Raw genomic sequence first — 1153433 nt, 5'->3', positions numbered from 1 at the left:
GACATTAACAGCCGACTTGTCTAATAAAGAGATCCTGGCAACCAAAGGGTTAATATGACAAGCCTCACTAACTGAGTAATGTAAATTGTCACCGCCATGTCTATCGCCAATAAGATTAGAAGCACACATCTGTGTCAGCATAGATTGTCTATCCTTTAGAGGCAGCTGATTACTATGGGCCAGATTCACATAGAACTGCGGCGGCATAACGTATCGTAGATATGTTACACCGCCGCAAGTTTTCATCGCAAGTGCCTGATTCACAGAGCACTTGCGATGAAAACTACGCTGGTGGCCTCCGGCGCAAGGCGGGCCAATTCAAATGGGCGTGTGCCATTTAAATTAGGCGCGCTCCCGCACCGGACCTACTGCGCATGCTCCGTTTCGTAATTCCCGTCGTGCTTTGCGCGCAGTGACGTAATTTTTTCGAACGGTGACGCGCGTAGCGTAATTCCGTATTCCTGGACGGCTTGCGCAAACGATGGTAATTTTTAAATTTCGATGCGGGAACGACGGCCATACTTTAGACAGCGATACGTTTGCTGACTAAAGTTAGGGCACCTAAAACGACGACTAACTTTGCGACGGGGAAACTAGACTAGCGGCGTTTCGTCGTGGATCGCCGTAACTCCTAATTTGCATACCCGACGCTGGTTTACGACGCAAACTCCCCCCTGCGGTGGCCGCGGTACTGCATCTTAAGATCCGACAGTGTAAAACAATTACACCTGTTGGATCTTAGGGATATCTATGCGTAACTGATTCTATGAATCAGTCGCATAGATACTCTGAGATATACGACGGAGTATCTGAGATACTCCATCGTATCTCAGCTGTGAATCTGGCCCTATTTGTTTAACAGTTTTTTTCTTCTTCTTCCCTTCCTTAGAATCCTTACGCGGTGGTGGAGATTCAAACCTCCGGGGTCTCTTGCGCGTCCTCTTCAACGTAGCCTCCGCACGAACTGTGCATGCGCTGTCCTCGGAGATAGGCGAATAGCCACCGACGTCACAAGCGTGACCGAATGACGCGGATTGCGTCTCGGGGTCAACCGAAGGGTGCCATCGGGAGGAAGAGGAAGTCTCGTCAAGGTTAGCGAGCAGAGGACGTGGATGGAACCGGAGCGGAGGACGCGGACGGAACCGGAGGAAAACAACCAACGAAGGCAGCAGAAGGTAAAGACAAGCACAATTGGAGCCAACGCTCGCCATCCTCGGTATCGGCCCGCTCCATAACCTGGCGCAGTAAGGACTACATAACAGCCGAATGTAATGTTGCTTCTTCAGATGCTCCAAAACGGCTGTGATAACTGACGCATTTTCTTTCTTTTATAGGTCTGGATTCCTGCTGATTGGACCGTTAATAACACCAATCACAGTAAGTATTTTCAAAACTTTATGTAAATTTGTTACCATATGCCAGCATTCCATGTGTGTTGTGAGGGGACATTTCATGCCCCTCCCTTCACATTTAAACTTTGAGGTGTCTCTCAGGTGTCTTGGCATGTGGCATTGTTGGATTTGCCACATATGGTGATATTGTGGGCAGACCTTGGGTAAAAGAGAGATTTTGGGACTTTAAATGAAGCGCATGACAATTTATTATGCACTTCTATCCCTATATCTGTAATAATAGGAGAGGGTTGTCTTTGGGAAATAGACGTATGAGTGCTGCCAGCATTGCTGCAGAGGTGGGGGGGGGTCAGCCTGTCAGTGCTCAGACCATACCCTGCACACTGCATTAAATTGGTCTGCATGGCTGTCGTCCCAGAAGAAGGCTTCTTCTAAAGATGATGCACAAGAAAGCCCGCAAACAGTTTGCTAAAGGCAAGCAGACTAAGGACATGAATTACTGCATCCATGTCCTGCGGTCTGATGAGACCAAGATAAACTTATTTGGGTCAGATGGTGTCAAGCGTGTGTGGCGGCAACCAGGTGAGGAGTACAGTGTGTCTTGCCTGAAGTCAAGCATGGTGGTGGGAGTGTCATGGTCTGGGGTTGCATGAGTGCTGCTGGCACTGGGGAGCTACAGTTCATTGAGGGAACCATGAATGTCAACATGTACTGTGACATACTGAAGCAGAGCATTATCTCATCCTTTCAGAGACTGGGCCTCAGGGCAGTAATCCAACATCATAACGACCCCAAACACACCTCCAAAATGACCACTTCCTTGCTAAAGAAGCTGAGGGTAAAGATGATGGACTGGCCAAGCATGTCTCCAGAAGGCGAAGGAGCCCATGGTCTCTAACATCCACCAGCTATGTGATGTCATCATGGAGGAGTGGAAGAGGACTCTAGTGGCAGCCTGTGACGCTCTGGTGAACTCCATGCCCAAGAGGATTAAGGCAGTGCTGGAAAATAATGGTGGCCACACAAAATATTGACACTTTGGGCCCAATTTGGACATTTTCACTTTGGATTGTACTCACTTTTGTTGTAAGCGGATTAGACAATAATGGCTGTGTGTTGAGTTATTTTGAGGGGACAGAAAATGTACACTGTTATACAAGCTGTACATCCACTACTTTACATTGTAGCAAAGTGTAATTTCTTCAGTGTTGTCACATGAAAAGGTATAATAATATATTGATAAATATGCGAGGGGTGTGCTCACTTTTGTGAGATACTGTATGTATAGGTTTTCTAGCTATTAGTCTGTTTATTTTTGTTCTGCTTGTTATTTATTTTGACATATACTTTGATTATTTTTCTTTTTAGTGGGATATTTATGTAGCTTTTTTGATTATATCCAATTTTTGGATTCCATCCATGTGTTTAACCACTTCCATACAGGGCATTTTCACCTCCTTCCTGCCCAGACCAATTTTTAGTTTTCAGCGCTGTCGCACTTTGAATGACAATTGCGCGGTCGTGCGATGTCGCTATTTGATCACCTCAGCGTTTTTTATTTTTTGCGCTATAAACAAAAGAAGAGCGATAATTTTGAAAAAAACACAGAGAGGCAAGCACAGTGGGCCATATTCTGAGTAAAGTTACGATGGAGTAACTCAGGATACTCCATCGTAACTCCCTTTTTTGACCCGTGTATCTATGCTCCTGATTCTCAGAATCAGTTTTGCATAGATACACTTAAGATCCGCCATCTGTAAGTCACTTACACTGGCGGATCTTAAATGCAATGACGCCGGCCGCCGCTAGATGGCATTTAAGTGAAGGAGTCATTTGCGTATGTCAATGACGCACACGTCGGCGTCATTGACGTTTTCCGCCGAGAACTGGAGCATGCGCACTGGGCTTTTTGCAGCCCGGCGCATGCCCAGTTCTTTTGTATCGGGGGCGCGCTTCATTTGAATAGAAGCCGCCCCCTTGGAGATCCGCCAGGCTACGCCGGGACACTTACACTCCGCTGTCCCAACTTATGGAGCAAGTGGTTGGGGAATACAACACCTGCTCCAGTAAGTTGGGACAGCGGAGTGTAAGTGCCCTAAGCGAAGCAGGCGGATATTTACTCAGAATATGGCCCAGTATTCACAAAGCACTTGCTCCCACTCACTCTCAAATCTACGCTGGGTTTCCTCTGCGTATTCCGGCGTAGGTGGATATGGGCGTGAGCCATGCTAATGAGGCGTGACCCCATGCAAATGATGGGCCAAGCGCCATAGAAGTACTAAAAAAGAAAGGCGCATGCGCCGTCCCGTGGCCGCATCCCAGTGCGCATGCTCAGAATCACGTCGAAACAACTGCTTAAGATACGTCGAATCACTGCCTACGACGTGAACGTAGCCTACGCCCAGCCCTATTCACGTACTACGTAAACAACGTAAAATACAACGGCTGTGTTCCCTGGTCCATACCTTAGCATGAGTTGCGCCTCATATATGGGGAATAACTTTACACCGGACGTACAACTTACGCAAACTGCGTATATTATGCGCCGGGCACAAGTACGTTCGTGAATCGGCGTATCTCCCTCATTTGCATATGTGCATAGAAAATCCATGGGAGCGGCAAATGCGCCCAGCGTAAATATGCGCCTACGATACGCCGGTGTAGGCAAGTTACTTCGGTCAGGTGAAGCCTATTTTGTGGGCACGTCGCATAGATACGATGGCGCATATTTACACTTACGCAGCGTATCTCGAGATATGTCGGCGTAAGTGCTTTGTGAATCCGGGCCAATATCTTTTACTTTTTGATTTAATAAATATCATCATTTTTTTTTAAAACTTTTTTTTCCCCTCAGTTTAGACTGATACGTAATCTTCTACATATTTTTGGTAAAAAAAAACGCAATAAGCGTATTTGATCGGTTTGCGCAAAAGTTCTAGCGAACTTTAGAATAGAATTATAGCATTTTTATTTATTTATATTTGTTTACTAGTAATGGCGGCGATCTGCGATTGTTATTGTGACTGTGACATTATTGCGGCGGACATATCGGACACTTTTGACACATTTTTGGGATCATTCACATTTACACAGCGATTAGTGCTATAAAACTGCACTGATTACTGTGTAAATGTGACTGGCAGGGAAGGGGACAACACTAGGGGGCGCTGAAGGGGTTAAATATGTTCCCTAAAGTGTGTTCTAACTGTAGGGAAAGAGGACTCACAAGGGGAGGAGATCGATGTGTGTTCCTCTGTACTGGGAACACACATCAGTCTCCTCACCGCTGACAGGACATGGATCTGTATGTTTACACACAGATCCATGGTCCTGCCGTGATTGCGGGCAATCGCGGGTGCCCTGCGGACATCGCGGCCACCGGGGGAAGGGGCATCGGGTCCCGAGCAATGCGGCGGGGGCTCGTGCCCCCTAGCGGCCGGGAATGCAAGGACGTCATATGACGTCCAGTCTGAAGGAGGAAAGGTTCCCTCCGAAATCATTTTACAATGACTCGGTAGGGAAGTGGTTAAGTTACCATATTGCCTTTTAACATCACGGGTATATTTGCACCTCTGTGCCAAAATGTATTTACGATAGTGCAGACAAAGAGGAGTTAACGCTGCCACCACTCCTACCTAATACAGGTGTTTGGGGAACTATTTATGGAGTGCCAGTGGGACACCTCTTAGTTATGATTAAGCACATTATATTTGTGTGAAACGCAACAACCTTCTGTTGTCTCTGTCATCTAGTGTGTGTCATGCAGTCACTTTATAAAAATGGACTTAGTCTCCAGCATGGTGTGCAGCCATTCCTTTTATTGATCCTGTTGTCGGAGGCGAGCCGGGGCTTGCACCCACACGTGGAGCTGCAATTTGATTGATACACTAACACTCCCCTGGAGCGGCATGGCATCTCTCCTTGTTTCCAAAGGAAATAGCAGCACAAGAAGCCCATGAGTTATACTGCACATGTGCTAACAAGGAACATGCTAATGGGAGGAGAGAGCTGGGTGAAAGAGAGATGAGCTCAACAGTCTGCTGCTTCTACTTTCACTGTCCAATCACAGGCTGGGGGGAGGGACAAGATCTAGCCATATTATTTATACCTGATATTTAGGTATGATTTTTTGTTCATAGTTACTGTAAATATATGGGTAGGTCTTGTTATCTCTCTCTCTTCCCTCTGACTGAGGCCTGGTTAGGTGCTGCTGGATAAAGCTATATTATTAGGTCTTATAGCCTTTGTGGGGCCTGTCATGTGCTCTGGATGTAGAGATAGACCTGAAGTGGTCCTGGAGCTGTCCTGAATGTCAATGGGGAAAGCTGTGCCAAGAAAAAGACCTAGGGGAGGACCTTCTTGTGGCAGGGCTTCCTGACTCTTTTGGTGAAGGAAGCACTAAAGTCTAAGGAACAGATCAGCGGGCACTGGAACTGGCAAGAGAGATCAAAGTTTGTGTACCCACCAGGATGCTACTTGCAGTGTTGCTTGGTCGGCTTAAGGTGCTAGACATGGATTTGGAGAATCTGTAAGTGATGTGCTTGGTATCTGGGACCCCTAACCCTCACCTCCTTGTGTGTTCCCAGAAAATCTTCTGAAAAGTGACTAGCGTCCAATATTCTTTTTCAAAACTCAATTTTAGCCATGGACTCAGCCCTATGGTGAAATGCTAGACCACCCCTGTTTTTGGATGTGCCATCATGCCTCCAGGGTGTCAGGGGGGCTACATTATCAATCCTTACATGTGGCAGCTATGTCAGCTTTCTTTTTTTAGGATTTAATTTCCTTTATTTCAACTGGTGATCCTGCCACTAACCAAATTCCTGTCTTAGGGTGTCTGCATTCTGGATGAAGTAATAAAGCAGATACCTTTGGGCAGCAGTATTTGGTTTGTGAGAGAGTAGCGTTAGGGTCACCATACAAAAGACAATCTGACTGTATTACGTTTGTACAATCAAATTTAGATCTACCAAAACTATGAAATAGGAGCATCCACCTAATCTATACAATCAATCTTTAACAAATCAGGCAAATCAGATCTACCTTGCAATACATAGTTGATGGTAGATCTAGACAAAGGTAAAATGATGGCCGCACACCACAACAGAATCAAAGCCTTTAAAATTCTTTACTTGTCACTGTGGCAGAAAAAAGACAGCAACACTGTTGACGCGTTTCACACAGACAATTCATGCTTTCTCATAATGTGGTAGATCTATAAGTGATTGTACAATCAGATTGTAACACATGTGCTATGCTTTAGACAAGCAGATATAGATGGATTTGATTAACAAATTGAAGCTGAACTCCAGCTAATACTTTATAAGCAGTTGCAGCAAACATGATTTTTCCTTTTGGGATAAAGGTTTTAAGCACCCCTGTCAGTGTTAATTGGTTCGTCTTAACCCTTTAACTGCCACTTTGTCTGGACAGCTTGGTCTGTTAAAGTAAGATTTAAAAAAAAAAAAGATTTGCTGGTTGTATCACTAGAGGAAAACAAAGGCAAAAATAAACCACATGCAGCCACCACATCTTAGGCCTCATTGACACAGGGATATTTAAGTGGACATCTGTGTAAAGGTCTGTGTTTTCCCACACAGGATGCACAGGTGTTACATCCCATTCATGTCTGTTGGGACACAGTGGCTGCATGGACACTCCCAATTTACATCCGTGTGGGGGAACTTGCACGTGGCTACATATGCCCCTGAATGTAGACAGTGTGACTTCGGTACCATACACCTGCATCCATGCAGATGCCAAATTGGGAGCAACGACCAGGGCCGGACTGGCCTACCGGGAGACCGGGAAAATTCCCGGTAGGCCGCCTGCTGCCAGTCAAAAATTAGTCAACTCAGCTGCCTGTGGGCCACGGGGACGGCCGCCATTGCGGCCGCGGCCACACTTTTCAATTATACGCCTGCCCGGCCCCTCTCCAGTGTCATGTTAATGCCTCACATAACATTGTATATGTATAAAAAGCAGCGGTGGGCCAGCCACCGGCGGGTTGGAGCCGCCATCCTCGCCGCTGCACTTTCCTTCCTTCCCGCGCTGACTGGAGCGATCATGTCACATGTCTGAGGGAGGGGAGGAGCCGAGCAGGAGAACAGATCTCGTTCCATCGTCCCGTGCGGCGCCAGCACCGCCCAGTGCAGAGTAACGTGTAAAGGCAGAGCCGCCCGCAGAGGAGAAGAAGTGAACGCTCGGCCACCCTTGGAACACAAGGTGAAACTAGATTTGAAATCCATGCTGTCTGTATCTCGACTCTCTCTCTCACCATATAACGGTGCACCCCCGGGCCCCCCCTCCTCTCTCTGTCACCTACCTTTGCTGCCCCTGGAAATTGTAAACTGTCTGTCTGTATAATAATCTCAGAGAGGAGGGGGAGGGGGGGAGTGCACCGTGCAATGGTGGTGTGAGAGAGAGATTATACAGTTCACAATTTGCAGGGGCAGAAAAGGTAAGTGCAGAGAGAGGGGGGGGGGGGGTTTGACCATGCAATGGTGAGAGAGATTATACAGTCCAGATTACAATTTGCAGGGGCAGCAGAGGTGACAGAGAGAGAGAGGGGGGTTGCATGGTGCACCCCCCTTTCTCTGTCACCTTTGCTGCCCCTGCAAATTGTAATCTGGCCTGTTTAATCTCTCTCTCTCTCTCTCACCATTCCATGGTCAACTCCCCCCCCCTCTCTGCACCTACCTTTTAAATGCAAAAAAAAAAAACAATAATCTGCCTGCGCTTAGGACCGTGAATTGGGCTGCTGCTCCCCCTGGAAACCAGTGGCGGCTGGTGCTCAAAATTTTCGGGGGGGGGGCGAAAACGGAAAAAAAAATCGCAGCCTCACTGTGCCCATCAAATGCAGCCACTGTGCCATCAATTCGCACCACTGTGCCATGCCATCAAACGCAGCTACTGTGCCAAGCCATCAAACGCAGTCACTGTGCCATCAATTGTCACCACTGTGCCATGCCATCAAACACAACCACTGTGCTATCAATTGTCACCACTGTGCAATGCCATCAAACGCAGCCACTGTGCCATGCCATAAAATGCAGCCACTGTGCCATGCCATCAAACGCAGCCACTGTGCCATCAATTGTCACCACTGTGCAATGCCATCAAACGCAGCCACTGTGCCATCAATTGTCACCACTGTGCATTGCCATCAAACGCAGCCACTGTGCCATCAATTGTCACCACTGTGCCATGCCATCAAACGCAGCCACTGTGCCATCAATTGTCACCACTGTGCCATGCCATCAAACACAGCCACTGTGCCATGCCATCAAACACAGCCACTGTGCCCTTTAATTGTCGCCACTGTGCCCATTCATGCCGCTGTACCAATTGTCCCCACTGTGTCACTGTCCAGACATCCATCCACCTCGGAGCTTTATATTATAACCTGCTGGGACTTGTAGTTCTCCATCTTCTTCTGGGCTCAGGTGCATGCAATCCACACCCATCCACCTCAGAGCCTTATTGTATGTATAATCTGCTGGGACTTGTAGATCTCCATCTTATCCATGAGCCTCAGGAGAAGATGGAGAACTACAAGTCCCAGCAGTCTTACTAAAATTACAGGCTCCGAGGTGGATGGGTGGGGATCAGGCAGTCCACCGCTGATTTTGAGTCAATAAAAAACGAGGCGATGGGATGAGGCAATGCTGCAATGGCATGGCTTACCTTCCCAGCTCCGCTGGGGCAGTGTAAACGACGGAGCTTTCCCGCGTGACGTCACTTCCGGTTTTCGTCTGTAAGACGAATCCCGGAAGTAACAACAATAGTAATGCTCCCGGTGTATTGTCACAGTTTGCTGCCTATCCTAGAATGCCACGTCTGCAATCTAAAGATTGCATTGACATGTTGCTTCATAGGGCAATGGTGGCCGGCGCTCAATCTAATTTTATTAAAGGACTTCTTTTTTTCTTTTTTTTAAAGGGGCCATTGAAAAAAAAAAATTATTTTTTTTCTATTTTTTATATTTTGCCTGCATGAGGGGGGGCGGCGCCGGGCGCCCCCTATGGGCGGGCTACCACTGCTGGAAACCAATTCCCTAAAAGGGGTAGGTGAACTGATAGAAAGTATATAGTCCAATTGCAGCCTCAGGTCTAAGGCTATATGATGTCTGACCGGTAAGACCGCATGAAGGACATCACATAAAAACATAAAACACAATAGTCTCTAGTGGGAGAAGTTCTATTGATTCCAGTCAGGGCTTATAGATGCAGGTTCTTGCAGTGAGGAAAGGTGTTCCTATACAGCTGATACAGCATTAGTGGTGGTCCCGGTGCTCCCCCACAAGGGTCCCCACTCACCAGATCCAACTCCCCGCCAGGGGTACACAGCATGTAGTAGGTATAGTGGAAAAGCCTATACTACATGCTGTGTCATATCTTTACATAATACACTCTTCAAATGTGCTTTCAAATGTTTTTCCTTTTTATGAACAAGAAAATAATGACGTTATGCTGTGGGGCTGGTATGAAATTATTTCCAGGGCTGGTTTTCATTCCCAGTCCGGCCCTAGCAACGACTGTGTCCGTGCAACCACTGCTTCGCAATAGACATGAATGGGACTGCCTCGACACAGCTGCATGGAACACCTGTGCATCCCATGCAGGAAGACGCTGCCCTTTACATGGATGTACAGTTACATACACCCATGTGATTAAAGCCTATGAATTGGTGAGATGCAATTTCATAAATGTTTGTATTTGGGTTTAATACCACTTTAAAGGGAAATCTTCCAACAGGCTGCATGTTCTGGTGACAACTGTCTAGGAGCTTTGAATAGATCTTCTCTTACTTCCTGTTGTGTCACTGGTATGGGAAATGCTAAAAAAAATGAAATAAAAGTGTACAGAGTCTTAAGCCATCTCTGCTTTGTTCAAAATTACAAAAAAATAAAAAATGTTGGCTTTATGTTCAGCATGCTGCCGTGCCATGGACATCCTCACAACATACTGTTGAGAACTTTAAACTCTGTCTGTATCGCTTTCAATGTTCATTGTCACGTTAAATGTGCCCATCAGATATTATTGTAAGGTAAATCTAAAAACAACAAAGTAGTTCCATATAAAATCTGGCCAGGTAATCACATTTTTTTGTGCCTAAACATTTATCCCTGAGAGGATGTAATCATTTAAATGTCTTTTTTCTCAGACAATTAAATTCATATTTCAGTGACACAAATGTAAAACAAATTTCCTTTATTTGTTAAAGTCAATGATAAGAATATAATCTGTAATTGCTAACAGATCTTTTTGTTTTCTCTAGTAAGGACGTTAGACTTTTCTTATGATAACTCTTCTTATAATTTAATAAGCGTTGATTGTTTAAAGCTGAGTGAATGTTTTGCTAAATTTAAGAGTTTTTAAAACCAACTATTATATGACTGAAATGTATAATTCTTATAGTGTGTGTCCCTGCTAGGGAGATTCGACTTCTCTATATGTTTTGATGACCATTGTCATCAGAACTGAAAGTGACAGACAATCCAGAATTTTGATTTGTAACTAGAATAAGCATAAAGAGGAAGGGCCAGATCCACAAAAGAATTACGCCGGCGTATCTATTGATACGGCGCGTAATTTCAAATTTCCCGCGTCGTATCTTTGTTTTGTATCTACAAAACAAGATACGTCTGCATCTCGGATCGATCCGACAGGCGTACGTCTTAGTACGCCGTCAGATCGTAGATGCATTTTTTCCCCTGGCCGCTAGGTGTCGTTTCCGTCGAATTCCGCATCGAGTATGCAAATTACCCAGTTACGGCGATCCACGAACGTACGTCCGGCCGGCGCATTTTTTTACGTCGTTTGCGTTCGGCTTTTTCCGGCGTATAGTTACCCCTGCTATTATAAGGCGTACTCAATGTTAAGTATGGCCATCGTTCCCACGTCGAATTTTGAATTTTTTACGTCGTTTGAGTAAGTCGTTCGCGAATAGGGATTTGCGTAGAATGACGTCACCGTCGGAAGCATTGGCTTGTTCCGGTTTATTTAAAAAAAAAACGTTGTTTACGTTGCGTCACAACGTATTTGCATAAAACACGACCCCATCATATCCATTTGAATTCCGCACCCTTACGCCGCCAAAGATACACTACGCCGCCATAACTTACGGCGCAAATTCTTTAAGGATTCGAAAAAAAAAAGTTACGGCGGCGTAGTGTATCTTAGATACGCTACGCCCGGCGGATTAATGCGCCGTTCTATGTGGATCTGCCCCGAAATCTTCAAATGAGGATACTTGTTGTAGTGTCCTTACTTGAAGATGTTCTTCACTTTCGAAAGATCTTCTCAAACGTAACTACTTGGCTTAAAATGCTGGAAGGGCGTACGTGGACTTCCTCCTGTTCTCGAACTGCCCGTGCTCCTCTTTGGGACTCAGCTGATTACAGATAGGGTAAAGTGATCAGCTGTCAGCCAATGACAGCTGATCACAGAATAAACAGGAGCCAGTTATTGGCTTTTTTCCCCTTGCGCTGTCAGTGTGAAAAAAAGAAGAAAGCCCTTAACCGACTTCTGTTAGAGGGACATTGGTCCTACACAGTGCACCTCAGTACCGCTAATAAGTGCCCTCCAGTGGCGCTGATCAGTGCCCATCAGTACTGCTAATCAGTGCCACCTATCAGTGCCCATCAGTGCTGCCAATCAGTGTCTCATCATCAGTGTCACCTATCAGTGCTGCCTACCAGTGCCGCCTACCAGTGCCCATCAGTGCTGCCTATCAGTGCCACCTACCAGTGCCAATCAGTACCAGCTATCCGTGCCCATCAGTGTCGCCTATCAGTGCAGCCTCATCAGTGCCTCCTGATCAGTGCCTACTAGTGCCACCTCATCAGTGCCCCTCAATGCCACCTATCAGAGCCCATTAGTGCCACCTATCAGTGCAGCCTATCAGTGCCCATCAGTGCAGCCACATCAGTGAAGAAGAAAAATTACCTGTTTGCAAAAAAAAATTGTTTGTTTAGCAAAAAATAAAAAAACCCAGTGGTGATTAAATACCACCAAAAGAAAGCTCTATTTGTGGGGGGGGGGGGGGAATAAATTTCATATGGGTACAGTGTTGCATGACTGCAATTGTCATTTAAAGTGCGAGAGCGCTGAAAGCTGAAAAATGGCATGGGCAGGAGAGGGGTATAAGTGCCGAGCAAGGATGTGGTTAATGATAATCTTCTATCGTCTACTAAATAGAAAGTGAAGGAAAATCTCCTCAATGGGACACATATGGCAACAAAAATAAAAAATGACAGGGGGTTTATGCTACTCTATACTATTCTAAGAGAGAAAAAAAGTTTAGCTTTAGATATATTTTAAAGGATCAGCTCACTCAAAATGATTTTTGTTCCAGGTTGACTCTAACAAACTGACTTACTAATTGTTTGATTACAGTGTGACCATTGATTCTCTAATATGGCGACCTGCTGCAGTCATCACAAATTGCAGCAGAAGAAGAGACACTTGATGCCAAGAGTGGCAGAGCATGTTATAGCTGAATGAAACATATTTTTTAGGAGCAAACCAGTGTTTTCATCTTTTTGTCTTTTGATGCATTGCAGTGCTACTTATCTACTCCACCCTCTTTGAGTCACTGCCTGTTATTGCACTTGCTGCATTGCTGGCTGCAAATCTTTGGTATGCAACTGCAATGTTTCGGAGCCACACATTATTTTACTTTCATCAGCACAACAATTTAGCTTATAGTTGTCCCTTTTTATACAACTTCCACCTCCATACCCCATCCTCCCTCCGCTCCTCCCCAGTGCCAGATTTATAAGGGGGGAAAGGGACAATTGCCCCGGGTTCCCCTGCCAGAGAAGGGCCCAGATTTACTTTACAAAAATATGAAACTTATTTTACTTTAAGGCCCCATACACACCATAGAATCTATCCGCAGATAAATCCGTGCAAACGGGTTTCAGCGGATAGATTCTATGGTGTGTACACTCCGTGGGATATTTATCCGCAGATAAATCTCCCCTGGGATGGATTTCCAGCAGATGGATATTTGCTGACATGCTCAACAAATCCATCTGCTGGAATCCATTCCAACGGATGGATCCGCTCGTCTGTACAGACTTACCGGATCCATCCGTCCAAAGGGATTCCCCGCACGCGTCGTAATGATTTGACGCATGCGTGGAATTCCTTATATGACAGCGTCGCGCCCGTCGCCGCGTCATAATAGCGGCGACGGCGCGACACGTCATCGGCAGAGGATTTCAGCGCGGATTTCAATGCGATGGTGTGTACACGCCATCGCATAGAAATCCTCTGAAATCTTTGAGAGGATTTATCCGCGGATACGGTCCGCTGGACCGTATCTGCGGATAAATCCTCTCGTGTGTATGGGGCCTGAGACTTTAGTAGTGTGTCTGTTATGGAAATGATCTAGTTTGCAGTCTTTGCCAAGCTCTGGTCATGTCTCGCTCCATCTCAACAGGAGGCTTTATTATATGTTATGATGAAGGACATTCTCATACCTTTTCAGCTGTTAATGTAGCTCTTAGGATATATTTGAGCATTATATTATATATTTGGGAGAAAAGTCGTTCAGCAAATTGGCACTGATAAAGTATTATCTGAGAACCACGATGACACATGGAAGTCTAAGTGCTCTATGCCTACTGGCTGTCGAGAGCAGTGTCCTCAAGATGATAAAGATTGATGAGTAAGTTAAAGATAGATGCTAAGGGCAGGAAGAAAGATGTTTTTTAAATATTGTAGTGTGGTTCATAACTGTGATGTATGACTTGCTAGTTCCAGTTACCTATGTAATGTGTATTCTTACAGTTAATAGCAATGACAAGATAACTCAGACATATGTCTTCTTTGGAACCTAACATGTATATTGTTTTGGAACAAATTCAGTTTGTCATTCATTTCAGTTCACTTTTTTATTTGTTCACCTTTCTGAACATCTTACGTTACATCCGTATTAAGGGTGTAGCATGTTCAGTAACTCCCCCCTCACCCTCATTGTGACAGTGGGTTTTGTGAGTAAATGAATGAACTACAAGTACCGTCTGCCATTGCGGCAGATGGCTCGTAGTTCTCAATGAACTGAGAGGGCGCTGGTGAGTACTTATATTTCATTGTGTTTTCCTGCTCTGCAGTAACTGTCTTCCTGTACAGGAGGTACTGGCAGACAGCTATACTGAGAGTTTGCAGGAGCCTGGCATTGCACTCATGATCTGCTGATTGGGCGTGGAATGCTCTGCAGGGTCCTAAGGAAGAAAATAGTTAATGCACATTTTGTTTTGTTTTCCTGCAAAAAAAAAAAACATGCATTTATTTATTTATTTTAAAGTGAGCTTATCCTTAATTTCAATGTTGAGAGGCCCTCCAACTTGAAGTGCTTGGTGCCCCCCAAGGTCTAAATCCAGGACTTTCTCCCCCACCACCATTGACACTAGTGCTGGTGTCATGTCTACACCCCTTTGTATTATCACCTATGCACACATTCTGTAAAGACTCTGCGGCGCAGAAGCTGTAGTAAAAGGGTCAACTAAAAGCCAAATTTTCATGCAGTTTACAGTACAGAAAAAAATGTACACTGCAGAAGTGTGGAGATAATAACACATCTAAAGCTCTTCAAATGATGATGCCCTTAGTTCAGCGTTAAAGTGGATTTTAACCCTAACATTTACCCAGTGAAGTGAATAGCCTCAGATGATACACAGATATGAAACAAATCTCCCTACATAAGTTTTACATGTATATCTGCTGTGTTCAACTTTCTATATTCTTTAGAAAGTGCACATTGTGTTACAAATCTTTCTTCCTGTTTCAGCAGTGAGAGGGGAGTCTGGTCATACACTGTGTGAGAGCTGATTGGAGGAAAGACACACACCCTCATACCAACAAAAAACTTGCAGAGCTGCAGTCTGAATAGACAAGCTCTCTGCTTATCTATCTCTAAGTTCCCTACCCGACACAAAATTTCCAGCTGCTTTTTTCTCCTGTGTCGGAGAGCTTGTCAGAAGTTATCATGCTGATAACAGAGGAATGGAGCAGCAGAAAGACATTGGATTTAGAGCTTTGGAGAGAGATAAGTAAGCACTACAGATGTAGTATATGTGCCCAGATCAGATTTCATGAATGGGGTTTACAACCACTTTAAGTTAAACTTTTCCTGAAAATAGCCTATGCAGTCAAGGGGCCCCAGCAGAAAAAAAATCTGTGCAGATTTGTAAAACGATCATTAATTTTATTGTTATAATTGTAGGCCATTTGGGTCTCCTCAGAAGCCTGGATAAAAAAAAACTCCTAGTTACCAACACCCATATTCTTCTTTGTTGCTAGAATGCAAAAACTGTTGGTTTTCATTCCTGTAATGCTGGGAATGAGCGTCCAAGAATTTCCATGCCCTAATATCAAGACAAGATGTGGGGGTTCCTAAACTCAAATTGTTAATTGCTCCTGAAAGCTACTGTTAGGTACGCTCAGGTGAGAAGAGTTTACATGATTTACATGGACTTCTAAAATGTCACCTTTAGGGCCCTTTCAGACGTGCGGACCATATGTCCGCATTTTCATCCATCGGTGGCGGATGAAAACGGGATATACATGGGTCCCTATGTGATTGCGGGTGTCAGCGGATGACCATCCGCTGACACCCGTAATCATCCGCCTCCGCAAAGATCCGATTTTTCGGACGGAAGAAAATCCTATTTTTCTTCCGTCTGGCGGATCTGATCGGATGAACACGGACATACAGTCCGTGTTCATCCAATCCCCCATAGGGGAGAGAGGAGGAAAGACAGGGCGGTCCCTGCACAGTGTGCGGGGACTGCCCTGTCAGCCGATGGCTCAGCGGGGATTTTACGGAGGATCCCCGCTGAGCTTTAGCGGACACACGGAGCGGATCATTACTTATCCGCCCATGTGAAAGGGCCCTTAGATGCATGCAGCATACAGTTGTGTGCGCATCTGCTAATGAAAATGTGCAGCTCGTTCATCAGTGTACATATCTACAGATTTTTGTGAATATGCTTGTAAACGCACATAAATGTATGAAGTCATTTGAAAAATAGTATGCATTGTGGAATGGGGGTGATTAGTTCAATGGTAGCTGCATTTGTTAGTGAAGTCAATGCCAGTCCTAACTGGTGTTTTAATGGCACAACAGCCCACTTTTATTAAACAAAATTAAAGTCTTTACAAGATTGCCCGCACAGGGGTTTCAGCTTCATAAAGCAACAACAAGTAACAAAAAATTCTAGACCATCTGGCTCCTTTTCAGCAGCTCCATTGCTATTGGTGTTGGTCTTCCAGACCACAGGTTCTTCAGGCTCACTCAGCCTATTATGACAGCACCTCGCTGTATGGGCCCACCCCTGGCCTAACTTTTGTTATTCTGAAGAAATCCATGTGTGTTTGTCTGTGCCTCTTTGCCAAGTGGGTCTAATGGGAGTGGTTTCATAATTATCAGTTAGCTGCAACAGCTGCAGGGCACTAATGAGAAAAGCTGCTGGCCTTGCATCCCTTTAGACGTATTCCTATTGGAAATATCTCACCAAAAATGACAGGGGATGCCTGAAATCTGACTTCTGGAAAAATTGGTGAGCCAATCACACAAGCAGGAAATTATGTTTCTGGGGAGTGGTCAGTACACATTCTGTGTACAGAACTCCAGGTAGCCATATTGCTTTGCATTTATAGAAAATTACAGCAGCTGCAGATTGAAAAGTAAAGGTAATTTTTAATAACATTCAATTACAATATGACTTGTATCGCAATTGTACACGCTATATTATTTTTTCTTTATTTGCTATTCTTTTCCCCACGAAAGTGGAGTTACCCTTTACATAACAAAAAAGGCACAATTTGTTGAGAATCCACGCAAGAAAAAAAATGTGAACAATTTTTTGGTAATAAAGGCAGAGCTTTTATGTAAGATCTTTGGAGGGAAGCATAAAACATTGCTTGGCAATCAACAACACTGAGCTATTAGTACATAAATGTATTTTCTTTTTAACTGGCAGTGTGCTTCGGAGACTGACTATCTGATTAAATAAGACAACATCCATGGAAATCATAATTTGTTTTGACATAATAATAATTCAGAAAATCAAACCTGGGATATTTTTAAGCCATGCGCTTTCCAGACGCAAACCTTCGACCTGTTCTCCTGCAAGAAAACATGCTCTGATTTGTTAATCTCTATGCATCCAAACATTGGAACAAACCCAAAATAATAGACATGATTACTGTCCAATGTATGCCGGCACATTTTAAAAAGAAAATATGTTTCCACATTTCAGTGTATATTGCTCTAAAATACAGATTTAAAAAAACAGCATGCATTAAAGATAATCTGTTTTGTATTATAGATTCGGGAAAAAACAACATGAATTATAGTTATGTGTTTATCAGCACAGTGTTTAGAAAATGATTTTCCTCTGTATGCCACCAATTAATTACCATTGATATTCAGTATAAAAGAGACAACAATTATTACATAACGAATAATTTAATTTGTGCAGAGGCTGCTACGTAATATAACAAAACAAAGGTCTGATTCACACTGCTGTGCTTCTTTACAATGAATCAAGGTTGGGTAACAGAACAATAGGCAGTGCCTGATCATTGCGCTGTGAGAACCTGTCCTCCCTTTTCTCTCCAGCTACTCTACTCCAGCTAACAAACTCATTCAGTGCTATGATGGAACCATGTCCATCTCCAAAACATGCTGATACAGGGATCAATAAGCCCATTAAATGCATATAACATATAATGTACTCATTTTTGACTGATGTCATTCAATATTCTCTGTATGGAGCACAACTGACCACATTTGCACAATGTATGAAACTGTTTTTCCTACATAACCGATTCCTACCAATGCTGTACAAATTGTGTAGAATTGTCTTTATGAAGTGGTATTTGGTATGCGATGAATTGGTCTGCTCTCATCCACTGAGTGTTAAGCCTCGTACACACAATTGGATTTTCTGACGGGAATTGTGTGTTGACAGTCTGTTGGCGTAAAATCCGACTGTTTGTACGCTACATCGGACAATTGTTGTTGGATTTTCCATGGACAAATGTTGGATGGCATGCTTTAAAATTTGTACACAAGTCCATTAGACAAAAGTCCAAAGTACAAAACACGTATGCTCAGAAGCAATGCTCACCAAACACAACATTAGCAGAAGGTTCCAGAAGGGTGGCGCTAAAGAGCTGAAAAAACACATAGTAAGTAACTACGTTCGTGTTTGTTGGCTGACAATTGTGTGCCGTCTGTATGCAAGACAAGTTCCTGGCCAACGCCCTTTGGACAAAAGTATGAGGCTTTGTCTGCGGAAAATCGGATTGTGTGTACGAAGCTTTAGGGAAAAAAGAAACCCAGTCCCAAGGATCTGATTGGTTGTTGACCAGATTTTTCTGGGCATGGTGAGCTATAGCAATAGTGACCTTGTTTTGTCTCAAAAGAAATGTAAAACATTCTAGTATTTTTCTCTCACAGTAAATTTTCCAAACATAGGTAGAAAATTTGTCTGGTCCCAGCTAGAGCCGATTTATGGCAATTACTTTTCGCTGCACCTGTTGAGCATGCTGATGGATCAAGTCACACCGAGAGGTTGAACTATTGGCAAGAACTTCCTTCTTGTGTCACATTTACTTCTATAGGTTTTTACTGCACACATTGCCAAAAAGGCTCCATTCACACTTGTTCGACTTGTCATGCAACTTTGGACATCAAAGTTGCATGACAAGTCGTTCCCAATGTTTTCCAATGATACCCATTTATATATATGTGACTTAAAGTTGCATCAACTTCAAAGTGGTTCATGCACTACTTTGGTCCAACTTTCATGCAACTTGAGGGTGAAAGATTTCAATGTTAACCCTCAGAAGTTGCATGAAAGTTGTACCTAAATGTTATTCAATGCAACTTGTGTGTAACAGTTATCCATCGTCACTGGTCATAGCCAAAGTTGTATCCAAGTTGCACCCATCCAAAGTTGCGTCAAAGTTGCACCAAAATTGTACTCCAAAGTCGGCACAACTTTGGAGTCGTACGGCCCATACACACAATCCGAAAAGAGGACAGCAGATATTTTTTTGCATGCTAGTCACATATCGAAAATGGATAGGTTACTAAAGTTACGAAAATTCTCGTACGACATGATGTCATGTGTTGTAGTATATTTCTACAGTATTTTCAGACGACAACTGTACTGGTTAAATGAAAACCGTACGATCTAGTTTAATATGAGAAAAAAATTGTGTTTGTTGATCGGATAATATCGAATGTTGTGATCGGCTCTCTACAGCTCTGTACTAACGATCCAATTATTTTTACGATCGCTTCAAAATCTGTATTTTTCGGCAGATTTTTGGATTGTTTGTACGGGCCATGAAGGTGCATTCCAGCCATCCTGCCTTCCTTGATTGCTGAACGAGCTGAATCCTTATCACAGGAACACAGCAAGCACAGGGACCATTGCACAGGGGGGGTGCTGTCATGTTTAATGTTCTGGTATAGGCTGACAATACTGTCAGCTGTGAGCCCAATTATTCCTCAGCATGTCAAGGTTTCTCACAGGTAGGGGAGAAGGACAAGGAGGCTTACAGATTCCCTTGCAAGTAAAGAAGGTTCCCCTGCAGAGTTTGGCTTGTAATGGCTTGCCTTGGGATCAGTTTAGCTCTGAAGTCCTGCCCTTATCTGGTATCTCCACAGTTTCAGGTTCTCAATCCTCCATTACCTTTGTGTCATGGATGAAATTCTCTGCAGCCATTTCTTCTCACTAGCCTAGAACACTTGGGATGCAAAAGTGGGCACTCTTCCTTCCCCTTTTTCCCTTTTGCGGGAGGAGGGAGAGTTGGTGGAAGTTCCTCTGGAAGAGGAGGAAGAAGCCACTGGGGATCGGGAATACTGCATATATGAATAATCGCAGGAGGAATCTCAAGGTCCAGGCTTGTCTCATACTCAGAAGGCCACATTGGGTTTTCTGGCAGAAGTGATGTATACTTACATACATCCTAAAGAGTAAGTCCACTTTATTGGGAGAAAAAGCAGATGAAAAAATAATATAACTTACACAATTGCTATACAATCAATATTGTAATTAAATGTTATTAAAAATTACCTTTCCTTTTCAGTCTGCAGCATTGTAATTTTCCGAAAAATTCTATGCAATATGGCAACCAGGAGGCCTTCTGTACATCGTGGGTTGCGCTTGTGATCCCGCCACTTCCAATTGCACCCTAATCATTGCGCGATTTTGAGATTTTGCAGCGATTGTCGCCCGACAAATCGCTGTAAAAATCGAGCAACCAGAATATGATAAGATTCTGATAAGAGCCTGAGGCTTTACTTGGCTTAAAAAAAGGGTGGGCTCGGAGCGAGAGCACTTCGCCCTGAGCCCACCCAGTTGTATGACAATAGCGTATTAATATTTGCTATTGTCTTCCTGATTGCCCTTCCAGCCATTCAGGAAGCGAGTCCTGAGACCCGATTGGCCAGGGAGTCTTAGGACTCCCGGCCAATTGGACCTCAGGACCCCCTTCCTGTTCGACCGGGAGGAGAAGCAATGGCCCCAGAGCGAGGAGTAGCTGGAGCGAGGTGCAGCAACCCTACTCCAGATTCTTGTCACCTGCCTCCTAAAATAAGGAGGCCTCTGATCACCGCCTTCCTGTCCAACTCTCACGGAGAGGAGATCACTGCCTTCCCCTCCATCTCCCACAGGGGGAAGTGCCACCTTCCCGAACGTCTCCCATCTGGGGGTGAATGCCGCCTTCCCGTCTGTCTCCCGCGGGTGGGGGTGTCATTGGTTTGCCGCCCCTCCAAAATATTGAGCACCAGCCACCACTGCCCGTGCCATTCCTTCAGAGCTCCAAGCCGTGGCTGTGACTCCCACGCGGGAGTTTAGTTTAGATTGTGAGTTTCTTTTGCAGTACCTTACTGTTTTGTCTTAAAAGTTTATTAGGTAAAGACACAAAACAGTTAAAAATTACAACCCCACATCCCTCACACCCCTCTTATCCCCATATACTCAGCTGTTCCTATAAATTGAACATATATATTTCAGACCTTGTGATCTACAGACTCTGTGTGCAGAGTATCAGCATACCAGCCATTTGGGTACCACATTCATAAGGAAACACATGAGTCTGCACCACAAAGCTCAGTAGTATCTTTTAGAGTGTTGGTAATGTGCCCTTTTCCATCTCAATTGCACGTAGCAGCTACAGTGCCCTTTATGTGGTATGTGCTACAACACAGTGACAGGCCAGTGCCATTATTTTGTATAGAAGGTCATCCCTGCCCAATACCAGCATGTGGAATGCCTTAAAGGGGTTGTAAATGTTTGTTATTTTCTTAATAGGTTCCTGTAAGCTAGTGCATTGTTGGTTCACTTACCTTTTCCTTCGATTTCCCTTCTAAATGTTTTTTTTCTTTGTTTTCTTTGTCTGAATTTCTCACTTCCTGTTCCTCCTCAGTAAGCTGTTCTGGCTGACTAACCCCCAGCCAGAACGGCTCAGATGATGGGGGCAAGCTTACTGAGGAGAAACAGGAAGTGAGAAATTCAGACAAAGGAAAAAAAAACATTTAGAAGGGAAATCGAAGGAAAAGGTAAGTGAACCAACAATGAACTAGCTTAAAGCAACCTATTTAGAAAATAAAAAACTAACCTTTACAACCCCTTTAGGGTAAAGAAAGAACATGAGGAGTGTTGGGGTGTTGGCAGTGAGGAAGTGGAGATTTTTTTTGTGATAGACTTTAAGGGGACCCCTCCCCATTTCAATGGGAAATGTATGCCCCACTTTAAAGAGGCGATGCAAATAAAAACACTTTTCTGCATTTGCTGATGGTTGTAAGGGACTCCTTCCCCTTACTGGAGGCATAGCTCCAAGGGGAAGACCTACTGTCATAGACTAGAAGGGCAGACAGCAGAAAATGGAGCAGGAAAAGCCTATGGCCATGGAAAATAGCAGGCAGCAACAAAAATCAAGTGTACAATTCCGTGGTCCATTCTTCCATAAAGCATTATTCAAATCAAAAGCAAACACCTATTATTTTGCATTTTCTTAGATGTGACGGCTGCATTCGTTTTCTTTTTTAGGTTTTCTTTCTTCTATTTTCATCTGGCAATCCAGCCAGCTAGTATGTTACATAGTTACATAGTTAGTCAGGCTGAAAAAAGACACAAGTCCATCCAGTTCAACCACAAAAAATAAACAAACAAAATAAAAAACACAGTACAATCCCATACACCCAACTCCATACCCACAGTTGATCCAGAGGAAGGCAAAAAACCCCAGCAGAGCATGATCCAATTTGCTACAGCAGGGGAAAAAATTCCTTCCTGATCCCCCAAGAGGCAATCGGATTTACCCTGGATCAACTTTACCTACAAATCTTAGTACTCAGTTATTTTATGTACATTTAGGAAAGAATCCAGGCCTTTCTTAAAGCAATCTACTGAGCTGGCCAGAACCACCTCTGGAGGGAGTCTGTTCCACATTTTCACAGCTCTTACTGTGAAAAAACCTTTCCGTATTTGGAGGTGAAATCTCTTTTCCTCTAGACGTAAAGAGTGCCCTCTTGTCCTCAGTGTTGACCGTAAAGTGAATAACTCAACACCAAGTCCACTGTATGGACCTCTTATATATTTGTACATGTTGATCATATCCCCCCTAATTCTCCTCTTCTCACGAGTGAATAAATTCAGTTCCTCTAATCTGTCCTCATAGCTGAGCTCCTCCATGCCTCTTATCAGTTTGGTTGCCCTTCTCTGCACTTTCTCCAGTTCCCTGATATCCTTTTTGAGAACTGGTGCCCAAAACTGAACTGCATATTCCAGATGAGGTCTTACTAATGATTTGTACAGGGGCAAAATTATATCTCTGTCTCTGGAGTCCATACCTCTCTTAATACAAGAAAGGACTTTGCTCGCTTTGGAAACCGCAGCTTGGCATTGCATGTTATTATTGAGCTTATGATCTACTACTGTTGTTTTTCACAATGTCAAGCTCTGCAGCAGAATGTATCAGTTTGCGTGAATGAGACATACATAACAGTGGCAGCGGTGCTTAAAATGATCAACTTTTACTTATTCATGCAAACCCATTATCCCAAAAGGATTTTTTTGTTGCTGTAACTGATTATAAAGTGTGAGCTGGAACTGGGCTTAAGTTTTTTAATGTATCTAAATCTGCTAATACATTTAACACTACCCCCACCCCAGACAAACAATGCTGCTGTCTGTTGTGCCTCCTGTGCTCTTTCATCCATGGTTCTGTCTCACTCATAGGTGTGCGCAGGGGGTGTGCCAGGTGTGCCTGGGCACACCCTAAACACCCCCCTTGCGGTGTAGATTCCCCCATGCTGCCTGGGCTCATGTCATTTACTGGCACCTTTGCATTCTATTCAAAACTATAGAAAAAGTTTAGGTTGGAGTTATATTTTTATAAACCATTATTACATGTCAAATACCTGTAAAGAAAAAAAAAATATTATTGGCAATTACTTCATGTTAACATTCACAAAGTCAACCAAATATCCAAAAATCTCCCCTTTGCCCTAAAAAGTGTTACAATAATAATTCATCATAAATGGTTCCATTTATAAGTATGTATAAAAAAATACAGAGGAAACTGCACAATAATTATGTAGTAAGTGAAAGAAAAATACTATATAAAGAGAAGAGAATGCACAGACCATAAGTTGGTTTTATTATACACAATGGGTCATATTCCAATGTTAATAAAAATGAAGAGAAACATTTACTTCTAGCTGAGATTCCAAGAAAAAGACCACCTGCAAATTATAGAAACTGAAAGATTAAAATAGCAGGGCAATATTTTGATTAAACTGTTGAACGTGATAGGCCTAGTCTCTTTTTCTACCTAATCTATACTCAGCTAAGCTGCTTTTTTTTGAATAAAGGATTCCTGGAAAACTAAAGACAGCAAGAGCTAAGCACATCATGCAATCAGCTGAATTCAACCTAAGCTTGCAAAACTCAGTCCTTTTCACTAGTGATATACAGTAAATTACACTGGAGAAAAGCTCTGTTGTTTAACATTGCTTGCTACTATGTATTCATCAATTAGTGAAAGAACATTAAAGTGACATTGTGCAAATAATAAAAAATCAAATACTGTGACATAAACCAAAGTTAAAAAAGTTCACAGATATTGTGATCTCTATATATGCAAGTCTCTTAGTTATACAAATAGCCATTACTGTGTGTGGCCCGCAATGGCTGATGATAAAACAAAACGTTCCTTCCCATTGGATAAATAAAGAAGGTGAAGTAATGATCCCTACTCACCAGATGTTGTTGACCCTCTTTGCCTTACGACAATAGGAGTGAAATCAGGCTTAAACGGTCTCCGTGACCTGATGGTATATACCGACCAAATCTCCTGTCCTCTCCGCACAGCAATTCAGGATTCCAGGGGTAGGTCTCCCAATTGGCAGAGTAAAAAAGAAAAAAAGAAGAAGTACCTGATAAAAACTTTTTATTAAAAAAGTAGGGCTGTTACTGATCAAAATTTTTCTGTTTGATTAATCGTTTGTTTTTTTAATCGATTAATCGACTAATTTCGATTAATTATAACGCACATACAGATCCAACTACTTTTAGCTGATCTCCTTGCAGGCTGATTCCCAGTGCAGCTACCAACAAATTGAAAAATGGATAGCAGGATACAAAATGCACACAAAGGCAGCACTCGATGGGAATAGCATTAAAACTCTTATAGACTTCAAGTAGGTAACCAAATATTGCACTGGAGATAAAATCGATTGTAGCTACATAAACTGTAAAAATGGTGCGAGTAATACCAAACGATACTAAAAGCAGTCAAAAACATGTAGCTAAGTATGATACTGGTATAAAAATGTGTACAACGTTACCACTGCTGAATCCAGATGAGGAGAGGTTAACATCAGTCCGTCGGCATGTAGATGTACCATGAGGGGAAACTATCACAACTCCCAGTGGATGACTGTAGAATCCCAGGTTGATAGAGGGAAGTGATAAAGGGAAGTGTAACAGCCCTTGCGTGTGGCAGATAGTAAGGTCCCGCCGGCATGCAGATATGAAGGCACAGCAAAGGAGCCCTTCAGATGGACACGGCAAGCCCCGCCGGTGTCCGTGACATTACTGGATCCCCGGCGGAACTCCCTGAAGGCCCAGAAGCCGGCAGAGAGGTGAGTACCAATCAAAAGAATTGTAATCGATCAAAAAGATTTTGATAGATCAAAAAAATTAAAGATTAATAGATTAATTAAAAGTTAATTTGCACAGCCCTATAAAAAATCCTTCAACAAGATACCATCCGTAAAAAGCATGAGAATAGCCTTTGCCCAATAACCGCATGGTATTGAAGTAAAAATGTCTAGGTATTGGCGTGCGTTCCACCTAGAGCTCAGCGTTGTGCACCGTGCGTCTCAGCGTGTTTCCTTATCGATGTGACGTCATCAGAAGCTGGATGATAACTTTTCCATAGTGGCTGGATAATATCTTTGCAAGTCCATTTTAGATCTTGATTTCACCTCAGTTAAAGTGGAATGTTTGTTAGCTGTGTCAATGTAGTTACAGTGCATCCCGAAAGTATTTACAGCACTTCACTTTTTCTACATTTTGTTATGTTACAGCCTTATTCCAAAATGGATTCAATTCATTTTTTTCCTCACAGTTCTACAAACAATTCCCTATAATGACATCATGAAAGAAGTTTGTTTGAAATCTTTGCAAATATATTAAAAAAATTTATAAATCCTGGGGCAAAGGTTTATCTTCCAACAGGACAACAACCCTAAGCATACCGCCAAGATAACAAAGGAGTGGCTATGGGACAACTCTGTGAATGTCCTTGAGTGGCCCAGCCAGAGCCCAGACTTGAACCCAATTGAACATCTCTAGAGAGATCTGAAAATTGCTGTGCACCGACGCTCCCCATCCAAACTGATGGAGGTTGAGAGGTCCTGCAAAGGAGAATGGGAGAAACTGCCCAAAATAGGAGTGCCAAGCTTGTATCATCATACTCAAAAAGACTTGAGGCTGTAATTGGTGCCAAAGGTGCTTCAACAAAGTATTGAGTAGGGATGAGCCGAACACCCCCCTGTTCGGTTCGCACCAGAACTTGCGAACACACCAAATGTTCGTGTGAACTTTAGAACCCAGTTAAAGTCTATGGGACTCGAACGTTTGAAATCTAAAGTGCTAATTTTAAAGGCTAATATGCAAGTTATTGTCCTAAAAAGTGTTTGGGGACCTGGGTCCTGTCCCAGGGGACATGTATCAATGCAAAAAAAAGTTTTAAAAACGGCAGTTTTTTCGGGAGCAGTGAATTTTATAATGCTAAAAGTGAATCAATAAAAGTGAAATATTACTTTAAATTTTGTACCTGGGGGGGGGGGGTGCAAAGTTAGCATGTGAAATAGCGCATGATTCCAGTACATAGAACTTTCCCTGCACAAAGTGTCATTTCTGAAAGGAAAAAAAGTATTTTAAAACCGGACTTGCGGCTATAATGAATTGTCGGCTCTGGCAATTCAGAGCGAATTCATTCATAAAACAAAAAAAAATAGCATGGGGGTACCCCCAAATTCCATTACCAGGCCCTTCAGGTCTGAAATGGATATTAAGGGGAACCCCGTCGTCAATTTAAAAAAAAATGACGTGGGGTTCCCCCCAAATATCCATTCCAGACCCTTCAGGTCTGGAGTGGATTTTAAGGGGAACTCCACCCCAAATTTAAAAAAAATGGCGTGGAGTTCACCCAAAAATTCACACCAGACCCCTTATCCAAGCACGTTAACCTGGCCGGCCACAGAAAAGAGGGGGGGACAGAGTGCGGCCACCCTCTCCTGAACTGTACCAGGCCACATGCCCTCAACATGGGGAGGATGTCCCCATGTTGATGGGGACAAGGGCCTCATCCCCACAACCCTTGCTCGGTGGTTGTGGGGGTCTGCGGGCGGGGGGCTTATCAGAATCTGGAAGACCCCTTTAACAAAGGGGACCCCCAGATCCTGCCCCCCCAATGTGAATTGGTAATGGGGTACATTGTACCCCTACCATTTTTAAAGAAGGAAGTGTAAATAGTTGGAAAAAACACACACACACACACCGTAGAAAAAAGTCCTTTATTAATAAAAAAAAAGGAAAAAACTCCAGCGGTGATAATCCACTCGTTCCCGGCTTCCTGCTCCAACGTTGTCTGTATTCAGCGACGGGTGCGGGTGATCTCCGGTCCAGGGATGAGAAGATCCATCCATCCAGAGCGCAGCATCGCCGACCTCCTCTCACCGCTCGACACAGCCCAGCAAATGACACGGCTGAAGCTGTGACATTTCTTATATAGGGGAGGCGGGGTCACCCGTCACATGACCCCGCACCCTCTGATGCACCCTCTGCTACGTCACTGGGGAAACCCAGCAAGAGGGAAGACTTGCCCCCCGCCCGCAGACCCCCACAACCACCGGGCAAGGGTTGTAGGGATGAGGCCCTTGTCCCCATCAACATGGGGACATCCTCCCCATGTTGACGGCATGTGGCCTGGTACGGTTCAGGAGAGGGGGGCGCACTCTGTCCCAGCTGGTTCAGCAGGAATTGGCTGAGATTTGAACCATTAATGAGCAGATTCTCTTATGATTATCACTAGTGGTTGCTGTATAGCCACTAGTGATAATCACTGTTTGTCAGGAGAATATAATTGCTGGGCAGGAGGGATAATACCCTGTCAGCACTGTCTGTGTTGATGGGGGAATCATGCAAGTTGCCTAACTGAAAGTGAAAGTAAATTGTGACTGTCTTGAAAGAACAGGAGAGGGGGAGGGAGACAGATGGGGGAGAGAAGGGATTGAGATAATTCAGTTCAGTAATTATAGTGTACTGCAGTCTGCAGTGCACACACTTACCCATGGTCCAGGAGGAGCTGTATTCCTACCTGCTCATACGAGGAGAGTGAGGGGGTGGGGTGGCTGGACTCGCTGGGCTGTAAAAGAGTGTCATAGACTGACACTCGGCTCAGCTTGCAGTCACCACTCTCGTAATTTACAGGCTGGTTCTCCTGTCCTAAGGACGGGAGAAATAAGTCTGTTTTTTCAGTAACTGAGATGAAGACTTGCCCCCCCCCCCCCACAGTGCTCATGGAGTCCTTTCTGCAACTCGCTCTTCTCCGTGCCAATGAGGATGCAGGGGAAGGAGCAGATCGGGCAGGTCGGGCGGCTGTGGTTGTGTGAGCGCTCTCATTATGCAGTGTCAGTGAGCAGAGGGAAGGGGGAGGAATGCCCTGTAGAGCTTACTGGGGACGCTCTTCCTCCTAGGAGAGACTGTTACTCCAGCGGCGGCCCGAGCAAAATACAAAAAATGCAAAACAAAAGCTCTCATCAGCCTGAAGACCGAGAACTTACCAATCAGTGGTGTTTGATTACCCAGCTCTCATTTTGAGAGCAGGGGGGGGGGGGGAGATGCATTGGACCAATGCTTCTTCCACCAAGGTGAACATTTTTACATCACCAGGTAACCCCCGCCTCTTTGTTTACCTTTTATTCAGCGATGTGTTTGGACAGGAACAGTCACGTTTGCAGGGCAGTGTTTTTTTCGTTCAGGTTGTCGTTTTTATGGGGTTTTTTTTAATAAAGGACTTTAAGGGTCAAAAACTGGTGCTGTGTTATATTAACTCTTTGAGCACTTTTGGGTAAATGAGTAAGGGTACTATGTACTTATACTCATTCACTTAGGGGGGATCTGGGGGTCACTTTGTTAAAGGGGGCTTCTAGATTCTGATAAGCCCCTCCGCCCGCAGACCCCCACAACCACCAGGCCAAGGTTGTGGGGAAGAGGCCCTTGTTTCTAATTGATTTCTACTTGTCGATCGTGGGCAGGTGAGGGGTAGATCACATCCCTTCCTTGTCAACCCCTGGAACCTGGACAAGTGTGGGGGTGGCATTTACTAGAACTGATCCCCTGTATATTTATCCTGCAACTGAAAGCCAGCTTCTCCTATTCTATCTCCCACGGGCATTCAGTTGCTGTAGAAGAAAATAAAAGAGATTGGTTCCTTTAAATGCCACCTCCTTTCCAAGTTCCCCTTCCTTCTGCTGGCGGGACCCCCTTTGAGCTCTCCTGGTACCCCCCTCATAGCACTGCCAGCTTCCCTTACTCTCTTCTCCTGCTGACTTCTGCGGGAGATCATTTTAGGATTGAGAGCAGGGGAAGTGGCTAGTAAACATGTCATTTACCAGCCCCTTCCTTTTCTGAATGAACCCTGTGACTAATCGCATTACTGATCATTCAATGTGTTTATTCATCATAACTGAAGCATAATAAACTGACACCATCCTCTGCCCTACTGACAAAGTCCATTGCCCTACTGACACCATCCACAGCTCCACTGACTGACACCATCCACTGTCCTACTGACTCCAACCTCTGCCTTTTTCACATGTCCATTGCCCTACTAACACCATCCACTGCCCTACAGACACTGTCCTCTGCTCTACTGACACTGTTGGTTCACTGCTCTGACACCATCCACTGCCCTACTGACACCATCTACTGCTCTACTGACCATCCATTGCCCCACTGACACCATCCATTTTCCTACTGACACTGTCCACACAATGTCCACTGCCCTATTAACACTGTCCACTGCTCTACTGACTGACACTGTCCACTTATAAGCAGGGCCGTTTGAAGGAATTTGGGGGCCCCAAGCAAAATGGACATGGAGGCCCCCCCCATGCACGCACGCAAAGCCTACAAGAAACACAGCATAGCGATACAGTGTAAGTTCACCCACACTGTGCCATGCCATCAAATGCAGCCACTGTGCCATCAATTGCCACCACTCACTGTGCCCATTAATTGTCACCACTGTGCCATGCCATCAAACGCAGTCACTGTGCCATCAATTGTCACCACTGTGCCCATCAATTGTCACCACTGTGCCATGCCAAACACAGCCACTGTGCCATCAAACGCAGCCACTATGCCATGCCATCAATTGTCACCACTGTGCCCATCAATTGTCGCCACTGTGCCCATCAATTGTCGCCACTGTGCCCATGAGCTGCTGGCTCTGATAGGCACTTCCAAAGCCAACCAGCTGCCATTATTCAGATGGCCGGCGCTCACCAGGGGGGCGGCCATCTGAATAGTGGTCGGCAGCGACAATACATGGATTCATGCAATGCATGAATCTATGTATTGTTGATCAGTGGCGGTGCAGGAGAGAGAGGGGGCGGCGTTCCTGCGCCCTCTATGGATGCACCGCCACTGGTAGATATACTGTGTCCACTGTACAAGATGTTTATCCCTTATCCATAATATGCCCAGCCATATGGGTGCTTTAAGATCTCATTGTTTACTGCCACATGATGCTTTCATGTTGGTGTGTACCACAGTGTACGTAACCCTCCTATTTTGGTTGTTCCACTCTGGAACAACCAAAAAAGGAGGGTTACGTACATACCAACATGAAAGCATTGTGGCAGTAAACAATAAGGTCTTAAAGCACCCATATGGCTGGGAATATAAATTATGCATACTAGGATAAACATCTTGTACAGTGGACACAGTATATCTAATGACATCTAATGAGGAGAGCAAAAAATAAAGATTTACCATAGAAACAATAACCATAGCTTTCTTCCGTTTTCTTTCTTTACCATCCCATTTCCATCTAAGAGTCCTTTTACACTGAGCCGCTCATAGCGTCGGCGGTAAAACTCCGCTATTTTTACTGCCGACGCTATGACCGGATTTGCTAGCGCCCGAGGAAGGGTTAAAACCGCCCGCAATGTGCTGCTACAGCAGCGCATTGCCAGCGGTGTAGCTGTGCTGTCCCATTGATTTCAATGGGCAGCAGCGGTGAAGGAGCGGTAAACACAACGGTCCTTCTCCGCTCCAAAGATGCGGCTAGCAGGACTTTTTTTTACACTTTTTTTACCGTCCTGCTGGCGCAATGCTCCAGTGTGAAAGCCCGAGGGCTTTCACACTGGAGACAATTGAGCAGCTTCTTAAGGGCGGTTTGCAGGCGCTATTTTTAATATTATAACGCCTGCAATACGCTCCAGTGTGAAAGAGGTCTTATTGCTTCTTCTTTGAATCAGGTAATATATACAAAACAATTACCATAGATTTCTTTCCATTCTCTTTACCATCCCATTTCCATTTTATAGCTTCTTTTTTGAATCAGGTCATATTTATTAAAGCTTTTTGCAAAAATGTACAACGCAGAGAAAAGACTATACAGTAGAGTCTATTGTAGAGTCTTTTCTCTGCTTTGTACATTTTTGCAAAAAGCTTTAATAAATATGACCTGATTCAAAAAAGAAGCTATAAAATGGAAATGGGATGGTAAAGAGAATGGAAAGAAATCTATGGTAATTGTTTTGTCTCCCCCCCCCCCCTGTTCTTTTTAACCCCCCTCCCTACAGTACCTCGTACCGCGCGGCAGCCGGCAGGAGATTCAGTTTGTTGTTGTTCCTGGTCGGCCGGACTGAAAGGAAGTGAACCCAGAGCACTGAGTGTGTGCACTTCCTGTCAATCCGGCCGGGAACAGGAAACTGAATCTTCAGAATTTTCCTTACTATTTAGTTAAGTCTTCCTATTTAATTTCTTTATTAAAAAAAAATGGGTGCCCGAACCCTGGTGATCATTGATTACTTTTATGTTGTTTAGATCTCCACTTCTCAATGAATGCCTACCTTTTCCTTAGAGTGAACTGTTTTTTTCAAGCTTTTTACAAACCAGTTGTCCTCTCCTGACCTTCAGAGCTTTCCCTCATAAATTTGGTCATGTATTTGTTCAGAGGTCAAGGCACTACAAGGCAGAATAATAAAATGATCACTAATCAAATCTGTATTCCAGATATCCCACTACATCCGCCCCTGATAAGTGTTTTTCATATACACGAAACGCCGCGTCGGGCTTACAAAGATGTAGCTATACGCGTTTATGGGACCCATTCTGATCAACCAGTACTTCTATGATCTATTTACATTTTATACTTCACCTATTGTGTGGTTATGCCCAACCTCTATGTGGCTATATATGTTGTCATGGACTGTTATTTATTTAATGTATTTTATATCAATTATTGTATTATGTATGAAATGTATGTTCTGTACTTTTGTACAAGTTATTTGTTTCTACCAAATATTCTACTTTCTCAATACATGAACATTTCATCTATGGCTTGTTTCATTATTTTGTCCCCATTCAGCCCACTGTTTCATTTAAAGTCCCAAATTCCCTTTGTTGCAATTTTCCGCATACGGGATGGAGATATAGTATGGATGTAATCTCATATAAAGTCCAAGACACAAGGATGGAGATACATCACAGACGTATTCTCATTTAAAGTCCCAAACACCTTCGGGTGGTCCCCCCCTTTTTTCTCGCAGAATAATAATAATAATAATAATAATAATAATAATAATAATAATTAGCTCTTACATGCACCCTTTTGTCCTTTATTATGGCCGGGAGGAGAAACAGGAATATTAATTCGCTATTGTCACACAACTCGGTGGGCTCAGGGAGCAGTGCTCTGAGCCCCCGAGCCCCCCCCCCCCCTTTTTTAAACCAATTGGAGCCTCAGGCTCTAATCATGTGCTTAAAAAAAAAACACTGCATTGAAATCCATATGTCCGGTGCCCAACATGTAGATTAGGGGCCGGGCACAATGATTAGAGGAGTGGCACCCCTGCACCCCGTATGGCCAGGCCGCCACTGCACTACATACCGATCACTGACTTCCCTGCCACTACATACTGATCACTGACCTCCATGCCGCATCACATTGCTTATTGACCTCCCTGCCACATCACATTGCTGATTGACCACCATGCCGCTACATACTGCCCACTGACCAATCTGCGGCTGCATACTGCTCACTGACTGCCCAACCACTACATACCATTCACTGACTGGCCTTGACACTACATACTGCTCACTGATTTGAATATTGTATAGGTCAGTGTTTCTCAACTCCAGTCCTCAAGGCGCCCCAACAGGTCATGTTTTCAGGATTTCCCTCAGATGAAATAGCTGTGTTAATTACTAAGGCAGTGAAACTGATCAAATCACCTGTGCAAAATGATGGAAAGCCTGAAAACATGACCTGTTGGGGCGCCTCGAGGACTGGAGTTGAGAAACACTGGTATAGGTACAAGGCAAGTATGCTTCAATGAAATCTGCCGCACAACCTACTGACCATTGAACTCTGTATTACAACATACTGACCACTGAACTCTGTGTCTGCATCATAAACTACATTTTAGACTGGTGTGCAGAATTCTAAATGGTGCCTTGACTAAAAAAGGGTTGAGAAACATTGCTCTAATGCAATGTTTCTCAACTCCAGTCCTCAAGGTGCCCCAACAGGTCATGTTTTCAGGATTTCCATCAGATGAAACAGCTGTGGTAATTACTAAAGCAGTGAAACTGATCAAATCACCTGTGCAAAATAATGGAAAGCCTGAAAACATAACCTGTTGGGGCGCCTTGAGGACTGGAGTTGAGAAACACTGCTCTAATGTATGAGAGTACCAACTCAGTGTAACTGATACATCCTTACCAAGGATGCAAAAATGAAAACAAAATCAGGCTTTATGAATATTTCATAAAAATACCCTAAGACTATTCAGCTAATAATTTTCATAAACAATAACTGTCACCAGTAATAGGATGTCCTCATCCCTGCAAACTAATCCTGTCAAAACAAAAGTAAGCGATCATGCACTGCATGATGTAAGTGGCATGGCAGCAGAGCACGGTACAACAGGGTTTGAAGTTCAGTGAAACCCACTGATCGTTGCCTTCTTGAGTTGCAGAACTCAGCTCATCTCCTATTTAATTTTCTGACTCATCTCTCAGCCAGAATAAACAATTTGTCCACCATTCATATGATCCACCATCAAAACACGAGTTTTGTACCAGCAGGGTACTAATTTCTCTTAGATCATAGGCAAACTACTTTTTTATTCTTATGTATTCTAAAATTCATTTTATATGAATATAGCATATCTTGTGTACACTATCACAAACAAGTATACTAAAGTTTTTTAACTAACCTACTGTACCTGGAATTTACTAATAGCACTGTAATAGTTTCATTTGTAGGTTTCTTTATAAATATTAATATCTTTATAAAAATATATATTTTTGCTTGGGACCACGTTCCGTATATATATTCATCAATACTGTCCTTTTAACCAAGTTTATTTAACCACTATTAGAGTTTAGCATGGATGTATTCTGCTGATGTTAAATAAAGGTGTTGTCCACCTTACTTTAAAAGTGGACCCCTCATTGGATTCTTCCATGCAGCAACCAGATGGGTCCCTATTTCTGCAAACCACCTAATTTTTCAGAAAGAAGGCTGGCAGTGTCGGACACTTTTGATAACTCATTCAAATTACATTCTTGTCCTCATGTGCAAGTGTCAGATTTTTTTATGTAAACTTTTAATGCACAGGACTTCTGCTGACATTGGTGTAGTGTTGTTTGACAATTCATTAATATCTACCACTGCACCACTCCCATATGTCAGCTAAAGGACACATATTACAAACACGTCAATTCACAGATACACAAAATCCTTCTCCTTCTTGCATACGAAAATGTCCCAGCCCACTATCCTGCTAATCAGCCCAAAAATACCTAAATCAATTGTTTAAGCATTTATATTTTTTTTAATAAATTTGCATGCACATGGACGAAATTAAGTATAACATATGCCCAGTGTAAAAAAAAAAAAGTAATTTTCCCATGGCAGGGTAGCTGCAGCCGGAGCGCACAGCTGGTCACATATGTGAATAGCTGTACGTCCCTGTACTAATGTAAACGATGAGTCTCCTCTGTATAGGTGTTTATTCATGGATGAGTGCACAATTTAATTTTCCTAAAGCAATTCTTTCCCATTTTGTAAAATGTGCTTTACATCAGTGCTGTGTTCTGGCCTAGGCCAACAAGGCCCAGGCCTAGGGCGGCACTTTGCGGGGGGTGGCAAAATGTCACCCGCGCCCTCCTCCCGACTCCTGCAAGCAGGTTCACTATCAGGGGAGTACTGCTTAGGAGTGCAGTGGCTCACCGGTGCGGAGGGGGCCAGGAAGCAGTTTAAATATGAGCCGTCAAGCTCTCCTCTCCCTGTCACAGTGCCATTGCCGAGTTCTCTGGCAAACAGAGCAGCGGCGCCATGACAGGGAGAGAAGAGCTGTGGGATGTCTGTATCTCCCCCTATTTTCTGTCAGCCGAAGGGAGATGAGAGAGAGAGCGGCTCTAATTGGATTTGTCGCGCCACTGCCCAGCTTCCTGCCCTCTGTTTCCCTTATCATAATTGAGAGGTCCAATCAGAAGACTTTGGGGGCATCATGGGAAATGTAGTCCCTGCAGAATTGGAGTGGGAGGAGAGGAGGAGCCTGCCCTCTGTGCCCTGGCCTGCAAGGGACAATTTACTGCTACAGAGGTCAGTGTGTAACAGCTCTACACCACAGAGAGACTGCCCTAAGGAAAAGAGTCTGTGGGGGTCACTGAGTTAATACACAATGGTAAAAGGGGACACTAATGTAAGAGGGCAGTAGGGACCCTAAGGTAAGGGGGTAACACTAATATAAAGGTTTGCCCTTCTCGGTCTTTTGGCTAAGATCAAGTGTAGTATCTGTTCTTATCAGTTGCCATGAGGGGTCGCTATGCTAACCGTCCTTAGTACACGGCGAGGTGGAAAGGGATGGCGTTGGCAGATGCAGAACCTGCTGGCGTGGAGGTGAAAGCCTTCTGATCGGGACGGAGAAACATGCCGTCGAAGCTGAAGGGTCAGGTCCCTGGCCTTCTGGCCTGGATTTGATGCAGTTCCTAACCTTGCCAGTTTCTCGAGAGGGAACGTCGACCTCGTCCTACTGTTAAGGGGGGGTCTAATGAAGGCTTGTACCTCTCGAGTATAATTATATAATTACCTCTCGTTCCTTCCTGGTTGGAAAGGGGGCTGTGACTGTCCAGGCTGTTGGTCAGGGTTGTGAGAAAAGCCTATGGTGAATGTGCCCCTGGAGTGGCAGTTCAGGGGTGCCATACTTGCACTAGTGTTCTCTCAGCACTTTTGCTTTTTGGCACCGTGGTCACTTCACCATATCACACTTTTTTTACACCTGCCTCTAGGGCCGAGCCTTTTAGCTGGAACCAGAGGAATTTTTGTTTCCTGGGCGGAGGGCCGGCCATCGTATTGCACAATGGTCACTTTTCACTCTCCCTCATCTTTCTTCTCCCCCACTTTCTTTTTATTTACCCCTGTGTTGTCACTTATGTATTTTTTTGTTTGGTGTCACGTTTGTCACAGAGTGATTAGTAGGGTGCCGGGCCTCGGGCCAGCCCTGAACGTCTTGGGAGTGGGTGGACATGGCCTTCTGGCTTAGATTGCCTGCTCTCATGGGATCTCCCTTCGGGGGAGCCCCACCTAGTACTTGGGTGGGTTCTGTTTCGGCAGACCCTCCAAAGAATGGGGTCAGTGTCGGCTTCGGCTGCTCGGACCATGTGAGTACCTTAGTCCCCGTCTGGAGCCTAACGCCCCGGGAGAGCAGGGTCAGGTCCTTCGTTATGGAGGAATTGACGTAGCACCTGTTTCACGTTCTTGATGTGTGTGTGCACATTTTTTTGGCACCGGGTGGAGTTTTTGGGTATGTTTTGCACGCCATAGGCTTTTCAAAAAAGAAAAGAAATAAGTGTCCTCACTTCATTCTTATATCAGTGTCACCCTTACCATAGTGTATTTACTCTGCAAACTCTGATGTAAGAGGAGGGCTCTGGTGATCAGAGAGTCCACAGATTTCCCCCTTACATCACAGTCCACAGCATCTCCCTTTACATCATTTACTCCTGACCCCTGCACTCTATACATCATGTTGTACATTACATAGTCCTGACCAAGGCATTCATTGCCTCAACAGATTCTGTTTAATGATCCCCTTTAAGCCTATCCCACATGTATACTGTTATCTGAAGCATGCTACACACACCGCAGAACCGATTATAATGTTTTATAACAAGGTGATCCAGGTCTTTCAGAATTCTAGTCATGCTCACATTTTGTCACACTGTTTTGAGTTTTTATTTTTAAAGCCAGGCAGTATTGTGATTGTTTATACTCTTTAAATATTGATTGCCTTTGTTTATAACAGGAGTTTTTGTCATATTTCAGGATGTCAGTAAAAAATGTGCTCTGTCAGTAAATGTTCCATGCTGCAGGAAATGGCATATTTTTTGCAGTAGGCACATTTTATTCCTAACCACATCTGTGTGTATGAGGCCATACTGAAAGCAGGCATGCCTTGGTAGACCCATCCTCCTTAAAGGGGTTGTAAAGGTTAATTTTTTTTTTCAAAATAGGTTCCTTTAAGTTAGTGCATTGTTGGTTCACTTACCCCAGGGGTCTTCAAACTATGGCCCTCCAGTTGTTCAGGAACTACAATTCCCATCATGCCTAGTCATGTCTGTGAATGTCAGATTTTAACAATGCCTCATGGGAAGTGTAGTTCCACCACAGCTGGAGGGCCATAGTTTGAAGATCCCTGACTTACCCTTTCCTTCGATTTCCCTTCTAAATGTTTTTTTTTTTTGTCTGAGTTTCTCACTTCCTGTTTATCCTCAGTAAGCTTGCCCCCGTCATCTGGCTGGGGGTTAGTCAGCCAGAACAGCTTACTGAGGAGGAACAGGAAGTGAGAAATTCAGACAAAGAAAACAAAGAAAAAAAAAAACATTTAGAATGGAAATCGAAGGAAAAGGTAAGTGAACCAACAATGCACTAGCTTAAAGAAACCTATTTAGAAAATAAAAAACAAACCTTTACAACCCTTTTAACTAACAATAAAGAAACACACCTGAAGCCCAGACTGACTCGAGGTAGCTGAAGTCCCCCAGCATGTGTCTGCACCAAATCCAACAGAATATGTTAGCAAGTTTTCACCCCTATTGCCCAGAAAAAAAACATGTCCTACCACATATATATATATTATTTTTTTTTACCTTATTGTTTGAGAACGCGTCTTTTTGTCCCAAGCATAGAGTGCCAAGAATATAGCAATCTTTCCACCAAGAAAAGTCTGTTTTGCAGGTCACACAATTGTTTGTCTGTATGTTCTTTATAAACAACATACAGAACAACAGAATTAGAGACCACTTCTGGTGTGGAAGAGCTACCATATTTACCAATAGGCACAGTTGGCTTGTATATATAGGCATCAGAGGAAGAAAGTAAGAACGGGCACTTTTTGCATTTGTATATTAACTATCCAAGTCAATAGAATAGGGAAGTTATTTCTGAGTGAAAAAAAATCATAGCCACTTGATTGGTACACTGTATGAATTTAAATGCAACATTTCCAACTCTAACAGGAGTGTACCTTTAAGGCCGGGTACTCACGACCAAACATGTATGGTGAAAGCGGTCCGTCGGACCGTTTTCACCATACATGTCTGCCAGAGGGCTTCTGTACGATGGTTGCACACACCATCGTACAGAAGTCCGCTGCGTCGATGACGCGGTGTCGCCGCGACAATGACGCAGCGACGTGGGCGGGCCGCCTTTAAAATGCTTCCACGCATGCGTCGAAGTCATTCGACGCATGCGAGGGACGGCGGGCGCCTGGACATGTACGGTAGGTCTGTACTGACGACCGTACATGTCCGAGCGGGCAGGATTCCAGCGGACTGTTTTAAAACAAGTCCAGGAATATTTGTCCGCTGGGAAAAGGCCCGGCGGGCAAATGTTTGCTGGAATTCGGCCCGCTCGCGCCCACACACGACCAAACATGTCTGCTGAAACTGGCCTGCGGACCAGTTTCAGCAGACATGTTTGGTCGTGAGTACGGGGCCTAAAGTGGACCTTCCATGTTAAAGGAAAGGTCAATTTTTTTGCAAGCCCCCCCCCCCCAACACAAATGGTTTCAAAAAGCCAATTACAAACTAACTGCATACCAGAAAAATAAATATATTGGCCCGGATTCACAGACAGCGGCGCACATTTATGCCGCCGTAGCGCATCTCAATGTACGCTACGCCGACGCAGTGCAGAGAGGCAAGCATGGAATTCAGGAAGCCAGTGCTCCAAAAGCTGCGTCGGCGTGGCGTAGATTTCGAAGGCGCAGACCGGCGTAGGTGGAAGTGGGCTTGCCCCATGCAAAGTCATGCAAATGAGGTGTGACCCCATGCAAATGATGGTTTGAGAGCCAGATAAGTACGTTGAACGAACTGCGCATGCGTCGTGTCGTGGACGCATCCCTGTGCCCATGCTTATAACCACGTCATAACATCTACCTAAAATAAGCCGGTTCACTGCCTACGCCATGAACGTAATCTACGCCCATCAAGACACACGTCCAACGTAAACTACGTAAAAACTGCCGGGCTTAGGCCTTGTACACACGACCGAACATGTCTGCTGAAACTGGTCCGCGGACCAGTTTCAGCAGACATGTTCGGTCGTGTGTACGGCCGATCGGACAGGATTCCAGCGTACATTTGCCCGCCAGACCGTTTTCGAGTGGGCAAATGTTTCTAAACTTGCTTAGAAACATGCCCGCTGGAATCCTGTCCGTCGGACATGTTCGGTCGTCTGTACAGACTTGCCGTACATGTCCGAGCGACCGTCATCCCTCGCATGCGTCGAATGACTTTGACGCATGCGTGGAAGCATTGACCTTTCAGCGTCGCGCACGTCGCCGCGTCATCGTCGCGGCGACGGCACGAACACGTCACCGCGCTGTCTGTCCGCGCGGATTGTCTCTCATTTCTGTATGATGGTGTGTACAGCCATTATACAGAAATCTCCGGGCGGGCATGTCCGCTAAAAACGGTCCGGCGGACCGTTTTCATCGTACATGTTTGCCTGTGTGTACGAGGCATTATGTTCCCTGATGCATACCTTTACATGTCTGCTGCTGAGTTACACCTCCTTTATGGGGCTTAACTTTACGCCGGATGTACAACTTACGCGTACCTCTCGTAGCCTGCGTCGGGCGAGCGCAGGTTCGTGAATTGCCGTATTTTCCTCATTTGCATATTTGAATGGCTAATCAATGGCAGTGCCACCATGCGGTCAGCGTAAATGTTCGCCCACCCTATGCCGGCGTAGGCAAGTTACGTCGGCGAGATTAAGCCTGTTTTTAGGCGTATCTTAGTTTGTGGGTACGGCGCACAGATACGACGGCGCATATTTGCACTTACGCGGCGTATCTGGAGATACGTCGGCGCAAGTGCTTTGTGAATCCGGGCCATTAACCTTAGCTCCAGTCTCCAATGCTTCCGCGAGGCATTGGTGATGTCAAAATTGGAGGCAGGGGCCAAGGTAAGTATATATTTTGTATTCGTAGTGGACACTTTTTTTTTTACGAATGGCCTTTTAAAAGGACCTTCCATTTGACACAGAAAGTTTGCTTTAATTCAGACCATAACATGAATACCAATACTGGGAGGGAGCAATAAAAATATAGTTCCTGTTAAATATAATGTATATATTTGAAACTCATCTAAATTTAAAGTAAAAATAAACACTTGAAGTAGTATTTATCTAGCATCATACTTGAACCGCTTCACTCATACACAGGGGAACCAGAGCAGTTAATGTAAAGTGTTTATTGGAAGGCTGCTTAGAAGCATACATTATGAAAACCACTTGACTGTTCTGAGTTATCTAAACTGAATCTGCAACATGAGGGAATCTTATGGCTGTTAACTGGCTCAGCTAAAGCTGGAATTAGAAAATCTAACTCGCAATAAAATGTGCAAATCAGTCAAATGGTAACCAGCGCTGTAATAATACTTTATTGGTTCTGTACATTTAAAAAAAAAAATGTTCTCAGAACACTAGACCATTTGCTACTCTCTTAATGGACATTCCATTCAAACATGATCATTATACATTTAAGGTTTACTCAGGGGACAAAGATCTCATTTCCAAACTGGCATTGGGCTTCTCCACTAGTTACATTTCTATATTTACCTTATCTTCTAAATAGCTAGGAGTTCAACCGTGGAAATGTTTTAGGCATCTCTAACTATAGTTCTCAGCATGCTTATTTGATTCATGGCATGTTTTGTTATTGTTTTAATTTTTTTTTATTGAAAGCAATATTTATACAGTATGTTCAAATCTATCAACTATTTATACATTCATTCTTGAAATTAAAGTGCGCAAATTGGAGCAGGCTTTTAGGGGCCCCAGTGCATTACTTTGCCCAGGGTCCATGATGCTATTAAGATGGCCCTGCCAACAACTGCACCTGCCTATGTGCTAAATTGACCAGTGCTGCCAACCTGCCACCAATGCAGCAACAATGCACATTTGGTGGCACTGGCTGGCATGGCAGGTGACAATCCGCAAAAAGTGCCAGGTGATGTGGCAAGTGATCATCCACATCTGGTGGCAAGTGACAATCCACATCTGGTGGCAAGTGACAATCCACATCTGGTGGCAGGTGATGTGGCAAGTGACAATCCACATCTGGTGGCAGGTGACGTGGCAAGTGACAATCCACATCTGGTGCCAGGCGATGGTGGCAAGTGACAAGCTGCATTTGGTGGCAGGAGATGTGACAATCCACATCTGGTGCCAGGCGACAGTGACAAGTGTCAATTCGCATCTGGTTCCAGGCGACGGTGGCAAGTGACAATCCACATCTGGTGCCAGGTAACGTGGCAAGTGACACTCCACATCTGGTGGCGGTGACAAGTGACAATCCACATCTGGTGGCAGACGATGGTGACAAATGACAATCCACATCTGGTGCCAGGCAACGGTTGCAAGTGACAATCCACATCTGGTGCCAGGTGACGGTGGCAAGTGACAATCCACATCTGGTGACAGGCGACTGTGACAAGTGACAATCCACATCTAGTGTCAGGTGATGTGGCAAGTGACAATCCACATCTGGTGCCAGGCAATGGTGGCAAGTGACAAGCTGCATCTGGTGGCAGGAGATGTGACAATCCACATCTGGTGCCAGGCGACAGTGGCAAGTGACAATCCATATTGGTTCCAGGCGACGGTGGCAAGTGACAATCCACATCTGGTGGCAGGTGACGTGGCAAAGTACACTCCACATCTGGTGATGGTGACAAGTGACAATCCACATCTGGTGTCAGGCGACGATGACAAGTGACAATCCACATCTGGTGCCAGGCAACGGTTGCAAGTGACAATTCACATCTGGTGCCAAATGACGGTGGCAAGTGACAATCCACATCTGGTGACAGGCGACCATGATAAGTGACAATCCACATCTGGTGCCAGGCGACGGTTGCAAGTGACAAGCTGCAGGAGACCTGGCAAGAGACATGGCAAGTGACACTCCCAGGGCTCCCACTGATTCTGCATAATGGTGTGTTGAACCACTTTATTATACAGTATATTACAATGTAACAATAGAAATAATGTGCTTCAATCACCCTGACACCGTATCAACCATGGTGCCGTGATGATTGAAGCGCGTCTCCCCCCCCCCCCCTCCCGGCCTGCAAAAAGGATGGTGACCGCTGCTATGGGCCCTAGCCCCAGATCTTTTGTAGACTTAGCAATGCCCCTGGTCTGCATTATGTAATGCTTAAACCCTGCACACATGGGCCGAATGCTGACTGCATCGGCCAGTTAAATAGAAACCATCTGAAATTCGACCCCTGTGTATGCCAGCTGGTCCAATAGAAGCCAATGGTGGAGAACGCTGATCGGTAGTGTTCTGGCAGGGGGGCCGCACCCCTGCCAGAACTTAAAAGCTCAGCGGGGGAGATTGCTGTACGAATATTAGATCGTTAGTACAACGGCTCTGACCGACGCTGGGTTGAACAGAAAAAAAAGGAATAGTGTGTACCAGTTTTACCTCCAAAGAGGCCACTGAAAATAACCCAGGTGTGCCTTACCTGTTCAGAGGCTGCCAGGCCCAGATACCAGTTCCAAAGTACACCAACAAACACTGCTGGCAATCAATGCTGGAGACTATGGACACTGAATGCAGGACTCGGGAGCGCGCCCGCAAGGTAACCCCCTTGGGAGAGCACTTCCCATAGGGGGTTATCTGAAACGGAGAGGAGCCGAGATAGCTTCCGGGGGACCCCAGAAAACGGCGTTCGGGGCCACACTATGCAAAACAAGCTGCACAGTGGAGGTAAGTACCGTAATGACATGTTTGTTATTTTAAAAAAAAAAGAACGTTTAATACCACTTTAAGGAAAAAATTTTAAAAACTTTAAATAAATGTACGGGAATTTTTTGTACATTAGACTATTTTATTAGCTTGTGAAAGACTATGATAATTTAACAGCTTGTTTACAAGCGACTTAGGAAAATAATTTCAAGGGCCCGGATTCAGAAAGCAGTTACGACGGCGTATCTCCAGATACGCCGTCATAACTCTGAGTGCGGGCTGTCGCATCTTGGCGTCTGATTCATAGAATCAGATACGCCTCAATGTTGCCTAGATACGAGCGGCGTAAGTCTCCTACGCCGTCGTATCTTAGGGTGCAATATTTCCGCTGACCGCTAGGGGCGCTTCCCTAGACTTCCGCGTCGAATATGCAAATTAGGTAGATACGCCGATTCAGAAACGTACGTCCGCCCTGCGAATTTTTTTACGTCGTTTGCGTAACGCTTTTTCCGGCGTAAAGTTACTCCTCATAAAGCAGGGGTAAGTCATGTTAAGTATGGACGTCGGAAACGACCGAACAGCGTCGTATTTTACGTTGTTTACGTAAGTCGTTCGTGAATACGGCTGTATGTAAGTTACTTTCACGTCGAAAGCATTGACAGTTTGCGGAGTAATTTGGAGCATGCGCACTTGGAAACGTAACGTAATTTGGAGCATGCGCCGTTCGTAAAAAACGTCAAATACGTGGGGTCACACTAAATTTAAATAAAACACGCCCACATCATCCACATTTGAATTAGGCGTGCTTACGCCGGACCACATACGTTACGCCACCGTAACTTAGGGCGCAAGTTCTTTATGAATACGGAACTTGCGCCCTAAGTTACGGCGGTGTAACATATCTGAGATACGTTACGCCTGCGGATAGATACACAATTGTATCTAAATCCGGGCCAAGAACTTTTTGTGGCAGTAATATGTTTATTATGTAAATCCAGATGTAACTGGGAGTGTTGCCCAACTTGTCATCTGGAATATTTAAATAACAAGATGTCACAAGGAAATGAGAGCCTTTCATGATTTGCAGTATCCTGCTAATTGCCTAGATTACTTCAAATGACTGCAATTAGAGTGAAGCACACAAATTTGGTGTTATGACCATATCATTATCAAATAGAATTAATGAACAAAAAAGCGTGAACTACGTGTATCATCACAGGGTGATGCTGTGGATACACAAGTAACAGCCAAGCTACTATACCCCCACTCTATCACACACGGCGGTTGTTTGTTCTCTAACATTTACCATAGCTTTGTCCACAAAGGTGATTGGCTATTTTAGTCCAAGCTTGGATGCCATTAAAGTTCATGTGCATGTAAAGGCAGATGTCCCAATACTTTTGGTAATATAGCGTGTGTGTATACCCCTCACATTTTTGTAAATAATTTATTATATAATTTTAAATGTGACAGAAATTACACTTTTGCTACAATGTAGTGGGTGTACAGCTTGTATAACAGTGTAAATTTGCTGCCCCCTCAAAATAACTCAACACACACCATTAATTTCTAAACCGCTGGCAACAAAAGTGAGTACACCCCTAAGTGAAAATTTCCAAATTAGGCCCAAAGTGTCAATATTTTGTGTGGCCACCATTATTTTCCAGCACTCTTCCACTCCTCCATGATGACATCGTGGAGCTGGTGGATGTTAGAGACCTTGCGCTCCTCCACCTTCCGTTTGAGGATGCTCCACAGATGCACAATATTGTTTAGGTCTGGAAACATGCTTGGCCATTCCATCAGATTTATCCTCAGCTTCTTTAGCAAGACATTGGTCATGTTGGAAATGTGTTTGGGGTCGTTATCATGGTGGAATATCACCCTGTGGCCCAGTCTCTGAAGAGAAGGGATCATGCTCTGCTTCAGTATGTCACAGTAAATGTTGGCATTCATGGTTCCCTCAATGAACTATAGCTCCCTGGTGCCAGCAGCACTTATGCAGCTCCAGACCATGACACTCCCACCACCATGCTTGACTGTAGGTAAGAAGCACTTGTCTTTGTACTCCTCACCTGGTTACCGCCACACACACTTGACACCATCTGAATCCAATAATTTTATCTTGGTCTCATCAGACCACAGGACATGGTTCCAGTAATCCATGTCCTTAGTCTGCTTGTCTTCAGGAAACTGTTTGCGGGCTTTCTTGTGCATCATCTTTAGAAGAGGTTTCCTTCTGGGAGTCTCCAGTCCATTAAGACCTTGTTCTCTGCCATACTGGAGATATTGAGTGAGGAGGAGAGGGACACTTAGCAGACAAGGGACCATGTCCCAATGGTGAAATATTAGGTTTTTGGAAGATTATGTCCAGTTGTAATAATATCTTTTCTCTTTTTGCAAAGGAGGAGAATGAGTGAATTTTATTGTTGAAAACAAAAATAAGGCACAGAGGAAAGACCCAATGGTATTTTATTTCTTCCCATGAGTATGCTTGGAGTAAGAGGTCTTCCACAGTGCCCTCTATTAGCAATGGGTTACTCACATGCAAACCTTGTGTATGTTATGGCTCAACATGCTTTCTCCTGTCTTTCTCCATAGTGCCTTTCTTGTTACTGGAGTTTAGCTGCAGCCACCATCTTGCTGGGATTGATTTTGGGGAGGTGGCTGAGAACGGCTCTGTGCTCGATTCCCCTTGGCAAATGGCATTAGTATATGACGTCCTCAGCATCCAGTGTAGCAGGCCCTGGGGGGCGCCTGGCAGGCGATGTTTAAGTGTTGAGGAGCAGAGCCTCCGAGTTATGTGGCCATCTTGGAGATCTCTGCGAATGTGCCTACACACACTTTTTTGTTTACAATTTTCTGCTCTAACAAGATACAATGTATCTTTTTCTCCAGTCAAGAGGAGAAAAATCAACCTGTACAGTGATTGATTACGGTAAAAGCCAATTACAGCCTGTCACAGCAATCAGGTAATTAGGAACTGGTCATCCTGGTTCCCAAACGTTAGTATGAGAAGCTCCATAAGCATCGTCAATGCTCTGTCTGTGCCTGCTCAGGTGAGAAAGTGTACTGTGTGAAAAGTGAACGTATCCTTTAAATGTATGTTTTTGCATACATAAAAGTACAGAACGTTTAAATGGTTTCAAACAAAAGAACATTAGGCTGTGATCTGAACAGCCTTGAAAAGATTGCAGTTTACATAATTGACTAATTTCCTTTTTTAATTAACAGTAATTGAAGAGAGATTTGAAGAAATTATTAATAGCATTAGGTTCTGTTTTGTAATCTCCAGGTGATGGTTTCTAAATTAATCCGTAGATGTATGATAGAAATTAAATGAATACATTTTTTATTTCCCTAGAGCTAAAATACAAAAGAATTGAAGTCATTCACTTTTATGCCAGTTTCCTGTGGCACTTAGATGGATCCTATGAAAAGTGAATGGAATATTTAACCCCTACTGGAGTGGTTCATGTCTTCCTGATTGGCATTACACTTGTCGAGTTCATAGTGCTTTTTTCATAAACATTGCACAGATTTCCACTCACTTTCTGTTCATCTAACCCACCGTGCATACAAGTTGTGTCAGCGGATAAGGGGGGATCTCCCAACAAAAACAAAAACATAATTTAAAACCTGCTAGTGGTTTTAATCCTTCCTCCCTCAATCTGAAAAGTTTTGGCGGTTCCACCCCTAATTAGGCAAGAAATGCCCACTCGTGACCATGATCCCTTCAGTAATACTGCTTTTTTGAGTGTAGCGCCCTGCTCCTGTTGAACAGGCACTGCTGTAAATTTAGAGGGGGCCTGAGTGGTTATTTGGCTCAGACAAGTGTAATTATGGGTAATTTAGCCTCTGTTCCAGCCATGGCTGTGCTGGGAGTAACCACCATTGTTCGCCGGGGGTGTTATTACAATCCCAGGCCAATGGTGGCAGCAGCAGAGTCAGGGTGTATTGGGTGTCCCCCTTGGCAATGGATCAGTTGGAGTGGACGCCCCTCTGTGCATGCTGGGGAGGGGTACTTAAGGGACAGACACCATTGGGGCGAGGTCGGTGGTCGCGCTGTCGTCCCACGCACCTCGTGGCCCACCTGGCCTGGGGTGTGTGTTCCTGAATCCTGGCTCCGGGTTCACATTGGTCCGGGGTTGGGGCTTTGCTTGGTAGGCCCAGTAGTCTAGAAAAAGAAGTGTATCGTGTGGACATTGGAATTCTTCAGACTCTCTTTATTACCCTGGACAGTGAGAAGATAGAGGTAACGTGCCACCTGAACACTATCACCATGGGGTCCTGAGTAAAGGAAGCATAATAGGAAACCCCAGTAACACTGCCTGGCAGACCGGGCTCTCTTCTTCCAAAATATCCTTGCCCCTCCATGGCTGAACCAGGTGCATATAATCACTCCTAATAAGAAGATATGAATCCCATTTTCTTGTTTTCTTTTGACTGAAGCGTGACCTAAAAACATTACAGTCCGTTAATCTCTTGGCAATGTCCATATCAGTGTCCAACACTTGCCTACTTTTAGGGTACTCTTGATTAAGTTCTTACACTAGGGATAGCCCCCTTGGGAGTAGGTTTTCACAACATTCCCCAACCGGAGATATTGACTATCCAGAGCTGCATAACAGGTACGTTGCACTCCCTTAGCTTTAAGATACCACTCACTTCTCCAACAAGCCGTCTTTCAGCCAGCTCTATATATACCCTGACCCAGAAAAGAAGGCAGTTCATTAGCAGGTAAACCAGGAATTGCGACTCACCACAGTGATAGAGAGAGTGTTTTCTAAAGGCAATTAGATAACTACATGGATTAACACATGCTTATTGATATAAATATGAGAATTTTATATATTTTTTTTAAACACATCCAGCCCTTTTTGAAGAAATCTATTGATTCAGCTAGAACTGTTTGATGTGGAAGGCTATTTCACAATTTCACAGCTCTTATAGTAAACAATGATTTTCATATGTGGAGGTTAAACCTCTTTTCCTGACAGACTCCATGGCAGACTACATGGCAGACCCCGCCCCTCTCCACTGCTATAGGACCCCCTACCCATAAATTTGAGCTCACCTCCATAGACTGTGTTCCTTTTTTGTCCTCCTCTCATGGACCCTACATCGCACGAATCCAGGATGTCTATCCGATTGGTACCATTCATTGCGGTGCACCCAGGGCCCAGCGAGTGGTTTTCAGGGCCTTTGATACCCTTATGGTGGAAAAGGATGTTGCCCCTATGTACCAGGATGGACGCTACGCAGTGTATCGGCTGGAAAAGGTCTGAAGATTCTTAATTATCTATCCATGGCAGATAGTTTTTGTATTTTTTTTCCCTTTTGCGCTGTCTACAGCTTATTCCAAGATCCTGGTTTTCCGCTAGGCATGTGGAACGCTTCCTGCGTTCCAAGATGCCGCATCCCTTCCGGGTTCTCTGACCAGCGCATGTCTGCGCATGCGCGAGGTCGCGGTAAAACCGAGGCTTGGTTTTCGCGCATTTGCGGTGCGGCGGAGGGGCACAAGGTCGCACAGGCGCAATATGGCCGGTCTCTTCGGCACAGGCGCGCATCAGAAGACAGGCCGTGACGTCATTCTGGCACTAAAATTTTAATTGCTGGGAAGCCCCAAACAGGTGGGATACCTGTGGGCTATTGCGGCAGCATCCCGGAGCGTGGCACACATTAAAGCAAGGTAAGCAGACTATGGGCATCTGCTATTTAAACCTTTTAAAGGGGAAGAATAAAAAAAAAAGGGTGCTTTTTTTTTCAATTAATTCTTCTTTATTTGCCTATTCCCAGCCCTGGTAGTGCCTTGTTCCTCTGTATTTTGTGTCTGGTGGTTTCAACATCATGGACATATCTTCGCCTCCGTGTGGCCAGCCCTCTCGCACAAGGTATGTGCAGATGAGGGAAGGGGGATGGTGTAATGACGCTGATCATTAGGAGATGCTAATGGTATCCTGGTTGTGTGTCTCTCTTTTTCTGTTGTGTATATTTCCCCTTACAGCCCTGCTAAGTCGGATCATCATTCACGGGATAGGGACCTTGCCAGGCCGCAACACCGTCATTCTTCTTCTAGATCCAGGCGCGACACTCCGTCTGAGTCCCATCATCACAGGGGACGTTCACATTCCCCCTCTAAGCATAGGAGACGTTCCCATTCCTCCTCTAGCCACCGCCACCATCACCTCCATAGTCGCTCTGATCACAGAGCCTGTTGGGGATGTAAGACCAGAGTCCTGGAGGGCAAATCGCTATGCGACCCATGTTATGCCCGAGCGGTTGGTGAGAAAGAGACAGAAAAACTAAATCTTGAGTCTCTTGTTAAACGTGTAGTGCAACAGTCTATGAAGGAACTAGACACCTCCCACACGAGGAGCCAGTCCACCACCTTTTCTGGCTCCCTGGCTGACGAGACCCAGGAGGATCCCGGCCAATTCCAGCTTTATGATGCCTCCCATGATACCTTGCATAGCGAGACGGAGGGAGATGAGCTTAATGTGGGTTTCGACTACGCCTTAGTCTCCTCACTAATCAAGGTGGTCAAGGAGACCCTAAAGTTAGAGGATACTGCTGCCCCCCAGAGAAACAAAGAAAACTTTTTAAACAGTTGGGGAAAGAACGCTCAAACGTCCCACTTCCCTCGGAGCTGAAGGACGTTTTTGAGGAAGAATGGAGCAAGGGAGATAAGAATGTTTCTATGCTAAACAAAACCTCCAGACTGTATCCCTATAGCGAAGCATGTCACCCTTCCGCTAGAGGATACGGTATCTTTTAAAGATCCGCCAAGAAACAGACACTCGCTGGGCGCGAGCCAACTAAATCCTTTTTGAGATTGGGCCCGCCCAGGCAGGTCGGGTAGGGGCTCGCTTACGTATTTTCCGGCATGTCTGGGTGGCCTCGATCTCAGATTGCTGGACCATCAAAATGGTCTCCACAGGCCACACATGGTCCTTCGCCAAGATTCCTCCCCACAGACCAATGTTCATGTCACTATCACGATCAGAAGAAAAACGACAAGTCCTGCTGTCATATGTAAATGCTCTGAAAGATCAAGGAGCAGTGGTGCCAGTGCCGAAGAATGAGGAATTTCAGGGAGTATACTCCCCCCTCTTTCTAGTACAGAAAAAGAATGGCTCCTGGTGCCCGGTGATAGACCTTACCTTTCTCAACAAGTACATAAAGCACAAAAAATTCAAGATGCAATCACTTTCGACCATCCAGAAAATCGTTCAACCAGGCAACTGTTTAATCTCAATAGATTTAAAGGATGCGTATTTTCACGTTCCAGTGACAGAAGTATTCCATAAATATCTTCGCTTCCAGGTCAGACAAGAGCACTTGCAGTTTATATGTCTACCGTTCAGATTGACAACTTCTCCAAGAGTCTTTTCAAAGGTTCTGTTGGGATTACCTCCTCCGGAGGCGGTGACGGCTCATTCCACCAGAGGCATGGCAGCCTCAGGGGCAGCAGCTCGACATGTGGCTCCTGATGTGATATGCAAGGCAGCCTTGTGGTCTTCGATCAACACTTTTATGTCTCATTATTGTATAGAGCCTGCTTCCCCTTCTTCTGTTAATTTTGGTCTAAGAATCCTGTCAGACGGGAAAGATTAAATATTTTTGTTCAGCATACCCTCCCGTGTGGATTGGCTAGTTATTTCCCACACAAATTCTGCCATGGAGTTTGTCAGAAAAACGGAACTGAGAGTCGGCTAGTTATGGAACATAGTCTATGGAGGTGAGCTCAAATTTATAGGTAGGGGGTCCTATAGCAGTGGAGAGGGACGGGGTTAACCCACACTTAGTGTGCCATGGAGTCTATCAGGAAAGGAAAATTACGGTAAGTATTGGAAATACATTTTCCGTTTTCCTTCAGTTTACTTATATTTTACTATATGAACAATTTATGTATTTATGTAAGATGATCGTATTTTCCCTCAATAGCTCCACAAGGGTAAATCATTTCAGTTAAGCTACCCTTTCCTCATAAATAGGGTCCTCCACGCCTTTTATTAATTCAGGTGCCCTCCTCTGCACTCATTACAGGTCTACGGTGTCCTTCTGTAAACTGGTACCCAAATTTAAAGGGGCTGTAAACCCTTGTGTTTTTTCACCTTAATGCATCCTATGCATTAACCAGTTCCCGACCGGTTCACGCAGATATACTGTGGTAGAATGGCTCTTCTGGGCGAAATCCTAAACATATACGGCCAGGGAGAGCCACCAGAGGGCGTGTGAGCACCGCCGAAGACACGCGCCCGCTGCACAGCAGGGAACCCGATGTGCGTGGCCGGCGTGTGCGATCGCCGCCAGCCATGTGCGATCGAGTGCACGAGCGCCAGCACGGGAATTTGTGTGTGTAAATACACAAATCCCCATGCTGTCAGAGGAGAGAAGACAGACCATGTGTTTCTACAAAGTAGAAACAGCGATTAGTAATCACACACTTAACCCCTTGATTGCCCCCTAGTGTTAACTCCTTCCCTGCTAGTGACATTTATACAGTAATCAAAGTGAATATTTATAGCACTGATCGCTCTATAAATGTCATTGGTCCCAAAAATGTGTCAAAAGTCTCCGACCTGTCCGTCGCAATGTTGCAATACCACTAAAAATCGCAGATTACCGCCATTACTAGTAAAAAAATTATAATAATAAAAATGCCATAAAAATGCCACAAATCGTTCCCATAGTTTGTAGACACTGAGGCCCGGATTCAGATACAATTGTGTATCTATTGGCGGTCGTAACTTATCTCAGATACGTTACGCCGCCGTAAATTAGGGCGCAAGTTCCGTATTCAGAAAGAACTTGCGCCCTACGTTAAGGCGGCGTAGCATATGTGGTCCAGCGTAAGCTCGCAGAATTCAAATTCTCCATGCAGTGGGCATGTTGTATGGTAATGATGGCTGACCCCACGTAAATGACGTTTTTGGCTAACGGCGCATGCGCCGTCTGTGAACGTATCCCAGTGCGCATGCTTCAAATTAACCCGCAAAAAGCCAATGCTTTGGACGTGAACGTAAATTACGCCCAGCCCTATTCGCGAACGACGTAATCGATGGAAAATTTGACGCTGGCCCGACATCCATACTTAACATAGGATACGCCTCATATAGTAGGGGTAACTTTATGCCAGAAAAAGCCTAAAAGAAACAACGTAAGAAAATGCGCCGGGCGGACGTACGTTTCTGAATCAGCGTATCTACCTAATTTGCATATTCCTTGTGTAAATCTATGGAAGCGCCACCTAGCGGCCAGCGTAAATATGCAGCCTAAGATACGACGGTGTAAGATACTTACGCCGGTCGGATCTTAGGGAAATCTATGCGTAACTGATTCTACGAATCAGTCGCATAGATACGACCCCGCCACTCAGAGTTACGACGGCGTTTGCGGAGATACGCTGTCGTAACTCCTATCTGAATCCGGGCCTATAACTTTATGCAAACCAATCAATTTATGCTTATTGCAATCTTTTTTTACCACAAATATGTAGAAGAATATATATTGGCCTAAACTGATAAAGAAATGTGTTTTTTAAAAACATTTTTAGGGCTATTTATTATAGCAAGATGTAAAAAATATTGGATTTTTTTTTCAAAATCGATGTTCTTTTTTTGTGTATAGCACAAAAAATAAAAACCGCAGAGGTGATCAAATAGCACCAAACGAAAGCTCTATTTGTGGGGAAAAAGGACGCAAATTTTTTTTGGGTCCAGCATCGCATGACCGCACAATTGCCAGTTAAAGCGACGCAGTGCCAAACTGTAAAAAGTACTCTGGTCAGGAAGGGGGTAAAAGCTTCTGGGACTGAAGAGCCTAAGGTGAAAAAACTTCTGACTCTGGCACTGAAAGGCTGCACTGATGGATAATTAGGAGTGGCACTGATTGGCACTGTTAGGTGCCACTGCTGGGCACTGATCTTTGTCACTGATAGATGGCACTGATATGCATTCCTTGTGGCACTGGCAAGCATTGTGGATGGGCACTGATTGGCAGCTGCCTGGGCATTGATTGGCAGCTGCCTGGGCACAGATTGGCATTTCCATGGTGGTCTAGGTGGCATACCATACCTGGTGGTCCAGTGGGGTAGCCATCCCATAATTCATTGTTGTTGTTAGTAATTTCAACAGCACTGAGCTCATTAGGATACATTCATATATCATTATTGTGCAACCATTAGTCGAGCACAAGAAAGCTATTGTTGAAAAAAAAAGCCATAAGAAGTCCCATTTGTAGCTTGCGAGAAGCCATGTGGAGGACACAGCAAACATGTGGAAGAAGGTGCTCTGGTCAGATGAGACCAAAATTTAACTTTTTGGCCAAAAAGCAAAACACTATGGGCCAGATTCACAGCCGAGATACGACGGAGTATCTCAGATACTCCGTCGTATCTCAGATACTCCGTCGTATCTCAGATACTCCGTCGTATCTCAGATACTCTGTCGTATCTCAGATACTCCGTCGTATCTCAGATACTCCGTCGTATCTCTCAGAGTATCTATGCGACTGATTCATAGAATCAGTTACGCATAGATAGCCCTAAGATCCGACAGGTGTAATTGTTTTACACTGTCGGATCTTAGGATGCAGTACCGCGGCCGCCGCTGGGGGGAGTTTGCGTCGTAAACCAGCGTCGGGTATGCAAATTAGGAGTTACAGCGATCCACAACGGTTCTTCGCGTTCGCTACGTCGCCGCTAGTCTAGTTTCCTGTCGCAAAGTTAGTCGTCGTTTTGGGTGCCTTAACTTTACACAGCACACTTATGTGCTGTATAAAGTATGGCCGTCGTTTCCCGCGTCGAAATTTTAAAATTCACGTCGTTTGCGTAAGCCGTCCGGGAATACGGAATTACGCTACGCACGTCGCCGTTCGAAAAAATGACATCACTTCACGCAAAGCACGGCGGGTAATTCAAAAGGGAGCATGCGCAGTAGGTCCAGCGCGGGGGCGCGCCTAATTTAAATGGCCACGGAGGCGTAGGTTTTCATTGCAAGTGCTCTGTGAATCAGGCACTTGCGATAAAAACTTGCGGCGGTGTAACGTATCTACGATACGTTACGCCGCCGCACTTCTACCTGAATCTGGCCCTATGTATGGTGGAAAACTAACACTGCACATCACCGCGAACACACCATCCCCGCTGTGAAACATGGTGGTGGTGGCAGCATCATGTTGTGGGGATGCTTTTCTTCAGCAGCTGGTCCGAGTTAATTGGAAGATGGATGGAGCCAAATACAGGACAAGCTTAGAAGAAAACCTGTTATGCCCTGTACACACGATCGGTTCATCCAATGAAAACGGTCTGATGGATTTTTTCATCAGATATCCGATGAAGCTGACTTTCATCAGTCGTGCCTACACACCATCAGTTGAAAATTTGTTTGTGTCAGAACGTGGTGATGTAAAACACTACGACGTGCTAAGAAAAATTAAGTTCAATGCTTCCGAGCATGCGTCGACTTGATTCTGAGCATGCGTGGATGTTTAACCGATGGACTTACCAACAGACGATCATTTTTTTCTATCGGTTTTTTAACCATCAGATAATTTTACAACAAGTTCCTAGTTTTTTCACCGATGGATAATAAACCGATGGGGCCCACACACGATCGGTTCATCTGATGAAAACGGTCCGTTTTCATCAGACAAACCGATCGTGTATATGCGGCATTAGAGTCTGCAAAAGACTTGAGACTTGGGTTGAGGGTCACCTTTCAACAGGACAACAACCCTAAACATCTAACCAGGGCTACAATGGAATGGTTTCGATCAAAGCACATTCATGTGTTAGAATGGCCTAGTCAAAGTCCAGACCTAAATCCAATTAAGATTCTGTGCAAGACCTGAAAGAGGAAATTAAGGGGGCTATAAAAGGTTTTATGCTTAAGCTTACGAAGAGCTGTTTTTTCATACTGATTGGATTTGGGTGGTGTCCTGGCAATCTCTGGAAGGATTGAGCATAGCCTGTGCGAGGCGTAAAAGAGGAAGGATCCTGAGAAAAGATTCTCCTATAAGCCTGTTGGTCATTGTATGGCCTTGGATATCTGGTGAGCAGAATTGTATGGCACTTCGGGTGAAGCACTTTGAAAATTACACGTGGCACTTTTAGGAGGCACGTGGTGGATTATTAGAAGACCCGAATTTATCACTGTTTTTGCTATTACATTATAGAGTGTTTACTATATCTGCAATTACTATGGACTTTTGATTACTTATTTGTTGACACTTTATGCACTTCATTCATATTTTGTTGCACCCTTTCACTTTTATTCAAGACCTGAAAATTGTTGTTCACAGACGTTCTCCATCCAATCTGACAGAGCTTGAACTATTTTGCAAAGAAGAATGGCTAAAAATGTAACTGTAGATGTGAAAAGCTTGTAGAGACATCCCCAAAAAGACTTGAAGCTATAATTGTAGCGAAAGGTGGTTCTACAAAGTATTGACTCATGGGGGCTGAATATAAATGCACCCCACACTTTTCATATATTTGTAAAAATTGTTAAAAAAACATTTCTAATTTTCCTTCCACTTCACAATGATGTACCACTTTGTGTTGGTCTATCACATAAAATCCCAATAAAATATATTTATGTTCTTGGTTGTAACATGACAAAATGTGGAAAATTTCAAGGGGTATGAATACTTTTTCAAGGCACTGTATATAAGACTACATATAAATATCTGCGATGTGAAAAAAAGTGCTCAGAAATTATCAACTGTATAATCAAGCAGTGGAATCCCACCAGTGTAGCTGACCTAATACCAACTAAATCACAATTATCCATGTGTCAAAAAATAATAAACAAATTAGCAACAATGAACATATACAGTACAATGCTATATAAACAACCTTGCAGTAAATGCAAATGCATACAAGATAATTACCATGTGCATCCCCGTACTATTAAACAAGCTAGATTGACAAGTTAAATTCATGTGAGATTAAGTTGCTGTCAGATATCTTTCAGACACTAAAATGATTTACATGTGTGCAATATTTATTACCTTAAGTGACTTTAACCCTGCGTACTATCATACTGGATGGTCCAGATCCTATTCTTAAGAGTAAATATTGTTCTCTTCATCTCCTTCCCCCAAGCTCTGTCTTCTTTTTTCCAACAGGCTGCGTTTGAAGTCTTGACATTTTAAATCCAACATTTGTAATGATTCATTGCACCAGTCAGGCAAGATTTAGAAAAAGAAAGCCTGGAAACCACAAATTATTAAACAACTGAATTTCTGCAAAGCCTGGTTTACAAGATGTTTTCTCTATTTTCCTATGTTCCCTTAGTATTCTTGTTATAGAGATTTAATCTGTGCATCCATGTTTTCTAAGTGGATTATAAAACGTGTGATAATGATATATCTTAAGTCTCAACACATGATATTAATCCTTAACCACAGTAGATCCTTGTCATCAAAGGACACACATTTAAGTACTCGTTACTTTCGGGATGAGCATGTCCAAGTCTTGTAAAGTTGCGGCTCTATAGTAAATGTGACAATCTAAACAGTTTATGTACTTGTAATATTATCACTGCGCTCCATGATCTTGCAGCCTTAGACCCCTTTTCACATGTGTAGTACAATGGGTAGGCTTATCTCATTGAACATGCAACTACCTTCATCAGTCCAGGTCTGAAAAAAAGTGGTAAGGTTACATTCTTAGTTACATAGTTGGCGAGTTCATCAAGTCCAATGTGTGTTTGTGTGCTTTTATGTCAGTATTACATTGTAATACAGTAAAGAACCCTCTATGCAGTTTAAGGTTAAACCGCTTCTCTTCTAATTTTAGTGAATGTCTGTGTGTTTTAATAAATTCCCTTTTGCGGAACAGTTTTATCCCTTTTGTGGGGTCACCATACTATGGTATTTGTACATTGAAATCATATTCCCTCTCAAGCGTCTTTTCTCCAGATACAATAAGTTCAGGGCTCGTAATCTTTCTTCATAACTAAGGTCCTGCCCTTCTCTGGACTCTCTCCAGTTCCAGGACATCCTTCCCGAGGACTGGTGCCCAGAACTGGACGGCATACCCCAGGTGCGGCCGTACCAAAGTCTTGTAGAGTGGGAGAATTATTGTTTTATCCCTGGAGTTAATCCCCTTTTAATACATGCCAATATTCTGTTTGCTTTGCTTGCAGCAGCTTGACATTGCATGCCATTGCTGAGCCTGTCATCTACTAGGACCCCCAGATCCTTTCCATCTCAGATTACCCCAGAGGTTCACCCCCCTACTGAGTAGATTTTACTCATATTTTTGCCACGCATATGCATTAAGGTCTGTGTCCTTTAACAGTTTTTATGGACCTAAACTTGGCAGGTCAGAGATAGTTTGATGTATATGGATGCAGGCTTGTTTTCATCCAGATGGCCGTATGTAGATCCAACATGGGTCCAAAAAGCTCTGGTTTGTAAATGCAGAAAACAATTAAGTGGGCATAGATGTTTTAAAAGTGACATCTGTCCCTTTCTGCTCCAGTTCAGCGGGGGATATGTTCACAGATCCCCCGCTAATCAGTCTGGACTTAAAGGGGCCTATAATAATACCAGTCGATAATTCTGATTTTTCGTGCTGGTGTTTCTTGGGAAGTGTGTGTGGAGGGTACATGTACTTCTTTGGGTTGTGTGATTGTTGTTGTGACGAGACCCTTGCTCGCCCAGGTCCTACTCTCCCGACACTCCTCTGCTACTATTGAGTCAGCTTGCAGATTGCAACGTCTGATGGTCCAGTCATCCAAGGTTCCGGGATCCGAATTACAGCTATGTGCCATTAAGAACACACACCAGGCAGGCTGTATGTAAGTTCAAACAGGACTCTTTATTTTCAAGTACACAGCACACTTTTATACAGAATTTGGAGCATCCCACTCCCAACAACCGCTTTCCTATTGGTCAATTGTAAAGTATATGCAGTCCTCACTCAGGTCCTCCTTAATCATGCAAATGAGGACTTGAAATAGTCAACAGGGATTGGTCCAATAGATTGGATAGAAAGACTATTATGTGTATTGAGACAGAAGCCCCAGGGGGTAATCAATGTACACAATAACCCGGTCTATTTAACAGAACTTAATTACTACCTCTGAGAGCTCACATTCCTTTAGACAATAAAATGCTAATTCAATACTCCTGACAGGAGACTTCTGACCTTTAGAACAATACAAAGTCCCTTAGCGTAAACACATACATCTTCAAACACACATAATAGATTCAATTAACCTTCAATCCACAATTCTAGCCAGACGGACTGTCTCCGACAGAAGATACCCACACCTGATAATCAAAAGGCTTTAAAACAGGGTTATCACATAATGGAAATGTCTCAGTATAGCTCAGTAACCACTCCAGTACTCCAAGGTCCATGACATTACTTCCCCTGGGAAACAGTCCAACAGCCGCAGTGGGACCCAAACGGGTCAACTCGAGGATGTTGAAAAAGTAGTCTTAAGGTTCCAGGACTGTCTGCTGGGATGACCCATCTGCCTTCCTGTTTTGAGTTCCTGGCCCATAATCGGATGGCAAGAGGCTCGCATTCAGTCCTCTCCAAAAGCCTCTGTCCCGGCTAGGCCTGTCACACATCTCCCCCTTTGGCAGGAGACTAACACTGGGAGAGACCCCAATTCCGGTACCCACCCAGTACCCCAGATAACTTGTCCCAAACAGAGCATTACTCACCCAGCCAATCTCTGCCTCTCTCAGAGAACCCGCCTGCCGCTGGGGGGAGGCCTGGACTGGCCCTTCTCCCTGGAGTCCTTTCAGCCGCTGGAGAGAAGACAGGGTGGCTGGGCTCAGTTCATCATGCTGTTGGGGTTCTGGGCCATCTGGTCACCATTCCTGGGGTATACCAGTGGAGACTGAAGTCCCATCCACTGATGCTAGGTGAAAATCCCCCGGTGCTTGCAAAGCAAAGCCGACATCCTCCTGTCTCAGTGCCACACCATTTTCTGGGGTTGTGTCAGTGGAGATCGGAGTCCCATCCACTACCACAGGAACCCCCTCTTCTGTTAGTTGAGAGCAGAGGCCCGGGGCACTCTGCTCTGTTGCCAGCTCTTCCGCTGGGCTGCTGTGAGTGGAGACCACAGTCCCATCCACCGATATCCGCTCAAGCTGTAGTCGTGTGCAGCAGCCAGTAGCATCCTGCCCTGCTGCCAGTGATTCAGCTGGGAGTAACAGCTTTACTACCTCAACTTGTTGCTGGGGAGGGGGGCCAACTGCCCCGGCTCCCTGGAACTCCACAGTTGGTTCCGGTGCTGGGCAGAGATTGCTAGCATTCTGCCCTGTTGCCAGCACTTCTGCTTTGGGAATGGCAAGCTCCCGATTTTCCACTGCTGATTCATCAGCCAGGATTTCAGCGTTGTCAGCTGATATTTCCTCATAGTCCCAGGCAAAGGGAGCCCCACCCTGCTGCTGAGCGGAGTCTAGCAGCTGTTTGTAGGCGATTTCCAGCTCCCATTCCTGAACGGCCAGGAATTCCAAATCTTCCTGTACCCAGTGCACTTCTGAGACATTCAGTCTTCGCTCTCTGTGCTCCATTATGTCCTCCAGACGCCACTCCCGATCGCTCCCAAAGTCGGGATCACTGGACATCCTCCAATACAACAATCCCAGGCCATCATAGCCAAAGCCTTCTGTGGGGCTGTCATGCGTTGACCACGGGCACTCTTGGACTACATACCACCGGAGGGCTCTGTAGCTCTCGTCCAACCGCATCTCTGCCCGGATCAGTCTGCTTAACTCTGCTGTCCACTCCTGCTTTGGTTGTTCCCCCAATAACAGCATTCGTACTTCATACTGTGACCAGTACCTTACATGGATGGAGGGGAGGGCTTTTCCCTGGTGTCGCTGCTCACGGGCTAGCGCTTCTTTCCAGAGTTCGCAGCGGATTGAATCAGACCATCCAAGCAGGACCTCCTCTGATACTGGTCCTCTGCGCTGTATCTGCTTCTCTCGCAACCTCCTTCTGAATTCCTCTTCCATGGTTACTGGTATCTGTACCTCTCCTCTTCTTTCCTTTGGTGCTGCTTCTTCAGACGTTGTCACCGATTGCCGTATTTTTTGCAATTCTCAGCTCATGTTGCCGCTCTCGTTCTCTCTGTTGCCGCTCTCGTTCTCTCTGTTGCCGCTCTCGTTCTCTCTGTTCCTGCAGCTGGATGTCTCTAATGGTATTCTGTATGACGGTCTCTGATGGGTTAGCACCATATAATGCCAACCGTTGTCGAACTCGTTGCTGGAACAAGTCTTCAACTGACCGGGGTCCTGCATCACCATCCCTCTGATCAATCTTGGCTAGCTCACTGATGAGGGTGGCCTTGTTCTTTGTCCCACCGGTCCCTCCAGGGTTCTCAAGCAAGTCTTTTAGCATGGTTCTCCTGCAGGCTGCATAGCTGGTCATTCATGGTGGTGGTTTGGAGTTGTCCCAGTAACTGGAGAGCAAATCCCACCGCTGCCAACCAATGTGACGAGACCCTTGCTCGCCCAGGTCCTGCTCTCCCGACACTCCTCTGCTACTATTGAGTCAGCTTGCAGATTGCAACGTCTGATGGTCCAGTCATCCAAGGTTCCGGAATCCGAATTACAGCTATGTGCCATTTGGACCCATTAAGAACACACACCAGGCAGGCTGTATGTAAGTTCAAACAGGACTCTTTAATTTCAAGTACACAGCACACTTTTATACAGAATTTGGAGCATCCCACTCCCAACAACCGCTTTCCTATTGGTCAATTGTAAAGTATATGCAGTCCTCACTCAGGTCCTCCTTAATCATGCAAATGAGGACTTGAAATAGTCAACAGGGATTGGTCCAATAGCTTGGATAGAAAGACTATTATGTGTATTGAGACAGAAGCCCCAGGGGGTAATCAATGTACACAATAACCCGGTCTATTTAACAGAACTTAATTGCTACCTCTAAGGCCCCGTACACACGGCCGAGGAACTCGACGTGCCAAACACGTCGAGTTCCTCGTCGAGTTCAGGGATGAAGCCGCCGAGGAGCTCGGCGGGCCGCCTTCTCCCATAGAACAACGAGAAAATAGAGAACATGTTCTCTATTTTCTCGACGAGTTCCTCGGCGGCTCCATCGGGCCAAAAGTGTACAGACGACAGAGTTTCTCGGCAGAATCCGGGTTTGACCGAGTTTCTCGGTGAATTCTGCCGAGAAACTCTGTCGTGTGTACGAGGCCTGAGAGGTTACATTCCTTTAGACAATAGAATGCTAATTCAATACTCCTGACAGGAGATTTCTGACCTTTAGAACAATACAAAGTCCCTTAGCGTAAACACATACCGTATTTTCCGGCGTATAAGACGACTCGGCGTATAAGACGACCCCCTAATTTTCCAGGAAAAATTTTGGTTTTGGGATATACTTGCCGTATAAGACTACCCCCTTCCTACTAGTCTATCTGGAAGCTAAGGGGTAGCCAGAACAACCACTGACAGAAACAACCGCTGACAGAAACAGGCTTTTTTCAAGCCTCACTATGCCATTACATGCCCCACTGTGCCATTACATGCCCCACTGTGCCATTACATGCCCCCACTGTGCCATTACTTGCCCCCACAGTGCCATCACATTACATGCCCCCACAGTGCCATCACATTACATGCCCCCACAGTGCCATCACATTACTTGCCCCCACAGTGCCATCACATTACTTGCCCCCACAGTGCCATCACATTACTTGCCCCCACAGTGCCATCACTTGCCCCCCCTTTCCCCCCCACTGTGCCATCACTCACGTTTTGCAGGCCGGTGACAGTCTTCGTCTGCTACGAGCGTCCATGATTTCAAAGCCGCGCCGTCTTCTCAGCGTGTCCTGTGATTGGCGGATAACAAATTTTCCCAGTAGCGCCTCTGTTCTGTGTTCCGCCAATCACGGATGCCTTCTCATCTTATTCGAGGATGAGAAGGCATCCGTGATAGGCGGAACACAGAACAGAGGCGCTGCTGGGAAGTTTTGTGTTCTGCCAATCACAGGACAAGCTGAGAAGACGGTGCGGCTTTGAAATTATGAACGATCGCAGCTACACGGAGACCGTACCCGGCATATAAGACGACCCCCGACTTTGGATGCATTTTTTTGCATCCAAAAAGTCATCTTATACGCCGGAAAATATGGTACATCTTCAAACACACATAATAGATTCAATTAACCTTCAATCCACAATTCTAGCCAGACGGACTGTCTCCGACAGAAGATACCCACACCTGATAATCAAAAGGCTTTAAAACAGGGTTATCACATAATGGAAATGTCTCAGTATAGCTCAGTAACCACTCCAGTACTCCAAGGTCCATGACAGTTGTGTTGCAGTACAATATTTTATCAGCAAGCTGTGCTGCCCTTGAATAAATAACAGGTTCTAGTGAGGAGCTACTGGAGAGGGAGTTTTTGACATAAAATAATTCCACACAGATAAACTCAAAATGCCCTGTTAACAGCACTCTCTAGCTGAGGCAGAAGATAGCTGTCTTAGATGAGCATTTTCCTCCACCTCATGGTATTTCTGGAAGCAGAGGAAAGATGACGAGTTCCACATATACTGGAAGGAACATATCAATGATAAGAAAGGCAAAGCACCCTGGGCCAGGGGAAGAATTCACTGTTGCTTTTACTTTAGATGACACCGTGATGAAGAGTTCTCCTGGCTTCACTTCCTTCATTATAATTTAAAATGAAAAGAACAGCTACTATAAGTAGCTTTTGAGGCTTCAACCCATGCAGCTTTAAAGGGGTTGTAAAGGTTGTTTTTCATTTTCCAAATAGGTTCCTGTAAGCTAGTGCATTGTTGGTTCACTTACCTTTTCCTTTGCTTTTCCTTCTAAATGTTTTTTTTTTGTCTGAATTTCTCACTTCCCGTTTCTCCTCAGTAAGATTGCCCCATCACCCGAGCCGCTCTGGCTGGGGATTAGTCAGCGAGCGCCCCCCCCCCCCCTCCCTTGGGACTACATCCCTGCTGGGAGACGCTGTGCCTTACTAAGGAGGAACCGGAAGTGAGAAATTCAGACAAAGAAAAAAAACATTTAGAAGGGAAATCAAAGAAAAAGGTACCTATTTAGAAAATAATGCCCATACACTGATCACTGTCTCTTCTGCAGTAAACTACATTTACCTGCCTGTTCACAATCTTTTGTGGAATTTGTCAGAATGACGTCATCCCCCGCCAGTCTATCAAAACAGCCAAAGACTGGTGCCCAAAAGAAGGAGGGACCTCGTGGGTGTTGGACCATTGGAACTAAGGTAAGTATCTGAGCCTTTAGCTCCGTCTTAAGCTGGCCATACTCCAATAAATTTTTTGCTGGTTCCTGATGAACCAGACAGAATTCAAACCATTGGTGACCCAGTCAGCATCATTCAGACTGACATCACTCAAACTGAAAATTAAGAGAGATGGGTAAAAAATTATTGGCTGAACAGTTAGCTGCAGAAAATGTCAGTGTATTCTGCCGGCTGCCAGAATACAATAGTTATTCAAATTCCTCCATCTACACTGCTTAGTGTGAAAAGGGTAGGCTGAACAAGGCTGAACAACAGAAATCTAGAAGTGTATGGTAATCCTTAAAGCCACTCAAATGTCCCTTATCATACCTGTCTGACACTTCCTACAATAGTGCTTGTCTTTTAATATGAGTCTGCTCATCATTCTGTTATCTTTGGGCTGTAATATTGCCTCCAATCTGGCTGCATTATCAAACTCATCTCTGGCTGAAAGCAAACAGTCTCAGGTGGAGCACTGAAGATAAGATACAGTAAGAAAATATAAGATAAGCAGGCTCCTGTAAAATGAGTGGGCTCCCTGTGCTAGGATCCATAAATGTGCCTGGGAGTTGAGTAGCGTCTGGGCCAGGAGTGGGAGACCAGCATATGGTAGGATTCATACTCTCAGAAAAGTCATATTCCTGTTGAATTTACAGCACTCTAAAAGGAGTATCTTCTGTCTTAAAAAAGGGGTTGAAATGGAAAAAAATAACTGTTGACAGAGGGGTCGATTTACTAAAGGCAAATGGACCATGGACTTTGCAAATGCAGTTGCACTCTGCAAGTGCAGCTGCTCCAAAGCTTAGTAAATGGGGTTAAGCTTCACTTTGCAAAGAATACCCAATCACATGCAAGAAAATAAATAAAAAAAAATGCATTTTTGCTTCTACGTGATTGGATGATGGAAATTAGCAGAGACTCCCCTTATTTACCAAGCTCTGGAGTAACTGGATTTGCCTTTAGTAGGTCAACAATGTATCTTTAAAAAGACAGAATACTTACTTTATTGGAGGTATATTGATTTCCCTTGATAAGCTTCACTAGTACAGTTAAGCCTCCGATTACGAGCATAATCCGTTCCAGGAATCCAAAGAACTTGCTTATCAAAGCGAGTTTCCCCATTGAAGTCAATGGAAACTAAAATAATTTGTTCCGCATTGACTTCAATGGGATGCAGTACCGCATGCGCCGGAGAGCCTTGGAAAAGGCCGGAAAGGCCCAAAGACATGTCGGCTGACCTTGGCAAATGTCGGAAAGGCTCGGAAACTGAGTATTTCTGTGTATTTCGATGTCTTTCCGAGCATTGCCGAACGGCTGCGATCGTTGCTGTTCGGCTCTGCTCGGCTCTGGCCCCCCCGCACCTCAGGCCAAATGCGCTACTTCAGGCCCTATTAGGTTGCTCGTCTTGTGAGACAACATTCCCAAACCGAGTCAGAATTAAAAAAAAAAAGTTGCTCGTAAATCAAAACGCTCGTTAACCGCATTACGTCTAAACCGAGGTTCCACTGTATGTCAAAGCTTAAAGTGTCAGTAAACCCATTTTTTTTTGTGTCATTACAAACAAAAGTATTATCTTTACCTATCAACCAACCTTTCTGTCATGCATGTTATGATTGTTAGTACATACCGGTACCTGGTTAAAAAAGTGATGTCCATTGACATGGCAGAATCAGAGTGGCAACAAAATAGCAGTGGATCCAAGTTATTCTCTGTAGTCACTCCCAGTACAAATACTCTTCCATATTGCTCTTAGGAAGCCATCCATCCACTTCCTACTCTGGAAGCAGCCACATGTGTCTTTTTCATCAGCTTGCAGAGCGTTTTGCTTTAATGGTAGTCCTGTATGTCACTTTTCAATCTCTGCACACTGAAGTAAAGATTTCTAGGACTTGCACTGATGAGCAACAAGGGGCCTGAAATAGCTGCATGTAATTTAGATAAATGGTTACAGTAAAAGCAGAGATTTTTATATAATTCAGCTGCCTATATATTCATTTACTGATGGTTTTACCCTGCAGTTTCAACTTAAGGTGACCTCTGATTATATATTTTTTATTAAATGTTCTATTTGAATTTCTCAGATTTGTGAAAAGTTTACTTTAGGACAGAAGATATTCTTGTATTATCACTTCATTATAAATCCACAGGGGATTATACTTTATAATATGTCAGCAAGCAAATAATTTCTTTAGAACTCTATTTATTGTCACATTCAGTATGGATTCAACTACTTCAGTACTGGGGACATGATAGGATAGAAGACTATGCTAAGTATGTTTTAATATCTAATAAATATGTAGAAATAACACTGTGGGTTACTATATATATGAATTCCTTCCTTATATCCACCATGAACTTATTTTAACCCTGAATAACACACAACTATCTAGGCACAGCTGGATGTCTCAAAACTCATGAGTCAAAAGTCTGCCCCCTGCTGTGCTCAGCTGGTCCCACACCTTGAACGCTTTTTGACCTGAGAAAGTTTTGTCCACCCACAGGCTTACTCACAATTATATTAAACTCTGGGACTACAAACATAACCGTTCATTGGTCTTTAAGTTATACTGTAACTGCTTTAGTCTGGTAAAAAAGGGGCGCAAGAGGACTGGCTGCAAGTGATAATACTTGTCTGTCTCTTCTGAGTCTTCTGTAAAAGATACTGCAAGTGATAGAAACCTGGATCAGGTGAGGTCTAATTACATCTAGATACTGCAAGTTAGAGTATCTACATACTTTTCTCTCTACCACAGATCTTTTATTCTAAGCAGAATTAATCCAAACTGTAAAGACACCCATCTCCTCACTGAATACTACCTTCTTGCAACTAGAAGGACCCTGTGGACAGGTATCCCTGCAGTTAGGGCAGAGTGTGCTGTGGTAATACACATTACGTGTGCCGGTGTGCCATGGTGCTACTTACTGTGGAAGGCACCACAAGGCACCTCCCCAAATGCACTTGTATTGTAGTACACTCCTGTGCATTGCCCTGTATTCACCAAAACCTGCCACATGTCCAGGGGCAGAATAAGACTGCAGGCTTTTGGAAAAAGTTAGATCTGGAGGACCCACTCAGCAAATTTTTCAACATGACACAACAAAAATTTTCATCTAACAACATTGTCTTAACACACAAACAAAATGGGAGTATGGCCTCAAGTAAAAGGGATTAATCATATTAATAACGTACCATCATCCGAGTAATTGTAGAAAAGGGGAAGGGTAAGGGCAGAAGAATAGTTGCTGAAGCTAGACTTGGAAACATTCCCTCCCAACTCGGTACTGATAAAAACAGTAGAAGTTTAAAAATAAACAGATTTATTACAAATAAGACAATGCAACAATCATACAAATCAAAGATTGGACGAAGTCTCTACTAGTTTTGCGGGTGTACCGCTTCTTCAGGAGACCCAATCTATAAAATACATAACAATGTAAAGAAATAAAATACAGTTCAGCACAAATTAGAAATTACATAGACAGAAATATTAGTAGCTTACCCACAAAATAATAGTAATTTACATTGTATTTATAACACATCTGTGCAAATAAAAGCAGGCAAATGATCCTATTTCAAAAATTTTGTCTCCATGAACAACATTCAAGACCTGACAGCTGTAAGGGAGACAAGTTCTTCAGAAGAAGGTTGTCTTGATAACCTGTGACCTAGATGCTCTGAATTCTGGGGAGGACAGGAAGTGGTTCTAGGACCTTTGTGACTACACTGGGAGCAGAGTGTAGGCCAAAGGGTAAATTGACTGAGACTGGGAAGCACAGAACGCTCTGAGCAGGTGAATAAATGGGAATATGCAGATAGGCATCTTGAATGTCTACCGATGCCGTGTTTTCCCTTTATTCCAAAGAGGCAATTACTGGCCTTGCTGATTCCATGCAAAATATTGTAATTTAAAGGTATTTGTTGAGGGATTAGAAGTCCAGAATATGACGAATAACTTAATTGGGCTTTAGTACTGTAAACAGCTTTGACTAGAGTCCTTTGAACCTGTGGAGGTACTGCCACAACTACTTCCTGGGACAGGGTGACCCTGTCTTACCTGTCATTAGACTTTATATAAAGTCCAAGCTTCAACCCTCGTGGGCATATCCCTGAAGCGATCCTCATAGACTGGGTTCCATAGTGATGGACCGTGGCCCTGAACCTGTATAGCACCCGGTAGCTGGATACACGCATTGTACTAAATGCCAAGGTGAGTGCCCATGCAGGAACAATTGTCCAAAGCAACATTACAGTCCATCCCCACAGCATTGGGCCTAGGTACAGCTTCCAAGGTTGCGCTGCTCTGGATGTTTGTGGCATTAGAAGGTAATGTAGAGTTGACTGTAGAATTTAAAGACAAAATAATAAAATAAATTGAAAAAAGTGGTTAAGCAAGTAAGTTAAGTAAGGAGAAATCCTTGAAGAAGAAAAGAGAAATCATTAACCACTACAGATCCGCGCTATCGTCAAAAGACGTCTGCAGCGCGAACCTGAAGTGCCGGGAGGACGTCTTTGGATGTCCTATTTTTTACATTACCCGCGCGTGCCGCTGGGGGGCGCGCAGCGGGTAAACACTGTGCCGTCGCATCGCTAGTAAGCCGATGCGTGTACCTGGCAGCTGCGATGTTCGCCGGGTACACGCGATCGGCGGTGACAGCAGGTGACAGCAGGGACGTGGAGCTCTGTGTGTAAACACAGAGCTCTACGTGCTGTCAGGGAGAGAGGAGACCAATCTGTGTCCCTTGTACATAGGGACACAGCATCGGTCACCTCCCCCAGTCAGTCCACTCCCCCCACACAGTTAGAACACACCCAGGGAATACATTTAACCCCTTCCTCACCCCCTAGTGTTAACCCCTTCCCTGCCAGTCACATTTATACAGTAATTAGTGCATTTTTATAGCACTGCTCGCTGTATAAATGTGAATGGTCCCAAAATTGTGTCAAAAGTGTCCGATATGTCCGCCGCAATATGGCAGGCCTGACAAAAAAAAATCGCAGATCTCCGCCATTATTAGTAAAAAATTAAAAATAAATCATAAATCTATCCCCTATTTTGTAGGCCCTATAACTTTTGCGCAAACCAATCAATAAACGCTTATTGCGATTTTTTTTAACAAAAATATGTAGAAGAATACGTATCAGCTTAAACTGAGGGAAAAATATTTTTTTTTTTAAAATTGGGATATTATTATAACAAAAAGTAAAAAATATTGTGTTTTTTTTTCAAAATTTTCTGTCTATTTCTGTTTATAGTGCAAAAAATAAAAATCGCAGAGATGATCAAATACTACCAAAAGAAAGCTCTATTTGTGGGGAAAAAATGATAAAAATATAATTTGGGTACAGTGTTGTATGACCGCGCAATTGTCATTCAAAATGCGTCAGCGCTGAAAGCTGAAAATTGGTCTGGGCACAAAGGGGGTTTAAGTGCCCAGTAATTAAGTGGTTAAAGAAAAATAGATAAATCCTCAAAGGAGAAGAGATCCATCATCTTAGGACACTAGCACAAAACTGAGAATTCACAGAGTGGCATAAGGTTATGGGGGAAGTGCCCATGGGTGTGTGCTCAAAAACATGCTAGTGTCCGATCATTCGAAAGTATAGCCTATAACCCAGGGTCTATGAATACTTTGTCTGTGGTTTGTACTGCACGGTTAAGATAAATACATTTAATTTAGGGATGTATTGATGATTATAGACATGCATTATTTTATGCCTATTATATCTGCAAAGAGTTCAGCTGTAAAGTATAACCAAAACTCACCCTTTTTTTAAATTTTGGTTTGAGTGAAAAATGTATAAAACCCCTGTTGTGTTTTAATTTCTAAATGAGAGTTACCATTTCTGTTTTTCTTAGTGACTACTGTCCCTGTGGTAGAAAGCGATGGGAAAAAAAGAAAAAAACAGTACATCAATCTTATTATGTAGAAATTTTCTTTATTTTCTGCTTTCCCTGGGACAGAAAAGGAAGGCAAATTTCCCAAATGAGATAAATGAAAAAAAAATCTGTTTGATTGTTATAGGTTACTACACGTTGCATGATACCCCTGTAGTATCTCATCAAATAAATAACTTTATATATGATGTGTATGTGTGTAGTATATCTATAATACATTGAATATTAGTAGTTTTTACTAAGATGTCAATCATGCAAAAAAGTATAGCCATATTGACATAAAAAAAAAATGCGTAATACAAATATCAAAATACAAGGAGGCAGAATCTATGATTTAGGAAACACTTCCAGGTCCCATTTTCTTTCTGGCACATTGTATTGATCCTTATTTCACTCCACTCTTGCTCCTAATGGGTCCCATCCACAAGGATGGAACTTGATAATAATATTTCAAATCCCCATTATGTAGTTTGACGTATGACGTAATTCTGCATAATGTGATTAAGCACAGCATGCTTTTCATTTCCGTGAGCCAAGAAAAACATAAGGGATATTTTAGAGCTAAGAACTGGGATTTAGTAAGAAAACGAAAAATGTCATTTGCACATGACCTGACATTTCTGCATTGTAAGCAAAATTGGATGCACTTACTCAAGGGCAAGTTCACTTAAAAAAATGGGTTTACAATTACAGAATAGACCACAAGGGGGATATTCTGTAAAATAAGAGAAATGGAAATGTGGAATTGCCTCAAATAGCAGGCAGTCCAGTTGTCATTTTTCTAGCTGCTAAGGGCAATATGCAAAACGTTTTGTAACATCATTGAATAACACTGGGGAAATTCTTCGTCCATGCAGGCTTCATTTTACAGGAAGCCCATGCTGAGATAAATACAGGGACTGCCATTGCTGTTCTTCTTCAAAATGTACTAGTTGCCTAGCGCTATCTGGCTTAGATACTTTAGGTCACTAAACTGGAACAAGCTTGCAGATTAGAAGTCAGAGTAAATTTAGAATTTCTGAAATAAATACTTGTTTCAGATGAGTATCTCAGAAAGTATCAAAGCCAATGGAACACCATGACACTCAAGCAACTATAATTTCCACAGCAAGCAGTCAATAAAAATAGTATACCTACATTCTTAAAGAGTCTTTAAGAAGCTGGTAAGATAGCGCAGGGGGCTAATGCTCCTTTGCAGCAGTCTGTGATTGCCTGTGTCCCAAGGGTTGCAGGTTCAATCCTGGCGGGGTCCACTCAGCCTTTCATCCTTCTGAGGTCGGTAAAATGAGTACCATTGAGTTGGGTAATAATGACAACCATTATCAGCGCTTAGACACATCGGCAACGGTGTAATTGGCGCTATATAAGTGTAAGCATTATTATTATTATTATTATTATTATTATTATTATTATTATTATTATTATTGAGAAATAATCTCACCCTGCAAAAAAAAATAAAGCAAATACTTATCGCTCCTTCTGTACATGCCCCTAAAGACCCCCTCAGTGCTTCTTCCAGCGTGCCCCCATGTTACTACAGGACACAGATGATTAGGGAGACAAACCTAAAGTTTACTTTATTCTTTAACAAGTTAAGGTTATTTCAGCTACTTGATAACACACTAGAATGACTGTACATCATTATTATTATATTTTTCCATAATGTAAAAATTGTAAGCGCCTACATTTGACCTGGTATCAGCTTCTTGTAGCCTCACTACAGCAGAACTCAGATTAGGAGAGAAAAAAGCATTGCCAGGAGCCAATAAGATGTACTGCAGTGTGCATATGCTAACAACAAACTAAAACAATGAAAGGAGGCCAAAGCAGAGAGATGACTGGCTTTGGTGCCCTGCTTTTCATTTCACTGTCCAGTCATAGGATGGGGAAGAGAACTGTAATTATTACTAAACATCAGCAGCAAATAGTCAGATTTCGTTGGCAAGTAAAACAGCTCCCCTATGTATATGTATTTCATTGTGAATGTAGAGAGTGAACATCACGGTTCTGGTGGACAGATTACTGAGAGGGGCTGGGGAACACACGGCTGTCATGGTGCACGTTGGCACCAATCACAATTTAAGAGGAAGATGGAGTGTCCTAAAAAAAATATTTTAGGGAGTTAAGAGCTAAATTGAGGAAAAGGACATCCAAAGTAGTATTCTCAGAAATACTACCGGTACCTCAAGCCACACAAGAAAAGGCAGAGGGAGATTAGGGAAGTAAACAAGTGACTGAGGAGCTGGTGTAGAAAGGAGGAGTTCGGGTTCCTGGAGAACTGGGGTGACTTCTCAGTCGTTACCAGCTGTATAGAAGGGACGGACTGCACCTAAATGGGGAAGGTGCAGATCTGCTGGGAGTGAAGATGGCCAAAAAGTTAGAGGGGATTTTAAATTAGGTGGCAGGGGAGGGTCCAGAGGTAGAGATAATCAGCACGGAACATATTCCAGATGGTAGTATTTGGGGCATTAGTGGTAGGTTGACTAAAGCCCCTAAACCCAAGGTAAGTATAGTAACAAGTTCTATTTGCAACCCCAGAGCACCCAATAAGGAGATAGTATGTGACCGGTCTAAACTATGTGGCACTGTTATGCCTTCATTAAATAAGGCTTATAGTCGTCATTGACTTTAGTTTGTTTGAATTAAATCAATGCTGCCATCTAATGGACATTCTGTTTAACTGCACCTGTTCTATCTTAATACAGTCAGTTAGAATAGTTTATTAGTTTGGTCCATGCAAGCCTCCGTAGTTCTATCCCATGAGGCTTTGCAGCATCTCCAGGCCTTTCTTTCCATTTTCTCCTTGGAAGCAAGCACATGTCTGCTGAGTTCTATCCCACGTCAGCCGTACCGTATCTACCTATCTTTGTGTCTCTAGCTAGGTAGTTAGGGATGCTCTAATTGTGTGATTATTTACTAATTGTACTTGTTTGTATCTGTTTCAGTTTTACTCTATCTTTTACTAATAAAAGTTCAAAAGGATTCTGCGCCTACTGGAATGCATTGGTATCAGAAGAGTTAGCAGTGTGCCCTAATACACCTCAGTCACGTGTAGTGAGGGGCATAACAGTAAAACGGAGGCTTCTAAACATGGCTAGCATACAGAGCTTCCAGTAAAACCGAGGCTTCTAAACGCGGCTAGCATACAGAACGCCATAAAATCAAGGCTTCTAAGGATTGCTACCATACAGAACGCCAAAGAGACAGCAGTGTTATCAGTTTCCATATACAGCGAGACACCATGTCACAGACAAAGTCAGAGCACTTCGTGACAAGGTCAGAAGTTTACTCCACGAGCACAAGGAGGTCAGTGAAAAGCGAAACAATCGCCATTGCCCGCGCAAAAGCAGAATCTGCTAAAGTGAAAGCTGACTTTGCAGCAAAGGAGGCCAAAGTAAAGGCTGCATTCGCTGAGACGCAACTCAAATTAGAAAAGTTACGCATGGAAACTGCATTAGAGAAGCTAGCTGCAGAGAAGGAAGCAGCAGCTGCTGCAGCCGAGGCAGACATCTTAGAAGAACTTGCAAAGCCCACCAGTGAGCGGCTCAGCAACGTGCTTGAGGAAGAATCAAAGAATCAAGAATAGCCAAATCAGAAGGAGACTTGCCAGGCCTTGCCTTTCTGGACACAGCCCGTGGTGTTAACCCTATAGTGCAGAAGCTACCTTACAGCCTTCAAGAAGCCTGGATTACACAAGGCTCCAACTACAAGCAAAGGCACAACGTTCCCTTCCCACCATTCTATTATTTTGTGGACTTTATTCGCCATCAAGCAAAGGTTAAGAATGATCCTAGTTTTGACATCTCATCATCTGACTCTGCTCTCCCTAGGTCAAGTAAGCCTGCTCTAACCCGCAACTTTAAAGTCACACCTGTTGCAGTACGGAAAACAAGTGTATATTCAGCTGAGAATCCAAGCAGAGAGTGCCCTCTTCACAAGAAGCCTCATTCATTGTCAAAGTGCAGAGGTTTTAGAGAAAAGACTCTCCAAGATCGCAGAACCTTCCTCAAAGAAAACAGAATTTGTTACAGGTGCTGCGCATCAACTTCTCACATCGGTAAAGACTGTAAGGTGAGCATCAACTGCTCTGAGTGTAACAGCACAGAGCACAACACAGCTCTACATCCAGGGCCAGCGCCATGGACTCTTACCCCCTCACTCCAGGTGGAAGAGCACGGCGGGGAGCAACAAGACACAGTACCTCCTGTAGTTACACCCCAGTGCACCCAAGTATGTGGAGAAGGTTCGTCTAACAAATCCTGCTCTAAGATTTGTCTTGTTACAGTTTACCCCACAGGCCACAGAGAAAAAGCAGTGAAGCTATACGTGATCCTGGACGATCAAAGCAACAGATCACTCGCCAGCTCAACCTTCTTTGACACTTTCAAAATCAAGGAAGCAAACTCCCCATACTTACTTAAGACTTGTACAGGGGTAAGTGAAGAAACTGGGAGAAGAGCCATTGGTTACCAAATCGAATCCTTTGATGGTCAGACAACCCTGCCTCTGCCAACTCTAATCAAGTGCAATCAGTTCCCAACTGAAAGAGAGGAGATCCCTACACCAGAGGTGGCACTTCATCACAGACATCTGAAGGGCATAGCACACCTCATCCCTGAACTGGATCCCCAGGCTGAGATAGCACTTCTCCTTGGGAGGGACATCATCAGAGTTCAAAAGGTGAGAAAACAAATCAATTGTCCCCACAACTCCCCCTATGCCCAGAAGTTAGATCTCGGATGGGTAATCATAGGCAATGTATGCCTAGGGAGTGTTCACAAACCAACCAGCATGAACTCTCTCTTTACAAAGACACTAGAGGGTGGGCGTCCATCCTTATTTCAGCCTTGCACCAACAGATTCCTCGTAAGAGAGAAGCCTGCCAGTGTGATTCATTCCAACCCTTACACCGTTAATCTTCTTTGTGATGAAGACAGAGATCATTTAGGATGCTCAGTTTTCCAAGGGACTAAAGAAGATCACAAACTTGCCCCATCTATTGAAGATCATATCTTCTTAGAAATAATGAGACAGGGATTCCACAAAAACTATGAAAACAGCTGGGTAGCACCCCTGCCTTTCAAAGCACAGAGACCCTGTCTTGCTAACAACAGAGAACAAGCTTTAAAGCGCTTTTCTTCCCTTAAACGCAATCTTCAAAGGAAGCCAGAAATGAAAGGACACTTCTTCTCATTCATGAGTAAGATGTTTGAGGATGACCATGCTAAGATAGCCCCACCTTTAAAAGACAATGAAGAGTGCTGGTACCTACCAATCTTCGGTGTCTACCACCCCAAGAAGCCAGGTAAAATCCGGGTAGTGTTTGACTCCAGCTCTCAGCACCAAGGGGTCTCACTAAATGATGTCCTCCTAAAAGGACCAGATCTCAACAACACACTTCTTGGTGTTCTCATCAGGTTCCGCAAGGAAGCAGTTGCCATAGTTGCAGACATACATCAAATGTTTCACAGCTTCCAAGTCAAGGAAGAACACAGGAACTTCTTGAGATTCCTATGGTTCAAAGACAATGACCCTACTAAAGACATTACAGAATACCGCATGAAAGTGCACGTTTTTGGTAACAGTCCATCCCCTGCTGTTGCCATCTATGGACTTAAGCTATCTGCCCAAGAGGGTGAGAAAGACGTTACACAATTTATTGAAAGAGACTTTTATGTAGATGATGGTCTGAAATCACTTTCTGCCCCCGAAGCTGCAATAAGCCTACTCAAGAGGACTCAAAGCACACTTGCCTCTTACAATCTTAGACTGCATAAGATAGCATCAAACAGCAAGGTCGTCATGGAGGCCTTCCCTTCTCAGGATTATGCCAGTGACTTCAAAGATCTGGACTTAGCTCCAGACTCTCTTCCTATGCAACGCAGCCTAGGACTCAACTGGGACCTCAAGACTGACACCCTTACCTTTCAGGTTGACCAAGAGCCAAAAGCCTTCACTCGGCGAGGTGTCAACAGCCTTTATGATCCACTCGGGTTTGCAGCACCGGTGACCGTCCAAGGTAAGATTCTGCTTAGAGAGCTTACTGCAGACACATGTGATTGGGATTCTCCACTACCTCCCGAGAAAGAGACATTATGGGTAACATGGAGAGACTCTTTAAAGACTTTATCCAACCTACACATACATAGACCATACACCCACTTTCCTCCTGCAAGGGTTCAGTCTAGAAAGTTATGTGTATTCTGCGATGCTTCAGTCAAGGCAATAGGAGCAGTAACCTACCTCAAGTCAGTAGACATCGAGGGCCAAATTCATATTGGGTTCGTTATGGGCAAGGCCAAGCTAGCACCATGTCCTGAAACCACCATTCCAAGATTGGAACTGTGTTCTGCTGTACTAGCAGTAGAACTAGCAGAACTTATTACATCTGAGATGGATATAGAACTCGAGGACACAGAGTTTTACACAGACAGCAAGGTAGTGTTGGGCTACATTTACAACGAAAGTAGGAGATTCTATGTCTATGTACACAATAGAGTCCTAAGGATCAGGAAGTCTACACAGCCCACCCAGTGGCGTTACGTCTCAACTGATCACAACCCAGCAGATCATGCCACAAGGTCTGTGGCAGCATCCCGTCTCAAAGACACTACATGGCTCAGAGGACCACCCTTCCTGTACAAGTCAGTGCCTACCACTCCACAAAAGGAGACATATGAACTGTTCGAACCTGAATCTGACTCAGACATCCTTCCTCAGGTTTCCACACTACATACAATAATTTCTAACCAACTGTTGGGATCCAAGCGCTTCGATAAGTTCTCCACTTGGAAATCCTTACAAAGAGCTACAGCTTGCTTGGTTCACATAGCCAGATCCTTTAAGGGCACCCCTACAAGACCAAGTTGTTGCAAAGGTTGGCATTATTGTCACAAGCCATATACAGTAGATGAGCTCACAGAAGCAAAAAATGTGATCATTCACTGTATCCAACAAGAGACTTATGCACTAGAATGTCTTCGAAATTGCAAGAGCATTCCAAAGAACTGTCCTCTAAGGAAACTCAACCCCTTTATAGACAATGAGGGACTGTTACTTGTGGGAACTTCAAAACTCACACATGAGACTCTGACAACCTTCATGGCTAAAGTATCGGCTATAATGAATGCCAGACCCTTGACATCTATACCCAATGATCCTGAAGATCCTTTCTTGCTTACACCTTCCACTTTGCTCACTCAGAAAGTCGAGGTGATCACAGCTCCTTCTGTCAATCTGGACCCAAAGGACTTATACAGATGTCAATGGAAAAGAGTACAAGTGTTAGCCGACACCTTTTGGAACAAGTGGAAGAAACAATACTTGTCTAATCTACAGACCAGGAACAAATGGCAAGTCAGAAAGCCCAACTTAGAGCCTGGTGCCATTGTTCTCATGAAAGACTCTCAATCAAGGAGAAATGAGTGGCCTTTGGGTCTGATAACCCAAGTGTTTCCCAGTGAAGATGGACACGTCAGGAAAGTTGAACTCAAAGTCATTAGGCAAGGCCAGCCTAAACTTTTCCTCAGACCTGTTTCCGAACTTGTTTTGTTACTCTCCTCCGGAGTGCCATGATATGTGGTATCCGTGGGAAACCAGGCGTGGAGTGTTATGCCTTCATTAAATAAGGCTCATAGTCTTCATTGACTTTAGTTTGTTTGAATTAAATCAATGCTGCCATCTAATAGACATTCTGTTTAACTGCACCTGTTCTATCTTAATACAGTCAGTTAGAATAGTTTATTAGTTTGGTCCATGCAAGCCTCCATAGTTCTATCCCATGAGGCTTTGCAGCATCTCCAGGCCTTTCTTTCCATTTTCTCCTTGGAAGCAAGCACATGTCTGCTGAGTTCTATCCCACGTCAGCCATACCGATCCATCTCTGGTACATTTATCTTTGTGTCTCTAGCTAGGTAGTTAGGGATGCTCTAATTGTGTGATTATTTACTAATTGTACTTGTTTGTATCTGTTTCAGTTTTACTCTATCTTGTACTAATAAAAGTTCAAAAGGATTCTGCGCCTACTGGAATGCATTGGTATGAGAAGAGTTATCAGTGTGCCCTAATATACCTCAGTCACGTGTAGTGAGGGGCATAACAGGCACATTCACCAATGCCAGGAGTCTAGCAGACAAGATGGGAGAACTAGAGCTACTGTTGTACGAGGAGGATTTAGATTTAGTAGGAATTACAGAAACTTGGCTCGACAGCTCTCATGATTGTCTGACAACAATTTAAGGATATTCCCTATATTGCAGGGTTAGAGACAGTGGCGGAACTACCGCCATAGCGACCCACGCGGGCGCTATGGGGCCCGCAGCCGAGTGGGGCCCGGTGAGGATCTGTGTTGCTAACCGTCCGTTTTTTTTTGTTTTTTTTTTTACGAACAGTCCGGTACAGGGGCGGACTGATCAGTCGGGCAGAAACCGAGGACCCCAGAGTCAGGGGGGCCCCATGAGCTGCTCAGTCTGCCCCTGGATGTGCCCACAGTTTATTATGCAAAATTAGGAAAGTTTTTGCACCGCAGAGGTAGTGAGTAATGTCAACCCTGACTGCAGATGATGAAGCTGTATGAGAGGACTAGGTGCTGGCCAGGATTACAGAGCGATCATGGAGCCATGAGGATTAATACAATGACAGGCGCTCTGGCCACCTATCCTCCTAGTGAATTCAGCAGAGGGGCGGAGCCACAGTATACATCCATGCCGCGGGGGAAAGCCAGTGAGAGAGCTGGAGGCTGGAGAGGGAAGGCACAGTGGAGTCATCATGTCGGAGACAGTCACCTGACCTGCCTTGTTGTGTGCGGCAGCAGGTCAGTGTGTAATCACAGCATGTCTGTGATCATCAGCCAGGCTAAGTGTTCCTTCCTCCCCAGTGCCCATCTACCAGGAGCTATTCCCTGACACACGGATATCTGTACACTGAGTGTCCAAGTGTACAGATATATCAGTGTTGTATACAGGGAATAGCTCTCAATATACAGATATCAGTGTCAGGGAAAACACTCAGTGTATAGATGTCAGTGTAACACATAAGGAATAGCACTAAGTGCTATTCCCTATGTATAACTGACATCTATACACTGAGTGTTTTCCCTGACACTGATATCTGTATATTGAGAGCTATTCCTTGTATACAACACTGATATATCTGTACACTTTGACAAAAAGAACCATCAGTGGAAAGAATGTCCCTTACATTAGTGGTCAGCAGAAAGAATGTTCCCTACATTGGCGGTCCCCAGAAAGAATGTCCCTTACTTTGGTGGTCCCCAGAAAGAATGTTCCCTACATTGGTGGTCACCAGAAAGAATGTCCCTTACTTTGGTGGTCCCCAGAAAGAATGTTCCCTACATTGGTGGTCCCCAGAAAGAATGTTTCTTACATTGGTGGTCACCAGAAAAAAATGTTCCTTGCATTGGCGATCTGTGCGAATAATGTTCCTTACATAGGTGGTCAGCAGAAAGAATGTTCCTTGCATTGGTGGTCTGTACGAATAATGTTCCTTACGTTGGTGGTCAGCATAAAGAATGTTCCTTGCATTGGTGGTCACCAGAAAGAATGTTCCTTGCATTGGTGGTCACCAGAAAGAATGTTCCTTGCATTGGTGGTCACCAGAAAGAATGTTCCTTGCATTGGTGATCTGTGCGAATAATGTTCCTTGCATTGGTGGTCAGCAGAAAGAATGCTCCTTACATTGGTGGTCTGTGCGAATAATGTTCCTTACGTTGGTGGTCAGCAGAAAGAATGTTCCTTGCATTGGTGATCTGTGCGAATAATGTTCCTTACATAGGTGGTCAGCAGAAAGAATGCTCCTTACATTGGTGATCTGTGAGAATAATGTTCCTTACATAGGTGGTCAGCAGAAAGAATGCTCCTTACATTGGTGGTCTGTGCGAATAATGTTCCTTACGTTGGTGGTCAGCAGAAAGAATGTTCCTTGCATTGGTGATCTGTGCGAATAATGTTCCTTACATAGGTGGTCAGCAGAAAGAATGCTCCTTACATTGGTGATCTGTGAGAATAATGTTCCTTACATAGGTGGTCAGCAGAAAGAATGCTCCTTACATTGGTGGTCTGTGCGAATAATGTTCCTTACATTGGTGGTCAGCAGAAAGAATGCTCCTTACATTGGTGATCTGTGAGAATAATGTTCCTTACATAGGTGGTCAGCAGAAAGAATGCTCCTTACATTGGTGGTCTGTGCGAATAATGTTCCTTACGTTGGTGGTCAGCAGAAAGAATGTTCCTTGCATTGGTGGTCACCAGAAAAAATTGTTCCTTGCATTGGTGGTCTGTGCGAATAATGTTCCTTACATAGGTGGTCACCAGAAAGAATGTTCCTTGCATTGGTGGTCACCAGAAAAAATTGTTCCTTGCATTGGTGGTCTGTGCGAATAATGTTCCTTACATAGGTGGTCACCAGAAAGCATGTTCCTTGCATTGGTGGTCACCAGAAAGAATGCTCCTTACATTGGTGATCTGTGCGAATAATGTTCCTTGCATTGGTGGTCAGCAGAAGAATGTTCCTGCAGACCCTGATGTAAGTGGGAACTCTGATGTAAAGGGAATGCAGTGGACTCTGATATAAGGTGGTCTCTGGTCACCAGAGCCCCTCCCCCCACATCAGAGTTCCCCCTTAGATCATGATCTGCAGCGTTCCCCTTTACATAAGAGTTCCCTTTTACTGTAAGGGGGAATCCTGCAGGCTCTGATGTAAGGGGGGAACCCAGTGCTGGTAGGGTTATAGTGACCTGACCTTCATGTAAATGGAGAAATATGTTTTTTGACTTTTGTTTAACTTAAACACATTGCTAATAGTACTAGCTACATGTTTATAGTTCAAAATTTTTACTTGCACTGTTTAGCACTGAAAACAGTAATTTTAGGTAGTTTTTTGCAGTGGCAGTAAAAAATTGGTGTCGTTCGTAAATTTTGGCATCCTTGCCAGTAAATTTCACTTCAGGGGGTTGGCAACACTGGTGAGGATGAAGAATGTAAGCCGGCTCCCAGCCCCGCGAGCCCGGCCGTGTCCCGAGCAGAGGCGTCGTTAGGCCCGGGCTAGGGGGGCTGGAACCCCGAATGTGCCCCCGAAAAGCCCAGAGTCTCAAAAAGGCACCATACACTATTTAGCCACGAACGCCGGCGAGCAGGAAGCGATCTGATCTGCCGAGTCACAGGTCCCGCCTTCTGGAGCCTGCAGAACATATGATGTCCATCATACGTGGCGCCGGCTCCAGAAGGCGGGAGTTTCCAATCCCGCAGCCGCCGCCACATCACAACACTGAGATCCCCGCTCGGCGCTGAAGCGGGACTCAGGAGAGTTCAGATCAGGGCAGCGGAGGAGCGATCGGGCAAGTCTGAAATCTTCCACTGACTGCACCGATGCAGAGGAGGGGGATGAGGATGACCGGAGGAGCCCGCTGCACTGGGGTGAGTGTTCATTACCTGACCTGAGCTGTTGTTCAATGGCATTAGTTCATTTTTTTTTGGAGGGGGGGGCCCCATACAACATTTTGCTATGGGGCCCTGTGATTTCTAGTTACGCCCCTGGTTAGAGAGGGTAAAAAAAAGGGGGAGGGGTATGCCTGTATATCAAAAATGATATACAAGTGAATGTAAAAGATGACATCACTAAGGGAACAATGAAGGAGGTGGAATCCTTATGGGTAGAGCTACAAAGGGATAAAACTAAGGGTAAAGTGATACTGGGAGTATGCTATAGGCCCCCTAACCAGAGACAGGAGGCAGAGGCAGACCTCCTATAACAATTTGGATTAGCGGCAAGAATGGGAAGTGTCATGATAATGGGGGATTTTTATTATCCAGACATAGACTGAGTGGAAGGAACTACACATTCATCTAAGGCTCGCCAGTTCCTAAATGTCTTGAAGGACAATTTCATGGGTCAGTTGGTAAATGCACAAACTAAAACGTTACTAGACCTACTGATTACCAACAATACAGACCTGATCATGGATGTGGAAATACGGGGCAATTTTGGAAACAGCAATCACAGGTCAATTCGTTTTAGTATAAATCACACAAATAGGAGACATAAGGGGAATACAACCGCATGAATTTCAAAGGAGCCAACTTCCCTAAACTACGATCCTTGCTCGAAGATAATAATTGGCATAAAATCTTAGGAACAAAGAACATGTAGGAAAAATGGGTATGCTTTAAGAGCATATTAAATAAGGGCATTAGCCAGTGCATCCCAATGGGGAAAAAAAAGTAAAAGCGCTAATAAAAGTCCAGAGTGGCTTAACTCCAATGTAAAAATGCATATAAAAGCAAAGGAGAAAGCCTTCAAAAAATACAAAGCTGAGGGATCATCATCGATGTAACGGAATGACCCGTGACACCCAAAGACTTTGTGAGGATGGAGGATACTCCTGTGTCAGCGTCACTGATAACTCTTGGGTCTGAGTCCACTCTGTGCCCTTTGGGCATGGAGTGGCAAGTGAATCATAATTCATGTATTACATGAGATTTGACATCACGGATAGTTCGTATTGCAGGATTTTGAGATACTGCAAGATGTTGGATTGTTTTGGCGTGGATAGTGATTTACAGTATATTCCTTAAATGCCTGCAAAGAATATTCTATGACTCATTTCTAGTGACATGCTAATTGAATCAGGGCTTGGAAGACATTCCATTGTCCTTGTGTAAAGGTGTTGTAACGGACAGGTGTTAATCCCAGGTCTGCTCCCAGAACTCTAATTATGCATACTAAATACTGTTTATGTGTGATAACACTGTCTAGAGCCTAGTGATGCTCAAGAGGTGTGAATAGGTATCAAGTTGTATGCGGAGATGGAGTGGGTGAAGGTGTTTTGTTATGCTGTGGATTAAGGAATGTTAAGTAATTAGCCTTAGTGTGTAATTAGGGGGGTGGAGATCTCATTGTTGCTTTAATGCCTTGTACTGTATATAAAGCTGAGAAGAAACCATTAAAATATCATTACATTTGAAACCAGAAGCACAGAGCTGTGTGTCTCGTGTCTGGGGGGGAATTCTTATGGATCGGGTCCTGTTGATTGGAGTGTCAATAAGCTGTCGAGACTGGGATGGAAGGTCGTAAACGGTGGTGACCGTTACAATCAGCATTCCAACTTTACAAATAATGCAACAAGAAATGTAAGAGTGCAATCAGGATGGCTTAGATAGAACATGAAAGGCACATAGTGGAGGAGAGTAGAAAAAATCCCAATAAATACTTTAAGTACATAAATAGTAAGAAAGGGAGGTCAGATCATATTGATCTCATAAAGATTGATGAAGGGAATCTGGTTACTGAGGATGGAGAGATAGTGAAGGTATTGAATGTATTCTTCTGACTGACTGGAATACAAATTTAAAAAGAGCCAACTTCTCTAAACTACGAACCTTACTAGAAGGCAAAAATTGGGAAAAAAATCTTAGAAACAAAGAACACGGAGGAGAGATGGGTTTGCTTTAAGAGCATATTAAATAAGGGCATTAGCCAGTGCATCCCATTGGGTACAATTTTTTAAAGCGCAAACAAAAGTCCTGGATGGCTTAGTTCCAATGTAAAAATGCATACAAAAGCAAAAGAGAAGGCCTTCAAAAAATACATGGTTGAGGGATCATCATCAGCATTCAGACTTTTTAAAGCATGCAACAAGAAATGTAAGGGTGAAATTAGGGTGGCTAAGATAGAACACGAAAGACACATAGTGGAGGAGAGCAAAAAAAATTCACAAGAAATTCTTTAACCACTTCGTTACCGGGCCTATTTTGGCACTGTTCTCCTTTATGTAAAAATCACAATTGTTTTGCTAGAAAATTAATCAGAACCCCCAAACATTATATATTTTTTTTTAGCAGACACCCTAGGGAATAAAATGGCGGTCATTGCAACTTTTTTTCTCGCACGGTATTTGCGCAATAATTTTTCAAACGCCTTTTTTTAGGGAAAAAAACAGTTTCATGAATTAAAAAATAACAAAACAGTAAAGTTAGCCCAATGTTTTTGTATAATGTGAAAGACGATGTTACGCTGAGTAAATAGATACCTAACATGTCACGCTTTAAAATTGCGCACACTCATGGAATGGCGCCAAACTTCGGTACTTAAAAATCTCCATAGGCGACGCTTTAATTTTTTTTACAGGTTACTATTTTTGAGTTACAGAGTAGCTCTAGTGATAGAATTGTTGCGCACACGCTCTAACGCACGCGATGATACCTCACATGTGGGGTTTGAACGGTGTTTACATATGTGGGCGGGACTTGCATGCGCGTTCGCTTCTGCACGCGAGCGACCGGGACAGGGGCGTTTTCATTTTTTTTTTTATTATTTTATTTTATTTTTTTACTTCATTTTTTTATTTTTACACTTTTTTTGACATTTTTTTTTTTGATCACTTTTATTCCTATTACAAGGAATGTACACATCCCTTGTAATAGGAATCACTGTGACAGGTCCTCTTTATGGAGAGATGTGGGGTCAATAAGACCCCACATCTCTCCTACAGGCTTACAAGCATGAAATCGGTGAAAAACATTTCACCGATTACATGACGACAGCCGCGATTGCGGCTTTGTTTACTTCCGGGTACCGGGCGTGACGTCATAATGTCGCGCCCGGCCCTCCGACGGTCATAGAGATGACTGTGACCGTCTGGTCACCAGTCATCTCTATGGTTCAGCAACGCGCGCCGGCCGATTCGCTCTCCGGGCCCCCGATGGCACGGGAGAGCCCGGAGAAGCACCGGATGGCGGCGGGAGGGGGGGGACGTCCCCTCCCGCTGCCTAGAAGAACGATCGAGCGGCGGAACCGCCGCTTTGATCGTTCTTCTGGTGCACAGAATCGCCGGCTGAAGACAGAGATATCTGAATGATGCCTGCAGCTGCAGGCATCATTCAGATATCACCACTCAAAGTCCAGGACGTCCCAGGACGTCCTACGGATCTGAAGTGGTTAAGTATGCAAACTGTAAAAAAGGGAGGACAGACCATATTGGACCCATTAAGAATAAGGAAGGACATCTGGTTACAAACGATGGGGAGATGGCAACGGTATTGAATGTATTCTTCTCCTCAGTCTTCACAAGGGAAATGGGGGCTTCAGTAATTAAAACTGCAGTGTTTATCCTCATGACACGTCACAGGATGCACCCCTCATGGCTAACAGAGGACAGAATTAGAAATAGACTTGAAAAACATAACATTAATAAGTCACCAGGACCAGATGGCTTACACCCAAGGGTCTTTAAAGAACTCAGTCAAGTTATTGCCAGACCATTGTTCCTAATTTTTATGAACAGTCTACTGACTGGAATGGTACCAGCTGATTGAAGAAAAGCAAATGTAGCGCCAATATTTAAAAAAGGGCCAAGATACATTCCTGGGAATTACAGACCAGTTAGCCTAACATCAAGTGTATGCAAGCTCTTGGAGGGGATGATAAGGGACTATATATACAAGATTTTAGTAATAATGGTATCATTATCAGCAATCAGCATGGATTCATGAAGAATCATTCTTGCCAAACCAATCTATTAACCTTCTAAGAGGAGTTGAGCTGTCATCTAGATAAAAAATAAGGCCCAAAGACGTGATGTATCTGGAGTTTCAAAAGCATTTTATACAGTTTCACGTTGGCATGGACCATAGAGTGAGTACATGCATTAAAAAGTGGCTACAGGTGCGAGTTCAGAAGGTGGTGATAAATAGGGAGTACTCTGAATGGTCTGGGGTGGAAAGTGAGGTCCCCCAGGGTTCTGCCCTGGTACCAATCCTATTTAATTTATTCATAAATGACCAGGGGTATGGGATAAATAGCTCAACCTCTGTATTTGCGGACGATACTAAGCTAAGCAGGGCAATAACTTCCCTGCAGGATGTGGAAACGTTGCATGGAGATTTAAAAAAAAATAATGGGGTGGGCAACTACATGAGGTTTAATGTAAAAAAATGTAAAATAATGCATTTGGGTGGCAAAAATATGCATGCAATCTACTTACTAGGGGGAAAACCTCTGGTGGAATCTAGGATGGAAAAGGACCTGGGGGTCCTAGTAGATGACAGGCTCAGCAATGGCATGCAATGCCAATCTGCTGCAAGCAAAGCAAACAGAATATTGGCATGCATTAACCACTTAAGACCCGGACCAAAATGCAGCTAAAGGACCTTGCCCCTTTTTGCGATTCGGCACTGCGTCGCTTTACCTGACAATTGCGCTGTCGTGCGATGTGGCTCTCAAACAAAATTGGTGTCCTTTTTTTCACAACAAATAGAGCTTTCTTTTGGTGGTATTTGATCACCTCTGCGGTTTTTATTTTTTGTGCTATAAACAAAAATAGAGCGACAATTTTGAAAAAAAATGCAATATTTTTTACTTTTTGCTATAATAAATATCCCCCAGAAATATATAAAAAATATATTTTTTTACTCAGTTTAGGCCGATACGTAATTTTCTATTTATTTTTGGTAAAAAAAATAGCAATAAGCATTTATCGGTTGGTTTGCGCAACATTTATGGCGTTTACAAAATAGGGGATAGTTTTATTACTTTTAATTACCCTTCAAATTACTTTTGAAGGGCATTAAAATGGTAAAGAAGAGATCAGATTTTAGTGGGTTTGGGTCTGCTTTAACCATCTTTTGTATAGAGAAAATTGCAATGATAAATAATAATATACTATTATTATTCAACTAAAATATAATTTTCTCTATTTCAATAAGGATGATAATCACCTTGTGAATCAATATGCTCATCTTGGCTTGTGAGTAAGATTCTGGGAATGAGCTTTATTTTGCTTATATAAGCTATTTTCCTGATATGAGCATTGATAATGTCTCAGACATACCACAGTCCTTCACAGACCACAGTCTAGATTGGTTCCTACTATTTCTCCGGAATAATTAATTTCTCCTAAAAATAAAATAATTTGCTTTTTTAATGTCCAAGACACCACTTGAAATGTAACCAGCATATGTTTCATTCGCAGCTAATTTGTTTAAACAAATAAAGCTGTATATTAACTAAAGCCAAATGTTGGATTTCTCCTGTATAAATAAAATAAAAGTATTACAAGTGATGTTTAATCTTTTTTACTTAAATAAGTCTCTTACGGAAAATGCTGAAATTAAACATTCTACAAAAAACAGTAAGAATAATTATTTACAGTTGAAGTCCTTATCAAGCGGCAGTTTTAGGAGAAATCAAAGCCAGAATCGTTTAAATAAAGTAGTATTAAAACAAAAAACAAAAATGCAATATAATGCAGATTTCCAATTTTTAGATGTGATGGCTGCATTACTTTTAAGGCTTTTTCTCTCTGTTTTTAGACCAATAATACATCTCCTCGTGTCTACACTCTGGATGAAGGAGCACAGGGGTACTTCAGATAGCAGCATTGTCAGTCTGGGGGAAGGGGAGTGTTAGGTGTATTAGCAGATTTAGATAAACTAATAAAGTGAAGCTCATACTGCAGTTACATAAGCATTTACAGCAACAGTGGTTTTTTTTTCTTTTGGGATATAACATTTTTGGTTTTGGCTTTAACACTGCTTTAGTTCTAGAGTGCCTAAAGTAAAGACATAGGGGTTGATTTACTAAAGGTAAATCCACTCTGCACTACAAGTGCACTTGGAAGTGCAGTCGCTGTAGATCTGAGGGGTAGATCTGAAATGAGAGAAGCTCTGCTGATTTTATCATCCAATCATGTACAAGCTAAAATGCTGTTTTTTATTTTCCTTATATGTTCCCCTCGAATCTACAGCGACTGCACTTCCAAGTGCACTTGCAGTGCAAAGTGGATTTGCCTTTAGAAAATAAACCCCATTAGGTAGATAGAATATGTAGGTCCTCATATTACATAGCTTTGGTAAATATTAAATTTTTTTTTACAGAGATTGCACATAACATTTACCTTACACGGACTATAACGTGTAACGTAAATTTTAGGTACATTTTAGTAATATTCCATTCACTGCTGTCTCTGATGAGTGTTATTTTTGGGAGATCTCGAGGTCTCCCTGAGCACTGTAGTGACAGTTTATAGTAGGCATGGAATTATCTTAGCAGCATAGGCGTGCGCACAGGGTGTGCCAGGTGTGCCTGGGCACACCCTAATCACCCTGTGCTGTGCAGATTCCCCCTGCTGCTTTGCTGCAGAGAAAGAGACTGGGGAATCTTTGTCCTCTGTCCCTTTCTTTGTGTCAAAAGTGAGACATCAGGGGTCTGTTTGGATCCCTGATATTAAACCAAAGCCCCCCAATGAGGCTCCTAAAAAAAAAAAATATTGTAAAAAAAGAATACAAAAATAAGTAAATAAATAATAATAATAAAAAATGTAATTGTAAAATAGTAAAAATAAACAAATAATTAAAATAACATTTTGACACCAATCTCTGCCCTACTGACACTGTCTATATATATATATATATATATATATATATATATATATATAGACAGTGTCAGTAGGGCAGAGATTGGTGTCAAAATATATTTATTTATATACACACACACACACAGTATATATATATATATATATATATATATATATATATATATACAGACACATGTGAGTTTGAGCTTTGGGGTGCACACCCTTATGCAATAGGCTGCGCACACCTATGCTTAGCAGAGTACCTTGCATATTGGAGGATTTTGGAGTTAAAAGCACATAGACATCGAGTCTTAGCTAGCGCCTTAACAAGTTTCACACATTTCAAGGTGCTATTAATTATAAGGCTGTATAACAATCATGAAACCTCAAGGCACCAGCTGAGACTGAGTGTTTGTGTGCTTTTTACTGTAATAAATCCTCAGATTTTTGCAAGATACTCCTCAAACCATGATCGCTTTTTGTTGCATTCTGCAGCCCAGGGAATGCTGAGGTTCCAATAAAGCAGCAGCTTGCCGATGACCTGGTTTCCCCAGCCACAGCAGTGTATTTTTGGTCTGAAGTATGGTAGTATGTTACAATTAGGAGGATTTACAGTAATAAAAAAATAATCAGTGTTATTATTTATTAATAAAGCAATATGTATTTTTATTTTTAAACAAACTATAATGGGTTTGGGATAGTCATATTTAACCACTTCAGCCCCAGACCATTTTGCTGGTCAAAGACCATGCCGCTTTTTGCGATTCAGTACTGCTTCACTTTAACTGACAATTGCGCGGTAGTGCGACATGGCTCCCAAACAAAATTGATGTCCTTTTTATCCCACAAATAGAGCATTCTTATGGTGGTATTTGATCACCTCTACGGTTTTTATTTTTTGCGCTATAAGCATCTACAAAATAGGGGATAGTTTTATGGCATTTTTATTATTATTATTTTTTTACTAGTAATGGCAGCGATCAGTGAATTTTATCATGACTGCGATATTGCGGCGGACACATCGGACACTTTTGACACTATTTTGGGACCATTGTCATTTATACAGCGATCAGTGCTATACAAATGCACTGATCACTGTGTAAATGACATTGGCAGGGAAGGGGTTAACCACTAGGGGGCGAGGAAGGGGTTAAGTGTTTCCTAGGGAGTGATTGTAGCTGTGGGGGGATAAGCTACGAGTGGCACGACAGTGATCACTGCTCCCGATGACAGGTAGCAGTAGATCACTGTCCTGTCACTAGGCAGAACAGGGAAATGCCTTGTTTACATGGGCATCTCCCCATTCTGTTGCTCCGTGACACGATCACTGGACACCGGTGGACATAGAGTCCGTGGGTCCCGCGGGCACGGTCACGGAGCTTGCGGTGGGTGCTAGGCAGCAGATTCAAGCATTGTACCTCAGGGGTCAAGTCCTGGGGAAAAAAGTGTGGGAACTACCACCCAAGATCCACTCCCCCCACCAAAAAAAAATAAAAAATGATACGCTCATATGCATAATTACTAAACCGCAAGTTCTTTCTAAATCCCGCGATAACTCGCGGCAGGCCTCCACAATATCTCCTGGGAATAATGACAAAAGCTCCCAGGAGACATTGCGGCATTGAGGAAGTGACGGAATATGGCACACTACCCGATGAATCCATATACAGGAAGCGGCCAGTAACATAAAAGATTACTAAGGTTCGCCTGCCCCTGACAGTGACTCGAGCTGGGCATCGCCGCTTAGTGAAGGATCGGCTCGGGCAGCTCGGCTGCTAGAGGCTGCTCTAGTCCTGCAAAGGGAACTGCGTTCCTGCTGTGAAAAAAGTGCAGGGACACCGTTCCCACGCGTTTCCGCAGAACTTGAGCCCTGTTGTACCTGTACGTTGCTTTGCCTGCCCATGCCATTCTCCTGACCTATATCTACGTTAGGCTGCCAGCAAGTGGTTAAAATTCATGTGCGTGCAAAGACAGGTGTCCCAATACTTTTGACAGTATAGTGTATACCTGGTGCTTAGCAGAATCCTTCTTAAATTTGCTTGCATTGCTGTCTCCATATTATTATCACCCATTGAAGAGTTAAGTCGAGCTTGCTCATCAGGTAGTGAAATATACAAAAATCTTCAGCATGAAAATGTGGGATTTTAAATTCCAAGGACTGATTTCTTAGGATGTCATAATATTTTTCTAAGTTGGTCCCGCAGCATGTTATGGTTTTCTTGTAAGCCGTACAGAGTTTAGGCTGAGGCTGATACAATCACTGATAGATCGCTGGGAAGGATGCCAGTCACATTGTTGTGATCGCCATTAGGAAGGAAATTCAGCAATTGTGTATTATGATACAGTGCTTTGTGAAAGGTAATGCAGTTCAGGGGATATAGGTCTATAAGGAATTAGGATGTATAAGGATTCTTTTCTATATTGTATAGACAAATCTCTCAAAAAGGAAATCTCCGTAAAGTCAACCCTTAACATATTTATTTCTGTGCAGTCAGTATTGTAACTGTAACCCATGGGATATAGCTACTTGATGGAGGCATACTTCTCTGAAGTTGTATTTGCGAGTAGAAGGGTAGGATATAACAGTTGTGCTGAAAGCATGTGTGAAGTCAAGAAATTCTAATTTTCGATAGAAAATAAACCAGCACGTCATATTACCAACCTGAAAACTTTGGAAAAATAAACAAATATAATAAAATACAAATATATAAAATACAGCTAGCAGAGGCCTCAAGAGGTGGGGAGAGGATAAAGGGAAAAGCCTCGTACACACACGGGCCAGAATCTCGTCAGGAAAAAATACGTTTTTCATGACGAGATTCTTGGCAAGAATCTCTTGCCGCCCGGATGTACAGACTCTCCTTTCAAAATAACCGCGGTTCTCTTGAAAGGCAAGAACGCGGTGACGTCATTGCGTATGACGAGCATGCACTTGTCACATTCGATGCCGTCGCCGCCATCAGCCGAGCATGAGCAGGTTTCCACAGCGACAGGTAAGTATACAGACGCTCGGGTTTCTCGTCGGGAAACAGGCCGACAAGAATCTCTACGAGAAAATAGAGAGCAGGATCTCTATTTTTCTCGTTGAGATTCTAGGCAGATTTCCAGACGAGAAACCTGAAAGCCTCGTACACACGCTCGGTTAACTTGCTGGTTCTTGCCGAGAAAACCGAGCGTGTGTACGAGGCTAAACACAATGGGCTAGATTCACATACCTTTAGGTGGGCGTAGCGTATCTCCTATACGCTAAGCCGCCGTAACTTTGAGAGGCGAGTATGGTATTCACAAAGATTTTGCAGCCGAAGTTACGGCGGCGTAGCGTATTGGGGCCGACGTAAGCCCGCCTAATTCAAATGTTGAAGCTGTGGGCGTGATTTATGTAAATTAAGTGTGACCCCACGTAAATGACGTTTTTAACAAACGGCGCATGCGCCGTCCGTGAGCGTATCCCAGTGCGCATGCTCCAAATAATGTCGCAAATAGTCAATGCTTTCAACGTGAACGTAACCTACGCCCAGCCCCATTCACGGACGACTTACGCAAATGACGTAACACGTGAAAAATTTGACGCGGTTCCGACATCCATACTTAACATTGGCTGCGCCATGTTTTTGGTGGTTTATCTTTACGCCTGAAAACGCCTTACGTTTACTGCGACGGGCAAGCGTACGTTCGTGAATAGGCGTAACTTGCTGATTTACATGTTCTAGGCGTAAATCAGCGTACACGCCCCTAGCGGCCAGCGTAAATAAGCAGTTAAGATAAGACGGCGTAGGAGACTTACGCCGGCCGTATCTTAGCAACATTTAAGCGTATCTCAGTTTGAGCTTAAAGCTGCGACGGCGCGGATTCGGACTTACGACGGCGTATCTACTGATACGCCCGTCGTAAGTCTTTCTGAATCTGCCCCATAGTCTGAAGCTGATTTTTAATCTTCATAAAACCTAACTTACTAGCCTTGCTATAGTAACCTTCATATAGAAAAAATTATGAGGGGGTTTACATGGGATGTGTTATGGTTTATTTATTATGGTAAAAGACAGAACCCCAACATACACTAAAATCTTCAAAATGTTAAAGTGTTAACTGTTGAAAAGATAGGACTGCTTATGCTTGGGTTTAATGCGATTGTGCCTTCCAATGTATACCTGCTACTTAAGCAGGCCATACACGGTCGAATTTTGAACAAATTTTTTTTTCAAAATTAGAATGTTTTTTTTTTTGTGATCCGATGATGCCACCATTGATTTTCGAAATTCGGCCAACTAAGCCTTCATGTTATAATTTTCGTGGCTGGGAATTTTCTTTTCTTGCACATGCGCATTTTTTTTTTATTTCTCACATGATTCTCCCATCATTGTTTAGAAAATCGTTAGTTTTTCAAAAAATTTCCAACATGTCCAATTCCTCCAATTTGATGGCCGCACAAAAAATCGGCTGTTGCTGCAGCCCACCAATGGTGCGAAATTAGTACGAAAATTCTTAGATAGGATTTTTGAAAGAAAATTCTTTCGAAATTCGAGCCGTGTATAGCCAGTATTAGAGTCGGTGCTGGTCTCTTCCAGGTGCTGCTTGAGCTGCTTGTCTTCTGTTCACCGAACACAGGGATTGCCTGCATGGCACCTCTGCTATTCAGAGAATAGCTTTTATTTTATTTTTTGTGAATACAAGGCCTTCTCTAATTGATACAAAATGTTATCTGAATAGCAGAGGTGCTGACTGAGCAACCCTGTATTTAGTGTACAGACAGCAAGTTGTTCAAGCAGCACCTGGAAGAGACTGGCGCTGACTGTATGTAGCACAGGCTATTACATTGAATTTCTGTGTCCTCAGCGGCCCTCCAGATTTGATATATGAAGAATTAGATACAACTAAAGCTCGACCGATGTAAGTAAAACAAAAGAACATCCTTGAAGCTAAACTTTAACTATTATTCTCTGAAAATTGTATTAATATAATGGAAAATCATTATGCAGTAAATTGTTTTCTTTTTCACTTATACAATCTTAAGTTTGGTAACAATGCCAGTCACATATATTGATCATACTTGTGTATCAGGTGGAATAATATCTAATGACACACAAGCGGTTTTCCAGTCAGAATTTCCGATGGAATTTTCCATCGGAATTCTGTTCAAGCTGTCTTGCATACACACGGTCACACCAAATTCCGAAAGTCAAAAACACGGTGGCGTACAACACTGCAACGAGCCGAGAAAAAATAAGTTCAAAGCTTCTGAGCATGTGTCGACTTGATTCTGAGCATGCACTTTTTTCGCGCATTGAAATTGCATACAGACGAACGGTTTTCCCACTAGGATTTTTTCCTGGCTGGCAAAAAGAGATCCTGCTCTTTTTTTTTTCGTCAGTTTTCCTGTTGGAAAAAGTCCGATGGAGCATACAAATGGTCGGGATTCCCGGCCAAAAGCTCTCATCTGACTTTTTCCGACGGGAAAACTGGTCTTGTGTACGGGGCATTAGTCTATGGCTGGCTGTAGAATATACTGCAGGTTTCTGTCCATCCTCATGTTCGTGGCACTGTGCCATTATTACAGATGGAGTGGAGTCTGGTAGAAGAATTGTCCCCTCATGGACTCCGTCAGTCCTCAGTGAGAGATCAGCTGGCCAACCGGACACTGTACTCTCTCGAGATCTCCAGCAGTCATCTTGGTATGGGGCCTTTTATAATAGGGTGATGTCATGTGGAGGCACCTGGAGGCAGTGGTAGGTCAAGGACAGAGACCCTGCTGGTTAAGGAAAGTGCATAGTGCTGGGAAAGATTCCTGGTGAGTAGGGTCAGCTAAGGCACATCTCCTGTCTTGAGGAAACATCTTAGTATCTGGACCAGTGGACCCAGTAGACCACAAACTGCCACCACTCCAGCAGAAGTTGTCCTCCAGTAATACAAGCCAGGTGACACTGTATAAATACCAACTGCTCAACTGTTTTATATCATTGCCTATGTTCAAGGTGTTACCATTGAGCGTATCTTAACAGACTGGCAATTGTGCCTAAATAGAAATTAGGCTCCCTGGTGTCCGGTGTGTGCTATATTATTGAAGCTTGTTTGGTTCAGTTATCTCAAGCACAAAGCATTATGGGCATTGTGGTACAAGAGACAGAGACTGTATGGCAGAGGGTTGGATTGAGACTGCATTACCCACATGGTCATAGTGCTACCAAAAATACAGTGCGCCGCACACAGCCTGCCGGAGAACTTATTTAAGACCAGCGAGGCCTCAGACCGCTCTCTCGGGATACCATCTTTTCAACAGGCAAGAGGCCTGCTGTGAGAGCGCCTAGGCTGGAGAAGCCTGGGCCCAAGGTTTGAGAGAGCGGATCGCCTACCCGAGAGGAGCCGGTCAACACTTGACAGCATCCGGAGTCACCTATTCACCGGTACCCAGTGAGCGGCCACACAGAGGATCCGGAATCTCGTGTTACAGAGAGACTGAAAACTGAAGGGAAGTTTCGGACTGAAGAAACCGGCGAGGCGAGGTCTCATTTTTTGAGAGGGCACTTGCCTACCAGCATAGTTAACTGGGTCGCAGGAGTGTGGTTTTCTATAGTTTCACTTGAACTTGCTGGCGTCTGCAGCGCCGCAAGTAGGGACACATTGCCCTGGGAGTGATACAACGACTTAGCATTCATTTTACCACTAGACTGCATGCATCAAGGGATTATTTTTTCTTCACCCTGCTTATTGGAGTACAAATAGATAAGTGCACCAACGGAGCTAGCAGAAGATTAACTGACACTTAAAGGAACAGCCACGGTCTTCTCTATTCCCATGAAGTGTACGCCCGGACACGCACCAGTTTAACTGTTCATTAGAGGGAGCCATATAGATATAAGGACTTTAATGCTGATATAACTGTTTGTATTGTATCTGTTGTTCTGCTGGTTTGGTGGTTTGGTGAGTGTGTGAGAGTCTTGGTGGGGAGGTGTCCCAGTGCCGGTGTCATAAGATTGAGAGATTCCTCCACCATACACTACCTTACATTTGACACAGGTTATGGTGATTGTGTTTGTGATATAGAGATCTTGAACCAGTTATGTTTCATTGACTTATGCAGGGATCTGTGTAAAGTTTACTTTATCTGTATAACCATTTTTCAACTCAAGTAAACCCTCTTACAACTGGTTAAGATATATATTGTGTGGGACTCTGTCTGTTGCAGCTGAGAACCAGGTGACCAGTGCCAATAGTAAGTTACATATTGCAGTGTGGTATTGCTGTGGTCCCCTTTGCCATTGGGTTCCACATCCATATTATTGTGTCCAGTTGTGCCAGTGGGGGTTCGAGACAAATTTCTGGGTTTGACAGGAAGAGTGCAGGCCATAATCTAATCCTGCAGCCCCTTGGGGGGGTATTGCTACACCCACAAAGACTGTCTTCTAACAGTCCCTAACCTTTATACAATATACAAGATAAATTACAACATTGGGAGCTGTGGGTGCGTTCTCTCCCTGATTGGGCACGCTGGTCCTAGGCCCTGCCTACAAGTGGGTCACACAATTTCACACAATTATTAAATACTTTTTAGTCTTCTGCATTGAGAACACACTTTTTTGCTGTCCAAGAACAATGACAAACAACTGTGTTCCATGGACCATGACATGCTGACACTCTGTGCCTCAGGATACAAAGGGCACTTCAGTCCTCTGTTATTCAAAGTATTATCAAAAGGTATGTAGAATTTTTAAGGTCCAAGTTTCCATTTCTTTTGTGTGATTTGTTCTATCATTAAGGATTTGTGTTAAAAAAAAAGGTCCAAAGGCATCCTCACTTTCCACAAGCACAAATTTTCCCACACAAAACAGAGTAAACATCCCCAGATTTAAATACAAAAATGTTCCAGTGTGCTTCATTATGGCTGAATTGTTTGTACTCTGGTAAATAAAGTGAAGATTCTCTGAAATACTTAGTGACAAAGTGTTTTCTAAATCCCCAACACTGTTTGTACATGCTAAAAAAAATTCCAATACAATGTCAGGATTGCTAAATGTTCATGGTCCTCTGATGTTTTTTTCTGATGTCAGGGGCATGTTCAGAGGGGTTATAGTTATAGTTATGTTGGGGGTGTGTTGGATGCAGTGGGATAAAGGCTATGGTTAAGAGCCTTTTGCATAGCACAGTGGCTAAGTGGTTGGCACTTCCACTAGGGTCCCTGGTTTAAATCCCAACTATGACACTACCTGCCTGGAGTTTTCATGTTCTCCCTGTGCCTGCTTGGGTTTCCTCCAGGTATTCCGGTTTCCTCCCACTCTCCAAGGGCATGCTAATAGGTTAATTGGATCATGTCTAAATTGGCTCTAGTATGTATATGTATGAATATGAGTTAGGACCTTAGAGTGTAAGCTCCTTGAGTGCAGGGACTGATGTGAATGTACAAAATATATGTAAAGCGCTGTGTAAATTGAAAGAGTTATATAAGTACCTGTAATAAATAAATATTTAAAGCAGTAAAGGGGTTATCCTATAGCCACTTTTGGGTGAGGTCTGTTATTAGAAGTTTGTGCCTGTGTGTCAATTACCACATGTGTACTCCCTGTGTTATCCCTTACATACAGGGCACACTTGCATACACCTTAACGTGGACCTTTGAGCATATAGATATGGGAGCTGCCAATGCTGAGGTACTGTTTCTGCTCCCCCCCTCCACTCTCTCCTTTTACCACTGTGTCTGACCCCCTTCCAGCTATCTCACCACCACACCTGCCTACCCTACCCCTGCTTTTACTAGCACACCTGCATCATGCCCCAACTGCTGCATCTGCATGCCCCACCTCTGCACCTGCACAATCTAACCACCCCCTCCTCAATCTCACCACTGCAGACAATTCTCCTTCCCAACACCACACTGATGCACAAGACCCATTTCTCACTGCTGCACTGACACCTAAAGTGGTTGTAAACCCCACTTGGTCATTTTTAAATACAGGTAAACTTATAAAAAGGCTTACCTGTGGGTAAAATGAATATCTCCTAAACGGGCACCATTTAGGAGATATTCACCCTGCATGCAACCAGTGACATCACTGGCACATGCTCTCTGAAGGTCCGGCATACCTTGCCGGAACTTCAGAGCTTCATGCCGGAACCGCATGCGCTGGAGTGACGTTATCGCGGCTCCGGGCAATCACATAGCTGGAGCATGCAAACCCAGAAGAAAGACAAAGGGAACATGTCATCCCTCTTAGCAGTGACATTACAGTGCTGGAGGGCTTTGTTCCAAGGGGAGTATTTCATAATGTGCTAGTATGCGATGCATACTAGCACATTATGCCATTGCTTTGCAGGGTGTTTTTTTTTTTGCGACGTCTGTGGTTTACAACCGCTTTAAGCTGCCCATACATTATACAATTTTGTTATACAATTTCCTTTAGATTTACCTTTAACTATGTAATGCAAGGGTCAGCCTGGTGGCATACAAATTGAAAGTGTTTAGGTTTGACCTTATATTATATGGTTTTGGTAAATCTAAAGGAAAATTGTACAAGAAAATTGTATAATGTATGGCCAGCCTTACTTGTTTACTTGCAGTCATCGCAACGGTACACCATTATTCACTCAGAATCAATGCACCAACGTGCCTGCACTTACTTCCTTGCCGACACTGCAGCGATGCACACTTACCCATTTATTCCCTTTAATAAATGGGCAAATTTTTACCCTTTACATGTGTAAAGGTAATGAAGGAGTGGTTAATAGTGTGAAGCAGTCAAGAAACCTGCCATAGCAATCCACAGCACAAACAGTAGGGCTTGAATACTTAGGGCCAGATTCTGAAAGGACTTACAACGGCGCAGCGCCATGTACACCGTCGTAAATCCTAATCCGACCCGTCGTATCTATGTGCTGGATTCTTAGAATCAGTTACGCATAGATATCCATTAGATTCGACAGGCGCAAGTCTCTTACGCCGTCGGATCTTAACTGAATTTTTTTGTTGACCGCTAGGTGGCGCTTCCGTCGAATTCCGCGTCGAGTATGCAAATTAGCTAGATACGCGAATTCCCGAGCGTACGCGCGGCCAACGCAGTAAAGTTACGACGTTTACGTTAGGCTTTTCCCGGTGTATAGTTGCCCCTGCTATATGAGGCATAAGTGCGGCGTACCAATGTTAAGTATGGCTGTCGTTCCCGCGTCGAAATTTGAAAAAGTTACGTCGTTTGCGTAAGTCGTCCGTGAATGGGGCTGGACGTCATTTACGTACACGTCGAAACCAATGACGTCCTTGCGGCGTACTTTGGCGCAATGCACACTGGGGAATTCCACGGACGGCGCATGCGCCGTTCCGCAAAAACTTTAATCACGTTGGGTCACAGTAGTTTTACATAAAACACGCCCCCCTGATCCAAATTTGAATTAGGCGGGCTTACGCCGGCCGATTTACGCTACGCCGCCGCAACTTACGGAGCAAGTGCTTTGAGAATACAGCACTTGCCCGTCTAAGTTGCGGAGGCGTAACGTAAATCGGATACCTTACGCCCGGGAAAAGATACGCCGCTGACTGAGAATCTGGCCCTTAGTCACTAGAAGCAGAAGTACATCCATTCAGTGGAGAGGAGTGAAGGCAGAGATGGATAGGAGTAAAAAGAAGGGGGGTGGGGGGAGTAGAAGAGAAGAAATTAGTATGTAGAAGAGAGATCATTTGAAGCTGTATAGAGGAGGTTGCCATAGTCTGATGTTCGATATCAGGGGTGAATAATTTGACATGTAAAATGTATCCATGTCCTTATGTAATATTATGTTTTGTTACTTTAGTCTGAGAGGTGCAAGGTTTGTTTGTTTTGTGTGTTTTTTTATTATAATTGTTTTGACACTGTAGGGATTAATTTGACATAATTTATGTAATTGAGTGTATTTTCTTCTTTTTTGGGGGGATTATTTATCCCTGTAATGAGTTTAATATAGTTTGTTTGTATGTAATGTTTAATACAAAAAAATTATAATTTGATAAAAAAAAAAAAAGTACATGTTGTGGTTTTTAGTCTGCATCCTTAATTGTTATGATGCACTCTTGAGTCAAGAGTATGAGCAAAATAAAGGATTACAGTATTTTACATATCCAGAGGATTTAGGTATATTTCATGTCATGTGCATAATACTTTCAGGTATGTATTACCTCTCAGGGATATCAAAGTAGTACCCCAGCCATGCCTTCATCTGTTTTCTCTCTCCAGAAAGATGGAGCCAATCGTCATCCAGGGTCAGCTTCAACATTTTTTGCAATTTTGTAACCCCTCGATGCTTATGCAGCTCTTGGCTGTGTTCCTAAATTTAAAGGGCCCCTTTCACACCTGCAGATCCCGTGAGGATCCGGTTTCTGTAAAGCATCAGTAATTGGAGATTTTGATAAGTTGCTGTTTAGACACAACACCGGAAATGGTCTACACTCCGGTAGACAGAGTTTTCTGTTTTGATAGAACAGCAGATAGGGAGTAATAAGTTGTTGCTGCCATGAAGGCGGTCGTTTTGTTGGTTAGTATCAGAGCGGACTAACAATGTCCACTCATTATACCATGTCACGGAGTGTTGGTGCTTTCCGGTGTTGCGTCAAAACAGCAACTCATCAAAATCTCAAATTACTGATGCTTTACAGCAACCAGATGGATCAGTCAGTACCAAAATGTTTAGAAAGGAATGTGCTGGTAACTTTCTTTTATTAGCCACAAGTTGTCATCCACCACATACAATCAAAGCCCTCCCCATTGGGGAAATTAATTAGAGCAAGGATGAATTGCTCTTCACAATCAGATTTTGACCACGAATGCAATATGGTCACTGATAGACTTAGACAACGTTTTTTTGATTAAGAGGGGTAGGAGACTGGCGGAGAGGAGAGATCGCAATGACCTCATTGGTATGGGAACAAGCAGTAAGACAACTAAGTGCTCTCATCATAATTCCAGAGCAGCTCATTTTGTCATTGCTTATTCCATGCAGTATCAGGATATTGTAAAAATTGTTAAACAGTGTCTTCCCATCCTGTGTGCTGACAAAGCGTTATGTGATTTTCTCCAACAGAGATGCAGTTTCTCATGTAGGAGATCTCCCACCATGGGATCGATCCTTTCTCCCAGCCTTTTCAGTTCTCATACTTCACAACCCTCTCATACATGGCTGTCACAGGATCATATCCATGTGGCTACGGCACATGTAGACAGTGTTGTAAACATAATGAGAGCAAAACAGTGACTTCTTTCTTACAGGTGAAGTATATTCCCTTAAGAAATTACATTCATTGCAATTCTAAGCATGTTATTTATGTCATTGAACAAAACGATTGTTGAGAATTCGTATTTCCGAACATCTGGCCAACATCAAAAAGGGCTATAAATATCACAGGGTATCTGTCCACTTCAAAGAGAAACATAATAAGGATCCCACACTCGCCCAATTTTGTGGTATTGATTGTGTATATACGAGTTGGAGAGGATCCAATAGAGTTAGAGACCTGTCACAAAGAGAAACTCAATGGATTTTTTTTCTGAAATGTCTTTTTCCACGAGGATTAAATATTGAATTAGACTTAAATTGCTTCATTAACAATTCCTAAAACCTTTATAGAATTGAGACATGATGGCATGTTTTAGAGAGTGATTTACTGCACCATAACCTTAGTTAACTAGAGGGAGTAGTTTTGGCACCCTTGTTTATGTAATAACAACTTGGGGCTAATGGGTGTGGGATTTGTTTTAGGACTATGCTCAGCTTATGAGTATGTCCAGTATACAACTGTCAGTTTTTCAGTCTAGCTCTATCAATCACAGTCAATCGTGGCTCTTTATGAGGGTTTTGCCTTATGATTATACTGGGCCATATTCTCTCTAAATATCCGCCTGCTTCGCTTAGGGCACTTACACTCCGCTGTCCCAACTTACTGGAGCAGGTGTTGTATTCCCCAACCACTTGCTCCATAAGTTGGGACAGCGGAGTGTAAGTGTCCCGGCGTAGCCTGGCGGATCTCCAAGGGGGCGGCTTCTATTCAAATGAAGCGCGCCCCCGATGCAAAAGAAACTGGGCATGCGCCGGGCTGCAAAAAGCCCAGTGCGCATGCTCCAGTTCTCGGCGGAAAACGTCAATGACGCCGACGTGTGCGTCATTGATGTAAAGTCGTATTCAAGAACGACTTACGTAAACGACGTATCCGACGAAAAACACGACGGGGGACCTATCCTGAGTTACTCCATCGTAACTTTACTCAGAATATGGCCCTAAGTATATATATATACACATTTACTCACCTATCTAGGCTTAGTAACTCATTCTATATGCCAATTTTTTTAACATATATATATATATATATTTGCTACTAAATATGTTATCTACTTTTAGTTATATTTTTTCCATTCATTGTTTTATTCATTTAATTTAATATATATTTGCTGCTATTAAGTTTACTGTATGTGATTGTAATATGATGTTATAATGGCTACAAAAGTATTTATTGCTATATATGATTAGTGATCCAAGGTATTTGTCTGGCTGATTAACATCGGTAGCGATACATGACAGATCATTTGTCCTGCTATGGCACTTCCGCCCCAGCGCAGTATTTTTTACTTTACATCCGCCTTTCTTGTGGTGTTTCCAATTGATGGCTTGTACTATAGTTAGCCAATCATCGCGTCTAAATGACACGCATATCATTGGAACATTCGACGTGGGACGTCTCTTACACTGGGCGGACCCGCACGTTCTGTTAGACTGGCGCGCGCTCCATTGAGGTATGCGATATGGGAACTTCCGCCCTTACATCGCGTGACCCGACGCGTCATATCCGCCCAAAAGGTAAAGACATTTGATTGGATGGGCGCACTGAATGACGAGCGACGACGCATACAGGCTGACGCTTTGCGGTCGAATACTCTGATTGGATGGCCCGGTCCGCTACAGGTGAAAGCCTTTAGATTAAGTGTACTGCAGGATATTTAAAGAACACATGAGATACATGTAGCCAATCCCATGATTAAGTCAGTTTATGACGAAACATTTCGGGGCGTGGCTACAGTTTGAACTTTTGACCACTTGAACTAACGTGAGAGGCCCCTGCATGTTACACTACGCTAGTGACCAGCGATCGAGAGTTTTTCTACAAACGTGGGTTACAAGCACAGTGCAGATGGAGTGGTGAGAAGCATCCGGTTGTTTACATAGGTCCACCGTGACCGTAGTTCATCAGCTATATGAATATTGAGGAAGTTCTGCTTTGTTTTGATTCACGAGTTTGATTTCATTTACTTTTGTGAGTGCAACTTTTGCAGATTTTATGTGGTGTGTCATTAAACCGTTTTTACGTTATCACACTATTATATGCTTTCTTTATTTTTTATGAGGATCTCATCTATCACATTGCTGGAATTGGAATTCTACTTAATGGTTTGAGAAACGTTTACATGCTTTTGTGCAAAAACACGAGAGTGTCAGGCAACTCGTTCTGGTGAGTGGCCAATTTAATTGGTGGAGGATTCACTTTGCACATCGGGTGTGGTGGAAGATTTCTTGAAGATTACAGATTTGAGAAAGAAAAAAAGTTTTCCTCCTTTTTTTCAACACCTATGAACTGTTTTTGTTTTGAACACTTTATTTATTCACGGGTTCATTCAACTGTTCTATTGATTCATTTATTTATTTATTAGAGCCTATGGCTCTAATCATGTGCTTCAAAAACACACTCCCTTCACTGTAATTCACATGTCCGGTGTCCTAAAAGGGGCCAGACGCATGAATAGGGGGGTGGCCACAGCGGCCGTGGCTAGATTCATTTGGAGCATGAGCTCTATCTATTCATGTAGGGCAGGGGTCTCTTTTATACAAAGTGCCAGTTTACTCTCCTTAAAACTTTAGGGGGGGTCGGACTGTGGTCATAGGGAGTAGAAAAAGTTCCAGCATCAGTTGGTGTAAACAATGCCACATCTTTAGTGTCAGTGACAGGAATTATGCCCAAATGTTGGTGTCTTTGGTAGGAATTGTGCCCCATCACTGGTGTCATTGGGCCCCATTGTGATGCCATTGGGGGAATTGTGCCCCATCTTTGATGTCATTGGAAGGAATGGTCCCCCCATCATTGGTGTTATTTGGCCCCAATGTTGGTGTCATTGGGAGAGGAAGTGTGCTACATCTTTGGTGTCATTGGGAGTAATTGTACCCCATGTTTGTGTCATTGGAAGGCATTGTCCCCCATCATTTGTGTTATTGGGCCCCATTGTTGGTGTCATTGAGAAGAACTGTGCCCTTTGTTGGTGTCAGTGAATGAAATGGTGCCCCAAGGGCCAGGTAAAATCAAGCAGTTTGGAGACCACTGATATAGGGGGAGGCATGGATAGAGGGGGGCAGCGCCCTTAATGGATGGGATGCCACTGTACACACTGTACATCCACATCAGTCCCTGCCATCAAGAAACATACAATTGAAAGTCCTGGTTGTACATATACACACCAGGGTCAATTACCCACTGAAATTCACACAAGCACAGCAATAACATGCAAACAGTGCTGCAAGGCAGAAGTGCTAACCACTAAAACACACTATTGCTTTAGAATAATAATCTGGTTTTCTTATGAATTAACAGATTGATAGCTGAAGATTGAAATTTGGTAATAAACACTGTAACTATGTTCATTGTGGGCAATGTAAAGGTTACTGCTAATGACCTAATGCCTCAGCAAGGTATTTACACCCCTTTGCATTCCTTCGCCACCACTCTGCTTCAGTCAAATCTCTGGGGTCCAAAAATGTTTAAGAGTTTAGCTAAGTGGATGACAACAATGCTCCACCATGTAACAGTGTTTGAGACTGGAGACTGGCAGCTTAGGCCCAAGCACAGTCATATAGAAGTGGTCAAATGTTTTCACATGCTCCATAAGCGCTACTTCATTAGAGCAGCTAAGTGGGAACATGGCAAAGGGAACATAGATCAGTGAGTAAATCTTGCTGGCAGAGGGAAGTGTACTGTTGGTTGTCACTCTGATAATGTATCTTCATATGCTGTCTGTGTCTCTGTTGTGGAGGGAGAATAGCACCAAGGCAGTGTGCCATGGCAAAGTTGGGGCCTTGCCAAACAATGACTTTTTTTTTTTTTTTTTACATTATTTTATTATGTATTACAGGTATTTTTTTTTTAATAATGTTTTTATTTTAAAGTATAGATTACAACAGTTACAGTATGTCAGATGACAACAACTTAGAATGAGATACAGCATTGAAATACAGATAAATGCAATAATAATTGTACAAAAAAATGACTTTTTAGGGTCTTAGTTTTATAGTGTCAAGACTTATGGTGTGTGGCTACAGTTTCTTATGAGAAACATCTGTTAAACTGAGCACAAGATCAACAATTTTGTATTCATATAAGATTTGTGCCTGTTGAATACCATTGGCTGACAGGGCCGGATTAACATAGGGGCTGATGGAGCTGCAGCTCCAGGCCCTTCCTCAAGATAGGCCCATTTGCCCAAAAAAATAAATAAAACAAAATAAAAAAAGATCAACTTCGAGGATTGTAGCTCGCTCCCTATACGAAGCAAAACATGTTCTGTTGAAGGCTTGTGACTCTTTCTACGAATATGGAGATAAGTGCGGCCCTTCTGGCCAATGCTTTGCGTACCAAGCGATCGCAGACATATATACCAGCTTTACTTTGGTCATAAGTTGGTAAGATAGCGCAGGGGGCTAATGCTCCTTTGCAGCAGTCTGTGATTGCCTGTGTCCCATGGGTTGCAGGTTCGATCCCGGCGATCCTTCCGAGGTCGGTAAAATGAGTACCATTGAGTTGGGTAATAATGACAACCCATTATCAGCGCTTAGACACAGCGATATCGCTGTAATTGGCGCTGTATAAGTGTAAGCATTATTATTATTATTATCTGGGTCTAAAGGTCTAAAGTCCACTCCTCTCCGGAACTAGCAGAGAGCTTCCGCAACTTTTAGTCTAAACTGTACAACTTAGACCAATCTCCCACTCCCGAATTCTTTGCCTCGGAGTCCCTCAGACATCTGCGATTATCTTCGGAAGCCAATCTCCCCTACGCTGACCACAAGGAGCGTGAGGACCTTTCTAGGCCCATTACGGTGGAGGAGTTGGCGGCGGCCATAGCTGACACTCAGCTTGGTAAGGCCCCCGGTCCCGACGGATTCACACTCCTTTACTACAAGCGGTACCAGGATCTCTTGGCTCCTCACTTTATCACGGCCTTTAAAATTGTATTAGACGGTCACAGATTCCCTGCAGACATGCAACGGGCGTCCATTTCAGTGATCCCTAAACCGGATAAGGACCCGTTGCTGTGTGCCAGCTATAGGCCAATCTCTCTTCTAAACTGTGATATGAACTATCACAAAAATTCTGGCTTCCAGGATAAACGTCTTGCTGCAACGTTTGATCGCGCCGGATCAAGTTGGGTTCATTTCAAAATTGAGAGGCCAGGGACAACACTATCCGTACATTGAACATCATAGACACAGCAAAACGCTCCCGTATTCCCCTTTTAACTCCTGTCAATAGATGCTGAGAAGGCCTTTGACAGGGTGGACTGGACTTTTCTTCAAGGAGACACTCAAATTTGTGGAATACCAGACCCCATCCTGTCATGGATTTCAGCCATTTATAAGAATCCCACCGCTACTGTACGAGTAAACGGCTACGACTCCAGCCCCTTCTCCATATCCAATAGCACCAGACAGGGATTGTCCCCTGTCCCCACTACTGTTCGTCTCTCACTGGAACCTTTTTTGCAACACATTAGGGGCAACCCATCTATTTGAGGCATTACAGCCAGCAATTACCAACACAAGGTGGCGGCGTATGCGATGACCTCTTATTTTATATCTCGGAGCCTCTACTTACCTACCCCTCCTTACTACAGGAGTTGAAACGCTATGGTGGCTTGTCTAAGTTCAAGGTCAATCTACAAAAATCTGAGGCATTAAATATCTTCTTGACAGAAGCTACCAGAGCAAGCTTACGCCCTTACCATTTAAATGGGCTGCCCACTCGATCCAATATCTGGGAACGAAAATACCGCAAACCTAAATTACATTCTCCCCCTCAACTACCAAACCCTTTTCTGGCAACGCTGACCGCTGACCTTAAAAAGTGGGACTCTCTAGCCCTTTCAAGGTTTGGCCGCTGCAACGTACTTAAGATGAACGCGATGCCCAGACTCCTATACTTATTGCAGGCTTTGCCGGAAAATACCTCAGACCTTTTTTCATGCGGTTCGGTCGACATTTATAAAATTCATCTGGAGAGGTAAGCATCCACGCCTTGGTAGAGCGTTACTGCTGCGACCTAAGCTGAAAAGCGGAGTGGGCCTCCAGACCCGGCCCTATACTATACTGCTATGCATATGACAAGGGTCGTGGACTGGTGCCGACACAGCGCCCTGTAACTCTGGGTGTCGCTGGAACAGGAGGCAGCACAGGCTCCGCTCCCGGGCTTGCCCTGGGCAGGGAAAACTCACGTCACACATTTAACTACCCACCTGTTGATTGGCCTCACTTTGATGGAGTTGGACAGATTTTTCCGACTTTCTACATTAAGCAATTTCCCCGCTCCATTGACGCTGATCGTAGGGCACCCTGGAATTATGCCCCGGTCTCACAGATCCGGCCTTCGTATTGCAAAGTTCACAGGGACTTTTGAGGGCCTCACAGCTTTTGCGGCCACCGGTTGGATATGTCCGGAGCATTGCTCGCTGGAGGGGCCCCTCTTAAGCTGAACCATTGGAGGATATTGCAGTTATCGCACTTTCTTAGATCATTGCCTGGCCCGGCTCTCTTCACTCATAGGCTCCACTCTTTCGAGGGGCTCTGCTTGGGAGAGGGCCGGTCCGGAGATCCTTATCAACCTCATACAAATGTTTGTTAGATCCCCATGCTACAGCAGACCCCCCGTTCATAGCGAAATGGGAGAGAGACCTACAAGTCACCTTTACCGAATCCCAAAAGGAGAGAATACTTTTCTTTGCGCAGAAATCCTCCCTATGCAGTAGGTATCAGGAAACACGTACAAAATTTTGACGCGTGGTATAGAACCCGTCAGTTTTGGTGAAAATATTCCACCCTTAAGACGGACCGTTGCTGGCGTTGTGGCCTCCACTCAGGTACCATTTTCCATATTTTCTGGGAGTGCCCTACACTTGCCACTTTTTGGCAACCAGTGCTTAAACTCATACATAAACTCACTGACATTTCACTGCAGGATGACCCAGCGGCAGTCCTGCTTAACCTCACCCCATTGTCAAGGAAACGATACCATAAATCCCTTCTCAAGCACCTCTTAATGCTGCACAGGCTTTGCATTCCGCTTTGTGGAAACAGCAGTCTCCCCAACGGTGGCCAGTGGTTCGCGAGAGTGAAGGACATAGGACAGATGGAGGAGTTGATAGCGGGCATTGCAGGATAAGTTGAGGAACACAAGTCTAGATGGATACACTGGGACCTCTTCCGCTTCTCAGATGAATTCCTCCAATATACCTAGTTGAGATTATTTTTTGGTAGCTTCCGCTGCCTGACTGATGCTGTGGATGCCTTCCTCTGGATGGTGACCCCTCATTCCCCCCCCCTTTTTATCCCTTTTTTTTTCCTCCACTCTTGCTCTTTTCTCTTTTTCTTTATTTCCTACCTCACTCTCATTTTTTTTTTCCTTTTTCTCTTCTTCTTCTGTTCCCCTTTTAACTTTTCTTAACCTCCATGTGGCAAAGTGCTATCCTGTCACAGTACTTATTATAATGAAGTTAAGGAAAGCAACTTTAAAAAAGGTGTGAATAAATAAGTGTCCAAGTATGCATGTTTTTGTACCAAACAGACACCTGTAGTCCAGTCTAGTCTTAGGGCAACAGTAGTGACTGGCTGGAAAAACCCTGCTGAGGATCAATTCTTCTCTTGAGGTCAGTTGACCATATTTGGTCAGATTGGGGACAATCAAGATGAAGAATGGTAAAAAAGGAAAGAAACAAAGACAATAAATATAACTTAAAATAAAGAATTTGTACTAAAAAATGTCACAGTTTAAAATATCTGGAAATCTGAATTTGTTTTTAAGGCTTGAGGTCTGGAGGCTGTTTAGCAGAACATTACACACCAGCCCCAGTGATGATTCATGCAAGTGAAAACTTAAGCTTGATTCTTACACAGACTCATCAGATTAGGAATAATATTTGGAAAACCTCCTTGGTGACCTGTTGTTCATTATCATGGCTATTCTTATCTACAGGTCTATTCCATAGTTGTGTTCTCTGATTCAGCGGCTTTGGAATGTCCATTTCGGCAAGAAAGAATCTAAGGTGTTCTGCCAGCCACGTAGAAAATATTAAGTATACAAAACTGATTAAAAATAGATTGTACAAAGAAGTCATTATAGCTCTTTTCCCAAAAGATATTTCCACATTCCCAAAAAATATTGTATTTGCTATTTACAGTGAAGATAGGATCATGATTGTTAGGGAAGTGAAGTATGAGTACATTGGCTTCCCAACGTCCCATGCTTTGCTTGCATATGAGGACATTTGCCACATTCCTGAAGATGCTTTAGGGAATATTAAATGAAACCTGTGAGATTTGAAACACAGTAACCGAGTTGCCTTTTCTTGCATGTTTATAAAGGTGCCGGATAGGGCTTGATCCTATCCACACTTCTTAGTGCATTACTGATCTGAAACCAGTATGCATTCAGAATAATCAGAAAAATCTGAATTTCCCACCATGCATGCTTGTTCCCAGTAAGTGTTTCACTAGGCAAGTAAAGTGATTGTAAAGTCTTGTTTAAAAAATAAATAACAAAAATGTTCTACTTACCTCCTCTGTGAAGTGGCTTTGCACAGGGCAGCCCGGATCCTCCTCTTCTCGGGTCCCTCTTTGCCCCTCCCTCCTGTCGAGTGCCAGCACAGCAAGCAGCTTGCTATACATGGAACTGGGTTTGGGACTTTGAATGAGGCATGTGGATGACACATGCCTCCATCCCTGAAAATTGAAAGAAAGAAAGGGTTGGGACTTTAAATGAGATGCGTGTTGATGCAAACAGTATGTATAAGTAATTAAATAAAGTAGTATAGCGTAATAACCAGGCTCAAACTTACCAACAAAGCAGCTTGCTATGGGGGCACCCGAGCCAAGTTACAGCTCCATGTGTCCATTCAGACATGAAGCCCTGACCTGACCCCATCCCCTCTCTCTTCTGTTTGGCTAACTGACTTTTATTGACAGCCATGGGAGCCAATGGCGCCGCTGCAGTGTTTTAGTCAATCAAGAGGAGAGTCCCAGATGGCTAAGACACTCGTGGACATCGCTAGAGAGAGATGGGGCTCAGGTAAGTAATTAAGGGCTGCTGGGGAGGCTGCTACACACAGAAGTTGTTTTTTATCTTAATGCATAGAATGCATTAAGATAAAATTCCTTCTGCCTTTATAACTCCTTTAAAGCGGGGGTTCCACGGTCCGGACGTTTAAAATTTTTCTGTTAATTTAACTCTTTTAATGTTACTACGCTTGTACTCACATTGTTTTAGGTTGCTACTGCCCCGCATACTGAATCGCCATGAAATTTTTCTTTATAAAAATCTCTTCAGAAATGTTTAAATTTTGCTTGTGGGCAGCGTGAAGCCCACAAGCAAATACTTCCGGGAAGCGGTGAATGCAATGGCGGAATTAGATCCGCCCTCATCACGTGACCTGCTTCACTAGTCACATGACGAGTAAAATCTCTCGATATCTCGTCATTCTGCGTTATGAATCGTCTCCTGGGAAGCGTGACACTGTGCTCCCAGGACACATTGCGATCCTGTCCCAGCAAACACTGGGGCACTGAGACACAAAGACAGGCCCAGTCCCGCGGGAGGGATACCAGGAAGTGCCTGGTATTGTCTACAGCATAAAGGTATTGGAACCGTTTTAAAAATTATGGATAGCGGCTAGACAACATACAACTCCCCTCCCTAAACCAACAACAGATTGACTCTCTTAATGAACCCTGTTCAGTAACTGAAATTGTCCATATCATAAAATCTTTGAAAACCTCCACTGCCCCTGGACCAGATGGTTATACATCCTCCTATTATAAGAAGTTTGCTCCTATTTTAGCCCCTTTCCATCACCAAAATGTTTAATCATGTCCTGACTGGCAATCAGTTTCCTGAAGAAATGCTTCTCGCCAACATGTCTCTCATCCCCAAACCCCACAAAGATCATTCCCTCCCTCAAAATTTTCGCCCCATCTCGGTTCTGAACAACGACCTGAAAATCTTTGGTAGACTGCTGGCTGACAGGTTGGCCAAGGTTATCTCTCCTTTGGTCCATTCAGACCAAACAGGTTTTATTCCGGGCCGACAGATTGTAGACAATATGAGATTAGTGACCAACATAATACAAGACGCCAATTTACATTCCCGCCAAGCATGCCTCCTCCGTTTAGATATTCACAAGGCTTTTGATAGCGTAAATTGGTCTTATCTTAATTATCTCCTCCCTAGATTTGGCATCCCAGATACATTTCTCCAAGGCTTTAACGCCTTATACTATTCCCCTCAAACTCGAATTAGGATCCCTGGTAACAATTCCCAATTTTTCACTCTAAGTAGAGGCACAAGACAGGGTTGCCCTTTGTCTCCTCTCCTTTTCGCTTTAGCAATCAAACCTCTTGCCCAAGCCATTAGGAATAACATTGATATAAGGGATATACCAAAGGCCCAAAACACTTTCAAGATTAGTCTATATGCGGACGATGCCCTAGTTTTCCCTCACAGAACCTTTCACGTCTATCCCCATCCTTCTAAAACAACTCAATATCTTCAGAGATATCTCAGGCCTCGGGATTAATACCAGTAAATGTTTGGCCCTCCCAATCAATCTCCCTCAAAACCTACTTTATTTACTACAAAGTAACTTCTCATTTACATGGTGCTCGCATTCCTTTAAATATTTAGGCGTACACATCTCATTCTCTCATAAACTCTTATACAAATCTAACTACATCCCTCTTTTTTCACATATAGAACACTTACCAAAACTTGGTCCTCCTATCACATATCATTCCTCGGCAGGATCTGTGCCATCAAAATGAACATTATTCCCAAACTTCTCTACTATTTTCGTACCCTTCCCATTAAAATCACAAATCCAAGTTAGATTCCCTCCAAAGGACAAATTTAAAGTTTAAATTTATATGGTCAGACAAGAAACCTGGATGTAGTTATTGCACTCTTAAGGCTCGTACACACGGGTCGGACATCCAACAAAATTTTTGTCTTAATTGATTTGTCCGATCACACCCCTAGCATACACACGCTCGGACTTTTCTGCCAAACTTTTCTAACACTTTCCCAACATCACGTGTTTGACGTGCTCTTTACCGCCACCCTTTGGTTAACTTCTGCTATTGTTGGTTGAGTTTAACATTGGTTCTGAGCATGCGCATTTGTACTTTTTCCAAAAGTCCGATGGTTTTGCTGTACACACGGTCGCAACTTTGCACAATCGGACTTTTCGGAACAGAAGTTGGTCCGTTCACAGACCCAACTTTTTGTCCGATTGAAGCCAAAAAAGTTGGTCCGATGGAACGTACACCACGGTCGGACAAATACGAAAAGTGCCGGATTTTGAAGTTGGTTGGGCAAAAGTCCGACCGTGTGTACGGGGCTTTACACAGACCCCACTCTAGAGGGTCTCTAGGACTCCCCAAACTTTGGCATTACTTTCTCGCAGCAAGACTAGCGCAACTTTCTCATGGTTCTCCCAATCCATGATATTCCCTGGAAAGGGTTTTGAAGCCGCATCTGTCCGCCCTTATCACCTTCATGGTTATCCTATGGGCTAATTCTGTTCTATACCGCAACCTCCACAAACATAACACTATAGTAGCCCACTTTGTCAACAGTGGCGTAGAATAGATGCTCCTTTTGCCTGTCATCTAACCCTCCCCCACTAGCATCCTTCCTGGGGGACCCAGACTTACATTAGCTTATAGCGATGAGAATCTGTTTTCACCCTGGATTGCTAACAATTTAACTACTCTGAGATTACTACTAACCAAAATGGGAGTTATCTCATTCTCCTCGTTACAGGCAAGATTTGATCTTCCAGCCTCAGAATATGAACATTTACACTCCTATCATATCATTTTTTGCTAATCACTTTTCGTTGTCTGCTCATGTCCTTAACACCATTTTTGAAAGAGTCTGTCTCTCATCTTCCAAGAGACAAGGGGTTAATCTCTAGATTTTATCAATATCTCATTGACTCTCCGCACTACTAGATAAATCAGAGCCTAGGCTCAGATGGGAGGCGGAGCGTGATTGTTCCCTCCCAGTGGAGACATGGCACGCTATGGCAGATAACTTACGCAAATGTAATAGGGCCATTTCATTAGAGAAACTCAGCTGAAATTGTTTTCCAGATGGTAATTTAACCCCCTCTAAGATCCATTACATTTTACCCCACTGTGTCCCCTAACTGCTTCCGTGGATGTCCAGACCCAGGTACCTTTTTGCATACATTCTGGAGTTGCCGCATCTTGACCAGACTGGCATTCAGCGTCTGATAGATTTGAAACCTCTTCAAAACTCAAGATCACTTCTCACCCCCCAAATTTGCCTCTTATACAATAATATCCCCGATATTCCAAACCTAGCGCTCGACTATTTAATTCCCTATGTAGTTTGCATACAATGGATGATTGCTTTAAACTGGAAATCTAGGAATTTAGGTTTGGTCACAAGCAGGGCTTTTTTTTCTCAGAAAATAGGTGCAGGAACTCTCCCCTTCTAAATCATTACTTACCTCCGCCCCTACCGACCCCCGATCACCGCCCCTTGGTTTTACCCCCTACCCACCTCCCAGTACCGGTCCATTTAGAGAATACAGAACCAAATTTTATTTCGTGGTGCTTTTGTATGGTATGCGTTGATGATAACAAGAAAAGTAATAAAATAAATCCTCTGCAGCCAGTGAAAATAGACCCCCACCTCAGCCAAAAATAGATCCCCCAGCAATATAAATTCCACAGCAACAATAGATCTTCCAGCAATAATAGATACCCCCATCAACATTAGACCCACCCTAGCAGCAATAGATTCCCCAGCAACAATAGACCCCCCCAGCAACAATAAATCCCCCAAGCAATAATAGACACCCCCAGCAATACTAGACCCACCCAGCAACAATAATTTACCCCAGAAATAATAGATACCCACCGCAACACTAGACCCACCACAGCAACAATAGATCCCCCAGCAACAATAGAGCCCCAGTGCAAGATTGTACCCCCCAGCAACAAATAGACCACCTGTTACAAAATACCACCCCAGCAACAATAGACCCCCAGCAACAACAACAGATTTCCCAGCAGCCAGCAACAATAGACCCTCCTCATCAATTGTCCAACCAGCAACAATAGACCCCCCAAACAAAAATAGATTCCTGCCAGAATACCCCGGTACCCATTGACATTACATATATTCAGTGCTAAGGTTGCTGGAACTGCGTTCCCTCGCGTCCCGCTGAAAAAAAGCCCTGGTCACAAGTAATCACTAGGATGGAAATGCTAAAAATTTCAGAAAGAATTTTTCATACCCTCCATGATAGCCTCCATATTTATGAAGCAAAATGGTCCCATTGGAATCTCACATAAGATGCTTCTTTATTTAACCCTCTGTATTTTTGCTTTTGTGTTCTTTTTTGTCATTTTGCATATCCATGTCTGTACTTATGTTCACTACTCCTTTATATGCTGCATTTCATCTCTTGCTTTAAGATGCAATGTTTGTACTACCGTTGACCAAATATTAATATCACCTTTTTCCCCTCCCCAACCATGTCATGTAACTCCTATATTATTCTTTTAATAAACTTTTGTAAACAAAAAATTATGGATAGCAGAATGTATATTTAAACGCTGAGCTGTCTGAATTAGCTGTCGTTGATATTGAGGGTGAACCTCCGCTTTAAGTCAGGATGATGGCTCCAAAGTTGTTGCATTCATTATTCTATCCTCAAGGCTCTCTTTAATGTCAACTGTAACTGATGGTATAGCAATAAAACAGAAAAGCCAGCATTTAAAACATCTCCAAATCATGGGTATCGTCAATTCAAAGTCCAAACTCATCCCACTGTGAACTAGGCACCAACCTTTATCTTAACTCGTGCTGCTTCCCTGCTCTTAGTCAAATTCCTGGTATATCTAGATATGGCAAAATATGCAACACTCTACCTTTCTTCCCACAATGCCAGAGCAAACCAATCATCAGGCATGTTCAGACTGGGGATAGAGGGCACTGCCAAAGTGTGCACAATTAATGAAATGTGAATATGCTGTGCTAATTCAAACAGTATAAACAAATGCCACTGAATAAATCATAAAACATAGGTACCATATACGAGGTGTGTCTAAAAAGTTTGGTGAATGGTCTGATATCTCGACAGCAACATGGCGCAGGTGTGTGTGCATGCATATGGTTATCCACAACGTCTTGACATGTCTAGAAGCGCCACTAGCGTGCATTACACGTGACCATCACAGTAAAACTGCTGCGAGCAGTGGAACATAGTCAGTGTGAGAGATAGTGTTATGTATCACGTACTCTGGTAGCAAGAGGCCCGATGGTAGGAGGAGGCCTCTCTTACAGCTCCGGGCTCGTGAGCTGCCGGATTGGGGACAAGCAGACTCAGGAGCCTGGCGGGGTAGGAGTGCCGGCGTGCTGGGTAGGTGAAGCAGGTGCTGACTTCCTCTGGACGGGTAGGCTGGAAGATGATTGGATCAATGACAGCAGACGGAAGCAGAGTCAGGTAAGCCGGGTCACAACAGATGGTTCAGGTAATCAGATGCAGCAGGCAGAAGAGTAATCAAGGGTACAAGCAGGAAGGTCTGGCAACGGTAGGTCAATCTGAAGAGGTGGTCAATGGAAGCCGGGGGTCAGGATCGGAGAGGTACGGATGGTCAAACAAGCCGGGGTCACAAGTTCAATCAGAAGATCAAATCAGGTAAGCAGGTTCTCAGGTTCAAGTTCAATCAGGACTGCAGATCAGACAGCAACTTGCAGGAAGCAAGGACTGAGCTTTTAAAGGGTGTTTTGGCGCCAAGGAGGGGTTCACGTGCACGCGCGCTCCGCCTGCGCATGTGCGCGCGCGCGCCGCTGACGCACGCGCACGTCCCGCTGATGCACGCCGCTGTCTCAGCCCAATGCTGGGCTGACGATTTTGGAAGGTGAGTCCCTGACATTGCCCCCCCCCAAGGGGCAACCTCCGGATGCCCAGTCGGGCCACTTTGTCAGGGTGAGCGAGAAAAAATGCACGTATTAGTCTTTTGGCATGGATATTACCTTCGGGTTCCCAGGAATTGTCTTCTGGTCCATAACCTTTCCACTTGATCAGGAATTGGTTTTGTCCTTGTCTTTTCCTACAATCCAGGACAGTCCTCTACCACGAATTCCTCGTTGCCATCGACAATGGATCGGTTCGGGAGGTTTGGACCCCCTATTAGGAAAAGGATCCGGAACTGCGGGTTTTAACAAAGAGACATGGATACACAGGATGCACTTTAAGGAGAATCAGATAAGGATAGTTCATATGAAACTGTATTGATCTTTCTCTTGACCGGAAAGGGTCCCAAAAATTTTGGTCCCAATTTCTTGGACGGACAGGCTAGTCTAAGATTGTTCGTAGAAAGCCATACCTGGTCTCCTGGTCTCAGATCTAGCTCACCTCTCCTTTTTCTGTCAAAGAACCTCTTACTGTCAGCCTGGGGCCTTGGTCACCGTCTCCCGTAACAGTTGGTTATTGCGGTTGAGGAACTCCATAGTGCTCTGTACAGCCGGAACTGAGGACTCTGAAAGAAAGTCTGGTAAAAAGGTTAAGTTGAAACCATAATTGGCAAAAAAGGGAGATTGCCCCGTAGCAGAATGACTGGCGTTATTGTACGCAAATTCTGCTAGGGGTAACAGAGAACACCCAGTCATCTTGGGAGAACGTGGTAAAACACCTGATGTACTGTTCCAAAGTCTGATTGGTTCTTTCAGTTTGCCCATTGGTCTGAGGATGATAGGGCCGAGGATAGAGCAAGTTCAATCTTAGCGTCTTGCAGAGAGCTTTCCAGAACCGAGAGGTAAATTGAACTCCTCTATCTGACACGATGTTGGAGGGCACCCCATGTAGTCTGAACGATTTCTTTAATGAATACACGAGCAGTCTCAATGGCAGAAGGTGTATTCTTTAAAGGAAGAAAATGGGCCATTTGGTCAAACGGTCCCACAATCACAAAAATGGAGCAGAACAACCCTCAGAGCAGGGAAGTTCTACAATAAAATCCATGGCAGATCATTTTCCATGGTCGTCGGCACAGGTAGTGGTTTCAGTAGGCCCCAAGCTTGGTTTCGGGGTGTCTTGTTCCGGGTTACAGATAGGGCAAGATCTGATATAGGACTTGCAAAAATCCTCCAAGCCGGGCCTCCAGAAGGTGCGGCATACTAGTTCCAGGTTTTGCGAACCCCAAAATGTCCTGCCAGTGGGTGATCGTGCAGATGTTTTAAAACTTCGACTCGGGTCTTTTCGGTACAAAAATTTGCTTCCTTTCCAAAATAATCCATCTCTGGACTCTAGAGAAATATTGGGAGTTTTTGAAGATTCAGAAGACGCTCCTCTAAGTAATGATATAAGATCGGCATGTAAATAGCAGAAAGCTGTTTTCTGGAAGAATGGTGTCAGGGGTAGAGGTGTCCTTTTGGTTGTCAAACATTCGGGACAGAGCGTCTGGCTTGACATTCTTTGATCCAGGACGGTAGGGTGATGTGGAGACAGAAACGGGAGAAGAAGAGAGCCCAGCGGGCCTGTCGAGGTTTCAATCGTTTAGCAGTTCTTAAATATTCTAGGTTTTTATGGTCCGTATAAATTAGCACTGGATGTGCAGCACCTTCCACAGGTATCTCCACTCTTCTAATGCGGCCTTGATGGCCAATAATTCACGATCACCTACGTCGTAATTTCTCTCCGCAGGGGAGAGTTTTCGGGAGAAGAAGCCCACCGGGTGTACTAAGTCCGTGTTCCCAAGTCGTTGAGATATAACGGCCCCTACAGCGACTTCAGAAGCATCCACCTCAAGGAGAAAAGGTAGAACCGGGTTGGGGTGACTGAGAATCGGGAGCAGAAGTGAAGAGTCCCTTCAAGGTGTCAAAGGCCTTCTGAGCCTCGGAGTTCCAGTGGAAACGGAAATTTTGTCTGGTGAGCTGTGTAATGGGAGCAACGATGGAAGAAAAACCTTTAATAAAGCGTCTATAGAAATTTGCGATCCTATAAATCTTGTACCCCCTTTTTATCTAGAGGTACTGGGCCAGTCCAGAATGGCAGACACTTTCTTTGGGTCCATCTCGATTCCGTCGGGGGAGATCACCAGACCCAGGAACTGAATGGTGTGTAACTCAAATTCGCATTTTTCTGCCTTTGCGTATAAGCCATGCAGGCGGAGCCGGTTTAAAACTCTGCAGACATGCTCCCGATGTTTGTCTAACGAGCCAGAGAAAACCAGTATATCATCCAGGTAGACGATGACGAAGATGTCTAAAAAGTCTCTAAACACGTTGTTGACAAAATGCTGAAAGGTAGCCAGGAGCGTTGCCATAACCCAAAAGGCATGACGAGGTACTCGTAGTGGCCATACCGAGTGCGAAAGGCAGTTTTCCACTCATCACCGTCTCTGATGCGAATTAAATTATAAGCCCCCCTCAGGTCCAGCTGGTGAAAATAGTGGCGGATCTTAGTTTTTGGAATAATTCAGGTATTAGGGGCAACGGGTATCGGTTTTTTAACCGTGATGTTGTTGAGTTCCCGATAGTCGATGCATGGCGAAGGGTTTTGATCCTTTTTGGCAACAAAAAAATATTCCAGCACCCGCCGGTGAGGTGGACGGCCGAATGAACCCCTTGTTTAGGTTTTTCGTCAATGTAAATTTTTCAGAGCATCTTGTTCTTTCTCGGATAATGGAAAGATGCGCCCAAAAGGGATCTCAGCCCAGGAAGCAGTTCTATCGGGCAGCATAAGGACGGTGAGGTGGTAGGGAGTCGGCCCCCTTTTTGCTGAACACATCGAGGAACTCTGATAATGTTCCGGGACGGACTGGAGGTAAACTGGGATCGGTGTTCAGGCATAGCAGAGTGGGAGAAAAACTAGGTACTTTAGGTAAACAATATTCTTGACAGTACCGAGAAGGAAATCGTAAAGTTCCAGAGGACCAATCAACCTGAGGGTTATGAATCCGGAGCCAGGGAATGCCAAGAATCACAGGAAATAGAGGAGAGGAGATCACATCCAAAATTAATAATTCTTTATGATCAGCGGAAGTAGTAGCAGGTAGAGGAAGGGTTTCTTGTGTTACTTGTCCTGATTTTAATGTGGGATCCATCAGCTAGAAAAACGGAAAGTCTGAAGTTCTTTCTAGGAAGAGGAATATTGTGTAGGTTGGCAAAGGCAGGCATCAATGAAGCAGCTGCAGGCCCCGGAGTCATAATTGCGTTGACCGGAATCGTTCTTCTTGGAGCTGTAAAGACAGAGAGTGGAGCAAGGTGGTTTGTATTGACTGGGAGAAGCGGAAACGTTGAGAGAAACAGAGGAACGGCACTTACGCATCTTGGTGGGGCAGTTGGCGGACATAATGACCGGCTCACCGCAGTATAGGCATAGATTTAAGTTGACGACGGCGTGCTCGTTCTTCTGGAGGCAATGTGGGTCGCATGACTCCGAGTTTGCATAGGCTCAGAAGTATCTGGAGGAGAGCTAGCAGGACTTGGGCAGACAGGTGGTTGATATCGGGATGCAGGCATGGGTGCTTTGGTAGTGACCCAAACTGGACGACTTAGATGAGAAGAACGTTCGGGCCCGTCGTTCTCGTAGACGTCGATCAATCTGAATAGCCTTGTCGATCAATCTTCTAAGGTATCAGGAACCCCGATGCGAGCCAGTTCATCTTTTAAGGCCGCTGAAAGTCCCAGGTGGAACTGGTGTCGCAGAGCTGCGCTGTTCCACTGGGTGTCCGCACTCCAGCGGCGAAAGTCCGCGACATAATCCTCCACTGCTCGGCGGCCTTGGTTGAAGTGCAAGCAGGGCGGCCTCGGCAGTGGTAGTCCGCTGAGGATCATCATACATTTGTGCCATGACCCGAAAAAAGGCTAGTAAAGTCTCTGTGTTGGTGCCATTTTCTTCCAATAATCGTGTGCCCAGGCTAGGGGCTCTCCTTGAAGAAGAAAAACCACGAATCACTTTAGTGGCTTCTAGGGAAAAAGTCCTTGGTTTGAAGGGCAAAATATAATTGACAGGCATTACGGAAATCCCGGAATTTGGAACGATCCCTGGTGAATCGCTCTGGCATCGGAACTCTGGGTTCGGGCGGTAGCATTACTACGGATGGAGCAGAGGCCGATGGAGATGATCTGGCAGCGGATGTAGGAGCTGCGTCTCCGGATAGGTTCTGTACTTGACCTTCCAGTCGCATGTAGCCGTCCTGTAGTTCTTTACAGCTTGTGTGAGGGATGCAAGGTGTTTACAAATCTCCTCCATGGCCGGGGCCACTCCTGAAGGCTCTGTCATGGCCTGTCTGATACTGTTTATGTATCACGTACCTGGTAGCCAGAGCCCGATGGTAGGAGGAGGCCTCTCTTACAGCTCCGGCTCGTGAGCTGCCGGATTGGGGACAGCAGACTCAGGAGCCTGGCGGGGTAGGAGTGCCGGCGTGCTGGGTAGGTGAAGCAGGTGCTGACTTTCCTCTGGACGGGTAGGCTGAAGATGATTGGATCAATGACAGCAGACGGAAGCAGAGTCAGGTAAGCCGGGTCACAACAGATGGTTCAGGTAATCAGATGCAGCAGGCAGAAGAGTAATCAGGGTACAAGCAGAAAGGTCTGGCAACGGTAGGTCAATCTGAAGAGGTGGTCAATGGAAGCCGGGGTCAGGATCGGAGAGGTACGGATGGTCCAATAAACAAGCCGGGTCACAAGTTCAATCAGAAGTTCAAATCAGGTAAGCAGGTTCTCAGGTTCAAGTTCAATCAGGACTGCAGATCAGACAGCAACTTGCAGGAAGCAAGGACTGAGCTTTTAAAGGCGTTTTGGCGCCAAGGAGGGTTCACGTGCACGCGCGCTGTGCGCGCGCCGCTGACGCACGCGGCACGTCCCGCTGATGCACGCCGCTGTTCTCAGCCCAATGCTGGGCTGACGATTTTGGAAGGGTGAGTCCCTGACAGATAGGGTCACAGTGCAATGAAGCAACTAAGTGAACATCAACTTGTGTAACAAATTGGGAAACAGCTTCTGAGTTGTATGAAATGTTGTGTAAGTGTATGGGACAGAACCAGGTAAGCAGAAAATGTGTTTATGACTGGTTCAAATGCTTTTGCTTTTTGGAAACGACTAAGGATGAGCCACGTCGGGGCAGCTGTCGACAAGCAGAACCCCAGACATAATTGAGTGAGTGTGACAAATGCTAGCAGGAGTTTTGGCGACTGACTCTATGACTGATGGTGGAGGAACTAGGCATAAGCAAGGATATCATTATCCACGAAAGATTTGGGTAAGCGGAAGATCTGTTCCTAGTTTGTACCGCACCAGCTGAGAGACGAACAGAAAGCTAAATGGATTGAAACTCTGGAGATTTCATTACATTGTGTGGCCAGGATCCATCCTTTCTGCGAACCTTGTCACAGGGGATGAGACCTGGTGCTACCAGGTTCATCTGGAAATCGAGCAGCAATCGATGGAAATGGTGCTCACTAGACATGTGGATTTTGTTTTGTTCCGAATTATATTCGGACAATTTTTTGTTATTCCAGAATCAGATATATCCGAATACCCAAATACAATATAAACCATTTTACCGAATGCTCCCAATAACGTAAACAAAATTTGTCAGAATTTCGGAAATTCGGACTGAAATTCAAATCGAATTTTACATTAAGCTCCAGTTGAATTATAACTACACATACTGCTTGAAATCAAAGACTGTGTGTGTTATTAGAGAACCATTTTGAAATAATGCTGTTTTTGTTAAGCAAATGGATTTAAAGAGTCATTGTAATAATTTGATGAAGATTTTCTTTTGTTTCTTTGTTTGTTCACTTTGCTGCATTCAAATCGAAAACAATACAACATTTTCGTTTCGACCGATTAGAAAATGTATCGATTTGAAAGTTTTGAATTGAAAAAATATGTAAAGTTGAAGAAAATTGGAAAATTCCAAATACAGAATACGAATTCCATGTACGATTGAACGAATCCACCGAATTGAACTAAACAAAATAACTAGATTAACAAATCAAAATGAAACTAAACTAAACTAATTTTTTAAGTGGCAGTAATCCAAGAATGTGTGACAGCGGTTCTGCGATCGATTCCTAAAAAGGCCTTTGCTGACAGATTCCAGAAGCTTTATGAACGTTGCCAAAAGTGCATTATGAAGGATGGTGATTTTTTTGAAGGACAATAAAGGTAACTCTGTTTGGATCTTCTGTTTTGTTTTCTAAAAAATATTTACTGAAAATTTTAGACACACCTCATACATATACGTATATAGTCCAAATCATCAGTGATTTTTTTTTAACTATATACAGTATGCATATACTATATATACAGTACATGTTTTTTTATTGATTTATACTGTAGATTTTGTTTTTTACTGTTTAAAGTGATTGTAAAGTCTTGTTTTGAGGACAGAACGGAGATCTGGCAATGTAAAAAGACAGATCTCCTTTCTGTCAGGGGAGTAAAGACAGATCGTCTGCTTCTAGTACTTAGGAGCAGTGATCGGTCTCCTCCCCCAGTCAGTCCCATCCCCCCACAGTTAGAAACACACTGAGGGAACACAGTGAACATCTTGATCACCCCCTAGTGTTAACCCCTTCCCTGCCAATGACATTTATACAGTAATCAGTGGTTATTTTAAGATTCCTGTATAAATGTCAATGGTCCCAAAATAGTGTCAAAAGTGGCCGATCTGTCTGCTGCAATGTCCTAATCCTGATAAGAATCACAGATCACCGCCATTGCTATTTAAAAAAAAAAATTGTAATAAAAATGCCATAAATCTATCCCCTATTGAGTAGACGCTATAACTTTTGAGCAAACCAATCAATATACACTTATTGCAATTTGTTTCTACCAAAAAAAAAATGTAGAAGGATACATATCGGCCGAAACTGAGGAAGAAATTTCTATTTTAATATAATTTTTGGGGATATTTATTATAGCAAAATGTAAAAAATATTGCTTTTTTTTTCAGAATTGACAGTATTTTTTTGTTTATAGCACAAAAAATAAAAACCGCAGAGGTGATCAAATACCACCAAAAGAAAGTTATATTTGAGGGAAAAAAAGGACGTCAACTTTTTTGGGGTAAAACCTTCGCACGACGTGCAATTGTCAGTTAAAGCCAAAGCAGTGATGTATCGCAAAAAAATGGCCTTGTCAGGAAGTGGGTAAATTCTTCCGGGGCTGAAGTGGTTAAATAAAAATGTGGTCTCTGAGTCTGATGATCTTTACCAGATTCACCCCCTAATAGTATATACAGTATATCTCTTCTGTCTGTTATTTTCAGAGTAGATTTGAGATTTTGCTCCCAATAAATAGATGTTTAAGAATAAATTGCCTTTTTTTTATACTTTACATATTAACTAAATTAAACACCACACTTTCTTAAGGTTATTATCTGATTAATCGATTAATCTAAACAATTGTTGGCCAACGAATCGATTCTGAAAATAAACGCTAGTTGCAGCCCTAAAACAATTTCTGATATTTAGAAGCAGGAATATTATCAGTTATACCCAGAAGTAGAATCAGAGGTGCAACAGTTACCATTAGGGGTGCAACGGATCAAAAAACTCACGGTTCGGATCGTTCCTCGGATCAGGAGTCACGGATCGGATCATTTTTCGGATCGGCAAAAAAAAAAAAGCTCCCCACTGTAATATCCACATGTCCCCCCCCCCCCACCAACTATAGTACCCCCTCAGTGCAGACACCCCCCTCCTCTCAGTACAGTGACCCCCGCCTCAGTACAGTGACCCCCCCTCCTCACAGTGACCCCCCCCCTCCTCACAGTGATCCCCCCTCCTCACAGTGATCCCCCCCCCTCCTCACAGTGATCCCCCCCTCTGTACAGTGATCCCCCCCTCTGTACAGTGATCCCCCCTTCGTACAGTGATCCCCCCTCCGTACAGTGATCCCCCCTCCGTACAGTGATCCCCCTCCTCAGTACAGTGACCCCCCTCCTCAGCAGTGATCCCCCCTCAGTACAGTGACCCCCCCTCAGTACAGTGATCCCCCCCTCCGTACAGTGATCCGCCCTCCGTACAGTGATCCCCCCTCCTCAGTACAATGACCCCCCCTCCTCAGCAGTGATCCCCCCTCAGTACAGTGACCCCCCCTCAGTACAGTGACCCCCCTCCTCAGTACAGTGACCCTCCTCAGTACAGTGACCCCCCTCAGTACAGTGACGACCCTCCTCAGTACAGTGACCCCCCTCCTCAGTAAAGTGACCCCCCTCAGTACAGTGATCCCCCCTCCTCAGTACAGTGACCCCCCCTCCTCAGTACAGTGACCCCCCTCCTCAGTACAGTGACCCCCCTCCTCAGTACAGTGACCCCTCCTCAGTACAGTGACCCCCCCTCAGTACAGTGACCCCCCCTCAGTACAGTGACCCCCCTCAGCTAGTACCGACAGGCACTCCCCGAGCGGTGTGTCCGAGTGCGGGCTCCTCCTCTGTGGGTGTAAACAGAGGAGGGCCGCCGCCGGGTGTACCAAGATAGCCGCGGCTCCGGAGCTAGGCCGAAGCCGCGGCCTTTCCTAATGTTACGGCGGCGGCTCCGGAGCTAGGCCGAAGCCGCGGCCTTTCCTAGCGTTATGGTCGCGGCTCCGGAGGTAGGCCGAAGCCGCGGCCATAACATTAGGAAAGGCTGTGGCTTCGGCCTAGCTCCGGAGCCGCCGCCGTAACATTAGGAAAGGCCGCGGCTTCGGCCTAGCTCTGGAGCCGTGGCAATCCGCGGATCACAGTGTGATCCGATCCGAAGGGGGTGACCCGTTCGGATCACGGATCAACTGTGATCCGTTGCACCCCTAGTTACCATAGAAATTGCGTTTGTCAGCAACCACCGCTAGCCAGAAAGTTTGGATGTACAGGCAGGACCAGACCATATGAATAAAGCTCCCCACCTCAGATTGACATTTAGGACAATAGGACAAGTAGCATAGGTACTATGAGAAATAGTTCATAGTCTTTGAGAGGTGTAATAGACCAGCCCTCAAAATTTACACTCGCCTGCTCGCATTTTGCCAGTAAATTTTTTTTTCATTCAATAGGTTTTTATTGGTAAATTATAAAGTTTCACAAACATACATACACTGAACATCATATGCTGTGAACAACATCAAATAAAAATAAAATAAATAAAAAGAGAAAAAGAAAAAGAGGACAAATCCTCGACATCACATTTGTGCATGGTCATGGTGTATCTATAAACTTTCACAAGACACCAGAATGCCACATATACGCCTGGATGGGCCCAATACCCTAAGCCAATGCCGCCACAGGGCAGACGGAAAACGGCAGAGAGGCACCCCCAGCACCCACATGGGATCAAACTGTGCTCTCCTGGGGAGACCTCCCTCCACCCAACCCGCCCAAACCCCCGAGCCAGCAGGCCCCAAAGCTCCTCACATATACCATTTCGAGGATGCTAAGGTATCCTAGAGGATAGATGAAGATGGGTGTTAGCTAGAGGAGATGGGAAGGGAGAAGAAGGAAAAAGAGATAAAAAGAAAAGAGAAAGGAGACAAAGATTAGAAATAGAGAACAGAAACAGATCATAAGTGTCTAAAGATACAATCTGGATCCACAATTATTTAGTTTGTCATGTAATTAATTTGACTTCAGAGGTAGGACCTTAACAACTATGTCACCCCTTGTACCACTCAGTCCACGACCTCCATCATCTCGCAAGCCGGAATCTACCCTGTGAAGCTGCGAACATCCGTTCGTAGTCAATATGTGTGTTAATTATTGCAATTACTCTTGTAACGTGGGAACTTTTTGGTCCTTCCAGTGGCGAGTGATAGCTAGTCTAGTGCCCAGTAAAATATGGGAAACAACTGCTCTATTATTTTCGGGATAGAGTCTATCCCAATGAGAGGACCGCCAGTCCCGGGGATAAAGGTACTCTACGTTCACCACTCGGGCAATCAGGCAAAGATCTCCCTCCAAACGACGCATAAGGACATTCCCATAATATGTGGAACAGAGTTCCCACAAGACCACATCCCCTCCAGCAAGCGGGGAGACCTGAGAGCTAAACTTCGCGATTCTGAACGGGGTTAAATACCACCGCAGTAATATCTTTTGGTATAGTTCCCAGAGATTAATACTCCTGGTGGAGGTATATGTGGTACGTAAAGTTTGCTGCCATTGCTCTGGGGAATATGTTATTCCCAGATCCCCCTCCCATGCTATATTGTTAGATTTCACAAATATTAGCTTGTTGTTCATAGCACTATAAAATAGGGATATACCTCTAATATTAGTAAACTGTTTGGTGAGGTACAGCGCAATTCTCCAGGGAGTTGGATCGAGAGAGTCGGACTAGTCTGGAGAAAGTGGGTTTATTCTTAGGAAAGTAAAGTAGTCGGTCCTCCCCCAAAACCAAACTCCACCTGGAGTGATCAGAATGTCTTCCCACTCGGGCCTATCATCAAATCAGAGATGTTAAATATTCCTTTTTAGTCCAGTGAGCAACATTTAAATCTGGAATAACACCAGTAAGACATGTCATTGGTATTGGGAGGGATGTCTTGGGATGTTGCACCTGGGATGACTTTAGTAGTACATCCCAGGCTTTCAAAGAAGCCACCATCGTAGGAGATAGTCCACTAGGGGGGTTTAACTAAGAGTGTAGACGACATCAATTGGTCGTGCAAGCTACCTTGTGTATACTGGGCCTTCCTCTAGCTCCTGCCATCCTCGTAGAAGGCGGATCAGGGAACCAAGTCCTCAGTTGTGCTAAAACGGCAGCCACATGATAAATCCCTCACCACTACAGTTGCCAATCCCTCCTACTCCTCTAGAGGCTATAGAGTTCCTAAATGCCCACCTTGCTTTTTTACCTTTCCATAGAAATCAATTAATAGAGCCTGGGTTTTAGTAAAGAAAGATTAGGAGCTGAATGGGAAGGTTCCTGAACAGTATTGAGTTGTGGAAGGACCATCATCTTGAAGGCCGCTAATCTGCCTGACCACAGTAGTTCAGACTGAGCCAGTTCCCTGCAGTTTAGTTGGTAGAGAGGCCAGAAATGGGGTATAGTTTACATGTAAATAGGTCTTTTGACGTAGTTGACAGGGTGATGCCAGGGTATTTAATGCCCTCGTTACTCCAGGCGTATGGAAATCGCGAACTGAGTGAACGCCTCACATTAGTGCTAATCTAATCCCCATCCCCAAGATAAAAAGACTTATTCTCATTGACTTTATAGTAATGACGTTTTCGGCGGGCCAAAGCATTTGAAGTGCATCATGTACCGAAGCCAGGAAGTGACAGGGTCTGAGAGCATTAGGATGATGTCATCGGCGAAAAGACTGATAGTATGTAACTTTTTGGAGTAGGGGAAGGCCACTGATATCCTTATGGGTTCGTATGTACGTAGCGAGGGGTTCTAGGATCAAGTTAAAAATTAACGGTGATAAGGGACACCCTTGGCGAGTGCCATTAGTAATGGCGAAAGGTTTAGAGAGCGTCCCCGAAGTGAACACTCTAGCCGACGGCGTTGAGTATAGGGCCATTATTGCTGTGTAAATGGGTCCTACGAACCCAAATTTCTTAAGGACCATTTCTAAATAGCCCCAAAATGGACCCTATCAAAGGCCTTCTCTGCATCCAGGGCAAGGAGCAGAGAAGGCCTTCGCTGAACCTCCGCGAGATGTATAACATTGACCAGCCGTCTCGTAGCGTCTGAAGCTTGGCGCCCTTTTGTGAAACCAACTTGATCCGGGTGGATCATGAGGGCAGTATGTCCACCAGACGTCTGCAATAAGCTTAGCATACAGTTTAAGGTCGTTATTCAATAATGAAATGGGCCTGAAGTTGGCTGGTGTATCAGGAGTCTTCCCTGGCTTGGGCAAGGTTACAATTAGTGCTTCCAGCATTTCTGGAGGGAAGGATGAAGAGGCGCCGGCTTTGCTAAATACTTTTTCGAGGTAAGGTGACAGAGTGGGCTTAAACATCTGGTAATATTCACTCACAAAGCCATTAGGCCTGGGGATTTGTTGGGTGGTAGGGAGTCTATGTTTTTTGTATTTCGTCCACCGTAAAGGGGAATTCAGAGAATCTATTTGTGGTGAGGAGAGTTGAGGTAAGGAGACTTTGCTTAAAAAGTCATTTATCAGTGAAGTAGTGGGTTGGGGTGTGTCCTTATCTTTTAGATTGTACAGGGAGCCATAGTAATGGCTGAAGGCGTCGGCCATATCTTGAGGGTGGAACAGTTTTGTTTTATGTATGGGATGTAAAATATGGGGAATCTTGGTCTTAATCCTACGGCCCTTAAGCCTATTCGCTAACATTTTACCAGCTCTATTGCCCTGTGCATAATAATTAATTTTCAATCGTTTCGATAGCCTCTCAAAGTCCTCCAGTAGGAGAAGTCTGAGATCGCCTCTCATTTGCGTGAGCTTGGTGGTGAGTGACTGTGAGGGCAACCTTTTGTTCTCGCATTCCAACTTTGCAATTTCATCAGTAAGGTCCTTGATATTTTATGCCGCTGCCTCTTTGCCCTAGCCCCAATCTGGATAAGAATACCCCGTATATACCCTTATGTGGCAGACCACAATGAGAATGGGTCTTGACCGGGTGTATCGTTTATATGAAAAAATTCCTTTAGATGCCTTTCAACAGTTAGTTTAGTAGTATGTTGTTGTAACAAAAAAGTGTTGGCCCTCCACACAGGGGACGGGTTAGTGGTGGAAGCATCCCTGATGGTTAGGGAGATCGAAGCGTGGTCTGACCAGGTTATATCATTGATAGATGCTGATACAGATCTGGTCAGAGTGATGTAGTCAGTCAAGAACAAGTCTATTCTCGTGTAGGTGCGGTGTGGAACTGAAAAAAAAGTGAAGTCTTTCTCGTCCGAGTGAAGGCACCTCCACACATCGAATAATTCTGCAGCATGGACAGCTCCCTGTAGTGACACTCCAGCTCTAAGTGCTTTGGATGTTGTATCCATGGTTACATCAGGCACAGCATTAAAGTCCCCGCACAGTATAAGGAAACCCTTTTTGATAGGCTGTACCTCCTCATAAGCTTTTTGAAAAAGCGCATCTGGTGAGCATTTGGGGCGTACACATTCACAATGGTGTAGGTCACTGAGTTGATGTCACAAACCAAAATCAAGTATCTGCTGCCAGTGTCAGCTAGTTCCATATGTAGGGAGAAGGTGACTGTATCTCGTATGGGCCGTTAATACTCCCTTGGTATTAGTATTTGCATTTGCAGTAAATACGTTGGGGAAGTTTCTATGAGAGCATTGAGGTGGCGAGTCCTTGCTGAAATGTGTTTTTTGAGCACAAATGATGTCGCTCTTGTGCAGTATGGCTTCCTTCCATAGGGATTTTCTCTTGACAGGGTGGTTCATACCCCTCGTATTAATAGATAAAAACTTAATCGCCATTTGTGTTAGAAAGAAGTGACGTGGGGTATGATAGAAACATTTTTGGAGGGTTCAAGGACTCTCTCAGTGAGCCAAGTAAAGATGTTTGCATGTGGTTGGAGCCGAGTGTACTCACTGTGGTGCCGAGTCGGTAAGTCCTCATGAAGAGGGTTGAGATCGTTCTAGGCCTGCGAGATGGATATCGAGTAGAGTCCTCAGGTGAATCTCAGTTTGAGGGTACAGATGTGTCTGAGTGGATCCAAAAACAAGAAAAAAAAGAAAAGAACGAGAAAACAAAACAAAATGTTAAGTGAAACGTCAGTAAGCAACCAGCCATGTCTATGGCAACAGAAGACATCACGGAAGGGCCCTGCCCGGGTGCAGCTAAACGCTGCTCAGGTTGTAGCGGGGATAAGTTCATGCCCAAGAACCGTTTTGGTTCCCACGTAACATCTTTAAATCCTGGTACAGGACAACAAAAAGGAGAAGAAAAGTTATTTGTGCGATCTGGCATTCTTTTGTGTGACCTGTTTCCAGTCAGGGATGACAGCGGTTTTCTGCGAGGCTGGCCTGTCGCCTTCGGCAGGAGCTGGTAAAATTTCCCATTCTTTCAGTAAGCCTATTCCACGTTTGACTGAGTCTACGTTGAATGATTTATCGCCGTAAGTGATGACGAGTTTAGTGGGGAAACCCACTTATAGGGGATGTCATGGTTCCTCAAAGCTTTAGTGATAGTGCCTAGATTCCTTCGTTTTGTAGGGTATGCTGGGAGAGATCAGGGTAAAACTGCAGGTTTTGAAACCTGGAAGGAATGTTGTCATTTCTGCGCATCGTCTGCATGAGCTGTTCTTTCACATGGAAAAAAGTCATACGCAGGATCACATCCCTGGGGATAGCTGCAGGGAGAAAGGCGGGTTTTGGAAGTCTGTGGATCCTATCAATAGTGAGGTCCACGTTGGTAGGATCCGGAAGGAGAGATGAAAATAAGTCGATCGTATACGATCGCAGATCCAGGGGTTGCACAGACTCAGGGATGCCTCTTATTTTCATGTTATTTCTCCTGGATCTGTCCTCGAGGTCTGCTAACCTGTTCTTAATCCATTCACTGCTCTCCTCCTGCACTTCACTTGCATCCAACAGGCTGTTAATTGTGGAGGAATACTCCCCCATCTTGGATTCTATGTGTTCCACTCTGCCCTCCACCTCTCTAAGTTCTCCACTCACCCTGTGCATACAGTTCATCATATCTGCCTGCAGTGAGCTACGCAACGTCACCAGCATGTCCCTGAGAACAGTGTCCATCACAGGCTGGTTACTAGTAGGGAAGGTTGCAATGGAATCTGGTAACTCACGTGTGTCATCCCCGGAGTCTGTGACAGGGCTCACTGCAGGACCGCATCCAGCGCCATCCAGTCTCATCCGAGTCTTTACTGGGCTGTCAGATGGAGAAGGGGTAGATAGGTGTGTGTTAGGAGGGGATGTCTGCGCTCCACGAGGGGAGCGCTCCCCCCCCATGCTCTTGGTCTGGTGTTGAGGCCTGGGTGTCGAGGCCGCGTCGGCGCCATCTTGCCTGCCTCCCTCTCTCGGCACAGTGAACATGTCCATCAGTCGCTGAGGCTTTGCGGATCCCTTCCGCTTGTTGGTCATCCTCCCTGCCGGTGCCCAGGTTGGATCGCTCGGTCGTGGGATCAATTTTGTGCCTGTATCCAGCCGTTTAGTGCAGTTTTAGTCTCGTGGGTGACGGAGCTCTCTCACCAAGCTTCCATCCGGCTCCGCTGGCGGCCACGCCCCCCTTTGCCAGTAAATTTTGAGGGCTGGCGAGTGTGGGCTGCCTGGGAGCAGGGGGGGCGAGCAAGGAGAGGAGAGTTGGCGGCGGCTCCTCTTCTCTCTCTTACCCAGCACAGGTAGGCTGCAATGGGGACGTGGCTGCAATATGGGGATGCTGACTGCAATATGGGGACACTGGCTGCAATGGGGACACTGGCTGCAATATGGGGACACTGGCTGCAATATGGGGACACTGGCTGCAATATGGGGACACTGGCTGCAATGGGGACACTGGTTGCAATGGGGACACTGGCTGCAATGGGGACACTAGCTGCAATAGGAACGCTGGCTGCAATGGGGACACTGGCTGCAATATGGGGACACTGGCCGCAATGGGGACACTGGCCGAAATGGGGACACTGGCTGCAATATGGGGACACTGGCTGCAATATGGGGACGCTGGCTGCAACGGGGACGCTGGCTGCAATATGGGGACGCTGGCGGCAATATGGGGACGCTGACTGCAATATGGGGATACTGGCTGCAATATGGGGACACGTGGCTGCAATGGGGACACTGGCTGCATTGGTAGACATGGGCAGGCTGCATTTTTGGGCACGGATAACGTTGTTGTTAATATTTATTTTTATAACTTAATTCTGCATAAAACATTTAAGTGTAATTTCATGAGATAATTTATGAGGGCGTGTCTAGGGGCAGGATTAGGGGGCGGGATATGTGGCGAGTACGCCTTGAGGCCTGCTAGTAGGACTTGAAATTTTGAGCCCTGTAATAGACCCTATGGAGAAATTGAAGCTGAACTAGCAGTCCCTTGCAGATATCATCAAAGGAAGGTACTGTGGAACTCCTTCATCCCAGTCCTCTCTAGTCAGGGCAGGGATATCTTCATGCCACCTCTGATATAATTGATATAATTGGGTAATTTTAACACCATCTCCTACTGTACATCTAAGATATATGGAGGACAAGGGTCTATCAATGTTGCAGGCTGTTAAGAGTCATTCAACTGAATGAGTGTCTGAAGGCAATGGGTTGAGAAAACTGCGCCTGTAAGGCATGACAAAGTTGCAAAAATCTGAAGCATCCAGGAGGGCAGTTGAAATAAAGTCACCCCTCAGGCATACCATGGCGCAGGGTTCTGATACCATACCTAATCCAGATCTGTGGATAAGGTATAGATCTGAGATGTGGCAAGGTAGGGTTACCCCACAATGAGGTATATGGAGAGACTGTGTGAGGGCATTTTCTTTTTTACAAAATCTTTTATTAAAAAAAATTTCAACAGTACAATAAATTACAACATACAATACCCATACAGACATACAACATGAATGGTCTCAATAAGTACCCCTTACAAGAAAGAAAAGAGAAGGGAGACATCTTCTACCATTACTACTTCTGGGTTTTCTCTCTCCCGTTTCGCACCCAGGCCTATACTTCCTGCATATTCTCAGGGGGGGATACAGGGAGAGGGCAAAGAGACCTGGAGAGGAAGAAAAAAAAAAAGAAAGGACTGTTAAGAGTCATTCAACTGCTCTGTTAAAAAAAAAACAGTTATTCAACTGAATGAGTGTCTGAAGGCAATGGGATCAGAAAACTGCGCCTGTAAGGCATGACAAAGTTGCAAAAATCTGAAGCATCCAGGAGGGCAGTTGAAATAAAGTCACCCCTCAGGCATACCATGGTGCAGGGTTCTGATACCATACCTAATACAGATCTGTGGATAAGGTATAGATCTGAGATGTGGCAAGGTAGGGCATTTTTAAGGTTCCGTCACTTCCCTTCAAACAAAAACTGTGGTTTTCATTGGGATAGTAATATTGGGATTTGAGCAAAGGGCCCTTATATACTAGATTGCTAAGCTCAGAGTAAGAGCCCAACAGCACCGCCTCCAGGTTAACCACAGGGTTGCTCTTGACCTGCTCAAACCACAGACGCACAGTCACCAGCACTGCTGCCAAATAATATAGTTTAAAACAAGGCAAACCCAAACCCAAACCTTCTTCAGCTGCAGGGTGGTCCTAGCTAGATTCAGGGTGGAGCCAGCCCATATAAAGGAGGTAAAAGCTTGGTCCAATTTGGTAAATAAGGTGCCAGACACTGGAACTGGAGTATGTCGAAAGATGTACAAGAATTTGGGGAGATATGTCATCTTAATAAGATTCACCCTGCCTACCAAGTTAATGGGTAAGGTTTTCCACACCGAGCATTTGCGTAGAAAGATGTATAAAATTGTGTATAGATTGTCAATTAGATATTGAGACAGATCCCTTTCAATATGAATGCCCAGATTGTTAAAGTGCGAAACCTATGCGAGAGGTGTCTGCAAAGTAGGAGGGGGTGCAGTACAGATTTATCCCAGTTTATTTTTAGCCCTGAGTAGGTGCCAAAGGAATTTATAAGCTCTAGCGCAGCATCCAGTCACTGGTGGGAATCACTCAAATATAAGAGAGTGTCGTCGACATATAGGGATATCTTTTCCATCAATGGTTCAAATGGTATGCCTCTAACGTGTGGAGATGCTCTGATACATATCACCAACGGCTTAAGTGCCAGGGCAAACAGTCCCAGGGAGAGGGGGCACCCCTGTCTGGTATCTCGGCGGAGTGGGAAAAGCTCAGACAAGATATTATTAAAACTCTGCAGGGAGACAGTCTTCTCCTGGAGTCTTACCAGCCTGTAGGGAACCTATTGCTCTCCGGATCTCTTTCAGGGTTATCGTGGCATCTAGCGATTGTTGTGCCTGATCAGAGAGTATTGGGAATTCAATTTCTTCCAAATAGGAGGTCTTTTCCATAGAGTCTCGGGCAGAGGCAGAAGAGTCACTATATTATACTGAGTCAGAGTCAGTATATTAACTTGCAAACCGAGTGTTCATAGCCTCCGGGTCGGTCAACAACCTCCCATCAGCGTCTTTGATAGACGGAATATGTTTAGAGTTTGATTGTTTTTTAGACAGCCTTTTTAGCATCTGCCACAAGAAGGAGCATCACTTCTCAAAGAGCGAACTGCAGATCACTATACATCCCTCTATCACCATTCTCTAGGTATCTGGCCTCTAACTCACCAACCCTGGACACCAACATTGACAGGGCCTGTTTGGAGTGCCAAAGGGTCACCCCAATGGTTGCTTGATATTGACCCTGCACATGAGCCTTAAAGGCTTCCCAAACCACAACTGGGCAAGCAGTATTTTGATTATGTGACCAATAATCTTGTATGTGTCACGCCAATACTGGTTCAATTAGAGTATCTGAAATACAATAGCAAGTAAGACGCCACATATGTTGATCAGCAGCCACTGATGTGCAGATTTTCACCAGAAGTGGGGCATGGTCTGATATCCCCCTGGGGAGGGTAGACATGCCTCCTGTACTTTGGCCAAAATGGAGCTGCTGACATAAACCAGATCTATTCGGGACATAGTGACATAGGTGGGGGGTGGGTTTTTCCCAACATCAGTAAAACTAAACGTAAAGGCCCACTTGGATAGCAGAGAGTCCATGGCCGCATCTGGGGGGAATTTTTCCAGGTGTGGGCATGGAGTCATGTTAAAATCTCCTGTAATAATTATATAATTTGTAAAATACTGTAAGTAGCAAGCAATTGAGTCAACCTGGTAAGCAGAGTCATATTTGCAGGTGGCAGGATGTAGAGGTCCACCACTATCATAGGTACATTATCAATCACATGTAACAACACATATTTGCACTCAGTGACCAGGTGCAGGTCGAAAAGTGTAAATGACAGGGTTTTTCGAACGAAGATGCTCACCCCACTGGCATAGGAGGAGTTCATTTTTCATATAATTAAAAATGAGGGAGCGCTTAATTTTGGAATTTGACCCCCCGGACATTCCAGGAGAATAAATTTAGGGAAGCCATGAGGGGGGTATCGGAATTGAATGAAAAATGAATGAATGAAAAATTTATAGAGCGCAACACATGCGAACTGAATCGCTTCTGGGCGCTAGTTGTCTGTGACTCATGACCTCAAAAGAGCAGAGTTTTGATCCGTCTTCTGAAAATCAGGTGGTTTTCCTCCAACCGAATGCTGGTTGGTAAAGCGTTCCATAGTCTAGGACCCTGGAAAGCAAACCTTCTTTCTCCTTTGGATTTGTATTTAGTTTTTGGTATCCTGACCAGATTTTGGTCGGTGGATCGCAAAACGCGGTTCGAATTGTGAGGTTCTATCTTGTCGCAAAGATATTGCGGAGCCTTCCCATGGATGCACTTATGTGTCAGGCAGAGTGCTTTAAATGCAATTCTGTCTTTTACTGGCAGCCAGTGAAGGGTTCTCAGCGAAGGTGAGATTGATTCCCATTTTTTTTTCCCAGTCACCAGTCTGGCGGCCGTATTCTGTACGACTTGCAGGCGGGAGATTTGGTACTTTGGGAGTCCGAGGTACAGTGCGTTGGCATAGTCCAGTCTGGAGTTTATGATTGTTCCCACCACGACTGCTACGTCTTCTTTAGGGATAAATGGAATAAGTCTGCGTAGTAGGCGCAACAGATAGTGCGCTCCGCTGACTACTGACCCTATTTGTGCGTCCATTGTCATGAAGGTGTCAAAGATGACCCCGAGACTTTTGACTTTGGAGCTAGGGTTGATGATTTGCCCCAGAATGGGCGGTGGAGTCCAAGTTGTTACCACTTGACTCTTTCGGCTGGCCTGAAACACAAGGAGTTCTGTTTTAGAACTGTTGAGTTTAAGATGGCTATTGGTCATCCAGTTGTCAATCAAAGCAAGACATTTCTCTAAACTTGGATGATGATTCTTTTTGTTGCCGATGCGCAAGTACAGTTGCGTATCGTCTGCATAAGAGTGATAAAGTAGTTCTTGGCTACTGATAATATCAAAGAGAGGGCGCAGATAGATGTTGAAAAGCACCGGTGACAGGGGGGATCCTTGGGGGACTCCACATGACACTGTGCGCCTCTCAGACGTGAAGGAACCCAATTTAACTGTTTGTGAACGGTTTTCAAGAAAGGAAGAAAACCATGGTAAATCACCTTCTGCAACTCCTGCTACCGAAGCTAGTCGCATCAGTAACAGTTTGTGATCTACCGTGTCAAAGGCAGCGCTTAGGTCCAGCAGAATTAGGAGACAAGATTCTCCTTCGTCTGCGGCCTCGAGGGCGTCGTCCCATATTTTAAGTAAGGCCGTTTCTGTCCCGTGTCCAGGACGGAAGCCTGATTGTAATGGATCCAGTAGGTTGTGGGTATCTAGATGCTGTTGCAGCTGTTGTACCACTATTTTCTCCATTATCTTAGAGAGAACGTTTAGGCCTGTTATGGGGCGGCGGTGAATTGGGTCCTTGGGATCCAGATTCGGTTTTTTCAGAATGGGCTGGATTATGCCCTCTTTCAGCATGGATGGCACTATGCCTTCCTTAAAAGATTGATTTATAAGCTGTGTGATGGGTGGTGCCAGAATGTCGGCACAATCCTTCAACAGCTTAGTAGGGATGATATCATTGGGCGATGTGCTGTTCCGCAAGGCACCGATGATATTTTTTGTGGTGTCGCTGGAAATAGGCTCCAGAGTGAATTTTGTCGAGTGCAGAAAATTTCTGCGGGAATTTTGTGGCTGATTGACAGCCGGATTGAGGTGGGTATTGTTTTTCAGAATACTTTCCCGGATTCTTTCAATTTTGCTAATGAAGAAATCCGATAGTTCATTACAGAACTCTTGGGTGTCTGAGTTGGGGACTTCAAGACATCCCGGATTCATGGTCTGGGTGACCATTTTGAATAGTTCGCGGGGGCGATTTAGGGAACTGTTAATCGCCATAGAAAAATGGTGTTTCTTGGCTTTGAAAATTTCTTTGTGATATCGTGTTGTTATTGCTCTGTAGAAGATAAGATTATCCTCTGCAGGGTTTCTTTTCCAGGCGGCTTCCGCCCTCCTGCGCTCTTGCTTCAGAAGCGATAGCTGGTTGTTATACCAGACAGACTTTTTCCTGCGGCTGCCGAATTTGCGTTTCGGTGCTACTAAGTCGGCTACTAATTAATGCCCATTAGCTGAGGACCTAACCTGGATCCCATAGAGCCTAAACCCATGTCTGAGGAATGGAAAGATTAATGGTAGTAAGTCAATACACATTCGAACAATCACATTTCAGAGTAAGCCCTAGTCCCAAAAAGTAAAAAGAACGAGGAACAAAAAAAAAACAAAAACCTTCCCATACCACACCCACCCTGTACAGTCATAAAACACAGACCGCACTTCATACTCAAAAGAAACATGGTTCAAAAACCAAACGGGGTAAAAAACAGTGTACAACCATCAGTTCTAGGGAGTAGAGTTCAATTTCCAGAAAGAGATGCTTGTAAGTGGGGGAGCCCTGGTTTAATCATCATAACTTGATGATTTGTTAGGTAAGACCACAGGCTCTAGGTCAGGAATATCGGTCGCCTTGTCACAGGCGATAATAAAAGGATAGTAACCTCAGACATGGAGCCCTGGCCCGGCCCCGCCCACTCTCTCTCCTGATTGGCTAGCTGACTTTGACAGCAGCGGGAGCCAATGGGCCTGCTGTTCTTTTTTAGCAGATCATTAGGGAGAATCTCGGATGGGTTAGACACTTGTGGACATCACTGGACAGAGAGGGAGCTAAGGTAAGTATTAGGGGGGGCTGCTGCACACAGAAGGCTTTTTATCTTAATGCATATAGTACATTAAGTTAAAAAAAACTTCTGACTTTACAACCCCTTTAAAGTAATGCAGTGCCGTATCGCAAAAAATGGCCTGGTCATGAAGGGGGTAAATCTTCCAGAGGTCAAGTGCTTAAGTAATAAACATTCATATTTTAAAACACATGATCAAACCAGACAGAAAGTTGGAATTTGGATCGTAGTTGCATCTGTACACAATAATTAGAAAACAGATGTTTCAGATAGTTTTGCTTCTTCACAAAAATATGAGTAAAAAGTAAATCAGATGTATACTGGCACTTCACTCCTGATGAGCACATAATAACTGGATATAATCCACTGGAAAATTAAAACCATAGCCAGTGTATGGGAATGTTCCTTACATCTGTGCTCAAATGTTCTCATAGTTTTACTAATCTCAATTGGCTCACTTATTTCTTCTACTGTATACATCAAGCTACTGTACGGTATATATTTGTTGTAGCCAAGACTGAAAGATTGTAATTGTACAGCATTTAATGAAATCATTCTGCAACCACACAGCTGTGAATTTTCTCAGCTACCAGAGGTGCATCATAAGCGTGGGGAAAAAAGTCACTATATGGGCAAAAGTTTGTGGAGACCTGACCATCACCTGAGTTGGGAGCTGGTTTGACATTTTATTTCAAAAGTCAGGGGTAGTAATATGTGACCCCCCCATGCCCCCCCTTCCCCCATGGCTATAATGGCTTCCACGCTTCTTGGAAGGCTTTCCACAAGATTTTGGAGCCTGTCTCTGAGAATTAGTGCCTGTTCAGTCAAAAATAATTTTAAGGTTAGGTACTGATGCTGGGCAAGAAGACCTTGCTTGCAATTGGCTTTGAATTCATCCCAAAGGTTTTCACTAGTATTGGTGTTGGGTCTCTATAAAAGACACTTGAATTCCACAACAAACTCATCAAACCATATCTTTATGGTCCTGACCTGTGCATATGAAAATATTTTGGAAGAGTGATCACATACTATAGTTGTCCATATAGGGTACTATTCTTCCCATCATGTGCACATTCTACTTGTCCCAAAGTCCTTCTAAATCTGATATTTGCTATTGTTGGGTTTTTAAATCATCCCACTGAAGACCTTAGCTCTTTCCCCCCTCACTAAAGCTTTTGGGTAAGTTTACTTTTGCCATGAATGCAGGTGCAGCCGTGGGTCCTGGGAACTCGATGTTCCCGAGAGTCCCGCGATTGCGGTCGGCAAGAGCAGAACAGGGGAATGCCTTTGTAAACAAGGCATTCCCCTATTCTGCCTAGTGACACTGTCACTGATGACCATTCCCTGTGATCGGGAACGGTCATCATTGACACGTCACGTGTAGCCACGCCCCCTAACAGTAAGAATCACTTCCTAGGGAACACTTAACCCCTGCAGTGCCACCTAGTGCTTAACCCCTTCACTGCCAGTGTCATTTTTAAGGTAATCAGTGCATTTTTATAGCACTGATCTCTGTAAAAATAACAATGGTGTCCGATGTGTCCTCCGATATGTCGCAGTCATGATAAAAATCGATGATCGCTTATTAAAAAATTATTAATAAAAATACCAAAAAACAGTCCCCTATTTTGTAGACGCAAGGGGGCAGATCCACATACATACGCTGCGCCCGGTGCAGATGTCAAATACGCTACGCCGCTGTAACTTACTTTGAGTTGGTTTAAATCCTTAATGAATTTGCGCCGTAAGTTACGGCGGCGTAGTGTATCTTGCGGCGGAATTCAAATTGGGCGGGTAGGGGGCGTGTTTCATTTAAATGAAGCGCGTCCCTGCGCCGAACGAACTGCGCATGCGCCGTCCGTAAAAACTCCCAGGGTGCATTGCTCCAAATGACGTCGCAAGGACGTCATTGTTTTCATCGTGAATGTAAATGGCGTCCAGCCCCATTCACGGACGACTTACGCAAACAACGTAAAATTTTCAAAATTAGACGCGGGAACGACGGCCATACTTAACATTGAGTACGCCACCATGTAGCAGCTTTAACTATACGCCGGAAAAAGCCGAACGGAAACTACGTAAAAAAATGCGACGGCCGGTCGTACGTTCGTGGATCGTCGGAAATAGCTCATTTGCATACTCGACGCGGATTACGACGGGAACGCCATCTAGCGGAAGCCAAAAAATTGCATCTAAGATCCGACGGCGTACGAAGACGTACGCCTGTCGGATCTAACACAGATGCCGTCGTATCTTGTTTTGTGGATACCAAAACAAAGATACGACGCGCCAAATTTTAAATCAAGAGATACGCCGGCGTAATTTCTTTGAGGATCTGCCCCTATAACTTTTGCGCAAACCAATTAATAAACGCTTATTGTGATTTTTTTTACCAAAAATATGTAGAAGAATACATATGGGCCTAAACTGTGGAAAAAAAAAATCGAATTTTTGGGGGATAGTTATTATAGCAAAAAGTCGCTCTTTTTTTGGTTTATAGCGCAAAAAAAAAAATCGCAGAGGTGATCAAATACCACTAAAAGAAAGCTCTATTTGTGGGAAAAAAAGGACGTCAATTTTGTTTGGGAGCCACGTCGCACGGCCGCGCAATTATCAGTTAAAGCAACGCAGTGCTAAATCGCAAAAAGTGGCCCGGTCTTTAATCACCAAAATGGTCCTGGGCTGAAACAGTTAAATAGTAGGATAACCATGTTAAAGTGATAATGTCATGAGAAAACTATGGTGGTTCACACTTTCTAAAAATGCTTATTTCCAGGCTTTCTCTGCCATCAGTACATTTTGAGTCATATCCCTGGAATATGCAGGCTGAAAATGAGCATCATCATAGTGTATGACTCAAAAAACATTAGTCAGGGCAGTAGCTTGACAGCTATGCAATTATCATTTAGGACATGGGTATCCAACCTGAGGTCCTCTAGCTGTTATGGAATTAGAAGTCCCATCATGCCTCTGCCTTTGGAAGATATGCTTACAACTGTCAGCTTTGCAATGCCTCATGGGACTTCCCTTGCAAGGCCTAATGGGTGCTGTAGTTCTGCAACAGCTGAAGGACTGCAGGTTGGATACCCATGATTTAGAATGACCAACAATGGATGCCTCCATTTTTCTTTTATGTCCGTTTTTTCTAGCATTAGAGCCAAAAAAGCACTGACCTAACAGCAGCATATAGGGACCTATACCGGAAAAGCAAAATAAAGCAATTCCAGAATATTTTATAAAATGTGCAATATTGAACACGATGAGGGAAGTGAATGTATGCCCCTTTTTTGTTATTTCTCTTCCTTTTGGGCCCCATACACTGCCACAATGCCACACACTGTATACTGTTGGGAAGTATGCTCTACCATTTCAAAGATTTTTTTTTCATTTTCAAGTATATACAATCAAGGAAGAAAAAAGTGTAGCATGGCATAATCCAAAGGTACATGACAGGAGGTTTCAACAGCCAATAAAATTTCAGTGCAAAAGTACAAAAATTACATCAATAAAAATTACTAAGAGGTGACTCTCTCCTCTGGGGTCTGTACTTGAAGGGGTCTCAAACACAATAAATGAATTGCCTGCTAAACTGGAGAAAGTAAATATGTCTAAGAAGAGACTCTCCACTCTGAAACCAAAATTCCGTTAATATGGGCCATCAACTTGGTAATTTATGTTGTCGTAGGGCAACCCATGGAATGTGCTGTATCCATGGGAGGACTAGATTATGCAAAAGGCTGTAAAAAAAGGAGCATGTCAACCACATGTTTTTAACATCACCAAGCTTATTACAGCACCTAAACTATTTGTTTGATACTGAAGGAGGGGAAGTGGCAACTCCGGATGGAACTAGATAGAGTTAGGGTAAGAAGCTTATTGACTGTTTTCTGAGAAGTGATATTAGAAGATGTAACGGTCAGGGGTTAACGCCGTTCACGATCTTCCATTCCACCAACCCAAGACAGCTTATCCACACTCCACAATCCAGCAGACACGATCCATATGGATTTTCCCCCAGAAAGATGAGACACAAGCTCTGTTCTCTCTGGTTCAAACAAATAAATACTTTAATGGTAAACTCTCAGGTTTTTATACAGTTAGAAGCCAAATATGGACAATGACTCAACTCCACCCACAACATGACACAATGGGTGCTCAATACACATTCCGTTAGATAATGACATTCAGATGAGCTAATTACTAATCATTCCCCAGATGTTCTGACTCTGCCATAAGTTATTCTCACCTGCTACATAATGCACATTCCTTTAGTAAACATAATTGACATGCTAATCCACTACACCTGAAAGGTCAGACATCTGACCTTTCAGACTGCCAACACATATCTATCATCAATAGAACTTTCACACAATACAGTGTCATTAGCATATACAATGAAAGGTTCTTGAGAGGTAGACTTAATTAGCACAATAGACAATAGAATGCAAACACAGCAAGCTTTTATCACTACAGCCCGGTAGACTTAATTAGCACCTTAACAGTCTGTGTCCCCACATGAATGAGTCACTCTGCTATTGACCTGTTGGGGTCAGAATTAACCACCTGTAATATTTCAAGATATCCTGCAATACATGAATTATCGTTACTGTCCCATCTCATGTAATCCGAGATATAATTTCTCAGTCATCCTATGACCCTATTGGACATAGGATGACCCTAGACATAAGAGTCATTGGTGAAGCTGGCACAGGAGTACCCTGCATCCTTCAAAAGTCTCTGGGTATCACGGGCCATTCCGTTACAGAAGAGCTTTTGGATATGTCAAGCCATATTTGGGACCAGTCCTTAGTTTTGGCAGCTGGAAAGTCTAACAGCCATTTGTCTAGAGCAGAGAGCCACAGCTGGTTAGAGATCCAGGGAAGGGAGGGGATGTTGACTGTAAACAAGTCCAAATCTTCTAGCAATTCATACTGTGGGGGATCCGTAGAAATATAGAGGATAGCTATTTTGTTTATCTTTGCCTTTTGGTAATACTTATGTAAGTTAAGGACTTCCTAACATGACCAACTCAAGAAATTGGGAGGCAAATCCAGAAGGCCAGCATAAGCTTAAGTTTCTGGAACCAAAGTGGATAGTTGGATGAGTATAAGGAGTCATAAACATGCATGGTTTTATGCCAATGTAGTCCACTGATTTAGGAGCCCACTGGAATAAAAAATTGCCTTTAAGTAGATCCACCGTTTCAGAGGAAAGTGTGATGTTTAAGACAGTGGACTTTTACTAGTTAATAAGTAGTCCTGAAATGGTCAGAATTGTTGATAGAGGGAAGGAGATCAGGGATTGGGTTATGAGAAATATGCACTTCAAACTGCATACTGTATATACCTTTGTCACCATTCAAGTTAAGAGGACCATAAATATTTCTTCTACAACTCAGTGCAACATTTTAGGTTAAGATTTTTTTAATGCATGCTACTGAATTAAAAAACATATGACTGGGGTCAGTATGCCCCTACTCTACTAGGTGAACACAATTTTTTATTAGTTATTTCTATCTGTGTTGCTGTTTGCCTCACTTATTGCTTGGTAAAGCATTGTCAGAAGGGCGTGGAGAGAGGGTACATCTCTTTGACAAATCCTCAGGTAGAAGTAAAAAGCTGACAAAGGTTCTAAACCTTTTCTACTCTATTGAAAACAAAGAAAGAAAAACATTTTGACTGGACTTACGCTGTAAATAAAGGCAAGTGTGGAAGTCAGAGCTACTTTTTAAACTTCCAGGTGGGCTTTAAAATGAACATAAACCAATACAGTCACAGGTTGCTAAATGTGAACATTTGGGAGCATGAGGTCCTAGATGTTGGTATAATAGAGATTTTACAGCAGTCAAAATAATATACTATTGCCCAAACATCAATAGATGTTCACTGCCTTAGGATTTTGCCATCAATGAGATAGGATGTCATTCTGACCTTTGTCATGATAGCATGCCTATCTGCCTACTTAGTGTCAAAATTTTTTTAGGAAGTAGCATAATGTTCCATAACATATACATTTTGTCCTAAACTAGCTCATTGAGCCAGTTTGACTCAATATGGAATATAACATGTAATTTATATAACTAAATTAAAAAGTGTAATACAGACACCTATTGTTAAATTCTAAACAAGTCTTAACAACAGAGACCCTGAAGACACTCTTGGGACTCTTGCCCAGCATGTACTTGGACCACATCAAGTTATTTAAAAATAGGTGAACAGAAGTTAATAGGGAAAAATGTAAGGCAAGCCTGCTTGGAAGATTCACAAAATAAGATACTTGCAATTTATAATTAGAAAAATTACAAACGCTGTTGCTTAGCATCACAGGAAAGCCCAGATCTGGAAAACAGTTACTTCTAAAATTACACTTCCGTTTCTTTAATGCTTAAGAAAGATTGTAATATTTCCAAAGAGGGTTGCCAAATGTATCAATTATAATGCTGCAGACAAATTCCATTCATATCATTTCCTCTACATAATCATTCTATTATTTTATCTTCTAGGATTTGGTTAAAGGTACAGCGTTTTATTTAAAAATAACACTTTCCATCCACATATAGCACCCTCCTAGCTAGGCTGCTAGGTTTTAGCTAGGCAAAATTAGTCATTGGCTCTCCTGTAATCAACAGAGCATTGTATGTGGTTGTTTTAGGCTGCTCTGGGTTCTGAAGGCTGCGAGTTTGACTGTTTCCCCCTGCTTTCCAGAGATTCCCAAAATATAGTGGGTGGGCAGAGTCAAATAAGCAGCCTGAATATATATCTATGCAGCTCCAGCCAATCCCTGTGAAGGTGTGCCTAGATGGTGGTAGGGGAGTGCATAAATATTTTGGAACCCCTGAGAGCGGGGTTCTTTTCCCTGGGGAAGAGGTTCCCAGCCACAAGGGCTGCTAGCCCTTTCTGGCCGTAATGCTGTGGCTCTAGCCTGTCTAATTGAGGTCCCAGCTGTGCTCAGCTGGGGGACCTATACACAAGTCTTTACGGAAACAAAGTGGGGTACCACTGAGGATCTACCCTGAAAGCTTCACAGAGCAGTCTGTCAGTGAGGCAGATATTCACGCTTTGGGGGACACTAACAGAGAAGGATCTCAGTGACTATTGCTCTTGTTAAATCCTGCTACACTGAGTATAAGGCTTGCCTGGTCTGGGACATTGCTTAAGGTGTCCCGCTGCTGTCCACTTTTATGTCCTGCTTCTTAAAGGACTGGGTAAAAACCTGATTTAAAGGAAAGAGTATACTCATAGTCCTGTTGAGAGCTTTGGAGTATCCCACAGCTACCTGAACCCCATCCAATTTAATCTGTAATAAACTTTTAACCCCCCCTGGCGGTAAACCCGAGCGTGACTCGGGGTTGGTTTTTCATGTTAGGATCGTAACCCCGAGTCACGCTCGGGGTGGACGTGCAGAGTGTGCAGCGGTGCGGCTTACCTTCTCGCTGGATCCACAGGCAAGTTACTCACCTTGTCCCTGGATCCTGCGATGCCACCCGATGTGTGAGCGAGCGGGACCTCCTCGCTCGATTCACAGTCTCCCCGTGTGCCGCCGATCTCCGTTCCCTGCGACGTTACGACGCACGGGGACGGAGAACGGCGCCAAATTCAAAAAAGTAAACAAACACTTTACATACAGTATACTGTAATCTTATAGATTACAGTACTGTATGTAAAAAATACACACCCCCCTTGTCCCTAGTGGTCTGCCCAGTGCCCTACATGTACTTTTATAAAAAAAAAAAATGTCATTTCTGCCTAAAAACTGTAGATTGTCCAAAAGTGTCCCTTTATGTCAAAAATGGTTTTAGATCAGCTAGAAAACAGCGATAATAAATTATAATCACTTGCAGAATTGTGCGATAGCGATTTGTGGGGAAATTCGTCATAAAAAAATAAAAATAATGACAGCGACAATTCTGCAACTGAGCACATTTCAGTGATTTTGAGTTGATTACATTATTGAATAATTTTTATTATTATTATATTATTATTTGTTATAATTATTTATAATTATATTATATATATATATATATTTATTATATTATAATTTATAATTTTGTTTTAAAAAAAAAATCATACCCGGGATGCCTACAAGACTCTTGCTTGGTCAGATTTAAGTGAGTTATTTCTAAAAATTACAGGCCAACAGTATAAAACGCCAAATTTCCTTGCAAAATAATTGTACCGCTTTTGGTACGATTAAAAAGGCAACCACTAGACAGTTTTATGAACCTGAGGAATGAAAGCTGCCATTTGTGATATAACGCTAAACAAGCAATATATGTACCTAGTGATGTGTTATCCACAATGATAAAGTGCAAATGCAAAGTAAGTGCTAAACAAAACTGCTCCAAACAACAGGTATTGCTATGTGTAAACAGTGAAAATAGCCAAAACAAAACAGTGGTAAGTCCAATCTGGTGAATAAAATCAATAAAACTCTTCAAATGTTTCCATCCATGAATATCAATGCTTCAACTGTAGATCTTCCTGCTATATGGGCTCACAGAGTGCTTACCTCAATACATAAGTATTGTAGCTTTAAATGATGATACAGCAGCTTCCTGAGCAGACAGTGACATCCGTGTCTCCAGATACTGTCAGATGATTAAGAGGTCTTCAGGAAGATGGAGGCTCACAGTGGGGACAGATATTCATCAAGCAGATATGACAAAAAAAGAAAAAAGCTCCCATGGTGAAGTAAGCAAGTGCTGAGTAATTTAATAAAAATATATATGCTTACACTGCATAAAAACGCCAAACAGGGATAAAAACGGCATACCTGGAGGGTGTAGTGTCACCGTTTGCTCCCTATCGCAGAATGCAGCCTAAGTCACGTGGCGTTGAACTGCGCATGCGCAATGCGTTCCAACGCCAAATGCGATGCGCTCCAGGGGATTCACGACACTACCGTTCAGTGAACCCATCACAATTTGTGAAGGAAGTGACGAGGAAGCATACACAGAGCGGGGGGGGGGGGCAGAGAGAAAGACATACAGATGTAATGAGAACCATACAAAGAGCGGGGGGCGGGAAAAAAAGAGACATGCAGATATAATGAGAACAATACACGGAGCGGGGGGAGAGATAAAGAGACATGCAGATACAGTATGGTTCTCATTACATCTGTATGTCTCTTTCTCTCCCGCCCCCCCGCTCTGTGTATGGTTCTTGTTACATCTGACAAATTGTGATGGTTCACTGAAGGGTAGTGTCGTAAATCCCCTGGAACGCATCGTATTTGCCGTTGGAACGCATTGCACATGCACAGTTGGCCGCCATGTGACTTCCGCAGCATTCTGCGATAGGGAGCAGAATATGACACTGCAACGGACAGACTCCTGTGTAACTTCCGGTCATGTGTGTACTTCCTAACGCATGTCATCACGTCACGTGACTTCATCAGAGGATTCCTATTGGATGTATGCCTTTTCTTTATAAATGCTAAAAACAGAAATGCATCCCCGGCCATTTTGGAGAAAAACATGTCTCATCTATGGACGGCGGCCATTTTGCTGGTGGGATTCCTAGATATACTAGCTACATGTCATGCATACAGACGGCAGCCATGTAGGTGGTGGAATTCCTAGCTGCATCTACATAGTATACCACACACTAGCCGGCAGTTGTCTTCCCACAACTTATATCTGAGACTCGCAGATCATCCACAATATTAATAGGCAAATAGGATGACCATGCATCGGCGGCCATCTAGCAAAGACGGCCCTATCGGTGCACGGCGACCATATTAATGATGGTGTGTATATATATATATATATATATATATATATATATATATATATATATATATATATATATATACGGCGGCCATATTAATGGTAGTATATGTAAATACATCAGCTGAATCCATAGGATCCACATGTAAATGTATAGGCAGCCATAAGATGCATAGAAATACTCATCATAATACAATATTGATGAGCCATCGTGCCACAGCTACTATTGAATTAAAATAATATAAGATGATATCCAACTTCGAATGAAACATGTCAGGCTGGCTGATACAAGCACTTTGAGAGCCACAGAGTTTTTATGTCATGATGATCTTTGTACACCTGTAAGTAGACTACAATACATTTTAGTATGTTTTACCTTACAGGGTTCACTATTGTTGCTTTATTCTCTTCATTGGTTAATTCCATGTGATGATTGCACAATATATCCATCCATTGTCAGAGTCTTGGAATTTCGTGATGTTATGCTGATCGATCCATCTGGTTTGGAATATCGTTTTCCCATTAACTCTCTGCATTGTATGATTACAACGCCTGTTGCCTTTACCATCTGGTAAGCAGATTATTAGCACGGTGGTGTGATGTGTTCTGCCTATGTTCACACTGAAGCTGTGGTGGAGGTCTTCTATCAGCTCTATCAACTTTCCCCTGCATTGATTTATACTTGGACTGTCACTTTATACCATTTGAGTGCTGCACTATTTATTTACATGTTTTTGTTTGCTGAATCCACAGACTGTGCTACCTGCTTTTTTATATAATACATTGGTTCACCTTTAGCCCCCATTCACATTGTAACGCCGCGTACGCGGCGTATTTTGCCGCGATTAGGTTTTTTTCACAAAGAATTGCCATTGATGTCTATGGCCGAACGCCAATGCCGCCTGAAAAAAAGGGTCCGGGACTTGTTTTCAGGCGACAGGCGTACGGCGTTTATGAGATGTGAACCATCTCCATAGACATCAATGGCAATTCTCCCCTCCAGCGGCACGAGCGTCGGGCGTTTTGTCGCCAAGGTGTGAATGGAGCCTAAGTTAGCGCAGATATTTGTTCACATTGTTTAAAATATAAAATTCCCATACCCATCAGCCCTATCACTTATGCAGGGCCGTCTTTAATATGGTTTGGGCCCTGGGCAAACATTTTTTTTGGGCCCCTCTCCAGCTTATTTTGGGCCTGGCTGGTTCACATGTATGTTTTGGCGGTCCTTATTTGTGCAGGTACAGCAGTCCATTGATTTGAATGGGCTGCCATGCCTTTGTTTCCTGCAGAAAAAAGGTGCATTCAGCATTTTAAAAATACAGTTGCCTTGAAATCCATTCTGCTTTTGCACCATGCTACTTACCTGCAGTTCTTGCACACACAAACGCACTGTGTTTTTAAAAGTGTGACCTAAACGTCTAAAAATGCAGCAAGTTTGACAGTGCGGGAACTGCAGATACGTCACAGCAGACAGCAGAATGGACAGACAGTGCTGTATTTCAGTGCTTGATGGGCATAGGCGTTCCATGTGCGCAGCCTTTTACATGAGGCATGCGCTTTTCTTTGCAGGAAACGCAGGCATGGCGGCCCATTCAAATGAATGTGGGCCGCCAAAACACATACATGTGAACCAGCCAGGCCCAAAATAAGCCCATCAAGCAGTTAAATACAGACAGTAATGCCATGTGCTCTGAGGCCTTAGCCTGGAATGCAGGTCTGGTCTGTGATTTAAAGAGTTCCCCTATTTTACACATGGCATGGCATGGGGTCCCATGGTGCTAAAGCAGAATGGACAGATGGTGCTGTGACCCCCATGCCATGCCATGTGTAAAATAGAGGAACTTTTTAAAACACTGACCAGACCTGCAGTGAATCATCAAATATTATAAAGACTTTGGGCACACTCTACAGAAAACTTCTATTTACAATATAGATTAGCAAACAGTGACATACCTTGAGGAGCAGGACATGAAGAAGTCAGCCTCAGGAAGAGCAAACTGGGGATGTTATAAAATCACATTCTAATTCACTTTTATATACAAGCAGCACCCAGTGACAGGAAGGGAGAAGTGCACGTCTAAAGGGAAGCCAGGGGTGCTGTACATTTTAAAACACTGGGAAGGGAAGCAGTACTGTCACTGGCTGCGTGCCGCTGATGATTTTCAGCCTGATTTGTGGGCAGCACAGGGGCTTAACGGGCGGCAGGGCCGCCATCAGGAATTATGGGGCCACTTACACAGCTTCAGGCATGGGCCCCCTGGAGCAGAGAACCGAGGGGGGGGGGTGCTGCCGCCTGAAATTGAAAAGCAGGGGGGGCTGCCGCGAATTTAGAAGCGGGGGGTCCTTTACAAAAAATAAATAAAAAAATAAATAAAAATATATATAAAAAAAGGGGTGTAGCCACCCGGGGCCCTGGGGACCTCTGAGCCCTTTAATAAAAAAAAAAAAAAAAAAAAAATATATATATATTTTTTTAAAAAAGGGGGTTGCCATCTGGGGCCCTGGGGACCTCTGGGCCCTTTAATATTTTTTTATTTATAAAAATAAATTACAAAAAAAGGGGGTTGCCATCCGGGACCTCTGGGCCCTTTAATAAAAAATAAAAAAATATATATATAAAAAATATATATAAAAAATATATATAAAAAAAAGGGGGGGTTGCCATCCAGGGCCCTGGGGACCTCTAGGCCCTTTAATAAAAATTTTTTTAACAAAAATAAAAAAATAAACATTTATAAAAAACTAAAAAAGGGTGTTTGCCACATGGGGCCCTGGGGACCTCTGAGCCCTTTAATAATAAAAAAAAAATATATATATATATATAAAAAGAAGAAAAAAAAGAAATAAAATAATATGAAAAAAAAAATATAAAAAAAGGGGGGTTGCCATCCGGGGCCCTGGGGACCTCTGGGTCCTTTAATAATAATAACAATAATAATAATAATAATGATATATTATATATATATATATATATATATATATATATATATATATATATATATATATATATATATATATATATATATATATATACAAAAATAAAAGAAATAAAGAAATATATAAAAAAATATGTTTTTTATAAAAAAAGGGGGGTTGTCATCAGGGGCCCTGGGGAACTACGGGCCCCTGGGGACCCCCAGACCTCTAAAAAAAATTGGCCCTTTAATAAAAAATAAAATAAAAATATATTAAAAAAATATATATTTTTTTATTTAAAAATAAATAAAAAAAGGGGGGTTGCCATCTGGGGCCCTGGGGGCCTCTGGGCCCCTGGGGACCCCTAAAAAAATGGTCCCTTTAATAAAAAAACTCTAAAAAAAAATTGTCCCTTTAATAAAAAATAAAATAAAAATATTTTAAAAATATATATATTTTTTTATTTAAAAAAAATTAAAATAAGGGGGGTTGCCATCTGGGGCCCTAGGGGCCTCCGGGCCCCTGGGGACCTCCGGACCCCTAAAAAAAAAAAAAAAAAGTTTTTTTTTTTTTTTTTTTTAAAGGGGGTTGCTTTGGGCCCCCAACAGTGACAGGGCCCTGGGCAGCTGCCCCATTTGCCCTGTGGTAAAGACGGCCCTGCACTTATGACAATGTAATATGTGAACCGGAAGAGACATGAGTATGTCCTAAAAACAATATTACATATCGGTCACACATATTATACATACAATCAAAGTGAATAAAACCATAACGATAAATATGATTTTAAGTAATAGTAAGTTATTATTTTTTAAGTAATTTTTAGTTTTAATTCATTATTCCCTATTTTAGATCATATTTATCGTTATTGTTTTATTCACTTTGATTGTATGTATAATATGTGTGATCGATATGTAATATTGTTTTTAGGACATACTCATGTCTCTTCTGGTTCACATATTACATTGTCAAAAGTGATAGGGCTGATGGGTATGGGAATTTTATATTTTATATTATTTTAATTTAATAGTATCTGTGGCACGATGGCTCATCAATATTGTATTATGATGAGTATGTCTATGCATCTTATGGCTGCCTATACATTTACATGTGGATGCTATGGATTCAGCTGATGTATTTACATATACTACCATTAATATGGCTGCCGTGCGTATATATATATATATATATATATATATATACACACACCATCATTAATATGGCCGCTGTGCACCGATAGGGCCGTCTGTGCTAGATGGCCGCCAATGCATGGTCATCCTATTTGCCTATTAATATTGTGGATGATCTGTGAGTCTCAGATATAAGTTGTGGGAAGACAACCGCCTGGTAGTGTGTGGTATACTATGTAGATGCAGCTAGGAATCCCACCACCTACATGGCTGCCGTCTGTATGCGTGACATGTAGCTAGTATATCTAGGAATCCCACCAGCAAAATGTCCACCGTCCATAGATGAGACATGTTTTTCTCCAAAATGGCCACCGATGCATTTCCGTTTTTAGCATTTATAAAGAAAAGGCATACATCCAATAGGAATCCTCTGATGAAGTCACGTGACGTTACGACACGCGTTAGGAAGTACACACTCGACCTGAAGTGACACAGGAGTCTGTCCGTCCGTGTATGCTGTTTTTATCCCTGTTTGGCGTTTTTATGCAGTGTAAGCATATATATTTTAATTAAATTACTCAGCACTTGCTTACTTCACCATAGAAGCTTTTTTCTGTCTTGTCATATCTGCTTGATGAATATCTGTCCCCACTGTGAGCCTCCATCTTCCTGAAGACCTCTTAATCATCTGACAGTATCTGGAGACACGGATGTCACTGTCTGCTCAGGAAGCTGCTGTATCATCATTTAAATCTACAATACTTATGTATTGAGGTAAGCACTCTGTGAGCCCATATAGCAGGAAGATCTACAGTTGAAGCATTTATATTCATGGATGGAAACATTTGAAGAGTTTTATTGATTTTATTCACCAGATTGGACTTACCACCATTTTGTTTTGGCCATTTTCACTGTTTACACATAGAAATACCTGTTGTTTGGAGCAGTTTTGTTTGGCACTTACTTTGCATTTGCACGTTATCATTGTGGATAACACATCACTAGGTACATATATTGCTTGTTTAGCGTTATATCACTTATGCGCAGTAGGTGGTTTTGAGACTGCGCTCATCATTTTTGATTCATTCAAAACTTCAAATTTGCATTGTTCTCTATAAGTGAACAAAAGAAAATTGGACTGTCTGGAACACACGTGCAGCTTGTGCTCAGTAAGTGTTGTTTTCTACATTTCAGCCGAAAATGCTGGATATGCTTGTAAGTTCACTATGTTCCAGGTCATAATAACCTGGCCCACAGGATGATACTTATATGCAATGGAAATAGCTCATCTTCCCTTCTGAACACAGTGAATGAATTGTTGTAATGCTACAGGGATTATCTGTACGGAATGCATTTGAGTAGTAGTGAAGCAGGCTAAGTATTGTTCTTCTGTAACTTCAAATAAGTTACCTGTTTATTAACATATTTAGAAAAGTTTGTAAAAAGAGGCATTAAAAGGATACTAAATAGAAATCACAATTTAGTGTAGCCAAGTGCTGGGCTAAAGCAATGTGGAGAAGGAGAGATTGCCTTTATTTTATCATCTCCCTCTACTAAGATACTGATGTTATGCTGCACCATACTTCTCAAGCCATCAAGGGGAGAGCTAAAGCCAAGGAAGCCCATAGACTTGTATGCAGAGTGCCTGGAAATCCTGAGAGCAGACCCATCATGGGACAAATGAACTCCTTACAATACAAATCCTAAAAGACACTGTGCGGTAGTGGAGTGGAGAGATGATTTTTATTAAACTGCCTGGGAAAGCTCTTCCATTTGTCATTGAGGGAGTTAGAGAGAGCATCTTTGTCTGGATATTTGTCTGCCAGTCGGAGTCCATACCATACAAGCCCAAAACTGGTAGTGAGGACATGGGGCAGCATAGCACTGCCCACATCGCAGCACCTGCACCTCTGCAGCAGGAAGACTTGAGCATCCACTCACCTACTGCTTCCCACCGCTACAGCGAGAGGTCACCGCAGTATCCTGGGGATTGGTGAGAGGGATATTCTCCCATTACTGATACTGCTAGCAGGGACTAAGCCACTCCAGATTGGATGGAGAGCATCTGCGAACAGCAGTTTTCAAGTCTTGCCACAGATTCCTAATTGGATTTAGGTTTACACTTTGACTGGGCCATTCTAACACATAAATATACTTTGATCTAAACCAGTGGTTCTCAACCTTTCTAGTGTCGTGACCCCTTGATAAAATTTCCCAAGTTGTGGGGACCCCTAACAAAAAAATTTTTTTCATACCGTGGGTTTTCAGTACCCAAGGCAAGAAAAGTAGTTTGAGCCCCTAACTCACGGACATTTAGCGCTCCCTGAGTCCCTTCCGCTCTTACAGTATTAAAACCCCTTATGGTACATTTTAGGATGTTCCACTCTTGTTTGTTCGCCTTTCTTTCCGTTTCATCTCTCTCTATATTAATTTCTTGTTTTTTTTTTATCCCCATCCCTCTCTCTGTTTTTCTTGTTCTTTCCCTTATTCTTTCTCTCCCTTTTTCTTTGTTCCTCCCTCTCTTTTCCTCTACCTTCCATGTATTCTCTATTTTATTCCTTCTCTTACTCCTTGGTAAGGGGGTGGGGGGGATGGGATGAGTATCAATGCTGGGGAGAGTTCTGATCAGCCAACTTAGGTGCTCTTGATCAAGGTCATCTGCTGATCTGAGAACTGTAGTGGGGACTTTTACTCACTGTGTCTCCAGCTTCACGGTGTCTCATAGCAGTGACACCAATGCCTAAATCGGGAGATAGGGTCTCCTCCAGCCCCTCCCACTTTACATTCCTCACCAGTCAGCTGACCTCTAGTCTCTGCCCCCCAGCCATGCCATGAACTGAATGGGCGACTGCAAAGAGGCTGAGTGGGCGCCCAGTGGGGAGCGGCCGCAAAAAGACTGGGAGAGCGGTGCAGGTTTCAGGAACAGCCCAGGATTCAGTGACCCCTGACAAATCATCATTCGACCCCCGAGGGGGTCCCGACCCACAGGTTGAGAACCACTGATCTAAACCATTCCATTGTAGCTCTGGCTGTATGTTTAGGGTCGTTGTTCTGCTATCAGGTAAACCTCTTCCCCAGTAATGACGCTATCCCACTGTAGTCCGCTAACCCTCTCCCAGCACTGATTGTACTACTCTTGCTTGACCATTGATGGGCCGTGCCTCACGGATCTCTAATGTCTGGACCTCCGCTTTTACTATATCCCGGTATTATACCTGAGCCATTTACCACTGTGCCTACTTTATATTTTGCATTGATGTCAGTTTATTTTTCTATGTTTGAGTGTATTGCCTGACGTTTATGACCAGGTTGTCTGGTGGGTTTTTTTTGTATGTTTTTCTTTTTGTTGGTTTGTCTTAAACCTAATAAAAATATCTTTTAAAAAAAAAAAAACTCTTTCCCAGTCTCAAGTCTTTCGCAGACTCTAACAGGTTTTCTTTAAAGATTGTCCTGTATTTGGCTTCCATCAACTCTGACCTGCTTCCCTCTCCCTGCTAGAGAAAAGCAACCCCACAACATGATGCTGATACCACCATGGTGGGGATGGTGTGTTTAGGATGATGTGCAGTGTTAGTTTTCCGCCACACACAGTGTTTTGCTTTCAGGTGTCAGTTTTTGTGTCATCTGACTAGAGCACCTTCCGCATGTTTGCTGTGTCCCCCACATGGTCCTACCAAACTGCAAACCGGACTTCTTATGGCTTTCTTCTTGCCATTCCTCCCTTCCGGGGTAGGGTTTCTGGAAGCTGAAAAAGGCTATTGCTGCCCCTCCGCCCCTCCACCTGCTGCTCCTCACTCCAGCTTGCAGAGGGAAGGGCTGGGGCCCTTGCTTCAATTCCCAGCCAAACAGGAAGTGGGTCCTGAGTCCCTATTGGCTTAGGAGACCTAAGACCCCCTTCCTGATTGGCCGGGAGGAGAAGCAGGAAGACATTAGCTAATATTAATTTGCTAATGTCACACAACTGGGTGGGCTCAGGGCTCTGGGCTGCACCCCGAGCCCACCCTTTTTTAAGCCAATTAGAGCCTCAGGCTCTAATCATGTGCTTTAGAAAAAAAAACATTGAAATCCATGCATCCGGCACCCTGCATGTAGACTGGGGGCCGGGCGCATGTATTTGGGGGGTGGCTCCCCTGTGCCCTGCATGAGCGGCCACCACGGATCTTGGTTGCTTCTCTGATTAATTTGTAAAAAAAAAAAAATGAAAACCATTTATAATTTTACAATTATGTGGCACTTTGTGTTGGTCTACCAAATAAAATCCCAATAAAACACATTTACATTTTTGGTTGTAATATGACAAAATGTGGAAAATTTCAAGGGGTATGAATACTTTTTCATGGCACTATCCCTGCTCATTGATAAAGGCACATATGAAAGAACAAAGGCTGTGTGATGCTCCAAAGCATTTATTTACAGGCCTGGCAGCTACCCAAGATAATTTGTCCCTTTGGAGAGGCTTATGCACATACATTGCTCCTTTAAGAAAACAATAAATGCAGCATAAAGGTTTTTATTCGGGGGGGGGGGGGGGGCAGGGTGGTTCTCTATATAATATGTAATATTTTCAGCATGAGTCACTAAGTCTGCAGATTGTTCTCTAGATTGTAATAAAATGTGTGGAAAGTCCACTTTCCATATCATTTCATCCCCTGATAACACTTTCGGTGACTGATTCCTTATGTTCGTGTAATGCATGTATAAATATGACCTTACCCTGTGTATAATCAGATAAAGCTCGCCTAAAATCATTTATCTGGAAAAGATACCAATTGCTGAGCTATGAGCAAAGTGATGATTTATCTCTGGATCATAAACAGCAACATGGCCTGAAACAGAAGGAAACATCTACTCTTGGGTGTATTATAAAGAATGACAGACAAATGTAGAAAAATAAATAAAAAAGCTTTGTTTACTGTATATTTTCATACTGTACAATGGATATTTTACTCATAATTCTACGTTATATTACATTTTCCTCAGCCCCAGTACCAGTACCGTGACTAAAATGTCAAATTGGGGTGACAGAGAGGTGGCCTGCATGAGTTTTCTGCATTGTAAACTTGAATATTGTAAAAAAAAACAAATAATACCAAAGAGGGACAAAGGTGGAATTGGATCTGCAATGTGTCAGTCATATACAACAAATAGTAATTCTAATGCCGCGAACACACGGTCGTTTTTCAGCCTGAAAAAAAAATTAAACTTTTCAGCATGTCCAAAAAACGACGTTTTTCCAACTTCATCATTAAAAACGATGTTGCCCACACACTATTGTTTTTGAAAAATTATGAACAAATCGCGGTGACGTATTACACGTACGACGGCACTCTGAAGGGGAAGTTCTATTTGCCTTTGGGCTGCTTTTAGCTGATTCCGTGTTTGTTACAGCGTGATGAATGTGCTTACTCCATTATGAATGGTAGTTTTACCAGAACGAGCGCTCCCGTCTCATAACTCGCTTCTGGGCATACGCGGGTTTAAAACATCATTTTAGCCCACACACGATCATTTTTTACAACCCATTTTAAAAAACGACATAAAAAAATGCAGCATGTTCAAATTTTTTTTTTTGTCATTTTTCAGAAGCCGAAAATTGATGTGAAGCCCACACACAATGATTTTAAATGACGTTTTTAAAAATGTCATTTTTTTCATGCCGAAAAACGACCGTGTGTACGCGGCATATGACTTCATTCACACCAGGCGGATCCGTCGCAGCGGAGTCTGCCAGCTCCCGCCAGCTCAGCGGGAGAGCTCTCCGTTGATCTCCGCTGAGCCGGCGGATGACAGGTCCCTCTCTGCTCACTGAGCGGGGAGGGGCTTGTCGAGTGCCGCTGTCTTCTATGGAGAGATCGGTCAAAAACGTTTTCATCAGATCTCACCTGATCCGATCTGATTGTAGCGGATCGGATGTCAGCGGACATGTCATCGCTGACATTCGACGCTCCATAGAGAGGCATGGAGCAGCCGTTCAGGTCCACCGAAAAAACTGACAGGCGGACCTGAATGGCCTAATGCCCTGTACACACGATCGGAATTCCTTTCAAGCTGTCTTGCATACACACTGTCAGGCCAAATATCGACCGTCCAAAACGCAGTGACGTAAAACACTACGACGAGCTGAGAAAAATGAAGTTCAATGCTTCTCAGCATGCGTCGACTTGATTCTGAGCATGCGTGATTTTTTCTCTGTCAGAGTTCCACACATCGGAAAAAAATAAAACATGTTCTATTTCTAAACTCTGACGGAAAAAAGTCTGATGGGGCCCACACACAGTGGGAATATCCAATGAAAAAATTCCGTCTGACGTTTTTCATCGGAAATTCTGTACAAGGCATAAGGCTTCATATACAGCTACTGCAGCGTTTTTTTTTTAAAGATTTTTTTTTGTTTTTTAGTGGAGCATGTTTTTGAGCAGCACTATACATTTTAATGGGCATCCCTTTCCCTCCTAAAAAAAGCTAATGTACCAAATCTTGCCACAGAGCCAGGAGAGTTTTAGTTTGATTTTTTGCGCAAAGGGGAAAGCTCCACTTTTTTTGCTTCCTCCCCCCTCCACTGACACATTTGGCACCTTTCGGGGGTAAGTGGTTACCTGTTTTTGACCCACTCCTCCTTCCTTCGCCTCCGGGCCATTCACAAAGCACAGCATCCGCAGTAGGGTGCCAGCAGTGAAGCCCAAGGCTTCACTTCCAGTTTTTCTTACAAGAGATGATGGCAGCAGCACTCGAGAGCCTATGGAAAAATCGTCTGGTATGCTGACATCACAGGATCCCTGGACAGGTATGTCTCCTAATATTACATGTAAGCAGCTACAGTAATTTTTTTGTATGGGGGACGTTGGAGCTCCGCTTTAACATGTCCTTTGGTCAATTTATGAACTTAAAATCTCTTTTTAGATATATATTTTTGATGATTTTGAACATATTTACATACACTATTATTTTTATTTATTAATTACATATGTTTTATTATGACCATGATCCATCTAGAATCACCTACCCACTTAATTTATATTGTTGCACAATTGTATTGATGGTGTATTTAGCCCATGAGGAAGAAGCACTCAGGTATTGGAGTGTATAAATACATAGCAGTATCTTCTTGATCTGTGCCCCGGATGACGTCATGATTGACAAAACTAATTTGGTGGAACAAGGGGATTGTGAATGTGGGAGGTGCTGCCTAGAGTGTAACTTTTATCTTTATAATAAAATCTTTTGGATGTTATGGAGAGCACTATGGTTTCCTTTTATCTTTTTTGAGTTCATCATCATACTGGGAGATCTATGCATTGAGTGAGCTGAATTTGTCTATGGAGTTAGCCCCCTTCCTAGCTTTAAAGGGGACATGCTCTCCATGAACTTTTGATACAAAGGTCTTTTTAACCACTTAAAAAAAATATATATATTTTTTCCTTTTTATAATAAATATCCCCCAAAAATATATAAAAAAAAAAAAATGTTCCTCAGTTTAGGCCGATACGTATTCTTCTATGTATTTTTCGTAAACAAATCGCAATAAGCGTTTATTGATTGGTTTGCGCAAAAGTTATAGCGTTTACAAAATAGGGGGTATTTTTATGGCATTTTTATTAATATTTTATTTTTACTACTAATGGCGGCGCTCAGCGTTTTTTTTTCTGTACTGCGACATTAGGGCGGACACTTTGGACACTTTTGACACATTTTTGGGACCATTGGCATTTTTATAGCGATCAGTGCTAAAAAAATGCATTGGATTACTATAAAAATGCCACTGGCAGTGAAGGGGTTAACACTAGGGGGCGGTGAAGGGGTTTAGTATGTCCCTGGGTGTGTTCTAACTGTAGGGGGGGTGGCCTCACTAGGGGAAATCACTGATCTTCTGTTCATACACTGTATGAACAGAAGATCAGCATTTCCCCCCTGACAGGACCGGGAGCTGTGTGTTTACACACACAGCTCCCGGTCCCCGCTCTGTAATGAGCAATCGCAGGTGCCCGGCGGCCATCGCGCGCGCCGGGCACGGGACTCGGGGGCGAGCGGGGGGGCGCGCCCCTAGTGGCCTGCGAGAGAGCCAACGTAGAGCTACGGGCTCTCGCGCAGAGGAGCCAACCTGCCGCCGTAAAACGACGACGGCAGGTCGGCAAATAGTTAAGAAGATGAAAGTGTGTCCACTAGGGAAGGTGGAAGTTACTATTGGTTTGGCAACATTGTGTATTTATTTATTTATTTATTTATTTTATTGACAGATTTTGCATATGCATACAAAATAAAATGACAAAAATACAAAACAAAAAACTATAAAAACTGTGACTGCATGCGCAGAATAACAAACTGCATTCATACAATCATTTGTAAACTATACAACAATACAAAAAAGAAGAAATACAAAGTCTGTGGGTAGTACAGCAAGTGTCACACAATACGACATCAGGAGAAAAGGAACTTTCTACAATAGCTCATATAATATCTGTCAGAAACACATTCCATACTGGTCCCCTATTTACCGAGATATTGGTCAGAAATGGGACTAGCGAACTCTAGAAATCAAAGTTCTCACATAGACAGGGGAGGGCTGGCAGCCTTAGGCCTGGGGGGCAAGTCCAGTCAAGTGGCCCATAGAGCGTGGAAAAGTGATGGATAGAGGAAAACAGTCTAAGATTTTTCATGATCGCAAGAGTTCGCACATAGGCTCCCCTTACATCAGAGTCCGCACAGAAACCCCCCTTATATCAGAGTCCACACAGAGGCCCCCATTACATCAGAGTCCGCACAGAGCCTCCCCTTACATGAGAGTCCACACAGAGCCTACCCTTACATCAGAGTCCGCACAGAGCCTCCCCTTACATCAGAGTCCGCACAGAGCCTCCCCTTAGAGTCCGCACAGAGCCTCCCCTTACATCAGAGTCTGTACAGACCCCATATACATCAGATGTAAGGGGTGTTCTGGGAAACTTGATTTAAGGGTGCATGCTGAAGACTATTGTGTAAAGAGGGTCTCTGCTCACCAAGCCTGCCCCCCTCCCCTTTAACAAAGTCCATAGAGCACCCCTTTTTATACACTGGGAGGCAGGAGAGACTAGAGAGGGTGAGCTTACCAGGATGGAGGCAGACTGTCTGATACTTTTTTGCGTTCAAACTTCCTGTCCAGTGCCCATACATCCTCGGGAGTGTGGGCAGGGCAGGCTCAGAAGGAGGAGGATTAGATGAGCTCTATCTCTTCTCGTGTCTGTGCAGAGAGAGAAGGGGATGTCAGCGCTGGTGTGCGCTGAGGCTGAGCTATGTGTGAGACGAGACATAGCTCAGCTCTGCAGCCATCTCCCTCGGAGCTGACACAGGCACGGCTGCAAAGTGGAAGGTGAGCAGCGGCCATGACCTGTGTTAAGAGAGCTCCAGCAGGTATATTCCTGCTCTGCAAAAACAGCATTTGGTAGTGGTGGCCGGTGGCTGTGCATAGTGTCACCAGCCCGGGGGGAGATTTCCACCCTGCTCCCCCTGCCAGCCCTCCCCTGCCCATAGGAGACAATAAAGCAATATTTAGCTTGATAAAATATGCACAGAAAGCACAACTCAATCTGACACTGTAAGCGGGGAAGCCCCCCATTCCCCCTACACCTGGTCAAATTTATTAGGTACTCCCCTATTAGCATATGTAGCCTAGATGAGGGGAAGGGCCTTATTTATTAAAGCTTTCCATTTTTTTCCCATGATAACATTCTAAGTTTTATTGCATAATAAAATAAAAGGGTAAGGAGAGTACATATGGACCTGGTAACCATTGTGTATTCATGACGTCACCTATTGGACAAGGAGAATAGAATATGCAATCTACGGACACTGCATAGGAAATGTATAATGTTTTTATATATATATATATATATATATATATATATATATATATATATATATATATATATATATATATATATATACAGTACAGACCAAACGTTTGGACACACCTTCTCATTCAAAGAGTTTTCTTTATTTTCATGACTATGAAAATTATAGATTCACACTGAAGGCTTCAAAACAATGAATTAACACATGTAGAATTATACATAACAAAAGAGTGTGAAACAACTGAAAATATATTTAATATTCTAGGTTCTTCAAAGTAGCCACCTTTTCCTTTGATTACTGCTTTGCACACTCTTGGCATTCTCTTGATGAGCTTCAAGAGGTAGCACCCCATCACTCTCCTTCTTGGTCAAATAGCCCTTACACAGCCTGGAGGTGTGTTTGGGGTCATTGTCCTGTTGAAAAATAAATGATGGTCCAACTAAACGCAAACCGGATGGAATATCATGCCGCTGCAAGATGCTGTGGTAGCCATGCTGGTTCAGTATGCCTTCAATTTTGAATAAAGCCCCAACAGTGTCACCAGCAAAGCACCCCCACACCATCACACCTCCTCCTCCATGCTTCACGGTGGGAACCAGGCATGTAGAGTCCATCCGTTCACCTTTTCTGCGTCGCACAAAGACACGGGGGTTGGAACCAAAGATCTCAAGTTTGGACTCATCAGACCAAAGCACAGATTTCCACCGGTCTAATGTTCATTCCTTGTGTTCTTTAGCCCAAACATGTCTCTTCTGCTTGTTGCCTTTCTTTAGCAGTGGTTTCCTAGCAGATATTCTACCATGAAAGCCTGATTCACACAGTCTCCTCCACAGTTCTAGAGATGTGTCTGCTGCAAAAGGTGGCTACTTTGAAGAACCTAGAATATGAAATATATTTGCAGTTGTTTCACACTTTTTTGTTATGTATAATTCCACATGTGTTAATTCATAGTTTTGATGCCTTCAGTGTGAATCTACAATTTTCATGAAAATAAAGAAAACTCTTTGAATGAGAAGGTGTGTCCAAACTTTTGGTCTGTACTGTACTGTATATATATATATATATATATATATATGTAGCACTGACCCCCGAAGGAGCTGCTGGTTTAATTTGGGCCTGCACTCTACTAATAAACCCCACTAACTTGGCTCAATCCCCTTGGCACAGCTGTGATGCAATGCAATACAATACAATGTAAGACAATACAAAATACCTGTATTATAACCCCAAGGATCCACTGACTGCATTTAGAGTGAGAAAAACAGTACGCCACAACAACTGGATACTTAACCAGATATATATTTTACTGTGAAATATGCAAATAAGTGATTACAGTAATTGTGCTGTCATCCCAACGTAAGACGACAGCACAATTGATTTAAACATAAGCTATTTGAAAACAGTATACATAAACATTTTATACCTGGGAGCTCCCCCTACTTTATTAGCTATGCGTGAGATCTCACTTAAAGTACTTGGTCTTGGATCTTCTTTTCTTCGCTAGCTAAAGTGATTTGTAATCCACAGTTTTGATGAGTCAAATTGAAGTGAAAATGCTCCTGGTGTAACTGCAACAACTATTTTAAAATCGCTTGAAATGTCAAATTAGATAGGCCTCAAGCTTTCTCAGTTTCAGTTCCTCTGCTCCTCTGTGGAACTATAAATCTCAGTGAGGCCTGTATATGAGTCTAACTGTGTGTAAACTTAGCAAACTGTGGTTCGTGACCCGCTCACCCACTGGATCGGAGCTCCGGGTAGTAACTTTTGTTCAGGGTCCTGTGACTGCAACTTGCTTCTCCGTCAGCTCTGTTCAGCTCCGCTGGATGGATCCGGTTCTCTGATGCTCGGATGAGTGTCTCTCGGTCTCTGCAATCCGGCCACTGTCCTCTAGCTCTCCGAGCTCAGCCTTCGCTCCCCAGCAGCTAGGCATCAGCCTCCAGAAGGCTTTTTGTTTACACTCCTGTCCCCCCTCGTCTCCAAGGCAACCAAAATCCTCAACCCAAAACATCTCTCTGCATTACCAGTATTTGGTCACTAGATGGCTCCAAATACTTAAACATAGCAATGTCCATAGACGTTGTATTAAAGTATGCAAACACACATCAATATACAAGAATGTCAGCGCTACACACTCCCCCTACTTTATCTCTTTGGTCCTCCAAAGAGGTTCAAATTGCTAACTCTATTCTGCATTTTAGCCTCTATACGGTTATACAATACAGACAGAGGAGCTTCCCACCAATTGTCATATGATGGGGAGCTATCCTGTGCACTCACAGCTGATACTACTGTGTCTGGTACAGATGTGCCAAGGGGTGAGGTGGGGTTATCCCTTACTGAATCAAAAGTAGAGGGACCAGACAGTTCAAGGTTTCTTTTGCTGACAAACTGAGATGCTTCAGAGCATTCGCCCAATGTATCATAAGTCAGTCTGCGTGGTGGGCGAATGTCTCTCTTTGCTCTTTGCACTTTCGGGGTATCCATTCCTTTTTGACAAATGTCGTCATCCCTCCTCTCAGTGACTAAAAATGGAGAGTAAATAAGAGTACTCGGCTCTTCTGCAAGATGAGTTGCCGGCACAAATTCTGGGGCCTCTGCCCTGAGAGTTCCGTTATTATCCTCCTCTACTTCTGAAGAGATATCAGCATCTGTTTCTGAAGTTTCCGGAGGCCACAGCCAACTCATCTCCACTTCCTCATCTTCATCTGTAGAGGGTGCAAGCTGAGATCTGGTTATTGGCCTACACACATCGGTGGATGTGGATGGGAATTCCTCCTCGGTGCTTATCCTGACTGCCTCAGTGAGAGGTAAAAGGTGATTCCGATGCCAGGTTTTTATTGGCCCAGTGTTTCCTTCTGGCTTGATTTCATACACTGGGAGCCCTGGAAGCTTCCTACACACAACATAAGGCTGTGATCTCCAACGATCAGCCAACTTATGCTTGCCTGGGATGCCTAGATTCCTCAGCAAAACCCGGTCACCTGGTTGAAGATCCTGAACTCTTACTTTCAGGTCAAAGTTTCTCTTGTTCCTGTTGACTCTGGAGTTCGAGGTGGCTTGAGCCTGCTCGTAAGCTATCTTCAGGCTCCTCCGCAGCCTGTCCACATACCCTCTATGGGAGGTCTCTGATGTGTGATCCAAGGAGGAACCAAAAGCCAGGTCCACTGGTAATCGGGCTTCACGGCCGAACATCAATCTGTAAGGTGAATACCCAGTGGCGTCACTTTTGGTACTGTTGTAGGCATGAACCAGTGCAGTAATGTGTTTACTCCAATGGGGTTTCTGTTCTGCAGTCAACGTCCCCAACATATTCAGGAGAGTCCTGTTGAACCTTTCCGGTTGAGGGTCCCCTTGTGGGTGATAAGGAGTAGTCCTGGACTTTTGTATGCCTAGTAGATCCAACAGTCTTTTTATTAATTTGCTCTCAAAGTCCCTTCCTTGGTCCGAATGTATCCGTTGAGGTAAGCCATAATGGACGAAGAACTTTTCCACGAGAGTCTTTGCTACTGTGGTTGCTTGCTGGTCTCTAGTAGGAAATGCTTGGGCATAACGGGTAAAGTGATCTGTTACCACCAAGATGTCCCCCTGCCCACTCAGATCGGATTCCAAACAAAGAAAGTCTATGCAGACCAGGTCCATTGGTCCCTGGCTCTCCAAATGGCCCATTGGGGCAGCTCTCTGGGGCAATGTCTTTCGTTGTATACACCTGAGGCAGGAATGACAGTAACTCTCCACTTCTTTCCTCATGTGAGGCCAGTAGAACCTGTCCCTTACTAGTTGGAAAGTCCTCTCGGCTCCCAAATGACCATGATGATCGTGTAAAGCAATCAGTACCCTCTCTCTGTGCTTTTCCGGCAGGAGCAGCTGCCACTTTGCTTCTGGATCATCAGAGGGGCCCCTTCGGTAGACCACCCCTTGTTGCAACTGCAACCGATCCCATTCTTTCAGTATCAGCCGGGCTTCCTTCTTGGGGCTCTTCTGCAGCACATCAGACTGTTGATGTTCCAATGCCTTCAGCACCAGCCCACACAGTGGATCTTCCTCCTGATCTCTCCTGAGATCCTTTCTGGATAGCTTGGGGAGATCCTCTTGTACAACCTGGGAGACGTTGCAATAGCACCTGGGTACTCCCGCTGAGGATACTCCCACTTCTTCAGCTCTGGCCCCACCTCTCCCGTGTAGACTTGTGCCTTCACAAAGGGCTCTTACCCCCTCTGGAGTAAGTTGAGTCCAGTCTTCTGATGGATTTCGGGGGTCATGAGGCCTTCTTGATAGAGCATCCGCATCTCGATTACCAACCCCTGGTCTGTACTTCAGGCTGAAGGTAAATGCCGAGAGAGCAGCTAGCCACCTGTGACCGGTGGCGTCCAGCTTTGCAGTGGTGAGCAGGTATGTGAGGGGGTTGTTGTCCGTCTTTACCACGAAATCAGCCCCGTAAAGGTAATCCTTCAACTTGTCTACCACTGCCCACTTCAGAGCCAGAAATTCAAGCTTGTGAGTCGGATAGTTTCTTTCGGCAGGAATCAAACTTCTGCTCACATAGGCGATCGGCTGCAGATGCCCTTCATGCTCTTGATAGAGCACTCCTCCCAGTCCGTCACGGCTGGCATCCACATGCAACTCGTATGGTTTGGCAGGGTCTGCATAGGCCAAAACTGGAGCAGTGGTAAGGCTCCACTTCAATTGTCTAAAGGCTTCCTCACATCCTGGAGTCCACTGGTCCTGGATGGACTCTTTCTTCCTTCTGGGCCCTTCTTTTGGCTTCCTTGACTGATCTGGGCTTACTCTAACTTCTTCCTGTTTCTTCAGGAGCTCAGTGAGTGGGTGGGCTATTTTAGCGAACCCCTCCACGAACCTTCTGTAGTACAAACAGAAGCCTAAGAATGACCTGAGTTCAGTCACGTTGGTGGGCCTTGGCCAAGAAGTGACCGCTTCTAACTTCTTGGGATCGGTTGCCACTCCCTCTTCAGACACAATGTGTCCCAGGTAATTCACTGAGGGCTGGAAGAACTGGGATTTTTCCATAGAGAGCTTCAGACCTTCATCATGAAGTCTCTTCAGGACCTTCTCCAGGCGTTCTTCGTGCTCTTCCAACGTTCTTCCAAATACTATGACGTCATCCAGGTAAACTAGTACTTCAAGTAGGTTCATGTCACCCACTGTTTTTTCCATCAACCTCTGGAACGTTGCTGGGGCCCCAGACAGGCCTTGCGGCATCCGGTTGAACTCAAAGAATCCGACTGGGGTGATAAAAGCGGTCTTCTCTTTGTCTTCAGGGCACATGGGGATCTGATAATACCCACTCTTTAAGTCTAGCACACTGAACCACTTCGCTCCCGACAGGCTCTGCAGAGCATCCTCTATCCGAGGTGTGGTGTACTGGTCAGGAATGGTCCTCCGGTTCAGGGTCCTGTAATCGATACATAGGCGTAGGGACCCATTCTTCTTCCTTACCACCACTATTGGGGAGGCATAAGGACTCCTGGACTCCCGGATAATGCCAGTACTCTTGAGTTCAGCCAGTTGTTCCCTCAAATCTTCCAGATCTCCCAATGGGATTCGCCTAACCCTTTCACGAAACGGCTTGTCTTCCTCCAGTCGAATTCGGTGGGTGGCACTCTTTGCCAAACCCACATCAAATTCACTTTTTGAGAAAGCTGCCCTCCATCTCAGAAGTTGGGCTTTAGCTCTTTCTCTCCATGCAGGAGTAAGAGGCGTATTCTTTGGGCAGAATTCTTCTACAGGGATTTCTGCTGCTGGTCCTTTCGTCGAACCACATGCTGTGACTGGAGTTGCTGGGCTGACCTGTCCTAACAGTAGTCTGGCTGGCACCCTCACTGGCACAGCTGCTGTGTTGCGGACACTGACTGGAACTTTGCCGTGAGTCCTCTTCAATGCCCTGGTGGGCAATACTTCAGGGATAAGTTCTAACCCCTTTTTTTCTTCCTGGCTTGTATTTTCAAGGACAATGAAAGGACCTGGTTTTTTCCAGCTTAACTTGACGGAGGCTCTCAGGCAGACTACTTCACCTGGCTGGACTAACCTCTTTTCCCTATCCAGGAGCCAGATTTTTCCCACTCCCTCTTCAGGAGCCTCTTCCTCCTGTCTAAGGTCTCGGTATGTCTGGGCCAACATTGGATGTATTTTAGTGGGGAGGGTCCCCTTCTGCAGCACAAGCGGTGCAAGTAGCCTCCTCACCAAGTCAGTGTTCGTCCCAATGATGAGGGAATTTTTGTCAGCCCCTGGGGGACGAGGGCACACTATGGCCAAGGTGTCAAAAGTCTCAGCCTCTCCTGCTGTACTTGGGTCGAAGGTGAGTCTGACCGGCAGGTAACCATCATATGGGAAGTTCTGGGTGCCTAATCCCCATATCTCTAGTTCCTCCAATTTCTGTAACGGCAGGTGCTTGAGATGTCTGTCATAGAAATCCCTGTAGAGCAAGGTTACTTGGGCTCCAGTGTCCAGCAGGGCTTTCGTATAAATCTCCTCTACTTGGATGGGAACAATTGGGGAGGGTCCCACTAGCTTGGGGGGAAATCCACTGATTGCAGTACCTTTGACCTGCCTGGTGGCTTGTACCTTCGCCTTTGGTTTTGGGGGTCTCTCTCTTTTCCCTCCTGGCTTGTTGGTGACCTCAGTGGTCAGGGGTATATGAGTCGGTGTGGAGTTCGCTATTGCGACCGGGCGCCCAGTTGACTCCTTCACTGGGGCCCTCTGAAGTTTTTCCCCCAATTGTTTGGATTTTGTTTCAGTTACTGGGCTTGGGCACACTCGCCTGAGATGTCCTACTCCTCCACATTTGAAGCAGACTCTCTGTGTTTGTTTCATAGGATGATTAATGGTAGGAGTCTCTGGAGCCTTGAGTGGCAGGACTTCTTCTGTCTGGGGTTTCACCAGACGAATCATCAACATGGTCATCATCTCCAGTATTTCTTTCTGGGTTTGGAACAGCTTCTCCAGTTCAGTCTGACCTACGGGTAGGTGGTGAATAGGTGAAAGCCATGATCCCTGTTCAACGCTTGTTGCCAATACATTAAGTTCCTGAGTGTCTGAGGGGACACCTATCTGCTGTATTTTAGCACTTGTGGTGCTAGGAGGTTGAAGTTTCCCCTGTTTTTGGTCCCTCTCAATCTCCATTTTATCCGCTTCATTCACTTTCTCAATGAGGACCTCATCCGGGATCTTCCAAATACTGCTTCAGTTGTAGCTTGATATAGTCACTCCTCAATCCCGTAGTCACAGATCTCCTAAATTTCCTCTTAACTAGCTCGGCTCCAAAATTCTCTCCATTTCCTTCTTCCTTTGATGTGAACAGCAGGCGGTCCTTGAGCTCAATGGCCCGAAATAGGAAGTTCTGAGGAGTCTCTCTATTATCCTGTGTCATATTTATCAGTCGATGAAACAGCTCAGTGGCATCTTCCTCCTCATAATAGCTTTTCAGTATCCTCTTTAGCTGGTTCAAGGTCAATCCACTCTTCCTCTCCAACATGCCCCTAACACTTGAACCTGGGCTGATGGCATGGATTACAGCCTCTCTAATTTCCGATTCCAGATATCCTTTCTGTAGCCCCAACTCTATTTGGTGTAGGAGGCTGGTGTAGGACAGTTTGTCCTTCTGCCCTCTTTCTCCTATCTGGCCGTCAATGTGGAAATCCTTCCGGATGGTTACTTCCTGCAAGTGGCCCTGGGTGCGTTTCTTCAGTACCTTCCCAGTGTTGGGCGTTATCTGGCCATCTTTCTGGTCCTCCAAAACGACAAGTAACCCATTAATGCGTTCAGCTATCATACTGGAGGTCTCCTGAAACCTCTCCTGTATGTTACAGTACTGTCGCTTCAGATCAGCCAGCTGTCGTTCTGCCAGTGATTTAACAACAGCCTCTGCTTTCCTGTCTAAAGGTTCTAACTGCTTTTGACTGGGAGAGCGCCCTTCATGTTTGCTGGGGTGTGTCAGGTGGAACTCTGTCTTTTCGGACAATTTTATACTGGCACCGTGGAAGTTTTCAGGGACATCCCGTTCCCACTCTATCAGTGCATAGGTGCAGTCGGTCCCAGGATCGGGTTTCACTGCGACCACGTAAGCCTTTCTGTCCGGGGACAATGCTTGTACCACCTCTTTAATTTGTTTCTTTCCCCAGTCGCTCCATGGAAGTTCAATGACCACGCTTTCTTCTGAGCGTGTCCCTTCTGCTTCGCACCATTGGACTACTTTGATGGGGTCCATGATAGCGTGAAGGGGCGGGCTTGCTTGTAGAGTGACAGGAATCCCGGACGAGCCCCCACGTGTAGCACTGACCCCCGAAGGAGCTGCTGGTTTAATTTGGGCCTGCACTCTACTAATAAACCCCACTAACTTGGCTCAATCCCCTTGGCACAGCTGTGATGCAATGCAATACAATACAATGTAAGACAATACAAAATACCTGTATTATAACCCCAAGGATCCACTGACTGCATTTAGAGTGAGAAAAACAGTACGCCACAACAACTGGATACTTAACCAGATATATATTTTACTGTGAAATATGCAAATAAGTGATTACAGTAATTGTGCTGTCATCCCAACGTAAGACGACAGCACAATTGATTTAAACATAAGCTATTTGAAAACAGTATACATAAACATTTTATACCTGGGAGCTCCCCCTACTTTATTAGCTATGCGTGAGATCTCACTTAAAGTACTTGGTCTTGGATCTTCTTTTCTTCGCTAGCTAAAGTGATTTGTAATCCACAGTTTTGATGAGTCAAATTGAAGTGAAAATGCTCCTGGTGTAACTGCAACAACTATTTTAAAATCGCTTGAAATGTCAAATTAGATAGGCCTCAAGCTTTCTCAGTTTCAGTTCCTCTGCTCCTCTGTGGAACTATAAATCTCAGTGAGGCCTGTATATGAGTCTAACTGTGTGTAAACTTAGCAAACTGTGGGTCGTGACCCGCTCACCCACTGGATCGGAGCTCCGGGTAGTAACTTTTGTTCAGGGTCCTGTGACTGCAACTTGCTTCTCCGTCAGCTCTGTTCAGCTCCGCTGGATGGATCCGGTTCTCTGATGCTCGGATGAGTGTCTCTCGGTCTCTGCAATCCGGCCACTGTCCTCTAGCTCTCCGAGCTCAGCCTTCGCTCCCCAGCAGCTAGGCATCAGCCTCCAGAAGGCTTTTTGTTTACACTCCTGTCCCCCCTCGTCTCCAAGGCAACCAAAATCCTCAACCCAAAACATCTCTCTGCATTACCAGTATTTGGTCACTAGATGGCTCCAAATACTTAAACATAGCAATGTCCATAGACGTTGTATTAAAGTATGCAAACACACATCAATATACAAGAATGTCAGCGCTACATATATATATATATATATATATATATATATAGCTGTGCTCATAGTTTACATACCCTGGCAGAATTTATGATTTCTTGGCCATTTTTCAGAGAATATGAATGATAACACAAAAACATTTCTTTCACTCATGGTTAGTGTTTGGCTGAAGCCATTTATTATCAATCAACTGTGTTTACTTTTTCTAACTCATAATGGTAACAGAAACTACCCAAATTACCCGGATCAAAAGTTTACATACCCTGGTGATTATGGCCTGATAACATGCACACAAGTTGACACAAAGGGGTTTGAATGGCTATTAAAAGGTAATCATCCTCACCTGTGATCTGTCTGCTTGTAATTAGTGTGTGTGTGTGTATAAAAGGTCAATGTGTTTCTGGACTCCTGACAGACCCTTGCATCTTTTATCCAGTGCTGCACTGACATTTCTGGATTCTGAGTCATGGGGAAAGCAAAAGAATTGTCAAAGGATCTGCGGGAAAAGGAATGGGATATAAAAAGATATTCAAGGAATTGAAAATGCCAATCAGCAGTGTACAAACTCTAATTAAGAAGTGGAAAATTAGGGGTTCTGTTGAAACCAAACCACGGTCAGTTAGACCAACTAAAATTTCAGCCACAATTGCCAGGAAAATAGTTTGGGATGCAAAGAAAAACCCACAAATAACTTCAGATGAAATATAGGTCTCATTGAAGCACCTCCTAAAGCACCTCAAAGAAGCTACTTGCATGATTTTTTTTGGACGACCTGCCAGTGCACCACCCCAGCCTGAAAGTGCTCGGGCTCTCACACTGGGATTGCAGATGAGGCTTTTTCAGGTGCTATTTTTAACGCTAAAGCGCCTGAAATGCCTCCAGTGTGAAAGGGGTCTAATGGACCATCTCCTGTACCATGTCTGCAGTCTCTGATCATCTCCTGTATTATGTATGTGGTCTCTGGCCGTCTCCTGTACAATGTCTGCAGTCTCTGACCATCTCCTGTACCATGTCTGCAGTCTCTGACCATCTCCTGTACTATGTCTGCAGTCTCTGACCATCTCCTGTATCATGTCTGCAGTCTCTGACCATCTCCTGTACCATGTATGCAGTCTCTGACCGTCTCCTGTACCATGTATGCAGTCTCTGATTGTCTCCTGTATCATGTATGCAGTCTCTGACTGTCTCCTGTACCATGTCTGTAGTATGTCTGGGGGCTCTTTCTAACAGACTCTCTAACAGAAGCCCTCTCTGTGTCCATCAGAGAGGCCCCTCTCCAGGCGACAATAAAGTACTCTGCTTCTCTTCCTGTATTTTGTTTATTGTTAAGAAATCATGTAAGGATCCCAGGGTAATGAAGACTTTGTGGGGGAGCATCTCTGTGGTTGAGTCATTGCCATAGAAAAAATTGTAAAGGGGAGGGGTTAGTAAAACGACCACGCCCATGTGGGGGCGCCAGAAATATTTCTGCACCCAGGCGCCTGTGACCCTAGGATCGTCCCTGGTCAGGTCGCCAGAAGAAAGCCTTTACTACGCAAATGCAAATCTCAAACGTGCAGTTCATGCAAGACAGCCCAAAAATTTACAGGAACTGGAGGCTTTTTGCCAAGAGGAATGGCCAGCTTTACCATCAGAAGATAAAGAGCCTCATCCACAAATACCCCAAAAGACTTCAAGCTGTCATTGATGTCAAGGAATATACAGGCATAACCCACTTTTAAGTACACAATGGGGTTTATTTACTAAAGCTGGAAAGTGCAAAATCAGGCTCACTTCTGCATAGAAACCAATGAGCTTCTAACCCCAGCTTGTTCAATTAAGCCTGGTAATAAAACCTGGAAGCTCATTGGTTTATGTGCAGAAGTGAGCCTGATTTTGCGCTTTCCAGCTTTAGTAAATAAACCTCATTGTGTACTTAAAAGTGGGGTATGCCTGTATATATATATATATATATATATATATATATATATATATATATATATATATATATACACACACACACACACACACACACACACACAATATATTATATACACACAAATGTTTTGTCTTTCATTTCTTGTTGTTTTTGTGTGTGCTTTCAGTACCTGCTTGTGTGGCTTGCTTCTTCCAACTCTCCCTGTTGATATACTGTAAATGGGTATGTTCAAACTCCCGTTAGAGAATATGTTAACCCAACATTTCATAGCCCTAATATGTACCTGCTGTACAATGTACTTATATGAAAAAGTATCCTGTTTTCTTTGTATTGCTTCCTTTTTGTGAAATCCCTGGTGTCTCTGGCAGTCCCTCTGCTTTCCTATTAAAAACTGACCAAGCTAGGCATGAGCAGGCCCGTTGCTACAGGTCAGGCAAAACAAACAATTGCTTGGGGCCCCGAGCTGGCCTGGGGCCCCCAACTTCCCCTTCCCAGGATGTAGCATGGCCGAGCTCCTCTTCCTTCCACCTGGAGTCATGTCAGTCCGGCCGGGTACTGCGCGTGGTACATGAGATTCAGTTTCCTGTTCCCGGCCGGACTGACAGGAAGTGCACACTGAGTGCTAACTTCCTTTCAGTCCGGCCGGGAAGACAGGAAACTGAATCTCCTGTACGGCACCGTACCCGGCCCGGCCCGGGCACTATCTGATAGGGGACTGGGGAAGAGGCAGGGGGAAGAGGAGCTCGGCCACGCTACAGCGGCAGCCTACATTGAAGAAGGGAAGAATAGAAAAAAAATTGTGTAGTGTTAACATAGGCTTTGCATGCGGGGGGGGGGGTGCTTAGGGGCCCCCCATTTTGTTGGGGCCCCTAAATTCCTTCAAACGGGCCTGGGCATGAGAGCTCATCCATCCCAGTGTGGTCAGTTTTTTGGCTGTGCTGGAAACTCAGCCTGCCTTCTCCCAATGATCACCCATTCGGTTGGAGGAGAACCACTTGGCCTTTAGGAGAAAGATCAAAACCCATCTCTTTTGAGGTCAAATGAGTAATGGTCAACAAGCGCCCAGAGGCGATTCAGTTCGCATGTGCAGCGCTATATAAGTTTTTCACTCACTCACTCACACTGGTGCTGACACCACTCCCTTCCCCCCACAACATCATTCACTGGGAAGACCAGTGTGATGCTGTTTTTACTCCAGTAGCTCTCTAAGGTCCTTATGCAGCTGAGAACAGAGGGTGTGTGATCACTTATAAAAAATTTAAAAAAATCATATCTATACACAAATGCTTTGCCTTTCATTTATATTTTAAACTGAATGGGTTGTTTTACAAGGTAAGGGCTCACATATACTTTAAAGTATAATCTCACAAATATTTTCAAAAAGGGACTTCAGATAATCCCATGTTGTCTTGCTAACAGTAAACAACAATTTGGCACATTTAATAATGCCAGTGATGAACCACATGGGCTCCCAGCTATCCTTTAAAAGAGAAGTAAGGCAATCTGGTTTATTTCAGATTCATACTCACCTAGGTGGATGGAACATCAGTCTGATGCAAGCACCTGTCCCCTGCGTCTCTGCACTGAGAACCGAGCCATCAAACACCACCGATGGCTCAGTTTTCACAGATCCACCGAGCGAAGATCTGCTGAGTTGTGGAGGGGAGCGGCCATCTCAGCAGCTTGCTGGGAGACGGCCATCTGTCCAGGCACCTGGACGCGGTGCCTGGACTGATCTGTGTGACGTCAGCTGAGAGCTTACTTCAGACCGCTCTCTGCTGAAAACAGGTCACAGGAGTGCAAATTTAATTGCACTCCTGTGACCCATAGGAGAAGTCCAGCAAAACAAGCTCAGGCTGGATTTCATCCTTTAATAAAAGGATCTTGGACCGCCTGGAGCATAAGGTGCATATCGCACTATGGGGGAGATTTACTAAAACTGGTGAGTACAAAATCTGGTGAAGCTATGCATAGAAACCAATGAGCTTCCAGGTTTTATTGTCAAAGCTTAATTGAACAAGCTGATTGGCTACCATTCACAGTTGCACCAGGTTGGTTCTGAGTGCTCCAGTTTTAGTAAATCTCCCCCAATATCTACTTGCAATGTCACAGCAACAACAAGCACTTCCAATTGTTAGCAGTTTGTGTTACTGCAGGCAGAATTTATTTTAAAAGTGCCTCTATGCAAATGTTTTAAAATCTTTGGATAAATTGATTAACACCTCTACTACACTATAAATGTTTTCTGAAATACAAAGTAGCATTAAAGATATGCTCAAATAAACATAAAACTATTTGTTACTCCTTCCCACATGCGGAGTTGCTTCAAATACAATCTTCAGACTATTATATTGTTCAAGTAAGCAATAGCCAACGTTAGAAAAACAAAACAGAAGATGAACTGAATTAAACTGATTAGAATTCCTTTGATTGCTGTAGCACAAGACCTTATGTAATGCTGTCTTCAGCCAAAACCCCTGTTTGTTAGTGATATGAAATGGATGTAATGTAATATCCTACATTTTTATACCATGCACAATTATTTATTTTCATTCTATTCCGAAATCCCAGGCAGATTGCCTTGCGAGATGAATGAAATTTCTCCCACAATCTGTTTTATGAGACAAGAGACATGAAATCCTTAAAAGGATCAGAAATTAAAATGTTTACCTAACCCGCAACATGAACTTAGTCTTGGTATTTTGAAGGATAAAGAATGACTTGGTGGCTTGCTGGTAAACTACTGCTATTTCATCTTTCAATAAATACATGAAAAGGAAATATCCTATTTGATTTAAGTAATAATGCTTGCATATTCTGGTATTTGATACTTATAATAAAGAGTCCATTATTAGAGGTCTTACATTACTAGGGTTATGCACTATCCAGTACTTAGCCCACAATTATTTTCCCATTAATTTAAACTGGCTGTATTTACTATATGTAGTCACAAGGGAGACCTAACAAGAAAAACTGGGGGTCATTTCCCCCAGAGCTTCTTTTTATTTAAAAAATGTGGGCTGGCACCAGGCTGTCTACAAAATGTAAGGTTAAAAGTGAATATGAAATGCAGGGCCTAAATGAAATGCATTTTGCCTAGGGACATCTTTTTCTGCCTTGTGGCATCAAAAAAGAGCAAATCTAAAATTTCTTATAATTTTTTGGTAACACAACATCAACATTTTGGATGGCGCAGAGCATGCAAAAATCAGCATGCATGAGTGACATTATTGAAAGAAACAGCGCGTGATATCTCCTAAACGATGCACATTGAAATACCTTTAAAGACACCAACTTGTAAGTTATTTTTATACTGCTTTACATGAAGCAAAGTTTTCCAGGAGAGTTTACTACCACTTTTAAGGGGTTTTAAAGGTTCGTTTTTATTTTCTAAATAGGTTCCTTTAAGCTAGTGCATTGTTGTTTCACTTACATTTTACTTCGATTTACCTTCTAAGGGGTAGATTCACGTACCTCGGCGCATTAATCCGCCAGGCGCAGCGTATCTAAGATACACTACGCCGCCGTAACTTTTTTTTTTTTCAAATCCTCAAAGAATTTGCGCCGTAAGTTACGACGGCGTAGTGTATCTTTAGCAGCGTAAGGGCGCGGAATTCAAATGGATGTGATGGGGGCGTGTTTTATGTAAATACTATACACATATTCGCCAGCACACCAAGGATCATTTAAAAAAATGTCCAAAAAAATTTAATGCATATTAACGATCCAAAAAGCAACGTTTCGAGGTCGCGCAGGACCTCTTCGTCAGGCAAAAGAGATTTTATGTAAACACGTCGTGACCCGACGTAAACAACGTTTTTTTTTAACGGCACATGCGCCGTCCGTGAGGTATCCCAGTGCGCATGCTCGAAATTAAACCGCAACAAGCCAATGCTTATGACGGTGACGTCATTCTACGCAAATCCCTATTCGCGAACGACTTACGCAAACAACGTAAAAAATTCAAAATGCGAGGCAGGAACGACGGCCATACTTAACATTGAGTACGCCTCATAATAGCAGGTTTAACTATACGCCGGAAAAAGCCGAATGCAAACGACATAAAAAAAAATGTGCCGCCCGGAAGTACGTTCGTGGATCGCCGTAACTAGCTAATTTGCATACTCGACGCGGAAATCGACGGAAACGCCACCTAGCGGCCGCCGAAAAATTGCATCTAAGATCCGACAGCGTACTAAGACGTACGCCTGTCGGATCCATCCAAGATGCAGTCGTATCTTGTATTGTGGATACAAAACAAAGATACGACGCGGGAAATTTAAAAATTACGCGGCGTATCAAGACATACGCCGGCGTAATTCTTTTGTGGATCTGCCCCTAAATGTTTTTTTTTCCTACATTTCTCACTTCCTGTTTCTCCTCAGTAAGCTTGCCCCCATCATCTGGCTGGGGGGTTAGTCAGCCAGAACAGCTTACTGAGGAGGAACAGGAAGTGAGAAATTCAGACAAAGAAAACAAACATAAAAAACATTTAGAAGGGAAATTGTATGTAATTTGGAACAGGTGCATTTTTTTGGGATAGCATAGGAAAAGGTTACCGCCCCTGTAACGTTTGTTTTGCTGTCTCTACCCCATTTAGAAGATTTCACCTCACTTTCTGTCCCTGTAACAATTGGATTTTGAAACTTTTGGATTGTCGTGGAAACAAATATTGGCGATAAAGCTTCAGTGGAGACACCTTTTTCCCATGCTAACTCTTACAGGAGTGATTTTTTCCCTTCCTAGGGGTAGATTTCCTCTGACTTCCCATAGTCTCTCTCCATTAGGAAGTATAGTTGTATGTAAGTCGGATGTATGTACATGTCTGCTGGGATCATTTGGTCTGATGTGTGTACACACCATCAGACCAAATGATCCCAGCAGACATGTCCGATGAAAGCGGTCCGCGGACCATTTTCATCGGACATGTCTGGTCGTGTGTACGAGGCCTTAGTCTAAATAGGCTGCTTGGGCTCCAGAATCTGTGGATGCATGTGAATGCCTATATGTACGCACACATGCCCGCACGTATTCGTCAATGCGCATTTGCATGCACATTATAGTCCTTGCTCGTCTTGGGCTTCTATGCTCATTACTCTGCACATGCACATAAGAATGGGGGGGGCGTGGCTTGGCGCGCAGAGTGGATGGCCGCAGAGTAGAGGAGCTCCGACATCCAGGGAGATAAAGCGAAGTTACAACCTGCTTACCTGCTGAAAATGCCCACACCGATAAGGAAGGGACATCACAACCGATCACTGCGATCGATGGGCACCCCAAAAAGCAAGCTATCGTCAGCTAACTTGGTGAGATTCAGCTACAGCGGTGCTGGCAAGAGTCCCAAGATGGCGCCGTCCCGGAGCCCGGAACGTGGAGACGACAGGGAGGACGATGAGCTATCGCTCCCAGCCTCTGAGTCCTCATCGAGAGGTAATATACCCAGCGACCACCCGTTGAATTACGCTATAATGACTGACATCGCAGCCGACATAAAGAATTATTTTGCACTAGCCATCACAGACATCAAGTCAGAATTAATGAGGCTCTCGGAGCAAATGGCGGTACACGACAGAGCAGGCAAAAGGAGAGATAGGGCCCTGATCAGGCTGGACGACATAGCGACGACCCACTCATCTCACCTCATAAATATGAACAGACAATTAGAGGATTTGGACAATAGGGGAAGAAGAAACAATATTAGGGTGAGAGGGGTCCCCGAATCCATCACCCCTGATCAGATTAAACCCACCCTCACCTCCATTTTCAACAACCTCATGGATAGGCCTGAAGCCTCGCCCATTGAATTCGACAGGGCTCACAGAGCCCTCAAGCCCAAAGCCCCTGATGATAACCCCCCGAGGGACATTATCTGCTGCCTCCCAAACTACACCCTAAAGGAGGATATACTACAGAAAGCGCGGCAGAACGATCAGATCGCTTTTAATGAAGCCCCGATCCAACTTTTTCAGGACCTGTCCCCTATAACTCTAAAGAATAGAAGAGCCCTACGCCCGCTACTAGATGTTCTAAGGGGGAAGGGAATCACATACCGCTGGAAATTCCCATTTGCGCTGCAAACCACATATAATGGCAGGCAACACATGCTTAGAACACCGGATGAACTCCTGAAATTCTGTGAAGGCCTGCAAATCGCCCCGGTTGACTTGCCTGATTGGTACATGGACTTTCGTCTACCGCCAGAAATTAATAATCATCCACCCAAACAGGGCCCATCCCCTGCTAAATCTCCCTACAGACAGGGAGCCTCCAGAAGGAACGCAGGCTGGAATGAATACAACTCCCCGGCTGCTAAGAGCCCTAAGATGTGATAGAAGGTCAGTCAACACCTAGATCACGATTTGACTCTTTCTTTCTCCTGCCTCCCCCACGATGTCGCCCATTTTAGTTACACGGATATGCCTTTGTGTTTTATTTTTATTTTATTTTTACTTACTTTTTTCTAAATCTACTCGACGCTTACAATTGAATCGTTAGAACCCCATGTTGTCCACAGAAGACTGTTCTGTCTCCCTCCACATGAGAGCAGTGAACTGCTGATAACACATATTCTGCATGACAGTCTTTACTTTAGACTTCCATACAAACTGAAAGATATTTGATTGCCAGCTTGCCGAGTCCAGCCCTCGTTTTAAGTATCTTACCCCAGATGCTCTATCACCTCCCCCCTATGGCTGCAACTGGAACTCACCTCACCGCAGAGGATTTATGTTTACATACAGAATTTACAGTAAATTTTTGATGGATCCTAAACAAGCAGAATATCTATTTCTTACGATCGACACGCGCTGCCAAGCACAGACAGCATAGACTCGATCAAGCTAAAACTTTTGGCACGATCCTTTTTCTCAGGTTAAGGGCTGTCTAAAGGGATGTCAATTTTACACTATAACCTCCAAGTTAGAATTATTTGCACCCTTATGTACTCTTATGGATCAGAAATGTGATTACTGTACTGAACGGTTCCTATTTAATTATTACTTATTTAGCTCAGCATGTACTTTTTCTGTTCTGAGTTATCGCCCTTTAACAGACCCTCTACCTGCTGAACCATGTCACTTCAGGAAGTCATCAACCCCTTCTGACTGAACATGATCCTCTGCAGTCAACGTTGATGGACCCCGGATAAACAATGCCTGGTATAGTACCCGGGACACGCCTAACCTACACCTGCACTACTAGGCTTTTTTCTAGAGTACGGTCCCTGCACTGTACGGGTTATAGTCTGTCTTGGTCGGCGTCGAGACTTTGGTCCGGAGCCAGTCAACTATTTCAATTCCGTATCAGATATAGCCACTAGTGTCCCATTCTAGAGTTAGAGGGTCCACGCTTAAATGGGAGATATTTTGTTTGAACAGTTAAAGTAATCTGGCCATCCTGGCAATCCTCATAATAGATGTATGGACTTTATAGGTCTACCACTGCTTACCCACCGAGGGAACAGACGGAAATATTTAATACAGGGTTCACTGGGAATAGAGACCCAGGGGTAGTGATTTTATCCCTGACTCTAGTTGCCCCTTTTTTCCCAGCAGCAGACATAGGGCAATTTCCCATTTGCAGACTCGTGGGGCAATGTTATTCATGTTTTAGTTCCTAATGTTATTTACAAACGTTTTAACTCACATAACCATTTCAGGTTGTAACTCATGTATGCTTTAATATCTTTTTTCAAATATTCTCCCTGGTACCTAATGTTCCTTGCTACATGTAATAGTAGTCTATATTGACTCACACACATCCACCTTGACACCTCCCACTTTCCCCCCCTAGAGACACCAGAGGTGTTCACTTTGTAACACCTGTTATCTCTGCGCTTCTATAAGCGATATCCAGAATACGGTCTTGTCCTACACGTACTCCCCCTCTTTCATTCTCCTCCACCTCTACCTACCATACAGCCCCCCCCCTCCCACCCCTCATCCCCACTCCCCCCCCACTCCCCTCCCACTCATCCCTCCAACTCCCTTTTTGGTCACCCTTACTGCTAACTGACTACAACGTCTACACCCCCCTACCCCAACATGTCATACTCTCACTTAGGCAGATCGCCGACAGTGATCTCACATAATATAAACGGCCTCAACATCCCCGAGAAACGAACAAAACTCCTACGAGAACTTAAAAAGGTGAACCCCTTAGTAACCTTCCTACAAGAAACACATTTCAAAGGGCCAAACACCCCTAAACTCACTGACAATTTCTTCACTAAAGCATACCACGCAACAAATCCCCTAGCAAAAACCAAAGGAGTTTCTATCCTTCTGAGCAAACATGCACCCTTTGAACTAACCGGTCAACTAGCCGACCCGGACGGCCGATATATTTTCCTGAAAGGCTCATGGGCAGGGACCCCGGTCACGTTAGCAAACGTATACTTTCCAAACTCTGCACACATCACATTCTGCACCAAAATTGTATCAGAATTGAAATGGTTTGCAGAAGGCTGTATCATCCTAGGTGGGGATTTCAACATCCCCCTTACCCCCTCGCATGATACCTCCAATGGTCACTCTCATGTCCCGTATAAATCACTGAGGAGGATTAAGATTCTACTAGAATCACTTAAACTAGTGGACACCTGGAGACTCCTACACCCCACGGACAAGGATTTTTCCTTTTTCTCCCCTCCCCACAAGAAATATTCCAGGTTAGACCTGATCTTTATCTCCCAAAGGAATCTAACTGAGTTGTCAAAGGCGGACATAGGCATCATCGCACTCTCAGACCACGCCCCAGTAGCTGTGACACTATCCCTGGGTTCCAAACAGAAATCCCCGTTCAACTGGAGACTCAATGCATCCTTGTTGACTGACCCAACTGTCCATGACAGCATCCGAGAATCTATTCAAACATACTTCAGACTAAATAAGGACTCTGACACCAACCCGCTCAATAACTGGGAGGCACACAAAAGTGTTGTGAGAGGAGAGTTAATTAAATGGGGCGCGAGACGGAAAAGGGAGAGAGCAGAGGAGATCACTCGACTCTCAAATACCATTGCCAAACTCGAGACACTACACAAGAAATCACTCTCGGAGGGAGTAATGGCTGACCTGACCAGACATAGAAAATCCCTCACACAACTATTGAACTTCCAAACTCAAAAATCCCTATTTTTCAAAAGGAATATATTTTATGAAAAAGGTGACAAAGGAGGGAAACAACTCGCCAGGGCCCTTAGAGATGCTACTTTAGCAAACCAAATCTACTCAATTCGAAATAGCTCAGGCACCCTGGAACATTCCTCTGAGAAAATAGCTTCAATTTTCCATGACTTCTACGCAGGCTTATATGATCTCCCACCACAACACAAACCACACTACATACACTCCTCCAAGGAAGAAATGATTCTTAAATTCTTGACGGACAGCAAACTCCCATCGCTTCCTTCAGAGGAGGTCTCCATCCTAAACGAGCCCATCACAGCTAATGAAGTCCAAAAGACAATCAAAGAACTGAAAGCAGGGAAAAGCCCAGGTCCTGACGGTTACACGTCTCAATACTACAAAACATTCTCCCTTATCCTCACTGACCCACTGCTTAAAGCCCTTAATCACCTAGCACAACAACCACATGACTCCAACTCCTTACTTTCGGCCCACATTGCCGTTGTCCCAAAGCCGGATAAAGACCACACAGACTACGCAAATTACAGGCCCATCTCCCTCCTAAATCTGGATATAAAAATCCTGGCAAAAATTCTAGCAAATAGGATTAAACCCCTCCTATCGAAAATCATTGGCCCTGAGCAAGTAGGCTTTATGCCTGGTAGGGAGGCCAGGGACAACATAACCAAGTCACTGAACCTAGTCCATCACGCTAACATCTCCAAAATCGAGGGCCTTCTCCTGTCCACAGACGCGGAGAAGGCCTTCGATAGGATATCATGGGACTACCTTTTTGCAGTGTGTTCCCACATTGGTCTTGGGGGAAATATCACGGGTTGGATTAAGGCCCTCTATCAAAACCCGACTGCACGAATTAAGGTCAATTCCACCTTATCTGACCCTATTAATATCCGCAATGGCACCCGACAGGGCTGCCCCCTGTCCCCTTTACTTTTTATTTTGTCACTAGAACCACTCATTAGGACCATAAACTTATCCCCAGACATCAAGGGTTTCACGGTTAAAGATAGGGAATTCAAACTAGCGGCCTATGCCGATGACCTTTTATTTTTTATTACCCATGCCTAATTTATCTAAAATATTCAAAATATTCGGTTTCATATCAAACTTCAAGATCAACCCGGCCAAATCTGAAGCGCTCAACCTTACCCTTCCACCTGATAAACTTAAACTACTCAAGGAGAATTTTAAATTCAAATGGGAAAAAGAGTCCCTGAAGTACCTGGGAATCAGACTCACCCCTGACCTAAGCTCTCTATTTCAAACTAACTTTGTACCCTTGCTAAGCTCGATCTCAGGAGACCTCAGGAGATGGAACTCCGGATTTTTCTCCTGGTTCGGTAGGGCTGCCATCTTAAAGATGGTAGTTCTCCCAAGACTATTATATCTCTTCAACGCCCTCCCAGTCCACATACCGAATTCCTTCTTCTCCAAACTCCAATCGGTGCAAAGGGGATTCCTCTGGTCACATAGAAAATCCAGAATCTCAATGAAAATTCTCAAACTCCCCAAAAATAGAGGCGGCCTGGGCTTACCAGATTACAAAAAATACCACTACGCCTCCCACATTACAAGGATAATAGATTGGCACTGTAACGGCCCTAATAAGGACTGGGTACAACTGGAATTATCATACTCCTCACGTTCCCTTCTGTACTACCCCTGGACCCTTCATTCCAAATCCTCTAAAAATTCCACCAATCCGCTCATAGCCAACACGTTAAAAATATGGCACAAATTAGCTGGACCCTACAACCTAGCCACAATTCCAGGCCCTTTGACACCGATCACCGGAAACCCAGACTTCCCCCCAGGACAGAACCAAAAGTCCCTACCACTCCCTAAACCCTCCAAAAAATTCCTAGTCACACATTGTATGTCTGGCAATGCGATCAAAACCCTGACATCTCTTAGGACCGAATTTGGCGACACAAGCATAAACCCCTGGTTCTACCTACAACTTAAGGACTTACTAGTAAACAGCAAACATAAAACTTCCTTCTCTCAAAACCTGACACCTATGGAAGACATCTGCCGTAGGAGGTCGCCAGTACTCAAAACCACCTCTCTGGCATACAAATGGCTAGTCGCCCATGACTCCGCAGAAGCTACCAAACACAAGGAGAGATGGGAAGGTGACTTAGGCCGGCAATTTAACGATCGCCAATGGGAAAGAGCCTGCATATTTGCACATAAATGTTCACTAAGTACCAAACATCAAGAAACTTCTTATAAAGTACTTACGCAATGGTATATTACCCCTGTGAAAGCCCACAAATGGTCACCGACGATCTCTGACACCTGCTGGTGTTGTAAATCAGACTTGGGCACATTCCTGCATATATGGTGGGAATGCCCCCAAATTCGCACTTTCTGGGAAGAAGTTTCTACCTGGATCAAGCACATAACTGAAACTACAATCACTTTGGATGCTGCAGCCTGCCTACTCCATGTCAATTCCTTCTCCATACGAAGGTATAAAAAATCATTAACGAGGCACCTGCTCACAGCGGCAAAGTCATTGATCCCCCTGTTCTGGAAAACAGACAGGGCCCCAGGAGTCAGAGATTGGTTGGACAGGGTGAGCTACATTTACAAAATGGAGGAACTAGTTGCAATGAAAAATGAACACAGCTCCACCTTCATTGAAAATTGGTCGCCTTGGGTTACATTCACTCTCTCAAAAGAATATAAGTCCCTTTCCTCTCATTGATTTACCATTCCATGGGTCTAACACTCAATAACCTTATACTTTAACTTTTACGATTTGTACCCCTTACAGGGGTGACTACTTCCTCATGACATTGTCTAATGATACTCCTCTCAAGCCTATAGCCCACACCCTCCAGACAAATTGCCGTTTCTTCATGCCTCCAGACTAAATCCCCTCCACCCACCCCTCCCCTCTCCCTCCCTTATCCCCCTACTTTTTTCCCTCCCCACACCTCCACCCCCCCACCCTCTCTCTTTCCTTCTTTTCCTTTATGCCATATCAAATAAGATTATCTAATTTTCCATATCAGATATATGTTCATTTATATATCAATCCCAAATGTATACAACTGTCTATGCTATATAAGTATGTTATTATATCCAATTTTCTGTACAATCATACTTTTGCTTCAATAAACCTTGATTGTGAAAAAAAAAAAAAAGAATGAACATCTGCTGAATGGAAATGACCACCTGCTGCAGGAGAATGACCACCTGCTGCATGAGATCCCTGACATTATTGTTACAAGCTGTGAGGACACCAAAGAAGTCCAGAGGTCCAGTTATGCAACCCATGCTTCTCGCTTACAAGTTTCACCAGGAATAGCTTCTTTGAAGTGGTGTGGATTAAACACACAGTCCCATGGGTATACAAGAAATAAGACCTGTAAGTGATGTAGCACACTGGCACGCCTAACCTGGGATGTAACACTACCAAATGGGAAAAGTGTCAAACAGTCACCTTGGAACACTAAGGAAGCCTGGCTGAATATTTATTAGCAATTCTTTATCAACAAATCAGACAACCAAGAACATTTTTCTTTGCTCACAGTAAATATAGGTTTTACCAACATAAAAATGTTCACTCACTCTCTTTTGAGATGATATAATGCAACTATATGACAGACTGAGTGATCAATTCCCCAAATTGCCCTAAATTACTGTGCTGCCTATGTTGCCACTTTCCTATAAACAAATCAAAAAGAGCTTGATTAGATATTTCCTTACTTCTACTCAATCTGTAAAAGCCAGCGACAAAACAAACCACCGACAAACCGAACCACCATCGCTGGCTGAATGGGCTTGTGAATTGACCATCTGGAACACATGATCACCTGGGAGGAAAACAGAACAGTCTCATACAGACTCACGTGGACGGTATGATCCCATTTTTGCTATTTCTCAAATTTTACATCCTTCATATCAGGCAGGGCTTTAGTGTTTGGCTACTTCCTGGATCTCCATGTTTGTGTCCCTCTTTTTCCTTCATTTCCTTTTTTTGTTTTGCTTCTTGTCTAAGCAGTTAAGGACACCTTAAAGTGGGAAGAACCGGTAGAAGCACCTTCTAAGCAAAGGAAGTACTTCAAACAGCTCAAGAAGGACCACCCAAACTTTCCCCTTCTTGGTGAGCTTGGAGAAATCATTACAGATGAATGGGCTGGCACAGATAAGAAAAATTCTTTACTCTCTAAAATAGCAAAAATGTACCCATTCAAGAACGAAGAGGTGAAACATTTAGAGTCAGCCCCTTTGGTTGATGCAGCCTTGATGAGGCTGGTAAGACACGTTAATCTCCCTCTGGAAGATACCATTTCCTTCAAAGATGGTCTGGAGAGGAAAATAGATACGGATCTCAAACGCATTTATATGACGGCAGGCATGGCTTGTAAACCAGCCTTAGCTCTTGCAGCCCTGTCCAAAGCAATGGAGGCCTGGACAGGTGAGATGGATTCTACTTTGACCTGCGTCTCCGAAGACATAGCAAGAAGCATCCCAGGACAAGAACTAAGAATTGCATCTGTCTTTTTAGGAGAGGCCTCCCTTGACATTATTCGCTTGGTAGCACGGGTCATGCTCTCCTCCGTTACAGCTAAGCGTGCCCTGTGGCTACGCCCTTGGGTGGCTGATCCTGCCTCTAAACAGGCATGGTGCAAAATTCCCTTTCTAAGGTCTTCCCTTTTTGGGAATAAACTGGACAGCGCCATCACCCGTGCCACAGGGGGTAAGTCGGGGTTCCTTCCCCAGGATCGTCGCCCTTATGGGCAGAGGAAATTTTTTCCTAGACAAGATCAAGATCGGGCAAGGGATGCCCGTCGGTACAAGCCTGGTTGTGAGTTTAGGAAGAACTGGAAAAGAAACCAGCCCTCTGGTCAGAAATCCGCAAAAGGGGCTTCTTCTGGCGGACGTGAGGCTCCTAAGTCTTTTTGATATAGGGTCGGCCCAGACGGAACGAGTCGGAGCTCGTCTTCTTCAATTCCGGCACGTCTGGGCAGCCTCGATAAAAGATTTCTGGACTGTCAAAACAGTATCTACAAGTCATTCTTGGACGTTTGTCGATCCACCCATTCTTCAGTTCGTTCCCACAGCCATGCCCTGTTTATGATAGAAGGATTTGTCTTTTCTCCTCTATACAAACTCCCTCGTGGCCCAGGGCGCTGCTATACAAGTTCCAACGGCCAAAAAGTTTCAAGGGATGTATTCGCCCCTGTTCCTGGTTCAAAAAAAGACCGGCTCTTGGAGACCAGTGATAGACCTGACACATCTAAATACCTTTATCAAAAAGGAAAAATTCAAGATGGAGTCTCTGCTCACGATTCATCAGACGGTTCAACCAGGCGACTGGCTTGTGGCCATAGACCTGAAAGATGCCTACTTTCATGTCCCAATAGCGGTAGAGTTTAAAAAATACCTTCGGTTTGCAGTAGGCAGTATTCACCTCCAGTTTACTTGTCTCCCGTTCGGGCTCACAACATCGCCTCGGGTATTTTCGAAGCTCTTACTGGCTGTTGTAGCCTTAATCAGAACCAGAGGAATTCGTCTACATCATTACTTGGACAACCTGCTATTACTTTCACAAAGCAAGGAGCAACTGTTGACACATCGGGCCCTGGTCATCACCACTCTGACCGAGTTTGTTGGGTTACTAAACAGAGAGAAGAGTCACCTAGAGTCTACACAATCTCTAGTCTTTCTCGGTGCCCAGTTCAACACAGCTCAGAGTACCATCTCATTGCCCCTGGAAAAAATCCCAGTAGTTCTGGACAGAATCCGCCGCACTCTGGAGTCTCCTTTCCTCAAAGCCTCGCAATGCCTCAACATAATAGGCACCATGGTCTCCACGGTTCCTATGGTGAGATGGGCACAGTGGAAGATGCGGCCCTTCCAGAAGGGCTTTCTCCAGCAGTGGGATCCGAGATCTCGGGATCAAGTGATTCGGATAACCTTGCATATGCGGGAAAGTCTTCCCTGGTGGCTACTACGAAAAAACCTTCTCAACTGCCATTCGCTAGCTCCTGTCTCTTGGATCACGATCACATCGGACGCCAGCAACACAGGTTGGGGGGCTCTCTGCCTGAAGGAGGTAGCCCAAGGGAAGTGGGACTTTCCATCCCAGAAGGTAATATCCAGTGTCCTGGAACTCCGTGCAGCATTTTGTTCCCTACAAGCCTTTCTTCACCTAATAAAGGGGTCCTCAGTCCTCCTAAGGATGGACAATACATCATCAGTATCGTACATCAAGAGACAGGGAGGCACTCGCAGTCTGTCTCTACTGAGGGAGGTAAATCCAATCATGTCTTGGGCACAGACACATTTGACAGATCTGACAGCTGTATACCTTCCCGGAGCTCAGAATCTACAGGCGGATTTCCTCTCGAGAACATCTCTCGACAACAACGAGTGGTCTCTCCACAATGAAGTTTTCAATTGGATCCAGTCCCTGGGTTTTGCATCGGAAGTAGATCTGTTTGCATCTCCGAGTAACTTTAAGCTGGAGAAGTATTACAGGAGATACCGCTGTCCCCAGGCCTTCGGGGTGGACGCCCTAACGGATCAGTGGAGGTTCCGCAGAGCTTATGCCTTTCCTCCAGTCCCGATCATCCTCCGGTTCCTATCGAGACTCAGGTGGGAGGAGGCCGAGGTAGTGGCGATAATTCCATACTGGCCCAACAGACCGTGGTTTCCGTTGCTGTTCCAACTGACCTTCCGGGACCCAGTTCTGCTTCCATCCAGACCAGATCTCCTGTTGCAAGGATCGACCCCTCATCTGTGTCCAACCCATCTGCATCTGATGGCCTGGAAGCGTTAGGGTGCCCAAGCGGTGCCAGCTCTACTTTATTGAATGCTTGAAGATCAAGCACCAATAAGGTCTACCAAAGAATTTGGTCAAAATTCTCAGACTACACCTCTTCCGTGGATGGTTCTCCTAGTGATCCCAGAATTCAAGATGTTCTAGGCTTTCTTCAGACGGGTCTTGACCTACCTTTATCGGTTAGCTCCTTGAGAGTTCAAGTTTCAGCTATCTCTGCTTTCACAGGTATATCCTGGGCTAGACACACCCTTGTCAGGCAATTCTTTAAAGGAGCTATGAGGCTGAGACCTCAAAGGAAATCGAGGTTCTCCAAGTGGGATCTCCCTCTAGTCTTGGATTTTTTCTCAGATTTTCGACACACAGACCAACTTTCGATTAAGGATCTTTCTCTCAAAGTGGTCTTTCTAGTAGCCATAACATCAGCTAAGAGGGTTTCCGAAATCGGTTCGTTAGGATCCAAAGAACCTTTCCTTACATTCTTCCCGGATCGTGTCGTATTGATCCCTATGCTAGGTTCTAAACCAAAGGTATCATGGGTTTTTCATGAGAACCAAGAAATTGTCCTCCCCACTTTTCGGTCTTCTGAGAACTCTAATGCTCATCCTTTGGATGTCGGAGAAGTTTTAAAGCAATATCTGGAAGCTACAGCATCTTTTCGCCAATCTGATCACCTATTTGTTTTCTTTCATGGGAAAAACAAATGAATGCGTGATTCATCTAGAACCATTGCAGCGTGGATTGTCCAAGCCATCCAAGGGGCTTATAAGGCGAGAGGTTTGGCTCCTCCGGAAGCGGTAACCGCCCATTCTACTCGAAGCGTTGCCACGTCATGGGCGGCTGCCTGGCATGTTTCTCCAGAAGTGATCTGTAAGGCAGCCTCTTGGTCATGGTTAAAACACATTTATGACGCACTATTGCGTAGAACCGGCTTCCTTATCGTCGGTCAATTTTGGTTTACATGTTTTATCTGTTGACAATGTCAATTAAACCTTTTCTTTAACCAGCAATTGCCCACCCAGGTGTGTATGGCTAGTCATTTCCCACACGCAGGCTGCCATGGAGTCTGTCAGGAAAAGGGAAAATTTATATGAAATACTTACCGTAATTTTCCTTTCCTGATGGACTCCATGGCAGCAGGAGTTCCCTCCCTTTGCTGGAGTAGGCTATATTACGGAACACAGTCTATAGTGAGAAGCAAAGCTTTATGGGAGTAGGGTCCTATGAGGTATGAGAGGCGGGATTAACCCACACGTAGGCTGCCATGCAGTACATCAGGAAAGGAAAATTACGGTAAGTATTTCATATACATTTTCCCTTATTTTCCCAAAAATTATGTTTCCCTTAAATAATTTATGTTGTACACATATTGCATGGCTGAGGACATTTAAATTGAAGGTCAAGGCATAAAAGATTGTAGTTGTAATTAACAAAAACCTGGTACCTTCTATTATTATTTCAGTTTTTATCCATAGAGAATTCCTATGCAATGTTACATAGGTACATGTTATTGTGGCCAGTGAATTATAAAGAGGGTTATCTTTACAGATCTCTATGAACAGAAGTCTTTATAAATAGAATCCATATATATTGAAAAACCTGACAGTAGTTTAACCACTTCAATACAGGGCTTTAATACCCATATCCATACCGGGCCTATTCTGGCACTTCTCTCCTACATGTACAAATCATTATATATGTTTTTTTAGCAGACACCCTAGGGAATAAAATGGCGGTCATTGCAACTTTTTACCTTGCACGGTATTTGTGCAATAATTTTTCAAATGACTTTTTTTTGGAAAAAAAATGGTTTCATGAATTAAAAAATAACAAAACAGTAAATTTAACCCAATTTTTTGTAAAATATGAAATATGATGTTACGCCGAGTAAATAGATACCTAACATGTCATGCTTTAAAATTGCGCACACTCATTGAATGGCGCCAAACTTCGTTACTTAAAAATCTCCATAGGCGACGCTTTGAAAATTTTTACAGGTTACCAGTTTAGAGTTACAGAGGAGGTCTAGTACTATAATTGTTGCACACGCTCTAACGCACGCGGCGACACCTCACATGTGTGGTTTGAACGACGTTTACATACGTGGCCAGGACTTACGAGTGCGCTCGCTTCTGAGCGCAAGCTACCGGGGCAGGGGTGTTTTTTTTTTTTTAATTTTTTTTTATTTTTTTTACACTTAAAAAAAAATAAAAATAAAAAATCGATCGCTTTTATTCCTATGTAAACATCCCTTGTAATAGGAATAGTGTGTGACAGGTCCTCTTTAAGGAGAGATGCAGGGTCAATAAGACCCCACATCTCTCCTCCAGGCTGGAAAGAATGAGATTGTGAAAAAAATTCACAGATCTCATTCTTACTAGCCGCAATTGCGGTTTGTTTACTTACGGGTACCCAGGCGTGACGTCATCACATCGCGCCTGGGCCTCCGACGGTCATAGAGATGACTGGTGACCATCTGGTCACCAGTCATCTCTATGCTTCCCATCCGGTGCACGGCAATCATCTCTCCGGGCCCCCGATGGCACAGGAGAGCCTGGAGAAGCACCGGATGGCGGCGGGAGGGGGGATGTCCCCTCCCACCGCCTATAAGAACGATCAAGCGGCGCCGCTATGATCGTTCTTATGGTGCGCAGGATCGCCGCCGGAACAACATTATATCTGAATGATGCGTAGGAGCTGTGGTGGCTCAACGCGATTTGCACTGCGCTGACAAGCCATTCACCTCTGCAGCTAGAGGTTCGGATCCCAGTCTCGGCTTCATGTGAATTGAGTTTGGTGGTCTCAGCCCGGCTCCCGGAGGGTGTGCTATGCAAGGTAAGCCTGTGCTTAGTACGCCCACCCCCCTCCCACAAAAACCACCACACCTACACACGCACTCTAAATTGGGTTAACACACTCACATTGACCACGCGGTCTCTAAAAAGAGAGGCGAAGGACTAATGGGGCTGGTTGAGCGGGCTAATCCTCTCACTCCCTTATAGGGAGTCCCTCTGCCCTGTTGGGCTTCAAAGCGGAGCAGGTAGGGCGGGCTGTGTGGGAGGACCCCCACACACCCGCCATTGCCACCCGGGGCATGGAGAAAGGTGGCAGATTGCCTCTGGGGGAGGCCTGCCTACTCCCAACTCCTGCAGTCCGGCTCCTCTCTCGAGTACACGCACAAAAAAATACACTTTAAAAAAGAAAAAAAAAAAAGAAAAAAAAAAATATCTGAATGATGCCTCTAGGTGCAGGCATCATTCAGATATCACTGCACAAATGACAAGACGTCATATGACGTCCACCCAGGATAAGAGATCCCCTTTGTGGTCGTCATGTGATGGTGTGCGGTATTGAAGTGGTGAAACAGTTTCACGTTTGTGTTGCTATGGATATTTAGCTGATTTTATAGCATATTTGTCAGTTAGATTGCATAGTTAGATTTTTAAGGCCATGTGCTGTTTTTTACAAGCTAAGCCTCCCCTATTGACATGCAAATGAACCAGTCTGACTAGTTTAGGAGGTAGGCATAGACTTTTTGAATTAAGCATGTGGAGAGAAAAAGAACAGAGTTGGTTTGGAACACAAAGGATGAGGACGTGCTGGAAAACTTGGTGGAAACATAATTGTACTCTGAGAAAAGAACCATGAAGGACATCTTTATTCAAGCTCTAAGTTGAATAATTGTTTAGTTTACTAATTGCATATATTGTACACGTTTATTTTGCAAGAAAGAATAATTGGCTTGTGCATGTTGTAGGCATATTTTGTAACTATGAATTGTGTTTTGTGCAGTTGTATGTGCGATTTCTTTCTGTTGGTAAAGCATTGATACACTACAGAGGTATATGTTTCCTTGTCTTCTACCGCAAAAAAGATGAAAGTAAAACATTTGGGGGCTCGTCCGGGATTTGTGCCAAAACTCAACTGAAGCAGGCCTGTTTTCTGTGGTGTGTTTTGTTGTTTGTGCTGGGTGAAAATTAACACAACGACCTAGACAGAACTAGTAAAAATAATTGGATGTGGATATTCTTTAATATTTTTCATTGTGTTTCAATTACTAATTTTTGTTTTGGCCCTAATAGCGAGTTGAATAAAAATACCCTTCAATATCAAAAACTTGGAATTGGTGTGGGCACCAGCAGAGCTGAGAACTCAAGTGAAGAGATTTCAACAATAGATAGACATAAGTAAACACTTTTTTTTAGGAATTTGGTTTTGGGAGGACTAACTCTCATGGTACACATCAAAGAAATATCAACAGGTCAGTAGCATTGTCTATACCAATTTCAATGTTTATTGTGGACTCAACATTTATTAACTATATTGAACTTTAATTAGAAAACAGTATTCCTCTTTCTCACAAACCCGCAATTCTTCCAAACAAAACATTACAATTGTTTAATAAATGAAACAGACACACTAGCTATCAAAGTTCATAATCTGTTTATCCATGTTGGCTTTTTCTCTAGACAGAATAAGTTTATACCTAGATGAACAATAAGTATTAAATGCTTGCACTATATGTAAGTAAGCTATTTTAAGTATTTTGAAATAACCTCCAGCAATGGTTCTGTATTTGTAGCTAGCCTGATGTCTTTTAATACATACCGTAAAAAAAGTATTTTCTAGACTGGAGATTATGGTTAATGCTGCAATAATACATCAATTGCAGGCCAAAGTTTGAGATGCATTTGCATTATTATTGCATTTTGTTTCTATGATGTTTTTGGCTCTAAAGCTCTAATAGGCCAAACAATTGACTACCTTAAAAAATGGCTACCTCTGCTGTGCCATGATGTACAACGTATTAAACCCCTCAACAATAGCAATATAAAGAACATATCACATATCCCCTACCTAGAACTGCATATCAAAGGTTCCAAACAAACCTATAGTCATGTGAAAAAGTTTATACCATGAAAATGTTCTTAAAATATTTGAACAGGCAAATGCAGGATTCACCCCCGACGAAACCGCTGAGTTGTTTGGGTTATTCTGCCCTGCCCAGAAATCTTTGACATACCTTGTGGCTTACAATTAGAATGCAACAGCCATAGAGGGAAAAAGGGCTAACCAGAAAGAAGTAATACCAGATAAACATAAACAGATATTATGAACCAATAGTACATAATACAACACACTAATCCTAATGTGTACACAAAATATACAAAGACAAAATAGCAGTTAAGATATCCAACTGTTAAAGGGAAAGTTCAATTGCAAAATGCTCTAACTAAAAGGTATAAAATCCCTCACTATGCTACTGGCTAGTAGTGCTAGAGTCTGCTGATGTTGGGGCCTTTAGTCTCAAGAGTTTTGTAATCCCATATGGGTGGCAAAGTGCTCCCAAATCCCTACAGGGCAGCACAGTCTCTACTTCCCAGCAGCTCTTTTAAGTCCCACTGTCACAGGCAGGGGTGCAGGACAGATGTTAATTAATTTTATGCAGAATACATAGCTGGCCCAGAAGTAAAATACAATAACATTTTCACCATTTTGCTTGACAGTTGTTATGAGGTTCTTCTGAAATGTTGCCTTCAGTTTATGCCAAACATGTCTACTGTTACTGTGTCCAAACAACTATACATCTATTCATTCATAGCACATTGTTCCAGAAGGCCTGGTCTTTTCCTAAATGTTCAATGACAAACTATAGTCTTGCGTTAATGCTTCTTATGAACAGCAAAGGCTTTTCCTGGTATCAGTAGCGTAACAACCGGTGGGGCCGCCAGTGTGTCTGCCCCGGGCACTGAGCTGAGGGGGGGCACCCTTACGGTTATTATACCGGGATGAGGCGGGTCTCTATTGCTGTGGTCCGGACTCTCTCTGCTCCGTGACAGCCCGTGCGTATGTGTGGCCGCCGGGCCGCTTGTAGTGTCGCTCCCCTCACGCAGGCAGCAGGCTCCTCCCACAGTAAGTCGCGGTTTCAGAATGGGGTCTGTCTGCTCTGTGTTGTGTCCTGACTCCTGGGTATAGCCGGCACGCCCGGTGGTGACAGTCACAGGTGTGGCACTGCCTGGTCAGGTCAGTGATATTATATGTATGCTGTGCTGTCAGACAGTATCAGGTGTTGGGGACGGCCAGGTGACCGTGATGGGTCTCGGTCTCATGTGGGTTAGTTTAACTTAGTTAGTGAAGGTAGGGGCCCAGTCCCAGTTGTAGTTCACAATTAATACAATGCCATTATAGAACATAGAAATTCTATGTTCTATAATGGCATTATATTAATTGTGAACTACAAGCGGCCAGTCCAACTGGGACTTGTAGTTCCCTGTAACTGATATGAGGCTGTATTAAAGTACTAGAAATACAATGCCTTTATAATGTATAATGTTGCCATTATAATACATGTTTCTATTGTTTTTTCATAAAAGTGTTTTTTCATAAAAAATGTATTGCTCTTTACCACCATTAAAAATGTAATGCTCTTTATCAACATTAAAAATGTAATGCCCTTTACATGGGTTTAATTATCCTTATAACCAGAGTGGATGTTTATATAGGGGGGGTTCTGCCCCGGGCGCCCATAACTCTGGTTACGTTACTGCCTAGTATACCTCTAATGCAAGTTAAATTTGTAAAAAATAAAATTCTAATTGAAGCTGCATTGTCTTTGACACAAAATGTTGCAAGAGTTACCTGCAGATCGCATGATGACATTTTGGAGTTTGTAGAGAATTGTTAGCAATAAGCAGTTAACTCATGAGGTGAATTTGCTGGGCGTGCCAGTGCTAGACAAATTAGTAGATTTTTGAAAATCATGCCACTAGTTGATTTTTTTCCAGTGAAATTACTTCTTTAAAATAATTTGTCAATTCCCAGTTTTTAAATACCTTTCCAGAATCCTAGGCATCCACAACCTTCTGTCTGAGAGCCCTAGAGAGCTTTTTTGATTTTGGCATGAAAACACCACACATACAGTATTAATAGCAAAAAGAACACCAGACCCCAGGTATCTGAGGTTTAAATAAAACAGGTTCTAGATATCTGAGGATTAAAGTGATTCTAAAGGCAGACATTTTTTTTATCAGTGGCTCGGCTCAGGTGACACCATAGCAAGCTGCTTGCTGTGGGGGTACTCGACAGGCGGTAGGGGCCAAGAATGCCTGCAAGGGACCATAGAAGAGGAGGATCTGAGCTGCTCTGTGCAAAACCACTGTACAGAAAAGGTAAGTATAACATGTTTGTTAAATTTAGATTTAAAAAAACAAGACTTTAATATCACTTTAAATAGGGGGTTGTAATAATTTGCACTGAATCTGGAACATTTGATTTTAATTTCATACATTTGAAGTGGTGGTAAATGTAGTGGTGTTCTTAATTTTTTTATGAGATAAATCTGAATTTTCAATCATTTTGATTTTGAGAATGAATAAATCACATACACCATGTACATTTTTTGTGTATTGATTTATTTTTTAAAGTATATCACCTTTATCTTGTTGAATGAAAATCTTGTTTGCATGGGGTGTATTTACGTTTTCATATGGCTGTATGCTGCAGCAAAAAAAGTCTCTAAGTCTCTCTAAGCATTGCACTGAGTTAGCGCGCATGCATTAAAGTGTATTGTATTTAGGCAGGGGATTCATAGATTGGTTCTCTGATAATGTCAGAGTGCTGAAGTATGAAGTTCTTTACCATTTTATTTACTGGCCATTTTAATACTGCTACTGTCTTGGCTTTGGTTGAGGCATTCGTTTTTGGAAAAACTCAGTAAACTCCATTTGGTCTGCATGCTAAGCTAGGTTTAGTAGGATGCTTGGCCAATATAGGAAAAAGTTTATGCTCAGTGAGCAAGGCATTATTGGATATAGCTTTGTTGCATTTGTTGAGTGTTCTGCTGGCTTCTAAAGCAGCAGTAAATTGGTAAGTGTCCTATTTGTCCAAAGCAATATCACCTTTTATCATGTGCAGGCTTTGAGTTTTTTTGGGAGACATGAAGGCCACATTAAGGAGCCTTACTGGGATAGAACAATGTTTCCTTTTGCAGAGAGAATAATAGAGAGAATTTACTTTATGAAGGGAATAAGGTTTAATAAACAAAAGTCTGTGCAGTAAGCTTCTGCTCCCACCAATGTCTGGCCTCCTTTTTAACTCACTATCTCTATGGGGCATTTAATAAAAAATATTAATTTAATAAAGTTTTTAATATACCAATAACCAGGACAGTGCCAGGACAAGGTCATCCAGTGCCCATGGTGAAGATCGCAAACTGTGCCCTGCCCCCTCTTTAGTTTTGGGGGTGGGTCTAATAGAGGCATAATGTTTATGACATGCACTGAATTATTACCAAGAGTTGTGTTACTGAAGGGTTTAACTGAAGGGTTTAAAATCGGTGCACAAATATGGGGTTAACAGTGGCAAATAAAAAATGTCCCTGATTTGGTGGTGTCACTGGAAGAAAAAAATTTCCTGCAACCATGGTGCCACTGAAAGGACAAGAGTCTTGGCCTAGGTGATGTCACTGGAGGAAAGCTATTGCTGTGTCTGTTGTGTCACTAAAAGAACAAAAAAATGTGTCTGTTGTGTCATTAGAAGGAAAAATGTTCCTGTGTCAATGCTGGCACTCAAAGGAACTAATGTCTCTGCATCTGTGTGTAGCGGGGTCATCCTATCAGAGACTATTAATAGCCTGAATCCACATTGGAGCTCCAGTTACATCTGTATATATGTTGATATGCCTTTAAAGTTATGCATTGTGGGACCAGAAGTACTGGGAAATATGGACTCCATTGACACTTAGTAGAAACAGACTACACTTCCCACAATGCCCTGCCTTATTGGAACATGTGACACCTCCGCACAGACTTATGGGGGAGCTTACTTAAGGACAGGGAGGAGCCGATTTCTCTCTCTTGGGACCTGAATCCTCTCCTCTGCGGAGCTGTGTAAAGCTCCACAGCCAAGTTTAGGCCTGAAGCCTGGGCCTGGATCCACCGGAAGACCAGCCATCCGGAGGCAAGCAAGACCCAGAGTGCCCAGTTCGTGTTCCAGGAGACCGGAGAAGCCGCCCAGCCGACAATTGAAGCAGTGAAGAGCCTGTTACTGGAGGTCTCTTTGCCACACGGCAGTGATTGTCCAGCGCGCCTTTGAGGAGAATTCAGGCGGATCGGGCCTGTTGGGTGAGAGGGCACATGCTCAAAACCTTAGATCTCACTTCAGCTTATAACCTGGTGGGCACTCCATGAGTTGGAGCCACATGTTGAATCTCTGACTGAATCAGAGAGGCCTAGTGACTTAGGGGTTGTGTGACGGTATCGGTATGATATCCCCGTCAACGTTCCCTTCTTCCCATAACGACAATCACCCCAATATTCCACGAGGAGGGATATCCCTGGAATCGCCCAGAAAGCCACACATGAGACAAGCTTACTGCTAGAACAAGACACTTTATTGACACAAAAACTCAGCTTATATGTGGTTACAGCCTGTTAGGAACGCCCCCCCTCACACAGTGGGGTTTCCCATACAGATTATAGGAGACAAGTCGGAGCCGACCCTGCAGACACGTTTCTTTAGATAAAGACATCACTGGAGTTAAATACTAGGTGTAACAGCCTGACCACAATGAAGCAATCAGAATAATTAACATGAGCCCCTCATCTAATCATTGTAAACAGTAAGGCCGGTCTCCTTCCCACACACAATAAATCAATTACCATTTGAACTAGGGAGCTGGCTGAGGAAGGGTCATTAACATGTCAATAGCTTGTGACACATGAATCCATCTAACCCACAATTTAACCAAGCAGGGAGATTTACACTGACATCCTTCACAATGGCCCCCCTTTTTCTCCCTGCTCCGGCAAACCCGGTTGGACCTTCCCTGGTCCAGTAGGGTTGACGGGTTCAGAGCTTTTAGTCCGAGGTTAACTCCGTTTGGCGTGACTGACCTCCATTGGTAACTGCTTCCGACTCAGGTATGCCACCGGGTCGTCAGATCACACGCCGGTCAGTCCCCAAGTCTTTGTGCGATCTGCAAAGTCACCAGAAGTCAGTGTGAAGACAGCGAATGGGTCTGTGCGCCGCCGTCTAGGTGTCCCGCTATGGGAGGGGGCAGGTTATGGCTCTGAAGTGACAATCACAGGAGATTCATAAAAAGAAAAAGTTATATTTGTTGAAATGCTGTAGCACTGGTGCTCAGAGTCCGGGGGGGGGGGGAGAGGGGACTCAGAGCCCCATAAGGTCAGCCACCCCCTGCTCCCTCCGCAGCCGCCGGTTCTCCTCTTTGAGCTTCTCCAGCTCCATCTCCAGTTCATGGAGCCTGGGGGGGTCAGCCCGCTGTGACCTCAGGTGGTTGTTCTCCTCCTCCATGCGGCTTATGCACTCCTCCAGCTCTATGTACTCACGGATCAGATCCTGCTTGCTCATGTCCTGCAGGCTCTCCACGTGGTCCTTCATCATCAGGAACTGGGTGGTGGTGTAAGGGGCCACCGGTGGGCCCTTGGCGAACATCTCGGCCCGCATCTGGGTCGCCCGCTGCGATTCCATCTCCTCCAGACGCTTCTTCTCCTCCCAGGTCCGCTGGTTATATGACTTCCAGGACCTCTTCTTCTTGGAGGGTATCTGGCGGTGCCTCTTTCTGCCCAGCTCCCTCCAAGGCCCCTCCGGCTCATGGCGGTCGCCCATGACCAGCTGACAATGGTGTTCCCTGTTGTCCGTAATAACAGATTGTACCATGAGGGCTTCGTAAGGGGTGCCCAATGGTTCTTCCTGACCCAGCTCCTGGGGATCCCAAGCCGAGTCTACACAATGGGCTGCTGCTGGTGGGCGGTACCCCGGTTGAGACCAAATTTGACCTGGTGTTGTCGTTCATGGGGCAATTCTGCTTGAAGTGACCCAACTGTTTGCACCGGAAGCAGCGTTGTTCGTTGTCCTCCTGGCGTGGGTAGCGAGGGCTAGATGTCATCGGTCTGTTAGGCGGTTGGTATCTAGCGGCTGGTGGGTGTGAGGGCGCCGTTGGTTGTGGAGGTTGTACCCGTGGTGTGACCTGGTTTGTCTTGCGAGTATCCGCATATTCATCCGCCAACTTCGCGGCCTCTGGTAGAGTCATGGGCCTGCGATCTCTCACCCAATCTTTGACATCCGTCTGGATGTGATTGTAAAATTGCTCCAGGAGCATTAGTTGCAAAATGTCCTCTGCGGTGGTGGCCTGGCTGCTGTTAACCCAGTTAGAGGCCGACAGGGACAACTGGCATGCCCATTTTGCGTAAGAGTCTTTCGTGGTTTTGCGTGAGTCCCTGAACTTCTGTCGGTGGGACTCTGGGGTTACTGCATAACGAGCCAGGAGCGCTTCTTTAACCCGGGCGTAGCTATGGATATCCTGATCTGGCACGGTCCGGAAAGCATCAGAAGCTTTGCCTGACAGTTTGCCTGACAATATTGCAACCCACTCTCTTCTAGCTATTCGGTGCAGGTTACATTGTCGCTCAAAATCCGCCAGGTAGTTATCAATCTCACAGTCCTTTTCATCAAAAGCTTTAAAAGCGCTAAACGGAATCTTCCTTGCGTCTGCTGTGCTGTACTCACTGTTTGGAGGATGTGCGGCTGCTTGTTGGACTGCTGCCAGTTTTAACTGTAGCTCTGCGTCCCTTATTTGTTTAGCCTCCTCCGCTAACAGGTCCATCACTTTCAGAACCACATCCGGCGTTGGGTTCGGGCCGAACCACGCTAGCTTCTCTCTCATTAGCTTGTTGGTTGGTGACTCCTCCTGAATCACTGGTGTCTCCATCTCTTGTACTGCTGGCGTTGCTGCAATCCCGTTCTCCTGGTCTAGCTCCATTAATTCTGCTATGATGACCCGCTTGGTTTTGTTGCTAGCGATCCTTCCACGAACTTCCAGTAGTTCTTCCAGTGTCTGCTTGGAATCCGGGTGTGAAGGGGAATAGAAGGGAAGATCCCGCTGCTACCAACCAATTGTGACGGTATCGGTATGATATCCCCGTCAACGTTCCCTTCTTCCCATAACGACAATCACCCCAATATTCCACGAGGAGGGATATCCCTGGAATCGCCCAGAAAGCCACACATGAGACAAGCTTACTGCTAGAACAAGACACTTTATTGACACAAAAACTCAGCTTATATGTGGTTACAGCCTGTTAGGAACGCCCCCCCTCACACAGTGGGGTTTCCCATACAGATTATAGGAGACAAGTCGGAGCCGACCCTGCAGACACGTTTCTTTAGATAAAGACATCACTGGAGTTAAATACTAGGTGTAACAGCCTGACCACAATGAAGCAATCAGAATAATTAACATGAGCCCCTCATCTAATCATTGTAAACAGTAAGGCCGGTCTCCTTCCCACACACAATAAATCAATTACCATTTGAACTAGGGAGCTGGCTGAGGAAGGGTCATTAACATGTCAATAGCTTGTGACACATGAATCCATCTAACCCACAATTTAACCAAGCAGGGAGATTTACACTGACATCCTTCACAGGTTGTACCTGCGGAATAGACTGACGCTGACGAGCGATCAGTTTATTAACATGGGTGATGCGTGTTTACTCCTGGGGACCCGCCAACAGGAAGAAAAGGTAACGATAGTATTGTATTACCATTACATATTTATGTATGCTATTGTGGCCTCACCCAAGTGGAGGTCACAATACATTACAGGCTATCTGGTGTGCCAAGGGAGGGTTCGAGACAGTTTTCAAGGGGTGAGCCAAATACAGAGAGTAGATCCCAAATCTAACCAGCGGCTCCTCCGGGGGTAGCGATACACGTGATTTTACTGGAAGAACGAAATGTCCCTGTGTTGTTGATATCATTGGAAAGAAAAAAGGCAGCTGATGTCAGTCTGATACTGATTGGCACCTATGTCCATGTGATAAAGGAGGGGAGCTGTGAGGTGGGCTTGGTGGGGTGCATGTAACTAAAGGACTCTGGGGGGCTCTGAGGGAGGAAGGGGACCTGAAAGGGCTCAAAGGGTTTAGTAGATATGCAACTATCATTGTTTGTGTGTGACATGCGGTGAGGGGGCGATATGTTGCCTCCTCAGCACCTGTTTAACCTTGAAAATGCCACTCCTATGTCCTGCTAATGTGACCAGTGCTTGCAGTTTCAGTGTGGGTAACCACATGCCGATCAGTGCACGATATACGTCGGCACAATGGCTCAGCTGGGCAAATGGGCGACAAGCCATTCACCTCTGCAGCTAGAGGTTCGGATCCCGGTCTCGGCTTCATGTGAATTGAGTTTGGTGGTCTCAGCCCGGCTCCCGGTGGGTGTGCTATGCAAGGTAAGCCTGTGCTTAGTACGCCCACCCCACCCCCACAAAAACCACCACACCTACACACGCACTCTAAATTGGGTTAACACACGCACATTGACCACGCGGTCTCTAAAGAGAGGCGAAGGACTAATGGGGCTGGTTGAGCGGGCTAATCCTCTCACTCCCTTATAGGGAGTCCCTCTGCCCCGTTGGGCTTCAAAGCGGAGCAGGTAGGGCGGGCTGTGTGGGAGGACCCCCTCACACACCCGCCATTGCCACCCGGGGCATGGAGAAAGGTGGCAGATTGCCTCTGGGGGAGGCCTGCCTACTCCCAACTCCTGCAGTCCGGCTCCTCTCTCGAGTACATGCACAAAATACACTTTAAAAAAAAAAAAAAAAAAAAAAAAAAATGGGCGTACAGGTACGACCCCTTTAAAACACGGCATTTTAGGTGTGCGCTCGCCGACAGCAGGGCACGCGCGCTCCTGCCGCATGCTCCGTGACCATGCCTTCAGGACCCACGGACTCGATGTCCGCCGGTGTCCCGCGATCGCATCACGGAGAGATGTAAACAAGGCATTTCCCTGTTCTGCCTAGTGACAGGACAGTGATCTACTGCTCCCTGTCATCGGAGATCACGCCATAGGACACACTTAACCCCTTCAGCGCCCCCTAGTGTTTAACCCCTTCCCTGCCAGTGTCATTTACACAGTAATCAGTGCATTTTTATAGCACTGATCGCTGTATAAATGACAATGGTCCCAAAATAGCGTCAAAGGTGTCCGATGTGTCCACAATAATGTCACAGTCATGATAAAAATCGCAGTTCACCGCTATTACCAATACAAAAAAAATTATACAAAAAATGCCATAAATCTATCCCCTATTTTGTAGACGCTATAACTTTTGCAGAAACCAATCAATATATGCTTATTGCAATTTTTTTTCCAAAAATATGTAGAAGAATATATATCGGCCTAAACTGAGGAAAAATGTGTTTTTTATATATTTGTGGGGGATATTTATTATAGCAAAAAATAAAAAATATTCCTTATTTTTTTAAATTGTCGCTCTTTTTTGTTTATAGCGCAACAAAAAAAAAAGGACGCAGTGGCGTATTGAAAAAATTGCTCTGGTCAGGAAGGGGGTAAAATCTTCCAGGGCTGAAGTGGTTAAGGCATAGACCCATCAATGGCAACATGCTATTTATTTTTTGCTACGTGTACAGCTCTGAGTGACAGCATCTCCTTGTTCAGGAGAGCGATTGGGACAATAAAACCATGATTCAACCAGTTCTATTTAACGCCCCCCACCTGCCTCTGTAAACAAGCCCTTAGGCCTCATTTACGATTGGGGTTGCGGGTGTTTAAAACAGGTGGTTGAGTCGTGGTTTTACCGCCTTCACAAGCTACAAAAGCAGCCATATGGGGGTATACATATGCTGCAGCTGCAATGCATTGAACGCAATCCATTTAAGTGAAGTTGATGGTAATCATGACAGAATGCAGAATGACAGAAGAGAACTGTGTTAAAGTGGTTGTATAGTCTTTTTTGTACTTTTACCTACAGGTAAGCCTATAATAAGGCTTACTTGTAGGTAAAAAAATATCTCCTAAACCTTTACGGTTTAGCAGATATTGCCCTCGCAATCAGCCGCTGCAGCGGCGCATGCGCACAGAGGATTCACGGCTGAAGGCCCGGCAGACTCCGGACCTTGTCGGAAAGAAATCTCCCATGCGCATGTGTGGGAGTGACGACATTGCGGCTCCAGCCTCTCACAGCGCTGGAGCCGCGATATCCGGAAGACACGCCAAGGCAACATGTCAGCTACCTCGGCGTGGACCAGGTAAGTTAACGATGCCTTGTTTGAAGGTAATTATTTCATAATGAGCTAGTATGTGCTGCGCTCTAGGAGTGGACAGGCAATCTCCTGGGACCTGTCACATGTCCCAGGAGATCGCCTAGAGCAGACCTGGGCAAACTACGGCCCGCGGGCCGTATACGGCCCGGCGGACCTTTTAATCCGGCCCACCCCCGCCGCCGCAGCCTACTGTTATCACCGCGGCGGGGAACATAACAGACAGCGTTCGTTTGAACAGCTGTTTTCCCCGCCGCGCATAGACACTCCCCCTTGGACGGATTTGTCCAATCGCGAGCAAGGGGGAGTCACATAGACACTCCCCCTTGCTCGCGATTGGACAGATCCGTCCAAGGGGGAGTGTCTATGGCATAGACACTTCCCCTTGGACGGATCTGTCCAATCGCGAGCAAGGGGGAGTCACATAGACACTCCCCCTTGCTCGCGATTGGACAGATCCGTCCAAGGGGGAGTGTCTATGCGCAGCGGGGAAAACAGCTGTTCAAACGAACGCTGTCTGTTATGTTCCCCGCGCATAGACACTCCCCCTTGGACGGATCTGTCCAATCGCGAGCAAGGGGGAGTGTCTATGTGACTCCCCCTTGCTCGCGATTGGACAGATCCGTCCAAGGGGGAGTGTCTATGCGCGGCGGGGAAAACAGCTGTTCAAACGAACGCTGTCTGTTATGTTCCCCGCCACGGTGATAACAGTAGGCAGGGCCGGGAGGGGTCACTGTGCCCATCACACGCAGCCACTTGTGCCAACACATGCAGCCACTTGTGCCAACACACGCAGCCACTTGTGCCAACACACGCAGCCACTTCGCCACCATAAATTGTCGCCACTGTGCCAATCACACGCAGCCACTGTGCCAATCACACGTAGCCACTGTGCCAATCACACGCAGCCACTGTGCCAATCACACGCAGCCACTGTTCCCATCAAACGCAGCCACTGTGCCAATCACACGCAGCCACTGTGCAATCAATTGTTGCCACTGTTCCCAAACACAGCCACTGTGCCAATCACATGCAGCCACTGTGCCAATCACAAGCAGCCACTGTGCCAATCACATGCAGCCACTGTGCCAATCACACGCAGCCACTGTGCCAATCACATGCAGCCACTGTGCCCATCAAACGCAGCCACTGTGCCAATCACACGCAGCCACTGTGCCAATAACACGCAGCCACTCTGCCCATCAAACGCAGCCACTGTGCCCATCAAACGCAGCCACTGTGCCCATCAAACGCAGCCACTGTGCCATCACATGCAGCCACTGTGCCAACACACGCAGTCACTGTGCCATCAATTGTTGCCACTGTGCCCATCACACGCAGCCACTGTGCCATCAATTGTCGCCACTGTGCCCATCAAACGCAGCCACTGTGCCATCACATGCAGCCACTGTTTAATCAATTGTTATTGATTAAACAGTGGCTGCCTGTCCCCAGCGTCTGTCCCCCTCCTGTGTCATGTCCCCAGCGTCTGTCCCCCTCCTGTGTCATGTCCCCAGCGTCTGTCCCCCTCCTGTGTCATGTCCCCAGCGTCTGTCCCCCTCCTGTGTCATGTCCCCAGCCTCTGTCCCCCTCCTGTGTCATGTCCCCAGCCTCTGTCCCCCTCCTGTGTCATGTCCCCAGCCTCTGTCCCCCTCCTGTGTCATGTCCCCAGCCTCTGTCCCCCTCCTGTGTCATGTCCCCAGCCTCTGTCCCCCTCCTGTGCCATGTCCCCAGCCTCTGTCCCCCTCCTGTGTCATGTCCCCAGCCTCTGTCCCCCTCCTGTGTCATGTCCCCAGCCTCTGTCCCCCTCCTCTGTCATGTCCCCAGCCTCTGTCCCCCTCCTGTGTCATGTCCCCAGCCTCTGTCCCCCTCCTGTGCCATGTCCCCAGCCTCTGTCCCCCTCCTGTGTCATGTCCCCAGCCTCTGTCCCCCTCCTGTGCCATGTCCCCAGCCTCTGTCCCCCTCCTGTGCCATGTCCCCAGCCTCTGTCCCCCTCCTGTGTCATGTCCCCAGCCTCTGTCCCCCTCCTGTGCCATGTCCCCAGCCTCTGTCCCCCTCCTGTGTCATGTCCCCAGCCTCTGTCCCCCTCCTGTGCCATGTCCCCAGCCTCTGCCCCCCTCCTGTGCCATGTCCCCAGCCTCTGCCCCCCTCCTGTGCCATGTCCCCAGCCTCTGTCCCCCTCCTGTGCCATGTCCCCAGCCTCTGTCCCCCTCCTGTGTCATGTCTCCAGCCTCTGTCCCCCTCCTGTGTCATGTCCCCAGCCTCTGTCCCCCTCCTGTGTCATGTCCCCAGCCTCTGTCCCCCTCCTCTGTCATGTCCCCAGCCTCTGTCCCCCTCCTGTGTCATGTCCCCAGCCTCTGTCCCCCTCCTGTGCCATGTCCCCAGCCTCTGTCCCCCTCCTGTGTCATGTCCCCAGCCTCTGTCCCCCTCCTGTGCCATGTCCCCAGCCTCTGTCCCCCTCCTGTGCCATGTCCCCAGCCTCTGTCCCCCTCCTGTGCCATGTCCCCAGCCTCTGTCCCCCTCCTGTGCCATGTCCCCAGCCTCTGTCCCCCTCCTGTGTCATGTCCCCAGCCTCTGTCCCCCTCCTGTGCCATGTCCCCAGCCTCTGTCCCCCTCCTGTGTCATGTCCCCAGCCTCTGTCCCCCTCCTGTGTCATGTCCCCAGCCTCTGTCCCCCTCCTGTGCCATGTCCCCAGCCTCTGTCCCCCTCCTGTGCCATGTCCCCAGCCTCTGCCCCCCTCCTGTGCCATGTCCCCAGCCTCTGTCCCCCTCCTGTGCCATGTCCCCAGCCTCTGTCCCCCTCCTGTGTCATGTCCCCAGCCTCTGTCCCCCAGTTTTCCAACAATGATATTTACTGCTTTTTATAAAGAAATACAATTGATTTTATGCAGTATTGAGTTTAGCCTTTTGGCCCGGCCCTCCAAAATATTTTTAGTTTCTCATGTGGCCCCATCGAAAAAATAATTGCCCACCCCTGGCCTAGAGGGAGGGGCCGCTTAGGGACAGAGTCACCTAGGCGGTCCCTGGGTGGAAGTAGGAAGTGGGACAGGAAGTTCCACTCCTACCGAAACCCCCACACCCCCTTCTGCCGGCGATTCTGTGCATGATAAGAATGATCATAGTGGCAGTTCTGCCGCTTGATCGTTCTTATAGGCAGCGGGATGAGACGCCCCCCCCTCCCGCCGCCATCTGGTACTTCTCCGTGCTCTCCCATGCCATCGGGGGCCCGGAGAACGAATCGGCCGGTGCCGGCCTACGACGATAGAGATTTCCGGGGACCAGATGGTCACCAGTCATCTCTATGACTGTCGGAGGCCCGGGCGCGACGTTGTAACGTCACGCCCGGGTACCTGGAAGTAAACAAAGCCGCAATCGCGGCTGTCGTCATGAGATCGGTGAATTTTTTTTCACGATCTCATGCTTTCAAGCCTGGAGGAGAGATGTGGGGTCTTATTGACCCCACATCTCTCCATAAAGAGGACCTGTCACAGTGATTCCTATTACAAGGGATGTGGAAGAAAGGATTTCCCCAGTAGGGGTTTTAGGCAGCGGGGTCAAAAAGTAAGTTAAGTAGTTTCAGTAAAAAATTACATTTATTTGCCGATGAAATCGGATATCACAGTGAATAATGGTGGAAAATATACAAATATAAAAAAAAAAAAAAAAAAGGAGTACAAAAGTAAATATCACAATCCTGGTTGAAGTAGACATGAATGCATATACATCTCAAAGTACTATGGGTTATTGTACAATGTAGGTCCCCAATGTAGGTCCCCAATGTAGGTCCCCGATGACCGTTTTGACCGCTTGTTCAGTCTCTTCAGGGGGACAAGGGTTCTAAAACGTTAATTAGAAGAAATAAAAAGAGAACATGTCAACATACATCACATAGAGTATACCATGGTGATATATTTACCGCTAAAACAAGGAATACGGGATAATGGGAGCCGCTGGACAGTCCGGGAGGGGTTATGGCTGCCCCCATTCCCCCCCCCCCCCATACAAAAGGAGCAAAAGGCCCGTCCAGAAGGGCTTGCCATGAGCCAAAGCGTGGACGCCCTCTCGGCGGTGGAGGAGCAGGCACCTGCAAAGAACACCCACAATGTTGTAGTTGGTTGGGGAGAATTAAATAAATAATTCAACGCAAAGCTGCCAAAATGACAGTTAGAGTCTGGATATAGAGGTGTGGGGGCTGAAGGCAGGTACTAATTGCCAATAAGTAATGAATGGCAGGGCAACTTTAGGGGTCCATAAGGTTTAGTAAGTAAGTAGGGGATATAAAAAAAAAAAAAGAGTACAAAAGTAAATATCACAATCCTGGTTGCAGTAGACATGAATGCATATACATCTCAAAGTACCCTGCGAGCTCCACCCTGGCGGCGGCATCCCTCCAATCCTCTCCGGACTGTCCTGACACAGTTTGCTTTCGCACAGGGGTCATAACGTCACGCAATTTGTGGCGGAAGAGGACGACTATTGTTGGGGCTGCACAGCCCTCTGGGACGCCGAGGGAGCCACGTGTCAGCCGTTTCTATGGCGGCTGGGACGCCCATCCCCTGGAGGAATGGGGATTACCCAGGCACCTGCGTGCGATCATCCTAATCGCCACACCCACAGGGCTATAATTAAATGATGGGTCTGTGTGGAGTCATTATCTGATTCCACACAGGCCAGGCTGGATGTTACGGCACACATGGTCTCTCGGCTCCTTGTCCTTACTTGCCATGCACAACTGCAATCAGGTTTCTACTATACACAACAAAGAACTTCTCAACAATTATTGCACCAGGTAACTACTTCACCACCCACGTACAATTTCACCATTTTATTTATTATTACCCTTCCACCCATTTCACTACCTCCACATTAAGTGGGACACACTAGGTATTCCCTGATTTTTCTCTTCACTTTTTTTTTCTAATTGAATTACCATCACATTCTCACACTTCCATCACTGTACTACCTATCTGGCAGTCACCTATTTTTTCTTCAATCACTCACACCACCCAGCAATTCACTATTATCATTACCTTACTTTAATTATTCATTTATATCCCCTACTTACTTACTTACTAACCCTTATGGCCCCTTAAACTTGCCCTGCCATTCATTACTTATTGGCAATTAGTACCTGCCTTCAGCCCCCACACCTCTATACCCAGACTCCAACTGTCATTTTGGCAGCTTTGCGTTGAATTATTTATTCAATTCTCCCCAACCAACTACAACATTGTAGGTGTTCTTTGCAGGTGCCTGCTCCTCCACCGCCGAGAGGGCGTCCATGCTTTGGCTCCTTGCAAACCCTTCTGGACGGGCCTTTTGCTCCTTTGGTATTTGGGGGGGTGGGGGCAGCCATAACCCCTCCTGGACTGTCCAGCGGCTCCCATTATCCCGGATTCCTTGTTTTAGCGGTAAATATATCACCATGGTATACTCTATGTGATGTATGTTGACATGTTCTCTTTTTTTTTTTAATTTTACATTTTCTAATTAACGTTTTAGAACCCTTGTCCCCCTGAAGAGACCGAACAAACGGTCGTCGGGACCTACATTGGGGATCTACATTGTACAATAACCCATAGTTATCAACTGGCAACATCCTGGACACCTCCGTCCATTCTAGGAAAAATCATCACCCCTAGCACCAAAGTCAAAAGTCTCGGGGTCTTCTTTGACACCTACATGACAATGGATGCACAAATAGGGTCAGTAGTCAGCGGATCACACCATCTGCTACGCTTATTACGCAGACTAATCCCATTTATTCCTAAAGAAGACATAGCAGTCATGGTGGGAACAATTGTTAACTCCAGGCTGGACTATGCAAATGCTCTCTATCTCGGACTCCCAAAGTACCAAATCACGCGCCTGCAGGTCGTTCAGAACACGGCCGCGCATCTGGTGACTGGAAAAAAAACATGGGAATCAATCTCCCCATCACTGAGAAGCCTTCACTGGCTACCAGTGAAAGACAGAATCACTTTCAAAGCACTCTAACGCATAAATGTATTTGGGGAAATGCCCCCCAATACCTATGCGACAAAATAAAAGCCTACAACCCCAATCGCGCTCTGCGATCCTCCAACCAAAATTGACTCCAAATCCCCAAAACCAGATACAAGTCCAAAGGAGAAAGAAGATTTGCTGTCCAAGGCCCTCGACTTTGGAACACTTTGCCAACCTCCATTCGGTTGGAGGAGAACCACTTGGCCTTTAGGAGACAGATCAAAACCCACCTCTTCTGAGCTCAAGGGAGAAGTGGTCAAACAAGCGCCCAGAGGCGATTCAGTTCACATGTGTAGCGCTATATAAGTTTTTCACTCACTCACTCATAGTACTTTGAGATGTATATGCATTCATGTCTACTGCAACCAGGATTGTGATATTTACTTTTGTACTTTTTTTTATATTTGTATATTTTCCACCATTATTCACTGAAATATCTGATTTCATCAGCAAATAAATGTCATTTTTTACTGAAACTACTTAACTTACTTTTTGACCCCGCTGCCTAAAAGCCCTACTGGGGAACTCCTTTCTTCCATGTACCTTTGGGGCGAGCAGCTCTTCCATCTCTACCCCCCATGTGTCCTGTCCCTATCACATTACAAGGGATGTTTACGTTCCTTGTAATAGGAATAAAAGTGATAAAAAAATAAAAAATAAAAATGTAAAAAAATAAAAAAAAAAGTGTAAAATAAAAAAAATTAAACAAAATAAAATCATTTTTTTTTTTAAACGCCCCTGTCCCAGGTAGCTCCCGCTCAGAAGCGAACACGCGTGTAAGTCCCGCCCATATATGTAAACGCAGCTCAAAACCCACATGTGAGGTATCGCCGCATGCGTTAGAGCGTTCGCAACAATTCTAGCACTAGACCTCTGGAACTCGAAAATAGTAACCTGTAAAAAAAATTACAGCGTCGCCTATGGAGATTTTTAAGTACCGAAGTTTGACGCCATTCCATGAGTGTGCGCAATTTTAAAGCGTGACATGTTAGGTATCTATTTACTCAGCGTAACATCATCTTTCACATTTTACAACAAATTGGGCTAACTTTACTGTTTTGTTATTTTTTAATTCACGAAACCATTTGAAAAATTGCGCAAATACCGTGTGAGGAAAAATAGTTGCAATGATTGCCATTTTATTCCCTAGGGTGTCTGCTAAAACTATATATATATATATATATATATATATATGTTTGGGGGTTCTGATTAATTTTCTAGGAACATTTTTTCTTTTTTTTTTTTACATGAAGGAGAGAAGTGCCAGAATAGGCCCGGTGGACAAGCGGTTAAATCAGAAGTTCTACTTTTGGGTGGAACTCCGCTTTAACATAGACTGTGGATGATAAGATTTGAATGAGAAATTAGAAAAAAAAAACTGAGAATTAGTTAGGGATAAGAAAAGTGTGGATAGACAAGTGGGAGAGGGATAGTATGAGTATGAATTAAAGTGTAACTAAGTGAAATTTGTCCCTCTGCTCTCAATAGCCAGAGGCAGGAGGCTTCCTTGTTGCTAAGCAGAGGCTTTGTGCTGCCTGTTTCTTCTCTCCTTGCTGACTGACTGTGGCATTTTATATAAGCATCACAAGCCCAGGGGCAAGGTCCTGTGCACATGAGAGCATTCAGCTACCTAGCTCCTGTTCCATGTGCCTTGCCTATGTCAGATGGCTTCAAGATGTGAGAAGGTTGCTGGGGACAGTGGGGAGCATCCCAGTTTGGTGAATACAGCTCTGCTCCTTAAAGTGGATGTAAACCCAAACATTATTTTTTTTTTATGTCACAATGTAGAGTATAAGATTTCCTATCATCTGTGCCCAGTCTTGCCACACAGAGTTAATCCAGCTCTGAGCAATCCTCGTTCATATTATGATAAACATAACATAACATATGATAAACATGTCCAAGCTAGATATGTAAATAACCTGTCACTCAAAGCAAAGGAGAGAGGAAAGGACTTTTCATTTAGACAGGGTTTTATCTGGAAGTCTGTTAATTTTCATTGAACAATAAAAGAGGATTGCTCAGAGCTGGATTAACTCTGTGACATCAAATTATATATATATATATATATATATATATATATATATATATATATATATATATATATATATATATATATATATATATATATATATATATGTTTACAAAATCCTAGAAGCTCCCAGGTAACCATAGGCATAATAAAGTTTACACTCTCTTGGAACCTCCTTCATGACCTGGTTCTCAGGCTCCAAGAGGGTGTTAATTCACCTCTAGCCTTTCAGCTTTAGCTCCTTCTGGTTCCAGTGGACCTCCCGTTCACAAAAAGTAATTTCCTTTTCTGCCAGTGATTCTCTCTCAAACTGCTGCCAGGAATACTCCACATTTTCTGTGTCAGTTCTGCCTTTGAGCTAAAACTGCATCTTTTCTTGGTTCCCTCTTATCACTCAACTATTCAGCCGTGTCCAGGGTTCCCAGCAGGGCCAGCCCCACCATGGGTCCTGGGGGGTCAATTGGACCTGGGCAGCAGTTTCAGAGGGGTGGCAAAGGAACGCCTGAGACAGTGGCAAAACTCCCATCCGCCCGCTCTGCCCATCCCACTCCTTATTTCAATGTCAGGGGACGCCGCTTATCTCACTGTTTGGGGGGCTCGGCACTGCTGCTGTTAGTGGTAATGTCAGAGCGCTCGCTGCCATACCCACATAGCGGACCGCCCGCCCATCCTCTCCACGGCTCCACTCATTGCTGCTGATGGATGCCATGTCGGGACAGGAAGCGAAAACTGCAGGAGAAAGTCAACTGTCCAGCTGACGGCCAACAGGATGAATGGGGAGGAGCTTTCTGCTGTGCACGAAGACCCCATGTTGGAATAGGCATCATTGGAGGCATAGCTGACACTGAAAGCAATTAAGTGCCAGCTCCACTGATCCTATCCCCACCACCATTGCCTGTGTCTGAACCCCCCCACCCCACCACCGTTGCCTGTATCTAAACCCCCCCACCACCGTTGTCTGTGTCTGAACCCCCTACCAACGCTGCCTGTGTCTGAACCCCCCCACCAACTCTGCCTGTGTCTGAACCCCCACCACTGCTGCCTGTGTGTGAACCCCCCACCACCACAGCTGCCTCTGTCTGAACCCCCCATCACCACCACCACTGCCTCTGTCTGAACCCCCCACAACCACCAATGCCTCTGTCTGAACCCCCCCCCCTCCACCACCACCACTGCCTCTGTCTGAACCCCCCACAATGGTTCAAAGAATGTCAGGCAAAATGGTTGGCCAACATGCATGTTCACTTTATCAAATCTGGCCCTCTTTGAAAAAAGTTTGGACACCACTGGTCAGGGATGGACTGGCCATTGGGACCACAGGGAGTTTCCCGGTGGGCCGATGGCTCAGTGGGCCGACTTCAGTGACAGCGGACTGCTGCCCCCTCCCCTCCTCTGTCTCTCCCTCCCCGCAGCACTCACCTGGGGGGGAACAAAGAAGCAGTGGGGATGACAGAGGAGCATGGGGGGAGGCAACAGACAGCTGACTCAACAGCTATGGCCTGGGAGTTTCTCACTTCTGCCTAATCTTGTCCCATAAGGGGGAGCACCGAACTGATTCTTTGCCCCGGGTGAAATAATGTCTAGCTTCCCCACTGGTACTGCATATAAGAGTACCAGTACCAGCCGTTCTACTCTAATAAAGTAGAACGGCTAGTGGCTAGTGATGGGGGAGAGGGGGCTTGGGTGGCCGGGGGGGGGGGGCGGGAGTTGTCCGGCCGCCATGGGAGAGACCTGTCAAAGTGGGCCAGTCTGGATGAAGTCCAGGGCCAAATTTCTGTCCCAGTCAATCCCTGCCCCTGGTCTAGGTACACCTAGACTCTTCTCCCATATGGAAGAAAAATATATTTCCAATATATTTATTAAAAAAAATTATATATTTTAAATATATTTACAATATATTGGCCTACGCAAATATATTTTTACATCTATTCCAAAAATGTAAATTAAAATATATTTTCCAAAGGCATATATTTGAAAATATATTTTTTTTAATATATTTGCCAGATATTTTTGAGCATCTAAAAAAATGCATTTAAACATATATTTTTAAATATACTTGTAAAGGCATTCCAAAATATAATTTAAATGCATTTTCCAAAGACATATATTGGAAAATATATTTTTAAAATATATTCTTCAGATTTTTTTAAACACATAAAAAAAGTAATGTCAACATATATTTTTACATATATTTGTAAATGTATTCCAAAAATATAATTTTAATATATTTTCCAAAGGCATATATGTAAAAATATATGTTTGTAAATATATGTTTCAGATATTTTTGAACATATAAAAAAAATGCATTTGAACATATATCTTTAAATATACTTGTAAATGCATTCCAAAAATATAATTTAAATGTATTTTCCAAAGATATATATTAGAAAATATATTTTTAAAATATGTTTTTCTGAAAATATTTAGGGGCAGATTCACAAAGCGAGTACGCCTGCGTATCTACTGATACGCCGGCGTACTTTCAAATTTCCCGCGTCGTATCCTCAAAACAAGATACGACGGCATCTGGGTTAGATCCGACAGGAGTACGTCTTCGTACGCCTTCGGATCTAAGATGCAATTCTTCGGCGTCCGCTGGGTGGCGTTCACGTCGTTTTCTGCGGCGAGTATGCAAATTAGCTATTTCCGACAATCCACGAACGTACGAGCGGCCGTCGCATTCTTTTACGTCGTCTCTAGTCGGCTTTTTTCGGCGTATAGTTAAAGCTGCTATTTGGTGGCGTATAGTTAAACCTGCTATGTTAAGTATGGCCGTCGTTCCCGTGTTTGATTTGAATTTTTTTTTTACGTTTGCGCAAGTCGTCCGTGAATCGGGATGGACGTAATTTACGTCCACGTCAAAACAATGACATCCTTGCGACATCATTTAGCGCAATGCACGGCGGGAAATTTAGGAACGGAGCATGCACAGTTCGTTTAGCACGGGGACGCGCTTCATTTAAATGAAACACGCCCCCTACTCGCCGCATTTGAATTCAGCGCCGTTACGCCGCTTGAGATACACTACGCCGCCGTAACTTACGGCGCGAAATCTTTAAGGATTCGAACCAAAGCCAGGTAAGGTACGGCGGCGTAGCGTATCTCAGATACGATGCACCGGGGCAGATCCTTGTGGATCTGCCCCTTAATGTCTAATAAAGACATTTCAACATATATTTTTTCTGACATTTTTGTAACTATGACATAGATAACATTCTGAATACATTTATAAGAGAGCCACTCCCATTTTAAAATGGTTTGTTTTACTCCTTTTAAAATAAAAAAATAAAATAAAAACCAAAAGATTCAAATAAAATATTAATTTTTTTTTATAAGATTTTAAGCACATAATCCATTTAATACAAAGCAGATAAACCTCTCGCATCCACTTTCCATTCCCAAAGAATGTCATTCTGAATTGAGAACGCTTGTCGGCGGACCAGCAAAACGTCTTAAAATACAGCAAGTCCAGTTAGTTTGATTTATTGATTGACCTGAATGAATGAGAACCTTCACAGACATCCACCTCCACAGTACAAGGATCTTGTCTGCTTACAGGGTACCGAGATAATCTCCGGATATAAATCATCAATGTTCTGTTTAATCCATGAATCAGTAGTTGCACTATTATTACCAAACTCCCTCATCAGTGTCTTTATGGACCTTGCTTTGTGCACTAGTGTGCAGTCATGTTGGAACAGGAAGGGGCTGTCCCCAAACTCTTCCCACAAAGTTGGGGGCATGAAATTATCCAAAATGTCTTGGTATGCTGACGCTTTAAGAGTTCCCTTCACTGGAACTAAGGAGCCAAGCCCAACCCCTGAAAAACATCCCCCACACCATAATCCCCCCTCCACCAAATGATTTGGACCAGTGCACAAAGCAAGGTCCATAAAGACATAGATGAGCGAGTTTGGGGTGGAGGAACTTGACTGGCCTGCACAGAGTCCTGACCTCAACCTGATAGAACACCTTTGGGATGAATGTGCTTCTGGAAGAATGGTCAAACATTCCCATAGGACAGCCTTCCCAGAGGAATTGAATCTGTTATAGACTGGGATGCCATTAAAGTTCATGTGCGTGTAAAGGCAGGTGTCCTAATACTTTTGGTAATATAGTATATATACTGTATATTCTTTTTATACTAAGTCCAGTCCATTGTTTGGACTTAGTACCTGCCGAAGGGTAATTCCAGCAGCCAAATAAAAGGAATTGGGATATTAAAGTTCTCCCCAGCACAAAATTAAAACTCAGCAGCTACACAATGGGGGTTATTTACTAAAGGCAAATCCACGTTGCACTACAAGTGCAAACTACAAATGCAAAGTGCACTTAAAATTGCAAGGAAAGTACACTTGGAAGTGCAGTCGCTGTAGATCCGAGGGGAGAAAGGAAAATAAAAAAACAGCATTTTAGCTTGCACATGATTGGATGATAAAATCAGCAGAGCTTCCCCTCATTTCAGATCTACCCCTCATTTCAGATCTACCCCTCAGATTTACAGCACCTGCACTTACAAGTGCACTTGTAGTGCAAAGTGGATTTGGCTTTAGTAAATAACCCCCATACTGTACACATACTGCAGCTGCTGACTTAATATTAGGACACTTACCTGTCCTGGAATCCAGCGATGTTGGTACCCCAGCCAATGCTTCCATTGGCTCTCGGGGTGCTGCTGTTGCCATTCCCTATAGGGGCCAATTCACACCACATGCAGTCCAGTGCGTTTTTTTTTTTTGTCTGCATGGAAAGTAGGTTATATGGTTTTCAATGGCATAATTCACACCAGTGCTTGCAGTTCCAGAAAAAAAGTAGAGCATGCTGCATTTTTCCTGCACTGGACTGTAATGGAACACTGTAAAGCACATCAAAAACGCACTAGAATGCACCTGAATGCACTGGAACACACATGTCCTTATCTAAGGTTAAGAAAAAAAAGAGGAAAATGCACTGGAATGCTTTAAAAACACACCAAACATGCCCTGGAATGCATCAAAAACACGCATGCAGAAAAGCATCGGAAACGCATCTGCCGCAGCGAGATCTCTCGAAAGTAGGGACAGGTACCTGTCAAAAACAGGAACCTGCTCCCCTCCCCCGAAAGGTGGCAAATGTGGCAAAGTAGGGGGGGGGAGGCAAATAAGTGGAGCTTCCACTTTTGGGTGGAACTTCGCTTTAAATGTCATATCCCTGCCCAAGCTGCACTGTTGTCATGTGCCAATACTAGGCTGGGCTGGAAGATATATATGTAAGTGATGAGAGCTGCATTCTTGTGTGTGTATATACACACAGTATATATGTGTATATGTGTGTGTATATAATTATATATATATATATATATATATATATATATATATACATACATACATACATACATACATACATACATACATACATACATACACACACACACACACACACACACACACACACACACACACACATAGAGTATATCTGATATATATATATATATATATATATATATATATATATATATATATATATATATATATATATATATATATATATATATATATATATATATATATATATACAGTATATATATACACACACATATAGCAGAATGAAGATACAGTGTATATATATCTAGAATGCCTCTCCCATCACTTATATGTATAAATATTTTTCTCATTTCTTTTTTCTCATTCCTTTTATTGGGATGTGGGTCTGTGATTTCTGCGCCTTCAATCTTCTAATATGTAAATCCTGCCCTGGGAAAAACTCTTCAAACAGACAGACTTCTATCATAATACAGGAAGACAGGAAGTGAGCTGGGTGGGAACATGAGAGGTGAACCTTCACCTCTCACTTCCTGTAAGGCCTAGTCTGAAAAGGAAAGCATGGCATGGTGGAGACTCTCTGTATTCTGCTGGATGGATTCTCCTGGATTAAAGGTATGTCTTCTATCAAATAATATTAGAATTGTGACAGTTTGGTGCATGAGTTAAGTTGTATTTGTCTATTTCCTGCTGAATAGTTATCATTCTGTGTGCATTCACCTCCCCAGTTACCATGCAGCATGTGAACAGTAATGTAATATTATAGAGCTCCTGTGTGGCTTCCATGTTATATCCAGTAACTGTGTAGCATACTTTCAGTGCACATTGCTGCATATAATATTATATGGTTTCCACTCTATATCCACTCATCATGCAGCATAGGGGTTGATTTACTGAAGGCAAATCCATTTTGCACTACAAGTGCACTTGGAAATGCAGTCGTTGTAGATCTGAGGGGAAGATCTGAAATGAGGGGAAGCTCTGCTGATTTTATCATCCAATCATGTACAAGCAAAAATGCTTTTTTTTTTTTTCATGTCCCCTTCAGATCTACAGCGACTGCACTTCCAAGTGCACTTGTAGTGCAAAGTGCATTTGCCTTTAGTAAATATACCCCATTATAATGTCAGGGCACAGTGCTACCAATGTTTCATGTCTCCCTCCCCTTTTGCATATTATCTGCCCTGCTACTAGGTGCCAACAGATATGGATTTTTCCATACAGATACCAATTATGGGCCACCTTTCAGGCCGATAACAATATGAGGTACTGATATTCTGTTTACATCCAGCTGCCCCAGAAGTAGCCTGATGTCAGTTGACACCTAGGCCTTTTTTTTGTATTCTAACAGCCACTGGCCACTGTCAGAATACAGGAAAAAAGAGCAGATAGCAGGGGAATCAATAGCCAGGTTGCTATTGACTATTTTAAATTGCAGTAGCCAATAGCTAGGGGGCTATTACACCCGCCCACTGCCTGTTGTCAATCAGCAAAGGAGAGGATTTGAAGAACATTCTTCTTCAGGTCTTCCTCTGCTGATTGACAGCAGGCATTGGGAACAGGGCGCAATAGTCAGCCTAATTTTAAAATTGAAACAGCCAATGGCAGTCTGGCTATGGTTCCCCCACTACCTGCTGTTTACATTCAGCTGCCATCAAATAAATTGTGCAGAAAGAGGTTAGTGGTGTGTGTGTCTGTGGTGTGTGTGTGTGGGGGGGGGGGGGGGGGGGGGGGGGGGGAAGCTAATTTTTTTTTTTTTTTTGGGGGGATTCTGACAGATGGGCCGCTGTCAAAGCACCTGACCAAGACTGACAACTGGTGAATGGAAAACCGGAATAAGCACTTGGAAGAAGAAAACCGACAACTGAGACAACTTGCCTTTGGTAAGCGGACAACTTAATTACGATGGTGGGCACCTTCCGTTTTTTTTTATATCACCGCACTCAACTGGCACTGTACCTGATCATCATATCTGCATCATCCTTCATTATTCATTTGGTCATCAGTGTTTAAATTTTGTGGTGATATCATTAAGAACTTTTGAGGTTTGGTTTGCCAATTGTGTGTTGTTGGCATACAATTTTGGGATCACCGATTTGGCGTATTAACCTCTCATTGGCCCGGATTCAGTAAGATTTGCGCATAAATTACGGAGGCACAGGGCAACGATTTTGCCCTGTGCCACCGCAAATTTGCGCCGCTGCCCTCGATTCACGAAGCAGTAGCTCCATAAATTGCGAGGGCACGCCGGCAAAATTGCCCGGCGTAAGCGCGCGCAATTTAAATGATCCCGCAGGGGGCGGGAATCATTTAAATTAGGCGTGTTCCCGCGCCGATCGTAAAGCGCATGCGCTGTTGGGAAACTTTCCCGACGTGCATTGCGGCAAATGATGTCGCAAGGACGTCATTTGCTTCAAAGTGAACGTGAATGGCGTCCAGCACCATTCACGAATCACTTACGCAAACGACGTGAAATTCAAATTTCACGACGCGGGAACGGCGGGTATACTTTAGCATTGGCTGCCCCTACTATTAGAAGGGGCAGCCTTACGCTAAAGACGCCGTACGGAAACTCCGTAACTTGCGTACGCATGGCCCGCGCAACATTGTGAATCGGCGTAAGTATGCAATTTGCATACTATACACTGAGCACAATGGGAGCGCCCCCTAGCGGTCATCGCAAAAATGCAGCCTAAAATCTGTGTGGCATAAGAGCCTTATGCCACGCAGATTTTAGGCTGCAGTCGGCGTTACGATGTTCCTGAATCAGGAGCATTCGTAACGCCGGAGCAAGTAAGCAATTGCGCTGCGTAACTATGGTTACGCAGGCGCAATTGCTCTCTGAATCCGGGCCATTGTTTATATATATATAATTGGACATTCATATTGTGAATTTATATACAAATTTTTCTGTGCACTCTGATTTTTTGTTTTTGTTAATTATTGTGCACCGTTTTTGGCATATCAGCCCCTGGATGCCAATCTTTCAATGTGAATTGGTATTGGTAAAATTGTTTTATTTTAATTCATTTTTTATCTATTTATTGTGTGTTATTCCACCAGTACTGCTGCCTTTTGTTATTTTTATTTTTTTTTATCTTTATTTTCTGTTTGACCAATCATTTTCCCTTTCATTCTACAGTATTTTAAGGCAGAGTTAGGCAACCTTAGAGAGGTGGAAATCTACCTGAACAACATGGGAGAAGTCAAAGATCACAGGGCACAGTGTCTTCCAATGTTGCCTCCTCACACCTGACTAAAACCTATAATTGCCGTACTACCGCGCTGCAATCACTTGCCTTTCACTGCAATTACTGGTGTAAACATTTTGCCTCCTCACCACCTTGCATAATTTCTCAGAGGCGCATTGGAGCATTGCATACCGCACGTGTGAATGAGCCCTTAGTTGCATTTGGCAATAGCACTTTTAAGGCTCATTCACATGTGAATTTGGGGTGGTAAAACCCTGCCCCCAAACCCTACCCCTTTTAGCTGCTAAGTGGGAGGGGGTCCGGGTGCCATGGGAGATGGGTGCTTGAGAGTTACTATTAGTTCTCAAGCAACCAGAAACAACAGTACCAATGGGGATCGTTGGGTAACTGGGAGTTTACTGTACTACATTCATTATAGTATCAGTGAGTGCACTGAGGTAACTACATACTATATGCACAAGTAGGATTTTTGTTTTGTGGAACATCTTTACTTTTACCTTGGGTGAAACCCTCCTGGAATATTTTTGATCTAGTGGGGGGGGGGGGGGGTCAGCAGCAGACTGGAGGAAACCCTCTAATCATGTAAAAGTACATTTTTCCACAAGTCATCAATTTCTAACACATGAAATGAATGGCTATAGTGAGGCCATTATGTTACTTAAAAAGTTTTTATGCATTTCCATAGATTTGCCTGGCATAATGGATACTTTGAAAACCACAAGAGCGCAGCTAATAGTACTGAAGAATGATGGTGGAAGTTCATCCTGTGTGGGTGTATCGTGTGCATCACCTTCTGTCCCGTCTGAAGAGTTGAACTCATCTCCTTGTCAAGTGTCGTACTCAAGGCCTAAACAGGTAGGTTTTTCTTTTGGTACCGAAAGATTAAAACGTTGTCTTTTTTTTTAAATATCAAACATGTCCTACTCCTATTTACCTGCTCTGTGTAAAGGTTTTTGTACAGAGCAGCTCAGATCCTTCTCTTCTCAGGTCCCATGCCGGTGCTCCTGAACCAGAGCTCTGTGTGTCCAATCACACACTGAGCCTTGCCTTGGCCCCATCTCCTAATTAGCTCACTGGCTGTGATTGACAGCACCGGGAGCCAATAGCTCCCACCGCTACAGAAAGCCAATCAGCAGTGCAAGTCCCTGGAGAGACAAGGCTCTCGTGGACATCGCTGGATCGAGAGGGGACTCATGTAAGTATAGGGGGGCTGCTGCGCACAGAAGTTTTTTTTTTACCTTCATACATAGAATACATGAAGGTAAAAACCCTTGTGTCTTTACAACCACTTCACTAAAAAGTAACTTTAAGGCCGGATTCACACCTATGCGAATTGAGTGCGGCTTAAACCGCATCCAATACGCAGAACATTTCTAAATTCATTGTTTTCAATGAGGCTGGTTCACATATGTGCGATGCATTGCAGAAAAACGTGTGCGTATTTTAGGCATTGCGGTGCGGCTCAGGTGCGAATTCAGGCCCATTATCTTCTATGGGTGCGCAGCTGATTTGCAGATGTGTTAATTTCTCTTCAGGATTTGTCTCATTCAGCTCAATACACCTTCCCCTCTCCCAGGTCTCCTAATCTGCAGCTAAAACGCAATGGATCTGCTGAACACTTCTCTTATCTCTCTGCAGAGATAAGAGAGCTGAAATTTGCACCGCACTAGTGTGAATCCGGCCTTAAGGCGGTGCCTCCAAGCGGCTGACAGATGGAGAGAAGCGGGTACAGTTAGACCCTATGAAAACATCAGCTTTGACTTGTAGACTGTAAGCCAATTTGACTGTTGTGTCAAAATGAGATATCTTGCTCAGTCTGGTAGTAGTCTGAACTAATAAGGCAAGTTGTAGGCAAGATGTTGATTTTTATACTGATTTTTGAAAAGTCTACAATATTTTGATGTTTTTATACATGCTTAATTTTGTTAGTTTTATTTACTCAGCTGCATCTGTTAAACTCCTTTCACACTGAGGCAGTTTTCAGACGTTTTAGCGCTAGAAATAGCCTCTAAAAAGCTCATGAAACTGTATCCCTTTCAGTGCAATGAGTAATTTCACACTGGGGCGATGCGCTTGCGCAACATTAGAAAAAGTACTGCAAGCAGCATCTGGGGCGGGTTGGGAGCGCTCCAAAAACGCACCTGCCTATTGAAATTAATGGGCAGTGCTTCCAAAGCACCCTAAAAGCGCATTAAAACTGGACTTTTTCCCTTTAAAAAAAAAAAACGCCTAAAGTGCTACAAAAACACTGCAAAACCGCCGGAGCTTTAGCATCGCTGCAGTGTGAAAAGGGTCTTATATGACTTTTGATTCACAGGGAAAATCTAATAAGTCTAATATTTTCCATTTACTTTTTAAAGCTGCTACTTTGGCAAAGTTTCCTGGGACTTCATAAGCTGTGATCAGTGACGCTGTTACGAGAAAAATTGCTGCGTTGAAATATCACCTGAAGGGAAACATCAGGAACCTCAGCAGAATACCACAAACTTTTATGTCATTAATGCCATTTACCACTTTCTATTCCCTGTGTTGAAGTTTTTGTATATTTACATGATAATAAAGTTGTGTGCATTGTACTGTGTTATTGTTTTTTTTTTCAAATGTTTGCTAGTTTTATAGGCCTACAATATATAAAATACAATATATAAATACACAGCATTTCAAAATGTAATAGGAATGTATTTTTTTAAATTTTGCATTCAGAAGTACATTTAAATTTATATTTAAAATATATTTTAAAAAAACATTCTTAATATATTTTTCCGAAATATATTGCCATATATTTGAAATGCTACAATTTTGGCCAGATTCAATATATTTTAAAAATATATTTCAATATATTTGTGCATATATTTCGGAATGCATTGTGAAATATGTTGCAAATATATTCATAAATATATGTTAAATGTACTTCTGAATGCATTTAGCAATATATTTTTGCAGCCATAAATATATTGCAAAGTGCATTTTGGAATGCATTGTGAATATATTCATAAATATATGTTAAATGTACTTCTGAATGCATTTAGCAATATATTTCTGAATATATTCACAATGCATTCCAAAATGCACATTGCAATATATTTATGGTTGCATAAATATATTGCTAAATGCATTCAGAAGTACATTTTACATATATTTATGAATATATTTGCAACATATTTCACAATGCATTCCAAAATATATTCACAAATATATTTTTGAAATATATTGAATCTGGCCAAAATTGTAGCATTTCAAATATATGGCAATATATTTGAGAAAAATATATTAAGAATGTTTTTTTAAAATATATTTAAAATATATTTTACTTCCACATGGGCTGCTTAATGAATAGCTGTGATCAGTGGCCAACAAGCTGTTGATCACAGCCATTCATAACCAATTTGACCATTCCTCCCCCACTGCTACTGCCACCTCGCAGTGAGCCCTGCCTGTCAATGATTACCCTCGCTGTGTGACCACAATCTGTCCCCTTCCTCAATCTCTCAATCTGTGCCCTTTAATCCTTGCTGCTCTGCCCTTGCCTGTACCAGCAGAGGCAGCTGGTTTTGGAGAGCATCATACTAGAGGCATACAGCCAGAGGATTGGACCTGTTCAGGATGGTGAGCGTGAGACGAGTATACATGCTTATCAATCTCTTTACTTTCCTGAATGAACACAGAAATTCAATTTTCAGTAGTAATGCCCTGATATTTCACCCAAAAACCCTGCAGCAGTCACGTGTAAAAATAATTACAAAATGTAATAAAAAATAAAAACAGCCACACACACACACACACATAATGTACATGTGCACTACATGCATTTTGTAATGCATGTTACATATGTTGGTGCACAGCAGTTTGAAAGAAGCCTCCATATTTTTTTTTTTTTAAATCAGAAAATACGTTTTATTGAACTAAACACATCATTTTGACACAATGCAACATGAATGTTCTTTACAATACAATGTAGGGGTAATTAGTAGGTCACTTAAACCACAGTTGTTAAGCAGCAAAACATTATAATAATCTTTTGGCCTTAAAATGAGCACACATGTACAATTTCAAAATGTACTTTGCAGCAGTAGAAGGTTACAATAAAAGAAAAAAAAAAAAAAAAAGAAGAAGGACCAATGGAAAACAATAAAAAGTAAAACTAACTACAGTGAGGAAAATAAGTATTTGAACACCCTGCTATTTTGCAAGTTCTCCCACTTGGAAATCATGGAGGGGTCTGAAATTGTTATCGTAGGTGCATGTCCACTGTGAGAGACATAATCAAAAAAAAAAAAATCCAGAAATCACAATGTATGATTTTTTTAACTATTTATTTGTATGATACAGCTGCAAATAAGTATTTGAACACCTGAGAAAATCAATGTTAATATTTGGTACAGTAGCCTTTGTTTGCAATTACAGAGGTCAAACGTTTCTTGTAGTTTTTCACCAGGTTTGCACACACTGGAGGAGGGATTTTGGCCCACTCCTCCACACAGATCTTCTCTACATCAGTCAGGTTTCTGGGCTGTCGCTGAGAAACACGGAGTTTGAGCTCCCTCCAAAGATTCTCTATTGGGTTTAGGTCTGGAGACTGGCTAGGCCACGCCAGAACCTTGATATGCTTCTTACAGAGCCACTCCTTGGTTATCCTGGCTGTGTGCTTCGGGTCATTGTCATGTTGGAAGACCCAGCCTCGACCCATCTTCAAAGCTCTAACTGAGGGAAGGAGGTTGTTGCCCAAAATCTCGCAATACATGGCCCCGGTCATCCTCTCCTTAATACAGTGCAGTCGCCCTGTCCCATGTGCAGAAAAACACCCCCAAAGCATGATGCTACCACCCCCATGATTCACAGTAGGGATGGTGTTCTTGGGATGGTACTCATCATTCTTCTTCCTCCAAACACGGTTAGTGGAATTATGACCAAAAAGTTCTATTTTGGTCTCATATGACCACATGACTTTCTCCCATGACTCCTCTGGATAATCCAAATGGTCATTGGCAAACTTAAGACGGGCCTTGACATGTGCTGGTTTAAGCAGGGGAACCTTCCGTGCCATGCATGATTTCAAACCATGACGTCTTAGTGTATTACCAACAGTAACCTTGGAAACGGTGGTCCCAGCTCTTTTCAGGTCATTGACCAGCTCCTCCCGTGTAGTCCTGGGCTGATTTCTCACCTTTCTTAGGATCATTGAGACCCCACGAGGTGAGATTTTGCATGGAGCCCCAGTCCGAGGGAGATTGACAGTCATGTTTAGCTTCTTCCATTTTCTAATGATTGCTCCAACAGTGGACCTTTTTTCACCAAGCTGCTTGGCAATTTCCCCGTAGCCCTTTCCAGCCTTGTGGAGGTGTACAATTTTGTCTCTAGTGTCTTTGGACAGCTCTTTGGTCTTGGCCATGTTAGTAGTTGGATTCTTACTGATTGTATGGGGGGGACAGGTGTCTTTATGCAGCTAATGACCTCAAACAGGTGCATCTAATTTAGGATAATAAATGGAGTGGAGGTGGACATTTTAAAGGCAGACTAACAGGTCTTTGAGGGTCAGAATTCTAGCTGATAGACAGGTGTTCAAATACTTATTTGCAGCTGTATCATACACATAAATAGTTAAAAAATCATAAATTGTGATTTCTGGAATTTTTTTTTTTGATTATGTCTCTCACAGTGGACATGCACCTACGATGACAATTTCAGACCCCTCCATGATTTCCAAGTGGGAGAACTTGCAAAATAGCAGGGTGTTCAAATACTTATTTTCCTCACTGTATATAACGTAAGAGAAAAGAAAACATCCTCATGTACTAACCCCTCACTAGATGGATAGCCCCTTGCAACATTATGCCTCCAATAATCTGCTGCCTCCAGATTTTTTGCATAAGTTGCTTATGTACAGTTTTAAATACCTTTGATTTTTAATGTTTCGTAAAAAGGTTCATTTTTAAATTGACAAATATTTTTATTTAACTCAGTAAAGTTTTATCTAGATTTTGCAGAAATTGTGTAAGTAATATTCTGTAGTTTTTCTATTGTTAAAAAAAGTGTTGTGTAGTTTTATTTAAAAAAAATGTTGTTTAATAAACATTTGTGCAACCATCACAAAATCAGTAGCACCATCATTTTGTTCTCAGTCCTTTGCTTTTAGGAAATGCATAACTTGTGGGGTTTTTACAAACTAAAATATGTCAATAAAAAATTAAAACAATTGCAAAAATGTTCTGGCAACAAATGGGTTAGAATGCTAGGTCAGACACTCAACCTCCACCCCTTGACTAGATAATCGTATTATGTAGTAAAAGATTTTGGGAAAACTGCAACCATTTCAATAACTTTTTTTCAACACAATATAAAATCATTTATGAAAACACATTTGGAGATGAGCAGCTTTCATATTCTTCTAAATCCAGTTTTCTTTTAAGATAATTTAAAGATCATACACAATACATATATACATTACCTGTACCTGAAAGCTTAAATTTGATATTATCACCATTAACATGTGAAATATGCAATGTGCATACTGATGCAAATAATACAGCTTCAAATTCAAACACTGCATTCCAAATATTCTCTACACATGGTGAATCTACATGATGATGATGATCTCATAAAAGTGATGAGCTATAACTATTGATGGGCAAAAAAAGAGGTAAGCAGAGGACAATGTTTGGGAATTTAAAGCTAAAGAATACTGGCAAGAGACAGATAAGAATTTGGACATGAAGTACTGAAGGGCAAGGAAGAACACACATTTTACCTTGTATATAACCACTTTCACAAGGATGGAATTCTTGAATTTTACCACAATTATGGGATCACTTAAAACCAAGGATCATTACTCATTTATCAGTACTTGAACATATTCCAGGTTTATGTTATTTGTGTTGAATTATATTTGTATATCACTTGGGAAACAGCCATTGCTTAATTAATCGTGTATGTGGTGTTATTTCTACATTAAAAGAAAATAATAAAAATGTAAAATTTATGTCAAGCCAAAATCTTTTTTCCAGTTTTGGATAGAGTGGGAATAGAATAGAACCCTGGTCATTTTTGTGTGGTAAGCTGCCAGGCAGGTACATTTAGGCAGGCCACTGCTGCATGCTAGGCCTGCTTGTTTTGATCTGGGGGCAGTGAGTGGTTAGTGTAGCAGTTAGTGTGACTACCTGTGCTTCAGTTCTTGGGCACCTCCCTGTTTTCCAGGGAGAATGTTCTGGAAGAGGGGCAGGGCTGGGAGCTGGAGTGACAGGGAGCTCATGTGAGGAGCCCTGATCAAATCCCCTACTGGAATTGGCAGAGGGCAGGCCTCCCATATAAGCTCCTGTCCAGCCCACTGGGTGGGAGTTTTTGGCTGGGAGACGTAAAGATTGGAGTGCTAAATCACAGCAGGAAGGCCATACCCATCTGGGGGGGGGGGGGGGCGCGCGCCTTGGCAGAGAAGCCTGGGAGAGCTGGGAGGGGGCCTCATCCTTACACGGTCATGGAGGAGGTGTCCTGGAACAGAGAGGCTGGAGAAGTGATTGGAACGCATGTCCAGTTAAGTTCTTCATCATGGACTCAGAGCAGGAGAAGGTCTGCGAGTGTGACACAGTGGATATCTGGAAGAGGCATGCCAGGGGAGCTGGGTGCAAGGCCAGAGGAGAGACTGGGGTTTTGTGTCAAATCAATGTGGCCTGTGGGCACAGGATTTGCAAGTCAGGCTAGCTGGGATCAGTGGTCCACCAACTAATGTACACTGCTAATCAACTAGGCCGAAAAGAGGGGGAACTGTAGGCCCCTGGCCTATTAACAGTTCAGCAAGTCAGCAAGCATGTGGGTCTATTCAGAGTATTCCTTTATGTACAGTGAGGCAGAAAGACTAATAGTTCACAGTGGAAGTTTGTGCAGGAGGAAAGGAGCCCTGGGATTGACAGTCTGTAGAAGTTGATGTAGAGGAGAAGCAATGGTCTGCAGGTGAACTGACAGTGATTATTAGGGTCTATCAGTTCTTTAAATGCTCAATTCATTCAACCAATTCTTAAAATATGATGGCAAAGTAAACCATTCTATGGGCATCCTATAACCTCTTTCCCCCCAACCAAGTTATATCCCCCCAAATAAACAAAAACAAAACAACGCAAATGACTGTTCATTGTCTCTGAGAGTGATATATGGAAGTCTGGCAGCAGGGTGATATGGTGGATGTTTGTAACTAGTAGCAACCACCCGCTACATAAGTATAGGCAGAAGCTGAGTTGTTGGCTAGTGCTGCCTAGTGGTAGAATCTATGTAATTTAGGAAAACGTAAAAGGGTATGTGAAAGAGAAACAAAACAGCATCAGTGGTAAGACAGTTGCTGCAGGGCAATTGCTGCAGGGATATAAAAAAAACTGTTGATGTATCTGAAAAGTGCTGAGCAGTATTAGCCGGATTCACAAAGACTTACGCCGACGTATCTACTGATACGCCGCGTAAGTCCATGGATGCGCCGTCGTATCTATGCGCCGTATTCTTGAAACCAGATACGCCTGAATTCTGTCTCCATCCGACCGACGTAAGTCTCCTACGCTGTCGTATCTTGGGCGCATATTTACGCTGGCCGCAAGGGGCTCTTCCATTGACGCATCGAATATGTAAATGAATATGTAAATGAGCGAGATACGCCGATTGACGAACGTACTTGCGCCCGTCGCCGTAAGCTACGTCGTTCACGTAAGGCGTACGTCTGGCGTAAAGATAAACCACCAAAAAGCTGGTCTAAGTATGTTAGGGTATGGACGTCGGAACTGCCGTCGGATTTTACCTCGTTTACGTAAGGCGTACGTGAATGGGGCTGGGCGTAGGTTACGTTCACGTCGTTGCCATTGAGCCGTCGTATCTTAGGGCGTAAATTCGATGTGATTCTGAGCATGCGCGCGCATGCGCCGTTAGTTCGGTGCTTCATTTACATGGGGTCACGATTCATTTTAATACAACACGCACACTACCTGCCTACTTTAAATTAGGCGGGCTTACGCCGGCCCATTTACGCTACGCCGCCGTAACTTACGGAGCAAGTGCTTTGTGAATACTGGCCTTGCCTCTCTATTTTACGTCGGCGTAGCGCAAATGAGATGCGCTACGCCGGCCAAAAGATGCGCCCTCTACGTGAATCTGGGCCTATGTGTCCAATATAAAAGAAGGAACAGAGACTGGTGCAGAAAATGAATTCCAATCACACTATCACAAGTCCCTTCATTGAGTACTAGGCAGTGGCCAAAGCTTTGTGATTAAATGGAGATCCCTTTCTCAGGGGAGTGACCCAGCTAGATGAAAAGAATGGCAGTAGTGTGAACCAAGGGAAAGTGCCCTATGAAGCCCCATACACACTATCAGTTTTCCTGCAGGTTTTCTCTTCAGGTTTACCAAAACCATGTAGTACAAGGACCTGCCTGATTGCATTCAAATTGAAATGCTTAAGGTTTGACCTCATATTAGATGGTTTTGGTAAACCTGAAGAGAAAACCATCAGGAAAACTGATAGTGTGTATGAGGCTTGAGTCTTTAGGAATGTCACATATAAAGAACTGCAGGCAGTTTGCACAGGACAAAAGGTTAGCTGGAAAAACTGGGATCAGCAATATGTAGTAAAGCTGTTCTGCACTAATAATACAATAGTAAAAGTAATCAAGGTCATTCAGTAGTAAAAAGCATGGTGTAAATAGTGTCCAGTAACAGCGGGTAAGTGCCAGGACTAGTAGTTTTTAATGACAATAAGTTGCAGACATCCACAGGTAGAAAATAATGTAGAATCAACATTCATCAGGAGAGATACTTTGTTCCATGCGATTCGGGCATCTAATCATTTACTGGCCTATGCAGGGCAGAGATGTTGGAAAATTACGCTTTACCATTGCAGACCCCACATAACCATGGGGTTCATTTACTAAAACTGAAGAGTATAAAATACGGTGCAGCTGTGCATGGTAGCCAATCAGCTTCTAATCTCAGCTTATTCAAATAACCTTTGAAGAAAAAAAAAAAAAAAAATCTGGAAAATTTTGCACTCTCCAATTTCAGTAAGTCAACTTCATTGTGGGATAAGACATACAAACGTCAGAGTTTCTCAACCTTTTTACTGTACCTTGGAGGAACCTTTGGTAAAAAGGGGGAGATCTTAGGGACCCCCTGAAATAATTTTCAAATTTACAGCTCATGGAACATTGGTGGGATCAAATCATTTAAGTGTGTTATGAATGTAGCGCCCCCTTACTTTCAGTAAAGGCACTACGCTAAAGTTAGTGGGAGAATGAGAGAGGTAAGTTTCTCTCATTCTTGATTGTGTTAAAATTGGCTATCGCCAATTCTGGATTTTCCTGTGGGTCAGTCTGTATGTCCAGAGATATGGTCTCATCTCTGGACAGCAGATGGCGCCAGAGGGGATCCAGGCGGAGCCGCGTCTTCCCAGCAGCCAATGAGAGGAGTTGAGCCTCGCTGTGCATGCTGGGGAGGGGGTATTTCTGTGGCAGAAGCCGTTCTGGGTTCTTCGCGGGTTCCAGGTGCGGCACCCACCTTTAGGGTGTGCGCACATCACGGGCCCCACCACTATGGCCTACCTGGCCTGGGGTCACGCGCAACGCGGAGTTCCATACTCCGGCCCTCTTGGCCTGGAGTGATCGATGCTGTCAAAGGGGCCCCGATGACTGACTGGGTCCCCCTCTACTAAGGAGATCCCAGGCTGTATGCCGTTCGGTGGGGGATCGGCTTGAGGAGAACCCGGAGGCAGGTGATCCAAAAGGGCTTGAACGAACCATCGGGGATCTGGGTAACCGGACACTGACAGATAACCTTAGTACTGTCAGTCGGTGACCCCAAAGAGAAAGACTGGGAAGATTTGCTCTGCTGTTCACCATTGTCAGCATTGAGCCTGTGGCAGAGGCCTCATCTGGCATCCTATTTAAAATCAGAGCCAAGTCAGTGGCAGTGACTTGTTCTTCTCAGCAATCCTTAAAGTGACACTTCGGCTGCCAGGCTCGTGGCAGGAGTCTATCCGGGGGCACTTCACCCACTCCGGCTGGAATGGCGACGAACTGTATCTACTACTACTACTGAGAGCAGGACTGCTCTTTCCTCATCCAAGTCTGATACCGAAAAGTTCTTTACTTCATCAACCTTTCCTGTCCTATCTTATGTTGATGTTGGTCGTGTTGTGCCGTGAAATAAAGCATTCAGAAAATCTACTTCGCTGATTGGACATTCGTTTACTGCTCTACTCACTGCTATTATCCTAGACAACGATTAGAGGTAACTTAATACGCCGATCCCAAATCAACCAGCGGCTCCTGAGGGGGTAGCGCTACACGAATAAGAATTACAGGCTACAATTTAAAACACCACATTTTTATGCAAAACAATTGTACCGCTTTGAGTGGCTACATAACGTATCTCCTTATTGTTAAACTTGTGCACAGTACTAGTGGGTCTGTAGTTTGTAGTGCAGAAGTGGTTTCCTCATGCATAGTGGTACAGACACAGTGATCCCTGCCTGCCCTCTTCTCTCGCCCATCCTTTGTGATGTCACATACAAGCGCCTGGAATGGACAGGCCCTGCTGTGATCATCAAAGGATGTCTGTTGCTTCCCTGTATGGCTCTGTAGTGGGAGGAACAGATGAAATGGCAGCTTTGTAGGGCAGCAATCTACCGTCATCTGTGATGGACGGGTAGATTGTTGAGGAACCCCTGGGTACTTCTCGCGGAACTCTAGGGTGGAACCCTAGGGCGGAGTCCCAGTTGAGAAACCCTGTTATAGGCAATGTTTTTATCTACGAGACACTTTTTTGTCATTAATAAACAGTGCTTTTGTGTATAAGAAGAAAAGTCAGGGAAAACTGCAGTGTTAGTAAAAGTGTACTTAAAGAGGTTCTTCACCCTGTGAACAAAAATGTAAAAATCAGCAGTTAAAAATACTGTTGCTGCCGCCTTTTAAAAAACGCACACTCACCTGTCACAAGATCCAGCAATGTCCTCCAACTCTTTGCTGGTCTTTGGGTGCAGGCTCTGGCATCTTAACTGTGGGCAGCAGACTTTGACTCCTTGCGGCTTCACAGTCGGCTGCTCACAGTGCAGCTGCAAGCTGCTCTGTGCTCGTTTAATGGTCCTGTGGTCTCCTGCAGGGGGAGGGAGGGGGGCAGAACTTCGCTCACATCACCACAACAATCTGACTGGAAGTGAGATTGGGTACCTGTGAAAAAAAAGAAGAAAAAGCAGAACTTCCCCATTTGAGTGAAGTTCCACTTTAAGTTAACCCAAAGTCAAGGCTGTGCGCTGGATGGCTTCTTTGTCCCCGAGGAATAGAATTCTTGTGAGGAGACACCAGGTAGCTGCTCTTGGAGACAGAGGGTGCAGAGGGACGCAATCTCTCTCTATAGCAAATAAAGCAGACTACACTCTATATCACATATTATTTTAAGCCACTTTCTAATAAGGCTTTCGAATTGTAACCCTTTAAGCCCTCCATGTATCCCCGAAAGTATAAGGTATTCCTACATAGATGATCCTCCAAATTCCCCAGTTATGCAGTAGGGTCAATAGAATCTCACTGGACTGTACAAAAATTTGTAGAGAGCATTAGGCCCCTTTCACACGGGGCAGGGGAGGTGCAGTGGCGGTATAGCGGCGCGATTTTTAGCGCCAATATACCGTCGTATTTACAGCGATATTCGTCCGCTAGCGGTGCGGTTTTAACCCCCGCTAGCGGCCGAAAAAGGGTTAATACCGCCGGCAATGCGCCTCTGCAGAGGCGCATTGCCGGCGGTATTACCGCGGTTTCTCATTGATTTCAATGGGTAGGAGTGGTATAGGAGCGGTGAACACCCCGCTCCTATACCGCTCCAAAGATGCGGCTAGCAGGACTTTTGGAGTGGTCCTGCTAGCGCACCGCTTCAGTGTGAAAGGCTTCGGGCTTTCACACTGAAGACTGCAGGGCAGGATTTTTTCAGACGGTATAGCATTGCTTATTTTTATTTAAAACCGCCTGAAAAACGTGTCAGTGTGAAAGGGGCCTTAGTGTCAAGATCACTAATCCTCTGCTCCTTTTAGCCAATTCTGTGTCTCACTTTTTGCCAGATGCAGCTTGCTCATGAGATAAAGGCCATGGGGTTGATTTACCAAAATTGGAGAGTGCAAAATCTGATGCAGCTGTGCATGATAACTATTTAGTTTTAGTAACTCAACCCCCACGAGTCCCTATCAATACATTGTGGAGACTCGACATGCCTAGATTTCTCCTCAACATTCAGATGCTGTGCAGCACATTGTGCAGTGGGAGCTGCCGCCATCTTGACTCTGTTTCTGTTTTGCTGCGGCCTGGCCAATTTTAAACTTGATGAAGTGTCAGGAAGGATCCAGGATCTCCAGCAGTGAAGATAAGTATGTGTAAGTTCTTTTGAAGTGGCAGAGTATTGTAGAGGATCTGGTTGCAGAGATGGCGCTCAAGAGAAATGCTGTTCACATGTCGAAAGCTGGACATGCCTTCCTTCTTGATGTATTAAAGATGTAAGGGGTGTTATACGCTAAATCACATTCTTGGTTACATGAGGTCCGTATATTACAACTGAATTACTTCAGTAATTTTTTCATCTTTTAAATCTTCTGCCCTTGTTGTTTTAACTATGGGTAGTAAAAGATTTTTTTTTTGCCAGTAAAAACCTTACACCACTCACTTCCTGTTTGTCTGGTAAAAAGCATAGGCATATGATTTCTCTCACATGTGAGAGTTTGTCAGGAAGGGAGGTGGTGAGTCATAAGAGCGCCAATGAGAGCTGCAGAGCTGGGGTTGTGCCTGTGTAAGTCCAGGAGGTGAACAGGCAGCAGATTCAGCTATTCACAGTTAAAGGGGTTATAAAGGAAAACATTTTTTTCCCTAAATAGCTTCCTTTACCTTAGTGCAGTCCTCCTTCACGTACCTCATCCTTCGATTTTGCTTTAAAATGTCCTTATTTCTTCTGAGAAATCCTCACTTCCTGTTCTTCTGTCTGTAACTCACCACCGTAATGCAAGGCTTTTTTCCTGGTGTGGAGAAAGCCACTTGAGGGGGTGAGCAGGAGGGTCAGGACACCCACTAACACACAGCTCCTGTCTCTATCTGCAAAGTAGAGAGTGTCCTGCTCGCCCCCTCAAGAGGCTGTCTCCACACCAGGAAGAAAGCCTCGCATTTCGGTGGGGAGCTACAGACAGAAGAACAGGAAGTGAGGATTTCTCAGAAGAAATAAGGACATTTAAAAGCAAAATCTAAGCATGAGGTAAGTGAAGGAGGACTGCACTAAGGTAAAGGAAGCTATTTAGGGGAAAACATTTTTTTCCCTTTACAACCCCTTTAAAATGGTTGCAGCCAGACTGAGTGGGGGGAGATTTCTGCAACATATTTGGCATTACAGACTCACAGTATATAAAACAAATTTGCAAAGTGGTTAGAGGGAAGCTTCAGAAGGGCAAAGATGTTTTTATTACAAACTATGTGAGCAGACTGCAGTTCCTCTTTAAAAAATATGTAAACCCAAAAACTAAAATGTAACTTACCATAGCTTGCTATTTCTTAGATGTAGTGACTGCATTAGTTATTTTTTCCATTATTTTGACCTTGTGAGCCCACCAATAATTCTGTTATTTTTTCAACTACTCTCAACACACCAAGCTGTCCAGCAAAAATGGCAGTAAGAGGGTTAAGATAAATTATTTACCACTGACAGCAGTGCTGAAAATGCTTAGCTTTTACTAATTTATGTAAAAGCTTCATCCCAAATATAAAACAAATTTGTTACTGTACCTTAAAAGGTGTTAGGCTGGGTTCACACCACAGCATGCTCTGGCTTACAGCAGCAGTCTGGTGAGTCTCCATTCACAGTTTCAGGTCCGATTTGAGGTGTACGTTTATCAAACATTGATAATTTATCTCATTTCAGTTCTCAGAGAAAAATCTTCTCCTCTGGCACCCTGTTTATGAAGCGGAGAACATTTGTTCTCAGAAGGAGAAGTTTTTCCTCTGAGATCTGAGTAGAAGGGGGAGGGGCTGCCTGTGATCTCCTGAGAAACTTGTGTGATTACAGAGCAGCTGAGTTTTAAAAGTGAAACCAAAGTTAAAAAGGCTGTGTTATTACATGAAAATAATAAGCGCTTTTTTAACTCAGTTTTTTTACACACATTTTGGCACATTGTTTAAATGTGTGTTTTTAATTGCTAATTTTGGCATTATTTATGCATATTTTGGAGTTTTTTTTTTTTAACATGGCATAATTTTTTAACACACATCTGGCCGTAGGTTTTTTTATTGTGCATTTTTTTAAACACACATTTTGGTCCTTTAGCACAGGTTATTTTAAGATGCATTTTGATATGGTTTGTAATGCACACTTTGGCGCTTTTTTTAGCATATAGTTTGACACCTTTTTAACGTGCATTTTGATTTGCTTTTTATGCGTATTTTGGCAAACCACACATTTGCTAGCCATTAACAATTAATGACACCGCAAGCATATCATGCATTTTGCATGTGTTTCTGGAACGCACTCCAAAACGCAGGTAAAGAAATGAGCCAAAATACATGTTAAAAAAAAAAAAGCACCAAAATGTACATTTTGGGCATGGAGCATTGTGCAATTTGGCAAGTTGTTAGAGTATTTGTCAAATGACAAAATGTGTGGCAAAATGCATGTTTGCTAACTGCATTTGGGTGCCATTAACAATGAATGTCAACCAAAAACGCATTGCGTATTTTGACAGAATTTTAGAGCAATTATAATTGTGGAAAGAATTGCACAATTCTGCATTGCTCAGATGTGAATGGGTCCTAAAAGAAAATACATTATAACTATACTGTGCATGTGTGTGTATAATACATTATATATATATATATATATATAAAATTATTTATATCAATATTTAAGCTTGCTTTTGCAGATATTAGGAGGAAAGAAACCTCCTTCTTCGCATCACAGCAGCTTCTCACCCATATTCTCAACCTCTGAGCTGGAGAATCTGGGACAGAGATATTTTACAGAGATAGCCAGTGAGATCCCCAGATCTCACCTTCATAAACTGGTCATCTGTGTAAAAGTGAATGACAGAAGGGTGTGTCTTGTGATGAGAAGTGAAAAACATGTTCTCCACTCCTCATCTCAGCTTCATAAACTGGTACACCTGAGAGATCAGCCGTGATCATCAGGATCTCAGCTCTTCTCTGTTTGATAAACGTACACCTTAGGGCCCTTTCACACTAGCGGACCGTATGTCCGCATTTTCATCCGTCCGTTTGCGGATAAAACCGGGACATACATGGGTCCCTATGTGATTACGGGTGTCAGCGGATGAACATCCGCTGACACCCGTAATTTGTCCGCCTCCGCAAAGATCCGCATTTGCAGACGGAAGAAATCCTATTTTTCTTCCGTCTGCCGGATCGGATCGGATGAACACGGACATACGGTCCGTGTTCGTCCAATCCCCCATAGGGGAGAGCGGAGGAAACACAGGGCGGTCCCTGCACAGTGTGTGGGGACCGCCCTGTCAGCTGCCAGCTCAGCGGGGATTTCACGAAGGATCCCCACTGAGCTTTGCGGACACACGGATCCGCTCCGTGTGAAAGGGCCCTAAGCCTGAATTTTTGACTGAATTCGGACCTGAAACTAACCGAAAGATGCACAGGGCTCCAGTGCAATTTGCACCAGAGCGGCTGCGGAGATGTGTGAACCGAGCTGGTCACAATCTCCTGCTATGCAAATTGGATGTGGAGAAAACCTGCATCCAATTCGCATAGGTAAGAACCCAGCATGAGCCGGGGGTTCCACCTTAATTTGCTGCCAATCCATCTAAATCTGCTAGTGCATCTAACACTACCCCCTGCCCAGACTGACAATGCTGCTGTGTAAAGGTGTCTTCGTAGCCCCTCCATCAAGGATGGAGACACCCTAAAACAGAACTGTGTTACTGCCTGGCTAGTTACTGTACATAGTTATGTGTAACATTAGTCCATCTAAATCAGTGGTTCTCAACCTGGGGGTCGGGACCCCCTCGGGGGTCGAATGACAATTTGCCAGGGGTCACGGGCTGTTCCTGAGGCCCGCGCTGCTCTCTCAGCCTTTTGCGACCGCCCAGCTGGGCTGTTCCTGAAGCCCACGGCCGCCCACTCGGCATCTTCGCAGCCGCCCATTCAGTTCACAGCAAGGTTGGGGGGCAGAGACTAGAGGTCAGCTGACTGGTAAGGAATGTGAAGTGGGAGGGGCTGGAGGAGACCCTATCTCCTGATTTTGACATAGGTCTCACTGCTACGAGACACCACAAAGTCGGAAACGCAGTGAACCCGGAGCTACGGTGAGTAACTACTCATCCCAACTCCCCCCCACACCAAGGAATAAGAGAAGGGAAAATAGAGAATACATGGAAGGGAGAGGGAAAGAGGGGGAGAAACAAAGAAAAAGGAAGAGAAAGAATAGGAGAAAGAACAAGAAAGACTGCTAGAGAGAGGGATGGGGGAAGAAAAAACAAGAAATAAGGATAGAGAGAGATAAAAGGGAAAGAAAGGAGGACAAAGAGAAAGCGTGGTACATCCTAAAATGTACCATAAGGGGTTTCAATACTGAACAAGTGGAAGGGACCCAGGGAGCGCTAAATGTCCATGGGTTATGGGTGCAAATTACTTGTCTTGCCTTGAGTGCTGACTATCCACGCTAAAAAAATAATTTCACTGTTAGGGGTCCCCACATCTTGGGAAATTTTATCAAGGGGTCATGGCACTAGAAGGTTGAGAACCACTGATCTAAATCAACCAATATAAATCAACCAATTCCAAAAAATAAACATGCACACACACACATACATAAATAGAAAACGTTACTATCCTATTCCCACAGTTGATACAGATGAAGCAAAAAACAAACAAACAATAAAGCATGATCCGATTCACTCCAGTAGGGGGAAAAAAATCCTTCCTGATCCCCCATGAGGCAATCGGATAATTCCTGGATCAACTACCCCTGGTGGTATTACCTATACATCTTTCTCCACACTGACTCCCCCAGCCAGGGCCGGACTTACCATTGGCCTTGACTGGGCTCAAGCCCAGGGGCCCCACCCAATAGGGGGCCCCCTTTTTTTTTTTAGGGGTCCGGAGGTCCCCAGGGGCCCGGAGGCCCCCAGGGCCCCGGACGGCAACCCCCCCTTTTTTTTATTTATTTTTTGTAAAAAAATGTTTTTTTTAATATATTTTTTATTTTTATATATATAATATATATATATATATATATATATATATATATATATATATATATATATATATATATATATATTATTATTATTAAAGGGCCCAGGGGTCTCCAGGGCCCCCGGATGGCAACCCACCTTTTTTATTTTTTTTTAAAAAAAATTACATTTTTTTATATATATATATATATTTTTTATTAAAGGGCTCAGAGGTCCCCAGGGCCCCATGTGGCAACCCCCTCTTTTTTTATTTTTTTTATAAATGTTTATTTTTTTATTTTTGTTTATTTTTTATTAAAAGGCCCAGAGGTCCCCAGGGCCCCCGGGTTTGGCAACCTCCCTTTTTTTATGTATTTTTTATAAATGTTTTTTTTTTTTTATTATTAAAGGGCCCAGAGGTTTATTTTTTCTTTTTATTAAAAGGCCCAGAGGTCCCCAGGGCCCCGGATGGCTACATATATTTATATATATTTGTTTTCTTCTTTATTTCTTCTTTTTTTTGTAAAGGCCCCCCCGCTTCTCAATTTGCGGCAGCCCCCACGCTTCTCAATTTCAGGCGGCAGCACCCCCACCCCCCCTAGGTTCTCTGCTTCAGGGGGGCCATGCCTTAAGCTGTGCAAGGGGCCCCAAAATTCCTGATGGCGGCCCTGCGCATACCTCCCAACACGCACAGATTCTGTGACTTTCCCGCACAGACAGCTTCTTCCCGCAGTCCCGCAAAAGGGTTAATTTTCCCGCACTGCAAGAGGAGGCAGCACAGAAGCAGGAGGAACCGGAGTGGTGTGTGGAGGACTGTGGCTGCTGAAGGGAAGAAAGCCGACAGCCGGGCTAATGACAGTCTGTGGCCCTGGCTGTTGGCACAGGTGAGAGGCACTCCCCCCCTCAACAACTGCAAAATCCCCCCCCCGCTCAACAACTTTAATGCGCTCCCCCCGCTCAACAACTTCAATTCGCCCCCCCCCCCCGCTCAACAACTTCGATCCCCCCCAATTCTCGGCTCCAGGGGGCCCCTTCAACACTCAAGCCCAGGGGCCCCCACCACCCTAAGTCCTGCCCTGCCCCCAGCTGTTCTCCTCCTAACATATATGATGCATGCATGTTTTTAACCCTGAAGTGCGCAATGGTAGCTTTATATTAACAATAAATCTAATTTGCCACATAGTTTCCCAATTAAACAGGGCATTGGGGCCAACTTGTAAGTTGGAGACATCCTGTAAGGACGTTATTCCACTGCATAGCTTGGTGTCATCTGCAAATTCTGAAATTGTACTTTAAATCCCAGACTCTAAATTTGTAATATATAACATTTATAAACCCAGCACTGAACCTTGGGTTACACCACTAATATCCTTAGACCAATCCGAGTATAAATCATTAATCACTTTCTCTGAATATGATTTTTTTGCCAGTATCACCAGGTGAAAATAAAGCGAAAGAAAAGTTTAAAAAATAAAAGAAACAATGCAGCTGCCACATTTAAAGTGTTACTAAACCCACATCACAAAAAACAATAAATTATGTATTACATGCTGTTCATACTCATTCAGTCACTATGAGATTTATTTTCTTTATTGTGCAAAAAAACTGGTTGATCCTGCCGTTCTCCATATGCCCTTTCTATCCAAGTCCCCAATTCAGCTGGGGACTGAAAGCCCACTCCCTTCCTCCTCCTCCATGCCCACTAACCAGCTAAATACAATGGGGGTGGGATATTACATTTAGATTGATGGAGGCTTCATCTTCCTCTTATTCTAAGACACAGGCTGGAGGGGCGGAAAGCTGCCAACATCATGTTATTTCTACAAAATAATTAAGATTTGGTTTAAAATATATATTTGTATGACAATTTAAAAGAGTTTATTGATATTAATTATTTAATTTTACTCTGTATTCCAAAGGCTTTTTTTTGAACATGTGACCAGCAGCAGAAGACTAGAAGCTCCACCTGCTTATATTTCCCTACAGACAGTCAGGAAAAGATCTGGGTGTGTACATCGATTAGGAAAAAGGTACATGGTTTTTACTGCAATAATCAGTGCCATCATCCATATACAGAAATAGAAGGGACATTGTGAATTAAACAGTGGGGGTTATTTAAGGCAAACCCACTTTGCACTACAAGTGCACTTCAAATTGCACTGAAAGTGCACTTGGAAGTTCAGTCGCTGTAGATCTGAGGGGTAGATCTGAAATGAGGGGAAGCGCTGCTGATTTTATTATCCAATCATGTGCAAGCTAAAATGCTGTTTTTTATTGTCCTTGCATGTCCCCCTCGGATCTACAGTGACTGCACTTCCAAGTGTACTTTCAGGGCAATTTCAAGTGCAGTTTGCACTTGTAGTTTGTACTTGTAGTGCAAAGTGGATTTGCCTTTAGTAAATAACCCCCAGTGTGTCTAGTATCACTTTAACCACTTCCTTACTGGGCACTTAAACCCCCTTTCTGCCCAGAGGACTTTTTGCGATTCGGCACTGCGTCGCTTTAACTGACAATTGCGCGGTCGTGTGACGTGGCTCCCAAACAAAATTGATGTCCTTTTTTTCCCACAAATGGAGCTTTCTTTTGGTGGTATTTGATCACCTCTGCGGTTTTTATTTATATTTTTTTTTTTAAATCGCAATAAGCAACTGGTTTGCACAAAAGTTATAGCGCTTACATAATAAGGGACGGAATTATTATTTTTTTTTTTTTACTAGTAATGGCGGCGATCTGCGATTTTTATTGCGACTGCGACATTATGGCGGACACATCAGACACTTTTGACACATTTTTGGCACCATTCACATTTATACTGCAATCAGTGCTATAAATATGCACTAATTACTGTATAAATGTGACTGGCAGGGAAGGGGTTAACACTAGGGGGTGAGGAAGGGGTTAAATGTATTCCCTATATAGTGTTCTAACTGTGGGGGAAGGGGGGTGACTGGGGGGGGGGTGACCGATCTGTGTCTCTATGTACAAGAGACACAGATCGGTCTCCTCTCTCCCTGACAGGACGCTGTCAGTGTGAGATCATCTCTCATTGGCCGCACAGATCGCCTAGCAAACGGCCACTCCGATTGGCCGTTCACGGCGATCTGTGATTGGCTGTATCCAAGGGACACGGCCAGCACAGAAGTTCCCCGGTCCGCGCGAGGGGAACGTGGAAAAGGGCGGTTGTAAAAACACGGCGCCCCAAAGAAGTAGAACCACCCTGCGGCCGTATATAGTCGTACGGCCGTCGGGAAGTGGTTAAGAAGCTGCAACATATTATTTTGTTTTTGGGTTTAAAACCACTTTAAGAAGTAAAATCTATATCTTTAAATTTTCATATGATTTTTCTGCTTTTTCTTAAGCGTATCCAAATGTTTGAGCTGCATATGTGTTCCTGAAAAATTGCCTATTTTTCCAAGAAACGAAGGAACGCATAATCTATGATTGATGCCATGTAACTATGGGATTGCAATGGAATTTCTCTTTTTATGTATTTACCCAGGTGAATTTATTATTGTGAATGCAAAAAAATAAAAATTTAGTCCTTTCTAAATGTTGGGCATACCACAAATATCCCTGTTTTCTCCATGTTGCTTGCCAAGCATGTATACATATTATTTTACACTTTGAAATTATATACAGTGCCTTGAAAAAGTATTTGTACCCCTTGAAATTTTCCACATTTTGTCATGTTACAACCAAAAATGTAAATGTATTTTATAGGGATTTTATGTGCTAGACCAATACAGTGCCACATAATTGTGAAGTGGAAGGAAAACGATAAATGGTTTTCAATTTTTTTTAACAAATAAATATCTGAAAAGTGTGGCGTGGATTTGTATTCAGCCCCCTTTACTCTAATACCCCTAACTAAAATCTAGGGGAACCAATTGCCTTCAGAAGTCACCTTATTATTAAATAGTCCACCTGTGTGTAATTTCATCTCAGTATAAATACAGCTGTTCTGTGAAGCCCTCAGAAGTTTTTTTTAGGAAACCTTAGGCCCCTTTTACACTGAGGAGTTTTTCAGACGGTTTAGCGCTAAAAATAGCACCTAAATACCGCCTGAAAAACTCCAGCCCTGCAGTCTCAATGACTGTTAGCGGGGGTTTATACCGCATCGCTAGCGGTGGAATACCGCCGCAATTCCGACCATATACTGCCACCGCACATTGCGCCCCAGTGTGAAAGGGGCCTCAGTGAAAAAAACAGCATTATAAAGGCCAGGGAACACACCAGACAGGTCAGGGATAAAGTCGTAGAGAAGTTTAACTACTTCCATACCGTGCGAATTCTGTCACTTCTCCCCTACATGTAAAAATCATAATTTTTTTGCTAGAAAATTACTCAGAACCCCCAAACTTTATATATATATATATATATATATATATATATATATATATATATATATATATATATATATATATATATATATATATATATATACATAATTTTTTTTTTTTTTTTTTTTTTTTTATCAGACACCCTAGGGAATAAAATGGCAGTCATTGCAACTTTTTATGTCACATGGTATGTGCACGGTAATTTTTCAAAACGCAATTTTAGGGGAATGTTTTTTTTTCATGAATAATACAAATAAAACAGTAAAGTTAGCCCATTTTTGTTGTATAATGTGATAGATGATGTTACGCCGAGTAAATTGATACCTCACATGTCATGCTTTAAAATTGCGCACACTGATGGTATGGCGCCAAACTTCGGTACTTAAAAATTTCCACAGGTGACGGTGTAAATTTTTTTACAGGTTACCTGTTTAGAGTTACAGAGGATGTCTAGTGCTAGAATTATTGCTCTTGCTCTAACGTTCACAGTGATACCTCAAATTTGTGGTTTGGACATCGTCTACATACACGGGCACGACTTACATATGCTTTCACTTCTGTGTGCAAGCTCACAGGGACAGGGGCACTTAATTTTTTACATTTTTTATTTTTACACTTTCCCTTTTAACACATTTTTTTTTAAAACTTTTATTCCTATTACAAGGAATGTAAACATCCCTTGTAATAGGAATGGTGCATGACAGGTCCTCTTTAGGGAGAGATGTGGGGTCTATAAGACCCCACATCTCTCCTCCAGGCTGGAGAGCATCAGATCAAAAAAAAATTGACATATGATGCTTTTCTAGTCGAGATCTCGGCTTTGTTTACTTGTGTGGCCTGGTCATGACGTCATAACGTCGCGCTTGGGCCTCTGAGGATCATAGAGATTGTCGGGGACCATCTGTCCTTCGGAAATCTCTATGCCTCTCTTCCAGAGACAGCCTTTTCGTTCTCCAGGTCCCCGACGCACAGGAGAGCCCAGAGAAGCACCGGAGGGCAACGGGAGGGGGGCATCCCTTCCTGTCGCTGCTAAGAGTAATCAAGTGGCTGAACAGCCACTACGATCATTTATACTGTGCTCAGAATTACTGGCTCTAAAAAACTATGGGCCAGATTCATGTGGCGGCGTAACGTATCGTCTTTACGTTACACCGCCGCAAGTTTTCAGCGCAAGTGCCTGATTCCTCAAGCACTTGCGTGTAAACTTACGGCGGTGTAACGTAAAGCCGTCCGGCGCAAGCCCGCCTAATTCAAATGGGGCGTGTACCTTTTAAATTAGGCAAGTTCCCGCACCGAACGTTCTGCGCATGCTCCGTTAGGAAATTTCCCGACGTGCATTGTGTGAAATTACGGCGCCCCGACGTGTTTTTTGAACGGCGACGTGCGTAACGTACTTTCGTATTCCCGGACGTCTTACGCCAAAAAAAAAATTGAAATTCGACGCGGGAACGACAGCCATACTTTAACATGGCTGTTCTAAAGTTAATCCATGAAAAAGCATGACTAACTTTGCGATGGGAAAAACCGACTAGCGACGACGTAACCAACGCGCGTACCTTCGTGGATCGCCGTAAAAGCTAATTTGCATACCTGACGCTGGAAAACTACGCAAACTCCACCCAGCGGCGGCCGAAGTATTGCATCCTAAGATCCGACGGTGTAAGTCAATTACACCTGTTGGATCTTAGGGCTATCTATGCGTAACTGATTCTATGAATCAGCCGCATAGATACTCTCAGAGATACGATGGTGTATCAGGAGATACGCCGTCGTATCTCTTTTGTGAATCTGGCCCTATATCTGGATGATGTCTGTAGCTGCAGGCATCCTTCAGATATCTCTACTGAAAAACGAGTAGGTCATATGACGTTCTGCGGTATTGAAGTGGTTAAAGCAGGGTAAGGTTTAGAAATAAAAATATCCCAAGCTTTGAATATCTCAGGGACACTGTTCAATAAATAATCCAAAAATGGAAAGAGTATGGCACAACTGAAAACCTACCATGACATGGCCATTGAGCTATTTTGCAAAGAAGAATGGGCAAAAATGTCACTTTTTAGATGTGCAAAGCTGGTAGAGACCAATGCTGTATCCTGGCCTAGGCCAACAAGGCCCAGGCCTAGGGCAGCACTTTGCAGGGGGGCAGCACAGACAGTGTCCTCGCCGGCTTGCACTACACTGTTAGGCAAATTAGTTTACCGCCCCCATAAATCGGCCGCACTGCTTCCAGTATGTGGGCGGTTGGCATTCTGCAACTGTGGGGGGGGGGCGTTGCTTCAAATTTTTTACCATCCCTGCCCCATTGCAGAGATTTCCCTTCACTTCCTGTCCCATAGCCAAACAGGAAGGAAGATGAAATCTATGCAAATTAAGGGAATCCATTGCCCCCCTCCCAGGCCATCAGAACTAGTGTCCCCACTTGAAAATTTCAGGGTGGGTCTTAAACCGCAAGGGGTGTGGCCTTGACAGGAAGGGGTGGGTCATATTTAAATTAGGGGGTGCACGAGTTTAGTCAGGCCTAGGGCAGCACAAAACCTAAATACACCCCTGGTAGAGACATCCCCCAAAAAGACTTGCAGCTGTAATTACAGTGAAAGGGGGTTCTACAAAGTATTGATTTAGGGGGGCTGCAGGGCCGGTGCTAGACTATTTTGCGCCCTAGGCGAGACCAGCTACTTGCGCCCCCCCCCCCCCCCCATTTTTTTTTTAAATAAAACTTCTATACCGCTAAAATATAGTTTCTATACCTATATAAGGTATAGAAAGGGCGCAAAACAGTCTAGCACTGGCCCTGTCTATACCCCCCTGTGATGTTTGTTGACCCTCATTGTACACAGCAAGCATAGTTGCCAACAATTCAATTTTTTTTAGAGAGAGAACTGGGTGACAGCAGGGGACAGGGCGACAGCAGAGGACTGGGTGACAGCAGGGCAGAGGACTGGGTGACAGCAGGGCAGAGGACTGGGTGACAGCAGGGCAGAGGACTGGGTGACAGCAGGGCAGAGGACTGGGTGACAGCAGGGCAGAGGACTGGGTGACAGCAGGGCAGAGGACTGGGTGACAGCAGGGCAGAGGACTGGGTGACAGCAGGGCAGAGGACTGGGTGACAGCATGGCTGAGGACTGGGTGACAGCATGGCTGAGGACTGGGTGACAGAAGGGCAGAGGACTGGGTGATAGCATGGCAGAGGACTGGGGGACAGCAGGGCAGAGGACTGGGTGACAGCAGGGCTGAGGACTGGGTGAAAACAAAACAGCATTTTTAGAACCTTTTTTTTTTTTTACCTGCTGCTCTGCCCAGAAAGACCTGCTATCATTCCTGAGGCCGCCCATTCCGCTCTCCGTCCCCCAGTGAAAGGCGGGATCATCTCTTGGCTGGCCACACCCCCTCACGAGTCCCGACCATGAAGGAGGCGGCCCAGCTCCTCGGCATCAGATCCCTGAACCGCCAAACAACTCTGCCGCTGTGGGAGCCGGGGGAGGGACCTGTTAGTGTGCTGCACGTGGATGTGATAGTTTCCTCCCCGCGCCTCTGCACTATCCCTGGCAGCAGACATTCCCTCTCCTCCGGAACTCCAGTATACACTCCCGAAGACACACCGCACAGGGACAGCAGCTCCAGAGGTTACATCCAGCGGTGATGAGTAGATGACAGGCCAGGGCTGCGCCCTAGGCGGCAGTGCGCTCTAGGCGGCTGCTTAATCTGCCTAGTGGTAGCGCCGGCCCTGGGGGGCTGAATACAAATACACGCCGCACTTTTCGCATATTGGGGGTTATTTACGAAAGGCAAATCCACTTTGCACTACAAGTACAAATTACAAGTGCACTTGAAATTGCACTGAAAGTGCAGTCGCTGTAGATCCGAGGGGGACATGCAAGGGAAATAAAAAACAGCATTTTAGCTTGCACATGATTGAAAAATAAAATCAGCAGATCTTCCCCTCATTTCAGATCTACACCTCAGATTTACAGCGACTGCACTGCCAAGAGCACTTTCAGTGCAATTTCAAGTGCACTTTGACCTTGTAGTTTGCACTTGTAGTGCAAAGTGGATTTGCCTTTCGTAAATAACCCCCATTGTTTTGTAAAAAAAAAAATGAAAAACCATTTATCATTTTTCTTGTACTTCACAATTATGTGCCAAAATGTGTAAAATTTCAAGGTGTATGAATACTTTTAAAGGCACTGTAATTTTATATATCAGATATATCAGAATGAACACATGGTTTTGGAGCACCACCTTGTGGGTATTTTAAAAACTATTTCATGAATGGCAAATTGCAAGAACTGCCTGTCAGTTGGCAGACACGTTATACATAATTGGATAATAAAATCAGCAGAGCTGATCATTTCAGATCTACCCCTCAGATTTACAGTGACTGCACTTCCAAGTGCATTTTCAGTGCAATTTCAAGTGCACTTTACACTTGTAGTTTGCACTTGTAGGGCCAGATCCTCAAAAGAGATACTCCGACTTAAGTGGTGTTCAGTCTGTGTGTAACTTTGGAAACGATCCTCAAAAGGCTTTTTCCAAAGTTACACAGAAGATCCGGCATGTGTAATTGATTTACACTGCCTAATTTTAGGATGCAGTACCGCATCCGCCGCTGGGGGCATTTCGAGTCGAAATGCCGTTGCTAGTATGCAAATTAGCACTTAAGGCGATCCACAAAGCTTTCTAGCTTCTTTTTTGCGCCGTAAGTGTTATTTTGCAAGTGTAAAATTAGGGCTCGTTTTACAAAGTGTAAAGTTAGTCACACCTTGTAAAGGCCCATTCCAGCCACGGCATTTGGTATGCTTTCCCGAGGGAGAACTCCACGTCAATTTGTAAAGACAAAACCGGCATGGGTTCCCCCCCAGGAGCATACCAGGCCCTTAGGTCTGGCATGGGTTGTAAGGAGACCCCCCCTACGCCGAAAAATTGACGTAGGGGGTCCCCCTACAATCCATACCAGACCCGTATCCAAAGCACGGTACCCGGCCAGCCAGGAAGGGAGTGGGGACGAGCGAGCGCCCCCCCCCTCCTGAGCCGTGCCAGGCCGCGTGCCCTCAACATGGGGGGGTTGGGTGCTCTGGGGCAGGGGGGCGCACTGCGGGCCCCCCCACCCCAGAGCACCCTGTCCCCATGTTGATGAGGACAGGACCTCTTCCCGACAACCCTTGCCATTGGTTGTCGGGGTCTGCGGGCGGAGGCTTATCGGAATCTGGGAGTCCCCTTTAATAAGGGGGCCCCCAGATACCGGCCCCCCACCCTAAGTGAATGGATATGGGGTACATCGTACCCCTATCCATTCACCTGGAGGCAAAAAGTAAAAGTTAATAAACACACAACACAAGGCTTTTTAAAATATTTTATTATTCTGCTCCGGATGCCCCCCCTGTCTTCGTTATTAGCTCAATTACCAGGGGGGGCTTCTTCTTCCGCTCTCCGGGGGTCTTCTTCCACTCTCCGGGGGTCTTCCGCTCTCCGGGGGTCTTCTCCGGACTCCGGGGGGGCTTCTCCGGACTCCGGGGGGCTTCTTCCATCTTCTCCCCTCTTCCGCTCTTGACTCGGCGAACCCCGGTTCTTCTGCAGCTCTCCGGTGCCTTCTTCTTCAGCGCTGGCTGCCTGCTATGTTTGTGTGTTAGCTCGATTTCAAACAGGCAGCCGGCGCGGTCTTCTGTGGCGTCATCTTCTCTTCTGTTCTTCTGGTCTTCCGATGTTGCCTCGTCGCCTGTTGTCGCTGTAATGATGGAAGCGCGCCTTGCATCCCATTTATATAGGCATCACCGTCCCATCATGCTCCGGCAGGTACCCACGTGGTGGGTGCCTACCCACGTGCACCCACCACGTGGGTACCTACCGGAGCATGATGGGACGGTGATGCCTATATAAATGGGATGCAAGGCGCGCTTCCATCATTACAGCGACAACAGGCGACGAGGCAACATCGGAAGAAAGGAAGAGAAGACCCTGACGTCACAGAAGACCGCGCCGGCTGCCTGTTTGAAATCGAGCTAACACACAAACATAGCAGGCAGCCAGCGCTGAAGAAGAAGGCACCGGACATCTGCAGAAGAACCGGGGTTCGCCGAGTCAAGAGCGGAAGAGGGGAGAAGATGGAAGAAGCCCCCCGGAGTCCGGAGAAGCCCCCCCGGAGTCCGGAGAAGCCCCCCCGGAGAGCGGAAGACCCCCGGAGAGTGGAAGAAGACCCCCGGAGAGCGGAAGAAGAAGCCCCCCCTGGTAATTGAGCTAATAACGAAGACAGGGGGGGCGTCCGGAGCAGAATAATAAAATATTTTAAAAAGCCTTGTGTTGTGTGTTTATTAACTTTTACTTTTTGCCTCCAGGTGAATGGATAGGGGTACGATGTACCCCATATCCATTCACTTAGGGTGGGGGGCCGGTATCTGGGGGCCCCCTTATTAAAGGGGACTCCCAGATTCCGATAAGCCTCCGCCCGCAGACCCCGACAACCAATGGCAAGGGTTGTCGGGAAGAGGTCCTGTCCTCATCAACATGGGGACAGGGTGCTCTGGGGTGGGGGGGCCCGCAGTGCGCCCCCCTGCCCCAGAGCACCCAACCCCCCCATGTTGAGGGCACGCGGCCTGGCACGGCTCAGGAGGGGGGGGGGCGCTCGCTCGTCCCCACTCCCTTCCTGGCTGGCCGGGTACCGTGCTTTGGATACGGGTCTGGTATGGATTGTAGGGGGACCCCCTACGTCAATTTTTCGGCGTGGGGGGGTCTCCTTACAACCCATGCCAGACCTAAGGACCTGGTATGCTCCTGGGGGGGGAACCCATGCCGGTTTTTTCTTTGAAAATTGGCATGGAGTTCTCCCTCAGGAATGCATGCCGCTGTCATTTTTTTTCCCCGACGCAACTTTAAGCCGTCGCGATCCTCAAAACTCGGCGTAACGTAACTTCGCGCATGCGCAGTACGGCCGACGCGCATGCGCAGTACGGCCGGCGCGGGAGCGCGCCTCATTTAAATGGGACTCGCCCCATTTGAATAGGAACGCCTTGCGCCGGCGGAATTTTAGTTACACAGCCTGAAATTTCTAGATAAGTGCTTTGTGGATCAGGCACTTAGGTAGAAACTTTAAGCCAGTGTAACTTAAATTGGATTTTTTAAGTTACGTCAGGTTTTTGTGGATCTGGCCCGTAGTTTGCACTTGTAGTGCAAAGTGGATTTGCCTTTTGTAAATAGCCCCCTAGGAGTCTCGTCTGTCATTAATGCTTCTCCCTGCATGTCAGCTGCAACGCAGTGCATACTAGCACATGATGACATTAACTTGCAGGGGTTATGACTAAAAAGAAATCAAACCGAGTTTACTAAAGCAAAACTCCAGTCAATAAAACAAGGTAAAAATCAATAGCCCATTATAAGATAAAGTAACAAAGCTTTTGCTGTTATATTTACCTTTCCCCCGCAGTACCTTTTTCTGCTGGTTGCTGTAATGTTCTCAGTGTGATGGCCAACATCATTCAACCCACTTTCTATGAGCCCAAGATGTCCTGGACCCACACCAGTCTGTGACTTGACAGCCAAAGAAGAATCAGAACATTGATGAGCTCATCTCTCCATTGCTCTGCTTTCTCCTCTACCAGTATGCTTCTTTTCAGCACATACAGTGATTGGCTCCTTGTGCTGCTACTGCCTGTCTACTTACCCTGCTAACATAAAAAAATAAATAAACTACATTTAACCACTTCCCGCCCGGTCAATAGACAATTGACGTCCGGGAAGTGGTTGTGAAATCCTGACTGGACGTCTAATGACGTCCAGCAGGATTACATGCCGGTGCGCCCCCGTAGGGGCGCGCAGCGCGGCGATCGGTGATGCGGGGTGTCAGTCTGACACCCTGCATCTCCGATCTCGGTAAAGAGCCTCCGGTGGAGGCTCTTTACCACGTGATCAGCCGTGTCCAATCACGGCTGATCACGATGTAAACAGGAAGAGCCGTTGATGGCTCTTCCTCATTCGCGTCTGACAGACGCGAGTCGATCGGCGGCTCTTCTGACAGGGGGGTTCGCGCTGATTGTTTATCAGCGCAGCCCCCCCTCGGATGCCCACACTGGACCACCAGGGAAGCCCACACTGGACCACCAGGGAAGGGGGCAGTAAAAAAAATGAAAGATGCCAATCGGTGCCCACAAATGGGCACTGACTGGCAACATGGGCACTGGGATAAACAAGTGATGCCCAGTAATGCCCTCAGTGCCACACCTCAGTGTCCATCAGTGCCACCCCTCAGTGTCCATCAGTTCCACCTCTTAGTGCCCATCCATGCCCAGTGCCCACCTATCAGTGCCCATCTGTGCCACCCATAAGTACCCATCAGTGCCACCCATAAGTGCTGCCTATGAGTGCCCATCAGTGCCGCCTATGAGTGCCCTTCAGTGCCGCCTATTAGTGTCCATCAGTGCTGCCTATCAGTGCCACCTCATCGGTGCCCATCAGTGCCGCCATATCAGTGCCCGTAATTGAAGAAGAAAACGTAATTATTTTAAAAAAAAATAACAGAAAAAAATCTTTTTTTAGTTGTTGCGCAAAAAATAAAAATCGCACAGGTGATCAAATACCACCAAAAGAAAGCTCTATTTGTGGGAATAAAATTATGAAAAAATTGTTTGGATATAGTGTAGCATGACCGCGCAATTGTCATTCAAAGTGCGACAGCGCTGAAAGCTGAAAATTGGCATGGGCAGGAAGGTGCGTAAGTGCCCGGTATGGAAGTGGTTAATGATTACAGATATGTGTTAATTTGTATTTATTTTTTTTCCTAGATCTGAACTTGACCTCAGGAAGATTTACACCCTTCATGACCAGGCCATTTTTTCCGATATGGCATTGCCATACTTTAACTGACAATTGCGCGGTGGTTCGACACTGTACCCAAATAAAATGAATGTCCCCTTTTCCCCCACAAATAAGGCTTTCTTTTGGTGGTATTTAATCATTACTGTGTTTTTTTGTTTTTTTTTGCGCTATTAATAAAAAAATAAAAAAATAAAATTGTTTTACTTTCTGTAATAAAACATAGCCAATAAAAAAGTTGAGAAAAATTTAATTTCTTCATAAATTTATGCCAATATGTTTGCTACATGTTTTTGGTAAAAAAAAACAAGCGTATATTGGTTTACGCCTATGTTATTGCATCTACAAATTATGGGATATATTTATATATTCTTTTTATACAAGTAATGGCAGCGATCAGCAACTTATAGTGGGACTGTGATATTGCAGTGGACTATCGGACCTTAACTGACACTTTTGACACTTTGCTGGAACCAATGACACTAATACAGTGATCAAAATCTACACTGTCACTGAACTAATAACACTGGCTAGGAAGGGGTTAAACAGCAGAGGGAGTCAAAGGGTTAACTGTGTGCCTAGCCTGTGATTTCATGTTCATTGTGTCCTGCTTTTACTAGGGGAAGAATTAGATTCTAGTCGAGACACAGGATCAGTCTCTTCTCCACTTTCAGAACTGAGATATGCCTTGTTTACATATGTTAGTTCTCTGTGTTTTACTCATGATCGACGGGTGCCTGATGACTTTGAGTCCCCAGGACCTGCAGATCGGCTACTGTTGTGAATTGTCACTGCAAAAGTGTCCCGTTGGCGCAATCGCACCCCCTGCAGATGGGGAATGCAGAATCGTGTGTATATATACATGATCCTCTGCACAGCTGCCACCCTGTAGCAGTAAATGTGCTATAAGGGCAATTAGCAAGTGGTAAAAAGCAGCAGATAGTGTCTTTTTACTATTTAGACCCTAAAAACAGTGGTGTATCATCCATGTGTGCAGGGTGTTCACTGCACATGAGCCCATGAATGATTGTCCCTGGTTGACAGTGGGGGATGATTGGTGCGGCGGGGGAGGGGGGGACAGTTGCAAGCACCGATCGCCCTGTATAGTTTTTAGTTTCCTCCTTTCTCTCTCCTGGGGCTGTCAGCTGAAAAGCCATACAGGGAGATCAGTGCTTGCAACTGTCCCTCCTGCCGCACTGATAATCCCTGACTGTCCCTGTGTCCCCCTCCTCTGGTCCCTGTGTCCAGGGCCGGCCTTAGGTGTTCAGGCGCCCTGTGCGAGCTAATCTTGTGGCGCCCCCCCCCCCCCCCGGTCACCTAAACATACACAAAGAGGAAAAAAATATTTGTAACAAATAATTTGCTTTAATAAACAGACAATTTAAGTGCGTCTCAATGGACCTTTCACACTGAGTCCTGCAAGCAGCATCTTTGGAGCAGCTTTTGGGCACTGAAAAAAAAAAATCGCTCCAAAAACGCCCCTCTCCATTGAAATGAATTAAAAGCGCTGTAAAAACACCTTACCCTTTCACACTGAGGCACTGCAAAAACGTCCTAAAATGTTAGGGTCTTAGCGGTGCTTTACCAGCACATTGGGATTGCAGATGAGGCTTCGCTTGAATAACGCCTCAATAACGCTGGAATAACGCTCAAATAACAGTTAAGCCTTTAATTGCTCTAGATCAGGGGGTCTCCAAACTGCGGCCCAGGGGCCAGATGTGGCCCTTTACTTGCTTTTATCTGGCCCTTGGGGCAATATTTCATCTTCTGACATAAAAAATGGGGCACAATTCCTCCTAATGACACCAACAATGGGCCACAATTCCTCCTAATGACACCAACAATGGGCCATAATTCCTCCTAATGTCACCAACAATGGGCCACAATTCCTCCTAATGACACCAACAATGGGCCACAATTCCTCCTAATGACACCAACAATGGGGCACAATTCCTCCTAATGACACCAACAATGGGGCATTGTTTACTCCTAATACCGGAACATTTTTGCTATTTCCAGTGGCCACAGTCCGGCCCCCTAAAGTCTGAAGGACAGTAAACGGGCCCTTCATTTAATACGTTTGGAGACCCCTGCCCTAGATGATTAACCCCTTGCCAGCCAGTGTCATTAGTACAGTGATCATTGTATTAGTGTCACTGGTTCCCACAAAGTATCAGATTGTCAGTCACAATATCGCAGCCCTGCTATAAGTCCCTGATCTCTGCCATTACTAGGAAAAAAAAAATTCCATAAATATATCCCATAGTTTGTAGACACTTATTAGGATATTTTGTACCAACAACATTGACCTAAATCAGAGGTCTCCAAACTGCGGCCAGGGGGCCAGATGTGGCCCTTTGCTTGCTTTTATTCCGGCCCTTGGGTACAATTCCTCCTACTGCCACCAATGATGGGGCACAATTCATCCAATGACACCGATAATGGGGCACAATTTCTCCCAATGACTCCAATGATGTGACACAATTTCTCTTAATGACACCAATGATGGGACACAATTTCTCCTGACAACACCGATTATGGGGCACAATTTCTCCCATTGACACCAATTATGGGGCACAATTTCTCCCATTGACACAAAAGATGGAGCATGGTTTTTTCCCCACTGACATCAGGACATTTTGTACTCCAAATGGCCACAGTCCGGCCCTCCTGAAGCACAGTAAACCAGCCCTTTGTTTAGAAAGCTTGGAGACCCATGGCCTAAATTTATGAAAAAATGTTAATACAATTGGATATGTTATATAGCAGAAAGTAAAAAAATATTTTTTTCAAATTTGGTCTTTTGTTAAAACAGAAAAAATAAAATAACGCAGAGGTGATCAAATACCACAGAGAAAAAAAAATACAAATTTTATTTGTGTACAGCGTCGCATGACCGCGCAGTTGTCAGCTTAAGTTATGCAGTGCACATCGCAAAAAATGGCCTGTCATGGAGGGGGGGTAAATCTTCCAGAGCTCACGTGGTTAAACCGTGACATTTTTTTGCCCAGAGTTTATTTATACTTCAGGCAATAAACATGGGGTGTCACAAACATGAAGTGATCCTCTGTAGGAGTACAGGCCAATTACAGACTGCCTGAAGTATAAATAAACTCTCGGCAAAAAAATCGAACCTCTGGAAGATTTACCCCCCCCCCCCCCCCGGCAAAAAAATCGAACCTCTGGAAGATTTACCCCCCCCCCCCCCCCCTTTCATGATAGGCCATGTTTTGCTATGTGCGCTGCTTAAAGTGGAGGTTCACCTAAAAAAAAAAAAAAAATTATCATTGCATTAGGCTATTTAGTAGAATGAGAATCTGCGTTTGTTTTTTAAAAATGCTAGCGGGACATACCTTTTTCTATATAGATGATCAACGCGGCTTCCGGGTATGGTTGTCGGGGCTGGGCTTTCCTAATTGATTGACAGGCATCCCGACAACGCATACAGCGCGTCACGAGTTGCCGAAAGAAGCCGAACGTCGGTGCGCAGGCGCCGTATAGAGCCGCACCGACATTCGGCTTCTTTGGGCTACTCGTGACGCGCTATATGCGTTGTCGGGATGCCTGTCAATCAATTAGGAACGCCCAGCCCCGACAACCATACCCGGAAGCCGCGTTGATCATCTATATAGAAAAAGGTATGTCCCGCTAGCATTTTTAAAAAACAAACGCAGATTCTCATTCTACTAAATAGCCTAATGCAATGATAAAAAATTTTTTTTAGGTAAACCTCTACTTTAACTTAAGCTGACAACTGCACAGTGATATTTGATCACCTCTGCGTTTTATTTTTTTCGTTTTTTTTTCTCTAACAAAGGACCAATTTTGAGAAAAAAAATTAATTTTATGTTTTGCTATAACATATAAAAAATGTTTTACAGGCTCACATCTGGTGTACAGGTGGGGGGGGGGGGGGGGGAGAGGGAATGACAGGTGTGAGCCTGCTAGATAAGGGGGAGGGGACGGGCTGCCTTACCGTTACTTTTCTTCAGAGTTACGGCAGTCTGTCAGGCAGGTCCCGGCTTCAGTCGGTCAGTGCTCTGCTCTTGGCGCCATTAGGATTTGAAGCTGAGCGGCATGCATCACGCATGCACGCTTTACGCTACGGCGCCGCGCTACCCAGGCCAGTACCACCTGAGACAAGGAGAGGAGAGGAGGAGGGAGGGTCAAGACCCCGTGCATGAGTGTCAGCGGGCGCGACGCTCCCCCCCCCCCCCGCAGCGCCGGGGTGCCGTGCTCTTGCTGAGCAGTGACACGGGCGGCGGCCGCTCTGCTCCTACCACATTCAACATATTTTTAGTAAAGTGACTGCAAGATGTGACAGCCGCACGGCGCCCGTATTGTCCAAGGCGCCTTGTGCGATCGCACAACTCGCACAACGCAAAGGCCGGCCCTGCCTGTGTCCTCATCTTCCAGCCTTCCCCCTCCTCCGACCCCCTGTGTCCTCCTCTTTCACCCCCTCCTGTCCTCCTCCTCTAGCCCCCCCCCTGTGTCCTCCTTCTCTGGCCCCCTGTGTGCTTTTCCTCTGCCCCCCGTCCCCCTTGCAGCCGGCTTTGCTCCTCTTCCGTCAGCTGCTGTGGGGAAGCTGTCAGGATGGAGAGCGGAGAAAGGGGCCAGTAAATGTAATTTACCGGCCTTTTCCTTTTCTGAATTGGACACAGTGAGCGATCGCTGCTGATCCCTCCTGTGTCCCAGTGGCATCTTAAGAGCATTATAGGCCCCCGGGCAATACAGTGCACTGGGGCCCTGTCTACACAATCGTGCACAAGAATTTACTGACAAAAGTCATGACATTTACTGGCAGAACCACATTTTTTTTACTGGCACTGCAAAAAATGTACCTAAAATTACAGTTTTACAAATTTCTTTATTGACATGGTTAGGTTACTATAACCCAGCCTGCTCAGAGTTTCCTCTTACATCAGAGCCTGCAGGATTCCCCCTTACAGTGAAAGGGAACTCTTATGTAAAAGGGAACGCTGCAGATCATGATGTAAGGGGGAACTCTGATGTGGAGGGGGACTCTGGTGACCAGAGACCACCTTATATCAGAGTTCACTGCTTTCTCTTTACATCAGAGTTCCCACTTACATCAGGGTCCTTGCACTGTAAGGGGGAATCCTGCAGACTCTGATGTAAAGGGGAACACCAGGAACTCTGATGTGTGGGGCACTCTGGTGACCAGAGACCACCTTCCGTAGAGAAAATACATCAGCAACCACCCGCCCCTTAGACTGGCCTGGCGGCGCTATCACTGACCTCCTCTCAGGTGCAACATGCATGGCTCAGTCAGATGGCTCCAGCTTGGCTGCTCTGGTTTTATCCTACTGTCTCCTCAAGTCTGACTTCTCCCGTGACCCCCATCCCGGCAGCGCTCCCACTCTTGACTTCTCTTCAGACTCTTCCTCAGATTCTGTAGACACGATACAGTTCTACAGTTCTGACCCGCTGCTCTCCACCATTTTTTACTGGGGTCGCTGGGCAGCCGATGGGGGCCCCCAGGCAAGTGGGCCCCCGGGCAACTGCCCAGCGTGCCCAATGGAAAAGACAGCCCTGCTGTGTCCTTTGAAAACTAAGCAGAGTAAACTGACAACAAAAGAAGAAGGCATCAGCAGGATTAGGAGGTATTTACAACTTAAGCACAGCGGTTTTGACACATAATGAATATTCTGAACCTGGGCCTGAAATGTGGATTTAAGACACCAGTGAATAAGTTCAATGTATTCATAGACGTACACAAGTACATTCGTAGATTAAACATGAAAAAGTATTTTGTGGGATGTAATGCACAAAATAATGTCCATTCCCCAATACCAGGTGCGGCTCTGAACAGTGGTTTAAAAAACAAATCATTATTCAATCCACTTAACAATCCAAACCATCAGGTGGAAGTATTCAAAAACCTGGTACTACGAGATTTGGAAGATCTAAAACCTGCCAAAAAGTCCAATCTGAAACACATTAAAGAGGGGATTGAGATGTTGGAAGAGCGCAAAGATATAATTATCAGGCCAGCAGATAAAGGCGGGGGGGTGGTTATTCTTACAAAAGATTTTTACCACAACCAAATCTTTGAGATGCTGTCAGATGAAAACACATATACAGAGCTAGACCGGGATCCATCGTCAGCCTACAAGGCACAACTAGAGGTGGTGGTTGGCATTGGCTCTAGACTGGGTGTACTTACAACCAAAGAAAAAAACTACCTAACACCCACCAGCAGTAGGATACCCACCATATACACTCTTCCAAAGATTCACAAAGACGCAACCAATCCACCTGCGAGACCTATAGTCCACAGCATTGGCTCCATTTCATCGAGATTAGGACAATATCTTGACACATTTTTGCAAAAAAGTGTGAAAGCAACAAAATCATATCTAAAGGATACAAAAGATCTTTTAATATGTCTCCAAAATATTTCCTTGAAGAACGATGAACCAATTTTACTAGTGACTGCTGATGTATCATCACTATATTCGATCATCCAACATGACGACGCGATGCTATCCCTCAATTGGGCCCTAAGCCAACGTGATGATCTACCACACAACCAAAAAGTGTTTTTGGGCCATGTATTGAATTTTTGTCTATCGTACAATTTCTTTTGGTACAATAGCAGGTTCTATTCCCAAAGAAGAGGTGTAGCAATGGGTGCCAAGTTTGCACCCAGTATTGCCAATTTATTCATGGCAGAATGGGAGGACAAAACAATTTTTAGAAGAAGAAGATGCAAATTGGTGTTTTATAAGCGATACATTGATGACTTGTTTTTTATTTGGTCAGGAACCACAGAATCCTTGCAAGAGATTTTAAACATTTTAAATGGGAATACGAACAATATAAAATTGACCTCGGAATCCAGTGAAATCGAGATCAACTTTTTAGATCTAACCATATATCGACAAGGTCCCAAATTAGAAACAAAGGTGTATTTTAAACCCACGGATAGAAACAGCTACCTTCCAACCACAAGTGGTCACCATCCCCTCTGGATCCGGAATATTCCTAAAGGCCAAATTATGAGGGTTAAAAAGAATTGCTCAGAAGATTCAAACTTCCTTATACAGTCCAAAATCCTTACGGATAGATTTGAAGCCAGGGGATACAAGCCTGAAACAATGAAAAAATTAGTGGAAGAGATTCACACTACTCCAAGAGATATTTGCTTCAGGCCCAAACCCACCACAGAAATTACAGCAAAAAATAGCAAGGAATGGGGCTTCATATCTCAGTTCCATACGCAATATAAGGAAGTAGAATCAATTTTCCAACAACACTGGCATATCCTAAAGCTTGACAAGAAGTTGGGACCTGTGCTCCCATTAGAACCTCAATTCATTTATAGAAAAGCCTCCAGCTATGGAGATCGTATAGTGAAGAAGGTCCTAGATCCCCCTTCAAGACCTGCATCATTTTGGGACAAAAAAGGTTTCTTCTCGTGTAGAAAGTGTAAAGCATGTCAATCGGTATCATGCCTTATTAGGGGGATGGATACATTTACGTCCCCATCAAACAAACAGGAATTTGCCACCGATCAATTCATAACATGCAACACTGATCACGTGGTATACGTCTTGAAATGTCCCTGTGATCTACTTTACATAGGGCGTACCAAAAGAAAGCTTAAAGTACGTATCCTGGAGCACATTAATAATATCAGGTTGGGTTACAAAGACCACAATGTGTCATGGCATTTTAAATTGAAACATAATCAGGATCCATCAGGCCTACAGTTCTGGGGGGTAGAACACCTTGAAGCTAATTGGAGAAGTTCACATAGAGTAAGAGAACTGTCCAAACATGAGACTCGTTGGATTTTTCTGACAGATGTCTTAACGCCGAGAGGCCTAAATATCGAATTAGACATCAACTGTTTCATAAGTGACACATAGACCTGTATTTATTCACCATTCTATGAATTTATCCATTTTACCTTTTAGGGATTCATTTATTCGATCCGTTCATGGTTTTATGGTTTTATTTATTAAGGCTCCATACCTCATATATCATAATATTAGTTTCTCATCTTATTATCCAATTGGTGATTTTTCATTTTATTTTATTTTATTGCCAATTATGACTAATTATTCGATGATTTTATGGAATCTGTTGTATTTTATCATTCCGTGTATCTTTTATCATATCCCCTATTTTATGTCTATTTATTGGAATTCTATCATTTTTTAGCAATTTTGATTAATTTTTATTAATTTAATTCCATTTGGACATAATTATTTTTTTATATATTTATGTCGGGCATTCTATACGGATACACAGTTGTGTTGGATATTAGTCCCATTTTATGGTGCATTTCCTCACAATAATACAATATAAGGGGCTATACAATGAACTACATTCCTGTTTGGGATTTATCTGTAGTTTATCTTATTTTACTTCATATACTCTATATATATATTTTTCTATATATTTATATTTTATTATAACCATTATTGTAAATTTTGATATAATTCCTTATCATGATTTTTTCCTAATAAGTTTAACACAATAAGGTTTCCCTAGCTCTCTTTATATTACAAAAGAGAAGAGCGATGTATTTACTATATATTTTCGCTATCCTAGGGTGTTCTTACATTTTCAATTGAGGTCTGCTCATCTAGGAGATCTATGTAGTGATCGCATTGAAAATGTTTTGTTTCTATATACATTGCCATATCTGCAGCATTGATAGTAATGGTGCATACGTTATATGTAATCATTGCACTGTTTTGCAGATTGTATGGACTCTCAGCCAGCCTCTGGGTCTATACAAACTACGGGTGCACTTCCGCCCATTGTCCACCGGATTTCACAGATTGCGCATGTGCGAGATGAAGCGCACACGTGACCGGGCTGGACCAATCGGCGGTGAGTCTTTGCGCTCCATTATGGGCCAATGACGAGGAGCGATTGTCTCTCCACATACGAGGCAGGACGCACAGTGATAGCGACGGCATCACTTCCGCCCATACCCTGACCAAACACTCGGACACAGGGCGCGCATGTGCGGCAACACGCGCTCATGTGATCCGAGTCATCCAATGGTAGCGCAATGAACGCGGGGCAATGTATATTTATATTGGTCGGAAATAAGATGCGTCACGCCCTCTGTTGAAGTCTAAACCAATGACGAAACGCGTCAGGGCGTGACGCTTATTCCAGGACCAAACGACGCTGTACAGCCCCCTAGAGCAGGAACAGGAGTGTTTGGCAGACATCTGCACCTTCAAGAGGCTCACTGGGAAAGCTGACAGGCACAGTACAGATTCAGTTATATGCTTGATTACTGTTTATTTGTGGTACGCACAATTTACACATGGGATATTATTTTTGGGCACAATAAATGTTTTAAACGATAATACACTATATGAGTCTTTTTCCTTATATGTATGCGGTTTGAACTTTACATTCCTGCTGGTGGAGAAGTGCATCTTTCCAGGAGTTTTTGCACAGGCATATCAATCCAGGCCCGTTTTACTCTATCTTGTGGTGAGTGCATCCCCAACAGGGGATTAAATATATCCCCCCACGTGGTGAACACCCCCTTGGTGAAAGGAGCACTTGTCGAAAGGACTAATCTGTGTAAAATCCATCTGCACTATCATCATATACCTATGAGTTTATCATACCCATAGAAGAATTTAAAACGCGGGTTTATTAGTAGCGCTGCTACAGTCCATATGGAACTTTTGGGACTTTTTTAAGTTTTATTGGTTTTATTTGTTACTGTTTTATGATAAACTGGGTTTACTCTGCTTCAGTTTATGAAGGAACAATAGCTTATATCTCATGTTCATTCATTTTCAATGCTGATGCTGCAGATAAAGGGACTAGGGAATCTCTGTCCTCAGTCCCTTTCACTGTCTCAAAAGGAATATATAGAAAATTATTCATCACTTTGGCTCTGAGGAAGAGGGTTCTTCCTCGAAATGCGTTTGCCATACTGCAATACCGGCTGTTCCTCCAACATCTCCGTTTCCTGTTGTAGACCTGATTTACTGCTCGATATTGCTGTTGCGTTGATCTGCTTGTATACCAAGTATCTATGTGAGTATAAACATTGTTGTTTACTATATTAAAATTATTTTTGGTAATGCACAAGGTCGGTGTGCCCTCTCTTCTATATATTTCAGTTCTAAGGACACCCATTGTTCTGAAGAGGGCAGCAAGACCATTAACATTCCATATGTAGCGGTCTGCTACTGTTTAGCTGGCGCTGCTTTAAATTTAGAGGGTAGTCTGAGAGTTAGTTGACTCAGGCCTCGTACAAACGACTGTTTTCCTCGACAGAATCCATCAAGAAACTTGGTGGCAGAGACAAACGGTCGTGTGTATGTTTTTCGTCGAGAAAACTGTTGTGGATCTCGACGAGCAAAAAAGAGAACCAGTTCTCTTTTTTCCTCGTCTGGAGTCTCAATTTTCTCGTCGTGTTCCTCGTCGAGCTGGTTTACGACGAGAGACACGTTTGTGTGTATGCTTAGAAACCTGCGCATGCTCACAATAAAGTATGAGACGGGAGCGCACCTTCGGTAAAAGTAGCGTTCCTAATGGAGATAGCACATTCGTCACGCTGTAACAGACTGAAAAGCGTGAATCGTCTCTTACCAAACTTTTACTTAACACGCAGTAACATGAGATTAGCAAAAGCAGCCCCAAGGGTTGTGCCAGTGGAATCGAACTTCCCCTTTAGAGTGCCGTCATACGTGTTGAACATCACCGCGTTTGAGAACGACGAGATTTTGTCTTGACAGTGTGTATGCAAAGAAAGCTTGTCAAGATTCTCGACAAGCCTGACAAGGAACGATGTTTCATTTACGACGAGTTCCTCGGTCGTGTGTACGAGGCCTCAGACTGTGTTGTTTTTCACTAAATTGGGCCTCTGTTCCAGCCATGGCTGTACTGTGAGTGACCACTATTGTTGTCTGGGGTGCTGTTACCGGCCCAGGCCGAGGGTGGCAGCAGTCAGGTCAAGGTGTTGTGGGTGTTCCCCTTCAGCAGTCAATCAGAGGGAGTTGATCGTCCCGCTGTGCATGCTGGGGAGGAGTACTTAAGAGACAGACGTCACTAGTCTGGGGTCGTCGTCGATCCTGGGTCTGTCGTGTCACCCCCCCCCCCCCGTGCGTGGCCCTCCTGGCCGGGGGGGGGTGTTCAAGTGTTCCTGGCTTCGGGACCATGTTGGTCCGGGGTTGTGATTCACTGAGTAGGCCCAGTAGTCAGTCGCAGAGTGGTCCTGTGCTGTCCATTCTGAGGGAGGAAGCCACTCAATGAAGAAATTATCGATACCTCTTACTTTGGGTGTATATTTGGTATCATTGATACACGTCGTACACTGTATACTGACAGCAGCAAAAGTTGGTATTAGCGCATTACTACCGTTTTTTATCACTTTAATTGGTTTTGCACACCTCATTTTTGTATGCAGCTATATCATTTGGACATTTTTGTTGTGTTTTTTCCTGCTCAATACTAGTAGTAGCAGCGCTGTAGTACATCTTTACATACTCAATGAAGAACCTGTCTTGCAGAGCACCGAGCAAGAGGCTGGTATCTCAGGAGAGGCCTTGAACTTCATCGAAGGACGCACCAATACTGAAAGGCTCAATGATGGTCGCCTGTCAGTTCTAAGTTCACAAGAAATTGATCGGGAGAGATCCGGGTGCTTAATCCTGTGCTGAGAGGATTTTGGACCGAATGTGTCTCCATCTTTGGAAAGGTCTGTGGCAGAGACTATACCAAGATTCCGTGTGACATCCTGGCTGCTAGGTTAGTGAGAGAGGCCTATCCAGGTGCACAATATCCGCTCTGGCTAGATGAAAGCTGCTTTGCTGGAAGGCCCCTTTCAGACTGGGGCGGGAGCTGCGGTGGCGGTATAACGCCGCTAAAAATAGCGGCGCTATACCGCCGGAATTGCCGCGGGTATCAGCCGCTAGCGGTGCGGTATTAACCCCCGCTAGCGGCCGATAAAGGGTTAATACCGCCAGCAATGCGCCTCTATAGAGGCGCATTGCGGGCGGTATTGCCGCGGTTCCCATTGTTTTCAATGGGAGGGAGCGGTGAAGGAGCGGTATACATGCTGCTCCTCTCACCGCTCCAAAGATGCTGCTGACAGGAGATTTTTTTGTCTCCCGCCAGCGCATCGCCTCAGTGTGAAAGCCCTCGGGCTTTCACATTGAGTCTGCAGTGCAGGAGTTTTTCAGGCGGGATAGCAGCGCTATTTTTAGCGCTGTACCGCCTGAAAAACTCCTCAATGTGAAAGGGGCCGAAGCAGGAGTGTTTTTGAACAAAGTTATACACCTGAACCTATTCTCTATTACCCTTCCACCTCTTCAATTACTACTTTTATCCTTTTACCAAGTTGGGCAAATAAAGAAAAAAAAAAAGAAGTGTGGACATTGAACTTTTTCTCAACTCTCATCTGATCAGTGGCGGCTGGTGCTCAAAATCTTTTGGGGGGCGCAAACAAACGGAAAAAAAACAACTGCAGCCTCACTGTGCCCATAAATGTAGCCACTGGGCCCATCAAACGCATCTACTTTGCCATCAATTGTCACCACTGTGCCATGACATCAAACGCAGCCACTGTGCCATGCCATAAAACGCAGCCACTGTGCCATCAATTGTCACCACTGTGCCATGCCATCAATCGCAGCCACTGTGCCCATCAATTGTCACCACTGTGCCATGCCATCAAACGCAGCCACTGTGCCATCAATTGTCACCACTGTGCCATGCCAATAAACCCAGCCACTGTGCCCATCAATTGTCACCACTGTGCCAATTGTCGCTACTGTGCCCTGTAATTGTCGCCACTGTGCCCTGTAATTGTTGCCACTGTGCCCTGTAAAATGCTGCCCCCCCACCCGGCACTTACCTTTCTGGGGTTGGCCATCCTCCTTCCACGGTCCCTCAATGTCTTCTCCCGCCCTCGATGACGCTTCAGCCAATCAGTCTTATCCAAGGAATGCCCCCCCCGTGCTTCCCTGGATAAGTATTTGGAAGCCTATTACAGACTGAGGGCTGTAATCGGAAAGCCTATCAGAGCCGCTGGCACTTCCACAGCCAACCAGCTGCCGTTATTCAGATGACCGGCGCTCACCAGGGGGCCGGCCATCTGATTAGTCCGCGGCAGCGGCAATACATAGATTCATGCAATGCATGAATCTATGTATTGTATTCAGTTGCAGTGCGGGAGCGAGAGGGGGCGGCGCTCCGGCGCCCTCTATGGACGCACCGCCACTGCATCTGATACCCCAGACGGCGAGGAAATAAAGGTAACATGCTGCCCAAAACAAACCAGCAGCTCCTTCAGGGGTAGTGCTACACATACAAAAGGGCTGATTGCATCACACACCTGTAGACCCAGCACCCAACGCAGGAGATTTGTTTTGTGACTGTCTCAAAAGGGACAGGGCTGATAAAAAAAAATTGCAATAAATATGAATACAAATTCAATTGTAAAAAAATGATAAAAAATGTAATTGAAAAAGGGAATATAAAATAAAAAACTACTGGCACCATTCAATTCCCTGCCCTACCGAAACTGTCCACTGCCACAACCCCCTCCCCCCAAAAAGCATTGTGAAATTAAATGAAAAACAAATTAAAAAAATACATACCGGTACATAAAAATAAAAAACTACTGATACCATCCACTGCTCTACTGACACTGTCCACCGCCCCATACCCCCTTCCCCAAAGGCACCGTGAAAAAAAAATATTTCAAAAATAATATAAAACAAAATTGTAAAAAATAATAGATAATAACAATAATTGAAAAAAAACTGACACAGTCCACTACCCGACTGACACTGTCCACTATCCCCGATCATTGCGAAAAAAATCATACAAAAATAAATTGTAAAACAATAATTAAAAGAATAATAAAAATAAAAAAATTCTGACACTGTCCATTGCCCTACTGACACCAACCACTGGGCTCCCAAAGAGCATTTTGAAAAAAAAAAAATACTAAAAAAGTTAAATTGTAAAAAAAGAATAAAAAAATTTAAATAAAGAACCATTGACACTGTCCACTGCTCTACTGACACTCCTCACCTGCACATACTACCCACCACCATACACTCTGCACTCCTCCCCTGCACATATACTACCCACCTTCATATACTTAGCACTCCTCTCCTGCACATACTACCTACCTCCATACACTCCGCACTGCTCTCCTGCACATACTACCCACTGCCACATACTCCACACCCCTCTCCTGCCCATACTACCCACCGTGTACACTCCGCACTGTACATTCCCTATTTACCATGTAAGTAATCTCGGCCTCTATTAAACCACACCCCATTTAAGCTACGTCCCATATTTAGCGCAATTTAAGCCCCACCTAGTTTTTACAGTGGCGCGCTACACGCAATGCTTTTTTGTTTTGTGAATGCCCAGGGCCCACTTTTTATCTTGCACATGGACCCACTGATTTCATGATATGCCTCTGCCAAAATACATAGGCATTGTTTATTTCTAGCTTTGCAAATCTAAAATGTAAGTTCATTAAAATTGTATTAGCATGCACTAAAGGCTGTGCAATGCAGTGTTACGTCACATTTACTTTCTCTCTTTTGTTTTTTGTTTTTTAATTAGTGACAAAAAATGCTTCATTCATGAGATTGTTCATTTATGGTGTGCACAGTGCACACAGAAAACCATTATTTTCTATGGGCCCTTGTGTTGAGCTTGCGGTAATTAATGCACCTGCTGTGAACAAACCATTAAAGCCTTTTTACATCTTACAGCTAAAGTGAAACGAAATTCTTGTTAAAAAGAATATACTCAAGTATGTATTCTTAACTTAAAATAGTACTTACACTATTTCTCTGTCTCCTCCAAATTCCTCCTATTTTTATGTGTGGCACTGATAAGCTGCACTGATAAGGCAGCACAGATATACTGCACTGATGGACACACCTAGGCTGCACTGATGGGCCTGCACTGATAAGGCAGCACAGATATGCTGCACTGATGGGCACTAATATGCTGCACTGATGGGCACTAATAGGCGGCACTGATTGGCATTGATGAGGCTGCACTGATATGCTGTACTGATGGGCACTGATGAGGCAGCAATGGTGGGCACTGATAAGCTGCACTGATGAGCACTGATGAGGCTGCACTGGTGGGTACTGATATGCTTTATGTTAATATTGGTCAAGTTGAGGGAGCTGCGGTGGCTCAACGTGATTGGCACTGCGCTGACAAGCCATTCACCTCTGCAGCCAGGGGTTCGGTTCCCGGTCTCGGCTACATGTGAATTGAGTTTGGTGGTCTCAGCCCGGCTCCCGGTGGGTGGCTTAGTACGCCCACCCCCCTCCCACAAAAACCACCACACCTACACACGCACTCGAAATTGGGTTAACACACATGCACTTTGACCACGCGGTCTCTAAAAAAGAGAGGCGAAGGACTAACGGGGCTGGTTGAGCGGGCAAATCCTCTCACTCCCTTATAGGGAGTCCCTCTGCCCCGTTGGGCTTCAAAGCGGAGCAGGTAGGGCGGGCTGTGTGGGAGGACCCCCTGGGGCATGGAGAAAGGTGGCAGATTGCCCCTGGGGGAGGCCTGCCTACTCCCAACTCCTGCAGTCCGGCTCCTCTCTCGAGCACACGCACAAAATACACTTTAAAAAAAAAAAAATATTGGTCAAGTTGTTGTTAATATTTATTTTTGTAACTTAATTCTACATAAAACATTTAACAGTGTCATTTTATGATATAATTTACGAAGGCTTGTTTAGGGGCGGTGGTAGGGTAGAGGTTGGGTGGGGCAACTGATGGCAACTACCGTATTTATCTGGCTATAACGCGCCCCGGCATATAGCGCGCACCCCCGAATTTGAAGGAAAATTCATGAAAAAAATAAAAAAATACTTACAGTTTGGATGCCCCTCGTCGGTGTCTTGCCCGTCGTCCATCGTGTCCTGCCCATCGTCTATCGCGTCCATCGGCGGCCTCGTCCGGTCCGGCGTCCTTCTGTGGCCATCGTGGTGTCCTCCCCGCTTCCCGCGCTGTGTTTGAACCACTGCGCCGGCATATACCGAGCGCAGTACACTCGGGTATAGTCGGGCAGGCTCGGCTCCTCTCGCGTAAAGGACGTACAGGACGCACAGGACGTGACCGCGAGAGGAGCCGAGCCTCCCCGACTATACCCGAGTGTACTGCGCTCGGTATATTCTGGCGCAGTGGTTCAAACACAGCGCGGGAAGCGGGTATCGGCTTATATCGCGTAAGATACGCCTGAAATTTGGCTTCCTCCGACCGACGTAAGTTTCCTACGCCGTCGTATCTTGGGCGCATATTTACGCTGGCCACAAGGGGCGCTTCCATTAATTTACGCGTCGAATATGTAAATGACCTAGATACGCCAATTCACGAACGTAATTGCGCCCGTCGCAGTAATCTACGCCGTTTACGCAAGGCGTACGTCCGACGTAAAGTTATTCCACTAATAAGGAGGCGCATCCCATGCAAAGGTATGGACATCGGAACAGCCGTCGTATTTTACGTCGTTTACGTAAGTCGTACGTGAATGGGACTGGGCGTAGGTTACGTTCACATCGTAGGCATTGAGCCGTCGTATCTTAGGGAGTAAATTAGACGTGATTCTGAGCATGCGCCCTTTGTTCGGCCCATTATTTTCATGGGGTCAAGCTTCATTTAAATGTATCACGCCCACTTCCTTCCTACTTTGAATTAGGCGGGCTTACACCGGACAATTTACGTTACGCCGGCGCAACGTTGGGAGCGAGTGCCTTGTGAATACTGTTCTTGCCTCTCAATGTTACCTCGGCATAGCGCATATGAGATGCGCTACGCCCGCACAAATATACGCCGCTCTACGTGAATCCGGGCCTATATATTTTTTTTTCTCATTTGCTATTTTTTCCCCACTTTTCCTATACTTAGTGAAGTGAACAGCCCCAGATGATCCACAGGGATTAAACAAATCTCCCTACATAAGTTTTACATGCATATCTGCTGTGTTCAGCTTCCTAGACTCTCTAGAATTATTTCATTGTGTTAGGCCCCGTACACACGACCGGATCTGTCCGTTGGGATTTATCCGCGGATCAGTTCCAGCAGACAAATCCGGTCATGTGTACGGCCTAGCGGACATTTGTCCAGCCGATCGGTTTTCAAGCGCATAAAAATTTCTTAGCATGCTAAGAAATCTATCCGCTGGAAACCTGTCCGTCAGACTTATCCGGTCGTCTGTACAGACTCACCGGATAAGTCCGACCGATCCCCATCCCTCGCATGCGTCGAAGTGATTCGACGCATGCGTGTAAGTATTTACCTTCCAGGGTCGCGCACGTCGCCGCGTCATTGTCGCGGCGACGGCGCGGCCACCTCACTGCGTATGTTTTCCGCAGGCATTTTGATCAGATGGTGTGTACAGCCCATCAGATCAAAATCCGGAGCAGAAATTATATCCGCTCGTGTGTACAGGGCCTTAGAATTTTTACTTCCTTGTTTAACAGTAGGAGTGTAGTCTTGGCATATACTGGGGGGGGGGGGGGGGGAGGTTATTTACGAAAGGTTAATTTAACTTTCCACTACTAAGTGCACTTGAAATTGCAGTGAAAGTGCACTTGGAAATATAGTCGCTGTAAAACTGAGGGATATATCTGAAATGAGGGGAAGCTCTGCTGATTTTATCATCCAATCATGTGCACTTCGCACTTGTAGTTTGCACTTGTAGTGCAAAGTCGATTTGCCTTTCGTAAATAACCCTGTGTGACAGCTGATTGGAGGAAAGGCACCCCCACCCCCCACATAAGCAGAGGATAAGCAAATGTAGCAATATGCAGAGCTGTGCTGTGACAAGACAATCTAAATAAATGTAATCTATTTATAGCACCCACCCCAACACAAATTTCAAATTACGTTTTTTTTGAATGGCGAATGCGCCGTCCGTGGGGGTATCCCAAGTGCGCATGCTCCAAATTAATCCGCAACAAGCCAATGCTTTCGACGTGAACGTAATTCTACGCAAAGCCCTATTCGTGAACGTTTTACGCAAACAACGTAAACGACGGAAAATTCGACGCTGGCCCGTTGTCCATACTTAACATTGGCTACGCCTCATATAGCAGGGGTAACTTTACGCCGTAAAAAGCCTTACGGAAACGACGTAAAAAAATGCGCCGGCCGGACGTACGTTTGTGGATTGGCGTATCTACCTAATTTGCATACTCAACGCGGAAATCGACGGAAGCGCCACCTAGCGGCCAGCGTAAATATGCACCTTAGATCCGACGACGTACTAAGACGTACGCCAGTCAGATCTAGCCCAGCTTCAGGCGTATCTTGTTTGTGGATACAAAACAAAGATACGCTGGAGCAACCTAGAAGTTACGCGGCGTATCAATAGATACGCCAGCGTAACTGCTTCATGGATCTGGCCCTTCCTGTCCTGGAGGGATAACGTTGCTTCTCCATGGATAAAATTCAATATTAGGACAGGAAGTGTTTTACTGGCAGGACCACCAGATTGGAAAAAAAGGCAATCAAAAAGTTCCACCTGTTCTAGAAAACATAAATGCACCCATTCTGTGAAGAGAAAAAAAATTATTTTATTATTTGTAGCATTTGAGTCTGCAAAGCTGCAATGCTTTTCAGGCTCAAATACCACATTCAGTGAAACGTGGGGGAAATGCTAGCCTCTTCCTCCAGCCCCTGATCCTTGAAGAGTTACGGACCTACAACTACAGGAAGCACCAATTGACTACAAGTGCTGTGACAACACCACAGTTGTTCTCCATTGAGAACTATAGTCTCTCTGCTGTGGCGGAAGTCGTTCTTTCAATCACAGCTGCAAAATATCAAAAATGATAGGAGCTGGCGGGGAGAAAACTCCACGATCCTAGGGGGTTCGAGGGTATTGGGGTTGGAGTCTGAAAGCTAGTAAGCTGCTATAAATTAATTATTTGTTCTAGGCTTTACAGTAAAGACACTTTTACATTAAAGTTATTGTAAAGGTTCATAAAAAAAAAAAAAAAAATAGCAAACATGTTTTTTAGGGTTTTGCACAGATCGGCTCCTGGCTCCTCCTCCTCTTCTCGAGTGCCCCGCGGAGAGTTGAATTAGTGCAGTTGCGCTCCCCAGTCCTGCTGTTGCCCCCATTGACACAGACAGCACAACTCGGCTCCAGTGTCACTAGCGTGAATGACTCCTGCTGCTATCAATCTACCAATGAGGATCTGAGACAGCGGCTGGAGCTGCTGGGCTTGTTCTTGTTGATGGAAAGTTTGGGTTCAGGTAAGTAAAAGGTGGGGTTTTAGGGGCAGCTGCACCACAGAAGGGTTTTTCACCTTAACGCATTAGGCCCCTTTCAGACGTCCGCTCCGCCTGTCCGTTTTTACAAGTCCGTTAACGGACTTGTAATACATCCCTATGGGATCGCGTCCGTTAGCGGAAGGAGCATCCGCTAGCGTCCGCGTCCGTCGGGATCCGGTTTTCCGAACGGAAGAAACCCTATTTTTCTTCCGTTCGGCGGAGCGAAACTGATGCAGATGGACAGACGGTCCGTCTGCATCAGGTTCCCCATAGGGGACAGCGGAGCAGAGACAGGGCGGTCCCTGCACTGTGTGCGGGGACCGCCCTATCCGCCGACAGCTGAGCGGGGATCCCCGCTGAGCTGATGGAGACACACGGGGCGGACACGGAAAACGGTCCGCTCCGTGTGAAAGAGCCCTAAAGGTGAAAAACCATGAGACTTTACAGCTCCTTTAACCACTTGCTTACTGGGCACATATACCCCCTTCCCAGGCGAAATTTCAGCTTTCAGCACTGTCACGCTTTGAATGACAATTGCGCGGTCGTGCGACGTGGCTCCCAAACAAAATTGATGTCCTTTTTTCCCCACAAATAGAGCTTTCTTTTGGTGGTATTTGATCATCTCTGCGGTTTTTATTTTTTGCGATATAAACAAAAATAGAGCGACAATTTTGAAAAAAAACTAAATTTTTTACTTTTTGCTATAATAAATATCGAATTTAAAAAAAAATTCTCAGTTTAGGCCTATACGTATTCTTCTACATATTTTTGGTAAAAATAAAAATCGCATCAAGCATATAGTGATAGGTTTGCGCAAACGTTATAGCGCCTACAAAATAGGGTATAAAATGATGACATTTGTTTTTATATTATTATTTTTTTTTACTAGTAATGGTGGCGATCTGTGATTTTTGTCAGGACTGCGATATTGCGGTGGACACATCGGACACTTTTGACACATTTTTGGGACCATTCACATTTATACAGCGAGCAGTGCTATAAATATGCACTGATTACTGTATAAATGTGACTGGCAGGGAAGGGGTTAACACTAGGGGGCGAGGAAGAGGTTAATGTTAATGCCCTGCTAGGTGATTCTTACTGTGGGGGGAAGGGACTGACTGGGGGAGGTGACCGATGGTTGTCCCTATGTACAAGGGTCTCCTCTCCCTGACAGGACGTGGAGCTCTGTGCTTACACACAGAGCTCCACGTCCCTGTCTCTGTGACTGCCGATCGCGGGTGACAGGCGGACATCGTGGCCGCCAGGCACGTGCATCGGCACCTGACTGACGCGGCAGGCGTGCGCGCGCGGCCCCCCAGTGGCTGGCTATATAGACGGCCTCCCGGCATTTAAGAGCCACATTGTGGCCGTAAAAACCCGTCGGGCGGGCGGGAAGTGGTTAAAATTTAAAATTAACTATTGCCCGCCATACATGGATCTGTGTTATATCATAAATATATAAATATACCTATAACACATTGAGGGTTATTTACGAAAGGGAAATCCACTTTGCACTATAAGTGCAAACTATAAGTGCAAAGTGCACTTTAAATTGCACTTGGAAGTGCAGTCGCTGTAAATCTAAAGTGTAGATCTAAAATGAGGGGAAGCTCTGCTGATTTTATCATCCAATCATGTGCAAGCTAAAATGCTGTTTTTTATTTTCCTTGCAAGTCCCCCTCAGGAACTCTGAGCTGGGCGGAGAAGAGGAGAGAGGAGGCACCTGAGTGCCGGAAGACAATGGGGGTTATTTACGAAAGGCAAATTCACTTTGCACTACAAGTACATTGCAAGTGCACTTGAAATTGCACTGAAAGTGCACTTGGGAGTGCAGTCGCTGTAAATCTAAGGGGGACATGCAAAGAAAATAAAAAACAATAAAAAACATAATTTTAGCTTGCACATGACTAGATGATAAAATTAGCAGAGCTTCCCCTCATTTCAGAGCTTCCCCTCAGATCTACAGCGACTGCACTTCCAAGTGCACTTGTAGTGCAAAGTGGATTTGCCTTGACAACCCCTTTAAAGTGGAATATAACTGTATTTGAGCACCACAAACCAAAAACACTGTTTAATTTATATTATTCAAAGCAAACTCCCCCATCCATTCATGTTTTCCATGCTTTATTTTACTGAGAAATCACTTTGAACCCCCAAACAACCCCAACCCCCCCCCCCCCCCAATAATTTTAGACACGGCCATCCTGAGTAAGGGCACATGATTCATGTAGCATTTTCTTTCTTTCATCTGCCTTTAGCTCAGGTATTCTGGTAGGTGAATCAAATAAGTGTCACGTTAAAAAAAAAAATTGTGTGTGTGTTACTTTAAGAAACATGCTGGCAGGTGCGTGTGCTTAACTAATATAATGAAAAATAAGTGCAGCGCAACTCAAAATAATAACATATCTATAGCATATATATCCTCATATTAAAATATTATAAAGTTCTTGTGCAATTCCGATTGAAAAGTCTTAAAACGGGTTGCAAAGGAATTTTTTTTGTTCATAATAAGCATCCTTTACCTGCAGACATTCCTCTTTTCACTTCCTCATTGTTCGTTTTTGCTCAGAAGTTGCTCTATTTCTTCTCTGTTCTGTTCACTTCCTGCTTGTCTGATTTTACTGACCACCGTGATGGGAGGCTTTACTACGGTGGTCAGTAACGTGCTCGCCCCCTCCTGGGAACTACATCTGTGTGGCAGGACGCTCTCTACGTGTTAGAGACTTCAAGGAGGTGTGAATTACTGGGCGTGCCGCAATGCATACTGGGAAATGTAGTTCTTACATGAACGAGCGATGCAAACCAGGAAGTGAATGAGAGAACAGAAACTAGAATGCCGGAGGTGATATAGATGAAGAAATTTAATGGGTATTTACTCGTTTTTTAACAGAATCATTACACTATTCTGTCTGTCTACCTTGCAGACATTAATTTTAGGCAAAATTTTTTTTTTCTTTAATAATACATACCCCGCTGTGCACACAGTGCAATTGATAGTCTTCAGTCTAGTGACACATTCAGTGACCACCACCGATAAGTGAAAAACCTGCTCACCTCAGCTTCAGACCCACAACAGGGTCTAACGAGCACCAACACTAATCATCCTCTCTATGGCTGGAACCCCTTCTTCTGTATCCTCTCACGATAGGAGACTCCAAGGTCAACATATCCTCTTGATAGGAAACATAAGAGGGAGAGCCATAATGCTCTCTATTTCCACATTTATTATAAAAAAATGGGTATAAAAATGTACAAACTTCTTTTTAAAAAGCATGTAAAGGGTACACTAGTTGCTGGATGAGGACGTCACAGGCTCAGCTCTAGGGTGACCACATTTCCAAACTACCATTCAGGGACACCCTCCCTTCCCAAAAATCAGCTTGTGCTGTAACGAATCACAGCACAGTGATTGGACACAAGAGGCGAGATTTATGATTTCTCCAATCACAAGCAGGGGGCAGGATTGTGCTCCTCCAGGCAATCTTGGCCAGGACAAGTACTGTCAGTGAGTAAAGCGGTGATGTGGCGGCCTTTTTTGGGGGCATCAGTTTGGCTCGGGGAGGGGGGTGGCTGTGTCAGTTTCATTCTGGGACACTGTATTGTCATGGAATGAATGTGCCTGGGACAGACCAGCAAAATGCAGGACTGTCCCGGGCAATCCGGGACACGTGGTCACCCTACTCAGCTCCTCCCACCTATATGCATTACGCCCCGTGATTGCTTAGCTGAATAAGCCAATTGACAAAATGCCAATAAAAACTACTGGGATGTATGACATTATTTTTATCTAGACCAGAAACCAGATAGCAGTGATTTTTGCATTTTCAGAAGAGGTGAGCATGAGCAGCCTATGTCCTTCTATGATAAGTTTCCTTTAGGCTCTATTCACACTTGTGACTCCAAAGTTTTGCCACTTTGAAGTGCAACTTTGATGCAACTTTGAATGGGTATGACGTAGATGCAACTTTGATGATAATGGACAACTATTGCATGTAAACCATTAGGTGTGAATTTAATGCGACTTTTGAGGGTTTACATTACAGTCTATGGCACTCAAGTTACATGAAAGTAAAACCAAAATAATGCAGGAACCTTTGTAAAAGAGGAACTGCAGTCTGCTCACATAATTCGAAATAAAAACATCTTTGCCATTCTGAAGCTTCCCTCCAACCACTTTGCATATTATTGTATCTAGCTGCATTCATTTAAACTGTGGGCAGCTGAAGTTGCTGCCTGTTCACTTCCTGGATTTACACAGACACGCAAAGGCACACCTCCAGCTCTGCAGCTCTTATTGGCCCTTATATGACTCATTCCCCCTCCCATCCTGGCAAACACTTTGACAAGAGTGAGAGAGGGGGCTGTGCATGATGTCACAAGTCTAGGCTTTTTACCAGACAAGAAACAGGAAGTGGGCTGTATAAGGTATTTACTGGCAGAAAAAAAATGTTGTACTATCCAAAGTTAAAACAACAAGGGCAGAATATATTGATTCAAAGAGGGGAAGGGAAAATAGAAGGAGGGCAAAGGAGGGGAGGAGAAATGAATTTATGAGAAAGAAGGAGAAGAAAGATTGGATAGATTGAAGAAGAAAGGGAGGAAGAAAAATGAAAAAATTGGACAGAAACGTAAGGATAGCACTCACATGGGCCACATCTGTAAAGTATTAGAGAGAAAACAATATCTAATGAGTGGACATTGATGGTCAGACTTTCAGGCCAAGGAAGTAGGTTAAAAAAGTTTAATTTAATAGCATATAAGTACAAAACAATAATACAGAATAATATTACAAAATTTTTTTATTATTAGCCACTGTATATTCCTCAGAAGTCGCCAACGCACGTTTCGCCGTGGGGCTTCTTCAGGACGAAGACGAGGAATGCATGTTTAGCAGAAAAACAGATTTGTATATGACAGATGGTCCTCAGCGGAAGTATCCATAGGGCATATACGGTGCACAGTAAGCGACAGCATACGTCAAAAGTGAAGTTTTGGCAGAAATTTTCATACACAGCACCAGGAATCTTAGGTGACCAATAAAGGTCAAACGAGTGGTCCGTGGATTGCAGGGTTAGAAAATCCCAGGCAAACTGCACAGCTCAAAAAGACTAATTAAGATGGTCTCAGGCTTGCTGGGACAACAGAGAGTGGCCACCATATACAGCATGTGCATCCAAATAAGTAAATGTTTAAGCCGGTAACGCCGCCAATAGACGAGCACTGCAGTCAAAGCAAGAGGCCACGGAGCAGCATGTGTGACAGATGTCTGTGTCCCAGGGTGTACACAAGGCAACACGTAGCCTTGTGTACACCCTGGGACACAGACATCTGTCACACATCCTTGTGTACACCCTGGGACACAGACATCTGTCACACATGCTGCTCCGTGGCCTCTTGCTTTGACTGCAGTGCTCGTCTATTGGCGGCGTTACCGGCTTAAACATTTACTTATTTGGATGCACATGCTGTATATGGTGGCCACTCTCTGTTGTCCCAGCAAGCCTGAGACCATCTTAATTAGTCTTTTTGAGCTGTGCAGTTTGCCTGGGATTTTCTAACCCTGCAATCCACGGACCACTCGTTTGACCTTTATTGGTCACCTAAGATTCCTGGTGCTGTGTATGAAAATTTCTGCCAAAACTTCACTTTTGACGTATACTGTCGCTTACTGTGCACCGTATATGCCCTATGGATACTTCCGCTGAGGACCATCTGTCATATACAAATCTGTTTTTCTGCTAAACATGCATTCCTCGTCTTCGTCCTGAAGAAGCCCCACGGCGAAACGTGCGTTGGCGACTTCTGAGGAATATACAGTGGCTAATAATAACAATTTTTTGTAATATTATTCTGTATTATTGTTTTGTACTTATATGCTATTAAATTAAACTTTTTTAACCTACTTCCTTGGCCTGAAAGTCTGACCATCAATGTCCACTCGTTAGATATTGTTTTCTCTCTAACAAGGGCAGAAGATTTAATAGATGGAAAGTTGAAAAAATTACTGAAGTTCCGCTTTAAATCACATATATTTAAACGTTTGTCGTTGAAAAACACAGGGTGGGACTTGTCAGGTGACTTTAGTGTCCGATCTCACATACAAATCGCACAAGTGTGAATGGAGCCTTATGCCACGTACACACGATCAGTTTTCGGCATGAAAAAAAACTTTGTTTTTCAGCATGTCGAAAAAACAAAGTTTTCCCAACTTCATCATTAAAACGATGTTGCCTACACACCATCGTTTTTAAAAAATGATCTAGCAAAGCGCGGTGACGTACAACACGTACGACGGCACTATAAAGTGGAATTTCCATGCGAATGACGCCACCCTTGGGGCTAGTTTAGCTGATTCCGTGTTAGTAAAAGACGATTCACGCTTTTTTGTCTGTTACAGCGTGATGAATGTGCTTACTCCATTATGAACGGTAGTTTTACCACATCCTCTCAGACTTGGGGATCATGTCCAATTCAATAGCAGCCATCTTGGCTTGGGTCATGGTATAATTCATCTTAGCTATAGCTTCATGTAAGACCAATTTAGGTGATTTCCAAGATTTTGCTAGTGTCGGTTTGGCTGCTGTGAAGAGTTGCACCAGCAATTTGAATTGAGTATGTGAAATAGAGTCTGGTTTTAAGTTCAGTAGTGCCATTGCAGGATCAGGAAGGATTGTTTTCCCTAGTAATTTTGTTACAATTTTGAATATACCTTTCCAAAATGTTTGTGCTTTAGGACATTACCACCAAATATGAAGATATGGGTGAACAACTTTTTATGATTAGCCACATCCAGTTTTTGCAGCATTATGTGCCAATCACCTTGCAAAATCTTCTGCCAGGTTGACGTCGCTGCATGCTGCATATGCCTTTGTCCTACTTCTTCCTCTGGCAGAGTTCCACCCAAAAATTATTGACTCTCGTGGGAGTCACGCCCCTTTGGTCACCACCCCGCTGTCTTCTGGGAAACACACTGCTCCCAGGAGATATTGGGGACCAGTGAATGAGCGATGTGCTGCTCGCGCATGCGCAATAGGGGACCGGTCAGTGAAGCCGCAATGCTTAACTTCCCTATTCCCAGATTGGATTGGTTCCCGGCAGGTGTCAGCAGACACGTATATATATGTTTACATCCACTGCTCCATAGATAGCTATGGATGGTAAACTAGGGTTTGTCATTGATGGCACAGTTTCCCTGCGTGTGGAATGCTTGTCAAATGCGTCGGAAAAATCCCATTGACCTAAAAGGAGGAGTACACATGGTGGTTCAGAAGGCGTCTTTGACCTGCTTTGTGTTGTGCTGCATTTCATAGGACAGAGCATGTCCTATTGGGGTGTGTTTGAACTGCAGGCAAAGCAAAGGGCCCATTCATGCTATGTGCAGTTACCTGCATTTTCCATGAGGTAACTGCAATGCCAATGACACACAGAAAATCATAGTTTTCTGTGTCATGTTCACACCAGAATGGAGTGTTTCTCTGTGTTCCAGAGCTGTGCGAATTTATGCAATGTTTGCATACTATCGCACTGCAACCCTGTGGTTTGAAAACGTGCGGCCGGTACCAACATTTAGGCAGTATTTGCCCAGGGACAAAGGTTTAGACTCCTTGCGTGACAAATCGCACAAGTGGAAACATGTTTCTGTGTGTTGCCAACACACAGAAACATGTTTCCACTTGTGCGATTTGTCATGCAAGGAGTCTAAACCTTTGTCCCTGGGCAAATACTGCCTAAATGTTGGTACCGGCCGCATGTTTTCAAACCACAGGAGTATTCAGCCTTTCATAGAGTTTTACAGACAGCCGGCAGCAAAACGCCAGGATTACATGCACTGGCGATGCAACGTTTAGCTTGCATGAAACCTTTTTTGTCAAAAGCTATGTTCTTCTACCTTTGAATGTAGCTGCATGCATTTGAATGGAAAATTTTATTATTTCACATGAACACTTGCAGGGCTTTTGTTACCTCAAATCTGACTTTAATGTAAAAAAAACCCCATCAAACTCTCTGGCTATCAGCTCATAATAACAGCAACAATAAATCAGTATTGTTTGTGTGTACATGGATTGTTGGACCGTCACCTGAGTTTCAAACACTTAGCAGTACCCTACATTCACTGCAATCAATCTCCTCACACAAGACCCAGCACAGAACAACGTGGGGCAAGAAAGCTGCGCGCTGTTCTCTATTGGATAATCTTGTCACATGACGCCAAGGATGCCCACTGTGATTGGCTGTACCGCTCTTCTGGGCGCCTTTGACCACGTGGGAAGGTGCGGAGCTAGGGAAGTAGAATGGCGGACTCGGGGCCGAGGTGCGCAGCTTGTGATCTTGTAGTTGGTAAGTTGGCTTGTTTTGCCTGAAGGACAAGATAGAATATGTTCATGGTTACTGTGTATTGCCTGGAGCTTTTCAGAAGTGCAGGTAAGTGTGCCTGGGCTTTGTCACCCCCCCTGCAGAAGAAGAGGAGCGATTAGACTGCTCGGGTGTGGATCACAGCTCAGCGCACACTACAACTATTATTGGCCCCTTTCCCTCTATTTCTCCACACATCTATCTCTGTGTTTTTATTTTTTTTTTATTGTATGACTTTGTCCAAATAAATGCACCTATTAACCACTTCACCTCCGGAAGATTTTCCCCCCTTCATGACCAGGCCATTTTTTGTGTGATATGGCACTACTTTACTTTAACTGACAATTGTGCGCTGATGCAATGCTGTACGCACCTAAAGCGGGGGTTCACCCCAAAGTTTTTTTTTTAACATTACATTCAGCCGAGTTGTTAGAATGACAATCGACTTTTTTTTAATCTCCTTGCCGTACATACCGTTTTTTTTTAATATATATATATATATATATAAAAATGTTCACCGCGGCTTCCGTGTATAATCTGCGGGACTGGGTGTTCCTAATTGATTGACAGGCTTCCGACTGCCGGCGCATACAGCGCGTCACGAGTTGCCGAAAGAAGCCGAACGTCGGTGCGCAGGCGCCGTATAGAGCCAACTCGCAGTCTGGCTTCTTTTGGCAACTCGTGACGTGCTGTATGCGCCGGTCGGAAGCCTGTCAATCAATTAGGAACGCCCAGTCCCGCAGATTATACCCGGATATATCTCTAAAACGGTATGTACGGCAAGGAGATTAAAAAAAACAGCCTATTGTCATTCTAACCACTCGGCTGAATGTAATGTTAAAAATTTTTTTGGGGTGAACCCGCGATTTAATTGTATTTTATTCCCCACAAATCGAGCTTTTCTTTTGGTAGTATTTGATTACCTTTTGCATTTTTTTTTTTTTGCGCTATAAACAAAAGACAATTTTAGAATTTTTTTAGAAACAACCCCCCCCCCCAAAAAAAAACCCTATGTGTGTGTATACATTTTGAGCCAATATGTATTCTGCTACATATTTTTGGTTAAAAAAAAAAAAAAAAATCCCAATGAGCGTATCTTTGTACAAAAATTATAGCATCTACAAACTATGTTAAAAAAATATATTATACGCCAATCTGCAACATATGTCAGACATTCTGACACTGATCAGTGCTAAAAATATGTACTGACACTGGCTGGGAAGGGGTTTAACGCCTAGAGCAGGGATAAGCAATTAGCGGACCTCCAGCTGTTGCCAAACTAAAAGTCCCATCATGCCTCTGCCTCTGGTTGTCATGCTTGATGCTGTCAGTCTCGCTATGCCTCATGGGACTTGTAGTTTGGCAACAGCTGGAGGTCCGCTAATTGCATATCCCTGGCCTAGAGCGATCAAAGGGTTAAAGCGGAGTTCCACCTTAAAAAATTACAAATACTGCAGCTGCTGACTTTTAAAATAAAGACACTTACCTATCCAGGGCGCCTGCGATGTCCTCACCCGAAGCCGACTTGTCCCTCGGCTCTGGGTGGAGTTGCCGCCATCTTCTGTAATGTCATCAGGAAATTATGCCTTGCGGCTTCACAGCCTGGTTCCCTACTGAAATTGTGTGAGTCGCGCTGCGCTATCTCACTGGTCCCTGTGGGGGATGGAGGGGAGGCCAGACATGGCGTAGATCACCATGGATACTGCGGCAATCTTTTGCAGGAAGTGGGAGCAAGTACTTGTATTAGATAGTTGCAGCCCTAGAAAGCAGATACCTAACGATTATTTTCATAATCGATTAGTTGGCCGATTATTGTTTTGATTAATCGGTTAATAACCTTAAAAAATTGTGTGGCCATACAACAATGTCTTAATTAAAAAAAAAAAAAAAAAAAATATATATATATATATATATATATATTTTTAAGAATGTTCGTTCGATTTTCTAATCATCGGTGGGGTCAAATCAAAGTTCGTTTGCAACCACAGTGACAGGGAAATTTAGAAGTAATAGAAAACTTCTTGGTCAAAGGAATTTTCAGAACGTGTATGTGTTTTTTTTTTTTTTTTTTTTTCAGAAATCACATTCATTTTAAAACTTAATGTTAAAAGCAAGTGAAAACGTCAAACAACATTCTTTCATTCAGCGAATGTACAAAATGTTTTCATATTAATATACAGTAAAACCTTGGTTTGAGAGTAACTTGGTTTGATAGCGTTTTGATACATTTTAATACATTTTTACTTGATATACAAGCGATGTCTTAAAGCGGGAGTTCACCCATTTATAAAAAAATTTTTTTTCTCCCCTTAGATTCCTGCTCGTTCGGTCTAGGGGAATCGGCTATTTGTATTAAAATATGAGCAGTACTTACCCGTTTTCGAGCTGCATCTTCTTCCGTCGCTTCCGGGTATGGGTCTTCGGGAGCGGGCGTTCCTTCTTGATTGACAGCCTTCCGAGAGGCTTCCGACGGTCGCATCCATCGCGTCACTCGTAGCCGAAAGAAGCCGAACGTCGGTGCGGCTCTATACTGTGCCTGCGCACCGACGTTCGGCTTCTTTCGGAAAATCGTGACGCGATGGATGCGACCGTCGGAAGCCTCTCGGAAGACTGTCAATCAAGAAGGAACGCCCATTCCCGAAGCCCATACCCGGAAGCGACGGAGAGGATGCATCTCGTAAACGGGTAAGTACTGCACATATTTTAAAATAAATAGCCGATTCCCCTAGTAAAAACGAGCAGGAATCTAAGGGGGAAAAGTGCCCTCTAAGGGTGAACCCCCGCTTTAATATAAGAGTAGTGTCATGTCACAACTGAGTATAAGAAAGGAGAGAGCAATATGGTTTCATTTATTGAAAGTACAACTTCGCTTTGATATACAAGTGCTTTGGATTACAAGCATGTTTCTGGAACGAATTATGCTGGCAATCCAAGGTTTTAATGTAATATTAACAGTAGTGATTATTTGCTCTTTGTACTATAAAGGGCTAATTATTATATATTTTTTTTAGCCCATTATGTTACTGGCCGATTAATCGATTATGAAAATTAGTAATCGATCAATTAATCGACAACTAATCGATTATGAAATTAATTAGTTGTTTCGGCTCTTCTGCTTTCCTCCCTCCCCCCTGAAAAGTGTCAAATGTAACACCGCTTTAGTGTGTGTCTAGCCAGTGTTTGTGTGTACTATGTGCGCTGCTTTTACTAAGGCCCCTTTCACACAGGGTGGATCTATCAAAGCGGAATCCGCCTGCTCAGTGGGGGATCTCTTTGCTGAGCAGGGGGATGACGGGGGTTTCATACAGGGGTTTTAACCCCCATTCCACTCAACTCAAAACTTGTTGGCCTTATGTTATAAAGTAAGCCTGAATACCTGGCTCACACTGATGTTGGTTGCGGTCAATGCGTTTTCAGGGTGTGCTTTGCACTTTTGGAAGGCGTCTGTTGTCTTGCAGCAGAAACGCATCAAAATGCAAGCACTGTGTTTTCTCTTTTCGTCCATGGACACACAGCTCCTTAAATCTTGCCAAGTGGGTTATGTTCCTGTTTATAAGAGAGGACTAGGCAGAACATGTTAGTTATCTTAAAACATGTAACTTTAACAGAGTTGAACAGCCCTGCCCAGGGGGCGGTCCCTCCGGTCATAACCCCTCACCCTGCAGCATGCAGCTCATTTTGTTTCTGCCTAGAAGAGGAGACGGACCTGGCTCCCTTTGGGCCCAGAGTCCTGAAGAGATTTTAAATTTTTATTTTATTTGTGATTCTTCTATCAACTGCCGGCTGGGTGACGGGCTGGATATTATAGATCCTTGTAGTCTCCCCAGTTTGGCCATCGAGCGTGAGCAGTCCTTAGTTACGCGCTGGGTAAGCCACAACATACTCCAGGGGTGGCCGGTGAGCTTATGCTCCGGGGTCCACATATGACTGGGCTGCTGTTGTCTCACTCACAGTGGACCGGGCCGACAGCTACTCCATACCATCGATTGTGGATCTGTCAGGGACGCGCCAGCAAGGATGGATAAGTACGGTTCCTGGATCGTCAGGTTCAGGTAAGTCACCTGGTCAGGGTTTCCCTGAGTTGGTGGCTGAGATCCCCATCTCTTTGGTCCGGGAAATCGTTCCTTCCTTTCCATTGGACTGTGATCACGATGGACGCCAGCCTCACAGGTTGGGGGGGTCCAGTCGGCCCAGGGTCTCTGGACAATGCCACGGCGGTGGCTTATGTCAACCATCGGGGGAACAAGGAGCTCAGCTGCGGCATCGAAGGTGGCTCGCATCCTGCGGTGGGCAGAAAGGAGCGTGCCGGCTCTGTCAGCCATTTACATTCCGGGCGTAGAAAACTGGTAGGCGGACTACCTAGCTCGCCAGATGCTGGGATCAAGGGGAATGGTCGTGAGGTGGGGCACACCGGACGTGAATCTCCTGGCTTCTCGACTCAATCGCAAGGTGTCAAGGTTCGTGGCCAGGTCCAGAGATCCCTGGGCAGATGCTTTGGTGACCCCGTGGGGTCAGTTTTGGCTAATTTATGCCTTTTCCCCCATTGAAGTTGCTTCCTCGGCTGCTCTGCAGAGTGGAGACCGAGGGGATCCCGGTGATTCTAGTCGCTCCAGATTGGTCTCAGCGTCCCTGGTACGCCGACCTCGTGCGCCTGGTGGCAGACCCCCCAATGGCGGCTGCCGATGCGGGAGGACCTGCTGTCTCAAGGTCCCATACTTCATCCTGCTTTACAGTCGCTGGCTTTAACGGCATGGCTAAGGGACCGAGGTCTGTCAGATTCGGTCATCTCAATCATGCTGAGGGCGCAGAAATCCTCTTCTAGGAAGATCTACCATCGCACCTGGAAGGCCTACATCTCTACATGAGAGGAGATAGAGTGGCGTCCACGGGCATATTCCATTTCCAGGGTCCTGCTGTTTTTTCAGCGTGGAGTGGATCAGAAGCTTGCCTTAAGCACCATTAAGGGACAGATTTTAGCTTTGGCTGTTTTCTTTCAACGTCCAATACCAGTGGCACCATCCAGTGCCAGTACGTGCCACCTTCCATCCAGTGCCACCTAAAGCCATAAGTGCCACCTGCCAATGCCAACCAGTGCTAACTATTGCCATCCAGTGCCACCTGCCAGTGCCATCAACCAGTGCCATCTGCCAATCAGTGCCACCTGCTAGTACCATCTTTCAGTGCCATCCAGTGCAACCTGCCAGTGCCAATAAGTGCCTTCTGCTAGTGTCATCTTCCTTCCAGTGCCAATTAGTGCCATCCAGTGCCACCTGCCAGTGCCATCAACCAGTGCCATCTGCCAATCAGTGCCACCTGCTAGTACCATCTTTCAGTGCCATCCAGTGCAACCTGCCAGTGCCAATAAGTGCCTTCTGCTAGTGTCATCTTCCTTCCAGTGCCAATTAGTGCCATCCAGTGCCACGAGCCAGTGCCACCAATAAAAAAAATCGGCCTAAAATATCGGCCGCAAAAATCGGCATCATATATCGGCCGCCCAGATTTCTAAATATCGGCATCGGCCAGAGAAAAACCCATATCGGTCTACCTCTAGTCCTTTGGTGACCCATTCACTGGTGGGTACATTTGTACAGGGGTTTTGACATGTGCTTCCCCCGATTTAGACCACTGCTTCCTCCATGGGATTTTAATCTGGTGCTCTGGGCTCTCCAGTAGGGCTGCAACGAACGATTATTTTCATAAGGCGCCCAGAGGCGATTAAATTCGCATGTGTTGCGCTATATAAGTTTTCATTCATTCATTCATAATCGATTAGTTGGCCGATTTATTGTTTCGATTAATCGGTTAATAACCTTAGAAAAAGAATTTTGCGGCGATTTTCATTTTTTTAAAAATTTTTGGGCCAATTTGTTGTTGGGCAGATTAAAAAACACAAATTGCCGCAAAAATTCTCCGTTGAAGTCTATTGAACAAAGAAAAAAAAAATAGCACCGTTTTGCTTTAAAAAAAAAAAAGTCCTTGCCCTTTCCAAATACACAGCAGCTGAAAAAATCATGCATGTGAACGTGTCCCGTAGGAAAACATGTAAATGAACTGGAGTGTGTTTCTGCAGAAACCTGAAAACAGAGGTGTGTAAACCCAGGCCTGAGATGTTTAGTAACGTAATGGGGTTAAAAAAAATTAAAAAGTACAAAAAGAAAATAATCACTACTGTAAGGGGTTCATTTTTTACTGTGTGACAGTAAAAGTAATATTTACAGTAGCGATTTTCTCTTTTTGTACTATAAAGGGCTAATTTTCTAATTTTTCTAACCCCAATCGATTAGTTGTCGATTAATCGATTAGTTGTTTCGGCCCTACTCTCCAGGAACCTCCCTTTTAAGAACATCAGAGAAATTCCTCTCTTGACGCTGTCTCAGAAAGTGGCCTTTCTAGTGGCCATTACATCTGTCGCCCACAACCTTCCTTTCCTCCGAAGGTAGTTTCAGCTTTTCACCTGAATGAGGACATTTGTTCTTCCTTCCTTGTGTCCTCGACCGTCGCATCCCAAAGAGACTGCGCTCCATACTTTGGACATGGTACGTGCTCTGCGGGTGTACCTGTCTGCTACGGCTCCGTTCCGGAGGTCAGACTCACTGTTTGTGGCTGTGTCTGGTCCGCAGAAGGGCCTAGCGGTCTCGTCGGCCACCATTTCTAGGTGGATCCGACAGACTGTCATCCAGGCCTATGACCTTAAAGCAGGGTTCTACCCAAAAGTGGAACTTCCGCTTAATCCACTCCTTGCCCCCTAACATGCCACATTTGGCATGTAATTTTTTTGGGGGGGGGGGGGGAGGAGTGTGGGCTTTAGTAGGAGTGGGATTTCCTGTCCCACTTCCTCCTTCCGCCCAGGGACTGCTAAGGTGATACGTCTATAGCCTACGGCGGCCCCTCCCTGTAGGCGATCGCCTGGGACACGTGAAGGGTCCCAGGCGATCGTCTGACCACTCACAGAGCGCAGCGCTGCTCGTTCATGTGCAGTGAGTGCCCGGCCGTGAAGCCGAAAGCTGTCACGGCCGGGTGCCCACACTTGGAATCAAGACGCCGGCCGGAGAGGGGGGGGGGGGGGGGAGAAGCGGAGCTCCGGCCGGCGCGTCACTGGACCGTGGAGCAGGTGAGTGTCACTTTTTGTAGCTGCTGACTTTTAATAAACATAAAAAAAAGCCTGGAACTCCCCTTTAAGGGACAGGCGCCTTCCTTTCCTGTTACGGCGCATTCGACCAGGGCAATTGGTGCCTCCTGGGCTTTCCGACATCAAGTGTCTGTCTCACAGGTGTGTAAGGCGGCGACTTAGTCGTCCGTTCACACATTTTCCAAATTTTACAAGGTTGATGTAAGTGCATCTTCAGATGCTTCCTTCGGCCGCAAGGTTTTGCAGACGGCTGTTTAAAGTTTTAACTAATCCGTTGAGGAGCTCTGCTTGTTTGGGGTGAAGTTAGGTCTTCTTTTGATTACTGTTCCCACCCCTTTTCTGACACTGCTTGGGGACATCCCACTTGTCAAGATTTAAGGAGCTGTGTCCGTCCATGGACGAAAAAAAACATTTTTTTTTTTTTTTTGTACTAACCGTAAAATCCTTTTCACTGTCATCCAAGGATGGACACAACACCCACCCCTCCTTTTTAAGTTGGTACTGCTTTTTGACGAACTGAGGCTTCATGCTGATGGGTGAGGGGTTATGGCCGGAGGGACCGCCCCCTGGGCAGGGTTCTTCAACTCTGTTAACGTTACATGTTTTAAGATAACTAACATGTTCTGCCTAGTCCTCTCCTATGAACACGAACATAACCCACTTGTCAAGATTTAAGGAGCTGTGTTAGTCCATGGACGATGAGTACAAAAAAATTCCATTTTTTTTTTTTTATGTGTTTCCGCTGCATTTCTAATGAAGTCTATGGAATCAAAAATGCATCCTTCTGCAGGGGAAAAAAAGTCTGACTCTTTCCAAAAAAAAAAAAATGCAGCAGATATGAATGTGACCCATGGAAAACCATGGTAAACGAACTAGTGCTTTTTTTTACAAAACTCAAAAGGCATACGTGTAAACCAGGCCAAAAAGTCACGTAAAAAACAGATAGAATGGTGCCTGCATATGAGAAAAAAAAAATATATATATATATTTGTTTACCACTAGGGCCGAAACAACTAATTTGATTAGGAAATTAATCGATTACAAATTCATATTCGATTAATCGGCCAGTAACATAATGGGGTTATAGGAGTTGTAAAGGAAAACATTTTTTTTGCTGAAATGACTGTTTACAGGGTATAGAGACATAATAGTTAACGGATTCCTTTTAAAAATCAATCATATAATGTACCTGCAGTTTCTAGTTTAGTTTTTGCATGTTTCCTGCTTCTGTGATGTGTACAGAGCCACAGAGCCAATACAGGGCAGTGATGGTTTGGAAAACGAAACTGATTGGTGCTGTGGGGTTTTAGACACACAGTAATCGCACCTCCTTGCCACAGAGAGAAAGCTGTGGTTATCAGGAAACAGACAACCAGGAAGTGTGGAGATCAGAGAAAAATTACAGCATTTTGAGAGCAAAAACTAACAATGAGGACATGAAAACAGCACCGCATTAAGGTAAAGGAAGCTATTAAGATAAAAAAAAAATTCCTTTACAAACCCTTTAAAAAAACTATAATTGGCCCTTTATAGTACAAAAAAGCAAATCGCTACTGTAAATATTACTTTCACTGTCTCACAGTAAAGGAAACCCTTACAGTAGCGGTTATTTGCTCTTTTTGTACTTATTTTTGTTTTTTTAACCCCATTATGTTACTAAACATCTCAGGCCTGGGTCACACCTCTGTTTTTTGCAGAAACACACTACAGTTCATTTACATGTTTTCCTATGGGACATGTTCACATCCATGATTTTTTTTCAGCTGCTGCGTATTTGGAAAGGACAAGGACTTTTTAACGCAAAACGTTGCTTTTTTTTTTTTTTTTTTTTTTTTAGTTCAATGGAGAAGCTTCAGAAAAGCATGTACTGTGTTTTTGCGACATTTTTTGTTTTGTAATCTGCCCAACAACAAATTGGCCCAATTTTTTTTTTTTTTTTAATGCAATTTTATTTTTATTTTTTTAAGGCTATTATCCGATTAATCAAAAAAATAATCGGCCAACTTATCGATTATGAAAATCCATGTCCGCGGGGTGCATGCATATCATGGACCCGCTGATCGTTAGAGAAAGATTGTGAGATCGTGCTGAACAGGAGCACAGATCTCTTTGTACAGTTAAACCATCCCCCACGTAGTTTGAAAGCACTCCCTAGGAGCAGACGTAACTCTTTGGCCCCTTTCACACAGGACCGATCAGTAATCGCTCTGTTGATCCCCGCTGAGCCGGCGGTTGACAGGGCGGTCCCTGCACAGTGTGTCTTTTCTCCGCTCTCCCCTATGGGGGGATCGGATGAACACGGACCGTCTGTCCGTGTTCACCCGATCCGATCCGCCAGACAGATGGAAAAGTAGGTTTTTCCTCCGTCACACTTTGGTGGAACGGGTCGGATGTCAGCGGGCATGTCACCGCTGACATCCGCGGCTCCATAGAGGAGCATGGAGCGCCTGTTTAGGTCCGCCTAAAAAACTGGCAGGCCGACCTGAACGGTCCGCCCATGTGAAAGAGCCCTTTGATTGCCCCCTGATGTTGGCCTCTTCACTGCCAGTGTCATTTATACAGTGACAGTGCATATTTTTTACAATTGGTCACGTAGTGTCTAATTTGTCTGCCGCAATGCCGGTCTCGATCAGTGCCATTACTAGTAAAAATAAAAATGTCCCATGGTTTGTAGACGCGATAACCTTTGTGCAAACCAATCAATATAAGCTTGAGATTTATTTTTTTACTCTATTTCTTTTTTTTACTTTTCTGATATAAAAAAATTAAATAAAAAAATAAAATAAAAAATAAAATATAAGCTTTGGTGAGATATCAGGAGTCTAAACATCCCCTGACATCTCCCCTTTTGAGACAGGGAAAGGGACTGAGGACAGAGATTCCCCAGTCTTTTTCTCTGCAGCCTCAGCTGCACTGTAGATGATTGGAGAGGAGACAGAGGCTCCTCTCCATTCATAAACTGAAGCATCATAAACCATTTACAATGCTCAGTTATAAATGCACAGTCAGTGATTACAGAAAGAAAGGAGCTGGTAAATTACAGATTTACCGGCTCCTCCTCCGCTCTCAATCCTGACAGACGCGGTTTGGATCGGAGGAGGACACGGTGAGCACACAGGGGGAAGAGAGGACACGGGACAGTCAGGGGTGATCGGTGGGGGAGTTGCAAGCACCGATCTCCCTGCATGGCTTTCAATAAAGCAGCTGAAAGCCGTGGGGAGGGAGAGGAGGAGTAGTATCGGGTCAAGCATCAGAGCATTTGCACGAGTACCAAGTACTCGTGCAAATGCTTTGTATCGGCACCGCTATTGGTATCAGTGCAACCCTAGCGAGTACACACAAATGTGTGAATATTGCAACAACCACCATTTTATTCTCTAGGGTCTCTATTAAAAAAATATATACAATGTTTGGGGGTTCTACATTTTCTAGCAAAAAAAAGATTTTAACTTGAAACCAACAAATGTCAGAAAAAGGTTCAGCGTTTTAAAGCGGAGTTCTGTTAAAAAAAACATAAGCTTCTTATATAAACTGTGCGATCCCACTAGTCCCTGAGGAGGAGGAGGAGGTGCCCAAATCTTTGGTCTTTTTTTTTTTTTTTTTTTTAGTTGTTGCGCAAAGAATAAAAATCGCATAGGTGATCAAATACCACCAAAAGAAAGCTCTATTTGTGGAAACAAAATTATCAAAAAATTGTTTGGGTACAGTGTAGCATGACCGCGCAATGGTCATTCAAAGTGCGACATCGCTGAAAGCTGAAAATTGGCTTGGGCAGGAAGGTGCGTAAGTGCCTGGTATGGAAGTGGTTAACTACTTGCCGACCAGCCGCCGTCATTTTACGGTGGCAGGTCGGCTCCCCTGCGCGAGAGCCCGTAGCTATATGTCGGCTCTCGCGCAGGCCACTAGGCCCCCCGCTCGCCCCCGACTCCTGTGCGTGTGCCTGGCGGTTACGCGATCGCTCGTTGCAGAGCGGGGACCGGGAGCTGTGTGTGTAAACACACAGCTCCCGGTCCTGTCAGGGAGAGAAATGCTGATCATCTGTTCATACAATGTATGAACAGAAGATCAGTCATTTCCCCTAGTGAGGCCACACCCAGGGAACATACTTAACCCCTTCCCCGCCCCCTAGTGTTAACCCCTTCACTGCCAGTGGCATTTTTATAGTAATCAATGCATTTTTATAGCACTGATTGCTATAAAAATGACAATGGTCCCAAAAATGTGTCAAGTGTCCGCCATAATGTCGCAGTACCGGAAAAAAATCACTAATCGCCGCCATTACTAGTAAAAAAAAAAAATATTAATAAAAATGCCATAAAACTACACCCTATTTTGTAAACGCTGTAACTTTTGCGCTAACCAATCAATAAACGCTTATTGCGATATTTTTCGTAAAAAAATAAAATAAAAAAATGTAGAAGAATACGTATCGGCCTAAACTGAGGAAAAAAAATGTTTTTTTTTTATATATTTTTGGGGGATATTTATTATAGCAAAAGGTAAAAAATATATTTTTTTCAAAATTGTCGCTCTATTTTTGTTCATAGCGCAAAAACTAAAAACCGCAGAGGTGATCAAATACCACCAAAATAAAGCTCTATTTGTGGGGAAAAAGGGACGCCAATTTTGTTTGGAAGCCACGTTGCACGACCGCGCAATTGTCAGGTAAAGCAACGCAGTGCCAAATGGCAAAAAGTGCTCTGGTCTTTGACCAGCAATATGGTCCGGGGGTTAAGTGGTTAAGCTTTAAAATGCTGGGTATCTATTTACTTGGTGCAACCTCGGCTTTTATATTTTACTAAAAAAATTGGTAATTTAGTGCATTTTTGTGCCCTCCTAAAATTTACTTTTTTATTGTGTTTTTTGTTTTCGGTAATATAGTGTGACATAAAAATTGGAACTGCCACTATTTTATTCTCTATGACAGGGATATGCAATTAGCCCAGGGTTTTACAAATTTGCTTGGAATCTAGGAGCCAGCTAAAAAAGTTAGGAGTCAGAAAACGTGCCCCGTCCTGCCAAGCTTTGCGCACAGAAGCAAACGAATACGAGAGTAGCGCCCGCATATGTAAATGGTATTCAAACCACACATGTTGGGTATTGCTGCGATTGGTAGAGCGAGAGCAATAATTCTAGCCCTAGACCTCCTCTAACTCAAAACATGCAACCTGTAGAGTTTTTTTAAACGTCGCCTATGCAGATTTTTTAAGGGTAAAAATTTGTTGCCATTCCACGAGCGGACGCAATTTTGAAGCGTGACATGTTGGCTATCAATTTACTCGGCGTAACATTATCACACGGACAGGCACATCAACGTACCTGTACGTGCCTGCCTAGACGTGGGTCGGGGGTCCGATCGGGACCCCCCCCGCTACATGCGGCGGTCGGATCCCCTCGGGGAGCGATCCGGGACGACGGCGCGGCTATTCGTTTATAGCCGCTTCCTGTCGCGATCGCTCCCCGGAGCTGAAGAACGGGGAGAGCCGTATGTAAACACGGCTTCCCCGTGCTTCACTGTGGCGGCGTATCGATCGAGTGATCCCTTATATAAGGGAGACTCGATCGATGACGTCAGACCTACAGCCACACCCCCTACAGTTGTAAACACACACAAAGTGAACACTAACTCCTACAGCGCCCCCTGTGGTTAACTCCCAAACTGCAACTGTCATTTTCACAATAAACAATGCAATTTAAATGCATTTTTTGCTGTGAAAATGACAGTGGTCCCAAAAATGTGTCAAAATTGTCCGAAGTGTCCGCCATATTGATCGCCGCCATTGGTAGTAAAAAAAAAATAATTAATAAAAATGCAATAAAACTATCCCCTATTTTGTAACTGCTATAAATTTTGCGCAAACCAATCGATAAACGCTTATTGCGTTTTTTTTTTTTTTTTTTTTTTTTACCAAAAGTATCGGCCTAAACTGAGGAGAAATTTTTTTTTTTAGATATGTTTTTGGGGGATATTTATTATAGCAAAAAGTAAAAAATATTGCATTTTTTTCAAAGTTGTCGCTCTATTTTTGTTTATAGCGCAAAAAATAAAAACCGCAGAGGTGATCAAATGCCACCAAAAGAAAGCTCTATTTGTGGGGAAAAAAGGACACCAATTTTTTTTGGGAGCCACGTCGCACGACCGCGCAATTGTCTGTTAAAGTGACGCAGTGCCGAATTGTAAAAACCCCTTGGGTCATTTAGCTGCATATTGGTCCGGTCCTTAAGTGGTTAAAACGTCAATTTTTTCCCAAAAATACTGCGCTTGTAAGACCGCTGCGCAAATACGGTGTGACAAAGTATTGCAACGACCGCCATTTTATTTTCTCGGGTGTTAGAATAAAAAATAAATTTAAAGGAATTTTTTTTTTTTTTGCCTAAAATTAATGTCTGCAAGGTAGACAGACAGAATAGTGTAATTTTTCTGTTAAAAAAATTAGTAAATACCTATTAAATTCCTTCATCTATATCCCCTCCGGCATTCTAGTTTCTGTTCTCTCATTTACTTCCTGGTTTGCATCGCTCTTTCATGTAAGAACTACATTTCCCAGTATGAATTGCGGCACGCCCAGTAATTCACAACTTCTTGAAGTCTCTAACACGTAGAGAGCATCCTGCTGCGCAGATGTAGTTCCCAGGAGGGGGTGAGCACGTTACTGAGCACCCCAGTAAAGCCTCCCGTCACGGTGGTCAGTAAAATCAGTCCAGCAGGAAGTGAACAGAACAGAGAAGAAATAGAGCAACTTCTGAGCAAAAACGAACAATGAGGAAGTGAAAAGAGGAATGTCTGCAGGTAAAGGATGCTTATTATGAAAAAAAAATTCCTTTACAACCCCTTTTAATGTTTGGGGGTTCTAATTGGAGGGAAGGAGATGGCAGTGAAAACGGTGAAAAACACATTAGAACTGCTGTTTTACTTGTAATGCCAACGGCCACCACAAGATGGCGCCAGATCACAGAAGGAAGCTTCGGCCTGCAGAAGGCCGCAAAGCCGCGGCCTCAATTACCGGCGGGCCCGCCGCGATCGCGCGGCGGGGGAGGTGGGGGTTGCACGGAGTCACAGGATCCTGTGTCTTTGTGCGCCCCCACCTCCCCCGCCACGCCGGCCGGTAATTGAGCCCGCCTTCTGCAGGCCTAAGCTTCCCCGGGCGCCAGGTCACAATTTCTTGTCGCAATTGCGCCCAGGCGCCCGGATTTTGTCGAGCCCTGAATTAGTGGACCTCCAGCTGTTGCAGAACTACAAGTCCCATAATACTCCTGACAGCCACAAGCATGACACCCAGAGGCAGAGGCATGATGGGACTTGTAGTTTTGCAACAGCTGGAGATCCGTTAATTATATATCCCTGCTCTATGGTGTCTGCTTTCAGAAAATATGTTTGGGGTTTTTATGTAATCAAAAACGTGTGCAAAAACGGCTTTGGCTGTAAAAGGGTTAAAGCAGGGGTCTCAAATGAACGGCCCGCCAGTTTGTACAAATCCCATCATGCCTCTGCCTGTGGAAGTCATGCTTGTAACGTTCAGCCTTGCAATGCCTCATGGGATTTGTAGTTTCACAACAGCTGGAGGGCAGTCAGTTTAAAGTTAAAGTTTATGTTAAGCTTTACATGTTCCTTCCGTAAGATTTGTTAGTTAAGAAAACTGTTTCCTAACCTTTAGGCTGCTTCCAGGGGCGGGTGGGCGTTGACTGTAAAACGCTGCTAGTTATAGCGGCGCTTTTCGGGCGCTAGCGGGGTGCTTTTAACGCTGCTGCCGAAGCACTTTGCTGTTTACACTGCTCCTTTACCGCCCCAAAGATGCTGCTTGCAGGACATTTTTGAATGTCTTGCCAGCGCACCCCCCCCCCCCCCCCGTGTGAAATTACTCTGGCTTTCACCCTGGGACTTCAGGGGACGGACACAGCTTCCTTTAAATCTTGACATTTGGGTTATGTTCCGTCTATTAGGAGAGGACTAAGCAGACATGTTGGATATATAAAAACATGTAATTATCAAAGCTGAACTGCCCCGCCCAGGGGGCAGTCCCTCTGGTCATAACCCCTCACCCTGCACTCAGCAGCTCAGTTTTTCTGCCTAGTGTAGAAGGACCTGGTTTCCTAGGGGCTCATTGGTCCTGGAGAATTTTTTATTTTTTGATCCTGAGATCTACTATTAACTGCCGGCTGGGTGACAGGCTGGATAATGTAGATCCTTGTGATCTCCCCAGTCCAGCTATCGATCGTGAGCAGGCCATTAGCTATTCGCTGGGTCGGCCACGACATACCCTGTTTGCTCCAGGGGTGGCCGGTGAGCTATTTGCTCCGTGGCCCACGTATTACTGGGCTACTGCTGTCCAGTCACAGTGGGCCTTGGCCGAAGGCCACTCCGTACTGCTTGTGGTGGGTTTGTCAGGAACGTGTCCAGCAGTCCTTGCAGGGACCGGTAAGTACGGTTCCTCCTGTCTTGGCAGGATGGAACAGCTGGGCATTCCTGGGGTGGTCGTTTAGGGGGTCTCTAGTCGCCCTTTTCTCTATCCCCATCCATCCCTCCTCCCCCATGCTTTGCTGGGCCTGCTGTGTACCTCATCGGTTGTCCCTGAGGGGGGCTCCAGGTCCTGGCTGGGGGCTGTGCGTGGTGTCCGGGTCCGCTCTAGGTGTGGGAGGCCTCTGTTCAGATACCCAGTGTATTGTGGACTTTTTACCTCAAACGACCGGCGCCATTTTGCTGTAGCCGCGCTGTTCCTATTGCTGATACAGCGGCAGCCATTTTGATTTTATAGACAAGGTATGGGAACAACCGCAGAGGAAGTTTTTGGTCCCAAAACGCATGGTGGCCTGTTACCCTTTTTAAGGAGGGCCTTCTGAAAAACCTTCAGCTTCTCCCCCTGTTGTGGACCCCCCGGTATCCAGGTTGAACAAGGTAACCACGATTCCGGTGAAGGGGGCCCCCGATTTAGGGACCCTGCAGACAGGAGGGCCGAGGCGGTGGCCCGGTCCATTTTCGCAATGCTGGGGTCAGCTTTACGGCCAGTTTTGGCTGCTGCCCTGGTGTCACAAACACTCACTGAATGGGCAAAACTGTTGCACCGGGAGTTGGAGAAGCAACAAGCTTCCCCGGTCTGAGTAGAATTGGCCGGCCAGTTGGTGGACGGCCTTAAATATTTTTGCGATACAACATGTCTGCGAACAAATCTGCGACAGTAAGAAGGTTTGCCCCGCCCGACTCTCGGGTGGGGGGTCGCCTTTGCGAGTTTGCAGCTCGGTGGACCTCTCTGCTTTCCGACCAGTGGGTTTGCGAAGTGGTTTCATCAGAGTACAAGATAACATTTCTTTCTTGTCCACCAACAGATTTTTTTCCCTCCAACCTTCGGCTCGTCGGAACGCCCTGTTTGGGGCAGTGCAGGACCTGCTGATGCGCGGGGTAATAGTACCTGTGCCACTGCCAGAAAGGTTTCAGGGATTCTGCTTCAATCTGTTTGTAGTCCCAAAAAAGGACGGGGTCCGTTCTATCCTGGTTCTCAAGGCCCTCAACACCTTTGTAAAGGTACGAAGCCTACCAAAAACCCCTCGGTCTCCACTCTGCGGAGCAGATGAGGAAGAAGTTTCAGTTGAGGAAAGGCATAAATTGGCCGATACTGTGGGATTTGAATCTGGTGCTCTCTGGAATTTCAGAAACCTCCCTTTGAGAACATCAGAGAGATTCCCCTTTTGACACTCTCAGAAGGTTGTCTTTCTGGTGGCCATTAATTCTGTCGGGGGTTTCTGAGTTGGCGGCCTTGTCTTGCAAGTCCCCCTACTTCAGGGTTTGACAAATTTGCTTGGTATCTAGGAACCAGCTGAAAAAGTTGGGAGCCAGAAAACGCGCCACGTCCCGCCAAGCTCGCGCGCAGAAGCGAACGCATTTGTGAGTAGCGCCTGCATATGAAGTATCGCCTCGATTGGTAGAGCGAGAGCAATAATTCCAGCCCTAGACCTCCTGTAACTCAAAACATGCAACCTGTGGAATTTTTTTAAACGTTGCTTATGGAGATTTTAAAGGGTAAAAGTTTGTCGCCATTCCACGAGCGGATGCAATTTTAAAGCGTGACATGTTGGGTCTCAATTTACTCGGCATAACATTATATTTCACAATATACAAAAAATTGGGCTGACTTTACTGTTGTCTTATTTTTTTAATTAAAAAAAGTGTATTTTTTTTCCCCCCCAAAAAAGTTCGCTTGTAAGACCGCTGCGCAAATACGGTGTGACAAAGTATTGCAACGACCGCCATTTTATTCCTCTGGGGTGTTAGAATAAAAAATATATATAATGTTTGGGGGCTTTGCGGGCCTTCTGCAGGCATAAGCTTCCCCAGGCGCCAGGTCACTATTTCTTGTCACAATAACGACCGGGCACCCAGATTTTGTCGAGCCCTGCCCAACTTGATCCTTCATAAGGATAAAGTGGTGCTACGACCGCAGCCTTCGTTTCTTTCGAAGGTGGTTGCGGCTTTTCATCTGAATGAGGACATTGTACTTTCATCCTCTTGTCCTCGGCCATTATACCCACAGAGCACGTACCACGTTTAAGGAATGTATCTGTCTGCTACGGCTCCGTTTCGAAGGTCAGACTCACTGTTTGTGTTGGTGACTGGTCCAAAGAAAGGCCTGGCGGTCTCGTCAGCCACCATTTCTTGATAGCTCAGACAGATTGTAATTCAGGCTTACACCCTTAATGGGCGGGCACCTCCCTTTCCTGTCACGGCGCATTCGACCAGAGCAATTGGTGCCTCTTGGGCTTTTCGACATCAAGTGTCTGTCTCACAGGTGTGTAAGGCGGCGACCTGGTTGTCCGTTCACACTTTGACTAAATTTTAAAGGGTCGACGTGCATGCATCTGCGGATGCTTGCTTCGGCCGCAAGGTTTTGCAGGCGGCTGTTTAAGGTTGCAACTTCTTTGTTTGTTCCCACCCCTCGTTTTCTGACACTGTTTGTCAAGATTTAAGGAAGCTGTGTTCGTCCATGGACGAAAGAGAAAATAGGATTTTTGTACTCACCGTAAAATACTTTTCTCTAAAGTCCATGGATGGACACAGTACCCACCCCTCCTGTTTGAGTTTGTACTGCTTTTTGACGAACTGAGCTGCTGAGTGCAGGGTGAGGGATTATGACCAGAGGGACCACCTGGTCCTCTTCTAATAGACGGAACGTAACCCAAATGTCAGGATTTAAGGAAGCTGTGTCCGTCTATGGACTTCAGAGAAAAGGATTTTACGGTGAGAACAAAAATAATTTTTTTTTAAGCCCAAAAGCACCTGTGTGTGTGTGTGTGGTGTGTGTGTGTTTTTTTATTTTTTTTTATTTCATCTTCTCTCTGCTTATAGGAATTTGTGTGGAAAATCGCTGCGGACATTACTTTTGCCATGAATGCACTATGAAGATGAAGGAATCAAATGTCCTATGTTTGTTATGTGAGGTAACAAAAATAACCATACATTTTTCCTTTTATTTTTTCATAATATAATTGGTATTCAATGTGGGGTAAAAATTGAGTATTTAAAGTTTTGGTGTTTTTATAGTACTGATCAAACAAGTTGCAAAATATTAGGGCCGAAACAACTAATCGATTATGAAATTAATCGATTTACAATTTTCATAATCTATTAATCGGCCAGTAACATAATGGGGTTAAAAAAACTAAAATTAGCCCTTTATAGTAGAAAAAAGCAAATCGCTATGGTAAATATTACTTTCACTGTCCCACAGTAAAAAAAATGAACCCCTTACAGTAGCGATTATTTGCTTTTTGTACTTATTTTTGTTTTTTTTAACCCCATTATGTTACTAAACATCTCAGGCCTGGGTCACACCTCTGTGTTTTTTGGTGCTTTTTGCAGAAACACACTACAGTTCATTTACATGTTTTCCTATGGGACACGTTCACATCATGATATATTTTTTTTTGGCCCCAAAAAATTTTTTTTTTTTTTAAGGCTATTAACCGATTAATCGAAACAATAATCGGCCAACTGATTATGAAAATAATCGTTAGTTGCAGCCCTACAAAATATATTACCTGAGGAATGGCCTTAATACCTTCCTTATTTACAAAGGTAAAACAAAAACCCCTGAACCGTTTTGCCACTTTGACATGCTGGTAAAACTGTGTGTATATGTGTAGATAGAGAGAGATATAGATATATAAATATAATCATTGTAACTACTTTTTGTATTTTTGTATCTGGATAAATAAAGGCCCGTACACACGATCGGATATTCCGACAATTGTCCGATGGACGTGTTTTGTCAGATAATCCGAACGTCTGTATGCTTTATCGGACAATTGTCCTGGCTGTGCATGCTCTCAAATTGTCCAACAACAAATCTGTTCCATCGTATTATCCGATCGTGTGCACACAAATCCGTCGACTAAAATCCAAAGTACAAACACGCATGCTCCAAATCAATGCTAACCATCAGACAGCATTAGAAGTTGCCCAAAGGGTGGAGCTAAAGAACAGAAAAACCTTGTCTTTTCGTGAATGTTGGATGAAAAAGTTCTGCTGTCTGTATGCAGAACAAATTCACGGCAAACCAGCCTTGGGACAAAAATCTACGGATTTGTCCGATTGAAGTCCGATCGTGTGCGAGTCTTTAGACTTTCATTTGGTGATAAGTGCTACAAGCATAGAAAAGTGACTGCAGAAAAAGAGCAAGTGGTCCATCGAGTCTGCTTGTTTATACAATATATACATAGTTTTGGAATTTATTTATTTTTTGTATGGATGTTAACTTTTTGTTAACCATTTGCCCTCCAGACGATTTATCCCCCTTCATGACAGGCCATTTATTTGCATTTTGGCACTGCGTTACTTTAACTGACGAATTCGCGTTCATGCAACACTATACCCAAATTTATATAATATTTTTTTCCCCAGTCTTCTTTCAAGTCAGCCCTTGAGAGATGGAGCTCCTCCTCACAATCAGGAAACACGTTGCCATTGATTTTTCCTCCCCTTAAGAGGTGGTCCCTCAGGTCCCCGGTCAGTCTTAGTGTTTCCTTCATCCGGAGGAGACATGTTGCCAGAGGACTTGAGGAGGGGATCCATCTCTCGGAGGCTGACCGGGACAGGTGTTTGCTGGGGCAGCAGTTTGTGTCAGCGGAACTGACTGAATGGAGCCTCTGTGCTGCAGGGGGTCAGGGGACCTTACTGGAGCTGTAATACTGGAGTGCAGGAGGGCGGTTATGTGGCCACGGGCAACCCTCCTTAGGCTGGTGTTACTACACGTGGACGCTACTGCAGGTGACAGCATAGGACGCCACAGTGTACCAGGATGCTGAAAGAGGATGATATTCCGTTGGGACCAGGCTCTAGGAGACGAAAATGCCAGCAGGATGCAGGTAGGCACCAGTGGGTGACCTTTGTATCAATGTTGTGGGACAGCAGCTAGATGGTGGTGGTCACTAGCTTAGCTGGGGCTTGCAGGGGTTACTAGTGTCACTTTTTGTGCACTTTTAGTATTGTTATGGTGGAATGTAATGTAGTCTCACCGCCATGGCCCCCTGTGTGTTTTTTATCTTTTAAAAGAGCCAAAGCCTATTCCCAGAAAGCGGTGTGCAAAGTGTAATACCAAGATGCCCTTGGAATACACCGAACCGCTATGCCAAATTTGTATTGACACGCTGATTAAAAAAACGTCAAATGCAGTTTATGCAAAGATTTCTGGATCCGTGAGGGATAATATGGCTAACACCTTTTAAGGATCTCAAAAAGTTTATCGCAGAGGTTAAACTTCCAGCAATTCTTTCTGGAAATTCCTCTCCCGTCGCCTCATGGTCGCATGAGACCGTGAGGGAGTGAGCGGGCAGCAGCGCAGCTAGTGTTATGGCTACCGATGGCTCAGATTCAATGCAGGAGGATGGGAGAGAAAAAAGAAAGGGACCCAAATACAAATTATCTCTAGAAGATGTGTATGATTTGCTTGGGGCCATTTATGAAACTTTGGAGATTAAGCATGAAAAAGAATTGCCTTCCAAACATGACCTGATGTACCAAGGTCTGAGGAACAAAAATTCCAAAGTATTCCCAGTTAATCCGGTGATGTCAGACACCGTGAAAAACGAATGGGCAGACCCAGAAAATGAACCATTCTTCTCGGCCAGTCACAAGAAACGGTTTTCTTTTTAGTGACGATCCAAAAGAAATATGGAACAAAAATCCCAAATTGGATGTGCCACTTTCTAAGGTTTCTAAAAATCTTCATTGGCATTTGAAGATATGGGACACCTTTTTAAGGATGCCATGGATAAGAGGGGCCACGACATCTTAAAAAGAGCTTGGGAGATGAGTGTCGCCAGCCTAAAGTCAGCGCTAGCCACCAACTAGAAATCTCCAAAGCAGTGAGCTATATTGCAGATGCATTCGCAGAGTCCGTCAAACTACCAGCAAGGTCAGGAGGACTAGCTGTCGCAGCAAGGCGTGCAATTTGGATGAAAACCTGGACAGGTGATGCTACATCCAAAACAAGATTGTGCAATCTCCCATTTACTGGTGATTTTCCTTTTGGATCAGGCCTAGACGAGGCTTTGGAAAGAACAGCAGATGGGAAGAAAAACTTTCCTGCTGAAAAATGCAAACCTACACAAAAGTTTTTTTCGTGGATGAAGAGATCGTCCCCAAGATGAAAAGCGAGTACCCTAAGAAAAACTTGACGGGTCACAAAGGGAAACCAAAGAGTAATGCCCTCTTTGGTGGTTCTAACCAAACCACCAAACATTGACAACAAAGTGCCAGTAGGGGGAAGACTGGCTACCTTGCTACCTCAATGGCAGAAGACGACAGCCAATCAATTTATTTTGGACATTATCGCAAGGGGCTACTCCCTGGAGTTCAATTGTCATCCTCCAGAGAGATTTCTATTAACGAAACTTCCCAGGGATCCGGAAAAAGCCAAGGCTCTTCCACTATTGCTAGGGGAGATGGTGGACCAGAAGGTCCTTACTCCAGTCCCAGAGAAGGGGGGGAAAAAAAGGGTATTTACTCAAGTTTTCGTCATCAAAAAACCTTTCGGGAAGTTTCGATTGATACTAAATCTCAAGCCCTTGAACCAAGCGATTCAATACAAAAAATTTTGCATGGAGTCCATGTTCTCGGTCAAAAACATTCTGCAACCAAAAACATTCATGGATCTCAGGGACGCATATCTCCACATTCCCATCCTAGAAGAGTCAGAGATATCTATGGTTAGTGGTGGAGATAGAGGGAAAGGAGTACCTCTTCCAGAGCAGAACTCTTTCTTTCGGGTTATCCTCGTCACCAAAGTGTTAGCGGAAGCTCTGGCCCCTTGCTGAAATGACTGTTTACAGGGTATAGAGACATAATAGTTAACTGATTCCTTTTAAAAATGATTAAAAATAGATACAAATCAATCATATAATGTGCCTCTAGATGCAAAAACGAAACTAAAACTAGTTTAGTCTTTGCATGTTATTTCATGCCTCTGTGCTGGACAGTGCCCATAGAGAGTCATTGCTAGGAAAACAAAACTAAAATCTCCCATGACTTTTTTCATAAGGAGCCAGACAACCAGGAAGTGTCCAGAACAGAGCAGTATTACAGCAATATCAGAGCAAAAACGAGCAATGAGGACATGAAACCAGGACTGTAGTAAGGTAAAGGAAGCTATTTAGCTAAAAAAAAAAAAAAAATTCCTTTAGTGATCCTTTAAGGTTGAAGATGACCGTAATACCGTACTTGGACGACCTACTATTCGGAGCACCATCAAAAGCGCGAAATCTCACCGAAGCGCAACTATGGTTGAAGTCGCTGGGCTGAAATCTAAACCTGTGCCCCACTCAGAACATCCGGTTCTTGGGGTATCTACTCAACTCCATAGAGCAGAAGACGTCCCTTCCAGAGGAGAAGATCCAAAACCTCAAGAGGGTGATTTCTATACAAAACAACCTCCCGATAACCATCAGAGAGCTGATGTTGGTTTTGGGTCTGATGACCTCATCGATCCCAGCAGTTCAGTGGGCAAAGTACCATCTAAGGCCACTTCAAGTATTTCTCTTAAGAAACCAAAGAGAAGATCTGGACAAATCGGTATTACTCCCGACATCTGTGAAGTCACTATGGTGGTGGAGGGTCCACATGAATTTAAATCGGGGTCTGGCTTGGTCATTTCCGATCTCATGGAAATTGACCACAGACGCAAGCAGTTGGGGTTGGCTAACCTGCTCACGGGAGATGGTCCCCGGAAGAAGCTCAAACATCTTCAAACTGGAGAGAGCTTATGGCGATAGCCAAGGTCATAGAATTATTTCAGAACCAGCTATGTAGTAGTCATATCCTGATACTTTCGGACAATGCCACAGCCGTGGCTTATGTGAACAAGAAAGGGGGCACAAGAAGCCCATCCCTAAGCCACATCTCCAATCAAATATACCGATTGGCAGAAGGTAACCTGCTGTCTCTGGGAGCAGTCCATCTAAAAGGGGAAGACAACCATACTGGCCCAAGAGAGCCTGGTTCTCTCAACTCCTCGGTCTCTCAGCAGAAGAGCTGTGGCTTCTACCTCACAGGGCAGACCTGATGTGTGCCTGGTTACTGAGAAGTACCTCTTGAGATCAAAAGGACTCTCGGAGAAAGTGGTGGCAACGCTTCTGAGCGCTAGGAAGCCAAACACCAGAGCCATTTACAGAAAGACCTGGAGGAAGTTCAACAGTTGGTGCACTGAAAACAAGACTAAAAATTGATTCACCGACTATCCTTGAATTTTTACAGCAGGGCGCTGAGAAAGGGTTAGCACTCAATACACTGAAGGTTTAGATTGCAGCACTGTCGGTGTATATGAAAAAAACACTACAAGTTGGTCTCTCGTTTTTGCAGGGCATTGGCAAAATACAAAGAGCCCAAGACACAAAAATGTCCCACATGGGATTTGTCTATCAGTGCCACCTCATTGCTGCCCATCAGTGCCGCCTTATCAGTGCCCGTCAGTGCAGTACCATCAGTGCCCATCAGTGAAGGAGAAAACGTACTTATTTACAATGTTTTATAACAGAAACAAAAAAAACTTTTTTTTTTCTAAATTTTCGGTCATTTTTTTTATTTTTTTTGCAGAAAATAAATATCCCAGAGGTCATCAAATACCACCAAAAGAAAGCTCTATTTGTAGGTACAAAATGATAAAAAAATTTGTTTGGGTACAGTGTAGCATGACTGCGCAATTGTCATTCAAAGTGCAACAGCGCTGAAAGCTAAAAATTGGTCTGGGCGGGAAAGTGTATAAGTGCCCTGTATGGAAGTGGTTAATCATCACTGGGGCTTTTTATTTATTTATTTTTGCCCAAAAAAAAAACATCAAATGAATTAAAATATCTTCATAAATTTAGGACAATACGTATTTCTGCTTCATTCTTGTTTAATAAAAAATAAAATAAAAATCCCAGTAAATGTACATTGATTGGTTTGCACAAACGTTATAGCTTCTACAAACTATGCTGGAGTTTTTTTTTTTTTCTACTAGTAATGGTGGTGAAAAGCAACTTATAGCAGGACTGTGATACTTTGGCAGGCAAACTGACGCTTTTGATGCTTTGTGGGAACCAGTGACACGAATAGTGAGCAGTGTTAAAAAAATATACATGGTCACTGTACTAATGACACTGGCTGAGAAGGGGGTTAACATGGTTACGTTGGAAAAAGACACAAGTCCATCCAGTTCAACCATAAAAAAAATAAAAAATACAATCCACATATACCCACAGTTGATCCAGAGGAAGGCAAAAAAAAACAGCAGAACATGATGCAATTTGCTACAGCAGGGGAAAAATTCCTTCCTGATCCTCCGAGAGGCAATTGGATTTACCGTGGATCAACTTATCAACTTTACCTATGAATGTTGGTACTGAGTTATATTATGTCAGGGGTCGACAAATCCCGGGCGCCAGGTCCCCATGGCGACTAGAAATAGGGTCCTGGCGACTTGGCTTGGAAGGGGGGGCAAAAATTTTTTTTTTTTTTTTTTTTTTTTGAGCTGGCAACATCTGGTGGTGAGCCGTTGGTATTACAAGTTATTACCACCAGATGTGTAAGCTGGCGCCATCTGGTGGTGGCCGTTGGTATTACAAGTTAAGCATTACAAGTTAAACAGCAATTCTAATGTAATTTTTCACTATTTTCACTGCCATCTTCTTCCCTCTAATTAGAACCCCCAAACATTATATATATTTTTTATCCTAACACCCTAGAGAATAAAATGGCGATCGTTGCAATACTTTCTGTCATGCCGTATTTGCGCAGCGGTCTTGCAAGCGCACTTTTTTGGGGAAAAAATTACACTTTTTTTAATTAAAAAATAAGACAACAGTAAAATTATCCCCATTTTTTTTTAATAGTATGAAAGATAATGTTACGCTGAGTAAATTGATACCCAACATGTCACGCTTCAAAATTACGTCCGCTCGTGGAATGGCGTCAAACTTTTACCCTTTAAAATCTCCATAGGCGACGTTTAAAAAACTCTACAGGTTGCATGTTTTGAGTTAGAGGAGGTCTAGGGCTAGAATTATTGCTCTCGCTCTACCAATCGCGGCGATACCTTACATGTGTGGTTTGAACACCGTTTACATATGCGGTCGCTGCTCACGTATGTGTTTTGCTTCTGCGCGCAAGCTCGACGGGGCGCGTTTTCTGGCTCCTAACTTTTTTAGCTGGCTCCTAGATTCCAAGCAAATTTGTCAACCCCTGTATTTTGTACATTTAAAAAAGTTTTTTAAAGCAATCTACTTAGCTGGCCAGAACCACCTCTGGAGGGAGTCTGTTCCACATTTTCACAGCTCTTACTGTGAAGAAACCTTTTCGTATTTGGAGATGAAATCTTTTTTCCTCTAGATGTAAAGAGTGCCCCCTTGTCTTTTTGTGTTGACCGTAAAGTGCATAACTCAACACCAAGTTCACTATATGGACCCCTTTATATATTTGTACATGTTGCTCATATCCCCCCTTATTCTCCTTTTCTCAAGAGTGAATAAATTCAGTTCCTCTAATCTTTCCTCATAGCTGAGCTCCTCCATGCCTCTTATCAGTTTGGTTGCCCTTCTCTGCACTTTCTCCATTTCCCCGATATCCTTTTTGAGAACTGGTGCCCAGTCCATACCTCTTTTAATACAAGAAAAGACTTTGCTCGCTTTGGAAACCACAGCCTGACATTGCATGTCATTATTGAGCTTAAGATCTACGAAAACCCCCAGATCCTTCTCCACTATGGGGCAATCAAAGTGGTTAAATGTGTGGCTAATGCCTCGTACACACGGCTGGATTTTCCGAGGGGAGAAAAAAAGTCTGACAGGCTTTTTTTTTTTCTAGGAAAGTCCGGCCGTGTGTAGCCTCCATCTGACTTTTTTTTTTTTGGATAGTCCAACGGACTTTAGATGGAGAACCTGTTCTCTTTCTTTCCATCTGACCTTTTGCACGGTCAAAAGTGTGTACAAGGCATTATAGTGCTTGGTGAATTCACTGTGAACTGTTTTTTTACTAAGGAATGTGCTGTTTTTTTTTCTCTGCTTTCATGGGAAACAAACCGGTGCAAATGTTTTTGTCAGCCCACAAAAGAGAAGGGGGTTTTATTTATTTAAAAAGGGAAAAAAAAAACTGGCTCCTAGATTCAAAACAAGTTTGTCAAGCCCTGCTCTAGGGACACCTTGGGCTTGTTTCTCCCTAACTTATGCCTTTCAACCATTATAGTATTTACCCCGTATGCTTTGCTGAGATCCGGTGGAAAACTGGTGATACTGTTCACAAAGGACAACAAGGTACTCATAACATACATTTCTCTTTTCGCCCATAGACGGACACAGCTCCTTAAATCTTGACAAGGCAGATATGTTAGTTATCTTAAAACTTGTAACCTTAACAGAGTTGAACAGCCCTGCCCAGGGGGTGGTCCTCCGGTCATAACCCCTCACCCTGCAGCTCAGTTTTTTTCTGCCTAGCAAAGGAGGTTGACCTGGCTCCCTTTGGGCCCAGAGTCCTGAAGAAATTTACTTTTATTTTTGTGATTCTTCTATCAACTGCCGGCTGGGCGACAGGCTGGGTATTATAGATCCTTGCAGTCCGGCCATCGAGCATGAGCAGACCTTGGCTACACGCTGGGTCGGCCACGACATACCCCATTGCTCAGGGGGTGGCCGGTGAGCATATGCTCCGGGGTGCACATTTGACTGGGCTGCTGTTGTCTCACTCACAGTGGACCTGGCGTGCGCACATATGACTGGGCTGCTGTTGTCTCACTCACAGTGGACCTGGCGTGCGGGCGTAAGGGGGGGGTAAACAACGACCCCCTCCCCCGCCATCTTCTGGGGGAATGCTATGACTCGGATTCGGGTCTGGCTGCGGCTCAGGACCACGGTTCTGGTATGTCAGAGGATGCGGACCAGGACCTCCCTGGTGAGGAGGACCCCTTGTCCGGGTCAGTGCAAGACAGGGCACTTGTGAGTGCACTTATTGATGCTGTCAGGGACTCAAGCTGGAGGATGCAGCTGGGACTTCCACAGAGGGGTCTGTCTCCTTTGGGTCACACAAATCTAACCGCTCTGTGAAAGTTAGACAAATAGAAAAAACCTCTGGAGGCAGGATTTTAAAGACAACGAACACTAAACTCAAAAAATCATAAAGTATAAATTGATTTCGATTGTATGTATATTATGTAAATATCATGATGTACAAAGTTCAAAATATGAATAGGATTCAAAGTAGAGATGTAACAATGATACTGTCCATCATTTTACATCTCTACTTTGAATCCTATTCATATTTTGAACTTTGTACATCATGATATTTTCGATTAAATTTATTACATAATATAAATTTTTTTTTTTTTTCTCCGTTTAATTTTCGTTGCCTTAAAAAGCCCACCTCCAGAGGTTTTTTCAATTTTTTTTCTTTTTTTTTTTTCACCACATCAAGGGATGATTGCAACCACATCTCCTTTACATGAGTTGGTTTCCTTCTAGCTGTGAAAGTTTTTCCTTTTTGTTACTTTCTTTGATAAGTTCATAGGAACGCGGCAGAAGTCATTTTGTGGTCCCTCTGCGCATGGCGGTCCCTTATCCTTTTTGAGGAGAGCCGTATGAAAAAATGGGCCCCTCCTCCGGTCGTGGACCCCCCCGGTCTCTCGGCTAAATAAGGTAACCACTCTCCCGGTAGATGGGACCCCTGCCTTTAAGGACCCTACTGATAGGAAGTCCGAAGCTGTGACTTGTTCACCATGCTGGCTATTTTGGCTGCAACTTTGGTGTCTCAGACGCTTACTGAATGGGCAAAGATTTTGCTCCAGACAATGGAGGAGCATCAGCTCCCCCCTGAGTGTGTGAGGATGGCCGACCAATTGGTACAGGGCCTTGTGTATGTCTGTGATGCCACTCTAGATGCAGCTCCCTTGCTCTCCAGAACCTCTGTATCGGCGGTGGTATTATGCCACCTGATTTGTCTGAAATGCTAGTCCACTGACCAAGGATCCAAAAAAGCTCTAGCAGATTTGCCTTTCAAGGGTGGGAGACTTTTTGGTACCTCGCTGGACGACATTATTAACCACTTAAAACCGCACGCTCTCATATGACGTCCAAAAAGGGGATCTCTTATCCTGGGTTGACGTCATATGACGTCCTGTACTTTGTGCAGGGATATCTGAATGATGCCTCCACCTAGAGTCGTCATTCAGATATAATTTTCTTCCGGCAGCGGTTCCGCCGCTTGATCGTTCTTATAGGCGGTGGGAGGGGACATCCCCCCCGTCGCCATCCGGTGCTTCTCCGGGCTCTCCCGTGCCATCGGGGGCCCGGAGAGATGATCGCCGTCCACTGTGAAGCATAGAGATGACTGGTGACCAGATGTCACCTCTATGACCGTCGGAGGCCCGGGCGCGATGTGATGGCGTCACGCCCGGGTACCCGTAAGTAAACAAACCGCAATTGCGGCTAGTAAGAATGAGATCTGTGAATTTTTTTTTCACAATCTCATTCTTTCCAGCCTGGAGGAGAGATGTGGGGTCTTATTGACCCCACATCTCTTCTTAAAGAGGACCTGTCACACACTATTCCTATTACAAGGGATGTTTACATTCCTTGTAATAGGAATAAAAGCGATCAAATTATTATTATTTTTTTTTTTTTAAAGTGTAAAAAATAAATAAATACAATTAAAACGCCCCTGTCCCCGGTAGAAGCGACCGCACATGCAAGTCCCGCCACGTATGTAAACGCCGTTCAAACGACACATGTAAGGTGTCGCCGCGTGCGTTAGAGCGTGTGCAACAATTCTAGCAACAATTCTAGCACTAGACCTCCTCTGTAACTCGAAACTGGTAACCTGTAAAAAATTTAAAGCGTCGCCTATGGAGATTTTTAAGTAACGAAGTTTGGCGCCATTCCATGAGTGTGCGCATTTTTAAAGCATGACATGTTGGGTATCTATTTACTCGGCGTAACATCATCTTTCATATTTTACCAAAAAATTGGGCTAACTTTACTGTTTAGTTTTTTAATTCATGAAACCATTTTTTTTTACAAAAAAAAGGCGTTTAAAAATGAATGCGCAAATACCGTGCAAGATAAAAAGTTGCAATGACCGCCATGTTATTCCCTAGGGAGTCTGCTAAAAAAGCATATATAATGTTTTGGGGTTCTGAGTAATTTTTCTAGCAAAAGCATCATGATTTGTACATGTAGGAGAGAAGTGCCAGAATAGGCCCGGTATGGAGGTGGGTTTTAAAGCCCTGTATTGAAGTGGTTAAGGATGTCACTGGAGGTAAGAGCACACTTCTCCCTCAGTCCTCTAAGGGGAAGGAGCCGCGCCGTAAGCTGGGGCCCTCCCATTCCACGCAGAAGCTGTATTTTCGTCAGTCCGGGTCAGCTGGCAGATCCTCCCACAGTGACAAAGCTCCAGCTGGGGGATTGAAGCATCCCTGGGTGCGCAAGCCAAACAAGCCTGCTACCGCATGAAGTTTTGCCCCCACCCGACACAAGGGTGGGGGATGGTTTTGCGGTTTTGCAGCTCGGTGAACCTCCCTGCTCTCCAACCAGTCGGTCTGCGAGGTGGTCAATTTGGGGTACATGATGGAGTTTCTTTCTTGTGCGCCAAACAGATTCTTTCCCTCAAATCTTCCTCTCCTTCCGGTTCGTTGGGCTGCTTTAATGGGAGCAGTACAAGACTTGCTCAGGTGCGGGGGAATTTTATCTGTGCCACTAAAGGAAAGGTTTCAGGGATTCTATTCGAATCTGTAGTCCCAAAGAAGGACGGTGTCCATCCGATCTTGGACCTCAATGCCGTTGTGAGGGTGCAAAAGTTCAGAATGGAATCAATTCGTTCGGTGGTTGCTGCGCTTCATCCGGGGGACGTTTTGGTGGCCCTGAACATCAAGGACGCATATTTGCATGTCCCCATCTGCATCGGGCATCAGAGGTTTCTGCGCTTTGCGATTGGCGAAGACCATTATCAGTTTGTTGCTCTTCCCTTTGGCCTAGTGTCAGCACCAAGAGTGTTCACCAAGGTGTTCGCCCTGATTCTAGCTTTGCTGAGACAGCGAGGCATTGCTGTCGTGGGCTACTTAGACGCTCTTCTTCTGAGAGCTGCTTCTGGCTCAGAATTGGAGGAGGACGTGTCTATTTTCCAGTCAGACCCTCCGGGAATTTGGTTGGCTGTTGAACATTCAGAAGTTGGTCTTGGAACCGACTCAGCGGCTGGAGTACCTAGGGTTGACCCTGGACTCCTCGGAGGCAAATGTCTTCCTTCCTGTGGATACGTTGCAGACACTCCAGTCGGCGGTGAAATTGTCAGCATCCCACATATGGTCGTCTCCTTTTTTGAATGTGAGTTCTGGGCCTCATGGTGGCCTCCTTCGAGGCAGTACAGTATGCCCAATTCCACAATCGAGTCTTGCAGAAGGAGATCCTGTCCAAATGAAACGAATCTCCATTGTCTCTGGATCGTCAGTCAGGTAAGTCTCCTGGTCAGGGCTTCCCTGAGTTGGTAGCTGAGATCCCTGGCTCTTCAGTCCGGGAAGTCGTTCCTTCCTTTCTATTGGTCTGTGATCACGAAGGACGCCAGCCTCACAGGTGGGGGGTCCTGGAGTCTGGGGGGTCCAGGGTTGCTGGACTCCGGACGAATCCTGCCTGCCGATCAATGTACTAGAAGTTCGAGCGATTAGGCTTTGCCTCTCCTCATGGTCGCAGAGGCTACAAGGACGTCCAATCAGGATCCAGACAGACAACGCCACGGCGTTGGCTTATGTCAACCATCAGGGGGGGGGGGAACAAGGAGCTTGGCTGCAGCATCGGAGGTCGCTCACATCCTGCGGTGGGCGGAAAGAAGCGTGCCGGCTCTGTCAGCCGTTTACATTCCGGGGTGTAGAAAACTGGCAGGCGGACTACCTAAGTCGCCAGATGCTGGGATCAGGGGGAATGGTAGTTACATCCGGAGGTGTTTCAACTCCTTTGCCGGAGGTGGGGCTCACCGGACGTGGATCTCTTGGCTTCTCGATTCAATCGCAAGGTGTCGGTTCGTTGCCAGGTCCAGAGATCCTTGGGCGGACGTGTCAGACCCCATGGGGTCAGTATCGGCTAATTTATGCCTTTCCCCCACTGAAGTTGCTTCCTCGTCTGCTCCGCAGAGTGGACACAGAGGGGATTCTGGTGATTCTAATCGCTCCAGATTGGCCCCGGCATCCCTGGTACGCCGACCTTGTGCGCTTGGTGGCGAATGCACCCTGGCGGCTAAGGGAGGACCTTCTGTCCCATACTTCATCCTGCTATGCAGTCGCTGGCTTTAATGGCATGGCTATTGAAAGTCAGGTGCTAAGGGACCGAGGTCTGTCGGATTCGGTCATTTCAACCATGCTGAGGACACGGAAGTCATCTTCGTGGAAGATCTACTATTGCCCTTGGAAGGCCTACATCTCTGTGTGAGAAGATGGAGTGGTGTCCACGGACGTATTTGGTACGTTGCCCTTTAACAGCCCAGCCGTGGGTTGTGACCCGGTCCGAAGCTCCTTGACCGTGCCCGCGGGACCCGATTGCCGCCGGTGTCCCACGATCAGCTCACAGGAGCTGAAGAATGGGGAGAGGTGAGTGTAAACACACCTTCCCCGTTCTTCTGTGGCAGTGTCACTAATCGTCTGTTCCCTGTTATAGGGAACGACTATCGGTGACGTTGCACGTCCAGCCACGCCCCCCTACAGTGAGAATCGCTCCCTTAGGGCACGCTTAACCCCTTAGTGCCCCCTAGTGGTTAACCCCATTCCCTGCTATTGTCATTTTCACAGTATCGGTGTATTTTTTATAGCACTTTTCGCTGTGAAAATTACAATGGTCCCAAAAATGTGTCATGTGTCCGCCATAATGTCGCAGTCACGAAAAAAAACGCTGATCGCTGCCATTACTAGTAAAAAAATACATTTAATAAAAATACCATAAAACTATCTCCTATTTTGTAAACGCTCTAACTTTTGCGCAAACCAATCAAAGCAATTTTTTTTTCTTTCTCTCATCGTCCATGGACAGACACGGCTCCTTAAATCTTGATAAGTGGGTTATGTTGCCTGTTTACAGGAGAGAGGACTAGGCAGAAACATGTTAGATAATTAAGTACATGTTACATGAACAGAGTCGAACAGTCCCGCCCAGGGAGCGGTCCCTCCAGACATAACCCTCCTCCCTGCAGTATGCAGCCTCAGTTTCGTTCTGCTTAGCAAAGGAGGAGGACGTATGGCTCCCTTTGGGCCCAGCGCCCTGAGGAGAAATTGTATTTTATTTACATTTTTTCTTGAAGAATCTTCTTTCAACTGTCGGCTGAGACAGGCTGGATAATATAGATCCTTGTAGTCTACTCAGTCCGACCAGCGAGCGTGAGCACACCTTTGCAAAGAGGCTGGGTCTGCCACGACATGCCCCATAACTCCTGGGGTGGCCGGTGAGCTTTCCACTCCGAGGTCCACATATGACGGGGCTGTGGTGTTGTCTCGCTCACAGTGGACCAGGCCGACGGCTACCTCCATTGCGGTTGTAGGTCTGTCAGGAATGCGTCAGCGAGTCCTCGCTTGGACGGGTAAGTACAGTCCCTCCCGCTTAGGTGCGTTGGTACAGCTGGACATTCCTGGGGTTCGGGGGTCCTCTTCTGCTCCCTTCCCTGCTCCTTTTCCCTCTGCTGCATTGCTAACATTGCGGCTGTTGGGGGGGCTTCCTGATGGGACTGTGGTATCTGACCTGCGTTTTTTTTGTACTGGGGGTACTTTCCCTTTTTTTTCACTTTTAAAGCCCTAAAAGGCTTTCCCTGTTTAAATGCGGCATTTTTGCGGCGCTGGCGCAATTTTTTGGGTGGTTTGCAATTTCATTGAAAACTCCCATTGACCGCCATTTTGTTGTAACCGCGCTATGGCGCAGCTTACATTGCGGTCGGCCATTTTTCTGTGGCCGCGTTTTGAACGCTCAGCGGCCATCTTTGAGTAGTCCTGGCCCCTAGCGCTGAATCCTACGGCGCACTCAGGTCTCTTCAGATGCCTCACAAGTTACCTCACGTTTTTTTGCTCTCCACCCGCTTTGTATTGAGGGCGGGCGGCAGTGCTGGGCAGTCTCCTCCTGTGGCGAGTCTCCTGGGTACCCCTGGTCAGTTCAGCAAGTGGGTGGGATACCCTGAATAGGGCCCTAGGAGTTCCAGTTTTTGTTGTGGAGTCAGTATCTGGGTTCCTTTCCCAACATGCTTGTGGTGGCAGCAGGTGTTAGCACCTGGGATTCCCGCAAACGTTTTACTGTTAGTCCTGGACACTTTTGTGCCAGGTTGGGGGTGGACTGCGGACGGGCGGGGGTTAATAGTGCCCCCCCGTTATCCCAGGGAGAATGCTCTTATGGAGCCATGGACCAGGTACCTGGGTCGGTGCATAAGGCACTTGTGGGTGTGCTTCTCACTGCTGTAAGGGACTCCCTTAAGCTGGATAGTGCAGCTGGGTTTCTGCTGAGGGCTCTGTCTTTTTTGGGTCACACAAATCAGACCGCTCTGTGTAGGTTTTTTCCTTCTGTGCCCTTTAAAATTTCTAAGATGCAGATTGAAAAAACCGCAGAGGACTTTTGTAGTCACTCACCGCCTGGCGGTTCAGTGCCCCTTTGAGGAGAGCCTTCTCAAGAAATGGGCTTCTTCACCGGTGGTGGACCCTCCGGTTGTCATGTTTAGGTGACCACTCTCCCTATTGCGGGAATCCCCGCTTGGATATTACTGTACACAATGGCTCCCATGGACGAGCCAGTCTCAACTGTACGCCGGCCCTTTAAGACGCTGTAGGAGGCGCCTACAGCGTGTGTCCGAAGTCTATGCGGGTGCAATTATCGCTGGACACCCGCAAACGCTCGTGACAGAGCGAGAACCAGGATCTGTGTGTGTGTGTGTGTGTGTGTGTGTGTGTGTTAACACACAGATCCCGGTTCTCTCAAAGGAGAGGCGACGGACTGTGTGTTCATACCAAGTATGAACATCGATCTCTCAACTCCCCTAGTCGGTCATGGTCATATCCCCCCCCACAGTTATAACGCACTTGGGAAACACAGTTGATCGCCCCTAGTGTTAACCCCTTCCCTGCCAGTGCCATTTATACAGTAATCGGTGCATTTTTATAGCACTGATTGCTGTATAATTGTCAATGGTCCCAAAAATGTGTCAAGTGTCCGATCTGTCCTCCACAATATCAAAGTCCCGATAAAAATCGCAGATCACCGCCATTATTAGTAAATAATAAAAATGCCATAAATCTATCCCCTATTTTGTAGACACTATAACTTTTGTGCGAACCAATCAATATGCGATTTTGGTAAAAAATGTAAAAGAATACATATTGACCTAAAAGGAGGAATATTTTTTTTTTTTTTTTTTTTCATAATTGTCGCTTTTTTGTTTATAGCTCAGAAAATGAAAACCGCAAAGGTGATCAAATACCACAAAAAGAAAGCTCTATTTGTGGCAAAAAAGGATGTAAATTTTTGTTTGGCTACAGCATCGCAGGACTGCGCAGTTATCAGTTAAAATGACGCAGTGCCCAGTTTCCTCTATTGCCCCTCCTCCAGGCTGACCCTATTGAACTTATGGCTCCAGGAGACCTTACTAAACCCCTCTCTGCTCTATACGCCACACTCCTGGGCACCGACTCCCCCAAGATAGAACGACTGTGGGACGCATGGCATAGGGACATACCCTCACTGGACAGGGAGGAATGAGAGGACTGCCTTTTTCCAGACCGAGATCCCATATGCCCTAGATGTAAAACACAAGTAGGTATTTTCTTCCATATCTTTTGAGAATACCCCATCATAGCGACTTATTGATCATCGGTGTTTAGTGAAATAAATACAAGGTGTAATATATTGCTCGAACCAAGTTGTATTTCTGTATATGACTGTGTCTGCTTTGCATGGAGTGTACTGTACCGTGTCAATTGGTATGCTGTAATCCATCTTTATTACAAAAATAAAGTACCTTTTGGTTAATGCACCTTGAAAGCCCAAAGGTGGTGTTTGGATTTTGGGACCCTCCTTATGCAACTATGCTGTGAAAGTCTCACAAGTGGTACCCCCCATACTCAGACTTGCACCCAAAAACACATTCTGCTATGCCTCTTCTTAAAGTATGTCTGTACTGTGTATGAATACTTGATAAAATAGCAACTTTAAGAAAAAAATAATTCTTTCTTAATTGTGACAAAAATCACAACTTCAGAGAACTCCCCATGCCTTTTACTAAATACCTTGGATTGTCTACTTTCCAAAAAGGTGTCATTTTGGGGGTATGTGTACCTATAATTTGTAGACTCTATAATTGTCATACAGACTAAATAATATGTAACAATTTTAGTTATTTTTACCAAAGAAATCTAGCAGAATACAATTTGGCCTAAATTTATGAAGATAGGGTATTTGCAAAATTTTATAACATATGATCTCATTCATAATTTTCTTTTTTTTTCTTTTAAAAAATCAGTATCGTGGAAATGAAGATTGTCAAAGTTTAAGCAGTCGTGAAGATCTTTTTGTTGAAAGCGACATTCCTGTAAAGTAAGTGTTGTTAATTTGTAGGGCTGAAAGAACTAATCGATTAACAAATTGATTATCAAAATTGGTGTCAACTATTTTTATAATTGATTAATCGGCCAGCCGATTAGTTGGCCTGCATACAAAATGCATTATTTGTTTACATATCAGGAAATACAGTGCAGCACACATGAAGCTCAGTACACCGTAAGTGCCTGAGAACTTGTGAATGTGTGAGGAGCAATGCCTAATGGGACACATAGTCCTGGGCAGGAAGGCAGTGGTTCTAAAGGCAGATGTTTTTCTTACCTTGCTATAGGGGCACTTTATACTATACAGCTTGCTATAAGGGAACTCTATACTATACAGCTTGCTATAGGGGCATTCTGATGGCAGGAGGAGCTAGAATCGTCAGTGGGGACCCCCAGAAGAGGAGAATCAGGGGTATTCTGTGCAAAACCATTACACACAGCAGGTAAGTATGACATGTTTGTTTAACTACTTATGGACCGGCCACCGCAGGAATACGTCGATACTTTGAAAAGAAATACCGTTGTTATGGTAGCAGCTAGCTACCATAACCCCGGTATCTTTCTTAAGCGGGTGGTCCTCTTTCAATACACTGCAAGATCACTTTTTTCGGGGGCAAAGAGGAGCCTGGGTATGGAGACAAGTGAGGGGAAGTGAGGTCTTTTTGACCTTAAGAGGACCTGTCATGCTTTTTTCTATTACAAGGGATGTTTACGTAAAAGTGACCCAAAGTTTTGAAAGCGCCCCGTCGAGCTTGCGCGCAGAAGAGAACGCATACATAAGCAGCGCCCGCCTATGAAAACAGTGTTCAAACCACATGTGAGGTATCGCCACAATCGGTAGAGCGAGAGCAATAATTCTAGCCCTAGACCTCCTCTGTAGCTCAAAACTTTAAACGTCGCCAACGGAGCTTTTAATGGTAAGTTTGTCGCCATTCCACGAGTGGGCCCAACGTTGAAGCGTGACATGTTGGGTAGCAATTTACTCAGCATAACATTATCTTTCACATAGAGCTGCACGATTAATCGTCAATCATTATTGCAATCTTTTTCCGTTGCAATTCTTGACACAGGGTTTCATGATCTTTGACATGAAAATAATTTTCTCTCTGCACTTTGGTATGCAAAGAATTTCCTGTCTGCTCTCAGCCAAAAGTCAAAGTCTGGCCAGCCTGCCAAGTTTTGAACATTCTTTATCAGTGGAAAGTTAAAGGGTCACTAAAGGAAATTTTTTTTTTTTTTTTTAGCTAAATAGCTTCCTTTACCTCACTGCAGTCCTGGTTTCATGTCCTCATTGCTCGTTTTTGCTCTGATGTTGCTGTAATACTACTCTGTTCTGGACACTTCCTGATTGTCTGGCTCCTTATGAAAAAAGTCATGGGAGAGTTTAGTTTCGTTTTCCTAGCCATGACTCTCTATGGCACTGTCCAGCACAGAGGCATAAAATAACATGCAAAGACTAAATTAGTTTCACTTTCGTTTTTGCATCTAGAGGCACATTATATGATTGATTTTTATCTATTTTTAATCGTTTTTAAAAGGAATCAGTTAACTATTATGTCTCTATACCCTGTAAACAGTCATTTCAGCAAAATAAATGTTTTCCTTTAGTGATCCTTTAAGTCTAAACATTGTATCACATCAAAGGAATAAACTTCTGTATGTAAATTAGGGAACGTTTGACCACTTAAACACCAAACCTTTTTCTGACAGCTCTTTTCAAGTTAAAATCATAATTTTTTTTTTTGCTAGAAAATTACTTGGAAACCCCCCAAACATTATATATTTTTTTTAAGTAGAGACCCTAGAGAATAAAATGGCGGTTGTTGCAATATTTAATGTTGCACTGCATTTGTGCAGCAGTCTTTTTAATGCAAATTTTTTTGGAAACAATTACTTTAATGAATTAAAAAAAAAAAAAATAGCCAGTAAAGTTGGCCCATTTTTTTTTTTTGTGTAAATGTAAAAGATTTTGTGCCGTGAGAATCGTGATCTTCATTCTAAGCAAAAAAATCGTGATTCTCATTTTGGCCAGAATCGTGCAGCTCTACTTTCACAATATAAAAAGTTTGGGCTGACTAATTTTTTTATATTTATTTTTATTTTTTTATTCAAAAAGGTGATTTTTATTTATTTTTTTCCCCAAAAAAAGTGCGCTTGTAAGACAGCTGCACAAATAGTGTGGCAAAGTATTGCAACGACCGCCATTTTATCCTCTATGGCAGGGGTAGTGAATTAAAATTCACGGGGGTCCGGTCAGAAAATGTTTCTTCTAGTGGAGGTCCGAGTGTCACAGACTAGTCCCCCCCATCAGATTGGTCCCCCCCTCATCACAAATTTGTCCCCCCTCCTCACAGACTGGTCCTCCCCCCATCACAGACTGGTCCTCCCCCCACCACAGACTGGTCCTCCCCCCACCACAGACTGGTCCTCCCCCCACCACAGACTGGTCCTCCCCCCACCACAGACTGGTCCTCCCCCCACCACAGACTGGTCCTCCCCCCCACCACAGACTGGTTCTCCCCCCCACCACAGACTGGTCCTCCCCCCCACCACAGACTGGTCCTCCCCCCACCACAGACTGGTCCTCCCCCCATCCCAGACTGATCCTCCCCCCATCACAGACTGGTCCCCCCCCCATCACAGACTGGTCCCCCCATCACAGACTGGTCCTCCCCCCACCACAGACTGGTCCTCCCCCCACCACAGACTGGTCCTCCCCCCACCACAGACTGGTCCTCCCCCCACCACAGACTGGTCCTCCCCCCATCACAGACTGGTCCTCCCCCCCACCACAGACTGGTCCTCCCCCCCACCACAGACTGGTCCTCCCCCCCACCACAGACTGGTCCTCCCCCCCACCACAGACTGGTCCTCCCCCCCCATCACAGACTGGTCCCCCCCCCATCACAGACTGGTCCCCCCATCACAGACTGGTCCCCCCATCACAGACTGGTGCTCCCCCATGACTGGTCCCCCTCCATCACAGACTGGTCCCCCTCCATTGCAGACTGGTCCTCCCCCATCACAGACTGGTTCCCCTCCAACAGAGACTGGGTCCCCCCCCTTACAGACTGGGTCCCCCTCCATCAGACTGGGTCCCCCCTTACAGACTGGTCCCCCTCCATCAGACTGGTCCCCCCTCCCCTTACAGACTGGTCCCCCCTTACAGACTGGGTCCGCCATCACAGACTGGTCCCCCCCATCAGACTGCCCCCCATTACAGACTGGTGCTCCCCATCACAGACTGGTCCCCTGCCATCACAGACTGGTCCTCCTGCCATCACAGACTGGTCCCCTGCCATCACAGACTGGTCCCCTGCCATCACAGACTGGTCCTCCCCCATCACAGACTGGTCCTCCCCCATCACAGACTGGTCCTCCCCCATCACAGACTGGTCCTCCCCCCCACCACAGACTGGTCCTCCCCCCCCACCACAGACTGGTCCTCCCCCCCACCACAGACTGGTCCTCCCCCCCATCACAGACTGGTCCCCCCCCCCATCACAGACTGGTCCCCCCATCACAGACTGGTCCCCCCATCACAGACTGGTGCTCCCCCATGACTGGTCCCCCTCCATCACAGACTGGTCCCCCTCCATTGCAGACTGGTCCTCCCCCCATCACAGACTGGTTCCCCTCCAACAGAGACTGGGTCCCCCCCCTTACAGACTGGGTCCCCCTCCATCAGACTGGGTCCCCCCTTACAGACTGGTCCCCCTCCATCAGACTGGTCCCCCCTCCCCTTACAGACTGGTCCCCCCTTACAGACTGGGTCCGCCATCACAGACTGGTCCCCCCCATCAGACTGCCCCCCATTACAGACTGGTGCTCCCCATCACAGACTGGTCCCCTGCCATCACAGACTGGTCCTCCTGCCATCACAGACTGGTCCCCTGCCATCACAGACTGGTCCCCTGCCATCACAGACTGGTCCTCCCCCATCACAGACTGGTCCTCCCCCATCACAGACTGGTCCTCCCCCATCACAGACTGGTCCCCCTCCATCACAGACTGGTCCTCCCCCCATCACAGACTGGTCCCCTCCATCAGAATGGGTCCCCCTCCAACAGAGTCTGGGTCCCCCCTTACAGACTGGTCCCCCTCCATCAGGCTGGTTCCCCTCCAACAGACTGGGTCCCCCCTTACAGACTGGGTCCCCCTCAATCAGACTGGTCCCCCCCTCCCCTTACAGACTGGGTCCCCCTCCATAAGACTACCCCCCCCTTACAGACTGGGTCCCCCCTTACAGACTGGGTCCCCCTCAATCAGACTGGTCCCCCTCAATCAGACTGGTCCCCCCCCTCCCCTTACAGACTGGGTCCCCCTCCATAAGACTACCCCCCCTTACAGACTGGGTCCCCCCTTACAAACTGGGTCCCCCTCCAATAGGCTGGTCCCCCCCCCCTTACAGACCCCCCTAGATAGTAGACTCCTGTCCTCATAGCAGCACAGCGCAGCACAGCATTTCCCCCTCCCCACAGAACCGTACCTTAAATTTTACACAAGATGTGCAGCGCGGCCGCTCTGGACAATGGGTGGGACAAGTTCAAGGTGAGTGATTGATTGATTGCTAGGACCGCCCACTGCGTAGCAACCAATCACGCTCGTCTTAACTTAAAAAGTCCCGCCCTTTGTTCAGAGTGGCCGAGCTTTTCATCTTATGTAAATAAGACAGGTGGAGGGCGGGTGCAGCGTTCCGAGGGAGAGACAAACCCGCGCGCGGCATGCCTGCCATGCTGTAAACATAGCAGCAGGCGGGCGAGCTGGGGTGAGGACTGAAACATGCAGGCAAACTATTTGCCGAGGCTGCGGTCCGGGCAGTATGGCTACTGGGGCCGGAACCGGACCGCGGTCCGCCATTTAGTGATGCCTGCTCTATGGTGTTAGAATTCCCAAACATTTAATAAGACCAAGTAGCAGCCTTATATAGATGGGTCTTGCTAAAAAGAGTGCATAAAACACAGGGCGACTAACGCTGTGAATGCCAGTGTAGCAGTGTACCAACGTCCCGATAATATGTAACTAGGAATAGAGCTGGGCTAATGAGATGGACTTTAGACGGTACAAGTGAATATAGTAAAAATACTATGGGTATATTTATTTATAAAAGTAGAAAATGTACAGAACAAGAAATTATATACAGAACTATGGGCCAGATTCACAGAGATCTGCGGCGGCGTAACGTATCGTCTTTACATTACACCGCCGCAAGTTTTCAGAGCAAGTGCCTGATTCACCAAGCACATGTGCGTGTAAACTTACGGCGGTGTAACGTAAAGCCGTCCGGCGCAAGCTCGCCGAATTCAAATTGGGCGTGTACCATTTAAATTAGGCGCGTTCCCGCGCCGAACGTTCTGCGCATGCTCCGTTGGAAATTTCCCGCCGTGCTTTGAGCGAAATTACGGCGCCCCTACGTGTTTTTTTTGAACGGCGACGTGCGTAACTTACTTTCGTATTCCCGGACGTCTTACGCAAAAAAAATAAAAAATTGAAATTCGACGCGGGAACGACGGCCATACTTTAACATGGCTGTTCTAAATGTAAGCCATGAAAAAGCAGGCTTATGTTTGCGACGGGAAAAACCGACTAGCGACGACGTAAGAGATTGCAACGAACACGCGTATCTTCGTGGATCGCCGTAATCAGCTAATTTGCATACCCGATGCTGGAAAACGACGCGAACTCCACCCAGCGGCCGCCGGAGAATTACACCTACGTTTTGAAGGCGTACAAAGCCGTACGCCTGTCGGATCTTAGCCAAAAGCCGTCGTATCTTTGTTTGTGAATTACAAATAAAGATACGACGCGGCAAATTTGAAAGTACGCTGTGAATCTGGCCCTTTATGAACATACTATAATATCCGCATATTATTCACAGTACATACATAGAGATTTCATAAAAGTTATTACTAATGCATGTATGTTAAAGGAACAGAAATCATTCAGCACCAGAAATTATTTAAAAACTTTTAGATCCTTAGGACTGTATTGAATATGCGGAGTGATGAGGATTGCTTTTACTCGCTTTTACTCAACATGTTTTGCATGGAAAAAACGCTTCATCAGGAGCATAACGGTAAATACGATAAGTCTCCGCAGGAATGTGTGAAACAAACGTTGGAGAATAGTCAAATGGCATATATAGTGATGTTACCTGGCCTGCCTGGTAGGCTAATGACAGGTTGTTTAAAACTTCAGGATATATGCGTGTAAAAAGCTTTGGGCTAGTGCCTTTTATATTTTTGTGCACTAGCCCAAAGCTTTTTACACGCATATATCCTGATGTTTTAAACAACCTGTCATTAGCCTACCAGGCAGGCCAGGTAACATCACTATATATGCCATTTGACTATTCTCGATGGTTTGTTAAACACATTCCTGCGGAGACTTATCGTATTTACCGTTATGCTCCTGATGAAGCGTTTTTTCAACGCAAAACATGTTGATAAAAGCAATCCTCATCACTCCGCATATTCAATACAGTACAGTCCTAAGAATCTAAAAGTTTTTATATAATTTCTGGTGCTGTATGATTTCTGTTCCTTTAACATACATGCATTAGTAATAACTGTGAATAATATGCTGATATTATAGTATCATGTTCACAAAGTTCTGTATATAATTTCTTGTTCTGTAAATTTTCTACTTTTATAAATAAATATACCCATAGTATTTTTACTATATTCACTTGTACCGTCTAAAGTCCATCTCATTAGCCCAGCTCTATTCCTAGTTACAAGTAGCAGCCTTACAGATCTGAGCCATGGAGGCCTGGTGATGCACTGCCCGCAAAGCACTAACTGCTCTAGTCGAGTGCACGATCACCTGAAAAGGAAGGATCTTCTTTTCTAAATCATAGGCCTGAATAATAACTTGTCAAATCCACTTTGCAATAGTGGATCTTGACGCTGCCTGACCCTTCTTTGGGCCTTGTGGCAGAATGAACAATCTCAGTCTTCCTTCTCTGAGCCGTAGCTTGCAGATAAACCCTTACCGCTCTTGCAACATCTAGAGTGTAGACTCTCTTCCTCCGCAGACTGCGGATCTGGAAAAACGAAGGTAGGTCTATATCTTGGTTCAGATGAACACCTGAAACCACCTTGGGTAAGTTATTTGGGTGCGGCCGTAGCACCACCGTGTCTTCATGAATAATCATATACGGTTCTTTACACAATTCAATTCAGATACCCTTCTAGCCGAAGATATGGCTACAAGAAGAAAACAGTTTCTGTGTCAACAGACTTAGAGAATCCTGGTGTAAAGGTTCAAAAGGTAGCTTCTGTAAAACAGACAATACCAAATTCAAATCCCATGGGGAGACTTAATCGGCGGATTTAACCACAGTGCACCCTGAACAAAGGCCCTAACTAGAGAATGAGAAGCAAGTGGTTTTTGAAAAAATACAGACAAAGCCGAGATTTGGCCCTTGATAGTGCTCAAGGCCAACTTCATATCTAAGCCCAACTGAAGAAAGGCAAGAATCCTATTAATGTCAAACTTTCCTAGGAAGCCACATTCTGGGTTCACACCAGGAAACATATGCCTTCCAGATTCTGTAGTAGATGAGCCTGGAGGCCGGCTTCCTAGCATTTACCAGGGTGGATAGGACTGGCCCTGAGAGCCCACATTTCCTCAGAATGTGGGTCTCAACAGCCAAACTATTAATTTAGACTTTGTAAGGCAGGATGGAATATTGAACCCTGCGATAGTAGGTCTGGGCGTAATGGAAGAATCCAAGGTCTTCCTACTGCCATCCTTACGACTTCTGCGTACCAGGTACTCCTGGGTCAATCCGGGGCGACCAAAATCACTGTCTTTCCTTCCTTCTTGACCCTCTAAAGCAGGGGTGTCAAACTGGCGGCCCTCCAGCTGTTGCAAAACTACAAGTCCCATGAGGCATTGCAAGGCTAACAGGTACAAGCATGACTCTCACAGGCAGAGGCATGATGGGACTTGTAGTTTCGGAACAGCTGGAGGGCCGCCAGTTTGACACCCCTGCTCTAAAGGAATCGTGGGAGGAGCGGTACTGGAGGGAATGGATAAATCAGGGAATACCGATCCCATGAGATTGTCGGGGCATTTGAGCCTTGAGCATAGAGATCTCTTGTTTTTGACACAAAACTGTCCAGTTTTGCGTTGAACCTGGAAGCCAACAGGTCCACATCTGGGGTTCCCCATTTCTGACATATGATTTGAAACATGTTGGGGTGTAGAGACCATTCTCCTGGACTCAGTTGCTTGCGGATTAAAAAATCTGGCTGACAATTTTCTACCCCTGGAATTAAGACAGCAGATAGGTCGAGGAATATGCCTTTCTGCCCAGGCCAAGATGTGATTCACCTCCTTTTTGGGCATCCAGACTTCTGGTGCCTACTTGGTGATTGATATAGGCTACGGCCGTAGCATTGTCGGACTGAACCTGAACAGGCTAGCCTTGCAGTCTGAAAGACCAAACTTTAAGGTCCAAATGAATTGCCCGAATCTCCAGAATGTTGATGGGTAGGAACTTTTCGGCCCCGGACCACTTTCCCTGTGCAGATGCTTCTTCTAGCACTGCCCCCAGCCTAGAAGGCTGGCATCTGTGGTTACCACCTTCCAGGTAACTGGAGTGAAGGATTTCCCTTCTGACAGATTTTGGGTGAGCAACCACAATTGAGGCTCTGGCGAACCCCTGGAGATAAGACCATAGGAAGATCCAGGGCCTGAACATCCTTGTTCCGAGCTGACATAATCCTGCCCTGTAACAGTCTTGCGTGAAACTGGGTGTAAGGGACAGCCTCAAATGAGGCTACCATGTTCCCCAACAATCTCATGCAAAGACGGATGGAAGGCCTTCACCACTCAAACCAAGTCTCCTATGTCTTTTGGCTTGGGAAGGAATACCTTGCTTAGGGATGTGTCGTCTATAATCATGCCCAAGTACTCCTAGCCTTTTTTGAGGCTGCAAGGAAGATTTCTCCAAATTAAGGACCCAGCCTAGGTACTCTAAATATTCCACTGTGCTGTTCACATTGTGGCCCAAGCGAGTGGTGGACTGATCAATGATCAACAGATCATCCAGGTCGGCTGTTATGGCTATGCCTCGTGCCCTTAGTCGTGCCAGGGCCAGTATCTTTGCGAACACTCGAGGTGCTGTAGCCAGCCCAAAAGGAAGGGCCACAAAGTGGCGCTGATCCACCGCAAACCTTGGAAAACTTTGGTGAGCGGGAAATATTGGCACATGCATATATGCATCTTTGATGTCTATTGATGCCAGGAATTCTCCTCCCTGAAGGGTGGAAACAACTGAACGAACAGACTCCATGCGAGAGGAGTGAATGTTCAGAAACTGATTCAGCCTCTTTAGATCTAGGATAGGTCTGACATCCGTTGCCACTGCCTGGAGACTGAGTTTCCATGGGCTGGAGAAAGAGTATGTTTGAGGGACGCTTACTCTTTCTTTTAACCGGCAATAGGGTAGACTTGCCACCGGTAATCCTTTTGGATGTATTTATTCAGGTCATCTCCAAACAGGCGCTCACCCCCAAAGGGGAACGTTGCCAAGTATTTCTTGCAGGAAGCCTCGGCCTCCCAATGTTTTAACCAAAGGGACCTGCGCATGTGTACCTGCAGGAGATTCAAGCGAGATGCTTGCTGAACAGAGTCCATAATCGCATCAATCGCAAAGCACAAGGCATTAGGAAGGCCTTCATAAACCTCAATCTCCTCAGAAGGGAGGAGGTAAATCTGCTTCATTTGTTCCTTGAGGAACTGACCTACACCAATGGCTGCAACAGCAGGTTGTACTACAGCCCTAGCCATGGCAGAGGAGGCTTTTAATAGGGACTCCAGCTTTTTATCAGTTGGATCCTAGAAACCCTGCGCGTTGTCTATAGGACAGGTCAGGTTTTTATTTGCACAAGAAATAGCTGCATCAATAGCAGGTACCCCCCATTTCTTGGTGAAACCTTCCTCCATAGGATAAAGGAGGGAGAACTGCTTAGAAGGAGAAAACAGTTTGGGTGAACCCAGTCATCATACATCAGTTTATCCAGCAAGGGATGAACTGGAAAGGCACACACAGCCTGCAAGGATTTCCAAGATCCCAAAGAGGAAACAGAGGGCCTAGAAGCTTCAACAGGAGGAAATTTGTAAGTGGCACGCACCATCTCTGCATAATATTGCACCTGCATCTTTAGCGACTGAGAAGTCGCAGGAAACCTCTCATCCTCAGACTGCACATGATCCCCATCTCCTAAGGGGGATTTTACACCCTCAGAAAGCTCATCTGATGAGAGAGCCAGAGCAGAGGAAGGGGGATCTACCCTGTTTTCTGCTATTTCTCAAGGAGGTTGCGACAATATTGGCAATCCTTTCTTCCAGACCATCCATAGCCACTTCATATACAGGAGATGCAATAGGAGAAGCTGCAAAACCAGAAAGGGGATCATCCTGTGAGGCTGCTAAGAGGGGGATGGTGAACTGCAGGCAAGCTCAGAATCCTTAGTCGTACTTGGGGATTTTCTGGTGCCCTTTATTTGCCCTGGACTCTCTTCTAGGAGACAGTCCTTACTGCAAAGCAAAGGTACTATCCACAATATATAAATGCAATCACTGTTGTGCTATAGTCTTACATTACACAAAACATAGATCACTGCACAACCTGATGCCGAGTAGGAGTCTTAGGTTTGCCTGGTTCAATCCACAGGGATGCTTATAGCCCACAGCTCTGTGTCCATGCTGCTTACAGAAGGCTCTGGCGTGCTGGGCTTTTGAACCAGCCTCTTGGCGCCTGCACACAGGTGTCCTGCATTGGGCACTAGCAACCACTTTGGGCTCTCCCCCTATCCATGTCTCCATACTGTCAATCGATCGCTTCCAGCGCGCGAACGTTCGCATGTGCGCGCGCTGTCATGGCGGCGCACAGGAGACGAGGAAGCAGGGGAGAGTTACTGGGGGGCATCTGAGGACCCCTGTATGTGTATCGTGGCAGAGCCTGCAGCGGAAGGAGGTGAGTGGTGTTATAATGACCGACTTCACTGAGCATGTATATCTTGGAAGGCTATGTAAGAAAACACCAGGTTGCACTTGCTCCCTCCAGTGGTGAAATCCAGGAAAGACATCCTACTCCAAGAAGTTAATACATAATAAAAAATTATCTTCTTGCCTGATCCACGCCACAGGAAAGCTACCAAAAGTAGTTCCAGCTTTCACCCATCACGGCGGGCAAGTTGTGCCAACCTTCAGGTTTACAAAGGGTTTTATTGGAGAAAACCTCATACCTGGACCTGTAGAAGACTCTGCCAGGAACTTTTCGTGCCACGGATGTATTAGTACACCAAAGTCTGGATTCCAGAGCCCAGACCTCCGCAGAGAGACATTACAGGCAAACCTTGTTTCTTCTCAATACAAGGCCCGGGTACCAACCATCTTAGGCCTTTGATATCAGCCCAAGGAATGGTTCTGGTTATAGCTCCTAGGTCTCCGCAGCCAGACAATCAAGAGCATTTTACTTCTTGGCACATGTTGAACGTGACCAACCACCTTAACTCTGGCGGAAAAAAAACTGAGGTACTCTCCATTTGGGAGGGGTTATATAGGGGAGGAACTCAATTTTAATTGGGTTTGCCAGTGTCCAATCACCTGTGGTGACTACATAAGTAATTAACCACTTGCTTACTGGGCACTTAAACCACCTTCGTTCCCGGAGCAATTTTCAGCTTTCAGCACTCTCACACTTTGAATGTTAATTACTCAGTCATACAACATTGTATCCAAATGAATTTTTTGTCCTTTTTTTCATACAAACAGAGCTTTCTTTTGGTGGTATTTGATCACCTCTGGACTTTTTATTTTTTGCGCTATAAATGAAAAAAGGCGGAAAATTTTGAAAAAAAATGAATTTTTCTTAGTTTATGCGATAAAATTTAGCAAAATATTAATTTTTCTTCATAAATTTTGGCCACAATTTATACTGCTACATGTCTTTGGTAAAAATAACCCAAATTAGTGGATATTATTTGCTCTTTGTGAAAGTTAGAGAGTCTACAAGCTATGGTGCAAATCATAAAAAAAATATCACACCTGTTGTACCGGTGCCTATCATTTCTTGGGGCCCTGAACACGCCAGGAAAGTACAAATACCGCCCAAATGACCCCTTTTTAGAAAGTAGACATTCCAAGGTATTTAGTAAGATGCATGATGAGGTTTTTGATGTTGTAATTTTTTCCCACAATTCTTTGCAAAATGAATATTTTTTTAATTTTTTTTTCCCCCTCACAAAATTGTCATTGTAATAGGTTATTTCTCTCACATGGCATGTGTATCCCACAAATGACACCCAAAAATACATTCTGCTACTCCTCCTGAGTATGGCGATACCACATGTGTGGGACTTTTTCACAGCCTGACCACATACAGAGCCCCAATATGCAGGGAGCACCATCAGGTGTTCTAGGAGCATAAATTACACATCTAACATGTTGACTACCTATTACACTTTTGAAGGCCCTGGAGCACCTGGACAATGGAAATGCCCACAAAGTGACCCCATTTTGGAAAGCTAACACCCCAACGTATAATCTATGAGGCATAATGAGTCTTTTGAACGATTCATTTTTTTCCAAACGTTTTTGGAAAATGTGGAAAAAAAATGAAAACGCAATTTTTTTATGCAAAGTTGTCCATTTATAAGATATTGCCAACACATAGCCTGTACATAGCAAAAATTACACCCCAAAATACATTCTGCTGCTCCTCCTGAGTATGGCGATACCACATGTGTGGGACTTTTTCACAGCCTGACCACATACAGAGGCCCAACATGCAAGGAAGACCAACCGGTGTTCTAGGGACACATAGCATACACATGACAAGAATTACACCCCAAAATACATTATGCTAAGCAAAGGGTAAACAAAAAATGTACCTGTGGTTTTAGTAGCGCAGTTGTCCACGGGACGATAGCACTGGTCCAGGCAGCAGGCAGGGACTTGGTCAGCAAAAGAAAATGCAATTGTCCAGGCAACAGGCATGATGGCATAGGTCCTACAGGCAGCAGGCAGAAGTAGGGCCTCGTTCAGGACAGAATGGGGACAGGGGTAGAGGCTTCTCCCACCCAAATCTCTTTGAAGCCTCCGGGCAACCAGACCCTAATCTAGAATGAGAAAACAAAAACAATAGTTTTCTTCATCCAGAAAAACAATTCTGGAGCCCCTCACATGTGAGACCCCTGTGCTTTGAATCCCACTAGTCCACTGGCAGGGTAAAAGATCAGTCCAAGAGGCAGGCAAAAAGAATGGTCAAACGATCCAGGGTCAGTTCCAGATCAGGCAGAGGTATAAACAGAATCGGTAGGCATAAGCGTGGTCAAATAACAGTCCAGGGTCAGTTCCATATCAGGCAGAGGTATAAACAGAATCGGTAGGCATAAGCGTGGTCAAATAACAGTCCAGGGTCAGTTCCATATCAGGCAGAGGTATAAACAAAATCGGTAGGCAGAATCGTGGTCAAATAACAAGCCAGGGTCAAATACAGAGCAAGCAGAGGCATAAGGGGTGTAAAGGTAAATGGCAGGAAGTGACTAATAATTTAGTAAGGAATGATAACGGCGGAAACAGCCAACTACGCAGAGGCCTGGTTGGGAAGGGCATTGGGCACAATAAAAACGGGTGTCTCTTCTCACTCCATCTTTGGAGCACACCCGGCATTTTTTTTGGGAATTTCGGCCTGTTGGTCCGGGAGGGATTTTATCTGGGAAGTGGCGCTCGTAGAGTCGGCTTACCACATCGGATCGAATGGTTGCTGGTGGGTTGCTGGTGTATAAAAGGGCAGTGGTGATTTCCTCCTGGTAATAAAGGTAGGATTTGGGTCTTGGAGTGGATTTTCGATATAATACGTAGGTGTTGTATATGGCCAAATTGAATAAGTAAATTGAAACTTTTTTATACCACTGGTATGATCGTCTTGTGGAAAGGTAGGGCTCGATCATTTGATCATTGAAATCGACACCCCCCATGAACTTATTGTATTCATGGATACATTTAGGTTTCTGGATTTGCCCATTCCTCCTTCTGATGGTAACGCATGTATTGTTGTGGATGGTAGAAAGCACGTACACATCCCTTTTGTCCCTCCATTTCACGGCCAGAACTTCCTCATTGCGTGCACTCGCCGTCTCCCCTTTTCTTAGCTTCTTGGTGACGAGGCTTTGAGGAAAGCCCTTCCGGTTCGACCGTACGGTGCCGCATGCGGGTGTCTTCTTTCTATACAGGTTTCGGAAAAGGGGCAAACTTGTGTAGAAATTGTCCACATACAAGTGGTAGCCTTTCTCCATGAGCGGGTTTAGGAGTTGCCAAACAATTTTCCCGCTGGTTCCTATGTAGTCTGGGCAATTAGGGGGGTGTAGCTGGCTGTCCTTTCCTTCATATATGTTGAAGGCATAGGTATATCCGGTGGCACGGTCACATAATTTGTAGAGCTTCACTCCATAGCGGGCCCTTTTGGAGGGCATAAATTGCTTTATGCCGAGCCTGCCAGAAAATTTTACAAGGGACTCGTCAACACAGATGTTTTGGTCCGGGGTAAACAACTGGGGGAAAATTTGGGAAAAATAATCTAGTAGTGGCCGAATTTTATAAAGTTTGTCAAAATTTGGGTCATCTCGGGGAGGGCACTGGGTATTGTCACTATAGTGTAGGAATCGCATGATCATTTGATATCTGGACCTGGGCATTTTTGAGGAAAAGACGGGCATGTGGTATATGGGGCGTTTTGACCAATATGAATGTACTTCGTTTTTGTGGTTTAGTCCCATACAGAATACGAGGCCCAAAATGTTTTTAAACTCTTCCACTGTAAGGGGTCTCCATTGGAAGGGACGGGCATAATAGGATGTGGGGTGACTGGAAATAAATTGTTGGGCATAGAGATTGGACTGGGAAACAATTGAGGAAAGCAAGTCCTCAGTAAAAATTAAATTGAAAAAATCTATTGGGGCAAAATTTTCTGTGTCCACTTGGACTCCTGGCTGGGCAGTGAAAGGGGGAATGTTGGCTTCTCCTGAATTAGGAGGAAGCCACGAGGGGTACTGAAGGGAATAGGGAAGGCTGGCATGGGACCTACTGGTACGTGACCTTGCTTGACGAGGTGTTGCGGTTCTGGTGGATGGCACAGCGGTGCTGGTGGATGGCACAGCAGTGCTGGTGGATGGCACAGCAGTGCTGGTGGATGGCACTGCCTCCTTAGCAATACGCCTTCGTCTGGCGGGCGGACCCTCTTCCTCTTCTTCTTCCTCTTCCTCCTCTTCTTCCTCTTCTTCCTCTTCTTCTTCCTCTTCCTCCTCTTCTTCCTCTTCTTCCTCCTCTTCCTCCTCTTCCTCCTCTTCCTCTTCACTGCTAACTACCGGCTCATAGTCAACATCAGATCCGGCGTCTGACCTTGCGGAGGAATCCGAATCGCAGAGCTCCCCGTTGCTCTCGTCGGCCGCAATAATTTCGTATGCCTCCGTAAGTGAAAAAGATCTTTTAGCCATCGTTGGCAATGACAAAAGATGGCACGTGGCACTGATGACACTGACAGCAAATGGGACTGGCAGATGGCACTGATGGCAGGTAGCACTGATGGCAGGTGGCACTGATGGCAGGTGGCACTGATGGCAGGTGGCACTGATGGCACTGATGGCTGACGGCACTGATGGCACGGGCAGGTGGCACTTTTGGCAGATGGCACGGGCAGGTGGCACTTTTGGCAGATTGCACTTTTGGCAGATTGCACTTTTGGCAGATTGCACTTTTGGCAGATTGCACTTTTGGCAGATTGCACGAGCAGGTGGCACTGGCAGGTGGCACTGATGGCACGGGCAGGTGGCACGGGCAGGTGGCACTTTTGGCAGGTGGCACTTTTGGCAGATGGCACTTTTGGCAGATGGCACTTTTGGCAGATGGCACTTTTGGCAGATGGCACTTTTGGCAGATGGCACTTTTGGCAGATTGCACTTTTGGCAGATTGCACTTTTGGCAGATTGCACTTTTGGCAGATTGCACTTTTGGCAGATTGCACTTTTGGCAGATTGCACTTTTGGCAGATTGCACTTTTGGCAGATGGCACTTTTGGCAGATTGCACTTTTGGCAGATTGCACTTTTGGCAGATTGCACTTTTGGCAGATTGCACTTTTGGCAGATTGCACTTTTGGCAGATGGCACTTTTGGCAGATGGCACTTATGGCAGATGGCACGAGCAGGCGGCACTGGCAGGTGGCACTGATGGCAGGAGCAGGTGGCACTGATGGCAGGTGGCACTGATGGCAGGGGCAGGTGGCTCTGATGAAAATGCACTGGCTGGTGGCACTGGCTGATGGCACTGGAAGGTGGCACTGGCAGGGACTGTGGGTAGTGTTTGTGTCACTCACTTTTTTTTTTTTTTTTTTGACTGTAACGATCGATGCACTGTGAAACTGTCTTTCTCTCCTCACACGCGGTCTGTGTGTAAGGAGAGAAAGCCGGCGATGAGAGATGATCTCATTTGTTTACATTCTAGATCATCTCTCATTGGACGGCTAGATCGAATGCTGAATGGCCGCTGTGATTGGCCATTCAGCACGATCTGTGATTGGCTGTGTCCGAGGGACACGGCCAACACAGTTTTCTGCAGAAGCGCGCTCGCGGGGACGCGCTTCCAGCAGAGAAACGGCAGGCCGTTTAAACACGGCCACTTGGCACTTCAGGTCCGCGCTGCAGACGTATTTTTACTATAGCGCGGATCTGAAGTGGTTAAGACTGTGTCCCATGATGTATGATCAAGAAATACTGTTTCTCTTCCGTTCATGGACGGACACGGCAGCAATCTTGACAGTAGGGTATTAGCCTTCTATTAGGAGAGGACTAGGCAGAAAACATCTTAAAGTGTTAAACACACATCAAAACTGTACAGTACCACCCAGGTGATGGTCCCTCTAGGTACACCCCCTCTCCCTGTATGCAGCAGCTCAGTTTTTTTTCTGGTTTGAATGAAAGAAAGGGCTGGGACAGCCGCACTCCAAAAAACTTCTCCTTTAATAAAAATGGGTCACAAAATTACATGCCACGGCCAAAAACGGAACAAAAAAGCTGACGCGTTTCGCACTGTGTCTCAGTGCTTATTCATAGCTAGCGTACAAACAGTCAAATAAGAAAATATATACCTTACTACACAGTGAATGGGAGGAGGCTCTGAGAACAATTAAGTTAATCAGAATCTCCTGTGGAATTGGGTGTGTCTCAACAGGTAATCAAAGAGTGTCTCACACAAACCCATCATGAGTATACAATCACTAAATTATGTGATGGTGTGTGTGTATTGACCCTGAAAAAAGTAAAAAAGTAAAGAAGAAAAAAGTTTAGGAAAGTGAATAAAAAGGAGAGAAGTAAAAATGCACGTGTATAGGGATGTGAGGAATCCAAGAGGGTGTGAAAAAATAAAAAATAATTGGAAATGTATATGTGCAAAGACTGGAAATGAGTGAGGGGGAGGGGGGGGCGATGGGATGAGAGCGTGTATGATGGGCTGGGAGGGAAAGAAGAAAGAGAGGGAGGGGGGAAGTGGAGGCAAGGGAGGGGATGGGGGGGGGGGGGGTTATATGTGAATGGTGATGACTGATGGGAGTTTCTGGGTTAAGTTGTGTAGATAAATGGGTGTATTGGTGAGCCATTCTAACAAAGAAACGTAGTGATTATATATATATATATATATATATATATATATATATATATATATATATATATATATATATATATAATCTGTGAATGCATGATGAGGGTTGACATGAGTATAAACCGTACAAATTAAGTTTAATTAAATTAATTAAAGACGTAAACTTTCTTACATGTCTTTAATTAATTTAATTAAACTTAATTTGTACGGTTTATACTCATGTCAACCCTCATCATGCATTCACAGTAATATATATATATATTAGGGCTGCAGAAATTAACGATTAATTGTTCGATTAATCGTTAATTTCTTTGATCGATTAATATAATTTTGATCGACGACAATCCGCGGAGTGAGCTCCGCGGTCTCGCCCATAGGAAAGGCCGCGGCTTCGGCCTAGCTCCGGAGCCGCAGCCATGTTGGTCCACCCGGCGGCAGCCGAGTAGCGGCGCGCCGACGTCATCATCGCCCACCTGCTTGTATCATCTTCCCTTGCGCATGTGTCCATCAGCTACTCTGCGGACGGTCTGCCTGCCTGATGTATAGTCAGGTAAGAGGGGACAGCCATCCCGTGTGTGGTAACATTATGGGGGCAGAATCGGCAGATGTATATATTCCTGGAGTATGGGGGCAGATGCATTTATACTTATGAGCCGGTGTATGTGTATATTACAGCATGGGGGCAGATGTGTATATTACAGCATGGGGGCAGATGTGTATATTACAGCATGGGGGCAGATGTGTATCTTACAGCATGGGGGCAGATGTGTATCTTAAAGCATGGGGGCAGATGTGTATCTTAAAGCATGGGGGCAGATGTGTATCTTAAAGCATGGGGGCAGATGTGTATCTTAAAGCATGGGGGCAGATGTGTATCTTAAAGCATGGGGGCAGATGTGTATATTACAGCATGGGGGCAGATGTGTATATTACAGCATGGGGGCAGATGTGTATATTACAGCATGGGGGCAGATGTGTATCTTAAAACATGGGGGCAGATGCTGTAATATACACATCTGCCCCCATGCTGTAATATACACACCTGCCCCCATACTGCAAGAATATACACATCTGCCCCCATGCTGTAATGCAAGGAGATCAGCTAAAAGTAGTTGTATCTGTATGTGCGTTAATTAATCGAAATTAGTCGATTAATCGATTAAAAAAAAAAACGATTAATCGAACACAAATTTTTTAATCAGTAACAGCCCTAATATATATATATATATATATATATATATATATATATATATATATATATATATATATATATATATATATATATATATATATATATATATATATATATATATATATATATAATATGTATGTATGTGATCACTACGTTTCTTTGTTAGAATGGCTCACCAATACACCCATTTATCTACACAACTTAACCCACACACTCCCATCAGTCATCACCATTCACATACACCCATATAACTTCCCCCCCCCCCCCATCCCCTCCCTTGCCTCCACTTCCCCCCCTCCCCCCCCTCTCCTTTTTCTTCTTTCCCTCCCAGCCCATCATACACGCTCTCATCCCATCGCCCCCCCCTCCCCCTCACTCATTTCCAGTCTTTGCACATATCCATATACATATCCAATTATTTTTTCTTTTCACACCCTCTTGGATTCCTCACATCCCTATACACGTGCATTTTTACTTCTCTCCTTTTTATTCACTTTCCTAAACTTTTTTTCTTCTTTACTTTTTTCAGGGTCAATACACACACACCATCACATAATTTAGTGATTGTATACTCATGATGGGTTTGTGTGAGACACTCTTTGATTACCTGTTGAGACACACCCAATTCCACAGGAGATTCTGATTAACTTAATTGTTCTCAGAGCCTCCTCCCATTCACTGTGTAGTAAGGTATATATTTTCTTATTTGACTGTTTGTACACTAGCTATGAATAAGCACTGAGACACAGTGCGAAACGCGTCAGCTTTTTTGTTCTGTTTTTGGCCGTGGCATGTAATTTTGTGACCCATTTTTATTAAAGGAGAAGTTTTTTGGAGTGCGCTGTCCCAGCCCTTTCTTTCATTAAAATCTGCATTTTGATTGCATTGCCTGCACCCTAGGTTCGGATCCCAGAAGACTGATTCTCTGGTTCTCTTGAGCGGTTACCTTTCTTCTCATCAGTTTTTTTCTGCTTGGCCCTGTGGGCCCATTGGTCTTGGAGTCTTTTTCTACTTTTTTTTGTTCCTGAGATCTACTATCAACTGCCGACTGGGTGACAGGCTGGACATCAGATCCTTGTAGTTCCCCCCGTTTTGGCCATCAAACGTGTGCAGACCTTTTGCAATGCACTGGGTCGGCCACAACATGCCCCGTTGCTCCAGGGGTGGCCGGTGAGCTACATGCTCCGGGGCACACATGACCAGGATATATGTCTGTGTCACAGAGCCGACAGCAACACCATAACCGCGCGGGCGATGGGTCTGACAGGGATGCTTTCAGCAAGTCCATGCAGGACGGGTAAGTAGCAGTCCCCCTGCTCCGGCAGGATGGCATGGCTGTGCATTTCTGGGGAGGTCGATTATGGGGTTTCCACCCTTTCTTTCCTCTCCCTTCCTTCCTCCCTATGCTCTGGGAGCTAGGCTGGCTGCATCTGACTGGGGATCCGCCTGGGGGGGCTCCATCTGCTGGCTGGGGGTGCTATCCGGCTGTCATTTGCTGTGTGGGCCCGGGTGTTCCCTGCCTGCTGTGTACTTGGTTTTCCCTCCTTCGCGCGACCAGAGGCAATTTTGGCGGCGCCGATTGTTCTCCATCCTTCATCGGTGGCCATTTTCTTGTAGCCGCGCGCTTTTTGTTTACAGGGCAGCCGCTCGATGGCCATTTTGTGAGAGAGTTTTGGCCTCTGGTTTAGACGCGCGAACAGCCTGGACACGCTGCAGAGAGGCAGAGTGACACGGGCGGCTGTACGGGGAGCACCTATGGTGGGAGAGACGGGCGGCAGCTGTGCAGTGACTGGTTTGGGTGGTGAGTCCTCTGGGGGGCCCTAGTCTCTGTGGCAGCTAGGAGGGTGGGCTGTGTACCTTGCCTCGCGTCCTTGGGGGTGTCAGGTGCGTGGGTCAGTATGGTGTCGGAAGCGGACGCCTCTTCCCCTGTCATACCTGAGTTGGCAACTGGTGCCCCTGCACCTGCTGGATCTGTGGACGTTATGTTGGCGATCCTGGAGGCTTTTGTTGCCAGGGTGGAAGCGAAGTGTGGGCAACGGGGGTAAAAAATGCCTCCTCCCCCCGCCATCTTCCGAGGACAACTCTGACACAGAATCGGCCCCAGCTGTGGCTTCCGGCCCTGATTCTGATGTGTCAGAGGATGTGGACCTCAACTGTTCGGACAGTGAGGATGACTCCGGGTCGGGTCAGCACATGATAGGGCACTTGTGGGAGCACTTATCACTGCAGTGCGGGATATTCTTAAGCTCGAGTATACGGCGGAGGCGTCAAATGACGGTTCCTTTCGGTTTCCGTAAGCCGACCCGCGCCACCAAGGTCTTTCCTTGTGTACCTTATCTGGATAAGCTTTTATACAAGGAGTGGGATAGGCTGCAAAGGGTCTTTTCGGGCCCAAAATGTTTAGCGGTCCGTTACCCCTTTGAGGAGAATTTCCGATTGTGAACCCCCCTGTAGAGCTGCACGATTAATCGTCAAGAATCGTTATCGCGATCTTTTTCCCGTTGCAATTCTAGACCCAGGGTTTGGCATCTTTGACATGAAAATCATTTTCTCTCTGCACTTTGGTATGCAAAGAATTTCCTGTCTGCTCTCAGCCAAAAATCAGTCTGGGCAATCTGCCAAGTCTGGGCAGCCTGCCAAGTTTTACAAACATTCTTTCTCAGTGGAAAGTTAAGTCTAAACAATTCAAAACCCTGAATAGGGGATTAGTCGTGTTGCCACAGTGGGGTGAAGCACACAAAATATATATAGATGAGGAAAAAAAAAAAATTAGTGTATAAAAATTAATTAATAAATACAAAGCTAATTAATTCAGAGCATCAAATAGTACTCAATCTCAGAATACCGTCCCTGTAGAGTAGATGGTAAAATAGGGTTAAACAATGTTGATTAGCAGCAGCGTGAGAGTGTCACTGGATACAACAGCTCTGTGAAACAGGTATCTTATACTCAGCTTCAAATCACTTCAGTAGCTCCACGACACAGCCTTGGTCATTAGCGATGGTGCAAAAAACAGGCATCAGCCCCCCTCTTCAATACACCACAACAGGTGTGGGACATGTAAGAAAAAGGGAAACACAATAGTGTAATACAGCCAGACACGACAATACCGCTGCCAATGCTATGCGCCGATCCACTCATGCTCTCCCCGTCTTTGAATCAAGCCACTCAGTAACGAAAAGTGTAGAGGTCCTCACTCGGGAACTTCCGACAGATCTCGTACAGCAGACTCCTCCCCCACGCGTTGCGTCACTTGACTTAATCATGGGTAATGTCCATAGAGCAATGCCGGCCAAACTTATAGTGCTCAGGACGGACATGTGACAGGGAGCAAACGAATCGGGGATTGCTCTATGGACATTACCCATGATTAAGTCACGTGGCAAGTGACGCAACGCGTGGGGGAGGAGTCTGCTGTACGGCGCATAGCATTGGCAGCGGTATTGTCGTGTCTGGCTGTATTACACTATTGTGTTTCCCTTTTTCTTACATGTCCCACACCTGTTGTGGTGTATTGAAGAGGGGGGCTGAAGCCTGTTTTTTGCACCATCGCTAATGACCAAGGCTGTGTCGTGGAGCTACTGAAGTGATTTGAAGCTGAGTATAAGATACCTGTTTCACAGAGCTGTTGTATCCAGTGACACTCTCACGCTGCTGCTAATCAACATTGTTTAACCCTATTTTACCATCTACTCTACAGGGACGGTATTCTGAGATTGAGTACTATTTGATGCTCTGAATTAATTAGCTTTGTATTAATTTATTAATTTTTTATACAGTAATTTTTTTTTTTCCTCATCTATATATATTTTGTGTGCTTCACCCCACTGTGGCAACACGACTAATCCCCTATTCAGGGTTTTGAATTATTATCACAATTGGATTGATCTTAGTAAGGTATCACATAAATTAGTTGTTTTTAGCGCATATGTTTATATTTTTCACATTTTGTTGTTTGGTTGGTAACCTTTTTCACATACTGCAGCTTTTTACATTTATTTATTAATTGTGTGGTGTATTTTGGATTTAGTAGCGCTGTAGTTTATCAGTTATATTAAGTCTAAACAATGTATCAGTTCAAAGGAATAAACTTCTGTATGTAAATTAGGGAACGTTTAACCACTTAAACACCAAACCTTTTTCTGACAGCTCTTTTCAATTTAAAATCATTATTTTTTTTTGCTAGAAAATTACTTAGAAGCCCCAAACATTATATATTTTTTTTTAGTAGAGACCCTATAGAATAAAATGGCGGTTGTTGCAATATTTTATGTTGCACTGTATTTGCGCAGCAGTCTTTTTAAATGCAATTTTTTTGGAAAAAAATTACTTTAATGAATTAAAAAAAAAAACTAGCCAGTAAAGTTAGCCCTTTTTTTTTTTTTTTTGTATAAATGTAAAATATTTTACGCCGTGAGAATCGTGAGAGAATCGTGATCTTCATTCTAAGCAAAAAAATAATGATTCTCATTTTGGCCAGAATCGTGCAGCTCTACCCCCCTGTGTCCAGACTAAACTAGCTTACCACGATTCCAGCGAAAGGGGCTCCTGCTTTCAAGGACCCCGTGGACAGGAGGGCTGAGGCAGTGGCCCGCTCCCTGTTAACTGTGGTGGGGTCAGCAGTGCGTTCTGCTGTGGCCGGGGCCCTGGTGTCAAACACTTACTGAATGGGCAAAAATGTTTCACCAAATGTTAGAGTATTGGGCTCCCCCGAACTGTGTTTAACTGGCTGACCAGTTATTAAAGGTCCTTAAGTTTTTGTTTGCGAGTCAGCCTTGGATAAAATTCCCTTGCTGTCCAGAGCCTCGGTCTATGCGGTGGTGTTGCTCCACCTGATCTGGCTAAAGTTTTGGTCTGCGGACCAAGCTTTTTGGAGCCTCTCTGGATGACATTATTATCAAAGATGCCATGGGAGGTAAGAGCACCCTGCTCCCACAATCCAGAAAGGGTAAGGAGCCACGCCGTAGGCAAGGGCCCTACTTTTCCCTGCATAAGCGTTTTTTTGTTTTTTTTTGTCCAGTGCTGCGGGTACATGCTCCCAGGCCGATAAGACTCCTGCTCAAGGACACAAGCATCCCTGGTTTCCTCAGGGTATAAGGTAGAATTTCTCTCTTGACCACCGACCAGATTTCTTTCCCTCAAACCTCCAGCTTCCTCCGATTCGTCAGGAAGCCCTGTTTGGGCAGTTCAGGATCTGCTGGTGCGTAGGGTGATCATACCTATACCATTGCAGGAACGGTTTCAGGATTTTTACTCAAATCTGTTTGTTGTCCTGAAGAAGGACTGAGTCCGTACGATCGTGGCTCTCAAGGCCCTCAATTGCTTTGTAAAAGTACAAAGGTTCAGGATGGAATCAGTTCGCTCTGTGGTCGCTGCTCTCCATCTTTTCTGGCGTCCTTGGACATCAAGGACGCATACCTACATGTCCCCATATGCTCCAGGCATCAGATTTCTACTCTTTGCGGTCGGGGATGACCACATCAATTTGTGGCTCTTCCTTTTGGCCTGGCATCGGCACCGAGGGTGTTCACCAAGGTGCTCGCCCGGATTCTGGCCTTGCTGAGACAGTGTGGAATCGCTATTGTGGGCTACCTCGACGATCTTCTTCTGAGAGTCTCTTCAAGCTCAGAATTAGAGGAGGGATTATCTTTAACCTGTCAGACCCTCTGAGACTTTGGTTGGGTCCTGAACACGGAGAAGTCGGTGTTGGTACTGACTCAACGCCTCGAATTCCTGGGGTTGGTTCTGGATTCCTCGGAGGCGAGAGTTCTTCCTGTGGAAAAATTGCAGACTCTGCGGGCTGCGGTGCAGCTATTGACGTCAGAAATGGCCGTCGCTCCGCTTTTGCATGCGAGTCCTGGGTAGAGGTCGGCCCATATATCTGCCGATATGTGTCCGTTTTTGTGAAATCGGCATCCGCCGATTATTGTGAAAAAAATTGTCCGATTCGCGGCTACAACAATATCCAGCCTGCATGGCCGCCTGCCCTGCAGTACTGACCAGTGTCCCTGCTCCCGCATTCATGTATCCTCCACCCGCACGGCGCTACTGTGCCCCCCCTGCAGAATTAATTTAATGTATTTTTAAAAGTGAAACCTGGCTGAGGCTGGCATTGAGAAAATGGATGAGGATGACTCCGGGTGTAATACAGAGTTACATTGTGGAGATCCTCTTCACAATGTAATTCTCCTCCTCATTCATTTTCACAATGCACTGCAAATCAATTATCTTTGTTACCACAACGCAGCACCACCCACGCCTAGCACCACCCATCCCTCTCTCCACAAGGCAGCACCACCCATCCCTCTCCACAACGCACCACCACCCACGCCTAGCACCACCCATCCCTCTCCACAACGCACTACCACCCACGCCTAGCACCACCCATCCCTCTCCACAACGCACCACCCATGCCTAGCACCACCCATCCCTATCCACAACGCACCACCACCCATCCCTCTCCACAACGCACCACCACCCACGCCTAGCAAAAAATAAAAAAATTGGCCGCAAAAATCGGCATTATATATCGGCTGCCCTGATTTCTAAATATTGGCATCGGCCATAGAAAAACCCATATCGGTCGACCTCTAGTCCTGGGTCTCATGGTAGCCTCCTTCGAGGCAGTTCCTTATGCTCAATTCCACACTCGAGTGTTGCAGAGGGAAATTCTGTCAAGTTGGGACAAATGCCCATCGACCCTGGATTGTCAAATCCGGGTGAGCCACCAGGTCAGGGCCTCCCTGGTTTGGTGGCTGACATCCCGACTCTTCGGTCCGGGAAGTTGTTTCTTCCTTTTCACTGGACTGTGATCACAATGGACGCCGGCCTTGCCGGTTGGGGGAGAGAGTCTGGGGGGTTCAGTCGGCCCAGGGTCGCTGGACTCAGGAAGAATCCCGCCTGCCAATCAATGTCCTGGAACTTCGGGTGATCAGGCTGTGCCCCTCCTACGTGGTCTCAGAGGCTACAAGGGCATCCAGTCGGACAACGCCACGGCAGTGGTGTATGTCAACCAACAGGGAAGGACAAGAAGCTCGGCTGCAGCGTCGGCGGTCACCCACATTTTGAGGTGGGCGGAATGGAGCGTGCCGGCTCTATTGGCTGTATACATTCCGGGTGTCCTTAAGTAGTCAGATGCTGGACCAAGGAGAATGGTCGCTACACCTGGAGGTGTTTTAACCCCTGTGCCTGAGATAGGGCACACCAGACGTGGACCTCCTGGCCTCGCGACTCAATCGGAAGGTATTGAGATTTGTGGCCAGGTCAATAGACCCATGGGCAGACGCGACAGACACGTTGGAGGCCCCGTGGGGTCGGAATCGGCCAATTTATGCCTTTCCCCCTCTAATGCTTCTTCCCCATCTGCTTCGCAGAGTGGAGGCCGAAGGTATCCCAATGATCCAAATCGCTCCAGATTGGCCTCCGCGGCCCTGGTACGCCGACCTACTGCATCTGGTAGCGGATGTTCCTTGTGATATTTATTATAGCAAAAAGTAAAATATGTAGTGGGTTTATGTCTGCCATTTTTAAAATGGCGCTTTTCTTTTGTTTATAGCGCTGCACTACTGCGCAATTGTCAGTTAAAGCGACAAAGTGCCAAAATGTAAAAAATCTTCTGGGGCTGAAGCGGTTAAAGTAAACTTTTACCAGTATTGTGCATTATTTCAAATATCCATGAAAAAAAGTGGCTTTTACTACTACTTTAAAATTTTAGATTATAAAAGATCTCCCTTCCACCCTTAATATATTACTACTTTCGAGGTTTCACAGTATAAAAGAGCCTCTTATAGTAGCGATTATCTGCTCTTTTTGTACTGTATGTAATTTTTTTTTATTTTTTTTTATTTTTTTACCCCTTGACAGGTGATACTAAAAAAGCAAGCTACTACTTCTAAACGTCTTAGGCCTGGTTCACACCTATGCACTTTTTGGTGCTTTCTGCAGAAACGCACTGCAGTGCATTTAACATGGTTTCCTAGGGGAGACCTTCACATCTATGCCTTTTTCAGACACTGCCTATTTTGGAAAAGGTCAATGGTTTTTTTTAGACGCAAAACGGTGCATTTTTTTTTTTTTTTTTTTTTTTAAATCAAAAAGTTTATTGAGCATTGAAAATACATACACAAACACATATCAAGTGCAACATGCACTACATTTGTGGATGGAACCTACTGATGTACATACAGGCATGACAAGAAAAAAAAGGAAAAGGTGCATATATAGTACATTTTAAGAGAATGACAGAGCGATGCCTAGCCCAGAGGGGGGGCCGCGGGGCCGTGATGGAGGAGCACGGCTAAACCCCCACGTCACAAGTGGAGGTGTTTCCCAACCATCTATCCCATATTTTATGGTATTTGCCTGGGCATCCCCTGTGGACATAAAGTATTTTTTTGAAAGGCAGGGTAATGTTGACAGCTCTGATCCATTGTTGCAGCGTGGGGGGGTCGGTCCCCTCATTTATGTCTTGGCTATCTGAAGCCTATCCAAGGAATAACGTTTCCTGTAGAAATATGATGGTAGAAGGTGGTGTTGAGACGGTCGCAGCCAGGGCAATTGGGATTGTGACCAGGTCTGTACCTAGAGATGCGGTAGGGCGTCAGGTATGATTGGTGGAGAATGTATAGGTGGGTGAGATGGTCAGAGAGCTTGGGATAGACGATTCTACAATTGGCAAGAGCCTCCCCCCAGTCCTCGGCCAAGGGCGCCAGGAGATAAGCGTAGAACTGGGAGATCAGTCTCTTGGGGTCCCTACCAAGGACAATGTCCACCAGCAACGGGATCTCGAGTACAGGAACAGCGTCCCCGAACTGTGTGAGTGCATGTCGGAGCTGGAGGTAGCGGAAGAACATATGATTGGGCAGGGCGAAGGTGTCTTTGAGGGATTGAAAGGACTTGGAACGCCCTGTGAGTCACAACTTGCGACAAGTATATGACGCCTTTGTTAACCCATAGGCCGTGGTCGGCAACAGTGGCCAGTTCAGGCAGTTGCGAGTTATCCCCAAAGAGGCGTGTGCGACTGTGGAGAAGGCGCCTCACCATAATACATGGCGAGTTGCCAGACTTTGCAGTGGTGGAAAAGCGTATGTTTCCTGTCGCCCGTCTGGGATGAGCCGCGAGGCCCACAGAACAGAATCTGGAAGGGGTGGGACAACGGGCCGGGGGCCTTTGAGCAGACCAAAGCAAGATTGCGTTCTCTGACTGGTTAAGGTAATAGAAATGGGAAAGCTGGGACGCTAGGTAATAGAGGAAGAGATCAGGGACTGAGGCGCCACCCTGATTTAGTCAGGCACTTCAGTACCCGCCATGACAGTTTGTGTCGGGAAAGGCCCCAAACAAACGAGTTGAGGATAGACTCCATGGCTTTGAATATGCGTAGGGGGATATACAGCGGGCCTGCCAAAAAATGTAGAATAGCTTGGGGAGAAGAATCATCTTGACCAGGTTGATTCGGCCCATAACCCCAAGGGGGAGACGGGGCCATATCTGCATTTTGGTTTTAAGGGTATGAAATAGGGGCTCGATGTTGAGGGCAATGTAGTCCAGGGGGGGATCTAGAGACCTGGACACCCAGGTATTTAATGGTGTTCACTCTGACAAGAGGGAGGGTGGCTTGGACAGAAGTGGGGGCGCCTAGATCTAGGTTGAGTATGTGGGATTTAGCCCAGTTTTATCTAACCCTGAGAATGCCCCAAAGGCTGTTATAAGTTGTAGGGCTTTCTGGAGCGAGGGGCCAGCATCCGCGAGGTAAAGGAGCATATATCGTCTGCGTAAAGGCTGACTACCTCGGTCACCTGACCGCAGCGAAGTCCCCTGATTCCTGAGTGGCTTCTAAGGGCTATAGTGAGGGGTTCTATAGCCAGGGCGTACAATAAGGGTGATATGGAGCAGCCCTGGCGTTTACCACAGGAAAGCGGAAAGGAGGATGAGATTCTGCCGTTCACTTGGATGCGTGCCGTGGAGGCCTGGTAAAGGAGTTGGAGCCACTTTACAAAGTTTGGGCCGAAGCCAAATTTGTGAAGGCACTCCCACAAGTAACTCCACGGAGTCTAACGCCTTTGCGGCGTCGAGGCTAACCACCACCCTGGAGCCCATGTCCGAGTGTCGGGCCTGGAGGTTCATGTGCAGCCGTCTGAGGTTAAAAACTGTATTTTTGTCCGGCATGAATCCAGTCTGGTCAGGGTGCACAAGTTTGAGGATTACTTTAAGGCGCAAATCTAGGATCTTGGCTAATATTTTCACGTTAAGTTGGAGTAGGGAAATAGGCCGGTAGGACTCGGGAAACAGTGGGTCCTTGCCCTGTTTGGGTATCAAAACAATGAGGGCTTCGCTCATAGATGGAGGGAGTTTGTGGCAAAGATATGATTGTATAGCTGGCAGAGCTTAGGGATAAGGGTCTCACTGAACTGTTTGTAGAACTCGAGGGGGATCCCGTCTGAGCCCGGCGCCTTGGATGTAGGGAGCTGCGCCAGGGCTTCCGCTATGCAGTCCAAGGTGATGGGTGCCTCAAGCTGGGCAGTCTGGATAGGGGAGAGCTTGGGAAAGGTGACAGCTTGCAGGAAGGTTGATAGTTCGTCATGGGAATGACTATCAGTGGTGGAGTAGAGCCCCGAATAGAAGGACCTGAACTCCTCAGCCACCAGGTCGGGGTCCGTGAGCACAGCCCCGGACGCCCCCTGGAGAGCCACCACCACCGGGGGCTTGTGGTTGAGATGGGCCATATAGGCGAGGAGCTTACCCGCTCGCTCGCCGTGTTCATACGTACGTTGCTTGCTAATAAATATGTCCTGTTTAGCCCTCTCGAAGTGTAGCTGGTCTGTGAGCCTGGTCTGCAATCGCAACTGAGATGCATTGGCAGCTGTCGGGTCGGTCTGAAAGGTCTGCTCTAGGGTGTTTAAGCAATCCTCCGCCTGGCGGATCAGCAGCTTGGTGGTGGCCTTATGTCTGTTGATTCGCGTAAAGAGAATCGTACAGGCGTGGATTTTGAAGGCCTCCCATACAGATCCCACCTGAGCAGAAACATCATTTGTGTGAAAGTAATGTTTCCACTCGGACTGGACAGTGTCCAGATCCAAAAGGACAGTAAGCCAGAATGGGTTCAACCTCCAGACCGCAGGGGGAGCTGGGGAGAAAAATAAAATCTATTCTGGACATTGCTGAGAGTGAGGGGGGTGAAGCAGGAGAAGCCTTGTTGTGTCTGGTGTCTATATCGCCATGTGTCAGGGCAAATTCTGCGAGAAATTTCCCGAATCTGGTGACGCCAGGCATGGGGATTCAAAGGGGCAACTGGGCCAAGTCTGTCCAGGCTCGGGGCGATAAACCATGTTAAAGTCACCTGCCCAGACGGCGGGCACCGAGGGGTGCTGGGCCATAAAGGCCACCCCTTGTTGTAGCATAGAAAAATTGAAACGGGGGGGGGGGGGGGGGGGGACATAGAAGGCCAGGAGAAGAGTCTCCAGGCCCCCAATTGTAGCATGTAGGAACAGAAACCGGACCTGGGGGTCTGACTGTAGCGTATGGAGCTGGAACTGCACCGATCTGGCGATGAGGATCGCGACCCTGCGGGAGTTGGTAGTGTGTGGGGCCTGGTACACCCATCCCACCCATGTTTTTTTAAGACGCATCTGTTTCTGGCCTGCAAGGTGGGTCTCAACAAGGATAGAGTTGTCCGCCCGCTGGGACTTAAGGTGGGAGAGGACGACAGAACGATTGGCCCGCTCTCCCAGTCCCCGGACATTCCAGGTCACAATTTTTAAGCATGGCGTAAGGGGAGGAATAAGTGGGCGCAGCCATGCCCCCGAAGGGCAGTAGGCAGTGCATGGCATTGAGTAAATCACTAAATACAGCCTGAGGCGGTAAACGTACAGATTAAACACCCAGAGGTCGGGGGAGCCAGCCAGGGGGCGCCAATCCGGCGCCACGGCCCCACGGAGAGCTTGAAAATGGCTTGCATCAGGGGGAGGCAGGGCACACCCGACCGGACGGGTCACATACAATGGCACAATAATGGAAACAACATGGTTCATGCATTACATCAGTAGGGGTTTGGAAAATAAGAAAAACACAAACGACAAAAATTAAACTTTCTGCAAGAGCACTGGACCAGCATAGCAGACTTAACACACCGCCTCCCGCTGCGAGCAGAGGAGCAGAGGCTGGCCAGGGAAACTTTGGTAAGTAGGTGGCAGTCAAGGGTGGCATAAGAGCCCAGTGTCTGAGGTGGCCACCAAGGTCAGGGGGACGAACAAGCTGGAAAGCGCACAGTGGTGCAGGAGGAACGTGGTGGGGTCCGCTCCCTCAGATCTTTCGGGGAATCCCACGAAGCGCAGATTGCACCTCCGAAGGCGGTTCTCCATGTCATCTTGCTTGTAGAGGACTGCGTTCAGTTGATGTTGGAGCTGTTCAGTCGTGACTTGGAGCGGGTGCAGGCCCTCCTCCACGTGGCCGACACAGCGTTCGGTTTCGGACACCCGGTCCCGCAGCCTGTGCATAGCCTGGTGGATAAGGGAAATGTCGACTTTTACCTCCTCGATCCTGGAGGTAAGGGTGGTCTGGCACACCGCTATGGCATCCAGCACCCTAGCAGTGTCGCCGGAAGGCCGCTCGTCCTCCTCAGGGAGTGGAGCAACGCCACCTTCCTCCTCAGGGTCCCGCTCCTCGTGGCTGTATTTATCGAGCTTAGCAAGTACTCCGAACCTCTTCGGGGGAGACATAGCAGCTCAGAGGTATGCAGGCTGTAACGGGTGTCTTGGTGTATTTTTGCGGGAGGAATAGCCCCCAGGATCAGGTCAAAGGATTAGTCTCGAGCGGAGCTCTCACCCTGCACGTTCTACTCCATGCAGCTCCAGACCACACCCTAGGGAATAAAGTGACGGCCATTGCAACTTTTTATCTTGCACGGTATTTGCGCAATAATTTTTCAAATGCCTTTTTTTGGGACAAAAAAAAAAAACGGTTTTGTGAATTAAAAAATAACAAAACAGTAAAGTTTGCCCAATTTTCTCTTATCGTCCATGGACAGACACAGCTCAATAAATATTGACAAGTGGGTTACGTTCCCTGTTTACAGGAGAGGACTAGGCAGAAACATGTTAAACTCTGTTAATGCAACATGTATTAAATTATCTAACCGCCCCGCCCAGGGGGCGGTCTCTCCAGACATAAGCCTCCCCCCCTGCAGTATGCAGCCTCAGTTTCGTTCTGCCTAGCAAAGGAGAAGGACGTATGGCTCCCTTTTGGGCCCAGCGCTCTGAAGAAATTTTTTTTCTTTCTTGAAAGAATCTTCTATCGGCTGAGAGACAGGCTGGATATATAGATCCTTGTAGTCTACTCAGTCTGGTCAGCGAGCGTGAGCACACCTTTGCAAAAGAGGCTGGGTCTGCCACGACATACCCCATGACTCCTGGGGTGGCCGGTGAGCTTTGCTCTGAGGTCCACACATGACTGGGCTGTGGTGTTGTCTCACTCAGTGGACCGGGCCGACAGCTATCTCCATTGCGGTTGTAGGCGCACAGCACAGGTCTCCTCACGAATTGCCTCAGTTTACCTCACGGTTTTTCCTCCTCTTTCACATGGGCGGGCAGCTTCTCCTGTGATGGTGAGTCCCCTGGGACCCCCTGTTCAGCGCAGCAAGAGGGTGGGTTTGCAGTCTAGCCTTAATAGGGCCCTGGGAGCTTTTGAAATGAGTCAGTCTCTTCCCCAATCATGCCTGAGGTGGCAGCTGGTGCTCCTGCACCTGGGATTCCCACAGACACTTTGTCAGTTGTCCTGGAATCCTTTTTTACCAGGGTGGGAGTGGAGTGCGGATGTGAGGGGGGTACAAAGTGCCCCCTCCCCCTGCTATCCCCTGGGGAATGATCTATATTAGACCAGGACCTGGCTCAGTTCCCCCAGTTCTATTTTATATGGAGATGTGGCAGCTGCCTTGGCACAGATTTGCATTTCCCTGGTGGTCTGGTGTGGATGCCCATCCCTGGTGGTCCTAGGCAGGGATCCGAGGGGGGCTGCGCTGATAAACTATCAGCACAGACCCCCCCTGTCAGGAGAGCAGCCGATCGGCTCTACTTGTGAGTGAGGAAAAGACCTGTTTACCGACCCGTTTACACTGTGATCAGCTTTGATTGGACACGGCTGATCACATGGGGCAAAGAGGCTCTTTACCGAGAGCGGTATAGCGGTGTGTCAGATTGACACACCGCACCACTGATCACAGCGATGCGCCCCCCCACGGCGGTTGTTATCCTGCTGGACGTCAATTTGCTAATGACCGGGCGGGAAGTGGTTAATATGATTTTTATTTCTCTCTTCTCTTTTTTTTTTTTTTTTTTAGGGAGACGTTTGTTTTTGTATAGCCAGCATATAATATATTACAGTTCTGTCTTTAAAAGAGAAGTGTGGTGTGTGTGTTTCGGACTGATGCTGCAGCTTTCCCCCTCGGTGTCTCTGTACTGAGATCCGAGCCACTGAACACCGTGGATGGCTCGGTTCTCTCACCTCTCAGCAGATCTCCTGCTCTGCTCCTCCACGCTCCATTGGAGCGCTGCGCTGTGGAGGGGCGGGGAGCAGCCATCTCGGTGGCTCGCTGAGACTGCCATCAGTCAAGCCAGCTGGTAGATCCAGACATCGGAATTCGGGATGACGCGCTCCCTCGACTGATTGCAGTGACGTCAGCGGAGAGTGGAATTCAGACCGCTCTCCGCTGAAAACGGGTCACAGGAGTGCAAAACAAATTACACTTCTGTGACCCATAGGAGAAGCCCAACCGAAAAATGCTCAGACTGCACTTTTCTCATTTTGTATTTAGAGAAGGAAAAAAATAAAAAAAATATTGAGTCTTATATTTACCAAATTCAACCTCTAATAGTATATACACTGTTGTAGATTCAGGTAGCTACGCTATAATTTGCGGCGCAGCGTAGTGTATTTACGTTACTCCTCCGTAACTTACAGGAGCAAGTGCTGTATTCACAAAGCACTTGCTCCGTAAGTCGCGGCGGCGTAGCGTAAATGGGGCCGGCGTAAGCGCGCGTAATTCAAATGGGGAAGGGGGGGCGTGTTTTATAGTAATATGTGGTGATTGACGTGATTTACGAACGGCGCATGCGCCGTCCGTGTACATATCCCAGTGTGCATTGCTTCCAAGTACGGCGTAACGACGTATTGGTTTCGACGTGAACGTAAATTACGTCCAGCCCTATATGCAAACGACGTATGATATAAAGTTACAGTCCAAGTATAAATCAATGCAGGGGAAAGTTGATAGAGCTGATAGAAGACCTCCACCACAGCTTCAGTGTGAACATGGCAGAACACACCACACCACCGTGCTAATAATCTGCTTACCAGATGGTAAAGGCAACAGGCGTTGTAATCATACAATGCAGAGGGTTAATGGGGAAACGATATTCCAAACCAGATGGATCGATCAGCATAACATCAAGAAATTCCAAGACTCGGACAATGGATGGATATATTGTGCAATCATCACATGGAATTAACCAATGAAGAGAACGAAAGCATCAATAGTGAAGCCCGTAAGGTAAAACATATTAAAATTATAGTCTACTTGCAGGTGTACAAAGATCATCATGACATAAAAAATCTGCGGATCTCAAAGTTTTTGTATCAGCCAGCCTGACATGTTTCATCCGAAGTTGGAGATCATCAGAGGCGTGGCCAATGATACAAGCACGCCTATATATATATATATATATATATATATATATATATATATATATATATATATATATATATATATATATATATATATATATATATATATATACACATACATACACACACACACACACAACATCCTGTCAAACCCAATGCTTAATAGGTCAGATTAAAACGGCCACCAGCTGTGCATATTAAAGCACAATCACAGGAGGAAGCAGGAAGTGATGCAAGTAACTGGCAGGAAAAGGAAGCACCAATCTGATCTGCATGACAACATCCGGTGGGCGGGAACAGGCCGTCAATACCAGGAAATTATGTCATTTGGAATGCAGATCAGCTGTGCTTGCGTTCCAAGGAAGAAACCAGAACATCAACAAAAAAGGATTTGCTGTCTGCACACAGAGCATCCATAGAAACTCGCAACAGACAGCGTAATTTCGCATATTCATAATATAGCCCACATAATCAGCATAAAAAGTTTTTGAAACAATATATTTGCTCATAAAATGACGTAGCAACAAGACCACAATAGGTAAATGTACTATGTGAAAGTGAAAATAATGCCCATTAAAATACATATAAAACAGCACCATCTACTGGGGAGGAAAGAAATTAATCAATCGCATATATAAATATACAAAAAATTTACATAAAAATGTGCATAAAAAGGGGGGAGGAGGCCCCCCACTATGTGCTGGAAATTGGTGTAATATTAAAATTGCGTGTAGACACTCCCACTAGTGTCAACACTGCATATGACAGGAAGTATTTAAATGGTTATTTAATAAATCAACTAAATTAACCATTATTAACCACTTGCCGCCCGCCAATGACAGATTGACGGCGGCAAAGTGGTTGTAGAATTCTGACTGGACGTCATATGACGTCCTCAGGATTCTGAGCCGCTGCGCGCCCCCGCGACGATCGTTGTTGCAGGGTGTCAGTCTGACACCCCGCAACACCGATCTAGGTAAAGTGTCTTATGGAGACTCTTTACCACGTGATCAGCCGTATCCAATCACGGCTGATCACGATGTAAACAGCAAAAGCCGGTAATCGGCTTTTCCTCACTCGCGTCTGTCAGACGCGAGTAGAGAAGAGCTGATCGGCTGCTGCTCTGACAGGGGGGGTTTGTGTTGATCGATTATCAGCACAGCCCCCCCTGAGGATGCCCACTGGACCACCAGGGATGCCCACTAGACCACCAGGGATTTAAATCAAAGGTATGCCACCCTAGACCACCAGGGATGACACATAATGGATGCCAATCGGTGCCACAATGGATGCCAATCAGTGCCCACAATGGGCATCACTGATTGGCAGGCATTGTTTGGCACTGATGGGCACTAATGTGTTGTACTAATGGATGCCAATCTATGCCCATCCATGCCGCCTATCAGTGCCCATCCATGCCGCCTATCAGTGCCCATCCATGCCGCCTATCAGTGCCCATCCGTGCCGCCTATCCCTGCCCATCCGTGCCGCCTATCCGTTCCGCCTATCCGTGCCGCCTATCCCTGCCCATCTGTGCCGCCTATCCCTGCCCATCCGTGCCGCCTATCCCTGCCCATCCGTGCCGCCTATCCCTGCCCATCCGTGCCGCCTATCCCTGCCCATCCGTGCCGCTTATCCCTGCCCATCCGTGCCGCCTATCCCTGCCCATCCGTGCCGCCTATCCCTGCCCATCCGTGCCGCCTATCCCTGCCCATCTGTGCCACCTATCCGTGCCGCCCATCAGTGCTCATCCGTGGTGCCCATCATCAATGCCACCACATCAGAGCCACCTCATCGGTGCCCATCAGTGCCAGTCAGTGCAGTACCATCAGTGCCCATTAGTGAAGGAGAAAACGTACTTATTTACAATGTTTTATAACGGAAACAAAAAACATTTTTTTTTCAAAATTTTCGGTCATTTTTTTATTTTTTTTGCAGAAAATCAAAATCCCAGAGGTCATCAAATACCACCAAAAGAAAGCTCTATTTGTGGGTACAAAATGATAAAAATTTAGTTTGGGTACAGTCAAGCATTACTGCGCAATTGTAATTTTTAAAGTGCAACAGCACTGAAAGCTAAAAATTGGTCTGGGCAGGAAGGTGTATAAGTGCCCTGTATGGAAGTGGTTAATAAAGTAGTTAACATCCCAGTCGACATTCATGCCGAAAGGGGTGTAACACTTAATATCGTATATCCAGCGAGTTTCAAGTTTGGAAATTTCTCGCTTGGACATACTTCCTTGCCAATGTGGAGTAAAACGATCAATGGCCACAAAAGTGGTGCCCTTAGGATTTTTCTTATGGCAATCCAAATAATGGCGAGATACTGTATGTTTTGGAAAACCTTTCCTGATATTGGCAATATGCTCGTTCACACGAACGTGCATGACACGTGTCGTGCGGCCCACATATTGAAGGCCGCATGGACAAATCGGGAGATAACATTCAAGGAGGAGCAGGTAATAAAAGTGTTGATGTCAAACACCCTGCCAGTGGTATAAGATTGAAACTGGCATATTTTTCTGCTCCTATCCTTGTTGATGGCATACACATTACAATTATGACAAGGATGATATCCTTTCGATTTTTGGAAAAACAATACTCTGTTCGGGGCATCCAAAATATTGGGTGCCAATTGCAATTCCGGTCTTCTGTTGGCATAGATGACATCTTCCTCCCATTTGGCCATAATTAGATTGGCCATACTGGGCGCGAATATCGCGCCCATTGCGACCCCTCTATTTTGGAGGTAATGAGTCCCTCCAAACCAAAAATTTGTTTGGGTCATGGCGTACCCCAACAACTCTAAAATGGATTCCTACTGAAACGGGATCAATTCAGGGTCCCTTTTCAGGAACATTTCCACACCCTCCAAACCATCACTGTGAGAGATAATGGTGTAAAGAGAGGACACATCCGCAGTAGCCAGAATGTATCCATATCTCCTCTCCAAACTCTGAAAAATTTGGATGACCTGTGCTGAATCTTTAATATATGAAGGAGTCCCAGACACCAGCGGTTGCAGGAAAACATCAATATACTTGCCAATTCTAGAGGTTATAGAATCCAACCCACTTATAATGGGTCTCCCTGGGGGGGTTGGTTAAACTTGTATGCACCTTGGGCAAAAAATATATGATGGGTTTCCTTGGAGCCAACGGAATTAAAAAATCCCTCTCCTTTTTATTGAGAAGGTTAACTAATTGCATATCCCTGATTTATACCAATATGTATTCTGCTACGTATTTTTGGTAAAAGCTGCATATATTTATTAGTTTACGCAAAATTTATAGCGTCTACAAGTTACAAGATAGATTTAGGGACTTTGGGGGGTGGGAATGGCGGTGATCTGCAATTTTTATTTTATTGGGATTGCGACAATGCGGCGAACAAATCTGACCGCAAGTGACAATTTTTGGTGATCAGTGCTATAAAAATGTACTGATTACTGTATAAATGACACTGGCAGGGAAGGGGTTAACACTAGGGAGCGATCAAGGGGTTAAATGTGTTCCCTGGGAGGAGTTTCTGTGTGTGCGGGGGGGGGGGGGGGATGCAGGGCCTGGTGCCTTACTGTGTTCTGCTGTGTTTCTCACTGTTTTTTTTAAAAACACGTGTATGGCCGCCATTTTGCCTGTGCCGCGCCTCTATTGACTCGGCAGCCATTTTCTTGTAGCCCACAGGCTGTTTTTTCTGCATGTCGGTGGCCACCTTGGAAAAGTTTTTGCCTCTAGTGACCAGAATAACGGTGCCAAACGCTCTCAGCACACTTCCTGAGTGACGGCACAGCACGGGCAGCAGCACCACAGCCTGGTCGGGTGGTGAGTCCTCTAGGAGGGGGGGGGGTGACCTGTGGGTCCTGCCTTGCAGTACTAGGGCGACATATACGGTGGGTCAGCATGGCGTCCGAACCAGAGGCTTCTACCCCAAGCATGCCAGAGTTAACCCTTAGTGCCCCTGTTCCTGCTGCATCAGTGGATGCTATGACGGCAGTCCTTGAGGCGTTTGTTGCCAGGATTGAAGCGGCGAGTGGCCAGAAGGGGGGTAAAAAGCGCCTTCTTCTAGGGATGTCTCTGACACGGAATCAGGCCCCGCTTCTGCTTCTGGCCCTGGTTCCGTCATGTCAGATGATGCAGGCTTAGCCCACACGGACAGTGAGGATGACTCTGCTTCAGGGTCAGCGCATGATAAGGAATTTGTTGGAGCTCTTATCACTGCGGTGCGGGATACTCAGAAACTTGAGAATTTGGCGGAGGCATCAGACATGCCGGTCCCTTTTGGGTTCCGCAAGCCACCTCGCACTGCGAAAGTGTTTCCTTGTGTTTTTATATCTGGACAAATTGTTGTACAAGGAATGGGATCGGCCGCAGAAAGTTTTTGCTGTTCCAAAATACTTTGCGGCCCGTTACCCACTTTTTTAGGAAATCCTTCTCAAAAGGATATCTCCTCCGTCAGTGGACCCCCCTGTGTCCAGACTGAACAAGGCTACCACGTTTTCTGTGGAAGGGGCTCCCGCCTTTATGGACCCCGCAGATAGGAGAACCGAGGCTGTGGCCCGGTCCATGTTCACAGTGGTGGGGTCGGCGGTGAGATCGGCTCTGGTGTCGCAGACACTTACCGAACGGGCAAAATCTTTGCTGCAGGAGCTGGAGGCGCAGAATGCTTCTGAGACCTGTGTGGACCTGACCGACCAGTTGGTGCAGGTCCTAAAGTTTGTCTGTGAGTCGGCCCTGGATACGCTTCCCTTGCTCTCCAGGGCCTCCGCCTATGCGGTGGTACTACGCCGCCTTGTGTGGCTGAAGTGTTGGTCTGCGGACCAGTCTTCTAAGAAGGCCTTGGTAGATTTACCCTTAAAGGATGAGCGGCTTTAAGGGTAAGCGGCTATTTGGGGTGTCCCTGGATGATATCATAAAGGATGCCACATGCGGTAAGAGCACTCTGCTCCCGCAATCTAAAAACGGTAAGGAGCCTCACCATAAGCAAGGGCCCTCCTTTACTACTCCCAAAGCGTTTTTTTTCGCCCGCCAATTGCTGCAGGAAAACATTTTCAGGGTGCTAAGGCGCCCGCTGAAGGGCAAAAAGCGCCCCTGGTAACGCAAGCCCAACAAGCCTGCCTCTGCATGAAGGCCTGCCCCCGCCCGCATCTCGGGTTTCTCTCTTGCCCACCAGATTTTTTCCCTCCGGCTTCCTCCGGATCGCCGGAAGGATCTGTCAGGGGCTGTCCAGGATCTGCTGGTCAGGGGAGTGGTTGTACCGGTTCCCTCAACGGAGCGGTTTCTGGGGTTTTACTCCAATCTGTTTGTAGTCCCCAGGAAAGAAGGGGTTCGTCCAATTCTGGACCTCAAGGCCCTCAATTGTTTTGTCAAGGTGCAAAAATTCAGGATGGAATCGATTCGCTCAGTAGTAGCAGCGCTCCATCAGGGGGACTTCCTGGCATCCTTGGATATCAAGGACGCGTACCTGCATATCCCCATGTGCGCAAAACACCAGAGATTTCTGCGTTTTGCGGTCGGAGAGGACCATTTTCAATTTGAGGCCCTCCCATTCGGCCTGGCCTCGGCAATCGAGTGAGGAAAAGCCGATAAACAGCTCTTCCTCTTTACATTGTGATCGGACAAGGCTGATCATGTGGTAAAGGGCCTCCGTCAGAGGCTCTTTACCGAGATCGGTACTGCGGTGTGTCAGACTGACGCCCAGTCATTCTGTTATAGGCTGAGCGGAAAGTGGTTAGACTGCAGGAAAGATCAGCATCTGAACCCAGAGAAGGTGGAGGCTGATAGACTGGAGGTAATATAAAGCATTGTAATTACATTTAAAGTAAACTTTTACCAGTATTGTGCATTATATTTAAAATGATCATATCCATGAAAAATTAGGTCTCAGCTTTTAGTACTACTTTATTATAAAAGATTTTGATCTCCCTTCTACCCTTCATATAGATTCATGTCTGACTATATATTAGGACTGTTACCGATTTAAATTTTTGTGTTCGATTAATCGGTTTTTTCTTTTTTAAATCGATTAATCGTCTTATTTCGATTAATTATAACGCACATACAGATCCAACTACTTTTAGCTGATCTCCTTGCAGGCTGATTCCCAGTGCAGCTACCAACCACTGGAAAATGGATAGCAGGATACAAAAAACACACAAAGGCAGCGCTCGATGGGAATAGCATTAAAACTTTAATAGCCTTCAAGTAGGTAACAAAATAAATATTGCACTGGAGATAAAATCAATGTAGCTACATAAACTGTAAAAATGGTGCGAGTAATACCAAACGGTAGCAAAAGCAGTCATAAATACATGTAGATAAGTATGATACTGGTATAAAAATGTGTACAACGATACCTCTGCTGAATCCAGATCAGGAGAGGTTAACAGTCTGCCGGCATGTAGATGTCCCATGAAGGGAACTATCGCAACTCCCAGTGGATGGCTGTAGAATCCCAGGTTGATAGAGGGAAGTGTATCAGCCCTTGCGTGTGGCAGATGGTAAGGTCCCGCCGGCATGCAGATATGGAGGCACAGCAAAGGAGCCCTTCAGATGGACACGGCCATGCCCCGCCGGTGTCCGCGACGTCACCGGATCTCCGACGGAACTCCCTGAAGACCCGGAAGCCGACGGAGAGGTGAGTACCAATCAAAAGAATTTTGATGGATCAAAAAAATGAAAGATTAATCGATGAATTAATAGTTTTTTTTATAATATTACTTTCACTGTTTCGCAGTATAAATTAAAGGAGTTGTAAAGGAATTTTTTTTTTTTGCAAAAACGAACAATGAGGACATGAAACCAGGACTGCAGTAAGGTAAAGGAAGCTATTTAGCTAAAAAAAAATCCTTTAGTGACCCTTATGCCGCGTAAACACGGTCGGTTTTGACCGATGAAAACTGCCTTAAGTCCAGTTTCATCCGTCAAAACCGACCGTGTGTACGGCCCATCGGTCCTTTGTCCCTTGGTCCAAAATTTTAAAACATGCTTTAAAATCGAACCGTTAGTACACAAAAGCATCGGTTCAAAACCAGCGCCTGCTCAGAATCAAGTCGACGCATGCTTGGAAGCATTGAACTTCGTTTTTTTCAGCACATCGTGTGTTTTACGTCACCGCGTTCTGACCCAATCGTATTTTGAACTGACTGTGTGTACGCATATCAGGCCGTCAGGCCACTTCAGCGGTGAACCGATGAAAACGGTCCATCGGACCATTCTCATCGTTTGGGACGACCGTGTGTACGCGGCCTCAGCGATTACAGTTGTGCGCATAAGATTACATACCCTGGCAGAATTTATGATTTTATAATTTTTTGGCCATTTTTCAGAGAATATGAATAACAAACTTTTTTCACTCACGAGCCGGTTCACACTTCCGCGTCACGACTTCGGGGGCAACTCTGCAAAACGATTTCTGTGTAGAAGTCAATGCAGGTCGCCCCGAGCCGCCCCCAAAGTCGTGCAAGAACCTTTTTCTAAGTCGTCGCTCCTATTAGAGCGGTTCCATTGCATTGAATGGGACGCTACTCGTCAGTCGCCCCAGTGTGAACCGGCTCTCATGGTTAGTTTACTCTTTTTAACTCATAATCACAACAGAAACTACCTAAATGATCCTGATCAAAAGTATGCATACCCCAGTTCTTAACCACTTTAGCCCTGGAAGAATTTACCCCCTTCCTGACCAGAGCACTTGTTGCGATTCGGCACTGTCACCTTATCTGACAATTGCGCGTTGCACCCAAACAAAATTGACATACTCCCCCCCCCCCATAAATAGAGATTTATTTTGGTGGTATTTGATCACCTCTGCAGGTTTTTATTTTTTGCTATAATATCCCCAAAAAATATATAAAAAATTTCTTTCTCAGTTTAGGCCGATATGTATGCTACATATTTTTGGTAAAAAAAAAATCGCAATAAGCGTATATTGATTGGTTTGTGCAAAAGTTATAGCATTTACAAAATAGGGGATAGTTTTTTATGGCATTTTTATAAAAAAATGTTTTATTAGTAATGGCGGCGATTAGCTATTTTTATTGTGACTGCGACATTATGGCAGACACACTTGTCACTACTTTGGGACCATTGTCATTTATGCAGCGATCAGTGCTATAAAAATGCACGGATTACTGTGTAAATGACACTGGCAGGAAAGGGGTATTAAACACTAGGGGGCGATGAAAGGGTTAAGTGTGTACTAGGGAGTGATTCTAACTGAACTGTGGGGGGCGGGCGGCCTGTGGGCTACAAGTGACACGACAGTGATCACTGCTTCCAATGATAGGGAGCAGTAGATCACTAGGCAGAACAGGGAAATGCTTTTACATAGGCAGCTCCATGACAGTCGCAGGACACCGGCGGACATAGAGTCCGTGTATCCCGAGGGCTTGCGGTGGAAGAGCGCAAATTTAAATCAGCGTGCAAGGAAGTTGCTTTGCGCAGCTGTGCCATTCTGCCGATTTTGTATATAGGCGTTAGCTGGTCGACAAGTGGTTAATACCGTGTATTGCCCACTTTAACAGCAATGACAGCTTGAAGTCTTTTGTGGTATTTGTGGATAAGGCTCTTTATCTTCTCAGATGGTAAAGCTGCAGATTCCTCTTGGCAAAAGCCTCCAGTTCCTGGAAATTCTTGGGCTGTCTTGCATGAACTGCACGTTTTGAGATCTCCCCAGAGTGGCTCAATGATATTGAGGTCAGGAGACTGAGATAGCAACCCCAGAACCTTCACTTTATTATGCTGTAGCCAATGACAGGTCGACTTGGCCTTGTGTTTTGGATCCTTGTCATGTTTGAATGTCCAAGTACATCTCATGCGCAGCTTCCTAGCTGATGAATGCATTTTTTTCTGTTTGCCAGTGTTCTAACCTCCTTTTAGGTGGCAGTATAATCTGGGGGTGAATTAAAGCGGGAGTTCACCCATTTCTAAAAAAAAAAATTTTCTTCCCCTAGATTCCTGCTCGTTCGGTCTAGGGGAATCGGCTATTTGTATTAAAATATGAGCCGTACTTACCCGTTTTCGAGCTGCATCTTCTTCCGTCGCTTCCGGGTATGGGTCTTCGGGAGCGGGCGTTCCTTCTTGATTGACATTCTTCCGAGAGGCTTCCGACGGTCGCATCCATCGCGTCACTCGTAGCCGAAAGAAGCCGAACGTCGGTGCGGCTCTATACTGCGCCTGCGCACCGACGTTCGGCTTCTTTCGGAAAATCGTGACGCGATGGATGCGACCGTCAGAAGCCTCTCGGAAGACTGTCAATCAAGAAGGAACGCCCATTCCCGAAGCCCACACCCGGAAGCGTGACGGAAGAAGATGCAGCTCGAAAACGGGTAAGTACTGCACATATTTTAATACAAATTGCCGATTCCCCTAGAGAAAACGAGCAGGAATCTAAGGGGAAAAAGTGCCCTCTAAGGGTGAACCCCCGCTTTAAGTGCTTTGTTCCCCAATTGACTCATTAAAAAAAAAAAAAAAAAACATTTTTATAGTGAGTACAAAAATCCTATTTTATTTCCAGGAAAGAGTTTGTGTTAATTGTAATTTTCTGTTTGAAAATGATTACTTGACTGATTTTATTTTCCTCCAAAGTAGGTTGTATTTCTAACTGCAGGTAAAATAACTTGTGTAGTTAGTGGACTTCTGTTCTTTATTTGCATTCCATGTTTTTACACAATTTAGGCAGTATAGGTAGCAGGAGGGGGTGTGGAATATTTTCCAAGACTAGTTGGTGTTGAGCCTCGTACACACGGTACGATTGTTGACCAACCGAGCATCTGATTTTTGTCAAGAGCGTGTGTCAGGATCTTGTCTTGCATACTAACGGTACACAATTGTCATGCCACAAACACGAACGTAGTGACGTACTACAAGGAAATAAAACTCTGAGTGCCACCCTTTGGGCCCCTTCTGCTAATTTCATGTTTGGTGAGCATTGATTCTGAGCATGCGTGTTATGTACTTTTGACTTTAGTGTGACGGATTTGTGTTCTGACCATACAAAAATCCGACGAAGCCGTTGCCTGCCCATAATTTACTAGCCTGTCACCCAACATTTGTTGGCCGAAAATTGGACAATGGTCAAAAGGAGAGTACCAATGGTAAGAATTTAGGACAACAGTCTGTCAATAGACAACCCCTTTCCAGCAATCGTACCATGTGTATGTGGCTTTAGGCTTGAATTCTACTTTTAAAGTGAGGCAATTTTTCTCCCTATTTTTAATAGGATAAGGGAGGGGAAATGGCTCAAAAGTGCATTGGAAGATGTCCCCTCTCTTCCTGTTCTGGTAACAAGCCAAAATGTGAGTTCTCTTTTTGGTAACATTAAAAAGGAAAAATGGGGGGGGGGGGGGGTGGCCTGTCTGGATGTAAGCCAAGGTAGACGTGCTGGTGAAGAGCTCCGCTAATCCTGAAGGAATCTGTTGCCATCCTCTCCACAGAACACCCTGGTGAGCCTTAAAAACTGCCCTGCTTGTCCCTGGAAATCCCCTGCCTCAGCCTAAATTTCGGAGCCTTCTACTATTCTATTCTAGAAAGGCTCTACTTATAAAGTGGAAACAAACAGGGGTACCTACTTTGAATACATGGAAATCACAGGGGTACCTACTTTGAATACATGGAAATCACTGATCAACTCAGCGGTGCCACTATACAAAACGGTCTATCTCACCAGATGCTTCCCAGCTAAGTTTGACAAAATTTGGCACGTATGGTTAGAATCGCACATCACAAACTCAACACAATAGGCTTTGGATCCCCTTGAATGCTTATTTCAGCCAAAAGCCTTGTAGCGGTGAAGACCAAATTTTGCTACTGCTTATTTCAGCCAAAAGCCTTGTAGCGGCGAAGACCAAATTTTGCTACTATCTGAAGGATCTCTTTAAAAGCGTTACCCTTAACCTCAGCACCTCCTTCCTAAAGTGGTCACCCAAAGAACAGGATTCGTTATCCTTCCCCTTACCGCTCTATTTTGACAACATGAGTAGTTTTAAGTTGTAGTAGTATCTATTGAATAGTTTAAAATCTGTAGGATTGTTATGTTTTTCTCAGCCGGGGTATGCCCAGAGGCTGTATTATGTAACCGTTTTTTCACACGAAAACTCAAAGTATTTAAAAAAAAAAAAAAAACAGGAAAAATGGGGTGAATCTCCCTAAAAGGGGCAGAAATGGTAATAAGAACATTACAGGTATTCTAATCCCTCACCACTCTATACAATACTTTAAAATGCAATTTATTTTATATTTTTAACCATTTGTACGCTAAGAGGCCATAATGTTTCAATTATTTACATGGGTGGGTAAAGGTGCTTGCACATTATTCATAATGTTCTATCTATGCTATATATTGCTTGAAAAATTTAAAGTTTTTATTTTTGGCAGAGGGGGGTTAGAGATGTGCTTAAAGTCATAATATGCTGAAAATGGATTTGGTTGTAACCCAAGTCTGTTGCCTACCATCAGTTGGTTTCAATAACTGGTTGCATTGCAACCTCCCAGGTTCTTCACTTTTTATGTAGCTACAAAATGAGCTGTGAATCCAGGCAATAATATTTTGTTTTGCATACAATATAATGAAATTCTTTACCTTACAGCTGTACAGGCATGTCTTTGAATAATCCTGAACCAAACAAGCAACATCCCTCAAACGGTATGTTTTAAAATGTTGTGCTAGGGATGAGCTCTAGGGTGTTCGCATAGTACACGTGCAGAGCCCGCCAGGAAGTCTGCATGGCGCTGCGCTAATTACAGCCAGGGAGACATTGTCCCGATGCTCGGCTGCAGAGATCGGGAAATGTCTCCCTGGCTGTAATTAGCGCAGCGCCGTGCTGACTTCCTGGCGGAACCTGCACGTGTACTATGCGAACACGCTGGAGCTCATCCCTACGTTGTGCAAGTATTGATTCTGAGCTGTGTATCTGTGATTTTAGATGCTGTGCGAGGAGAATAACATTTTAATAAATGCTAACATAAATGTGCATAAATAGAGGGTGTTGTAAAGCTCAGTCAAAATGATAAAATCAGAAATGGGGACGACGACTGACTGATGTGAAAAGGGGGGGTGGGTCAGAGGATGATTACATAAGATACGTTCAAGAGGCCCAACATTCAGGGAGCACCGTCGGGTGTTCTAGGGACATACATTTCAAAGCAGCGCTGTGGGCACTTTACTCTTGTGTGTAACACATCCTATATAAAATATGAGTGTCACTTTTTGAATTGACTGAAATAAGTTAATTGTTTGATGACCGTCTAGTTTTATGAGATGCATCTGTATATAATCAATTATTTTTTCTCTTATCGTCCATGTACGGACACAGCTCCCTAAATCTTGAGAAGTGGGTTATGTTCCTGTTCATAGAAGAGGACTAGGCAGAACATGTTAGTTATCTTAAAACATGTAACTTTAACAGAGTTGAACAGCCCCGCACAGGGGACGGTCCCTCCGTCATAACCCCTCACCCTGCAGAATGCAGCTCAGTTTTTTTCTGCCTAGCAGAGGAGGTGGACTTGGCTCCCTTTGGGCCCAGAGTCCTGAAGACATTTTTGTTTTTGTGATTGTTCTATCAACTGCCGGCTGGGTGACAGGCTGGATATTATAGATCCTTGTAGTCCCCCCCCCAGTCCGGCCATTGAGCGTGAGCAGACCTTGGCTACACGCTGGGTCGGTCACTACATGAGCATATGATCCAGGGTCCACATATGACTGGGCTGCTGTTGTCTCGCTCAAAGTGGACTGGGCCAACAGCTACTCCGTACCATCGTTGTGGGTCTGTCAGGGACGCGCCAGCAAGTTTTTGCAAGGACGGGCAAGTACTGTTCATAAGTTCATAGATAAGGAATGGGAACGGCCACAGAAGTTATTTTGTGGTCCCTCAGCGCATGGCTCCCTTTTGAGGAGAGCCTTTTGAAAAAATGGGCCTCTCCTCCGGTCGTGGCCCCCCCCCCCCGGTCTCTCGGCTAAATAAGGTAACCACTCCCCTGGTAGAGGGGAGGGGACCCCTGTTTTTAAGCACCCTACTGATAGGAGGTCCGAAGCTGTGACCCGTTTCATGTTCACCATGCTGGGGTCTGCGTTGCGTCCTATTTTGGCTGCAACTCTGGTGTCTCAGACGCTTACTGAATGGGCAAAGATTTTGCGCCAGACAGTGGAGGAGAATCGGCTCCCCCCTGAGTGTGAGGTTGGCTGACCAGTTGGTACAGGGCCTTGTGTACGTCTGTGATGCCACTCTGGATGCAGCTCCCTTGATCTCCAGAGCCTCTGTATCAGCGGTGGTATTGCGCCGCCTGATTTTGCTGAAATGCTGGTCCGCTGAGACAGCATCCAAAAAAGCTCTAGCAGATTTGCCCTTCAAGGGTGGTAGGCTTTTTGGTACCTCGCTGGACGACATGAAGGTTAGAGCACACTTCTCCCTAAGGGGAAGGAGCCACATCATAAGCCAGGCCCTCCTATTCCATGCAGAAGCGGAATTTTCGTCAGTCAGGGTCAGCCGGCAGATCCTCCCAGACTGACAAAGGTCCAGCTGGGGGACAGAAGCACCCCTGGGTGCGCAAGCCGGCTAACAAGCCTGCTACCGCATGAAGTTTGCCCGACTCCAGGGTGGGGGGAAGGCTTTGCGGGTTTGCAGCTCGGTGAACCTCCCTGCTCTCCGACCAGTGGGTCTGTGAGGTGATCGCTTCAAGTACAAGATCTTGTCCGCCAAACAGATTCTTTACCTCAAATCTTCCTCTCCTTCCGGCTCGTCGGTCTGCCTTAATAGGAGCAGTACAAGACTTGCTCAGGTGCGGGGTAATTTTACCTGTGCCACTGGAGGAAAGGTTTTGTGGATTCTATTCGAATCCGTTTGTAGACCCAAAGAAGGATGGCTTCCTGAGGACGAATCTAAGTATTCGAAACGCGTCGAGGCGCGGGGGTACCACACATCTTTTTCACGCCACACGATTCTTAACCCCTGGAACGATACCGCACAGGCATTTTTGTCCGCTGGAACGCACCAACGTTAAGGCTTGGAACGCACGCCGGGAAGGTAGCAGTGACGCTGGACAGGCTAGTGCCGGCTTGGGCACAGGAACATGTGAGTGTAAAATTTGTTTTTAATGTTTCATGAATAAAACTTGTTAAAACGTACTACACCATATGGGCCTTTTTTCTTCTTGGGAGTATAAGAGAACCCATAGAGAGTTGGAGCGCAGAGATTCGGGAACCAGAAGAGGAAACCGTACACCATATGATTATATGCAGTTTACCTTTTTGAATCTGGTGAGAGCATAGCACAATAGGAGGTGGTGGTGACACTATAAGGTGGCAAAGTCACAATTTTTTTTTGCAGCAAAGCACAAATCCCTGCACTTACTGGAGGCACGCTTTTTGAGGACATTGTATTAATGCACGATTGCACTGGACTATTTAGTGTATTTATAGTTCCGTATTTTGATTAATAGCGCAGACGCGCTTAAGAGTTTGCAGGGGAGAAGGGGTTCATATATTTTGTGTTTTATATAATTTTTACATTTTGTTTCTATATATGTGAATGTATCACAGATTTAGAGATAACGATTCACAAGAGCTGGTGTATGAATGTCACGGATATATACATATTCATTCATAATTTAAGGTCAGCGCAGGAGTACAAACTGTACGAATACACTTTAATATTTTCCAAAGAAGGATGGAGTCTGTCCAATCTTGAACCTCAAGGCCCTCAATGCCTTTGTGAGGGTGCGAAAAGGTCAGGATGGAATCAATTCGTTCAGTGGTTGCTGCGCTCCATCCGGGGGACTTTTTGGCGTCCCTGGACATCAAGGACGCATACTTGCATTTCCCCATCTTCACCGGGCATCAGAGGTTTTTGCGATCAGCGAAGACCACATCAGTTTGTGGCTCTTCCCTTTGGCCTAGCGTAGGCACCGAGAGTGTTCACCAAGGTGCTCGCCCCGATTCTGGCTTTGCTGAGACGGCGAGGCATTGCTGTCGTGGGCTACTTAGACAATCTTCTTCTGAGAGCTGCTTCTGGCTCAGAATTAGAAGAGAACGTGTCTATAGCCAGTCAGACCCTCCGGGAATTTGGTTGGGCGCTGAACGTCTTGGTACAGACTCATTGTCTGGAGTACCTAGGGTTGATCCTGGACTCCTCGGAGGCGAAGGCTGGGGGGTCCAGTAGGCCCAGGGTCGCTGGACTCCGGACGAATCTCGCCTGCCGATCAATGTACTAGAACTTCGAGCGATCAAGCTATGCCTCTTCTCGTGGTTGCAGAGTCTACAAGGACGTCCAATCATGATCCAGTTGGGACAACGCCGCGGCAGTGGCTTATGTCAACCATGAGGGGGGAACAAGGAGCTTGGCTGTGGCTTCGGAGGTCGCTCACATCCTGCTGTGGGCGGAAAGAAGCGTGCGGCTCTGTCAGCCGTTTACATTCCGGGCGTAGAAAACTGGCAGGCGGACTACCTAAGTTGCCAGATGCTGGATCAGGGGGAATGGTCGTTACATCCGGAGGTTTCAACCCCTTTGTCAGAGGTGGGGCACACCGGACGTGGATCTCCTGGCTTTTCGACTTAATCGCAAGGTGTTGAGGTTCGTGGCCAGGTCCAGAGATCCTTGGGCAGACGCGTTGGTGGCCCTGTGGGGTCAGTATCGGTTAATTTATGCCTCTCCCCCACTAAAATTGTTTCTTCATCTGCTCCGCAGAGTGGACGCAGAGGGGATCCCAGTGATTTTAATCGCTCCAGATTGGCCCCGGCGTCCCTGGTACGCCGACCTTGTGTGCCTGGTGGGCGGATGCACTCTGGCAGCTGCCTATGCGGGAGGACCTTCTGTCTCAAGGTCCCATACTTCATCCTGCTTTAGTCACTGGCTTTAACGGCATGGCTATTGAAAGCCAGGTGCTAAGGAACAGAGGTCTATCGGATTCGGTCATTTCAATCATGCTGAGGGCACGGAAGTCATCTTCGCGGAAGATCTAGCATCGCACTTGGAAGGGCCTACATCTCTGTGTGCGAGGAGATGGAGTGGCGTCCAAGAATGTATTTGGTTTGCAGGATCGTGCTGTTTTTACCGCGTGGAGTGGATCAGAAACTTGCCTTAAAGGGTCACTAAAGGAAAAAAATGTTTTGCCTAAAATTAATGTCTGCAAGGTGGACAGACAGAATAGTGTAATGATTCTGTTAAAAAACTAGTAAATACCTATTACATTTTTTCATCTATATCACCTCCGGCATTCTAGTTTCTGTTCTCTCATTCACTTCCTGGTTTGCATCGTTCGTTCATGTAAGAACTACATTTCCCAGTATGAATTGCGGCACGCCCAGTAATTCACACCTTCTTGAAGTCTCTAACAGATGTAGTTCCCAGGAGGGGACGAGCACGTTACTGACCACCGCAGTAAAGCCTCCCATCATGGTGGTCAGTAAAATCAGACAAGCAGGAAGTGAACAGAACAGAGAAGAAATAGAGCAACTTCTGAGCAAAAACGAACAATGAGGAAGTGAAAAGAGGAATGTCTGCAGGTAAAGGATGCTTATTATGAAAAAAAAAATGTCCTTTACAACCCCTTTAAGCACCATTACGGGACAGATTTCAGCCTTGGCTGTTGTTCTTTCAACAACCCTTGGTGACCCACTCGCTGGTAGGTTCTTTTGTGCATGGGGTTCGACATGTGCTTCCCCCGATTAAACCACCGCTTCCTCCGTGGGATTTAAATCTGGTGCTCTCGGCTCTTCAGGAGCCTCCTTTTGAGAACATCTGAGAAATTCCTCTCTTGACACCATCTCAGAAAGTGGCTTTTCTAGTAGCCATTACATCTGTCAGACGTGTTTTGAGTTGGCGGCCTTGTCTTGCAAGTCTCTATACTTGGTCCTCCACAAGGATAAATCGGTGCTACGTCCTCAACCTTCTTTTCTTCCGAAGGTAGTTTCAGCTTTTCATGAGGACATTGTACTTCCGTCCTTGTGTCCATGACCGTCGCATCCCAAAGAGTCTGCGCTACATACCTCAGACGTGGCACATGCTCTATGGGTGTACCTGTCTGCTTCGGCTTCGTTCCGGAGGTCAGACTCATGGTTTGTGGCGGTATCTGGTCCACAGAAGGTCCTGACCGTCTCGCCGGCTACCATTTCTCGGTGGATTAGGCAGGCAGACCGTCATCCAGGCCTACGCCATTTAAGGGGCGGGCGCCTCCTTTCCCTGTCACGGCACAATCGACCAGGGCAATTGGTGCTTCCTGTGCTTTCTGACATCAAGCGTCTGTTTCACAGGTGTGTAAGGTGGCGACTTGGTCATCCATTCACTTTTTTTTTCCAAATTTTACAAGGTTGATGTGAGTGCATCTTCAGATGCTTCCTTCGGCCGCAAGGTTTTGCAGGCGGCTGTTTAAAGTTGCTCCTCCGTTGAGGGGCTCTGCTTGTTTGGGGTGAAGTTGGTTTTTGATTTCTGTTCCCACCCCTCGTTTTTCTGACACTGCTTGGGGACGTCCCACTTGTCAAGATTTAAGGAGCCGTGTCCATCAATGGACGATAAGAGAAAATAGGATTTTTTGTACTCGGCGTAAAATCCTTTTCTCTGAAGTCCAAAGACTGACACAGCACCCACCCCTTTTTAGGTTTGTACTGCTTTTTGACGAACTGAGCTGCTCACTGCAGTGAGAGGGGTTATGTTTTAATCATTAACATGTCTGCCTAGTCCTCTCCTGATAGACCGAACATAACCCTACAGTCAAGAATATGAGGAAGCTGTGTCCGTCCATGGACTTCAGAGAAAAGGATTTTACGGTGAGCACAAAAATACTATTTCTCTTCCGTTCATGGACGGACACAGCAGCCTTTGACCTTAGGGTTATATCCGCTTCCTTCCAGGAGATTTAGGCAGAAAATAAGCACTTTATGTGTTAACAACACTTCCCTCAGTGCAGCTCCTCCCAGGGGGCGTGGCTCCCCGGGTATAACCCACACCCTGCTCTAGCAGCCTCGGTTTTTCTCTGCCTAACGTCAGGAGAGGACAGGCACTCTGGAGTCCTGTACTCTGGAGATTTTTTTCTTGCGTTTTTTGTTTCTCGCTTTTTGTTTTGTTCCTGCATTTTTGGATTCTGAGATTCTTCTATCAACTGCCGACTGGGTGACAGGCTGGGTCTTGACTCTTGTAGTCCCCCCCCCTGTTCGGCCATCGAGCGTGTGCCGGCCCTCAGCTCGGCTCTGGGTCGTCCACGACAGGCCCCTTTGCTCCAGGGGCGGCCGGGGAACATTTTGTTCTAGGGCACACATATGACCGGTCTTTATGGCTTTGTCACAGTGTGTCTGGCCGACAGCCATGCCGTTTTAGCGGACGTTGGTTCTGTCTGGGATACCTCCAGCCGGTGGTCGCAGGACGGGTAAGTAGTGGCCCCTTGCTCAGGTAAGGTGGTATGGCTGGAATTTTCCCCTGGGAGGTCGACTGAGGGTTTGCCCTGCTTTCCTCTCTCCCTTAATTCCTCTCCCTCCTTTCCCATTTGGGTAGCGGCTGTGAGGGGGGGGGGGCTTTCTGGGGTCTTTATTACTCCGGGGCCTGTGTGTATAGCGGGGGGCTGTGTGTGTTCACTTGCTGGTCTTTTTGTGTGCTGCGCTGTTTAATCTGTGCTGCACTGTGTGCTGTGTCATTCTGGGTGTTTTTAAATGCGCAACGGTGGCCATTTTGCCGTGGTCGCGCTTTATATGGCTCGGCGCCCATTTTCCTGTGGTCCTATGGTGCTTTTTTCACATTCGGCGGCCATATTGGATTTTGTTTGGCCTCAAGCGGCCGTTTTAGCGCTGCAGAAAGACCGCAAATCTCCCTGAGGTGACAGACGCAGCATAGCCGGCTTCTCAGCACACCTCAGACTTGTCTCAGCTCGCGCTGCACCGGGTGGGGTGGTGAGTTCCCTGGGGGCCTCTACTTCTGTTAACGGTCAGGAGGTGACCGGTGGGTGTTTCTGCCTTGCAGTTTGGGTGACACAGCGGTGGGGCATTATGGAGCCTGAGCCAGGTACTTCTTCCCCAGCAATGCCTGAGTTAACCCTTGATGCCCATCCCCCTGCCACATCTGTTGGGGCAATGTCGGCTGTCCTGGAGGCTTTTCTCACCAGGTTTGAAGCAGCTAGTGCCCAGAAGGGAGGTAAAAAAGTGCCCCCTCCCTGAGCCTGCTTCTGGGGATATCTCTGACATCTGCCTCTGGTCTGTATTGTCATGATGCGGGCTTAATCGACGCGGACGTTGAGGACGACTGTGCTTCAGGGTCGGTTGCTGATGGGAATTGTTGGGACTATTTCTCTTTCGTTCATAGACGGACACAGCCTTCATTGACCTTAGGGTTATGCTTCTTCCTACCAGGAGATTTAGGCAGAATTCTACAGCACTTAAGGTGTTAAAAACTTTCCTTCATGCCGCTCCTCCCAGGGGGCGTGGCTCCCCCAGGCATAACCCCCACTCTGCTCTAGCAGCTTCAGTTTGTTTCTGCCTAACCGTCAGGAGAGTCAGGCTCTCTCTGGAGTCCTGGACTCTGGAGTTTTTTCTTGCAAATTTTTTTGCATTTTGCGAGTTTTTTCCTCGCTTTTTTATTTTATTTTTATTTTTGAATCCTGCGATTCTTCTATCAACAGCCGTCTGGGTGACAGGCTGGGTCCTCAAACCTTGTAGTCCCCCCAGGTTCGGCCTTCGAGCGTGTGCCGGCCCTCAGCTCCGCTTTGGGACGTCCACGACAGGCCCCATTGCTCCAGGGGCGGCCGGGGAACTTCGGTTCTAGGGCACACATATGACCGGTCTCTATGGCCTTGTCACAGTGTGTCTGGCTGACAACCATGCCGTTCGTGGACGTTGGTTCTGTCTGGGATACCTCCAGCCGGGTAGTCGCAGGACAGGTAAGTAGTGGCCCCTTAGGTAAGTGGTCTGGCTGGAATGTTTTCCCTTGGGAGGTCGACTGAGGGTTTTCCCCTGTTTTCCTCTCTCCCTTATTCCTCTCCCTCCTTCCCCCTTTGGGTGACGGCTGTGCAGGGTTTTTTTTTCTCTGGGGCTCATTTTTTTCACTCGTGGTATGGGGCTGTTCTGTGTCACTGCAGGGGACTGTGGTGGACATTCTGGGCTTTTTTGTGTGTGCTGTGTGCTGTTTTGGTGTACTGTCATTTTTGGGTACACTGTCTTTTTAAAACTGCGCAACGGCGGCCATTTTGCCGGAGCCGCGCTTGTATTATTCGGCGGCCATTTTCTTGTGGCCGGCGCCGTTTTCAGCACTAGTTCGGCCTCTAGTGGCCGTTTCGGCGGGAAAAAAAGACCGCGAATCATCTGAGGGGACAGACGCAGCGCTGCAGCTTCTCCTCAGCACACACTTGTCCTTCACAGACCGCGCTGTACCAGAGGGTGGTGAGTCTCAGGGGGCCCCATACTGTGCTCTAGCGGCCGGGAGGTGACCTGTGGGGGACTTTTTTCCTGCCCTTGGCAGTAGGGGTGAAATGGCAACGGCAATATGGAGCCTGAATCAGGCCCCTCATTCCTTACAATGCCGGAATTAACCCTTAGCGCCTCTTCCCCTGCCACATCTGTTGAGTCGGTGTCGGCTGTCCTGGAGTCTTTTTTCTCACCAGGTTTGAAGCAGCCAGTGCTCGGTTGGGGGGTAAAAAAGCGCCCCCCCCGGAGGCTGTTTCTGGGGATATCTCTGACGCAGAATCTGACAACGCTATTGCTGCTTCTGGTTCTGTCGTGTCAGAGGATGCGGGCTTAACCCACATGGACAGCAAGGATGACTCTGCTGCAGAGTCTGCTGATAAGGAATTTGTTGGAGCTCTTATTACTGCGGTGCGTGAGACTCTTCATTTAGAGGATGTGGCGGAGACACCAGCAGTGTCAGTCCCTTTTGGATTCCGCAAACCACCGCGTACCGCTAAGGTATTCCCCTGTGTTCCTTATTTAGACAATGTGTTGTATAAGGAATGGGATACACCGCAAAAGGTTTTTACGGTTCCTAAAAGCTTTGCTACCCGTTACCCCCTGGAGGAGGACTTTTTTAAAAAAGTGGGTCACTCCTCCGGTGGACCCTCCTGTGTCCAGACTGAGTAAGGCTACTACGTTGCCTGTGGAGGGGGCTCCTGCTTTCAAGGACCCCGCTGATAGGAGAGTGGAGGCCGTGGCCCGCTCCCTGTTCTCGGTGGTGGGTTCGGTGGTCAGGCCGGCTCTGGCCGGAGCCCTGGTAGCTCAGACGCTGACTAAAAGGGCGAAGCTCCTGCTGCAGGACCTGGAGGTCCAGGGGGCTTCCGAGTCCTCTAGGGACCTGGCTGAACAGTTGATTCAGGGTCAGAAGTTTCTCTGCGAGGCGGATATGGATTAGATTTCTTTGCTTTCCAGGGCTTCTGTCTACGCAGTGGTTCTGCGCCGCCTTATATGGCTGTAGTGCTGGTCGGCTGACCAGTCCTCAAAAAAGGCCTTGGTAGATTTGCCCTTTAAGGGCGGACGGCTTTTGGGGGCATCCCTGGATGACATCATTAAGGATGCCACTGGAGGTAAGAGCACCTTGCTCCCTCAGTCGGGGAAGGGAAGGGAACCTCGCCGCAAGCAAGGTCCTACTTTTACTACCCCTAAGCGTTTTTTTTTTCGTGCGCCAGCGCGGCTGGAAAAGGTCCGCAAGGTGCAAAAGCCCTTGCTGCCGGGCGTAAGCGCCCCTGGTTCAAAAAACCGAACAAGCCTGCGGACAAGCCTGCTTCCGCATGAAGGTCTGCCCCCGCCCGGGTCTCGGGTGGGGGGACGGCTTCACGACTTCGTGGATCGGTGGAATTCTCTTCTATCCGACCGTTGGGTTTGCGAGATGGTCGCCTCGGGGTACAAGATAGAGTTCCTTTCTTGTCCCCCAAACAGATTTTTTCCATCCAACCTCCAGCTTCCTCCGGATCGTCGGCTAGCCCTGTCCGGGGCTGTCCAGGATCTTCTGGACAGGGGGGTGGTTGTGCCGGTTCCCTCGCTGGAACGGTTTCGGGGGTTCTACTCCAATCTGTTCATGGTCCCCAAGAAGGGAGGGGTTCGCCCTATCCTGGACCTAAAGGCCCTCAACTCCTTTGTCAAGGTGCAGCGATTCAGGATGGAGTCGGTCCGTTCTATCATAGCGTCCCTCCACCAGGGGGACTTCATGGCGTCCTTAGACATCATGGACGCATACCTGCATGTTCCCGTTTGCACAAGCCACCAAAGGTATCCGCGCTTTGCGATCGGGGAGGACCACTATCAATTCGTGGCCCTCCCGTTCGGGCTGGCGTCGGCACCACGGGTGTTCACCAAGGTGCTCGCCCCGATCCTGGCCTTGCTACGGCAGCGAGGGATCGCTATCGTGGGATACCTGGACGACCTTCTCCTGAGAGCTTCTTCAGGCTCAGAGTTGGAGGAGGACGTGTCCATCACGTGTCAGACTCTGCAGGAGTTCGGCTGGTTTCTGAATCTCAGAAAATCAGTGTTGGTTCCGTCCCAGAGGCTGGAACACCTGGGGCTGGTTTTGGATTCGGGGGAGACAAAAGTGTTCCTCCCATCGAAAAACTGCTGACCCTGCAATCTGCAGTGAGACAGTTGTTGACCCAGAAGTGGTCATCTCTTCGCTTCTGCATGCGGGTTCTGGGTCTGATGGTGGCCTCCTTCGAGGCGGTTCCGTATGCCCAGTTCCACACCAGGGTGCTACAGAAGGAGATTCTGTCACGATGGGACAGGGTCCCATCTTCTCTGGATCGCCAGATTCGGTTGAGCCATCTGGCCAAGTCTTCCCTGGCATGGTGGCTGACGTCTCCGGTGCTTCGGTCCGGGAAGTATTTTCTTCCGTGCCGCTGGACAGTGGTCACGACGGATGCCAGCCTCTTCGGCTGGGGGGGCGTCTGGGGCACCCAGTCAGCCCAGGGGCGCTGGACTCGGGAGGAGTCCCGCCTGCCGATCAATATCCTGGAGCTCCGAGCAATCAAGCTGTGCCTTGTCAGGTGGTCCCTGGAGCTACAGGGTCGTCCTGTCAGGATCCAGTCCGACAACGCCACGGCCGCGGCGTACTTCAATCATCAGGGCGGCACAAGGAGCTCGGCCGCGGCGACGGAGGTCGCTCACATACTTCGGTGGGCCGAAAGGTCCGTTCCGGCCCTGTCGGCGGTATACATTCCGGGAGTTCTGAATTGGCAAGCCGACTTCCTAAGTCGCATGACTCTGGATCAAGGGGAGTGGTCTCTCCACCCCGAGGTGTTTCAGGTCCTGTGCCAAAAATGGGGCACTCCAGACGTGGACCTTCTGGCGTCCCGTCTCAATCGGAAGGTACCACGGTTTGTGGCCAGGTCAAAGGACCCGTGGGCAGACGCGTCAGACGCGTTAGTGGCTCCCTGGGGTCAATATCACCTGATTTACGCCTTCCCTCCTCTAAGGCTCCTACCCCGCCTGCTGCGCAGGGTGGAAGCCGAAGGTATTCCAACGATCCTGATCACCTCAGGTTGGCCGCGTCGCTCTTGGTACGCGGACCTGGTACGTCTGGTGGCAGACGCCCCCTGGCGTCTGCCTCTGAGGGAAGATCTCCTGTCTCAGGGCCCGATCTTCCATCCTGCTTTACGGTCACTGGCTTTAACGGCGTGGCTGTTGAGAACCAGGTACTGAAGGACCGGGGCCTGTCGGGCCCGGTAATCTCTACCATGCTGCGTGCACGGAAGTCCACTTCTCGAAAAATTTACCATCGTACATGGAAAGCATACATCTCTAGGTGTGAGGAGATGAAGTGGCACCCCCGTACTTACGTGGTGTCCCGGATCCTGCTGTTCCTACAGCGGGGAGTGGACCAGGCTCTTGCCTTGAGCACGATCAAGAGTCAGATTTCTGCTCTGGCTGTTTATTTTCAGCGTCCCTTGGCAGCGAATTCTTTGGTTCGCACGTTTGTGCAGGGGGTCCGGCATGTGGCCCCCCCGGTGCGCCCTCCGCTACCTTCTTGGGACTTGAATTTGGTCATCTCGGCGCTTCAGCGTGCCCCCTTTGAGGACATTCGGGAGATCCCTTTGCTGACCTTGTCGCAGAAGGTGGTCTTTCTGGTAGCTATTACCTCTATCAGACGAGTGTCTGAACTGGCGGCCTTGTCTTGCAAGGCCCCCTACTTGGTCATCCATCAGGATAAGGCGGTGCTGCACCCGCAGCCCTCTTTTCTTCCGAAGGTCATTTCGGCCTTTCACATTAACGAGGACATTGTTGTTCCATCATTATGTCCTCAGCCGAAGAACCCGAAGGAAGCCATTTTACATTCTCTGGATGTGGTTCGGGCCCTTCGAGTTTACTTGTCGGCGACAGCTCAGTTCCGGAAGTCGGACTCGCTGTTCGTGTCTGTGTCCGGTCCCAGTAAGGGCCTGGCAGTCTCGTCGGCCACCATTTCCAGGTGGATCCGACAGGTTGTGCTTCAGGCCTACGCCCTGAAGGGGCGGGCGCCTCCCTTTCGGGTCACGGCGCATTCGACCAGGACGATCGGGGCCTCCTGGGCTTTCCGACACCAAGCCTCTGTGTTACAGGTGTGTAAGGCTGCGACCTGGTCGTCGGTCCACACTTTTTCAAAGTTTTATAAGGTGGATGTGAGTGCATCTTCTGATGCCTCCTTCGGCCGCAGGGTGTTACAGGCGGCAGTTTAAGGTTGGAGTTCCTCCGTTGAGTAACTCCGGTTTTGTTTGGGGTGTAACCTGTTTTTGCTGTGTTATTTTCCCACCCCTCGAATTTTTTTGACACTGCTTGGGGACGTCCCTAAGGTCAATGAAGGCTGTGTCCGTCTATGAACGAAAGAGAAAAAAGGATTTTTGTACTCACCGTAAAATCCATTTCTCCGAGTTCATAGACGGACACAGCACCCACCCCTCCTTGGTTTGTACTGCTTGTTACGAACTGAAGCTGCTAGAGCAGAGTGGGGGTTATGCCTGGGGGAGCCACGCCCCCTGGGAGGAGCGGCATGAAGGAAAGTTTTTAACACCTTAAGTGCTGTAGAATTCTGCCTAAATTTCCTGGTAGGAAGAAGCATAACCCTAAGGTCAATGAAGGCTGTGTCCGTCTATGAACTCAGAGAAATGGATTTTACGGTGAGTACAAAAATCCTTTTTTTTTCTGCGGGCGTGATACTCAGACACTTAAGGATATGGCGGGGGCTCCTGATGTGCCAGTCCCTTTTTGGGTCCCGCAAACCCGCCACGCACTGAAACAGTGTTTCCTTGCTAAGCTGCGGGGTAATTTTACCTTTCCTGCAGGATGAGAGGTTTGAGGGTTTCTATGGGCCTCAGGCCCTGAATACCTTTTGTGAACGTCGGGTAGTTCCGCATGGAATCCATTCATTCGGTGGTAGCTGCGCTCCATCCTGGGGACGTTCTGGCGTCTCGGACATCAAGGACGCATACATGCATGTCCCTTTTTACACATGTCACAGAAGTTTCTGTGCTTCGTGATGGGGGAGGGCCACTGTCAGTTTGTGGCCCTTCCTTTTGATCTAGGGTCGGCACCAAGGGTTTTCACCTAGGAGCTCGCACTTATCCTAGCTTTGTTGGGACAGCGAGGCTTTGCCATCGTGGGCTACTTAGACGCCTTTCTTCTGAGAGCAGCTTCTGACTCAGAATTAGTGGATGTGTCTATAGCCATTCAGACCCTCCGAGAATTCGGGTGGGTGTTAATCATTTGGAGTCGGTCCTGGTTCGGACTCAGCGTTGGAGTACCTAGGGTTGATTCGGACTCCTCGGTGGCGAAGGTACTTCTTCTCCAGGAGAGATTGCAGACTCTTCAGTCTGCGGTGAAGGTATTGGCATCACGCAATCGGTCTTCTCTCCAATTACATGCAGGTCCTGAGCCTGTGGGTAGCCTCCTTCAAGGTGGTACCGTATGCCCAGTTCCACACTTGTTTTCCAGAGGGAAATACTGTCCAAGTGGTACAAATCTTTGTCTCTGAAATCATCAGATTCAGGTGCGCCACCTAGTCAGTCTCTGAGTTGGTGGCTGAGATCCCAGACTCTCCGGTTCCGGGAAGTAGTTTCTTCCTTCCAGTGGACGGTGTTTACAGCGGACGGCAGCCTCACACGTTGTGGGGTCCAGTCGGCCCTGAGTCGCTGGACTTTCGTGGGCCTACGGCCACACTTCCATGAATGTGCCCGCTCTCGTCTGATCTCGGTAGCTACCTAGGGTCTGGCCTGGTTAGTACCTGGGTGGGAGACCGCCTGGGAATACCAGGTGCTGTGGACCCCGTAACGTTCATTGTCCTAGTACTTTGGGCGATCAGGCTATGCCTCTCCTCGTGGTCGGAGGTTGCAAGGTCGTCCACTCTGGATTCAGCCAGACAACGCCATGGCCGTGGCTTCGGTCCACCATCGGGTATACCGGCAGGCGGACTACTGGAGTCGCCAGATGCTGGAACAGGGTCTTTGTACTTGGAGATGTTTCAGCTCCCTTGCAGGAGGTCAGTTTCACAGGGCATGGATCTCCTGGCCGCTCGTCTCCACCGCAAGGGTGTTGAAGTTAGTGGGCAGGTCTAGTGATCTTGTACAGACGCGTCAGGGTGGGAGGTTCTTCTGTCTCGAGGTCCCATTCTTCCTCCTGTTGTAGTCGCTGGCTTGCACAACATAGCTATTGGACGCCAGAATTTCAGAGACGGGGGTCTGTCCGTCTCGGTCATCTCAACCATGCTGCGGGTACGGTAGTCTTCTTCCTGGAGGATCTACCGTCGCACCTGGAAGGCCTACATCTCTTGGTGCAAAGAGATAGGGTGACGTCCACGGACATACTCGGTGTCCAGGGTCCTGCTGTTTTTACAGCTCGTCTGGATCTAATAATTGCTTACAGCACTGTTTGGGGCAGATTTTAGCCTGGCTGTGTCTTTCTGTGGCCTTTTTTGCGGCCCATCCCCTGGTGGGTGCCTTTTTGTGCAGGGGGTTTTGTCATATACTTTCCCCTCTTGGCCCATCTCTTCCCCCATGAGTTTTGACTCTTCCGAAGGTAATTTCGGCCTTTTGCCTGAAGGACTGTGTTCTTCCATCCTTATGTCCTCAGCCGGCGCATCCTACGGAGTTTGCGTTTCATACTTTAAGCATGGTACGCGCCTTGCGGGGGTACCTGCCTGCTACGACTCCGTTTAGGAGATCTGACTCTATTTTTGTGTCGGTGTCTGGTCCACAAAAGGGACTGGCGGTCTCGTCGACCACCATTTCTCGGTGGATCAGACAGACCGTCCTACAGACCTTTGCTCTTAGGGAGCGGGCGCCCCCTTTCCAGTCACGGCGCTTTCAACCAGGGCAATTGGTCCTTTCTGGGTTTTTTTTCCGACATCATGCGTCAGTCTCACAGGTGTGCGAGGCGGCGACTTGGTCGTCCGTTCACATTTACCGGCTGTCGCGGGCTCGCCACGATCGCGCGGCGGGGATGGTGGGGCGCACGGAGGCACAGGATCCTGTGTCTCCGTGCGCCCCCAGCGGGCCGACGGCCGGTAGGTGAGTCCGCGGCTTTATGAAGGCCCAAGCTTCCTTCTGTGACCTGGCGCCATCTGGTGGTGGCCGTTGGCATTACAAGAAAAACAGAAGTTCTGTGTTTTTCACTGCCATCTCCTTCCCTCTAATTAGAACCCCCAAACATTATATATATTTTTTATTCTAACACCCTAGAGAATAAAATGGCGGTCGTTGCAATACTTTGTCACGCAGTATTTGCGCAGCGGTCTTACAAGCGCACTTTTTTTGGGGAAAAAAATACCCTTTTTTTTAAGAAAAAAATAAGACAACTGTAAAGTTAGCCCAATTATTTTTATATTCTGAAAGATAATGTTACGTCGAGTAAATTGATACCCAACATGTCACGCTTCAAAATTGCATCCGCTCGTGGAATGGTGACAAACTTTTACCCCTTAAAATCTCCACCGGCGTCGTTTAAAAAATTCTACAGGTTGCATGTTTTAAGTTACAGAGGAGGTCTAGATATAGAATTATTGCTCTCGCTCTAACGATCGCGGCGATACCTCACGTGTGGTTTGAATACCGAAATGTCTATATGATCGATTTTGGGCCGATTTTTCATATAGTGTATGGCCAGCATTAGAGTCACTGACAAGGAACATGTATGCAAGTAAGGACATCAGACATTTTTGCTTGTTCTTGGTTTGTGACTCAAAATGTATGATGGATATTGTCATGTCATATTTGTCATATGATGTCCGCAGGTGGGATCTCCCATCCTGGGCGGGCGTCACAACGTCCACAGCTTCCCGGCAGTATAAGGGGGGGGGGGAAGCCGCCACGTCACTCGGGAGCCAATGCATGTGCCCAGCGGTCGCGATGTCCACCGGGCACACGCGATTGCTTGTCACAGAGCAGGAACGTGGATCTGTGTGTGTAAACACACAGATCCACGTCCTGTCAGGGAAGAGGAGACTGATCGCGTGTTCCTAGTATATAGGAACACTGATTGGTCTCCTCCCCAAGTCAGTCGTCCCCCACAGTTAGACTCACTCCCTAGAACACCGTTAACCCCTTCCCTGCCAGGGACATTTATACAGTAATCAGTGCATATTTGTAGTACTGATTGCTGTGATGTCACTGGTCCCAAAATAGTGTCAAAAGTGTTCGACCTGTCTGCCGCAATTTCACGATTTAAAAAAATCGGCAGATTACCGCCATTACTACGTTTAAGAAAAATGGCATAAATCGTTCCCCTATTTTGTAGGCAAGCAGTTTGTAACAAGCAGTACAAACCTAAAAAGGAGGGGGGTGGGGGTGGGTGCTGTCTCCATCCATGGACGTCGGAGAAAGGATTTTACGGTGAGTACAAAAAATCATATTTTCTCTAATCGTCCATGGGCGGACACAGCTCCTTAAATCTTGACAAGTGGGACGTCCCCAAGCAGTGTCAAAAATGAGGGGTGGGAACAATATCGGTAAAACCAATTTTAACTTCACCCCAAAACAAGCAGAGCTCCTCAACGGAAGAGGTGCAACTTTAAACAGCCGTCTGCAAAACCTAGTGGCCGAAAGAAGCATCAGAAGATGCACTCACAGCAACCATGTATATTTTGGAAAAAATGTGAACGGACGACCAAGTCGCAGCCTCAATTACCGGCTGTAGCCAGGTCACAATTTCTTGTTGCAATTGCGACCGGGCGCCCGGATTTCTCTTCCGTTCATGGACGGACACAGCAGCCTTTGACTGTAGGGTTATATCCGCTTCCTTCCAGGAGAGTTAGGCAGAAATACAGCACTTAAAGTGTTAACAACTTTTCTTCAGTGCAGCTCCTCCCAGGGGGCGTGATTCCCTGGGTATAACCCACATCCTGCTCTAGCAGCCTCAGTTTTTCTCTGCCTAACGTCAGGAGAGGACAGGCCCTCTAGAGTCCTGTACTCTGGAAATTTTTTTGCGTTTTTTTTTTTCTTTTTTCGCTTTTTGTTTTGTTCCTGCATTTTTGGATCCTGAGATTCTTCTATCAACTGCCGTCTGGGTGACAGGCTGGGTCTTGATTCTTGTAGTCCCCCCATGTTCGGCCATCGAGCGTGTGCCGGCCCTCAGCTCAGCTTTGGGTCGTCCACGAAAGGCCCCATTGCTCCAGGGTTGGCCGGGGAAATTCTTGTTCCAGGGCACACATGACCGGTCTCTATGGCTTTGTCACAGTGTCTGGCCGACAGCCATGCCGTTAGTGGACGTTGCTTCTGTCTGGGATACCTCCAGCTGGTGGTCGCAGGACGGGTAAGTATGGCCCCTTGCTCAGGTAAGGTGGTATGGAATTTTCCCCTGGGAGGTCGACTGAGGGTTCCTCTCCCTCCTTCCCCTTTTGGGTGGTGGCTGTGAGGACCGGTTACCACAGGACCGGTGTGTATAGCGGGGGCTGTGTGTGTGTGTTTTACATACAGGTTGTGTGGGCTGCGCTGGGTGCTGTGTCTCTGGGTGTTTTAAACCTGGCAACAGCCGCCATTTTGCCGTGGTCACGGTTTATATGGCTCGGCGGCCATTTTCCTGTAGTCCTATGGTGTGTTTTCCTCATACAGCGGCCATCTTGGATTTCTGTTGGCCTTGTCCGGTCGTTTTAGCGCTGCATAAAGACCGCAAATCTCCCTGAGGTGACAGTCGCAGCGCAGCCAGCTACAGTGCACACCTCAGATCTGTCTCAGCTCACGCTACACCAGGTGGGATGGTGAGTTCCCTGGGGGCCTCTACCTCTGTTGTAGCAGCCAGGAGGTGACCGGTGGGTGGTTCTGCCTTGCAGTTCAGGGTGACAGCGGTGGGGCATTATGGAGCCTGAATCGGGTACTTCTGCCCCAGCAATGCCTCAGTTAACCTGATGTGCCAGTCCCTTTTGGGTTCCGCAAACCGATACGCATCGCAAAAAGTGTTTCCTTTTGTTCCTTATTTGGACAAATTGTTATACAAGGAATGGGATACGCCACAAAAGGTTTTTGCCGTTCCAAAAAACGTTGCGACCCGTTATCCCTTTGAGGAGGACTTTTTTAAAAAGTGGGTCTCTCCTCCGTCTGTGGACCCTCCCGTGTCCAGATTGAGCAAGGCCACCACGTTGCCTGTGGAAGGGGCTCCTGCATTTATGGACCCTGCCGATAGAGTGGAGGCTGTGGCCCGCTCCCTCTTCACTGTAGTGGGTTCGGCTGTGAGGCCGGGACTCTGGTGTCAGACTCTGACCGAAAGGGCGAAGCTTCTGCTGCAGGAGCTAGAGGAACAGGATGTTTCCGAGACCTGTAAGGACCTGGCTGAACAATTGGTTCAGGGTCTGAAGTTCGTCTGTGAATCGGTCCTGGATACGCTCTCCTTGCTTTCCAGGGCTTCCGCCTATGCGGTGGTATTGCGCCGCCTTGTGTGGCTAAAATGCTGGTCTGCGGACCAGTCCTCAAATAGGCCTTGGTGGATTTGCCCTTAAAGGGTGAGCGGCTTTTGGGGGCATCCCAATTTTTTTTTTATGTCCTCTGAATGATTTAACGGTCATTACATCAGGGGTTGACAAATTTGCTTGGAATCTAGGAGCCAGCTAAAAAAGTTAGGAGCCAGAAAACGCGCCCCGTCCCGACGAGCTTGCGCGCAGAAGTGAACACATACGTGCGTGAGCAGCGCCCGCATATGTAAACGGTGTTCAACCACACATATGAGGTATCACCGCGATTGTTAGAGCGAGAGCAATAATTCTAGCCCTAGACCTCCTCTGTAACTCAAAACATGCAACCTGTAGAATTTTTTAAACGTCGCCTATGGAGATTTTAAAGGGTTAAAGTTTTTAAAGGGTAATGTTACATCAAGTAAATTGATACCCAACATGTCACGCTTCAAAATTACGTCCGCTCGTGGAAACACGAGCGGACGTAATTTTGAAGCGTGACATGTTGGGTATCAATTTACTCGGCGTAACATTATCTTTCATAATATTAAAAAAAATGGGGATAATTTTACTGTTGTCTTATTTTTTAATTAAAAAAAGTGTAATTTTTTCCCAAAAAAGTGCGCTTGTAAGACCGCTGCGCAAATACGGCGTGACAGAAAGTATTGCAACGATCGCCATTTTATTCTCTAGGGTGTAAGGATAAAAAATATATATAATGTTTGGGGGTTCTAATTAGAGGGAAGAAGATGGCAGTGAAAATTTTGAAAAATAGTGAAAAATTACATTAGAATTGCTTTTTAACTTGTAATGCTTGATCACCGCCCTAGTTAACCCTTTCACCCCCTATTGCCAGTGTCACTAAGCGATCGGTTTTCTGATCGCTGTATTAGTGTCACTGTTGCCGCTAGGCAGCTAGTTTTTTTTGAGGTTCGCCGCCAGGTTCTATAGCGTTAGGTACCCCATAAATAAAGGTTTCAACCCCTGATTGCCCCTAGAGTTAACCCTTTCACCAGTGATCACCGTATAAGTGTCACTGGTGACGCGGCTTAGCCAGTTAGTTTAGGTTCGCTGCCAGGTCTTTAGAAAGCGTCAGATACCCCCATATATTACATAATAAAGGTTTTAACCCCCTGATTGCCCCCTAGTTTACCCTTTTACCAGTGATCACCGTATAAGTGTTACGGTTGACGCTGGTTAGTTAGTTTGCGGTTTATAGCATCAGGGCACCCGCCGTATATAACCCAATAAAGGTTTAACCCCCTGATCGCCCGGCAGGTGATATCAATGAAATTTTTGTGTCAGTCAGGGTCTGCATCGCCCCAGGCAGCGTTAGGTTAGTGCCAGTAACGCTTGCACCCACTCGCAAAGCATACACCCCCCTTAGTGGTATAGTATCTGAACGGATCGATACCTGATCTGATCAGATCTATACTAGCGTACCGAGCAGTTTAGGGTACCCAAAAACGCATTGTTAGCGGAATCAGCCCAGATACCTGCTAGCAACTGCGTTTTCCCCCTCTGCCCAGCCCAACCCACACAAGTGCAGTATCGATCGATCACTGTCACTTCAAAAACACAACACACATAACGGCAGCGTTTGCAGAGACAGGCCTGATCCCTGCGATTGCTAACATTTTTTTTAAGAAGCGTTTTCTACATTTTCCTTTCTATAGTCAGGTGCTTTTTTTACCTGTGAATCATCACCAGTGTACAACTAAATTTAGAGTCCAAAATGGCAAAGCGAACATACACTGATGACGAGGCCTACTTGTTCATGAGCATGACAGATAGTGAAGAGGAGGTCACACATCTGTCAGAATCTGGCTCAGAATACAAACCTGTTTACGACAGCGGCTCCATGTCAGATAGCTCTGACGACGGAGTTGTGGTCCTTGCTAAGGCCAGGCGTACCCGACCCCGTTCTGATGTTGTTGAGCAGCAAGAACCGCAGGACCCTTGTATGGAGCAGAGAAGTACTAGCGCCGCTATTCCTTCTGGTGGATTGGCAAGCACCAGCGGCCTAGTACACCCTGGTCGTTCATCCAGCACTGCAGTAAGACGTGGTGACGTGGCGAGTCCCATAAGTGCAGTTCAAGCTGGCGAGGTGGCAAGCACAAGTAGTGTCCCGCTGCCACCAAAAAGACAAAGACAGGCTCGTCGTGCCCATAGTGCCCTTTTTGCAGAATTCGCCTATCCTGATTGGGTCCCCACCACTTCTACAGCACCCGTACTTCCCCCATTCACTGGCCAACCCGGTATTCAGGTGGATACAGCGAATTTTATTCCACTTGATTTTTATTCGCTGTATTTCACGGAAGATCTCTATAGATCTATTGTGGACCAGACTAATTTATATGCTGGTACCTACATCACCGCTAATCCCCAGACCCTCCTTGCCAAAGAATGGAAACCTCTTGAGGTTTCCGAATTTAAGACCTTTCTGGGCCTTACCCTCAACATGGGCATACACCAATTTCCGGAATTGCGGATGTATTGGTCCACACATCCAATTGACCATATGCCCATATTCTCTGCTCACATGGCCAGGAAACGATATGAGGCGATCCTGCGGTTCCTGCATTTCAGTGACAATGCACTTTGTCGTCCACATGGAGACCCTGAATTTGACCGGCTCTACAAAATTCGGCCCCTCATAAACCATTTTTAACGAACGTTTTGCAGCCTTGTTTAATCCCCAGCAAGTTGTCTGCGTTGACGAGTCCCTAATTAAATTTTCTGGCCGCTTGTCTTTCAAGCAGTACCTTCCCAGCAAGCGTGCCAGATACGGGGTCAAGCTCTATAAGCTCTGTGACAGGGCAACAGGCTACACATTGAGCTTTAGGGTTTATGAGGGCAAAGATAGTGAGGTAGATCCGGAAGGATGCCCAGATTACATGGCGAGCGCTGGCAAGATCGTTTGGGACTTGGTGTCACCCTTATTCGGAAAGGGGTACCACTTGTATGTGGACAATTTTTACAGCAGCGTGCCACTTTTTAGTCACTTGTTTGATCGTCAGATTGGAGCATGTGGCACCGTGCGACCTAATCGCCGGGGCTTTCCCCAGCGGCTTGTAGATGCCCGTCTTAGGCTGGGGGCGAGAGCCTGCTGCAGATGTAAAAATGTGCTCGCTGTGAAGTGGCGGGACAATAGGAATGTTTTCGTTCTTACCACCCTTCATGCAGACACGACAGTACAAATTCATACGGCGACTGGTGTTGTGGAAAAACCCCTCTGTGTCCACGAATATAACCAAAATATGGGAGGGGTGGACCTCAACGACCAGTTAATGGCGCCGTATCATATTGCCCGTAAGACGAGACTCTGGTACAAAAAAGTGTCTCTACATTTATTTCAATTGGCTCTACTGAATGCTTTTGTCTTATACAAAGCTTCAGGACGAAATGGATCCTTCCTTCAATTCCAGAGGGATATCATCACAGAACTCCTGTATCCAGGCGGTTCTGTACCTCACCACCCCCTACCAAATGCAGTAAGCCGACTGCATGAGAGGCATTTTTCTTATGTCCTCAGGAGTACCCCTACCCAACGAGCCCCCCAAAGAAGATGTCGTGTCTGTACCAAGCGCGGATTTAGGCGTGACACCCGTTATTTTTGTCCCCAATGTCCTGCCGATCCTGGTCTTTGTATTGGTGAATGTTTTGAACACTTCCACACACAAGTGAAGTATTAGCGTAGGGTAAAACATTTCACAGGCTAGGCACACTTACACAGGGTCTCCCAAGATGCCATCGCATTTTGAGAGACCCAAACCTGGAACCGAAAAGTTGAAGTTAGTAACAAAAAAAAGTGTTTAAAAAAAAAAAAAAAAAAAAAATTGTTGTCGTTTTATTGTTCTCTCCCTCTTTATTCTCTCTCTATTGTTCTGCTCTTTTTTACTGTATTCTATTCTGCAAAGTTTTATTGTTATGTTTTTCATGCTTGCTTTTCAGGTATGTAATTTACTTTACTGTTTTCAGGTACGCCATTCAGCTGTTGCGCGGACTTATTTATCTTGACAGCAACAGCGTTTGCTCCCACGATATATAAAGCCGCGACTCCAGTGCTGTATGAGGTGATTTCACCACCACAGTTAAAAGAGCATATATCCCGAAGCATGGGGGTATTAGGGGCGGAGGAGCGATTTTGCTCCTAATGCCGCGTACATACGGTTGACATTCCTACGGAGGCTTTACCGTGGAAAAGTCTGACCATGTGTACACGGCATAGAAAAGTCTGACCGTGTGTACGCTGCATCAAAAAGTCCGACTGTGTGTACGCGGCATAACTTTTTTTGCAGGAGGATGCCCCCATGCTTCGGCAGATATAAATGGTGCATGTATGCCCATCATTAGAAGTGGGTGGATGAAGGGAGGTATTCTAATGGTGGGCATACCCACCGATCAATCCATATGTGAAATTACACCCCAAAATACATTCTGCTGCTTCTCCTGAGTACGGGGATACCACATGTCTGAGACTTTTTGGGAGCCTAGCCGCGTACGGGACCCCAAAAACCAATCACCGCCTTCAGGCTTTCTAAGGGTGTACATTTTTGATTTCACTCCTCACTACCTATCACAGTTTCGAAGGCCATAAAATGCCAAAATAGCACAAAAAACCCCAAATGACCCAATTTTGGAAAGTAGACACCCCAAGGAAACTGCTGAGAGGCATGTTGAGTCCATTGATTTTTATTTTTTTTGTCCAAAGTGATTGAATAATGACAAAAAAAAAAAAAAATTACAAAACGTTGTCACTAAATGATATATTTCTCACACATGCCATGGTTATATGTGAAGTTGCACCCTAAAATACATTCTGCTGCTTCTCCGGAGTACGGGGATACCACATGTGTGGGACTTTTTGGGAGCCTAGCCGCGTATGGGGCCCCAAAAACCAAGCACCGCCTTCAGCATTTCTAAGGGCGCAAATTTTTGATTTCACTCCTCACTACCTATCACAGTTTCGAAGGCCATAAAATGCCAAAATAGCACAAAACCCCCCCCAAATGACCCCATTTTGGAAAGTAGACACCCCAAGCTATTTGCTGAGAGGCATATTGAGTCCATGGAATATTTAATTTTTTTGCCCCAAGTGATTGAATAATGACCAAAAAAAAAAAATTTTACATAACATTGTCACTAAATGATATATTTCTCACACATGCCATGGTTATATGTGGAATTGCACCCCAAAATACATTCTGCTGCTTCTCCTGAGTACAAGGATACCACATGTGTGGGACTTTTTGGGAGCCTAGCCGCGTATGGGACCCGGAAAACCAATCACCACCTTCAAGATTTCTAAGGACATAAATTTTTGATTTCACTCACAAATCTTGAAGGCAGTGCTTGGTTTTCGGGGCCCCGTATGCGGCTAGGCTCCCAAAAAGTCCCACACATGTGGTATCCCCGTACTCAGGAGAAGCAGCAGAATGTATTTTGGGGTGTAATTCCACATATGCCCATGGCATGTGTGAGAAATATATCATTTAGTGACAACGTTTTGTAATTTTTTTTTTTGGTCATTATTCAATGACTTGGGGCAAAAAAATTAAACATTCCATGGACTCAATATGCCTCTCAGCAAATTGCTTGGGGTGTCTTCTTTCCAAAATGGGGTCATTTGGGGGGGCTGTGTGCCATCTTGGCATTTTATGGCCTTCAAAACTGTGACAGGTAGTGAGGACTGAAATCAAAAATGTATGCCCTTAGAAATCTTGAAGGCGGTGCTTGGTTTTCGGGGCCCCGTACGTGGCTAGGCTCCCAAAAAGTCCCACACATGTGGTATCCCCGTACTCAGGAGAAGCAGCAGAATGTATTTTGGGGTGCAATTCCACATATAACCATGGCATGTGTGAGCAATATATCATTTAGTGACAACTTTGTGCAAAAAAAAAAATCAGTTTGTCATATTCCCGCAACTTGTGTCAAAATATAAAATATTCCATGGACTCGACATGCCTCTCAGCAAATAGCTTGGGGTGTCTACTTTCCAAAATGGGGTCATTTGGAGGGGGGGGGGGGGGTTGTGCTATTTTGGCATTTTATGGCCTTCGAAACTGTGATAGGTAGTGAGGAGTGAAATCAAAAGTTTGCGCCCTTAGAAATGCTGAAGGCGGTGCTTGGTTTTCGGGGCCCTGTACGCGGCTAGGCTCCCAAAAAGTCCCACACATGTGGTATCCCCGTACTCAGGAGAAGCAGCAGAATGTATTTTGGGGTGCAATTCCACATATAACCATGGCATGTGTGAGCAATATATCATTTAGTGACAAGTTTTTGTAAAAAAAAAATTTTTTGTGTCATTATTCAATCACTTGGGACCAAAAAAAAAAAAAAAAATATTCAATGGACTCAACATGCCTCTCAGCAGTTTCCTTGGGGTGTCTACTTTCCAAAATGGGGTCATTTGGGGGGGGGGGGGGGGGGGTTGTACTGCCCTGCCATTTTAGCACCTCAAGAAATGATAGGCAGTCCTAAAATAAAAGCTGTGTAAATTCCAGAAAATGTACCCTAGTTTGTAGACGCTATAACTTTTGCGAAAACCAATAAATACACGCTTATTGCGTTTTTTTTTTTTTTTTTACTAAAGACATGTGGCTGAATACATTTTGGCCTAAATATTTGACTAAAATTTAGTTTATTCGAGAAAAAAAATTCTTTTTGTTATAAGAAAAATCATTTTTTTTCAAAATTTTCGGTCTTTTTCCGTTTATATCGCAAAAAATTAAAATCGCAGAGGCAATCAAATACCATCAAAAGAAAGCTCTATTTGTGGGAAGAAAAGGACGCAAATTTCGTTTGGGTACAACATTGCATGACCGCGCAATTACCAGTTAAAGCAGCGCCAAATTGTAAAAACACCTTGGGTCTTTAGGCAGCATATTGGTCCGGTCCTTAAGTGGTTAAAGGGGTTATAAAGGGAAAAAAATGTTTCCCTAAATAGCTTCCTTTACCTTAGTGCAGTCCTCCTTCACTTACCTTATCTTTCGATTTTGCTTTTAAATGTCTTTATTTCTTCTGAGAAATGCTCACTTCCTGTTCTTCTGTCTGTAGCTACACACAGTAATGTGAGGCTTTCTCCCTGGTGTGGAGAAAGCCTCTTGAGGGGGGGGGGGCGAGTAGGAGTGTCAGGATGCCCACTAACGCACAGCTCCTTTCTCCATCTGCAAAGTAGAGTGTCCTGACTTGCCTGCTCGCCCCCTTCCCCCTCAAGAGGCTTTCTCCACACCAGGGAGAAAGCCTTGCATTACTGTGTGGAGTTACAGACAGAAGAACAGGAAGTGAGGATTTCTCAGAAGAAATAAGGACATTTAAGAGCAAAATCGAAGGATGGACTGCACTAAGGTAAAGGAAGCTATTTAGGGAATTTTTTTTTACCTTTACAACCCCTTTTAACCTCTTCCCTACCGAGTCATAGTAAAATGACGTCGGCAGGGACCTTTCGTCCTTCAGACTAGACGTCATATAACGTCCTTGCTTTTCCGGCCGCTCGGGTCTCGGTGCGCGTGCCTGGTGGCCGCCATGTCCTCCGGGCACCCACGATTGCCCGCAATCACGGCAGGACCATGGATCTGTGTGTGTAAACACACAGATCCATGTCCTGTCAGTGGTGAGGAGACCGATGTGTGTTCCCAGTACAGAGGAACCACACATCAATCTCCTCACCTTGCGAGTCCCCCTACAGTTGGAGCACACTTTAGGGATCATATTTAACCCCTTCCCTGCCAGTCACATTTACACAGTAATCAGTGCAGTTTTTTATAGCACTAATCGCTATGTGAATTGTTCCAAAAATGTGTCTAAAGTGTCCGATATGTCCGCAGATCACCGCCATTACTAGTAAAAAAAATAAAAATGCCATAATTCTATTCCCTATTTTGTAGACGCTAGAACTTTTGCGCAAACCGATCAAATACGCTTATTGCGTTTTTTTTTTTTTTTTTTTACCAAAAATATGTAGAAGAATACGTATCGGTCTAAACTGAGGAATTTTTTTTTTTTTTTTTTTTTAATTATGATATTTATTAAATCAAAAAGTAAAAAGATATTGTGTTTTTTTTTTCAAAATTGTCGCTCTTCTTTTGTTTATAGCGCAAAAAAATAAAAAATGCAGAGGTGATCAAATATAACCAATATAAATCTCTATTTGTGGGGGGAAAAAAAAGCGTCAATTTTGTTTGGGAGCCACGTCGCACGACCGCGCAATTGTCATTCAAAGTGTGACAGCGCTGAAAACTAAAAATTGGTCTGGGCAGGAAGGGGGTGAAAATGCCCTGTATTAAAGTGGGTAAATGACCATTCTTTTTATTCTTTAGGCAAGATTTTTTTTTATATTTTTCTTTTTCCCCTTTCTGTGTTTTTTTCTTTTCATGTGTAATAATTTTTAAAATTCTTTCTAGAATCTATGAATACACAGCACACGATGAATGTTGACGATTTGAAGGTAATATATCTGTAGTGGTTTAACTCCAACTCACTGACAATATGCATTATTAACTTGAAAATGTGCTTAAACCTCCCGAATAGGTATGTTTTCTTTCAGAAAAGGGCCTGTACAATTAAATCGAACAATTGCATTCAGTTTTTTTTTTTTTTGTACTAGATTTACAACCTTTGACACGTTAGTGTAATCTAGGTGGAAAGCAACGCAACGTGATCTCCACATTTTTTTTGGTAAATAATAAAGGTCAGGCCTCAATACTGCATGCACCCAATGGCAATCTACAATATATGGTGTGAGCTGGTATCCCTTGTTCTATTGTAGGGTCGACAAAGGATAATGCTTTGTTTTTACCTTTTTTACTGTATAGAGTTTTTGATTTCACTTCCTGCCCCATATCCAAAACAAAGTGAGAGAACCCGCGTGTCGCCAAAACTAACATCCCCACTGTAATATTCCCCTCAATTTCTTTTTAATTTCAGCCCATAATTTGCAATTTTTTTCTTTTGCTTTTGATAACAGTTAACAGGACAAATAGAGAGGGTAAATCTCCTTAACCACTTGACACCCGCACGCCGTCATATGACGTCCAAAACGGGGACCTGTTATCCAGGGTGGACGTCATATGACGTCCTGGGCTTTGCGGGGGGATATCTCAATGATGCCTGCACCCGGATGCATCATTGAGATATCATTTTTTAGCGGCGGCGATCCTGCGCACCGTAAGAACGATCATAGCGGCGGTTCCGCCGCTAGATCGTTCTTACAGGCGGCGTGAGGGGACATCCCCCCCTCCCGCCGCCATCCGGTGCTTCTCCGGGCTCTCCCGTCCCACCAGGGGCCCGGAGAGATGATCGCCGTCCGCCGGATGTTTGCCATAGAGAAGACTGGTGACCAGATGGTCACCAGTCATCTCTATGACTGTCGGAGGCCCGGGCGCAATGTGATGACGTCACGCCCGGGTCCCCGTAAGTAAACAAACCGCAATTGCGGCTAGTTTGAATGAGATCTGTGAATTTTTTTTCACTATCTCATTCTTTCCAGCCTGGAGGAGAGATGTGAGGTCTTATTGACCCCGCATCTCTCCTTAAAGAGGACCTGTCACACACATTCCTATTACAAGGGATGTTTGTTTCAATAGCGATTGAAAAAAAAAAAGTCCCGCCCACGTATGTAAACGTCGTTCAAGCCACACATGTGAGGTGTTGCCGCGTGCGTTAGAGTGTGTGCAACAATTCTAGCACTAGACCTCCTCTGTAACTCTAAACTGGCAACTTGTAAAAATGTTAAAGTGTCGCCTATGGAGATTTTTAAGTAACCAAGTTTGGCACCATTCCATGAGTGTACGCAATTTTAAAGCGTGACATGTTAGGTATCTAGTTACTCGGCGTAACATCATCTTTCATATTTTATCAAAAAATTGGGCTAACGTTACTGTTTTGTTATTTTTTAATTTATGAAACCATTTTTTTTTTGCAAAAAAAAGCCGTTTGAAAAATTATTGCGCAAATACGGTGCCAAATAAAAAGTTGCAATGACCGCCATTTTATTCCCTAGGCTGTCTGCTAAAAAAACATATATAATGTTTGGGGGTAATCTTTCTAGCAAAAGAATGATGATTTGTACATGTAGGAGAGAAGTGCCAGAATAGGCCCGGGAAGGAGGTGGGTTTTAAAGCCCGGTATTGAAGTGGTTAATAGCGAGCACAGACAACAATTAAAAAATTGCCTTTAGTGACCCTTCAAAGAGGAGTTCCACTGGTTAAGTTTATTAAAAGTCAGCAGCTACAAAAAGTAATAAACTCACTCACCTGTCCCAGGGTCCAGCTTGCAAATTCACAGCGCTCTCAGTTGCCAGGCAATCTTTTGGGAGCTGTGACTTGTCCCAAAAGATTGCAGGGAGGGGTCGCCTAGGGGGAGGGGAGTCTCCTAGGCGGCCAGAAGTCGCAAGGAGGAAGTGGGACAGAAAGTCCCTAAAAACATGTATATACCATTACATTCAGCATACTTCCGACATGTACAGTATTTTTTTTTTTTTTTGTTTGTTTTTTTTGCTGTACATACCGTATTATTCTTTTCCACCCGGCTTCCGGGTTCTCACTCCCGCGGGAGTAGGCGTTCCTATGCAGCGGCGCAATGTCACCTGGGACTTGGCCCACATGATTGACGTGCTTTATAAAAACTTCCTTCCGGCGGATAAGGCGCGTCACGAGTTTCCAAAAATAGCCAAACTGGGAGTCGGCTCTATACGGCACAGACTAGGAGCCGTGTAGAGCTGATTGCGCAGGCGCCGTATAGAGCCGACTCCCAGTTTGGCTATTTTCGGAACTCGTGACGCGTCTTATCCGCTGGGGGTAAGTTTTTATCAAGCACGTCAATCATCTGGGCTAAGTCCCAGGTGACATTGCGCCGCTGCATAGGAACGCCTACTCCGGCGGGAGCGAGTACCCGGAAACCGGGTGGAAAAGAACAATAATACGGTATGTACAGCGGAAAAAAAAACGGCATATTGTACATGTCGGAAGTATGCTGAATGTAATGGTATATACATGTTTTTAGGGTGAACCTCCGCTTTAAAGCGGAAGTTCCACTTGTGGGTGGAACTCCGCTTTAAGATTCATACACTTTTTTTTTATTTTTTCTGTGGTGCACTTTATTAAAGGGGGTTGTAAATATTCCATAGTGCAGCGGCCCCCCAGAGCCCCCTTTTACTTACCTGAACTTGATCGTTCATCCATGGGGACGAACACGGCAGCTTCAGCTGCTGTCTCGGGTCCTCATTGGATAGATTGATAGCGGCAAAGCCATTGGCGCCTGCTGTCAATCCAGTGACACGGGGGTGGGGCCTGGTCCTGTCTGTGTCAATGGTTGCAGCAGTAGGACTCGACTCCGGAGAGTGCCCACTCGGGTGTGTCCATGGAATGCGGGTCTCTGAGGGGGCACTCAATGCGGGGAGGAGCCAAGAGAAGAGGAGGATCGGGGCCACTCTATGCAAAACCCCTGCACAGAGGGGGTAAGTGTAACTCATCTTTACTCACCTGAGCCCTGCTTTCCCTCGGCGGAGATGTGCTCTTCATCCTTGCCCGGGGGTTCTTGGCTCTTGATTGGACAGATTGATAGTAGCGCAGCCATTGGCTCCCGCTGCTGTCAATCAATTACAATAACGCAGGCGTCGGGGGGCAGGGCTGAGTCCGGCATTCTGTGTCTATGCACATAAATGCTGGACTCGGGAGCGCGTCCACAAGGTAAACCCCAGGGAGAGTGCTTCTCCTAGGGGGTTTACGAATGCGAGGAGGAGCCGCGAGCGCTTCCGGGGGACCCAAGAAGACGATGATCGGGACCACACTGTGCAAAACGAACTGCATAGTGGGAGGCAAGTATGACATGTTTGTTATTTTATTTTAAGTAAAGAGAGGTTTTCAATATAATGAACTCTTTGTGACAATTCAGAACAATGTCTATGGACTGATAATATACTTATACTGTGAATTACCTGTAACTTGTCCCTATTGTATTTGTTTTGCTGAAAATTATAATAAAACGGTTTAAACAAATATATACATAATTGAAAAAAAAATTATATAGTGGTTTCACATATAAATGTGGCCCAATTGGAGTTTATTATACAGTCAAGGGGTGGCGTTTTAAAATGTTAGCAGCTGGTCAGTTAATAGGTTAGCATGAGGTATTTTTTTTTTATTTTTTTTACATAAAATGCCCTTTTGTACTGTTGTACCCTATTTTATAGTAAACCTAATTATGTGCTTATGTGAAGTAACGATTTTAATTGTCCTATCAATTCTTCTATTTTACAGGATAATCTGACTATTAGGATTGATGATGCATTGGTGGTGGCAAATTCAATTTATTCTCAGCTAAACCGTGCCATGCAGGTACACAGCCTTTTTAAAGATGTTGTGATACAAGTCTTTGTATCTTTTCTGGCAAATTAACATACCTATGTCCTTTGGGTATACTAGGTGATTCGTCAAACCCTGGTATAGCCACATCTGAAATATTTCTTCCACATACAGAATCTGTATGTGTTGGCCCACAGTGTTGGATGGCATGTTGTAGGCATTTTTTTTACTTCCCAAAATGCAAAATGAAGCCTTGCAGAACAGTAACTCGGATGTTATTTTAATTGGTCTTCTGTGATCCCTTTTTTCTTTTTAACCGGTACTCGACTGGCTGCCGCAGTAACTGCGGCAGATTGACTCACCTGGGTGAGCCGTCGTAGCTGTACGTCAGCCCTTTAAGACTATGTAGGAGGCGCGCTTGCAGCCAGAGCCGTTGTGAGTGCCCGGCGGCACGATGACCGCCAGGCACCCGCGATCGCTCATGATAGAGCGAGAACCGGGATCTGTGTTTAAACATAGATCCCAGTTCTCTCAGGGGAGAGGAGACAGACCAGACGGACCAATATGAACACCAATCTCTCAACTCCTCTAGTCAGTCCCATCCCCCCACAGTTAACCCCATGATCGCCCCCTAGTGTTAACCCCTTTTCTGCCAGTGACATTTATACTGTAATTGGTGCATTTTTATAGCACTGATCACTGTAATTAAATCAAGTGTCCAATATGTCAGCCGCAATATCGCAATCCCTACAAGGATTTCAGATCACCGCCATTTCTAGTAAAAAGAAAAAAAAAATGATAAAAATGCCTTAAATCTACCCCCTATTTTGTGGACGCTATTACTTTTGTGCAAGCCAATCAATATATGCCTATTGCGAATTATTTTTCTCTTCCGTTCATGGACGGACACAGCAGCCTTTGAATTTTCTGAACCCCCCCAATCAGATTTTATGTTACAGCTCTTCCACGGGATCAAGAAAAATCCTCCGCTATGATGAGCCGGTTACAGGATCTGATCCATCAGAAAGTGATTGTTCAAGTCCCAAAACACCAGGAGGGCCGCAGGTTTTATTCTCTTATATTCCTGGTGAAGAAACCTTCAGGAAAATGCCGAATGATTCTGAAGATACTAAACCGATCAATAAGGTACAAACACATCCGCATGGACACAATCCATTCGATAACTAAGTGGTTAACCCCAGACTGCTTTATGGCATCCATGGATCTAAGGGACGCCTACCTACCTACATGTACCGATAGCTCAGTCTTCACAACATTTTCTCCACTTGGTTGTCAATCTAGGGACTTCAGTCTGGCATCTTCAATTCCGGGCTCTGCCTTTTGGCGTGTCATCATCCCCCAGGATATTTACGAAGATAATGACAGAAGCCCTGAAACCTGCTGAAACTGAGGGGGATCTTGGTCATTCCATATTTGGACAACCTGTTTTTTGCGGATTCCAGAAGTCAGGTTGCGACAAATCTTCAGATATCGCAGACTCGCCTCAAGAGCCTAGGATGGCTGTTACATCTAGAAAAATCAAATCTAGAGCCAGCACAGGAGATGAGGTTTCTAGGATACACCATAAATTCAGTACTTCAAAAAGTATTTCTTCCACAGGAAAAGATCTATTCTGCAGTGAGTCAGATTCAGATGAACCTCTCGGTTTCAGTCCGGTCAGCCTTGGCAGTTTTTGGCCTTCTCACAGCCTCCAATCCAGTTGTACAGCGGGCAAGATTGCATTCCAGACCCCTCCAGATGAACATGTTACATGTTTGGTCACAGCAGGAATCGCTGGAAAAACACTTCAAATTAACCTTGAAGGTAAAATTAGCACTCTGGTGGTGGAGGGACTCAACCAATCTAACAAAGGGTCTCTCGTGGATTTTTCCCTTAGACAAGCGTCTAACAGATGCAAGTTTGTGGTTTTGGAGGGCCCACCTGGACGGTCAAACTGCACAAAGTGGAAGCAAGAAAATCTTCAAACTGGCGGGAACTAAAAGCTATGTTCCTGGGTCTCCTTGCCTTTCAACAAGCGGTACAGGGACATCATGCACAGATCCTGTCAGACAACACAACCACAGTTACTTACGTGTTAAACAAGGGGGAACCAGGAGCAGAAGTCTCAGGGAACTAGCCACTCAGGGAGGTCACATTTAGCTCCGCCCAGGACAATAACTATCAACAGTCCATCTAAAAGGATCTCAGAATCTGCTAGCAGACCTTCTGAGCAGAGTGTAATAGAAGCAGAGTGGAGTCTGAATCAGATTTTCACGATGATCTCCAAGGCGTGGGGACAACCTCAAGTAGACCTGTTTGCCAGACAGCAAAATTCAAAGGTTTGGAATTTTTTCTCCACAGAGGGGACCAGGCTGTAGGCATTGACGCTCTAGCACACCCATGGCATTACCAGCTGTGTTGTGCCTTTCCCCTCTTTCCACTAACCCCATTGATCCTGAGAAAATTCAGGGAAGAAAATACCAACATAATCCTTATCACTCCCTATTGGCCAAAAAGGCCTTAGTTTGCGGCACTCCTAAACTTGGCCACAAAACTTCCATGGAAACTACCATACAGGAAGGTACACAAGGTCCTACCTCTATCCTTGCGCATTATTGGAAACACTTCTGTTCATCCATTCAGGGTGTTGAAGTCATTGTGCTTGCTATACCGGTGTGTATTTTCTATTGGAATTTTTTAGAAAATATTTTTACTTTGGAGTGTTTGTCATAGATGTGGAATAACTTTTTGGCATTTTTTGGATAGTGATTTTATTAAATTTGCATACTTTTTTACACTGAGGAGTTTTTTTCCTTTTTTTCTTATCTCATTGTTGTGATCGATTACCGGCACCATTACGGTTCACATTTGCTTACTGGAACATCCTGAACTTTGGGTTGTGAGTACAATCTGCAACCATCTGGACATCCTACAAGCTTCAAAAGGCTCCCGGATTACATCATCTGAACGGTGACCAGAGAGGGCAATCGGCCCGTACAAGCCCTTGAGACCCGCCCACCGTACGGTGAGTTGTGGGTCCACTGGATCTGGTAAGAGTACCTTACTTAAATACTTTTCAAGCTGACTGGATTGTGTTTCTAGAAATATATACTCAATCAAGCTCATCGAGTGGAAGGATTATATTCATACCACCGTCAGGGTGGATGGGCTGATTGGTTCTCATTCACTTTGATATAGTGATTTGAGGAGGTCTTTTCAAACTATACTTTCCTAGTGTATGAGGCTTTGTGTTATATGATCCAACCTGCTTTCCAGTACCATGTGAACTGTTTTTTTCCAACATACCAGGATTGGAGTCCTGGGCTATGTATGTTTGGATGCATATATGATCACCTAGAGGTTTAATCACCAATTGATATTTACGTTTTTTCACCTAGTAAATACAGCATTGTGTTTTCTGGATTACCTCTTCGGGGACACCCGAGATACACTTGTATATCACAGCTTTATTTCTATATTGTGATTATCACATTATATCTTACATAATTGGTGTGATCACTCATCTATTTTTATTATATGTACATGAGCCAGTGTACCAGAGTCACTCATTTCACTTTTTATGGTAGTCTACAACCATAGACAGTGTGAGGAATCAATTTTCTCCCACCACACACGGGTCACTTCAGTGTGTCTGACCTGTCTATTTGAGCACAGTGTCTCAGGGTTTTCCCTGTTTCAAGCAGATCCACCTTACAAGTGGACTTGGCGCTACACTTATAATTTTTATTCGATGTGCGGCTGTCCAGAACAATTTGTTCTTTTGTTTTGCAATTACATATGCATTGCCTGCACCCGTGGTTCTGAGAGAAGCAATCACCTTGAAGACTTCCACACCTTAGTGGCCTTTTTCTCTTTTGTACAATAACTGAGACCATGGTGGAAGAGGAGGGATTTAAAGGCTGCATGTGTTTCCTGTAAAAGAGGCGCTCTCTCCAACATTGTCCTGAAAGGCTCTTAGAAATACAGTCACCGGTAAGTCTACATTTTTTTTAAAACCACAAATATGTAGAAGAATACATATCGGCCTAAACTGAGGAAAACTTTTTTTGGGACATTTATTAACCACTTAACATCCGCCCGCCGTCAAATGACGGCGGGCAGAATGCTCTATTGTTCTGACAGGACGTCATATGACACATTTAACCCCTTCCCCACCCCCTAGTGGTTAACCCCTTCCCTACCACTCACATTTATACAGGAATCAATGCATATTTAAAGCACTGTTCACTGTATAAATGTGAATGGTCCCAAAAATGTGTCAGAAGTGTCCGATGTGTCCGCTATAATGTCGCAGTCCCGAAAAAAAAACGCAGATCCCCGCCATTACTAGTAAAAAAAAAAATTAAAAAAATCATTATGTCCCCTATTTTGTAGGCAATATAACTTTTGCGCAAACCAGGTTATTGCATTTTTTTTTTTTTTACCAAAAATATGTAGAATACGTATCGGCCTAAACTGAGAAAAAAAAATGGGATATTTATTATAGCAAAAAGTAAAAAATATTGTGTTTTTTTTCAAAATTGACGCTCTTTTTTTGTTTAAAGCCCAAAAAATAAAAACCGCACAGGCGATCAAATACCACCAAAAGAAAGCTTTATTTGTGGGGGAAAAAAGGACGTAAATTTTGTGTTTTTTTTAAGCCACGTCGCACGACTGCGCAATTGTCAGTTAAAGCGACGCAGTGCCGGAAGCTAAAATCTCGTCTGGGCAGGAAGTGTATGTGCACAGTAGGCAAGTGGTTAAAGCAAATAGTAAAAAAAATATATATTTTTTTTTCTTTTTCCAAAATGATAACTTTTGTTTATAGCGCAAAAAAAAAAAAAAACAGGTGATCAAATACCACCAAAAGACAGCTCTATTTGTGGGGAAAATTACGTCAATTTTGTTTGGGTAAAGCGTTGCACGACCGCGCAGTTGTCAGTTAAAGTGACGTAGTGCCGTATCGCAAAAAAAAATGGCCTGGTCGTTGAGCAGCCAAATTTTCCGAGGATGAAATGGTTAAATATGCATTATAGTTGTGGATTTGTTTCGTTTTCTGGCGGGATTTTCACTGGTCTTTGCCAAAAACTATGACTGAAAACAGACTCTGCATATTTAAATGTTTTTGCTCCATTTCACTGTTCTGCAAAAAGACTGACACCAGCAGGATCACCATTTCAACACACTTTTTTTCTAATCCATTAAGGGAAACGGGAGGTGTGTCACCCCAACGAGTAGCTCCGCGTTCGTGGGGAGAAAAATGGCAAACTAACAATTCGTACACATACAAAAGTCCTATTGTAGTTGAATGTCAATCAGTTACCTTTCTCTTTCGTTCATGGACGGACACAGCTCCAAATTTTCACAGTAGGGTTATGTTCCGTCTATCAGGAGAGGACTAGGCAGACATGTTAAACATGTAATATACAGCAAAGCCTCTGGTCATAACCCCCTCATCCTGCAGTCAGTAGCTCCGATTTTTTTTTTGCCTAGCATAGAAGGACCCGGCTCCCTAGGGGCCCATTGGTCCTGGGAGAACTTTTTTTATTTTTAAACTTTATTTTTTATTTTTTTGTTGTTTTTTGATCCTGAGATCTACTATCAACTGCCGGCTGGGTGACAGGCTGGATAATATAGATCCTTGTAGTCTCCCCAGTCCGGCCATCGAGCGTGAGCAGATATTTAGCTGCGTGGGGGGTCGGCCACGATATACCCCATTACTCCAGGGGTGGCCGATGAGCTCTATGCTCTGGGGCTCACTTATGACTGGGCTACTGCAGTCCGTGTCCGAAAGCCATCCTATACTGGTCGGCGGTGGTTCTGTCAGGAACGCTTCCAGCGGTCCCTGCAGAACAAGCAAATAGGTTCCTCTTGCTCTGGCAGAATGGAGCAGCTGGGTATTCCTGGGGCGGTCGTTTAGGGGGTCTCTTGCCCTCCCTTTCCTCTCCCCCATCCTTCCAATGCGTTGGCTGGGCCTGCTCTGTGTGCTGTGTGGGGGTCCTCTGTCTGTGTGGGTGGTCTGCCTTGGGGGTACCTCCGCTCAGAGGCTCAGCCATTGCGGCCTTTTACCTCAGGATTCGCGCCGGCACAATTTTCTTGTAGCCACACTATTTATTACAATGCAGCTGGCGGCCATTTTCTTGTAGCCGCGCTGTTTCTAATGCAATTACAGCCGGCGGCTGTTTTCTTGTAGCTCACGTTGTTTTTTCAAGAGGCGAGCGATGGCCATTTTGTGGTTTTAACACTAGTTTTTGCCTCTAGTTCTCAAATGGCTCATTCTGTACGGCGTGAACGGCAGATTACCTTTAGACTCCTCAGGCACACACTGTGCGGTCAACATCGCTGAACGGTACCCAGGTCGGGGCGGTGAGTTCCTCTGGGGTTAACCCCTCTGTCTGTGACAACAAGGTGGCCGTGTCTTTATTTCAGTATACCTTGACTTGGTCCCTGAGTGGCTGTCAAATGAGCAGTATGGCGTCGGGCTAGAGCTTCTTCCCCAGAGATTCCAGTGATAGCAACTGGTCCCTCAGCACATGCAGTACAGGTAGACGCTTTGTCAACTGTCCTGGAATCCTTTGTTGCCAGGGTGGAAACGGTGTGTGGGCGTAAGGGGGGTACAAAGCGCCCCCACCATCATCTGAGGACCACTCTGATTCGGGCCTGGCCGTGGCACAGGGCCCCTGTTCTGAGGTATCAGAGGACGTGGACCGGGACCATTCAGACAGTGAGGAGGACTCTGTGTCCGGGGAAGCGCAGGAGAAGGCGCCTGTGGGGGCACTTATCACTGCGGTGCGGGAAACCCTTAAATTGGAGGATGCCACTGGGGCATCTGCTGAGGTGCGGGTCCGTTTTGGGTCCCGCAAGTCGACCCGCACTGCAAAGGTTTTTCCTTGTGTGTCTTATTTTGATAAATTTATAGACAAGGAATTGGAACAGCCGCAAAGGACCTTTTGCGGTCCCAAAACGCATTGTCGGTCCGTTGCTCTTTTGAAAAAAATGGGCATCCCCTAGTTGTGGACCCCCCCGGTGTCTAGGTTGAACAAGTGCACCACAATTACAGTAGAAGGGACCCCTGCATTCAAAGACCCTACTGACAGGAGGTCCGAAGCGGTGGCCCTGTCCATGTTCACTATGCTGGGGTCAGCATTCCTTTTCACTGGACAGTGATCAAGACGGAGGCCAGCCTGAACGGCTGGGGGGTAGTGTTTGGGGTGTTCAGTCAACACAAGGTCGATGGACGCAGGAGGAATCGTGTCTGCAGATCAATGTGTTGGAACGTTGGGTGATCAGACTGTGCCTCTCCAGATGGTCTCTGAGGCTTCAGGGATGTCCGGTCAGGATCCAGTCGGACAATGCCACAGCAGTGGCGTATGTCAACCATCAAGGAGGAATAAGAAGCTCTGCTGCAGCATTGGAGGTCACTCGTATCCTCCCGGCCGTATACATTCCGGGCATAGAAAACTGGCAAGCAGACTGCCCAAGTCGCCAGATGTTGGACTAAAGAGACAGGTCACTACACCCGTATGTGTTTCAGCTACTTTTCCGGAGATGGGACACGCCAGACGTGGATCTCCTGGCTTCTCGACTCAATCGGAAGGTATTGAGGTTTGTGGTCAGGTCAAAAGATCCCTGGGCGGACGCGACAGATGCGTTGGTGGCTCCGTGGGGGCAGTTTCGGCTGATATATGCCTCTGCCTCCCCCCGGGCTAAGGCTTCTTCCTCGTCTGCTTCGCAGGGTGGAGACCGAGGGGATCCCGATGATTCTAATTTCTCCAGATTGGCCTTGGCGCCCTTGGCACGCCGACCTTGTACGCCTGGTGGCGGATGTCCCTTGGCGACTGCCAATGCGGGAGGACCTTCTGTCGCAAGGTCCTATTATTCATCCGGCTTTAACGGCATGGCTGTTGAAAGTCAGGTACTGAAGGACCGGGGTCTGTCTGACTCTGTAATTTCCACCATGCTGAGGGCACGGAAGTCCTCTTCTCGGAAGATTTATCATCGCACGTGGAAGGCCTACATCTCCATGTGTGAGGAGATGGAGTGGCACCCACGGGCTTATTCGGTTTCCAGAATCCTGCTGTTTTTACGGCATGGGGTGGATCTAAGTCTTGCTCTAAGCACCATAAAAGGGAAGATTTCAGCCTTGGCTGTTTTCTTTCAACGTCGCTTGGTGGCTCATCCACTGGTAAGAACGTTTGTGCAAGGGGTTTGACATGTGGTCCCTCCAGTTCGGGCCACCTCTACCCCTGTGGGATTTGAATCTGGTGCTCTCGGTACTTTAGAAACCTCCTTTTGAGAACATCATAGAGATTCCTCTTTTGACACTCTCTCAGGAGGTGGTCTTTCTGGTGGCCATTACATCAGTCAGAAGGGTTTTTGAATTGGCGGCCTTATTTTGCAAGTCCCCCTACTTGATCCTTCACAAGGATAAGGCAGTGCTACGCCCACAGCCTTCTTTTCTTCCAAACGTTGTTTCGTCCTTTCATCTCAATGAGGACACAGTGCTTCCATCCCCGTGTCCTCGGCTGTTGCATCCAAAAGAGGTTGCTCTTCCTTTCTTAAATGTCCGAGCTCTGCGAGTATATCTCTCTGCTACAGCTCCGTTCTGGAGGTCAGACACACTGTTTGTATCGGTGACTGGTCCATAGAAGGGTCTGGTGGTCTCGTCGGCCACCATTTCATTGGATAAGACAGATCGTGATTCAGGCCTATGCCCTACAGGGACGGGCGCCTCCCTTTACTGTCACGGCGCACACAATCAGAGCGATAAGTGCTTCCTGGGCCTTTTCAACATCAAGCGTATGTCTCACAGGTGTGCAAGGCGGCGACCTGGTCGTCAGTTCACACCTTCACTAAATTTTACATGGTTGATGTACATGCATCTGTAGATGCTTGCTTCGGCCGCAAAGTTTTGCAGGTGGCTGTTTAAGGTTGGAACTCCTCCGTTGAGGAGCACTGTTTATTTTTGGGTGCAAGTTGGTTTGCTTGCTGTGCCCACCTCATTTATTGACTCTGCTTGGGGACGTCTCTACTGTCAAGATTATTTGGAGCTGTGTCCGTCCGTGAACGGAAGAGAAAATAGGATTTTTGTACTCACCGTAAAAGCCTTTTCTCTGAAGTTCATGGACAGTCATATTTTCTTAAGTTTGTACTGCTTTTAGACGAACTGAGCTGCGGTGCTATTTGGCTTTGCTGTATCACATAACCAATTAACATGTCTGCCTAGTCCTCTCCTGATAGATGGAACATAACCCTACTGTCAAGATTATTTGGAGCTGTGTCCGTCCATGAACTTCAGAGAAAAGGATTTTACGATTAATACAAAAATCCTATTTCTCTTCCGTTCATAGACGGACACAGCATCCTTTGACTGTAGGGTTATATCCGCTTCCCTTTAGGAGAGTTTAGGCAGAAAAAAAAGCACTTGAAGTGTTAACAACACATTCCTCAGTGCAGCTCCTCTCCGGGGGTGTGGCTCCCCCTGGTATAACCCACACCCTGCTCTAGCAGCCCCAGTTTTTTTCCTGCCTAACGACAGGAGAGGTCAGGCACTTCTGGAGTCCTGTACTCTGGAGATCTTTCTTGCGATTTTTTTTCGCTTTTTATTATATTGTTCCTGCATTTTTGAATCCTGAGATTCTTCTATCAACAGCCGACTGGGTGACAGGCTGGGTCTTGACTCTTGTAGTCCCCCATGTTCGGCCATCGAGCATGTGCCGGCCCTTAGCTCAGCTTCGGGACGTCCACGACAGGCCCCGTTGCTCCAGGGGCGGCCGGGGAACTTCGGTTATAGGGCACACATATGGCCGGTCTTTTGTGGCTTTGTCACAGTGTGTCTGGCCGACAGCCATGCCGTTTAGCGGACGTTGGTTCTGTCTGGGATACCTCCAGCCGGTGGTCGCAGGTCGGGTAAGTAGTGGCCCCTTGCTCAGGTAAGTGGTCTGGCTGGAATTTTCCCCTGGGAGGTTGACTGAGGGCTTGCCCTGCTTTCCTCTCTCCCTTATTTCCTCTCCCTCCTTTCCCATTTGGGATGACGGCTGTGAGTTTTTTTTTCTGGGGTCTCCTATCACCTGGACCTGTGTGCGTGGCGGGGGTTGTGTGTGTTCACTGCAGGGGCTGTGTGTGTTCACTACAGGGCCTCTTTTGTGTGCTGGAATGTGATTTTTGTGCTGTGCTGTTATGCTGTGTCAATGTCTTTTTAAATGCGCAACGGCCACCATTTTGTCAGTCGCTCTTTATATAGCTCGGCGGCCATTTTCTTGTGGTCCTGAGCTGGTTTTTCCTCATTCGGCGGCCATCTTGGAATTCGTTTGGCCTCGTGTGGCCGTTTTAGCGCTGCAGAAAGACCGCAAATCTGCTGAGGGAGACAGACGCAGCACTGCCAGCTTCTCCACACACGCATAGGCTCTCTCAGACCGCACTGCACCGGGAGGGGTGGTGAGTTTCCTGGGGGGTCCCCCATGCTCTGTAACGGCTGGGAGGTGACCGTGGGCACTTCTGCTTTGCAGGTAGGTGACACAGCGGGGGGGCATTGGGAGGCATGGACAGGTACTTCTCCTTCAAGCCTGAGTTAACCCTTGCTGCCCCTCCCCCTGCCACATCTGCTATGGCAATGTCGGTATCGTTTTTTCTCGCCAGGTTGAAGCGGCTGGTGGCCGGCTGGGGGGGTATATTAGCGCCCCCCTCCCTGGCCTGCTTCTGGGGTTATCTCTGACACTGTATTGTCAGATGATACGGGCTTAACCCACGCGCACAGTGAGAGCGACTCTGGTCAGGGTCGGTTACTGTTTGGGAAATGTTGGAGCTATTTTTTTCTGCATGATACTCGGTAGATGGGGCGGGGGCACCTGCTGTGCCAGTCCTTTTTGGGTCCTGCAAACCGCCATGCAGTGACAATTTTTCCTTGTGTTCCTTTTTTGGGACAGTTTGTTTTCAAGGAATGGGATACGCCGCAGATAGTTTTTGCTTGCGACCCGTTATCCTTTTGTGGAGGTCCTTTTTAGTGAAGTGGGTCTCTCCTCCGTCCGTGGACGCTCCAGTGTCCGGGTTGAGTTCCACCATGTAGATGGGGCTCCTGCCTTTGAGGACCCCGCGGATGGGAGAATGGAGGCTGTGGCCCGCTCCATCTTCACGGTAGGGGGTTTGGCTGTGAGACCGGTTTTGGCCGGAGCTCTGGTGCCACGGACTCTGACTGTACGGGCAACGTTTTTTTGCTGCAGGAGCAGGATGCTTCCGAGACCTGCAAGGACGTGGCTAAACAATCAGTTCAGGGTCTTAAATTTGTCTGTGGGTCGGTCCTGGTTACCCTCTTGCTTCCAGGGCTTCCGCCTATGCGGTGGTACTGCGCTGCCTTGTGTGGCTGAAGTGCTGGTCTGTGGACCAGTCCTCAAAGGCCTTGGTGGATTGCCTTTTAGGGGTGAACGGTCCTTTTGGGACTTCCCTGAATGGCATCATTATGGATGCCACGGGTGGTAAGAGCATGCTGTTCCCTCAGTCTGGGAAGGGCTAGGGACCTCGCCATGAGCAAGGACCCTCCTTTACTACCCACAAGCGTTTTTTTCGCCCACCCTGTGCGGTGGGGGGAGGTTTGCAAGGTGCTAAGACCCCCGCTGCGGGGCAGCAGCGCACCTGGTTCCGCAAGCCTGCGGACATACCTGCTTCCGCCTGAAGGTCTACCCCCACCCGTGTCTCGGGTGGGGGACCGGCTTTGTGAAATCGCGGTTCAGTGGAGTTTCTCTCTTGTCTACCAAACAGGATTTTTTTCCCCTCCAGCCTCTGGCTTCCTCCAGTTCGCCAGTTGGCTCTGTCAGGGGCTGTCCAGGATCTTCTGGTCGGGGGAGTGATTGTGCCAGTTCCCTCGATGGAACGGTCTCAGGGGTATTACTCCAATCTGTTTGTAGTCCCCAAGGAGGACGGGATCCCTCCAATCCTGGGCCTCAAGGCCCTCGTTTGTTTTTGTCAAAGTGCAAAATTTCAGGATGGGGATTTTCTGGCGTCCTTGGATGTTGTCATGAACGCGTACCTGCATGTCCCCATATGCTCAAAGCATCAGAGATTCTGGGCTTTGCGGTCAGGGAGGACCATTTTCATTTTATGACCCTCCTGTTCGGCTTGGTGTCGACGGCACGGGTTTTCACCGAGGTGCTCGTCCCGATACTGGCCCGGCTGTGACAGCGGGGGTTTTGTTATCATGGGATGTCTGGACGACATTCTCCTACGAGCTTCTTCGAGCTCTGAATTAGTGGAGCCGTGTCTATCACGTGTCAGACTCTCCCAGAGTTCGGCTGGCTTCTGTATTGTCAAGAAGTCAATGTTGATTCCGTCTCAGGGACTGGAATTCCTGGGACTAGTCCTGGATTCCGCCGGGGCGGGAGTTTTTTGCTCCGAAGGGAAAAAATTCAGACTCTGCAATCTGCTGAGCAGCAGTTGTCGACCTAGAAGTGGTCATCTCTGCGATTCTGCATGAGGGTTTTGGGTCTGACGGTGGCCTCTTTCGAGGCGGTTCCATATGCCCAATTCCACACCAGGGTGCTACAGAGGGAACTGCTGTCACGTTGGGACAAGCTTCCGTCATCTCTGGATTACCAGGTTCATTGAGTGAACTGGTCATGTTTCCCCTGGTGTGGTGGCTGGCGTCTCCGGTGCTTCGGGCCGGGAAGTCGTTTTCTGCCGTGCCACTGGACAGTGGTCACGACGGATGCCAGCCTCTCCGGTTGGAGGGGAGGGGGCGTTTGGGGCACCCAGTCAGCCCAGGGGCGCTGGACTCAGGAGGAGTCCCGCCTACCGATCAATATTTTGGAGCTCCGAGCAATTAAGCTGGGCCTTGCCAGGGGGTCCCTGGATCTGCAGGGCCGACCGATCAGGATCCAGTCCGACAACGCCACGGCCGTGGCGTACGTCAATCATCAGGGAGGCACACGGAGTTCAGCTGCGACAGAGGTCGGCCATGTACATTCCAGGAGTACGGAATTGGCAAGCCGACTTCCTAAGTCGAACTGCACTAGACCAAGGAGAGTGGTCTCTCCACCTGCAGGGGTTTCAGGGTCTGTGCCAAAAGTGGGGCACCTCGGACGTGGACCTTCTATCATCCCGCCTCAACCGGAAGGTGCCACGATTGTGGCCAGGTCAGGAGACCCGTGGGCGGACGCGTCAGGCGCGTTGGTGGCCCCTTGGGGTCACTATCGCCTATTTTACACCTTCCCTCCTCGGAAGCTTCTTCCTTGCCTGCTGCGCAGAGTGGAAGCCGAGGGGATTCTACCAATCCTGATTGCCCCAGATGGTGGCAGACGCCCCCAAGCGTCTTCCCCTGGGAGATGATCTTATGTTACAGGGTCCGATCTTCCACCCTGTTTTACAGCCACTGGCTTTAGCGGCATGGCTGTTGAGAGCCATGGGCTGAAGGACCAAGGCCTATTGGGCTCGGTGGTCTCTACCGTGCTGCCTGCACGGAAGTCTACCTCACGTAGGATTTAACATCATACTTGGAAGGCCTACATCTCTGTGTGTGAGGAGATAAAATGGCACCCTCGCACATACGTGGTGTAAAGGATTCGGCTGTTTTTACAGCAGGGAGTGGATCAGGCTCTCGCCTTGTACGGTTTGGAGTCAGATTTTTGCTCTGGCTGTTTACTTTCAGCGCTTGGCGTCGCACTCCTTGGTGCGTACGTTTGGTCAGGGGGTCTGGCGTGTGGCCCCTCCGGTGCGCCCTCCACTACCCCCATGGGACTTGAATTTAGTCCTTTCGGTGCTTCAGGATGCTCCCTTTGAGGACATTCGGGAGGTTTTTTGTTGACTGTCACAAAAGGTGATTTTTTTCTGGTAGCAATTACCTTGATCAGACGAGTGTCTGTCTGAACTGGCGGCCTTGTCTTGCAAGGCTCCCTACTTGGTCATCCATAAGGATGAGGTGGTGCTGCGGCCGCAGCCGTCTTTTCTCCCCAAGGTCGTTTCGGCTTTTCACATTGATGTGGACATTGTTCTTCCATCCTTATGTCTTCGGCCGAAATGCCAGGAGGAGGCCACTTTACATACTCTGGATGTGGTTCGGGCCCTACGAGTGTACTTATCTGCTACGATTCCGTTTCGGAAGTCGGACTCACTGTTCGTGTCGGTGGCTGGTCCTACAAGAGGGCCTGGCAGTCTCGTCGGCCACCATTTCTAGGTGGATCCGACGGATTGTGCTTCAGGCCGATGCCCTGAAGGGGCGTGCGCCCCCCTTTTGGGTTATGGCGCATTCGACCAGGGCGATCGGGGCCTCTTAGGCTTTCCGGCATCAAGCCTCTGTGTTACAGGGGTGTAAGGCAGCGTCCGGGTCATCGATCCACACTTTTTCAAGGTGGATGTGTGTGCATCTTGTGAGGCCTCCTTTGGCCGCAGGTGTTACAGGCGGCAGTGTATGGTTGGAGTTTCTCCGTTGAGCAACTCCGGTTTTGTTTGGGGTGTAACCTGGTTTGCTGTGTTATTTTCCCACCCCTCGAAATGTTTTGACACTGCTTGGGGACGTCCCTACTGTCAAAAGATGCTGTGTCCGTCTATGAACGGAAGAGAAAATAGGATTTTTGTACTCACCGTAAAATCCATTTCTCTGAGTTCATAGACGGACACAGCACCCACCCCTCCTTTGTTTGTATGGCTTGTTACGAACTGAGGCTGCTAGAGCAGGGTGTGGGTTATACCCGGGGGGCCACACCCCCCTGGGAGGAGCTGCACTGAAGAATGTGTTAACACTTAAAGTGCTTTTTTTCTGCCTAAACTCTCCTAAAGGGAAGCGGATATAACCCTACTGTCAAAGGATGCTGTGTCTGTCCATGAACTTGGAGAAATGGATTTTACAGTGAGTACAAAAATCCTATTTTTCCTTTTTCAATCTACAATTCTGTAATTTTCTGTAAAATGCAATTTGACTACCTGGAGGCTTTCTGTACACAGATGGTGCACAGAACGTACCCTATAAATGTAATTTCCTGCTTGTGTGATTTGGCTCACTGATTTTCCCAGAAGTGTACAGAAAGATGTAAATCAGGTTTTGAGTATCCCCCGCAACAAAAATTTGATTTTTTGGTGATATACTCACAAAGGGAAATCGCGTCTAAATGGATGCAAACTCCACCATTTTACGCATAAGAGCCCTGCACGTGCAGCAGCTGATTGAAATATATAAAATCGCTCCCGTACACAGACAGCCATTTCTTCAGAATAACAAAATGTAAGAACCTGCAACATTTAAAATCCTGCAATGAACTTGGATCACCCAAAGTGGATTTTTTTTCTGCCTCAACCCAGGATTCTGCTGCAGTAGCAAAAGACTGTGGTCAAATTTACTCAGTTCTTTCCTTCTTCTGATTGCAGAGGCTAAAAGCATGCTCCCGTACCTCCCCTCTCTCATAATGTTTGTTGACCTTCCCACAACTTTGTAGGCAGCTGGGCCATCGATCGCAATTACTATCTCTGATTCTGGGTCCCCTTATCTCCTCAATGGGACTATTTTTTGAGAAATTGTGATCTTCTGCCATTTCTCCAGATTTAGTAGAAGATTTTAGCTCTTATTGATATATTGCACACTACTCTGGGGAACAGCTTGCTAATCCCCCAGATGCAGTCTTGGATCTTTCAGAGCTTCTACAATTGCAAACCCCTTTGCCATTATTCTCTTTCTTCGCAGTATTTCTATGTGGTGATTTGGAAGCAACTGAGTGGCCCTGGACCTCTTTGAGCACTTAATAAATTTGTTCCCATTCTGGAAAGGTTTTGTTTAACAGGGTTCGAAAGCAGCCTGTCCAACCAGGGTGCATTTTGTGTTCTTCAGGGGCATTGTGGCAGAATTCCTAAAAAATGCCCAAAAATTGTCCACAAGCAAGCTGTTGGATCAAGCTTGCATTTTTGTTAAACTAAGCCACAGAGTTTTATTGTGGGGATATTGGTGGATAAGGAACCTGTTGAGTGCTCCTTGTTTGCACCCTCTGCCCACACTGGGGTCATGTTGACTGAGGGAGAGAAACTGACAGAAGTTAATTGCTGGAATTCTAATCAGTACCAGTGTGCAAAGTTGTATTTGCTTCTAACAATAAATCACCTCTAATGCTGGGTGTCCTACATGTGTTTACTAAGAATCTGGATCTCCAACAAAGGCCCAGCATAGGGGTATGCTGTCCTCTCAGCCAGATGGAAAACAAATGATGTCCCTCCTTTATCTGAGCTCATGTATGTCTCTGCCTGCATAGAAAGTAGGGCTGCACGATTCTGGGAAAAATTAGAATCGCGATTCTTTTGCATAAAATGAAGATCACGATTCTCTCACGATTCTCAATTTTTTTTTATTTAAAGTGGTAGTAAGCCCCGTTCTTGTTGTTTTTTTTTTTTTTAAACCTACCTGAAAGGCATTATGAGCTAGTATGCACCGCATACTAGCTCATTATGAAATACTTACCTTGGAACGAGTCGTAGGGAACTTACCTGGTCCACGCCGAGGGAGATGTCATCTTGCCTCGTTGTCTTTTGGGTATCGCCGCTCCAGCGCTGTGAGTGGCTGGAGTGTCGATGTTGTCACGCACGGGAGACTTCTTGCCCGCAAGGTCTGTCGGCTGCTGGGCCTTTAGCCGAGGATCCCCACTGCGCATGCGCCGATGCAGTCATTAGCACATTGCGAGGGGAATATCTCCTAAACCATTCAGGTTTAGGAGATATTCTTTATACCTACAGGTAAGCCTTATTATAGGCTTACCTGTAGGTAAAAGTGGTAGTACAGCGTTTACTCACTTTAAAGTTATTTTTTCAACACAAAACAGAGCTTGTATGCTTAAATAAAGTATATGTAAATCTGACAGACTGTTTCCATGTTAAATTTTAAAAGCCGCAGCAAACCTGCTGACCTCACATGCTTGCTAATGTGAAAGAACAGCTCTGATTTTCACATTTAACTAAATGTGAAAATCCGAGGTATTCTGTTACATTAGCAAGCATGTGAGGTTTGCTGCGGCTTTTAAAATTTAACATGGAAACAGTCTGTCAGATTTTCATATACTTTATTTAAGCATACAATCTCTGTTTTGTGTTGAAAAATAACTGTGAAAGTTATTACTTTGTTGGGTGTAACAAGATGTCCGCTTGCCCCCCTTCTAACTAACATTACTGTACAGGAGTGTGGGGTGGAGCAAGATGGCGGCGACGAAACGGCACTTTCTGACGAGACAGCCGCCGCCGGGTCTACCAAGATGGCCTCGCTCCGGAGCTAGGCCGAAGCCGGGGACTTTCCTATGGTCGCACCCGAAAATCGCGGGTCATCCGGAATGGAGATCGTCGGGGGGGGGGGGGGGGGGGGAATTGAGATTAATTTACGATTAATCGTGCAGCTCTAATAGAAAGTGTCATCACCTCTGAGGTAGAGGAAAAGGAACAGCCTCCAGTCACCAGCTGTGGCTCCACACTGGAGCATATATAGGGAGTGTCAGCTTGCTTTGCTGCAGTTTCCAAAAAACTTTTTTGTTTTGTGCTCCCCTGTTATTTAACGGTTTTCTCATGTTTAGCCCCCTGTTTTCCCCTTAATTTTGATCTCTCTGCCCTGCAATGCCACCCTTGAACCCATCAGGCATATTCTTAGATATTTTTGCTGGATGTAGTGAGAGCCATTAGAGGGTACCTGAAAGCTACTTCTTCCATTGAAACAAATGAATGAATGAATGACTTGCTCGCCTCTGGGCGCTTTTTCCAGCCAGTATCTGCTTGGCTGGTGCGGTCATTTTTACCCCGTAGGGTCATGACACGCTAGGGACACACAGTCATACACACATATATACTGGGCCAATTTTGGACGAGATCCAATTTACCTACCAGCATGTTTTTGGAGTGTGGGAGGAAACCGGAGTACCCGGAGGAAACCCACGCAGACACAGGGAGAACATGCAAACTCCAGGCAGATGGTGTCGTGGTTGGGATTCGAACCAGCGAACCTCTTGCTGCTAGGCGAAAGTGCTACTCACTGCACCACTGTGCTGCCCAATAATGGATTCCCTGTTCTTTCCTCGGAACCTTGAATGGGGCATGCTTCTTTTAAAACCTACCTTTTTACGTGCATAAGGGAATTGATTACTCTTGAGCAAAAACGTATTCCTTTAACTGCTTCCCCACCATCGCACAACGATTAACGTCAGCAGAATGGCATGGGCAGGCATAAGGACGTATATATACACATCCCCTTTAAGAAGCAGCACAGCACAGACGTGCAATCTCTGTGATCCCGACCGCAGGTCCCAAGGACTCTGTCCGCTGGTATACCCGTGATCGTCTTACGGAGAGGAAGAACTGGGAAATGCTAATGTAAACAAGCATTACCCCAGTCTTCCTAGTGACATGACACTGATCACCACTTCCTGTAATCGGAAGCAGTTATTAGTGTCATGTCACAATCCCCCCTACAGTTAGAAGCACTCCATAGGACACACTTAACCCCTTCAGCGCCACCTAGTGGTTAACCCCTTCACTGCCAGTGTCATTTTCACAGTAATCAGTGTATTTTTATAGCACTGATCGCTGTCAAAAAGACAATGGTCCCAAAAATGTGTCAAAAGTGTCAGATGTGTCCGCCATAAAGTCGCAGTCACGATATAAATCGCAGATTGCCGCCATTGCTAGTAAAAAAAATAATAAAAATGCCATAAATCTATGCCCTATTTTGTAGATGCTATAACTTGCGCAAACCAATCAATATGCACACATTGTGATTTTTTTTCTTTTTGTGATTTTTTTTCACACCCAAATTGTCGCTCTATTTTTGTTTATACCGCTAAAAATAAAAAAAACGCAGAGGTGATCAAATACCACAAAAGATCTATTTGTGTTAAAAAAAAATGTTTTAGTTTGGGAGCCACGTCATACGACCACGCAATTGACGGTTAAAGCGACGCAGTGCCGAATCGCAAAAGTGCTGTCTTCTTTGGGCTGAAATGTTTAAATTACACACTGCCTCCATCAAATCTGTAGGAGTATCTTGGGTCTTTAACAACCAAGCCTCTGTACTCTGACTGTAAGGCTGCTACCTTGTCTTCTCTTCCTTCTTTTTCAGAGTTTCTTTCAGGTGGATGTCCAATGTTTTGCGGATGCAGCTTTTGGCTCCACGTTTTTGCAGCGAAACATTGAACTTGGGTAATTGTCCTGTGGTAATCAGCTTCAAATGATGGCACCCTAGGGACACAGCCGTTTTTGCTCAAAATGTCTTTTTAGGGCTTTTTGCCCCTTTGTTTTGTATAACAAAATTTGAGAAATCTATGTGTTTTTCACTGGAGTTTCCAACATTTCTCTTCCACAACTGTACACATTTACTTACACTTGCAGTGCTTTTGCTCTGGCCTCATACTTCAGGTCCTGTATATTCCAGATAATCTTCAGAGATAAATTTGTGCTCATAAGTTTACATTCCCTGACACAATTTGATTTCTTGGCCATTTTTCAGAGAATATGAATGATAAAACACTAACTTTCTTTTCCGTTCATAGACGGACAGAGCCTTCTTTGACATTAGGGTTATGCTTCTTCCTACCAGGAGAGTTTAGGCAGAATTTAACAGCACTTAAAGTTTTAAAACCTTTCCTTCGTGCCGCTCCTCCCAGGGGGCGTGGCTCCCCCAGGCATAACCCACACCCTGCTCTAGGAGCCCCAGTCTTTTTCTGCCTAACGACAGTAGAGGAGTCAGGCACTTCTGGAGTCCTGTACTCTGGAGTTTTTTTCTTGCGATTTTTCTCGCTTTTATTATTTTGTTCCTGCATTTTTGAATCCTGTGATTCTTCTATCAACAGCCGACTGGGTGACAGGCTGGGTGCTCGACCCTTGTAGTCCCCCCATGTTCGGCCATCGAGCGTGTGCTGGCCCTTAGCTCAGCTTTGGGACGTCCACGACAGGCCCCGTTGCTCCAGGAGCGGCCGGGGAACTTCGGTTCTAGGGCACACATATGACCAGTGTCTATGGCCTTGTCACAGTGAGTCTGGCCGACAGCCATGCTGTTTACGGACGTTGTTTCTGTCTGGGATACCTCCAGCCGGGTAGTCGCAGGACGGGTAAGTAGTGGCCCCTTACTCAGGTAAGTGGTCTGGCTGGAATGTTCCCAGGGGAGGTCGACTGAGGGTTTTTTCCCTGCTTTCCTCTCTCCCTTATTCCTCTTCCTCCTTCCCTTGTGTGTAACGGCTGTGAGTTTTTTTTTCTGGGGCTCATATACACCCGGACCCGTGTGTGTAGCGTGGGCTGTGTGTTGTCACTACAGAGGGCTGTGGTGTTCACTACAGGGCCTTTCATGGGTGTTGTGAGGTGATTTTTTTGTGCTGGCATTGCTGTGTCACTGTCTTTTTAAATGCTGCGCAATGGCCGCCATTTTTTCCGGAGCCCCGCTCTATATAGCTCCGCGGCCATTTTCCTGTGGTCCTATGCTGTTTTCTCAGCATTCGGCTTTTTCGTCTGCCTCGTGTGACGGCTTTGGCGCTGCAAAAGACTGCGGATCTGTCTGAGGAGAAGACAGACACAGCGCTGCACGGCTTCTCAGCACACCTTGTCCTTCTCGGACCGCGCTGCACCGGGTGGGGTGGTGAGTACCAGGGGCCCCCATACTCTGCAATAGCAGCAAGGAGGTGATCAGTGGGGTTTTTTGTCCTGCTTTGCAGGGTGGGTGACTCAGCGCTGACACTATGGAACCTGAGCCAGGTCTCCCTCTCCAGCTATGCCTGAGTTAACCCTTAATGCCCCTTCCCCTGCCACATCTGTTATGTTGGCTGTCCTGGGTTTCTTGCCAGGTTTGAAGCAGCTAGTGCCCGAATGGGGGGTAAGAAGCGCCCCCTCCCTGAGCCTGCTTCTGGGGATGTCTCTGACACAGAATCGCTGTTTTTCTGGTTCTGTTATGTCAGAGGCTGCGGGCTTAACCCACATGGATAGTGAGGATGACTCTGCTGCAGTCAGTTGCTGGCAAGAATTTGTTGGAGCTCTTGTTTCTGCGGTGCGTGAGACTCTAAAAATTGAGGATGTGGCGGAGACACCACCGTGTCAGTACCTTTTGGGTTCTGCAGACCGCCACGCACCGCTGAAGTGTTTCCTTGTGTTCCTTATTTGGAAAATATTATATACAAGGAATGGGATGCACCGCAAAAAGTTTGTCAAAAAAACTTTGCAATCCGTTACCCCCTTGAGGGGGACTTTAAAAAAAGAAAGTAGGTTTCTCCTCCGCCAGTGGACCCCCCTGTGTCCAGACGGAGCAAGGCCACCACGTTGCCTGTGGAAGGGGCTCCTGCATTTCAGGATCCCGCTGATAGGTGAGTGGAGGCCATGGCCCGCTCCCTATTCACGGTGGTGGGTTCGGCGGTGAGGCCAGCTCTGGTCAGGCCCCGACTGAAAGGGCGAAGCTCCTACTGCAGGAGCTGGAAGAAGGGGACGCTTCAGAGTCCTCTAGGGACCTGGCTGAACAATTGGTTCAGAGTCAGAAATTTCTCTGCGAGGCGGCCATGGATACGATCCGGGGCTTCCGTCTATGCAGTGGTTCTGCTCCGCCTTGTCTGGCTGAAGAGCTGGTCTGCGGACTAGTCCTCTAAGGAGGCCTTGGTGATGGCCTTTAATGGTGAACGGTCCTTTTGGGACTTCCCTGAATGGCATCATTGAGGATGCCATGGGTGGTAAGCGCATGCTGTTCCCACAGTCCGGGAAGGGCTAGGGACCTCGCCCTGTGCAAGGACCCTCCTTGACTACCTCCGAGCGTTTTTTCGCCCGCCCTATGCGGTGGGGGTAGGTCTACATGGTGCTTAAATCCTCGCCTCGGGGTAGCAGCGCACCTGATACCGCATGCCTAACAAGTCTGCGGACATACCTGCTTCCGCCTGAAGGTCTGCTCCCGCCCGTGTTTCGGGTGGGAGACTGGCTTTGCACATTCGTGGTTTGGTGGAGGTCTCTCCTCTCCGACCGTTGGGGTTTCAAAGTGGTTTCCTTGGGGTACAAGATTGAGTTTCTCTCTTGTCTGCCAAACAGGTTTTTTCCCTCTGGCCTCCTCCGGTTCGCCGGTTGGCTCTGTCAGGGGCTGTCCAGGATCTTCTGGTCAGGGGAGTGATTGTGCCAGTTCCCTCGTTGGAACGGTCTCAGGGGTTTTACTCCATTCTGTTTGTGTCCCCACAGAGGATGGGGCCCGGTCAATCCTGGGCCTCAAGTCCCTTGTTTGTTTTGTCACAAACTTTCAGGTTGTGTCGATTCGCTTGGTAATAGCGGCACTCCATCAGGGGGATTTTCATGGATGTGTACCTGCATGTTCGCATATCCTCAAAGCACCTGAGATTCTGTGCTTTGCGGTCGGGGGGGACCATATTCAATTGGTGTCCTTCCCATTCGGCGGGTTTTCGCCAAGGTGCTCGTCCCGATACTGGCCCAGCTGTGACAGCGGTGGTATGTTATCATGGGATGTCTGGACGACATTCTCCTACGAGCTTCTTCGAGCTCTGCATTGGTGGAGCCGTGTCTATCACGTGTCAGGCTCTCCGAGTGTTCGGCTGGTTTCTGGATTGTCCTGAAATCAGGGTTGATTCCGTCTCAGGGACTGGAATACCTGGGACTAGTCCTGGATTCCGCCGGGGCGCGAGTGTTTTTCTCCTAACGGAAAAACTTTAGACTCTGCTATCTGCTGTGCAGCAGTTGCCGACCCAGAAGCGTTCATCTCTGCGATTCTGCAGGAAGGTTCTGGGTCCGTTGGTGGCCTCTTTCGAGGCGGTTCCGTATATCCAATTCCACGCCAGGGTACTACGGAGGGAATTGCTGTCACGATGGGACTAGCTTCCGTCATCTCTGGATTACCAGATTCAATTGAGTCATCTGATCATGTCTCCCCTGGTGTGGTGGCTGGCGTTTCCGGTGCTTCGGGCCGGAAAGTCTTTTTTTCTGCAAGCCACTGGACAGTGGTCACGACGGATGCCAGCCTCTCCGGTTGGTGAGGGGTGCTTGGGGCACCCAGTCAGCCCAGGGGCACTGGACTCAGGTGGAGTCCTGCCTACTGATCAACGTTCTAGAGCTCCGAGTAATCAAGCTTTGCCTTGCCAGGTGGTCCCTGGATCTACAGGGCCGACAGGTCAGGATCCTGTCCGATGACGCCACGGCCGTGGCGTAGGTTGATCATCAGGGAGGCACACGGAGTTCTGTTGCAGTGACGGGGGTCGCGCACATCCTTTCGGTGGGCCGAAGGGTCCGTTCTGGCTCTATCGACTGGGTACATTCCGGGAGTACGGAATTGGCTAGCCGACCTCCTAAGTCGCACTACACTGGGCCAAGGAGAGTGGTCTCTCCACCTGCAGGTGTTTCGGAGTCTGTGCTGAAAGTGGGGCACTCTGGACGTGGACCTCCTAGCGTCCCGTCTCTATTGGTAGGTGCCACGGTTCGTGGCCAGGTTTAAGGACCTGTGGGCGGACGCGTCAGGCGCGTTGGTGGCTCCTTGGGGTCACTATCGCCTACTTTACACCTTCCCTCCTCGGAAGCTTCTTCCTCGCCTGCTGCGCAGAGTGGAAGCTGTAGGGATTCTATTAATCCTAATTGCCCCAGATTGGCCGCGTCGCTCCTGGTACGTGGACCTGGTGCGTCTGGTGGCAGACGCCCCCTAGCGTCTTCCCCTGGGAGTTGATCTTCTGTTACAGGGTCCGATCTTCCACCCTGTTTCACGGCCACCGGCTTTCGCGGCTTGGCTGTTGAGAGCCAGGGGCTGAAGGACCGAGGTCTTTTGGGCTCGGTGGTCTCTACCGTGCTGCGTGCACGGAAGTCTACCTCACATAGGATTTCTCATCATACGTGGAAGGCCTACATCTCTGTGTGTGGGGAGATGAAATGGCACCGTCGTACATACGTGGTGTACAGGGTTCTGCTGTCTTTACAGCAGGGAGTGGTTCGGGCTCTCGCCTGAAGTACGGTTAGGAGCCAGATTTCTGCTCTATCTTTTTTTACTTGCAGCGACCCTTGGCTTCGCACTCCTGGGTGCGTACGTTGGGTCAGGGGGTCTGGCAGGTGGCCCCTCCGGTGCACCCTCCATTACCCCCATGGGACTTGAATTTAGTCCTTTCGGTGCTTCAGGATGCTCCCTTTGAGGACATTCGGGAGGTTTTTTGTTTTTTGTCTCAAAAGGTGATTTTATTTCTGGTAGTGATTACCTCGATCAGACGTGTGTCTGTCTGATCTGGCGGCCTTGTCTTGCAAGGCTCCCTACTTGGTCATCCGTAAGGATGAGGTGGTGCTGCGGCCGCAGCCGTTTTTTCTCCATAAGGTCGTTTCGGCTTTTCACATCGATGGGGACATTGTTCTTCCATCCTTATGTCCTCGGCCGAAATGCCAGGAGGAGGCCACTTTGCATCCTCTGGATGTGGTTCGGGCCCTACGAGTGTACTTATATGTTACGGTTCCGTTCCGGAAGTCGGACTCACTGTTCGTGTCGGTGGCTGGCCCTACGAGAGGGCCTGGCAGTCTAGTCGGCCACCGTTCCTAGGTGGTTCCGACGGATTGTGCTTCAGGCCTATGCCCTAAAAAGGCGTGCGCCCCCCTTTCGGGTTATGGCGCATTCTACCAGGGTGATCGGGGCCTCTTGGGCTTTCCGGCATCATGCCACTGTGTTACAGCGGTGTTAGGATGCATCCTGGTCGTCAATCCACGCTTTTTCAAAGTTTTACGAGGTGGATGTTTGTGCATCTTTTGATGCCTCCTTCAGCCGCAGGTATTGCGGGTGGGAGTTTATGATTGGAGTTTCTCCGTTGAGCAACACCGGTTTTTGTTTGGGGTGTAACCTGGTTTGCTGTGTTATTTTCCCACCCTTCTAATTTTTTTGACACTGCTTGGGGACGTCCCTAATGTCAAAGAAGGCTGTGTCCGTCTATGAACGGAAGAGAAAATAGGATTTTTGTACTCACCGTAAAATCCATTTCTCTGAGTTCATAGACGGACAGAGCACCCACCCCTCCTTGGTTTGTACTGCTTATTACGGACTGAGGCTCCTAGAGCAGGGTGTGGGTTATGCCTGGGGGAGCCACGCCCCCTGGGAGGAGCGGCACGAAGGAAAGGTGTAACACTTTTAAGTGCTGTTAAATTCTGCCTAAACTCTCCTGGTAGGAAGAAGCATAACCCTAATGTCAAAGAAGGCTGTGTCCGTCTATGAATTCAGAGAAATTGATTTTACGGTGAGTTCAAAAATCCTATTTTTTTCACGCATGGTTGGTGTTTGGCTGTTTACTCTTTTTAAATCATAATGACAACAGAATCTATCCAAATGACCCTGATCAAATTTTACATACCCTGGTCATTTTGGCACACAAGTTGACACACAGGTTTAAATGGCTAGTAAAGGTAACCATCCTCACCTGTGATCTGTTTCATTGTAATAAGTGTGTGTAATAAGTGTATAAAAGGGTCAATGAGTTTCTGGACACCTGACGGAGCCTTGCATCTTTCAGCCAGTGCTGCACTGACGTTTGTGGAGTAATGGGGAAAGCAAAAGAATTGTCAAAGGATCTGCTGGAAAAGGTTGTTGAACTGTATTAAATGGCGAAGGGATATAAAAAGATATCCAAGGAATTGAGAATGCCAATCAACATTGTTCAAACTCTAATCAAGAAGTGGAAAATGAGGGGTTCTGTTGAAACCAAACCACAGTCAGGTAGACCAACTAAAGTTTCAGCCGCAACTGCCAGGAATATTGTTTGGGATGCAAAGAAAAACCCACAAATAACTTCAGGTGAAATACGGGACTCTCTGAAAACATGCCGTGTGGCTGTTTCAAGATGCACAATAAGGAGGCGCTTGAAGAAATATGGGCTGCATGATCGAGTTGCCAGAAGAAAGCCACAAAGTATCCCACTTACAATATGCCAAACAGCACAGACAAGCCTTAAACTTTCTGGCACAGTCATTTGGAGTGATGAGAGCAAATTTAGGAAACATGGAGGTGGATCGCTGATGTTTTGGGGGTGTGTGAGCTACAAAGGCACTGGAAATTTGGTCAAAATTGATGGCAAAATGAATGTAGTATGTTATAAAATACTGGAGCATTTGCATTAATCAGCCAGGAAGCTGCGCATGGGACCTACTTGAACGTTCCAACATGACAATGATCCAAAACACAAGGCCAAGTCAATCTGTGAATGGCTACAGCAGAATAAAGTGAAGGTTCTGGAGTTACCATCTCAGTCTCCTGACCTCAATATCATTGAGCCACTCTGGGCAGATCTGAAATGTACAGTAACTTTAGGGTTTTTGCCAAGTAAAATGGGCAGCTTTACCATCTCAGAAGGTAAAGGACCTCATCCACAAATACCACAAAATACTTAAAGCGGTCATTGATGTTAAAGGGGGCAATTAACGGTATTAAGAACTAGGGTATGTAAACTTTTGATCAGGGTTGTGTTGTGCTTTTTTAAGGTCATATTTACCCACACAGTAATTTATATTGAATTCTTTTATAATGAAGATGTTTTTAAATACAAGACAATCTATATACCATAGTCTGTAATATGAAACTTATTCACGGAGACGTATGATCATACAAAATAGCTAATTTATTGGTAGACAAATTATGAATATTTACATGAAATTAAAATACCAGTTGCGTTACATTAACGACTTGAAAATCAATAAAATACCCCCAAAATGGGCATGCAATACCTTTGATTTGTGTCATGGTAAGTTCTCAAGATAACTTTATGTAAATGACAATGAAACAAAAGCGTCCATTTTACATGCCCAATCGTTACTATACTGCAGGTAAGTAAGTGATTAACAATGTGAAATATATTGGACGTTTGTTTTGTCAATAAAATTGGAGCTATGTAAAAATAAAAATATAATAAAAATTGTACTCTTTAAGGAAAAATTACCAGTTATTGATGATGAGAACAAACCATAACTACAGTATATATAGTACTTCAATATTTCAACATTTCTAGGGAACAACAATAGATTTGAGATAAAATAAAAAATGACATAGTTACCAATTCCAAAAATGGCTATTTCCTATTGGCAAGTGACCAGAGCTAAAATCGTTGCAGTCTTCATGCATAGTGCAAGCGTGCCCCCGCCCCATCGGAGTCAGTCCTCCCTGTATCATACTTCAGCCATTGCTTCATTCCTGCTCTCATGGGGCGCTCCTATTGATGGGGTCTTCCTTGGGGTCCTCTTTCATTCTCCAATTTTTAAGATCTCCTCCTTTAAGCTCTCATTCTCTAACTTTATATCGATCAAAACAATAGGACCATAAAGATCATACTCAGTTCTGCCCCTCTGACAACTGTCCTTAACTCATAGGCCTGTGGCACATATGGGCGTTCCTGTCAAGACGTGTCTGGTTTCTATTGGCTGACAGCTTAATAATAATAATTAACTTGTTCTCTGGGCTTGGAGAACCTTGAGTAATATTACTTCCAGCCACTAGGTGTCTCACCTTTATTGTGAGATCATCCATGCGTTGGACATTTATATTTTTGGGTAAACTATCGAGATAGATATATATATATATATATATATATATATATATATATATATATATATATATATATATATCTCTATCTCTATTTATATTCTATATACATCTATGTATATCCATACACATCTACATACGACTCTGGTATCTTTATATTTCATAAAATACAATTAGTATACTGTTGATTTCGATATAATATGTTCCTATATTCCTTTATAAACGTTTTTTCCCCAAAACAGTCTTTTCAATCAATGCATAGGTGACATCTCTCAATCAAATGCAAAATAATTATTAATGTGGATACATTATTTTAATGTGTTTGATGGATATGTGTTAGGCCCCATACACACAAGAGAATTTATCCGCGAATACGGTCCAGCGGACCGTTTCCCGCGGATAAATCCTCTCGAGGATTTCGGCGGATTTTCATGCGATGGAGTGTACACACCATTGCATTGAAATCCGCGCCGAAATCCTCTGGCGATGACGTGTCGCGCCGTCGGTGCGATTATGACGCAGCGACGTGCGCGACGCTGTCATATAAGGAATTCCACGCATGCGTCGAATCATTACGACGCATGCGGGGGATCCCTTCGGACGGATGGATCCGGTGAGTCTATACAGACCAGCGGATCCATCTGTTGGGATGGATTCCAGCAGATGGATTTGCTTGGCATGTCAGCAAATATTCGATCTGCTGGAATCCATCCCAGGGGAGAAATATCCGCGGAAATAGATCCGCTGGCGTGTACAAACCATAGGATCTATCCGCTGAAACCCATTTGCTGGGATTTTTCAGCGGATGGATTCTATGGTGTGTACGGGGCCTTACAGGTTAATTCACATTTTTATAATCACAATGTGATATCTTTCATAATGTTGATTAGCTTATTTAAAGTACTTCTGTTTATAAAACAAACTTCTCATATAATTCTTTCTTCGAACAAAGTTCTACATTAACGGAATATCTCCCTTGGTCCTAAGATGTCATTGATAATCTACACATTACCTCTCATTTATTTCATATCAACATATATTCTTTGACTACCCTGTGTATTAATACTTATACATTGGTTTGTGAATTTTGGACATTAAACTGCCTCTTAATTAAGACAGGATACTAAGACCAGCTGTGTAAACAATTCATTTTCAGGGACCTTTGCTGGCCCATAATCCATTGTTTTTAGGACAGCTAAAGTCAACGTTCTTGTCCATGAAAAGCTACTCCACAATGGAGATATCTTCTCCCTTGAAATTAGTTTAAACATCTTGTTTGGTGAGAAAGCCATTTCATTGTTCAGACTTTCACCCAAGCTTGTAAAAGTCATAGATGGCTAATGTATTGGGAACTGGGCAAATATGGCTTAGTTCCTGAAAAGTTCTCATTTCAGTGATTCATCTCAAATTTTAGGCCTAATGGATCTTTCATATTTTTGTCGGAAAATATTAAAATATATTATTATCTTCGCCAAAACCCATGACAAATCCCCACATTGAATTCCAGGTATGTTACAGAAGACATGCATGGGATTCACTCCATGACGTGGCAATGATCAAATATTCCTGTGTATCCTTTCCTGATATGAAGCGACTTTGTGGGGATACATCGTGTTTAAAGGGTGTAGATAACCGTAGGTGGGTGTCATTCCTTGAGGAAAAGAATTGGGTTTGTGATTGACGCGTGCATCGCAGGGTTGGTTAGCCGTTGGTTATCGGGAACTGGATTACCCGGGCGCCTTGGTGCTTGGCCGTCCTGGTGGGTTCTGTTTGTGTAGACTAGCCATCAGCGGTGTCTCTGATTCCCCCATACGGTTCTTCCTCTGGATTATTCACACGTGTTGGACTCTCGGTTCTGTAGACCGGCTCCTGGACATCTTTAGTCCTGTAAAGTAAAACGGATTCAATGTGAAAAAGACAATATGTGTTTTTTATCTGTCAGGCTGATATGCTGGCTTCCTCAGAGCCCCCACTATTGGCTTATTGTGTCATCAGTCCTTTAACTAAGCACTCTGGCTATCAAGACAATGACTGAATATTTGCTATGGGAGACAAAGCTCTACGGCTCATTAACATGAGGACATTTATTTATAGCTGAGGATACCATATATTAATAACTGATATTCTTCAGAACCATTTTTTTTTAGCTTAATTGTAGCGGTTCTGGAATAATAAAATGTAATATTATTTTGACAGGTGACCCTTACTGTCAGCAACCAAAATATCTGATACGATAGTCAACCTTCTACTTGGGAGGAATAAAACAAATAAACCTTCCCCCTTTGGGGTGTCAATAAAACGAATTTTAGGCAATCAAACTACCTTATGCGGGTGACTCATCTGTTACCAGAATATCAAACCATTTTAGGCCTTCTGATATTAATTTCTTTAGGATTCGGTCATCCTCTGTAATTGTCGTCCTCTCTCGACTTTTCGAACTCAAGCTGTTTGGAGCGGCCTGTTTATGTCAGAGGAATGAAGTGACCACTGAAAAATAGGATAACAGTTATCCCCCATTCACACCTAGGCGTTTTGTTGCCTGTAGTGTGACGCCGCAGCAGCCCTGAGACGCTGGAGGGATGAAAACACATTGCCCTCTATGGAGATGGTTCGCATCTCCACGCCGAACGCCGTACGCCTGCCGCCTGAAAAAAGTCCCGGACCTTTTTTTCAGGCGGCTTTCGGCGTTCGGCATAGGAGATGTGAACCATCTCCATAGAGGGGGTGAGGCTGCATTCACAATCGCGGCGTTTTGTCGCCGAAAATCGCGGTAAAAAACGCCGCAATTGGTCGCCGCAATTCGTGGGACAAAACGCAGCGATTTTGTACGCCTAGGTGTGAATGCAGCCTTAATTTCCAACGACCAAAATCCCTGTTAGGGATTTCAGGATCCTTACAACTGTAACCTGGAGAAAATATGGTGTTAGAACCTCTGTCTCCTATTCCTTTTCAGTGCATTCCTCTGATTTACTTTAACATAGGTGCTTCACACTTCGTACAGCAATGAAACCGTGTAACATATTCATAATTTGCTTGATTTTGGTTTCTGTATTGCTTACAGGCTGATCAGAATAGGGTTCTGTGACCCAGTTTCTGTACTTTCTGGGGACTACTGGCTCAGTTTTATCATACATATCCCCTTCAGCAACACTGTCCTGATTCTGGGATAGTTGTCTGGGCCTTAATTTCCCCCTATTTTTTCTGGGGATTTTGGGGTGTCTTGCCCTGCGGCTGCTCCCTATTTACCTGTGTTGATCCCCGGGGCGAATTGGACCAGTAATAGTACGGTTTTCTACCTTTGGGTTTAAATTTGACCCGTTGGAGGTACACCCTATAGTTTCTCTTAAACCTTCCGTCTGGTTCCCCAGGATGGTACCCCTGAGATGGTCTTTGTTCCCTCCCTCTAAAGGGTGTTTTCTGTTCCCCCCCTTCTAATTGGTGGGGTATGTGGTCTCCCGCTGGGAAGACTCTGTGGCATATCTCCTCTGACTATATCAGCACACGTCATTTTCTGGGTATCAACCCGTAATAATTGAGGAGATGCATTAATTTCATCCACAATTTGAGTTATGAGTTGAGGCCTTTCTTTGTATTCACCAGTTTGTTGGATAGAGTACAAATTGTTACTCTCTTTACCAAGTACTCCAGTGAGCACCCCCTTTGTAATCTTTTGCTAAACTCACTTTTATGTGGGTAAGTAGGGCCTAAAAGAACGTGGATTTAAACTCCGTTTCATTGTGATCTGGCTCATTTTCTGCTAAGTGGTAAGCACTTCTGAGCACAGCCAAAACTTCTGTGGGGCTTTGATTACTGGCACATTTCAAATTTTGTATAGCCGCACTAGCCGCTGTAACATTTTTGTGCTGGCCAAATTCTAGATGACAGCGGTGTTTAATTTCTTGCCATGACGTACCAGACAGATCTTTAAAAGATATGCAGAATCTGCAGTGTTTGGTTTCAAATACCCACGGTAAGAAATTAATCCTTGACTGGTCATCATCTAGGCCTAAAGCTGATAAGGTATTTTCATAGGCCTCAAGGTGGTCTATAACGCACATGGATCCCTCTTGTTCAAAGACTGGGAAAGTATCATTTAACATTTTTATTATTTCTGAGGCGTCCTGTTTAGGGGTACCTGTCTTTTCCTCTGATCCCAGGGAAAACTGGTTAGGCCTACTTTTATGGGGTGGTTCACTTTTTACCCCCTTTTGCTCTACAGATGGCTTGGGATAGGATGAGGGTTCTTTTTCTGGTCCCTCTCCAATGTCTAACTCCCACATTTCAGTTTGAGAGTCAGATATTAGATTTTGGTCAGAATCTATACTTTCAGGGTTAGGCATTTGCACATCACCCTGAGGCACAAGCTTTACTTGCTCTTTTAATTCTTCTGATTGCTTAATCAGGGATTCCTGTTCTGACTTAAGCTGATTTGTTTCTTCTTTTAAATTTTCACTGCTCATTACTTGGCAACTTTCTAAATTTCCACTGCTCATTATTCGGCAACTTTTGTCAGGAGATTCATTTTCCTGCAGAAAACTCTCCATCTCTTCTATTTGTTCCTGATCCTTATTTAATTTGTGACATTTGTCCTGAATCATTATAGTGTTCTCTTGCAACTGTTCTATTTCATTTTGCACTGTCATTATAGACTCGTGATAACGATCTGCCTTGTCATTGTCTCTATTTTTAGTGAGCTCACATTCTTTTTCTGTTAAATGTGGCTGGGATTCTGAGATATCTATCTCCGGTTTGGTATTTTGACATTTAAACATATCACCAATATACATCAGGATAATGCGTAATTCAAGCAAAATGTCATCAAGCCTTTCTATTTTCTGTCTCAGATGTGCTGTTTTTCTGTGCAACAATTTGACTTTCCGAGTTCCACACGTCTTTTACTATATGACGGGCACGGTTTTTACAGTCTTTAATGAATGCTATATCAGTCTCATCAGACAATCTTTTTCTGGCATAATCTGTCATTTTAGCTTTAGAAATTTTTTCCAACATTTCTTGTACCCCTATCAATTACTCATCTTACCATTACGGGCTGACTCTTTATAATCCCCATCAACATACAATTCACTTTGACCAGACATTTTTAGGCAAAAATAAAATTTTTCCCCCCAAAAATTAATAATTATTAATTTCATGCAAAATATTATTTGTCACCGCCATAACTATGATTGATCTTGTACAAAACATCGACATTATCTCAGCAGTGCCTCCATTTATATGTTGTGCTTTTTTAAGGTCATATTTACCCGCACAGTAATTTATATTGAATTCTTTTATAATGAAGATGTTTTTAAATACAAGACAATCTATATACCATAGTCTGTAATATGAAACGTATTCACAGAGACGTATGATCATACAAAATAGCTAATTTATTGGTAGACAAATTATGAATATTTACATGAAATTAAAATGCCAGTTGCGTTACATTAACGACTTGAAAATCAATAAAATACCCCCAAAATGGGCATGCAATACCTTTGATTTGTGTCATGGTAAGTTCTCAAGATAACTTTATGTAAATGACAATGAAACAAAAGCGTCTATTTCACATGCCTAATCGTTACTATACTGCAGGTAAGTAAGTGATTAACAATGTGAAATATATTGGACGTTTGTTTTGTCAATAAAATTGGAGCTATGTAAAAATAAAAATATAATAAAAATTGTACTCTTTAAGGAAAAATTACCAGTTATTGATAATGAGAACAAACCATAACTACAGGATATTCAGTACTTCAATATTTCAACATTTCTAGGGAACAACAATAGATTTGAGAGAAAATAAAAAATGGCAGTTACCAATTCCAAAAATGGCCATTTCCTATTGGAAAGTGACCAGAGCTAAAATCGTTGCAGTCTTCATGCATAGTGCAAGCGTGCCCCTTCCCCATCAGAGTCAGTCCTCCCTGTATCATACTTCAGCCATTGCTTCATTTCTGCTCTCATGGGGCGCTCCTATTGATGGGGTCTTCCTTGGGGTCCTCTTTCATTCTCTTATTTTTAAGATCTCCTCCTTTAACCTCTTGACCACCGCCCCATGTCCAAAAGACGTCCTGTTTTTAAAGATGGATATCTCGGTAACGGCAGCAGCAGCTGCTGCCACAACCGAGGTATCCATCTTTTCAGTGGGCGGTGGTGTACGCGATAATGGCGGTCTCCGCGGCGGATTCGCCGCCAGATCGCCGTTATCGGTGGCGGGAGAGGGCCCCCCCCTCCCACCACTCTCCCGCGCCCTCCGCCGCTTACCGGAGCCGTCGGTAGCGGCGGAGGCGATCGGGACTGTTCGGAAAGTGACTGGGGTTTGGGGTTTGAACAATTTCCTTCACCCATCCCCATAGCTCTGCTGGGCGGAAGTGACGTCAAAACGTCAGTCCCACCCAGCATCTTAAAGCAACATTTTTTTTTTTGTCATTTGAAAAAATGACAGTTTCATTTTTTTTTCTTTTTTTGCATTTAAGTCTAAATATGAGATCTGAGGTCTTTTTGACCCCAGATCTTATATTTAAGAGGACCTGTCATGCTTTTTTCTATAACAAGGGATGTTTACATTCCTTGTAATAGGAATAAAAGTGATCAATTTTTTTTTTATTTCTGTGTAAAAAAGAATTAACTAAATAAAAAAAAAAATAAGAAAACTTTTTTTTTAAAGTGCCCCGTCCCGGCGAGCTCGCACACAGAAGCGAACGCATACGCGAGTAGCGCCCGCATATGAAAACGGTGTTCAAACCACACAAAGGAGGTATCGCCGCGATCGTTAGAGCGAGAGCAATAATTCTAGCCCTAGACCTCCTCTGTAACTCAAAAAATGCAACCTGTAGAATTTTTTAAACGTCGCCTATCGAGATTTTTAAGGGTAAAAGTTTGACGTCATGCCACGAGCGGGCGCAATTTTTAAGCGTGACATGTTCGGTATCATTTTACTCGGCGTAACATTATCTTGCACAATATGTAAAAAAATTGGGCCAAAAAAAAGTGCGCTTGAAAGACCGCTGCGCAAATACGGTGTGACAAAAAGGGTCACTAAAGGGTCACTAAACGAATTTTTTTTTTAGCTACAAAGCTTCCTTTACCTTACTGCAGTACTGGTTTCATGTCCTCATTGTTCGTTTTTGCTTTCAAGTAGCTGTAATTCTGCTGTGATCTCCACACTTCCTGGTTGCCTGTTTCCTTATAACCATCATACTGGGAGATTTTCACGGTGGTCAAAGCTGTCATTACTGTGTGTCTAAAACTCCTCAGAACCAATCGGATTCATTTTAAAAACAAAACGCTGCCCTGGATTTGTTTGTTTTTCTTCTGTGAGTTATCCCGACTCACCTCTCACCCGGAACTTCATGTATGTCCTTTAAAACCGAAAGTGAAAATAGAGGCACATTATATGATAGATTAAATTCAATTTTTAATCATTTTTAAAAGCAATCAGTTAACTTTTATGTCTCTATACCCAATAAACAGTCATTTCAGCAAAAAATATTTTTTCCTTTAGTGACCCTTTAATGTGGATACATGAATTATCTTGATATGTGTTTGATGGATATGTGTTACAGGTTAATTCACATTTTTATGATCACAATGTGATATCTTTCATAATGTTAATTAGCTTATTTAAAGTACTTCTATTTATAAAACAAATTTCTCATATAATTCTTTCTTCGAACAAAGTTCTACATTAACGGAATATCTCCCTTGGTCCTAAGATGTCATTGATAATCTACACATTACCTCTCATTTATTTCATATCAACATATATTCTTTGACTACCCTGTGTATTAATACTTGGTTTGTGAATTTTGGACATTAAACTGCCTCTTAATTAAGACAGGATACTAAGACCAGCTGTGTAAACAATTCATTTTCAGGGACCTTTGCTGGCCCATAATCCATTGTTTTTACGACAGCTAAAGTCAACGTTCTTGTCCATGAAAAGCTACTCCACAATGGAGATATCTTCTCCCTTGAAATTAGTTTAAACATCTTGTTTGGTGAGAAAGCCATTTCATTGTTCAGACTTTCACCCAAGCTTGTAACAGTCATAGCTAATGTATTGGGAACTGGGCAAATATGGCTTAGTTCCTGAAGAGTTCTCATTTCAGTGATTCATCTCAAATTTTAGGCCTAATGGATCTTTCATATTTTTGTCGGAAAATATTAAAATATATTATTATCTTCGCCAAAACCCATGACAGTTGGGTTGTGATGATTTAAAAGGGTAAACACAGTTGATTGATAATAAATGGCTTCAGCCAAACACTAACCATGAGTGGATGAAAAGTTTGTGTTATCCTTCATATTCTCTGAAAAATGGCCAAGAAGTCACAAATTCTGCCAGGGTATGTAAATTTATGAGCACAACTGTAGCTTTGGGCATTGACCTAGCAGTACCTTACTGCCCTGGCTCCCGCCTGTCTCCTAGGTGGAGCCCTCCTGAGTTCCAGGCAAAGATCTCCTCTGTTTGCAGTGGTGGAGCCCTAACCCTAGTCCTGTCTTTCTTAAAATGCATGTGCTAGTTGTTCCCAATAACTGTATTGCAGACTTTTCAAGTTTTAACGAAGCCTCAATTGCCTGTGTGAAACGAGCACTCTTGGGCCCCCCACCAGCCTGAATGAGAACCCTGCTTGATACAGAACTTTTATTACGGCATGGCACAGTACTGTTAGAATTGTTGTGCACTCTTTGTATTCATTGGGGATTTCTGTTGGTGTATGAATTCTAATAAATAAGATGCCTGTATCTAGTGCTGAATTTTGACTTGTCTGTAGATTCCATATCTTGGAGTACAGTACAAGACGCAGGCCACCCTCCCTAACTCCTTGTTGCGCTGCATTTCTTGCTACATAATTGAGGTGTCAGAATAGGGTAGGGTTAAAGAGGAAGTGCCCCAAGGGGGTGTTTCCTCAAGAGCTTGCACCAGCCTATAATTGAAGGTGAACAGATAGGTTGCCTGTTTCCTGTACTGTACTCCAGGATATGAATCTTATTGTAAGTCAAAACATTTTTTTGTGGCCCTGAAAAGGGTGCTGTCTTATTGCACTTGTTTGTAGAGGTGATGTCTCACCGCTTCCGGTCCAGCCTTTTTTTGCGCTAACTGTAGATGTCCTGGCCTATTCTCGACCTCGATGGTCTCAGATTCCTGAAGATACAGAAATTCAGCGTGAAGTCCACCCAGTCGGTTGCTTGCTTGTGTACTACCTTGTGTCCGTAGATATCAAGAATGCCTACTTCCACATCCTGATTTGTTGGCCTTGCTAACAATTTCTTCAGTCTTGTCTATGGGCCTTGTGTTTATCAGGTGTTGGCTTCAGTTCTTGAGAACCTAGGGGATTCCTATTGTAGGATACGTGGATGACTTGCTACTTAGTAACTAAGGGAGCAATCTTATGGAAAAAAACTGATGCACAATGTCCAGAAGACTTTAGAAGTCCTGGAGAGGTTCAGTTTGTTACTGAACCATCAGAAGTTGGCCTTGGTGCCGACTCAACTCCTGGAGTTACTAAGTTTATTTTTATGACTCTGTTAAAGGTACTGATTCTGCGAGAAAAACGCCTCTCAAGGTGTAGGTGGATTCCCTGAGGTATTTGGAAGGTCCCTCGACCTTGGCATCTATGAAAGTGCTAATGAAGCACTAGAAGGTGGACTGGTCTGATGAAACCTTTTTTCTTTTACATAATGTGAATGGTCTGGTGCATGTGCTTCACTTTCTGGGGGAAGAGATGGCACCAGGATCCAGTACAGGAAGAAGGCAGCTGGTGGAGGCAGTGTGATGTTTTGGGCCATGTTCTGCGGGGAAACCTTTGGGTCCTGCAATTCATGTGGATGGTACTTTGGCACATACTACCTACTTAAATGTTGCTGACCAAGTACACCCCATCATGGGAACTGTATTCCCTTATGGCAGTGACCTCTTTCAGCAGGATAATGCGCCCTGCCACACTGCAAAAAATGGTTCAGTACCGGTTTGAGGAACACAACGAGTTTGATGTTTTGCCCTATCCTCCAAATCCACCAGGTCTGTCGCATCTGTGGCATGTACTGGAAAAACAAGTCTAATCCATGGAGACCTCATCTTACAACTTACAGGATTTAAAGCAGGCGATGCGCCGTCCCTGTAAAAAAAAAAAAAAATGCCATAAAACTATCCCCTATTTTGTAAACGCTATAAATTTTGCGCAAACCAATCGATAAACGCTTATTGCGTTTTTTTTTTTTTTTAAACCAAAAATAGGTTGAATATGTATCGGCCTAAACTGACGAAAAAAAGTTTTTTTTTTATATCTTTTTTTGGGGATATTTATTATAACAAAAAGTAAAACATTTTTCATATTTTTTTTTAAAATTGTCGCTCTATTTTTGTTTATAGCGCAAAAAATAAAAACTGCAGAAATGATCAAATACCACCAAAAAAAAGCTCTATTTGTGGGGAAAAAAAGACGTCAATATTGTTTGGGAGCCACGTTGCACGACCGCGCAATTGTCAGTTAAAGCGACGTAGTGCCGAATCGCAAAAAGGCGCAAGGTCCTTAACTTGCATATTGGTCCTTAACCTGCATATTGGTCTGGGTCTTAAGTGGTTAAATAATGCCTGCTTGTTTGCCCAATTTTACATTCCACTTTAAATCATCTGCTACTAATGGATTGGTGGCAGGTACCACAGCATACCTTCAAAGGTCTAGTGGTGTCCATGCCTCCACAGGTCGGGATTGTTTTGGTGACAAAATGGGGACCTTTTTAATATGAGGTGGCTAGTCAGCATGTTATGGCTAATTGCTGTTTCTCAGCTCTATAAGGGCTTACACATATGGAACTGAATGAGGATGCTTGCTAGGGGACTTTTCACCAGCTGAGCAGTTCCCAAATTCAGAGACTGGAAGATTGAGTTCAATGGCCTCTGCTGTCAAGGTGGTAGAACACTGGCTAAGGTAACATTTTGCTGTATTTTTATAGTCTTTGCAATTAAATCTATAGCTCATTTTCTTTTTCCTTTTACTGATTAGATGGTGGAAAATATTAAAGCCAGAAATAAGGTTTTTGAAGAACGTGCATCACGACAGATCGATGAGGAGTTTCAGAAACTTTATACTGCTCTAGAAGCAAGGTGAGCTTTTTAGTGTTTTTGTTAAATGCCTGGTCAAATTAATAAATCTTGTTAAGCATATTCAGATTTGTTGATTTTTGGTGTGTCAAACATGGTTTCATTCACATATGGGCTTAATAACTAACCACTTAAGTCCCAGCAGATATAAGCTCTTGTCTACTAAGGTATGTTTATAAACGGCATGGTGGACTAGTGGTTACATTAAAGTGGTTGTAAACCCTGAGCTTTTTAAAGTTTTAAGTAAATGGTATAAGCATTTTGCAAATAAACTTTTATTTTATTTTTTCATGTTTTTTTTTGTTTGTTTTGTTTTTACCTTCCGATCTGAGGCTCTTCCTGGTTTGCTTCCCTGCAGCGTGCATTTTCTGAGCGTGCACCCATCCGCCACGTCACATAGCTTTTGGGACTACACGTCCCGACTTGCTTAGCGCTATCGCGCATGCGTTTCCGTTCAATTCCGAGACCGCTTGTCCGAGGACGCGCTGAGTTCTCGTTAGCCACAGAAGAGAAAAGGCGGAGCTGGAGTTTAGAGCGCTGGATTTCCATGTTAAATAAAGCACATGGAAGGTGGGGCTACAGAGTCCTCCATGCCCAGGGACACAGCGGGCGCAGGCAGCTTTCCTACGTACGGCTGTAGTCCCTTAGGTGTGCGTGCACACACGGGTGCCCCCTATGAGATCGGCAACACAGAGGGGGCACCCAGCAAATAAAAGAGCCAGAAATGGGAGGGAAAAAACTGAGCCAGAACGAAACGGAAGCAAAAATTATAGAAAAGGTTAGATTTCTCATGTAATGCTATTATTCAGTAACATAAATAGGTGAAAAAAACGTGAGGGTTTAGTGTCACTATAAGCTTGCAGCTGCTGGCTTTGTATCCGGTTTTAAAGCTGGCAACGGACTTTCAGTGACCTGTTGGCTCTATAGCCCAGCCCATTACTTTTTATGGGGCATTCAAATTTAAAGTGGTTGTAAACCCACTTTTTTTTTACTTTTACCTACAGGTAAGCCTATAACAAGGCTTACCTGTAGGTAAGGAGAATATCTCCTAAACCTGCACGGTTTAGGAGATATTCCCCTCGCAATGCGCCGCGGCGCATGCGCAGGGGGGATCTACGGCGAAAGGACCGGCAGCCGCCGGACCTTGCCGAGTTTTAAATCTCCCGCGCTCATGCGCGGGAGTGACGTCATCGCCGCTCCAGCCAATCACAGCGCTGGAGCGGCGATACCCGGAAGACACGCCGAGGCAAGATGAAATCTCGCTCGGCGTGGACCAGGTAAGTGCTACACACCTCGTTCCGAGGTAAGTATTTCATAATGAGCTAATATGCGGTGCATATTAGCTCATTATGACTTTTTCCTTACAGGAGAGAAAAAAAAATAAAAAAATTTGATGCGGGTTTACAACCGCTTTAAAGTGAAATCAAATTTAAATATTTATTTAAAATGCATTTTCTGTATCATACATCACAAGACAGTTAAGCTAATATTCATTACCTACTGCAGGGGTCTCCAAACTGTCTAAACAAAGGGCCAGTTTACGGTCCTTCAGACTTTAGGGGGGCCAAACTTGGGCCATTGGGAGTAAAAAATTTCTAGGTGTCCAGTGGGAATAAATAATACCATATCTTTGGTGACAGTATGAGGGCCAGTGCCACATCGTTGGTGTTAATGGAAAGAATTGATGGTGTCCGTTGGAGGAAGAGTGCCCCATTGGTGTCGGCAACAAGAATTATGCCCCATTTGAATTGGATGGAATAATGCCCCAAGGGCCGCATTAAGGCAAGCAAAGGGCCACATGTGGCCCCAGGACCGCAGTTTGAAGACCCCTGACTAGAGGTCGACTGATATATTAGCCGATATTTTGCCCGTTTTTAAGTAATCGGCATCTGCCGATTATTGTGGAAGCCAGGCCGATTTGCGGCTGCCACACTATGAATCTTTCACCTGCGCGGCAGCCGGCCACTATAGAAGTGAAGGGAAGGAGAAAAAAAAGTTTCACTGGCACCGTACTGCGCCGCCCCCTCCCTGGCGAGCTGTAGTAGAGAATACAATACATCATTAGCATGTGACAAGCCCGAGCCTCTGCCGCCTCCCCCCAGCAGGAGATTGTGGCCAGCACTAGCTAAGCTCCTCTTCCTTCCCTGCTGAAGTGGAGCCTTCTGGCTGCTTGTTTTTTATGTGATAGACGCTGATGAGATGACCAGCCAATCTGCATGCACCTAGCCCTATCAGGTGCATGCAGATATATACCAGAAAGCAGCATGGATGGAGGGTAAGTAACACAAATTCAGTGTGTTACTGTGACCCCCTGCAGACTTTATTTAAACTTATTTTAAAGGAAAACCTGGCTGAGGCTCACAAGCTGGCATTGGAAAATGGATAAGGATGACTCTGGGTGGTTATGAGAGTTACATAGTGGAGATCCTCTTCACAATGTAACTCTCATCCCCACACAGTCATCCTCATCCATCTTTACAATGCAACACAATCCTCTTCTTCCCCATCCAGCATCTTCCATCCATCTTTCCCTCTCCACAACGTATCCCCACCACCATCCATCCCTCTCCACAACGCATCACCATCCATCCATCCCTCTCCACAACGCATCCCCCACCCACGCTCAGCACCATCCATCCCTCTCCAACGCATCCCCTGCACCATCCATTCCTCTCCACAATGCATCCCCACCCACCCCTCTCCACAACGCATCTTCACAACACATCCCCACCCACGCCCAGCACCATCTCTCCACAACGCATCCCCACCAACCCCTCTCCACAACGCATCCCCACCAACCCCTCTCCACAACGCATCCTCACCCATGCCCAGCACCATCCATCCCTCTCCACAGCGCATCCCCACCCACGTCCAGCACCATCCATCCCTCTCCACAATGCATCCCCACCCACGCCCAGCACCATCCATCCCTCTCCACAAGGCACCCCCGCCCAGCACCATCCATTCCACTCCACACACCATGCATCCCCACCAACCCCTCTTCACAATGCATCCCCACACGCCCAGCACCATCCATCCCTCTCCACAACGCATCCCCACACGCCCAGCACCATCCATCCCTCTCCACAACGCATCCCCACCCACCCCTCTCCACAAGGCATTCCCCCAAGCCTAGCACCATCCATCCCTCTTCACAAGGCATCCCCACCCACGCGCAGCACCATCCATCCCTCTCCACAAGGCATCCACGCCCAGCACCATCCATCCAGTCTCCACAACGCACCCACGCCCAGCTGCCAGCACCATCCATCCCTCTGCAATGCATCCCCACCCACGCCCAGCACCATCCATCCCTCTCCGCAATGCATCCCCACCCACGCCCAGCACCATCCATCCCTCTCCACAAGGCATCCCCGCCCACGCCCAGCACCATCCATCCAGTCTCCACAACGCATCCCCACCCACGCCCAGCTGCCAGCACCTTCCATTCCTCTCCGCAATGCATCCCCACCCACGCCCAGTACAGAGAGGTGGCTGTGGAGAAGGGGGGGTACAGAGAGGTCCCGATTAAAAATTGCAGATTGCCACCATTACTAGTAAAAAAAAAAATAAGAATAATAATGAAAATTCTATAATTCTATCACCAATTTTGTAGACGCTATAACTTTTGCGCTTTTTATTTTTTATTACCAAAAATATGTAGAATACATATCGGCCTAAACTTTTTTCGAAATTGTCGCTCTTTTTTTGTTTATAGCGCAAAAAATTATAATCGCAGAAATGATCAAATACCACCAAAATCTCTATTTTTGGGAAAAACTCAATTTTGTTTGGGTACAGCGTCGCACGACTGCGCAATTGTCGGTTAAAGCGATGCAGTGCCGAATTGCATAATATGGCTCGGTCATTGGGTAGCCAAATATTCCGGTGCTGAAGTGGTTAATTAAAAAGTAGAATACACAATGGTTGATTAGCATTTGACGGTGTTAGTACGGGTTATAGTTTGATTATGCATACATGGCAGACTAATGGCTATCCTCAAACAAATAACATGTTCTGGGCATATGTGAGGCTCATCCTCCCTGAAACTGGAATACACATTATTCCACCATTAGAAATTTCAGTCTCACCTGCGTGCCTCAGTTGTTTCCTCCGGACCCACTGGAGCTGCAAGAAACGTTTGTTATTTTACCTTGTCTTTGTGCCAGTAGCAGGAGGCCCCCTGCCAGCATCCCATTCAGCCCAGTGGGCCTTGGGAGGATGAGCAGGAGCAGCAATTTTTAGTAAAAAACTTGCTCTGTCTCCGATTTCACCCCTACAGAGGGGTCTGCAATCATCCCTCCAACGCAGATATCCGTTTGCAGAGAGACGCCAAAACCTGGGCTAAATGCCCCAAAGTGGATGCCTCTCTGGCAAAAGTCACAAATAAATCTGGCTTGGCCTTTCGACGACGTGGGTACCTTAAACTATCCCATGGACAAGAAAATAGAGACCCTTTTTTAGAGGGCCTGGGAAGCAGGGGCTGCCAATCTGAGTCCGACAATAGCTTCCACCTGCACAGCCCGAACCTTGCTTATCTGTTTAACCCAGCTTCAAGAACTGCTGGAAAGTGACACACCTAGAGAAGAATTGGTAAAAACCATCCCCACACTGATGAGAGCGGCAGCTTTTCTAGCAGATGCCTCAGCTGAAACCGTCAGAATATCTTCAAGGGCCACAGCACTACTCAACTCGGCTGAAAAAAAAAAAAAAAGGCTGTGCGGAATTCCATTCACTGGAAATCTACTGTTTGGGCCTGAACTAGAAACGGTGCTAGACAGGACCGCAGCAAAGAACAAAAGATTTCCCCGAACCGAAAAACAAGTGAAGACGCCCTTTCTGGAATTCAAGAAGTTTAACATGCCGGGATCAAAGAAGCGCTGGGGACAACAAAACAAAAAAGGCAAAGGTGAATTCTTCCTCAAGCCTCCTAACCCAAAGCACAAAAAACAATGACTCATCAGGCAGGGGACAGACTCTCAGCCTTTAAGCACCAATGGATAGATGCAACAAAAAACGAATTTATCATACACACCATAACAGATGGCTACGCAACAGAATTTGCTCCCTCAACCAAGTACCTAGTAACCATGTTGCCAAAGAATGAAAATAAACCAAAAAGCCTTTTTAGTATCCCTGCAGAATCTATCTGATCAGAAAGTGATCCGCCAGGTACCTCAAGAGAAACAAAGGGGGTTCTATTCCCATATCTTTGCAAAGAAAAAAACAAGGCAAGCTGAGGCTAATACAGAACCTCAAACCACTCAACAGAGGAATAAAATACAAAAAATTCAGAATGGAGTCTATTTACTCGATCAAACATCCTACCACGGGAGACATTTATGGCAACAATAGACCTACAGGATGCCTACCTACATCTCCCCATAAAGGAGATCTGTCAAAAATTCCTGAGGTTCACAGTACAAGGGCCAGCAACCTGCAATATACAGCTCTCCCTTTCGGCATCTCCTCAGCACCCAGAAGCTTCTCAAAGATAATGGCAAAAGCACTAAAGGGTCTAAGACAACAAGGCATTGGCATAATACCTAGATCTACTATTCTTTGCAGATTCAGTGGATAGTGAATGCAGAGAAATCAGATGACCTCAAGCCAAAGAGTGGTGTATTTGGGTTGTATACTGGACTCCAGATCAACCAAAACCTTAACGGAAGAAAATAATGAAAAAATCACACAGGCAGTAACCTCTAAAAGGGACCAACGCCATTACAATCAGACAGGGAATGATAGTGCTAGGGCTGATGACATCTTGAATGCCAGCCATCACTGGGCACAGATTCACATGAGACCCCTACAGAATTACATTCTGTCCCAGTGGGATGGCAACCACTCATCCCTGGACAAGTCCATTCTGGTTCCGACCACAGTCGAACAGTTCAATGGTGGCTCAACCCACTTCGCTACATCGAAGGATGCAAATGGGCTCAATCCAACCCAGTCATGATCACCACCGATGCCAGTGCTCTAGGCTGGGGGGCAAACATAGAGGGCCTCTGCACACAGGGAAAATGGAGTTCCAGATGGGCCCAAGCCTCCTCAAATATGAGGGAGCTAAAAGCTTTGGAAGAAGCATTGAAAGCGTTCAAACCAGCAAAACAGGTGAGACACCTAAAAATCGGACAACGCCACGACCGTGGCATGCCTAAACAGGCAAGGAGGGACAAAGTCCCAAATCTGGATGAGGCTGACGGAAACAATCCTGCTATACGTGGAATCAAATATAAGGTCAATATCAGCCATCCACCTAAAAGGAACAGACAATACTCTGGCAGACTCCCTGAGCCGGAAGACCATAAAACAGACTGAGTGGTCACTAAACTAAATGACCTTCGCACAAATCACTCAAACATGGAGGGTGCCTGAGGTAGATCTGTTCGCCTCCAAAGCAAACACATAATCCCCAAGGTTCTTCTTACTAAATCCTACGGATGGCAACAGCGGAGTAGATGCCTTCAGTCAGAGCTGGAGATGGCAACTGTGTTATGCATTCCCTCCTACTGCCTTAATACCAAGAGTGATTAAAAAAAAAAAAAGGCAGAGAGAACGGCGGTGATATTAGTAGCACCACACTGGCCCCAAAGAGCATGATTTAGCTGCTTGAAAAACCTCAGCTTCCAACCTCAATTGACACGGATGGACCAGCCAGATCTCTTATCACAGGGCCTCGTCAACCACCCGAACCACAGAATCCTGAAGCTTCCGGCTTGGTTACTGAAAGGGTAAGACTTCAGAACAAATGACTCACAGACAAAAGGTGTAAATACCATCCTAGACAGTAGGAAACCCGTGACCAGGGCAATCTACAAGAAAGTGAGGAAAAAGTTTGCCTCCTAGAACAAAAACAAACTGACCCCCAGCAGAGGAATAATCTCAATAATTCAGGATTTCCTGCAGGATGGAGCAAACAAAAATATCTCCCAAGCCACATTGAAGATACAAGTAGCAGCACTCTCCTCGTTCATGGTCACCAGACTCGCGGAGGTCCCTGATAAAGCGATTCCTGATGTCACTTAAAAGAGCTAAACTAGCTAAAATGAATGGAACTCCATTTTGGGACATGTCCATGGTACGTAGAGGGTTCCTCTCCCCTCCATTCGAACCGATAGAGGACAGCTCGGACAAAAACTTCACTCCTAAAAACTGCACTTGTATCCCTAGTATCCGCCAGAAGTGTAAGCTGTCCATGATGGAACCATACTGCCTAATACACTTGGACAAAATAATTCTCTCTCCAGACCCGGCCTTCTTACCCAAGTTCTCTTCAACATTCCATATAACCCGAAATATCATCCCTTCGCTTCCAAAGACTATGGACAACAAGAAAAGACAATTACAGCAAACTCTATGTAAGAAACACACTCTTTACATACAGTACCTACTGTATGTAAAGAGTCACCTGACCGTGATATTGTCAATCTCGCTCCCCTTCTCAGCGAGATTGACCACCTACGAGCCCAGTCGCGGGAGCCAGCGCCCAAGCGGCTCGCCGCGTTGAGAAAAAGCCATCATAGAAGCGAAGGGTATCTGACTTGGATTCCCGCCAATTCTAGCCGCGGCGTTTGGTATGGATCATGAGGTTGAACTCCACGCCAAATTTTAAATAAAAAAAAAAAACGGAACCCCCCCCCCAGGGGCATACCAGGTCCTTAGGTCTGGTATGGATTGTAAGGAGAACCCCCTAAGCCGAAAAACTCCCACAATACATATCAGACCCGTATCCAAGCATGCCGGTCAGGAAAGGAGTGGGGACGAGCGAGCCCCCCCCCCCCCCTGAGCCGTACCAGGCTGTATGCCCTCAACATGTGGGGGTGGGTGCTCTGGAGCAGGGGGGCCCCCACCCCAAAGTAACCTGTCCCCATGTTAAGGACAGGGCCTCATTCCGACAACCCTGACCGTTGGTTGTCGGAGTCTGCGGGCTGGGGGCTTATCGGAATCTGGGAGCCCCCTTTAATAAGGGGGCCCCCAGATACTGGCCCCCTACCCTAGGTGAATGAGTATGGGGTACATCGTACCCCTACCCATTCACCTGGAGGCAAAGTGTCAAAATAAACACAACACAGGGTTTTAAAATAATTTATTAGTCGGCTCCGGGGGTCTTCTCCGCTCCCCGGGGAGTCTTCTTCCATCTCTGCTGTCGTCTCGGTGCTCCCCGGTTCTTCTCCCGCTCGCTCTCCGGTGCCTTCTTCGGGGCTGGCCACCTCTATCTTCTTTGTAGCTCTCTTACTAGCGGGAGCGCAGCCCGCTCTTCTTTGCCGCCTTCCACCTTCTTTTCTTCAGATGTTGACTCAACGCTTCCTCCCGCTGTAATGCCGGGCTGCGCGGCTCGCACCGATTTTATATAGGCCTCTTATGACGTCCGTCTCATCATGCTCCGGGACCCGCGAAGCATGATGGGCCTGTGACGTCATAGTAAATTGCGCGGTGGCTCCCAAAATAAATCTGCGTCCCCCCCCCCCCACAAATAGAGCTTTCTTTTGGTGCTATTTGATCACCTCTGCGGTTTTTATTTTTTGTGCTATAAACAAAAATAGAGCGACAATTAAAAAAAAAAAAAAAATACAATATTTTTTAATTTTTGCTATAATAAATATCCCCAAAATATATAAAACATTTTTTTTCCCTCAGTTTAGGCCAATAAGTGTTCTACATATTTTTTGGAAAAAAAATCGCAAGAAGTGTTTGGTCTGCGCAAAATTTATAGCATTTACAAAATAGGGGATCGTTTTATGGCATTTTTATCAATATATATATATATATATTTTTTTCTACTAATGGCGGCGATCAGCATTTTGTTTTGTGGAAAAAAGAGAAAAAACTGTGCTAAAAGTACTGAAAGAGGAAAAACAACTAACACAAATTACAGTATATTCAATTTGGGAACTGCGATTTAGCATGTAAACAATACAAGAGCAAGAAAAATAAAAAAGAGAAAAAATCGCGCTACCCCTTAACCAAGTGAAAACTTAAATAAAAAAATCACCAAATTAAGAATGTCAAAGGAACAAAATCAGTGATGTATAGATATGTAACCAATGACTTATGATATCACGTCAAATGTGCCACGAATAGTAAAAAACATCAGTTGCCATAAAAAAATCACATGCCAAACAATAAATATGTGCCAATAGTGATATGTTAAAAAAAAAAAAAATTTTACATCAAAATCAGTATATATAAATACTATATTGAAAAATATGCAAAAATGTAGTCCATAAGTACTATATCAATGAATGCTGTGCACCCGTGCTCTGTGCCAAGATCCAAAATCTGATGAAAAAACGTGTCCAAACAAAGTGAATCCTCCACCAGTGAGTAATAATGATTCCTTACCGACTTGCCCTGATCCCTTATGACAGGGGATCGCCAAGCGCGTGTAATTAAGGGTCTCACTCCCACTATGCAGCTCAGGCAAACTCCATCTTTAAAACGGTGGATCTCAGCCAGCGAAAGTTGCAAATCACCAGCATATGTACCCAACATGAAAAAGATAACAGTTCCACATAGCGCATTAAAAGTATACAAATTTTATTAGAAAAAGTTGTATTGCACTTACAACATTACAGAAAAATAATGCCTTTAATCTGGTGTGCTGGCCGGTACACAAATTCTAGACACCCGTCCTGCTGGGGGATCATTTTGAAGCTAGAGGCGACGACAGCGCACCGATCCGCATAATGGTGATCTTGCAGCAAATCCGCCGCGAAGACCACTATTATAGTTTACCAGACCGGCCACGTTAAAGATGGATTTCCTGGGTGTGGCAGCAGCTGCTGCTGTTGCCAAGATATTCATTTTTTAAGTGCTGACGTATATGTACGTGAGCCGGTCCTTAAGTGGTTATACTTGGAGATTTCCTTCGGTACTTTAATACAACTGAGGCACGCAGGTGAGACTGTGGAATTTATAATGGACTAATGTGTTTCATGTTTCCGGGAGGAGGAGCCCATCTCTCGGATGCTGCCCTGGAAGACTTCTTAGAAAAAGTGTTACCAGGTACCTAACTCCATTTTTTTTTTTCCCCCTCACACCCAGAAAGTTACATTTATTTTCTGAGTTAAGAGAAGCATCTGATGCCTTTAACATTAATTTGGAAAAAGCTGCAAGAAACCTAGGAGAACAGAAAAAAGATATGAAATCCCGAGTCTTATGTGCAGAAAAACTAAAAGCATCGCCAGCCCTTACAATATATTGTAATCTTAATCAGGTAAGTTATTTTACTTTAGCTTCCACGCCAGCCACTTGTGATTCTTAATGTTGAAAAAGATTAAAATCGCTTCAAACTCTAACCTTTCCCTAATCATTAAGCCAGCCCAAACACTAAAGCGTCACACTTACACTTACAAGAGGAGTACTGTATGGATAAATATTTATCCGTAAATGCACTGCATCCTCAAATAGTAATAGGGAGAGAAAAAATATGTTGCATGAGATTTTGAAGGTGCAATTCGAGTTCCCAGACAATATAAAAATAATGGTATTTTATTTGTACAAAGTTAAAATTTATAGGCAAGTGAACACATTGCATATATATGCCAAGGATTTAAAACATAGCTTATTTACATATATATTAAAAAAAGAAAAACTGAAATATCACACGGTCCTAAGTATTCAGACCCTTTGCTGTGACACTGATATATTTAACTGTCCATTTCTTATGATCATCCTTGAGATGGTTCTACACCTTCATTTAAGTCCAGCTGTGTTTGATTATACTGATTGGACTTGATTAGGAAAGCCACACACCTGTCTATATAAGACCTTACGGCTCACAGTGCATGTCAAAGCAAATGACAATCATAAGGTCAAAGGAACTGCCTGAAAAGCTCAGACAGAATTGTGGCAAGTCACAGATCTGGCCAAGGTTACAAAAAAAATATTTCTGCTGCACTTAAGGTTCCTAAGAGCACAGTGGCCTCCATAATCCTTAAATGGAAGACGTTTGGGACGATCAGAACTCTTCCTAGAGCTGGCAGTCCGGCTAAACTGAGCTATGGGGGGGAGATCCTTGGTGAGCGAGGTAAAGAAGAACCCAAAGATCATGGTGGCTGAGCTCCAGAGATGCAGTCAGGAGAAAGTTGTAGAAAGTCAACCATCACTGTAGCTTTTCACCAGTCGGGCTTTATGGCACAGTGGACAGATGGAAGCCTCTCCTCAGTGCAAGACACATGAAAGCCTGCATGGAGTTTACTAAAAAACACCTGAAGGACTCCAAGATGGTGAGGAATGAGATTGAGACCAAGATAGAACTTTTTGGCCTTAATTCTAAGCGGTATGTGTGAAAAAAAACAGGCACTGCTCATCACCTGTCCCATACAGTCCCAAAAGTGAAGCATGGTGGTGGCAGCATCATGCTTTGGGGGTGTTTTTCAGCTGCAGGGACTGGCTTCAATTGAGGGAATGATGAATGCGGCCAAGTACAGGGATATCCTGGATGAAAACCTTCTCCAGAGTGCTCAGGACCTCAGACTGGGCCGAAGGTTTACCTTCCAACAAGACAATGAGCCTAAGCACACAGCTAAAATAATGGAGTGGTTTCACAACATCTCCGTGACTGTTCTTGAATGGCCCAGCCAGAGCCCTGACTTAAACCCAATTGAACATCTCTGGAGAGACCTAAAAATGGCTGTCCACCAACGTTTACCATCCAACCTGACAGAACTGGAGAAGATCTGCAAGGAGGAATGGCAGAGGATCCCCAAATCCAGGCGTGAAAAACTTGTTGCATTTTCCCAAAAAGACTCATGGCTCTATCAGATCAAAAGGGTGCTTTAATTAAATACTGAGCAAAGGATCTGAATACTTAGGACCATGTGATATTTCAGCTTTTATTTTTTAATAGATCTGCAAAAATGTCAACAATTCTGTGTTTTTCTGTCAATATGGGGTGCTGTGTACATTAATGTGGAAAAGAATGAACTTAAAAGATTTTAGCAAATGGCTGCAATATAACAAAGTGGAAAATTTAAGGGGGTCTGAATACTTTCCGTACCCATTGTATGTCCCTTCCGCCCTGCCGTCATGTGATGTTAGGCAAGCGGGGTTGAGAGAAGGGGGGGAGAGTGGCGAGGGGGAGAGAGTACCCAGGGGCCCCACAACCCTCCTGCACCACATTGCCCAAAGGGAGCCCCCTCCAAAAAAAAGTTTAATAAATTAAATACGCCTCCCCACTCTGAGCAAATTTCTCTGAAAGCATATGGATGGTGATGTTTGAAATGACAAGATTATATACATAATTCACATTTTTTTTCTTTTTACAGATTGGTCACAAATTGAGATATATATGTAGAATACACCAGTAGACAAAATAACGTTACATATTCTATTCAAGAAAACAAAACTTCAAGATCAAATTTATGTATTAATAATTCATATTGTTTGGCTAAAATAGTCACCCATACACTTAAGAGGATACTGTGTATGTTATATATTCCAGCCCACTATAATGAAACCTAATTAATGACTAGGTGGAATTTTATAGGAAGGGTTTAAAGTGTTGGCCATAAAAAAATTAAGATCCTGTTCCCTTAAAGCAGGGGTTCCCAAACTTTTGAAGAGAGAGGGCCACTTAAGTAACTTGGTACCCAGTCGCGGGCCAGAATGAGCAGATCGGGCGGATGACTGGTTAGAGCTACTCTATAGGCCCTCCGATTCGCCCAGAAGGAAGGGGACAAATTCCCCCCCCCTTTTTTTTTGCAGATCGGACTTGTTGGACAAAAGTCTGTTTATATATGCCGGTGGATTAAGGGTCCAATTTGGTCAGGCTGATCATGTGAAAAAAACCGAAGACTGCTTTCACACTGATGTGCTGCGGTTTACCAACACCATGGTTGCAGCGCAGTAAATCTGTGTCTATCCTGCGGGTTAGCTGAACTTTGACATAGTCCGCCTGTGGCAAAAGTTGGCGCATCGGCTTATGGGGCTCTGCTCCGTAGCTGTTTTTTTCCTCTACCACCAATCTTTATTCACAACACTGATGCTGTGGTATGGTGGGTCAGCAACCTACGATCTGCCCAGCCTGCCATTTTAGAGCAGGAGGTTGCGGGCCACATCAGAGGGCTCTGTGGGCCACATGTGCTTGTACTGTGTATTTTGGCCGCCTGTATCGCCAGAAATACCTGGCTGATCCTGATAGTTTCTTCCCCTCTCTGTGCTGACTCTGCTCGATCAGGGCTGCTGAGCTCTGTATGTGCCCGGTCATTCGCTGCTATCTGCAGCTCTCCCTGTGTCTCCTCTGCCCCCCCCCCCATCTCACTGATCTGCTCTTTTCTCTTCCGTTCATGGACGGACACAGCAACAATTGACCTTAGGGTATTATCCTCCCTTTTAGGAGATTGACTAGGCAGAAAAACAGCATGTTAAGTGTTAAAACACTCCACACAGTACAGTACCTCCCAGGTGGCGGATCCCCCGGGTACATCTCTCTACATCATGCAGCCTCAGTTTTTTTCTGCCTAGCAAAAGGAGATGACATGGCTCTTCTGGGCCCATGTGCTCTGGAGATTTTTTTTGCGATTTTTCTCGCTTTTCTTTTCTCTTTTTCCTGCATTTTTGGATCCTGGGATCTACAATCAACTGCCCACTGGGTGACAGGCTGGATCCTCGATCCTTGTAGTCCCCCCATGTTCAGCCATCGAGTGTGTTCCGGCCTTTAGCTACACGCTGGGCCGTCCACGACATGCCCCGTTGCTCCCGGGGTGGCCGGTGAGCTATACGCTCCAGTGCACACATGACCGGGCTCTATGTCAGTGTCACAGTGTGCCGGGCAGACAGCCATGCCGTAACTGCGTGGATGTTGGTTCTGTCCGGGATGTCGCCAGCCGGTGGTCGCAGGACGGATAAGTAGCAGTCCCCCTGCCCTGGCATGGTGGTGCGGCTGGTGCGTTCCTGGGAGGTTGATCGGGGGTCCGCCCTGCTTTCTTTTCTCCCTTCCTCTCCCTCCTTCCCCGCATTCTGGGTGGTCGGCCGTGAGGTGGGGGGTCCGCCTGGGGGGCTCTGTCCTGTGGCTCGGGGCTGCGGTTTTGTCGGGTGCTGTGTGCTATTTATTGCTGCTGTGTGTGCGGGGGGGCTGCCTGCCCGGGAGTCCTGGGTGTTTCACTGTGTTTTTTGACTGTGTGTTCTGCACTGTCACGGCCGCCATTTCTCTTCCGTTCATGGACGGACACAGCAGCCTTTAACCTTAGGGTATTATGCTTCTTCCTTCTTGGAGAGATTAGACATAAAACAGCACTTAATGTTAAAACACTTTCCTCAGCATAGCTCCTCCCAGGGGGCGTGGTCCCCCGGTATAACCCACACTCTGCCTCAGCAGCTCCAGCCTTCTGGAGTCCCTGTACTTTTGTTTTTTTGTGATTTTTTTCGCTTGTATCTTGTTCCTGCATTTTTGAATCCTGAGATTCTACTATCAACTGCCGACTGGGTGACAGGCTGGGTCTTGACTCTTGTAGTCCCCCCATGTTCGGCCATCGAGCGTGTGCCGGCCCTCAGCTCTGGGTCATCCACGACATCCCCGGTTTGCTCCAGGGGTGGCCGGGGAACTACATGTTCCAGGGCGCACATATGACCGGTCTCTATGGCCTTGTCAGTGTGTCTGGCCGACAGCCATGCCGTTTAGCGTACGTTGGTTCTGTCAGGAATGCCTCCTTCCCCATGCTGGGTGACGGCTGTAAGGGGGGCCCTCCTGGGGTTCTATCGCTACCGGGGACCGTGGTTGTGTGTGCTGGTCGTGTTTTTTACTGTGTCACTGTCTTTTTAAACTGCGTATGGCAGCCATTTTGCCGCGGACGTGGTTTGCATTGTTCGGCGGCCATTTTCTTGTAGCCACATGGTGCTTTTTATCAGACGGCGGCCATCTTGGAAAAGTCTTGGCCTCTAGTGCCTATAATACCGCAGCAAAAGACCGCAAATCTCTCCCTGAGGGACAGTGCAGCCAGCACGTCTCAGCGCTTCAGCTCACACTGCAACTGGGTGGGGTGATGAGTACCCTGGGGGCCCCCTGCCTTCTGTTTTGCAGCCGGGAGGTGACCGGTGGGTTTTTCTGCCTTGCAGTGCCAGGGTGGCATAGCGGTGGGGACAACATGGAGCCTGAACCAGGAGCTTCTGCTCCAGCAATGCCTGAGTTAACCCTTAATGCCCCTGCCGCCTCTGTAGAGGCGATGACGGCAGTCCTTGAGGCGTTTCTCGCCAGGATTGAGGCGTCTAGTGGCCAGAAGGGGGGTAAAAAGCACCCCCTCCATGAGCCTGCTTCTGGGGATGTATCTTAGAGTCAGGCCCTGCTATTGCGTCTGGCTCTGGTTCTTTCATGTCAGATGATGCAGACTTAACCCACGCGGACAGTGAGGATGACTCTGCTTCAGGGTCAGTGAATGATAAAGAATTTGTTGGAGCTCTTATCACCGCGGTGCGGGATACTCAGAAACTTGAGGATTTTGGGTTCCGCAAGCCACCCCGCACTGCAAGAGTGTTTCCTTGTATTCCATATTTGGACAAATTGTTATACAAGGAATGGGATACGCCGCAGAAAGTTTTTGCTGTTCCAAAATACTTTGCGACCCGTTATCCCTTTGAGGAGGACTTTTTAAAAAAGTGGGTCTCTCCTCCGTCAGTGGACCCTCCCGTGACCAGACTGAGCAAAGCCACCACGGCGCCGGTGGAAGGGGCTCCCGCCTTTAAGGACCCCACAGACAGGAGAGCTGTGGCCCGCTCTATGTTCACAGTAGTTGGTTAGGCAGTAAGACCGGCTTTGGCCGGGACTCTGGTGTCGCAGACACTTACTGAACGGCCAAAGTTTTTGCTACAGGAGCTGGAGGCGCAAGGTGCTTCTGAGACCTGTGTGGACCTGGCTGAACAGTTGGTTCAGGGTCTGAAGTTTGTGAGTCGGCCCTGGATACGCTCCCCTTGCTTTCCAGGGCCTCCGCGGTGGTACTACGCCGCCTTGTGTGACTGAAGTGCTGGTCTGCGGACCAGTCCTCCAAGAAGGCCTTGGTGGATTTACCCTTTAAGAGTGAACGGCTTTTTGGGGCGTCCCTGGATGACATAAAGGATGCCACAGGTGGTAAGAGCACTCTGCTTGCTCCCACAGTCTGGGAAGGGCAAGGAGCCTCGCCGTAAGCAAGGACCCTCTTTTACTACCCCCAAAAGTTTTTTCCGCCCAGTACGGCAGGAAAAAGTTTTCAAGGTGCCAAGACCCCCGCTGCAGGGCAGAAGCGCACCTGGTACCGCAAGCCTGCAGGCAAACCTGCTTTCGCATTAAGGTCTGCCCCCGCCCGTGTCTCGGGTGGGGGGCCGACTTCGCGAATTCGCGGCTCGGTGGAGGTGTCTTCTTTCCGACCGTTGGCTTTGCGAGAGAGTTTCTCTCTTGTCCGCCAAACAGATTTTTTCCTTCCAACCTCCAGCTTCCTCCGGATCGCCGGAAGGATCTGTCAGGGGCTGTCCAGGATCTTCTGGTCAGGGGAGTGATTGTGCCGGTTCCCTCGAGAGAACAGTTTCAGGAGTTTTACTCCAATCTTTTTGTAGTCCCCAAGAAGGAAGGGGTTCGTCCAATCCTGGACCTCAAGGCCCTCAATTGTTTTGTCAAAGTGCAAAAATTCCGGGTGGAGTCGATTCGCTCGGTGGTGGCAGCGCTCCATCAGGGGGACTTTCTGGCGTCATTGCATATCATGGACGCATACCTACATGTTCCCATATGCACAAAGCACCAGGGGTTTCTGCGCTTTGCGATCGGGGAGGACCATTTTCAATTTGTGGCCCTCCTGTGTGCCCTGACCTCTGCACCACGGGTTTTCACCAAGGTGCTCGCCCCAATCCTAGCCCTGCTGGGGCAGCGCGGGATCGCTATCGTAGGATATCTGGATGACCTTCTCCTGAGATCTTCCTCAAGCTCAGAGTTAGAAGAGGACGTGTCTATCACGTGTCAGACTTTCCGAGAGTTCGGCTGGCTTCTGAATATCCAGAAGTCAGTCTTGGTTCCGTCTCAGCGACTGGAATACCTGGGGTTAATTCTGGATTCCGCGGAGGTTTTCTCCCAACAGAGAAACTTCAGACACTGCGATTTGCAGTGCAGCAGTTGTCGACCCAAAAGTGATCATCCCTTCAATTCTGCATGAGGGTTCTGGGTCTGATGGTGGCCTTTCGAGGCAGTTCCATATGCCCAATTCCACACCCGAGTGCTACAGAAGGAAATTCTGTCACGTTGGGACAAGCTCCCTTCATCTCTGGATTTCCAGATTCAGATGAGTCACCTGGTCAAGTCCTCCCTGGTGTGGTGGCTGACGTCTCCGGTGCTTCGGACCGGGAAGTCGTTTCTGCCGTGCCATTGGACAGTGGTCACGATGGATGCCAGCCTCTCCGGCTGGGGGGGTGTTTGGGGCACCCAGTCAGCCCAGGGGCGCTGGACTCGGGAGTCCCGCCTTCCGATCAATGTACTGGAGCTCCGAGCAATCAAGTTGTGCCTTGCCAGGTGGTCCCTGGAGCTGCAGGACCGACCGGTCAGGATCCAGTCAGACAACGCCACGGCCGTGGCGTACATCAATCATCAGGGAGGCACACAGAGCTCAACTACAGCGATGGAGGTCGCGCAAATCCTTCAGTGGGCCGAAAGGTCCGTTCCGGCTCTGTCGGCCGTGTAAATTCCGGGAGTACAGAATTGACAGGCCGACTACCTAAGTCGTCAAACACTAGACCAAGAAGAGTGGTCACTCCACCCGGAGGTGTTTCAGAGTCTGTGCCAAAAGTGGGGCACTCCAGACGTGGACCTTCTAGCGTCCCGTCTCAATCGGAAGGTGCCACGGTTGGTGGCCAGGTCAAAGGACCCATGGGCGGACACGTCAGGCGCGTTGGTGGCACCTTGGGGTCACTATGGCCTACTTTACGCCTTCCTTCCTCTGAAACTTCTTCCTCGGCTGCTGCGCAGAGTGGAAGCCGAAGGGATTCCAACAATCCTGATCGCCCCAGATTGGCCGTGCCGCTCCTGGTACGCGGACCTGATGCGTCTGGTGGCAGACGTCCCTTGGCGTCTACCACTGAGAGAAGATCTTCTGTCGCAGGGTCCGATCTTCCACCCTGCTTTACAGTCGCTGGCTTTAGCGGCGTGGGTGTTGAGAGCCAGGTACTGAAGGACCGGGGCCTGTCAGGCTCGGTGGTCTCTACTATGCTGCGTGCACGGAAATCTACTTCACGAAAGATTTACCATCGTACATGGAAAGCCTACATCTCTATGTGTGAAGAGATGAAGTGGCACCCCCGTACATACGTGATGTCCCGGATTCTGCTGTTCTTACAGCGTGGGGTGGATCAGGCTCTCGCCTTGAGTACGGTTAAGAGTCCGATTTCGTCTCTAGCTGTTTACTTTCAGCGACCCTTGGCAGCGCACTCCTCGGTGCGTACGTTTGTGCAGGGGGTCCGGCATGTGGCCCCTCCTGTACGTCCTCCACTGCCCCCATGGGACCTGAATTTAGTCCTCTCGGTGCTTCAACGAGCTCCCTTTGAGGACGTTCGGAATATCCCTTTGTTGACTGTCACAGAAGGTGGTTTTTCTGGTAGCTATTACCTCAGTCAGACGGGTGTCTGAACTGGCGGCCTTGTCCTGCAAGGCTCCCTACCTGGTCATCCATGAGAAAAAAGTGGTGCTGCGGCCACAGCCATCTTTTCTCCCAAAGGTCGTTTCAGCTTTTCACATTTAATGAGGAAATTGTGTTACCGTCCTTGTGTCCTCGGCCAAAAAACCAGACGGAGGCCATTTTACATTCCCTGGATGTGGTTCGGGCCATACGTGTGTACTTATCTGCTAAAAGGAAGAGGGGTTTTGGACTTTAAATGAGGTATGCAGGAAAGAACTCAGATAAGACAGTGTAATATGGATGCGTTTATTTGTCTAAAACACATAGCAGAGCATGCGATTTCGAATGTATACATAATAGTAAACATACATGACAGTGCATATAAAAAGCATGATGCAAAAACCATAAACATTGTATAACAACTTGTACATTGCATTATTTAAAAATATAGAATCATTAAACCCAAGGTAGGTCCTAAAACTGAAACATGTAGCATCTGTGTAAGCCCGAGATGCCTTTCATCGCATTATAGCCAATCTTCAGGGGCGGATGCTTAGTGGGGTAAGATCTGCAGAAGGACACAAGTATAATATGTATGTTTTAGCATAACACCCAAATAATGGGAAGCAATAAGAGATGGGGAAAAAAGGCCATCTCCAAAAAACGTACTCATTCCCAGCATGTGAGGATGTGCAACCAGGAACGCACGGGTGGCTAGGGTTGTCTTCAACCGGGAACTGAGGTAGGGCCAGTGGGAAAACCAAGAGCATAAACATGTATCACAGATGAATGTATGTTCAACTGGCAGGTGGCTGGGGCTTCCATCTAAACTAGATAATTGATAACATTAATGAAAACCAAAAGGGTAAGTAGTAATTGGGTTATATAGTAAAAGCCCCCAACCCAGGTAGTAGCTGGGGGTAATAAAGAGGCAATTGTTACCCTGTATGGAGATAAGACCCAGTAAATAGGGATATCTAAAGCAGGATTAGCCTTCAGCTGATGTCCTAAGTGAATGCTCCCGATATTAACCACCCAGCCCGACCAGCGTCACGCTGGTATGACACCAGGAAAGAGTGTCTGGATCAAAGCAGCAGCTGCCGCTGATTTAAAACCAGACAAAGCTTCCCATTGGTCAACCATATGTCCGACGCCCCCAGGCGTCGGACATATGGGGCGGGTGTGTGGAGCCGATGCTATAAGGAAACACCGCCCACCCTCCGCACTCAAAATGAGTGACCAATGGGGGGGGGGGGGGGGTGGGAAGGCACCTGAGAGCATCGCAGCTCCCGGAAGTGCAATGCTACGGCTCCGTTTCAGAAGTCGAACTCGCTGCTTGTGTCGGTGAGTGGTCCTAAAAAAGGTCTGTCGGTCTCGTCAGACTGAACAAAGCTACCACGTTGTGATGGGGTGAGTATTACCGCGCTTACCACAAGAGTGAGGGAATGGGGAAAGGGAAGGGGTACAGCTGCTGCACTGGATGGTGTTTTAAACCAGGAACAAATAAAGAATAGGGGGGTAGTGCTGCGCTGTGAGTGGGGAGTGGGGTAACGTGCAGAGGAAATATGGCAAATCCTTATATATGGAAAAATAAAGTCACCGTGCAAAATACACACAGCGGTGACTGTAATAACACTAAATTAAATGTCCATGCAGCAGATAGCTGTAAGCATAACAGCAGGAAAAAAATCCAAAATAAAAGTGCTGGTGTAAATGCCAAAGTGACGTGTAAAAAGGTTGATTTCCTGGTGTTTGGGATGTTTTACTGCTGTAAGGTAACAGCATAAAAACCCAGGTACAGTTTTCTGGTCAAATCCACATATGGTATCATCCCAAAAGGGCTGTAATTTGAAAGGTAGATCCCTCTCGGTATTCACGTCCAACCAGTGACAGTGACTCGCACCCAAGGTGATAAAAGTGCCAATAGTGCAGTATCGTTTAAAACACTGATTTATTCAAACAAGATAATACACGGGGTACTCACATTGTTGATATAAAACAGGCATATAAAAACAGGGCGTTCGCAGACGTCACCTCCAATACCTCTAAGTGGGCTCTTTGTTACAGCTGGACAACGACATGGCCGTGGCTTCGGTCTACCATCGGGCATACTGGCAGGCGGACTACGGGAGTTGCCAGATGCTGGACCAGGGTGACTGGTCTCTGTACTTGGAGGTGTTTCAGCTCCCTTGCAGGAGGTGAGACTCACAGGGCATGGATCTCCTGGCCGCTCGTCTCGACCACAATGTGTCGGAGTTTGTGGCCAGGTCTAGTGATCCCTGTACGGACGCGTCAAATGCGTTGGTGCCCTGTGGGATCTGTATCGGCTACTTTGTCTTAACTTCATTGTAGTTGCTTCCTTCAGCTGCTCCACTGAGTGGAGGCCGAGGGGATCCCGATTCTAATCTCTCCAGATTGGCCTTGGCGTCCTTGGTACACCGATCTCGGGCGCCTGGTGGTGGATGTACCCTGGTGGTTGCCAGGGCGGGAGGACCTTCTGTCTCAAGGTTCCGTACTTCCTCTTGTGGTACAGTCGCTTGCTTGCATGACATGGCTGTTGTAAGCCAGACTTTAAGAGACCGGGGTTTGTCCGTCTCGGTCATCTCACCCATCCTGAAAGCAAGGTAGTCTCCCTACAGGAGGATTTACCATCGCACCTAGAAGGCCTTTGTCTCTTTGTGCGAAGAGATGGGGTGACATCCACGGACGTACTCGGTGTCCAGGGTCCTGCTGTTTTTACAGCTTGGAATAGATCTAAAAATTGCCTTAAGCACCGTTTGGGGGCAGATTTCAGCCTTGGCTGTGTTTTTTGTCAGTGGCCTTTTGCGGCCCATTCCCTGGTGCGTACCTTTTTTGTGCTAGGGGTTTGTCATATACTTCCCCCTCTTGGTTCACCTCTTCCCCCCCATGAGTTTGGACTCTGTTGCTCTCGGTTCTTCAGGATCCTTCCTTTATGGAAACATCAGAGAGATACTTCTCTTGACACTATCTCGGATGGTGGCAATTTTAGTGGCCATTACTCCTGTCAGAAGGGTTTCTGAGCTGGCGGTCTTGCCTTGCCTTGCAAGTCACCATGCTTGATCCTCCATTAGGATTACGTGGTGGTGCTTCTGAAGGTGGTTTTGGCCTTTCGCCTGAATGAGGACTTTGTTCTTCCATCATTTTGTCCTCGGCCGGCGCATCCTAAGGAGGTTGCGTTTCCTACTACTTAAGACGTGGTACGCACTTTGCGGGTGTACCTGCCTGCTACGGCTCCATTTCTGAGATCTGACGCTCCTTTTGTGTCTGGTCCACAAATGGCCTGGCGGCCTCGTCGACCACCATTTCTCGGTGGATCAGGCAGGCTGTCATACAGACCTATGCTCTTAGGGCACGGGCGCCCCTTTTCCGGTCACAGCACTTTTAACCAGGGCAATTGGTGCTTCCTGGGTTTTCCGACATTTTGTTTCTGTCGCACAGTTGTGCGGGGCAGCGACTTAGTCGTCCGTTCACACTTTTTCCCTATCCGTCTTTCAGGACAGCCACAAATAGAGAGATAGGCTCCTGCTCTTCCTTTAGGAAACACTGCACAGCCTTCAAATTCTCTCCTCCCCTGCTAGACCTCAGTTCTTAGTGTTTCCTCCGGTGGGGAGACACTGCTGAGGAACCAAGGCAGTGCAGTCAGGGGACTGTAGGCCATAGTAGTTTCGTTGGGAGCAGGGGCTTCCTAGAGGAAAGATAGGCGAAGACTTACCGCCAAAAACGCCACCCCAATCCGTGTCGAGCGCGGCAGCCGGCTTGTGGGGGGCCCCTATCGTGTCCACAGGACCGCGGCGGGGGAATTCTGATCCGGGCGCCCTGTTTTCAGGCCGCATTTGCTTTTTTCTTTTTTTCTTTGAAAATCCTGGGCCTAGTGGCGGGCGACGTCATTTCCGGTGCGCCTCGGAAAGGATTCCCCTTGACCCGCGACTTCCGGTTCCGAGTCGCGGCGCTGATGGGGACCCACGCGTTCTGCTGGAGGAGTCGGATACTCGTGGGGACGAGTTAGACACAGCGCAACCACCTCGCAATGTCGGTGACCTCTCCGGATCGGAACCCGACCAAGGACGCTTCCTCCAGCCAGTCTAAGGTAAGGGTTTCCTGGGGAGGGATTCCCAAAACCTTAGATTCTGTCTTTTTTCTCCTCTGGTTCCCTTTGGTGGTTGGGGGAGAGGAAGAAATGGCAGCAGGGCACCTAGCAGTAGTGTCTGTCTAATGCTTCCCAGAGGGTTGTAACCATGATGTTTTTAAAAAAAAAAAAAATCTTTTTTGTATTTCTTGCTATGCCAATTGGCTTGTTTTAATGTGTGGGGTCCTTTTTGTCTTCTATTTTTCAGAAAAGCCTAGAAAAAAGCCAAGAAAAAACAGGAAGGACACATAGTTCTAGAAAAAAATGTGCCTCCTGTAGGGACTCTCTTCCTGATTCTTGGACGAAAGTTTTATGCAGGGACTGCATAAACTCTCTAGTCAGGGAAAGAGATGCAGAACAGGAAGACAGTTTAGCAGCCTCCGTTAAAGAGTTGGCCTCTATTTTTCCTCCTTTAAATCCTTGTTTGAAAGGGTGCAGTCCCCCCTGGTACCCACACAGGTTACAACCCATCCTGATGATCAGGGTATTGCACCTGTCTCTCCTGATCCTTCAGCTGAGGCAGTTGATATTGCAGGCCCTTCTCAGGTACAACACTCCTGGTCGGAGGATGTTGCATCTGACTCTCAGGCGGAGTCAGGTGAAGAGGACCAGGACAGTGAGTCCAAAAAGTCTTCTAGATATAAGTTATCTCTTGATGAGGTTGAGGAATTGCTAGGTGCCATTTACACGACCCTGGGCATTCACACAGACAGTAAACCTCTTGGCCTCCATGACCAGATGTACAAGGGTCTGGGGGAACACAAGGGCAAGGTCTTCCCGATTCACGAACTTCTGATAGATACTGTTAAGGAGTGGCAAGACCCTGAAAGAAAACCTTTTTTTTCACAGTCCCTTAAGAGAAGGTTTCCCTTTTCAGATGATTCCAGTTCTGTCTGGAATAAGATGCCTAAATTAGATGCGGCCTTTTCACAGGTCTCCAGAAAGACCGACTTAGCATTTGAAGATATGGGCAATCTGACAGATGCCATGGATAAGAGGATGGACTCTCTCTTGAAAAAAGCTTGGGAGTCCATAATTGGGAACTTAAAGCCGGAATTAGCAGTTACTGTAGTGGCCCGTAATTTGGAGCGTTGGCTTTCAAAAATCCAAGAACATATTGAAGCTGAGACGGATAAGGAGACTATTTTGGCTTCCTTCTCTACAATTTTAAAAGGGGTGGCCTATATTGCTGATGCTTCGGCAGAATCCGTCCGCATGTCGGCTAGGTCGGCAGCTCTGGCTAATTCCGCCAGAAGAGCTCTCTGGCTCAAATCTTGGTCAGGAGACATTGCTTCCAAGTCCAAATTATGTGGGATTCCGTTTACAGGAGATCTTCTGTTTGGTCCCGGCCTGGAGTCAGTCTTAGACCGCACGGCGTATAAGAAAAAATCTTTTCCGTTCAAACGTAAAACTCCACTGAAAGGGAGGGGGTTTCGTCCCCAAAGGCACACAGGGGTCCCTAAACCAGAAAATCAGAAAAAGATCTGGACACCCAGGGGTAGGGGAAGGGGAGTGATTTTTTGCCCTCCTGACCAGCCCCCTAAGAAATAATGACTCCCAGATCAGGGTGGGGGGAAGGTTGGGGGCCTTCCTCCCACAATGGGAGTCTATCTCCCCAAACAGGTACGTCTTGGCGATCGTAAGAAGGGGGTACTCCCTGGAGTTCTCATCGCCTCCCCCTCAGAGGTACCTGGTCACTCAGCTCCCCAGAGAAAAAGAAAAAGCGGAAGCTCTAGTAGGGGCCTTGAAGGATCTGGAGGACCAAAATGTGGTTCTCAGAGTCCCCAAAGTGGAAGAGAAAAAAGGGTTTTACTCCCATATATTCGTGGTAAGGAAACCCTCCGGAAAGTACAGGTTAATCTTAAACCTAAAACCACTGAACAAGTCAGTAGCGTACAAAAGATTCCGTATGGAATAAATTTTTACGGTAAGAGCCCTCCTATCTCAGAATTGCTTTATGGTCTCACTGGACCTCAGGGACGCGTACCTGCACGTACCCATTGCAGAGGGGTCTCAGGAGTTTCTGCGGCTAGCAATAGACTTGGGAACATCGGTGGTGCACCTGCAGTTCCAGGCCTTGCCATTCGGTCTATCCCCCCCCCCCCCCGCGTGTTCACAAAGGTCCTGGCGAAACCTATAGCTTTTCTGCGTCTTCAAGGAGTAGGCATAATAGCATACTTGGACGACCTGCTTCTTTTTGCAGCGTCCCCGGAGCAGTTATCCAGGGACCTGGAATTAACCAAGTGGACACTTGTGGACCTAGGGTGGCTGTTGAACCTGGAAAAATCCAGCCTGATACCATCACAGCGCATTCCTTATTTAGAGTACATCCTGGACTCCATCCTTCTAAGGGTCTTTCTCCCATTAGAGAAAGATCTAAAGCTGGACAAGTCGGTAGCTGCCCTCCAGGGCAGCCATCAGGTATCAATCAGATTCCTGATGTCAGTACTGGGGTTGTTAACCTCCACCCTGCCGGCGGTCCAGTGGGCCGGGTTTCACTTTCGGGCCCTACAGGCGTTCCTACTAAAAATCGGGGATCACAGCTCAGAACGCCTAGACGTACTTGTACAAGTCCCAAGCCAGGTAAAGAGATCTCTCTGGTGGTGGAGGAAGAGCGCCAATTTGTCGCAGGGTCGACTGTGGCATATCCAGTCTCCACAAGTGATTACCACAGACGCAAGCGGCAGAGGTTGGGGAGCTCATCTGGGGGTCCTTCCAGCACAGGGCGTTTGGAAAGCGGCAGAGCAGAGACATTCCTCCAACTGGAAGGAGCTGAGGGCGATCGCATTAGCTCTCATTTTCTTTCAGGAGAGACTTCAAGGACATCACATCCAGGTGAGGTCAGACAACGCCTCGGCCGTGGCCTATGTGAACAAACAGGGTGGCACCAGGTGTGTAGCCCTGTCGGCCATTACAACAGAAATGTTTCGCTGGGCCGAGACAAACACCCTGTCCTTATCAGCAATCTTTATAAGGGGAATAGAAAACAGTACAGCAGACTTCCTCAGTCAAAGCCAGCTGAGGGAGGACGAGTGGTCCCTCAATCAGGAGGTCTTCCATCTCTTGGTCAAGAGATGGGGGTCTCCAGAGAGAGACCTCTTCGTGTCCAGAGAGAACGCAAAAACCCATTGTTTTTTCTCTCGGGGCAGGGGAGAGGGAGCCAGAGGGATAGATGCCTTGTCCCAGAGCTGGCGTTTCGGACTTTGTTACGCCTTCCCACCCCCAGTTCTTCTACCACTGGTCCTAAGAAAGCTTCAGTGGGAGAACACCTCACTTATCCTAGTGGCGCCCCACTGGCCCAAGAGAGCTTGGTTCTCGGTTCTCAAACAACTGACTGTAGAACCTCCCTTTTTCCTTCCACTACGAGAAGATCTCCTCTCGCAGGGACCAGTCCTATGCCCCCAGGTACACAGATGGAACCTTGCGGCGTGGCTACTGAAGAGTCCTTACTGAGATCCAGAGGTTTTTCGGACAAACTGACTACCACCCTTCTTAACAGTAGGAAGAAGGAGACACGTTCTATTTATAGAAAAGTTTGGCTTCGCTGTAATGCATGGTGCCGAGAGTTTTCCTTTTCAGCACAAAGCCACACGTCCGTTCTAGAGTTCCTTCAGTGCGGAGCGGATAAGGGCTTATCAGTGAGTACCCTTAAAAGTCAGGTCTCAGCCCTTAGTGTATTTCTAGAGACCCCTCTAGCCTCTAATCCTTGGGTAATCAGGTTCTTTAGGGCTTTGTCCAGACAGAAACCTTCTCGGGACCCCCCTTCCCCAAGTGGGATCTTTCGTTAGTTTTACAGGTACTAACAGGGTTGCCTTTTGAACCCTTAGACAAATGTTTGTTAAAAGATTTAACACTTAAAACAGTCTTTTTGGTTGCAGTGACCACTGCCAGGAGGGTCAGCGAATTGGAAGCCCTGTCCATTCGACCTCCTTTTTGCGTTATTTTCCCGGATCGGGTTGTTTTTAAAACCGATCCGGCCTTTTTGCCTAAAGTGGCTTCCAAATTTCATAGAAGCCAGGAGGTTGTATTGCCTTCGTTTTGTTCCAATCCCTCAGGTGAAAGGGAATTCAGGTTTAGTACACTAGATGTCAGGAGATGCATCCTACAATACTTGGAGCTGACTCAAAGCTTTAGGAAGTAAGACTCTTTATTTGTTTTGTTTTCCGGAGCCAGAAAGGGACAGAAAGCGTCTCGACGCACAATTGCTAGATGGCTTAGATTAGTTATTGGGCAGGCTTACTCCTTGACTGGTAGGGAAGTCCCTACAGGAATAAAGGCACACTGTACTCGAGCGGTGGCTACTTCTCAGGCTGAAAGGGCTGGAGCAACGCCAGATCAAATATGCAGAGCCACAACTTGGTCCAGCTACGCCACCTTCGTCAAGCATTATAGAGTAGACTTGGTGTCAGCAGGCGAACAAGCTTTTGGGAGAAAAGTCTTGCAAGCCATAGTCCCACCCTAATTGTAAGTACTCGATTATCCTCTCTATTTGTGGCTGTCCTGAAAGACGGATAGGGAAAAATGGAGTTACACTTACCGGTAACGTCCTTTCCAGTAGTCTTTCAGGACAGCCCTGGTTACCCACCCGAAAAGTTGGAAGATTGGTTTTTAGTCCAGGAACATAGTATGATATTGATGTTTAAACTATGGATTACTAACATGTTCTTGTGTCTCCCCAGCGGACCGGAGGTGCTCGTATAAAAACTGAGGTCTAGCAGGGGGAGGAGAGAATTTGAAGGCTGTGCAGTGTTTCCTAAAGGAAGAGGGGGAGCCTATTTCTCTATTTGTGGCTGTCCTGAAAGACTACTGGAAAGGACGTTACCGGTAAGTGTAACTCCATTTTTCCAGATTTTACATGGTTGCTGTAAGTGCATCTTCTGATGCTTCTTTTGGCCACTAGGTTTTGCAGGCGGCTGTTTACTGTTGCACCTCCTCTGTTGAGGAGCTCTGCTTGTTTTGGGGTGAAGTTAAATTGGTTTTACTGATACTGTTCCCACCCCTTGTTTTGAACACTGCTTGGGGATGTCCCACTTGTCAAGATTTAAGGAGCTGTGTCCGTCCATGGACGATAAGAGAAAATAGGATTATTTGTACTCACCTTAAAATCCTTTTCTCTGACATCCATGGACGGACACAGCATCCACCCCTCCTTTTTTTTAGGTTTGTACTGCTTGTTACGAACTGAGGCTGCATACTGCAGGGAGGAGGGTTAAGTTTGGAGGGACCACCCCCTGGGCGGGGCTGTTCTACACTTAAAGTAACATGTATTTAATTATCCAACATGTTTCTGCCTAGTCCTCTCCTGTGAACAGGAACATAACCCACTTGTCAAGATTTAAGGAGCTGTGGACGACAGAGAAAGGGATTTTACGGTGAGTACAAAAAATCCAATTTTTTCAAAATTTTCTGTCTTTTTTCTTTCTTGTTGCATAAAAAATTGAAATCGCAGAAGTGATCCAATACCACCAAAAGAAAGCTCAATTTGTGGGAACCAAATGATAAAACATTTGTTTGGGTACAGTGTAGCATAATCACGCAATTGTCATTCAAATTGCGACAGCGCTGAAAGCTGAAAATTGGCTTGGGCAGGAAGGGAGAGTAAGTGCCTTGTATTGAAGTGATTAAAGAATTTCTTAAGATTTTTATTTTTTATTTTTTTACTCTCCTCTGCTATGTGCCTTTCGTGTTCCATCTTAGCCACCCTGATTGCACCCTTGCATTTCATATTGCATGCTTTGCAAAGTTGAAATGTTGACCCCACAGCCTTCTCCTTTGTGTTTTTTATCTTATGCATTTTTTCATTGGAGTTAACCACTTAAGGACCGGAAGGATTTTCTCCCGTAATGACAGGCCATTTTCTTATTTTTATTTTTTTTGCGCGCATCTAACCAAAGAAAAAGACCGACAATTTTGGATTTTTATTTTTTTTATCTTTTTGATATAATAAATATACCCCCAAAGGTAAAAAAAAACGAATTTCTTCATAAGTTATGTATTCTACATATTTTTGGTAAAGAATGTCGCATGAAGCGTATTTTGATCGGTTTGCACAAAAGTTATAGGCCCGGATTCATAATACCTTAGCGCATCTTTATGCCGGTGTAGCGCATCTCATATGCGCTACGCCGACGTAACACAGAGAGGCAAGCACAGTATTCACAAAGCACTTGCTCCCAACGCGTACGCCGGCCTGATTCAAAGTAGGTGGAAGTGGGTGTGATACATTTAAATGAACCGTGACCCCATGCAAATGTTGGGCCGAACGAACGGCGCATGCGCCGTCCCGTGGACGCTTCCCAGTGCGCATGCTCAGAATCACGTCGGAAAGAACGTCTAAGATACGTCGAATCACTGAAGTAACCTACGCCCAGCCCTATTCACATAGTACTACGTAAACGATGTTAAATACGACGGCTGTTCCGTGGTCCATACCTTTGCATGGGTTGCGCCTCCCTATATGTGGAATAACTTTACGCCGGGCGTACGCCTTACGTAAACGGCGTATATTACTGCGACGGGCGCAAGTACGTTCGTGAATCGGCATATCTCCCTCATTTGCATATTCGATTCGTAAATCAATGGAAGCGACCTTTTGCGGCCAGCGTAAATATGCGCCGAAGATACGACAGCGTAGGAAACTTACGTCGGTTGGATGAAGCCTAATTTCAGGCGTATCTAGTTCTATGGGTACGTTGCGTAAGTGCTATGTGAATCCGGGCCATAGTATCTACAAAATAGATTTATGGCATTTTAATTTTTTTTTATTATTACTATTAATGGTGGTGATCAGCAATTTTAATTTTTATTGGGATTGCAAGATTTGAGCAGACAAATCGGACACTTTGGGACCATTGACATTTATACAGCATTCAGTGCTAAAAATAGCCACTGATTACTGTATACAGTTCACTGGCAGGGAAGGGAATAACATTAGGGGGCAATCAATGTATTAAGTGTTCCCTAGGGAGGTATTTCTAACTGTGGTGGGAGTGTAGTGACTGGAGGAGGAGACAGATCACTGTTCCTGATCACTAGGAACAGCAGATCTGTCTATCCTCCCCTGACAGAACAGTGATGGGTTTGTTTACATTGACAGATCCCCGTTCTGTCTATCTCAGGAGCGATCACGGGTGGCCGGCGGACATTGCAGTCACCGGCCATGCGCATTGGCTCCGGCATCGTGCCACAGGGCCTCTTGTGGTCTTGAAGCGGCCTATGTACAATGACAACGATTTGCCCAGGAGAGCCAACCTGCCGCAGTACAACTCTGGGCTTTTATTGACATTTTTAAATGTTTTTCCCATTGGGATGCACTGGCTTTAATATGCTCTTAAAGCACACCCATTTTTCCCCCATGTGCTTTGTTCCTAGGATTTTATCCCATTTAATTTATTCTTGCAAGGAGTGTAGTTTATGGAAGTTTTTTTTTTTTGTATTCCCCTTATGTCTCATATTTGTGTGATTTATACTGAAACTAATAGACATGCTATCGTTGTTTCCTAAATCGCTCCGTATTTCCACATCTGTGATCAGGTCTGTATTGTTTGTAATCAGTAGGTTTAGTAACGCTTTGTTTCTAGCTGGTGAATTTACCACCTGACCCATGATATTGTCCTGCAAGACATTTAAGGAAATGGCGAGCCTTAGACGATTGTGCGGTTCCTCCGGCCCAGTCTATGTCTGGATAATTAAAATCCCCCATTATAATGACATTTCCCATCCTTGCCGCCATTCCAAACTGTGATAGGAGATCTACTTCTTCCTCCTCCCTCTAATTAGGTTGCCTATAGCATATGCACCGTATTACTTTCCCTTTGGTTTCCTCCCTTTTGTAGCTCTTCCCATAAGGATTCCACCTCCTCCCTTGCTCCATTAGTGATGTCCCTCAAATTCACTTGTACATAATTTTCTTATATATAGGCATAGCCCTCCCCCTTTTTTTACCCTCCCCATCTCTGCGATATAGGGAATACCCTTGAATGGTTGCCAGCCAATCATGAGAGCTGTTGAACCAAGTCTTTAAAATTCCCACAAAACCTAAATCCTCCTCGTACAGTTGCAGCTCTAGTTCTCCCATCGTGTCCGCCAGACTCCTGGTATTGGTGAACAAGCCATGTGTTTTTGTCCGGACGCATACTATAGCCTTATTGGGTGTTCTGAGGTTGCAAATAGGACTTGTTACTATACTTGCCTCATGTTTAGATGCTTTAGCCAACCTACATCTAATGCCCCCAATACTTCACTTTGAAATTTGTTTCACGCTGGCTATCTCTCCATCTGGATCCCCCCATCACCCAATTTAAAAGCCCCTCTAACTTCTCGGCCATCTTCTCTCCCAGCCTATCTGCACTTTCCCTGCTAAAGAGCTGGTAACCGACTGATAACTCGACCCAGTACTCCAGAAACCCCCAACCCCTTTTTTCAACACCAGTTCCTCAGCCACTTGTTTACTTCCCTAATCTCCTGCTGCCTCTCTGGTTTAGCTCGAGGTACCGGTAGTGTTTCTGAGAATATTAAATAAGTAAACAGTGCAGCGCAAAAACATAAAATCTATAACAGAATTAATAACGATTAATAAAAGTCCATAAAGTGCAAGGTGGTAAAAGGTGCTCCAAAAAACAATAGTGACGAATAGTGCAGCAATCTTTCATAAGATCAGTGACCCACAGGAAAGGGATATCCTCCACCAAGGCTATGGATGGCCTCTCACCTCAGCAATTCGACCTGTGGCTAGGTCAAAAAGCATAAAACATATCCTCCAAGTAATAGATGGTAACAGCATACAAGAAGTCAGCTCTGTGCATCCCCAGATGGAACCAGCAATCAGTAGGACAACTCAGCAATCTCCCAAACTTATTCCATGGACCGAAAAGGCAACAAAAGAGAAGGACTAGTGCTCTCCGTTTGATACGACTTTAATCTAAAACATATTCAGTATAAAAACACTCACATTTGAGGACACTCTCAGCCGAGTGTATAGCGAACAGCATGTAACCGGAAATTCCGGATCGAAACAGTCAGCGTGTAGGTCTCGTGAGGCAGGCGAACGCGGGTGACGTCGACGTGACTCCTCCCCCTCGTACGCGTTACGTCCCAGAGTAGGCGGGACTTCTTCAGCGTGGGGCGGGGATCCTATTTTTGTTTTTTTTTGGATCCCCGCCCCACGCTGAAGAAGTCCCGCCTACTCTGGGACATAACGCGTACGAGGGGGAGGAGTCACGTCAACGTCACCCGCGTTCGCCTGCCTCACGAGACCTACACGCTGACTGTTTCGATCCGGAATTTCCGGTTACATGCTGTTCGCTATACACTCAACTGAGAGTGTCCTCAAATGTGAGTGTTTTTATACTGAATATGTTTTAGATTAAAGTTGTTTCAAACGGAGAGCACTAGTCCTTCTCTTTTGTTGCCTTTTCGGTCCATGGAATAAGTTTGGGAGATTGCCGAGTTGTCCTACTGATTGCTGGTTCCATCTGGGGATGCACAGAGCTGACTTCTTGTATGCTGTTACCATCTATTACTTGGAGGATATGTTTTATGCTTTTTGACCTAGCCACAGGTCGAATTGCTGAGGTGAGAGGCCATCCATAGCCTTGGTGGAGGATATCCCTTTCCTGTGGGTCACTGATCTTATGAAAGATTGCTGCACTATTCGTCACTATTGTTTTTTGGAGCACCTTTTACCACCTTGCACTTTATGGACTTTTATTAATCGTTATTAATTCTGTTATAGATTTTATGTTTTTGCGCTGCACTATTTACTTATTTAATTTCACTTTGAGATATTTTTTGGATTATATCTGCAGTGCTGGCTTGCAATTTATTTAGTTTATGTTTATGAGGTATTTACTTTCCAGCGCTGAATTATTTCACTTTTTTTTCTGAGAAGATTACCTTAGAGGTCCTAAGCCTCAATTTAGCTCTTAAGTTCCTAAAATTTTTTTTTTTTTTTAGGACACTCCATCTTCCTCTGACTTTGTCATTGGTGCCAACGTACACCATGACTGCCAGGTCTTCCCCTGCCCCTCCCAGTAATCTGTTCGCCTGATCAGTGATGTGCCGAACCCGAGCGCTTGGTCGACAACATACAGCTCTGTGCTTCAGGTCTTTGTGTCCTCCTGCGAATTTGTCCCCTACCACCAGAATCAGTATTTCCTTTCACTTGGCTCTTCCCCCGCCCTCACTGGAAAAGTTATTCCCCTGGCAGGTAGGGGTGTCACTCTGCTCCAGCAATCTTGGTCCTTGATTGGTTTCCGCAATATCACGCAACAGGTTGTACTTATTGGGATGTTCCAGCCCAGGATTGGCCTCCCTAACTCTTTCCCCTTCCCGACTGTCATCCATCCTCTCTGCTCTGGTGCTTGCACCTCTGTGTTCAGCTTTATAGCAGAAGCCTGAAGGTTTTGTGCCAATATTAATACTGGTTTTTGAAACTGTTCAGAATTCCCTCTACCTTGACTAAGCCCCTGTTCCAACTAAAGCAAAACCACCCCAAAGCATTATGCTGCCACCACCATGCTTCACTGTGAGTATGGTGCTCTTTTGGAAATATGGCCAAAAAGTTCAACCTTGGTTTCATCAGACCATAACACATTTTTCCCCACATGCTTTTGGAAACTTCAGATGTGTTTTTTTGCAAAATTTATCCGGGCTTGGATGTTTTTCTTCACAAGAAAAGGCTTCCGTTCTGCCCCTCTACCCCATAGCCCAGACATATGAAGAATACAGGAGATTGTTGTCACATGTACCACACAGCCAGTACTTGCCAGATCGTCCTGCAGCTTCTCTGTTTCTGTAGGCCTCTTCGCAGCCTCCCAGACCAGTTTTCTTCTCTTCTTTTTATCAGTTTTGGAGGGATGTCCAGTTCTTGGTAATGTTACTGTTGTGCATTTTTCTCCACTTGATGACGGTCTTCATTGTGTTTCATGGTATATATAATGCCTTTCAGTTTGTTTTTTTCAATTGAGTTGTACAGTTTATAGGTCACATTAAGGGTGGAGAAACGTTTTGAAATGATTTATCTTTTACCAAATTTTACATAAACCTGACATTTTAACAGGGGTGTGTAGATTTTTTTTATATCCACTGTATGTACATTATCTAGATCAGTAATCGGTAGCTTGTGCTCGACCTTATGTGCTCATCAGCTGTCTTGTTGGTTTATTTTATGCATGGCCCACGACCATTTCTCTTCTTTAAATGTGGCCACGGGAGGTCAAAAGTTTGGACACCCCTGTTAAACCCAATCCAGCTCCTATTGTATTAAGAAATTGTGCTGGAGTTCCACTTTAATGCATGATTAAATAAACTTTAACTATTTTACATTTTTAACACATTTTTTTTATTTAGCTTATTGCAGATTTGATGGTGGATTTTAAAAATGATCACATGATTGAATCTCTGAAAACCCATCCTAATATAAGGTAAGTGTCACTTCATCTTAATCGTGAACACCGTTTCTATATGAGAAACCAATACGTTTTATATTTTTAGTTGGAATAATAGACATCAGTTGCCTTTTTCCCCTTTTTTGCCATCTTTATTTGAAGTTAATTGATACTAAAAATTGGTACTAAAATCCCACTTGGGTGTAAGGTGCGGGAAACCCTTTAAGATGACATGACAAGATACAAGAATGGTTAAGGGAAGTAAAAAGGATAAGAAGCATGGAGGAGGTAATGATCCAACATAAGGAACCAAATAGTGGAGATATTGGAATTTGGGAGGGCTGGGCGAAGTTTAGACATTGGCTGTCTGGCCTGAGGTAGGATTAGGGATTCTCCCCCACCCCCCGGGAGGAAGGATTGTGTGTGTGTGTTTTTTTTTTCTCTTTCTTTCCCTTTTTCTCTCCCTGGTCTAGGGGAGGGGGAGGGGGGAAATTTGTGAAATCACATAAATTAAAGGGTGAGAAGCACAAGTTGTACTTAAACAATATAGCTTGGGCGAGTAAAGGAAGATGGGTTAAAAATATATAAACATTTTTATTTTTTTTTATTTTTTTCCTCCCTCTGTTGAGAGAGGCATATAGGCAATGGGGTACGAGAGCTCTCTGGTCCCCTCATAACGATAGAATGTGGGGGTATAGGCACTATAAGTCTAGAAATAGAATTTGGGCACCAAGCACTTAAAATCCCCACCCCCCCCTTTTTTTCCCTTCTCCTTGGGGTGGGAGAGATGGGGAAGAAAGGGTAAAGGTGGAGGAGAGAGCAAAAGATCAGAAGGATGCAAGATTGACCCTTATTGTTGTGTTATGTGTAATTGTTTATTATTGGCATTTATGTGTATGTTATGTTGAATTTATTTTAATTGTGGAATCTTTTTGTAAGCTTATCGATAATGTAATCTAAATTAAATCTGTGTTTTTAAAAAAACTTAATAAAAACAAATTGAAAAATAATAAGATGACATGACAAGTACCATTGTTGTTATGAACAAGATCAATTCAACAACTATAAACCGAATTCTTATAAAAGACATCAAAAAATGAATTAATACTAGAAATTGGTACTAAAATCCCAATAATGTGTAAAAGAGGTGCGGGAAACCCTTTGACATGTAACCAATAGACAGATAATTACATTAGTCATTGGTCAAAAAACAATTAAGGTCCAGATCCATATTGAGACCCAGCAGCTGCATAGTTCTTAAACAATACAGGCACTCCCAATAGGGTGTAAATAAGGTGCAGGAAACCCTTTATGATGACATGACAAGTAACATTGTAGTTATGAACGAGATCAATTCCATAACTGTAAACCAAATTATTAAAAAAAGTCAAAAGTATTGATACTAAAAATGAGTACTAAAATCTCAGTGTTGTGTAAAAGAGGTGCGGGAAACCCTTTATGGTGACATGTAACCAATAGGCTGAAAATTACATTAGTCATTGGTCAAAAAGCAATTAAGGTCCAGATCTATATTGAGACCCAGCGGCTGTATAGTTCTCAAACGATACAGCCACTGAGTCTCATTCTGAGAGATGGCCTTCTTCATGTCCGTACCTCTTCAATGATATTTAACTCTATCTATTCCATAGAAGGTCAAATAGTGTGGGTCCCTGTCATGGAACTGGAGTAAGTGTTGTGAAACACTATGGGGGTTATTTACGAAAGGCAAATCCACTTTGCACTAAAAGTGCACTTGAAAGTGCACTTGGAAGTGCAGTCGCTGTAGATCCGAGGGGGACATGCAAGGAAAATAGAAAACAGCATTTTAGCTTGTACATGATTGGATGATTAAATCAGAGCTTCCCCTCATTTCAGATCTATCCCTCAGATTTACAGCGACTGCACTTTCAAGTGCACTTTGCACTTGTAGTTTGCACTTGTAGTGCAAAGTGGATTTGCCTTTCGTAAATAACCCCCTATGGTTAGGAAAACCTTTCCTTATATTTGCCACGTGTTCATTTATCCTAACCCTTAGTTCACGGGTGGTACGACCCACATACTGCAGGGAGCAAGGGCATTCCAAGACTTATGTGACGTGTTTGGAATAACAGGTAATTAGAGATTTAATATTGAATTCTTGCTGTGTTACATGTGACTTGAATTTGGTGACTTTCTTAGTATGTCTTAATCACTTAAGACCCGGACCAAAATGCAGCTAAAGGACCTTGCCCCTTTTTGCGATTCGGCACTGCGTCGCTTTAACTGACAATTGCGTGGTCATGTGACGTGGCTCCCAAACAAAATTGGCGTCCTTTTTTTCCCACAAATAGAGCTTTCTTTTGGTGGTATTTGATCACCTCTGCGGTTTTTATTTTTTTGCGCTATAAACAAAAATAGAGCGACAATTTTGAAATTCTTCTACCTATTTTTGATAACGAAAATCGCAATAAGCATTTATCGGTTGGTTTGCGCAAAATTTATAGCGTTTACAAAATAGGGGATAGTTTTATTGCATTTTTATTATTATTATTTTTTTTTACGACTAATGGCGGCGCTCAGCGTTTTTTTTCCGCTACTGCGATGACACGGCAGACACTTCGGACAATTTTGACACATTTTTGGGACCATTGTCATTTTCACAGCAAAAAATGCATTTTAAATGCATTGTTTATTGTGAAAATGACAGTTGCAGTTTGGGAGTTAACCACAGGGGGCGCTGATGGGGTTATGTGTGACCTGAAGTGTGTTTACAACTGTAGGGGGGTGTGGCTGTAGGTGTGACGTCATTAATTGTGTCCCCCTATAAAAGGGATGACACGATCGATGCAGCCGCCACAGTGAAGAACGGGGAAGCCGTGTTTACACACGGCTCTCTCTGTTCTTCAGCTCCGGGGACCGATCGCGGGACTCCAGCGGCGATCGGGTCACGGGAGCGCGCCCGCGACCCACGGCTGGGTACTAGTACAGGACGTACCTGTACGTACATGTGCCCAGCCGTGCCATTCTGCCGACGTATATGTGCAGGAGGCGGTCCTTAAGTGGGTTAAAGTGGTGCGACAAGATTTACATCTTGTGCAGTAATGAAACCCTGTTCCATCCAAACCGGCCAGAACTTTTTAAACTTTCTCTACACTCTTGTACTGCTTGTGAAAACCAGAGATGGAAGGCCAATTCTCCCTGGAATAGGTTTTTCTTCTTAGTCCCCAAATAGCTTTCCCTATCCATGGTGGCCACCTCCTCTCTGGTTTTGGCAAGCATCATTGGGCAATAGCCCTTTTCGCTAAATCTATTTGTAAGAATGGCGCCTGTGTGTGGAAGTCTGTCATGCTATCACGCCGGATGTACTGACTTTTGGGTACTGACAACTGTTCATCGTCACAAAGGCGTTCCTATCGGTGGGCTTAAAGAAAGTCTTTGTACAGATTTTGTCACCATTCTTAACTAAAGTGAGATCCAAACAGTTGACCGTATTCAGGCTCCATTCTGCTTTGAATTTAAGTCCATATTGGTTGTCATTCATGGATGCTATAAACAACTCCAATGATGACTCCAATGATGTCTGGGAACCCTCCCATAATCACATCATCAATGTATCTTTTATAATACAATAGAGCCTGACAATCTTGAAAAATGGTCTCTCCTTCCCATTTATGCAATACCAGATTCGCTACACTGGGGGCATAACGAGCCCCCATTGCCACCCCTTTTATTTGATTATAAAATCTATCCTGTGCCCAAAAGTAATTATTGCCCATGGCCTGCTAAAGACCTGCTAGTAAAAAATCTATTTGTGACTTGTTTTAAACTGGAGTCATTTGTTAAAGCTAATTTTACTGCCACAGTTGCATAATTTTGCTTAATATTAGTATACAATGACTCAATGTCAATAGTGACCATTAGTGTGGCATCCGTCACTCCTATAGACGATATGGATTTAATAAGCTCTCGACTATCCTTCAGGTAAGATTTCACTTGGACAACCAAAGTCTGCAAATAGCTATCCAGGTACTCCCCCACTCGAGAATAGAGGGATCCTATCCCACTATCAATGGGTCGACCAGGAGGCTTGTCTTTACTTTTATGGATTTTGGGCACTATATATAGTACTGGAGTACGAGGTTCCTGCGGTAGAAGATATTGAGCCCCTTTAGCGTCCAATATCTGTTTGGCTACTCCATTGTTAACCCAACCAGTTAATAAAAATTTTAATTTTACTAGGGGGTCCTGGGCTAATGGTTTTGTATGTACTGGTGTCTTCTAAAAGTCTTTGGATCTCTGTATAGTAGTTTTCCTTAGTGAGTACCACCACTCCTCCTCCTTTATCTGCCGGACATACTACTATTTGTTTATTATGTTCTAATTTTTTGATACCTTCTACAAGGGAACGATTTGTTCTTGCCTTAATTACATGTAAATCTCTAATTTCTTCATTTATGGAATATCGTTATTAGGGGCCAGATTCACAAAGGAGATACGACGGCGTATCTCTGTGATCCGCCTGTCCTAACTATGCGGCTGATTCATAGAATCAGTTACGCTTAGATAGCCCTAAGATCCGACAGGTGTAATTGACTTACACCGTTGGTTCTTAGGATGCAATTCTAGGCCGCCCGCTAGGTGGCGAGGCCATTGCGGTCGGCGTAGAATATGCGAATGACTAGTTACGGCGATTCCCGAACGTCCGCGATGCCCTTCGATCTAACTTTACGTCGTTTCCGTCGAGATATGCTGCGTAAAATTAGGGCTACCTCCTAGGTGTCCTAAGCAATGTTAAGTATGGCCGTCGTTCCCGCGCCGAAATTTAAAAAATCACGTCGTTTGCGTAAGTCGTCCGTGAATGGCGCTGGCCTCCATTTACGTTAACGTCTAAACAAATGACGTCCGTGCGACGTCATTTAGCGCAATGCACGTCGGGTAATTTTCCCGACGGAGCATGCACAGTACGTTCGGCGCGGGAACGCGCCTAATTTAAATAGTGCCCGCCCCATTTGAATTGGGCGGGCTTGCTCCGAGCGCATTTACGTTACAACGCCACAAGTTTACAGGTAAGTGCTTTGTGAATTGGGCACTTGCACTGCAAACTTGCGGCGGTGTAACGTAAATGGATTACGTTACGCCGCCGCTGCGTAGCGGAAATGTATGTGAATCTGGCCCTATATTTGTTTTTCACTTAATGATCACTAGTTATCAAGTTTATCTATTAGGCACCTGTCACGTTGGGGACTAGATGATAACATGTTTTTTTGAGATATTTAGGTTATATTAGGTAGGCTGGTGTTTCACTTGCTGTTCATTTATTTATTTATTTTATTTTTGATTATAGTTATAATTTTATTTATTAGCTATTAGCGCACTCACCCGTTTTTTTAATCCACTTTGCAGCAGTGGTATCCACTGTTTTTTTGAGGTGCAGCTCATATTTATTTTGCTTCTTTGTTTAATTGCACATTTGGCGTGAGATACATTTTTTCTTTTTATGTGATTACAGCAGCAGTAAAAAAAAATTCTCACACTGGGATTGTTTTGATTGGTCAAAGAACATGTCAGACTGTCACAAAGTCTGATCAAAGTTTCCTGTTCATGAAAGTCAGTCGGATGGATGTAGGACCAATGTAGGACAGATGTTGCAGAGCAAAGTATGATGAAAGTCGTACTGCTGTCCTGCTGTCGTGTAGTATAGTGTGAACCCAGCCTCAACGTTTGAGATTGAACATTGTGTGTGTGTGTGCCCCATCAGAAAAAAAAATAAATAAAATGATGTAGTTATATAAGTGTACAAACCTGCATCCAATTCGCAATAGTGTGAACCCAGCCTAAGGGTGTGCACACTTATGTCACCATATTTTATTTTTTTATTTTTACTTTCCTCCACCTAAAAGATTTCACTTTGTTGTTCAACTGAGTTTTACAGATTATAGGTCACATTAAAGGTGGAAACCTTTCTGTAATGATTTGTCATTGTCTCATTATTTTACATCACAGAAACTTGATATTTTAACAGGGGTGTGTTGATCCACTGTAGCTGTCATTTATTTGCTTTTCCTCTATTGTTCCACAGGTTCACTATGGATGTTGAAGGGATCATTAATGTACTAGAAACGATTGGAAGCATTTCGCATGATGATACAGCCAAGTAAGTATTAAATATACATATTACAATTTTTGTAGTATTTGTTAGGCCTTGTTTTCTTAATGCAGAACATCCGCTTTACTGTTGTACACAGTTATGGAAGCAACCTTTTTGTTCATTTTGTATCCTATGAAGGCATAAGGAGATAAAAACGGAGCAATATGTGTCTTTAAATGCTGGATGAGTTTACGTAAATTAGTTTTGTGTACACACCCCATGGCAGAACAGGATCAGTGTCCCTGACTCTTTCCCCTCTACCCTTCCTGACTGTCACCCATCTACTCTGCTCTGGTGCTTGCACCTCTTTTGTGTTCAGTCTTTTAGCAGAAGCCTGAAGGTTTTGTGCCAATATTAAAACTTATACTGGTATTTGAAACCGTTCAGAATTCCCTCTACCCTGAGTTCTCTGGATGGTGGTCTGAGGAGGCCTGTTGCTGCATAGTGCTCTGAGGAGGCCTGTTGCTGCATAGTGCTCTGGATGGTGGTCTGAGGAGGCTTGTAATGCTGCATGCTGCTCTGGACGGTAGTATGAATAGGCCTGTAATGCTGCACAGTGCTGGATAGTCGTCTGAGGGATGGCCTGTAATCCACAGTGCCCTGGATGCCAGAGCCAGTGGTCAGAGGAGGCCTGTAATGCACAATTGTACTTGTACAGTGTGCTCAGGACAAATGGTGTTCTGAGAGGAGGCTTCAGGTCTGCTGTAATGTACTTACACAGTCTGCTTTGGTCGCCTGGCACGGCGTCGGGAGACCTCCGCCTGGCTGACCTGTAATGGACAGTGCCATTCTCACTCTCTAGCACTCGTGGTACAGTGCTTGCTGGGAGTGGATTGCGGAAGTAGGCGGGGCTCCGCAAAAAAAAAAAAAAACTGAAGTTAGGTTCACAAGGGTACCCATCCCCCCCCCCCCCCCGTAAAAATAATCCCAGCAGTGATTAAATACCACCAAAAGATGGCTCTTTTTTGGAGGAAGAAAATGCTAAAAAAATGTTTTGGTACAGTGTTGCGTGACCGTGCAATTGTCATTCAAAGTGCAACAGCACTGAAAGCTGAAAATTGGCCTGAGCAGAAAGTGGGTGCAAGTGTCCTGTAGGCAAGTGGTTAAACGTCTACAAGGTGGAAGTCCTAGTTCTTCAGCAATCTGAGATGAGTATGTTTACATAGTTCTGTTTGCCTTGTTGCCCTCCCTTCTTGTTTATTGCTTCCAGATTTCCCAGGGTCTATGACCAGCAATTGTATACTGTACAATAAAAAAAAGGATTTGGCTGGAAAACCCATATTCTGCAGTACAATAGAGGACACCTTCCTCTCAGTTCTGGTGTTCTGCATTGTTTAATTAAAATCTGAGAACTTGTAGGGTTATGGGAGGGGGGGGGGGGATACCCAGAGGGTGTGTTCTTAAAAGCTTTGCCAGTGTCCCAGCAAATGTATACTGTACAATAAAAAAAGGGGATTTGGTTGGAAAATCCATACTCTGCAGTACAATACAGGACACCTGCCTCTCAGTTCTGGTGTTCTGCATTGTTTACTACAAATCTGAGAACTTGTAGGGTTATGGGATAACCAGAGGGTGTTTTCTTAAAAGATTTGCCAGTGTCACATCACCTGAACATCCCAGCCTATATGCCAGGGTCTTTTAATATCAAGCACGTGTCCTGTACTCCAAGATATAAAATTGACAAGTCAAAATGTGTTTGCTTTTTCCTTTTCCTTTTTTCCGTCTTTCTCTCGCAGTTGTCAAGTAATGCCTGATGACTGCACTTTTTTGCCTACTGGAAGTGAATCTTGCCCTTTGGCTATTGAGCCGATGCATGAAAATGCTGCAACATATGTAACAGAAACAACATGTTCCATGGATTTTCAAAACAATCTTGTACAGATGGTGAAAAATGAATACGACCTAGAACTAGAGTACCAGCCCTGCTTGGAAACAGTTGATACTGACTGTCAGGCAACAAGCATGCTTTCATTTAAGAATGAATCTCTTCACTTGAATTCTATTCCTGATGTTATTATAGAACAAATTATTGACGATGACTGTAAGTTTTTTTTTTCATTATTTTAATTATGTCAAAAATTATGTAGAAACATTAGAATGGATTTTGAAATACAGATTTTGTGATCACATAAATTTGGAAAACCTATGACTGCCCAACTGTTAAGAACATAGGGCCAGATTCACAAAAGTGATATGCCTGAGTATCTACTGATACTCCGGCGTATTTTCAAATTTGCCGCGTCGTATCTTAATTTGTGATTCACAAACAAGATACGACGGCTTTTGGCTAAGATCCGACAGGCTTACGGCTTCGTACGCCTTCGGATCTTAGGCTGCAATACTTCGGCAGCCGCTGGGTGGAGTTTGCGTCGTTTTCCAGCGTCGGGTATGCAAATGAGCTTTTACGGCGATCCACGAAGCTACTCGCGTGCGTTACGTCGTCGTAAGTCGTTTTTTCCCGTCGCAAAGTTAAGGCTGCTTTTTCATGCCTTAATTTCGCTCAAAGCACGTCGGGAAATTTACTAACGGAGCATGCGCAGAACGTTCGGCGCGGGAGTGCGTCTAATTTAAATGGTACACGCCCCATTTGAATTAGGCGGGCTTGCGCCGGACGGCTTTACGTTACACCGCCACAAGTTTACAGGTAAGTGCTTTGTGAATCAGGCACTTACGCTGAAAACTTGCGGCGGTGTAATGTAAAGACGATACGTTACGCAGCCGTGATTCTTTCTGAATCTGGCCCATAATACTTATAAATCTTAATCCCATACTTCCCTTATTTGTTACATTTTGGTCTGCTAAGTAGATTTATTTTGTATTCTATAAGTGAAAATATTATTTGGTATATAATAAAGTATCAGTGAGCGCTTGGGAGGTGGAGCTGCTAGCTCAAAAAGTGACCATTCAATTATATAATTCAAAGAGTGCAGTGCTATAAATATTAAGTATAAATATCAAAAATCTCTTAAAGTGCCAAATGGCCAAAGAGTCCATAAAGTGCACAATGTGCTATAGTAAATGAAGATCTTCCAATAGTACTTTACAGTGTAATGGCACACATATAAAGTGACTCCAGCGCTCTCCACAATGCCATTAATAAAACCCCATTACATAACACAATCTGGAAGAATTTTCAGCAGCCATCCAGTCAATCCTCACGATAGACGGTGACCCCTCAATGGGAATCCTAGTCAAAAAATGCACGTTGAACTGTCTTTACACTTTCACCGTCTGGTCTCTGCACACCATTCGGCCCCTTGAAATTTTCCACATTTTGTCATGTTACAACCAAAAATGTATGTATTATATTGGGATTTGATGTAATAGATCAACACAAAGTGGCACATAATTGTGAAGTGGAATGAAAATGATAAATGGTTTTCAAAATTGTTTACAAAATGTTTGAAAAGTGTCCAATTCCCCTAACTAAAATCTACTGGAACCAATTGCCTTCAGCCGTCACCTAATTAGTAAATATAGTCCACCTGTGTGTAATTTAATCTCTGTATGAATACAGCTGTTCTGTGAAGCCCCCAGCGGTTTGTTAGAGAAATAAAAAGGGAAAAAAGTGCGCTTACTAATGCAAACAAATCGTGAACAAGCTGCTGACTCAAAAATGTTATACTAACATAAAATCTGATACAAAAAAATGGAGTAGCGCTGAAAAAAATGAAGTGAAGGCCTTCAAAGGACAGAAGGCTGTATAAACACAATGTCTATCAAGGTGGTGTGATATACAAAAGTGAGGAAAATCATTAATGAAAGTCCATGTGAAGAGCAAATTCGGAGCGTGACACCCCAATGTGATTCAGGTTACGTGGAGTCTGATTCCAATAAAAAGATACGACTTGCTGACCCTTACCGCAAAGAAAGATCCTAACGGACCAAGTCAAGCTGGATTCACTGGGTATGCTGGAGAGGATCCGCTCTATAAGTACAATCCCTCCAGGGGTCACCAATCGATCAGTGAAACGACCAAATAAAAAGGAAAAAACTCTTATAGTGTAAATCCGTGTATGATGATCATAAACATGTATCCCCAGTGACTGGTAATAGACAGTGTGAACATAAACAAACCACCACCAGTACACACACTGACCCTTACCAGAACCACTGATCCATCAGGATCAGTCAGAGCATAGGGGATAAAACACAGTAGGCAGCGATGGGACGTCTCAGCCAATGTTGGAACAGGAGATGCAGCAGGTAGAATATGTGAGAGGAGGAAGAAAGACTCACATAGCGTAATACCGTAGCGATATTTAATAAAATAAAATAGTAACACTTACAATTGGGTATAAAAATAACAGCAGGGTATGAGAAAAGCCGGCCGGCGTGTCAGAACGGATCCTCAGATTGCGGTGACGTCAGCACGTCGCCTCCCAACGTTTCGTCTGCTCTAGACGTGGTCACGGGAATGAGGAGACGTTCTGCGTCACCGCATATAAACGTAAAGTGGGCGGAGAGTCAACTGGACAGCAGTCTCTGAAGATCGTCCGTCCACCATCTTGCTTGAGGGCAAAAATCAGGGAAACAAACGTGGTTGCAACATATGCTCCCAGACTGATAACAAATTATGTATAACCAACAACAGGAACCTAAAACGATCCTATCGAAGGAACCATAGAGAACAAAATTTGTATTGAACAAGGTTCAAAAGACATGTCTGATGAACAAAGAAAAGAAATTAAAAAAATTAATTATATATCATCTGAGACTGGTGTCCAATTGGCTGACCCAAAAACAACATCACATTCGAAAATAATCAAAAAATATATAAATTAAAATAGAGATTAAAATTAAAGAGGATATCATACACATCAGGTTATTACAGAAAAAGACATATATATATCCTCTAAACTGATGCCCACTCAGCAAACCGAATCGCACCAACACAATTGATTATGGTCATTAGTAATTATCACAAAAATAGTGTCATATATGCAGCCACAAAACAGACATGACACAAGCAAACGTGTAGGGATCAAAAGTTTGCGAATAATGACCTAATTAAAAAACTGCACAAATTATGCTGTATTGATAAAGGGCAAAACAAACGCATAATTGTGTTATTGAAAATTCTTAAAAAATTCTTAAAAAAATTTATCAAATTAAAAACACCTAAAACGATTATCAATAAAGGAAGACATCATGCACCTAAGCGTTATCAATAAAACAATTGACATCTACCTCTATGTTCATACCGTGAGGTTCATAACATTTTAATTGGTGAATCCACATCATCTCTGACTGTGAGATGCTCCTCACAAGGTCACTCCCTCTCCAGTGTGCCTGAAACTTTTCAATTCCCAAAAAAATTGTGCCCGTGGGATCCTTATTATGAGCCAACAAATAGTGTTTGGACACAGAATGATTTGGGAAACCGTTACAAATGTTTGTGAGATGTTCATTCAACCTTATATGGAGGGGACGTTTGGTCCTTCCCACATACTGGAGTCCACATGGACATTGGAGTAGATATACCACTCCCACAGTAGAGCAGGTAATGAATGTTTCGATAGGAAACCTTTTGTTTGTATGTCTAGATCCAAAGCTGATCGTTTTCTTAGAGATTTGGCGATTGACAGCACAAACATTACATTTGCCACATTTAAAAAAACCCACCAGGCCCGATAAAAACATAGAAGGGATCCTGGGTGGGTCCAAAACATTGGGTGCCAACTTATCCTTCAAGGATGTCGAACCCCTGAAGATGACCCGGGGTCTATCAGGTAGTATGGCACCCAAGATTTTGTCACTCTTAAGTACATGCCAGTGTTTACTGATGATGTGTTTAACACTGGCATGTTGGCAACAATAATCGGTGACAAAAGGGGTTCTATAATTACCCCCTTGATCGTCTCGGGGTTTAACACAAAGTAAATCCTCGCGGTTGGTTTTGGTCACCAGATCCAATGTGTCAATCAAAGAATTTCGATCATAACCCTTTTCAACAAAGCGTTCTGTTAGAACCCCAGCCTGATCAAGAAAAACACTATGTTTACTGCAGTTCCTTTTCAAACGGAGGAATTGTCCTTTAGGCACAGCTTTAAGCCAAGTGGCATGATGACAACTGTCACTTGGAATGAAGGCATTCCTGTCCGTGCTTTTAAAATAGGTGGCAGTGGTGAAACCATCTTGATCTGCAGAAATAGTTAGATCCAAGAAATTAATTCTATCCTTACTGGCCTCATATTTGAGTATGATCCCCCTATTGTTGGTATTGAGGAATGTCATAAAGGTAGATAGTTCATCCTCAGACCCTGTCCAAAGGAGGAGGATGTCGTCTATGTACCGCGCCCATAACCGAATATGGGGCCTAGTACTGACACCGACGACATCCTCCTCCCATTTGGCCATAAATAGATTGGCCAAACTCGGGGCATATTTGGCCCCCATCGCCACTCCCTTATCCTGCCTATAAAATTGGCCATCATGCCAAAAGAAGTTGTGGGATGCGGCATATTGCAATAACTCCATGATGAAGGAGATTTGAACAGTTGGAAGTCCTGAGTTAGGAAATAGCTTTCTTCCGTTAGGAAATATGGAGAATATAGAGAGTCAGAATTTTTTCTCGGACTCCTCCACTAGTCAAACTGTACCCCCAGCCACTTACGAACTAGGGTACCCCAGTCATCCTAATTCGACCCAATCCAATTGGGGTTTTCCCAAGGCAGGCCAGGGAACAAAAAGATTGGCCGAACTAAAAGAGGGAGCAGAGGGGGCAAACACAACAAGCCCAAAAAGGCCGAAAACGTGACAGGGGCCGGTATTTTTAACCTCAGTTCCCACACTTTGTCAAGTTCGGAATTATATGTCCTTGATAAGGGATTGAAATATGCCCCTCCAAGAAACATTAATAAATTTAGAGCCTATATGGATGTTCATAAATTTATACGTAAATTAAATATCCAGCGTTATGTATCCTCCAACCCTTTTAATCCCTCTACCACCATGACTTCAAACTATGTTCATTCAGGTTTGTCCAATGCCTCCACGTACAACCCCCCTGGTCAACTTCCGGCGTCCCTTAAGGTATTTAGAGACCTGACTCTTAAAGATCTTGATAATCTTAACATTAAGAAAGTGAGATGTAAATTAAGTTTAGAGGAGGGTATTAAGTCTTTATGTGCCAACAAGAATCTCGTTATCCGCCCCGCGGATAAGGGGGGAGGCATTGTAGTCTTAAATAAAAACGATTATTTATTGGAAATGAGACGTATCCTTGACGATGGTGACACTTATACCCGCCTCCCCCTCAATCCGGGAGACAGGTACAAGAAAGCCCTTGTCAAGATTGTAAATAAAGGCTTTCGCCTCAACATTTTAAATAAAAAAGAGAAAGCATTCTTGGTCCCTAAGGCACCTCGGGTGCCTATAATGTATTATCTTCCAAAGATACATAAAGACCCTATTTGCCCCCCGGGACGCCCTATTGTCAGTGGCATCGACTCGGTGACGTCCCGGGTGGGCAAATATATTGACTTTTTTCTTCAGCCTCTGGTGAGGAATATGCCTTCTTACTTAAAAGACACCAGACAGGTCATAAATTTGTTGTCAGATATACAGCCTACACCAGATTTGTGGTTAGTGACGGCTGACATCACTTCCTTGTATACCGTGATCCCACATGATCTGGGATTGGAAGCCGTCTCTTTTTTTCTTGAAAGGGACTCAGGACTTCCAACTGTTCAAATCTCCTTCATCATGGAGTTATTGCAATATGCCGCATCCCACAACTTCTTTTGGCATGATGGCCAATTTTATAGGCAGGATAAGGGAGTGGCGATGGGGGCCAAATATGCCCCGAGTTTGGCCAATCTATTTATGGCCAAATGGGAGGAGGATGTCGTCGGTGTCAGTACTAGGCCCCATATTCGGTTATGGGCGCGGTACATAGACGACATCCTCCTCCTTTGGACAGGGTCTGAGGATGAACTATCTACCTTTATGACATTCCTCAATACCAACAATAGGGGGATCATACTCAAATATGAGGCCAGTAAGGATAGAATTAATTTCTTGGATCTAACTATTTCTGCAGATCAAGATGGTTTCACCACTGCCACCTATTTTAAAAGCACGGACAGGAATGCCTTCATTCCAAGTGACAGTTGTCATCATGCCACTTGGCTTAAAGCTGTGCCTAAAGGACAATTCCTCCGTTTGAAAAGGAACTGCAGTAAACATAGTGTTTTTCTTGATCAGGCTGGGGTTCTAACAGAACGCTTTGTTGAAAAGGGTTATGATCGAAATTCTTTGATTGACACATTGGATCTGGTGACCAAAACCAACCGCGAGGATTTACTTTGTGTTAAACCCCGAGACGATCAAGGGGGTAATTATAGAACCCCTTTTGTCACCGATTATTGTTGCCAACATGCCAGTGTTAAACACATCATCAGTAAACACTGGCATGTACTTAAGAGTGACAAAATCTTGGGTGCCATACTACCTGATAGACCCCGGGTCATCTTCAGGGGTTCGACATCCTTGAAGGATAAGTTGGCACCCAATGTTTTGGACCCACCCAGGATCCCTTCTATGTTTTTATCGGGCCTGGTGGGTTTTTTTAAATGTGGCAAATGTAATGTTTGTGCTGTCAATCGCCAAATCTCTAAGAAAACGATCAGCTTTGGATCTAGACATACAAACAAAAGGTTTCCTATCGAAACATTCATTACCTGCTCTACTGTGGGAGTGGTATATCTACTCCAATGTCCATGTGGACTCCAGTATGTGGGAAGGACCAAACGTCCCCTCCATATAAGGTTGAATGAACATCTCACAAACATTTGTAACGGTTTCCCAAATCATTCTGTGTCCAAACACTATTTGTTGGCTCATAATAAGGATCCCACGGGCACAATTTTTTTGGGAATTGAAAAGTTTCAGGCACACTGGAGAGGGAGTGACCTTGTGAGGAGCATCTCACAGTCAGAGATGATGTGGATTCACCAATTAAAATGTTATGAACCTCACGGTATGAACATAGAGGTAGATGTCAATTGTTTTATTGATAACGCTTAGGTGCATGATGTCTTCCTTTATTGATAATCGTTTTAGGTGTTTTTAATTTGATAAATTTTTTTAAGAATTTTTTAAGAATTTTCAATAACACAATTATGCGTTTGTTTTGCCCTTTATCAATACAGCATAATTTGTGCAGTTTTTTAATTAGGTCATTATTCGCAAACTTTTGATCCCTACACGTTTGCTTGTGTCATGTCTGTTTTGTGGCTGCATATATGACACTATTTTTGTGATAATTACTAATGACCATAATCAATTGTGTTGGTGCGATTCGGTTTGCTGAGTGGGCATCAGTTTAGAGGATATATATATGTCTTTTTCTGTAATAACCTGATGTGTATGATATCCTCTTTAATTTTAATCTCTATTTTAATTTATATATTTTTTGATTATTTTCGAATGTGATGTTGTTTTTGGGTCAGCCAATTGGACACCAGTCTCAGATGATATATAATTAATTTTTTTAATTTCTTTTCTTTGTTCATCAGACATGTCTTTTGAACCTTGTTCAATACAAATTTTGTTCTCTATGGTTCCTTCGATAGGATCGTTTTAGGTTCCTGTTGTTGGTTATACATAATTTGTTATCAGTCTGGGAGCATATGTTGCAACCACGTTTGTTTCCCTGATTTTTGCCCTCAAGCAAGATGGTGGACGGACGATCTTCAGAGACTGCTGTCCAGTTGACTCTCCGCCCACTTTACGTTTATATGCGGTGACGCAGAACGTCTCCTCATTCCCGTGACCACGTCTAGAGCAGACGAAACGTTGGGAGGCGACGTGCTGACGTCACCGCAATCTGAGGATCCGTTCTGACACGCCGGCCGGCTTTTCTCATACCCTGCTGTTATTTTTATACCCAATTGTAAGTGTTACTATTTTATTTTATTAAATATCGCTACGGTATTACGCTATGTGAGTCTTTCTTCCTCCTCTCACATATTCTACCTGCTGCATCTCCTGTTCCAACATTGGCTGAGACGTCCCATCGCTGCCTACTGTGTTTTATCCCCTATGCTCTGACTGATCCTGATGGATCAGTGGTTCTGGTAAGGGTCAGTGTGTGTACTGGTGGTGGTTTGTTTATGTTCACACTGTCTATTACCAGTCACTGGGGATACATGTTTATGATCATCATACACGGATTTACACTATAAGAGTTTTTTCCTTTTTATTTGGTCGTTTCACTGATCGATTGGTGACCCCTGGAGGGATTGTACTTATAGAGAGGATCCTCTCCAGCATACCCAGTGAATCCAGCTTGACTTGGTCCGTTAGGATCTTTCTTTGCGGTAAGGGTCAGCAAGTCGTATCTTTTTATTGGAATCAGACTCCACGTAACCTGAATCACATTGGGGTGTCACGCTCCGGGTTTGTTAGAGAACCTTGGTGATCAAACGACATCATGATGGCCAAGAAACACAGACCCAGACAGGTCAGGGATAAAGTTGTGTAAAAGTTTAAAGCAGGGTTAGGTTATAAAAAAAAAATACCAAGATTATAACATCTCATGGAGCACTGTTTAATCCATCATCCAAAAATTTAAAGAGTATGCCACAACTGCAAACCTACCAAGACATGGCCGTCCACCTAAACTGAGAGGCCCGGAAAGGGGAGCATTCATCAAAGAAGTAACCAAAGAGGCCCATGGAGGAGCTGCAGAGATTCACAGCTCAGGTGGGAGAATCTGTCCACAGGATAACTATTAGTCGTGCACTCCACAAATCTGGCCTTTATGGAAGAGTGGCAAGAAGAAAGCCATTGTTGAAAGAAAGCCATAAGACGTTTCGTTTGCGATAAGCCATGTGGGGGACACAGCAGACATCTGGAAGAAGGTGATCTGGTCAGATGAGACCAAAATTAATCTTTTTGGCCTAAAAGCAAAACTCTATGTGTGGCAGAAAACTAACACTAGACGTCACCCTGAACATACCATACCCAACGTGAAACGTGGTGGGGACGCTTTTCTTCAGTGGATGGAGCCTAATATAGGACAATCTTAGAAGAAAACCTGTTCTGTGATTAGCGGTGTGCAGTGTTGGCTTCCTTGTGGGATTGGCAGCTAAAATGGGGGACTAGGATCCTGAACATGCCTGAGCCCATCTCGTTTTATTAGCTAGTTGATGCTCTTTACAAGTTAAAAATAAATCATGCATTTATGCCACACAAATGCTCAGTTTGTTCACCAGTAAGTACAACATTGAAGAGCTTTAGAATATAGAATACTGCAGTATAGAGGGGATAACATCAACCATTGTAGTAAGCCTTCTCTGGAGCAATAAATCTGACTATTCCTTGATCCATGATGAGAGAATTTCTTTTTTGGGACAGGTTCATAGTTGAAGAAGATCTTTGTATTTGGGTATCCTGGGATTCATAGCTATACTTGAAGGCAGCTTAGCCACATGAGGATGCCGCACGACTATATACGTCGACAGAATGGCTGGTGGGTCACGAGCGCACCGCCATCCTGTCTGTCAATAGACGCAGCAGCAGGACACGGGAGCATGAGTGCCCCGAAGGAGAGCGCTTCTCCAATGGGGCACTCGAAAGGAGGAGGAGGCAGGAGCACCGCTGAGGGACCCCAGAAGAGGAGGATCAGGGCCACTCTGCAAAACCAACAGCACAGAGGTAAGAATACATGTTGTTTTTAAGAAAAAAAAAAGAAACGCAAAGGCTTAGTTATCCTTTAATCATTAAAGAATCGATATCTCAATTCTAGCTTTCTATATAACAAGTGAAGAGGGTTCTCTACTGGCTTCTGACAGCTGACAAAAAAATTATAAAAAATCTAGGCAGCCTGCCAAGTTTGTCTCAACATCGGAGATGAGGAGAATCATTGTAACACTTGGTACTTTTAGATCAAAGGAATGAACTTTGGTCTGTAAATGAGGTCAGTTTAACCACTTAAAGACTAGACCCTTTTCTGACATTTATTGTTTACAAGTTAAAATCTGTATTTCTCTTATCGTCCATGGACAGACACAGCTCCTTAAATCTTGACAAGTGGGTTATGTTCCCTGTTTACAGGAGAGGACTAGACAGAAACATGTTAGATAATTAAATACATGTTACATTAACAGAGTTGAACAGCCCCGCCCAGGGGGCGGTCCCTCCAGACATAACCCTCCTCCCTGCAGTATGCAGCCAGTTTCGTTCTGCCTAGCAAAGGAGAGGGACGTATGGCTCACTTTGGGCCCAGCGCTCTGAGGAAAATGTATATTTTATTTTTTCTTGAAAGAATCTTCTGTCAACTGTCAGCTGAGAGACAGGCTGGATATATAGATCCTTGTAGTCTACTCAGTCCGGCCAGCGAGCGTGAGCACACCTTTGCAAAGAGGCTGGGTCTTCCACGACATACCCCATGACTCCTGGGGTGGCCGGTGAGCTTTGCTCCGAGGTCCACATATGACTGGGCTGTGGTGTTGTCTCACTTACAGTGGACCGGGCCGACGGCTACCTCCATTGCGGTTGTAGGCCTGTCAGGAATGTGTCAGTGAGTCCTCGCTTTGGACGGGTAAGTACAGTCCCTCCCGCTTCGGTGGGTTGGTACGGCTGGGCATTCCTGGGGTTCGGGGGTCCTCCGATCCTCCCTTCCCGGCTCCTTTTCCCTCTGCTGCACTACATACTGAGGGGGGGCACCTTATTGAGGGGACTGTGATGTGTTTCTTTTTACTGCTGGGGTCTTTTTAAGAGGAGTTTGGACACTGTTAAGCCTCTTTGGGCTTTCGCTGTTCAAAATGCTGCGTTTTTTTGCCGCAGCGCTGGCGCCATTGGGTGATTTTCAGTTACTATTGAAAATCCCATTGGCAGCCATTTTGCTGTAGCCGCACTATGGCGCAGGTTTTTATTGCCATCTTGTTCTGGTCCCTACGGCGCGCAACACAGGTCTCCTCACAGTTTACCTCACGTTTTTTCCTCCTCGCACACACGCTGTGTACTGAGGGTGGGGCAACAGTGCTGTGCAGTCTTTTCCTGTGATGGTGAGTCCCCTGGGACCCCCCGTTCAGTGCAGCAAGAGGGTGGGTTTTCAGTGTAGCCTGAATAGGGCCCTGGGAGCTTTTGAAATGGAGTCATTCTCTTCCCCAATCATGCCTGAAGTGGCAGCTGGTGCTCCTGCACCTGGGATTCCCACAGACACTTTCAGTAGTCCTGGAATCCTTTATTGCGGGAGTCGAGTGTGGATGTGAGGGGGTACAAGGCGCCCCCTCCCCCCGCTATCCCCTGGGGAATGATCTATATCGGACCAGGACCTGGCTGCGGTTCAGGTCCTCCGGGTCTGTTTTTATATAGAGATGTGTACCGTGGTGTGGTGGTTCACTCCTTCACCTGGCAGCAAGAGAGTCACAGGTTTAAATCTGGACTCCAACACAAACTGCCTGGAGATTGCATGCTCTCTCCTTATGTCTGCATGGGTTTTCTCCGGTTAATCCAGTTTCCTCCCACACTCCTATGACGTGTGTAGAGCACTTGTCAGTGTGCTGTATGGAACTCCCTTATGCTGTCTGTGCATCGGAGGTTTCATCTGAGGGCTCTGTCTTTTTTGTGGAAATCGGACAGCTCTGTGAAAGCTTTTCCTTATTTTTTTCTTTGACTAGTTCATTTATAAGGAATGGGAAATACTGCAGAAGTCTTTTTAGTTCCTCAGCGCCTGGGATTTTCCCCCTTTTGAGGAGAGTTTAAAAAAAAAAAATCTCCTCAGGTTGTTGCTCTCCCTATAGAAGGGACCCCTGCCTTCAGGGACCTTATTGATAGAAGGTCCGAGGCGCTGACCCGCTCCATGTTTACCATGCTGGGGTATGCATTGCAACCTATTGTGGCCGCAACCTTGGTGTCTCTGACACTCTCTGAATGGGCAAGGTTTTGCACAGACTGTAGAGGAGCACCAGCTCCCTCCCTAAATTATTAGACTGGCCGACCAGTTGGTCCAGGGCCTTCTATATTTGATGCCACACGGGGCATCCTTGATGTCCAGAGCCTCTGTTTCGGCGGTGGTTTTACACTACCTGATTTGGCTGAATTGCTGGTCTGCTGACCTAGCATCTTAAAATGCCCTGGCTGATTTACCCTTCAGGGGTGGGAGGTTTTTTGGTACCTCGTTGGATGACATTATCAAGTATGTCACTGGGGGTGAGAGCACTCTCCTCCCTCAGTCCACGGGTTGACCCTCCCTGGCCGACTAAAGGCTTAACTGGGTGACTGAAATGTCCCTTGGAGCATAGGCCAAACACGCCGGCACCCTATCCCGCCAATGTATGTAGCCTCCCCCTGCCCGTATAGTGGGTGGGGGCACAGCTTTGCAGGTTCACAGCTCGGTAAACCTCCCTGCTCGCTGACCAGTGGGTCTGCGGGGTGGTCTCTTTGGAATATTAGATGGGGTTTCTTTCTATCCACCGAACAGATTTTTTCCCTTGAGTCTTGCGGCTCGTCGGTCTGCCCTGAGGCAGTGTGGCGCTTGCTAAGCTGCAGAGTAATTTTTACCTGTCCTGCAGGACTAGAGGTTTGAGAGATTCTATCCGAATCTGTTCTCGGTCCCAAAGATAGACAGGGTCTGTCCAATTTTGGGCTTCAAGGGCCTAAAATGCCTTTACGAACGATGGGTAGTTCCGCTGCGTCCCATTCGGGGGACTTTCTGGCGTCCTTGGACATCAAGGACGCATACATGCATGTCCCATTTTGCGCAAGTCACAAAGATTCTGTGCTTCACGATTGGGGGTCCACTGTCAGTTTGTGGCCCTTCCTTTTGATCTAGCGTCAGCACCAAGAGTTTTCACCAGGGTGCTCGCACTTATCCTAGCTTTGCTGGTACAGTGAGACTTTGCCATCATGGCCTACTTTGACGCCCTTTTTCTGAGAGCAGCTTCTGGCTCATAATTAGTGGAGGATGTGTCTATAGCCATTGTGGACCCTCCAAAAATTTGGGTGGGTGTTAAACATTTTGAAGTTGGTCCTGGTTCCGACTCAGCGTTTGAAATACCTAGGGTTGATCCGGACTCCTCGGTGGCAAAGTTTATTGTCCCCTGGAGAAATTGTAGACTCTTCAGTCTGCAGTGAGGGTGTTGGCTTCATGCAATCGGTCATTTCTCCGTTTTGCATGCCAGTCCTAGGCCTGTTGGTAGCCTCCTTCAAGGCGGTACCGTATGCCCAGTTCCACACTCGTGTTTTCTAGTGGGAGATACTGTCCAAGTGGTGCAAATCTCTTTTGTCTCTGGATCATCAGATCTGGTGAGCCACCTACTCAGTCTCTCTTGATTGGTGGGATCTCCACCTCTTCGGTCCGGGAAGTTGTTTCTTCCTGTCCAGTGGATGGTGATTACGACGGACGCCAGCCTCACGGGTTCAGGGGGGGGCCTCCTGGCGGGTCCAGTCGACCCAGTGTCGCTGGACTCTAGTGGACTCCTGTCTACCGATCAATGTCCTAGTTCTTTGGGCGATCAGGCTATTCCTCTCCTCGTGGTCCAGGAGGTTGAAGGATCGCCCCATCTGGATATAGCCGGACAACGCCATGGCCGTGGCTTCGGTCTACCATCAGGTATACTGGCAGGTGGACTACCGGAAGTCACCAGATGCTGGATCAGGGTGACTGGTCTCTGTACTTGGAGGTGTTTCAGCTCCCTTGCAGAAGGTGAGACTCGCAGGGCATGAATCTTCTGGCCACTCGTCTCGACCACAAGGTGTCTGAGTTCGTGGCCAGGTCTAGTGATCCCTGTACAGACACGTCAGACGCGTTGATGGTCCTGCTGGATCTGTATCGGCTACTTTGTCTTTCCTCCATTGTAGTTGTTTCCTTCGGCTGCTCCACAGAATGGAGGCCGAGAGAATCCCGGTGATTCTAATCGCTCCAGATTGGTCTCGGCGTCCTTGGTACACCGATCTCGGGCGCCTGGTGGCAGATGTACCCTGGTGGTTTTCAGGGCGGGAAGACCTGTCTCAAGGTCTCATACTTCCTCCTGTGGTACAGTTGCTGGCTTGCACAACATGGCTGTTGGAAGCCAGACTTTGTCATGAAGATCCTGCCAGAAACAGGCGACTCAGACTTTGCGGTTCCCGATCGCGGCTGCAACCACGCATGCGTGTCCGTGCACACCTCTGTTGGAGCCAGGCGGGGGATTTAAGCCGGCCTCTCACACACCATCCCTGCTGTCTGCTCTACAGCGTTGTGTATCTGAAACCTGATCTGAGACTTACCTGTGACTATTACCTGACTATTCCAGCCATCCACCTGCACCTGATTCTTGGCCTGTTCTGACTACCCTTCTGTCTGCACCTCTGTACCTCGCTGTCCGCCCGATAACCGACCCGGCCTGTCTGACCATCCAGTCTGCTCCAGTCTGCTGAACGGTTCCAGTCTGTTCCTAGTTCCGGTCCAGCTGAACGACTCCAGTCTGTTCCTAGTTCCGGTCCAGCTGAACGATTCCAGTCTGTTCCTAGTTCCAGTCCAGTTTGCTGAGCTGATCTAGTTCCGGTATTCCAGTTCCTGCAAGGAAGCTTCTGCTGGACTTATTCACTTCCTCTTCTTGTTGATCCTGCCAGGCACCCGTGCCACTCCTTACTCCTGTGCCTACTGTTAGCCTATCAGGGGGCCACGAGTGGGAGCCGTAAAAAAGGCTGTCCTCTGCAATTCGGGCTCACAACCATCAGGTACGTGACACTTTGAGACCGGGGTCTGTCCGTCTCGGTCATCTCACCCATGCTGAAAGCAAGGTAGTCTCCTTCCAGGAGGATTTACCATCGCACCTAGAAGACTTACTTCTCTTTATGCGAAGAGATGGGGTGACGTCCACGGACGTACTCGGCATCCAGGGTCCTGCTGTTTTTACAACTTGGAATAGATCTAAAAATTGCCTTAGGCACCGTTTGGGGGCATATTTCAGCCTTGGCTGTGTTTTTTGTCAGTGGCCTTTTGCGGCCCATTCTCTGGTGGGTACCTTTTTTGTGCCAGGGGTTTGTCATATACTTCCCCCCTCTTGATTCACCTCTTCCCCCCCTATGAGTTCTGGTGCTCTCGGTTCTTCCGGAACCTTCCTTTTTGAAAACATCAGAGAGATTCTTCTCTTGACACTATCTCGGAAGGTGGCATTTTTTGTGGCGATTTCTCCTGTCAGAAGGGTTTCTGAGTTGGCGGTCTTGCCTTGCAATTCACCATGCTTGATCCTCCATTAGGATTACGTGGTGGTGCTTTCCGAAGGGGGTTTCGGCCTTTCGCCTGAATGAGGACTTTGTTCCATCTTTTTGTCCTCCGCCGCTGCATCCTAAGGGGGTTGCGTTTCCTCCTTTAGACGCGATACACGCTTTGCCGGTATACCTGCCTGCTACGGCTCAGTTTCGGGGATCTGACGCTCCTTTTGTGTCGGTGACTGGTCCACAAAAGGGCCTGGCGGTCTCGCCGGCCACCATGTCTCGGTGGATCAGGCAGGCTGTCATACAGACCTATGCTCTTAGGGGGCGGGCGCCCCTTTTCCAGTCACATTTGACCAGGGCAATTTGTGCTTCCTGGGTTTTCCGACATTATGCGTCTGTCTCACAGGTGTGCGGGGCGGGAAATTGGTCGTCCGTTCACACTTTTTCCAGATTTTACATGGTTGCTGTGAGTGCATCTTCTGATGCTTCTTTCGGCCGCTAGGTTTTGCAGGCGGCTGTTTACTGTTGCACCTCCTCTGTTGAGGAATTATATATATTAATTTTTTTTAGCAGAGACCCTAGAGAATAAAATGGTGATTGTTGCAATATTTTGTCGCACTGTATTTGTGCAGCAGTCTTTCAAGCACAATTTTTTTGGGGAAAAGTTTATTAATGTAAAAAAAAACGAAAACCGTAAAGTTGGCCTAATTTTTTTGTGTAGTGTAAAAGATGATGTTATACCACAAGAATTGTGATCTTTATTCTAAGCGAAAAAAATCGGGATTCTCATTTTGGCCAGAATTCTGCATCTCTACCAGCAATGATGGACTTCATTTACATGGCCATATCTAAAGTATTTTTTAATTATGGATCTTAACACAGCTGCATTGTTTTAAATGGAGCCATTTACACAGGTGTGTAAACACAAGCTGCTTTCAAATCCATTGCACAGAATAAAAATATCTAAAAATTATTAAAACTAGGGATCGACCATCGGTGTGGCCCAATTATCAGCGGCCGTTATTCACTTTTTTTAGAAGTATCGGTCAAAAAACTGACCAATATTGTTTGTTTCAAGGGGTTTTAACGGGGTGATGCATGCAGCTGCATGATTTACCCCGGTACTGTTATTTAGAGAAGACGGTCGGCTTTATTGTAATAACAAGCAGCGGGAGAGGCTGGCTGAAGACCCGAACAAAGCTGATGTTTCGTTCGGGTCTTGTTCTAGTAATCTGGAAGCGATATCATGACATCACTTCCCGGATTACTGACATCTTAAAGGCACCAGTTTTTAAAAAAGAAAGTATTAAACGCTGATCTTGACACTTTGAATACTCTAAGACCCCTTTCACACTGGGGCGTTTTTCGAGCGAAGCCTCATCTGCAATCCCAATGTGCTGGTAAAGCACCGCTAAGACCCTAATGTTGTAGGGCGTTTTTGCAGTGCCTCAGTGTGAAAGGGTAAGGCGTTTTTACAGCGCATTCAATTCATTTCAATAGAGAGGGGTGTTTTTGGAACGTTTTTTTCAGCGCCTAAAAGCTGCTCCAAAGATGCTGCTTGCAGGACCATTGAGATGCATGGAGATCGTTTTATGAGCGTTTTAATAGCGCTATTTTTAACACTAAAGCACTTAAAACGCTTCAGTGTGAAAGGGGTCTAAATATGTAAGTATTTTACTGATCATTGCGCAGGAACCTTTCTCCCAGAAAACGGATTAGTCATTTCGGGGAGATTCATTATGAATACTGTTTACCATGTATTCTGTGTAAAGTTGTGTGTAATTGTTTGCTCAACGGTGGATTAAAAGAAAAGTAATTTCATATTGCTTTTACTTGTATATTTATTTTTGAAGGTCCAACTACAGAGCTGAACCGCTGTAAAGCAAAGAAATTGAAAAAGAGCGAGAGGAATATGGGTTACTGTTCCCCTTTTTCTCAGAAGAAAGGTGATCACGGCAAGTATTTAATTTTCTTTTTAATCATATATACTCGCCCTTGGGCTTATTCTTAATCGGCTCATAGATGACTCGTTTTTTCAATCAACCAGCCGTTTGAACGTCAAAAACAAACGATTATTGATTTTTTCCATCCACGCACTCTTGGACGATTGGGGGGGGGGGGGGGGGGGTTCTCCTCTCCGCTGTGCCTTTGTAATCTAACAGGAAGACTTCCCCGCCATTAGAATACACTGATCAGCACTGCTGGCTCTGATCGAGTGGCAAAAACCCTACAGGGCAGTTGTACAGAATTTGACCTACCAATTGACTTCTGTACAACTACTCTACCCATACATGAATCAAATTTCGATCCATGTATGGACAGCTTTAACCACTTAAGGACCGCCACACTACTATTTACGTCGGCAGAATGGCACGGCTGGGCACATGGACGTACAGGTACGTCCCCTTTAATATTGCATTTTTTTTTAAATTGTAGTCAGAGTCTTTAAGTAAGAAATGCGATAACCATAACAACCAAAGCCTGAGGTGTGCCTTGGCCTAGCTGGTCGGTATGCCTGAAAAGAGGGCCTCCAGCCAGCCTTTACACTTGTCGCTCTATTTTTGTTTATAGCGCAAAAAATAAAGAGGTGATCAAATACCACCAAAAGAAAAGCTCTATTTGTGGGAAAAAAAGGACACCAATTATGTTTGGGAGCCACGTCGCACGACCACACAATTGTCAGTTAAAGAGACAGTGTTGAATCGCAAAAAGATGCCAGGTCCTTTATCTGCATATTGGTCCGGGTCTTAACCGGTTAACCACTTGCCTACTGGGCACTTAAACACCCCTCCTGCCCAGACCAATTTTCAGATTTCAGTGCTCTCACACTTTGAATGACAATTACTCAGTCATGCAACACTGTACCCAAATTTATTTTGTTCTTTTTTTCATACAAATAGAGCTTTCTTTTGGTGGTATTTGATCACCTCTGGGTTTTCCTCTTTCCTTCATGGACGGAATCAGCCTTAATCTTAACAAAGTGGGTATTGGCCTTCCTTTAGGAGTGACTAGGCAGAAAGTGTTAACATCTTCAAAGCTGAACAGCCCCGCACAGGGAGCGGTCCTCCTGGCTATATCCCCTCAGCCTGCACTAAGCAGCTCAGTTTTTTTCTGCCTAGTTAAGGAGAAGACATGTCTCCCTTTGGGCCCATAGGCTAAAGCATTGTTATAAGCTGCTTAAAGAGATTTTGCTTACCTGTGTGTCCTGCTCCATGCTGTCGGCGACCATTTTGGCTAGGATCCATGCTGTATGGCTCTATCTGCACTGGCGGCCATATTCTTGTGGCCGCGCTGTATTTGGCCTCTATCTTCCACATGGCAGCAATGTTTTTTGTGATTCTGCCGTTTACTTTCTATTGCACTGGCGGCCATGTTCTTGTTGACGCTCTGTATTTGACCTCTATCTTCCGCTTGGCGGCCATGTTTTTTGTGATCCCGTTGTGGTTGTGATCCAAGTGGTGTTTTTACTACTCTACCTACACCCAGTGGTCATGCGCTTGTGTACCATGGCATTAGTTGGACTCGACAGGCCACTCGGCGGCCTGTTTTTCACTGAGCCATGCACTGGCTATGGTCGGCGGCCATGTTTTTGTAGCCTCACTGTGGGGGCTTCTAGATGCCGCTCGGCAGCCATGTTTGTGTGGCCCACGATCGTTATTAGCCTCTAGTGGCCACTTGGTAGCCATTTTGCCATCTCTCAGACAGCACTTAAACGGCGCAGACTGACAGACACGCTGCTGAAGGGTCAGACTGCATATCTGACAAGGAATCAGCTCTACTAAAGTGGCAGACGGCAGCACACTACTGTTCCAGGGTGGTGAGTCCTCTGAGTGTGAACCTCTTGTTTCTGCTGCAGCCAGGAGGGTGGGTTACTGTGCCTTACCTTAAAGTCCCTGTGTCAGGCGTGTGGGTCAGCATGGCGTCAGAAGCAGACGCTTTTTCCCCTGTAACACCTGAGCTTGCAATTGATGCCCTTGCACCTGATGTATCGGTGGACACAAGTGCCCATCATCCCTGGCTTGTCAAACTCGGGTGAGCCACCTGGTCAGGACCTCCCTAGTTTGGTGGCTGACCTCACCGGCACTTCTGTCCGGGAAGTCATTCCTTCCTTTTCACTGGATAGTCATCACGACGGACGACAGCCTTACCGGTTGGGGGGGTGGGGGTAGAAGTTTGCCGGTTCAGTCTCCGGAGGATTCCCACTTGCGATGTCCTGGAACTCCGGGCGATCAGACTATGCCTCTCCACATGGTCTCAGAGGCTACAGGGGCTTTCAGTCAGGATCCAGTCGGACAACACCATGACAGTGGCATAGGTCAACCATCAAGGAGGAACAAGAAGCTCGGCTGCAGCATCAGAGGTCGCTCACACCCTAAGGTGGACAGAAAGGAGCGCAACGGCCCGGTCGGCCATATACATTCCGGGCGTGGAAAACTGGCAGGCGGACTACCTGAGTCGCCAGATGCTGGACCAAGGAGAATTGTCTCTGCACCCGTATGTGTTTCAGCTCCTTTTCCCAAGATGGGGCACGCCAGACGTAGATCTCCTGGCGTCTCGACTTAATCAGGAGGTTTTGAGGTTTGTGGCCAGGTCAAGAGACCTATGGGCAGATACGTTGGTGGCACTGTGGAGTCAGTATCGGCTAATCTATGCCTTCCCTCCCCTAAAGCTCCTTCCTCATCTGTTTTGCAGAGTGGAGACAGAGTGGATTCAAATGATCCCAATTGCTCCGGATTGGCCTTGGCGTCCTTGGTACGCCAACCTAGTGCGTCTAGTAGCAGCTGTCCCTTGGCGTCTACCACTAGGAAAGGACCTGCTGTCTCAAGGCCTCATACGCCATCCTGTTTTACAGTCACTGGCTTTAACGGCAGGGCTATTGAGAGCCAGGTGCTAAGAGACCGGGGCCTGTCAGACTCAGTGATCTCTACCACGAGGAGTGTTTGGAAATCGTCCTCCAGGAAGATTTACCATCTCACTTGGAAGACCTACATATCCATTTGTGAGAAAATTAGGTGGCATCCACGTGCTTATTTGGTTCCCAGAGTCCTGTTATTTTTATAGAGTGGGGCAGGCCAAAAATTTGCTTTAAGTACAATCAGGGAGTAGATATCTGCCCTGGCTGTCTTTTTTCAACGACTCCTGTCGGCTCACTCTCGTGAGAACATTTGTACAGGGGGTTCGGCAAATGGCCCCTCAGGTCCGTCCTCCACTACCTCAGTGGGGATTTGAATAGCAGACGTCCCTTGGCGTCTACCACTACAAGAGGACCTGTTGTCGCAAGGCCCCATAGGTCATCCTGCTTTACAGTCAATGGCTTTAAAGGCATGGCCTCTAGGTGCCTCAGAAACCACTGTTTGAGAACATTAAGGAAGTTCCCTTGTTGACACTTTCTCAGAAAGTGGTCCTTTTGGTGGCTGTTATGTCAGTTAAGACAGGTTCTGAGCTGGCAGCCTTGTGTGAGAGAGAGAGAGACTTGTAAAGCGCAACACATGCGAACTGAATCGCCTCTGGGCGCTGTATCCATTTCATGGGTAAGGAACCCCTTGGCCTTCAGGAGAAAGATTAAAACCCATCTCTTCTGAGGTCAAGGGGTCCGACTCCAGTCGGATGGTGGTTGGTAGTGCATTCCACATGCGAGGTCCCTGGACTGCAAATCTTCGATCTCCTTTGGACTTGTATCTGGCTTTGGGTATCTGGAGGAGGTTTTGATTGGATCGCAGAATGCGATTGGGGTTATTGGCTTTTATTTTTTCGCATAGATATTGGGGGGCGTTGCCTTGAATACACTTATGTATTAGGCAGAGTGCCTTGAAAGTGATTCTGTCTTTTACTGGCAACCAATGAAGGGATCTCAGTGAAGGTGAGATTGATTCCCATGGTTTTTTCCCAGTCACTAGTCGAGCGGCCGTATTTTGCACGACTTGCAGACGAGTGATTTGGTATTTGGGGAGTCCTAGATAGAGGGCATTTGCGTAGTCGAGTCTGGAATTGATGATTGTTCCCACCACGACTGCAATGTCCTCTTTCGGGATAAAGGGCGTGAGTCTGCGTAGTAGGCACAGCAGATGGTGGGATCCGCTGACTACTGACCCTATTTGTGCATCCATTGTCATTTAGGTATCGAAAATGACTCCGAGACTTTTGACTTTGGTGCTAGGGGTAATAGTTTTACCCAGAATGGGCGGGGGAGTCCATGTTGACACGGGGTGATTTTTCCGGTTAGCGTGAAACAGGAGAAGTTCTGTTTTTGAACCATTGAGTTTAAGATAACTGTTTGTCATCCAGTTATCTATTAGAGTGAGGCATTTCTCTAGTCCAAGAGAATGATCCTTTTTGTTGCAGATGCGGAAATACAGTTGTGTGTCGTCTGCATAGGAGTGGTAAAGTAACTTCTGGTTACTGATGATTTCAAAGAGAGGGCGAAGATAGATATTAAACAATACGGGCGATAAGGGAGATCCCTGAGGGACTCCGCATGACACCGTACGTTTTTCAGAAGTGAAAGACCCCAGTTTCACTATTTGTGATCGGTTTTCCAAGAAGGAGGAGAACCAGGGTAAAACACCTTCAGCGACTCCGGCTACTTCAGCTAGCCTAGCCAGTAGTAGTCCGTGGTCTACAGTGTCAAAAGCTGCGCTTAGGTCCAGCAGTATCAAGAGATAAGATTCTCCTTCGTCTGCGGCCTCTAGAGCGTCATCCCATATTTTGAGCAGCGCCGTTTCTGTTCCGTGACCCGGACGGAAGCATGATTGAAACGGATCGAGTAATTTATGGGTGTCTAAATGCAGTTGCAGCTGTTGTACAACTACTTTCTCCATTACTTTGGAGAAGACATTTAGAGCTGTTATGGGCCTCCGGTTGTTTGGGTCTTTGGGGTCGAGGGTAGTTTTTTTTAGAATTGGTTTTATTGTACCTTGTTTTAGCAAGGTGGGCACCATGCCCTCCTTGAATGATTGGTTAATGAGCTGCGTGATAGCTGGTGCCAGTATATCGGCACTTTCTTTCAGCAGTTTAGTGGGGATGATATCATTGGGTGCTGTGCTATTACGCAGAGTCCCGATGATGTTTTTAGTGGCATCGATGGAAATGGGTTTTAGAGTGAATTTTGGTGATTGCGGCGGATTTATGTGGGTATTAGGTTTGTGATTTGGGGGGGAGTTGGTGTCGGTTCCATTTTGCTGAATACTTTCACTGATTTTTTCAATTTTATTAATGAAATAATCCGATAATTCGTTGCAAAATTCTTGTGAATCAGAATTGGGGGCTTCTAAACAAGCAGGATTCATAGTCTGAGTTGTCCAGCTTGAAGAGTTCTCGGGGGCGGTTGCGATGATGTTGGAGAAATGATTTTTTTTGGCCGTGAAGATTTCTTTGTGATATTTCTTTGTTATTGTCTTGTAAATGGCGTGCTTTTTATCTGAAGAGCACCTTTTCCACGCAGCTTCTGCTCTTCTACGCTCTTGCTTTAGCAACGTCACCTGGTCATTAAACCAGCTGGAGTTGTTTTTCCGGATGCAAGTTTTACGTTTTGGTGCTACTAAGTCAGCTGACTGTAGTAGCGCCTTGTTGATGGCGTCAAGTGTTTCTGTGGCTGTTTGTTTTTGTTGGGTTGTTTTTATTTTGTTCCCTAGTGTTGTTTTGAAGAGTTCCGAGTGGAGCTTCTTCTGAGATCTAGTCCAGTGAGTTGTCACCGGTTTTGTAGTTTTGGACTGGCATTTTTGGTGATTGTGAATTTGATGGCATGGTGATCGGTCCATGGTTGCGGCTCGTTTCCCAGGACGTCAATTTCCAAATCTTGTTTGAAAATGAGATTGATCGTATGGCCTGAGGCATGAGTGGGGCCTTGTATTAGTTGCTGCAGACCTAATCTGTCACGTACCTGGTTATGGAGCTCAACGTGCAGGGAGCGGCCTCTCTTAAGCCTCCGACCCAAGACCTCCTGGTAGAATGGACAGAGGGTCAAGAGTCCGGAGGGGCACAAGTGCCTGGTGGTAAAGCTGAGTAGTGGTCCAGGAACGGTAGCAGGTAGGTATGCTGGTTCAGGTCAGGCACTTAAGCAGCAGACAAGACGGTGGTATGGCACTTGCAGGTACAGGGATCAGGCAGGTAAGTAAGCCGGTCGGGTCACCGGTAAGTGGTTCAGGTATCAAGGAAAGTCCAGAGAGTAGTGGTAGTCCAAGCCGGGTCGGTAACACGGGCGGGCAGCGACAAAGCCAGGGATAAAGCAGGAGCCGTAGTCAGGTGAAGCCGGGATCAAAGGCAGGTTGCAGACAGGGAAGGTCAAGGAAAGCCGGGTCAGGTAAACAGGTGAACAACAGGTAGCAGACGCAGGTTCTCAGGTAAACGCTGTAGACTGGTCAGCAAGATGGTGAGGGACTGACCAGTTTAAATAGCGTTTCCTTGGCGCCAAAACGCCGTCAGCGCGCGCTCCCGCGCCGCGCACCCGAACGCGCGCGCCAATGCGCACGCGCTGGGGCTGAATTCCCCTGACGTTGACAGGACTGCGGAATCTCCTTTCGTGACATTCCTTCCAGATGGTCGATGCAGGCGTCGGCTACGGGGTCCAGTGAGGAGTTGGCCCAGAGGTTGAAATCCCCAAGCATCAAAAGGTGTTTGATGTTTAGGGTATATGTGGAGATGAATTCCGTCAATGACGTGAGAAGGTGCGTTTTTGGGCCTGGTGGTCTATAGCAAAGTAGCATATGGACCGTATCTTGGGGGTTTTGTTTGCAGCTGCAGAGTGAGGGTTTCCATGAATGGAAGCGAGTTTTGAAGGACTTGTTTGGTGATCGAGAGGCGAGTCTTGTGGATCACCGCCAGGCCCCCCCCCCTCTTTGCCCCACTCTGTTTTGCATTTGAATGCGATAATTTGCTGGCACCAATTCTGTTAGAATGGTGTTGCAGTCAGCTGTGAGACAGCTTTCTGTGATGAAGAGGCAGTCTAGATCGTGTTGAAGGATGAAATCATAGATTTCTTGTCGGTGTTTTACTGCCGATCTTGTGTTGACCAAAGCGCATATTATGCGCTTGGGCTGGGGTATCTGCGCGTAGTTTTTGACTGTTGATCGTCGATTGATTCTCAACAGTCACTAATTCCTTAGAGCTTTTTTGGTGACAACTGGGAGTATAGAGGCAAATGGTTTTAGTTCCCGGATGGTTTCTGCAGAGTATTTTAGGTAACCCATGGTCGCAGAAAAAAACGCAGGGAGTAATGTTGATTGGGGGGGGGGGGGTCTTATATGGTTATGGGCGGAAGACTGTCCAAGTGAGCCGTCACTCGTTGAGTCTTCTCTCCCCGATTGGTCCAGAGGAAGGCGAAAAACCCCAGGTTTGCTGTGCCATTCTGCAGCGACCAGGGAAAACAATTCCTTCCTGACCCCTCAACAGGCGATCGGTGCAACCCTGGATCAATTGCTTAGGTGGTGTGTGTGTGTGGGGGGGGGGGATATGTACCCCTGTGTTAAACTATGGGAGTCCTGTTTTTTTGTGCTGTGTCTGCAGCAGCCGAGAGCTGGGAGAACCCTGCCTGGCTGCACTATCCCTGGGGAGAGCCGACTCGTTTGAGAGCGTCCTGCTCTCACTATCCCTGGGGTGAGCAGACTAAGGTGAGAGCATCTGCTGCACTGCTGAATCTATATATCAAGAGTTCCAACTTTATTCGGGAATATAAGGGCAGTGACAAGGTCCTCCTGGTAGCTAAGGAAGCGTTTTGGGTGGAGTTGCGGTAAATGATATACAAGTTATATATGGCCAATTGAAAAAAAAAAATGCGACTTTTTTGTACCAATGGTATGTCCATCTTGTGGCAAGGTAGGGTTCGAGCATCTGGTCATTGAAGTCGACTCCCACCATAAACAAATTGTAGTCCTGGATGCTTGTGGGCCATACCTTCTGGGGATTTCCACAAAGGTATCATTGTGGATGGAAGACATGTACACATCCCTTCTGTCCCTCCACTTCACTCCAAGAACCTCCTTGTTTTGCAGACTTGCCGATTCTCACTTTCTCAGCTTCTTATTGACAAGACTTTGAGGAAAGCCCTTCAGGTTCTTTCTTACCGTGCCACATGCCTTTGCGTCTTCTTCCGGTGAAGGTTGTGGAACAGGGGAAGAGATGTGTAGAAGTTATCTACACACAGATGGTAGCCTTTATCCAGTAGTGGGTAAATGAGGTCCCAAACCACTTTCCCGCTTGATCCCAAGTAGTCTGGGCAATTGGGGGGATGCAGCTGGGTGTCCTTCCCTTTGTACACTAAGAAGGAATACAGGTACCCTGTGACTCGGTCACATAGGGCCAGATCCACAAAGAGCCGCCGTAACTTAAATATTCTGATTTAAGTTACACTGCCGCAAAATTTCTACCTAAGTGCCCGATCCACAAAGCACTTACCTAGAAATTTTCGGCTGTGTAACTTAAATCCTTCCGGCGCAAGGCGTTCCTATTTTCATGGGGCGAGTCCCATTTAAATTAGGCGCGCTCCCGCGCCGGACGTACTGCGCATGCTCGTGACGTCATTTTCCCGACGTGCATAGCACGAAATTACGTTACGCCGAGCTTCGTGAATCGCGCCGGGTCAAAAAAGTTGCGTCGGGGGAAAAAAAAAAAAAGATACGGCGGGGGAAAAAAAATATAAAAAAAAAAATAACAGCGTCGCGGGTAAGAAGGGTCTGCTTTTACAAGGTGTAAACAGTCTACACTTTGTAAAAGCAGCCCTAATTTTACACATGCAACTTAATACTTACGGAGAAAAAACGAAGCGTAAAAGCTTTGTGGATCTCCGTAAGTGCTAATTTGCATACCCGAAGCGGCATTTCGACGCGAAATGCCCCCAGCGGCGGATGCGGTACTGCATCCTAAGATCCGGCAGTGTAAGTCCCTTACACATGTCGGATCTTCTCCCTATCTATTGGAAACTGATTCTGTGGATCAGTTCCAAAGATAGAAACAGGGATACGCAGGCGGAACAGCAGATCCGCCTGCGTATCTCTTTTGAGGATCTGGCCCATAGTTTGTATACCTTCACCCCATAGCGGGCCCTTTTGCTGGAGATGAATTGCTTTATTTTAAGCCTCCCGCTAAATTTAAGGGACTCCTCCATACATACGTGTTGGTCCGGAGTATATAACTGGGGGAATACTTTTCTGAAAAATAATTTAGTAAGGGCTGAATTTTGAAAAGCCTGTCATAATTTGGGTGATTTCGGGGAAGGCACTGGTTATCATTGAAGTGGAGTAACCTCCTGATCATGAGGTATCTAATTCTGGACATTACCTTGGAGAAGATTGGCATGTGGCAGATTGGGGCGTTTTGACCATAGGGAACGCAAAGTGTTTTTTGGGTTGAGTCCCATACAAAATGTGAGGCCTAAAAAAAAAAAACTTAAACTCCTCCACCGCTGGGTCCCTCCAGTCGAAAGGACGGGCATAATAAGATGTTGGATAATTTGCAATAAATTGCTGTGCATATAGGTTGCACTGGGTCACAATTTTGGATAGCATGTCCTCATTAAAAATGAGATTAAAAAATTGTCCGTGTCCACCTGGACTCCTGGCTGGGCAGTGAAAGTGGGAATGTTGGCTTCTCCTGAATTAGGAGGAAGCCACAATGGGTTCTGGAGGGCAAAGGGATGTCCGGCATGGGTCCTTGACCTTTCTTGCAGAGGCACTGCAGTGCTGGTGGGTTGCACTGCCTCCTCACCAGAACGCCTTTGTTTAGCGGGAAGATCTTCCTCCTCTGAGTCGGTCAGTGTTGCACTAGTGAGGACTGGCTCATAATCCGACACCGACTCAGAATTTGAAGGGGAATCCGAAAAAGATGGTTCGCTGTTGTTCTCGTCAAGTGTGGAAAGTATTTGGTACGCCTCCTCGGCAGAATAGCATCTTTTGGACATGGTTGCTGGGGATGATGCGACTACACAGGTGTGTGCTAAGCCTACACTGATGTGGTGGCACAGATGGGCACTGATGTGGTGGCACAGATGGGCACTGATGGCACTGATTGGTGGCACAGATGGGCACTGATTGGTGGCACAGATGGGCACTGAGGCGGCACTGATGAGGCTGGTACAGATGTGCACTGATTGGTGGAACAGATGGGCAGCGATTGGTGGAACAGATGGGCAGTGATGAGGCGGCACAGGTGGGCACTGATGGCACAGGTGGTCAGATTGTTAGGCACAGCACAGGTGGGCACAGACCCCCCCCCCCCCCCAACAGGCACTGTGGTACCAATGGGGCACTGTAATTGCACTGTAACTCTCACAGGTTGCTCTCCCTCCTCACACGCGGTCTCTATGTGAGGAGGGAAAGCTGGCAATGATAGATGATCTCATATGTTTACAGCACCCTCTGTTCCTTTTTGTAAGTTTGACTTGAAAAGGATCTTCCGTCACTTTTTAAAACATTAAAAAGTCAGCAGTAGCAAATCCTGTAGCCTTTGCAATTCCGTTGAAAAAAAAGTTTTTATTATTGGCAGAGCGAGAGCGAAATGTTTCGGTTTATTTCAGTTCTGCTTTAATGGAGACGTACAGCCAAAGCTGCTTTGACTGTACTTCTACGGACAACAGGAGTGTAGTTCATTCTGCACGCCTGTGACCTATTTTCAGCAGACAACGGGCTGAAGCTTGCTGTCGGCTGACATCACCTAGCTGGTCCAGACTCGGCAAGGATCACGACCATATTGTCGGGATCCATCCACATGCCTGGACCAGCACCCGGCTCAGCCTCTCAGTGAGCTGCTGAAAGCCTGAGCCGGTCATTCCCACCCCCTCCACAGCTCAGCTCTCCAGTGAGTGGGAGGGGGCAAAGCAGAGAGCTGAATGTTCGGGGTTGTTAGAGGTGCAGGGGGACAGATGCAGCATCCACCTAGGAAAGTATGATTTCCCGTTTCGTCTTTCAGGACGGTGCATTTGAGACCTCGGCTCCTCCCTTCTCAGGAAACAGTGCCTCAAGGGCAGAGGGCACGGGGGAGCGATCCCCCCCCCCTCCTGAACAGCCCTGAAACACCCAATGATGGGTTAACCCCAGTGGGAGGAAGACTGGGGACTTTCCTCCCACAGTGGGAGTCGGTCATCTCAATTCATCCTAGGAATTGTAAGGAGGGGATACAGACAGAATTCTCAAGCCCCCCCACATGCTTCTAGTAACAGACCTGCCAAGGTGTGCGGAAAAGGCCGCGGGACTGCTTACCTCACTGGAGGATTTGGAACAGCAGGAAGTAGTATCGCGTGTTCCACCTGGGGAGATGGGCAGAGGGTTCTCCTCCCACTTCTTTGTAGTTCAGAAGTCCTCAGGGAAGTTCAGGCTCATCCTGAACCCCCTCAATCGATCAATCGCCTACAGAAAATTTTGCATGGACTCTTATCTTCTCCCCGAAGACACGGCTTCTTCCGGACTGCTACATTGCATTCATAGACTAAAGGGACGCCTACCTGCACATTCCAATTGCAGGGGGCAGTCAGAGGTTCCTCAGACTGGCAGTAAGGTCCGGGGAGGAGACAGTTCATCTACAGTTTTGGCTCTCCGTTATGGGCTATCCCCCCCCCCCCCCCGAATATTCACCAAAGTTATGATAGAGACCCTGGCTTTCCTGCGACTTCGAGGAATGTCCGTGATCACATACCTGGATGACCTGCTCTTTTTGGTCCTTCGTCGGAGCAGTTGGTCTAGGATTTGTAGGAGGCAAGGAGCGTGTTGCAGTCCAACCTAGTCCCATCCCAGAGGGTTACCTTCCTAGGTTAAATCCTTGACTCAACCCAGCGGAGGGTCATTCTCCCCCAAGAAAAAATTTAGAAAGTGGCAGGGCTTTGGCAGTTCTGCAGAGCAATCAAGAAGTCTCAATAAGGCAGACCATATCAGCTTTGGGTCTGCAGTGGTTCATACTAGGAATTTGAGACCACACTCAAAGGTCTTTGGACTTGACAATTCTCATACCAGTAAGGGTAAAGAGATCCCTGTGGTGGTGGAGAAAGACAGAAAATCTATCCCAGGGTCTGGAATGGGTGCTGCCAGTGTCCAGGATCATCAGGTGCACGCGAATCTGGTGCAGGGTTCCTGGAGAGTCAAAAACGCAGGGAGGTCCTCGAACTGGAGGGAGCTAAAAACAATTTCACTGGCCTTCAAAGCCTTCCAGCAGAAGCTCCAGGGACATCACGTTCAGGTCCGCTCGAACAACTCCTCAGCGGTTGCCTACATCAACTGACAGGAGCACCAGGAGCAGTTCCATGTGGGCTCTGACGGAAACAACATTCAACTGGGCTGATGTCATTGTTTTCCCTGTCAGTGGTATACCTAAAGGGGGGAGTTAAACCAGCTGGCAGACTTCCTCAGCAGGAGAACGCTGAGGGAGAGTGACTGGGTCCTGAGTGGAAACTTACAGGATGATTGCCCAAAAGTGGGGGGTCCCATGTGTGGACCTTTTCGCTTCAAGGGAGAATGAAAAAACTCCCCACTTCTCTCTGAACTGGTGGGTTGGGGCAATAGGGGTGGACGCGCTCTCTCAGAGCTGAGTTTCTGCACTAAGTGTGTTTTTAGAACAACTAGCAGCGAACCCCTGGATATCTAGGTTCTTTAAAGCCTTAAGTAGGCAGAGACCAGTTGGCTCCCATCCCTTTCCTATGTGGGATCTCTCTCTGGTATTGCAGGTTCTTACAGGGGAACCCTTTAAACCTATTGAGTCTTGTGCTGTGAAATTTTTAACTCTCAAGACTGTTTTTTTTTTTTTTTCTGTAGCAATCGCTACCGCAAGGAGGGTTAGTGAACTAGAATCCTTCTCGATCAGGGCACCTTTCTTTTAAATCTTTCCGGATCGGATCATTTTTAAAACTGATCCGGCCTTTTTGCCAAAATTTGATTCTAAATTTCATAGAAGCCAGGAAATCTGTTTGCCCACTTTTTGTTCAAATCCTGTGAGGGAACAAGAGCATGTTTTTCACAGGTTAGAGGTTGGGAGATGTGTCCCAAGGTACTTGGAAAGTATGGAACAGTTTAGAAAATCCGATTCCTTTTTTTATTTACTTTTCAGGGGCCAGGAAGGTGTTCAAAGCCTCTAGATGTACAATAGTCAGATGGCTGAGGTTAGTCATTAGACATTAATGGCAAAAGGGGTGTAGGTCCCGGAAGGTATTGGGGCCCTTTCCACCAGGACCATGGCAACGTCACAGGCAGAGTGGGCTGGTGCTACACCCAAACAGATCTGCAGAACAGCGACATGGTCAAGTTTTAAGACCTTCGTTAAGCACTATAGGCTAGTTTTAACATCTGCTCAGGACGAGGCCTTTGGGCGTAAAGTCTATCAAGCAGTAGTCCCACCCTAGGGTGGGTGTTCGCTTTTCCCCTCAAAGGTGATGGCCTGAAAGAGAGAAAATCGAAGTTACTTACCGGTAACATATTTTCCAAGAATCTTTAAGGACAGCACCGGTACCCACCCAAATAAGAATTTGCCAGTAGGACGTGAGAGCATCATGAGTATGAAGGTTGGTATGATGTGTTCTTGTGTCTGCCTAGACTGGCCGGAGGTTCTCGTGGAAAAACTGATGGGCTTGCAAGGATGGAGTGGCTTAAAGCTCTGGTAGAGGCAATGTTTCCTGAGAAGGGAGGAGCCAAGGTCTCTCAAAGGTGCTGTCCTGAAAGACTCTTGGAAAAAACGTTACTGGTAAGTAACTTAGATTTTTGAAATGGAAAGAAACCCATAATTCTTTTTTTTACGTTTTATTTTTTTTAAGTTGCATTAAAAAAATTACCATCACTTTAGCTATTGATTGAAAGATTTCTTTTGAAGAAATCTATTTACTAGAATAGATTTTTGCTGGTGGGCGCATGTCCTAATGAAAGCATGATTTTCTCAGAATCAGGTGGTTGAGTATAGTGGGTGTATTACCCAACCCAGTGTTTTTTTCCACTGATTATATGAATTTTAAATGGTAGGTCTGTATTCAAGTCCCATAGATTCTCCCCTTCCCTTTTCCTGGCTAGGTTTTGCCATACAATGAACGCCAGAGTGTTTGCATATTATGAATAATCAACAGAAGCACTTTAAAGCAAGTCATCATAAATATACAAAGTATGTATAGGCATTGTCCAGAAATAATAATCAAAGTATGCAAAATATGCACCCCCCCCCTAATTTTCTTTTTAACCAGAATTGTACCAGAGTGCCAGCCTTCTAATGAAGCACAGATTTTTTTCTAAGACGGAAAGAATCATTACTTTGTAGTCTGTTGTGATCTTTGAGAATTACTTTACAGTAAACCATCTAGATCAGTGGTCTCAAAGTACCGGCCCGCGGGCCATTTGCGGACCGGTTATAAATGGCCCGCAGGCATGGCAGAGGCTGCCGTGGGAGTAGGGGTAGTAGATTTCCTTCACATGCAGAGTAGCGCAGGAAACGTCTCTGTCATAAGTTCACTTCTCTGTCTCACGCTGCGGCTGCTCCCGCCCCCCGGCGGCCCCCCCCTCTCTTCTCGTCCATCCCAGGTGATATCACAAGCAAATAGGGATGGACGAGAAGAGAGGGGGGGCGCCGGGGGGCGGGAGCAGCCGCAGCATGAGACAGAGAAGTGAACTCATGACAGAGACGCTTCCTGCGCTACTCTGCATGTGAAGAAAAAAAAAGACAACAAGTAAACGCTGACCTGTACCCCATGTGCCCTGATTGTGCCCCATGTGCCCTGATTGTGCCCCATGTGCCCTGATTGTGCCCCATGTGCCCTGATGTGCCTTAATGTACCCTGATTGTGCCCCCATGTACCCTGATTGTGCCCCCATGTACCCTGATTGTGCCCCCATGTACCCCGATTGTGCCCCATGTACCCTGATTGTGCCCCCATGTACCCCGATTGTGACGTCATGTGCCCCATGTACCCTGATTATGCCCTCATGTTTCCCATGTACCCTGATGTGCCCCATGTACCCTGAATGTGCCCCATGTACCCTGATGTGCCTTAATGCGCCCCATGTACCCTGATGTGCCTTAATGCGCCCCATGTACCCTGATGTGCCTTAATGCGCCCCATGTACCCTGATGTGCCTTAATGCGCCCCATGTACCCTGATGTGCCTTAATGCGCCCCATGTACCCTGATTGTGCCCCATGTGCTCGGATGTGCCCCATGTACCCTGATGTGCACCATGTGCTCTGATGTGCCCCATGTACCCTGATGTGGCTGATGTGCCGCTAGGGTTGCCACCTGTCCAGGATTCATATTATATAATAATGCGCCGCAAGTGTTCGGGTTTGGCTTGCAGAAAAGGTGGCAACACTATGTGCCGCATGTACCCTAATGTGCCCCGATTGTGCCCCATGTACCCTGATGTGCCCCATGTATCCTGATGTGCTGGGCTCTGTATCCTGATGTGCTGGGCTCTGTACCCTGATGTGCTGTGTCCTGTGCCCTGATGTGCCATGTGCCCTGTCCTGATGGGCTATGCCCTGATGTGCCATGTGCCCTGTACCCTGATGTGCTGGGCTCTGTACCCTGATGTGCTGGGCTCTGTACCCTGATGTGCTTTGTGCCCTGTACCTTTATGTGCTGGGCTCTGTGACCTGATGTGCTGTGCCCTGATGGTGAATGGTCAGTGTGTAGTGGTCAGTGGGGTGTGTAGTGGTCAGTGTACAGTGTAGTGGTGAGTGTGTAGTGTAGTGGTCATCGTGTAGTGTAGTGTTCAGTGGTCAGTGTGTAGTGTTCAGTGTAGTGGTCAGTGTGCAGGGGTCAGTGTGCAGTGGTTAGTGTGATGTGTAGTGGTCGGTGTTCAGTGTAGTGGTCAGGGTTAATAATGCATCCACTGACAGCAGTGCTGGGGGTAAAAATGCGTCCGCTTACACCAGTGCTGGTGGTAATAATGCGCTCGCCGACACCAGTGCTGGGGGTAATAATGTGTTCGCTGACACCAGTACTGTTGTTTTTGAAGTTTGAAAGTTTGCATGCGGCCCCCCATGGGATATGAAAACTTGTCTTGTGGCCCTCAGGTAATTTGAGTTTGAGACCCCTGATCTAGATAGATTCAAAACAAGCCACCCCTGACCTTTTTCACAGATGTTGGGATTGTTTAAAATATATTAATTTCTATAGTCTGGGCACAGTTGAGGAAAGAAATGGATAAAATAATCGTTCAAGATGTGAATTGAGTGCTTTCAGAATTGGTAGACAAAGGTAACTGTTCACACATTATATTCACCTCAATTAATGTTGGTGATTGCTTCTGAATGGAAGTTGTGCTATATGGAAAGCTTTGTTTCTTAACAAGTGTTTCTTTTTTGCAGGCAATGTGGAACTTGTATGCCTCATCCACATTGTTAATCCTTGCAGCTTTTACATTCACCGTTTGTCTCAAAACAAGCAGCTCATCATGCTTGAGCGGAATTTATCTGTGCTGGGCCGCACATGCAGCCATTGTTCTCCTTGTGACATCTTGGAGCTAGGTGAATATGTTTCTGTTTACTGTCATTGTTGCATTAAGTGGCAAAAAAAATTGTTAGAACGAAAGCAGCCCATGCATAACCAGTGTTTTAACGTATAGGTTAATGTACAGATGTCTATTGAAAGCGCCCCTGAAGTGGCCAAAAGTAGTGCAGGAAATACTTTTGGAAATCAGTGCTCCGCCACACCAATTGGGGCGTTCCTATTGCCGACAATAGTCTCCCATTTGACATGCGATTTGACCTGTCGCATGTTCAATGGTGTGAATGGACCCTAAAGGAGAAAGAAGGGCTAACAGAATTCACATTTATTCCCTTGCCTCCCAAGTTAACTTACACTTACTGCACTTACAAGTTCTATGCAGTTTAATCAGACCTTCACTCAAAAATGAAAGTACTGTTTATTTTCCCCATCCCTTCCTCTAACACATTTTGAGCTTGATTCCTATTTTTTGACCGGTATCTGCTCCCACTTCATTTTTCACCTAGGTGAGAATGAAGTTCATTTGGGATTTTTTTTTGTTAGTGTCCTAATGTAAAGGATATTTCTCTTATCGTCCATGGACGGAATAGCTCCTTAAATCTTGACAAGTGGGTTATGTTCCCTGTTTACAGGAGAGGACTAGGCTGAAACATGTTAGATAATTAAATACATGTTACATTAACAGAGTTGAACAGCCCCACCCAGGGGGCGGTCCCTCCAGACATAACCCTCCTCACTGCAGCCTCAGTTTAGTTCTGCCTAGCAAAGGAGAAGGACGTATGGCTCCTTCCTGGCCCAGCGCCCTGAGGAGAAATTGTATTTTATTTAATAAAAAAAAATTCTTGAATCTTCTTTCAACTGTCGGCTGAGAGACAGGCTGGATAATATAGATGCTTGTAGTCTACTGGCTGGGTCTGCCACGCCATGCCCCATGACTCCTGGGGTGGCCAGTGAGCTTTGCGCCTAGGTTCAAATATGACTGGGCTGTGGTGTTGTCTCACTCACAATGGACCGGGCCGACAGCTACCTCTATTGCGGTTGTAGGTCTGTCAGGAATGTGTCAGCGAGTCCTCGCTCGGACGGGTAAGTACAGTCCCTCCCGCTTAGGGGACTGTGTATTTGGCCTGAGTTTTTTGTACTGGGGCTTTCCTGTGAGGGTATTTTTTTTGGCACTTTTAAAGCTCTAGAAGGCTTTTACTGTTTAAATGCAGCATTTTCCCGCCATTCGGCCGACGCTGGCACCATTTTTTGGGTGGTTTTTCAATTGCATTGAAAACTCCAATTAACGGCCATTTTGTCGTAGCCGCGCCATGGCGCAGCTTACATTGCGGTCGGCCATTTTCCTATGGCCGCGTTCTGAACGCTTGGCGGCCATCTTTGGGTAGTCCTGACCCCTAGTGCTGATTCCTACAGTGCACACAGGTCCCTTTGGCTGTAGCAAGTTGCCTCATGTTTTTTTCCTAACCCACACGCCGTGTGCTGAGGGCGGATGGCAGCGCTGGGCAGTGCCCTCCTGAGGTGAGTCCCCTGGGTACCCTGGTCAACGCAGCAAGGGGTGAGATGCCCTGAATAGGGCCTGGGAGCTTCCGTTTTTTTGTGGGATATACATACACACTAGGTGTATGTATTACTAAACTTTGGAGTCGGTATCTGGTCCTTCCCCAACATGCTTGTGGTGGCAGCAGGTGTTTAGTGCCTGGGATTCCCACAGATGCTTTTTATTGTTGGTCCTAGACACTTTGGTGCCGGACTGTGGTAGGGCGTGGGTTAAGAGCACTCCCTCCCCCCGATATCCCCTGGGGAATGCTCTGTCATGGAGCCATGGACCAGGTACCTGGGTCTGCAGGATAAGGCACTTAGGGGTGCGCTTCTCACTGCTGTAAGAGACTCTTTAGCTGGATGGTGCAGCTGGGTTTCCGCTGAGTCCTCGGTCTCTTTTGGGATCACACAAATCAGACCGCTCTGTGTAGGTTTTTTTTTTCTGTGCCCTTCTTTGCTTATTTCTAAGATGCGGAATGAAAAAAGCCACTGAGGGCTTTTGTAGTGCCTCACCACCTGGCGGTTCAGTGCCCCTTTTGAGGAGAGCCTTTTTAAGAGAGTGGGCTTCTTCTCCTGTGGTGGACCCTCCGGTTGTCATGTATAGGTGACCACCCTCCCTATTGCGGGAACCTCTGCTTGTATGGATTTGACTAATAGAAGATCGGAAGTACTGACCCGTTCCATGTCTACCATGCTGGGGTCTGCCTTGCGGCTTATTGTGGCCAATACTCTGGGGTCCCAGTCACTCATGGAGTGAGTATTTTGCACCAGACAGTGGAGGAGCACCGACTCTCTCCCGAAGTTATTAGGCTAACTGACCAGCTGGTCCAGAGCCTTGTATGTCTGTGATGTTTCACTGGACTTAGTATCCAGGGCTTCGGTTTCAGAGATGGTTGTCGCCTTCTCTGGTTGGAACGCCCTGGCAGATTTACCCTTTATGGGTGGGAGACCTTTTTGGTCCTCGCTGGATGACATTGTCAAGGATGTCACTGGAGGAAAGAGCACCCACTTTCCTCAGGCTTCCAGGGAGAAGGAGTCCCGCTGTCGGTCGGGTCCTTTTCCCACACCAAAGTGGTATTTTCGTCAGTCAGGGTCTGTGGGCGAACCCTCCCAGGCCGACAGAGGCTCAGCTGGGGGACTAAAACGTCTCTGGGTGCGTAAGCCTATCTTTTTTACAACTTGGTGAACCTCCCTGCTCTCCGACCAGTGGGTCTGCAATGCAAGGTGGTATCTTCGGAGTACTAGATAGGGTTCCTTCCGATCCACCGAACAGATTTCTTCCCTCGTGTCTCCCTCTCCCGGCTCGTTGGTCTGCCTTGGGGCAGTGTGGGACTTGCTAAGCTGTGGGGTAATTTTACCTTTCCTGCAGGACTAGAGGTGTGAGGCATTCTATCCAATTCTGTTCTCGCTCCCAAAGATGGACAGGGTCCATCCGATCTTGGGCCTCAAGGGCCTAAAATGCCTTTGTGAACGATGGATAGTTCCGCTCGGAATCCATTCGTTCGGTGCTAGCTGCGCTCCATCCGGGGGGCTTTCTGGCGCCCTTGGACATCAAGGACGCATACATGCATGTCCCACTTTGCGCGAGTCACAGAGGTTTCTGTGTCTCACGATGGGGAGGCTTCCTTTTGATCTGGCACCAGCACCACATGTTTTCACCAAGGCTGAATTATCAGATTTAGGTGCGCCACCTAGTCAGTGTCTCTCTGACTGAGATCCCAGACTCTTCGGTCCGGGAAGTAGTTTCTTCCTTTTTCTGGACTTGGGTTGTGGGGGGCGCCTGGGGGGTCCAGTTGGCCCAGAGTCACTGGACTTGAGTGAACATACGGCCACGCCTCCCTGGATACGCCCATTCTTGTCGGATCTCTGTAATTTTCCAGGGTCGGGCCTGGTTAGTTCCTGGGTGGGAGTCTGCCTGGGAATACCAGGTGCTGTAGACCCTGTCTACCATTATTTGTCCTAGTTCTTTGGGCAATCAGGCTATGCCTCTCCTCGTGGTCGAGGAGGTTGCAAGGTCGTCCGATCTGGATTCAGCCTAACAACGCCACAGCTGTGGCTTTGGTCTACCATCAGGTATACCGGCAGGCGAACTACTGGAGTCGCCTAATGCTGGACTAGGATGACTGATCTTGGTACTTGGAGTCAACTCCTTTGCAGGAGGCGAGTCTCACAAGGCATGGGTCTCAGCCGCAAGGATGTCAAAGTTTGTGGCCAGGTCTAGTTTTCCTGTACAGACGCGTCAGTCGCGTTAGTGCCCCTGTGGGGTCTGTATCGGCGACTTTGTCTTTCCTCCATTGTAGTGGCCTCTCCGGCTGCTCCACAGAGTGGAGGCTGGGGAATCCCGATGATTCTAATCGCTCCAGATTGGCCTCGGCGTCCTTGGTACGCCGATATCGGGCGCCTGGTAGCGGAGGTACCCTGGCGGTTGCCTGGACCGGGGGTCCTTCTGTCTCGAGGTCCCATACTTCCTTCTATTGTACAGTCACTGACTTGCTCAACATGGCTATTGGAAGCCAGACTATAACAGACCGGGGTTTGTTCGAGTGGATTTCTAATGCCACGTACACACGATGATTTTTCGGCATGAAAGAAAATATGTTTTTCAGCATGTCCAAAAAACAACGTTTTTCCAACTTCATCATTAAAAACGACGTTGTCCACACACCATGGTTTTAAAAAAATTATGAAAAGTGACGTACAACACATACGACGGCACTCTAAAGGGGACGCTTATTTGCCTTTGGGCTGCTTTAGTGTTAGTAAAAGACGATTCGCGCTTTTCTATCTGTTACAGCGTGATGAATGTGCTTACTTCATAATGAACGGTAGTTTTACCTGAACGAGCGCTCCCATCTCATAACTTGTTTCTGAGCATGCGTGGGTTTAAAACGTCGTTTTAGCCCACACAATCATTTTTTACTACCCGAAAAACGTCATTTTTTAAAACGATGTTAAAAAATGCAGCATGTTCGTATTTTTTTTTTTTTTTGTCGTTTTTTAGAAGCCGAAAAACGATGTGAATCCCACACACGATCATTTTAAATTACATTTTTAAAAACGTTTTTTTCCATGCCGAAAAATCGTTGTGCGGCATTAAAGCATCGCTTGGGGGCAGATTTCAGCCTTGGCTGTGTTCTTTCAGTGGCCTTTTTGCGGCCCGTTCCCTGGTGGGTACCTTTTTGTGCAGGGGGTTTGTCCCATACTTTCCCCTCTTGGCCTATCTCTTCCCCCGTGAATTTTGACTCTGGTGCTCTCGGTTCTTCAGGTACCTTCCTTTTGGAAACCTCAGAGATTTCTCTTGACAACTATCTCAGAAGGTGGCCCCTTTGGTGGCCTTTACCTCTGTTAGAGGGGTTTCTGAGTTGGCGGTCTTGTCTGCATGCCGCCATGCTTGACCCCCCATAGGATTGGGTGGTGGTGCGCCCGCGACCTTCCCTTCTTCCGAAGGTGGTTTTGGCCTTTCGCCGGAATAAGGACGTTGTTCTTCCATCCTTCTGTCCTCGGCCGGCGCATCCTACGGAGGTTGCCTTTCATACTTTAGGCGTGGTACTCGCCTTGTGGTTGTACCAGCCTGCTACGGCTCCGTTTCGGAGATCTGACTCTTTTTTGTGTCAGTTTCTAGTCCACCGAAGGGCCTGGCGGTCTAGTCGACAACCTTTTTCCGGTGGATCAGGCAGGCTGTCATACAGGCCTTTGCTCTTAAGGGGCGGGCCCCCCTTGTCGGTCACGGCACTTTCGACCAAGGCAATTGGTGTTTCCTGTTTTTTTTTTTTCCTGACAGCATGCATCTGTCTCACAGGTGTGCGAGGCGGCGACTTACTCGTCCGTTCACGCTTTTTACGTGGTTGCTGTGAGTGCATCATCTGATGCTTCTTTCGGCCGCTAGTTTTTGCAGGCGGCTGTTTAAAGTTGCACCTCCTCCATTGAGGAGCTCTGCTTGTTTTGGGGTGAAGTTAAAATTGGTTTTGCTGATATATTTCCCACCCCTCGTTTTTTGACACTGCTTGGGGACGCCCCACTTGTCAAGATTTAAGGAGCTGTGTCCGTCCATGGACGATGAGAGAAAATAGGATTTTTTTGTACTCACTGTAAAATCCTTTTCTCTAAATAAATGGACGAACACAGCTCCCACCCCTCCTTTTTAGGTTTGCACTGCTTGTTACAAACTGAGGCTGCATGCTGCAGTAAGGAGGGTTATGTCTGGAGGGACCGCCCGCTGGGCGGGGCTGTTCAACTCTGTTAATGTAACATGTATTTAATTATATAACATGTTTCTGCCTAGTCCTCTCCTGTAAACAGGGAACATAACCCACTTGTCAAGATTTAAGGAGCTGTGTCCGTCCATGGACTGAGAAAAACATTTTACGGTGAGTACAAAAAATACTGGGGCATATCCTCAAAAGAGATACGCCGGCGTACGCCGTCGTATCCCTGGTTCTAACTTTGGAACTGATCCACAGAATCGGTTTTCCAAAGTTAGGCAGAAGATCCGACATGTGTAAGGGACTTACACTGCCGGATCTTAGGATGCAGTACCGCATCCGCCGCTGGGGGCATTTCGAGTCGAAATGCCGCTTCGGTTATGCAAATTAGCACTTAGGGCGATCCACAAAGCTTTTCAGCTTCGTTTTTTCGCCGTAAGTTTTAGTTTGCAAGTGTAAAATTAGGGCTGCTTTTACAAAGTGTAAAGTTAGTAACACCATGTAAAAGCACATTCAAGCGACGGCATTTGGTATGCATTCCTGAGGGAGAACTCCACGGCAATTTGTAAAATCAAAACCGGCATGGGTTCCCCCCCAGGAGCATACCAGGCCCTTAGGTCTGGTATGGGTTGTAAGGAGACCCCCCCCCTATGCCGAAAAATCGACGTAGGGGGTCCCCCTACAATCCATACCAGACCCGCATCCAAAGCCCGCTACCCGGCCGGCCAGGAATGGGAGTGGGGACGAGCGAGCGCCCCCCCCCCCCCCCCCCCTAGCCGTACCAGTCTGCATGCCCTCAACATGGGGGGGTTGGGTGCTCTGGGGCAGGGGGGCGCACTGCGGGCCCCCCCACCCCAGAGCACCCTGTCCCCATGTTGATGAGGACAGGACCTCTTCCCGACAACCCTGGCCGTTGGTTGTCGGGGTCTGCGGGCGGGGGCTTATCGGAATCTGGGAGTCCCCTCAAATAAGGGGGCCCCCAGATACCGGCCCCCCACCCTAAGTGAATGGATATGGGGTACATCGTACCCCTACCCATTCACCTGGAGGCAAAGTGATAGTTATTAAACACACGACACAAGGGTTTTTAAAATCATTTATTAGTCTGCTCCGGAGGCCCCCCTGTCTTTAGCTCTAATACCAGGGGGGTCGTCTTCTTCCGCTCTCCGGGGGGGGGTCTTCTCCTTCCGCTCTCCGGGGGGGGGGTCTTCTCCTTCCGCTCTCCGGGGGGGGGGGCGGTCTTCTCCTTCCGCTCTCCGGGGGGGGGGGGTCTTCTCCGCTCTCCGGGGGTCTTCTATCTTCGCCGCTCTCCGCTGTTGACTCGGCGCACCCAGGTTCTTCTCCAGCTGTCCGGTGCCTTCTCCTTCAGCGCTGGCTGCCTTCTATCTTCGTGTGTTAGCTCAATTACTAGCAGGCAGCCAGCACGGTCTTCTGTGACGTCATCTTCTTCTCTTCTCTTCTTCTCCCTTCTTCCGATGTTGACCCGACGCCTCTTCTCGCTGCAATGATGGAAGCGCGCCTTGCATCTGATTTATATAGGCCTCACCGTCCCATCATGCTCCGGTAGGTACCCATGTGTACCCATGTACCCATCTCTGTCCAGCGATGTCCACGAGTGTCTCGGCCGTCTGAGACGCTCCCTCCTGATTGGCTGAGACATAAGTGGGTTAGCCAATAGCCAATAAGGAGAGGAGCGCTGAAAAGGGACCCAAGAAGAGGAGGATCTGGGCTGCTCTGTGCAAAACCACTTAACAGAGCAGGAAAGTAGAATATATTCGTTATTTTTGTAGAAAAAAAAGTTTACAATCACTTTAAAAATTACTTTTATTCTGTTGTGTTGTAAATAGGAGAAATTATAGCTTTTAGAAGTTCAAACCGCCAATCCTGGTATCGTGGAAGGATTACTGAGCTGATTCCATTAGAAACTAAATATGTCCAGAAACCTTGTGGCCCAGCCAGATATCGGGTTGAAGATATTGCACGTATAACACTTTTCTTGCTTGACCACGGAAACTCTGAGATATTCATTGTGACAAGGTAGGTGTTATGTATTTAATAACATAACATTTTTGAATTATTTAAAGGAAGTCTGTGAGTATAGAGATTCTGGCGTGTTTGTGACCTTGCAAGATCCAGGGAAGGCTTTCAATGTACATTTATCATTGTTGAATCACTGCTTAGTAAGTCAATAAGCTGGACATGTATGGTTGTTGGGCTGATATTCCACATGCTTATTCTGGACCAGTGACACACAAGCAATGAGGCAAGTATAAAGATGCAATCCCTAAATCCTGCACCTTCAAAAAAAAATAAAAAACAAACGCAGTGTTGGGCATATTTTTTTTCTACCCATTTTTGGGTCATCAATGTGCCCATGGTTGAGAAACAGACTATAAATAGGTTGACTCATTTTGTAAATTGTTGTCTAAATGAGGATTCAACACTTCTTAAAAGAAAGGGAACAGATTTACCTTACAGCTTCTTTAGCTCATTTTTCCAAGGTGGAAAGACATATTTTCACTGCAGTGCTGAATCTGGACTTTACTTTAAAGTTCTTTACTCTTCCAGCTGCTGGTAAAAAAAATATATTTTTATTTTTTTAATTGTGGCAGTCTCTGAAGTCAGCCAATGAGTGCATTAAAAAGGGAGCGCTTGCCAGCCATAGTTTCTCTTTTGAAGATATCATAAGCATGCCTGGATGATGCTTAAACTAAATAGACTCTGAAAGGTTGAAAAGCCAGTTCTTTAAAGTGGTTATAAAGGCTGAAGATTGTTTACCGCCATGCATTCTATGCACGAAGATAAAGAACCTGTGTACTGCTACCCCCATACTCGCCTAAGCCCCCATTCGATCCAGCGATATGCACAGGAGCCTCGGCTTGCCCTGGTCTCTCTCTCCTCATTAACATAAAGTGCTGCTCTATAGCAATAATTAAATAATGCAAATATACAACATTTAAATATCCACACACTCATGAAAAGTGATAAAGTGCATGTGCAAAATTCAAACAAAACATGCACTGTGACAAACATAATTGCACATATAAAGTCACTTGTGCTGCCTGCAAGGCAAAAATCTTGTGATGGTGCTCCAAATGTATCCGGGTGACATCAAACTTGTGCTCTCCTCCTCTGTGTGAATCTGCTGACCTCAGGGTGTGTGACCACACAACCAAGTTTGGTCGAGACACGCTTGTGAACCACCCCTGGGTTCTGTGTAAATGGCACTCTATGGGATTCGGGGATGTACAGCACTATGTTTCTCCATACATATAAAAGATAAGGTCTAAATGGTGTTTTTTATAGTATTAAAAACGTCTATTTAAACATATTGCAGGGTACTCACATAGTACAGGTGCTAAAGCGCACAAATCTATAGAAGATAAAATCGGATGAAATAGCTTGTCCCTCCACAACAATCGAGCCAGCTGCCTCCTACATCGTCCTGTCCCTTTCCCAACGCCTGTTGACACAGGGATTAGTCACCTGTCTTCCTCAAGGGATTATGAAAGACACGTGACTAATCCCTGTGTCGACACGCGTTGGGGAGGAAACAGGACGGTGTAGGAGGCAGCTGGCGTTTTTTAAACAATACTACACCATTTAGACCTTATCTTTTATATGTACGGAGGAACATAGTGATGATCCCAGGATCCCATAGAGCACCATTTACACAGAGCAAACCATTGACGCCTGTGTCCGCATCTTTGACACAGATACTATTGCCTGCACCTCTGATTGGTTCCTTGTCGCCACGTTATCCTAGAAAGTCGGAGTCTGGACACCGCATCTTCCCCCATCCGTGATCCTATATGTGACCATTCGACCATCTGACATGTCAGCGTTGGTGCATCATCGGCTTTGCGTCCAGGCTCGCCCGCAGATACTGCGGCAGTGCTGGGGATTTCCTGCCGAGGTGTGTCCCCACTGGCTCGTTCCTGTCATCTGAGTCCTCCTTTACAGCCGACAACTATTTGTCACTGCAGGTCATCCATCCATCTGAGGTACTGTCTGTTAGTCACTCTACCAGTGATTTACCATCTGTCCTGGTGTGTAGCATTGCAACCTTTCCACAGCGGCATACTGAGAGACGATTGTGTCGATATTAACCATACCATCACAGGACTCCTCCTAATGGCTTTCCTTTTGGACTTATTGTCTTATCAATCACATTTTTTTAGATACATGAATTTTTAATTCTTTATTATTGTGTGTGCCAATACCTTTGTCATTTCTTATTTTAGACTATAAAGTTTAATTACTTTACTCATTGAGCGCTGCTTTTGTTTTTGTGTTTCTGTGCCCATTCTCCAGTGGTTGGCGGCTGCACTGGGTATTGTATACTTATTTTCACAGATTGTACTGTGTCTCGCTTCATATTGTTGCAGCGCCACAAGTGGACTTTGTTTTTTGTTTGTCTATTTACACAGAATCCATGGGTGTTTTTTTAAGCGTGTCTTGATCAAACTTGCTTGAATGGTCACACACCCTAAGGTGAGCAAATTCACACAGGGGGAGCAGCAGTTTGATGTCACCTGTATACATTTGGAGCACCATCACAAGATTTTTGCTTCGCAAGCACAATGGAATTTATATGCCCAAATTTGTTTTGGCACAGTGCACGCTTTGTTTGAATTTTGCACTTTATCACTTTTCATGAGTGTGTGGATATTTAATTTTGTATATTTGCATTATTTTATTTGTTGCTATATAGCGGGGCACTTTTTTTTACAAATCTTTTATTTATTGAAAGGGCAAAGAATCACGAAATACAGCATCCTTCAGAAACATAATAAAAGGGAAAAAACTAAATACAGGTACAGCGTTGCAGAGTTAGTTGAGCAGTATCATATAACAGCGACATGGTAACGAGCATGGGCTGACAAACTTATCTATCCAGAACAATTAGCATCCCCAACTTGGAGAGACTATTAAATTGGAGTCAGACCCTACCCCCGCTGGGACAGAGCATATCTTCTGCTGGAATTCAGCCTGTATCAACGGATGGTCTGCGAGTCCCGCCCCCATTTTCAATTATTCCAGGATGGCAGCATAGGCCATGGGGATAGAGAATGAAGCCCCATAAACCTGAACATAGCTGGATAGTGAGAGCAAACAAAGAAAAGGGAGAAAAAGGGAGGGAGAGAAGAGGGGGGGCACAGGGAGGCAGCATACACTCAAGTCTCAGGGGGGCGCAGATAAGGCATGTGGCAGGACACCCTCTTCTGAGCATTAGGCCTGGGTTTGGCTGAAATTACCGGGGGGGGGGGGGGGTATAGTGATTTGAGAAAATGGTTAATTTTTGAGAGCTCTCCAGAAGTCCAGACGGAACGGGCCGTCTGGGTTCATAAGTTCGCTGGCCGATGGCCTCCTGCCCCCAACCAAAAATTGGGAGGCTTGGAAGCGGCCAGCGGCTCTTGGGGAACAAAAGACGGGGTCCGCACACCCAGGGACAAACTCCGGGCTACCCAATATCGGGCAGAGAGCCAGCGGACGTAAGGTGGGATTGCGTAAAGAGGGACGCGCAAGTCCACGTGGTCGTACTTATTAGCGGATGATTCTTCATGTCACTCGGCAGTGTGTTATGACACCAGGGAGCCCTGTCCAGGGGTATGGTGCATTGGGATTGTTCCAGTCGGGCCACAATTTAGTGGACTGATGACGACACCAATCTATAAGTCTGGTCAGATGAGTGGCCTGATGGTATTTGCGGAGATCAGGAACTGCCAGGCCCCCATGAGCTTTGGGAAGTGTTAGCTGTCGTCTGTTTAGTCTAGGTCTTTTGTGTGCCCAAATGAAATAAAAAAACAGAGCCCTGGTTTGATCAAAATAACTAGCAGGAATTTGGATCGGGAGGGCTTGAAGGAGGTATAGAAACTTGGGAAGTTTGCACATCTTAAGGATATTGCATCTTCCAAACAATGAGTGTAGACACGTGTGCCATTTGGCGAGCAAGGCTCGCACGGATGACAGCAGCGGAGGGAAATTCAGGGCAAATATCCGAGACACCCTAGGAGGGATGTGTGTCCCCAGGTAGTGTAGGGCCGTATTTGTCCATTTGAAGTTAAAACTAGTTTGGAGGGTTGTGAGTAGATTCGGAGGCACATTATTGAAATTTATCTTTAAGTTCGAGAGAATACCATAAGTTTTAAATTCACGTAAGAGGTTTGGAAGGGATACCGCTGGGTTAGTAAGCGAGAATAACATGTCTTCCGCATATGCGGAGATCGTCTGCTGCGAGTCTCCCATGACCACTCCAGAGATGTCCGGATTGGCACGCACCGTACGCAGGAATGGTTCCAGTGACAGGGCGAAGAGCAGCGGGGATAATGGGCAACCCTGACGTGTTCCGTTCTGGATCCCAAAGGGATCTGACAGGACCCCATTGGCACGGACCCGCGCCGTTGGAGCAGCATAAATCAAATTAATCCAATGTAGCATGGTGTTACCCAGACCTATGTGTCTCAGAACGGAAAATAAGAACTGCCACCCCACCCTGTCAAAGGCCTTCTCCGCGTCCACGCTCAAAAATATACAGTGAGTCTTCTTTCGGGTGACCACGTGTAAGAGGTTAAGTACTTTAATTGTGTTGTCCCTTGCCTCCCTGGACAGAAGAAAGCCAACTTGATCTAAATGGATCAAGGATGGGAGATGGTTGTATTCTGGTGGCCAGCAGTTTTGTGAAAATTGTAAAGGTCCGTATTAAGGAGCGAGATTGGCCTGTAGTTCCCGTAGACAGTGTGGTCCTTCCCCTCTTTGGGGATCACCGCTATGTGCGCTGACAATGTGTCGCAGGGGAATGTTGTATTGGACCCTAAGGAATTGAAAAATTTGTGTATATGCTTCACCAGGGATGGTAGTAGGGTTTTATAATATTGAGCGGTAAGCCCATCCGGACCCGGGGCCTTCCCCAGCGGAGGGGATACGTGAGATGTAACTGTCCTGTTTTTTCTCTGGCCCTTACTAGTTGGCACGCAGTCTGTTGGTGTTTACTTTGCTTTGCCCCAGTTACATTTAATGGAGTGCTCCCTGTTGTCCACTAATTGGAGGCCCTGCCCCCTCCCCGAGGTGAACATTATCTTCCTCCTCACGGGAGACCTCCGACCCCTCCGTCCTTTGCCGATGTCCTCTAGCCGCTAACACCATCTGATGTCGCATTGTGCCCCTGCCCTGCAGCCTTGTTGGTGGAGGAGACCCTGTTCCCTGACTATTCACATGACCCACCATGAAGGGATTTCCCGAGGAGCTCTTAGTGGCACCACCCACGTGTTTACCCTGCCCATGTACTGGGGGTACAATCTGACTTCCCGGACTCCCGCCTTCAGCACCGTATGGACAACGCAGGACTGACCTGCATCGCTGGATCTGCGACAAATGTACCGCCACTGCAGACATTTTACGTTATGACTATGGTGTGGGGGGGGGGGTATGGTTTGGATGTCCCCATGTTACGCCTGCCGCTATTGACCTCGGAGGGATGGGTCTTCACCTGCTCGTTATACGGAGGGCATGTGGCTCTCGGTCTCTCGCCCCCTTGGGGGGTGATGGGTGGCGTGGTTCCCTGGGGTTGGGGGGGGGACTCTGGTCCTTATTGTTTAATTAATATTTGCGTGGGCCACAGGAGTATCATAGCCTTTTAGCACTGTTATCTTCAGGGTATGTTTATAATTTGTGTGTGCTGTTGCTATGGGTACCATGGGCTTGAGGTTCCTTGTCTGTCTCTTAGGTCTGGCGTGCCAGGTCGTCAATACTACATTGTTTCTTTATATATACCATCATACTAGGGTCGGGCGAGGGGGCAACAAGTGGGCCCTTCGCTAGCTGTTTCTTTCAGCAACCCCACATAAGCCTGCGCTCGATTACCAGTTCCTTTTTTTTTTTTTGGACTGGTGAGCGTCTCAGCACGACTGCGCTACATTTCTAGGCCACAATTGTCGCACTCTTTTGGTGTGGCCTTATAACCCCCCCCCCTTTTTTTTTTCTTTTTCTCTCTTCTCTTCCTTTGTCCTTTCTCTCCTTCTGCTCTTCTCTAGTCTTTCTATATTACTACTCCTTCTAGACCCCCCCCTTATTTTTTCCTTCTTTTCTCCTTCCCCTTTTCTTCCTCCCCTTTCTTACCCCAGATCTTCCCCGTCTTAGACCCTGGGGCCATGGAGGCAGTCAATGTACTCTAGTTAAACGTACAAGGCCTAAATGTCCCTGAAAAGAGGCGAATGCTTTTGCAGGATCAAAGCCGTCTTAAAACTGACTTGGCGTTTGTACAGGAGACACATTTTAGAGGAGGTAGCCTCCCCATACTGAAAAAAAAATTCTTCCCGACAGTGTACCATTCCACATTTGAGCCCGCTAAAGCCAGTGGCGTGTCCATACTTATTTCCCGAGAGGTTCCTTGGCAGTGCGGGGAGGTAAGATCTGACGCAGAGGGGCGTTATTTGTTCCTCAAGGGCACGATTTGCGGTGTCAAAGTGACCCTGGCAAACCTTTATGCTCCTAACACCCATCAGGATCTCTTCATCTCCAAGACGCTGAGCATTCTGCTTGAATTCTCGAGGGGCCAAATGATTCTAGGCGGAGATTTTAATGTCCCACTTATCCCTACTGAGGATACTTCCTCAGGACATTCCTCAATCACACCTAGCATTCGGAAACGCATTTCACGATCTCTACACAAAGCGCAACCAATTGATGCCTGGCCACATAAACAATACTCAAATGTCAAATGATTGACTATTTTCTGCTTCCTCATGCCCAGCTACACTCAATTCGTAATTCATCGATCGGCTCTATCATGTGGTCTGGTCATGCCCCTGTCCTATTGTCCTACGCCTTGACAGGTAGTCTCCACTCCAAGGCCAGGACTTGGAGACTGAATGAAAGCCTACTGCAGGATGGGGAGGTACTTGAGGATGTAGTCAGGGAACTGGACTATTAATTTCAGACCAATGACACCCCCGACGTGGATCCTGGTACTGTTTGGGAGGCCCACAAGGCGGTGATACGTGGCGTAAGAAGACCGCCAGGGGGTATCCCCAGCGGTATGTGCATCCCTGTCGTTTGGCCAACTCCAGAACGGGTCTCGGCAGGGCCCTCCTCTATAACATAGCCCTAGAGAGGTCCGGAAGGATCTTGATCGTAGCCCCATCAAAACCAACGTCCCTGTGATCCCAAGCCTTACGGAGGATAAGTTCCTTTTGCGTGTATCGATGGATCCTGCATAGCACGTCTCGGGACCTGTCTGGTTCTAAAAGTTTAGGGCAGAGAGTTCTATAAACGCGGTCCAGCTCCAGAGACAGTGGTTCCCAGAACCGACTGGAAGATGGCTACTACTGTCGCTGCCAAGTCCTCCGCTCCGGGAGTCCCCGTAGCTGCAAGTTATTGCAGCGGCTACGGTCCTCCATGTCCTCCAAGTGCAGCTGTAACTCAATGGCCGTGGCTGACTGGGATCGCTCCAGCTCAGAGACTCGTTGTGCTAGTGAGGAGATCGTTGCCTCCCCAGAGTCCACCCAGTCCGAGAGTGTGTGCAGCTCCGTTTTGACCTCCTGGAAGTCCCTGCTGTGCGCCTCCTCAACACGCAGGATGAGGGCTTCTATATCAGATTTAGTGGGCAGAGCCTGTATGATGGCACGGAGGTCCTCCTGCAGGCCACCCGAGTGTTGGGATGAGCTAGCCATGTCTGTGCGGAATGCTGCTGGTGTCTCCGGGAAAAGTTCTGTAGAGATGGATGGAGCAGGGGAGTCAGGATGGTCCGGCGCTGCGGTCTCCTCCATATGCCATGCACGTGGCACTGCAACAATGGCGCCCGGTGAGATCCTCTGTGTATCTGTAAAATATCTGGGGATTACGGTCCGTGGGGTAAGTGAGCGGCTTCCACGGGCCGCCGATCTTGTCCTGTAGCGTTTGGTGGTCAGCATGCTTTGCTGTCGGTGGTGTAGGGCCGTCAATTTCGCGGGATGGAGCGGGGAGATCAGGAGCTCTCAGAAAATACAACTTCACCCGGCCATCGCTAAGCCACGCCCCCATAATGTGGCACTTTATGTTCATTTGATTAGCACGAACATATGAGATTGTGAGAAGTACCAGCAGTTGAATCTATTAGGAAGTTATTTTTGGAAAATTTTTGGTTTGCTCGCAAGATTGTTTATGCAATTATTACTCTCTCCTCATTGCATGAGGCACAGCAGCGAGAGCCATTTTCTTGCACGGCTGTCAATCACAGCCAATTAGTCAACAAGGAGAGAGCGGGGACAGGGCCAATCGCGGCTTTGTGTCTTATGAACCCATAAGAGCGGGGTTCAGGAGCGAGCACGCACTATTGCCCCCATTGCAGGCAGCTTGTTATTGTGGAAACTGGTCAAGGGGAAGGAGAAAGTGAAGTACCTGAGAAGAGGAGGTACGGACTGCTCTCTGCAAAACCACTGCACAGAGCAGGCATGTATTTCATGTGTGTTTTTTGTTCTTCAAAAACAAACCTTTTAATCACTTTTAATTTGTTTTTTTGTGAACATGTCCCCCAGACTGAAACCACTCTAGTGAAAACATAAAAAGGGGGTCAGCGCTAAAGAAAATGGGCAGCTTGCAATAGGTAAATGTACAGTACCCAAACAAAAAAATAAAAAATTATACAGAGCCTCCAAATATAGAATATTACCAGCTTAAAGCATGTGCTATTAACACAGTGTTTCTCAATTCCAGTCCTCAGGCCCCCCCAACAGGTCAGGTTTTCAGGATTTCCATTATTTTGCACAGGTGATTTGATCAGTTTCACTGCCTTAGTAATCACCACAGCCTTTTTATCTGAGGGAAATCCTGAAAACCTGACCTGTTGGGGGGGCCTGAGGACTGGAATTGAGAAACACTGTATTAACACAACACTCATAATGTGCAAAAAGCATCCGAAATATTCAAATGATAAAAATTAATCCGTGTACATAAAGTACAATTCAAAAAGTCCAAAATATGTGATCAAGAACACCGCAAAAATAGGGTCTTCCTCCAGCTAATAGAAATTCTCAACCCACGTGAGTAACAAAGCTAAAGTGCACTCACTGACATTAAAGCAGCAACATGCGTGTTTGTGTCAACAGGACCCTTCACACGTGATCAACTAGTTCCATTCTCCCAATTGGGACACCCAATGGTGCTTCTCACCACTGGGTAGGATCATGAAGTTTGTTTGATACTGTGCGGGAAAAAGGCACTCATCACACAGACACAAACTAAGAACCACATACAGTGTAGAATATTAAAAAGTATGACTTGAAGACTGCAGTCTTAAAATGGTTACCAAATTTTACCACTTCAGCCCCGGAGAATTTGGCTGCCAAATGACAGGGCCACTTTTTGCGATTCGGCACTGCATCGCCTTAACTGACAATTGCGTGGTCGTGCGACTTGGCTCCCAAACAAGATTGACATCCTTTTTCCCCCCCACAAATAGAGCTTTCTTTTTGGGGAAAAAAGGCAATATTTTTTACCTTTTGCTATAATCTCCCTAAAAAAAATATATAAAAAAAACTCATTTTTTTCCTCCGTTTATCGGTGCAATCCTACTTCAGATTTGTTGCTATATTTAACCAGTTAACATAAAGCGTATCACTTTTTTATGTCATTCACTTAACAGCTTCCCTACCGCTCGTAGACATATGACGGCGGCAGGAACCCTTTGTTCCTCCGGGCCGACGTCATATGACGTCTTTTTACTTTTCATAGCCTCTAGGGGGTACACCCGCCGCGTCACTCGGCACCCGATGCGTGTGCCTGTCGGCTGGGCACCTGCGACAGTTGGAATCACTCCCTACGATACACTCTTAACCCCTCGTTCGCTCCTAGTGTTAACCCCTTCCCTGCCAGTCACGTTTATACACATACATTTATCCCCATTTTGTAGCCACTCCAAGGTTTGCGCAAACCAATCAATATACGCTTATTGCTTGTTTTTTTTTCCTACCAAAAATATGTAGAAGAATACATATCGGCCTAAACCAAGGAAAAATTATTATTTTTGAATGGGATATTTATTATATTAAAAAATATTGTGATTGACTCCCCGCCCCCAAATTTTCGCTCTTTTTTTCCTTATACCACCAAATCTCACCAAATACCACCAAAATAAATCTCTATTTGTGGGAAAAGAATTATCAAAATTTCATTTAGGTACAGTGTTGTATGACTGCGCAATTGTCATTCAAAGTGTAACATCGCTGAAAATTGGTCTGGGCAGGAAGGTGGTTAAAATGCCCGGTATTCAGTGGTCGTGAAGTTATGGCTGATCTGTGTATGTAAAAGTACATTAAGGAACACTTTCACATCATATTGCTTTTCCTCTGTTCATATGGTTTCCTACTTTTGCTTGCTATAAAATTGAGGCCGGCTGGGAATGGGTGCAGTTTTGCTACGTTGTCCTTGCAACTTTGTTTTTTTGTATCCTAAAGGCATCAGCAATAACCCAATGTGTATGAATGTGCTGCGCTGAAAACTACATATCTATACAGATGTCCTATAAAGCATTGCAATAAATGTCTTCATAACAAAGAATGTGTAAATTGTGCGTATAGAAATTAAAATGATTTATCCAAAATTATTGATTGAGCCGACTGCATGAGGGATGGAGGGATTTCTGCCTTAGTACAGTGGTATATGTTCATACTTCTTCATGCCTACTCTGACAGCCTTGAATCTCAACTGTTGAAGGCCATGCAAAGCGCCTGTCTGCTTGTTCTTACATGTGGGTCCATATTTTAATAAAGTGGTTTGTAGTGGCCAGCACTGCCGTTTATGAATGTTCTATGTCAGGGCTCAAAATTTCAAGTTCTAAGCTACTAGCCAGGCCCTCAAGGGTTACTCACCACCAGTTTCCCCACCCCTAATTCCGCCCCTAAACACTCATAAATCATGAAATGACACTTAAATGTTTTATGCAGAATTAAGTTATAAACATTTGTACTCAGAGTCTCAGGTAATCGTGCTAGGAAAAGGTCTGAGAGGAAACAGGGAAAGTGATCTGAGGTGGGAAAGTGACCTGAGGTGTGCCAGGGTCACGTGGTCGGTATGCCTAAAAGGGGGCAAAAAACAAAACAGTAGGATGAGCTAGCAAAGAGATGAAATGAAAGTAACTGTATGTAACCACAAGCCCCCAACGCCAGAATGCCAGTGACAGACATGTGGAACTGGGATACGTCCGGAAAAGATAGCTGACTACCGCCAAACTAACTCCTCAACGAGAATACAGACCCCCTCGACCCCTGCCGAAACTGCACCTGAACAGAAATACCGGCCCGGAGTGAACATTAAGATGCTACCCTAGTTAGGCAGCATGGAATGGCTATGTGTCATGCCCTGTGCTAGCAGAGAAGGGAGTACTAGGGAAAGGAAAGTGGCCTATCTCTGAGTACATCCGCAAAAGTCTGGTGCCCAGACTGTACTGGGCACCAGCTTGCAACCCGTTTGAGCTGAAAGTGGCAAAAGAAAAACAAACTCAAGTAGGAACTGAATGCTGGTGCGAAAAGAACCCAGGATACTGAGAAAGAAACGCCTGGAAGATATCCCAGGCCGAGTCGAGAGCTTTCTAGGCTGAATTGAAAAAGGACTTTAAGAACAAGCTTCGTCTGTAACAAAAGAGAAGGCCGTATCGGGAGGATCAAGGAGGGCGTGCTACCGTGTATAGAACCGGAGAAGGACGGATGGCAGCAAATCTTCGATGTCTGCTGCCCGTGACATGAAATCTGCAAACAAGAACAACATCGTTAAAAACAAAACATGAAAAGGAAACCCTTACCTTCCCTAACCCCTACCTACGCAGGTGTCCGTGATTGACACACTCGGTAACGTAGAGCAGGAACGAATACGTAGCACAGGACTGAAACGTGTCAGTCTGAAGAACCTAGCGAGGCTGAGCAACCTGGGCAAATCAGGCCAATAAAAAATTTAACACTCAAGCCTATAACCTGAAGAGTGTCAGGCAAGTGATGTAAGTGAAAAGATAACATGACGTATGAAATGTCATGAAGCGGATGAGGGGACTTGCCACCGCACAAGAAACGAACATCTCAATCCGACAGTACCTGTAGACGTGACAGGTAACCAGCAGTGGAGAGCGGCCATGAACTAACGTGAGGATATGAACGTGACATGTATGCCCAGACTATGAAAATAAAATGTAGGTAAGTGTAGCACTAGTGCAGCTGGACTGACAATGTGACAACCTATGAATTGCAAAGGCCGAGCAACCTGAGGCATAGCAGGCAAATTAAAAACGTACACTCAGGCCTGATGAACCTGAAGAGGTGTCAGGTCGTTTTGTGAGAAATGAAATGCATGAAACGTATGAGAAACGGATGAGGAGACTTGCCACCGTACGAGCAGATTTAAAAACGCTCATCTCAATCCGTAAGCACCCAAAGACGTGATGGGTGACCCCCCCAGCGGTGGAACTTCATGAATCAAAATGAACATACCAATGCTACCAACTAGAAAACATCCCAACTGAAACCTGCATGAGAAACGTAAAGTTTGCATGAAACGTACCCACCCGAGAACATGAATAGTCGCATGAGAACTACCATGCAAACCGTAATCGCATTAGAAACGTAACCACACAAGGACATGACTCGTAAGAGAAACGTGATCGCATGAGAACTACCATGTGAAACGTAAACGCATGAGAAACGTAATCGCATGAGAAACGTAAACACATGAGGCATGAGAAACGTGATCGCATGAGAACTACCATGCGAAATGTAGTCGCATGAGAGCTACCATGCGAAACGTGATCGCAAGAGAAACGTGAACACACAAGCACATGACTCGCATGAGAAACGTGATCGCATGAGAACGTGAACGCCTGAGAAAATCGAATGAGAACGTGATCGCCTGAGAAGATCGCATGGGAAACGTGATCGCCTGAGAAGATCGCATGGGAAACGTGATCGCCTGAGAAGATCGCATGGGAAACGTGATCGCAATGGGAACATGATCGCATGGAAAACGTGATCGCATGAGATCGCATGGGAAACGTGATCGCATGAGAAAATCGCATGAGAAACGTGATTGCATGGGAAACGTGATCGCCTGAGAAGATCGCATGGGAGCGTGATTGCATAGGAAACGTGATCGCATGAGAAGATCGCATGGGAAACGTGATCGCATGAGAAGATCGCATGGGAAACGTGATCGCATGAGAAGATCGCATGGGAAACGTGATCGCATTGGGAAACGTGAACGCATGAGATCGCATGGGAAACGTGAACGCATGAGAAGATCGCATGAGAAGATCGCATGGGAAACGTGAACGCATGAGAAGATCGCATGAGAAGATCGCATGGGAAACGTGACCGCATCAGAAACATGATACCATGGGAAACGTGGTTGCATGGAAAACGTAATTGCATGGGAATACACCATGAGAAACGTAATTGCATGAGAAACGTAACACACAAGGACCGTGATCAGACGTGAACATGATGGCATGAGAAAAACCATGAGAAACGTAATCGCATGAGAACCACCATGAAACCGTGATAGCATGAGAAACGTAACATGACCGTGATCGCACGCGAACGTGATCGCATGAGAACGTGACCGTATGTGAAACGTAATCGCATGAGGACATCACTAGCATAAAAAAAAACATTGCATGAGGACATGACTAGCATAAAACGTAATCGCCTAACATGAATCGCATGCCATGAATCGCATAACGAGAACAGTCATCGCCTGAATAGAAATTAACCATCAGTAGAACCTTGCCTAGCAGGAGAACTCAGGAACTTTGACAGGGAGCCCTCAGCACCCACTGGGCTGTCACTGGGGGACATGTGTCACAGGGGAGGAGACAGGCCGCGCCAGGGAAGATGCTGCTTCAGCCAATCAGCGCCCAGCTACATGACACAGCTAGGAGGAAACAGAGCACGGACAGGGAAAGCACACATGCCCACACACCCGACCCCCCCCCCCCGCACCGGGAAGCGACCTCCAATGCTGACTGAGCCCACAAAACTACCGCACCTGAACCAACATCCCCCCCATGTGAGGTACTAGACTAGCGTGAGGAGCCGTGGAGCGGGTGATGTCATTGGAGCAAACGGTGGGCGGGAGAAAGAGGCGGGCGGTCTCCATGGAGCCCTGCACCACGTGGACGTGGGTGCCCGGAGGAGCGAGAGGGAGGACGGCTGGCTCCCCTCTCACCGAGTATGCCCGGAGGAGCGGGAGGGAGGACGGAGGGACCCCCCCTCCCCCACAGCGTGAGCCCGAGTGGAGAAGCAGGCGGCCCCTAGATGCTGACAAGTGCCTGGCTAACATGGTGGACAGCCCCCCCCCAATGGTGCCTGCTACAACTACAGACCTGCACCCCCCCTGCAAGCATCGGGGGGGGGGGGCGTTTGGGGTGAGCGGCGTTCAGCTGACAGAGGAGGATGGGGTACAGAGAGTCCGGTCCGCTGGGAATCCTGAGGAGAGCACAATGGACACCTGCAGCAGCTGCCGCCATTGCTCTGGATCGAAACAGGAAGTGACGTGCCATACCCAGAAACCCCACACACCATAAAACCGACGCCCAGAAGGAGGAAGGAGGGTGGGTTTAAATACCTCCCGACTCCTCATACAAATACAGGCTGACCTGCGGTCAGCCTTTCACAAATATTAACAACTTTATCTTGTGCCCACCATGCTGCTGTGTGCCCACCATTCAGCCTGTGTCCCCACCATTCAGCCTGTGTCCACCCACTATGCAGCCTACCTGTGCAAGGGAGGAGAGTAGCATGAGAGTAGAGCTGCACGATTCTGGCCAAATTGAGAATAACAATTTTTTTGCTTAGAATGAAGATCACGATATTCTCATGGCGTAAAATCTTTTACATTTATACAAAAAAAAAATGGGCTAACTTTACTGGCTAGTTTTTTTTTAAATTCATTAAAGTAATTTTTTCCAAAAAAAATGCATTTAAAAAGACTTCTGCGCAAATACAGTGCAACATAAAATATTGCAACAACCGCCATTTTGTTCTCTAGGGTCTAAACTAAAAATTATCAAAAGAGAGGAGTTAAGAGAGCAAATAGAACAAGAAACAAGAAGTACGTTTAATCAAGTGAAGAAAGAGAGGTATCTCTGGGACAATAAACCAGGGAAACACTTAGCAAATTTATTAAAAAAAAAAAAAGCTTAAACTATATTGAGAAAATACAAACAAGTCGAGGGGAAGTAGTACATAAAACTAGTGAAATACTAGAGAGTTTTAAAGAATATTATGAAAAACTATATTCAATCAAGAATCAGGAGACAATGGAAGAACTAGGATTAAGGGAAAAAAATATATACACATTTTTAAAGGAAATAGAATGGGAGGTAATATCCGAGGAGAATTTTAATAAGCTTGAAGCCCCTATCTCAGAAAATGAAATTAGAGAAACAATCAAAAATGCCCCAAACGGTAAAAGTCCAGGACCGGACGGCCTAACTGCTCTTTATTATAAAACGTTTATAGATATTCTGGCCCCTAAAATGTGTTCGTATATGAATGGCCTAGGCGAGAAGTGGAACATGGGTAAAGAAGCCATTGAAGCTACCATTACTTTAATTTTGAAAGAGGGGAAGGATAGTACACTTTGCTCGAATTATAGACCGATCTCTCTTTTGAACTGCGATACCAAGATCTTTTCTAAAATAATAGCAGAGCGGATGAAGGGAATAATGAAGGATCTGATCCACCCCGACCAGGTTGGTTTTGTACCAGGACGGGAGGGGAGAGATAATGGGATCAGAACACTGCTAGCCATTCAGAAAATCAGCGATAGTGGAGCTCCAGGTCTACTCTTATCAGTAGATGCTGAAAAAGCGTTTGATCGAGTAGACTGGAGCTTCATATATAAGACTTTAGAAAGAATTGGATTAGGCCAAAAGATGATGACCTGGATAAAGGTTTTATATAATAAACCCAGGGCAAGAGTAAAAATTAACGGGACCCTTTCAGGGGACTTTGAACTACACAATGGTACAAGACAGGGTTGCCCCCTTTCCCCATTATTATTTATCCTAGCATTAGAACCATTGTTAAGGAAAATAAGGAAGAATCCTGATATTAAGGGCATAGAAGTCGGACGGGAGGAACATAAACTTGCGGCATATGCGGATGATATCTTGTTCTACTTAACATCCCCGAGAACAACGCTACCAAATTTAATAAAACTATTGAAACAATATGGAGAGCTCTCCAACTACAAAATGAACCCATCCAAGTCCGAAACCTTATGTATTAACATAGTTAAGAAAGATCAAATAACTTACCAAAAAGAGTTTCCTTTTGTGTGGGGGAAAAAAGAAATAAAATATTTAGGGGTAAAAATAGCAATCTCTAAAGAGAGGATATATAAAGTAAATTTTGTTTCTATGTTGGAAGATATCAAAACAGAACTTAGTAGACTCACTACAGGACAGATATCCTGGGGTGGGAGAATGAATATTTTTAAGATGGTGATCCTGCCCAAAATCATGTATAAGATACAGATGCTACCGATCGCTCTACCCCAGAAGTACTTTAAGACTTTACAAACGATCTTATTAAATTTTGTTTGGCAGGGTAAAAAAGCTCGTATTAGTTGGGCAACGCTGAAAAAAAATAAGACACAAGGGGGATGGGGAGCACCAGATATAAGAGGTTACTATGAAGCAGTAATTCTCACAAGAGTGATAGACTGGATTAGGGACACTAAGCAAAAATGGTGGGTAAGCATGGAATTTCAGATGAGCAATGCCCTTTTAGGGAGCATCATCTGGATCCCAGATAAATATAGGGAGTTAGGTAGACAATCACATAGCATCACTCGTCATGCTATAAAAATATGGGATAAAGTTCATAAGAGGGAAAAATGGGATTTTAATTCACCACTAATGCCAATAAAAGATTCACATTATTTTACACCGGGGTTAGAAAAGATATCCGGTAAATGGATAAAAAAAAAGAATGCCCAGCTGAAGGACGTCATGACGAGAGATAAATTAAATACCTATGAAGAATTGAAGGAAAAAGGAGAGATAATAGAGATAAACGAATGACGGTATGCCCAGTTAAAACATTTTTTTGAGGCTCTCCCACAGCCGCATAGATCAGCAGAAAACTTACGCCCACTCGAGAGAATTAGTCAAGGACAAACAGGGAAAGGAGTTATCTCCAAGATCTATAAGAATTTCATAGAAGCTGATTGTTTGGACACTCCACCATGTATTAAAAAGTGGGAGGAGGAATTGGGATATTCGTTAAATATTCAAGAATTAAAACAAATATGGAGAAGAGTGCACACTACATCAGTAAATAGTAAAACAATTGAGTTAAACTATAAATGCCTAATCCGATGGTATATTACACCAGACAAGGCCCACAAATATAAGAAAGAAGCCTCAGAGATGTGCTGGCGCGGATGTGGGCAGATCGGAAATATGGCCCATATATGGTGGCAGTGTCCAAAGATCAAAGTGTATTGGAGAAGAATTAGACAATTAATTACGGAAATTACGAATATAGAGATTCCAGATGATCCCTGGGGATGTCTGCATCAGAGGATAAGATTACCCACGAAACAATACCAGAAAAGTCTCTTACCCCACATGTTAACGGCAGCTAAAAGTATGATAGCCAGTCATTGGCAAGAAAGGGAAAGTCCTCCCATTAAAGAATGGTGCAATAAAATGAATTATATTCAAAACTTAGAATTTCTAAGGCTAAGTGATTCAGATAGTTTAGAGGAATTTGAAAAGATATGGTCTAAGTGGATGGAGTTCAAAAATTCCATGACATTCGCGGAGCTTATGGGTGCATAGGGCATAATATCCGATAAAATATCTTCGGACTTAAAAAAAAAAAAAAAAAAAAAAAAAAAAAAATTTGTACTCTATATAAGAGAGCCTCAAAACAAGAGGGGAAGGGGTGAAAAAAAAGGAGAAAAAAAAAAAAAAAAAAGTCAGAAAGGCAACTGGAGTCCCAGGGGATGGGGTGGGGGGGAGGTGGAAAACGGAGGGATAAGAGTGATAAGAATTAAAGGTAAAATGTGTAAAAATATGATAAAATACACACGATAGAAGTAAAAAAAAAAACAACTTCTAAAATAAAATTCCACATATGATGCGAAACCAGGAAGGAGATATGGCGGGCAAATGAAAGGCGGGTTAAACTCGCGACCTTCCTCCGTAAATGGTTATGTCTGAGGTGGAAAAAATAAATAAAAAAAAAAATAAAATAAACTAAAAAATTATATAATGTTTGCGGGTTCTAAGTTAATTTTCTAGCAAAAAAATAATAATGATTTTAACTTGAAAAGAGCTGTCAGAAAAAGGTTTGGTGTTTAAGTGGTTAAACGTTCCCTAATTTACATACAGAAGTTTATTCCTTTGTAAAAGTCAATGTGATACAATGTTTAGACTTAACTTTCCACTGATAAAGTATGTTTTCAAAACTTGGCAGGCTGCCCAGACTTGGCAGATTGCCCAGACTTTGACTTTTGGCTGAGAGCAGAGAGGAAATTCTTTGCATACCAAAGTGCAGAGAGATAGTGAAACCCTGTGTCAAGAATCGCAACAGGAAAAAGATCGCGATAACGATTCTTGACGATTAATCGTGGAGCTCTACAGGAGAGCCGCCCTGGATGATCAGAACGCAGCGCAGGGAACACAGCGATAATGGCTTTAATTTTAATTACTGTGTTCCCGCTCGCAGGCAACCCTTCCTCGCCAGCCCTCAAAATCCACTAGTGGAATTTTTGAGGGCTGTTCTATGTGATTAAATTTAGCAAGTAATCTGGTTGTGATGCTGGATCTTGTGCTTCCCCTGCATACAGTAGCTGGATTTAAATGAAGAGGTTCTCTGGATCTTGGTGCCTGCCAACATGCTAAATTGACCTTTGTGGTGAGGGTCAGTTTCTGGAGGTGGGTATTCCAGAAGGTGGAGAATTGTATTTTTTATTTTTTCCCTGGAGCACACGATCATTGAAGCCGTGATATTGCATTACTGGGGTTTATTTTTTTCACTTTGGGACTATTTTTATATTTTTTGACAACATATGATTTGTTTTTGGGTAAATTTACATTTCTATACACACACATTTTTTTTTTCCTATGCATGCAGGATGCCAAAATAGATATTAAACTTGGCAGCTTTGTAAAATGTACCTTATTTTTTTGTCATATCTGTAGGCTATTTGGGCCTCTTGAAGACCTGGTTGAAAAATTCTCATTTAGTTATTCCCATGTCCTGCTTTGTTACTAAGACGTGAAAACCATTGGACACTCACCCCTAGATTTACATGGGTGAAAACTAACGATTTTCATGTGTTGGCAACAAAATGGGTTGTGGGGATTGCCATTTAGGAGTTTTTTTTGTTTGTTTTTTTGAAGCACAAAGCACCCTGTCTTTTAGATGTATGCATACACATAAGATACAATTTGCACTTGAAAAATGTATGTACAGTGGGGAAAATAATGGTTTGATCCCCTGCAGATTTTGCAAGTTTGCCCACTTACAAAAAAAATGAAGCGTCTATAATTTTTTTTATCATAGGTGTATGTTAAATGATGGAAACAGAGTATCAATCAAACATTCAGAAAAAAACACAATACAAATGTTATACATTGAGTTGCAGTTCAGTTTTGTGTACACACATGCGAGGGTAAGCGATCTTTCGTGGGCAATAGCTGGTGTTCTGCTGTTGGCGCTTCAATCATCACGGCACCATGGTTGTTATGGTGTCAGGATGATTGAAGCACTTTATTTCTAATATTACATTGTAATATAAATTAAATAGTTCAACTCACCATAATGCAGAATCTGTGGGAGCCATGAGCGTGTCACTTGCCATGTCGCCTGCCACCAGATGAGGAATCTAACTTGCCACGTCATCTGCCAGTGCCACCAGATGAGGAATGCTGTTTGCCACGTCCACTGCCTGCCACTAGATGAGGAATGCCACTTGCCACGTCATCTGCCAGTGCCACCAAATGAGTAATGCCACGTCACCTGCCTGTGCCACCAGATGAGGAATGCCATTTGCCACATCCACTGCCTGCTACAGATGAGGAATGCCACTTGTCATGTCACCTGCCAGTGCCACCAGATGAGGAATGCCACGTCACCTGCCTGTGCCACCAGATGAGGAATGCCACTTGCCATGTCCACTGCCTGCCACCAGATCAGGAATGCCACTTGCCACGTCACCTGCCTGTGCCACCAGATGAGGAATGCCACATCCACTGCCTGCCAACAGATGAGGAATGCCACTTGCCACGTCACCTGCCAGTGCCACCAGGTGAGGATTGCCATTTGCCACATCACCTGCCAGTGCCACCAGATGAAGAATGCCACATCACCTGCCAGTGCCACCAGATGTGGATTATCCCTGCATTGGTAGTACAGTGGTCCTTGAGTGAGGGCAGGAGAGCGGAGATGCAGGGCAGGCGGTGAGAGATGTGATCTCTCTGCTCCTCGCTGCAGCTCCGACATTCCGCATGCTGTGAGGGGGGAAGAGCGGTGATGCTAGGTGGGCGGAGAGATATGATGTCCTCTCTCTGCTCCCCGCCGCACCTCCGACATTCCGCACGCTGTGAGGGCGGAAGAGCAGTGATAGGTGGGGGCGTAGAGAGATGTCATCTCTGCTCGCCAGCGCGCTTCTCTCATCCGCCCGCCCGCCTGTCTGATCCACCGGGCTCTCACCTGTCCGCCTTACAATGTTTTTCTGCCCGCTGCGGCCTGACTGCAGAGATGCTGCGGCCCGGTAGTGGGCCGCGGCCCGGGGGTTGACGACCCCTGTTCTATAGGATTATGGTCTGGAGACTGGCTAGGTCCCTCCACGACCTTACCCACTTCAATACAGGGCACTTTAAACTCCTTCCTGCCCAGTCAAATTTCAACACTGTCACAATTTTTTTATCATTGTTTTCCCACAAATGGAGCTTTGCGCTACAAATAAGACAGAACATTTTGAAAAAAAAAAATTTTTGTTTCTGTTCCAAAACTTTGTAAATAAGTACATTTTCTCCTTCACTGATGAACACTGATGAGGCAGTACTGATTGGCACTGATGAGGTGGCACAAATAATGAGACACTCATATGGGGGCCCTGATGGGTAGCACCAATGGGTGGCACTGGCAGGCACTAGTCGCGCCTGTCAGCACGAGTAGATGGAAAGCCTATAAACTGCACTTCCTGGTTAACTTGTGATGAGCTGTGATTGGACAAAGCTGATCACATAGTTAAGAGCCTACATCATAGGCTCTTTACCAAGATCAGAGATGCAGTGTGTCAGACTGACACACCACACCACCGATTTCCACTCGGTGTGCCCCTGCGGCTTCTCCTGCTGGACGTCATTCTGCTATATGGTGGGCAGGAAGTGGTTAACCGCTTCCTGACTAGCCACTGCAAATATAGTGTGACAGGGTGGCTCTATTCAGTGAATCGCTGTACAGGTGCGGAACTTCATGAAATGGATACAGTGGGTGGCACATGGCGCCAAAGTGTGTGCGCATGGCCGGCGGCCACCAACGATTGCTCCTCAGAGAGGTAGAACTGGGATCTGCCAATGTATACAAATTAGATCCCTGTTCTGTCGTGAGTACAGTGTGATCGTCTGTAGTGATTAGGAACGGCTATCTCTCTGTACTCCCAGTCAGTCCACTCTCGCCACAGTTAGAAACACCTCCCTAGGACACACTTAACCCCTTGATCACCCCTAGTGTTAACCCTTTGCCTGTCCGTGTCATTTATACAGTAATCGGTGCATTTTTATAGCACTGATCGCTGTATAAATGTCACTGGTCCCAAAAGAGTGTTCCATCTGTCCGCCGCAATCCCGCTAAAAATCAGATCACTGCCATTACTAGTAAAAAAAAAAAAAGCCATAAATCTATCTCCTATTTTGTAGACGCTATAACGTTTGGCCTAAACGGATGAAATTTAGTTTTTTTAAAAAAATTTTTTTTTTGGGGATATTTATTATAGCAAAAAGTAAAACCTATTGTGTTATTTTTTTTCTCTTCTCAAAATTGGCATTTTTTTTGTTTATAGCGCAAAAAATATAAACCATAGAGTTGATCAAATACCACCAAAAGAAAGCTCTGTTTGTGGGGGGGGAAATAGGACATACATTTTGTGCACGAACGCGCAACTGTTAAATTGTTGCAGTGCTGTATCTCAAAAAATGGATATATTTTCTTTAAACATAACACACATGTGAAGTTGTTTTGCACAGAGCAGCCCCGATCCTCCTCTTCTTGGGTCCCTCTTTGGTGCTTCTGGTCCTTCCCTCCCGTCGAGTGCCCCCACAGCAAGCGGCTTGCTATGGGGGCATGAATAGTTAAAGTGGCTGAATTTAACTACTTGCAGACTGCCCACCATCATGCGGCAGCTGTTAACCACTTAAGACCCGGACCAAAATGCAGCTAAAGGACCTTGCCCCTTTTTCCGATTCGGCACTGCGTCGCTTTAACTGACAATTGTGCGGTCGTGCGACGTGGCTCCCAAACAAAATTGGCGTCCTTTTTTTCCCACAAATAGAGCTTTCTTGTGGTGGTATTTGATCACCTCAATTTTGAAAAAAATGCAATATTTTTTACTTTTTGCTATAATAAATAATAATAAATATATATAAAAACATTTTTTTCCTCCGTTTTAGGCCGATACGTATTCTTCTACCTATTTTTGGTAAAAAAAAAATTGCAAAAAGCATTTATCGGTTGGTTTGCGCAAAATTTATAGCGTTTACAAAATAGGGGATAGTTTTATTGCATTTTTATAAAAAATATTTTTTTTACTGCTAATGGCGGCGATCAGCGATTTTTTTTCCCCCCGTGACTGCGACATTATGGCGGAAATTTCGGAAAATTTTGACACATTTTTGGGATCATTGTAATTTTCACAGCAAAAAATGCATTTAACCACTTCCATACTGTGCACTTACGCCCCTTCCTGCCCAAGCCAATTTTCAGCTTTCAGCACTGTTGCACTTTGAATGACAATTGCGCGGTCGTGCTACACTGTACCCAAACAATTTTTTTATCATTTTGTTCCCACAAATAGAGCTTTCTTTTGGTGGTATTTGATCACCTATGCGGTTTTTATTTTTTGCGCTATAAACAAAAGAAGAGTGACAATTTAAAAAAAAAACCACTATTTTTTACTTTTTTATTTAATAAATATCACAATTTTTTAAACAAAAAAACGTTTTTTTTTCCTCAGTTTAGGCCGATATGTATTCTTCTACATATTTTTGGTAAAAAAAATCGCAATGATCATATATTGATTGGTTTGCGCAAAAGTTATAGCGTTTACAAAATAGCTGATAGATTTATGGCATTTTTATTTTATTAATTTTTTTACTAGTATTGGCGGCGATTTGCGATTTTTTTTTACTGTCACCGTGACATTGCGGCGAACACATCGGACACTTTTGACACGTTTTTGGCGCCATTCACATTTATACAGCGATTAATGCGATAAATATGCACTAATTACTGTATAAATGTGACTGGCATTCAAGGGGTTAACACTAGGGGGTGAGGGAGGGGTTAATATGTATACCTAAATTGTGTTCTAACTGTGGGGAAAGGGGGGTGATTGGGGGAGGTGACCGATCTATGTCCCTATGTACAAGGGACACAGATCGATCTCTTCTCTCCCCTGACAGGACGTGGAGCTCTGTGTTTACACACAGAGCTCCACGTCTTGTCCCTGTAGCCGCCGATCCCGAGTGCCTGGCGGACATCGCGACCGCCAGGCACGCGCATCGGCATCTCGGGGACGCGCCGGGCGCGCGCGGCTGCCGGCGCGCTCGCGCGCCCCCCAGTGGCCGCAAGAATACACGACGTCATATGACGTCCTGTTGAATTTTCAGAGTAACCGTGGAGCCGTCATTTGACGGTGGCCCGGTACTCTAGTGGTTAAAATGCATTGTTTATTGTGAAAATGACAATTGCAGTTTGGGAGTTAACCACAGGGGGCACTGATGGGGTTATGTGTGACCTGAAGTGTGTTTACAACTGTAGGAGGGTGTGGCTGTAGGTGTGACGTCATCGATTGTGTCCCCCTATAAAAGGGATGACACGATCGATGCTGCCGCCACAGTGAAGAACGGGGAAGCCGTGTTTACACACGGCTTTCCCCGTTCTTCAGCTCCGGGGACCGATCGCGGGACTCCAGCGGCGATCGGGTCCGCGAGTCCCGCGGTCACGGAGCTTTGGACCGGGTCACGGGCGCGCGCCCGTGACCCCGCAGCTGTGCTTAAAGGACAACGTACATATACGTTGATGTGCCCAGCCGTGCCATTCTGCCGACGTATATCGGCGTGAAGGGGTCGTTAAGTGGTTAAACATGTAATGACGTTGCTATGGCAGCAGATAGCTGCTATAACCCCCGGTATAATTTTAAACAACTTTCGCCAAATGTTCTTAAAGGGGATTGTTTTTTAAATTGCATTCAATGTGTTACTAACCCCACAACAGTAAAATCTGTCTGTATGCAGCATAGCATGTTTGTTATACGCACTGTGGAACTTAAAGTGGAGTTCCGTCCAAAATGGAACTTCCTCTTTAAGTGCAGGTGACCCCCTGACATGCCACATTTGGAATGTCATTTTTTTTTAGGGGGAGGAGCGGGTATCGCAGCACGCGCAGTACACGCCCGTCTGAAGACACAGCCGGGTGCCCACAGTTAGAATGCCGACTCCGCAGAGGAGTGGGAGAGGAGCGAGGCTTCCTGCACCCACATGGCTTGACCGTAATTCAGGTAAGTGTCAGCAGCTACACTTTTTGTAGCGGGTGACTTTTAAATGGGTGGAATTCGGCTTTAAGGGGTTAATCTTCTGAATTTTGTAATAATGCTGTTTTATCCTGTATGTATACAGGTGGAACTCGAAAAATTGGAATATCGTGCAAAAGTTCATTTATTTCACTAATGCAACTTAAAAGGTGAAACAAATATATGAGATAAACTCATTACATGCAAATCAAGATAGTTCAAGCCGTGATTTGTCATAATTGTGTTGATTTTGGCTTACAGCTCACGAAAACCCCAAATCCACAATCTCAGAAAATTAGAATTGCATGCAATCAATAAAACAAGGATTGTACATAGAACAATATCGGACGTCTGAAAAGTATAAGCATGCATATGTACTTGGTTTGGGCCCCTTTTGCAGCAATTACTGCTTCAATGCGGCGTGGCATGGAAGCCATCAGCCTGTGGCACTGCTGAGGTGTTATGGAAGACAAAGATGCTTCAATAGTGGCCTTCAGCTCTTCTGCATTGTTCGGTCTCATGTCTCTCATCTTTCTCTTGGCAATGTCCCATAGATTCTCTATGGGGTTCAGGTCATGTGAGTTTGCTGGCCAATCAAGCACTGTAATCCAACGGTCATTGAACGGGTTTTGGTTCTTTTGGCAGTGTGGGCAGGTGCCAAGTCCTTCTGAAAAATTAAGTCAGCATCCCCATATAGCTCGTCTTCGTTGACCCTGGACTTAATAAAGCACAGTGGACCAACATCAGCAGATGACATGGCTCTCCAAATCAACACAGACTGTGGAAACTTCACACTGGACTTTTGTGCCTCTCCATTCTTCCTCCATACTCTGGGTCCTTGGTTTCCAAATGAGATGCAAAATTTGTTCTAATCAGAAAAGAGGATTTGGGACCACTGAGCAACAGGCCATGTCTGTTTTTCTTTAGCCCAGGTAAGACGCTTCTGATGTTTGTTCTTCAGGAGTGGCTTTACAAGAGGAATGACATTTAAATCCCATTTCCAGGATCTGTCTGTGTGTGGTGGCTCTTGATGTAGTCCACTCCTTGTGAAAGTCCCCAACACTTTTGAATGGCCCTTTCCTGACACTCCTCTCCAGGCTGTGGTCATCCCTGCTGCTTGTGCATCTTTTTCTTTCACACTTTTCCCTTACACATAACTTTCTATTAATGTGCTTTGAAACAGCACTTTGGGAACATCCAACTTCTTTTGCAATTACCTTTTTGAGGCTTTCCCTCCTCATGGAGGGTGTCAATGATGGTTTTCTGCACAACTGTCAGGTCAGCAGTCTTTCCATGACTGTGATTCCTTCTGAACCAGACTGAGAGACCATTTAAAGGCTCAGGAACCCTTTGTAGGTTTTATGCCTTAATTAACTTATTAGAGTGGGACACTATGAGCCTAGAACATTGCAACTTTTTCACAATATTAAAATTTGCTGAGATTGTGGATTTGGGGATTTCATGAGCTGTAAGCCATAACCCTCACAATTATGATAAATCACGGCTTGCACTACCTTGCTTTGCATGTAATGAGTCTATCTCATATATTTCACCTTTTAAGTTGCATTGGTGAAATAAATGAACTTTTGCATGAAATTCAAATTGTTCAAGTTTCACCTGTAGATCATTCCCTTCTGCACTGTCTATCTAGGGAAGACCCGCTAACACAGGCAGAGTAGCCGACCTGCACATGCTCAGTAGTCTTTTATACTACAGAGAATGTTTTTTTGTTCTCAGATAGCCAGGTCAAATATTGACATCACACATGTCGGGGTGTATACAAGCTGCAGTGAAAATCTCCTCCTTCCTGAATTCTCAGCACTGGAGAAACTGTGCAGTTTATCCTATAACCGTGGTATACAGATTATCCAAAAAGGTTTTTAGTGGCAGTATTTTTATGTAAAAAGATTTATAAGCTGTGGGGGGGCAGATGAACTATTTTCATATTATTGAGTTTTGTAACTCTTTAACCACTTCAGCCCCGAGCCTATTTTTCAGACTCTATTTACAGGTTTTTTTTTTGTTAGAAAATTACTTGGAACCCCCAAACATTATGTATATTTTTTTTCTAACACCCTAGAGCAGGGATCTCCAAACTACGGCGCTCCAGCTGTTGCGGAACTACACCTACCATGAGGCATTGTAAAACTCTGACATTCACAGACATAGCTAGGCATGATGGGAATTGTAGTTTCTGAACAACTGGAGGGCCATAGTTTGGAGACTCCTGCCCTAGAGAATCCAATGGCGGTAATTGCAATTCTTTTTGTCACACCATATTTGCACAATTGTATTTTATATTGTGAAAGATAATGTTACGACGTGTAATTGATACCCAACATGTCACGCTTCAAAATTGCGCCCGCTCGTGGAATGGCGTCAAACTTTTTTACCCTTAATCTCCATAGGCGACGTTTACAAAATTCTACAGGTTGCATGTTTTGAGTTACAGAGGAGGTCTAGGGCTAGAATTATTGCTCTCACTCTAACGATCGCGGCGATGCCTCGTGTGGTTTGAACACCGTTTTCATATGCGGCGCTGCTCTCGTATGTGTTCGCTTCTGCGCGCAAACTCGTTGGAACAGGGCACTTTTAGATAAAATATATATTTTTTCTTATTTATTTTACTTGATTTTATTTTTACACTGTTTTTAAAAAAAATTAACAAAATTGTCATGTTTATTCCTATTACAAGGAATGTAAACATCCCCTGTAATAGAAAAAAAAAGCATGACTGGTCATCTTAAATATGAGATCTGGAGTCAAAAAGACCTCAGATGTCATATGTAGACTAAAATGCAAAAAAAGTAAAACATTTTACAAAAAATAAAATGGCCCTTTAAGAGCTATGGGCGGAAGTGACATTTTGACGTTGCCTCCTCCGCTACCGACGGCTCTGGTAAACTGTGGAGGGCGCGGGAGGGGGGCCCCTCTCACGCCGCTGTTAACGGTGATCTTGCGGTGATTCTACCGCAGATACCACCATTATCGTTAACCGAACCGCCACCTGAAAAGACGGCTACCTCGCATATGGCAGCAGATGCTGCCGTTACCGAGATATCCCTCTTCAAAGTGCCGACATATATAGTCGTGCGGTGCTCGGTAAGTGGTTAAGTGTAAATGTGAAATCTGAGGTCTTTTTGACCCCAGGTCTCAAATTAAAGAGATCCTGTCATGCTTTTTTTTCTATTACAAGGGATCCCTTGTAATAGGAATAAAAGTGACCAACATTTTTTTTTTTTTAAATGGACAGTGTAAAAATAAAAAAGTAACATAAATAGGATTTTTTTTTTAATAGCGCCTAGTCCCACCGAGCTCGCGCGCAGACGTCAACACATATGAAAACGGTGGTTAAACCTCCTCTGTAATTTTAAACATCGCCTTTGGCGATTTTAAGCGTCAAAGTTTGCAGGGTTTGCAGGGTTTCCACGAGCGGCCACAATTTTGAAGCATGACATGTTGGGTATCAATTTACTTGGTGTAACATTCTCTTTCAGAATATAAAATAGGCTAAGAATTGTTTTTCTCTTTTTTTTTTTTTTTTATTAAAATAAGCTTTGTAAGACCGCTGCGCAAATATGGTGTGACAAAGTATTGCGGGGACCGCCATTTTATTCTCTAGGGTGTCTGAAAAAAAAAGGTATATTGTCAAATTTTCTAGCAAAAAAAAAAAAAAAAAACATGATTTTTATCTTGTACAGATCTCAAAAAGAGGCTTGGTCCTTAAGTATTTAAAGCAATTGTAAAGTCTATTTTTAACAAACATGTTATTCTTAACTACTTTGTTAAGTTGTTTTGCACAGAGCAGCCCCGATCCTCTTCTTCTTGGGCCCTCTTCGGTGCTTCTGGTCCCTCCCTCCCGTCGAGTGCCCCCACAGCAAGCGGCTTGCTATGGGGGCAGCCAAGCCACTGCTTGGTGTGTCCATTCAGAGACGGCGTCATGGTTCTAACCTGCCCCCCCTCTCTCTCCTTATTTGCTAACTGACTTTGATAGCAGTGGGAGCCAACGCTGTGTCTAAACCAATCAGGAGGGAGAGCTGGACCGCTGATGCGCTTGTGTACATCGCTAGATAAAGGGGGACTGCTACACACAGATTATTATTTTTTTAAATACTTTTTTTTAACGGGGGTGGGGCGCTTTAACATTTTTTTTTTTCTTATTTATTTTACTTTTATTTTCACACTGTTTTAAAAAATAAAGATTTTGGTAACTTTTATTCCTCTTACAAGGAATGTAAAAAAAGTAGGGCTGTGGGAATTAACTATTAATTCATTGATTAATCTTTCATTTTTTTTTGATCGATCAAAATTCTTTTGATTGGTACTCACCTCTCCACCAGCTTCCGGGCCTTCAGGGAGTTCCGTCTGAGATCCGGTGACATCATGGACACCGGCAGAGCTTGCCGTGTCCATCTGAAGGGCTTCTTTGCTGTGCCTTCATATCTGCATGCCGGCGGGACCTTGCTATCTGCCACACGCAAGGGCTGTTACACTTCCCTCTATCAACCTGGGATTCTACAACCATCCACTGGGAGTTGTGATGGTTCCCTTCACGGGACATCTACGTGCCGACGGACTGATGTTAACCTCTCCTCATCTGGATCAAGCAGTGACATTGTTGTACACATTTTTATACCAGTATCATACTTAACTACATGTTTTTATGACTGCTTTTGCTACCGTTTGGTATCGATTTTATCTCCAGGGCAATATTTATTTTGTTACCTACTTGAAGACTAAAAGTTTTAATGCTATTTCCATTGAGCGCGGCCTTTGTGTGTTTTTTGTATCCTGCTATCCATTTTTCCAGTGGTTGGTAGCTGCACTGGGAATCAGCCTGCAAGGAGATCAGCTAAAAGTAGTTGGATCTGTATGTGCGTTATAATTAATCGAAATTAGTCGATTAATCGATTAAAAAAAAAAAATTGATTAATCGAACACAAACATTTTGATCAGTAACAGCTCTAAAAAAAAAGCATGACAGGTCCTCTTAAATATGAGATCTGGGGTCAAAAAGACATCAGATGTCATATTTTGACTAAAATGCAAGAAAAAAAATTGTAATGTGAATAAAATGAAAAAAAAAAAAGCCCCTTTAAGCGCTATGGACTTCTGCCCTGCTACGGTATGGAGACAGGTGGGGGCCATCTTCCCCTCACGTGTCTCCATAACCAACCACAGACAGGTCCCGATCGCCTCCGCTGCTTCTGCTGGCTCTGGTAAGCAACCTAGCGCATGGGAGAGCGTCTGTCCCCCCCCCCCCCCCCCACAGATAATGGTGATCTTGTGGCGAATCCGCCGCAGAGACCACCATTATCGTAAACCGGACCGCTGCCTGAAGATGAGGATATCTAGGTTATGGCAGCTAGCTGCTGCCATAACAGATATCCAGCTTCAATGTGCCGACATATATAGTCGTGCAGCCGATCCGGAAGTGATTAAGTACCAAGCCTTCTTTTTGAGATTTGTTTAAAAGTTACAAAATTATTATTTTATTTTTTTTTGCTAGAATATTACTTGGAACCAACAAACACCCTAGGGAATAAAAAGGCGGTTGTTGCAATACTTTATCACACCGTATTTGCACAGTGGTCTTAGAAGTACAATTTCTTTGGAAAAAACACTTTTTTGAATGAAAAAAAAATAAGACAAAAGTAAAGTTAACCCATTTTTTTTATATATTGTGAAAGAATGTTACGCCAAGTAAATTGATACCGAACATATCATGCTTCAAAATTGCACCGCTCATGAATTGGCGTCAAACACTGGCACTTTGTCTCCATTGGCGATGTTAAAAAATGTTTTGAGTTACAGAGGAGGTCTATTGCTAGTTATTGCTCTCGCTCGAACGATCGCAGTGATACCTTGCATGTGTTGTTTAAACAGTTTACATATGTGGGTTCGACTTGTGTATGCCTTTTACTTCTGCACGCAAAATATTTTGGGTTACTTTTATTCCTATTACAAATTTTGTAAACATCCCTTGTAATAGAAAAAAAAACAGCATGAAGGGACCTCTTAAATGTGAGATCTGGGGGCCAAAAATAACTCGGATTAAATTTTTACACAAAAACGCAATAAAAAAAAAAATACCCTACCCCCATTAAGGGATCTCACAGCGAATCCGGTGCTTAGACCACTTTTATCTGAAAGAGGACCAGCGAATGTTTTAAAATTACTGGGGTTAAGGCAGCTATTTAGCGGCAAAGTACCGACTTGTAACGACGGCGGGCAGTCCTTAAGTGGTTAAATAGAAAACTATCTTTGGATACAATTTTTACTCTAAAATCATTTAAATAAAAATATATTTGGTAAAAATAAAAAAAATCTGATTTAACTACTTGCCGAGCGAGAGCCCGTAGCTATACGTCGGGCTCTCGATGCAGCCACTAGTGAATCGCTGATCGCCGCCATTACTAGTAAAAAAAGAAAAATATTAATAATAATGCTATAAAACTTCCCCCTATATTGTAAACGCTATAACTTTTGCGCAAACCGATCAATAAACGTTTATTGCGATTTTCTTTTTTTTTTTTACGAAAAATATGTATCGGCCTAAACTGAGGAATTTTTTTTTTTTTTTTTTATATATATATATTTTTAGGGGATATTTATTATGGTAAAAAGTAAAAAATATTATTTTTTTTCAAAATTGTCGCTCTATTTTTGTTTATAGCACAAAAACCGCAAATGTGATCAAATACCACCAAAAGAAATCTCTATTTGTGGGAAATAAAAGGACGCCAATTTTGTTTGGGAGCCACGTCGCACAGCTGCGCAATTGTCAGTTAAAGCGACGCAGTGCCGAATTGCAAAATGTGCTCTGGTCTTTGACCAGCAATATGGTCCGGGGGTTAAGTGGTTAAATAATAATTCTTATTTTACTCACAGAACAGAAACTCACTTTATAACATCTGTATCATGTTTTTTTACTGGATTTTTGGTTGATATTGTCTCTCATTGAAAATACATCTATGATAGAAATGATGGACCCTTTATTTCTGTGTAATTGGGCAAACTTACAAAATTTGCAGGGGAACAAATAATTTCCCCACTGTATGCATATGCATTTTCAAACACAATTGTGTGAACCTGGGCTTTGACATTGGAATCAAGGCCTTCCCTTCTCACTGCTACACATACTTTGGCTCCCTAGCGGCCCTCTTTGGCTGACAGAGGATATTTGACATGTTGGTTATCTATTCAAAGTGTATTTCTCCCATAATAAGTTTTATATTTCTGTAGATTTGCAGGAGCCTGTTTGAAGAAAGGTGATCCGGTTTCCAGTTGTCTAAGTGAAGTAAATGATTTATGCTGTATTTTGACAAAATTGAACTCATTTGAATTGGAGTGGTTAAGGACAATGCCTCCTTTTGCAGTCCATTGTTCACTGGATATTATTCCTCAAAGTCCAGTAAGTTACATTGTTCCTAATGTTGCAGCAGTGTTGGAGGTTTTACTTCATGTTGAATGTAATGGAAAATTTAATTTTGAAGACATATTTATTGTTAAATATCCGTATCATAAGCCAAAAACAAATCTTAAATACTGTATATACTCGAGTATAAGCTGAGGCACCTAGTTTTACCACAAAAACTGGGAAAACGTATTGACTCGAGTATAAGCCTAGGGTGTCCATCTGCATGCCTCACTGTGCCCATGACTAGACTTACGTTTAACATGGGAGTATATAGAAGGGGTGCCCGGGATTGAAAAATTGGTGCTCCCCGGCTGTAGTTCCCCCAAACAGCAAACTTTGCACACTTGTAGAGGAGTACTGAGGCTACGTGTGTGCCAAGTTTCCGGTCCAGGGTACCTACAGCTGGCCAGTACTGGGTCCCCATTTACCAGAGAAATTACCGTTTAACATTGGTGTCTATGGAAAAAATCGGTGCTCCCCGGCCGTAGTTCCCCCGGACAACAAACTTTGCACACTTGTAGAGGAAGAGTGGGGCTGTATGTCCAGGGGACCTACGGCCGGCCAGTACCAGGTCCCCAAAGTCCTGGAGATTAGGCGCGAGTATAAGCCGAGGGGGGCATTTTCAGCACCAAAAAAGTGCTGAAAAACTTGGGTTATACTCGAGTATATACAGTATATAGCAGTTTCTCCAGTCCCTAAATGTTATCCCGGTGTTTTCTTTTTATAGCTTTTTCAACCTTTTACCTGTTGATTTGGCAAGTGCCTTCACTTCATGGGGAAGCAATGGAGCCACACTTGGACAGCAACGTTTTCTACCTGTAGGGAGAATAGTTTGGATGCACTAGCAAATTTGATTTGACTATCAAAGTAAAAATAACATTCCAGAAATAAAGTTATTAAAGCGGGGTTCCAACCACAATTGGCATTTTTTAAATGTATGTCCTTTCATCATGGGTTTTTATAATATAAATCCGGTCACTTACTATTTTACAATCCGCTCCGCATAGTTATTCAAAAAAGATAGTTTATAAAACTATGTCCACACCGTTGTCATTTTGCTTGTGGGCATTGTGAAGCCCACAAGCACTTCCTGGAAGTCTTGGATGGGGAAAGATAATTGGGTAGCGCACTGCATCCTGGGAAATGATGACACACATTTCCCAGGAGCATTAGAGGGAGATGTCAGGATTCTAGGTGATTCCAAAGGCAGAATTAGTGGGACTGCATAGCAACAGGCATTTCCAGATGAGTAAAACATTTTTTTTTCTTTTTTTAGGTCTAATGAGCACAATAATGAAAAAAAAAAAATTGGGATGGAAACTCCACTTTAACCGTTTGCCTCACACACTTATACATCGGCAGAATGGCACAGGCAGGCAAAGCAACGTATATATACGTTGCTTTGAATCTGCCGCCTAGCGGGACCGTGACGTCTCCATGACCATGCCCGCGGTACCCGCGGACACTGTCCGTCTGTGTCCCGCGATCGAGTTACGGAACGGCAGAACGGGGGGATGCCTTTGTAAACAAGGCATCTCCCTGTTCTGTCTAGTGACACAACACTGATCGTCTGCGCCCTCTCATCGGGAGCAGCGATCAGTAACGTGTCACATTAAGCCACGCTCCCTTACAGATTGGCCCCATACACACGATAGAATCCATCCGCTGAAAAATCCCAGCGAATGGGTTTCAGCGGATAGATCCTATGGTGTGTACACTCCAGCGGATCTATTTCCGCGGATATTTATACCCTGGGATGGATTCCAGCAGATAAATATTTGCTGACATGCTATCAAATCTATCCGCTGGAATCCATCCCAACGGATGGATCCGCTGGTCTGTACAGACTCACTGGATCCATCCGTCCGAAGGGATCCCCCGCATGCGTCGTAATGATTTGACGCATGCGTGGAATTCCTTATATGACAGCGTCGCGCACGTCGCCGCGTCATAATCGCGGCGACGACACGTCATCGCCAGAGGATTTTGGCGCGGATTTCAATGCGATGGTGAGTACACTCCATCGCATGGATATCCGCTCAAATCCTTGAGAGGATTTACCCGCGGAAACGGTCCGCTAGACCGTATTCACGGATAAATCCTCTCGTGTGTATGGGGCCTTAGAATCACTCCCTAGGACACGCACCCTTCCCCGCCCCCTACTGGTTAACCCCTTCTCTGCCAGTCACATTTATACAGTAATCGGTGCATTTTTATAGCAGTGATCGCTTTATAAATGTGAATGGTCTCAAAATAGCCCCAACAGTCCGCCATTATGACGCAGTCACGATAAAAAACGCAGATCGCCACAATAACTAGTAAAAAAAAGTAACAATAAAAATGGCATAAAACTAGCCCCTATTTTGTAGACGCCATATATTTTGCGCAGACCAATCAATATACGCTTATTGCGATTTTTAGTTTTTTTTTTTATAGCAAAAATATGTAGAATACGTATACGAGGAAAAGAAATTTTTTTTTTTCTTGCATGTCTTTTGTGAAACTTATATCAAAAAGTAGAAAATATTGCTTTTTTTCCTTCAAAATTGTCGCTCTATTTTTCTTTATAGCGCAAAGAATAAAAACTGCAGAGGTGATCAAATACCACCAAAAGAAAGCTCTATTTGTGGGAAATAAAGGTCGTCAATTTTGTTTGGGAGCCACGTCGCACGACCGCGCAATTGTCAGTTAAAGCAACGCAGTCCCGAATCCCAAAAAGTGTCCCGGTCATTTGGCAGCCAAATGGTCTGGGGCTGAAGTGGTTAAATCCCCCTGGGGATCCTGTGCACATAGTGCATGTCCCTTTTCATATCAGTGCTGTGAATTAAAAATACAATTACGACCCCCCCCCCCCCCTTCTTGCTGATTCTTGCTGAAGTTTAAAATGTGGGCATTACAAAGCTTGGAGGTGCTGTGTTCACTGTGTCCTGCCCCTTCTCCGATACTCAGTGTATTCAGATCAGTGTTGTCGGATTGCTGAGGTATAAGGCTAAACAAGCTATTTAACTGCTGCTGCTCTGGAACCCTGAACAGATCTAAACATGAAAAGTGTCCCTAGGAGGGAACGTTTTTCTTTAATTTTAAACTCCAGTTAACACTTTTTAAGAATTTATAACCGTTATTACATAAAAATACTGTAAATGCATATTGTATGTAACCCCCTCATAAATTGTTTGTCTCAACCCGCTAAATTCCAATTTGTCTGAAGTTAAAATAGAACAGACTTGCTGGCATCACCAGGTTAAAATAAAAGAAAACCTTAAAGGGGTTGTAAAGAAAAACATTTTCTTCCCTAAATAGCTTCCTTTACCTTAGTGCAGTCCTCGTCATTCGATTTTGCTTTTAAATGTCCTTATTTCTTCTGAGAAATGCTCACTTCCTGTTCTGTCTAAAGAAAAAATAATGAAGCTGAATCAGTTATGCAATTCCAAGGAATCACAATCACATCCCAGCTATATTTGGAAATTTATAGGAGAGAAAAAGCCCCTGGGATGGTACGGATTGTAATAATGGGATGGAATCGTCAAAAAATATATATAAAAATAGATACGTTTTAGTATAAATAATGATAATCACAATATACCAAAAATTTAAAAAAAATCATTTAAAACAAAACAATTGTCATACAAAGTGAATTCACCAATATATAGAAATCCACACCCGAATGCTGACAAATAAATCAAAACAAACAAGGTCGGATAAAACCCAACATGTTTCGGAGGTAGAGGGTTAGGTTAATTCATAAACCATATGCAAATTCCTTCTTCAGGGATTCTTAACATTGGTGTAAACAATAATATTTATTTTTTCATCATATGATGATATTTACACATATGGATGAACTGGGCATGTCTGGTTGGATGAATCTCTGGTGAGGCCCAGCCCAAGTATGATGCGTGTAGCCATAAATTATGAGAAAAGAAATAATAAAAAGTATGTTATACAGGGTCTTGACCTTTAAAAAGTCTGGCCCTTTAAAAAGGTGAAAGTAGTGTCATTGTTCCATTAAGGTTTGGAATATTGGACAAAAAAAGGGGTCAGAAATAAGATCAGCAGAGAGATGGAACCATGCAGTGTGTAAAATCTCACCAGGATAGATGCAGGCAGAGTGCGATGAAATCTTAGTGTGGATTATAACAAGATGCATGGATCCTGGCTGTGCAGCAAAAAGCCATGCAATTTGTTATAATCCACACAATAAGATTTCATCGCACTCTGCCTGCATCTATCCTCGTGAGATTTGACACACTGCATGGTTCCATCTCGCTGATCTTATTTCTGACCCTTTTTTTTGTCCAATATTCCAAACCTTAAAGGAACACTAAAGGCAGAATAAAAAAAACAAAAAAAAAAACAAACATGTTATACTTACCTACGCTGTGCAGTTCGTTTTGCATTGAGTGGCCCCGAATCCTGTCTTCTGGGGTCCCTCGGCGGCTGTCTCGGCTCCTCCTCGCAAAAGCTTTCCACGTTCATGCGAGCTCCCTCGCATGGTGGAAAACGTTTGCGAGCACGCTCCCGTGATACAGCGGCGGGCATAGCCGCCGACTGTATCACTCGACCCCGGCGCGCCGCATCATCCGCTGTGATTGACAGCAGCGCCAGCCAATGGCTGCGCTGCCATCAATCCGCCCAGCCTAGCCAATCAACGGCCAGGCTGGGAACTGAACAAGATGACAAGCACGCGCCCGGGACTTTCGAACGGGGAGGTAGGTAAACCTTTTTTGTGGGGGGCGGTGCTGTCAGATGTTTTTTTTTTTTTTACCTTAATGCATAGGATGCAAGATAATTCCTGCAAGTGAGAAGAAAGTGAAGTGCAAATTGCTGGACAATTAGTGTTCGAAACTAAAAGAAAAAAAGAGGGAAACAAAGGTACATAAAAAGGAAAGGAATTGGTGTAAAGCTGAGTGCGTGTCAGTGAAGAATATTGTGGAAAATGAGAAAAAAAAGTTACCTGTAGAGTCAATAATGATGCGTGTATGCTATGAAGTGCAATGAGCCACATGCCTGAAACACCCAAAGGCAGGGCCCCATATATAGGCGCCGCCGTCCGAAACACCCCGCCTACCTCACGCACGCGAGGAAATTGGGAGGGGAGGCGCCCACCCCAAAGCGGAAGAGCCACACGGTGGTTTGGCGCCAATAACTACCCACATCTCTCGTAGCTGTCATAGACGCTGCAAGGAGACAAGCTCCATGTGCGGCAAAGAGGGCGTGATGTCGACGCGCAGTGCCCGCCCACACATCCACGCATCAAAATGGTGTGAGAGGAGGGTAGGTATCACAGCCCTCGAACATGAGCAAAGCCAGCAGGGGGCAGGGACAAGAACCCCCATAGCCAGAAACAACAAATGGGACCCGTGTAGAATGACAGATGACCTGGAGAAGCCAAAAATCCAAAACCAAGTATAATAATCAAACCCATAGTAGACATATGAGCTCAGGACTAATAGGCAAAGGGGGGGGAAAAAAAAATGAAATAACGAAAGGTATCGAGAAAAAAAAACTAAAAAAAAAAAGGGAAATATTAATTACAATAAATTATATATGCAAATGCATATTTTTACTATAGAGTCCCAAAACACACTCTTCCGTTCCTCATTTGGTTAATTTAAAAGCGGAGAGTTTAGTGGGACTTTTATATGAGGAAATTACGCAGTCAATTACCTCCATCCCTGTTATTTGTATAAAGGAAGAGCGAAGGAGAGCGGGACTTTAAGTGTGTGCGGGAAAAGCTTGCTCACTTGCAGTCCATATATTACTTCATGCCTGATGCCTGTCCATCCTGTGTGTGCGCCTCTGTGTGTGGGGAGCTGTCTGCCGTTCAGCACCCTGCCTCAGTCCCTGGCAGGATCTACACCTATTGGTGTCTGTTTGGGCTCGACTTCCATGCCAGCTACATGGGAATACCCTGGTAAGTACCATCTGGGACTTTGATTGTTCACAGTCCCCAGAATGTCAGATGCCCTGAACCAGCCTAATTTGTGCTTTTATCTTTACAGAGGCACAATGCATCTTTGCTCCTGATTAGCGACTTAGTCGTGAACGCGTAGAGCTAACAACGTCATGCTCCAACTACAGGGAGTGCAGAATTATTAGGCAAGTTGTATTTTTGAGGATTAATTTTATTATTGAACAATAACCATGTTCTCAATGAACCCAAAAAACTCATTAATATCAAAGCTGAATATTTTTGGAAGTAGTTTTTAGTTTGTTTTTAGTTTTAGCTATTTTAGGGGGGTATCTGTGTGTGCAGGTGACTATTACTGTGCATAATTATTAGGCAACTTAACAAAAAAATATATATACCCATTTCAATTATTTATTTTTACCAGTGAAACCAATATAACATCTCAACATTCACAAATATACATTTCTTGGCCCAGTCTTGACGTTTCAGCTTGTGTGTCTTGTTCAGTGGTGGTCGTCTTTCAGCCTTTCTTACCTTGGCCATGTCTCTGAGTATTGCACACCTTGTGCTTTTGGGCACTCCAGTGATGTTGCAGCTCTGAAATATGGCCAAACTGGTGGCAAGTGGCATCTTGGCAGCTGCACGCTTGACTTTTCTCAGTTCACAGGCAGTTATTTTGCGCCTTGGTTTTTCCACACGCTTCTTGCGACCCGGTTGACTATTTTGAATGAAGCGCTTGATTGTTCGATGATCACGCTTCAGAAGCTTTGCAATTTTAAGAGTGCTGCATCCCTCTGCAAGATATCTCACTATTTTTGACTTTTCTGAGCCTGTCAAGTCCTTCTTTTGACCCATTTTGCCAAAGGAAAGGAAGTTGACTAATAATTATGCACACCTGATATAGGGTGTTGATGTCATTAGACCACACACCTTCTCATTACAGAGATGCACATCACCTAATATGCTTAATTGGTAGTAGGCTTTCGAGCCTATACAGCTTGGAGTAAGACAACATGCATAAAGAGGATGATGTGGTCAAAATACTCATTTGCCTAATAATTCTGCACTCCCTGTATATGTTACTACAATACCCCATATTGCATTTTGTGTCTGTATATCCCGATTTTTGTTCTGAACTGCTTTAAGCTTTCCATAAAAGTCTATGTATTTTAACCTTATCTTTGTCTTTTTGTTGACATGAATTTGAATCTATCTATATAAGTATTTAATACTGTACAATTATGATCTTCTTCAATAATGTAATATAGTTATGTATGATACATTATATGAAAGTAGTAAATGATCATAATCTACTTCAATCATCATTTACCATTTCAAGCTTTTCCCGCACACACTTCATTTAAAGTCCCGCTCTCCTTCGCTCTTCCTTTATACCAATTCCACATGTTGGATGTGAGAAGAACCTTACTACATTTCCTTGAAGTGACCAAGGATTTTCGATCTTCAGACTCCTTGTTCATACTTTTTTCAGTTGAAAAGGACCACCAAGCATCTAATGGGTCAATAGCTAGATGGCTAAAAAACGCTAATCTGGAAGCCTACTCCCAAGCAGGGCTATCTCCCCCATTGGGAATTAGAGCACACTCTACTAGAGCTCAGGCCACTACATGGGAAATAGCTGGTGCAACCCCAGATCAGATCTGCAAGGCGGCTATGTGGTCAAGTTACCTTACGTTCGTCCATCACAGACTGGGTCTTCTGTCAGCAAGCAAGCAATCAGGCTTTTGGCAGAAAGGTCTTGCAGGCTGTGGTCCCTCCCTAAGTGGGTAAGTCTCTGTTATCCTCTCAAGGTGCTGTCCTGAAAGACGATAAGGGAAAAATCAAGTTGGACTTACCGGTAACTTGTTTTCCATGAGTCTTTCAGGACAGCAGCAACCCGCCCCTATTATTTTGAATATTATGCTGTGACTAACCAGACACTGATTATGTGTTCCAGCTTGGGCCGGAGGTTTCTATACTACTACTGATAAGTGGAAGGAGCCTCCCTTTTAAGAAGTTTGGTGGAGGTGTGTTTCCTGTCAAGTGGGTGGAGCCACGCTCTCAAGGTGCTGTCCTGAAAGACTCATGGAAAACAAGTTACCGGTAAGTCTAACTTTACTTTCTTTTTTCCTTTACAACTCCTTTACCCACTTAACCCCCGGACCATATTGCTGGTCAAAGACCAGAGCACTTTTTGCGATTCGGCACTGCATCGCTTTAACTGACAATTGTGCGACAAAATTGGCGTCCTTTTTTCCACACAAATAAAGGTTTCTTTTGGTGGTATTTGATCACCTCTGCGGTTTTTTGTTTTTGCGCTATAAACAAAAATAGAGTGACAATTTTGAAAAAAAAAAATATAAAAAAACGATTTTTCCCTGGATCGTCTTTCAGGACAGCCACCTTAGAGAGATCCCGGCTCCTCCCCTCTCAGGAAACACCGCCTTCAATAGAGTATTTAATCCTCATCCTCCCACTGGCCCTTCAGTTATGGTGTTTACTCCGGTGGGGAGACACTGCTGTGGAACCAGGAGCCGATGGCTGGGGAAGCTGAGGCAGCGTTTGGGCGTTTGTGAAGATGGGGATCTTCTGCCTTAAAAATTGTTTATTTAAATTTGGCGCTCAAGCCGGCTAGAGGGTCGGTTACCTGTAGCGTCGCGTGTGCGTTTCCAGTGTTTCTTTGTGGAAAAGAGTAAGCTGGGAGGTCCGTCTTTCTTCTGCCTAGGGTGGCGATGTGGGCTGTCCCAGGTCCCTCCTGCATTGCAGCCAGCGTGGAGCTTGCTGGACCGGATGACGGGCGACGTCCGTTCCGGTTGGGGGCGGGACAGTTACACGAGGCCGTGTCTTCCGGTTCCGGACGCGGCCTAGGAAAGCAGACCAGGCACTCTGGCTGGTGCTGTCTCTCCAGTCTGACATGTCAGCATCAGGGAGACCACGGACCACCGTTCCGCTAAGCAGCAATGTCGGAGGCAGAGGTCTCAAAGACAGCTCCATCTGATGAAAGCACCAGCCAGTCGCAGGTAAGCGGAACCCTGGGGTGGTATTCACCTGCCTGTTCCCCGATAGCTCCGCGGGTGTTCCCTTCCTGTTGGTCGGTGGGGAGAGGAGTTTCTGGGACCCTGGTGGTGGTTGGTCCTGGGGGGGCACTCCTGGTGATCCCTGTGAGTAACGCTGGTGGGACCCAGTTAATGTACTGCTGTCTCTCTCGCTTCTCTTTCAGAAAGCCTCAAGTAAATCAGCCCATGACTCTAAGAGGAAGTGCCCTGTGTGCAGAACAACACTAGGGGAATCCTGGTCAAAAACACTCTGTAGGCGTTGTATTGAGGGACTATTAAGAGAACAGACAGCAGAACAGGGGGTGTATCTGGCGGCGTCAGTTAAGGAGCTTTCTAGTGCTTTTCAGTCTTTCCAAGCTCTTTTTTCCTCTTTTCAGTTGCCCCAGCCCCAAAGCAATCCCCCACCAGCGCAGCAGGTCGTTTCACCCGACTTAACGGATTTTCTCCCTAGTAGTGGTGAGAAACCGGAGGGTCTGGCAGAGGAAATTGAGGAAGAAGCTGGCAGCGCCATTTCAGATTCTCAGGGGGTGAACGGGGAGTCCACAAAATACTCAAGGTACAAACTTTCACTAGAGGAGGTGGAAGAGCTCTTAGATGCCATCCACACCACTCTAGGTATCCAGGAGGAAAAGAAAGTGTTGTCATTACATGATCAAATATACAGGGGCTTGGAAGAACAGAAAAAAAGTTTTTCCAGTCCATGACCTGTTGGTCAATGGCATTAAAAAAGAATGGCAAGATCCGGAAAGGAAACCTTTTTTCTCCAATGCACTGAAAAGATTTCCTTTTGCGGGGGAGGATAATTTAGTCTGGAATAAAACTCCCAAACTAGATGCAGCCTTTTCCCAGGTGTCCAGACATACAGATCTGGTATTCGAGGATATGGGGGTGCTCTCTGACCCCATGGATAAAAGGATGGATTCCCTTTTGAAAAAATCCTGGGACTCGTCAGACGAACCTTAAGCCCGCTATGGCGGCCACAGTGGTGGCCCGCAATATGGAGTTCTGGCTCACTCAAATTAAGGCGCACATTGAAGCAGGAACAGCGAAGGAGACTATCCTTGCTTCGTTTCCCACGCTACTTAAGGGGGTGGCCTATCTGGCAGACGCCTCGGCAGAGTCAGTGCGGATGTCCGCAAGATCTTCAGCCCTGACCAACTCAGCAAGGAGAGCCTTGTGGCTTAAAACGTGGCAGGGGGACAGTGCATCCAAAATTAAGCTCTGTGGTATACCTCTCACAGGAGACTTATTGTTTTGGCCTGGCCTGGAAGCCGTCCTGGATAGGACGGCCGACAAAAAAAAAGCCTTTCCCATTAAAAGGAAATATGGGCAACAGGCAAAAAAGAAGTTCCAATTTCACAGGAAATCCGAAGCCCCTAAAACAGGTCACCAGAAGAAAGTCTGGGGACAAAAGAGGAAAGGGCGTGGGGCGGCGATTTTTTTGCCCTCCTGAACAGCCCAAAAAGACCCAGTGACAGAGTAACGGTGGGAGGAAGGTTGGGGCCTTCCTTCCACAGTGGGAGATGATCACCTCCAATCAATTTTCTTTTGGGGATCATCAGACGGGGTTACAGGTTGGAGTTTTAAATCCCCCACCACTCAGGCTCTTAGTCACCAACCTACCAGTGTGTGCGGAAAAAGCCTCCGCTCTCCTTTCCTCCTTACAGGAGTTGGAAGAACAGGAGGTGATTGTCCAGGTTCCAACTCCAGAGACAGGCAGAGGCTTTTACTCCCACATTTTTGTGGTCTGCAAGCCGTCGGGAAAATTCAGGCTCATCCTGAATCTAAAGCCTCTGAATGTCTCCGTCACTTACAGGAGATTCAGAATGTACTCGATCTATTCGGTCAGAGCGCTCCTCCCACCGAACTGCTTTATGGCATCGATCAATTTAAAAGATGCGTACCTACACATTCCCATAGCAGAGACAATCAAAAGTTCCTAAGGCTAGCAGTAAGGACTGGGAAAAAGGTACTTCATTGGCAGTTCAGAGCGCTCCCTTTCAGGCTATCATCTTCCCCCCGCATCTTCACAAAGGTGATGGTAGAAGTCCTGGCATTCCTGCGACTCAGGGGACTCTCAATAGTCGCATATCTAGACGATCTTCTCCTGTTTGCACCTTCAGCGGAACAGTTGGTTCGGGACCTTCAGGTAGCAAGAGACATCCTGGAAAATTTAGGATGGCTCTTAAACCTGGAGAAGTCCAGTTTAGTCCCATCCCAGAGAGTCACCTTCCTGGGCTATGTGGTGGACTCAAAGAGCCAAAGGGTCTTTCTTCCCTCAGAGAAGGTCCTAAAGGTAGACAAGGCCATGTTACGTTTGCAGGGCAGCTGTCAGGTTTCGGTCAGGGAGGCCATGTCAGGCTTGGGATTACTGACATCCAAACTTCCAGCAGTTCATTGGGCGGGACTGCACTTTCGTCCTCTTCAGCTATTCATTCTGAAGGTCTGGGACCACAGTCAGAGCTCTTTGGATGCCTTGATCTCCATCCCAAATCAGGTCCCTCTGGTGGTGGAGAAAGGGAGCAAATCTGTCCCAGGGTCTCGAGTGGATTCTGCCAGTAGCCAAGACGGTCACAACCGATGCGATGCCAGCGGATCAGGTTGGGGAACGCACTTGGGTCTCAGATGGGTACAGGGTACCTGGAGGAAAGAAGACGTTCAAAGGTCCTCCAACTGGAGGAAGCTGAAAGCAGTAGAACTAGCACTCAGATCCTTTCAAGGGGAACTTCAGGGGCAACATGTGCGAGTTCGTTCGGACAATTCCCCTGCGGTAGCTTACATCCACAGGCAGGGGGGTACAAAAAGTTGCTCCCTGTGGCTTCTGACAGAAGCCATCCTTAGATGGGCCGAGCCCAATGTACTGTCTCTGTCTGCAACTCACTTGAAGGGAGATCAGAACCAGACAGCGGACTTCCTCAGCAGAACAACTCTGAGGGAAGGCGACTGGGTCTTAAACCAGGAGGTATTCAACATGGTTGTCCAGAGATGGGGGGTGCCATGCATAGACCTCTTTGCCTCAAAATAAAACACCAAGGCAGATCTTTTCTTTTCCCTGAACAGATGGGACGGGGCGCTGGGAATAGATGCACTGGCTCAGACATGGGCATTTTCAAAGTGCTATGCTTTTCCCCCTCCGGTGCTGATCCCTGCAGTGTTGAGGAAGTTTCAAGGGGAGAATACGATCCTCATTTTGACTGCCCCTTATTGGTCCAGGAGACCGTGGTTCTCCATTCTAAAAAACCTGGCAGTAGAACCTCTGTGGATTCTTCCGGTCCAGAGCAACCTTCTCACTCAAGGTCCAATCTGCTGCCCTCATGTGGACAGGTGGAGCCTGGCGGCTTGGCTTCTGAGGAGGCATTGTTGAGGGGCAGGGGCTTTTCTGATCGTCTGATCACCACTCTCCGAAATTGTAGGAAAGTGGAGACTCAAACATCTATTGTAAAGTATGGAAACGGTTTAATAGCTGGTGCTCAGAAGGCTCCTTTGACGTACACAGTTCAGTGGCAGTGCTAGAATTCCTACAGTCGGGAGCAGACAAAGGTTTAGCGCTTAGCACATTGAAAGGACAGGTTTCATCGTTGAGCGTTTTTCTAGAGAAACAGCTAGCGTTAGACCCTTTGATAGTGAGATTCTTTAAAGGTCTAAGTAGACAGAGGCCAGTTAGAACCTCTTCTCTTCCAGTGTGGGACCTTTCTTTAGTTTTGCAGGCCCTTACAAAGGAACCTTTTGAGCCGTTGAGGTCCTGTTCTTTGAAATTAATTACCCTCAAAACTGCATTTTTGGTGGCAATTACCACGGCAAGGCGAGTAAGTGAACTCGAAGCCCTTTCTATTAGGGCTCCTTATTTTCAAATTTTTCCGGATCGGGTGATTTTTAAAACAGATCCGGCCTTCTTGCCAAAGGTGGCTTCAAAATTTCATAGAGGCCAAGAAATCATCTTGCCTACTTTCTGTTTGAATCCTGTGAGGGAACAAGAACGTACATTTCATACTTTGGATGTTAGGAGGTGCATCCTTCAGTATTTAGAATGCACTAGACAATTTAGGAAGTCTGATTCCCTTTTTGTGTTATTTTAGGGGTCTAGGAAGGGATCCAGAGCCTCCAGACGAACTATAGCCAGATGGCTTAAATCGGCTATTGTTCAGGCTTATGTGATAGGGGGGGTCAGAGCCCCCAGATGGAATCGGGGCACATTCCACTAGAGAAGCGACAACTTTACAAGCGGAATGGGCTGGTGCTTCTCCAGAGCAAACATGGGCAACGTGGTCCATTTTCAACACGTTTGTCAAGCACTACAGATTGGACCTGTTGTCAGCCAAAGACCAGGCCTTTGGTCGTAAAGTTCTGCAAGCAGTAGTCTCACCTTAAGGTAAGGTGCTCGCTTATCCTCTCTAAGGTGGCTGTCCTGAAAGACGATCCAGGGAAAAATGGAGTTACTTACCGGTAACGTCCTTTTCCAGGAGTCTTTTAGGACAGCACCGGTTCCCACCCAGGTACTGGACGTCTGAGGACTCCTCACATAAGACAGTCAGGTAAGACTAAAATGTTTGTTTTGTATGACGTGTTCTTGTGTCTCCCCAGTTGGCCGGAGGTGCTCGTGAAAAACTGAAGGGCCAGTGGGAGGATGAGGATTAAATGCTCTATTGAAGGCGGTGTTCCTGAGAGGGGAGGAGCCGGGATCTCTCTAAGGTGACTGTGCTGAAAGACTCCTGGAAAAGGACGTTACCGGTAAGTAACTCATCTCCATTTTTTTCCCCTCAGTTTAGGCCGATACGTATTCTTCTACATATTTTTCGTAAAAAAAAAAAAAACGCAATAAGCGTTTATTGGTTTGCGCAAAAGTTATAGCGTTTACAAAATAGGGAGTAGTTTTATGGCATTTTTATTAATATTTTTTTTTTACTAGTAATGGCGGCGATCACTTCGGACACTTTTGACACATTTTTGGGATCATTGGCATTTTTATAGCGATCAGTGCTATAAAAATGCATTGATTTCTATACAATTGCCACTGGCAGGGAAGGGGTTAACACTAGGGGGCGGGGAAGGGGTTAAGTTTGTTCCCTGGGTGTGTTCTAACTGTAGGGGGGGTGGACTCACTAGGGGAAATGACTGATCGCTGTTCATACATTGTATGAACAGACGGTCAGGCATTTCTCCCCTGACAGGACCGGGAGCTGTGTGTTTAAACACACAGCTCCCGGTTCTCGCTCTGTAACGAGCGATCGTGGGTGCCCGACGGTGATCGCGACCGCCGGGCACGCGCGTGGGAGTCAGGAGCGAGCGGGGGCGCATGCGCCCCTAGTGGCTGCTTCGCCTACCAACGTAGAGCTACAGGCTCTCGCGCAGGAGAGCCGACCTGCCGCCGTAGAACTGTGGCGTCTGATCGGCAACCAGTCAATAAAGACAGCTAATGCAGCCACTACACTTAAGGAGTTGTAAACTGTATTGTAATATATTTTAGTTTTTTTTTTATTTTGTCTAAATATGAAGCGTCTGACGCTTACGGGAGCCGTCGGTAGCGGCGATGGCGATCAGGTCCTGCTTGGCTGGGATACGAGTGAGGGCAAGATGGGCCCCCACCCGTCCTCATAGCAGGGCGTCACTTCCGCCCATGCTTCTTAAAGCAATATTTTCTTGTCATTTTCTCAAAACCCCCCCCCCCCCCCTTTTTTTTCTTCTTTGCATTTAAGTCAAAATATGAGATCTGAGGTCTTTTTGACCCCAGATCTCCTATTTTAGAGGACCTGTAATGCTTTTTTATATTACAAGGGATGTTTACATTCTTTGTAATAGGAATAAAAGTGATCCATTTTTTTTTTCAGTGTAAAAATTAATAAACTAAATAAAAATAAATAAGACGAGCTTGCGCGCAGAAGCGAAAGCATACGTGAGTAGCGCCCGCATATGAAAACAGTGCTCAAACCACATAAGTGAGGTATCATCATGATCGTTCGAGCAAGAGCAATAATTCTAGCCCTAGACCTCCTCTGTGGCTCAAAAGATGCAACCTATAGAATTTTTTAAACGTCGCCTATGGAGATTTTTAAGGGTAAAAGTTTGACGCCATTCCAAGAGTGGGCACAATTTTGAAACGTGATATGTTGGGTATCATTTTACTCGGCATAACATTATATTTTACAATATATAAAAAAAATTGGGCTAACTTTATTGTTGTCTTGGTTTTTAATTAAAAAACGTGATTTTTTTCCTAAAAAAAGTGCGCTTGTAAGACCGCTGCGCAAATACGGTGTGACAAAAAGTATTGCAATGACCGCCATTTTATTCTCTAGGGTGTTAAAAAAAATATATGTTTGGGGCTTTTAATTTATTTTCTAGCAAAAAAAACAGTTTTAGTCTTGTAAACGCCAAATCTGAAAAACAGCCAAGGTACTTAAGTGGTTAATAAAAAATGGGAAATGCCGCAGAAGTCTTTAGTCCGCAGCGCCTGGGGTTTCCCCCTTTTGAGAGTTAAAAAAAAAACACTTCTCAGGTTGTGGCCCCCCGGTGCCCGGTTGACAAGGGGAGTGGCTGCTCTCCCTATAGAAGGGACCCCTGCCTTCAGGGACCTTACTGATAGGAGGTCCGAGGCGCTGACCCCCTCCATGTTTGCCATGCTGTGGTATGCATTGCGACCTGTTGTGGCCACAACCTTGGTGTCTGACACTCTGAATGGGCAATGTTTTGCACCAGACTATGGAGGAGCACCAGCTCCCTCCTTAATTTGTTAGACTGGCCGACCAGTTGGTCCAAGGCCTTCTATACGTCTGTGATGCTACACGGGGCATTCTTGATGTCCAGAGCCTCTGTTTCGGCGGTGGTTTACTTTTTCACACACATCCTACCCCTCTTTTTGTGATTTGTATTCCTAGTACAGTGGAACCTCGGATTTCAAGCATAATTCGTTCCAGGAGAATGCTCGTAATCCAAATTACTTGCATATCAAAGCGAGTTTCCCCATGGAAGTCAATGGAATTAAAATGATTAGTTTCGCATTGACTTCAATGGCATGCAATACTGCATGTGGCCAGAGGTGGGGGGACGGGACACCGGAAAGCCTCGGAAACGCCCAGAAAGGCTTTAGGACAGCTCGGCTGAATATGGAAAACCTCAGGTTCGGGAACAGAGTATTTCTGAGGTGCTCTGCTCCGGCGCCCCCCCCCCCCCCCCCCACCTCATGCCAAATGCGTTACTGCACACCGTTTTGGCTTGAATCCTGCTAGTTTTGCAAGACAACACTCACAATCCGAGTCAGAATTTTTTAAAATACAGTGCTCGTATTGTGAAACGCTCGTTAACCGTGTTACTCGCAATCTGAGCTTCCACTGTACTGCTTTTCTTGAAATCTGAGGAATGTTAGGAGTTTGAGGGGTTATTTTGAGACTTTTTTTTGTCAAAATACTACTTTTAGGTCTCTGAATTCTCCCTTAATAAACTCCAAAGAACAAGATATATAAAGTACAAAAATACTATTTTTATATAAAAACAAAATTCAAAACTTGGTAGTTATTGCGTTACACAGCTCTTTGGAAAACTAAATGCGATTCAGTTCGGGTGTATTTTGTTAAATATGTTTCATATTTAATTTTTTCTCAGGATGGAAGATGGACCAAGGATATTAGAAAAGAAATCCTCAAGATGATAAATAACAGAAGTGTGCAAATGAGAGTCTTCAGGAAAGAGAACAATACTCTAATTGTTGACTTAAAGAAGCCTGTCACAAGTAAAATGATCAGTGACATGCCACTCTCCCTTCGGGAATCTCTAGTCTTCGCTAATTTGGCAAAGTAAGTGTTGACTTGTTGCACATAAATGGGAATGTATAGTGATATTGTACAAATGTTTTCTTTCTTGTCCATTGAGGAAAACAGTCGGTAACATTCTGGTTTTATTGCTTCTACAGCAAAATTGGACACTAGCAAAAAAATAAATAAAAAAAATGGCGGCCAGCCCAAGGTATAACCCCCTTCTGAAGTTCCAGTGTTTGCTAGTGTCCTAAGAAAATGGACACCCTTTCTTCATCTTGCTGTTTTAACCACTTCCTTACTGGGCACTTAAACCCCCTCCTGCCCAGACCAATTTTCAGCTTTCGGCACTGACGCACTTTGAATGACAATTGTGCGGTCATACAACACTGTATTTAAATGGTGAATGATCACCTCTGCGTTTTTTTTTCTTTTTGCGCTATAAACAAAAAAAGCTGTCAATTTTGAAAAAAAAACCCCCCAAAAAAACACTATTTTTTACTTTTAGCTATAATAAATCTTCCAATTATTAAAAAAAAAAAAAAAAATTCTCAGTTTAGGCGATACGTATTCTTCTTCATATTTTTGGTAAAAAAAAATGCAATAAGCGTATATTGATTGGTTTGCGCAAAAGTTATAGCGCCTACAAAATAGGGGATAGATTTATGACATTTAAAAAAAAAAAAAATTATACTAGTAATGCCGGTTATCTGTGATTTGTGTCAGGACTGCGATATTGCGGCGGACACATCAGACACTTTTGACAGCATTTTGGGACCATTCACATTTATACAGCAAACAGTGCTATAAATATGCATTGATTACTGTATACATGTGACTGGCAGGGAAGGGGTTAACACTAGGGGCGAGGAAGGGGTTAAATGTGTTTCCTGGGAGTGATTCTTACTGTGGGGGGGAGGGGACTAACTGGGGGATGTGACTGATCTGTGTCCCTATGTACAAGGGGACACAGAATCGGTCTCCTCTCCCTGACATGACGTGGATGTCTGTGTTTACACACAGACATCCATGTCCCTGGCTCTGTGACTGCCGATCGCTAGTACCTGGTGGATATCGTGGCCGCTAGGCATGCAACACTGAAGAAAACAGGTCGTCCAGGGACGTCCACCAGGCAGTTCAGGTCCGCGCCGCGGCCGTCTTTCAGCCATATCGCGGAACTGAAGTGGTTAATGACTAAAGCCTCACACACACGATCCGACTTCCATCGGACAAATCCATGGATTTTTGTCTGAGAGGAGTTGTCCGTGAACTTGTTCTGCATACAGACGGCAGGACATTTTCACCCAATATGCACCAAACTACGTATTTTTTTTAGCTCTTTACCGCCACCCTTTGGGCAATTTCTGCTATTGTTGTCTGATTTTTAGCATTGGTTTGGTGCATGGCGTGTTTGTACTTTGGATTTTAGTCCTCCGGATTTGTATACACACGATCGGATTACCTGACGAAGCACATTTGTTGTCAGATAATTTGATTGCAAGCACAGCCAACATTTGTTGGAAATTCCAGCAACAATTGTCCTATGGAGCATACAGACGGTCGGATTATCCGACAAAACGCGTTCATCTGACAATTTTCATATGCGATCGCGTGTACAAGGCTTTACTTGTGATTTTTTTCTTGCCACTTTTTCTCTTCCTTTATCCTGACTCTTCTGTAGACAGCTGCTGAAGGTTTTGTTTATCCAATAACTCGCTGTTATGTGGCATGGTCGTCCTTAGGACTGGATGTACTGAAAAAGGAGTGAGTACAAAGGGCAACCAAGCTAATAAAGGGTCTGGAGGATATTGGTTATGAGGAAAGGTTGGGAGCACTGAACTTTTTCTCTCTGGAGAAGAGACGCTTAAAAGGGGATATGATTTCAAATTACAAATACCATACTGGTGACCCCACAATAGTGATAAAACTTTTTCTTGGAAGGGAGTTTTTACAAGACAAGTGGCCACTCATTAAAATTAGAAGAAAAGAGGTTTGACCTTAAACTACGTAGAGGGTTCTTTACTGTAAGAGCGGCAAAGGATGTGGAATCCCCTTTCACAGGCGGTGGTCTCAGCGGAGAGCATCAATGGTTTCAAGAAACTATTAAATAAGCACCTGAACGACCACAACACAAGGTAATACTGACATATAATCACACACATAGGTTGGACTTGTGTCTTTTTTTAACCTCACCTGCTATGTAACTTTGCTTTTGGATGATTCTACACCTGGACCCCACTGGAGTGGACATTGCTGGCTAAGCATGGAAGTGATTTTGATGCTCTGCTCTGGGCTTGGCTGGTATGTATTCCAGACCTTTTATGGTTAAGTTAACTGCAGATCTGCCGTCATTGTCTTTGCTCAAGTCCTGCCTCTGAAGAATCACTTTGTAAGTGTGCCACTCAGGCTGGATACCAGGAGCTGGTTAATTTTTCTCTCCATCCATAATTTAAGAAGAACCTCTCCACTGCTACAAAGGGCAGATGTCCTTTCATTTATTGTTGCTGTCTGCCTATAAGTAACTTTTTTCAGTCTTTGTTACCAGCTACCAACTGGTAAGGTTTTTTTAATTGCTCAAGGACTTAATTTTTTAACCAAGGCTTATTTATTGTTGTGCGGTGGCTGCAACATGTCTAATTCTTGAAACTTGGGGGACAGTCTCGCTGTACCGATTTGCCTCCGGAGCACTCTCCACTAACGGCTCAGGTACTGTTTGCGGCACACCCTGTGCTATTGGCCTTTTCTGTTAATCTGAAAATACTTCACCCCCCCCCCCCCCCACTATATACCTTTTTTGGATGATCTATATACCACTGTTACATGATAAACTGTCCACTGCTGAGATTTCCACTACAGCCTGTATGCATGCCCACATGTGTGATGTAAATGTCATGCTGACCTTGGCAGACAGCTAAACATGTTTGGGTAGATGAGATAGTGTCTCAGGGTTGCAAACTTGATCTTGCCCTGTACCTCCTTCCTTCAGTTTCTTACCTCAACCCTCCTCCATTCACTCAGCAACTATCTGATCTTTGTAATTAACAATGGAATTCTGGACCAAGAGGGCATAGCCCCCCCCCCCCCCCCCGTCCCTCCTGCAAAAAATGCTACTGTAAGGCCCCGTACACACGACCGGATCTTTCCGCTGAGATTGATCCGCGGATCAGTTCCAGCAGACAGATCTGGTCGAGTGTAGGCCCGAGTGGACATTTTCCAGCGGATAAAAATCCAGCCGACGGATTTCCAGCGGATAAAAATTTCTTAGCATGCTAAGAAATCTATCCGCAGGAATCCTGTCCTTCGGACTTATCCGGTCGTCTGCACAGACTCACCAGATAAATCCGCCCGATCCCCATCCCTCGCATGCGTCGAAGTGATTCGACGCATGCGTGGAAGTATTTACCTTCCAGGGTCGCCCACGTCATCGTCGCGGCGACGGCGCGGCCACCTAACCGCGGATGTTTTCCGCGGGGATTTTGATCTGATGGTGTGTACAAGCCATCAGATCAAAATCCGGAGGAGGAATGTCCGCTGGAAACGGTCCGGCGGACCGTTTCCAGTGGATATCCTCTCGTCTGTACGAGGCCTAACAGTTAATGATGGCTTTGGATGACCTACAAATGACTGTTTTGCTTCATTCTAAAAACTTTTGAAAGTTATTTGGAGTTTGTTTCTCCAAGACATTTCTCAGGGTACTGCTTTCCCCAGAAGAAACTTCAGATCCCACCAGGTCTAAAGTTCATGTTCTGTCTAGAAACTGCCTGACCCTCTCCTTTTGCTTGAGGGTCTTAGGGCTGTTGAAAGCCTCTTAAAGTGGTTGTAACCCACAGAAGTAGATTCACTGCCAGCCCCTCTTGTATGCAGCAATAACACACTCTGTAAGAGTTTTTTTCAAAAACAAAGCCTCTAAATACCCCCTTTTCAGATATTTTCAGGCCTGTCACGTGACTCCTGGCTGCTCTCCTACTCCGATCCAGATTTACAGGTGGGGCCCCAGATCTCCCTCTGGTAGCTGGGGAGGTCATGTGTCAGCCATGCTGGCTGCTCAGTCCCTCCCACTGTAGGCCTGGATCAGAGGAACAGAGCGGTCAGGAGTCACGTGACCGGCATGAATATATGTGAAAAAGGTATTTATAGGCTTTGTTTAACCACTTCCGGACTGCCGCACGCAGATTTACATCAGCATTTTGAAGAAAGATATCTTTGTTATGGCAGCAGCTAGCTGCCATAACCCTGGTATCCTCTTCTTCAGCAGGCGGTCCAGTTTCCAAAAGTAGTGGTCTCGGCGGCGGAATCGCCACAAGATCATTTTTATCGGCCGCGCGAGAGGTGATCGGGTCCTTTCGGCTGCTTGGTATGGAGACGAGTGAGGGAAAGTCCCCACCCTTCTCCATACTTCCGCAGGGCGGAAGTGGCGTCAAAATGTCACTTCCGCCCATAGCTCTTAAAGGGCCATTTTATTTTAATTAAATTATTTTATTTATGTTTTTATTGCATTTTAGTGTAAATATGAGATCTGAGTTCTTTTTGACCCCAGATCTCATATTTAAGAGGACCTGTCATGCATTTTTTCTATTTCAAGGGATGTTTACATTCCTTGTAATAGGAATAAGTGTCAGTTTTTTTTTAAAACCGTGTAAAAAAATAAAGATAAAAGGTAAACAGACACAGCTCCAAATCTTGACAGTAGGGGTATGTTCTGTCTATCAGGAGAGGACTAGGCAGACATGTTAAATGGTTAAAAAACATGTAACACAGCAAAGCTGAACAGCACCGCCCAGGGGGTGGGTCCTCTGGTCAGCAGCTAATTTTTTTTCTGCCTAGCATAGGAGATGGAACTGGCTCCCTAGGGGCTTATTGGTCCTGGGGAACTTTTATTTTTACATTTTTTTGATCCTGAGATCTACTACCAACTGCCGTCTGGGTAACAGGCTGTATAATATAGATGCTTGTATTCTCCCCAGTCTGACCATCGAGCGTGAGTGAGTGAGTATCTTGTATAGCGCAACAGATGTGAACTTAATCGCCTCAAGGCGCTTGGCATCCAGAGTTGTACAGGTCTTTCAGAAGAGGTGGGTCTTTAGTTTTTTCCTAAAAACCCGATGGCGGATGGTCGTGGGTAGAGCATTCCTGAGCCGTGGTCCTTGGACCGAAAATCTACTTTCTCCCTTAGATTTGTAGCGAGATTTAGGGATTTGGAGAAGGTTTTGGTTGGTTGACCGGAGCACGCGCTTGGTGATGTAGAGTTTTATTTTCTCGCTTAAGTATTGAGGAACGTTACCCTGTGTACATTTGTGGGTGAGGCAGAGTGTCTTGAATGTCACCCGGTCCTGTACGGGCAGCCAGTGGAGGGATCTCAAGACAGGGGAGATTGGTTCCCACGGCTTTTTACCAGTCACCAGTCTGGCTGCCGTGTTCTGCACGACTTGTAGACGTGAAATCTGGTATTTCGGTAGTCCTAAGTAGAGGGAATTTGCGTAGTCGAGTCGTGAGTTGATGATAGTTCCCACCACTACTGCTGTGTCCTTTTCCGGGATGAAGGGGATGAGTCTACGTAGCATGCGGAGCAGATGATGAAAACCGCTGACGACTGATACTATTTTTGCATCCATCGTCATGTCTGAGTCAAAGATGACTCAGAGACTTTTGACTTTATTGCTTGGCGTGATGGTTTGTCCGAGGATGGTGGGTGGTGTCCATGTGGTCCTAGAAATGGATTTCCTATTTGCGTGAAGGGTGAGTAGTTCTGTTTTGGATCCGTTGAGTTTGAGGGAGCTTTCAGTCATCCAATTGTCGATCAGTGTAAGGCACTTTCCTTGTTCATGAAATTTGTCTTTTTTGTTGGTGATTAGAAGGTAAAGCTGTGTGTCGTCCGCATAGGAGTGGTAGCGCAGGTCCTGTTTGCTGATGATTTTGAGGAGCGGGCAGATGTAGATGTTGAAGAGTACAGGTGAGAGGGGTGATCCTTGAGGGACTCTGCATGTAATGGTCTGTGTTTCTGATGTAAAACCTCCAAGTTTCACGATCTGAGTGCGATTTTCTAGGAAAGATGCGAACTACGGTAGGGCTGAGTCAGAGACTCCTGCTACTTTGAGTCGCGTGAGCAATATGTTGTGGTCTACCGTGTCGAAGGCTGCACTAAGGTCCAGCAGCACTAGGAGACGGGTTTCTCTGTCATCTGCTGCTTCGAGGGCGTCATCCCATATCTTGAGGAGAGCCGTTTCTGTGCCGTGGCCTGGGCGAAAACCTGATTGTAGGGGATCTAGGAGTTTGTGGTCGTCCAGATGGGGCCGAAGCTGTTGTACTACTGCTTTCTCCATGATCTTGGAGATGGTGTTCAGGCTGGTTACCGGTCTGCGATGGTTTGGGTCTTTAGGGTCGAGGTTGGGTTTCTTTAAGAGGAGTTTTATTATGCCTTGCTTGAGGGTGTTCGGAACAATCCCTTCCCTAAACGATTGGTTTATGATGTGCGTTATGGTGGGTGCCAAGATGTCAGTGCATTCTTTCAAGAGTTTTGTAGGAATGATGTCATTTGGTGATGTGTTGTCTCGGAGGCTTCCGATGATGTTTTTTGTGGTGTCGATGGTAATTTGGACCAGCTCGAAATTCATTGATCATGGACTATTTGTTGATTGATTCTTCTTGCTGTATCTGAGTGGGGTTGGTGTTTTTTTTCTTTTGAACTGTTGCCCGAATCTTTTCGATTTTGTCGATAAAGTCAGATAGTTCATTACAGAATTCTTGTGTCTCATTTGCAGGGGGCTCCAAGCAGGAGGGGTTTATAGTCTTAGCGACTTGTTTAAAAAGTTCCCGTGGACTGTTTAGGGCTTTTGAGATGGTGTTTGCGAAATGTTCTTTTTTAGCTTTAAAGATCGCTTTGTGGTAATTCTTGGTGAGGGTTTTGTACTTTGTGTGGTTTTCTTTTGATGGGTTCCTCCAGCGATCCTGTTTCAGTAGAGTGAGAGTGTCGTTAAACCAGCCCGTGAGCAGACCTTTAGCTACGCGCGGGGCCGGCCACAACATACCCCATACTCCAGGGGTTGGCCGGTGAGCTATATGCTCCGGAACTCACTTATGACTGGGCTACTGCTGTCCGTGTCACGGTGGGCCATGGCCGATAGTCTGTCAGGAACGCTTCCAGCGGTCCCCGTGGGACGGGTAAGAAGGTTCCTCCTGTCCTAGCAGGAAGGAGTAGCTGGGAATTCCTGGGGCGGTCATTTAGGGGGTCTCTCGCCCTCCCTTTCCTCTCCCCCCCGTCCTTTCCCTCCTTCCCATGCTTTGCTGGGCCTGCTGTTTACCGGGGGTCCCTGAGGGGAGCTCCGGGTCCTGAACTGGGGGCTGTGCGCTGTGTGGGTGGCCTGCCATAAGGGGGGCCTCCGCTCGGAGGTTCGACGTTTGCGGCAATTCTTTTACCTCAGGGGATTTGCGCCGGCGCCATTTTCTTGTAGCCCTGTTTATTTCAATACAACTGGCGGCCATTTTCTTGTAGCACACACACTTATTTTTTTTCATGGGGCGAGCGGCGGCCATTTTTTGTTGTGGTTTTAGCACTGGTTTTGGCCTCTAGGTCTGAAATGGCTCATTCTGAATGGCGCGAACGGCACCTCAGAGACTCCTCAGGCACACACTGTGCTGGGAGTTAGCGCGGACCGCAGCACTGAACAGTACCCAGGTCGGGGCTGTGAGTTGGAGGATGCGATTGGGGCATCTGCTGAGGTGCGGGTCCGTTTTGGGTCCCGCAAGTCGACCCGCCCTGCATTGTTTTTTTTCTTATGTAGAATACGTATCGGCCTAAACTGAGGAAAAAACGTTTTTTATATATTTTTTGGGGATATTTATTATAGCAAAAAGTGTATTGCATTTTTCTCTTTCGTCCATGGACGGACACAGCTTCTTATAATCTTGACTGTAGGGTTATGTTCCGTCTATCAGGAGAGGACTAGGCAGACTTGTTAATGGTTAAAATATGTAATCTTTTGCAAAGCTGAACAGCCCCGCCCAGGGGGCGATCCCTCTGGTCATAACCCCTTACACTGCACTCAGCAGCTCAGTTTTTTTTCTGCCTAGTTGAGAAGGACCTGGCTCCCTTTTGGGCCCATGGCCCTGAAGAACTTATTTATTTTTGATCCTATCAACTGCTGGCTAGGTGATGGGCTGGATAATATAGATCCTTGTAGTCACCACAGTCTGGCCATGGAGCGTGAGCAGGCCTTGGCTACGCGTTTAGTCGGCCATGACATGCCCCGTTTCCTCCAGAGGTGGCCGGTGAGCTATATGCTCCGGGGTTCACATATGACTGGGCTACTGCTGTCTAAGTCGCAGTGAACCTTGGCCGACAGCTACTCCGTACTCCTCGGAAGTAGGTCTGTCAGGAACGCACCAGCAAGTCCTCGCACGGACGGGTATGTAAGGTTCCTCCTGTCTTGGCAGGATGGAACAGCTGGGCATTCATGGGGTGGTCGATTCAGGGGTCTCTAGTCCTCCCTTTCCTTTCTCCCCGTCCATCTCTCCTCCCCATGCTTTGCTGTGCCTGCTGTGTACCTCACTAAGGGGTCCCTGAGGGGGGCTCCGGGTCCTGACTGGGGGCTGCGCGGTGTGTCCTGGTCCGCTCTAGTGTGGGCAGCCTGCCTTGTGGGGGCCTCTGCTCGGAGGTCCAGTGTTATCGCGACATTTTAATTTTGCGTCAGAAAGCCGCGCTGTTTCTATAGTTAATACAGCGGTCGGACATTTTCTTGTAGCCGTGCTGTTTCTATAGCTAATACAGCGGTCGGCCATTTTCTTGTAGCTCAGTCTTCTTTTTTTTTTTTTTTTTTTATGTGGTAACCGGCGGCCATCTTTGTGGGTATTTTTACATTGTCTGCACTTCTAGTGCTGGTTTGTCATTCCAAATGGCGCTAACGACAGATCACCTCAGGCACACTGTGCATGCGTTTAGAGCGGACGGCAGCGTTGAAGCAGTTCCTGGGTCAGGGTGGTGAGTCCTCTGGGAATACTCCTCGGTCTGGGCTGCTAGGAGTGTGGGCCTTTTCTTGTACCTTGTAGCTCTGAATCAGACTCGGGCCTGGCTGTGAAGCAGGACTCCTGTTCTGAAGGATCAGAGTATGCAGACCAGGACCATTCGGACAGTGAGGAAGACTCTGTGTCTGGGTCAGCGCAGGACAAGACGCTTGTTGGAGCACTTATCACCGCAGTGCGGGAAATTCTCAACCTGGAGGATGCGGCTGGGGCATCTACTGAGGTGTCGGTCCCTTTTGGGTCCCACAAGCCGACCCGCGCTACTAAGGTGTTTCCTTATGTAACTTACTTTGACAAGTTTATAGACAAGAAATGGAGGACCTTTTTGGTCCCAAAACACATGGAGGTCCGTTACCCTTTTTTCACCAAGGTGCTCTCCCCAATTCTGGCCTTACTGAGACAGCGAGGAATCGCTATCGTAGGCTACCTGTTCGACCTTCTTCTGAGAGCTGCTTCAGACTCATTGAGGAGAATGTGGCGAATGCCAGTCGGTCCCTTCAAGAATTTGGTTGGGTACTAAACCTCCAGAATTCGGTGTTGATTTCGACTCAGTGCCTGGAATACCTGGGCTTGATTCGGAGGCAAAGGTTTTGAAATTGTAGGCTCTTCAGGTGGCCGTGAAGCAGTTGGCATCCCGCATGTAATCATCGCTGTGCTTTGCATGCGAATCCTGGGTCTCATGGTGGCCTTCTTCAAGGCGGTACTGTATGCTCAATTCCACACTCAAGTCTTGCAGAAGGAGATCCTGTCAAAATGGGACAAGTCTCAGTTGTCCCCAGGTGAGCCACCTAAGTCAGGGCCTCCCTGGTCTGGTGGCTGAGGTCTCCTGCCCTTCAGTCCGGAAAGGCATTCCTTCCCTTTCACTGGATGTGATCACGACGGACGCCAGTCTGACCGGTTGGGGGGATGTTTGGGGGGTTTAGTCGACACAAGGTCGCTGGACACAGGTAGAATCCCACCTGCCGATCAATGTACTGGAACTTCAGGCGATCAGGCAGTGCCTCTCCACATGGTCACAGAGGCTATTAAGTCGTCCAGTTAGGATCCAGTTGGACAATGCCGCGGCAGTGGCGTATGTCTACCATGAAGGAGGAATAAGAAGCTTGGCTGCAGCATCAGAGGTCGCTCACATCCTGAGTTGGGCAGAAATAAGCGTGCCGGCTCTATTGGCCGTATGCATTCCAGGCGTAGAACATTGGCAAGCAGACTACCTAAGTCACCCAGACGCTGGGCCAAGAAGAATGGTCACTACACCCGAAAGTGCTTCAACTCCTTTGCCTGAGATGGGCCAGGCCAGACATTAACCTCCTGGTTTCTCGACTCAATCAAAGGTATTGAGGTTTGTGGCCAGGTCCAGAGATCCCTGGGCAGATGCGACAGACACGTTGGTGGCTCCGTGGGGTCAGTATCGGCTAATTTACGCTTTTCCCCCACTTAAACTTCTTCCTAGTCTGCTCCGCAGAGTGGAGGCCGAGGGGATTCCGGTGATTCTGATTGCCCAGACTGGCCTGCGCGTCCCTGGTACGCCGATCTAGTGCGCCTGGTGGCGGAGGTTCCTTTGGCCACTGCCGAATGCAGGAGGACCTTCTGTCACAAGGTCCCATACGTCATCCTGCTTTACAGTCGCTGGCTTTAAAGGCATGGCTATTGAAAGCCAGGTACTGAGGAACCGAGGCCTGTCGGATTTGGTAATTTCCACCATGCTAAGAGCACGGAGGTCATCTTCTCTGAAGATTTACCATTGCACGTGGAAGGCCTACATCTGTGTGAGGCGATGGTGTGGCATCCACGTAAATATTCAGTTTCCTGGATCCTGCTGTCTTTACAGCGTGGAGTGGATCAGAACCTTACCTTTAGCACCATAAAGGGGCAGATATCAGCCATGGCTGTTTTCTTTCAACGACCCTTGGCGACTCATTCACTGGTGAGTACTATTGTGCAAGGGGACCGACATGTGGTCCCCCCGGTTTGACAACCACTTCCGCCGTGGGGTTAAAATCTGTTGCTCTCGGTGCTACAGAAACCTCCCTTTGAGAACATCAGAGGGATTCCTCCTATGATATTCTCTCTGAAAGTTGCTTTTCTGGTGGCCATCACATTGTCAGGTGTGCTTCTGAGTTGATGGCCTTGTCTTGCAAGTCCACATACTTGATCCTCCATGACGATAAGGCGGTGCTACGCCCGCAACCTTCGTTTCTTCCGAAGGTGGTTTCGGCCTTTCATCTGAATGTGGACATTGTAACATCGGCCGTCGCATCCCAAGGAGGCTGCGTTTTATTCTCTAGACGTGGTACATGCTCTGAGGGTGTGTCTGTCTGCTACTGCTCTGTTCCGGAGGTCAGGCTCATTGTTTGTTTCGGTGACTGGTCCAAAGGCCTGGCGATCCCGTCGGCCACTATTTCTCGGTGGATCAGACGGTAATTCAGGCCTATGCCCTTGAAGGGCGGGAGCCTCCCTTTCCTGTTTCTGCGCATTGATCAGGGCAATTGGTGCCTCCTGGGCTTTCCGACATCAAGCGTCTGCCTCACAGGTGTGTAAGGCGGCGACCTGGTCGTCCGTTCACAACTTCACAAAGTTTTACAAGGTTGATGTGAGTGCATCTTCTGATGCTTGCTTCAGCCGCAAGGTTTTGCAGGCGGCCGTTTGAGGTTGCAACTCCTCCGTTAAGGAGCTCTGGTTGTGTTGGGGTGAAGTTTGTTTGATTGCTGTTCCCACTCCTCGTTTTTTGACACTGCTTGGAGATGTTCCTACAGTCCAAGATTATAAGGAAGCTGTGTCCATCCATGGACGAAAGAGAAAATTGGATTTCTGTACTCACCGTAAAATCCTTTTCTCTGAAGTCCATGGACGGACACAGAACCTACTCCTCCTTTTTAAGTTTGGACTGGGCGGGGCTGTTCAGCTTGGCTAAAGATTATGTTTTAACTATTAACATGTCTACCTAGTCCTTTCCTGATAGACAGGACATAACCCTACAGTTAAGATTATAAGAAAGCTGTGTCCATCCATGGACTTCAGAGAAAAGGATTTCACGGTGCGTACAAAACGATTTTTTTTAAATTGTCGCTCTATTTTTGTTTATTGCGCAAAAAATAAAAACCGCAGAGGTGATCAAATACCACCAAAAGAAAGCTCTATTTGTGGGAAAAAAGGACGTCAATTTTGTTTTGGAGCCACGTCGCATGACCTCGCAATTGTCCGTTAAAGCGACGCAGTGCCGAATCGCAAAAAGTGGCCTGGTTCTTCAGCTGCAAAATGGTCTAGGGCTTAAGTGGTTAATGGAGCGGTGTCTGTCCTTGAACGAAAGAGAAAATAGGACTTTTGTACTCGGAGGCTCAGGTGATCGTGCTAGGGAAAGATATAAGGGGAAAAGAGGGAAAGTGACCTGAATGTGCCGTGGTCAGTATGCCTAAAATGGGGGCAAAAATAATACAGTAGGATGAGCTAGCAAAGAGATTGAAATGAAAGTAACCGAATGTAACCTCGGGCTGCCAATGCAAGAATGCCTGTGACAAACATGTGGATCCGAGATTTGTCCGGAATGAAAGCTGACTCCCACCAATCTAACTCCTCAACAACGTGAATATAGGCCCCTCGACGAAAAGCAGCTGAAACCGCACCTGTACTAAAAGCACGGCCGGAGTGAACATGATAGTGCCACCCTAGTTAGGCAGCAGGGAATGGCTACATGTCAATCCCTGTGCTAGCAAATAAGGGAGTACTAGCGAAAGGAAAAGTGGCCTATCCCTGGGTACATCCGCAAAAGACCATGACCCGGTATAAGACTGTGACCGGGCACCAGCTTGTAGGCCCGCTGAGCTAAAAGTAGCAACAAAAGACAATGAACGCAAGTAGATAATGAATGTTTGTGACAAAAGAACCCAGGATACCGAGATGGAAAAGAATGGAAGTTATCCCTGGCGAGTCATGAGCTTCCTAGGCTTAATTGAAAATGACTTGTAGATCAAGCTTCATCTGTAACAAAAGAGAAAGGCGAGTCAAGGAGGGCGTGCTACCATGTTGAAAACCCCTAACCGGAGAAGGACGGATGGCGGCAAAATCTTCGATATCTGCTGCCCGTGACATGACCTCTGTGAACAAGAACACCGTTATAAACAAAAAATAACCAACAAACCCCAACTTACCTTAGGAAAGGAAAATCTCTACCTTCCCTTGCCGCTACTTACGCAGGTGTCTGTGATTAACAAATGCAGTAACATTGTGCAGGAAAATACGTTTGCACAAGACTGATAACGTGTCAGTCTCAAAAAAAATAAAAAAACGAGGCTGAGCAACCTGAGGCAAATCGGGCCAATTGAAAACGTAACACTCAAGCCTATGAACCTGAAGACGTGTCAGGCAAGTGATGCAAGTAGTAAGATAACATGACGTATGAAAACGTAATGAATGCCGTGAAAAGCGAATTAAGTTACTTGCCATCGCACAAGCCAATTAGAAACGAACATCTCAATCCGACAGTACCCATAAACGTGACAGGTAATCAGCAGTGGAGTGTAGCCATAAGAACTATCGTGAAGATATGATTACAAAACATCTCCCCATGTAAGGTTCCGGTATAGTGCAAATAAACACAATAACAGGGGGCCAGTAGATGGCCGAAAACAGACCAGATGAGGGTGGCCGCCCGCCTGTGGACCCCCTGGCTGACACCTGAAACCTGCACGTGCAAACGGGTAGACACGGAACCCCCCTTGCAGCCACACGTCGTCCTAGTAGAGATGGAAACCGGGCAGTGACGTCAGATGGGTCGCATCGGAAATGACGATATGGAAACGAGACAGAAGAGAACCGTTGCCCAGAAAGGAGGATACAGGGCGGGTTTAAATACCTCCCGACTCCTCCTACAAATTCAGGCTGACCTGCAGTCATCCTTCCACTTGTACTCACCGTAAAATCCTTTTCTCTTAAAGGGTCACTAAAGGAAAAAAAAATGTTTTGCTGAAATGACTGTTTACAGGGTATAGAGACATAATAGTTAACTGATTCCTTTTAAAAATGATTTAAAATAGATAAAAAACAATCATATAATGTACCTACAGTTTAGTTTCGTTTTTGCTGTTTCCTGGTTCTCGGATGTACAGAGCCAGAGAGCCAATAGAGGGCAGTGATGCTTTGTCTAAAACCCCTCAGTACCAATCCAGTTTCGTTTTACAAACAGTAATCGCACCTCCTTGATTAGTCACCACAGTGAGAAATCTCCCAGTACTGTGGTGATCAGGAAACAGACAACCAGGAAGTGTCCAGAACAGAGAGGAATTACAGCAACATCAAAGCAAAAACGAACAATGAGGACATGAAACCAGGACTGCAGTAAGGTAAAGAAAGCTATTTAGCTAAAAAAAATATTTCCTTTAGTGACCCTTTAACTTTGACGGACACAGCACCCACCCCCTCCTATTATGCTTGTACTGCTTTTTGACTAACTGAGCTGCTGGCTGCAGTGTGAGGGGTTATAGCCAGTAGGACCACCCCCTGGGCGGTACTGTTCAGCTTTGCTGTTACATGTTTTACCTAGTTCTCTCCTGATAGAAGGCGGCATATAACCCTAAGGTCAAGATCAAAGGAGCTGTGTCCGTCAACGAACTTCAGAGAAGGATTTTACGTTGAGTACAAAAATCTTTTTTTTTTTTTTTTTTTTTTTAAACAAAAATAAGTAGAATATATATTGGCCTAAACTGAGGAAGAAATTTATTTTTTAAAAACATTTTTGGGGATATTTATTATAGCAAAAAGTAAAAAATCAAGCTTGTCCCCACCCAAATTTACGCTTTTTCTTTTGTTAATAGCGCAAAAAATAAAAACCGCAGAGGTGATCAAGTACCACCAAAAGAAAGCTCTATTTGTTAAGGGGGGGGGGGGAACAACACAGTTGTCAGTTAAATCGACACAGTGCCGTATTGCAAAAAATGGCCTGGTCATTAAAGTGGTTGTAAACCCTTACAGACCACTTTGACCTACAGGTAAGCCTAGATTAAAGCTTACCTGTGGGTGCAAGAAATATCTCCTTAACTTACACGGTTAAGGAAATATTTGCCAAAAAGACGGCACCAATGCCTACGGCGTGCATCGGTGCAGGCACACTGAGCGTGCCGTTTCTGAATGGGATCGTGCCGTTCCAGGCGGCTCCCGCTCGCATTGCGCGGGAGTGATGTCATTGCGGCTCTGGCCAGTCACATCGCCGGAGCGCCGATACCCAGAATTCACTCCGGGAGACATGGCGACGGAGAAGGGGAACAAGGATCACTGCAGGGGCTTTCGATCTCAGGTAAGTAATTCATAATGAGCTTGTTTTCTATGCTCATTATGCCTTTGTCTTGCAGGGTTTTTTTTTTTTTTCATACAGGATTTACTTCCTCTTTAACCACTAGAGACCCGCGCTATAGCCGAATGACGGCTACAGTGCGGACCTGAAAATCCAACTGGACGTTAATTGACGTCTGCCCCATTACTCGTTCGCCGCGCGCTAACTTTGTGCTGGCCGTGTCCCTTGGACACAGCCAATCACAGGTCGCCGTGGCCGTTTGGTAGGCGATCTGTGCGGCCAATGAGAGATGATCTCTTGTGTAAACATAGGAGATCATCTCTCATTGCCGGCTCTCACAGAGACAGCGTGCTGTCAGGGAGAGAGGAGACCGATCTGTGTCTCTTGTACATAGCGACACAGATCGGTCACCTCCCCAGTCACCCCCCTTCCCCCACAGTTAGAACACTATGCAGGGTATACATTTAACCCCTTCCTCACCCCCTAGTGTTAACCCCTTCAATGCCAGTCACATTTATACAGTAATTAGTGCATATTTATAGCACTGATCGCAGTATAAATGTGAATGGTGTCCGATGTGTCCGCCATAATGTCGCAGTCCCAATAAAAAACGCAGATTGCCGCCATTACTAGTAAAAAAAATAAAAATTAATTCTGTCCCTTATTTTGTAGGCGCTATAACTTTTGCGCAAACCAGTCGCTTATTGCGATTTTTTTTTATTTATTTTTTTACCAAAAATATGTAGAAGAATACGTATCGGCCTAGACGGAAAAAAATGTTTAAAAAAATAAAAAATGGGATATTTATTATAGCAACAAGTAAAAAATATTGATCAAAGAACACCAAAAGAAAGCTCTATTTGTGGGGAAAAAAAGGGCGTCAATTTTGTTTGGGAGCCACGTCGCACGACCGCGCAATTGTCAGTTAAAGCGACGCAGTGCCGGAAGCTGACATTTTACCTGGGCAGGAGGGGGGTATATGCAAGTGGTTAAGCAGCCAAATCTTCCGGTCTGTAAGTACATATGAAATCGAAAGGGACATCCCTTCTGATTTCTTAGTTTGCATGTGAGATCGAGGCATGGATTTGCTTGAGTCTCGCAGCAGTCTCTCTCCCCCAGCCGGTAGCTGTGTTCAGAGGCACCAGTAAGCGCAGGAGAGGGAGTGGGGTGGGGGTTTCCGCGCTGCTGGCTGTGTGAAAATGATCGGCAGCTATGGAGCTTTTGCATTGCTTTCACTTTGAAGCTGGTCGATGGCTGAACACACACAAGCTGTTTGCTACTACTGCAACCTTCAGCTTTTGATTAAAGGTTCACTCTTTGGATGTACAAAGTATGCCCAAAAAGCTGAACTGGATATTAGTGTCACTATTGATGGCAGTGTCTGTTCACCTCCCCCTAGCGAGGGTCTGCTAGCACCAGATTTCTCACCACACTATCAGTCACTATAAATCACAGATCACCGTTAGTATAGTGTCATAGTTGTTTAAATTCCAGTGTAATATATGCCATCATTTGTAAGCGCTTTAACACAAACCAATTAATATACACTTATTGGCCTGGATTTACGTAGATCGGCGCATCTTTCTGCCGGCATAGCGCATCTCATATGCGCTACGCCGACATAACACATAGAGGCAAGCAGAGTATTCACAAAGCACTTGGGGCCAGATTCACGTAGAATCGCGGCGGCGTAACGTATCCTAGATACGTTACACCGCCGCAAGTTTTCATCGCAAGTGCCTGATTCACAAAGCACTTGCGATGAAAACTACGCCGGCGGGCCAATTCAAATGGGCGTGTGCCATTTAAATTAGGCGCGCTCCCGCACCGGACCTACTGCGCATGCTCCGTTTCCTAACTCCCGCCGTGCCGTCACTTTTTCGAACGGCGACGCGTGTAGCGTAGTTCCGTATTCCCGGATGTGTTACGCAAACGACGTTAAATTTAAAATTTCGACGCGGGAACGACGGCCATACTTTAGACAGCAATACGATTGCTGACTAAAGTTAGGGCAGGTCAAATAACGACTAACTTTGCAACGGGAAACTAGACTAGCGGCGACGTAGCGAACGCGAAAATACGTTGTGGATCGCGGTAACTCCTAATTTGCATACCCGACGCTGGTTTACGACGCAAATTCACCCCAGCTGCGGCCGCGGTACTGCATCCTAAGATCCGACCGTGTAAAACAATTACACCTGTCAGATCTTATGGATATCTATGTGTAACTGATTCTATGAATCAGTCGCATAGATAGAAACAGAGATACGACGGCGTATGAGGAGAAACGCCGTCGTATCTCTTTCGTGAATCTGGCCCTAGCTATCTACGTTGCGCAAGCGTAACGTAAATTATTCGGCGTAAGCCCGCCTAAATCAAAGTAGGTGGACGGTGGGCGTGATACATTTAAATGAACCGTGACCCCATGCAAATGATGGGCCGAACGAACGGCGCATGCGCCGTCCCGTGGACGCTTCCCAGTGCGCATGCTCACAATCACGTTGAAAATACTCCATAAGATACGTCGAATCACTGCCTACGACGTGACGTAACCTACGCCCAGCCCTATTCACTTACTACTACGTAAACGACGTAAATTACGACGGCTGTTCCCTGGTCCATCCCTTAACATGACTTACCCCCGCTTTAGGAGGCTTAATGTTACCCTGGACGTACGACTTGCGTAAACCGCGTATATGAATGCGCCCGGCGCAAGTACGTTCGTGAATCGGCGTATCTCCCTCATTTGCATATTCGAATCGTAAATCAATGGAAGCGCCCCTTGCGGCCAGCGTAAATATGCGCCAAAGATACGACGGCGTAGGAAACTTACGTTGGTCGGATGAAGCCTAATTTCAGGCGTATCTAGTTCTGTGGGCACGGCAACACAGATACGACGGCGCATAGTTACACTTACGCGGCGTATATTGAGATACGTCGGTGTAAGTCTTTGTGAAACCCGAGCCATTGTGTTTTTTTTTCTTTTTACCAGATGTGTAGCGGAATACATTATGGACTACATTTCTAAAGAATTTTTTTTTTTTAACAATTTCTTTTAATTGGATATGTCCTATAACAGATTATTATTTATTTCTTTATTTTTCATTGTTATACAGGATTTATATAGTGCCAACAATTTTCTCAGTGCTTAATAACACAGGTGTAGACAGTATAGTTACAATACAGGAGGAATTGCTCGTTACAGCTTACAATCTAAGAGGGAATGGCACAAAAGTTAATAACTGTAGGGGATGAGCTGATGGTGAAGGTGGCATAACACTTGTTAAAGGTGTTGTAGAGGTTTGTTTTTTATTTTCTAAATAGGTTCCTTTAAGCTAGTGCATTGTTGGTTCACTTACCTTTTCCTTTGATTTCCTTTCTAAATGTTTTTTTTTTGGTCTGAATTTTTCACTGCCTGTGTCTCCTTAGTAAGCTTGCCCCCATCATCCGAGCTGTTCTGGCTGGAGGTTAGTCGGCGTGCTTTCCCCCTCTCTTGGGACTGCATTCCTGCGGAGACAAACCTTTACAACCCCTTTAAGTGGAGTCGGGACAGGCATCTCTGAAGAGAATGGTTTTCAGGGATAGCCTAAACGTCGACAAAGTAGAAGATGGTAACACAGATTGGGGGAGGGAGTTACAAAGGATGCTAGTGGCTCGGTAAACGCTCTGGAGGTGAGCATGGGAGAAGGTGAAGGTGAAGGTGGAGCTGGAGGTCTTTGAAGGAATGACATGAACAATCTGGTTGGTATTTTGAGATCAGTTTAGTGATGTAGCTGTATACACCTATAACAAGTTTGCATCAACACAATACAACTAGATTTCAACAACAATACATATGATGAACGTGAAAAATATGTGCTTAATACATTTTTCTTATTTATAGCACATTGCACTTTTGAAGTTGATTGCACTATTTTTTAAATCAATATTTACGGTGATTACAGCAATTAAATTTTTTTTCTTCCCCTACTGTCAGCACTAAAACAATTAAACCTATTAGGGTTTAGTGAATGTGGTGAAGTTTTTCTCTGTAAAAAATACCTAATCTGGTGCAAGGGTGAAAAAAAAGCATTTTTGCTTGCACATGATTGGATGATGGAAATTAGCAGAGTTTCACCACGCTAAGCTCTAATGAAAATACATCATGAATGCAACTGCACCTGCAAAGTGCACTGTCTATTTGCCTTTAGTAAATCAATCACTATTATGTTTGTGCATATACAGTATCTTTCAAAAGTGAGTACACTCCATATTTTTGTAAATATTTTATTATCTCTTTTCATGCAACACTGAAGAAATTACACTTTGCTACAATGTAAAGTAGTGAGTGTACAGCTTGTATAACAGTGTAAATTTGCTGTCCCCTCATAATAACTCAACACACAGCCATTAATGTCTAAACCGCTGGCAACAAAATTGAGTACACCCCTAATTGAAAATTACCAAATTGGGCCCAAAGTGTCAATATTTTTTGGCCACCATTATTTCCCAGCACTGCCTTGGCCATGGAGTTCACTAGAGCTTCACAGATTTTGCCACTGGAGTCCTCTTTCCCTCCATGATGACATACTTGGCCAGTCCATCACCTTTTAGCCTCAGCTTCTTTAGCAAGGCAGTGGTCGTCTTAGAGGTGTGTTTGGGGTTGTTATCCTGTTGGAATACTGCCCTGCGGCCCAGTCTCCAAAGGGGGGGATCAAAGACTGCTTCAGTATGTCACAGTACATGTTGGCATTCATGGTTCCCTCAACGAACTGTAGCTCCCCAGTGGCGGCAGCACTCATGCATCCCCATACCATGACGCTCCCACAACCATGTTTGACTTTAGGTAACAGAAGCTTGACTTTGTGCGCCTCACCTGTTTGCTGCCACACATGCTTGACACCATCTGAACCAAATAAGTTCATCTTGGACTCATCAGACCACAGGACATGGTTGCAGTAATCCATGTCCTTAGTCTGCTTGTCTTCAGCAAACTGTTAGAGGGCTTTCTTGTGCATCTTCTTTAGAAGAGGCTTCCTTCTGGGACGACAGCCATGCAGACCAATTGGATGTAGTGTGCGCCGTATGGTCTGAGTAATGACAGGCTGACAGCCCACCCCTTCAACCTTTGCAGCAATACTGGCATCACTCATGTCTATTTCCCAAAGACAACCTCTGAATATGACGCTGAGCATGTGTACTTAACCTCTTTTGGTTGACCATGACGAGGCCTGTTCTGAGTGGAACCTGTCCTCCTCAACCGTTGTATGGTCTTGGCCACCACGCTGCAGCTCAGTTTCAGGGTCTTGGCAATCTTCCTGTAGCCTAGGCCATCTTTATAGCAATAATTCTGTTTTTCAGATCCTCAGAGTTCTTTGCGATGAGGTGCTATGTTGAACTTCCAGTGACCAGTATGAGCGAGTGATGACACCAAATTTAACACACCTGCTCCCCGTTCACACATAAGACCTTGTAACACTAACAAGTCACATGACACTGGGGATGAAAAATAGCTAATTAAGACCAATTTGGTCATTTTCACTTAAAGGGTGTACTCCTTTTTGTTGCCAGCGGTTTAGATATTAATTACTGTTGAGTTATTTTGATAGGACAGAAAATTCACACTGTTGTACAAGCTGTGCACTCACTACTTTACATTGTAGCAAATGTAATTTCTTCAGTGTTGTCAAATGAAAATTTATAATATATTTACAAAATTGTTAGGGGTGTACTCACTTTTGTGAGATACTGTATGTTTTTTGTCTAGCTAACAGTTGCTTTCTTTCTCTTGTTATACAACACTGTAATGCCTTTTGCCCAATTATTTTTCTAGGTTTCCCTCTGAAGTTCAAGGTTCACTTGAAAATGCAGCTGTTGCTCATTATAAAGATCCAGAGTTTCCCAAGAACATGACAGAAGTTGTCCTTGCCTGTCATGTGAATGATCCCTCTGATTTCTACATTAATGTGGTATGTTTATGGCTTCCTAAATTATAGGACCGTTGACTTCATAAAAACTAATTTTTGTATGGTTTGTAAAAGTAAAATGTTGTGTTAGTTACTGATCTAATTTATTTGTGAATCTCAATTTAGAATGTAATAGTCTCAGTGCATAGTTTAAGGATACGTTTACAAATTCGTTTAGCAATGCTTCAAATCTTGGCAGTAAGAATTGCTGATACTTGTGGCTGGGATTGACAGCTCTGTGTGCAGAGCTGACAAACCTGTACAATTACAGGCTTTTGGTGTCCACTGCTAAGGCCCCGTACACACGACCGGATCTATCCGCTGGGATTGATCCGCGGATCAGTTCCAGCAGATAGATCCGGTCGTGTGTACGGCCTAGCGGACATTTTCAGGCGGACATTTGTCCAGCCAACGGTTTTCAAGCGGATAAAAATTTCTTAGCACGCTAAGAAATCTATCCGCCTGAAACCTGTCCAGCGAACTTATCCGGTCGTCTGTATAGACTCACCGGATAAGTCCGTCCGATCCCATCCCTCGCATGCGTCGTAATGATTCGACGCATGCGTGGAAGTATTTACCTTCCAGGGTCGCGCACGTCGCCGCGTCATCGTCGCGGCCACGTCACCGCGGATGTATTCCGCGGGGATTTTGATCTGATGGTGTGTAAAGCCATCAGATCAAAATCCGCCAGAGGATTTAACAAATCTGCTGCTGAAGATAGGGCAGTGGGAGGATCCAGGAAGGGGCATTTATTCTAAAACATGATTTTCCTAGGAGAATCCCATAGTCATGTTTAAAGTTTAAGCTAACAATCGGAGTTTACAAGTTTTTATAGCCTTAGCTAAATGACAGCAGTTTTTCCAATGGTTTACAGCTTCAGTCTTGGACTATTGGCCCTCCATTCCCTTCACTTATACAAGTGTCTCACTCTCTAGTCCTGCAAAAAACATATTTATTTAATCCCTTATCAGTGAGAGGCTAGGTTACACATGGACGCTGCGTTCCCTGTAAAAGCAGAACACAACACTATGGAAAGTATAAGTATTGCAGCTCCTAATTGTGTGTTTCATGCCATATAGTGAAGCACATGAAAAGAATGCTTCTTCACGGTCACTTAACGTGTTCGTTTTGCGGTTACGTGAGGCACTGCATGCATTGGTCTTACAGTAGAGAAGTCATTAATTATAACTTTTTGTGAATTGGGACATTTAAACTTGCTTTTTTTTTAAATTCCAATCTAAATTTAGTAGGAGTCGGAGTTGGTGCATTGTTTGCCGACTCCAGGTACCCCAAATTTCCCCCGACTCCGACTCCACAGCCCTGGTGTGTACAAGGCCTAATTGTGACCATTCACACAGCCAGTAAATTCTTGCCATTGGATTTCACAGTGTGGTTAAACGACCATGTCAACACAGCCTAATAATGTGAATTGCAGACTCTGATGCCGCGTACACACCATGCACTTTGCTAGGGCATTTTGAAAAAACAATGGTGTGTATGCTACGTCGTTTTTTAAAATGAAGTTTAAAAAACGTAGTTTTTTTACATCACATAAAACGACCGTCTGTACGTACGTGGCATGAGATTCAGCTGTAGAAACAGGACCAAAGGGAAACTGGGTCCGCAGTTCCTGCATATGAATCAGATTGAATCTTTTGATTTTTGAAGTAGAAACAAATAGGCTTGACTCTGGCTGTTGGGTGTAACATCATTCTTTTCTCTTAGGGATTATTCACACTAGGAGCTGCACGTTAATTGCACAGGAATGCTGTGCGGTTCACATGCAGTTTTGTGCAGTGCGATTTCTGCCCTATTTACACAGCTTTTGTACCATGCGATCCGGTGCAGGCAACTGTGTTTGTGACCTGCGTTTTGCATGTAATTAAATTTGCAATGATTCCCAAAGCCGTTCACAAAGGACAGTGCAGATGAAATGCGGTATGGGAGGCCACACAGGAACACAGCTTTCCTGCACTTCATTCTTGTTTTAACTCAACGTATACAACTGTGTGAAAGGTTTGAGACGGAAGAATTATGCACACTAGGGTTGTCCCGATACCACTTTTTTAAGGCCGAGTACATGTACCGATACTTTTTTTACAAGTACTCGCCAATACCGATACTTTTTTTTTTAATCTCATGTGACTGCGGGACATGTCAGTTTTTTATTTTATTTTTTTATCTTTAACAATTTGCTTTAATTTTTTTATTTATAATGCTTTCTTTTTTTTAAAGGGGGGGGGGGGGGGTGGACCGTGTCAGTGTGTATTTTTTTATTTTCTACAATAATTTTATTTATTCTTTTATTTATTTATTTATTTTTTAGCCCTGTTGGGGGGCTTTGGTGAGATTTCAGGGGTCTTAACAGACCTCTGACATCTCCCCTTTGAGACAGAGAAAGGGACTAGGGACACATGTTCCCCAGTGCCTTTCTCAGCAGCATCAGCTGTGCTGAAAATTAATGGAGTGAAGACAGCCGCTTCTCTTCATTCATAAACTGAAACATTGTAATCACAGTTTACAATGTTTCAGTTATGTGAATAGACAGAGTCAGTGATCACTGACTCTGTCCATTTCGGAGCAGTAAGGAGCCGGATTTACCAGCTCCTACCCAGCTCTTCATCCTGACAGTTCCAGGGGGTGGAGGAGGAGCACGGAGGGAGAGATAAACAAGGGGGGGACATGGAGGGATACACGGAGGGAGAGAGAAACACGGCGGGGGACACGGAGGGATACACGGAGGGAGAGAGAAACACGGGGGGTACACGGAGGGAAACACGGGGGGGGGGGGACAGGGAGGGAGAGAGAAACACAGCGGGGGACATGGAGGGAGACTGCAGCAAAACGGAGGGGGGCTGGAGGAGGACACGGGACAGTCAGTGGGGATCGTGTTTGGGGGAGTTGCAAGCACGGATCACCGCTGATTTTAAAGCAGCTGAAAGCTGGGGGGGGGGGAAGAGAGAAGCAGAGAAATTACTTTTAAATCTATACAGCGGTGATGGGTGCTTGTAACTTCCCCACGCACTGATCACCGATGACAGTACAAGTATCGGGTGAAGCATCGGGAGCATTTGCCTGAGTACAAGTACTCGGGCAAATGCTTGGTACCGATACTGGTATCGGGACAACCCTAATGCACACATATGAATACCTCGCATCTATTCACTTAAACCTCAAAATTCTCACATATAAGGTCTGTTTTTTTTTTTTTTTTAACACATTGTTCATCATGTTAATGCTATTACACATACATAATCACAGATTAATATACAATGCTAAAACATACAAATAATATAGGCACATGCAGTCACACAGGTATATTGAGGTATATTAACAGCACACGCAGATATACGTCTGCATAGGCAGGCAGAAGGACATTTATATATACGTCCCCTTTAAGAAGCGGTCGTTTCGGACACGATCTCCGTGAGCCTGCCCGCGATCGTCTCACGGGAGATGTTAGTGTAAACACAACATCTCTCCGTTCTGCCTAGTGACACTGTCACTGATCGTGTTCCCTGTCATCAGGAGAACGATCAGTGACGTGTCACAGCAAGCCACTCCCTAGGGAACACTGAACCCCTACAGCGCCACCTAGTGGTTAACCCCTTCATGGCCAGTGTCATTTTCACAGTAATCAGTGCATTTTTATAGAATTGATCGCTGTAAACATTACAATGGTCCCAAAAATGTGTCAAGTATCCGATGTGTCCTCCATAATGTCCATAATGTCGCAGTTACGATAAAAATCGGTGTTCACCACCATTACTAGTAAAAACATTTTTTTATAAAAATGCTATAAACCTACCCCCTTTTTTGTAGACGCTATAACTTTTGTGCAAACCAATCAAACGCTTATTGCGATTTTTTTTTTTATTATTTAAAACCAAAAATATGTAGAATACGTATCGGCCTTACCTGAGGAAAAAATTTTTCTCTTTCCTTCATGGACGGACACAGCCTTAATCTTAACAAAGTGGGTATTGGCCTTCCTTTAGGAGTGACTAGGCTGAATGTGTTAACAACATCAAAGCTGAACAGCCCCGCCCAGGGGACAGTCCTACTGGCTATATCCCCTCAGCCTGCATTCAGCAGCTCCCGTTTTTTTTTCTGCCTAGCCAAGGAGAAGACATGGCTACCTTCGGCCCATAGGCCTGGAGGTTTATTTCAAATATATATTTTTTGTTTGTTTCTGTGATCTTCGTTCAACTTCCGACTGGGTGTGGGGAACTGTGCAGGTACGTCCACTAAATAAGATGAATGAGCTGCCATAAGGAGAATTGTTTACGTGTGTCCTGCTCCATGCTGTCGGCGGCCATTTTTTTGCTGTGATCCATGCTGTTTGCTTCTATCTGCACCGGCGGCCATGTTCTTGTGGTCCACGCTGTGTTCGACCTCTAGCGGGCGCTCTGTGGCCATTTTTCTTGTGATCCTTGCTCTATCTACGCTCGGTGGGCATGTTTTTGTGGCCCGCAGCATTGTTTTGCCTCTATCGGCCACTCGGAGGCCATGTTTCCACTGATCAGACAGCATTTAAGCGGCGCAAACCTACAGACACTCGCTGCAGACTTGTCAGACTGTATAGCTGACAAGGAAGCAGCTCTACCGGGTAGCGGACGGCAGCCGTACTACTGTTCCAGGGGGTTGAGTCCTTGTCTCTGCCGCAGTTAGGATGGTGGGTTACTGTACCTTGCCTGGCAGTCCGTGTCAGGCGCGTGGGTCAGCATAGCATCAGAAGCAGACGCCTTTTTCTCCTATCCTAGATGCCTTTGTTGCCAAGGTGGAAGCAGCGCGTGGGAAAACGGGGCTAGAATGTGCCCCCGTCCTCTTCTGTCAGATGTTTTTTTACCTTAATGCATAGGATGCATTAAGGTAAAAAAACTTTTACCTTTACAACCCCTTTAAGCTCAGAATTTGAGGTGAGCGTTTCTATAACCTGTCAAACCCTCCGACACTTTGGGTGCTGAACACTCAGAAGTCAGAAATGGTACCGACTCAACGCCTAGTGTATCTGGGTTTGATTCTGGACTGCTTAGGGGCAAAAGTGTTTCTCCCTGTGGAGAAGTTGTAGACCCTGCGGTGCGGCAGTTGACATCCTAAAGATGGTCGTCACTCCGCTTTTGCATGCGAGTCCTGTGCCTCATGGTGGCCTCCTTCGCGGCGGTACCATGTGTGCAATTTCACACGCGAGTGTTACAGAAGGAAATTTTGTCTGGAGGGGACAAGTGCCCATCTTCCCTGGATTGTCGAATCCTGGTGAGCCACCTGGTCAGGACCTCCCTGGTTTGGTGGCTGAAATCACCGGCACTTCTGGCCGTGGAATCGTTCCTTCCCATTCACTGGATGGTGATCACGACCGCCAAAACCCCTCAACTCTGCCTATACTCCCCTTCCATTCAGGCTTCTATCAAAGTTTGGAAAACACTCCATTCTTCCAAGTGGACGACTCTCCCAACCAAACCTATCCCTGTACCTATTGAGATGCTCAAACTGTTGACTCCTGACCTACACATCCCTACCTGGCTGACTAGAAGGATTACCCACGTTCACGAACTACGCCCCTTAGTGACCAACGCATCCTTTCTCCATGTCCAGCAGACCCTCCACGCTCCCGCTTCAGACTACTTTACGTATTATAGACTACAGCATTGCCTTAAAGCTTATCTGTCTCTGGAAGGTTCCATACCCACGAAACTGTGGCACTACCTTTTTTCTGCTAAGAGACAGACCAAAGGCACCTCCTTAATTTACTCGACCCTACAAGAAAAAAACTCCTTCCAAAAATCCAAACCGCTCACCGACTGACTTCCTAACCCGATTCTCTGACCACCAATGGCAAACGGCAATTCGATCTGTTTGCAAATATACTTCCTGTACCTCCCTATGGGAACTTTCACAAAAATTATTAATGAGATGGTACCTGCCTCCGGCTAGATTAGCTAGATTTCACCCTCACACTTCCCACAAGTGTTGGAGAGATTGCAGCGACCCTGACACTCTTCTTCACATATTCTGGACCTGCCCATGCATACAGCCACTATGGTCATCGGTGGAGTCGATGCTACAGGACATACTTGGCCTTCCCATTTCACTCACCCCCCAACTGGCCGTCCTTAATCTGACAATAGACAACATACCCCCTCCCCTGAGACTGGTGACTTCCCACGCCCTATTGGCAACAAGACTCTTGATTGCTAGAAACTGGAGGTCTAAGGCCCCGTACTCACGACCAAACATGTCTGCTGAAACTGGTCCGCGGACCAGTTTCAGCAAACATGTTTGGCCGTGTGTAGGCCCGATCGGACCATTTTCGGGCGGATCGGACAGATGGAAACCTGTCCGCCCGGACATGTACGGTCGTCTGTACAGACCTACCGTACATGTCCTGCCGCCCGCCATCCCTCGCATGCGTCGAATAACATTGACGCATGCGTGGAAGCCTTTTAAAGGCAGGCCGCCCACGTCGCCGCGTCATTGTCGCGGCGACACCCCGTCATCGGCGCGGCGACACCGCGGACACGCCCCACGTATTGTTTACGCGCGGACCTCTGTTCGATGGTGTGTACGGCCATCGAACAGAAGTCCCCGGGCAGTCCTCGAGCAGACATGTCCGATGGAAACGGTCTGCAGACCGTTTTCATCGGACATGTCTGGCCGTGAGTACAAGGCCTCAGACTGTCCCAACAATATCAGACATAGTGGGACTGGTACAAACCCATTACACCTACGAAATCACCCTGGCGCGTAGGAAGCACTCTTGCTCTACCATACTGAACCTTTGGAACCCATGGCAGGTTTGGTATAGTAGCAAATGGAACCGCTGATATACCCTATGAATGTACTGATTTATTCTCAATGCTCTCATACCCCTTCCCCTCCTCCAGTGCTCATGCCCCTTTCCCCCCCTTTATTAGTACAATGCGTTTTGTTAACACCTTACCTATCGTTTGAGATTTCTGTGTATGGACATATCCATGTTATGCAGTGCGTGACCTATAATTGCACGCTTTAAGAATCTCCATTGTTGTTTTTGTACTGTATATTCCTTTATACTCTGTTACTGCTGTACTGATGTATTTGATGGAAACCAATAAAAATATTTGAAAGAAAAAACATCTGATGCTGCTGGCCCCCCTTATACTTGGTGAAAAAATGTGAAAATACTGCGCTGTCTAAGTGGATTTAGATAGATAAATGCAAGCAGCTTAAAATGTGAGATACCCACAAACAGACTAGTACAATGGAAAAATAGCTGCGCAACTAATGTGAATACTATGGTGATGTTGATACAAAGTAAAATATCATTTAAATAGAACAAATCTTTGGCCCATACATGAGATAAAATATCCCATTATGTATGAATGATAATGAATCAAACGTGTAAGAGTTTATTAAAAAACAACAAAATATGCATCTGATGGTGTTTTGATAGTAGAAAAATTCCTTTTCCCATTCAAGCAGATAGTGACATCAAAAATGCAAGAACCTCAGAAAAGTGCATGGATAGACAGGACACCTCCACCTTTCAATCACACTGTCCCTTACCAGAAGGGAAGATCCCAACTAGAGATCTTCTGACAGCAGATGGCTTACTCCCCAGCCAGGGGGTTTGCGTGGCAGGATATCCAAGAGCCAAGACTTCTCCCACAGTGGACCGATAATCAATGTTGATTGAAATCTTACAAGCTGAGCTCCAGTCTCAGCACGATCTCTGCACACTTTCCAACCATTCCCTGCTGCTCTGTTGGAAAGTGTGCAAATGGCTCTTGGATATCCTGCCACGCAACCCCCTGGCTGGGGAGTAAGCCATCTGCTGTCAGAAGATCTCTAGTTGGGATCTTCCCTTCTGGTAAGGGACAGTGTGATTGAAAGGTGGAGGTGTCCTGTCTATCCATGCACTTTTCCGAGGGTCTTGCATGGAATTTTTCTACTATCAAAACACCATCAGATGCATATTTTGTTGTTTTTTTGAACAATAGACTTTTACACGTTTGATTAATTATCATTCATAATTAAAGGGGTGGTTCCCCCTAAAACACATTGCTAACAATAGATTCGTAAGACCCGTTACACTGCGGGTAGGCTGGCTTTTTTTTTTTTTTTTTTTAGTACATACCGATATCTCCCCGTCTCGTTCCTTGTCGGTGGGCGTTCCTAGTTGATTGACGTTCCTCGGACGGGCGCGTACGTGACGTCACGACTTTCCGAAAGAAGCCGAACGTCGCTGCGCATGCGCCGTATAGAGCCGACTCTATACGGCGCATGCGCAGCGACGTTCGGCTTCTTTCGGAAAGTTGTGACGTCACGTACGCGCCCGTCCGAGGAACGTCAATCAACTAGTTCCGCCCACCGCCTAGGGACGAGACGGGGAGATCTCGGTATGTACGAAAAAAAAAAAAAAAAAAAGCCAGCCTACCCGCAGTGTAACGGGTCTTACGAATCTATTGTTAGAAATTAGTTTTAGGGGGAACCACCGCTTTAATGGGATATATTATCTCATGTATGGGCCAAAGATTTGTTCTATTTAAATGATATTTTACTTTGTATCAACATCACCATAGTATTCACATTAGTTGCGCAGCTTTTCTTCCATTGTACCCCCCTTATAATTACCTGACCCCTTGAAAGTCCCATGCGTGGTTTCGAGATCCTCTTCGCCGCTTAGCCTGGCCACTGATTGGTTAAAAAAAAAAGAGAGAAAAAAACCTTCAAGTTTGTACTGCTTTTGACAAACTGAGCTGCTGAATGCAGGCTGAGGGGATATAGCCAGTAGGACTGCCCCCTGGGCGGGGCTGTTCAGCTTTGATGTTAACACATTCTGCCTAGTCGCTCCTAAAGGAAGGCTAATACCCACTTTGCCAAGATTAACCACTTGACCACCGCCCCATGTCAAAAAGACGTCCTGTTTTTAAAGTTGAATATCTCGATAACGGCAGCAGCTGCTGCCACAACCGAGATATTCATCTTTTCAGGGGGCGGTGGTGTACACGATAACGGCGGTCTCCGCGGCGGATTCGCCGCGAGATCGCCGTTATCGGTGGCGGGAGAGGGGCCCCCCCCCTCCCACCGCTCTCCCGCGCCCTCCGCCGCTTACCGGAGCCGTCGGAGAGCCGTCGGTAGCGGCGGAGGGGATCGGATGTGTCCGGCAGCTGAGCGGGGACGGGACTGAAGGAGAAATCTCCTTCACCCGTCCTCATAGCTCTGCTGGGCGGAAGTGACGTCAAAACGTCAGTCCCGCCCAGCCTCTTAAAGAAACATTTGAAAAAATGACATTTTTATTTTTTTTGCATTTAAGTCTAAATATGAGATCTGAGGTCTTTTTGACCCCAGATCTCATATTTAAGAGGACCTGTCATGCTTTTTTCTATTACAAGGGATGTTTACATTCCTTGTAATAGGAATAAAAGTGATCAATTTTATTTTTTTTTTTATTTCAGTGTAAAAAATTCTAAAACTAAATAAAAATAAATAAGAAAACCAAAAAAAAATGTTTTAAAGCGCCCCATCCCGACGAGCTCGCGCGCAGAAGCAAACGCATACGCGAGTAGCGCCCGCATATGAAAACGGTATTCAAACCACACAAGTGAGGTATCGCCGCGATCGTTAGAGTGAGAGCAATAATTCTAGCCCTAGACCTACTCTGCAGCGGGCGCAATTTTTAAGCGTGACATGTTGGGTATCATTTTACTCGGCGTAACATTATCTTTCACAACATATAAAAAAATTGGGCAAAATGTATTGTTGTCTTATTTTTTAATTCAAAAAAGTGATTTTTATCCAAAAAAAGTGCGCTTGTAAGACCGCTGCGCAAATACGGTGTGACAAAAAGTATTGCAATGACTGCCATTTTATTCCCTAGGATGTCTGCTAAAAAAAAATATATAATGTTTGGGGGTTCTGATTAATTTTCTAGCAAAAAAATTGTGATTTTCACATGAAGGAGAGAAGTGCCAGAATAGGCCTGGTGGTCAAGTGGTTAAGGATGTGTCAGTTTATGAACTCAGAGAAAAGGATTTTATGGGGAGTATAAAAATCCTATTTTTTTTATAGCTTTTTTGGGGATATTTATTATAGCAAACAGTAAAACAATACTGCATTTTTTTTCCAAATTGTTGCTCTCTTTTTGTTTATAGCGCAAATAATAAAAACCGCAGAGGTGATCAAATGCCACCAAAAGAAAGCTGTATTTGTGGGAAAAAAGGATGTCAATTTTGTTTGGGAACCACCTTGCATGATCGCGCAATTGTCAGTTAAAGCGCTGCAGTGCCGAATCACAAAAAGTGGCCCGTCATTTAGCAACAAATTGGTCTGGGGCTTAAGTGGTTAAAGTGACACCAAAGTCTCCCCCCCCTTTGTTTCCCGTTTAAAAATAACAAACATGTTATACTTCCCTGCTCCGGTGATCCTGGCCCCTCCCTCCTGTTGAGTACCCTCACAGCAAGCAGCTTGCTATGGGGCACGTCCAAGCTGAGATGCAGCTCCATGTGTCCGTTCATACACAGAGCTGCGGCCCGGCCCGTCCCCTTTCTTATTGGCTGAATGACTTTGACAGCAGTGTGAGCCTATAGCGCCACGCTGCTGTCTCAGCCAATGATGAGGGAGGTCAAGCCAATACACTTCTGCAACATCCCTGGACAGAGATGGGGCTCAGGTAAATATATGGGGGAGATAGAATGCATTAAGATAAAAAAAAAAACTTTTCTGCCTTTACAACCACTTTAACTTACGCATTCATTTTCATATGTGCCCAAACACTTGTCAGACTGAGACATCTTTTTGCAACAAGTGTCTGGTGATGTGCTTTCAGGAGCCACTTTTACAAGGCTCAGAGAGCTTTGGATTTATGGAAGTGAAATGAACTACAGGATCAAATGCTTTTTTAATAAACTTTTTCAGATTGGTGGATCCGAATATATTAAGGTAGTCCGCAAGATCCAAGATGTCTATAACAATGAAGATATAGATGACTGGATAATTGAGTACCCAGTAATTGGTCAAGCATGTGTTGCCAAGTTTGATGGGGATGGAGACAACGATGAGCAGTGGTACCGAGCTGAAATCGTTGGTAAGGTTTTCATACTCAACTGATCTGTTCATTTTTCTGCAGGTGCATTAAAGCAGAGTTCCAACTAAAAATGGAACTTCCACTTAACCCACTCCTTGCCCCCTTACATGCCACATTTGGCATGTAATTTTTTTTGGGGGGGGGAGTGGGGGCTTCAGGAGAAGTGGGACTTCCTGTCCCACTTCCTCCTTCCGCCGAGGGGCTGGTAAGGCGAATAGCTTAATCGCCTTATTGCAGCCCCTCCCTGTAGGCAAACGCCTGTCCAATCGGACGGCACCGCTCGCGCATGCGCAGTGCCGCTCGCGCATGCGCAGTGGGTGCCTGGCCGTGAAGCCGAAAGCTGTCACTGCCGGGTGCCCACACTAGGAATGAAGACGCCTGCCGGGGGGGGTGGAGAGGAAGAGCTGAAGCCCTCCGGCCTGCGCATCGCTGGAACCGTGGTGCAGATAAGTGTCTGTTTATTAAAAGCCAGCAGCTACACTTTTTGTAGCTGCTGACTTTTAATAAACTTAAAAAAAGGCTGGAACATCCCTTTAAATATCAAAAGAACTGCAAACCCCAGTTGAGCAGATAAGTGGACCAAAATTTTTCTAACCTGTCTCTGCTATTTGTAGATCTTCACCCTGGTATCCTAGCAGCTGTACAATATTTTCACACAAAATCTCCCATATGTGCGTACGCATGCATAATATAATCTCCTTTAACCAGTTAATAACCAGCCGCCGTTGTTATGCTGCGTCAGGTTGGCTCCCCTGGGCGAATCGCCGTAGCTGTACGTCGGCCGTTTAAGACCACTAGGGGGTGCGCGACGACTGAGACGATACACATCCCCGGAGGCTGCAATGTCCGCCGGTCACCTGCAATTTCTTCTGAGAGGGACAGAACTGTCAGGAGAAAGGAGACAGATCTGTTCATACTGATTATCAACAGCGATCTGTCTCCTCCAGGCAGTTCATCCCCCCACAGTTAGAAACACTCCCAAGGACACACATTTAACCTTGAATATCCTCCCACCAGTGTTAACCCCTTCCCTGCCAATTACATTTATACAGTAATAGTGGCTATTTTTACCTCTAAACGCTGTATAAATGTCAATTTTACAATTTTGCGCAAACCTATCTATATACGCTTTTACGTTTTTTGTTTTTTTTAATATGTAGAAGAATGCGTATTGACCTAAACTGAGGGGGAGGGGAAATAGGACATTTATTATAGCAAAAAGTAACGATAATTGTTTTCCTCAAAATTGTCAGGCTTTTTTTTTATTTATAGCTCAAAAAACCACTGAGGTGATTACATACCAGCAAAAGAAAGCTCTATTTGTGGGGGAAAAAATGACATACATTTTGTTTGGGCACAGCATCACACGACCACACAATTGTCAGTTAAAGAGACGCAGTGCCGTATCACAAAAATCCTTCTGGTCCTTAAGTGGTTAAATTTGTTGTAAACTGTTACACCACTTGTACCTATAGATAAGCCCATAATAATGCTTACCGGTAGGTACTGTGAATATCTTCCAAACTTGTTCAGTTTAGGAGGTATTGACTGGTGCATGCACTTTGAAGGTCCGGCTTCCAGTGCCGGACCTTCAGAGCCCGTGCCGTAAACACGCCCATGGCCACCCATGTAAACGAAGCCCACAAACTCAGATGGAAGACTGGGGAAGACATTGCGGAGCTGGAGTGCTTCAGTCGAAGGTAAGTCTATCATAATATGCTACTATTCAATGCATACTAGCACATTATGACATTACCTTGCAGGGAATTATTATTTTCTCTCTCTGACTGCTTGAGGGTCAGCGCATGATAAGGAATTTGATGAAGCTCTTATCACTGCGGTGTGGGATACTAAGACACTTGAGGATTTGGCGGAGGCATCAGATATGCCGGTCCCTTTTGGGTACAGCAAGCCACCCCAAACCGCGAAAGTGTTTCCTTGTGTTCCATATCTGGACAAATTGTTGTACAAGGAATGGGATCGGTCACAGAAAGTTTTTGCTGTTCCAAAATACTTTGCGGTATGTTTTCGTTTTTGAGGAGGATTTCCTAAAAAAGTGGGTATCTCCTCCGTAAGTGGACCCCCCTTTGTCCAGACTGAACAAGGCTACCACGTTACCTGTGGAAGGGGCTCCTGCCTTTAAGGACCCTGCATATAGGAGAACCGAGGCTGTGGCCCGCTCCGTGTTCACAGTGGTGGGGTCGGCGGTGAGAACGGTTTAGGCCGGGGCTCTGGTGTCGCAGACACTTATCGAACGGGAAAAATCTTTGCTGCAGGAGCTGGAGGCGTAGAATGCTTCTGAGACCTGTGTGGACCTGGCCGACCAGTTGGTGCAGGGCCTAAAGTTTGTCTGTGAGTCGGCTCTGGATACATTTCCTTTGCTCTCCAGGGCCTCCGCCTACGCGGTTGTACTACGCCGCCTTGTGTGACTGAAGTGTTGGTCTGTGGACCAGTCTTCTAAGAAGGCCTTGGTGGATTTACCCTTTTAAGGGTGAATGGCTTTTTGGGGCATTCCTGGATGACATCATAAAGGATGCCACAGGCGCTAAGAGCACTCTGCTCCCGCAATCTGGAAAGGGTAAGGAGCCTCGCCGTAAGCAAGGGCCCTCCTTTACTACCCCCAAGCGTTTTTTTTCGCCCACCAAGTGCGTCAGGAAAAAGTTTTCAGGGTGCCAAGGCGCCCGCTGAAGGGCAAAAGCGCCCCTGGTACCACAGGCCCAACAAGCCTGCGGACAAGCCTGCCTCTGCATGAAGGCCTGCCCCTGCCCGCATCTCGGGTGGGGGGCTGACTTTGCAAATTTGCGGCTCGGTGAAGGTCTCTTCTTTCCGACCGTTGGGTCTGCAAAGTAGTTTCCTCGGGGTACAAGATAGTTTCTCTCTTGCCCACCAAACAGATTTTTTCCCTCCGACCTCCGGATCGCCGGAAGGATCTGTCAGGGGCTGTCCAGGATCTGCTGGTCAGGGGAGTGGTTGTACCGGTTCCCTCAACGGAACGGTTTCAGGGGTTTTACTCCAATCTGTTTGTAGTCCCCAAGAAAGAAGGGGTTCGTCCAATTCTGGACCTCAATGCCCTCAATTGTTTTGTAAAGGTGCAAAAATTCAGGATGGAATCGATTCGCTCAGTAGTAGCAGTGCTCCATCAGGGGGACTTCTAGCATCCTTGGATATCAAGGATGCGTACTTGCATATCCCCATATGCGCAAAACACCAGAGATTTCTGCGTTTTGCGGTCAGAGAGGACCATTTTCAATTTGTGGCCCTCCCATTCGGCCTGGCCTCGGCACCACGGGTTTTCACCAAGGTGCTTGCTCCGATTCTGGCCCTGCTGAGGCAGCGCGGGATCGCTATCGTAGGATACCTGGACGACCTTCTTCTGAGAGCTTCTTCAAGCTCAGAATTAGAAGAGGACGTGTCTATCGCCTGTCAGGCCCTCCGAGAATTCGGTTGGCTATTGAATACCCAAAAGTCAGTACTGGTACCGTCTCAATGGCTGGAATACCTGGGGTTAGTCCTGGACTCCTCAGAGGCGAGAGTTTTCCTCAAAACGGAAAAACTACAGACACTGCTGTCTGCGGTGCAGCGGTTGAATACCCAGAAATGGGCATCGCTTCGCTTTTGCATGAGAGTGCTGGGTCTGATGGTGGCCTCTTTCGAGGCAGTTCCGTATGCCCAATTCCACACTCGAGTCTTACAGAAAGAGATTCTGTCACGTTGGAACAAACTTCCTTCATCTCTGGATTACCAGATTCAGGTAAGTCGACTGACCAAGTCCTCCCTAGTGTGGTGGCTGATGTCTCCGGTACTCCGGACCGGGAAATCGTTTCTCTCGTGTCACTGGACAGTGATCTCGACGGATGCCAGCCTCTCCGGCTGGGGGGGTGTCTGGGGTGTCCTGTCAGCCCGGGGGCGCTGGTCTCAGGAGGAGTCCCGCCTTCCAATCAATGTACTGGAGCTCCGAGCAATCAAGTTGTGTCTCTCCAAGTGGTCTCTGGGTCTGCAGGGCCGACCGTTCAGAGTCCAATCCGACAACGCCACAGCTGTGGCATTCGTCAATCATCAAGGGGACACACGAAGCTCGGCTACAGCGACGGAAGTCACGCACATCCTCCGGTGGGCCGAAAGTTGCGTTCCAGCTCTGTCGGCGGTGTACTGAATTGGCAAGCCGACTATCTAAGTCGCCAAAAGCTAGACCAAGGAGAATGGTCGCTACACCCGGAGGTGTTTCAGAGTCTGTGCCAAAAATGGGGCACTCCAGACGTGGACCTTCTAGCGTCTCAATCGGAAGGTGTCAAGATTTGTGACCAGGTCAAGGGACCCGTGGGCGGACGCGCTGGTGGCGCCTTGGGGTCACTATCGCCTAATATACGCCTTCCCTCTCCTTCAGCTTCTTCCTCGCCTGCTGCGCAGGGTGGAAGCCGAGGGGATACCAACAATCCTGATCGCCCCGGATTGGCCGCACCGTCCCTGGTACGCGACCTGGTGCGTCTGGTGGCAGACGTTCCTGGCGTCTACCCCTGAGAGAAGACCTTATGTTGCAAGGTCCTATCTTTCACCCTGCTTTGCAGTCGCTGGCTTTGACGGCGTGGCTGTTTAGAGCCAGGTGTTGAAGGACCGAGGTCTGTCGGACTTGGTGATCTCTACCATGCTACGAGCACGAAAGTCTACTTAACGAAAGATTTACCATCGTACGTGGAAGGCCTATATCTCTGTGTGTGAAGAGATGAAGTGGCACCCCCGTACATACGTGATGTCCCAGATTCTGCTGTTTTTGAAGCGTGGAGTGGATCAGGCTCTCGCCTTAAGTACGGTTAAGAGTCAAATCTCGGCTCTAGCTGTTTACTTTCAGCGACCCTTGGCGGCGCACTCTTTGGTGCGTACATTTGTGCAGGGGGTCCGGCATGTGGCCCCTCCTGTGTGTCCTCCACTGCCTCCATGGGACTTGAAGTTAGTTCTTTCGGCGCTTCAAGAAGCTCCGTTTGAGTACATTCAAAAGATTCCTTTGTTGACTCTGTCCCAGAAGGTTGTTTTTCTCGTGGCAATTACTTTGTTCAGACGAGTATCTGAACTGGCGGCCTTGTCTTGCAAGGCTCCTTACTTGGTCATCCATGAGGATAAAGTGGTGCTGCGGCCGCAGCCATCATTTCTTCCAAAGGTTGTTTCGGCTTTTCACATTGAGGACATGGTTTTGCCATCCTTATGTCCTCGGCCGAGAAACCCAAAGGAGACCACTTTGCATTCCTTGGACGTGGTTTGGGCCCTACGGGTGTACTTGTCGGCTATGGCTCCGTTTCGGAAGTCGGACTCACTGTTCGTGTCGGTGACTAGTCCTAAGAAACGTCTGGCGGTCTCGTCGGCCACCATTTCTAGGTGGATCAGACAGGTCGTGCTCCAGGCCTATGCCCTAAAGGGGCGGGCGCCTCCCTTTCAGGTCAAGGCGCATTCGACCAGGGCGATTGGTGCCTCTTGGGCTTTTCGCCATCAAGCGTCTGTATTACAGGTATGTAGGGCGGCTACCTGGTCGTCAATCCACACCTTCTCAAAATGTTACAAGGTGGATGTGAGTGCATCTTCGGATGCCTCCTTTGGCCGCAGGTTTTACAGGCGGCTGTTTAACCACTAGGGGTCCGCGCTATAGTCGAATGACGGCTACAGCGCGGACCTGAAAAGCCAAGTGGACGTCAATTGATGTCCACCCCTTTGCGCGTTCCCCGCGCGCGTTTCAGAGCGTGCAGCGGGGAACTTCTGTGCTGGCCGTGTCCCTTGGACACAGCCAATTACAGATCGCCGCGAACAACCAATCAGAGTGGCCGTTTGCTAGGCGATCTGTGCGGCCATTGAGAGATGGTCTCATATGTAAACATATGAGATCATCTCGCATTGCCGTTTTACACAGACAGCGGTGCTGTCTCTGGAGAGGAGACCGATCTATGTCCCTTGTACATATGGACACAGATCGGTCACCCCCCCCCCCCAGTCACCCCCCTCCACCTACAGTTAGAACACTATATAGGACACACATTTAACCCCTTCCTCACCCCCTAGTGTTAACCCCTTCAATGCCAGTCACATTTATACTGTAATTAGTGCATATTTATAGCACTGATCGCAGTATAAATGTGAATGGCGCCAAAAATGTGTCAAAAGTGTCCGATGTGTCCGCCATAACGTCGCAGTCCCAATAAAAATCGCAGATCGCCGCCATTTCTAGTAAAAATAAAAAATAATAATTCTGTCCCCTATTTTGTAGGCGCTATAACTTTTGCGCAAACCAGTCGCTTATTGCGATTTTTTTTTTTTTAACAAAAATATGTAGAAGAAAACGTAACTGAGAAAAAAAATTGGGATATTTATTATAGCAACAAGTAAAAAATATTGTATTTTTTTCAAAATTGTCGCTCTTTTTTGTTTATAGCGCAAAAAATTAAAACTGCACAGGCAATCCAATACCACCAAAAGAAAGCTCTATTTGTGGGGAAAAAAAGGCGTCAATTTTGTTTGGGAGCCACATCGCATGACCGCGCAATTGTTTGTTAAAGCGACGCAGTGCCGAAAGCTGAAATTTCACCTGGGCAGGAGGGGGGTATATGTGCCCAGTAAGCAAGTGGTTAAGGTTGAAGTTCCTCCGTTGAGGAACTCTGGTTTGTTTGGGGTGAAGCTTGGTTTGCAGTGTTTTTTCCCACCCCTCAAAAATTTTGGACACTGCTTGGGGACATCCCTAAGGTCAATGCTGCTGTGTCCGTCCATGAGCGGAAGAGAAAATAGGATTTTTGTACTCACCGTAAAATCCATTTCTCTGAGTTCATGGACGGACACAGCACCCACCCCTCGTTTGTACTGCTTGTCTACGAACGGAGGCTGGATGTTCCAGAGAGTGGGATGTACCCGGGGGACACGCCCCCTGGGAGGTGCTGTACTGAGAGAAGTGTTTTTAACACTTAAAGTGCTGTTTTTTCTGCCTAGTCTCTTCTAGAAGGAAGGTATATAACCCTAAGGTCAATGCTGCTGTGTCCGTCCATGAAGTCAGAGAAATGGATTTTATGTACTCACCGTAAAAAACGTATTTTTTGAGTCCATGGACGGACACAGCACCCACCCCTCCTTTTTAGGTTTGTACTGCTTGTTACGAACTGAGGCTGCATGCTGCAGTGAGGAGGGTTATGTCTGGAGGTACCGCCCCCTAGGCGGGGCTGTTCAACTCTGTTAACCCTTTAAGGACCGGACCAATATGCTGCTACATGACCCAAGGTGTTTTTACAATTCGGCACTGCGTCGCTTTAACATAAAATTGCGCGGTCGTGCTACGTGGCTCCCAAACAAAATTGTCGTCCTTTTTTCCACACAAATAGAGATTTCTTTTGGTGGTATTTGATCACCTCTGCGTTTTTTTTTGTTTTTTTTGCTCTATAAACAAATAGAGCATCAATTTTGAAAAAAATGCAATATTTTTTACTTTTTGCTATAATAAATATCCCCCAAAAACATATAAAAAAAAATGTTTTTCCTCAGTTTAGGCCGATACGTATTCTTCTACCTATTTTTGGTAAAAAATATCGCAATAAGCGTTTATCGATTGGTTTGCGCAAAATTTATAGCGTTTACAAAATAGGGGATAGTTTTATTGCATTTTTATAATTTTTTTTTACTACTAATGGCGGCGATCAGCGCTTTTTTTCATGACTGCGACATTATGGCGGACAATTTTAACACATTTTTGGGACCATTGTCATTTTCACAGCAAAAAAATGCATTTAAATTGCATTGTTTATTGTGAAAATGACAGTTGCAGTTTGGGAGTTAACCACAGGGGGCGCTGTAGCATTTAGTGTTCACCTAGTGTGTGTTTACAACTGTAGGGGGGTGTGGCTGTAGGACTGACGTCATCGATCGCGTCTCCCTATAAAAGGGATCACTCGATCGATGCAGCGCCACAGTGAAGCACATGGGAAGCCGTGTTTACATACGGCTCTTCCCGTTCTTCAGCTCCGGGGAGCGATCGCGACGGAGTGGCTATAAACGAATAGCCGCGCCGTCGTCCCAGATCGCTCCCCGCGGGAATCCGACCGCCGCATGTAGCGGGGGGTGTCCCGATCGGACCCCCGACCCACGTCTAGGCAGGGACGTACTGGTACGCCAATGTGCCTGTACGTGCCATTCTGCCGACGTATATCTACATGCGGCGGTCGGGAAGTGGTTAATGTAACATGTATTTAATTATCTAATATGTTTCTGCCTAGTCCTCTCCTGTAAACAGGGAACATAACCCACTTGTCAAGATTTAAGGAGCTGTGTCCGTCCATGGACTTAGATGAAAGGATTGTACGGTGAGTACAAAAAATCCTATTTTTTTAATCTATCAAATAGATTGGCTGAAATAGGTTTTTACCAAGATCGATTATCGAGAATTTTTTGACACATTGCTCTATAGTGGAAGTTGTCCATTAGAACAACATTCCCACCTTTGTCAGAGCCCTTGATCACAATAGATTTGTTTTACACAAATCTTCAAGAGACTGATTTTCGTCTCTAGTTAAATTTTGTGGAGGAAGTTTTTGAGTGGTCATTTGCAATTGTCATTAATAGTTTGTTTGAGAAAAATGGCCACAGTTGGGTTAATATTGGGAGAGGGGAACTTAGTTGAGGGTTTCCTAAATCAAAAGATTGGATTTAAACTTAAAGCGGAGGTTCACCCTAAATTTCAAGTTTGGCTGACTTAAAACAATACCGATCGATAATACCCAATCCGTTTTTTTTTATTTTTATCGCCGTCTTTACCTTATTTATCCAGCATTTTCTCTCCCGTCAATCAGTGTTTCCCCGCGGGAGTGGGCGTGTATTCAATTTTCTCCCGACCAGCGATATGTCTCCTGGGAGTGAGTGAGGAGAATCCCAGGAGACGCGCTGTGCTGAAATCCTGCGATATCTCGCGGGTCACGTGACCTACACCGGCCGTTATGATGGCAACAGTGCAGTGTTGACGGCGACGCTCGCCGTCAACACTGCACATGCGAGGGATAGAGCGGTGAATACTGGGACGTCAGCATTCACCATATCCCGGAAGGACAAGCTGCTGGGCTTCACAATGCCCACAGTAAAGATGGAAACGTCCATCTCGGGATTTTAAAACCTCTCCTTTTCGGGACAAATGAAATGCTGCAGGCTGAAAGACTGGGAGACGAGGGTGCTAATTCGAAGGTAAGAGCGGCAGAAGGATTAAAAAAAAAAAAAAAAAAAATCTGCGGAACCCCCGCTTTAAACCTTGTGACAGAAGGTTGGTTTCTGAGGTAGTAAATGAGATGAAAGATTTATGACACTTGCTGATCTGGTTGGCTCCACATTACAAATTGATCCATACCTTTCCCTTCCTTCATTGTTCTTGGGGAGCTCCCAATCCCCCGTGTTGAGTTTAAAGTCTTTGTTAGACTGGTTTTACGAGGTACTGAACATTGGGAGATGGGAAAATCAGATTCTCCCACTGTAATATTTGGTTCAATGTTTGTCTGGAAAGGAGAATTAGAATTTCTAAATTTTTACTGGTGTCAATGACATCAGCATGTGTTTGTTTTTTTGTTCCAAAGAACCTACTTCTTTTTTGTCTAGTTCTTCCTTTTTGGGAGATTCCCTTTCCTTTTGGCCCTGAGTTTGATCCTGTGATCTTGAATGGGGTTCGATTTAGAGTCTCTAGTTGGATAACATTTTTTAGCTGTTTGTGTATTGTTGGTCTGCCATTTATAAGCATGTCTCTCTGAAAAGGTAGCTTGATCTCTGCAAAAGTTGATTTAGGGTCCTTTCACACTAGCGGACCGTTCGTCCGCTCATTACAAGTCCGTTAACGGACTTGTAATGAATCCCTATGGGATCGCGTCCGTTAGCGGATGGAGCATCCGCTAGCGTCCGCGTCAGTCGGGATCCGCTTTCCCGAACGGAAGAAACCCTATTTTTCTTCCGTTCGGCGGGACGGACCGGATGCAGACGGACAGACGGTCCGTCTGCATCCGGTCCCCCATAGGGGACAGCGGACCAGAGACAGGGCGGTCCCTGCACTGTGTGCGGGGACCGCCCTATCCGCCGACAGCTCAGCGGGGATCCCCGCTGAGCTCTGGCGGACACGAGGAGCGTACCCAGAAACGGTCCGCTCCGTGTGAAAGAGCCCTAAGGATATTCTTATTGTGAATAGATAAATTATCTTTTAGTTTGGATTGTAGTTTGGAGAAAAGCCCATGATCTTTGAAGGGTATCAGTGCCAGTTCCAAATTATTAATATCTTTATCAAGGGAGTCAATTTGCTTGTTGTACTCCCTTGTCAGGATAAGCATAATTTCTCTAGAACAGGTCTTTAAGTTCTCCTTCCTTCCTTTTTTACATTCTCGACTGATATGTTCTACATTAGGAAGAATTTGAATGCGTAACCCGAACGGGTTAATGGATTCCCTTAAATAACGATCAAAAGATTTTACATGCCAGAAAAGAGCAGATTTATTTTCCAAAATACGTCCTAATTTCTGAAAAAATTAACGTAATTGAGTATCAGTTTGATCACCCTTTTCCTAATCGGTTTCATACCCGGTCATGAGGTTGATCCATTCATTACCCTGGAAGACACTCATTAAAAGTGTGTGAGTTACAAAGGGAATACGAAAAACACTGGTTTAACCTTAAACTACGTAGAGGGTTCCCTATTGTAAGAGCAGCAAGGATGTGGAATTCCCATCCACAGGCGGTGGTTTCAGCAGGGGGGCATAGATGGTTTCAAGAAACTGTTAGATAAGCACCTGAACGACCACAACATACAGGGACATGCTAGGTAATACTGACATATAAACACACACATAGGTTGGACTTGTGTCTTTTTTTCAACCTCATCTACTATGTAACCATGTAACGCCCGAGTATACATATAGTAGAATAATCTTTTTTTTTTTTGTTTTTTCCTTACATCTTTAGGATTACACAGTGCTGAAGATGTTGACATTAGTTATGTGGATTTTGGCAATGTTTGCAGAGTCAGTGTGACAAAATTAAGAAAGTTGAAAGATGAATTCTTAGCATTACCACGTAAGGTAAGTTTCCCTACTACTATTTTAATAAACGTGAGTTTATTTTTTTTGCAGCAATCACATATCTGTTTATAATGATCACAGTTTAGGAAGCGATGAAGTCAAAACCACTCATGCCTAGTGCGTCTTCACTTTCTCTGCTGCTTTTTGTTAAAGCATCATTTAATTTTTATTTATTTTTTACATTTGCAAAATGTGTTTTTGTAATTGAATCTTAAACACATTCTCAAAAACCCCTTCACCTCCATACGTAGAGGCACCCTGTGTTTAAGTGGCAAATTTAAATGCTTACCAACTTGCTAACCTTCATACAGTAGGTGACCGTGCTATTGTGTCAATCTCGCTCCCTTTCTCGTTGAGATTGACCACCTACGTGCCCCATCGCAGGAGCCAGAGCCGAGCCGGCTCGCCGCGTTGGGGAAAAAGCCGTCATAGAAGCGACGGGGATCCGACTTGTATTCCCGCCAATTCTAGCCGCGGCGTTTGGTATGAATCATGAGGGCGAACTCTACGCCAAATTTTAAATAAAAAAAACGGCATGGGTTCCCCCCCAGGGGGCATACCAGGCCCTTAAGTCTGGTATGGATTGTAAGGAGAACCCCCTACGCCAGAAAAACGTTGTGGGGGTCCCCCCACAATCCATACCAGACCTGTATACAAGCACTCTGCCCGGGCGTTCAGAAAAGTGTTGGGACGAGCGAGCGCCCCCCCCCCCCCGAGCCATACCAGGCCGCATGCCCTCAACATGGGGGGGGGGGGGGGTTGGGTCCTCTGGGGCAGGGGGGCGCCCTGCGGCCCCCCCCACCCCAAAGCACCCTGTCCCCATGTTGATAAGGACTGTGCCTCTTCCCGACAACCCTGGCCGTTGGTTGTCTGTGTCTTCGGGCGGGGGACTGATCGGAATCTGGGAGCCCCCTTTAATAAGGGGCCCCAGATACCGGCCCCCCCACCCTAGGTGAATGAATATGGGGTACATCGTACCCCTACCCATTCACCTGTAAAAAAAATGTCAATAAAATAAACACAACACAGGGTTTTAAAATAATTAGTCAGCTCCGGGGGTCTTCTCTGCTCTCCGGGGGTCTTCTCCACTCTCCGGGGGGTCTTCTTCCATCTTTTCCGCTCTCTGCTGTCATCTCGGCGCTCCCTGGTTCTTCTCCCGCTCGCTCTCCGGTGCCGCCTTCTTCAGGGCTGGCCACCACTATCTTCGTTTTAGCTCTATTACTAACGGCGGCGCAGCCCGCTCTTCTTTGCTGTCTTCCGCCGCCTTCTTTTCTTCAAATGTTGACGCGTCGCTTCCTCCCGCTGTAATGCCGGGTACGCGGCTCGCACCTATTTATATAGGCCTCTTATGACGTCACGGTCCCATCATGCTCCAGACAGTGGAGGAGCATCATATCCCCCCTGAGTGTGTGAGGCTGGCTGACCATTTGGTACAGGGCCTTGTGTATATCTGTGATGCCACACTGGATGTGACTCCCTTGATCTCCTGATCCTCTGTATCGGCGGTGGTGTTACGCCGCCTGATTTGGCTGAAATGCTGGTCTGCTGACCAAGCATCCAAGAAAGCTTTGGCTGATTTACCCTTCAAAGGTGGGAGGCTTTTTGGTACTTTGCTGGATGACATCATTAAGGATGTCACTGGAGGTAAGAGCACTCTTCTCCCTCAGTCCACTAAGAGGAAGGAGCTGCACCGAAAGTCGGGGTCCTCCTGTTCCCCGCAGAAGCAGTATTTTCGTCAGTCAGGGTCAGCTGGCAGATCCTCCCAGACTAACAAAGGTCCAGCTGCGGGACAGAAGCGTCCCTGGGTACGCAAGCCTAACAAGCCTGTTACCGCATGAAGTTTTGCCCCTCCCGACTCAAGGGTTGGGGGACAGCTACGTGGGTTTGTGGCTCAGTGGACATCCCTGTTCTCCGACCAATGGGCCTGCAAGGTGATCACTTCGGGGTATGAAATCGAGTTTCTTTCTTGTCTGCCAAACAGATTATTTCCCTTCAAATCTTCCTCTCCTTCCGGCTCGTCGGTCTGCTTTAATGGGAGTAGTAGTTCCGGATGGAATCAATTTGTTCAGTGGTTGCTGCGCTTCATCCGGGGGATTTTCTGGCATCTCTGGACATCAAGAACGCATACTTGCATGTCCCCATCTGCGCCAGGCATCAGAGGTTTCTGCGCTTTGTGATCGGCGAAGACCACTATCAATTTGTGGCTCTTCCCTTTGGCCTAGCATCAGCACCAAAAGTTTTCACCAAGGTGCTCGCCCCGATTCTGGCTTTGCTGAGACGATCTCCTTCTGAGAGCTGCTTCTGGCTCAGATTTGGAGGAGGACGTGTCTATAGCCAGTCAGACCCTCCGGGAATTTGGTAGGGTGCTAAACATTCAGAAGTCGGTCTTGGTACCGACTCAACGTCTGGAGTACCTAGGTATAATTCTGGACTCCTCGGAGGCAAAGGTCTTCCTTCCTTTGGAGAAGTTGCAGACACTCCAGTTGGCGGTCAAATTGTTAGCATCCCGCATATGGTCGTCTCTGTTTTTGCCTGCGAGTTCTGGGCCTCATGGTAGCCTCCTTCGAGCCAGTACCGTATGCCCAATTCCACACTCAAGCCTTGCAGAAGGAGATCCTGTCCAAATGGATCTGATCTCCATTTTCTCAGGATCGTCATGGTTTGGGTAAGTCACCCGGTCAGGGCTTCTCTGAGTTGGTGACTGAGATCCCCGCCTCTTCGATCCGGGAAGTCGTTCCTTCCTTTCCATTGGACTGTGATCACAACGGACGCCAGCCTCACAGGTTGGGAGGGGGATAGTTTGGGGGGTCCACTCGGCCCAGGGTCGCTGGTCTATTGAGCGTCCTCATGGTCGCAGGGGCTACAGGGACGTCCAATCAGGATCCAGTTGGACAATGCCACAGCGGTGGCTTATGTCAAAATATCGGGGGGAAAACTGAGCTCGGCTGCGGCGTCGGTGGTCGCTCACATTCTGCGGTGGGTGGAAAAAAGCGTGCCGGCACTGTCAGTTGTTTACATTCCAGGCGTAGAAAACTGGCAGGCGGACTATCCAAGTCGCCAGATGCTGGACCAAGGGGAATAATCGTTAACATCCGGAGGTGTTTCAACACCTTTGCCGGAGGTGGGACACGCTGGACATGGATTTCCTGGCTTCTCGACTCAATCGCAAGGTGTCAAGGTTAGTGGCCAGGTCCAGAGATCCCTGGCCAGACGTGTTGGTGGCCCCGTGGGGGTCAACATTGGCTTATTTATGCCTTCCCCCTACTGAAGTTGCTTCCTTCTTTGCTCCGCAGAGTGGAGACTGAGGGGATCCCGGTGATTCCCATTGCTCCGGATTGGCCCCGGCATCCCATCCACTCGTGCACCTGGTGGCGGACGCCCCATGGCGGCTGCCAATGTGGGAGGACCTTCTGTCTCAAGGTCCCATGCTTCATCCAGCTTTACAGTCACTGGCTTTAACGGCATGGCTATTGAAAGCCAGGTACTAAGGGACCGAGGTCTGTCCGATTCGGTCATCTCCATCATGCTGAGGGCGGAAGATCTACCATTGCACTTGCAAGGCCTACATCTCTGTGCGAGGAGATTAAGTGTCGTCCACAGGCATATTCGATTTCCAGGGTCCTGCTGTTTTTGCAGCGAGGAGTCGATCAGAAACTTGCCTTAAGCGCACCATTAAGGGACAGATTTTAGCCTTGCCTGTTTTCTTTCAATGTCCCTTGGCGACCCATTCACTGGTGGGTGGTTTGTACAGGGGGTTAGACATGTGATTCCCCCAATTAGACCACCACTTCCTCCATGGGATTTGAACCTGGTGCTCTCGGTTCTCCAGGAACCTTGCTTTGAGAACATCTGAGAAATTCCTCTCTTGACATTGTCTCAGAAGGTGGCTTTTCTAGTGGCCATTACATCTGTCAGACGTGTTTCTGAGTTGGCGGCTTTGTCTTGCAAGTCACCATACTTAGTCCTTCATAAGGATAAAGCGGTGCTACGCCCGCAACCTTCCTTTCTTCCGAAGGTAGTTTCAGCTTTTCACCTGAGTGAGGACATTGTTCTTCCTTCCTTCCTTGTGTCCTCGACCGTTGCATCCCAAAGAGGTTGCGCTTCATACTTTGGATGTGGTAAATGGGGATGTCCAGAAGTCGACCTACTGGCATCCAGGTTCAATAACAAACTAAAGCAGTTTTGTGTCCGGAACAAGAGATCCTCTGGCAATCGGAGCAGATGCTTGGGTAATTCCATGGAGCCAATTCTCCTTGGTTTATGCTTTCCCTCCGGTACCTCTCCTTCCACACTTGTTGCGCAGGTTTTAGGGGGGGGGGGGGGGTTCCAGTCAATCTGGTGGCACCAGCTTGGCCCAGAAGGCCCTGGGATTGTAACACTGACAATAGACGGGCTATGGACGCTTCCACGTTGCCCCAATCTACTTTCTCAATGTCCTATATTCTACCCCAATTTACAGGGCCAGATTCTCAGAGACTTACGTTGGCGTATCAGTAGATTCGCCGTCGTAAGTCCGAATCTGAGGCGTCTAATATTTAAGCGTATTCTGGAAACCAGATACGCTTAAATTTGGCTAAGATACGAGCGGCGTAAGTCTCCTACGCCGTCGTATCTTAGGGTGCACATTTATGCTGGCCGCTAGGTGGCGCTTCCGTTGTTTTCCGCGTTGAATATGCAAATGAGCAAGATACGCCGATTCACAAACGTACGTACGCACGCCCGTCGCAATTAGTTACGCCGTTTACGTAAGACATACGCCGGCGTAAAGATAAAGCAGGCCTCTAGGTGGCGTGGCCCATGCAAAGTATGGACGTCGGAACAAGCGTATCTTTTTACGTTGTTTGCGTAAGTTGTACGCGAATAGGGCTGATGCGTAAGTTACGTTCACGTCATAGGCAGTGTTCGACGTATCTTAGGCATTCTATCTGACGCATGCTCACTGGGATACGTCCATGGACGGCGCATGCGCCATACGTTCAAAGCGTCATTTACGTGGGGTCATGCTTTATTTGCATAAAACACACCCACCTCTTCCCAATTTGAATTAGGCGCGCTTACGCCGGCCGATTTACGCTACGCTGCCGTAACTTAGGGCACAGGTGCTTTGTGAATACAGCACTTGCCTCTTTAGGTAGCGGCGTCATATCGTAAATAAGATACGCTATGCCCGCACAACATAAAGCCGCCCTACGTGAATCTAGGCCACAGTCTCTAAATTTGATGGCATGGTTATTGAAGCTGAAAATGGCATCCTTGGAAATACGTGCTTTGGACAATTCTCTTTTCTACAGTTAGCTGTGGAAATCATTTTGGCTTTGAGTATAATCAGAGGTTAAATTTCAGCCTTGTCACTATTCTTCCAAAGGCCTTTAGCATCCTATTCCTTAGTCCGAAGCTTTATACAGAGGGCAACTCGTTTGCTTCCCCCCCATTAGGACACCTATGTGTCCTTGGGACCTGAACTTGGTGTTGTCTGTGTTACAGAAGCAACCATTTGAACCTATTAAGGAAATTTCATTAGACTTGCTGTGACGCAAGCTAGCCTTCCTGATGGCTATCACCTCGGCTAAAATGGTGTCGGAGTTGACGGCCCTTTCATGCAGGGAATCATTCTTGATCCTTCACCACGATCTGCCTTTCGTTTAAATCGGGACATTATTTTGCTTTCTATTTTCTCTCAGCCTCGTTCGGCGAAAGAGATTCTTTGGACGTTGTCCTGGCAGTCAAGGTTTTTGTCTAGATCTGCAGAGATCCGAGGATCAGACTACTTTCTCTTCCGTTCATGGACGGACACAGCATCCTTTTAACAGTAGGGTTATATCCGCTTCCTTTAGGAGAGTTTAGGCAGAAAAAAATGCACTTAAAGTGTTAACACATTCCTCAGTGCAGCTCCTCCCAGGGGGCGTGGCCCACCCGGGTATAACCCACACCCTGCTCTAGCAGCCTCAGTTTTTTCCTGCCTAACGACAGGAGAGGTCAGGCACTTCTGGAGTCCTGTACTCTGGAGATTTTGTTCTTGCATTTTTTTTTTTCGATTTTTATTATTTTGTTCCTGCATTTTCGAATCCTGTGATTCTTCTATCAACAGCCAACTGGGTGACAGGCTGGGTCTTGACTCTTGTAGTCCCTCCATGTTCGGCCATCGAGCGTGTGCCGGGCCTCAGCTCAGCTTTGGGACGTCCACGACAGGCCCCGTTGCTCCAGGGGCGGCCGGGGAACATCTTGTTCTAGGGCATACATATGACCGGTCTTTTATGGCTTTGTCACAGTGTGTCTGGCCGACAGCCATGCCATTTAGCGGACATTGGATCTGTCTGGGATACCTCCAGCCGGGGGTCGCAGTCGACTGAGGGCTTGCCCTGCTTTCCTCTCTCCCTTATTTCCTCTTCCTCCTTTCCCATTTGGGTAGCGGCTGTAAGGGGGGTTTTCTGGGGTCTCTGGTACACCTGGACCTGTGTGCATAGCAGAGGCTGAGTGTGTTCACTGCAGGGGGCTGTGTGTGTTCACTACTGTGCCTTTTTGTGTTCTAAGGTGATTTTGTGCTGTACTGTTTTTTGTTGTGTCGCTGTCTTTTTAAATGCGCAACAGCTGCCATTTTGCCGGAGTCCCGCTTTATATAGCTCGGCAGCCATTTTCTTGTGGTCCTGTGCTGTTTTTTACACATCTTAGAAATTGTTTGGCCTCGTGTGGCCGCTTTAGCGCTGCAGTAAAGACCGCAAATCTGCCTGAGGGACAGGCGCAGCACAGCCGGCTTCTCTGCACACTTAGGCTTCTCTCAGACCACGCTGCACCTGGGTGAGGTGGTGAGTTTCCCTGGGGCCCCCATACTCTGTAAGGCCGGGAGGTGACCGTGGGTATTTCTACTTTGCTGTTAGGTGACACAGCGGGGGGGGGGGCATTATGGAGCCTGGACAGGTACTTCTCCCCTGTAAGCCTGTGTTAACCCTTGCTGCCCCTCCCCCTGCCGCATCTGCTATGGCAATGTCGTTGGCGTTTTTTATCGCCAGGTTTGAAGCGACTGGTGGCCGGATGGGGGGTATATTAGCGCCCCCCTCCCTGGCCAGCTTCTGGGGATATCTCTGACACTCTGTATTGTCAGATGATGTGGGCTTAACCCCACGCACACAGTGAGAGCGACTCTGATCAGGGTCGGTTACTGATAGGAATTGTTGGAGCTATTTTTTCTACAGGCGTGATACTCAGTACTTGAGGATGGGGCGGGGGCACCTGCTGTGCCAGTCCTTTTTGGGTCCCGCAAACCGCCATGCACTGATAATGTTTTCCTTGTGTTCCTTTTTTGGGACAGTTGTTGTACAAGGAATGGGATACACCGCAGACAGTTTTTGCATTGCGACCCGTTATCCCTTTGTGGAGGACCTTTTTAGTAAAGTGGGTATCTCCTCCGTCCGTGGACCCTCCCGTCTCCAGGTTGAGCTAACCACCATGTGGATGGAGCTCCTGCTTTTGAGGACCCCACGGATGGGAGAATAGAGGCTGTGGCCCGCTCCATCTTCGCGGTAGGGGTTCGGCTGTGAGACCGGTTTTGGCCGGGGCTCTGGTGTCACGGACTCTGACTGCACGGGCAACGTTTTTTGCTGCAGGAGCTGGAGGCTTCCGAGACCTGCAAGGACATGGCTGATCAATCAGTTCTGGGTCTAAAATTTGTCTGAGTCGGTCCTGGTTACGCTCTTGCTTCCCAGGGCTTCCGCCTCTCCGGTGGTACTGCGCCGCCTTGTGTGGCTGAAGTGCTGGTCTACGGACTAGTCCTCAAAGAAGGCCTTGGTGGATTTACCCTTTTAAGGGTGAACGGTCTTTTGGGGCATCCCTGTATGGGATCATTAAGGATGCCTCGGGTGGTAAGAGCACACTGTTCCCACAGTCTGGGAAGGGCTAGGGTCCTCGCCTTGAGCAAGGGCCCTCCTTTACTACTCCCAAGCGTTTTTTTCACCCGCACTGTGCGGTGGGGGAAGGTTTGCAAGGTGCTGAGACCCCCGCTGCGGGGCAGTAGCGCACCTGGTACCGCAAGCCCAACAAGTCTGCGGACATACCTGCTTCCGCCTGAAGGTCTGCCCCCGCCCGTGTCTCGGGTGGGGGGCCGGCTTCGCGAATTCGCGGCTCGGTGGAGGTCTCTCCTCTCCGACCGTTGGGGTTGCAAAGTAGTTTCCTCGAGGTACAAGATAGAGTTTCTCTTGTCTACCAAACAGGTTTTTTCCCTCCAACCTCTGGCTTCCTCCGGTTCGCCGGTTGGCTCTGTCAGGGGCTGTCCAAGATCTTCTGGATGGTGTCGGTTCGCTCGGTAATAGCGGCACTCCATCATGACTGTGTGAGACTCAAGCTGAAACCCAACGCTCAGCTTAAGTTCTTCAAAGCACGGACAGTATCTTTCGCACTCTGAGCAGGTGTGGAAGCAGAACTAAGTCAACTGGAGGAACAAGGTGTCATCTCAAAGGTAGAGCACAGCGAGTGGGCATCACCAGTTGTACCGGTAAAGAAAGCGAATGGGGACTTGCGCATTTGTGGCGATTTCCGCATGGCACTGAATTCCCAACTGGAAATAGACCAGTATCCCCTACCCAGAGTAGATGACATTTTTGCCTCTCTTGCAGGGGGTCAAAAGTTCACCAAGCTTGATCTCAAACAAGCATATTTACAGTTTGAGGTCCATCCTTCTTCCCGCAAGTTTCTGACCATCAACACCCACAAGGGACTGTATGAATATAATCGGATGGTGTTTGGGGTAGCCTCTGCCCCAGCCATTTGGCAACGAAAAATGGACGAGATTTTGGAGGACATTCCTTTCACTCAGTGCCTGCTAGATGACATGCTCATTACAGGACGAACCGACCAGGAACACAAGCAGAATGTGGAGCTTGTGTTGGCGAGACTCCAAGAACAGGGTCTGAAAGTGAACTTGGCAAAATGCCAATTCATGGTGCCTAAATTGGAGTTTTGTGGCCACCTTGTGGATGCAGAAGGTATACACACCACGGAAGCCAAGGTTGATGCTTTAGTCAAAGCTCCAGCCCCAACCAACGTCCAGCAGCTGCGATCATACCTTGGCTTGCTGAACTATTACCACAAATTCCTGCCAGATCTGGCACACACCTTGTTTCCGTTGAACAAGCTTTTGGAAAAACACTCCAGATGGGACTGGTCGGCTGCATGCCAACATGCTTTTGAAGTTTCTAAGCGGAAGCTGTTGGCGTCACACATGCTCGTGCACTATGACCTTCAGAAGCCTCTTACCTTGGCTTGTGATGCCTCACCCTATGGTCTGGGGGCGGTACTATGCCATATCTTACCAGATGGGTCAGAAAAAACAGTGGCATTTGCCTCCAGGTCTTTGACAAAAGCAGAAAGCAATTACTCACACATTGACAAAGAGGCTCTTGCGCTGATATGGGCAATTAAGAAGTTTCATCTTTACCTGTATGGTAGGGAATTCACCATACTGACGGACCATAAACCACTCCTTCAGATCTTTAGCCATGACAAAGGCATCTCCCAGACTACTGCGGCCCGCCTTCAACGTTATGCCCTATTCTTGGGGGCATACAGCTACAAAATTCAGTATCGTGGTCATGATGCCAATGCTAATGCGGACGCTATGTCCCGACTGACAGGGAGGTCCATGGACTCTTCTCCACTGGTCAAGAGTTGTCGTTACACCAGCCTGTCCTTCTTGTCTTCTGGGGAGATAGCAGCCCATACAACCAAGGATACCTTTCTGAAAACAATACTCTCCTGGGTACGGTCCGGTTGGCCTGCAACTGTCACACAGGAGTATGAACCTAATTTCCGTAGGCATATGGAATTAACTGTGGCTGACAACTGTGTTTTATGGGGAGACCGAGTGATCATTCCACAGATCCTCCGGAGACACATTCTGGACTTGCTACATCCCGGGAGCACACGTATGAAACAAAAGGCCAGAGGCTATGTGTGGTGGCCAAACCTAGACTCGGATATCACAACATATGTGAATGCTTGTGCTGGATGTGCACAAACGGCAAGAGACCCTCCTCGAGAGTGCGTCCAGCCCTGGACTTGGCCGACGGTTCCTTGGTTTCGCCTACACTTGGACTTTGCAGGCCCGATCAGAGGACACACCTTCTTGATCATAGTGGGCGCCTATTCAAAGTTGCCTGGGGTCATTCCTGTTACTCAGCCAACGACTAAGGCAACGGTTTCCATACTGTTACATCTCGCTGCTACGTTTTGGATACCCCAGAGAAATCGTGCACAATTCACCAGTCAGGAGTTTCAGCGTTTCCTGACTGCCCACAACATCAAGCACAAGTTGACTGCACCTTACCACTCGGCTACAAATGGTCAAGCAGAGCGGTTTGTGCAGACTTTTAAACGCTATTTCAAAGCTACAGTGGCTGCAAGTAAACAGTCCCTGTCACCCCAGCAGCTGGACTCCTTCCTTTCTGCTTACAGAAACACACCACATGCAACCAATGGGAAAACTCCAGCAGAACTCCTGGGGCGGCAGCCATGGACTGTTTCTGGATATGCTCTGCCCTCAAACATTCCAGGAACATGTACTACAGTCCCAAGACAAGATGGTCCAACACAATGAGCTCCCCCGATTCACAGCCCAACAAAAGGTATGGGCCCGATCTAATGGGGCTTCCAACACCCGTTGGCTTCCTGCTGTCTTTGCAGAGACTTTGGGACCCAAGATGTATAAGGTCCGCCTGGAAGATGGTTCCATTTGCAGACGTCATGCGGACCATCTGCGTCCTCGTTCTCAACTGCCCTAATCCCTGATGCCGGCTGAACCACCAGTGTCTCAAGGATCTGCTCAGAGACTGATGATTGTGGGGACTCTGAACTTTTGAACTCAGCTCCAACAAAGCTCTCCAGCTCTGGGCCGGAGGTCTGTTTACCCTCTGAGCTGGGGGATCCCTTCTTGGCCCTGCCGGTACCCATTCCGGCCAGCCCTCTTACCTCCGGTCCCGAATCGCTGGATGCCCGGCCTCAACGACACTGTCGCCCTCCTGACCGGTTTCAGTTGCAAGAGCGGTTACGAGACTTTCGACGGGGTCGACGGAAGTGATCCGATGACATATTAACCCAGCAACTGTTCCTGGAAGCTTGAAGTCCCGTAATTCTCCTGCGTTTGGAGGACTGTTATTGGACAGTTATCAGTTAATGTTTTGTGCCTGTTATTGTTTTTTTTTTTTTTTTTTCATAGGGATGGATGGAAGGTGTTATACCTGAAGGGTTCCACATGTACTGGCACTTTAAGGCTGGCTCCACCCAGCAGTGATGACAAGGGTCAAGGGGCATAGTAGCCATCTTACAGCGAGTACATGTAGGAAGCAGATAACCTGTACTGTCTTGAGATGCATGTTGCAGTATACAGCCTGTACTGAATAAACATCCATTGTTCCAGACCAGAGTCTTGTGTCCCTCACAACACAAAGGATATAACAATACCGGGGGGCACGCCCCCTGGGAGGAGCTGCACTGAGGAATGTGTTAACACTTCAAGTGCTTTTTTTCTGCCTAAACGCTCCTAAAGGAAGCAGATATAACCCTACTGTGAAAGGATGCTGTATCCGTCCATGAACTCAGAGAAATGGATTTTATGGTGAGTACAAAAATACTATTTTTTTGTTTATCAAAAGGACCCAAAGTGCAGGCAGCTTCTAAGGCTTCCATTGCCAATTGGGTCTGTCAATTGATCATCCAGACCTACGGTCCGAAACGTAAAGCTCCTCCCTTTAGGGTGAGAGCTCATTCTACCAGGGGTGTAGGAACCTCATGGGCTTTTCGCCATCAGGTATCTTTGGCTCAGATTTGTAAGACCTGTTCGCAAAATGTTATCAAGTGGATAGTTGAGCAGCCTAGGATTCGGCTTTCAGCCTGTAGTGTACTGCGGGCTGCCGTATAAGTTCTGATGGCTACTGTTTGACAGGGTGTCTCCCTCCCCTCAAGGTTATTGCTCTAGGACATCCCAGCAGGTAATGAGTATTAGCCTGGCTCTGTGTCCCATGATGTATGAAAAATAGAATATAATTTTTTCATCATACTTACATGTAAACTCCTTTTCTTTGAATACATCATGGGACACAGGTCCCTCCCCTCTTTTTGAGGATTCATTGCTTGCTACAAAACTGAAATACTTCCTGTATGGGAGGGGTTATATAGGGGATCACTTCCTGTCTATGGACCTTTGGTCTATCAGTGTCCATTCACCTTTAGATTGAGTATAACCCATCAGGTAATGAATATTGGCCTTTACTCTGTGTACCATGATGTTTTCATAGAAAAGGATTTTACAGGTAATTATGACGAAAAAATTAAATTTCTCTTTAGTTCATGGACAGACACAACTCCTCTATTATTGACCTTAGGGTTTATATGCCTTCTATCAGGAAAGGACTAAGCAGATATGTTAAATAGTTAAAACATGTAACAGCAATGCTGAACAGTATCGCCCAGGGGGTGGTCCCTCTGGCTATAACCCCTTCCCCTGCGCTGGATGTCCAGTGGGGTGTTGTCTGGTCTGCCATTTGGGGAGGCCCAGCGCTTTCGAGCCTTTTTCTTTTACCTAAATCGATCGGCGCCCGTTTTGGCGCTGTTGGCGCCATTTTCTTGTAGCTGTGCTAGTTGTAATGCTGAAGCAGCTGGCAGCCATTTTCTTGTAGCCCCGGCTTAGTTTTGGCTCTAGCGCTAGGATTGTCTTTCTGAACGCCGAAAACGGCACAGAACACCTCAGCACAGGCAGTGCAGGAGAGAGAGTGTGTCACGGCGCTCTGCAGTACCTGGGTCAGGGTGTCGAGTCCTCTGGGGGGCCCCTCAGTCAGACCAGCTAGTAGGGTGGACCTTTTTTGTGTACCTTGCCTTTTAGTCTCTGAGTGTCAGGCGATTGTGTGTCAGCATTGCGTCAGAAGCTGGTGCTCCTTCCCCAGACATACCTGTGATAGCAACCGGTGGTCGGTGGTACTGGAGTTCTTTGTTACCGGGGTGGAAGCGGTGTGCTGGCGCAAGGGGTGTAAAAAACACCCCCTCCCCCCACCTTCTTCTGGGAAAAGCTCTGAGTCAGACTCGGGCCTGGCTGTGGCGCACAGCCCCTGTTCTGATTTGTCAGAGGATGCGGACCAGGACCAGTCGGACAGTGAGGAGGACTCTGTGCCTGGGTCAGCGCATGAAAAGGTGTTTGTTGGAGCACTTATCACCGCAGTGTGGGAGACCCTAAAATTGGAGGAAACGGTGAGGGCATCTACTGAGGTGTCGGTCCCTTTTGGGTCCCACAAGCCGGCCCACACTGCTAAGGTGTTTCCCTACCTAACTTATTTTGTTAAGTTTATATACAAAGAATGGGAACGACCGCAGAGGGCCTTCTCTGTCCCAAAACACATGGCGGTCTGTTTCCCCTTTAACCACTTGACATCCGGGCCTATTTTGGCACTTTTCTCCTTCATGTAAAAATCACAATTTTTCCCTAGAAAATTAATCAGAACCCCCAAACATTATATATAGTTTTTTTTAGCAGACACCCTAGGGAATAAAATTGCGGACATTGCAACTTTTTTTCTCGTACGTATTTGCGCAATTATTGTTAAAATGCCTTTTTGGGGGGGGGGGGGGACAGTTTCATGGATTAAAAAATAACAAAACAGTAAAGTTAGCCCAATTTTTTTGTATAATGTTAAAGATCATGTTACGCCAAGTAAATATATACCTAACTTGTCGCACTTTAATATTGCACGCACTCATGGAATGGCGCCAAACTTCAGTACTTAAAAATCTCCATAGGCGACACTTTAATTTTTTTTACAGGTTACCATTTTCAAGTTAGAGGAGGTCTAGTGCTAGAATTGTTGCACACGCTCTAACGCACGTGACTATACCTCACATGTGGGGTTTGAAGCGCGTTTACATATGTGGGCGGGACTTGCATGCAAGTTAACTTCTAATGGCGAGCTAACGGGGACAGGGCGTTTAAAAAAAAACTTCATTATTTTATTTTAACACTTTATTTTACATATTTTTTTTTTTTTTGATCACTTTTATTTCCTATTACAAGGAATGTAAACATCCCTTGTAATAGGAATCACTGTGACAGGTTCTCTTTATAGAGAGATGTGGGGTCAATAAGACCCCACATCTCTCCTTCAGGCTTACAAGCATTAGATCGGTGAAAAAAATTCACCAATATAATGCCTACAGCCGCGATTGCGGCTTTGTTTACTTCCGGGTACTGGGAGTGACGTCATAACGTCGCGCCCGGACCTCCGACGGTCATAGAGATGACTGGTGACCATCTGGTCACCAGTCATCTCTATGCTTTCCCAACGAACGCCGGCCGATTCGCTCTCCGGGCCCCCGATGGCACGGGAGAGCCCGGAAAAGCACCGGATGGCGGCGGGAGGGGGGGAGTGTCCCCTCCCGCCGCCTATAAGAACGATTAAGCAGCAGAACCGCCACTATGATCGTTCTTATGTTGCACAGAATCGCCGACTGAAGACGGTGATATCTAAATGATGCCTGTAGCTGCAGGCATCATTCAGATATCACCGCACAAAGCCGAGTACGTCCATGGACGTCCTTGGATGTCAAGTGGTTAAGGAGAGTCTCCTGAAAAAATAGACGTCCCCCCTATTGTGGACCCCCCTGTATCCAGGTTAAAGAAGGTATCCACAATTCCGGTTAAGGGGACCCCTGCCATTAAGAATCCTGCAGACAGGAGGGCCGAGGCGGTGGCTCTGTCCATGTTCACGGTGTTGGGGTCAGCATTGCGACCAGTGTTTGCCACGGCCCTGGTCTCACAGACACTTGCAGAATGAGCAAAATTGTTGCACCAAGAGTTGGTAGAGCAACAGGCTTCTTTGGTCTGCGTGGAAATGGCCGACCAGTTGGTGCATGGCCTTAAGTATGTCTGCAATGAGGCCTTAGATACAGCTCCCTTGCTTTCCAGAGTGTCTGCTGTGGTGCTACGTTGCCTGATGTGGCTAAAATGCTGGTCCGTGGACCAGACTTCCACGAAGGCTCTGGCGGATTTGCCCTTCCAGGGAGAGAAGGTATTTGGAGCCTCGCTGGATGACATTAATATGTCATTGGGGGTAAACGCACCCTGCTCCCACAATTCAGAAAAGGTAAAGAGCCACGCTGTAAGCCAGTGGCCCTCCTTTTTCGTTAAGATGCGTTTTTTGTTTCGTCAGCCCGGGCCCGCAGGTAAGCATCCCAGGCCGACAAGGGGCCAGCTGAGAAACAAAAGCATCCCTGGTTTTGCGAGCTAAACAAGCCTGCAAACAAATTTGTGACAGCATGAAGGTTTGCCCCCGCCCGACTCTCAGGTGGGGGATCACCTTTGCAAGTTTGTGGCTCGGTGGGCCTCCCTGCTTTCCAACCAGTGGGTTTGCGAACTAGTTTCATCAGGGTACAAGATAGTTTCTTGTCCATCAAACCGATTTTTTTCCCTCCAGCCTTCATCTTCCTCCGGCTCGTCGGAACACCCTGTTTGGGGCAGTGCAGGACCTGCTAATGCACAGGGTAATAGTACCTGTGCCGCTGCCAGAAAGGTTTTCGGGATTCTACTCCAATCTGTTTGTAGTTCCAAAAATGGACGGGGTCTGTCCAATCTTGGACTTCAAGGTCCTCAACACCTTTGTAAAAGCACGAAGGTTCAGGATGGAATCAATTTGCTCTGTGGTCGCTGCACTCCATCCGGGGGATTTTCTGGTGTCCTTGGACATCAGGGACGCATACTTGCATGTCCCCATATACGTTGGGCATCAGAGATTTCTGCACTTTGCAGTCGGGGACATCACTACCAATTTGTAGCTATCCCTTTTTGGCCTGTCGTCGGCACCCAGTGTTTTCACCAAGGTGCTTACCCCGATTCTGTCTCTGCTAAGACAGCGAGGAATCGCGATCGTGGGCTACCTGGACGACCTCCTTCTGAGAGCAACTTCAGACTCCCAATTGGAGGAGGATGTAGCTATAGCCAGTCAAACCCTTTGAGTTTGGTTGGGTACTAAACCTCCAGAAGTCGGTGTTGGCACCTGGAATACCTGGGCTTAATTCTGGACTCCTCAGAGGCGAGCGTTTTTCTCCCTTTGGAAAAGTTGCAGACTCTTCAGACTGCGTTGAAGCGGTTGACATCCCGTAGGTGGTCATCGCTGCACTTTTGCACGCGAGTCCTGGGTCTCATGGTAGCCACCTTTGAGGCGGTAACGTATGTTGAATTCCACACCCGAGTCTTGCAAAAGGAGATCCTGTCAAAATGGGACAAGTCTCCGTTGTCCCCCTGGATTGTCATATCCGGGTGAGTAAGCTGGTCAAGGCTTCCCTGGTCTGGTGGCTTTGATCGCCGGCCCTTCAGTCCGGGAAGTCGTTCCTTCCCTTTCACTGGACGGTGATCACGACGGACGCCAGCCTGTTTGGGGCGTACAGTCGACACAGGGTCGCTGGACGCAGGAAGGATCCTGCCTGCCGATCAATGTGCTGGATCTTCGGGCTATCAGGCTGTGCCTCTCCACATGGTCACAGAGGCTGCAGGGACGTCCAGTCAGGATCCAGTCAGACGACGCCACTGCAATGGCATATGTCATCCATCAAGGAGGAACAAAAAGCTCTGCTGCAGCGTTGGAGGTAGCTCACATCTTGCGGTGGACAAAGTGGAGCGTGCCAGCTCTATTGACCATATACATTCCGGGCGTAGAAAACTGGTAAGCGGACTACCTAAGTCACCAGATGCTGGACCAAGGAGAATTGTCAATGCACCCGGATGTGTTTCGATGGGGCAAGCCAGACGTGGATCTCCTGGCTTCTCGACTTAATCGGAAGGTATTGAAGTTTGTTGTAAAGTCCACATTTCCCTGGAAAGACGCGACAGACGTGTTGGTGGCTACGTGGGGACAGTATCGGCTAATTTATGCTTTCCCCCCGCAAAATCTTTTTCCTCGTCTGCTTTGACTAGTGGAAACCGAGGGGATTCCGGTGATTCTAATTGTCCCAGAATAACCTTGGTGTCCCTGGTATGCCGACCTAGTAAGCCTGGAGGCGGATGCTCCTTGGCGACTGCCGATGCAAGAGGACCTTCTGTCGCAAGGTCCTATACTTCATCCTGCTTTACAGTCGCTGGCTTTAACGGCATGGCTGTTGAAAGTCAGGTGTTAAAAGACCGAGGCCTGCCAAATTCAGTAATTTACACCAGGCTGAGGGCACGGAAGTCATCTTCTCGGAAAATGTATCATTGCATGTAGAATGCCTACATCTCTGTGTGTGAGGAGATGGAGTGGCATTCACGGAAATATTCAGCTTCCAGGATCCTGCCATTTTTACAGCATGGAGTGGATCAAAATCTTGCCTTAAGCACCATTAAGAGGCAGATATTCGCCTTGGCTGTCTCCTTTCAACGACCCCTGGCTGCTCATTCACTGGTGAGTACGTTTTTGCAAGGGGTTCAACATGTGGCCCCTCTGGTTCGACCACCACTGCCTCCGTGGGATTTGAATCTGGTGCTCTCGGTACTTCAGAAACCTCTGAGAACATCAGAAAAAATCACTCATTTGACACACTCTCAGAAAGTTGCCTTTCTGGTAGCAATTTCATCAGTCAGGAGGGTTTCTGAGTTGGCAGCCTTGTCTTGCAAGTCTCCCTACTTGATCCTCCACAAGGATAAGTCGGTGCTAAGCCCGCAGCCTTTGTTTCTTCTGACGGTTGTTTCGGCCTTACAACTATATGAGGACATTGTGCTTCCATCCTTGTGTCCTCGACCGTCGCCTCCCAAAGAGGTTGGTTTCCATTCCTTGGACTTGGCCCGTGCTCTGCGGGTGTATATGTCTGCTACGGCTCCGTTTTGGAGGTCAGACTCACTGTTGTATCGGTGACTGGTCCAAAGAAGGGCCTGGCGGTCATGTCGGCCACCATTTTTCGCTGGATCAGACAGATCGTGATTCAGGCTTATGCCCTACAGGGACGGGCGCCTCCCTTTCCTGTCACGTCGCATTCAACCAGGGAAATTGGTGCTTCCTGGGCCTTCCGACATCAAGCGTCTGTCTCACAGGTGTGTAAGGCGGCGACCTGTTCGTCTGTTCACACTTTCACTAAGTTTTACAAGGTTGATGTCCATGCATCTGCGGATGCTTGCTTCGGCTATAAGCTTTGCAGGCGGCCGTTTAAGGTTGCAACTCCTCAGTTGAGAAGCTCTGGTTTTTTTTTGGGTTGAAGTTTGTTTGATTGCTTTTCCCACCCCTCGTTTTTTTTTAAACTGCTTGGGGACGTCCCTAAGGTCAAGAATCTAGGAGCTGTGTCTGTCCATGAACGAAAGAGAAAATAGGATTTTTGTACTCGCCGTAAAATCCTTTTCTCTAAAATTCATGTACCCCTCCTTTTTATGTTTGTACTGCTTTTTGACAAACTTAGCTGCAAAATGCAGGTTGAGGGGTTATAGCCAGACTGACCGCCCCCTGGGCGGTACTGCTTAGCTTTGCTGCTGTTGCATTTTTTAACTGTTTAACCACTTAAGCCTCGGCCGTTTATGCAGATAAAGGCCCAGGCCAGGTTTTGCGATTCGGCACTGCGTCGCTTTAACAGACAATTGCGCGGTCGTTCGACGTGGCTCCCAAACAAAATTGACGTCCTTTTTTCTCCACAAATAGAGCTTTCTTTTGGTCGTATTTGATCACCTCTGCGGTTTTTATTTTTTGTGCTATAAACAAAAAGAGAGCGACAATTTTGAAAAAAATTCAATATTTTTTACTTTTTGCTATAATAAATATCCCCAAAAAATATATATATGTAAAAAAAAAAATGTCCTCAGTTTAGGCCGATACGTATTCTTCTACATATTTTTGGTAAAAAAATCGCAATAACCGTTTATCGGTTGCTTTGCCCAAAATTTATAGCGGTTACAAAATAGGGGATAGTTTTATTTATTTTTTTTTTTTTTTTTTTTACTACAAATGGCGGCGATCAGCGATTTTTCTCGTGACTGCGACAACTAATGCGAAAAACCACTCTAACCAAGGGCACTAAAAACTGAATACTAAAGTAAAAAGCAAGTAAAATTAAAATAAAAGCAGCAGCCACTACTAAAGGTGCTCACACACCGAAGATCAAATGTAAAAGAGGGGGTGTAGTGGCGCTTGCCAATAAGGAATAAATAAATGGTCAATAAAAACATAAACGTATAAGCATATCAACGTAAATGCCTAACCAATATATCCAATTAAATGTGTTCCACTCCTAATTCCTTAAATCCCACTGTACATCAACAATCATGATGGGAGGGATGGACACCGTGAAGATAATGAAATCAAAAATAAATGAATGACTAAAAGATTTTTCGGTCATCAAAAATAATTCACAATATTAAATAAATAAAGTGTAAAAACTCCTTAATGAGTAAAGCAAGTCCAGTGCAAGAATAAATAATGTATAAAAAAGTGATAAAATAAAATCCAGAATGAATATTCAATAGTATAGTCCCAATAAGTATTAAATAACAAATGTAAAAAAAAATCGATATGTGCACAATAACCGTGATAAAAAAAAAATTGCAGTGCTTCAATAAAATTTACAAAAGTGCACAGTGCTCCAAAACAAAGTCCAGTAATAAAGTGCTTGATTGAATATTCCCCAAAGTGCAAAAGTGCTTGTAAAACGATGCTGCAATCCACCGCACGATCACTTAGTGTAGTTGTGCAGACCAAGCTCCAATATATGGTAATCCTAGCCTCTCACCTTAAACAAGGCTATAATGAGCCTGTAATGATGCCAAAGCCCAGCAGATTCCACTGCAGATCTGTGTCTCCAAGTCAGCCCTGTTGTTCCAATCACCTGGCTGCAGGTCTCCCAGATTCTAACCAGATCACTCCCAGAATGGCACTCAATGAAAGAACAGTAGAATCCCCATAGTGTAGTAGGTAAACACGATTTAATAATAAATAATAGAGCACTTACATTTAAAATAGCTTCAATCAGCATACGGGTAAAACAACAGTGTATAGCACAGATCTCAGATGTCTCCGCTCTCGGCCGCGAGTGGAGATGACGTCACCGACGGCTCTCCTCCTTTACTGACGCGTTGCGTGGCTGATTCACCGCCACTTAGTCATAACTTAGACTAAGTGGCGTTGAATCAGCCACGCAACGCGTCAGGAGGAGAGCCGTCGGTGACGTCATCTCCGCTCGCGGCCGAGAGCGGAGACATCTGAGATTTGTGCTATACACTGTTGTTTTACCCGTATGCTGATTGAAGCTATTTTAAATGTAAGTGCTCTATTATTTATTATTAAATCGTGTTTACCTACTTTCGCTGATGATGATCCTAATTGCTCCAGATTGGCCTCAGCATCCCTGGTATGCCGACCTAGTGCATCTGGTGGCGGATGTTCCTTGGTGGCTGCCAATGAGAGAATACCTTTTGTCGCAAGGTCCCATACTTCATCCAGTCGCTGGCTTTAATGGCAAGGCTATTGAAAGCCAGGTGTTGAGGGACTGAGGCCTGTCGGATTCTGTGATTTCTACAATGCTGAGGGCACAAATATCATCCTCCTAGGAAGATTTATCATCGTGCATTGAAGGCTTACATCTCTGTGTGAGATGCGATTGCGGCAACGTACGTATTGGTTTCCAGGATCCTGCTGTTCTTACAGCGTGGAGTGGACCAAAAACTTGCCTTAACGTCATTAAGGGTCAGATTTCAGCCTTGGCTGCCTTCTTTCAACGACACTTGGCGCGGATCACTCACTGGTGAGTACATTTGTGCAGGGGGTTTGACATGTGGCCCCTCCGGTCTGTCCACCACTACCTCCGTGGGACTTGAATCTCGTCCTCTCAGTACTTCAGAAACCGCCATTTGAAAACATTAGAGATATTCCCTTATTAACTCTCTCAGAAAGTAACCTTTTTAGGTGGCTATTACGTCAGTCAAGCGGGTTTCTGAGCTGGCGGCCTTGTCCTGCAAGGCTCCATATCTGATCCTCCACAAGGATAAGGCAGTTCTGCGCAAGCCCCTGTTGACGACTTTCTTAGTCAAAACGTGTTGGGTTTTTGCATCATTGCACCCCATACTGCTTTTATCTTTACTTCATGTGATCACTTTTATATTTTTTTGGTGTCATCCTCTGTTTGACCATTTTTATTCTAATAAACTTTCAGTGTTTTTTATGACCTGCACCATTTGGAGCACTCTTTTGTTTGCTTTTGTCATTTTTGGAGTCTACATGAATTGGCCGATATCTACTATGCAGCAGAAGGACCACTGGCTCTTCACTCCAGCCTTCGGAATCCACTTCACAGACGTCATCTAGACCATTTTGTCAACTTGTAAAACCCTGCCACATTGATTTAGGTCTTTTGAGACCACAAGCACATCTGATGACCCACTGTTGCATAACAGATAAGTCCATCTCGCATGGAAAGAGTACCTCATCTTTTCTTTGTGTGAAGTAACATTGATTTATTCAGTCAACTGCCCATTCAGCATCCAGTGTTGTCACTTGGAAGAATCTTTTTCCACACCGTGTGTTTATTACATATGGACTTTCATATTATATTCAGTTGTCTGTTTCACCATTCAACATATATTGAGTGTATGTAGCATTTTGTGGTCACTTTATCAGTTTCACCACTTTTCATAATTCAGCGCTGCACCATTTATTAAATTATCCGATAGGACAAGCATAAAACCTTTTCGCATACAATACCGGATTGTACCATTTTTGTTTAATCTGTACAGTTGTCATTTGAAAATACAATGCAAATTCAATACAACATTGCATCACTTCCAAATTTTTATTCTGTTGCACGAGAATTTTTGTAACTTTAGTAACCTCTTCATTTTGGGTATGAGACAAGCACACCAAAAAAGAAACACATTTTCATCCCATAATCTCATCCTGTGGCATTATTGATGATTTGTTTTTTACGATTTCTTTTGTGAAATTGATTGAAATTAATAAATATAATTTAAAAGGCAGTATGCTAATTTATTTATTTTCAAGAATTTATCCTCTTGATTGTAAATACTGTTACGCCATGATAGTTATACTTCTCTACTTGGAGATGGCACTATAGAAATTATTGAGAACATTTTCTTTTTCTGTTATTGCCTTTTTTTGTTCACAGGCAATCTGCTGCAGGCTGGCATATATTCAACCTTCCCATGATGCTGCTCACTGGAGTTCAGATGCATGTAAATTATTTGAGGAACGGACTTCCTTTAAGCGCCTGAGATGTAATTTCATAGGTATGTACAAATTAAAGGATCACTTTATAAACAACGTTCTTGAGTTTAGGAAAACAGATTTGATTACTTTTGTCACAATATGGCTGAAGATCATACCACCCAACATCGTTCTGGATGGCTTATAACGCCTTTTAATTTTTTTATTTGATACTAGCTTTTTGGATCACTTTGTCATCCATAGCTCCTCACTTACTGGAATGGATATTCTCTCTCTTCCTGTGTTGTACTAGATGTCAGTCTTTCCTTCATAAAATTTAAGGATTATTCCTTACTATTCGTGTAATCATTGGGATTTTCCTTCTGGATTGGGAACATTGGCTGTGGTTTCCTTATTCATGAAGCCTGCAAACAGCAGTTGCAGGAATTATAAAAATACATTTTAACATTTTGGTTAGATTTTATTTGATTGCAAGTTTTTTGAATAAAGCCCCACAGCCCTTTTTTTTTTTAATTAGTCAATACTAGTTTTGTTCCCATCATGCTACTAGCTCCACAACATACATCATATCCACTCCTGAAGAAATGCCACGTTTGAAAGATTACTCACTCTTTAGCCTGACCCTGTGTTTTTTGAAGAGAAGAAAAAAATTGAAAAGAAGAGGCATTGTATCCTTTCCACCTTGTTAGAGGACACATTTGTGTAAAACATACATAAATAATAAATAATTGCACTTCTTTTTGCAGGTAAAAAGATCAGCAGATAACAGGGGGAATCTCAAGCTCCTGTAGATTGTCAATGTACCTGCCTGCCCGTACCTGGTACTGGCAGGCAGTTACTGAATGGCAGGAGGGACTAGCCCTAGAGAGCTCATCAGCACCCTGGTAGTTCATTGAATACTACAAGTTGTAAATGCAGATCTATTTGTAAATCTCCTATTCATAGGAGACTGACGCGGTCAGGTGGAATCCTATTCTCAGTGGCGGGTCCACTTTGCACCCTTATTTTTACTGTAATTTAGCTTTACCAAACCATTTCTAACTTATTCCAACCCTTTGAGGGCCTGTTCATTCCATAACATGATGGAGTAAACCTGCATGCTTCATGAGTTTCTTGCACTACGTTCAAAACGAACTGCAGCTGGTGGTAATATGAATTAATGACACCCCAAACACTGTGCATTTGCTTGCACCGGATCGCATGGTAAAGAAATTCCATGCGATACAGCTGCAGCGAGTTTCGAAAAGTAGCCAGTCTGCTTCCAATTTAAGAGTGTTCAATTAAACTTTGACAATAAAACCTGAAAGCTTATTGGTTCATGGTCCCGTTTTAGTAAATCCCAACCCTACCCCCCTCTTGTGTGAATTGGCTTGCTATGGGATCTATTTATAACTTTATAACTTTTATTGGAAAAAATAAAAATGTATTTGGCATTGAACTTAAGCAGTGTCAAAGGAAAAGACCCATACCCGTGCATCATTAAGCAGAACCATGTGCATGAAGTGAGATGAATAGTAGCCTCAGCCCAGACTCCATCCAGACCACGCCCCAACACATTTAGCTCCACCCCTTGGAGCTTTATCATGAGGATGGAAGTTCTGAGCATAAGAATTTAATTATAAGAACATCATTTGCTGTCCTATGATAGAAATGGATGCTCAAGCAAGCAATCGGGTGGATAAACAGCCACAGACATCTACACTGGTCACAGACATCAAGATTGCTGTAAAGGAGATATATTTAAAAGGAAAAAATGAAATCTGAAAAACAATATTTCTCTTATCGTCCATGGACGGGGACACAGCCTTCTCAAGTCTTATTAATACTTCGGTCACTTTAAATGAATAACTTAATAATAATTACATCGGTCATCTTTAATGAACAACTCAAATAGGATTTTTTTTTACTCACTGTAAAATCCTTTTACCCTTTCGTCTTCCAGGACAGCCCTGAGATATAGCTCCTCCCTCCGGGACAGGAAACACATTCACCTCCAATTAGAAAAGGCGGTCCTCCAGGCCTCCTCCTCAGTTTTTTGTTTCCTGCCGGACGGGAAGGAGCACATTTGGAACGTGTCGCTATTTTTTCTTTTTTGGGAGAGTGAACCTACCTTTTGTCCTGCAGCACTTCTCTGGCCCTAGGGGTAGAGAGCGTAGCTGTGGTCAACTCTGCCGGGAGCTCGGCGAGAGTCGGACCCCGTTGACGGCGGGATTCCGTCCTCTGAGTTGCAGCATCCCGGATGGCCGTGGTCGGGCGAGAGACACCATAGAATCCGCGTGCAATACGCTTCCAGGATCTGCACATGGGGGGCGGAACTCTTGCGTTCCAAAGAGGGGAAGTGACAAATTCCCCGGCGGAAGCACGTCATCGGTGGGCACCCGAAAACATCGTTCCGGTTTCCAAAAAAGGGCGTGGAGGTGGCTATAAGGAACCCGGCGCCAGTGTATGTTCAGAGTGCTGAACGAAAAACACCAGGAACCATGGACACAGCAGTGGCTCTTTCAGATCCAGGTTCAACAGGCGCCGGTTCCTCTCAGGTAAGGCTTGGTGATAGCACATGGCTTACTCTGTGGGGCGGGGGTCTTGTTAGGCCCATATACCCCCCCTGGGTGGTGAACCTGTGGAGAGTTTTGGCACTTATCTAGGAACCTCTCACAGTGGTGAATAGGGTTTGGCTGGTTGTAATGAGGTCCATTGTTCTGTTTTTTCAACAGGTTAAGGCCCATGATAAAACTCAAAACCAGCCTCCTAGAAAGAAATGTGCCGTGTGCGGGACAAAGCTAAGTTCTAACTGGGATAAGCCTTTATGTCCTGAGTGTGTCAACAGTTTGGTTAAAGATAATTCAGTAACCACTTGTCACCAAATTTTGTCATCTGTAAAGGATGAAATTGCATCCACTTTTCAGTCATTCAAAGGACTGATGGATAGGATGCAGGGTCAGGCCCCGTCCCTACCTAGGGCCTCTAGTGTTCCTTCCTTACCTCAAGTTCTGGAGGAGGAGGATTGTAGGGAGAGGACTCCCAGATCAGTTGCTTCCTCTCAGGCAGGTTCAGCATCTGAATCAGAGGGAGAAGAGGATTCCTCCAGAGTGTCCAGATACAAATTATCGTTGGATGATGTTGCGGATCTTCTAAAGGCTATTTATGATACTTTAGAGATCCGAGAAGAACAGGTTCAGCTCTCAAAGCATGACCTTATGTATCAAGGGAATGCAAACAGAACCAGAGTTTTTCCGGTTCATAAGTCTTTAATTGATACGATTCTGCGAGAATGGGAACAACCTGAGAGAAGACCTTTCTTTTCAGGCAGCCTCAAACGGAGGTTCCCGTTTGAATCGGATGTGTCTCATCCCTGGAACAAGGTTCCTAAGTTGGATGCCCCTTTAGCCAAGGTTTCGAGAAAGACCGATCTGGCCTTTGACGATTTAGGTTCCCTTAAGGATCCAATGGACAAAAGGGGGGACCTGCTGTTAAAAAGAGCTTGGGACGCCTCTTCGATAGGTTTAAAGCCAGCTCTCGCAGCTACTTGTGTGGCTAGGAATTTGGAGTGCTGGCTCAATCAGTTACAGGGGCACATCTTGGCAGCTACCTCCAGACAGGAGCTTCTGAAATCCTTTCCGCTTTTATTCAAAGCAGTAGGATTCCTAGCAGACGCCTCAGAGGAGTCGGTAAAGTTAGCTGCCAGGTCAGCAACCCTTGTTAATGCAGCCAGAAGATCTATATGGCTGAAGACTTGGACTGGTGATGCCGCCTCAAAATTGTTAAAATTTTGGCAAAAAGTTATGTGGGTTGCCATTTTCAGGAGACCACCTGTTCGGATCCGGCCTCCAGGAGGCGTTGGAGCGAACTCAAGACAGGAAAAAGGCTTTTCCTGAGAAGAAGAAAAAGACAGAAGGAAAGGTTTTTTTTTCCTGGCTTCAAGCATCAGAACCAAAAGAAAGAGGGTCAACCCAAGAAGCACTGGGCAGGTCAAAAGGGTCGTGGAAGAGGAGGAATCCTATTCAATCCTCAATCCACCCCAAAGTCGCAGTGACTCCTGTGTCCCCGTGGGAGGAAGGTTGGGGCAGTTCCTCCCACAATGGAGCAAGGCAACTTCAAGCCCGTTCATATTAGATCTTATAAAAAACTGATACAAGCTGGAGTTGATGTCAACGCCTCACTTGAACTTCATGGTTACTCAGCCACCCAGGGACAGAGCGAAGGCAGAGGCTCTGTTCCTGTCTTTGGGAGAGTTGGTGGATCAAAAAGTCCCAATTCAGGTGCCCCAGGAGGAGCAGGGACAGGGAGTATATTCCCATGTCTTTATCGTGAGAAAACCATCAGGGAAGTTCAGGATGATCCTGAATCTCCGTCCCCTGAACAAATTTGTAAAGTACAAAAGGTTCAGGATGGAGTCGATTTTTACGTTAACAAGGTGACTGTTCCCAGAGTATTACATGGCGACCCTGGATCTCAGGGATGCTTATCTGCACATTCCTATACATCCAGAATACCAAAAATTTCTCAGAGTGGCAGTAAGGGTGAATTCAAGAATCCAACACTTCCAATTCCGAGCCCTTCCCTTTGGGCTATCCTCGTCTCCGAGAATCTTTAAGAAGGTTCTGGCAGAGGCTCTTGCCCCCCTGAGAGACAAAGCTATCACAGTAATCCCATATCTGGACGATCTCCTGTTTGTAGCGGGATAGGCTCAACAGCTAGAAAAGGATTTACAGATAGCACAGGATTTTCTCTCCTCACTCGGATGGATAATCAACCGGGACAAGTCACAGTTGGTTCCATCCCAGGTCGTCGTGTACCTAGGGTACAGGATCTCTTCCGTAGAGAGAAAAATGTATCTCCCCGAAGAGAAGATTACCAAGGTGGATCAAGCAGTAGCCCAGTTACAGTCCAATCGGTTGACTTCGGTCAGAGAAGTAATGAGGGTGCTGGGATTCATGACATCTTGTTTCCCAACAGTTCCTTGGGCAAGATTTCATCAACGTCCATTACAGGAACTAATGCTTCGTCTCTGGAGTGGCCAACGTCAGGATTTAGAGGTACAGATCCTAATCTCGGACAGAGTAAAAAGGACATTGTGGTGGTGGCGAGCTCATCACAATCTGGACAAAGGTCTAGACTGGAACTTCCCAGTGGAGGTAGTAGTGACTACAGACGCCAGTGCCTGGGGGTGGGGAGCCCACCTGGAGGAGGCAGTGGCCCAGGGAACATGGTCTCCAGTGGAGGCAAGTCGCTCTGCAAATCAAAGAGAACTTTTAGCGATCCTAAGAATGATCGAGTCGTTTCAGGGAAAGTTACTTGAAAAAGCAGGGAGGGACAATAAGTCCTGCTCTTCAGGACATATCCATCAAAATCCTCTCCTGGGCGGAGACCAATTTTGTCTTCAAGAACAGCGATCCACCTAAAGGGCACTCAAAATTCTCTGGCAGATTACCTAAGTCGCCAGCCAGTGAGACAGGATGAGTGGTCCTTAAACGAGGAGGTATTCTCTCAGATAACACAGAAATGGGGTCTTCCGGAAGTAGATCTTTTTGCCTCCGAAAAGAACAGGAAAGTAACCCAATTCTTTTCGGTACATCCAAGAGACCAGGCTTTGAGGATAGATGCCTTCTCCGGCCCTTGGAAGTTCAACATCTGTTACGCCTTCCCTCCAGTGAGGATGATTGCGGCAGTACTTAAAAAGTTTCGGTCGGAAGAGACAGACTTCATTTTGATCACGCCCTTTTGGCCAAAGAGACCTTGGTTTGCAATTTTGAAGAAACTGAGCGTTCTCCCCCCATTTCATCTCCCAATCCGGAAGGATCTGATATCTCGGGGTCGAATTCTACACCCTCAGGTAGACAGACGAAGTCTAACTGCGTGGTATCTGAGGAACAGTTGTTGAGAGCACAGGGTTTCTCAGAGAAGGTAATAAAGACCTTGTTGCAGTGCAGAAAGCCAGTTACAAGAGCAATTTATGCAAAATTGTGGAAGAAATTTTGTTCATGGTTGAGAGAGCAAGTATTGGACCAACCGGGGATTCCAGCTATCTTAGATTTCTTACAAGCTGGGGTAGATCTGGGTCTCTCCCCAAGTACTTTAAAGGTGCAGGTGGCAGCACTTAGCGTCTTCTTGCAGTGTTCCCTACAGCAGAATCCTTTTGTTAAAAGTTTTTTCAAAGCATTGTCAAGCTCTAGGCCAGTGAGGGTGTCGACCTGTCCTTCTTGGGATCTTTCTTTAGTGCTCAAGGCACTTTCATGCAGTCCATTTGAACCTCTGGAGGAATCCATATTTAAATGGGTTACACTTAAAACAGTACTTTTAGTGGCAGTCACTTCAGCCAGACGGGTGAGCGAGCTACAGGCTCTTTCCATTAAAGAGCCATTTTTGAGGATAGAATTGTTTTGAAAACAGATCCCAGTTTTCTTCCAAAAGTTGTATCCAAATTTCACAGGACTCAGGACATTGTTCTACCTTCTTTTTGTTCCGCCTCAAGCTCAGAGGTAGCATCCCAAAACTTGTTAGATGTTAGGAGATGCCTTTTAATTTACTTGGAAGCTTCCAAGGAATTTAGGAAGTCTGATTCTCTTTTTGTAAATTTTTCGGGAAGTAAGAAGGGTCAGAAAGCGTCTAAATCTTCCATTGCCAGATGTATCAGGATGGCAATTGGAAAGGCTTATGAGTTACAGGGCATACAAGCCCCGTTTGTTAAAGCACACTCGACTAGAGCGGTTTCGAGTTCATGGGCTGAGAGGGCCGGTGCCTCGCCAGAAGAGATTTGTAAGGCGGCAACATGGTCAAGCTATACTACTTTCGCCAAACACTATCGCCTGGATTTGATGTCTGAGAAGGATCAGGCATTTGGTAGAAGGGTCCTCCAAGCAGTGACCCCACCCTGATAAGTAAGTTTCTTGTCAATCATCTCAGGGCTGTCCTGGAAGACGAAAGGGTAAAACCGGAGTTAGGCTTACCGGTAACTCTTTTTCCAGGAGTCTTCCAGGACAGCCTGGCTTCCCACCCGGTGTTTATATTAACTGGAAGTGGAGGTATGTACTGACGGTTTGTTAGTATGTTATGTCTTTCAGAGCCTTCAGGAATTCTTGGATGAACTGAGGAAGAGGCCTGAAGGACCGCCTTTTCTAATTGGGGGTGAATGTGTTTCCTGTCCCGGAGGGAAGAGCTATATCTCAGGGCTGTCCTGGAAGACTCCTGGAAAGAGAGTTACCGGTAAGCCTAACTCCGGTTTTCTCTGTCATCCATGGACGGACACATCCTTCTCAAGTCTTGACAATTTGGTTATGTTCCTGTATATAGGAGAGGACTAGGCAGAATATGTTAGATGTTTAAATACATGTTTCTTTAACAGAGTTAAACAGCTCCGCCCACGGGGCGGTCCCACTGGACATAACCCTCCTCCCTGCAGCATGCAGCCCCAGTTTTTTGCTCCAGGGTTCACACATGACTGGGCTGTGGTGTTGTCTCACTCACAGTGGACCAGGCCGACAGCTACTCCATCTCGGTTGTATGCCTGTCAGGAATGCGCCAGTGGGTCCTCGCATGGATTGGTAAGCAGTCCTTCATACCTCCGGGGTGGACCTGTGGGGCGGCTTCTTTCCCACCGGGGGACTTTAGGGTGTCTGGGCCCATTTTGGCTGTGGGAGTGTGCTTTTCCTTGGGAGGCCCCCTTGTGGCCTTCTCATCCACATCGCTGTGTTTTGCCGCCATTTTGTCGGCACCGACGCCATTCTTTTGCAGTTTGCTATTTATATTTTAAATGCCAATTGGTGGCCATTTTGTTGTGGCCACGCTATGGCACAGCTTATTCCTGTCGGCCATTTTACTGTGGCCATGCTCAGTCATCTCTGAGGCGTCCGGCGGCCATTTTGTGTGGGGTTTTGGCCTCTAGAGCTGACTTCTCCTCACAGACCTTTTACCTCACAGCTCTACCTCAGTTTTTCCTCACAACACGCTGTATACTGAAGGCGGGCAGCTGCGCTGGGAAGTCTTTTGCTGGGTTGGTGAGTCCCCTGAATAACCCCCGGTCAGTGCAGCAAGGAGGGTGGGTCCCTGAGACCTGTCTGTGGTTATGGAGCCCTTCTTCCCCAAACATGCCTAAGGTGGCAGCTGGTGCCCCTGCGGTTCCCATGGACACTTTGTCGGCTGTCCTGGAAACATTTGTTGCCAGGGTGGAAGAGGCGTGTGAGCATAAGGGGGGTACAAAGTGCCCCCTCCCCCGACCATCTCCTAATGAATGCTCTGACTCAGACCCTGGCCTGGCTACGGCACAGGACCCCGGTTCTGGGTTGTCAGAGGATGTGGACCAGGACCTTCCTTGTTAGGAAGACTCCTCACTTGGGTCAGTACAGGACAGGGCACTTGCCAGTGCGCTTATCAGTGCTGTAAGGGACTCCCTTAAGCTGGATAGTGCAGCTGAGGCATCCACTGAGGGTTCAGTCTTTTTTGGGTCCCACAAGTCAGACCGCTCTGTGAAGGTTTTTCCTTATGTGTCCTTTTTTGACAAGTTCATTAATAAGGAATGGGAAAAGCCACAGAAGTCTTTTGTGGTTCCTCAGCGCCTAGCAGTCCATTACCCTTTTTAGGACAGCCTTTTGAAAAAATGGTCTTCTCCTCCGGTAGTTGAAGCCCCCCCCCCGTTGTCTGGTTAAATAAGGTGACCACTCTCCCTATAGAAGGGACCTCTGCCTTCAAGCACCATGCCGATAGGAGGTCTGAGGCGTTGACCCGCTCCATGTTTACTATGTTGGGGTCTGCATTGCAGCCTATTGTGGCTGCTATCTTGGTGTCTCAGACACTCACTGAATGGGCAAAGGTTTTGCACCAGACTGTGGAGGAGCACCAGCTTCCTCCCGAATTTATTAGACTGGCCGACCAATTGGTCCAGGGCTTTGTATATATCTGTGATGCTACATTGGATGCAGCCCCCTTGATATCCAGGGCCTATTTTTAGGTGGTGGTTTTACGCCGCCTGATTTGGCTAAAATGCTGGTCTGCTGACCAAGCATCCAAAAAAAGCCCTGGCAGATTTACCCTTCAAGGGTGGGAGGTTTTTTGGTACCTCGCTGGAAGACATTATTAAAGGGGTTGTAAAGGTAAAAAAAAAATTCCCTAAATAGTTTCCTTTACCTTAGTGCAGTCCGTTTTTACTTACCCCATCCTTCGATTTTGCTTTTAAATGTTCTTATTTCTTCTGAGAAATCCTCACTTCCTGTTCTTCTGTCTGTAACTACACACCGTAATGCGAGGCTTTCTCCCTGGTGTGGAGAAAGCCTCTTGGGGGGGGGGGGCGAGCAGGCAAGTCAGAACACTCTACTTTGCAGATAAAGGAGCTGCGTGTTAGTGGGCCTCCTGATACTTCTGCTCGCCCCCTCCCCCCTCAAAAGGCTTTCTCCACACCAGGGAGAAAGCCTCACATTACGGTGTGTAGTTACAGAAGAACAGGAAGTGAGGATTTCTCAGAAGAAATAAGGACATTTAAAAGCAAAATCGAAGGATGAGTTAAGTGAAGGAGGACTGCACTGAGGTAAAGGAAGCTATTGAGGGATTTTTTTTAGCTTTACAACCCCTTTAAGGATGTCACTGGGGGTAAAAGCACTCTCGTCCCTCAGTCTACCAAAGGGAAGGAGCCGAGCCGTAAGCTGGGTTTTTTGTTTACCACTCAGTGGAGGTATTTTCGTCAGTCTGGGTCCACGGTCAAACCCTCCCAGGGTTTGACCGACTGGACTGAGAAGGACTGGAGAGAAACCGGATGCAGGCAGGCCGGGTCATACACTAGCGGGCGCGTCAGGAACCAAAGCGAAGGCAGGAGCGGAGTCAAGGTGCAGGCCGGGTCGGTATTGGGCTGGCAGCGAGGTAGCAGGAGCGGCAGGCAGGCGCACGGTCAAACAAGCCGGGTCAGATACAGGTAGAAGGCAGGAGCGTCCGAGAGAAGCCGGGTCGGGTAACGGGAACAGGAATCAGATACCAGAATCAGGATACACAAAACGCTGTAGAACGGACAGCACCTGAGTCCGGGAAGTGGTCCAGTTTAAATGGCCTGTCTGGCGCCAAAGGATCATGGGGTGCACGCCACGGAGCGCGCACTAACGGCGCTCTCCCAGGCCGACAATGGCTCGGCTGGGGGTCAGAAACCTCCCTAAGTGTGTAAGCCGAGCAAACCGGCATCCAAACCCGCCACTGCATGAAGTTTTGTCCCCGCCCGACTCATGAGTGGGGGGACTGCTTCGCAGGTTCACAGCTCGGTGGACCTCTGTCAGGAAGGGCATGCCAACATCCGAGATGGCGGCCGTACAAGATGGGCAGTGACTCCCTGGGAGAGCGCCGTTAGTGCGCGCTCCGTGGCGTGCACCCCATGATCCTTTGGCGCCAGACAGGCCATTTAAACTGGACCACTTCCCGGACTCAGGTGCTGTCCGTTCTACAGCGTTTTGTGTATCCTGATTCTGGTATCTGATTCCTGTTCCCGTTACCCGACCCGGCTTCTCTCGGACGCTCCTGCCTTCTACCTGTATCTGACCCGGCTTGTTTGACCGTGCGCCTGCCTGCCGCTCCTGCTACCTCGCTGCCAGCCCAATACCGACCCGGCCTGCACCTTGACTCCGCTCCTGCCTTCGCTTTGGTTCCTGACGCGCCCGCTAGTGTATGACCCGGCCTGCCTGCATCCGGTTTCTCTCCAGTCCTTCTCAGTCCTGTTGTGCACCCATCCATCTGCAGCTTCTTCTGCCCTCCTGCCTGTGGTGCTCCTGCAAAACCGTTTCTGCTATCTGCTGGCAGCTGCTCCTGAGCTTCTTCTGCACCGTTGTCCTCCTGCGGTTTCTTCAGAGGTTACAGCCCAGCAACTTCATCAGCGATCCTGCCAGGCACTCGTGCGACTCTGCACTCTTGCGCTTCCTGTAAGAGAGGCCGTCCTCCGCACATCAGGCTCTACCGCCAGGGACGTGACAGTAACGGACAGCCATGTCTAAGCCTGTGCGAGGACCCTCTCCCATGGAGAAACTGTGCCAGCATCTGGCTGACCTGGTACGGACAGTGAAGGATCTACAAGATGGTTATCCCCAGCTGGAAGGACGAATACAGACCCTGTCTTCTGCTGCCCAGGGACCTGCACCAGCCTCCGCCGCCCAGCAGGGGCTGCTTCTGCTACGGCAGTTGTCATGCTTCCACCCAAACCCAGGGTCCCAACTCCAGAAAAATTCCTTGGAGATCGCAGCAAGTTTAGATCCTTTAAAAACGCATGTGAATTGTACTTTGCACTGCAGCCTCGCACCTTCTCTCTGGAGGCCACAAAGGTCAGCTTTGTGATTTCCCTGTTTCAAGGGGAACTGTAATCCTGGGCCCATCGTCTCCTCAAGCAGAAGTCAGTGTGTTTAGCAGACCTGGCTTCATTCTTTGCTGCCATGGCCCAGTTGTACGAGGATCCCCAGCAAGCCGCTTCCGCTGAAGCGGCCCTTCGCTCACTTCAGCAAGGTCGCAGAGCAGTGGAGGATTACGTCTCTGAATTCAGACGATGGGGCGTTGACACCAATTGGAATGATGCCGCATTACGCTACCAATTCTGCATGGGCCTCACTGTGTCCCTCAAGGACGAACTTGCCCTAGTGGGGGTGCCTTCTACCTTGGAGGCTCTGATTGACTTATCCATCCAAATTTACCGTCGGTTGAGAGAACGGAGGGCAAAGAGTGCTGCAGGCCAGTCACGCCCAGTATGGATGCTACCACGGGTTCCCGGCCCTTTCAACCCTGCTCTGCCGTCCCCTGTTCTGGCCGCGTCTGACACACCAGAGCCAATGCAGATCAGCCTACTCCGCCCTTCTCTCACCATTGAAGAACGCCAACGTCGTCGCCAGCAGAATCTTTGCCTGTACTGCGGAGGGTCAAGCCATTATGTGAGGTCCTGTCCAGTCAAACCCCGTAAGTGCCTCTCAGTTACTTCGCCTTCTGCAACTGTGAACATGCCCAGCAATTCTGCTCACCTTGCTCTCTCCATTTCATTACAGCTGCCAGGAGGGACCATCCAGATTCCCACTATAATTGATTCCGGGGCCTGCAGCTGCTTTGTGGATCTATCCTTTGCTGCAAAACATTGTATCCCACTTCAACCTAAAACACATCTATCTGGCCGAAGGGTCCATTATTAAGTCCGGGGCTGTTACGCACGAGACTATTCCTCTACTAGCCACCATCGCTAAGGATCACAGAGAATTACTACGATTTAGATGCCATCACCTCTCCTTTGTTCCTGATTATTCTCAGCATGCCTTGGCTGAAAGCCCATAATCCCAGCACCAACTGGACCACAGATGAAATTGAGTTTCTTTCTCCCTACTGCCTTCAGCACGGCTTACCAATTCCTTGTGCCCGGCCCTCCTTATTATGCCTTGATACAGACTGTGTTTGTCAATCGGTACCCACAGTTTACCACAATTTCCTGGATGTGTTCAAGAAAGGGGCAGAAACTCTCCCTCCTCATCGGCCCTACGATTGTCCAATCAAACTCCTGGGAGTCGAAGTTCCCTTTGGCGTTTTTTTCCCCCCTATCTGAATGTGAACTTGTAACCCTTAAGGACTATATTGATGAAAACCTGAAGAAGGGGTTCATCCGCCCTTCCACGTCCCCGGCTGGGGCAGGAATCTTCTTTGTGGAAAAGGACCACTCTTTACGTCCATGTGTGGATTATCGTAAACTGAATAAGATTGCGGTTAATAACTGTTATCCCCTGCCACTAGTGCCTGAACTTTTTCAGACTTGGCGCTGCCACCATATTTACTAAGCTGGACCTTCAGGGTGCCTATTATTTAATCCGTATACGGGAGGGGCATGAATGGAAGACTGCCTTCCGTACACTGTTTGGGCATTTCGAGTACCTCGTGATGCCCTTCGGACTTTGCAATGCCCCCGCTACTTTCCAGCACTTTATTAACAATGTCTTCCGAGATTTCCTGGACTTATTTGTTGTTGTATACCTTGATATATTAATTTTTTCATCCTCCTTAGACAACCATCTCAGACACATCAGAAATGTGCTGGGTCGCCTTCGGCATATGGACTCTACGCCAAACCCGAGAAATGCGAATTCGAACGCCAGTGCATCCAATTCCTGGGCCTGATTATATCCACTGAGGGTATCAAGATGTATCCTCAAAAAGTCGCAGCTATCTTGAAATGGCCAGCTCCCAGTGATAAGAAAGGCGTCCAACGTTTCACGTAGGTTTTGCAAACTTTTACAGAAAATTTATCAGAGGATTCTCGATAATCATCTCCCCCATCACCCAACTCACCAATCAAGGTGTCAGATTCCATTGGTCTCCTGAGGCTCAGACTGCTTTTGAGACTCTGAAAAAGCTATTTACGTCTGCATCTGTCCTGAAACACCCTGATTCGGCCCAGCCATATGTCTTAGAGGTGGACGCATCGGAAACGGCGGTTGGAGCTATACTTTCCCAGAGGCAGGGACCTAAGGCTCTGTTGCACCCTGTCGCCTTCTTTTCTCGCAAACTGTCCAGTGCTGAAAATAATTGATGTTGTGGATCACGAACGCCTAGCAATCAAAGCTGCACTAGAAGAATGGAGGTATCTATTAGAAGGGGCTGCACACCCAATCTTAATCTAAACAGACCTCAAGAATCTAGAATATTTGAGGACCGCAAAGAGACTGAAACCCCGGCAGGCCAGATGGGCACTTTTCTTTTCTAGATTAACCTTCCATTTAACATACAGGCCAGGATCAAAGAACATAAAACCAGATGCGTTGTCCCGCATGTACAGCAAGTCTCAAGAAACCTCTCCGCCAGATACCATCCTGTCATCCGGCAACTTCCTCCTATTACAAGGAGACTTGATCACCCAAATCAAGCAAGCTTCTGTAGGTAACCCTTCGCCCGCCCTGGACCACTCTATTAGCAAGAGATGGGCTACTTTGGTACGGAGACAAGGGGCCAGATTCTGAAAGGACTTACAACGGCGCAGCGCCATGTACGCTTTAGTAAGTCATAATCCGAGCCGTCGTATCTATGCGCCTGATTCTTAGAATCAGGTACGCATAGATATCCATTAGATCCGACAGGCGTAAGTCTCTTGCGCCGTCGGATCTTAACTGCATATTTTTGCTGACCGCTAGGTGGCGCTTCCGTCGAATTCTGCATTGAATATGCAAATTAGCTAGATACGCGAATTCCCGAACGTACGTGCGGCCGACGAAGTAAAGATACGCTGTTTACGTTAGGCTTTTCCCGGCGTAATGTTGCCCCTGCTATATGGTGGAATAAGTGCCGTGTAGCAATGTTAAGTATGGCAGTCGTTCCCGCGTCGAAATTTGAAAAAGTTACGTCGTTTGCGTAAGTCGTCCGTGAATGGGGCTGGACGTCATTTACATTCACGTCGAAACCAATGACGTCCTTGCGGCATACTTTGGAGCAATGCACACTGGGAAATTCCATGGACGGCGCATGCGCCGTTCGGGAAAAACATCAATCACGTCGAGTCACAGTAGATTTACATAAAACACGCCCCCCTGATCCAAATTTGAATTAGGCGGGCTTACGCTGACCTATTTACGCTACGCCGCCGCAACTTACGGAGCAAGTGCTTTGAGAATACAGCACTTGCCCGTCTAAGTTGCGGAGGCGTAACGTAAAGCGGATACGTTGCGCCCGCACAAAATTACGCCGCTGGACGAGAATCTGGCCCAAGGTCTTTGTACCAGAAAGTCTGCGTATCCACACCTTGAGTTTGTGCCATGACCACATGCTTGCAGGGCATTTTGCATTAATAAAACGTCCGAAACTAATGCAACGAACATTTTGGTGGCCCAGGATGGAGGACTGTAAGAAGTATGTGGAATCATGTATTACTTCAGGCAGTTCAGTTCAGTTCAGTGCTAGTCAGTGGAGAGTAGGACGCTTACCGACGAGTCTGCTCTCCCAGGGCTAGTAAGAACAGGCAGCTTAGGATAGCAAGGACCCGCCAGTGGTGCTCAGGACTACTGATCCTCCATCCCCTGCTGACCACCCTCCTCGGCCTCACAAAGGCAGCTCCTCTCAAGGTAAGGCCTGATCCATCTGGCCAGTCTGTCCTATAACCCGGGGATCGAGTGCGGCCGTCCTTTTCAGGATAAGCCGTGGCCGTGTTCCCGGGAAACGGACGACTATTATCCCCCCCATCTACACCTCCTTCCGTTCCCTAACACCACACCGCCATCCCCCCGCTACCCCCCCCTACCATCTTGGGACCCGGAAAACCCTGCTACTGGATCGCGGGTGCCGCATCCAGGAAAGTCCACGGCTTCAGTCGCGGCCTAGCGGGACGCCTGTGAGTTACCTAGCCATAGCCTCCCCGCCACTCACAATACCCCCAAAACCACCCAGGCCCCTGAGGATTCTCCCCTCGTCGCCCCTGCATATTCTCCCCTCTTGCTGTCCCTGTACCACAGCCCCCGACTCGTCCAGGTCGGCGGCCATCTTGGTACACCCTGTCAAACAAAAATACCATTATCACTCACCCCCCCTCCCCCACAACCTGTTTCTGCCTGAAACCAGGTCCCACCGCTTAATCCAGGGGTACGTATCCCCCAGGCCCCCACCCACAAAGTAATTGATCCAGGGTTCGCCGATCGCCAGCAAGGGATCAGGAAGGAATTTTTTCCCCAGTCGCTGCAGATTGGCACAGCACGCTTGGGGTTTTTCGCCTTCCTCTGGACCAATTCGGGGAGGGAAGTCCGAACGAGTGGTGCTTCACTTGCTCATTTGTCCTCCCAGCGCCTTTAAAGCCCCCAATTAACATCTCCTCCCTGCGTCGTTTCTGCAACCATGGGTTATATAAAATACTCTGCAGAAACCATCTGGGAACTGAAACCATTTGCCTCTACACTTCCTGCGGTCACCAAAAAAGCTCTAAAGAGTGAGCAACTGTTAAGAATTAATCGACGATTGACAGTAAAAACCTGTAAGCAGGTACACCAGCCTAAACGCACATTATGCGCTTTGGTCAACACAAGATTGGCAGTAAAACGCAGTCAAGAAATCTATGATTTCATCCTTCAACACAATCTAGACTGCCTCTTCATCACAGAAAGCTGGCTTACAGCATACTGCAACACCATTCTGGGAGAACTGGTGCCAGCAAATTATCGCATCCAAATGCAGAACTGAGTGGGGCAAAGAGGGGGGAGGCCTGGTGGTGATCCACAAGACTCACCTCGCGATCACCAAACCAGTCCTCCAAAACTCGCTTCTAATCATGGAAACCTTCACTCTACAACTGCAAACAAATCCCCAAGACATAGTCCATATTCTACTCTGTTATAGACCACCAGGCCCAAAAACACACCTCCTCACGTCTGACAGAATTTATCTCCTCACACAGCCTAAGCATCAAAATTTTTTTGATGCTTGGGGATTTCAACCTCTGGGCCAACTTCTCGCTAGACCCCGTCACCGACGCCTGCATAGACCATCTGGAAGGGTTAGGTCTGCAGCAACTAATATTAGGCCCCACTCATGTCTCAGGTCATACGTTGGATCTCATTTTCAAACAAGATTTGAAAATTGACGTCCTGGACAATGAGCCCCTACCATGGACCGATCACCATGCCATTAAATTCAAAATCACCAATAACACCAGCCCAAAAAAAAAAGACAAAACCGGTGACAACTCACTGGACTAGATCTCAAAAGAAGCTCCACTCGGAACTCTTCAAAACAACATTAGGGAAAAAAATAAAAACAATCCAACAAAAACAAACTGACACAGAAACACTTGACACCATCAACAAGGCGTTGCTACAGTCAGCTGACTTAGTGTCACCAAAACGCAAAACTTCTATCCGGAAAAACAACTCCAGCTAGTTTAATGACCAGCTGACGTTGCTAAAGCAAGAAAGCAGAAGAGCAGAAGCGGCTTGGAAAAGGAACTCTTCTGATAAAAAACACATCATTTACAAGACAATAACAAAGAAATACCACAAAGAAATCTTTAAAGCCAAAAAAAATCACTTCTCCAACATCATCGCAAATGCCCTAAACCGCCCCCGCGAACTCTTCAAGCTTGTTTTGCAGACTATGGGCCAGATTCTCAACGAAGTTACGCCGGCGTATCTGGAGATGCACGGCGTAAGTGTAAAGATGCGCCGTCGTATCTATGCGCCGTACCCACAGAACCAGATACGCCTGAAAATAGGCTTCTTCCGATCGGCGTAACTTTTGTACGCCGGCGTAGCGTAGGCGCATATTTACGCCGAGAGCACCCAGCGCTCCCATTGATTTCCTAATCAAATATGCAAATGAGGGAGATGCGCCGATTCCCGAACGTACGACCGCCCGACGCAGGCTACGTGCGGTGCGTGTAAGCTGTACGTCCGCTCTAAACTTGCCCCTCATAAAGCAGGGGCAACTTTGCACCAGACATGTGCAGGTCAGCTGGAGAGCAGCTTTAGCAGCACCGTTACAAACGAGCTGAGCAACCACACTTTCCGGACAAGACTTCTGTATGCCAACATGCCAGGGGCAGGCATGGTCATAGCACAAATAGTGTTCGCCCACGTGCTTAGGAGGAGGGCACGGGAGCGGATATACCGAACACGCATAAACGTCTTTGGCATCGGGGATTCGGAGGTGTATCGCATCTTCAGATTCAACACTGAAGCCATCCAGGAAATAGCCACAATCATGCATGATGACATCACCAGCCAGACACATCGCTCACATGCAGTGCAGCCACTGGTCAAGGTCCTGGCAACACTCCATTTCCTCGCCAGTGGATCTTTTCAGCGGACAAGTGGAGTTGTGGCTGGGATGTCACAAACCAGCATGAGCAGATGTGTGCACCAGGTTGTCCCCGCAATCCTCAGACGCATGTCCAACCACATCATTAGACCCACCCAGGAGCATCAGCGGAATAAGGCAAGGGCAGATTTTGTCAGAATTGCAGGATTCCCACGCACCGTGGGGGCCATTGATTGCAACACATGTGGCACTACAGCCCCCCCGTGACACAGAGCACATATACCGCAATCGGAAGCATTGGCATTCCATCAACGTACAGGTGATAGTCGATGCCCAAGGCCTCATATGGCACATCCGTGCCAAACACCCCGGGTCCAGCCATGACAGCTACATATACCGTCAGAGCACCATCCCAACAGAATTCGAACAGAACGTGTATGGGGACAGCTGCCTGGTCGGTGATTGACATGGGTGTCAGGCATGACTGTCCCCCCCCCCATGATGCAGACATCACGAGGGGCACATGCACGACTAACATCCTCCTGTCTTTTCCCTTCCAGGTGACTCTGCATATGCACTTGGACCCCATTTCATGACTCCATTCCAGGATCCCCAAACCCCAGAAGAGGAAAGATACAATGCTGCACACATAAGCACCCGTGGAGTGGTGGAACGCACCTTTGGCCTCCTGAAGTCCCGTTTCTGATGCCTGGATAAGTCTTGGGGTACCCTGTTGTATTCCCCAAACTTTGTGCAAGATCATCGGTGCATGTTTCATTCTGCACAACTTCGCGGAGAGAAGGGGCCTGGAGATAGAGCTACGTGATGACCTGACCCCCGAACCAGACATTCCCCCCCTAACCAAGGATACCCCATCTGCTGAGGGATCAGCAATCAGGAGATACCTCGTGGAACGTATCTTTGCACATTAAACACACACATTAATCATGGCACAATGAGAATGCATGCATGCACACCACTGTGGTCCCTAGCTCACACACCCCACATCCTCTTCAAATTGGATTAGAACAAAGTACACCGCACAGGACTTGAGAGCAGCAACGCCACGCCAAGGCTCCAATTATGTCGCTGTACATTCATATACCTTTCACACGGCAGAGGGTGACACCCCTTTGCTGGCAGGAGTGTCACCCCCCCCCCCCCATTCACACACCAGTCACACTAATCTGCACGCCTCACCGTGTGCATTTTGAATCCAAAAAAAAAAACACTCTTCACCAGAGCAATAATAAACAAAAAAAAAAGAATTGCCCTGGCTGCTGCCACGGCTCCTCAACTGCCTGGTTGACGGTGGGGGGGGGGGGACATCAGGCGGAGGAGCATCCACCGGGGCTGGAGGCCTGCCCTCTAATGCCACCGCTATCCGTCTCAGGAGGTTGTTGGTCTCTGTCTGGACTCCCACAATGGCAGCTGTGTGGCCCTGGACTGACTCATTTAGGGACCGCACCTCTGCCACAAGGGTAGCCGTGGTGGTCTGTAGATCCCGCAAACAGGAGATTGTTGCAGTGGTATTGCCTGCAACGTCCTGCAGAACATCTGTGACGTGTCCCCTGTCCCCAAGGCTGTCAGCCACTCTACTTATGTCCTGGGCCATCGCACCCATAAGGCGGGTCTGTGTGTCCTGTTCAGTGGTCAGGGTCACAGGCAGGAATTCGGTAGTACCCCACTGCGTTTCCTCGTTGCCTTCCTGGGCCCACGAGAGGCTTTCAGGCCTGGCATAGGGGGAGGGATTAGAGGGAGTGGGTGGGTTGGGGATGGAGACAGAGGAAATTGAGGATCGTGGGCTTGATGTCCGGGATGGACCAGCCAAGGTCGACGAATCCTCCTGGAAGAGTGACAGTGACACCTCCTCCCCCAAATGCTCCGCATCTTGAATGACCTCCTCAATGGAGGTGTGGCCACCACTCTCCTCCACCAATGCCGCTTGCAATCCCTGGGGTCAGGGCATCTTCATCAATGAATGAATTGGTGGTGGGACGGGCAGGGGCAATCATCATCAGGGAATGGTGTGGGACGGGCAGGGGGCATCATCATCAGGGATGGTGTGGGACGGGCAGGGGCATGAGCCGGCCCAGCTCCATCCTGGACATCTGTGGATGACACAAAACATTCACATGTTGGTGGACCCACACACTTGTCACATATTCCCTTCCCCCCTCACATGCTACACACCATATAGTATAAAAAAAAACACTTACCTGTCCTCAAGGGCGGGTGAACTGAATCATAGCCCGGCATTCCCTCCACTTGCACCCTGGTAAGGCACCGGCAACAACCTCCTCAGGTGTCAGACGGACCCTTGAGGAGGTCCCCCACCAGGTGCCCCTGGCATGCCCTCGCCAGGAGAGCCATCTTGTCCTTGACCTTCCGGCGAAGATCATTGATCTTTTTGGCTATATGATGGGGCCTCCTCGCCTCATTGCCCACAGCATTTACCTCACTGTGATCCTCTGAAGGATCTCTCCCTTTCCCCTTGCTGGTATTCTTGCTGCGGGACCCATGGAGGCGATCATAGTGCCTCTCCATGCAGCAAGAATTATGGCCTTCTCATCAGGAGAGAATTTTTTTTTGGCGCCTCCTAGAAACGCTCAGCTGACATGTCTCCAATCTGTGCAAAAGTAAGAACACCAAACCAAAACAAAACAGGTGTACTTTTTGCACTCGACGGACGCATGCACTGGCGTTAACAATGGGTCTGCGTAACTCACGAATCACGTTGTGTGCATAGGGGCGGGGGACACACGATCACGTGATGGCGCACGCGTCGTCATTCGGACCTTCATTTGCATTGGGGTCACGGTTCATTTAAATGGATCGCGCCCACTTCCTTCCTACTTTGACTTACGCAGACGAAATTTACGCTGCCAGGCGCAAAAATGAACGCTTCTGATTCGAGAATACGGAGCTTGCCTCTCTAAGTTGCGACGGCGTAGCGCTACGCGGCATAAAGATGCGCCGATGTATGAGAATCTGGCCCTTGAATCCAGCTTGTTTAGAGGTCCCCAAACTTGATTCACAAGAATTTTGCAACAAACTGTCGGATTATTTGTTAATAAAATTGAAAAAATCTGTGAAAGTATTCAGCAAAATGGGAATCGTCACTTACCCTTCCCCAAATCACAAACCAAATACCCACTTAAATCAACCGCAAACCACCAAAATTCACTCTAAAACCCATTTCTATCAATACCACCAAAAACATCATATGGGATTGGCGTTCTAGAGGCCGCAGATGATAGGAGAATTGTGTCTCCTGATCCTGCTGGACCTTAGCGCGGCTTTAGACACTATAGACCACGGATTACTGCTAGTAAGTGTCCAAAGAAGGCCACTTCCTTCTTGGAAAACCGATCACAAATGGTGAAACTGGGATCTTTCAGCTCTGAAAAACGTACGGTATCATGCGGTTTCCCTCAGGGGTCTCCCTTGTCACCTGTATTGTTCAATATCTATCTCCGCCCCCTCTTTGAAATCATCAGGAACCAGAAGCTACTTTACCACTCCTATGCAGACGACACTCAACTGTATTTCTGCATCTGCAACGGAAAAGATCATTCTCTTGGACTAGAGAAATCCCTCTCTCTAATAGATGGCTGGATGACATCCAGTTATCTTAAACTCAATGGTTCAAAAACAGAACTTCTTCTGTTTCACGCAAACCGAAAAAGTCACCCCACATCAACTTGGAATCCTCCGCCCATTCTGGGTAAAACTATCGCTCCTAGCACCAAAGTCAAAAGTCTCCGAGTCATTTTGACTCTACATGACAATGGATGCACAAATAGGGTCTGTAGTCAGCGGATCCCGTCATCTGCTGCGCCTACTACGCCCACTCACCCCTTTTATCCCGAAAGAGGACATTGCAGTCGTTGTGGGAACAATTATCAATTCCAGACTAGACTACGCAAATGCCCTCTATCTAGGACTCCCCAAATACCAAATCACTCGTCTGCAAGTCGTTCAAAACACGCCCGCTCGATTAGTAACTGTCAAAAAACCATGGGAATCAATCTCACCTTCACTGAGATCCCTTCATTGGTTGCCTGTAAAAGACAGAATCACTTTCAAGGCTCTCTGCCTAACGCATACGTGTATTCACGGTAACACTCCCCAATATCTATGCGAAAAAATAAAAGCCCATAACCCCCAATCGCATTCTGCGATCCACAAATCAAAACCTACTCCAAATACCCAAAGCCAGATACAAGTCCAAAGGAGATCGAAGATTTGCAGTCCAAGGACCTCGGCTGTGGAATATGCTACCAACTACCATCCGACTGGAGTTGGACCACTTGGCCTTCAGGAGAAAGATTAAAACCCATCTCTTCTGAGGTCAAGGGGGTTCCTTTCCCAAGGAATGGAAACAGCGGCCAGAGGCGATTCAGTTCGCATGTGCTGCGCTTTACAAGTTTTTCACTCACTTGTTTTCGCAACAAAAACCGCAGTTCCAAGGCCTGGGGTCTACTAAAAACACTTTCGGTCCCGAGTAGACCTTGGCAGATGATTTCCATAGACTTTATCGTGGAGTTGCCGCCATCCGAGGGTTGTAATACTATTTTTGTGTTCGTTGACCGCCTTTCCAAGATGGCCCATTTTCTACCCATGAAGGGCATTCCCTCTGCACAAGAGACTGCACAAATCTTCATCAAAGAGATCATAAGGCTTCATGGAGCCCCGGCAAACATAGTTTCCGACAGAGGGGTCCAGTTACCTCCAGGTTCTGGAGGTCGTTATGCGAGTCTCTGGGGATTGAACTTTTTTTCATCAGCCTACTACCCGCAGACAAATGGACAGACGGAAAGGACCAATCGGACACTCAATCAATACCTTTGCTGTTTTTCTTCATTTTCACAAGACGGTTGGGTTCACTTACTTCCTCTGGCCGAATTCTCATAGAACAATTCCGCCCATTCAGCCACCAAGCAATCGCCCTTCTTCGCAAACTACGTTTTTTATCCATCTTTTCTGTTTAACTGAGTTCCAGAATGCTCTGTACCTGCTGTCCTTGAAACAGTGGACTTCTTTAATACCAACAACAAATTGTTACAGGTAACTATGGCCAATACCCAGGCTTACAACAAAGAAGTCTTTGACAGGAAGAGAAGGGGGGAACTAATCCTAAACCCAGGCGACCAAGTTTGGTTGCCAACCACGAATTTAAAACTTGCTTGCCCCTCGAAGAAACTGGGACCTAAGTTTGTGGGGCCATTCCCAGTGAAGAAACAGATCAATAATGTTGATTTGGAGATGCCCAAAGCTTCACAGGTACTGGGAGGAAGTATCACAGTGCATTACTAGAGTGGCACAGGTACCAGTTCTATTGGATCCCCAAGTATACTTGTTAGGGGCCATTGACCCTGGAGAGTATATAAAATAAGGAGACCTACATTGGAATACTATAGGAATGTAAAAATGTTGTATAATGTATGTCAATTGAATTGCAATGGATGCCGAATAGGCAGATATATGTATGAAATAAAAAAATAAAAAAAGTGGATTAAAAAAAATAGAATGTTGCATACAAGCTTGAGCTACCGGACTCTTTCAGGATCCATCCCGTATTTCATGTAACCCTGCTAAAACCTGCCATTCCTGATCCGTTCCCTGATCGAGATGTTGGTTCACCTGAACCCGTGTTGGTAGATGGCGAGGAGGAGTTTGAGGTGGAAGCGTTATTAGATTGCAGGAAAAGGAGTAATCTGGTTCAGTACCTAATTAAGTGGAGGGGATACGGACCAGAGGACAATTCCTGGGAACCGGAAGGCAATATTCATGCCCAAGAGCTCGTCCAAGCCTTCAAGAATGCTCACCCCGACACAGTGGCCAGATTGGGCATCTGGAGGCTGCCCGTTAGGAGGGGGCAATGTCAGAAAGGGCATGCCAACGTCCAAGATGGCGGCCGTAGAAGACGGCCAGTGACTCCTGTTCCTGGGAGAGCTCCGTTAGCGTGCACCCCATGATCGTTTGGTGCCAGACAGGCCATTTAAACTGGACCATGTCCATTCTACAGCGTTTTGTGTATCCTGATTCTGGTATCTGATTCCTGTTCCCGTTACCCGGCTTGTCTCGGACGCTCCTGCCTTCTACCTGCATCTGACCCGGCTTGTTTGACCTTGCTCCTGCCGGCCGTCCTCCGCACATCAGGCTCTACCGCCAGGGACGTGACAACCTCCCTGCTCTCTGACCAATGGGTCTGCAAGGTGGTCTCTTTGGGGTACAAGATAGTTTCTTTCCTATCTACCAAACAGATTATTTTCCTCAAGTCTCCCTCTCCTTGCGGCTCGTCGGTCTGCCCTGTTAGGGGCAGTGCAGGACTTGCTGAGTTGCGGGGTAATTTTACCCGTTCCGCAGGACGAGAGGTTTCAGGGATTTTATTTGAATCTGTTTGTCGTCCCGAAGAAGGACGGGGTCTGTGTCCGATCCTGGTCCTCAAAGCCCTAAATGCCTTTGTTAAAGTAAGGAAAGTCTGCATGGAATCCATTCGTTTGGTGTTAGCTGCGCTCCATCTGGGGGACTTTCTGGCATCCTTGGACATCAAGGACGCATACTTTCATGTCCCAATTTGCGCAAGTCACCAGAGGTTTCTGTGCTTTGCGATAGGGGAAGACCACTAACAGTTTATGGCCCTTCCTTTTAGACTAGTGTCGGCACCAAGAGTTTTCACCAGGCTGCTTGCACCGATACTAGCCTTGCTGAGACAGCGAGGCATTGCCATTGTGGGCTACTTAGACGACCTTCTGAGAGCAGCTTCTGGCTCAGAATTGGAGGTGGATGTGTCTATAAAAAAGGGGTTGACACTGCGCTGTCTGTTTACAATAAATGTGAACAATTAACAATAATGCTGCAACTTAAAATGTGAGACACACACAAAAAATAGACACATATAAAAAACAAGCTACGCAAATGAACATGAAAATATCCAAGAAAACCAATATAACCATGAATGCATATATTGTCGATATTCCTGATATCCTAACACAAAACAGGTATCCCTATTTACAGTAAATTCTAATGTGTCCAAATACAAAATTAACATTGTTTTGTCAACACTGACTTCATCCTGGAACATGAAGTCAATTTTGACGAAACAAAGTAGGGAGAAGCGGCGTGCTGACATCATCACTATACAAGAGAGTCCCGGAGTGAACGGGCTGTGTTAGCCGGCCGGCTATACAATTTTCACATGCAAGTTTTTATATTCACACTGTAAGTGTTATTTTAACAAATTTTTATATTACATTTTTACTGGATTACTCTGTTGGTCTTTCTTTCCTTTCTCACCTGGCTATGAGCTTGCATGACTGCTTGCAAGTGGTTGGGGAATGACTTATTGCCGAAGAAACGACATCCAGTCGCATAGACCCTTAGGCCGGGTTATAGGCCATACATCTACAGAAGATCTCTAGTTGGATCTTCATCTTCGGTAAGAGGCAGTTATATAGAAGGTGAAGGATTTATTTCCTGTTGCATCACTTTTCCCTGGTTTGCTCTGGTTTGAAGTCACCAACTTACCTATGGAAGGACTGTACATCTTTAGCCTTTTTTGATCATCATCTGATGTGTGTTTTTTTGAAAAACAGAACATTCACTTGTTCATTTTGTATTTGAAAACATTAGAATTTACTGTAAATAGAGATACATGTTTTGTGTTATGATATCGGGAATAGCGACAATATATGCATTCACTTACTCGGTTATATTGGTTTTCTTGGATATTTCCATGTTCATTTGCGCAGCTTGTTTTTCATATATGGATGTGTCTATTGCCAGCCAGACCCTCCAAGAATTCGGGTGGGTGTTAAACATTCAGAAGTCGGTCCTGGTACCGACTCTGCGTTTGGAGTACCTAGGTTTGATTCTGGACTCCTCGGAGATAGCAGATTCTTCTGTCTGCGGTGATGCTGGTTGTCTCTCCGTTTTTTTGCATGCAAGTCCTGGGTCTGATGGTAGCCTCCTTTGAGGCAGTACCGTATGCCCAGTTCCACACTCGAGTGTTGCAGAAGGAGATCCTGTCCAAATGAAACAAATTTCCATTGTCTCTGGATCGTCCGATTCAGGTAAGCCAATTAATCAGAGTCTCTCTGAAGTGGTTGCTGAGATCCTCGGCTTTTCGCTCCGAGAAGTCGTTTCTTCCCTTCCAATGGATGGATAGTGATTACGATGGACACCAGCCTCACGGGTTAAGGGGGGGTGGTCTGGGGGGTCCATTCGGCCCAGGGTCGATGGACTCTAGAAGAATCCCGTCTGCCTATCAATGTCCTGGAACTTCGGGCAATCCGGCTTTGCCTCTCCTCGTGGTCGAGGAGGTTGCAAGGTAGCCCAATCAGGATCCAGTCGGACAACGCCACAGCGGTGGCTTATGTCAACCATCAGGGGGGAACATGGAGCTCGGCTGCAGCATCTAAGGTCACTCACATCCTGTGGTGGGGACGGAAAGAAGCGTGCCGGCTCTGTCGGGCATGGAAAACTGGCAGGCAGACTGCCTGAGTCCCCAGATGCTGGACCAGGGAGAATGGTCCCTGCATCTGGAGGTGTTTCTACTCCTTTGCAGTAGGTGGATTCCCTGGCCTCTCGCCTCAACCACAAGGTGTCGAGGTTCGTGGCCAGGTTTAGAGATCCCTGGGTAGACGCGTCAGACACGTTGGTTGCCCCGTGGGGTCAGTATCGGCTAATTTACCGTATTTATCAGGGTATTGCGCGCTCCGGCGTATAGCGCGCACCCCTAATTTTGACCCTAAAATCCTGTAAAAAAAAAATTGTATTACATTTTACTACTTACAGTTTTGGTGTCTTGCCCGGCGGCCTCGTCCGGTCCGGCGTCCGTCTGCGGCCTCGGTGGTGTCCTCCCGGCTTCTCTCGCGCTGTCTTCATGTCGAATCCCCGCGGTCAGTTTAAAGCCTCCGCCAACGTATACCGAGCGCAGTACGCTCAGGTATATTCGGCCAGGCTCGGCTTCTAACGCATAAATGTCACAGAGCGTGACTACGAGCGAAGCCGAGCCTGGCCGAATGTACCCGAGTGTACTGCGCTCGGTATATGTCGGCGCAGGCATTCAAACACGGCGCGGAAAGCGGGTATTGGCGTATATCGCGCACCCACGATTTTGCCCTGATTTTCAGGGCAAAAAAGTACGCAATATACGCCAATAAATACGGTATGCCTTTTCCCCCATTGAAGTTGCTTCCTCGACTGCTCCGCAGAGTGCAGGCCGAAGGGATGCTGATGATTCTTATCGCTCCGGATTTGCCGCAGTATCCTTGGTAACACCGATCTTGTGTGCCTGGTGGCGGATGCACCCTGGCTGCTGCCAATGCAGGAAGACCTGTCTCAAGGTCCCATACATCATCCTGCTTTACAGTCGCTGGCTTTAACGGCATAGCTATTGAAAGCCAGGTATTGAGGGACCGAGGTCTTTCTGTCTCGGTCATCTCAACCATGCTGAGAGCACGGAAGTTTTCTTCCAGGAAGATCTACCATTGCACCTGGAAGGCCTACATCTCTTTGTGTGAGGAGATAGGGTGGCGTCCACGGACATATTCGGTTTCTAGGGTCCTGCTGTTTTTACAGTGTGGAGTGGATCAGAAACTTGCCTTAAGCACCATTAAGGGGTTGTAAAGGAACATTTTTTTCCCCTAAATAGCTTCCTTTACCTTAGTGCAGTCCTCCTTCACTCACCTCATCCTTTCGATTTTGCTTTTAAATGTCCTTATTTTTTCTGAGAAATCCTCACTTCCTGTTCTGTCTGTAACTCCACACCGTAAAGCGTGGCTTTCTTCCTGGTGTGGAGAAAGCCTCTTGAGGGGGCGAGCAGGAGTGTCAGGACGCCCACTAACACACAGCTCCTTTCTCTATCTGCAAAGTAGATAGCGTCCTGACTTGCCTGCTCACCCCCTCCCCCCTCAAGAGGCTTTCTCAACACCAGGGAGAAAGCCTCGCATTACGGTGTGTAGTTTACAGACAGAAGAACAGGAAGTGAGGATTTCTCAGGAGAAATAAGGACATTTTAAAAGCAAAATGGAAGGATGAGCCAAGTCCTCATAACCCACTTGTCAAGACTTGAGAAGGATGTGTCTGTCCATGGACAACAGAGAAAAGGATTTTACGGTGAGTACAAAAAATCCTATTTTTTGAGTTTTTCATTAAAGATGACCGATGTAATTATTATTAAGTTATTCATTTAAAGTGACCAATGTATTTATCCACAAAAAAACAATTAAAAAAATAAGTGCCTGTGGGTGTTTGAATACATTTTGAATGAAAAACAATTAAAACCATGAACGTTCATGCTCATGAACAGACATATGTATGGTGCATAAAAAGGATTATACATGGGAGAAGAAAATAAAGGATAAATAATAGATGGTGAATATCTTTAAACATTATTAAGAGGAAAGGACAAATTACTCATAATAAGGGGTAATGTCCCATTCAAAATTCAGGCCTTTAGGTATACACGTGTCCAGTTAAAAAATCCAAAATGCCTCCCTCCTAAAAGGGACGGAGAATCGATTGCCATCGATTAAAGCCTCGTAAACACTGTTGTGCTTTTTTAAGGTCATATTTACCCGCACAGTAATTTACTTTGAATTCTTTTATAACGAAGATGCTTTTAAATACAAGACAATCTGTATGATATAGTCTATAATATGAAACGTATTCACGGAGACGTATGATGATACATAACAGCTAATTTATTGATAGACAAATTATTAATATTTACATGAAATTAAAAGACCAGTTGCGTTACATCAACGACTTGAAAATCAATAGGGTACCCCCAAAATGGGCATGCAATACCTTTGATTTGGGTCATGGTAAGTTCTCAAGATAACTTTATGTAAATGACAATGAAACAAAAGCGTCTATTTCACACGTCCAATCGTTACTTTACTGCAGGTAAGTAAAAGATCATCAATGTGAAATATATTGGACGTTTGTTTTGTCAATAAAATTGGAATTATGTAAAAATAAAAATATAATAAAAATTGTACTCTTAAGGAAAAATAATTAGTTGATATGAGAACAAACCATAACTACAGGATATTCAATACTTCAATATTCCAACATTTCTGGGGAACAACAATATATTTGAAATAAAATCAAATGACATAGTTACCAATTCCCAAGATGGCTATTTCCTATTGGCAAGTGACCAGAGCTAAAATCGTTGCAGTCTTCATGCATAGTGCAAGCGTGCTCTCATCCTCCCATAGAGCTCTTTCCTTTTCTAGATCTTACATCTTCTCTTTAAGCTCCCTCTCTATCTCATGGGTTTCCCTTTTTATATTGATTAAAACAATAGGACTATCAAGATTATACTCAGTTCTGCCCATCTGACAGCTGTCTTTAACTCATAGGCCTGTGGCACATATGGGCGTTCCTGTCAAGATGTGTTTGGTTTCTATTGGCTGACAGCTTAATAATTTACTTTACTTCTATGGGCTTGGAGAACCTCAAGTAATTTTACTTCCAGCCACTAGGTGTCTCACCTTTATTGTGAGATAATCTATACGTTGGATATCTATATTTTAGGTTTAGACCAGGGATATGCAATTAGCGGACCTCCAGCTGTTGCTGAACTACAAGTCCCATGAGGCATAGCAAGACTCTGACAGCCACAAGCATGACACCCAGAGGCAGAGGCATGATGGAACTTGTAGTTTTGCAACAGCTGGAGTTCCGCTAATTGCATATCCCTGGTTTAGACTATCGAAATATATCTATCCATATATATATATATACATCTATGGATGGCTTATATTATATAAAATACAATTAGTATACTGTTGATTTCGATACAATATGTTCCCATATTCCGTTATAAATGTTTTTCCCCAAAACAGTCTTTGCAATCAATGCATAGGTTACATCTCTCAATCAAATGCAAAATAATTATTAATGTGGATACATGAATTATTTTGATGTGTTTGATGGATATGTGTTACAGGTTAATTCATATTTTTCTTGTATCACAATGTGGATTATCTTTCATAATGTTGATTATGGTAGCTTATTTAAAACACTTCTATTTATAAAACAAATTTCTCATATACTTCTTTCTTCTAACAAAGTTCTAAATTAACGGAATATCTCCCTTGGTCTGAAGACATCATTGATCATCTAAACATTACTTATTATTTATTTCATGTCGACATATTTTCTTTTAATAACGTGTGTATTTTAAAATATCTCTGACTTGTATCATATATGTCCATCTCATAGAGGCATGTCTTGTCCTTGGTATGAGCGATGAATTGGATTTTTCTGCCATTGTCTAAGTCGCAGCTGAGACAATACTGTCTGTTTACCTTAGAGCAACCTTATTCTGTGATACAATGGGAGTTACTTTACTCCAATGTGATAATAGGCCAGTTAGGTATCTGTGAAAACTTTCCCTATGGCAGGATAACTAACCAGTGGTGATGATATACCTTTTCTTGTTTATTCACCAAAGCTGGGTCAACACTTCTTTTGTTCTGTGAGGAAATATGTCATTGTTTAGACCCTCATCCAAGCTTGTAAAAGTTTTAGATGGCTGATTTGTTGGGGCTTTGTACATCTGAGCCAAATGTTCCTTCTTCACTGACTGAATGACCTTCATATGTAATCGTTACGATCAAATTTTGAGGTTTAATGGACTTACCATATTTTTATAAGAAAAAATTAAAATATATTATTATTATCTTAGCCAAAACCCATAACAACACGATTGGACTTCCATCGGACAAATCCGTGGATTTTCGTCCTAAGGGCATTGTCCGTGAACTACTTCTTCATACAGACGGCAGAACTTTTTCCGCCAAAATACGTTGTTTTCCAGCTCTTTAGTGCCACCCTTTGGTCAACTTCTGGTAATGTTGCCTGATGGCTAGAATTGGACTTGTGTACACATGATCGGATAATCCGACGTAAACCATTTGTTTAACAATTTGAGAGCATGGCTATCCAACATTTGTTGGAAATTCCGACAACCGTTGTCCGATGGAGCATACAAACGGTCGGATTATCCGACAAAACACATCCATCACACAATTGTTGAAATATCCGATCGACGGACAATTGGCCGAATTTCCAACAAATGTTAAAGATTGTGTATTGTTAATGAAGAGTTAAAATGTCTAGCCAGACTAATATTTCTGTTGACCCTGATATCTGAGAAATGGTTTCTCATTTTGTCACTTAACCACTTAAGGACCGCCTCATGCACATACACGTCAGCAGAATGGCACGGCTGGGCACATGCACGTACCTGTACGTGCTGTGCTGTTGTCCAGCCGTGGGTCCGAAGCTCCGTGACCCGCGGACCCGATGTCCCGCGATCGGTCCCCGGAGCTGAAGAACGGGGAGAGCCGTGTGTAAACACGGCCTCCCCGTTCTTCACTGTGGCGGCGTCATCGATCGTGTGATCCCTTTTATAGGGATACATAATCAATGACGTCACACCTACAGCCACACCCCCCTACAGTTGTAAACACACATGAGGTCACACATAACCCCTACAGCGCCCCCTGTGGTTAACTCCCAAACTGCAACTGTCATTTTCACAATAAAACTATCCCCTATTTTGTAAACGCTATAAATTTTGCGCAAACCAACCGATAAACGCTTATTGCGATTTTTTTTTTTTTACCAAAAATAGGTAGAAGAATACGTATCGGCCTAAACTGAGGGAAAACTATTTTTTTTATATATATTTTTGGGGGATAATTATTATAGCAAAAAGTCAAAAATATTGTTTTTTTTTTTCAAAATTGTCGCTCTATTTTTGTTTATAGCGCAAAAAAATAAAAACCGCAGAGGTGATCAAATACCACCAAAAGAAAGCTCTATTTGTGGGGAAAAAAAGACGCCAATTGTCAAAGTGAAGCAGTGCCGAATCGCAAAACCTGGCCGGGTCCTTTAGCAGGATTTTGGTCCGAGTCTTAAGTGGTTAAACATCTCGTAGTTCTACCCAAATATTGGATTTTGCATAGAAATTTTGTGTGACAATTGACTTAGGGCTCTTTTACACGGGCGGCCCGTTCAGGTCCGCCTGCCAGTTTTTTAGGCGGACCTGAACGGGCGCTCCGTGCTCCTCTATGGAGCCGCGGATGTCAGCGGTGACATGCCTGCTGACATCCGATCCGCCAAAGTGTGACGGAGGAAAAACCTACTTTTCCATCCGTCTGGCGGATCGGGTGAACACGGACAGACGGTCCGTGTTCATCCGATCCCCCCATAGGGGAGAGCGGAGAAAAGATAGGGCGGTCCCTGCACAGTGTGCGGGGACCGCCCTGTCATCCGCCGGCTCAGCGGGGATCAACGGAGAGATCCCCGCTGAGCAAGCGGAGGTTCACAGGGCGGATCATTACTGATTTACCCCGTGTGAAAGGGGCCTTTTTTTTAATTATCAACATTTTTATTAATTTTTCAACATTTCCATTTAACAATATGTTACATTATATCACACCATTGTACAATAAACATCCTTATCTATATCCCGTACCCCCCCCCCCCCCCCCCGGGGAAATAAAGAGAGAGAGAAAAAAAAGGGAGAAAAATTATCCCCCCCCACCCTCACTTATTCCCAGCGGCTCACCCCCCGCCCCCCCCTCCCCCCTCCAAACACCAAAAAATAAATAAAAAATGTGACTCCTTAGATATGAGGCTTCTAAAAAGCCATTCTATAACTTATCGCTCATTATTCCTTATTATTCCTTGTTAACCCATCCCCTAAAAACACTTTTACCAAGTGTTTTAAATCTGAGGCCTCCAAAAGGCCATAAAACCACTAATGACTTGCCCCCCCCACACTTTGTATATCCCACCCTTCCTCCCTTCCCTATTCCACACACAAACCCCGGAAGAGAAGAAAAAAAAACACACACACCTTATTATGTAATATATCCCCATCCCACCCTCTGTGCCCCCCCCCAGTGCCGCACGGGAGTTCTTATTGAAAGCTAAAATAAATAAATAAATACAAAAAAAGAAAAGGACAAACAAGTTAGTCTCCACACACACACCCCCCCCCCCCCCCACAGGCTATCCACTTACGTTTTCCTACAGCTCCTTAAATTCAATCTCTAGCGAGAGTTTTTCCCATTCTGACCATATTTCTCTAAACTTTTCCTTTCTATCTTTAACCCTAGAAATCCATCTTTCTGCCTCCATAATTAAATTCACTTCTCTCTTCCATTCAAGAATAGTTGGCCTTTTATCCTGTTTCCATAATCTAGGTATTAAAGGAGTTCTCTGACCTAAAAGTTTTAACCCCCGCTGTGCCCGGGCTGTAAAAAAATAGAAAATAAACTGTCACTTACCTGCCTACGATCCCCCGTTGTTCCGATATCGCCGTCCCGTTCTCCGGTCCCGGTCTCTTCCACTTCCTGGGGGTCGGTGACTCATAGTGCGCTCAGCCTATCAGTGGCCGCGACGGGACATTGCTGCGGCCGCTGATAGGCTGAGCGCACTATGAGTCCACCGACACACAGGAAGCGGAAGGGCCCGGGACCGGAGAACGGGACGGCGATATCGTTACAACGGGGATCGTAGGCAGTAAGTGACAGTTTATTTTCTATTTTTTTTACAGCCCGCGGGCACAGCGGGGGTTAAAACTTTTAGGTCAGAGAACTCCTTTAATAATTTTGCCGCATTTAATAAATGAGGCGTAATACTCTCCTTATATGATCCCATGGACCTCGCTGACCCTGGAATAGGAAGTTTAAAGGTGTCAGTTCTATTTCCTCGCGAGATAGCCTTTCCAACCCAAGGGCAATCTCTTGCCAAAATCCTCTGATCTTTGGGCATGACCACCACAGGTGGAGTAGGGTGCCCTCCTGTCCACATCCCCTCCAACACCTATTGTCCGCAAGTCTATACATCTGTGCCAATCTTACTGTGGTTCTTTACCACCTAGATAGAAATTTATAAGACATCTCTTGAATCTGTGAGCTTACAGATGTATGGTGTGCAGAATCAATACGTTTTTTAATTTGTTGCGTGGTAAACCTGTGATTTAGCTCTCCTTCCCAGTCTCTAATATAGTATGGTGTTGTTTTTCTCCGTGTCCCTAGGATTAATCTATACATTTGAGACAGTAAGTGTTTGGCCCCCTTAATCTTTACACATCTGGTTTCAAATAAAGTAATCAAATTAAGAGGCCTTATCTTGGTTTTCCACTTTTGAAAGAAGCACCCTAATTGGTGATACCTCCACTCCACCATTGGGACTGTTCCCAAGCTCCATCTCAATTCAGATAAGGAGATCAGGGTTCCACATGGGGCAAATTTGCCGCATGTGGTATCCCCGTCTCTCCCCCAGGCCTTCATTGATCCTACTTCCTCACCTGGGGGAAACCACGGGAATCCCTCCAGGGGAGCCAAGGGGGATATCCCAGGGGCATAATCTCCTGATTGATTTATTTTATCCCATATCCTTAATGTATTATTAGTTAATGGTGCCATCCATTTTGAGAGCCCTCTTTCTGTCTTCGGTATCCAAGGAGCTCCTGCTAGGTTCCTTCCTGCCATTGTTTGCTCTAATTTTACCCATATTTTAGTTGAGTGATCGTGATTCCAATTTAGTATACGTACTAGTGCCATTGCCCTATAATATGATGTTACATCTGGCAGCCCCACTCCGCCCTCTGACTTTTTTCTCTACACAAAATTTCATAGGCTAATCTAGAGCGTTTATCATTCCACACAAAGGAAACGAAAGCCTTCCGTATGCCCTTAAAAAAAACTCTGTGGGAGGGGAATTGGCACTGTATGCAAGACATAAATTATTTTAGGTAATATGTTCATTTTTATTGCTTTCACCCTTCCAAACCAAGTTAAAAACTGCCCCTTCCATTTCTGAAGATCCTCTCTTACCCCTTCCATTAAGGTACCATAATTCAGGTCATATAGAAGTTTAGGGTCACGCGTTATATGCGTCCCTAAGTAAACTAGTGATTTTTTATTCCATACGAAGCAATATGCTTCTTGTAGAGAGTTCGCCATACTTAAAGGTTCATGGCTAGGAAATAATATAGACTTCTCCAAATTAATTTTAAAATTGGATAGGGCCCCAAACCTAGATACTTCTTCCATCAGAGCAGGTAATGAAGTCTGTGGTGTGGATAGATAGAACAGGTCATCGGCATATGCCGAGACCTTATGTTCATCCGGCCCAATACACATTCCCTGTATTCCGTTATTTTTTCTTATTTTGCAGAGAAAGGGTTCCAATATCATTGCAAATAATAAGGGAGACAAGGGACACAGCAGGGAACAGCAGGCGGTAGTCGGGCGAGTGAATGGTCCTGTACACCGCAACAAACCCCAGGATGAAGGTGCCATCAGAGGGAAACTGGAGAGAAGCTGACTGAGATCTCCTGTATTCCCCTTCACAGCGCTTACCACAGGGACAGTTCCGGACACTGCTGGCCCCCATCAGCTGGCCCCCATCAGCTGGCTTTCATCCGCCTTCTCGGAGGGCTGCCTCCCCCCTCTCTCCCCCCTCTCCCTGGAGAAGCGATAGCAATCTTGCTATCAGAAGAGACATTCACACATGGACGACGTGTGGGAGGTAAGCGGGGGAGACAGACACAGAGCAACAGCAAGAGGCGGTGGAAAGGAGAAAAAAAAAAAGCTGACCAACAGCGGTTAAAGGTGGTTAAATGAAAATGAACGGAGAAATGAAATGAAATAAACTGAACATGATAAAAGTGGAATGAAGAGAGGAAAGAGAGGAATTGTTTCTGGAAGTCTTTAATCACTTTATAACAGTGCATGGGTGGATTGTATGTTTCCCAAGCTGTGAGAGACAGCCGAGAGTCCTTTAGAATATCTGGAGTATCCCAGGCTGAGAAGGACATTAGAGGAGCAGAAAAGGGGGGACTATTGAATAATAATTGCTGAAAGACTGTATCCAGAGTTTGTCCCCCCTTTTTTTTTCTCTCTTTGAAATCCATGTCTGTGCCCAGCATTTAAGCAGGACAGTGCAAGAGGTTAATTTCAAGGCACAGTGTAAAGACAGTCATATTTAATTATTAACTCAATTATTTGCATAAAAAGAAAAACACATGCATGCTCACTTGTGTAGAAGTTCATGGAAAGACACATGGGAATAAATGTGTGTATATTCAATCTTCTAATTTAAGCACTAGCTGGACTGCTTACCAATCAGCAAATACAGATGGTAGAGCTGTGGATCTAGGTGGATATTTTATGTGCCCGTTGGCTTCGTAGAAGAAGGGATATACTGTCGCCAGATGGTACAGTCTCCCTTTTTCTTTTTTTGTAGATCCACAACCTCCTCTTTACATCTACTTCCCTTTTTTTTTTTTTTTTTTAAAGGCCTTAGTCGGTGTACTCGGATCAGCTCACACAGACGTGAAAGCCTAGATTTGCCATTAGCAAGTCGGCCTGTGACTACTGTTAAAGTACTGTTGAATTATTGATAAAAGGAACAATCAATAGAGCACACAAGGAAGTACAATACACAGTAATATACAGTAAATCTAATACAACAGGGACACTAGAGCTATCTGCAACACCAATTCTGCTTAATTACGCACCAGTTGGGTGGTACACTCAGCTGCAAATATAAGTGATCTTGGGGCACACTTGGAGTTGGTAGAGCTGTAGACTTGTGTGGATAACTTATTCACTGTTAAACATTTGCAATAGCACAGAGATGTCAACCCGCAGACAGACAGCGCAAAAACAAGCAGGAGCAATACGGGCATATCTCTCCCCACGCACAGGGACGGACGGATCTCAAGTTGAGAAACGACCGGAGGGGAAGAGAGGAATAATGGAACCTAATAAACAAGGGAATGGTCGTAATACAGCCAAAACAGATGGACAGGATCGTCGCTCGACGGGCCGTGGAATACAGATTAAAGAGAAGGGCTCCCCAGCAGTGGGTAGAGGACTGACAATAACGAGTGGAGACAACCCGGTCCGTAACCAATCCCCATTGAGGTCTATTATGACAATGGTAGGACAGGAGAGCCATCCGTTGACAATGGGACAAAAGCAGCTACAAGACTCGAGGGAAAGAGGACATAAAGAAGATCCCAAGGATAAGGGCCAAGTTAGCCCAGACGATCCAATTATCCCGGCTATTTTACGGACTCCCCCGAAAGCTGTAGGAGGGGAGGTAATGGACTTTGGTGAAGAAACCCCACAAAAAAGTTATACTGCAACCCTGGAGAATAATGAAGAGTCAGAAACAGACGTACAAAGATTGGAAACAGACCCGCGGGAGAGAAACCAAACAATGCAGGAGGAGACTATGCAATGTATTAATGTGGTGGAAAACGGAGGGGACTTGCAATCAAGGTTGGAAGGTCAGCCCTGTGGCCTAGAAAAAGACATGAGTTATAAGAGAACTTCTAAAAACACTCCCTACTAAGACTGATATTTTGCAATTGATAACAGCGGTAGAGCAGTCATGCCAGCAAGCAGTGGAGGGCTTAAGAGAGGAGATATGTGAGCTAGGGCACAGGGTAGAATCATTTGAGGTTGAACAGGATGCAATGACACAGGCAGTCGCAGATATACAGGAGACAGTGAAGCATCAAGAAGAGCTTTTAAGTTCCCTCAGGGACCAATTAGACGATCAAGAAAATAGGGATCGCAGGCAAAACATTCGTATAAAAGGACTACCAGAAACTTTTTTGGGCCCGGAATTACTTCCAACAGTGCAGGAGATATTTCACAGAATAATGGAAGAGGAGGCACTGGAAACCATAGAGGTGGATAGAATATATCGTATCCCATCATATGTTACCCCCAATGCTGAAAGACCAAGAGACATAATATGTAAATTACATACATTTACTGTGAAATAATCTATAATGAAAGCTGCTCGCACCAAAAAGGAAATTGTCCACGACGGAACACATATTTCACTGTATCCTGACTTATCATATCAAACTCTAATGCAAAGAAGGAGTGTCAGGCCAGTCTTGGAAGCCTTACGTGCGGTAGAAGTAAAATACCGATGGGGTTTTCCATTCAGTCTTACGGCTTCGCGAAACGGCAAGACAGCAACTCTTCGTACAAAGGATGACCTGCAGTCATTCACAGAAATATTAGAATTATCCCCAACAGATTTTGTGGACTGGAGAAGGAATAACATCGGAAATTATATAAAACGTCCAGAACCATGGAAACAAGTGCCTCTCAGGAAAAAAAACACACACAGAAATAAGAGTATAGCGGAAAGGAAAAGGAGAGACTTACGGATAGTGGGAAGGGGGGCCCGGGTTGTTTTTGGAATACTCTTGGGGAGGGTTGGTAGGGTGGGGTGGTAAAAGGGTTGTGATCGTTCAATTTTTTTTATTTTTTTTTCTCTTCCTTTTTTTTGCTTTGTAAAGAAGAGAAAGGGAAAAGAAAGATATTTTTAAACCTCTTTTTATTTTTATTTTTTTGGTATATATAATACATTTTTGGTAGAAGTGAATGAAATAACATGCAAAGAAAAGGGCACATGGTCACTCAATGCACTGATGACACCCACTCCCCCCCCCCTTTTTCTTTTTGCTTTGCTAGAAGGAGAAGGGAAAAGGGATATTTTTAAACTTTTTTTTTTATTTTTATTTTTTTTTGGTAAAAAAAAAGAAAAAAGTGAAGGGAGGGAGGATAATTTTAAACCTCCCTTTTTTTTGGTATATATAATATATTTTTTGTAGAAGTGAATGAAATAACATGCAAGAAAAGGGCACATGGTCACTCAAGGCACTGATGACACCCACTCTTTCTCTTTTTTTTTTTTTTTTTTTTGGTGAAAGGGGCCTTACTGTGTAATGTCAGTGGAAAAACCACTGGAACATGAAATAATGGTATGGGGGCCCGACAAATTATTGTAGCTGAGCAACTGGCTGCCCAACATCTGTATATACCATTGGTATTTAACGTGCTAGTAAAGTAATTTATAAAATATCTTGCTGACAAGAGACCCTAGAGGTCTCTTCTGTCATGAATATACCTGGCAGTGAGTAATTTGATCTGATACTACTACTTTAAACACTTGCCCACTGGGCACTTGTACCACCTTCCTAACAGGCCAATGTTCAGTTTTAATTGCTCTCACACTTTGACAATAACTCAGTTATGCAACACTGTACCCATATAAAAAGTGTTTTTCTCTTATCGTCCATGGACGGACAGAGCTCCTTAAATCTTGACAACTGGGTTATATTCCCTGTTTACAGGAGAGGACTAGGCAGAAGCATGTCAGATAATTAAATACATGTTATATTAACAGAGTTGAACAGCCCCGTCCAGGGGGTGGTCCCTCCAGACATAACCCTTCTCACTGCAGCATGCAGCCTCAGTTTTGTTCTGCCTAGCAAGGAGAAGGACGTATGACTCCCTTTCGGCCCAGCGCCCTGAGGAGAAATTGTATTTAACTTTTTTCTTGAAGAATCTTCTTTCAACTGTCGGCTGAAAGACAGGCTGGATAATATAGATCCTTGTAGTCTACTCAGCCTGACCAGCAAGCGTGGGCACACCTTTGCAAAGAGGCTGGGTCTGCCACGCCATACCCCATGACTCCTGGGGTGGCCGGTGAGCTTTGCGCCAAGGTCCACATATGACTGGGCTGTGGTGTTGCCTCACTCACAGTGGACCGGGCCGACAGCTACCTCCATTGCGGTTGTAGTTCTGTCAGGAATGCGTCAGCGAGTCCTCGCTCAGGAGGGGAAGTACAGTCCCCCCCGCTTCGGTGGGTTGGTACGGCTGGGGTTCGGGGGTCCTCTTCTCCTCCCTTCTCTGCTCCTTTTCCCTTGATGCATTAACATTGCCACTGTCAGGTGGGAGGGGCCCTTCCTGAGGGGACTGTGTTATCTGGCCTGTGTTTTTTCTTTTTTGTTATGGGGCTTTCCTGTGAGGGGTTTTTCACTGTTAAAAAGCCCTAGGAGGCTTTTCCTGTTTAAACGCTGCATTTTTCCGCCATTTGGCACACAGGTCCCTGCAGATGCCGCACAGTTAACTCACGGTTCTTTTCCTCTCACACTGTGTGCTGAGAGTGAACGGCAGCGCTGGGCAGTCTCCTCCTGCGGTGAGTCCCCTTGGTACCCCCTGTCAGCGCAGCAAGTGCGTGAGAGGCCCTGAATAGGGCTCTAGGAGTTTTTGTTTATTTGTAAGGACAGGTGTGCATATTATACATACCCACTATGAAAATTATGTTATTTGGAGTCAGTATCTGGGTCCTTCCCCACATGCTGGTGGTGGCAGCATGTGTTATCACCTGGGATTCCCACATAGGTTTTATTGTTAGTCCTGGACACGTTTGTGCCAGGGTGGGTGTGGACGGGCGGTAAAAGAGTGCCCCCTTCCCCCGTTATCCCCTGGGGAATGCTCTGTTATGGAGCCATGGACCAGGTACCTGGGTAGTAAAAAAATAAAATAAAAAAAAAGCAGGACAAGGCATTTATGGGTGCGCTTTTTACTGCTGCAAGGGACTCTCTTAAGTTGGATAGTGCGGCTGGGTTTCCGCCGAGGGCTCGGTCTTTTTTGGATCACACAAATCAGACCACTCTGTGTAATTTTTTTCCTTCTGTGCCCTTCTTTGATAATTTCTAAGATGCGGAATGAGAAAAGCCGTCGAGGGCTTTTGTAGTCCCTCACCCCCGGGCGGTTCAGTGCCCCATGGAGGAGAGCCTTTTCAAAAGGTTGGCTTCTTCTCCGGTGGTGGACCCTCCGGGTGTCATGTATAGGTCACCACTCTCCCTATTGCGGGAACCCCCGCTTGTATGGATCTGACCGATAGAAGATCCGACGTACTGACCCGTTCCATGTTTACCATGCTGGGGTCTGACTTGCGGCCTATTGTGGCCACTACTCTGGGGTCTCAGTCGGCGCTGGCGCCATTTTTGGGAGGTTTTTCAATTGCATTGAAAACTCCCATTGGCGGCCATTTTGTAGTAGCCGCGCTATGGCGCAGCTTACATTGCGGTCAGCCTTTTTTCTGAACGCTCGGCGGCCATCTTGGAGTAGTCCTGACCCCTAGTGCTGTATACATCTTAAGGAGTGAGCATTTTGCACCAGACAGTGGAGGAGCAGCGACTCTCTCCCAAAGTTATTAGGCTAGCGGACCAGCTGGTCGAGGGCCTCATATAAGTCTGTGATGCTTCATTGAATGCTGCGCCCTTGTTATCCAGGACTTCTGTTTCAGAATGGTTTTATGCACACGGTGGTGTAGTGGTTAACTCCATTACTTGGCAGCAAGAGAGTCATTGTTTCAAATCCGGACACTAACTCCAATCTGCCTGGAGCTTACATTGTCGCTCCCTGTGTCTGCGTGGGTTTCCTCCGGGTACTCCGTTTTCCTCCAAAGGCATGTGTGCATACACCTACATAATATACATACACACTATGTGTGTGTATTATTTAGGGGCAACCCTCCCAGGCCGTCAAAGGCGCAGCTGTGGTACTAATCACGCCGGCACCCAAATCCTGCCAATATATGTAGCCTTCCCTCCCTGTCTCTAGGTGGGAGGGGCGGCTTGCAGGTTCACAATTAGGTGAAACCTCCCTGCTCTCCGACCAGTGGGTCTGCGAGGTTGTCTCTTCGAAGTACTAGATAGGGTTTCCTCCTATCCACAGAGCAAAGTTCTTTCCTCGTGTCTTTATCTCCCAGGCCGTAGGTCTGCCTTGGGCCCTGTGGGACTTGCTAAGCTGCGGGGGAATTTTACCTTTCCTGCAGGACGAGAGGTTTGGGGTTTTCTATGGGCCTCAGGCCCTAAATACCTTTGTGAATGTTGGGTAGTTCCGCATGGAATCCATTCGTTCAGTGGTAGCTGCGCTCCATCCGAGGGACGTCCTGGCATCCTCTGACATCAAGGACGCATGCATGCATGTCCCGTTTTGTCACATGTCAGTGTTTTTTTCTGTGCTTTGTGATGAGAAAGGGTCTCTGTCATCCTGTGGCACTCCCTTTTGATCTGGCGTCAGCACCATGGGTTTTCAGCTAGGTGCTCGCACTTATCCTAACTTTGTTGGGACAGCGAGGCTTTGCCTCATTGGCTACTTGGACGACTTTCTTCTGAGAGCAGCTTCTGTCTCAGACCTAGTGGATGTGTTATTCCCATTCAGGCCCTCCGAAGATTCGGGTGGGTGTTAAACGTTTAGGCCAGAAGGTGTAGCTCAGTGGCAGCAAGCCTGCCCTCCATGTGTGCGACCCAGAGTTCAAATCCTGGGCATGCTAGGTTCCAACTCAGCGTTGGAGTATCTAGGGTTGATCCGGACTCCTCGTGGCGAAGGTTCTTCTTCCCCTGGAGAAATTGCAGACTCTTCAGTCTGCGGTGAAGGTATTGGCATCACGCAATCGGTCTTCTCTCCGGGCGCCTGCTGGTCCGGGGCCTGTGGGTAGCCTCCTTCAAGGCGGTACTGTATGCCCAGTTCCACACTTAGGTTTTCCAGGGGAAATACTGTCCAGGTGGTAAAAATCTCCTGTCTCTGAAATCATCAGATTCCGGTGCGCCACCTAGTCAGAGTCTCTCTGAGTTAATGACAGAGATCCCCGACTCTTCGGTCCGGGAAGTCATTTCTTCCTTCCAGTGGTCGGTGTTTACGACGGATGCCAGCTCACGGGTTGTGAACCTGGAGTCTGCCCTGAGTCGCTGGACTACGGCCACACCTCCCTGAATGTGCCCGCTCTCGTCTGGTCTCGGTAGCTACCCAGGGTCGGGCCTGGCTAGTGCCTGGGTGGGAGATTGCCTGGGAATACTGTTCATTGTCCTACTATTTTAGGCGATTGAGGTTGCAAGGTTGTCCGATCTGGTTTCAGCCAGACAACGCCACGGCCGTGGCTTCAGTCTACCATCAGGTATGCCGGCAGGCGGACTACTGGAGTTACCAGATGCTGGACCAGGGTGACTGGTCTTTGTGCTTGGCATGTTTCGGCTCCCTTACAGGGCATGGATCTCCTGGCCGCTCGTCTCCATCGCAAGGGTGTCGAAGTTAGTGGCCAGGTCTAGTGATCTGGTACAGATGCGTCAGTCGCGCTGGTGGCCTTGTGGGGTCTGTATCGGCTACTTTTTGCCATTCCTCCATTGTAGTTGCTTCCTCGGAGGCTGAGGAGATCCCGATGATTCTAATCGCTCCAGATTGACCTTGGCGTCCTTGGTACGCCGATATCGGGCGCCTGGCAGCAGAGGTACCCTGGCGGTTGCCAGGGCAGCAGGTCCCTCTGTCTCGAGGTCCCATACTTCCTCCTGTTGTACAGTCACTGACTTGCTCAACATGGCTATTGGAAGCCAGACTTTATGTGTACCAGGTCTGTCTGACTTGGTCATCTCAACAATGCTGAGGGCACGGTATCTTCTTCCGGATGATCTACCGTCACACCGGGCAGGCCTACATCTCTTGGTGCGAAGGGATGGAGTGACGTCCACGGAGGTACTCGGTGTCCAAGGTCCTGCTGTTTTTACAGCTTGGAGTAGATCTAAAAATTGGCTTAAAGCACCGTTGGGAGCAGATTTCAGCCTTGCTGTGGCCTTTTTGCGCCCGTCCCTGGTGGGTCCCTTTTTGTGTGCAGGGGGTTTGGTCATATACTTTCCCCTCTGACCCATTTCTTCCCCCATGAGTTTTGACTCTGGTGCTCTCGGTTCTTCAGGAACCTTCCTTTTGGAAACATCCGAGAGATTTTCTCTTGACACTATCTCAGAAGGTGGCCCCTTTAGTGGCCTTTACCTCGCTAGAGGTGTTTTCTGAAGTTGGCGGTCTTGTCTTGCAAGCCGCCATGCTTGATCCTCCATAAGGATTAGGTGATGGTGCGCCCGTGACCGTCCCTTCTTCCGAAGGTGGTTTTGGCCTTTCGCTGGAATAAGGACATTGTTCTTCTATCCTCAGCCGGCGCATCCTAAGGAGGTTGCCTTTAATACTTTAGGCGTGGTACGCGCTTTGCGGGTATACCAGCCTGCTACGGCTCCGTTTCAGAGTTCTGACTCTCTTTTGTGTCGGTGTCTGGTCCACAAAATGGCCTGGCGGTCTCCTCGACCACCATTTCTCGGTGGATCAGGCAGGCCGTCGTATAGGCCTATGCTCTTAAGGGGCGGGCCCCTCTTTCCGGTCACGGCATTTTCGACCAGGGCAATTGGTGCTTCCTGTTTTTTTTTCCGACATCATGCATCGGTCTCATAGGTGTGCGAGGCGGCGACTTGCTCGTCCGTTCACGCTTTTTCCAGAGTTTACATGGTTGCTGTGAGTGCATCTTCTGATGCTTTTTTTCGGCCGCTAGTTTTTGCCGGCGGCTGTTTAAAGTTGCACCTCCTCCGTTGAGGAGCTCTGCTTGTTTTGGGGTGAATTTAAAATTGGTTTTACTGATATATTTCCCACCCCTAGTTTTTGACACTGCTTGGGAACGTCCCACTTGTCAAGATTTGAGGAGTTGTGTCCGTCCATGGACGATTAGAGAAAATAGGATTTTTTTGTACTCACCGTAAAATCCTTTTCTCTGAGTCCATGGACGGACACAACACCCACCCCTCCTTTTTAGGTTTGTACTGCTTGTTACGAACTGAGGCTACATCTGCAGTGAGGAGGGTTTATACTGGAGGGACCCCGCCCCTTGACGGGGCTGTTCAACTCTGTTAATGTAACATGTATTTAATTATCTGACATGTTTCTGCCTAGTCCTCTCCTGTAAACAGGGAACATAACCACTTGTCAAGATTTAAGAGCTGTGTCCGTCATGGACTCAGATAAAAGGATGTTACGGTGAGTACAAAAAATTCTATTTTCACACAAATGAACTTTCTTTTGGTGGTAGTTAACCACTTCATTACTGGGCACTTAAACCCCCTTCGTGCCAAGACCAATTTCAGCTTCAGTCGCTGACGCATTTTGATATGACAATTTGCGCGATCATACAACACTGTACCTAAATTATATTTCTATATATTTTTTCCACAAATAGAGCTTTTCTTTTGGTGGTATTTGATCATCACTGCAATTTTTTTTTTTTTGCGCTATATACAAAAAGACAGAACATTTTGAAAAAAAAAAACACTATTTTTTTAAGTTTTTGTATAATAATATCCCATTTTTTTTTTTTTTTAAAGATATTTTTTTCCTCGTTTAGGCCAATACGTATTCTTCTACATTTTTTGTTAAAAAAAATCACGATAAGCGTATATTGATTGGTTTGCGCAAAAGTTATAGCGCCTACAATATAGGAGATAGATTTATGATTTTTTTTTCTTTTACTAGTAGTGGCGGCGATCTGCGTTTTTTTTTTTTTTGTCAGGCTTGCGATATTGGGTTGACATATCAGACACTTTTGACAACAATTTTTGGGCCATTCACATTTATACAGCGATCAGTGCTATAAAAAATGCACTAATTACTGTATAAATGTGACTGACAGGGAAGTGGTTAACACTAGGGGGTGAGGAAGGGGTTTAAATGGATCCCTGGGTGTATTCTAACTGTGGTGGAGGGGGGACTGAACTGGGGGAGGTGACCGATGCTGTGTCCCTATGTACAAGGGACACAGCATCGTCTCATCTCTCCCTGACAGGACGTGGAGCTCTGTGTTTACACACAGAGCTCCACGTCCCTGCTGTCAACCGCCAATCGCGGGTACTTGGAGGATATGGCGGCCGTCAGGCACGCGCATCTGCATCTCAGCGATGCGCCGGGCACGGTGTTTCCCCGCTGCGCGCGCAGGGAATGCACATAAAAGGACGTCCAGGGACATCCACCCGGCAGTTGAGAGCCGCGCTGTGGACGTCCTTCAACAGTGTTTTTTATTTTTGCGCTATAAATATATATAAAGAAAAAAAAATTCTTAGTTATACAATGTAGCAAGTTTTTCTTCATAAATGCTGGCCAAAAGTTTTATACTGCTATATTTGTTGGATTAAAATAACCCAAATCAGTGTATATTATTTGGTCTTTGTGGAAGTTTGTGAGTCTACAAGCTATGGTGCCAGTTGCTGAAAATTGTTCACACCTGATGTACTGACGGCCTATCTCATTACTTGAGACACTAACAAGCCAGGACACTACAGATACCCCCCCCCCCCCAAATGACCCCTTTTTGGAAAGTAGACATGCCAAGGTATTTAGTAAGAGGCATTGTGAGTTTTTTGAAGTTGTTATTCTTTCCCACAATTCTTTTGCAAAATTAAGATTTCCCCCACAAAATTGTTTTATCAGGTTATTTCTCCCATACAGAATATGCATACTTGCAACTCCACCCCAAAAAATATTCTGCTACTCCTGAGTATGGCGATGCCTGGCCACATAGAGAGACCCAAAATGCAGGGAGCACTGTCAGATGTTCTAGGGACATAATTTACACATCTAATTTCTAGATTTACACTTTTCAATGCCCTGAAGCACCACGATAATGGAAATGACCCTATTTTGGAAAGCAAACATCCGAACGTATATTCGGTGAGGCATCATGATGTAATTTTTTTCCCACAAAAAAAAAAAATCTGGAAAGAAAATGAAAACACTTTTTTATTTTTTTATTTATTTTTTTACACAAAGTTGCCAGTTCATAAGACATTTCTAAAACTTAGCATGTACATAGCAAAAATTCCACTCCAAAATACATTTTAATACTCCCGAGTATGGCGATGCCATCAAGTAAGAATTTTATAGAGGCCCAACATGCATGGAGCACCGTCAGTTGTTCTAGGAACATAAAATACACATTTAATTTCCTGACTACCTATTTCACTTTTGTAAGGCACTCTAGGGCATGGATGAAGGCATGTGTGGCACGGATGAGCACTGTATGGCACGGATGGGTATGGAATTAATAGAAAAATTCTATGCTATACACATAAACAATAGCAGCCAGCACTACAATCTTAACATATATTGTGTGAATAAAGTGAAAACCGTACAGTGCTAAGAATCAAATGTTGAGTATTGACATCAACATACTTTGATATTCAAAATAAATCATGATTAACCTATATAAAAAACTCAACAACATCATCTGATGATATTTCTCTAAGTGCACTGTGCAAATTGTAAATCAACATTGGTAGTATAGTCCCATTGGTGATTAACCACTTCCCCGCCCGGTCTATAGGAAATAGACGTCCGGGAAGTGGTTACCAAATCCTGACAGGACGTTTCTCGAAAGTCCTGCAGGACAATGCCTAGCGCGCGCCCCGCGGGGGCGCGCAGCTCGGTGATCGGGGACGGCGTGTGTCCCCTCGACACATCGCTTCCCCCGATCACGGTAAACAGCCAATTTCATTGGCTGTTTACCACGTGATCAGCTGTGCAAAGACGCAGCTGATCACATGTCAAAACAAACTCGGCGGCGGCGTGCTCCGTGCACGCCGCCAGAGGCTTGCAGAGCGGGGATCGGGGAAGGGCGCGTGTCCCATGGACACAGCGCTTCCCCGATCAGGGTAAACAGCCAATGAAATTGGCTGTTACCCACGTGACCGCTGTGTCCAATCACAGACGGTCACAAATGTATACAAACAGGGCAGTTAGTACCTGATCTCTGATCTCTCCTCACACACCGATTTGTGAGGAGAGAGCAGGGATCAGTAAGTGAGATCATGTAGTTTGTTACTGTAGTTTGTGCACAACACAGCCCCCCCCCCCCACCAATAAAGAGGGACCTGACTCAGCCCACCTGTCAATCAGCCCACCTGTCAATCAGCCCCACCAATCAATCAGCCCACCTGTCAATCAGCCAATCTGTCATCAGCGGTATCCTACCGCCATCAGTACCACCACCACCCGTACCGCCATCGGTACCCGCCGCCACCCATACTGCCCACCACCCGTACCGGCTGCCTACCCTTACCGCCATCTGTACCGCTGCCACCCTTACCGCCATCTGTACCGCTTGCCACCCGTACCGCCATCGGTACCCCGCCGCCACCTGTACCGCCGCCACCCGTACCACCACCACCCCTACCACCGCCATCAGTACCACCACCCGTACCACAACCATCGGTACCAACACCACCCGTACCACCGCCATCGGTACCACCACACATTCCTGCCACTAATACCTCCATTGATACCGCCACACAGGCTACCAGTACCGCCATCTGTACCACCAACACCCGTACCAACACCACCACCCGTACCACCGACACCGGTACCAACCACCCATACCGCCATCGGTACCACCACCCGTGCCACCACCCCATACCGCCAACGGTACCACCACCCACCACCCAAACCGCCATCGTACCACCACCACCCGTACCGCCATCGGTACCACCACCACCCGTACCGCCATCGGTACCGCACCACCACCCGTACCGCCATCGGTACCGGTACCACCAACCACCTGTACCAACAACCACCACCCGTACCACCGCCATCGGTACCCCCGCCACCACCCGTACCGCCATCGGTACCGCGGGCATCGTACCACCACCACCCGACCGCCATCGTACAACCACCATCCGTACCAACCACCACCACCTGTACCACCGACATCGGTACCACCACCCATACCGCCAACGGTACCACCACCACCACCACCCAAACCGCCATCGGTACCACCACCACCCGTACCGCCATCGGTACCACCACCACCACCCATACCCGCCACTAATACCTTTATCGGTACCACCACACAGGCCACCAGCAGTACTATTACGCAGTCCCAACAAGTAAGTACTGCCATACTGCCATAATGTCCAAAAGGCATTAATCACAACCGAGGAGGCATTTGTCATTATTTCCACCATGTCGGATAACAGGCGAGGAGCTCTCATTATCCGATTCCTTGATTCGGAATACGAGCCAGTGGAGGATACTGGCTCAGAGTCAGAGTATGAGTCCCGGAGGAAACCGTCCCTCCCAAAAGAATGCGATCGGGACAAGTTCAGGACCAAGATCAGGACCAAGATCAGGACCAAGATCAGGACCAAGAGCTGCAGATCTGCCCAGCACCAGCAGCGCCATAACCCCAGGAAGAGGAGCCCAGTACAAATAATGGAAATACACGCCCAACTCGAAGAATCCTGCCCCAGTCCTACCTTCCCGATGCCCTGGCAAACCCCTTATGGGTTGCCTGCCAACTCAGGATCCGCTATCACCCCCCTTTCATCTACCGCACAGCCAGGTGTGCAGCCCGACACTACAGATTTTTCCTCGAATTTGATTATTTTTTGTTTATTTTTCCCAAAGATTTTATGCAGAATATAGTGGATCAAACCAATATATATGCATTCCCAATTTATTGCCGCCAACCCATTCTTCCTACGGCCCGCATGGTTCCAGTGGGCGCGTCTAACATGGGAAGAATTTAAAATGTTTTTGGGCCTTATGTTCAATATGGGACTTACAAAGAAGAATGAAGGCCATTCATATTGTCTACACGCCCCATTGAACACATGCCTATATTTTCCTCTGTCATGTCCAGGACAAGATACGACATGATAATGCGTTTTCTCCACTTTAATGACAATTCACAGTGCCCTCACCCGATATCATCCCCACTACTATAAATTATACAAAAATACGCCCCCTAATCAATGCCTTTTCCCAGAGATTTGCAGAAGTTTTCATCCAGACCAAAACATTTGTGTGGACGAGTCCCTCATCCATTTCACTGGCCGACTGCACTTCAAGCAGTACATCCCAAACAAGAGAGCCAGGTATGGTTAAAATTAAATAAATTATGCGATCGAGCCACTGGATATGTGTTCACATTCAGGATCTACGAAGGCAAAGACTCCCAGCTCCAGCCCCGTGATTGCCCCACATATATTGGAACCAGTGGGAAAAATTGTCTGGGAGTTGGCATACCCCCTGTTCGGAAAAGGCTATCATTTATATGTTGATAATTATTATACCAGCCTGCCCCTTTTTCGTCACCTTTACAGCAAGCAAACCCGGCCTGCGGTACCTTAAAAAAAAACCGGAAGGGATTCCCACAAAATTTGTGACCAAAAATTAGAAAACTGGAGAATCGTCATTCATGAGGAACGAGGAGGTGTTGGCCATGAAGTGGAGGGACAAGAAAGATGTCCACATCCTCTCTACCATCCACAATGACACCATGGTGGAGATCCAAAGACGACACGGCCCTATTACAAAGCCCGAATGTGTTCACGATTACAATTTGTACATGGTGGGGTGGATTTAAATGACCAGATGCTACAGCCCTACTTACAACAAGAAAGTCCTATTTTTGGCACAAAAAAGTTGCGTTTCACTTGTTTCACATGGCCCTTTATAATTCGTTTTGTCTGCTACCAAAAAGCCAATCAGCCAACTCAAAACCACAAATCTACCTCAGATATATCAAGGATATCATTGAAGCTCTCATTTATCAACAAGATCCCGTCCCAGGAAGCATTCGCTCTGATTGTGTGAGTCGCTTCACGAGCGACACTTTCCCTTTAGCATCCCCCCCACAGAATCTGGGAAGAAAACGCCAAAAAAAATGCCGTGTATGCAGCAGAGCAGGAGTAAGAAGAGACACCACCTGTTACTGTCCTGATTGTCCCTCCAACCTGGCCTGTGCCTGGGACAGTGCTTCAAAACGTATCATACATCCATCCAATATTATTCCCCTTATTATTAACAGACTGCCATTTCCCCATTTGCCTGCTACCATGTAACTACCTTCCATGTTAATTAACTGACCCTGGCCTGTTTACCGACGATGTCTTTGCTTGCCGATTTAAACCACGTTTCTGACCTCCACGTGCACCAACCTCAGCCTGTTACCAACGATGTCTTTGCTTGCCGATTAACCACGTTCTGACCTCCATGTGTACCAACCTCAGTCTGTTTACCGATGATGCCTCGGCCTGCCGATTTAAACCACGTTTCTGACTTCCACGTGCACCGACCTTGGCCTTTAATCTACCACGTTTTTGCCTGCCACTTGGACTGATCTTTTGGCCATTTACTTTTAGTACACAGGGTCTCTCATATGTGAGGGCTTCAGAAAAGCGTTCTGAGTAGAGAAAACCAGTTAGTTTTTAGTTTTCTGTGCTCCCAGAACAGGTCTGGTTGCCCGGAGGCTTCAAAGCGATTTGGGTGGGAGAAGCCTCTACCCCTGTCCCTAAGCTTGACGGTCCTTCCTGCTGCCTGGACCAATGCTTGGCTGTGCTGACCATATTACTGCCTGTAATGACCCATGACATTATGGACCATGTTTCTTCCTGCTGCTTGGACTAATACTTTGGCTGTGTTGATCATATATCTGCCTGCTGCCTCTACTGACTTTGCACAGTATTTCTGCTGGGACACCTCTGCCTACTACCTGGACCTGTGCTTTTGGCGGTGCTTTGGCTGTGCTTTGGCTGTGCTCTGGCTGTGCTGACAGTTTCTCTGCCTGTACGAACTATGGACAGTATTCCTGCCTGCTGCCTGAATGATTGCTTTTGTTGTCGCTGACCTCATCCCTGTCTGCTGCCTGGACTGATGCTCTCCTCTGTGGACCACTGCACTTCTAAAACCACAGGTAATCTTTTGTTATTGGTATGTACCTGCTATGTGTTAGATATATGAAGGGCCTTCAAAAATGTGATTGTAGTCAGAAAATGATATGTGCAATTAATGCTGCTAGAATGCCTGGAAGTGCTACTTAGATGTTGGGGCCTCTGTATGTGGTCCAGGCTGTGTAAAAGTCCCACACATTTGTATCGCCATACTCAGGAGGAGTAGCGGAATGCATTTTGGGGTGTCATGTTTGCTATGTATTAGCTATGTGTTAGAAATAACTTATAAATGGACAACTTTGTGTAAAAAAAAAGCATTTTCGATTTTTTTTTCCACATTTCCCAAAAATTACTGGAAAAAAATGAACCGTTTAAAAGACTCATATTGCTTCATAGATTATACGTTGGGGGGGTTTAGCTTTCCAAATGGGGTCATTTTGTGGGTAATCCATTGTCCTGGTGTTCCAGGGCCTTCAAAAGTGTAATAGGGTTGTCAACTAGTTAGATGTGCAATTTATGCTCTAAAACCCTGATGGCGCTCCCTGGCATGTTGGGCATCGGTATGTGGCCAGGCAGTGAAAAAGTCTCACACATGGGGTATCGTTTTACTCAGGAGGAGTAGCAGAATGTATTTTGGGGTGTCATTTTTGCTATGTACATCTATGTGTTGGAAAATATCTTATCAATGGACAACTTTGTGTAAAAAATATGCGATTTCATTTTTTTTCCACATATTCCAAAAAATTCTGGAAAAAAATGAACCGTTCAAAAGACTCATTATGCCTCATAGATTATACGTTGGGGTGTTAGCTTTCCAAAATGGGGTCATTTTGTGGGTAATTCCATTGTCCTGGTGTTCCAGGGCCTTCAAAAGTGTAATAGGTTGTCAACTAGTTAGATGTGCAATTTATGCTCCTAAAACCCCTGATGGCGCTCCCTGCATGTTGGGCATCGGTATGTGGCCAGGCAGTGAAAAAGTCTCACACATGGGGTATCGTTTTACTCAGGAGGAGTAGCAGAATGTATTTTGGGGGTCATTTTTGCTATGTACATGCTATGTGTTGGAAATATCTTATCAATGGACAACTTTGTGTAAAAAATATGCGATTTCATTTTTTTTCCACATATTCCAAAAAATTCTGGAAAAAAATGAACCGTTCAAAAGACTCATTATGCCTCATAGATTATACGTTGGGGTGTTAGCTTTCCAAAATTGGGTCATTTTGTGGGTAATTCCATTGTCCTGGTGTTCCAGGGCCTTCTAAAGTTGTAATAGGTTGTCAACTAGTTAGATGTGCAATTTATGCTCCTAAAACCCCTGATGGCGCTCCCTGCATGTTGGGCATCGGTATGTGGCCAGGCAGTGAAAAAGTCTCACACATGGGGTATCGTTTTACTCAGGAGGAGTAGCAGAATGTATTTTTGGGGTGTCATTTGTGGTATGCACATGCTATGTGTTGGAAATATCTTATCAATGGACAACTTTGTGTAAAAAAAAATGTGTTTTAATTTTTTTTCCACATATTCCAAAAACTTCTGGAAAAAAATGAACCGTTCAAAAGACTCATTATGCCTCATAGATTATACGTTAGGGTGTTTAGCTTTCCAAAATGGGGTCATTTTGTGGGTAATTCCATTGTCCTGGTGTTCCAGGGCCTTCTAAATTGTAATAGGTTGTCAACTAGTTAGATGTGCAATTTATGCTCCTAAAACCCCTGATGGCGCTCCTGCATGTTGGGCATCGGTATGTGGCCAGGCAGTGAAAAAGTCTCACACATGGGGTATCGTTTTACTCAGGGAGAGCAGCAGAATGTATTTTGGGGTGTCATTTGTGGTATGCACATGCCATGTGAGAGAAATAAGCTATTACAATGAAACTTTTGTGAAATTTTTTTAAATAAAAAATAAAAATCTTAATTTTGCAAAGTGTTTTGGGAAAAAATTACAACTTCAAATAACTCACCATGCCTCTTACTAAATACCTTGGGATGTCTACTTCCAAAAAGGGGTTATTTGGGGGGCATTTTGTACTTTCCTGGCTTGTTAGGGTCTCAAGAAATGAGATAGGCCTTCAGTACATCAGGTGTGATCATATGTGATAATTTATTATGATTTGCACTATAGCTTGTAGACTCTAAAACTTTCACACAGACCAAATAATTTCCAAAAAATTTGGGTTATTTTTATCAAAGACATGTAGCAGTATAAATTGTGGCCAAAATTTATGAAGAAAAAATTAATATTTTGCAAAATTTTATCACAGAAACTAAGAAAAAAACATTTTTTTCAAAAATTTCGGTCTTTTTTCATTAATAGCGCAAAAAATAAAAAACCCAGAGGTGATCAAATACCACCAAAAGGAAGCTCTATTTGTGGGAAAAAAAGGACAAAAAAATCATTTGGGTACAGTGTTGCATGACTGAGTAATTGTCATTCAAAGTGTGAGAGCCCTGAAAGCTGAAAATTGGTCTGGTAAGGAGAGTGTTTAAGTGCCCAGTATGGAAGTGGTTAAAACATTATTCCATTAATATATATTGATGGGAAGGATCCAGGAGTGTAGGACTAAAGGAGTCGCCGCTGTGTATGCATCCTCCACCCCAGGGACACAGATTAAATACGCTTACCGGAAGGTGGCATCAATCGGGCATGTGAGAACAAAACTCTGGATAGCGAGTGTTGCAATGCCTCCTCCTCTTCAGCATAGCCACCTCAGGCAACCATCAGGGGTACGGCAGGCCTGCCTGACATTGGATTTCCTATAGCTGCATTTGCACAGTCTTGAGATTGCTTCCTTATCAAAATCAGTAAGACTAGGGTATATAGTCTGATTTTAGCATCATTTGTTCTGACAACCACCTTTTTTTTTTTTTTTTTTTTTTATAGGTATGTTTGTAGAAAATAAGCTGTCAGTTGAGCTGTTTGATGTCAATCCAGCAAGTGTGATGAGCATTAACAGCATTCTGGTTAACAATAATGTTGCTGCATTCATACCTTGGTGAGTTTATTTCCCCTTTCTTTTTGTGAATACCAGTTGTTTAAGTAAATAATAAAACTATTATCCTCCTTTATGCCCGATAAGCATATTCTGGAGTCATCTGAAATATTGACTTGAAAAAATTGATTAACCACTTACCCCCCGGACCATATTGCTGCCCAAAGACGAGTACTTTTTGCGATTCGGGACTGCGTCGCTTTAACAGACAATTGCGCGGTCGTGCGACGTGGCTCCCAAACAAAATTGGCGTCCTTTTTTTCCCACAAATAGAGATTTCTTTTGGTGGTATTTGATCACCTCTGCGGTTTTTAGTTTTTGCGCTATAAACAAAAATAGAGCAACAATTTTGAAAAAAATGAATATTTTTTACATTTTGCTATAATAAATATCCCCCAAAAATATATAAAAAAACTTTTTTTTCCCTCAGTTTAGGCCGATACGTTTTCTTCTACATATTTTTTGTAAAAAAAAAATCGCAATAAGCGTTTATTGATTGGTTTGCGCAAAAGTTATAGCGTTTACAAAATAGGGGGTATTTTTATGTCATTTTTATTATATTTTTTTTACTAGTAATGGCAGCGATCAGCGATTTTTTTTTTCCGGTACTGCGACATTATGGTGGACACTTTTGACACATTTTGGGACCATTGGCATTTTTATAGCGATCAGTGCTATAAAAATGCATTGGATTACTATAAAAATGCCACTGGCAGTGAAGGGGTTAACACTAGGGGGCGGGGAAGGGGTTAAGTATGCCTGGGTGTGTTCTTACTGTGGGGGGGGGTGGCCTCACTAGGGGAAACACTGATCCTCGGTTCATACATTGTATGAACCGAAGATCAGCATTTCCCCTGCTGACAGGACCGGGAGCTGTGTGTTTACACACACAGCTCCCGGTCCCCGCTCTGTACCGAGCGATCGCGTGTGCCCGGCGGCGATCGCGCCCACCGGGCACACGCACGGGAGGCGGGGGGCGCACTGGGAGAGAGGACGTCATACTACGTGCTCTCGCCCAGCCGAGCCAACTTATCGACGTATAACGGCGGTGGGCGGTCAGCAAGTGGTTAATAGGGTTTATAATATTTCAATATCTGTAAAGTTTGGTTTGCCGCTATAACATATTAATCAGGTACGCTGGCACTGTTACATTTGGTACAGTTTTGGATTTTCTTGCGGTTCCAGTTAAAAACAATAAATTCTGGCGTATGATTTTTTTTTTCTATGTAATACAGTAGGTGTTTGTGATATTGTGTTTTTAGCACGACAGCATCGCGCTGATTCTCGGCGACATGGTGCCGAGATCTCGCCGACATCTTACACTCACTGGAATAGTGACAGCACATCCCAGCAAGCGCGTCATAGAGCGACGGGAGATCCGACTTGGATTCCCGCCAATTCTACACGTGTGCGGCGTTTGTTATGAATCCTGAGGGGGAAGTCCCCGCCGGATTTTAAATAAAAATCCGGCATGGGTTCCCCCCTCAGGAGCATACCGGGCCCTTAGGTCTGTTATGGGTTGTAAGGAGAGCCCCCCTACGCCGAAAAAAACGGCGTAGGGGGTCCCCCCTACAATCCATACCAGACCCCGTATCCAAAGCACGCTACCCGGCCAGCCAGGAAGGGAGTGGGGACGAGCGAGCCCCCCCCCCCCCCATCCTGAGCCGTACCAGGCTGCATGCCCTCAACATGGGGGGGTTGGGTGCTCTGGGGCAGGGGGGCGCACTGCCCCCTGTCCCCATGTTGATGAGGACAGGGCCCCTTCCCGACAACCCTGGCCGTTGGTTGTCGGGGTATGCGGGCGGGAGGCTTATCGGAATCTGGGAGCCCCCTTTAATAAGGGGGCCCCCAGATACCGGCCCCCCACCCTAAGTGAATGAGTATGGGGTACATCGTACCCCTACCCATTCACCTGCAAGAAAAGTGGTAAAAACACAAATAAACCACACAGGGTATTAAAAATATTTTATTAGTCTGCTCCGGAGGCCTCCCCTGTCTTCTTTAGCTCTTTTACCAGGGTAGGCTTCTTCTTCCGATTTCCGGGGGTCTTCTCCTGCTCTCCGGGGTCTTCACCGCTCTTCTGTGACGTCTTCTCCGCTCCGGGGGTCTTCTCAGGTCTTCTCCGCTCCGGGGGTCTTCTCAGCTCTGGGGGGGTCTTCTTCTATATTCGCCGCTCTCCGCTCTTGACTCGGCGCACCCCGGTTCTTCCTCCCGCTGTCCGGTTCCTTCTCCTTCAGGGCTGGCCGCCGCTATACTGGCGGCGGTCAGTCCGCTCTTCTGTAACGTCATCTTCTTCTCTTCTCGTCTTCCGTCTTCTCCAGATGTTGACACGCCGGCCGGCTCTTCTCGCTGCAATGACTTGCGCCCGGCTTGCGTCGGATTTATATAGGCCTCACAGTCCCATCATGCTCTGTACCTACCCATGTGATACCTACCCACGTGGGTAGGTATCACATGGGTAGGTACAGAGCATGATGGGACTGTGAGGCCTATATAAATCCGACGCAAGCCGGGCACACATCATTGCAGCGAGAAGAGCCGGCCGGCGTGTCAACATCTGGAGAAGACGAGAAGAGAAGATGACGTTACAGAAGAGCGGACTGACCGCCGCCAGTATAGCGGCGGCCAGCCCTGAAGGAGAAGGAACCGGACAGCGGGAGGAAGAACCGGGGTGCGCCGAGTCAAGAGCGGCGAATATAGAAGAAGACCCCCCCAGAGCTGAGAAGACCCCCGGAGCGGAGAAGACGTCACAGAAGAGCTGAGAAGACCCCCGGAGCGGAGAAGACGTCACAGAATAGCGGTGAAGACCCCGGAGAGCAGGAGAAGACCCCCGGAAATCGGAAGAAGAAGCCTACCCTGGTAAAAGAGCTAAAGAAGACAGGGGAGGCCTCCGGAGCAGACTAATAAAATATTTTAATACCCTGTGTGGTTTATTTGTGTTTTTACCACTTTTCTTGCAGGTGAATGGGTAGGGGTACGATGTACCCCATACTCATTCACTTAGGGTGGGGGGCCGGTATCTGGGGGCCCCCCTTATTAAAGGGGGGCTCCCAGATTCCGATAAGCCTCCCGCCCGCATACCCCGACAACCAACGGCCAGGGTTGTCGGGAAGGGGCCCTGTCCTCATCAACATGGGGACAGGGTGCTCTGAGGTGGGGGGGCCGCAGTGCGCCCCCCTGCCCCAGAGCACCCAACCCCCCATGTTGAGGGCATGCAGCCTGGTACGGCTCAGGATGGGGGGGGGGGGCTCGCTCGTCCCCACTCCCTTCCTGGCTGGCCGGGTAGCGTGCTTTGGATACGGGTCTGGTATGGATTGTAGGGGGACCCCCTACGCCGTTTTTTTCGGCGTAGGGGGGCTCTCCTTACAACCCATAACAGACCTAAGGGCCCGGTATGCTCCTGAGGGGGGAACCCATGCCGGATTTTTATTTAAAATCCGGCGGGGACTTCCCCCTCAGGATTCATAACAAACGCCGCACACGTGTAGAATTGGCGGGAATCCAAGTCGGATCTCCCGTTGCTTCTATGACGGCTCTGTCTCCATCGTGGCAAGCCAGCTCGGCGCTGGCTCCCGCGATGGGGCTCGTAGGTGGTCAATCTCGCCGAGAAAGGGAGCGAGATTGACACAATATCGAGTTCACCTACTGTATGAATAATTGTGTGAGTCTTTGTGTAGGGGACAAGGAGACTAAATGTAATGTGGACAATGCTTTTTTCCCCAAATTCATCTGAAACTGGACCGAATATCTTTTTCCCAACCCCGGCATCTCTAACTTTTGCCCTGGAATGTACTGTGCAGCATTCATTATATCTGTGGATCTTCATTTCAGTGTGTCGATAGCACATTAACCATTTGACCGTCAGAAGGTTTACCCCCCCCCCCCCCCTCTCATGACAGGCCATTTTTTTTATGACACTGCATTGCTTTTACTACTTCAGCCCTGGAAGGGCTTGCTCCTTTGATGACCAGGCCAATGTTTGCGATACGGCACTGCACCGCTTTACCTGACATTTGTGTGGCCAAGCGACGCTGTGTCCAAACAAAATTGACATATTTTTTTCCCACAAATAGAGCTGTCTTTTGGTGGTAATTGATCACCTCTGCAGTTTTTATTTTTTGCATTTATATACAAAAAAAGCAACAATTAGAAATAAAAAGCAATATTTTTTTTACTTCTTGCTATAATATCCCCCCCAAAAAAATATAAAAAAATGTATTCCACATTATAGGCCAATATATAATTTTCTACATATTTTTGGTAAAATAATCGCAAAAAGTGTATATTGGTTTGCGCAAAAGTTATAACATCTACATAATAGTTAATAGATTTATGGCATTTTTATTATTTTAATTTCTCTTCCGTTCATGGACGGACATAGCAGCCTTTGACCTTAGGGTATTATATCCTTCCTTCCAGGAGAGATTAGGCTGAAAACAGCACTTTAAGTGTTAAAACACTTTCCTCGGTACAGCTCCTCCCAGGGGGCGTGGTCCCCTAGGTATAAACCCCACACTGCCTCAGCTGCTCCAGTTTTTTTCTGCCGAACGTCAGGAGGGACATGGCCTTCTGGAGTCCCTGTACTCTGTAATTTTTTTGCGATTTTTATTTTTTTTGCTTTTGTTTTGTTTTGTTCCTGCATTTTTGAATCCTGAGATTCTACTATCAACTGCCGACTGGGTGACGGGCTTGGTCTTGACTCTTGTAGTCCCCCCATGTTCGGCCATCGAGCGTGTGCCGGCCCTCAGCTCAGCTCTGGGACATCAATGACATGCCCCGTTGCTCCAGGGGTGGCCGGGGAACTACAGTTCCAGGGCACACATATGACCGGTCTCTATGGCCTTGTCACAGTGTGTCTGGCCGACAGCCATGCCGTTTAGCGGACGTTGGTTCTGTCCGGAATGCCTCCAGCCGGTGGTCGCAGGACGGGTAAGTAGGCCCCTTGCCCTGGCAAGGTGGTATGGCTGGTGCTTCCCTGGGGAAGTCGAATGAGGGTCCGCCCTGCTTTCTTCTCTCCCTCCTTCCCCATGCTGGGTGGCGGCTGTAAGGGGGGGGGGGAGCTCTTGGGGTTCTATCGCTACCGGGGACCGTGTGCTGTGAGGTGCTATGTTTTTTTTTGCATTTGGGGAGTTTCTGTATGTGCTGGCCGTGTTTTTTGCTGTGTCACTGTGTTTTTTAAACTGCGTATAGCCGCCATTTTGCCACGGATGCGGTTTACATGGTTTGGCATCCATTTTCTTGTAGCCCGTATGGTGTTTTTTACCTCCAGACGGCGGCCATCTTGGAAAAGTCTTAGCCTCTAGTGCCTGAAATAGCTAAGCAAAGCCCACAAATCACTTCCCGAGGGACAGCACAGCCAGCACTACTCAGCGCTTCAGCTCACACTGCAACCGGATGAGGTGGTGAGTTCCCTGGCGGTCCCCCTGCCTTCTGTTTTTGCAGCCGGGAGGTGACCGGTGGGTTTTTCTGCCTTGCCGTGCTAGGGAGGCATAGCGGTGGGGCAACGTGGAGCCTGAACCAGAACCTTTTACCCCAGCAATGCCTGAGTTAACCCTTAATGCCCCTGCCGCCTCTGTAGAGGCTATGACAGCAGTCCTTGAGGCGTTTCTCGCTAGGATTGAAGCGACTGGTGGCCAGGAAGGGGGTAAAAAGCGCCCCTTTGCTGAGCCTGCTTCTGGGGATGTCTCTGACACAGAATCAGGCCCTGCTATTGCGTCTGGCTCTGGTTCTGTCATGTCAGATGATGCAGGCTTAACCCACGCGGACAGTGAGGATGACTCTGCTTCAGGGTCAGTGCATGATAAGGACTTTGTTGGAGCTCTTATTTCTGCGGTGCGAGATACTCAGAAACTTGAGGATTTGGCGGAGACATCGGATGTGCAGGTCCCTTTTGGGTTCCGCAAGCCACCCCGCACCGCAAAAGTGTTTCCTTGTGTTCCATATCTGGACAAATTGTTGTACAAGGAATGGAATACACCGCAGAAAGTTTTTGCTGTTCCAAAATACTTTGCGACCCGTTATCCCTTTGAGGAGGACTTTTTAAAAAAGTGGGTCTCTCCTCCGTCAGTGGACCCTCTCGTGTCCAGATTGAGCAAAGCCACCACGTTGCCTGTGGAAGGGGCTTCCGCCTTTAAGGACCCCACAGACAGGAGAGTGGAGGCTGTGGCCCACTCCATGTTCACAGTTGTGGGCTCGGCAGTAAGACCGGTTTTGGCGGGACTCTGGTGTCGCAGACACTTACCGAACGGCCAAAGTTCAAGCTACAGGAACTGGAGGCGCAGAGTGCTTCTGAGACCTGTGTGGACCTGGCTGAACAGTTGGTTCAGGGTCTGAAGTTTGTCTGTGAGTCGGCCCTGGATATGCTCCCTTTGCTCTCCAGGGCCTCCGCGGTGGTACTACGTCGCCTTGTGTGGCTGAAGTGTTGGTCTGCGGACCAGTCCTCAAAGAAGGCCTTGGTGGATTTACCCTTTAAGGGTGAACAGCTTTTTGGGGTGTCCCTGGATGACATCATAAAGTATGCCACAGGTGGTAAGAGCACACTGCTACCACAGTCTGGGAAGGGCAAGGAGCCTCGCCGTAAGCAAGGGACCTCCTTTACTACCCCCAAGCGTTTTTTTCGCCCACCCAGTGCGGCAGGAAAACGTTTTCAAGGTGCCAAGACCCCCGCTGCAGGGCAGAAACGCACCTGGTACCGCAAGCCTAACAAGCCTGCGGACAAACCTGCTTCCGCATGAAGGTCTGCCCCCGCCCGTATCTCGGTTAGGGGGCCGGCTTCGCGAATTCGTGGCTCGGTCTTTCCGACCGTTGGGTTTGCAAAGTAGTTTCCTCGGGGTACAAGATAGTTTCTCTCTTGTCCCCCAAACAGATTTTTTCCTTCCAACCTCCAGCTTCCTCCGGATTTCCGGAAGGATCTGTCAGGGGCTGTCCAGGATCTTCTGGTCAGGGGAGTGATTGTGCCGGTTCCCTCGATGGAACGGTTTCAGGGGTTTTACTCCAATCTGTTTGTAGTCCCCAAGAAGGAAGGGGTCCGTCCAATTCTGGACCTCAAGGCCCTCAATTGTTTTGTCAAAGTGCAAAAATTCAGGATGGAGTCAATTCGCTCGGTAGTGGCAGCGCTCCATCAGGGGGACTTTATGGCGTCCTTGGATATCATGGACGCATACCTACATGCTCCCATATGCACAAAGCACCAGAGGTTTCGGCGATTTGCGATCGGGGAGGACCACTTTCAATTTGTGGCCCTCCCGTTTGGCCTGGCCTTGGCACCACAGGTTTTCACCAAGGTGCTCGCCCCGATCCTAGCCCTGCTGAAGGCAGCGTGGGATCGCTATCGTAGGATATCTGGACGACCTTCTCCTGAGAGCTTCCTCAAGCTCAGAGTTAGAAGAGGACATGTCTATCACGTGTCAGACTCTCCGAGAGTTCGGCTGGCTTCTGAATATCCAGAAGTCAGTGTTGGTTCCGTCTCAGCGACTGGAATACCTGGGGTTAGTCCTGGATTCCGCGAAGGCGAGAAACTTCAGACACTGCAATCTGCGGTGCAGCAGTTGTCGACCCAGAAGTGGTCATCTCTTCGATTCTGCATGAGCGTTTTGGGTCTGATGGTGGCCTCTTTCGAGGCAGTTCCGTATGCCCAATTCCACACCCGGGTGCTACAGAAGGAAATTCTGTCACGTTGGGACAAGCTCCCTTCATCTCTGGATTACCAGATTCAGATGAGTCAACTAGTCAAGTCCTCCCTGGTGTGGTGGCTGACGTCTCCGGTGCTTCGGACCGTGAAGTCGTTTTCTGCCGTGCCATTGAACAGTGGTCACGACGGATGCCAGTCTCTCCGGTTGGGGGCGTTTGGGGTGCCCGTTCAGCCCAGGGGCGCTGGACTCAGGAGGAGTCCCGCCTTCCAATCAATGTACTGGAGCTCCGAGCAATCAAGTTGTGCCTTTCCAGGTGGTCCCTGGAGCTGCAGGACCGACCGGTCAGGATCCAGTCCGACAACGCCACCGCCGCGGCGTACATCAGTCATCAGGGAGGCACACGGAGCTCAGCTGCAGCGATGGAGGTCGCGCACATCCTTCGGTGGGCCGAAAGGTCTGTTCCGGCTCTGTCGGCCGTGTATATTCCGGGAGTACAGAATTGGCAAGCCGACTACATAAATCGCCAAACACTAGACCAAGGAGAGTTTTCACTCCACCCGGCGGTGTTTCAGAGTCTGTGCCAAAAGTGGGGCACTCCAGACGTGGACCTTCTAGCGTCCTGTCTCAATCGGAAGGTGCCACGGTTCCTGGCCAGGTCAAAGGACCCGTTAGCGGACGCGTCAGAGGCGTTGGTGGCACCTTGGGGTCACTATCGCCTAATTTACGCCTTCCCTCCTCTGAAGCTTCTTCCTCGCCTGCTGCGCAGAGTGGAAGCCAAAGGGATTCCAACAATCCTGATCATCCCAGATTGGCCGCCCACTCCTGGTACGCGGACCTGGTGCGTCTTGTGACAGTTGCCCCTTGGCGTCTACCCCTGAGAGAAGATCTTCTGTCGCAGGGTCCGATCTTCCACCCTGCTTTACAGTCGCTGGCTTTAACGGCGTGGCTGTTGAGAGCCAGGTACTGAAGGACCGGGGCCTGTCAGGCTCGGTGGTCTCGACTATGCTGCGTGCACGGAAGTCTACTTCACGAAGGATTTACCATTGTATTTGGAAGGCCTACATGTGTGAAGAGTTGAAATGGCACCCCCGTACATACGTGGTGTCCCGGATTCTGCTGTTCTTACAGCGTGCAGTGGATCAGGCTCTTGCCTTGAGTACGGTTAAGAGTCAGATTTCGCCTCTAGCTGTTTACTTTCAGCGACCCTTGGCAACGCAACTCCTTGGTGCGTACATTTGTGCAGGGGGTCCGGCATGTGGCCCCTCCTGTGTGTCCTCCACTGCCCCCATGGGACCTGAATTTAGTCCTCTCGGTGCTTCAACAAGCTCCCTTTGAGGACATTCGGAAGATCCCTTTGCTGACTCTGTCACAGAAGGTGGTTTTTCTGGTAGCAAATACCTGTCAGACGGGTGTCTAAACTGGCGGCCTTGTCCTGCAAGGCTCCCTACTTAGTCATCCATGAGGATAAGGTGGTGCTGCGGCCGCAGCCATCTTTTTTCCCAAAGGTCGTTTTTGCTTTTCACATTAATCAGAACATTGTGTTACCATCCTTGTGTCCTCGGCCGAAAAACCCGAAGGAGGCCACTTTACATTCCCTGGATGTGGTTCGGGCCCTACGTGTGTACTTACCTGCTACGGCTCCGTTCCGGAAGTCAAGACTCACTGTTCGTGTCAGTGAATGGTCCTAAAAAAGGTCTGGCGGTCTCGTCGGCCACCATTTCTAGGTGGATCAGACAAGTTGTGCTTCAGGCCTATGCCCTGATGGGGCGGGCGCCTCCCTTTCGAGTTACGGCACATTCGACCAGGGCGATTGGTGCCTCTTAGGCTTTCCGTCATCAAGCCTCTGTGTTACAGGTGTTTAAGGCAGCGACCTGGTCATCAATCCACACCTTCTGACGAAGGTGGATGTGAGTGCATCTTCGGATGCCTCCTTCAGCCGCAAGGTGTCACAATTTAAGGTTGGAGTTCCTCCGTTGAGAAACTCCGGTTTTTGTTTGGGGTGTAGCTTGGTTTGCTGTGTTGTTTTTCCCACCCCTCAAATTTTTTTGACACTGCTTGGGGACATCCCTAAGGTCAAAGGCTGCTGTGTCCGTCCATGAACGGAAGAGAAAATAGGATTTTTGTAATCACAGTAAAATCCATTTCTCTGAGTTCATGGACGGACACGGCACCCACCCCTCCTTTTGTTTGTACTGCTTGTTACGAACTGGAGCTGCTGAGGCAGAGTGTGGGTTATACCCAGAGGACCACGAGGAGCTGTACTGAGGAAAGTGTTTTAACACTTAAAGTGCTGTTTTCTGCCTAATCTCTCCTGGAAGGAAGGATATAATACCCTAAGGTCAAAGGCTGCTGTGTCTGTCCATGAACTCAGAGAAATGGATTTTACGGTGAGTACAAAAATCCTATTTTTTTTTTACTAGTAATGGCGGCGATCTTCGATTTTTTAACGGATTTGCTGTGGACAGATCGGACACTTTTGACACATTTTTTGACCCATTGACATTTATGCAGCGATCAGTGCTATAAAAATGCATTGATTAAAGTGTAAATGTCGCTGGTAAGGAAGGGTGTGCGATTAAGTGGTTAAATGTGTTCCCTCGTGAGTGTTTCTAACTGTATGGGGATGTGACTGACTTGAGGAGACAGATTGCTGTTTCTAGCTAGTAGGAACAGACAATCTGTTTTTCTTCTCCTGTCAGAACAGGGATTTGTGTGTTTACACATGCACGTCTCTGTTCTGGCTGGCAGACATTGCACCCGAAAGCCACGCGCATTAGGTCATGTTCATGCTATAGCTGTTTAGATTGCCCATGTACAGCTGTGACGATATGTGCAGGAGAACCTATCTGCCACATTATAATGACGGCGGCTGATCGGCTAGTGGTTAACTGACAATGCTGTACCCAGGTTTCTGCGGTTTGCGGATGGGGACAACCACTACCAATTTGTAGCTCTCTTTTGGCCTGGCATCGGCATTAAGGGTTTTCACCAAGGTGCTCGCCCCGATTCTGGATTTGCTGAGACAGCGAGGAATAGCAATCGTGGGCTACCTGGATGACCTCCTTCTGAGAGCAGCTTCCGCCTCAGAATTGGAGGAGGATGTGGCGATAGCCAGTCAGACTCTTCAGGAGTTTGGTTGGGTTCTGAACCTCCAGAAGTTTGTGTTGGTACCGACTCAACGCCTGGAGTACCTGGGCATGATTCTGGACTCCTCAGAGGCAAGAGTTTTTCTCTCTTCGGACAAACTGCAGACGGGCTGCGGTGAATCTGTTGGCGTCCCGCAAGTGGTCATCGCTGCTCTTCTGCATGCGAGTCCTGGGTTTCATTGTAGACACTTTCGAGGTGGTACCGTATGCTCAATTCCACACTCGAGTCTTGCAAAAGGAGATCCTGTCCAAATGGGACAAATCTCCATTGTCTCTGGATTGTCAAATTTGGGTGATTCAGCTAGTCAGGGATTCCCTGATCTGGTGGCGGAGGTCTCTGGCCCTTCGATGTGGGAAGACGTTCCTTCCTTTTCCATTGGACGATGGTCACCACGGACCCCAGCCTGACCGTTTGGGGCGTATAGTTGGCACAAGGTCGCTGGTCGCAGGAAGAATACCACCTGCCGATCAATGTACTGGAACTTCGGGCGATCAGGCGGTGCAGGGATGCCCAGTCAGGGTCCAGTAAAGGAGGAACAAGGAGCTTGGCTACAGCATTGGAGATCGCTCACATCCTGAAGTGGGCAGAGCGGCGCATCTCGTCCCTATCGGCCTTGTTCATTCTGGGTGTAGAAAACTGTCTGGCAGATTACCCAAGTCGTAAGATGCTGGACCAAGGGGAATGGTTGCTACATCCGGAGGTTTCTCAACTCAATCGGAAGGTTTGTGGCCTGGTCCAAAGATCCCTGGGCGGACGCATCGGATGCGTTGGTGGCCCCATGGGGGCATTATCAGCTGGTTTATGCCTTTCCCCCGATAAAACTTCTCCCTTGTCTGCTTCGCAGAGTGAAGACCGAGGGGATTCCGGTGATTCTGATTGCTCCAGATTGGCCTCGGCGCCCCTGGTACGCCGACATAGTATGGATGGTGGCGGATGTTCCTTGGTGACTGCAGATGCAAGAGGACCTTCTGTCGCAAGGCCTTATAAATTACCCTACTTTACAGTCACTGGCTTTAACGGCGTGGCTGTTGAAAGTCGGGTGCTAAGGGACCGAGGTCTGTCAGTCGGTAATCTCCACTATGCTGAGGGCGCGGAAGTCATTTTCTCTAAAGATTTATCATCGCACATGGAAGGCCTACATCTCTATGTGTGAGGAGATGGGGTGGCGTCCGCATACGTATTCGATTTCCAGGGTTCTGCGTTTTTTGCAGCAGGGAGTGGATCAGAAACCTGCTATAAGCACCATTAAGGGGCAAATATCGGCCTTGGCTGTCTTTTTTCAGAGTCCCTTAACGGCTCATTCATTGGTGAGTACGTTTGTGCAGGGGGTTTGACATGTGAACCCTCCTGTTCGACCACCACTGCCTCCGAGGGATTTGAATCTGGTGCTCTCAGTACTTCAGAAACCGCCTTTGAAAACAGGAAGATTCCCCTATTGCCACTCTCTCAAAAAGTAGTTTTTCTGGTGGCTACTACATCTGCCTGGAGGGTTTCTGAGTTGGCGGCCTTGTCTTGCAAGTCTCCCTAACTGATCCTCCACAAGGATTAAGCGGTGCTACGCCCGCAGTCTTCGTTTCTTCCTATGGTTGTTTCGGATTTTCATTTAAATGAGGACATTGTGCTTCCATCCTTGTGTCCTTGGCCGTCGCATCCAAAAGCGGTTGCTTTGCATTCCTTGGACGTGGTCCGGGCTCTGCGGGTCTATCTGTCGGCTACAGCTCTGTTTCAGAGTTCAGATTCACTGTTTTTATCGGCTGGTCAAAAGATGGGCACGGCGGTCTCGTCGGCCACCATTTCTCGATTGTGATCCAGGCTTGTGCCTTAAAGGGGCGGGCGCCTCCATTTCCTCTCACGTCACATTCGACCAGTGCAATTGGTGCATCCTGGGCTTTCTGACATCAAGCATCCGTTTCTCAGGTGTGTAAGGCAGTGGCGACCTGGTCGTCCATTCACACTTTCACTAAATTTTTACAAGGTTGATGTGAGTGCATCTGCGGATGCTTCCTTCAGCCACAAGGTTTTGCAGGCGGCTGTTTAAGGTTGCAACTCCTCCGTTGAGGAACTCTGGTTGGGTGGATGTTTTTGCTTTTCTATCCCTCGTTTTTTTGACACTGCTTGGTGGCAGACGTCCCTTGTCAAGATTTAAAGTGCTGTGTCCTTCAATGAACCAAAGAGAAAATAGGATTTTTCTATTCACCGTAAATGCTTTTCTCTGAAGTTCATTGACAGACAGCACCCACCCTTCCTTTTCTGTACTGCTTTTTGACAAACTGAGCCGCTGGATGCAGTGTGAGGGGTTCTAGCCAGTAGAACTGCCCCCTGGGAGGTACTGTGCAGTGTTTTTGTTTTTACATGTTCTGCCTAGTCTTCTCCTGAAGGTGGCGATATAACCCTAAGGCGAAGATATAAAGTGCTGTGTCCGTCAATGAACTTCAGACAAAAGGATTTTACGGTGAGTACAAAAATCTGTTTTCTCATCGTCCATGGACGGACACAGCTCCTTAAATCTTGACAAGTGGTTTATGTTCCCTGTTTACAGGAGAGGACTAGGCAGAAACATGTTAGATAATTATATACATGTTACATTAATGGAGTTGAACAGCCCCGCCCATGGGGCGGTCCCTCCACACATAACCCTCCTCCCTGCAGTATGCAGCCTCAGTGTCGTTCTGCCTAGCAAACGAGAAAGACGTGTGGCTCCCTTTGGGCCCAGCGCCCTGAGGAGATATTTTATTTTACTTTTTCTTGAAGAATCTTCTTTCAACTGTCAGGCTTTGTCGTTTTTTTTGGGGCTGGCGTTTTTGGTGATTGTGAATTTGATGGCATGGTGATCGGTCCATGGTTGCGGCTCATTTTCCAGGAAGTCAATTTCCAAATCTTGTTTGAAAATGAGATCGAGCGTATGGCCTGAGGCATGAGTGGGGCCTTGTATTAGTTGCTGCAGACCTAATCCTTCCAGCTGGTCGATGAAGGCATTGGCTATGGGGTCCAGCGAGGAGTTGGCCCAGAGGTTGAAGTCCCCAAGCACCAAAAGGTGTTTGATGTTTAGGGTATATGTGGAGATGAATTCCGTCAACGACGTGAGAAGGTGCATTTTTGGGCCTGGTGGTCTATAGCAAAGTAGCATACGGACCATATCTTGGGGATTTGTTTGCAGCTGCAGAGTGAGGGTTTCCATGAATGGAAGCGAGTTCTGAAGGACTGGTTTGGTGATCGAGAGAGTCTTGTGGATCACCGCCAGGCCCCCCCCCTCTTTGCCCCACTCTGTTTTGCATTTAAATGGGATAATTTGCTGGCACCAATTCTGTTAGAATGGTGTTGTAGTCGGCTGTCAGCCAGCTTTCTGTGATGAAGAGGCAGTCTAGATCGTGTTGAAGGATGAAATCATAGATTTCTTGTCGGTGTTTTACTGCCGATCTTGTGTTGACCAAAGCTTATATTATGCGCTTGGGCTGGGGTACCTGCACGTAGTTTTTGACTGTTGATCGTCGATTGATTCTCAACAGTCGCTTATTCCTTAGAGCTTTTTTGGTGACAACTGGGAGTATAGAGGCAAATGGTTTTAGTTCCCATGGTCGCAGAAAAAAACGCAGGTAAGTAATGTTGATTGGGGGGGTCTTATATGGTGATGGGCGGAAGACTGTCCAAGTGAGCCGTCACTCGTTGAGTCTTCTCTCCCCGATTGGTCCAGAGGAAGGCAAAAAACCCCAGGCATGCTGTGCCAATCTGCAGCGACCGGGGGAAAAAATTCCTTCCTGACCCCTCAACGGGCGATCGGTGCAACCCTGGATCAATTGCCGGGGGTGTGGGGGGGGGATATGTACCCCTGTGTTAAACTATGAGGAGTCCTGGTTGTTTGTGCTGTGTCTGTAGCAGCCGAGAGCTGGGTGGACCCTGCCTGGCTGCACTATCCCCGGGGAGAGCCAACTCGTTTGAGAGCGTCCTGCTCTCACTGTCCCTGGGGTGAGCAGACTAAGGTCAGAGCGTCTGCTGCACCGCTGAATCTATATATCAAGAGTTCCAACTTTACTAGCTGCAAGCTTGTTCAGTGATTGAAAAAAATAATGAAGACTCCTGGTTTTTAACTCAAACACTTTATTCAAAGAATGCACTTCTGGTCAGAGAATCCACATGTGAAGCCACCATCAACTGGGAGCCAGCTCCTATGGGAGTTTGTACAGACACTTTATACTCACCTGTGAACAAACACACACCTGTGAACAATTAAACACTCCCCTTAATTAGCAGAAAGGAAAAATAAAAAAAAGCTGTTTAAAAAGTGTCAGAGAGAAGCCACCATCAACTGGGAGCGACTTCTGGCCGGAAAATCGTTTCTGCCGTGCCATTGGACAGTGGTCACGACGGATGCCAGCCTCTCCGGCTGGGGGGGTGTCTGGGGTGTCCAGTCAGCCCAGGAGGAGTCCCACCTACCAATCAATGTACTGGAGCTCTGAGCAATCAAGTTTTGTCTCTCCGAGTGGTCTCTGGGTCTACAGGACCGACCGGTCAGGATCCAGTCCGACAACGCCACGGCCGTGGCGTACGTCAATCATCAGGGCGGCACACGGAGCTCGGCTGCAGCATCAGAAGTCGCGCACATCCTCCGGTGGGCCTAAAGGTACGTTCCGGCTCTGTCGGCCATGTACATTCTGGGGGTGCTGAACTGGCAAGCCGACTACCTAAGTCGCCAAACGCTAGACCAAGGAGAATGGTCGCTACACCCGGAGGTGTTTCAGAGTCTGTGCCAAAGATGGGGCACTCCAGATGTGGACCTTCTGGCGTCCCGTCTCAATCGGAAGGTGTCACGGTTCGTGGCCAGGTCAAGGGATCCGTGGGCGTCACTATCGCCTAACCTACGCATTCCCTCCTCTGAAGCTTCTTCCTCGCCTGCTGCGCAGGGTGGAAGCCGAGGGGATACCAACAATCCTGATCGATCTGGATTGGCCGCTCCGTCCCTGGTACGCGGGCCTGGTGCGTCTGGTGGCAGACGTCCCTTGGCGTCTACCCCTGAGAAAAGATCTTCTGTCGCAGGGTCCTATCTTTCACCGTGCTTTACAGTCGCTAGCTTTAACGGCATGGCTGTTTAAAAGCCAGGTGCTGAAGGATCGAGGCCTGTCGGGCTTGGTGGTCTCTACCATGCTACGAGCACGGAAGTCTACTTCACAAAATATTTACCATCGTACATGGAAGTCCTACATCTCTATGTGTGAAGAGATGAAATGGCACCCCCGTACATACGTGATGTCCCGGATTCTGCTGTTTTAACAGCGTGGAGTGGATCAGACTCTTGCCTTAAGTATGGTTAAGAGTCATATTTTGGTATTGGCTGTCTACTTTCAGCGACCCTTGGCGGCGCACTCCCTAGTGCGTACATTTGTGCAGGGGGTTCGGCATGTGACCCCTCCTGTGCACCCTCCACTGCCTCCATGGGACTTGAATTTAATCCTTTCGGTGCTTCAAGAGGCTCCGTTTGAGGACATTCGGAAGATTCCCTTGTTGACTCTGTATCAGAAGGTGGTCTTTCTGGTAGCAATTACCTCGGTCAGACGGGTATCTGAACTGGCGGCCTTGTCTTGCAAGGCTCCTTACTTGGTCATCCATAAGGATAACGTGGTGCTGCGGCCACAGCCGTCATTCCTTCCAAAGGTCGTTTCGGCTTTTCACATTAATGAGGACATTGTTTTGCCATCCTTATGTCTTCGGCCGAAAAACCCGAAGGAGGCTACGGCTCCGTTTCGGAAGTCGGACTCACTGTTCGTGTCGGTGACTGGTCCTAAGAAAGGTCTGGCGGTCTCGTCGGCCACTATTTCTAGGTGGATCAGACAGGTCGTGCTCCAGGCTTATGCCCTAATGGGGCGGGCGCCTCCCTTTCAGGTTACGGCGCATTCGACCAGGGCGATTGGTGCCTCTTGGGCTTTCCGCCATCAAGCATCTGTTTTACAGGTGTGTAAGGTTGCACCCTGGTCGTCAATCCACACCTTTTCAAAGTTTTACAAGGTGGATGTGAGTGCATCTTCGAATGCCTCCTTTGGGCGCAAAGGTTTTACAGGCGGCAGTTTAAGGTTGAAGTTCCTCCATTGAGGAACTCTGTTTTTTTTGGGGTGAAGCTTGTTTTGCTGTGTTTTTTCCCACCCCTCGAAAACAAATTGACACTGCTTGGGGACGTCCCTAAGGTCAATGCTGCTGTGTCCGTCCATGAACTAGGATTTTTGTACTCACCGTAAAATCCATTTCTCTGAGTTCATGGACGGACACAGCACCCACCCTTCCTTTGTTTGTACTGCTTGTTTACGAACTGGGGCTGCATGATGCAGAAAGTGTGATGTACCCGGGGGACCGCTCCCTGGGAGGTGCTGTACTGAAAGAAGTGTTTGAACACTTGAAGTGCTGTATTTTCTGCCCAAGTCTCTCCTGAAAGGAAGGATATATAACCCGAAGGTCAATGCTGCTGTGTCTGTCCATGAACTCAGAGAAATTGATTTTACGGTGAGTACAACAATCCTATTATAAAACCCAATTGTTTGTTGATTATAAAAGATTGTTATTTCATGTAATTATCCACCAAAACGTGTCATGCTTTAAAATTGGGTCCGCCCATGGAATGGTGGCTAATATGCAATGCTTTAAAATACTTTAGGAGTTACACAAGAGGTCTGACACGAAAGTAATTGCTCTCACTTTGATGTTCTTGGCGATACCTTACATTAGTGGTGCGATCACTGTTTATGTGCGCGGGACCTGAGTGCGTTTTAACATTTGTGTGGAGAAACCGGTGCACTTTAGTTTTGTTTTTGTTTTTTACACTGTAACATTAACTTTTTTTTATCATTTTTATTACTATTACAATAAATCAACACCATCCCTTATGGGCTGTGACAGGTCCTCTTTATGAAGAGATCTGGGATCCCAAATCTCTTCTCTGACCTCCAAGGTGTCTTATTAGACACCTACCGGTCTAATCGGCTGCTTCCCTGGCTGATATCGGCCAGGTAAACAAAGAACCAAAACCAGTGACAAAATAATCATGGATTCCAGTTTCTAACATCACATCCCTGGGAGGAACATCATCGAATACTTTCACTGTGTGCCTAGAGCTAGATGCCGCCCTTTGCATTCTTGCCGGGCATTTGGTTTGCACTGGAGGGCCCGGTAAGAGCTTTGTTGGCAAGAGGGTTGGACCCCCTTCCTCTGAAAACCTGGTTAGCTGTGTATAATCTAGCATCACTCAACAGACTCTCCCCATATTCATTACCCCCCCCCCCCCATCCTTTCCTCCCATGGCTCTTTTATCCATCCTGCAGGGTTTTTATTTTCCTTACTTTATGAAGCAAGTTTTCACCTAAGTCTCCTGTCCTGTTCACTCACAAGTGACATTCCTTGTTGCGGACAAACTCAGATTCTTCCCTGCATTTGGTCCCCTACTGCTCCCCTGCAGTTCTATAATTTCCACAATTTCTTGAGGGAACCCCACAACTGAACGTGAAGCAACATAGCAAATCAAAGACAACCCTTTCTGATGTAAAGTAATAATGAACACAACATACAGGGATATGACAAATAATTATAGACACTGACAGAAGTACACCTAAACAGGTTGGACTGGATGGACTATTGCCTTTATTCAACCTTACCTACTATGTAACTATGTAAAAGGAAGAAAGGAGAAATCAAAAACCATGTGTTAGCAGATTTCAGTAAATCAACTTTTTTTTTTTTTTTTTTTCTGCTGGAGATGAATTTGCTTACCTCCTAGAATAGTTTTATTCTAGAGATGGGTTTTAAATGGATACAAATATACACAGATTGAAAGTGCACAAGTACACGAATAATTCCTCCATATACTGCTCAGTCTTCTGGTGGTTGAAATGAAAAATGTGATGCAGTTTGACAAATTTCCAGTATATGGTGGAGACCTTCTAATTGATCATTTGTTTTTTTTGGGCTTCATTATCTTCCTGTAGAGGTTGTTGAATTCTTATTTGAGCTGCTTGATATTCTCTTTTAGTGCATCTGGATCTGCTGATCCACATCTGCCTTTGAAGGAAGTATGGGATTCAGTTGTAGACCGACCGCTTGACTCCATTGAACAGTGTATTGGCACCATTTCCCTTTCTGAGCGCAGTGAGCTTGATGTGTACATAAGTCATGTGCTGTCTCCCAGCAAGATATTTGTACAATGGCGGTCTTCAGAGAACATTCTTAAAAGGTAACTGCATTTACACTATACTTGCTTACTGGCATTATTTTAAAGGTAGGATTGTTTTTTTGTGTATAACAATGTGTTGAATAACAATTAACTGCACACCTATCTATACACAACATGGAATGTTAGTAGAACTGTTTTTCTTGTCCATTTGAGGAACAGAAAAAAGTCTTTCACCTTTCGGTTATTTTGCCACCTACAGGTGGATTGGATGCAAACAAACTGTTGGAAAGTCCAGGGTAATCTTTCCTACTTCATGTATGCCTTGGTCTCCTTAGTTTGCTAATGTCCTAGGAGGATAGACATATAATTTTTTTTCTTCTCATTTCCGCTTTGATGTGAGCACGGCCAAAGATGTAATTTATTACATCAGCACCAGCATGCAGACAAAATCCCAGCCCCAATAGCAACTGGGAGTTTGTTTACATTTCAGCTCCCTGCTGCCAGCTATGTATTATAAGCGATTTGTGGATTTAAGAGTGAATAAATTCTAAAACATCCACTGTGTTCCTGGGAACAGATGCCGAAAAGGCACTCGACCAGGTCAATTGGTCTTTTATGTTTTCAGTCCTACGGTATGTGGGGGTAGGGGAGAGGATGGTAGGGTGGATCTCAAGCATATACACAGGGCCTGAGGCACAAATAAGCAAATGGAGTTCTATCTGAACCTTTCTCCATCTCTAACGGCACCTGTCAAGGGTGCCCTTTATCACCACTCTTTTTGCCATCACCTTAGAGCCATTTTTATTGTAAGGTCAAGCAAAATCCGGATATTAGGGGGTTAATAACCGAAGATTTACATCATAACGTATCCGCATACGTGGATGATCTTTTATTCTGCCTTACTAAACCTGTGTTATCTATGCTAAACCTACTAAGAGAATTGGACCAATATGGTGCACTGTCCAATTTAAAAATTAACATGTCCAAGTCAGAGGCAATGGGTGTATCTATGACATAAAATTAACACTTTAAAAATGAATTTCAAGTTTAGATGGACCTATACTGGCCTCAAATACCTGTGCACCTTGATCCCACCTAAATTTGACCAAATCTTTGAGTTTAATTTTCCACCTCTACTGAGTAGAGTGAAAGTCTTACTTTCTAAATGGCATTAGGGCCTTCTCTCTTGGTTTGGTAGATGTAACATAATAAAAATGTCAATATTGCCTAAATGTTATCTTTCAAACTCTACCCATTCATATATCCCCAGAATTCTTTAAGCAAATTAATAAGATGATAACTGAATACATTTGGGCCCATAAAAGGCCCAGAATTCAACGCCGTCTAATGACAATGCCTAAACAATATAGGGGTGTAGCGGTACCAGATATGCAGAAATATCAGGCGGCTCACATGGCGCGACTAGTAGACTGGTGTAGACATGCAAGTTTAAAAATATGGCCAAAGATCGAGCAATCAGTGTGAGGTCCCATTGCGTCGTGATGTCCCATTGCGTCTTGCGGTTTAGTGCTTTGGAAACCTGAGTTCAGCTCTCAAAAAGCACCCAACCTTGGGCCCCTACCCTGCATTGTTTCTTGTGAGTATGCTCTACCGCTTTATTGTCATTTGTCAACTCCCCCCTGTACCCTATTGTAGGGTATCCTCGTTTCCCTCCGGGACTACAGGAGGGTCCTTTCAGGAAACTCTCAGACTCTTCCAATGACCGTTTCCGTCTTGATTTCTGGAGTGGAGCTCAGTACCAACATTTCCTTAACACTCTTCCACCTCCGGACAGATTTCATTGAACATTGACACCCTTATCATTGACATTGAACATTGACACCCTTAGAATCAATATGTGAGGGGACTGGGCCTTGCTCTCACTTAATCTCGCAAATGTATGCACTACTGGTTGCCCCCCAAGAGGATTATGTTCCTCCATATATAAGGAAGTGGGAAGTTTCATTAGACATGACGTTCACCTAGGTACAACATAGGCAGATAGTAAATTTTGCGCAAAACACCCTGATTATTTAATACATTTTCCCCGGAGATCCCAGACAAATGTTGGAGGTGTCAGGAGGAAAGAGGGACTCAACTCCACCTTCTTTGGTCCTGCCCAAAACTGGAGTACTTCTGGAGGGAGATACGCCAGATAGCACATAAATTTACTGAGTATAACCTCCCAGAAGATCTAGACTTATTTTTGTTTCATGTTTCAAACATACCGGGGAAAACATATAGTAAATTAATTTTGCGCCATTTTATCAACGCTGCTGGAACTCGTATCGTACGGCAGTGGAGAGATACAAGCCCTCCAACAATTCTTACATGGGTCACACAAATTGAAGAGGTAATAGGTTGGAGGATTTGTTATCGGCTCAAAATCGAAAGGAGACATATTTAGAAACTTGGGGCCAATGGAATACATTTAAATTCTTGGAGGAAGGGAGTTCCCTCTTTGCTCTCCTTAAACTCCGACTCCCCCCTCCCCTATTGGTGTCTTTTTTTTTTTTTTTTCTCTTTTCTCTTTCTTTTTTTTTTTTTTTTTTTTTTAGGAATTCTTTCCCTCATGGGGCTTTTTACTTTCTCCTTCTTCCTCTTCAGATATGTAATTTTTTCTTCTTCTTAGTAAAGTGTGTTGGCAGGGCATACAAGAGAAGCAGGTCTAACGGAAGACAGAATAGGTACTATCACAAATCACTTGTTATTGTTTTTTCTGTTGATGTATTTACGATAGATAGAAGTAATGCTATTAATTGGATTTTGAATGGATTAGTTGAAGCTCCTAGGATTGATGGATTAATGAATTGTTTTATTTCTCTGTATGTATGACAATTAACATAAAAAAAAATTGATTAAAAAAAACAGAGTTTAAAGTGGTTGTAAACCCACTCTTACAACTTGCACCTACAGGTAAGCCTAGATTAAAGGGGTTCTAAATGTAAAACATTTTTTCCCTTTACCTTAGTGCAGTCCTCCTTCACTTACCTCATCCTTCGATTTTGCTTTTAAATGTCCTTATTTCCTCTGAGAAATTCTCACTTCCTATTCTTCTGTCTGTAACTACACGCAGTGGGCCAGATTCAGATAGCCTTTACGTCGGCGTATCTATTGATACGCCGCGTAGGTTCTACGAAGCACCGGCGTATTTTCTTTCTGTATTCAGAAAGCAAGATACGCCAGAATTTTACTAAGATACGGCCGGCATAAGTTTTTTACACCGTCGTATCTTAGGCTGCTATATATTTCGGCTCGCCGCTAGGTGTCGCTTCCGTCGATTTTCGCGTTGAATATGCAAATTAGGGAGATACGCCGATTCAGAAACGTATGTCCGCCCGGCGCATTTTTTACGTCGTTTACTAAAAGCTTTTTCCGACGTAAAGTTACCCCTGCTACATGAGGCGTAGACAATGTTAAGTATGGACGTCGGGCCAGCGTCAAATTTTGCGTCGTTTGCGTAAGTCGTTCGCGAATATGGCTTTGCGTAAGTTACGTTCACGTCGAAACCAATGAGGCTTTGCGGCATAATTTGGAGATGCGCACTGGGATAGGTCCATGGACGGCGCATGCGCTGTTAGTAAAAAAAAACTTCATTTACGTGGGGTCACCGCTCATCGACATACAACACGCCCACTGCCTGAATAACTTGAACAATGCGGGCTTACGCCGGACCACATACGCTACGCCGCCGTAACTTTAGCCGCAAGTTCTTTCTGAATACAGAACCTGCCTCACTAGGTTTCGGCGGCGTAGCGTATCTGAGATATGCTATGCCGGCACAAAATTACGCAGGGCAATCTGAATCTGGCCCAGTAATGCAAGGCTTTCTCCCTGGTGTGGAGAAAGCCTCTTGAGGGGGGAGGGGGCAAGCAGAAGTGTTGGGACGCCCACTAACACACAGCTCCTTTCTCTATCTGCAAAGTAGTGAGCGTGTCCTGACTCTCCTGCTCGCCCCTTCCCCCATCAAGAGGCTTTCTCCACACCAGGGAGAAAGCCTTGCATTACTGTGTGTAGTTAGACAGAAGAACAGGAAGTGAGGATTTCTCAGAAGAAATAAGGACATTTTAAAAGCAAAATCGAAGGATAAGGTAAGTGAAGGAGGACTGCAGCCAGGTAAAGGAAGCTATTTAGGGAAAACCATGTTTACCTTTACAACCCCTTTAAGGCTTACCTGTAGGTGCAAGAAATATCTCCTTAACCTACACCGTTAATGAGATATTTGCAGAAAACTCTGCACCGATGTCTATGGCACATGCGCTCCGGCCAATCACAGCACGGGAGAGGCAATACCCTTAAGAAGCGCGGAGGGGACATGGCGGCGGAGGGAAACGAGAAGCGCTTTGGGGCCTCAATCTCAGGTAAGTCATTCATAATGAGCTAGTATACTATGATCTCCACTAGCTTCCAGGACCCATGTGGATTGGCTGCCCTTATGCCTTCTGAACACAGGAGGTCATACAAGCACTGTTCAGGGAATGCTCTGCCTTTTTTTCAGTGAATGCAATGAGTTCTCTGACTGGCTGAGGCAGAGAGGTGGGGATGTGAGGTCACAATCTCCCTCTCTTCCTAACAGTGGACCAAAGTCCAGTGGAAAAAAAATTCACTTAAAGTGGACCTTCGGTCATTTTTTCAGCTTTCCATCTTCTGCCCTTGTTTAACTTTAAATAGTAAAACATTTTTTTCTGCCAATAAATGCCTTATGCAGCCCACTTCTTGTCTCTGCCATGGCTCGGGAGCCATTTTTTGCACCGCCGACACCATTTTTTAGATGCCTGCTTCCTCTGTTAAAATCTCCATTGGCGGCCATTTTGCATTTGCTGCGCTGTGACGCAGGTCGGCATTGCGGGCGGACATTTTCTTGTGGTCCACGCCCTTTTCTGTGAGGCGTCTGGCGACCATTTTGGAGTTGGTTTTGGCTTCTAGCACTGGCTTCCTGAACAGCGCGCATTACAATTCACCTCAGTTTTTCCTCAGTCACACGCTGTGTACAGATGGATGGCGGACAGCGGCGCTGAGCAGTCTCCCTCTGGGTGGTGAGTCCCCTGGTTAACCCCCCTGGTCGGTGCAGCAATGAGGGTGAACTTATTAAGTGTTTTCACTTAGTCCCTGAGGGTTGTAAGTGGATTGTTATGGAGTCAGTACCTGGTCTTTCTTCCCCTAACATGCCAGAGGCAACAACCAGTGCCCCTGCACCGGCAGTTCCCGTGGATACACTCGGCAGTCCTGGTGTCCTTTGTTGCCAGGGTGGAAGCGGCGCACCGGCATAGGGGGGGTGGGGTAAAAAGCACCCCCTCCGCCCACCATCTTCTGGGAAATGCTCTGACTCGGATTCGGGCCTGGCTGCGGTTCAGGAACCCGGTTCTGGTATGTCGGAGGATGAAGACCAGCACCTCCCTGGTGAGGAGGACCCCTCCGGGTCTGCGCAAGACAGGGCACTTGTGAGTGCACTTATTGATGCTGTGAGGGACTCTTTCAAGCTAGAGGATACAGCTGTGACATCCACAGAGTCGTCTGTCTCTTTTGGGTCACACAAATCGAACCGCTCTGTGAAAGTTTTTCCCTATGTTACTTTCTTTGATAAGTTCATAGATAATGAATGGGAACAGCCACAGAAGTCCTTTATGGTCCCTCAGCGCATGGCGGTCCGTTATCCTTTTGAAAAAATGGACTTCTCCTCCGGTCGTGGACCCCCCCTGGTCTCTCGGCTAAATAAAGTAGCCACTCTGTCGGTGGAAGAGACCCCTGCATTTAAGGACCCTACTGATAGGAGGTCTGAAACAGTGACCCGTTTCATGTTCACCATGCTGAGGTCTGCGTTTCAGCCAATTTTGGCTGCAACTTTGGTGTCTTAGACACTTACTGAATGGGCAAAGATTTTGCACCAGACAGTTGAGGAGCATCAGCTCCCTCCTGAGTGTGTGAGGCTGGCCGACCAGTTGGTACATGGCCTTGTGTATGTCTGTGATGCCACTCTGGATGTGACTCCCTTGATCTCCAGAGCCTCTGTATCAGCGGTGGTATTGCGTCGCCTGATTTGGCTGCAATGCTGGTCCGCTGACCAAGCTTCCAAGAAAATTTTGTCTGATTTACCCTTCAAAGGTGGGAGGCTTTTTGGTACCTCGCTGGATGACATTATTAAGGATGTCACTGGAGGTAAGCCGGGGGGCCCTCCTGTTTGGCGCAGAAGCTGTATTTTCGTCAGTCAGGGTCAGCCGGCAGATCTTCCCAGACTGACAAAGGTTCAGCTGGGGGACAGAAACGTCCCTGGGTACGCAAGCCAAACAAGATGGCTACCGACTCAAGGGTGGGGGGGCGGCTTTGCGGGTTTGCAGCTCGGACCTCCCTACTCTCCAACCAGTGGGTCTGCAATTTGGACACTTCGGGGGTACATGATCAAGTTTCTTTCTTGTCCGCCAAACAGGTTCTTTCCCTCAAATCTTCCTCTCCTTTCTGGCTCGTCGGTCAGCCTTATTGGGAGCAGTACTGGACTTGCTCAGGTGCGGGGTAATTTTACCTGTGCCACTGGAGGATAGGTTTCAGGGATTCTATTCAAATCTGTTTGTGGTCCCAAAAAAGGACTCAAGGCCCTCAATGCCTTCGTGAGGGTGCGAAGGTCCCAGATGGAATCTGCTCCATGGTTTCTGCGCTTCATCCAAAGGACTTTCTGGTGTCCCTGTACATCAAGGATGCATGCTTGCATGTCCCCATCTGTGCCAGGCATCCCAGGTTTCTGCACTTGGCGATCGGCGAAGACCACTATCAATTTGTGGCCCTTTCCTTTTGCCTAGCGTCAGTACCATGAGTTTTCACCAAGGTGCTCGCCCCGATTCTGGCTTTGCTGAGACAGCGAGGCATTGCCGCCATGGGTTACTTAGACAATCTCCTGAGAGCTGCTTTTGGCTCAGAAATAGAAGTGGATGTGTCTATAGCCAGTCAGACCCTCCGGGAATTTGGTTGGGTACTGAACATTCAGAAGTCGGTCTTGGTACCGACTCAACGTCTTGAGTATCTAGGGTTGATCCTGGACGACTCGGAGGCAACAGTCTTCCTCCTTTTGGAGCAAAATCTTGAGTATAGCCTCAATTAAGATACATCAATATACAAATAAACTAGTACAATCATCCATATTAAGTAATAGAGGGTTGTACCAGATGAGCATAGGGTGATGACTGCTAGTGCCGTCTAACCCATGAATAGTCACCAGGAAGGAGGATGTTGATTTGGACTTGGATTTTTTCTAGGTACTGAACACAACAAAAGAGCATAATGTAAATATTTTTTTTTACATATAAAACACTATACAGTTAAACACTTGAGCCAAACCCCACAATGTGAAACAGCATTGGTTGATAACGAAAATTCCATCACATGTTTGTTGGAGTGGAGAAAGGCGGAGACCTCGACCAGTTTCGTGGTTAGTACCGCTTCTTCAGGAGGGTCTGTATGATGCATAATACCGTACAAATAAACTAGCAATGACATAAATATAATACATATAAAAATACAAAATTGTAGAATCTTGAATATCGTCCATGTCAAGTTCATGTTGATCTGCTCAACGGATATGGCTCATGGACTAGGTGACGGCTCAAATAGTACCCCCCGTGGCGAACAAGGGGGATATGTGGTACTCTCTGGTAAGGATAATGGCATAGTATTAGACTATAATATAGCATATATACGGTTATTGGGAAACGCCACGTGAAGGAAGGGGAGTTGGGGGGGCAGGAAAAACAAGAAAAATAGCGCTTACCTAGATGTAGGTCCAGTGAAATGGTGCCCCAGGGAGAGAACTCACAAAAGCATCTCACACCAGGAGCCATTTAAATATTCCCCAATCCTGTCGTACGTCACACCGCCCGAGCGTGCAGCAGGTGACGTCACAGGATCAGCCCATCCACACTATACAAAGTGTGTGGAAGCTACTGCGCATGTGCGCAACTGCAGAACCCATTGGCTGTAGGACTGGGTCTGCTGATGCAAGTCAGGGAAAGCAATAGGCTATCCCGACCAGGATGAGCACCCGTTCGCCAATAGGGTGAAGAATAGAGCTGAGGCAGAGTCACATGGGACATAGGTGAGAGATAAACATAAACAAAGAACATACACAATCATGGGAACATTTAAATACATATTTAAAGAAAAATAAGAATATGACAAATTGACAATTTAAACTATTAGAGAGGGAAACTCTAATAATCACCATATGAAAATTTAAGGATTAAAAACGGGGGCGTTCATAGGGAGACATTTAGATCAGGGGTCCTGTAGGACACTGAGGAGCAAAGAATGGGCATGTACATGCCAATAACCGCGTGAGCCAAAGCGGCAAAGGCATAAGACAATGAAAAGGAGTGGAAAAAAATAAGAGGGGGGAGAAGGAAAGAATGGAGGGAGTGAAGGAAGGAAAGGAAAAAAGGGTTGGGGGGGGGGGGGGAACTGAAAAAAAATGAAAGAAAGGGAGAAGAAAGTGGAGCCAAGCCCCCTCATCTAAACCTCTAATATTTCACAGAAAGGGTTTATATGAATTCATTTCATTCAAACCCGAGTTTTCCTCTGTAGGATAACTTGGTCCCAGTCACCACCCCTAGGGTTAGGTACCACAACTTTGAGAACTATAAACCAGACAAATCGATGGTACAAACCGATATGTCTCCCGATGGTAATACGTTTTCCTTTGCCAGAGTAGTACAAATGGTCGCCCATGTGTTGTCTAAATTGCCTAATAGTTTTGCCTACATAGAAGGCTTGACATTTACATTCCATAAGATATATGAGGCCCCTGGTGCCACAATCAGCATATGTGGAGGGGTGGAAATGTTCTCCGTTTGGAAGAATAAAAAAATGTGGTGGAGTACAGCGCTCAGGGTGTCTGCACAGAGCAATCCTAGTACAAATGGTCGCCCATGTGTTGTCTAAATTGCCTAATAGTTTTGCCTACATAGAAGGCTTGACATTTACATTCCATAAGATATATGAGGCCCCTGGTGCCACAATCGGCATATGTGGAGGGGTGGAAATGTTCTCCGTTTGGAAGAATAAAAAAATGTGGTGGAGTACAGCGCTCAGGGTGTCTGCACAGAGCAATCACTAAGGAGCTCAAAATTAAAATACACAAATATATAAAATAAAAATATAAATAACGAACCACTGTGGAGACATATGGTATAAATGTTCAAAAGTCCATGAGAGGATCAATCCCGGCAAGATACCAAAGAAAGCTATAATAAATAGCAATGTTGAGCCAGTGTAGATGAAAACAGTGAAACAGGGCAGCTATCCAGGAGCGAAGCCAGCTCGGTGTATGCAAGAGAAAAAACAAGAAAGAAAAGCGCCTCTGAGTACACTGTATTTAATAGTAATAAATAGAAATATCCAGCACTTACATCAAAGTATATATGCTGCAGCCGTGGGAGCTGGTATACGTCTGTTGCTGACTGTCCGAAAAGCCTGAAGGAGTCGGCGGCCGGTGGGAGCCAGAGAAAAGCGGCTATTTCCTTGTTGTTGTGCCGCTGCTAGGCAATGAGTACATCAGCTGATGCGTGACGTGACACTTGAAAAAGGAGCGCGTTGGTCATTTCCGTGCGCATGCTCTGAAACGCGTTGTGGTCCCCCTCGGCCTCCGTCCAAGCTGACGTCACGCATCAGCTGATGTACTCATTGCCTAGCAGCGGCACAACAACAAGGAAATAGCCGCTTTTCCCCGGCTCCCTCCGGCCGCCGAGTCCTTCAGGCTTTTCGGACAGTCAGCAACAGACGTATACCAGCTCCCACGGCTGCAGCATATATACTATGATGTAAGTGCTGGATATTTCTATTCATTACTATTAAATACAGTGTACTCAGAGGCGCTTTTCTTTCTTGTTTTTTCCGTTTGGAAGAATGATTGTCCCCATTGCCCAGGGGCAATGGGGACAATCGCCACATTGACATGTGCCATTAGGTCCTTGTTTAGGGACACCCAGAGGTACATAGTGACTTTCGGTCAGGCGGTCTCTCAGTGATTGAGTTCTACGGAAGACTAATTCAGGATTTGGTTTTAGATGTTTATGAAGAGTGTTATGTTCAGTAAGCAGGTGCCAATGTTTGGTAAGGATGGTTCAGAGTGTATTATTATGGACAGAGAAGGTAGTAATAAATCTGACTGACTGTTAAGTGGACTTAGGTTTAGGAGGTGGGTAAAGCAATGAATGACTAGAACAAAGACAGGCCTTGTTATAGGAGTTTTTAAGATTGGTGCGTGAATAGCCTCGTAATAATAGGCATTCATGTAAAGCGTTAGCTTGGATCTTAGTCCCTATGTAATGTGCAATTCCTGCGAAGGTGCAGGTATTGTGCAAATGGGATGCTCTGTATCAATGGTTTAGGGTGGGCACTAGTAGCATAGAGTAGGGTGTTTCCAGCCGTCAACTTACGGTATAGGTTGGTACTCGGTGTACTGTCCATTTGTTTGATGATGACCAGATCCAAAAAAGGGATCTGGACATCAAACTGAACCTTAAACCTGAGGTTAAGGTCATTCCCATTAAGCAATTTGACAAATAATAGTAGTTGTTCACTGGTCCCAGTCCAGACCAGAAATAGGTCATCAGTATATCTATACCAGACCAATGTGTTCTCCAGGAATTCTGCATATTTGTCATCTGCATTTAGGAGTCGTTCCCAACTGCCCAAATAAAGGTCAGCATACATCGGGGCACAGGAAGTCCCCATTGCGACCCCTTGGGTCTGTAAAAAAAGTTGGCCGTTGAAAGTAAAGTAATTCTTGGTTAGAATAAAATGCAATAGCTTAAGGATAAATTCATTGAATGGCCAGGAAGTTCTCTCCTGTTCACGCTCCATGAATAAGCACGAATCTTGTGCGAAACGTTGGCTGTTCCCCTGTTCCTGTTTTTATGATTTGGTGATGTATTTGCTGTTTATTTGAATAAAAGAAAACCTGGACGGTTTTTTGGAGTGCGGCTATCCATCTTTCATCTACTTTTCATGCTTGCCTAGTTAGTGCACTGCCAGCACCCTTGGTATCCTGTTCTACACGTGTGACCATATAGTAGACCCACCTGGAGCGGTGACTCTTTCTTCTGTTCACGCTCCTGATGTGAGCCGCTTTTGTGAGTTATCTCTCCCTGGGGCACCATTTCACTGCACCTACATCTAGTTAAGCGCTATTTTTCTTGTTTTTCTGTGGACTATCCTCCACAATCTGATTACCACATGTGTGTGTTCTCTAGTACTGCTCTGTTTCTCTTTTTGTGGTCCCTTAGCCTTGGTCCCCTATATTGGTGCTGTTGCCAGCCTCTTTTCATTGGCTGTACCTTGGAATTTTATACCTTCCTTACATTGCCGCCCCAGTAACCACAGCCTCTTCTAACCTGTGGTAAGACACATTACCCATGCGTCTATGGTAGTGGTTATGTCTACACACATTATTTATATGGGTCCCCTTTTCCCCTTCCTTCCTATTCCCTCCTTTCCCCCCTTCCCCTCCTCCCCCTCCTCTCCACCCCCATCCGTCTCCCCCTTCCGCTTTCCACCCTCACTGATCCTCCCTCCCCCTTCCCTCCCATTCCTTCATGTGGTGTTTCCCAATAACCATATATATACTCTATTATAGTCTAATACTATGCCATTATCCTTACCAGAGAGTACCACATATCCCCCTCGTTCGCCACGGGGGTACTATTTGAGCCGTTGCCTAGTCCATGAGCTCAATCCGGTGAGCAGATCAACATGTGCTTGACATTGACTGTATTCATGATTCTACAACTTTGTATTTTTATATGTATTATCTTTATGTCATTGCTAGTTTATTTGTAATGTATCATACAGACCCTCCTGACGAAGCGGTACTAACCGTGAAACCGGTCGGGGTCTCCGCCTTTCTCCACTCCAACAGACACGTGATGTAGTTTTCATTATCAACCAATGCTGTTTCACATTGTGGGGTTTGGCTCAAGTGTTTTTAACTGTATAGTGTTTTATATGTAATACATTTTCTTTTACATTATACTCTCTTGTTGTGTTATCAGTACATAGAAAAGTCCAAATCAACATCCTCCTTCCTGGTGACCATTTATGGGTTAGACGGCACTAGCAGCAATCACCCTATGCTCATCTGGTACAACCCTCTATTCCTTCCTTTGGAGAAGTTGCAGACACTCCAGTCAGCGGTGAAATTGTCGGCATCCTTCAAATGGTCGTCTCTCCGTTTTTGCATGCAAGTTCTGGGCCTTATGGTAGCCTCCTTCGAGGCAGTACCGTATGCCCAATTCCAAACTTGCTTTTTGCAGGAGATCCTGTCCAAATGGAACAGATCTCCATTGTCTCTGGATCGTCAGGTTCAGATAAGTCACCCGGTTAGGGCTTCCCTGAGTTTGTGGCTGAGATCCTAGGCTCTTAAGTCCGGAAAGTCGTTCCTTCCCTTCCATTGGACTATGGTCACGACGGGCGCCAGCCTCACAGATTGGGGGGGGGGGGGAGTCTAGGGGGGTCCAGTCGGCCCAGGGTCGCTGGATTCTGGACGGATCCTGCCTGCCGATCAATGCACTAGAACTTCGAGCGATCAGACTGTGTCTCTCCTCGTGGTCGCAGAGACTACAAGGACGTCCAAGCAGGATCCAGTCGAACAACGCCATGGCAGTGGCTTATGTCAACCATCAGGGGGGAACACGGAGCTCAGCTGCGGCGTCGGAGGTTGATTGCATCCTAAGGTGGGCGGAAAAGAGCGTGCCGGCTCTGTCAAACATTTATATTACGGGTGTAGAAAACTGGCAAGCGGACTACCTAAGTCGCCAAATGCTAGATCAAGGGGAATGGTCGTTGCATCCGGAGGTTTTTCAACTACTTTGCCGGAGGTGGGGCATGCCGGACGTGTATCTCCTGGCTTTTCGACCTATTCGCATGATGTACTTTTACAGGTAAGTATGATAAAAAAAATCCTGTTATAATGTTAGGGTTTTCTGAGTAATTTTCTAGCAAAAACATGATTTTTACATGTAGGAAAAGAATGCCAGACTTGGGTCCTGTATAGAAGTGGTTAAACATTTGATATGTTTTTTCTATTTTCTCTTGTGAATTCATTTTGTGTTTGAGATTTGCATATTTTTTCATTCTGTATTTATGTAGTTTTTACACAGTAGCTCAACTTTTTTTGAATTGGGGTTGTAGAAAAGCTGAGAAATGTAAAGCTTATCCAGTTACTGATTATGCTATATTACATGTTCTTAAGGCCATTTTTTTAATCTTTAACTGTTCAATTGTAGCTTGGAATCATCCATGTTTAGGATGTATGAGAACTCAAAACCGGAAAGCACTAACTGGCAGGTTGACATGTATGTTGTCGTCCAGATGTCAAGTGAAAAAAAATGGAGACGTGGAAAGATTAAAAGCATAATATCTGAACAACTTGTAGAGGTAAGCTTTTTGTTTGTTTAAAATTAAATTTTTGTAGATCAGAATTGATTTCAGCATATGCAAACTTGTAAATTTTTCTGGTGGATGCAATTTTGAATGTCCCAATTTGTGACATGTTGATGAATAAAAAACAAAATTTCCCATAAGGCTTCATGTACACGGAATGATGTTCAACCTCTCCTGAACGAGTTAACTTGACAGCTAGAAACCAGTGTTTAAAAATGTCTGTTTAGCAGCGTTTGCGTCTAGAAGCATTTTTGTTAAAATGAAAAACGTCTATAAATGAAACACTGCTAAATGCGATTTGCCAAATGTTGCTTCAACTGCCTCTAAACAGCATCTGAACGCATTTTTTTTGTGTTCAAGAAAAAGCCTCTAAACACTGCTGCCTATAAACGAACCAGTGTAAATGTACGGATAAGGGGGCAGAGCCACATACATTTGCATCGGCGCAGCGTTTGTGAGATACACTACGCCGCTGTAACTTACTTTGCAAATCTTTGAATCCAGAAAGAATTTGCGCCGTAAGTTACGGCGGCGTAGTGTATATCTCACGGCGAGTAGGGGGCGTGTTTCATTTAAATGAAGCGCGTCCCCGCGCCGAACGAACTGTGCATGCTCCGTCCATCAAAACTCCCAGGGTGCATTGCTCCAAATGACGTCGCATGGACGTCATTGGTTTTGACGTGAACGTAAATGGCGTCCAGCCCCATTTACGGACGACTTACGCCAACAAAATAACATTTAAAAAATTTAACGCGGGAACGACGGCCATACTTAACATTGCGTACGCCACCAGATAGCAACTTTAACTATAAGCCGAACGGAAACGACGTAAAATAATGCGACGGCCGCTCATACGTTCGTGGATCGTCGGAAATGGCTAATTTGCATACTTGACGCGGATTACGACGGGAACGCCACCCAGCGGACGCCGAAGAATTGCATCTAAGATCCGAAGGCGTAGGGGCGTGGCCAAGATGGCGACCTGAGCAGACGTGCGCTAGAGGAGCTCCACTCTCCGGGACCTATTTCCCCACTAATCCGCGGAATCCACCACTGATTTTAACCCTGACAGACGCCGGGGGCTCTCGGGTATGCGTAAGGGCAAGACCGGCCCTGGACGGAAAGGAGGTTCCACGAATAAATCGAGTCCCCTGCCGAGGCCGCCGCTGACTCCTGTAGGTCGCGCGCACATGGCGTCCCAGATGCCGCCACCCCTGGCGAATGCATCGGAGAAGGACCGCTTCCAGGCTCTCATGCTGGCGATTCAGGGATGCCAGACCACCCTCACGGGTAAGATCGACACCATACAGCTGGACCTCGGGTTCCTTCAGAGGGACCTTGATGGCATACGGGAGCGGCTGGGGGAGGCAGAGCGGCAGGTTGGAGACTCGGAGGACTCCATCCGGGACCAGCGGGCCTCCATACACACCCTGCAGGTGAGAGTGAAGGCCCTGGAGTCGCGGGCTGAAGATAGTGAGAACCGCAGCAGGAGGAATAACCTTAGGGTGGTCGGTCTTCCGGAGGGGGCTGAGGGCCAAGACCCGACGGAGTTTACAGAAACTCTACTCCGGAACCTTCTGCCGCAGGCCCTTTTCCCCCAGCACTTTGTGGTAGAGAGGGCCCATAGGATGCCGCCGGGCCAGGCCATACCTGGGGCCCCCCCGCGCACTTTTATCTTTCGCTTGCTCAACTTCCGTGACAGGGATCTGGCTCTGAGGGAGGCCAGAAGAGTGGGGGAGCTCCGCTTTCACAACACGCGGCTTATGATGTTCCCAGACTACTCTCTGGACACCCAAAGGCTCCGTAGGACATTCGATCATGTCAAGGGATTGCTTCGTGCCAAGGGCCTGAAATACAGCATGCTGTTCCCGGCACGACTGAGGGTCATCGATGGCAAATCTACCCGCTATTTCACTTTGCCGGAAGACGCCTCACACTGGACACTCTGCCCCGGCATCGGTAGCTATATTGCTTACAGTTTTGGCCCCCCGCTCCCTGTATACCTTTGTTGAGTGGCTGCACCTGAATGTTGCTCCCTTTGTTAAGAGCCACATGGAAGGGAGGGCAGGACTGTGCCTCTGTTTGTGGAGTATTTGGCCCCCTGCCCCCCCGCCATTTCTCCACCCCCCCCCGGTTTTTCTGCTTGACCCTCTTCATGACACGACACGGGTGCTACTCATGGACACCGTCTGGCACTTTCTGTTGCTTACCAGCTGGACTTCGGGTTTGCTGAGGGTACACCTGAGAAGGGGGGACATGGGGATGGCTCGGGATCGGGTGCGGGTTGATACATGGGGGGCCCTGAGGGGGAACATCCAGGTCTGACCCGGCTCCTGGAGCTGCTGATGACCGGGTCTGGGCCTGCAACGTTACAATGTTTAAGTGTGTGCCCCTAGCAAGACCTAGGTGAACTGTTCTGTGTTTTAAGTTTTATATTTTATTTCGTTTTAAGCTGATCATGTCCGAGTCAATATGCTGTGGGTGGATCCAATGTTACCCGGTGATTTGTATGGGTTTGGGGGGTGGGGACCTCTCCTGAGGGTACTGCTGAGCCGGGTGTTTGCTCTTCTGGTGCCTCTGGTCTGGTCGCCTTGCCAGTTGCTCCCATAGGAGACCTTCCTACGGTTTGATGGGGTTGGTTCGGGGAATATGCACTCCGGTCCTTTTTCCGACGTGCGGGGTGGGGAGGTTCTGTTTTGTTTTCAGGTTTTTTTCATTTTTGTTTGATGTTCTTATGAGTTGCCGATAAATTTGCCAGACTAATGCATGCAGTATGCTGCCTTGGACACCTAGCTCGGCCTGTTTGGGGCGCTTAAGCTGGGTGCCCAATGCTTTTGAGGTGAATGTTTGTGTGGTCGGTGGGGTGTCATTATTTCAACTGCCCTGAGACGCTAGGATTTCAATGGCTCCCATTTGGTTAATCTCGTGGAATGTCCGCGGGCTCAATGATAAGATTAAGAGGTCGTTGGTCATGGCCTACCTTAAGAAATACGCCCCCCATATATGCCTCTTGCAGGAGACTCACTTGACGGGGCGTAGGATTCTGGGCTTAAGAAAGCAGTGGATAGGTCACTCTTACCATGCTACATACCCCAATTATGCCAGGGGGGGTTAGTATACTGATACACAAGTCCTTATCCTACTCCCTTCTGGATGTTAAGTTGGACCCTGAGGGCAAATATGTGCTCCTTCATGCTGTGGTGGACACGGTTGAAATGCTAATTCTGGGCTTGTATATACCGCCACCGGCAACGGTATCTTTCCTGAAATCCCTGATCCCTATATTGGCCACTTATCCCACTGACAATATTGTCATTGCGGGGGACTTTAACACGGTCCCAAACCCATCCCTGGATAGGCTGTCATCTGACGCTACCACTGACTCCCCTGCAGCGATGGGCTTCACTCTATGGCCTTACGGATGTGTGGCGCTGGAAATACCCAGACGACAAAGCATATACATGTCACTCCACCTCCTATAGAGCTATGTCCAGGATAGATTTAGTGTATGTCAGTGATGGAATGCTCTTGAGGGTCAGTAAGGTCCAGATCCTCCCCAGGGGAATCTCAGATCACGCCCCCGTGCTTCTTGGATTACAGACCCAAACGCCCCCATCGGAGAGACTGTGGCGACTTTCTCTCTACTGGATCTCGAATGAGAGGGTGGTGGCGGAGATCCCCGGACACATTTCTGGGTTTTGGAGGGACAATGAGGACTCCACGGGGGTGGGCAATAGGTGGGATGCTTTTAAGGCGTTTATACGGGGATGCTATCAAGCTATCATCTCTCGGGAGCGTGGGGCTGCCACTATTTGTCTGGAGGAGGCTGAGGCTAAAGCCCAAGAGTTAGAAAATCAATATATTGCTACCCAGAACCCTGTTACATATGCAGACATGCAGGCGGCCTACCGGGAGGCTATGCTTCTCCGGGTGGCCAAAGCGGGAAAGAGACAGTTGGCCCAGGCACAGCGCATATTTGAGCAGGGGGAGAAGACGGGGCGCCTCTTGGCCTGGCTGGCTAGGGAGCAAAAGCCCGTCACTACTATTGCTAGGATTAAAAACGCAAACGGGCTGGTTGAGGTGGACCCGGGGGCTATCAATGCATGCTTTGCCTCCTATTATGGGACGTTGTATTCATCCAGGGTTGACTACACGGGAGCGGAGCTGGACTCCTTTTTGGGGCAGCTGACCTTTCCGAGCCTTTCGGATGAGGCCCGTACCTACCTAGACAGTGAGTGGTATAACCCTTGAGGAGGTGCAGCAGGCCTTGGGGGAATTGCAGGCGGGGAAAACCCCGGGGGTGGACGGCCTTCCCCCGGAATTTTATAAGGAACATGGGGAACTATTGTCCCCCAGGCTTCACGCTATGGTAGTCGCATCTCTCAAGGATGGCGGCCTCCCTCCCTCTATGGCGGAGGCCATCATTGTAGTGATCTCCAAGCCAGGCAAAGATCCCGAGTTGTGTGCCTCCTACAGGCCTATTTCTCTTTTAAACGCGGATGCTAAAATCCTTACTAAAGTTCTGGCCCGGCGTCTAAACTCGGTCATTCTATCGTTGGTGCATGAGGACCAGACCGGCTTCATGCCCGGGAAGGGAACAGATATAAACCTCTGTAGACTGTACACGGTGCTGGGGGCTCAGGGGGTCCTGGCCGAGTCCCTGGTGGGCCTCCCTGGACGTGGAAAAAGCTTTTGACTCTGTCGAGTGGTCATACTTGCGGGAGGTCCTGCGTCGGTTCGGCTTCGGTCCCAGGTTTATATCGTGGGTGCAGGCTCTCTACAGGGCGCCCACTGCTCGGGTCCGTACCGGGGTCGACTCTCTCCCAACCTTTTCGCCTACATAGGGGCACGAGGCAGGGGTGCCCGCTGTCTCCCGGCCTTTTTGCTCTGGCTATTGAGCCTATGGCAATCCTCCTTCGCTCCTCCCAGGCGGTGCGCGGTATCCCTATAGGCTCGATCGAAGAAAAAAATTCCCTATACGCGGACGACACGCTGTTCTACATGCGGGATGCATCTCATTCTCTTGGAGCTGCCCTGGCGCTTATTGACACATTTGGCAGATTCTCAGGCGTTCGAATCAATTGGGGGAAGTCGGTTGTTTTCGCCCTGCAGGCATCGGGGGCGGTAGTTCCAGCGGGTATCCCTTTGCGAAAGGTAACACAGTTCAGGTATCTGGGAGTGGAGATTCATAGGGACCTTAAACAGTTCATCCCCCTTAACTTGACCCCGGTCTTGTCCCTCCTGACTCAGAGGTGCGCTGCTTGGAAGACACTACCCCTTACCCCGGTTGGGAGGGTCAATCTAGTCAAGATGACCGTTCTGCCAAAGTTTCTCTATTTTTAGACAGACCCCCGTCCCCATTCCCAATACCTTTTTTAGGAAACTGGACTCCTTAATCACGTCCTTCATCTGGAACGGAGGTACCCCTACAATAGCCAGGTCTACCCCGCAGCTACCAGTCACGCTGGGCGGTCTGGCCTAGCCATGCTTCCGGAAGTACTACTGGGCTGCAGTCCTTGTTACGCTCAGGTGGTGGCTTTCGGAGGAGCCGGCCAACCCGGCGGCTACTCTGGAGACTGCGCTTCTGGGATCTAACTCCGAACTCCGCAACCTTATTCACAGGAGGCCTAGATCTAGCCCCTCGGTTACCCCTTCTATGAAGACTACCCTGAGGGTGTGGGAGGTTGTTAGGACCAAGGTTCAGGGCCCTGGCCGTTGGTCCCCGCGTACTCCGCTATGGGGGAACCCGCGTCTCTCGCACTTTCAGTCCATACCTGACCCGGCTCTGTGGGCATGATTTGAGGTTAAGACGCTGGCGGACATAGCTCCGTAGGGCAGATTACTCACCTTTTGATGAGTTGAAGCAGAGGAAGGGACTGACGAACCAGATGTTGTTTCGGTTTCTTCAGCTGCGTCATGCCTTTGGATCACAATTCCCTGGACTGGTGGTGCTGGAGACTACGGAGGTGGAACGCTTGTTGAGTGAGGCGGATGAGACTAAGCCCTTGTCCGCCCTATACTCACTATTGATAGGCCTGGACACCTCTAAGGTCTCCCAGCTGTACTCAATCTGGCAGGCGGATATCCCGGTGCTGGCTGATGACGACTGGGAAGAAGGGATACAACAATATCTTACCCTGGTAGTCTCGGCCAGGGATAGATGTATCCAACTCAAATTCTTGCACAGGGCCTATTTCTCCCCCCAGCGCCTGGCAAAAATATACCCGCAGCGGAGTCCTGCCTGCCCAAGATGTGGCGCAAAGGAGGGCTCGTTTTTTCATGTGGTCTGGCCTTGTCCTGCGTTGCAAACCTACTGGCAGGGGGTAGTAAAGGTGATTCAATCCGTGAGTAAGATAAGTGTACCCTGTGACCCCTTGCCGCTGCTCTTGGGTATAGTCGACACACTACCCGGTACCCAAGCTAAGAAACTGTTTATCTTTTTCGCAGCTTTCTATGCCAGGAAAGCAATCCTGCTAAAATGGAAGGAGGCCCTCCCCCCTCGGTGCAGCAATGGCGAGCGTTGATCAATGTGGCTCTCCCCCTATATAAACTCACATATTTGGGTCGCAACTGTCCCGGGAAGTTTGATAAAATCTGGGCGGCCTGGGTAAAAGCTGAAAGGCTGGAGCTGGATTAATGGGTGGTATCTCGAGATGGCCTGGGTGCTCTTTGCGAACCCTGGGCTGGATGTAAGGGGAGCCAAGTGGGGCCTCACTGTGGTAGTAACCTGAATCACGAATCTCTTGGGGTCTGGTGACATGGGGCTCTCCCCCCCCCCCCCCCCCCTGCCTCCACCCATTTCCTACTTTCCTAGATGCATACTCCGTGGTACAGTGGTGGAGGTCTTACCTTTTGCCCTGGAGAGGGAAACTGGACCCCTCTAAAGTGGGAACTCTGTCACGCAGCTATAGTTCCCGACATGTGTGTATCTGTGTGGGGGGGATGGCAGGGAACACTGGGGTTCTACAGTCACTGGAATGTTTGAGGTCTTTTAGGCCATGCACTGCATATCCATTCTGTGACCTGATATTTTGTGTTTCCCTTTTACTATTTGGGTTTTCCTTTTTTTTTATTTTGTGATTTCTATTACTGAATGTAGTACGGGGGAATACACCCATGCATGGACGTTCACCTTATATGGTAACTGTTCAATTGCTCTGTCTGTTTACTTTTTTTTTTCTATTTTTTTTTTTTTTTTTTTTAGTTTCCACTTCAGACTCTGCTCACACTTGACAGCGAGACTTGCTCACGGTTAGACCGCCCATAACGTCTCTCTAGTGGCTTCGCATCATGCGTGGGTTTTTTTTTTTTTTTTTTTTTTTTTTAACAGTTGCAAATTTGTCATTTTTGAACCTTTAGTTATACTTTTTCCGTTTAACAAGTCTAACTACTTACTTAATACGCTGACTTGACTGGCCCCTTTTTTTTATTTTTTATTTTTATTTTTTTCCCTTCTTTCTTCCTTCCCCCTTTTTCCCCCACCCCCCGCCCCGGATCTGTGTGCCTTGCAATCTTCTTTTTGTTTTCTCACCTATCCACTTCTGTCATTCCTTGAACGAATTTTTCCGAAAATTTAAAAACTTTCCATTTTTCCCACACCTCTTTATATCTATCCACTCCTCCTGTCTCTCCACAGGCGAGGTACTCCATCTCTTCTATGTATTCCACCCTTTCTATTAATTCTTTAATTGATGGCCTTTTTGGATGTAGCCAGTTTTTTGGGATCAGGGCCTTTGCTGCATTTAGCAGCACTGGAACCAAAGTTATTGCGTATTGTTTTTTTGTTTTTTTAGTTCCATGAAACAGACAGGTCAGCGGGCTACAAGGGATCCTCTCCCCTGTTATTTCTTCGATATATTCCAGGACTTCTTTCCAATATTCCTGTATTCTCGGGCAGTCCCACCATATATGCATAGTTGTTCCTTTTTGCTTACAATTCCTCCAACAGAGCTCTGAGTTTTTTGGATGAATTTTATTCATTCTTGATGGGGTCAGGTGCCATCGAACCATACACTTATAATTTGCTTCTATGGAAGTTATATCTGAGGCATAATTATAAACTGCACCTATCATTTGTGATTTGTAAATCCTTTTACCCAAATCGCTTTCCCATTTTTCTAGACAGGGCAGTGTTTCCTGGGTCTCGAGCTCCGTTAATATTCCATATGCTTTTGATATATCATGTGTCAGTGGCCCATCTGTATTGCATATTTTTTCTATTGGGTTTAATGTTTTATCTTCCCGAATCGGTTGTGGTAGTGTGCTCACAAAGTGATTTAACTGTAAATACTCCCATTCACTCATCCGTTGATCCCCTTCTCCCACTATTATATCCTGTCTTGCTTTTATTTTTCCCCGTGTGACAATATCTTTTAATTTTTTCTCACCCAATTGCTTTCCGAAACGTGTTCCATTGCCTGGTGGGAAGAAATTTGTGCCTGCTAATGGGATTAATGGAGAGTTATACTCCCATTTTTCCCGTCTAAATACAGTGTCCCATATTTTAAAAACATTCTTTGTTATACTATGTGTGTTTGTGCCCAATTTCTTCGTCTTTGGTGGTATCCAAATGTTTCTGTTTAATTGTGCATTACTTATTTTGTCTTCCATACGTGCCCATTTTTTTTTGGTATGTGTGTTTGTCCATTCTACTAACCTGGCTAAATTAACGGCAAAATAATATCTATTTATGTCGGGGAGCCCCAACCCGCCTCCTTTTTTTTTCAAGCTCAGCTGTGTATAGCTTATTCTGGCCTTTTTACCTGCCCATATATATTTCAAGATTATTGTTTTAATTACCTTAAAGAAGCTTTGCGGTATCTTTATTGGGAGCATTTGAAGTTTATATGTTATCTTCGGTAGTATCATCATTTTAAACGCATTAATCTTACCTATCCAGGAGATGTGTTTTCTTGCGAGATTTTTCAAGTCTTGGTTAATGTCATTAATTAAGGGGACAAAGTTGGCTAAGTAAAGTTTTTCAACTGTTGGTGTGATCTTTATTCCTAAATATGTTATAGCTTCCTTTTCCCATGTAAATGGGAAATCCTTCTGAAGCTCTTCTGCTTCTTTTTTTTCTATCCCCACATTTAGGATTACTGTTTTTATCGGGTTTATTTTAAAGTTGGAAAGTTCACCGTATCTTTTTATTTCCTTTATGATGTTAGGGAGGGAAACTCTAGGTTTAGTCAGATATAGGAGTATGTCGTCTGCGTACGCCACCACCTTGTGTTCATCGTCTCCCACTCTCACCCGCCCTATGTCCGGGTTTTCCCGGATTTTTGCTAACAGCGGTTCCAGTGCTATTACATATAGGAGGGGTGAGAGCGGGCACCCCTGTCTGGTTCCGTTTTTCATTTCGAACGCAGACGACATACTCCCATTGACCTTCACCCTTGCCGTCGGGTGGCTATATAGGTTTTTTACCCATTTCAAAAACCTTGGTCCCAGACCTATATTTTGTAAAGTTTCCATCATAAACCCCCAGTCGACTCTGTCAAATGCTTTTTCAGCATCTAAAGACATGAGTACGACTGGGGGTTTTTTTTTTGGATCTTGTTGTAGTAACAGCAGGGTCCTTATGCTATTATCTCTCCCTTCTCTGCCTGTTACAAAGCCTGCCTGATCTGTATTTATTAATTCCGGCATTAAACTTTGTATCCTAGTTGCTAGTATTTTCGCATAAACCTTCAGGTCTGCATTTAACAATGCTATTGGTCGGTAGTTAGAACACAAAGTTCCATCTTTTCCTGTTTTAGGGATTATAGAAATACTTGCAAGCAGCGATTCTTTTCTTATTTCCTCTTCCTCTCCTATTTTATTGAAGTAATTACACATCTCTGGGACCAAAAGTTCTCTAAATTTTTTATAGTATTTAATCGGCAAGCCGTCGGGGCCTGGACTCTTACCACCCGGTGTTTCCTGGAGGGCTCTCTAAATCTCCTCCTGAGTTACAGAGGCCTCCAGGGATTCCCTATCATTTTGAGTTATTTTAGGTAAGTTCACTTCTTTTAAGTATTCCTTGATTTTCCTTTTTCTAATATTTTGTTGCACTTGAGTTTCGTTGATTCTTATTGAATATAATGTACTATAATAAGTCTGAAAAGCTTCCGCATTTTCAGATGTCTTGTGTTTCATAAGGCCGTCTTGGTTTTTTATTTTTTCTATGTAATTTTTTATTTTTTTTTCCCTTGATATTCTGGCTAGATATTTCCCTGGTTTGTTCCCCCATTTATACCTATTTTCTGACATTTTTGAATATGTTCCTTGTTTCTACCTTCATCAAGTCTCTGAGCTGGGCCCTCTTTATCACTATTTCTTGATATACCTCGTTTTCTCCTCGCTCTTTATGCGTTTGTTCCAGTTCAAATAATTCAGATGTTAATTTTTTCATGTTTAATTTTCTTGTCTTTTTTTTTCCCTGCTCCAATTGAGATTAATTTCCCTCTGATGTATGCCTTATGGGCCTCCCAAACAGTTGCCACCCTTACTTCAGGTGTATTATTAAGAGTGAAATATTGTTCCAAATCGATTTTTACTGTATTGTTTACTTCTGTGTCCTCTATGAGTTCTTCGTTTAAATTCCACGTTCCTTTTCTTTGCTCTATCTCTTTGAATCTTATTTTCACTATTACCGGAGCGTGATCTGAGATTGTGGTTACCCCTATTGAAGTTTTAACTACGTCTTCCAATGACTCATGGTCTACCATTATATAATCCAATCTTGAATATGTTCCGTGCACAGAAGAGTAATATGTATAGTCCTTTTTGTTTGGATATGTAATCCTCCAAGGATCTATTAAACAGTGACTATGCATTTTTTTCCTAATATTCTTAGCTGTTTAATATTTCGTCTCTGTGCTCCGGACATGTTATCAAGGTGATAGTCCATTGAAAGATTGAGGTCTCCTGCTAAAATTACTTGACCTTGTTTGAAATCCATTAAGACGTTCAAGAGCCCCCTCAGATATTTATGAGGTTGTCTGTTTGGGCAGTATATGTTTGCGAGCGTATATTTTTTCCCTTGGAGTACCCCTCTCAGAAACAAATAACGTCCATCTGGGTCAACTTTCCTATCTTCTACTGTAAAAGTGATGTTCTTCCCTATTCCTATAGCGACCCCCTTAGATCTCTTCTTTGGAGAGTCCCCGTAGTACCAAGTGGGGACTGCCCGAGAATACAGTCTAAAATTAGAGTCCAATGTTATATGTGTCTCTTGCAGAAAAACTATTTCAGCGGAGTACCTTTCAACCTCTCTTAATACCATATGCCTTTTTTCCGGGCAACTGAGACCTCTTACATTGTATGTTATAAAATTTATATTTGTCATTTCTTTCTCTTTTTTTTTTTATCTTTCTCTGATAAGTATGTTTTTTTCCGTTGCAAGACACACAGATCTAAGTCCCCTTTCCCCCCCCCTCCTAATCTTCCCCTCCCCCTCCTCCCTTCTCCTCCCTCCCACCCTCCCCTCGAATCGTACTTTGCCCCATTGGTCTTCATGTAGGGCTTTCTCCCCCCCTCCCCCTCCCCTTCTTTCTCCTGGTCGATCCTTGACCCTATGGTTAATTAGAGCTTTTTTCCCCCCTTTGGCGCTATTGGCGCTCTTTTGCTCCTCTGGCTAAGGTGGAGTTCTATTTTAGCCCGGTCTCTTATCCCCCAATACTGGGGGACTGGTGTAGGAGTGCTCTCCGGGTCCCCCCTCTCCCCTATCCCTCGCTGATTGCTTACTGTATTGACCCCTCCCATCCCCGTATCCCACCCGCCACCCCCCCCCCCCCCCCCCCTCAAAAAAAAAAAAAAAGATTTCTCGAGCGGCCCAGATCATCAATAATTTTTTGGTATTGGGATGCCCAAACCATTGCAAAATTCTGGTATTTCCTCAATAAACCTCAGTCTTGCCGAACTCCCGTTTTTCCTCCCTATTAAGCACGCTGGGAATCCCCAGTTATACTGAATATCGTTTTCCTGCAGGATCCCCAACAGTGGTTTTAAGCTTCTTCTTTTTATACCTACCTGTACTATAAGGATACACTACAATTTTACTTTACCCATGGTCGCTGTGCTGTCTGGGAGGGATGCTTTATGCGCTCTGCTGTTTGCCTGCTGGTCTGCCACCTCTGTCCCGGGACAGGCATATGTTTGGTCTTAACTGTATTTACATTACCACTTTGACATACTATGTAAGTAACCAGAATTGACTTACTACCTCTTTTTTGGTGGATCCAATTTTAATACCTTGATCACTAATCAAGTCTGTATTCCAGATATCCCACTACATCCGCCCCTGATGAGTGTTTTTCATATACACGAAACGCCGCGTCGGGCTTACAAAGATGTAGCTATACGCGTTTATGGGACCCATTCTGATCAACCAGTACTTCTATGATCTATTTACATTTTATACTTCACCTATTGCGTGGTTATGCCCAACCTCTATGTGGCTATATATGTTGTCATGGACTGTTATTTATTTAATGTATTTTTATATCAATTATTGTATTATGTATGAAATGTATGTTCTGTACTTTTGTACAAGTTATTTGTTTCTACCAAATATTCTACTTTCTCAATACATGAACATTTCATCTATGGCTTGTTTCATTACTTTGTCCCCATTCAGCCCACTGTTTCATTTAAAGTCCCAAATTCCCTTTGTTGCAATTTTCCGCATACGGGATGGAGATATAGTATGGATGTAGTCTCATATAAAGTCCAAGACACAAGGATGGAGATACATCACAGACGTATTCTCATTTAAAGTCCCAAACACCTTCGGGTGGCCCCCCCTTTTTTCTTCTTCTTTTTAACGTCTCTTGGGACAGATCTTGGTAGATTTGAATATTATGTTGATCGTATTCTAATGGCGACTTCCCTCTCAGATTTCTCCAAAGTTGATTTTTCTCCTCCCAGCTTTCAAATCGAACAATAATGTCTCTTGGGTATTCCTGTGGTCTTTCTCTGGCTCGTCTTATCCTGTGCGCTCGTTCTATTCTTAAAGGGGCAGTTGTTTCTCTTTCTAATATTGGATTACAAATTTTCCTTATTATTTCTGGCAAGTCCTCAGCCTGTGTTGTTTCTGGAACTCCGCGTATTCTAATATTCTTCCTTCTGTCTCTATTTTCCTGATCTTCTAATTTGTACGCCTGTTCTCGTTGATTCATTTTTAGTGCTTTTATTTCCTCTTCTAGTTTTTTAACTGAGGTTACATTATAATCGACTTTTTTTTCCTCTTCTTCAACTCTTTCCAATATGTGCCCCATATTTCTCTCCATTCTTTCCATTTGCGATTTGAGTGATCTTTCTAAGGCGGCGAACATTCCTCCCATTTCCATTTTTGTTGGTAGAAGTGTCATGTCCTGCGTTTCTTCCTTATTGCCCTGATCTAGTTCAATTTCTCCGTCCTGGTCAGTTCTAGTCTCTGCAAATGTTTCTGAGAGTGTTTCTAAGTCTGCCGGTGTATTAGTAGCCCCCTTTTTCTTGTCCTTCTTCTTATCTTTTTCTGCTTGGCCGCCTCTACCAGTTAGTAGTTTTTCAACGGGCTGGCTATCTCCATTTGCCCCATGTGTCACAAATTTACACATCGGGCCTGGGCTTTGGCTTAACCTGGGGACCTTTGGGGTTGCCCCACCTTTCGTTCCCTTTCCCCTTGTAGTCATCTTTCGCCCCTCTTGGTCTTACAATAGTCTTATTTTCCCGTGCTTCTTAACGTGCCCAGGATGTGATTACCAAAAATGTATAGACTTTTTATAGTAATTCCGTTTTAAGCCTGCGGGGGCTTGTCTGTCTCTATTTACTTCCTTTCTCTCTCTCTCTCTTTTTTCCCCTTTCCCTCCTTCCCTCTCTCCTCTCCTCCATACACCCAAAAGAAACAAGGGGGGAGAGAAAAGGACAAGCAAAAGAGAGCTCCAAGTGGCCTTTCCTTGTGTGAAGTTACCGACCTGCTGGGGAAATTCTGGGAATAATGACCCAAAAAAGTCCCGCCGGGTCTGCAACTCAGATGAGCCACCTACCGGCAATGCACTTTTGCAGTTTAGTTGAGCTGTAACTTTTTACCAAGACTTATCAGAGTATTCTCCTTATCTGAGTACTGTTCACTGCCAGAGCCTGGGTGCGTCTCCTACAAGGGGGTATGACTGTGAGCCGTATGGCCTTTCTTCCCGCTGGCAGGCTTTCAGGCATGTTCTCACCAAACCTTGACTACCGCACTCATACACTTCCAATGTGCGATTCAGCTGATAAAGTTACCCATAGCATCCGTGTGCAAATATTCACTGCTGCCTGTTTATGTACAGCCTGTCTGTAGCTCTCTTTATAACTTCTGTCCAGTTTCTCTTTATTTTTACTCTTTAGACACTTTTATTCAGGATGCTCTCCTTTTATTGCAGTTTTCTTATGACACAGGTTAAAGTTGCTATAATATTTCTGTCCTTACCATTATGTTGGAAATATTCGGGGGAATTAGCTGCTGACCCCTTTTATTTTATACCAAAGCATAATTTAAACCAAGAAAAACTTCACATTCCCGTCGGGTTCCTCGCATGTTCACCATATACAGAAAAAAAAAAAAATCTCACTGTGTCTTAATTAATTAATTGTCCTAATAGAAAAAAAAACGAAGGCAAAAGAGGGGGCCGCCAATAATCAAAACAATATAGTTATGCAAACTAAGAGCACACTGGGAGCAATCTTAACAAGCACATATCCCTTATGTCACTTATTACTTATATTCATTTCAGTCCCATAAGGGTTGTTAACTCCTCTGTTACAAATGTCCCATTGATATTTTTCCATTAGTTCTTGAAAAAGCGTTTTACTCACCACTCTGTTGAATGCAGTGTGCTCACCTTTCTATTAGCTTTCAGGAGACACAATAGACACAATTAAAACTGCTACAATTCTTCTCTGCTCTTACCCTCCTGTTGGCAGTACTCGTGGGGCCAATAACAGACAGAAATCTTCTCATTTTTAGTTAGCCTATGTTGCTTAGGCTGCAAGGCTGTGAGGTGCCGAATCTCCCTCTCATCAGCCTCCGCTCCCCATATGGGGACGGTGCTGGCACCCTCGCGCCACGGTCTGGCGTAACACAGCGCAGCTGCCCCGCTCTCCACAGAACGAGGGGGGCTACAGAGCAACAGACTAGTCTGCTATCACGGGGGGCACGAGCCCCAGCTCGCCTCACTGCAGCCCCTCCCGCTCTGTACTCCAAGCGCCGTCCTCGCTACGCTGCACGCCTGCTCCGCTGGGAGCGCCGCACGCGCTGCAGGTAATGGGGATCTCAGCCGGACCTGACCTGGAAGAGGAGGGTGAGGTTTCAGCACGGGAACAGCATCTCCAAGCCGGGGGGGGGGGGGGTTAAGCGGGGGGAGGAAGAGGCCCTTCACTTCGCCTCACATCTCCGTGAGTCAGCGCAGGGTTGGAGAGCAAGGGCTCCCGTCTAGCTGCTCCTCCACTCCGACCGCGCCATTCCAAGACTCCTCCCCTGCTCTGTCTGTTTACATCAATAAACAACCTTTTTGTTAAAAAAAAAAAAAAAAGATCCGAAGGCAGACGTACGCCTGTCGGATCTAACCCAGATGCTGTCGTATCTTGTTTTGAGGATTCAAAACAAAGATACGACGCGGGAATTTTGAAAGTACGCCGGCGTATCACTAGATACGCCGGCGTACTTTTTGTGGATCTGCCCCTAGATAACTTAGAGTATAGTTCTGGAGCAGTTGAACAAAATGCCCAGCAGCTCCTAAATGTCCGTTTACCAGCAGCAGTGTACATGAGGCCTTAAACAATAGAAACTAGAGCACAGGTTTCAGTTTTTTATTCAGATAAGTAGAAGCTTTCACAATTCATATTTTCTATTAACACTTATTGACAAACCAAGCTCTTCTCATTCTTGACCATAGGGTTTATAAATAAAAAGACAATCAGTGCACACACTATATAAATGACCAAAAAGATATGCAAGCTGTACACCAAAGGCTAATCACAGCACCTGAAAAGCAAATAGAAAAAATGTAAACGGTGCAGTGCAATGGAAATGAGGCCACACACTTTTCAATAAAATCGTAATAAAGCGGTATGAGATGAAAGCACCATGTGAGATTGAAGAGTCTTCAACTTGATAATAGGTGTTCAAAGTGACAAATCCTCCACCATCAATGATGTATGCGCTTACCAGATGGGATGGACCACTGAATAAACAGATGGTCAGATTGCTTGTTACCACACATGGGGTAGAGATGATGGATCAATCCGGCAATGATAAGGCAGGAACTGATTTGGTGAGAGGCACGTGTATAAAAATAAACACAATCTAAGTGCTTCACTGTAGGATTGGTTTTAATAATATTCACATTACTCAATACAATAAAAAAAAAGACAATAAGAAGGCATAAAAATTGTACAAAACAGTGTTTTTTTTTGTTTTGGTGAGGAAGATGGGGGGGCACAGAGGTGGGACCTCTCCCGTCGGGTTGGGGGAGCCCAGACTCTTACTTGTATGTAGATGCGAATAAAACAGAGGGAAAATGGGAGAAGTAGGAATGGAGGGAGGAATCTGAATACAAGTTGGGCACATATGACTATAAAAATGCTATATTGTAAATGCTTATATAAGTATATAGGTGTATTTTCTCTTTCGTTCATGGATGTACACAGCCTTAATCTTGACATAGTGGGAGATAGCCTATCTTAGGAGTGACTAGGCAGAAAGTGTTAACGACTTCAAAGCTGAACCACCCCGCCCAGGGTGCAGTCCCACTGACTATATCCTCTCAGCCTGCACCAAGCAGTTTTTTTTCTACCTAGTCTAGGAGAAAACATGGCTCCCTTCAGGCCCAAGGCCTCCTTTACCATGCCGTAGATGCACTGTCCAGGATGCTTCCAGCATAAACCCACAGGAAGGGTAAGTAGCTGATACCTTACTTTATCAAGAAGACAGAGCTGGGCCATACTTGGAGAGGTGAGAAAAGGGCCTTACCCCCCTCCTCTCCCCCCCTCCTCCTTGGCTTTCTGAGCTAGCTGCTGGGCAGGGGTTCCTCTGGGGAGCTTCACTTGGGGAACCATAAGTCACTAAATCAGTGTAAAAAGCTAAGAGATTCTGTTTACCTATGTGTCCTGCTCCATGCTGTCTGCGGCCATGTTTGTTGTATCCATGCTGTATTTCTTTACTTGCACAATGTATAAAGCCGCATAAGAGATTCTGCTTTCCTGTGTGTCTTGCCCATGTTGGTGTCCATGCTGTTCTTTTCTCACTGGCGGACATCGTCTTGTAGCCACATTTTTCTTGCGATTTCTGCTGAGGTGTACTGACTTCTGCATTACTCTGCTGCACCGTGGTTTTCTGCTCTGTTGGCCTCTAGTGTCAGATCAGCGGCCATTGTACCATGGATCAGACCATTTTAAACATGGCATATGAACAGATACACGCTGCGACTGAGCAGTCTGAAAGACTGACAAAAATCGCAGCCCCACAAACAGCCTTCGATCCCAGCTAGGAGAGCACAGATCGACAGACACACTCTGCAGGCAGAAGCTCTGCTAGCTAAACCATCTATTACGGTTCCTGAGTGGTGAGTCCTCTGGGGGAGAACCCCTCGTGTCTGCTGCAGCCAAGAGTGGTGGGTTACTTGTTTGGGGGTCCCTGTGTCAGGTGTGTGGACAGCATGGTGTCAGAAGCAGACGCTTTTTCCCCCCGAGACACCTGAGCTGGCAATTGATGCCCCTGCACCTGATTTATCGGTGGACGCTATGCGGCAATCCTAGATGCCTTTGTAGCACAGGTGGAAGCAGCGCGTGGGAGAATGGGAGCTAGAAAGCGCCCCCTGCCATCTGCTGGGGACAACTCAGATGCGTTGCCGGGTCCAGCTAGCGCTCATGACCCTGGCCCTGAGGTATCTGAAAATGCGGTCCAAGAACCCTCTTGAAGAGAGTTTCTTGAAAAGATGGACCTCACCCCTCGTTAGTGGACCCTCCTGTGTCCAGATTAAACAAGCTCCACCATACCAGTGGAGGGGGCTCCCGCCTTCAAAGACCCTGCGGACAAGAAGGCTGAGGCGATCACTCGCAACCTGTACACAGTAGTGTGTTGACGGTATGCCCAACCATCTTGCCCACCAAACAGATTTTTTTTCCCTCCAACCGCCAGCTACAGCCGACTCGTGGGGAAGCCCTATTTGGGGCAGTTCAAGACCTGCTGAAACACGTGGTAGTTATTCCTGTCCCAGTATAGGATCGGTTTCAGGGGTTTTACTCCAATCTGTTCATAGTACCAAAGAAGGAGGGCGTTCACCCAATGCTGGACCTCAGGGCCCTCAATTGCAGACCTCAGGGCCCTCAATTGCTTCGTGAAGGTGCAAGATTCGGGTTGGAATCGCTTTGCTCTGTCGTCACTGCCCTTCAGCCGGGGGACTATTTACAAGTCCCCATATGCCAAAGCATCAGAGACGTCTGCGCTTTGCAGTCGGGGAAGACCACTATCAATTGAGCTCCCCCTTTGGCCGGGCATCGGCACCAAGGGTGTTCACCTAGGTGCTTGCCCCAATTTTCCCCCTACTAAGACAACGTGGCATCGCTATCGTGGGCTACATGGACGACCTGCTTCTGAGTGCTGCCTCAGAATTGGAGGTGAGCGTGTCTATATTATGTCAGACCCTCAGACACTTTGGGTGGCTACTGAACATTCAGAAGTCAGTAATGGTACAGCCTCAACGACCTAGTATATCTGGGATTGATTCTGGACTCAGAGGCAAAGGTTTTCTTCCATGTGGAAAAGTTGCAGACCCTTCGGGCTGCGGTGCGGTAGTTGACATGCCAGAAGGGTCGTCACTCCACTTTTGTATGCAATTCCCGGGCCTCATGGTGGCCTCCTTCGAGGCGGTACCATATGCGCAATCTCACTCTCGAGTGCTACAGAAGGAAATTTTGTCCAGATGGGACAAGCACCCATCATCCCTGGATTATCTAATCAGGGTGAGCCACTTGGTCAGGGCCTCCCTTGTTGGTGGCTGACCTCACCGGCACAAATGTCCGGGAAGTCGTTCCTTCCCTTTCACTGGATAGTCATCATGACAGACGCCAGCCCTACCGGTGGGGGAGTCTGGGGGGTTCAGTTGACCCAGGGTCGCTGATCTCCAGAGGATTCCCATTTGCCAATCAATGTTCTGGAACTTCGGGCAGTCAGGCTGTACCTCTCCACATGGTCTCAGAGGCTACAAGGGTGTCCAGTCAGGATCCAGTCAGACAATGCCAAGGCGGTGGCATATGTCAACCATCAAGGAGGAACACAAAGCTCGGTTGCAGCGTCATAAGTCGCTCACATCCTAAGGTGGGCAGAAAGGAGCATACCGGCCCTGTTGGCCATATACATTCCAAGATGGGCCAGACGTAGATCTCCTGGCGTCTCGACTCAATCGGGAGGTATTGAGGTTTGTGGCCAGGTCAAGAGACCCATGGGCGGACGCGACAGATGCGTTGGTGGCGCTGTGGAGTCAGTACCGGCTTAGAGTAGAGGCAGATGGGATTCCAGTGATCCTAATTGCTCCGGATTGGCCTCTGCGTCCTTGGTACGCCGATCTATTGCATCTAGTAGCAGATGTCCCTTGGCGTCTACCGTTGAGAGAGGACCTGTTGTCACAAGGTCCCATACTGCATCCTGCTTTACAGTCGCTGGCTTTAACGGCATGGCTATTGAAATCCAGGTACTAAGAGACCGGGGCCTATCGGATTCTGTCATTCCTACAATGAGGAAGGCTAGGAAGTTATCCTCCATGAGGCTTTACCATCGCACCTGGAAAGCTTACTTAGCCCTTTGCGAAGAAATGAAGTGGAATCCACTGACTTATTTGGTGTTCAAAGTCCTGCTGTTCTTACAGCGTGGAGTGGACCAAAGGCTTGCGTTAAGTACGATTAAGGGGCAGATTTCTGCCCTGGCTGTTTTTCTGTTTTTGGTTTCAGCGACCCCTGGCGACTCACTCTCTTTTGATGAGCTTTTTTACAGGGGGTTCGGCATGTAGCCCCTTCAGTCCGCCCTCCGCTACCTCAGTGGGACTTGAATCTGGTTCTCTCAGTGAAACCACCGTTCGAAGAGATTAGGGAGATTCCCTTGTTGACGGTTGCTCAGAATGTGGTGTTTTTGGTGGCTGTTACGTCGTTAGGCAAGTTTCTGAGCTGGCAGCCTTGTCATGCAAGGCTCCTTATCTGATCTTCCACAAGGATAAGGTGGTGCTGCGCCCGCAGCTTTTTCTACCTAAGGTCGTCTCGGCCTTCCATCTCAATGAAGTCATTGTACTTCCATGCTTGTGTCCTCATTCGTCGCACCCTAGAAAGGCGGTGTTACATTCCTTGGACGTTGTCCGAGCTCTGAGAGTATACTTATCTGCTATTGCTCCGTTCCGGAGGTCAGACTGACTGTTTGTTTGTTTTGGTGGCTGGTCCCAAGAAGGGCCTAGCGGTCTCGTCAGCCACCATCTCAAGGTGGATCCGACAGATAGTGATTCAGGCCTACGCCATAAAGGGTCGGGCGCCCCCCATTCCTGTCACGGGGCGCATTCAACCAGGGAAATAGGTGCCTCTTGGGCTTTCCGACATCAAGCGTCTATTTCCCAGGTGTGTAAGGCGGCGACCTGGTCGTCCGTTCACACTTTCACTAAAATCTACAAGGTTGATGTAAGTGCATCTTCGGATGCTTCTTTCGGCCGCAAAGTTTTGCAGGTGGCTGTTTAGAGTTGCAACTCATCAGTTGAGGAGCTCTTTATTGTTTTGGGGTGAAGTTTAATTTTATGCTGTTCCCACCCCTCTCTGTCCCCCCTCTTTCCTCCTCCCCATGGCGGGGCCTGCTGCGTCGGCGGGCAGTACCTGTAAGGGTCTCCGTATCCCAGTTGGGGGCTGTAGAGGTGTCGGGCTCAGCTCTCTGTGGGAGTGGTGTGTCTTTTTGGGAGCTCAGCGTCCCTCCTTCGAGGCAGCACCATACTCGGGTGGCTGTTACGTCGTTAGGCAAGTTTCTGAGCTGGCAGCCTTGTCATGCAAGGCTCCTTATCTGATCTTCCACAAGGATAAGGTGGTGCTGCGCCCGCAGCTTTTTCTACCTAAGGTCGTCTCGGCCTTCCATCTCAATGAAGTCATTGTACTTCCATGCTTGTGTCCTCATTCGTCGCACCCTAGAAAGGCGGTGTTACATTCCTTGGACGTTGTCCGAGCTCTGAGAGTATACTTATCTGCTATTGCTCCGTTCCGGAGGTCAGACTGACTGTTTGTTTGTTTTGGTGGCTGGTCCCAAGAAGGGCCTAGCGGTCTCGTCAGCCACCATCTCAAGGTGGATCCGACAGATAGTGATTCAGGCCTACGCCATAAAGGGTCGGGCGCCCCCCATTCCTGTCACGGGGCGCATTCAACCAGGGAAATAGGTGCCTCTTGGGCTTTCCGACATCAAGCGTCTATTTCCCAGGTGTGTAAGGCGGCGACCTGGTCGTCCGTTCACACTTTCACTAAAATCTACAAGGTTGATGTAAGTGCATCTTCGGATGCTTCTTTCGGCCGCAAAGTTTTGCAGGTGGCTGTTTAGAGTTGCAACTCATCAGTTGAGGAGCTCTTTATTGTTTTGGGGTGAAGTTTAATTTTATGCTGTTCCCACCCCTCTCTGTCCCCCCTCTTTCCTCCTCCCCATGGCGGGGCCTGCTGCGTCGGCGGGCAGTACCTGTAAGGGTCTCCGTATCCCAGTTGGGGGCTGTAGAGGTGTCGGGCTCAGCTCTCTGTGGGAGTGGTGTGTCTTTTTGGGAGCTCAGCGTCCCTCCTTCGAGGCAGCACCATACTCGGGTGCTGCAGAGGGAGATTCTGTCCAAATAGAAACAAATCCCCATTGTCTCTGCCTCTCTAACTTGGTGGCTGACATCCCCGGCACTTCAGTCCGGGAAGTCTTTCCTTCCTATCCACTGGACTGTGATCACGGCGGACGCCAGCCTAACCGGTTGGGCGGGGGGGGGGTTCAGTTGGCCCAGGGCCGCTTGACTCCAGAAGACTCTCTTACCAATTAATGTCCTCGAACTTCGAGCGATCAGACTGTGCCTCTCCAAGTGGTCGTAGAGACTTCAGGGGCGTCCGTTCAGAATCCAGTCAGACAACACCACGGCGATGGCTTATGTCAACCATCGGGGAGGAACAAGGAGCTCGGCCGCAGCGTCGGGGTCGCTCAAATCCTAAAAGATGGGCCGAAAGGAGCGTACCTGCTCTATCGGCTGTTTACATTCCAGGTGTAGAAAACTGGCATGCGGACTATCTGAGTCGCCAGATGCTGGACCAAGGGGAATGGACGTTACACTCTGAGGTTTTTCAACTCCTTTATCGGAAATGGGGCACACCAAATGTGGATCTCCTGGCCTCTCGACTCAATTGCAAGGTGTCAAGGTTTGTGGCCAGGTCCAGGGATCCCTAGGCAGACGCGTCAGCCGTGTTGATGGCTCCATGGGGTCAGTATCGGCTAATTTATAATACAAGAAAAAAAACTGCGCTAACCAAATAAAATTTATCAACAGGTGTAAAAACCAGAAGGCTGCAATTATGTGGTACAAACACAAATACAAATGGGAAAAAGGAAGAAAAACTGTGGCAACTAATAAATATACTCAGCAAGCAAGGCCGGTATAAATATGACAGTGTGAACAAAGTCCAAATGTTGAATATTGAATGGATGTCTTAGATAGTAGGAATCAGGACGAACAACACTCAGGTGCACTTGACATCCATGGAAACCACCACCACATGGAAAGCAGTTTACCAGATTGCAGATAAAAACAGCAATGTATGATAATCCAACAGCGAATGAACCCAGGGTATTTCAAAGCCACAGTACGGTTGTCATCAGAACATGGAGACTCAGATCCGTATCATGCGATCGGTCCGTGGGTCATAAATGTAATTGAAAGAAACCGGACCATAGCGTAATCACGTTTTTAAAAATCATTATCTAAGTCAGATGCCCTTGTGGCCTGCAGTATGTGGGCCGGACTAAGCGACCCCTCCAGGTTCGCCTGAATGAGCACATTACCAATATCATTACAGGGTTCAAAAATCATTCAGAGTATAAGCATTATCTCTTAAAACACAATCGAGATCTGTCTAATATGTTATTCTTGGGCATTGACAAATTTAGGCCAAATTGGAGGGCTAGCGCTCTGGTAAGAGAGATATCCAAGCTGGAAATGGCCTGGATCCACCGGTTAAAGTCTTGTACACCATATGGCCTAAACATTCACACTGACGTCAATGCGTTTATAAATAATGCTTGATCTGACTTTGATAATGATTGTAAAAGTCTGGTTTTGTCACACAAGGATGGGAGCTCCCCCCTTTTTCATCTTTTACCTTTCTAAGTTGTTTGCACTAAACCACATTAAGATTACTGGTTTTTGAATTGAATTTGTTTTTTTTTTTTTTTTTTTTTCTAGTTTTTCATTAATGGGTATTTTTTTGTTTTTTTGGGGCATCCCAAAACACATTTGTGCACTCCCCTTTTTTTAGGAAGGGGTCTTAGTTTATTCACTAATACATAATAATTTTTATTCCCATTTTTTCATCATATGGAAATACTTTACGGTCTTTTTATTATAGACTTGTAAGCTCTCTATTTCTATGTTCACATTTCGTGTAATAAAACAATATTATTGTCACATGATCACTATGGATGTGGTGAAGTTCACACTCGCTTTGATTTTCCCAGGTCCTTTATATTAATAATTATTATACACATTTACACTTTTCAATGATAGTGCTTATCTGTAGCTGCAGAGAAATATCTATTTTTTTTCCCAATAGGGGTAACACTGCAATTTAATATCCGTTGCTGGTGCTTCTATTTTGTATACATTTTTTGCCGTATAACTATGGAGCCGATTCTTTTATTAGCAATCTGATTTTCTTATTTTTAATGAATTTTTGGAGTCTTTCTTATTCATTTTTATTTTCATTTTATTTTGTTCATGGAGTTCTCTGAAAAGAACTTTTTAGTATATACATAGTTAAAATATTGGTGCTTATCCTAGTCCATTATGGGCTGGATTAGTCCCTTTTCCCGTCTGCCAATGCGGGAAGACCTTTTGTCTCAAGGTCCCATACTTCATCCTGCTTTACAGTCGCTGGCTTTAACAGCATGGCTATTGAAAGCCAGGTACTAGGGGACCGTGGTCTGTCGGATTTGGTTATCTCCATCATGTTGAGGGCTCGGAAATATTCTTCCCGGAAGATCTACCATCGCACCTGGAAGGCATACATCTCTGTGTGAACAAATGTCTTGGCCCCCACGGGACTATTCGGTTTCTCGGATCCTGCTGTTCTTACAGTGCGGAGTAAATTAGAAACTTGCCTTGAGCACTATTAATGGGCAGATTTCAGCCTTGTCTGTCTTCTTCCAATGTCCCCTGGCGGCTCACTCTCTAGTTAGTACGTTTGTACATGGGATCTGACACGTAATTTTCCCCCAATTGGACCACTGCTTCCTCCGTGTAACTTGAGTCTGGTGCTCTCGGTGCTTCAGGAACCTCCCTTTGAGAATATCAGGGAGATTCCTCTCAACGCTTTCTCAGAAAGTTGCTTTTCTAGTTGCCATTACATCAGACAGAAAGGTTTCTTCTCTTGTCTTGCAAGTCACCTTTCTTGGTCCTCCATAAGGATAAAGCGGTATTGCATCCGCAGCCCTCTTTCCTTCCTAAGGTAGTTTTGGCTTTTCACCTAAACGAGGACATTCTTGTGTCCTCGACCGTCGCATCCCAAGGAGGTTGCACCACATACTTTGGACTTGGTACGTGCCCTACGGGTGTAGCTGTCTGCTACGGCTCCATTCCGGAGATCTGACTCACTGTTTGTACCGGTGTCTGGTCCACAGAAGGGCCCGGCGGTCTTGTCGGCCACCATTTCTACGTGGATCAGGCAGACCGTCATCCAGGCCTATTCCCTTAAAGGGGTTGTAAAGGGAAATTTATTTTTCCCTAAATAGCTTCCTTTATCTTGGTGCAGTCCTCCTTCACTTACCTCATCCTTCGATTTTGCTTTTAAATAGCTTTATTTCTTCTGAGAAATCCTCACTTCCTGCTGTTCTGTCTGTAACTCAACACTGTAATGCAAGGCTTACTTCCTGGTGTGGAGAAAGCCTCTTGAGGGGGCGAGCAGGAGAGTCAGGACGCCCACTAACACACAGCTCCTTTCTCTATCTGCACAGTAGAGTGTGTCCTGACTTGCCTGCTCACCCCCTCCCCCCTCAAGAGGCTTTCTCCACACCAGGGAGAAAGCCTCGCATTACGGTGTGGAGGTACAGACAGAAGAACAGGAAGTGAGGATTTCTCAGAAGAAATAAGGACATTTAAAAGCAAATTGGAAGGATGAGGTAAGTGAAAGAGGACTGCACTAAGGTAAAGGAAGCTATTTCGGGAAAAAAAAATCCTTTACAACCCCTTTAAGGGATAGGAGCCTCCCTTTCCTGTCACGGCACACATTCGACCAGGGCAATTGGTGCCTCCTGGGTTTTCCGACATTAAGCATCTGTCTCACAGGTGTGTAAGGTGGCGACCTGGTCGTCTGTTTACACTTTCTCAAAGTTTTACAAGGTTGATGTGAGTGCATCTTCGGATGCTTCGTTTGGCCGCAAGGTTTTGCAGGCAGCTGTTTAAATGTTGCATTTCCTCTTTTGAGGAGCTCTGGTTGTTTGGGGTGAAGTTGTTTTTAATGCTGTTCCCACCCCTCGTTTTTTGACACTGCTTGGGGATGTCCCTACTGTCTAGATTGCTGCTGTGTCCTTCCATGAACGAAAGAGAAAATAGTATTGTTGTACTCGCCATAAAGTCATTTTCTCTGAGTTCATGGATGGACACAGCACCCACCCCTCCTTTTCTGTGTGTACTGCTTTTTGACGAACTGCTGCATGCAGATAAAGGGGTTGTACCTAGAGGGACCGCCCCCTGGGCGGTACTGTACAGTTTTGAGGTGTGTTTTTCACTTTAACATCTTTTTCTGCATAGTCCTCTCCTAACAGAAGGCTAATACTCTACTGTCAAGATTGCTGCTGTGTCCGTCCATGAACTCAGAGAAAGGGATTTTACAGTGAGTACAAAAATCCTATTTTCCGGTGCCCACTAAGTTGGGTCTTTACACTTGTTTCTTTTGTTGGGCTCGTTGGCACTGTTCTATTTAGCCTGGTTGCTCACGTCACAGCATGACTTTCCTTGGAGTACAGTACAAGACATAGGCCGAACTACCCTCTGTTCTTGTGTTTGCTGCAATGCTTGCTAAAAAAATGAAGTGTCCCAGAATGGTGTCAAATTAGAGGTACGCCCATGGTCAAAAATGATTTTGTTTTGATTGTTTCTTATGTTTTGGTATGCTGCACACATTATAGGAATTTTTGGGCATTGGAAATGTTGATAAAAAACTCCCTAATAAAGACAGTACAGTTACAATTCAATTCACTGCCCTCATGTTGTAAAGCGCTGCACAAACTGTTGGTGCTATATAAAACCTGTATAATAATAATAACGGTCCCACAAGTCCAGTCTGGCTGTGTATGGAAAGAGAGAAAATCAGATTACAGTGCACACATACAAAAATAAAATTTTAAACCTTGCAAGGCTATTTAAAACACCTGAACATATTCTGCAAATATATGCAAACATATGGGGATATACTGCGTAAGCCCACTACTAGTGTGCAAACTGTTGGTGTTGTATAAATCCTGTATAATAATACAGGTACCACAGCTTGTCCTGTCTGGTTGTGTATGGAGTCTATACAATCAGTGCACCAATATTAATGATATAACGGCTTCCAAAAACTCCTCTGAGAAAGATTAACTGAACAGACAAAGAAAACTAAAAGGAAGTACAGACCATAGTACAGTTAAACCTTTTAAATTAATATAAGCAAGATACAAGCATTGCACTCATATGTAGTGAACAATAATCAGTGCTTTTTATATATATATATATATATATATATATATATATATATATATATATATATATATGATAGATAGATAGATATACAGTGGGGATCAAAAGTTTGGGCACCCCAGGTAAAAATTTGTATTAATGTGCATAACGAAGCCAAGGAAAGATGGAAAAATCTCCAAAAGGCATCAAATTACAGAATATACATTCTTATAATATGTAAAATAAAAAGTTTGATTTTATTTCCATCATTTACACGTTCAAAATTACAGAAAACAAAAAAATGGCGTCTGCAAAAGTTTGTGCACCCTGCAGAGTTAATATCTTGTACTGCCCCCTTTGGCAAGTTTCACAGCTTGTAAACGCTTTTTGTAGCTAGCCAATAGTCTTTCAATTCTTGTTTGAGGTATCTTTGCCCATTCTTCCTTACAAAAGTCTTCCAGTTCTTTGAGATTTCTGGGCTGTCTGTCACACACTGCTCTTTTAAGGTCTGTCCATAGATTTTAAATTATGTTGAGGTCAGGAGATTGTGAAGGCCGTGGCAAAACCTTCAGTTTACGCCTCTTGATGTAATCCCTCTTGGATTTTGAGGTGCGTTTAGGATCATTATCCATTTGTAGAAGCCATCCTCTCTTTGGTACTCATCTCTGGGTACAGTGATCACCCCTAGCACCAAAGTCAAAAGTCTTGGAGTCATTTTCGACTCCAACATGACAATGGATGCACAAATAGGGTCAGTAGTCAGCGGATCGCACCATCTGCTGCGCCTACTACGCAGACTCACTCCCTTTATCCCGAAAGAGGACATTCCAGTCGTGGTGGGAACAATTATTAATTCCAGACTTGACTATGCGAATGCCCTCTATCTCGGACTTCCCAAATTCCAAATCACTCGGCTGCAAGTCGTTCAAAATACGATCGCTCGACTCGTGACTGGGAATCAATCTCACCTTCTCTGAGATCCCTTCATTGGTTGCCAGTAAAAGACAGAATCACTTTTAAGGCACTCTGCCTAATGCATAAATGTATTCAAGGAAACACCCCCCAATATCTATGCAAAAAAATAAAAGCTCACAACCCCAATCGCGTTCTGCGATACACCAATCAAAATCTATGCCAGATACCCAAAGCCAGATACAAGTCCAAAGGAGATCGAAGATTTGCAGTCCAAAGACCTCGTCTGTGGAAAGATCTACCAACCACCATCCGATTGGAGGTGAACCACTTGGCCTTCAGGAGAGAGATTAAAACCCATCTCTTATGAGGTCAAAGGGGCTCTACACATGGAATCGATTCAGCGCCCAGAGGCGATTCATTTTGCATGTGCTGCGCTATATAAGTTTCTTACTCACTTTAACTAAAGCTTTTTCACAGATGGCATCAAGTTACCATCCAAAATATGCTTTATTGAATCCTTTTTTCCTTCTACTCATGAAATGTTCCCTGTGCCACTGGCTGCAATACAACCCCAAAGCATGATTGATCCACCCCCATGCTTAACAGTTATACAGAGGTTATTTTCATTAAATTCTGTGCCCTTTCTTCTCCAAACGTACCTTTGCTCATTCCGGCCAAAAAGTAATATTTTAACCTCATTGGTCAACAGAACTTGTTTCCAAAATGCATCAGGCTTGTCTATATGTTCATTTGCAAAGTTCAAATGCTGATTTTTGTGGTGAGGACGTAGAAGGGGTATTCTTCTGATGACTCTTCCATGAAGACCATATTTGTACAAGTATCTCTTTATAGTGGAATAGTGTACCATAACTCCAGTGTCTGCCAGATCTTTCTTGAGGGATCGTGCAGTCAAATGTGGGTTTTAAATTGCTTTTCTCACAATCCTGCGAGCTGATCTGTCTGATATTTTTCTTGGTCTTCCAGATCTTGCTTTAACTTCCACTGTTCCTGATGACTGCCATTTCTTAATTACATTTCCGAACAGAGGATATTGACATCTGAAAACGCTTTGCTATCTTCTTATAGCCTTCTCCAGCTTTGTGAGCGTCAACTATTTTCAGTTTCAGTTTTCTAGACAACTGCTTAGAAGAACCCATGGTGCTGATTGTTGGGGCAAGGTCAGATGAGTCTGGGCATTTAAAACCTTTGAGATTGACATCACCTGGTCTACCCAGACGATGATTGAGAACAATCCATGACACTGGCAGGTCTCAGCTTTGCAAAGGGGGCAGTGCATGCTATAAATTCTGCAGGGTGCCCAAACTTTTGCTGATGCCATTTTTTTGTTTTCTGTAATTTTGAAAGTGTAAATGATGGAAATACAATCTAACATTTTTTGACATATTATAAGAATGTCTAATCTGTAATTTGATGCCTTTTGGAGATTTTTCCATCTTTCCTTGGCTTCGTTATTCACATTAATACAATTTTTTCCCTGGGGTGCCCAAACTTTCGATCCCCACTGTGATATATATACAGTATACATATGTATTATTGATAGTGTTGATGCTTGGTAAAAGCACAGCTGGAGAGCTAGATGGCTTCTGCAGGTAACCAGAAACTGTAGTAATGCTGCATTTGGTGGCACTGTACTTTCCATTTATTCAAATTCACGTGTGTTTTGTTGCATTGTGCTGTTGAATGCTTACATACAGTCATGTGTAGTAGGATCACCAGCACAATAGCAGATTTTTATTGCACCATGGTTTTTACTGATGCAATTTCAACCCCTACTGGGACCATTTGCAGCTGCTGAAAGAGTGCAATGCCTAAAGGGAACCTTGGACCTAAAGTGATTGTAAGATCGTTTAAAAAAACGCTACAGGTTTTTTTTTTTTTTATCTTAATGCATAAGAAGCATTAAGATAAACAAAACTCTTTGCCTTTACCACTCCTTTAAATGCATAAACATGAAGGAGAAATGAGTGTTAAAGAGGAAGTAAACTCTGATGGGTTTTACTTCCTCTTTGGTTTGCTGCAAACCCTGCAAATTAAAAGCATAATGGGCTTAGTATGCATCACATACTAGCCCATTATGTGGCACTTGCCTACAAAGGAAGCCCGTGCTGTCCCTGCTGCAGGAAGCATCCATCTTCGCCCCTCTTCTGTCTGGGGCCAGATTGTGACCTTTTTTCAGTGCGCATGCACTGATGACATCAGCGTATATGCTAAATATCTTCTAAACTTTAAAGGTTTAGAAGATGCTTCCAGTAGTTAAGCCTTATAAGCTTACCTGTAGGTAAAAGTGGTGTGTAAGTTTACAACCACAATAAGTGAGAGAGACTCAAAGGTGGGTTATTGCATATGGACTTAATATTGTTTTTACCACTAGTGTTGTACCAGACATTTATGCGTGGGTAACATAATTTTACAATGAAGTACTGGGTAATGTTTACCAGCAGACATTATTGAAATTTAATATTGTTTTTATTTTTAGGTGTTTTTCTATGATTTTGGAATGGATCAGCAGACTAATGTGACCAATTTGAGAACATTAGACGAAAACCTGAAGATATATGGTTCTCTGTGCCTGGAGTGTACCTTAATGGATATACAGTATGTTTCAATAACTTTGTGTTTATATTGATGCACTACTTATGTTTGTATTGCTGTACAAAAAACATTACCACTTCCTGCCCGGCCTATAGCAAATTGATGGCCAAGCGGTGGTTCTGTTATCCTGACTGGACGTCATGTGATGTCTTTCAGGATAAGAGCCGGCGTGTCAGTCTGACTGACCGCAACACGATCTCTGTAAAAGTCTCTGACGGAGGCTCTTTACCACCTGATCAGCTGTGTCCAATCACAGTGTAAACCGGAAGAACTGTGTAGCCAATATCTGCTCTACTTGAGGGGGGGGGGGGGGGCAGGAGGGGATTTGCGCTGATTATCAGTGCTGCCCACCCCAGGACCACCAGGGATGCCAATCTGTGCCCACAAATGATGCCAATGACTTATGCCTGCCATTGCCTGTTTATCAGTGATGCTCATCAGTGCCATCTATCAGTGCCCCCCAAAAGTACCCATCAGTGCAGCCTGTTAGTGCCCATCAATGCCACCTCATCATTGCCCATCAGTGAAGGACAAAACTTATTTAGAACATTTTATGACAAACAAAGAAAAACAAATTTTAACATTTGTGGTCGTCTAGAAAAAAAATAAAAACCACAAAGGTGATCAAATGGCACCAAAAGAAAGCTCTATTTGTGGGAACAAAATTATAAAAATGCAGTTTGGGTTCAGTGTTGCATGACCGCGCAATTGTCATTTAAAAAGTGACAGCGCTGACAATTGGTTTTGGCAAGAAGGGGGTGAAGTGGCTGGTATTGAAGTCGTAAAGTATAACTAAGGGCAAAACTTTTGTTAAAAAAACAGGGGAAAAAAAGTGTGAAGAGGGATAAGAACACCTGTCAGTTGTTGTAGCTGTGCCCCCGTTAATGGGATTCATACCCTCTATTTGTCCAGTTTACCACTATTATTGAAAGTAAGAGAACATTTCCTACATTGTTACTTTAGTGACACTGAACTACTATGATAAAAGTAAGTAAAAAAAAAAGTATCCCTGTCACACCAGTCATATTATAATGCAATGCTGTACTGCACTGATAACAGTATGTACAAATTAAATATTGTAAAGGAAAAAAATACATAACATTTTCATACATCATGGGACACAGTCAGGCTAATCATTACCTGCTGGGTTATACTTCATCAGGTGAACGACACTGGTAGATCAAAGATCTTTAGATAGGAAGTGCCCTTCCCTGTATAACCCCTCCCATATGGGAAGCACATCAGTTTTTTACCAGTGTCTACAAGGTGAATGGCACAGTTTGTTAGAGCTCTCTGAGCTCCAGGTCTCTATTCCCACAACCAGTTCTTAAAATTATTTAATGGATTGACCTATCAGATCCATTATAATACAGGCTTGTATGCCTAAATAGATGGTACCCGAGCCTCGCAAAAGAAGACTCTTAATCATGCAAGTTTTTGCCTGTAAGCTGCCTCTGGACACTGGACTCGGAGTAAAAAAATCCTGGACACTACAGCGCTAAGGCATTTCCTGCAGAGTGCTATACATATCCAAGGGAGTGGACCCTAAAACTGAAAGGGTACCCAGTCCTTGAAGGTCCTGTGTGACTGGAACCCACCGTGAAGGGTGAAAATTGGGTCCTGTTTCTAAGTGGCCCTGCGCCTGGATGGGTAAGTGAAACCACTTCATTATTATTATTATATTGTAGGGTGTCCCAATAATTGTAACAATCAGTCAAGCTAGCTAAAGGCTCAACACCTGTATGCAGTGACCATATGGGGGAGTTTTGGGCTAACTGTGGGTGTTTGCAAAGTGTCCTTTTTTGTTTGTGCTTGTGTCTAGCCGTTTTCTCTTATCGTCCATGTACGGACACAGCCTTCTGAAGTCTTGACAGATGGTGTTGTCTCACTCACAGTGGACCTGGCTGACAGCTACCTCCAACGCGGCTGTATGCCTGTCAGGAATGCGTCAGTGTGTCCTCACGTGAACGTATAAGTACAGTCCCTCCCGCTTAGGCAGGTTGGTACGGCTGAGCATTCCTGGGGTTCGGGGGTCCTCCTATCCTCCCTTCCCTGCTCCTTTTCCCTCTACTGCATTACTATTGCTGCTGTGATGGGGGGGGGGGGGGGGGTCACCTCACCAGGGAATTGTGGTGCATCTGGTCTGTGCTTATCTTGCTGGGGTTTTTTTTTTTTTTTTTTTAAGAGCGCTTTTTGCCACTTAATTGGTTTTCTCTTCTTAATTGCAGCGTTTTGCCGGCGCTATTTTCAGGTGGTTTCCTGTTTCTATTGTAATCTACCATTGTCGGCCATTTTGTTGTGGCCACGCTATGGCACAGCTTACTATTGCGGTTGGCCATTTTACTTTGGCTGTGTCCTGCTCTGAGGCAATCCGGCGGCCTTCTTGGAAGAGATTTTGGCCTCTAGTGCTGGTTCCTATGGCGCGCAGCACAGGTCTCCTCACAATTACTCACAGCTTTACCTCACGGTTTTTCTTCCTCTCACACACGCTGTGTACTGAGGGCGGGCAGTGGTGCTCTAAAGTCTCCTCCTGTGGTGGTGAGTCCCCTGGGTATCCCCCCGGTCGGTGCAGCAGGAGGGTGTTTTTTTTGTATTTTTATATTTTTATTCAAGTCTGAATAGGGTCCTGTGTGCTGTCTGTAATGGAGTCAGTATCTGGTTCTTCTTCCCCAAACATGCCAGAGGTGGCAGTTTGTGCTCCTGCACCTGCAGTTCCCATGGACACTTTTTTTTTTTTTTTTTTTTTTTTTTTTCAATTCTTTATTTATGTTGTTGTGTTTTTTTTTTTTTAAACAGAATATTCAAAAATACAACTTTTCAGGTGCAATATCTTATCTAACAGATCTACATACTTAACTCATGAACATTTTTATTTTACCTTAATTGCATTTTACCAAAACAGAACCAAATTCTCCAACCCATATTACTCCTTTATCGCATTTACACTCAGTCCTGTTTTGGACTATTCTAATCCTTGTCCCATTACCATCCACCTACAGCCCACCCTAATTAACCCCTTCCCCAAGAAATACAACGTTGACACCAAGGACACTTTGTCGGCAGCCCTGGAAACATTTGTTGCCAGGGTGGAAGCGGCGTGCAGGCATAAAGTGTGGTAAAAAGCGCCCCTCCCCTGCTATCCCCTGTGGAATGCTCTGACTCAGACCAGGACCTGGCTGCGGCTTAGGTCCCTGGTTCTGTTTTGTCTGAAGATGTGGACCAGGACCTTCCTTGTGAGGAAGACCCCTCACTTGGGTCGGTACATGACAGGGTACTTGTCAGTGCGCTTATCAATGCTGTAAGGGACTCCCTTAAGCTGGATAGTGCTGCTGAGGCTTCCGCTGAGGGCTCTGTCTTTTTTTGATCACACAAATCAGACCGCTCTGTGAAGGTTTTTCCTTATGTGCCATTCTTTGACAAATTCATTGATGCAGAATTGGAAAAGCCGCATAAGTCCTTTATAGTCCCTCACCGCCTGGCGGTTCAGTACCCCTTTGAGGAGAGCCTCTTAAAGTGGGCTTCTCCTCCGGTAGTGGACTCTCTGGTTGCCTGGTTAAATAAAGTGACCACTCTCCCTATAGAAGGGACCTCTGCCTTTAAGGATCAGACTGATAGGAGGTCCGAATCACTGACCCGTTCCATGTTTAACATGCTGGGGTCTGCCTTGCTTCCTATTGTGGCCACTACCCTGGTGTCTCAGACACTCACTGAATGGGCAAAGATTTTGCACCAGACTGTGGATGAGCACAAACTCCCTCATGAGGTTATTGGGCTGACGGACCAGCTGGTTCAGGGCCTTGTATATGTCTGTAATGCTTCACTGGATGCAGCACCCTTGATATCCAGGGCTCCTGTTTCGACGGTGGTTTTGCGCCGCCTCCTTTGGTTGAAATGCTGGTCTGCTGACCAAGCTTCTAAAAAAGCCCTGGCAGATTTACCCTTCAAATGTGGGAGGCTTTTTGGTTCCTTGCTGGATGACATTATCAAGGATGTCACTGGGGGTAAGAGCACTCTCCTATCTCAGTCCACCAAGGGGAAGGAGCCCGCCGTAAGCTAGGTCCTTATTTTCCCCACACAGACTAGGTATTTTCGTCAGTCAGGGCCCGCAGGTAAACCCTCCCATACCGACGAGCTCTTTTGGGGGACAGAAATATCCCTGGGTGCGTAAGCCGAATAAGCCGGGGTCTAAACCTGCCACTGCATGAAGTCTTGCCCCCGCCCGACTCATGGGTGGGGGGACGGCTTCGCAGGTTCACGACTCAGTGGACCTCCCTGCTCTCCGACCAATGGGTCTGCGAGGTGGTCTCTTCGGGGTACAAGATGGTTTATTTCCTATCCCCCAAACAGATTCTTTCCCTCAAGTCTCCCTCTCCTCCCGGCTCATCAGCTGCCCTGTAAGGGGCAGTGCATGACTTGCTAAGTTGCGGGGTAATTTTACCTGTACCGCAGGAAGAGAGGTTTCATGGATTTTATCCAAATCTGTTTGTAGTCCCGAAGGACGGGGTCCGTCCGATCCTGGACCTCAAAGCCATAAATGCCTTTGTGAAGGTAAGGAAGTTCCGCGTGGAATCCATTTGTTCGGTGGTTGCTGCGCTCTCCATCCAGGGGGACTTCCTGGCATCCTTGGACATCAAGGACGCATACTTGCATGTCCCAATCTGCGCAAGTCACCAGAGGTTTCTGCGCTTTGCGATCGGGAAGGACCACTATCAGTTTGAGGCCCTTCCTTTTGTCCTAGCGTCGGCACCAAGAGTTTTCACCAAGGTGCTCACACCGATCCTAGCTTTGCTGAGACAGCGAGGCATTGCCATCGTGGGCTACTTAGACAATCTTCTGAGAGCAGTTTCTGGCTCAGAATTAGAGGAGGATGTGTCTATAGCCAGCCAGACCCTCCGAGAATTCGGGTGGGTGTTGAACATTCAGAAGTCGGTCCTGGTTCCGACTCATCGCCTCGGTTATCTGGGGTTGATTATGGACTCCTCGGAAGCAAGGGTCTTTCTACCCCTGGAGAAATTGCAGACTCTTCAGTCTGCAGTGAAAGTGTTGGCATCCCTCAAATTGTTGTCTCTCTGTTTTTTGCATGCAAGTCCTGGGCTTAATGGTTGTGAAGAAAATAGACTTTATTCAGTATTTTCTCATAGGTTTGGTTTGTTTTTTTAAGAACCCCTGGACCAATCTGGGTGAAATTTGGATATGTTGGTCCCCCAGATCGGGGCTATCAGGGGATATGTAATGGTAGGGATACCTTGTGTGGAAAGGGGTGTTCCAACTTTTGGTAAAATTGTGTGCTCTCTGCCTGGAGATAATCGGTTTATTCCTTAACTGATCTCAATATTTCCCAGGCAGAGAGAGGGCGGGTGTACTATAAATGCTTGCTGTGGCAATGTTGTCTGCTATTGTCATGTAAATGAACCTTAGTCTGGCTCTCGGGAACCTTTCATGGTGTGATTCTAATTGACACTGTATTGTGTGAATTTCGATTGATGATAAATGTGTATTGCGTAGCAGGTGAGAAGAGCTTATCTTTTGTCACCTAAATGATTAGTAATTAACTCATGTACATTATCTCAGAGACGTGATGTCTGTCTTTTAAAAAATGTGTATTGGAGGCTCGTTAGTACCCATTGTATGATGTTGTGGGTGGAGTGTGTCATTGTCCATCCGATTTACTACAAGTATTCTTTTTGGTGTATATAAGAGCCTGCCTTCTCAATAAAGTTGTTCTTTGCCTGGTACACCCTTCATGAAGTCTTGGCTCATGTTTGGGGGAATATTCTAACCATTGGGAATAATCATCCTGGAAACTGCATTCATCTCCACTATCCCTCTACCTCCTATGGTAGCGATAATCACTTAAGCTCGGCGATTGAGGGATGGAAAGAAGGTCGTAGTACCATAACCACTGCAGGTCTTAACAATGGTAGCCTTCTTTGAGGCAGTACCGTATGCCCAATTCCACACTCGAGTGTTGCAGAAGGAGATCCATTGTCTCTGGATCATCAGGTTCAGGTCAGCCACCTGGTCAGGGTCTCTCTGAATTGTTGGCTGAGATTCCCGGCTCTTCAGTCCGGGAAGTTGTTTCTTCCTTTCCAGTGGACGGTCATTACGACAGACGTCAGCCTCACAGGCTGGGGGGGGGGGGTCCAGTTGGCCCAGGGTTGCTGCACTCTAGAAGAATCCCGTCTGCCGATCAATGTCCTGGATCTTCGGGCGATCAGACTATGCCTCTCCTCGTGGTGGAGGTGGTTGCAAGGTCGCCCAATCAGGATCCAGTCGGACAACGCCACAGCGGTGGCTTATGTCAACTATCAGGGGGGAACACAGAGCTCGGCTGCAGCGTCCGAAGTGGCTCACATCCTAAGGTGGGCGGAAAGAAGCGTGCTGGCTCTGTCGGCCGTCTACATTCCGGGCGTAGAAAACTGGCAGGCAGACTACCTGAGTCGCCAGATGCTGGATCATGGAGAATTGTCATTGCATCCGGAGGTGTTTCAACTCCTTTGCAGGAGGTGGGGCACACCGGATGTGGATCTCCTGGCCTCCCGCCTCAACCGCAAGGTGTCAAGGTTTGTGGCCAGGTCCAGAGATCCTTGGGCAGATGAGTTGGTAGCCCCGTGGGGTCTGTATCAGCTAATTTATGCCTTTCCCTCATTGAAGTTACTTGGCTGCTCCGCAGAGTGGAGGCCGAGGGGATCCCGATGATTCTAATCGCTCCAGATTGGGCTCGGTGTCAGTGGTACGCCGATCTCGTGTGCCTGGTGGCGGATGTGCCCTGGCGGCTGCCAATGCGGTAGGACCTTCTGTCTCAAGGTCCCATACTGCATCCTGCTTTACAGTCGCTGGCTTTAACGGCATGGGTATTGAAAGCCAGGTACTAATGGAGGTCTTTCCGACTCGGTCATCTCAACTATGTTGAGGGCACGGCAATGAAGTCTTCTTCCAGAAAGATCTACCATTGCAACTGGAAGGCCTACATCTCTGTGTGAAGAGATGGGGTGGCGTCCACGGACGTATTTAGTGTCCAGGATCCTACTGTTTTTACAGCTTGGAGTGGATCCAAAACTTGCCTTAACCACTTCAATACCCGCCCATAGTCATTTGACGTCCACAGATGTGATCTCCCATCCTGGGTGGACGTCATATGACGTCCTGGGCTTTGTGGGGGGATATCTGAATGATGTCTGCAGCTAGAGGCATCATTCAGATATTTTTTAGTGCTGGCGATTCTGTGCAACATAAGAACGATCATAGCGGCAGTTCCTCCGCTTGATCGTTCTTATAGGCGGCGGGAGGATACATCCCCTCCGGTGCTTCTCCGGGCTCTCCCGTGCCATCGGGGGCCCCCGAGAAAGAATCGTCCGGCGCAGGCAGGAAGCATAGAGATGACTGCTGACCAGATGGAGGCCCGAGCGCGATGTGATGACGTCACGCCCGGGTACCCGTAAGTAAACAAAGCCGCGATTGCGGCTAGTAAGCAACACTAATCATGAAATCTGTGTTTTTTTTTTGTTTTTTTTACCGATCTCATGCTTTTCAGCCTGGAGGAGAGATGCAGGGTCTTATTGACCCTGCATCTCTCCATAAAGAGGACCTGTCACACACATTTTCTATTACAAGGGATGTTTACATTTCTTGTAATAAAATTGAAAAAAAAAAAAGTGTAAATAAGTATTTAAAAAAAAAAAAACACCCCTTTTCTCTGGTAGCTTGCGCGCAGAAGCGTACACACATGTAAGTCCCACCGACATATGTAAACACCGTTTAAACCACATATGTGAGATATCGCCACGTGTGTTAGAGTGCCAGCAACAATTCTAGCACTAGATCTCCTCTGTAAATCTAAACTGGTAACCTGTAAAAATTTTCAAAGAGTTGCCTATGGAGATTTTTAAGTACCAAAGTTTGGCGCCATTCTATGAGTGTGCGCAATTTTAAAGCGTGACATGTTGGGTATCTATTTACTCGGTGTAACATAATCTTTCATATTGTACAAAAAAATTGGGCTAACTTTACTGTATTTTTTTATTTTTTTTAATTCATGAAACAATTTTTTTTCCAAAAAAAAGGCGTTTGAAAAATAATTTCGCAAATACCGTGCAAGATATAATGTTGCAATGACTGTCGTTTTATTGCCTAGGGTGTCTGCTAAAAAAAACCATATATAATGTTTGGGGGTTCTGCATATTTTTCTAGCAAAAGAATGAGGATTTGTATATGTAGGAGAGAAGTGCCAGAATAGGCCCGGTATTGAGGTGGGTATAAAAGCCCTGTATTAAAGTGGTTAAAAGGTTACTAAAGGATTTTTTTTTTTTAAGTGGGAGTTCCGCGGGAAAACTTTTTTTTTTTTTTTTAATACATTTTTGTAATGCTGATGGTACAAAGAAAATTGTACTCACCAGTCTCATAATCGCAGCCGCTAGCAGGATGATTTCCCCCAAAAGAATATTTTATAAAAATTCATGATGGACATTGCCATCTTAACTGCAGGCACTCTGAAGCCCTCCTGTCTAATCTTCCGCTCTATCCCGCGCATGCGCAGTGTGACGGCGAGCCACGCCATCAATACTGCATAGTTGCCAGGAGCACAGCTGATCGCGGGTCTACTGCGCATGCGCAGATGCTTTTTCTTAGGTCCGTGAATATCCTAGACTGGGGTAGGCGGGCAGGGGCAGATTAAGGTAAAATCAGATACTCGGGCGGGCGGAGGGGGAGCAAGAGTCCAGAGGTCGTAGGCGGGCAGAGGGGGAATCAACAAAAAATCAACCCAGAGTGAATTATGTGCCACCGTACAATACACAACCTAGTATACTGTATTAAATCATCAATTCCACAGTAAAGTGACAACCCATTATGGTTACAGTGCCACCTCTGGTCTGCCATCATGAGAGTATGTGGGCATTAGACTGTAATGCCATTCCAGAATGATGTATGAACATCCTATAATCTAGATTCCTATTATGCCATAGTAATATCCTTTTTCAGGATAAAGTTATAAAAGTATCATATGATCGGTGGGGGGTTTTCTGCCGATCTCATGATTGAAAATATTGTATTGATGAGCTGTGATGAACTACAAGTCCCAGCATGTCTCTCTATACTCAGGGCTTCCTGGTATTTGTAGTTCCTTCAGATTGGTGTCTATTGGTGAACTGTTCCCTACCTTTTTCAGAATAAAGGTATAAAAGTATCATTATATGATCGGTGGGGGGGCGGCGTTTCTGCCGATCTCACGATTGAAAATCTTGTATTGATGAACTACAAGTCCCAGCATGTCTCTCTATACTCTTATCAGGGATTCCAGCTACTTTGCCCATCATACGCAGCCAGTGTGCCCACCATATGCAGCTACTTGTGCCCATCATACAAAGCCAGTGTGCCCACTATATGTAGCCACGTGTGCCCGTCACACGCATTCAGTGTGCCCACCATATGCAGCTACTTGTGCCCATCATACGCAGCCACTTGTGCCCGTCATACCCAGCCAGTGTGCCCACCATATGCAGCTACTTGTGCCCATCATACGCAGCCAGTGTGCCCACCATATGCAGCCACTTGTGCCCATCATACGCAGCCAGTGTGCCCACCATATGCAGTCACTTGTGCCCATCATACGCAGCCAGTGTGCCCACCATATGCAGTCACTTGTGCCCATCATACGCAGCCAGTGTGCCCACCATATGCAGCTACTTGTGCCTGTCATACCCAGCCAGCGTGCCCACCATATGCAGTCACTTGTGCCCATCATACGCAGCCAGTGTGCCCATCATACGCAGCCAGTGTGCCCACCATATGCAGTCACTTGTGCCCATCATACGCAGCCAGTGTGCCCACCATATGCAGCTACTTGTGCCCATCATACGCAGCCATTGTGCCCGTCATACGCAGTAGTAGTGCCCTCCATATAGGAAAAGTGATTGTCACCGGCGCAAAAATAAGTTCTAAATAATACTATATTGACCTGCTGCAGTGCTGTATAAACCTTCTATGAGGTTTAGGTGAAACAATTTGAAAGGTGTTGGTACTGCGCTGGTATATTAATGTGATATCAAAACAATATATAATAATTTTTTTATTTATTTTTTCAAAAAAATTCTATTTTTTCTATTTGACCCCTATAGTGATATAGTGTTAGATCCAGTATAGTGATGTACGTGAGGGGTCACTTTAGAAACGGCTCTTGTGAACATATGTACTAGCGTGATGCTATGTGCATATGCTGTGCCATCAGAAATAAATAAAAAAGAATAAATAAATATGGCTACCCCAAATGATGTGCTTGTGAAACAATATTCCAAAGTGCTATAAGTGAGTCTATAAACTATTATGAATATACATGCCCAAGTGTGCGAACATATAAATAATGAATAATATTATTAATATATACAAATAATAATAATAATAAAGTGCGTTGGTGCCAAAAATTAGTTTTTCACAATTCATGTGCGTTCATGCTGCAACACGTCCCCAATTATGGGTGAACGCCAGTTCACAAATTCCAGTCCAAACAGAAAGTGTTGCTGAGTTTAGATCCTGGTGCTATATTTCATGCATACAGGGTGCTGTCACTTCTTCCACCCGACAAAGATAAGTGCTACCACCACCAACTGCTGAAATGCAAACTCACCAGACCCCAGCTGGTAATGTGCCTCAAAAACTTATTCCGTTAAAGTTGGTGAGTCCTCTCAGGATGTTTTTCAATGCCTAAAAGAAACCAAGGGGCTCATCATGGTGAAATACGTTTAAAAATATATTTATTTAAAATTCATAATAAACAACTACTCACAAGAGAGGTGCTTTAAAACCAGCACCTGGTGTCTTTGGCAGTGTCAGTCTTTTGGACAGCCGCTGACCAGCTTATCGTACGGGTGCGTTCCTGGCTCCTGCTGTACCTGTGGTCTCACTGGTTAAAATTACACTCCCCCTTGCGCTGTCCACATAGCTTCTTACGCGTTTTGCGTCTTCAGAAAAGCTCGTCATACGCGGCACTTCCTTCTTCTGTAGCGGCGGTTGTGGCTCCTGTGTCTGCTTGGCTCCTCGGGCTTCCTCCGTCATGTCTCCTTTCCCGCCAAAGCGTTAGGCATCCAATAGGATCGCCTAAAGCTTTGGCCAATCGGGAGACAGGTTTTACTGACCTGCCTGCTGATTGCCAAGAAGGAACTTTAGTGTGAAAATAGCCTCTGGCTCTTATCACGTGCTTCAAAATACACACCCCACCTATTCCCACCATAGTATTTCATGTGTCCGGCATCCTGAAAGGGGCCAGGCACATGAATAGGGAGGGCGACAGAGGTGACGGGGGCGGTGCCCATGCATTGTGGGCCCACCATGCAGGGGCCACCACTGGTCTTTGATCTCTGTCAAGTGCTGGGGTCTGGATCGCCTCCGCTGCTTTTCCTCCAATTGGGCCAAAGAAGCTGAGTGCGAGTTTACCTATAGCCCTCACACTGGAGACTTGTACACCATCATCATGGCATCCCAGGACGGTGGGTATCAGGTCAGGGGAGGGCAGAGCGCATGTGTGTCCCGCTTTGGGGTCACTGGTGGCTTAGGGAGAAGGAGAGGGCACCTGGGTGTTTGGAGGAGGAGAGGGCCCCTGGGTGGCCATTTAGTGAAGTAGAGGGCCCCTGGGTGGCCGGGGGAGGAGAGAGAACCTGGGTGGTTGGCAGAGAAGGAGTGGGCCCCTGGCTGTTTGAAGGAGAAGGAGATGGGCCCCAGTGTTGGCCAAAATTGGAAGAGCTGATCCTTGGGTGGTTGGAGGAGGAGAGGGTGCTACCCTTCTCCCCTTAGGATGGGGACAGACACCCTTCTCTCCCCAGAGGTAGGGGACACCATTCTCTCCCCCCGGAGGACGAGGACACCGTTCTCTCCCCCCGGAGGACGAGGACACCGTTCTCTCCCCCCGGAGGACGAGGACACCATTCTCTCCCCCCGGAGGACAAGGACACCAGGGCTGGACAGGGAGAGGAGGTGAGTGCTGCGGGGAACCAGGGCATCATGAGGGACGGGGGATAGAGGCGCATTGGGGGACCAGAGCATCATGGGGGGGGGATAGAGGAGCAGGAGAGGAACAGAGAAGCATGTGTGGGAACAGAGAAGCAGGTGGGGTATCAGTGGAGCACAGGGGGGACCAGAGAAGCATGAGGGTACGAGGAGCATGGGGGTGATAGAGAAGCATGTGGGGGAACAGAGAAGCAGGGGGAGAACCAGAGGAGCAGAGAGGGGGACAGAGGAGCATGGGGGCCGGCCGCATGGGAGAGACCTGTCAAAGTGGATGAAGTCCAGGGCAATATTTTTGTCCCAGTCCAGCCCTGGTGTCCCTGTCCTCCGGGGTAGAGAATGGTGTCCCTGTCCTCCGGGGGGAGAGAATGGTGTCCTCGTCCTCCGGGGAGAGAATGGTGTCCTCCGGGGGGAGAGAATGGTTTCCTCATCCTCCGGGGGAGAGAATGGTGTCCTCGTCCTCCGGGGGGAGAGAATGGTGTCCCCTACCTCTGGGGAGAGAAGGGTGTCTGTCCCTGTCCTAAGGGGAGAAGGGTAGCACCCTCTCCTCCTCCAACCACCCAAGGATCAGCTCCTCCAATTTTGGCCAACACTGGGGTCCATCTCCTTCTCCTTCAAACAGCCAGGGGCCCACTCCTTCTCTGCCAACCACCCAGGTTCTCTCTCCTCCCCCGGCCACCCAGGGGCCCTCTTCTTCACTAAATGGCCACCCAGGGGCCCTCTCATCCTCCAAACACCCAGGTGCCGTCTCCTTCTCCCACGTCCACCCAGGGGCCCTCTCCTTCTCCCTAAGCCACCAGTGACCCCAAAGCAGGACACACATGCGCTCTGCCCTCCCGTGACCTGATACCCACCGTCCTGGGATGCCATGATGATGGTGTACAAGTCTCCAGTGTGAGGGCTATAGGTAAACTCGCACTCAGCTTCTTTGGCCCGATTGGAGGAAAAGCAGCGAAGGCGATTCAAACCCCAGCACTTGACAGAGATCAAAGACCAGTGGTGGGCCCCTGCATGGTTGCATGGTGGGCCCACAATGCATGGGCACCGCCCCCGTCAACTCTGCCGCCCTCCCTATTCTTGTACCTGGCCCCTTTCAGGATGCCGGACACATGAAATACTATGGTGGGAATAGGTGGGGTGTGTATTTTGAAGCACGTGATAAGAGCCAGAGGCTATTTTCACACTAAAGTTCCTTCTTGGCAATCAGCAGGCAGGTCAGTAAAACCTGTCTCCCGATTGGCCAAAGCTTTAGGCGATCCTATTGGATGCCTAACGCTTTGGCGGGAAAGGAGACATGACGGAGGAAGCCTGAGGAGCCAAGCGGACACAGGATCCACAGCCGCCGCTACAGAAGAAGAAGGAAGTGCCGCGTATGACGGGTACAAGTGACTGCATATGGAGGGCACAACTGCTGCTTATGACGGGCACAAGTGGCTGCAAATAGTGGGCACAATGGCTGCGTATGATGGGCACAAGTAGCTGCATATGGTGGGCACACTGGCTGGGTATGACGGGCACAATTAGCTGCATATGGTGGGCACACTGGCTGGGTATGACGGGCACAAGTAGCTGCATATGGTGGGCACACTGGCTGCGTATGATGGGCACAAGTGGCTGCATATGGTGGGCACACTGGCTGCGTATGATGGGCACAAGTGGCTGCATATGGTGGGCACACTGGCTGCGTATGATGAGCACAAGTGGCTGCATATGGTGGGCACACTGGCTGCGTATGATGGGCACAAGTAGCTGCATATAGTGGGCACACTGGCTGCGTATGATGGGCATAAGTAGCTGCATATGGTGGGCACACTGGCTGCGTATGATGGGCACAAGTAGCTGGAATCCCTGATAAGAGTATAGAGAGACATGCTGGGACTTGTAGTTCATAAATACAAGATTTTCGTGAGATCGGCAGAAACGCCGCCCCCCACCGATCATATAATGATACTTGTATAACTTTATTCTGAAAAAGGGAGGGAACAGTTCACCAATAGACACCAATCTGAAGGAACTACAAATACCAGGAATCCCTGAGTATAGAGAGGCATGCTGGGACTTGTAGTTCATCATAGCTCATCAATACAAGATTTTCAATCATGAGATCGGCAGAAAACCCCCCACCGATCATATGATACTTTTATAACTTTATCCTGAAAAAGGATATTACTATGGCATAATAGGAATCTAGATTATAGGATGTTCATACATCATTCTGGGATGGCATTACAGTCTAATGCCCACATACTCTCATGATGGCAGACCAGAGGTGGCACTGTAACCATAATGGGTTGTCACTTTACTGTGGAAGTGATGATTTAATACAGTATACTAGGTTGTGTATTGTACGGTGGCACATAATTCACTCTGGGTTGATTTTTTGTTGATTCCGCCTCTGCCCGCCTACCGGGGCGGGGCGGCTCTATATTTTTACATTTTTTCTCGACCTCGGGACTCTTGCTCCGCCTCCGCCCACCCGAGTATCTGATTTTACCTTGATCCGCCCCTGCCCGCCTACCCCAGTCTAGGATATTCACGGACCTAAGAAAAAGCATCTGCGCATACGCAGTGGACCCGCGATCAGGACACTCCCCGCTCCTCTCGTCATTGTGAAGAGACACACGTGATAGATCCCCTAATCCTTTGCGGTGAAAGCGACACGCCCAGTCCCACAACCCTAGAACCAAGAAGTGCCTGGTCGAGGAGGCATAAACAAGGTATGGACATTTTTAGAATTTTTTTTAATAGCGAACTCGTTATGTACATCGTGGGGACTATTGTTTAAGACAAAGTGACTAAATCGGGTGAACCTCCACTTTAAATAACAAACATGTTATACTTGCCTCCACTGTGCAGTTCGTTTTGCACAGAGTGCCCCCGATCCATGTCTTCTTGGGTCCCTCGGCAGCTGTCTCTGGTCCTCCCCGCAATTAGTCACCACAGTCATGCGAGAGCTCGCATGGTGGTCACTAATTGCGGGCGCGCTCCCATGATACTGCGAGCAGCCATAGCTGCTCACTGTATCACTCGGTCCTGCCCCTCGGCGCGCCGCGTCACTGCATGTGATTGACAGCAGCGCCAGCCCATGGCTGCGCTGCTCTCAATCAATCTGCTCTAGCCAGTCAGCGGCCAGGCTGAGCGGCGAAGAGGATATCGGGACCGTGTGGGACTTTCGAGGGGTCAGGTAAGTATAACGGGGGCTCGGGGGGGGCCGGCAGCATCAGATGTTTTTTCACCTTAATGCATAGATTGCATTAAGGTGAAAAAACATTTTCCTTTACAACTCCTTTAACCACTTGCTTACTGGGCACATATACCCCCCTCCTGCCCAGGTGAAATTTCAGCTTCCGGCACTGCGTCGCTTTAACTGTCAATTGCGCGGTCGTGCGACGTGACTCCCAAACAAAATTGTCGTCCTTTTTTCCCCACAAGTAGAGCTTTCTTTTGGTGGTATTTGATCACCTGTGCGGTTTTTATTTTTTGCGCTATAAACCAAAAAGAGCGACAATTTTGAAAAAAACAATACAATATTTTTTACTTGTTGCTATAATAAATATGCCAATTTAAAAAAAAAAAAAAAAACTTTTTTTTTTCTCAGTTTAGGCCGATACGTATTCTTCTACATATTTTGATAAACAAAAAAAAATATCGCAATAAGCGCAAAAGTTATAGCACCTACAAAATAGGGGACAGAATTATTATTTTTTATTATTTGTTTTTTCTAGAAATGGCGGCGATCTGCGATTTTTATTGGGACTGCGACGTTATGGCGGACACATCGGACACTTTTGACACATTTTTGGCGCCATTCACATTTATACTGCGATCAGTGCTATAAATATGCACTAATTACTGTATAAATGTGACTGTCATTGAAGGGGTTAACACTAGGGGGTGAGGAAGGGGTTAAATGTGTAGCCTTGGAGTGTTTTAACTGTAGGTGGAGGGGCAGGTGACCGATCTGTGTCCCTATGTACAAGGGACACAGATCGGTCTCCTCTCCAGAGACAGGACGCTGTCTCTGTGTAAAACGGCAATGAGAGATGATCTCATATGTTTACATATGAGATCATCTCTCATTGGCCACACAGATCGCATCGCAAACAGCCACTCTGATTGGCCGTTCGCGGCGATCTGTAATTGGCTATGTCCAAGGGACACGGCCAACACAGAGTTTCCCCGTTGCGCGCTCTGGAGTGCGCGCGGGGAACGCCAAAAGGGGCGGACGTCAATTGACGTCTAGTTGGATTTTCAGATCTGCGCTGTAGCCGTCATTCGGCTATAGCGCGGGTCTCAGGAGGTTAAGCACCATTAAGGGACAGATTTCAGCCTTGGCTTTGTTCTTTCAGCGGCCTTTGGTGGCCCATTCTCTGGTGGGTTCCTTTGTGCAGGGGGTTTGTCTTATTGTTTCCCCTCTTAAACCACGTCTTACCCCTTGGGATTTGAATCTGTGCTCTCAGTTCTTCAGAAGCCTCCCTTTAAAGACATCAGAGATATTCCTCTTTTGACACTATCTCAGAAGGTGGCCTTTTTGGTGGCCATTACTTCTCTCCGACATTTTTCTAAATTGATGGCCTTGTCCTGCTTTGCCACACATGTACAGTATTATTTTTTTCTGGTGCACAGATTTGCGTCATACGAGACCATGTACGTGCTTGTACGTACAGCATGTCTCGACACACACTCGGCTCATTAAGCTGGGTAAGCCAAGCATGTGGTGCTTCCAAAAGGCAGCTGTGGGACACAGAGCAGGCTCTTAAACACTTGCAGTGCTTCTAAGGGGGTGTTGTCACACACACACCCAAGTATGCTTTCTTTGTGGCTATAAATGTCTTCCAAAAAGAGGAGTGTGACGAACACTACAGGGAAGGGTTATTATTAAGGGCTTACTTTTTCTTTGACCAGTTCAGTCAGCCAGCTGTTGCAGCAATTGGTATTTACCAGTCTGCAAGGGATCAAATCAAGAGGCCTAATAGGCATAACCAGGAGGATGATCTGCCTAAATATAAGACAAATATTCCTTGAGCGCTGTGTTTTGTGGTGGGTGCCTTAAAAGATTCTATACAGCAGGTTTCTCATCTGGCTCTCAGGTCTGTACACATGCACAGAATTTATGTCTAAAAAACTGGTCAGCCGAGCTTCCTTGTAAAAAAAAAAGTTATTAGCAGGTTTTCCCTTTCATGGGGAATATTTATTTCGTGATCACTTGGACAAATAGATCCAAAAGATTACCGGTGGGAAGAGTTCTCTACTTCCCGTGAAGAAAAGCACCAGACATCCCTCATTTAAAACTTCATGGACTGCCTCCTCAAAGGTCTCAGCATTAGGGCTGTTCCGCCGCCCACAGGGCGCTAAGGCCAGGGCTAGAATAAGCCCTGTGTCTAAAATTCTTCCAATGCCAGCACCAATCCCTCCTTTTGAGGGCATGCCCCCCACTCCATCGAGTGGGGGAAAGTTGCTAGACTTTGCGGACATTTGAAATGCAACAATTCAGGATGAATGGGTCACCTCAATTATCTCAGTTACAGGCTCGAGTTGTGGGGGATGCCCCCCCCCCCCCAGAGGTCTTTAAGATCCAGCGTCCCCTCGGATACTCTAAAACAGAAACATATTACTCCAAGCACTACATCACCTAGTGCATCAAAGAGTAAGTGTAGAAGTTCCGATACTCGAAAGGGGCACAGGGTTTTACTCAAACCTGTTTACGGTTAAGAAACCAAACGGGGACACCAGGCCCATTTTGGTCCCAAGATCCCTGAACAAGTATCTAATGATACATTCCTTTCGGATGGAGTTTTTCTGCTCACTTCAGAGGTGAGACTTTTTTGCCTCCATAGATATTAAAGACGCGTATTTACACATACCTATTTTTTCAGCCTCACCAGAGGTTCCTACGTTTTACAGTAGAGGAACGTAATTTTCAGTTTGTGGCTCTACCCTCCGGACTGACCACAGCCCCTCGGGTATTTACAAAGGTCCTAGACCAGTACTGGGCTTTTTAAGAGCCTATGGGATTCTGGTGCTCGGGTACCTGGAAGACCTCCTGCTCAGAGATCACTCAGTACAAGTTCTAGGCCAGAGCATAATACACACAGTACGATATTTTAACAAGCTTATGCTGGATCATAAATACTGAAAGGTCAAACTTGAGACCAGCTCTTTAAAGTATCTAGATTGATCCTAAACACAGTCCAAGCAAGAGTATTCTTACCACGTAAGGATCTGCGCCCTGAAGGTTCAGGTGCATCAGACAACCCTCCATTTGGCTCTGTAGGAGCCTTCTAGGGGGCTGGTATCCTCCTTTTGAGGCAGTGCCCTATGCCCATTTTAATTCTAGGCCCTTATGCCGCATACACACAATCATTTTTTCGGCATGAAAAAAACGTTGTTTTTAAAAAATGTCATTTAATTCGGGTTCTGAAAAACGTCAATTTTCGAACATGCTGCATTTTTTAACGACGTGTTAAAGTGGAGGTTCACCCTATAAAAAATGTCTAACACTACATCCAGCACCGTGCTGCATATAAAATGACACTGACCTTTATTTTTTTTTTGCCGTAGATATCGTTTACCCGTGGAATTCACCGCGGCTTCCGGGTAGGGAATCCCGCAGGAGTGGGCGTTCCTATTGTCATGCCAATTGACATGCTAAACGACGGCGCACACAGCGGCTCTATTCGGCGCCTGTGCACCGGCGCCGAATAGAGCCGAGCCTTGAGCTTCCTTCGGGAAGTCGTGACGCGCTGTGTGCGCCGTCGTTTAGCATGTCAATCAATTGGCATGACAATGAGAATGCCCACTCCCGCGGGATTCCCTACCCGGAAGCCGCGGTGAATTCCACGGGTAAACGATATCTACGGCAAAAAAATAAATAAAGGTCAGTGTGATTTTATATGCAGCACGGTGCTGGATGTAGTGTTAGAAATTTTTTATAGGGTGAACCTCCACTTTAACTACTTGCCGACCAGCCGCCGTCATTCTACGGCGGCAGGTCGGCTCTCCTGGGCGAGAGCACGTAGCTCTACGTCGGCTCTCTTTGCGGCCACTAGGCTCGTCCGTGACTCCCGTGCGGGTGCCCGGCGGGCACGATCGCCGCCAAGCACCCGCGATTGCTCGTTACAGAGCGGGGACCGGGAGCTGTGTGTGTAAACACACAGCTCCCGGTCCTGTCGGGGGGGGGGGGGGGATGCTGATCCTCTGTTCATACAATGTATGAACAGAATATCAGTGTTTCCCCTAGTGAGGTCACCCCCACCCACAGTAAGAACACACCCAGGGAACATACTTAACCCCTTCCCCGCCCCCTAGTGTTAACCCCTTCACTGCCAGTGGCATTTTATAGTAAGCACTGATCGCTATAAAAACGCAAACAAATTTGTCCGAAGTGTCCGCCATAATGTCGCAGTACCGAAAAAAAATCGCTGATCGCCACCATTACTAAGGAAAAAATATATATTAATAAAAATGCCATAAAAATACCCCCTATTTTGTAAACGCTATAACTTTTGCGCAAACCAATCAAGCGCTTATTGCGATTTTTTTTTTTTTTACGAAAAATATGTAGAAGAATACGTACCGTCCTAAACTGAGGGAAAAAAATGTTTTTTTATATATTTTTGGGGGATATTTATTATAGCAAAAAGTAAAAAATATTCATTTTTTTCCCAATTGTCGCTCTATTTTTGTTTATAGCGCAAAAAATAAAAACCGCAGAGGTGATCAAATACCACCAAAAGAAAGTTTCAATTTGTGGGGAAAAAAGGATGCCAATTTTGTTTGGGAGCCACGTCGCACAACCGCGCAATTGTCAGTTAAAACGACGCAGTCCCGAATCGCAAAAAGTGCTCTGGTCTTTGGGCAGCAATATGGTCCGGGGGTTAAGTGGTTTAAACAATGTCGTTTTTGGGGTTGTAAAAAATAATCGTGTGTGGGCTAAAACGACGTTAAAAACCTGCACATGCTCAGATGCAAGTTATGAGACGGGAGCGCTCGTTCTGGTAAAACTACCATTCATAATGGAGTAAGCACATTCATCACGCTGTAACAGACAGAAAAGCGCGAATCGTCTTTTACTAACACAGGTTCAGCTATTGCAGCCCCAAGGGTGGCGTCATCCGCATGGAACTTCCCCTTTATAGTGCCCTCGTACGTGTTGTACTTCACCGCACTTTGCTAGAGCATTTTTTTTTAAACGATGGTGTGTGGGCAACGTCGTTTTAACCACTTCCATACAGGGCACGTATACACCTTCCCGCCCAAGCCAATTTTCAGCTTTCAGCACTGTCGCACTTTGAATGGCAATTGCGCGGTCGTGCTACACTGTACCCAAACAAAATTGGCGTCCTTTTTTCCCCACAAATATAGCTTTCTTTTGGTGGTATTTGATCACCTCTGCGATTTTTTTTTTTGCGCAACAACTAAAAAAAGACTGGACATTTTGAAAAAAAAATACGTTTTTATTTTTTTCTGTAATTTTTTTTGTAAATAAGTAAGTTTTCTCTTTCAATTACGGGCACTGATATGGCGGCACTGATGGGCACAGATGAGATGGCACTGATGGACATCGATGAGGTAGTACTGACGGGCACAGATGAGGTGGCACTGATGGGCGCTGATATGCGGCACTGATGGGCGCTGATATGCGGCACTGATGGGCACTCATAGGCGGCACTGATGGGCACATGGGCGGCACTGATGGGCACATGGGCGGCACTGATGGGCACACATAGGCGGCACTGATGGGCACTCATGGGTGGCACTGATGGGCACTAATGGGCGGCACTGATGGGCACTCATGGGTGGCACTGATGGGCACTGTGGGTGGCACTGATGGACACTGTGGGGCGGCACTGATGGACACTGTGGGGCGGCACTGTTTTCCTTTTGTTGCCAGTCAGTGCCCATTTGTGGGCACTGATTGGCATCTTTATTTTTTTTTCCAGACTTATTTTTTTTTTTTTTGACTTTTTTTTTTTTTCCCCGTTTTTTTTTCTTCCTGCCCTTCCCTGGTGGTCCATGGTGGGCTTCCCCGGTGGTCCATGTGGCGATCCGAGGGGGGGCTGCGCTGATAATCAATCAGCGCGACCCCCCCCCTGTCAGGAGAGCCGCCGATCGGCTCTCCTCTACTCGCGAGTGAGGAAGAGCCATCGACGGCTCTTCCTGTTTACATCGTGATCAGCCGTGGTTGGACACGGCTGATCACGTGGTAAAGAGTCTCCGTGAGAGACTCTTTACCGAGATCGGTGTTGCGGGGTGTCAGACTGACACCCCGCAACAACGATCGCCGCGATGCGCGCCCCCGGGGGCGCGCAGCGGCTCAGAATCCTGAGGACGTCATATGACGTCCAGTCAGGATTCTACAACCACTTTGCCGACGTCAATTTGTCATTGGCGGGCGGCAAGTGGTTAATGATGAAGTTGGAAAAACGTTGTTTTTTGTACATGCCAAAAAACTTCGTTTTTTTTCATGCCGAAAAATTATCGTGTGTACGCAGCATTACATTAAAGCATTTGGTTGCTTTTATGCACGGGAAGAAAAGCCCTGGATTATCCAATGTGCTTATCCCCTCAGCCATCCTTAAGCCTAAATTGGTGGCTGCAATATCAGAACCTGCTTCTCCTAGTAACCTGGGATGTACTGACTACAGATGCCAGTCTCTCAGGCTGTGGAGCAACCCTAGACAGGCTCTCAGCCCAGGGGAGATGGTCAGGAACAGAACAGATCCTGGCCATCAACATCCTGGAATTGCAGGCAGTACATCTGGCTCTACACTCCTGGACACTGAAGCTTCAGGACTATCCTATCGGAGTCCAGTTCGACTATGCCACTGTAGTGGCATATATATATATATATACCACCAAGGCGGTACCAGGAGTCGTTCAGCTCTAAAGGCTTTCAGCAACATACTTGCCTGGGCAGAAAGAGATGTGCAAATGATATTGGTAGGCCAAATCATGGGAGTAGAAAACTGGAAGGCAGATTATCTCAGCCCCCAGTAGATCTTACCGGGGGAATGGTCACTACACACAGGAGTTTCAGGAAATTTGCCAGCATTGTTGATGGCCAGAGGTCGACCTACTGGCATCCAGATTTAACAAGCTACCACAGTTTGTCTCTCAGACAAGAGATCCTCTGGCAATTGGAGCCGACGCTCTGATAGTTCCATGGAGCCATTTATTCTGGGAGCACCAGCCTGGCCCAAAAGGCCCTGGTTCTTTGAGATTGTCAGTCTGACAAAAGATGGACCGGGGATGTTTCCACAGCGCAGTTTTAAGGTCCTATATTCCACCCCAATTTATAGTCTAAATTTGATGGCATGGCTATTGAAGCTAGAAAAGCTGTCCCTAGAAAAATCTATCATAAAGTCTGGAAGACCTGTATTGCTTGGTGTAAAGCCAAATGATGGCATCCATGAAAATGCGTGATTGTGAGAACTCTGTTTTCTACAGTCAGCTGTAGAAATCAAACTGGCTTGAGTACAATTGGAGGTCAAGTTTTGGCCCTATCCGTATTCTTTCAAATGCCTTTTAGCCTCCCATTCACTGATCCAAACCTTTATACAGGGGATCAACTTGTTTGCTTCCTCCTATTAGGTCACCGGTCAACAGATACCCAATAATGCAAGCATAGAGGTTGGATCTTTAATGCAAGAGTGATTACTCATATATGTAATTGCAAATAACTGAATAGAGAAGTGAGATCTAGCATCACCTCCACACTTGCTTATTAAGGCGTTTCACAAAATAGTAGCTTCCTGTGGACAATACTGGGCAGGTGCTGATGGACCTTGAATCCAAGGATATTGGGATACCACACAACACAGACTAGTGAACTATCAGGATGATCCTAGATCAGGTGTGTGTGTGTGTGTGTGTGTGTGTGTGTGTGTATGTATATATATATATATATAGTGGGGCAAAAAAAAAAAGTATTTAGTCAGCCACCAATTGTGCAAGTTTTCCCACTTAAAAAGATGAGGGAGGCCTGTAATTGTCATCATAGGTATACCTCAACTATGAGAGACAAAATGTGGAATCAAATCCAGACAATCACATTGTCTGATTTGGAAAGAATTTATTTGCAAATTATGGTAGAAAATAAGTATTTTGTCAATATCAAAAGTTAATCTCAATACTTTGTTGGCAATAAGAGGTCAAACATTTTCTGTAAGTCTTCACAAGGTTGTCACACACTGTTGCTGGTATGTTGGCCCATTCCTCCATGCAGATCTCCTCTAGAGCAGTGATGTTTCGGGGCTGTCGCTGGGCAACACAGACTTTCAACTCCCTCCAAAGGTTTTCTATGGGGTTGAAATCTGGAGACTGGCCACTCCAGGACCTTGAAATGCTTCTTGTGACGCCACTCCTTTGTTCTCCGGGCAGTGTGTTTGGGATCATTGTCATGCTGAAAGACCCAGCCATGTTTCATCTTCAATGCCCTTGCTGATGGGAGGAGGTTTGCACTCAAAATCTCACAATTCATGGCCCCATTCATTGTTTCATGTACACAGATCAGCCATCCTGTTCCCTTTGCAGAGAAACAGCCCCAAAGCATGATGTTGCCACCCCCATGCTTCACAGTAGGTATGGTGTTCTTTGGTTGCAACTCAGCATTCTCTCTCCTCCAAACACGAGTTGTGTTTCTACCAAACAGTTCAACTTTGGTTTCATCTGACCATATGACATTCTCACAATCCTCTTCTGGATCATCCAAATGCTCTCTAGCAAACCTCAGACGGGACCGGACATATACTGGCTTAAGCAGGGGGACACGTCTGGCACTGCAGGATCCCAGTCAGGGTAATGTGTTATTGATGGTAGCCTTTGTTTCATTGGTTATTAGCTCTCTGCAGGTCATTCACTAGGTCCCCCCGTGTGGTTCTGGGTTTTTTGCTCACCGTTCTTGTGATAATTTTGACCCCACGGAGTGAGATCTTGCGTGGAGCCCCAGATCGAGGGAGATTTTCAGTGGTCTTGTATGTTTTCCATTTTCTAATTATTGCTCCCACAGTTGATTTCTTCATACCAAGCTGCTTGCCTATTGCAGATTCAGTCTACCCAGCCTGGTGCAGGTCTACAATTTTGTTTCTGGTGTCCTTCGACAGCTCTTTGGTCTTCACCATAGAGGAGTTTGGAGTGTGACTTTTTGAGGTTGTGGACAGGTGTCTTTTATACTGATAACAAGTTTAAACAGGTACCATTAATACAGGTAATGAGTGGAGGACAGAGGAGCCTCTTAACTTCTTCCCACCCGGCCACTGCACATATATGGCCGGGTGGGTGCTCTCTCCTTCTGAGTGGACGTTCAGGAACGTCCCTCAGAAGGAGGGGGATCACGCGCGTGTTCCCGCTCAGCCCAATGCACTTGTGTCACCCGGACTCGGTGCATCATAGATCGGCAGGAGGGCTCTGTGATTGGCCCTCCTGATCACATGACGGCCGTGTCCAATCACAGCCGTCATCTGATGTAAACAAAAAGCCGGTTGCTAGGTGATCGGCTCTCCTCTCCTCACACAGAAGTAATCGGTGAGGAGAGGAGGGTGGAACGCTGCAGCTGGCTGGTGATCCGTGAGTATCAGCTTTGTATTCACTGATCACCAGCCTAGTGTCCCACACAGAAAGTAAATACACACGTCACCACACATGTCCCCACATAGTAAAAACACCTGCCCCCCACATATGTAACAATAAAAACACATGTCCCAATGATCATTTGCACACATATGTCTGTGATCACCTGCGCACATCTGTACATGATCATTTGCGTACATATGTCCGTGATCACACAATACATTTTGGCTTAAATTTATGACAAAATTCGATTTTATTGGATTTTTTTAAAATATTTTTTTCCCAAATTTCCGCTCTCTTTTCGCTTATATCGCAAAAAAAAAAATGGAGTCGTGAATAAATACCACCAAAAGAAAGCTCTATTTGTGTAAACAGTGTAGCATGACTGCGCAATTGTCATTGAAAATGCGAGAGAGCTGAAAGCTGAAAATTGGTCTGGGAAGGAAGGGGGCAAAAGTGCATAATATTGATGTGGTTAAAGAAGAAGATACAGGTCTGTGATAGACAGAAATCTTGTAGGTGACCAAATACTTATTTTCCACCATAATTAGTGGGAATGCTTTAATAAGCATTCCCAGTATTGATATTCGTTTTTTTATTATTCTTCTTATTATTAGTGGGAATGCTTAATAAGCATTCCCAGTATTGATATTCGTTTTTTATTATTCTTTTTATTCCGTACGTCTTTTGGATCTGCGTAACTTCTGCATACTTTCAGCTATTGAGACCATTCAACTATTAAAATGTTCATCTCGTTCAGCTAATGATGGGACTTCTTCAACTTTTTTTGTACCATTTATACTTTTTTAAAATATTACGCTTTTTTTTTAACATTGAAGTCAATGAGAACATGCTTTTTACCCCTTAAATCTCATCTGCTACCAAATGTTTCTTCTCCTTCATACTTTCACTTACAGACACCAAACAAACTTTAAAACGGTCACAAAATATTTCTATGGAGCTGCTTTAGAGTGGATCATGTGATCATTAGAGTGCAGAGGATTAAAAAAACTATCTTTAAAAAAGGGGGAACAAATTGCTCTCACGCCCACAAGATCTACTTGTCATACACAATTTATATATCAAAACGTAGGTATTTTTGTCTGGTTTTAGGCAATGTGGTCAGTTTTGTGATACGCATTTTACTTTTAGTTCCTGGAGCTTCTTAAGGACAAGAGTCCCAAATTTTCTCTCATTGACTGTCCATGTTAAAAAGTCTTTAAAATGTTCCAGCAAAACGCACAAAGACGCTCTTTTCTAAATCGCTGACATGGCCACATTTTTAAGTTTATCAACATAAATTTCATATCGATGCGTTCACAAGGGCCGTGTCTTTTAAACGTTGAAGTCGCTGTATCGATCGCATGTACGGTTGTGGATTTATTAAGGTTTGTTTGAAGGCTTATTTCAGTTATTAGGTGTGTGAATTAAAGGCGTTTGTAATGGTATTTCTTTCCCTAAATATCTTTCTTTATCGTACATCACGGGACACAGAGAAGCATAGTAATTGCTATGTGGGTTATATATCCTACCTTCAGGTGCTGGACACTGGTGTAATCAATTAAGCAGGAAGTTCCCTCCCTATATAACCCCTCCCATGCTGGGAGTACCTACGTTTTTTCATCAGTGTCTGAAGGTGTTGGTCACGAATGAACATGTGCTCTTAGGAGCTCCACTGGAGGGATCCATGCGGGATGTAAAAAGCCTCCATAAATCCGCATCCATCCAAAGTGCTTCATAGCCAAAGTGGTCGGTACCTGGGCCTCGGTTGGAACAACGAGGTTTGGCCTATAACGCTTCTCTCTGAGAGCTGGACCCTGGGTTCCAGAACATTGGTCGATACCAAAGACCAAATGTTTTTTCTGCTGCCAGGGTGCTATATAGGTCCAGGGGAGTGGTGTTCCTACAGATGGACCCCGGTCCCCGAAGGTCTTTGACAAAACCCACGGTGAGGGGTGAAGATTGGGCCTCTTGCTTAAAGCAACACCCTGCAGCGTGGAGAGGTAAGTGAAGGTGCCTACGGGACTTGGTCCGACAGTAGGTCCTTAAATTTTTTGGGGTCTATGGGGTGGCCTGTATAATGCTGTTATGCATGGGTAACTTAACCACTAGTAGACAGGATGGCTCTAGCACCCATATACCTCCCCGAACTGGTCCTAGTCCTCTCCTGTGGGGGTTATTGGGTCTTGCCTATAATGCAGGTACGCCTGAGCAAAGAGACCACTATGTCTATCAATTCAGGATGGCTGTAGTACCCATATGTCTCCCCTGGAGAGGGCTGGATGGCCATGAGTAGCTGCATGTCTTATCTGTTCTCCACTACTAAAGGCAGTAAAAGCATGCCTGGTGTTTCACTTACCATGCTTTCCAGAAAGGAAGCTCAAAGTTAGCTGGTCTATGGTGCAGCTTACTTCCTCCGCTTCAGGCTCTGCCATGATGGGGGGGGTCCCTCGTAGTCCAGGTCCACGGCGCTCCTTGGGGGATCCCGCTGTCCCCCCGCCATCACCATTCCCTACGCGTGCGAGGGGGAGCGTGATATGGCAGACGCAGGGCGGCGCCTTCGATAGGCCCAGACGTCAGAGCTCGGTAAAGCCAGGGGGACACAGTTGCCTGGGTACATAAAACACCTTGTGGAGGTTGGATACAGATTCATCTAAGACACCTACTCAGCACCTGGCTGTGCAGGTTAGCAGGCATTATTTGCTAGGCTAAGGACGCACCAGGGTTAAATTCCTCTGTTTTGGCTTAGGAGAAAGCTCACACAATGAGCGATCAGCCCTGTCAGGTGTTGTAGCTTCCCCCAACAGTGAAGTCTCTCTGCATATGTTTTGTTGCATTGCATCTATAGGTCTATAAGAGGTTAACTGCTATATTCACAGCCTCACAAGCAGAAAACAGGGTGTGTCCCTTTCCCTGCTCTAAATCCACAAACCAGGGGATTGAAAGACCTGAGGATGAGGTGCACTATCAGAGAACAATAGCAGGTGTCGGCCTAATGAGGTAAACTGCCAAAGCCTCTGGGCCTGATCCACAAAAACCCGGCGTAACTTAATTTTTCTCGTTTAAGTTACACCGCCGCAAAATCTCTACCTAAGTGCCTGATCCACAAAGCACTTACCTAGAAATTTTGAGCGGTGTAACTTAAATCCGTCCGGCGCAAGGCGTTCATAATCTAATGGGGCGAGTCCCATTTAAATTGGGCGCGCTCCCGCACCGGACGTACTGCGCATGCTCCCGACGTTATTTTCCCGCCGTGCTTTGCGCGGTTTTACGTTGCGCCGGGTTTTGAGAATCGCGACGGGCGTAAAAAAAGAGTTGCGGCGGAAAAAAAAAATGACAGCGACGCGGGATAGAAGGGTATACTTTTACAAGGTGTAAACAGTTTACATCTTGTAAAAGCAGCCCTAATTATGCGACGGCAAACTAATACTTACAGAGAAAAAACGAAGCATAAAAGCTTTGTGGATCTCCGTAAGTGCTAATTTGCATACCCGACGCTGGATTTCGACGAGAAATGCCCCCAGCAGCATGTCGGATCATGTCGGATCTTCTGCCTATCTATGAGAAACTGATTCTGTGGATCAGTTCCATAGATAGAAACAGGGATACGACGGCGTATCAGTAGATACGCCGGCGTATCCCTTTTGTGGATCAGGCCCTCTGTCTCTATAAAGTCCTCATCCTGGTGTTGGCTTCAGGCTAACCGAATGCACAACGGGGGGGGTGCACAGTTGCTGCTGTGCACATGGCTAATGTTGCAGGTTGGCGAAATCGCATAACTGCCTCTTTACCAGTCCACATGTTGCATGATATACATGAGTTTGGAAGGTTCAAAATGCATGTGGGGTAAAATAACAGTTAACAAAGCATGTTTTATTGTTGATCACATAAATATACATGTTTTTTTGGTTTGATGTTACATGGTCACATAAGGGTTTTTAATCACAGCAAAGTGCCTGAAATCGCATAAAATGCTTAAGTGCATAAAGATGCGGGATCTCACATGGTTACCTGATAAACTTGAGTCCTTGATTATCCAAGGATATTGTTTCACACAAAGAGGCTTATTTCCACAGGGATGCATAAAATCGCATAAAAATGCTCAAGTGCATAAAGATGCGGGATTTCGCATGGTTACCTGATAACTCGAGGCCTTGATTATCCAAAGATATTGGTTCACACAAAGAAGCTTATTGCCACAGGGATGCCTAAAATCGCATAAAAATGCTTAAGTGCATAAAGATGCGGGGTCACACATGGTTACCTGATAACTCCAGTCCTTGATTGTCCAAGGATATCTGATCACACGGAGAGGCTTGTTTCCACAGGGATGCCTTAAATCGCATTAAAGATGCGGGATCACACATGATTACTTGACAGCCCGTGTCCTGGATTACCCAGGGATATTTGGTCACACAGAGAGGCTTGTTTCCACAGGAATGCCTAAAAATCGCATAAAGATGCTTAAGTGCATAAGGATGTGGGATCAAACATGGTTACTTGATAACCCGAGTCTTTGATTACCCAAGAATATTTGGTCTCACAGGAAGGCTTGTTTCCACAGGAATGCCTAAAATCACATAAAGATGCGGGAGTGCATAGATATGCGGAATCACACGGTTACCTGATAACCTGAGTCCTTGGTTACCCCAAGGATATTGGGTCACACAGAGAGGCTTGTTTCCACAGGAATGCCTGAAATCGCATGAAGATGCAGAGAGCCGCATAAATGCTAAAAGTCGCATTAAAATGCTTAAAGGGTCACTAAAGGAAATTTTTTTTTTAGCTGAAATGACTGTTTACAGGGCACAGAGACATAATAGTTAACTGATTCCTTTTAAAAATGATTAAAAATAGATAAAAAAACAATCATATAATGTGCCTGCAGTGTAGTTTCGTTTTTGCTGTTGTTTGCTGGTTCTCTGATGTACAGAGAGCCACTAGAGGGCAGTCAGCCAATAGAGAGCAGTGATACTTTGTCTAAAACTCCTCAGCACCAATCCAGTTTCGTTTTACACACAGCTCCTTGATTAGTGACCACCGTGAGAAATCTCCCAGTACTGTGGTTATCAGGAAACAGGCAACCAGGAAGTGTCCAGAACAGAGAGGATTTACAGCAACATCAAAGCAAAAACGAACCATGAGCACATGAAACCAGGACTGCAGCAAGGTAAAGGAAGCTATTTAGCTAAAAAAAAAAATTCCTTTAGTGACCCTTTAAGTGCATAAAGATGCTGGATCGCACAGGGGTGCTCGATCATACAAGAATCCTTGGTCACACAAGGGTACTTGTCCGCACAGGAGTGCTTAAAAATGCATAGATGTTGGATCGCATAAGGATGCACGTTTGCCTAAATTTTGAGTTATGAGGCATGATAATTAAGTTTTCCTTAACCACTTAAGCCCCGGACCAATACGCTGTCTAAAGACCCAAGGTGTTTTTACAATTTGGCAATGCGCTGCTTTAACTGGTAATTGCGCGGTCATGCAATGTTGTACCGAAACGAAACTTGCGTCCTTTTCTTCCCACAAATAGAGCTTTATTTTGATGGTATTTGATCGCCTCTGCGATTTTTATTTTTTGCGATATAAACGCAAAAAAGACCGTAAATTTTGAAAAAAAATGATTTTTCTTATAACAAAAAGTAAAAAAAATCGAATAAACTAAATTTTAGTCAAACATTTAGGCCAAAATGTATTCAGCCACATGTCTTTATTAAAAAAAATCGCAATAAGCGTATATTTATTGGTTTTCGCAAAAGTTATAGCGTCTACAAACTAGGGTACATTTTCTGGAATTTACACAGCTTTTATTTTATGACGGCCTATCTCATTTCTTGAGGTGCTAAAATGGCAGGGCAGTACAAAACCCCCCCAAATGACCCCATTTGGAAAGTAGACACCCCAAGGAAACTGCTGAGAGGCATGTTGAGTCCATTGAATATTTAATTTTTTTGTCCCAAGTGATTGAATAATGACGGATAAAAAAAAAAAAAATGTTTACAAAAAGTTGTCACTAAATGATATATTTCTCACACATGCCATGGTTATATGTGGAATTGCACCCCAAAATACATTCTGCTGCTTCTCCTGAGTACGGGGATACCACGTGTGGGACTTTTTGGGAGCCTAGCCGCATACGGGGCCCCAAAACCAAAGCACCGCCTTCAGCATTTCTAAGGGCACAAATTTTTGATTTCACTCCTCACTACCTATCAAGGTTTCGAAGGCCATAAAATGCCAAAATAGCAAAAAACAAAAACAAATGACCCCATTTTGGAAAGTAGACACCCTAAGCTATTTGCTGAGAGGCATGTCGAGTCCATGGAATATTTTATATTTTGACACAAGTTGCGGGAATATGACAAACTGATTTTTTTTTTGCACAAAGTTGTCACTAGATGATATATTGCTCACACATGCCATAGTTATATGTGGAATTGCACCCCAAAATACATTCTGCTGCTTCTCCCGAGTACGGGGATACCACATATGTGGGACTTTTTGTGAGCCTAGCCGCATACGGGGCCCCGAAAACAAAGCACCGCCTTCAAGATTTCTAAGGGCATACATTTTTGATTTCACTCCTCACTACCTATCACAGTTTTGAAGGCCATAAAATGCCAAGATGTCACACAACCCCCCCCAAATGACCCCATTTTGGAAAGAAGACACCCCAAGCTATTTGCTGAGAGGCTTGTTGAGTCCATGGAATATTTAATTTTATGGCCCCAAGTGATTGAATAATGACCAAAAAAAAAAAATTTTACAAAACGTTGTCACTAAATGATATATTTCTCACATATGCCATGGGCATATGTGGAATTGCACCCCAAAATACATTCTGCTGCTTCTCCTGAGTACGGGGATACCACATGTGTGGGACTTTTTGGGAGCCTAGCCGCGTACGGGACCCCGAAAACCAATCACCGCCTTCAGGATTTCTAAGGGCATAAATTTTTGATTTCACTCCTCACTACCTATCACAGTTTCGAAGGCAATAAAATGCCAAAACAGCACAAAACCCCCCCAAATGACCCCATTTTGGAAAGTAGACACCCCAAGCTATTTGCTGAGAGGCATGTTGAGTCCATGGAATATTAAATTTTTTTGCCCCAAGTCACTGAATAATGACCAAAAAAAAAAAAATACAAAACGTTGTCACTAAATGATATATTTCTCACACATGCCACGGTTATATGTGGAATTGCACCCCAAAATACATTCTGCTGCTTCTCCTGAGTACGGGGATACCACATGTGTGGGACTTTTTGGGAGCCTAGCCGCGTACGGGGCCCCGAAAACCAAGCACTGCCTTCAAGATTTGTGTGAGTGAAATCAAAAATTTATGTCCTTAGAAATCTTGAAGGCGGTGCTTGGTTTTCGGGGTCTCATACGCGGCTAGGCTCCCAAAAAGTCCCACACATGTGGTATCCCCGTACTCAGGAGAAGTAGCAGAATGTATTTTGGGGTGCAATTCCACATATAACCATGGCATGTGTGAGAAATATATCATTTAGTGACAATGTTTTGTACATTTTTTTATTTTAATTTTTTTTGGTCATGATTCAATCACTTGGGGCAAAAAAATTAAATATTCCATGGACTCAACATGCCTCTCAGCAAATAGCTTGGGGTGTCTACTTTCCAAAATGGGGTCATTTGGGGTTTTTTTGTGCTATTTTGGCATTTTATGGCCTTCGAAACTGTGATAGGTAGTGAGGAGTGAAATCAAAAATTTGCGCCCTTAGAAATGCTGAAGGCGGTGCTTGGTTTTCGGGGTCCCGTACGCGGCTAGGCTCCCAAAAAGTCCCAAACATGTGGTATCCCCGTACTCAGGAGAAGCAGCAGAATGTATTTTGGGGTGCAACTCCACATATAACCATGGCATGTGTGAGCAATATATCATTTAGTGACACATTTTTCTTCTTCTTTTTTTTTTTCTCATTATTCAATCACTTTGGACAAAAAAAAAAAAAATCAATGGACTCAACATGCCTCTCAGCAGTTTCCTTGGGGTGTCTTCTTTCCAAAATGGGGTCATTTGGGTTTTTTTTTGTGCTATTTTGGCATTTTATGGCCTTCGAAACTGTGATAGGTAGTGAGGAGTGAAATCAAAAATTTACACCCTTAGAAAGCCTGAAGGCGGTGATTGGTTTTTGGGGTCCCGTACGCGGCTAGGCTCCCAAAAAGTCTCACACATGTGGTATCCCCGTACTCAGGAGAAGCAGCAGAATGCATTTTGGGGTGTAATTCCACATATGCCCATGGCATGTTTGAGCAATATATCATTTAGTGACAACTTTGCGCAAAAAAAAATATATATATATTTATATTTCCCGCAACTTGGGTCAAGATCTAAAATATTCCATGGACTTAAGATGCCTCTCAGCAAATAGCTTGGGGTGTCTACTTTCCAAAATGGGGTCATTTGGGGGGGTTTTCAATTGTCCTGGCATTTTATGCACAACAATTAGAAGCTTATGTCACACATCACCCACTCTTCTAACCACTTGAAGAAAAAGCCCTTTCTGACACTGTTTGTTTACATAAAAACATATTATTTTTTTGCAAGAAAGTAAAGTTGAACCCCCAAACATTATATATTTTTTTAAAGCAAAGGCCCTACAGATTAAAATGGTGGGTGTTGCAAAAAAAATTCCACACAGTATTTGCGCAGCGTTTTTTCAAACGCATTTTTTGGGGAAAAAATACACTTTTTTTATTTTACAGCACTAAAACACACTATATTGCCCAAATTATTGATGAAATAAAAATTATGATCTTAGGCCGAGTACATGGATACCAAACACGACATACTTTAAAATTGCGCACAAACTCGCAGTGGCGACAAACTACATACATTTTTAAAAGCCTTTAAAAGCCTTTACAGGTTACCACATTAGATTTACAGAGTAGGTCTACTGCTAAAATGACTGCCCTCGATCTGCCCTTCGCGGTGATACCTCACATGCATGGTGCAATTGCTGTTTACATATGACTCCAGACCGACGCTTGCGTTCGTCTTTGCGCAAGAGCAGGGGGGGACAGGGATGCTTTTTTTTTTTTTTTTATATATTTATTTCGCTTTTTTTATTTTATTTGTTAACTGTTCCTTCCATTTATTTATTTTTTTACCATTTTTATTGTTATCTCAGGGAATGTAAATATCCCTTATGATAGCAATAGTTAGTGACAGGTACTCTTTTTTTTTTTAAATGGGGTCTATTAGACCCTAGATCTTTCCTCTGCCCTCAAAGCATCTGACCACACCAAGATCGGTGTGATAAAATGCTTTCCCATATTCTCAATGGCGCCGTTTATATCTGGGGGGGGGGGGACATTCCCTCCCACTGAATGTAAAAGCAGTCTAGAGGCTAATTAGCCGCTAGGACTGCTTTTACATGAAAGCCGACCGCTGGCTGAAAAGAATGATACCAAGATGATGCCTAAACCCGCAGGCATCATTCTGGTATAACCATTCAAAGTCCTGCAACATACCAGTACGTTGATGGTTCTTGTTGGACATGTATTGTAATCTTTTTTTTTTTCATGCAGCCTGTTGGCTGAACAAAAAAAAGATTGATCGGTGGGTATGCCCACCATTAGAATACCTCCCTTCATCCACCCACTTCTAATGATGGGCATACATGCACCATTTATATATGCCGAAGCATGGGGGCATCCTCCCGCAAAAAAGTTATGCCGCGTACGGTCGGACTTTTCTATGCCGCGTACACACGGTCGGACTTTTCTATGCCGTGTACACATGGTCAGACTTTTCCACAGGAAAGCCTCCGTAGGAATGTCAACCGTATGTACGCGGCATTAGGAGCAAAATCGATCCTCCGCCCCTAATGCCCCCATGCTCCGGCATATATGCTCTTTTTTGAACTGTAGTGGTGAAATCACCTCCTACAGCATTGGAGTCGCGGCTTTATATATCGTGGGAGCAAACGCTGTTGCTGTCACGCTAAATAAATCCGCACTGCAACTGAATGGCGTACCTGCTAAGCAAATGATGGTTAACATTAAAACAAAGTAACATTCCAGTATAACAGTAAGATCATACCATACCTGCAAAGCAAATACCTATAAAAAAACATAGTAAAAAATAAAACATTTTTTAACGCAACCTGTGCCTAAAATATATATATGCCAAAGCATGGGGGGCATCCTCCCGCAAAAAAAGTTATGCCGCGTACGGTCGGACTTTTCTATGCCGCGTACACACGGTCGGACTTTTCTATGCCGTGTACACATGGTCAGACTTTTCCACGGGAAAGCCTCCGTAGGAATGTCAACCGTATGTACGCGGCATTAGGAGCAAAATCGCTCCTCCGCCCCTGCTGCCCGCATGCTTCGGCATATATGCTCTTTTTTTTAACTGTGGTGGTGAAATCACCTCCTACAGCACTGGAGTCGCGGCTTTATATATCGTGGGAGCAAACGCTGTTGCTGTCAAGATAAATAAGTCCGCGCAACAGCTGAATGGCGTACCTGAAAACAGTAAAATAAATTACATACCTGAAAAGCAAGCATGAAAAAACATAACAACAATAAAACTTTGCAGAATAGAATACAGTAAAAAAGAGCAGAACAATAGAGAGAATAGAGAGGGAGAGAACAATAAAACGACAACTATTTTTGGTTTTTTTATTTTATATTTTTTTGTGTGTTTTTATTTTTTACTTTTTTTTTTTTTTTTTAACACTTTTTTTTGTAACTGTGAACTGTAACTTCAACTTTTTTGGTTCCAGGTTTGGGTCTCTCAAAATGCGATGGCATCTTGGGAGACCCTGTGTGAGTGTGCCTAGCCTGTGAAATGTTTCACCCTACACTAATAATTAACGTGTGTGTGGAAGCGTTCAAAACATTCACCAATACAAAGACCAGGATTGCCAGGACATTTGGGACAAAAATAGCGGGTGTCACGCCTAAATCCGCGCTTGGTACAGACACGACATTTTCTTTGGGGGGCTCGTTGGGTAGGGGTACTCTGGAGGACATAAGAAAATTGCCTCTCATGCAGTCGGCTTACTGCATTTGGTAGGAGATGGTGAGGTACAGTACCGCCTGGATACAGGAGTTCTGTGATGATATCCCTCTGGAATTGAAGGAAGGATTCATTCCGTCCTGAAGCTCTGTATACGACATGAGCATTCAGTAGAGCCAATTGAAATAAATGTAGAGACACTTTTTTGTACCAGCGTCTCGTCTTACGGGCAATATGATACGGCGCCATTAACTGGTCGTTGAGGTCCACCCCTCCCATGTTTTGGTTATATTCGTGGACACAGAGGGGTTTCTCCACAACACCAGTCGCCGTACGAATTTGGACTGTCGTGTCTGCGTGAAGGGTGGTAAGAACGAAAACATTCCTATTGTCCCGCCACTTCACAGCGAGCAAATTTTTACATCTGCAGCAGGCTCTCGCCCCCGGCCTAACACGGGCATCTACAAGCCGCTGGGGGAAGCCCCGGAGATTAGGTCGCACGGTGCCACATGCTCCAATCTGTTGATCAAATAAGTGGCTAAAAAGTGGCACGCTGCTGTAAATATTGTCCACATACAAATGGTACCCCTTTCCGAATAAGGGTGACACCAAGTCCCAAACAATCTTGCCAGCGCTCCCCATGTAATCTGGGCATCCTTCCGGCTCTACCTGACTATCTTTTCCCTCGTAAACCCTAAAGCTCCATGTGTAGCCTGTGGCCCTGTCACAGAGCTTATAGAGCTTGACCCCGTATCTGGAACGCTTGCTGGGAAGGTACTGTTTGAAAGACAAGCGGCCAGCAAATTTAATCAGGGACTCATCAACGCAAACAACCTGCTGGGGATTAAACAAGGCTGCAAAACGTTCGTTGAAATGGTTTACGAGGGGCCGAATTTTGTAGAGCCGGTCAAATTCAGGGTCTCCACGTGGACGACAAAGTGTATTGTCACTGAAATGCAGGAACCGCAGGATCGCCTCGTATCGTTTCCTGGCCATGTGAGCAGAGAAAATGTACATATGGTCAATGGGATGTGTGGACCAATACATCCGCAATGACGGAAATTTGTGTATGCCCATGTTGAGGGTAAGGCCCAGAAAGGTCTTAAATTCGGAAACCTCGAGAGGTTTCCATTGTTTGGCAAGGCGAGACTGGGGGTTAGCGGCGATGTAAGTACCAGCATATAAATTAGTCTGGTCCACAATAGATCTATAGAGATCTTCCGTGAAATACAGCGAATAAAAATCAAGTGACGTAAAGTTCGCTGTATCCACCTGAATACCGGGTTGGCCAGTGAATGGGGGAAGTACAGGTGCTGTAGAAGTGGTGGGGACCCAATCAGGATAGGCAAATTCTACAGGAAGGGCACTATGGGCACGACGGGCCTGTCTCTGTCTTCTTCTTGGTGGCAGCGGGACACTACTTGTGCTTGCCACATCGCCAGCTTCAACTGCACTTATGGGACTCGCCACGTCACCAAGTGTTACTGCAGTGCTGGATAAACGACCAGGGTGTACTAGGCCGCTGGTGCTTGCCAATTCACCAGAAGGAATAGCGGCGCTAGTACTGGATCTCTGCTCCATACGAGGGTCCTGCGGTTCTTGCTGCTCAACAACATCAGAATGGGATCGGGTACGCCTGGCCTTAGCAGGGACCTCAACTTCGTCGTGCGAGCTATCTGACATGGAGCCGCTGTCGCAAACGGGTTCGTATTCTGAGCCAGAATCTGTCAGATGCGTGACCTCCTCCTCTTCACTATCTGACATGCACATGAACTCCAAGGCCTGCTTATCATTGTACCTTCGGTTTGCCATTTTGGACTCTAAATTTAGTGGTACAATGGTAAGGATTCACAGGTAAAAAAAGCCACTGATCTGTAGAAAAGCAAACGTAGAAAACGCTTAAAAAAAAACTGTAAGCGATCGCAGGGATCAGGCCTGTCTCTGCGAACGCTGCAGTTATGTGTCTTGTGTTTTGTAAGTGACAGTGATCGATCGATACTGCACTTGGGTGGGTTGGGCTGGGCAGAGGGGGAAAACGCAGGTGCTAGCGGGTATCTGGGCTGATTCCGCTAACAATGCGTTTTTGGGTACCCTAAACTGCTGGGTACGCTAGTATAGATCTGATCAGATCAGGTATCGATCCGTTCAGATCCTATACCACTAAGGGGGGTGTATGCTTAGCGAGTGGGTGTAAGCGGTACTGGCTCTAACCTAACGCTGCCTGGGGCGACGCAGACCCTGACTGGCGCTAAAATTAAATTTATATCACCCGCCGGGTGATCAGGGGGTTAAACCTATTGGGTTATATACGGCGGGTGCTCTGATGCTATAAACAGCAAACTAACCAACCAGCGTCAACCGTAACACTTATACGGTGATCACTGGTGAAAGGGTTAACTAGGGGGCAATCAGGGGGTTAAAACCTTTATTCGGTAATATATGGGGGTACCTGACGCTTTCTAAAAACCTGGTGGCGAACCTAAAATAACTAAATAACTAACTGGCTAACCACGTCACCAGTGACACTTATACAGTGATCAGTGGTGAAAGGGTTAACTCTAGGGGCAATCAGGGGTTAAAACCTGTATTTATGGGGGTACTAGGGGCAATCAGGGGTTAAAACCTTTATTTATGGGGGTACCTAACGCTATATAAACCTGGCGGCGAACCTCAAAAAAAACTAACTACCTAGCGGCAACAGTGACACTAATACAGCGATCAGAAACCGATCGCTTAGTGACACTGGCAATAGGGGTGAAAGGGTTAACTCTAGGGGCAATCAGGGGTTAAAACCTTTATTTATGGGGGTACCTAACGCTATATAAACCTGGCGGCGAACCTCAAAAAAAACTAACTGCCTAGCGGCAACAGTGACACTAATACAGCGATCAGAAACCGATCGCTTAGTGACACTGGCAATAGGGGTGAAAGGGTTAACTTTAGGGGCAATCAGGGGTTAAACCTTATTGAGGGGGGGGGGGGTAGGGGGCTACCCTGGACCTAAAGGAAGGGGCCTAAACCTAACTGCCCTGACACTTTTTTCTGTCACACTGACACTAAAAGCAGTGATCAGAAAATAAATGATCACTGCAATCAGTGACACTGTGACAGGGGGTGATCTGGGGGTGCTGGGGGGGTGATCGGGGGGGGTTATGTGCCTATGTGTGCTGTGTCAGTGTGCTGTTGGTGCAACTCACAGTACTGACGTCTTCTCTCCTCTGGAACCGGACGAAAAGACCGCCAGAGGGGAGAAAACGTCACTTCCTCCCTGCCTGTGTTTACAGTTACACAGGCAGGGAGGGCTCAGCTGGAAGCTCATTCGCTGACGGAGATCGAGAGGGGACGGCTGGAAACCAATAGCCGCCCCCTCCTCCCGGACCTCCCGTACACCGTTCCCGGCCCTCGCATGTACCGGAGGGGGTCCCGATCGGACCCCCGAACCCAGGTAAGGCGGGGACGTACCTGTACGCCCATGTGCCTGTACGTGCCATATTGTGGACGTATATGTACATGCGGGGGTCGGGAACTGGTTAATTATACAGGATTCCTTGGCCTTACACAGGGGTGCATGTTGTGCAATGCTGCATAACAAGTTCATAGCGCATACTTGGTTGCAAGATGCTTATGCATAGCATAGCTCACACGCTATATGTGTGCGTGTATGCAGCACGCCCCCTTTTATGTTTTTTGCCGAAAACATATTTTCATGATTTCATATTTCCATGTACACACGCTTCCATAGAGGCATGTGGCCTTTGAAAACTGGCCACATGCACATATGAGGAGCCATTTGCAGGTGTGTTTATTTACGAGGCGGCTAGGGCCCGCCTCTACCTAAGGGCCCAGGGTATAGCAGTAATGACATACCGAAGCAAACTCCTGCTGACAGATCAGTCAGTAGCATGGCTGGGCCTTGGGGAGTCCAGCATGGTTAAATATCTGGAACTCCTAGTTTAGGATCCCAGTCTAGTGGGAATATGCTGGCTTCATTCAGAGACAGTTCCCTATGCTCAGTTTTAATCAAGGCTGATATAGACATTTTTCGGTTGGCCTGGAACAAGTGGATCCTAACCTAGCATTATCCTAGGAGTCTGGTCCCAGGATACGCTGAAATTTCAGTGGAGGGTTTTTGACTGAATGATTGACAGAAGGGAAGATCCTTAATACCCGTTACCTGGGAGCAGGTTGCAAGGGCTGGCCTCTAGGGATAGAATCCAGGCCTGGAAGAGACCACGGCACAGGGAAGGTGGTCATGCCCCAATGGAGCTTTATCTGTCAGCCTTCTAGAGCTGCGGATGGAGCATCTGGCTTAAGGGCCTGAACGTTTAAGTTACAGGGTTGCTCTGTCTGAGTACAATTTGACAGTGTCTCTGGTGGTTTTCTTTATTTACCAGGGAGGAGCTTGTGCCTTGCCTATTGACAATCGTCAATTCATGGAATACTAGATTGGCAGGCGATTCGCTAGAGCCGTCTGCGATTATGTCCGGGGGATTAACCTCTACACCCCAACTTGTTTCTGACCAAATGTCACAAACGGTACCCTGTGCATAAGGGATGTTGGCGTCCAGGTTCAACAAGAAATTAAACAACTTTGTGTCAAGGACAAAGGATCCACCCGCATGCGGAACAGATGTTTTAGGATCCTGGGGGACCAGTCGTCGCTGGTTAGGTGTTTTCTCCCCCCAGGGCCTCAACTTTCGTGGCTTCCATGCTACATCAGAAGAACGGAAGCTGACCTAATTGCTCCGGCATAGCCCATGCGACCTGACTGTGCAGGCACAGCAGAAGTGATCGTATACAAACTAGGACTCCTTATGGCTTGTCCAGGCCTGCTTTGCAGGGTTACATCCTGTCTTGCATACAGGGGTATTAATTGTCTGGCTGTTATAGCCCGCGTTCTTGAGGATCGGGGTTTTTCAGAATCAGCGGCAACTACCTTGATTTCATACAGGAGAGCTGGCCTCCAGGACCAGATATCCTAGGATCTGGAAGGCCCATGTTCCTGGTGTGAAACCATGTCTCAAGTAAGATTCTTGCCTTCCTACAGTGGTAAGGAGATGGAGCTAGCTTAAGTTCCATCAATGATCCGATCTCGGCCTTGTCAATATTTTCAAGGGTCGCTTGTCACACTCTTGATCCGGGCTGTTGTACAATGGGTGACAGGTATAAGTCCGCCAGTTAGGTTGCCCTTAGGCTCGGAAGATTGGATCTAGGTGTGTCAGCACCTTGGGCTGATGCGCCATACTCCCTTCATTCTTCTAAAGAGGGAATTGGTGTTCTTGGTTGCGGTTGCATCTGCAAGAAAGTATTGGCAACTTTATTTGTATAGAGCCATACTTAATTATTTGCACAATAAGGGTGATGTTAAATCCTCACCCAACCTTAGTTACTAGAAGGATCTAGTGTTCTTTTGAATCCAAGATATTTTTGCCTTCCTTTTTTCAAAACCTTGGTCCGCGGAAGGAAGGTTATTGTTTTTTCTCTCAATAGAGATGAGAGCAGTTAACAATCTATCTGAAGGTTTTCAGATATAAAAAGCTGGCATTTTTATGGTGTTGCCAGAAGACCCTAGATATGGGCAGGCAGTATTCAGATCAGCTATTATGATGGTCTCTCTCTCCCTCTCGTTAGAGTAAGAAGGGTCAAGCCCTAGCTGAAGCAGCTACTCGGATACAGGAAACAGAGGTTTGCGCTGCCAGAAGGCCCCAGGAAAGGGCAGGCAACGTCCAATTCAACTGTTTTCAATGTTGGTTATTATTCAGGCTTGTGGTTTAGAGAGTGGGATTCCCCCTGGCCTTTGTTGGGGGCTCCCTACCAAGATAGTAATCGCTTTGCGCGATGCATTTCCAAGCCTTTATAACTCAGATTTGCAGGGCCGCAACTTGGTCGTCTGTGCTTACGTTCACTAATTCCTATCGGGTGAACGTAAGACGGCAGGAGGGCGCAGCTTTTTTGCGCAATATGCTGCAGGCAGCATTATAGGTCCTCTCATCTGTTGGCGGTCTGCGTTGTTGGGGTCTCCCTCCCCTCAGTAGGCATTGCTATAGGACGTCCCACATAGTAATTACTATGCTTCTCTGTGTCCCGTGATGTACGATAAAGAAAATAGGATTTTTATAACAGCTTACCTGTAAAATCATTTTCTTGGAGTACATCACGGGACACAGAGCTCTCGCCCCTCTTGTTTGGGGATATTGGGACACTTATTGCTTTGCTACAAAAACTGAGGTACTCCCAGTATGGGAGGGGTTATATAGGGAGGGAACTTCCTGCTTAATTGATTACACCAGTGTCCAGCACCTGAAGGTAGGATATATAACCCACATAGTAATTACTATGCTTCTCTGTGTCCCGTGATGTACTCCAAGAAAAGGATTTTACAGGTAAGCTGTTATAAAAATCCAATTTTCTTTACCTCAGTGAACTCCTCCTCACTGACCTGGGGGGGGGGAGAAAACCTCTTGAGGGGGAGGGGCGACCAGGAGGTCAGGACACTCTGCTTTGCAGATAGAGAAAGGAGCTGTGTGTCCTAAAGATAGTGTAGTGGTTATGGTGAATGGCTTTGGTGCGGGATTGGCAATTCAGCTATTCAGCATTCCCACGCATTTTCCTCAGGAAATGCATTTTCTAGTTCCGTACGTTTTTTGGCTCTGCATACTTTCAGCTATTGAGACCATTCAACTATTAAAATGTTCATCTCGTTCAGCTAATGATGGGACTCCTTCAAGTTTTTTTGTACTATTTATAGTTTTTAAAATATTACGCTTTTAGACACTTTTTTTTAACATTGAAGTCAATGAGAGCATCCTTTTTACCCCTTAAAATCTCATGTGCTACCAAAAGTTTCTGCTCCTTCATACTTTCACTTACAGACACCAAACAAACTTTAAAACTGTCACAAAATATTCAGCTATCCGAAAATGACTTTTCAGATTGATATCTTTTACAGTTTTTGTGAAAAAGCCATTTACGTTTAGTGATTTTTTCAGAAAATGTTATCGATTATAATGTGTTTCTATGGGGCTGCTTTAGAGTGGGTCATGTGATCATTAGAGTGCGGATCATTTAAAAAAAAAACTATCTTTAAAAAAGGGGGAACGAATTGCTCTCACGCCCACAAGATCTATTTGTCATACACAATTTATATATCAAAACGTAGGTATTTTTGTCTGGTTTCAGGCAATGTGGTCAGTTTTGTGATACGCATTTTACTTTTAGTTGCTGGAGCTTCTAAAGGACAAGAGTTCCAAAATTTCTCGCATTGACTGTCATGTTAAAAAGTCCAAAACATTTCCCAGCAAAACGCACAAAGAACCTCTTTTTTAAATTGCTGACATGCCCACATTTTTAAGTTTTTCAACATAAATTTTATACCGATTCGTTCACAAAAGCCTTGTGTTTTAAACAGTGAAGTCACTGTTTCGATAGCATGTACGGTTGTGGATTTATTAAGGTTTGTTTGAAGGCTTCAAACACTCATTTGGTGTGTGGATTAAAGCGTTTGTAATGGTATTTTGTTTCCCTAAATAGCTTCCTTTACCTCAGAGCAGTCCTCCTCCCTTACCTCATGTGGAGAAAGCCTCTTGAGGCGGGAGGGGCGACCATATTGCAGATAGAGAAAGGAGCTGTGTGATATTAGGCATCCTGCTCGCCCCCTCCCCCCTCAAGAGGCTTTCTCCACACCACAAAGAATGCCTCGCATTACTGTGTGTAGTTACAGACAGAAGTGAGGATTTCTCAGAAGAAAAAAGGACATTTAAAAGCAAAATCAAAGGATGAGATAAGTGAAAGAGGACTGCACTAAGGTAAAGGAAGCTATTTGGGGAATTTTTTTTTACCTTTACAACCCCTTTAATGATCAAAAATAGGCTTTATAAGTACTGAAGGAACACTGCTTGTATGTCCTAAAGATAGTGTAGTGGTTATGGTGAATGGCTTTGGTGTGGTACTTAGCAATTCAGCTATTCAGCATTCCCACGCATTTTCCTCAGGAAATGCATTTTCTAGTTTGCAAATCAATTCTTTCCAAATCAGACAATGTGATTGTCTGGATTTGTTTCCACATTTTGTCTCTCTCATAGTTGAGGTATACCTATGATGACAATTACAAGCTTCTCATCTTTTTAAGTGGGGGAACTTGCACAATTGGTGGCTGACTAAATACGTTTTTGCCCCACTGTATATATTACATCTATGGTGTCTGAATTTGGCTGTCGGTCTGATACCCTACCACCATATATATCTCTTTCTGGCTTTAAGTGCCTCTCTGTTGTTCATATGTTTAATACCTATTAGGTACACTTGTGACTGCACTTCCTGTGGAAGTGTGATATTTTCACATATCACTCTATACACAGGAGCCAAGTGTATACCTATATACGCACACTTACAGTTGGGTCTTTACCTTGTTTGTTTTGTTGGGCTTGTCGACAGTTTTGTTTGCCTTGTTGCCCACCTATCTATGTTATCTGTTATGGCTTAGTAAGCACAGAGTTTCATTGTACATGTCATGCCTCCAAAGTCCCATCTTGGGCTATTTTATTTTAGCTGTGGCACCATTTTCAGTCCTTATAGAGTTTTATATAGATATTAATATATAATGCATATCATTGTAAACCTGCAATTGTTTTAATGTTTATAATACATACATTTTAGATGCATTTTTTTTGTTTTGTAGGCCTGCTGGTGGATGTAAAACCTGGACAGCAACTGCCTGTGACTTTCTTTCCTTCTATCTTAACGGGGCCACTGCAAAAATGATAATTGAAGTTTGTATTATGAAAAACTTTTAACTCACATTTATTTATGCAGTATTAAGTTTGTGCAACTATAGCAAGGACTTTTATCTATATGCTGTCATATCGCTTATTTTCTTGCCTTGGAGTCATAACTGAGCACAGTAAACTCGTTTTTCGATGCTTCTGTTTATGAATAAACAAGAACCACTGTCTCCTGTCCATTCAGCTTCAGTGCAGCTGCAGTCAAAGGGACTGGATAATCTGTCATCTGTCCCTTTCCCTGTCTCAAAGGGAGATGTGAGGGGTTAGACCCTTGATATCTCACTGAAGCCACCCCCACCTTTGTTGAATTAACCACTTGAGACCCGCACTATAGACGCAAGATGTCCACAGCGCGGCTCTCAAGTGCCGGGTGGACATCCTGTTATTTACATACCCCGTGCACACCACTGGGGGCGCGCAGCGGGGAAACACTGTGCCCGGCACATCGCTGGAAAGTCGATGCGCTTGCCTGGCGGCCGCGATGTCCGCCAGGTACCCGCGATCTGCGGTGACAGCAGGTACGTGGAGCTCTGTGTGCAAACACAGAGCTCCACGTCCTGGCAGGGAGAGAGGAGACCGATGCTGTGTCCCTTGTACATAGGGACACAACATCGGTCACCTCCCCCAGTCAGTCCCCCTCCACAGCACACAGTTAGAACACACCCAGGGAATACATTTAACCCCTTCCTCACCCCCTAGGGGTGTTAACCCCTTCCTTGCCAGTCACATTTATACAGTAATTAGTGAATTTTTATAGCACTGTTGGCTGTATAAATGTAAATGGTCCCAAAATTGTGTCAAAAGTGTCTATGTTTGCCGCAATATCGGAGGCCTGACAAAAATCGCAGATCGCCGCCATTACTAGTAAAAAAATAAATCCTACATCTATCCCCTATTTTGTAGGCACTATAACCTTTGCGCAAACCAATCAATATATGCTTATTGCGATTTTTTTTTTTTTTTTTAACAAAAATATGTAGAAGAATACATTTTGGCCTAAACCAAGAAAAAAATATATATAAAAAAAAAAAATGGGATATTATTATAACAATCAAAATTTTCTGTCTTTTTTTGTATATAGCGCAAAAAATAAAAACCGCAGAGGTGATCAAATACCACCAAAAGAAAGCTCTATTTGTGGGAAAAAAATGCTAAAAATATAATTTGGGTACAGCATTGTATGACCGCGCAATTGTCATTCAAAATGCGTCAAAGCTAAAAGCTGAAAATTGGTCTGGGCACGAAGGGGGGTTTAAGTGCCCAGTAATGAAGTGGTTAAATAGTAAAATTGAAAACAAAACTGACACCAACCCCTGTTTACCGGCACATCCTGTGATCAGCTGTGATTGGTCACAGTTGATCATGTGGTATGAAGCCTCTGTCAGAGGCTTCATACCACAATATGAGTTCTGGTGTGTCAGACTGACAAACATCACCTCTGATCGCCGTGCGCCGGCTTTGTTACCCTGATCACTTCATATGGCGTCCGATCAGGATAACTAAACCACTTTGCCGCCGTAATTATGCTATATGGTGGGTGCCAAGTGGTTAAAGTAAATTGTAAAAAAAAACTACTGGCTCGGTCCATGCCTCATCAGCGCTGCATATTGGTGCCTCTGTCATTTGACATTAAAGAACTATTGGTATTGGCGAGTACTTGATAAAAGTATCGGTACTTGTACTCGCTCTTAAAGTGGTATTGGTAAAACCCTAGTTTTTGGCCTTGGTATCCATGTGGAATCTATGTAGGCTCCGTATGGGAGGACACACTACCTATATGCTTACCATGTTGGTACACATGCACAGGCTCAAATGAACTTCTCCTTGTCTTTTCTTCACTACAGCCGCACAGCAATCCTCTAGGACAGGGATAGGCAATTAGCGGACCTCCAGCTGTTGCAGGACTACAAGTCCCATGAGGCATAGCAAGACTCTGACAGCCACAAACATGACACCCAGGGGCATGATGGAACTTGTAGTTTTGCAACAGCTGGAGGTCCGCTAATTGCATACCCCTGCTCTAGGATGTCCCTGCTGACTATAGTAATGAATTACAGAAGATTTAACCCAGCTTGCTCTGCAGTGCCTGTTGTGAATACACCTAGTGGGAATTTCTCACATGCTACTGTGGATCATAATCGCAAGGGGAGTGGGCCCTGCTGGTTTACAATAGTCTAATAGCTCAAACAGTTCTGCAGTTTTTCATCAAACCCAGACCACTGTCCCTCTACAATTTGTGAATTTATTTGGATACTTATAACTTTAAGGCCTCAGAGTACACATGCTGCACACAAGCCCCCACATCCTTTACTTTAGAGTTTGCCTGTGACCTTTTGGCTGCAGGTAGTTTTATCTGGTTCTGAGTACTGTATTTGCTGGCGTATAAGACTACCTTTTACACTTAGAAGAACTGGCCAAAAAGCCGGGGTCGTCTTATACGCCGGGTCAGCTGCTCGGATGCCTGCTGGATGTGCGGTAATACTGTATGTAGCTTCGGCTACATACAGTATATACCGTTTAGCCAATCCCAGTGAGCGATGTATTCAAATGAATACAGAGCCTGCTCGGATTGGAGTAACAACCTCTGCCAATCCGAGCAGGCTACATACAGTAGCCTGTCCGGATTGGCTTTGAGAGTCAGAGAGGCGCGGGCTAATGATGTTACAGCCTCTGCCAATCCAAGCAGGCTTTGTATTCATAAATAGAATACATTGCTCGCCGTGATTGGCTCCAGCTCCAGCAAGAATGAAGAAAGATATGGCTTCAGAAGGAAGAAATATGAAGCCTAGGAAGGGGGGTCGTCTTATACGGTGAGTACAGGCAAAAAATCTTAAAAAAACTGTAAAATTAGGGGGTTGTCTTATACGCCCAGTCGCCTTATACACCGGAAAATATGGTAGTTGGTACATGAAGAGGTTGTCTGATATTTCCCATGTTTTTTACCCTTTTAGTACTTATAGGTGCACTGCAGATTTGGCTTGACTTAGTGCAACCTGCATCAGCCTCTGGCCTGGGTTTTAATGAAATACCTCTGCCTGCTAATACTTGCCCAGTACACACACTTTAACTGTCTGGTCTGAAACCATGTCTAATTATCCTGACTCTGTACTATGGGATTCATCTGTCATCCAGTAACTGGCATTTCTGCCCATTGATCTAAGATATTGTATGGACAGGCTACTGGATGCCATTTTTTGTGCATACAAGGAGGATGCTTGGGCTTAAATGCTGATGATCTGTGCACAGGTGGGAATGAGTACCCTATTGCTCCAGTGTTTAAAAGTCCTCTTGTGAGATATAGTTTCATTTTTTTCTTTCAAGTCCCTGGGTCTTTATCTAAGGGTCCAAGTATCCACCTAAACCCACTAATTCACCAAGTGTAGAAGCAATCCCTCCTCACAGAGAATGAGAGCCCCTGCCTGTCAAAGTGGGGAGGGTGGGCATCTGTTGTCCTTCAGACATCTTGTCCCTGTATGTTTCAGAACTTTTAAATCAAGAGTTTTGTGTCTAGTGTGTGCAAGCTAGATTTTCAGTATCTTCTCGTCAAATTTACCAATATCCCTGCAGGATTAGAAGATCTTCATTCTGCTCTAGAGCTGCTCTCTTCCCAGGGAGTCACAGCCAATGTCCCAGAGGAAAAGAGGTCTCAGTGTTTCAAACCCGTTTACCATCCCCAAAGCAAAATGCATCCATTCCGTATTGGATCTAAACATTTTCAACAGATATCTTCGAATTCAAAAATTCCGCTTTTAATCTGATCAATTAGTCATTGTTTCCCTTCACTCTGTGGACATAAAGGCCAACTTCTCAGGTCTGCAATGTTGCCAATTTGTTCCCTTTCTTGTGGCTTGTCCTCTGCGCCTTGAGTGTTCACCAAGGTCCTAACCCATGTTCTTCCCTGTTTCATCAAGGCCTTCCCATCATGTGACATCTGGGCAACCTAATTCTGAAAGAACAGTCAGCTCAGTTTGCTTTGAACCGTGCAGATTCTACAGGGATTTGGTTGAATTCTACATCTATAAAACCAATTTGTTGCTTTGCTTGGAAAATTTAGGCTAATCTTGGATAGGCCTAGGATTTCCCCCCCAGGACAAACACCGGTCTTTACACTTTCAGGTTTAAACACAGTAGTCTGGGAAAACTCCAACCCAAACCTCAGCTTTTGCATAAGGTTCTTGGGCCTGATTGTGTCTTTCTCCAAGGCAGTTCCATTTGCCCTATTTCACTCCAGAACATTGCATCTCAACATTTTGGCTGGGTGGGAAGAGGGGGTGCAATCTTTAGATCATCCCCTACACCTTTCCAGCAGGACCAAGTCTAGTGGAGTCGGGGGAATCCTTTATCCCAATGGTTTAGAAGGTGCTTATAACCTATGTCCGCTTTATCAGGCTTGGAAAGGGGTCCTAAGCACCTTCTCGGGACAATGTATGTGGTTATTTTAAATTTGGCTCTTTATCAATATTCTAGAGCTCAGGGCGTGTTGGATATTCTTCCTACATTGGACCTTTCATCTGTATGGTCATCCAACCAGCATTTCGTTGGAAAATGCCGCATTAAACATCATACTGACACCAAAGATGTCTCATTACCCCTCCCCCGTTCCTGTAAGATGCTGCTTTAAAGTGGTTGTAAGCCCCCAATTGTTTTATTTTTATTTAAACCTGAAAGACGAAGGCATAATGAGCTAGTATGACTAGCATACTAGCTCATTATGAATTACTTGCCTTAGATCGAAGCCCCCGTAGCGGTCCGCGTCCCCCCTCCAGCGGCGACATCTCTCCCGGAGGTTACTTCTGGGTATCGCCGCTCCGGCGTTGTTATTGGCCGGAGCAGCGATAACGTCACTCCGCGCAGGAGCCGCTTTTCACGGCATGACCCTGGCTTGAAACAGCACACAGTGCTCTTTCAAGACGGCAGCGCTCGGGAAAATTGCAAATATCTCTGAGACCGTGTAGGTCTCGAAGATATTGCAAGCACCTACAGGTAAGCCTTAATCTAGGCTTACCTGTAGGTGTAACTTCCCCGAAGGGGTTTACAACCACTATAAAAAACAACCTTAACTATTTAAAAACCGCCCACCTCATATATACTGCAGCATGGCGGCTCTATTGAGTGAAATATGATACTTGTATGTCATTTTGTGCAATAGATGGGGTGGTGCGCACTGATTGGCCAGAGCAGGAGCCAATCAGCAGGTCCAGCGAATGTGGTGTCTGCCGAGACCCGCCAATCATTCCCCAGAGAGGCAAAACGCTGATCTGCCTATGTAAACGAGGCAGAACGTTGTTCTGACGGGGAAAAACACTGTGAATTTTGTGTTTCGGCTAAGCAGGAACATGGATCTCTGTTCTCCCAGTCAGTCCATCCCTCACACAGTTAAAACATATACTCTAGGGACACACTTAAGCCTTTGCACCTTCCCTGCTAGCTTCATTAGTACAGTACCGTATTTTCCGGCGTATAAGACGACCCGGCGTATAAGACGACCCCCTAATTTTCCAGGAAAAATTTGGATTTTGGGATATACTCACTGTATAAGACTACCCCCTTCTTACTGTCTTTCTGGAAGCTGAGGGGTAGCCAGAACCGCTGACAGAAACAGGCTTTTTCAAATCTCACTGTGCCATTACATTACATTCCTCACTGTGCCATTACATTACATGCCCAGACTGTGCCATTACATTCCTCACTGTGCCATTAAATTACATGCCCAGACTGTGCCATTACATTACTCACTGTGCCATTACATTACATGCCCAGACTGTGCCATTACATTACTCACTGTGCCATTACATTACTCACTGTGCCATTACATGCCCAGACTGTGCCACTGTGCCATTACATGCCCCCACATTGCCACTGTGCCATTACATGCCCCCACATTGCCATTGTGCCATTACATGCCCCCACATTGCCATTGTGCCATTACATGCCCCTCACATTGCCATCACTTGCCCCTCACATTGCCATTGTGCCATTACATGCCCCCACATTGCCATCACTTGCCCCCACTGTGCCTGAACTTGTTGCCCCCCCCCCCCCCCAGTGCAATAACACTCACTTTTTTTCCCCAACGCTGACAGTCTCCCATGCTGCGATCGCGATCGTGAATGATTTCAAAGCCGCGCCTTCACTGCAGAGTGTTCTGTGATAGGAGGAACAAAAATCTTCCCAGCAGCGCCTCTGTTATGTTTTCCGCCTATCACGGACGTCTTCTCATCTCGTCCGAGGATGAGAAGGCATCTGTGATAGGAGGAACAAAGAACAGCGGCGCTGCTGGGAAGATTTTTGTTCCTCCTATCACAGAACACTCTGCAGTGAAGGCGCGGCTTTGAAATCATTCACGATCGCGATCGCAGCATGGGAGACTGTCAGCGCTGGGGAAAAAAAGTGAGTACCGAGACCGTACCCGGCGTATAAGACGACCCCCGACTTTGGATGCATGTTTTTGCATCCAGAAACTCGTCTTATATGCCGGAAAATACGGTAATAGTGCATATTTTTAGCACTGTAATAGTGCATATTTTTAGAACTGATCACTGTAATAAGGTCACTGGTTCCCAAAAAAGTGTCAAAAATGTCAGGTGTCTTATTTGTCTGTCGCAATCCCGCCAACAATCGATGATCGCTACCATTACTAGTAAGAAAATAATTAAATATGCCATAAAAATATTAGATAGTAATAATATAGATAGTACTTCATGCCGTTTTATGTCTGGCCAAATGTGAGTAGCCTGACTTTTGCTTCTTTCGAATAATAAATCCACACATTGCAACAGTGAGCACTTAGTCTGTGATTATCTCTTTACATGCACCTGTCCTTTGCGGTCTGGTTGTCCTATGAGGATCTGATACTGCAGCCTGGTTCCTGTTCATTGACCTGCCTATTTGATTTGCTTTATTGACCATTTGTTAATTCAGTGGTCCATATATGAAGGTGAGAGTAGCCATCTACAATGGTGGAGGGATCACTTCAAATTTGGTGGATTGTCACGTGGTGGAGATTTATTTTCGTTTATTTTTCTCATCTTCTGACACTTATGGACTGTGGACTGTTTGTTCGAATTTTATTTAATGTTTAATATTTTTTCTTTATATTCACACTAATGGTGTAGGTGGTTTAGCATACCAACATCATTTATTGATCCATTTACATATTTGAGTTTTGCGCTGCACTTTTTCCATTTTATTATGCCATAAAAATATCCCATAGTTTGTATATGCAAAAACTTTTGCGCAAACTAATCAATATACGCTTATTGGGATTTTTTATACCAAAATATATAGCAGAATACTGTTGAATGTGGTATGGAATTTTAATGATCATAAATATGGGGAATTTCGATTAAATAGAATTTAGTGTTTTGGTGAATGGTACATTTATAAATAAAAGGGTAGTGTCTGAATATAAGTGCAGTGGATTTACAGTGCCTCCAGCCAGTTACGGCAATTAACTACTTCCGGACCGCTTGCCATCGTTTTACGTCGGTACTTTGAAGAGGATTACCGTTATAGCAGCAGCTAGCTACCATAATCCCGGTATCCTCTTCTTCAGTGGGCGGTCTGCTTCAAGGTAAAAGGTCTCTGCGGCAGATTTGCAACTAGATCACTTTTATCGGTGGCGGGAGAAATACCCCCTCCCGCCGCTTACCGGAGCCGTTGGTAGCGGCGGATGTGATTGGATCCTTCTTTGTCTGTGGTATGGAGACGAGAGAGGGGAAGATGGCCCTCACCCATCTCTATACCACTGCAGAAGGAAGTGATGTCAAAACGCCACTTCCGCCCATAGCTCTTAAAGAGACTTTTTTTATGACATTTCATTTTTTTTTATTGCATTCTAGGGTAAATATGAGATCAGATTTTTTTTTTTTTTTTTATACCCCAGATCTCATATTTAAGAGGTCCTGGCATGCCATTTTTTCTATTACAAGGGATGTTTACATTAATAGGAATAAAAGTGACACTTTGTTCTTAAAGAAAAAAAAAAAGTGTCACTTTTATTCCTATTAATTTAAACATCCCTTGTAATAGAAAACATGGCATTTCAGGACCTCTTAAAGTGGAGGTTCACCCTAAAAACATTTTTCTAACATTACATTGTGCTCACTTCCAACATTGACAGTATGCTGATTTTTTTTTTTTTTGCTGTACATACCGTCGTATAAACACCCCCCCCCCCCCGGCTTCCGGGTAGTGGCTCCCGCAGGAGTGGGCGTTCCTATGCAGAGGCTAAGTGATTGACGTGATGACAAAAACTTCCCCCCGGCGCATAAGGCGTGTCACCAGTTTCCGAAATAAGCCAAACGTCGGTGCGCAGGCGCCCGTATAGAGCCGGCTCACAGTTCAGCTTCTTTCGGAAACTTGTGACGCGCCTTATGCGCCGGGGGGAAGTCTTTGTCATCATGTCAATCACTTAGCCTCTGCATAGGAACGCCCACTCCTGCGGGAGCCACTACCCGGAAGCCGGGGGGAAATAGCTATACGTCGGTATGTACAGCAAAAAAAAAAAAAAATCAGCATACTGTCAATGTTGGTAGTGAGCACAATGTAATGTTAGAAAAATGTTTTTAGGGTGAACCTCTGCTTAAAATATGAGATCTGGGGTAAAAAAAAATGTAAAAATAATAAAAGATTTTAAATGCGCCCTGTCTCGCCGAGCTTGCGTGCAGAAGCGAACACATACGTGGTATGTTACTGATTGTCTGAACAATGTTCACATTTTTCATTACCACTTAAGGACCGATCCTCTTTATGAGATTTTTTGCTAGAAAATTACTTAGAAACCCCAAACATTTATATATATAATATAACATTTCTAACACCCTAGAGCAGGGGTCTCCAAACCCCAGCCCGCGGGCCACATCCGGCCCGCTTGTGTGTTTTATCCAGGCCGCAGCGTAAACAAATCCGTCCATGCTGCCACCTCCCCTCTTCCCGCCCGCTGATTGAAGTTGCGCTCTCACAGGTGCGGCACCTCCCCTCTTCCCGCCCGCTGCTACACTCGTGGAAGGATCGTTAATTCAAACAGCGGGCGGGAAGAGGCGGAGGTGCCGCGCCTGTGACGTCGCTCGTGGAAGGCTCGTAACTTCAAACAGCGGGCGGGAAGAGGGGAGGTGGCAGCATGGACGGATTTGTGACGTCACTCGTGGGATCGCAGCTTCAAACAGCGGGCAGGAGGAGGGGAGGTGGCGCGCCTCGGAGAAGGTAGCTGCAGAAGACCAGAAGTCATCTAGTACGGAGGTCAGAGGCTGATCATGTTGTGTTGCACAACGCTGATAAGCACACTACAGGGAAGATTGTTACATTGCTGTGCTGATGGGAACATTACTGGTGACACCTCTGATGGGGACACCGCTAGGGGACATGGGGTCACTGCTGATGAGGACACCAGCATTCCCATCAGTGGCGTCCCCATCAACAATGATGGGGACACTGCTGATGGGGATGCTGTTGATGGGGACATGGGGTCACTGCTGAGGACGACAACGGCGTCTCCATCATCGGTGTACCAATCAGCAGTGTCCCCATCAAAAATGACACCACTAATAGAGATACCGCTGATGGGGACATGTGGTCACTGCCGATGGGGGACACCGTTGATATTTTATACATAACTGATTATTATTTTCGGCCTCCGAAAACTTGTAAAATCTACAATGTGGCCCCCCTGTCCTAGAGAATAAAATCACTGCAATACTTTGTCACACCGTATTTGTGCAGCGGTCTTACAAGTGCTCTTTTTTGGAAAAAATTCACTTTAATTGAAAAATAAGACAACAGTAAATGGCGACAAACTTTTACCATTAAAGATTTCCACAGAAGACATTTAAAAAATTCTACAGGTTGAATGTTTTGAGTTGGAGGGCTAGAATTATTGCTCTCGTTCTAACGATCGCGGCAGTCCCTCACATGTGTGATTTGAACAGTTTTTTCATATGCTGGCGCTACTCACGTATGCGCTCGCTTCTGCACGCAAGCTCATCGGGACAAGGCGCTTTAACCACTTCCCTACCGGCCCATAGTAAAATGACGTCCACAAAGAACTTCTGCCGTTCAGAGTGGACGTCATATGACGTCCTGGGCTTTCCGGGTGGATATCTGAATGATGCCTGCAGCTAAGAGGCATCATTCAGATATCCTTCTAAACTGCCGGCGATTCTGCACAACGTAAGAACGATCATAGCGGCGGTTCCGCCGCTAGATCGTTCTTACAGGCGGCGGGAGGGGACATCCCCCCCCTCCCGCCGCCATCCGGTGCTTCTCCGGGCTCTCCCGTGCCATCGGGGGCCCGGAGAACGAATCGTCCGGCGCTCGCAGGAAGCATAGAGATGACTGGTGACCAGATGGTCACCAGTCATCTCTATGACCGTCGGAGGACCCGGGCGCGATGTGATGACGTCACGCCCGGGTCCCGTAAGTAAACAAAGCCGCGATTGCGGCTGCTAAGCAACCACAAGCATGAGATCGGTGAATTTTTTTTCACCGATTTCATGCTTTCCAGCCTGGAGGAGAGATGTGGGGTCTTACTGACCCCGCATCTCTCCATAAAGAGTACCTGTCACACACATTCCTATTACAAGGGATGTTTACATTCCTTGTAATAGGAATAAAAGTGATAAAAAAAAAAAAAAAATTAAAAAAAAAAGTGTAAAAAAGAAATAAATATATATAAAAAAAAAAAGAAATAAAAATTTATTTTTTTAACGCCCCTGTCCCCGGTAGCTTGCGCGCAGAAGCGAACGCACACGCAAGTCCCGCCGACATATGTAAACGCCGTTTAAACCACATATGTGAGGTATCGCCGCGTGCGTTAGAGTGCCAGCAACAATTCTAGCACTAGATCTCCTCTGTAAATCTAAACTGGTAACCTGTAAAAAATTTCAAATCGTTGCCTATGGAGATTTTTAAGTACCGAAGTTTGGCGCCATTCCATGAGTGTGCGCAATTTTAAAGCGTGACATGTTAGGTATCTATTTACTCGGTGTAACATCATATTTCATATTTTACAAAAAAATTGGGCTAACTTTACTGTTTTTAAATTTTTTTAATTCATGAAACAATTTTTTTCCCAAAAAAAGGCGTTTGAAAAATTATTGCGCAAATACCGTGCAAGATAAAAGGTTTCAATGACCGTCGTTTTATTCCCTAGGGTGTCTGCTAAAAAAAACATATATAATGTTTGGGGGTTCTGCGTAATTTTCTAGCAAAAAAATTATGATTTGTACATGTAGGAGAGAAGTGCCAGAATAGGCCCGGTATGGATGGGTGTATAACTGCCCGGTATGGAAGAGGTTAAAAATATTTGTTTTTCTTATTTTACCTTTTTATTTAGAATTTTTACTCTGCTCTTTAACCACTTCAATACAGGGCTTTTATACACCCTTCCTTACCAGACCAATTTTTAGCTTTCAGCGCTCTCACACAATTACTCAGTCATTCTACACTGTACCCAAACCAAATTTTTATCATTTTTTTCTCACAAACAGAGCTTTCTTTTGGTGGTATTTAAAGGGTCACTAAAGGGAATTGTTTTTTTTGTTTTTTTTTTTTGCTGAAATGACTGTTTATAGGGTATAGAGACATAATAGTTAACTGATTCCTTTTAAAAATAGATAAACAACAATCATATAATGTACCTACAGTTTAGTTTTGCTGTTGTTTCCTGGTTCTCTGATGTACAGAGCCAGAGAGCCAATAGAGGGCAGATCAGGTTTGTAAAACAAAACTGGATTGGTGCTGAGGGGTTTTAGACACACAGTATTCACACCTCCTTGATTAGTCACTACAGTGAGAAATCTCCCATTACTGTGGTGATCAGGAAACAGACAACCAGGAAGTGTCCAGAACAGAGAGGAATTACAGCAACATCAAAGCAAAAAAGAACAATGAGGACATGAAACCAGGACTGCAGTAAGGTAAAGGAAGCTATTTAGCTAAAAAAAAAAAAAAATCCTTTAGTGACCCTTTAATCACTGCTGGGTTTTCAATTTTTTGCAATATAAACGAAAAAAGAGAGATTTCTTTGAAAAAAAACAAACACTTTTTTAGTTTGTATTTGCAAATAAGTCCCTTTTTCTTCATAAAGTTGGGCCAAAATGTATACTACTACATATCTTTAGTAAAAATAAAGTGTATATTTGGTCTCTGTGAAAGTTAGAGTCTACAAGCTATGGTGCAAATCATTAAAAATGATCACATCTGATCACGCCTGATGTACTAAAGGCCCATCTCATTTCTTGAGACCCTAACAAGCCAGGAAAGTACAATTACCCCCCAAATTACCCCTTTTTGGAAAGCAGACATTCCAATGTATTTAGGTATGAGTTTTTTTAAGTTGTATTTTTTCCTATAATTCTTGGGGGGGAAACAACTTTTTTTTTTTTTTTTTTTTTTTGCACACAATTGTCATAAGTTATTTCTCTCACACAGCACATGCATACTTGCAATGACACCCCAAAATACATTCTGCTACTCCTCCTGAGTATAGTGATACCACATGTGTGAGACTTTTACACAGCCTGGCCACAGAGGCCCAACATTGAAGTAGCACCGTCAGGCGTTATATTCTCATTTTTCAACCACCTATTACAGTTTTGAAAACGGGTTCTCTGGTGGCGGGTACTCCTGATGGACTGGTGGCGGGTACTCTGGTGAAGGGTACTCCTGATGGGCAGGTACTCTGGTGAGGTGGCGGGGACTCTGGTGAGGTGGGGTGTACTCTGGTGAGGTGGCGTGTACTCTGGTGAGGTGACAGGTACTCTGGTTAGGTGGCGGGTACTCTGGTGAGGTGGCGGGTACTCTGGTGGAAGGTACTCCTGATGGACAGGTACTCTGGTGAGGTGGCGTGTAATCTGGTGAGGTGGTGTGTACTATGGACTGGTGGCGGGTACTCTGGTGGCGGGTACTCTGGTGAGGTGCCAGGTACTCTTAAAGATGAACTGGGCAGCTAGCACAGGACCATCAGACTTGGCAGAGGTCAGGTTGGTTAGAAGGTGACAAGTCACAGGAGTCAAGCTGGATAGCTGAAAGACAAGCAGAATGAGGATGTATTGAACCCCTTAGGTTTGAATGGACTGTTGAATGGAGGTTGCGGAAGGTCCTGAATAAGAAAAAGTAGGAGGCTCACTGGGCATGGGGTGGAGTGGCATAACTAATTCAGAGACCGAGTGAATAGCATAGTCAGGTGTAATGACTACCTGAATCGCATTGCAGGGCGGAGCGACTGCAGACAAGCTAGCCTGGCTGTGCGTCCAAGGGTATTTAGGGACAGACAAAGGTAAATGGTTATGGAAACTGGAGTGAATGATCGGCTCAGGTTCACAGATGGGCTCCTCATCCAGAGTGCCACATGACCTAGAGAGTGCATCAGCCCGACTATTGCAGGACACATCCCAGAAATCACTATATGCAGTAGTAAGAGCAAAAGATACTGGGGTTTCCTTGATTTACAGATCATTATGAATCAAGGTCAGCTCAATACTTGTACATACCCCAAGGATACAGCGGCAAAGACCCTACTATACGCAACCAGTCATCACCCTCAATGGCTAAAAAATGGAATCCCTGTAGGACAGTTCCTACGTATTAAAAGGAATTGTTCAAACATACAAGACTATAGACAGGAAAGCCAGGAACTATATGCAAGGTTCCGTGAACGCGAGTACTCACATGGACAAATCAAGAAGGCTAAGAAACGAGCAGCTATCAGAGATCGACATGACCTCCTAACTAAAAAAAGATCTGTCGATAAATGTCCATGGAACTCCAATGAACCAATTTGGATTATTACTTCTTTTGTATCCCAGTGGGATTCTGTCCGATCGGTTTTGGAGAAACACTGGGGCATCCTGACCAACACACCGGAACTAGCACGGATAGTTAGCGATTCCCCCAAACTTGTTGCACGGCGTGCCAAGAATATTGGGGATATGCTAATACAGTCGGAATTTATCAGAGAGCCAGAAACAACATGGCTCTCTGAGTTCCCCACGAACCCTTGGCATGTTTCCGTGCAACAAATGTCAGATTTGCCCCTATGTGCATCGCACATCAACATTCTCTGATGCCCATGGACATGGCATGTTTGAAATAAGGAACCTAATAAATTGTTCCTCCTCATTTACATGATTACCTGCCCATGCCCAAAAATCTATGTTGGTAAGACCAAGAGAACCCTTAAAGTACGCATTGGCGAACACTTGAGGGAGATAAATGACAAGGAAAAGATACCAGAAAAACCATTGGCAAAGCACTTTGCCCAATATCATGGCAGGAGTTATAGGGGACTTGCTGTCATGGGCATTTATGCTTTAAAATTACCAAACAGAAGAGGAGTTTCCTGATTCCTTACTCTTCCCACGGTGATAATCACCAGCTGGCCACTGCATAAATATGAGTGACCACTGGTGATGGGTTAACGTCCGAGATGAAGCTACGCCACTTGCACGGCGAAACGAGTTGACGTCATCCCCCCACGCCAGCAACGTGGCGTTCCCTGCTAGTGTGACGAGCAGGAAGCTGGAAGGAGAGCGCTGCGGCCATGAAGCTCCCCAAGCGTTCGTAAGAGGACAGTATACTGCCCACCACCGCCCAACAAATAATTATACTGGGCTCCAAGCATAACGCCTATCTATCCACAGGCAACACACAACTGGGACGGTCCGCGAATTGCGATTATCGCATGATCCCCCTCTCCAGCTGACTGACCAATGCATATTGGTACCATCCAAAGCATCCATATTGGTCAAAACTACCGTTGAACATGATGTAAATGACGGCATATTGGTAATGTATTAACCTTTTCCTGATTGTTGAATTCCACTGGATACCGGAACCAGGTATTTCAAATATTTATGATTAAATCTTTCCGCTGTCAGCACTGTTTACTTCACATATGTGATGGGACTGCCTATGAATTAATAATCAATGCTGACCAAGCCCATGCCATTAATGATTACTGGAAATTCTTGGAACTAATTGGACATGCATAATCAGGATTGCTTACATATCGTATATTTTTGTACTGCCTGACTAACTACAGCTTATCATAGCGTCTGCAGGACTACCAACCAATGCATGCACATGGTTTTCCATTTGATACCAACCAATATGAATATTCTAAACCTTATTTAATTATTGGTTTCTTCCACATAGCTCTCCTTCCCTTCCCCGCTATCACGCGCAGGGTTCAGCCACCAGCAAAAGCGCCCATTGGCTCAAATAAAGAAGGTGTTCTCAAATTAAATCATTTGATTTACACAATTCCTTCTTCTAATAACTTCATCAATAAATTTATGAACCGCATTGGACGGAGCGCATACACTCTGTGGCTGAACTATATATGTCCGGACTGGTGCTGTGTTTGTGTCTAGTATTATGTGAGTCCTGTTTTTCATTTACGTTCATGATAATTCATGTTCTTTTAAGGATCCATTTTTTGTATTATTGAGTTTCTAAACTGCACTTTTCCAAGATTTTACGGTACTAGAATAAAATTAAATTGTATCGTTCTTTGGTGAAGATCATTATTTGTTGCTAAAGGTAACCTCTTTCCAAGTAACCTTCCCTTAGGTCACTTCCCTTCCCCAGTCCTCCTTCTAATAATAGTCGTATATAACGGTTACAGCAACGAAACCCAACAGGGTACATGATCAATTATAGGTACTTTCAGAGACCACCTATAAAACCAGCGTATATCTGCCACTCCCCTTCCCCCTAAACTGTATGGGATGGTGGCAGCAGGAATTTTCTCTTTTGTGGCAACCTTGGGTAGGCAGGATGAGGAACTCCAAGCCAGGATTTATCTAGTAGTCCAGTCACCGTGTGGAGAATGGAGCCGTAACCAAGGACGTCCCAGAACGATAGGAGTTGAGGCCTTAACTAAGATAAGGATATCCACTCCTGGTGAAGTGTCCCTACCGCCATTTAACAGGGAGTGTCTGGAAGTGGATAGGACCCCCTGGGAGAACAGTGCCGTCAATCGCCAAGACAACCAATGGCGTGGGGAGGGGCCAAACAGTAAGTCTCATGGACAATGCAATTTTCCAGTCCAGTGGCCCTGGAATCCAGATATGCCGAGACCGAATGAGAAGAAGCACCAACATTGAAAGAAGACACGAAGGTGAAGGTGATATTTCTGGGTCCAATACTCCACTTTCCAGATGTATTGTGCCTGATCGTTTTTCCAGACAAAGAGAGCAAGTGTCACAAAAAATACCTTTGCCCCCACAGTAGTCACACAGGGCAAGAGTTCTGAACCTAGCACGTTCCTCGGGGGGATAGCCTGGTCCGACCCAGCTGCATGGGTTTCTCAGCTGTCAGGAGATGCTCCACGGGGTCGAAGAGAGGGGAGCTCAGGCTGACTAAGGACCAAGGAATGCTGGTGTCACTTTTATAGGGTCCTTTCCTGAAAGTGAATATCAATCTGGTTACACAAGGAGATATGTTTGTCCAGTTCAGTGGGGATGGTTCTTCCTGCTAATTCATCCTTCACTCTATCAGAAAGGCCATGCAAAAACATTTGCGACTAAGACCTCATTGTTCCAGCTCAACTCAGCCATCAGTGTGCGGAAATGAAGAGCATACTGTCCCACAGAAGCATAGTCTTGGCGGAGACGTAAAAGGACGATGGCCGCTAAAGACACAACCTGGTTCTTCGAAGATATTCCAAAAAAGTTTCAAAAAGTCAGGCTAGAAACCACTGGATTATTCAGTTCCCACAGAGGGGCTGCCCAGGCTAAAGCTTCACCGGAAAGGAGGGAAATTATATAGGCTACCTTTGCCCAATCAGACAAAGTTTTAGGGCTAGAGCACAAAATGAATAGTGCATTGGCAAAGGATCTCCCTGCAGGCCTTGGAGTCACCAGAGAAACAGGATGGAGCTGGCAGTTGAGGTTGTTGAACCGGGGGTCCTAAGGAGGCCTAAAACCTGTTCAAACGGGAGGCCAAATCCTGAAGGAATCACATCACCTGAGTCTGATTAGATTCCTGGATCTGAAGTCTGCGGACTATGCCCTGCAACGGATCATCAGCGGGTAGCGGCGCATCAGCTGGGTCCATGGCTGATCAAACTGCCATGTCACTTGTGGTCAGGTAACAGATGCACATTGTTGGGGTCAGGAGTGCACCCACCGCAAAGGTAGTGGACCCTATGGCTGACTTCTGCGGACGGAACACTGGGTGGCTATGGAAGGCAGGTCCACTGGAGCACTAACGGATCTCACAGGGAGCTAGAGCCTAAGATTCCCCAGGTTGCATTCAGCAGGTGTTCACCAGAACCTCTAGTGGTGAGGATGGACTGGGCTACAACTGGTCGGGGCGACTAGCAGACAAGGATAAACAAAGGCACACGCCAAAGTTCAAGGTCACAAGCAGTCAGGGATAGTCGAGAACAAGCTAAGATCGATAAAACAGAGACAAACGTAGCACACAGCAAGCAGGAACTCAAACACACAATAGCTTAACAAACACTGTTGATCAGCACAACTGACTTGCAGTGCACAGGTTAATATAGAGTTCCCTGATAGGGCCTGGGGTGGAGCCATGCTAGAAAAGAGATTACTTAAGCAGCCAGGTGAGAGTGGCTGGCCTCTAAGGTGAACACATGGAAGAGGTAAGCTGACAGACAAACATTACTGCATATCCATGACACTGCTATATTCTGTTCAGTTATTTCTGCTTAGTATTTCAGGTGTAAAAAAAAATGTTTGTCCCTTGCTATACCATCTCTGGCTTTGAAGTTGTGGCTATTGAAAGCAAGGTTCTGAAAGAGTGTTTTTGGCTTAGTGATTCCTACCATGCTAAAAGGCTGTACATGCATCTCTTGGACGATTTATTGTACCTAGAAGGGTTAAATTTCATGGCACATGGCTGCAAGATACATCTGCATTACTTCTCTGTGGCGTGATCTTTGGCCTTTCTTCAATGGGGTATGAACCAAAAACTTGCCTTAGGTACCATTGTGGGTAAGGTTTCTGCCCTCACAATATTCTTTTGATGGTGAAGCTGTCACACACAACTGGCAAAAACATATAAATGTAATCCACTTTTAAAACGTCTGAAATAAGCCAAAGGGATGTGTCTTAAGGTAACAAATGCCTCTTACTCATAGGTAGATATTAACAAGCATGAGTATAAATCACTGACAGCTCTTCAGCAGCACATGTATGACTCTGTATCTTCTTCACAGTCTCAATACTCGGTTAAAGGGGTTGTAAAGGAAAACATTTTTTCTACTTATTTTTATTAAAAAAAAATAATTAACTCAATTTTAGTCATACATTTAGTACAAAATATATTCAGCCACATTTCCATTTTCTGGAATTCACACAGCTTTTAATTTATGACTGCCTATCTCATTTCTTGAGGTGCTAAAATGGCAGGGCAGTACCCCTCCAAAGTACTCTATTTTGGAAAGTAGACACCCCAAGGAAATTGCTGAGAGGCATGTTGAGTCCATTGAATATTTTTTTTTTGTCCCAAGTGATTGAATAATGACAAAAAAAAGAATTACAAAAAGTTGTCACTAAATGATATATTTCTTACACATGCCATGGTTATATGTGGAATTGCACACCAAAATACATTTTGCTGATTCTCCTGAGTACGGGGATACCACATGTGTGGGACTTTTTGGGAGCCTAACCGCGTATGGGGCCCCAAAAACCAAGCACCGCCTTCAGCATTTCTAAGGGTGCAAATTTTTGATTTCACTACCTATCGCAGTTTTGAAGGCCATAAAATGCCAAAATAGCACAAACCCCCCCAAATGACCCCATTTTGGAAAGTAGACACACCAAGCTATTTGCTGAGAGGCATGGTGAGTAATATACAGCTCTAATTTGTTTTTAAAAATGAAGAAATACAAATAAAAATTAGTTTGTTTGTATTTTTTTTTTTTTTTTTCATTTTTCAAAACATTGTGACAAAAAGCGAGATCTGCAAAATACTCACCATACCTCTCAGCAAATAGCTTGGGGTGTCTACTTTCCAAAATGGGGGCATTTGGGAGGGTTTTGTGCCATCTGGGCATTCCATGGCCTCCAAACTGTGATAGACAGTGAGGAGTAAAATCAAAAATGTACACCCCTGTTAATGCTTCATCTGTACTGTCTTTTTTTTTGTATGATTTGCAAAACTTATGAATAAACAATTAAAAAATAAAATTACACCCTTAGAAAGCCTAAAGGCGGTGATTGGTTTTTGGGGTCCCGTACGTGGCTAGGCTCCCAAAAAGTCTCACACATGTGGTATCCCTATACTCGGGAGAAGCAACAGAATGTATTTTGGGGTGTAATTCCACATATGCCCATGGCATGTTTGAGTAATATATCATTTAGTGACAACTTTGTGCAGAAAAAAAAAAAAAAAATTCCTGCAACTTGTGTCAAAATATAAAATATTCTATGGACTCGACTTGCCTCTCAGCAAATAGCTTGGGTGTCTACTTTCCAAAATTGGGTCAATTGGGGGGGTTTTGAACTGTCCTGGCATTTTATGCACAAGATTTAGAAGGTTATGTCACACACACTCTTCTAACCACTTGAAGACAAAGCCCTTTCTGACACTTTTTGTTTACATGAAAACATATATTTTTTTTTTTTGGCAAGAAAGTTAAGTTGAACCCCCACATATTATATACTTTTTTAAAGCAAAGACCCTACAGATTAAAATGGTGGGTGTTGCATTTTTTTTTCAATGCAGTATTTGCGCAGCGATTTTTCAAACACATTTTTTGGGGGGAAAATAAATCACTTTTTATTTTAATGCACTAAAACACACTATATTGTCCAAATTATTGATGGAATAAAAAAAAAAAAGATGATCTTAGGCCGAGTACATGGATACCAAACACGACATATTTTAAAATTGCGCACAAACGCGTAGTGGCGACAAACTACATACATTTGTAACAGCCTTTACAGGTTACCAAATTAGATGTACAGAGGTGGTCTGCTGCTAAAATTACTGGCCTTGATCTGACCTTCGCAGTGATTCCTCACATGCATGGTGCAATGACTCCAGACTGACACTTGCATTCTTTTTTTTGTTTTTTAAACCCTAGATCTTTCCTCTGCTCTCAAAGCATCTGACCACACCAAGATCGGTGTGATAAAATGCTTTTCCAATTTCCCAAGCAGTCTAGAGGCTAATTAGCCGCTAGGATTGCATTTACATGAAAGCCGACCGCTGGCTGAAAAAAATGATACCAAGATGATACCTAAACCTGCGGGCATCATTCTGGTATAACCATTCAAAGTCCAGGAACATACCAGTACATTGATGGTTCTTGTTGGACATGTATTGTAATCTTTTTTTTTTTTTTTTTTTTTTCATGCAGCCTGTTGGCTGAACGAAAAAAAAAAGAGATTGATCAGTGGGTATACCCACCATTCGAATACCTCCCTCCATCCACCCACTTCTAATGATGGGCATACATGCACCATTTATATATGCCGAAGAATGGGGGCATCCTTCCGCAAAAAAGTTATGCCACGCACACGGTCTGACTTTTCCACGGGCAAGCCTCCGTCGGAATTTTGACCGTATGTACGCGCCATTAGGAGCAAAATCGCTCCTCTGCCCCTAATGCCCCCATGTTTCGGCATATATGCTCTTTTTTTAACTGTGGTGGTGAAATCACCTCCTATAGTGTTGGAGTTGCGGCTTTATGTACCGTGGGAGCAAACGCTGTTGCTGTCAAGCTAAATAAATCTGCGCTGCAACTGAATGGCGTAACTGCTAAGCAAATGATGGTTAACATTAAAACAAAGTAATATTACAGTATAACAGTAAGATCATATCATACCTGCAAAGCAAATACCAAAAAAAAAAAACAGTAAAAAATAAAACTTTTTTAACGCAACCTGTGCCTAAAATATATATATGCCAAAGCATGGGGGCATCCTTCCGCAAAAAGTTATGCGTGTCTGGACGGGAAACAGGGAAGACGTGTGGGTGCTAAGCTCCACATAGGCACAGTTAATCCACAGCCATCCCTGCCTCAGACTACCTCTGTAAAGCTCAGTTTTTGTGGCTCGTGACTTGGGGCTCTCCCCGCTACTGTCCCAGCAGCTTTTTGGACGTATTTACCTCTTTGGGGCCTAAGCTCAGGATCCGTGCCTCGCCGCCGCCATCTTGAGGCCTGAGGATCCTCCGGAGCCCTCCGTTCCTGCAACCTGCGCTCCGGGCATCGGACAACTGCCACCGCCTGCTGCGCTGATCGCTGTGCCCTCAGAGGTCCCTGGATACCCGCCTGCCGAGAGTGTGCACCCGGAGGCCTTGCCGTAGATTCCAGAGCCCTACGGACCGGAATATCCTCTTCTCCATGGCACAGTGAGTACCTGGGCTGCGGCCTCTCCTCCTCCATAGCTGCCCTCCCCGAGTCTGAGAGGTCTTGATTGCTGTTCGAGTGGGGATTTGTAGATCTAAACAGACTTGTGGCTAACCCGGTCGCCGCCTTACTCAGGAAAGTCCGCGGCTTCGGCTTATCCCTGGTAGTCGGTGGCCATCTTACTACACCTTACTACACTAAGCACTCCGAGCCTCCTCCAGCCATTTACCCCACAACTTCACCTTTATCAAACTAAATGCCTTGCTGGACTTATTTTTTATGCTACTGTCTGATACATTTCCAGATTGACAACTGTCCTAGCTGTTATGTAAGCTAACGTTTAAAAGAGCTCAGGGTCCCGTCTGTTCACCAAGACCTCCGTGATGCTACTCTAGAAATTTAAAACTTTGGGGGTAAGCTTGACCTGTCATATTTTTTTTTTTTTTTTACACCCCATGGGCAAAGTTGGCCAGCAGCAACGTTATTATAAGCCTTTGTTTGGACCCTGTAAGGGTTCAAATATGGACCGTTTTGTCACTAGGTCGCAATCTGTGACCTCTAATCATCCCGCAGATCCCTGTGCCACACTGGACCCATCTATGGTCTCGGAATCTGTTGAAAGTTCTCCGCTGATCACCGCTCAGGATCCAGTCATTGGCTCTCCCTCTTCACACAAAATCCTCACCCCAGATATCCTAAATGCTAAGCTTGACGCTAAATTGCAACTCTTGCTTCGACAGATCACAAGTAATGTCTCGGCTGAGGTGAACAATTTAGCTGCGGAGCTGAGAGGAGAAATTAACCAAATTGGAGAACGTACAGACACTCTTGAAAACAAATTTGATGAGATGATTAACTATGTACAGGTTATAGAGGAGGAAAATCATAACTTACGTATTTCAGTCTCCCAAATACAACTGTAACAGGAGGACCTGGAGAACAGGGAAAGACGGCAGAACTTGCGCTTCAGGGGTATCCCCGAAACAGTAGGTGACCTTTATCTACGTACCTATCTCTTGTGTCTCTTCAACACCATAGCCCCCACTGTAGTATATATAGACTGGCGCTTGGATAGGGCACACCGGTCTCTGGGCCCTAAACCTCTGGCCGGAGCTAGACCTAGAGATGTCTTAGTGAGGTTTCACTTTTTTGAAAGCAAAGAGGCACTAACCTTGGCCACGCGCAATAAATCCCAAATTACATACAAAGGGGCGAAGCTGCAGATTTTCAGCGACCTATCTCCCATCACCCTTGCTAAACGTAGATCTCTGCGTCCGATAACCTCCCATCTACAGAATCACAAGATCCCATACTATTGGGGTTTCCACTTCTGCCTTGTTGTATCCAAAGATGGTGTTCAACATATCATGCGTGAATTGCAGGAGGGTGAAGCTTTCCTGAAAGGCCTCAGCTTGCCTCCTCTTCCAGAAGAAGATTTGAATCCTCCTGTTGCTCAGGTTCGTCCTCCTCCCAACACTCCTAGCCGCATCTGGACCCCTGTGAGGGGCAGATCTAAGAAGCATTTCTCTACACCTCAACATCCACATTTCTCCAAACCGCCTCCTTGAACTTTCCATGTTTTTCCTCCTGGATCCACACTTCAGTGCTCCTTGCATTTTGTTTCTTTGTTTTGTAAGAAACTGAGTTTATTGGCCTTTCTTCAAAGTTTTGTATCCACCTTATTTCCGGTTCAGGGTGGACCCTTTTCCCAACCCTTGGGATGTGTTTTTATTAATGGTTTCTTTTTTCAGGTTGTCATGTCCATGTTGTCGGTCATCCATGTTTACTTACTGACTTTCTTTCACTATTTTTGGATCTCTGACTGTCGAGCCCATTTTTGACGCTACCGAGTTCATAAGGTGAACAGATGGTCCTCCCCATCTCCTTACCCAGAGTCTCCTGATGGAAGTCCGTAGACACCCATTCCATGCCCTGGGCTTAGTCCAGGGCCTCCTGAGTGGTAATTACAACTCAGGCTTTCAAAGACTTAGGTGTTTTTTCTTATGTGTTGTTTTTTTTTTTTTTTTTTTTGTCCATTGTGTCCATATCTGTAGATCAACTCTATAGGTCTATTTGCTATGTTTTTATTTTCCTAACTCAATAATGTTCCTTTGCAGGACTTATCTATTAATTCTCAGATGCCAAGGTGATGTTGTTTCGAGAGATGTTTATACACAACTTTATATTTTCTATTTTTATGCCACCTATGTTCTGTTATCTTCCATTTCCATTATTCGTACACAAGCCTATTTAGCTAGCCCGCTTACATGGCATTAAGGATTCTGTCATATAATGTGAAGGGTCTAGGTTCTGTCAACAAACGCTGGATGGCCCTGAAGTACTGATCCAGGAGACCCATTTCTGGACGGGAGGTTCATTTAACCACTTAAAGCGCATGTTCCGCCAAAAAAAAATATTAAAAGCCAGCAGCTACAAATACTGCAGCTGCTGACTTAATATTAGGACACTTACCTGTCCTGGAGTCCAGCGGCGTCCGCAGCAGATGATGAGCGATCGCTTGTCGCCCTGCTGCTCCCCCCTCCATCCACGCTGAGGGAACCAGGAAGTGAAGCGCTGCGGCTTCACTGCCCGGTTCCCTATGGCGCATGTGCGAGTCGTGCCGCGCCCGCCGATTGGCTCCCGCTGTGTGCTGGGAGCCGAGTGTTCCCAGCACACAACGGGGGGGGCGACGGGATGTGACGCAATGCCCGTCTTTTGCCGTGAATGCCGGGCCAGAAGTGGGTGCAAATACCTGTCTTTAGACAGGTATCTGCACCCCCTCCCCCCTGAAAGGTGTCAAATGTGACACCGGAGGGGGGAGGGTTCCGATCAGCGGGACTTCACTTTAGGGTGGAGAACCGCTTTAAGGACAGAAGGTGTTTTTCAGATTCGGCGTTTACAAGACTAAAACAGTTTTTTTTTGCTAGAAAATTACTTAAAACCCCCAAAAATTATATATATTTTTTATAACACCCTAGAGAATAAAATGGCGGTCATTGCAATACTTTTTGTCACACCGTATTTGCGCAGCGGTCTTACAAGCGCACTTTTTTTGGAAAAAATTCACCTTTTTGAATTAAAAAATAAGACAACAATAAATTGTGCCCAATTTTTTTATATATTGTGAAAGATAATGTTACGCCGAGTAAAATTATACCCAACATGTCACGCTTAAAAATTGCGCCTGCTCGTGGCATGGCGTCAAACTTTTAGCCATAAAAATCTCGATAGGCGACGTTTAAAAAATTCTATAGGTTGCATTTTTTGAGCTACAGAGTAGGTCTAGGGCTAGAATTATTGCTCTTGCTCTAACGATCGCGACGATACCTCACTTGTGTGGTTTGAACACCGTTTTCATATGCGGGCACTACTCGCATATGCATTCGCTTCTGCGCGCGAGCTCGTCGGGACGGGGCGCTTTCAAATATTTTTTTGGGGTTTTCTTATTTATTATTGATTTTATAATTTTTTACACTGAAATAATAAAAAAAAATGTATCACTTTTTTTCCTATTACAAGGAAGGTAAACATCCCTTGTAATAGAAAAAAAACATGACAGGTCCTCTTAAATATGAGATCTGGTGTCAAAAAGACCTCAGATCTCATATTTAGACTTAAATGCAAGAAGAAAAAAAAAGGAAAATTTGTCATTTTAAAAAAATGACGACAAAAAAAATGTCTGTTTAAGACGCTGGGCGGGACTGACGTTTTGACGTCACTTCCGCCCAGCAAAACTATGAGGACGGGTGGGGGCCATCTTGCCCTCACTCGAGTCCTCACTGATCAGGCAGCAGCACCCGATCTCCGCCGCTACCAACGGCTCCAGTAAGCGGCGGAGGGAGGGGGGGCCCTCTCCCGCCACCGATAGCGGCGAATCCGCCGTGGAGACCGCTGTTATCGTTTACCGGACCGCCCACTGAAAAGATGGATACCTCGGTTGTGGCAGCAGCTGCTGCCGTTACGAGATATCCATCTTTAAAAAGAGGACGTACATATACAGTGGGCGGTCGGTAACTGGTTAAATTTGCTTCAAGGTTTTTCCCCACCTCCTTCCTTGCCTCTGATTTCACGGGCAGGGCGGGAGTGGCCATCCTGATTAAAAAGTCTTGTCCTATTAAGGTCAGAGGCTCACATACTGATCCCCACAGGAGATTCCTCATGAGTTTTAGACCACTTCATTTACCTTGGTCAACCTTTATGCCCCTAATGCTGATCAGATAGACTTCCTTAAACTTTTCGATTCCCCCCAATATCATGCACAACCTTTTATGATTGTCGGTGGGGACTTCAACTTGATGTCTCCCACCAGAGAAATCTAGAAAGATTACATCCCAATCTAATGCTTTCCGTAAATGTATTAGGTCCCACCAACTTTTTGACTCATGGAGGATTAAGCATCCATCTTCCAAAAAGTTCACTTTTTACTCTCCAGCTCATAAAATGTACACACGTCTTGACCATAGGGATTATTCCCTATGTGGTCAAGTCCGCTATATCTCCCAATACATGGTCTGACCATGCCCCCATCGTGTTAGATATCATGCTTTCTCAGGCCCACGCCAAATCCTGTCACTGGCGTCTTAATGACCATCTCTTACAATCCAATGTTTCAGGTTCTACTCTAGTCAAGGGCTTGGAGGATTTTTTCCAACTTAACTTGGGGTCAGTCTCTGATTTTTCTACGCTGTGGGAGGCGCACAAGGCCGCATTTCGTGGCATTTGCATAGCTGAAAGCTCTCGATTGAAGAAAGGCCAGAATGAGCTTCTTCAGTCTCTGACATCCGCTTTGGTTGACGCAGAGCGGAAGCTGTTGTGCACCCCCACGGTGGCAAAACTCCGCAGAGTCACCTCCCTTAGAGAACAGATCAAGTTGTTAAAGCTCGATAGGGAGCGGCCAGGTCCTTACTCTGGACGAAACAAACATTTTATGAATTCTCGAACAAACCCCACAGAATGTTGGTTAACAAACTGCATCCACGCCCTTTCCACTCCTTCCCTGATTTCCTTGTGCAATCAGATGGTTCCAGAACGCACTGCCCTCGAGAGATGTCAGAAATGTTTGGCAAGTTCTACCGTAAATTGTACAAGTGCCTGACTCCGGAAAACTATTCACCCTAGATAAGCTTGAGTCCTTTCTCTTCCGTTCATGGATGGACACAGCAGCAGTTGACCTTAGGGTTATATCCGCTTCCTTCAGGAGAGTTTAGGCAGAAACAAAGCACTTTAAGTGTTAACAACACTTTCCTCAGTGCAGCTCCTCCCAGGGGGCGTGGTTCCCTGGTTATAACCCACACCCTGCTCTAGCAGCTTCCAGTTTTTTTCTGCCTAACGACAGGAGAGGTCAGGCACTCTGGAGTCCCTGTACTCTGGAGATTTTTTTCTTGCAATTTTCTCGCTTTTTATTATTTTGTTCCTGCATTTTGTGATCCTGAGATCCATCTATCAACTGCCGACTGGGTGACAGGCTGGATCTTGATCCTTGTAGTCCCCCCATGCTCGGCCATCGAGCGTGTGTCGGCCCTCAGCTCAGCTCTGGGTCGTCCACGACATGCCCCGTTGCTCCAGGGGTGGCCGGGGAACTACATGTTCCAGGGCACACATATGACCGGTCTCTATGGCTTTGTCACAGTGTGTCTGGCCGACAACCATGCCATTTAGCGGATGTTGGTTCTGTCCGGAATGCCTCCAGCCGGTGGTCGCAGGACGGGTAAGTAGTGGCCCCTTGCCCTGGCAAGGTGGTATGGCTGGTGCTTTCCTGGGGAGGTCGAATGAGGGTCCGCCCTGCTTTCCTCTCTCTCTTCCTCTCCCTCCTTCCCCATGCTGGGTGGCGGCTGTAAGGGGGGGGTCCGCCTGGGGCTCTGTCACTACAGGGGCTGTGTGGTGCTATTTAATTTTTTGTAGTGCCTTTCCTTTTTCACCATTAAAGGCTTATTTATTTAAGATTCATTGGTGTGCGGCTGTCCATACCCTGCCTTCAAGTTTTTGCCTCATGCATTGCAGGCACCCACCTGTTTCTGAGTGGACATAGATTGCTCAGGTGTGCTCACCTGGAGCAGCAGCTTCTCCCTTATTAATTTGTTGTACTGGAGTTGCTGTGTGTGCTGGGCTGTGTTTTCTGCTGTGTCACTGTGGCTTTAAACATGTGTATGGCCGCCATTTTGCCGCCCGCAAATTGCTTCCTGATGGACGGCGCAGAGCGGACAGCACTCTCAGCGCTACAGCAGCACTACAGCCTGGCCAGGTGGTGAGTTACCTGGGGGTCCCCTGCTCTCTGTTTTGCGGCCAGGAGGGTGACCTGTGGGTCTCTGCCTTGCAGTACTAGGGCGGCATAGCGGTGGGTCAACATGGAGTCTGAACAGAGGCTTCTACCCCAACCATGCCTGAGTTAACCCTTAGTGCCCCTGCGGTCTCTGTAGAGCCCATACGGTAGTCCCTTAGGCGTTTATCGCCAGGATTGAAGTGACAAGCGGCCAGAAGGGGGGTATAAACTCCCTCCCTGCGCCTGCTTCTGGGGATGGCTCTGACACGGAACCAGATCCTGCTGCTGGCTCTGGTTCTGTCATGTCAGATGTTGCAGGTTTAGCCCACACGGTCAGTGAGAATGACTCTGCTTCAGGGTCAGCGCATGATAAGGCGTTTTGTTGGAGCTCTTATCACTGCGGTGCGGGATACTGAAAAACTTGAGGACGGCGGAGACATCAGAGATGCTGGGTTCCGCACGCCGCCCCGCACCGCAAAAGTGTTTCCTTGTGTTCCTTACCTGGACAAAATATTATACAAGGAATGGGATCGGCCGCAGAAAGTTTTTGATGTACCAAAATACTTTGCGGTCCGTTATCCTCTTGGAAGACTTAAAAAAAAAAACTCCGTCAGAGGACCCCTCTGTGTCCAGACTAAACAAGTCTACCACGTTACCTATGGAAGGGACTCCCACCTTTATGGACCCCGCAGATAGGAGAGCTGAGGCTGTGGCCCGCTCCATGTTTACAGTAGTGGGGTCGGCAGTGAGAGCGGTTTTGGCCAGAGCTCTAGTGTCAGACAATTACAGAGCAGGCAAAGTCCCTGCTGCAGGAGCTGGAGGCGCATAATGCTCCTGAGCTCTGTGTGGGCCTGGCTGACCAGTTAGTGCAAGGCCTGCAGTTTGTCTGTGAATTGGCCCTGGATACGCTCCTCTTGCTCTCCAGGGCCTCCGCCTACACGGTGGTACTATGCCACCTTGGGTGGCTACAGTGTTGGTCTGCGGACCAAACCTCTAAAAGGTCCTGAAAATGAATGAAAATTGTGCCAAGGCCCGATGATGCGGGCCGACGATGCGGTTCTTCGCGGCCAGTTTGTCAGGAAATGGCTGGTGTTAGCACTTCAATCATCACAACACCATGGTTAATATGGTGTCAGGATGATTGAAGCACATTATTTGTATTATTATATTGTAATATAAAATTAAATAGTTAAACTCACCATAATGCAGAATCTGCCACCAGATGCAGCTTGCCACAGTGCCTGTCACCAGATTGCCACATGCCACCAGATGCAGCTTGCCACAGTGCCTGTCACCAGATTGCCACATGCCACCAGATGCAGATTGCCACATGCCACCAGATGCAGATTGCCACATGCCACCAGATGCAGATTGCCACATGCCACAGTCACATGCCACCAGATGCAGTTTGCCACAGTCACATGCCATCAGATGCAGTTTGCCACAGTGCCTGTCACCAGATTGCCACATGCCTCCAGATGCAGATTGCCACATGCCACAGTCACATTCCACCAGATGAAGATTGCCACATGCCGCAGTCACATGCCACCAGATACAGATTGCCACAGTGCCTGTCACCAGATTGCCACATGCCACAGTCACATGCCACCAGATGCAGATTTCTACAGTGCCTGTCACCAGATTGCCACATGCCACCAGATGCAGATTGCCACATGCCACCAGATGCAGATTGCCACAGTGCCTGTCACCAGATTGCCACATGCCACCAGATGCAGATTGCCAGATGCAGATTTCCACATGCCACCAGATGCAGATTGCCACATGCCACAGTCACATGCCACCAGATGCAGATTGGCACAGTCACATGCCACCAGATGCGGATTGCCACAGTTCCTGCGCATTGCCCCCCCCAGCCTGGGACCCCTGCACATTCCCCCCCACCACCAGCTCTGGACTCCTGCACATTGCCCACCCACCCTCTCCAGCTCTGCACACTGTCTCTCCCTCCTGCTGTGCGGTGTAATGTGATATCGGCGGCTGGCGATGAGTGTCTTTTAGCCGGGTACAGTCCGCTGCTGCCTGTCGCCTGGCTTCACTCACGGAGGGCGGGGGGCACCGGGCTGACATCCCCCCTAATGAATGGCATCCAGTGCAGAATGCACCATCGCCCCCCCTTGGTACGCTGGCCGGGCTGTGTGGGCGGAACAGCGGTGATGCAGGCAAGCAGTGGGAGATGTCATCTCTCTGCTCTCCTGCTTCACCCCTAACAGTGTAGCGGCAGGGCTGTGTGGGCGGAAGTGCGGCGGGGCTGTGTGGGCGGAAGTGCGGTGATGGCGGCGATCTCTCTGCTCGCCCGCCACCGCCGCACCGCAAGCTTCGCGGCCCGCCAGTAAACAGGCTGCGGCCCAGTAGTGGGCCGCGGACCAGGGGTTGGAGACCCCTGCTTTGTGGGACTTACCCTTGAAGGGTGCACAGCGTTTTGGGGCGTCCCTGGATGACATCATTATAGATGCTACAGGGGGTAAGAGCACTCTGCTCCCACAATCTGGGAAGGGTAAGGAGCCTCGTCATAAGCAGGGTGCCTCCTTTACCTCCCCCAAGCGTTTTTTTTCGCCCCCCAGGTGCGGCATAAAAACGTTTTCCAGGGTGCTAAGGCGCCTGCTTCCTCCGGTACGCCAGGTGGCCCTGTCAGGGGCTGGTCAGGATCTGCTGGTCAGGGGAGTGATTATACCGGTTCCTTCAAGGGAACGGTTTCAGGGGTTTTTACTCCAATCTGTTTGTAGTCCCCAAAAAAGGAAGGGGTCCGTCCAATCCTGGACCTTAAGGCCCTTAACTCCTTTGTCAAAGTGCAAAGGTTCAGGGTGGAATTGTTCGCTCTGTAGTGGCGGCTCTCCATCAGGGGGACTTTGGGGTGTCCTTGGGTACTCAGGACGCGTACCTGCATATTGCCATACGCGCAAAACAAAATGTTTCTGCGTTTTGCGGTCGAAGAGGACCATTTTCAGTTTGTGGCCCTCCTCTTTGGCCTGGCTTCGGCACCACGGATTTTCACAATGGTAATCGCTCCGATTCTGGCCCTGCTAAGGGCAGCGCGGAATCGCTTTTGTGGGATACCTGGACGACCTTCTCCTGAGAGCTTCTTTAAGCTCAGTCTTAGGAGAGGATGGTCCATCACCTGCCAGCCCCTCCAAAAGATTCAGGTGGCTACTGAATGTCCAGAAGTCAATGTTGGTACCGTCTCAGCGACTGGAATACCTGGGGTTGGTCCTCGATTCCTCAGAAGCAAGTTTTTCTCCCGACGGAAGAACTCCAGACACTGTAATCTGCGGTGCAGCGGTTAGCGACCCAGATGTGGTCCTTGCTTCGCTTTTGCAAGAGAATTCTGGGTCCCATGGTAGCCTCTTTCGAGGTGTTTCCGTATGCCCAATTCCACACCCGAGTGTTACAGAAAGAGATTCTGTCACGTTGGGACAAGCTCCCTTCGTCTCTGGATTACCAAATTTGGGTGAGTCGCCAAGTGGTCTCTGGGTCTGCAGGACCGTTCGGTCAGTATCCAGTCCGACAACACCTCGGCCGTGGCGTATGTCTGCCATCAAGGGGGCACGCAGAGCTCAGCCGCGGCGGCGGAAGTTGCACACATTCTCTGGTGAGTCACAAGGTATGTTCCGGCTCTGTCGGCCGTGTGCATTCTGGGGGTGCAGAGTTGACAAGCCGACTACCTAAGTCACCAAACACTGGACCAGGTAGAATGGTCGTTGCACCCGGAAAAGTTTGAGTTGTGCCAAAAATGGGGCACTCCAGGCGTGGACCTTCTGGCGTCTTGTCTCAATCGGAAGATGTCACGTTTTGTGGCCAGGTCAAGAGACCCTTCGGCGGACGCGTCAGACGCATTGGTGGCACCGTGGGGTCACTATCGCCTAGTCTACGCCTTCTCTCCTCTGGAGCTTCTCCCTCGCCTGTTGCGCAGAATGGAAGCGAAGGGGTTACCAACAATCCTGGTCGCTCCGGATTGGCCGCGCCGTTCCTGGTACGCGGACCTGGTGCGTCTGGTGGCAGACGTCCCTTGGCTTCTACCCCTGAGAGTAGATCTTCTGTCGCAGGGTCCGATTTTTCTCACCCTGCTTTACAGTCGCTGGCTTTAACGGCATGGCTGTTGGGAGCCAGGTACTGAAGGACCGAGGTCCGTCGGACTCGGAGATCTCTACCATGCTACTTGCGCAGAAGTCTACTTCACGTAGGGTTTGCCATCGTACGTGGAAAGCCTACATCTCTATGTGTGCAGAGATGAAATGGCACCCCCGCCCATTCGTGCTGCCCCAGATTCTGCTGTTCTTACAGACGTGGAGTGAATCAGCCTCTCGCCTTAAGTACGGTTATGGGTCAGATTTCGGCCTTGGCTGTTTATTTTCAGCGGCCGTTGGGGACGCACTCACTGGTGAGTGGGTCAGGCATGTGGCCCCTCCTGTGCGTCCTCCACTGCCTCCGTGGGACTTGAATTCGGCCCTCTCGGTGCTTCAAAGGGGCTCCGATTGAGGAGATTCCTCTGTTGACTCTGTCCCAGAAGGTGGTCTTCCTCGTTGCCATTCCTTCGGTCAGACGAGTTTGGGGTCTGGCAGCCTTGTCTTGCAAGGCTCTTTTACTTGGTCATCCACAAGGATAAGGTGGTGCTGCGGCCGCAGCCATCGTTCCTTTCAAAGGTTGTTTCGGCTTTTAACATTCATGAGGACATTGGTTTTACTATCCTTATGTCCTCAGCCGGAGAACTCGAAGGAGGCCACGTTACTTTCCTTGGACGTGGTGCGAGCCCTACGGGCGTACTTGTTTTGCTATGGCTCCCTTCCGGAGATCGGACTCACTGTTTGTGTCAGTGACTGGTCCTAAAAAAGGTCTGGCGGTCATCGGCCTCCATTTTTCAGGTGGAGCAGACAGGTCGTGCTCCAGGCCTATGCCCTAAAAGGGGCGGGCGCCTCCCTTTCTGGTTAGGGCGCATTCGACCAGGGCGATTGATCCCTCTTGGACTTTCCGCCATCAATCGTCTTGTTTTACAGGTGTGTAAGACGGCAACCTGGTCGTCAACCCACACCTTTTCAAGTTTTGCAAGGTGGATGTGAGTGCATCTTCGGATGCCTCCTTTGGCCGCAAGTTTTTGCAGGCGGCTGTTTAAGGTTGAAGTTCCTCCGTTGAACTCCGGTTTGTTTGGGGTGAAGCTTGGTTTGCTGTGTTTTTTTCCACCCCTCAAATTTTTTTGACACTGCTTGGGGACGCTCCTAAGGTCAATTGCTGCTGTGTCCGTCCATGAACGGAAGAGAAAATAGGATTTTTGTACTCACCGTAAAATCCATTTCTCTGAGTTCATGGACGGACACAGCACCCTCCCCTCCTTTGTTTGTACTGCTTGTTACGAACTGGGGTTGCTGAGGCAGAGTGAGGGATATACCCGGGGGGCCCGCCCCCTGGGAGGAGCTATACGGAGAAGGGAAGTACTTTTTTTTTCTGCCTAGTCTCTCCTGAAAGGAAGGATGATGAACCCTAAGGTCAATTGATGCTGTGTCCGTCCATGAACTCAGAGAAATTGATTTTACGAGTACAAAAATCCTATTTTTTTTGGTTCAATATACTTCAATGGAGAAGCCGCAGAAAAGCATGTAATGTGTTTTTGTGGCAATTTGTGTTTTGTTATCTCCCCAATAACATATTGGCCCCAAAAAATGCTATTTTATTTTTATTTTATTTTTAAAAGCTATTATCCGATTAATCGAAATAATAACCGGCCAACTAATCGATTATGAAAATAATCGTTGTATCCCTAATATTTTTGTTACGTCATATCTTCTATTTTTTTCCAGAGGTGCATTTTATCTGCTTTAAAGTGATTGTCTCATATTTTTTTTCCCTATGAAACTAACAAACATGTTATACTTACCTCCTCTGTTGCATTGGAATTGCACAGAGCATCTCAGATCCTCCTCTTCCCAGGTCCCTCTTCTGTGATCCTGGCCTCTCCCTCGTGTTCAGTGCCCCCACGGCAAACAGCTGGTTATGGGGGCACTGGAGCCAAGTCACAGCTCTGTGTGTACATTCAGACACAGAGCCTTAACTCGCCCTACCGCCTCTCTTCCCTGATTGCCTAGCTGACTGTGGCAGCCAACGGCTGCTGCTGTGTCTCAGCCAATCTGGAGGGAGAATCTCGGATGGGTTAGACACTCGTGGACAGAGAGGAACCTCAGGTAAGTGTTAAGGGGGCCGCTGCTGCACACAGCATTCATTTTATCTTAATGCATAGAATGAATTAAGAAAAAAATAAATAACCTGCCTTTACCACACCTTTATTCTAGCAATTTGAGGTAGGGGTAGTAGACAAGCGTTTCCCTACATTGATTTCTTTAGCCTTGTAACGTAGAATCTCTGTAATCTGCCTCCTCAGATGACTCAGTTCTCTACCTGTTTGGGGGGTATGTGTCTTTTTATGTTGGAGTTCCAATTTCTGAATTTCTGCTAATAAATTTTTAACCTGCTGCTCGCGTTTCTTTTTTATTTTCGTTCCATGTCTGATCAAAACCCCCCTAATTACCACCTTATGGGCTTCCCACACCATCCCTGGATTACTCCCGGGGGTGTCATTCATTTGAAAATATTCTGCAATTTCCCGAGCCACATCCTCTCTCACTTCCTCACTCTGCAAAAGACTTTCATTCAGGCGCCACCTTCTTTCCTGGGCCATCCCTGCACCAGACAATGAAATACGCAGGCTAACCGTTGCATGGTCTGACCACGTTATGTTGCCAATGGATACCTCTGTCACTGATGGGATCAGATAGTGAGGGATCATGAACATATCAATCCTGGAGTACACCTGGTGTGGATTGGAGTAAAAAGTATAGTCTCTCTCCTCCCCATGCATCGTCCTCCATGCATCCACCAGCTGGGCCTCATATAGCCTGCCCAGGACCCCCCGTCTGACCCCATCTGCGACAGACGAAATCCCCCTGGAGCAAACCATCTTTGGATTCAGGGGGATATTGCAGTCTCCCCCCAAAATTAATTTACCTTCCTTAACTGCCATCATCTCCCTGAGAGTTTTCCTCAAAAAAGCATCTTGATGTTCATTTGGCAAATACACCGTAGCTAGGGTCACTTTAATTCCTCCTATCGTCCCTTTTAAAAAAAGGTATCTCCCTGTTGGGTCTTGGTATCTATTTTCTAATATCCAGGGGATCTTATTGGATATCAGGATGGAAACCCCCTTGGATTTTGCTTCTTGGTTTCCTGCATGGTAAGCGAATGGGTAGAACTTATTTTGCAGCAGTGGGAGCCCCCCCGACCTAAAGTGCGTCTCCTGTATATAAACTATGTCGGTCTCTGCGCGCCGCATATCGTCCAGTAACATCCTACGTTTTTCGGGGACGTTAAGACCCTTAGCATTCAGGGAGGATATTTTTATTCCCTCCATCTACGGGACAGAGGGGAGGGGGAAGCGAGGGAGGAAACCCCCCCCCCCAAAAAAAAAGGGGGCACTCCTTCCCCCGCTAACCCACTTTACTTCCCCCCTCCCACACTACCCCCCCCCCCCCTCCCACCTCTAAGTCTCCCCAAGAGAAATTGCCCACTTTTGACCCCCACCCCCAATGGGTCAGTGGGCAGTAGCCTATTCCGGGGGCTGGTCCAATTAAGCGGAGCGCTATATAAAATAAATGAATAAAAAAAAAATATGAAAGAAAATTAGGCACTCCAGCCTACTCCTCCTCCCCCCCCCTCCTTTTATTATTTCCCCACGGTCTTATTTCCATCCCTTTTTCTTTCTTTCTTCTCCTCTTTCTTCCCCCTCTTCCCTTATATCTTTTCCTTCCCCTTTTTTTCCCTTTCCCCCTGCTTCTTGGCGATGACCTTTCCTTCCTTCTCTTCCCTTCCCCCCCCCCCTCCACCCCTCACACCCCCACCAGGTTATTGTTTCTTTGCTTCTTATTTTACTTTTGCTATTGTTTACTTCACTGGCCCCGTACCCTCCAGCCCATGTCGCCCCCCCCCCCCAACCGCGAGTAGGGGGAGAGAGGGGGGAGATGGAGTAAGGGCAACCGAGGCGGAAAGACACTAAGAACCAGAGCACCCGGGAGGAGCCCTCCGGATCATCCACTCCCCCTCAGCCCATCCCACCCCCCGCGGCCCTCAAATTGGGCCCATCCCACCCCCCGAACCCCCCAACCCGACCCCCATCCCTCAACCCCTTAACCATCATCATGTGTTGTACTGTGCCCCTTAACTATTCGAGAGGAAGAAGAGAGTGACCGGAGAGGAAGGAGGCAACCTCCAACTCCCCCCCCCCCCCAACCTCCTACTTACTCAGTGCAGAATATATTCTCTTATAACATCGTGATTACTTCTTATATAACCCTAGTTATTACTACTATGGTCTACTATATTATATTCTTCCTTTCTCACAAAGAGAGAGAGAAAGAAAAGAAAAAAAAAGTGAAAAACAAACCACATAACCATACTCTGAGGTACCGTTACCGTACCACTCTTGTGTTGTATAATTCTAAGTCTAAAATTACTGTCCACTTCACGTGAAACTCCACATTAATTAAAGTCTCTAATTATTCCAAAAGAGACCTTGAGAGAAAAAAAAAGAAAATTAAACAACAAAACCACACATTAGAATGTGAAGAAAAAAAATGAGAAAAATAATAAGCAGATCTCAGGTCTGCAGAAACGAGTGAATCCCAAAGTGACTGATCATGGGGCTCCCCTCGGGCATCCCAGACCCGGAAGGAGGGGTGTCCCCCCCAGGGGGGGAGAGGGAGAGAGACAAGGAGGGCGGCGAGGCCCGGGGGCAGACACCGGGGCAGGAGGGAGGGACCCCCTTACCCGCATCGGGATACCTGTCAGCTCCGTGGATGTAAAAAAACAGGGGGGCCAAAAAAAAGAAAAAAAGTGGACCGACATCCCCTGCATAAAAAAGAATAACTGGGGGGCGGTGGCCCATAGACACTACTAAGTTTAATATATAATTCCTCTATAGGCCGAGGACCAAATCAAGCCAAAGGGTGTGGGGCCACTAGTTTCCTACAAGGTGTTCCAATGCATTCTCCCCTCTCCTCTCTGGCCTCCTTGTCCCTGTGGGGTTTACTAAGACCCTGGTCCGACTTGGTAGATGTTGCAGCCAATTTGGGACCTCTATTGCTTCCATCTCCATGAATTTAAACATCTCAGGTAGTTCCATATGCTGTTGTAGATGGAATGTCTCTGCATGTTCCTCTTAATTATAACTGCTATGGGGTATCCCCATTGATATGTCCCTCCTGCTTGTTTAACCTTATCCAGCACCAGACGCAGCATAGCCCTTCTTTGGAGAGTGGCACGGGAAAGATCTGGCAGTATCTGTATCCGGGACCCCTCATATACAATTTCTCCTGCTTCCCCCCTTCTTTTGCCTCGCCCGTGTCCACAGCAGAAGGGTACTCGCTGTGAACCTCCGTGTCGGTGTCTCCTGCCGCTGCTCGTGCTTCCGCGTTACCACGTGACTCGGCTGATCGAATCCGGTTCGCGGCTGCCCTGGTCTGCGGGAAATATTGCTGTATCTCAGCTTGGACTCGGGCTTTAAGAGATTTCCCCTCCTTCTTCATCCCAAGTGCACCGCTCGGGTCCCGGGATTCGCTATACCCTCAGCGGCCGCCTGCACTGTAAGGCTGGTTTGGCTTTAGACCATGGGGGACTACCCGGCTTCAGTATTCAATCCGGAGGGGTATGGAGGTTAGAGGAGCTCTGGAGCTAGCGTGCCTCTACTCCGCCATCATTAGGCCACTCCCCAACCATCTCTTGTTCTATCCCTCCCCACATTGATTTCTTTAACTTTAGAAATTATGTGATCAAAATAAATCAATTTATGTGCTTAGGTGTCTGATGTCAAATCTGATGGTCCTAGTTTATAACTTGGTTCAACCTGCCAGAATGTCTATTTTCCTGTATTAAGCCATTAACACTATCTAACACTATCCAAACCCTTTCCCCACAAAAATGTGCTTTGATTTGGGAAGGGATAGAGCTTCTGTTATATTGTTGTATTGCTGTTTCTGTCCCTACTTGAGCGATTTCAAGGAGATACAGTAATTTGCATGTCATCTCATATTTTCATGTACTTGAAATTTAAAAGACCTGCAGAGGGTTGGTTGCCGCAGGGTTGGCAGAGCAGACAATGGACAACTTTGCAGAGGTCCACAAAAATGAGACGTCACAGATGGGTCAACTTCCAGACACACTAGACAGTTTGTGGGTAGCAGGGGAAAGCCCTTATAATAGGGAACAGTGGTGCAGTGATTAGCACTTTCACCTAGAAGCAAAAGGGTCGCTGGTTCGAATACCGACCACAACACCATCTGCTTGGAGTTTGCATGTTCTCCCACACTCCAAAGACATGCTGGTAGGTTAATTGGATCCTGGCCAAATTGGCCCAGTATATATATATATATATATATATATATATGTGTGTGTGTACGACTGTGTGTCCCAAGCGTGTCAAGATCCTACGGGGTAAATCACTGCACCAGCTGGGAAGACACTGGCTGCAAAAAGTGCCTAGAGGCGATTCAGTTCGCATGTGTAGCGCTATACAAATCATTCATTCAGAGGCTGGAAGTTGACCCATTTAGACAAGAGATAAAGCTAATCAAGCCTTGGATCAAACACAATGTTCCAGGTCAGACCATCTGTGATGTCTCATTTTTGTGGACCTCCGTAGAGGTATCTCTTACTATGGGGTGGTGGCCATTGTCTGCTCGGCCTACCCTGTGACATCCAACCTTTCAAGTGCATGAACGATATGTGAATTACTGTATGAATACAGTTCTATTTTTTTCCCCTGAAGAAAGGCGTTTAAAGCTAGAAACACGTTTGGTACATCGGAAACTTGCCAAATATCTTACATAAAATCATATTGACATTTGTGTGTTGTCTTTGCACAGACATGCTTTTATTGATATGTTGTTTGTAATAAAATGTATACTTTTTAAATCTTCTGGTGTTTGTCGCTTTAAAGTCCTGTTCCCTAAGGGTGATTTTATGTCTTGTTCAGTAAATTACTCTTGTCAGGGAATTTCAAATCCCCAGACTGCTGCATTGGCTTTGGGAGCGCTGAGCACTCGTACTCCTGGGAGATTTGTACAGTTGGGACTGGAGTATTAGGGTGATGAGGAGGTTGATATTTCATTTTTATTTATTATTTATATATTTATTTAAAGTGAACTAGTAGCAGTTTAAAATGTTTGAGTAGGCGTGGCACTAACAAATTATTTTTAAACAAGACATTTATATTTTATGTCCTATGAACCTCCTGTAATATATTATATTGCATTTCTTCTGTAGGAAAATGCATCACTGTGGCCTTTGCCTGTAAGGATCTTATGCAAGAATGAAGCAGGCCAGCTTATTGATGTGTCTGATTTCTTGGTGAATAAGGGATTGGCCTTAAGAGATAGAAGGTATATGTTTTTATTTTATACTGTAACTATTTTTTATCTCTTTAACTACTATTCTTGTAGTTCTATGGTATAACTAAACCCCCAAAAAAGTAGTAATCTGCAGCTTACTAGCTCTTAGAGGTTGTTTCTGTGTTAGTTTTTTTTTTTTTTATTCTCATCCACAGGACACAGCCATTCACCTTTTGGTTATACTGCCATCTACTGTATATTCTGTTCATTGAAGGATACAGCCATTCTTTGACGGATGAGTTTGATGTCAATACCTACTGGAGCAGAGAACTATGTGCAACTAAAGTAAAAGCACAACCGGAGGGCAGCGCATCTGCAGCAAGGAGATGCATTTTTTCCTTCTGTCTTTTCAGGAGTACGACATTCTCTTATAAATGGCCATTCTTTGGTGCTACACAAGGATAAAGCTGTTCTTCACCCTCATCTCTCCTTACCTAAGGTGGTGTCAGCTTTCCACTTGAACTAGGATATTCTTTTGTCGTGTCTCTGTCCTCCTCCTGATCTTAGAGAGGTCATTGCCTTGATTTTGCCTCATTGTCTTGATTGTGTTAGGACCACTAAGATTTACCTTTGTAATATGGCCCCTATTCGAATATCTGAGTCTTTATTCATTGTTTCGAATAATCCTATGAACGGATAAGCAGCTTCATCTTCCACAGTTTCCATGTGGATTAATCAATCTGTTATGTGAGCTTATACCCTTTCGGGCTGCGAACCGCTGTTTGCAATCACTGCACATTATATTAGGGTGCTTATTGCTTCCTGGGCCTTTCACCATTCTTCTTTGATTGTTCAACTTTGCAAGGTCATCTGTTCACATTTTCACCAAGTTCTACAAGGTTGACTTGGCTTCCAGAAGACAAAGTAGAAGCACCACTCCAGGACGATCTGCCCCATTAACCCCATCTAAAGCTTGCATAGCGGATCCAGTACAGCAGCTTCAAAACCGAGAGGTGTGTAGCCGCACACTGTAGCAAAAAATCGGAACAATGTTTGAGTTAGATCCCCCTTAGAGCATGAAATGCTTAAACATGCATATTTTGCTGACATGTTTTTATGTGGGACTATTATTATAATAAAATATCAGATTTTTTTGCTAATATTGTGCGGCTACCCACCTCTGTGTTGAATGTTAACATAGCTGCTTTTTCAGATGCCAGATTGGGTCAGAATGTTTTGCGGGCAGCAGTTTGAGTTCTGCCAGAGTGTGGTTCCCTCTTTTATTTCACTGCTTTGGGAAATCCCTTCTATTATGAACGTCGGTTGTGTTCTTCAGTGAAAGGATTAGAAAAAACGATTTTTGTATTAGAAAAATCCTTTTCTCTCCATTGAGGTGTGCACCCATCCAGTCTTATTTTCACTGTCTTAGTGTATGTGCTTTACTGCTGGCTAATTACTGATCTCTTTGCTGCAAATGAGGGGTATGTACCTCCGGAGTTCCTGGCCCTTAGATGTGCTTTTTGTTCAGTTGCACCTAGCTTCCTGATCCTGTAGGTTGCGATATCAAACTCATATGTTATAAAGAATGACCTCCATTGAACTCAGAGAAAAGGATTTTATGGAGTACAAAAATCCTGTTTTTTCTCTCAACAATCTTTTCTTCAATATGGACTCCTCTTTGCTGCTAGAACTGGTCTTTCTACTTGCAGCTAATATGGTGTGGCCATCCTTTTCTTTGGTTTTAAAGTGGAACATTCAGACCCTGTAGCACTGGACATTGTGGGGATAGCCTGGAAGTGGTCTTCAGTGCTTAGTTCTGCATTAGGTGTTTTTCGGACTTTTTCTGGCCGGAGGGAAGCCGTTCAGGGGTCCCAGGTCCAGAGGCGCTGGCCTTCCACCGGTGCTTGGTCTATCTGAAGACTCTGAGTGAGCTGGTCGAGCCAAGATCTGTGAGCTATTTCAAATGTATAGGTCTATGGCTGCCTTTGAGTGGTGCCTTGGGCGCTCCGAGCTCTTTCCTGCCATTACAGCATCAAATAAATATTGTGCTACTTCTGCTCCTGCTTTACAGAATGCCACGAGTTCCTGTCAGGAAGGGCAAACCAGCAACCAAGATGGTGGAAGAATGCTTGTGTGCGGGTATCCCACAAGAAGTGCCGTTCGGAGCATGCACAGAAGCACAATTAGCGGACACGCACGTGCCCATTGTGACAACTCTTGGCGCCAGATGCGCCATTTAAAGGGGACTGATGCCTGGGCAGCGTTCCCTGAGACCCCCTGCTACCTATTGAAGTTCTGCTTACCTCTTCCTGTGACTCTGGCTTGTTCCTGATTACCCCTGTCTTCTGCCTGCCTTGACCTTGGCTTGTCTGACTACGCTTTGGGTTCTCCCTCTGGTCTGCCTGCCTGCTTGCCCGTCTGTTACTGACTCGGTCTGAACCACAATTCTGCTTCTGTACCTGATCCACCCACGCCTGTGTATGACTCGGCCTGCCTGGACCGACTTGCGCTCTGAACTACGGAACACCTTCCCTGCTGACTGCTGCACCTGGTTCCCAGTTGCTCTACCTTCAGCCTGTCTTCTGCTCCAGTCATCACCTGCGCTACAGGCATCCCCGCAGAGTCTCCTGAAGTTAACTCAGCTCCTGCACCAGTGTTCCTGTCAGGTGCTTGTGCGACTCTGCACTCTTGAGCTCCCTATCTGCACTATCAGGGGTTTCAGAGGTATAAAAAAAGCCACCCCCTGCATATCGGGCTTTACCATCAGGTACGTGACAGAATGTTAGAGCCTGCGCAGGGAGCCAGTCCTATGGAAGAACTATGCAGGCATCTTGATGGTTTGACCCAGGCCGTCAGGAACCTGCAAGAAGGCTATTCTCGATTGGAGGGTTAAGTCCAGGCCTTATCCACTTCTACTACACCCTCAGTAATAATGTTGCCTCCAGTACCCAAGGTCCCTACACCTGAGAGATTTTCAGGGGAACAAAGTAAATTCAGGGCCTTCCGAAATGCCTGCAAACTCTTTTTTGTTCTGCAACCACAGACTTTCTCTCTTGAGACCACCAAGGTGGGCTTTGTTATCTCCCTCCTGTTAGGCGAGCCGCAAGCTTGGGATCACCATCTCCTGGAACAGAAAGACATCTCCCTAAACAACTTGGGCACCTTCTTCCAGGCCATGTCCCAATTATGAGGATCCTTACCAAGCCGCCACCACAGAAGCAGCTCTGCAGGCTCTCCAGCAAGGCCGCAGGGCTGAAGAGGACTATATCTAAATTTAGAAGATGGAGTTCCGACACAAACTTGAATGATGCCGCATTATGCTACCAATTCTGCTTGGGTCTTTCAGAATCAATTTAAAGATGAACTGGCTCGGGTGGGTGTTCCTGGAACTTTGGATGCTCTTATCAATCTGATCATTCAAATAGACAGACACTTGAAGTGGAGGTTCACACTTACAAAATACACCAAAATCCTGCAAAAAAAATTACCAGAAATGGCGGTTGCTATGCAGAACTTCCTAATCTTCCTCTTCCCATACTGCGGCAGGTCTTCTTCCTCGTCTTCCCCGCATTGTCTTCTGGGGGCTGTATGTTACCCAGAAAGCAGCCGCCTATTCACAAAGCGTTGCGAAACTCGCGCATGCGCAGTAGGAAACGGGCAGTGAAGCCGCAAGGCTCCACTGCCTGTTTCCCATAGTAAGGGTGGTATCGCCGGGAGCTGCCAGGATCGGCCTTGGGGGGGGGGGGGGGGGCGATATCACTGGCGCCTAGGACAGGTAAGTGTCCTTATTAAATGTCAGCAGCTACAGTGTTTGTAGCTGCTGACTTTTCAAAAAATAATCGCGGGTGGAACCCTGCTTTTAAGAGCATGCAGATCAGAACTTGCCTTTGGTCCATCCCACCGAGTCTTGATGTTGCCTCAGGTACCTAATTTTCCTAACCCGGCTCCCCCGACTCCAGTGGCTACCACCGCCGATAACTCAGAACCGATGCAGTTGGGCTTACTCCGCCCCTCGCCTACGCCAGAGGACCGTTAACCTGTGCCTTTATTGCAGAGAATCTGGATATTATGTAAGGACTTGCCCCGCTAAGCTCCGTAAGTGTCTCTCCATATCTTCTGTTCATGATTGGACCACGGGGAAGATCGGATTCTGCTCTCTCTACTGCCAACACTGCTTCCAGGGAGTTGTGTACCCCTCCTCCTTTGCTCTGACTGGACTCTGATAACGAGACCCGTCAATTTCTTCCTGAAGTGTACCATAGCTTCCTGGACGTCTTCAGCAAGGAGGCGGAGACTCTTCCCCCACAAAGGCACTTATGACTGTCCGATTGAGCTCTTCCCTGGGGGCCGAAATTCCCTTCGGTAGAATTTCCCCTAGACAGAACTTGAATTAGAGACTTTGAAAATTCACATTGATGATAACCTTAAAAAGGGGTTTATCCGTCCATCCACCTCACTGAGAGGAGCTGTGATTTTCTTAGTTGAGAAGAAGGATCACACCCTTTGTCCCTGCGTGGCCAACCGAGAACTCAGCAAGGTGACAATTAAAAAAACTGTACCCTCTCCCTTTGGTAATTGAACTGTTTCAGAGACTGGGGGCCGTGGTTATCTTCGCAAAACTGGATCTCCATGGGGCCTACAACTTGGTACGCATCCGAAGCGGAGATGAATGGAAGACTGCCTTTCGCACCCGCTTCGGGCACTTCAAATATTTAGTGATGCCATTTGGGCTCTGCAAAGCCCCTGCTACGTTCCAGCATTTCGTGCATGATATTTTTAGAGACTATCTTGACCTGTTTGTCATAATATATCTGGACAATATCCTTATCTTTTCCCCTTCTTTGGACAGACATCGTGAACATGTCAAGAATGTGCTCAAGCGACTTTGAATGCATGGTCTATATGCAAAGCCTGAAAAGTGTGATTTTAACTGCCAAAGTATTCAGTTTCTGGGGCTAATTATTTCAATGGAGGATATCAAGATGGACCCCCAGCAGATTGCTGCTATTCTTGACTGGCTGGTACCTGTGGACCAGAAGGGTATTCAGCGCATTGTGGGGTTCACACATTTCTATAGGAAATTCATCAGATGATTTTCAACAATCATTGCTCTTATAACCCAATTAACTAAGCAGGCTATCCGGTTCCATAAGTCCTCAGAAGCTCAAACTGCTTATAGAAACCCTCAAGAACGTATTCACTTCTGCATCTGTCCTTAAACATCTTGTCTCAGCCCTGCCATTCATCTTGAAAGTGGATGCATCTGAAACGGCAGTAGGACCGGTCCTTTCCCAGAAGCAGGGACCCAAGGCCCATTTGCACTTGGTTGCATTCTTCTCCCGCAAACTATCAGAAGCATAAATAAACTATGATGTGGGGGACCGGGCGTAGTTGGCAACCAAGGCAGCACATCCAATTCTTGTCTATACAGATCATAAAAATGTATAATATCTGAATGTTGCCAAGTTGAAACCATGCCAGGCCAGGTTGGGCACTTTTCTTCACCAGATTTTCATTCCATATTACATATAGGCCAGGGTCGAAACATACAAAGCCTGATGCGCTCTCGCATGTTCAGTGAATCGGCAACACCTACACCTGTCTTCAAGGAACTTTCTTCTGCTTCAGGGGGACTTATTGTCCCGAATTAGACAAGCTTCCATGGGGACATCTCTTCCAGGTACAGATCTGCAGCCAAGAGATGGACTACTGTGGTACAAGGACAACATTTTTGTACCAGAAGACTTACGAGTCACCGTCCTTAGTTCTTGCCATGACCACGAGCTGGCCGGCCACTTTGGGGTTCACAAAACTTCTGAACTTTTGCAACACACGTTTTGGTGGCCACAGCTATTAAAGGACTGCAGGAGGAGATATGTGGAGTCGTGCACCACTTGAATCCAGAATAAGGGTAGCAAGTCTAAAGCATGGGGCCTATTAAAACCACTCCCTGTCCCAGAGAGGCCATGGAGGATGATTTCATTGTGGAACTTCCTCCTTCTGAGCACTTCACCACTATCTTTGTGGTAGTGGACAGACTATCGAAGATGGCACACTTCTTGCCCATGAAGGGTACAACCTCCGCTCCTGAAACTGCTAAAATCTTTATTAAGGAAATTGTGAGGCTCCATGGCATTCCTGCAAAGATTGTATCTGATCGGGGTGCAATTTACTTCCAAATTCTGGAGAGCCTTTTGTGATTCCCTTAAGATTGATCTTTCTTTCTCATCTGCCTACCAGAAACCAGTTATATAGGCATGGCGCCGGGTCACCAGGTGATGTCACCCTGTGACCCCGCCCCATAGGACGTCACAGTCCCATCCCAAATGGTTGTGCACCGCACACACGGCATTACAGAGGGAGAGATTGTTGTGTCAACATCAGGACAAGAGAAGAGGGAAGAGCGGGCCACCACTTGTAAAAAAGCTGCAAGTAGAGAGCGTGAGAAGAAACCTCTGGAGTCGGAAGAAGACCCCCGGAGCTGCCTAATTACTTTAAAAACCTGTGTAGTGTGTGCACGTTTGTCGGGAAGGGGCCCTTGTCCTCATCAACATGGGGGCAAGGTGCTTTGTGGTGGGGGGGCGCAGGGCATGGCTCAGGGGGGTGGCCCTCGCTCGTCCTCACCCCCTTTCCTGACCGGCCGGGCTTGTGCTCGGATAAGGGTCTTTTATGGATTTGAGGGGGGGAACCCCACACCGTTTTTTCCGGCGTGGGTGTTCCCCTTAAAACCCTTACCAGACCCGAAATGCCAATGACGGGGAACCTATGGCGTTATTTTTTGGGAAAAAAAATTGGCGTGGAGTTCCCCCTACTTATTGGAGGATCAAAGTCGGCGTCACTGCTCATTGAAGTCGTACTTCTGGCGTATCTTCCCCAGACATTCCAGTAGTGGCTACCGGTGCACCTGCGGTTCCTGTGGGCGCTTTGTCGGCAGTCCTGGAATAATTTGTTGCCAGGGTGGAAGTGGTGTGTGGGCGCAAGAGGGGTAAAAAATGCCCCCTCCCCTCACCATCTTCTGGGGATAGCTCTGACTTAGACTCAGGCCTGGCTGTGACACAGGACCCCTGTTCTGAGGTATCGGGGGATGTGGACCAGGACCGCTCGGACAGTGAGGGTGACTTAATGTCCTGGTCAGCGCAGGATAAGGCACTTGTTGGAGCACTTATCACCGCAGTGCGGGAAACCCTCAAGCTGGAGGATATGGGTGGGGCATCTGCTGAGGTGTCTGTCCCCTTTTGGGTCCCATAAGCCAGGCCCGCACTGCTAAAGTTTTCCCTTATGTGGCTTATTTTGACAAGTTCATAGACAAGGAATGGGAATGGCCGCAGGGGACCTTTTCGGTCCCAAAGTGAATGGCAGTCCGTTACCCTTTTGAGGAGAGCCTTTTGAAAAAATGGGCATCTCCCCCAGTTGTGGACCCCCCAGTTTCTAGGTTGAACAAAATGACCACGATTCCGGTGGAGGGGTCTGCTGCCTTTAAGGATCCAGCAGATAGGAGGTCTGAGGCGGTGGGCCGCTCCTTATTCACCATACTGGGATTGTCAGAAAGGCTAGCAGATCAGTACTGTGTGACTGCACAGAAGAAACCAACAATGTGAGTAGTGAAGTAAAAAGGTGTTTATTTACAAGCATGTGGGGACAACCAGTGCACAATAAACAGCAAACAGTATATACAATCAAAGGGAGCTACCGTATTCATAAACAAAGCCAGGCCGAGGTCATACACGTGGGATGTCAGCAGATGGGTGAGGATGGGAACAGAACAGAGCAGGGAGCGGACGGATAGACGGGCTACGGGGTAGGAATCCAAGGAAAACAGGAATCAGGGAGGATAAGTCCAGGCAGGGATCAGGATCAAGGATCAGAATCGGGGTCCAGAAAACGGGGTCAGGATACAGGTCCGGGAGGTAGAATGATATCAGGGCGAGGAGTGATTACACACGCCAGGTATTTATAGCGGCGTGCTGATTGCATTCAGGTCACACCTGAAGGCAGGAAGGGCTGTATGCTCCATACTGCCAAGAACCCCCCGCTGGTGGATGCCAGTACTGCAGCCCAAGGATCACATAATACCACCAGGGGAGAGCTCCCCCGGCAGTCCAAGACTGCCGGGAGACACCTGGTGGTGGGCCACAGTACTGCACGCCAAATACCAGGCAGTATCACCAGCGGGGGGAACCTTTCCTGACAGTACCCCCCCCCCCCCCTCAAAGGAGCGGCCTCCGGACGCTCCAACTAGCTGTTGCTGGGGAAAGTCCGTGGTGTCAAGCCGGGCAGCGGATAAAGTCACATCAGGTTGGGCCGGAGGAAGGTCCAAGACTTTAAACCGGGCAAAGTGCAGCTCGAACTGGGCAGCGGGTACGGACATCTCAGGCTGGGCAAAAAGTACATCAAACTGGGAAGCAGACAGGGGCAAATCAAGCTGGGCAGCAGGCTCCGGGTCATCGGGCTGGGCAGCAGGCTCCGGGTCATCGGGCTGGGCGGAAGGCTCCGGGTCATCTTGTTGGGCAGCAGGCTCCGGGTCATCAAGCTGGGCAGCAGGCTCCGGGTCATCGAGCTGGGCAGCAGGCACCGGGTCATCGAGCTGTGCAGCAGACATAGGCTCCGGGTCGTCCGGCTGGGCAGCAGGCCCCCCGGGTCATCGGGCTGGGCAGCAGGCTCCGGGTCGTCAAGCAGGGCAGCAGGCTCCGGGTCGTCGGCCTGGGCAGCGGACAGAAACACCTCCGGCTGGGCAGCGGACAGGAACACCTCCGGCTGGGCAGCAGACAGGAACACCTCCGGCTGGGCAGCAGACAGTGGCTCAAGAAGTTGGGCGGTTGGCACCGAAACGTCAGGCGGGGTAACTGGCACCGAAACGTCAGGCGGGGTAACTGGCACCGAAACGTCAGGCGGGGTAACTGGCACCGAAACGTCAGGCGGGGTAACTGGCACCGAAACGTCAGGCGGGGTAACTGGCACCGAAACGTCAGGCGGGGTAACTGGCACCGAAATGTCAGGCAGGGTAACTGGCACGTCAGGCTGGGCAATTGGCACAGGCTGGACCACTGGCACTGGAACAACAGGCTGGACCGCTGGCACTGGAACAGGCTGGACGGCTGGCACTGGAACAACAGGCTGGACCGCTGGCACTGGAACAGGCTGGACGGCTGGCACTGGAACAACAGGCTGGTCGGCTGGCACTGGAACAACAGGCTGGTCGGCTGGCACTGGAACAACAGGCTGGTCGGCTGGCACTGGAACAACAGGCTGGTCGGCTGGCACTGGAACAACAGACTGGGCGGCTGGCACTGGAACAACAGGCTGGGCGGCTGGCACTGGAACAACAGGCTGGGCGGCTGGCACTGGAACAACAGGCTGGGCGGCTGGCACTGGAACAACAGGCTGGGCGGCTGGCACTGGAACAACAGGCTGGGCGGCTGACACTGGAACAACAGGCTGGGCGGCTGGCACTGGAACAACAGGCTGGGCGGCTGGCACTGGAACAACAGGCTGGGCGGCTGGCACTGGAACAACAGGCTGGGCGGCTGGCACTGGAACAACAGGCTGGGCGGCTGGCACTGGAACAACAGGCTGGGCGGCTGGCACTGGAACAACAGGCTGGGCGGCTGGCACTGGAACAACAGGCTGGGCGGCTGGCACTGGAACAACAGGCTGGGCAGTTGGCACAACAGGCTGGGTAACTGGCACTGGAACAGGCTGAGCAGCTAGCACTGGAACAGGCTGAGCAGCTGGCACTGGAACAGGCTGGGCAGCTGGCACTGAAACAGGCTGAGCAGATGGCACTGGAACAGGCTGAGCAGATGGCACTGGAACAGGCTGGGCAGCTTGTACTGGGAAAGGCTGGGCAGCTTGTTAACAGGAGGGACGTATGAAAAGGATGGGATTATGTAGGAGAAAGGGTTGGAATGTGGCAGGGACACAGGAACAGTGACTGGAGGAGATTTTTGTGGAGTTGTTACAGGTGGAAGGGAAGAGGCAGGTGGATTGAAAGCGGGGTAGGTACAACAGGTAGAGACTGGGTAATAATATTTGGTAGGGAGTGAAATTATCTGGGTTGTAGCTGGGGTTGCTATTGGTGATGGACGGATAGATTCTTGGGAAGGCAGGTGATTAATGGCAGGACTGGAATGTAGTGGTTTGGCTGAAATCAGGAGATCTGACCATGCCTGCAGCACAGGTTGGACAAAAGCAGGTTCACACACACCCTGTCTAATCAGAGACTGCACTGAACTAATGCACTCAGACAACTTTTGCTGGGGACAAGAAGAATAATGCTCATCAAAAGACGCCGGATCATCCTCTAATAACCACACCAGGGATTCAACTTGGTCATGACTGAAGGGGGGAGAGAAATTGTCACTACCGTCAGGAATAAATGACAGGGCTGGCTTTGCACACAACCGAATTAATGCCTGAACATCATCAAAAGTCATGTAACCCTGATCCACCCATGAATGAACTGATCGGATAGTTTCCATCAGCTGGTCACTAGTCCACCCCTCCAAAACCTGGCGACAATACCCCACATCTGCCAGCAGAGAAAAGTAAAGGATTTCATCGTAACACATGTTTAGAGCAACGCACTACACCAGGATGGTTCCTCAATGCGATCACGTCTGATCAAGGGAAGGCCCTGGTATACTGTCAGAAAGGCTAGCCTATCAGTACTGTGTGACTGCACAGAGGAAACCAACAATGTGAGTAGTGAAGTAAAAAGGTGTTTATTTACAAGCATGTGGGGACAACCAGTGCACAATAAACAGCAAACAGTATATACAATCAAAGGGAGATACCGTATTCATAAACAAAGCCAGGCCGAGGTCATACACGTGGGATGTCAGCAGATGGGTGAGGATGGGAACAGAACAGAGCAGGGAGCGGACGGATGGACGGGCTGCGGGGTAGGAATCCAAGGAAAACAGGAATCGGGGAGGATAAGTCCAGGCAGGGATCAAGGATCAGAATCAGGGTCCAGAAAACAGGGTCAGGATATAGTCTCAGGTCCGGGAGGTAGAACGATACCAGGGCGAGGAGTGATTACACACGCCGTGTATTTATAGAGGCGTGCTGATTGCATTCAGGTCACACCTGAACGCAGGAAGGGCTGTATGCTCCATACTGCCAAGAACCCCCCGCTGGTGGATGCCAGTACTGCAGCCCAAGGATCACATAATACCACCAGGGGAGAGCTCCCCCGGCAGTCCAAGACTGCCGGGAGACACCTGGTGGTGGGCCACAGTACTGCACGGCAAATACCAGGCAGTATCACCAGCGGGGGGAACCTTTCCTGACAATTCACCATACTGGGATCAGCATTGTGGCCTATTTTAGCCACGGATCTGGTGTCGGACTCTGACTGAATGGGCAAAGTTATTGCACCGTGAGTTGGAGGAGAATCAGGCTCCTTTGTGCTGCATGGAACTCGCTGACCAGTTAGTGCACGGCCTCAAATATGTCTGTGATGCAGCCCTGGATGCTGCTCATTTGATCCCCAGAGCTTCAGTATCCACGGTAGTTTTGCGGCGCCTGATTTGGCTAAAGTGCTGATCCGCAGACCAGGCTTCCAAGAAGGCTCTGGCGGTCTTAACCTTCAGGGGCGAGAGGGATTTTGGTGCCTCGTTGAATGACATTATTAAGGATGTCACTGGGGGTAAGAGCACGCTGCTCCCTCAGTCCAAGAAATGTAAGGAGCCGCGCCGTAGACCAGGGCCCTCCTTTTTCACGCAAAAACTGTATTTTCGTCAGTCAGGACCCGCCGGATGACCTTTCCAGGCCAACAAGGGTCTGTCTGGGGGACAGAAGCGTCCGAGTTCGCAAGCAAGAGAAGCCTGCGAACAAACCTGCTACCGCATGAAGGTCTGCTCCCGCCCGACTCCCGGGTGGGGGGACGTCTTTGCGAGTTTGCAGCTCAATGGACCTCCCTGCTTTCAAACCATTGGGTTTGTGAAGTGGTTTCCTCGGGGTACAAGATAGAAATTCTATCTTGTCCACCAAATAGATTCTTTCCCTCAAACCTTCCTCTTCGTCCAGCCCGTCGGGGGCCGTATTTGGGGCAGTACATGACTTGCTGAGGTGCGGGAGTATCATACCAGTGAAGGAAAGGTTTCAGGGCTTCTACTCGAATCGGTTTGTGGTTCCGAAGGACGGAGTGCGTCCAATTCTAACCTCAAGTTCCTCAATGTCTTTGTAAAAGTTTGAAAATTCGGCATGGAATCAATTTGCTTGGTACTCACGGCACTCCATCTGGTGGACTTTTTGGCATCCTAGGACATCAAGGACGCATGCTTGCATATATGCCAGTGTTCACAAGACACCAGAGGTTTCTGCGCTTTGCAGTGGGGGAAGACCACTAGCAATTTGTGGCTTTCCCCTTTGGCCTTACATCGGCGCCAAATTGTAGGCTATTTGGACGATTTGCTTCTGAGAGCTGCTTCAAGCTCAGAATTAGAGGAGGATGTGGTGATAGCCAGTCAGACCCTCCGAGTTTGGCTGGGTGCTGAATTTCCAGAAGTTGGTGTTGGTACCGACTCAGTGCCTAGAAAATCTGGGTCTGATTCTAGACTCCTCGAAAGCGAGAGTGTTTCTTCCTTTGGAAAAGTTTCAGACTGCGGTGAACTTGCTGATATCCCGAAAAAGGGGGGGTGCCGTATGCCCAATTCCACACTCAAGCTTTACAGAGGGAGATTCTGTCCAAGTGGGACAAGTCTCAGTTTTCCCTGGATTGTCAGATCCGAGTGAGCCAACTGGTCAAGGAATCCCTGGTCTGGTGGCTGAGATCTCCGGCTCTTCAATTTGGGAAGTTGTTCCTCCCCTTTCAATGAACAATGATCACAACGGGCGCCAGTCTGACCGGTTGGGGAGGAGTTTGGGGTGTTTAGTAAAGCCTCTCTTTGATAGAAGACTGGATGACAAAGAGTTATCTTAAACTCAACAGTTCGAAAACAGAACTACTCCTGTTTCACGCTAGTCGAAAAAATCAACTTGCAACAACTTGGTCACCCCCACCCATTATGGGCGAAACTATCACCCCTAGCGCCAAAGTCAAAAGTCTCTGAGTCATCTTTGACACCTACATGACAATGGATGCACAAATAGGGTCAGTAGTCAGCGGATCGCATCATCTGCTGCGCCTACTACGCAGACTTATTCCTTTTATTCCCAAAGAAGACATGTGGGAACAATTAGAGAAACACAAGCGGCGCCTTCTAAGCGTAGCAATTAGGTAATTTATTTAAAAGTGCAAAAACATGTAAAGAACCTACTCACAAGGCAGGTGTTAAATCAGGCATAGGTGCATGAATAGTGTCATCTGCAGGGATCCGGGTGAAGGCAGTCATCACTTTCGCTGGATCGCAGTACTTCCTTGCCGCGGCGGGAAACCGAACGCTCTCGGAACCGACGGGAAGGGAGCTGGTTTCCGGGTGTGCTGCGTAGTTAACGTCACTTCCGGGCGCGGGAGGATGCGCGCGTTCGGGACATTCGTGTCCCTTCGTCAGGCTGTAGAGTGGCCATTTTGGTAAAGGGCAATATAGCCATTAGTCGGCCAGCCCATGTCATTCTAATTGGCTGATTCATTTGAGAGGAAAAACAATGATACCACCCACAACCCATGCTGAAAAAATAGGAGTAAAACGAGCAAACAACCGGCCCAATTGGTAATTAAAAATACACATTCTTAGCAAAAGCCTGTGATGGGGGATAAAAACATATGTAAATACACAGATTGAAACACACAATTTCACTTAATACAGTGCGTGCATGGACGGAGCCATGAACGCATATATGGATGTCACACTGATACGAGCAACACAAAACCAATACATGGACATATCAAACGATAAAATTGAATAATGTATATAGATTATCTAAATAGTTGGGGTCATTCCTGAGTAGAAACTCGTACTTAAGTTGTGACCACCCAAAAAATGGCAAATAGCACTTAGTAAAATATGTGAATAAAAACACAATGGGACAATGATTTGATCGATAATATGGACATCATAGGAACCCAGTAATCATATGTAATAAAAATAAAAAAAGATAATTTCCTTATATATATATATTTAGGAATTAAATATGAAGTATGCAGTCTGGACATCATCAAAACTTAAAGCGGAGGTTCACCCTATTAGGTCACTTTGTTGAATTTAGTAGTCCCCCCGATGTACCTGACGATTTGGCCGTTCCTAAAAAATATAAAAATCTACATACCCCCTTTGCAGCATCTCGAGCAGGCACATCCGGGTTGTAGGGGTTCGGGAATGGGCGTGTCGGTTAGCTCCGCAAAGGATTTTGGGAGCTAACACGTGTGTCTCTGGACGGTGACGAGACACAGCAGCCAGAGGAGCAATCTCGCGATATCTCGGCCGTTGTCCTAGCAACTCTGCAGTGTTGACGGCGCGCCTCGCCGTCACACTGCTCATGCGCGGGATAGAGCGGTGAATGCTGGGACAGCATTCACCGCATCCCGGAAGATACTGCAGGAGGGCTTCAGAGTGCCCTGACTAAAGATGGCAATGTCCATCACAATATTTTATAAAATATCTTTCGGAGGGATATCGCCATGCCTGCGGCTATGAGGATTAGACTGGTGAGTACTAATTTCTTTGTACCACCAGCGTTTCAAAATGCTATTTAAAAAAAACTGTTTTGCCGCGGAACTCCCGCTTTAATAATAGTGTATGGTAGAATAAGAGGATTATATCTTGGATATTATGTATGACATATCTACACACACATATGTATATTTATATATAAAAATATATCGTATGAATACACATACGTACATATAAAAATGTATAAATAGATTGTAAACAATGTATTTGTAAAAGATCTAAGCACTGATATTTGCACGAAATGCGTCTACCTTTTTGTCCCCTGCTCCATCTGTCAACCACTTGTCATATGAAGCTTCAATAAAAGGATTTTTGAAAGTGCAGCCGTCCGGAATTATTTCTTCACATTGGCAAAAACACAACTGGGCAGTTGTAAGGCCACCCTAAATCACATCTTTCTTATTTTCTCATGTGAACAATCCTAGTGAATGATTATGAAAAAAAATGAATTTTTGCCAAGTAACTCCATTTACAATAATCCTTCAGGACAATGGGTCCCCGCCATAACTTTTGTATGTTTTTACATTCTTTTGGTGTTTTTGTAGTGCTCTTGTGGATTACTGAGGCTAACTTGCTCTTGGGAGCCCTTTTTTTAAACACATTTAGTTTTGTGTTTCTTGGGGGATTCTTTAAAAAAAAGAGTTCAGTAAAAAAAAGTTATATTTTTGTAGAAATTTTAAGGGGGTGTAAATAAATATACATACATTTCAGTGAGGGATTGCATATCTTGGCAATAATCAAACACCTATTTATATTGTATGATATAAATTAAACTGTTTTGTGCTGCATGAGCAAGACTTTGTGATTTTATGAGCATATTGCACTTTTATAGGTTGAAACATGATTCCTTAATGGAAGTTGATAAAACTGTAAGCACATCAACCAAGGCACATGAATCTGTGAAAGAAGCTAATGTGGAATCTAGATATGACAAGTCAGATGAAGAAAACATTACCGTAATTGAGTCTGCAATCGATGTGAACGCTGAGGAGCCATACTTACCCCCAATCTTACCGAATGAGACACCATTTATAGCTAAAGTCAGCCATGTTGCTGAAGATGGCACCGTTTATGTGATCCAGGAGTGTTTGGGTAATTTTTTATTTTTGTAAATATTATTTATTGCGTTTGTCAATGACCCTACAAATGAAAAGCCAGAAAATAAGACCAATTATGCTGTAGTACAGGTACATACAATCATATTAGGCATTTTCTCACAAGTCAGTGCTGTAGTTCTAAGAATACTCAGCATAGAAAATGATTTCCTTAACCACTTGCCGTCGCCGCACCGTCATTATACGTCCACAAGGTGGCTCTCCTAGGCGAGACCACGTAAATGGACGTCCTACCTCTTAGCCGCCACTAGGGGCGCACGCGCGCCGCCGGAGGCGCGCGCGCCCCCCGCTCGCCCCCGACTCCCGTGCGTGTGCCCGGCGGGCGCGATCGCCGCCGGGCACACGCGATCGCTCGGTACAGAGCGGGGAACGGGAGCTGTGTGTGTAAACACACAGCTCTCGTTCCTGTCAGCAGGGGAAATGCTGATTTTCTGTTCATACAATGTATGAACAGAAAATCAGTGTTTCCCCTAGTGAGGCCACCCCCCCCCCCCCCACAGTAAGAACACACCCAGGCATACTTAACCCCTTCCCCGCCCCCTAGTGTTAACCCCTTCACTGCCAGTGGCATTTTTATAGTAATCTAATGCATTTTTATAGCACTGATCGCTATAAAAATGGCAATGGTCCCAAAAATGTGTCAAAAATGTCCGAAGTGTCCGCCATAATGTCGCAATACCGAAAAAAAAAATCGCTGATCGCCGCCATTACTAGTAAAAAAAAATATTAATAAAAATGCCATAAAAATACCCCCTATTTTGTAAACGCTATAACTTTTGCGCAAACCAATCAATAAACGCTTATTGCGATTTTTTTTACGAAAAATATGTAGAAGAATACGTATCGGCCTAAACTGAGGAAAAAAAATGTTTTTTTATATATTTTTGGGGGATATTTATTACAGCAAAAAGTAAAAAATATTAATTTTTTTCAAAATTGTCGCTCTATTTTTGTTTATAGCGCAAAAAATAAAAAACGCAGAGGTGATCAAATACCACCAAAAGAAAGCTCTATTTGTGGGAAAAAAAGGACGCCAATTTTGTTTGGGAGCCACGTCGCACGACCGCGCAATTGTCTGTTAAAGCGACGCAGTCCCGAATCGCAAAAAGTACTCTGGTCTTTGGGCAGCAATATGGTCCGGGGGGTAAGTGGTTAAACATCACCAAAACAAGTACAGCTACAGTTGATGCATTAAAAGGAAGCATTGATAGAGGAGCCCTTAAGATACTGCTCCAAGACTCCACAATTAGAGAGGTGTCCCAGTGTGTTGAATCAAAACCAGCCTGACGCACTGTGTCAGTCAGTCAGTGGTGGAGTAGGGCGCTCCGGACCTTCCACTCGAGTCTGCTCTCACCAGGGACCAGACAGACCGTCAGCTAGACGGCAGGCAGGCTCCTACAACCCTTGCTGCACGAGTCAACTGCAGCTCATAGGACCAGTTCTTTCCTCCCCTTGGGCCCCCTCTTCTCAGGTAAGACTCTGTCTCTCAGGGCCATCCACCCCCCTGGAATCGCTGATGGCTGTCCTGTGTCTCGGTCGGCGGCCATCTTGGTACACCCCAGCAACAGTGACACCCCTCACCCCCTCTTCCTCCTTCAAAAACCAACAGCACTTGATCCAGGGTTTTGTCCGATCGCCTCTCAGGGATCAGGAAGGAATTTTTTTCCCTGCCACAGCACATTGGCTTAGCACGGCCAGGGTTTTTTTTTGCCTTCCTCTGGACCAAGCCGAGAGAGAGGATTCAGTGAATCTTCCCTCCATCGCAATTTAAACACCGTTACCCCCCCCCCCCCCCCCCCCAGGTGACTGGCAACTATGGCTAATCTGCGATACTCTGCAAAAACTATTTGGGGTCTGACACGATTCGCCACAGTATTACCAGCCGTCACCGAAAAGGCCTTAAAAATAGAGCAACTTTTGAGAATCGATCGACCATCAAAAATTTTAGCCATTTACCCCAGCTTAAGCACATATGTGCTCTGATCAACACAAGATCGGCAGTAAAACACTGATTAGAAATCCATGATTTCATACTACAATACGATCTAGACTGCCTCTTTATTACAGAAAGTTGTCTCTCAGACGACTGCAACACCATTCTCGGAGAATTGGTGCCAGAAAACTATCGTATTATAACGGAAAACAGAATAGGGCAAAGAAGAGGGGGCCTGGCGGTGATCCACAAGATTCACCTTGCAATCACTAAGCCAGTCCTTCAAAATCCTCTTCCATTCATGGAAACCCTTACTCTTCAACTGCAAACAAACCCCCAGGAGACTGTCCACATTCTTCTCTGCTTTAGACCACCCGGGCCAAAATCACAGCTTCTACCCTCATTGACAGAGTTTATCTCCACTTATACCCTTAACAGCAAACACCTTTTGCTGCTCGGGGACTTCAATCTCTGGGCCAACTCCGCACAGGATCCCGTTGCCGATGCCTGTATTGATCACCTGGAAGGATTAGGGCAACAGCAACTTATATGCGGGCCAACACATGCTTCAGGTCACACGCTCGACCTAATTTTCAGACAAAATCTGAAAATAAGCATTTTGGAAAATGAACCATTGCCATGGACAGATCGCCATGCAATTAAATTCATAATTTCCAAAATTCCCCCATTGATAAAAGCACCCAAGCCGGTGACAATACACTGGACTAGATATCAGAAGAAGCTCCATTCGGAACTCTTCAAATCTACCTTGGGAAATAAAATCAAAACAATCCATCCACATCAAACAGCCTCAGATACACTGGATGCCATAAATGCAGCCCTATTACAGTCAGCCGACTTAGTAGCACCGAAACGCAAAGCCCGCACCCAGAAAAAAAAGTCCGGCTGGTTCAACAACCAGCTGTCGCTACTGAAGCAAGAGCGCAGAAGGGCGGAAGCCGCCTGGAAAAGAAGCGCTTCAGAGGAAAACCTCATCTACAAGGCAATAACAAGAAATCTTCAAAGCCAAGAAACATCATTTTTCTATGGCTATTAACAGCACCCTAAACCGCCCCCCGCAAACTCTTCAAGATGGTCACCCAGACCATGAATCCAGGATGTCTTGAAGCCCCCAATTCAGATACCCAAGAATTTTGCAATGAATTATCGGATTTCTTCATCAACAAAATTGAGAGAATCCGGGAAAGCATTCTGCAAAACAATACCCCCCCCCCTCAATCAACCACATAACACCCAGAGAAACTTTCTACAATCAACCAAGTTCACTCTGGAACCCATCTCCATCGATGCCACAAAAAATATCATCGGTACTTTGCGAAACAGCACAGCGCCCAATGATATCATCCCCACTAAACTGCTGAAGGAATGTGCCGACATCCTGGCACCACCTATCACGCAGCTTTATAAACCAGTCATTTAAGGAAGGCAAAGTGCCCTACCTGCTGAAAGAGGGCACAATCCAGCCCATCTTGATAAAACCTACCCTGGACCCCAAGGACCCAACTCACCGCTGCCCCATAACTGGCCTAAACGTTCTCTCTAAGGTAATGGAGAAAGTAGTGGTACAACAGCTGCAACAGCATCTAGATACCCATAATCTACTTGATCCATTTCAATCAGGTTTCCGTCCCGGACACGGGACAGAAACAGCATTACTCAAAATATGGGACGACGCCCTTGAGGCCGCAGACGAAGGAGAATCTTGTCTCCTGGTTCTGCTGGACCTAAGCGCAGCCTTTGACACGGTAGACCACAAACTGTTACTGACGCGACTGGCTGAGGTAGCCAGAGTCGCAGAAGGTGATTTACCATGGTTTTCCTCCTTTCTAGAAAACCGATCACAAACAGTGAAACGATTCTACTTCCCAAATGAACGGGAGGTTATTCTTCAGAGATGTGGCCATTACAACCGGTACATGACTTGGCAATACCATAGATTTCTCAAAATGTATTTTAAAATTAGACAATTCTCCATATTTCTGTACTTCCATCATCAGTGCAGGTATAGACTCATGAGGTTTGGAAAGGTAAAACAGCAGGTCATCTGCATATGCAGATACCTTGTGTACTTCTGAACCAATGTCGACCCCAGTTATTCTCTTATTTTCCCTTACTTTACATAGAAAGGGTTCTAGCACTATTGCGAATAACAATGGTGAGAGGGGGCACCCCTGTCTAGTGCCATTCCGTATATCAAAGTTGTCTGAAAGACTCCCGTTTACCTTAACCCTGGCTCTAGGGTTAGCATATAATGCCAGTATCCATCCCATCATCCGCTCCCCAAGACCTATTCCTTTACACTATTTAGGAGTTCATATTACGGCAAATACAAAACTTTTGTATGAGCGTAATTATGGATCATTAATAGTAGAGATATTGAAAGACCTCCAGAGATGGAAAGGCCACTCCCTGACATGGTTTGGGAGGGTTAACGTAATAAAAATGAATATTATACCTAGAATAATATATCTCTTAAACACTGTACCAATGTCGATCCCACAAGTTTTCTTTAAACAAATACGTAAAGCATTTATATCTTTCATATGGAAAGATGGGAAATCCAGAATAGCTTATGATATAGTGCGCAGAAATAAACAGGAAGGGGGAATTGGACTACCAGATATATATATGTACTACAAAGCAATGTCTCTGGTACGTATATTAAATTGGTGCCATGACTCCTCAAATAAAATATGGGTTCAAGCTGAAAAAACTATGGCTGGAAGAGACTTAAAGGGAGCACCATGGATTCCGATTAAAGGGAGGGGGCTCTCTAAATGGACATCTCCGCTGACCCGGAATACCCTAGCGATATGGGACAGATTAAATAAAGACGGGAAATATGCACCACCCACATCCCCATTGGCACCACTAGAGGGATACCCATGGTTTCCACCAGGAGAAAAGAATGGGGCGATGGGTCCATGGGGATCTAACGGGAATACCATGTGCTCAAGATATGCACCCCAAGGAACCCTAATACCCCTAGCAGAATTAACAGCAGCACAAGGGAATATGAGAATGGCTGAATGGAGATATTACCAAATGACAAATTTTTTTATGAAATTAAAACCAAAAGTAAGGACAGTAGTGTCTCTTACGACATTTGAGAATATGTGCGTGAAAATGCTGAAGCCTAGCCATTTGTTATCACAAATGTATAGGCTGGTTCTTAGTGAACAAAAAAACACGATTCCTTATTTTATTAGGGAATGGGAAAAAGAGCTAAATCATACATTTACATCAGCACAAATTAAAAAACTTATAGAATCAACATACACAACATCTATAAACTCTAAAATCCAAGAAATGTCATATAAATTTATGGTCAGATGGTACCAGACGCCGGCCCGATTAGCCCAAATATACCCCACAGCAGATGGAAACTGCTGGAGGGGATGTAAAGAAAAGGGAACATTCCTCCATTTTTGGTGGTCCTGTAGAAAGATCAGACCATTTTGGGAAGAAATAGCACCATGGGTTAAGAAGATGACCAACCAATCTATAGAACGATCACCCATACACTTTTTATTTCATGGAACACCAGGATCTATGAATAGTTATAAGAAAAGTGTGATACCGCACTTATTAAACGCAGCAAAAATGTTAATACCCAGGTACTGGAAACAGAACAGATGCCCCTCCCTTATGGAATGGAAAAACAAAGTTAATTCAATAATGGAGGCAGAGAGATGGGTACATAAGGTCAGAGACAAACAGGCAAGATTCAACAACATATGGGCAGACTGGGAACACCACTCCTTACAGATGTAACAGGAGTAATGAAGGGAGTCTGTCTCCTTACTTCTAGTATTTTTTTCCGTAGCCACATATACTCACTCCTCTCTCTAAAAATATATTGGATGCTTATTGGAGAAGATAAACTACAATATTGAATGAATGTTATGTAATTTTCTCTTTTTATTTTTTTATTTTTATTTATTTATATTATTATTATTTTTTTCCTCTTGGTATTATTTAGTTTATTTCTTCCTTGTTCTCATCTACTCGCACTTGTCATTCCTACCCAAGGAAGAGGAGAGGGGAGGAAATGGACATTGAGGGGGGAGGGGTAAAGAAAGGGGGGAGGGAAAGAAAAAGAATGGGGTTTTCCTACTTTTTTTTTTTTTTTGGTGGATGTAAATAATTCACAAAGGGAAATATATAAGGAACACCTCAAACACTAGAGATATAAGACAACACACACAAAACAGACACATAGATATCACCAACAAAATAAATACGTAGATTTTTTTTTTTTTTTTTTATATATATATATATATATATATAAACATACACTAGGAAAAAGGAAACCCATAAAGGATAAAACACGAAATAAATATGGAAAACACGATAAGCACATAAGAATATAAAAGAAGGAACACCCTAATAGGGAATAATTTTTATGGGAAGGGGCGAGAGGAGAGGGAAGGGATATTGTGTTTTTTTTTTTTTTTTTTTTTTTTTTTTCTTCTCCCTTGTGTTTGTCTTGTTTGTATCTATAAATGTGATGTACACTGTCTTCGATGGAAGTCGAATGTATATGTAAGTGATGTGAAGAAATATACGGAAAATAAAAATAAAGAATTATTCAAAAAACAAACAGTGAAACTGGGATCTTTCATGTCTGAAAAGCGCACAGTATCATGTGGAGTCCCCCAAGGATCCCCCCTGTCACCGGTGCTTTTCAACATCTATCTTCGCCCTCTCTTTGAAATCATCAGTAGCCAAGAACTACTCTATCACTCATATGCAGACGATACGCAACTGTATTTTCGCATCTGCAACAAAAAGGATCATCCTCTCAGTTTAGAGAAACGTCTCTCTTTGATAGAAAACTGGATTACTAAGAGTTATCTTAAACTCAACAGTTCCAAAACAAAACTCATGTTTCACGCCAGCCGTAAGAGTCAACTGGCAACAACCTGGACACCCCCCCCATTCTGGGCCAAATCATCACCCCTAGCTCCAAAGTCAAAAGTCTCGGGGTAATCTTCGACAACTACATGACAATGGATGCACAAATAGGGTCAGTAGTCAGCGGATCGCACCATCTGTTGCGCCTACTACGCAAACTTATTCCATTTATCCCCAAAGAAGACGTAGCAGTCGTGGTAGGAACAATCGTGAACTCCAGACTGGACTATGCAAATGCCATTTACCTCGGACTCCCAAAGTACCAAATCTCTCGTCTGCAAGTTGTTCAGACAGACTTGTGACTGGGAAAAAAACATGGGAATCAATCTCACCTTCGTTGAGAACCCTTCACTGGTTGCCAGTAAAGGACAGAATTGCTTTTAAAGCACTCTGTCTGACCCATAAGTGCATTAATGGGAAGGCTCCGCAATATCTTTGCGACAAGATAGAACCCCACAATTCCAATCGCGTTCTGCGATCCACCGACCAAAATCTGGTCAAGGTACCCAAAGCAAGATACAAGTCCAAAGGAGAAAGAAGGTTTGCTTTCCAAGGTCCTAGACTATGGAACGCTTTACCAACTAGCATTCGGTTGGAGGAAAACCACCTGACCTTCAGATGACAGATTAAAACTCTGCTCTTTTGATGTCAAGAGACAGGAACAACAAGCGCCCAGAGGCGATTCAGTTTGCATGTGCCGCGCTATATAAGTTTTTCATTCAGAGTGAAAATGATCAACTGCGAAGGTGAGCCAAATACTCAGAGGAATCAAAGATAGTTACTGCCATCAAGTAAACAGATTAAAGCATTTAATTATGCACATCCACTATTGTTTTGCTGCATCATGAGAGGAGGCCTAATGACTGAGATGACAACAGGGTCACTCTCTCAGGTAGCTAGGCGTAGCAAATCCAAATAGATCAAAACTAAGATGGCCCCCACCTGTCTCCATACCATAGCAGGGTGGAAGCAACGTCAAAACTTCACTTCCGCCCATAGCTCTTAAAGGCCGTTTTATTTTTGTCATTTTTTTTCAAATGACAATTTATTTTTTATTATTGCATTTTAGTCTAAATATGAGATCGGGGGTCTTTTTGATCCCTGACCAGCTCTGCCCATAAGGTATGGCTTCTTTTTCATTGGTAAAAAAAATCAAATGATTTTATTTTCAGTGATTTTTAGATAATATCACCTTAACCACTTAAGCCCCGGACCATATTGCTGCCTAAAGACCCAAGGGGTTTTTACAGTTCGGGACTGCGTCGCTTTAACAGACAATTTTGCGGTCGTGCGACGTGGCTCCCAAACAAAATTGGCGTCCTTTTTTCCCCACAAATAGAGCTTTCTTTTGGTGGTATTTGATCACCTCTGCGGTTTTTATTTTTTGCGCTATAAACAAAAATAGAGCGACAATTTTGAAAAAAATGCAATATTTTTTACTTTTTGCTGTTATAAATATCCCCCAAAAACATATATAACATTTTTATTTTTCCTCAGTTTAGGCCGATACGTATTCTTCTACCTATTTTTGGTAAAAAAAAACGCAATAATCGTTTATCGGTTGGTTTGCGCAAAATTTATAGTGTTTACAAAATAGGGGATAGTTTTTTTGCATTTTTTTTTTTTTTACTACTAATGGCGGCGATCAGCGATTTTTTCCGTGACTGCGACATTATGGCGGACACTTCGGACAATTTTGACACATTTTTGGGACAATTGTCATTTTCACAGCAAAAAATGCATTTAAATTGCATTGTTTATTGTGAAAATGACAGTTGCAGTTTGGGAGTTAACCACATGGGGCGCTGTAGGAGTTAGGGTTTACTTTGTGTGTGTTTACTAGTGTAGGGGGGTGTGGCTGTAGGAATGACGTCATCGATCGTGTCTCCCCTAAAAAGGGGATGACGCGATCGATGCGCCGACACAGTGAAGCACGGGGAAGCCGTGTTTACACACGGCTCTCCCCGTTCTTCAGCTCCGGGGAGAGATCGCGACGGAGCGGCTATAAACAAATAGCCGCGCCGTCGTCCCGGATCGCTCCCTGAGCGGACCCGACCTCCGCATGTACCGGGGGGGGTCCCGATCGGACCACCCACGTCTAGCAGAGGACGTACAGGTACGTGATTGTGCCTGTCCGTACCATTCTGCCGACGTAAATGTACATGAGGAGGTCGGGAAGTGGTTAAACCACTAGGCATGTCTGACAGCATACGAAATGTGTTCTGAACTATCTTTTAAATATGTCCTATTTTCCTAATGTGTATTTGCTTGTATGTTGGTGAGAAGAATATATATCCAAGTATTCTGGTAACCGGTCTAATATAAAATATACACTCAGTATAATTTTGATTAATGACTATTGCATAAAATGGTTATATATATATATATATATATATATATATATATATATATATATATATATATATATATATATATATATATATATATATCTTAGATCCTAGGAAAGACACACATTATATGTATTAATCAATATCACATAAGATGATTATATGGATAAATGTATAATTCTGGTATATCCAATGAATATTTGTCTATCTAAAGACACAGGATATGTGTACATTTGTATACAATTATAATCACAATTCAAATGTCTTGCATAACACTGGCATCTTAAAACAATTTTACTTATAATTTGTCCTAGATCACAACCTTTATATTTTTACCGTATAACAGAGTTATTAGATCAGCAGATACTAACATTATAATCATCTCTGTGACCTGAAATATCTAATTTGAATGACTTATAACCACATGTATTTAAATATAATACTAACTGCACAAAATTCAAATATTTTTCTAACGTGTTGACATGACCAGGAGTCCTAGACTTCAACACAATGATTTTTGCTAGATAATAGTGATTTCCATGTGATAACAGCCTAGTTACCTATCTGTGTAACTTTTTTTTATGTCAGGGTTTATCTCTTTTATTTACCCACCAAAGACTGGCAAATACAGTGCCTTGCGAAAGTATTTGGCCCCCTTGAACTTTGCGACCTTTTGCCACATTTCAGGCTTCAAACATAAAGATATAAAATTTTAATTTTTTTTTTTTAAAGAATCAACAACAAATGGGACACAATCATGAAGTGGAACGAAATTTATTGGATATTTCAAACTTTTTTAACAAATAAAAAAGTGAAAAATTAGGCGTGCAAAATTATTCAGCCCCTTTACTTCCAGTGCAGCAAACTCTCTCCAGAAGTTCAGTGAGGATCTCTAAATGATCCAATGTTGACCTAAATGACTAATGATGATAAATATAATCCACCTGTGTGTAATCAAGTCTCTGTATAAATGCACCTGCACTGTGATAGCCTCAGAGGTCCGTTTAAAGTGCAGAGAGCATCATGAAGAACAAGGAACACACCAGGCAGGTCCGAGATACTGTTGTGGAGAAGTTTAAAGCCGGATTTGGATACAAAAAGATTTCCCAAGCTTTAAACATCCCAAGGAGCACTGTGCAAGCGATAATATTGAAATGGAAGGAGTATCAGACCACTGCAAATCTACGAAGACCTGGGCGTCCCTCTAAACTTTCAGCTCATACAGACTAGAAGACTGATCAGAGTTGCAGCCAAGAGGCCCATGATCACTCTGGATGAACTGCAGAGATCTACAGCTGAGGTGGGAGACTCTGTCCATAGGACAACAATCAGTCGTTTACTGCACAAATCTGGCCTTTATGGAAGAGTGGCAAGAAGAAAGCCATTTCTTAAAGATATCCATAAAAAGTGTAGTTTAAAGTTTGCCATAAACCACCTGGAAGACACACCAAACATGTGGAAGAAGGTGCTCTGGTCAGATGAAACCAAAATCGAACTTTTTGGCAACAATGCAAAACGTTATGTTTGGCGTAAAAGCAACACAGCTCATCACCCTGAACACACCATACCCACTGTCAAACATGGTGGCAGCATCATGGTCTGGGCCTGCTTTTCTTCAGCAGGGACAGGGAAGATGGTAAAAATTGATGGGAAGATGGATGGAGCCAAATACAGGACCATTCTGGAAAAAAACCTGATGGAGTCTGCAAAAGACCTGAGACAATGATCCAAAAAATAAAGCAAAATCTACAATGGAATGGTTTACAAATAAACATATCCAGGTGCTAGAATGGCCAAGTCAAAGACCAGACCTGAATCCAATTGAGAATCTGTGGAAAGAACTGAAAACTGCTGTTCACAAACGCTCTCCATCCAACCTCACTGAGCTCAAGCTGTTTTGCAAGGAGGAATGGGCAAAAATTTCAGTCTCTCGATGTGCAAAACTGATAGAGACATACCCCAAGCGACTTACAGCTGTAATCACAGCAAAAGGTGGCACTACAAAGTATTAACTTAAGGGGGCTGAATAATTTTGCACGCCCAATTTTTCAGTTTTTTGTTTTTTTTTAAAGTTTGAAATATCCAATAAATTTTGTTCCACTTCATGATTGTGTCCCACTTGTTGATTCTTCAAAACAAAATTGTTTTATATCTTTATGTTTGAAGCCTGAAATGTGGCAAAAGGTCGCAAAGTTCAAGGGGGCCGAATACTTTCGCAAGGCACTGTATAGGAGGAGATATGAGAGACCCGGCACCAGCATGATTTGTTGCCATTTGCATGTTAATTTGCCTCTTGGATTTGTGCCATGCAAAACTGCAGAGAAGGCATCTAAATGTATATGCACAGCTGGCTTCTTGGATTGTTGTGTTGTACTCTTAGTGACTGGTTAGCCTAAAATATTTGTTTTCCTGCCTTATGTTAGTAATGCTTTATCATTGTATATAGGGTATTTGGGCAAGATTAATATGTATTTATGTGAAACTATTTTGTTTTAGATAAAGAGCTTGGCATCCTTATGCTTGACATCCAAAATTCGTTTAAATGTCTTGGATTAATGGCACCATACAACTGGAAAAAAGGAGAAGGATGTATTATTAAAGGATCAGACACAATGTCTTACAGAGGGCGTGTTCTAGAAATTCTAGGAGGAGATATGATCAAGGTACAAAAAATTCTTAACATTTAAATTGAAGGTACTGGATTGTGTGGCACAAAGGGTTAACCTCATATATTTAACACAACAGGATATTTAAAAAAAAATAAAGTGTATTCTTTTCAGCCAACAAATTCAATAAGATTAAAAAATTGCACTTGCATTGCTAAAATAAAGTTATATGGTTCCACTCCAGTAGTTGAATTATGCAGGGCACTTGTGAAGCTCCCTCCAGTTTGTTAGGCACTTGGCCACCAAACTCTGTGTTGGCAGACCACAGAAGGGGTTGACATTCTATAACAGAGCGCTGATGTTTCATTCAGTAGGGTGTTGCATGTGCACACTTTATGCTATGTTCCTGCCTAAAAAGAATAAAAGCATCCTTCTGATGCTGCTCCTATTACAAAGCTATGCTAAACGGATATCTTCCCTGTTTTTGTTGGCCAACTGCAGTGAGGCCTGGTCACTTTTAGCTTGCTTGACCCAGCAGCCTTGAATGCTGAGATGTTAGTTGTCCTGGTGTCTGTGCCGGACCTCTTATTGGAGCCCTCACCTACTCTGTGGGGGGGCATAGCTGCCTTTCTGCATGAATGGAAAGAGGGCATAAGGGGGTAGGGAAAGTGCTGCTCACCCCTAAAAAAAAGTTTTGTATGGAAAGGCTCCCCAGTGGGGTTTTTAGGCAGCAAGGAAATTTAAAGAATGCAACAGAGTAACAAATGTTGTAAAAAAGTAGAAAAAATATTTAATAGGTAGAAAAATATAAAACAATAAGCTCTGGTATGGTTTACACTGAAAACATATACACATGAAGTATTGCACCAAGTTACATGACATCAATTAACATAAATGGTTAATGTTCAAGTCAAGTAGTTTCTGACGCGTTTCAACCCCTATATGGGTCTTCTTCGGAGGGAAATGAGGTGCAAACTGTAACAGAGTAAACGCAGTAAGGCACATAATACAAAGTACTGTTTAAACAAAATAGACTTTAGATGTATAGTTACTAACTCACAGTGTATGCGTTTCAGTTGTATTTGCACCAGAGTCTGATTAAAATCCACATGGGGACCCCTGGTTGCTTGTCTCCGCAAGGATGGTTAGAACCCCCAAACGGTCTCACAATGTGCCATACGGACCGGCCTATAGGGACCCATAGCAAAAAAGTGGGAAGGATCCAAGACACCAGCCAGGGGATCCGGGCCGGACAGGGGGAGGGAGAGCCCAGCAGAGCGGCTGCCAAAGAATTGCCTATTAAAAAGTTTAAATATAGAATAGTTTTAGTATTAAATAACTCGTATATCATGTATAAGATTAATCTATTAAAAAGGTAAATGGCACTAGGAATGCACATAAAGCCCATTCTAATAATATACAGGGAGATGAAAGGATTGTTTGCAATGGAGATTAGTTATTTTGTATTTGGATAGGTAAAAATATGCACAAAGTATAATGTATATAGATCAGAGGATGGTATTAGATATAATTATATAATGAGTATTATCAATCCGTAGGGTGAAGGGAAATGGTGAAAATGTTGTGAGTATGGATATGAGTGCGTGTGTGGAAAAACAATGAAAGATGCAGCGTGGAGCTGAATAATGAATAAAAGTGACAAAAATATGTGTAGGTTAATATATAAGTGAAAAAATTATTTATATATATATATATATATATATAACGAAATATGAGTAGGATTATAAGTAATAAAAGATAAAGGATAATGAATGCAATTAATTAAAAGTATAAGTGTGCATTGGTGAGAATAAATAGTAAATGATGAGATCACGTGTAATGAAAATCGGCTCGTTTAAAAATGTGTAAGGTAAAATAAATAGGAAATAAAGAGTGATAGGGATATACGATAGTGTAAAAGTAAAAAGTACCTTATTAGATGTTATAATATTAGTATGGAGATGATCTCCAGGAAAGACACAGGTAACCGTATCTAAAGAGGGGAATTATTGGTTTGTTGTAAGTAAAAGAAACAGGTGTATAGGTAAACATAAAATCAATGGCTTGTGCAGTGTAGGGATGTTACCTTACCCAATGCGTGGTGTATCCAATCCTAGCATATGGAGATGGGATCACAGACAGGCGTAATGAGTGCACGCCGTCTGTATAAATATGTGCATGTCAGGTGCCATGAATTTTGGCAATTGCTGATTGGCAGTGGAAAGCGATGTGCTAGGGTCGCCCCCCACACCTAGAAGTCCGCCCCCGGGCATCCAGCTAAATGCAAGGAGCCAGGGTCAATAGAAGAATGACCCTCCCAGCCATGAGTCCCTCGGCGTCGGCAAGGGGGGATTCCCCAGCCCTCTGCTGCAGTCGTCTTCGCGCCGGTGACGTCACACGTAAGCGCACTGCGCGCGCGGGACGCCCACGGCGCTAGAGAACGTCACTGACGCAGTCAGAGAGCACAGGGCACAATAAGAGAGCACAGGGCCCTGTGTCTCCCCCTCCCCACTGAGAGGCGAGGGAAAAGGCATCAAAGCAGTCACCGAACGGAGAAGCGCCACCCAGCGGAGATGGTCCTAGAGGGATAGGATTACAACATAAGAATTATTACATAGTACATGCAGTAATGAAAATGATAATGAAAACAAACATTATATATTGTTGAAAATAAAAAGGTTATAGCCAAATGGAGATCATGAATGAGCACCATTGGGGTATTTGGAAACCATATTGGATATATGGTTACAAAGGTTGTATGAGCACAGGCAATACAGCTAGCGGTCGGTAAGCAATAGGCTCAGTGATTGCGTTAAAGGGATTTATACTTCAAGAGATACGGGGATGTAGAGATATTTAAAGCGACAAAGCAAGGCTCAGACAGATAATTTGAAGTTAGTACTATATACAATGCGTGGAATATGAAGTAAATGTCCATTACACATTTGTCCATGACATAGCAATGGAAATATAATGGAGTAAATGTAAAACTGGAACAGGAGAAGGGAAAGTTACTGGGTTTTCCCTGAGGTGAAGCCTTTTAGGAAAGGGGCAAATGAGAGTGTATCATTCAGGCCAGGGGGCCGAGTGGCCCCAAGTCTGAAGATCCATCTTTGTTCTCGTAATAGAATTTTCTTTAAGTCTCCCCCCCGGTCTGGGATTAAAACCCGATCGAGGGCGGCGAATGAAACGTGGTACATGATAGTTGTGAAAAAGGGCAACATGTCTACCTATGGGGAGATAGATATTCCCGATATCCATACTGTATTTATGTTTGGATATTCGTTTCCAAAGCTCCTGTTTCGTTTTGCCTATATAATAGGCTACACATTCACACTCCATAAAGTAGACCACTCCGCGTGTGCGGCAATTGACAAAGTGTATAGGTTTAAAAGTCTCTCCATTCGGGAGGCCAAATATTTTGTCTTTCCTCATCAAGGAACAACATGAACAATGTCCGCATTGGAATGTACCAAGCAACGGACAATGTAAGTTTTCATGTGGAGCCTCTTTAAATTCGCTTGATACCAAGAGGTCCCTTATTGACATAGCCCATTTATGCACAATAGATGGGTACTCAGTGATGAAAGGGTTAATTTTTGGGTCGTCGGTTAGAATCGTCCAATGCTTCTGCATTATATTTTTTATGGCCTTGTGTTGCAAGGAATAGCGAAAGATTATCCTTGTGGTCTCAGATTTAGGGTCAGTTTGTATTTTCTTTTTCGGAAGAAGTTAATTTCTTGATTGGATAGAGCTTTTATTGTAGGCCCTGCGCAAGCAGTTTCTACTGTATCCTCTAGCCAATAGTCTTGTCTGGAGTTTGTCTGCCTCTTCTTTAAAGGGGAGTTCCAGCCATTTGTATGTTTATTAAAAGTCAGCAGCAACAAAAAGTGTAGCTGCTGGCTTTTAATAAACAGACACTTACCTGCTCCAGCGACGCGCCGGCCGGGGCTCCGCTCCTCTCCCCCCCTCCCCGGCCGGCGTCTTCATTCTCAGTGTGGGCACCCGGCCGTGACAGCTTTCGGCTTCACGGCCGGGCACCCACTGCGCATGCGGCACTGCGCATGCGCGAGTGGCGCCGCGTAATTGGCCAGGAGATCGCCTAGGACCTGTGACGTGTCCTAGGCGATCGCCTACAGCAGCCCCTTCCTGAAGGCGATTATGCTTAGTCGCCTACAGGAAGGAGGAAATGGGACAGGAAGTCCCACTCTTCCTGAAGCCCCCACTCCCCCCCAAAAAAAATGACATGCCAAATGTGGCATGTAAGGGGGAGAGGAGTGGGTTAAGAGGAAGTTCCAAATTTGGGTGGAACTCCTCTTTAAAGAGCATGTCGGTAGAGCAGTTGCGGCGTAACCGCAGGTACTGCCCATAGGGGATGGAACTTTTTAGAGAAACTGGATGGTGACTATCAAAATGTAGAATTGTGTTGCCAGCTGTGGCTTTCCGAAACAGAGTGCTACATAGGCATCTATCGGGATCGATAAACAGTTTTACATCAAGGAAGGTTAAGGTGCTTTTGTCATGTATCATGGTGAAAGTCAAATTGTAATCATTGATGTTCAATGCATCAAAGAAGGCCAGAAGGTCCTGTTCTGGGCCATCCCAGATGACGAAGATGTCATCAATATACCTTCGCCACAGTTTAATGTGGCAGAGGTATATGGCGAGATTCTCTTCATCCGGGAGGGATCGCTCCCACTCCCCCAGGTACAAATTGGCGTAGGATGGGGCACAACATGTCCCCATCGCTACGCCTTGTACCTGGAGGTAGTGGGAGCGATCAAAGGAAAAGAAGTTGTGGTATAAAATATACCTTAAACCTCTAATCAAAAAGTCATTGAGGTCAGAATCATATATATGTCCACGTATAAGAACTTGTTCAACAGCAGCAAGACCCTTTTCATGGGGAATGCTGCTGTATAACGCCTCCACGTCAATAGAGATAGCTTTGTCAGATAGTGTTAGACCTTCAATGGTTCAATGGTTTGTAGAAAGTGCATGGTATCTTTCGTAAAAGAGGGGAGGGATGTAACGTAAGGTTGAAAATGATCTCATCATTTACTATTTATTCTCACCAATGCACACTTATACTTTTAATTAATTGCATTCATTATCCTTTATCTTTTATTACTTATAATCCTACTCATATTTCGTTTTTTATATATATATATATATATATATATATATATATATATAATAAAAAATGTTCACTTATATATTAACCTACACATATTTTTGTCACTTTTATTCATTATTCAGCTCCACGCTGCATCTTTCATTGTTTTTCCACACACGCACTCATATCCATACTCACAACATTTTCACCTTTCCCCTTCACCCTACGGATTGATAATACTCATTATATATTATATAATTATATCTAATACTATCCTCTGATCTATATACATTATACTTTGTGCATATTTTTACCTATCCAAATACAAAATAACTAATCTCCATTGCAACCAATCCTTTCCTCTCCCTGTATATTATTAGAATGGGCTTTATGTGCATTGAGCCATTTACCTTTTTAATAGATTCATCTTGTACATGATATACGAGTTATTTAATACTAAAACTATTCTATACTTAAACTTTTTAATAGGCAATTCTTTGGCAGCCGCTCTGCTGGGCTCTCCCTCCCCCTGTCCGGCCCGGATCCCCTGGCTGGTGTCTCGGATCCTTCCCACTTTTTTGCCATGGGTCCCTGTAGGCCGGTCTGTATGGCACATTGTGAGACCGTTTGGGGGTTCTAACCATCCTTGCGGAAACAAGCAACCAGAGGTCCCCATGTGGATTTTAATCAGACTCTGGTCCAAATACAACTGAAACGCATACACTGTGAGTTGGTAACTATACGTCTAAAGTCTATTTTGTTTAAACAGCACTTTGTATTATGTGCCTTACTGCTTTTTATACTATCAGGGCACCAATCCTTCTCTGGGCACCAGAACGGCACAATCGCGGCTGTTAGCGCCACGCGCGCCATTGGCGTGCGCGGTGTTGGCGTGCGCGGTGTTGGCGCGCGCACTGACCCGCGATCCGTCCGACCAATCAAAACCCTGAAGCGGGCTATTTAAACCTCTCCCCTTCCTGTGGCTAGTTGCTGGCTTGTCACAGCGTTTTGTTTGGTGTATTCCTGGATCTTGGAAAACTTATCCTGTTTGTTCCTTATTACCTGACCTCGGCTCTGTTCCCCGGATTGCTGCTTTCTCCTAAACCTTGAACCTCGGCTTGCTTACTGGACTGATTGATCTCACCTGCCCTTGACCTTTTGGCTTGAACTTTTGACTATCCTGCCTCTCCGTGCTTCCTTGACCACAGCCTGTTTTCCAGATTACCCTCTGCTTCGTCCGATCCTGGTTCCCGGACTTCCTGGATTTCCCCGGTGTGCTTCTCGGCTACCTCCAGCGGACTACTACCTGATTGGTCCTGTTCCACGCACCTGACCACCACCTTCCTATCGGTACCGGTGCCTCCTGGTGCGTCTTCCCCCCTGTCCTCACTCCAGGGGGCAGATCGCGCCAGGTCGCAAAGGGAGCTGCCCTCAGCATCTTGGCCTTGGTAAGTGTACTTCTGTTACTTCCTGATAGTACAAGCCAGCCAGATGTCCGAGGCCGACAGGGTGCGCTCGCCTTTTGAGACACTATGCCAACAAGTCTCAGCCCTGACCGAAGCGGTACAAAAGCTACAGGAAGGCTATCTGCAGATGGATGGTCGCCTGCAACAGATGAATGTCACTCCCGGACCCTCGGCCGCGACATCAGCTACAGGTCCTGCCATTTCTCAACCCTCTTCTGCTTCTCCAGTAGTTGTAACTCATCCAGAACCGCGTGTGCCAACTCCGGAGCGATTCGCTGGCGACCGAAAGAAATTTCGAGCCTTCAAAAATGCTTGTTCCCTGTACCTGGCTCTTCAACCCAGAACCTTCTGTTTAGAAGCCGTGAAGGTCGGTTTTGTGATCTCCCTCCTCGCAGACGAACCGCAAGCTTTAGCACACAGCCTATTGGAACAAAGGAGCCCAATATTAGATACTATTGACACTTTCTTTGAACACTTATCTAAATTATACGACGACCCTCTCCGTTCAGCCACAGCTGAAATTACCCTTCACCAACTGAGTCAAGGTAGAAGACTCCATTTTGGGCTAACTATGGTTACCACCCTTCCTTTCTTCCAAGTTCAATTCCCGAGGTACCGGTACCTGCTGTCCAAGAGCACATAGTCTCTTTACAACAACATTTCCAGAAACTCCAAGAAGGCATGCGACAAGCTCAGGAAATTTACAAAAGATTTTATGACAAGGGGAAGAAGGAGTGTCCAGCTTTTAAGGTCGGGGAAAAGGTATGGCTATCGGCCACGAACCTTAGATTGCCCATTCCTTCTCGGAAACTAGGTCCTAGGTTCATTGGCCCATTCGAAATTAAGAGGGTGATCAATCCTGTGGCTTTTGAATTAACATTACCAGATTCATTCAAAATCCACCCAGTATTCCACGCATCTCTGCTTAAACCCGTTATTCCAGATTATTTTCCAGGAAGGGAAGAACTTCCACCTCCTCCAGTGGAAATTGAAGGTGAAAAAGAATTCGAGGTGGAATCCATTCTGGGTTGCCGGAAGAGGGGGAGGCAACTCCAGTATCTTGTTAAATGGAAGGGTTACCCGCCTGAAGACAGTTCATGGGAACCTTCCAGAAACCTGCACGCTCCTCGGTTAATCCGAATTTTTCATCGAGACCATCCAGGAATTAATGGACAGTTTGGGCGTCCGGAGTCCGCCCCTAGGGGGGGGGCACTATCAGGGCACCAATCCTTCTCTGTCCTCCAGAACGGCACAATCGCGGCTGTTAGCGCCGCGCGCGTGCACGCTCTTGGCGTGCGCGGTGTTGGCGCGCACTGACCCGCGATCCGTCCGACCAATCAGAGCCCTGAAGCGGGCTATTTAAACCTCTCCCCTTCCTGTGGCTAGTTGCTGGCTTGTCACAGCGTTTTGTTTGGTGTATTCCTGGATCTTGGAAAACTTATCCTGTTTGTTCCTGATTACCTGACCTCGGCTCTGTTCCCCCGGATTGCTGCTTTCTCCTAAACCTTGACCTCGGCTTGCTTACTGGACTGATTGATCTCACCTGCCCTTGACCTTTTGGCTTGAACTTTTGACTATCCTGCCTCTCCGTGCTTCCTTGACCACAGCCTGTTTTCCGGATTACCCTCTGCTTCATCCTAAACTGGTTCCTGGACTTCCTGGATTTCCCCGGTGTGCTTCTCGGCTACCTCCAGCGGACTACTACCTGATTGGTCCTGTTCCACGCACCTGACCACCACCTTCCTATCGGTACCGGTGCCTCCTGGTGCGTCTTCCCCCCTGTCCTCACTCCAGGGGGCAGATCGCGCCAGGTCGCAAAGGGAGCCGCCCTCAGCATCTTGGCCTTGGTAAGTGTACTTCTGTTACTTCCTGATAGTACAAGCCAGCCAGATGTCCGAGGCCGACAGGGTGCATAAATGGTTAATGTCAAGTAGTTTCTGACGCGTTTCAACCCCTATATGGGTCTTCTTCGGAGGAAAATGAGGTGCAAACTGTAACAGAGAGTTAGTTTGCACCTCATTTTCCTCCGAAGAAGACCCATATAGGGGTTGAAACGCGTCAGAAACTACTTGACTTGAACATTAACCATTTATGTTAATTGATGTCATGTAACTTGGTGCAATACTTCATGTGTATATGTTTTCAGTGTAAACCATACCAGAGCTTATTGTTTTATATTTTTCTACTTATTAAATATTTTTTCTACTTTTTTACAACATTTTTTACTCTGTTGCATTCTTTAAATTTTGTTGCTGCCTAAAAACCCCACTGGGGAGCCTTTCCATACATAGCTGCCTTTCTGCAGTTTTAATCCCCTCCCCCCCCCCTCTCAGTAATGAAGAATTGTATGTCTGTTTATCCAGCTGGTCACTTTTACTAACCATAGTGGCCCAAATATGCTACCATGCCTTCCCCAGAGTCTGAAACTCACCTTCCTGAAACCTTAGCTTCTTCTGGTCAGTCTAACGCTGACCTCTGAAGAGTTGCAATCTACTGCCATTATCCCTAAGCTAAGAGACATTGATTGGTTCTTAAAGCGGGGGTTCACCCTAAAAAAAAAATTCTAACATTACATCCAGCATACGAACGACATTTACAGTATGCAGGTCGTTTGTTTTTGTTTTTTCGCCGCACATACCGATATAGTGTGATTTTCTCCCCGGCTTCCAGGTTCTGATTCCCGCGGGACTGGGCGTTCCTATCCCTGGGTTAGATGATTGACGTGTTGTGAAAAAGTTCCCATGTCGCACAAGGCGCGTCGCCAGTTTTCCGTAAATAGCCGAGCTGCGAGTCGGCGCTATACAGCGCCTGCGCCCACCGTGTAGAGCTGACTGCGCAGGCGCCATATAGCGCCGACTCGCAGCTCGGCTATTTACGGAAAACTGGTGACGCGCCTTGTGCGACATGGGAACTTTTTCACAACACGTCAATCATCTAACCCAGGGATAGGAACGCCCAGTACCGCTGGAATCAGAACCTGGAAGCCGGGGAGAAAAATCACAATATAACGGTATGTACGGCGAAAAAAAGACCTGCATACTGTAAATGTCGTTTGTATGCTGGATGTAATGTTAGAATTTTGTTTTAGGGTGAACCCCTGCTTTAGTGACATGTAGTGCACTGTACTCTGAAACAGCAGTAACTGGCTGCCACCACTATTAGCTCAGTATCCAGCTTTGCTTTTTTTTTTTTTTTTTTTTTTAGATATTAGGCCAAGTGATGGGACCATTGTGTCCCTGCCTTGTTGACCCTAGATCTGAAGTGCTCCCCACTTGCAGAGTTGTGCAGGGAAGTGACATCCCGAAGTGTACTCCATTGCCCTGTCCAACCCAGGCGCTTGTGTGTGATGACATACAAGATGGACGAGAGACCAGCTGGGATCAGCGCGCCAGAAGAGGTAGAAGTAAAGTGTAACCCCCAATTTGCTCCTCTGCATGTGGGGAAAATCTCAGCACTATTCACCCCTACATAGTGCCCTGCTTTCCCCAGTTCTCCGCCATGCTAACCTCTATAATCTGCCCTACCAAGTACTGACCCCCTGTACACATCCTTGTCCTTCGTTCCTTCCATAAGTTGTTTCTGATTTCCATTTGAATGAAGACATTGTGTTGCCTTCCCTGTGTCCCAGGCCGCAACATCCAAGCGAAATTTGCCTTGCATGCCCTGGATGTGGTTTGGGCAATCAGGGTGTATTTGGCTGCCACTGAGTCCTTTCAGAGGCCAGACTCCCGGTTCATGCTTACGGACGGGCCAAAGAAGGGTCTGTCTGCCTCCTCTGCGGCCATTTCTAGATGGATCAGACAGAATGTGACTCAGGCCTATTCTATCAAGAGTCAGGGTTCCTCCTTTCCCGGTTAAGGTGCACTGAGTGCCTCTTGGGCCTTCCGTCATTGAGCGTCAGTGATGCAAGTTTGCAATGCGACCACCTGGTTGTCGGTGCACACTTTCACAAAATTTTACAAAATGGATGTGCTGGCATCTGCGGATGCCTCATTTGGCTGCAAGGTTTTGCAGGCTGCAGTCTAGTGGGTCTATCTCTGGAGGGGGTTTCTTTCTGTTCAGGTTGGGCTCCAGTTCTCATTGAGCGCCGGTTACCTGGTTGGCCTGTTGTGGTGTTGGCTGTCCCACCCCTCATGTTTGGCACTGCCTTGAGTCATTCCTATGGGTTCTGAATAAGGAAGCGCTGTGTCTGTCTGTAAAAAATTAGATTTTTGACTTACCGTAAAGAAAGTATTTTTTCTGCCTAGTGTCCTACTCCTGTAGAGGGCAGTAAAACCCTATGGTTCTGAATAAGGAAGCGCTGTGTGTCAATGATCTTGGAGAAATGGATTTTACGGTAAGTCAAAATTCAAATTTTTGGATTTTTTTTTTTTTTGTTTTTACCGCAAAAAATTAATCCCAGAGGTGATCAAATACCACCAAAAGAATGCTCTACCGTATCTCACAAAAGTGAGTACACCCCCTCACATTTTTGTAAAGTAGTGAGTGTACAGCTTGTATAACAGTGTAAAATGTGCTGTCCCCAAATCAGAGCATGATCCCCTGTCTTCGGAGAGTGGGCCACAGGGCACTATTCCAGCATAACGACCCCAAACACACCTCCGAGACCACCACTACCCTTGCTAAAGAAGTAAAATTGTCACGGAAGCATGAATCAGACGTACAACAGATAACTGAAATAGGAAGGCTTTATTAAAAACCAAACAGCAAGGTTAAAGTCCAAACGGATGAACAAACAGTAAGCAGAGTCTTCCACCGGAGCCAGGGATCAGGAGCCAGAAGGATAGTCCGAACGAAGCCAGGGATCAGGAGCCAGAAGGGTAGTCCGAACGAAGCCAGGGATCGGGAGCCAGAAGAATTGTCCGTGGAAGCCGGGTCGGTAACCAGGAGCAGCAGCACAATCTCAGGAGCATGTGTATACAAGAGGACCAAGCAGGGAAACGATGCAACAGACCTCCTATATATATGCAAGGCATCCAGCTCCTCCCAGTGGGAAGGAGGAGCCGCAGGGTGTGGTAAGTTATAAGAAGCCCAGAAACCAATATGGCCGCCAGCACATGTCAGATGAAAGAAGCCAGCAAGAGGTAAGACCATGACAAAAATGAAGGAAAAACATTCTGGACAGCCGCACACTACAAAAATAAATTACTTTTATTGTAAAATCAAAAAACACACAAAAAGCATGCCGCAGCAGACAGGGTAAAAAGCTGACACGTTTCACACCAAATGTTAGTGCTTATTCATAGCTTGCAACATAGAAAGTGGATGTCCAGTATATATACAACTATAGGTCACATGACAAAAAGGATAGCAGCTGGGAACCCAATCAACAATCCAATTAGCAAGTTACCAATTAGTATCTGGTGTGAACCTAGACAAATCCAGATTGCATGGTTGAGAGAGCAAACACACCTATGTAAAATTTAAATTGAAGTTTAAAAAAACACATATAGTTAGTTATTCTCATTCCAGAAATAGTCCTGAGAATGAGAAAAACGGATTAAGTGAATCAAAAATAAAAATGCTGAAATCCCTATGTATATGATACATCTATGAACAATACATGTATAAAGGATTGCAGATACAAAATCCCTTTGATTGTATGGTGATAAAAATATTAAACATATGTGAATACAGAACAAGCATAAATATAAATGAAACAGTTAATAAATATATTCAGGGGACATATGTCCCAATGAGTATATATATGTGTAAATAGTAAGTGAAAAAGATTGAGAATCCAAAGGGGATCTCTATTGAAAATCTGTGTGGGTGAACGTATAAACCGTACTTGCATAAATTTAGAAGATATGTATATGAGATGATGTAAAAAACAGGTGAGGAGACTTTCTGATTTAGTATCCTAGAGCGGTAATTTCTCTCTTTACCTTGATAAAGAAGCTGAGGGTAAAGGTGATGGACTGGCTAAGCATGTCTCCAGACCTAAGCCCTATTGAGCATCTTTTGGGCATCCTCAAAACGTAAGGTCTCCAACATCCACCTGCTCCATGATGTCGTCATGGAGTAGTGGAAGAGGATTCCAGTGGCAACTTGTGAAGCTCTGGTGAACTCCATGCCCAAGAGGGTTAAGGCAGTGCTGGGAAAGAATGGTGGCCACACACAATATTGACACTTTGGGTCCAATTTGGACACTTTCACTTAGGGGGGTACTTACTTTTGATGCTAGCAGTTTAGACATTAATGGCTGTGTGTCGAGCTATTTTGAGGGTACAGAAAATTTACACTTTTATACAATGCTCACTACTTTACATTGTAAAAAAGTGTAATTTCTTCAGTGTCGTCACATGAAAAGATATAATAAAAAATATTTACCAGAATTTGGGGGTGCACTTACTTTTGTGAGATACTGTATTAGTGGGAAAAGGATGCAATTGCATGACCACTCAGTTACTATTTAAAGTACATAAAAAAAAGAAACTGGGACTTTTAAGGTGTCAAAAAGTAAACAAATGTTGCATTTTAACCACTTCCTTACTGGGCACTTAATCCCCCTTCCTGCCCAGAGGACTTTTTGCGATTCGGCACTGCGTCGCTTTAACTGACAATTGCGCGGTCGTGCGACGTGGCTCCAAAACAAAATTGACGTCCTTTTTTTCCCACAAATAGAGCTTTCTTTTGGTGGTATTTGATCACCTCTGCGGTTTTTATTTTTTGCGCTATTAACAAAAATAGAGCGACAATTTTGAAAAAAAAAAATATATTTTTTTACTTGTTGCTATAATAAATAGCTCAATTTTTTTTATTTATTTTTTTTTATCCTCAGTCTAGGCCGATACGTATTCTACATATTTTTAGTAAAAAAAAAAAAAAAATCGCAATAAGCGACTGGTTTGCGCAAAAGTAATAGCGCCTACAAAATAAGGGACATCATTTTTTTTTTATTATTATTATTTTTTTTTTACTAGTAATGGCGGTGATCTGCGATTTTTATTGCGACATTATGGCGGACACATCGGACACTTTTGGCACCATTCACATTTATACTGCAATCAGTGCTATAAATATGCACTAATTACTGTATAAATGTGACTGGCAGGGAAGGGGTTAATACTAGGGGGTGAGGAAGGGGTTAAATGTGTACCCTAATATTAGTGTTCTAACTGTGGGGGGGGGTGACCGATCTGTGTCTCTATGTACAAGAGACACAGATCTGTCTCCTCTCTCCCCTGACAGCACCGCTGTCTGCGAGAGCCGGCAATGAGAAATGATCTTATATGAAACATATGAGATCATCTCTCATTGGCCGCACAGATCGCCTAGGAAATGGCCACTCCGATTGGCCGTTCACGGCGATCTGTAATTGGCTGTGTCCAAGGGACACGGCCAGCACAGCAATTCCCCGCTGCGTGCTCGGGAGCGCGCGCGGGGAACGAGCAAAGGGGCGGACGTCAATTGACGTCGCCTCAGAGAAGTAGAACTTCCCCGCGGCCGTCAATAGTCGTACGGCCGTCGGGAAGTGGTTAAAGAAACTCTGGGACTTTTAAGGTGTCAAAAAGTAAACAAATGTTGCATTTTTGAAAAAAATAATTACATTTCATTAACATTAAAATTCATAAAAAATTACTTGTACTATTAAATCATTTTATCTACAAATACTTCCGCTCTACACGTTTTGCTTCAAAAAGCTTTTTCAGGAGACACTTAAATGTTGTATAGATTGAATACTAAACAATATAACAAAAGAACAGCAAGAGAATAATTATATAAAGTTTTGAAAAGTATAGATCATTATAATAACTATTGCAAAATACATAATTATGTTGTTTAAAAAACATAGTATTGAATAAATTAAAGCAATGCGACATGGAGTGGACTTGCCAAATGTAGACAAAAATAAACAAGGATCAAAAGGGTATTGCAGCTTCAGTTGCCATGGGAAAAATGCAATTGCATACAAATGTATTAGTTTCTAGGCATTAAAGAAATGCCCTCAACTCCTAATAGGCACAGGGGGGAAAAAAAATACCCTGTCTTTTTAGGGCATTAGGATCAATCAGATTACTGCTCGATGAGGAGAGAAAACTCCCCCTAAAAAAGAGCACTGGTTAACCACTTCCGGACCGCCGCATGTACATATACGTCGGCAGAATGGCACGGACAGGCACATTGGCGTACCTGTACATCCCTGCCTAGACGTGGGTCGGGGTCCCCCCCCCCCCCCGTACTTTTGGAGGTCGCCGTGGCTGCAGGAGCGATGAGGGGGCGGCTATTCGTTTTCAGCCACCCCCTCGCAATCGCTCTTAGCCAATGTGCTAAGAGCCAATGTGCAATAAGCACAGGAAGAGGGAAGTGATGTGATCTCTCCTCGTGTCGGTCTTTTGGTCCGATGCTGAGGAGAGAAGACATCACACAGTAAGTTGCACCTAACAGACCACTAACATCAGTACACACAGGCACACTTACCCCCCCTCCCCCCAGTGACCGCCGATCACCCCCCAAGTCCCCTGTCACAGTGTGTCACTGAATGCAGTGATCATTTATTTTCTGATTACTGCATTTAGTGTCAGTGTGACAGAAAAAAGTGTTAGGGCAGTTATTCTTAGGCCCCTTTAGGTCAAGAGTAGCCCCCTAATAAAGGTTTAACCCCTTGATCACCACCCTAGTTAACCCTTTCACCCCCTATTGCCAGTGTCACTAAGCGATCGGTTTTCTGATCGCTATATTAGTGTCACTGTTGCCGCTAGGCAGTTAGGTTTTTTTTTAGGTTCGCCGCCAGGTTCTATAGCGTTAGGTACCCCCATAAATAACGTTTTTAACCCCTCATTGCCCCTAGAGTTAACCCTTTCACCAGTGATCACCGTATAAGTGTCACTGGTGACGCAGGTTAGCCAGTTCATAATTTAGTTATTTTAGGTTCGCCGCCAGGTTTTTAGAAAGCGTCAGGTACCCCCATATATTACCTAATAAAGGTCTTAACCCCCTGATTGCCCCCGTTAACCCTTTCACCAGTGATCACCGTATAAGTGTTACGGTTGACGCTGGTTAGTTAGTTTGCTGTTTATAGCATCAGGGCACCCGCCATATATATCCCAAGAAAAGTTTAACCCCCTGATCGCCCGGCGGGTGATATCAATTAAATGTTAGCGTCAGTCAGGGTCTGCGTCACCCCAGGCAGCGTTAGGTTAGTGCCAGTACCGCTTACACCCACTTGCAAAGCATACACCCCCCTTAGTGGTATAGTATCTGAACGGATCGATACCTGATCTGATCAGATCTATACTAGCGTACCCAGCAGTTTAGGGTACCCAAAAACGCATTGTTAGCGGAATCAGCCCAGATACCCGCTAGCACCTGCATTTCCCCCCTCTGCCCAGCCCAACCCACCCAAGTGCAGTATCGATCGGTCGCTGTCACTTCTAAAACACAACACACATAACTGCAGCGTTCGCAGAGACAGGCCTGATCCCTGCGATCGCTAACAGGTTTTTTTCGAAGCGTTTTCTACATTTTCCTTTCTATAGTCAGGTGCTTTTTTTACCTGTGAATCATCACCAGTGTACCACTAAAGTTAGAGCCCAAAATGGCAAAGCGAATGTACACTGATGAAGAGGCTTTTAGGATCCTGAGCATGACAGATAGTGACGAGGAGGTCACGCATCTGTCAGATTTGGGCTCAGAATACGATCCTATTTACGACAGCGGCTCCATGTCAGATAGCTCTGATGAAGGAGTTGTGGTCCCTGCTAAGGCCAGGCGTACCCGACCCCATTCTGATGTTGTTGAGCAGCAAGAACCGCAAGACTCTTGTATGGAGCAGAGAGCCAGTACTAGCGCCGCTATTCCTTCTGGTGAATTGGCAAGCACCAGCGGCCTAGTACAGGTCGTTCATCCAGCACTGCAGTATCACGTGGTGACGTGGCGAGTCCAATAAGTGCAGTTCAAGCTGGCGAGGTGGCAAGCACAAGTAGTGTCCCGCTGCCACCAAGAAGAAGACAAAGACAGGCCCGTCGTGCCCATAGTGTCCTTCCTGCAGAATTCGCCTATCCTGATTGGGTCTCCACCACTTCTGCAGCACCCGTACTTCCCCCATTCACTGGCCAACCCGGTATTCAGGTGGATACAGCGAATTTTATTCCACTTGATTTTTATTCGCTGTATTTCACGGAAAAGATCTCTATAGATCTATTGTGGACCAGAGTAATTTATTTGCTGGTACCTACATCTCTGCTAATCCCCAGACCCTCCTTGCCAAAGAATTTAAGACCTTTCTGGGCCTTACCCTCAACATGGGCATACACCAATTTCCGGAGTTGCGGATGTATTGGTCCACACATCCAATTGACCATATGCCCATATTCTCTGCTCACATGGCCAGGAAACGATACGAGGCGATCCTGCGGTTCCTGCATTTCAGTGACAATGCACTTTGTCGTCCACATGGAGACCCTGAATGTGACCGGCTCTACAAAATTCGGCCCCTCATAAACCATTTCAACAAACGTTTGGCAGCCTTGTTTAATCCCCAGCAGGTTGTCTGCGTTGATGAGTCCATAATTAAATTTTCTGTCCGCTTGTCTTTCAAGCAGTACCTTCCCAGCAAGCGTGCCAGATACGGGGTCAAGCTCTATAAGCTTTGTGACAGAGCAACAGGCTACACATGGAGCTTTAGGGTTTATGAGGGCAAAGATAGTGAGGTAGAGTCGGAAGGATGCCCAGATTACATGGGGAGCGCTGGCAAGATCGTTTGGGACTTGGTGTCACCCTTATTCGGAAAGGGGTACCACTTGTATGTGGACAATTATTACAGCAGCGTGCCACTTTTTAGTCACTTGTTTGATCGTCAGATTGGAGCATGTGGCACCGTGCAACCTAATCGCCGGGGCTTTCCCCAGAGGCTTGTAGATTCTCGTCTTAGGCTGGGGGCGAGAGCCTGCTGCAGATGTAATAATTTGCTCGCTGTGAAGTGGCGGGACAATAAGAATGTTTTCATTCTTACCACCCTTCACGCAGACACGACAGTACAAATTCGTACGGTGACTGGTGTTGTGGAGAAACCCCTCTGTGTCCACGAATATAACCAAAATATGGGAGGGGTGGACCTCAACGACCAGTCTCTACATTTATTTCAATTGACTCTACTGAATGCTTTTGTCTTACACAAAGCTTCAGGACGGAATGGATCCTTCCTTCAATTTCAGAAGGATATCATCACAGAACTCCTGTATCCAGGCGGTTCTGTACCTCACCATTCCCTACCAAATGCAGTAAGCCGACTGCATGAGAGGCATTTTTCGTATGCCCTCGAGAGTACCCCTACCCAACGAGCCCCTCAAAGAAAATCGTGTCTGTAGAAAGCGCGGATTTAGGCGTGACACCCGTTATTTTTGTCCCCAATGTCCTGCCGATCCTGGTCTTTGTATTGGTGAATGTTTTGAACGCTTCCACACACAAGTTAATTATTAGCGTAGGGTAAAACATTTCACAGGCTAGGCACACTTACACAGGGTCTCCCAAGATGCCATCGCATTTTGAGAGACCCAAACCTGGAACCGAAAAGTTGAAGTTAGTAACAAAAAAAAGTGTTAAAAAAATTAAAAGTAAAAAATAAAAAAACACAAAAAAAATATAAAATAAAAAAAACAAAAATAGTTGTTGTTTTATTGTTCTCTCCCTCTCTATTCTCTCTCTATTGTTCTGATTTTCAGGTATGTAATTTACTTTACTGTTTTCAGGTACGCCATTCAGCTGTTGCGCGGACTTATTTATCTTGACAGCAACAGCGTTTGCTCCCACGATATATAAAGCCGCGACTCCAGTGCTGTAGGAGGCGATTTCACCACCACAGTTAAAAAAAGAGCATATATGTCGAAGCATGGGGGCATTAGGGGCGGAGGTGCGACTTTTTGGGAGCCTAGCTGCGTATAGGGCCCCAAAAACCAAGCACCGCCTTCAGCATTTCTAAGGGCACAAATTTTTGATTTCACTCCTCACTACCTATCACAGTTTCGAAGGCCATAAAATGCCAAAATACTGTAGCAGCAAAATATATTTTGGGGTGCAATTCCACATATACCCATGGCATGTGTGAGAAATATATCATTTAGTGACAATGTTTTGTACATTTTTTATTTTTTTTTGGTCATTATTCAATCACTTGGGTCAAAACAATTAAATATTCCATGGACTCGACATGCCTCTCAGCAAATAGCTTGGGGTGTCTACTTTCCAAAATGGGGTCATTTGGGGGGGTTTTGTGCTATTTTGGCATTGTATGGCCTTCGAAACTGTGATAGGTAGTGAGGAGTGAAATCAAAAATTTGCGCCCTTAGAAATGCTGAAGGCGGTGTCCCAAACATGTGGTATCCCCGTACTCAGGAGAAGCAGCAGAATGTATTTTGGGGTGCAATTCCACATATAACCATGGCATGTGTGAGCAATATATCATTTAGTGACAACTTTTTGTAAAAAAAAAAAAATTATTTTTTTGTCATTATTCAATCACTTGAGACCAAAAAAAAAATATTCAATGGACTCAACATGCCTCTCAGCAGTTTCCTGTCTACTTTACAAAATGGGGTCATTTGGGGGAGTTTTGTACTGCCCTGCCATTTTAGCACCTTAAGAAATGAGATAGGCAGTCATAAAATAAAAGCTGTGTAAATTCCAGAAAATGTACCCTAGTTTGTAGACGCTATAACTTTTGCGAAAACCAATAAATATATGCTTATTGCGATTTTTTTTTTTAATTTTTTTACTAAAGATATGTGGCTGAATACATTTTGGCCTAAATGTTTGACTAAAATTTAGTTTATTCGATATTTTTTACTTTTTGTTATAAGAAAAATCATTTTTTTTTTTTTAAATTTCGGTCTTTTTCCGTTTATATCGCAAAAAATTTAAATCGCAGAGGCAATCAAATACCATCAAAAGAAAGCTCTATTTGTGGGAAGGACGCAAATTTGGTTTCGGTACAACATTGCATGACCGTGCAATTACCAGTTAAAGCAGCGCAGTGCCAAATTGTAAAAACACCTTGGGTCTTTAGGCAGCATATTGGTCCGGTCCTTAAGTGGTTAAAGGAAAAAGGGGAAATTCAGCCCAGAATGGTACTAAAGATGGTTTTTGGAATAACCATAGTGAAGTTAATCCTCCCAGGTAATCCCTATAAAATTCCCACTACATTTGATGAAATCCAGCAGCTGAATCAAGGAAGCATAACAGATTAAGAAGGGAGCATGGTATTAAAATAAGCCAGGTAGATAAACTATGGGCCAAATCCTCAGCCAGGCGGCGTAACTTAACTTTCAGCAGTTAAGTTACACTGACTTAAAGTTTCTACCTAACTGCCTGATCCACAAAGCACTTACGTAGAAATTTCAAGCCGTGTAACTTAAGTGCCGCCGTCGTAAGGCGGTCCTCCTCTCCGGGGGGCGTTTACAATTTAAATGAGGCGCGCTCCCGCGCCGGCCGTACTGCGCATGCGTGTGACGTAATTTTCCCGACGTGCAGCGCGCGAACGGAATTGACGCCGGGCGGCTTTGTGGATTGCAACGGGACACTAAAGTTGCGACGGGTGAAAAAAAATATACGCGCCGGGAAAACAAATATTTATAAAAAAAAATGATAACGTCGCTCAGCATGCATTCCTGAGAGGGAGAACTCCATGCCAATTTTCAAAGAAAAAACCGGCATGGGTTCCCCCCCCAGGAGCATACCAGGCCCTTAGGTCTGGTATGGGTTGTAAGGAGACCCCCCCATGCCGAAAAATCGACGTAGGGGGTCCCCCTACAATCCATACCAGACCCGTATCCAAAGCACGCTACCCGGCCGGTCAGGAAGGGAGTGGGGACGAGCGAGCGCCCCCCTCCTGAGCCGTGCCAGGCCGCATGCCCTCAACATGGGGGGGTTGGTTGCTCTGGGGCAGGGGGGCGCACTGCGGGCCCCCCCACAGCACCCTGTCCCCATGTTGATGAGGACAGGACCTCTTCCCGACAACCCTTGCCGTTGGTTGTCGGGGTATGCGGGCGGGAGCTTATCGGAATCTGGGAGTCCCCTTTAATAAGGGGGTCCCCAGATACCGGCCCCCCACCCTAAGTGAATGGATATGGGGTACATCGTACCCCTATCCATTCACCTGTAGGCAAAAAGTAAAAGTTATTAAACACACAACACAAGGGTTTTTAAAATAATTTATTATTCTGCTCCGGAGGCCCCCCCTGTCTTCTTTATTAGCTCTATTACCAGAGGGGGCTTCTTCTTCCACTCTCCGGGGGGGGGGCTTCTCCGGTCTCCGGGGGTCTTCTTCTATCTTCGCCGCTCTCCGCTGTTGACTCGGCGAACCCCGGTTCTTCTGCAGATGTCCGGTGCCTTCTTCTTCAGCGCTGGCTGCCTGCTATCTTTGTGTGTTAGCTCAATTTCTAACAGGCAGCCGGCGCGGTCTTCTGTGACGTCACCTTCTTCTCCCCTCTTCCGATGTTGCCTCGTCGCCTCATGTCGCTGTAATGATGGAAGCGCGCCTTGCATCACATTTATATAGGCATCACCGTCCCATCATGCTCCGGCAGGTACCCACGTGGTGGGTGCCTACCCATGTGCACCCACCACGTGTTAGAAGACTCCCGGAGACCGGAGAAGCCACCCCCCCGGAGAGCGGAAGAAGAAGCCCCCCCCGGAGAGCAGAGAAGACCCCCGGAGAGTGGAAGAAGACCCCCGGAGAGTGGAAGAAGAAGCCCCCCCTGGTAATAGAGCTAATAAAGAAGACAGGGGGGCCTCCGGAGCAGAATGATAAATTATTTTAAAAACCCTTGTGTTGTGTGTTTAATAACTTTTACTTTTTGCCTACAGGTGAATGGATAGGGGTACGATGTACCCCATATCCATTCACTTAGGGTGGGGGGCCGGTATCTGGGGACCTCCTTATTAAAGGGGACTCCCAGATTCCGATAAGCCCCCGCCCGCATACCCCGACAACCAACGGCAAGGGTTGTCGGGAAGAGGTCCTGTCCTCATCAACATAGCAACCAACCCCCCCATGTTGAGGGCATGCGGCCTGGCACGGCTCAGGAGGGGGGCGCTCGCTCGTCCCCACTCCCTTCCTGACCGGCCGGGTAGCGTGCTTTGGATACGGGTCTGGTATGGATTGTAGGGGGACCCCCTACGTCGATTTTTCGGCGTGGGGGGGTCTCCTTACAACCCATACCAGACCTAAGGGCCTGGTATGCTCCTGGGGGGGAACCCATGCCGGTTTTGATTTTACAAATTGCCGTGGAGTTCTCCCTCGGGAATGCATACCAAATGCCGTCTCTTGAATGGGCCTTTACAAGGTGTGACTAACTTTACACTTTGTAAAAGCAGCCCTAGTTTTACACCAGGCAAACTAAAACTTACGGCGAAAAAACGAAGCACAAAAGCTTTGTGGATCGCCCTAAGTGCTAATTTGCATACCAGAAGAGGCATTTCGGCTCGAAATGCCCCCAGTGGCGGATGCGGTACTGCATCCTAAGATCCGGCAGTGCAAGTCCCTTACAGATGTCGGATCTTCTGCCTAACTTAGGAAAACTGCTTCTGAGGATCAGTTCCAAAGTTAGAACCAGAGATACGACGGCTTACGCCGGAGTATCTCTTTTGTGGATATGGCCCTATATCTTTAACAGGGTAGGAGACAATAGTCTACCAATAATAAAGAAGGAAAAAGATTTACCAATAGGCTAAATGGAGGGAAAAGACATGGCCATGGCTGCCATCAATGAGAGAGACATGACAAGTTTATATCACCTCACCATTCCCGAAGCGTCTGACGTCACTTCCGGAATGCGGACGGGGGTATGGGTACCAATGCGCATGCTCGAAATCCAAAAGGCGCAAGTGACGCTGAGCGACACGCTCTGCGACCACAATCGCCATTTTGGAAGCTGGCTATTCGCTGTTAGATCGTGCTTTCAAAGATCCACAGCAGAACAGATCATACTGGGGACTGAGATTGTGTAATTAACCCATCAAAATAGCTGGGATCCCAACCCAATAAGAAGGTATTGGGCTTGGACCATTAAGGCTCCAATAAATCCCACGATTGATTCCTTTCTTCCAAAGGTTGTTTTGGCATTTCATCTTAATGAGGACATAGTGCTTGCATCCCAGAGAGGTTGCTCTACATTCCTTGGATGTGGTCCGAGCCCTGCGAGTATATCTCTCTGCTACGGCTCCGTTCCGGAGGTCAGACTCACTGTATGTATGGGTGACTGGTCCAAAGAAGGGCCTGGCGGTCTTGTCGGCCACCATTTCTCAGTGGATCAGACAGATCGTGATTCAGGCTTATGCCCTACAGGGGTGGGCGCCTCCCTTTCCTGTCACGTCACATTCAACCAGAGCAATAGGTGCTTCCTGGGCCTTCCAACATCAAGCGTCTGTCTCACAGGTGTGTAAGGCGGCGACCTGGCCGTCCATTCACACCTTCACTAAATTTTACAAGGCTGTTGTACATGCATCTGCGAATGCTTGCTTTGGCCGCAAAGTTTTGCAGGCGGCTGTTTAAGGTTGCAACTCCTCCTCCCTTGAGGAGCACTGTTTTGTTTTTGGGTGGAAGTTGGTTTGCTTGCTGTGCCCACCACTCGTTTTTTTACATTGCTTGGGGACGTCCCTACTGTCAAGAATATTTGGAGCTGTGTCTGTCCATGAGCGAAAGAGAAAATAGGATTTTTGTACTCGTCGTAAAAACCTTTTCTCTGAAGTTCATGGACGGACACGGCACCCACCCCTCCTTTTTTAAGTTTGTACTGCTATTTGACGAACTGAGCTGCTGACTGCAGGGTTATGACCAGAGGGCCTGCCCCCTGGGTGGTGCTGTTTGGCTTTGCTGTGTTACATGTTTGTCTGCCTAGTCCTCTCCTGATAGACTGAACATAACTCTATTGTCAAGAATATTTGGAGCTGTGTCTGTCCATGAACTTCAGAGAAAAGGATTTTACGGTGAGTACAAAAATCCTATTTTTGCTGCACTCAACATCAAGGCTGGCTCTTTATCCTTCGGTAAATATCTGGCACTCCTTCACTCAACCAAAATCACTTCTGCATAATGTTGCACTCCCACTTTCCAGGGTGGGGAAATGATTGTTGGCATTTGCAAACAATGGAAGTCTTGCTTCCCCAATACCTGGGTGTAATATGTTGTGTCTGAGGAGTGGTACAAGCTTGATTTTTATTCCATGCCCTCGCCATGTTCTGTACTTTCAAATCTCCTGGTGTCCTCATCGCCTTGTGGACCTTCTCCTAGTCTTCTCTGGGCTTCTGGTCCACAGCTACATTGTCTCAGTCCCTGTTGCATAATGGCTTGGTGGGACAGAAGCAAAGCCAGGCGATCAGCAGTTTTCTGAGCGGTATTTTTTCTCACCTGTTGCATAATGCTTATTTTTTTTATTTTTTTGTTGTTCCCAAGTCCTGTGGGGGCATCCGTTCCATCTTGGACCTCAAAATCTTAAATGTATTGTTTCCAGTCAACAATCTCAAGATGGAGTCCACATGACATGGTTGTGTTTCTCCATAAAGGGTATTTTCTGGCCTCAGTGGATATCAAAGATGTGTATTTGCACTTGCCCAGCTTTCTGCGCTTTGCAGTGGGGCCCTTCAACTTTCAGTTTGGTCATTTCTTCTTTTCACCTTGATCTTTACCAAAGTCATATCTCTGGTCTTAACTTGCTGCTCTCTCTTAAAATACTGCTTGTAGGCTACCTTGATGGCCTCCTCCTGAGGGAACAGGCATCAAGGGCTCTAGAGCACAATGGCTTTAAGACGGTCTTGTTGCAGTGGTTCGGTTAGATCCTCACTCTGTAAACATGGTTCTGTCTTCACTTGAAACATCTGGAATTGGTTCCTGAACACCCATCGGACCCCCGGGTCTCTCTTTCACAAAAAATAACATCAGAACCTTGAGTCTCTAGGTTGTGCGTTTCTGACAAGGGCTTCCCTACTCTACCTTTATGCATGAAAATAATGTAGGAAGTCCCATTTATCCAGTTCTAGTCTAGGACCCTGCAGTGTGACATTTTCAAGTCCCCCTTATTTGTGAACAACCAATTTGACTTGACACAAAGTATTATGGATATCATAGGATGCCAGCCTGTTGCTCTGTCAATGTGTCCTTGAATTCTGTTGATGTAGGAAGTTTTTTGTCAGTGGAATCTCATTTCCTGGTTAACACCTTGGAGTTTCAGAATGAACAAATCACTCTACATTAGTAAATATAGTGCTTATAGCCAGTGTGTATATACAATTTATGAACACATACTCAAAACTCAAGACATTTATGCTATATATTCTAATTATAATAAGTCTACAGGATGTTAATGCTCAATGTCAACTTAAAAATCACACATGCAAGGAGCATGGTGAGACAGTACATTACTTAATTTTAAACAGTATAGGCAGTTATTTTAATGTTTACAGCTATACCTGCAAAAGGGACAACCATAATTGATCAGGACTTTAGTCAGAAAAGTTATACTTTAAAGCTAGGTTCACATCTGAGCAAGTACTGTACATGAAGGCAAGACACTCCTTCCTGCAGAAAATATGTGTGCCCCCGCCCACCAAAACTGGAGCATAGTATGATAACCAAAAATGTACACTTTAAAACAGATCATCCGTTTTCCAAAATGTGCCGGCCTATGTTAATTTTACTCTAAGGAGTTGCATGCCATTACATAGGAGTATCTTTCTTGGTTATAACGGACAGTTTTCCTAAACACCATTAGTACAGTTATCACTATTTTCCCAACTCTGACAGGGGATGCTCTGCTTTCTTATACAAAGGCAGTTTGGCCTGCTAGCCATTCTCTGAAGGCTTTGAATTTTGAGAATGAGGCCACATAATACAAAGCACTCTGATTGGGCAAGTTGAGGAGGTGACAGTGCAGCTGCATGTGACCCTGCAGCTGCTGGAGCCAAGACCGGAAAGGTCAAGTGTTGGAGCTCCAAAAAATATAGTGATAGCTCTACTCCCAGTGCTCAGTAATAGTTAAGTCCATGAGGTGACATGCAACTTGTTGGACTTAACCCATAGTAATCCCACACAAGTGTCTGATTTCCTGGAGTCATGCTTTAACCATACATGATGGTCTTTGTTATTTCTCTTGCTCACTCTAATGCCCCGTACACACAATCCAAAAATCAGACGCAAATACCACTTTTGGCGCGATCGTATGATCAGATCGTTGGTACAAAGCTTTCGAGAGCCTATCATGACAGTTCATCCGATATTATTTTATCAGACATGCACAAATAATGTTTTCGTATGATGCCAGATCGTACGATTTTCATGTAATCAGTACAAGTTTGTCCGAAAATACAATACAAACACATTACAACACATGACATCACTTCAGATTTTGTTTTCCATAGTACGAGCATTTTTGTGACTTTAGTAACCAATCCAATTTCTACTTGTGACTAGTCAGCGAAAAGGACGATCTGTTGTCTGATTTTCTCATCAGGGTTAAACAATTCTCATTTACGTGCATTGTGTGTGTTTGTTTCTTTACTCCAATCGCAAGCATTGTAATTTTTATTATTTTTTATTTATTTTTTACGAGTAATGGCGGTGATCTGTGATTTTTACCGGTATTGCGGCAGGCAGATTCGGACACTTTTGACACATTTTTGGGACCATTGACATTTATACAGCGATCAGTGCTAAAAAAATGCACTTGTTACTGTGTAAATGTCACTGGTAGGGAATGGGTTAACACTAGGGATGATCAAGGGGTTAAATGTGTGTTCCCTGGATGTGTTTTAACTGTATGGGGATAGGACTGACTGGGGGAGGAGACTTATCGTTCCTAATTAGTAGGAACAGACAATATGTCTCCCCTCCCCTGACAAAACATGGATTGCTTGCGAACACGCCTGTCGGCCATGCGCATTGGTTTCCCGGTGCACCTGCAGCAGCAGCTCTTAAAGGGAACAACATACCCATACATTGTTTTGCCCAGCCATGCCTTTCTGTCAACGTATATTGGCGTGACTTGGTCGGCAACTGAATAAAGAAACAGTGGACTGTGAGCAGATTAGGGAGAAACCGTCCCCGAATAGCTTCTAACTCAGCCGCTGCCAGACCAGGTTTGACAGCTCTGAAACTGGAAGGTTTAGTGACTGCAGAGAGGATTGGACAGTGGTTCTGTGGGCCTCTTCTGTTTCATCACCAGTGCATTTTCTTGTTCTGGCCTGCAGTGAAAGCTAGGAAGTGGAAAGGACACATCACCATCCTGTAGAAGTGATCAGATGGTTTTGCAACCACCTAAATAATGCCTACAGTGAAGCCAGAAGTCTGCTGTACATTTGTTTTAATTCTGATTGCTAAGATATGTAAGAAATGTCCTTGGCAGTCAAAATGTTGAAAGTGAACTAAACAGAGATCCTAAGTTTAGCACATCTGCAGTGTTTCCTGAACAGTATCAGTTGTAATTATCGTTGAGTTTGCTTTAATAGGTACAATATGAAGATTTTGGGTTTACTGAAAAAATTCCAAAATGTCACCTTTACCCATCTGTATTCAATCAATGTGTTCCACGCTTTTGCATACCTTGCCAACTGATTGATGTACTTCCAGTAAGTAATGCAAATTTTTATATACAATTTCTGTGATTCTTCTTTTATTTTTTATTTTTTTTTGTCTTTTACCTGCAGACATTAGCAAATTAAATGTAGAATCTGACTACTAATCAAACACAGAGCTTTCTTTTGAGTTTTTGTATATATGTAACTGCCATAGTTTTACCTTGTTGGTAAAGTAGCCAAAATGGGAATCCTGCATTTTTGTTATAGCTATGTAGTTAGTTTGGTTGAATAATTCAGAAATCCAGTCAACCTGTGTGTGTGTGTGTGTGTGTGTGTGTGTGTGTGTGTGTGTGTGTGTCATTTGCTATATCCTTGTACATTGTGTTTGCTAAGAAACACAGTGAAACCGCTTCCTTTTCTCTTATGGTCCATGGGCGGACACAGCCTTCACAAGTCTTGACATATGGGTTATGTTCTTGTTCATAGGAGAGGACTAGGCAGAACATGTTGGATATTTAAATACATGTTACTTTAACAGAGTTGAACAGCCCCGCCCAGGTGGTGGTCCCTCCGGACATAGCCCTCCTCCCTGCAGCCTCAATTTTTTTTTCTGCCTAGCAGAGGACAACGTGGCTCCCTTTGGGCCCAGCGCCCTGAAAATGTATTTTATTTATTTATTTTAGATTCCTCTATCAACTGCCGACTGGGTGACAGGCTGGATATATAGATCCTTGTAGTCTCCTCAGTCTGGCCAGCGAGCGTGAGCTCACCGTAGCTAAGGGCTGGGTCTGCCAACGACATACCCTATGACTCCTGAGGTGGCCGGTGAGCTTGTTGCTCCAGGGTTCACACATGACTGGGCTGTGGTGTTGTCTCACTCACAGTGGACCGGGCCGACAGCTACTCCAAGGCGGCTTTATGCCTGTCAGGAATGCTCCAGCGGGTCCTCGCGCAGACAGGTAAGTACAGTCCTTCCTGCCTCGGCTGGTCAGAATGGCTGGGCATTCCTGGGGTTCACCTATCCTCCCTTTCCCTGCTCTGTCACATTTCCTTCTGCTGCTCTACCACTGCTACCGGGGTGGACCTGTGGGGGGTTCCATTTCCCACGGGGGACTGTGGGGTGTCTGGGCCCATTTTCATCTGTGGGGGTGTGCTTTGCCTCAGGGAACCCCCATTCGGCCTTCTCATCCACATTGCGGTGTTTCGCCGCCATTTTGCCGGCGCAATTTTTTTTGCAGTCTGCTGTTTACATTGCAATTTCCTATTGGTGGCCATTTTGTTGTGGTCACACTATGGCACAGCTTGTTATTGCGGTCGGCCATTTTATTGTGGTCATGCCCTGTTATCTCCAAGGCGTCTGGCGGCCATTTTGTGTGGGGTTTTGGCCTCTAGTGCTGGCTTTCTAAACAGCGCGCAGCACATATCTCCTCACATTTTTACCTCACAGCTTTTTCCTCACAACACGCTCTGTGTATAGAGGGCGGGCAGCGGCGCTAAGCAGTCTCTTGCTGAGTTGTGAGTCCCCTGGGTAACCCCCCTGTCAGCGCAGCAGGAGAGTGGACTTTCAGGTCTTGAATAGGTCCCTGGGAGCTATGTAATTTATTCAGTATCTGGTCCTTCTTCCCCAAACAAGCCAGAGGTGGCAGCCGGTGCTCCTGCACCTGCGGTTCCCATGGACACTTTGTCGGCAGTCCTGGAAACATTTGTTGCCAGGGTGGAAGAGGCATGCGGGCGTAAGGGGGGTACAAAGCTCCCCCTCCCCCCGCCATCTCCTGGGGAATGCTCTGCTCCGACTCAGACCCTGGTCCAGCTGCGACACAGGACCTTGGTTCTGGGTTGTCAGAGGATGTGGACCAGGACCTTCCTTGTGAGAATGCCTCACTTGGGTCAGTACAGGACAGGGCACTTGTTAGTGTGCTTATCAGTGCTGTGAGGGACTCCCTTAAGCTTGATGGTGCAGCTGAAACATCCACTGAGGGTTCAGTCTTTTTTGGGTCCCACAAGTCAGACCGCTCTGTGCAGGTTTTTCCTTATGTGTCCTTTTTTGACAAGGTCATTGATAAGGAATGGGAAAAGCCGCAGAAGTCTTTTGCCTGGTGGTCTTTTACACTTTTGAGGACAGCCTTTTGAAAAAAAATGGGCTTCTCCTCTGGTAGTTGACCCTCCGGTTGCCCGGTTAAATAAGGTAACCACTCTCCCTATAGAAGGGACCCCTGCTTTCAAGGACCATACTGATAGGAGGTCCGAGGCGCTGTCCCGCTCCATGTTTACCATGCTAGGGTCTGCATTGCGGCCTATTGTGGCTGCAACCTTGGTGTCTCAGTGTAACGACACCGCCGTTATTCACAATTAGAACGGACGCAGCTGCATCTTGTCCTGGCAGCTGTTCTCCGTTCCGGGCACCGTCAGCGTCACTTCCGGTGCGCGGCCTGTGCGTTCCACTCTGGAACGCGGAAGTGCGACCGCGTTACTCGCGGCTCCGCCCCCCTTCTACCCGGCGCTCTATTTGAACGCCCAGTACAGACAGCTAGGCGTTCCACTATTTTGTCAGGACGCCAGCTGTCATCTGGGGACTCGCAGCCATCACCACAACAGGCAAACCTCCACAGGCCTTCCCTCCACAGCCAGCACCTCTACAGGCCATCACTCACCTGCCATCACCCTGCTACAGGTCATCACTCATCTGGACCACCAGGACCTTCAGCACCATCACTCAGCCACCTCCTGAACCACAAGTATTCAGCCTGACAACCTGCCTATTAGTCTTGATTGCCTAAGAACTGTGTTAACATTAACAAGCATTACAGGAAGTCTTCTATGCTCGCTTGTAGCCTTTAATTACCCAGAGACCTGTGCTATTCGATACCAATGAAATCAGGGAGCCTGTAGTACCTGCCTAATAGTTTACCTGGGTTTGGACTTTACTATTTGAACCCAAGTATTGCTGAAGCCTTTTCTGTCCCGCTCGGTAATTCCCCATCATTCCATCTTCTGAGCTCAAGGGAGAAGTGCTCAAACAAGCGCCCAGAGGCGATTCAGTTCGCATGTGTAGCGCTATATAAATTTTTCACTCACTCATCACCTCATACATCCTTTGTTCTTGCCTTTGCTTTGTAATGCTTATGAAGGAATAAGCCCCAAATACTTCTCTGAGGCTGTGATGACAGGACCCTTACTCTCTACACAGATTGAGAGTGAAACCTGGGTCCAAACCTGAGAAGCCTCCGCAGTTGTGATCCACACACCTAGAACCCAGATAGGCGTGACGTAACACTCAGACGCTCACTGAAAGGGAAAAAGCTTTGCACCAGACTGTGTAGGAGTACCAGCTCCCTCCAGAATTTATTAGACTGGCCGACCAGTTGGTCCAGAGCCTTATATATGTGATGCTACGCTGGATGCAGCCCCCTTGATATCCAGAGTCTCTGTTTCAGCGGTGGTCTTGCACCGCCTGATTTGGCTGAAATGCTGGTCTGCTGACCAAGCATCCAAAACAGCCCTGGCAGATTTACCCTTCAAAAGTGGAAGACTTTTTTGTACCTCGCTGGACGACATTATTAAGGATGTCACTGGAGGTAAGAGCACTCTCCTCCCTCAGTCCACCAAGAGGAAGGAGCCGGGTCCTTAATTTCCCACGCAGAAGCAGTATTTTCGTCACTCAGGGCCCGCGAGTAGACCCTCCCAGGCCGACAAAGGCTCAGCTGGGGGACAGAAACATCCCTGGGTGCGTAAACCGAACAAACTGGCATCCAAACCCGCCACCACATGAAGTTTTGCCCCGCCCGACTCATGGGTGGGCGGACGGCTTTGCCGGTTCACAGCTTGGTGGACCTGCCTGCTCTCCGACCAGTGGGTCTGCGAGGTGGTCTCTTCGGGGTACAAGATAGTTTCTTTCCTGTCCGCCGAACATATTCTTAACCTCAAATCTCCCTCTCCTTCCGGCCCGTCGGTCTGCCCTATTGGGGGCAGTGCATGACTTGCTGGGCTGCAGGGTAATTTTACCCGTTACGCAGGACGAGAGGTTTTAGGGATTTTATTTGAATCTGTTTGTGGTCCCAAAGGAGGACCTCAAGCCCTAAATGCCTTTGTGAGAGTACGGAAGTTCCGCATGGAATCCATTCGCTCGGTGGTGGCTGCGCTCCATCCGGGGGACTTTCTGGCGTCCTTGGACATCAAGGACGCATACTTGCAAGTCCCAATTTGCGCAGGCCACCAGAGGTTTCTGCGCTTTGCGATAAGAAAAGACCACTCTCCGTTTGTGGCCCTTCCCTTTGGCCTGGTGTCAGCACCAAGAGTTTTCACCAATGTGCTTGCACCGATTCTAGCTTTGCTGTGACAGCGAGGCATTGCCATCGTGGGCTACTTAGACAATCTTCTGAGAGCAGCTTCTGGCTCAGAATTAGGAGGATGTGTCTATAGCTAGCCAGACCCTCCGAGAATTTGGGTGGATGTTAAACACCTAGAAGTCGGTCCTGGTACCGACTCAGCGTTTGGAGTACCTCGGGTTGATTCTGGACTCCGCGGAGGCAAGTCTTTCTTCCCCTGGAAAAATTGCAGACTCTTCAGTCTGCGGTGAAGCTGTTGGCATCCCGCAAATGGTCTTCTCTCCGTTTTTACATGCGAGTCCTGGGTCTGATGGTAGCCTCCTTCGAGGCAGTACCGTATGCCCAGTTCCACACTCAAGTTTTGCAGAAGGAGATCCTGTCCAAATGGAACAAATCTCCATTGTTTCTGGATCGCCAGATTTAGGTAAGCCACCTAGTCTGGGAAGTCGTTTCTTCCCTTCCAATGGATGGTGATTACGACAGACGCCAGCCTCATAGGCTGGGGGGGGTGTCAGTCGGCCCAGGGTCGCTGGATTTAACAGGAATCCCATCTGCCGATCAATGTCCTGGAATTTTGGGCGATCAGACTATGCCTCTCCCTGTGGTCGAGGAGGTTGCTAGGTCACCCAATCAGGATTCAGTCGGACAACGCCATGGCGGTGGCTTATGTCAACCATCAGGGGGGAACACAGAGCTCGGCTGCATCGTCTGAGGTCGCTCACATCCTCCGGTGGGCGGAAAGAAGCGTGCCGCCTCTGTCGGCCGACTACATTCCGGGTGTAGAAAACTGGCAGGCAAAAATGGAAACAAATTGTGGTATAAACTGCCCCAATAAAAAAACTGTAGCGAAAGATTTTGTTTGTTGCTGTGATGCAAAAAATTTAAGGCTGTGATTCGCTGTGTTATATAGACAGTGGAAAAAGAATCGCGCTAATACCTTGTGAACAATGTACATAAATGTAACATTTGGTAAATGTACATCTACATATGTTGATGTGGACTAATTAATTGATTTCCTGACAATCTCAGGGCTAACCCATCTCTGCCGCCTGATTCAAATTACTATGGTGAAATATGTGCAATCTACAGACAAAAAGATTCACATCCTCAGTCCCAACAGAGAGGCCAAACCCATTTATTGGTCTTTTTATAAACAATATGACATCACACACACAAGCATATTTGATAGGTTCACACTATACATTCCAGCCCCTTATTACCCTCCCACTCACCCACCCCCTCTGTGACTCTGTAGCACATGGCACATATTGCTAAATTCCAGGAGCCATCTTGATTTCAGACGGTGGTAGGGGCCATGGGAGCAAGGAGGTGGAAGTCCATGTTTGGGCATGCTGCCCACATCATCCAATGTAAAAAAGTTCATTCAACTCTGCACGTTTCCTTCCAAGCATCACACAAGCTTTCAGGAGATCAGTGAAAAGAAGGGGGAGGGGGACGGCTTAAAGTCCACTTTAGAATGCAGTAAGGTGAAGGGGGGATGTAGTGAGTGGATGGCACATCTGCTTTCACTTAATCACATCATGAAGGGATGCAGTTGGAAAACAGCCTTAAATCTGCAGTACCGGCTGTTTACATGCAGATAAACCCGTCGGTATAGGAATCATGGAGCAGTCCAGGGGGTGATGCCAGTGTGCCGCTCGGTCCGCCCAACTAGTTTTGTGAGAGAATCACTTCATCATCGTGCCCCTTGATGAAGTGATTCTCTCACGAAACTAGTCGGGTGGACAGAGCGGCACACTGGCATCACCCCCTGGACTGCTCCACGATTCCTATACTGATGGGTTTATCTGCATGTAACCGGCCCGTAATGCAGATTTAAGGCTGTTTACCAACTGCAAAAGTGTGAGTTTTTAACCCATACAAATTTGTAATAATACATTTTTAAAGGTTTTTTACACTATTGAGGCATCCCTTGTCTCTTTTCTATGTACATGTGAATACCACCATTGGAGTATTTGAATACGGAGATGATCCATGCCAGGTTGTCTACATCCCAATGAGCCCAGCAGTTTGCTATATACTACATGCGATCTGTGGTCCCCTGTAATTAAGGGACCAACTCAATCTGGTAAGCAGATTTGTGTGCTTTTTGGTGGAGGCCTCCATTGGATTGTCACCTATCAACAAACGCCATATGTGTATTGCACAAGACCATGCTATCTAGGACTTCAGACTACCTGAGTCGCCAGATGCTGGACCAGGGGTAATGGTCATTGCATCTGGAGGTGTTTTCAACTCCTTTGCAGGAGGTGGGGCACACCAGACATGGATCTCCTGGCCTCTCGACTCAACCGCAAGGTGTCGAGGTTCGTGGCCAGGTTCAGAGATCCCTGGGCAGGCGCGTTATTGGCCCAGTGGAGTCAGTATCGACTAATTTATTCCTTTCCCTAATTGAAGTTGCTTCCTCGCTTGCTCCAGAGAGTAGAGGCCGAAGGGACCCCAATGATTCTAATCGCTCCAGACTGGCCTTGGCGTCCTTGGTACGCCAATCTTGTGCGCCTGGTGGCGGATGCACCCTGTTAATGTAACATGTATTTAACTATTTAACATGTTTCTGCCTAGTCCTCTCCTGTAAACAGGGAACATAACCCACTTGTCAAGATTTAAGAAGCTGTGTCCGTCCATGGACTCGGAGAAAAGGATTTTACGGTGAGTACAAAAAATCCTATTTTTAAAGTATTCAGCACAAGGGACATTGCTCACAATCCGTAATTGCCTCTGTTGCCATAATCTTCCAGTACTTCAGGGGTTAATAAAGCAAAGGGACCTGTCGTATGCACCCACACAAGCTCACATTTTCCAGCCCCTTTCTTCATTCATATAATCTGTCTTACAACTTAAATGAAATTAAATGCAATCTATACATGGAGGACGGGCGGATGAATAAAAAATCAATCTTCTCTATTTATAGACTATCTCTAATAGAAAAGCTTCTATGAATTGAGGAGGAGGATGGAAAGGGTAGGCATAGTGTGGCACTCTTGATTAGTGTGTGTGACAGGTCCCTTGTCTGTTAGCCCTTGCAGTACCAAAAAGTTATGATGGTAGGGGGGGTATGGGATGATCGGAGGACAGTAAATGTTACTATATCTGCAGCTAGCGCACAAGAGATCATCCTCGTTGTTTTGTATTGTCCCCTATTTTACCATATTAAGCATAAGTTGAATTTCTTGGATACAAAACTTTTTCTCTATTCTTTAAGGGACACAACACTTTTTTTAGATTTAATATCATAGGATATTTTGTTGCTTGCAGGAGGATGGCATACTAAACAAAAAAAATCTCCAAGGCGATAGATCCAATAGGCTCTATACCCTTCCTTACTACTCTTGCCCAGTTGAAACAAGTAGTAAAAAGGGACAACAGGTTATTATTCAAAAAATTAACAATGACAGCACACTATACTTTAAGTTTATCTGTAAAATGTCTTTCTCTGATATTTATTAAGGGGTTACTAAACCCCTGTGGCTAGAGCTGGTGTGCTCGTCTCCGGGGAGAAGAAAACTGGGTTCTGGTACAACGGGGGCACTTTGGTGCTGCAGCACTACAGAAGGTTTTTCACCTTAATGCATAGAAAAGGTGAAAAACCATGATGGTTTACAACCCCGTTAAGTCAGTGGTTGGAAAGTGTCTGTTCAGTCTTGCTTTAAGAATATTTTCAAATTGTTGCCACCTTTTTGGAACTTTTTTGTGTTTTGCCATTTGACAAAAAGGAATTCAAATTTTCCCATGAGTAGATCTATTTTCTGCTAACCAATTTTTTTTTCTCACTTTTTTAGATTGGTGACCACTGGCAACCAGATGCCATACAGTTTCTTAAAGAACTTGTCTTGGAAAGACTTGTCGTCATCCATCTTGTGGTTAGTGTTAACATTTACAATAAGTTACACACCAATGATCCATAACATTATGATCATCCAGAAAGAGTGTAACACTGCTCAGACTGTGGATAAAGATTTCCTTATGTGTGTTGGCCCCGACTCACCACCGTCAGTAGTAATTGAAGAAAAAGATAATTGGTCGCACACTATTGAAGGAAGAAATTTTGTAGAATAGTTACTTTATTGCCAAAGTGCCAAAGGACGTAGACAGGCAGTAACATTTGCAGACTGGTTTCACAAGGATAACTTGTGCTTGGGACCTACTCAAAATTGTTCACAACTGCTCTGACCCATTGAAACATGGTTTCCAAAGTAAAATCCTTTTGTGTGGCAGGACCCAAGGCTGTTCAGCAGAACACTGCCCAAAGCATCACACTGCCTCTGCCGGCTTTCCTTCCTACCAAAGTGCATCCTGGTACCATCTTTTCCCTAGGAAAATTACACACGTGGCCATCCACATTTGACTGTGAACATGGGTCAGCATGGGCACCCTAACCAGTCTGTGGCTACGCAGCCAGCTACAATGCAGTGTGGGTTCTGACACCTTTTTTAGGAAACAGCCTGGTTGTTACCCTCAAGAAAAATAAAGTTTTTATCGAAAATATCCTGCCAGTTCCTGTGTCCCCTGTGTGCTGACCACAGTAATAAGTAATCATGGCCGCTGAGCCCTGATACTGTGATCAGTTTATGTACCTTTGTCATCCGCAGTGTTCTGAGTGTCTTGCTCTTCCCCTCCCTCCTTCCCTATCAGCTCCAGTCTGTGTTTGCAGAGCCGATCACCTCTGAGCCACTCCCCTCTCCTCCTACCTCTATTCCAATGCATTATATAACACAATGATTTGTAACTTCTTTGTTTTAGAAAGATATTCACTGCAGCATGTCAGTTTTTTAACCGCTTCCCGACCAGCCGTCACAGTTATACTGCGGCAGGAATGGTCCCCTGGGCGAGCCATCGTAGCTGTACGTTGGCTCTTAAAGACGCTCTAAAAGACACGTGCGCCCCGGTAGCGTGTCCCCGGAACCGATGTGTGGACGCGATGGCCGCCCGGCACCCGCGGTCGCTCGTGACGGATCGAGAATCGGTTCTGTCAGAGGAGACACATTGTGTGTTCATATTAAGTATGAACCATAATCTGTCTCCTCCTCTACTCAGCCACATTCCCCCCCACAGTTAGAACACATCTAGGGAACTCACTTAACTTATTGATCACCCCCCCTACTGTTAACCCCTTCCCTGCCAGTGACATTTATACAGTAATCGGTGCCCATTTTTAGCTCTGATCGTTGTATAAATGTCAATGGTTCCAGAAAGTGTCCGATCTGTCCACCGCATTGTCAGTCCCGATAAAAATAGCAGATTAAGTGAAAAAAGGGGGCACTAGGAGTATTAATTACCTAAATTTAAATAAATAATAAAATCAATAGTAAATAATCAGCAACAATGATTCATCATAAATGGTGAAAAAATAAAGTGAATAATATTATTGATAGTATGACAGCAAAACAATAATGTCCATAATAGTGCAGACTCCCATAAGAGAGATATCTTAAACCAATAATGTGCAGAAAAAGTCCAAACAGTGAATAATAAACAAATGCTTGAGGGATGATTCCACCATATCAGTACAGGTTTCCACCTCCACCACAAGAAAAAATAAATGTAATCACCGCAAAAAATGTGCTCATGGATGGCACCTTACCACAAGATGTTGACCACTTTAATTAAAAAGAGGTCAAATAGACATATGTTAAACCATAGATTCCAGGCGTAGCTCTTGATGTCTTGATACCACCATACTCCACACCACATACGTTTCATGATCGACACGTCGTCAATGCGCCTCGACGTACGTCGAGGCGCACTGGTCACGCACATCTACGTACTTCCAGTCACGCTGGCTCTCTCTTCCTGAGAGGTGGAACGCACGCTGGCTGCAGGCTTCCTGAAGCATGGGACCGTCTCTCCATACGCCATTCAACGCCGACCAGCCTCAGTGCCGGGTTAAGGCACTTTTCAAGTAAGGGGCCATTTGGCGCTGCTTGTTTTTATACATCATTTAAAATAAACGTTATTATTCTATGGCGGTTTTTCTTTTCTGATTTACGTCATGTGGTGTGGAGTATGGCGGTATCAAGACATCAAGAGCTACGCCTGGAATCTATGGTTTAACATATGCCTATTTGACCTCTTTTTAATTAAAGTGGTCAACATCTTGTGGTAAGGTGCCATCCATGAGCACATTTTTTGCGGTGATTACATTTCTTTTTTCTTGTGGTGGAGGAGAAAACCTGTACTGATTAAGTGGAATCATCCCTCAAGCATTTGTTTATTATTCACTGTTTGGACTTTTTCTGCACATTATTGGTTTAAGATATCTCTCTTATGGGAGTCTGCACTATTATGGACATTATTGTTTTGCTGTCATACTATCAATAATATTATTAAATGTATTTGTTCACCATTTATGATGAATCATTGTTTCTGATTATTTACTATTTATTATTTATTTATTTAAATGTAGGTAATTAATAATCCTAGCGCCCCCTTTTTTCACTTATTCACATTGTTACAAATCACTGTAATCTTGGGGTAGCAGCTCAGGGTTTTTTATTTTAAAATAATTTTCTATTTAATTTTGGCGCGAGATTCTACCTCCCAAAAATAGCAGATTGCCGCCATTACTAGTGAGAGGGGAATCTCAGCCCCTCCCACTGCTGTTCTTAGCTCGAGGAGGCAAAGCAGAGGGAGGTCATGTGACTGCACGGAGGAGCTGTGAAAACTGCACTTTATATCTTGAAAAAAACAGAGATGATACAAATAATTGTGTTGTGACTTTACAACTTTTAAGTTTTCCCAATTTTTTTTTAGCTACAGTAGCTCTTCTGTTTGATATAACTATGCATCAATGAGCCTTGGTGATTTATGACCCTGTTGCCAGGTCTCCTTCCTTAGACCACTTTTGGTAGGTTCTCATCATCACTGCAGACCGTGGGAATGTCGCACAAGAGCTGAGGTTTTGGAGTGGCTCTGACCCAGTTGTTTAGCCCTCACCATTTGGCCCTTGTCAAATTCACTCAAACCTTACGCTTGGACATATTTTCTGGTTTCAATTCATCAATCTCAGGGACACCATGTTCACCTGTTGCCTAATATATCCCACCCCCCTACAGATTCCATTGTAAGGAGAGGTAATCGATGTCCTTTGTTACCTGTCAGTGGTCATAATATTGTGTATGATCAGTGTACAGTGGAACCTTGGACTACAAGCGTAATCCGTTCCAGGAGAATGCTTGTAATCCAAAGCACTCACATATCAAAGCGAGTTTCCCCATAGAAGTCAATAAAAACGAAGATAATTTTTTCCACATTGACTTTTATGGCATGCAATACCACATGTGGTCAGAGGTGGGGGGGTTTTGAGTGTCATCGGCGCCCCCACATCTCTGGCCAAATGTGGTACTGCACACCACATTAGCTTGAATTTTTCTAATTTTGCAAGATAACACTCGCAAACCATGTAGAATAAAAAAAAAAAAATGTTGCTGGTCTTTCCAAATGCTCATTGGCATTTGATCCCCTACCATCCAGCAATAATTCTGGCTCCCACAGACTGGCTACAGTATGTGCTCTTGTGGTACACAGATTGATCCTGTCAATTCAAATTGCTTCCTTTACCTTACTGCAGTCCTGGTTTCATGTCCTCATTGTTCATTTTTGCTTTGATGTTGCTCTAATTCCTCCTCTGTTCTGGACACTTCCTGGTTGTCTGTTTCCTGATCAGCACAGTACTGGGAGATTTCTCACTGTGGTGACTAATCAAAGAGGTGTGATTACTGTTTGTAAAAGGAAACTGGATTGGTGCTGAGGGGTTATAAACAAAGCATCACTGCCCTCTATTGGCTCTCTGGCTCTGTACATCAGAGAACCAGGAAACAACAGCAAAAACAAAACTAAACTGTAGGTACATTATATGATTGATTGTTTTTAATCATTTTTAAAATGAATCAGTTAACTATTATGTCTCTATACCCTGTAAACAGTAATTTTAGCAAAACAAAATGTTTTCCTTTAGTGACACTTTAAGACCCGGACCATTATGCAGGTTAAAGAACTGAGGTGTTTTTACAATATGGCACTGCACTGCTTTAACTGGTAATTGCGTGGTCATGCAATGTTGTACCCAAACAAAATGTGCGTCCTTTTCTTCCCACAAATAGATTTATTTTGATGGTATTTGATTGCCTCTGCAATTTTTATTTTCTCTTATCGTCCATGGACGGACACAGCCTTCTCAAGTCTTGACATGTGGGTTATGTTCCTGTTCACAGGAGAAGACTAGACAGAAACATGTTAGATAATTAAATACATCTAACTTTAACAGAGTGGAACAGCCCCGCCCAGGGGGTGGTCCCCCCAGACATAACCCTCCTCCCTGCAGCAAGAAGCCTCAGTTTTTTTCTGCCTAGCAAAGGAGAAGGGCGTATGCCTCCCTTTGGGCCCAGCGCCCTGAGGATATTTTTCTTTTTATTTTATTTTCTTTTATTCTTGAGAATCTTCTATCAACTGTCGGCTGATATACAGGCTGGATATATAGATACAAAAAAAATAAAGAAAACGTTGCGCTAATCATGTGAAAAAATGAGTATAAATTGTAGCAGCCAGCACCAACAATGGAACAATGTTGTATGCAAAAATAAAAAGTAAAAAGTGCAGCGCTAAATAATATCTGGTGTGAAACCATATATATACAGTGTTTGTACTATAGCAAGATGCTCCCAATCAGGTGAGGACGAAAGGGTCTGCTAAGGTAAACTAATGTAAATACCCAGAGGTATGTGACAAAAGTGATTCAATGTGTGTGAGAACAATAAATACCACCAGGGTGCTCACAAACAAGTGAGAATGGATAGAACCCACAAGTAAATAAATCCCAATACCTGGAAGGTATGTGACAAAACCAATAATAAAAACGGTGTCAATAAATGTCACAAAGGAAATACAAATAAAGTCCAGAGATAATGCAAAAAGGAACTACTCTTGTTGCAGAAAATCTCAATACAAAACGAGAGGACCAGCATTAAGATAGACTAAGTTGCAAAAACGTGTGAGGAGAGTCTTCTCAAGGCAGGAATCAAATGTATAATCCGTAGTATACTCCAATATTCAGGTAGATGATAAAAACCACATCTAGAGATCAATCTCACAGGATCAGCCAAAACATCCAAATGGCAAATGTAGAAGGTGGATACTCTTACCGGATAAGGTGGACACACTCGTCAGCGATGGTGTGTCAATCAGGCATGTACGAGCTCCTTGAAACGATAATGGCAGTGGAACAGCAGGCAATCAACCGTCGGAAGCCGAATGTATCCAGTATGGGATAAATCCCTAAAGGAATCCTCATAGATGGTGGCAAGTATGCATGTTCAATCATGGAGTCATGAAAAGGGAAGAAAAACAGCTCCACATGGTGTGGTTACTCCCAATAAAAAAAGCCTTTATTAGGCATAGATAGATACAATAAAAACGATCAAAAAAGCAAAAATCAATAAAAAGGTACAAGTCTATGGTAAGACCAATACAGGTGATCACATAAGAAAAATGCAGCGTGGTTGGCAGGTAACGTATAGGCTATGTACCCGACATGTTTCGAGCTAGTAGCTCTTCAACTGGGGCATAAACCCATACACCTGCACCACGCCATATATTTTTTACTGCATATGGTTGATAGAGGAATGATGTCAATGAGCCGAATCAGCTGTGAAAACACGGCTCTGGATGTTAGGCCAATCACAGTGGTGTCCTGCTGACAACACCCACTGCTGTCAGCAGGGAACAGCCACTGAACACAGCGCCCATCACATGGTGCCTACACGGGCACAGTCATTGGTCAGAGAGCCAGCCACGAGGTGCGTGCGCGTCACCCTCGATGACGCAATCACCGACGCGGCACCGTTGCTCTCCAAGCTGGACTGTGATCATATGGTGCCTTCACAGGCACAGTCATTGGAGCAAGCCACAAGGTGCGTGCTCGTCACCACGCTCACCCGCGGTGACGCAATCACGTCTCCAACGCGGCGACGTTGCGCTCCAAGCTGGACTATGATCAGCCCATCATGAAAAGGCAGGTGGACAGCGCGCTGTGTCATCAAGTTGGTGTCGTGATGTCATCACGCCGCGCCACACACGATGCGTTCCATGTAACCCTACTGGGCAATGCCAGAAGCTGGCTAACCAATGGGGAGAAACGACACCAACTTGGTAATTAGGGGGAAGTGCCATACTTATATTAGGTAGCCCCTAATATACAAAATGCTGTACATGACATCATTACTCATCTAGAGGAAATCTAATAGGACATGAATACACCGCCTGAAAACAAACTGGATATCAGAAAAGTATAATAGACCTAATTAAAAATATAAAATCAATTGCCTAAGCCAAAGCCGCATAGCTTTTGAAAACATCATGTCACATATATGAACATTACATGTAAACGGTGTAGAAAAGGCCTTCTGCGGCTTTTCCCATTTCATATCAATATCAAAAATATCCAAAAGGAACGAGTTTCCAGATAATTGGGAAATTTACCCCCCACTGGAGAGGGGAGTTAGAGGGGTGTCCCAACTCGAAATGTTTTGGATTTATCAACTTCGATGTTTCTCTCCATATGGATTAAACATTGAATGGGATATCAACGCATTCATTAACAAATCCTAGATTGAGGTTTTCTTGTACTCATTTATATACCTTTGTCCCATGTTTTGTCATTTCAGTATGACTACCATGTAGTTTAACCTCCTTTTCTACACCGTTTACATGTAATGTTCTTATATGTGACATGATGTTTTCAAAAGCTATGCGGCTTTGGCTTAGGCAATTGATTTTATATTTTTAATTATGTCTATTATACCTTTCTGATATCCAGTTTGTTTTCAGGCGGTATATTCATGTCCTATTAGATTTCCTCTAGATGAGTAATGATATCATGTACAGCCTTTTGTATATTAGGGGCTACCTAATATAAGTATGGCACTTCCCCCTAATTACCAAGTTGGTGTCGTTTCTCCCCATTGGTTAGCCAGCTTCTGGCATTGCCCAGTAGGGTTACATGGAACGCATCGTGTGTGGCGTGGCGTGATGACATCACGACACCAACTTGCTGACACAGCGCGCTGTCCACCTGCCTTTTCACGATGGGCTGATCATAGTCCAGCTTGGAGCGCAACGTCGCCGCGTTGGAGACGTGATTGCGTCACCGCGGGTGAGCGTGGTGACGCGCACGCACCTTGTGGCTTGCTCCAATGACTGTGCCTGTGAAGGCACCATATGATCACAGTCCAGCTTGGAGCGCAATGGTGCCGCGTCGGTGATGTGATTGCGTCATCGCGGGTGACGCGCACGCACCTCGTGGCTGGCTCTCTGACCAATGACTGTGCCCGTGTAGGCACCATGTGATGGGCGCTGTGTTCAGTGGCTGTTCCCTGCTGACAGCAGTGGGTGTTGTCAGCAGGACACCACTGTGATTGGCCTAACATCCAGAGCCGTGTTTTCACAGCTGATTCGGCTCATTGACATCATTCCTCTATCAACCATATGCAGTAAAAATATATGGCGTGGTGCAGGTGTATGGGTTTATGCCCCAGTTGAAGAGCTACTAGCTCGAAACATGTCGGGTACATAGCCTATACGCTACCTGCCAACCACTCTGCATTTTTCTTGTGATCACCTGTATTGGTCTTACCATAGACTTGTACCTTTTTATTGATTTTTGCTTTTTTGATCGTTTTTTATTGTATCTATCTATGCCTAATAAGGGCTTTTTTTATTGGGAGTAACCACACCATGTGGAGCTGTTTTTCTTCCCTTTCCATGACTTTATGATTGAACATACTTGCCACCATCTATGAGGATTCCTTTAGGGATTTATCCCATACTGGATACATTCGGCTTCTGACGGTTGATTGCCTGCTGTTCCAACGGCTGTTCCACTGCTATTATCGTTTCAAGGAGCTCGTACATGCCTGATTGACACACCGTCGCTGACGAGTGTGTCCACCTTATCCGGTAAGAGTATCCACCTTCTACATTTGCCATTTGGATGTTTTGGCTGATCCTGTGAGATTGATCTCTAGATGTGGTTTTTATCAGCTACCTGAATATTGGAGTATACTACGGATTATACATTTGATTCCTGCCTTGAGAAGACTCTCCTCACACGTTTTTGCAACTTAGTCTATCTTAATGCTGGTCCTCTCGTTTTGTATTGAGATTTTCTGCAACAAGAGTAGTTCCTTTTTGCATTATCTCTGGACTTTTTTATTTGTATTTCCTTTGTGACATTTATTGACACTGGATATATAGATCCACCATGACTCCTCAGTCAGGCCAGCGAGCGTGAGCACACCTTTGCAAATAGGCTGGGTCTGCCACGACATACACCATGACGCCTGGGGTGGCCGGTGAGCTTTTGCTCCAGGGTCCACATATGACTGGGTTGTGGTGTTGTCTCACTCAGTGGACCGGTCCGACAGCTACTCCAACGCAATTGTATGCCTGTCAGGAATGCGTCGGTGGGTCCTCGCACGGACGGGTAAGTACAGTTCTGCCCACCTCGGCGGGTCGTATGGCTGACCATTCCTGGGGTTCGGGAGTCCTCTTATACTCTCTTCCCTGCTCTCTGTCTTGTTTCCCTCTACTGCAATACTATGCTGCTGCCGGGTGGGGCTCCTCACCAGGGGACTGTGGGGTGTCTTGGCTTGCACTTTTTTCTGTGGGGGTGTTTTTGCCACTGTAAGGCCCTGATAGGCCTTTACTTCCTGGTTGTGGCGTTTCGCGGCCATATTGGCGGCGCCGGCACCACTATTTTGTAGTTTTTGGTTTGCATTGCAAAATCCCATTGGCGGCCATTTTGTTGTGGCCACGCTATGGCACAGCTTGTTATTGCGGTCGGCCATTTTACTGTGGCCGTGTCCTGCTCTGAGGCATCCAGCAGCCATCTTGGATGTGGTTTTGGCCTCTAGTGCTGGTTCCTATGGCGCGTAGCACAGGTCTCCTCATGATTACCTCACAGCTTTACCTTTCGGTTTTTTCATCTCACACACGCTGTGTACTGAGGGTGGGCAGCGGCACTGTAGTCTCCTCTTGGGTTGGTGAGTCCCCTGGGTAACCCCCCAGTCAGCGCAGCAGGAGGGTGTTGTTTTTTATTCAAGTCTGAATAGGTCCCTGAGAGCTGTCAGTATCTGGTCCTTCTTCCCCAAACATGTCAGAGGTGGCAGCTGATGCTCCTGCACCTGCGGTTCCCATGGACACTTTGCGGGCAGTCCTGGAAACATTTGTTGCCAGGGTGGAAGCGGCGTACAAGTGTAAGGGGGTAAAAAGCGCCACCTCCATCCCCTCGGGAATGCTCTGACTCAGACCAGGACCTGGCTGCGGCTCAGGTCCCTGGTTCTGTTTTGTCTGAGGATGAGGACCAGGACCTTCCTTGAGAGGAAGACCCCTCACTTGGGTTAGTACAGGACAGTGCGTTTATCAATGCTGTAAGGGACTCCCTTAAGCTGGATATTGCTGCTGAGGCTTCCTCTGAGGGCTCTGTCTTTTTTGGGTCACACAAATCAGACCGCTCTGTGAAGGTTTTTCTTTGTGTCCATTGACAAATTCATTGATATGGAATGGGAAAAGCCGCAGAAGGCCTTTGTAGTCCCTCATTGCCTAGCGGTTCGGTACCGCTTTGAGGAGAGCCTCTTGAAAAAATGGGCCTCTCCTCCGGTAGTGGACCCTCCGGTTGCCCGGTTAAATAAAGTGACCACTCTCCCTATTGAAGGGACCCCTACCTTCAAGGATAAGACTGATAGGAGGTCCGAGGCACTGACCTGCTCCAGGTTTACCATGCTGTGGTTTGCCTTGCAGCCTATTGTGGCCACAACCCTGGTGTCTCAGACACTCACTGAATGGGCAAAGATTTTGCATTAGACTGTGGAGGATCACCATTTTCCTCCCGAAGTTATTAGGCTGGTGGACTAGCTGGTCCAGGGCCTTGTATATGTCTGTGATGCTACACTGGATGCAGCCCCCTTGATATCCAGAGCTTCTGTTTCGGCAGTGGTTTTGCGCCGCCTGATTTGGCTGAAATGCTGGTCTGCTGACCAAGCTTCCAAAAAAGTCCAAAGGTGGGAGGCTTTTTGGTTCCTCGTTGGACGACATTATCAAGGATGTCACTGGGGGTAAGAGCACTCTCCTCCCTCAGTCCACCAAGGGGAAGGAGCCCCCGCCGCAAGCCAGGTCCTTCTTTTCCCACACAGAAGCAGTATTTTTGTCAGTCAGGGCCCATGGGTAAACCCTCCCAGGCTGAAACAAGGGCTCTGCTTGGAGACAGAAATGTCCCTGGGTGCGTATGCTGAACAAGCCCGTATCCAAACCCGCCACTGCATAAAGTCTTGCCCACACCCGACTCATGGGTGTGAGGACAGCTTTGCAGGTTCACAGCTCGGTGGACCTCCCTGCTCTCCGACCAGTGGGTCTGCAAGGTGGTCTCTTCGGGGTACAAGATTGTTTCTTTCCTATCCACTGAACAGATTCTTTCCCTCAAGTCTCCCTCTCCTTGCGGCTCGTCGGTCTGCCCTGTTAGGGGCCGTGCAGGACTTGCTGAGTTGCGTGTTGATTTTACCTGTTCCGCAGGATGAGAGGTTTCAGGGATTTTATTTGAATCTGTTTGGTCCCGAAGAAGGACAGGGTCTGTCCAATCCTGGACCTCAAAGCCCTAAATTCCTTTGTGAAAGTAAGGAAGTTCCGCATGGAATCCATTTTATTCGGTGGTAGCTGCGCTCCATCCGGGGGACTTTCTGGTGTCCTTGGACATCAAGGACACATACTTGCATGTCCCAATTTGCGCACGTCACCAGAGGTTTCTGCGCTTCGCGATAGGGGAGGACCACTATCAGTTTGTGGCCCTTCCTTTTGGTCTAGCGTCAGCACCAAGAGCTTTCACCAAGGTGCTCGCACCGATCCTAGCTTTGCTGAGACAGTGAGGCTTTGCCATCGTGGGCTACTTAGACAACCTTCTTCTTAAAGCACCTTCTAGCTCAGAATTAGAGGTAGATGTGTCTATAGCCAGCCAGACCCTCCAAGAATTCCGGTGGGTGTTAAATACGGTCCTGGTTCCGACTTAGCGTTTGGAGTACCTGGGGTTGATGCTGGACTCCTCGGAAGCGAAGGTCTTTCTACCCCTGGAGAAATTGCAGACTCTTCAGTCTGCAGTGAAGGTGTTGGCATCACGCAAATGGTCGTCTCTCAGTTTTTCCATGCGAGTCCTGGGCTTGATGGTAGCCTTCTTCAAGGCGGTACCGTATGCCCAATTTCACACTCGAGTGTTGCAGAGGGAAATCCTGTCCAAATGGAACAAATCTCCATTGTCTCTGGATCGTCAGATTCGGGTAAGCCACCTGGTCAGGGTCTCTCTGAATTGGTGGCTGAGATTCCCGGCTCTTCGGTCCGGAAAGTAGTTTCTTCCCTTCCAGTGGACGGTGATTACACTTTTTATTTTAATGCACTAAAACACACTATATTGCCCAAATGTTTCATAAAATAAAAAGATGATCTTAGGCCGAGTACATATATACCAAATACGACATGCTTTAAAATTGCGCACAAACGCGCAGTGGCGACAAACTACATACATTTTTAAAGGCCTTTACAGGTTACCACATTAGATTTACAGAGGAGGTCTACTGCTAAAATTACTGCCCTCGATCTGACCTTTGCGGTGATACCTCACATGCATGGTGCAATTGCTGTTTACATATGACGCCAGACTGACGCTTGTGTTCGCCTTTGCGCAAGAGCAGGGGGGGACAAGGGTGTTTTTTTTTTGTTTTGTTTTTTTTAACCTGTTCTTTCCATTTTTTTTTCTTTTTCCATTTTTATTGTTATCTTAGGGAATGTAAATATCCCTTATGATAGCAATAGTTGGTGACAGTTACTCTTTTTTAAACAAAATGGGGTCTATTAAACCCTAGATCTTTCCTCTGCCCTCAAAGCATCTGACCACACCAAAAGCGTTGTGATAAAATGTTTTCCCAATTTCTCAATAGCACTGTTTATATCCGGGGGGGGCCATTCCCTCCCACTGCTTGTAAAAGCAGTCTAGAGGCTAATTAGCTGCTAGGATTCCTTTTACATGAAAGCCGACCGCTGGCTAAAAATAATGATACCAAGATGATACCTAAATCTGCAGGCATCATTCTGGTATAACCATTCAAAGTCCAGCAACATACCAGTACGTTAATGGTCCTTGTTGGACATGTATTGTAATCTTTTTTTTTTTTTTTTCACGTAGCCTGTTGGCTGAACGAAAAAGAGATTGATCGGTGGGTATGCCCACCATTAGAATACCTTCCTTCATCCACCCACTTGTAATGATGGGCATACATGCACCATTTATATATGCCGAAGCATGGGGGCATCCTCCCGCAAAAATGTTATGCCATGTACACAGGGTCGGACTTTTCCACGGGCAAGCCTCAGTCGTAATTTCGACCGTATGTACGCGGCATAAAAAGTTATGCCACGTACACATGGTCGATCTTTTCCACGGGCAATTTGTCGGAATTTCGACCGTATGTACGCGGCATTTGGAGCAAAATCGCTCCTCCGCCCCTGCTGCCCCTTTGCTTCGGCATATATGCTCTTTTTTTTTTACTGTGGTGGTGAAATTACCTCCTACAGCGCTGGAGTCACGGCTTTATATATTGTGGGAGCAAACGCTGTTGCTGTCAAGGTAGATAAATCCGCACTGCAAATGAATGGCGTACCTGCTAAGCAAATGATGGTTAATATTAAAACAAAGTAACATTACAGTATAACAGTAAGATAATACTATACCTGCAAAGCAAATACCAACAAAAAAAATATAGTAAAAAATAATAATTTTAACGCAACCTGTGCTTAAAATATATATATGCTGAAGCATGGGGGCATCCTCCCGCAAAAAAGTTATGCCACGTACACACGGTCGGACTTTTCCACAGGCAAGCCTCAGTCGGAATTTTGACCATATGTACGCGGCATTAGGAGAAAAATCGCTCCTCCGCCCCTGCTGCCCCCATGCTTCGGCATATATGCTCTTTTTTTTTTTTTTTTTTTTTTTGTGGTGGTGAAATCACCTCCTACAGCACTGGAGTCACGGCTTTAAGTATTGTGGGAGGAAACGCTGTTGCTGTCAAGATAAATAACTGCGCAACAGCTAAATGGCGTACCTAAAAACAGTAAAGTATAAAAAAATTACATACCTGAAAAGCAAGCATGATAAAACATAACAATAAAACATTGCAGAATATAATACAGTAAAAAATAGCAGGAGAATAGAGAGGGAGAGAACAATAAAACAACTATTTTTGTTTTGTTTTTTATTTTATATTTTTTTATTTTTATTTATTTTTTAACACTTTTTTGTAGCTGTTCAACTTTTCGGTTCCAGGTTTGGGTCTCTCAAAATGCGATGGCATCTTGGGAGACCCTGTGTAAGTGTGTCCTAGCCTGTGAAATTCTGTACCCTACGCTAAAACTACACTAGTGTGTGGTAGCATTCAAAACATTTCCCAATGCAAAGACTAGGATTGTCAGAACAGCAGGGACAATAACGGGTGTCATGCCTATATCTGCGCCTTGCTACCGACACATCTTCTTTGGGAGGCTCGTTGGGTAGGGGTACTCTTGAGGACATACGGAAAATGCCTCTTATGCAGTCGGCTTACTGCATTTGGTTGGTAATGGTGAGGTGCAGCACCGCCTGTATACAGAAGGGCTGTGACGATCTCATCCTGGAATTGAAGGAAGGATCCAGTCCAGTCATGAGCGTTCAGCAAAGCCAATTGAAATAAGTATAGAGACACTTTTTTTGTACCAGCGTCTCGCCTTACGGGCAATTTGATACGGCTCCAACAACTGGTCGTTGAGGTCCACCCCTCCCATATTTTGGTTATATTGGTGGACACAGAGGGGTTTCTCCACAACACCAGTCACCGTACGAATTTGGACTGTCGTGTCTGCATGAAGGGAGGTAAGAATGAAAACAGTCTTATTGTCCCTCCACTTCACAGCTAGCAAATTATTACACCTTGAGCAGACTCTCTCCCCCAGCCTAAGATGGGATTCTACAAGCCACTGAGGAAAGCCCTGGCGATTAGGTCGCACGGTGCCACATGCTCCAATCTGATGATCAAACAAGTGACTAAAAAGTGGCACGCTTGTGTAATAATTGTCCACATACAAGTGGTACCCCTTTCCGAATAAGAGTGGCACCAAGTCCCACACAATCTTGCCAGCACTCCCTATGTAATCTGGGCATGCCTCCAGCTCTACCTGACTATCTTTTCCCTAAAAAAAAACATAAAGCTCCATGTATAGCATGTTGCCCTGTCACAGAGCTTTTAGAGCTTGACCCTGATTTTGGCACGCTTTATGGGAAGGTACTGTTTGAAAGACAAGCGGCCGGAAAATGTAATCAGGGACTCAACACAGACAACTTGATGGGGAGTATACAAGGCTGCAAAACGTTAGTTGAAGTGGTTTATGAGGGGCCAAATTTTGTAGAGCCGATCGTATTCAGGGTCTCCACGTGGATGGCAAAGTTCATTGTCGTTTAAGTGCATGAACCGCAAGATTGCCTCGTATCGTTTCCTGGCCATGGAGGCCGAGAACATGGGCATGTGGACGTGTGGACCAATATGTCCGCAACTTTGGGAATTTATGTATGCCCATTTTGAGGCAAAGGCCCAAAAAGATCTTAAATTCGGAAACCGTAAGTGGTTTCCATTCTCTGGCAAGGGCGGACTGGGAACAAATGGCAATGAAATGACCAGCATACAAATTAGTCTGGTCCACAATAGAGATCTTCCGTGAAAAAAAGGGAATAAAAATCAAGTGATGTAAAATCAGCTGTTTCCACCTGAATACCGTGTTGGCCAGTGAATGGGGGAAGTACTGGGTGCTGCAGAAGTGGTGGGGACCCAATCAGGATTGGCGAATGCAGCAGGAAGGGCACGACGGGCGTGTCTTTGTCTTCTTGGTGGCAGCGGGACACTACTTGTCTGCTTGAACTGCACTTACGGGACTCGCCACGTCACCAAGTGTTACTGCAGTGCTGTATGTACCACCAGGGTGTACTAGGCCGTTGGTGCTTGCCAGTTCACCAGAAAGAACAGTGGTGGTGGTACTGGCTCTCTGCTCCATACGAGGGACCTGCAGTTCTTGCACCTCAACAACAGCAGAATGGGGTCGGGTACGCCTGCCCTTAGCAGGGACCTCTTCTTCGTTGCCAGAGCTATCTGACATGGAGCAGCTGTCTTCTACGGGATTGTATTCTGAGCCAGAATCTGACAGATGCGTGACCTCCTCTTCACTATCTGTCATGCTCAGAAACTCTATATAATGTATATACTGTGTGTACATATATATATATATATATAAAAAATGTGTGTGTGTGTGTGTGTGTGTGTGTAAATTGGACAGAGAGACATAGAGAGCGAGGTTCACTAAATTGTTTAGAAATTTAGAACTGTAATAATAATTTTTTGCCTAACGGATTGTTTACCTTAACTTAGGAACCACCAAAATCTCATGACAGCAGTGCTTCTATCTACTTGCATTGTGGAAATGCTTCAGTGTCTGCTATCCTGGAGCGGTATGCCTACTGTATTCCAAAAGACTGTGTGAGAAAAACCACAATTGTACGTATAAGACTAAGTTGATCATAGTAAGTGTTTTGTTACGTCATGCAATGAATAAAATAAGGCTTCTGTATCCTACTAGTTCTTCACGTTGGGAAATTTGCATGCTTTCTCATATATAGTGGGTCGAGAAGTAGCCTGGCTTTTGGAGGACCCTCAGAACAAATAAGGACTGTTCAAACAAGACTTTAAATTTCAGCAAAATTTGACCCACTCCGATATCATTCCAAGAGAGAAGCGCCTTCACCTTTAAATTTCATGCATTTTTATTTATTTTTTGTTAAAAAAAAAAAGTGCATCATGTCTGTCTGTCTTCTACCAAAGATTCAAATGTTTTATGTAGTACATCACGAGATTAGGGTACATCATATTCATGATTACTTATGCTACCATCTTCAGGTTAATGAAGCAGGAATTCCCTGCCAAGTCATAACTCCTCCCAGCTCAGCGCTGAGCCTTAGTTTTGTAGAGAGGAATGAGGAACGGACAAACAGGGAACATCTCTATGTTCTGTAATGTCCCCAATCCAAGCATTTTATAGGTAAGCCAGAAATCCAAATTTCTTAATCATACATCGCAAGACACAGTGTACTTTTCATGAACACCTGTGACATTCCACAGCGCTGAACATGATGGGTGGGCAACAGCAACAATTCAAACACAGAAAAGGGGAACAACCTTACTACAAAGCCTCCTGCAAGACCTTGCATTAAAAACTGATGTCTGCAAAGGCATGAACATCGACTTCATAGAACATTGTAAAGGTGTGGAGACCAGAAGGCAGACTTAACTGAAGCACTGACACTCCTGGTGGAATGGGCCTTGCCAAGGAATAAGGAACATCATAGTCCTGAAAAATAAGCTGACAATTTTACTTATAAATGGTGGGTCGAGAAGCAGCCTGACCGTTGGAGGACCATCAGGTAGAGCAAACAAAGACTGTTGGAACAAGGCTTTAGATTTTGGCTAAATTTGAACAGCTCAAACAGCATCCCAAGATAGACACCCTCTCTTTAAGATTAGAGTGTTTTTGGTAGTAGCTTACAGTTGCCAACAATCCTTTAAGTACATATATATGGAAGGTAGAACCCTCATGAATGGGACTTTACGCGGCAACAAGGGGATAAAGCAACATATCACTACTTTTACCATATGATAGAATAAAAACATACTTTTTAAATCTGTATAGTGGTGTAGTGGTTAGCACTTTTGTCTAGTAGTAAAATGGGTTTTCTGGTTCGAATCCCAACCACGACACCACCTGCCTGGAGTTTACATGTTCTCCCTGTGCTGTGTGGTTTTATCACACACTCCAAAGACTTGTTGGTAGTTTAATTGTATCCTGTCTAAATTGGCCCTAGTATGTATGAATGTGAGCTAGGGACCTTAGTATGTAAGCTCCTTGAGGGTAGGGACTGATGTAAATCTATTATATGTGTGTGTGTGTGTGCGTGTGTGTGTGTGTGAAAGCACTGCATAAATTGATGGCACCATAGAAGTACCTGAAATAGAAAGTATATGGAGAATAAAAATGTATGCAACATTGTGATGGTTAGTCATTTATTGTGCATGCAGTGCAACATAATAAATTACAGGGTTCCCACAGACATTGGTCACCAGTTAAATAGATTCAAGATTGTGAGTACCCAGTGCATTTCAAAATTATTTTTCTTCTTCTTTAGGGGAGTAGATAAACCAAGTGGTTCCCATGACGAACGGGACTCGGCAGGGGTGCCCCCTATCCCCATTGCTTTTCATTTTATGCTTGGAGCCCCTTGCTGAGTCAATTCGATCACATCCGGACATTTGTGGGGTGGTGATGCGACAGGGGGAATATAAATTGTCGCTTTTTGCGGACGACATTCTGCTCACTATTACCAACCCGCTGATTTCTCTCCCTTCTCTACATAAATTATTATCTTCCTTTGGTGCCATCTCAGGTTATAAGGTTAACACTTCCAAAACCGAAGCGCTCCCCATACATATCCCGCCCGCATTGCTGTCTCAACTTAAGGGATCATATCCCTACAGGTGGTGTACTGAGTCCCTTAAATACCTGGGTATTCTCCTTACCCCCTCCTATTCTTCTCTTTATTCTGTTAATTTTCCCTCCTTGGTTTTAGACATTAATAAATCTCTGCTGACCTGGACAAAATATCCTCTCTCCCTTCTTGGTAGAATTAACGTTTTGAAAATGTCCGTCCTACCCAGATTGCTTTACCACTTTGAAACGCTACCGGTCGCTATACCTTCTCCCCAGCTGAAAGCGCTTCGACGGAGTTTCTTAAGGTTTATATGGGGCGGCGGGGCTCATCGTATAGCAAGCTCGGTGGTATTTGCTCCCACATGTAGGGGTGGTCTGGGAGCCCCGGATATTGTTAAATATTATTATGCCTCACACTTGAGAGCGGTTGTCTCCTGGTCCTCTCTACATGCTCCAAATCAATGGGCCGCCATTGAAAAGGGGGTGCTGTATCCGGCCCACCCTTGCTCATTGATCTGGGGCGCCCCTTTATCCCTAGATCCTATTTTTAAGCGTCAATGTACGGCCCCAATGGTTTTCACTTTAGCTATCTGGCATAAATGTCTCAAAAGCCACTCCCTTGCCTCACCCTGCCCTCCATTGGCTAATGTTTTGTTTAACCCAGTTATACCTGATAGCATCTCATTGGGTAGGATATCTCCGTGGCTCGACGTACCTTTATTTCAACTCCGAAATTTAGTTCATCCGGTCACACGGAGATTGTATAGCTTTGATATTTTACGCAAAAAATTCAATATACCCAACCACCTTTTTTACTTTTACCTGCAGGTGAGACATTTTTTTCAATCCAAATCTTCTAACCTGACTCTCGATAAACCGACGGCTTTTGAATTTTTATGCGCCCAGGGCCCCCATCAATTACACCTAATATCTTCTATTCACCGTATCCTCCATGGGTCAATCCCTCTTTCTGAAACCACACACCTTTACATGAGAAAGTGGTCCCACCTATTGGGGAAGCCTATTACGGTCCAAACCTGGGACAAGATTTGGTCTTCTACCTTTAAATCCTCTAAATGTGTGATCCATCGGGAAACGTCTATTAAAATTCTCATGTTTTGGTATAAAACTCCTGATGTAATTCACACATACGTTCCCTCAGTTCTACCACATTGTTGGCGTTGTGGAAATGAGATTGGCTCTTTGTTTCATATTTTTTGGGGATGTTCCCTGGTTCAACCTTTTTGGCGGGAGGTGAGGGTGCTGATACAGGAGGTGATAGAAGTTTCTCTCCCATTTGATCCATCGAACTTTCTTTTGGGCCTCCCATTCCCAGGTCTAACCAAAAAAGCTAACCGCTTGGCCGCCTACATTTTGTTGGCCGCCAAGAGGCTCATACCCTTGTGTTGGTTATCTAGTGCCCCGCCTCCATGGCCCAGATTTCTCCACCTGGTGGCTGAAATCCGGAGGATGGAATATTTGACGGCCTCTGTTAACGACTCCATACCACAATTTGAAAAAGTCTGGGAACCTTGGGATCTCTCGAGATACGGGACCCCTGTGTCACTGCCCTCACCTTAGTATATGCTTCCCCCGTGTGTTTTTTTTTTTTTTTTTTTTTTCTTTTCTGTTTGTACCTCTAATGTATTCCTGAGAGTTGTTTTATACGATCCTGTAGCTTCATGCAGATCATTGCTGTGCTCTGCGTTCCTGGACACTATGTATATGTCTTTTACTTTCATGTTCTTTTTTTTTCTCTCGCTCTTTGTACAATTCTGTATCATCATTGTGTTGAACGTTTCAATACTTTGATACTGTGATGTCTTACTTGTCTTATTATAACCCAATAAAAATACAATTTAAAAAAAAAATAAAAAAACAAGTGGGAAGCTACATTCTACAACGAACATATTGGATACCATTTTTGATCTTAGACTGCTTTCCCACTGAAAGTGCCGGCCTTTAGTGCTAAAGCACCGCTCGTTTTAGTGGCGCTAAATACGGCGCTCCCAACCCATCCCAAAGATGCTGCTTTTAGGACTTTTCTGGATGTCCCACAAGCACACCACCCCAGTGTGAAAAGACACGCTGGAATGAATGGGAGGCGGTTTTTAGGTACTTAGCAGAGGCTATTTTCAGCGCTAAAGTGCCTGAAAACTGCCCCAGTGTGAAAGGGGTCTTAACATTTTGTTTGTGGTTCTGAAACTTCTAAAGTCCTAACTACTACTTTTAGGAAGTCATGTTCAGGTGTTGTCACCCCACACATACGATAAATGCTATTCCTGTAGAGGAGTGCAAAGAGAAACTGCTCTTACTGACCTTTCTTTTTACAGGGAGAGTGAGTTTATCAAAAGATGCTCTCCAATCGGGAGTTACCCTCAATGTAGTATAGATAGGGGATTTAATGCAGCTTGTCATAAACAGGTGGATCTACTCTCTGGTACTTATTCTGTTAAATCTAGGTCTAGGGCCAAATCCAGAAAAGATGGGAGGTTTGATTTTGTTGCAGTCTATTCTGTAGAGTATAATAAAATTGTGAGTTTATTGGGGGGAAAAAAACCTAGCCATTTTGTACACTGATAAGGCATTACGTAAAATATTACCCAAAAGTATTGGCTTCATTAGCCTTAGTGCCCCCACTTTGCGTTCAATTTAGGTACCTAGTCATGTCCGCTCACATAATGAGAACAAAATCTCTCTCTCTTATCCAGGATCATTTTGTGGTGGGGTCAGTACATGCAATTATTGTAGGGTTCACAGACCATGACAGGTGCGCCTGCCAGGACTTCAGAGACTTGATTCCTTCCCTGGACACGTAAATCACCCTGCCAGCTAGGTTACTGGATACATAGTACCCTGGAGATTGCTGCCTGCAGAATCCAGTGTGACCCAGCAACAGGTTGTCTCTGCTTTTGCGCTTGGGGTCGGTACAGTACTTTTTGGCCTTCTGGCCATATGCAGCTAATCGGTTGAAGTGTTGAGAGTAGGTCATAAATGGGAAAACTAAGGCCCATGAAAGAAGATCTAGAGAGATATCTGTAGGAGCATCCATCACCTGAAGCTTAGCAGTCTGGTAGACGTTCTTTCTGCCTTTTTAGGCCAATGATGGTATACCTAAAGGTAGCAGCATAATTTGCATAGTGCTGAATAGGCTGTACCCTATATATTTTACCTGTCTGCACTGACTGTGGTGTTGTGAACTGCAGCTTACAGTCCTGGACCACTTCTGGCTATGTCAAAAAAGGGTAATGTAACACTCAGCATGCATACTCAAGAGTTTATATCATCATTGGCTGCCTGATGGCTAAAAAAGGAAGCAGCCTGAACTGAAGAGAGTGCAGAAGATGATGTAGCTGCAAGAAGCGCTGAAGGAGGCCCAAACCAGAGACAAGTATGCTATAATTTATTAGTATGCACAGCAAAGCTGCTGCTGTCATTCCATCTAAAGTTCTACTTTAAGCAGCTATTATGACACTGTGCTGGTGTATCAGTCACTAAAGCTAGTAGTAAAGTAGACATGTCTGTATGACATCATACACAAGTCTCTGATTCATGCAGCCCATGAAGAGGACCTGTGTAGTAGTTTAGGATAGCAGTTTCTCTGGATTTCCATCACTAAACTAAGCCATCTATTTCACAAGTCATGCTCTTCCATGATTATAGTAGTGTTAAGTCTTGCAAAAATAATGTAATGTTTCTTTTTCTGCAGTCTTAAAAAAATTATATATTTTGATTCCTTGTAGGAAACGCAGTGTTTCTCCAAAATTTCCCATGAAAAAATTTGGGGCATTGATTTTAAGGTACGTTGTGTCATTTTTTAATCTTTCTTTACACGACACCTATACTGATGAAAATGATATATGTTTTGGCTTCAGCACTTATCTGGGACAAAAACACAGATCAGAGAGTCAAACTGAACCTCTGATATGCAAACTTGTTTCAGGTCACTGGCGCAAAGTACTGAAAGTCTGGATCTCAGTTACAGACAGGCAATTATCATTTTCAGGAGTGGTTAGCCATGGGAGGCTTCATACGTAGTACTTAGGTTTTCTTTAACCCTTTTGAGAACAGGGCAGTTTTTGCTTGTCGCTGTTGTATCATGTTTGACTGCTGATATTACTTTAAAATAAACTTCTTTCATTGGGGGACATAGTCATTTGCTTTTGGGTTATGCTGCCACCTTTAGAGAATTGGGAAAAGAAAAACTTGGCCATAACTGGACAACCCCTCCAACTACCAGCATGCTTCATGATCTTAATGGTACAGGAGACACTTATATTTTGTTGACCATTTGTTATATGCAGCTTTAGTTATGTGATTGGACAAAAACTTGCTAGGGCTGTCCCCAGAGCACTGCCCACTCTGTGAGACTTCATTTTTTTGTTTAGTTAATAGACCTGTTTCTCCTCAAGATTTTTCTTTTCCTTTAACATAAATGTAATTTTATTTTAAGATCTAAGGGCCAGATCCACAGCCAGCGGCGCAAATTAAGTTACTCAAAACTTATGTCATTTAAGTTACGGCGCCCTAATTTGGTGTCGTAAGTGCCGTATCCACAGCGTATTTGCGCACAAAATTGCGCAAGCGTAACTTAAATCCCGAGGCGTAAGGCGGGGTTATTGCAAGTGGGAATGAAGTGGGCGTGCTTCATTGTAATGAGCCGTGACCCCATGCAAATGAAGGGCCGGCCGTACTGCGCATGCGCGCACGAATCTGCTGCTCACTGGGCATGTGCAGAACTTGGCTTGGCGCAATCAGTGAGATAGGTAAAAGGCCAAGCGTACTTAGTTTGAGGATCACTCTGTGTCTAAAAAGCCCCACACAAACACACTTCCCTTGCAAAAGTATATCCCTAGTTCCCCTTCCTAGAGCAAGTTGCTTCTGCTCTGATCGTTTGTTGGTGAGTTGTGTGTGATAGAAAAGTTTTGGAGGAGTATTAGATTGTAGTTGGTGTTTGTTTTTTTCTAAGTGTATTTTCTGATTGTATTTTGTGTTAGTTTTTTGCGTGTTTGTTTTTGAATTTGTAGTAGCTGTCTGCTTGTGTGTTTTGCTTTTTGTGTGTTTCTTCTGTGAGTTTTTTTGTTGTGTGATTATTTTTGTTTGTTTGTCCTGTGAGTTTATTCTTGTTGCTAAATGGTGTCTGTGATGGCACCTGTAACGGACCTATGTATTCTGCCTGGACATTTATAATCATCATGCAGTGAGGCATGCCAAGGGTTAATTGTAGAGTGACTTTTGGGCACATATTGAGCCAGGAGATGGGGTGGCAAGTGAATCATAATCCATGTTTGCAGGATGTCTGGAGATATCACAGTTGTTGGCTATTCAATGTGGGGACACATTCTTTTGAAAGGTGTTAATTGCATAGACTCCTAGACATTTCATTGTCCCTTGTGTAAAGGTGTTATGTATGCTAAATACTGTTTATGTGTGGAATGAACTTATCAGAGACATAACGTCTGTCTAGAAATGTGGATTGGAAGGAGATCATTGTGTTTGAGTTCTGGTAATGAAGGAATGTTTAGTAATTAGCTCAAAGAAGGTGATTGAAGCTTCCCCACGGTGTGATGTGTGGGTGGGGACAGTTTGATTGTTCATGTGCCTTGAATACTGTATAAAATCTGAGAGTGAACCATTAAAAATCAGTCCTGCTTGACCCATCAAAACATAGCCCCGTCTCGTTTCTTGAAAGGGCGTTCGATGGGATATACCGGCTGTACCTGCATATCGCAACTTGCCAGGGAAAGGGACTTCTCCAACGGCTGATACCCTCTCACTACCTGGGTAGCCGTTACAGCACCCAAGCGCAGGAAGCTCAATTTTACTCTGGTAGAGAAGCAAATACTTGCTCGGGCCATCATCCTATATGGGCGTTACTTGCATGGCCCTGATAGCCGGAACACCTCCCCGGCCCAAAGAAAGGCGATGATTAAAAAAAATACGGATCAGATAAATGTTTAGTAATTAGCTCAAAGAAGGTGATTGAAGCTTCCCCACGGTGTGGGTGGGGACAGTTTGATTGTTCATGTGCCTTGAATACTGTATAAAATCTGAGAGTGAACCATTAAAAATCAGTCCTGCTTGACCCTTCAAAACGTAGCCCTGTCTCGTTTCTTGAAAGGGCGTTTGATGGGATATACCGGCTGTACCTGCATATCGCAACTTGCCAGGGAAAAGGACTTCTCCAACGGCTGATACCCTCTCACTACCTGGGTAGCCGTTACATTGGTTGGCAGCAGCGGGATGGTCCTTTTATCCAGACAGCAAGTTCTGAATGGAGTCGCAGTACGCCAGGCTGAAAAGATCCACACTAAAAGATTTATTGGAGAGTCATGGTAGGAGTGCCAGCAACAGACCACGGAGGGAGCTGATAGCTGACCTGCTGGAGCTGGACGAAATGGATGGATCCATGGAAGGAACAGAGCCCCTTGCACCGGTCAGCGAAGAAGATGTAATTACTGGGATTGTACAGCGGAGATTATCCTTGTATCCAGAAACGTCCGTGGAACTAATCAACCAGCTGTTCCGGGAAGCAAGGGAAGAGATGCAAACTAAGAGGGGACAAGAACTGGTAAGAGCGAGACAGCCCATTACACATGCAGTTCCTACTCCCCCACCTGTGGCTACAGGAAAGAAAATACCGTTCACTGCATTTAAAGCTTTTGTAGAAAGTGAGGAGGAAATAGATGGATATTTGGCTGATTTTGAGAGGCAGTGCTCACTACACCAGGTACCACCAGACCAATAGGTCACTATTTTGTCGGGAAAATTGTCGGGCAAAGCCAATTAAGCCTTTCGGGCTCTTGCTCCAGAGGATATTTTACAATATCAGCAAGTTAAAAAGGCGCTGCTAACCCGATACGCCATAACTCCAGAAGCCTACCGCCGTCGCTTCCGGGAGTCCAAGAAGGGGGCTGTGGACTCCCACATGGAATGGGCCAACCGGTTACAAAGGGTGGCATCCCTTTGGGTCCAAGGGTGCAAGGCCAACACCGGGGAGGAAGTATTGCAGCTGTTCCTAATGGAACATTTCTTCCAAGACCTGGCCGCAGACATACAAGACTGGGTACGAGATCGCCGTCCCGCTAACTTAAACGAGGCGGCTTGGCTAGCAGATGAGTACGCAGAAACAAGGAAAGTAAGCCAGAGTACTACACGGCTGGCTCATGAGGTAGAACCGCATACTCCAACCGTCACCCCACGCCCAGAGTTTCGGGCTCCAGGACCACCACGCCCTCAGGGGCCTAACAACTACCCTCGGGATTCGTCGAGGGTGACGTGCCATCACTGCAGCAACACGGGACATATTGCTAGTTATTGCCCGTTGAGAGCTACAAATAACAACTGGAGACGCACAACACCCAACACAGAGGTCACTCCATCACGTCCCTCTGCGGCCCACTGCCTAGAGACCGAGGTGGGCCCTGAGGAATGTCTGGGAATTTAGTATGAGGCAGACCCAATACAAGCTGCCTCTCCAGATAACCGTCAGCATCACCGTCAGGAGGTACGGGTGAATGGACAAGTAGCACAAGGCCTAAGAGACACTGGGACTACAATCACTTTGATTAAAAAACATCTGGTAAAGCCAGAGAACGTGTCCACTCGCACAGTTGCCGTCCGGGTCGCAGGGGGTGCTGTATTTTGCGTACCCACCGCCCGGGTGCACTTAGACTGGGGAGCTGGGTCAGAAAAGACCACAGTTGGTATCATGGACAACCTACCTGCTGAGGTTGTGCTGGGCAACGACATTGGCCCTCTGACTTCGGCTTATTTACCTACACCTGCTGCTGCTTGTCACGTGACCACCGGAGTTGCTGGAATCAACTCGCTTGCTGCTGAGACCCGGGTAAGACTACCTTCCCCGACATGTACTGTAGATCCGGCACAATATCACAGTCTAAAATGGGAATGTGACAAGTTGGCCAGTGATAAATCAGAGATGCAACGACACTATGTCATGTATTATGAGATGTCCCGTGGCTTGAACATTGAAATGCACAAACAGGCGGAAATTGTCAAAAGATTAAATGGGATTTGCATCCAGGCGGTGCCTTATCTGTCCCAAGAGCATCAGCAACAGGTTTTGGGAGCCATTAAGAGAGCAAAGCAAGTGACTGTTCCAGAACTGAATTCCATTATTCACCTTCACCATCAGCTACCGACCTGGTAAGCCAAATGGCAATGTGGATGGTTTATCCAGGCAAACTGAACTTTTTCCCTAACAGCAGACCGGACATCCCCAAGTTGACCCCGAAAAGGATCAATCCGGGTCTGCCGGAGTGTTCCACAAAAGGGGAGCAGTGTAACAGACCTATGTATTCTGCCTGGACATTTATAATCATCATGCAGTGAGGCATACCAAGGGTCAATTGTAGAGTGACTTTTGGGCACAGATTGAGCCAGGAGATGGGGTGGCAAGTGAATCATAATCCATGTTTGCAGGATGTCTGGAGATATCACAAGTTGTTGGCTATTCAATGTGGGGACACATTCTTTTGAAAGGTGTTAATTGCATAGACTCCTAGACATTTCATTGTCCCTTGTGTAAAGGTGTTATGTATGCTAAATACTGTTTATGTGTGGAATGAACTTATCGGAGACAGAACGTCTGTCTAGAAATGTGGATTGGAAGGAGATCATTGTGTTTGAGTTCTGGTAATGAAGGAATGTTTAGTAATTAGCTCAAAGAAGGTGATTGAAGCTTCCCCACGGTGTGATGTGTGGGTGGGGACAGTTTGATTGTTCATGTGCCTTGAATACTGTATAAAATCTGAGAGTGAACCATTAAAAATCAGTCCTGCTTGACCCTTCAAAACATAGCCCCGTCTCGTTTCTTGAAAGGGCGTTCGATGGGATATACCGGCTGTACCTGCATATCGCAACTTGCCAGGGAAAAGGACTTCTCCAACGGCTGATACCCTCTCACTACCTGGGTAGCCGTTACAGCACCCAAGCGCAGGAAGCTCAATTTTACTCTGGTAGAGAAGCAAATACTTGCTCGGGCCATCATCCTATATGGGCGTTACTTGCATGGCCCTGATAGCCGGAACACCTCCCCGGCCCAAAGGAAGGCGATGATTAAAAAAATTACGGATCAGATAAATGTGGCGGGGGGGGGAGACGAGAACCCCCCGCTGGCATCCAAAAGAAGATCAACGATCTTAAGAGCGTGGTCCGTAACAAGGTGGCCAGGATCAATGCCCATACCACGGGCACTGGAGGAGGGGGACCCTGCCCCATCAGGCTGACTGAGGAGGAATGGGAAGTGGCCCAGTGTTTCCAGCCAGAGCAGGTGGTGGGCCTGCGTGGATATCAATCAGATGTTCCTGTGAGGCCAGGTAAGTTTTTGGGGTTTTTCTAGATTAGCATGTGTGGGTGGGGGAAGGGAAGATGTGCCAAGTGTGTGGATCCTCAAACCTGTGATTGTTTTGTGTCCTCCACAGATGACCAGGAGGTTGCTGGGCCATCAGGCCAGGCTGCTGCACCACCCCAAGGACAAGAGGCTGCTGATGAGTCCCAAGAAGGGCTGGATTCCCCAGGGGAGGGGAGTGGCCAAACCTCCCCTCATGAGGAGGATGAGGGGGTGGAGGAAGAAGATATGCAGATTGGCAGGGAAGTCCTTTTGGCCTCGGATTTGTTGACCCTTGAGGCTACCCCTGAGGCTGGCAGCAGTCAGGCCACCATCAGGGGTAGCCCCTCCCACTCCTCCCCCAACAGGCCTCTCCCCTCCTTCAGGGCCACAAGCATCAGCGGCAGGCAGGATGGCGACCCAGGAGACCAGGGGGGTGGCCGAGCGTCTGCCGGCCAGTCTGCAGAAGGACAATGCCCGGCAGACCCGCCATCTGGGTCAGATAAAAGAGACTGACCCAGATGGAGCACAGCCTGGGTGCAATGAAGGAGTCACTCAGTAATGGGGCCACAAACTCATTGGCGGTCATCACATGCTTGTGGGACCTGAAGACCGCCACAACAGGCGTGGCCCAGGAGGTGACTGCCCTGACCCAGGCTGTGCAGGACAATACCCGGGCTGGCCAGGCCAATACGGCTGCCCTCACTCTCTGTCTCACAAGGATAGCCGTGGCCTTGGAGGGCAGGCCAGCAGGAGGACAGACACCAGGGGAGGCTCCTCCTTCCCGTGCTCACCCACCCCCCCATGAAGATACTCACACCCCCCCCCCATTAAGATCCTCCGGGTGGCCGTGCCCGTGGGCGGCCCAGGCGTAGCAATCGCCGCCGCAATTAATTTTGAAGGGGTACTTTTGTTTTTTTATTTTTATGATTTTGTTTAGAATACTGTACTTATGATTTGGTTTATGTGTGTGAATGATGTGTGAATGTGGGGGGGTGGCATTCCTGATTAAATAAGGGTGTCACCCTCAGTTTTGGTGGAGTAGGGATCCCCAGGACCAGGGAGAAGTGATCCCAGGTCCCTGAATGGTGTATGAATGCACAGTGACATAATTGGAGCCGTGGCGGGGCGTTACTGCTCCCAAGTACCATTGGGGGGGTACTTGGTTCTAATCCAATTAGATGTGCATGTGATGTGTCTGTGCTAGGGACCACCATAGTGTGCATTCATGCATTCTCATTGTGACATAATTAATGTGTGTGTTTACTGTGCAAAGATGCATTCTGCGAGGCGTCTCCTGACTGCTGTTCCCTCAGAAGAGGGGGTACCCTCGGTTACTGAAGTCACTAGTCTAGCTATGCGCATGGATGCCCCTGGCATGTTGGCATACAGATTGTAGTCCAGCAAGTGTGTGTGCTCAGCTCTTCCTTAATGGTATTGCTTTAGCTGACCTTTACATGGCATGTGTAAAATTAGGGCTGCTTTTATAAAGTGTAATTTTACACCATGAAACTAACAGAAGCGCACAGGGCGTAATCTACGGCGCACACACTTAATTTTGTGGATCGCCTTATCTCCCTCATTTGCATCTTTGCCTATCAAAACAGCAGCGTGTCTAGCATAATTTGCGCACGAAGAAGCGCTGGTGTAATTATTTTAGGTAGGACGAAAAAACCTGATTTTAAGGGGTATCTCGTTTTGAGGATCAGGCGCAAAGATACGCGCGGTGTAAATTTTAATTACGCCGCGTATCTCGAGTTAAGTCGGCGCATCTGCTTTGTGGATCTGGCCCTAACTGCTTACTGCCCTGGGCTATCTATCACTTTTCTGGATCAGTTACACTCTGTATATAACTTGGGGGACTGTACCCAGATTCCGCTGTGTGAGACTAGCCTGTAATGTTTTCTTTGGGCACTGGATCCTATGGTAGAAGCTCAACTTGGTACATAGTGCAACGTGTGTAGGTAGCCATAGGGTGCTGTAGATGTTTAGGGCCAAATATCCTTTTTACATGGTTCCCAGATCACCTTTTTGGGGTTTACATGTGTATATAGACCAGCTCCTACCTTTTACTAAGACAATCAGCAGTGCGTACCAAATTATGCTTTTCTACAGCGGTAGGATTAGTGCATTATTCACTTCATTGTGTTCAACGTTTCTCTGTGCAAAATTTTTTTTTTTCTTCCCCTGTCCAGACTTGGTCTCAGGCAGAAGTAACTGCTTCATGCCTCCTGTCTGACGCATTCCCACCCACATTTCTTAATCATAACACACGGGACACGGAGTTGAGCTATTATTCATTACCTACTGTGTTATATGCCATCTCTAGGTGAATGGACACTGGTAGACAAAGTCTTAGACAGGAAGTCCACCCCTATATAACCCCTCCCAGCAGGAAGTACTTCAGTCTTCAGTTTTTTACCAGTGTCTGCAAGGTGGATGGACACGTTTGTTGAGCACTCTAGAGCTCCAGGTCTTGATTCCCAAAACAATTCTTATAATGAATCAAGGAATTAACCAATCAGATCCATTTGAAAAAAAAGCTTTTATGCTTAAATAAATGGTACCTGAGCCTCGCAAAAAAGACGCAAGAATCCAGCAAGGTTTTGCCTGCAACATGACCTTTGTGCGCTGGACCCTGCATAGTGGAATCCTGGACACCACAGAGCTAAGGCATTTCTGCAGGGTGCTGTACAGGTCCATGGGAGTGGTCCCTAAAACTGAATGGGTACCCAGTATTTGAAGGTCCCCAAGTGAGAGAACCCACTGTGATGGTTGAAGATTGGGCTCTATGGCTGCCCTGTGCCTGGAGGAGTAAGTGAAAACCCCCTTATTATCTTATTGTGATTACAGTGATTGTAACAATCATTCAAGATAGCTAGAGGCTGGACACCTGTGTGCGGTGACCACAGGGGGGAGTTTGGGCTAGCTGGGGGTGTTGGCAAAGAGTACTTTATTTTTTCTTTTCGTCCAATACAATCCAATACACACATGCACATTTTCTAGTGTTTTATTTCATTAAATTTTGTCACCCCTTTAGGTCCACTGTTTCATTTAAAGTCCCAACTCCCTTGTCTATTTCTATTCATTAAGGGATGGAGATACATCTTATGATGTTATCTCATTTAAAGTCCCAAGCGCCGATCGGCGTCCCCTTTTCTCTTTCTACATATACCAGGGATGGAAACGGTGGACTATTAGTTGGTAGTGCACCCCTCCCAACTCCATATCAGGGTTTGTCAGGTCGATGTGCACCTTAGCTTGGCTCACACACATGACACTTTTGACATTTTGTTTTATTGTGCAGTCCAGTATATGATCCGGCCTTGGTGTGTTCCTATGATGATTTGGTGCCACCTCCTGTTCAAGACCCGGGACTGTGATGCACCTTGGATTCCCTCCCCTTCCCCTCCGCTTCCGCCTGTCACTGAGTGGGGGTTTGCACAATGATGAGCCCTTTTGCTTGCTGGAGTTTTCCGCCACCTCAGCTCCCGGGACGGACAGCCTCCTGGCTCAAGTTTCATACGCACCTCTGCTTGGCACATTTTGTAAGTACCCAGATTGGACTATGTCTTTTCTGGTGGAATCAAGTCTATACCCTGACTAGCGTTCATTCTGTTATTTCAGATATCCCATTGCATCTGCTTCAATGAATGATGCAGCTATTTCGCAAATGGGATTCTATTCAGATTTTTATGAGCCCCTTTCTTACAATTTGCATGTACAAATTATCACACGTTGCTGTGTGCTGCTCAGCTTTTATGAATTTATATGCAATTACATCAATCAATAATTTATTGCGATGTGTGTTTATATCAAAATATGTGTATATGAATGTACTACTGGTAATGCTCTTGCTTTTGTACACGCTGCCTGCTTTATTTATATGTACCGTTTACTATCCAATATACAAATTTTATAGTGTTTTATTTCATTCAATTGTGTCACCCCTTTAGGTCCACTGTTTCATTTAAAGTCCCAACTCCCTTGTCTATTTCTCTTCATTAAGGGTTGGAGATACATCTTATGATGTTATCTCATTTAAAGTCCCAAGCGCCGATCGGCGTCCCCTTTGCTTTTTCGTCCATGGACGGACACAGATCTTTAAATCTTGACATTTGGGGGTTATGTTCCTGTTCATAGGAGAGGACTAGGCAGAACATGTTAGTTATCTTAAAACATGTAACTTTAACAGAGTTGAACAGCCCCACGCAGGGGGCTGTCCCTCCGGTCATAACCCCTCACCCTGCAGCATGTAGCCTCAGTTTTTTTCTGCCTAGCAGAGGAGAAGGACGTGGCTCCCTTTGGGCCTAGAGTCTTGAGGAGATTTTTATGTATTTTATTTTTGTGATTCTTATATCAACTGTGGCTGGGTGACAGGCTGGATATTATAGATCATTGCAGTCTCCCCAGTCCGGCCATCGAGCGTTAGCAGTCCTTACCTACACGATGGGTCGGCCACGACCTGCTCCAGGGGTGGCCGGTGAGCTTATGCTCCGGGGTCCACATATGGCTGGGCTGCTTCTGTCTCACTCACAGTGGACCGGGCCAACAGCTACTCCGTACCATCGGTTGTGGGCCTTTCAGGGATGCGCCAGCAAGTCCTTGTGAGGACAGGTAAGTACGGTTCCTCCTGCCTCGGCAGGATGGAACAGCTGTGCATTCCCGGGATTAAGGGGTTCTTCTGTCCTCCCTTTCCCTGCTCTGTCGCCCTTTCCTCTCCTGTCCTAGGGCCCGCTGCGGTCCCTGTGGGGCGCCGGGGCCCGCTTTCTGTGAGGGAGGCGTCTCCTAGGAAAGTCCCTGCACGGCCTTCTCGTCCATATCGCGGTGCTCAAGTGCCATTTTTACAGCACCGACGCCATTTTTTTGTGTGCCTGCCTTTCTCAATTGAAAATTCCATTGGTGGCCATGCTGTGATCTTAGTGATCATAGGGCATAATCCACAAGACCAGCAAAAGCTCAGTGTAAGATATAAACAAGAGAAAATGCATGTTGAGAAAGGGAGTGTAGAGGTGGGGAGGGAGTCTACTGACATCACGACTCCACCCACAGAGCTCCAGACAACAGACCCACCCACAAAATCTGCAGTTTTTCAGGTCTCATAAGAGACAGAGAAGAGACATTTGACATGTAACAATGCATGCAGGAGGCATGTACAGTATATCCTTATAGATAACCGCTATGGCAGTAGTTTAGAAAGGATGAGAGTGGGTTTACATCCACTTTCACCCATTGAGCACTGATGCCATTTACCGGGTGAAATGTTATGTTTCTTTATCGTACATCATGGGACACAGAGCCTTAAGTATTTACTTAATGGGTAATAGGCCACCTTCAGGTGTTCATACTGGTAAACCCTAATTAAGGAAGTTTGCTCCCTATATAACCCCTCCTCCTTCCAGGAGCACATCAGTTTTTTTTTGCCAGTGAGTGAAGAAGAGCTCCAGGAGGGATCCATGCTGGATTTAAATTCCTCCATAAAAAGAAGCCCGATCCAACCACATTGCCACTGAGGCCTAAATGGATGGTACCTGGGACCTTGTATCTGAAGCACAAGGTTTTGCCTGTAATGCCTCTCTTTGTAGGACTGGACCCCAGAAATCCAGGGTTTAGGTCTTTGTAAAATTACCTAAAACTCCTGAGGGGGTGCTATACATGGCCCAAGGCAGTGGAACCCTGTTTCAGGGACCCCGTCCTTAAAGGTTTGGCTAAACACAGCCAGCGGCGATGGGTGAAAGCTGTTTTTTTTTTTCTGTTCAGTAAAATCCTGCGGCGACGATAAGGTAAGGAAGAGACTTAGATATTTTTAAATGTCTATGTATTTCCTCCCTTAAAGGGGTTGTAAAGGCTCGTCTTTTATTTTCTAAATAGGTTCCTTTAAGCTAGTGCATTGTTGGTTCACTTACCTTTTCCTTCCATTTCCCTTCTAAATGTTTTTTTTCTTTGTTTGAATTTCCCACTTCCTGTTTCTCCTCGGTAAGTTTTTCACCATCATCCAAGCGGTGGAAAGTCATTTAGAACAGCTTACTGAACACCTTACTGAGTAGGAACAGGAAGTGAGAAATTCAGACAATGAAAACAAAGAAAAAAAACATTTAGAAGGGAAATCGAAGGAAAAGGTAAGTGAACAAACAATGCACAAGCTTAAAGTAACGTATTTAGAAAATAAAAAACAAACCTTTACAACCCCTTTAACCACTTAAGGACCGCCTCCTGCACATTTACTTCGGCAGAATGGCACAGCTGGGCACATGCACGTACATCCTGTGCTAGCACCCAGCCGTGGGTCGCGGGCGCGTGCCTGCGACCCGGTCCGAAGCTCCGGGACCCGATCGCCGCTGGAGTCCCGCGATCGGTCCCCGGAGCTGAAGAACAGGGAGGGCTGTATGTAAACACAGCTTCCCCGTTCTTCACTGTGGCGGCAGCATCGATCGTGTGATCCCTTTTATAGGGATTCACAATCAATGACGCCACACCCCCCTACAGTTGTAAACACATATGAGGTCGCACATAACCCCTTCAGCGCCCCCTTGTGGTTAACTCCCAAACTGCAACTGTAATTTTCACAGTAAACAATGCATTTTAAATGCATTTTTTGCTGTGAAAATGACAATGGTCCCAAAAATGTGTCAAAATTGTCCGAAGTGTCCGCCATAATGTCGCAGTCACGAAAAAAATCGCTGATCACCGCCATTAGTAGTAAAAAAAAAAAATTAATAAAAATGCAATAAAACTATCCCCTATTTTGTAAACGCTATACATTTTGTGCAAACCAACCGATAAACGCTTATTGCGTTTTTTTTTTACCAAAAATAGGTAGAAGAATACGTATCGGCCTAAACTGAGGGGAAAAAAATGTTTTTTATATATATATTTTTGGGGGATATTTATTATAGAAAAAAGTAAAAAATAAAAATGTTTTTTCTTTCAAAATTGTCGCTTTATTTTTGGTTATAGCACAAAAAATAAAAACCGCAGAGGTGATCAAATACCACCAAAAGAAAGCTGTATTTGTGGGGAAAAAATTATGCCAATTTTGTTTGGGAGCCACGTCGCACGACCGCGCAATTGTTTGTTAAAGCGACGCAGTGCCAAATCGCAAAACCTGGCCGGGTCCTTTAGCTGCCTAAAGGTCCGGGTCTTAAGTGGTTAAGGAAAGGAGATTGTCATGCCTTAAAATCTACACTAGAGGGAGTCTATGCACTTTACCATACTCTGTCGTCTTCACTAGAACTCAGCACTCCTGATTCAAGGACACTCTTTTTTCAGCACTAGGCTGAATTGTATAGCGACTTGATATAGGTCATGACTATTTAAGCGATTTAGTGCAAATTGTATAGCACCTCTGTTTTTGTACTTGGGACTATGAAAGCTAAATTTTCACCCCCAGGCATTGGGATCTCAAGCTGTATTTCCACGCTGTCATCCTCGCCTGAATCACCAAGTATGGCAACTCAGGGTGAGCTATTGGAACAAATTGATGGTGCAGCTGCCCCTCACATCTCAGCACCGGTATATGTGACTGAAGATGCCCTTTCCTCCTCCCTTCAGGGTTTGGAAGAAAGATTATCGGCTTTAATCACATCCTCTATTCAGATGGATAAGATACATACTAGGTCCCCTTTCCCCACTCCAGCTTTGCTAAGGGAACAGTGGACTCACAATGAGGTGTTACCCTCAATCGATCAGGAAGAAAAACAAACCGATGATTCCTCAATAGAGAAAACAACGGTAGATGAACCTTTTTCAGCTTCTCAAACTGAGAAATTGCTGATACAATCTCTTAGGCCGAGTACTCACGGCAGGACATGTCCGATGAAAACGGTCTGCAGACCGTTTCCATCGGACATGTCTGGCCGGGGACTGCCCGGGGACTTCTGTTCGATGGCTATACACACCATCGAACAGAAGCCCGCGCGTAAACATTACACGGGGCGTGTCCGCGGTGTCGCCGCGTCGATGACGCGGTGTCGCCGCGACAATGACGCGGCGACGTGGGCGGGCCGCCTTAAAAATGCTTCCACGCATGCGTCGAAGTCATTCGACGCATGCGAGGGATGCGGGCGGCAGGACATGTACGGTAGGTCTGTACAGACGACCGTACATGTCCGGGCGGACAGGTTTCCAGCGGACTGTTTTAAAACAAGTCCGGGAAACAGTTGTCCGCTGGAAACCTGTCCGATCCGTCCCAAAATGGTCCGCTCGGGCCAACACACGGCCAAACATGTCTGCTGAAACTGGTCTGCGGACCAGTTTCAGCAGACATGTTTGGTCGTGAGTACGGGGCCTTACAGAAATGGTTCGTTCTACCTTCATGCTGCCTCCAACAGAGACTCATGAAAACCCAGCCTCTTCCTTAGGTTCTTTAAAACCTTCCAATGCTTTGCATGCGTTTCCAGCACATGCTTTGCTAGAAAAGCTTATATTTCCAGAATGGGATCATCCAGATAAGCACTTTCTCCCTCCCAAGAGTTTTGCAACTCCCTATCCTCTGGAGGAAAAATTCTCCAAAAGATGGAAAGTACCAGCAATTGACGCTGTGATTTACAATGTGAATAATAACTTAACTTGTCCTGTAGACAATGCACAGATGCTTAAGGATCCAACAGATTAGAAGTTGGAATCCTGCTAAAATCTGCCTTTTCCATAGCAGGTGCCGTAACTCAGCCTGCAGTCGCCGCGATAGGCGTCTGCCAATCCCTAAAGGACCAATTTAAATTGGCCCTTGGAGAACTCCCTACACAAAAAGCTCTGGATTTGGCTGAACTACCAAATACATTGGCCCGGATTCACAGACAGTGGCGCACATTTATGCCGCCGTAGCGTATCTCCTGTACGCTACGCCGACGCAGCTTAGAGAGGCACGCACTGAATTCACAAAGCTCCCAAAACTGTGCTGGGTTTCCTAGGCGTAAGCCGGCATAGGTGGAAGTGGGCGTGAGCTATGCAAATGAGGCGTGACCCCATGCAAATGATGGGCCGAGCGCCAGACAGATACGTATAACGGACGGCGCATGCGCCGTCCCATGGACGCATCCCAGTGCGCATGCTCAGAATCACGTCGGAACTACTCCCTAAGATACGTCAGATCACTGCCTACGGCGTGAACGTAACCTACGCTCAGCCATATTCACGTCCAACGTAAAATACGCTGGCTTGTGTTCCCTGGTGCAGCCCTTTGCATGGATGCTGCTGAGTTACACCTCCTTTATGGGGCATAACTTTACGACGGACTATGACTATACGCGCACTGACGTTTGTGAATTGCCGTATCTCCCTCATTTGCATATTTGAATAGAAAATCAATGGGAGCGCCACATGCGTCCAGCGTAAATATGCGCCCACTCTACGCCGGCAAGTTACGCGGTGTGATGAAGCCTGTTTTAGGCGTATCTTAGTTTGTGAGCTCGGCGCACCGATATTTCTAGTGGCAAAAGCACTCTTTTACCCGTCAAAAGAAAATGCAAACATCCTGCATTTAAACGGGGTCTTTCCCCAGGACCAAGGGCTTCCGCCTCTAAGCAGTGGCGACGGCCTCCGTCATCAGACTCTAGAGGCATACCTCAGGGTCAGACCCAGGCTCAAAAGAAGCCCTGGAGTAGGAAATCTGCAAAACAGAATCCTAAAGCCTCGTCATGAAGAGGCCACCCCCCCCCCCCCCCCCTCACCAAGGTGGGCGGAAGACTTTTGCACTTTTCAGAAGTCTGGAAAAATGAAATTCAGGACACATGGGTCATCTCCACGGTAACTATGGGATACAAGCTGGAATTCCGAAACTTTCCACTGTCTCAATGTAAAAAAGGGGGAAAAACTGCGCTAATCTGGAAATATATAAGGTGAGCAGCTACACAAGCAATGTGACAAAAATTGGATAGAAATGGTGAAAAAATATGTAGCGCTAATAGGAAACACTTATAGAAAGTACACAAGTGAAAACCATACATCAATGTGATTAAATCACAGTAGCCTGTGAATGAGTGTTCATTGAAAATAAAAGTAACACAAACAAAAGTCCATCAATAGGAGGTATATGGCCACATCCTCATCATAAGAAGGACATTCTGCACGGTAAAAATATCCAAGCAGGTCATGCAGGAGAAAGAAAAAAACAATGCTCCGGATGGTGCAGGTAAAAGAGGGTAGGTTTTATTTTAATAAAACCAAATTACATAAAAGTGATCACTTCAGCATAAAATGGATAAAAGCAATATAGGGTGCAGGTATAGCAAGCCCGACGCGTTTTGTCCAAATGGACTTCAACTGGAGCATCTACCTTCACCCCCATATTGCCACATATATATATAATAAAAATCTTAATTGAACTGAGTAGGCGGACCAATCAAGCAAGCTCAGTAATTAGTCTATGTAATTGGAGGGAACAGGTCACATGACATACGTGGCTTATGACCCTCCTATACAGCCAATCCGATCAAGTAATAATCCTGACCCAAATGGCTGCCAATCACCAATCAGATATTAGGATGAAACAGAAAACCAATCATATATCAGTGAAAAACATATTAACAGAAATAACAAAAGGGAAAAAACACTGAACCATTAATTGTATATGACCAATGTTACTCCAATGTGTGTATTGCCCTGAACATAAACATGGGGGGGTGGGAGAGGGACACCGAACACCTGCCATAAGAGCAGCCCCACTGGTCTCCAACCTGTCTATTATAGCAACATAAGGGCAAAAACATATTTTTTCTCTACTATGGCTCAGCCAGCCTGTAGAGATGGGCGGGACAGTCCAAAATGTTCCGTCTGGGGACACCAGCCAGAACGCCATCCGATCTTCCATGCGGCGCAAGCCTGGCGTCCACAGACGCCTGGGAACCACCCTGGAACGCAGCGTCCATGTGCGAGTCACGCCGCGCATGACATCACGCGGCGCGAAAGCACATGACGCTGAACGGCCAATGGAAGCGCGGCCTGTCTGACATACGGGTCTGGGACATCAAGAGTGTCTCACATCCGCCCTCACAGAGGCCACATCCTGCCGTGATGTGCTGGCAAATAATGCCAGGCAGTACGCAGATAAGGACCCTGAGACACAGAGTCCCCCGATGTGAGGGGGAAACAGAAAAAAAGGGGGAGAAAAGAAAAAAAAAATATTGATAAAATAGCCACCCATGCATGTTGCTGGCGTGCAGCACACATAGGGAGTTCAGGGAGGAACGTCGCCCCCAAGGGGGGGAAAAGGGGCAACACACCACCCATTGGACGCACTAAAACTATAAATGATAAAAAAGGGAAACTGTACTCAATGGTTGAATATAGGGAAATGGACACAAAATATCTTTAAGCTGGAATAAAAAGCCAAAAAACCAACATATAATTCCCGGACCCACATAGAGTCCCTATTAAATTGGAAAAAAATATATATGGAATTTACATTACTGAAAGAAAAAGGGCAATATCCCCCTGTGCATAACAAAGTTAGGCCTTATTGATAAATGAGTTTATATCCCATTCTACGTTCATACCGAATGGTTGGTATGTGCGTAGTTCGTGTATCCAGTATGTTTCCAACTGCGACACACCCCGTACACGGGATTCGCCTCTCCAATGGGGTACAAACCGATCGATCACCAAAAACTGGGTCCCCTGAGGGTTTTTGTCATGAAATTGCAAATAGTGTCGTGGAACACTGTGGTTAGTCTTGCCAAGTTTGATATTGGCTATATGTTTGTTCACTCGGATTGTGAAGGTTCTGATGGTCCGTCCTATATATTGTTTCTTGCCAGGGCAAGTTAAAAGGTAAACGACATATCGGGTGGCACATGTAGTAAAGTGTTTCATCTGGTACACTTTTGAGGTAGTCATAGACTGGAAAGTTTCACTTTTGCGTCTGCCGCTCGTGTTATGCAAACACACATTGCACCTGCGGCAGGGGGAGAAAGCCTTACAGTCTTGGAAAAAAGTAACCTTTTTAGGGGGGTCAATGACATTCGGAGCTATTTGTCCTTGGATGGATCTAGCACCCCTGAAAATGACACCGGCCTTGTCTGGTAAGGCCGGACCCAAAATGTTATCATTTTGTAGGACACCCCAATGTTTAGCTAGGATCTCTTTGATTTGTCTAGACTGGACAGAATATGTGGTAAAGAAAGACCACTGGAACTTCTCGTCCGTGGTTTTCTTTGGGCGAACCTCCAGAAGTGAACTGCGATCAATATGTAAAGTTCGCTCAATTTCAGCTTCCAGTTCACCCACCTCATATCCCTTCTCTACAAATCTGTCCTTCAGAACCATAGATTGTGCAATAAAATCTTCCGTTTAAGTACAATTCCGCCTGAGGCGCAAAAACTGACTCCGGGGAACTGATTTTAACCACTGCGGATGGTGGCAGCTATCCAGCGGGATATAACCGTTGCGGTCGGTTGGTTTGAAATATGTACTAAACTCGAGGTGTTGTTCAACTACCTTAATCTCTAGGTCTAGAAAATGCACAGAGGTAGAGCTGGCCTCATGGCTCAATCGGATACCTCTGTCATTAGTATTCAGTATCAATATGAAATCATTAAGCGATTCATGATCGCCTTTCCATAGGAGGAGGATGACGTCTATATACCGGGCCCAGAGAACCAATTCTGGCCTCTTGAGGGCATAGACGACATCCTCCTCCCATTTGGCCATGTAGAGGTTGGCCAAACTGGGGGCAAACTTGGCCCCCATGGCCACACCCCTAGTTTGTAGGTAAAAAGTGTTTTGAAACCAGAAATAGTTATGCTGAGCTGCAAAGGTAAGAAGCTGCATAATAAAGTTGCGTTGTATGACCGATAGGGTGGCGCTTAGAGACAGGTAGTGCTCCACTGCATCAAAACCTAATTGGTGGGGAAAGCATGTGTAAAGTGCAGTCACATCAGCCGTGGCCAGAATCATACCGTCACTGAAGGGAACTGACTCCAATAGCCTAATAGTATCGCCAGTATCCTTGAGATAGGACGGCATGAGTCTGACCAATGGCTGGAGATGGAAATCCACATATTTGCCTATCCTAGATGTAACAGAGTCGATCCCGCTGACTATAGGGCGGCCAGGGGGATTAACTGGGTCTTTGTGGACCTTAGGAAGGTAATATATAGCGGGAATCCTGGGTACAACAGGTACCAGGAAATCACGCTCTTTTTTTGTTCAAAATCCCCAGGGAGAAACCCTCATTGACCAACTCAGTGAGGGACTTCTTATACTGGGAAGTGTGATTGGTGTGGATCGGAGAATATGTCTCGGAATCCCCCAATATTCTGTCCATTTCCTTGACATAATCCGCCTTGTCCAGCACGACCAGAGCTCCCCCCTTGTCGGCCGGACGGATGATTAAGTCTTTTTGTTCACAAAGCTTTTTTAAGCCTCTCTTGATTTTTTGGTCAGTATGTATTTTTTTATTCGGAAGTTTGTCTAAGTCTTCCAAAACCAAGCTCCGGAAAACATTAATTGCTGGAGCAATGTTTCCCGGGGGGTTAAATAGGGAAGGGTTGGCTAGCCCCGTATGAATATGGACATCAGGGGACTTGGGAGCTGTGGAAGGAGTGGTGAACAGGGGGGATAGAAAATGTCTCAAATTTGTTGAGTGTCCGTGGAGGGACATACTTTAAACCTTTATCTAAAATACATTTCTCCTCATCTGTCAAAACCACCGAGCTGAGGTTAAAGACTCCCGCCCCGCTTATACCCTTCTTCATTTTGCTCTGGACCCTGCGCCCCCCTCGGGTACCTCTTCTCCACCTGGGCTTCCTGGGTAGTCTTGCATCTCCCTGTGAAAACCCTCATTATAGGATGGCCCTGATTATAGTTGTATGGAGACCGGGATATCAAATCATCATCTCTGTTGTAATGATGACTATAGTATTCCTCGTTCCCATAATCCTCTCGTATAGGGAGGAACCTATTATGAACTTGAGTTGGTGTTCTATATTGGTATTCGCGACTGTCTCGATGGTAATCGCCCCGACCATCTCGATAATCAGACGATCTCCTGGGACTCCCATAATGTTGGTTATCACCTAACTGTCCCCGGAAGGAACCTCCACCCCTTCCTCTGAAACTCCCACCCCTAGTAGGGGGGGGCGTGCAGGGTAGGGTTTAGGTTTGGGGGGTTTATTCTGTTGTCCGGGGGGCTTGGGGGGGTCTAGTTTTAGGTATGAGAGGGCCATTGGATGCTCGGTTAGAGCCCTCTTTGGCTATAGGGGCGAAGGTGAGGGTTCTCTCCATATTCTGACTCACAGATGCAGTGACTTCCATTCCTGATGTTTCGGTATCAGAAGCCAAAGATTGAAGAATTTTCTTCTGCCAGGTAAAAACTGAGCTAGATCTGTAATCAGTCACATCCCTATTATATTTTTTCTGTTTTTTTAGTCTTTGATCTTTCTCCTCTTTCTCTAGATGACTTTTAAGGCCTGTAGAGAGAGGGATGTATTCTGCAGATTGTTTATACGGAGTCAATTTTTCTTTTAAGTCTTTGATCTCTTTATCAATGAGTGTAAGTCTGGTACGCTTCTTGTCAATTAGGAAGGCTAATAACTTAATACCCACTTCATTAAAATATTGGTACCAAGACTCAATATCTGGGTCACCTTGTTGGGGGGACACATCCCAAAGCAGGCCCCTTGGAACCATGTGTTCTTTCACATATTGTTCCAAAAAGGCCATGTCCCACTGTAAATGGACCTCTGTGGTCATCAGATTTTTCAACCTGATAAATAGACCACTGATCTCAGTATCTGGTCCAATGGTGACAAATACACCATCTACACTAAAAGTTTTTGAGAGTCTGTAGTCAAACACATTCATGTCAATCAAAATGGATAATAAAGATAGCAGCAAAAAATAATGTGTGAAAATGTAAAAAAGGGGGAAAAACTGCGCTAATCTGGAAATATATAAGGTGAGCCACTACACAAGCAATGTGACAAAAATTGGATAGAAATGGTGAAAAAATATGTAGCGCTAATAGGAAACACTTATAGAAAGTACACAAGTGAAAACCATACATCAATGTGATTAAATCACAGTAGCCTGTGAATGAGTGTTCATTGAAAATAAAAGTAACACAAACAAAAGTCCATCAATAGGAGGTATATGGCCACATCCTCATCATAAGAAGGACATTCTGCACGGTAAAACAGGAGTAGATGGAATACGCTTACCGGATAGCGTGGATCTGCTTGTCAGCGACAACAGATCGTAAACGCATGGAAGGTCTCCACTCGAATCTGCTCGGCTGGACGATGGCCCAATAGTAGACTCCACACAGGATATCCCGATGGATGGCTGTAAGCCTGGACTGGAACCTCACCGTGGGTGTACTTGCTCCGACTCAGATTCTCAGACAGAAACAGAAGGTCAACTTGTTTCAAAGCGACAATCGGTGGTGTAAACAGTGGTATCCACTGAAGGAATCCACTGTCTCGTTTCCTAAGATCAAGCATGCCCAACGATCCAGAAAATCTCTGGTTCAGGCACTAGACCGATTAATATCTCAAGGGGTGATCATACAGATCCCCACAAGGGAGCAAGGTCTGGGGTTTAATTCAAACCTTTCCATGGTACCAAAACCAAATGGAGACGTCAGACCCATTCTAGATCTAAGAAAGCTAAATCAATTCCTGAAGATCCGCTCCTTTCGCATGGAGACAATCAGATCAGTAGTTTACATCCTTCTAGGAGGAGAACTTCTCACGTCAATCGACATCAGGGATGCATACCTGCATGTCCCTATATTTCCTGCTCATCAAAAGTTTCTGTGGTTCGAATTGGAACCACAGCATTTCCAGTTTGTAGCTCTGCCCTTCGGGCTAGCCACAGCACCTCGGGTGTTCACCAAAGTGCTGGCCCCACCTCTAGCTAGGTTAAGGGCCCAGGGCATAACAATCATAGCGTACCTAGATGATCTTTTACTTATAGATCAATCAGTGACTCGTTTGGAGCAAAACGTACGCACTACAACCAACTATCTGAAAACATTAGGTTGGATTCTCAACTTAGAGAAATCTTCCTGAATACCGCTAAAAAGACTGGAGTACTTGGGTCTGATCATAGCCCAGGAAAAAGTGATCTTGCCTCAAGCAAAAATCAAGTCCATAAGAGAACTGGTGCGGAGGGTCAGATCAAACGGTAATCCCTCCATTCGCCTCTGCATGAGGTTACTAGGAACCATGGTGGCTTCATTCGAAGCAGTTCCTTATGCCCAGTTCCATTCAAGACCGTTACAAAACAGTATCCTGTCTGCTTGGGACAAGACAATTCAAGCCTTAGACTCGCCAATGCAGGTGTCCCCAAGAGTGGCCCAAAGCCTCACTTGGTGGTTACTAACCCAGAATCTGCCGAAAGGAAAATCCTTCAGACCAGTTATCTGGAAAGTGGTAACAACGAATGCCAGCCTCTCAGGCTGGGGAGCAGTACTAGATTGTACATCTGTCCAAGGACAATGGTCAAGAAGCTTGTCTATTAATATCCTAGAGATTCGGGCAGTACGTCTGGCTCTAAAGGTCTGGACTTCCAGGCTACGGAATTGTCTTGTCAGGATTCAATCCGACAATGCCACAGCTGTGGCCTATATTAATCACCAAGGGGGCACCAAGAGTCTCCCAGCACAGAGAGAGGTGAACCATATTCTAACTTGGGCAGAAAGGAATGTTCCTTGCCTTTCTGCAATCTTCATTCCAGGAGTGGAGAATTGGCAGGCGGACTACTTAAGTCACCAGCAGTTATTCCCAGGGGAATGGTCGCTTCACCCCAACATATTTCGGGCTGTTTGCCAAAGATGGGGGACTCAAAACATAGATCTCCTAGCATCCAGATTCAACACAAAGTTGGTCAACTTTGTGGCCAGGACAAGGGATCCACTCGCATGCGGAACGCATGCGTTGGTGACACCATGGGATCAGTTCTCGCTGATATATGCATTTTCCCCCATCCAGTTGCTGCCTCGACTTCTTTGCAAAATTTAAGCTGGAAAGGAAGCTGATAATTCTGGTGGCACCAGCATGGCCTAGAAGGTCATGGTATGCAGAAATCCTAAAGATGGCAGTGGAGGGCCCATGGTCCCTCCCACTACGGCCAGATCTGCTCTCTCAGGGACCGATATTCCATCCTTCCTTACAGTCTCTCAATTTAACGGCTTGGCTATTGAAACCCAAGAAATGTGGGCTTTCTGAGTCAGTTATTTCCACCCTGATCAATGCCAGAAGTCTGGAAGGCTTATGTTTCCTGGTGTGAATCCAAGGGTTCGCACCCTCGGAGATATATCATAGGCAGAATTCTTGCCTTTCTACAATTAGGGGTAGAGATGAAGTTGGCCTTAAGTACCATTAAAGGCCAAGTCTCAGCTTTATCGATCTTATTTCAAAGACCACTTGCTACTCATTCTTTAGTCCGAGGCTTTATACAAGGGGTAACGTGGCTTAATCCGCCCGTCAAACCTCCCTTGAATCCTTGAGACTTAAACTTGATTTTGTCTGTGTTACAAAAACAGCCATTTGAACCGATACAACATCTTCCTCTTGTCCTGCTGACAAGGAAGTTGGTATTTTTGGTTGTTATATCCTTCGCAAGGAGGGTTTCAGAATTGGCTGCTCTTTCTTGTAAAGAGCCGTATTTAATTTTTCATGAGGACAGACTGGTGCTACGCCCTCGTCCAAGGGTTTTTGCCAAAAGTAATTTTAGGTTTTCACCTGAATCAAGAGATTGTCCTGCCATCGTTTTTTCCAAAACCATGTTCCAGGGAAGAAAGGTCACTACATTGTCTTGATGTGGCGAGAGCAGTGAAAATCTATTTAAAGAAAACTGCTCAGATTCGTTAAAACTGATGTCTTATTTATTCTGCCGGAGGGTCCTAACAAGGGACAGGCAGCGTCAAAATCCACTGTCGCTAAGTCGAGTCGGCAAGTGATAATTCAAACTTATGTATTAAGGGGCAAGATTCCCCCGTTTCAAGTTAAGGCGCTTTCTACCGGTTAGTGCTTCTTGGGCATTGCGTCATCAGGCCTCCATGGCTCAGATCTGTAAGGCCGCAACTTGGTCTTCAGTGCATACATTCACAATATTTTATCAGGTGGATGTAAGGAAGTATGAGGATATCGCCTTCGGGCGCAGTGTGCTGGAAGCAGCAGTATAGATCCTGAAGTCTGGGTGTACCCTGCGGGTTGTTTCTCCCACCCCTCAAGTGGCATTGCTATGGGACATCCTATTAAGTAAATACTTAAGGCTCTATGTCCCATGATATACGATAAAGAAAATAGGATTTTTATTACAGCTTACCTGTAAAATCCTTTTCTTGGAGTACATCATGGGACACAGAGGTCCCTCCCCTCTTTTGGGATTTAGACATATTGCTTTGCTACAAAAACTGATGTGCTCCTGGAAGTAGGAGGGGTTATATAGGGAGTAAACTTCTTTAATTAGGGTTTGCCAGTGTCAACAACTGAAGGTGGCCTATTACCCATTAGGTAAATACTTAAGGCTCTGTGTCCCACGATGTACTTCAAGAAAAGGTTTTTACAGGTAAGCTGTAATAAAAATCCTATTTTACTCCATGCTTTGTTTCCTACCAAAACACGCTGAAGGAGCATTTCACTACTTTGCAAGAGCCACAGGAAACTCAGATTTTTTTTTTATCCGTTCCTGCTGCCCATCATCCACTGTGACCTTGTTCACATCTCACCACCCACATCTGCTACCAGATGTTTGGATTTTGTGAATGCCTAATTCTTGCATCATACACTGAACAGTATGGGGTAGATTTTCTAAAGACAAATAGACTGTGAACTTTTGCAAGTGTTGCACTAATTTTCCCCAGAGCTTAGTAAATGTGGAAAAGTGTTTTTTTTTTTTTTACTTGCACCCTATTGGGTGTTCATTACAAAGTGCCGCTTTACCACATTCAGTAAGCTCTGGAGAAACTGTGTGCATCTGCACTTGCAAAGTATACATTGTTTGCCCTTAGTAAATCCATCCCATGTTACCTTTAAGTTACATGTCTTGTTTTAGACACAGGGGAAGGGGCGGAGATAGTCCCACGGTACTGGCTGCCAGAGTTTTGTCAGATTTAACCAATAAGCAGTTAGAAGCCACCTCTAGAACCCCATTGGTGAGTTTTTCTCTTCACTCTGTCACTTTGTACTGATAGACTGTGGCTGACTGGAAAACATAGATTCCTTAAAAGGGACCTAGTCTCTGCTTAAAGCGGCAGTAAACCCAAAAAGCAACCATTTATTATATTGCAGCTTACCAAGTCTTCGATGCAATTGCTGTGTTATTGTTTTATTATTTTGTTTAGGCCTGCTTCTATTTTCATCTAGTGATCTGGCCAGCAAATGTTTTTTCAAAAGAACAAGCTCTCTTGCAGATGTATCAGTTGGGGTGAAATAAAACTATTCAAAACTGGCAGAGGTGCTTACAATGAGTTGTATTCCTATATAACCTTTATCCCAAAAGGAAAAAAAAAATGCTATAAGGCCCTGTTCACACTGGTATTAAAAGCAGGAGTTTGAGCGTTTTTAACTCTCTTCAAACTTCTAGTAAAGCATTCTGATATTGGTAATATGGACAGGACTGTTCACATTATCAAAACATGAAGCGTTTGTGTCATGTTGCATTGTTGCGCTTAAAAAATTAAGCTTCATGTGGCGTTTGGAAGGAGTTGAAGCATTTTAACTCATTCCATTCATGAACGTGCCAGCATGTGTTTGCAGTACTTTTTGCGGTGCATTTTCAGCACGTTGGGCTTTGTTCACAACAGTCAGAAAATAAAACCTAGACATCTTGAGTGTGTTTTTAACATGCCTTTAATACTCGTCAAATGTGTGACCGGCATTTGAGGAGCGTTTTTGGCGCACATCAAACTCAACAAACCACTCTCAATAACACCATAGGTACGTTTGTTAACCACTTAAGACCCGGACCAAAATGCAGGTAAAGGACCAGGCCCCTTTTTGCGATTCGGCACTGCGTTGCTTTAACTGAAAATTGCGCGGTCGTGCGACGTGGCTCCCAAACAAAATTGGCGTCTTTTTTTTTGCCACAAATAGAGCTTTCTTTTGGTGGTATTTGATCACCTCTGCGTTTTTTTTTTGTTTTTTGCGCTATAAACAAAAATAGAGCGACAATTTTGAAAAAAAAAAATATTTTTTACTTGTTGCTATAATAAATATCCCCCAAAAATATATAAAAAAGTTTTTTTTTTCCTCAGTTTAGGCCGATACGTATTCTTCTACCTATTTTTGGTAGAAAAAAATCGCCAAAAGCGTTTGATTGGTTTGCGCAAAATGTATAGTGTTTAAAAAACAGGGGATAGTTTTATTGCATTTTTATAAAAAAAAAAATGTTTTACTACTAATGGCGGCGATCAGCGATTTTTTTTCGTGACTGCGACATTATGGCGGACACATAGGAAAATTTTGACACATTTTTGGGACCATTTTCATTTTCACAGCAAAAAATGCATTACAAATGCATTGTTTACTGTGAAAATGACAATTGCCGTTTGGGAGTTAACCACAAGGGGGAGCTGAATGGGTTAAGTGTGACCTCATGTGTGTTTCTAACTGTAGGGGGGTGTGGCTGTAGGTCTGTCGTCATTGATTGTGATTCCCTATATTAGGGAACACACGATCGATGACTGCGCCACAGTGAAGAACGAGGAAGCTGTGTTTACACACAGCTCTCCCCGTTCTTCAGCTCCGGAGACCGATCGCGGGACTCCAGCGGCGATCGGGTCCGCGAGTCCCGCGGTCACAAAGCTTCGGACCAGGTACGTGATTGTGCCCAGCCGTGCCATTCTGCAGACGTATATCGGCGTTAGGCGGTCCTTAAGTGGTTAAGCATCTGTATTTTGACCAAACAAGGCCTAACTGCTTATAAATTGTTAGCTGGAGTTTGGCTTAAATTTCTCCTTCCAGAGACTAGCACAATCCAGCATTGGACACATGGTTTTGTGTTGTCTGAAATTTTTTTGGGGTTAAAAAGAAAAAAAAACCCTCAATACTTGCCTCTATGCTGCATCATCGGTGTGATGCTGCAGCTATTCCACATCAGCTCTTAGTGTGGGTTCACACATATGCGGGTTTCCCCGCATCCAATTTGCATGACAGGCAAGTGTGACCGGCTCACAGGTTCATGGCGGTCCGGATTGAAAAAGGTTTGTGTTTGGGTCCAGTTCAGGTGCAAATTCAGGCAAAAGTTCGGACCTGAATCGCACCTGAACCTGTGAACAGACACGCACTGGACCCCAGGTAGGAACCCGCAGCCACACGTGTGAACACAGCCTTAAGATCGAGAATTCAGCGATCACATGGCCGCTGATTACTCAGTTCTAGGGCCCCTTTCAGACTGGGGCAGTAGCCGCGGTGGCGGTATAGCGCCGCTAAAAATGGCGGCGCTATACCGTCGGGATTGCCGCGGGAATCAGCCGCTAGCAGTGCAGTATTAACCCCCGCTAGCGGCCGTTAAAGGGTTAATACTGCCCGCAATGCGCCTCTATAGAGGCACATTGCGGGCGGTATTGCCGCGGTTTCCCATTGTTTTCAATGGGAAGGAGCAGTGAAGGAGTGGTATACATGCCGCTCCTCTCGCCGCTCCAAAGATGCTGCTGACAGGAGATTTTTTTGTCTCCCGCCAGCGCATCGCCTCAGTGTGAAAGCCCTCAGGCTTTCACATTGAGTCTGCAGTGAAGGAGTTTTTCAGGCGGGATAGCAGCGCTATTTTTAGCGCTGTACCGCCTGAAAAACTCCTCGATGTGAAAGGGACCTTATTCTATTCTGAGCGGAGAGCAGTAACTGTCCAGCATTCACTGGAATTCTGGGCTGCAAAGGGGGAGATTCCACCGGCTCAGACTCCCAGACGCACACTGAGAAGCACAAATGGCTTTCAAACGGGCAGCAAGGTGGATCCGAACAATTTTGTTGGGATCCTTCGAGAGCCTGGAGCTGCTCTCCCTCATCAGCTGTGGCAGTCAATATCCCACTATTAGTCGACTCTGGGTCACAGGCAAACTGAGGTAAGTGTACTCCTCTGACCCTCAAGAAGTATAGTCAAAAATGTTTTACTTTTCTTATAAGGACGATGTAACAGTGATTGAGATACTTGTACCTTTTTCCCAGTAACTTGGTATTGCAGAAGACTACAGTTTACGTGATCAACTTCTTTTTAACCTTTGTAAAACTTATTTTGTGCATATGTTTTTAGGAACTGCTTTATGGTGACTTGTATACCCCTATGTTATGTCAATATTCGCTGGTACCATTGCCTTCTTCAAAAGCGGTTTTCAAAGTCCAAGTGACCCATATAGAAACACCAGACCGGGTAAGTTGCCCCTCATATTACCCAACTGCATCATGTTTAAATTGATACTAAAGTCTGTTTTTTTCATTTTTATTTAAGAATAACAAACATGTTATACTTACCTGCTCTGTGCAGTGGTTTTGCACAGAGCAGCCTGGATCCTCTTCTTGGGTCCCTCGCCAGCACTCCTGGGCTCTCCCTCCTGTTGAGCTATGGGGGCCAGCTTGCTATGGGGGCACCTGTGTTGAGCCACAGCTGTGGTCTATCCCCACCCCCTTCCTCTCCCAATGGCATCCCTGCTGTGTCTCAGCCAATCAGGAGGGAGAGTGCCAAATGGCCAAGGCACCTGTGTTCATCGCTGGATTGAGAAGGAGCTCAGGTAAGTCCGAGGGGGGCTGCTGCACACAGGTTGTTTTTTTTTGTTTTTTTTTTTTAAATATTCATTCATTAAAGTGATACTAAAGTCTTTTTAATTGGAAAATAACAAACATGTCATACTTGTATGCTCTGTGCAGGGGTTTAGCCCTGAGCCCTCTCTTCTCGGGTCTATCACTGGAGCTCCTGGCCTCTCCCTCCTGAGTGCCCCCACAGCAAGCAGCTTACTATGGTGCACCCGAGCTGCAGCTCCGTGTGTTCATTCGACAACGGAGCCGCGGTTCGGCCCCACCTTTTTCTCCTCATTGGCTAACTGGCTTTGACATCAGAGGGAGCCAATGACGCTGTTGCTGTGTCTCAGCCAATCAGGAGGTAGAGTTCCGGGCAGCCAAGGCACCCATGCACATCGCTTGACAGATGTATAAAACCCTTTCACACTAAGGCAGTTTTTCAGACGTAATATAAATAGGGGGGGTTGCATTAAAATTGCAGCTTAATGGGCGAGGTTTTAATACCACTAGGGCTGCAACTAACGATTATTTTCATAATCGATTAGTTGGCCTATTATTGTTTCGATTAATCGGATAATAGCCTTGGAAAAAAACAAAAATTGCATTTTTAATGTTTTTTTGGGCCAATTTGTTGTTGGGCAGATTACAAAACACAAATTGCCGCAAAAACACATTACATGCTTTTCTGCAGCTTCTCCATTGAAGTATATTGAACCAAAAAAAAAAATAGCACCGTTTTGTGTTAAAAAGTCCTTGCCCTTTCCAAATACGCAGCAGCTGAAAAAAAAAGCATGGATGTGAACGTGTTCCATAGGAAAACATGTAAATGAACTGTAGTGTTTCTGCAAAAAGCACCAAAAAAGTGTGAACCCAGGCCTGAGATGTTTAGTAACATAATGGGGTTAAAAAAACAAAAAATAGGAAAACAAACAGCAAATAATCGCTACTGTAAGGGGTTAATTTTTTACAGTAGCGAATTGCTTTTTTGTACTATAAAGGGCTAATTTTAGTTTTTTTAACCCCATTATGTTACTGGCCGATTAATCGATTATGAAAATTGTAATCGATTAGTTGTTGATTATTTGATTAGTTGTTTCGGCCCTAAATACCACCCAACTTCATGTGTGAACAAGCCCTAATAGTTCAGCCAGTCAGTTTCCCCAGGTACCACCACACCAGTCCCAGTGTCACCATAAGAGCCCATTCACACGTGTAGTGCTCTCGGAAGAGGGATCCGTGTTTGGCTCGATCTTCAGAGAGCCTTTGACAGGCGATCAGAAGGCATGTCTTCTCACTGACTGCTTTAACCCATTGGAGCCCACACTTAAATGAGTCTCAATCAGTGGGCATTGCACCTTCCAAAAGAGACGGGTATAATTCCTGGCACGGCTGTAGAGGTTTTAATGCCCCTAACCTTGCGTGTGAACACGCTCTAATAGTGCAGTCAGTCAGAGTCTTGAAATGTGATCAGTAGTCAGGAAATTAGATGCATAGTTTATGCCCCTAGAATACCTGGAGGTGCTCCTTTAGAGTTTGGGCCTCTCTCCGTGTCTAAGCTGGGGAAAAGTCTAACGTATTATCACCTTACTTAAAATGAGTAGCATAATGTGTTTTGGGGTGCAATTCTAAGTATACCTATTAGTAATGTCTTATTAACTGGCAAAAAAAAAAAATTAGGTCATAAGAAATGTCAGCATGGCTCTTAGAACATACGTTGGGTTGCTTTAAAAAATTTCGTTTTGTGGGTGTTTCTGCTGTCCTGGTGCTTCAAGGCCTCCAAAAATTGTTATACAAAGTCTAGAAATTAGATGCATAGTTTCTATGTCTTGAAAGACCAAAGGTCTCACACATAGTATTCTTGAAAGGAGTAGTAGAATGTGTTTTGGGCTGTTATTGCAAGTATGCCCAAGGCTTTTTTTTTTTTTCAGCTGGAACTTGGTGGAACTCAGTTCCACCACCTCTGACTCAGGCTCTCTGCCTATCACTATCACCTGTAAACACAGAAGTCACCTACAGTGTGTGGGGAGGTACTAGAGCTGGAGTCAGCAGTCATGGAGTCTTTTGTTGCCAGGGTGGAAGCGGCGTGCCGGCACAAGGGGGGTAAAAAACGCAACAGGCCTCTCCGGTCTGCATGGAACTGGTAGATCAGTTGGTGCATGGCCTTAAGTATGTCTGCGATGCGGCCTTAGATACAGCCCTCTTGCTTTCTAGAGCCTCAGTATTTTATGTGGTGCTGCATCGCCTGATTTGGCTAAAATACTGATCTGTAGACCAGGCATCTAAGAAGGCTCTGGCGGATTTGCCTTTCCAGGGAGAGAGGCTCTGTAAAGCCTCGCTGGATGACATTAAAAATGTTATTGGGGGTAAGAGTACGTTGCTCCCACAATCCAGAAAAGGTAAGGAGCCACGCCGTAGGCCAGGGCCCTCCTTTTCCGCTCAGAAGCGTTTTTCCAAAACATCTTTCAGGACAGCACCTGAGAGATCATGGCTCCTCCCACAGGAAACACCTCCTCAATTAAATCTTTATTAGGAGGCCTCCATGTTGCTTTCGTTTTTTGTTTCCTCCAGCTGGAGGAACACCTCCGGTGGGGTGATCTCTCTGGGTTTATCCTGAGAGACAAAAGATGTTTTCACAATTTTTGTCTCTTTGGAGAGTGATCCTCTTACCTGCCTCGTGTTGATGGTCCTGTGGGCTCCTTCTCCCCCTTCCGTGCTCGGGGAGAGCCTGTACAACCCAGACAATGCGGCCCGTTTTTGATTCAGAGTGGCGGCGTGTGGCGCCCGCATCGCGCGGGGATGCTGTGTAGCCGCCATTATTCTGGTGGCTGAGGAGGTATCAGCCGCGTCCTGTGTATACAAGAAGAGGCAGCTTTTCCGGGTCGACAAGAGTGTCATTTCCGGCGCAGTGGGAGAGGGCAGGGTCACTTGGTGCCTTCTGAAAAACGTTCAGGTCAGCGTGGCAGCATTTTTGAATCTGGAACCGGGATTTTCGTGTACACGCGTCTGCAGTGCACTCTGATATGGAAAAGGAGGCTGCGGATAAGGGGGCAAGCCAAGGCACCAGCAAGGCCAAGGTAAGGGACTGTGTCCTGTGCTGACAAATGCCGTTCTCCTATGGGGGGTTACCTCAACCATCTCCCCCTCTTTCCCCCACCCTCTACCTCCCTGGTGTCCGGACAGTTGCTAGTGGGTAACATTCTGCCTAGATAAGGGGGGATTTAAGGTGGTGATGGTGGTAGCTTGCACGGGCACATGGAAGTGACGTATGTATTTTTCCTAAGTGCACCTGGGTGTTTTGCGCTGTGTTACAGCATGTTTAGCGTGGTTCTTTGTTTTTTTTCTCTTCTGTTTGCACAGGCCAAAGGTTTTGCCCAACCAGTGAAAAGGGGTTGCCCTGTCTGCAAGGAGGCTTGGAACAAATCCCTTTGTGCGGATTGCACCGAGAACATACTTAGGAGGCCCCATCTTTGTGTGGCGATTTAATATCTACTATTAGGGATGAACTCCGTGCCACCTTTCAAGCCTTTGACCCCTTTCACACTGAGGAGTTTTTCAGGCGGTACAGCGCTAAAAATAGCGCCTAAATACTGCCTGAAAAACTCCTGTCCAGCCTTCTCAATGTGAAAACCCGAGGGCTTTCACACTGAGGCGATGCGCTGGCAGGAGAGAAAAAAATCTCCTGCAAGCAGCATCTTTGGAGCGGTGAGAGGAGCGGCGTGTATACCGCTTCTTCATCGTTCCCACCCATTTAAAACAGTGGGAAATCGCGGTAATACCGCTCGCAATGCGCCTCTGCAGAGGCGCATTGCGGGTGGTATTAACCCTTTTTCGGCCGCTAGCGGGGGTTAATACCGCACCGTTAGCGGCCGAATCCCACGGCAATTCCGACAGTATAGCGGCACTATACCGCCACCACACTTCCCGCCCCAGTGTGAAAGGGGCCTTTAGGTCAAACCTAAGGGATCAACCAGGTTCCTCGGAGGAGCCCAGGGCTCCACAGCAATCTTCAGAACCCCTAGGCGACTTAAGTTTTGATTGGTCCGATATCTCAGGACACTTCTAAGAAGTCTGTTCCTATTGATCTAGATACAGATTTGGAGGAGGAAGATAATGAAGCAGAGGCCTCTTCCAAATACAAATTGTCGCTTGATGAGGTTGCAGGACTTCTAAAAGTTATCCATGCGACTTTGGGGATAGAAGAAGAAAAGAAGGAACTCTCCCTACATGACCGTATGTATGCAGGTTTGGGGGATCCAAAAGGTTGGGTCTTCCCCGTCCCATTCCATAATCACGGATATGATTAAGAGTGGTTGGAACCTTCCCGCGGGTCATAAGAGTAGATTCCCATTTGAGGAAAAAACAGATTCCATCTGGAACAAAGTTCCAAAATTGGATTTGGCTTTTTCACAGGTCTCAAAGTCAACTGATCTTGCCTTTGAGGACATGGGCATATTAAAAGAGCCCATGGATAAAATAATGGACTTGCTTCTCAAAGGGACCTGGCATTCTGTGATGAACAATCTAAAACCAGCCATGGCAACAACGTGTGTCGCTAGGAATTTGGAACACTGGATTAACCAGTTGAAAACCCATATTACGGCAGATTACCCAAAACAGGAAATTCTAGACTCCTTTACTACTCTTTCTGCAGCAGTATCATATATTGCAAATGCTTCGCCGGAATCTAGTTGTATGTTAGCCAGGTCAGAGGCTTTGACGAATTTGGCTAGGAGGGCCCTGTGGCTCAAAACTTGGCCAGGGGACGCTGCCTCTAAGAACAGGCTATGCAGCATTCCCTTTGCGGGGGATTTGCTATTTGGTTCAGAGCCAGAGTCCATTCTTGACCGTACAGCGGACAAAAATAAGGCGTTTCCGGTCAAGAAAAAACAGGTACAGACCCGTAAGTGTGTTTTTTTTTTTCGTCTGCAAAAACAGCAGGAAGGGAAAACGCAAAACAAAAGGAAGCAGTGGTATTCCCAAAAGGTAGGAGTTGAGTGCACTTCAATCCTCCTGCAACTTGTGAAAAGCCGCAATGACTCTACATTACAAGTAGGTAGAAGACTCCAGGAGTTTGTTCCCCAGTGGAGAGACATCACTGCAAATCAATTTATAGTAAACATGCTTTTCCAGGGATATGTGATAGAATTCACGGAAGAACCCCCAAAAAGATTCCTGGCAACAAACGTTCCAAGGGATCAGATCAAGGCTCTCACCATGGAGTCCCTAATCCAGGAGCTGATATCACAGTTATTGTTCCGGTTGCAACAAAAGAGGTTCTTCGAGGGGTTTTATTCACACATTTTCCTGGTACAAAAACCCTCAGGAAAGTACCGGCTCGTCCTGAATCTAAAAAGGCTGAATCTGTCTGTGGAATACAGAAGATTTTCGAATGGATTACATTTTTTCAGTAAGAAGCCTCCTGAGTCCGGATTGTCTTTGGTAATGTCCATGGGTTCCAGATTTCAGGCAGTCATTGCCACTAAAGGATTCTCAACAAAATATAAAAAAATTAACATTGTATTTATGATTATATTCATTTGTCTGATTACATTTAAGCCCCTGAAAATGGGACTGTAAAAATGGTTGCAGTTCCTAAAATTTCTACTTGATATTTATGCTCAACCCCTTGAATTAAAGCTGAAAGTCTGCCCTTCAAATTCATTTGGATTTTGTTGGTGGCATACAGAGCCAAAAATATGAAAATTGTGCCAGTGTCCAAATATATATGGACCTAACTGTGAATTGATTTCTTGGCCATTTTTCAGAGAATATGAATGACAACACACAAACATTTCTTTCACTCATGGTTGGTGTTTGGCATCCCGGGTTTTTCTTTGCATCCCAAACAATTTTCCTGGCAGTTGTGGTTGAAATTTTTGTTGGTCTACCCGACTATGGATTGATTTCAACAGAACCCCTTATTTTCCACTTCTTGATTTTGAGTTTGAACACTGCTGATTGGCATTCTCAATTCCTTGGATATCTTTTTATATCCCTTTCCTGTTTTTTACAGTTCGGCTACCTTTTCCCGCAGGTCATTTGACAATTTTTTTGATTTCCCCATGACTCAGAATCAAGAAACGTCAGTGCAGCACTGGGTGCAAGATGCAAGGGTCTATCAGGAGTCTAGAAACTCATTGACTTTTCATATTCACACACTAATTACAAGCAAACACCCCTTTGTGTCAACTTGTGTACATGTTATCAGGCCAAAATCACCAGGGTATGTAAACTTTTAATCAGGGTCATTTGTTTTTTTTCTGTTGTGATTATGATTTAAACAGTAAACACAGTTGATTGATAATAAATGGCTTCAGCCAAACACTAACCATAAGTGCCGGCTCACACTACCGCGACCTGGGATCTGACTTGTCGCGCGACATGAGAAATTCAATTCAAGTGAATGAGAGCTGTCTTAATGTACACTACTGAAGGTTCCTGTACTACTTCAAGGCGACTTCTATTCGACTTGTACCCATAGATTTCAGAGGTAGTTGCCTCCAAAGTTGGATCACTCTCTTAACTGAAGCAACTTTACAGGAAAAGAAAATAGTTTACTCAGGCAAACCCCTCCCTCCCACAGAGCGGATTATTCTGCGATTGGCCACAGCCAAAGTCGCCTGTCCTTGAGGCAACTTCAAGTCGCGTTTGTAAGTTGCTCCAAGTTGCGCTGTAATTCGGGTTGCCCCTGTGTGAACCGGCACTGAGTGAAATAAAAGTTTTTGTTTTGCCATTTAATTTGTCTGAAAAATGGCCAAGAACTCATACATTTTGCAAGGGTGTGTGTGTGTGTGTGTGTGTGTGTGTGTGTGTGTGTGTGTGTATATATATATATATATATATAATATACTACATAAATAGCAGGACCCTAGGTTTCCCAGCAGAACATTTCCCATAGCATCACAATGCCTCATTTAGCTTGCCTCTTTCCCATAGTGCACCCTGGTGCCATATCTTCACCAGGTAAGTGACACATATGCACCCAGCCATTTTACATGATATAAAGGAGAAAAAAAACTTGATTTATCAGACCAGGCTACCTTCTTACATTGCTCCGTGGTCCAGTTCTGATGCTCATATTCCCACTATAGGAGCTTTTAAATGTGAACACAGGTTGGCATGGGCACCTGACTGGTCTGCAGCTACTCATTCCTATTTTCAACAAACTACAATGCACTGTGTGTTCTGACCGTTTTCTGTCAGACCCAGCATTAACTTTTTCAGCAACTTAAAGTGATTGTAAAGTCTCATTTTAAAATAACAAACATTATACTTACCTGCTCTATTGCAATGGATTTGCATAGAATAGCCTGGATCCTCCTCTTCTTGGGTCCCTCTTTGCTGCTCCTGGCCCCTCCCTCCTGTTGAGTGCCCCCACAGTAAGCCGCTTGTTATCGGGCAGCTGAACTGCAGCTCTGTGTTTCCATTCAGACACGGAGCTGTCATTTGGCCCCGCCTCATCTCTCCCCTGATTGGTTAACTGACTTTGACAACCATAGGAGCCAATGGCGCTGCTGCTGTGTCTCAGCCAATCGGGAGAGAGAGTCTCGGACGGCCGAGGGATTCATGGACATCGATGGACAGGGCTTAGGTAAGTATTAGGGCGTGCTGGGGAGACTGCTGCAAACAGAAGGTTTTTTATCTTAATGAATAGAATGTATTAAGATAAAAAACCTTCTGCCTTTACAACTCCTTTAAGCTACAGTAGCTCTTCTATTAGATCAGCCTTCGCTGGACCTTGGCTGCTCATGACCCTGTCACCAGTTTTCCTTTCTTGGACTACTTTTGGTAGGTTCTGACCACTGCAGAGCTAAAGCATTCTATAAGGCCCTGTACACACGATCAGTCCAAAGCGATGAAAACGGACTGAAGTTCAGTTTCATCGGTCCAAACCGACCGTGTGTACGCCCCATCAGTCTTTTGTCCTTCAGTCCAAAGTTGTAGAACTTGCTTTAAAATCAGACCGATGGACGCCTAACCGATCGGTCAAAACCGATGGTTAGTACACAAAAGCATTGGTTCCAAACCCACGCATGCTCAGAATCAAGTCGACGCGTGCTTGGAAGCATTGAACTTCATTTTTCTCTGCACGTCATTGTGTTTTACGTCACCGCGTTGGACTCGATCGGTTTTTGAACTGATGGTGTGTACGCACATCAGACCATCAGTCTGTGAACCGATGAAACTAAACTTCAGTCTGTTTTCATCAGTTTGGACTGATCGTGTGTACAAGGCCTAAGAGGTGCACTCTTTAGGGCGTGGTCAGGCAGCGGATGTAGCCGGACATGACTGAAGTGAGCTCCGCCGATACTCTGATCATTTATCCTGAGAAACGGCACTCTGATACCCCTGACAGGCCTGGGTGGGTGTAGGAAGATTCCGGGAACACATATTTACCTTCTCCGGCTCGATTCTCCCATGATGTCCTCCGCCAAGCGCCAACTTGTGAACAAGCCGGCAGACCTTATGTCCCAAAATGGCGCCTGTGCAGGCCGCACGGCCAAGGAGAAGCACAGGGATGCTGCTGAAAAACTGTTTTCCAAGCCGCTGCCAAAGGACCCGGCGGCGTCCTTCATCACACCGGAGGATTCGTCAGGAGGAGTGTCTGAGGCTGATGATACGGTGCCCCTGGAAGACACTGTCAACTCCGGCCTAGTCTGGGACGCAGTGAGTTCTCCTACCCCGGGGTCTGATAGGCCTCAAGCCCCAGTGAGCCCTAGTATGGAGGGAGAGCCTACTCTGAGGGACATTGTTGCGGTGGTGACCTCCTGCAATGTGTCTATTGCAGTCGTTACCACCGAAATAAAGGGGATGAAATCTGAAATTTCATTTCTGAGACAAGACGCCCAAAAGATGAGGGGAAGGACTTCCGCACTGGAGGAAAGGGTAAGCACCATTGAAGATGATATGGGCCCCATGCAGAGGGACCTCACGTATAACAATCACTTAATTGATCAGCATTCTATCTGCCTGGAAGATTTGGAAAACAGGATGAGAAGAAATAATGTGAGAGCAATAGGTCTGCCGGAGAAGATGGAGGGGGAAAACCCTGTGGAGTTTATAGAGAAGTGGCTGATTGCTGCCTTTGGGAAAGAGATGTTTTCTGTGGAACGCGCATATAGGGTGCCTGCTAGACCTCCGCCACCGTGAGCTCCTTTACGTCCATTTTTGTTTAAGCTCCTCCACTATAAGGATAGAGATGCTATCCTGTATAATGCTAGAATTAAGCCAGCTGCTCTGAAGATTGACAACGCCAAAGTGTCTATGTTCCCAGATTTTTCTGCAGAGTTACAGAAACGGAGAGGCAAGTTTATGGATGTCAAGCACCGTCTGAAGGATTTTGAATTGAAATATGCCATGCTGTATCCTGCCCGTTTACGAGTGGAGGTGTTTGGCTCAGTGCAATTCTTTGATTCTCCGTCTTCTGCTGCGCAGTGGTTGGATCAAGAGGAACAATCGATCCGGGAGGCCCACAACAGGTGCCCGGCTCCTTCGTGACTTACACCGTAGTGCCCCTGTTTATCATGTCCGCACTTTCCGCGTTACCTGAGCTAAGGCGGATTAGGTTTGCTTTTGTTGCACCGGCCTTTGTATTTTTTTTGCTGTTGAAAAGTTTCTAAGACACTGTTGTGCGCTTCCACTGTTGCCCCCCAGGAGGGTCTGGTACAGGCCTTGCGGAACCCCTTGGCAAGTTTATCTGGCCCTATTGGCCAGTTTATGTATATGCACTGGTTGAAAGAAGATTCCACCGTGATCCTGAGTTCTGTTTTTTCCCAAAATGGCTTTCAGGACAGCACCTGAGAGATCATGGCTCCTCCCTCCACAGGAAACCCCTCCTCCATCCAAACTTCAAAAGGAGGCCTTTCCATCACAATCCTCAGTTTTTTGTGTTTCCTCCAGCTGGAGGAACACCTCCGGTGAGGGGCCATGATCTTTCAGGTATTGCGTGGGAGACATGGGTTCTCACCTACCTAATTTTCTATGGAGCCGACCCTCCCACTTGCCTCGCTGTGTCCTGGTCCCGTGGGCTCCTTCTCCCCCTTCCGTGCTCGGGGAGAGCCTGTACGCCCGGGGGGGCAGCCGTTTTTTTTTCTTTTGGCGGAGCCCGGTAAACATTACAGGCTCCGGCGTCCGAGGAGGGCCTCGGACGCGCCTGCAATGCAGGAAGTGGCTGCGCTTCCAGGTCGGCGTGTGACGTCATTTCCGACGCATGCGCAGGGGGGAGAAGGCAGGGTCACCTGGTGTCTTCAGATGGGTATTTCCGGATCAGCGAAGCAGCGTTTTTGAATCCGGAACCGTATCCCATCTATCGCACGCGACCGCTACGCACTCTGCAATGGAGGAGGATGCGGAAAAGGGGGCAAGCCAAGGCACCAGCAAGGCCAAGGTAAGGCAAGGTCCTTCTTATACCCGGTGCCTGTATCTCCAATGGGGGGGGGGTTACCTCACCCATCTCCCCCTCTCCCCTACCCCCCACCTCCCTGGGCTGGTCACTCACTGTAGATGTTTGCTGCCTAGCAATAGGGGCCTGTATGGTGGTGGTGTTTTGCTTGCAGGGCACAGGGAGCATTTTTTTCTTAAGTGCACCTGGGTGTCAGTGTTTTTTTTCCCCCATAATATAGGTATTCTTAGTGTGCATCCCTGTATTTTGTCTACTGTACAGGGGAAAGGCTCTGCTCCAACAGTGAAAAGGAGATGTCCTGTCTGTAAAGAGAAGCTGAGCGAGACTTGGAAAAAATCCCTTTATGCGGATTGCACAAGCAATGTCCTAAAGGAAACTCCGTTCTTGTGTGGGGAGTTAATGTCCACCCTTAAGGAGGAACTTCGTACCACCTTTCAGGTCTAACTTAGGAGATCAGCCGGTAGAGGAACCTGGAGTTTCACTTTTCTCTTCAGTAAGCGCCCCAGTCTCTCAAGAAACTTCACAGGAAGTCTCAGGGGACTCGGACTCCGAACATAATGAAGCTGAGTCAGCTTCGAAATATAAATTGTCTCTGGAGGAGGTTGCAGGGCTTTTGAAAGTTATCCATGCGACTCTGGGGATAGAGGAAGAGAAAAAAGAACTTTCTCTACATGACCGTATGTATGCGGGGTTAGGGCAGTGTTTCTCAATTCCAGTCCTCAGGCCCCCCCAACAGGTCAGGTTTTCAGGATTTCCCTCAGATGAAAAGGCTGTGGTGATTACTAAGGCAGTGAAACTGATCAAATCACCTGTGCAAAATAATGGAAATCCTGAAAACCTGACCTGTTGGGGGGGCCTGAGGACTGGAATTGAGAAACACTGGGTTAGGGGATACCAAAGGCCGGGTATTTCCAGTGCACTCTTTAATCACGGAGATGATTAAAAAGGAATGGTTGGATCCTGAGAAGAAGCCATTTTTTTCCGGGGCGCATAAGAGGAGGTTCCTTTTTGAGGAAGACCCACAGGCCATCTGGAATAAGGTCCCTAAATTGGACACAGCTTTCTCACAGGTTTAAAAATCTACCGATCTGGCTTTTGAAGATATGGGCATGTTAAAGGAGTCCATGGACTTCAGTATTAACTGGAACAAGTCGGTGCTTATGCCATTGGATCCCTTGATAAATCCCTTACCTGATTGTGCCAAGGATATATTGGTCGTGAATGAATTTAGATACTTGGGCATTCAGGTGACTTTGGATTCGACCCAATATCTCTCTCTGAACCTTGCTCCCTTGCTCCGTAAGTTCAGAGTGAAGTGTTTGGCTTGGACGAAACTTCCCCTTTCAGTGACAGGGAGGGCTAATCTAATTAAGATGGTGTGGGCCCCACAGCTCCTATACATCTTCCATAACACCCCAATTTGGATACCAAATAAATGGTTTAGTCAGATTGATGCACAGTTTCGGGACTTGATATGGGGCTACAAAGTGGCGCGGATACGTCTTTCCACACTACAATTAGCTAAAGATCAAGGGGGTATGGCAGTTCCACATGCCCGTTACTATTTTGTGGCCTCCCAAATCCAACATCTTGGTAACTGGGGGGAGACAGACGAGGGTGATCCAATTAGGGCGTTGTTGGTCCCATGTGGTTCTGAGCTTCCAGTCATATCCCATTAGGAGGCAGGATTTGCGCATTTGTCGCAGGCCCTCCCTACCATAGCCCTATTAAACACCTTGTGGAAATACATTCGGTCTATCCTGAAGGTTAGGGGGATCTGTTCATTTACACCCATTTGGAGAAATTCTTACTACAAGGAACTTTTCAAACTCAGAGACTTCCGCTCTTGGGAGGTGGCGAGGGTTCACTACATATCCCAATTGTTTACAGGGCCGGTCTTTAAATCGTTTGCGGACCTCGGGGATGAGTTTCCTCTTGACAGAAGACAATTCTACAGATAATTGCAGCTGAGACACTCTATACAGAGTGAGAGTAGACTGTCCCCAATAACAGTGATCGTACATCCCTTACTTAATGATGTATTGATGGCAGAGGAGAAAAAGGGCATGATTTCAAGAATATACGCTAGACTGCTTAACTCCACACATGATGTGTCCACCCTGGTATGTAGGAAGGGCTGTGAAAAGGATCTGGGTCCTATTGATGGTGAAACTTGGGAGTTGTGTCTAACCTCCGCTCCCCTGGTGTGGGTTTCAGCGGCACACAGGCTTTCACATTTATTCTTATTACACAGAGTATATAGAACACCATCCCGATTACATAATTAGGGATTCCCTGTTATGTCCAAAATGCAATTCACATGACGGGGACTTGCTACATATGGTATGGAAATGTCCAAAGCTTTTTAGATACTGGCAATACATTATCTCCACTATATCCCAGGCTTATAATTTTCCTGTGCCGCGTGACCCCGTCGTGTGCTTACTTGGTGCCCTGGAGGTGCCCTCACTTTCGCCTAATGGCCATACCGCTGTTTTGCGTTTGCTTAAAAAAAGGGGTGCACTTTTAGAGATGCTCTGACCCAGTTGTCTAACTATTACAATTTGGCCCATGTTAGTCGCTTAAATCCAGTAATTTACCAATTTTTTTCTGCTTTCAGCACATCAAATTCAGAAACATTGTTTACTCGCTGCCTAATATATCCCACCCACTTTTCAATTCCATCGTAACAAGATAATCAATATTATTCACTTTACCTGTCAATGGTCATAATAATGGCTATTTGCTATATGTAATTTTAAAAACTTCCAAATTAAAAAATTCAAAATATAGACCCAAAACATTTTTGCTTGATTACAATGGTATGGCATATGTGATGTGAGTTTCATAACTCATGTGTTTTTTATTTACGACACCAGTAAGTGTTACCTTGTAACAAGTTAACTGGTAAGCTTATCTCAGTCATACTAGCCCACATGTGTCAAACACCAGGCCTGCAGGCCAAAACGGCTTGGCAGTTGGCAGCGGAAAGGACAGAACTCCTCCTACAGATCATGTGCTTCTCTGTGCAGCAGCACCCCCTCCTCTGCCTTCAGCAGACTCCCGCAGTTAACTCCAGCCCTCATATGGTCATCCTCCAGACCCTACACTTTCTGCCTCCCAGCTCTGCCTCCAGCTTCTTCTCAGCAGCAGCACAAGGCAATATGGATGCAGTGTGATGTAAATAGAGGGTGGGGGACTCTTGATGGTGGGGTGCTCTGAACAACTAGTCTTACAGATAAAACTAGTCCTTTGAGGGCAACTATAATGCTGATGTGGCCTGTGATGAAATGGAGTTTGACATCTCTGTACTACCCCATGGTATGTTGGTTATAATACCATTTGTGTGTGTAATGCATTGTTTATGGTCTCTCTTGCATAGATGTTTGTTTGCATCAAGAACAGAGGAGAGATGTCACACATCGGCAATGAAAATCAAAAGAGTGACTGTGACACAGTTGAATCCAAACTGAAAGAAATCAACAACAAAGCAACTAATTTACCATGCTTGACAGATTTTAAAACAGGTACTGTGGGACATATAGAAAAAGTCAGTTGTTTTATAACTATGGTAGTGCTTGGCGCTTGGATTCTTAATCCAATAAACAGATCTTCAGGAGATCTCTAATTTCCTGGCATTAGTAATCTTAAATTCATATACAGCAACTCCAAGGAAATACAGTGGGAATAGGAAAGAATCGACTGCTTTTAAAATAATCACATTTCTCTTTCGTTCATTGACGGACAAAGCTCCGGTTGTTTGGGTGGAGTTTTTTGCTTGTTGTTCCCACCCCTCATTTTTCTTACACTGCTTGGGGACGCCCTTAAGGTCAAGATTTAAAGTGTGGTGTCCATCAATGAGCAAAAGAGAAAATAGGATTTTTGTACTCGCCATAAGATCCTTTTCTCTGAAGTTCATTGCAACCACCCTTCTTTTCTGTTTGTACTGCTTTTTGACGAACTGAGCTGCTGGATGCAGTGTGAGGGGTTATAGCCCGTAGGACCACCCCCTGGGCGGTACTTTGCAGTTTTGCTGTTTTTACATGTTCTGCCTCTTCCTCTCCTGAAGGTGGCAATATAACCCTAAGGTCAAGTGCTGTGTCAATGAACTTCAGAAAAAAGGATTTTACGGTGAATACAAAAATCCAATTTTTGCTGCTTTGCAGCCTGAAATGAAGACAATTTTTGTGTAACTTATAACATCCAAGTGTAAGATATAACACCAACCTATACGGAAAACAAAATTGTTGAGTTGGAAAAGGGATCACCCCCTTGTGTCAGTATTTTGTTGAAATATCTTTTGCTTTAACTACAGCCTGTAGTCTGTTGGGAAATGTCTTTCCTAACTTTGTGCATCTAGATTTTTGCAATATTTGCCCACTCTTCTTTGCAGAACTGCTCGAGTTCAGTACATTTTAATGGTGACCGTTTGTAAAAATTACCATAGCTGATCACAGTTGAAATTCAGTTGAAATTCTAATTGCTTTGTGTGGTGCTGAGAAGGTGTTTAGCTACACTTGATTAAGTTTACATGTTTTTTTGGGGGGATCCTTTTTCCAAGTCAGTGATTTTTATGAAAAGTTGGTGTTATATCTTTCACTTGGAATTTATAAGTAAATACAGAAGAAGATTTTCACCGCTCCAGGTGAGCCCTATAGACAATCAGGGACGGTCGGATTACCAAGGTGCTGGCAATGCACGTAGCAGTAGCAATAGGAGGAAGGAGATGGACAGCCGCACTCCGAAATAACTTTTCAAAAAAGTTGTCTTTAATTTTCAAGCAGGAACATGCATAATCACCACAACCATAAACCAGGACAACCGACTAGTTTCGCACTCTTGCTAGTGCTTAATCATGGCTGCCATATACTCCTTCCTCCTATTGCTACTGAGTAAATACAGCTGGATAAAACAAAAACGGTGTTGATCTTCATTTTGGGCTGCAAAGTAACAAAATGTGATTATTTTAAAGGAATTATTATTTTCTATACCCACTGTATATATGTCATTTATGTCTCATCTTTTAATTCTAACAGATGATAGGTTACAGAAATAGAAGCCCCAGTTCTAGTTATTTTCTAAGCAGGTGCCCTGACATACAGACAGTTGACCCTCAAGCTTGAGTTTTATGGTCACCCCCTTGGCAGCACACCTTAAAACTCGGTTCACACTGGGGCGGCACGACTTCGGGGGCGACTCAGCAAGGCGTCCTGAAGACGACTTCAGAGGCGACTTGCAAAATGACCTCTGTATAGAAGTCAATGCAAATCGCCCAAAGTCGCCCCCAAAGTCGTACAAGAACCTTTTTCTAAGTCGGAGCGACTTGCGTCGCTCCTATTAGAACGGTTCTATTGAATAGAATGGGACGCGACTTGTCAGGCGCTGAGTCGCCTGACGAGTCGCCCCAGTGTGAACCGGCTCTTAGGTCTTGGTCTTGTATTATTAAAAGCAACAACAAAATACAATGTCTTATTGTTAATTTTATTTCTCTGTACTAGGCAAGTCTGTTGCACTGACTATATTATGTTCATAGCGTTAAGCTGGCTACACACTATACAATTTTCTTTAGATTAGTTTTTCCTTTAGGTTTACCAAAGCCATATAATATGAGGTCAAACCCAATTCCTTTCAATTTGTATGCAATCAGTTAGGCCCTTGCACTACATAGTTGAGTGTAAATTTGAAGGAATTAAAAAACAAACATTGTATAATTTTGTATCCACCTTTAGTGCAATTCAAGATAACTTAATATGAAGGTTAGATATTAATCTTCCAATACAGTGGGAGGGGGCATCTAGTTTGTAGCCATTTAAATTATGTCTAAAGGCTGCAGTATGACAATCTGAATAAGACCAAAATCCAGTTAATATATATTGCACACTAAAATAATATTTTATCTTTCACGAGTGACCCAAATCCTGTTTCATTAGTGCCTCACATTTTTCCCAGCAACTGTAGCTTACAGTAGGTGGGTTTCAGCAAGAGGCATGAATGCCAATCCGGAAATAAGTGGGTAGGACTAGGTGTGGTCAGTTGCTGATTCACAAGCCTACAGGCTGTGGTCATGGTACAGATGTCATGTCAAGTAAAGAAAGTCATAAACTTGGGCAGCATACACATGTATAAAATATGCGGCTGTGGACATTGTACAGATGTCAGAGGCTGTGGACATTGTACAGATGTCAGAGGCTGTGGACATTGTACAGATGTCAGAGGCTGTGGACATTGTACAGATGTCAGAGGCTGTGGAGGGGTCTTACTGGGCCACCACCTGCCTTACATTTAAAAATGCCACCGCTCGGCCCCATTACGTCACTGCGCATGTACCCGCCTGTCCGAAAATTACCGAACGTGTACAGGCTTGCCTGAGCGGTGGTACATACACATTTGACATGCCTGCCCGGGCTCGCAGCCATATTTTTTACAAGCGTCATGGCCCCAGGGCAAGTATCCCGGGAGTAAGGCACCCAGTAAGAGTCTTGGGCTATGGTCCCCAGATTCAGGGCTATAGCTCCAGAAGCTACTAGTGAAAATGTGAATATATAGGTTACCAGTGTGTGACCCCTATGACAGGGAAACAGTCGGGTGGCCCCTAACCAGCGTCACCTTCTGGCAACAGAAATGTTAACTTAAATTAACAATAACTCCTTAAATTCTAATTCACTAAAAGGGGTGTGGTCTGTGAAAATACTAAATGGCGATTGGTAGAAGTGTACAAATAGACCTCTTAACTTTCAAGCAGTCAATCACATAATGCATGAGTTGGTGAAAACAACAATTACTATACACCATTAGTATGCAGTGTAAAAGTGACAAATAAACATTCAAAACGATTAGTGCCAGCCCTTAGTCCAATGGTGGACAAACATCCATAGTACAGTAAGTTTAATTTAAATATCCTCTGTGTCAGTCCACTGGAAGCATATACAGTAGGTGACCGCAATATTGTGTCAATCTCGCTCCCTTTCTCGGCGAGATTGACCACCTACGAGCCCCATCGCGGGAGCCAGCGCCGAGCTGGCTTGCCGCGATGGAGACAAAGCCGTCATAGAAGCGACGGGGATCCGACTTGGATTCCTGCCAATTCTAGCTGCAGCGTTTGGTATGAATCCTGAGAGGGAACTTCACGCCAAATTAAAAAAAAACGGCATTGGGTTCCCCCCCCAAGGGCATACCAGGCCCTTAGGTCTGGTATAGGTTGTAAGGACACCCCCCCACCCCCTACGCCGAAAAACCGGCGTGGGGGTCCCCCCACAATCCATACCAGTCCAGTATCCAAAGCACGCTGCCCGGCTGGTCAGGAAAGGAGTGGGGACGAGTGAGCGCCCCCCTCTCCTGAGCCGTACCAGGCCACATGCCCTCAACATGGGGGGTTGGGTGCTCTGGGGCAGGGGGGTGCCCTGCGGCCCCCCCCACCCCAGAGCACCCTGTCCACATGTTAAGGACAGGGCCTCTTCCCGACAACCATGGCCGTTGGTTGCTGGGGTCTGCAGGCGGGGGGCTTATCGGAATCTGGGAGCCCCCTTTAATAAGGGGGCCCCCCACCCTAGGTGAATGAATATGGGGTACATCGTACCCCTACCCATTCACCTGGAAGAAAAAATGTCAATAAAATAAACACACAACACAGGGTTTTTAAAGTAATTTATTAGACAGCTCCGGGGGCCCCCCTCTCTTCTTTAGCTCTTTTTCAAGGTGGGGTTCTTCTTCGGCGAGGGGGGGTGTCGGTCTTCACCGCCGTCTGGTTCTCTTCCGCTCTCCGGGGGTCTTCTCCGCTCTCCGAAGGTATTCTCCGCTCTCCACTTGTGTAGCCAGAAACTTGGAAGAATGGCTGAAACAAATACAAACTCATCTGTTGGCAGGTACTTCTAGGGAGGAGATTTTTAAATCTTTTCCTCTCCTTTTTAGTGCCGTTGGGTTTTTAGCTGATACTTCCGCAGAGTCGGTAAGAATGACAGCCAGGACTTCAGCTTTAGTGAACTCAGCCAGAAGAAGCCTTTGGCTTAAAACCTGGTCAGGTGATGCAGCCTCTAAATTGCGCCAATGTGGGCTTCCCCTAACAGGGGATCATCTTTTTGTCCCAGGTCTGCAGGAAGCACTGGAACGTACGACCGGTAGAAAAAAAGCCTTTCGAGAAAACAAGAAAAAGCAGACAGGCAGACATATTTTTCGTGGCCAAAACAGGCAGCACAAACCTAGAGAAAAGGACAATAGGCCCAAGAAAAATTGGACCGGGCAGAGGTAGAGGGGGTGTTTTGTTTAACACACCTCAACAGCCCACCAAGCCACAGTGACCAGCATCTTCCAGTGGGAGGAAGATTGAGGGCCTTTCTCCCACAGTGGGCAGCAGTCACCTCAAGTCCCATCATCCTGGATCTAGTAGCAAATGGGTACAGGCTGGAATTCTCCTGCCAACCACCAGAGCGACTATTGATCACCTCCCCTCCCAAAGATCGGGAAAAAGCGAGGGCTCTGGGTCTCCAAATAGGAGACTTGTTGGACCAGAAAGTCCTGATTCCTGTTCCCTGCTCAGATCAGAGCAAAGGGTTTTATTCCCATATTTTTGTTATCAGAAAGCCGTCAGGAAAGTATCGGCTTATTCTGAACCTTCGGTCTCTAAACCGATCGATCAGGTACAAGCGCTTCCGTATGGAGACAGTGTTCACAATCAAAAGCCTGCTTTACCCAAACTGCTTTATGGCCACTTTGGACTTACAGGATGCTTATCTGCATGTCCCGATCCATCCAGCATTCCAAAGATTCTTGAGAATAGCAGTCAAAATGGGAACAGAAATTCGGCACTTTCAGTTTCAAGCCCTCCCCTTCGGTCTGTCCTCGGCCCCACGCATTTTCACAGAAGTGTTGGGGGAGGCGCTGGCTCCGCTAAGGTTAAAGGCAATAACGATCATCCCTTACCTGGACGACCTCCTAATAGTGGCAGAGTCTTACTAAAAATTGCTAACAGATCTCCAGACTGTACAGGACTTCCTTCAATCCCTAGGCTGGTTGATAAACAGAGAGAAGTCTTCCCTAAATCCAGCACAGAAGGTGAAGTATCTGGGCTATGATTTTTGCTCAGTAGACCAAAACATTTTTCTCCCAGAGGAGAAGGTCTTAAAGATGGTGCAAGCAGTTTCAGCCTTACAGACCAATCAGTTGGTCTCGCTCAGGGAAGTTTCAAGGACAGTAGGTCTGATGACCTTGTGTTTCCCTGCAGTACCATGGGCAAGATTCTATCAAAGACCATTGCAGATGTTTCTTCTGAGAAACTGGGATGGAGACACGAGGTCTCTGGAGTCAAGAGTTTTGTTTCCTACCAAGGTAAAAATAAGTTTGTGGTGGTGGAGGACAAATCTTCACCTAACAAGAGGTCTGCCATGGTTCATTCCAGTATCCAAGAGGATCACGACGGACGCGAGTTTCTGGGGATGGGGTGCCCACCTCAGCGACAAAGTCGCACAGGGAAAATGGTCCTTGAGGGAAGCAAAAGCTTCATCGAACCAGAGAGAGCTTCTAGCGGTTCAGAGAGCCCTGCAGGCTTTTCATTCGGAAATCAGGGGTTACAATCTCCAGATCCTATCCGACAACATCGCGACGGTTGCGTACCTCAACAAACAAGGAGGCACGAGGAGTCGGATTCTTCAATTGATTGCCCAGGAAATTTTGTTATGGGCAGAAGAGAATCTAGCCTCAATTACAGCAGTGCACCTGAAGGGGATGGTCAGTCGCCAAAAGGTGGAGCAAGACAATTGGTCGCTTCATCCAGAGGTATTTTCGGAGATCACCAAAAAATGGGGTTATGCCGAAGCGGATCTGTTCGCAGATCAGGACAACCGCAAGACAGAGGAGTTCTTTACTCTAAACCCAGCAGATCAATCACTGGGGATCGATGCTCTGGCGAATCCGAGGCCATTCGACCTCTGCTACGCCTTCCCACCGATCAGACTTATTCCGGAAGTGCTCCGGAAGTTTCTCCTAGAAGAAACAGACCTTATTCTGATTGCCCCCTTTTGGCCCAAGAGGCCATGGTTTTCCCTACTACAGACTCTGGTCTCAAAGCCTCCACTGAGGCTTCAGAAGAGAAAGGACTTGCTGTCGCAGGGTCCAGTCTCACACCCACAGGTGGTTTCCTTAAAGTGGTTGTAAACCCACTTTTTTTACTTTTACCTACAGGTAAGCCTATAACAAGGCTTACCTGTAGGTAAGGAGAATATCTCCTAAACCTGCACGGTTTAGGATATATTCCCCTCGCAATGCGGCGCATGCGCTGGGGGGATCTACGGCGAAAGGACCGGCAGCCGCCGGACCTTGCCGAGTTTTAAATCTCCCGCACGCGCGGGAGTGACATCATCGCCGCTCCAGCCAATCACAGCGCTGGAGCGGCGATACCCGGAAGACACGCCGAGGCAAGATGAAATCTCGCTCGGCGTGGACCAGGTAAGTGCTACACACCTCGTTCCGAGGTGAGTATTTCATAATGAGCTAATATGCGGTGCATATTGGCTCATTATGACTTTTGCCTTACAGGAGAAAAAATAAATAAACAATTTGATGCGGGTTTACAACCGCTTTAAACTTGACGGCTTGGTATCTGAAGAAAAGATACTGAGAGCTTAAGGGTTTTCTGACAAAGTAATCAAGACTCTAGTGAATTGCAGAAAACCAGTCACCAGAGCCATATATTCCAAAGTTTGGAAAAAGTTTAATTCATGGTTGTCTGAAAACCAAAGATCAACGCATGATGTTCCTTCTATTTTGGAATTTTTTCAAGAGAGTGTCGACAAGGGTCTTTCAGTTAGTTGCCGCCTGTACCTTCAAGGTACTATCTGTGTTTTCCTCCAGTTTTCTCTTTTGGAAAATCCCACGGTAGCTAGATTCTTTAAATTAATTTCTAGGGCCAGGCCAGTAGTGGTGAGAAGTTGTCCAACATGGGACCTGTCCCTGGTACTTCAAACTCTGGTAGAGTTTGCTTTTAAGCCCCTAGAGGATATTTCTATTAAATTACTTGCTTTAAAAAAAAAAAAATTGGTAGCAATTACCTCAGCTCGTAGAGTAAGCGAGTTACAGGCCTTATCAGCTCCCTCAGCCATTCCTCACGATTTTTGAGGATCGAGTTGTTTTAAAAACGGATCAAGGTTTTTTGCCTAAGGTGGCCAGTACATTCCACAGATCGCAGGACATTGTACTGCCATCCTTTTGTAGTTCGCCAAAGGGCGATCAAGAAAAGAAGTTTAGTTTTTTAGATGTGAGAAGAATCCTTCTCGTCTATCTGGAGGTCACCAAGACCTTTAGGAAAACAGACACTTTATTTGTCCTTTTTTCAGGTTACGCACAAGGAAAAGAGTGCATCTAAAGCCACATTGGCTAGATGGATAAAGCAAGCCATTTCGGAAGCTTACAAAATTAGAGAAGTCTCTACAACTTTTGTCACTGCACATTCAACAAGAGCCTTGTCTGCGTCTTGGGCTGGTGCCTCACCGGAACAAATTTGCAAGGCTGCCACATGGTCCAGTTATACGACCTTCATTAAACATTATTGCCTGGATCTGCTATCTGCTCAAGAACCGGCGTTTGGTTGAAAGGTCCTTCAGGCAGTTGTCCCACCCTAGACTGGTAAGTTGTGGCTCATCGTCTCATGGGCTGTCCTGGAAGACGCTTGGGAGAAAAGCTGAGTTAGACTTACCGGTAACTCCTTTTCTGAGAGTCTTCCAGGACAGCCGGATTCCCACCCGGTTTTGTATGGAAGTTATGTGTATTATGCATTTTGTTTTTCAGGGAAGTCCTACGGTTCTCGAGAAGACTGACATGGGGCCTGGAGGACCGCCCTTTTATCTGGTGGGGGTAACATGTTTCCTGTCCTGGTAGGAGGAGCTCTAGGTCTTATGGGCTGTCCTGGAAGACTCTCAGAAAAGGAGTTACCGGTAAGTCTAACTCAGCTTTTTTGTATTTACGCTGTCAAGGCGAGTGTTGGTTGGGGTAATGTACCCGTTCAATGCATATTTGTGTTTTGGACGGTGGATTATTCCCATCCTATTCGCTTCCTGCATCAATCCCTGGCAGGTGAGGTGCAAATGGGATTGACATTATACCGTTTGCCCCTTGGGTTGAACGGGATGGCGTTTTGATGTTTTTTTCCATTGGTCCCCGGGACATGAATCTTATTGGTTCTTCGTTCTGGGGTATTGCGTCATATGATCTTACACACCAATCTTGTCTTGGCTGTGGTGGTCCAGAAGGAGGCTTGGCTTCCTTAAGTTTGCGGTGTGCAGGAGCCGCTGTATGGGTGGTGGCCCAAAGCGCAGCTTGGTTTCCTCGCGCGGACTGGGAGTGAGGCTTGGTATGACGCCGTTGTGTATTTAGGGGGGGTGACACTGTGTGCCGCCCGTGCCCCTGGAAGACGTGAATTTTCACGAAACTAGTAGGGCGGAACCACGGGCGCACTGACATCACCCTCCTGGACTGCTCGGATTCCCTAGACGGACAGGTCTGTCTGCTTGTGTCCGGCCGGCACAGCAGACTTAAGGCTTTCTTGTCACTGCAAAATTGTCAGTGTATAGTTTGTACATTTTTTATATATATTAAAGTCTTAAAGGTTTTACACTATCGATGCATCCTTTTGTCTTTTCGCATACCCTATGGAATTCGGTATTCACCGTTATGAAATATTGAGATGATCACTAGCAGGCTATCTGAAACAAGTAAAGCCCAGCAGTTTTTCTTATCTACATGCTACCTGGGGTCCCTCATAATTAAGGGACCACCGGGATCTGGTAAGCAGATCTGTGTGCTCTATTGGTGGAGGATTTCATTGGATGGGTTGTCACTTTTTATCTGTGATATAACTTGATCATACTGACCAACTCACATTGGTGGAGGAAGATTCTTTCCCTCTTTTTGGTCTTTGATGCGATATATATTTACTTGATTTATGGACTTTTTGGTTGAATGTAATTAATAATATTTTTATCTAATATTTATTCACCATCAGCACATGAGGATTGTTAATTTTGAAATTTATTTCAGTATATGCCTTTATTGGTTTATGTTTTTCACAAGTTTTTAGCGCAATTTTTTTCTTTCTGTTTTCTCACTGTTTGATGTTGCACAGCAAGTCACAGCTTTACATTTGCTTTACTAGCATTCTTTGTATACCCGTGGCTATACGGGTATCTTTTGTTATATTAGCGCAGTTTATTCCCCCCTTTTTTTCATGTCCGCCATAATGTCGCAGTCACAATAAAAATCACTGATCACCGCCATAACTAGTAAAAAAAATAATAATAAAAATGCCATAAAACAGTCCCCTATTTTAAAGAAGCTATAACTCTTGCGCAAACCAATTAATAAACGCCTATTGCAATTTATTTTTTATTTTATTTTTTACTAAAAATATGTAGAAGAATACATATCCGCCTAAACTGTGGGAAAATAATGTTTTTTTATATATATTTTTGGGGGATATTTATTGTAGCAAAAAGTTGAAAATATAGAATTTTTTTCAAAATTGGCGCTGTTTTTTTGTTTATAGCGCAAAAAATAAAAATCGCAGAGGTGATCAAATACCAAAAGAAAGCTCTATTTGTAGGAAAAAAAGGATGTAAATTTTGTTTGTGTGCCATGTCGCACGGCCACGCAATTGTCAGTTAAAGCGACACATTGCCGAATCACAAAAAGTTGCCTGGTCTTTGACCACCAAAATTGTATGGGGCTGAAGCGGTTAATGTTTTCCGTGCATTAAAGGAGAAGTTCACTTTTGGAACATGTTTCATGTTCCACCCATCTTTCCCTACATCCACTGTCAAAATAAAAAAAAAGTGTGGCCGTGTGCTGCTCCGTCCACACGGTCACGTCATTCATTTATTGACTCTTCCTGCAAATAAGTAACTGCCTAACCATACAGGTATGGGCAGACCGTGTAGTGAGAGTCTGCAGGATCCTGGCATTCAGTGGCGGCCCGTCCATAGGGGGCGCTCGGCTGATTGCAGGCTGGAAAGCTGATTTGCCCGTGTTTAGGGCGTGTGCAGGGCGCAAGCTGTGCGCCCGCACACACTCCCACTGTCCTTTCATTTGTTAAAATGCCCTAGTGGTGTAATGGGATTGGCCAGCGGGGACCGAAGTAGAGGTCAGTGGGAAGTGCCATTTAAATCACTTCCGGTTTCTGGAGTGCTTGTGGGAGCATCAGAGGAGCGGCGCCATTGAAGGTAAGCAGGAAGTTGGAAGCGGGATTCCCGCTCCCCTCTCCAGGGTCCCGCCGAGCAGCACTACACACAGCTTCAAGTCTGTATGCTCTGATCGAACTGACTGTGAAGGGAGGAGGGGGGGGGGGGTTCTGCTTCACCTTTTCCCCCAGCTATTCACTCGTAATATGCTGGTGGCTGACCTCTCCTGCCAGGCACATGTCTCTGTCTTCACCAGCAGATTACAGTCAGTGCTGCTCCGAGCATACAAACTTGAAGCTGTGTGCAGCTGGACTCGAGAGGAGAGCAAAAGGGAGGGGGGATGGGGGACTGCTGATCGTAGTAAATGTTTCTCCCATTCACCACTAAATCTCTCTCATCTGTCTGTCTTATCTATCTCTCATTCTTCCCCTTAGACCCAATGTCTATCTATCTGATTATCTACCTATGTATGTATCTGTCTATCTATCTATCTGTCTGTCCGTCTATCTGTATGTCTCTATCTATCTATCTGTCCGTCTATCTGTATGTTTATCTATCTATCTATATGTCTGTCCATCTATCTGTATGTTTATCTATCTATCTATCTATCTATGTATCTGCATATCTGTCTGTCTATCTATCTGTATGTTTATCTATCTATATGTCTGTCCATCTATCTATATGTCTGTCTGTCTATCTATCTATCTACCTATATGTCTGTTTATCTATCTATCTGTATATCTATCTATCTATCTATCTGTATATCTATCTATGTATCTGCATATCTGTCTGTCTATCTATCTATCTGTATATCTATCTATATATCTGTCTGTCTATCTATCTATCTACCTGTTTATCTATCTATCTGTATATCTATCTATCTATCTGTATATCTATCGATGTATCTGCATATCTGTCTGTCTATCTGTATATCTATCTATGTATCTGCATATCTGTCTGTCTATCTATCTGTATATCTATCTATCTATCTATCTATCTATCTGTCTATCTATCTATATGTCTGTCCATCTATCTGTATGCTTATCTATCTATCTATCTATCTATCTATATATGTATCTGTATATCTATCTATCTATCTATGTATGTATCTGTATATCTATCTATCTGTCCATCTATCTGTGTGTTTATCTATCTATCTGTCTGTCTGTCCATCTGTATGTTTATCTATCTATCTATGCATCTGTATATCTATCTATCTGTCCATCTATCTGTGTGTTTATCTATCTGTCTGTCCATCTGTATGTTTATCTATCTATCTATCTGTCCATCTATCTGTGTGTCTATCTGTCTGTCCGTCTATCTGTATGTTTATCTATCTATCCTATCTATCTATCTATCTGTATGTATGTTTATCTATCTATCTACCTATCTGTCTGTTTATCTATCTATCTGTATATCTATCTATCTATATATCTGTCTGTTTATCTATCTATCTGTATATCTATCTATCTATATATCTATCTGTCCATCTATCTGTGTGTTTATCTATCTATCTATCTGTATATCTATCTGTATGTTTATCTATCTATCTGTCTGTCTGTCCGTCTATCTATCTGTCTGTCTGTCCATCTATCTGTATGTTTATCTATCTATCTATCTATCTATATGTCTGTCCATCTATCTATATGTCTGTCTGTCTATCTATCTATGTATCTGTATATCTATGTATCTGCATATCTATCTATCTATCTATCTGTATGTATGTTTATCTATCTATCTACCTATCTGTCTGTTTATCTATCTATCTGTATATCTATCTATCTATCTGTATATCTATATATGTATCTGCATATCTGTCTGTCTATCTATCTATCTATCTACCTTTTTATCTATCTGTATATCTATCTATCTGTATATCTATCTATGTATCTGCATATCTGTCTGTCTGTCTATCTATCTGTATATCTATCTATCTATCTATCTGTATATCTATCTATCTGTCTGTCTGTCTATCTATATATCTATATGTATATCTATCTATCTATCTATCTATCTATCTATGTATCTGTATATCTATGTATCTATCTATCTATCTGTATGTCTATCTATCTGTCTGTCTGTCTGCCCCCCCCCCCCTCCTACCCAATGGTTATCTATTTCTCCATCTGTATATTTATCCATCTGTCTCTATTTCCACACAATGTCTGTCTGTCTTTCTATTGGTCTGTCTGTATATCTATCTGTAGGACCTATTGTGGGCGAGTGGGGGTTGGTTGGGGCTTTGTTTGCGCCCCCCCAAAATAATGGAGCACCAGCCGCCACTGCTGGCATTGCACCCGTGATCTGCTAGTCGTGGGGGGAAATGCTTTACAGGCTCCAGTGTTAAACAACGTGCATTTTTATTTTTTTTTATCTGCAAAGAGATGTGCACTTATTATATTTTTCATAAAAAGATTAACTTATTCTTTGTTTAGGCATTAGTATCCCCCCTCCTTTTACTTACCTGAGCCCTCATTCAATCCAGCTCTGTGCTCCTCTGCAGCTCTTCTATCCCCGGTCTCTCTGGCTTTGCAAAGTACAATTGCTCCCTCTAACATCACTCGGACCAGGGGAGCGGGACTCATGTCAATAGACACAGACAACAAGGCTCAGGAGTGAGCCCCCACAAGTGCCCTCATCGAAAGCTGCTTTCGATGGGGACACTTGGTGGAGGGGAGGTGCCAGGAGCGCAGACAGGGTACACCAGAAGAGGTGGTAATCATAAACCTGTTTTATTTTTTTTAAAGCGTTTACAATCACCTTTTTTTTTTTTGCTTGCCAGTATCCAGGCCTCCAATTAAAGGTTTTACGGTGAGTACAAAAATACTATTTTGGTTTTAAAACTGACTGGAGTTTTAAATGTTACAAATAGGCATGTGAACTTATACTTCAGAGTAAGAGAAATACAAGAATCTGAAGTTCATTTCAAGGTAACTTTTCCAAAATAGTGTTCAAATTGTATTCAGTCTCAGCAGTGTGAGTTCCAACTAAATTACTTGCACCATAATAAAGTATACAGAAAGTATACCAATTATAATGCAGTATTTGGGTATAATCATCTAAGGAACTAGTGCGGGGATATGCAATTAGCGGACCTCCAGATGTTGCAGAACTACAAATCCCATGAGGCATAGCAAGACTCTGACAGCCACAAGCATAACACTCAGAGGCAGAGGCATGATGGGACTTGTAGTTTTGCAACAGCTGGAGGTCCGCTAATTGCATATCCCTGAACTAGTGCATCAGTGAATAGCAATATTTATGACCCACATATTGATGCCGTTTCCAGAAACTTTAAAGCTGTAGCAGTCTGGCTAACACCTCAAGACAATTCATTGTTTGTGCTTTTTTACTCCTCAACAGAAATGCCATGTCTTGCAATGTACAATGACAATATGTTACACCGAGCAAAGATAGTGTCTGTTAAAAGTTATGATCCTGCGGCCTTGGTTGTGCAATTTGTTGACTATGGATCAACCACAGTGCTTGAAACCTGCAGGTAAGAAATCAAAAGATTTTAAATATTGAAATGCCTTTTTGTCTTTCCAACATTAGGAAATGTTTTGTGCATTTTCAAGTTATTGCAAGGGGGGTGCGGGCCACACCTGGGTGACAACTGTGGACAGCGGCACCGCTAACACCGCACCCCTACACAACACTGATTTGTGTCTAGCCGGCTGTGTCCCTATGCGGAGCGGACCAAAGACGCCTCCCCCTCTCTGTTTACATCTACACAGGAGGAGAGAGTTCAAGGGACGCACACCACACACTCTCTAATGAAGATGGACGTGTGCAGGGGTGGCACTATTGGAGGGGAGAGGGGTGTCTATACTGATAGATGGGGGGTGTCTATACTGATAGATGGGGGGTGTCTATACTGATAGAAGGGATGTGTCTATACTGATGGAAGGGGGGTGTCTATACTGAGGGAGGGGGGTCTGTACTGAGGGAGGGAGAGGGGTCTGTACTGAGGGGGGACTAGAGTTGGTGGAGGGGGGAGACGCCAACATTTTCCCTCACCAGGTGACACCAACCTTAATGACATCACTGCTTATACCCAGCTGGTCCAAAATTACTATTTCCTTCACTAACTGCTGCAGTGGGTCTGAGTACTGTATGTAGCTTCAGCTATATACAGTATACAGTGCTGGGTTCCGGCTGTGGGACAGAGATTTCCCATCTCACACCCAGAACAAAATTGATTTGGTCAGAGTGGTACTCAGCCATTTATAGCCATTTATAGCTAATATAATGTATAAATACAGCGCTTCCTCTGATTAACAAAGTCAGAGGAAGCTTTGTGTTCACAAAATGGTGACGTCATCAGCTTGCCTCTCCGCCTCAACCAATCTGACAAAGCTTTGTATTCATGCACAGAATAAAAAAAATAAAACACTGCGCTAAACTATACAAAGTGGTTTAGAGAAAAGCTGCCAGTACCAAAAATTGTGGATACAAAATTAAAAATGTGTTATATAAGGTACAGCACTAAGAAAATTTGATATCACCAAAAACTCCAATAAAGGGTTAAGAAAAAATAACATACATGTATCTGAGCACTCGTATGTGAATAACAATACTCGGGGGGGGAAAAAAGCATGTGCAAAATTACAATAAAGTGAATATTAAATAGAAACATAAGTGAATATATCAATCCAATATAGTAGTGAATGAGTCCAATAAATCACAAATGAATGTGGTGGTCTGTGTTGCATCTTGGGCTGTACGGATTTGAAGTTGCATGAAAAAGTCCATGAGTCGGACTGGCCCCTGAGCCAGATTCTTCTTTCTGGAGATTGTCCTGTAAACGCTACAAGAGAAAGCCTAAATGTAGAAGGGGAAACTGGTGGGTTGTGCTGCTTCTCGTTGCTGTTATACCCCCGAAGAGAACAGTCCCTGGAGATCAAGTGACTTTCTCTCATGGTGGCTAGGTCACGCCCCCAGACCAACTCTTTTGTTCAGGCTGTGAGATGGGAAGTGTCTGTCTTACATTTGGAAACCAGCGCTGTGTGTAGCTGAAGCTACCTACAGTTCATACAGTGTTTAGACCCATTGCAGCAGTTACTGAAGAAAATAGTTCATTTGGACCAGCTTGCTCCAAACAAGCTATTTAACCACTTAAGCCCCGGACCATATTGCTGGTCAATGACCGGGCCACTTTTTGGGATTCGGAACTGCATCGCTTTAACTGACAATTGCGCAATCGTGAGACGTGGCTCCCAAACAAAATTGGCGTCCTTTTTATCCCACAAATAGAACTTTCTTTTGGTGGTATTTGATCACCTCTGCGGGTTTTTAGTTTTTGCGCTATAAACAAAAATAGAGCGACAATTTTGAAAAAATAAATGAATATTTTTTACTTTTTGCTATAATAAATATCCCCCAAAAATATATATATAAAAAAAAATCCTCAGTTTAGGCCGATATGTATTCTACATATTTTTCGTAAAATAAAATCGCAATAACCGTTTATTGATTGGTTTGCGCAAAAGTTATAGCGTTTACAAAATAGGGGACAGTTTTATGGCATTTTTTTAAATATTTTTTTTTACTAGTAATGGCGGCGATCATCGATTTTTATCGGTACTGCGGACACTTTTGACACATTTTTGGGACCATTGGCATTTTTATAGCGATCAGTGCTATAAAAATGCATTGATTACTATAAAAATGGCACTGGCAGGGAAGGGGTTAATTATGTTCCCCTGGCACTAGGGGACAAGGAAGCGGTTAATTATGTTCCCTGGGTGTGTTCTAACTGAAGGGGGGTGGGACTGACATGGGGAAAAGACAGATCACTGTTCATACATTGTATGAACAGACGATGAGTCATTTCTCCCCCTGACAGGACCGGGAGCTGTGTGTTTACAATGAGCGATCGTGGGTGATCGCGCCCGCCATGCATGTGCGTCGGCGTTAGGGGGGCGCGTGCGCCCCTATTGGCTGAACGGCGAGATTACGTATATTTACGTGATCTCGCCCAGCAGAGTCGACCTGCCGCCATATAACTGCGGCGGCTGGTCGGCAAGCAGTTAAAGTGACAAATAAATGTTTAGGTCATTTTTGCATTGCTTATGATTATAAATATAACACATTGTAGAATAGATAAGCTACTAGAAGGAGCATGCAATCAGTTAACCTCCCTTCTTGGGTGCTAGTACACTTATATCTGTGCAATGAATAAATGGGTTATTCATTGTATTGATTAGTTTGTATGCTTATCACAAAACATATCCGCTTCGTGCCATGTTTAGGTTTTAAATGAGACTAATGATTTGGCCTTGATTTCTGTAGTAATTAAATATGTGCTGTAGCTTGTTTCAGCTTCCTCCATGCCTTATTCAGTACCCTGCAAGAGCAATAAAGGTAAAACTGGCTGGATTTAGGCCGCCTAAAGAAGACTTTGAACGACATAGACTTCCTTACGAAATGCAATGGAGCTTTAGAGCAATGTTTGAAATGATCGAGTTAGTGCAAGGAAGAACACTCTTTGCTGAATTTCAGGTAAGAAGTTAATTGCTTGGTGGTAATAGCGTAATATTGCTCAGACGTTAAATTAGAACTGTCATTCATTTTTTGTGTTGTATATGTAACTCCCCAGGGGATACTTTCTGGTTGGTGACCCCATTATCCCTTAAACACCCCTCTATAGCTGGTTTTAGCTCTATCCCCTTTTGAAGTCCAAATCTTGGGTATTCTTTTGGCATATTGTGAAGCCAGCACAATCATGCCCCCTCCTGTAATAGTAGTCCTCACATCCATCTCCTTTCTTGCAACATTGTTGGAGAGCTAGGGGGGCCAACCACGCTGCTTTTAGAAAGTAATGAACTTATTTGAATTGGACTAAGTGCTTAATGTACTTGGCCCTCTAGGGAGGTAAACAACAATACAAAATTGTCATGATAGATTTAATGAAGCATACCTGTGTGCCCTAAATCATTTTTAAGTCCCAGACTGTTTATTTCTCTTCCGTTCATGGACGGACACAGGAGCATCTGACCTTAGGTATTATTCTCCTTTCTAGGAGATTGACTAGGCAGAAAAACAGCATGTTAAGTGTTAAACACTCCACATAGTACAGTACCTCCCAGGGGGCGGTTCCCCCGGGTACATCCCCCACTCTCTGCTCTGCAGCCTCAGTTTTTTTCTGCCTAGCAAGAAGAATGACATGGCTCCTCTGGGCCCATGTGCTCTGGGGATTTTTTTGCAATTTTCTTGCTTTTCTTTTTTGGTTTTCCTGCATTTTTTGATCCTGAGATCTACAATCAACTGCCGACTGGGTGACAGGCTGGATCCTCGATCCTTGTAGTCCCCCCAAGTTCGGCCATCGAGCGTGTGCCGGCCTTTAGCTACGCTTCGTTGCTACGCTCCGTTGCTCCAGGGGTGGCCGGTGAGCTATACGCTCCAGGGCACACATATAACCGGGCTCTATGTCCGTGTCAGTGTGCTGGGCCGACAGCCATGCCGTAACTGCACGGACGTTGGTTCTGTCTGGGATGCCTCCAGCCGGTGGTCGCAGGACGGGTAAGTAGCAGTCCCCTTGCTTTGGCAGGGTGGTGCGGCTGGTGCAATCCTGGGGAGGTCAATTGGGGGTCCGCCCTTCTTTCCTCTCTCCCTTCCTCTCCCCACGTTCTGGGTGGCGGAGTCCGCCGTGAGGTGGGGGTGTGGCTGGGGGCTGTGTCTGCTTAGAGGGTACTGTTTTTGCTGCCGTGTGTGCGGGGGGGGGTTCCGGGCGTCACTGATGTATGTGTGTGTTTTTTACTGCAATCACGGCCACCATTTTGGCGGCGCCAGGCGCCTTTATTGGAGATCAGTGGCCATTTTCTTGTAGCCTACATGCTCTTTTTGCATGTCAGTGGCCATTTTGGATTCAGTTTTTGCCTCTAGTGGCTAAAAAATCGTCACGAACGGCTCCAGCACACTTCCTGAGGGACGGCACAGCAAGGAGCAGCACTCTGGAGCAGACAGCAGCAGTACAGGCCTGGCCAGGTGGTGAGTCCTCTGGGGACCCCTGTTCTCTGCTGCGGCTGGGAGGGTGGCCTGCGGGTCTTGCCTTACATTCCAAGGGTGGGCTAGCATGGCGTCCGAACTGGATGCTTCTCCCCCAGACATGCCAGAGTTAACCCTTATTGTCCCTGTACCTGCGGCCTCTGTGGATGCTATGACGGCAGTCCTAGAGGCGTTTGTTGCCAGGATTGAAGCGGCACGTGGCCAGAGGGGGGGTAAAAAGCGCCCCCTCCCCCGCCTTCTTCTGGGGATGCCTCTGACACGTAATTGTGCCCAGCTACTGCTCCCGGCCCTGGTTCTGAGGTGTCAGAGGATGCAGGCCTAGTACACACGGACAGTGATGATGACTCTGCATCAGGGTCAGCGCATGATAGGGCGCTAGTGGGAGCTCTTATCACTGCGGTGCGGGATACTCAGAAAATTGAGGATTCGGCGGAGACATCAGAGATGTTGGTCTCTTTTGGGTTCCGTAGGCCGGCCCGCACTGCAAAAGTGTTTCCTTGTGTTCCTTATCTGGGAAAAAATGTGTACAAGGAATAGGATCGGCCGCAAAAGTTTTTTTCTGTTCCAAAAAGCTTTGCGGTCCGTTATCCTTTTGAGGAGGACTTCCTGAAAAAGTGGACCTCTCCTCCGTCAGTGGACCCCCCTGTGTCAAGACTGAACAAAGCTACCACGTTGCCTGTGGAATGGGGCTCCCGCTTTTAAGGACCCCGCAGATAGGAGAGCTGAGGCCCGCTCCATGTTCACAGTAGTGGGGTCGGCAGTGAGACCGGTTTTGGCCGGAGCTCTAGTGTCACAGACAATTACCGAGCAGGCAAAGTCCCTGCTGCAGGAGCTGGAGGCGCATAATACTCCTGAGCTCTGTGTGGGCCTGGCTGACCAGTTGGTGCAGGGCCTGCAGTTTGTCTGTGAATTGGCCCTGGATATGCTCCTCTTGCTCTCCAGGGCCTCCGCCTACGCGGTGGTACTATGCCACCTTGGGTGGCTAGTGTTGGTCTGCGGACCAAACCTCTAAAAGGTCCTTAGGGGATTTACCCTTGAAGGGTGCACGGCTTTTTGGCGTCCCTGGATGACATCATTATAGATGCTACAGGGGGTAAGAGCACTCTGCTCCCGCAATCTGGGAAGGGTAAGGAGCCTCGTCATAAGCAGGGTCCCTCCTTTATCTCCACCAAGCGATTTTTTCGCCCCCAGGTGCGGCAGGGAAACGTTTTCAAGGGTGCTAAGGCACCCGCTGTAGAACAAAAAGCGCACCTGGTACTGCAAGCCGAACAAGCCTGCAGACAAGCCTGCTTCTGCATGTAGGTCTGCACCCGCCAGACACTCGGGTGGGGGGCCGACTTTGCGGATGCGCGGCTCGGTGGAGATCCCTCTCTCCAACTGCTGGGTTTGCGAGGTCATTTCCTTGGGGTACAAGATAGTTTGTCTCTTGTCCACCAAACAGATTTTTCCTTCCAGCTTCCTCCGGTACACCGGGTGGCCCTGTCAGGGGCTGGTCAGGGGAGTGATTATACCGGTTCCTTCAAGGGAACGGTTTCAGTGTTTTTTACTCCAATCTGTTTGCAGTCCCCAAAAAAGGAAGGGGTCTGTCCAATCCTGGACCTTAAGGCCCTTAACTCCTTTGTCAAAGTGCAAAGATTCAGGATGGAATTGTTCGCTCTGTAGTGGCGGCTCTCCATCAGGGGGACTTTGGGGCATCCTTGGGTACTCAGGACGCGTACCTGCATATTCCCATACGCGCAAAACACCAGAGGTTTCTGCGTTTTGCGGTCGAAGAGGACCATTTTCAGTTTGTGGCCCTCCCCTTTGGCCTGGCTTCGGCGCCACGAGTTTTCACAATGGTGATCGCTCCGATTCTGGCCCTGCTAAGGCAGTGCGAAATCGCTTTTGTGGGATACCTGGACGACCTTCTCCTGAGAGCTTCTTTAAGCTCAGTCTTAGGAGAGGATGGTCCATCACCTGCCAGCCCCTCCAAAAGATTCAGGTGGCTACTGAATGTCCAGAAGTCAATGTTGGTACCGTCTCAGCGACTGGAATACCTGGGGTTGGTCCTCGATTCCTCAGAAGCGAGTTTTTCTCCCGACGGAAGAACTCCAGACACTGCAATCTGCGGTGCAGCAGTTAGCGAACCAGATGTGGTCCTCGCTTCGCTTTTGCAAGAGCATTCTGGGTCCCATGGTAGCCTCTTTCGAGGCGTTTCCGTATGCCCAATTCCACACCCGAGTGTTGGAGAAAGAGATTCTGTCACGTTGGGACAAGCTCCCTTCGTCTCTGGATTACCAGATTTGGGTCAGTCGCCTGGTCAGGTCCTCCCTAGTGTGGTGGATGACATCTCCGGTACTTCGGACCAGGAAATTATTCCTGCCGTGCTATCGGACAGTGGTCACGACGGATGCCAGCCTCTCCGGCTGGGGGCGTTCTGGAGTGTCCAGTCAGCCCAGGGGCGGTGGAGTCCCGTCTGCCAATCAATGTCCTGGAGCTCCGGGCTATTAGGCTGCGGCTCTCCAAGTGGTTTCTGGGTCTGCAGGATCTGGTCAGGATCCAGTCCGACAACGCCTCGGCCGTGGCGTATGTCTGCCATCAAGGGGGCACGCGGAGCTCACCCGCGGCGGCGGAGGTTGCACGCATTCTCTGGTGACCCACAAGGTACATTCCGGCTCTGTCGGCTGTGTGCATTCTGGGGGTGCAGAGTTGACAAGCCGACTACCTAAGTCGCCAAACACTGGACCAGGGAGAATGGTCGTTGCACCCGAAAAAGTTTCAGAGTTGTGCCAAAAAGGGGGCACTCCAGGTGTGGACCTTCTGGCGTCCCGTCTCAATCGGAAGATGTCACGTTTTGTGGCCAGGTCAAGAGACCCTTTGGCGGACGCGTCAGACGCGTTGGTGGCACCGTGGGGTCACTATCGCCTAGTCTACGCCTTCCCTCCTCTGGAGCTTCTCCCTCGCCTGTTGCGCAGAGTGGAAGCGAAGGGGTTCCCAACAATCCTGGTTGCTCCGGATAGGTCGTGCCGTTCCTGGTACGCGGACCTAGTGCGTCTGGTGGCAGACGTCCCTTTGCTTCTACCCCTGAGAGTAGATCTTCTGTCGCAGGGTCCGATTTTTCTCACCCTGCTTTACAGTCGCTGGCTTTAACGGCATGGCTGTTGGGAGCCAGGTGCTGAAGGACCGAGGTCCATCGGACTCGGAGATCTCTACCATGCTACTTGCACGGAAGTCTACTTCACATAGGGTTTGCCATCGTACGTGGAAAGCCTACATCTCTATGTGTGCAGAGATGAAATGGCACCCCCGCCCATTCGTGCTGCCCCAGATTCTGCTGTTCTTACAGACGTGGAGTGAATCAGCCTCTCGCCTTAAGTACGGTTATGGGTCAGATTTCGCCCTTGGCTGTTTATTTTCAGCGGCCGTTGGCGACGCACTCCCTGGTGCGTACGTTTGTACAGGGGGTCAGGCATGTGGCCCCTCTTGTGCGTCCTCCACTGCCTCCGTGGGACTTGAATTCGGCCCTCTCGGTGCTTCAAAGGGGCTCCGATTGAGGAGATTCCTCTGTTGACTCTGTCCCAGAAGGTGGTCTTCCTCGTTGCCATTCCTTCGGTCAGACGAGTTTGGGGTCTGGCAGCCTTGTCTTGCAAGGCTCTTTTACTTGGTCATCCACAAGGATAAGGTGGTGCTGCGGCCGCAGCCATCGTTCCTTTCGAAGGCTGTTTCGGCTTTTCACATTAATGAGGACATTGGTTTTACTATCCTTATGTCCTCAGCCAGAGAACTCGAAGGAGGCCACGTTACTTTCCTTGGATGTGGTGCGAGCCCTACGGGCGTACTTGTCTGCTACGGCTCCGTTCCGGAGATCGGACTCACTGTTCGTGTCAGTGACTGGTCCTAAAAAAAAAAAGGTCTGGCGGTTGTCGGCCTCCATTTTTCAGGTGGAGCAGACAGGTTGTGCTCCAGGCCTATGCCCTCTTGGACTTTTCGCCATCAAGCGTCTGTTTTACAGGTGTTTAAGACAGCGATCTGGTCGTCAGTCCACACCTATTGAAATTTTGCAAGGTGGATGTGAGTGCATCTTCAGATGCCTCCTTTGGCCGCAAGTTTTTGCAGGCGGCTGTTTAAGGTTGAAGTTCCTCCATTGAGGCACTCTGGTTTGTTTGGGGGGAAGCTTAATTTGCTGTGTTTTTTCCCACCCCTCGAATTTTTTTGACACTGCTTGGGGACGTCCCTATGGTCAATGCTGCTGTGTCCGTCCATGAACGGAAGAGAAAATAGGATTTTTGTACTCACCGTAAAATCCATTTCTCTGAGTTCATGGACGGACACAGCACCCACCCCTCCTTTGTTTGTACTGCTTGTTACGAACTGGAAGCTGCTAGAGCAGGGTGTGGGTTATAGCCGGGGAACCACGCCCCCTGGGAGGAGCTGCACTGAGGAAAGTGTTGTTAACACTTAAAGTGCTTTGTTTCTGCCTAAACTCTCCTGAAGGAAGCGGATATAACCCTAAGGTCAATGCTGCTGTGTCCGTCCATGAACTCAGAGAAATGGATTTTACGGTGAGTACAAAAATACAATTTTTCTTGCCATTCTTGTGCCCTGTTCTGAGGGATCCAAAGAAGTTCTTTCTACATTGTTGGGTGTAGGCAGAGGCTAAAAGCATGTACCTAAAAACTATTGTGTCTATTAGACAATCAGATTCCATGATTGTTTTTTCCTCAGGACCTCGCAATGGGCACTCTGCTTTAAAATCCACCATTGCATGCCAGATGAGGAACTTGATTGCAAGAGTATATGCTCTTAAAACAAAATATTCCTCTTGCACTGTTTAAGCACCAAGCCTCTATTGCCCAACTGTGTAAGGCCGCCACCTGGTCTTGTGTTCATAATTTCTCAAAGCTTTTCTTGGTGGATATCCAGTCTTCTGCAGATGCAGCTTTTAGCCGCAGGGTTCTTGTAGTGGCACTCTGAAGTTTACCCCCATTGTTTTTTGGGCCTGTTGGCACAGTTTTGTTTGCCTGGTTGTTGACCATCCTTTGTATTCAATGCTTGGGGACATCCCATGTTGTATACATAAGTTGCCTGTGTCGTGTACTGTATGATTAAGGTAAAAAATAATTTTGACTTACTGTAAAATTCATAGTACATTATACAGACCACCCTCCCAAACTCTCCTTGTTTACTCTGCAATGCTTGCTACTAAACTGAGGCGTCGAGGATTGGAGTAGCATTATAGGGGAGGCACCCCTGGGTGGTGTCTTTTTTTTTTTTGTTTTTGTTTTTTTGGAGGGGAAGAGGAGAAAAAAGGGGGGGGGTTTGCTTTTTGTTTTTGTTTTTTTGTTTTTTATTATTATTATTGATTAGTCTATTGCTAAAAATTATATCATATTGGGGGGGACTTAATTTTTATTTGTAGCAAATGGTGAGTACACATGCATTTTACTTCAGGAGATCGTTATTCCCTTTAGATTCTAAATGGTGAAAAACCCCAGGGGGTGTAACATTTAGTGTACGATTCAGATGATAATGTCAGTGCACAAATTAGTACAGTTTGCAAGTATTTAAATGACATTGCATTCACGTACGTGAGCATTTGCGATTGTACAGTATATGTCATCTGACAAAATTGTTCTGAGGTGTGTGTATGTGTATATACAGGGAGTGCAGAATTATTAGGCAAATTAGTATTTTGACCACATCATCCTCTTTATGCATGTTGTCTTACTCCAAGCTGTATAGGCTCGAAAGCCTACTACCAATTAAGCATATTAGGTGATGTGCATCTCTGTAATGAGAAGGTGTGTGGTCTAATGACATCAACACCCTATATCAGGTGTGCATAATTATTAGTCAACTTCCTTTCCTTTGGCAAAATGGGTCAAAAGAAGGACTTGACAGGCTCAGAAAAGTCAAAAATAGTGAGATATCTTGCAGAGGGATGCAGCACTCTTAAAATTGCAAAGCTTCTGAAGCGTGATCATCGAACAATCAAGCGTTTCATTCAAAATAGTCAACAGGGTCGCAAGAAGCGTGTGGAAAAACCAAGGCGCAAAATAACTGCCCGTGAACTGAGAAAAGTCAAGCGTGCAGCTGCCAAGATGCCACTTGCCACCAGTTTGGCCATATTTCAGAGCTGCAACATCACTGGAGTGCCCAAAAGCACAAGGTGTGCAATACTCAGAGACATGGCCAAGGTAAGAAAGGCTGAAAGACGACCACCACTGAACAAGACACACAAGCTGAAACGTCAAGACTGGGCCAAGAAATATCTCAAGACTGATTTTTCTAAGGTTTTATGGACTGATGAAATGAGAGTGAGTCTTGATGGGCCCGTGGCTGGATTGGTAAAGGGAAGCAGTGGTACAGGAAGTAGTCTGCATCCTTCAAGAAAAACATGATTTTCATGCAGGACAATGCTCCATCACATGGGTCCAAGTACTCCACAGCGTGGCTGGCAAGAAAGGGTATAAAAGAAGAAAAACTAATGACATGGCCTCCTTGTTCACCTGATCTGAACCCCATTGAGAACCTGTGGTCCATCATCAAATGTGAGATTTACAAGGAGGGAAAACAGTACACCTCTCTGAACAGTGTCTGGGAGGCTGTGGTTGCTGCTGCACGCAATGTTGATGGTGAACAGATCAAAACACTGACAGAATCCATGGATGGCAGGCTTTTGAGTGTCCTTGCAAAGAAAGGTGGCTATATTGGTCACTGATTTGTTTTTGTTTTGTTTCTGAATGTCAGAAATGTATATTTGTGAATGTTGAGATGTTATATTGGTTTCACTGGTACAAATAAATAATTGAAATGGGTATATATATTTTTTTTGTTAAGTTGCCTAATAATTGGGGGCGTGGTCTGCCAGCGCTGGTGATGGCTGCTTAGGCTCTGTGCTCGTCGGCCAGGGAGAGCAACGGAGCGAATTGAGCCCACCTAATCCAGCCATCCACACCCATCCGGTATCCTATCACATCGGGGAAGCACCGACCATGTCCAGGAAAAGGATGACGGAACACCACCCTCAGAAACTGACGGCTTTCTTCCTGAAGCCGAGCCAGGTCAGTCAGTCACAAAATGGCGCCGGCGGGATCGCGGCGCTCGAGGCCTACTCGGATCTCCCCGCTGAAAGCCCCGACACACAGACTCACCTAAACCCTTCCTCACCTCCCGTGCTAAAGACTGGGGAAAATCCTGTCACGGGCAGCCCGGCGAAAGCGCGAATGCGCATAGGCCCAGGTCCGCGGCGCTCCCCCCCGCAAATTAAACCCCCGGCTTATGGACACCTTCCATCCAACCAGGCCTTGAAATCATCCATGGCCTCGTTCCCCACTACAGGCCAACCAGTGATGGACACCACATTAAAGGACATGCTGCTATCCCTCCAGACCTCCCTTATGACAGACTTGTCCTCTATTTTCACTAAAATAACCGCTGGCATGTCATGGATGATAGAGTGTCCCATCTTGAGAGCAGCATGGAAGATTGTACAGCCACAGTAAATGATCTTGTGGACTTGCAAAAAGAACAGACCTGGGTGAGGGCCAAGCTGGCCGATTTGGAAGATCGGTCAAGGAGAAATAATTTAAAGCTGAGGGGGGTCCCAGAAACTGTTCTACCGGCTGATCTCTCTAAATATGCAAGGGAGCTTATGCATATGATCCTCCCAGATGCTTCCCCCAGAGATCTTATAATCGACCGAGTCCACAGGATAGCGAAACCCTCACACCTAGCAGCAACAGTCCCCAGGGACACTTTGATGAGGGTCCACTTTTTCCACGTAAAGGAGAGGCTCCTATCGGCCGCTAGAAACGGTCCGCCATTGCAAGCCCCTTTTGAGGGAGTACTGCTATTCCCTGACCTTTCTAAGTACACTCTTCAGCTTAGAAGACAACTGAACCCGATCACCAAAGGCCTAGCCAACCACAAGATCCCATACAAATGGCGGTACCCGGCTACTCTGCTTGTGTCCAGAAATGGCGCCAGTCATGTGATCCAGGACCTACAAAAGGGCCTACGCCTACTCCACACCTGGGGCATCCTCTTGGAACCACCGTTAACACAAACAACCCCGAAGGAACAACGACATCCTCGCCCAACACGTCGCGATCTTGAAACTCGCGATGAGGAACCGGAACAAATGTCCTGAATTCCCATGGGCCTCTATATCTACATTTCAGAGTCTCTCCCTGGCTCTCAGCTTTCTCCTGTTTTTTTTTTGTTTATTACAGCTGACGACTAACTTTCGTATCCCCTCTCCAGTGGTTTAGTTGGAACTCTCATTCCTCTACTCCATAGTAGATCCGTAGGTGGGCACACCACCGCTAGTTCACTCTATTTGAACTCCAGTTTTTCTTGCTTAATCAGTTTTGTTACTAACTGTGTTACCTCTACAGCTACTACAACACGTGTGCAGGGACCTGCGCTACGGAGATCTACGCTTGAAGGTGACCTCCACATCGTTCTTTGGTAAAGTCGACCTGACCAATTCAGACTCTTCCCCGAACTGTAAGTGACTTCCCTTCTCATTGTGCACCCACAGCTGATCCCTAATGGCGATCAAGGTCTTGTCCCTCAACGCTAATGGGTTGAACCATCCGGCAAAAAGACATTCCTTATGGAAGACAGCGGTAGATCTGAAATGTGACATACTATGTGTCCAAGAAACACATTTTATCTCTACTGGGGCACCTTCTTGCACCAATAGACATTTGCCTCATACATTTTCGGCCTCCTTCACTTCAAAAAAAAGAGGGGTGTTTATAGCTATTAGAGATTCTGTGAAATTTCTTCTGAAACGTGTTGAACTAGACCCTGACGGCAGGTACATTGTACTTGTATGTAATGTGAATGGCAATGATTACACTCTGGTTAACATATACGCCCCCAACGTCAAACAGATCAAGTTCCTTCGCAAAGTAATGAGAATTACACTCCCGGTTAAACAAGGGCGCCTCATCCTATTTGGAGACTTCAATTTAGTACCGGAAATCCTCCTGGATTCCACCACAGCCTCTAAACGCAGAGAATCTCCTCTTAAAAAATGTATCACCTCGCATGATCTGTTTGACGTTTGGCGGTGCTACCATGGCTCTGAGCGTGACTACACGTACTTTTCTCCCCTCCACAAAACATATTCACGCATTGACCTGTTTCTTACTGACAAGTGGCTTCTGCAGTCGGTCAGCGCATCTGTGATCCACACCACGACCTGGTCGGACCATGCCCCCATAACTATCAATATTTCTGACTCACAGTCAGTAAGACCTACCTATGTCTGGAGAGCAAACAACTATGTTTTGCAACACCCTTCCTTTTCTCCGGAAATCTCCGGCCACTTAAAAGAATACTTTGACACTAACACGGGCTCTGTGCCAGATCCAGGCACATAAGGCATTCGTTAGAGGCATACTGATTAAACTAAGCTCAGTCCATAAAAAGAATAGAACGTTCAGAATAGATGCTCTGATATCACAAATAGACTCCTTAGAACGACTCAACAAAGCCAGCCCAGACCCGAACACTTCCGCACGTCTAATGTCCCTGAGACAGGAACTTAGACTCCTTTTACTGCAGTCCTTTGAACGTACCCAAAGGAAACTAAAGGCGTCCTCTTATTCCACATCCAATAAAGCGGGTAAAGTCCTGGCACAACGCATTAAAGGGAGGAGGTTAAAAAATAAAATTGACCACATCTTTCATCCGCATACGAAGAAACAACATACGAACCCGCAATCAATCGCTGATGCATTCAGCGCCTACTACAGTGACCTGTACAACCTGCACACTGACCCAGACACGCACCAGCCTACAACTACCGAAATAAACGACTTCCTTAGCCACATTAAACTCCCGTCCCTTACCTCAGATCAGCTGTCCAAACTAAATGATCCCTTTACCATTGCAGAAGTTGTAGCTACCATCAACTCATTGCCTTCGGGCAAATCCCCTGGCCCTGACGGCCTCACAGGGGAGTATTATAAACAATATGTTCACCAACTAGCGCCAGCACTGACCAAGCTATTCAACGCCGCGGCCAATACCTCAAACTTCCCAGCAGAATCCCTACAAGCTCTCGTTGTAACCTTACCCAAAATTTCCGTCCAATCTCACTTCTAAACCTAGACCTTAAGATCTATGCGAAAATGATAGCCACGAGACTTCTACATATCATGCCTCTATTGATCCACAGGGATCAATTGGGTTTCACCACCGGGAGACAGGCATCCGATGCCACGAGACGGGTTATAGACATACTACACCATGCTGAGACTAGTGGAACGCCTTCTCTGCTCCTAGCCTTGGATGCAGAGAAGGCGTTCGACAGGATCCACTGGGGTTACCTTAGGAAAGTTCTCCAGAAATTTGGCTTTCAAGGTCAAATACTTAATGCCTTACTTGCACTGTATACATCCCCGTCAGCACGTGTGTTCTCAGCGGACATGCTTTCCCAGCCATTTACTATATCGAATGGTACTAGACAGGGATGTCCCTTATCCCCGCTGATCTTTAATCTGCTCATTGAGCCACTCGCGGAACACATAAGACAAAACCCAAACATTACTGGATTCAACATAGGACCTATTTCCCACAAGATCAGTCTATTTGCAGACGACGTCATCCTGATGCTGACCAACCCATCTTCATCGCTGAAGGAGGCGCAAAACACCCTCCAGTGGTTCAGTAGAGTATCCTACTACAAAGTTAACGCCAACAAATCATTTATACTTGACTTAGGGCTAGACGCCACCACAAGAAACCTCCTGCAAACACAATTTCCCTACACATGGGCGGATCACGAAATATCTTATCTTGGTGTTCAATTGACAAGATCAACCAAACAACTATTCAAAAGTAACTTCAAGCCCTTCCTAGTTACACTCCAAACTGAAACTCAAAAACTGGCAAAACACGAACTCTCCTGGTTAGGAAGACTGGCTGCGTTTAAAATGATACATCTCCCCCAGCTATTGTACTTGTTTCGGACACTCCCCATACCCATCCCATCGTCCTACTTCCACTCCCTTCAAACTATCTTGAATAAACTACTGTGGCAAGGCAAAACACCAAGGTGCGCTAAACAGCTACTCACCAAACACAAACTAGCAGGTGGAGCAGGGTCCATCGACTTTAAAGAATACTATTGGGCAGCAATACTTACCCAACTTAAAGATTGGTTTCTTCCTCGCTCCCTTACACTTTGGGGACAGTTGGAATCCACGGCGGTCAAGCACCGCACACTAAGAAATTGGATTCTAGGGGTCCCATACGGATCGCTAGTCTCTGACTCACTTCCCCCCACGATGAAAGCTTCGGCCTGGAAATTTCTGGTCCAACAGGGTGAAATACATACACATCAGTTTCAACCTCCTCTCCCACTAACAGTTCTAGAACATTGCACAGAAAACCTCAGGCTGTCCCATTGGACGTCTTCTGGTATACACCACATACAAGACATCTTTTCCAACGCCTCTTTGCTCACGTTCCCTCAGATACAAGAAAAATGTAACCTTGGATCCACGGAACTCTTCACATATCTTAGGGTTAAACATGGTCTCTCTCAGATGCCCAAGCCATGCTATTCCATTCCTCCTAAAATATGGTCATTTTTGAATGACGCAACATCCAAACAGAAAGGAATTTCCGTTTTCTATGATATGTTCCGCCAAAAACCAGTGTTCACCAAGGCTAAGCCTCACGACCAGTGGGACATAGACACAGGGCAAACGCTTACTGAAACACATTGGCGCTCCGCGCTCAGATCCGTATACAAATCCACACGCGACGCTATGGGAACTCACAATAAAAATCTCTCTCCGCTGGTACCTCACACCCGCTAAAATAGCTAAGTTCGGTAAAGATATCCCCGGCTCCTGTTGGAGATGCAACACGACCAGGGGTAACATTTTCCACATTCTTTGGACGTGCTCATATCTCAGATCATACTGGATGACCATTTTTAAGATTTTATCGGATATCACGGGTACCACTGTATCTCCCTCCCCGGCAATGGCACTACTCAACATGCATATTGACCTGATCCCCTGCAACATGAGACTGGTAGTCACCAATGTATTACTCGCAGCTCGACTGAGTATAACTAGACTATGGAAGGACACCCATCCCCCGACGATTGATAGTGTTATTGACTTGGTAAACCTACACTACAACTACGAGCTGACAATGGCATCCACTACGGGAAAGTATGCTGAGACACACGAGAGGTGGCGTCCGTGGTCCAGCTGGACCGGGGCGGCGACCTTTCTGTGACCCAGGCATCTGTTTTGGTCCATATTAGTCTTCTGGTCGAAATGTCTCTTATTCTCTTTAGTTCAGGTTATTTTAGCTCTTGTGCATTTATTTAGGAACTGCAAGATTTCTCTCTCTTTTGATGCACGTGATTTATGCACTGTACTCTTGCAAATGATTGTAACCTGTTACCATTCTTGTACCGTCTTGACGGAAAACTGGAATATGTTTTTGAGCGTTCTGTTCATATATCTGTAAAAAACCTAATAAAAACTATTTAAAAAAAAAAAAAAAAAGTTGCCTAATAATTATGCACAGTAATAGTCACCTGCACACACAGATATCCCCCTAAAATAGCTAAAACTAAAAACAAACTAAAAACTACTTCCAAAAATATTCAGCTTTGATATTAATGAGTTTTTTGGGTTCATTGAGAACATGGTGGTGGTTCAATAATAAAATTAATCCTCAAAAATACAACTTGCCTAATAATTCTGCACTCCCTGTATGTATATATATATATATATATACACATACCCAATAATTTTGTTTTTGCTTTTACAGGGTAGTCTGTATTTGGTCAGTGGCAACCTGATCCAGACCCCCCATGCAGCTGTGCTTCAACAGATTAATTCTAATAGTGATCTATTATTCTCTGGAATTAGACAGAAATGGATCACTATTGCAGTGATTTATTGTTACAGGTAGACGATGGACAAAGCTCTAACAGCTCTGCCCGAGCCTCCATACTGGCAGGAAGTTCTAGGATGTCTCATCCCTTTGAGTGTAAACACAATTCGGAAATATGAGATATGCATTCCCTGCATTATATAGTAGGTGCTCTCCAGTATTGGGCACATATCAACAGTCCCCTTCCCTCCCACAATGCTGATGCATCTCTGTCTTGCTGATGCAGGACCAGAAGCACAGCACTGTCAGGAGGAAGTGAGAAAATCAAACTTTCTCTTATCGTCCATGGACGTACACAGCTCCTTAAATCTTGACAAGTGGGTTATGTTCCCTGTTTACAGGAGAGGACTAGGCAGAAACATGTTAGATAATAAAATATATGTTACATTAACCACTTCCAGACCTGCGCACGACGATGTACGTCCTATTTTTAAAGACGGATATCTCGGTAACGGCAGCAGCTGCTGTCACAACCGAGGTATCCATCTTTAGTGTGCGCGGTCTGGAATCCGATAATGGCGGTCTCCGCGGCGGATTCACCGCGAGATCGCCGTTATCGGTGGCGGGAGAGGGGCCCCCCCTCTCCCGCGCCCTCTGCCACTTACCGGAGCCGTCGGTAGCGGCGGAGGCGATCGGATGCTGGTGAGCGGGGACGAGACTGAAGGAAAAATCTCCTTCGCCCGTCCCCATAGCTCGGCTGGGCGGAAGTGACGTTAAAACGTCAGTCCCGCCCAGCCTCTTAAAGAGACAAATTTTTTTTTTGGTCATTTGAAAAAATGACATTTTTTATTTTTTTTCTATTTTTTGCATTTAAGCCCAAATATGAGATCTGAGGTCTTTTTGACCCCAGATCTCATATTTAAGAGGACCTGTCATGCTTTTTTCTATTACAAGGGATGTTTACATTCCTTGTAATAGGAATAAAAGTGATAATTTTTTTTTTTTTTTTTCAGTGTTAAAAATTCTAAAATAAAAATAAATGCGAAAAGCAAAAAAAAATTTTTTTAAAGCGCCCCGTGCCGACGAGCTCGCGCGTAGAAGCGAACGCATACGCGAGTAGCGCCGACATATGAAAACGGTATTCAAACCACACAAGTGAGGTATCGCCGCGATCGTTAGAGCGAGAGCAATAATTTTAGCCTTAGGCCTACTCTGTAACTCAAAAAATGCAACCTGTAGAATTTTTTAAACGTCGCCTATCAAGATTTTTAAGGGTAAAAGTTTGACACCATGCCACGAGCGGGCGCAATTTTTAAGCGTGACATGTTGGGCATCATTTTACTCGGCGTAACATTATCTTTCAAAATATATAAAACAATTGGGCCAAATTTATTGTTGTCTTATTTTTTAATTAAAAAAAGTGAATTTTTTCCAAAAAAAAGTGCGCTTGTAAGACCGCTGCGCAAATACGGTGTGACAAAAAGTATTGGAATGACCACTATTTTATTCTCTAGGGTGTTGGAAAAAAAAAATATATAATGTTTGGGGGTTTTAAGTAATTTTCTAGCAGAAAAAAATGTTTTAGTCTTGCAAACACCGAATCTGAAAAACACCTAAGGTCTGGAAGTGGTTAACAGAGTTGAACAGCCCCGCCCAGGGGGCGGTCCCTCCAGACATAACCCTCCTCACTGCAGTCTCAGTTTCGTTCTGCCTAGCAAAGGAGAAGGATGTATGGCTCCCTTTGGGGCCCAGCGCCCTGAGGAGAAATGTTATTTTATTTTACCTTTTTCTTGAAGAATCTTCTTTCAACTGTCGGCTGAGAGACAGGCTGGATAATATAGATCCTTGTAGTCTTCTCAGTCCGACCAGCAAGCGTGGGCACACCTTTGCAAAGAGGCTGGGTCTGCCACGCCATACCCCATGACTCCTGGGGTGGCCGGTGAGCTTTGCTCCGAGGTCCACATATGACTTGGCTGTGGTGTTGTCTCACTCACAGTGGACCGGGCCGACAGCTACCTCCATTGCGGTTGTAGTTCTGTCAGGAATGCGTCAGCGAGTCCTCGCTCGGAAGCGGGTAAGTACAGTCCCTCCTGCTTCGGTGGGTTGGTACGGCTGGGCATTCCTGGGGTTCGGGGGTCCTCTTCTCCTCCCTTCCCTGCTCCTTTTCCCTTGCTGCATTGCTAACATTGCCGCTGTCAGGGGGCCTTCCTGAGGGGACTGTGTTATCTGGCCTGTGTTATCTTTTCACTGTTAAAAAGCCCTGTGATGAGCACAGATGTTTATGATTACCCTGTCAGCGAGTAGTTAGGTGCTGACTGCTTGGTGATCCTTACCCACCTGCAACAGTTTTGTATGGTCATTATATCACACTGTATCTGTGTCTTATCCTTAAAAATGTTTTAAAAAAAAGCCCTAGGAGGCTTTTCCTGTTTAAACGTGCCATTTTGCCGCCATTTGGCACACAGGTCCCTGCAGATGCCGCACAGTTACCTAACGGTTCTTTTCCTCTCACACACTGTGTGCTAAGAGCGGACAGCAGCGCTGGGCAGTCTCTTCCTGAGGTGAGTCCCCTGGTTACCCCTGGTCAGCGCAGCAAGTGGGTGAGAGGCCCTGAATAGGGCTCTAGGAGCTTTTGTTTATTTGTAAGGACAGGTGTGCATATTATAATACACACTATGTAAATATTATTAATATCTGGAGTCAGTATCTGGGTCCTTGCCCACATGCTGGTGGTGGCAGCAGGTGTTGGCACCTTGGATTCCCACAGAGGTTTTATTGTTAGTCCTGGACACGTTTGTGCCAGGGTGGGGTTGGACTGTGGACGGGCGGTAAAAGAGTGCCCCCGTTATCCCCTGGGGAATGCTCTGTTATGGAGCCATGGACCAGGTACCTGGGTAGTAATAAAATAAAAAAAAGCAGGACAAGGCATTTATGGGTGCGCTTTTTACTGCTGCAAGGGACTCTCTTAAGCTGGATAGTGCAGCTGGGTTTCCGCCGAGGGCTCTGTCTTTTTTGGATCACACAAATCAGACCGCTCTGTTTTTTTTTCCTTCTGTGCCCTGAGAAAAGCCGCTGAGGGCTTTTGTAGTCGCTCACCGCCGGGCGGGAACCCCCGCTTGTATGGATCTGACTGATAGAAGATCCGAAGTACTGACCCGTTCCAGGTTTACCATGCTGGGGTCTGACTTGAGGCCTATTGTGGCCACTACTCTGGGGTCTCAGTCGGCGCTGGCGCCATTCTTTGGGAGGTTTTTCAATTACATTGAAAACTCCCATTGGCGGCCATTTTGTCGTAGCTGCGCTATGGCGCAGCTTATATTGCGGTCGGCCATTTTCCTGTGGCCGCGTTCTGACCGCTCGGCGGCCATCTTGAAGTAGTCCTGACCCCCAGTGCTGTATACAACTCACGGAGTGAGCATTTTGCACCAGACAGTGGAGGAGCACCGACTCTCTCCCAAAGTTATTAGGCTAGCGGACCAGCTGGTCCAGGGCCTCATATAGGTCTGTGATGCTTCATTGAATGCTGCGCCCTTGTTATCCAGAGCTTCTGTTTCAGAATGGTTTAATGCACACGGTGGTGTAGTGGTTAACTCCATTACTTGGCAGCAAGAGAGTCATTGGTTCGAATACAGACACTGACGCCAATCTGCCTGGAACTTGCATTGTTGCTCCCTGTGTCTGCGTGGGTTTCCTCCGGGTACTCCGGTTTCCTCCAAAGGCAGGTGTGCATACACCTACATAATATACATACACACTATTAGCCAGATTCAGAGAGAGCGCCGCATCTTTAAGGCGGCGTAGCGTATCCTATTTACGCTACCCCGCCTTAAGTCAGAGAGGCAAGTACTGTATTCACAAAGCACTTGCCTCCTAACTTACGGCGGCGTAGCGTAAATGGGGCCGGTGCATTGCCATGAAATGCAATTTGCCATGGAATGAGATGGTCCGCCTCCATCTCATCCTATTGGCTCACTCATGTCACGTGACAAAACTTCAGTCACAGCTAGGCTATCATAGGGAGAGGATCTCCTCTCCCTGTGATAGCCCGATAGCACTGTCAGCAGCGTGCCTCCCGCTCCCCGATTAAGTACACCCCGCGCTCGCTCTACTCCCCGTCAAGGCTCAGGGAACGGGGCGAGTCTACGCTATTACCGTAGACCTAGCGTTGGATACGTTAGTAGCGTACACCTGTGCATGCGCAGTAACAGCCCAGTAGACCTAGCGTAGGCTACGTTAGTAGCGTAAACCTGCGTATGAGGTTTGCGCTACTAATGTATCCAACGCTAGGTCTACGATAATAGCGTAGACTCTCCCCGTTCCCTGAGCCTTAACGGGGGACGGGGAGTAGAGTGCGGGGGACGGGGAGTAGAGCGGGCGCGGGGTGTACTTAATCGGGGAGCGGGAGGCACGCTGCTGACAGTGCTATCGGGCTATCACAGGGAGAGGAGATCCTCTCCCTATGATAGCCTAGCTGTGACTGAAGTTTTGTCACGTGACATGAGTGAGCCAATAGGATGAGATGGAGGCGGACCATCTCATTCCATGGCAAATCTCATTTCATGGCAATGCACCGGCGTAAGCGCGCCTAATTCAAATGAGGATGGGGGGGCGTGTTTTATGTAAATTACTCGTGACCTGACGTGATTGACGTTTTTTACGAATGGCGCATGCGCCGTCCGTGTACATATCCCAGTGTGCATTGCTCCAAAGTACGCCGCAAGGACGTATTGGTTTCGACGTGAACGTAAATTACGTCCAGCCCTATTCACGGACGACTTAAACAACGTAAAATGTTCAAATTTTGACGCGGGAACGACGGCCATACTTAATATTGACTAACCCAGCTATTTGATGGAATAACTTTACGCCGGAAAACGCCTTACGTAAACGGCATATCTTTACTGCGACGGGCGCACGTACGTTTGTGAATCGGCGTATCTAGGCATTTACATATTCTACGCCGAACTCAACGGAAGCGCCACCTAGCGGCCAGCCTAAATATTGCACCCTAAGATACGACGGCGCAGGCTGTCGTATCTTAGCTAGGTTTACGTGTATCTCAGTTTGAGAATACACCTAAACTTACGACGGCGCAGATTCAGAGTTACGCCGGCGTATCTACTGATACACCAGCGTAACTCTCTCTGAATCTGGCTATATGTGTGTATTATTTAGGGGCAACCCTCCCAGACCGTCAAAGGCCCAGCTGGGGGACTAATCCGTCCCTGGGTGCGTAAGCCGATCACACCGGCACTCAAATCCTGCCAATGTATGTAGCCTTCCCTCCCTGTCTCTAGGTGGGAGGGGCGGCTTGCAGGTTCACAATTCGGTGAAACCTCCCTGCTCTCCAACCAGTGGGTCTGCGAGGTGGTCTCTTCGGAGTACTAGATAGGGTTTCCTCCTATTCACAGAACAAAGTTCTTTCCTTGTGTCTTCCTCTCCCGGCCCGTCGGTCTGCCTTGGGCAGTGTGGGATTTGCTAAGCTGCGGAAGAATTTTACCTTTCCTGCAGGACGAGGGGTTTGGGGTTTTCTATGGGCCTCAGGCCCTAAATACCTTTGTGAACGTCGGGTAGTTCCGCATGGAATCCATTTGTTCGGTGGTAGCTGTGCTCCATCCGGGAGACGTCCTGGCGTCCTCGGACATTAGGGACGCATACATGCATGTCAGTGTTTTTTTCTGTGCTTCGTGATGAGAGAGGGTCTCTGTCAGCCTGTGGCCCTCCCTTTTGATCTGGCGTCAGCACGATGGGTTTTCAGCTAGGAGCTCGCACTTATCCTATCTTTGTTGGGACAGCGAGCCTTTGCCTCATAGGCTACTTGGACGACTTTATTCTGAGAGCAGCTTCTGTCTCCGACCTAGTGGATGTGTTATTCCCATTCAGACCCTCTGAAGATTCGGGTGGGTGTTAAATGTTTAGGCCAGAATGTGTAGCTCAGTGACAGCAAGCCTGCCCTCCGTGTGTGCGACCCAGGGTTCAAATCCTGGGCAGGCTAGATTCCAAATCAGCGTTGGAGTATCTAGTGTTCATCCAGACTCCTCGGTGGCGAAGGTCCTTCTTCCCCTGGAGAAATTGCAGACTCTACAGTCTGCGGTGTGCAATCGGTCTTCTCTCCGGACGCCTGCTGGTTCGGGGCCTGTGGGTAGCCTCCTTCAAGGCGGTCCTGTATGCCCAGTTCCACACTCTGGTTTTCCAGGGGAACTTTTTGCCGTTCCTCCATGGTAGTTGCTTCCTCGGCTGCTCCACAGAGTGGAGGCTGAGGAGATCCTGATGATTCTAATCGCTCCAGATTGACCTCTGCATCCTTGGTACGCCGATATTAGGCGCCTGGTAGCGGAGGTACCCTGGCGGTTGCCAGGGCAGGAGGTCCCTCTGTCTCGAGGTCCCATACTTCCTCCTGTTGTACAGTAACTGACTTGCTCAACATGGTTATTGGAAGTCAGACTTTAGGTGACCGGGCTCTGTCTGACTCTGTCATCTCAACAATGCTGAGGGAACCGTAGTCTTCCGGAGGATCTACCGTCGCACCTGGCAGGCCTACATCTCTTTGTGCGAAGGGATGGAGTGACGTCCACGGACATACTCAGTGTCCAGGGTCCTGCTGTTTTTAAAGCTTGGAGTGGATCTAAAAATTGCTTAAAGCACCGTTTGGGGGCAGATTTCAGCCTTGGCTGTGTTCTTTCAGAGGCCTTTTTGCGGCCCGTTCCCTGGTGGGCCCCTTTTTGTGTGCAGGGGGTTTGTCATATACTTTCCCCTCTTCCCCCATGAGTTTTGACTCTGGTGCTTTTGGTTGTTCAGGAACCTTCCTTTTGGAAACATCAGAGAGATTTTCTCTTGACACTATCTCAGAAGGTGGCCCCTTTAGTGACCTTTACCTCTGCTAGAGGGGTTTCTGAGTTGGCGGTCTTGTATTGCAAGCCACCATGCTTGATCCTCCATAAGGATTAGGTGATGGTGCGCCCGCGACCTTCCCTTCTTCCGAAGGAGGTTTCGGCCTTTCATACTTTAGGCGTGGTACACGCTTTGCGGGTGTACCAGCCTTCTGACTCTCTTTTTGTGTCAGTGTCTGGTCCACAAAAGGGCCTGGCGGTCTCGTCGACCACCATTTCTCGATGGATCAGGCAGGCTATCATACAGGCCTATGCTCTTAAGGGGCGGGCCCCCCTTTCCGGTCACGGCACTTTCGACCAGGGCAATTGGTGCTTCCTGTTTTTTTTTTGTTTTTTTTTACATCATGCTGCGGTCTCACAGGTGTGCGAGGCGGCGACTTGCTCGTCCGTTCACGCTTTTTCCAGAATTTACATGTTTTTTCCAGAATTTACATGGTTGCAGCGAGTTCATCTTATGATGTTTTTTACGGCCGCTAGTTTTTGCCGGCGGCTGTTTAAAGTTGCACCTTCTCCGTTGAGGAGCTCTGCTTGTTTTGGGGTGAAGTTAAAATTGGTTTTACTGATATATTTCCCACCCCTCGTTTTTGACACTGCTTGGGGACGTCCCGCTTGTCAAGATTTAAGGAGCTGTGTCCGTCCATGGACGATAAAAGAAAATAGGATTTTTTGTACTCACCGGAAAATCCTTTTCTCTGACGTCCATGGATGGACACAGCACCCACCCCTCCTTTTTAGGTTTGTACTGCTTGTTACGAACTGAGGCTGCAGTGAGGAGGGTTATGTCTGGAGGGACCGCCCCCTGGGTGGGGCTGTTTAACTCTGTTAATGTAACATGTATTTAATTATCTAACATGTTTCTGCCTAGTCCTCTCCTGTAAACAGGGAACATAACCCACTTGTCAAGATTTAAGGAGCTATGGACATCAAAGAAAAGGATTTTACGGTGAGTACAAAAAAACCTATTTTTCCCAGGCTGTAATGGGAGAGGAGGCAAGCCAGGGACTAACATTTTCTGAAAAGATCAGCATTGACAGCCTACATATCCTTCTCATGACAGGTTTACTTTTTTGGCGTATTGTTAAATGATATTTAACTCATAAAATATACATGGCAGGTTTACATTCCAAGATAGTCTTTGAGTAAAAACATAAGCATCCTTTTTTTTTTTTTTTTTCTGTATATACAATTTTTTTTTTTTTTTTCTAGCCTAGCGCTGCAGAAACCACTGTTTGTTTGTTTGATGAAAAGCTGCAACCGGTGCACAAACCATTGCTAAATATGGGCCTGGCTGATCCTGAGTAATCATGTATGTACATATTTTAATCAGAATGTTTTGTAAGAGATACATGCAACATTTTCTTTTAGGCCACTACTGTATATTTTTGTACCACATATTATTCCATGTGCAGAAACAGCAAGTTTCTTAGACATCACAACACCCAGGGGTTAGTAATATCCCAGAATCTCTGCATAACTCTGGGGACAGCTGGAAATGTACAGGTTTTGGAAGTTTCTATACAAACTAGTTTTTGCTCATACCTTTTTCACCAAACAATTTGCATGGTTGAGGCTTCTTACTATTGTATAACCTTGCAAACAATGTTTGGCAAAGTGGTTGTGATATCCTGGTATGGAGGTGGTTAAATATAACTTATGACTTTTTGTTTGTTTTGTGATGGTGTAAAAATAAGCCACCATGCATCTTAATTTAAAGGGTCACTGAAATGATTTGCTGAAATGACTGTTTACAGGGTATAGAGACATAATAGTTAACTGATTCCTTTAAGAAAATGATCAAAAATAGATAAAAAACAATCGTATAATGTACCTACAGTTTATTTTTCGTTTTTGCTGTTGTTTCCTGGTTCTCTGATGTACAGAGACACAGAGCCAATAGAGGGCAGGGAAGGTTTTGCAAAACGAAACTGGATTGGTGCTGAGGGGTTTTAGACACACCTCCTTGATTAGTCACCACAGTGAGAAATCTCCCAGTACTGTGGTGATCAGGAAACAGACAACCAGGAAGTGTCCAGAACAGAGAGGAATTACAGCAACATCAAAGCAAAAACGAACAATGAGGACATGAAACCAGGACTGCAGTAAGGTAAAGGAAGCTATTTAGCTAAAAAAAAAATCCTTTAGTGACCCTTTAAAGGGGTAAGAGAAAAGCTGACGTGTAAATAGTAGGTTTCACAGTTTCAGAAACATCAACGTAGATGGCTCTAGTTGAATAGTAGTTGTTTGTAACAACTCAATAACAGCCAGAAATCACGATTGGACCCAAGCCACTTTTTATCACTTGTATCTAAAGAAGTGGAGCAAAACAGGAGAACTTTCACATAGCAATCACATGTTTTGCAATGTAAAATCTCATCGGTTTGGCCATGTCTGCTGTGAGTCAGGTTAACCCCAGGGCTTAAAGCAGAAATGTAATATTGAGATCCAGGCTCCTTCAGAAAAAAAAAGGCGGCAGCTACAAATACTGTAGTTTCTGACTTTTAATATTAGGACACTTGCCTGTCCACTAATCCAGTGGTGTCTTCACCGTGCCGAGCTTTGCGGCTTAAGGGGGAGAAAGGAGGTTATCCCTGGTGCTGCACATCTGTGTGGTCTTATGGTGGTAATCAGAGTGGCAACCTCAGCCTGGCTCCATCACAGCCAGTTTGCTACTCGGGTGCTGTCGCCACTGCCATCTGGCCTAAGGGAAACTGGCAGTGAAGCTTTGCGGCTTAAGGGGGAGAAAGGAGGTTATCCCTGGTGCTGCACATCTGTGTGGTCTTATGGTGGTAGTCAGAGTGGCAACCTCAGCCTGGCTCCATGACAGCCAGTTCGCTACTCATGTGCACTGCGCTTTGTAACTAGCCTGGTGGCAGGGGAAGGAAGAGGGGACCTGAAATTCAGGCTGAGTTTGCTGCAGATAAGTCAGTCAGTAGTGGGAACCGGTCAAAACCAGGTACTTTCTCCTCCCTGCCTCCTAAGGTGCCAAATGTTGTAGCCAGGGGAGAGCCAAACAAGTGGCACCTCCCCTTTTGGGGAGAGCTTCAATTTAAGTTCCAAAAAGAGTTACATTTCTGGCATATACCAGGAATGTAACAATCACATTGAATGTGCTCTCAACCAAACTGTCAAATCACCCAATGGCTGGTCTTGTAACTGATCACATGTGCAGCATCATGGCAGTTGAAAATTAGAGGCCAAGATGGCAGCTTCCTTGGCTGAAAATAAGAGGGTTTACTTCCACTTTAATCAAGGATGTATTCGCTTAGGTGCTAGTTGTTGTATGTTGGCTCTAATTTATTTTGGAGACCCCAAGAAACCTCAACAGCCCTGACACTATTCAAATAGTCACCACCGCCTGTAATTGTGGGATTTCGGCTGCTCTCACTCATGTCTTACTACTGGTAAGTGAAACCACCTATTACAAGCATCAGCCAAGAGAGAAAGGATGTGTCAAAGCCTTCAACACCTGGTGTGGGTACTTCTAAGGACAAGAATAAAAAAGGGATGCTTGCATTTAAATATTATTTAACCACTTCAATACTGGGCACTTCCCGCCCAGGCCAATTTTCAGCTTTTAGGGCTGTCACACTTTGGATGACAATTGCGTGGTCATGCAACACTGTACGCAGAGGAATTTTTTGTCATTGTTTTAGACAGATAGAGCTCTCGTTTGGTATTTAATCACCACTGAGTTTTTTATTTTATGCTCAACAAGCAAGAAGAGACTCCCCCAAAGAAAAAGTGTTTCTTCGATTCTTACAACATTTTGAAAATAAGTAATTTTTCTTCTTCACTGATTGGGCTGCACTTATGGGGTGGCACTGATAAGCTGCAGTGCCAGTAATTATCAGTGTAAACAGTGTCCTGATTATCAGTGTAAACAATGTACTGACAGCCTTGCCGGTTATCGGTAATCCTTTCCTCACACAGACACCTCGTGTGAGGAAAGGACTGCCAATAAATGGAAAGTATGTTTATATGTAATTGGACACAGCTGATCAGATGGTAAAGGGCTACTGTGATTGGCCCTTTCCTGCGATCTGGGTTTAGCTGTGTCAAAAGGACACAGCGGTCACAGAGCACACCCCTGGTGACAGGTGGGAGGAAGCCCATGCCTTGCCCATTTTTTGGCTATAGCCTGGGCAAGAAGTGGTTAAAGAGGCACAGCCATTATGCCCATACTGGGCAAAGTGACAATGTCTGTGTACGGTGACCGCCCTGCGCCACTAATACTCGCCTTGCCAGAGCTCCTCCATTGCCCCTTCCTCTACCGCAGCATTTTTATAGGTATAGGGAAGTATATGACCACCTCCTATGTGATAGTGCTTGGGTCTAGCAACCAGTCACTGAGCCTAGGCACTGTCGCACTGTGGATCCTGGTACCTGCTAGGATGGTGTAAAGAGTAGCTGGGGAATTGTGGCCAAAGTGAAAGTCTCTTTGCACACAGTATCACTTTGCCCAAAATGTTGTATGCAATGCTTGATTTTCCTTGTTATAATACATATGTTTTTAATTTGCTGTTGTGATCAACATGGATTAAAGATGTGCTGTTCTTTTACAGAACTATATGACTGAAGATTTACTACTCTGAAGATAAGAGTTCTTCCTTTATTATGTTGCCTGCTATGGGATTTTGTTTATCCAACTATGGATCAGTTTGAACAGTTGTACATTAGATATGTAGTTGGTTGTGTTACCTGTTATGCAACTTCTGTTTTTTTTTTATCCACCTACAGATGTGTTAGAACAGTTATATGTTAGATATGTAGCCATTTCATTTTTCTAGTGTTTGTGTGCAAAACATAAATAAATGTGTGCTGAAAATATTGCATAAAACAAGTTGTGCATTACTTTGTAATGATGTCAAATGTTATTAATGAATTAAGATTTCTAAAGTATATAATCTTGTTATGATTTGGTGTTGTGCACACAGAGAGGTCTTCAACACCCACATCTGCCTCATGAACAGAGGTGCTTTCCTCAAATAGTGCCATTTAGAAATAGTTTTAGAAAAACCTGTTGAGAAAGAAGTATATTAGCTGCCATGCTGACCTCTTCTTAGAAATACAAGTTTTGTGGATCTCTCTGGTTTCAGTAACTTTTGAATCTCTAACCCAGAACAAACATGCAGCCAATGACTCAGGAGTTGTTCTGCAATGGCATCACACGTATGCAATTAAAGCACTCTTTTGACAGTTTTTGAGAACAAAGCGTAGGCAGAAACATTAAAGTGTACAAAAAAGTGAGCTGCTGCCCCCATCTATAACGAGCCTTACAGCAAGGATCATTGAAGGGCAAAATGACAAAAAAAAATAACAAGGAAAAATACAAGCTCTACTTACCAACCAGCTTGCGACCAACCAAATGAACCTAGCAGTATGAGTTAAAAAAAACAGGGGTTAACGCATACTGTTGGGGTTCAATTGGTTGGTCGCAAGCCGGTCAGTAAGTAGAGATTGTATTTTTCCTTGTTTTTTTTTGTCATTTTGTTGCCCTCCAATGCTCCTTACTGTAAGGCCAGTAATAGATAGGGTAGCGACTCACTTTTTATATTCTTGTTTTCTCTTCCGTTCATTGATGGACGCAGCACTTTAACCTTGACCATAGGGTTATATCACCACCTTCAGGAGAGGACTAGGCAGAACTTGTTAACAGCAAAACTGCACAGTACCATCCAGAGGGCGGTCCTACTGGCTCTAACCCCACTGCATCCAGTAGCTCAGTTTTTTTTTCTGCCTAGTATAGAAGGACCTGGCTCCCGGTGGGGACTATTGGTCCTGGAGATTTTTCATTTTTTTTCTCCTTTTTGATTCCTGTGATCTATCAACAGCCAGGCTGGGTGACAGGCTGGATAATACAGATCCTGGTAGTCTCCCCAGCCCGGCCATCAAGCGTGAGCAGGCCTTAGCTACGCGCTGGATCGTCCACGACATGCCCCGTCTGATCCAGCGGCGGCCGGTGAGCTATATGCTCCGGGGCACACATATGACCGGCTACAGCTCCGTCTGTGGCAGCTAGGAGGGTGGACTTTTGGTGTACCTGGCCTGCGGTCCCGAATGGGTGTATAGATAATTAATGCTCAGGGCTTTAAGGATCCAACTGATAAAAAGCTGGAATCTTTATTGAAAGCCTCCTCCTCTATGACCGGTGATGTAGTACAACCTGCAGTTGCAGCGATTGACATATGTCAGTTCCTCAAGGAACAAGTGAAGCAAATGGTTAACCTCCTCCCTAAAGAGGAGATTGAGGTTTATGAGGACCTTCCTAAGGCCCTATGTTTTACAGTTGATGCGATTATGGACTCTGTACAGCAAGCATCACGCTTGAATCTCCTGCTGGTACACATGCGCAGGTCCCTTTGGTTGAAACATTGGGAAGCCAAGATTTCTTGCAAAAAATACTAGGCGGCTTTCCCCTTTGGTGGGTGACACCTGTTTGGGGGTGATTTGGATAAATACATCCAAAAGAATACCGGAGGTAAGTCTAATCTGTTGCCAGTTAAAAAGAAAAGTAAATGTCCTTCATTTAAGCGTTCTCTTTTCCAAGCCCCTGGAACATCATTTTCCAGGCAGTGGCGACAGCCTCCCCAGTCTAATACTAGGGGAAAGGCCCAGAGCCAAGCCCAAGGTCAGAAAAGGACTTGGGGTTAAAAATCTTCCAAACAGACCCTCAAAACCCCTATGAAGGGGCGCCCCCACTCAGCCGAGTGGGGGAAAGGCTGTTGCAATTTGCAAACGCCTGGTGGGAAGAAGTTCAGGACAAGTGGGTCGTCTCCACGGTGTCCTCAGGCTACAAGCTGGAATTCAGAGATCTTCCGCCACCCCGTTTTCTGAGATCAAGAATTGCCAAAGATCCAGAAAAAAGAAGACCTCTTTTTGTTTTTGGCCTTGAAACACCTGTTGTCCCATGGGGTAATCATAGTAAACCCCAGAAGATCAGGGCTCAGGGTTCTACTCAAACCTTTTCACGGTTCCAAAACCAAACAGTGATGTCAGACCTTTTCTAGATCTGAAAACCTGAGTCTGTCCGTTCAGTAGTCTCCACCTTCCAGGGAGGAGAATTCCTGGCATCAATACACATCAGAGATGCATTTCTACATGTGACAATATTCCCCATTGACCAAAGATTTCTAAGGTTTGCAGTGGATCAGCGCCACTTTCCGTTTGTGGCCCCACGAACATACTAGCCCCACCCCTAACGAGGCTAAGAACACGGGGCATAGCAGTAACAGCCTATCTGGATGATCTGATGCTCATAGATCAGTCCGCTACACGCTTGGACCACAATGTGCACAGCACAGTAGAGTATTTCGAGTACCTAGGCTGCGTCCTCAATCTGGAAAAGTCCTCCTTACAGCCTCAAAAAAGGCTGGAATATTTGGGCATGATTTTAGACACGTCCCAAAGCAGGGTACTACTGCCAAAGGCAAAAGCCATAGGAGATTTGGTCCGAGTAATAAAGGCAAAAAGAAGACCTTCATCCGTCTATGCATGAAATTATTAGGAAAGATGGTAGGCTGTCCCTTACGCCTAGTTTCACTCAAGGCTGTTGCAGGGCAGAATTCTGTCCGCTTGGAACAAAGATGTTCAGGCTCTGGACCTTCCAATGATGTCTTCAAAGTTTCGCCAGGGGCTCAATTGGTGGTTGCTCCCCCAAAATGTATCAAAAGGAAGATCCTTTACTCCAATTACCTGGGGAATGGTAACCACAGACGCCAGCCTTCTAAGCTGGGGGGCAGTTCTGGAAGAGGCATCTGCCCAGGGGAAGTGGTCCGGAGCCGAATAGCTCCTACCCATCAACATTTTAGAGATTCTGGCAATTCATCTGGCCCTCAGAGTCTGGTCTTACAGACTGTAGGGTTGTCCTGTTCGGATACAGTCTGACAATGCTACAGCTGTGGCCTATATCAATCACCAAGGGGGCACCAAAGAGCGGTGAATCACATCTTGCCCTGGGCAGAAAGGCATATTCCTTGCCTGTCTGCCGTCTTCATTACAGAGGTAGAAAATTGGCAGGCAGATTTTCTAAGCCGCCAGCAACTGAGTCCAGGAGAATGGTCTCTACACCCTGACATTTTTCAAGTTATATGTCAGAAATGGGGTACCCCAGATGTGGACCTGATGGCTTCCAGGTTCAACACAAAACTGGACAATTTTGTGTCAAGGACAAGAGAACCTTTTGCCCTGACAATTTTGTGGGATCAATATTCTCTGATGTATGCGTTCCCTCCGATTCCGCTTCTCCCACGATTCCTTCAAAGAGATTTTGGTCGCTCCGGCTTAGCCCAGGAGACCCTGGTACGCGGAAATCATAAAAATGGCAGAAGGAAGACCTTGGGTTCTCCCACTACGCTCAAACTTACTGTCCAATATTCCATCCTGCCTTACAAAGTCTAAATTTGACGGTTTGGCTGTTGAGACCCACATTCTGAGAAAACGTGAGCTCTCAGGCCCAGTCCTATCCAATCTGGTTAATGCTAGGAAGCCGGCCTCTAGGCTCATCTACTACAGAATCTGGAAGGCATATGTTTCCTGGTGTGAACCCAGAAGATGGCATCCTAGGAGGTATGTCATTAATAGGATTCTTGCCTTGAAGTGGTTGTAAAGGTACAATTTTTTTTTTCCAAAATAGCTTCCTTTACCTTAGTGCAGTCCTTCTTCACTTACCTCATCCTTCGATTTTGCTTTTAAATGTCCTTATTTCTTCTGAGAAATCCTCCCTTACTGTTCTTCTGTCTGTAACTCCACACAGTAATGCAAGGCTTTCTCCCTGGTGTGGAGTGTCGTGCTCGACCCCTCCCCTTGACTACAGGAGAGTCAGGATGCTCTCTATGTTGGAGATAGAGAAAGGAGCTGTGTGTTAGTGGGCGTCTTGACTCTTCTGTATTCCAAGGGAGGGGGGCGAGCACGACACTCCACCCCAGGGAGAAAGCCTTGCATTACTGTGTGGAGTTACAGACAGGAGAACAAGAAGTGAAGATTTCTCAGAACAAATAAGCACATTTAAAAGCAAAATCAAAGGATGAGGTAAGTAAAGGAGGACTGCACTAAGGTAAAGGAAGCCATTTAGGAAAAACATTTTTTACCTTTACAACCCCTTTAAGCACTATGAAGGGCCAGATCTCGGCCTTGTCGGTATTCTTTCAAAAACCCGCTTGCCTCTCATTCCCTAATCTGGGCCTTTGTTCAGGGAGCGCTGCGCTTGAATCCGCCGGTTAAGTCTCCCGTGTGCCCATGGGATTTGTATTTGGTATTGTCTTACTTTTACAGAAATTACCTTTTGAACCATTACACCATGCTTCTTTAAATCTTTTAACAAAGAAACAGTTTTTTCTCGTAGCCATATCCTCAGCAAGGAGGGTATCGGACTTAGCGGCTCTTTCATGTAAAGAGCTGTATATGATTATTCATGATGACAGGGTGGTGCTGCGTCCTCACCCGGCTTTTTTTTTTACCTAAGGTGGTTTCAGGATTTCATCTGAATTTAAGATATAGTCCTACCGTCTTGTTTTCCAGATCTGCAGGAAGAGAGTCTACACTCTCTAGATGTTGTAAGAGCAGTAAAGATGTATCTGTAAGCTACGGCTCAGATACAAAAGACTGATTGTCTGTTTATTCTGCCACAGGGCCAAAGCAGCGTCAAAATCTACTATTGCATGTTGGATTCGACAAGTCATTATTCAGGCCTATGGTTTAGAAAAGAAGATTCCTCCTTTTCAGGTGAAAGCGCACTCGACTAGAGCAGTTGGTGCTTCATGGGCAGTGCATCACCAGGCCTCCATGGCTCAGATCTGTAAGGCTGCTACTTAGTCTTCGGTCCATACATTTACTAAGTTCTACCAGGTAGATGTGAGAGGGTACGAGGATGCCGTCTTCGGGTGTAGTGTACTGCAGGCAGCCGTATAGATCCTCTGGCCCAATGGTGGTCTTTATTCTGATCTGTGGCTCCCTCCTCTCAATTTAAGCATTGCTATGGGACATCACATTAAGTAATTAAGGCTTTGTGTTCCATGATGTATGAGCAAGAAAATAGCATTTTTTAATACAGCTTACCTGTAAAATCCTTTTCTTGGGAATACATCACGGGACACAACCCCTCTTTGGTGTTAAACGTGGGACACTTATTGCTTTGCTACAAAACTGAGGTACTCTCCATTTGGGAGGGGTTATATAGGGGAGGAACTCTAATTGGGTGTCCAATCACCTGTGGTGATTACATAACCCATTAAGTAATTAAAGGGGTTGAAAAGGTTTGTCTTTTATTTTCTAAATAGGTTCCTTTAAAGGAGTTGTAAAGGAAAAAAATGTTTTGCCTAAAATTAATGTCTGCAAGGTAGGTAGACAGACAGAATAGTGTAATGATTCTCTTAAAAAACGAGTAAATACCTATTAAATTCCTTCATCTATATCACCTCCGGCGTTCTAGTTTCTGTTCTCTCATTCACTTCCTGGTTTGCATCGCTCGTTCACGTAAGAACTAAATTTCCCTGTATGAATTGTGGCACGCCCAGTAATTCACACCTCCTTGAAGCCTCTAACACATAGAGAGCATCCTGCCACACAGATGTAGTTCCCAGGAGGGGGTGAGCACGTTACTGACCACCGCAGTAAAGCCTCCCGTCACGGTGGTCAGTAAAATCAGACAAGCAGGAAGTGAACAGAGAAGAAATATAGCAACTTCTGAGCAAAAACGAAAAATTAGGAAGTGAAAAGAGGAATGTCTGCAGGTAAAGGATGCTTACTATGAATTTTTTTTTTCTTTTACAACCCCTTTAGGCTAGTGCATTGTTGGTTCACTTACCTTTTCCTTCAATTTCCCTTCTAAATGTTTTTTTTCTTTGTCTGAATTTCTCACTTCTTGTTCCTCCTCAGTAAGCTGTTCTGGCTGACTATCCACCACTCGGATGATGATGGAAAGCTTACTGAGGAGAAACAGGAAGTGAGACATTCAAACAAAGAAAAAAAAATTAGAAGGGAAAAGGTAAGTGAACCAACAATGCACTAGCTTAAAGGAACCTATTTAGAAAATAAAAGATAAACCTTTACAACTCCTTTAAGGCTCTGTGTCCCGTGATGTATTCTCAAGAAAAGGATTTTACAGGTAAGCTGTATTAAAAAATCTTGTGTAACTCAAGAATAAAAAACCTGACTTTGGCTCAAACGCCTCCTTGCTTGACCAAACAAAAAAGCTCACAGCCCACTGTACATCTCAAAAAGGCAAAAAAATTAATGGTATGAAAATGTTATGGAAAACTACATATAAAAAGACACATACATTGCTAAAAGAATGTGACCAACTCTACAGTTGTATTGTAGAACCCAGTGCCGGGTCAAGGTAATCTAGAGCCCAGGGCGAGCATTCCAAATCCCCCCCCCCCCCCTTAAGCATATATCCCACCTCCTCCCAATAAAAATCCATCCCCTGCTGAAATCTCCCTCCCAAGCCCAAATCCTCTCATTCCCCATATGCCCCAGCATAAATCCCCACCGCCCCAAAAAAAATTCCCCCATCCTAGTACAAATCCTCTACCCCTCAAATTTGCCCTCTGATCACAAATCCTCTCCCCCTCCCAACATAAATTCTCCCCAATCCCCATCCTAGTACAAATCCCCACCCCAATCATCCCTGCTAGCACAAATACCTTCTCCCCCACCCAAAAAAAATCCCCTCCTAGCATAAACCCTCTAAAATTCCCCCTCCTATCACAAATCTTCTTCCCTCCACATCCCCCTCCCAACACAAATCCACCCAAATCACTACTCATAGCACACCTGCTCAAAATTTCCCCTTCTTGAACAATTCTTATCCCCTGCTGCCCCAACAAATTCCCCCTCCCAACACAAATTCCCCTCCCCCAACCTCCTTTTGGTGCCCCCCCACCCACCTCACTTGACACCACAGTGCCCAGGGCAGCCGCCCCTCCTGCCCACCCCTTGTCCCGGCCCTGGTAGAACCACAAGTGCTATTGTGTTGTATATAATGTCATCTATATTAGCACTGGGTTACTTAAGAGAAGAAATAAATTAAATTGTACACCCTGGTAGCTGGCAAAATAGTGCTGTGAGGTAAAGGAGTGAAGATGAGCCACCGAACGCATGGATGTTGAACCAAAGTCCCAGCTTCACATGAACACAGACTGATGGCAAATGGTGAATTAGCATTCACTTGTTTTTTCACCACTGCTTATTGCACCATCTTTTTGCACCTACTCAAACTTGTTGCATTATTGGCACTTTTTATATACCCAGGGGTAGCGCAGATTTTTCACGCTTAACAAATGGCGAAGACAACCAAACACTGGATTAAATGTTTCTGGAGACATGTAGTAGTGGTCTATAGGAGGGTTTCTTTAGCCTTCTGTTTGGATTTTGGGCTGCGTATGAGGAGCAATTAAACACCTACAATACTTTAAGACATTTCAGTTTTTACTAATCAGTGTTTGGGTCTAATTTTGCTTTAAACTTGATTTAGGTTTTAAAATCTATAAAAATGTGTAGTCCTCGGTGCGTGCATCAAGAGGGAACAAAATGAACAACTCGTTGGCTTACTCTCCAAACTAGCCTCTGTGGAAGCACACCACTAACCTGCTCCCTCACAGACATTAGAGAACAGATAACAGACTTTTTACACTATAAGGCCAAAGCGGCGTTCTAATTCTGTCGCAAGGTGACATATGAATCGGGTGACAAGTGTGGCAAATCTGTCAAGGAGTTGAAATCCGTGGCCTACATCCCTCAGATAACTTGCCCAAACTGTCAGAAAGCCACGACACCAACTCAAATTTTGCAGGGGCTCAGAGATTTCTATTCTGACCTATACAACCTTCTGAGCGTACAGTCCAATCTGGCAGACATAGAGAATTACATTGCGACCTCCCAACTTCCATCACTCCCTACAGATATGCGGGAGGAACTAGACATATCGATCACCTTAGAGGAATTGCAAGTAGCAGTAGGCTCTATGAAACTGGGTAAAGCCCCTGGCCTGGATGGATATACAATCCAATACTATAAGACCTTTCTCCCAATACCAGGCCCGTGGATGGTGACATTTTTTAATGCGCTGGGATCAGATGCCACGCTACCTAGAGACACTCTGAGTGCCCACATCTCCCTGATTCATAAAGAGTAAGAATCCAAGCTATAGGCCCATTTCCCTCTTAAATACAGACCTGAAACTGTTCTCGAAAATCCTGGCCACTAGATTGGCACAACATCTCCAAACCTACGCCTCGATCAGGTTGGATTCATCCCTGCTAGGGCAGCAAGGGAACACTGTTAAGGTGCTTAACCTTCTTCAAGTGACAAACACAACTGGGGTCCCCTGTGTATTTGTGAGCCTGACGCCAAAAAGGCTTTTGATCGGGTGAATTGGAACTTCATGTTCTTGGTCCTCCGTCATATTGGTTTGGGGGATAAGATGATGGGGTGGATAGGCAAGATATACTCGAAACCTACAGCTCAGGTGAAAGCAAATGGAGTACTCTCGGCCCTGTTCACCATTGGGAATGGGATGAGGCAGGGATGCCCTTTGTGCCCCCTCCTTTTTGCCCTGTCTCTGGAGTAATTCCTCTGCACGATAATACTAAACCCAGATATTACCCGGCTACAGGTCAGTAACTCCCACTGTAAAATATCTGCTTACGCAGATGACCTACTATTCTCCCTGACAAATCCCAGGATTTCTTTACCAAATCTCCTTAGAGAATTTGAAGTGTATGGAGCTATCTCCCCTTTGAAAAAAAAATTTCCAAGTCAGAAGCGATGGGTGTCGCAGTACCTCCCCTCATCTTGCTGGCCTTGCAAACCAATTTTCACCTTAAATGGACTAACAGCACTAAAATACCTAGGCACGCACATCCCACCCGACGTATCGCACACATTTGACCTCAGTTTTCCCCCTGCTAACCAAGAAGCATTTTACTAGAGAGGTGGCACACAGGCATACACTCCTGGTTTGGCAGATGCAACCTCTTAAAAATTTGTATTTTACCCAAATTCCTTTATCTGTATGGGCAGGGCTTGGATAAGGTACAGTCAACTGACAACGTTTGAGGACCTCTGCTCGAGTTCTGACCCATTGGCCCACATATTGTCCCAGACATACTCCTTGCTGAAAGCGGTAGTAAACCCGCTGTCTTTTTTTTTTTTTTTTTTTTACACCTGTAAGGGAAAAGGCACAATGAGCTAGTATGCGCCGCATTCTAGCTCATTATGAAATACTTACCTTAGAACGAGGCGTCAGTGTCCTTCCCGGTCCACGCAGGGGCAGCTGACATTTCGCCTTGGTGTGTCTTCCGGGTATCACGGCTCCAGCGCTGAGTGGCTGGAGCCGTGATGTCGTCGCTCCCACGCATGCGTGCAGGAGACTTCTTTCCGGCAAGGTCTGGCGGATGCTGGGCCTTTGCCGAATATCCCCTATGGGCATGCGCCGCTAAATAACTGTACTACCACTTGAAGGAACAACCACAACTTCCCTGCCTGTTTAGATGGAAGACAGACCTGAACTGTACGTTCTCAGCGGTGCAAAAGCAGTGTATCATTAATTTTGCTCTTAAATCCTCCATGTGTACTAAAACACAAGAGACAAATTTTAAATTGCTGTCACAACACATAAGGGAGCTTTACACAAAGACCTGGAACATATGGAATATCCTTATCCTTATCTTCTATAATGAGGGGCAACGCCTTCTGGGATCATAGGTTATCTCTTTCCATGCCTTGAGTTCATGTCTTACAGCCACTGCCATGTCTCCCCCCCCCCCCCCCCCCACCCCATGTTTGTGACTTCCTCTTCTACCATTCAGTATTTTTTGTTTTAAGAAAAGGTGAAAAAGTAAGGGAAGAGTCCGCAACCGCCTGTTTTTTCCACAGTAATTCACGACAGTGAATGAAAACCTCTTTGGGGCCAAACACTTGGTCTATTGTTTCATGCTAACATGTAAGCTGAAGTGTATGATATTTGCAACTACCTTAGGCACGGTACATGGACTATGCAACTTTGTTAATGTTCACACTCTTTTTGTAATGTGAGGGCCTCCCCTTTTTGTTTAATAAAATGTATATTTGAAAAAAAAAATGTGTAGTCCTTTGAAAGGGAATGCAGTTCATTACTACAGGCAACTTTAGGAAAAATAATCTAAGCCTATACACACCAGCCTTACTGTTTGCATTACAGGTATGTACAAGTTGCATCATTAAGAGGCTCTGAAACACTAGGGTGCCACCACAATGTCTCTTGACATTTCTAACACGGAAATGGTACACTATTAAAAGAACCCATGAGGCCCCTGCCACCAGGCAGTCCGCCTAGACCAGGGGTTTGCAACCTTTAAGACATAAAGAGCCACTTGGACCCGTTTCCGAAGGGAAAAAAAACTGGGAGCCGCAAAACCTCCACATGCCCAGCAAATGCAATACTGTACAATATCGGATAAGATTCCACATGCCCAGAAAATGCAATACTGTACAATATCAATTATATCAGATACGATTCCTCCTCCACATGCCCAGCAAATGCAATACTGTACAATATCATATATTGTACAGTATTGCATAGTGCTGTCAGTTAAACGCGCTATTAACGGCGTTAACGCAAACCCACGTTAACGCCGTCAATTTTTTTATTGCGCGATTAACGAGGCGGCGTTCGGGGGTTATACCGGGATGATGCCTGCAGCCGCAGGCATCATCCCGGTACCGTTGTTTAGAGCGGGCGATCGGCTATCCAAACATAACAACCGATGCGGCTAAAAGACGCTCGGTTGTTATGCCGGAGGAGCGGGAGGGGACATCCCCCGCCTTTCGCCGCTCTGACCGGGCCTCCCGTCCCACCGGGAGACCCGATCCTCCATCCGGCGCCTTCTGTGTCCAGGCGGAGACTGACACTAAGCCGTAAGCGGCTTTGATTCAGTCTCCGCATTGAAACCACGGAAGCGACGTCATGACGTCACTTCCGGGTTTCTCGGCTGCCAATAGCGCCGGATTTAAAAAAGTACACAGTATTCAGAATCGCCGTTTTCGGCGATCTGAATACTTTGAAGTGCAAAGGAGGGCTCGGAGGTCTTTTAGACCCCCGATCCCTCCATAAAGAGTACCTGTCACCACCTATTGCTGTCACAAGGGATGTTTACATTCCTTGTGACAGCAATAAAAGTGATCAAAATGTAAAAAAATTAAAAAAACACAATTTAATATTATAAAAAAATAAATAAGGAAACAAAAAAAAAATTTTTGGCGCGATTAATCGTGAGTTAACTATGACATTAATGCGATTAATCGCGATTAAAATTTTTAATCGCTTGACAGCACTAGTATTGCATTTGCTGGGCATGTGGAGGTGGAATCGTATCCGATATTGTACAGTATTGCATTTGTTGGGCATGTGGAGGTGGAATCTTATCTGATATTGTATAGTATTGCATTTGCTGGGCATGTGAAGGTGGAATCTTATCTGATATTAACAATATCAGATAAGATTCCACCTCCACATACCCAGCAAATGCAATACTGTACAATATATCACATAACATTCCACCTCCACATGCCCAGGTGTTTGCTCTGATTGTGATGGTGCCTGCATGCTCAGCATACTCCCATGATGAAACTCTTGTAAAAAACAAAATTGTGTTGGAAAGACAGACTGGCGCTCTCAAGTCCCGAGTGAGCTGATAAACTGCATTACTACTGACCTCAACGTACGATGGTCCCAAAGTGGTGCCATGGTCTTTGATCCGGAGCAGAGCCTCATATGTCGGCGGCTGAGCTGAGAGCTCTCGAGTCGTGACAGGCTGAGGCGGGCGGGAGACTCCAGGCGCGAGCACAGACTGGCCAGTCACATGATGCACCGTGACGAATCACAGGCCAGCTCAGGCCTGTGGCCACATGACCCCCCTGCACGCCGCGCGGTAGATGTAATTGCGGTAACGCCGCCCAAGTAATGGGAACGGCATTACCGCGAGGGTAAGAGTAATCGGGTAGATTACTCGTTACCCTCAAAAGGTGCCAAAGAGCCGCATGCGGCTCCGGAGCCGCGGGTTGCCGACACCTGGCCTAGACTAATGTTGGCAAGAGCCCTCAAATGCAGATAATGCGATCCTGCTATGACTTGCTATGCTATGACTTGCTACAGCATCCTTTCTCAACCTTTTTGCCCCAGGGGGAAACCCTTCATATAATTTTCAGGCGTTGGGGAACACTGCTAAAACCAATTCACTTGGGGGTCAGTGGGAAAATGTCCCTTACATTAGTGGCCAGTGAGAGGAATGCACTCCTTACAGAGATGGTCTGACTGCCATCCTTACAGACCAATACAAAGATCACTGGTGTCATGCAGCTTGCCAAGTTGCGATGATCCTAGAACTATGCAGACACCATTAAATTGGGGGGAAATCAGACACAGTTTTAAAAAAAAAACAGCAAACTCTGCAGGAACCCTAGGCTGCCTGTGCTAGAGAGAAAAAAATAAGTTTGTGTGAAGATCGATCTTTCTGACTATATGGCAGATGTACAACACATATGTGCCTTCCAAAATTCAAACTAATAAACTGTTGTTCCTTGCCAAACTGAATATTCTGGCAAGAGGGAAAGCTACCATTTTGAAACCTTGGCTGAGACCGCTAAATGACTCCAAGCTAATGAATATTCATTTTGAGAAGCTGGTGGCCATGAGAGTCTCCCATTGGACCTGTGGAGGTAAGCCCTCTTTTTTGCCTTGACTACTCTGGTCGTCTTCGCTGGTACTTGGTGATGCCATGTACATGGAATCTGGTGACACTACCTGCTGATATACAGTAATACAGGTGACTACTGTCCTTTCCTACTACTTTTACTGAGGCAGAATGTGGGCTGATTGTATGGACCTCAATTTTAAACTCTTACTTTTAAAGTGGTTCTAAAGTCTAAGTTCCCTTTCACACTTATACGACTTGTCCCACGATTTTGGACTGCAAAATCGTATGACAAGTCATTCTCCATGATTTTCAATGACTACCATTCATACTGGCGCGACTTTAGGTCGTGCCTACTTCAAAGTAGTCCCTTCACTACTTTGGTCCGATTTTGATGCCACTTACACAGACATTCATTGAAATCACGTGACTTTGAAGTCGCACAAGTGTGAAAGGGGCATAAAGGTTTTTTTCACCTTAATGCTCTCTATGCGTTCACATAAAAAACGTTGTTACATAATCCCCAACCACCCTCCCCATCCCCCTTTATTTACCAGAGCTGTGCATGAGAGCTGAGGCTCTCCCAGCTCTGTCCCTCCTGACTGGGCAGATTGATTGCGGCAGGGGCAATTGGCTCCCACTGCTATCAATCAAATGCTGTGACGGGGGCAGGGCCGGGCTGCCCAGACTGTGTCAATAGACAGAGGCAGAGCAGCTCAGGAAAAAGCCTGTATGAGTGCACCCATAGGAAGTGACTTCCTATGGGTCATTCACCGAAGAGAAGGAACACTGGCAGGGGACCCCAGAAAAAAGAGGATCAGAGCTGCTCTGTGCAAAAACCATTGCACAGAGCAGGTAAGTATGACATTTGTTTTATTAAAAAAAAAAAAAAACTTCTAATATCACTTTAATATTTTATCCTAGTTAGGTCATTTAGTTCTGACCTCCCTTGGTTATATGATTACAGTTCTGTTTATGGGCCCTATTGGACTTCTGTGGTGTTACTCATTCAGGAGCCATCCTTGTCACAGGGCCTACATCTCTTCCTTTGTTTCTGTATCACAGTTTATGCACATGATCTAAAGAACTGATTGTTTCCTTGTTCCTGACCTATATAAATAACTGCCTGCTGTCAGTCTCGTTTCCTGGAATGATGGGGATCACACAGTGTTTTCCAGTTTTCATATTCTAAAATAGGGATGGGCAAACTGTGCCCCTCCAGCTGTTGTGGAACTACAAGTCCCATAATACCTCTGGGTGTCATGTTTGTAACGGTCAGGCTCCATGAGGCTTTGCCAGACTGATGGTTACAAGCATGACTTCCCGAGGCATGACGGGAAGACTGATAGTTTCAAGCATGACTGCCAGAGGCAATATGGGACTTGTAGCTCCGCAAAAGCTAGAGGGCTGCAGCAAGCCCACCCCATTCTAAAACATTGTCACCTGCCAATATGCTACCTGCAGGGTAGCCTGTTGTTGAACATTTACTATCTTCTCTGTAAATCATAGATTGACTATTCCTTCCACTCTGCCTGTCCTTCTGTACCCAGTGTGTTAGCCTGCAAGTTCATATAGCTGTTGATTTTAAAGTGTATACAGAAAAACCTTGCATTGAAAAACTTGGTCTGAGAGTGTTTTGCAAGACGAGCATTTTTTTTATATATATGTTGACTTGATAAACAAGCAAGGTCTTGATATACAAGTATCGCCATGTCACAAGTGTGTATTAAAGAGACAAGACATGCCTCCAAGTGTAGCAATATGGTTCCATTTAGGCTGCATTCACAGCTGAGCGTTTTCAGCTCATAAAACACTTGTAAAATGTCTGAAAGAACGCCCAACAAGCAAAACCCCATTCATTTCATGGCACCTGTTTACATCTGAGTGCTTTGACACCTGAAGCAAAATGCCTAAAAAACGCTTTAAGCTCATAAAAGAACATGAGCTTCTTTGGGGCAGATTACAGGCGTTTTCCTGCTTTTTACTTTGGTGACCGGTACAAAATCGTGGTAAAACGCACTACTTTAAAACACTCAGGTGTGAATGCAGCCTAATGAAGGTACAACATTTAGCAACTCGCATAGTTGATTAAAACAGGGGTAAAGCTGTCCACATGGACCATCCTCCGCACCGCCATCAACGTCATCCCTTCCACACTGCTCCACGAGCGCTTCAAGTATCACTTTCAAATCGCTCAACTGCAGGGTAGTCTTCCCGGTCACAAATGCAGACTGACAACGGTGAGAGCTGGTGGTGCAGAGGATGGTCTATGTGGACAGCTTTACCTTGAATGCCTGCGTACTTAGATGTGCCTCTTTTAACTAAAGAACCAAGACTATTTTTGACACTTGTTTACAATTTAAAATCAATAAATTGGCGGTTGTTGCTGCAATACAGTACTTTTATGTTACACCATATTTGTGCAGCGGTCTTGCAAGCGCAATTTTTTTAAATACACTTCTTTGAGACAACCGTAAAATTAGACAATTTTTTTTTTCATATTGTGAAAGATAATGTTATGCCGAGTAAATTGATACCCAAGATGTCAAGTTTTAAAATTGTGCCCACTCATGGTTTTACTGTATTGATAAGATGGACACTCATGCCCCGTACACACAATCTCTTTTAGTCATGAAAAAAAAAATGTAATTTTTCATCATTAAAAAAAACAAAGTTTTTCCAACTTCATCATAAAAAACAACGTTGCCCACACATCATCATTTTTGAAAAATGATGAACAAAGCGCAGTGACGTAAAACACATACGACGGCACTCTAAAGGGGAAGTTCTATTCTCCTTTGGGCTGCTTATAGCTGGTTACTTGTTAGTAAAAGACGATTCACGCTTTTTTGTCTGTTACATCGTGATGAATGTGCTTACTCCATTATGAATGGTATTTTTACCACTCCCGTCTCATAACCTGCTTCTGGGCATGCGCGGGTTTAAAACTTCATTTTAGCCCACACATGATCATTTTTTACAACACAAACGACATTTTCAAAAGTGACATAAAAAATTGAAGCATGTTCGAATTTTTTTTTTGTCGTTTTTCAGAAGACGGAAAACGATGTGAAGCCCACACACCATCATTTTAAATGACGTTTTTAAAAAAGGTCATTTTATTTCATGACAAAAAGTGATCGTGTGTACGGGGCATGAAAGTCCATTTATTGTATTTTCTTAATCGTTCATCACATGACAAAGGGTACTTCATATTCATGACTACTTGGCTTATGCTGCCATCTTCAGGTGAATGGACACTTGCCATAAGCTCCCCAGGTTCATCCTCAGTATTTAACCACTTCCATAGTTACATAGTTAGTCAGGTTGAAAAAAGACACAAGTCCATCCAGCTCAACCACAAAAAAAATAAACAAACATAAAAAACAGAGTACAATCCCATACACCCAACTCCATGCCCACAGTTGATCCAGAGGAAGGCAAAAAAAACCAGCAGAGCATTCTGGCACTCATCTCCTACATGTAAAAAATCATAATTTCTCTTATCGTCCATGGACGGACACAGTCTTCAAAGTCTTGACATATGGGTTATGTTCCTGTTCATAGGAAAGGACTAGGCAGAACATGTTAGATATTCAAATACATGCTACTTTAACAGAGTTGAACAGCCCTGCCCAGGGGGGCGGTCCCTCCGGACATAACCCTCCTCCCTGCAGCATGCAGCATCAGTTTTTTCTGCCTAGCAGAGGAGAAGGACGTGGCTCCTTTTGGGCCCAGTGCCCTGAAGAATTTTTTTATTTCCTTTCATTTTGTTTTAAGATTCTTCTATCAACTGGCGACAGCGCTGGGTCTGCTACGACATACCCCATGACTCCTGGGGTGCCCGGTGGGCTTTTTGCTCCAGGGTTCACATGACTGGGCTGTTTTGTTGTCTCACTCACAGTAGACCGGGCCGACAGCTACTCCGTACCATCGGTTGTGGGCAGGGCTGGTGCAAGGATTTTTGACACCCTAGGCGAAGCCTCATTTTGACGCCCCCCCCCCCCCGTGCGCGCACGCCATTCGCTCCCCGTCCGTACCCCCCTGCACATCTGCCCCCCCCCACATACACACCAGTTCCCACTCTGTACCTCCCTGCACATATGTTTCCCCCACACATCTGTCCCCTCCCCCCACACCAGTTCCCACTCTGTACCCCCTGCACATCTGCCCCCCACACCAGTTTCCACTCTGCCCCCCCAGTTCCCACTCTGTACCCCCCCACACACCAGTTTCCACTCTGTACCCCCCCACACCTGTCTCCCCCCACTCTGTACCCCCCACACACCTGTCCCCCCCCCCCCCTCACACCAGCTCCCACACTGTACCGCCCTGCACATCTGTCCCCCCCCCACACCAGTTACCATTCTGTACCCCCCCACACACACCAGTTCCCACTGTACCCCCCTGCATATCTCTGCCCCCCCCACCAGTTCCCACTCTGCCCCCCCCCCCCCACACAAACCAGTTCCCCCTCTGTACATTTTTTTAATTTGTGAGTGGGTGCAGGCTGCAGCACTGAGCGTCCTGCCTGTGCTTCCACTAATATACCTGAGCCACAGCGGCGTTGCTGCCCATCTGTCTCCTCTTCTCACTACAGATCCCCGACCCGGTCATCGCGGCAAGCCCGGACTTGCATGCAGGGCTTCATAGGTATGCGCAGCCTAATGCATTAGGGTGTGCACCTCAAAACGCAAACACTCGTGTGTGTGTGTGTGTGTATATATATATATACACACACACACACTCTAAATAAATGTTATCATTTTACAATTTAGTAGGGTAGTGGAAAGTGTTAGTAGTTTTTTTTTTCTTTTATTATTTAATTTTTGTATTTTTTTACAATTTTATTTATATTTTGTATTATTTTTTACAATTTTTTAGAAGCTTTGGTGAAATATCAGCAGGGGGAATCAGTGCTGAACAGGGTCATTAGGGTAAGGTGACCACATTTTTTAAATTAAATCTGGGGACATTTTTTTCCCCCCTCAAATCATAGGTATGTGGTGTGTGTTTATGGAATGATTGTATGATATATACATTTTTTCTCACATGTTGCCCATGAGATAAAAAATATATATTTCTTAGAATTTTTGGGGATATGACTACCAAATGTTAAGAAGATACGATAGAAAAAATAATTTTCAATGCATTTATTGATATTATACATAATTATATATTTCTCTATATACTGCATCTCCCCCCATCTCTCTCTGTATATACTGTGTCCCCTCTCTCTCTGTATATACTGTGTCCCCTCTCTCTCTCTGTATATACTGTGTCCCCTCTCTCTCTCTGTATATACTGTGTCCCCTCTCTCTCTCTGTATATACTGTGTCCCCTCTCTCTCTCTGTATATACTGTGTCCCCTCTCTCTCTCTGTATATACTGTGTCCTCTCTCTCTCTCTCTCTCTCTGTATATACTGTGTCCCCTCTCTCTCTCTCTGTATATACTGTGTCCCCTCTCTCTCTCTATATATACTGTGTCCCCTCTCTCTCTGTATATACTGTGTCCCCTCTCTCTCTCTATATATACTGTGTCCCCTCTCTCTCTGTATATACTGTGTCCCCTCTCTCTCTGTATATACTGTGTCCCCTCTCTCTCTCTCTATATACTGTGTCCCCTCTCTCTCTGTATATACTGTGTCCCCTCTCTCTCTCTATATATACTGTGTCCCCTCTCTCTCTATATATATATACTGTGTCCCCTCTCTCTCTCTGTATATACTGTGTCCCCTCTCTCTCTCTGCACATACTGTACCCCCTCTCTCTGTATATACTGTACCCTCTCTCTCTCTGCACATACTGTACCCTCTCTCTCTGTATATACTGTACCCTCTCTCTCTCTGTATATACTGTACCCTCTCTTCTGTATATACTGTACCCTCTCTCTCTCTGTATATACTGTACCCTCTCTCTCTCTCTGTATATACTGTGTCCCCTCTCTCTCTCTGCACATACTGTACCCCCTCTCTCTCTGTATATACTGTACCCTCTCTCTCTCTCTGTATATACTGTACCCTCTCTCTCTCTCTGTATATACTGTACCCTCTCTCTCTCTGTATATACTGTACCCTCTCTCTCTCTGTATATACTGTACCCTCTCTCTCTCTGTATATACTGTACCCTCTCTCTCTCTGTATATACTGTACCCTCTCTCTCTCTGTATATACTGTACCCTCTCTCTCTCTGTATATACTGTACCCTCTCTCTCTCTGTATATACTGTACTCTCTCTCCCTCTCTCTGTATATACTGTACCCTCTCTCTCTGTATATACTGTACCCTCTCTCTCTGTATACTATAACTCCCCCCTCTGTATACTATAACCCCCCCCCTCCCCCTCTGTATACTATAACTCCCCCCTCCCCCTCTGTATACTATAACTCCCCCATCTCTGTATACTATAACTCCCCCCTCCCCCTCTGTATACTACAACTCCCCCATCTCTGTATACTATAACTCCTCCCCCTCTGTATACTGTAACCTCCCCCCTCTCTGTATACTGTAACTCCCCCTCTCTATACTGTAACCCCCCCCCCCCTCTCTCTCTGTACCTCAATAATGTGGTTCTTCTGGCTCTTCATCATGTGTAATCACTCTGCAGGCTGCAGACAACAGTCGGAAGTAGCAGTGTGGTCTCTGAACGCTCCTCCACGAGTGTCAGGCTGGGACCCGCCTCCTCCCCCTCTCCTTCCTTCTATTCATTCAACAGAGTGGCCAGCACAGCTATGTGTGTCTGTGTGCAATCTGCAGGGGGAGTCTGTCTGCAGGGGGAGAAAATCAGTGACCGCAGAATGGAGTTGGACCCCGCGGCCCCTGCCTGCAATCCGGGGACAAAAGCGGGGGAAATATCGGGTCACTATCTCGCCTCCTGCACTGGCCGCTTCAACTTCCACCGACCCGTCCGGCCAGCTGCTGTCCTGTCCCGGCTCTCTCCCCTCATCTCACTGCCGCTGCTACGGGCGGCACTGCAGGTGGGCAATAGCGTAGTGATAGTGAGGGGGATGTCTCCACAGGCGCAACCCCCCCCCCCCCCCAGCTTGGCGGCTGGCGCCATAAGGCATGATTTTTAAAAATAAAGGTCCAGGAGGTATTTTAATGATCTGGATCCCCAGCGAGTGGCTGGGGATCCGGATTTTGCCGCTCCCCCTACCCTGGCGCTCTAGGCAGCCGCCTGACTTGCCTATGCCTAGCGCCGGCCCTGGTTGTGGGTCTGTCAGCGATGCGCCAGCATGTCCTCGCAAGGATGGATAAGTATGGTTCCTCCTGCCTCGGCAGGATGGAACAGCTGGGCATTCCCGGGATCAAGGGGTTCTTCTGTCCTCCCTTTCCCTGCTCTCTGTCACCCTTTCCCCTCCTGCCCTAGGGCCCACTGCAACCGGGGTGTATTTGTGGGGGGGCGCTGGGGTCCGCTTTCTGTGAGGGGTCTGTCTCCTGGGAAGTCGCTCGCACTGGCTTTCTGAACAGAGCACAGCTCACAGTTTTTACCTCACGGATTTTACCTCACGCACGTTGTGTATACAAGGAAGGCGGGCAGTTGTGCTGAGCGGTCTCCCTCTGGGTGGTGAGTCCCCTGGGTAAACCCCCCCCTCCCCGGTTGGTGCAGCAAGGAGGGTGGACTTAAGTGTTTTTCACTTAGTCCCTGAGGGCTGTCAGTGGGTGATAATGGAGTCAGTATCTGGCCCTTCTTCCCCTACATTGCCAGAGGCCGCAAACGGTGCCCCTGCACCCGCGGTTCCCATGGATACGCTGTCGGCAGTCCTGGAATCATTTGTTGCCAGGGTGGAAGCGGTGTGCGGGCGTAAGGGGGGTAAAAAGCGCCCCCTCCATCTTCTGGGGGGTGCTCTGACTCAGATTCTGGCCTGGCTGCGGCTCAGGACCCCGGTTCTGGTATGTCAGAGGATGCGGACGAGGACCTCCCTGGTGAGGAGGACACCTCGTCCAGGTCAGTGCAAGACAGGGCACTTGTGAGTGCACTTATTGATGCTGTGAGGGACTCTCTTAAGCTGGAAGATGCAGCTGGGACTCTTCCACATAGGGGTCTGTCTCCTTTGGGTCGCACAAATCTAACCGCTCTGTGAAAGTTTTTTCTTATGTTACTTTCTTTGATAAGTTCATAGATAAGGAATGGGAACGGCTGCAGAAGTCATTTGTGGTCCCTCAGCGCCTGGCGGTCCGTTACCCTTTTGAGGACAGCCATTTGAAAAAATGGGCTCCCCCCCCCCTTTGGTTGCATGGTTAAACAAGGTAATCACTCTCCCTATAGAAGGGACCCCTGCTTTCAAAGACCATACTGATAGGAGGTCCGAGGCGGTGACCCTCTCCATGTTTACCATTCTAGGGTCTGCATTGCGGCCTATTTTGGCTGCAACCTTGGTGTCTCAGACACTCACTGAATGGGCAAATGTTTTGCACCAGACTGTGGAGGAGCATCAGCTCCCTCCTGAATATGTTAGACTGGCTGACCAGTTGGTCCAGGGCCTTGTATATGTCTGTGATGCTACCCTGGATGCAGCCCCCTTGATATCTAGAGCCTCTGTTTCTGCGGTAGTGTTGCGCCTCCTGATTTGGCTGAAATGCTGGTCTGCTGACCAAGCATCCAAAAAAGCCCTGTCAGATTTACCCTTCAAAGGTGGGAGACTTTTTGGTACCTCGCTGGATGACATTATTAAGGATGTCACTGGAGGTAAGAGCACTCTCCTCCCTCAGTCCACCAAAGGGGAAGGAGCCGCGCCGTAAGCCGGGTCCTTCTTTTACCACACAGGGTATTTTCGTCTGTCAGGGCCCGTGGGTAGACCCTCCCAGGCTGACGAAGGCTCAGCTGGGGGAGAGAAACGTCCCTGGGTGTGTAAGCCAAACAAACCGGCATCCAAACCCACCACCGCATGAAGTTTTGCCCCTGCCCGACTCATGGGTGGGGGGGCTTATTTGCAGGTTCACAGCTCGGTGGACCTCCCTGCTCTCCGACCAGTGGGTCTGCGAGGTGGTCTCTTCGGGGTACAAGATAGTTTATTTCATGTCCGCCGAACAGATTCTTTCCCTCAAATCTCCCTCTCCTTCCGGCTCGTCCGCCTGCCCTATTGGGGGCAGTGCAAGACTTACTGAGTTGCAGGGTAATTTTACCTGTTCCGCAGGACAAGAGGTTTCAGGGATTTAATTCAAATCTGTTTGTGGTCCCAAAGAAGGACGGGGTCTGTCCAATCTTGGACCTAAAAGCCCTAAATGCCTTTGTGAGAGTACGAAAGTTCCGCATGGAATCCATTCGCTTGGTGGTGGCTGCGCTCCATCCAGGGGACTTTCTGGCGTCCTTGGACATTAAGGACGCATACTTGCATGTCCCAATTTGCGCAGGACACCAGAGGTTTCTGCACTTTGCAATAGGAGAAGACCACTTCACAGGGTTTTTCCCTTTGGCCTAGCGTCAGCACCAAGAGTTTTCACCAAGGTGCTCGCACCGATTCTAGCTTTGCTGAGACATCGAGGCATTGCCATCGTGGGCTATTTGGACGATCTTCTTCTGAGAGCAGCTTCTGGCTCAGAATTAGAGGTGGATGTGACTATTGCCAGCCAGACCCTCCGAGAATTCGGGTGGGTGTTAAACATTCAGAAGTCAGTCCTGGTACCGACTCAGTGTTTGGAATACCTGGGGTTCATTCTGGACTCCGCGGAGGCGAGTCTTTCTTCCCCTAGAAAAATTGCAGACTCTTTAGTCTGCGGTGAAGCTATTGGCATCCTTCAAATGGTTGTCTCTCCGTTTTTGCATGCGAGTCCTGGGTCTGATGGTAGCCTCCTTCGAGGCAGTACCGTATGCCCAGTTCCACACTCGAGTATTGCAGAAGGAGATCCTGTCCAAATGGAACAAATCTCCATTGTCTCTGGATCACCAGATTCAGGTAAGCCACCTAGTCAGTCTCTCTGAATTGGTGGCTGAGATTCCCAGCTCTTCGGTCCGGGAAGTCGTTCCTTCCCTTCCAGTGGACGTGGTTACGACGGACGCCAGCCTCACAGGTTGTGGGGGGGGCGTCTGGGGGGTCCAGTCGGCCCAGGGTCGCTGGACTTTACAGGAATCCCATCTGTCGGATAATACCACGGCGGTGACTTATGTCAACCATCAGGGGGGAACACTGAGCTCGGCTCCAGCGTCCGAGGTCGCTCACATCATGCGATGGGCGGAAAGAAGCGTGCCGCTCTATCGGCCGTCTACATTCCGGGTGTAGAAAACTGGCAGGCGGACAACCTGATTCGCCAGATGCTGGACCAGGGGGAATGGTCATTGCATCCGGAGGTGTTTCAACTCCTTTGCAGGAGGTGGGGCACACCGGACGTGGATCTCCTGGCCTCTCGCCTCAACCGTAAAGTGTCAAGGTTCGTGGCCAGGTCCAGAGATCCCTGGACAGACGGGTTAGTGGCCCCTCGGGGTCAGTAATTTATGCCTTTCCCCCATTGAAGTTGCTTCTTCTGCTGCTCCGCAGAGTAGAGGCTGAAGGGATCCCGATGATTCTAATCGCTCCAGATTGGCCCCGGCATCCTTTGTACGCCGATCTTTTGCGCCTGGTGGCGGATGCTTTACAGTCGCTGGCTTTAACGGCATGGCTATTGAAAGCCAGTTACTAAGGGACCAAGGTATTTCCGACTCGGTCATCTCTACAATGCTGAGGACACGGAACCATCACACCTGGAAGGCCTACATCTCTTTGTGCGAGGAGATGGGGTGGCGTCCACGGTCATATTCAGTTTCCAGGGTCCTGCTGTTTTTACAGCTTGGAGTAGATCAGAAACTTGTCTTAAGCATCATTAAGGGACAGATTTCAGCTTTGGCTGTGTTCTTTCAGTGGCCTTTGGCGGCCCATTCTCTGGTGGGTACCTTTGTGCAGGGGGTGCGTCATATACTTCCCCCTCTTAAACCACCTCTTCCTCCGTGGTATATGAATATGGTGCTCTCGGATCTTCAGGAACCTCCCTTTAAAAAAAATCAGAGAGATTCCTCTCTTGACACCATCTCAGAAGGTCGCCTTTTTAGTGGCCATTATGTCTGTCAGACGTGTTTCCGAATTGGAAGCCTTGTCTTGCAAGTCACCATACTTGGTCCTACATAAGGATAAGGCGGTGTTTCGCCCGCAAACTTCCTTTCTTCCGAAGGTGGTTTTGGCCTTTCACTTTAGTGAGGACATTGTTCTTCCATCCTTGTGTCCTCGACAGGCACATCCTAAAGAGGTTGTGCTGCATACTTTAGACGTGGTACGTGCTTTGTGGGTGTACCTGTCCAATGCGACTCCGTTTCGGAGGTCTGACTCACTTTTTGTGTCGGTATCTGGTCCACAAAAGGGCCTGGCGGTCTCGTCGGCCACCATTTCTCGGTGGATCAGGCAGACCGTCATTCAGGCCTATGCTCTTAAGGGGCGGGGGCCCCCTTTCCGGTCACGGCACATTCAACCAGGACAATTGGTGCTTCCCGACATCAAGCGTCGGTCTCACAGGTGTGTAAGGCGGCGACTTGGTCGTCTGTTCACACCTTTTTCAAATTTTACAAGGTTGATGTGAGTGCATCCTCAGATGCTTCCTTCGGCTGCAAGGGTTTGCAGGCGACTGTTTAAAGTTGCTACTCCTCCGTTGAGGAGCTCTGCTTGTTTTGGGGTGAAGTTAAATTGTTTTTACTGATACTTTTCCCACCCCTCCTTTTTTGACACTGCTTGGGGACGTACCATATGTCAAGACTTTGAAGGCTGTGTCCGTCAATGGACGATAAGAGAAAATAGGATTTTTTGTACTCACCGTAAAATCCTTTTCTCTGTTGTCCATGGACGGACACAGCACCCACCCCTCCTTTTTAGGTTTGTACTGCTTGTTACGAACTGAGGCTGCATGCTGCAGGGAGGGGGGTTATGTCCGGAGGGACTGCCCCCTGGGCGGGGCTGTTCAACTCTGTTAAAGTAACATGTATTTAAATATCTAACATGTTCTGCCTAGTCCTCTCCTATGAACAGGAACATAACCCATATGTCAAGACTTTGAAGGCTGTGTCCGCCCATGGACGACAGAGAAAGGGATTTTACGGTGAGTACAAAAAATCCAATTTTTTTGGGCTAGAAAATTACTCAGAAATTACTCAAAAGCCCATAACTCCAATCGCATTCTGCGATCCACCGATCAAAACCTACTCCAAATACCCAAAACCAGATACAAGTCCAAAGGAGATTGAAGATTTGCAGTCCAGGGACCTCGGCTGTGGAATGCGCTACCAACTAACATCCGACTAGAGTCAGACCACTTGGCCTTCAGGAGAAAGATTAAAACCCATCTCTTCTGAGGTCAAGGGGTTTCCTTACCCATGAAATGGAACAGCACCCAGAGGCGATTCAGTTCGCATGTGTTGCGCTTTACAAGTTTTTCACTCACTTAGAACCCCCAAACAATATATATTTTCTTTTTAGCAGACACCCTAGGGAAAAAATGTTGGTCGTTGAAACTTTTTATCCCACACGGTATTTGCACAACCAATTTTCAAAGGTGTTTTTTTTTGGGGGGGGGGGGGGGATTCATCATTTACAAAAACAACAAAACGGTAAAGTTAGCCTAATTTTTTTTATTTTTTTTATAATGTGAAAGATGATGTTATGCCAAGTAAATAGATACCCAACATGTCACTTTGGGACACTTTCATTTTTTTTTATTTTTTTTTACAGGTTACCAGTTTAGAGTTGGAGGAGGTCCAGTGCTAGAATTATTGCTTGCACTCTAATGCACACGTTGATACCTCACGTGTGGTTTGAACAGTGTTTACATTTGTGGGCGTGACTTGTGTGTGCTTTCGCTTCTGAGCCCGAGCTATCGGGGATAGGGGCGTTTTAATTTTTTTTTTTAACTTTTTTTTTATTATTTTTTATAGCTTTTATTCCTATTTTTAGGAATGCAAACAGCCCTCGTAATAGGAATGGTTTGTGACAGGTCCTCTTTATGGAGAGATGCAGGGTCAATAAGACCCCACATCTCTCATCCAGGCTGGAAAGCATGAGATCAAAAAAAATCACAATCTCATGCTTACTAGCAGCGGTCACGGCTTTGTTTACAACTGCGGCCCTGACGTAATGTCATAACATCGCACCCGGGCCTCCGACGGTCATAGAGATGGCTGGTGAACATATGGTCACCAGAAATCTCTATGGTCGTCATTCGACGGCGGCCGGTTCTTTCCATGGGTCCCTGATGGGACGGGAGAGCCCAGAGAACCACAGGATAGCGGCGGGGGGGTGTCCCCTCCCATCGACTGTAAGAACTATCAAGTGGTGGAACTGCCACTATGATCATTCTTATGGTGCACAGAATCGCTGGCTGAAAAAAAGAGATGGTCAAGCATTGGAAGGGGAAGATTTTGGTGAAAGGAGGACTGCAGTGTAAGGGACACATCTCACTGAAGCTAAGTAATGTCCAATCACCCGAAGGCAGCCTGCATATAACCAACCTGTACTGTACTCCAAGTTAATTTACAGGCAAGTACTGTGCACCCTGTTCCATCAAGGCCATCCAATCCCCACATTGACAACACTACTACAGTGGTTCCTTAAAAAAAGGGGGGTGCTAACTTCATTGCTGTAGCCCTCATGAACACTAATCTTAAAGCCTCGTACACAAGCTCGGATTTTCAGCAGACAAAGTGTCAGACTTTTGTCCAAAGGGCGTTGGCCAGGAACTTGTCTTGCGTACAAACGGCACACAATTGTCGGCCAACAAACACGAACATAGTGGCGTACTATGTGGTTTTTCAGTTCTTTAGCGCCACCTTCTGTTTGGACTTTTGTCTAACAGACTTGTGTACACACGATCGAATCTGACAACAGACCGGTGTCTGCGGAAAATTTTATAGCCTGCCAACCAACATTTGTCCGCGGAAAATCCAACAATAATTGTCCGATGGAGCGTGCCAACAGTCTGTCAACACACAATTCCTGTCGGGATTTCCGATCATGTGTACGAGGCTTAAGGCATTCAGTAAGATTCTGGCCAGGAGACTTCTCTCCCTGAGCCACATGGAGTAAGTAAATGGGTTTACTTCACTTTCACCAGGTAGGAGGCAATATTCACAGGACCGTGAATCTAACAGGCATCCTCAAAAAAATGAAGTGAAGAATGTGTAGTCCTTAGTCTTGATGCTGAAAAGCCATCTCTATGTCACACCCTCTAAAAAAATAAATTGAAATTGCAAAATGAAAATGTATCCTCTTTACCCTGTTTACACAGATTCATCAAGTAATGAGATATTTCTGATGTACAGCATAGCTATACTTGGGATTACACCCTAAAACAAATGCTGTGACTACTCTCGATAATGCTACATCTGTGAGACATTTTTACAGTCTAGAAATAAGATATACCTGTGCTAAAATGCCAATAACTTATACATGTGTATAACTGTAAGGATACTGCCTTATGAATACTAATTAGTACTATTGGATCTCAGCTGCAGAGGCTTCTCAGGTCTAACCACCAGTTCACTCTCTATATAGCCAGAAAGTTTTGGGGTTAATTCATCACAGCCTCAATCTGTACCAACATAAAGTAGCTTATTGCTGCATAGTATGAAATCATATAAGGAAAGTATTTTAAAGTCACTTGTATAAAAAAGGAAAGCTTACTGTGTACCTTGCTTGACAGTATTATGTTACACCTGACTTATGAAGGAGTAATTATTATCTGGCGTTTATATTGTTACTTCACAATATTTCTGCTTAGTACTGAAACAAGCATAGTCCATAAGAGTATTAAATCAGATAAGCATTAGCAGAGGTATATTTAATAACATTTCCTCAAACTTGCAAGTAATTGGTTTCACATCCCAATGCAGCAGGTAATTATATGAACATGATACTTGCGGTTCCGCTGGGTCTTGTAGTACACTGCTGCAGAATGTGCATAGGAGAGTCCTAGGTTAATGGATGTTGAAGAGTCTGTGCAGGGCTGAGGAAGATTGCAGTGGGCTGAAGGCTCACTGCTTGATTAGACCAGGAGACAGAGATCTGTGGTCAGGGAGCTGACAGGTGAGAAGGTCTGCAATGGCTCCTGGGCTTCAGGGTGTGGGATGATTGTTCACAGGTGACGGCAGGCATCCAAGAGAATAACCGAACACCCTTCCGTCATCTGTGGGGGATTTAAATAGCCCCGATTTCGCGGGGAAAACGGGAAGGACGCTGAGTCGCACTTCCGCGTTCCAACTTGGAACGCAGACGTCCGCGCACCGGAAGTGACGCGGACGTCTTTGCAGAACGGAGCGCAGCTGCTGGGAGAAGGCACAGCTGCGCTCGTTCTGCGAACAGTAACATCAGAGATGTTACAATAACCCACCAGGTGTGAAAGGTGTGTGATCACATGATGAACCCTCTGCACACTGCTATATGCCCTTTCTGATAGACTTTACACAAAAACTGTGGCTTTTTGTTCACATACAGTGGGGCAAAAAAGTATTTAGTCAGCCACCAATTGTGCAAGTTCTCCCACTAAAAAAGATGAGAGGCCTGTAATTGTCATCATAGGTATACCTCAACTATGAGAGCCAAAATGTGGAGCCAAATCCAGACAATCACATTGTCTGATTTGGAAAGAATTTATTTGCAAATTATGGTGGAAAATAAGTATTTGGTCACCTACAAACAAGCAAGATTTCTGGCTCTCACAGACCTGTATCTTCTTCTTTAAGAGGCTCCTCTGTCCTCCACTCATTACCTGTATTAATGGCACCTCTTTGAACTTAGTATAAAAGACACCTATCCACAACCTCAAACAGTATCACTCCAAACTCCAATATGGTGAAGACCAAAGAGCTGTCGAAGGACACCAGAAACAAAATTGTAGACCTGCACCAGGCTGGGAAGACCAAATCTGCAATAGGCAAGCAGCTTGGTGTGAAAAAATCAACTGCGGGAGCAATAATTAGAAAATGGAAGACCTACAAGACCACTAATAATCTCCCTAGATCTGGGGCTCCACGCAAGATCTCACCCCGTGGGGTCAAAATGATCATAAGAACAGTGAGCAAAAATCCCAGAACCACACGGGGGGGGGGGGTAGTGAATGACCTGCAGAAAGCTGGGACCAACATAACAAAGGCTACCATCAGTAACGCACTACGCCGCCAGGGACTGCAGTGCCAGACGTGTCCCCCTGCTTAAGCCAGTACATGTCCGGGCCCGTCTGAAGTTTGCTAGAGAGCATTTGGATGATCCAGAAGAGGATTGGGAGAATGTCATATGGCCAGATGAAACCAAAGTAAAACTGTCTGGTAGAAACAAAACTTGTCGTGTTTGGAAGAGAGAAAATGCTGAGTTGCAACCAAAGAACACCATATCTACTGTGAAATATGGGGGTGGCAACATCATGCTTTGGGGCTGTTTCTCTGCAAAGGGAACAGGACGACTGATCTGTATACATGAAAGAATGAATGGGGCCATGTATTTCGAGTGCAAACCTCCCATCAGCAAGGGCATTGAAGATGAAACGTGTCTGGGTCTTTCAGCATGACAATGATCCCAAACACACAGCCCGGGCAACAAAGGAGTGGCTTCATAAGAAGCATGTCAAGGTCCTGGAGTGGCCTAGCCAGTCTCCTGATCTCAACCCCATAGAAAACCTTTGGAGGGAGTTGAAAGTCTGTGTTGCCCAGCGACTGCTCCAAAACATCACTGCTCTAGAGGAGATCTGCATGGAGGAATGGGCCAACATACCGGCAACAGATTGTGACAACCTTGTGAAGACAGAAAACATTTGACCTCTGTCATTGCCAACAAAGTATATATAACAAAGTATTGAGATGAACTTTTGATATTGACCAAATATTTATTTTCCACCATGACTTGCAAATAAATTCTTTCCAAATCAGACAATGTGATTGTCTGTCTGGATTTGTTTCCACATTTTGTCTCTCATAGTAGAGGTAACCTATGATGACAATTACAGGCCTTTCTCATCTTTTTAAGTGGGAGAACTTGCACAATTGGTGGCTGACTAAATACTTTATTGCCCCACGGTACATTGCAATATATGATTAAGCTGGCCAGCTGCGTCAAAGTAATCCCTCTCTGGCTAGTCTCTGCTCTGCAAAATGCAAATGCTTCAGTGGATATCATGCCAATATGGGACAAATAGACACAAGTTGTAGGAGAGGTTCAGGTCTGCTCGCTGACCAGCACTGCAATAGAAATAGGATATGGCTTTGCTCAAATCCCAATAGGTTATACGTGTGTATATATAAAAAAAACTATCAAGTGGTAAAAGGGTATGACGACATCTTTACTCTAATAATTCTGGATGAACCTTCTGCACACTGCTATACACCTTTTCTAGCAAACTTTGCATAAAAAGAGGGATGTTTTGTTAACATACATTGCAATATTTTAATAAGCTTGCCAACCGCATCAAAGTAATCCCTCTGAGTCCAGTCCTTACTATGCTCTGTATAATACAAATGTCCTAGTGGATATAGTGCTAATAAAGGGCACATAAACACGTGTTGTAGGAGAGCTACACGTTCAGACCTGCACTGTAATAGAAAGAAGATATACTCTATATTACCAAAAGTATTGGGACATCAGCCTTTACACACACTTGAACGTTAATGACATCCCATTCTTAGTCTGTAGGGTTCAATATTGAGCTGGCCCACCCTTTGCATCCATAACAGCGTCATCTCTTTTGGGAAGGCTGTCCACAAGGTTTAGGAGTGTGTCTATGGGATTGTTTGACCATTCTTCCAGAAGCACATTTTTGAGGTCAGGCACTGATGTTGGGTGAATGCCTGGCTCACAGTCTCTGCTCTAATTCAACCCAAAGGCGTTCTATCAGGTTAAGGGTTGATGGTGGCTTTCAGCGCATCTGCATTGTTGGGTCTGGTGTCTCATCTTCCTCTTGACAATATTCCACGGATTCTCTCTGGGGTTTAGCAAGTTTGCTGGCCAATCAAGCACAGTGATACCATTATCATTAAACCAGGTATTGGTAATTTTGGCAGTGTGGGCAGGTGCCAAGTCCTGCTGGAAAATAAAATTGGCATCTCCATAAAGCTGGTCAGCAGAGGAAAGCATTAAGTGTGCTAGAATGTCCTAGTAGAGGGCTGAAAAGCACAAACCAAATTGCATTAGGTCCAGTGTGAAGTTTATTAGTCTAATGTAAAATTTTAATTTTCTGAAGTACTGAATTTAGGGTTTTTCACTAGCTGTAGCCCATAATCGCCAAAATTAAAAGAAAAGAAAAAAGCTTGAAATATATCACTGTGTGTGTAACACAGTTATAGAAAAAAATATGAGTTTCAAGAAAGAAAACGCACATGCAAGTTGTGCCTGCATATGTAAACTGTTCAAATCACACGTGAGGTATCGCCACAATCGTCAGAGCGAGAGAAATAATTCTAGTACTAGACCTCTGTAACTCTAACCTTGGTAACTGTTATTTTTTTTTAAAGTGCCGCCTATGAAGAATTCAAAGGTACCATAGTTTGTTGCCATTCCACAAGTGTGCACAGTTTCAAAGCATGACATGTTTGGTATCTATTTACTCAGTGTAACATCATCTTTCACATTATACAAAAAAAAAAAAATTGGGCTAACTTTACGGTTTAGTTTTTTTTTTTTTAATTCCTGAAAGTGTAATTTTTCCTAAAAAAAAAAAAAAAAATGTGTTTGAAAGACCGCTACACAAATACAGTGCGACAGAAAATATTGCAACGGTCGCTATTTTATTCTCTAGGGTCTCTGCTAATTATGTATATATATATATATATAATATATTTGGGGGTTCTGAGTAATTTTTAAGCAAAAATACAGATTTTAACTTGTAAGCAACAAATGTCAGTAATAGGCTTAGTCATGAAAGGCTTAAGAAAAAAATTATAGCCATCGGATGTCTACTATCAATTGTTGTAGAGGTTGAACCATGGGCAGTTTCCTATTTTCAATGGTTAAGATAAGTTGAGAGAGGAAGAAAAATAATAAAAAGGAGAGGGGGGGCTGAGATGGCAGTGGGTCAGGATAAATAAGGTATTCGAGCAACGGAACATGGTTGAGATATTATGTTCCCGAGAAGGGCTATAAAGGACAAACCCAGCCCTACTGGGTCTTTTGTTGCCAAAATTAATATAAGACCCGGGCTTATTTTTGGAGAAACCATACTTTCCCTGGCCAATGTCCCCATTGTGAACACAGGAGGTTGGCCACTCAGCACAAGCAGAATTCAAAGACTCAAAGTGTTTAAAAATGCCAGAAAGCTACTTTTGCATGTATTTTTACAGCTCACAACCTTCTCGTCTCCTATTAGTGGCAAACACAGACCAACCACACTTGACCTGCATCCTTGTATTAGAGGTGAAACATATAGAAGGCCTAAATGTCAGATTGAATGCTGCCCATGATTAAGTGTGGCAGCCCCGTGTCCACTTTGTCACTCATACTTAAGCACACAGTAAAGCTACTCTAACAAAGGTTTCCCTGTCATCTTGCCAACAACCCCCCCCCCCCCTCGCATCTTCTTTGCTCCTTTCATCTCTCTGCTGGCCAAAACCCTTTATTGCTACATCTGTTTTGTTTCATTTTTTTGCTCTCTCAAGGTAGTTTGTTATTCATTAGTTAACTAGGATTTTTGTTATATTATAATTTTGGAAATCCTTTCAAAATTAAGTACAAAAAATAGAAAAAAATCTGGTTTCTGGTGATTACATTAGCCAATGTAAAAAAATAATTGTGTATATATATATATATATATATATATATATATATATATATATATATATATATATAATGAAAGCAACTATTGCAAAATAACGGAAAATTATATACTCACCTTTCCGTAATTTTCCTTTCCTGATGCATCCCATGGCAGCACACACATACACTGGGTTGTGACTCCGCCTCCACAACCTCATATAAGCTATACGTGTTAAAGAGGAGTCCACCGCTGCATTTTCAGTATTTATTACCTTAGACAGGTGGGTATCTGTTTTGCCATGGGATGCGTCGGGAAAGAAAAATTACAGAAAGAGGAGTATACCATTTTTTGTTGTTCTGACGCATCATGGCAGCAAACACACTGGGAAATAACTCGCTACATGGGTGGGTGCTTTTTGAAAGATTTTTATATACAGGATATGGAAGAATTAGCTTTAACTGCCCTGGCAGTATGATTACATCAGATTTTCGATGCTGAAAGCGGTACAATGTTTTTCATGAAAATTTGGCATTTTATATTGTAGGTCTGTACTTCTAAGAAATAATTCACTTAAATCTGTCCAAACAAGAGTCTAGTAGGCATCCCGGGTATGATAAAGTTTGAAACACAAAATTATAATATAACTATAAATAATAAAAATTATTCAATAATGTAATCAAATCAAAAACACAGAAATTTACTCAGTTTCAGAATTGTCGCTGTGATTACTTTCAGTGTTTAATGACAAATTTCCCCACAAATCACTAATCGCTCAATTCTGCAAGTGATTGTAATTTATTAACGCTGTTTTCTAGCTGGTCTAAAAGCACTTTTGATGTAAAGGGACACTTTTTGGTTACTATGGACAATCTCCAATTTCCAGACAGAAAGAAAAGTATTTTTAATGTAAAACTGCATGCAGGGTACTGGACACACCACTAGGGACAAAGGGGATGTGAACTAATTTTATATAGTACTGTAATCTGTAAGTTTAGAGTGTACTGTGTGTAAACTGTGTTTTTTTTTTGGCACTGAACTTAGTCTCTGTGCGTCACAACGCTTGCAGGGAGGAAAGCTTGGCACTCGGTCACTGTGTGAATCGAGCGGAGGACACAGCTCGCACACACAGCGGGGAGACATTGCATGATCCAGGGGACACGGTAAGTAACTTTGCTTGGATCCTGCAATGTGATCCCGATTGTCGCTCGGGGTTACCGCTTTTGCTACTGAAATTTCACCACAAGCCACACTCCGGATTACCGACAGGGAGGTTAATGATTGATCTTCCAAATTCAACCATTGTTAACCGAGCCGGGTCTATTCTGTAATGAGACATGAACGTGGTTTTCGAAGACCCAAGTTGCTGCCTTGAATATTGTTTCTGGCGACACTCTACAGTATGCTGCCCAAGATGTCGCCACTGCCCTGGTCGAATGAGCCTTCAGGTCATTGGGTATTGGAAGAAGCTGGATTGCATACGCCCTCTTAATGTTTTTTATTTGCCAAGAGGCTATTGTCCTGGAAGAAGCTGCCTACATTTTTTAGTGCCATGCAGTATAATTGGCAAGTTTTCTGCTTTCCTGAATGGGTTAGTAACCTCCAGATATGAAATTTCATATCCAATGGATGTGGATCCCCTTGGCTAGTGAGGAACGCTGGTAAATTGATCTCTGGATTAAAGTGGAAAGCAGATGCCACCTTGGCTATGAATTGCTCAGACGGTCTTAGAACGACTCTATCAGGATAGAAAACTAAATGAGGTTCTTTTATTGATAGTGCTTGCAGCTTGGAAACATTCTCTTTGCGGAGGTTATTGCAACTAAAAAGGCTAATTTGAGCGTTAAGTTAAGGATATTGACTCCAAAGGAAAAAAGGGTTCTTTTGATAAGGCCTCTAGAACTATTGATAAGTCCCATGTTGGGAAGGTCGACTTTCTAGGTGGTCTTATTTTCAAACATGCTTTTTGAAACTGAATTATGAGGGGATTGAAGGCCCATTTGATTTCCATCATGGCAGATATTTGAACCTTTAGGGTACTCAAACTTAGACCTCTTTCCAGGCCCAGTTGTAAAAATGTGAATATTTGTGATACTGTAGGAAAAAGTGGGTCCCAGGACTGTTTTGCTAATGTAAGTAATTTTTCCCAAATTCTGTTATAAGTGCTGTTAGTTGACTTCTTCCTGGCCAGTTGCAAGGTAGCCGCCACCCTTTGAGAGCAATTTCCAAGCCATTAGGTGTAGTCTTTCTGGTGCTGGATGCAGGAACTGGCCCTGTGAGAGTAAATCTGGAGTTACCAGAAGGGGGTAGTGGGTCCTCTGAATTCAGTTGTAGGATGGTCGTAAACCATGGCCTCCTTGGCCAAAACGGTATTACCGCCATCACCGTAGACGTCAAATTCCTCGTCTGGCCAGGAATCTGGCTATTAGGGGGATTGAATGAAATATATATCGCAGACAAAACCTCCACGGTGATGGAGACAGTTGACCTCGAATGCCGTTGGATATGCGGCCATTGCCAGGAACTTGGCACACGTGTTGGTCATTGGGGTTGCTGCCATGTCAATATTGGGAATGCCCCACTTGTGTGTTAGAAGGCAGAAGACTTGTTGACTCAGCGACCATTTGTTGTTTGAGATTAATATCCTGCTTAGATCGTCCGCAAGTTGGTTCTGTACTGCAGGAAGTAAACTGCTTTCAGGTCTTCCAGATGGATTTGGGCTTAGTCGAGGATAGGACGTACCTCCTGCATGAGAGAGCTGCTCCGGGTGCCACCCTGCCTCTCAATGTAATTTACCGCCACTGTATTGTCTGTGCACAACAAAACACTCTTCCCTGCGAGGAATGGTCTGACCGCAAGGAGAGCCAGAAAGGCAGCCCTGATGTTCAAGTCTACACCCTGGGGCAAAAAAAAAATGGCCCTGTACCACCAAATCCTGCTAATGTGCTCCCCATCCCTGGAGACTGGCATCTGACAATAATTTCCCCTTGAGGAGGCACAATGTGACAATGACGTTTTAGGTTGTTGACTTGCGTCCACCACCATGCAGATTGTTTTACATATTTGTCGATGAAGATTTGTTGACTCATTGATGTTCCATTCCATTGTTTCAGGAACAAGATCTGGAATGTCACTGGACCACCGGGAAGGTGGCAGACATGGATCCCAATATGCTTAGACATGTCCTGGCAGGTAAGTGTGCTGCTTTCATTAGTTGTCTTATTTTCTGGACTAATGGTCCTATTTTCTCTTGAGGATGACCCACCATGTTGGCATTGGTGTCCAATTCTGCTCCTAAAAAGGTCATCAATTGGGTTGGCTTCAGACTGCTTTTCTTCCAATTTATTATCCACCCGAATTGTTGTAATGTGGAGATTAGTATTCCTCGATGTTGGAGCAGTGATTATCGTCGAGGTAGTGGTGGACCCTCAGTCCTTTCTCTCTGATATGCCATCATCGGAAGCAGAATTTATGTAAACTTTCTGGGAGCCGTCGATATTCCAAACGGAAGGCTCTGGAATTGAAAATGTTGTCGTCCTACTGCAAAGCTTAGGTATATTTGGAAATCTCGGAGTGGGGGCTCTCCATTTTGAAAGATTCTACCAGGATCATCCTGTTGAGGTTCTTCAGATCTAGAACCGGTCACAGGTCCCCCGTCTTTTTCTTTACGAGGAAAAGGGTGGGGAATAAAACCCTTTTGCCCTTCTAGTGCAGAGGAACCTCTACTACCACCTGTTTTTGTAGTAACTTTAGTACATACAGGTAATACTCGAAAAATTTGAATATCATGCAAAAGTAAATTTATTTAACTAATGCAACTTAAAAGGTGAAACTAATATATGAGATAGATTTATTACATGAAAAGCAAGATAGTTCAAGCCGTGATTTGTCATAATTGTGATGATTATGGCTTACAGCTTATGAAAACCCCAAATCCACAATCTCAAAAAAATAGAATATTACATGCAATCAATAAAACAAGGATTGTACATAGAACAATATCGGACCTCTGAAAAGTATAAGCATGCATATGTACTCAGTACTTGGTTTGGGTCCCTTTTGCAGCAATTGCTGCCTCAATGCGGCGTGGCATGGAAGCCATCAGCCTGTGGCACTGCTGAGGTGTTATGGAAGACCAGGATGCTTCAATAGCGGCCTTCAGCTCTTCTGCATTGTTGGGTCTCATGTCTCATCTTTCTCTTGGCAATGCCCCATAGATTCTCTATGGGGTTCAGGTCAGGTGAGTTTGCTGGCCAATCAAGCACAGTAATCCCACAGTCATTGAACCAGGTTTTGGTGCTTTTGGCAGTGTGGACAGGTGCCAAGTCCTGCTGGAAAATTAAGTCAGTATCCCCACAGAGCTCATCTTCAGAAGGACGCATGAAGTGCTCCAAAATCTCATGGTAGACTTCCTGTTCCTCCTCAGTAAGCTGTTCTGGCTGACTAACCACCACTCAGATGATGGTGGCAAGTTTACTGAGGAGAACAGGAAGTGAGAAATTCAGACAAAGAAAAAAAACATTTAGAGGGTAAATCGAAGGAAAAGGTAAGTGAATCAACAATGCACTAGCTTAAAAGAACCTATTTAGAAAATAAAAAACAAACCTTTACAACCCCTTAAATGAAGCACAGTGGACCAACACCAGCAGATGACATGGCTCTCCAAATCAACACAGACTGTGGAAACTTCACACTGGACTTCAAGCATCTTGCAGTGTGTGCCTCTCCATTCCTCCTCTACACTCTGGGTCCTTGGTTTCCAAATGAGAGGCAAATTTTGCTCTCATGAGAAAAGAGGACTTTGGACCACTGAGTAACGCAGTGTTTCTCAACTCCAGTCCTCAAGGCGCCACAACAGGTCATGTTTTCAGGATTTCCCTCAGATGAAACGGCTGTGGTAATTACTAATGCAGTGAAACGGATTAAATCACCTGTGCAAAATAATGGAAAGCCTGAAAACATGACTTGTAGGGATGCCTTCAGGACTGGAGTTGAGAAACACTGGAGTAACAGACCAGGTCTGTTTTTCTTTAGCCCAGGTAAGACGCTTTTGACGTTGTTTGTTGTTCAGAAGTGGCTTGACAAGAGGAATACAACATTTGAAGCCCATGTCCAGGATCTGTCTGTGTGTGATGGCTCTTGACGCACTGACTCCAGCTTCAATCCACTCCCTGTGAAATCCCCAACACTTTTGAATGGACTTTTCCTGACAATTCTCTCCAGGCTGCGGTCATCCCTGCTGCTTGTGCACCTTTTTCTTCCACACTTTTCCCTTCCACATAACTTTCGAATAATATGCTTTGATACAGCACTTTGGGAACATCCAACTTCTTTTGCGATTACCTTTTTAAGCTTTTCCTCCTTACGGGGGGTTTGTGAATTATGGTTTTCAGCACAACTGTCAGGTCTGCAGTCTTCCCCATGATTGTGATTACTACTGAACCAGACTGAGTGACCATTTAAAGGCTTGGGAACCCCTTGCAGGTGTTATGGCTTAATTAGCTGATTAGAGTGGGACACTTTGAGCCTAGAATATTGCACATTTTAACAATATTCAAATTTTCGGAGATTGTGGATTTGGGGTTTTCATGGGCTGTAAACCATAATCTGATGATTATGACAAATCACGGCTTCAACGTTCTTGCTGTGCATGTAATGAGTCTATCTCATATATTAGTTTCACCTTTTAAATTGCATTTGTGAAATAAATGAACTTTTGCACGAAATTAAAATTTTTCGAGTATCACCTGTACTTGATTAGGAGTTTTTGTTTTAGTAGAGATGATGGAATTCGGGTATTTTGGAAGTGATCTCTGGGAACTCTGCGCCTTAATCTCCATTTGTGGCCCTCTTGGATTGTGGATATTGTCCACGGCTCCTTTATGCGGTCTGCCCATACCTGTGTAAATAGCCTGAGCCTGGCTCCCACTAACACGGGCTAGGCAAGCGTGCCATCAAAACTATTTTTGTTGATCTCCTGTACTGGGAGTTTTGGGCTTCTGTGTCCTCAGGAAAAACGATTCGGTATTTTGCCAATTTCACTTAAATTCTTTGCCTGGTCTGTATGATCTTGCTTCTCTGTATCTTTCCGGAAGATTGCGTCTAAAAGGTGGCACCTTTTGCGGCTTCGGCCTTCTGTCAGAGGGGATAAGGCCCAATTTTCCTATTATGCCTGTGACCTTTTGAGATAGCCAGGTCGAACTTGGAACCAAACGGGTTGGTTCCGTCGTAAGGGGATCTTGCACCAGTTAGATTTGGAAGCCCTGTCCCACGGCTTTAGCCATAGGGCTCTTCTGGACATGACCAACGCCAACATTGCCCTTGCTGCCGATCTTATTATGTCTACCGACGCTCCAGTGCAGATACAATTTTCTCCTGGTCTGCTGCCTCCGATAGTAGCTTCTCAAAGTTTGAGGTCCAGCTGGTAATTGCTCTGCCAACTGCTGCTAGGGTCATAGCTGGCCTGCAGGCACCTCCTGCCGCTGAGTAGGCTTTTTTGAGGTCAAGGTCAATTTTCCGGTCTAAAACATCTCTGAAGGTCACTGCGTCCTCTGTCGGCAGGGTCACGTGTCTATCCTATTGTTAAGACTAGACTTTGTCAGGTTTTTGGCATTCATCTTTTATTAAATCTTCGAGTTCATCGATAAAGGGGAAGGTCTCTGGCTCCCTTTTTAAATTAGGTCCCTTTGGTTCCTCCCAGGCAATCACCTCCTTTACCGACCTTGCAAAAGGATCTATTAAAGAGAAACCTAAACCAACTGACACTGGAGAATCTTCTTCACCTGATGATTTGTCTGATCCTTGCGGAGCATAAGAGATTGTCGCTGATGTGCTTTGCGCTGGTCTAATTAGTTCTGTGGCTGAAACCTGCAGAATTTACTCCTTTACAGATTCTCCAACTATATTTGATACTTCTAATGCATCCGTCTTTTTGCCTGGTTGCTTCTTCAGCGCATGTCTGGCAAGCTAATTTATTAGGGAAGGCTTGTGCACTGCACACCCAGCAGGCATTAGCCGCAGGTCTAGTACGATGACTATCCTGCGCTCAGTGAGAGGATGATGATTTACTGTGGTGATGGGAGGAGGTTCTTGACCGGCTTCTTCTGGCGTGTGAGTGCCTTGAAGGAGAACTATGCCTGTGTTTGGAGTGAGATGATCTTGATGACCTGCCAGGGCTATCAGGATAAAGTGATATTAGTGGCATGGCTCTCTTTTTCTCCTCTGCACTACTTACCAAAACATGATGCCTCTTACCTCACTGGCTGTGGATGGTCTGCTGGGACAGCAGTCTCCATGAGCAACAGATAGAGTGTACCTGGAAAGAGAGGGGTTAATCCCGGTGAAGCTTGGTGACAGGATGGCCAATCAACCATAAGAGAATCAAAAAAAGGGGAAGAGCATCTTACCAGGTCAGAAGGCTTAGTAGTACTAGTGGCAACAGTAAGCAGATGCAGAGTGCAAGTGTGGGTAACTATCTGTAGGCTGTACAGCATAAAGAACCATTTTTAAATAGACCGCCGTCATGGTAGAAGTGTAGCGAATGCGCCCTGACACCATCTTTGAAACTGGCAAAAAGAGAAGACCCTTGCACTACCGGCCGAGCCGATCACAGCCGCCATGTTGGGAAGGGCAAGAAGCCCGGAGGACTAGAAGGCTCAGCAGGATGGGAAGAAAAAAAAAGATGATGAAAGAAAAACAGAGTGGCTTAAGAGAAGTCAGGTAAAGTGGAGGAAAGGATGGAGGCCGTTGCAGAGTGGTCCAAGTCTGTTTAAGGCTTGTGAAAAAGATAATACAACTCCCCTGAGACCATCAGAGTGGGGTCCCTGCCTATAGTTCATTTAGAGACTCTACAGTCAGGGCTTCCAACTAGGAGAGGCTAAACCTAGCTGGGGCGAAGCGGTAAGAGGTTCCTGCTTTATCTCGTTAACAGGTAAGGAAAAAAAAAAAAGAGAATGCAGTGGTAGACTCCAACACTTATAGCAAACCAGTCCTATCAGGTTGTGGGGGCAGAGTCACAACCCAGAGTGTGTGCGCGCTGCCACGATGCATCATGAAACAACTGTTATATAATTTCTTGCAGGGGAAATATCCCTGTAGGTCTGAATAAAAAATAGTGCTGCGCTGTAGGGATAGGAAATAATAGTATAAATCTCATAAATACAGTGCTAGATCCAAAATTTAAATAAGTGCATCTAAACAGTGTAACAGTACACGACTTCAGTGATGCATAATAACAAATCCAAGGTGAACACAATAGTGCTAGGTGAATAAGACAGCAGGCGCTGCTAAAGCCAGAAGGCTACAAAACTATACACATAGGTGATAGCAAACATATAAACAGTGAAAACAGCATAAGTGTTCATGCAGGAGCAGCAGGCTGAACGCTACTGGAACGCATGTAATAAAGTGCTGGTGCCAACTGTCCAAACATATAGTGCTTGCCAGGGAAGGGTTCAAATTTCCTTAAAAGTAGTGCAGATGTCCCCTTACCTTACTGCTGTAAGGTAACAGCATAAAACAACTCTATATGGATAAGTGCACAACACGTGGCGGACTCGCTGGCATCACATCCGGTACCTCTTTAAATGTGATGCCAGTGAGTCCGCCACTCGTTTTTTATATGCTGTATTTTAAATCTACCTTTTGTGAGTACCTAGTGTATAAGCTATTTTTTTACTATTAAATTGCTCCTACATAATTACGCTATTGGTGCTTTCCTTTATCTTTCTGTGTGAGGACCATTGCCACCTCCAACGGCCTGAAATTTCGTTGCTGCACTTATCCATATAGAGTTGTTTTATGCTGTTACCTTACAGCAGTAAGGTAAGGGGACATCTGCACTACTTTTAAGGAAATTGGAACCCTTCCCCGGCAAGCACTATATGTTTGGACACTTGGCACCAGCACTTTATTACATGCGTTCCAGTAGCGTTCAGCCTGCTGCTCCTGCATGAACACTTATGCTGTTTTCACCGTTTATATGTTTGCTAGAACCTATGTGTATAGTTTTGTAGCCTTCTGGCTTTAGCAGTGCCTGCTGTCTTATTCACCTAGCACTATTGTGTTCACCTTGGATTTGTTATTATGCATCACTGAAGTCGTGTACTGTTACACTGTTTAGATGCACTTATTACAATTTTGGATCTAGCACTGTATTTATGAGATTTATACTATTATTTCCTATCCCTACAGCGCAACACTATTTTTTATTCATATATTTTGGGTAGGGCTGCGGAAATTAACGATTAATTGGTCGATTAATCGTTAATTTCTTTGGTCGATTGAAATTATTTTGATCGATGACGATCCGCGGAGTGAGCTCCGCGGTCTCGCCCATAGGAAAGGCCGCGGCTTCGGCCTAGCTCCGGAGCCGCGGCGCGCTGACGTCATCATCACCTGCCCGCCTGCTTGTATCTTCTTCCCTTGCGCACGTGTGTCCATCAGCTACTCTGCAGATGGGTCTGCCTGCCTGATAGTCAGGTAAGAAAGGACAACCATCTGTGTGTGGTAACATTATGGGGCAGATGTATATATTCCTGGAGTATGGGGACAGATGTGTATATTAAAGCATGGGGGCAGATGTGTATATTAAAGCATGGGGGCAGATGCTGTAATGTACACATCTGCCCCCATGCTGTAATGTACACATCTGCCCCCATGCTGTAATATACACATCTGCCCCCATGCTGTAATGTACACATGGGGGCAGATGTGTATATTCTTGCAGTATGGGAGGCAGATGTGTATATTAAAGCATGGGGGCAGATGTGTATATTACAGCATGGAGGCAGATGCTGTAATGTACACATCTGCCCCCATGCTGTAATGTACACATCTGCCCCCATGCTGTAATGTACACATCTGCCCCCATGCTGTAATGTACACATCTGCCCCCATACTGCAAGAATATACACATCTGCCCCCATGCTGTAATGTACACATGGGGGCAGATGTGTATATTCTTGCAGTATGGGAGGCAGATGTGTATATTAAAGCATGGGGGCAGATGTGTATATTACAGCATGGAGGCAGATGCTGTAATGTACACATCTGCCCCCATGCTGTAATGTACACATCTGCCCCCATGCTGTAATGTACACATCTGCCCCCATGCTGTAATGTACACATCTGCCCCCATACTGCAAGAATATACACATCTGCCTTCATGCTGTAATGTACACATCTGCCACACAACTACGTTTAGCTGATCTCCTTGCATTGCAACTCTGCATTAGCCACTGGTAAATGTGGTGGGGGCAGTATGGGGGGCAGATGTGTATATTAAAGCATGGGGGCAGATGCTGTAATATACACATCTGCCCCCAAACTGCAAGAATATACACATCTGCCCCATGCTGTAATGTACACATCTGCCACACAACTACTTTTAGCTGATCTCCTTGCATTGCAACTCTGCATTAGCCACTGGTAAATGTGGTGGGGGCAGTATGGGGGGCAGATGTGTATATTCTTGCAGTATGGGGGCAGATGTGTATATTCTTGCAGTATCGGGGCAGATGTGTATATTACAGCATCTGCCCCCATGCTGTAATATACACATCTTCCCCCATGCTGTAATGTACACATCTGACCCCATGCTGTAATATACACATCTGCCCCCATACTGCAAGAATATACACATCTGCCCCCATGCTGTAATATACACATCTGCCCCCATGCTGTAATATACACATCTGCCCCCATGCTGTAATGTACACATCTGACCCCATGCTGTAATATACACATCTGCCCCCATACTGCAAGAATATACACATCTGCCCCCATACTGCAAGAATATACACATCTGCCCCCATGCTGTAATGTACACATGGGGGCAGATGTGTATATTCTTGCAGTATGGGAGGCAGATGTGTATATTACAGCATGGGGGCAGATGTGTATATTACAGCATGGGGGCAGATGTGTATATTACAGCATGGGGGCAGATGCTGTAATATACACATCTGCCCCCATACTGCAAGAATATACACATCTGCCCCCATACTGCCCCCACCACATTTACCAGTGGCTAATGCAGAGTTGCAATGCAAGGAGATCAGCTAAAAGTAGTTGTATCTGTATGTGCGTTAATTAATCGAAATTAGTCGATTAATCGATTAAAAAAAAAAACGATTAATCGAACACAAAAATTTTAATCAGTCACAGCCCTAATTTTGGGTTTTGATACGTTTGCAGTGCCGCAGCAGTTTTACCTTTTCTCCCCTCGTTTGTTCACTGTCCTTCCCCACTCCCCCATTCCCCCCCCCCCCCTTCCCTTTAGTTTCCCTTTCACAAGTCCTTTGGTAGCACGGTAATACCCCTTCTCACATCCCTGTAGGTCTGATGCGAGATTAGGAATGTCTATTTATGAAAGAAAAGAAATCCAGAACCTTCTCTATCCAATAGAAATCTATATTATGCTGGCCACTACACACACACACTCTGCAGTGATGGCCTGATATTGTATATAAGACAATGGGACTGAGATGGTTTGTCAATCGGGGGGGGGGGGGGTCCTAGGTTTCATGAAGTCCGAGCAAATCTCTTTCCTGCCAGTAAACGTCATATTAGATTTATACATAAATATACTAAACTTGAATCAACCACTCAAATGTTACTGTGCTCGTCAGCTTTAAAAAGACAAAAAAAAAAAAAAACACAACATGTTTACACTGTATGGACAAAAAAGGACACAAGGGGGTAAGGAAAGTGCTGCTCACCCCTGAAAAAATATTGTAAGGAAAGGCTCCCCAATCGGGTTTTTAGGCAGCAGAAGGTATATGAAAAATGCAACGGAATACAAATTATATATAAAAAGTATGAAAAATTATTTAATGGTAGAAAAGTGTAGTATAAAACAATGAGCTCTGGTATAGTTTACACTAAAAAACACATTTACACGTGAAGTATTGCATCAAAGTACATGACATCAATTAACATGAGTGGTTAATATGTAGGGTTTTCAAGTGGTTTCTGACGCGTTTCAACCCGTATGAGGGTCTTCTTCGGAGAAAATTGAGGTGAAAACTGTAACGATAAGTATATTTATAACAGTAATGTAGTCTTGGCACATATTGTTAAGTGCTATAAAAAATAAATTTTACATATATAGTTACCCACTCACAGCGTGTAGGTTTCGGTTGTGTATAGACCAGAGTTTGACTAAAATCCAACGAAGGACCCCTGGTTGGACATCTCCGCAAGGACGGCTAGAAATCCCCGAATGGTACCACAGTGTGCCAATTGTAATGGCCTACAAGGGCCCACAGCAAAATTGGGAAAGATCCAACACACCAGCCAAAAAGAAAACCCAGGCCGGGTGGCGGGGGAAAGAAGGGGGGGGGACCCCAACAGAGCGGCCGCCAAGAGGAACCTAATAGGAAGTATAATGGCATTTATTGAGTCATCGGTATATTATATTTTAAATATATAATTACTATATGGGTGTAATCTTAAGGGATGTTAGTGACACCAGGCATGCACATAAAACCCATTTTATCAGTATTAAACAGGGAAGGGAATAAGTGACGCTGCATACTGGATTCGTATATATTCAAAGAAGAAAATAAAATATTGGATGTATATTGTTACAGATATATTGGCACAATGTGGGTAGAACAGTTGCTAGGAATGTCAGTGTATGTATGGAGGTATGCTGGTATTACACGTTCAGCATAGTGTGAATGAATAATAAAATGAGGTGACAAAGATATATTAGGGTGGATGGTGTATATTGAATGTGTGAGAATATAGGTGGCTGTGCGAGGAAAACTCTGCAAAAGTGGGTAATATAATAAGTTGAAATAAGAAAAAATAAATAATTAGAATGTGAGGTTAAATTAAAATAGATGTAAAAGTGAACAAAATTAATATTGTTGTGCTTATGACTAGGTTCAAATTATGTGAAACTGGGAATAGAAAAAGGTGAGTGAAAATAGAGATGATACAATAAATAAATTGTGGGTACCTTTTAGTGTATTATAATGTTTCAAAGAAGAGAAATTTGACCTCCAGATGAGAACAATTGGTCGTATCTGAGGAGAAAGATCTATTATGAATAAAGGGAGCAACGAATATTGCAAATATGCAATTAACATGGATAGCTTGTATGGTATAAAGTAGCCGTACCCTGTGTGTAGTATGTCTGCTCCTGACAGGCAGAGATGGGATCACAGACTGGCGTGGAGGAAATGCGCTGTCTGTTATAAGTATGTGCATACCAGGTGTCATTGATGAAAAAATCATCACTAATTGGCAGCTTGGAATGCCCCATCGGGTCCTCAAACCTCCCCCCCCGCATCCATTGACTCCACCCACGGGCCTCCAGGTAGGCGCATGGAGCCAGGGCTAAGAGAAAAGCCCTCCCTGCTATGGGTCCCTCGGCGTCAGCGGAGGAAATCCCTCGGCCCATTGCCGCAACGATCGTCGCGCCAATGATGGCCCGCACCACCTGCGCGCGTGGGACGCCTCCGGCGCTGGAGAGAGCCATTGACGACGTCAGTGGGGAGGAACAATCTCCACAGTGGCGGGACCCGCCCGCCATCTAGTGGAGAAAAAGGAGAGTGCAGAGCCCTGTGTCTCCCCCTCCCCACTGAGAGGCCATCAAAGAGAAACAAACCTGGCACCAAACGGAGAAACGCCCCTCAGCAGAGATGCACCACAATCCTAGGGGGATAAAGATTACAAAGCAATTATTATTATATGATGTATACATTAACAAAATTTATACTGGTTAAAGATAGAAAGTTATAGCCAAAACGGGAGTCATATATGGGCACCACTTAGATATATAGGAACCATGTTGTTCACATGGATTTAAAAATGTTGTTATGAGAACGGACAGTACAGCTGGAGTTGGCAAGCAATAAGCTCAATGATTTAGTTAGAGGGACATACAATTTAAAAATCCAGGGATATACAGGTTTTTGGCGAAACACACAGCTCAAAGATGTATAGTCATGGTTCAATATTGTGCACAATAGAATAAATGTCTATATATATATATATATATATATATATATATATATATACACAATGGAGATAAAGTAAAATAAAATACAAAAAGAGTAATGAAAATGGAATGGAACGGGAATCTAAACCAGGAAAGAGGGAAAATTATTATTGGGTTTTCCCTGAGGTGAAGCCTTTTAGGAAGGAAGCAAATGAAAGTGTGTCATTCAGACCGGGGAACTGAGTGGCCCCCGAGTCTGAAAATCCATCTTTGCTCCCGTTGTAATAGAATTTTGTTCCAATTGCCCCCCCGAGCCAGGATTAAAACCTGGTCGAGGGCGGCGAATGAAACATGTGGTACTCGGTAGTTGTGAAAAAAGGCAACATGTCTACCTATGGGGAGATATATATTTCCGATATCCATACTGTATTTATGCTTGGATATTCGTTTCCAAAGTTCCTGTTTTGTTTTGCCTATATAATAGGCTCCGCATTCACACTCCATGTAGTAAACCACTCCGCGTGTGCGGCAGTTAACAAAATGTATAGGTTTGAAAGTCTCTCCATTAGGGAGGCAAAAGATTTTGTCTTTCCTCATTAGGAAACAGAATGAACAGTGTCCGCATTGGAATGTCCCAAGCAGCGGACAGCGTAGATTCTCAGGTTGGGCTGCTTTGTATTTGCTTGATACCAAGAGATCCCTTATTGACATAGCCCGTTTATGAACAATAGATGGGTAGTCGGTAATGAAAGGATTGATTTTTGGATTGTCAGTTAGAATCGTCCAGTGTTTGTGCACTATATTTTTTTTTAGCTTTGTGTTGCAAAGAATAGCGAAAGATTATCCTTGTGGTCTCAGGTTTAGGGTAGCGTCAAGTTTTTTATGTGAAGACAATAATGTTTCCAGGGTACATATCTCAATGTCCAGTATGGCAATCTGTCTACTGTATTCCCGAGATAGGATATTCATCATCTCAAGAGAGCATGATTGTAGGTGGGTCTCCCACTCTAGTTTTTTTTTTTTTAACAGATAATTCCCACTCTAGTTTAAAGGGGGTATGAACTTGTTCAATATGGGGAAAAATTTGTATACGAAGACCAAAAGGGTTTATCTTAGCACTAATATATCTTTCAAATTACTTAATATGCCAAAACAAGGACGACTTTTTTTCTAGGAGTTTACCTAGTTTGCGAAAGTGGGAAGAGATCGGAGTGTCGATCTGTTCCCCCTTTTCGAAATTTGTTTCATACTGTTGCATTAAATTTGTCCAATCATCACCTTGATAAGCGGACATGTTGGCAGATCTAGTTTCAATCCCAAAATAACAAAAACAGGCAAATGCTAAAAGATAGTTGTACAGTACCAGAGCTCATATGTTACACTTTCCTGTGTCCATGAGGGGATAGAAAAGGTGTTTAACCACGGGAAAAATGTATGGACAAAAAAGGACACAAGGGGGTTAAGGAAAGTGCTGCTCACCCCTGAAAAAATATTGTAAGGAAAGGCTCCCCAATCGGGTTTTTAGGCAGCAGAAGGTATATGAAAAATGCAACGGAATACAAATTATATATAAAAAGTATGAAAAATGATTTAATGGTAGAAAAGTATAGTATAAAACAATGAGCTCTGGTATAGTTTACACTAAAAAACACATTTACACGTGAAGTATTGCACCAAAGTACATGACATCAATTAACATGAGTAAACATATTAACCATTCATGTTAATTGATGTCATGTACTTTTACTTCACGTGTAATGTTTTATACTATACTTTTCTACCATTAAATAATTTTTCATACTTTTTATATATAACATGTTTACACTGTAAGCCCATGTTTGATTGTACAGCAACATGTAAGAGGCAAGTTTTTTCTGTGATGCCAAGGAGCTACAGTGTATTTTATGCCAAAAAATAACATTTGAAAAATACACCCATGCACAAATACACCTGGTGCTAGCAGTCACACACACACACACACACATTTTCTGTAATGCAGTCCTATGGGCAAAAATGCTGTGCAGCTGTGGCTCCCAGGCACCACAATAAAGGCATAGTTTACACTGTACACCCATTTCAATCGACTTCATGGCAATGTGCAAAGAGGTCAGTTCTACAGCAACAGATGTATTTATTTTTTGACAGCACACACATATGACTTTTATAAGTTTATTACATTAGTAAAATGTATTCAAATACAGGTTAATTAAAAAAATATATGTACAGCTTATATATACAATAAGTACACCATTACACAATCTGCATTTCATAAAATTATATACACACACAATAATTACATTTCATAAATAAATACACCTTCAATAATCTTTTATTGTTACATTTTAGTGTCCATAATAACATTGCCATCTTTATCTTTAACCCGAACTCTCCCAGATGCATACTTGGTCTCTTGCTGGCCATTGGTGTACACAGTCTTGATGGTCCCATCTGGGTATTCTCGCCTTTTAAACTGGGGGGTGTGCAGTTCTCGCTGACCATTGTCAAATTCTATTATTTTGTTTCCATCGCTGTAAAACAACGATGACTGGTTAAAAAAATATCACATTCTATAGTGAGAAAATACTGTGCATATTAGCTAAAGTGAACCTGGGATGCAGATAACAGGTTCACTGGAATGCTAGTTTACTGCTGCTTATCCACTTTAAGGGCCAGTTCACTACATGCAGTCCATTGTGGGGTTTTTTTCCTGCATCAGAAACACATGGATAGGTTATATGGTTTCCAATGGCATAGTTCAGTGTGGTCAGTTCCAGAAAAAAAAAAAAACGAACATGCTGCATTTTTACTGTACTGGAACACTGTAAAACACATCAAAAACACACTAGTAATGTGTCAAAACCACCCAACAGAAACACATCCAGACTGTGTTTCTATGTGTGAACTGGCCCAAAGACCAGGCCTTTTCTTGCACTTTGTTTACATGTAAAAATCTATATTTTTTGCTAGAAAATTACTTAGAACCCCCCCAAACTAATGTTTTTTTTTTTTTTAAAGCAGAGGCCGTAGAAAATAAAATGGTGGGTGTTGCAATTTTTATGTCACACGGTATTTGTGCAGTGTTTTTTTAAACACCATTTTGTACGGGGGAAAAAAATGATACTTTTTGCATTTTAATGAACAACAATATAATGCCCAATTATTTGGCAAAATAATAAAAGTTGATGTTACACCAAGTAAATAAATGGCTATCAAACTTGTCACGCATTAAAAAAAAGAAAAACTGTACCAGTGACAAACAGCGTAATTTTACTATTTATAGGCAACACTTTAACCACTTGGCACCCTTTAACCACGCCAAAAGATAGTTAGTTACACTGTAGGCTTACAATCCTGGTAGCGCGTCCATGGACATCCTCACGTGCTCGCATTCCTGATGCGCTCTGTATTCGTCAAGTCCTCGGGAGCCAATCACAACGGCCCGTAACTATGTGATCAGTGGTCAGCCATAGTTACATAGTTAGTCAGGTTGAAAAAAGACACAAGTCCATCCAGTTCAACCACAAAAAAATAAACAAACAAAATAAAAAAACACAATACAATCCCATACACCCAACTCCATACCCACAGTTGATCCAGAGGAAGGCAAAAAAAAACAGCAGAGCATGATCCAATTTGCTACAGCAGGGGAAAAAATTCCCTCCTGATCCCCCGAGAGGCAATCGGATTTACCCTGGATCAACTTTACCTACAAATCTGACAGCTTATCATTGAAGTAAACGGCGGGAGAGAAAAAAAAAAAAGTTATCAGGCTTACAGGCTCAGTGCCACCTACCAGTGCCTCATCATCAATGTCACTTATTATTGCTGCCCATCAGTGCCACCTATCAGTTATAACACAACTATAAAAAGAAATTATATATATATATATATATTTTTTTTTGTTTAGCACACAAAGAACCCAAGTGGGGATTACATATCACCAACAGAAAGCTCTATTTGTGTGGGGAAAAAAATAATCTAACATTTTAATTGGGTACAGTGTTGCATGACTGCACAATTATTCAAAGTGCAACAGCATTGAAAGCTTAAAATTTGCCTGGGCAGGAAGGAAGGGGGGGGGTGAAAGTGCCCCAGTAAGCAAGTAGTTAAAAGCCTTTACAGGTTACTATAGAGATTTGTTTAGTTTAATGTTTTTTATTTTTACACTGTCACTTTAAATATATGCAATATAAATATCTCATTATGGCAATAGGCAGTAACAGGTACTTTTTATGATGCTGCAGACATCATCCCGGTATAACCACTCAAAGTCCAGCAACGTACATATATGTGATCCAGCATTTCTGGATCGGGGGTACACGTTGCCAACCCGCCGCTCCGTCTGTGCAGTCCTTGCCGGTCAGTGGGTCCCAGCCAATGGCTTTATGAAGGGAATCCACTGAGCGAAAGACAGAAGAGAGCTCTGTGTTGGTAAAAAAAAAAAAAAGGAGCGAGTAAAAACCGACACTTCACTCAGTAAAAACAATTCACACAGTAAACATTGTAAGCACAGTTAACCCTTGATTGCCCCTAAATGTTAACCCCTTTCCACCCAGTGTCATTAGTACAGTAAATAACCACTTGACCTCCAGAAGATTTTTATTTTTTTTTGCAATCCGGCACTGCGTTACTTTAACCACTTGCCGACCAGCTGCCGTCATACTGCAGGTCGGCACGATCCCCTGAGCCGTTGTAGCTGTACGCTGGCTCCTTTAAGTGGAATGGGATAGCAGGCGGCACGGGCCGATGCTTATGACCGGCTGTCGCGATGATCGCCGACCACACGCCATCATGGACATGAGAGGCAGCACAGGGACACGTGTGTGTAAACACAAATTTCTGTTCTGTGAGAAATGACAGCTAGGAACCACAATCTGTCATTTTCTCTAGGGAAGGCCTCACCCCCCCCCCCCCCCAGTTAGAAGAACACAATTAAACCCTTGATCGCCCCCTACTGTTAACCCCTTCCATGCCAGTGACATTTATACAGTAAACAGTGTATTGTTATAGCACCGATGTGTCTGCCATAATGTCGCAGTCCCAAAAAAAAAAAATCTCAGATCCCCGCCATTACTAGTTAAAAAAAAAAAAGTGTATTTTTTAATTGTCGCTCCTTTTTTTAGCGCAAAAAAATAAAAACCGCAGAGACGATCAAATACCACCAAAATAAAGCTCTATTTGTGGGGGAGAAGGACGTCAAATTGTGTTTGGGTGCAGCGTCACACGACCACGCAATTGTCAGTTAAAGCGACGCAGTGCCAAATCGCTAAAAATGGCCTGGTCATTTAGCAGCCAAATCTTCCAGGGCTTAACTGACAATTGCGTGGTTGTGCGACATTATTATAAAAAAAAAAAATTTCCCTACAAATAGAGCTTTCTTTTGGTGGTATTTGATCACCTCTGTGGTTTTTATTTTTTGCACTATAAACAAAAAAAAAACAGGACAATTTGGGGTATTTTTTTTTACTTTCCGCTATAAAACATATCCAAAAAAAAATGAAATTTCTTAATTTAGGTCAATATGTATTCTGCTAAATATTTTTGCGTAAAAAAAAAATAAGAAAACCCAATAAGTGTATATCTATTGTAGACGCTATAACTTTTGCGCAAACCAAACTATGGGATATTTGTATTTATTTTTACTAGTAATGGTGGGACTTTTAGCAGGACTGCGATATTGCATTGGACACTGACATTTTTGGGGACCTGTGACACAAATTACAGTGATAAAAAAAAAAAATGCACCGACACTGGCTGGGAGGGGGTTAACATCAGGGGCCATCAAATGGTTAACTGTGTGCCTAGCTGGTGTTTTCCTACTGTGGGGTAGGTGCTTGTACTAGGGGGAGGCATGGATTCATGTGCCTGCTTTGCAGGAACACAGGATCCAAGCCTTCTGTACTGACAGAACAGCGATCTGCCTTGTTTACATAGGGAGACCACCGTTCTCCCTCTGTACTGAAGGATTGGCGGATACCGAGTCCACAGTACCTGCCAATCGGCTCCAGCTGTGTAGAATCAGAGCGGGAGCAGGCCACCGGTGGTGCACATGTGCATACCCAGAGCCCAAAGTGTTGGATCACGTACTAGGATACATGTTCCGGTACAGCCGTGCCACTTTGTCACTGTATATCAAAGTTATACGGTTGGCAAGTGGATAATAGTAGCACTGATCACTTGACTTGTGTCACTGGTGATGTCAGTCAGTTCCCCCCAGTCTCAGTGTCAGATTGCCGCAGCAATATCGTAGACCAACTATAATTTGCTGATCACCACCATTAGTAAAATACAAAAGATAAATACAAATTCCATCATATTTCCCATCATTTGTTAATGCAATAACTTTCTTATTCAAAGATTTTATTGAGGATAGGACCAAAGTTAACATTGCTTACACATTAAAAGAAAAAAATGTAAGTCATCCCCCAGGGGCAGGACAGAACATGTAACAATATTGTACAGCGACAGGGGCGCAGCCCATTATAAGAGAGTGTAAAGGTAATGGGTACATAAATAAGGATCGGAGGGCGCGCGGTGAGCATAGGTTTACAATGATATGGCATGATTTAAGGGCGATTTGAGTTTAGTGACGGTAAATGCTGTCTTGTGGTAGGGTATTTTTTTTTTTTTATGGTGTCACAATGTATACTATAAGATTTCCTATCATCTGTGCCCAGTCTCGCCACAAAGAGTAAATCCAGCTCTGAGCAATCCTCTTTCTTTTTTTCAGTGAGATAAATGGACAAACAGTAGAAAACTTTTGTCTGTTCTTCCCCCTTGCTGTGAATGACAGGTTATTTACATATCTTATGCACTAGCCTAAGACAGGCATTATTTTTTAATTCCCACCTCCACTCTTTTTCTGAAGTCATGTGGTTTCTTTTCTGGCCTTTGACTGGATGTTAGTGATCATAGCAGAATTCAGTGTAAGGAATACACAGGAAAAAATGCATGTTGACAAGGGGAGTGTAGAGGTGGGTGGGGAGTCTACAAACATCACAACTCCACCCACCGAGCTCCAGACAACAGATACACCTACAGAATCTACAGTTTTTCAGGTCTCATAACAGAGGGGAGACATTTGACAGGTAAGGATACATGCAGGAGGCATGTATATCCTTATAGATCAGCACTATGGCAGTATTTTAGAAAGGATGAGAGTGGGTTTACATCCACTTTAAGTGTAGGAGACCCGGTGGTAGGAGGGAGGGTCTTAATAGATTTCGAGAGTAAGGAGACCAATATAGCGCGGCTGGTGCCATATCAGTGATGGACAATCAGGTGTGATAATGATAATAGGGAGGACCCACAGGAACAAAGTTAGCTTTAAGAATGATAGGACCCACAGGAACAAAGTTAGCTTTAAGAATGATAGGACCCACAGGAACAAAGTTAGCTTTAAGAAGGATAGAGAAGGGGGGGGACATAAGAGGGGGTTTGGAGAAGGAAAAGACAGAAGCAGAGAGTTGAGGTAGGCACCAGGAGGGGGGGGGGGGGTGAAGAGAGTTTAGGGAGCAGTTATCTATAAGTTGTTAGTTGTTGAGTTAGGTCATTTATATGGTGGTGGGAATCATTTAAGGGGAAAGCAAGGAGTTATCAAAGTCAGCAGACATAATGATCAACCCAAGGTTTTCATAAACGTTAGTACTTTTTGCCCCCGACTTTGGCATGCAACATGGCCCTAGTTACTCTTTTTAATTTCCATGACATTGAGATTGGCGCTTTTCCAAGCCTTTGCCATGGTTTGTTTTGTAACCTGCAGGTAGGGTTGCCAACTCATCCCTTTAAAACAGAACACATATTAATTACACAGGTTCTGTGGCTGATTAAGGAGGTTATTAAACTCACTTGGTGCCTTATTTGCATTAAATTAGCCTCAGAACCTGTGTAATTAATATGTGTTCTGTTTTAAAGGGATGAGTTGGCAACCCTACCTGCAGGAGTAAATTGTAACCAGGTCACATTGGAGGGTTGTTTGTTGAGTGAGGCTGTGGCTGGGTCAGGGACTAAAGTGCAGTCCATAAGGGTGTACATGATGTGAAAGATTTCGGCCCAAAACAATTAGGCAACTCCACCAAATATGGGAGGTGAGTGCCTTTTTTCGAACAGCCGTGAAAGCAGGTGGGGTGGGGGGTAGGATGGGAGGAATTTGGTGATCTGGGCAGGAACCAGGTACCAATGCATTAGGACTTTGTAATTCGCTTCCAGAGCTAAAACGTTCTGAGTGGCTGATTTGGTAGCAGTTCAAATATCGGACCAGTCTTTGGCATCTAGTTGAAGTCCTAAGTCTCTCTCCCACTTGGTGACGTGGTGTAAAGACATATAAGGGGGTGGGGGTATAAGAACTTTGCATAGAAAGAGGATATCAGGGCCGGGGTGTGTGGTTTTTTTTTTTCAGATATGTTCAAAATTGGTCAAGTCAGGCAAAGAGGAATCTGTACACAAGCATGGGCTGAGGAAATGCTTAATTTGCAGGTAGCGGAAGAGTTTGGAGCTGGGGAGTCCATATGACTCACATACGTTTTTCGTCAAAGCACGGCAACCTAACCATGCCAGGGGCAAGGTTGACCAAGCAGTCAAAAGGCTGGTTAAAAATGGTTAACTACCCACCGATGCTAACTCGAGTACAGGGTGGCGGGGTCAGCTGTCAATTTAATTCCATGGTAGGGGGATTGAGTGAGGTGACCACAAGAATGGAAGGGCATGGCGAAGATGTGATACTGTAGGTTGGGGTAGGGATACATTAAGCACTTTCGATTTCTGTGGGTTAACAATTAAGCCTGAGAGAGATGCAAACTGGTCAAAAGAAGGTTAGAGATATTTGTCAGTGTTTAGGAGAGAAAGAGGAGAATGTTGTCTGCGAACAGTTTGTGGTGATGACCAACAAGTTCAAGGCATTTAATATTTGGGTTGAAGCGTATCATTTGGACTACAGGTTTAATGGCTAAGGCAAATAGAAGTGGGGACAGGGGGCAGCCTTGTCTCATCCCGTGGCAGACAGTGAAGGGATTGGTTTTATAACCAGCATATTTGAGGTAGGCTGAGGGTGTGGTGTAAAGGGAGGAAATCCAGGTGAGGAAATGTGGCCCAAAACCCCATCTTTACAGTGTAAATTGGAGATAAGGCCAAGAGAGGGTGTCTAAGGCTTTTTTGATGTCTAGCGATATAAAGCATGTAGGTCTAAGATGGGCCCGAGTTGTGTGGACTAGTAGGACTGCCCAACAGATATTATCGCCAGCTTGCCTCAAAGGGATGAATCCTACCTGATCTTTATGGATAAGGGACCCGATGAGCTGGTTCAGACAAGAGAAAATTTTAGCCAGGAGCTTAAAAGGAAAAAAAATGTTTTGCCTAAAATTAATGTCTGCAAGGTAGACAGACAGAATAGTGTAATGATTCTGTTAAAAAACGAGTAAATACCTATTAAATTCCTTCATCTATATCACCTCCGGCATTCTAGTTTCTGTTCTCTCATTCACTTCCTGGTTTGCATTGCTCGTTCATGTAAGAACTACATTTCCCAGTATGAATTGCGGCACGCCCAGTAATTCACACCTCCTTGAAGTCTCTAACATGTAGAGAGCGTCCTGACGCACAGATGTAGTTCCCAGGAGGGGGCGAGCACGTTACTGACCACCGCAGTAAAGCCTTCCGTCACGGTGGTCAGTAAAATCAGACAAGCAGGAAGTGAACAGAACAGAGAAGAAATAAAGCAACTTCAGAGCAAAAACGAACAATGAGGAAGTGAAAAGAGGAATGTCTGCAGGTAAAGGATGCTTATTATGAAAAAAAAAATTCATTTACAACCCCTTTAATGTCTATGTTGAGGAGGGAGATAGGGCAGTAATTGGCCCAGGAGGAGTAATCAGAGTAAGGTTTGGGTAGCATGGAGATAATGGCCTTGAGAGTCTGCATCAAAAGAGTGGCCTTTCAACATAGCATTGGTCAGTAGGGGGGGCCAGAAGATCCAACATTTTTTCAATAGGTGTCCGTGAACCCATCTGGACCCAGATGTTTGTTGGTTTTGAGGACTTTAAAGCGGGAGTTCACCCATTTATTAAAAAAAAAAAAAAATCCCTTTTTTTTCCCCTTAGATTCCTGCTCGTTTGGTCTAGGGGAATCGGCTATTTGTTTTAAAATATGAGCAGTACTTACCGTTTTCGAGATGCATCTTCTTCCGTCGCTTCCGGGTATGGGTCTTCGGGAGCGGGCGTTCCTTCTTGATTGACAGTCTTCCGAGAGGCTTCCGACGGTCGCATCCATCGCGTCACTCCATCGGTGCGGCTCTATACTGCGCCTGCGTACCGACATTCGGCTTCTTTCGGAAAATCGTGACGCGATGGATGCGACCGTCGGAAGCCTCTCGGAAGACTGTCAATCAAGAAGGAACGCCCATTCCCGCAGCCCATACCCGGAAGCGACGGAGAGGATGCATCTCGTAAACGGGTAAGTACTGCTCATATTTTAAAACAAATAGCCGATTCCCCTAGACAAAACGAGCAGGAATCTAAGGCTAAAAAGTGCCCTCTAAGGGTGAACCCCCGCTTTAAGGCATTCCTATCTTCCAATTTAGAGATGGGCAAGTCAAGATCAGCATGCTGTGAAGCTGAAAAGAGATGGGAGGTTGCATTTGGAAAGTAAGTCTGAAGCACGAGTTTCATCAAACCCAGTTTTTGTGGAATATAGATCAGAAAGGTGTTGCCGGAATGCTGCTAGAACGTTTACAGGGTTGCTAGAGTACGAGTCCTTAAGTACTTCAATACCGCATACCGTCATATGACGTCCACAAAGAAGATCTCCTATCCTGGGTGGACGTCATATGACGTCCTGGACTTTGTGCGGTGATATCTGAATGATGCCTGCAGCTAGAGGCATCATTCGGATATCATTGTGTTCTGGCGGCGATCCTGCGTACCATAAGAATGATCATAAGGGCGGTTCCGACGCTTGATCTTTCTTATAGGCGGCGGGAGGGGACATCCCCCCTCCCGCCGCCATCCGGTGCTTCTCCGGGCTCCCCACGTGCCATCGGGGGGCCGGAGAAAAGATCGCCCTGCGCCGGATAGGAAGCATAGAGATGACTGGTGACCAGATGGTCACCAGTCATCTCTATGACCGGATGGCCCGGGCGCGATGTAATGACGTCACGCCTGGGTACCCGTATGTAAACAAAGCCGCAATTGCGGTTAGTAAGCATTAGATCTGTGATTTTTTTTTTCACGATCTTATGCTTTCCAGCCTGGAGGAGAGATGTTTACATGTGAGGTATTGCCACGTGCGTTAGAGCGTGTGCAACAATTCTAGCACTAGACCTCCTCTGTAACTCTAAACTGGTAACCTGTAAAAAAATTCAAAGCGTCGCCTATGGAGATTTTTAAGTAACGAAGTTTGGCGCCATTTCATGAGTGTGCGCAATTTTAAAGCATGACATGTTCGGTATCTATTTACTCAGCGTAACATCTTTCATATTTTACAAAAAAATTGGGCTAACTTTACTGTTTTGTTATTTTTTAAATTCATGAAACAATTTTTTTCCCCAAAAAAAGGCGTTTGGATAATTATTGCGCAAAAACCGTGCAAGATAAAAAGTTGCAATGACCGCCATTTTATTCCCTAGGGTGTCTGCTAAAAAAAACATATATAATGTTTGGGGGTTCTGAGTAATTTTCTAGCAAAAGAATGATGATTTGTACATGTAGGAGAGAAGTGCCAGAATAGGCCCGGTATGGAGGTGGGTATAAAAGCCCTGTATTGAAGTAGTTAAAGACTTTTAGGGGAACAGGCTTATGTGTATGGTCTGATCTGCGTAGGGACAAAGCAAGGACTGTGTCCAGTTTATTTTGCTTTAATATGCAGTTTATGTCTAGAACGGCGCAGAGCCTTTTTTGCCCCAATTTAGTCAAGAAAACTTTTAGTTCTAGTCTGGCCTTTTCTAAAATCAGCTTTGGGATTACTGGGGAATGCTTCCTGAGGTCGAGTGAAAGCAGCTTCTAATTGTTGGTGCTGAGCCCGACGTTCCGTCTTATAATGGGTGGCTTGGGTAATGCATATGCCTCTAAGGACGGTTTGTGGACTTTCCAAATTGTCAGGGGGGGATAGATCGCCAGTGTTATTGTGAGTAATGTAGTCCTTGATAGCAAAAGCAATAGTCATTTGATGGGAAGGGTGAGTGATGAGGGAGTCGTTCCGGCACCATGTGTAGTCTCTTTGTCTGGGTATCAACGATTCTAAAGAGGAGAGTACAGTGTTGTGGTCAGACTATGTAAAGGGTATGATAACAGAGGATAGGAGGGCTGGAGTGGACCCGACAGATCAAAATATGAGTCTATGTGTGAGAAGGTTTAATGAGGGTGGGAATAAGAGGTATATTGTCACCGTGCTGGGTTGGCTTCTCGCCAGGAAATCGAGGAGTTAGTGGCGTAGCAATTGTTGGAAGTTAAAGGAAAAAATGTTTTTGCCTAAAATTAATGTCTGCAAGGTAGACAGACAGAATAGTGTAATGATTCTGTTAAAAAAACAAGTAAATACCTATTAAATTCCCTCATCTATATAACTTTCAGGGTTCTAGTTTCTGTTCTCTCATTCACTTCCTGGTTTGCGGCGCTAGTTCATGCAAGAACTACATTTCCCAGTATGCATTGCGGCACACCCAGTAATTCACACCTCCTTGAAGTCTCTAACACGTAGAGAGCGTCCTGCCGCACAGATGTAGTTCCCAGGAGGGGGCGAGCACGTCACTGACCACCGCAGTAAAGCCTCCCTTCACGGTGGTGAGTAACAATCAGACAAGCAGGAAGTGAACAGAACAGAGAAGAAATAGAGCAACTTCTGAGCAAAAACGAACAATGAGGAAGTAAAAAGAGGAATGTCTGCAGGTAAAGGATGCTTATTAAGAAAAAATGTTTTTCCTTTACAACCACTTTAAGCTTACTAGGGTTGGGGGTGGTTGGGAGAGGGGATTTGTGGAGAAAGGGATAAAATACCTTGGTTAGAATTTCCAGAAATCAACAAAGTGCTCTGCCTCTAAGCGTCTACTACTTGGAGGTGGGGTTACGATTGGGGGCGTAGTATGACACCACTCTAACTTCAACATTGAGGAGATGACCTGTTAGAATGATGTATTTCGCTTTAGTGTCCTTGGTCTCCGCCGGAGTGTAAAATGGGGAAGTATGGTGAAATGCCACCAGTACGCCTCTGCGTTTAGTTTCGGCTGATGCCAAGAATATTTGTGGATACGAGGCACCAATAAACTTGGGGGAGTATCAGTCAGTGATGTGGTTCTCCTGCAGGCAGACCACATGGGCATTAGCCGAAGCAAATTATCAAAAGGCTTTTACCCAGCTGTCCAGCCTGCTCACCAACTTCATATGGTAACCGCGTATAGCTCTGAAGGTACTGAAACGCCCAAAACACTCTGGTGGTTTGGGAGTTCCGGATATTCTGAGGTATCACCAAGCCACAGTGCTTCAGAGGATTCTAAACTGGCGTTTTCACACCCAGTCTAAACACTGGATATCTATGGAGAAATTTATGGCTGGGAGAAAATTTAGCATATGCCCTGTGGCTTTCACGGGATTACAGGGGATTGTTCGATGACACGTCCCCCTTGACGACCCACACACTTGGGACGTAGGGCCGAGTCAATCGGGCGCTGAAACTGGCCCCCGCTGGCGCCATTGGGAGGGTTCCTCTGGTTTTCCCCAGGGTAGTGCACAACTTTCTTCGGAACTTGGGTGGACGACGGGAATGCCAGCTGTGGAAAGTTGTTGAAGGATGGCAAGTTGATACCCTTGGAATCCCTGACGGCTAGACATAGGGGGCCCCAGATGAACTTCTGGAGATACAGACAATTGCACCACTTATTCGAGGTGTACGGCAGCTCCATAAGGAACCAATCTCACACATGGTCTCGGAACTATATTGGCTTCTGGGGTCCTCCGCTTCGGCCTCTAAGCCCATATATATCCGGGCCTGGGAGAGGGACCTAGGCCTGGAATTGATGTGGCCTCAACTGACATACCTTTACCAGTTTACCCATTCCAGCTCTATAGACTCCAAAATGCAGGAGGAGAACTACAAACTATAATCACGCCGGTACTGGGTGCCTGCAGACCTGGCACGGATATACTCAGCCAACTCTGATTTATGTTGGCGAGGCCATGGGGGCCGCGGAACCCTATTATACCTATGGTGGGACTGCCCACTGATTGTACGCTCCTGGGACGATGTTCGGGAACAGGTTAAAGAAATCCTGGGGAGAGAGGTTCCTCTCTCCCCAGTCCATTTCCTCCTACACATTCCTCCCATGCCAGTCAGTCTCTATAAAAAGACTGTGCTACCCCCACCTGCTGAACGTCGCCAAGAGATTGCTTCCTATTTACTGGAAGGCAGCGCAGGTACCGAGCTGAGAGGAGTGGGTGGGTAAGGTGAATGAGATCAGGGAAGCAGAGGACTAGATAGCTACGTGTAAGGGCACTAGAGATACGTTTGCTGCCATGTGGTCCTTGTGGGTGGATCATTTCTCAGGTCTCTTCTAGCCTGTATGTGGCACTGCTAGAACTAGCGGAGCCAGCACTTGGCCCCCACAACTGACCCCGGTAGTAGCGGAATTCCCCTCTTAGACGAAGAATTGACAGCAAACATTCTGCACACCTGTCCGATGAAAGGCATGGCGCGGGGAGCCCGAGGTGGGCACTGGACACTCAGGAGCTACGGTAGGATGCAGATTATTCCCTACTCACACCTTCCCTGTATCTTTCCTCTTTAACCCTCTACGACCCCCTCTCCCCCCCTTATTATCTGTTTACTGTCAAATGTTAATGGGAGGCCTGAATTGCATGCCCCCTTACTGGTTATGGCTGCAAAGCAACACAAGGGGTTTCCTCGCCAAATTAGGAGTTGGCAGGTGGGAGGTGATAGTGTTCTGCCTCCCACTGAGGAGCTGGAGGTGCCCGAACGCGGCTCTGGCCTGAGCAGAGCACTGAAGGAGGTTAGTTGAAGGTCCTGGTTACCCCCCTTTTCCGGTGTAGGGCTTGGGTGGCGTTGTCGTGGAGACAACCCAGACCCCCTCATCTGTTGAAGCCGACATGAAACAGGGGGCTGGTCCCCGCAAGGGGCAGCCTTCCCTGATGGCCACTATGTAGTTGGCAGTTAGAATCTTGAGCCTACCATATGATACCAGGCTGGTGGAAACACAGGGGGCATATATCCTCTGTGTCTCAGTGAACAGCCCCATGTTGTATCTGTTTTTACATGTTGCCTTTTTTATTTTTTCCCTCATGTAATGAAAAATGTGTGTCACCAATATGTTTACACTGTAACTATATGTCAAGCTGTGACTGAACCTAATAAACAAAATTTACACAAAAATTATCAAAAGGCTTTGACCCGTTTATGTGGGAAATTCAAGCCCTTAACATTAAGGGTGATGACATTTAGGGGTGCCATGGTGAATAGTTAGGGGAAAGACAATTGGGAGGATAGAGAGAGGCTGGCTCCTATCCCCCCAATGGGGATGGAAGAAGGAAATAGGAGAAACAGAGAGTTAGAGCAGAGAGTAATGAAGGAGGGAGGAAAACATAGCGAGTTCCTGAAGAGGGAGAAAATTGAGATTAGATGATTAGATGATTTTGCCCATGGAGAACCCTAAAGGGGGCATCCTCGGACAAAGGAGGGGCTGCAATGGCAGTCAACAGAGCACAACAGTCGCCTGGTGAAAATTATGGAGAGTTGAAAAGTAAATAAGGGGGCCAGGTCTATTAAATCCAAATTGGAGTTAGATAGCACCCTGACATAGTAACACAAAAAGGTAGAGCAGAACCATTTACAAATGTCGAACCATCTTTGTCGGTTGGGTCATGCCCTGGAAACCCCACATAGATATGACAATGTTGGAGGAATCTAATTTGACTTCAGAATCTTAACATGGTAACATATTAGAAACAGTAAAACTAAGGATTCATTATAGCAGATATGATAAAAACCATGGAATTATGCGGATGTCTATTTGTCAGCTTGTGTAGGTCTGCCCCCTCCTACAAAGGGTAAGGTGTGGTGCCCAGACAAGGTGGAAAATGTGTGCTTGGTCCAAACTAAACAAAAAATAAATTAAAAAAATCAACAGTGCCCTACCTAACAAGCAGTCAATGTGGGCTATTGAACAGAATCAGTACTTATAGAGTCCAATTAACTGTTAATCACATGAATCCTCAGAAAGCAATCTTGAAAACAATGTGGGGGAGGAGAGGGTTGGAGGGGTGGGTGAAAGTTGTGGTTTCTTGGTTCTAACCCAAATCAAGGGTTGGGGTGCCAGGTTAGGGTAGGGCACTCTGATAAATCATGAATTATATGCCAACTGGCATTTGATCATATTTAAAACTGCAAACCCTTAAACTTAGTTTGGGTGAATTGCGATAGAGGGGTCATGTGCGGGAAAAAAAAAAACTTTCATCTGTAGACATAGGAAGGTCCAATTGCCAAAGTTTTTAGTCCAAAAGTGATACCTAGAGCAGGGGGGGGTGGGGGGGGGGGGACATGTAACTAAATGCAGATTCACAAAACTGCTGTGTATGCAAGAAAGAGCTGGGTAGAGATATGTTAATCTCAGTCCACTGAGTTCGAATAAACAGAAGGTGGAGAGGCAAACCTACCACACTTGTGAGGATCCAGGGATGAAGGCGAAGGCCTTTTGTGGCTAACAGGAGGCAGAGTAATGGCATTGTTCAGCCAATGGAGATGTCAGATGCAGGTCCTGAAAGTGGGTTTGGAGATCTTCAGGAGTTTTGCAGGTATGCTTGTGGCCTTGGTGGGAGAAAGGGAATCCACAGGTGTAGGTGATGTGATGCTGGTGTAGGCTCTTGCGGTGCGGCTTGAGCGTTCGCTGATTGGAGATAGTTGTCTGGGAGAGGTCAGCAAACATCTGATACTCATAGTCTTAAAACAGGAGAGTCTTGTGTTGGTGTGCAACCGTGACAAGTTGCCCCTTGGTATGGTAAAAGTGGAGCTTGGAAACTGTCATGAGGAGCGCCATCTGGTTTGCATGGGGCAAGGGCTCTGTGAATCCAGGGGGATAACTCCTGAAACAAAGCTGTGATCGTAGATTGGAGATCGGTCACTGATTCAGGGATTCAGATGCGTATATTGGATCGTCTGGCTCTATTTTCGTAGTCTTCCAGCTGAGACTGTAGGGTTTGATTTTCCTCATAGAGGGCTTCAAGCTCATTCGCGTGGATGCTGAGAGCTTCAAGGTCATCCACCCTCTGTTCAAGGTCAGAGGTGTGTTGGCCCAGCTGCCTGATCTCTTTAGGAAGAAGTTTGCCTGTCAATTAGAAGTTCTGCACAGGACACAATCTGATGCACCCTCTCTTGCCAAAGCAAGACTTCAGATAATCAGGTGACTCCTGGACTGGAGAGCTCAAATCTGAGACCAGGCTCTCTAAAAATGTTCAAGTGGAAAGAACACTCTGGACTGCAGTGTCCACAGCTCGACCCATATACTGAAAATAATGAATCAATTCCAGTGACTTTTTCTGATGGTTCAGGATCTAGCCGACCCAGTGTAACTGGATAGTCAAAGCCACGTCTGACATTGACTGCACCAACTGTTCCCTCAGCAAAGGTCCAGAAGAGAAGGCAAAGGTTAGGACCACAAACTGGTGGTGCAGAAAACATAAATTCACTGGAGATATGAAGATGCAGATCCTTGCTGTCCATAAAAGCCAAAAAGTCTTCCTAGTAAAGGGCAGGTGAGGACAGATTTGGTTGATGCCCTGCAGAACCTCTGGTCTCAAATTAAGACATTTAGAGCTTTGAGATCCAAGATGGGGCATTGGAAAGGTTAGAGTAAACCCCTGAAACTGGTTTGCAACAGGAACTGGGACTTTTGATCAAGAATACGTGAGAAAGCACTCAATAGAGTTCTACTAACGTGTGGTGAGTGACCCAGGAGGGTTAGGTGAGAGATGGAGGCGTCAGGAAGCAAAACTCAAGGTTGTTGGCACTGGAAAGGGAGCCAAACTTGGGTGGTTACATAGGTTTAAAGAAAACCACAAGCCCATCTAGTTCAACCAAAAAAAACAAAAAACCTCAATATACACAATCCTGCACTCACAGTAGGGCCAAAACAATTTACTCGATTATGAAAATAGTTGACAACTATTTTCATAATCGATTATTCGGCCTGCATACAGAATGCATTAATTTATTTACATATCGGGAAATGCAGTGCAGCACGCATACAGCTCAGTACACCATCCATACATGTCAGTATGTAACTGAGAAATTGTGAATAGCAATGCCTTATGGGACATGTAGTCCTGGGCAGGAAGTGAGTGGTTCTAAAGGCAGAAGTTTTTTTACCTTGCTAAAGGGGCACTCTATATTATACTTTGCAGCTTGCTATTGGAGCACTCTGAAAGCAGGAGGAGCCAGAAGCATTGGCGGAGGGCCCTAGAAGAGGAGAAGCAGGGTTGCTCTGTGCAAAACCATTACACAGAGCAGGGGAGTGTAAAAAGTTTTATAAAAAAAAATATAAGTCATTACTATTACATTTAAAGTAGACGTTTACCAGTATTGTCCATTCAATTAAAAATGATCATATACATCAGAAGACAATTAAAAAAAAATAAAAGAACTCTTCTTTTAGTATTACTTTCATATAAAAGATTTATATCTCCCTTCCACCCTTCATTTGCCTTCTTGTCTGACTTGTTATAATTACTATATATCCTAGTTCTGGGTGTAATTATTTTATATAATTACTTTCAATGTTTTACAGTATAAATGAACCCCCATTATAAAGAGTATCTGCTATTTTTGTACTATAATGATAATGATGACAGGCGATATAAAAAAAAAAAAGCACGCTGCTACTACTACTACTACTACTTCTACTTCTAAACGTCTTAGGCCTGGATCGCACCTAGGTGTTTTTTTCAGAAACACACTCCAGTTAATTTAACATGGTTTCCTATGGGACATGTACACATCTATGTTTTTTTTGGAAAGGGTCAAGGACTTTTTCCAACACAAAAAGGGTGTTTTTTTTTTTGGTTCAATAGGCTTCAATGGAGAAGCTGCAGAAACGCACGTAGTGCGTTTTTGCAGCAATTTGTGTTTTTTAATCTGCCCAACGACAAATTGACCAAAAAAAAAGAAAAAAAGCATAAAAAATGCAAATTGCATGTGCAAAAAGCACTGTAGAAATGGATCAAAAGCAAGGTGTGAACCGAGTCTTATGCTGGCCATACACGCATTCCATTTTCGGACGAGAATATTAATACGAAAAATCAATGTACATTCACTGAACAAATGTTGCTTTTAAAAACATTCAGTTTTAAAATGAATGTAATTTCTGAACAAAAACCACATACATTGTCTGAAAATTCCTTTGACCAAGCAGTTTTCTATTTTGCTCCTTCAAATTTTCCCATCACTGTCTATCGATTTGACCCCACTAACAATTAGAAAATCAAACAAGCATTCTTAACCACTTCCAAACCGCTGTACGACTTTATACGGCCTAACTTTAAAGATGGATATCTCGGTAACGGCAGCAGCTGCTGCCACAACCGAGGTATCCATCTTTAGTGTGAGCGGTTCTGTTAACGATAACGGCAGTCTCCGCCGCAAGATCGCCGTTATCGGTGGCGGGAGAGGGCAGAGGAGATCGGGTCCGTTCGGCAGCTGTGTGGGGTTGCGAGTGAGGGAAAAATCGCCCCCACCCGTCCCCATAGCAGCTCTGCTGGGCGGAAGTGACGTCAAAACGTCAGTCCCGCCCAGCGTCTTAAAAGAAACATTTTTTTTTTTTGTCATTTGAAAAAAATGACAGTTTCAATTTTTTTTTTTTTGCATTTTAGTCTAAATATGAGAGATCGGAGGTCTTTTTGACCCCAGATCTCATATTTAAGAGGACCTGTCATGCTTTTTTCTATTACAAGGGATGTTTACATTCCTTGTAATAGGAATAAAAGTGATCATTTTTTTTTTTCCCCCAGTGTAAAAAATAATAAAATAAATAAGAAAAAAAAAATAATTTTTAAAGCGCCCCGTCCTGACGAGCTTGTGCGCAGAAGCGAATGCATACGCGAGTAGCGCCCGCATATGAAAACGGTGTTCAAACCACACAAGTGAGGTATCGCCACGATCGTTAGAGCGAGAGCAAGAATTCTAGCCCTAGACCTACTCTGTAACTCAAAAAATGCAACCTATAGAATTTTTTAAACGTCGCCTATCGAGATTTTTAAGGGTAAAAGTTTGACGCCATGCCACGAGCGGGCGCAATTTGTAAGCGGGATATGTTGGGTATCATTTTACTCGGCGTAACATTATCTTTCACAATATATTAAAAAATTGGGCCAAATTTATTGCTGTCTTATTTTTTAATTAAAAAAAGTGAATTTTTTTTGAAAAAAAGTGCGCTTGTAGGAAAGCTGCACAAATATGGTGTGACAAAAAGTATTGCAATGATCGCCATTTTATTCTCTAGGGTATTAGAAAAAAATAAATATATAATGTTTGTGGGTTTTAAGTAATTTTCTAGCAAAAAAACTGTTTTAGTCTTGTAAACACCCAAAGTAGAGAAGTGGTTAAAATGAAATTTTGTATGAAGGAAGACATTCTTGTATGGCCAGCATATAAAATATATTACAGTTCTGTCTGAAAAAAAAATAAAAAATAAAATGGCAAAACAGTCTTTAATTAAAAAGCATCCCACTAGTGGATCAAAACCTCCGCAAAAAAGACGGTAAAGCACCACTAAAAATAAAAGTGCTTTGCCGCCGACGCCCCAGTGAGAGCAGCCTTAATAGAAAAAAAAATTGATCCGAGTCTGAGATATTTACCAGATTCCACCTCCAATAGTATATACAGTATATATCTTCTGTCATTCTCAGACTGCATTACAGAGCTTGCTCCCTAACCATATAGTTGGTTATTTATATTTGCCATTGCATAGAGATATTTAAGGTAAATTGCCTGTTTTTTTATACCTTACATACTAAACAAAATTATACACCACACTTAACCACTTAAGCCCCGGACCTTTAGGCAGCTAAATGCCCAGGCCAGGTTTTGCGATTCGGCACTGCGTCGCTTTGACAATTGCGCGGTCGTGCGACGTGGCTCTCAAACAAAATTGACGTCCTTTTTTCCCCACAAATAGAGCTTTCTTTTGGTGGTATTTGATCACCTCTGCGGTTTTTATTTTTTGCGCTATAAACAAAAATGCAATATTTTTTACTTTTTGCTATAATAAATATCCCCCAAAAACATAAACTTTTTTTTTTCCTCAGTTTAGGCCGATATGTATTCTTCTACCTATTTTTGGTAAAAAAAAAAAAAATCGCAATAAGCGTTTATCGGTTGGTTTGCGCAAAATGTATAGCGTTTACAAAATAGGGGATAGTTTTATTGCATTTTTATTATTTTTTTTTACTACTAATGGCGGCGGCGATCAGCGATTTTTTTCGTGACTGCGACATTATGGCAGACACTTCGCACAATTTTGACACATTTTTGGGACCATTGTCATTTTCACAGCAAAAAATGCATTTAAATTGCATTGTTTATTGTGAAAATGACAGTTGCAGTTTGGGAGTTAACCACAGGGGGCGCTGAAGGAGTTAGGGTTCACCTAGTGTGTGTTTACAACGGTAGGGGGGTGTGGCTGTAGGTCTGACGTCATCGATTGTGTCTCCCTATAAAAGGGATGACACGATCGATGCAGCCGCCACAGTGAAGCACGGGGAAGCACTATGTAAACATATGAGATCATTTCTCATTGCCGGCTCTCACAATGACAGCGTGCTGTCAGGGAGAGAGGAGACCGATCTGTGTCTCTTGTACATAGGGACACAGATCGGTCACCCCCCTTCCCCCACAGTTAGAACACTATATAGGGTACACATTTAACCCCTTCCTCACCCCCTAGTGTTAACCCCTTCCCTGCCAGTCACATTGATACAATTAGTGCATATTAGTGCATATTTATAGCACTGATTGCAGTATAAATGTGAATGGTGCCAAAAGTGTCCGATGTGTCTGCCATAATGTCGCAGTCGCAATAAAAATCGCAGATCGCCGCCATTACTAGTAAAAAAAAAAAAAAATTCTGTCCCTTATTTTGTTGGCGCGATAACTTTTGCGCAAACCAGTCGCTTATTTCGATTTTTTTTTTTTTTTTTTTTACCAAAAACATGTATAAGAATACGTACCGGCCTAGACTGAATTTTTTTTTTTTTTTTAATTGGGCTATTTATTATAGCAACAAGTAAAAAATATTGTATTTTTTTTCAAAATTGTCGTTCTTTTTTGTTTATAGCGCAAAAAATAAAAACCGCAGAGGTGATCAAATACCACCAAAAGAAAGCTCTATTTGTGGGGAAAAAAGGACGTCAATTTTGTTTGGGAGCCACGTCGCACGACCGCACAATTGTCAGTTAAAGCAACGCAGTGCCGGAAGCTGAAATTTCACCTGGGCAGGAGGGGGGGGTATATGTACCCAGTAAGCAAGTTGTATAGAGCGGGCAGTTTGAACATATGCGGTGTATGGCCACCTGCAGAACCGTTTGCACCTGTAGACATCACACTGCTGTCTCCAACCCAACATGTTTCCTCTCCGAAAGTATCGACTGGGAATTGAGGCTAGCGCGCAATGTCTGCCTCTTAAATCTTACAGCGGAAGAGCCGGAAATATCACACCATGCACAAGGAAATAAACGACTGTACTTCCGTGTATCTTAATTGAAATGGTTGCTCCCAACTTGTATTCAATTACCAGTAATCATTACATGGCCAGTTACATATGAATGCTTGGACTGTATGCAGCATCCACAATGTAAAAAAATAAAAGTATCTATAAAAATTCCATATATGGATATAAATGTTATTATTAACAGCAATTCGAATGATTGGACTAAAATCTGACTAAGTGCAATGATAATTTACATAGATATACTATATTACCAAGTATTGGGACATCTGCCTTTATATGCACATAAACTTTAACCACTTCAGGACCAGAAGGTTTTACCCTCATAATGGCCAGGCCATTTTTGCGATACGGCACTGTGATACTTAGACATCTCTATCTGTGTGCTGCACAATTGTAAATCTATATCTCTATAGATAGATGTGTCCAATCAGGAGCATGCACCCCCACCCCCAGTGACTACTATACAAAATTATGCATATGTACATGATTTTGCGCAATAGAGCCGACCTGCCACAGTAAATATTTGGTAGGTGGTCGGCAAGTGGTTAATGGCATCCCAATCTTGAGCCTCGTACAAACAATCATGTTTTCCGAGGAAAAGGCGTAGGACTGTAGTCCGAAGGGCGTTGGCCAGTAATTTGTCTTGCATACAAAAATGGCACACAATTGTCGGCCAACAAACACAAAACATTGTGGTTTTTCAGCTCTTTAGCGCCACCCCTTTGGGTACCTTCTGCTAAGGTTGTGTTTGGTGAGAATTGCTTCCGAGCATGCGGGTTTGTACTTTGGACTTTTGTCCGACGGACTTGTGTGCACACGCTCGAAAAAACAGAATGTTGGCGGAAATTTTTTAAAGCATGCCATCCAACATTTGTCCGCAGGAAAATCTGACAACAATTGTCCGATGGAGCATACAAAACGGTCAGATTTTCCGCCAACAGCCTGTCATCACACAATCCCAATCACAAAATCCGATTGTGTGTACCAGGCTTTAGTCCGTAGGGTTCAATATTGTGTTGGCCCACCCTTTGCAGCTATAACAGCTTCAACTCTTCTAGGAAGGCTGTCCACAAGGTGTAGGAGTGTGTCTATGGGAATGCTTGACCATTCTTCCAGAAGCGCATTTGTGAGGTCAGGCACGAATGTGGACGAGAAGGTCTGGCTCGCAGTCTCTGCTCGAATTCATCCCAAAGGTGTTCTATCGGGTTGAGGTCAGGACTATGTGCAGTCCAGCCAAGTTCCTTGACTAGTTCCAAACTAGTATACTAGTAATGTCTACAAAGCCCTCTTTGCATGGGTTAAATATATTTTTTTCCCCTTTATAGCCATGGTTTCTACCCACAACTCTCGATTTACTTTACTTATTATGGGTCAGCACTAAAACCATTCGTTTCAGCCTAGTGGAATCTTCAGAATTAGAAGCAATAGCAGTCTCTTCACTTCTCAGTACAGAATTTATTTAAAAAAAAATTGTGAAGTTTCCCAGAAATACAAAGAAGAGACAAAAATAAAAAAGGCCCATTCTTCATACAAATAGAATGACCCTATGCATGAAACTACAGCTATACAAGACTGGCTAGAGCCGTGTGACATCATTCCTGCACATGCGTTCCTGAAGAAATGGCTGTTTCTTTAGAATGCATGGGCCGATAAAATCAGCACAGTATACAGTAAATATCTCCTAAACAGCACACATTTAGGAGATATTTACAGTGCCTATAGGTAAGCCTTTTCTAGGCTTACCTATAGGTACAAAGTATACAGGGAGGGTTTACAACCTTTAATGACTGCATGCCAGTTCATGTCAACAAATTCAAAGCAGATATACTATAATACTGACATAAATTATGAGTTCCTCAAAAAGCCACAAACTTACTCAAATGTAACAGGACATCATAAAACAACATTTATGATTTATCAGTGAACAGACCTTCCTACAAATGAAAGTGAACACCATTTCATACACATGTCCTAGTAATATTCAAGGCATTCATGTGGCCACAGGCCTGAGCTGGCCTGTGATTCGGTCACGGCGCGTCATATGACTGGCCACAGAGCTGGCCTGTCTGTGCTCGCGGCCCGGGTGGCGCTGGTGCATGCACGCGCCTGAAGTCTCCCGCCCACCTGTCACGACGAGAGCTCTCAGCTCAGCCGCCGACATCTCCCCGCGGAGACAATATATGCAGTGTTATATTTGTTTTAAATGTCGCAATGGTTTTGCGGCTCCCAGTTTTTTTTCCCTTCGGAAACGGGTCCAAGTGGCTCTTTATGTCTTAAAGGTTGCAGACCCCTGGTCTAGTATAACACATTATATATGATACATTCGTAGAATGTGTGAGGTGTACTTGTGAATGAGCAGCAAGAGGTGTGTGAGGTATACTGATGGATGAAATATGTAAGGTGTATTTAAAAAATTTGTATTGATGAAAAGTGTGAGTAGTTTTTCCACGATAAGCAAGATAGGTGTGAGCATTACTTGTGGATGAGTGATGAGAAGTGAGATATGCATAAGGAGTACTTATGGGTGCAAAGTTAGATATGCATGAGGAGAACCTGAAGTGGTTGTAAAGACAGAAGGTTTATCTTAATGGATTCTATCCATTAAGATAAGAAATCTGTGTCCAGCAGCACCCCCAATACTTATCGGAGCCCTTCTCCATCCAGTGATGTTGCAGGAAAGATTTTTTTTAAATAAGAGACTTTTTTATCACTTTAATAAAAAAAAGTGAGGTACGTGCGAAGAGTACATATGGATGAGAAGCGAGAAATGTGTGAGAACTACTTATGGATGAGAAGTGATCAATGTGTGACATACCTATGGTTGTGAGATGTGTGAGGAGTACTTATACATTTGTATGCCAAGTGAAGATATGCGAGAGTACTTATGGATAACAAATAAGATAGATGTGAGTACTTTTAGGTGAGAAATGTATGAGTAGTACTTATGAATTAGGAGTTTGCAAGTACATATGGATGAAAAGTGAAATATGTGTGAGGAGTACTTATGGATGAATAGTGATCAATGTGAAAAGTACTTACAGATGAAGTAAAACATATGTGAGTACAACATACTTGAGGAGGAAAAAGTGATCAATATTTGGGGAGTACTTATGAATGCCAAGTGATCAATGTGAGAGGAGTATGTATGGATGAGAAGTGAGATGTTTATAGGTACTTCTGGATGTGGTGATGTGAGATGAGCAAGGTGTACTTATGAAGAAGTACTTACATCTGAGAAGTTATAATTGTTCCATCAGGAAATATGCTCTCTTCCTTTCCATCGGGATAGAGGTTTTTTATGGTCTGGTCAGGAAATGTTATCTCTTTCTTTCCATCTGGAAAATGTTTTTCTAAAAGAAAAACAAAAACAAAAAAAAGGACTAGGATCGTACTACGACAATAAAATTCTTATAGATGCAAACCGTGAACTTCAAGCAAACCAGTGCAATAAAAAAATAAAATAAAAAAAACCCTGAATGATAGGCAATTACAGGTGACTACATATCTAAGGTCCCCCAGAGAGTGTACAGAACCCTGAAACCCAAGCGGTTCTGTAACACACCGCTCTTGTGGTTGCTGTTCTGACTGCAAGCCCTTCACCAACCCATGCTAGTTTTGACCTCATCACTGTGATGGCCATTAATCCACAGTATTGTGTAGCAGTAACCATGGAAGCCAACAGGAAGCATATTAGCATGTTCCATGTGCTCCACAAGTATCTGCTATTAAAAGAATGACTGCAGCTTTTCTTATTAAACAAAACTGGTCAGCTGCTGTAAATGAAAAGGCTGATCCTCACTAGGGATGAGCTGAACAGCCCCCGGTTCGCAGCAGAACATGCAAATAGGCAAAAAATTTGTTCCAACACGTGAACACTGTCAAAGTCTATGGGACACGAACATGAAAAATCAAAAGTGCTCATTTTAAAAGGTTAATATGCAAGATATTGTCATAAAAAGTGTTTGGGGACCTGGGTCCTGCCCCAGGGGACAGTTATTTTAACCACTACATTACCGAGCCTATTTCTGAGATTTGGTGTTTACACGTTAAAAACTTCATGAATAAGTCACGTGTCCAGTGACGACACGCGTAGGGGAGGAGCCTAAGTGACGCAATCGACAGGAAATCCGTCCCATTGAGGAGATCGCAAAGCACTGAGCGGCGTTTGACTCTACAGCTGAGCCTGTTTGATCTAAGTGTATCGTGAGTGCAATCGCTGTATTGCAATATTCATTTCATCTTTCTCAAACGTTATTTGCACCATATTTGTTTTCTTTTTCTCCCATTATGAGCGGCATTGCCTTGAAGGAAAAGGAGATCTAGGGGGTGAAGTTTCCATACACTGAACTGTCTATTACAGGATTGCTTGTCTCTCCCTTTTTTTTCCCTTCAGTGATTGTGCAGGTTGCTGTGTGTTTTTTCCATGGAGGTTTTATGCTGATTTCAAACGGGACTGTTTGTTTGGCACCTAGCACTTCACTATTTCATCCTCTCATATATATTCATTATGCTTTAATGTTTATTTGCACCCTTGATGCCCCTAATTTTTGAAATTATTGGGGATCTCATATGCACTATTGTACGAATAGGAATAAGTTAATACTAGCGCAGCACCCATTTTTCTTCACTGAGTAATGGAGTCTTACTTTTGTTATACTTTAAGTGCTGGAACATGTTCTGTGCAAGACAGGTCTCACTCTATGACTTTTTTGGTGCACAGAACTTCTTGTTCCTCTCTGACCACTGATTTATGCCACTGCTGTGGTGTTTAAACTGGATGTGAATCAGGTTACCTAATAGGACAGATAACCAAGCGACCTGAAGATCCACTGCAACAACAGAGGGCCTGGGACTACCCCCAACCTGATGAGCTGGTCTCTCATCATCAGAATTTTTCAAAATGCAGGTGTTCCTTGATGTTGGAAACCGATTCCGAAGCCACCAGGACAGGGACACAGACTGGTCCGTGGTATCACACAAATTGTTCTGTCCAGAGACCAGACTGACATGTCTCGCAGTGAAAATGCCATACTGAAGGTTCCAAAAATTTAACTGAGCAAGGAAAACTGCCCTGAAGGGGACCATCATCAGACCCCAAGATTTCCATCCCATGCAGAAACAGAAGGTTGCATGGCTCCCAGACTGGAATGCACAAACCTGAGACTGGAGAGTGACATTTCTATTGGGGATAGAATACTGTGGACTTGTAATTCCAGATGTTATGGACTTTGGGCTGCTGGAGAACTCTGTGTTATAATGTGTTCTTATGTTATCCAGACAGGGCTGGTCACTATTTGCTTGTGGCTTCTTACGCAAATTAGTCTTATGGAGGAGACTGTGTCCTGTCGAAAAAGGTCCCCCGGCGGATAATGCACCCCCATGTACTGTGCAGCGCTTGCGCAGTATGAACCACAAGGGGGCCAACAGAAATAGCCAAAGATAAATAGCTGTGAGTCAGCTGAACACGGCGCCTGCGCAATGACGACTATATTGTGAAAGTCCGATGCTTGTGCTACACTGCAAGGGGTGCGTGCATTACTATTATATCGTCTAAGGGGCGGATAGCTACAGAAGAGGCTGAATTTTCTATTGATGTGCACAGCTGATAACATGGCCGTGGTTTTAGCAATATACTACGCGTCTTTGCGGGGCGTGTTTAAACAAATGAAGGGCTGGTTTTGCAATGTTGTTGGGCAGCTTTGCACAACCTATTTGTGGACAGAGATAAGGGCAGGTACTTCAATTTTGATGGGCAATTTCAATATTTGTCAGAGTATTTTGTTATTATGCTTATGTCTTAACCCCTTCATTTGTTTAAACATGGCCCACAAAGACGTGTAGTATATTACCAATACCACCCCCAAATTAACAGCTCTGCCCATCAATTGAAAACTTGGCCTCTTCTGTAGCTATCTGCCCCTTAGACGATACAACAGTAATGCACCTGACCCCCTGGCAGAGTAGCACAAGCATTGGGAGTGTGCGGCAGCGTCTGTTACAATATCTTTGTCATTGCACAGGCGCCGTGTTCAGCCGACTCTGAGCTATTTATCTTTGGCTATTTCCGTCGTCCCCGTTGTGGTTAGAACTGCGCAAGCGCTGTGCCTGCGCAGTACGGGGGGCATTATCCGCTGGGGGGGGACCCCCATCTGCAAAACACCGGACTGTCTAAGGAGGTCATTGTTATGATAATAGGACTAGCTCTACGGTGTAAGGTGACCTTTGTCTGAAATAACGGGAATAGCCCTTATACGATGGTTTGCTGTATAAATTCAGTGTGTTTCTAAAAATAAAGCAGTTGCTTTTCTGGTGTATTCCAAGACTTGTGTTGTCCGGTCCTTGGGGTTTCTATAGCCAGATCCACTGGTCTCGTGTTCCAGGACTTGAGAAGCAACTTCTTGGTGGAAATATCCAACAGGGTGTCTGGAGTCCGTCGCACCAGCTATTCCAAGTCCACTACGGCAATAAAGTCCCCTTGATGCAGAGATCTCAGAATTCCATCCAGAATTTGTATACACAAATTGAAGGATTTGAGGTCCAGAACTGGGTGCACAGCAAATAATGATTTTCCATCAGCAAATGTTAAAAAACAGATTAGGGCAGACAGCTGTAACTATTGCAATAATTTGAATGTGGTGAATGTTGCTGACTTTTTAGAACTACAGTAAAAATTGTGGCAGAATCCCACCAGCAAAGACTACACGTCTTTACAAGCAAGTACCAAAATGTTTATGCATTATCCTTTGTGAATAGCCCTAAATAGACCATATAAATGAATAGGCGAGGAGCTTGTAAAAACACTCTCACCTATTTGTCCATTAGAAAACTGAAGTATTTCAATTCCATCAGGATATGTTGTGTGTGTAGTCTGGGCATCAGCATAGTAATAAATCTGAAAGCAAAAATAAAATAAAAAACTGAACATAAGAATACCACAAAAAAGAGCCATAACAAAATATATTATTTAGACAGAAACCTACCACTCTCTGATCTGCCATCACTTTCTTGACATCTCCATTAAAGAAAGTTACAGTCGTGGACTTTCCATCAGCACTCACTTCCTTCTGTGTCCCATTTGTAAATAATATGACGTGGCAGCCATTTTTTAAAATTCTCTCTACCTAAGTGAAAGAAATTAACAGCAATAAATCTAACCCAATTGATGGGAGCATAGAAAGGTGCCAAAATATTAAGTTGCCATTTCACTTCCAGCAGATTTCCCTAACATACAGTGCCTTGCAAAAGTATTCGGCCCCCTTAAACTTTGCGACCTTTTGCCACATTTCAGGCTTCAAACATAAAGATATAAAACTGTAATTGTTTTTGAAGAATCAACAACAAGTGGGACACAATCATGAAGTGGAACGAAAATTATTGGATATTTCAAACTTTTTTAACAAATAAAAAACTGAAAAATTGGGTTGCATAATTATTCAGCCCCTTTACTTTCAGTGCAAACACTGTCTAGAAGTTCAGTGAGGATCTCTGAATGATCCAATGTTGACCTAAAGGACTAATGATGTTAAATAGAATCCACCTGTGTGTAATCAAATCTCTGTATAAATGCACCTGCACTGCGATAGTCTCAGAGGTCCGTTTAAATCGCAGAGAGAATCATGAAGAACAAGGAACACACCAGGCAGGTCCGAGATACTGTTGTAGAAAAGTTTAAAGCCGGATTTGGATACAAAAAGATTTCCCAAGCTTTAAACATCCCAAGGAGCACTGTGCAAGCGATAATATTGAAATGGGAGTATCAGACCACTGCAAATTATTTATTAAAATTCTTAAAAGTACAAAACGCAGTCAGTTACCCGTAGGCCTCGATGCGCCGAGAACAACAATACAGCAACAACCAAAAAAAACACACACAGGCAGCGGAACAGATCAAATTTAAAATAGTAGCAGATCAAGAACTATAAAAACCTATGTAATTCCATAGGCTAGACTGAAAAGCTCAGTTTTTAAAAGCTTCCTGAACTTAAAAAGATCATTCTCAAGCCTTAATTTTAGAGGCAGGGAGTTCCAAAACTGTGCTCCCTGGACCGCACTCGTCCTCCCTCCGCATTTTTTCTTACGAAATTTAGGAATCACCAAAGTTTCCAAATTAGCCAACCTTAAGGTACGGTTGGGCACATACTTGGTGAATTTTTCCTGCAGGTACACTGGCCCCTTGCCATGGGTAGCCCTGTGCACCATGCATCCAGTCTTAAACAGAACCCGTTCCTTCACGGGTAGCCAATGCAGGGCTCTCAGCGATGGCGTGATGTGGTCACGACGACCAACACCCGTGAGTAGCCTCGCAGCGGCATTCTGAATAAGCTGTAATTTGTGCATGATGTTATTAGGTAAACCCAGGTACAAAGCATTACAATAATCTAATCGACTTCCAATAATGGCATTGACCATGGAGATCTTATGCGATTCTTCAATGAAGCGAAAAGTCGACCTCAGGAGTTTCAAGTGGAAGTGACAAGAACTCACCACCTGGTTTACCTGTGGTCGTAGTGTCAATCTCTCGTCCAAGATGATTCCCAAATCCCTGACCTGGGTGACTGGCACTGGGACCGATGAAAACGAGTCCGGCCAGGTAGGGAAACCGCCCGACCATGGCTGATTGCATAAAACCATGCACTCAGTCTTGGAGCCATTGAGCATAAGATAATTGGCCCCCATCCAGGCTTGAATTTCCTCCAGGCAGGTGGCCAGAGTTATCTGTGCCCCCCCATCCCTGGGCAGAGGAATGTAGAACTGGGTGTCGTCAGCGTAGACATGAAAAGATAGGTTGTGGCGGCGGATGATATATAGCAGAGGCCTCAGATAGATGTTGAACAGGAGCGGCGATAACGCCGACCCTTGAGGGACTCCACAGAAGAGGGGACTATCAGAAGAGCAGTGCAGTCCCAGCCTTACTCTCTGAAACCTGTCCAGCAGAAATGAGGTCATCCATGACAATGCTATACCATCAATGCCTGCCACAGTCCCTAATCGATCAAGCAGTCTAGAATGATCGATGGTATCGAATGCTGCCGACAGATCCAGCAAAATCTACGAAGACCTCGCCGTCCCTCTAAACTTTCAGCTCATACAAGGAGAAGACTGATCAGAGATTCAGCCAAGAGGCCCATGATCACTCTGGATGAACTGCAGAGATCTACAGCTGAGGTGGGAGACTCTGTCCATAGGACAACAATCAGTCGTATACTGCACAAATCTGGCCTTTATGGAAGAGTGGCAAGAAGAAAGCCATTTCTTAAAGATATCCATAAAAGTGTTGTTTAAAGTTTGCCACAAGCCACCTGGGAGACACACCAAACATGTGGAAGAAAGTGCTCTGGTCAGATGAAACCAAAATCTAACTTTTTGGCAACAATGCAAAACGTTATGTTTGGCGTAAAAGCAACACAGCTCATCACCCTGAACACACCATCCCCACTGTCAAACATGGTGGTGGCAGCATCATGGTTTGGGCCTGCTTTTCTTCAGCAGGGACAGGGTTAAAATTGATGGGAAGATGGATGGAGCCAAATACAGGACCATTCTGCAAGAAAACCTGATGGAGTCTGCAAAAGACCTGAGACTGGGACAGAGATTTGTCTTCCAACAAGACAATGATCCAAAACAAAGCAAAATCTACAATGGAATGGTTCACAAATAAACATATCCAGGTGTTAGAATGGCCAAGTCAAAGTCCAGACCTGAATCCAATCGAGAATCTGTGCAAAATTATTCAGCCCCCTTAAGTTAATACTTTGTAGCGCCACCTTTTGCTGCGATTACAGCTGTAAGTCGCTTGGGGTATGTCTCCTTGCATAACAGCTCGAGCTCAGTGAGGTTGGATGGAGAGCGTTTGTGAACAGCAGTTTTCAGTTCTTTCCACAGATTCTCGATTGGATTCAGGTCTGGACTTTGACTTGGCCATTCTAACACCTGGATATGTTTATTTGTGAACCATTCCATTGTAGATTTTGCTTTATGTTTTGGATCATTGTCTTGTTGGAAGACAAATCTCCGTCCCAGTCTCAGGTCTTTTGCAGACTTCATCAGGTTTTCTTCCAGAATGGTCCTGTATTTGGCTCCATCCATCTTCCTATCAATTTTCTTTTCAAATGTTTTTATTGTATTACTCAAAAATACACAATAAAGCGCGAATAAAAGTCATAACAATACAACAGTTTCATCTTCCTATCAATTTTAACCATCTTCCCTGTCCCTGCTGAAGAAAAGCAGGCCCAAACCATGATGCTGCCACCACCATGTTTGACAGTGGGAATGATGTGTTCCGGGTGATGAGCTGTGTTGCTTTTACGCCAAACATAACGTTTTGCATTGTTGCCAAAAAGTTCGATTTTGGTTTCATCTGACCAGAGCACCTTCTTCCACATGTTTGGTGTGTCTCCCAGGTGGCTTGTGGCAAACTTTAAACAACATTTTTTTTGGATATCTTTAAGAAATGGCTTTCTTCTTGCCACTCTTCCATAAAGGCCAGATTTGTGCAGTATACGACTGATTGTTGTCCTATGGACAGAGTCTCCCACCTCAGCTGTAGATCTCTGCAGTTCATCCAGAGTGATCATGGGCCTCTTGGCTGCATCTCTGATCAGTCTTCTCCATGTATGAGCTGAAAGTTTAGAGGGACGGCCAGGTCTTCGTAGATTTGCAGTGGTCTGATACTCCTTCCATTTCAATATTATCGCTTGCACAGTGCTCCTTGGGATGTTTAAAGCTTGAAAAATCTTTTTGTATGCAAATCCGGCTTTAAACTTCTGCACAACAGTATCTCGGACCTGCCTGGTGTGTTCCTTGTTCTTCATGATGCTCTCTGCGCTTTAAACGGACCTCTGAGACTATCACAGTGCAGGTTCATTTATACGGAGACTTGATTACACACAGGTGGATTCTATTTATCATCATTAGTCATTTAGGTCAACATTGGATCATTCAGAAATCCTCACTGAACTTCTGGAGAGAGTTTGCTGCACTGAAAGTAAAGAGGCTGAATAATTTTGCACGCCCAATTTTTCAGTTTTTTATGAGAGTTAAAAAAGTTTGAAATATCCAAAAAATTTCGCTCCACTTCAAATATATTAATATATTTTTTTTAATGGCCAAAAACGCCTATAAACAAGACACGGAAATCTTTGGCGTCTAAACCCATTTTTTTTTTGCTTTTCAAAGAAACGCTGTTAAATGCAACTGCCTAAAAACGGCAACAAACCAGACTGTGTACATAGACACATAGGATAACATTGAATGAGTTCAGGGGCAGTTGAAAAAAAGCGTCTAACTGCCTCTGAACTTAAATTTAGCAGTGTCCTGTGTACATGGGGCCTTAAATGGAAACTATAATGTGTTGATGTTTTTAAACTGATTTTTTCACATTTGTTTTTACATACGGTCTTTATAAATTCACACATATATAATTTTTGATATATATATTTTATATATTAATATATATACAATATATATTTTAATATATATATATATATATATATATATATATTTTATATATTAATATATATACAATATATATTTTAATATATATATATTTTATATATTAATATATATACAATATATATTTTAATATATATATATATATATATATATATATATATATATATATATATATATATATATATATATATACACACACACACACACACACACACACACACACACACACACACACACACACACACACACACTGGGGCAGATTCATATAGATCTGCGGATCTTTAGATCCGCTAGATCTACCTGGTTTACGATCCGCCGGTGCAATTTAGCGAGGCAAGTGCATGATTCATAAAGCACTTATCTCGCAAACTGCACCGTCGGATCCTAACTCCCCCCGGTGGAATGCAAATTCCGCGGCTAGGGGGAGTGTACAATTTAAATCAGGCGCGTTCCCGCGCCGATTTAACTGCGCATGCGCCGGGGCAAAAAAGCCCAGTGCGCATGCTCCAAATGACGTCGCTACGACGTCATTGTTTGCGGCGGGTACGTCGTTTGCGGCCATCGGTATTCCCGATCGCGGTACGCAAACGACGTAGAAAATTTAAAAATCGGCGCGGGAACGTCGGCCATACTTAACATTAGCTACCCCTCATAGAAGCAGGGGTAGCTATCCGCCGGAAAAACCCGAACGCAAACGACGTAGAAAACGAGCGACGGGCGGGCGTACGGACGTGAATCGGCGGTTTTCCTCATTTGCATATGCGACGGGTAAAAAATCGCGACGACACCTAGCGGCCGGCGGGAGATTACAGCCTAAGATTCGACTGGTGTAAGTCACTTACACCAGTCGGATCCAAGGGAGATCTATGCGGAACTGATTCTTATGAATCAGTCGCATAGCTCCGACGGTGGGATCTCACAGATCCGACAGTCGGGTCTCACAGATACGACGGCGGATCTGCCGGCGTATCTATTGATGAATCTGCCCCACTGTATTTGCTGGCATATAAGACTACCTTTTACACTTAGAAAAACTTCCCAAAAAGCAGGGGTCGTCTTATACGCTGGGTCAGCTGCTGGGATGCCTGCTGGATGTGCGGTAATACTGTATGTAGCTTCGGCTACATACAGTATATAACGTTTAGCCAATCCCAGTGAGCGATGTATTCAAATGAATACAGAGCCTGTTCAGATTGGAGTAACAACCTCTGCCAATCCGAGCAGGCTACATAAAGTAGCCTGTCCGGACTGGCTTTAAGAGTCAGAGAGGCGCGGGCTGATGATGTTACAGCGTCTACCAATCCAAGCAGGCTTTGTATTCATTAATAGAATACATTGCTCGCCGTGATTGGCTCCAGCTCCAGCAAGAATGAAGAAAGATATGGCTCCAGAAGGAAGAAATATGAAGCCTAGGAAGGGGGCTCGTCTTATACGGTGAGTACAGGCAAAAAATCTTTTAAAAAAAATGTAAAATTAGGGGGTCGTCTTATACGCCGGAAAATACGGTATATAAAAAAAAAAAAAAAACACTTAGAGGCATATTTATAAAACAGTGAATTAAGCATTCAAACATTTACTGCAGGTGAATCTTTCTGATGCATGCGTTTTAACTGACAGTAAATAATTCAACACTAGTAAATTCTTGAAGAAAACCCACATTCAGCGATATATAAATATGCCTCTAAAGTATTTTTTAGGTTTGAATGGAGTGGAGAAGGGTTGGAAGCCCTGCCAGGTTTTATTTACTGCCTGGGTCCTCATTGGGAAGGTTCATCCTCTTTGTTCTAGGGACCATTGTCACCAAAACTAAAAGGAAGGGGAAATACTAAATTGTATTAAAAGAACAGGAACAAAGTAAACAAGCAACCATTTTTAAAAAAGAGAGAAGATGGGGTTTAAATGCTTACTTACTCTGCATACTTCCACACAAGAAAGAACACTGTAGGGGTAAGCAAAATCTTCCTTTCATGCACACTGGCTAGATGGAGAGGGCAGGACTCCCCGTTCTGACTTATTTTTTGGGTATAATTCAGTTTGAGCTATTGAGCTCTGTAAAATGAAGTTCCACTAGCTACCTTTAGGGCCAGTTCACACCAGATGCAGTTCCATGCGCTTTTTTTCTGCATGCACTATGAGAAGTTTCTTTTGTTCCATTTTATGACACCCGGATTGAATGCTGAGTTTCATTAAGTATTGAAAAGGTATTGGGAGACCTGACTTCCCACAGGCTCTATAAGACTGGTGGAAAACAGTCTTTACCTCTGGTAAGCGGTTAATCCTATTTCACGAATTGCATGGGTGAACACCATTTCACAGCAATCAAGAATTCATCACATTTTGTTATTCAAGAAATTTTTTTATAGAAGAAATAACACCGGATTGAGACACTCTTTAATTTTGGGCTTTCAAACGGACTTTGCTGTCTTTTATACACTTATTATTATCATATATTTTTTTCTGACTCTTTTCCATCAAGGACTTTTGTCTACACATCGTTTCTGCACTTTTACTTAATTGTATTTAAGTATTTAATTATTAATATTAGCGCTGCACTGTTTTCCATTTTTATGTCTTTTAATTTGTTGTACACATTTTAGTGCTAGCAGCTATCTGTCTTTTGTTTGTTCACAGCAACATTCATCACTTTTTATCACTAATTAACTAGCGCAGCGTCAACCTTTGGTTTTTTTTCTTTTACTAAAATAAAATGGGTGTAAAATTATATAGATATCTACATACACACACACTCCATTTCACGAAAGTGTAAGGGTGTATTCAGGGCACGACTTAGGGTGGTGGGGGCCCCCGGGCTTGAGTCACTTTCGGGCCCTACCTTCTATACATTACTTTAAATAGAAACAAAATGATACATACACAAGCTATGTATTAGAGCTACACAATTCTGGATAAACTGAGAATAAAAATAGAGATCACGATTCTGAACAAACAACTAAACAAAATTAGCGGACATACAGGGGGTGGTCAGGGACTGTGCAGACATACAGGGGGTGGTCATGGTAATGACAAGCAAACTCTGTCTCACCTGACTATCAAGGTAATAACATCACATTAAAACAGAAAAAGATATTGCGCATACCAAAAATAAAAACAAATGTGTAAACAGCTGCGTCTCAAAAATGTCATACAACATCAAACATGAAAATACAAAAAAAGGGGAGTCGCGCTTATTTGTGCAAAATAATTGATGAACACCTAAATGACATAAACACAATCCTAATTATAAAGTGAATTCAGTGCATCCAAAAACGTCCAGAGTGAAAAACTCAAAATAGATAAATTGGAAAGGAAAATATAAACACAGTCCAATATATGGTAGAAAAGTGCAGGGAGTCCAAAGTGTGCGAAACAAATCCACAGCGTTGTGATTACTGACGGACAGGAGACCTCCACCCACGAGAAACACTGACCCTTACCGGAAATAAAATCATAAACCGCAAAATTGAATAGACCTCCACTCTCCACAGCGGGAACAGGTCTAAGCATCCATCCAATGAAATTTACAAGGGCAATGAGTTAATCCCCCAGTTGATCATCTGGTATTTCAGTATGCCGGACAGGAAATTAGCATTTTCATATTCTGGCCATGCCACTGTTGCTGTTATCTTCTTCTCAATACAGCGAACATGATTCGCTGTATTGAGAAGAAGATAACAGCAACAGTGGCATGGCCAGAATATGAAAATGCTAATTTCATGTCCGGCATACTGAAATACTCTCAATATATTTAGTCACTGATGCAGAACTGACACCCAGGAGTTCCAATACCAGATGATCAACTGGGGAATTAACTCATTGCCCTTGTGAATTTCATTGGATGGATGCCTAAACCTGTTCCCGCTGTGGAGAGTGGAGGTCTATTCAATTTTGCTGTTTATGATTTTATTTCCAGTAAGGGTCAGTGTTTCTCGTGGGTGGAGGTCTCCTGTCCGTCAGTAATCACAACGCTGTGGATTTGTTTCGCACACTTTGGACTCACTGCACTTTTCTACCATATATTGGACTGTGTTTATATTTTCCTTTCCAATTTATCTATTTTGAGTTTTTCACTCTGGACTTTTTTTGATGCACTGAATTCACTTTATAATTAGGATTGTGTTTATGTCATTTAGGTGTTCATCAATTATTTTGCACAATTCAGCGCGACTCCCCTTTTTTAGTAATAACATCACATTGCAGCAGCAGCCACCGCCAAAACACTGGAGTCACAGCCACAGACGATCCCGATGCAGATGCCAGGGCTGGACAGTTGATCACTTTTCAAAGTCTTTCACCCCCTACTACAAACAGGACTCAGGAGAAGCCGACTTTCCACTTTGAGAGCCCGCCCTGCAGTGAATTCTGGGAGGTGTAGTCTCTAGCGTGCAGGCACAGCCCGACCGAGTCTAGTGTGTGATGTAGAAAACTACATCTTCCATCATGCAATGTGGTGCCAACTAGGACAGTGGTGGAGCCTGCTATTGGTTGCTGCCGCTGATGAGGGTGTAACTTAATGTGTGTCGGCAGTGATGTTCTTTCCGTCACGCTAATCCGATGCCAGCCCGCTCGCCTAATTAGAGAGCCGCCTCTGCAGGCAGGGGCCCCCTATTGGATGGAGGCCAATGGGCTTGAGCCCATTTAAGCCCAATGGCAAGTCTGGCCCTGAGTGTAATTACACTTTGCTACAATGTAAAGTAGTGAGTGTACGGCTTGTATAACAGTGTAAATTTGCAGTTCCTTCAAAAGAACGCAACACACAGCCATCAATGTCTAAACCGCTGGCAGCAAAAGTGAATACACCCCTAAGTGAAAATGTCCAAATTGGTCATGTGATTTGTTAGTTTTACAAGGTCTCAGGTGTGAATGGGGAGCAGGTGTGTCACTCTCTCATACTGGTCATTGGAAGTTCAGCATGGCACCTCATGGCAAAGAACTTTGAGGATCTCAAAATAAAATAAAAAAATCGTTGCTCTACATAAAGATGGCCTAGGCTATAAAAAGATTGCCAAGACCCTGAAAGTTGCAGCATGGTGGCCAAAACCATACAGCGGTTTAACAGGGCAAGGTTCCACTCAGAACAGGCCTCGTCATGGTCGACCAAAGAAGTTGAGTGCACATGCTCAGTGTCGTAACCAGAGGTTGGGAAATAGACATATGAGTGCTGCCAGCATTGCTGCAGAGGTTGAAGGTGTGGGGTCAGCCTGTCAGTGCTCAGACCATACGCCACACACTGCATCAAATTGGTCTGCATGGCTGTCGTTCCAGAAGGAAGCCTCTTCTAAAGATGATGCACAAGATAGTCTGCTTGTCTTCAGCAAACGGTTTGCAGGCTAAGGACATGGATTAATGGAACCATGTCCTGTGGTCTGATGAGACCAAGATAAACTTATTTGGTTCAGATGGGGTCAAAGTGTGGCGAAAAACAGGCGAGGACTACAAAGACAAGTGTGTCTTGCCTATTGTCAAGCATGGTGGTGGGAGTGTCGAGGTCTGAGGCTGCATAAGTGCTGCCGGCACTGGGGAGCTACAGTTCATTGAGGGAACCATGAATGCCAACATGTACTGTGACATACTGAAGCAGAGCATGATCCCCTCCCTTTGAAAACTGGGCCCCAGGGCAGTAGTCTAACATAACAACACCAAACACACCTCCAAGACGACCACTACCTTGCTAAAGAGGCTGAGGGTAAAGGTGATGGACTACCCAAGCATGTCTTTAGACCTAAACCCTATTGAGCATCTGTGGGGCATCCTCAAACAGAAGGTGGAGGAGTGCAAGGTCTCCAACATCCACCAGCACTGTGATGTCATCATGGAGGAGTGGAAGAGGATTCCTGTGGCAACCTGTGAAGCTGTGGTGAACTTCATGCCCAAGGCAGTGCTGGAAAATCATGGTGGCCACACAAAATATTGACACTTAGGGGTGTACTCACTTTTGTTGCCAGCGGTTTAGACATTAATGTAAAGTGTGTTGAGTTAGTTTGAGGGGACAGCAAATTTACACTGTTATACAAGCTGTACACTCACTACTTTACATTGAAGCACAGTGTAATTTCTTCAGTGTTGTCACGTGAAAGGATATTATAAAATGTTTTCAAAAATGTGAGGGATGTACTTGTGTGAGATTGTATATATATATATATATATATACATATATATATATATATATATATATATATATATATATATATACACATATATATACACACACATACATATACACACACACACACAATGGATATAAAAAGTCTACACATTAAACTGTCAGGTTTCTAAGACACAATAAATAATAATAAAAAATAATAAAATCTAAAATAATGTGGTTGCATAAATGTGCACACCCTCTTTAACCAAGTAGCTGTGTCCAGAAGTAATCACATTCAAACTCATGTTAAATAGGAGTCAGTACACACCCGACATCATTGTGCCTCCGATTAACCCCAAATAAAGTTCAGCTGTTCTAGTAGGTCTTTCCTGATATTTTCTTAGTCACATCCTACAGAAAAGCCATGATCAGCAGAGAGCTTCCAAAGCATCAGAGGGATCTCATTGTTAAAAAGGTATCAGTCAGGAGAAGGGTACACAATTTCCAAAGCATTAGATATACAATGGACCACAGTGAAGACAGTCATCATCAAGTAGAGAAAATATGGCACAACAGTGACAAGAACTGGATGTCCCTTCAAAAATTGATAAAATGATGAGAAGAAAACTGGTTAGGGAGGCTGCCAAAAGGCTTACAGCAACATTAAAAGGAATATCTGGCAAGTACTGGTTGTGTGGTACATGTGACAACAATCTCCCGTATTCTTCATATGTCTGGGCTATGGGTTGGAGTGGCAAGATGGAAGCCTTTTCTTAAAAAGAAAAACATCCAAGCCCGGCTAAATTTTGCAAAAACATATCTGAGGTCTTCCAAAAGCATGTGGGGAAATGTGTTATGGTCTGATGAAACCAAGGTTGAACTTTTTGCCCATAATTCCAAAAGATATGTTTGGCACAATAAACAATACTGCACGTCGCCAAAATAACACCATACCCACAGTGAAGCATGGTGGCTGTTTTTATTCAGCTGAAACAGAGGCCTTAGTCCAGGTAGAGGGAATTATGAAAAGTTCCAAATTCCAGTCAATATTGGCACAAAACCTTCAAGCTTCTGCTAGAAAGCTGAACATGAAGAGGAACTTCATCTTTCAGCAAAACAATGACCCAAAGCATACATCCAACTCAACAAAGGAATGGCTTCACCAGAAGATTAAAGTTTTGGAATGGCCCAGTCATGCATCCGATTGAAAATCTGTGGAGTGATCTGAAGAGGGCTGTGCACAGGAGATGTCCTCGCAATCTGACAGATTTGGAGTGTTTTTGCAAAGAGTGGGCAAATATTGCCAAGTCAAGATGTGCCATGCTGATAGACGCATACCCCAAAAAACAGTGCTGTAATAAAATCAAAAGGTTCTTCAACAAAGTATTAAATTTAAGGGTGTGCAGACTTATGCAACAATATTAATTTAGTTTTACTTCTCTCCACCTAAAATATTTCAGTTTATTGTTCAACAACGGTTGTACAGTTTATAGGTCACATTAAAAAGGTGGGAAAGGGTTCTGAAATTATTTATTTCGGTCTCATTTTTTTTACATCACAGAAACCTGACATTTAAACTGGGGTATGAAGACTTTATATTCTATCTACATACACACACACACACACACAATATTTACTAGCTACCTAGTTTCTGAGCTTTCAGCCCCACACATGGTGATCCGATAGCATTTTGGCCATGTATACAGACATTTACTGTCAGTACACAAAGGAGATTGCTCACCTTCCCATCTGGATAGGATACCTCCCCCTGGACATCATCACTTTCTTTAACTGGAAAACTCTCACTTTTCATTTCTGTAGGCAGCAGCTTGTCAGAACCCTGCAATTAAATGCATTTTACAAGGTATCATGCTATTTGGTATTAAATAAAAATATAACCAACAAGAAGAAATGCACTGACAAGTGTAAGTGACTTACTGTAAGAGAAATTTGTACCAAAAAGGAAAAAATGTACTACTGAATTAAACTCCTTACCTGGGAAATGGTAGTACTGGCTGCTGGCTCTGGTATCTTCACTCTTGTTGGCTCAGATATACTAGACTCACCAATCGACATTTGTCGGAAGCTCCTTGAGGACAGTCCTATAAAAAAAATATAGGTGCCAGGTCAATCCACACAGACTGATATGTAGGAGTTTATACTGGACAGCAAAGATTTTGCTTCTTGACCTTCCTAGTGTATCTGTAGATTTTTGGCTGCTAATCATGAAAATAACCCTTATTTTAGTCTATCAAGTACCATTTTATAGAAATACATTTTTTGCAATTTAAAATACCTATTTGACTACACCACACACATGAAAAAAAAAAAAACATACGAGATCATTGAACGGTTGTTGAAGTACATCCTATACACCAAGTACAACTGGAATATCTGTGGAGATCGAAATGTAGTGATACTGATGCTTAAATACAGCTTGGATATACCAAGTACTGTTACATGCAAATGCGACAGTGGGACTGGGTTCACATATGAGCCGCATGCAGCTCACAGCAGGGGTATGGTGCGCCCTGGTTCACCGTTTCCGGTCCAATTTCAGCCTGAATTTTGGGCTGAATTCGGACCTGAAACGGACCAAAAAAACGCACAGGACCTGCTGCGGAGTTATTTGAACCGGCTCCATAGGGAGCCGGTCAAAATCTCCTGCCTTTGCGAATTGGATGCAGGAAACCCACATCCATATCACAATGGTGTGAACCCAGCCTCATACAAGAGAGTGTCACATTATGTTAAAATGAAATGGTCGCTCTTAAAGAATGTGGTTCCAGGAAAGAAAAACATAACACATGAATCACTTGTTGGCCCAACAAAGATATGTTTGCCTCTTTTTGACATAAAAGTTGGACTAAAAAAATTTTGGGAACGCATCAAGGAAGGTGAAAGTTTTTGTTTTTTCAGACAGATGTTTCAAAGAATAACTAATCCAAGATCAAAAGAGAAGCATGTTTAAAATAAAAAAATCTTACCTAGGTGAATGCAGCATCGATGAGATGCTCTGTCCCTCTGTGCTGTCTTTAAGGGTGAGAACTGAGCAATCAAACACTGCTGATCACTCAATTCCCCCCCACTGCTCTGAGAGAGAGCTGTTTGAAAATGTGTCACAGGATTGCAGAATGAACTTCACTGTGATCCACATCAAACAAGCTTTGGCTGTACTTCCTTAACCACTTAAGACCCGGTCCTTTAGGCAGCTAAAGGACCCTGCCAGTTTTTGCGATTCGGCACTGCTTCGCTTTAACTGACAATGGCGCGGTCGTGCGATGTGGCTCCCAAACAAAATTGGCGTCCTTTTTTTCCCACAAATAGAGCTTTCTTTTGGTGGTATTTGATCACCTCTGCGGTTTTTATTTTTTGCGCTATAAACAAAAATAGAGCAACAATTTTGAAAACAATTCTATATTTTTTACTTTTTGCTATAATAAATATCCCCCAAAAATATATAAAAAAAAATGTTTTTCCTCAGTTTAGGCCGATACGTATTCTTCTACCTATTTTTGGTAAAAAAAAAAATCGCAATACGCGTTTATCGGTTGGTTTGCGCAAAATTTGGGGGATAAAAAAAAAAAGGGGAGTTGAGCTTTATGTGTAGTAATGAACAGCATTTAGATTTGGAGAATAAGTTATATAACAGAATAACAGACCCACCTTTAATTGGAGACTGACTTCTGTGGACCTTCGTGTTCTTTTCCAACTCAGGAACAGGAACAGAAGTACGCCTCTGTTTTAACATATGGAGGGGGCTCTGAAAAGTAATAATGCAAATACACAATATCTTTACCAGACTGTATCTGACAGGTCACTAATAAAAGAACAAAGTTAATGCTTATGCGGACTATGGCTGGAACAATATTCCTGACCACATCACAAAAATGTCAATGTTTTATAACAAACCAATAATGTATCAACCCCTCAATAGCTTTTTATGCATCTCAGGTTTTTCAATTATAAGATCTTCCACCAGCAATTTCAAAACTGACCTGGGTGCTTATGGTTTGGCAATCCCTGTAAACTATAATAAAGTAGATGCCACCCATTAGACCCCTTAGAACAGTGTTTCTCAACCCTTCTAGTGCCATGACCCCTTGATAAAATTTCCCAAGTTGTGGGGACCCCTAACAGTAAAATTATTTTCGTAGGTTGTCAGCACCCAAGGCAAGACAAGTAATTTGCGCCCCTAACCCACGGACATTTAGCGCTCCCAGAGTCCCTTCCACTCGTACAGTATTAAAACCCCTTATGGTACATTTTACGATGTACCACTATTTCTCTGTGTTCTCCTTTCTTTCCCTTTTTCTCTCTCTGCTAATTCTTTTTTTTTCATCCCTCTCTCTAGCCGTTTTTCTTGTTCTTTCTCTTATTCTTTCTCCCCCCTTTTCTTTGTGCCTCCCCCTCTTATCTTTTCCCTTTCATGTATTCTCTATTTTTATTTGTATTCCTTCTCTTACTCCTTGGTGGGGAGAATGGGATGAGTGTCAGTGCTGGCGGGGAGTCGGGATGAGTGTCAGTGCTGGCGGGGAGTCTGGATGAGTGTCAGTGCTGGCGGGGAGTCTGGATGAGTGTCAGTGCTGGCGGGGAGTCTGGATGAGTGTCAGTGCTGGCGGGGAGTCTGGATGAGTGTCAGTGCTGGCGGGGAGTCGGGATGAGTGTCAGTGCTGGCGGGGAGTCGGGATGAGTGTCAGTGCTGGCGGGGAGTCGGGATGAGTGTCAGCGCTGGGGGAGGTTCTGATCAGCCAACTTGGGTGCTCTTGATCAAGGTCATCTGCTGATCTGAGGACTGTAGTGGGGACTTTTAATGGCAACTATAATCACAGGTAGTGTTACTCACCGTGTCGCCGGTTTCACTGTGTCTCCTACTTTGTGGTGTCTCGTAGCAGTGACACCTATGCCGAAATCAGGAGATAGGGTCTCCTCCAGCCCCTCCCACTTCACATTCCTCACCAGTCAGCTGACCTTTAGTCTCTGCCCCCCAGCCATGCCGTGAACTGAATGGGCTGCTGTGAAGAGGCTGAGTGGGCGGCCACAGGCTCCAGGGACAGCCCTGCTTGGGGGCCGCGAAAAAGGCTGGAAGAGCAGCGTGGGCTTCAAGAACAGCCCAGGATTTGGGGACCCCTGGCAAATCATCATTTGACCCCCAAGGGGGTCCCGACCCCCAGGTTGAAAACCACTGCCTTAGAAAGATCATGGTATGTAGAGCTCAAGGCAGTAGGGAGTATATTCTAAAAAAAAAAAAAAAATCCTGAACACATTTTAAACTGGTGCAGCGCCCATATTCAAATAAATGTGAGGGTAATATCAGCACTTGCCGTTTTGTAATTCGAGAAACCATCAACATCTACTCAAATATGTGGGTGTTCGGGGCATTACAGAGCAGTAGCACATTTATCACAAGTTAGCAGGATCAAGTTTTAGCACAGTTAAAAGCCTACTCTAAAACTGTTTTATTCATTAAAGTGGTTCTAAAAGGTAACAGCCTCCCCTTATACTTACCTGAGCCTCATCTTGATCTAGTGCTGTACCCAAAAAATCTTTGATCAATCTTTAATTATGGTTTGACCTGCTGGTTATCCCATGCCTTATGTGAGCCGCATCTCGATCCAGCGATGTTGCACAAGAGACTCTGCCTCATTGGCTAAGACAGCAGCATACACCATTGGCTCCCGCTGCTGTCAAAGTCAGTGGGCTAATAAGGGGAAGGGGGTGTCTGAATGGACACACAGATCAGCGGCTTGGCTCGGGTGCCCCCTTAGCAAGGTCCTTGCTGTGGAGGCAGGAGGGAGGGGCCAGGAGCGCCAGTGGGGGGACCCAAGAAGAGGAGGATCCGAGCTGCACAAAAACCACAGCACAGAGCAGGCAAGCATAACCCAATTGTTATCTTTAAACAAAAATAAATAAAAAAAATCGACTTTAATATCATTTTAATGGATCTACGTGGTACTTCGGAATCAATTGAAAACTGGCAACGATCTTATGTTTAGCAAAAGCCACTTACAACAGATTCTGATCTTCTCAAAAGTGGCCCAGGTCCATCACTTTTCTTTTTGCTTTCTCCTGCTTCAGCTTTCTTCCAAGATTCCAAACGAACTTTTTCCATGAACTTTATTTCTTCTCGAAGTTCAGTATTCTCCTTTGTCAAGGTCTCTATTTGATTTCTGAGGCGCACGTGAGAGGTAGACCATTTTGTCTCCTTCTTCCTTAGTTCGTCTTGTAGTTCTTTAATCTGTTGCTTTAAATTCTTAAAATATAAATATAAAGGAAGAGGTGATTGCAGGTGTAGATAAGTTCCTTGTGATAGTCTACTAACTGCCCATAGCTTAAGTACTCATTGATCTACTTGAATTGTACACTGATCCGCCAAAACATATAATATGTATCTGAAAGTAGGTGGGATATATTAGGCAGCAATAGAACTTACATAGTTAGTAAGGTTGAAAAAACACACAATTCCATCTAGTTCAACCATAAAAATAAACAGCAGAGGGAAAAAAATAAAATAATCCTTCCTGACCCCCAAGAGGCAATCGGATTTTCCCTGGATCAACTTTACCTATAAAACGTTAGTACCCAGTTATATTGTGTGCATTTAGGAAAGAATCCAAGCCTTTCTTAATGCAATCTACTAAGCCGACCAGAACTACCTCTTGAGGGAGTCTGATCCACATTTTCACAGCTCTTACTGTGAAGAAACCTTTCCGTAGTTGGAGATTAAATATTTTTCCTCTAGACGTAAAGAGTGCCCCCTTGTCCTCTGTGAGGACCTTAAAGTGAATAACTCAACACCAAGTTCACTTTATGGACCCAATATATATTTGTACATGTTGATCATATCCCCCCTTAATCTCCTCTCCTGAAGAGATAATAAAATTCAGTTTCTCTAATCTTTCCTCATAGCTGAGCTCCTCCATGCCTCTTATCAGTTTGGTTGCCCTTCTCTGCACTTTCTCCAGTTCCCCAATATCCTTTTTGAGAACTGGTGCCAAAACTGAACTGCATATTCCAGATAATGTCTTACTAATTATTTGTACAGGGGCAAAATTATATCGCTCTCGCTTGAGTCCATACCTCTCTTAATACAAGAAAGGACTTTGATCGCCTTGGAAACTGCAGCTTGGCATTGCATGTTATTATTGAGCTTATAATCTACCAAAATCTCCAGATCCTTCTCCACTACAGTTATTCTCCCCCTAGTATGTATGATCCATGCATAATTCTTAGCCCCCAAGTGCATAACTTTACATTTATCAACATTAAACCTCATCTGCCACATAGTCGCCCAATTAGACAGAGCATTGAGATTGGCTTGTAAATTGGAGACATCCTGTAAGGACTTTATTCCACTGCATAGTTTGGGGTCATCTGCAAAGACTGAAATGGTACTTTTAAATCCCAGACCCAATATCATTTATAAAGATAATAAAAAGCAAGGGTGCCAACACGGAACCTTGGGGTACACCACTGATAACCTTAGACCATTCAGAGTAAGAATCATTAACTACTACTCTCTGAATTCTGTCTTTTAGACAGTTTTCTATCTATTTACAAAATTGATATTTCCAAGCCTGTAGACTTTACCTTACACATTAGCCGTGTGTGGGGAACTTGTTGTCCCTGAAGTAAAATTGTTGAAAGTAGAACAAAAATGGGCAAGTGTAAGAATTACAGCGAAGGTCCAAATTGTATTGGCAAGAAAACTGGGTCAGAGAATCTCCAAAACTGCCGCTATTTGGTGGTTCTCCCAGCCCAGACAGAACTCGGCAGTGAGACTTGAGGCGGCTATTCTGGGATTGTACACTGCATTGACTAATTTTAATTTAGGGTATAGGGGTCCCAAAGCCCCCCCCCCCCCATCCCCTGACGTTCCTTATGAAGATAACCATTAGAGTGTGGCGGGAGGCCAGGGTTATTTATGCTAAACCAAACTGTATCTCCCCACATACCCGCTTTGGGGTAATCCCACCCTGCCACACCTCTGCAGCATACCCGACCCCTCACAATGGGCCAAATGGGGGATCACCACCCTCAAACATGTCATAGCGAATAGCAGGATTATGCCCTTCTGCAAACTAAAACAGCACTCCATACCCAAATCCTTTGAGTTTAAATACTGCCAGCTGAGGCATGCAGTGAGGGCTGAATTCACGGACAAGTTAACTCTGGAACCAGACTCTGTTGAACGACTGCTGACGTCGAGTGTGATGGGTAAACCCCTTTCCACTATGTATCTGTACCCGGCGGTAGGCCACGACGTTAAACCCACTCGCTCAATGGACAAATGGAAGGAGGACATCCCGGCTTTGGGGCAGGAGGAATGGGAGGACTGCATTTCCACTTACATCCAAGTCCATGACAACAGTGAAGGACAGGTTCATACAACTCAATTTCCTACACAGGTCCTACTTCAGCCCTCATAGATTGGCCAGAATATACCCACTTCTAGACCCGAACTGCCCCAGATGTGGGACCGAGGAGAGGACATTCTGGCACATGGTTTGGGATTGCCCGAGGCTCAGGACATATTGGGAGGGGATTTTGGAGACGCTTAGTGACATAGGGGGAACCAGGGTCCCTTTAGACCCCTTGGTGCTCCTCCTGAGCTACTTGGGAGAGGTAGAGAGGGACAGATACACCAAGCTATGCATTACATTTTCGCTGTTCTATGCTAGCAGGGAGATAATGCTGCACTGGAAGTCGGTTGATCCCCCCACTCTTGCCTCCTGGAAAAAGGCAGTGGATTCAGTGTTACTACCCCTTTACAAACTAACATACGAGAGTAGGCAGTGCCCTGCTAAATACAACAAGGTTTGGTCGGCTTGGGTGGGTGCACGCGGGTGAGGGGTGGTGGGGGACCAAGTGATGGACTCCCCCCTGCTCAAGCCGGGGGTCAGTTGCGCCCCCTCCCCCTTCTCTCCATGCTGGGCGCTGCCCGACCCTGCCAACTGTGGGTTGAAGCTCGTGGCACCACTTGATGTGTACATGATGATTTCTCATGGGGATAACAATCGTATGCCCTGCTGTACTTGGGGGCGGACTTTAGAATTCACCAGTTGAGGAGTGTTAGGAGAAGGCGTCCTGGACTTGTAAAATTGTATAATCTGGTAATGCGTATCTCAGTCTGACATTGTACCTATGGAAAACTTGTATGTCAATTGCTGAATATTTTGCAATTCTGATTTGTTAATAAAAAACTGCCGCTATTGTGGGGTGTTCCTGGTCTGCAGTGGTCAGAATCTACCAAAAGTGGCCCAAAGAAAGCAAAACTAGCAAACCGGTAATGGAGTCAAGGCTCACTGATGCACGTTGGGAGGAAAGACTGGCTCATGTAGTCCAATCCAATAAGAGCTACTGTAGCCAAATAGTTAAAAAAAAGAAAAAAAAAAATCTAAGCTCTTCTCTTCTGGATCACAGGAGAGCAATTATTTCTGCATTCCCGTGACTGAGATTTAGCCAAAGAGAGGGCTAAAGCCCACAGTCAGCTAATGTCACAGAGCCGATGCATGCTCTGGAAAGTTCTAGACTTTAAGTCGGGCAGATGTTTGACCAGCAGCTGGCTCTCCTGCCCACTACACAACCCCATAATCCAGTGAGCATTGAAAGGGCAGAGCAGAGAGTGGTGATTAACAGTCACCACTCTCTGCTCAGTGAAGACCAACTGAGCAATCAGCGATCATATGATCACTCAGTTCTCAGTCTAATATAGCTGAAGGGGGACAGCTGCAGCATTGGACCGAGGCTACATCCATAGAGAGGAGAATGTATATTAATTTATTTTTCAAATTTCCTAGATTTCTCCTTTAATGTTGGTTCTAAAAGAAAGGTGTCAGAGCACACAGTGCGTCGCTGTTTTTTGCATATTGGGCGGTGTAGCCCCAGACAAGTCAGGATGCACAGGCTGACCGTGTCCACAACCAAAAGTGCCTACAATGGGCACATGTGCAGCAAAACTGGACCATGGAGCAATGAAAGAAGGTGGCCTGGTCAGATGAATTTAAGAATGGTTAGAGGAACACAATAGCATCAGTGGGATGTGCTGGATAAACAGGGCCAATCCATGGAGGCCCCACCTCGCAACTTACAGGACTTAAAATGTATTGGATACTGATGGCTTGATGCCAGATACCACAGAATACTCTCAGAGGTCTAGTGACCTCTGCCTCCACAGTTTATGGAAGGTTGTCATAATGTTTTGTCTGATCGGTATATGTTACCCCTATACAAGTAGATGCAAAAATGTACAACATACATAGGTTTTTCAAGTCAATCACAGTGGGGTATTCAAACAGATTACAGAACGCGTGGAAAACGTGCAATTTTCCCTTTTCACTCACAGATCCCGCTTTTACATGATCATTTAAGTTGGGATTCCCTCGAAAAGCAAACATAATAAAGTTAACATTCTGGGCCAAAAAGAAGCACAAATGTGTATCTTAAATTATAAAAAAAACAAGGGTTGACGCTGCGCTGATCGTGGATAATTGTTGATATGTAAATAATTATTGATATGTAACCTTAAAGAGAAGAGCTGCTAGCACTAAATTGTGTACAACAACAAAATAAAACATAAAAAACAGAGAACAGTGCAGCGCTAATGAATGATGTATACACTTAATCAAATTATTTGTGCATAAAAGTTCATTCTGAAGTGAAGTCAGAAAGATTAAAAAGAAAATTTAGTGTATAAAGGAAAAAGTCCATTTGAAAACCAAGAAATAAAGTTTGTGTGACTTAATCCAGCATACTTTCTTGTGAAAAAAAGTTCTTAAAGCGGATGTGCCATGGGAACAAAATATTAAAAGTCAGCAGCTACAAATACTGCAGCTGCTGACTTTTAATATTAGGACACTTACCTGTCCTGGAGTCCAGCGCCGATCGCAGCAGAGCACGAGCGATCGCTCGTCACTCTGCTGCTCCCCCCGCCATCCACGCTGAGGGAACCAGGAAGTGAAGCGCTGCGGCTTCACTGCCCGGTTCCCTACGGCGCATGCGCGAGTCGCGCTGCGCCCGCCGATTGGCTCACACGCTGTGTGCTGGGAGCCGAGTGTTCCCAGCACACAACGGGCGACAGACGGGATGTGACGGAATGCCCGTCTTTCGCCCGTATCGTGTGGCCGGAAGTGGGTGCAAATACCTGTCTTTAGACAGGTGTCTGCACCCCCCTCCCCCCTGAAAGGTGTCAAATGTGACACCGGAGGGGGGGAGGGTTCCGATCAGCGGGACTCCACTTTAGGGTGGAGGACCGCTTTAAGTAACCAAATGTGATACACTCTTGATTGCTGTGAGATAGAATTCACCCGTGCACTCGTGAAGTAGGATTGCCTGCTTACCAGAAACAAAGACTGTTTTACATCAGTCTCATAGGGCTTGTGGGAAGTCTGGTCTCCCTATACCTTTTCAATTTAAATGATGGCAGTGGGACTCAGCATTCAATCCAAGGTGTCATATAACAAAAAAGAAAGGTCCTCTCATAGCGTATAACGTTTGTCAGAGAAAGACATGTATTAAGCAATGCACTTACACTTAAGTTGTAAAAGAGCAGCGTAGATAATGGACAGGAGGAAAGCGCCTCCGCTGTAGTGTTCCGATGCTCCTCGCTACACAGTCAGTAAAACACGGCCAGCGTTCAAGACGGAACGCGATGACGTCACAGCACCCTACAATCGTTTCGTCGCAAAAAGGACTTCTACGGGGGATATCCGGCTAATCCCCCATAGAAGTCCTTTTTGCGACGAAACGATTGTAGGGTGCCGTGACGTCATCGCGTTCCGTCTTGAACGCTGGCCGTGTTTTACTGACTGTGTAGCATCGAAACACTACAGCGGAGGCGCTTTCCTCCTGTCCATTATCTACGCTGCTCTTTTACAACTTAAGTGTAAGTGCATTGCTTAATAAATTTCTTTCTCTGACAAACGTTATACGCTATGAGAGGACCTTTCTTTTTTGTTATATGACACCTTGGATTGAATGCTGAGTCCCACTGCCATCATTTAAATTGAAAAGGTATAGGGAGACCAGACTTCCCACAAGCCCTATGAGACTGATGTAAAACAGTCTTTTTTTCTGGTAAGCAGGCAATCCTACTTCACGAGTGCACGGGTGAATTCTATCTCACAGCAATCAAGAGTGTATCACATTTGGTTACTGAAGAACTTTTTTTCACAAGAAAGTATGCTGGATTAAGTCACACGAACTTTATTTCTTGGTTTTCAAATGGACTTTTTCCTTTATACACTAAATTTTCTTTTTAATCTTTCTGACTTCACTTCAGAATGAACTTTTATGCACAATTAATTTGATTAAATGTGTATCTTAACTCTCATTTTCTGGTTTTGCACCATTACTTGGACTTTCCTTCCCCAACTGTGGAACAAAGTTTGCTTGTTTTCTACTTCTTTAATAAGAGCACCTTTGTAGTCAAAAAGGGACCTCTCAATGTAGGGAGGGAAATCAGGTGGGCAGGACTTTGCTGAAGTCAGAAGGGAGTACAGAGGAAGGTCTTCTCCTGCCAGTAAGAGGAAAAGGTTGCCAGTAAAAAATATGGCTGTGACGCTCGGCTTGGAACAGCACATGTGCAGCTCGGGCCTGGAGCCAGCCGAGATCATCCAAGTGCCTTTTAGTCAATTTCATTTGTGCATCACCCATTCTAATGTATTGGCTGAGTCCTGTCCCTGAGCTACTTACCATATCAAAAATAAAATAAGAAATATGCTATCACATTGCTAATTGCATATTGTACTTATTTGTAGCCTAAACACATAAAAGTAATTTTGTAACTGCCATTAAAAACTTGGCTGGGCCAGTAAATGTTGGGTGTCGGGTCAGTAAATTTAAATCTGGTAGATTGGCAACACTGGTGTGTGTGTATTTAGGTTTCTACTACTTCCCATATCCCTGTATATTGTGTTCAATGGGATTCCCCATCTATAAGTTTTTTTTAAATTAGTGTCACGTACCGCTGAAACCACCGGTTGTGGGACTTTCACATCCTTACTGGTCTAACAGTAAAAAAACCCTTACGCAGTTTAAGGTCAAGCTGCTTCTCGTCCAACTTCATTGAGTGGGCATGTGGCTTCTTAAGTGACCCGAGACTAAATAGTTTTTTCCCAGTGTTGGCATCACTATTGAGATTTTTGTAGATCGCCATTATATCCCCTCTTGGATGTCTCTTCTCCAGGAAGAATAGGTTTAATATTTGTAATCGTTCTTCATAACTGGAGGTCTTCCAGTCCCCTTATTAATTTTGTTGCCCTTCTCTGTACTCTTTCCAGTTCCAGCACATCCTTCCTGAGGACTGGTGACCAGAACTGGATGTGGCTCAGAAATGTGCCAAGTGGCAGAATTATTTTATAGTTTTAGCTCTTTAACCTTTTTAATGCATGCCAATATTTCGCTGGCATTGGTGACTGCGGCTTGGCATTGCATGCCATTTCCGAGTCAGTCATCTACTAGGAACCACAGATCTTTTTCCATCCTCAGGAGGTTCTCAGCCCTAGCGTGTAGTTTGCATTCCTATTTTTAGCCCCAAATTGTATTACTTTACTTTCCCTACATTGAACCTTACTGGTTCCAATTCCCTTGGTGCCAAATCCGCCTTACTTTCCAAGACCACAATGGGGCACAACTTTTACTGGTGCTCTTACTCAAGATTATAAATGGGGGGAGGAGTAGTCTCCTAGTGTCCCACTGCTTAGCTTTAGAGATCCCCATTCATGCCACAGCCTGGGGTGATGGAGCCATGGGATACATGTTCTGCTGAGCTAGTGTCCACAGGAAAAGAGGAGTATTACAACATGGGACCCACGCATTTTTAGCACAGTCTCCCAGCCGTGGCTACGCAGAAGCACACCTAGTGCCAGGCCACCACTGTGCTAAACCTCCACCAGGCCATAAGGAATCAACTCCCCCACAACAAGTATGTCCACAGTGCCCTATAGTGATGCTGAACCAACAAGGACCCACAGCACACGGTGGGGAACCGCAACCCATGACATGATTTACACAAGCCACTCGAATATGCAGAGCAAGCACAGGGGATCCTCCACAAGAAGGGGCACTTGCAGACATGTAGCAAAAGCTGGAAACCAGCTCAATCTTCACAAGCTCCAAGATGATCATACCCCCTCTTCAAGGCCTTCAGTGACTGGGTTCTGCCTCAACAGACCAGGGCCCTGGACAGCACCAGTTAATTTACAGATGCAACTATCTGCACTAGATCCCACAAATGACACATACTGTAGCAAACACAGCTTATAGGCCATCCTTGTTTTACCATTGGGTACTGTCCCTCAGGGATGAAAACATCCATGGGGACTGATCCGGAAAAATACCACTGCTATCAAGCACTGAGGCTTAGCATAGAAAGGCAATTCAAGTGGAAATCTGTCCATCAAAGCAGAACAGATACGATCAGAGAGACACAAGTCCATCACTAGCAAAAAAAAAAAACTGAGGCAAGTCTGGTAGTGGGAGGGGTTATGCTGATCATTGCCACACTTCTATTTGCCAGTGTCCAATCACTTGGAGGAGGGGCATACACTTTATTTATGCAACTGTTGGGAATCCATGGACATTGATAAAAAAAAGATAAGGAGACTGCAATTATACATTTCTGAAACAAGGAACATAGCACAGTAATAGCAATATAAAAGTGCCTAAACATCTCCTTAGATCGCAACACCAGGACTGCCAACCAATGGCTCTCACCTGGATCTCTTCTCGCTCCTTCTTGTCAGGCATTGCTCGTGCTGCGCTGGCATATTTCTCAAACACCTTCCGCTCTTTTTGGAGCTTTTTCATTTCTTCCTTTTTATACTCTTCAATCCTGGCTAGTTCCTTAGCTTTTTGCTGCTCAAAATCCGCAACTTCTTTTCTATTAGGAGAAATAAAAATGTGCATTGACTAGAGCAGATCACAGCATTTTGTAAAACTGTTAAAGTAGTAATATCACTTCAATATAGTTATTTTTGAATCCCCCAAGGAACCAAGAGCATGTAGCACTTGGTCCTGTTCTGATCCTTTCAGTGGTTGCCAAGCATCAAGATCAGGCAGCTTGCCTCCCACCCCCACCCCACTGCTGTTCGACCACTCTGCTAGCAAGGAGACAAATACATAAAGTGCGATTGACAGTGCTTATGTCTGTCAGCAGTGTCTGTCAACACCACAGCTGGGGGAAGGGAGGTCTGTCAGCACCAGGTTTCTTGTGTGTTTTTGCCATACAAGAAATTCCACAAAAAATGTAAATGCCAACAAATCTGTTTATTTATTTGTGTGCCTGCAGATGTGAGAGAAACCAGATGGGGGTGGCATTATCAGGGGGAGCTGGCCAAGCTAAAGCTTAGGCTCCCGCTGCCTGGTCTCTCCTGTTCTCTGGAGAGAGACTACTCTTCAGAACACAGGCTGATGCCAGGGAGAATGGATGGGAAAGAAGGACTCAGCCCACCATACACGGATTACACACTGGGCAGAATGACTAGTGAGGGTAGGACATGATCAGTGTATTATATAGCATCTCCATAGCGTTTTCTCTGACTGATCACTGTGGGGTTACAGAGAGAGGACACATCCTGGAGGATAGGGCAGATACTGTGGGGGTGTTAGATGTACATGTACAAGGATAGAACTGCACTAGGCATCTGGGCACTCCAGTAATGTGTGCAGCCAAGTGGGGATTAGTTGTAGTGTATGCTGGCAAAGTCTCCCACAGGCTCTAAATAGAGACTCCCCTGTATACTGTGGTCAAAAAGCTATAGTTTTCAGAGTCTCCCAAATTGGAGCATATACAGCAGTGCTAAAAGGAAGGTTTGTCTGGAGGGGGGACACACTGGATGCCCAGCAATAGCACAATGATAGCTGAAAGCAGGGTGAACTAGACCAGTCTAGAGCCATCAGAATAACTGGGAAACCTTTGACCCCTATCCTGCGCAGCACTTGAGGGGCAAGGCGTAAATGAGTTGATAATGGCTCCCCTTCAGGGGATCCCTTGCTCTCGCCACAAATCTCTGCACCTTTCTGGTGAGATGGGATGCCAGAAAATTAATGTCCAACTTGCCCCAAAGCAGAAAGATTTGATGAAACACGTCTGGGCGCAAGGACCACTCTCCTTGATCCAGCATCTGATGGCTGAAGTAGTCCACCTACCAGTTTTCTACACCCAGAATGTAGACAATGGAGAGAGCTGGCATGTGAAGTTCTGCCTACGGGCTTCTGACATTCCTGAACCAACCTTTGAAAAAGAGCTCCCCTCCAGTCAGACAAGCTTCTGTCTTGACCACCTTTTAACGGAAAGGGAGAAATGACTTCCCAGCCCAAAAAGATTGAGAACAGAGGCGGGAGGTCCTGAACAATCGTCCCACATGGATTTGGCTGTCCAAGGACACAGGAGATATGTCCCACTTAGACAAGATTTCCTTCTGCAGGACCCATGAATTGAACACCACATACGGCTCCATCTTGAAGGTAGACACCATAAGACCCAGAACCTGCATGCAAAAGTGCAGTGAAGACCTCCTGCGGGACAGCAGCAACAAAAGGGTTACCAAAGCTTGTCCGGCAGGAGGAACATCTATGCCCGCACCAAGTTGAGAATGGGACCCAGATGTTCCAGATGCCTAGTCAGGGTCAGAACGGACTTCTTGAGGTTCAGAAATCAGCCAAACTAGTGCAGAGTGCACATAGTGATTGCCACGTTGTCCATCAGTGCAAAATGAGACCTCGCTCATGGGAGAAGGTCCTCCATATAGCCCAACACCGTAATCCCCCGTTGTTTCTGTAATGCTAGGAACAGAGCAAGCAGCTTGGTAAACACCCAGGAAAGGGAGGACAAACAAAAGGGTAGCACCACAAATTGATAATGCGTGCCCCCAACACCAAAAAGGAAGTGCTGGTGCCCGGCACAAAAGGGAACATGTAACCATGTATCTCCGATGTCGATGGAGGCCAGGAAACCCCCTAATAAAGGAAGACCACCACAGAGCGAAGAGATTTCATCTTATGAACCTTCACAAAGCAATTCTGGGCCTTGAAGTGCACCAATCCTACATGACCTCGCAGCTTGGGCCCAGGAATTGCAGTAACCCCACAGGAGGCATATACCTGATCCAAAGAAAGGACAACCTCTTGATAAGAGATTAACTAGGTATAGCCTTCAGAAAGGGGACCCGATAACCACAATCGCCAGGCAAAAGAAGCAAAACAAACGCGATGCAGTGTATCCTGGATGGGTTGGAAATACAAAATAACTGAAGGGAGTAGGCAGGGAGGAGCCTTTTTAATCTGTTTCTGGGTTGTGTTTTCCATTTAAGGCAGTTCCAATTATCTCTCAAGTAGGCTATCCTGGAAGATGGATTTCACATGTTGAAGTAAAGACACCATAGAAGATTATAAGCTAGCATAATAAAAAAAAAAAAAAAAAAAAAAACACACACATACGCACAACATACTATACAAGAAAAAAAAAAAAACACACTTGAGTGTTTCCAAAGTTTTCTCTTTGTCCTCATGTAGTCTTGCCAACGAAGCATTCTCCATCTTAAATCGTTCAATCTCCGTTTCCAATTCAACCAATTTTTCTTTTAAGAGCTGTGATCGAGCAAAATCTCCTACAACACAGAACAGATTGTTAGGAATGTAATGTTCCAGCCAGTAAGTCTTTCATTTTAACAAACTAAGCCCTCGGGCAAAAAAATAAACAAATTAAAAAAAAAACTTTAAACAGTCAGCTTTTATTCATTTATGTAAAATCTCTATACTAAACAAAAACTGTTCTATCTTTATTTTGGGAGGAGCATAGCTTTAAAGGAACACTAAAGGTTCGTTTTTTATTAGATCAATTGATTGCTGTAAGCAAGAGCATTTAAATATCACTTACCTTGTTTTTCCTTTTGACCTCCAAAATACAGTAATCCAGGTTTGAAAATGCCATTTCCGGTCTCTCCTCTTCTTGCTTTCCACCAGCATCTGAGCCGTTTTGCATGGTGGAAAGCAGAATGTGCTCACCCCCTCCCTATGACTACAGCCCTGCGTGAAGATGCTCTCTTATTCCTCACAGGCATGGAGGCTAAGCCTAATGGGAACTGTAGTTCCCATTAGGCCCTGATGTAGCAAGAATGAATGCGCACCGCAAACCCGGAAGTCAGTGACAATACCGATTCAGGAGTGCTGGAGCTAAATAAAATAGCTCGATTTCAACAGGTATCAAACTAGTTATAATGCAAACATTACTTTTTACTTTATCAGCTACTGTCAGACTTTAATTTAAGAGGAAAATATTTTTGTCTTTACAACCCCTTTAATTTGTTAGTCAGGCCTATCGAAATCTGTTTGTCCATCCCCACCCTCTCCCAGTTTACAAGCGCAGGTACTGTGGTGTGTTCTCAATAGCTGAGAGTTAAAAACACACATTACAAATGTGAGGAAGAGCTAGTGGAATGTTTTTTTTTTTTACACCATAATGCAGTGAATTCATTGGAGGAAAAACATTTTTATTTTTTTACAAAAATCTACAAATTGCTTGCAGGTCTTGGAATACAGCGACCGTTTTTAATATCGAGGGAGTTTACTATGGTCAATCACTGCTGTGTATATTACCTCCACTCCCAAAAATACTAAGATGACTCTAGAAAAGTTACATGATGTAACTGAAGCGAATCTTTGCCCAAAAAGTGAAGCTCCACTTTAAGCCCTCCACATGTAGCATTTTTTTTTTGAGGGGGCACCTTGTTTTGACATGTACTCAATTCCACTTCTGACTGGATCACCTTGTTCTTCTCTCCCCTTCCCTTCCTGCACTCCTCTTTAACATTTAGCCGATTACAGAAGGGGTTTGATTCGACTAGAGACTTTGTCAGACAGTGCTGAAGACAGTATTTACTTAATTCTATAAAAATGTGAATTTCTCAACGAAGGTGGAAAAAACATATTGGACCAAAATGTATACAAATATGCCAGGAGCATACAAAGTTTACCACATCTTGGTCAGATCATGTCTTACCGATGAGGATTTCAACTTACGAGCCTTCAATCTGCAGAAAAAGACCAGTCTAGGGCGATAGCTGAGCTATACATAAGCACCAGTATGGTTGTGAAACACGTTAGCTACAGCTGATCCTGTTTTACCCATTTGCTGCATGGACTGGTTTTAATATCAAGAAAAGGTGATTGCATCGGAGTGCGGCTGTCCAGATTTTTCCTTTTGCTTATCCATTGCACACTGAGCCAGCACCTTTTTCATGTGCAGGGGAGGTATATGTGAAGGACTGCCACCTTGAGCAGTGTATGCATGCATGCATGCATGCATGCATGCATGTATGTATGTATATATATCTATGTCCGATTTTAAAGGTTTAAAACACACAGGCCGGCACTCCTGGCTCCTCCCTCTTGACCAATAGCAAGCCGATGTGGCTTGGCCCCGCTCTCTCCTCATTGGCTGTGATTTAAAGCAGTGGGGGAGCCAATGGGTCCCACTGCTGTATCCCAGGACAGCCAAGGCTTCCATGCGCATCACTGGATCAAGAGGGGGCTTAGATGCGTATAAGGGAGGACTGGGGGGGGGGGGGGGCGTAGCAGCACAAAGGATGTTTTTTACCTTCATGCATAGGTAAAAAAAAAAAAAAAAAGTCATCCTTTATAAGCACTTTAAAAACAAATGTGGTAGTTGGATGCCTCTTCCTTTGACCCCCGTGGATAGGGTGAATTTAATTAAATTGAGACTTTTGCACAATATTTCTTTAGGAATATTCTGATCGCTATACCCAAATCTTTCTTTGCTCAAATCGATAAAGTCACCACCACATTGTTTAGTTTGGTAGGGAAAGCCCCCCAACTGGTCAAAGTCCACATATTGATAACCGCAAAATTGGTTATTGCCAGACACTGGAGGAACACTTTCTCTCCCAATCCTTCGGAAGTCCTAACCCAAGTTAACCTCAACTTTCAATACGAAAGTCTTCTTGCTATTAGGAAATCCTCTTGCTCAGTATTCAATAGAAATTGGAACTGCTGGAAAGAGTGGTACAAACGGTAATTGTTCACATGATGGTCGAGTGCGATTACTTTACTTTGCTTTCCTCTTATATTATTCTCCCTTTCTTCAGCCTAATCTCCTTCCCCCTTCTTACCTCCCCATCTGTCCCTGGAGTTATTGGTTGCAAAGGGTTATCTAATAAGCCCTGCGAGGCTAACAATCATATTGTTATTTGTTTGTTACTCATTTATTGTTGCATTGACTATTGCGAAACCTCCACCCTGAGGCTTGGCTCTTCAAGATTTGCTGGGCCCGGCCTCCCCCGGCACAGCTCGCTCCCATTCGGGGTGCGGGGGGAGATCAGGGCACAGCTCTACATGCATTTCATATTTTCCCACAATGCCTAATAAGTCATATGCATACCACCTTGTCGGAATACCTTTTATTTCTACATTATGATGTCGATTGCTCAATGTATGTGCTGTATTTGTTGTAAAATTAATAAAAATCATTTAAAAATATAAAATAACCCAACACACAGCCATTAATGTCTAAACCGCTGGCAACAAAAGTGAGTAAACCCCTAAGTGAAAATGTTGCAAATGGGCCAAAAAGTGTAAATATTTTGTGTGGCCATCATTATTTTCCAGCACTGCCTTAACCCTCTTGGGCATGGAGATCACCAGAGCTTCACAGGTTGCCACTGGAGTCCCCCTTCCACTCCTCCATGACAACATCACAAAGCTGATGAATGTTAGGGGACCGTTGAGGATGCCCCACCGATTCTCAATAGGGTTTAGATCTGGAGACATGCTTGGCCAATCCATCACCTTTTCCGTTTCTTTAGCAAGGCAGTGGTCGTCTTGGAGGTGTGTTTGGGGTCATTATGTTGGAATACTGCCCTACAACCCAGTCTCTGAAGGGAGGGGGATCATGATCTGCTTCAGTATGTCACAGTACATGTTGGCATTCATGGTTCCCTCAATGAGCTGTAGCTGCCCAGAGTCGGCAGCACTCATGCAGCCCCAGACCATGATACTCCCACCACCATGCTTGACTGTAGGCAAGACACACTTGTCGTTGTACTCCTCACCTGGTTGCTGCCACATATGCTTGACACCATCTGAACCAAATATGGTTATATTGGTCTCAGACCACAGGACATGGTTCCAGTAATCCATATCCTTAGTCTGCTTGCCGTTTTGAGGCCTGTTCTGAGTGGAACCTTGTCCTGTTAAACCACTGTATGGTCTTGGCCACCAAGCTGCGGCTCAGTTTCAGGATCTCAGCAATCTTCTTATAGCCTAGGCCATCTCTATGTAGAGCAACATTTTTTTTTTCAGATCCTATGAGAGTTCTTTGTCAAGAGGTGCCACGTTGAACTTCCACTGACCAGTATGAGAGAGTGAGTGCAAAAACACCAAAGTTAACACACTTGCTCCCCATAACGAGTCACATGACACCGGAGAGGAAAATTTGGCTAATTGGACTAATTTTGGGCATTTTCACTTAGGGGTGTACTCACTTTTGTATGTATGTATGTATGTCAGTAAGAGTCTGTAGTAGAGTAAACCTTCCTATTACAGCTATATAAAGTAAGATCTATAACCAGCCTATCCTGATCTACCTATCAATCACAGGCAAGCGATTGCTAGATTGTGACCCATCTGAAGTACCTGTCTCCCAATAGTCTGTAGTAGAGTAAACCTTCCTATTACAGCTATATAAAGTAAGATCTATAACCAGCCTATCCTGATCTACATATCAATCACATGCAAGCGATTGCTAGATTGTGACCCATCTGAAGTACCTGTCTCCCAATATGCAGAGTGGCACAGGGAAGCAACAAAGTGATGTGTCCTCCTGTTCTGATCCTCACCAGTCCCCCTCTCATGTCCATACCAGGTGGTTGTATGTGACATCACATACAAGCACCTTGGATGGATAAGGAGGGGAGAACTGGTGGGATCAGCACACTAGAAGAAGCAATGTCTCACCACCACTTCCCTTTGCTGCTCTGCATATGGGTGGGGGAAGACTTAAAAGTTCCTAGCCAATTGATGTATGTGCCATGATGTGGGGGATACTGATCATATGTCTGCGTTCAAAGTAGAAAAAAAAAATATGTCAGTTAACCACCTTACTGCCGCAAAGAAAAAAAAAAACACAACAACAACATACACACACCACACAGGTACATGGACCAATTTTCTGGAGCACTGCAGAAAACATGTACGAACAACCAGTGCACCCAATGAATGCTTGTGCCAGCTATCAGAATGTGCAAATTACAGACAAAACTTTTTAAAAGCTGTGATGGTGAATCATGGCCACCTCAAATGAAAATACTGCCTTGCGTCATGGCACAGCCAATGCTGTATACTGGCCTAGGCCAACAAGGCCCAGGCCTAGGGCAGCACTTTTCAGGGGGGCAGCACGGAAAGTGTCTCTGCTGGTTTGCATTACACTGTAAGGCAAATTAGTCTAGCTCCCCCATAAATTGGCCGCACTGCTTCCAGAATGTGGGTGGTTGGCATTCCGCAACTGTGTGGGGGGGGGGGGGGGGCGTCACTTCTAATTTTTTAACCATCCCTGTCCCATTGCAGAGATTTTCCTTCACTTCCTGCCCCATAGCCAAACAGGAAGTGAAAGAAAATCTATGCAAATTAAGGGAATCCATTGCCCCCCCCCCCACAGGTCATCAGAGCTAGTGTCCCCACTCGAACATTTCAGGGTGGGTTTTAAACAGCAAGGGATGTGACCTTGACAGGAAGGGGTGGGTCATATTTAAATTAGGGGGTACATGAGTTTAGTCAGGCCTAGGGCAGCACAAAATCTAAATACACCACTGGGCACAGCCTCTGAAGAAACTGCACCAGCGGCCCGTTTCTTCAGTGTGCATGCACCAATGAAATCGGTAGCAGCACATATACTGAATATCTCCTAAACTCTAGAACGAGGCTTACCTGTAGGTAAAAGTGGTGTAACAGAGTTTACAACCACTTTCATTTACATTATTCCTTCTCTTTCTGTATGTGGATGATGGCACTGTAATTACCGTATTTATTGGCGTATACCGCGCACTTTTTTGCCCTGAAAATCAGGGCAAAATCGTGGGTGCGTGGTATACGCCGATACCCGCGCCGAGTTTGAATACTGCGCCGATATATACCGAGCGCAGTACACTTGTGTATTGTCGGGCAGTCTCGGCTCCTCTCACGCTGACGTCCTGGACGTACAGGACGTCAGCGCAAGAGTAGCCGAGCCTGCCCGACAATACACGAGTGTATTGCGCTCGGTATATGTCGGCGCAGTATTCAAACTCGGCGCGGGAAACGAGCGGGGAGGACGCCGCAGAAGGACGCCGGACATGACGAAGAGGACACTCGAAGCCGCAGACGGACGCCGGACCCGACGAGGCCGCCGATGGACGCCGCGCAAGACACCAAAACTGTAAGTACATAAAAAAAAAATCCACAGGAATTCGGGGCAAATTTAGGGGTGCGCGCTATACGCGGGAGCGCGCTATACCCCAATAAATACGGTAGTTTTTTTTTTATATCAAAACACAACACCACACACATCCAAGTACCTTCGTTCCTAATCGATATACAGCTGACAGTCCCTGCCTGTCTGCAGAAAAATAGTGTCAGGAGGAGCTTCTAGTCTCTAGTCTTCTAGTTCTAGTTTAAATAAAAAAAAATAAAAACAGCCTTTGGGATACGGAGGAAAAATTGCTAATATTATTAAACAGTTTTAAATTGTCATACAAATATATATAATTGCAAATTAATCTTTATTTGTCGTCAATAATATGGTGTGGTGGATTTCTGGCAGTCACAGGCTGTGTCGCTCCCCTCCAGCTTGTGTCTTAGAATAGCACGGGGGTGAAGCCTCCATCAATCAAGATGCAATATCCCACCTCACTGTGTTTAGCTGGTTAGTGGGCATGGAGGAGGGAGGGAGTGGGCTGCCATTTATCACTGTGTATACACCCACATGTGTGACTTTGCAGTCATATGGGCTGCTCAGATGTGATATGGAGAAAATGCTTTGTATTGAAAATCACTGAAAACTGAGCATGTGCAGAGTTGCCACCACAGCTGCAAAATCCCTAGCTGAACTGGGGACATGGACAGAAGGTGGAGATAGAGAACAGCAGGATCAACCAGTTTTTTTGCAGAATACAGAAAACAAACCTCATAGTGACTGAGGATGAACAGCATGTAATACACCATTTATTGTTCGATGTTTTTTCAATGTGGGTTTAGTGATACTTTAGGAGCCATGAACAGCTCTAACTCTTGGTAGCTGCTTCCAGCTTGTGCGCTCAAGTCCTAGTCAGTAGTCCATAGCATTTTAAAAAGTCAGAGTGCAGCTTAGGGAGGTGGGCGATTTTGGCCCCCCAAAAAATCTGCGATTTAAAAAAAAAAAAAAACACCTCGAGGCTCCATGCACACTGGTTTTAAAAAAAAAAACGCCTGTTCTTTTTGGAGTAAAAAACTTCCATATAGAGCATTTTTTTTACAAAGTTTAGATGAGTTTAGGAGAGTTTTATGTTTTTTTCTGCCAGTGCGCTCCAATCAGAAACGCGAATGAGAAGGGTTTTTTTTCCTGCCTCTAAACGTTGTTCTTAAAAATATGCCTGTAAACATCCTAATGTGTATGGACACAAAAGGATAACATTGAGTTGCTTCTACAGGCAGAACACAAAACTCCTGTAGAAGCAATGTTTTTTATTCCAGTGTGCATGGAGCCTTATTCACAATTTTCCCAGGACCGAGGCGGACTAGGCCGAAGCTGCGGCCCCGCCTAAAACATCCTGCTGGCAGCTCGCCGCGATCCTGGGAAAAGGCTGCAAGCGGTCTAGCCCGCGGAGCGCTGGTCCTATGTAAATAAAAAACAAAAAACGATTTGATCAAAATTTGAATCTATTTGCCCTCGCAACTCGATTCAAATAATTTTTTTTACCCCAGCCCTACTATATAGAACAGTTTTGCACTGGGGCTGATACTTTTGCTTCCCTCAATGCAGCCACTGAACAAGCACAGATAATCATTGTAGTGGCACTGAGGTGGGCAGGTCTCTGAGGAAAGTAGGCCGAACAAGCTAATTAGTACATCCACTTTGGAGTTTTCATTGAAAAAGTGTCTCCTAGGATGACAGAACTGCAGCTACATACAAGGCACAGAAAGATAGTGTTGTCACCGTTACTATATGAACAGGACGGACTTTTGAAAATCTGGAACAGAGTAAGGTCCCTTTCACACTGGGCACGGGAGGTGCGGTGGCGGTATAGCGGCGCGATTTTTTTTAACCCCGGTTAATACCGCTTTCACGTTGGGAACGCTGGGGCAGGATCGTTTCAGGCTTTATTTATGCTCTATTTTTAGTGCCTGAAATACGCCTCAGTGTGAAAGGAGCCTAAAGGAATGCGCTATAAGAGAGCAAGACATTTTTTATAGCAAATGTCATGTCTTAACTCTGAACCCTACCCTAAAACTCCTATGCCCTATTTTACCACACCCAGAACTGGATACTATATTCTAGATGTAGCAAGTGTTATATATAGTTTTATGTCTTGTTAGCTCTCGTTTTCATCAACAAGATTTTGTTATGCTTTTGCAGCATCTGATTGCAATGGAGCTGTGCTGCCAAGCTAATCGAGAACCGTTATTCCCAAGATCTCTTCCATTCAGGGTTTGTCCAAAGAGGGGCAATACTATTCCCTTGGTCCAAGTGCATAACATTTATTTTTTCAGCCTTAAAGAAAATATAAACCCAACATTTCATATTCTAGATATGTGCCGGCTGCACCATGTACTTGTATGAAAAAGCCTCCTATTCTCTTTGTATTGCTTCCTTTGTGTGAAATCCCTGGTGTCCATGCCAGCCCTCTGCTTTCCTATTAAAAACTGACCACACAAAGCAGGAGAACACACTGTTCTCCATCTGTGCTGGGAACTCCGTGAGCTCTCCTCCAATCAGACTTTCATAGGCAAGCTCAGTTCACTGCTGTTTCTCCACCCCAAGCTATTATGCAGCCGAGAACAGAGGAAATGTGATTACAGTACTTATAAAAAACGGAAAATAGGTGTGTATCATTTCTTTTTAGGGCTGCGGAAATTAACGATTAATTGTTCGATTAATCATTAATTTCTTTGATCGATTAAAATAATTTTCATCGACGACAATCCGCGGTCTCAGCCCCACCTCTACTTCCAGGATTTGATTGACAGAAGCAGGAGCCAATGGCTCCCACTGCTGCCTTTGAGAGGGGAGAAGGAGAGAGCAAGCGCTAGCCCCTCAGGCAGGCACAGTGCTGGATCGAGATAGGACCCAGGTAAGTTTACAGTGAGAGGTGAGCAGACAATACATATACTGGGACATTTTTTACTGTCATGCAAAGAATGTCTAGCCTTTGGAACTACTTTAACCACTTCAATATAGGACACTTTCACCCCCTTCATGCCCAGGCCCAGGCCAATTTTCAGCTTTCAGCAATGTCGCCTTTTAAATGACAATTGCGCCGTCATGGAACCCTGTACCCATATGAAACTTTTATAATTTTTTCCCACAAATGGAGCTTTCTTTTGGTGGTATTTGATCACCACTGGGTTTTTTATTTTTTGCTAACAAATGAGAAAAAGAAGGAAAATGTTGAAGAAAAAAGGTTTCTCCGTTATAAAATTTTGTAAAATAAGAATGTTTTCTCCTTCACCGATGGGCACTGATGAAGTGGCACCAATATTCAGCACTGATAGGCATTACTGATGGGCACTGATTGAAATCTTTGATGGGCACCCTTGATGGGTCTGCATCGAAAATCTATGTGCCGATTATCAGCACAGACCCCTTCTGCCAGGAGAGCTGCTGATCAGCTCTCCTCTACCCGCGCCTTGTCAGCGCGAATAGAGAAAAAGTCGATAAACGGCACTTCCTGGTTACGATGTGACCAGCTGTGATTGGACAAAGCTGATCACATAGTAAAGAGCCTACGTCAGAGCGACACACATCGGGGGCACACGCAAGAGGCTTATCCTGCTGGACGTCATATGACACCCAGGCAGGATAACTGATCCCCTGCTTGGCCGTCATTCTGCTATAGGCTGGGCGGAATGTGGTTAAGCTGGGCAATCTGTAATGAAATCTAAAATTACTTAGTCCTTTTTAGGTTTCTGCATACAGGTTTGAAAAGGGGAGTGGGAATAAGTATGCCTGTGGTTAATTTATTAAGTTTAAGTGTATTTTGAGTCCTGTATTAAGACAGTACTACAAAAGTAAGCTCAATGGAAAGATAGACTGGAAAGAGAGAAAGCAATTTAAAATTGTCACTTGGCATTGGAATAAAACTGCGTACACACACTATATGAATTTGGTTCCTGAGGAACTAGACAAAATTCACTAGGTGGGGTGCCCTGTTGGTTCCTTCCCAGCATCCTTTCACTGAAAAACCGATGGAGCCCTGCAGAACATTTGTCAGCTGAACAGCAACTGCATCTAATCAGCTGTGCTTTTGAACAGGCGTCAGCTGCAGCTGTTAAAATACAATAGTTGCAGCAAAAAGATTACTCTATCCGCGCAGTATAGAACAAAAAAACTGTTACATGTGTATACCCAGTTTTAAGTACATTAGTCAATTTCCTTTCCTTCAACCACAGGCTGAAAGAAGAGAAAATTGATTCAAAACATTGCTTGATCAACACATTCAGCGTTGATGAGAAAGTCCCTTACCCAAAGCTATTGTATTATAACAACAGGAGGTTTCCCAGCAGTAAGAATATAATGATCACTACTTGCGGCCATAGCTGCCAACAGTGATCAAAAAAAAAAAAAAAAATGGGCTGGTTGTACTGAAGTCAATTGGTAGTACTGAAGTCAACTGGTAGATCGACTTCAGTACAACCAGCCTGCCCATGCATGAATTGAAAGTAACTGGTTCCTGCTGAACTCAGCTGAATTTCGATCTGGCCTCCTTTTACTGGCTTGCTCTGCCCATCAGCTTATCAGAATTTTTTGTAAATTGATATCTCCTGCTCAATTGCCTGCACTACTATAGTGATAAAACCTTTATCAACATGAAAAACTGGTTGTATTTAACTACCCAATGCCTTTCCTCCCTTTGAGCACACTGCTACATAACAGATTGAGTATTGCCTCAATAAAAAAAGTTTGATATGTAGGGGTGGGTACCATCATCCTAGAATTAGACAATGAAGAAGAGAGGAGGGATTGTAAAAAGGGCTCCATTGATGTCATCCGATGCCCTAATGGGCCTCCATTGGTGAGTTGCGTTGGTCTCTTAATAGTCCAAAAAGAAAATGTCATATTGGTAGTTGCTATAATACTGTATCCAATTTTTGTGCTACTGTAACTATGATATTGTATCTCTTTATAGATGTTTCTGGATGACCCCTCCTAAAGAAGCGACATACATTGCGAAACATGTAGAGGACTATGTCTAAACCTATATCACTGTGTCCCCACATACCAGTGGGGATTCTCTTTTCTATAATTGTGAACTCAATGGAATTGCATACAACAATCATTCTCCGTTTTTGTAAAATTTTTGTATTTTATTAACTTTTCTTAATAAATGTATATTTTTATAAATACTCTGCTCAATCTCTGGGTACAGAGATATTCCTTAAAGCGGGGGTTCACCCTATAAAAAAAAAAAAAAAAAAAATGTCTTCTAGCATACAATTCGGCATAGTAGCGTGAGCTACAGTATGCCTGTCTTAATTTTTTTATCCCCGTACTCACTGTTATATCGTACATCGAAGATTCCGACTGCCCACGGGGAATGGGCATTCCAATCCAGACGGAAGGTGATTGATGGCCGGCTCTGGCGCGTCACGCTTCTCCGGAAATAGCCGAAATAGGCTTGGCTCTTCACGGCGCCTGCGCATAGTCTGTGCGCAGGCGCCGTGAAGAGCCGAGACCTACTCCGGCTGTCTTCGGGGAGCGTGACGTGTCAGAGCCGGCCGTCAATCACCCTCCCTCTTGAAAGGAACGCCCATTCCCCGCGGGCAGTCGGAATCTTCTATGTACGATATAACAGTGAGTACGGGGATAAAAAAATTAAGACAGGCATACTGTAGCTCGCGCTACTATGCCGAATTTTATGCTAAAAAGTTGTTCTGCAGGGTGAAACACCGCTTTAACACTATTGGCGTCATATGGCATTTTGGAGTAGCCCTTTGACAATCCCTCCGGTACATAACAGGTACATTTCAATAACACTGCTATATTACTTTAAAACGATCATACCTGGGCCTTCTTGAACTGGTACATTTTTAGACACAGCCTGAGATTCTGGCTTTGCTTTTGGCTTTAGTGCTGGGAACAATTTCATCATCAGTTCAGATGCCGGAGGGTCAGGGGTACCAGCAGTTCCAGTCTTCATAGACTCTCCCTTCTTTGATGCTATCTTCCTGGTTATGGCTTTGTCTGGAATGTCTGGAGGGCTTTTGCTGGTATACTCCGATGGAATAAACTCCTTGTTGGTAAACCTGCTTTCATAAACACCTTTAAGGCTCGGTACATTGCCAAGGTCATCCCACGTCCGTTCATCATCAAACCCAACTTCACTTTCACTAGAAGTAGATGAGCTGTCATCTTTTAGAGATGCTTTGCTATTTCCCAGCAAAGTTGTGTCCTCATTTTCCTGATCCCCACCATCTGACAGGTCCAGGTCAAGATCTCTACCTTTGGTCTCCTTGTTTAGTTTTTTAGATGGGCCTTTTGGTTCAACAGTTTTTGGGTCATATTCTTGGCTACTGTCCTCGCTTTCCAGGTCTTCATTTTCACTTAAACCAGAGTTGTTGTGTTCATCAGCTGAAGACGCATAGTCCCCCTCACTTGTAGCAGGCTCAGAATCTTTAGAAGAGATTTTAATTTCAACTTCAGGACCTTTGGTTATTTCATTTGACTTCTTCAGAGTCTGTTCACCAAACCCAGCAGTAGAGGTACTATAGATATTTTTTAGAACACTACCAGGCTCTTGAAATTTCTGGTTCAACCTGCCACCATTTCCACTCCTAGCATTGCTGAACCCTTTCTCCTGGTGCCTCTCTACAGATTTAACAGGAGTGGAAGACAACCTGCGTTGCCCATTATCAATTACATAGTCTTGATCAAGTAGCTTCTGTACAAAAGAGGAGTTGCTGGAGAATGAGATGTCGTCAGCAGCCTGTTCTAGAAGGAGGAACTCATTTAAATCATAGTTCTCCTTCTGTTTCTCATTTTGCCACTGGGCTTTCCTCTTTTGGAAGGAGATTTCAAATGAAAATTCTACTGGGTTAGCACTCCCTTTGTGCAAGTCACTGATCTGTTGAAAATTATTTTTAGTTCCTGCCTCTTTAACCTTATAACCTTGTCTCCTTGGTGGTTCAAAGGTTTTAGAGTTGTCTGCATTTTCTTTATCAGTTTCTGAACTAACAAGTCTTTCCAGAGTCACAGAACTTCTCCCACTTGAGGTAGATTTGTTGTCCTGCTGGCCTTGTGATAAACCGGCTCTGTTTTTTGCACTATTGTTTTTAGACATTTTTTTATTAACACTCTCGTTTTTTTCTTTCACATTTTGATTTGTTGTTTTTGTTGCTCCAAGATTACTTTCTGCGCCTTGCTCTTTAGTTGACAAAGCAATCTTTCTGTGGACCTGAACTTTCTCAGCTTTGGGAGGAACTGCAGTCTCTGACAGTTTTTGAGAAGTTGTTTTGATTTCTTGTGTTTTGGGAAGTTTCTTGTTCCCACCTTTAAACCTGGCCAGCCCTTCTCCTCGTCGAAGAAATTGTCTTTTTACAACAGGTTTGCTATTGGCCTGTCCTTCTGGGCTCTATAGTAAAAAAAAAAAAAAAAAAAGAAAGGGCAATAAACTTTGTTGTACCATTAAAAGGATTATCAAAAGGCAACGTGCATGTTTCAACTGACCATATAACATGACCCTATATATAAATAAAAAAATAAAAAAAGTACATATATACACATATATATATATATATATATATATATATATATATATATATATATATATATATATATATATATATATATATATATATGTATTTAGTCAGCCACCAATTGTGCAAGTTCTCCCACTTAAAAAGATGAGAGACCTGTAATTGTCATCATAGGTATACCTCAACTATGAGAGACAAAATGTGGAAAACAATCCAGACAATCACATTGAAAATTATGATGACAATCACATACACACACTAATAGTGAGAGTCCCTGTCTCTGGGAAAATGGGGTTAAAAAGGACAGAGTATGTCTGACTGCAAGGCTACAGAGGATATGTGTTAAATAGAGAAAACTGCTCTGGCAGCTTTCTCCCGATTTTGCCATCTCCAGATGAAGCTCTGTAGTTTGGAGATCCCCAAGAGTCTTGGGTGGCATGGAATTTCCAACCCTGTGTTCGGGTGTTGGACAGCCAGCAGGGTGTGTGCCCAGGTGAACACAGACAATATAACGAGGGTCTGGTGAGTACAGTAGGTGGTGAAAGGTGGAGTGTGAGCAGCTTGCTGCTGTTTGAAGACAGACCCCAGTTAAGAAAACTGTCTGCCCTGTGGGAGACTAGAGCCCATGTAAGGGGGATTCTGTGCCCAGAGACTGGGAAAGGCTGGCCAGCTTTGAGAGTCGGGAAACTAAAGAAAGCCAGTGAGTCCAGGGGGCTGGAAGAAATTAAGAAGTATGTTGAGAGCAAGCAGAAAAACCGATGACGAGAGCCAGGTGGCCCGGTATGTTTTTGATTTATGAGTGCAAAATGACGTTTGAACCCCTGCGTGGGAATCCTGAATGGGCTTGCATATCATTGAGCTAAACACCCCCAGTGTGTGTGTGTGTGTGTGTGTGTGTGTGTGTGTGTGTGTGTGTGTGTGTGTGTGTGTATATATATATATATATATGTATGTGTATATATATATATATATATATATATATATATATATATATATATATATATATATATATATATATATATATATATATATATATATATATATATATATATATATATAATCATTTTACCACAAAAAAAAAATGGGAAGATTTGACTCCAGTATAAGGCTAGGGTGTCCATCTGCATGCCTCACTGTGCCCATGCCTAGACTGATGTTTAACGTGGGTGTGCCCGGCTTTGAAAAAATATATATATATACATACACACACACACACACACACACACACACACACACATATTTTCAGGAATGCCGTGCGTTTCTCTCCAAGATAAAAGTGGTCTCCGCTGCAGATTTACCGCAAGATAACTTGGCGGCGGGAGAGGTGTCCACCCACCTCCCGCCACGCTCCGGTTGTCTCCACCACTTACCGGACCTGCCGGTAACAGCAGAGACAATTGCGTCTTTTCTCGTGGATGACTGGCTAGCGGGAAGATAGCCCCTGCTCGTCTCCATAGCATAGTCAAACGTCACTTCAGCCCATAGCTTTGGGGGGGTGGAATCTCCTTTAACCACTTCCCATCCCGCATATAGACATACGACGGCCGCAAGGTGGCTCTGCCATCCCAGGCGGTCTAGGGGGGCGATGCGCATGCCTGGAGGCTGCAATGTCCGCCGGCACCAGCGATTGCCGGTCACAGAACAGGAATGTGGATGCGTGCGTGTAAACAGATTGCCACAGACAAAAATGCCAGAGGGCGTTTTTCAAAGTGATCTCTCAAATAAAGCAAAATAAAGCATGGAGACATGGATGGCGAGTTAAATGTTAAAAAATTCATTAAATAGCATTTTTAGTTTGTGGTGCTCGGATGCAGTGTAGTTTCACTTTAAAAACGCATTATCCTGGAAAAGAACAAGGACAGCACAGCCAAACTGAGACCCAGCAAGCTGAGGTAATGGCATCTAAAAAGGGAACCTTGTGCATAAAGAGTGACAAGAGAAACTGACAGGTTCAAAGGAGAAGTATGAAAAAGAGACAAGACCATATTAAGGTCCCACAGATTGCACAGGTGAAACAAGCCATATGACACCCTGCACAAAGGTTTCTTACCAAGGAATGAGACACAAAAGGGTTGACTTACTAAAACTGGAGAATGCAAAATCTGGTGCAGCTGTGCATGGTAGCCAATCAGCTCATAACTTTAGCTTGTTCAATTAAGCTTTGACAAAACAAAAAACTGGAAGCAGATTGATTTTCCTCCCTCCAGTTTTAGTAAATCAACCTCAATAAGTCTTTGAAACAGAATGGCCAAAGTGAAGGTGTGCCCCTTGATGGTACTCAAAACCAGGAGACTTCCCCACACCTGATTTGAGTGGTACACCTTGTTATAGCCCTGACATTGACTGCACCCAGACAGGGGGACTCAGAAGACACCCAAGTGTAGGATAGCCCATAAAATCCCCTAAAGTTTCATGAAGTTGTAACATTCGCACCACATCTGCTAGGAAATCCACTTAGGTCTTCTGTGTTTGAGGCAGCCCCACACCTGCAAGATTCCTGATCTAAATGTTTCCTTCTCATCTTGAGGATGTTCCTCTGGACACCTCATCCCCCCACAAAAAGGAGGAGTGGAAAGAGAGCATCCATGTTTGCATCCCAGGCATTACAAGCCAATGAGAACCTTTGGGTGCTGGTCACACCCATTGACAAAAAATTAACCAGAGGATTATGCCCCTGATACAGTGTAAATTTAAGATAAGGGCAAGAATTCATAGCCAATCTGTCCCTTTGGGGAGTATCTGTGGGGAGTGCTGGCACAAGCCAAAACACTTAAGTGGCTGTCACCCCTAACAAACCAAAATACTTGCTGTGTGCCCTGGTGCTAAAGTTAGGCAGAGTAGCTGAATGGCTGGCTGTTTGGATCTTGTGTTCAGAGGTCAGGCAAAATGGAGTGCACACATGCTGCGCTGGTCTACCCCTTTTTAACCCATTTAAAACACCACTACTTTGGTGTGTCGCTCTGCCTGAGAGAAAACAGACAGACAGTTAATGGTTAACAATAGTGAACAATTTCAATGACATTCTGCACAAAGGCCTTCACAAGGAACTGAGAAGCAATTGGTCTCTGAAAGAATTGTTAGGGCTGAGATTTGACCCTTTTATGAAACTCAAGGCCAAATGTTGATCCAGACTACACTGGAAGAAGAGGATTCACACTTCCTGGGATAGAAATCCCTGGTCTCACACCACAAGAAATATGCTTCCAGGTGTGATGGTAGACTTTGAGAAGTCAACTTCCTAGGCCCCCATCTCTCTGGCCAAGGTGGTAAATCAGTCCCTAAGATAGAATATACAGATAAACTGGAGGGCCTATGAAGAGCATGCCAGGAGCCTGATGAGGTCCAAGTACCAAGATACCTTGGCTCTTGTTTAACTGCTTGCCGACCAGCCGCCGCAGTTATACAACGGCAGGTCGGCTCTGCTGGGCGAGAGCATGTAATACAACGTCACGACTCCTGTGCCCAATCGCCGCCAGGCACCCGCGATCGCTCGTTACAGAGCGAGGACCGGGAGCTGTGTGTGTACACACACAGCTCCCGGTCCTGTCAGGGGGAAATGCCTAACCTGTTTATACAATGTATGAACAGCGATCAGTCATTTCCCCTAGAGAGTCCATCCCCCCCTACAGCTAGAACACACCCAGAGAACATATTAAACCCCTTCCCCGCCCCCTAGTGTTAACCCCTTCCCTGCCAGTAACATTTTTATAGTAATCCAATGCATTTTTATAGCACCGATTGCTATAAATGCCAATGGTCCCAAAAATGTGTCAAAAGTGTCCGAAGTGTCCGCCATAATGTCGCAGTACCGAAAAAAAAAATTGCTGATCGCCGCCATTACTATTAAAAATATATATTAATAACAATGCCATAAAACTACCCCATATTTTGTAAACGCTATAACTTTTGCGCAAACCAATCAATAAACGCTTATTGCGATTTTTTTTTTACGAAAAATATGTAGAAGAAGAATACCTCTCGGCCTAAACTGAGGGAAAAAAAAAATGTTTTAGATATTTTTGGGGGATATTTATTATAGCAAAAAAGTAGAAAAAAATATTTAAAAAAATTCAAAAATTGTCGCTCTATTTTAGTTTATAGCGCAAAAACTAAAAACCGCAGAGGTGATCAAATACCACCAAAAGAAAGCTCTATTTGTGGGAAAAAAAGGACGCCAATTTTGTTTGGGAGCCACGTCGCACGACCGCGCAATTGTCTGTTAAAGTGACGAAGTGCTGAATCGCAAAAAGTGCTCTGGTCGTTGGCCAGCAATATGGTCCGGGGGTTAAGTGGTTAAGGGGCAATAGCTCTTCCTCTCCACAGCCTTCCTGAATCCTGCTGAAATCTGAGATATGCAGGGTAACAGCCACAAGCCCTATGCATCAATCCTTGCTCATCTGGCAGGCATACCCCCTCTAAGGGGTCTTTGGGGACTGGGCTCCATCGGATGAGTGGAATGCTTTTTGTGTGTTTTTTGATTTTAAAATAAAGGCAATTTATTTTTGGAGTGCGGCTGTCCAGATCATTTTCCTTTCATTTTGCATCGGATGAGTGGACCCTGGCCCTGTAAGAGCACCCTGTGGCGAAGTCAATGCTTTATACCATGTGCTTAGGTGCTTGCAAAATGCTAAATTCAGTGCCCAAAGGGTAATATTACAGCACTGCCCAGAGGGGACCCTTTATGGTCCACCTGGAAGCTACAAACAGGCGCCCCCCAGTGGCTGTGCAGCAATTAAAACATTTTAATAGACAAAAAAATGTCTTGATAAAAACTCAAAAACATATGCTTCTCTTACAACAAAGAAAAGATGCCTGTTCTCCTATGAACACATGTGCGCACCGTATGTCCGCATTTTCATCCATCCGTTGCGGATGAAAACGGGACATACATTGGTCCCTATGTGATTGCGGGTGTCAGTGGATGAACATCCGCTGACACCCGTAATCACCCGCCTCCGCAAAGCTCCGCTTTTGCAGACGGAATAAAATCCTATTTTTCTTTCATCAGGCGGATGGAATCGGGTGAACACGGACATACGGTCCGTGTTCATCCGATCCCCCTATAGGGGAGAGCGGAGGAAAGACAGGGCGGTCCCTGCACAGTGTGCGGGGACCGCCCTGTCAGCCGACGGCTCAGCAGGGATTTTAAGGAGGATCCCCGCTGAGCTTTACGGACACACGGAGGCGGATCATTACTGATCCGCCCCGTGTGAAAGGGCCCTTAATGTATGACTAAGAAACAAGCCGCCTCCTGAAAATGTTAATTTGCCTGGTTGTCCAGCTAATCTAGTTGTTTCAAGATTTCAAGTCACTAACCCATAAAAATAAAAAATAAATCATGCAGGTCAGTAAAGTCAATATCTGCATACTTGTTGCAGGTCAGTGTTGCATGTATTAATGAAAGAAGGGTCAGCATAACAGCCAGGCAACTTTTTCAGTAAGAAAAGTCAGCAATGGCAGCCTCCAAATCTCTCTCCCGCCCAGTTTCCGCTAAGATAAAGTCATACCACAGACAGGATTATCCTGTTTCCATTCTCAACAATGAGCATGCAACACGGCAGCTGTTTAAGAATATATATTTGTTATTTATCAGTCAATGCTTTAGAAGATTAACTAGAGAGCTTTTTTGGTAGAAATGCAAGTTGTGTTCTTCAAAAAAAGGTAGCATTAAACATAGTATGTACTTTTCCAAATCAAACTGATTAAAAAGGCCTTAAATAAAGAATGGATAAAAAAAAAAAAAGCCACCCAAGGCACCAACCATGGGTTCTTTATGGTGAACACAGCAGCGTCCATTGCTAATACACATCCCAGGCTCTGTAAACACAGCGTACAACCACATCAACACAAATAACCACACTATGAGCCTATAGACCACAATGACCGGGTGTGATTTTTCTACTTACCCAAGCAGAGGATTCAAATTGGGGGCTTTGAAATAAACACAAAAATAAGTTATTTTCTCCAACAGCACTTAATTTGAGAAGTATGCTTGTATGCCTTTTCAAGGAATGAAAAACTGCACCAAACACAAATATGTCCTCATGTTGCTAGTTCATAGTTTCTACCACTTTATGAATGCGGATCAGTCTAAAGCCTCGTACACACGATCAGATTTCCATCGAACAAATCCGTGGAACTTTGTGCGAAGGGCCGTGAACTTCTGCTAATGTTGTGCTATGGTTAGCATTGGTTCGGTGCATGCAAGTTTGTACTTTGGATTTTGTGTACACACTATTGCATAATCCGATGGCACACATTTGTTGTCGGAAAATTTGAAAACATGCTAAAAAACATTTGTTGTCGGAAATTCCAACAACAATTGTCCGATGGAGCATACAAACAGTCGGATTTCCCGACAAAACCCTGCCATCACACATTTGTTGTCGGAAAATCCGATTGTGTGTACGAGGCTCAAGTCAGACAATTCACAGGATTTGTCATACTTTGGCACAAGATGTCAAAAGATCAGATTAAGATGTGAGAAGGTACCTCTTTGGGTTCGGTTTGTTGAAGTCGTCGTTCTTCAAGCCTCAATTGTTCCTCCAAGAATTCTTCAAAAGAGGTCTCTCTCTCCTTAATGCTGGAAACGATTGGTCTTTAGAAGAGAACATAAATTATATTATAAGGCTATTGGCTTGTCTATAGCATATAGGTTACACATCCAAATAACAATCCCAAATAAAAATACACCGAGCCTTTATTAGCTGCCAACAGGTCAAATATTAGATTAAATATATTAATATTTGATGTCTGTGACCCCTTAGAGAGATTCACTTTCTCCATTTATCCTTTTTACAACTATCAATGAGGCCAGTTCACATTACATGCAGTCCAGTGCATTTTTTTCTGCATCAAAAACACATAGAAAGTAGGTTATATGGATTCCAATGGCATAGTTCGCACCAGTGCTTGCAGTTCCAGAAAAAAAAGTAGAACATATTGCATTTAAATAAAAAAAAAAAAAAACGCACTGAACACACATGTCAAGAAGAAAAAAGAAAAGAAAGTAAAAAGAAAGAAGAAGAAAGAAGAGGGGGGGATGCACTGAACTTCACCAAAAATGCACTGAAACACATTAAAAACACGCATGCAGAAAAGCATCTGGAGTGCATCCAGACTGCATTTCTATGGTCTGAACTGGCCCTTAACGTAAAAGAAAATCCCAAAACTATGGGTTGTCCCCAGGGAAATCTTCCAATAGGGTGCACTAGTTGGGGAAGGGGGGCCAATGGAATCCCTTAGTTTGTAAGGATTTCCTCTCATTTTCTGTGTGGCTATGTTTTTTTTTTCCTCCTGACACCAATGGTACTATTGTTCCTCTGCATCCCCTGCTAGGTGCCATTGTTCTTCACCCCCATCAAGCACTATTGTTCCCCCACAGCCCACTGGGCACTTTAGTTACCCCTAGCTAAGCCCTAATGTTACCTCCATGCATGATGGACCCTACCCGTTTCCCTTACCACCTATGAGGCACAAGTGTCCCCCACCCCCCAAGCATGAATGTTCCCGGTTTATGGGGGTGTGGGAATACAGAGAAAAAGAAGCAACTCAGTGCATACAGAGTCCAGTTGTAAAATTAAAAATGCTGTTAGAAAAAAGAAACACTATTTTATGTCAGAAATCTAATGAGCTCCTAACTTTTTGTTTGAGCCAACTACAAAATGCATCCCCCCCTTTTTTTTTTTTTAGAGAGATATATATCTCTCCCTCTCCCTCTCCTTGTCCAATTCTTGCAGGTACCATTACAATTTTTTTTAGGGGGGTTATGAAACATTGACCAGCAAGCACATGTTTAAATTTGTTTGCAAATTTAAAAATTGTACAGAGAAGAACTGAATATATTTTTTGAATATAATTTTCCTAAATCCTTGTTAGTGATCAAATCAGTACAGTGAAATCTGATATCAAACAAACTTTGAGAATTCCCTGTATCCCACACCATATGTGCAAGTGGCCAGTTAGAAAGTGCAGCAGTGAACATAAAGCTGAACACCTGCCAGTAACATCATTATCTATCTGGAGGCATTGCTGCAATTAAATTATAAATAGCTGATACATGAGCTTGCTTTTTCTGCAAGTCATGGAGAGATTCTCACCTCTCTTCAGCTTCGATGTGGTTCTTCTTAAGCGGCTCCTTTAAGGAAGAATCATCATGTGCCGACTCTCCTGTGTCACCTTCATCACCTTTCGTACACAAAAAAACATTATATACAAATACATTGGCTATATATCAAAATGTATTCTATAGCTAAAAAGATGACTTTGTAGGTAATAAAGCAGACCCAAAAAAGAGGAATCTTGACTTACCTGTAAATTTCATGTCCGAGTACAACAAAGACAATGAATGTTTTCCATGTTGAAAAATTGTGAATTTTGAGGAAAATAATGAATTTAATCTATTTTAAAATAAGGCTGTAACGTAACAAAATGTGGAAAAAGCGCTGTGAATACTATCCAAATGAACTGTAGGAGGAAGTGCCATTAAAAGTAAGCAACCAGTGATGTGATGTAACACCTGCTCATCAACCTTAGACTCTGAGTTGATAAACTTTAGCACCAAGTTTGAAAAATGTACACTGGAATGTGAATACTAGGGTTGCACCTATACCGATACTGGTATCGGTGCCAATACCAAGCATTAGCACGAGTATCAGTACTCATGCAAATTTGCAGATACCTAAAACTTTATCTTTAGGTTTGGTTCTGTCATCTGTCAATGCAATTTCCCCGCCGACAGATGAAATGTATACAAAAGAATGCAGGCAGTCATCAGTTGTTAGGAGTGGGGCCGCCGCGTCCTTAACAACCAATGACGTTTCAGCCATCAGTGGGGATTTCCCTTCCCCGCAGTGGACCTGCCCCCTCTCACTCCAGCTCATCCACTTATGCTCCTCCGTGAGCGGCTGCAGGGTGACAGATCTGCCTGCCTTGTGAGTAGTGTGTCCTGCACTGAGCCAGGCTTTGCTGCTGCAGAACTTCTTGAAAGGGAAGGGCATTTCTGCTGGGTGTTGTAGTGCAGTGATTGGCAGTGTGTGGGTTCCCAAATACCCCCCCTCTACGCCCAAAACAATAACCCCCTCTCCCCACCCCTCCACCCTAAACAATAACCTCCTCCCCGCCCCTCCACCCTAAACAATAACCCCATCCCCCTCTCCACCCAAAATAATAATGCACCTTCCCACCCTAAACAATTAACCTCTCCTCACCAAAAAAAAAAAATTAAATGTAAAAAAAAAAAAATATATTAAGGTTTCCCATTAAGGTTGGCATACCCCTGAACAGGTCTTCAGGGACTCGGTTTTCTTGAGATGGAACACGTCCCATGACCTGTATTGCACCCTGCAGATAATAGTAGGTTGCAAGGTGAGCACCCCACGCAGGATTCAGTGCCCAAAGCAACATTATAAGCCGTCCCCACAGCGTGGAGTCTGGGTACAGCTCCAAAGGTTTTACTGAGGTTTCACAGATCTGGAAACACTGCTTCTGTAGACAGTGAGGTTGATTGAATTTTTTTTTTAGGAAAATAATAGAAAGCAGTGAAGCTGGTTTCTCCAGGAAGGAGAAGAGGCCCATCACCTACAGACATTAGCAAAAAATAAAATAAAAAATTAACACTCATAGGGTGGGGTAAGGTTATAGGAAGGCGTCCCAGGGGGCTGTGCCCTCAAAAGCTTGCTAGTGTTCCATCAACTGGAAGGTAGAAAGCTTTAACCCAGGGGCGACCTGTCTCTTAAGGGTGCAAGGGACGGTGCCCCTCGCTGTTGTAACACTGGTCCTCCTCCCAACCAATCAGGAAGCAGGTTTTGACACTATTGAAAGCCTACAGTATCCCTTTAAGGGATACTGTAGTGTCCCTTTTGCAGCATCTCAAGTACATACACAATTACATTACAAGTTGCTAGTGCCTTGAGGTTTCCCCAATTTAGGAAGCTTACCTCAACTGTATTCAACGATGTACACAAGACTATCCAAGTACATAATATTCAAACATGTACATAGCTGGTTAGCATACCCTTCCATACAATAAAATATACTATAAAGCTGCAGTAGGAATGTAAAGCAGATGCCTTCAGATAACTTTTAATGTCTTGCTTGTGGAGAGCCCTGGGACCCGTGAAACCCAGGGCAAATGTGATGCACGAAGCAGCTGGCTTACCCATTTCTAACTCTTTTATGACACTTGTTGATTTGATGTCCACAAGTGAGAGAAGATACTGTAGGTGGCAGGGAGCAGGCTGGCTATTTACTTTCCTGCTTATAGCAGCACTCTAGTTTTTGGTGATAGCAAAATAATTGGTGCAACATTTCAGGTGAGAAAACTCATGCACCCAAAATAATTTCAGAAATGTAAAATATATCCATAACTCTGATATTATAAAATAAAAACACTATATATGCAAGACACAGACATGGAAAAAAATACTCACTACTATAATCCTCTTCGACCTCTTCCTTTAACAAATCCTCTAAAGTTTTGGATTTCTCTGGACTGCATTCTTGAGCCAGCACAGAAGATGGCCGGGATGAACTCCTAGAAAGCTCAAGATTTTTGTAAAAGTAATCTCTGGGGATATTCCCGCTGATCGGAGACATAAGACGAAACAGATTTTTTTGTGATACAGAGCCGCCTACATGTCCCGATTGGAGCTTCTGTTGGTCATCTTCTGTAAATTAAGATATAAAAGGTCAAGTCACTTGAAAAGAGCATAATAACAACATTTTAATACATCTGATAGGTCCATTTTTGCAGTGTGCAGAGACGGATTTGTCATCCGCCGGCTCAGCGGGGATCAACAGAGCGCTCCCTGCTGAGCAAGCGGATGTCTAAAAACGGATCTGGCCTTGTGAAAGGGCCCTTATAAGTTGATAGGTTGCTAAAATCATCACCATCACTTTCCTTCCCTACAGTTTTCATAAATTAGAGCATAAGCACAGTGTTCTCACCAACAAGAACAGACTGTAATAATAATTTGAGAAAACACCCTAGCCATTCTCCACTCTATCTCAACCATAACAACATGTTGTGGCTGAAGTTGGGCATTTACCGAAAGCTGTGTAAAATAAATGGATATGTTGCCACTATTGACTTTTTCCAAAAATGCTTGTTGAAAATGCTGTCATTCTGGCCCGGCTTAACTGTGCATTGCAATGTATACAACTTAAAATTCCTGTTTTATGCCAAGTTTGCTAGAAATCTGTAAGGGTGTATAGCATTGTGTAGAGGGATCATTTAAAGTTTTTAGTGGGAAGTACCTGCCCCCTCAATGGTAAAATGAAAAAAAAAAACAAAAAAAAACACACACACCACATAAAAAGCAGAGCCTTGATATTTTAGAACGACCAATGTAAAAAAAAAAAAAAAAAAGCGTCACTACAATTCATCATATACACACACACACACACACACACACACACAATAAATTATATATATATATATATATATATATATATATATATATATATATATATATATATATATATATATATATATATATAAAAAATACAAAAATTGAATTTGAAAAAACGCTGCGCAAGTACGGTGTGACATAAAATATTGCAACAACCACCATTTTATTCTCTAGAGTCTCTGCTAAAAAAATAGATATCATGTTTGGGTGTTCCAAGTAATTTTCTAGCAGAAAATAATAATTTTTACTTTTAAGCAACAAATGCAAGAAAAGGTTTGGCCTTTAAATGGTTAAACGTCCTTCATCTACACTTGGAATTCTTTCCTTTGATAAAAGAACGGAAATATACTGTTTCCAGTTATTCATGGTGTTGTGATAAACTTGGCAGGCTGCCTGGATTTTTTTCCCCCAGCTGTGAGAACTTTCTGCACTTGTTTGGGCCCTTTCACACGGGGCGGATCAGTGATGATCCTCCCCGTGAACCTCCGCTTGCTCAGCGTGGATCGCTCCTTTGATCCCCGCTGAGCCGGCAGATGACAGGGCGGTCCCCGCACACTGTCTTTTCTCTGCTCTCCTCTATGGGGGGGGGGGGGGGGGGGGAATCGGATGATCACGGACCGCGATCTCATAGAGACCAATGTATGTCCCAAAAAGCAGACAGACATACGGTCTGCCCGTGTGAAAGGGCCCTTAGAAAGATCGTCACATAAGTTCTCTCCTTAAAACATGGTCCTCATACCACATCTCCTTTCTCGGTAGGATATGTGCAATAAAAATGAATATCATCCCTAAACTACTATATTATTTTCGCGCCCTCCCTATCAACTTATCAAAAACCAAATTAGAATCAGTTCAACGTACTATTAATAAATTCATTTGGGCTGATAAAAAACCTAGATACAGTTATGTTCTTATGCATAGGCCTCAATCGAAGGGTGGATTAGGCCTCCCTAACCTATGGCAATATTTTCTTGCCGCTAGGCTGTCCCAACTCTCACAATGGTTCTCCCCATCCCAAAATATACCCTGGAAAGTCTTTGAATCCACCTCAATTCTTCCCTATCACCTTCAAGGCTTACCTTGGTCCAACTATGTCCTGTACCATAAACTTCTGAAACGTAACATGATAGTTGCTCATCTATTCCAACTTTGGCAAAAAATTAAAGACTCATATCTCCTATCCTCGACCATATCTCCTCTCACTTCCTTTTTGGGGGACCCCAGATTCCACTTGGCCTTTACCAACAGACCCCTGTTCACGTTATGGATAGACAATAATCTTACCACACTAAATTCTCTACAATCCAAATGGGTCTTTAAATCCTTTCATACTTTACAGAAAGAATATAACCTCCCCCCCCCCCCATAGAATACATGAACTACCAACTAATTAAATCCTTCTACTCACAACATTTTTCACTTTCCTCACACTCTACTAATACTTTATTTGAAAGAATTTGTCTAACATCCTCCAGAGACAAGGGAATGATTTCCAGACTATATCACTACCTTAGCAACCTTAATTTACAGGAGAAATCTAACCCGATGCTCCATTGGGAGAAAGATCTTGATTGTTCCTTTTCAGCAGACTCATGGTACTCCATGTCTGAAAACCTTAAAAAATGTAATAAAGCAATCTCATTTAGAGATACTCCAGTAAAGCTCTTTTCTAGGTGGTACCTCACACCCTCCAAATTACATTCATTTTACCCCTCAATATCTCCCAATTGTTTTAGAGGTTGCTCAGAACAAGGCACGTTATTACATACATTTTGGAGCTGCCCTTTTCTAGACCAAATATGGCGTGCGGCAACATCTAGATTTGAGTCATCCTATGGTCATAAAATCTCTCTTACTCCACAAATCTGTCTTTTGTATGCAACGATTCCAGATATACCAACTTCACACATGAGATTATTCCATTCCCTATGCAGCTCGATCCAATGGATGATCGCCCTTAATTGGAAATCTATTACTATCCTTTGGTCACAAGTATTGGAGAGAATGGAAGTTTATAAGATTTCTGAGAAAATATATCATACCTTAAATGACAACCTCCATATTTACAACTCTAAATGGTCGAATTGGAACATACCATAATACTCAATATTCTTCTCCTCTCCCTTCCCCGTTTCTTTACCATCACTACCCATACCACTTAAGATATTACTAGATTGCAATACATTTAAATACTGCTACCTGTTTATTATTACCTTTACTGTAGTACAACGATGATTACTTTGTCTGAATGATATACTATGTACTATTCTACTGACTTTCTATTATTGATTACATTGTCATTATATTTGTGCAACCTTTCATTATTATTACAATAAAAGTTTGTAAACAAAAAAGAAAGATCGTCACATGCTGTTTTGAAGACCGGGAAGGGAAAAAAGATCGCAATTTTGATTCTTAATGATTAATTGTGCAGCTCTAATATGTGTAGCAGCACATTATGAGGGGTGCAACGGATCAAAAAACTCACGGATCGGATCTGATGATTTTTTTGCTTTTGCTGATCCGAAAAATTAAGAAGAAGGAAGAAGAAGAACACAAGACAAATCTTGTTACACCCACCGGAGCTCCCACCCGGCATTACAGCGGGTGGGAGCATCAGGTCAACATCGAAGAAGATAAGAGGGAAGAAGGCAATGCAGAAGACCGGGCCCCCACTAGTAAAAGAGCTGGAAGAAGATAGCGGAGGTGCCCGGCAGAAGGGAGAAAGAACCGGAGAGCGGAGAATCCGGAATACGACCCCCGGAGCTGCCTAATAAATTACTTTAAAACGGCTAGGGTTGTCGGGAAGAGGCCCTTGTTCCCATCAACAAGGGAACAGGGTGCTTTGGGTTGCCCCCCTGCCCCAAAGCACTCACCCCCCCCATGTTGAGGGCATGCGGCCTGGTACGGTTCAGGAGGGGGGGCGCTCGCTCGTCCCCATCCGCTCGTGTTCGGATAAGGGTCTGGTATGGATTTTGGGGGCACCCCCTACGCCCCATACCAAACCTAAGGGCTTGGTATGCTTTTGGAGGGGCAACCAATGCCAGGTTTTTATTTAAAAATTGGCATGAAGTTCCCCCTCCTGGAGGTGACTTCAAGTCGCGCTGAAGTCGTCTCAAGTCACGCTGTGATTCATACTCAAGTCGTGTCCAAGTTGCCGCCCAAAGTCGTGCTGGAAGTCGTGTTGCCCCTGTGTGAATGGGCTCTAAAAACAATCATTTACAAATAGGTCTTTAAGGGGGGGGGGGGGGGCTTTTATTTTTAAGAATTTTGGTACTACTAGAAAACGATGATCCTTGCTATATAGCTGTTGCCCAACAGGAAAAATGTAATAAATGTCTAATCCAGCTACGTGGTTTAGCTACATCATCTCCACACTGCAGTTAGCATTGCTTTGTAATGATTGACTGGTTTCAGCTTACTGTTGGTTGTTATGGCTGCCGGTGAAGAGGTTTTGCATACAATTGCAAGGCAACAAGAAATTTGAAGGAAGATCAGGCTAAACTGTTATTGAGCAATGCCATTTTTAAAGAACATAAACCACCAAGATACATTTGCACAGATTTTTTAAACACAATACTTTAAACAGCTTTAAATCTGACCTAAAGTGAAAAAAAAGATAGGAAGGATAGGATTGACAGCGTTGGACAATTAAAAAAAAGTCAGCAATGGCAGTTTTCACATTTCTTTTGTGAAGTCAGCCATAGACGTTCCTTCTGAATTGGCCAAGATTTGAATCATGTATAGGCAAGCTAAAAATGTATCCAAGTTGATCAAGCGATCAACTTGGGTTCAACTAGCCTGCCATATTTCAGCCGCTAGAATAATCACTTAGTTCTCCTGGCAGGAGCGGCTTCCTCCTTCCCCTCCAGGAGAATACAATGCTCCCCAAGAAGGATTCCCCTGTCAACACGGTTTGTGCTGATGTGGGAATCAAGCGAAATTTGCTCCATCTATGGCCGACCTTAGAGGTTGTCCTCAAAATTGTATGCGCTTTAATTTCTTGCCTAGCTTTACCCTTTACCCTCTGGATCAACAATGGGTATGAATTGGGTATATGGGATTGTATGATTTTTTTTTTTTTTTTGGTTGAACTGAATGGACTGGTGTCTTTTTTCAACCTGACCAACTATGTTTACAGACTGCAGAACTTGAATGAAGAAAAACTATTGGCATTTTTAAAAGTAGTGCTAAATATACAATTGATGTATTAGCGTAATAGTCATCTCTATGATCGTCGGAGGCCCAGGCGCGATGTTATGACGTCATGCCCGGGTCCTGGAATGTAAACACAGCCGCAATCGCGGCTGAAAGCATTAGATCTGTGAATTTTTTTTCACAATCTAATGCTTTCCGGCCTGGAGGAGAGATGTGGGGTCTTATTGACCCCGCATCTCTCCATAAAGAGTACCTGTCACAGTGATTCCTATTACAAGGGATGTTTACATTCCTTGTAATAGGAATAAAAGTGATCAAAAAAAAAAAAAAAAAAGTGTAAAAATAAAAGAAATTGAGTAAAATAAAAACTAAAATAATAAAAAAAAATTTAAACACCCCTATCCCCGGTAGCTCGCGCTCAGAAGCGAACACACACGCAAGTCCCGCCCACATATATTTAAACGCCGTTCAAACCACACATGTGAGGTATCGCCGTGTGTGTTAGAGCGCCAGCAACAATTCTAGCACTAGACCTCCTCTGTAACTCTAAATTTGTAACTTGTACAAAAAAATATGCGACGCCTATGGAGATTTTTAAGTACTGACGTTTGGCGCCATTCCATGAGTGTGCGCAATTTTAAAGCGTGACATGTTAGGTATCTATTTACTCGGCGTAACTTCATCTTTCACATTATACAAAAAAACTTTACGGTTTTGTTATTTTTTAATTCACAAAACCGTTTTTTTCCCAAAAAAAAGGCTTTAAAAAATTATTGCGCAAATACTGTGCGAGATAAAAAGTTGCAATGCCCGGCATTTTATTCCCTAGGGCAGTGATGGCGAACCTTTTTAAGTCCGAGTGCCCAAACTGCAACGCAAAATCAACGTATTCATTCCAAAGTGCCAACATATACAGAACTTGATGAGCGTGGGATATGATGTCTGGGGGTGAACATGGGACACATCAGAAATCATTGTATATTCACTATGTAGTCTGTGTTTTGTACAAGAAGATCTAAAACTAGAACACATTTGACAAAAGTTAAATTTTTTGGAAGCTGTCCTAGCATTGGGCAATCAAATTTCAGTATCACTATTCTAACTATACATTAATATTCAATACACTCAAGTTGCATGACAGGTGTACTTTAAATTACTAGGTGTTCAGTAGAAGCACTGGCTGGATGATAAACAAATCCTGTTACAGGGGGTGACATGCAACCAGCAACTCTACAGCTGCAGCAGAACTTCCCAGTCCCCCCATTCCCTGCTGGCACACATTATGCTCTTTGGTTAAGGCATGTTGAGATCTGTAGTTCTACTCCAGCTGAAGACATACTGGTTGCCCTGCATTGCTGTAGCAGAAGACTACTTAGAAAGTCTCTCATTCCTGACTATCTTCATAGTCCTCAATGTCCAGGAAACATCCTTCTGAAAGTGAACATTCAAAGACAACTGTAGCAATGCTTTACCAATGGTTCACTCACAATGCCTGTGCAGTTCAATGCACGTCAAATGCAAACTCCAAGCAACATCTCTGCACCTCTCTGTATAATGCCAGTGATTCTGGACTGTTTGTCATGTGACTCTGGTATTATAAAAATACAGGGGGATGGCAGAGACAAAAACTATATGCAAAAACTGTACTGCAGTGATCTCTGCAAAATCTAGCAGGCATTTCCAGCCAGATAAACCTGAATAGCCAACACAAAGCATGAGACATCTGCTGTAACATAGACAGCATATAACACAGACAGAATACAAACAACATTATTCTGACCATACAATTCCATATTTTGTAGTAATGTTGGGAACAAGAAGAAAAAAAGTCCCCAAGGAATAGATTCTATTTGAAGAGGCACAGAAACAGTGTACACAGCTAAACACATTTATTCCCCACACAGCATGTACACTTACTTTAACGATTGCCACAGCACTCCAATGCATCTGCCGACTCAGTCAGTTCCCGGGCATAAGAACGGCCTGTGACAGCTTCAGTAGGCACCATCACGGCCCCCCATTGGCTCAATCCCCACCACGTGTTCTGCCTGCCATCCAACCCGGAGCAACCCTTCATCTCGTCCACGCCCCATCCTAGACACGGCCCCCCATTGGCTCAATCCCCACCACATGTTACGCCTGCCATCCAACCCGGAGCAACCCTTCATCTCGTCCACGCCCATCCTAGACACATCATCCCTGGCTCCAGAGACTTATGGGAGATGTAGTTCTATGTGAAGGGGAGCTGTGGACGCGATATACCGAGTCAGTACAGGATTTTCTCACGTGCCCACAGAGAGGGCTCGACGTGCCGGCTGTGGCACGCGTGCCACAGGTTCGCCATCACTGCCCTAGGGTGTCTGCTAAAAAAACATATATAGTGTTTGGGGGTTCTGAGTAATTTTCTAACAAAAAAAAATATGATTTATGCATGTAGGAGAGAAGTGCCAAAATAGGCCCGGTATGGAAGTGGTTAAAGCGATTGTTCCAAAAAAATAGGAAGTTAGATTCTGAGAAACACGAAGGAAAAGAAGTATATTTGACGTTTTGCTTCATACATTTTTCCCAAAAGTTAGACATGCAATTGAATCCATCAAATAAATTTGATTTACGGTAAATAAAAAAACAGACCTGTAGAATCCTTAAACATTCTGTGTGTTGCAAAGGGGTTGGTTTACTAAAACTGAAGTGTGCAAAATCTGGTATAGCTCTGTATAGAAGCCAATCAGCTTCCAGTTATTTTTTATTTATTTTTTGTCAAAGTTTAATTGAACATACTGAAGTAAGAAGCCAATTGGCTACCATGTAAAGCTGCAACAGATTTTGCACGGTTTAGTTTTAGTAAATCTTTCCCAAAGTGACCAGCAAGTTACTGAGACTCACCAGAGTATACCGGCTGATGCGACATATGAATCAGCATCTTCTGCTCCTCCATGAGCTTCTGTAGCTGTTCCATCTGTCTGTGTTTTAGCTGCTCTTGTTTCTGTTGTTGTAGTTCTTTAAGCTAGAAAATTGGAACATGATTAGGATAATACACGACTGCAAACAAGCTACAACTTTAGTGCTTTCCAAGCTCAGGTACATTAAAAACAGACCAATTACCCTTCCAATATTTAGTCCATAAGAGGGGAAAACCACCAAAACCTGACAATCTGTCTGCAAATGTGGGGCTTAAAGTGTAATTAAACTTCCATCTTTTGCTTTTACCTAGGAGGTAAGACTATAATAAGGCCTACCTCTAGGTAGTGTAAATACAGTGATGAAAATAAGTATTTGAACACCCTGCTATTTTGCAAATTCTCCCACTTGGAAATCATGGAGGGGTCTGAAATTGTTATCGTACGTGCATGTCCACTGTGAGAGACAGAATAATAAAAAAAAAATCCAGAAATCACAATGTATGATTTAACTATTTATTTGTATGATACAGCTGCAAATAAGTATTTGAACACCTGAGAAAATCAATGTTAATATTTGGTACAGTAGCCTTTGTTTGCAATTACAGAGGTCAAACGTTTCTTGTAGTTTTTCACCAGGTTTGCACACACTGGAGGAGGGATTTTGGCCCACTCCTCCACACAGATCTTCTCTAGATCAGTCAGGTTTCTGGGCTGTCGCAGAGAAACACGGAGTTTGAGCTCCCTCCAAAGATTCTCTATTGGGTTTAGGTCTGGAGACTGGCTAGGCCACATCAGAACCTTGATATGCTTCTTACAGAGCCACTCCTTGGTTATCCTGGCTGTGTGCTTCGGGTCATTGTCATGTTGGAAGACCCAGCCTCGACCCATCTTCAAAGCTCTAACTGAGGGAAGGAGGTTGTTGCCCAAAATCTCGCAATATATGGCCCCGGTCATCCTCTCCTTAATACAGTGCAGTCGCCCTGTCCCATGTGCAGAAAAACACCCCCAAAGCATGATGCTACCACCCCCATGCTTCACAGTAGGGATGGTGTTCTTGGGATGGTACTCATCATTCTTCTTCCTCCAAACACGGTTAGTGGAATTATGACCAAAAAGTTCTATTTTGGTCTCATCTGACCACATGACTTTCTCCCATGACTCCTCTGGATCATCCAAATGGTCATTGGCAAACTTAAGACGGGCCTTGACATGTGCTGGTTTAAGCAGGGGAACCTTCCGTGCCATGCATGATTTCAAACCATGACGTCTTAGTGTATTACCAACAGTAACCTTGGAAACGGTGGTCCCAGCTCTTTTCAGGTCATTGACCAGCTCCTCCCGTGTAGTCCTGGGCTGATTTCTCACCTTTCTTAGGATCATTGAGACCCCACGAGGTGAGATTTTGCATGGAGCCCCAGTCCGAGGGAGATTGACAGTCATGTTTAGCTTCTTCCATTTTCTAATGATTGCTCCAACAGTGGACCTTTTTTCACCAAGCTGCTTGGCAATTTCCCCGTAGCCCTTTCCAGCCTTGTGGAGGTGTACAATTTTGTCTCTAGTGTCTTTGGACAGCTCTTTGGTCTTGGCCATGTTAGTAGTTGGATTCTTACTGATTGTATGGGGTGGACAGGTGTCTTTATGCAGCTAATGACCTCAAACAGGTGCATCTAATTTAGGATAATAAATGGAGTGGAGGTGGACATTTTAAAGGCAGACTAACAGGTCTTTGAGGGTCAGAATTCTAGCTGATAGACAGGTGTTCAAATACTTATTTGCAGCTGTATCATACAAATAAATAGTTAAAAAATCATAAATTGTGATTTCTGGAATTTTTTTTTTTGATTATGTCTCTCATAGTGGACATGCACCTACGATGACAATTTCAGACCCCTCCATGATTTCCAAGTGGGAGAACTTGCAAAATAGCAGGGTGTTCAAATACTTATTTTCATCACTGTATCTGGTAGCTGGTAGAGCTTCCTTTTAAGGCAAGTTTACCATAATGTGCTAGTATGTGATGCATACTAGCAAATAATATCATTACCTTCCCGGTACAAAAAAAAAAAAAAAAAAAAGTCCAGCATTTTACAATTACTTTAAAAGAGCACTATAAGGCCCCTTTCACATGTGCGTACCGTATGTCCACATTTTCATCCATCCGTTTGCGGATGAAAACGGGACATACATTGGTCCCTATGTGATTGCGGGTGTCAGCAGATGAACATCCGCTGACACCCATAATCACCCGCTTCCGCAAAGCTCCGATTTTGCGGACGGAAGTAAACCCTATTTTTTCTTCCGTCTGCGGATGGGATGAACACAGACATATGGTCTGTGTTCCTCCGATCCCCCATAGGGGAGAGCGGAGAAAAGACAGGGTGGTCCCTGCACAGTGTGCGGGGAACGCCCTGTCAGCCGACGGCTCAGCAGGGATTTTACGGAGGATCCCCGCTGAGCTGATAAGACACACGGAGGCAGATCATTACCGATCCGCCATGTGTGAAAGGGCCCTAACCCTAAATTACATTTTAAAAATGTCATATAAGCTTTAACATGTTAATGTAATTTCAATGAACGGACTACCCAACAACACGTCTCAAAGTTTAAAAAAAAGAAAGACTTTGTGGTGTGACCAGGCCACAGACAAAATTCTATATGATCAGCAATAAATTATATAGGTGTAAGTTTTATCATGGTAATAACAGCAAAAGCAGTCACAATGAAAACCTCTCATGAAATGACTACATTACCAATTCCCCAACCACAACGGTTTTTCAGCTTGAAATGCCTTGCGCCACTCCATATGAGGAGGGGTCTAATAGCTTGCAATGCATACTAGAGTGTTCCAGAAAGCGGGTCTCATCTCTACCAACACAATTGTAATTTAAAGTGGATGTAAAATTTGAGCTGAGCACATATGTCTATAGCGTTTTCTCATCTCTCTTCAAATAACTGTGTCCTTTAGTTGTCTCCTGCTCTGCAGCTGTGCACATTCCCTTCTTCCTTTGCCTATGAGGAAAGGGGGTGTGTGCCTTCCCCCCCAATCAGCTGTCTTGGCTGTATTCCAACAATCCGCGCCCAGTGGTTACCAGGAAGAGAAAACCTAAACACAAAGAGCACTTTCAAAAGGATATTTTAAAAGATGAAGACAGCAGATATACATGTAAAACTTATATAGGGAAATTTGTTTAATCGCTGTATCATCTGAGGCTGTTCACTTCACTGGGTAAATGTGAGGATTTATATCCACTTAAACAAAGTTGATCAGCCAAAGGTTGTCGAAATAAAAAATCAATTCACTGCCAGGCTAAATAATATCACACCAAGTATGTTGGGTAAATTTTGTAAAAACAGAACAATAAGGCTGATGACAGCATGACAAACAGGTCAGCAAGTTGAGCCCTGCAGACTGCTAATACTGTCCATTTTCAATACCCGACCAAACAATGAGCAAGGTGAGCGTTACTGTCTACAATTACAAAGTAAACAGTATAACACACAAAGGCATAATTAAAGCGTAACTTAAAGCTAGAGTATCAAGTTAGAGGTCAAAATGATAAAATACAGTATGCACTTTCACAACATGCTCAATGTATCTATGTTTAGCATGTCAGGGGACTTTCCCATTCAACTCTATTATGTAGATCAGCCGATGCATTACATTTTGTTCAGGCAAATATAGGGACATGTATTTTGAAGTACAGGCATACCCCACTTTTAAGTACACAATGGGGATTATTTACAATCGCCGGAAAGTGCAAAATCAAGCTCACTTCTGCATAGAAACCAATAAGCTTCTAACCCCAGCTTGTTCAATTAAAGGGGTTGTAAAGGAAAAAAAATTTTTTCCCTAAATAGCTTTCTTTACCTTAGTGCAGTCCTCCTTCGCTTACCTCGTCCTTTGATTTTGCTTTTAAATGTCCTCATTTCTTCTGAGAAATGCTCACTTCCTGTTCTTCTGTCTAACTACACACCGTAATGTAAGGCTTTCTCCCTGGTGTGGAGAAAGTCTCTTGAGGGGGGAGAGGGCGAGCAGGAGAGTCAGGACACTCTCTACTTTGCAGATAGAGAAAGCAGCTGTGTGTTAATGGGCGTCCTGACACTCCTGCTCCCCCGTCAATAGGCTTTCTCCACACCTGGGAGAAAGCCTTGCATTACAGTGTTGAGTTACAGACAGAAGAACAGGAAGTGAGCATTTCTCAGAAGAAATAAGGACATTTAAAAGCAAAAATCGAATGATGAGGTTAGTGAAGGAGGGCTGCACTAAAGTAAAGGAAGTTATTTAGGAAAAAAAAAAAAAAAAAACTTTACAACCCCTTTAAGCCTGGTACTAAAACCTGGAAGCTCATTGGTTTCTGTACAGAAGTGAGCCTGATATTGTGTTTTCCAACTTTAGTAAATAAACCCCATTGTGTGGGGTATGCTTGTAAAGTTTTTCACAGAAAACTTTGAAAATAGGGTTAGCTGGCCTGACCAAGCTGGAACTATTTCTTGAGTTGCTCAATATTATATAAATGTATTGGCTATTTAAATATAGCAATAGATTTCAATAAATGACATACGGTCTGTCATAAGCACTATCAAAGTTTTATTTTTTCCGATTTCCCCACTAACAGTTTTATTGCCTGCTGATTAGAGCTGCACGATTAATCGCGGAGAGAATCGCGATCTCGATTCTCCCAGCTTGCGATCTCCCCGCGGGATGACTGGCCATTCTTCTGTTTCACGGCTGGTTCCACGTAACCAGCGTGGAACGCAAATGGCGCCAATATCGGAACCGACGCCAGCAGCCTGCGCCGCTGGATGGATGCCTGGGCTTCTCTTGCAGATCTGTAGTGTGTATCCATGTGCCACCCAGTGGTTGCCGGCGGTACTGCTTCTGATGTATTAATCTTTCTCACAGTTCTGTACAACTGTGTGTATCCATGCGCCACCCAATGGTTGCTGGCGGTACTGCGGATGTATAAAAAACAGACCAGTGATATGTCTCTAATGTTAAAGACCATATAACTCCTATGAAAAAAGCAGAATCAAGGTTTAATTCTCCTTTTTTCATAGGAGTTATATGGTCTTTAACATTATAGACATATCACTGGTCTGTTTTTATATATTCATATTTTCAGATAAATCACAGGTTTATTTATTTATTTGGGGGGGGGGGGGGTGTTCTGGCATTCAGTTTTTGAGAATCGTGATCTTTAGTCTAAGCAAAAGAATCGTGATTCTCATTTTGACCAGAATCGTGCAGCTCTACTGCTGATCCTTCAGAAGATCCTACATTTTTCCCCACTTCCTGTACCAGACAAAGCTGTCCAACAAAAGTGGCAGTTACAGGGTTGGAAAAAAACAGATTACACGGGAGGGGGTGCCTACAAAAGTCAGCGTTTTACGCCGATAAATACGGTAATTATAATTTTTAAAGAGCAACTGTCATCTCTGTCCCACAGCAGCTCACTTTACATTTGCTAACAGGCACTGCCATGATGGTTCTGAAATGACAGGTGCTCTTTAAATGTAAGGACTTATTCTTCCTGGTAGATTGAATCTTTAATATTTGCAAACAAAATTCGTTTTTTTAATATGGAATAATAATAAGCTGCCTGGTTAGTAAAACAGCTATAATCAGAACCAATTCAATAATACAGTTTGTAATGTACATACATTTACAAAACAATGGGATAAATGAATATTCCTGAACTTTGTTTATATTATGGTTACGGTGAAATTGTGTGAATGCATCGATGCAGTGCATGTTATCTAAGCATGCAGAGCTTGGAGTCATTGAATGAGTTTATCAAACATTTAAATATTGCAGAATATACAGCCACATGATACATAACCAAGCTTCATTTCACATTGAATAAACTAAAATTATTAATGTATCTAAAAATCATTGAATTAAAATAAATTTGGTAAAACAAAGTCAAAGACAAAGACAAAGTCTTATGAGACGAAACGGCGTAGGGTGGCGGCGTGCTGACGTCTAGAAACCGCATACTGTGTCCCGGAGTGAACGGGTCGTGCTAGCCGGCCGGCTATAATTTCACTGCAAATTTTATCTACATTCTTGTAAGTGTGATTTTACTCTTTTTAATAAATTGTTATATGGGTTCACACTATGTAGCCTTTTTCTTCTCCATGTTGGTTTCTATCAACATTGGTTACCGGTCCACTGTGGGAGAAGTTTTTGGCTCTTGGATATCCTGCCACGTAACCCCCTGGCTGGGGAGTAAGCCATCTGTTGTCAGAAGATCTCTAGTTGGGATCTTCCCTTCTGGTATGGGACAGTGTGATTGAGAGGTGGAGGTGTCCTGTCTATCCATGCACTTTTCTGAGGTTCATGCAATTTTGATGTCACTATCTGCTTGAATGGGAAAAGGAATTTTCTGCTATCAAATTACCATCAGATGCACATTTTGTTGTTTGAACAATAGACTCTCACATGTTTAATTTTTCTCACTATCAATGTAATATCTCATGTATGGGCGTAAGATTTGTTTTATTTTACTTTGTACCAACACTACTATAGTATTCACATTAGTTGCGCAGCTATTTTTCCATTGTACTAGTTTGTTTGTGGGTATCTCACACTTTAAGCTGCTTGCATTTATATATCCATTATCCACTTAGATAGCGCGGTATCTTCACATTTTTGCAAAAGTTATATAGTGTCTTCAAAATAGGGGATAGTTTTATAGCATTTGTATTAATATATATTTTTTACTAGTAATGGCGTTGATCAGCGATTTTTATCGTGACTGCGACATTATGGCGGACACATTTGGTTTGACACATTTTTGGGACCATTGTCATTTTTACAGCGATTAGTGCTATAAAAAATGCACCAATTACTGTGAAAAATGAGACTGGCAGCTAAGGGGTTAACCACTAGGTGATGCTGTAGGGGTTTAAAGGGGTTGTAAAGGTAAAAACTTCCTTAAATATCTTCTTTTACCTTAGTGCAGTCCTCCTCCACTTACCACATCCTTCGATTTTGCTTTTAAATGGGGGGGAGGGGGCGAGTAGGCAAGTCAGGACACTCTCTACTTTGCAGATAGAGAAAGAAGCTGTGTGTTAGTGGGAATGCGGACACTCCTGCTCGCCCCCTCCCGAGGCTTTCTCCACACCAGGGAGAAAGCCTTGCATTACACTGTGTGTAGTTACAGACAGAAGAACAGGAAGTGAGGATTTCTCAGAAGAAATAAGGACATTTAAAAGAAAAATCGAAGGATGAGGTAAGTGAAGGAGGACTGCACTAAGGTAAAAAGGAAGCTATTTAGGGGATTTTTTTTTTACCTTTACAGCCCCTTTAAGTGTGCCCTAGTGAGTGCTTCTAACTGTAGGGCGGGATGGGCTGTGTGTGACAGGACAGTGATCACCGCTTCCGATTACAGGAAGCTGTGTTCACTGTCCGGTCACTAAGAAGACTGGGGAAATGCTTGTTTACACAAGCCTTTTCCCCCTTCTTCCTCACCGTGACACGATCGTTAACATCGAGCCCGCGGGACCAGCGGTCGGAGTCACGGAGCTCGTGGCGGGCGCACGCGCGTCCACAATGCCGCTTCTTAAAGGGGACGTGTGTGTGTGTGTGTGTGTGTGTGTGTGTGTGTGTGTGTGTGTGTGTGTATATATATACACACACACACACACACACACACACACACACATCCTTTTGCCTGCCCGTGCCATTCTGCCGACGTACATGTGCGTGCGGCAGGCGGCATGTGGTTAAAGCGGAACTTTACCCATAACAACTTCATAAAATAATCTTCTTTAGCAAGGAACATACATTCCACATTAATATGTATGCTACCAAAATTAGTGTGCGATGTAAATTGTCTCCAGCATTGCTCCTATTTCTTCTTGCCGGAGGCTGCCATGTTGCTGCCCAGAGTCTCAGCAGCAACTCATCAAGCGAAATTAACCCATCGATTTAACTTCCTCCCTGGAATTGCCAACTGTCACATATGCTTTTGTCCTCAACCAAACTAATCACATGTGCAGCACCATGGTAGTTACAGATCAAACATAAGCAGCTTTCTTGGTTGTAAAGGATGGGAGGGTTTAATTCCCTTTCACACTGAGGCAGTTTTCAGGCGTTTTAGTGCTATACATATCACCTGAAAACTGCCTACCATCCAAATGTGAAAGATCGAGTGCTCCCAAAATGCTCCTACCCATTGCAATGAATGGGCAGCACTTCTAAAGTGTCTGAAAAGCGTGCGTTTTTAACATCTTCGGCCTCTAGTGGGGTTAAAAGCACCCCGCTAGCGTCTGAAAAGCGCCGATTAAATGCACAGGTGTCTTAATTTGTTGCCGGTCTTGGGGATGTGGAGGAGATTCTGGTTAGTTGACCGGAGGGGGCGACTTGGGGTGTAGTGCTTTATTTTGTTGCAGAGGCTTTTCCCTGTGTACATTTGTGAGTGAGGCAGAGGGTCTTAAATGTAACCTGATCCTTCACGGCTAGCCAATGGAGGGTCCTCAGTGATGGGGTTATTGATTCCCAGGGTTTTTTTTTTTCCAGTTACCAGTCTGGCTGCTGTGTTCTAGACAACTTGTAGACATGAAATTTGGTATTTGGGAAGTCTGAGGTAGAGGGAGTTTGCGTAGTCGAGTCAGAAATTGATGATTGTTCCAAGTACTGCTGCTGTGTCTCCTTCCGGGATGAAAGTGACGAGTCCACACAAAGGCTGCCTTGTCGTTTTTTCAAGCCCAGAGTCCTGTAAATCAGCGATGTGGCCGGGTAGGCAGAGCCACGTTTTTTTTTGTGTTTTTTTTATTGTGACAGCCCGCGGGGAGGGAGAAAAACCTTGCTAGCTGTCACAGTGGGGATCGGGGATCTGTGGAGGCCAGTCTGTTTGTAACATGTTACACCCTGTATATGGGTGTAACATGTTACGAAAGGTGAACTTATTCTTTAAGGCTGTCAGCAGATCGGTCTCTACAACTCGGCAGTGCCTATAAATGGAGAGCAACTGAGCATGTGCAGAGCAGGGTCAAACAGTGTATTACTTGACTTTAAGCAGTATAGGACAAAAGGGGCCTGCCTGAAGTAATTTAGCAGAATCTTTCTGACTAAAGTTCCACCCAAAAATGGAACTTACGCTTATCCGGTTACCCCCCACCCCCTCCAGTGTCACATGTGGCATCTTTGGGGGGGGGGGGTCATTGGGGGGCAGACACATGTCTAATCCAGGTATTTTCTCCCACTTCCGGTAAAAGATCGTTGCAGAATCCACGCCATGTCAGCCATCTCCTCCGTCCTCCCGCTGTCTTCTGGGATACACACAGGTCCCAGAAAACAGCAGGGACCAATCAGAACGTGCAGCGCGAATCACGCATGCACAGTAGGGAACCAGGCTGTGAAGCCAGAAGACTTCACTTCCCGATTTCCTTACTGAATATGCCGGCGCCTCCACCCGGAGCCATGGGATGTGTTGGCTTCGGATGAGGACATCGCAGGCTTCCTGGACAGGTAAGTGTCTTTATTTAAAAAAAAGTCAGCAGCTGCAGTATTTGTGACTATTTTTTTTCAGTGGAACTACACTTTAAGTAAAGTCAGTTTGAAACTACATGTGCAACTAAATCTACAGAATGTTAAAAAATAAACTGGCAGGAACATGTAATAAAACTATGATACAAAAGGCAATAAGAAAAACAAAAACTGCTTATTGTTGGTGACCGTCTGCATCATATACGTATATCACTTTTGATTTTGGGCACAGTTACAATTTCAGTGCCCACAGGACTCCCAGTAATTTTTAAATACATAAACTTACCAGTACTTACCTTTCCTGTAATGGTCCACCTTCCCCACTGACATCAACATCTTATCCAGCTTCTTCCAGGTGTAAAGCTGCAGCCAGAGTTGAAGGATATCACTCCTACACATGTGCAGGAGTGCAATCATCACAGCACACAGGATCTGTAAACTGAGCTGCGCTTGCACAGATCAGTCTACATTTTAAAGACTGCAAGCAGGTAGGCAAGTTTTTTATTGCAGAAGAGAAAGCATTTCTCTTCCGCAATAAACAGGCTGCCTTTAGTTTTTTAAATTGAGACTTTAGTATGGTTTTTAAAGTGTTTATACAGTCTGTACATTGTAGCCATCATTTTGCAGATAGAGACTTGGGGAAACCAACAGCAATTTTTTTTTTTTTTTAACAGGTACATTTTGGATGTGCCATCAGCAGGCGATTTTTACATGGGAAGGGGAATGCAAGTGCACTTTGGCAGTACCGCATGAAGTACCCTGGTTAGAATTCCCTGGCTCTCCCTGTGATTGTGTCAGGTTTCCTCCCACACTCTAAAGACATGCAGTGAGGTTAATTGGTTCAATTGAGTACACCCAAAATTAGCAATGTCACCTTCTAAATGCTTTGAGCCTCCAGGGAAAAAAAATGCACTATAGAAATACAAACTAAATTAATCTGACCTGTAACCTTTATTACAAATCACTGAACTCGTTATTGACAGTCTAGCTGGCCAAGCACCTTTCTATTAAATTACATAATATTAATAGTAAACCTGAGCCCCATCTGGGTTCAACAATGTGCACCAGAGCCTCAGCTCTACTGGGTCTTTCCCTCCTCATTAGCTGAGACAGCAGCAATAGCCATTGGTTCCTGCAACAGTCAATCTCAGCCAGTGAGCCAATGATGAGAGAGCAGGGGCGTGGCCGAGCTCTGTGTGTAAATGGACACACAGAAGCGTCTCGGAAGCTAGCTTGCTCGGGTTCCCCTAAAGCAAGCAGCTTGCTTGGGGGCACTAAGCTGAAGCGAGGAGCCAGAAGCACCAGCAGGGGATCCGAGAAGAGGAGGATCGCAGCTACGCTGTGGAAAACCATTTCACAGAGCAGGTAAATATGACATGATTGTTATTTTTAAAAAAAATACATAAATAATCTGCCTTTAACATCTATCCAATCAGGCATGGTCTAAATGTTACATAGCTGTTGGCCAATCTAAAGGAGATTGTACAAATAATAGTGTATGGCCAACTTTAGTGTTCTTACCTAAATGTGCAATCCTATTTTTTCATCACGTATACATAAATACTATACATTCTGGAGATGTAAAGTTACCTGCTCAAGTTTTCTTAACAACGGGTCATCCAGTTCTTCTCTTAGGACCTCATCCTCCCGAAACATTGTTCTACTTTGTGGCCTGCTTCTGATCCCTTCCCTTTCATAAACAAGGTCTTTATATACTGACATATGTCCTCTAGTGTCTGTTCGTAGTTCTGGTTGTTTATAATCGCCATCGCGTTGTTTCGGAGAATCCTCACATGGCAGGCTGGAACTTCCTGCAAATGGTGTTGGCACACGCAGCCCTGATAAGGCGCTGGAAGGTCTACGAGGCAGGCCACCATCTTGTTCCAAATTTGGGAAAGAAGCATTTACGATGACACCAGAACGTGCAATGGTGGGCATGTACTGTGTCATAAAATTGGGTTCACTGCCAAATTCTGGAGAAGAAATCATTTCTGGCATAGTCTAGAATTTGCAGATGTTTTACAGAAACTGCAGGAACGATAACATTTTTATTACCAGAGCATTAGAATCTGAAAAATAAATAGCATTTAAAAAAAAAAAAAAATTAGTCTTGGCAATCCAATTGTGTTGCTAAATCATTTATAAAACCCTTAAAGTGATTGTAAATATACGTTTTTTCCCCTTTTATATATATAAAAAAAAAAAACAATACATACCTGCTCTGTACAGCCCTGATCCTCCTCTTTTTGGGTCTGCCAACAGTACTCCTGGCTCCTCCCCTCCTGTGGAGTGGCCCCCATAGCAAACCACTTGCTATGGGGGCACTTGTGTGGGCTCGCTCCCAAGCCACGCTCTGTGTGCCCATTGAAACACAGAGCGTGGCTTGGCCCCACCTCCTGCTCTCCCCTTCACATGCTGTGATTGACAGTAGCAGAAGTCAATAGCTCTCCCAGTACAGAGACCAGGGCCCATACGAATGGTCGGGGCCCAGAACACACGATTCTGAGTCACCTGATTGCTCTGATAGCCTCTGATTGGCTACCACAGAGCTTAGTCACTGTGAAGCCCGCCCCCATGTATTCTCTCTGAATGGAGGAGAGAGATACATTGTATCTCTCTTGTTGCTTGCAGAGAGATAAAAAAAAAAAAACACAAGATTAAAAAAAAACAAAAAAAACACAAGATTAAAAAAATACCTAGATCAAGTTTTAATCTAGCTCAGTGGCAAGGTAAGTGTTTGGGTAAAGCTCAGGGTCAAAGGTCAAGGTCAGCATTTTTATTTTTTGTGACAAGATTTGTTTTTTTAATTGGTATCAGTGTCAAAAAAAGATAAAAAGAAATATGTGCACTATTGTTTCTTGTCTGTACTATGGTTACAAACAACTAACATACACACCTACCCAACATACCTAAAACACACTGGGCACAATTCACTAAGGGATATTTTAAATCTTGCATGTGTTATATTTCTGAATCATGCCTCAAATACTGCATGAAACTGTGTGGTAAGTTATCGCAAGCATCTTGCTTGTGCAAGTGTAGGGCAGCCAACAATTTAATCGCGGCTGGCATGGCTGCGCTGGGTTAGGGGCTCAAGGTACCCTATGAGTTGGGTATGCAGCTCCATAATTAGTGCCTTGGATAAGCGGAGCTTCTTCAGGGTATCAGCATTCATGAATTTATCTAGCAATTTCCTTTAAAAAAAGGACCACTCGAGATCTTCTCCTCCTTCTCTTCTGCATTACTTTAATTTCCAGAAGACTGGATTCAAAGTGCTCCATTGTACTTACTATTTTTTTTAAAACCAATCACTTACCTCACACCCAAGATCTGACCATTATCATAGTTATAGCATGCATTTATTAATTTACTTTAATGCCTTTTATGCAGTATTTAACAAGCGTTTTTAGTGTTTGCGCTAAATACCGCATATGAGCAATAGTGCATTATCGTATGCACCAAGTGGTCACGTGACCGTCATAACACATGCGATAACCTTTAGGCCCCTGTCACATTTGAAACACACCCGAAATTTGCCCAAAATTTGATGCGACTGGCTGTGTAATCTTGAGGTTTATGGACCTCGAGTCGCATCAAAGACCAAAGTAGTGCAGGAGCTACTTTGAAGTCGCACAGCTATGAATTGTACTCATTTGAAATCATGGGGTAGAAGAACAAGTCGCACAAGTGTGGGCCTTAAGTGAATTGTGCCCACTGACACTAATGCTGGCTATACACTAGCCTAAAAATAAAAAGTTAAAAAAAATCTGTCATTTGGACCGTTCGTTTGTATTTTTGTCCCGGCGGCGGCGTAGGATTGTTTAACCCCCCCCCCCCCCCATTGTTTACCGAGCCCCCGTTCACACTGAATGTGGCTTTGAAATTTTGCTACTTCAGCGCAGTTTCAAAGCCGCAGATCAGTGCGATTTGGACCTCCGATTTCACTTCAGCTTGCAAATTCATTAAATAGAAGTCAATGCAAGTCACAATGAAATCACAAAAAAGTAGTGCAGGGACCTTTTTCAAAGTCGCTGCAACTAGAGTCACAACAACTTGAACTGTTCCATTGCCGGCAATGGGGTGTAACTTGTCATGCGATTTTGAACTGTCAAATTGCATGACAAATCGCACTGGTGTGAATTAGGGCCAAGGCTGTGTTCACACTATTGAGGGTCCTGTGTGCTGAGCTTCTTTGAATAGGCTGCTGTACCTGCAGGACACGCAGAGAAAAGATCCCTGACCCTTTTAACGAAATGCAACACCAAGGCTGCCACAGGAAACAGCATGGTACTGCGGCATCAAGCAGTTTTGCCCATCTGCACTAGTGTGAACCTAGCCTTGTTTAATCTTCACAGAATATAAAGCAAAAGCAACAGTCTCAGAAATGGCTGTTGCTGTTACTTTGTAACTGGTCAAGACAAAATAAAAATACAATTGTGCTGCAACTACTAACTGCCTGGATTTTACACATACACACATTTATATTAACTATTAAAATCAGAGCTGCATAAACTTCATATCGATGCATAGGGTTGTTCCAATACCAATATTGGTACCGAGCATAGGCGCGAGTACTTGTACTCGCACAAATGCAATGCCTGAGAGAGGCGGGCTGAGTCAGAGGCTGCGCATAACCGGAAGTCGTGAGAGGAGAAGAGAGCGAGTCCTCAGCAGTGGAACTAGGTAAGCTGGCAGGGGTGCCAGCCGCATTTTCTATTAGGTTCGGTGACCGGAGCCGTCACATTCGGTCGCCGTCAGCGGTTGAACATATCGAGGCCCATCTTGGTACACCATGCACTTGGCCGCAGTAAGCCTGCAGAGGACATCTTGTTACACCCAGCCCATATAGTTCTGGCTGGGTGTAACAAGATGTCTGCTGCTGGGGCCAAGTGCGGGTGTCACAGTATAGCACTGCAAAATAAATCCTTACCTCTCATGTCATGTCATTTATTGCTGCATTTCAGTGCCTGCCCATCAGTGACACCTATCAATGCCCATCAGTGAAACTGTCACATGACATAAAAAAAAAAAAAAAGGATCGGGAAGTACTTGAAAAAAAAAAGTATGTGTTATAATGTATACAGTATGCAAAACCAAAACCAAACCTGTTGTTCTAGTTATTGAATATAGGCTAAAAAAAAAAAAAAAAAAGGGAGAAGAACTTAGTGTTTTTTTTTTTTGTGGTCATTGTTCCAAAAGGGCTGGGAGGGGAAAATCTCCATTCACTGCCTGTGCCAGAGACAATGCAGGAAATGAGAAGTTTTGGCTTTAGGAAGAGGTACCCACTAAGAACACACCTCCTTGTGTACAGCGCCCAGAGTGAATCTTAGATAGATAGATAGACAGACAGACACACACACACACGCATACGCATATATATTTTACGGCTACATAACTAATCAATACACTGACCAGCCATAACATAACGACCACCCATCATAACACACAGTTGTCAGCAACAGATCCTTTAACCGATTCCCGCTTGCGCTATAGCTGAATGACGGCTATAGCGTGGTCTTAATTTGCCAAAAAAGCCGCAATAAGACACTGTCCCGTGATCATGCGGCGGACTCACCTGATCACAGACTGGGGTAAAGAGCCAATCGCAGTGTCCCTTTACCACCTGATCAGCTGTGTCCAATGACAGCTGATCACAATGTAAACACAAGCTGGTTATTAGCATTCCTTTCCTCATGCTGTCGGAGAGAGAGCCGATAACCCGCTTGTGGTAAAGGGACATTGATGATCAGAGTCCTGATTATCAGTGCAGTCCCAACAGTGCCTGCTCATCGGTGCCTATCAGCGAAGCCTATCAGCGAAGCCTATCAGCGAAGCCTATCAGCGAAGCCTATCAGCGAAGCCTATCAGCGAAGCCTATCAGCGAAGCCTATCAGCGAAAGAGAAAAAAATTACCTGGTTTGTAAAGTTATATAGCAAAGTATGACTTTTTTTTTTTTTTATGTATTTTTTTTGGGTGTGTTTAGCAAAACATAAAAATATCCAGTGGTGACTAAACACTACTAAAAGAAAGCTCTATTTGTGTGAAATAAATTATAAAAACTCCATATGGGTACAGTGTTGCATTATCGCGCAATTGTCATTCAGAGTGCAACAATGCTGAAAGCTGAAAATTGAGGGGGGCGAAAGTGCCTATTAGACAAGTGGTTAAAAGAAAAAAAGTTGACCTTTCGTAACATATTACACCCATATTGGGGGTGTAACAAACTGACTGCCCCCCGCTCTGACAGTGAGGATTCCCTCCACTGTCACAAAAACAAAACATGGCCGAGCACGACTCTGCCCACCCCCCCGGGCACATAATTTATTCACAGTCCTCTGCGATTGGAAAACTACAACATTTTGAACATCCTTTGTGGCTGTCGGCTTGTAGTTTCCGATGAAGTACCACAGTGCTCCACAGCATTCTTTGAGTCTTCCTGTCAGATTGTTTCTGCTTGCCCGTACAATGTATGGGCACACGGACAGGTCTGCAGGAGATCTGCTGATCACGGATGCAAAGCTTTAGGCTCCAGAATCAAAAAGTTAGTAAATGCACATTTTTTTTTTAACCTGCAAAAAAAAAAGGTGCATTTATTATTGTTTGTTAAAAGGTGAACCTATCCATTAAATCTTGGAAGTTGCAAGGTTGGACCTCCATGGATCAGACTTGTTTGCCCAGCACGTCCCACAGATACTCGATTGAATTGAGATCTGGAGGCCAAATCAAGATCTCAAACTCGTTGTGTCCCTCAAGCCATTGTTGAATTCATCAAACCAGGCCACCTTCTTGATTGCTCCTTGGTCCAGTGATCACGTGCACATTGTAGGTGCTTTAAGCTGTGGACCCGAGTCAGCATGGGCACCCTGACCAGTGTGCGGCTTGTGATGCAAAATTCTGACACCTTTCTATTAGAACCAGCATCAACTTTTCCAGCAATTTAACCAGTCAACAACCGCCCTATAGACGATATACATCTACAAGGCGGTTGCTTAACTCTGGGAGGACGTCCTCCCAGAATCGTGCGCGCACACAGGAATGTCCGTGATCGTCGGGTCCTCCGGACCCGGCGCATCACGGAAAATCGCCGCTGATAGCAGCGGTTTACCACGTAATCGCTCCGTCCAATGATGGAGTGATCACTAGTAAACAAACCGGCGTCATGTGATGACACCGGTTACTCCCTCCCCTCTCTGTACCGAACAGTACAGTGTGAGAGGAGAGGGGGGGAGAGGGCAGATGCGTGCTGCTGGGCTGTGTGCTGGATCTGTGACTCATGTAGTCACAGATCCAGCCAGCCATCCATCCCTGCTCAGCCATCCCATACCCATACTGTGCAATACACAATACCCATACTCTGCAATACCCCACACTACTCTGCAATACCCCACACTACTCTGCAATACCCCACAATACCCTGCAACGTCGCCTATGGGGATTTTTAAGTAGCAAAGTTTGGCACCATTCCACGAGCGTGTGCAATTTTGAAGGGTGACATGTTGGGTATCTATTTACTCTGCGTAACTTCATCTTTCACATTTATGCAAAAGAATGAAGAAAAAATACTAAATTTGCTAAATTTTATAATTTATAAACAAAAAAATATATATTTTTTTTTTATAGAATTTTCTGTCTTTTTTTCTCTTATAGCGCAAAAAAATAAAAAACCCAACCGTGATTAAATACCACTAAAAGAAAGCTCTATTTGTGTGAAAAAAAGGATGAAAATTTCATTTGGGTACAGTGTTGTATGACTGAGTAATTGTCATTCAAATTGTGAGAGCACCGAAATCTGAAAATTGGTCTGGTTATTAAGTGGGTTTACGTGCCCAGTGATCAAGTGGTTAAAGTATAACTATAGGCAATTCCATTTTGGATAGAGTAAGGGAGGGTTATAACCCCTGTCAGATTTGTGCCATCTGTGTCTCATTGCGGAAATGTCCCCATCACTTCCTGACACCATAGCCAAACAGGAAGTGAGAGGAAATTCCTACAAATCAAGGGACCCGCCCCCCCAGGTCATTAGAACTAGTGTTCTCATTGGAAGATTGCCCCTCCGTTTCTTTTCTGGGGATAGCCCAACATTTTGGATTTTCTTTTACATTTAATGAGAATGGTAAACATGACAAATAGAGAGGGTGAATCTCCCTAGTAAGGGCACAAACAGCAATACAAACTGACAGGTGTTCTAATCCCTCTCCACGCTATCAAAAATAAACAAAAAAGTTTGCCTTTACATATCCTTTAAGCTACAGCAGCTCTTCTATTGGATCAGACAAGGCAGGTACAGCGCTGGTCCTTGGCAGTCCATGACTCTCTTGGGTTTCCTTCCTTGGACCACTTTTGGTAGATCCTGACCTCTGCAGACCGGGAACATCCCACAAGAGATGTAGTTTTGGAGTTGCTCTGACCCAGTCATCTACCCATTACAATCTATCCCTTGTCACAGCCAAATCCTTATACTTCCCCATTTTGTCTGCTTTAAACACATCAACTTCAGGGACAACATGATCACTCCCTACCCACTCGGCTTACGATGCCACTGTCATGAGATAATTATTCCCCCTTCCCTGTCAGTGGTCATAATGCTATGGCTGATCAGTGTAATGCATACAGGAATATACACTCTGGAGCTCCGTGCACTACTATTTCCTGCACACAAACAAGAGTTCCTTAGTAAGAATGAAGCTCTCTGCACACCCCCCATAGGGATAAAAGAGAACTTACTGCAGTCCCCACACACAGGCGGCGTCCTCCTCTTCACATGTTCTACCTGCAGTCACCCAGGTGCCAAGAGACTCAAACAAATATTAAATACCCGGCTCTGCTCACCCAACCCAATGCAAACAAAGCCTGTCCAACCAGCACGCCGCGAGGGATGACGGGAAAGTAGTCCAGAGCATACGCTAGCCTGCAGAAGGACAACCAATGGTGTGAGGGGAAAGGACTACATCTCCCGGCAGCCACTGCGGAAAGTACGTTGGCTATCACAAAGGATTCTGGGAGGCGGCGGGAGTAGAGGAGCTGTGGCGCTCTGTTCTTATCAGTAGTGTACAGGTGCCGGGGTTACCTGTATGCACATAGAGATCCATATACACTGCTCAGG

At 45.4% G+C, this 1153433-nt stretch overlaps 2 protein-coding genes, 1 long non-coding RNA gene and 2 pseudogenes across 8 annotated transcripts; 4 read left to right on the top strand and 1 right to left on the bottom strand.

Moving 5' to 3' along the window:
- The first annotated feature begins 35959 nt into the window (after positions 1-35959).
- Positions 35960-36094, top strand: LOC120930027 (annotated as a pseudogene).
- A 196605-nt stretch (positions 36095-232699) lies between these two features.
- LOC120928540 lies at positions 232700-250814 on the top strand. Of its 4 annotated transcripts, none has more exons than XR_005747214.1 (3): positions 232700-232864; positions 239614-239697; positions 250776-250814. It is a non-coding gene; the product is annotated as an uncharacterized LOC120928540 (long non-coding RNA). The 4 variants fall into 4 exon arrangements; XR_005747211.1 differs by having other exon boundaries at positions 232700-232870; XR_005747212.1 differs by lacking the exon at positions 250776-250814 and adding an exon at positions 249422-249673 and having other exon boundaries at positions 232700-232870.
- A 27530-nt stretch (positions 250815-278344) lies between these two features.
- On the top strand, positions 278345-998718 carry RNF17 (ring finger protein 17). The gene is made up of 38 exons (XM_040339329.1): positions 278345-278438; positions 296918-297009; positions 314552-314625; positions 360748-360803; positions 388359-388402; positions 392214-392291; positions 430719-430819; positions 440867-441038; positions 464885-464958; positions 470981-471055; positions 472786-473090; positions 490057-490158; positions 506461-506619; positions 514188-514377; positions 546355-546523; positions 563093-563283; positions 584352-584487; positions 595381-595549; positions 606491-606606; positions 628702-628822; positions 682756-682867; positions 701648-701848; positions 715054-715204; positions 745523-745641; positions 789876-789966; positions 828885-829000; positions 844397-844656; positions 856395-856561; positions 883526-883645; positions 891720-891800; positions 907422-907547; positions 913275-913331; positions 941075-941191; positions 955341-955485; positions 969481-969616; positions 972432-972621; positions 995085-995184; positions 998441-998718. The coding sequence occupies exons 1-37, from the start codon at positions 278393-278395 to the stop codon at positions 995178-995180; spliced, it is 4755 nt and encodes a 1584-aa protein (XP_040195263.1). The 5' UTR covers positions 278345-278392; the 3' UTR covers positions 995181-995184; positions 998441-998718.
- LOC120930122 lies at positions 375223-375341 on the top strand (annotated as a pseudogene).
- Positions 998719-1047336: 48618 nt separating the features above from the next.
- On the bottom strand, positions 1047337-1153222 carry CENPJ (centromere protein J). 3 transcript variants are annotated; one of them, XM_040340556.1, is made up of 17 exons: positions 1153055-1153222; positions 1145920-1146398; positions 1134820-1134940; positions 1126798-1127034; positions 1124467-1124554; positions 1122860-1122965; positions 1114677-1116243; positions 1102905-1103037; positions 1100144-1100309; positions 1091439-1091681; positions 1089095-1089191; positions 1087424-1087530; positions 1087170-1087268; positions 1074873-1075013; positions 1074700-1074784; positions 1071122-1071242; positions 1047337-1047709 (listed from the first exon to the last, which is right to left on the bottom strand). In XM_040340556.1, the coding sequence occupies exons 2-17, from the start codon at positions 1146325-1146327 to the stop codon at positions 1047517-1047519; spliced, it is 3912 nt and encodes a 1303-aa protein (XP_040196490.1). In that variant the 5' UTR covers positions 1146328-1146398; positions 1153055-1153222; the 3' UTR covers positions 1047337-1047516. The 3 variants fall into 3 exon arrangements, with proteins under 3 accessions (XP_040196490.1, XP_040196492.1, XP_040196491.1); XM_040340558.1 differs by having other exon boundaries at positions 1126798-1127031; XM_040340557.1 differs by having other exon boundaries at positions 1145920-1146357.
- Positions 1153223-1153433: the final 211 nt, after the last annotated feature.

The sequence above is a fragment of the Rana temporaria genome, chromosome 2 (genome assembly GCF_905171775.1).
Source record: "Rana temporaria chromosome 2, aRanTem1.1, whole genome shotgun sequence".
In the NCBI taxonomy this organism is placed as follows: Eukaryota; Metazoa; Chordata; class Amphibia; order Anura; family Ranidae; genus Rana; species Rana temporaria.
Note: the sequence above shows the minus strand (reverse complement) of the source record. Positions and strands in the feature narration are given on the sequence as shown.

Bases quoted from the DNA above. Each gene is read 5' to 3' on its own strand.
- CENPJ (XM_040340556.1), bottom strand. From the start codon at position 1,146,327: ATGCCAGAAATGATTTCTTCTCCAGAATTTGGCAGTGAACCCAATTTT. The intron at 1,100,310-1,102,904 runs GTGTGTTTTTTT...TTCTCCTAATAG, and splicing joins AAAACTTTGGAAACACTCAA to AAAAGAAGTTGCGGATTTTG. The intron at 1,089,192-1,091,438 runs GTAAGTGGCTTT...ATTACTTTTCAG, and splicing joins TGAGAAGATCAGAATCTGTT to AGCCCCCTCCATATGTTAAA.
- RNF17 (XM_040339329.1), top strand. From the start codon at position 278,393: ATGGCGGACTCGGGGCCGAGGTGCGCAGCTTGTGATCTTGTAGTTG. The intron at 563,284-584,351 runs GTAAGTGTTGAC...TTATTTTTCTAG, and splicing joins GTCTTCGCTAATTTGGCAAA to GTTTCCCTCTGAAGTTCAAG. The intron at 883,646-891,719 runs GTAAGTAATGCA...TCACTTTTTTAG, and splicing joins AACTGATTGATGTACTTCCA to ATTGGTGACCACTGGCAACC.